The sequence below is a fragment of the Heterocephalus glaber genome, unplaced genomic scaffold (genome assembly GCF_053883595.1).
Source record: "Heterocephalus glaber isolate CG9 unplaced genomic scaffold, H.glaber_assembly_v1.0 deba00000738, whole genome shotgun sequence".
NCBI lineage: Eukaryota > Metazoa > Chordata > Mammalia > Rodentia > Bathyergidae > Heterocephalus > Heterocephalus glaber.
In genome coordinates, this window is record NW_028258161.1 from 15,216,172 (window position 1) to 16,369,604 (window position 1,153,433).

A 1,153,433-nucleotide genomic window follows, 5' to 3' on the forward strand; every position below is an offset into this window, starting at 1 on the left:
TGCACTGGCAACTCAAGAGTGAGCTGGGGAGGCTGGAACGGTGAGACTTAAGAACTGCAGGACATGGAGTCATTTGGAGGTGATTTGAGAAGGAGCAATGAACCTCTCAAAGCCTCGGTTTACTCAGCAGAAAAGTGGGGATAATTAGAAAGCACTGCCCAACGTAAGCTGCCAGTAGGAAACACTAGCGGCACTTGTGTTTCCCCGTGGTGCTGTGGAAGGGACCCAAATGCAGCACATCACCCTGAGAGGTGCCATGTTGCTGAGGAGTACACTGGGCTGGGCCCTGAGCAGATGTAGGAAGAGTCCTCCGCTCCCTCTGCCTGCCTAGAAGCAAGGACACACTTTTGCTGAAGCTGTCCCCACCACACACCAGCAAGGAGAGAGAGAGAGGTGGCACCAAGATGAGTCCGTGCAACAGACTTTACTAAAATAACCCTTATCTTGCATCAGTTCCTCCGTGTATTTCCTAGTCACTCCCCTAGAATGTATTCCTGAAGCCCAAATCTCCTTTCTTTTGTTAAAATGGTATTAACCCTGAGACTACCTGCTTCTTTGATTTTTACTTCTTTTCTATGTATTCCCCTACACATAAAATAGTAATAAAAATCAGTGCCCTTTCCCCTGTGACTGTCTTTTGCTGGTTTAATTTGGAAGACCCCCCCCCCCCCGTTTCCTTAAGAGGGTAAATTAAGTTTTCCTCCCTGACTGCCCACGGCCTATATGGGTGGGTGACACTTTGCCATTAGAGGGCAGGGTTCTCCCCAAAACATGACTCAGTGCTTTGTCATTGTATAGATTTGTGGTGAGTTTCCACCTGAATTGCTTTGAAAATACCTGTTCAGGGGCAGAGGATTTAGTTTGATCCCCAGCACCAAAAAAAGAAAGAAGAAAGAGAGAGAGAGAAAGAAAATACCTGTCGATTGAGAGGCTGACTGATGCGCTTACAGGAAGCAGCAGGAAGCAGCTTTCTTCTAAGGAGTGCTAGCAACAGCCTCAGAAGGGAAGAGGGAGCAGAGAACAGTTGGGTGTCCACATGGCCTGGGAGACAGAGGAGACGGGAAGGTTACTGAGCAGTGCCGGAAGTACAGAGAAGCACTGGTACTTTCATTTTCCTCAGAAAAAAAGGAAACTCATTGAACCACAGGGACTGCCACAAATTGTGGTTGATTTGAAGAGAACCAGTCACCCACCGCCTAGAAAGGATATTTGTCATCTGAAAAATAGTTCAAGGCAGAAATTGTGTGAAGAGAATTCAGGGTTCCAAAAAGATACACCGAAATTTAGGTTCCCGGGAAAAGTGCACTACTAAGCCTCTGGAGAAGTCCTGACGTGCCTCCCAAAATCTCTGGGGCTAGAAATGGGAGCTTCAGGTTTAATTCCGCAATTTCACCCCACCAAGTGGACAAGAAACAAGCAAAGACATTTACGTCTTAAATGAGAACTGAAGTGCTGATGAAAGACGCGTTTCAGTGTAATGACAAGGAAAACACCGAGCGACGGGCACTGGGTGTGGCGGGAAGAACGTGTGGAGCCCTGGAGCCCAGGCCGGGAAGGTGGTGCAGGCCGGGTGGACGTGAGGGTGACAGAGACTCCTAAGCTGGTGGGCAGCAGGCATTCCCGCCGGGCGGAGGTGATGGCTTCTCCAGCACTCACCGGGATCAGCCGGAGGAGGAGGAGGAGGTCGGCGAGAGGCAGAGGACAGAGCAGAGTGAGTGCAAAGGCAGAGGGCAAGTGTGCTCCGCTGGACAGGGGAAGAGACTAGGGGGAGAGAAGCAGGGGCGCGAGAGAAGCGGGGCTCAGTGGAGACGGGTCCCTCCTCGTCAGGCAGGCAGAGGGCAGACAAAGGAAGCTGAGGCAGATCGCCATAGACCAGAGGTGAAAGAAGAAAGAAGAGGCCACGCGTGTAATAACGGAGAGGGGCTTTCGTTCAGCGGCTCTGTGAGGCAGAGAAATCGTCACGGGGCAGGTGAGCCTGGAGCTGGCTGGGGAGCAAGGGGTGTGGACTGGGGGAGTGTGCGTGTGTGCGCGCGTGTGCTTGCGCGCGCCCAGGCCAAGCACTTGTCCCAGAACGTTGGCCCGCAGATGAGGCCGGCTGGGGGTGGAGGCGGCACGTGGTCTCCGGGGAGACTCCCTTCTTACCTGTTTACCTACTCTTCTTGTGGGGCTGGGGATGGAATGGGGTCTCCTGCACACCGGGCGGGCACTGTAGCAGCCAGGCCCCAGCCCCGGCTCCATTGTCACAGCCGGGACAGAGAATGGCTTCTGCCTGCAGCACAGACGATTTTTATCTTGTTTTGTCAGAAATGCTTAAGGGAAAACATATACCTATATTTTTATATATCTTTGCAGCCCTGGATCCAAGCCAGAACCTCACTTGTGCCAGACAGGCATCTGGCCATGAACCACACCCCGGCCCTGTCTGTAGATGGGGTGATCAAAAAGTACACTCTGTTTAAATTTAAACGTTAACACTGCCCTTAATCCCCCTCGTTTCAAACACACTCATCCCATTTTTCCTGCCACTTTCTGAAGCAGTTCTGGAAGGGCTATTTCCTGAGTGTCTTTATGTTACTGGGAAGTAACTGCCAGCCTGTTAGATGTGATGAGTTCATATCTCACAACTCTGAAGGATGGACATGAGGACGAAGGAGGTCAAAAGTAGGAAGCTCATTGAGAGAAAGCTCCTAAGAGGCCAGTGGGGTCCTGAACATGGGTCGCCACTGCGCTTGGTCTAGCAGTGTTGACGAACCTCTTTGGAGACGGTGCCCAAACTGCAAGCCAAACCCATTTATTTATTACAGAAGGCCAGCACTGCAATCAAACCTGAATACTGAGGGTTAGTTTAGGAACCAACTCATACATTAACATCTTTTGTTTTAAAAGCAAAAGAAAAGCAACACATGTGCCACAGGTTCACCAGCACTGGCCTAGGGGTTTAATGCAGTGAAGTCACCTCACAGGCGGCCTTGGGTCAGACTGTGATCAACCCGCAGGATTACAGGTGGAGTCGCTTGCTCATGTTGATCGAACAGAAAAACAAGATAGGAAGCAACAGTGCACAGCACAGAGGAGAACACAGGCATTTCCGGAAGGGGCGGGAGCGAGGGTGAGAGTTCCAGTCCGCTGTGTGTTCACTGAGTTGTGTTTTGTGTGTTTGTTTTATTACTCCGACTCACTGTCCAGACGGCATTGGCTTGATGCAGAGCAGCTTTGAGCTGTCGTCTATCTCTGGGGAGCATTGCCATCTATCACCTCAGCCCTCAGCCGCAGGCCTGGCTGCTTCCTCTCTGTTCTGACTCTATCTTGGGCCCGGTCCCTTTCTAGCTAACTGCTTATTGATCTCTGCCTACCTTAGCTATCTGCAGTATTTACAAGATGTGATACAAAATGCAGTGAATGCTGCTGCCGAGTGCCATCCAATGGAAGGCAGTCCGCTAAAAACATTATGGTGTCCTCAGCTACCTTATTCACCACATAATCTGGTACCGTGTGACTTCAGGTCAAAATGATCACAAAGGGTAAACACTGTGAATCAATTCAGGACATCGAGACAGCCAGGAGAGTGCAGCTCAAGACCCCATGAGAGAGGACTTCAGAACTGCTTCAGAAAGTGGCGAGAATGACAGGCTAAGAGTGTTGGAAGTGAGGAGGAAGCCTTCGAGGAGAATTGATGGCAGTGTGTCTTTTACTGTAATAATTTTTAAAATTTCAACACACACTGTATTTTTCAATCACATCTCATATTGTAAGTGAGACCACCCAGGAACTCCACCTAGATCATGGATATGGGAGAACAAGCAAAGACAAACACATACGAAAAATTAAAATCCAAGGAGGGAGGGCAGGCAGCTTCCAGTTAAACCCTGAAACAGGAGGGGTCCCCAAGGGAAGGGAAGGGAGTCAGCATGTTGATCAGAATTCATGCAAAGTAGGTTCGAGTTATGTAATGTTTAATATACTCAAGTTTTGAGAATTTCTTCCTAAAATGGTGCATGTAGGACAGAATGTTTACAGTTTAAAGGTCAAAAATCATAGCTGGAAAGGTAGAAAGAATGTTTCTTGTTCAGCTATACTTTTAATAAATGATTGGAACCAGGGCTTTGTACATGGTAAGCAATACGATAGGATTTCTATGTTCCCGTATCAGGGAATGAATTCAGGGCCTTCACACCAAACTGCATCCCCAGCCCTCTTTTTATTTTTGAATTTTGAGGCAGGGTCTTGTTAAGTTGCTAAATTGCTCAGACTGGACTCAAACTTTCCACCCTTCTGCCTCAGACTCCCAGAATGCTAGGGTTACAGGTGTGTGCTGCCATCCCAGCTTATCCTAGGGTTTTGATGTACTCTTAAAATTCTCAAATGATAATAAATAAAAAATCAGGGATCATTTTCTCTAAAAATGTCTTTTTATTTGCTTTACTTTCAACCTCTTTGTGCACACACATACACACACACACACACACACACACACACACACACACACACACAGCCCAAAGCCACATACTCTTTTTCCCAAAGATTTGGAAAACTATGATACTTCAGTATGTATTTCCTGTGAATAAAGACGTTCTTCCGTATGTCCTCAAAACTACTAACACACCGGGCCGGGGATTTAGCTCAGTGGTTTCGCTGCCTGCTGCGCAAGCGCAAGAACCCGAGTTCGATCCCCGGTACCAAAAAAACCCCCCAAAAAACTATTAACACACCTAAGGCAACTAATAATCCATGGCATTAAATAGGCAGTCATATTTAAATACCAGCGATGTCAGAAATATTTGTAGCTTTTTAAAATACAAAAGCCCAATACCGTTTCACTTACTACTTAGGCACTGGATGGTTTTTTGGATCCATTCTTGAGAGTCTGTGGTCTTTTTAGCCCCGCCCCGGAACCGGAACCGGAACAGAGGCTTGAGCCTGCCGAGCAGCCCTCCCTGAGTCACCTCCAGCCCCCGCGGTTTGTGACTTGAGGACGCGGTGATCTGCCAAGTGTGTTGCTCAGAGGCAGCTGCTTCCTTTTATTTAACCAGGATTTTAGTGGTCAAGATGCCTTTAATTTTTAGTATACGTGCTGCCGAAGCGAGCACAAGGTGCCTTTCATTTTTAAAATACTTTATACAGAAAGGGCAGATAGATGTCGCGGTGCCCAGGAAGTCCTGCTCCCTGTGGGCCACACGGAGCCTGGCCTCGGGAGGGTCAGCTGGTCTGAGGGCCTGAGCGGAGCCAGAGCCTTCCCACCTCCCAAGCCTGCCTGGACCCGCTGGGGTGCGGCGGCCTCTCAGCCTTTATTCCTCTGCGCGACACCCCAAGCCCAACCCCCGCCTTGAGTACACCCCGAGACGCTGCATTTGTCGGCTGCACGTTAGGGTTTGGATCTAAAGTATCCCCGAGTCTCATGTGCTCTGAGATGGGGCTCTCGAGTGACTGTGCTCCATCTGGGGGCGAGCACCGCTGCCCACCGGGATCCTAACTCAGCCCAGTAATAAATTAGAGGGACAAAGTTTAATGACAGGCAGACGCTTTATTTGTAAAGGAAAGGGGGGGAGAAGGAGAAGGTAGATCGCTCCCCTGATGAGAAAGTCAGAGTAGGGGCTCCGGAAAGATGGCGGACGGGGCCTCCGTGTCCGCAGCTGTTTCTGTCGGCGGCGAGTGACCTTTCCCTTCACCTGGAGCTCGCCATAACTGGACTGGCTTCTGGGCACCTCTGCCTAACATCATTTCTTCAGGGGTCTGTGTGCAGCTTCTGTCTATCTGTCTACTTGTCCTTGACCTGCCTTTTAAGGCCTTATCTTTGGGGTGGGCCGCTGGTTGGCAAGGGGGTACCTTATTCCTGTTAGCTTAGGGTTAGTAAGGGGACGTGTGGATATCTGCTGTACTCCCTAACGACCCTAGAGTGAACAGAACGGTGACTCCAGAGCGAATCCACACGTATGTAAGTGTATATGTTAGTGCACAGGTATGAGTGTACACCGCTTGAAAGTTAGCACCCCGCCTTGCTGCCCCTGTAGTTTTTAATTAATTTTTTGAGTACATTTTAGGTATACAATATAATGACATTCATCTTTGGAGATTTGCACCTTTACATAATATATCTTGGTTCTTATTTTTCCCCCCTTCCCCTGCCCTCCCTTCACCCCCTCCATCCCTCTCTATTTACAAAGACTTGGTTTCCATTTACTTCCCCTGTATTTTGTTGGAGGTGGGGCCGTTTATCGTTTGTGCACCTGGCTTTCTGTGTCCTATCCCGTCAGCTCTTTTTCTGATCTCTTGGTGCAGGTCCCAAGGCCATTTGGTGCCTTTCTTTATCTGTTTTTGTTTTTCTACCCGTCTTTGACTTGCTTCCCAGGGCACTCTCTCTAGTAAAGTCTGCTTTTAACTCCTGCTAGTCAGGATGATCTAGAAGACCTAAGGAGGCCCCTATTTTGTTTGCTTGTCTACAGACCTCTGTCCCTACAGTTGGATCACAGGAGTGCTGGCCTATCGGTGGATTTCTCCATTGCTGAGCTCAGAGCAGAATTTACCCCGAGGAGTGGGCCTGGTTGGAGGCCCACTGGTGGGTCACGGATGTGACCCGAAGGGTGTGTTCTTGTACCTAGCTTCTTCCTTTCCATCTGATTCCTGTAGGTTGAGCAGCTTTCCTGTGCTACAACCTCCCACCATGCCATTCCAGCCTTGGAGCCAGCCAGCCATGGACCCTCTGAAACCACAATCTAAATGAAGCTCTCCTTTTGGGAGTCTGGTATTATGTGCCATGGAAAGCTGCGTGTAAGTTTTTTTTTGGGGGGGGTACCAGGGATCGAACTCGGGACCTTGTGCTTGCGAGGCAGGCACTGGAATCACTGAGCTAAACCCCTGGCCCCTGCGTGTAAGTTTTTGAATGAAGTTTTTTGTTGTTGTTGGTTTTTTTTGAATGAAGTTTTAAAAGCAGAGCATGTGCTTTTCCCTGTTAATTTCTTGCCAGTGTTCTCAGTTGTTGGTGCTGGACAGTCAATCACATACTGCTTTGGAGAAAGAAAAAAATTGCAAGGTGGAGTGAAATCATCAGTCTTGGACCCGTTGGCACACACAGACTAATGGGATAACCTGGGGCCACACTTTGTAATAAATGGAGACCGAAGATGCTCAGCAATAGCAAGAGAAAGAATAGGTCACACAAACAAGGAATACTGATTGCATCATCAAGTGAACCTACGTTAAGAGCAGAATTGACGGAAGTGATTCTTACAGCTCTGTGAAGCTCTGTAAAGATGCCAGAAGGACGAGGCCAGAGACAATGCCTTATTTCCCATTGCATTCCCAGGAGTTAGTGCATGATTTGGAATATATGTAGGTTGTCAGAAAATACATGAATTCAGCAGAATTTTCCTGTGTGGCAGTCACTGTACTGGTCCAGGCCCGGAGGTCACTGCCCAACAGGAAGGTGATTTCTGCTCTGCGTGAAGAGTGTGATGGAAGACTGAGGGCCCAGGGCTGCGTCTGAGAGTCACCTGGGCCAGGTTTTGCAGAGCAGGAAAGGCTCCCAGAAAAGGTGCCCCTCAAGTAGAGATTGAAGGTGAAATAGAATTCACGCTCACCCAACGGAGAGATCAGTTTTCTTTAAGCAGCTCAAAGTCACAGGGAAAAGCCAGCTATTCAGGGACCTCTGTTGTTTGACTTGAGCAAGCACCGCCAGGGATCTACGAGCTATGGGAAACTGGGGACAGTTACAACCTATGTGTGGGCAACCAGGTGCCTGGGGTGCGAGTGTATACTTTTGTGTCTTTTAAATTATCTACTATTTTTTATTAATGAAAAAGCTGAATTTACGTTCAAGACTCAAGGTCTCTGCAGGGAACAGACATAAACACATCATCCTTTGTGTCATTTGGAGATGCTGTGACCTTGATAGTGCTGAAGGTCAAAGCACACCTTTCCAGTCCGTGACCTTGTCATGGGCTTATCCAGGCCCCCAAGAGGGAAAGCCATGCCGCTGAAGCTGTTAGAGAGAGGAAACAAACGGGAATGGACTCACTACAAACTTGGCAGTTTCAAAAGCCAACCTTTATGAACAGAAAAGGGGAGAGAAGAGAAGACTATGGGAATATGGTCAGCACATTCTTGAATTGACACTGCTTTCATCAACGTTTGTTTCTTTTCAGTCTTCTTATTCTTTTTTGTGGTGCTGGGAATTGAACCGAGGACCTCAGGCTTGTTAGGCAAGTTCTGTACCACTGAGCGACACCTCCAGCACCTGTTTTATTAACACTTCTTGATTGTTGGTTTTATGTAGTTGCTGGGATCTACACAGCCACCATGTGAACCAGAGAAATGGTGCTTTTGATAAGGAGTGTTTGTAAAAGCAATGTACCTAATATATTTACAGGACAGTGAGCCTTACTGTATGAGTACATTCAAAGGTGGCTGATTCATTAGTTATTTTTAAAATTAAAGGAAGGTAAAGGAAGCATATGAAGGGAAGTTTTAAGCTGCCTCTTAAATCCAGCTCAGCATCTAAAGACGATGCTCCGTTGTATGGGTGTACCTGTTGAGCAAGAAAGGTTGGAGTCTGAATCCTCGTTGTGCTCTGTGACCTAGGGAAGTTATTCTCTTTCTTGAAGTTGCAATGTCTTTACCATGGATAGAGGCAGAAAACCGTGTGGCAGGGCTGTCGTGAAGGCTGAGCTCAATGCAAGTGCAGTGTCTGTGGAAGATGGTCAGCAGTGAAGAGCCAGCTAAGAGCCCGTCCTCTTGCCATCTCCACCAGGCAAGATGGCCTGTGTTCTAGGACACCTGCCCATGGCTAGCAGATCACAGCTGCTCCCCGCATTGCTTCTGGAAAGAAATGTGAAAAATTCAGGCAGCCCATAATCAACAAGAAATTCCAGTTTGTTTTCTGCATGACATTAGCTTTCTCTGCAGCTTCCATGGGAAAAGAGTAGGACTACAGTGATGTAAAGTGGGGAACCCAAAGCCAAAGTAAATGAGGGTCAATTGAAACAGGACAGTTGGACAATAAAATGAGGAAAAGGGAAGCTCTTGAAGAGAAAAGCACATATATCAAGAGACTTGAAGGAGGTATTTCAGCTGACTGGTGGGGCACATCTTTAATATCAGCACTCTGGGAGGCTGAGACAGGAAAATTGCAAGTTCAAGCTCAGCCTAGGCAATTTAGCAAGATCCTGTCTCAAAATAAAAAATAAAAAGGGCCTGGGGTTGTAGTTCAGTGTGAAGGTGCTGGGTTTAATCCCTAGCACTGACAAAAAAAAAAATTGGCAAAAGGAATTTGTAGGTCCAAAATAGAGGGGGGAAAGCATATTCTTAGCCTAAGTCGGAAATGACAGAAAGCAGAGGAAACACAAAACTATCAAATGCTTGTGATGGTGTGTTAGAAACAACCAAGTAAATATGGGTAAATAAGAAAATTGTCTGAGCACATTAAAAAATACTTCCAATAAAATAAATAACACCAATAATAATGTAGAAACCATACAAGTCAACTAGGGAAACTCAAGTAGGGAATGTTACAAACAGCAAATGAGAGACCGCCAGGACACAGGCTCTGTGTGAGAAAAGGCTGGATGTATTCTGTCTGGATGCAGACAGGGCTGAGATTCTGAATGATTTCAGGAGCTAGCTGGGTGAGAAACTAAGTTCTTGCAGAGTCTCAGAAGGGGCTATAATCCCAAGGAGTCTGGAGTGGGATGTTTATGATTGAGGGTCCAAGAACAGTCAGTGCAGGGGTGCAGACAATTACTGGACTTCTTGGTGCTGGAGAGCTTGCATGTTCCATCCTAAATTTTCCTCATGGCCATCTGTTCTGTGTGTTGAGGACAGCCTGCTCTTGGCATGTTTGGATGGAAGGTCTCATTTAGGCCAGGCATGACAGTGAAATCACTTTCCTGGTCAAGAATCCAAAAGTGTTATCCTCTTCCCAGTGTTTAAGGCCTTCTTTCTCTCATTTCAGTGCAAACAGACTATCTGATCTTGGCTCTCACTATAATAAGTGAATAAAGTCATTTACAAACCCTTCATCATCATGTGTCTTGGGCTAGGGCCTGGACCAATGATCCTTGACTCTGCCCCGTTACCTAGCGGGTAGACCAGCTGTTTTCAGAAAAGTCTCACCTTCATGCTTTGTTTTTTTGGGGGGTTTTTTTGGTACCAGGGATGGAACTCAAGAACTTTCACTTGTGAGGCAGGTGGTGAAACCACTGAGCTAAATCCCTGGCCCTGTCACCTTCATGCTTTTGTGCAAACTTTTTCCTTCCATTCTTTTTTCTGGTGTTGGTGATTGAACCCAGAGCCTCATGCATGCCAGGCAAGTGCGCCACTGAGCTCCATCCCTAGTCCACTCATGCTCTTAGGAAGCAAGAAAAAACACAAGCCAAGTATGATCCCAAGTCGGAGTCCAGCCTGGGCAATTTAGCAACTTAGAATCCATCACCTTAGGTTCAGTCCCCCACACTAAAAAAAAAAAATTCTCAGGGAATTACATGTGATTATGTCATTTTGAAAACTGCTTCTCTGGGAAAGGACTGGGGATTGTTCTATGGCCTTGGGATGTCCTTTTAACTCTCCCCTCCTCATCTCAGATCCGCCTTGCTTCTCTGGCCTTTGAGAGAGACCTGTTCAATAGCCCTCCCTTCAGGGAGTTGCAATCCAGTGTAAGAGATAAAATAAGCACTAAATAATTATGACAGTGACCAGTAGATGGCAAAAGGAGTTGAAGTGCTGCTGAGGTGGTGAAAGAGGAGGAAAAGGACATTCTAGGAGTACTCTGTGAGGAGGAGGCATTGCTGGTGGAGAAACTGGGAGTAGGTTTAGGGCGGGTTAAGGGAGTTGTTGGATGGCTGCATTTGGGACGCCAGGAGGGGTAGCGGTGGCACTGGTGATGCCAGTGTTTAGGTGACGAACATGGAGAGGTTGATTTGAAGAGCCTTTGTTGGCAAGCTGAGAAGTTTGTGTTGATATAGTGCCAGTAGGAAGCCATTGACAGCCTTGAGCTGAAGCATGACACAGAAGTGTAAATCTCAGGGCTCAGAGGGGCCTCAGAGAGCCTGACAGCTTTATGCACCATGTCCCAGGCTGGAACCCTAGTCCTCCATCGCCAGAAGGACTAACGAGATGACACCTACAGTGCTAAGACCAGGGCATAACATAAATCTCAACAGATGTTGACAAATACTGTCATCATTAATTTGGTTATTATTTAGAAAGGTTTCCCTTAAGACTTCTTTCACATTTGTCCTACAAATATCTGAAGACAGCTGTCCCATTCCTACATGAGTTTTTCTTCTCGAGACTGAACACATTTGGTTTTATCCACCACTCATGGGTGTGCGTTACATCCGCTTACCTTCCTATTTATTTATTTAGTACTAGGGATTGAGCCCAGGCCTGCAAACTGAGCTACACCCGTCTTTTTAATTTTTTACTTTGAGACAAAGTCTTGCTAAATTGCTAAGCTGCCCAGGCTGGGCTCAAACTTGCATTCTTCTTACCTCAGCCTCCCAGAGAGCTGGGATCACAGGCATGCACCACCGTGTGTGGCTCCATCCTGATACTCTTTAGCCCTTGTAAAGTGGGGTGCACAGAACCCAGGGGTCTGATCACACCTGACCCAAACAAGACCTTAGCTCCACCCTAGAGAAGATCCCTGTATTCTCTTCCTTGCTAATTTGCACTCTAATTGACACCTTTTGGTAAGAGAGAGCAGTTTTACCTTTCTCCAAACACCTTAATGACCTTGTTATTACTGCTCTGGAGGAGGGGAGTTCCAGGGTTGGTTACTAGGAAGAGAATGTGTTGAGCGCGTGAAGTTAGGTGCATAACTGGGCTGTGAGGCAGAGTGGGAGAACAGATAAGATAACAGGGGAGGCAACAGTACAGTGTTTGCATTTTTGGATGTGCAAAAGTGAGACAGCTCAGAACACAGCTGGTCAAGAAGGGGAGAGTGTGCAGTAGACACCAAATAGCCAGGCCATCGGCCTCCACCAAGCCCTGGCCAATGGGCCCTTCCCCTGGTAAGGACAATACAGTGGTGAAAGTGACCATGACCGTCAGGTCCCAAGCCAGCCTTCTCTGGTGGCTGCACCCTGGAGGAGGAGAAGAGGGTCGGAGGGTGAGGGCCTGTATGGGAAAGGCTTGGGTTACGGAGTAAGAGCAGGCAAAGGTGGCCTAACGCCTGGAGACCTCCTTGGTTTATCCCAGCTGTGCTTCGGGACTGAGATCATGTAAATCAGAAGATGCTCCCAAGGTCAGCATGTCACACTTTAGGCAAACTGAGGAGGAGCAGGACTGGGAGGTGGCCCTCGGCAGGCAGCAGGTGTGTGGGATGTCCCTTGGGCAGGCCACATTGTCCCCACTCTGCTGCAGTGTGGGTTTCTTGGGTTTAGGATACCTGTGATCAGCAAGCATTGAGTGGGAAATCCAGGAGTAAACAGTTTGGAAGTTTTAAATACTTTTTATGACAGCATGTGGTTTTTATCTTTTTAGATGCTAGGGATTGAACCCAGAATGATTTGCATGCTAAGCACGTGCTCTGCCACTGAGCTACATTCTCAGCTCCTGCATATATTTTACGTTTGTCCTATCTTATCATATTTTATTGTTAGCTGTCGCTGTTAATCTCATACTGTGCTCTCTTTGGTAATTAAACTATCATAGGTGTGTAGAGGAAAAACAGTAGACACCGTGTGTGTCCAAGCTGACTGAGAGTTGTTGTCTTAGGGCAATATAAAGAGTTTAATTATAGTTAATGTACGTAAGTAACAAAATTCCTTTATTTTTATATTTTAACATTATTTCATGAAATAACACAACAAACCAAGTTTAATAATTAAATAAGTGAACCTACGTGTCTTCTTGATAACAATAAATGCTTTCTTTGCAGGCACACATGTGTAGGGAGGATGAAATATTATCAATAGTCACTGGTGTGATCCAGTCACACTACCGTGGGTAACACAGCCCACTCTGTGTGTGGTGGGCACTGCGTCCTCACCTACAGAGTCCCCTTGTCACCTCTGCACAGGTGAATCATGAACAATGCTGCCAATAGTCATATGGTTTCTGACCTCGTGGGCCACATTACTAGCTGTCCAGGGCTGCATGTGCCCTGTGGGCTGAGGGTTGGCACGCCCTGAATGTAGACAGGACTCCTTGCTCTCTGTGGTTTCTGGCATCCACATGTCTTGGAGGGTAGAGAACAGGACAGTCACTGGTCAGTTTCCCGGCTGGAAACTAGATGACAGGAGGTAAGGAAAGAGGGTTTGGGAAGGAGATGGCAGGCACGGACTTCTCTTTCAGTCACAGATATGAAAAGGAGGAAGGAGATGGGATGGTAGGATTCATAGGAAGGAAAGTTTAGGATTGTTTTGTTTTTTAGGATCAGGTAGTTTGAGGTCTGTCACAAAAAGAGAGGAAGACACACACAACCCATTTTCCAGTCCCCTTTCTGTCTCTCTTAGACAGAAGCTTTCTTTCTCTCAATAAATTCTTAGTCTTAACCTCTGTTGTTCCTAGAATTCATTCTTTGATTTTAGAGAACATGAATTTGCACTTCAGATAGCTAGCAGTTTTGGGAGTTGCATCTCTTCCCCCTATATCAGTGCTAGGGATTGAATCCAGGGCTTCCCACATTCTAGCTTATAGAAATGGGACACCGATCACTAAACACTGAAAAGAAAGCAGAAACAAGAAAAGAGAAACATCATAGACGGTCATCTTCCAGCAGTTCTTCAGATAGCAGAACATACAGCTGAAAGAAAGGTGGAAGGAAATCAAGATCAAAGTCGAGACCTTGGTCCAGAGATCTTCAGCCTCATTCACATTCTTATGATAGAAGACACAGGCGTTGGCCAAGCAGTAGCTCTTCTTATGGCTCCAGAAGAAAATGAAGTCAGAGTCATTCAAGGAGTCAAGGGAAATCTTATAGAGTTCAGGGATCTTGGTCTAAAAGCAGAACAAGAAGGTCCAGGTCAAGACCTCATCCATGGTCCCATAGTTGAAGCAGTGAAAGCTCCAGTCACAGAAGAACCCATAGTAGATCCTGGGATACAGACCAATGTAAAGGCAGAGACAAAGAGAAAAGAGAAAAGAGAGAAGGATAAAGGTGAGGACAAAGAATTACACATTAAACGTGGGGAAACTGGAAACATCACAGCTGGGTTAGAACATCTGCCACCAGCTGAACAGGCCAAAGCCAGACTACAACTAGTTCTTGAAGCTGCTACAAAAACTGATGAAGCAGGGCCAGGGATTTAGCTCAGTGGTTCTGCCGCCTGCTGCACAAGCACAAGGACCCGAGTTCGATCCCCGGTACCCCCCCAAAAAAGCAGATGAAGCATTGAAGGCCAAAGAAAGAGATGAGGAAGAAGCAAAGAGAAGAAAAGAGGAAGAACAAGCCACCCTGTGGAACAGGTGAAAAGTGTAAAAGAAATTGAAGCTATTGAAAGTGATTCTTAGCGGGTGGATGGTGAGGACCTTGGCTAGCTACGTGGAGTCCCGCTCCATCCTGCCCTCACCCCACCCCCCTTGAACAGCTTAGCCAGGTGGGCACCTGCAGGCCCCCCTTCCCCTGTCTCTGGCCTCCTGGCTGTGCCGCCACCTGGTTGCACACTGCAGAGGCCATTGTCCTGAGCACCAGAAGATAGAGCAGAAGTGAACAGAAAGAGGGCCTCTCTCAGGCTCCTTGATGAAAACTGAAGCCCACTGGAAAAGTGAAGAGAATCTGCAATAAAGGCACACCAGACCACCATGCTTGGTAAGTTGGAGGGATCATCACCTCCCATCGGAACCTGGACTATTTCAGGGGAAGGGCAGCTGGAACCTGCAGTAGAACTTTGTAGAGTTCAACCCCTCAGGAGGACAGGGAGCTCAACTTGGGACTTGCAGCCAGAAATCTGCCTGAATCTCAAGGGTCTACTACTGGCTTGCTGAGACCCATTGACTTATCTGCACACTGCTGCCCAGGTTGTCTATTGTGACAACAGAGACATACCCTGAAGGAGGCCCTTCATTTTTATTTTTTATTTGTTATTTTCCAAATTATTTTTTTTTAATTTTTTCTTTTTCTACTCTTTTCAAATTTTTATTTTTCTCTTATTTTTTCCTTTCTTTTCTCTTTTCTTTCTCTCTCTCATGTGCTCTCTTGCTGTCCCACATTGCAGTTCATCTCCCTTTTTATTCCTGTTCTGGCCCTAATTTGGATTTCTTCTTAATTTTTCTTTTCTTCTCTTTTTCCTTCTCTCAATTGTCATTAGTTTTAAAGAACAGTAAATACAATTTCTAGGCTCCCTATTGCTGTTAGGTTGTTCTGTTCTTGTCTTTGTTCTTTCATTCTGTCTTTTCCTCTTTTCTTCAACAGTTTCTTAGAGTTTGTGTGATCTTCCTGTGTCCTCTGACCTCACTGATAAACTTCCCCTATACTTCTACCTATCTGTCCCTCCCTCCCCAACTCCTTCTAACTCCCCATCCCAAAGGGTAAAGTTGCTATATTGAAGAGTTTATTCACTTTAAACATATGTTGGGTTGGACCTTGATTTTGATTTAATTCACACAGTTAAAGGTGACAGATTAGTAACTACCACAAATTGTCATTTTCTAAGCTGCGCTTGATGCTATGGTGTTGCTGATTGTACCACTTGGGCTGAGGTGTTGTGATTGATCTAATCAGTTGTCCTTCCTGGTGTAATGAAAATGAGATAGCCTCAGAGTCATTAGAGACTCAAAACCTAAAGACGAGCTATATCTGGAAGACACCTCTGAGAAGCAATCATTCCATAAGGGTTCTGAATACATCAACAAAGATACTTACAATAAGCAACTTCAAAGTATCAACCCAGGAATCAAACCAAAGACAGTACCAAAAACAAAAAGGGGAAGACATTGAAGCAAGGCACAAACTCAGACTTCCACCCCACAAAAGGCAAATTCTGGGGGAAATGAGGTAGAAAAGTCTGATAATCAACCACTGGACACCCTGAACTGATAGCACAGGAAGTAACAAAACAGATGAATGAGGCTCTAAAAAACTCAAAACAGAAATAATTTCCCAGATAACTACAGAGATGGTGAGCAGAGTGAAAAACATGATTAGAGGCTCTAGAACAGAAACAGATAAAAAAAAAATCTGAGCTCAGAACCATGCTGGAAGCCATGAATGCCCAGCATAAGAAAGGAATGGAAACCATGATTGCCCAACATAAGAAAGAAATGGGGGCCAGGGATTTAGCTCAGTGGTTCCGCTGCCTGCCTTGCAAGTGCAAGGACCTGAGTTTGATCCCTGGTACCAAGAAATGAAATCAATGAAACAAATTCAAACAGATATCAAGGAGATTAAAAACTCTTTTGAAAGTATTCATAGCAGATTAAGGAAATGTGAAGATAGAATATCAGATATAGAAGACAGGGTTGCCATTAATGACCATGAAAACAGAGATTTCTTAAAACTAGTAAGGGACCACAAGAAATCAATCCAGCAGCTGCTAGATGATGCAAAGAAGAATAACATAAGACTGATAGGAGTCCATGAAAAAGCAGGAGAAACGTACAATTGACATAAAAAACTGTTCATAGAAGTAATAGTAGAAAGCTTCCCAGACAGAGGTAGAGAATTGGACACACAGATAAGTGAGGCATATAGAACTCCAACTAGCCAAGATCAAAAAAAATCTACATCTAGACATATAATAGTCAAGATCCCAGAAACCCAACAGAACAACAAAATCCTACAAGCAATTAGAGAAAAGTAACAAATCACCTACAAAGGAAAGCCCATCAGAATCACAGCAGACTTTTCAACACAGACCCTCAAGTCAAGGAGATCCTGGAGTGAAGTATTTTAAGCCCTAAAAGAAAATAACTTCCAACTTAGACTGTTGTATCCTGCAAAATTATCTTTCAAAATTGATGGGGGAAATTAGATACTTTCACAACAAAGAACACCTGAGACATTTCATGAACACCAAACCAGCACTCCAAACAATTTTAAACAGTATGCTAGAAAAAGACAATGAAGATCACAATGAGGCCCAGCAGAGTGAAGTCACCAGGCAAGGCAAGAAACTAAAGGGCAAGGGGGAAAAATAAAAAAAGAGCCAACAACAGTAAAACATCATGACAAGGATGAGTCAATATCTATCAATTATAACCATCAAGGTTAATGGCCTCAATTCACTAATAAAAAAAAATAGACTGGCAGAATGGATTAAGAACCAAAATCCAACAATATGCTGTATACAAGAAACACATCTAAGTCGAAAAGAAATTCATAGACTGAAAGTAAAGGGATGGAAAATAGTTCTCCACATGACAGGAACCCAGAAAAAAGAAGGGGTAGCAATCTTATTTGTAGACAAAGTAGATTTCAAAACAAAACTAATTAAGAGAGTCAAAGATGGTCACTACATCCTTGTGAAGGGAACAATCCAAGAGGAAGAGATGACAATCATAAATATATAGGCACCAAATATGAATGTCTCCAACTATACAAAATAAATATAAATGGACATGAAAAACCAAATAAGCACTAATAACAATTGCAGTGGGGGACCTCCTCAATACCTGACTATCACAAATATACAGATCATTTAGAGAAAAAAATGAACAACGAAATTCTAGAACCAAGCCATTGAACAAATGGACTTAATAGATGTTTACAGAGTGTTCTATTCCACAAAATCAGAATATACATTCTTTTTGGCTGCACAAGGGTCATTCTCCAAAATAGACCACATGCTAGCTCATAGGACATGTTTAAGTAAATGTAAAAGAATTGAAGTTACCTCCTGTATATTATCAGACCATAGTGCAATAAAATTGGAGATCAATAACATGAGAAACCACAAAACCCCCACAAACACATGGAAATTGAATAACACCCTCCTGAACAACCAATGGGTCATAGAGGAAATTAAAGAAGAAATTAGCCAGTTTCTACAAGTAAATGATAATGCCAGTACAACATATAGGAATCTATGAGACACAATGAAAGCAGTTCTACATGGGAAATTCACAGCAGTGAATGTCCATATTAGGAAAACAGAGAGAACTCAAATAAACAACCTAATGCTGAACCTCAAGCTCCTAGAAAAAGAAGAGCATAACAAACCCAAAACTCATACAAGAGAGGAAATTATAAAGATCAGAGCAGAAATCAATGCAATGGAGACTAAGAAAACAATACAAAAAAAAATCAATGAATCAGAGTTGGTTTTTTGAAAGAATAAATAAAATCGATAAACCTTTAGCCAACCTTATCAAAAAAAAGGAAAGAAAAGGCTCAAATCTATGCAATTAAGAATGAAAAAGGTGAAGTTACAACAGACCCAGCAGAAATCCAGAGGATCATCAATACCTACTTTGAGAACCTGTACTCTAATAAAATGGAAAACACAGAAGAAATGGACAGACAGATCCTAGATACATACGAATTGCCAAAGTTAAATGAAGAAGATATAGAAATTCTAAACACTCCAATCACAATGAGTGAAATTGAAAATGTAATAAAAAATTTACCAACAAAGAAAAGCCTAGGTCCTGATGGCTTCACTGCTGAATTCTACAAGACATTTAAAGAACAATCACCATTACTCTATAAACTCATCAAGGAAATTGAAAGGGAAGAAAGTCTTCCAAATTCATTCCTGGAACCAAGTGTTACTTTGATTCCAAAACCAGGGAAAGACCCAACCCAAAAAGAGAACTACAGGCCAATCTCCCTAATGAACATAGATGCAAAAATCCTCAACAAGATACTGGAAAACAGAATACAGAGGGTCATCAAGAACATCATACACCCTCACCAAGTTGGATTCATCCTAGGGATCCAAGGATGGTTCAACATACGTAAATCAATAAATGTAATACAGTATATTAACAGAGTCAAGGACAAAAACCATATGACCATTCAATAGATGCAGAAAAAGTATTTGACAAAATCCAACACCCATTCATGATAAAAAAAAAAACCCTACAGAAGATTGGAATAGATGGTCTTTATTTCAACCTGATTAAGGCTATCTATGAAACACTAACAGCCAACATCATACTAAATGGTCAAAAACTGAAAACTTTCATGCTAAAATCAGGAACAAGACAAGGATGCCCACTATCACCACTCCTGTTCAATATTGTTCTGGAAACATTAGCCACAGGAATTAGAAAAGAGAAAGAAATAAAAGGAATAAAGATAGGAAAGGAAGAAGTTAAACTGTCATTATTTGCTGATGATATGATATTTTACATAGAAGACCCAAAAAACTCCGCCAGAAGACTTCTAGACTTAATTGACAGATTCAGTAGAGTAGCTGGATATAAGGTCAACACTCAAAAAACAATAGCCTTCTTATACACAAATAGCAGACTCACTGAGAGAGAAATTAGGGAAACAATTCCTTTTACAATAGCATCCAAAAAAAAGAAATATCTAGGAATCAATCTAACAAAGGAAGCAAAAGACCTCTGAAAACTACAGCACTCTGAGAAAGGAGATCGAGGCAGATATAAGAAAATGGAAAGACATCCCTTGCTCCTGGGTAGGAAGAACCAATATCGTGAAAATGGCCATACTTCCAAAACTGCTATATAGATTTAATGCAATGCCCATTGAAATTCCAACAATATATTTCACAGAACTAGAGAAAACCATGCAAAAATTCATTTGGAAGCAGAAGAGACCTAGAATAGCAAAAGCAATTCTAGGCAACAGAGACATGGCTGGGGGTATCACAATCCCCAACTTGAAACTATACTACAAAGCTACTGTGATTAAAAACAGCATGGTACTGGCAAAGAAACAGACCTGAGGATCACTGGAATAGATTAGAAGATGGAAAAACAACTCCAGACAGGGGCTGGGGATTTAGCTCAGTGGTTTCGCCACTGGTTGCACAAGCACAAGGACCCAAGTTTGATCCTCAGTACCAAAAACACAAAAAACCACTCCAGACATACTCAGCCACCTCATCTTTGACAAAGGTGCCTACCACCTCATTGGAGGAAAGATAGACTATTTAATAAATGGTGTTGGAAAAACTGGATTTCAAGCTGCCAAAGATTAAAATTAGACCCATATCTATCACCATGCACTAAACTAAGATCAAAGTGGATTAAAGATCTAAATATTAAAACAGAAACAATAAACTTGCTGGAAGATAGGTTAGGAGAACTCTTGAAGACATTGGCATAGGGAAAGACTTTATGAACAAAACCTCAGTAGCACAGGAACTAGCACAAAGAATCAACGGGGATCTCATCTTATTAAAAAGCTTCTGCACTGCAAGAGAAACCACCAACAGAGCTAAGAGACAACCTACAATGTGGGAAAAAAAAATTAGCAGCTGTACCTCAGACAAAGGGCTACTATCTAGAATATATAAAGAACTGAAAAAAATCAGACCCCCCAAATTCAAAGACCCAATTCAAAAATGGGCATCTGAAATGAACAGACATTTCTCAGACAAAGAAGTAAAAGCAGCAAATAAATATATGAAAAAATGTTCATCATTACTGGTCATTCAAGAGATGCAGATGAAAACAACACTGAGATTCCACCTCACCCCAGAAAGAATGGCTGCTATGAAGTAATCAACCAATAACAAATGCTGGTGGGGGTGTGGGGAGAAAGGAACCCTTCTCCATTGCTGGTGGAAGTGCAGACTGGTGCAACCACGGTGGAAATCAGTATGGAGATACCTCAAAGAACTAGGACTGGAGGTCCCATTTGACCCAGCTATTCCCCTGCTGGGTATCTTCCCCAAAGAATTAAAAGAATCATACCACAGCAATATATGTGCACCCATGTTTATAGCGGCACAGTTTGTAATAGCTAAAGCTTGGAAACAGCCCAAGTGCCCATCAACTGGAAACTGGATATAGACGATGTGGTGTTTTATATAAAATGGAGTACTACTCAGCCATATAGAATGAGAAACTAGAGACATTTATAGCTAAATGGATGCATGTTGAGGCCATCCTCTTAAGTGAAATAAATAGGACATACATGTGTAAATACCGAATAGTTTCTCTAGTGTGAGAAACTGAAAGTCTAAATGAGGATTAAAATGAATAATTGACAATTTGAAATAGGAAAAGGTCCAAACGTATAGGGGTCATGGGAGGGGAAGGGGAAAGGGAAGAAGGGAAAAGAAAAATTAGGAGGAAAGGAAAAAAAATGGAAACGAAGTCTATGTAAATAGGGAAGGGTGGACAGGAAATGGGGAAAACATAAGAACCAAGATACATCGCGTACAGGTACAAGCACCTAGTGATAAATGTAAACATATTGTATACCTAAAATGTACCAATAAAAGAATTTAAGCAAAAAAAAAAAGATTCTTTTGTTCAGCAGACATTCAGATCAAGTAGAGAAGTCAAAAAGTCAGTGAAACCCAGTGAAGAGAAACATCTTCAACATCAGGACCGGCATCTGTAGTTGCTGATCCACCCAGTGTTGAAGAAGAAATAGACCCCAGCAACATCCCTAGTGCTATCAAGTGCTGTGATGACAATTCTCTGGCTCATCCAAATTTATTTATTGAAAAAGCTGAAACTGAGGAAGTGGTTCAAGAGATTAATTGCTCTCTGACAAGAGAGATTAACGGCCAGTCCTGTGGCCTAAGTAATATATTGATGATTAAATCAACAGTAACTTTGAAAATTTAGGTTTTTGAATCCCAATATTAACTTTTACTCTTAAAAAGAACTTAGCTTGTTATATGAAAGTGCAATATCATTTCAGCCTTCTCTTACGTAGGTTTGAATATTTGTTGATTTGAACTGAATCAAACATCGTGAATAGCAAAACTAGAATAAAATTGTAAAATGCAAAAAAAAAAAAAAGAGGAAGACATTAATAAACAGGAAGGACTAAATCCATAAGCAGAGAGAGGACATATCTCACTGAGCAGATCCTCATGGTGGTGGAAAAAGATCCCATTAAGAGCAGAAGGAGACCCCTGGCATGGTGGCACAGGCCTGCAATCCAGCTATTCCAGAGGCTGAGACAGGAGGATTGCATGTTCAAGGCCAGCCTGGGCAAATTAGCTGGATGCTGTCTCAAAAATTAAAAAAAAAAAACTTTTAAAAAGGGATCAGAATGGTAGAGTGCTTGCCTAGCATACCTAGGCAAGGCCCTGGGTTCAATAGTCAGTACAACCAAAAAAATTAAAAGAAGTGTGAGGAAGGGCAGCCCAGGGGAGGAAGAAAGGTAGAAGGGAAGGATTTTTGGCCTTGAGAAGGGAAAAGGCTGACATTATTAGTAAAGTCAGAAAAACATTGGTGTAGAGCGATGACACGTTGAAATGGCTACTTTAGATGATCTCATGCTGATTAAGGCGAGGGCATATCTAAGCGTGATAGAGACTCAGGTGAACTGGAGAGTGACTGCTTCCCACATCAGAGACCTCAGTTTCTCTTGTGCTCCTTTGACTTTCTGTCCTGTCCCACCTGCTCAACTCACTCCTGAATAATCAATAGGTCACAGAAGAAATTCAGGGAGAAATGACAGCTCCTAGAATTAAATGATAATGCCAGTACAACATGCCGGAACTTATGGGACAAAATGAAAGCCATCCTATGAAGGAAGTTTATATCTGTGAATTCCCACATCAGAAAAACAGAAAGAGCTCAAATAAATAACCTGATGATGCATTTCAGGGCCCTAGAAAAACAAGAACAATCCAAGTCGAAAGCTAGTACAAAGAAAAAAATTATAAAGATTGGAGCAAAAATCAATAAAATAGAGATTAAAAAACAAAACCAAGAATCAATGAATTAGGGCTGAGGATTTAGCTCAGTGGTTTCACCACCTGCCTCGTAAGCGCAAGTTCCCGAGTTCAATCCCCGGTACCAAAAAAAAAAAAGTATCAAAGAATCAATGAATTGAAGAGCTAGGTCTTTGAAAGAATAAACAAAATAGACAATCCCCTAGCCAATCTTACCAAAAAAGGAAAGAAAAGACACAGATCAATGCAATTAGAAATGAAAAGGAAGAAATCACTATGGGCACTGTCAAAATCCAGAAAATTATTAGCAGCTGTTTCACAAACCTATATGCCAAAGAATTATGGAACTCAGAAGAAATGGAGAGATTACTAGATATATATGAATTACTAAAACTGAACCAAGAAGACTTAAAAATCTCAAACAATCCAATAACAGGCAATGAAATTAAAGTAGTAATAAAAAACAATAATTTAGAAAAGTCCAGGACCAGATGGATTCCAACCTAATTCTACAAGAATTTCGGGAAAGATCTAACATTAATATTCCTCAAACTTTTTAATGAAATTGAGAGGGAAGGAGTACTCCCCAAATCATTCTTGGAAGCTAGGATTACCCTGATCCCCAAACCAGACAAGGATCCAACCAAAGAAGAGAACTACAGGACAATCTATCTAATAAACATAGATGCAAAAATTCTCAACAAGGTATCATCAAACAGAATGCAACAAATCATCAAAAAGATCATACATCATGACAAGTAGGCTTCACTCCAGGGATACAAGGATGGTTCAACATATACAAATCAATAAATGTAATTAATCACATAAAAAAGCGAGGACAAAAATCACACGATGGGCCAGGGATTTAGCTCAGTGACAGCATGCCTGCCTCACAAGCGCAAGGTCCTGAGTTCGATCTCTGGTACCAAAAAACAAAACAAAACAAACAAACAAAAATCACAAAATGATGCCAATAGATGCAGAAAAACAAACCTTTGACAAAACTTAACATTCACTCATGATAAAAACCCTGAAGAAAATAGGTACAGAAGGACCTTATCCCAACTGGATAAAAGCCATTCATGATGAACCCACTGCCAACATATTAAATTGGAAAAACTGAAAGCTTTTCCTCTAAAATCAGGAACAAAGATGTTCAATATCACCACTCCTGTTCAACATATTCCTTGAAATATTAGCAAGAGCAAGTATGCAAGAGAAATAAATAAATATTTATATGAAGGGACGAAGTCAAAGTAACCTTGTTTCCAGCTGACAAGATTTTATATTTACAAGACCCCGAAAATTCTACCAAAAGACCACTAGAATTAATAGCCAAATTTAGCAATGTAGCAGGGTACAAAATAAAAACACAAAAATAGATAGCATACCAGCTGGGTGTGGTGGTACACCCCTGTAATGCAAGCACTCAGGAGGATGGCAGCAAGTTAGAGGCCAGCCTGGGTTACACAGTGAGTTCAAGGCCAGCCTGAACTACATTACATATTGAGAATTGATCTTAAGACAAAACAAAACAAAACAAAATAAAAGTACCATTCCCATACACTAATAATGAGCTCACTAAGAAAGAAGTTAGGAAAACAATACCATTCACAATAGCATCAAGAAAAATTAAATACTTAGGAATTAGCCTAATCAAAGAAGTGAAAGACCTCTATAATGAAAATTACAATACTCTGAAAAAGAGGACTGAAGAGGACATCAAAAATGGAAAGATATCCCATGTTCCTGGATAGGCAGAACTAATATAGTCAAAATGGCCATGCTTCCAAAACTAGGACATAGATTTAACACAACCCCACTCAAAACACCAATAGTATTCCTCAAAAGTAATTCTGGGAACAATAGCAAAGCAGGAGGCATCACTATCCCTGATTTGAAGTTATATTACAAAACTACAGTGGTAAAAACAGCATGGTACTGGAAGAAAAAGAGAAAAGTAGATCAATTGAACAGAATAGAGGAAGGAGAAACAACCCCAGACACATTTGACTATTTCATCTTCAACAAAAGGTCCAAAAATATACACTGGAGGAAAAATAGCCTCTTTAATAAACGGTGCTGGGAAAATTGGCTATCCACATGCAGAAGACTGAGTCTAGACCCATATACTTCAACAAGTACTAAACTGAAATAAAAATGGATTAAAGATCTAAATGTTAAAACACAAGCCCTTAATCTGCTGGAGATAAAACAACTCCTGAAGACATAGGCATAGGCACAGACTTCCTGAACAGGGCCCCAGGGCCACAAGAAATAATACTGAGAATCAACAAATGGGATCATGTCACATTAAAAAGCTTCTGCACAGCCAAGGAAACACCAACATAGTGAAAGGCAACCTGCACAAAGGGAAAGAATTTTTGCCAGCCATTGCTCAGTATGAGGAACTAACATCTAGAATATGTAAATAACAAAAAATATTAGACCCCCCATGAAAGACCCAATAAAAATGGACAACTGAAATGAACAGACACTTTTCAGAAGTGAAGTGGCAAATAAATACACGAAGAAATGTGCAGCATCACCGGCCATGAGAGAAATGCAGATTAAAACTGCACTGAGATCCCACCTTACCCCAGAAAGAATGGCAGTCATCAAAAAATCTAATAACAACAAACACTGGTGAGGATGTGGGGGAAAAGGAACCCTCTACATTGTTGATGGGAATTTAAAGTAGTACAACTTCTCTGGAAATCAGTGTGAAGATTTCTTAAAAATCTAAAAAGAGAAATTCCATTTTCCCCAGATATCTCCCTTCTAGATGTCTTCCCCCAAAAGTTAAAGTCATCATATTATAGGAATATATGATACTCATATTTATAGCAGCAAATTTGTAATAATTAGATTATGGAAACAATGTAGATGTCAATCAACAGATGAATGGGTAAAGAACATGTGGTATTTACATGCAGTGGAGTACTACTCTGCCATGAAGATGAACTTGCATTCAAAGGCAAATGGTTGCAACTTGAGAATATAATGTTAAGTGAAATAAGTCACACACCAATTTAAATATTACATGATTTCTCTTATATGATAAACTCAAAATATTACACATATAAACAATGAGCAAAATGAAGATAGAGAAGTAAGAAGTAGGGAGAAGTTCTAATAATTCCCCAAATTCTCTATTCTGTTGCTTGAAAAATATTTCAATATATTTGCTAACTTGTTTCATTTATATACTCTTTTCTTTTAGTTCACAGAGAAGAAATTTTGGTGCTATTATTTGTTTGTTTCTGTAAAAGAGAGAGTATTTTTTGTCTATTTCCTGTGGCCTGAGTAACATTTTGGCCATTTTTTTAAGATCTTGGTACACAGTATGTTAACTACTGTTATTCTCTAATTATTTTGTTACGACATTTTGTTTTTTAAATTTTCTTTATTAATATCTACATGTATTTCATTAAAATGTAAGCATATATAACACAAAATTTGTCATTTAACGATTTAAAAAATGTACGATTTAGGGTATGTACTATCACACCACAACACTGTATAGTAATCACTTGTTTCTGTTTCCAAACCTCTTTATCACCCCAAAGAGAAAGTCTGTACCTATCAGGCTCTATCTCCACATTCCCCTCCCAGCTCTCGCTAACTTCTCTTCCACATCTGTGTTTGTGAACTTGGCTCTCTCAGACATTTCAAGTAAGTGGAAATATGGACTACTTGTGTCTAGCTCTTTCATTCAGCATAACGACATGAGCATCTTTCGGGGAGCCATTATTCTATTAATTTCCACACAAAAATGCACAAAAAGTCAGAAAGTTGAGTCTACGCATGCAGGAAGATACAAATAGATGAGTTTGAAAGAAAGCAAACCGCATGTACAAATTTCACCTGGGGCTCTGCCCTGCACACCCTTTTAATTCTGCCCAGGATGCTCTAGGCTGGGTTCCTCAATTTTCCTGTCACCCCATGGCTCTTATGGGTAAGTAATGAGCAGATTTAGCATGGGGCCTTGCTGTTTACATGGCTCAGCAGTCTCGGTGTCAAAGCCATTGTAGGGAAGTTCAAGAAAACAAGAACATGGTCGGTGCATGAAACACAAGCCAGTGCAGGAGGTTTCTATTTGGAGCAAAGGGAAAATAACAAATCAGTAACATTAACGAAACTACATCTCTGGAAACCTTTGAGCTCTTTTGAGAAGTGGTCCGTGGATGCTGCCTTTTTACACCCCTCCCACCTTTTCTTCACTAGTAGAAGTTGTGCTTTCTGTGTATTCCCAGAGGCTATCCTGGCACCCTATAATTATCGGAACCCATAATTGTGTGTTGGGTGGGAAGGTGGACAGAGGGTGAGGACATCCTCGGTGGGAACACAGGATCCAGTGCTGGACTAGCACCAGGGCCGTGACACGTTATTCCCTGCCCAAGGAGTCACAGAACTTGAAAGGACAGGTATTTCCTGTGTTCTAAAAGCCTTCAAAACAAATGTCTATACATTTGACATAGTAATTTCACTCACAGTGATCTAGCCTAAAGAAATCATCAATGAATTCTGTCAGCATTATTTGTAATTGTCAAAAACTAGATACAACCCAAATGTCCAACTAGGAAATAAGTAAATTATGGTATGAAGCACCATGTGTTATTATGCAGCCACTCAACATGCAAATTAACAATTGTTAATAATGTGCGTCATAAAATGTAACAGGAAAAAAAGCAAGATACTGATTGTATAGAAGTGTAAAATGCTGCTGGGGGCAACTGTTGGGTGGACACAGGGCTGATTCTGCTACTCAAGTTCAGCTTCACATTTGCTGGACAAATCAAGACAGGGAAGTATCGGTGGCACTGTTATGGTTTAGATCTGAAATGGCCCCAGATCACTCAAGAGGACTGGATTTGGGGGCATTCTAGCTGTTGTGCATCAGAAAGCTGGGCCAGAAGTCAACGTAGTAGACCTTCAGATCTTCTGGACCTCTCTCTTCGTGCCAGACAAGGGACTAACCTAGAAGTCACAACGAGTGTGATATGTATGGAAAATTTGTCCTTGCAGTGCCAAAAACATGGATTTACCACTCAGATCTTGGTGAGAAGGGAAAGGATGAAGCTAAGGTGGATGAAGGAGAGGTTTAAGTGGATCTCTTCCTCGCCATGAGCGCCACTTTTCTAGGCTCTTATTTTCTAGCTGTGCTGTCCTGTGAGCATTCAAGGGGACTGTCACGCAGACGAACTTGGACTGCTGTTGATCTCATCCTTTATTTAAGCATTTATCATTAATGCAGTAAGAGAATACTGTTTATTTTAATGTGTAATTTATTCTTATCCCGAGAAGATTGGAGGATAGAGCAGTCTAACAGAAGAAGAAAAAGCTGGACCTTTGGAGTAATAATGACAATAGCTTCCATCTACTGAGCTCTGCATTAGTCAGCTTTTTGTTGCTGGGACAAAGTACCTGGTACCTACAATTCAAAGGAGGTTTATTTGGCTCATGATTTCAGAGGTTTCAGTCCATAGTTAGCTGACTCCAAGAAAGAAACATCACAATGGAGAGGTGTGGTGGAGGGAAGCTGCACCTGGAAAGCAGAGAGCAGGAAGAGGCCAGGGACCAGACAGAGTCCCCAAGGTCACACCCGCAGACCCTCCTTTACACACTCAGAAGTGTGCCTTACTAACCCAGGCATCTCTCAAGCCAACCAAGCAGACAGTCGAGACCATCACAAGTTCCTACTATGCAGTAAGGACAGTTCTAGGCACCTGACTTGTGTGCCACCAATCCTGTGGTAATGCTAAGAGATAAGTTCCATCACTGTTTTGCTGTACAGGTGGGGACACAAAGGCCTGTCGAGGTTTAAAAGGATGCAAGGTCACACAGCTGGTGAGTAGGGGTTCCTGCTTGAACTCAGCCTCCTGGGCTCCAGAGCCAAGTTGTCAGTGACGGTGCTGCTCAAACTCCCTGAGCCTTGGGAGCCCACCTGTAAGCAGAGATAAATACATATTCTGCCGAGTTGTCAAGAGGCAGACACTGTACAGTGCCTGGCACACCGCAGGTCCTCAGTCTTGGCTGTCATTATTATCGGTCAGCTCACTGTAACCACATTTGAAGCCTGCCCAGTGGTTCCCCTGAATTAAAACCGGGTGTGGGAGAACAGACTCACTCGGGATCCTCTGGATGGCCCCTCGATGAGTGAGACTTGGAGCCCACGGGGCCTGGCTCCATGATGCTGGGAGGTCATGGGACACTGCCCCGAGCGTGCTTCCTCCTCCGTGATGCTGGGATAGTGATAACACTGCTTCTCTCCCAGGGCTTGTGAGGGTTAAACGAGACCATGGGACCATGACAGACACACATGGAACATGCTCAGTGGATGTGAGCCCTTAGTAAAAGTATGTCTTGCAAAGAAGCCTCTTGGCAATGGTGGGTTGGGGGGTATGAAAGCAGAGCGTGGTGGTGAAGAGTTCCGCCACAGGGGGCGCTATTTCAGCACAGTTTGCACAGGTGATGCCTTGCTTGAAAAGACACTAGAAGAGCGAGTCCGTTCAATACATAATAGAAAGGAGAGTGGCCTGACTCTGAAGCCCTAATTGGAACGATTCTAGTTCCAGGCTCCCTCACAAGGCTTGTCCCTCTGACTGAGTCATAGGACAGGAGAAGAGGCCATGGACTTGAACTGCAGTGATACTTCCCTGCTGCCACCCCTCTCAGCCCTAGGCTGCTATAGGTTGGGGACTGCTGACCAAATCGGAATGTCCTGGATGTAATCCTCATCTGCGTCTGCCTGGAGGGCACTAGGCAGATCCCAGGCCTGGCCCCGAAGAGCATGTTTCAGCATAGCAAGAGCACAGAGCACACGCAGGGAGCTGGGAGGATGCTAGAGAACCTACAGGGTGGCCCAGTGTTGGATGGGCTTGGTGGCTCAGACCACTGTCTTCTACAGGGACCACACAGAGCAGGGGCTGTACCCAGGCACGCGTCGGGAGGAGGGTGGGTGAGCCCCCTTCACAGGGCTTTCTTGTGGCACCCGTCCTAGTAGAGAACCAGAGTCAGAGTTGGCCAAAGCAGTGCATTGTTAGGAGGGCACAGATACACAAGAGATGTCTCAGGAACAGACACTCTGGGGAGTGGCTAGAGCATTCCACACAGGTAGACAGGGTCAGAGCCAGAGCACTGCATGCTGTCCCTTTAGTGAAATACCTGTTGTCTGCCTGAAAACAGAGTCCTGTACTCCTGGGGGCAGCCGGTCAGAGGTGCAGGAGCTGAAGGCCACTGGTAAGCAGATGCATTTCACCTTGGCTTTAAAAGCTCAGCTCAAGGGCACTGGTCTTTGATTTGGCCTACAAGAAGGGCACTGCTTCTGTTGTAAAGCCCTATCCAGGGCTGATGATCTGAGACACCACACGGAGGGGACAGCAGTCTCATGTCCACTAGCCGCCTCGCTCACCTCTCTGTGTGCCTCCTACTGCTCATCAGTACCTAACACCGATCAATGTTATTTGCAGGCTCTGAATTGAATGACAAAGCCAGAAACTCCCCGCCACCTGCTGGGTCTCCAAAGTTCTCAGTGGCATCCTGTCTTTCCGTGTGTTTATCCCTGCAGAGTCTACTCCGCCCCATCTGAGCTGAGCCACCCTGTATGCGAGAGAGTGATGGACAGCCACACCCAGAGAAGCAAGGGAGATGGAGCCTGCAGTGAGGGACTAAGAAGAGAAGCAGGAGGCAGTGTGCAGTGACACCTCGCTTCGTGGATGCTTCCGTCTGTAAACACTTTGCTTTGCAAACAGAACTGACTGGCAAAATTTTGCTTATGTTCTCGAACTCCTCATAGGTGCCAAACATGACCATGGCCATTTTCTGCTCTGACACATGGTCGTGGCTTCCTCTAGTCGAGATCGCAGTCACAGATAGACCTGTGCACACTTGCTGTGAGGCTTTTGTGTGTTTTAGCACATACAGTACTCTACAGTGTTATTCAGTCCAGCATGGCTCCAAAGAAACTGCAGAGGTAAAAAGAGAGTGCAGAGCAATAATGAAGGTAACAAGAAAGTGCAGAGCAAGAATGGCAAGAAGGTTTTGAAGAAATAACCATTGAGTTGAAGGACGCTGTGGACAAGCATGAGCATGGTATCCTTATGACTGATCTGGCCTCAGAGCACACGATGGCGAAGTCCACAGCCTCGACTGTCTTGAAGAATAAAAACACCATCAAAGGAGCTGACGTGGCCAAAGGAGTAATGATGTTAACCAAGTAGAGGACACAAGTGCTGGAAGAGGTGGAAAAGCTTTTGTCAGTGTGGCTGAGTGAGAATCAGCTGGCAGGTGATAGTGTTAGGAAGCTATGGTCTGTGAAAAGCCAGGAAATTGCACAGCGGTCTACTGTAAGAAATCCCTCTACACCTCTACAAGTGCAACAGGTGAGGGATCTAGAGCCTGTAGAGGGTGGTTTGATAAATTCTGCAAGGGAAGTGTCTGTGATAAGACATGGTGAGGCTTCTGGTTCTGACAAGGCCTCCACAGAAGCCTACAGGAAAGAATTCGCAGAACTCATGAAGACAGAAGGATATGTCAAGCAACAAGTGTTTAACTCTGATGAAACAGGGCTTTTGTGGAAGAAGATGCTGAGCAGAACCTATGACATACAGGAGGAAAAGGCACCGCTGGGGCACAAGCCCATGAAGGACAGACTGACCCTTGTGCCTGTGCGAATGCAAGCCCCAATCTGAAGATTAGGCCACTACTGGTGCACCATCCCCAGACCCCTCGGCATTCAAGGGACAGTGTGGACAAGGCCAGGCTGCCTGTCGTGTGGAGGCTAGTGGCGAAGCCTGGGCCACAGGGCAACTGTTTATGGAAGGGCTGCACAAGGTGTTCTCACCCACCATTAAGCAATATCTTTCTGGCAACCAGCTGCCTGAAGGTGCCTCCTTCAGATGGACAGAGCCCGGCAACCTCCAGCCTTGGCAGATGACATGGACGCTGAGTATGACTTTATGACGGTCAAGTTCCTCCCCTACACGACACCTCTTCTGCAGCCTTAGGCCAGCAAATGACCCATAACTTCAAGAAGCTGTGCACAGGGTGCTCTTCACCAGGTGTTTTAATGTCACTGAAGAGACATCCCTGACTGGAAGAATTCCAGAAGAAACATTTCTCCCCACCGCATCAGGCTCCCTGACACAGCCTGAGAAGATGTCACGTACCGGACCTTCAACTCAGCCTGGAGGACACCGGCCAGAACGCGTCACTGGGTGTGACTGTGAAGGGTCTGAGGCACAGGTGTGGAGGGATTGTGCCCACGGGCAAGAGTGTGGGTCTGGACGCCGATGGTGCAGACGTGGAGGGGACCAAAGGAGGAGCTGACGCGGGAAGCACTTGCTGAACCGCTGAGTGAGCAGCAGAAGGCGCCTGCCGAGGAGCCCTGCGCCGAGAGGGGGCTGGGAGGAGGCCGGCAGTGACGTGACAAACTTCACCCTGGAAAATGGAACGAGGGCTGGTTCTTGAGAAGCCCCGCCCCGACATGGCCTCTCAACACAGGCCCTCTCGTTCCCGGGGGTTGCGCAGCACAGGAAAAACACTGACATTAGAGAGATTTCTCCCGTCAACACCGACCCTGCAGCTAAGAGAGAAAGAAGAGGACTCCCCCGACGGAGGTCTCCCCAGTGCCTCATGGAGGGGCCCACCCTCCAAATAATACCCTCCTTCCTGTCCTGCGCGCCAGGAGTCTCCAAGCAAGGTTAGTACTGTACTTTGTTTCATATTTTTGTGGTGAAAAAACCACATATGGGTCAGAATGGATTAACCTTACTGACATTGAACCGTTTGGACTCGGTTTGCGACCAGTCCATGACCAGAATCGTGGAATGAATTAAGTCCGTGAACCGAAGCCCTCTGTTCTCAGTGGGGACAGTGGCAGCTCACGGAATTAGCAAGCCGGGAACAAGTGGAGATCACTGCTCCCTTCGGTGCCCAGCACCAGGAGCGCAGGTAGCACAGTGCTGCCTGTAGGGTAAAAGGATGAAGGCTCCCGGTCTCCTGCATCCCAGTCTCGGGAGCTGGCTGCAGAAGGCTGAAGAGGGAACAGAGAGCCGCAGGCCGGTGAGGGGGGTCCGCTTCTCTCCGTCTTTGTCCGGTGCCGTGTGGATCCGGGGCCCCGGGCAGTTGGTCTTCACAGAGCTGGCCGCAGCAGTTTCCTCAGTACCTTTCGTCTCCCAGGGTGGCTGCCCCTGGGCGTGAGCGCTCCATCCCCCGCCAGGCTGGCTTCTCACAGAGCCTCCTGCACAGAAGGGCCTGGCCCTGGCTGGCGCTCTGTTGCTGACATTCGCGAATTCTTAAGTTTTTATTTAGTAACTTTTTAAATTTTGGTGTTTTTGCTAGTCTTTTACTATAAATAAAAATAGAACCCACATACACATACACAAATTTCCACCGACCAATTTAAGTGTACAATTCAGTGACTGATCACATTCCCAACTTCGGGCACCCGTCCCTGCCATTTCCAAAAGTTTCTGTCGTTGCAGACGGACACTCTGCAGCTGCTGAGTAGTCACTCCTAGTCCCCTTCCGCAGTCCCCAGGAATGTCTGCTGGACCTTCTGCCAGTACGGGTTGCATATTCTGGGTTTTTCATGTAAGCGGACTCATGCCATACCTGTCACTTTGTGTCAGGCTTATCTTTCCTAATCTTTTCAGGGTTCATCCATGCTGTGACACGTCTCAGCATGTCATCCATTTTCATGGTGGAATAATATCCTTTTGTTTTTCCATTTCTGTCCTGATGGACACGGGGGTTGTTTCCACCTTCTTGGCGACTGTGAATAGAGCTGCTAGGAACGTTCATGTGCAAGGACCTGTTCGAGTCCCTGTTTTCAATCCTCTGGGTAGAACCCTAGAAGCAGAGTTGACACCCATGAGGCGTACGGTAACCTTACGCCGAATGTTGGAAGTTCGCAGTTTTTCAACAAGAGGGCCCACGTGCCATTTTCCCCTGGGATCTGCAAGTTCTGTGCTGGTCCTGCCCGTGAGGCTGTTATTGTCAGAGGACATTACAGCCTGGTGAGGTTGTCTCCCTCTGTATGCTTCAACATGTGTCAGCCCTAAGTAGCCAGAAATGAGCCACCCACTCTGCTGGCGTGCACTGAAGTCTGTCTGTCTCCTTGTGGCTTATGTACCTGTACCCGCCACACTGCAGAAGAAGTGTAGTTTACTCAAGAATGTCCTAAATAGCTTCCTTCCATTGGCGTCAGCATTGCTACTATTGCAGAGCCTTCATTAACTGGCTTTACACTTTCACTGCCTTTGCCAATATGATTTTACCACAGCTGGAAACATTTCCCCAGGAAGATAAAGGCTATAAGTAACTTTGTTTTAGGAACTTCCCCAAAACCCTCTTAACTTTTTGATGGATGGCATCACATGGCTGTTAATTCACCTTGCCCTCTCCGCGATCCTGGACTCTTCTATCCATGAGCCTTACCCAATCCTAATCTGCCCCACACTGAATGACCCACCTAAACTAGACTCCTAACCTTCAGGATCTTGAATTTACCTGTCCAATTCTGAGACATGGTCAAGACTGCCATGGTAGTGATCTGTCATTGTCACAAGCTTTGCTTTATCAGCAGGTGACTTGGTAATTTAGAGGAGCCAGCATTAGTAAGCTACAAGCTTCCCTTTCACACTATGCAGCTGCTCCAGTCTTATGTCATTCAATATCCATCTCTCGATCAATCCATCCATCCATCCATCCATCCATCCACTGATTTATCTATTCACTCAACAGATATTCTGACTATATGTTAGGCAGCCTTAGATCCTGGTTTCCATCGTCTTTACAGACTTTGCCCTCTCCTTGCCCCTTATTTACATTCCTACTGCTAGGTGAAGGGGTCAAGAACATGCAACCTAAAATACAACACTTTGTATAAGAATTATTTTGAGCTGAAGGCAACTGAGAAAAAGCACACAAAGGAAAAGCTCTTTGTCATCCCTTTTCTGCCTAAAAACAAGGCATGAATTTCCCTTCAAGAAGGTGAAAAAGCATTTCCCATACCGGGAAGAGGAAGACTCTGAACCCTGGAGACGACTCATCACAGCACAAAGGGGCTCGAGAGCAACCTTACTAAGCAGTCTTTGTCGAGCACACAAGTCCTCATCTTCTTCCCACCCCACCATCCCTAGAAGACCACCCACTCCCTGTCCTGGGTCTAGTCACTCCTAATTTATCGCCCTTTGTTAAAGTGGTATATAGGCCCCTGGATCTGACTATTTCTTTGAGCGCTTCTTTTTTGTGAGTGTCCTTCTCTCCCCTCATGCAAATAGAAATATTAACATCAAATCAAAATTTTCATGCGTGTGCCCCTGTCAATCCTGAATCTGTCAGTTTAATCCACAGGCCTCATAACTGATAGAAGAGGGTAAAGGAAAGGGTTTTTTTCTCTACAGAGGGAACCTGGAGACTAAGAACCACTTTTCCTTGAATTGCTTTGAAAATTGAGCTTCTCATAAATAGGACACACGTGTGTAAATAGTGAATAGTTTCTCTGGTGCGAGAAAATGAAAGTGTAAATAAGGATCAAAATGTATAATAGATAATGTGCAATAGGAAGAAAAGGTCCAAAGGGGAAGGGGAAGTGGGAGGGGAAGGGGAAAGGAAAGAAGGGAATGGAATTAACATGAGAAAAGGAAACAATGGAAACAAAGTCTTTGTAAATAGGGAAGGATGGAGGGGTTGAAGGGAGGGTAGGGGAAGGGGGAAAAATAAGAACCAAGATACGTCATGTAAAGGTGCAAGTTTCCAGTGATGAATGTAACTGTATTGTACACCTAAAATGTACCAATAAACTTAATAAAAAAGAAAGAAAGAAAATTGAGCTTTTCACCAGCAAACATACTGACTGCTCTACTTTTTAAAATCTGGATCTCTAGACTGGATCTTCAGAAGACCAGGCAGCAAGTTGTTATTGGAATGCGATTCTTGTGTCTAATAATGACTGCTCCGCTTGTCAGTGCTGTGCCTGCTTCTTCTAACTGTCCTGCTGCCGCCCTTGTGCAGCTGCTACAGGAACAGAGCCGGACTTGGAAGCCACGAGGTGGCCTGAGCCGCCCAGCTGAGTTGCACCTGCCCAGTGCCCACTTGCTGCAGTGACCCACCCGGGAGGTGCAGGGGAGCTCGAAGAGGGGCATTTCCAGGCTACCTGATCCCAGTGGGAGCGAAGGGGCCCTGCAGGCTTTGCCAGCAAACACGAGCTGCCAAACCGGTTCTTGAGCTGCTCCAGCCACTTCAGGGTGACTGTTCTATGCCTAGGAGTGCACAAATCTGGATGCTCAAACAATTCTCTTATGTTTGGTTTTCTTTTAACTAGAGAAGGTCTTTCACTTTTCTTCCCTTTTTATCTTTTTTTGCAGCTGCTTCTTAGATATGCTCCAGGCCGGCCTGTTTATCTCGCAGGCCTTAGAAGCCATCCCCCGCCCTTTCCATTTGATTACATCTTTCCTCGGTAATGGGGTTTTGACTGGCCTTTTGTATAATGCCAAGCTGCAACGAGACAACACCATTCTCCCCTTATTTTATCGGGTGCTTCTATTTCCCCAGCTGTTGTGTAAGTGTGCATGTTTCTGATTTTGCTCCTGGTCAGGAAAGGAGCCTGGTATACAGGGGGAAGATTGGACGCTGCGGTGAGTCGATTGGTCCTTAAAAGAAATAAGCAGAAGTTGATCACATGCCACAGCTCGAGGCCAATGCAGGGCTGCCTCCCAAGAGGCCAATCAATTTCAATTAAGGAGATTAAAAGTCCTGAGCACAGAGAGGCCTGATCACGTGCTTCTGAATGCCTTGATCCTCCAGCAGCCTGAGAGAAGCCAGTGGCCCCAGAAGCACTGGACTGTGTCATCTGGGTCAGTGTCAAGGTGACAAACAACAAGGAAAGATTACAAAAGGAAAAGGGAATTGAAAGGGTGCAGTGTTTTCCCAGGTGGCTGTGCTGGCGGCTTGGGCGGGGTTTTCTGTCGTATGCAGGACTGACTCAACCCACTAAATATCCAGAGTGACTCTGAGCCCCAGTCACTGTGCTAGCCAACCCCAACCCATGCTGGGAGGCTTTAGGGCCCATGTGCCTGCACCCCCAGGGGACAGACCTGCCCGTAGGACCTCTCGACCTTCCCGCTTCTATTTGCTCCCACGTGCTGAGGAGCCCTGCGGCTCCTGCAGAGCTGATGCTCCTGGCCTGGACCCTGCTCCACTGGGTTCCAGGTCTCAGTGCCAAGGGCAGGCGAGGGCAGAGTTACAGCAGGGGAGAGCAGCCTGCAGAGTGCACGGGCCGACTGAGATCGGGGAAGAAAGGGCTCTTGGTGCTCCCCAGGCCTGGGCGAAACCTGCCTCTGTCTCCTAGGGGCTCTGCCCTGATCTGAGCTTCAGCAAGTGGCCAACTACTGCTTATTTCTTCTTAAAGCAGATTAATACCCGGTGTTGCATCTGAGCCCAGGCAGCCAAGTCGGCTCCGCTTTCTGTGTTTATGAAAGGGGAGCTATCAGCTGGGTCCTTGGGGTCTTGCCAGGCTCACAGGAGGGGATGTGTGTGCACCCTCTGATGCAGGTGGTGGTTATGACTCCGGTGACGCTGGCAGGTAGGAGATGCTCAGCTCCTCAGACTCTGTGATCTGAACGTTTAGGGCCCTCCAGATTGGTATAAGGTGGTGTATTAGGAAGTGGAAGTGGTGAGGAGGAGGTGGTTAGGCCCCGAAGGTGCTAAGTTCCTCATGGCAGGATTAGTGCTTAGGACACAGCCCCCGCCAAGAACATACACTGGACGAAAGAGAGACCCTTCAACAAGGGCTCTGGGAAAACCAGATAACCATGCGCAGAAGTTTAAAATTAGGTCCCTATCTAACACCTGGTACTAAAACCAAATCAAAATGGATCAAGGACTTAGATGTAAAACCAGGAATTGTGAAACTGCTGGAAGATAACCAGGGGAAGTCTCGAAGCCATAGGCATAGGCAGGGACAGTACCCCAGGACATAAAACTGAGAATCAACAACTGGGAAGACATCAAATTAAACGGCTCTGCATGGCAAAAGAAACGAGAGGGGAGAGAGCCTGCAGCACGGGGGAAGAGCTTCCCAGTCACTCTTCTGCTAGAGTTTTTTTTTGGTACCGGAGATCAAACTCGGGACCTTGCGCTTGTGAGGCAGGCACCAGAACCACTGAGCTGAATCCCCGGCCCGCTGCTAGAGTATTAATAACATAATACATGATAATCAACGCCCCATGATGAAAGTGATCATTACATATGCAAACATGGACTACTAAAATTAAAATTAAAAATAAATAGAATGTATAAAGAAATCACAAAGCTTTATCCCCCAAACCAGAAACCCAATCAAAAAATAGGCAAATGAATTGAATGGACACTTCTTAAAAGAAGTCCAAATGGCCAAAATGCTCAACATCTAGGGATGCAAATCCAAACCCCACTGAGCTCCCACCTCACCCCAGGCGAATGGCTGTCAGCAGGAATACAGAGACAGTCAACTGGTGGCAATGTGGGCCAGGAGCCCCCCTGCACTGCCGGAATGGAACCGAGCGTGGCAGTGCCTCAGAAACTGAAACTAGAACTGCCATATGACCAAGCTATGCCACTTCCGGATAGATCCCTGAAAAAAATTAAAGTGATGTGAATACCCATGTTTACAGCAGTACAGTTCACATGAGCTAAGCTCTGCAAATAGCGTAGATATCCACCAAAAGATGAGTGGGTAAAGAAAAGGAATTTTTTTAGAGTCTTGCCATGTAGTCTAGGCTGGCCTTGAACTCTTGGCAATCCTTCTGCCTCAGCCTCCCGGAATGAGGGGATTACTGTATAGGCATGTCCCTATACATGCCTGGCTACAAAGGAATATTATTCAGCCACAATGAAGAACAAAATCATGTCATTTTCAAGCCAGTGGGTGGAACTGGAGATCACTGTGGTACGTGAAATAAGCCAGTCTCAGAAAGTTAACTGTCGCTTGTGTTCTCTAAGCCGTGACAGTCAACTGTGGCCTCACCTTGAATAAGAAACACCCAGTGGATTGGGTTAGCACAGTTCTGGTGTCTGGATGAGGGGCCGGCTGAGGAGGGAAGACCCACCTGGATCAGGGGCCACTGAGCAGCGAGCTTGCAGCCTGGGCCGAACAAGACAGAGATGGAAGTCTTCCCTTTAGCTTCTTCCCAGGAGCTCCTGTTTCTCCCATCGCCTGTCTGTCTGTCATGGCTTCCGGCCGAGGCCCTGAAGGACTTCTGACTGGATGGCTCCGCCGTCCAGCGCACCGCCCCTGTGCGCTCTTCGACCACCGCCTCTCAGGTGGCCACTGGGACACGACCTTGTGAATAATATACACATTGCACATGTTAAATCTGTCGCTCTAGGGAAGCCTAGCTGATACATAAGCCAATCCATAAAGTGTAATAAGGAGAGATAACGGGAAACTGGAAGGCAGACTTTTAGAGTTGCAGGGGACACAGGGACAGGGAGTGACGGGATGGAAATAATAAAAATGCTCCACGCGTGCACCAGACAAGTCTCATTACTCTCTTCAAAACAAAGCAGAACAAAGCCGGCCAGGCGCTCCCTCCCCGCAGGGTCTGGGGCGCTGCTGCTATTGCCGTCTCTGGACAGAAAGTGGGCTCTGGCTGAAGTCGGAACCTGCCTTGATGTGAGCCCCCGCCCCCGGAGCTGTGAGGAGTAACTGTCCGAGCTTACCAGCCAGTTGGTTTTTGTTTTAGCAGCCCAAACAGATGAGACGCAGGCGGTGCCTTGTGTCCCGAGGCTCTGCAGCACTGCACAGGACTCAGCCAACACACTGTCTGTCACTTGTGAGCACCATGAAGACGCCGAGAGAGTGTGGGGAGGTGGGAGGGACAGCAGAGGGTGGGAGAGGAGGGGAGGGGTGCAGGGCAGGGCTGAGCTGGCCAGAGGCCTGGTCTGAGGCCAGGCAGAAGGAAGCACCTTGCAGCAGGCGGGCGAGCAGGCTGGGGCTGCCTCCACGCACAGTGCTTGCTGGGCAGGGAAGCGTGTGAGCATAGAGGAAGGCAGAGGAGGCCTTGCCCGGGGAGACCCTCCTTGGGGATGACTGTCCTGGCCTCCTCCCTCTCTGTTGCTGATCTTTTGTCAACTTTCTTGACAGCAGGATGGTCTTGGGGTGAAGGGGAAGAGCCCCAGGGCAGCATCGGTCTGCTTGGCTGCGTGTTTGGAGCCACTGTGCAAGTGACGACCTGAAGAAGAGCAGTCACAGAGCCCCAGCCCCTTGTGGAATGGGGCAGAGGGGCCCAGGAGGCAGCGAGTCACTGCTCGCTCACGGCACTGCTGTCCAGGCAGGAGGTCCTGCTGCTGTCCTCCAGCCTCGTCCGTCACACAAACAATTGACAAATGAGTGGCCAAAGCTACCAGCTTAGGATTGCTGATTTCAAATATTTAACACATCTGGACCCTTTTCTAAAACAACAGCAAAAATAAGTCTTGTGCAACTGTTACAGGCCTTTTTATAGTTATATAAAATAGTATTTTCCTCAATATAAATTTATTTTACAAATATGGAAAAAATGGAAATTATTTTGAAAAGGAGAGAAACTATTGTGACATGAAACTTGAAAGTTGCTAAGGTTAGAGCAGAAGGGTTTCCAGAAGGAATCTTTGTCTCCAGGTGGGACCACTGCTGTGGGAGGGAGAGACTGGGCCCACCAACCCCTTCTTTCTTCCTGAGAAAGAAACCTGGGGGTGGTGGTCAGCGCCAGAAAGCACGAGAGCACGGCCTGGCTGCCCTGTCAGGATGCTGTGCCCCGAGATGTGTGCAGACTCAGGCCCTTAAGTGGGCAGCATGTGCCCTGGGATTGGCCATGTCATGCCCTGTGCCAGGCCAGCTTTGGTAGGTATGTCAGGGCAGAAACAGCCACTAGCAGGGTTGCATGGGCAGTGGAGGCGGTGCCTAAGCTCCAGCCCTGCCCAACATTGTCTCAGTCAGCTCTGTGCTAAGACCATAGCCTGGATGGCTTCAACAATGTCCATTTACTATGTCCAGTTCTGGAGGCAAGAAGTGCAGGACCAAGGGCTGCATGGTCAGGTCTTGGGAAGGGCCTGCTTCCTGGTTATGTCTTTGCACAGTCTTTCCAGTGTGTGCTTGGAGAGAGGAGTACCCTGTCTCTTTTTCTTCCTACAAGGGTGCTAATCCAGTAAGGGGATGCAACCAAAACCCAATAGCATGTGTGGGGCTCTTTGTGCCCAGACACACCGAGGGGCGGGGTGAAAGTGAGCAGAACAGCCCTGACTTAGGGCAGCTGGGGGAGTGGTGGGGAAGGGGCTGTGCGAAGGTGTCTTGGGTGAGCTGCCCGCAGTGCCATCTGGGGCAGGGATCTGGGTGAAGTGCTTTGCTGAGGTGATGCCTATAGGTGAAAGAAAGTGCGAGTGGGCTAGAGAAGGAGCTAAGCAGGGATGCGATCTCAGCGTGATCCCTGAGGAGCGCTGCAGCATGCACTGCAGCCAAGGCGGGCCCTGCAGGGCAGGGGGTGCCCTTCCTCCTTTGTTTGTTGGCAGAGTGTTGCTGGGGTCTCTGCTGTGGACGCTCCCGGGAGCAAGTCCCGCCTCTTACGGAAAGCTGTCAGTGACAGGCAAGGAGTGAACACAGCAGCTGGGGAAGAGCCTGGCCAGGCGGAGGGGGGCCAGGTGATCCCAGCAGCCTCCACTCTGGGGGCCAGAATGGCATCCTCGTCTAAGCACGGCGGCCCAGGCCAGGCCCTGGTTCTGAGGTGCCTCAGGGAAGTAAGCTTGTCCTCCATTTACCTGTTTATAAAACCAATTAAAGAGAAAGGAAAAGAACCGGGGAGTGGTCCCAGGGTATTAAAATTGGGTATAGAAGATATTTGAGTGGGATACTTGCTTTTGGAATTTTAATGAGAATAGTCCCAATAGCATTTAAAAGCTAACGCTAAGCCCAGTGCTTACAGAAATCCTGAGACATCGCCCCCAAAAGCAACACTCTAGAGAACGCAGCTGGAAAAGTATCTCAACAGAGCAAAGGCTAGAGAAGAAACAAGGTCATGGTCAGCGCCTCTGCAGCGCTTGCTGCGTGTGAGGCGCCATTCTGAACACTCCTACGCTTGTGGTGTTTTGTTTTGCTGATGGGGATGGAACCTGGAACTCACACATGCCAGACAAACGCTCTGCCATGGAGCTATTCCCTTCTGTCCCAACGCTCATGAATGCTGACATATTTATTTATTCCTCACAATAACCTTAGAAACTAGGTGGTGTTATCACCATCGCCATCTTACAGGTAAAGGTTACCAGCTTCCCGCTGGCTTGAACATTGGTGGCATGTGCACGACTGTCCCATCAGGTGGCTTGTTCCACTGGTGGCAGAAGCGGTACAGTTATGCATGGGACAGTCATGCATGTACCACCAGAGGTTCCAGCAGTGAGACACGGGAGTTATGGCCCTACTGTGAACGTGTTAGGTGACTGGCCCAAGGTTGTGCCGGTAAACCAGGGCCAACAGCCAAACTCTACTGCAGGCTGTGTCCCTTTGACTGGTCCCAAGCTCCTTGCTAAGGGGCAGCCAGTGCTGGAAGTCTCACGCCTCGCCTCATGGTCCTGACCCACTGGACAGAATCCCCTGTTCTGGGGCTCTGGCCTCTCTACCTCGCCTTATACTTCCTCAGTTAGTGTCTTCGGCTGCTGGGCAGAGCTTCTCAAACTTTCCAGACTCAAAAATTGGCACTGGGGTCTGGTGCATGAAGAGAAAAATGAAATTTGTGCATAAAAAGACAGGATATCTAAGCTCATTTCTTCTTTTATCATTAGTTCTACTGACCCAACCCTGCCCTGTGAAATATGTGTGGGTGCTCACTTCAGCTTTCTATACCTTCCTTGCTGTGGAGCAGCCAGGCATGGTCCTGATCCTGTCAGCCGTGGAACGCTGAAGCTGCCAGGCACCGGTGTCCTGAATCCTAACCCAGAGAGGTCTCCGCTGGCCCCTTCCACTGTGTTATCCGGGAAGAGTGGACCTAAGGCACAGGAGGATGGTGATCCGCTTGCTTCTTTTTCAACAGGATGCCATGCAGGTTTTAGGGTCTCAAAGGGAAATTCTTCTCCCCAATTCTCAAGCTGGTGAACTTTCAGCAAGTTCTTAATAAATGTTCTGCAGTTTCTACACCTAGCAAACAGACACTGCCACTTCTGCTCAGGGAGGCTGAGGACTAGAGGAACAGGCCCTGGAAAATGATTGCACAGGGTCCTGTGCCTCAGAGACTCCAGTCAGGGTCTCGGGGACGTGGGGAGGTGCATGCACCCTAACGCTGTACAGAAACAGCATGGTCCTGGTGGAGCAGGGCCTGGGTGAGAATTCCTGTAAGTCCACTCACGAGCGAGTGAAGATTTCCCTGCAGAAAGCTCTTCTAGCAAGAGAATCGTGGAGAGGCTGGTCCGGTGTCAACCACCACCAGACCCGCTGGCCAAGGAGGCTCAGATGTCAAGCCTGGGGCCTGGGGGTCTCCTCGCTCCCCAGTGGCATCTGACCTGGGCATGGGCATGTGAGGGTCAGGCAACGGGGAGTCTGGCACTGTTAGCTTTGGAGGCATGGGCTTGGGGCACAGAGCCGATGCCAGGAGGCCTGGGGCCTCTGAATCGTCAGGGAGGGGACAGAACAGGCCCCTGTACTTGCCAACATGGGCTGCAGCCACACAGCAGCAGACCGGTCAGCTTAGACGGGCAGGAGCCTGGGGATGTGGCCCAGTGGTAGAGCACTTGCCTAGTGTGCGACATGCTGGATTCGAGCCTCAGCACCACACATAAAGCCCCTAACAAGAAAGTCAAAATTCAAGATGCAAGTACGGAGTCTACTGAATGTATATTGCTTTCGCATCATCATAAAGTCAAGAAAATCATAAATCAAACCATTGTGCATCAGGGACTATCTGCATCGTGCAGAGAGGCAGTAAATGTTGAATGGAAAAAACAGCAGAAATGTATTTTCTTGTAGTTCCGGAGACTGCAAGTTCAGCTCCTTCTGCAGGCTGTGAAGGGGTCTCCTTGTGTAACCCTCTCTCCTTGGCCTCTGGGCGGGTGTCTTCATCATCCTCTTCCCTCGGGATGTGTCTCTGTCAGGAATCTTCCTCTTCTAAGAAGGATACCTGTCTTTAGGACTAGGATTCATGTCCACCCCAAGGGCCTCACTTTGGCTCAGTTAGCTCTGCAGACACCTTGTCTTTAAACGGGATCACACTGGTAGGTACTGGAGGGTTAGGGTGTAAGTGGGTGAAGTCTGGGGGTCTCGGGAGGGCACAGCATAACAGTCCCTAACTCATCTGCCTATTTCCTTGCAATAAAGTAAGGGGAGCGCCTGTGGCCCCTCGGGTCCCCCCAGCTTTTAAGCGTGTTAAAGGTCAGCCTGGAACTGTGCTCACCCTTCCAGACACTGCAGAGTGTGGGACTTCGGGTGCACCCTGCAACCTTCCCAGGTTAAAATTTATAAAGCACAAGTAATAAAAATCTCTAAGTGTTTCAGCTGTGAGTTATAGTTGCAGTGATGACACATCACAAAACCAAATAAATGAGTCCTCAGGACAGCCAACCCAGAGGTGACTCAGCAACAACAAAAAACAAGCTCTCAAGCCAGCGGGAGACAGGAGACAGCAGAGGCTTTGCAGCAACATCACTTCATTGGTGCAATGCAGGAAACAGCATTAGGATCTATTGATTCTCTTCGAGATCTAATAACATGCTCGATTCCGGTCTGATCCACATACGACTTCCCCATGGCCTTTCACAGGGCCTGAAATTGGCCAGTGATGACCAGAATTGGTTCCACTGTCCTTTGAAATCACAGAAGCCCGTGTGTTTTAGAACACAAAAGCCACAACCACATCTTCTTTGGGAAACAAAGCCTATCTGGAAAAATTACTCCATGTCTAACTAAAAACGAAAGCACGTCTAACTTCAGATTTATTTGATCACACTGTCTTTCTCCGGCGAATCAGTATCAGAGCTGGTTGCTATTGGCACCAATGAGCCAATAAAAAATCCAGGAGAGAAGAATCATGGCAGCTCAGGGAAACAGGTTGTTCATTTTGTTTTAGAAAAAACATCGAATCAACATTTACAATGCTGTGTCAAATTGTTTATATGTAAACTATAGGTTTTGCATCTTCAAAATTTGTTAGCTCAGAGTATGGTAAATTTCATCCTGACTTATTGGTGAAAAATCATCCTAAGATTTTTTTCTTCCAGTAGGAAAATATGTAGAGGACTCCTGGGGTGGATGCTCCGCAGGTATGTGGCAAAGGGAGAGCACGGTTGTTCTGTGTCAGAAGGGACCACTGAAGAATTTGGGCCTTGGGGCAGTCCTATAATGTGCATCAAGGTATCCTCTCGGATCCTCATTTTCTGCATGTCCGATGTGGGTTCCAAACGGAGGGTTTTCTGTAAATGTTAAATGAGGTAATGCATGCAGAGTCCTGCGGGAGCCCTCCCAAGGGTTAAGAATCCAATAAATGTCAGCTTTTATATCATTATTATTACAGAGGATCTTTGTGTGTTTATATTTTATCTGTGAAAAAGAGTTAGATTTCTTGGAGGGAGCAGTAGGTCTCAGGCCTCCCTGGCATGTGCCGTCTCTCAGTTCTAAGAAGGGATGTTGTCTCCCCACAACTCGGAGTTGGTCCAGGGAAGAGCTGGTTAGTGGGGCAGAATGGAGGAGAAACCAGATAGTTTTAGCTTGTTCTCCCTTCCTATGTAGTTTCAGAATGGCTCGTATCTTATGAATTCCGCAACCAGCAGACCCACCCCAAGTGAATTACTCATGTCCAGTTTTTTCTAAGTTCAATAATAGTAACTGTGATCATGATAATTATTATTCTTTTATCTACATGACTGTGCCATACGGTAGCGCAGAAAACTGAGGCTGGCTCAATGACCACTGAAAAGAAGAAATCTATCAGGAGTATGATTGCTGTGAACTTCATGTTCACGTCTCTAAATTCCTATGAGGAAATCCTAGACCCAGTGGTATCAGAGGAGGGGGTAGATCATGAGGCTGGGGCCCTTGTGATGGGATTAGTGCCCTTATCAAACAGACAGGAGAGAGCTTGTTTCCTTTTTCTCTACTCACCACTGTGTGAAGACATAAGAAAATGGCTATCTGAAAACCAGAAGAGCAGCCTCTTACCAGGACCCAGCCCTGTTGGTACCTTGCTCTGAGACTTCCAGGTTCCAGGACTGAGGGAAATAGATATTTGTTGTTTAAGCCACCCATTGTATGGAAAAAAGACAAAGGAAGTGATCATTCAAACAATGAGAGCTTTGTTGTCCCTCTTGACTCAGCTCCCCTTCTCCCCATAGCAAGCTGCTGTTTACACCCCATAAATAAGCAGCTGGTCTGGAATAAGGAGAGGCACAGACTTCCCACTCATCTGCTCTCTGCGTGGATGAAGACTCTAGACTGACCTAAGGTCCATGGAGAGACATCTCACAGAAGGAGAGGTTAGTCCACTAACATGCAGAAGCAGAAGTGCCCAAGAAAGCCTGAATCGCGTCGTGCCATCCTCACCAGGTTGTGCTGGAAGCCCACAGTCCTGCGCTCTTTATTGAGTGACAGTCATCAGGGTCAGCTGGTGTAGACATATTCTGTTTCTGAGTCTCAGAGCAAACTTTCATGGTCGCTGTGTTGTCCCCCTTTTGTAGATGAGGTGACTGAGGCCTGAGGCTCACAGCTGATAAGCAGGAAAGCCAAAATTTGGGTTCTAGATCCTGCATTTTCACCACGGAGCTATTTTTACGGCATGATTGTTGGGAAAGCACTTAACCTTTTGTGAGGCTCAGTCCCTCCCAGCAAAACAGGTAAGAATTTGATCTCACAAGAAACAGAGGGAAAGATGTTCAGATCAGGGAGATGCAAACTAAAACTACAATGAGTTAATACCTCACTCCTGTTAGGGTGGCTGTGAACAAAACAGTGAGAGACAAAAAGATTTAGCAAAGGGGACCCCTGTCCACTACTGGTGGGAATGTAAATTGTGCAACCACTACAGACACCAGCATGGAAGATTCTCAGAGAACCAAAAAATAGAGCTACCATCTGCTGGGTATACAAAGAAAGGAAATGGGATTAGTCTGTCAGACGCCTGTACTGCCATGTTCTTTACAGCATTATTCAAAACAATGAATAACCAAAGTGTGGAATCAACTCTAGTGTCCGCCATCAGAACAATGGGCAAAGAGTGTGGTACATACACACAATGGAATGCAACTCAGCCTAAAAAAGAAAGAATGCTGTCATCTGTAACAGCATAGATGAACACGGAGGACAGTACGCTAAAGGAAATAAGCCAGCCACAAAAAGATAAATACCTCACGATCTCACTTACCTGTGGAATCCATAAAAATAGAGAGTAGAACGGTGGTTGTCAGGGGCTGTGGCCCGGAGGGGGGTGTCCAGGGAATAGGAAGGTGCTGGCCAAAGGCCAAGTTACAGCTAGAGGAAGGATATGTGTTTGCGAGGGATTGCACAGGGTGGTGATTATAGTAAATAATGTGTACTTAGGGAGAACAGGTGTAAGGGAGGCAATGGGGGGTGGGTATGATCGAAATATACACATTGAAGCCTGATAGTTTTTAAAATTAACAGGCACTAATGAAATAGTATATTAAAAATAACATTACATACTTCAGGAATTGCTAAGAGTAAATTTCAGATGTTCTCAACACAAAAAATTAGTAGATGATGCCATAAGTCTGCTAATTAACCAGTCATTTCACCGCGCATCAAAACATCACGTTGTCTCCGCATAATTATATACAATCATTATTTGTCAATTAAAACCTTTAAAAATAAAAATATTATTTAAAAATATACTCAGTGTCATTAGTCATCAGGGAAAAGCAAATCCAAACCACAATGAGATGCCACTTCACGCTCCCTAAGCTGGAAACACAGTCACAGGTATTGGTGGCTACGTGGGGACTAAGAGCCTCATGGATTGCTAGTGGGAATGTAAAATGGGTCAGTTTCTCTGGAAAATAGTCTGTTATTTCTTGAAATATTCAACACAGAGTTACTATAGGACCCAGCAATTCCAGCCCTAGACATATATGCGAGAGTGCTGAAAGCATATGTCCACACAATTTGTTCACAGTGTCCAGAGCAGCATTACTTATAATAGCAAAAGGTGGACACAACACAAAAGCCTATCGACTGATGAATGGGTAAACAAAATGCAGTGTGTCCCCGCACTGAAATATTATTTGGCAGTAAGAAGCAATGAAGTCCTGGCACCTGATGGAACACAGATGAGCTGTGAAAACATCACACCGAGAGAAGGAAGCCACTCACAAAAGTACGCTGCACGATTTCCCTGTGTGCGTGTACAGCTTGGACAAATCCATAGAGACAGGAAGTGATTAGTGGTTGTCTGGGGCTGGGAGGGAGCCAAACGGGGGAATAACTGCTAATGGGGACAGGGTTTCTTTTAGGGGTGATGAAATGTCCTGAAATTATTGATCACAGTTGTACAACATTGTGAATATACTAAAACCCAGTGAACCGCATGCTTTGAAATGGCGAACTTTATGGTATGTGAATGGTATCTGAAAAAAATCAATGAATGTTCAGTGAGGAAAATAAGAAAAGAAAGAAACAAAAATAGCATCTACAGCACTGGGAGACAATCACTGTTCTGATGTAGGTCCTTTCGGGTTCTTGTGCAAATATATACATTCTGAAAAAATAAAATGGGATCATCCAGATCATACAGGCTAGTGACATTTCGTTTTTGTACTGCTGTCGCTCTCTTCTCTACAGTAAGAATCATCGGCAGTTTGTCTCCCTCGGGCTCCCAGACGTCTTGCCTTTCCACATTTCTCTGCCAAGCCATGTGCCTTCTCTTCCCACCTCTCTTCTTTTCTAGGACTTGCCAAACTGATTTGCTCCCAGTGGACTTCCAGTGCTTAGTTTCATGATTTGCCCTAAGTTAATGATATTTTGTAATCCTATGATTCTCAAGGAATTGAGTCCTGAGTCCCTGTTTTTACCTTGGCCTCTGTTCCATACACTAGTCCTGCATCTGTGAATCCCTGTGGGAAAATTCCCCTTGGATATTCGCCATCACTACTGCAGCGGTTTAGTTGAGTGACCTTTAAAGGCCCAAGCATCAAAGCTCGGTCCTCAGCATGGTGCTACCGTAGCGGGAGGTGTGGAACCATGAACAGGTGGGCCCACTGGGAGGTCCTCTGGTCATTGGGGTGCCCCCTGAAAGGGGACAGTGGGACCCCAACCCTTTCCTCTTTCCCTTTGCACCCCAGTCATGAGGTAAACAAGCTGCACCCTGCCAAGTGCTTTTGCCATCATGTCCTTCACCACAGGCCCCATAATCAAGATTATGGACTGAGCCTTCAAAAGTGTGAGCCAAAGCAGATCTTTGCAAGATGATCTACCGAAACAGGAAGCTGGCAAACACAGCAACATTACTGAATGGCTAACATCAAACTCATTGTTTTGGGTGCCACAGCCCGGCACAGGGCACCATGTGCTGGATTTTGAATCTTGACACGGAGTTTATGCCTACATTGAAACTTTCTGATTCGAGCCAGGGTTTGTGGGAGCCATAAACCCACTCTGGCTAACTTGGAAAGAACTGTACACGGGACATGGGGTGGCTCACACAGGTGGGAAGCCAAGCTGGCAGCAGCTTTGGAAAGGGGCAGGAAACGGGGCTGCCTAGGAGGGACCAGAGCAAGGCTGGGCCCTGAGCACAGCGCTCAAGACTGCGGGGGTCCTGGCTTCCTGGAGGGCTGCGGTGCCCACGCATCCCTGGTGGGACGGGTCATGCTCCACACGTCAGCCCTAAGTATAACAAGAGGAGCTGGGTGCAGGCAGCATGAAGAGAAATAAGCATGGTGCATCTTGTTTGGCCTTGGTTTTCTTTTCTTTTCTTTTTGTGTAGGAGTATCTTATCATATTAGGCCTTGGCTTTTGTAACTAAGATGTGGTTCGTAAGAATTTTCCCGCCCACCTCCTGGAGTTGGGAGGACGACAGGATCGGGGAGATAACTGTACGGCAGGAGGCGGCCCACGGGTGCACGGTGCATTTACAATCAGATGAGGTCTTCCTTCCAGCCTTTGTTCTATGCCTAACCATTTATTCCTGCTTTTTTCTCAGTGCCTTCAGGGCCCCAGTGACGCCGTGGTGACCACGTGCCTGTAACAGGTAACCCCTGGCTCCACGTCACCCACGCCCACTTGCACAGCTGCTCAGCGCCCTCCTGTGCCCGCGTGCCTCCACACTCCCCCGTGTCCCCATGGCCTCTTATGCCTCCGTGTCACCCGTCAGCTGCCTGCACAGCCCTTGCACGCCTCTGACTCCCTCCGGTGCTTTTATTTACCTCCAGAGCCTTGCTACACCCCTCGGTGCCTCACCACCCACTCCTTCACTTTCCTTCTCCCCATTTCCATTCCCATCACCCTTGGGCTCTTAGAAGTCAGCCCTAGAAGGAAAATCAGTAGGTCCCACACTTGGGCTCACCGGCTCGGTGGTGAAACCTCACGGCGTATTCATAACACCACCTGGAGCACAAGTCCTGGAGAAAGCACAAGTTCTGTAGCCAGGTAAGCCGGAGAACCCTGCCTCCAATCCCTCTAGATGGGGAGTCCTGCCGGTGAATAGCTGTGACACTGTCCACCTCGGGATTCCGAAGAACTAAGAGACTGCAGGTGTCTTTTCTTTCTCACCAACAGCTATGAAAACCCTACAGGACTCTTCTGAGAAGCAGACACCGGGAGAGTTAGCATTTCAGATTTCTTTATGTCAGTTGCCATGGTCTTCTACCACACGGCTCCAAGCTTCGTTCCCTACTATGCCTCCATGTGTCCTCCAGCTTTCCAAAAGCCTCCCGCCCTTCACGACTGCAGACCTCAGAGGTGCTGCCCCTTCTCACTGGCCACTTGGCTGGGCCGACCGCCATCCTTGCCCCTGCCTGTGCACGCTCTCTTCAGTCACCAAGACTCAGCTCAGCTCCTCCCTCCTGCACAGGGCCTCCTGGTGAATCTCCATCCTGGGAACTACCAATTTTGTTGGCTGTCTGGTACTCCCCTTTGGAAAACACCACATCATTCCTTGCGGTCTTGTTCCACAGAGTTCCTGAAGCTTCTGTGTCCTCAATAATTCTCGAGGGCTTATGTTGTGACTCCTCATTTAGCCCTAGGACACAGGGAGCATATCCCAGGTTCCCTCAGTCCCCTGTCCTGGTGCAGGGCCCTGTACACGGTAGGCGCACAATAGGTAACTGTCAGTTTGAATAATGTTTTTTGTGTTTTAATCTTTCTCCAGCTGGTGTTACCTGGCTGGGCTGGTGGCCATGGGACTCAGTCATCTGGAGGGCAGAGTGGTGCTCAAGGCCGCGGAGTGGTTAGAGCCCTCCAGAGTGAGCTCCAAGGGGAGGGAAGCGAGGGCTCCAGAGGGAACTGGAGCTGAGAATGGGAACTGAGAGTCCCAGCTTGTGGCCTGAAGGACGAGGCCCTGGCTCTAACTCCCCCGTCCCTGTGGGCCTCAATCCCTGACAGAGAGTTGAGGGGCTGAGTGTCAGACTCTCCACAGCAACTGCTGACTGACCGTGTTCCCATCGAGTGACCTGAGTCTACAGGTTGCCTGGGTCCAGAGGCTTCTACAGTGTCACTCAGACCTCGACAAGCAAGTGGAAGGGAGTGAAGCCATCACAGGAACAACTGCAAATCTGCTCCCGTTCATCAAGGGGGGAATTCCTCCCTCGTTATTCGTAGTCACAAAGCACGCATGATCCGTTCATGGCTCCACAGCTATGCCTTCACCATGTCTGCCAGCTCTTCCAGGGTGCTGGCATCACCAGGATCGTCCGGAGGGCCCAGCCACAGAGCGTGGTCAGTAGGACTGGCACAGGGATCGAGACCCTGCTTCTCTGACGAGTTTCCAAGTGATGCTGATTTTGCTGGCCTGGCGGCCACCCTTGAAGAACACTGTTCAGGGTCTCCCTTACTCCAGCCCCCAGCCCTGGTTCCTGAATCAAATCTGTCCCTCCCGAGGTGGGCCTGCTTGGGGACTCCAGTGGCTTCACCAGTGGGGTTGCTTGATGTCCATCTCAGTCTCCCCCATTCTTTCATTGGAAAAATGGACAACGGAGACTGAGGAAATGCAGGAAAAAGGTACCAGAGCCACGGGCGATCGATGTGGTCGTTGTGACCCCTCACTCCCTCCTGCAGTGATTCTGCTACATTCTCTCTGCGGCATCTGATGAAGAATCTGCTGTCGGTTTGAGGACACTACCTGCTACTTCCCAGCCTCTTTTTGGGATCAACTGGGGATACTTCAGATAAGACGCTTCAACTAACATCGTTACAACAAGGCCTGGCACGTAACAAATACCCAACACATTTACTGAGATGCCGCCCTGGGCTTAGAGATTGGAAGCCGAGTGCTTACCCCAAATGTTTGGGCTCGGATCCTGGCCGTGTTCACTGTCAGCTGCGTGACTTGGGCAAGTTATCCGAGTTCTCGGTAACTCGGTCTCCTTGCCTGTACACTGGGGTTGATAATAACAGTGTGTCCAGGAAAACAGAGATGAACTGAATTCCTGTCTGCAAAATCCTTATGTCCATGTCTGCCTCCTAAGAAGCACTGGGTAAATATGACTCAGTGACTGTGCAAACAGGAGCAGAGGGTGCTGAGAAGGCTGACCACACAGGCCGGGCCCTCTCCGGGGTTCTGGGCGCTTCTCTCCACCACCGAGGCTGCACTGAGAGGCAGAACACTCGGTGTGGGTGTGCATGTGCGTGTGGGAGCTGGGTGAAGCCCATCGTGTCCACCTCCCTAGCTCTGGCCAGAAGAAGCCCTCTTAGCTTTGCCCCCGTGAAGTGGGCCTGCTGATAGCAGCTGCTCCCGCAGGGTGGGTCCCGGGACGGCCTGTGTGAACCGCAGGAGGAGACCACAGGGCGGGGGCGGGTGGCCACTGTGTGTCCCACGCAGGTAGCCATGAAGCATGGAGCTGGCGCCTGGATCAGGCTGGGCTCGTAAACTTGTTTTTCCAAAGCACCACACCTGTCAGGCCCAGGCCGAACGGCGCAGGTGGACAGAAAGCCTCTGAGAGTGGTCAGTGCCTGGACTCGGGGTCCAACACCCTCATGTGCCAGTTTTCTTGCATTTTTCTCTAAATCCCAAAGGCCCTGATGGCACTGGTTTTTGAACCAGTGTGTCAAATGCACTTACACCGCCAATGGGTTTCTTCTTGTTTAGCGACTCATGCATTTTGTATGAAGCACCATCTCCAGTTTCCTTTCGGGCTCTGGAGAGGATGTCCTGCTCCTGTTAGGATGCAGGATGATTCCTTTTTGTTTTTTTGGTACCAGGATCGAACTCAGGTCCTTGCACTTGCGAGGCAGGCAGCGGAACCACTGAGCTAAATCCCAGGCCCTGGATGATTGTTTTTTAAAGCAGGAACCTCCAGAGTCCGGCAGATGGGTTCACTGTGCATATTATGGACATAGCAAGGGCCTGGAGCTGACGTTTTCACTGGGGCTCATCTGATACTTGAGAAACCTGCCTTGCAAGAATTTCAAGATATTTCAGGGTTTCATAGCAGCACCCAAATCATACACATTACATATATATGCATATATACACCACTGAGCCTGTTCTTTTACAATTATTTTTCTTTTTAAAAATGACACTGGGCCGGGGATTTAGCTCAGTGGTTTCGCCACCTGCTGCACAAGCACAAGGACCCGAGTTCGATCCCCAGTGCCAAAAAAAAAAAAAAAAAGATACATATTTCCTTTTAGAAAATGTAAAGCATACAAAGAATTTTTTCAAATCACATGGAATTCTACCACTCAAGAGATAACCACCGTTAGCAGCAGTGTCCTGTTCTTCTCCTGTGGGTGCCCATTTCTTTTGCAAAGTGTGATCAGGCTCATGTTCCATTTACACAGCATCTGTAACTTTTTAAAGCTGTAGGTGGCTAGGCTGTGCATATGTATTTTTTGGACATGCTATAATTAGCCTGCATTTGTCCTTACAACTGAAAGTATAACTAGCCTGATGAAAATACAGGTGCTTCTAAGCTGGGCGTGGTGGTGCACAACTGTAATTGCAACACTTTGGAGGCTGAGGCAGCACCATTGCCCTGAGTTTAAGGCCAGCCTGGACTGCATACAGAGACCCTGTCTTGGGGGTGGGGGAAGGAGCGATGGAAGGAGGGAGGGAGAGAAGGAGGGAGCTGGGCACCGTGGTGCATGCCTGTGATCACCAGCTGAGGCGAAAGGATTAAAGTTCCAGCAGCCGACAACTCAGGGAGACGCTGTCTCAAAGTGAGAGAGGAGGGAAGGGGTGGCAGAGTGGGGTCGCAGCTCTGTGCAAAGGCCCTGAGTTTGTTCCTCGGTACTGCAAAAAAGACCAGAAAAAAAAGGAAGAATGGATCTGTAGCACGTATTGCTTTGTGACCTGCTTTTTTTCAATTAACTGACTGCAGATCTCTATGAATACCATTTAAAGTGGCTACACAGGATTTCATTTTACTGCTGCTTTACAATTCAAATTATTATACACTGCTTTCCTTTTGTTGCTATTCAAGCCTCATCGTGATGAATGCCCTGCGCTTGATCTTGGGCCAATCTCTGATTGCTTCTTTAAGACAAGTCCCTTCAGGCAGAACTGCTGACTCAAACTCTATGCAAAGTTCTGAGTAATCATGATCCACCTTGCCAGAGTGCCCTAGAAATACCGTGCCAAATTAGCACGCCAACAGGGGAGGGTCCAACAGTTCCCTTCATGACAAGACACCATTGCTGCTACCTTGGTTTTAACTTTCTGTCAGTTAGATACCTAAAATATTTCATATTACCATTTTAATTTGTACTTCTTGGCCTAATTTTAGCACTTTAATGTTCAATTGGACATTTATAATAAATAATATTTTAAAACATTTATTTTACAAATATTTTTATTTGCTGTTTAATTTTGTAAATTTTTGACGTATTTAAAAATTTTACTGAATAAAGTGAATTAACTTTTACCTGATAATTTCTCTCTGTGGTGTTGTATTTGCAAAACGCTCTCTCCTCCTGCTCATAGGAAGATTAATTTAAATTTTCTAGTATTTTTATGATTTTATTTTACTAAAATCCTTGAAACATTTGGGACTATATGCCATAGGAAGTGGGAGGTTCTAAATTCTATTATTATTCTTACAACAGCTTTATTGAGATAGAACTAACAGACCCTAAACCCACCCTTTTAGAGTGTGCAGTGTAGGGTTTTAGGATGTATTTAGGGAGTTACACCACCATCAGCATTACCTAATGTCAGGCATTCTCTCAGTCCAGAAAGAAACGCACACCCATTCCCAGTTGCTCCCCAGGATCTGCCACCCACCCTCCCAGCCCTGGGCAGCCATAAATCAGTACTTTCCCTCTCTGTGGAGTTGTTTATTCTGACATTGTACATAAGTGGAATCACACAATGAGTGGTCTTTTCTGACTTGTTCTTTTCACTTAGCATAGTGATTTCAAAGTTCATTCATTTTTATCATTTTTTTTTTTTTGGTACCAGGGATCGAACTCAGGACCCTGTACTTGTGAGGCAGGTGTGGCACCACTGAACTAAATCCCCAGCCCGGTATTTCACTGATTTTTATTGCCAAAAATAATGTTCCATTGCAGAGATATACCACATTTGGTTTATCTCTTCATCAATGGAGAGGCAGTGGAGTTATTTCCAATTTTTGGCTACTATGAATAATGTTGCTATGAACACCTGTATACAAGTCTTATGTGGCTGTATGTTGATGGTTCCTCGGGATACATCTAGTATTGCTGGAGTATATGGTAACTGTGTTTAGTATTTTCAGAAACTGCCAAACTGATTAACCAAAAGCCTGACTACTTTATATTCCCACCAGCAGTGTGAGGAGGGTCCCAACTTTTCAACAGTCCTGTGGGCATTTGTCATTGCTTTTTGTTTTGCTTTTGTAGTACTGAGAATTGAGCCCAGGGCCTTGCACAGGCTAGGCAAGCATTCTACCACTGAGCTACATCCCAGCTCTTCTATTTTATTTTATTTTATTTTATTTCAATAGAGTCTCATTAAGTTCCCCAAGCTGACCTCGAACTTCTCATCCTCCTATCTTGGCCTCCTGCATAGCTTCGTCTGTTTTTGATTGCAATATCCTGATTGTGAGGTGATATCTCACTTTGCTTTGCACTTCTCCGATGACTCAAGATGTTGAGCTCTGCTTGTGAGTGTATTGGCCTACGGATCATTTGCATATCTTTTCTGGAGAAAAGTCTGTTCAAATCTTTGGCACGTTTTTAAGTTGGGTTGTCTATTTTTGAGTTGTAAAAGTTCTCTGTCTTCTGGATGCAAAACTGTATCAAATATGTGATTTACAAATATGTTATGCCATTCTGTGAGTTGTCATTTACTCTTAGGATCCTCTGAAGTACAAAAGTTTTTCACTTCCAGGTTGTCCAATTTGCTCTTTTGATTTGTCAAGTTGTGCTTTTGTGTATGTCATACTCAAGAGACTGTTACGTGACCCAAGAACATGAAGATTTACTGCTATATTTTCTTCTAAGAGTTTGATAGTTTTAGCTCTTCCATGTAGGTCTACGCTCCATTTGGAGTTCATTTTTGTGTAAGTCTGGCTTTATTGTTTTATAAATGACCAGCAAATACCCTCAGGGCCACTTACTGAATAGTCACCCTCCCCAATTAAAATGGCACCTGTGGTATCAGCAGCTAGTTGTTTCAGTGACCACTCTCCTCTCCCTTATAGAAATAGAATCAAAGTTTTAACTAGGCACAAGGCCACCCAGCTTCTTTGCTGTGAGGTGCAGCCATCTGTCCAAGCTTTGGCTAGTGGAAAGGAAGTACGCAAGCCCTAGATAAAGAATGCCTTCCCCTCCATTAACCTTTTCTTTTTCCCAGCAGCTTTGATACAGACTTAGGCTTGTGGGAGCCAGCTTTGACCATGCGCACATGGGCATCTCCTGGGGGCGACCGAACAGCAAGACAGATCACACCGGTTTTCTGGATGACCACCACCCACACATGCAGCTCTGAGCTACTATGAGTCAGAGGGGAAAAACTGTGTTTCACTGGAGCCACTTTATTTTGTGTAACTATATACATGTTATATAGATCAGGGTTTTCTGTATGTCTATTCTTGTACTGTAGCCACAGCTTCCATTTCTGTAGTTTTATAATATGTTTTAGTTTTTGGGACAAGGTCGAACCATGTAGTTCAGACTGGCCTTGAATTCACAGTGATCCTCCTGCCTCAGCCTCCCAAGAGCTGAGATTACAGACCTGTGCCACCACACCCAGCTTAGCTTTAGAGTGTGTTTAACTGGGGGGGAGGAGAGAGCAATAAGTCTCTCTCACATTTTTTTCTTTTTTTTTGGTACCGGGATCGAACTCGGGTCCTTGCACTTTTGAGGCAGGCGGCGGAGCCACTGAGCTAAATCCCCGGCCTGTCTCTCACATGTTTTAAACCATCTTTTGGATTTTCTCCTGTGTTCAGTATTTCAGATGAATTAAAACTAACGTTGTCAGCTTCTGCCTGAGTGGGTTCATTTTCTGAAGCTGTAGGTTACCCTAGGCGACAGCCATAACCACACGGCCATGGTGCCTGCAGTGTCCGGATCTGCCAAGGTTACGATGTGCTCAGATCCCGGGACTTGGGGCTCTGCCCCACTGCAGCTAGGCAGACTGACAGCGGCGGGTAGTTCCCAGGAACACCAACGGTGATCGGGTTGATGGGGACAGACACACTTGAACAGTGTACTGCACAAATCATGGGTATGAGCAGAAATCTTAATGAGAGCCAGAGCTGCCCAAGCTATTTGTGCAGGAGTGGAGGAAGGTGCATTGCTTGACATGGGGAAATGTTTCTCCTAAGGAGGACACGCTCTTAGTGTGCCCATCACCAGAGGGGGATGGTAGCAGGGGGCTGTGAATTGAGTCATTTCTGGTTTTCCCTGTCTAGTGGTTAGAAACACATCACTTTTGGAGGGTACTTAATTTGGTAACATGGAATAAGTGCCCTGTAAAATGTATTCTCTCTTCCTCCATTGTTGAAATATAGCAGAAAGTAGTTTTCCTAGCAAATACGCAATTGGTCCGTCACTTCATTGAAACAATTTAGGGTGCTCCATTTCCCTCGTAAAATTGATTTTCTCTCTGTGTTCACATCGAGGGCCTCCACCTTTGGATCCACTCCAGCTCGAGCAGGAGGGTGCACAAACCAGAAGCAAAGAGCACACTGCCATCAGCTGCAGCTTTGGAAAGCACTGAAAAGGAATGACCTAAAATAGATTAGTTTCCAAGCTTAGCTTTAAAGCATTCTTTGCTTTCCTAATGAAGAGATCAAAATGTTCAAAAATAAAACAAAGAGGCCTTTAAATATCAACTCTGTGTTATCAGGATGTGTAAAGTATACTGGTTAACAGCTCACCTGAGCTGTTTCTAGCTTACTTTTTACTTTACTGTGTGTCAAGTGTATCTCTAGATGTCCCCCTCAAAGCCTTGTGCAGCCACAGGTGCAGTTTATTCAGAGGTTTCAGAATCTAGAGCGTGTGACCGCAGGACAAGGGTGTGGTACTAAATCAGTCCACTGACTGGGTCTGGCACAGTTCTGGGTGTGAATGCTCCTTCCCCTAAAGGCAGGCAGCCTGGAAAAGATGTAAGGGACAGAAAGAGGGCTGGTGTCATCACTTGTCCCTGCTTCTTGCTGCCTTCTGCCTGCCCTGCTTTGCCATGGACTGTTGCTCCTCTGTGATGCCCCTCTGCCATGTCACCCTGCCTTGGAACCCGCCGACTATGAACTGAAACCCCTGCAAACTGTGAGCCAAATACTTTAACTTTGGGTATTTTGTCTCAGCAACAAGAAAAGTAACTAAAACACTATGATTCCTTGAATGTTCTTTTAATTTCACTGATAATAAAATGGCAATAAACAATATACAGGGCGGGGGGTGTAGCTCAGGGGCAGAGTCCTTGTCTAGCATATGTGAGGCCCTGGGATCAGTTCCCAGTACTGCAAAACAACAAATATATACACACGTATTTGCTGATGTGTATATATTATAAACATACACACACATATTTGTATATATGTGTATTATTTTTGAGAACAATGGTCAGTTTCATGCATTCTGAGTTACAAAATACAAGAGGAGTTGATCTGTGTAGACTCACAGCACTGGCCCAACTCCTTTGCTAGGAAACACTCAGGGAGCACAGCTGGTCTTCGGGCCATCAAGTGTTCCAGCTTCCCCACTATTCATGAAGGGAGAGGGCGGGTGGTTGGGGAAAAGGGAAGCGCATGTGGTGCCCTACTCTAGACGAGATGGGGATGGCTGTGGGATACGGGACTGCTGGAGTATCAGCTCTGTGTCTCAGTCCCTCCCCGGGTCTGACTGTCCCAGGGCTTCCGGCACTTCTGGTGTCAAGGGAGCTTAGTGTGGCACTGGCTGGGCTCTTAGATCTCTGCAGGGCGCGGCACTGGGGCTGACGGGAGAAGGGCAGTTACCTCCTCGGACAAGCAGGCTGCATGTTAATGCAAACCTCATTTAACCCTGCAGCCGGCCCTCTGCCATGAGGAAGAGCTCCTGAGAGCATTTCCACCAGGCCCAGAGTCTTTTCGGCCTCACAGATACAGTCCCTGACAACACGGAGCTCAGATTCCAGAAGAAAAGTGGACGATGATGGAACACATACATAAGCACGGCAACTCCCGAGGGCAGTAAGTGACCGGAAGGAAGGAAAAGTCTGAGTTTACTGGAGCCTGGGGGGCCACTGGTGAGCGGATGGTCACGAATGCCCCCGTGACGATGCAGATTAGTTGAAGCTGTTATGGAAGATGAATGGCGCTCCCAACCTTGGTTGTTTCTAGTTAAAGACAAAGCTTCCAAGCTGTGATTCCCTCCTCTCTGGTAAAGTTGCTCAAGGACACAAACAGGCCCTGCATGCTGATGTCCCCAGGCTCTGCACCTGTCCTGTCTGGTGACACACGTCCTGACAGGGCACGCTCAGGCATGTTCTCCTCGCTGCTGTGGCCCCAACCCCGGGCACAGTGTGGGCACTGAACACTCAGTGAACACTCGCGGGCTGAATGGATACAGCAACACCTGAACCTGAGCTCTCCTCCTCCTCCTCCTCCCCCGTGCTCTAACTTAGCAAGTGCGGACCACAGCCCTCTCCGACCGGAAGCAGGTGTTGGCACGGACTCGTCCTCCTCCACCCAAGCCAGTCACTGCACCTTGCTGATTCCCATCCTGCACTTGGGCACGCGTGTTTCTGTGCTCCTGTGTCCTTTCTGTCTCTAGTCATCCCCGTGGCGGAGTGTCCCACACTTCAGCCAGATGGAGCCACGCATGAGGAACTGCAAAGCCCTCCTCCGTGAGACACCCGCAGCTGCCCACACCACCCTCACCTCTCCCTGCTCGTTCCTCGCCCCTTTCCCTTGCAACCCAAACCAGGTCGTCCTCAGCCACCACATGGTGTGACTCATTGGTGCTCAGTAGGCGTAAAGCTGATCACCGGGCAGCCGGGAAACGAGCCCACTGTGTGCCCATCCCTGAGTGAGGCCGGGCCGGTAAAAGAAGTCACGAGGCAAGTGCGGTGCTTCCCCTTCCAGTGGAGCCTCTTGCGGCGAACCTGGGTCCACTCGCCAACACTGGGCCAGAACGGTGGGCTGTAAAGCACCCGCCCTTGCCAGCACAGGGCAGTAGGGGCACCAGGGGCTTGGACACGACAGGACGTGGACCCCCTACAAGCAGCTCCATGGACAAACGGGGTTCCGCAAAGCTGGAAAGCACAGGCAGGAGGGGAAGGCTGGCGCCAGCTGCCTGTCTAGAGAGGTAAGAATGTGGCTGTACTATGGATTTTCTTTTTTGCAAGCAACTTGCCTGGCTACCCCTCAACCCCCAGCTGCTTTCTCGTGCAGCAGCAGCTACTGCCCACCACACCACGCAATCACCCCTCACCGCGGCCAGGCAGCTCAGCGGTCTCCGCCATGAAGCCCGGAGGGAGCCCAGGCGCACCCCGCTCAGGACCGGGAGCCAGGAGGTGCTGGTGGCCGGGGAGGAGGAGCGCCCTCCTGTGTTGGAGAACAACGCAATTACCCATCAGCAGGCGCTTTGCATCAGGGAAGACTGATTTATCCCTCTGCTGTGTTGTTGCCACAGAAGCAGGGCTTAGCCTTTCAAGTGATGATTATAAAGCTACCCAATTCATTTAAAATTAGGCTACGAGCATCTCGGTACTTAATGCCCAATGTCTCCGTCGGAGCTCCTGCAGCCATCGATCTGCCTGTGGCGGCGGAAGACTTGTCTGGCAGCAATCTAGTTTGCTTTATTTTAAAACATTAACTTCATAAGGAGGTATAACTGTGAAAGATCACGAGCATATTAATAAATACCTTTTAATTAATGAACAGCACTGACTTTGTCAACACAGGAACGCTGGGGCAGGCAAGACACACACACATTCCATTAAACTAATTTATTGTGTTCTTCCAGGACGGATGTAAAGAGCATCTTGGGAGTTGATATCACAACACAACGTTGTACACCATTTCACCACTAACCTTGCGCTGAATTCTTTTTAAAAGAACATAGTAATTTTTAAAAATCTAAATATTTACATATTAATAAAACATATATACAGAAGATTGAGATGTTATCCATAGATATGGAATTTTATTTTTGCTAAGAAAGCCTATAAAAAGGATTTCTGAACAAAGTCTGAACAGTAGTCACAGTAAGTTAACACAAATATAATTTGAATTTACAAAGTATGATTTTATGGTTGCAGTTTTGCTATGCATTTCCAATTAGGGAATCCATTGCACACATCGAGAGTTGAACAGCCCCTACCCCTGCTCAAGCGCTGAAAACTCCAAGCCACACCCAGCCTCGACAGGAAGTGCTTCTGAAGCCTCCTGGTGCATATCTAAGAGACCTGCAGTTGTGCGTAGATGTTTCTACCTTCCCTAGCAACATATTCATCAAAGCTTAGCAGAGTGAAAGGTCACTAATTAATCTTTTCTATTCCCTTGAGGAATATTTCAATCTGGAAGGCAGAAGACAAATTTTTGAGCATATGCTGCAGAAAAACAAAAACCCTGGTTTGTACATAGCAGTTGATCACACCACTTGCTAAAGCAAGGGACTGGTTTCAGGAAAAGGATTACTTACTGGCTGGAAATGGAAAAGGCTACTCAAAAGGTACGATGGAAATAATTTCTCTGAACCTTGCTTACAGCTTTAAAAAGAAGAAAAAGGAAAGACACACAGACATGAGCTGTAACTGTCTGGAGTGAGACTGATTCCATAAGCCACAGGCAGACCAGTCTCCTGTCACATTGTGGGGATGTGGTGCATCTTCAGTTATTAGCTGGTCTTCATGCCACAGCGATGGCACCACAGTACCTTGACAGGGTGGGCAGGACAGCCTGGCCCTGTGCCCAGTGTGCACGGAAGGGCCACCTGACGCTGGGCAGCTCTCACCTTCACCCCTCAGTCTCTCACAGAGCCCTGAAGGGCGTGCCTGCTCCAACAGGCTGAGGAGATGAGTGCGGGGCGAAGGGTTACACTGTCGGCATGGCAATGCTGAACCCTGCTTTGGGGCTCTACGGTCAAATTTCTTTCCTGCCAGTTTTTGGTCTTTAGGTAAAGTGCCAACATTCAGGGCAATTTGCTTTATATAATAAATGAGGTAACGATGCAGTATTTCTAAGCGGTACTATTTTATGAAACCTAGAGGTAAATACATGTGCAAAACAAACAGCCACATGGCAAGATATGTCTGAAATCAATCCAGCCTTTCTCGTGTTGGTTATAGAAAGTGGAGGGCAGGTGTGCCAGGAGCCAAGAAACGAGAACATGAAGCAGGTACTCTGCGGCAGCTCACCTTACAACATCAAAACCTGGACCCCGCGGATAGGTAAAACCTTCTGTTGACTGGTCGTTAGCTATCCAGCTGGTAACTATTACTCCGAGCCTTTCACCTCTGAGCAAGTTGTTTTGTCATTGGGCCAATGCAACTTACGAGAAAGGTTCTTCCTTCCTATGAATTCGTACATCGTTTGCACTACCTGCTCCGTTACAATGGCTATTTCTGGGGGCACTGACATTATAAATGATTTTGTCTAAAAGGTCAGAGCTGCCCTGTCTCCTCAAACAACTTTTTCCTCTGTGCTGAAGAACGTCTAGCTCACGTGGGCTTTCTCAAACACCCTCCGTCCTGGAAAGAGCCGTGCTTCTCTATATGAGCTAACACATTTACTTTAAAATAAATATGCTCCCAAACTCTGCACTGAGGTTACAAATGAATAGAAAAGGGGGAAATGGCTTCTTTGCGCTGGACAATCAGCTAACTAGATCACACACTGGACTTTTCAAGGGCAACAAATCAACTTTTAAAAAAATGATTTTTAAAAGTCTTATACTAAATCGGAGGCTCGATTATCACACAATACAAAGAAGGCGTATGGAACTATTCAGACTTCACACAACACCCGTGCTTTGCTTGGATCCAAAATGCCCCTTGGATCTCTGAAGCAGTTCAAAGGCAAGAGTTACATATGCTAATGACAAAGGTCACTAAAACCCAAGTCTGGGCAATAGAACCTGGGTTCTGCATCCCCTGTGCTTCTCTGCTGGTGTCAAATGTACAACCTACAACAGAGACAGGACAATGAGGGGGCGGCACATCCGAGGAAGAGCTGGGTGTCTGGGATAAGTGGGGGCTCTCGGGAAGGGCCAGCACTGCAGTTAGGCTGGCACGTCTCAGCTGAGGGTAAGTGGTGCTAAGTGGCCGGTCTTAGGGACTGGGAACAAAGCCGGTGGACGTGTGCCCCTGCTGAGGATGCCCTACATTGCCCATGATAGAAGAGGGCTAAGGAGGGCTAACCTGTTCAACAGAGCACCGAGCCACAGATGACGCGTACAGAGGCTGGTAATAAAAAGGGGAAATGCTTCTCGTGAAAAAGTCCCCGAAATTCAGGAAACTAATTGTACATATAGGCTCTCCATTACCTCAGTAAACAAATACATATACAGAAAAGTCTGGGGAAAACACCCAACAATGGTCATCTCTGAGTGGTAACTTTAAATTTTCTTCCCAAAACTTTTTTTTTTAAAGTGTGTAAAAGAATGCCAATCTGTGATGCAAACTGCTGAACCCCAATGAACATCAGCCCACTATTTTGAATTCAGAAGCCCCATTTTACACGTCAGAAAGCACTGTTCAGATGTTAACTGCCCTGGGCTCCTTTCAACCGCCCACTGTTCCCACACTCTCGGAGGGTTTTCCTCCCTGGCCCTTGCTCTCCACATCTGTGCCAGAGCCGCGAAGGAGGTGTCCCCACCTCCCCCAGTCCAGGGGGGCAGGCATGTGTGTGCTGAGCCCAGCCCGGGGCCGACTCCTGGTGGGCATTCGAAAGACTCCACCAGCAGCGCCGAACGGGAATAAATTAAGAAAACACATTTTCCCACCACGGAATCTGAGTCTGTTTTTGTTAAAACTAGACAAACAGGCGCTTAAATGCAGCTGGCCCAGACAAATATCATTCGACCACTGACTGTGATCGTCTGAATCTCAGAAATAGTCAAGGGCTTCCAGCTCTTCCCTGCCTCTCCCCAACACACGCAAAACTGGAAGAGAAAAGGGCCTGAAAATGGTAATAGAGGTACTGATGAACCTCGCAGAGGACCACAGTGGCGGGCTCAGACGGGGACAGTGAGGGTCGCGTCAGGGCCCACGGGGAAGCAGGAAGCCCAGGTTCAAGCCAAGCAGTCCGGGGTTTCACTGTAGGGGCGTGACCACAAGGCGCGTGAGGCGGTGAAGGCTGGCGCACTTTATCACTGCCAAACTTCGGCGTGAGCTTGTGACTTCTTTCTCCCTTTTCTGAAGTGATGAACATTTTACGATCATGCTGTACAGTGATTTCATTAAACACCTATCAGTAGTCTAGTGAGAAGACCTGTGGATGTGTTCTACCACTTCCTTAACTACAACCTCACAGTTCGGGGCAAAATCTGAGACAGGACTTGAGCCAGAGCTTAACCTGCAGTGGCCTTTGGGTACGCCGATGCCCACATCCAGTGCCTGTGGAGACGGAGACACCGGGATGGGCGGGATGGGGCCCTGGGGAGAGCACAGCCATCCTCTCCGAGCAGAGCAGCGGTAAGGAGCATGCAGAGGGAGGCCGGCTTGGGCTTGGGCGTGAGAGCGCCACAGCTCCACAGCTCTGCGCACAGCGGCTGGGGTCCAGGGGCCGGGCCGGGCCGTCAAACAGCTGAGACCTTGGCACAGTCACTTAATGGTTCTGGGCCTCAGGCTTTTTTCCTGTAAAATAAAAGGACGGATAAAATGAAGGGGTCGGGTTAGACGATCTCTCAAGTTCCTTCTCATTCTCAGATCCCTGGACAGTGTGTTCAGTTCCACGAGGCTGTGCTAGCCCCCCCTGCGCTCAGCTTTCTCGTCTGAAACATCTCTGGAGGCAGAGTCAAACGCAGTCGGTTAGAGGCAAAGGGATTACTCCAAGGGGTGTGGTTTTCGAACAATGACCCCAAAGCCCTCTGCGTCACAGGGCAGAGGAGACAGGTGCTGTCGATCCCAGGGGGCTGAGGTGGGCACCCTGGGAGGCACGGCCAGAAAGCGCCTGCTCCTCCCAGGCCCTCGGAGACAGTTTCATTTTTACCACTAGTGTTTCCTGCACCTACAGGGATCGGGTGGAGTGATGATACTCACACGAGGGTGGACGGGGAAGGGACAACAGAGGTCACACACTTCAATTCTCCTAATTCAGCGTGAAAACAGCCCAACAAGAAGAGAAGTCCCCCTTATACCATGACTCATACACACAGGTCCTTTCTGCACTACGTGGCCTATTTCATTTATTTGTCCGTCGATCTGTTGCTTAGCTACACTCTACAGAGAAAGCGATGGATCACTGACACAACCGGGCTTCTTCTGCTGTGAGGTTCCCTCGTGCGTGCCCATGGACCCCTGTGGACTCTGCCTGGAGCCCACTTGGGGTATGCGCTGCCAGCGAGCTCGTGACCACCAGGAACTTCGCTAAGAGTTCTGCCCCACACCAGATGCTCCTACACTGCTGAATTTAATTAAAATCTTATCACCCTAAATCTACAGGGAAAACCACTCAGTTGAGCTTTCTCAGTCAGAGGTTTTTTGGGGTGCCTCAATTCCGCGGACAGAATCTTCAGGTGCTCTTCAGGGCGGTCCCTAAAGAGTGCAGAGACCGAGAGGGGGAGAGGGGAGCAGACTGACACGTGGCTCCGTGATCAGCCCCGCCCCTGGCTCTCGGGTGTGAACTGGAAAGCGGGCAGGAGGCAGGAGCGGGGGTTTGAGCCACAGTGTGCAGCCAGCTCTGCAACACCGTGCTGCGTGTAGCTGACCGGGTTAGGACCAGGAGCGGCACTACGCTGGACGGACCGGTTTATTCCACCACCCGAGGAACCTCGGCAGGCACGGGGTGCAGTGCTGTGAAGGGCAGGGGCGGAGCGTTCTCACAGGCCTTCTGAGGAGGTGGGAGAAGGCAGAAGAGACATGAATTTGGTCACATACAATTGGTGATCTCTGTTCTAAAGTGAAATAAGTCTCACTTCATTTCACGTTAAAAAATGTGTTTTTAATGCCTAAAGGCTGGAGAGGCAAACTGTTGTGATACTACGTTCTCAGGACTGACATTTCTGGGATTTATGAATATGACACTGTGAGGAAAATGTAGCTTTCACGCTCTCATACTCGATGTGAGAACATCTCTGAAGCCTGGGTCTTGGGAGGCTCTCACCCACTAGCCTGGGCCTGCTCTGGAAGCAAGCTGCTCAGGCTCCTGCCTCTCTAACGTTAAAAGCATTTCCAATGCAAATATTTTCACGTGCTGTATTTCTTAGCAGGTGACGAGAATGTAAATGTGTTTTACCTGTCGGTGGCAGAGAAACGCTGTCCAGTCTGTCATCACCGTCCACTACCTCTGCTGGTCACAAACAGAGCACAAACTTCATTAGTCTCGGAGCGCATTCACTCCACTGAGTACAGCAGTACACGTAAAACATCCTCAGTGCACGTGGTGCTTTTCACTTCTCTTCCCTTTCAGAGACAGCTGACTCACAGGATAGATTTTAGCATCATTATTTACACAAATTATTTGATGGTGACAATAACATGGATTAGCTTTCTTGTATTAAGAATTTTAAAAAGTCCTCCAAACCGTATTTCAGTTCACTTATTTACATGGGCATAAGCATCCAACAAGCATCTGAGACAGACTGCCTAAGCATGTCATTAAACGTGCTCAAGACAGCAAATTCCTGTTGTAGCACTGTAATCATCACCTGCGGAGCCACTCCTGGTGGGAAGGCTCCGGAAAATCAGAGCAGGAACCTTTCTTGGGAGATGCCTGGAAATCCAGCTCCTTGAGCTGCCCATCTAACTCAGATATGCATTCGGTCATGAAGAAAAATCATAAAGAAGAGTTATGTATTTCTTCTAGAACGCATTTCCTTCTGTGATTTAAAATGCAAACCTTGCTGATAGGTGTGCCAGTCTCCTTAGGAGTTTTGCGAAAGCAGATCCTTCAGTCATAAAACCTCCACTAAATGCAAAGAGAAGGGTCCCATTCATCTCCTGAACTGAAGGCCTTGCTGGTCTCCCCTAATGTGCTAGGAAAACATTTCCCTGGGGCTGGAGCGCTTTCGGTGGTTCCCTCTAGGTCCCAGGCTTAGGCACCCCCTGCAAGTTGCCTGCTGTCTGTGCACATGAATGCCACCGGAGGTGGGCCTTCATTAACGTCATGCTGTAGTACAGGGTTGGTGGAAAGCAAACCCCACATTACGTTCTCTTCTCCTATTGTTCTATTGTTTTTGCTTTAAACATGGTGTTTAGACACAGCAGAAGTGGTCCAAGATTTCCACAAGGGAAGTGAGACAGGAGGAGCAGGAAACTTGCTCCAGGTTTGAGTGACAGGGCCAGCAACTGCAATCAGGTGAGTCTGGCCTCTTCAATCTCTTCGCTATCAGTAGCCCAAACATATCACAGCCATATCAGGAGCAAAGTGTTTTAAATCTTCAAGTTTCAGTTCATTTTATAGTCCAGTAACTTTACGTGCATAATTGAGTTTCAGTTAGTTGCAGCAAGAATCTGTTTAGAGTATACATTGGTCTTCCCACCGTAATTCAGCTATCCTAGAGGCCTGTGCAGTTATATGCTTTCATCAGAACAGAACATGTGCCACTAAAATTACATGTGTGTTAGTACACGTGAGCCTGCTGATGATAGCTGCATGGGTGAAGGCTAACACTCTTACTTACACTTGATTATAACATCTGTCTGCTGCAAGTTCACCATCTTTCTTCCCGCCTGACAATCAAGTTGGAAAATTTGGTAAAGACTGAGCAAGTCCAATAAAAATTTAATAGCAGTGACAGGTTTACTCTTGGATCTAACACAAATAATAAATTATAATTTTAGCTCCGAGGAAGTAATCTAATGAAAATGATAAAAATCCACACCAAGAAAGGAATCATTCCAGTTACAGAAAAACTTATTACACGTGATGAGAGCCCCAAATGAATTTCTATTTGGATTTGCATAACAGCCTTTCAGATAGGTGGGGGGGTGCTTCTTTTTTTAAGAGGCAGTGCTGCCTTCCCCACGTGGTTAGTTGATTAGCTTGCCCAGGCAGAGTCTGTACCTAATTCCAGGAATTGAACCAAATATTGTAAATAAGGCTGAAGTTGAGGAATAGATATGAGACACTGTTTGTATTATCATTTAGATAGAAAACAATCAGGGCAAAAAGCATGAAAATGAGTAACATTATTGATCGGCTCTTGGTCCCTTGCAGTAAATGCAAGTAGCCCTAGCTTGATGTGTGCATGAGCTGAAGCGGAACAGGGTTTCACATGCTAGGAGACAAGCTCTGTTTGGCAGGCATGTCCAATGCGCGATCGTTACGGGCTGTGAATCAGCGCTGCTTTGTCCGATAACCACCTTCCACTTCTCTGTGGCTAACACAGCCTGCTCAGAACACACCACATACGTGAAGGTGGATCATCTAAATCCGGGGACCACAAGTTGAAAGTTCAAACATCCTAACGATCACAGAGCAAGCGTGAACAATCTCTTGAGCTTCTAAGGGGCAGGCTCCTGAGGAAGGGCAGGCTATGGACTGGTCTCATTCTGGAGAAAGAGGTGAAGGCAGGGAGACACATGCGTCCGAGATGTGTTGTGACAGACATGCCGTGGTTGCTGAGAACTGCGTTCACTGGCCAGTGTGTGGGAAGGAGGGACTGTGGAGCTGCGTCCCCTGCTGTGGGCAGGTGTGCTTGCTGGTGGGAGGTGGGGAGGGAAGAGAGCCCAGGATCGATCACTGGCCTGGGCGTCCGACAACACAAGGGAAAAAGCTCTGCTTACGGTATGGCCTGCGTAGCGTGGTGAAGGTACCAGAAGAGTGAAATGTAAACCAAATTTTCTACTTCACCCTGGGGTGAGCAAGACTATTTCTGTCCCTGGGAATACCCCTCTCCGACTACTTTCAAGGCCCCTCCACCCCCAGTACTGGAGATTGAATGCAGAAAGTGCTGAGCTGTATCTCCAACCCTTTTCATTTTAAGACAGGGTCTTGCTAAATTGCCCAGGCTGGCCTCAGACTTGCAATTTCCTGCCTCAGCTTCCTGAGTAGGTGGGATTTCAGCTCTACACTAGCATAGCCAGCTTGAAGGTTTCTCTTAATACTTGAAGTGTTCAGGTCCATTGGGGACTTTTAATCACTCTTCTCAGCAGGAGGCACAGGCTCCAGAGGGAGCAAAAAGCCCTCTTACTCCTTTTCCAGGTGGTCTCTGTAGCACTTCAGTTAGTAACATCAACTGTCCAGGCTTCTACAGTTCCTTTCCCTCAGGCTCCCTGCAAGCTTTGAGTATTTCTCACATTTCCCCATTTGCCAGTTAGCTTTTTGTCACTTTGACAAATATCTGAGACAAACAACCCGAAGGAGGAACGCTTTCTTTTGGCTCGTAGTTTCAGAGGTTTCAGTCCATGGTCAGTTGGGCCTGTTGCTTCTAGGATTGTGGTAAGGCAGAAACATCATGGTGGGAGGGCATGGTGGAGGAGAGCTGCTCACCTCATGACAGCCAGGAAGCAGAGAGAGAGAGGTAGAAAGCCAGAGAGGAAGGGGCTGGTTACAGGGTATAGTATTCAAGGTCACACTCCCATGATTCACTCCCTGCAACTTGGCCCCAACTCCTAAATTTCCAGTAATGCCATCAAATTATAGTCTTACCAATGGATTGATCCACCCATTAGGTTGGAGCCGCCATGATCCAATCACTTTCTGGAAGTCCCACCTCTGAACACCTGCGACTTTTGGGGGTACTTTTGATCTAAACCAGAACAAGCCATCAGCTCTAACGGAGCAGCCATGTGTAGCAGGACTGCCTCAGCCTAGCTCAAAGTCAGTGGCACAACTTCACTGCTGGTGTTTGTTAGTGTTTCCAACAAAGTCAGAACCAAAATGCTGGCTCTTGGGTATGTTAGCCCTTTCTGTTTCTTTTGGGAAATATTAAATTTAGGTTTCTTCACTGTGACACACTTTAGATTTCTCTCAAACCTGAATATTATACTTAGTGTCTTTGAATGTAGGGGGTCAATAATTTCCCCCTGCAAATCACATGGGGAAATGTGAGAAATACTTGAAACTTGCAGGGAGCCTGAGAGAAGGAACTGGAGAAGCCCAGGCAATTGATGTTACTACCTGAAGTGCTACAGAGACCACCAAGAAAGGAAGAGGGCTTTGGGCTTTGCAGCACGCACCTCCTGATGAGGAGCCTGATTAAAATCCCCAATGGACCTGAACAATTCAAGTTTTAAGAGAAACCTTCAGGCTCACGGTGGTGCATGCCTATATTCCGAGCTACTCAAGAGTCTGAGGCAAGAGGACTGACGTTTGAGGCCAGCCTGGGCCATGTAGCAGGACCCTGTCTCAAAATGAAAATCACACAGGCTTGGAGAAGTAGCTCCACACTCTGATTCAATCCATGTAAACGGAGGTTCTTGTATACTCAAATGGTCGAGATGCCCAACACGGCATCCAGGAAATCCAGGCCAACTTAGCACTTGCACAGATATCACTCAGGCTTAAGTCTGAAATCTGACTTGGTGTAACACCAAGGAGATGCAAGCAGCGCATGACATCAGTCCTTACAGGGAATGCCAGTCCAGCTTCCTGTCCTGCACGTGCAAAGATTTTCTCTTTCTTCCAAGAGGCTGGAGGCTGGCAGAGAGGGCTAAGCAATACAAGGGTTCTTTTGCACTGTGTACGGCAGAAGCAGGGGCCTTTAGGCACTGAGGAATACTGGTAAGAGTCCTGCTAGGGGAGGGCACTCTTCCCAGGTGTTTTCTAATTAATTTACTCTGAGTGAGGTCAGACCACTATGACAAGAGACTCCAAACAAGAAAGAAACTAGGAAGGAAGTGTAACAGCACTAAGGTGAGAGGGCAGAGAAGGCAATGAGAGAAAGGCATGAGGAGCAGGAAGGAAGGCGGCTCTGGGGTGGCCATGAGCTGCCACCATGGGTCCTGAGGACAGACCTCAGGAGACTCGGACTAGGCAAACGAGGTCTTCTTGTTGTGGACTGCTACCTCTTCCTTTCTGAAATTATCGACGGTTTTATTGATTCATTCAACAAACATTTCTTGAGAGTCAGCCCTGTCTCGTACACTGTGTGTCACTTGGAACTCAAACATGGCTCAGGCACAGTCCCTGCCCTCAAGACCTCATGGTCCACTACAGCAGGCAGCAATACACCCCTTCGGGTGGCAGAAGATCCGAGTGCTGCAGCCTCCCATGAAGGCTCCAGAAGGGAAGCTTTACGGAAGATGGAGCATTTCCCAGGCTGAGGGAATGCATGGGCTTGTGAGACCAGCCTGTCCTGGGGGCGAGGAGAGGCCTGAGGCCCGTGATAGGAGACCAGGCTGGGGATAAGGCAAGGATGGCTGGGACAGCCCCGTGTGGAAAGGGCCCGCTGCAGATTGGCCTCCAGACTCCAGCTTTACTTGCATACATCGGCGATGGACAGTGTGATGCTCTGCGCCCTGCATCGTCGTGGAAGGCTAAACTGAGCTAAGTAACACACCACCATGACCTCACATACTCTGTGGTGAGAACAAGACCTACTCTTAATTTTCAAGTGTGAGAGTATTATTAACAATTAATACTGCCAGCTACCACGTCACACAGGAGCTCAGCCCTCCTAACTGTAAGTTCTGGATTCCTTGACCAGCACCTTCCCAGGGTGACTCAGCCTGGGGCCAGCTCTCTGCGGCTGTGAGTTCTACACAGTGACAGCGAGTGGCATTCGTCTTCCGGGGCCTGCCTACACTACTCAGCATGCCATTCTCCAAGTTTACCCATGTTTTCGTCATACACTCCTCTGCTGGGGCACCGATGGCAATTCCTTTTCTCAGCTATTGGGAAAATGCCTCACTGAACACAGAAGTGCAAACATCTCTTCAATACCCCAAATTTGCTGTTTTTAGATATAGTCCTATTAGTGAGTTTGCCAGTTCTATTTTTAATGTTTTGAGGAGCCTCCATACTGTTTTGCATAACAGATATACTGATTTACATGAAATTTAGAAATAATACCTACAGTAGATTTGTGACCTCCCAGAGACAATAATTCTTGTAGCACAGGAGAAAATTGTACTCGGAGGGTAAACTGGACCCTGCGACTTCAAACGACCAAATCTAAAGAGCAACAACCCAACTGGTGCTCACTTTTCCTGGAAGAATAGTTCCCAGATCATCAAGCTCAGATTTTACACACACACACACACACACACACACACACACACAGGCGCGACTTAAAATTCTTCCTGCTTGATGTGGTATTTCTGGTAGGATGATTTTTGCTATGTTTTTTTACCTTAAGAAATTAGGACTTTTATAAATTAATTCAGATACTAACAAACAAAAATCAATAAGCAAACAGAAGCAAACCACAAAGGAGAGCCCAGTTTTGTACATGAGACACATTCGACCACAGGTGCAATCAGTAATCTTTTCCACTTGTGCTACTGAAAGCAAATGGCCTGACATAATTTTTACTATTTAATCTTAAGGTGAGTTTCAAAGATCACTTGAATAAGTCCTTAAAATAGCCAACCAGAGAACACTACAGTATGTATAGCATCTCCTTCAAAAGACAAAGGACACTGTAGTACCCCAGAGCAAAGCACTGTGCACATAAAGGCTGAGAATTCAATAAAGTACTTCTGCAATTACCTTCTTACAACTTACTCATACCTGAGCCTCTTTTCAACCTTCTTCTGGCCAGTTTAATTTGATCCTGTAGAATCTGTACCCAGTCTCTTGGGCCAGGAAGCTTATCCACATGGTTAGCAGTACAGTACTTTTCTGTGAAGACTGAAAGGAAATGTGGAATACCGTTAAACACTTCAGCAAGTAAAGTGTGCAGATCTTACATAGGAATATAGCCCAAGAAAACAACAAAAGTTTCTTTGTTGCTTGCTTTCTTTTTTGGTGGTGATGGGAACTGAACCCAGGGACTTACATGTGCTCTACCACCGAGCTCCATCCCCCGGCCCCAAAGTCTGTCTCTGTAGTGTCTTCCATGTCTGCACTCGGTTCCTCCAGTGATGGCGGGGATCAGCAGGGCAATGGCTACAGACAACGAACTGTGTTTCAAAATGGAACTGGCTAGAAACACTAAGCACTCAGCACAGAAGCTGCCCTACTTGTTCTGTACCTGTGTGTCAGGTAGGAAAGGAAATGCCTCCTATGAATCTACTGGCTCACGACAGAGTTCAGCAAATGTATTAAAAGACTTCACTTTTTTGTTGCCAATTCAAAATCAAATGCAAAATTACACAAAAGATGCTGCTCTCATGGCGATTCCTGCTAATTCAATCAGTTCTCAAAATAAATAATGTAGTATGTCTTAATGAAATCGCAAGACACAGTCTAGATAGAAATTCCACTTTTACTTCAAGTCAACTCCTTGCATATGGTATTAGCTCCAAGAAAGAGCTACCCTACTAAACACAAAGAAATCAAGGAGAATCACATGGCAGGGCAAAGGGTAGGCAGGACAAAGATCTCAGGAAAGCACGCACAGTGTGTGACTACCCGTGAGGTGCTGGTGGTGACGTTTCTGCCTCGAACTCCACTCCCGAGCACTTTTAAACTCGTCTTTCCAACCTGTTCTCCATAAGGTCACATGTGGTCTGCAGTCACATCATACTGCCTTCTTGATATTTAAAATATCAGTAATTTTAATGTTTTAAAAGGTTTCTTTTAAAAAGAAATGACAAAGGAAAATATCGACAGATTTAACTATATAAAAATTGAAATTTCCACTGAATGAAAAATAAACATTTCAATAGGACAAAAGCTAGCTGCACTAAAATGGACTGAAAATGCTCAATATATATCACCAAAAAGAGTACACTGAAATAAAAAAGCAACCTCAAAAGTCTGCACAGCTAAATGAACAGAATATATATTCAGCATAAAATATCAGGAAGAATGCTCAACTAATACGTAAGTCAATGAACTTCAAAAGACTTTATACCTACTCAATTAGAAAAACAATTTTAAAAAACCTTCTATGTGATATTGATAAAATTGTGGAAATCTGCCAGAGTCAAACATTACTGATGACATAAACTGGAAAGTCCTTTGGGGAAATATTAGTAAGATACTATATAAAACTGTTAATACTTGTGGACTGGTGATATTACTCCTAGAAATTTATCTTAAGGAAATAATTTGAAAGAAGAAAAAAGCCATACATGTGATCTCACTGTGGGCAACCCAATGGTGTGGGAAGAGCTAATGATGGCAGAGCCATGGAAAGGATGAACCTGCGGGGAGGGGCCGGGGCAGCGGGGCAGAGGTCCCTTCAAAAAGCCACTCCAGTTGTCCCAGCTGAATCCGCAGAGAGAGCTAAAAACAATGGTGAAACCCATTCACCAGAGAAACACACTAAGCAGGAAGAGCAGGGGCAGGCACAGAGCCACAGGGAACAAAGGGCAAGGAGGTGAGGCAGAGCAGCCGAGAGAGGTCCAGGGCACCCGGAGGAGGGCTCTTAAGAGCTGCCCCAGCCCTTCCACAGAGAGGGACCGGCAGGCAGCTTTACGTGAAGAGTGGGGCAGGCAGGGAGGTGTGGCAAGTGTTTGCTGAAGACCACTGAGGGGCAGAGCGAGCAAGCACAGAATAAGCTCGCAACACCTGCCCAGAGGGGAGGGTGGGGAGGAGCCTTGAGCACAGTTTGCCGGATGGAGCAGCCAATGACGGGCGGATACGGGACCGGAGAAGATGGAAGGGGCCCTTCAAGGAGCAGTCCTGAAGGAGCCGGCTGTGGGGATCCAGGACAGAAAGGGGCCCGCTGCCCTGGATGGGGAAACACCCGCTGCTGAAGCCCGGGCCAATCTGCAAGTGGCTCTCGAGGCTCAGTGAACTCCATGGCGAGATGTCATGAGGAAGGAGAACACGGGAACTTCTGGAATTGTCTGAGGGGAAGAAGAAAGGCAGCAGGCTCAGGACAGGCAGCAAGATTACCAGGCAGCAGATGGCCAACACAGTCTACACAGGCAGGGAGTGGTCTCCCTGCGGGCCTTGGACACCCAGGACACTGGATGGAGGGCAGACCAAGGTCAGCAGAACGGGGGTACAAACCGCTGGAGATTCGGGGGAAGGGGTTGTCCGGAGTGAATTCCTCACCTTTCCACTTTCCCCTCAATTGGGGAAGAAAATGAGGCCAGAAACGGGTCCCAGCTTTGGGGGTTCACAGAGACCAGGAAACCACGCTATCAAGGGGTGGGCAGGCAGAGGTTAGGGAAGGGCAGAGCATCCAGAACATCCCCACAGGTGCAGTGGAGGGGCCGTATGGCAGCAGGCGAAGGTGCGGCCCGTGGTGTGCGCAGAAACACAGAAGCGGCGAGTGGCACCACAGATGAGGTCCAGCACATGCGGCCAGGGCTTAGATAGACCTTTGGGTGGACAGCGAAGCTATGCAGGATGACAGCAGGTCCTGGGAACGGGAGGTGAGAGCCTCAAGACAAAGGCTCACTGATGCCCCTGCCCCAGTAGAGGAGTCGCGAACACCACACCGTGCAGGCTGCCCTCCGAAGGTTCCGACGGATGGACAGACAGGAGAACCAGCGCCTCCGCCTGAGACGGAGCTCCCCACGATGGGAGAGGTTCACTTTCAGATCACCCACACCAGGTTACACATGACACTGGGGCCTTCATTTCTTCGTCTCCCTCCCTCCCTCCCTAGCATCGTGCCTTGTATGAATAGAAACTCAAGAAATATGTGATGCATAACCCTATTTCCCAGTTCTGTTTCTAATGGAAGCAAAGCAGGAGCTCACACACTGAGACAGACGATCAGGGGAGAACGGCCCTTCTGAATTCGTAGGAGTCTTGCTTGGTAGAATATATTTAAACAGAATATATTTCATTACACTCAAATGCCCACAGTAACACTAACTGGAGAACTGTCAAAAAGCCTTGATGTTCTGTTTTAATAAAAAATATATTCATACTAGAACCCTTTTCAATTATATGAAAATGTGTACTACAAAAACGACTCAATGTACTGTCTCGGCAGGTAAATATCTTCCCACTTGTAAGATTATTTACACAATTAATTCCCATAGCAACCTCTCTTTTCTTAAGATTGTGAAATGCATGTGTACAAATTATCTCGCGTTAGAAAGTAGGTGTTGCAAAATAGCAAAGTCGATATGGGCTGTGGCAACCTCACAATGACTCTCATGTGTCCACAGCGAAGCTTGGGGGAACTGAGGAGAGGCTGCGGAAGGTTTTCTCCAACTCCAAGAGGGGATGAAGGTCAGACTTTATCAGTCTAACCTTGAGCTCAAGTATTCTGTCACTCACTCGAAAGGCAACTGCTTCCGCTCATTTTTTTCTCCTTTCGTTAAATCTTCTCTGGTTTCAACAGAAGGAAGCCAGGAAAACTGTCTCCTGGGTCTGTGACTGAGACCTTTGAAGGCACATCCCCAGGCTTTTTGAAAAATACCTACACAAATCAATGTTTCTACCGGGTACATTATTGACATTCTGGTTCATGGATTACATCCAGCTTAAAAGAGACTTTTAACTAGAATTTATCTACTGAAGATGAAATTTTATTTTCTCCATTACAATCGCAGATGAGGCCCTAGAACAAGGCCAAGAGTTTGTCATGGCATTGATGTGAAAACAGTCAATACGCTGTGTGAATAGAGGCATGGAGTAAGCAGAATATATTTTTCCTTTCTGAATCTATAGCTAAAGGTCAAGCTATTATCCTGGTAACAGTTCCATTAGGAGTAATGATGTGAAAAGAGGTATTGCACTAATGCACTGGGTTTCCTACTCTGTTAGTAGTGGGTCATTAAGAATCATAGTAGGATAATTTGCATTCATCCTTAGAATGCAATAGGTTCTAAAAAGAAATTTCCCTCCTTTCCTATTTTAATATATTAAGGAGAAGTGAGGGCTAATTTTAAATGAGTCCAAATAATCTGAACAAGTGGAATGAGGCCAACAACTAAACTAAATAGAAGAGTTTAAGCATCTACTCTGCTTAGTATTATGTGAGGTCCCAAGGCACAGGGAGACGTTAAGTCACCAGGGAAATGACCAATGCTCGAGTCGATCCACACACGAATAATGACGTTCCCAGATGCTTGCATTTGTCTGAACGATGTCCTTTAATTATTTATAAATAATGAATAAGCTTGTGGTGGCTGGGCAGATCCTTCCCTAGGAATGAAGCTTTTAATAATCATCAATGAACGTGGGGGGAGTGTCTGACATGCTGACTATGCCACCTGAGAACCTCGCAGACTGGCCATGGTCCTCAAGCGCTGTCTGTTGGAAGGACTTCTCATTAGGGTTTTTCTGGCTATCTGTGCTGGAAAAGCAGAGTAAAGACTTTTCAAGGATATCCTGTAATGCACACACGTTAAGGAGTAGGAGTAGGTTTGCAGAGCTTTAACTTCACTATGGAATCCTCTAGCAACTCTGACCTTAAAGGACAGCCCACCTTTGGATACCCTGGCTGAGGTGTAAAGTGTCACACAGGCAAGTGGGAAACAAGGTTTCTGTCAAGTGGAATGGAAATCTGCATTCCTCAGAAGACCTGCCAAATTCTGAGCACCTGAAGGGGTGAGGGGAAAGACTCTGCTGCAGGTTCTGGGTGCCAAGCAGGGTGACACAACTGGGGACCCCTTACGGATGGGGAGATGCACCAAAGCAAGGGGCACCTTGGGCCTCTGAGTGAAAAAGCTCACACCGTCCTCTCATCCTCCTCCCTCCTAATCTTAAAGCTAGTGTTTAAGCCACGTGTGGTGGGGCACACTTATAATCCCAATACTCTGGGAGACAGAGGCAGGAGGATCAAAAGGTTGCAGCTAGCCTGAGTAACTCAGATCTTGTCTCAAAAAAATAAAAAGGGATGGGGATACAGCTCAGTGCTCTCTGGATTCAATCCCCAGTGTAGGGGATGGGACTGAAGTACTTGAGGCTTCCTATGTGCTAAGCACTTCACATTGGGACCTTCACAGTTACCCATGGGGCAACTACCATGACCCTGAATTACAGATGACAGAATCAAAGTATGGCCAGGTAAAATACTGGCCTGGGACTGCCCAGCCAACAGGAATTATTTTCCACATAAATTATTTAATTTAAAGCTGTAAATAAGTACACAGGTATTGTAAAAGAAAAACAGCTGAATTCTAAATACAACCCAAGCAATAGGTAAACAAATCCTTCCACGTTAAAGGTGGGAATTAACCACGCAATGGAAGTGTAGAGGACAACCAGGGAGAGAGGACTCGTGGGCCCAGCAGACCCCTGGTCCCACCCCCAGATCGATGAGCACATGAAGGTAAGCTATGGCCAGGGAGGATGGAGGTACAGGAATCGAGAACCCCAAGACTTGATGCATGGAGATGTGGAGCCGAGCACTGCACAGAAGGATGAGCTGGGTCCTTGTCTTTTCTCAGAATAGCAGACAACTAAAGAAGGAGCAGAAGCAGTGCTGTGTGAGTATGTGTACAAGGTCCAAGCCTGAATGGCAAGGGATGGAAAGCATGTGAAAGAGCCAGCTGTAAGGACAAGGAGGAAACAGATGTGCAAAGAGAAGCATGGATGGAGCGAGAGAGAACACAGCTCATGAGGCATTTTCTATAGGTCAGAGGAGAACCCGACTCTCATGGCACTGCTGATTCCACACAGCCTCTCCTCCACTGCCTCCCAACCTGCCCCACCGGCCTTCCTGTCACCAGCCTCTGCACACCCACAGATTCAGAAGCCTGTCACAGGACCCAAGGGTCATTTGAGACTTGACTATTTCAGCAGATGGTTTCTCTCCTCTGTTTTGGTGATTCTTATTAAGACCAATTAGAGTGAGGACGCCTTCTGATCCTGTGAGTGGCTTCACATCTGGAACCTGAACACCACTGTGCTCTTCTTATAAAAATGCCATGCATTCACTCAGGGAACACTCATCTAGTGCCTGTGATGCACAGGGCTGGGCCAGGTGCTGGTGCACAGAAGCGGCCTCCTGCTCAAACAGCTTGCAGTGAGGCGGAAGGGGAAGAAGGAAGAGGTAAAACAGAAGGAAACACAGTCCCTCAGGGCAGGCGTGCCTCAGGCCTGCTGGGCTGGAAGTGGGGGAAGCTTCTGGATAAAGTGATGATTGAGCAAAAACTTAAGAAAAGCGTACAGGTGGAAGTCTCCACAGACTCCAACCAGAAGCCCACCTGGACAACGTGGCGGGGGCACGTGGGCCCCAGCCAGAGGCCCACCCAGATACCACTGGAATTGGCACAGTGGTGAGCAGCAGAGAGAAGGCCTCTCCAAGGACTGTTGAGCCTACTGGGAGAGCAAAGAGTTACCTCAATAAAAACAGAGCAGACTGCATCAGTTGAAGTAAGAAGACACAAATAAACAAGACTCAAAACCAGACTTCCAGATCACCAAAGAAAACCCCAAGGGGCAATGAGGTGGAAAAATCTGAAACTTAACCACCTGGACTCCCTGAACTGGCAACAAAAGAGGATCTGGAAAAAATAAAATCAGAAATAATTTCTCAGATAACAACAGAGATTGTGTCCATAGTGAAAGACACGATTAATAACTCTAGAACAGACACAGATAAAAAACTGAGCTGAGGAACATGATGGAATCCCAGCATAGGAAACAAATGCAATCCATAAAAAAGATGCAAAAAGATATCCAGGAGATTACAAACTCCACTGAAAGTTTAGGCAGCACAATGAGCCACTGTGAGAACAGAATATCAGATACAGAAGGGAGTATTGCAATTAGTGACCAGGAAAAGAAAGATTTCTTAAAAATAGCAAGGGACCATGAGAAATCATTCCAGCAGCTGCTAGACAATGCAAAAAAGAATACCATAAGAAGGATCAGAGTCAATGAAGAAACAGGAGAGAGTGCAGATGACATAAAAAAAAACTGTTCGCCCAAGTGATGGCAGAAAACTTCCCAAGCAGGGGAAAAGAATTTGACATACAGATAAGTTAGGCATATAGAACTCCAACTAGCCATGATCAAAAAAAATCTACACCTAGACATGTAATAGTTAAGATTCCAGAAACCCAACAGAAGAATAAAATACTACAAACAGAGAAAAGAAACAAATCACATACAAAGGAAAGCCCATCAGAATCACAGCAGACTTCTCAACACAAACCTCAAGGCAAGAAGAGCTTGGAGTGACGTATTTCAAGTCCTAGAAGAAAACAACCTAGATTGATGTACCCTGCAAAACTATCTTTCAAAATTGATGGAGAAATAAGATACTTTCACAACAAAGAACACCTGAAGAACTTCATGAATACTAAAACAGCACTCCAAAAATTTTTAAACAAAATCCTAGGAAAAGACAATGAGGATCACAACCCGACAAAGCCCAGCAGAATGAATCCATCAGGCAAGACAAGAAATTAAATGCAAACGGGGAGAATCCAACAAGAGGAAAAGGTCATGACAAGGATAAATCAATATGTATCAGTTATAACCATCAATGTTAACAGTCTCAATTCATCAATCAAAGACTGGAAGAATAGGTCAAGAAGCAAGATCCAACAATATGCTGCATATAAGAAACATACTTAATTCAAAAAGAAACTCATAGACTGAAAGTTAAAGGGTGGAAAATAATACTGCATGTGACAGGAATTCCCAAAAAGGCAAGAGTAGCTATCCTATTTGCAGATCAAATGGATTTCAAACCAACACTGATTAAGAGAGACGAAGAAGGACACTACATCCTTGTAAAGGGAACAATTCAAGAGGAAGAGATGACAATCATAAATATCTATGCACCAAACACCAGGGCACCCAACTAAATAAAACAAATATTAACGGACATGAAAAATCAAATAAGCACTAATAATGCTGTAGGACCTCAATACCCCCACTGTCACAAATAGATAGATCAACTAGACAAAAAATAAACAACGAAATACTAGAATTCAAACAAACTTGAACAAAAGGACTTAACAGATAGATATTTACAGAGTGTTTCACCCCACAAAACCAGAATACACATTTTTTTCAGCTGCACATGGGATGTTCTCCAAAATAGACCACATACTTGCTTATAGAACATGTATAAGTAAATGCAAAGAAGCTGAAGTTATCCCCTGTATATTATCAAATCATAGTGTGATGAAATTGGAGACAAACAGCAAAATAAACCACAAGAACTTCATAAACATGTGGAAATTGAATAACACACTCCCGAACAACCAGTGGGTCACAGAGGAAATTAAAGAAGAAATTAGACAGTTTCTACAATTAAATGACAGTGCCAATACAACATATCGGAATTTATGGGACACAATGAAGCAGTCTTGAGAGGAAAATTCACAGCAGTGAATGCTCCTATTAGAAAAACAGAGCAAGCTCAAATAACCTAATGCTGAACCTCAAGCTTCTAAAAAAAGAAGAAGAAGAAGACAAACCCAAAGCACATACAAGGAAGGAAATTATAAAGATCAGAGCAGAAATCAATGCAATGGAGACTAAGAGAACGACACAAAAAAATCAATGAAAGAAGGAGGTGGTTCTTCGAAAGAATAAACAAAATTGGCAAACCCTTAGCCAACCTTATCAAAAAAAGGAAAGAAAAAGCCCAAATCCATGTAATTAGGAATGAAAAGGGTGAAATTACAACAGACCCAGCAGAAATCCAGGGGACCATCAATACTTACTTTGAGAATCTATACACCAATAAGATGGAAAACACAGAAGAAATGGACAGATTTCTATATATATATATATGAATTACCAAAGCTGAACGAAGAAGACCTAAAAGTTCTAAACAACCCACTATCAATCAACGAAGTTGAAAACATAATTAAAAACTTACAAACGAAGAAAACTCTGGGTCCTGATGGCTTCACTGGTGAATTCTACAAGACATTTAGAGAAGAACTATTGCCACTACTCTTTAAACTCTTCGGTGAAATTGAAAAGGAAGCAATACTCCCAAATTCATTCCTGGAACCAACCATCACTTTGATTCCAAAAGCAGAGAAAGACCCAACTGAAAAAGAGAACTATAGGCCAATCTCACTAAGGAACATAGATGCAAAAATCCTCAATAAGACCCTGGCAAACAGAATGCAGATCATCATCAAGAAGATCATACAACCTGACCAAGCGGGATTCATCCCAGGGATGCAGAAATGGTTCAGCATACGCAAATCAATAAATATAATACACTATATTAACACAGCCAAGTACAAAAACCATATGATCATCTCAATAGATACAGAAAAAGCATTCGACAAAATCCAACGCCCATTCATGATAAAAAGAAACCCTACAGAAAATGGAGTAGATGGTCTTTATCTCAACTTGATAAAAGCTATCTATGAAAAACCAATAGCCAACATCATACTAAATGGTCAAAAACTGAAATTCTTCATGATAAAATCATGAACAAGACAAGGATGTCCACCATTACCACTCCTGTTCAATATAGTTCTGGAAACATTAGCCACACCAATTACACAAGAGAAAGAAATAAAAGGAAGGAAGATTGGAAACAAAGAAGTTAAACTGTCATTATTTGCAGATGGCATGATACTCTATATAGAATACCCCAAGAACTCCACCAAAAGTCTTCTAGACTTAATAACCAAATTCAGTAGAGTAGCTAGATACAAGGTCAACACACGAAAATCAATAGCCTTCCTGTACATGAACAACAGACTCACTGAGAGAGGAACTAGAGAAACAACTCCTTTCACAATAGCATCCAAAAAAATGAAATACCTAGGAATCAACCTACAAAAGTAATCAAAGACCTCTATTCTGAAAACTACAGCACTCTGAAAAGAGAGATTGAAGATGATATCAGAAAATGGAAAGACATCCTTTGCTCCTGGGTAGGAAGAATCAATACAGTGAAAATGACCATACTTTCAAAACTGCTATACAGATTCAATGCATTCCCAATCGAAGGCCCAAAAGTGTATTTTACAGAACTTTAGAAAACAATCCAAAAACTCATTTGGAACAAGAAGAGACCTAGAACTGCCTAAAAGACAAGACAAGGGAGGGGGTATCACAATCCCCAACTTGAAACTATACTACAAAGCTACTGTGATAAAAACAGCATGGTAAACCAAACAAAAAACCCCAGCATAGTCCTGGCAAAGAATCAGACCTGAGGATCAGTGGAATAGATCAGAAGATGCAAAAACAACTCCAGACATATCAGCCACCTCATCTTCAACAAAGGAGCCAAACACCCTCACTGGAGGAAAGAAAGCCTCTTTAATAAATGGTGCTGGAAAAATTGGGTTTCATCTTGCCAAAGACTAGATCTATATCTCTCACCATGCAGTAAACTAAAATCAAAATGGATCAAAGATCTGAATATTAAAACAGAAACACTAAACTGGCTGGAACAGAGGTTAGGTAAAACTCTTGAAGACACTGGTGTAGGAAAAGATTTCATGAACAAAACCTCAGTCGCATGTGAACTAGCACAATCAACAAGTGGGATCTCTTCTTATTAGAAAGCTTCTGCCAGCAAGAGAAACCACCAACAGTGTGAAGAGACAACCCACAAAGTGGGAAAAAATTTTTACCAGCTGTTCCTCAGACAAAGGTCTACTATCTAGAATAAAGAATTTAAAAATAATCAGACTTCCCAAATTGAAAGATCCAATTCAAAAATGCGAATCTGAAATGAACAGACATTTCTCAGACAAAGAAATAGAAACAGTAAATAAACATATGAAAAAATGTTCAACATCACTGGTCATTCAAGAGATGCAAATGAAAACAACACTGAGATTCCACCTCACTCCAGAAAGAGTGGCTGCTATCATGAAATCAACCAACAACAAATGCTGGCGGGGCTGTGGGGAGAAAGGAACCCTTCTCCACTGTTGGTGGGAGTGTAGACTGGTGCAACCACTGTGGAAATCAGTATGGAGATACCTCAAAGAACTAGGACTGGACGTCCCATTTGACCCAGCTATTCCCATACTGAGTATCTTCCCAAAAGAATTAAAAGAATCATACCACAGTGATGTATGTGCTCCCGTAGAGTGGTACAGTTTGTAATTGCTAAAACTTGGAAACAGCCCAAATGCCCATCAACTGGAGACTGGATAAAGATGTATTTTTTTTTTTAATAAAATGGAACTACTACTCAGCCATAAAGAATGAGAAACTAGAGACATTTATAGTTAAATGGATGCATATTGAGGGCACACTCAAGTGAAATAAAAATAGGACACACATGTGTAAAAACCAAATATTTTCTGTGGTATGAGGAAATGAAAGTGTAAATAAGGATCAAAATGTATAACAGATAATATGAAATAGGAAGAAAATGGGCAAAGGGGAAATGGGAGGGGTGGGGGAAAGGAAGGAAAGAAGGGAAAGGAATAAATATGAGAAAAGGAAAAAATGGAAACAAAGTCTTTGTAAGTAGGGAGGGGTGGAGGGATTGAAGGGAGGGGAGCAGAATGGGGAAAAAAATAAGAACCAAGATATATCATGTAAAGGTACAAATTCCCAATGATGAAATGTCATCATATTGTATTCTTAAAATGTACCAATAAACTTAATTTTTAAAAAAAGAAAGAAAAGAGTAGAGGTTAGGTAAGCAAAAGGAGGAGAATGTTCCAGACACAGGGCAGGGCTGTGCAGACCAAAGCTGCAGACTCAGTGTCCTGAGGCGGGGGCTGCAGCCTCACCGACCACACAGCTCGGGTTTACACCCTGACAAGGAGCAGTACCCAGCCTGGGTGAGCGGATTCCACCAGTGCAAGGGCAACAAGCGAGCTGTGTCTGCAGGGCGGAAACAGCTGCTTCAGTCTCAGCGGCTCTCCAGCACCCGCACAGGCTTGGGATGGGAAGTGAGGTCACCTGAAGAAACTGATGTCCACACTCCTGGGTCCACACAAAGGGACAAGTGCACTGAGGGCACTCTGCAGGCTGAGCCGGGAGTCTCAAGGCCAGCTCTACCGATGAGCTCCTACTGAAACACAAGGGGACAGCAACAAGAAAAGCAGGGTCAGACCCCACCAACGCAGCAGCGGACGGCACTAAGCACGAGTGCAGTGACTGAGGACGGATTTCACCATGAAAACTACACATATAACAGTTCAAATTTTAAAAGGCAAAGGGTAGCTAATCAATAAATTAATATCACTGAGTAGCACGGGGGGTGGAATTACTCAGATGGTAACACAGAGACCATGGGATGGAAAATACAGAACCAATTAGGAGAGATGAAGGACAGAACAAAAAATTTCAAAAAACACAGATAGCAGAGGGAGCAAATGGAAAGACTAACAGGAACGCAAAATAAGTGTGAAAAGTAGATGACAAATTTCCAGAATCGATGAGTCATGAGTTCTTGGTTCCAAGAAGCACAACAACCAAACAGATTAATAATAAAAAAACATATACACCTCGACCTGGAATAGACACTGAGAATGCCAAAGGCAAAGAGATCTTGAAAGCAACCACAGCAAAGAGCTCATCCACAAAAGAACAGGCCAATAGCAGCTTCACAGCTGCAGGATCCCAAGACCCTACAATCTCTTCCAATTGCTCTGAAGACAATAAAGGAAAAACAACTTCCATCCAGAACAAAGTACCCAGCTAAATGCCATGACATGATCTGACAGCAGTCGTGAAATAAGGGCACTTTCAAAACAAAGAGGGAAAGAAAAGACCACACAGATCCTCGTTCAGAGAATTACTAAATGCTGTACTCAGGGAAGCTGAAAACTGAACACAGAGGAGAGGCTGGGGAGGAGAGGGAGGACCAGTCAGAATCACACAGGCTGGGCCACGAAACCCGGGCAGCGTGGACGGCAGGCCGAGTCAGCATGTGACAGGGGCAGAGCCAGTCAGTGCTGCTCAGAGAGGCAAAGTCAAGCTATGTTTCTCCGCTCTCCGTCACATTTCAGAGAAGGTAAACTTTAGCTGGATTATGGACCTGCATATTAAAAATAACAGCCTTAAAACTTTGTCGGGAAAAATAAGACCATTTTTCCATTGTACCTTCATATCATCAGAGGAGGGAGGATTTTTCCAGAATGGGCATAAAAAGCAGAAAGCAAAAAGGAAAAGAAATCTGATCGTCAAAGCTGGACTTTGGTCTGATGAACACCGACATGTGCGATGCGCCCCGAGACGGGAGAGGAGGGCAGGGTTTACACCTGTGACTGACAACTCAGCTGAGACAGCGAGAAAGGGTGGCCACGGCTAAAAGATGGGAACCCGCAGAGGAGGGGCAGCCGAGGAGGGCACCGTGAAGGGATCCCACCGAGTCAGCAGTCAGGGACTCTGCCGCTGAGGTGCGACCTGAGACTGGTGGACACCAGGTAGGGCAAGAGCCAGGGAAGGCAAGGCAGGCGCCAAACACGGCGCCACTTCAAAGCTCAGGGGTGAGGCAGGGCGGAAGCTCGCCCTCGGTCTCCTCGCCACACTGGAGGTGAGGAGGACACTTATTTCCGCCTGGTGGCCTGAAGACCTCGCGGATGGGGACGTGCCGTTCTTGAGGCAGTCTGCGAACGAACAGGAAAGCTTCTCCCCAGACTGTGCTGTAGAAGTGTCAACACTGACCAGACTCCTTCTAAACGTCTCCTGGGATCAGCAGCAAAAGCTATCCAGGAAAGCTTAGGGAGGCAAGGGTGGTGGTTTACACCTGTGATCCCAGCACTCTGGGAGGCTGAGGCAGGAAGACTGCACACTTGAGGCCAGTCTTGGGGATTGCAAGCTTGGGGACGTAGCTCAGTGTGAAGGACCTGGGTTCAGTTCCTAGTGCCATAAGGAGGGAGAGGGGAGAGGGGAGAGGGGGGAGAGGGGAGGGGGGAGGGAGAGGGAGAGGGAGAGGGAGAGGGACAGGGACAGGGACAGGGAGCGGGACAGGGACAGACAGCGAGTGTGGGCGTTCAGTAAAGGGCCTGCAGGGGTTAACCAAGAGCAGACATCAGTCTGTCTCACCCTCAGGTCCCTGACCTTCCCAGCCAAGGCTTGCCTGAGAGCTCATTATCCAGTGATTTTTTTCAGTGACAATATCTAACATTCATCTAGATTATAAGCCCAACAAGGGCAGGCAGATCATTTCTCTTGTTCACTGCCAGCACGTAATAGGAAAACATGAATGTACTGTTCACCAAAGAATAAACTAAGAAATTTTACTTAACTTGAAGGAACTGACGGAAGAATTTCTTTAGTAAATAGCCACAGGTCCCAAAATACATGAGGACTTGAAGTTCATTTCTGATTTGGTTTAACAGCAAGGCTTTAGCACAGTTCATCAACTAGTGCACCTCTAAGCGAAGGTTTTAGATTAAGGAAATACATACAGTATTGCAAATAATAATGTATTTATGAATGAAAAGAGAAGATGCTACTGAGTTACAGATCTGGAGCAGCTGGTGCCTCCTGGCTGCTGCAGTTTGCTGGTACCAACTCAGCATGCAAGCATGGTAAAAGCTGACCATTTCGGCCACCTAATACTCAGTGCTGAGCGCTACTGCTCAGGGTGGTTATTTGCAGCTGGTGGTTGTAATAAAAAGGCCCCTAGATATCCATAACATTGATTACCAGCTATATTCACTGAATTCTGTTGGTCTACTTTGGAGAATTTGGATTAAAATTTCTGAACCATTGAATCCCTGAACTGGAAACTTTAAAAATTGGTCAAGTTCCAATCTTTCCTAGAGAAGGTGATGTTTTAAGTGCTTCAGTTCGTGACAGAAGCAACTCTGCACCCCACAATGCTCCCTGCATCATCCCCAACCTGGAAGAACTACAAGATTAAAGCACCTTGTTTCATTACAGCGACTGCCCATGACGGAGGCCCAAGGAGGCTGGAGGAAAACAAGCACATCCCTTGTCTTCCTGCAGCTCGTTTTGCTCAGAGGGCATCTCTGTTCAGAAAGGAGTGCCGCAAAGCGCCTGCGGTGGTTTCTCAAATTAAACAAAGTTAATCTTAATTTATATCCATTTAAGAAAGCCCTCAGCAGAGCTCATTTATAATACAACAACTGGGAAATACAATTAACACTTTCCTTTGGCAAGCTGTGCAACAACGCACCTCTGTTTAATATGTCTGGTACCGTTCAAAGGAATAAATTATACCTGGGTAACAACAGGCTTTGATGTAACAGGCTTTCACTGTTTAGTCCATTTTTTAAGCAAAAAAATGTGCTTCAAATCATAGATTTATAAGGACTCCACTTGGAAGGCAGCTTGGAAATATTAGTATAATTCATCTGTTTTATAGATCAGGAAGCTAAGGCTCAGATAAAGGAAAATTTAAAAGATTGGGAATCACCAGAGCCGCACAAGTGTAATGGCCTGCACACCCCAGCCCTGTCCGGAGCCCCTGCCTCACAGAACACACCTCTGCTCACCTGCTCTTTAGATAAGGGTCTGATAAGGAGGAAGACTGAGTTTCCCTCAGTTTTTAGAGCTAGGGCTTTGGGTATATGAATTTTCAGTTACTCCACGAGGTACGGAGTTCACCCCATTGCCAGCTAAGTCTGACCCTTACAGCGAAATACAGCAGGATGACCGCAGATCTTGATCTTTAGAGGCAACCGGGCTGAGAGGAGAGCCAGGAGCTGTGGCCACAGGGGTCTCCCACAGGCTCACAGTGGGGGCTGGGAAGGCTGATGCCCCAGAGGGAGGGTTTTGCTTCCTGTCTTTTCACACCACAGCTGCTCCCCTCCAACCGAGATCAGCTTCAGGAAAGCTCTGCACTCACGTTCTGAGACACGACTATCAAGTTCTCCGACCTTTATCTGACATGCTGTCTTTGAGGCACCAATTTGCTATGATGAAGAAGCTGAGAAACAGAGAAACACACAGACTGCTGTACTGAGAAGTCTTGAGATAGCAAGGACAGGAAATGGCACAGGAAGCCTGAGGATGGATTCCATTGTTGGGATTTATTTAAACGCGAATCCCACAATAAATCTACTGTATTTTGCCTTTCAAAGATAATTACTCTCTGATATGAACAAAAGCATGACAAAGTACACCTTCCACACTGATATTGTGGAGGTTTTTTCTTTGATATTTGACAATAATTAATGCTTTCACAGCCAATGAATACAAATTTGGTTTTATTTTGGGATCTCCTTGATGTTTTTGATTGACAAGATTTACACTGTCCTTGATCACTTGTTCACTATACATCATTTGATCTGCCTGTTGCTGTTTCATCTCATCTTCAATATTCCACCTTTCCAAATTTTAGGTACCCTTTTCAACCTGTCATGGGAAAGCTGTACAGCTATCTTGTGTCCTACACACCTCCAATGTAGTGCATCTGGGCTTGGACTTTAAGCAAGTGCCCTTTCAGTGAAGATAAGTTGCCTGGCGGATTCCATCTCTTCCTCCTTCTGTCCTTCCCTTCCGTACTTACTGATCATTAGTTATGCCGGTGGCATGATTTCCTGTGCCAAGGGATTTCCAAAGCGAATATACAACATGCTCTCCACCCACAGGAATTTAAGAGTCTTACTGGGAAGACAAGACGCTCGCACACGAACAGGATGACCATATATCCTGATTGGCCGGGATCGGTTCACATTTCAAACACCTGTTTCCCCAGTGAAATTATTAGCAGCACCATTTTGCTCTTAAAAGCATCTGAGTTTGGGCAATGAACCAGCAGTAGCAAAGCAAAGGGTTAAGATTTATTGCTGATCCATATAAAGGCAGTAAGTACTAGAGGAATTTAGAGGAACAGGCAACTGGTACAGGTAGCTGGAGTCTCATGGTTAAGGTGGGAGGACTTGGGCTGGGCCAGGAAGAGTAAGTTGGATTTGTCTGGAAAGAGGGAAGAGAGAAGAGGAGCACTATGCCTCTGGGGAGAAGAGCAGAACCCGCAGTCCAGAGTCCAGAGTGTGTGATGTTTGAGGAACAGTGTCAAGAATCCCTGGCAAACACTGCAAGGGAAGAGGACTCAAGCTGTAAGGAGGCTGGGAAGGGCCAGAGACTGGACTTGATTTAATGGGCAGCGGGGGGTGAGTGGGAAAAATGACGTCATGATATCTGGTTCTGTAAGTGTTCCTTGGTTACCAGTGGAAGTATGAACTGGAGCGGAGGGGTATTTTACAGTTGGTTTTTGTTTTTGCAGAGCTTCAAAGCAAAGTGACGCCCAGCTGGACAGGGTCAGAAAGTGAGGAGGAATGACTGAGGGAGGAAAGACAAAAAGCATAGGCAGGCTAGGTGATGAAGCAGGATCAGTGGCGAAGGAGAAAGGCATCAAAGGCAATTCTGAATTTTCAAACCTAGACTGTTAATGCCTCTGCTAAAAATGCTTCGGTGGATGCTAGTATTCGAAGACCCATGTCACCCTCCAAGGGGTCACTGTGTGGGTAAAAAGGGCCACACCTAACTCTGGAAACAGACGTGGGCAGGCCCTGAACTCTGTCATGTGTTGTGTGTCATGGGCCTCACGTCATCCCTGGCTCCTAGCCTCTGCCCACATTTCCAACTGGGACTCACCTACAGAGTTGTACCTGGCTAAGCGTCAATATGGCACCCCGGGTGAGGAAAGGCAGAAAGAAGGTACCCATCATAGCAAACACCGGCTTTATTCTGATCAGAGGGCAAGGTTGATGAGACAGTGCTGAGCTTGACTACGAAAAGGTTTCTAAGAACAATTATGGGCTGAGCATGGAGAAGTGTCAAAAGCTAACCCAGACCAGGACTCAAGAAACACAATCTGGTAAGAGGCATCGCGACTGCAGGGAGCAGTCCATGGCAAGACCCGCCTGGTTCCAAAGGCAGTAGCTTTTCTCTTCCAGGGATGCTTTTAGCCTGACAGATGCAGCCACGCCTGCTCTTACATAAACAAGGTTCAGGGGTAGCCAAACTCCAGAACAGTTTTAACTTCAAGTTGAAATGAAGATCTATGCATGCTTAACAGGGTTTCTTATTGGAAGCTCACATACACCTTCAGTTTTTTTTGTGAGTTTACCATCGGTCCATAGTATCCTAGTGACTCCAAATATTCTGTGATCATTTGCATGTGAAGTTTTAGGGCAGAAATACTTGCAAATACCGACTTCTGAGTCTCTCATATCTTTGATGCAGACCTAGGATGAGACAGCCAATATGAGTTTATGGAACTGGACTAAAACAATGGTCACTGGCAACAGTGGTAGGTCCCAGAAAAATGCTACAAGGAAAGTAATTTGATCAATTCTGAACTTTCTATACAATTCTGCTCCCTTAGAAGAGGGAAGAAAACAGGAGAAGGTGGCCTTCTTAGGGTGCTGGTGAGCATCTAAGATCAGCCAAACAATTCAGGGAGTTAAGTAAAAAGGGGCTGGACTATGCAGACAGCATTGCTTTCTATTTCCAGGGCCACCACCAGCCCGTATAGCACTAGGGTGCAGATAAGAAAGGTGCCCTTCCTCAAGAAAGCTGGCTTTAATCTGCCAGAAAGCATCCTAACACACACCAATCGACAGTGTCGGCAGCGCAGCACGGCATGCAGTGCAGTCAGGCAGTAGTGGTCTTGCGTATGTGACAGAAACTTATCTCTTTTGACAGAGGCTGTTCTTGTCAACCCTGATAGCAGTGTTAAATGCAGGTTTTGCGAAAATTCAGCAACTCCGAATTACAGCTGAGTCCTTGGCAGTTAATTCAGAACTGGTTCCCACCCATTACGTAAAAGAGCCCAAGAAAGGTCAATAAAAGCCAACATCTGCTTGAATTTCTGCACGTTTCTACTTGCCCCTTATGTAGGAGACAGATGGGCCTATAGTTTTGAGAAAGAGCAATGATGAAGCAGGCACATTAGACTCACTGTGGTCCCAACTCAAGGATCCTGACCGGTTCGGCCTGGGACGGGGTCTAGGTAGCATTAAGAAGCAGAGCTCTGAGGGTGAACACTTGGTAAGCTTGAGTCCATGTCACTGGCATTATGTTCTTGAAGTTAAGCACTTTAAAGTAAACAGGATGCTGAGAACTCGATGTCTACCAATCAGAAGGGCTTTAAGTAGTTCCAGAAGCAAGTGACTTCCACCTCATCTTTCACTGAATTTAAGCTCCATTAAACATATTATGGACCTTCTGCTAGCCCGCACTGCTATCCCCAGTGCTGGGGATAGAACACAGGGCTTTGCATATGCTAGGCAAATACTCTACCACTGACTGAGCCATACCCCCAGCCCCTGGTTCTATGGGTCATAAATGACAGACACATTTACAGCTCTACTAGGCTGCATGTTCCTGAAAGTTAAGGGCTGTACTTTAATACCTCTATATCACTAGTTTCTAGTTCAAAATGGTAGACAATACATGTCTGTGCCACTAACCCAAATTTCGTACTGCTGGTGATTTTTAGGCTTACAAGTTTGAATGGAACACTACGGAGAATTTGGTGTTCTCGTGCTTTAACCAGTATGGGAAAGTAGCACAGACTGGGTCTTCTGCACTGTACCATCTGGTGAAGAAGGCAGCCGGACAATGCAAGAGATCTCAACCAAGGAGACTTCGACTGAGAGATTGCCGAGAATACAGACCATGATTTTTTGAGACGCACGACAAGGCCTGGTGGGACACTAAATGGGATTTGCCTAGCAATCCAAAAGTTAACCTCAAGTCTGGAAACACTCTTCTTCCACTTGGTGAAGTAGGCAGCCATTCAGTCATGTTCTGAGAGGCTCTGCCCATGGTGTCTGAAACCAGGACCCTTATGTGACATGACAGAAAAAATCCTTTTAAACCCTACAGTTCAAAGAGTGAGGGCTGCTGAGACAATGCTGTTTTTGTTTGTTCCAGAAGAGAAGCAGAACAGTCTTCAGAAAAGGCAGTGCTCTTAAGGATCAGATGAAGGATAGAAAGCCTCATGAGCAGGCTGCTGTGCTCTGCTACAACCAGGAGCTGGAGGGTGCTGCCTCTGCACGGGGCTGGGAGATGCTCAGTCTGAAAACAACCTGCACTGGAATCACCGGTGGTTGCTTGTTCAAACTTCCGATTCCTGCAAGCATCCTATACCTATGAATCAATCTCCGAGGATGGGACGCCAAAATCTAAAGCTTGAACCAAATACTCCATGTGATGCTGATGTACTCTAAAATATGAGAATAACTACAAGAGGGGTTGAAAATATAGGGTTATATGTACAGGACAGCTGAGATCCAACATGACTTGTTTGTCACTGAGCCTTCGTAAAAAGTGGGAAAATATAAACAGCAACAACTAGTTACAAACACAGCTGAGAGATAAGCTATGTTTTTATGTCATTTTATACCTGTTATATAGTTCTATCCTGTGTTAAGGAGATCTGATATGTAAAAATCTGATATCTGATATGTTAAAAAAAGATGAGCACTGATCTTCCAAAAGGACTCTTAAAGCAAAGTATTCGAAAATTGTTTCCAACTGCAAAACATCTAAGCAAGAATTTAATTTATATTCAATTTTGCAATTCAACAATTCAATTTGTTCTATGCAGTATTTGCTTCCTAGTTCTTTCCTTGCAGTTCTAAGGACCAGAAGAGTCTTAGAAGTTTTCTCTCCCTAGAGAAGGGATCACATTTCTATTTCCCCTCTAACATCACAGGACTGATTCTTGGTACTTTCAAGAAAAGACCTATCCTTAAAACCACTAAAGAGATTAAGGTACAGTTATACTCTAACCAGAAACTCACTTTGAATTTGCTTTACACAAATAACACATGACTGGTTGTCACAAACCATTAGTATGGGCACTTCCTAATGGAATTTGCAAAGAATCTCAAAATGCTAAATTTTAAGAGAAATTGAAAGGTGGTATGCCTCTACTTTCAAATGCTCCTTTTAGGGTGAAGTGTGAGAAGAGTGGCTTTGGGTTCAATCTTGATCCACCACTTCGAAGCTGTTTAAGTGAAGCAGGTTTACTTAGTTTCTCACAGCCTCAGTGTCCCCTTCTGCGAGTGGAAACACATCAGACATGTGGAGGAGTTCCCCTCAAAGCTGGCCCTTGCTCTCATGGGGGTTCCAGAACACAGAGAAATCACTAAGAAATACATAATGAATTGGATACAAACCGTGCCCCATTTATTTTCAATCAAATCAAATAGAAAACAGCTATTTACATTTCTAGATTAAATCCCAAGAAGTGAATGATGACAGGCAAATAATGGAAAACAGAGGTACTATGAAATAACAAATATGGACCCCACACAAAGTGCACATGCCTGTAAATCCAGCACCCTTGGAGGCTGAGTCAGGAGGATTGCAAATTCAAGCCCAACTTGGATAACCTACATAGATCCTGCCTCAAAATAAAAAATTAAAAATGGGCTGGGGATGCGCAGGCCCTGGGTTCACTTTCCAGTGCTGCCAAAAACATCAACCATAACCGGAGTTTTAAAAAGTTGCTTTGTTGCAACTACATTTTTGAAGGGATTCTAGAAAGCCAAAGGTAACTAGTCAAACCACATGGTCCACTGAGTAGACCACAGGGAAACCCGGATGGGGGCCAGTTCCAGAGCAGCAGGCGCAGCACCACGTGAGGGTGCGTCCTGGGTGATAACCCGCAGCCTGGGTTCCAGCTACAGACCCTAAATCAAATCCCATACACTCAGCTTCACTCAGCACCAGGAATACACCCCGTAAGGTGCTTCCTGCTAGACCCAGTCTTCAGGCGCAGACTCTAAGGCTCACACTTACCAGTGAATTTTTCATGAAACACCATTAATTGTTAGTCGCTACAAAACATGAGATTATGTGAAAAATATGATCTCTGCAGGGAGGCTCATTTTTACTTTCAAGATACTGTCACGGGGAATACTGTGTTATCACACAAAAAGCTCTGTCAGGGCCGGGGATTTAGCTCAGTGGTTTCGCCACCTGCTGCGCAAGCTCAAAGACCAGAGTTCAATCACCAGTACCAAAAAAAAAAAACTCTGTTAATAATCCCCTCAATAAAGTTTGTTTTTCCAATGCATTTCTGTCCTTATTTATAAGCATTTTACAAATTTTAATTCATCTTTCTCCCACTGTTGTTTTAATCAATCTATCACCTTTGTCTGAAAAAGTCAAACCACAACTGTTATTTTCACATGTGAGATTTTGCAAAATTAACCAGTTTTCTGTTCGTTCTGTATTAATTTTTCAAATTAATACATGATTGGTACACTATTTCATGAGGGGCAGAGTAAGAGAGGATGTCTACTTAAGGTGAGAAAATCTTTTCGAAATGTGTGGTAGGTAGCCACCAATAACAACATGAATCCCTTTGGCACTATTTTGTAGAGAGGAACTATTTTCTTTCTTTTCCAGCTTACCCAGATTCAAAAGAAACTTTTTATGTCTACTGGTAGCAAAAAACCAGATACAGTTATTCTGTAAGACCTCAATTAATAGCTACTTCCAAAAATCACTGTATATTGTAAAATGGTATATGGGTAAAAAAACCTTTAGCTAGAGAAAATAGGGCAAAGGAAAAATGTTTTAGGGAGTTAAAAGAGTTATACTCAATTTTAGTTTCTATTTTTTACTTTTTATTGGCAATTTATTAAGTGGTAGAAATTATAACAATGTTTTGATGCTGATCACTCCAAATCAGTTATGAGAAAACACAAGGCTAGATGTTTAGCACTGGACCTGTTATGTCACTGAAGTAGGGTCAGAGTCGAATGAAAGTGAAACCTGACGTCTCCTAACTCACCTATCACGTGTTTACAGAACCCGACTCAGTCCACCTCTTGGTGAAGAGCCAGGGAAGGGACAAACTTTCTCTCTACCCGTGAGGGTTCCGTCATTGCGTCTGTGGAATAAACTGGCGATGGCAGAGTAACAGGACGAAAATACACACATCAGCTATGTGGACAGAGGAACGGGAGAGAACGCTGAATTCAGTGAAACGTAGAAACTTACACACCTTCTTCACAGGGAGAGGAAATGATTCTGGGAAGGAGAAAGGGCCAAAGAGCAGCGCCAGCCCAGGACAGCGTCTCCGGGGGCGGAGTCACCGCCAGCCCTCTTCTCTAAGCCAAGAGGAGGCCCAGGCTCCTGCAAGTCCCAGAGCACAGCAAAGGAGATAAAAGGAGCCCAGGAATGCCCCCACCCCGCATCTGCTGCTCCCCAACTCAGTATATTTTGGGGTGGTATTTCCTGAATTCCTTCAAGGGCAACAGGTAACATAAAATACTTAAGACAAAGCTTGTTTCCAAGGAACTTACCTTAAGAAATCAAAAGAGTAAGTTGGTAAAAATGCTGGTGGTCAGTATGGACAGAATGTCTTACAGAAGAGGAGAGAGAAAGCCAGTTCCACATTTGCACTCCCGTGAAAGGCCACAGGAACCCTCACGGGACCTCTGAAGTGTGAGACTATGGAGGCCTTTTAGTTTTTGTACACTGTTTATGATTTTAGGTTTTTACAAGCACTATTATTTTTATAATCAGGGAAAGAAAGAAAAAAACAAAATAGTATGTCTATGAATAAACCCTGCAGGGGAACAAATGAATAGAAAATATTTGACTCAGGGTAACAGTGGTTCACAGGTGCATTTCGGTCTGTTTGCAAGTTATTGTGTTGTTCTAACAGAATTTTAACAACAGATTTAACTCAACAGTAAAAGAAGTATGTGGAAAATGAGATCTTTGATTTGAATAATCTGCTTTAATTATGTATGTAATTATGTATTTAATTATGTATTTGCAGTGGAGGCCTCATTGCCATTTTTATTTCTAGCTAGAGTAGGGTTGTAAAAATAATTAAGGTGCATCCTCTATTTCTGTTTGTAATTTGCTTTTTTCTTTTTGTGGTACTAGGGATTGAACTACAGTCTTAGCAGTGAACTACATGCCCAGTCTTTAAAAAAAAGTTTATTATTAGTAGTACTATGTTTTAATTTTGAGAAAGGATCTCACTAAGTCACTAAGTTGCCCAGGCTGGGCTTGAGCTTGCAATCCTCCTGCATCAGCCTTCCAGGGTGCTGGGATTACAGATGCACACCACCGTGCCAGGCTATGTAATATGCTTTTTCAAATTCTTGTATGATACTCAATCTAGATGGAAAATGGTAGAATAAATCTATCAATCTGCATGTGATGACCTATTTCATTACCATCTGTTATCAAGGTACTGTTCTTTATCAGGAAAATGGAATTGGTCATTTACCGAATCACCAAATGCTTTCATCATGTTAATATACTGTCCTGAAAAAAGCAGAAAGAAAACTAAAGCAACCTCTGTCTGTGTTCCACACGCGCAGCAGCCGCCTTGACCCTCCCGTGGCGAGACGGCCCAGCCTGGAAACGGACCTGACTGCAGCGGGCCTGGTTGTCCCGCGGGCCAGACTGTTTCTCCAATTCTGCAGTCTTGTTTTCAGCGTCACTCTAGGCTGAATTTTTCTTTTCATGGACGGCAAAGGCTGTGATATCTCTGCAGCTTTTCTTATTTAATGCAACTCAGTTGTCTCTAAGTGAAAAAACTGACGTGCCAAGAAATTCCCTGTTAAGGAAGGCTTGCGTCCTCCGGCCATGAACAGGGGCTGCCTGTGCTTGCTAACTCCACTTAAAGCTCAGATTCTTTGTACAGTTAACTGTGAGTTCCCAAGTACCCTTTCAGAACAATTACATTCACTGACTCGGTTTGCAAGACGATGGGAGCAGAGGAGCGGGAAGGCTCTGGAGGCGGCGCCATTCCCAAGCTCACAACGAGCAACCAAAACCAAGAAGACCCTCAAACTAAGGGCAGATTCAAAATTTCATTTTCATGGCAGTGGTGGTTGAGGGCTGAAACTTTCTTACATTCGCTGGTATAGTAACATTTACACACGTCTATCTTCTGAAGTCATGTGCCTCAGAGTCTGAATAACGATACTGTAAGGTGAAGATCCAGGAGAAAGGAGGGCCCCGAACCTGCACAGTCACCCTAGTACCACGCACCGCAGACACAGGCGCAAAGCGTGGAGCGGGCATCTCTCCACCTGGCTGCAGGGCTGCACGGTCCAGAACCAGAGGGTGCAGTGTGGCCGGGAAGAGCAGGCAGCTTCCCCATGGGTCCACACAGATTCAAAGGGCCTTCAGGGGCCACGGCCCAGCAAGCTTCTGAACTCTCGACAGAACTGTTCTACTTTATTTGAAAAAAATCATAACTTTATTCTTGTTTCTATCCAAAAATTTCAGGTTTTTGTTTTGTTTTTGGTGGCACTGGGGATTACACTGAACTACATTCCTGCCATTTTTATTTTTTGTTAATTTTGAGACAGAGTCTGGCTAAGTCCCTGAGTTGCCCAAGCGGGGCTCAAACCTGTGAGCCTTCTGCCTCAGCCTCTCAGAGTGCTGGGATTATAGGCCTGCACCGCCACAGCTGGCCCTAAAAATTTAAGTTAAATCCCATTTTGATGAAGTTCTTAGAAATTATTACAAAGAAAACTACTTTCATAAATAAGAAAAAAATCTTCGTTTTGGTTCTCTAGCAGTTCAAATTGGCCCTTAAATTATTATTTCGATAAATAAACAGCACACTACCTTCAAACACCAAACTCTAACGGTGGGGCTTGGAGTGGGGAATCAGTTACAGAGAACATCCCAAGGGTGAAGCCGAGGGGTAAGGTGCCAGTGGCAAATACAATCGGCCTCCAGTGAATTACAACTTCACCTGTATCTTCATGGACTTGAAGGCAAAACTCAACAAAGAACCCATAGAATGAAATGATGCGGACCAACCTTTTATTGCACCCACAATATTCTGGTCTAGTCCTTTCCGGTTGTCATTCAGTCCTCTTTTCCTCTTCCCATTGGGTAAGGAATTAGCCAAAGTCTTGTCGTCAAAAAATGCACACACCAGTTTTCTAAACAGAAGGCTTCCTGAGCGCGTGTAGTTTGACAGTATAGAGTCCAGCTGCGATTTAGGCATGAACACGTCAAAGCCTTCAGCAAGTTGCACTTCTGGCTACCAAAAGAACAGAAATATTTTATTGAAAGCAAGATCTGAAGCATCTGACTTGGGCATCAGTACAACGAAAATAATTGCTGCCGAAACATCCATATTATACATACACAGCACAAACTCAGTTATGAGTGCAGGATTTGCAATTTGTAAAGCCAATGACTGCTTTAATTCATAAAATGAAATGTTTTAATCCCAACATTAAGTCTTATCAAGAGCAATGGAAAAGAGCTCTCTGTAAACGGTTCCTGTTCTTACAGTTAAGGAAGGTCAGGTAGTCACAGAATCGTGTCATTCTAGAGCGCAGGGGATTCAGCCTTCCATAAGAAACACCCTCTTTTTGTTTTGTACCAGGGATCGAACTCGGGTCCTTCTGCTTGCGAGGCAGGCGGTGGAACCACTGAGCTAAATCCCCAACCCCAAATGCCCCCTTTTAAAGGAAGGAGCTAAGACCCAAAGCTATCACAACAAAAATGACCAGCAGAGAACCCAGACGTTCTCCGTGCATTACTACTTTCAGATTACTTTCTCACACATGAAAAAATTTAACTTCGTTCACATTAAGTCCCAAATATGGGGCTAGCCCACAGGTCTTCTGCTGTTTCCACTACGCCAGTGGTCATTCCATGGAACCATTTTTTCCCCAATGAAAACTCAAGTAAATCCTTGTAGAAAAGACATAAAAATGATGACAGTTCCCCAGGGAGTTTCAATCCACTCCTCGCCCCTACTTTTGGGAAGAAACACTGAAGCTATGTCCCTGAGCACCCTGGAAAACCAGTGCACTAAGCCACGCAGCATCAAGAAATCTCCCCGACAGGGATACGGGGTCAGAAGACCTACAGGTGGCTTCCAACTTGGACACCGCCGTGCAGGGATGTAAGCCCAGGCAGACAATGCATTTTCTACCAGCATGCCATGGGTGTTCACAACTTGTCTCTTCTCCTTGTGGCCAGCTCACACCATTTCCTGCCCAAAGCCTTTCCTAACTCCTTCCTGCCACGGAGGCAGCCATGTACTCTGCTACTGTTGTTCATTGGACATAAGCGCTCAACTGAATTTATTACACTGTGCAGGGCACATCCTGTATCTGTAGGGTCTGGCATACAGTAGGCACTGAGTAAATTTTTATTAAGTGAATAAAATTTTCTTAGCCCTAAACTACTAAGTCATTTACTACTGGTTATACCATGATAACTTTACTATGAAGAAATGCAATTGGTAACTTATATTAGAAAAAAAGTCAGAAGAATATTTCACTTTCATAAGCTGTTTATACCATCAAAGCTCATTTTTAGATGGCACACTCGTCATTTTACAAACATGGCATTACTTTAGATTTTTTAAATCACATTAGAATGTGAGGAATGAGATTAATTTCTCTTCCGGAAAATAAGGATGATGGTTTTTGTTTGTCCTACTGCTTTTAAAATGCCCACCACACTATAATCCAAGTGAAGAGAGCCCAGAGCATAACCTAGACCAGTGATGGTGACTCTTTTAGAGCTTTCAATGACACAAACAGCCCCCTGCAGCACACGTGCTATAGGTTCCTGCAGCTACCCCAAACTTTTTGGATGACTTAGGAAGATGTTTGGGCCCTGTCCCTTCAAAATGCAGTTTTGACTGGATTATCCAGAAGTCATCTCATTCCTCGGCTTCACTCTACCATCCGTATTTGGTTTCTAAATGCTTGGTAAATATCACTGAAAAGCTACTGTCAGATCTCCCCCTAGCTTCTGCATCTCGCTTGCTGGTCAGAGGTCTGGAGAAGAGCTGACGGGAGCCAGGAGCTGAATATCTAATGCCCAGAACAAGGCTGGCACATACCAAGCATTCAAGAAATATCTGTTGAACGATTCAATGTGGAAATATTAGAACTGAATCTTATCGTAATCTAAAGATGAAGTTTCATTTATAAACATTTTAATTGTGTACGTCCTATTAACTTTGATTCTAAATGAAATGATCTCAGATGTTTGCTAAGTGTTCTTCTATAACTTGAAAGGCATTTAAAAAATCCAAGTGTACCTCACAGTTATCGGAAGGACTAAGATGGTAAGGCAGCTCTTGAAATGCAGAAAAGGCTCTAACTTGTCTCACTCCCATAGCCCTGCTTGATTGGGACACCACTAACCAGGTGCCTGGAGCTCAGCCACCTGATTTCTGCGGCTCCAGAACCTTCCCTTTCATCCATCCTGGGGACTTGGACCCCGACCTGAGAAACACTGACCTGAATGAGCCACCAGGCAGAACGAACCACTCCCTTCCTCATGAACTCAGTGTTTTGTAAGAAGTAGATTCATGTGGCTTTTCACACTGCATTTATTTAGTAAGGGGTTTGTGTCTCTCATCAGGATGAGCACTCTTCTGTATTCAGCATGCCAAGCACCTGGTGTCCAACAGATTTGTCTGAATTCATTCAGGATGAACAGTGTGGATTCACAGCTCTCTGTTCCTACTATAAAGCAGGGGGCGTGCGAGTCTGTGTGCCCTGGCTGAGTGCTGCAGTGTCTTCTTAGAACATTTCACGTGCTGCTCCAGGAGGAGACTACCTGCACTCATACCTGCATGCCGAGCACCTCCTATCGGGGACTCCAGGCTGGCTCTGCAGCTGAGCCACCTACCACAGGATGCAGAGTGGCGAGCACCACCAGACAGGTGCAGAGCAGGTGCTGCTGCTGCTGGCCTAGGCAGGATGGGGCTGCTGGAGCGCCAGGGCCTCAGCGGGCCAAGGGACAGCATCTGACAGGGCCTTGCAGGTGAGACTAAGGAGACATCGGCCCCATGGCTGTCTGTGGCATCTCTGTGATTCCTAACACTCTCTGGAGGTCTCTGTGGAGCTAAGGCTTCCTACTACATCACAACAGTTATGTGGCTTCTGAAGTGCTGCCCAGGGCAGACCCTGTCGCCGCTTTCCGTTCCGCTTTCTACCACCAGACAAACATTGTTATTTTGAACTGTTCTTTCCAGGCCAAGGGACATGAGCGCCACATCTTCCAGACACCTCACAAAGGACTGAGTGGTTTGGTGAGCTGTGGCCGCCAGCAGCAGCCAGGGCAAAGGTAGCCAAGCCCTGCCCCTCCTGCCCTGCCTGGCTGCCTCCTGCTCTGATTTCTCAGCAGATAGGGCCTGAGTGCCAACGCTGTCTACCATGTCCCACAAAGCAGCAATTCCTTTAAAAATGGGGGGGGGGCTTCATTTTCTGAATCAGGAAGAGAGATATGTTAATCTCCAATTTCCACTATAAAATTTCATTTCCTCCATGTTATATAAATAATCATAGCCCATCGCTCCCATATAATCATTCACAACTTTGTACATACATTTAAAAACAAGTTAAAACTCTTTAAATGTGTATTTCTTTGTTTTCTGGCTGTAAATGAGATCTCTCTGCATACTAGTAATAGTCATGGCGGAACAAACACCATTCAAACCAACACCATTTACAAAACTAGACTTTCCCTGATGGACTCACTAGTTGATACTCAAGCCAAGACTAATAGCTAGTTCACTCATTTGCAGAGTTTATTGATTACTGAAGCAATACAGTCTTTTAATGATGACATCCAAATTACAGGGCACAATTTACAACGGTTACAGTCATCGTTTTAAGGGTTCAGAGTCTGAATTCCCACCATGCACATAGTTTTTCATGTATGTCTTGGCTATTCTGAGTACCTCGCCACTTTACCACAGCAGTGTAACAAGTTCTGACTCCCTTACCCAGCCCTACCACACCTTACATGTTTGAGTTCAGCAGGCTAAGGCTGTGTGCAGTACAGCCCTTATGGCTCAAGAAAATGTCCCTCGATCCAGGCCTGCTAACATTCATTATTTCTTAGCATTTCAGTTGTGGTCTCCCTTTATCAGAAGCAGTTAGGTTAAAACCTGCTTTGGGCAAGGGATCCTCCAACCAGGTAAATAAAAGGACTCCCCACCTAAGTCCTATGAGCATATCATGTGACTCCCCTATGTAATCTAAACAAACAAAAAAGGTGAGACAATTTTACAATCATACAAATTAGTCACACTGGGAACATTTTCAGCATAGGCTATTTTATATATAACAAATTATAGTAAAATATGTAAAAGGCTACAGGGTGAAAGAGTAAAAAGAAGTGGAGAAATACTCAGAGTAAACATTGGCCCCAGATTTTTCAATTGTGACTCAATGAATCATTCACATCGTTTTCAAATTCTGTGTTGTATAACACACACTCTTAGAGGCACAGCCACAGAGTTATCTGTACGAGGTTACATGGTGGCGAGAGTGAAGAAGCCAGGCTGACTAGCTAAGGCTCAGACAGGCTCAAGGCTCAAACCTGAAAAAACCTATGGAAGAACAGCTGGACTGTGAGTAAGGTGAACTGATTTTCTATGTGAAAACGTAATCTGGAGAGGTAAGAATATTTAAAGGATATGAATTCATACCATACACAGTAATTCTTGATGCTCACCATTTCTTTTAAAGTATATTAAATGTTAAAAAAACAACTGATTTCATTTTGTGCATGTTATCTGGTTCTGTTTGATAAAAACTAAAATTATTTCTTATAAATCAGGTCTGCTCCAGGTAGACTTACTGTTACCATTTATTAAATGCTCAGTCAAAACCATGGCCAAGGAACACCTGAGACTGGAGGGCGGGCCGGCTCGGCTGGCCCAGCCAGTGTGGTTGCTATGGTTGCACACTTCCGAACAGGTGTGCCTGGGGAATCCCGGTGCCAATGGGGCGGGAGCAGCTGCATGGTCTCCATTGAGACCAAGTTGGCTATCAAGGAGGACATGCTTAGCCAAAAGTTCTATGAAGAAGGGCAATCGATATGTGAGCATATATCCAATGTTGGACAGGATAAAACTTAAAAGAAATCACTGTAAAACCTACTCTTTACAGTCTTAACTGATAAAACTAAGACTTTAATTTTAGAAAAGACAATATAATTTGGTCCCTTGAAAGTTTCTTCATGCCCCTGCATAATGAGAAATTCCAAAGACTTTCAGAGATGTGCTCAGCCTTTTCCTTCTGAGGTAATAAATTAATGATTCTGAGGACTAGGGCTTGATTTATGTTGAAGATATTTGAGCCAAATGGATAATACATAATATTTCAACACTGTGATCCAGCTTCTTCCCTCCTAACACCACTAAAATTGCTCCTCCCAAAAGACATCCACCCCAAGAGTCTGTCCTTGACCTTGCAGGCAGTGAGATCCTGCTCCTCTGTCCCAGGGGACTTTTGGCTGCCCCTACTAGAGCTTCCTCCTATAATACTGTGATTCCTGTTTGTGATTTCCCTCCATGTGCTCCGTGAAAGGCAAAGACTATTTCATTCATGTCAGTGCACTCTGGAAAAGTGATATAATTTTGCTACTTCCTATATTCTAGGGCCTCAATGAACACATAATACATTTTCTAATTTAATTCTGACCCTATGAAGCAGCTACTATTATTATCCTCAATTTGCACATGCAAACAACAAGGCTCAGAGAAGTAACTTGTTTAAGATCCTCAAAGTAGCAACTGACGAAGCAGACTGGACCAGCAGCCTGCACTGGCAACTTACTCTGAACACATGTGCTGCCTCGGCTTAAACGTACCCATGAGTAAATGAAAACTGCTTGCTTAATTGACCTTACTAGATCCTAGGGCAGCATTTACCTATTGAGCTAAGAAGGTATTAAGAAAACAGATTCTGAATTCAGATGCTATTTTTGTTGAAAGCATCAATGTATTTTAAATTATTTTATGAAGAATGATAAAAAAATTAAAGTTATCTTAAACTGATGAATAATCATAAATGAAACTGATGGATATCCACAGATTTATCTTCTGATAACTTACAGTTGTATAATCCAGGATTACTGGAGAATATTCATAGCAACTACAACAAACAGAAAAACACTTTCTACTATTCTACGTGGGAAGCTGAGGCAGGAGATCGAAAATTTGACCCCAGCCTGGACAACTCAGTGACTTAGTGAGACCCTATCTCAAAATAAAAAATAAAGGGCTTGGAGATATAGCTCAGAACTTCCTTGGCTCAATCCCAGTATCACAAAAAAAATTATGAAAATATTTTGTAAACTGTTCTTTTACCAAAGCCAAAGCACCCCCAAAGCCAAACAAAAGCAACAATTAAACTAATTTAGGTCATATATATTTAACCTGAAAATCATAAATCAATATATCCAGTATTGAAAAAACAATGACTGTAAGAAATCAATAACCGACTTGTTTCAGTACTAGTAGAGAACTGGGTTGTGAATTCATGAAAAAGAATTACACTATTTCAGTGTGAAATTTGGTTTTGGGTTTCTACTTTTGCTTCTGTACAAATTAGGTCTAAATTTTACTGAATGTGCTAACTTAAAAAGGGTCAAAGGCTCCAAAAGAGAAACATTTCTGGCTGCTTCCTTTTTAAAGAACACTTGTTCACATGCATCTGTTCATTCATGCATACAGACACATGTACTTAGAAATACTAACATTTGTCCCTATACAGGTGCTCTGGGAGGACTGCAAGGTTAAAAAAAGACCCAGGATTTATTGAGTGCTTAAGATGGGCTGGGCACTGTTCAAAGCACTTTTCAGAGGCTTTGCAGAGATGGCTTCGGCTTCACTGAACTCTCCCAACAAGCCAACTGCAGAGGCCAGCACTACTGTGCCCAACCTTGCAGGGTCAGAGCAGCGCATGGAGCACGCAGGTCTGCCTCCCCAGGCTCACACAGCTGAGACCCTAGCCCAGCAGCCTGACCTCGAGGCCTGTGCCTTTACCGTTCACTTTTCCCCAAGAAACCTGCTTGTAAACGAGTGACATCCATGTCTAACCCTGCCTCTCTTCCCTGGAGCATCTTCCCATAAAGCAGTCACTGAGTGTCGTGACAAGAGCTGCACCCGAGCAGGGCCCGAGTCCTCCACCCATGGATAAGGCGGGGCCTCAAGTGGGGAGGCCTCGGGCTGCACCTTTTCTGGCTGTCTGAACTTGCTTGTGCAGCCTCCTGTACACGGGGGTAACAGGAGCACCTCGAAGAGTAGGGATTGAATGAGATCGCTTACTTAGCACGGGTATTACGACTATTGGTGTACAGGCCCTGCTGGTGGTGGCAGAGCATGAAGTCATGTAAAAAAGAACAGAACAGCATAAGAGGTCCCATAAAGGAGAACTGTTCCTATCAGACGAAGCCCTGCAGGGGTGGGTGGGCACAGAGAGGAGTAACAAGGGAAGAATAATAAGTGGCAGTTAAATTGATGAGGGGCTTCCGGTTAAGCTAAGTCTAGACCCAATGTTTTATTAGCTTATTCTGTACCTTATGCTTAATGCAGATATAACTCATTTGTCATCTGCAGATTAAATAACACCTGCTGAGCACCTCTGATGTGCTAGGTACTGCAGTGGAGACTCCCGTGTGCTACAGGTCACCCAATGCTCGCCACACTAAGGTGCAGACACTTGACTGCCTGTGCTTGCAGCTTCCTGTTTCTCTGGCTTTGAGCAGGGAAGACTGTTGTCAGTCCCGAGGCCCGGGTGACTTGTGATGACCACGGCCTCCCACAGGCCCTCATGTCTGCATCTGTGCCGTGGATATACTGCACTGGACACAGCTGTGTTTTGTGAACAAGTCACAAGGTAAAAATGGTAATGCAATACACTGAATTTAAGAAGAATTTACAGTAAATTTTTATGTGTAACAAAAGCAATAAAGCATAGGTTTGATTTCCGTGCTTCACTGCTGCTACACTAATCCTGCTCATGCGCCTTAGGTGTCCAGGGAACATGCAGAGACTACTATGCTCTCTTCCCTCCTGCCCAGAACAGAGCAGTGCTCTCCTGCTCAGTGGTACTAGCGGCAACCAGTACCAACCTCGTTTTCCAGCACAGAAACCTGAGTTGACTCTCTACTCGGTCTCCACATCCCTCCCACACGGCGCTCATTCTCACTGCTCTCTGCTTCGGCCTGGCTGACCAGTGCAGGGATTGTCCCTGTCTCCTCTCCATCCATCTGCCATCTGCAGCACGGTCCACTCTAAAAAGCAGTCAAGATTCTTCCTCTTCACACCTGCAGCAGCTCCCTAGTGCTTCAATGGGGCACGAAGCGGAAGGCCAGGCCTGGTCTACTGGGATCTTCATTTCCTGGCCCTGTTCTCCTTTTCAAGGCCGGTCAGACAGCGGTGCTGGGACACCAACCCTTCGCCCAGCCCTGTGACTGTGGGCTGGATCCGTCCAACACTGTGGGCTTCTCAGAGCCCACACACAATTCCCGCCGTACTCTCTCCAACCCGTTTTACAGGATAACTCTCACGTGATTAGAGGTATTACTTCCTCTGGGCTCTGGCGTAGAAATAATTAAAGAACAGAAAGGCACCTGAGTTGGGGTCCCCTCGCCCTCGGGAGTCACCCCCACTCTAGCCCAGGCCCCGGCAGGCCAGCCTCATCCCTGCCAGTGGGCAGCGGCCACTGCAGCCCTGCTGCCCGGAAGCCAGGACTTGCTGGTGCGTCCTCTGGGCTCAGCTCCACTCAGGCTGAAGAGAGAAATCGGGTGGAGAATCGGCAGGACAATGAAAACAGGGTATCTAGACAGACCCCTGCTTCTCCTTAGAAGCGTGTTATTCTTCAAAGGTGATCAGGACCTCCGTTTTCACAGACAATTCTGAATGCACACTAAATTGCTCTTATTGGCAAAAATAATCATGGACAAGAGGTAAGTTGTTTTATCTAATATATACATAAAATTATAAATTGATATTTTAAGGATAATTAAAATACTATTCTATTTCATGAATGTACATAAGGCCATTATTCATCCTCTTCAATTTATCTTTAAAGTACAACTGGGACTTAAAAAAACTGAGAAAGTTCAGTTAATAGCATTAAAGCAACCCATGTAGGAGAAGAGTTATACAACTTAATTTATTGCTCCTAATATCAATGCCTAATAGAAAAAACTGTGTAGAAAATTTAAGGAAAATATGAAAGTATGATGAAAAGTGCTTAGAAGGATGTGTACTTCACACAATCATTTATCTGTTTCCAAACACATGACCCACCTGGGGTTTGAAGCAGGGCCTTAGCTCCAATAACCATATGATATAATCAAATGGGCAGACGAATTCAGGTAAAACATCATTATCATTAATGATATTTTAAATTAAAATTTTAGTGTAGGAGAATTACTTAATGATTGTAGCATGTACTTACAGATTTAAAAAATACTCCCTTAAGACAAAGGGGTGGATAAAAGTTTAAATTATTTTCTAGTCTAAAAACACCACAGATGATTATTTTTATTTCCTGCCTTCATTACAGACCCAATGTGGACATATGCTATCAAACTGTCTTCCTATAATATGGAAAAGATACTTTTTTTTAAAATAGCAACTTGATTTTTACTTAAAGTTTAAAAGGTGGGGCCAGATTCCAATCCTATATAAGCCTGTGGGAGTTCGCAGCAGGATCCTCATCCTATGAGATCTGATAATAATAGATCACTTAGTCTTCTTTATTTTAAGAACTCTGCCAACAACTTGAGGTTCAAGACATAAACATATTTAGGTAAAGATATTGTAATAGAGTACACGACTGCAAGTAGAGCACATTATGAAAGAAATTCGTTTACGGTCCTATGAATATAAAACAGCAAGTCAGACAGATATCTCAGATGTGATCCAGCATCAAGCCTGTGACAACACTCTAGCTATGATATTAAAATAGCAAACCTCTGCCGAGCGTTAACCTATCATTACACCGAGTAAATGGCATGGCACTGCCACCTAATTAGCAGTGTAGCTTGCATCTATAAAATAGAATTAGCACCACTGCTCCTTTTTTATTATTAGTTTGTGTTTCCAGAAAGGTATGACCTTATCTGTATGCTTCTGTTCATTTATGCCTATCGCCAAAGGATTTAATTATGTTCTTTAGTTTTCTACGACAAGGAAATTGAAAACTGCCAGTTTGAAATTAAAAATGTTAAAGAAATTAGTGAGCAGATTATTTATGCCACTGCCCTCTTCTTTCAGAGATAAAGAATGGAAACATGTTTAAACAAATAGAGCACACAGGTTTTGGGAAAGAAAATTGAAGGCAAAGAAGTTATTACTGGTCTTCTTTTCCTCTTTTCTGCAGGTATTTTCCAAGTTCTCCCAGCTGTTCTGGGCAGAACTAGTGAAGGGAAAATTGTACTAAAACTAGAAACTGAAAGTTGTAGTCAGCAGAGTCAGCAGCCTGAAGATGTGGACTTACATCTGAGGAAGGTGACTGGAGAACAATGCCAAGGCCCAGGATGCGGCTCTGCTCGCTGGCGGTGTGCTCGGTGGTGGCTTGCACTGAAGACTGCGCCAAGGCCACTGCCGCTGGCTTCTTCTCCGCTACTACCACACTGGCCTTCTGCTTCCCAGTAACAGGTTCTGCAGGCTTTGGGGGCACTTTTTTCTTTCTATTTCTCTTGCGCGAGACAGCAGTTCGCTGGGAGCATATAAGGGAAATTGGGGGTTGTTGTCTGTTTTGAGTTCCAACTGTGAACAATAAACACAAATACAGTACAGGCACTTGTGTCTAACTGAGAATAACTTACCCCGGGTTCAGCTTTGTCATCTGCAAAATGACACTGAAGTGAAACTCCCTCAAGGATAAAGCTCATCAAAACATATCTTACTCCGCACCAGATGCAGACTGGGGCACTTAAAGCCCTAAGGGCAGGGAAACACCCAGGGGAAACCTGCTCCTACGCCAGTGGATCGCTCGCTGAAATGCAAGGAAAAGACCAAGAGCCACGAGAAAACACTGGACCATGACGGCATGAATCACGTGGCATTTGTAAATAAATGAGAACTCCAGAACTTAAATTTAGGTACAGCGCCATGCTTTCTGGGAAGCCCATTTCAGGAATGTTCCAACTGTCATTTGGAGCTAGCCGATCAGTTGCTAATGATCTACAGATACCAAAATGGACAAAGATGACAATCATATGGGCAAGACTGATCAAAAGCACAGTTTGGGAGGATTCTGTTATGGGGCCAGTAAGCATGTAGAGAATACCCACTACTCCCTTCATCAAGCCCAGCAGCTCCTTCCTCATCAAATACTCTGTGCACATCCACCCTCTCTAGGGCAGTGTTACAGGGCATTAGACCTGCTGCTTCTCTACACTTGTTTTACGCAGCAGAAAAGTAAGAATATAGTTCTGTATACAAGTCAAGCAAATTAGTAAAATCTAGAAGCAGTCTGAGTTCCAAAGATGAAAAGCACAGCCAAGGACCAAGTATGCATAGTAAACACATACTTAAAGACTCCAAGACGGTAAGCACAGTTTTCACAGGTGCACTCTGAGAAGCAGTGTTTGCTAACCGTGTGAAAAACTTCCAATGGAACATGAGCAGGAAAGTATGGCTTGAATTTGCATTGAATTTCCATGTATTAATATGGTTTCCTGAATACGTATGATCACAGGATATGCCTGATATGACAGAAAGAAACCTATAAATAGGAGCCAAGAAAAACAAATGGTTTTCGAATTCACATGCTCATGGATCACTTCTTTTACTTATTTCAGTCTGAAAATAAAGAATATTTACACTTTGATCCTGACAGTTTCATCTCCAGTAGGGAAGGAAATTTAGAAGTATTGGACATAAGCTACCTAAAAAAGCAAAGTTGTTTAAACAATCATTCAGCAGTAGTCTCACTGGTGTTCGACTTTAGCGGCACATGAAAACCAACAGTTTCTTAAACCAACTCCAGTGCCTTATCCCCAGCCCAGATTAAGACAGGGGAATGTCCAGGGCAGGGCCTGGGCACCGCATTCTGCTAAGGGCTCCTCCAGCAACTCTAGTGTGCAGCCTGGGCTGAGAACTTCTCTCTTTCTATCCACTTTGACTCCAGGCAGGATGCTCCTGTCTCCCCGGTCAAAGCGACCAGGGATGCGATGATCAAGCCCAGTGGGCTGCAGCCCTCTCTGACTTCATCATATCCAGGTCAAAGTAAGAATGTCTCTGACTTACAGAACACACGGCTCTCTGACTTTTGCTTCTCCTTTTTTTTTTTTTGTAATTGCACATTTTGGTATAATTTAATAAACTCTTTAGGTGTTACTGCTTATGTCTAAATTTTTTGTGTGTGTGTTTTTGTCCTTCTGAGTCTTTGGTCTTCTTTTTGTTCCGGTTCCTATTTTTCACACTGTGTGTTTCACAGTAGCGTACACCAACTTGTTTGGACTGCTGCTGCCGTGCTGCTCGCCTTCGTTCCTTAGATGTAAGCATCCTTTGAGTTTTACTTGACTGTTCCTCTTCTCTTTGTGCCTTCCGCTTCCTTCCCTTTTTAGTATGTGCTGTTTCATTTACTTCTTCTTCTTTAGGTGTTTCTTTTCGTTCTTCAGACTTTGCAAACCCTTTTCACTTAACCCCTTGGATATCCTGACTGCTGAAAACTTTTTACCCTTGGCTTTGTTTAAAAACTTCTGGTATTTTGCAATCTTCTCATCCAGGGCTTTTATCACTGCTTGGTGTCGTTTCCCACTTGCTCTTCTTGGGACTCCTGATGAGCCTCTTCCTTGACATCTGGCTGGTCCTGCTCCTGCTCCTCCTCCTCCTCAGAAGCAGAAAAGCTCTCTAGCTCTTCCTCGCCTTCTGACACCTCCACAGGAACCAGGTCATCCCTAGAAAACTGGGGCACGACATTGATTTTGCTGAAGTTCTGTCGAACCCGTGCAAGGATCTGCTGCATTTCAGAGTTAGCATCACAGGGACGGTCCTCTTCTTTTTCTTTCTCAATGACAGATTCTGAAACTTCACCTTTGGTCTCTGCAGTCTCTTCCAAGTTGTTCTGGGTTGTTTCAGTAGCATCTTCCAAAGATGAGGAAGGAGGAAGCCAGGGGGTAGCAGGCGCCTCTGCATTGGGTAGTTTGACAAAGAAAGGGATCCGGCCCCGCTGCCAGTCATTAAGGACCATCTTGCCCACAGTCTTTAAGTCAGGCTCTCCACCCTTTAATAATTTCCCAGTGCGGAAAGCAAGCTTCTCAAGAAAGTCCCCAGCATTTGCCCATGAATCAGTCTTGTATGTCTTACTGATATATTCTGGTTTTGCTCGTTCTAGGACAGCACCAATGCGGTCTTCAGGAGACTTAATTTTTTCAACTTGAACAACTCCTTTCAGCACAATGTCCGACTCTGAGTCCTCAGAGGGGTAAACCACACCTGGACAGTCAATGAGGAATATCTGACGCATCACGGTAATATACTGCTAGACGTTTGTTTCACCTGCAATGCGGGCCACATTGCAAACTTTCTTGGAACACAATGTGTTGATCACGGAGCTCTTGCCAACATTTGGATAGCCGATGAAGCCAATGCTGATCTGTTTCTTGTCAGTGTGCAACTTTCCAAACTGCCGCAGAAGCTGAATGAATGCTCCTTTGCCAAAGGGGTTAGTAAGACTCACACGGAAAGCAAGCGTCGGATACTCCTAGGAGAGGACAGCAACCCTTCTTTTTGTTGCCCAGTTTGGAACAAGGTCGCATTTGTTAAGTACAAAAATAAGACGCTTCCAGGGTTTTTCCTTTTTCAAGTAAGCCTCAGTGTGGGGGGAACGGGTACCCAATGGATCTCTAGCATCAAGAACTTGGACTACAACATCTGATGAATCTATCACCTTGTAGAGCTCACCCCACATTCTTTTGGACCATCCTTTCTTATATATCTCTTCTTGGGCTTCATTTCTCACACCAGTGTCTTTGGTTACCAAATCGAGATCCTTGCCCTGTTCATAGCTCTCAGTGGATATCTCAGCTTTTTCCATCAGTGACTGCACATCACTCGCAAATAAATTTGGCCACTTTCTCTGTCACTTAGGACCAAACGTAGTTTCAAAACTTTCCGTGTCAAGAATGTGAACCTTGGAGTTATGAGGCTGGATTCCGCCATGGAGAAGAGACACTGGTAACTCTTGCTTTGCTTCATGACAATTTTGCATGGATCCTTCAGAACTGTATCCATTTCCTCTTGAAATTTCTGTAATGAAGACTGCTTAATCACACGTGTGTTTCCAAACCATTTAATATTTGGCTCTACTCGTGCCACTGTGCCAGAAGCCACCGTTGATTGATACTGCAGAGGCTTAATCACTTTCCCACAACTATTCCTGCGCTCCTTTTGCCTATACATGTTCAGGCGCCGGATTGCAGCCCAGTCCCTCACGTTTTGTCCTTCTGCTCCCTGTCCTCGATCCGGGTTGATGCTGGACTCAGAGGGCTTGATGGTGCTCTGACCTTTGTACTTGGGCTTCACCATCTTGCCGATGGGACAATGACCGGTCTGGCTTACTGGGTAAATGAGCTCGGAACTTCCTGGCCCAGCCAAAGAGAGCCGCGTAAACCAGGCCAGACCACAAGCGCGAGAATACCTCACTTCTGCTGGCGCCCCCCCCTTCCTCCTCCCGACTTCCTGCGAACTGGCTTCTCCTTTTGAATACCTAGACACAGCTCAAACTTCTGGCATCCAGACCTCACTGCTTGACCTCACTCCTTGTCTTGCCCCTAAAATAAAGGTCAAACTTTCAAAATATAATTTAAATCCAAGTCTTACTAGTAATGAAACAAATAAATCTACCCCATACAAGTTTTTCTCAGTTTAAGAAAATTAAGGGAGTAATTTATTCAGTTTATCCTTTATGCTATCCATAGCTTTGGAATCATTTACATCCCTAATCTGCAAAGGTTCAGAAAGGAATACAGGGTGACAAAGTGGCATTTACTTAATAGATTCTAAAAAGGCTTCAGTCAAGGATTTAAATGGTTGCAATTTGTACTTTGCCATTTCAGTAGTAAGGAGCTTAAGTAACAAAATAAATCATTACAATTTCACATGCATATTTTCTTAAGTACAACAAATTCTCCCTCTGAGAAAAGAATCTGTACATAATAAAGTAACCTTTCTTTCTGAGGCCCTTCTTTAAGAGATGCTAACCTTTGCCAGGCTAATAAGAGCACGGGCTATTGTGGTGGAACAAGGTGAATGAAATGCTTACTGACCTGAGCAAAATGTTGGTTTTTGCCTTGGCATAAGACCAAACTTAATACTTTAAAACATGCTGCTTTTCAGCCAGCCTTTAGCTCACCTTACTTTAATATGATCTTGAATGACTGATATAGCCAAGTGTTAGGCTTTCTGTATCAAAATCACATCACCAAGTATTAGGGTTCTACTAGAATTCACTCAGTGGCACCAAGAGCAGTTTCTGAGCCATCACCTTCCTGAACACCAGATGATGAAAGGGTAGGCAGACAGGCACGATTGGCCTATGCTATCTATTTTCCTGCTTTTCCCTAACTAACAGCAAGCGGTCTCCCCTGACAAGGGGGAAGGCTTAATAAGATGATTTATTATTTCTTGTACCTGCGGCAAAAAAACAATCTGTTTTTCCTCCTAATGGTGGAGATGAGAAAATGAGCTGCTCAATGAAGCCCTTGACCTCCAGACTTCTAGAAAATGCTGCACGGTCTTTAAAGCAATGATGAGATAGCTTCTGCTGGCATCACACCTTAGAAAGTTATTTGTGTTTGCTTTCTCAGTTTGATTTGAAAACAATCCTGGTAGGTCTTTATAGGTGAAACCCAGAAGCTCAGGAGAAATGGGGTGTCCGCCCCCAACTTCAAATCCTTTCTCTTCTGTTCTTCACCTTGCCCAGCTACAGCGGGAACTGCAGGTAAATGCAAGGGACAGACGCCAGAAGTGGAACCTGAGGCTTAAGACTTCTCGGTGGTTGGGCTGGGGATGTAGCTCAGTGGTTCCGCTACCTGCCTAACAAGCGCAAGGTCCCAAGTTCGATACCCAGTACCAAAAAAAAAAAGTAACCAAGACTGCTCGGCGGCTCACATCCATGAACATCTTCCACAGGGAGATGCACAATTCCTATGGGCTCTTCCATACAGCGTGTGCCGGGATTTAATTAACTAGCATTTGTGAAGTACCAGGAGGTCATGGTATGAAGGATACTGACTACATGCACATGAGTATGCAAGTGGTATCAGAAGCAATCAAATTTTCTTGATTTGCTAAGGAAAAAACCACACAGGGTCACTGAAAAAGCAGAGCCAATAGGTTCTCAAAAAAGGCACAGCAAGATAGCAAGGTGAGAAGGATTCTGTAACAAAAGCACAATGAAGATCCCAATGGAAGACACCAGATATGCAGTAAGAACAAAGGCCCCTTGGAGAGGCTGCTCTGTGTACCTGCTTGGATCTGCATTAATTTCCGCATGGTCTTGAGCTCCTGGAGAATGGCCTGCAACGTTGACTGGCAGTTACAAGTACAGCAGTTTGATCCAGTTGACAAATTCGCCACTGGAAATTCTCCTGAGCACGAGAGAAAAGAATGACATGTGCCTAAGAAACAAAAAAAATTATAAAGAGGGGAGGGAAGAAGGTTCGTTGGCAGGATTTTCAGTTGTGTGCAATTAGTATGAAACTGTGCCTGAGGAAAACAAACTCAATAATTTTCACAGCCTGGATTTGGGGGCCTGGCTTTACCTGATTATCCAGACTTCTATAAGGTAAGGTTTAGGCTGTGTCAAAAGAACACATGCAGGCCTCCCTGCTGTCAGACCAGTTATCTCAGATAACAACACCCTAAAAAGTCACTACAAACACACTCACACTAGTTTGTACAAAGCAAAACACTCCACCACCTCCATCTCTGCTACCAGACTGCAGCTGTGTATTGTTATCAGAGTTCATATTAAGAATTAAGAGAGTCCATTAAAAAAGTTTTAACAGGAAGCATGTTATTTCAAAAGCGAAGACCTGTGGCCAGAGGGAACACAGGGAATTCCCTCTGGCTGGGCTGTGCCGGGCAGGAGGATAGAAGCTCTTTTATGGGGACAGGTGAGAGGGGCTACTGGGTGGCCTTTCCCTGGCTTCACAGAGGAACCTCCTGCACCTTTATTCACTCCTGCCCTACATTCCCACTCCCCTCACCATAGCCTTTATCACTGTGTAAATTCGGCACACTTTTCTTGAATAAAATTATCCTGTTCTGTGTGCCTTGCATGTGAACAGACATCCCCATACCGTCTGTGGGGCACAGGCAGCCTGGGATGGGGCTCCGACAGCTCGGTCCCCTCCAGTGCCAAAGTTCACATCGTAAGATGGAGCAGTGTGGGGCACAACTGCCACCTAAGTCTTCCATTAGGTGGGTGAGGTAAGTTCCACGGTTTTGTTCCAATTATACACTAGATATAATTTATTTGGGTTTTTGGGGGGATTTTTTGGTACCAGGGATCAAACTCGGGTCCTTGCGCTTGCACAGCAGGCGGCGAAACCACTGAGCTAAATCCCTGGCCCAACACTAGATATAATTTAAATCTTGTAATACGCATTATGTGTAGATACTAAAGAAAAGTTCACCACCACAAAACTACAAAATACTTTTAGCACAATTATTTACATCAAGACTTTTCAGTCGGGGATTTAGTTCAGTGGCACTGCACCTGCCTCGCAAGCCTCGAAAACACAAGGTCCTGAGTTCGATCCCCGGTACCAAAAAGAAAAAGATTGTACCAAACTGAGCTGTTACAACTTTAAAACTACAAAGAATTCCAGGGAAATATCATAGGAGTCCCAGTTACATAAAGGTGGTCCTTGAACTCTGTGCAGGTTAGGGGTACCAACCCTCTGTGCCATCAAAAACCCAGAGAACCAAGCTTAACGGTTTTTCAGTACTGAGGACTGAACCCAGGGATTTTGCACTGAGGCCCTGCCCCCATTTCTTGTGTGAAGCAGTTTCACTAAATCACCGGCTGGGCCATGAACTTGAGATCCTCCTGCTTAGAGTCTCAGACTGCTGGGATCACAAGCTGGCACACCACACTGGTTGAGGACTTCTGAGCAGAACTGCTGACCCTACAGTGGCCACATGAGATGATGTCGGATTAACGCCACTGGTACAGTCTGCACGGCCAGTGAGTGAGCACTGAGCAGTGAGTGTGTCAGTGCAATAGTGCACCCTACATTCGTTCACATTGCTCAGCCGAGAATGGGGCCATGCATAGTCTACATGTGGGTGTGCGTGACTTTTGATAAATTTAAAAATTATGACAGATTTTCACATGTTTATGTCCATACATAATAAAACAGACTATTATCTATAGATACTTTGTGCGTTCATGAATATAACTTCTTAATTTTCTCCCTATTTCTAGGCTGTGAGGTTCATGTGAGAGTTTTCCTAAACTGTGATAAATCTCCAAAAAAAAATCCTTCACATGGACCTGCCCAGTTCAAACCCATGTTATTCAAGGGTCCACTGTATAATGCATTTTTATTGACTGCATAAGCAGTAAGCACAAAAAAGTCTATTTTGAACAGGAGGCTGCAATTTATGTTTGTAATCTGCATTAACATCAGTAACATTCTCCAAGTCAAATCCACTATCCTCGCTGTGTACTGGAAAGAGAACACTGGTCACCCAAAAATTATCCACACATACCTAAAGCATCTTATGTTCCTTATTGTCTCTTCAACAGCAGGAGAGTGAGGTGGGCGTGCATGGTGTTCCTAGGCACTAGTCTAAGTGCCTTTGTCATTTTTAGAGGACAAACCAATCCTTCTCAGCTCGTCATCAATCACTTTCTAATTTTTAAGAGAAAGGACTTCTTACGGAGAAAGCTTTACAGAGCCACCTCCCTCTGGCTGTGAACTTGACACTGGCCCAGCTGATGCCGAGAGTAAGGGACTGCTCGTCTCTGGGCTCCCTGGTCTCACCCTGTCTCACTGTGGCTTTTCCACTCCCTGAACTGGATATAGCAAATTGTGTTTAATGAGAAAAACAAATCAAAGCTTCTTTTTCTCAAAGAATATAATGAAATGAAAATAAATGGAAGAAAAACTTTTCAAGGAAACTAAAAATGTCCTATTTTTTCCCTTGTACTTTGCAAAAACTTTAGGTCTGTATATCTATACGTAATTTATAAGACAAATATGTTCAATGTCACTGAATAGAAAATTAATATGACCAAGAAAAGCACCAATTTTTTTCCCTAAGCTTTGGAAATAATTGTCATTCTCCCCCTTAACAGTTAGAGACTAAGAAAATTTTATTTTAATGAAATACTTTTCAGTGCTAATGAGGCAAGTTAGAAAATATGGGTCCTTTGGTCCAGCACTAGAATGGGGGTCTAAAGAAGGGGGTCCTGAAAGATGTGAGGTTATCAGCCCTCTCCCTAAGTAGCACACTTCTGATGATGAGGCTACATGGTATACTCAAAAACCACCGTGAATATTTAAACAAAAAATGTATTACAGTGAAAGACACACTACCATTAACCCTCTTCAAAATATTCCTCCGTGTTTTCATGTTTTGAACACGCTCATCCCATCATTCTTGCCACCTTCTGCAGCAGTTCTGGAAGTGCCCTTTTGTGAGAGCCGTTAGTTGTACTGTCATAGCTACTTCAATGTTCTAAAATGATTCAAAGCATTTACCTTTCATCTTTTTGACTTTGGGGAAGAACCAGAAGTTGCACAATGTCAGATCTGGTGAATGAGGACCCACTATAATGTTTTAGGAGCCTGCCCTTCCACTGGATGGCTCTTGGCTACAGGAGTCACCATATTTGTCGTCACAAATCGCTTCTTGGCTTTTTGGCTAAGATCAAGTATAGTACCATATTTCTAATCACACCTGATAAAGACACTCATGAAAGAGGGCTCCAGAGCTGCTTCCGAAAGTGGCAAGGACAATGGGATAAGTGTGTTTGAAGCAAGGGGGGTATCTGAGGGGGTTAGTGGCATTGCATCTCCTGCTGTTATCCATTTCCTAAAAGTTGAAACACTCGCCGGATGTTCTGATCACCCCTTGTAAGTGAAGGAGTGAGCAAGAGGATATACTGTACATACTAGCAATACAGCATACAGCCCAGCAGATTCTTTCAGTGATGAAGGGAGCTATTTATGCCCTAGTGTCCGATAGCAGAGGACACTTTTAAGTTCTTCAAGGGCTGAAACCTCTACTGGGAAATCTTCACATGGGACATAGAACCTCCATTTTTTTGCTGATTCTCCGTTCTAGGTGCTTTTATATACTTCTACATTTTCCTTCATTGTTTTCCTTATCTTCTGAAATAACTCAGTGAAAGTGAGTAAGGGAGAGTTTAATAAGCATCTCAAACAACAAACTGAATATTCAGAAACAAGATAAGCCAGGACGACCCCCCACAAGTACATTCTGTAAGTCTGATGAGAACCATACCATTGGAGCTGGCAGCAGTGAGTGGCTGACTCTGGAAGGTTCTAGAACGGGTACCATACTGCCCTGAGAACTGCTCACTTTGGGGTGGTAGCTCATTCCATGCTCGTGAAGAAGGGGGGAGGCTCTGTGCCTCCACAGAGGAGTTCAAACGCGGAGGCCACACTAGATCCAAATCTTGGGGCTCTTCTTTTAATTTTTCTCCTTCTTTGCCAACACGCTGGTATATCCTCCCAGTGCTGTCATTCAGTAATCTTCTCATCCCTGTGATTTGTTTTTTAATTTCCATGCTTTCATCTCCTAAAGGAACCAAGGCCAAAGTTAGCACTGGAAATTAGCACAAGGAAAAAAATAGGCTGCTACCAAAAAACCAAAACAAAACAACTGTTCCTGGGAAACGGGCAAGACTGATTCCACAAACTTAAGTAATTCATCAAAGTTAAAGGCAGGAAAACTGGCTACGGTCCGAAGACACTGCTCACAGTCCTGAGGCGTCTCACGTTAGTCTCCTCTGGCCAAGCTTTCCTCAGTGCGCATCACCAGGAGCACATCCATGCCCGCCTCGGAAACATTCTCTGAGTAAGGGGATCACAAGAAAATGGGCTGAGACCAAAGGCAAGGATGAGTTGGGAAGGGCAGAGCCCTCTGCTCAGCCAGAGCCACACGGAGGTGTGAGGGACCCTGACGGCCCGGTCACTCCCGGTTTAGCCTCGGCAGGCAGGTGCCCCAGCAGGAAGAACGCAGGCTACCTGCTGGGACGCGAGGCTCTCTAAGAATGGCTGCAGGGCACATGAGGAGTGATACTGACAGCAGGTGTCCTCCAGGCTGACACCCATCGTGGAGACATCACACTCATGGGGACACCAGGAGACAACGAGGGATACTACGTATTGGAGGCATATGAGGAGGACCTTGCACTTCTGGTGGCCTGACTCTATCGCACCATCCTGAGGGTGTCCCTGGGGGTCCCGCCCACTCTTAGGCAGTCAGCTGGACAAGCACCCGACCTTCAGCAATGCAGCCGTCCCCCTCCGCACCCAGAGAGAACCAAGCCCACCACTCACCCATGCCCACCCCAAATCGCCTGCCGCCTCCCTGCAGCAGCACCAACTCTGTAACTTCATGCAAAGGCAACAGATTGTTCCTAAACCCACTTCACCTACCACCGGCTTCGTAAGATCATGGTGAAATGCACGTGACATGAGATTTACCATCACAACCCTAAGTGTACAGTCCGGTAAAGCACAGTCACACTGTTACACAACCATCTCCACGCACTGACTTACACTGACTTCTTTGTTAAGACCCCTTCTCAGCCAAGGGTAGTGAGTGGCACACGCCTGCAATTCCGGCACTCTAGGAGGCTGAGGCAGAAGGATCCCAAACCCAGCCCAGACAACTCAGTATCTTAGTGAGGCCCTGTCTCAAAATAAAAAATTTAAAAAGGGCTGGGATTATAGCTCACTATAAAGCCCTGGGTTCAATTCCCAACACAATAAGAACGAAAACTGCCAAACAAATCAGTACTGCCAAAACAAACAAACAAACAAACAACCCCACCACCCCCCAAAATGAGATTATTTTTCCCTTGTGGGATTTTTAAAAAAACTAACGTACCTGTATACTGGACTGCATATACTTCGTAAACTTAAAGATGACTATAAAACTGCACAGAAAATATTTCCATCATCTACTGGGAGATACTTTAGACATACTCTCTTCTCCTTCTGCACTGCTGGGGATGGAAGCCAGGGCCTTGCACATGCTAAGCAAGTGCTTTGCACTGAGCTACCCAGCCTATAGTATCTTCTCAAACTGTACAACTGCCAGCGTTCTCGAAGAGATTAAAAGACACATTTTATTTTTCCCCTCTAACCTGGGCATAAAGTCCAGGTATCTATGCCCATTCATGAAGTCACTCTACTAAATGCTTGAAATTTAAACTATGAGGAAAAGAAAAGGACAAAAGGAAAGGTCTATTAAGAAAAACAGCTCTTGCAAATAAAAATGTAACAATGTTTTAATGGCATCATGTAAACTAGATTTCTCAGTAGAACTAACAACTGTACAAACCTTAGATATTTAGCTTATTGATATATGTATTGCATTAGCACATACTATGTAAGGAAATTTCACATACTATTTTGAACTAAGTCTCTTCAAGTCTGGGGAGCAGACACTGCAGATGGACCCTAGGACTTTGCTCATGCTAAGCAACACTCTGCCACTGAGCCACACCCCAACCTCGACAGCTTTCAAACATGGCAACAGAAGGGGCTGTGGACTTAGCTCAGGGGTGCTGCCACCTGCCTTGCAAGTGGTAGGTCCAGAGTTTGATCCCTGGTGTGGAAAAAAAAGAGGAAAAGTGGTAATAGAAATACTAATTCTGCCTTTAATACTGAATGTTGGTGAATACAGAAAAAACCCACATTTTTCCAAGGTTACAACGTTGATACATGTTAACATATGCTTCAGAAAAAACATTTGAATTTGTAATAAAACTATTTCCACTTCAAATACCAGTGAAGATTACAATGGAGAAACAATCATGACCCAGATCCGTGAGAATAAAGGGGACAGCACCATTTAAACAGTATGAAGTCAGCACCATCTCAACGTCCTGACCATATCTGGGAGCAGGGTGTGTCCGGAGCCACCAGAAGATGCCGACCACCCCTTCACACAGCGTCCTGGCCAGTGCACAGCACCGTCGGCACAAGCAGCGGCTTTCTTGCCCTTCGCCCTCCACGTCCCAACCAGGCCCACCACGGTGCATGAAGGCTCACACAGACTGCTCTTCACTGACAGGGCTGCTGGCCACTTCCTCATACCCGGGGTGACTGGCTGAGGGAGCTGCCGTCAGCCAGGCCACGCAGGCCCGAGTCAGTGCCTACTCGCTCCTCCACTGGACCCTGCCATCACAGGACAGGGGGGCATCTGGTGTCCAGTCCCCACTCTGCTCTGAGGACACAATTAACCCTGGTAAAGTGCTACCACTGGGAGACAAAAAGGTCCCAAGGATTCTGGGACCTTCTAAGGGCAAGTCTGCTTGGTCATGACTTTAGTTTCAGAGTTCTAGAACTTATGCCTATGAAAATTAAAAGACTGAAAATACACCTTGAGTTTTGCATGATTTTTATATCCAACCAGGACCCTAAGCTGCAGGTGGAGATGAGGAAGGACAGAGGCAGGCGTCAGCAGACCGTGGTGGCTGGCTGCCCACACAAAGGTGATGTCTTCTAAAGGCAACCCCCACACCACCAGGGCTTGGGAAGGAGGGTGGGGCTGTGAAGGGCAATGGCCGAAGGTCAGAAGCAAGTGTAGCCAGAGAGAGCTCAAGGTGTGTCCGCCTCAGGGCATCTTACAGCACAGACGGGAAGACCGCCAAACTGCACAAGTCTCTCCGGAGAGGACCTTCGGAGAGCCTAGGCAGGGTGAGCAGGGCTGGCGGGAAAGCCCTAGGGGACAACGTGCACTCAGGGATGGTCTCTGGTCTCCCGAGCCAGCCAAACCCCACCTTCTTTATCTAGAGAGCTAGGAAGGGCAGAGGCCATCGCCTTTGAGTGTGTCCCTGGGTGGAGGAGGTCTTGGAGCCTGGTTATCTATGCAGGGAGTGACAAGCTGCAGCAGAGAAGATTTCCTGGCATACTCGGGACAGATGTGGAGAAGGTCAGAAATGAGACCCAAAAACCAACGAAGAAGCTCACAATAACAGAGTCAACCTATATAACCCAGGGGCAGGCAGGCTGGGTGGCAGTGCTCAGACAACAGCTGTTAGCAGGCCCCGGGAGGACGCTGGGCCAGAGCCCTCAGGCCAGGACTCCTCAATGGCACTGAACTTGCTCTGGCTCTCAGACAAGTCACTGTATTCTCAGACTTCAGTCTCCTGAATCTCAGTGGGGACCAGGTTACTCAGAAACCAAGAAGTACACAGAAGCAGTCTAAGAGGGATACAGGTTTTTCAGTTTCTAAGATGTTAACCAAGTACTTGATGCCTCTGGAACTCACGCGTATCCTCAGGAAAAGTGGCTATTCCATCAGAGTGGACCGCAAGCTCTCATTTTAAAAGATGGCGGAAAGTATGAGATTGAAGCATTAGTTGAACTTTGTCTTTCCAGTTCTAATTAGAGTCCTCTATTTTACAGATATTTGGAAAAGGAAATGCTTAGAAGCAAGAAGCTATCCAGAGAAATGAGATTCTACCAGGAAACCCATGCATTTTTCCCGATTTCTTTCCAAGCTTGTCGATGTCTTCACTTACCCTCAACTCCAAGCAGAAAAATATAAAAAGAATTGTTACTCTAACAAAGCTGTGCAACGTGGCTACCTTATTGGTAAAACAATCTTAACTGAATTCCTTTCTTTCTTTCTTTCTTTATTTATTTTGGTACCAGGGATTGAACTCAAGACCTTGCGCTTGCTAGGCAGGTGCCAGCACCACTGAGCTAAATCCCCGGCCCTTAACTGAATTCCTTTTAAGAGTATAGTAACCATACTCCATGGACAAGGTCTAGAGAAGAATGTAGGCTGAATTCTACTCCTTAGTAAATGTCAGTACTGTCTTAGGTCACTTCCCTCTACATAAAGAATTTATATGATAGAGTCTTGCCTATGTGCTAAGTAGGAGGGCAACAGACAAGTCACCACAGAGAACCTGCCTTAACTTGGCTAGGATACACTGTGCAGAGTATGTTACTCACAGCCTGGGGCAATAAAAGAGGACAGCATACAAACACAGAGTGGCTGTATATACACAGCACATGTCCATCTATATTGCCTTGTCATTATGAAGACACACGAAGAACAGTTACTGATCTTGATGGATATAGAGGCATTCCATAAGCCTTTCTCAAGTAAGTATGAAAGAACTGGCTTATCAAAAACATAATGAAATCCAATAGAAGTAAATGCAACACAAAGTAGTAAACAGTATATTAATACAAAAGAGTAAGAAGGTACCAGAAATAAACTATTCAACAAACATTTTATGGAGGAGCTCCAAGGTTCCAAAAATACACATCACTGGACACCAAATGAAAAGCACTGCTCTCTAAATCTCTCAATATCCTTTACCCATGCCCCTTTACATGGATGTATTGCTCTGAAAAATGTCCTGACCGTGCCCAGTCTATGGATCCCTATTTCTATCAGTCCTCCAGAACTAGTCAGGTGCTTAGACAGGAAGTCCTCTGCCATTTGCAGATGACACTTTCTGCTTCCTTCCTGGGGCTAAAACCCTACTCTCCCCAGAGGACACCACTTCACCTGTGGACAATGGACAACGCGAACATGGGAGACAGTGAACTTGGCTTTCTCCTGGTTCCTAGATTCTCCCTCTTCCTGCCTCTGGAAGGAGCTCAGAGAGCCCTGCTGCCTTCCGCCCCTCCTCCTGAGTAGCAGCTCAGGATTCAGAGGAGCTGTGGCAGGCGATGTAGCTGAGAGGTCAGGGAGATCAGCATCCCATTAAGGACCTTGTGTGCCAGGTTAAGGTCAAAGTCTACAATGGGTCACTATGCTGGGTAACAACTTCATTATCTCTTTTAATAGAAGGATAGGAAATAATCAGACATATTCTTTAGAAAAACAATTATGGCAAAATTACGGTGAAACTGGTAGAGAGAGAGAGAGTGGTAAAGCCTACACAGTGATGACAGATACCCTTTACCAGGACTTGGCGGATGGGAATGGAGAGAGAAGATGGAAATAAGATGCTGGGAAACTTTAACCCAATGGGCTTGGAAATTATCCAGTGGCGGATGGGGTGAGGGTGACGACAGACGAATCGATGCAAGATAACTGCAAGGTTTCTAGCTCAGGTGCCTACACAGATGCTACGGTGGCCAGAGAATTAGAAAAATACAGTTGCAGAGAACTGGGACATAAGAAGCTTCGTGTGTGTGTGTGTGTGTATGCACACAGTGCTGGCGCTTGAACCCAGAGCCTTGGCATATGCTAAGTATACTTTCTACCACTGAGCTACACCTTAGTCCTGTCAGAGTCACTCTGATGAGAAAGTTTGGATTCTAAGCATGCACTTGGAAGTGCAGCTGTTGAGTAAAGCTGACCATGAAACAGGACGCCAGTACCATTCCCTTCAATGAGGACCCCGGTCTCTGCAAACGTCCTCAGGTCACGACCAACTACAGAGACTGGAGGACACTCAACAGGGAGCTCCTGAATTCTCTATTAGCCTACCAGGTGGAGAGTCCAAAACAGACATTTAAATATTAAAAGAGATATGACTTCATTTGTATCTTAGTTACTTTTCTCTCACTGCTGAGACAAAATACCTGACACCCAAAGTTAAAGGGGGAAAGGTTTATTTAGCTCACATTTTAGAGGTTTCAGTCCATAGCTGACTGGCTCCAAGGCAGGGTGGCACAGGGCAGAGGGCATCAAAGGGAAGAAACAGTTCATAGGCAGAAGACAGCAAGAGCAACAAAGGACCTGAACAGTGTCTTTCTGCTCCTTTTATTTTATCCAGACTACTTAGGGCAGGCAGCACTCATGGCCTTAATCCTAGTGCCCTTGAGCCTAGCACTATACCATGAATCAATCCCAGTGTCACACCCTAGATCCAGCCACCTCTGAAAAAGCCCCACCTGTGACCGCATGAGGCTGTGGGGACATCTAGACACAAGACACAACAATTTGTTCCCAAGGTGCTAAGTCAAACTTGTCTCTCCTGAGGCAAGTAACAAGCACAAGTACCTCATTCTCCCTGACCCAAGAGCAAAACCCCACCCGGGTATCCAAGATGAGAGACTCACCTTAGCAGAATGGACAGATGAAACTGTGCAGAAATGGGGTATAACCTTTCCACAACAGTGTGGGCCAGACGTACTACTCTGGTTCTGTCCTATTTTAAAGAGGCCATTGAGAAACTTGAGGAGGTAATGAAAAACCCAACAAAAATGATTAAAAGAACAAGGAAAAGGTTAAATGAGCAAGAGTTGAGTTGCTTAATGGCCACTGAGGGACTTAATTCCATCCAAATGTACTTTGGGGTATTATGAGTGGGGCACTGTTCTTCTATCAACAAGGCAAAACAGATTGAAAGAGGAGCCTCCAGGCTGGAGGGCAGGCAACAGATGGCCCTAAAGAGCTGACCCTTCTAGCTCATAGAGGCCCGAGACAGGAGCACCTGTACAAGAGGCAATGGTGAGAACAGTTTCCATCGGGGGTGAGGAAATGCTCTGGGACTGGACGGTCATGACGGCTGCACAACACTGTGAATGTACTTTTTAAAAGAATGCTTTGAAACTCCATGTATTTTTCAGATAACGGCATGCAAACAGGAAAAAGGTGAGTTCATCAGTGGGAAAGAAGATGACAAAGCTTATACTATATGGTCCAAAATATTTCCTTTCAAAAACCTGCAGAGGTTGGCACAGTGCCTCGTGGCAGGAAGGCTGAGCTCCAGTCTCCCAGTGTCAGAATTCAAGAGGACAGGAGAAGGAAGACTGGCGCTTTACGTCCAGAGTGCACCTTTCCTACCGAAAATCTCAACCAGTGAGCCAGAAGGAAGGAATTCGAAGTGGAATCTGCTACAAGAGGACCCGCGGCTGGCACCTCACCCCGGACCCACACCAACATGCAGATGTTATCACCATCCCCGCGGGCAGCCCTGAGGGACAACCACCATGTTTGACAGAGACACACAAGACTGGGATTTGAACTCAGCAAAAATGGTCTGCAAAGCAATGGGCAGCATAGTAGGGCAGAGCCATGTGTTTCCAAGTGAACCATTTTTCAAGTGCAGTCTTAGGTGAAACCTCAATAAACAGAGAAGAGCAAAGGTCTGCTGAAGTGGGTGTGTCAGTGTCCAGATTCCTGAACCAGTCCTTGGAATACATTCAAGAACTCCAAGGGTTCCACACAACATAGTCTGAATGTCACTGAGAAGAAACAGGGAAAGAGTGGCTGTAGAACATTCAACTGCTTGGATCCAATACTGTGATAAGGAGTAGCTAGACTGTGAATGTGTTGCCAGATATCTGCAGACTCAAACTAAAAATCCCATGGGACAATAATTAAGCAGCCCAATGTCTACAAGCCATCTGCATTTAGAGGACAATCCAGTTCCTTTCAAATCTATTTAGATACTGAGTCATTCATTTATTTAACAAACCTTCATTATACTACTAGTAAATATGAGTTCCTGTGTGAGCAAAAGAGAAAGACAGAAATATAAGATACAGTCTCCTCAGGAGAAAGACAGTAACGGGTGGGAGAGGGGTGTAAGGCAGGGTGAATGGGTTGGATATGATTAAAACATATTATCTGGGGCTGGGGGTTCAGCTCAGTGGTTCCGCTGCCTGCCTTGCAAGCACATGGACCCGAGTTCAATCCCGGGTACCAATAAAAACCACAACATATTATCTGCATAATATGAAAATACTACATTGAAATCTCACATTTTTTAAAAATTCATAATCACTGTCAAAAAAAAATTTTTTTAAAGATACAGCCTCTTCCTTTCAGGAGTTTAAAGTCCAGGATGAGAGAGGAAATGAATGCGCAAAAGCTCTTAGCATGCAAAGCTTCTCTTCAGTGAAAGGGCAGGCTAACAGGATGGTCAGCCACAGAGACCAAGCAGGCGGCACGGGTGCTTTCTCCTCACGACTGAGGGTGGGAAGCCAGCACAGGTCCTGAGAGAATGCCATGGACCCCTGGGATGAGGGGCCAGGAGGAGCAAAGGCATACCTGGAAGTGAAACAAGAAATAGGCTCAAAACAGGCTACCATGCTGCTGCTTCAACTTCCCTCAAAGAACCCCAGAAGACAAAGGAGAATAAACAGCTCTGAGAAGCTTTGGGGCAAGGTCCCGGGAGGGAATGGGGCAAAGAATTTTCTCTGATGTTCTACGCTTTACCTAAAAGTAAATGCAAATATTGTACTATAGTGCTTCTCTGTTTAACTTCAAAATGATTATTCACCAGCAGGATGTGCAGTTTCCCATGGACCCTGGAATAAGCCTGCAACCAGTTACACATCTGCATCAGCACACAGCCAGGGAGGGGGAGCACACAGAGGCAAGGACTGGTAGCTATGAGCCAGGCTTCTCACCGTCACCAGCTGCAACCCCAGGAATAACTAAACAGACAAACCACATCAGCACACAATAAACACCTGAGAAACCGTAAAAGGAACAAGGGTTTCACGAACTAAGAAGAGGAAGAGGTTATTTTAAACTGGGAAGATTATGGTCAGCTTCATGAAGCTATAAGCTCTGCGATGACCAATAAATGGTGCTAGTGTTTCCATGGGCACTCTGGGAGCAGAGAGCACGAAATGAGACTTGGGGCAGAGGAAAATCAAGCGGGCAACTGTGAATATGCTAACTTAGTTGCAGTCAAGGCAATGACTGGGTCAAAGTCAAAAACAAAATGATCCTGAAAGTGACAGAAAATTGAGAAACGTTTGCGTAAGAGTGACATGACATGATTAAAGTAAGTCAAAAGAGCTTTTCTACGTCTATCTCCCCCAAATGTTCTTATATCATGGAAAATAAAGTCTTAAGTCAATACAGCACGGCCACTCAAACTTCCTCTGATGAGCAGTTCTAACTACCACTAAGTACCTATGCGTGAAACTAGCACTTCAAGTAATGCTCAAGAATAATCATGTCAAGGAGTTAAAAATCCCCAGTACATGGAAGGTGTCTTGCTGATGAATAAAGCGGAATATAAACAATGGAGAATGGAGCAAAGGACCCAAACATGTAACCTACAAGAGAAATAAATGATCAATAAATGTTATCTGTTATCAATAAATGTTATCTGCTATCAATAGATATGTTAAATTTCTTATATTCCTAATTATGAATGTAATGAAAATTAACATGAAATTCTTTATCCTTTATTTGGGAAATACTATAGATTTATCCTACAGAACTATTCTCATAAGCACTCACTGCACGCACAGGAATAGTCAGTGCAGCGTCATTTTTACCAGAACACTTGTCAGCAGAACATTCGATAACTAATTACGGCCTATCAGCAGAATGCAGTGATGATATTTACTGCGCATCTGTAAAGAGTGAAGCAGACCCTTGTGTAGTAATTTCAAAGTATGGACAAGGCAAACTGAACTCCTGGAAGAGTGAGATCATGATCTCATGCATCTGAGGATAATCTGGGCAAATACGTGAAATAAATGGAGATTCAGTTAAGTGAAGAAATGCACAACACATCATATAGTATAATTCTATTTTCTCTTGTTGTAATACACATAAACATACAAATCACACAAACACTACCACGTCCACCGAGAACGTGGCTGGGATGGTATCTTTTCCTTTGTTACTTTATACCTTGTTCTCAACTTTACCATTTTAACTTTTAAAATAGTTTCAAAATGAATTTCTTCTTTCTTTTTTTCAGTACTGGGAATTAACCCTAAGGCCTCTGTCCCTGAGCTGCATCTCCAGCCCTTTATTTTTCATTCTGAGCCAGGGTCTCCCTAAGCCACTAAATTGTCCAGGCTGGCCTTGAACTTGCCACCCCCTGCCTTAGCCTCCCAGAGTGCTGGGAACAGGTGTGCACCACCGTGCCTGGCTTACTTTTTAAAGAAAAAAGATCCAGAAAAAAATGTTAATTTTCCCAAAGTGCTAAAGCTAGGTATCAAGCAATTGGAAATGACAGTTTGGGATGCAGAAACATCTTGATGAAGCTGGGCAGGAATGACTAACAGGTGGCTGGGAAGAGCAGCAGCGCAAGCCAAGCAAGCAGGGTACTGGGAAGTGACGTATCTCACAGCCCCTCGAATACGCACCTAACTAAGATCATTTTCTCTGGCTAGTCATTATATGCTGTGTGGTTTAAAAAAGAATTTGGATGTGTTTGGGGGGAAAGAATGGTAAAGCTACCATTGCTGAAGCACTTACTGTGTCCCAAGCTGGCCAGCACTCTAGCTACGTGTACTCCTGGGAACAAACCAGCAGGTTCCAATGTTGATGTCTACATTTTACCCAGGAAAAAACCGAGGCTGAGGGGTAGAGAACGCATGGGCACACATGCTCCAGGCCACACACATGTCATTATGTTCCAACCTACTCCAGTAAGTGGCTGAAAGGCAGGACACAAGCAGGACACCATGTGGTGTCCAGGGAGCAGCAGGCCATGAAACAGGTGCTTTCTGAACTACTTAGCACCTGAAGCACCTAGGTATGTGAGCACACGCGGTAGCAACAGTGGAATCACTGGACCAACCCACCCGAGGGGTTCCTTTGTCTTTCCTTCTTGTGGGGCTAGGGGTGGTGCGCAGGGCCTTATGCATTACCTCTATGAATTCACCTTATGGATTCTCAGTCAAATTGCTCCACACTAAAAAGGATAAGGCTCAGAAATTTTCTTTTAATTGGAAATTTGGTTCATGAATCTTGTTAGTTCTACAAAAGCCAAAGATTAAAACTTGGGAAAAGTAGGATATGAATTTGTGTATGTGGTTCTACAGAATACATAGCAAACATCTTCAAAGACTGGCAGAACACACAGGAAAAATATAATGAGATTGCAGATTAAGGACTGCTTCTGAGCTCCCATAGTAATGTAACCAAAATCTTGCCTTCATTCAATAAGAGATAAAATATTCATAATGTACTATTTGGAAAGAGACACCTTTTCAATATAATTTGAAATGCTGATCCTCTGATGTGCTGTACAGAAAACTTTTAACAGAGCTCTAATACACAAGTGCAAATCTCTCCTCCTTCCTGAGATGCTAGTTTACATACCTATCTACATCTTGGACTAGTTAAGTATGAACGTGTTATTAGTATTACCTTTTCTTGTCATTTAAATTTTTAAAATATTGCAAGTTAAAGAAACATATGCTACTTCACAGTTTCATCTTCACTGTAACACTAACAGTGATGAAATATGGGTCACTTTGCAACATTTCTTTCTTCCAAGGATCTCAGGGAACTCAGATAACTCTGGGCCTAAAATTATCTGGAGGATAGCAGCCTATCCTAGTGGAATAATCCCTAGGCTGGGGCAATGGTAGCTTAAATCAGTAGCTTCTAAACTTTTCTAACCATAGTTCACAGCAAGAAAAACATTTCTCATGAGGACCTAGAACACACACATATATAGGTACCATGCACATAACTAATGAGAGCTCATGAATGTATCTTTGTATGTGATGAACTCTGATGTTTTCTGTTATATTTCTTTATTACTGTAGTAGCGTTGGTGACAATCCACTAAACTGACATCACGACCTTCCTTGTCCTAGCATTTTAGGATGATGCCTGGGCATCTTCTCGCCCTCCCCATCTTTCTGGACCCGCTGATCCTCTCACCTGGTTCACACGACCATCTACAGGCCCAGACTCCGGCCAGACCCTGCTTTGGGACTCCAGATCCATACATCCAATTGCTTACTGGACAGCCTCTCGCTTGGACATCTGAAAATCATATCTAAAAAAGTATTTATTCTGACGATCCTCATCCCCAAGTTTTAGTAAATGGAATCAACTCTGTCCAAGCCATGAAATCTGGGAGTTAGTTCTATTCTCCTCCTTCCTACAGCGAATTATTCACAAAGTCCTTTCTTGTAACTTCGGAATTATTTTAGAACCCTTCCACTTCTCTCTACCACACCTTCCCATTATTACTTGATGGGGCTACTTCCAAAGGCCTTCAGTATCATTCCCCTCCAATCCATTCCATCCTGAAGCTAGAGTGATTTTTCAAAAACACAAACTTAATTATATCATGTACCTTGGAAAGCCAATAATCTTAGGCTAGAGCCCCAGCTCCCCAGCATGGCTCCATGGGCCTCCCTGGCCCACTTCTCCAGTCTTGATTCGTGCCACATCTCCTTTTATTATACCCTAGTAGCTCTCAGGTTTGACTACACATTAGAATAACTGGGGCAAATTTTTTAAAAACACAGTCGCAGAAAGCTGAAAAAAATACTGATGTAAACCCTAATATGTGGCATCTTTGAACACATTCTTTCCATGGAGTGTGTAGGGGGATGGGAAGCAGATGCCATTTGATGCCTCTCAATTATTGGCACGACTCAATTATGTCTTAAGAAAGCTTTTCCCATGGAATGTATCTCGTCTGTATCTCCTCCCTAGATGGGGAATAGTTTCCCCTACTCGACAAAGGAAGAGACTGAGTTACTTGCCCAGAACAACCAGAGTAAACCAGAGAAGCCCAGCCAGACAGGGCCATGCATCTCCACCCTGCTGCAACACCAGATCGTTCTTCCCGAGAACTCGAAGGAGGAACACTGAACTTGGGGAGAAATGCTAACGCTAACATTCCTGCTGCAGCAAATCCTCAGCCATAGTTCATGTAATGCATATTAAGGTAACCATTAAAGTACTGCTAGTAATCGAAAAATTATGTACATGCAAGGAGAATGAGTCAACGTTAACTGAAAAACCTTAACTTCTGCATCTCATGACTTTTTGCTCTTAAGTTGTACCTTAACCTTGTATTTCTGTGGGTTCTTTACATTTTACATGTAGGTGTAAAGTCACATTTGAGATATAATTCCATTAACCATACATGCAACTTCACAGTCTATTATGTTGCATCAACTTTTTCTGTGAAAATAAATTGTTAAGGATATTATTCCTGGAACAGAATAAATTCTTGGAATTACTGAGTAACTTATGTACTGTACCCTGTTCCAAGAACACATTACTTATTTTATCATGACAAAGTAAAGTTATTAATCTTCTGGCTTCCATTTCAACAATGAGAAATGCTGTAAGATGCACAGACACCTGCATTACATTTCAGTTCAACTTTATATCATCCATAAACATCTCTGTTTTGGACACCTCATCCAAACAAATGCTCATAGAATACTCTATGTTGCATTCAGTTTTATGAAACTATAAAAGTTCCTTGCTGTTAATTACAGAGACAAATGTCTCATCACACATTTGGTTAGCAGATAGCATAATTAGTTTTCCCCATTAACCTTTCAGATATAAAATTTGATTTCCAAGTAAAAAACATTGTAAAACCCTTGGAACTCAAATAACACAGTAATTTGTACGTATTTTTAAAAAAGGTAATGCTGAGAACAATTTTATGAATTTTTATCTGTAAGAATACTGATTGTCTGAAACACTGAAAGAAAATCTGTCTAAACTTTGTAATTATTCTAAAATATATGGTCAAGTATGCGTGTGATAAGCTGTCCTTTGTGTAGAAAGGAGGCACAGTAGCCTGGCCATCAATGGAAGGTGCCCTTCATCTCTCTCTTCTAGTCGCAGCCTTGCAGCTGGACTGGTTCATCGGGGCCTTTGATTTGTGAGACAGACAGACAGACAGACAGGGGAAGGAGTTCAGCAATGGCAATGGACCACAGTCAAGTGTCGCATGGTATTCTTGTCAAGTAGGGAGTAGATATGCAACGGTGGTCCCACAGATGATACAGAACTGGAACACCATACCGGCCTTGATCTCTCCGTACACACACCCTAGGAGGGTCACACAACGACAACCTTGCCTAATGACACATCTCTCAGAACATAGCCCCCCGGTAAGCGCCATGCATTCAAGGTTAAACTGCCCGCTGGCTGACTGGGCCTACAACCACAGCCTGGAAAGGGCTGAGCAGGAGCGCTCATAAGTAGGGGGCATTTTTGGTTGTCATCATGTTCAAATGAAGTGTTACCAACATTTATGCTGCCACCAACGTTTCAAGGGTCAGATGAAGACCTCATGCACTGCCATTATGGGGCAGTCTGGCACGAGAAAACTGTCTCAATCCAACACATGGTCCCGCTCAGATCAGCTGATAACTAGTGGTAAACGGTATTTTAACGTGATATTCACTCAATTACTAAAAAATGGTTATAAGGGCTGGGGATTTAGCTCAGTGGTTCCGGCGCCTGCCTCGCAAGCGCAAGGTCCCGAGTTCAACCGCCGGTACCAAAAAAAAAAAAAAAAAAAAAAATGGTTATGAAGAGTCTCCTTTGTGCCAAGAATTGCACCCTAGGAATACAGTGAGCTTTAAACTCAGAAGTCTTGCCCTGAGGCACTCAGGTTGAGCCTGGAGCATAAACGAAGGAGAACCATGAAGACAGGGTAGTAAGCTGCTCCAGGCTAAGGGACCAGCACCACTCATGCCTAGCTCACAGTACTCCGGGCGGCTTCACATCGTGCAGTGCGAGCGTGCAAGGCCCTGGGCTGGAGGCAGCTTTACATGCAGGGGCACAGGAGTACTTCCTAACTGACAGGCACAGGTTAAAAGGGAAGGGGGATTATTAACCTAACGAAAGAGAAAACATGCACAGTGAAAAAGAAAGACTCCACTCCTAGTGTTGACATATTTTACTCCTGGTATGCCCGTGAGGTCCGGTTGGCTACTAAGAAGGAAGTATAAATTTCTACCAGCTGAGCCAGGGTGGGGGCAGAGAGCTAAATAATAAAGTTGTGAACTGCCTGATTTCACTTTATATTGAAATTGAAATCAGAATCTTCTCTCATGCATTCATCTGTAACTAGCACACTGCTGGGCAGCAGGGAAGCAGAGCTGTCCTTACAGAGCTCACACTCCTGTGGAGATGGTACAAAGCCAACCAAAAAGCTTTACTTCAACTTCCTGGAGGAAGCTCATCAAATTGGAGTCTGCAGGGATGAGAGTGCACCAGGCAAAGGGAGGATGGGGCTGAGAGAGCCAGGCATAGAGTGCAATCAGAAGCAGAAGAGTGGAACACGCAGTTGGTGAGGTGAGAAAGCACATCCCCACAGTGTGAGAAGCAGGGCCACTCAGGAATGAGAAGTGATCGGGTACACCAGAAGGGAAGTGCCAGGAATGAAGTGGAAGGAGGAGACCGGGCCATTCACAGAGGGCCTCACCTGTTACGCTCGGGGCATGGGCCCTAACCGGAAAGCAAGAGATGATGCAGAGTTCCAGGGAGAGGAGGCACGCAAGCTGCAAGCAATGCTGGGGGCAACCCGAGGGCAACCCTGGGCCAGTGCCGTACACCTGGGCTTCTGTGGTCCCCAGGCCAGTTCCCCGCTACTGCTGATGCATTCCTCCCCAGGTCGTTTTCCAGAATAACAGACTTCCTGTCTCGGTGTCCTGGGTCTATTTTTAACTTAGAGATACAAAACACACTGTTCCCAAATCTTTATTTTCCTCCTATAGATGGCCATATTATTTTCTTCCAAAGTAAAATTGTATTCCCCCTGGGAACCTGCAAGTCTGAACTGTCAATATGTCTCCTTAGACTCTGCCCTCTTGGACATCTTTTCAAACGACTCAGTCATAATCACTACAAGAAAAGTAAAATATCACAAGATATTTTGCTATTTCTCACTTAGAAACAGTTACTGAACCACACCAAGCCTTTCTGAGAAAGAAAAAAAGGTGATTTTTCCTCAAGACAGATGCTCCCCCGCACGGATCTTAGGAAGCATGTCAGACTGGATGTCAGCCCACCCACCCCTCAAGAGGGACCCTTGGGTAGGTACAACTGGGGCAGCCCTCTGCAGGGGTCCTCCTCCCTCAGACCTACGACAGTTGCTAAAGTTCTGTTGTTGGGATGGATTAATGTATGGCTTTATCTTCTTAAGGTTGAAAAACTTGCTTCATGTGGACTCAAGAACTAGACAGCGCCGGCCTGCATCTTCTGATGAGTCTGTACTGTCTTAGGCACCTCTGCAAATCATACCAGTGTGTGGGGAGCATACACAGACTGCAACACTCAAGATCTTTTGATTTGGTTTAACATGTTGTGGGCTTTCATATGTAAGTTTCTCTCCTTTTGATCCTTTATAGATTTGAAAAAGAAAGATTTCCAGTTGTAGTTCAGCATCAGAAATAAACAAATTCCACTCTAGCATATTACAAAAGCTTTGAGTTCAGTGAGATGTATTTCAGCTTGGATCACAAAATGTCTCTAAAGTCTCAATAGACTATGTTTTCAGACAAATCTTCAGATAGTTGCATACTTAAATAACCACTGCTTGTATATGTCTCGGTTTAGCATCATTATAAACACAACCCCATGCTAAGTGGATCCAAAAGAATCCAGGCCACACTTGCCCTCTAGGATCTGACAATCCACATTAGGAGAGATGGGGAGAGATGGTGCACATAAACATGCGCCACTCAAGGTGGCAACTGCAAGAAGGATGGGGGTGTTTGCAGGGTGACTTGGAGCACAGTGGAGCCAGACACGAAAATAAGCAAATATCTGGTAGTCCATAGCAGACATCAGAAGAGTGATGTTATCCTTCAGCACTAAAGTATTCAGAAGAAAGGCTAACTTCTAACTGGAAGGAGAAGGTAGAAGGTTTTCCATTTTGAAAAAGTGTATTACCATGCAAGATTTCCTATATGCTACAGCAGAACTGGGTAAGGTGGTCTGGCTAACATTACTGTTTTATGGTAAAAGATTTTTTTTAAATCCCTGAAGAGCTTTGTGTTATAAACTGTTACCTGAGATCAAATCAAGGTTTTCTGACTCTAAATGTAACTTGTTTTTGTGACGAACTGAAAAGGCTCACAAGCTTAGGTAACCTCGGAATTGAACTTTCAACAATGTCTGGAGAGAGAGCCTTTTACTAGAGGGAGTCTGAGACGGAGCAGGGCCGGGCTGGAGAGTGCAGACCACGTGGAGGAGCGGCCTCGGTGAGCGCAGAGATGAGAACGGAATGACAAGGGCCCAGTTTGACACAAGCACATTTTTCTGTTGAGGGGAAAGGAGAGCTAAGAACGAACAGCAAAGAGAAAGGCGAGGACAGCAGGGCCGTACTTCCTCCCGGGCAGCAGGCCAGGTGGAAAGCATGTGGCCAGCCTGTCCAGACCCAGGCTCTCGTCCACTAGCTCTCTGTATGACCCCAGCCAAACTATCCTTTCTACACCCCCATCTTCTTCATCTTCAAATGGGACTGACTATTTTCTCAGCAGTGGTGTGGGGTTAAATGGGATAAAGTGTGGGAAGTGCCCGGTGCATGACATGGGAACCAAACCTCACTCTCTTTCTTCCCCAGTGGGTCCGGGCTTCCTCCGCTGGAAGCTTCTGTCCATTGCCTTCCTCCTGCCTGCAGTGACCCTGTCACCAGGGCAAGTCCTGCTTGCTGGGAGCGGGCTGGATGCGGGAGGGTGTTACACGGAAGTCAGAGGTAGGGAGACACAGGGATGGTCAGACTATGGATCCTGAACGACCAGGGAAGGGATGCAAAATTAGTCTGAGTTCAGGCAGAGGAAGAGCAGTCCGGGGAGGGGAAGAGGAGTTGCGGAGTAGGATCTGCCCGTGTGGGCAGAACAGGAGAGAAGAGCCAAGGGCTGGAGGGGGCTCTGACAGACAGAAGAAATCCCAGAACCGGATGTCAAGAGCCCTGGTCTGAAAGTGTGGTCAACTAAGTACTTCATGGCCTGCAGCAAGTCTTTCACCTCTGAGCCCAATAACCCAGACTAGATACAGCACCCGCCTCCTGGTGTAGCTGCAGCAGTCACACAGGACGAACCAGTGCACCCACATGGGCCTCACTGCCAGTGCCTCCCATGCCCCGGGCAGCAGTGACATCTGAGACGACCCCGTCTGCAGCCACAGGACTGAAACACATTTGCACGCACACAGAGACTTACAGGAGCCGTAAGAGCTTATGTTTCCTCAAGAGGCTCTCTAAACCTTGTGCTTGTGAAGGTTTTTAAAGCCATTTTTGGACCTATATTAGAGTCAGACATGTTTTTGATTCTATATGCAACATTAACAATCATGGAGATCTGGGGTTCTGAAGTCTTGAGTGGGGCACCCTCCCAAGCTGCAGGGGCCCACAGAGGACAGCGGCATGCGTAAGGTGCTGTTATCGCAGTGGCTCCACTTGCCTTTCCTCCGCTGTACGGGCTGGGGGCTCCACATGGGAGTGGAGAGGAACAAACCTTGCCACGGCATGAGGAGCATGCTTTTGGGGGGCAGGGCTGAGGACTGTGTGAACTGTTCACATACTTCATCTGTACGGTAGGAATGACATTCCCTTCTTAGGATAACACTTACAAATTCTCAGCAGTGAGTGCTCAGCAGTGAGTGCTCAGCAAATGACACCTACACTGGCCACATTCCTGCCCCAAGAGACACTCCTAGTTTTCTGTCACCTTAACTCTGCCACCAAAAAAGGGGAGACCTGGGGCCAGGGATTTAGCTCAGTGGCACTGCACCTGCCTTGTAAGCGCAAGGTCCTGAGTTTGATCCCTGGTACAAAAAAGGGGGGGAGGGAACCTGAAAAGAACAAGGACAAGGACTGTCTATAAGACACAGTGGGGCTCAGGGCCAAGGGTGGCGCCTCCGGAAAGAGGAACAGGGGTGAAAGGTTCCTATTCCCAAATGATGGAATCCTGCAGTTTCTCCTTCTGCCCTCTCTGGGCCTCCCTGGCCCCTCCTCTTTTCCAGGGTTGTGTCCTGGACACAACCAGTGTCTCCTTCCTCTCGGGAGAAGCTGGGATCCAGGCCATCAGCTCCAGCTGAAGAGCACCCTGTTCCACACGTGGCACACCCAGCTGTGCAGGGAGCAGCAGCACAGTGGCGAGGGGCTGACTCCCTGACTTGTGAAGGCATCTGGAATTGTTCTGTGTGGGTTCTCTTTAGAGAGATTCGGGGCCCTTCAGGGGACAGGTGTCATCAAAAAAGCCCCTGAAAAGAGACTCAAGATCAAGAGATCTGGACCACGCTCAACTGGCGTGGCCACCACACCATGGGCTCCATCTACTGAAAGTTGTATAACCGAACTGAATATTCAAAAGAACAACCAGAACGGGGCTGGGCATGTGCGTAATTGGAGCTCAAAAAACATTCGCTAAATGAATAAATAAATGAGACCTGAATAACTGAAAAATAAATGTTTCAAATGCGTATGCTATAATTGTAAATCTAAACCTAAACCCAATGTATAAAAGAGACTTTAATGCTTGTACTATTACTATGAGTCACAAATTAGTTGTCTCATAAAATACTTTTTCAAAAAGTACCCTCCTACCAGCCCCAGTGTCCTCAATGACCCGGGTTTGTCTGCCTCAAGCCGGGAGAGGGGAAGTTTGGACAGGAGGCCCGGGCTTACTCCACGTCCCGCTAGTCACGCTCAAGCCACTTCACTCTGAGCTTCGGTCCCCATTCTGTAGGAGTGAGTGACCACCCCGAGTGCTCGCAGGTGAAAGTGTGTTGCAGCTGGAAGGTACAGCGCTCACTCAAAGCCCAGTCACACCACGCTTCTCACTCCGCCGCCCTGGCCAGCCCACTCCACACTCCCCAGCTGCAGCTTCTGCCCAAAGTCCAAGGTCTGCTCCTGCGATCTCCCTCCACCAGCAGGGGAGGCTGCGGGAGTCCTGTGCTACCTCTGCTCTGACCTGCTCACCTGTGAACGCCATTTAGCTAGTTCACACAGACGGCTACGCTGGGGAGTTTACAGCTCAGGCGGCCTCCCTGCGCAGTGACCTCTGGCAGGTTATCTTCTGTCCCTAAGCCTTATCCACACGGTGGGGAGCCCGTGGCAGGTTTGCTGCAGGAGTAAATGAGACCATTCTCATCAAGGACCCAGCTCAGGGCCTTGCACGCAGAGCTCAAACTGAAGCTGCTGCGACTTCTGCATATTTCTCCCTGCTTCTTAAATCTGTCCCACTCTCCCCACTGGACTTCAGCCACTGACAGCAGGGTCCCTGTCTGATCCCTTTCAGATCCCACTCCCAAGCCAGAAAAGTGCTGAGTTCACGCATTTTCTTACAAAAATACTTGCTGAGTTGATCAAATGGATTGTTCTCCTCCAAACAGTGCTCAAATCTTTACTGTAGGCCATCAAGCCAGCTTGAGAAAGTCAGTGGCCACGGGGTAAAGTTCCCTCTTCTGACTAAGGAATTAAAATGTGTGACTGGTTGCCCAAGCCACTTACCCCACCGAGCTACCTTTCCGTCTTAAATACACCACCTTGGTTAACACTCTGAAAGTCTGCCAGAGAAAATGTGATGTGGGAACCCCACAGCACTCTCTTCTCCAGAGAGACGTGAACTGTAATCTTAAAGACGCAGAGTGTCAAAGATAATGCGTATGTTTGAATGCAGGCAGCCTTCCATGACACCATGGGGACCAGGTGCTACCACTGCTTCAGTACAAGTGAACTATCCCTGATATCGTGGTATCAAACTCTCCTAGATGCCGTACGTTTCACACCCTAAAGAATACTATGAACATACTGGCAACTTACAAAACAAATCTGATTTAAATCTAGGTTGAGAAGAGTACAAACCAAGACACTGTCAGCAACAAAATTCTTCACGTCACATGTTATCAGCAGCTATTTCCAATTGTTCTAGAAATCATGTTTACATAATCACTTCCACTATTTTTTAAATGACCTGAAGATTACACACACAAAAAAAATGTTCTCGGGGAATCACATCTGACTTACTCTGGAAAAGCAAAAGATTGAGAAATAACCTACAGCACACTCCCAGGCTGCTCAACCTTCTGACCAACTGCTTTGAAAGTGGACCCCCAGCCTCGTCTTGTCTGGGTGTTCTAATCTTCCCCCGCTCATATGAGGAAACAGGAAAGCAGCAGCCACCTTTGAATTAACTGAATTCTGAGCCCGAGAACCCTCCTTGGCCTCTCCTTTTTCATCTTCAAAATTCAATTCCTCTTATGTCTTTACTACTTTTCTTTCTTTTCTTTTTGGTACTGGAGATCGAACTCGGGACCTTGCGCTTGTGGGTCAGGCGCCAGAACCACTGAGCTAAGTCCCCGGCCCTTACTACTTTTCTGCACACAGAAGAAAGGAGGCTGGGGGCAGGTCTGCCCTGAAGAACTAAATCAAGGACTAGGTGTTTCATTTGTATAATCAATGTAAATTTGCTACTAGAAGGCAAATTCTTTACTTCAAATGGCTAAGTAAGTGGTTCTTAAATAGAGAACTCACCAAGGCTAGGGAACTGAGAAGTATATAGTTCCAGACCTCTTTCCGGGGCATAGCAATTCACCTCCGTATCAGCCTTTGGGCTGTTTTAGTTCTCTGAACTGTCAACAGTGCTGAAAGCAGTGCTGGCCTCAGTCATGTTCTCTCCCTCAGCAGAAACCCCTGGGCCCTCAATGATGTTCATGTAAGAAACGTTGGTGATTCCCTACTATTTCATATCTGTAAGCACTGTATCTGCTCAGCTTCTTTCAGACCTGTGCAATCCACCCTTTTTGTCCTTCAAAGCAAACAGAGATCCGAGTGATGAACACTGTTCTCCCAGCTTTGTAATCTGAAAACTGTCGCACTGGCTCTGAGTAGCAGCAACCTTTGGCCTGGAGGGCGGGCAAAGGGCCACACCAGCCCTTGTGCTCATTCACCCCCACCCCGACTCCTCTCAGGTCCTGCATCCCTGCCACCTGGGCCAAGGTGAAGGCCTGATGCCACCAAGTACTCTCTCCACTGTGACTCTGTGGGCACGTCACTCTTACAGGCAAAATCCTAAACAGTTTGATTTTTGGTTCCTAGTCTGCAGATGACAGATCACACATCCAGAGTCCTTCAAGTACAAACTACACAGCACACAGCAGCAACACCTGGCTACTTGCCCACCCCAGGTGTGACCACACTGGCAGAAGGTCTGGGAGATGCTGCCTTTCCTCCGCTTGTCCCTGAGCTGAGCCAGGAAGGAGGCGGAGAGGCAGAAGAAAGCCAGGGCTCTTCCCCAAGCTCAGAAAGGTTGGTGGGAAGGAGTAGAAAGCCAGAAAAGAAGAGCAGGAGCCCAGGCGCCACTGAATGGTAACGAGCACTACCAGAGGTGGCTGGGCAGACAACCACACTTTTATTTTCCTTCCGCTTTTTGACTGTAGATTTAATTTAATTTTGTCATGGCAGGATTAGCAACCAGGCCACAGAGGTGAAGGGACATTATAATAAGACAGCACATTAATCCTCTATCCCACCCAAGGCAGAAGCAAAACCAAACAAATAGCAGCTTCCTGGAAATTGAATTTCTGTTATCCAGATGTCAAAGATGTAATACCCCAATTACACAAACTATTGCCAGTGAAGCATGCCAGCAAATATGCAATGTAAATGGGGTGAGCACAGAGCCACAAAACTGCACGGTCAGCATCTGGCTCTGGGAGTGAGTGATAATTAGCACTGTGTGTAGACACTAATAAACATTTATGTCTGAAATTACAACTTTTAGCAATGTTAATCAGGGATATATTGGCAATCTGTAAAATAAAAGGTCTTGAAAAGAGTGTCACACATTAAGCAGTGGCTGACATTTCCAGTTCTCACACAATTCCCCCCAACTGCAAATGGCCACTGTTTTGCTGAGAAATTAATTGATGTAGGAACCTACCTAAAAAAAAAAAATGGATTGTGTTTCTTTGGCCTCCCCATTAATAATGCTGCTGAATTCTGAGATCTTATATACCTCATGGTGATGATCTGGCATGAGAAAACAACCAAAAATTAGAATTCTACTGACCTCAAGATAGTAACGAGCAAGAAAATCAAGACTCCCATTCTCTCCAGTATTTATAAACCCTAATTTATAAATCTGTTTCAAGAACTCAGTTACCCACAGAATTTGTTGCCCATGATAATCCCTGAAACTGCTGGCTCTGAAGTACACAATTTGACGTATTAATTGGACTTTAGAAAACAGCAATGGTTGGTCAGTTTTCATGGTAGATTTTGCCCACTGCTGCCAATAATTAGGCTTCTTTTCTTTGAGACAACAAGTATAAGAGAAACCTCTTGCCAAATCACAGGCATGGGGATGTTTCCAAATTTATCTCCACAACCCATTTTTATGAGTATATCAACAGCATGCTTCACAGTCATCCAGAACACTCAGTTTTCTGTTTACCAGAAAAATCTCAGCTTTGAAGCAGCTTAAAGCAAAGCATGTATAGAAAATACTAATTTGTTATTTCAAATATAGTATATTTAAAAGGAGGCAAGATTTTCATCTTTCACAAGTATTTCTCATTCAACTGCTTCATTTTATATGCAATAGTTTATTTTCTGAAAAAAAGCACCTGCAGAGCAGAAAGAAGAATCAGACCCTAATTTTTTTTAAAAAGGAAAAAAAAACAACTTGCTATGTCAGTCAAGGTTTAAAATACAGTATTTTACAAGCTTCCCTATGGAGGTTGCCATGCTTCTATAATCTTGTTCCTTAAAAGGCAGGCTCCCCTGTGTATGAAAAGAGATTCCTTCCTTCTTAATAGCTATTCTATTCTTCTGGCCTCAGACATCCCAGGACCTAAGGATAGACAGAATTACTCTCACTTTTAAGGTAAATTAATAACTTCCTTGAAGTCATAAATCTGAAAGCAGCCTACATTCCTGAATAAATCAGATAGCACCAACAGGGTAGTCAGAGAGAGAGAGAGAGAGAGAGAGAGAGAGAGAGAGAGAGAGAGAGAGAGGAGGGAGGGAGAGAGAGGGAGAGAGAGAGAGAGAGAGGGAGAGAGGGAGAGAGAGGGAGAGAGGGGCTCCTGAAGTACAAATAACTGAGTAATCAACACTGTTGCGGAAAAAGAATTTTTTTCTTACAAAGAGAGAAGAACCAAACATTTTGAAAAAATAAACTATTTCAGGCCTCTTTCATTAAACAGTACCCAAACTAAATTTGGGAAAAGAGATGAGCAGATCTTCAAAACGTCTATAATTAAACCATTTTCAGGCTACCTCAAAAGTGGGCTTTGTTGAACCCACATCTCAGTTAGCTCAGCTTAGCTGGAAAAACTCAATTACTTGGGATTGCCCTCCAATTTCCACTCCTTTACATGTGACTTCTACTCTGATGCCAAAGCCAGATAAAACAACCCAGGAAAAGCAGTCAGGTTCTGTGGCTTGGCTTGGACCTCAACTTGATACAAAGATATCTAAATGGGGTGGGTCTGGACTCGCTCTTAGGACCTGTTACATTAAAATGAAAACAAAACAAAACAATCACCTGCCTGTCGCTGAAGGCGACACAGGCGTTTGGACAGCCGTGTTCCCCACTGCTCTTAGCCTCAGTTCTCAGCATATTTGAGTCCCACGGAGAAGACGCCTCTGACAGCAACCGCACTCAGCCCAGACTGGAGGCAACTTTCCTCCCTCCCTCCCTCCCGAGCCCAGGCCGGCGCACCGGCACGGTTCGGTCCTCGGGACCCGGCCCGCGCCCCTCTAACGCCCCTCGGCCGCTGCAGACCTCCGTCCGCCCGTCCGAAACACCCTGCCTCCCAAGCCGCAGCCCGCGGGAGAAGACGAACGCTGAACGGCAGCCTCCTGCCCGGGCTCAGCCGCCTACGGAGCCCCCTGCTCAGGAGGGGCCGCGCTCTTCCCCTTCCCTTCCCTCTGGGGAAACGAAACAGAACCGCGGCGAGCGGACCCGCCCGGCCCGGCCGTGGGCGCCGGCCTGACGCGCGGGGCCGCCGGGCGGCACTCAGGCCGCCCGGTCATTGTGCGTCCCGCCGCCCGCTTGTTTACGCCGCCTCGCCGGCCTCGGCGCGCAACTTTCCCCGCGCGGGCGGGCGGCTCCGCTTACCTCGGCTCACCAGTTTGAAGCTCTGGGATTTCCTGCTCCGCTTCCTCTCGGAGAACTCCATGGCGCGGCGGCCGGCCGAGGCGGCGCGGGCTCCGTCAGCGCGGGGCCGCGGGACCGCGGGACCGCTCCACGTCTCCGGGCGGCGGCGGGCTGAGGCGGCGGGGGAGGCCGAGGACGGCGGCGCCGCCGCGCGGGCTCCGGGGAAGTTGCCCCCGCGCGGCGCCGCCCCCAGCCCCGCGCCCGCCGCCCGCCGCGGCGCAACTTTGGCGGGGAGCGGCCGGCGCAGCTGCGGACACGGCGGTCGGGGACGCGCGGCGAGGGCGAGGGCGAGGGCGGCGGGCGCGAGCGGCGGGCGCGGGGAGGAGGCCGCGGAGGAGGGGCGCCAGGGCGGCGCGGGCCCGGGGCCACCTGCTGGCCGAGCCGCTGCTCCCCGGGGCGCCGCTTCCGCCTGGCCGAGCGCGGCGCCCCGAGGAGGCGGGAGGCCGCGGCGCAGCGCCCTGGGCCGGGCCCGCCGCGGGGCCTGGGCTCGCGGACCCTTGGTCGCCGCCCGCCCCGGAGCTGGAGCCGCCGCGGCCGCGGCTGCGGGCCGGGAACTTACCCTTTGCCGTCTGCGAGGCCGGCGGAGGTGGAGCGCGGGCTCGGTTCCGGCGGACTCGGTCCGAGGGGAGTTGGGGTGCGGGGGCTGTGCCCCAGGTCGAACGCCGGTGCTCGACGGACGCGGGGCGGGGGCGGGTTTGTGTCCCGCGCCTCCTGGGGGCAGCGCCGACCGCGGGCGCCCCGGAGCGGAACGGAAAGGAATTCGGCCCGGGGAGAGCGTGCTGAACGCGGCGACACGCCGGACCGAAAGCCCCGGCGGGCGTGCGGAGGGCACGGACGGCCCGGCCCTACGGCCCCCGGCTCGGGGAGACCGGCCACTCCGCGTGGCCCTCACCCCGGAAGCAAAACTGGACCAGGGTGAGAGGCAGTCGTGGCGGCGGTGTGGGCAGTGGGCGCGCCTGGCCTGCGGGCGAGAGCGGGGAGGTCACTCGGTGGAGCAGCCTTGAATTTGGGGCCACTGTCTTTGAGGTTGTTAGCCGGCAGGGTCCCTTCCCCAGAAAGCGTGCGTGGGACAAATGAAATTGTGTAAAGAAGTCTTTAGATCAGACCTGTAAGAGGTGACAGAGGCATTAAAGTGGTAACAGTGAGTAAAGCAACTACCCAGTTTGCCCCCCTTCTCTAAATCCCTCCATTAAAAAACTGAAAGATGGATGGATTCTTAACTTTTTCCAGTACTGGGGACTGAACTCAGGGCGCACCAAGCTGAACTCTCAGCCCCTTTAATTTTTGGGTTGTATTTCCCAGGCAGGGTCTGGCCAAGCTGCCCAGGCCGCCCTCCAACTTGTCATCCTGCCACCTCCGCTGCCCAAGTCCCTGAGATCACAGGTGTGTGCTGGGTGCCCCATTGGAGTGACCCCCTCTTTCCTTTTCGTAACGCCGATAACATGCTACTCTAACAGCCATAAGGCTTAGTACTATACTGATTCGGGCACACTGAGGATTATTCCTGCCTTGGAGCAGAAAATGAGATTTTATTGTACTTAAAGTATGATGAAATCATTGAAGGTGTCATCACCGAAAGGTGCAGATCCCAAAGGAAGAGATTAACAACTTAGCATTTTCAGTTCAAGTTGGAATATGAATTCCATTAACTGAATTATTTTTGATAGAGTTGAGAAGAAAATATTTCAAAGTTACCTTTAAAAATAATACTCATAATATTTTTCTTGACCCTTTGGACCTGGCTCCCCAAACATGCTCTATCTGTGAGTTTGTCTGCAGAGGACACTGGCCAGCCTCTTGTGTTAACTTTCAGAGAAAAGTAAGAAATATTTATTCACTCTCCACTTTATGGAAATCACCATGCTTTTAGCTTACCAGAAAGTGTATACATCCGTAATTAGTGTACATTATAATATTAAAATTTGACTGTCTTAAGTAGTGAGTGTCTGCACTAGCCTACTTGGACTGCCTTAATAAAATGCCATAGACTGGTAGCTTAGACAGCAGAAATTTTCCCATCATTCTGGAAGGCAGAAGACCCAGGTGTAGGTCTGGCAGGTCCATTTCTGTTGAGAACTCAGTTCCTAACTTGCGGACGGCTGCCTTCTCGCTGTGCGTCCACACTGGCAGACAGGCAGAGAGATCCCCCACCATGAGGCCAGCACTCCTACCTGACGGGTCCCACTGGGTGACCTCATTTAACCTTGTCTCTGATTCAGGCCCCATCTGCAGATGTCACATCAGGGGTTAGAGCTTCAGCACAGGAACTCTGAAGAGATACAATCAGTCGGTAGAATGTAGTTTGTGTTGGGTGTCCTGGGAAGTCCCAGAGGAGGTTACTGGGTCACTTCTCCGCTCCAGCGCTTCAAAGTGCCCGAACCACAGGTTTACGTGTTACTAGGGCTCCGGGAAAACTGGTAAAATATTCCATGACATCATGCAGGTCAAACATCTTATTATATGACCATGTTGAAACCCAGTTGATTATAAAGATTAAACAGAAGTTTTAATCTTTGAGAAAGACAGGTAATTTGGCCAGGAGACATTAAATAACCATAACACTAATTTGAAACTTCATCCTAAAAGAGATCAGTAGCATTATGAAAATTTTAATCTTTATGTAGAACCCTGGTGTCTTGCATAAATATAATGCAAAATCGTATATGTAATTTAAAAATCTCTATTAACCATACTAAAAGAGTAAAACTAAACTGATTAAATTTAGTTTAATAATGGATCTTATTAAACTGAATATGTTAAAATATTTCAGCATATAATCAATATAAGAATGTTACTGAGATTTTTATATTTGCTTTGTACAGTTTTTAAAACTGGTATGTGGTATGTTTTAAATTCAGAGAACAAATCAAAGTTTCAAGTGCTAGGTAGCCACGCATACTTGGTGGCTACCCTACTGGATAGCTCAGAGTTAGAGGAACTGCGTAACTGGAACCACGCTACATGAGCTATGACTACAACTTGATCATTGTTTAACTTTTACTAATAACCCTCAAAAAGGAGGAAATGAACAGAATAGTATTATTGGGCTTGAGTTTTTTACAAATCTCTGATTAGATTCTCTAGAGTTTGAAAATCTAGTCACTAAATAGATTCTGTATACCTTTCAGGCAGATTTAATAAGTAGAAACAGTAACTTTTCAGTTTTATGACAGTTACCCTCAGAAGGGTCATAGAAAGAATGGGTAGCCCTATTAAGCCCCTATTTCTCCATTTGTTCCTGACCTAGTACAAGTTTCCATACTCACTTACTTTCTTAGTTTTAGTGATTATACATAAAGGAGAAAGTATTTATAAGAGATTATATAAGTGAAAATGAAATTTGAGAATGCTCACAAATAATATTGCCTTATATTTTTTCTTTTTAGTGCTGGAGGTTGAACCCATGGCCTACACACTGACACACTAAGTTGCCCAGGCTAGATTCCAACTTGCAATCCTCCTGCCTCAGCCTCCCAAAATGCTAGGGTTACGGACACACACCACCGTACCTTATGTTGTTTTATATTTTGTGGTACACTTTTTGTTTATTGCATTTATTTATTTTTTATTTTTTTTTGCAGGGCTAAGGATCAAACCCAGGGCCTCATACACATTATGTCTTATATTTTAAGGAGCTTCTCTTTTTTAGGAACTCAAAGATATTTATACAAGATCTAATTCACTTAATCACTGTATGAGCTTGGTATAAATGCAACTGAGAAAAATCAGTTTTCACAAGAGCACTTTTTAGTGAAACCAGGATGGCAGGCCAGTTTTCTGATGCCTTTAAGTGGTGGATTAACCTTACTATCTTTCTCCTGTAAGTCTTTTTACTGTTCTTTTTTCTTTATTCAGATATTACATATACAGTTAATAATCCAGACCCTAAGTGGACAGCTCAATTGATTCCTGTTATTTGCATCCATTCACTGCCCACCCACGTGGACCCACGTGTAAAACTTTTCCCAGCTCACCAGCAGGCTCCCACAGTAGATGAGAACCCTTGAGCTCTCCCCCACTGGCTCCAGGAAACCACAGTTCTGACTTCTGTCACCATAGCTTTGCTGTTTACCTGGTGTTGAACTTCGTATAAATGGAATCATTTCTAGGTACTGTTTTGTGCCTGCCTTCTTTGGGTTAACGTTATGTCTGTGAAATTCATGTTGTTGGCTATGTTAGTAGTTCATTCCTTTTCATTGCTATACATTATTTCATTACATGAATATACCACTGTTTTATTCATTCTACTATTATATGTATTCTTGTATACCTTTGTTCATGTCTTTTGGTGCAAATAATTATGCTTTATCTTGGGGATATATACATGAGCAGAGTTACTGAATTTTACACATATGTTTAGATTCAGTAAATTAACTGTTAAGTTTTCTAAGCAGTTCTTCCAATTTCCACTTCCACTAACAGTGTATGAGAGTTGTAGTTATTCCGTCTGGTCACGAGTGCTTGGTGTTCATCAACCTTTTCATTTTAGCCATGGCATTGGTGGTGGTGGGCTAATGGTATCTCATTGTCTCATTCAATTTTAACTTGCATTCTCCAGCAGACAATGATGTTGAGTACTCCGGGTTTTGGGGGGCGGGGGCCTCTCGATATATAGTCCAGTTTATCCTCAAACTCAGAACCCTCCTGCCTCCCCCTTCAGTGCTTTGGTTACAGGTGTGTACCACTATTCTTGGCTGAGCATATTTTCACATGCTTATTGGTCATTTGGACATGTTCAAGTCTTGCCTGGTTTTAAAGTTTTGAAATTTTACCTTTTTTACCAGTTTGAAGGACTTCTTTCTATACTGTGGATATACGTTTTGTAGGATATTTATAATTGCAAATGTCTTACACTCTTTAGCTTGTGTTTTCATTCTTAATGGTCTTAATTTTAATGAAGCTGAGCTTATAAATCTTATGTGACCTTAAGATACTATCTTCTAGCCATATAATCCTGTCTTTTAAACTTGATTTTGTCAGGGGATTGGTTTCTGGAGGCTGCTGTAGTAAATTGCCACAAACAAGGTATCTAAGAACAAAAACGAATTTGTTCTTTCACAGTTCTAGAGTCTGAAGTCTGTGCATGTCACTGGGCTGTAATCAAGGTTTCCACAAGGTTGACCTCCCCCCAGAGACCATCCAGAGACTCTGTCCCTGCCCTTCTAGCTTCCAGAAGTTTCTGACATCTCTTAGGTTGTGGCCACGTCTCTCCAGGATCCGGCTCTGTCTTCACACCGGCTTCTCTCGTATGAGTCTGCCTCTCTCGCAAGAACTCTCGTTATGGCGTGTGGTACCCTCCCTACCACTTGATCCCTAGTTTAGTCACTCCTGCTAAAGCTTTTCTCCCCAAGAAAGGCAGCTTCACTGGTTCTAAGGATTAGAATCCAAAGTGTCTTGGGGATCCATTTTTCCATCCTCCAGTCAAGTTGATTCTGGAGTCCCTAAACCTCAAGACAAGACAGCAGTGTGACAGACAAAATTCTGGCTTGGATTTAGGAAACCTGTACCACCAATCATGCAAATGTTTAAAAATGCAGGCCTCAGTTTCTTTATAGAACAAATATATGCTTTATCAACTCTACAGGAGTGCTGTAGGTAAAATCCTACATGTGGAAGTGAGTTGAAAAATTAAAATTTAAGGTAGGGTAGTAGTAGGCCATGTCACACTTGAGAAGATAAAACTGAGTACTTTACCGTTGGATTACAATTCTCATTTTTGTCTTGATGAAAGTCTTGGGTAAGAAATTATTCTCTGTAGCATTGCAGGGGTTTAGACTGTCAGGAATTTGAACTTGAATGTTATCCCAAACCCCAGGGGCAGTGTAGCATAGTAATTTGGGAGTACAGTCTGTCATCAGATTTCCTGGACTTGAAACCCAGCCTTTGCTTCCTAGTGGTATAATCTTGGGCAATTCGAGGTCTGATGTAAGATGCCCTACCAGTACCATAAAATTTAAAGGAAATTTTAATGTGAAGAATTGTTAAGTCATAGATGGTAACTAACTGCTAAAGGGGTAAAAGAGGCATTTAAGGGGTACAGAACTAGCAGACACAAAAGGCTGCCACTACCTTTTGACTGAGAGAAACGGACAAGAAAATAATGTGTTAAGAATGGGGCTGCAACCCCACCGAAAGGTTGGTATTGAAATGTAGTCCTCTCTGAAGGACAGGGGCTGCCACAGGAGCAAGCTTCCTGCTAGTAGCCAAACACTTTCAGGAGGGTGAGTTCGGAGCTGATCTTCAGAAGTAGCCACTTGTAAGGACAAGGTGGTCTGAGTGGGCCGCTGGGCTCCCATTCTGAACAGTGTTAATGGAGGGGCAGCACTGGCGGGGAGTGGCTTCCCGAGGCAGTGGCCCTGGACCAGCCTTCTAGTGCTCACTCTCTGTTGACAAGGCCAAACGTCCCTCAGCTCCAGGATTGCAAGCCAAAGAAGGGTGGATTTGGAGCTAAGACTGTGCACTGATAACTGCAGTTATCCCTTATTCTGGCATCTGGAAAGTAGGCATAATAATTGGATCCTTTACAAAGAATTCCTGTGAAGAGTACCTGAATTAATAATATATATAAGTGCTTAACCTAGTGGCTAGCTTGTCCATGTCAGCTTTTTCAACTGGTTCTTATTTATTACCTCATCCCAAATGAGGAGCTAATGTAACAGAAAGATGAGACACTGCCTCCACCCTTTCAGAGCCTTTTAGCATTGCCAAATTTGAGATGCTTCCTAGATCACACTCCTAAGGATCAATACTGTCCCAAACCCTCCCTTTAAGGAATTTAAAGAATTTCTTCCCATAGTACTATGTTACTGTTGTTTTTCTGTCTAGCATTTTTCTTGCAGAGAACTACGCTTTCTGATTCCCTAAGCAGATAAATCAGTGCCAAAATAATGAATTAATTCCTTCGATCAGTATTTGTTGACTACCTATTAATGGGTCAGGCCATTTTCTAGGCCCTAGGGGCACAGAAATATAACAAGACAAAATTTCTGGCCTTTGGTGCTTAAATTCTAGGTGGATGGCTGAAGGAGAGAGTCAAAATGAATAAATATGTAGGATCAGTGATAAATACTGTGGAGAAAATGGAATAGAGATAGACTTGATCTTTAAGGCTCACAACTTAAAAAGAGAGACAGAGAGGGGTGGGGGAGGGAATGAATAGGAATCACGACCAGTCCATGTTTATTTTGCAATTCTGTGTAAGTTGTGGAAATTAATAAGACATTCCAGGATCCCAAGAGAGCCTGTAGCAGGGAAGTTTCCCCTCCACACATACAAATTTTAGTTAAATTTGAATTGAGAGTCTTCTTTAAAAAAAAATTCTGCCTTCATATTACAAGTACTGTGTTGGGTTCTTCAGTCAGTTCAGATTGAGTATATCTATTTGCACATCTAGTGTACCTGTTTGCAGTGGGTGATAAAGTCTTCTCCCAATTGGCATCTTCATTTTTTTCTAACTGTCAGACTAGTGGTGATTATACCTAATGAGTCGCTAAATTCAATCTTTTTTACCTGTCTGAATATCAACTTCTCTGTAAATCTGTGCAGGAGTTCCATGTTAAATTCGCTTTTTAAAATTCTTCCACTTCTAAATATTCACGAGAATGGCTGATCTCCAACCTATGAAATAAAGGTAGAGGTTTGAAGCTAATCTCTTCCATTTAATTCCCCCATTCCAAAGACTTTAGAAACAGGTCTGAAAATTACAGGAGCCACAAATTTCAAAAAGTGTTAGTTTGATGTGTGTGAAATTAATGCTTTAATTTATTCACCACAGAATGTCTTCGCACATCGCTGTTTCCTGTAATTTATACCATATACTGTCTACTCCAGTTAATGTGTGAAGCATGGTTAAATTATGCCTAAAAAGGAATATGAAAACCATCTACAAGATGGTGACAGGGAAAGGGTCTAGGAGTAATGGGGCAAAATTTAAGCGAGAAAAATTCGAATCAAAATTTCAGAAAAACTGTCAGGTATTTAAGATGTGCCTAACTGGAATAAGTTCCTCAGAAACAGACATTTAGGGTAGCCTACTAGGAATAGATTACATAAAGTTCTAGAAAGTGTTTCTTCAGGGAATGCATAATTGTACCCATGGTTTAAAAATTGGACCAGATAATCAAATAGGATTTCTTGTGTCTCATATCTTCAGTTTTCTATCTTTGGTTAATCATGGCAAAGAAGATTTGGGAGGATGATCAAACGAAGAAGTCTATAGAAAAGAGATGTATTTTGTCATTATGATTTCATTCCATTCCCTCCCCTGATGCATGTGACAGGCTGACAGTACTCGTTCATTTCTTATGGCTGATTTAAAGCTGATGAAGGGTCCCAAGCTGACAGCACAGGGGCTGATGTCTGTTATCTCTTCCTAGACTTCGCATCTCAGACTCATTCGAGGGGAATCTAGGAAAGCTGGCAAGGCAAGATGATTTCTGTATGAGTCAGTTTGGCTTTTTGAGGTCAGATGTATAATATCAATTAATGATTTTAAACATTAGCGATTTTGAAGTTGTCATTAATTCACTTAAGCCCCTATTTATGTGCAAAGCAGTTTGTTTTGGGTTTCGTGAAAGAAGTCTCCTGCTTTCAATGAGTGTACAGTTTAGCAAGCTATTAAAATGGAAAAGATGATAGGGCATAGAGCATCAATGGTAGAGCGTTTCCCTAGCATGCACAAGGACCTGGGTTGGATTCCCGGCACCACAAAAAATAGAATGAGAAAGAGCTGCTGTCTTTAATATGGGTCATCACTTATGAAACACCTGAAGCAAAATGGGAATGGATTGCAACAGGTCAGTGGTTGGGGTGTACAGAGGAAATGGGTAGAAGGAGGTAGCTGGGAGGATCAGGTAAGTATAGGTTTATTTCCCTCCAGCATGCTTGATGGGGTAGCACTCCTCAAAAAACCACTGAAGAGTGAGGTAGTTTTTGGAGTTCTTCAAGGAGAGCTGAACAATGTGTTTCCGGCTCCTGCCTGGACCACCTTTGCTCTGAGGCTCTCTCCTGCTCCATGCAGTGCCTCTCCTTGCTTCCTGCTCTGTTCTCAAGGAAGCTCTGCTTCCACTTAGATGCTATCTCAGCACTGACCCAGGTGCTCCACAGACTACTCAGGCAGTGGGGAAGGCTTGTCGGAGAGATCTAACAAAATTTAAACAAGATGAAGTGAAACTGGAGTTTCAGAAGTACTGTTCAGTATTACAATGTGCCTAGCTGGAATAAGCTCCTCAGGAAAGACTTAAAATGTTTAGAGTAAGTCTACTGGAAATGGGTCAGACAACAAGTTTGAGACAGTGTTCTTGCAGCACAGGCAGATGGAAGCCTTCTGTACCCACCACGGTGATTGCTGTCAGTATGAAGCTGCTGTACTCCTGGCTGGCCCAGGCCGCCTGCCGTCCTCCACGTGGGGCCAGTGTCTTGGGCTTCATCTGCAAATCCTTCACAGTTGAATCTGTACCCAGGAGCACTTTGGTGAGATCTGTATCTTACGGAGAAATTTAATTTAAAAAAAACAGGAAAGTGAGACAAATTGGATGTCATGAAACACAAGTGATTTTTCTGCCTTCATAATTTATTTATAATTATGTATGTATGTAGATAGATTTATACCCATCCAATAATTTTTACTTTTTAAATTTCTACAGTTCATAACTACATAACAAATAAAATGTAAATATATTGTATATATAGTGTAGATATATATGCTATATAAAATAATCATTTAGTCACATGAGGTTGTAGCTTCAACGTCTGCTAACAATTTGGATGAGATTCCTTTTTTCTTTTTTAATGAGAATGAGCAAGATCAAAGATAAAGTGAGAATTAGCCAGATTAAACTATATTTATCACTTCAGATGTTCACTTTTCTATTCAATCTGTATTAGTGTTATTCCAGAAAAATCGTGATCTTGTCAGCAGTTCTGTGTCTTCTATCCCCACCCCTCTTTAAGTTTTCTTGGTTAGTACTCTTACATTTTATCGTAGTATTTTTGACCTACATACTTCACAGTTTGGCAACGCAGATTTTCCTTCAGAGTTTTAAACATTTTTACAAGTACTTTGCTTGGAAATTGAGCTCATCTGTACAAGTAATGCTGACAAGTAAATTTTCACATGCCTACAACCTCATATCCTCTTAAGGACAAGCTGACTTGGTTTCTGACTAAGGTATACCAATAAAACATTTTTAGCTGCTTAAGCAACTTCATGATCCAAACTGCCTCTCTCTGACCATGCTGCTTTCACAGACTGTTGTGTTGATTTTTTTTTAATGTCCTAATGCTTTGGGTACTTTTTGATGGGTAATTCAAGGAGCAGAATATACCTAAGAATTCCCACTTTTAGGATAAAGTATTCATTCTTGACTGATTGTCACAAAATAAAGTTATCTCAACAGGAAAGCCTAGTTAAAAATGAATTTCACACACAGAATAAACTTTATGCGTAAGTATGTAGCATGCACTATTTGGAACATACTTAAACTAAGAAATTAATTGGTTTTTTTTAAATGTGAAATTCAGATTTAGATAAATGTCCCGTATTTTATTTGGTGACCCTATTACCAGCAGGAATTTCTTCCCCTGCAGTTTCCCGCCCTTCATTTCCCAGAACTTCACCAGGGACTCAGAGTCCAGAGGTGGGGCAGGAGTGGAGGAATATAAGAGGGTGCTTGATTCTCACTGCCAGACCCTTGGCAGTTCCTGAGGCTATAAAATCCACTCTAGCTTTAAAAAGGTGGTACTGAGATAGGAAATAAAAGGAGAGTGTCCCAGGAATGAGGCGGCCTGAGGGATAAGTCAGCTCTGCATTGGGCTATTCATATATTTAAATCAATACCAACGTCTCTAGACCCCAGCAGGGCTGCAGCAGTGCATATGTATGTGGTCCTTGAACTGTTCCTCTGAGATCTACAGCCAGGCCATGGTGTACTTTGTGATACTCCAACTGTGTAGATAATACAAGAAGTTACCCATCATTCTACTATTAAGCAAGATGTAGTTCTACCTGTAAGATGTTGGTATGACAATATGTATGGATTCACAGGTTCGCCCCCTCCTTGCCTTGAAAAGGCGAATTATATTATCCCCTATGCTGTGATCCTGGGCCCTGGATTAGGACAGGTTAATGGGAGAGTGAAGGGATTAAATGAATCCCAGGCTGGTCTGGTTAAAAGCACCAAGACAGTCTCCCTTGAGAAAAGAGCAAATTCAGAAGATGAGAACGCTAAGGTAGAAAGCAGAACACAGTAGGGAAGGCAGTACTGGGGGTGGAGAGTACTGTGCAGGAGGGAGTACTTGGGGTGGAGAGTACTGTGCAGAAGGCAGTACTGGGGGTGGAGAGTACTGTGCAGAAGGCAGTACTGGGGTGGAGAGTACTGTGAAGAAGGGAGTACTGGGGGTGGAGAGTACTGTGCAGGAGGGAGTACTGGGGTGGAGAGTACTGTGAAGAAGGGAGTACTGGGGGTGGAGAGTACTGTGCAGAAGGGAGTACTGGGGGTGGAGAGTACTGTGCAGAAGGGAGTACTGGGGGTGGAGAGTACTGTGCAGAAGGCAGTACTGGGGTGGAGAGTACTGTGAAGAAGGGAGTACTGGGGGTGGAGAGTACTGTGCAGGAGGGAGTACTGGGGTGGAGAGTACTGTGAAGAAGGGAGTACTGGGGGTGGAGAGTACTGTGAAGAAGGGAGTACTGGGGGTGGAGAGTACTGTGCAGAAGGCAGTACTGGGGTGGAGAGTACTGTGCAGAGGCAGTACTGGGGGGGAGTACAAGGATTATGGAGGACTAGGAAGAGAGAAAAAGGAGTAGGCTCTGACATAGTTGAGAAAAGGAAAAAAAGCTTTTCAAGAAATTTTGCTGTGTGTTGTAAGATTTGCCCTCCTTTTTGCATTTGTTGAGAAACTGGTTAATATTTATTTCAGTGGCTTTTGTGCTATGGCCTGATGCTTCCTCTGAATGTGAATCATGCTCAGATACTCCTATATCCAACCTAGCTTTATGCAGTTGACATAACTGAGGCAGGAGGAATAGCAAGGCAGTAAGAACCCATTAAATTCTGATCAAACAAATATTAGGCAGCCAAACTGTTAAACTAGTGCCTCATTTATCCCGTCGGTAATAACATTCCCTGAGAATAACTAAATAGTTACTCCCAACAGGATCATTAAAAACAAGTTGACATTATCTATTCATATCTTTATTACATTATGGATTTTCACTTTGCCTCCTTTCTTCCGCTCCCCTTTATATAAGTAACATATGTGTGATGTGATATGTAACTCTGAGATAAACTTAAGTTTTTATCACGCAAAGTTGAGCTAACACTCCAAATTAGTGAAGTTTTTTTCTTCCAAAAATGTTATCAAGGATGCTGATATCTTTATATGTATGCATAACTCCACTGCTTTGCATTCGAACATTGCATAGTTCAAAAAACATTGGAGACCCCTGTTTTGGAACGACCCTCCGAGTTTATGTTCAGTTATTTTGGCTATCCTCAGTAATGAAAAATCTTCATCCCTTAAGATGAATTTAACTTTTGTGATCCATCACTCTGTGATGGAGCCCATTAATGTTTCTGCAACAAAATGAATGAATATGTATAACACTGTGGAATGAACTGAAACTACGTGTATACATATAAACAACTCAATTCAGGTCTTGCTAGCAAATGAGTTATCAAAAACTACCTTAGGGGGCCGAGGATTTAGCCCAGTGGTTCTGTCACCTGCCTCGCAAGCGCAAGGACCCGAGTTCGATCCCCGGTACCAAAAAAAAAAAAAAAAAAAAAAAAACAAACTACCTTAGGTTTCAGAGATTTCACGGATTTTGGAATTTTCAGTAAGTGATTTTTTGGCCTTTTATATAATTTGTGCTCATGGATGATACTGATTTCCACAGCATGTTTGGGAGAACATAAATTGTGGGACTGGGGATAAGAAAGCATCGTAGAAGAAGTAGCTGAAAAAGATTACTATGCTCAAAGGATATTCAAAAGCAGATTAACAGCATGTACAAAGGATTGGAAGTCTGAGAGCATGGAAGTTCTAGAGAAAAGCAAGATTTTTTAAAATAGCTGGAATAAAGATGAGACAGTATCAGGGGCCAGATCAGGAAGGGTCTTAGATGCCATAATGTGTAATTCGGATTTTATCCTGTAGAGACTCTGACTCTGATTAGGGATTTTAAGCAATATAGGATGTGATCACATTTCCCCTTCAAAATGATTATTTTGGTGGCAGGTAGATGGTAGGTCGAGGAGGATGGAAATGAAATTCACTTTGGAAGCTCTTTAACAGTTGACTGGAATTGATGAGTACAGTCAATCAGAGCAAGGAAGAACTGTCACATTTAGCTATTTCCTTTTTTCACTATAGCTCAGAGTGAATCAAAAACATGAGGTAAAAATAAGTTTTCAGCTTGTCTCTTTTGTAATTTAATTCTTTACCAAGTAGTACATATATCTTCTCTACAATGTAAAATTATGCAAGGCATGGAATTAAAAAGCCAATGTACCCTGTACCATATCTCATCATCCCCAGTTCTACTCCCTAATGGCTACCACTTTGGCTCATTTAAACTATTTCTTCTGGGATTTAGCTTCCTGATGGAAACGGTGTGTTATACAAGTTACAAATAATAGAATTGAAAATTACAAAAAATATATATTTTCACATAATAAGAAGTACAGCTTGGGCAAACTTCGGCCACTGTTTGCTGGTTCTGCTCATGATGACAACACCAGGACTCCAGTTCCAAAAGTCATGGTTTCTTACTTTCTCATCGCTAGGACACAGCACCTGACATCCACAACTGAAAGGAGGAGAGGCTTATTTGGGGTTATAGTTTTAGTGCATAGTTGGCTGACTTGAAGGCAGAAACAGCATGGTGGAAGGGCTTGGGTAGAGGAAAGGTGCTTGCATCGTGGCAGCCAGGAAGCAGAGAGTTCGGTGAGGAGCCGCAGACAGGAATGCACCCTCCAGGTCCTGCGCCCCCAGGGTCCCACCTTGACCAGGCCCCACCTCCCAACAGCACACTTAGGTACTGCACTCATCAATGGATGGATCCACTGGTGTCTCACAAATATCCGTTTAGGGACATTTTATATCTAAGCCATAATACATGTAAACAAACAAACAATGGAAGAGAAGGATTTTTCTTCTTCTGGATCTTTTTGTTTGGCTCTGGACAAATCTTCTACAGAAGGTCTCCAGCTCCCTCCCGGTTTGTCCCTTTGGCTAACTGTGGCCTGTGCCTCATGCTTTGAGGAAGACTAGTGACAGCCTGCATTGCTGAGGACTTCTAGGTTTCATGTTCAGTGTGTGGCTGAGAGGCACCCATGAGCCAGAGTGATGGAAAATCATTTTCCACAGTCAGTCAGGGTTAGAATGGTGAGTAGATGTGAAAACTTCAGGAGCTCTGGAAATTTCAAGGCAAAATGCTAATTCCAGGAAATGTGGCTTATGGTAAAAGAGCTGTAACCTGGCTGGGCCAGCCATCCCACAGATAATAATGATGGCACCTACATTAAAATATTAAGAACTAGGAATGGTGGTGCGTGACTGTAATCCCAGCACTTGGAAGGATGAGGCAGAAGAATTAAAGATTTGAGACCAGCCTAAGCTACATACCAAGATTGAGGCTACATAGTGAGACCCTTTCTCAAAAAATAAATTAAAAACTAAAGATGCTGGACAGAAACTAAAAGCAGGCAAAACCTGCACAGGAGTATGTTCGTGCCAAGAACTATACCAACGTGATTTCTAACAGTTCTTGCCCAGAGGTGTTCACTAATCTTCTAGGTGGCAGCTGTACTGGACCGTGGTGTCACAATCCAGGAAGGTGGCAGAATACTGACTTGAGGACTGAAGTTAAGGACTGGAAATCTAGGGAGGCATCCTAAAAGGTAGGGCATCATAGAGGTGCTGAGCCCTTTATAAAATATGCACACAAGTTGCTCAAATTCTTGTCAGATCTCTGAAATATGCATCAATGGGGGAGACCACAAACAGCCCAGTGAAAAAGTGGCAGCTAGAAACTGAAAGAATTGAGCAAAGGGTTCACTCTATTCCAGAATAGAAGAAAGGCTTAGAAGTTTGAGTCCAACCAAATAAATTCCTTGCTAGAACAGAAAACAGCACACTTCTGGGCAGTATAACGGATTCCAGAGTCTCTATGATGTCTAGTATACAGTAAAAATGACCACATATGGAAATAGTAAAATGGGGCCCATATGTATGAGAGAAAAAACAATCAGTGGTAAGCCTTAGATGAAGATTTTGTTGAAAACCAACTAAACTTTAGATCGTACTTAGTAGACGAGGACTTTAAAATAGCCATTCTAAGTATGTTCAGTGACTTACAGGAAAGTATACTCATAATGAATGAATAGGTGGAGATTCTTAGCAGTAAAATAGAAACAATGAAAAGATCCCAATAAAAATTTTAAATGAATAATTTACAGATATCTTTAATGGCAGGTTGGTGAGCACAATGATCAATTTGAAAATAGATGAGTGGAAAGTAAATTCAAATGAAGAGAAAAATAGAAGAAATATTAATGGACTGTCAGAGAGCTGCAGGATAATACCAAGCAATCCAACACGTATAACTTGACTACGAGAAAGACAGAAGGAAAAAGAATAGGGATGAAAAATGTTTGAATTAATGGCCCCAAACTCCCAAATTTAATAAAAACATAAACTTATGGATCAAAGAATGTTAATGAACCACACCAGAATAAATGCAAAGAAAACAACACTAAGGACATGACAGACTAATGTCCAAAGATAAAAAGGAAGGATCCAGATAATTTTTAAAAGTCAGCCAATACACTGTACAAAGAAACAAGAATACAAATAATGGCAAGCTTCTCATCAGAAATTAGACCAGAGTATGACGATGCATACCCAAATACCCTTGAGTGAAAAACCTTCAGCCAAAACCTGACATGCTTGTGAGAAATCCTGTTACCCTGACAGCCTTCCACTGTCACACCCTTCAGGGATAGCCTCGGATGTAGAGAGCTGCTTCATTCAAGGTCATGACCTTCCTGAGTGTCTTGGTTACTTTTCTCATTGCTCAGACAAAATACCCAACACCCCACATTAAAGGAGAAAAGGTTTATTGGGCTCACAGTTTGTAGAGGTTTCAGGCCATAGTTGGATGGCTCCATGGCAGGATGGCCTGGCAGAGCAGAGAGCATCGCAGAGGAGAAACAGTCCTTGCCAAGCAGAAGGAAGCAAAGCAGCAACCACAGCCCTTCTTCTGTCTCTTTGAGTCTCTCCAGGCTACCCACCCTTAGGGCAGGTAGCACTCACACCCAAGGTGGGGGACCCTTAATCCTAGCATTGCACTGTGAATCAATCCCAGCATCACATCCTTGATCCCAGCATCACACACCCTAGATCCAGCCACTTTCAGAAAGCTCCACCTATGACCTCATGAGGCTTTGAGGGGGCATCTAGCTACAAGCCATAACATTGAGGAACCCACAATCAGTGATCACCAGGTCAAGAAAGTCCTAATTATCTTGGTTCACTGTATGACAAAACCAGGGGGCCATTCTTGCTTCACGTCTCCTAAGGGGGTCAGCAGAGGCTGTAGTAGGCAAGAGTTACAGTGTAACTCTTTGAATTAGTTTTATTCCTTATTTTTTCCATAAATTTAATGTTAAGGAAACTCCTAGTAAACACCTTACTGGAAAAACTCTTATCTCAGAGTCTGTCGCTCAGGGAGCCCAAACCATAACCACAATTGTACATCTTTAGATGCTAAAACATAACTGTCAACCAGAATTTTATGTGAAGCAAATTCTCTTTCAAAAAAGATAGCAAAATATTTCCAGATGAACAAAAGCTGAGGACATGTGTCACCAGCAGATGTGTACAGAGAATTCTTCAAGTTGAAGGAGAATTACACCAGATGGTAAGTGAATCCAATGAAAGGAATACAGAGCTCAGGAAGTGGTAAATATTTGGACAAATGTAAGGGTACATTTTCTCTTTTGTTTTCTCAGTTTACTGAAAAATCATAGAATTGTATGATGAAAATTATAATACTACATTGTGGGGGTTATAAGTATGTATATCCATTAAGTATGACAAAAATCTCAAAGTTTGGGGGATTATAAATCTAATATTATAAAGTTCCAATGTTTTATGTGAAGTAATACAGAGTAAGCTCAATAGATAGTGACAAGGGTGCATATTGAAACCCTTAAAGCAAATACTAAAAAATGCAAAAGTATATGGCTAAAAAGTTATCAGAGAAATAAAAATGTAATACTATCAAATATTCAGGTGACCCAAAAGAAGGCATAAAAGGAGGGACAAAGAATGAATTGGATAAATTGAAAACAGCAAAATGTAGATCTAAATCCAACACTATAAATAACTGTTTTTAAAAGTAGATAGACAAAACATTTAGATACACCAAAAATTCCAACTAAAAGATAAATTGTCAGATTAGATGAAAAATATGATTTTAATTGTATGCTCTGTATACAAGAGTCACACTTTCACTGTTAAGATACAAACATGCCAATAAGTTGAAAGTCAAAAAATGAAAAAAGACACACCATAAAAACACTAAGTATAAAATATCTAGAGTGAAGCTGGATGAGGAGATACACACCTGTAATCTCTGCACTCCAGGAGGCTGAGCCAGGAGGATAAAAAGTCTGAGCCCAGATTGTGCAACTTAGTGACTTAGCAAGATTCTATCTCAGAAAGTAGTAGGGGGCTGAAGATACAGCTCAGTGTGAAGGCCCTGGGTTCATTCCTCAGTACTGCAAAAAAAAAATCTGAAAAAATATATATATCAAACAAAACAAAGACAAGAAGCACTAGAAGAGACGAAGAGAGACATTTCATAGTGATAAAAGTACAAATATACTAAAAAAGACCAAACAATTAGAGATGATTATGTGCTAGACAACAGTGCTTCAAAATGCATGCAGGAATTCTGTCAAAAATAAAGCAATATGAGAACCACCCCCAGCACCCAGGAGTTGAGCCACATGGGCTCCAGCAGCACACTCCCCCCCATTGAAATGAGAAGACACGTAAGCAAGTCTCAAAACCAGACTTCCAGATCACCTAAAGCAACCCCAAAGGGAAATGAGATGGAATAATCTGATTCTCAACCACCTGGACTCCCTGAACTGGCAATGAAAGAGGATCTGGAAAAAATGAAATCAGAAATAATTTTTCACGTAACAGCAGAGATTGTGCCCATAGTGCAAGATATGATTAATAAATCTAGAGAGGACACAGATTTAAAAAAATAGAAGAGCTGAGGAACATGTTGGAATCCCAACATAGGAAACAAATGGAATCCATAAAACAGATGCAAACAGATTTCCAGGAGATTAAAAACTCCATTGAAAGTTTACACAGCGTAATGAGCCAATGTGAAGACAGAATTTCAGACACAGAAGATAAGATTGCAATTAGTGACTGGGAAAAGAAAAATTTCTTTAAAATAGTAAGTGACCATGAGAAATCAATCTAGCAGCTGCTAGATGATACAAAGAAGAATAACATAAGACTGATCAGAGTCAATGAAGAAACGGGAGAGAGTGCAGATTACATTAAAAAAAACTATTCACAGAAGGGATGGCAGAAAACTTCCCAAGCAGGGGAAAAGAATTTGACATACAGATAAGTGAGGCATATAGGAATCCAACCAGCCTTGATCAAAAAAAACTACACATAGACATATAATAGTTAAGATTCCAGAAACCCAACAGAAGAACAAAATTCTACAAGCAGTTAGAGAAAAGAAACAAATCACATACAAAGGAAAGCCCATCAGAATCACAGCAGACTTCTCAATGCAAACCCTCAAGGCAAGAAGAGCTTGGAGTGATGTATGTCAAGCCCTAAAGGAAAACAGCCTCTAACCCAGACTGATGTACCCTGCAAAACTATCTTTCAAAATTGATGGAGAAATAAGATACTTTCATGACAAAGAGCACTTTAGGAACTTCATGAATACCAAACCAGCATCCCCCAAAATTTTAGACAATATCCTAGGAAAAGACAACAAGGATCACAACCCCAGGAAGCCCAGCAGAATGAATCCATTGGGCACAATAAGAAATTAAACACAAAGGGGAGACTCCAACAAAAAGAAAAAGTCATGACAATGATAAGTCAATACATATCAGTTATAACCATCAATGTTATTGGTCTCACTTCACCAATCAAAAGAAATAGACTGGCAGAACGGGTCAAGAAGCAAGAGCCAACGATATACTGCATACAAGAAACACACTTAACTCACAGACTGAGAGTTAAAGGGTGGAAAACAATATTCCATGTGACAGGAACCCGGAAGAAAGCAGGAGTAGCTATCCTCTTTGCAGATCAAGTGGATTTCAAACCAACACTGATTAAGAGAGACAAAGAAGGACACTACATCCTTGTAAAGGGAACAATCCAAGAGGAAGAGATGACAATCATAAATATATATGCACCAAACACTAGTGCACCCAACTATATAAAACAAATTCTAATGGACATAAAAAATCAAATAAGCAAAAAAAAAAAAGTTAAAAAAAAATCAAATAAGCACTAATATAGTAGTGCTGGGGGACCTCAATACCCCACTATTACAAATAGATAGATCAACTAGACAAAAAATGAGCAACGAAATACTAGAACTCAACCAAACTCTTGAACAAATGAACTTAACAGTTGTTTACAGAGTGTTCCACCCCACAAAACCAGAATACACTTTTTTTTCAGCTGCACATGGGTCGTTCTCCAAAATAGACCACATAATCGCTCATAGAACATGTTTAAACAAGTGCAAAGAATTGAAGTTGTCCCCTGAATATTATCAGATCATAGTGTGATGAAATTGGAGATCAATAGCAGAAGAAACTGCAAAAATTTCATAAACACATGGAAATTGAACAACACAGTGCTGAATAACAAATGAGTCACAGAGGAAATTAAAGAAGAAATCAGACAGTTCCTTCAATTAAATGACAAGGACAATACAACATATTTGAATCTATGGAACACAATGAAAGCAGTCTTATGAGGGAAATTCATAGCAGTGAATACTTATATTAGGAAAACAGAGCCTAATTAAACAACCTGTTGCTGAACCTCAAGGTTCTAGAAAAAGAAGAGCAGGACAAACCCAAAGCTCATACAAGGGAGGAAATTATAAAGATCAGAGCAGAAATCAATTCAATGGAGACGAAGAGAACGATACAAAAAAAATCAATGAAGCCAAGTGTTGGTTCTTCAAAAGAATGAACAAAATTGACAGTCCCTTAGCCAACCTTATCAGAAAAAGGAAAGAAAAGGCCCAAATCCATGCAATTAGGAATGAAAAGGATGAAATTACAATGGACCCAGCAGAAATCCAGATGATCATCAATACCTACTTCGAGAACTTATATGCCAATAAGATGGAAAACACAGAAGAAATGGACAGATTCCTAGATACATATGAACAAAGTTGAATGAAGAAGACCTAAAAATTCTAAACAACCCAATATCAATGAAATTGAAAACATAATTAATCAACAAGTGGGATCTCTTCTTACTAAAAAGCTTCTGCACAGCAAGAGAAACCACCAGCAGTGGGAAGAGACAACCCACAATGTGGGAAAAAATTTTCAACAGCTCTCCCTTAGACAAAGGTCTACTATCTCAAATCTATAAAGAACTTCACAAAATCAGACCTCCAAATTTAAAGACCCAACCCAAAAATGGGCATCTGAAATGAATAGACATTTCTCAGACTTGATTGTTTGTGCTAGTTCATGTGTGACTGAGGTTTTCTTCATGGAATCTTTTCCTACACCAATGTCTTCAAGAATTCTACCTAACCTCTGTTCCAGCTGGTTCAGCATCTCTGCTTTAATATTTAGATCTTTAATCCATTTCAATTTTAGTTGAGTGCATGGTGAGAGATATAGATCTAGTTTTAATCTTTGGCAAGTTGAAACCCAATTTTTCCAGCACCATTTATTAAAGAGGCTATCTTTTCTCCAGTGAAGGTGTTTGGATCCTTTGTCAAAGATGAGGTGGCTGATATGTCTGGAGTTGTTTTTGCATCTTCTGATCTATTCCACTGATCCTCGGGTCTCTTTCTTTGCCAATACCATGCTGTTTTTATCACAGTAGTTTTGTAGTATAGTTTCAAGTTGGGGATTGTGATACCCCCTGCCTTGTCTTTATTGCCTAGAATTTCTTTTGCTATTCTAGGACTCTTCTTGTTCCAAATGAATTTTGGGATTGTCTTCTCAAGGTCCATGAAGTATGCTGCTGGAATTTCAAGCTTGAATGTGTCTGGAGTTTTTTCTGCATCTTCTAATTTGTTCTACTTTCCTCAGGTCTGTTTCTTTGCCAGTACCATGCTGTTTTTATCATAGTATCTTTGTAGTATAGTTTCAAGTTGGATTTGTGATACCCCTTGCCATGTCTCTGTTGCCTAGAGTTGCTAGAAACAGCCCATCTGCCCATCAACTGGAGACTGGATAAAGATGTGTTTTTTTAAATAAAATGAAGTACTATCAGCCATATAGAATGAGAAACTAGAGACATTTATAGCTAAATGGATGCATATTGAGGCCATACTCAAGTGAAATAAAAATAGGACACACATGTAAATATCAAATAATTTCTCTGGTATGAGGAACTGAAAGTGTAAATAAGGATCAAAATGTATAACAGATAATTTGAAATAGGAAGAAAAGGACCAAAGGGGAAGGAGAAGTGGGAGGGGTAGGGGAAAGGAAAGAAGGGAAAGGACTAAATATGAGAAAATGAAAAAATGGAAACAAAGTCTTTTTAAATAGGGAGAGATAGAAGGGTTGAAGGGAGGGCAGGGGAGTGGGGAAAAAATAAGAACCAAGAGAGATTATGTAAAGGTGCAAATTTCCAATGATGAATGTCATTATATTGTATACCTAAAATGTACCAATAAAATTAATTTTTTAAAAAAGCAGTATGAAACAAATGAATCCATAATCATTGTTGATTTTAATATATGTCAGTAATTGATAGTACTAGGAGATGAAAAACCTATAAGTATTTAGAAGTCTAAATGATATAGTTAACCATCTGGCCCTAAATGACACTTTTGGAACACTATTCCCAACAATGGGGAAATACAGTTTTCCCAAGTGCAAATAGAATGTTCACTTCAATGGGGTAAATACTGGGCCATCAGTAAGTCTCAGTAAATTTTGAATAAAGATTCAGATTAAGGAGTATGTTTTCCTGACTACAATGAACTTAAGTTAGAAATCAACAACAGGTATTTAAGAAAAGTCTTAAATATTTGGAAATTGAGGCAAAAAAAGTATAAGGAAAATTTTAAAATATTACAACCTTAATGGAAACACAAAATTTGTGGGACATTTCTAAATCTTGGAGGATTTACATCTTAAAAGTGCTTACATTAGACAATGAGAAAAGCTTAAACTATCCAAGATTCCAGTTTTAAGAAACTGCAGATCTTCAATGAAACTGAAAGGGAAGAAATGCTTTCAAATTTTTTTGGAGGCCAGCGTCACTCTAATCCTAAAACCAGATAAAGATCCAACTAAAAAAGAAAACTACAGGCCAATCTCTTTACTGAACATAGACGCAAAAATCCTCAATAAGATATTGCAAATAGAAGGTAACATATCATCAAAAGAATCACACACGGCCAAATAGGTTTAATCTTAGGGTTAAAAGGATGATTCAACATATGTAAATCAATACATGTGATACATGATATAAACGCAAGGAAAGACAAAAAAAAATCATATCAATAGATACCCAAACAAGCTTTTGACAAAATCCAACACCCTTTCATAATAAAAACTCTGATGAAAATAAGTATAGAAAAGGACCCTGCTTGAACCTGATAAAAGACATTTATGACAGACCAACAGCCAACATCACATTAAATGGGGAAAAACTGAAAGCTTTCCCTCTAAAATCAGGAATAAGACAAGGATGCTCACTATCGCCTTTTGTATTCAACATAGTACTCAGAACATTAGCCAGAGCAATCAGGCAAGAGAAAGAAATAAAAGGGATACATATAGGAAAGGAAGAATTTAGAGTTCATGTTTTGCAGATTACATGATGCTCTACATAGAAGACCCAAAGAATTCTATCAAAAAGCTCTCAGAATTAATAACCAATTTCAGCAATGTAGCAGGATACAAAATCAACAAAAATCAATAGCAGTCATGTATGCCAATAATGAACTCAATGAGAAAGAAATTAGGAAAACGATACCATTCACAATAGCGTGAAGAAAAATAAATACTTACAGATTAACCTAACCAAGGAAGTGAAAGACCTCTACAATGAAAACTATAGTACTCTGAAAAAGGAGACTGGAGAAGACAGCAGAAAATGGAAAGATATCCCTTGCTTCTGGGTAGAAAGAATGAATATAGTCAAAATAACCATACTCCAAAAACTGATACATATATTCAACACAATCCCAATCAAAATACCAATAGCATTCCTCATAGAACTTGAGAAAACAAACCTAAAATTCATATGGAACCAGAAGAGACTCAGAATAGCAAAAGCAGTCCTGGGCAACAAGAGTAAACCAGGAGGCATCACAATACCTGGTTTCAAGTTGTGTACAAAGCAACAGTGATAAAAACAGCATGTCAAAAACAGACGTGGGTCAATGGGACAGAATAGAGGATGCAGAAACATCTCCAGACACATTCAGCTATTTAACTTTCAAGAAAGGGGGTAAAAACCTATGTTGGGAGAAAGATACCCTCTTTAACAAATGGTACTGGGAAAACTGGCTGTCTGTCTATATGCAGAATATTGAAGCTGGACCCATATCTCTCACCATGTACTAAACTAAAATAAAAATGGATCAAAGATCTAAACCTTAAAACAGAGCCAATGAACCTACTAGAAGATAAAATAGGTAAAAAACTATTGAAGTCATAGTTGTAGGCAAGGAGTTTCTGAACAGATCTCCAATTGCACAAGAAATAACAGCAAGAATCAACAAATGGGATTATATCAAATTAAAAAGCTTCTGCACAGCAAAGGAAACAACCCACATATTAAAGAGACAACCTAGAGAATGGGGAAAAAATTATTCCACCTATTCTTCTGACAGAGGACTAATATCTAGAATATACAGTGGTACCTCGGTTCATGAACTTAATTCATTCCATGACCTTGGAAAAGAGAGCCATGTATGTGTTTGTGCAGGAAAGATGGCCACAGTTCACATTAGTCACCCAATTCAGAGTTCACAAACAAAAAGAAAATTTTGCGAAATGTTTCTGTTTGCAAACCAAATTGTTTGCAATAAAAAGCATTTGTGAATTGAAATTCCACTATATAAAGAACTCAAAATTTAGACCCTCTAAAATAAGAGACCCAGTCAAAAAATGGGCAAGGGAAATGAACAGACATTTTTCAGAAGAAGTACAAATGACCAACAAACATGTGAAAAAATATGCGGCTTCTCTGGCCGTTAGAAAAATGCAGATTAAAACAACACTGAGATTTCATTTTACACCAGAAAGAATGGCTGTCATCAAGAAATCAAACAATAACAAATGTTGTATGGCTGTAGCGAAAAGAAAATTACCCTTCTACATTGTTGGTGGGAATGTAAATTAGCACAACCATTAATCAGTGTGGAGATTTCCAAAAGAACTAAAAATGGAAATTACAGCTATTTTACCCAGGTATTTCCCTTCTTGGTGTCTTTCCAAAAGAGCTAAAGACATCATATTATAGTGACATATGCATACCAATGTTTATAGCAGCACAATTCATAATACCTAAATCCTGCAAGTAGCCTGCATGTCCATCAACAGATGAGTGGATAAAAAAATGCATATACACATAATTGAATACTACTTGGCTATGAAGAATGATAAATTCAAGCCATTTGTAGGAAAATGGATACACCTGGAAAATACAACGTTAAGTGAAATAAATCAGACACACAAGTTTAAATGCTATATGGTACCTCGCATTTGAATATGACAAAGTACAAATAAAGAGCAAAATAAAAGACTGATACAAACAGGGAAACAGATCTTTTGCAAATGGGAAAGAGAGTGAGCAGGGGACAGGAAGAGGAAGTAAAAAGATTGAAGATGTGTACCTGTACCAAATACCCACAATGAATGTAAACATTATGTGTCATAAACATAAACTAATAATAATAAAATAGAGAAAGGGGATGTAGAGATGCAAGGAGAGGTGGTTGGGGAGGGGAAGGGAATAGAAAGGAATCAGTATGTGTTATGTACAGGCACCCACTCCCTAAGATGAATGTAAACTTCATGTACTGCAAACATGTACTAACAAAAAAAAGTTTTTAAGCTACCAAAAATAAAAATAATAAAAGGAAGAGATTGTAAAAAGTGGATATTGGATGGGGCAGAAAAACAAGCAATTAATAGAGAAAATTACAAGAAAGCCACAGGTAGTTGTTCAAAATGACTAATAAAATAAATTAAACTGGCAACATTTTTAAGATGAAAAAAGAAGAAAATATAAATGATGCAGTATCAGGAGTGAAAGAGGAGACATCACTGTGGATTCTACAGGCATTAAAAGGGTGAGAGAATATTGGGAATACGTCCCCAGACTCAGTTTGTTGATGCAGATAATAAAGCACTCAGACACCAAGAAATCTCAAAAAGGCAAAGTTTTACTTCTGCAGAAGGGTGCGAGCACACTTCAGCATAAGGTAGCAGGTGTGCAGAGAGGGTGCAGCAGGCTCCTTTCATCCCTAATGCATGAGAAGCCGCTGATCTTTTTCCCCGTTGGCTGGGTTGAGGGTTCACAATCTGTTCTGATTGGCTAGTTTAAGCACCCTGAAGGGAGGAGGACCTGAAGGGTTGCTGGGCAGGGTTGATAAGGGGAAAGGAAGAGGGGCAGAATAAGGGGGTGGAAAGTCCCTGGCTATTGATGAGTTATCTTTGGGTGTCAGCTGTATTCCCAGAATCTGAACTGAACAAACATTTTCTGTAACTCAGTGTGCTCAAAAAAAAAAAAGCAGGAGCAGCCTAGCGTGAACTAGAGTTTAAGACAGAGACACTCCCTTGTTTATATTTTTGATAGAAAAGACAGGGCTGGGGTTTCTCACAAGAATATTACTGAACTACTTTTAGCTAATATATTGCTATCTTGGATGAAATGGCCAAGTTCCTCAAAAAGCAAAATAAAGTCGAAATGATATAAAATAAAAATTTGAAAAGCTCTGTATTAAATTTGCTATTAAAAATATTCCCACTCACAAAATTCCAGGTTCAGAAAATTTCATTAGTGAATTCTCTCAAATATTTAAGGAGGAAGTAAGTAATGTAATCATACATAAATTCTTTCCAAAATTAGAATAGAAAGGAACCTTTGTTTTATGGGATCAATATTATCTTGATACCAACAGCAAAGTCATTATAAGGAAAAAAAGAAAGCTATCCTTCATGAAATAGATGCAAAAATTATTAATAAATATCGAATACAATGGTGATCATGACAAATGAAGTCTATCTTGGAAAGCCAATTATAAAATCAATCAGTGTAAGTATATTAATTGAAAACCCATATGATCAAACGTACAGAAACTGTGAGAAAACTTAATACCTATTCAGAATAAAAACTATCTGCAAACTAGGAGTACAAAGAAATTTCCTCAATTTGATAAAGAACATACATGAAAAACTTAGTCATTCTTCATAATGGTAAAACATTATGAAGATCAAGGACAAAACAAGAATTTCTAATTTCTGATTTTCTCAATTTGAAGCCCACCATGATAATGTAAGACAAAAGAAGTGAAAGATATAGAGAGGAAAAGTAGTATAACTGTCCTTATTCATAGTTGACATGATTGTTTAGGTTAAAGCAACAGTTTAGTAAAATAATTTTAATTACAAATGGCAAAACAGTAACTTAACAGTGGGAAAGTCTTGTAGACACCTGCTTAGTAAAACGATGAAAGATAAGACCACCAGAAATAGGACAAATTTAAATCAGAACCAGCTGACAGAATGCACAAGACAAACACAGCATCACCTCTGTGACATTCCTGTCAGAGGTTCATAATCTGAATCTAATCATGAGGAAACAGCTTTTAAAATCCAAATTGAGGGCTGGGGATTTAGCTCAGTGGTTCCAGCACCTGCCTCGCAAACACAAGTTCCCGAGTTCGATCCCTGGTACCCCCTCCCCCAAAAAAGCCAAATTGAGGGACACTCTACAAAATAACTTCTGTAACTGTCGGAATCGTCAAAGTTGTGAAAATCAAGGCTGACTAGCACACATTAAGGAACTGAAGACTATTCCAGACTGAAGGAGACCAAACAGATATGACAATTGCAGTGTGTGGTTATGGACTGACTCCTTTGTTATGAAAGACATGTCAAGGACAATTTGTGAAATTTAAATGGGTAGAAGAATTAAATAGTAGTAATGTATTAATGCCCATTTCCTGATTCTGATGATGGTGTTGTGGCTACACAGAGGACTAGCCCCGTCTGAGGAAATATACACTCAAGTATTTTCCAATAAAGCTGGTAAGTTTTTCGCTTTCTCTTGTCTGCTAAATCACAACCCATCTGTTTTCCATTTTCCAATTTTTTATTTTAATGGTTTATGTTATTGATACTCCTTATCTATTGTTTACTTCCTTTGTATTCTCTTTTATGGCTATGTATTTTTTAATCTTTTAATTTTTCTTTCGTTTGGTTTTAGGGGTGAGCAGAATAAATGCCTCTGTTTAATCTGCCATGAAAACTGGAAACTTCTCTCCGCCTTCCTAAACAGTAGTGTGATATGGGGAGGAAGAGAGTGAAAGAGAGGTATCGCACCTGCAGAGGAAATTATCAGTTGGAGAGAGGGGACAAGATGCTTCCCCCTAAGATCAGGAACAGGACAAGGCCATCTGCTCTCACCACTCCTATGCAACGTTATCTTGAAAGTCTGAGGTACTGCAAAGACAACACAATGAAATAAAAGGTATGCAGGTTGGGAAGTAAGAAATAAAACTGTCTTTACTGGCATCTGACGTGATTGTCTATGTAGAAATTCCAAAAAAATCAATAGAATGAATACTTGATCGTAGTAAGGACACAATATGAGGTTAATATAAAAAAGTCAATCGCAATTTTATATACCAACAATGAAGAAGGAATTTGGAACACACAAAAACATTTACATTGGCACTTCAAAGGAAAGAGGTTAGGTATAAATCTAACAAAATGTGAATAAGCTCTATAATAGGAAAACTACAAAGCTCTGATGAAAGAAGATATAAATGAAGAGATATACTTCATGCATAAAAATAGGATGACAATGCTGCCAACTGTCATTTCTGACTCCATCTATAGACTCAATGTGTTCCCAAAGAATAGCACAGAAATATGACCACCAAGCTATTACCAAACTGGTCTTTAGCAAAAGAGTAAAGGCAATGCAATGGAGAATGGACAGCCTTTTCAACAGATGGTTCTGGAACAAGTGGACATCTACACACAAAAAGTCACTGCAGACATCTTTCACAAGTTAATGAAATTAAATCAGACCTAAATGTAAAACAAAACTAGTAAACTTCCGAAAGATAAGAGAAGTGATCTTGGGTTTGGTGATAACTTCTCAAAACAACAAAAAAATTCTCGAAAGAAAAATAATGACAATTGACTTCATTAAAATTTTAAAAAATTGTTCTGGGAAAGACATACAGATAATTAAATGACAAAATATATGAAGAACTCTTCAAACTCCACGGTCCGAATTTTTTAAAAGGCAGAGGGGAGACCCAAACAGACTTCTCACCAAAGAAAAACAACTAAATAAATATGTAAAGAGATGTTCAGCACCATATGTCATTAAGGAATTACAAATTAAGTCAGCAATGAGATACTTCTACACACTTACATTACATAGCTAAAATCCAAAACAGTGATAACACCAAATGCCAGTGGAGATGTGGAGATCACAGCACCTTTACAACAGTTTGGCCATTTCTTACAAAAGTGCATGTACTCATGTCATTCCGCATGAGTTGAAATTTCCTGTCCACACAAAAAGACTGCACACAAATGTTTATAACAGCTTGATTAATAATTGCCAACACTTGAAAGCAACAGAGGGGTTCTTTGGTAGGTGGATGGATAAACTGACTGTGGTGTAGCCATGCAGTGTAATATTATTAAGTGATGAAGTGATCTATAAGGACACAAAAAAGACTTAGTATAACTTTTTTTTTAATTTTTTTTTTTTTTTTTGGTACCAGGGATTGAACTCGGTATCTTGCACTTGCAAGGCAGGCAGCAGAACCACTGAGCTAAATCCCTGGCCCGACTTAGTATAACTTTAAATGCATATTGGGGAGAGAAAGAAGCCAATCCTCAAAGGCCACACGTAGTATAGTCCCATCTCTCTGACATTCTGGAAAAGGCAAAAGTACAAAGTAGTAAAAAGATCTGTGGTTGCTGAGAGTCACAGGGAGGGAAAGATGGCTGAGTAGGTGGAGCGCTGGGGAATTTTAGGACAGTGAGACTGCTGTGTGATGCCCTCACGATGAGTGCACAACACTGTACCATTGTAAGGCCCTTAAAATGTACAGCACTCTGATGTAAACTACAGTCTAGTTAATAATAATGTGTCTGTATCGGCTCACCCATGATAACAAGTGCACTATAATAATGCAAGGTGTTACTAGAGGAAATGTAGAGAGTGAGTTCTCTAAAATGATAGTTTATTGAACACAATTTTTAATTAAAAGGAGAAATTTAAAAATCAATTCTTTGAGGAATTTGTTGCAGTGATAGAAATGTCTGTATCTGGACTAGATTGGTGGTCATACGTGCGTATACATTCATCAAAACTTATTTATACTAAAAAAACTGGTTTATATTCTTAGACATTCCACTGTAAGTTTGGGTTTCCTTCTGTGTAAATTTTACTTCAACAATAAAATCAATGCTTTATTGTCTTTTGTTCCTTAATTTGTCAGTGGTCAACTATACACATCACCTAACCCTGGAAACCTGAAGGAAGGAGAGCCCACCTATAAATAAGTGTCCTTGACCTTGAGAAGATACAAAGAGGCCCTGCCATATTCTTAAGTGTCATGAATGGTGAAGAGTAGCTCTCTCAAAGGCCTGCTCTAGTGGGGTTGGTCTTCTTTCAAGTTAGTTAATATGCAGAGGGAAAATTCTAGATCCAGGTTTCTTTCTCTAACTGTAGCTTTTGTTGCCATCTCATTATAGCCTTTCTTTCAGCTTTGGTCACAAGTACAATGCCACTTCGGGTCTGGGCCCACACATAAAGAAATCTTGGTCCAGAAGTACTGTCGGGAGCTTGTCTGGAACGACGTGGGAGGCCTGGGCAGGTAGAGAGGGAGGGCACAGCCAAGGCCCACAGGTAAGAGCTGGTGCACAGGCAGAGGAAGGGGCTGGCCTGACTTCCTGAGGGAAGGTTTGTGTTCGGGAGCTACAAGAAACCAATTCCTTAAGTAGAAGAAGGTGAAATTTGGGTCTGAGAACATAATCTGAAGAACTGGGGAAAAGCACTCTCCCGTGCTCAGAGAGGGGTTCAGGGACTTTGATTTGCTTCAAGACTACAATGGGTAATTTTATATGTCACTTTTAGGCTGTAATGCCCAGTTTGCCCAAACACCAGTTTAATTTGCTGTGCAAGTGAGCTTTAGATGTGAGTGACGTTCCAATCAGAAGACTGAGTAAAGCCAATTATCTTCTTACCACTACCTTATGTAGGTAGACTTCATGCAATTACATGAAGAACTTAAGAGAAAAAGAAAAAGTCCCTAAAGAGGAGAAAAGTCTGCCTCCAGATGGTTTTGGCCTTTGCTGCAATATCAGCTCTTCCCTGGGCCTCCAGCCTGTGCTGCGGATTTCGGACTTGCCAGCCCGCATCACTCCTTGAAATCAGTCACTCCACTCCTTTCCCCCTCTCCTCCTCCTCCTCTTCTCTCTGTCTCTCTCCTATTCTGTTTCTCTGAGGAAGCCCCAACTAACAAACTGACTAACCACTACCAGCTCTGAAGCCCTAGCGAATCCTCGCTTTATGGAGAAGTAGGTAATTCACATGAAGGTGTTGTTTATGTAAAGTTGGTAGACTTATATACCTTTTTTTCCCTTAAATTCTTTTATTGGTACATTTTAGGGATACAATTCGTTTACATTTATCATTGGGTGCTTGTACCTGTACACGATGTATCTTGGTTCTTATTTTTTCCCCGTTACCTGTGCGCCCTTCACCCCCTCCACTCTTCCCTATTTACAAAGACTTTGTTTTCATATTTTCCTTTTCTCATAATTTTTCCTTTCCCTTCTTTCCTTTCCCCTTCCCCTCCCACTTCCCCTACCCCTCTGGACCTTTTCTTCCTATTTCAAATTATCAATTATTCATTTTAATCATTTTAACCCTTATTTACACTTTCAGTTTCTCATACCAGAGAAACTATTCAGTATTTACACGTGTGTCCTCTTTACTTCACTAAAGAGTATGGTCTCAACATGCAACCATTTAGCTATAAATGTCTCTAGTTTGTCATTCTTTATGGCTGAGTAGTACTCCATTTTATAAAAAAACCCCACATCTTCTTTATCCAGTTTCCAGTTGATGGGCACTTGGGCTGTTTTCAAGCTTTAGCTATTATAAACTGTGCTGCTGTGAACATGGGTGCACATATATCACTGTGGTATGATTCTTTTAATTCTTTTGGGAAGATTCCCAGCAGGGGAATAGCTGGGTCAAATGGGACCTCTAGTTTATATACCTTTTATCAATGAAAATGCCTTCAAATCCAAAGTAAAGCATGCCAAAAATGGACTTTTATTCCACCAGGTTGGTAGACTGTACCATGTATGTACATTTGTTTCTACGTACTTAAATGTATGTTTTACTTATTTTGTTTCTGGTTCGAGTGCCATTTTGGAAGTCAGTTTCTGCCAGCTACACATAGTAGGCACCTCCACCAGGAGGCTATTTTTCTCAGTCCTTAGGCCCATTAGTGGCCGACCTACCCTACCTCTCTAAACCAGACACTAATGTGGGGATTCACTCAAATCCTGGCTTCTAATAAGCCTCCCTGGTATTTGCAAGCTGCAGCCTTCTCCACTGATCCCCACAAAGACTCAGCTTATACAGCTGGGATTCTGCCTGGGGCCCTTGTCCCAGAAGCATGTCACGCCCCCAACCCTGTGACTGCCTATCTGGTTTTGCTGGCTCTGGAGCCTGGGTGTTGAACACTATTCACTGTACTTCTTAGTCGATTTCAGTCACAAACCCTCTTTGACTCTGGTCCTCCCTGACTGTGTGTGTTACACTGCTTGGTGAATATGGGTGCTGTGCCATCCCTTACCAGATAAGACCCCTGGGTAGATCCAACTTGAAAGTTTTTTCTGGTCTGATGGACACTGTGACATGGATATTTAGTCCCAAATCTGTGTCTGGGTTGGTATATCCTAAAAGTAGTCCCCCTGGCTCTGTATATTCTGTTTGTTAGCTCTGATGATCAGTTCTTAGGGCCCAGTGTTCTTCATTTATTGGCCTGTAAGGGTTATGACAGGCATCAAATCATACTGTACAGAAGATAAGCAGATAAGCATGAAGGATATGTAAGCAAGACAGCAGCGTGATGAAAGTAACATTACAGGATGAGTAGTCTAGTGCTATGCAAGATGGGTCACAAGCAGAGGAGACGTTGCCATGTTGATACATTGGTTGAAATATGTGCTGCTTAAGGTGGTAGTGACCATGAGAAGTAATGAACCTAAAACACTTGGTGTAAAGTGCTATTGTCATAAAGATGTTCACTGCAGAGTAATTTATCACAGCAAAACTTTTGATGACCTAAACAGTCAACAGCAGGGAGAATAATTTAAATAAATTTGGGTTATAGACCTTTTAGTGCAATATTATATAACTAAATAAACCACTACGAAGACTGAATGAAAATAGAAAGTACATATGCTACAATATTAAGCTTGAAAAGTGGTATACAAAATATGTGCCCTACTTTTACAAAGTCTATAAAGTGCATGTAAAATATGCATGTAAACTGCACCAAATGGTAATAGTGATCTTTTGATGTGGTTGGAATTCTGTATGATTTTATTTTCTCTGTTTCCTATAATATGATAATAATATGGTGGTATTAGTTTTAAATATTCTATAATTCCAACTTCCTATTCATCTATCTCTGATGTAAATGATAATTTTGGTAAATTTATTGGTGCCCTTATGTCTCTCAGGTCCTGGAATGACAGTGTAAATGTAGCCATTTGGAGAAAGTCATTATTTAACTACCAAAAATAGGTTTGGCCCTTAACCTTAAAAAATTTCTTAAAAACAACAACAAAGAGATCTTTTTCCAGGCACTCCAAAGGAGATCTGCTTAGGGAAAATGTGTGCCTTGGCTTTACATTGATTTCTGGCACATTTAGCCCCATCTCCCTTCCAGAACCCCAAATGTCCATAATTTCTACTCCTCTCTTACCTATTGGCTGCAATGTTAAAATCAACAAGCCCTAGCCAGATGTGGTGGCAGCCTCCTGTAATCCCAGCTAATTGGGAAGCAGAGGCAGGGGATCATGCCTTGGCAACTTAGAAAGACCCTGTCTCAAAATAAAAAGAAAAGGTGTGAGGGTGTAGGTTAGTGTTCCTTGGGATGGACCCAGGGGAAAATAAAGGAAGCAGCTCTGCTGTCTGAAGCTCGCTCTAATGTCTGAAGGTCTGAAGGGCATGGCTTTCTTGTCCTCTAAAAACATTCTTTATCTCTACTTCGAGGCAGCGTTAACTCAGGTAATGGGATGGAGGACTAGGGAAATGAGGCAGACCAGTCTCTGAGTCCTCTGTGCCTAGCTGTGTAACTGGGCCAGTTACTTAACCAGGCCATGTTACCCCTGCATCAGGGGTAGTGTTAACCAGGCAGAAATGGCGGGGCAGTTGTAACAAGGGCAAGAAAGAGCGGGTGCCAAAGCTACTTTGCTGTCCCTCAGCCTCACCAAGTTGCTTCTGAGAGAGAAAGGAGGAGGCCTAGAGTGGATTCTGAGTTAAACGTTCTGGGGAAGGGCAGGACTAGGCCATGCTCAAAGGCCATGCTCAAAGTCAACCTGCTCTGAAATTCTGTGTGCTCATCAGGCCAGTTTGGAAATCACAGCATCCAGAGATTCTTACACAGCAGCAGAGGCAAAGACACAACTAACTGTCTTGGCCAAGGCTAGAAAAGTACCATACTGTGTATACCTTGATGGCAAAAATGAACAGGTAATTAGATAAGTCAGAAATAAACACTGAGTTTATATATAACAGGTCTCCGAACCCATCTCTCCGAATACTCTCCTGGTGCAGCGTTTTGGCCTTTTCTACCACCTTTTCCGGTAGCACCCAGAACCTCTGTGAGCCTGGTTACTGGTCAGATCTGTGCAGGAGCTCAGGCTGTTATCAGGAATTCTGCACCACACCCCTGGGTGCCACAAGGAACACGAGACACAGGCTGTAGTCTGTTAGTACTAGGTAGCAAGGGAATGATTCTATAGGAGGTCTCGACTCTCCTGTTTTGCACCTTCCTCGACAGAGAGTTTAAGACCCTTCGTAACTACAGAGTTCATAGCTATGGCTTCCCGTGTTTGGCTTTTCATACACTTGCTGTTCCAGCCCACATTTCAGCACCTGTCCTCTATCGCACATTCTAAAGACTCACCCCAGCAATCTCCCACCTGGCCTCAAGTAAATGGTCAGCAAGGGGCTGTTGCTCACGGGTGTCATGACCAATGCCAGCCCTTGTCCAATGGGAGAGGGTCAGACTGGAGGACTGATGCTCATGGGGTATCCCCACACTTTTCAGAGAGCAACCCCATTTCCATCAAGAAAAGGCAGACGGGGAAGTGGAACTATCCTGCCTGATGGGCGGGACCACTGAAGGAGATCACCTGGTGGTCCTGGCCAGGTATCCTAGCACACGAGCCCTAGACTCAGTGTAAATCAGTTCCTTTTCTGTTGCTTTGTGCACAGCCCAGAACCCCAAATGTTCATCTCCTGACTTCACTCTGCTTCAGAAAGTAGTTCTGGTCCCCCTGGCTTTTGATCCCTTGCCCCTACCACTTGTTTATAGTTGTGACTCATCCTGCCAGCCTCATGCCTGATGCTGCCCTTTGGGCACAGACTTCGGATTTCTCATTACAAGAATTTGCACTTGCCCCTAGGGTTACCCCTAATTCCACGTCTATGAGTCAACACTTCTGCCTAGTCCAGCCCAGCCCCTGCAATTCCTGCATTATAACCTGATGGCAAGAATTTTCACCATGGCCATGTGAACAACAACCACATATAAGAAACTACTGTAGCAGTCCAATATCTGCTATATGGACTACGGCATCAGAGCAATTATCATCGTCTTCTCCATGAAGTCCCATGTATGACATTCACGAGAAATGTCTTTGGAGACCAGAGTCAGAAAGCACTTAAGTATGAACACTTTAAGATAGCAAAGAGTATAGCAAAAAGAGGTGGGTAATGCTGCTAAAACTGGGAAGCAGTAAATAATACATCACCTGTCTTGTTCATGAACTTTGATCTTTGCATCTTAGGACCTGTGTTTCTTGTCAGTCCTTCCCTGACTCTGCCTCCTCTTGGCTGGATCCATCAACCTTCTGGCTACGTGTGGCTTAGCTCACTCACTTGGCATCTTTGACCATGGCCCCTATATCTCTCCCCCAGCCTGCCCCCACCTTGTTCATCCCTTATAGGACAATTAAGTCTCCCTCTCCCAGTTGGCCCAGCTGGTCCACTTTGCCAACACGTATAACGTGGACAACTAAAGCAATTAGTGAAAGACTGACATTAAACAGTGCTGAAATATTTCATGTATCCAAGATGAGTATATTCTAAAAGATACCTTAAATAAGTACAAAATAACTAAAGCAAGGTAGATTATTTACCACAGCAAGAAAAGCGCAAAGGAACCCTATGGCGATGCTCAGAAAGTACACCGTGTCATCCCGCACTTGGTGCTGTACCTTAGGTGGAGGTGGTGCCCCACACTTCCGGAGATGCTGGCATACATTCACAGTCACGCCATGTGATTTTCAACAGCACTAACCTTTAATTCTCTCCCAGTGATTCTCAACACTGGATGTACCCTAGAATCACTTGGAATGCTTTAAAAACTACGCATGTTCCAGCCGCCTCATTTAGGGAATCTAATGTAATTGCCCTGGGCTGAGGCCTGAGCATTAGTACTTTTCCATCATACCCAGCAGGGCTGGTAAACAGTCACGGGTGAGAACCTGTGGTCTTTACATGTGCTTCCTCCTTCAGAAGACATGGGGGTTAATCAGGAAGAAAAATGTAAATCCTGGAACTGGAGGTGCAGATTCTAGATCTAACACTGGTGCCCGTGAAGAGCTGGATAATTCCTCCCATCGATGCCTTTTTTAAAATGGCATTTAAACTCGATGAATACTTCATTTCTATCCTTTATCTCTTCCAAGATTTCTGAGACTGAAATTCGGGAGTTCTTTAGTGAGAAGTTACTATATAAATATATTTAATTACTAAAAATCTTCATTAAAAGAAGATAATGTTATTTCTGATAACATACTATGATTTAGTGTCTGCTTATAATAATAAATGCATGCATTGGACACACTTATCTTATGTGTTTCTTTCAAACTCTTTACCAGTTCTGTCTGATCTTTATGTTGCGAATGACCAGCCTCCATCACGTCTCCTCAAATGACAAAGCCACTCTCTACTCTTTTCAGCCTGGTATATTTTTCGAGATTGTTGTTGGCGTGGCAACACCTGATGAGCCAACATTACGCCGAATCAATATTATTGGCTAACGTGAACCCTAAATCTTCAACACCACTTTCAGCCCGTTGCTTAACTGGCATGAGCAGAAATAAAATATACGGAAGAGGGTGAATAAGAGTTATGAAAAAGTGGCCATTTCTAAGCAGATTAAAAAGATGTGAAAGAACAATAATAAAAGGCAGTAAACCGTGCAGCTCTTAGAAGCATAACTGCTAAATAAATGTTAAAATAATGAAGCAATTGGCAGGTGAATTATAAAACAGTGAAGGAAGCGACTATGTAAAATTGTTGAGTACTCACCATATGCCAGGGACTGCTGTACCCTTTGTATGTGTTATCTCTTTGATCAACACCCTAATTCTATTGCATAGGTACTGTTACTGTTCCCTACTTTACACTGGAAAAATTGAAACAGAGAAAGATTAAGTCAACATAGTGCTAAGGCCCTGCCCTGCTTCGAGTCCTAGAGAGCAAGTTCCTAATTCCATAATCACACTGTGGCAAGTCATCTAATTTCACACCATAATTAGCCAGCCACACACTTCCTGAGCCAGCAGAAGCCAAGGCCATCTGTCACCCCATCTTTGGTGCCACCCACTGGGAATGGGACCTGCTTTACCCTTCCACCGTCTCCACCAGCTCCTTCTACTGGGACTTCTTATCGCAGCACTTGTTAGCGCTCCTACTCAGCCGTAACCAGGGATAAAAATTGGAGAGAAAGGACTGCTAATTTCTTTTTCATTTGTTTGGCTTTGGGGTTTTTGTTTTGTTTTCTGAGACTGAGTCTCCTTATGTAGTTCAGGCCAGCCTTGAACTCACTATGTAGCCCAGGCTGGCCGCGAACTCATGGCGATCCTCCTGGCTCAGGGTCCCACCATCAAGACTGGACTGGTGTTTGAGTTTCAGGCTGCTAGATTTTGCCTTTTGACTCTTGTCGGTTACCTTACTCTTGTAAGCCAAAGCAAAGGCCTGTGTTTCCTCTCTCTAGCCATTCTGTAGTTTACTGGCTTTATGGAAACCACTAATTTCAGAGATTATGATTATGTGCTCTAATGTAAAATATATATATACACCATTTTTTAAAAGTCATCACTAAGAAAAGGGAATGCACCCAATTATAATTGTATGTCATCAATTGAAATATGTATTCCGGTTTCAGAGAAGTTAAAATGTAAACACACACACAAGCCATCAGAACCCACAAAAAATGAATGAAATAGGGCATAAAAATGTCTTGATATGTATTTCCAACATGTAAGGGCTGGGTTTGGCCAACTTTTCCCTTGGCCATTCCGACTGCAATGCCTTGGCCCTCCCTCTGGGTGCTATGATCTATAGCAGTTGCTGTTACATACAGTACTCTGCTGGTTAGTGCAGGAGGATAGAATGGCAGAGGATGCTAAATAGGTACAAAAGGGGGAATATGGAATATATATATCAGAATATCTGAAGTCCGGGGTGTCTGGAAGTGTCTTTTTAAACCATGTCACGATGCAGTAATATTTTCATCTTTCTAGTTTCTCTTCCAAAACTCAGCACCTTTGTAGTCAAACCCCAGCACAAGCCTGAGATACTGGTAACCACTAATCCACTTTCTAGAACTAGTTTTAATGCTTCCAGAACAGTGGTGGGGAAAGTATAGCACGCAGAGCCCCCTTGTCAGTACCTGAGCTAAGTCGTGCCAGCAGCCGAGCATCGGATATTCAGGAGTAATTGCAATGTTGGCACTTTTTGATAAATAAGTGGGTTTTGGATTGCAGTTTGGGCACTCAGTCTCTAAAAGCTTGTTATCACTGTTCTAGAATGTTATATAAATGCACTTACAAAGTACGTACTGTTCTGTGTCTGCAATATTTCACTTAGCGTAATGTTTCACCATGTCCATGTTGCATGTCTCATCTACTCGTCCTTTTTTATCACAGAACAGTAGTCTTTTGGGTGAATGACAGCACGATTTTTGTTTATCCATTCATTAGTTGACACATATTTGGTTTATTTTTCCAATCCAGTGGGGAACCAGTCTTTCACCACTAAATATGATGTTAACTTTTGAGGAAATGCTCCTTCCTAGTTTTCTGTGAGTTTTTATTGTAAACGGGTGGTAGATTTTTGTCAAATGCTTTTCTGTATCAATTAATATGGTCTCATGGTTTTTCTTCTTTACCCTGTTGATACAGTGTGTTATACTGAATGATTTTCAAATGTTGAGGAACCTTTACATACCTGGAATAAATCCCACATTTTCATAACGAATAACCTATAATTCACTTTGGACATTGTTTAACTAAGTTAGCTAACATTTTGTTGGGGAATTCTGTGTCTAAGTTCATGAGAAATATTTTTATAATTTTCTTTTTCTGTATCATCTTTAATTTTGAGGCCAGAGGAATACACATCTCATAAAATGGAAAGTGTTCCCTCTTCTATTTTCTGGAAGAAACTGCAAAATTGGTGTTAATATTTCTGTAAATACTTGTTTACTTCTCCAGTGAAACTATCAGGGCCTGGAGATTGCTGTTTCCATCACACAGGTTTTCATATGTTGTATTTTTCATTTTCACTCAGTTCAAAATACTTTCTAATTTTCCTTGTGATTTTGTTTTTGATTTTATGTATTACTTAGACCTCTATTGCTTAATTTCCAAATCTGTACAGATTTTCTAGATATTTTTTGAGTACTAATTTCTAGTTTAATTACACTGTTGTCAGAGAACATATATTGCATGATTTAAATTCCTTTAAATTGACTTAGACTTATTTATTGTCCCAGAATATGATTTTAGTACATGCTCTAAATGGACTTTAAAAAGTATATTTCCTGCTCTTTGGAGTGATCTATAAATTCCAGTTACAATACAATTAGTTCAATGTTGAAGCCTCTGTAACTTGACTGATTTTTTACCCGTTTTATCAATTACTAATAATAATGAGTGGAAATTTTCACCCATAACTGTAGACTTGTGTACTTCTCTTTTCAATTCTAACGGGGTTCACTGTATACATTTTGATCTTATGTTATTAGGTACATATGCATTTAGGGTTGTTATGTCCTCTTAATGCTCTGACATCTTTATCATTATGAACGATCCCTCTTCCTCCCTAGTAATCTTCCTTATTCAAAAGTTTACTTTGTCTGATATTAATATAGGAATATTCAATTTCTGTTACTAGCTACATGGGTATATTTTTTCCTCATCCTTTTATCTTTGACTTGTTTCTTTAAATTTTAAGTGAGATTATTATAGACAACATATAGTTGGCTTTCCTTTTGTTAAATTCAGTCTCATGAACTCTGCCTTTCATTTGGACTACTTAGGAAATTTATATTGAACGCAATTATTTAAATACTCACTCATCTTTCTTTTACAGTCAAAAAAAAGTCTTGAAGTTCACCTTTCTTTTGACAAGTACTTTGTGGAGAGTAGAATTCTAGGTTCACAGATTTTTTTTCCTTTTTGGTACTTTTAAAGAATGTATCCTCTACATTCCTGAGTATCTAGAACATTTTTATCATAGCTGTTTTAGAGGCTTTCCTATTTCATCATCTGTGTCATTTCTAAGTTTATGTCACTGGCTGATTTTCTCCTCATCATGGATTATATTTTCCTACATGCCTGCTGGTTTTGTTTGGATCTCAGGACATTGTGGATTTCTACATTCTTGAGTTTTTTATATTCCTTTAAAAATATTGACCTTTGATCTTTGATTCCATTTAAATCATTTGGAATCAGTTTTGCTTTTTGAAGCTTGCTTTTCAGCTTTGGTAGGGGCAAGTGAGAGCTGCATTTAGTCTGGGGTAGCTCAGCACCACTGCTTGGCAGTTTCCCCTGTGCCTTCTTCCTATGCCCAGTCTTTGCTCCGGTCATTGTTTGGCTCAGTGCTCTTCGTGGCTCTGTGCCCAGTCTGAGGAGTGTTGTGGCTCAGGTTTAGACGTGACCCTAAAGTCTGATGTGGTCATCGGCTTTTGCAGAGGTGGCTGGATCGAGGGTGTGAGATTGGTTCACGTGCAATGCTAGGATTAGGGTGCTGGGATTAAGGGCGTGAGCGCTATCATGCTAAGGGGGGCACAGAAAGACGCTCCATGCTAGACACTTACAGTTTGTTGCTTGCTTTGCTACCTCTGCCCACCATGGACTGTTTCTCCTCTGTGACGCCCTCTGCCAGGCCACCCTGCCTTGGAGCCGGCTGACTATGAACCTCTACAAACGGTGAGCCAAATAAACCTCTCCTCCTTTGACTTTGGGTGTCGGGTATTTTGTCTCAGCAATGAGAAGAGTACCTAAGACAAGGAGTTTCACCCAAAGAGAGAGGTGGAGGGAGGGAGGAGAGTGAGACAGAAAAAGAAGTAAGATATGTGATGTTCATGTACCAACTTCCCACGACGACTAATCATTTTGTACTCCACATTGGTATCAATAAAAATAAAAATTAAAAAATATACACAGATCAGGATTCGGCCACGATTTGGAGTCTCCTCTCCAGGTATCTGGAGGTCTCACCTGCACACTGTTTCTGGTATTCAGCTCTGCAGATCTTGCCTCTAGCCCCCAAGCTCCAGACTCTTTTCCTCAGCTCAGAGACAATGGGACTCTGGGTCCCTCCGTGCCACATCCTGGAATCGCCTCTGGCCTGCAGTCTAGGGTGAAGGTGCCCTTGATGTGTTTCTCCAAGGGGTCACAGCCCTTCGCTGCTGCTTGTTACAGAGTCCAAAATACCATTCTTTCACATACTCTGCTCTTCTCTTCTCTCCTTCTTTGTAGTTCATGGTGAGAGCAGTTCTCGTAGCAGCTAGTCCCTCAGATCATTAGGGATCACTGCACTCTCCCAATGTTCAGGACTGTTAATATCATTGGGAATTTATATCTCCATGTGATTTTTAAGATCATTTTCTCCTATCACAAAATTCTGTCCCATACAATTATAAATGATACATGGACTTATATTTTTGGGAAAATTGATTTTATGTTACTTTGGTTCCTTAGCCAAGAACATACTTTGCTATTTGTCTTTCTTAGTTGCTTTATATCCTTCAGTAACATGTTATAAATCTTTCCCCATATAACATGGATTTCTGTTTAATTTCTTTCTAAGATTTTCTACTTCCATCTCAGTCATTACTGCATATGTAGAAAAAGCATTAATTTAAAACTTATCTTGAATACAGATGTTACCATATTTCTTTGTTAATTCTGGTGTTTAGAAAGCCAGTGGCTATAGTGTTTCTAGGAAAATGATATAATTATCAGCAGAATGCAAGTTTTATCTTTTCCATTATAGTACTTATACTTACCATTTTTTACTTCTTTCATAGAACACCCAAAGCAAGGATGAGTTATTATGACAATGATTGTCCACATCTTATTGTTTTAATATTTCACCATTTACAGTGCTGTCTACTGTTTAAAATACTGTTAAATCATCTTTATCATATTTAAATAGTTTTCCTTCTATTTATTTTACTCAATTTTAATTTATAATGACCACTAAATTATGTTAGGTGACTTCTCAAGGTTTTAAAAATATGTAATAATTTATTCTCTTAATTTGTTGACATAATTAATTACTTAGGTAAATTTTCTAGGAATAAGTCCTGTTTAGTCGTAGTGTATTTTCTGATGCACTGCTAATTTTTATTTGCTGATATCTTGGGCTCAACTCTTTATATTCATAAATGCAATCAGAATGTATATTTTTTTCTTGGTCCTGTATCGGGTTTTAATGTTGTTTATAATGGTTTAATAAAATACACTGGAGAGCTTCCCAAAATTGTTTTTTATAATCTGGAAGGGTTTTCAGGCCAGCAATTCTCAAAGTGTGGTCCATTCAAGGGATTGGTGAGGTCGAAGCTGGGTTTTTTTTTGGTAGCAGGGGATTGAACTCAGGACCTTGTGCTTACGAGGCAGGCAGCAGAACCACTGAGCTAAATCCCTGGCCCCAATGGCTCAAGCTGTTTTTGCAGTGACACCCAGACATGATTTGCTCTCCTCACCATGCTGACAAAGGTGCAGAAGCAGGTGTAACTTCACTGATCAAAGCCACTGGCACCCAAGTCCACCAGTCCTCACACACCTTACTGCCGTGTGCTCACTGGCGTGGGGCCCAGCCTCACTTAAAAAATGTTCTCAATAAAGCAGTAAAGTGTATTAATTTTACTAAACCTTGGCACTTGAGTAAGCATCTTTTTAATATTCTGTATGCGGAAACAGGAAGTACATGCAAAGCACTCTGCTGCATACTGAAGTATGAGAGTTAGCTTAGGAAAAGCCTGTGCTTGCTCGGATTGCAAGCCGAGTGAGCTTTTCCCCCATGGAGCACTTCCTTTGCTGGAAACAATACAGACCACGTATTGCTGTCCAGACTTGGGTATTTGGCAGGTGTTTTCTTGCAATGAACCCAGTTAGCCTGTCACTTAAGGAAAACATCTGACAATTTTGGTTATTAGCGATAAAATTCAAGCTTTCAGTAAAAATGAACATTTGGGAATATTGTGTCTGCTACCATGAGCTTGATGTCTTCCCAGTCACTGAAAGGCTTCTCTGGTGAGATGCGGGGGTGCTATTAATGAGCAGGGTTTTAATATTGTGTAATAAAATGTGTCAACATTTGGGAGATCTGCATAAACAGTGAATCAGTGTTTTCCTAATGGCTGATGTGGGTGTCCCCCAGTAGGGGCTGTGACCTCGGCTAGGGAGGTCCCCGCAGACTGCACCTGTGCTTAGTGAGGGACGCAGCTGTGGGCATTCAGCAGTCCTCTGATAGTTAAATGTGACTGTCAACTGGATGGGAGGGAGATGTGCCTGGGAAATTAGTAAAGCACATTTCTGGGAGTGTCTCTGAGGGTCTTCTGGGGATGCTTAGCCCATGGTCAGCAAACCGATGGGAGAGACCTGCCTTGAATGTGGGTGGCAACATCCCATAGGGTGGGGTTCAGGTAGATCAAAAGCAGAAGAAAGTAGAAGGTGTTGGGCCATGCTGATTGTCTTCCTCTCTGTTTCCTGGATGCCCTAACGTGAGCATCTTTCCTCTGCCATGACCTCCTGCCATATTTCTGCCTCACCACAGACCTAGAAGCAGTGGATCCAAGTGAACATGAACTGAAACTGTGAACCAAGATAACTCTTTCTTCCCTAAAATTGACTTCTCAGGTATTTTGTTACAGTGACAAAGCTACAAAGCCCCTCTTCCCAGTAGGTGGAGAACAGTTACACTGGCCTGAGAGAGAGTATCTGGAGAAGACCATGGTATTCAAACAAACACATTGGTGATAAGATACATCCTGAATTCAGAAACATTAAGATGTTACAAAGAAAAGGCACACCTTTAAAAAGAGAAATCTGGGGTAAGGATTCAGGTGACTTTTTTTTGGTAGTGGGGATCGAACTCAGGTCCTTGTGCTTGTGCAGCAGGCAGCGAAACCACTGAGCTAAATCTCCGGCAAGATGACTTTTTTGAACAGCAATGCAAGCTATACTTCAGAAAGAATCAGAGTAGAGAGCCTGAAGTGCAGGGCCTCCCAGAGGTGCTTTTCCATAGTCTACCATTCATGTTTCTTCTTTTTCTTTCCTGGTATGGAGGATTGAACTCAGGACCTTGTGGTTGCGAGACAGGCATGGTGCCACTGAGCTACATCCCCGGCCCTCATTCGTGTTTCTTCTTACAGACCCATTTTTCTTTCCTTTCTTGAATGTTCCAACTTTCTTTGCCAAACAGTTTTCTAGTAACCAACCAATACAGGAGGTGGATTGTGATCGTTGCTGTGCTGATAAATGTTTATAAACTTGCTCTGAGAAAAAAGATGTCATATATGCATATGACATCTACTGATATAAAGGACATGGAGGCTACAATTTATAGATAATAACAGTCTATACAATGCTCTTCATTATAAACCCCATGAATCTAATTGATTCTCACAGAATGCTTTCATTGATTTCTGTAGAATTCTTGGGTCCTGAGCCAACCTATGATTATAATTGATGAAAAAGCCCTGCTCTGACATGAATGTTAGCTGATAGTTTTGCTAAATTAATGAATAAGACAAAAGTGAAGCAATGAAGATGCATGTCAGAACTTCATTTATTTGTCAATTATATGAGAGTCTGAATTGAATCAGATAATACTTGTAAAATTCTGGAAGAATGTTTCTTCACTTTTCTACCCTATTGATGGAGTAATAGCTACAGACACCACACTTTCCAATTTAATTCATTTTAAAATGAATGTATTAATTTATATTTGTATTCAATTTAATTTGTATTTAATTTGTTGATGGTTCTCAACTGGAGAGAGTTGCTGCTTGGGAACATTAAGCAATGGCAAGAGACATCTGCCCTTGCACCTAGGACATCATTGTTGGTGATCCAGTCAATGGAGACCGGAGACCTCCCTCCTTCAGTAGAGACATATCCAGTCTGAGATTTAGAAAATTTGGTCTGTATTATTAATTTTTTCTCCATAAATATATTTTAGACCATCAACGATGTGTTAGGTCAAGCCTTGTAGTGTCTGCCAATTTTGGTGGTGTAAATATCCTCGCTGTGATGGTTAGTTTTGTGTGTCAACTAGACTTGTTCAAGGGATGCACAGACAGCTGGTAAAATGTTACCTCCAGGCACGTCTGCAAGCTCCTCTTGGGGCTTTTATGCCCTTGGATATTACAGCTCCTGGTCCCTAGACCTCCAGGCTCCAGGACTTAAGCCAGTGCCCCCTCCCTCACTCCACTCAGCCAGCCAGCCTTCCGAGGAGTCACACTGCTGTCTCGCTGCTCTCCAGCTTCCAGGTGGCTGACTGTGGGATGTCCAGGCTTCCGTAGTGGGGGAGCCAACTTCGTCGGAGTTTCCTTCCACATACCAATGGATCCCAGCTTATGAGAATTAGACTTACCATCTTTCTATGACAATTCAAAAATGATTCACTTTCAACAGAGGCCAAAAGTGGAATTTTGAATTTTGACCTCCTTCCCAGGCCAGGCATTTGTGGAAAGACACTCTTCTGAGTTCTAGGCGGGAGCAGCACCCAGCCAGCCCACACAACACAAGGGGACAACTGACTCCTTGCTGCCGTGTCGCGGAAGTAGGACATTTGCTGTGTTTTAGGAGTAGTAAATGCGTTTTCAACTTTCAATGCTCTCAATTTATGATGGGCTTATCACTGTACATTGAGGAGCACCTGTACGTTGATACATATCCTGGTGTTCCTGTTTCTTTGCTGAGGAACTCTGACTAGTCCCCGTTGCTCTCAAACCACCAGTGCGACATCTTTAGGGATGGACTCGGTAAGAGGCGTGCAGTAACACACTACTGTATACCATTGGCACCATTAGGACACAGCAGTCATAAACCCAGGAGCATGAATAATAGTAAAATAAAGACTGATGGGTTCTGCGCACTTACTACTTTTGCTTGTATGTTTAATAACGACTTTGTTTAACAACTCCTTCCCAAAATTCTTGACAACTGAATGCTTGTGGGTCACTACGCACCAGGCTGGCTGCAGTGGCCCTGTGCTGCGAATCTGCTGCTCTCAAATTCACATCTGTCTCCTGCCTCTCGGAAAGATCGACTCGATTCCAGTTTCAGTTTCCTAGAGAAGGGCGCCTGCCATGGGTCGGATCGGGTGTCTGCCCGTGCGCAAGCGGTACACAGCAGCCATGTAAATGTGGCTGGACCCTAAGGGAGCTGGCCGCTCCCCACCGGAGACCCCAGCAGCAGTGTGGCTGTGCATGGAGGGGCACCCAGGACGCACTCGGACGCACAACACTGGCTTCTCCTCGCGTCTCCGGGCTCCGCAGACTGCACTTCTGACTCTGACTCTTCCCCTCTCTTGCCAGAGAGATTACCAAACAATACACCAGTGGTTCTCAGTGTGGTCCCTGGATCAGCAGCGTCTGCCTCGCTTAGAGATTTGTTCCAAAAGGCAGTGCTTGGACCATCTCAAATCTGTGCAGTGAGGAATTCTGAGGATGGAGACCGGAAGTCTATCTGAGAAGGTCCTCCAGATTGTTCTGAGATCAAGAACCACCGTATTAAACACGTGGCATGTCTTTTCTCTTTTAGAAAGGAGCATTTTATCCTTTAGGGTGGCAGTAAAACAAATCCAGGTCATCCTGATGAAATTGGGCATTTCTCTCCCGTCTCCAGAAATGACAAATAATTTCTTAGGTGTATTGCTCCCACAGAGGGACAACCTCATCAATTGCATATTGATTTCTTACTATTTCTTCTTTTAGAAGATGGCAGCCTCCATATACATTATAAATCATGTACATCTAACAGAATTTAACTTTTTGGGGTATAATTTTTGGTTTCCAAGCTTGCTGATAACCTCCTTACAGTTAGGCACTAAATTTTTGTATTTGGTTTAGGCTACAGAATGTAACCTAGGCCAGAGCTCATATATGATATTGAAATACTGGACCGAATAATTATGAAGATTTAAAATTTTTTTCTACCCCTTTGTTTTATTTTATAGGCATTATTTTAAAATTATCATATAAAATTTCTAAATGAGCTTAAAACCTATAAAAATTTCAATAACAATTAAACAGAAAATGACCAATATCTGAATTTATTCCAAATTATGGAATTTTGTACTCAATTCTGGCAAAGACAGTAAGGGTCACCAATGCGTCTCCTGCCTAGATAACAATCTGTCCTCCTAATAATTATGTTCTATGGTTTTGTTATAAGGCAGAGACTACATAGTACATTTATAGCTCCATTATTCTACTTTTAAACCAAATATTAAGTCATGAGCATTCTAATATCACTGAACATTACTGAAGTATATAGTGTTTAAAAGTTCCATATTATTCAGTTGTATGAATGAACTAAAATTTACTTAACCATTCTCCTATTTAGGACCTTTAGGTTACATCCAATATTTCACTTTTTATGGAAATAAGGACTGAGATGTATAATGGATGTTGGGAAATGGGAAGAAAGTGTTTAAATGGGAAGGGGAACAGGGGAAGAGGGGGAGAAAGGAAGGGAGGGACAAGAAAAAAAGTGAAAATAGAAGGAAAAAATGGAAACAAAGCTTCTGTACATAGGGAGGGGAGGGGGCTTGAGGGGGAATAGGATAAAATAAAATAAAATTTATTGAAAATATTTCACTTTTAAAATAACAATGTGGTGAGCGAGGATGCATATTTTAAAAATAAATATATTCTTTTTGGTACTGGGGATTGAACTCTGGTCCTTGCACTTCTGAGGCAGGCTGCAGAACCACTGAGCTAAATCCCCAGCCCGAAATAAATATATTCTTTTGCAGGTAGGATGATCAGTTCTTTAGGGTTTCTAAATTCTCCTGGTCCTCTTTCTTCTCCCTTCTGTGTTGTCAGCTAGCTCACCAGTTTGCGCCTTCAAGTATTCATCTCTGTCACTCCCTGACCTCAGGTCTTAATCAGGGTTTAATGCACATGTTTGCATAAACACCAAAATCAATGAAACTGAAATTTAAAAGGAGCTAGTACTGACAGTTTCCCATCTGGCCAGGTAACCCTTTATCCTCTCTCTAAACTTTATTACTGTCTTTCATCTGTGCCAACACTTCAGGATTTTTTTCTATGATCTCTAATTCCTAAATCAGGGGAATGATAATAAATGACTACTTCCTTATTGAATTATAAGTGATCCAGGGAACAAGAGATCAATGCAAGAATGTTACCATGTAAATTCAAGGACCTTTTCCTTGTAAAATATGTGAAGCTTTCGGAAGCTCTAAAGATCACCAAAGTATAATAGGTCAGAGAGTGAATTAACTTCCTCTATTGTTTATTTCAATAAAAAAATAATTGTTTATAGTAGATATCTTTTAGATGAAATATAACACACATAGCAAAACTTTCTAAGTTGAAATGAACAACCATTTTTATTTTAATAATCATCTTACCTGGTATCAGTTGGCTGAAGCAAATGCTATTTCTCTCCCTTCTCAATGGGAAAGAGTAACATGACAGACTCTCAGTTACGACAACTAAAATTTTAAAGAAATGACTCCATGGCATAGAAGCAAGAATAAATGCATTATAAATGGTTTTTAGGGTTTGAAAATATCTCTGCTAAGCATGGTGGCACACACCTCTAGTACTAGCACACAGGAGGCTGAGGCAGGAGGATTACTTGAGACCATGTGTTTGAGATCAGCTTGAGAAAAATAAGGCGACTCCATCTCAAAACCAAACCAAATCTCTAGCATGTTTTTCCTCTCAACTTGATTTTTATTCTTGGGTTGGGTTTCTTTTTTTTTAAAAAAAAAAATTCTGATTACATTTCCAATCATGTCATCGAATATCTTGATTGCTAAATGCAGGACCAGAAAAATAATCTCAATCAGTTTGAAGTAACTTGATATGTACACAATCCAGAACTGAGAGAGAGGCGCCGTTGCTTAGAAATGCCTTAAGCGGATGCAGTTGCTGGCGTTTGCAGGACACTTGACAGGCTGGCAGTGGATACTGCCTTTTACGCTGTACCCACAAGCTCGTATTATTACTCAAGTCTTTTTCAGTCTGGTGCGTTAATCTTGACAAGCAAGTAACCAGAAACTCTGATGCGAACTTCTAGTGCAGTAAAGATGTTGTCTTAATTCACATAACTAGAGCGTTCTACCGGGAGGCTTTCGGATCCGCCAAGCAGATACAAAATCGTGCAACAGCGATGGAAGAGGCAGCACACGGCTTCGCCGCGGCTCGGGAGACCTGGGTCTGGTCCCCGTGGCCCCTCCACGGGGGATGCCACAGCTGCGCTTCCGGAAGGCGCCGCCAGGGGGCCACATCGGCAGCCGCACCGCCCACGGAGCGTTCCGGGCGCTCTCTCTCCTCCTCTCGCTGCCCCCGGCTTCCACCGGAAGCGGCGCCCTGTTGGTTGCTGGCTGCCGCTGTGGGGCTTGTGGGGTTTGTACGGGGCTGCGGCGCCGCCGGTCCCGGACAGCGAGATGGACGTGCTGAAGTCGGAGATTCTCCGGAAGCGGCAGCTGGTGGAGGACAGGAACCTGCTGGTGGTGAGCAGCGAGCGAGCGAGCGAGCGAGCGGGCGGGCGGGCGGGCGGGCAGGGCCGCTCCTTCCGCACCGCCGCCGCCGCGGGCCCCGGACCCCTGAGTGTTCGTAGACGTTCCTGGTGATCCCACGGGGATCTTCGTGTTCTGTCTGTCGGCCTTTACCGGGCAGAGGTTAAGCCGAGAGCCTGGAAATGCGTCTGTGCTCGCCGATGCGGAGTAGTTTCTTCTCTGAGTCGTGAAGAGCTCTCGCAGACGTTTTAAAGCTCTCGTCACACGCTTTACTCTTAAAGTCACAGTGTTTGACGCCCGCTGACTTCGTGCGGCTCTGTGAACATCCTCGAAACTTCCGGGGGCCGAGTTCCTCGGGCCAGGACCTCTTTCATGGGCATCGGGCCCTGGCGGTTGCTGTCCTGACGCGGTGATAGTAGGCTCGCTGTGTTTGCGCAGGGTTGGAGGATTCGTCCGACAGGTGTTCAGGTCTGAGGAACTAGTTTGTCAGAATCGTCTGTGACAAGACCACACTCCGCTTAAAAGCAGCGTCGGCTGAGCTGCGCACTTGCTTGCTTTCGGGAAAAGGCTTTATATACATACACTGATGTCCGGTCACACGGGATGCTGGATTTGGTCAAGGATCGGGACTTAGTAAAATTAGTCATTTCACTATGGGTGGAGGATCCCTGGTCCGAAACTCTAAAATCTGAAATGCTCCAAACTCCCAAACTTTCTGAGTGCCAGCATGATGCCACGAGTGGAAAAATCTCACACCTGATCTCAGTGGATTTTTCAAAACGTAAGAACACTAAAAATTTTGGATGAAGTTCTCTTCAAGCTCTGTGTAAAGTGTGTATGAGATATATATGAATTTTGTGTTTAAATCTGAGGAGCAGCCCCTAGATAACCTTTTGTATAGACAAATATTCCAGAATAAAAAAAAAATTGAAATCCAAAACACATCTGGTCCCAAGCATTTTGAGTAAGGGATGCTCAACCTGTACTTCATCAAGGAAATTACTGAGTGACGTACAGTGACAGTGTAGTGCCACTGCTTTGATTCTTACTAAGGCTTTGGCATATCGAACCCGTCCCTTTTTGCAAATGTCGACAAAATGAATAGGCAAATAATGCAGTACTTTAGTATTAAAAATAGTTGTGACTTCATGAGTCCTCAGAAAAGGTCTTAAAGGACCCATAGAAGTCTGGACCAGGCCGGGTTTAGTTCAGTGGGGCCTTGCCTGCCTGGCAAGCACAAGGTCCTGAGTTGAATTCCAGGTACCAGAAAAAAAAAGTATCTGGGGACCACACTTTGATAATATCTGACTTAGATCTTTGCATGTAGTGTATGATTGATGTATATTTTGTAAGTTAGGGTGGTTATGTTGGTAGTTGGAATATTTCATAGTTGTTGAGACCTGAAAAACAATTACAAAAGTAGAGCTAATAGAATGTTATTTAGTTGGCAAGGTGGAGGGCGGGGGTTTGTCCATATTTTTACCTTGATGTTTTTATTTCTACCTCAGGAACTTTTTCTTTGGATGAATGGTTTGGTAATGTGTTTAGAAACTAATATATGTGTTGAAATGCGTAACTGATGTTAGAAAGGGCCAGAGTGCTGAAGTCTTAAGTGCTTTAAAGGGAAAATTGCCTCACAAAATACTGAGCTCACTCTCAGGTTGTACAAAGTGCACATTTGCATAATCAGGTTCTTTGTTATTGAAGTAGGCCAATCTGTAAAAGTGATCAAGTTTTTCAAAATTTTGCTTCTTAATGACTTACCATCATATATAGACTTCCTGAAATGTCTTTCATTTTTTAATTTGCTAGTTGGTTTACTCAGATAATTCAGCCAGAAGATAAGATTAATTTCCTCAATTATAGGGCAGTTTAGACCAACAAAGGACATACATGAAATGGGAATTAAAGTGCTGAAATCCATAGTTTCTGTTCAAAGTAGTCCTCCAGATGTTATGCAATGCCCTTGATACATGCTAATTTAACTCCTAAGGCACCTCAATAAAGGTATTATTACTGCTCTGCAGTGAGGAAACTGAAGCTAAGAGAAGTTACATGCTTTATAGCTTACAAAACTATGGAGCCTGGATTTTTACCCTGGCCTGCCTCACTTCAAAGCCGGCTAGGAGAACTACTACTGATAAGATGTTTGTATTCACGGATGAGCATAGAATTAGTTTTATAGGACTCATGGAAGGATGTATATGATTTGTATTTTCCAAAGTGCTGTCTCATCTGAATTTTACAACTCTAGTGGATAAGACAAGTGTTATTCTCCTATTTTCATGAGTAGGTTTCTTTTCCCAGTCCTGAATAGATCTTCTCTCAGGTCCATCTTGTGGGTGAGTGCTCTTGCGGAATAGAAGAACACATTTATAACTAGATATCATTTCATATTGTATGCATGGAAAGGGAATCTTTTGATTTGCAGCTGTATAGGGTTTTTGTTTTTTATAAAGACAAGAAAATATTTATATTTCATGTAACATTTGATAAAGAAGAGGCCACATTTAAATAAACACATTAAATCTTCAGAGCACTTTCTTTGCAGTTTTGGACCTTAGACCAAATACACTGATGAATCCATAATTTCTTCCATAATTTACTTTTACTTTTACAGATTGTACCATAATAACACTTGACAGAAGTTACTCATGTGAAACAGTTTCCTTTAACACTGTATAAGTTAACTAGGTGCATACCACAAGAGATTTTGTTGCTGTTGCTTATTACACAGGGAATTCTCATGATTTTAGCTTTATACAACTTGAAGCTGAGACTACATTCAGAAATAAGTTTAGAAAATGGCATTACAAAAGACTGGGAATTCGTGGTAAAAACCCCCACACAGGGCTGCCAGGCTGTAGGAAATTTGCTATTTTCACTGCCACAAGTCTTTGGAGTGGCCAAACTTCGGAGTGGCCAGTCCTCCAAAAAATATGAAGGCATTCTGGAAAAATCCAGCAATTCCAGGATATACTATGGGTTTTTCCTTAGCAACATATCCCCAAACAGAGTCCACATGGATGCGATCAGAGATCCAAAGGCCAGCAGGAAACCAAGGAACAGCCAAATATGAGCACCTGTTTGACCCAGACAACCTTCACTGTACCTATCATCCTGGACTTTTCCATTCACTGCTGCATTAATCATTAGGAAGGCTGTGGTTGGCCTAACACCACAGGCGTGGTATGAGTGGTTGAACTCTTCCATACTGGGATAAATAACAGCTGCATTCATGATAACCCACCAGCCTGTGAAAAACAACACCATTGCCATGGAAGCAGTGGTATTGCACTTTCCCCCCAAATCATTGCATTCTGAGCATCTCATACCTGCTAGAAATCCAGACATTTTTTTCAGGTCGTCCAGCCCTGGCTGAGTAATAGGTCCGGCGCCTGGTGTCGTGCCGTGGGGCACCCTGCAGCTGTATAATTTTATACAGGATCAGTTACCTTCTAGTTTTTATCTTTCTACATCATAGTGTCCATCAGTAACTTTCAAACTTTTTTCACTGCCCCATCCATAGTAAGAAATATATTTTTTACATCTTGATCTGAGATGTAAAAAATATTTTCATGAAATAATTCTTTCCATACTGTGAATGATTCTATCATGATTTTTTTTTTTTTTTGCTTGAGTCCATCTTTTATTTTTTTAAAAATGCTGGTTAGGAATCAATAAATTTTCATTATCCCATCTTGTAGCTCGAAAAGAGTTGTCTATATATTAATTGCTCTCTTGGAAGAACCACCTTTGGTCATTTCAAGTGGTGTCCCAGCTTTTTGTTGCTAATCTATGATAATTGAAATAATATTTAGCTTGTGAATACCTCTCTGTCAAACTGTGGAGGGACTTTCAAAATATCTTCCTATCACCTGTCCCCAAATACCCTTCCTGCCTGGTAGGACTGCTCTGAAATAAGATGTCGTGTCTGCATTGCTAGAATGCCAGTGCTTTGTAGCCCCTTGTTGGTGAATCTTTGTTTAAAGCCAACCCTCCCTTAGGTGGAAACCCTGGCTGTTCTAGGAACCCAGTGGGGAGCAAGTACTCAGTTTTACTAGTTGTAGGTACAAGGATCAGTTCTGTGGAGAATTTTGACTCCCCCATCCAGTTTATTGAGTGTTTTTTTCTGTGCAAGATAATACACTATGCCCAGAACATTACAAAGAAACGTTCGGAGCTGGGGATTTAGCTCAGTGGTGCCACTGCCTGCCTTGCAAGTGCAAGGTCCTGAGTTTGATCCCCAGTACCCAAAAAAAAAAGAAAGAAAAAAATGTTTGATCCTTTTCTTAAGGAACAAGCCTTTAGTTTTACAGAGAAAATAGACTCCAACAGGCATGGAATTCCTTAACTCTTTCCCTGTTAAAATGGATGAGATAATAATTATATCTTGGGTGAAACCTTTCATCTACAATTTGGATTGTAATTCATCCTTTTTAGCATCATCAGGAACCTGAGTATCAGTTATCCCTTTTCCCCTTGTTTCTTTAGTCTACTGGCTTAGCCCCATCACCAAGGAAGCATACGGGTGCCTCTCCCACCTTTATTTTTTAATTATTATTATTTTTTTTGGTACTGGGGATCGAACTCGGGTCCTTGCACTTGCACAGCAGACAGTGAAACCACTGAGCTAAATCCCTGGCCCTCCTCTCCCACCTTTAAAAAGGTGTGTGTGTCTGTGTGCATGCATGCGTGTGTGCATGTGTGCATGTATCCTGTCCCTTTTATTTGTAGCCAGCTTCTAGAGTGAGTTCTAGTATCCACTGTCTGGTTCCTTAGCCTGCTGCAGTCTGGCTCCTGGCTACATTATTCCACTGATTCTGCTGTAATCGGGGACACCAGTGACCCGCACGTCACACTCATCTGAAGATGTTTGACGCTGTTGACCTGTCCTCTTCGGTTCATGCTTCCTCTTTTCTCTGTCTGAAAGTTGTATATTTTTATGATAATCAGTTACCATTTTGGTTGGGAGCTTAAATAGAGCCTTTGGGTAGATGTCAGAGTATCTATTGGTGCCTTGAAGTTTTAATATGAAGTTTAGCATGTCTGTTTATGGCCCCTTCCCTGTTCGTGATGTTATTGAAGGGTCTTTAGACTCAGAGGCCCAGGAGTGATCATGTGTGTTCTGGGGATTGCCAAGTCTCTGTACCATTTTTCTCTCAGTGTTCCAGCCCTAGAGAACCTTTTTCATCTTTCTGGTTCTTTGAACTTGCCTTTCTTCACATCTGTTCATCCCTTGGCACAGTGTGCTATATGTAATCCTCTCCATTTCCTGTTTCTCAATAGTAGTCAATGAGTTGTTTTTTGGGGTTTTTTGGTACTGGGGATTGAACTCGGGTCCTTGCGCTTGCACAGCAAGCGGCGAAACCACTAAGCTAAATCCCCGGCCCTCAATGAGTTTTTTAGTAGTCAAAAGTTTTTTACTGTAATGGGGAAAATAAACAGTTGTAGGGAGATTTTTGCTGTGTTGATACCATATTTTGACATCTTCTGCGAAATAGATTTTTTTCCTTAATATTTTTCTATGAAAATTTTCAAACATACAGAGTGCTTAAAAGAATTACACAGTGAACATTCACATGTAATTGACGTTTTACTGTATTTATCACCTAACTCTCCACCTGTCCCTTCTCCTGGCCAGTCGCCAGTCTGTCCGGCAATGCAGAAGCTGCGTTTACTGCAGGATGGTCACACCAGGCAGGACACCAGGACGGGTGACAGTGCATTTCTAGCTTTCATACCGTTTTGCTGGAGAGGTGAGCACAAGGTGAATATGGACTGCTTTAGCTGCCACAGAAGAACATTAAAAGCTGGAGCAGCATTTGAAGTGACTGAAGATGAAGCTGCTTGTCTGAAACAGCAGACCACATAAACAAGGGTTTTGTTTGCAGGTAGGGTAATGAGAACTATTCCCTGACTGTTTTGCGTCTCAGATCAGGTTGCCAGCATCAGTGTGCTTTACCCCTAACAGCTGGCATGCGCATCCTTCTCTAGAATCAGTGTTGGTTTGTATCTCTTGTGTGTATGCAAAGGTTTGCATATGACACGTACCTTGTGTTTACTGTTGAGTGAGTTTTGACAAATGTATACAACTGTGTAACTCTGTCTACATCAAGTTGTATGGTAGTATGCTGGGTGATCATACACACTTGTAACCCCAGCTACTCAAGAGGCTGAGGCAGGAGGATTGCAAGTTCAAGGCCGGCCCGGGCTATATACCAAAGTGTTCAAGGCTAGCCTCAGCTATAGAGTGAGACCCTCTCTCAAACAAACACACAAGAAAGCTTGGGGATGTAGTTCAGCGTGACGCCTTGGGTATAATCTGCAGTACCACCACCAAAATATAAGTGATCATAGTACAGTATCCTTGCTCTACTTTCCAGTCATTTCCTGTTCTGTCACCCCCAGAAGCAGCCACTATTTTTTTTTTACTTTTTTCAGTCTCAATTTTACCTGCTCCAGAACTTCACATAAATAGGATTATACCATGTAGTCTCATTGGAGCTTTGTTTGATCAGAAGAATATTTTGAGTTTTACCCATTTTGCTGTGTGTAGCAGGTGTGTGTCCTTTTATTGTTGTTTGTCCTTTGTTACCTGAACAGAGCCAGTTTGCTCTTGTGATGAGCACCTGGGCTTTTTCTAGGATTTGGCTGTTATGATGAGCAAAGATTCTGGGAACCTTTGGGGATAGTCTTCCGCTTTCATTTTCCTCTGGGGTTTCTGGGTCCTGGTGTACCTGTGTGGAGTGTCCTAAAGTGCCCTCCCCGTTTTCTAAAGCAGCTGTACCCTGTCTTACACCTGTCAGCAACGTGAGAGTCCCTTGCTCTGCATCCTTGCCAGGGACTGTGGCCTCCTCTGTAGTGTGCAGGCATCTCATTGGGGGTGGAATTTGCACCTTGCTGATAATTAGTGAGGTTAAGCCATTTCTTGTGCTTCGTGGCTATTTGTACATCTTTGTGAACCATTAACATTGGTTGTTTCTTGCTTATTAAGTTGAAGGAAATCTTTGTATATCCTGTGTACCAGTCCTTTTGTCAGATGCGTGTTTTGTGACTGTGATCTTCCAGATGATGGGTTATCTATTCGTTCTTTTTTTGGTACCGGGGATCGAACTTGGGTCCTTGTGCTTGCGTAGCAGGCGGCGAAACCACTGAGCTAAATCCCCGGCCCCTATTCATTCTCTTTCTTGATAGTGTCTTTTGAGGAGCAGAAGCATTTAATTTTGACCAAGCTCTCTGTCAGTTTTTTATGGTTATCATTTTCTGTGTCCTGTCTGGGAATATCAAATACAGAGTATAATCAGTTGAAAACAGTTTGGTGGATGCTTAAAACGTAAGCTAACACCTCCCATATGATCGGCCTTTAGGCTTCTAAATACTTACTTGAGTAAATTACAAAGATACTCTCTTATATTATCTTCAGAAAATTTATTTTTTTATAAAAAATTGGGAGTTTAAAAAAATTTGGGGTCAGTTTTTTTGTGATATGGGGTGTGGGTTATAAAGTCAGATAAAACAATACCGCCACCACTACTACTTTTTATTTTTCTTTTTTCCCTCTCCCTCTCTTACTATCTTTTTCTGAAAGTCTTGAACATACACAGAGATAGAAATGTGTAATAAACCCCTGTGTACCCTTCCCCTAACATATGTAATGGTAAAATAAAGACGTTATTATATTACTAAAACATGCTCACACCCAACAAAGCTAAAATTACTTTGGTAATTTCATCAAGTTACCATTCCTATATCCTTGAATTAAAGTATGTGCATATATGTGTTATGTGTTTTTACACTTGTTTTGTTCAGATGAAATCCAAACAGAATTGACTGATTTCATTTGCTTGTTATGACTATTGGTTTCTTTCTTTCTTCTTTTTTTTTTTTTGGTACTGGGGACCTTGCACTTGTGAGGCAGGCATCAGAACTACTGAGCTAAATCTCCGGCCTAATGATTTCTTTTTAATGGAGAACATTTTCATCCTCCATCTTCTCCTCTTTCTCCATGCATTTCCTTGCTGGAGAAAGTGGGAACCAGTTTTGTACAAAGTCCTGTTTTGGTTTGGTTGCTTCCTGTTGTTGCCATTTAGCTTGTTCTCCTGGTCCAGTGGTGTCGAACTCAGGGCCTGTGTGCCGCAGCAGCTGTCTGTGTCACTGAGAGCCCTAGAAGGTTGGTCAGAAGAGTACTTCCTGCGGCATCGCATAGGAGCTGTTTTACCTTTCACTAATGCTAGCCTTGATCAGCGGGTGTAGTGTTGGCAGCCTGAGCTTCCCACTGTCACCATCAGACCTTCTCATCGTGCCAGCATCCATTGCTGGTCATTGCCGGGGTAAATGAGCCGTGGACTGGGAGGTGCTTTTACATACTGTACACATGTTCAGGTGTTACTGGGGCTCTGCCGTGGTTACACACAGTGGGGTAGAGTTCTCAGTGGAGTAGTGTGGCAGGGGCAGAACTGAAGGCCTCACTTCACAGTAAGGGTCTGTGCGCGACCAGCAGCTTTTTACTGCGGTAGATTTAGAGCTCTTAGCATCAAATCACATGCCTTTGATCCTTCAAGGCCATTTCACGTCTAAATTATTATTTAAGAATTGATTGATATACTAAGATTCCAAGTGATAAAGAATTTAGACATACTCTTGGACTCTAGTTAATGAGATATCAGAGGTTGGCTACATATACTATAATTTGTGTTTGTTTTACATTAAGAGAGAATAATTAAAGCATCACAGTTTATGTGGTTCATGATGAATCCATTTGTAGAAATTATTGTTAAGCTTGAACATTTAAAAATGAGCATTTGAAAAATACTGTGTTGGTTTCTTCTCATTGCTGTTGGACACAACTACTCGAGTCGTGGTTTAAGAAAAGTACCTCATGGGCCAGGGATTTAGCTCAGTGGTTCTGCCACCTGCCTCGCAAGTACAAGGTCCTGAGTTCGATCCCTGGTACCAAAAAAAAAAAAAGAAAAGAAAAGTACCTCACATCTCTGCCTGTGGCAGGTGCGAGCCCCAGGCAGCCTGGAGTCCGGCTGTGGTCTGGTGCTCCGCTCTGCTCACTCTGGTTCTCACTCATGGTGGGAAGCAGCTGCTGTGTCGTTCCCCCCCCCCCCCCCCCCACTGCCCTGGAAGGGAAAGCACAATGGGAGGCTGGGGCCGCTACCTGTCTTTGCCCAGCACTGGGGGCAGAGAAGAGAAGGGGCCAGATGTGGGGCATGGGGCCATCTGTACCCAAGTGGTGGGGGTCTGCGGCCTGGGCGGCCCTGCAGTGGGGCAGGTCTGTGACAGGCAGAGAGACCTGCGTGTCACCCCTCAGCTCTCTCAGTCCCAGCTCAACCCTCTCTGGAGGAGGGGTGGCTCCTACAGAGAAACATGAGTTCTTGAAAAACTGAAGTGTTTCTAAAAGCACTTGATTACAATGGAACATGAAAATTTTCTCAAGGATATGTTATTAACTTATTTTTTCTTTAATAGGAAAATAAAAAATATTTCAAACGTAGTGAACTTGCAAAAAAAGAAGAGGAAGCATATTTTGAAAGATGTGGCTATAAGGTATGAATGTTACAGCTTTTACGTGGATTTGTTCATTTCTGAGTTTAAATTTATACAGTTGTTGTAAATGACAAAACTATTGATCTCTGTTCAATTTATCAATGTTATGTATTAGCCTGTAAGTGAGAAGCCACCTGGAGAGGTATGAGTTTTTGTTTTTGCTTTTTTAAAAAATAATTTTTGAATTCAGGAAAATACATGCATGACTTTTGGCTTGGAATGGTTTGGCTTTTGTGGACAGCATGAAGTGGCTTGAGATGAAAGCTTGAATTTTTTTATGCAAGTCCTGGATCTGATGCTGTCTTCTTTCCTCTCCTCCACCTCTCCCAATAAAACATTCTGTCTTCAAAGAGTACAAACATCCAGCAGTGGTCACTCGTCCCCTGCTTTCTCCCGCATATTTAAAGCCAGAATTTTACGTTTGCATTGTTAGTAATTCCTTCTGGGCCCTATTAGAGCAATTCTCCTACACATACCCCCACCTATGCTCGTCTGCTTTTGTCATAATAAGGTGCGGCTTTCCAGATACTGCCTAGTCTACTGGACAGAAAAACAAACACATTAGAAACAGATGACACATCTAAAAGCTCTGCTTGTCTATTTTAGAAGGATAACTGAAATTATCTTTGAGATTACCTAGTTGATGATGTCCTGGGTTTTTATTGGGAGGGGTTAAAGGTTACGAGGTGGAGAAGTTATGTTTAAGTTAAAAGAAGATGAATCATTTTAACTCACAGTTAAGAGGTTCTTTTGAAATACTTTTGCTAACTCGAATTTGAAATCAACGTTTTGCTTGTGAAAGGTCAATATTAAGTAATACTCTTGTGCATGTACTAGGGAAAATTGCAGAAATTAATCTGTGACAGTGTTTCTGAGGAAGCATGAGGAATGCAAATGGTCCGTACATGCATTTGGCTTTACTTTGTAGCATTGGGGAAGGCAAGAATTAAAGAAAAATGTCGTTATATTTCTGGTAGGCTTTTTAAATACGAAAGTTTATATTTGTACTTTGATATTTTTTCCATAAAGATATTGATTTTATTGGCTTCTAGTTCAGGAAATTAAAATAAGTTTATGTAAATAACCATTGTGTAGATACTTAGAAGACTTCTTATTTTTTTCCCAGTTCCCTTTCTTCTCTGTTTTATTCCCCAGTTTAGCTCTTCATAGTGTTTTTCTTAGTTTGTCTAGTGGCAGGAGTAATTCTGGGTGCATGTGTGTGTGTGACAGACAGTGACACTGAGAATTGAACCCAGGGAGTGCTGAGCTACATCCTGTCCTTTTTATTTCATCTTGAGACATAATCTTCCTAAGTTGCCTAGCAGGCCTTGAACTTAACAACCCTTCTGCCTCAGCCTCCTGAGTAGCTGAGTTTATAAGTGTGTGCCACTGCTCCCCACTAGAATTGTTGTTTTTTGCTCCCCAACATTGCCTTGCTCAAGTTTGACCTAGAGTAAGAATCAGTACCATAAATGAATCTCTTGACTTGTATTCTCAGTTCTCTAGATTTGAACCTTTTCAACTTTTTAATAAGGTAGGAAAGTGCAACATGGGAGCAGTTTTGCTGTGTGTCCACTGTCTGGTGATGTGGGGCCCTTGTTGCTTTATGAAGGAAAGCATTGGCACAGATTAAGGACTGTGATAATACTGCTTGGAACTTTGTGTCCAGCTGACAGTCTCTTAGATCTTTTCCCAGAGCTGTTAACTACCTTTATAAAATTAAAAACGCTTCTCTTGACGTTCTGGGGAAATAACCTGTGTGTGTGTGTGTGTGTGTGTGTGTGTGTGCTTACACAAAGCACAGGTGTTTCTTTCTAAAACTGTTTTTAATACTTCCTTCTTGGTGGCAGTGACGATGTCCTGTGCATTGCTTTTGTTCCTTCCTGGGTACTAGTTACTATTTTTTGTTGGTTTGTTTGTTTGGTACCGGAGATCGAACTCGGGTCCTTGCGCTTGCGCAGCAGGCGGCGAAACCACTGAGCTAAATCCCCAGCCCACTAGTTACTATTTTTAAGGCTCAGTGCTGATTTGACTTGCGGAAATATGAAAATTTTCCCTTAATTTTACCTCAGTGTCAGTTGGATATGGTAAATATAGCCTTTAAACATAAAGTACAGAATCATGAGTTACATAATTTTTATCCCGTAGTTTCTTTAACTGAATGTGAGCTTTTTCTTGATGTCGACCTTCTTTTAATGTTCCTTTGACTGTTAGCCACTTGCAGCATTTCAGGTGTGCCTTGGGCAGATGAGAAAGCAGCGTCTTTTCACAGACCACGCGAGTTTATAAATTGCAACTTTGTCAGAAGATTTGAGAAACTAGAGAAGCAGTTTCTCCCCCACAGGTTCACGTGGGCAGGAATGCCTGCTCTTTCCTTGGGTGCAAAGAGGGGGAATTTTTCATGATTTTTCTGCAAGATTTGTAGTTCAGTTTGTGGGCTGCACAGCATTGGGAGTTTTTCTGCTGGCACGGTAGTGACTTCTCCAACATTGCAGTACCTTTCAGTAAGAAAAAGGAAACAACTAGAGCTTAAAGCTTCACAGATTTTTGTGGGAAAGCAGTTCTTTTCTCTAGTTTTCATTTTAAAGCTGAGCAGCAGTCAGTCCAGTCAAATAATTTCCAGAGGAGAAGCAAGCAGTTTTGAAGAAAAGACCAAACACCTTCAGAATCTGGGAGAAAGGGAGTGAGATTTTGGTGCTTTTGAGTTTGGATTTTGGAAACCATACAGTCAGTTATGTCACTCTTTGCAGCAAGAACTCTGTCTCCTGTGTGCATGCTTTCTACTTGCGATGCTCCTGAAGTGATGTTTGAGACACTCCTAAGAGCATGCACATTTATTAGGAGCTTTTCCCTCAGAGGAATGTTTAGAAAACCTTCTGTGTTTAAACATGTTTAATTTCCACGAATAACTAAGGTGATAGGACAAATATTAACTACATTTTATAAGCTGAATATTATTTATTTTGGCTATTAATATAGATACAGCCAAAAGAGGAGGACCAGAAACCACTAACTTCATCAAATCCAGTATTAGAACTTGAACTGGCAGAGGAAAAATTACCCATGACTCTTTCTAGGCAAGAGGTGAGTTCATATATGAGTGTTTTGTGGGAGGAAAGAAAAATGTCCCCAGTGTATAATTTTTGTGTCATTATTTCCTGTATAAGATGGCCTGTGCACCTAAGACAGTTTTCTTCATGAGATTCTAAATTAATCTCTGCTTCTTTTCTTTCCTTTTTTTGGGGGGTGGGGTTGGGGTTTTTTTTTGGTACTGGGGATTGAACTCGGGTCCTTGCGCTTGCGCAGCAGACAGCGAAACCACTGAGCTACATCCCCGGCCCTTCCGCATCTTTTCTTGATAGTATCATTTTACTTTTTAAAAACAATATATCATAAACCTTGATATGCATATAAGTTCTAAATATAATTAAATTCATGTATCCTAAATATAAATTATTATATCTAGATTATTTTAAATAATATTTTGCTACTTACCTTTCTCTTCCTTATTTACTTACATGTCTTTCCAGAGTAAAACAGAGAGCTGCACACTGTTTAGTGGCAGTGTAACTTCCTGTTGTGTACTTGCACCTTAATAATTTTTTGGGGGGTTACCAGGGATCGAACTCAGGACCTTTCACCTGTGAGGCAGGCAATGGCACCACTGAGCTAAATCCCTGGCCCGACCCTTTTATTGATTTGTCATTCGCATGTCTGTGTGTTAAAGATGCCAACCAGTACTTCAGATGTGCATATTTTTACCAGTGTGCCCTTTGTTTCTGACATGCATGTTTTACATTTTTCCATGATCGTATTGAACATCGTGTGTTTGATCTTGGATGCTATGCTTTAAACATTTTACCAAACCCAAGGAGTTAAAAATATGTTAGTATTTTCCCCTGCCTTTATGAACTCTTTCTTTATATGGTTTTTCTTTATGTTTTGATTAATTTCATATCTAAAATGAACATGTATTAATTGCAAAATTAGAGAAATTTAAAATCTTGTGTCACATATTTTAAAATTTTACTAAAATATTTGTATTAGAAAAAAAGTTCATCTATTAGAATTTGCTTTATATACCTGCCTTTAAACATTGTAAAGTTTGGATTAAAAGGCAAAATACGTTTAAGAAGTTGATCTTATGAGTTCAATATTGTGAATCGTTGTTACTGGTAACAGTTGAATATCCTGTAACGTTGGTAGGGGGTAGTTTCTCCCCTCACTTACGGAAGGTGTGTTGACAGTAAGAGAGGACTCGGAGGCGTAAGTTTTCACTCATGACCCTTTTGCTTTCTTTGTCACCTTCTTTGGTATCTGTTTCTGTATTTAAAAATTAGAATAATAGAATTCTCATATTATTTTGAGTTCAGATTGTTATTATCTTGCCTTAAAGCTGAACCATTGTCATATAATCCCACATAGATGAGAGCTAGCCATTAAACTGATACATGGGAAAGCATTACATCATTCTTGTAACTCAGTTTAAGGTACTGTATTAATAGCCTCGATTTTTTTTTTTTTTTTTGGTCCTGGGGATCAAACTTAGGATCTTGTGCTTGTGAGGCAGGCACAGTGTCACTGGGCTAAATGCCAAGCCTTGAATTTTGAGCAGTATTTTGACGTACTAACTGCACAAATTCTCCCTCTCTCCTTCCCTCCCTGTTCTTTCAATTTTTGATTGGCTCTCAGTCATTTAATCATCCTCAGTCTGTGAGTCAGTCCTGAGCGTGATCTGTGCGTGTTGTGTACATGCCTGGTTGTGGGTAGGGATGAATGTTGGCACTAGAAGTACAGCATGTAGACCAGAAGACTGGGCCGTTTGTACTTCTCACAGATGAACACACTTGCGGTATTACTCTTTGGCTCTATGTTCCACATTTTTAGGTTGGATGTTGCACAAGAAACCTCTCAGAGGAATGATGACTCTAGAAGCTTCCACATGAAAATTAGGTGAAGGCATTTGGAAACTTAGCCTGAGAAGAATTATAGAGATGCTTTTTAAAAAGCCCATTGAAGACAGTCCTAATTGGGGGAAAGCATTGAATGTTCTCTGTGGTGACACAGAGTGAAAGGAGAAAAGAGCAGAAATCCCAGGGAGGTGGATTTCAGCACTGAGAAGCAAGACGTACCTGTGCAAAAGTGGGATAGGTGTTTCATAAAGAGATGTGGTGCCTGTTACTTACCAGACAGGGACGTAGCTCAGTGGCCCTGCGCCTGCCTGGCAAGCTCAAGGTCCTGAGTTTGACTCCTGGTACCAGAACAACAGCTTAGCAGACAGGAGCCTGTCAGGGACATTTTCAGGTCATTTCTACATGGATTGGAGGTAGTACTAGAGGACCTTTTGCATTTCCTTCTTAATCCCAAGCCACTATTAATCCAAGGGGGATGGACCTTCCAGATAGTTCTTATTTTTAAAAAATTTGGTCCAACCTTAATTTTCATAATTATGTTTTTTGTTTCAAAGAGAATATAAAATGACTATACCATGTACATAAAAAAACGTATAAAATATTGCAACATAGTGGATAATTAACAAAACAGACACCCATATAACCACCACCCAGGTCATGAAATCCAGTCCGCACCTCCAGAGCCTTGCAGATGCCCACTTCATCTAACTCCCTTTCCCTTCCAGGGAATGAGGTTTGGGTTTCACTGCGCTCTTGCAGTGCCTGCTCCTCATTGTGGTCACGGAGTCATCAGCTGACTCCAAAGTTTATCTTCCTTCTTTAAATACATACTATCCTTGGCTCCACTTAGTGTTGTCATTCTGCCTAGTGTGTATCCTGCTGCATGGATTGACCTACCTGAAACAGGCAGCTGAAGGACCTGAATTAGATGTGGTCATAATACAGCGTTATCTATTTATGGGAAATTAAGGAAAACCAAGCAGAACTTATTTTAGCATCAACATTTCAAGACAAGTATTTGGTCACCTAAAATGATGTGTTACCATGAGGGATAGCAGTTGTCTTTCTCTGCTTTTTTAAATGAGACCGAGCAGTTATAATTATGTAAAATGAGGGCCCTATTGTGTCTTTAGGAGGTTTTATGTGCTCGTGTATGTGTCTTACAAAAACATAGATGCTTTGTATTAGGGGCTCGCTTTAGCTTTGAATTGTAGATTTGTGCCACTTTCAGTAATAACAGCCATTCAATCAAAATTTTAACAGTGACATCTGAGTCAGACTTTTAACTAAAGTATTTTCTTTCATTAATAGACATCTTTGTGTAGTCTAATTGAAGTGATTGAAATATTTGAAGGATTTTAGATTTCTCTTAGAAGCATGGATTTGAATAATCAGCTTTTTAAAATCCATGTTTCAGTTTAAGGTAAAATATGCAAACTGTTTTAAGATGTTCAGTTTTTTTCCTCTTCAAAAGTTAAATAATGTATTGGGCATTTGTTTCTCTTTATAGGTAATCAGAAGATTGAGAGAAAGAGGAGAGCCAATTAGACTGTTTGGAGAAACTGATTATGATGCTTTTCAACGATTAAGAAAAATAGAAATCCTCACACCAGAAGTTAACAAGGTAAAGAGTCAAACCAGAACTGGAAAAATACATGGTATCACATAAACTAGGATAGCTTGGAGTTTGATGGATGGCATTATTACAGGCAAAAGTGGAAAAATAGTTACTGCTGCTGAAGGTAAGATTTCTTTAAGAAAAAAATATATATCTTAATCATACAATTCAGTACATTTTGACAGATACAAGTATTCATAGAACCACTACCTTTACCAGGATACAGAAGGCTCTCATTACCTCAGAAAGCCCCCTAGTGGTCCTTCTGAGCCAGTTCTCATATTCCTCCTCTGTCACCATTGATTAACTTGGCTGGTCCTGGTATTTCAAACGATGCGCTCAGTGTATGTGGTGTCTTTTGCTCAACATAACGTTTTTTAGTTTCATCCATGCTATTGCAGACGTCACTAGTTTCCTTTTCATTGCCCCCTGATAGTCAGTTACATGAATGTACCACAGATTGTTTTATTTATTAATTGGACTGTTACCGTTTTGTTAATGGATTAAGAAGTTCTTTATTCTAGATTACGCCGTTTGTCAGGTATACAGGTCTATTTTGTGAGTGTTTTCTCTTGGTGTGTGGCTTATTCTCTTAATGGAATCTTTTGCTGAGCAGTTTTAAATTTTGATAAAATTCAGTTTACTAGCTTTTCCTCTTATGGTAATTTTTTTTTGTTTTTTGCCTATCCCAAGGCCTCTAAAAAATACTCTTTTATTTTTTCAGGAGCTTCATAGTTTTAGCTTTTACATTGGAGGCTTTGACCTTGTTTTATGGTTCGGTATGTTTTTGCCTTGTTTATGCAGTTCTAGAAATGTCAGTTACGATAGTTTTTTCAAGTCTTCTGTGGCCTCTAACTTGCTCTGTCAGTTACTGTGAGGGACAGGTATGGTTATTTGTGGCTGTGTAACAGTCCACCCCGAATCTCAGTCCCTGAAATGTGGCAGTTGGAGGTAGTGTGTCATTCTCACAGCTGTGTGGTTTGATTGGCTAAGCTGGGCAGTCTTCTGCGTGGGCTCTGCCCTGTGATTGCAGTTAATGAGGGTGTAGCTGACGTCACCTGAAAACTCCCTACGGATCCTCTCAGATGGTGCCTCACTGCTCGGATGGTGCCTCACTGCTCGGCTGGAACAGCAGGAATAGCTGAGGGGCTGGTCAGGCATCTCCTCTCCATGCGTTTTGTTTGCTGGCTTGCTTTCCTGACTGCTTGCCTTATTCTCGGGCAAACTGCTTTCCTGCTTCACTTCTCGGCATTGCTGTTCCAGTCCCATGGCACTGTCAGTTGCCTGAGCGCTTTCAGTCCTCTGAGTGTACAGTGATCACTTCCCGTGCTCATGATTCCCTCCCCTGTGCCTGGTTCAGTCTGTTCTTATCCTTTCACACACCTCTGCATCTAGCCATGGTCCCAGTCAGAATTACTTGCTTCCTTTTCTGTACTCCTTTAATAAAGTTTTGTCTGTGCACATTTCTCTCATCCTGTTGGGCTGGGGCTGTTCAGCTTTTGTGTGTCAGGTCTAGGGCTTTGCATAAGAGTGCAGGACTGAAAGGTCTGGGTTCCGTTCCAGGAGCATAATTATTAATTGTGTGACCACTGACAAGTTTTGATCTGCTCTGAGAGACCTCGTTTGTAGGGGAGAGGCAGTGGCATTTTTCTCACTGTGATGTTGAGAGGATTAAATGGAATAATCTTGGGGAACCCCTAGCCTTACACATTATACCTAACAAGTACCCCAGTCAGTGTTTGGTCAGTTGAAAGTGTTTTGAGTTGAATGTTTACGGAAGGACAGCCCAAATTGACCTGGTGCCTTTAATATAATAATGTGAAGAGTTAACGTTTGTTGGATGCTGACTGCCTCGGTGACTTGAATGTTCACTGTACACTTATTAACACATTTAAATGACTTGATATTTGCAAGCCTTTTGAAACAGTCCTATTATATAGTAAATGTTGAAAGAAATTTTAAACATACAGAATGGTCCTAACAGCTGTACATCATAGGTGGTATTATTCATGTGAGGCATGCAGAGGGAAGGGGTGTTGTCTGAGTGCTGGAGTCCCACGGAATTGAACTCGGTGACCTTCACTCCTGGCCACAATGCTGAAGCCATTCCGCAGCCCATGCGTGACTTTCATCTCTCACAGCTGATTTTCATTCATGTTGTGGAAACTGAGGCTTCCTCTTTTTTTTAAATTAAATAATCACACCGTGGAAATGCATGGAATGTGGAATTTGCCAGGTTGTTAGAGATGAAGTCGAGAGCACACAGAGGAGACACCAGCTTTATTCCACAGATACTTGTGACTGATTATGGGGCTCAGAGTAGTTGAAATGAGGCTGGATGTTTAGGTGACCTGGGAAAATGGTGAGGGGAGTCCAATGGGGGCTGCTTTCATTCCCACATAGCCTCATTGGACAGTTCCGACTGGGTGAAGATACCTGATTTGTTGCTCGGGTCTGTTTTATTTCCTGTCCATCTGCTGGCGTTGTGCATACATTCTCCTAGGTTAGATATATTGTAGGAACTGACTTGGACTGGCAGTGATGACGGTGCTATAGACAGTATAATAAATGGACTCATTACTTGAGTCCACAGTTTTGCCATGTTCTTAACTTCTTGGAGAGAAAAATGCAATACAATTGTCATTAAGGAATACAGTGTCCTAGTAGGTGTTCTTTCTCTCCAACCTTTCATAGGGCTTGAGGAATGATCTGAAAGCGGCTTTGGATAAGATCGATCAGCAGTACCTCAATGAAATTGTGGGTGGTCAGGAACCTGGAGAGGAGGACACACAGAATGACTTGAAAGTCCATGAGGAGAACACCACGATTGAAGAATTAGAGGTAATCCCTGTGTGCACGCGTGCATGCCCTGCATCCCATCACCCATCCCCAGAGTGCTCACTGCAGCGCATGTTGCCCTCTTGGGCCAGCGCCATGGCTCTTCTTTGTTCTGTGCTTTCGTTCATTTATCCTTCTTCTCACTCTGTTCATAGCCCCCTACTCTTCCGTTCAGAAGTAGCCATTGTAATGTGTTTGATGAGCGTCCTTTTGTTGCTGGTATTCTTGTAAAGACTACAGTGTAGCATGTGCATAGATTTCTGATTTATGTAAATAATATTGTGTTGTGGTACTCTATTTCTTTTTCAGATCATTTTCTTTATTAGCACATGTATGTGGCACTTCATGTTCCCATTCCTTGTGTGGAATTGGTGCATGTACATAGCATGTTACTCCTGCTTTCATCCCCTCGCCACCCCCTCCCTCCTTCTCTGGATCCCCTTCCCCTTTGAGAAAGATCTGTGTCCCTGCTTCCTATCATCTATCTTTTATTTTGTTCTTTATTTGTATTTTGGGTCTCTACTCTTTATTTTTTTACTTTTTACTTTCTGTTTTGTTTTTTTCCACTTTATTCTGCTTTTGAGATCCATCCTTGATGCTTTAGGTACATTTAATCCTTTGCTTGCAGTTGCTAAATATCATGACTTTCACTGCATTTTACTTTTTGTCCCTCCATAATGATGGACAATTGTATTGTTCCCAGCTCAATATTGACCACAGTCAGCTTTGTGGTGAACAGTTTTTGCAAAACTGTTGTGGACTGAAACAGCAGGATTTGGGATTTATGCATGTATATTTAACTTGTTGAGTACTGCCACGTTGCTCTCGGCAGGGATGTTCCTACCCACACCCCCGCCAACAGCTTGTGAGCACTTACATCCTTACATCCCTGCCAGCACCTGGCAGTGTCTTGCTTTAATTTTACCACTGTGTTGAATGTGGAATGATATATATAATCTTACTTAAAAAGCAGTGTTGTATCATGTAATTATCTAGCACGTTAAAAAAAATTTGGTTTAAAGTTTTTTAATGCTTAATAAAACATAAGCTGTTATTTTTCTCTTTCCTGTAGTTTCTGGTTCTTGCGCATGTGGCAGTCTGAAGAGTGAGATCATAGTTGAGCAGGATGTCATCTTAATCTTCTCCTTTCCCCATCACCTGTCTCAGGTGGTCCCTGCATTTCACTGAAATAACTGGTTTGGTCAACCAGTTATTAGACCGGTCCTCCCTCCCTCCCTTCCTTCTCTTTCTTACTTTTTTAAAAACAGCTTTATTGAGATACTTGCATACTATGCAATTTATCCATTTAAAGTATACAATTCAGTGGGTTTTTGATACATTTACAGGGTGGCACAACAATCATTCTAGTCTAATTTTAGAGCATTTTTGTTTCTCCCAAAAGAAATTTCATATCCATTAGTGGTTACTGTCTTTACCCTCCCATGCCTTTAGACACATAAAAGACAACACGCTTTCTAAATAGAAGTGGCACATCAGTGTTTGGTTTTTAGCATGTCTAGAAGTTGCCGCAGGTTTTTATATCAGAGTTGAATGCTGCCTGTGACAAGGAGCTCCGTCTGGTCTGGGGCTGCTCGTGTCCATGTGTTCAGTGTCTGCACGTGCTCAGTGTACTCTGGGTAATGAGTGCACGTGATGTTCCTCTTCTTCAGGCCCTGGGAGAGTCTTTAGGGAAGGGCAATGATCACAAGGACATGGACATCATTACCAAATTCCTGAAGGTCAGTATCTTTCGCGAGGGGAGGGGAGAGGAAGGCATTTTGAATACTTAAAAGCATGTCTTGTATTTTTGTACTGTCAGATGTTTAAGGTCAGAGAGGGACTTCTCAGTAAACATTTGTGTGTATATATACTTTGTGATATTGCTGTGTATTTTTATGTAGTGGTTAATGAAAGAAAATGTATGTTTATGTTTTCATGGCTCTTTTCTTGAAAGCTGATTAATTGAACATGTAGGAAAGAATTCCCACAGCAGAATATACAAGTTTGGAAGCATTTCCTCACTTTGGGAAACACCCCAGGAAGGTGTGCAGCACAGGGTCCCAGAAGCCTGAATGAGAGGGCAGGGAAAAGAGGGAAGGGCATTGGCAGTGCACAGGGAGGTGCATCTGTCGCCTTGGGGGGCTGTCCCTGTGTTCAGTTCTGCACCAGCATTTCTGTCGTTAGTGGGCTAGAGTGCGGGCAGTTCCCAGGTGCTCTTTAATGTTTACCCACAAACTGAGCTCAGAATAAGATTTCAGTGCAGGGAATGCTTTTACTTGCATTTCCATTTTAAAATAAGATAAAATAAATAAATAAATAAATAAAATAAATAAATAAATAAATGAGGACACAGCACGGACCGAGACACAGACAGTCGTCTTCGTCTGAGTGACAGCTCTCCTGTGTAGGTGAGATGGGATGTGTGTCCGCCTTAGCCTCCACAGAAATTCAGATGGGTGTCGCTTAGACACTTGGATGCCACGGGCTCTAGGATGGTTTTCTGGGGTGGGATTAAGGAGGAAGGGAATGGATCACAGTCTGTTTTATTTTTGTGCCTGTTTTTCCTTTGTTCTTCATTAGGTGATTTAGTGAAAATTTTTAATTGAATTATTGTCTATAGTACATGAGTAGAAAGTCTAAATGCTATAATATATGTGGAAGACTGATGAACTATACAAGTGAATATGATATACTATGGATGATAGATCTACATTGGTTGCATTTTATTTAATAAACTTCAGATAGTTATTTGATAGTATTTTTTTGAGTAAGTGGATTAACTTGAGCCAGGAACATGATACACAGACCAGGGGAGTTTGTGACTTGGTAAAATACTTACTTTGAACTTACTGAGCCACTGGGTGGCGTTGTAGTCTCAATGTACCCGTTCTCTCAACAGTTTCTGCTTGGTGTTTGGGCTAAAGAATTGAATGCCAGGGAAGATTATGTGAAGCGCAGTGTGCAGGGTAAACTGAACAGTGCTACTCAGAAGCAGACTGAGTCCTACCTCAGACCACTTTTCAGAAAGCTCCGCAAAAGGGTGAGGTTTCCAGAACATGGTTTTATTAACTAGTTTTGCAAATTAGAATATGTAGATGGAGAATAAATGACATTTATTTTTCACCTCACATAGTAGCTACTAAAATGAGTTATGCTTTTTTTTTCTTTTCCAGAATCTTCCTGCTGATATTAAAGAATCAATAACAGATATTATTAAGTTCATGTTGCAGAGAGAATATGTGAAGGTACATTTTAATTATGCTGTGCATTGGCATTGCTATGAGCATATCTAGGTTACTGTGTAATGCAGTGCTATTTGGGATGGGAGAATGTTCCTTAATACATTAAAGAATAAGTACTAAGTCAACTAGTAGAAAAAATGCTGTTCTCCATTGTTTTCTCAGTGCTGCTGTTAAGCATTGACTGACAGCACTTCTGTCTGCAGCTGTATTTCCTTGGTCATTTTGAAGTAGGGTGAAAGGTCCTTCAGAGCACAAGCAGTGTGAAGCAGTGTTCTTGTGAATGGGGTTGAATTTTGAGGTTTATAAAGGTTAGTTAGGGTTTAAAGCAAGCTCTCTCATAGAAACACTGTTGTATAGATTCATTTCCCAGACCGGCTCTAAAAGCCCCTTTAATAGTAATATACCTGAACGTGCAGGCGATAGAGTGGAGCCCGATGCTCCTTGTCATCGTATCGGAGAGTGGCCAGGGCGCCTCTCCATCTCTGCAGCACTAGCGGACCTCTGCGGGGTGCCCTTCTCCTGCCTTGCAGTGTCTCTGCTGTGGAAGGTGCTGGGAGCGCGGGCAGCAGTGGGAGAGCAGCTGGGCACACAGGGCCTGCGGGGAGGGTTTGGAAGGTAGTGGGGGCCGCTGCTGTGGTAGAAGGGAGAGCTGTGTGCTGGTACCGGGGCGCGGAGTTGAGGAGGGGCTTCTGGCTATGCCTCCAAACAGCTGGAGGATTCAGCACAGCAGTCCTGGTGAGGGGAAGAAGGGACTGCTGGTGACTGGACAGCTTCTTTGATTAGAGCATTAGGCCAATGAGACTAACAGCCAAAGGGGCGTCAGGGCCCCCACGGAGTTTCTGTTAGTGTATCAGGTCAGCTACCTGCCAGTTCCAGATCGGAAATGTATTTGTTTCCACTGCACAAGGCTTTGAAGGAATACTTGTCCTTTTTACTCACAACTTTAGCTTTGGTTTCTGTTTCCCCATGGGCATTTGTGGGTCCCAAGCAGGGCAGTCACTTCATATTTTAATGTCTTTTATTTGAATGACAGGAACATAGTATTTTCAAAATGCCCAAGAGGGGAACGAAAACTGTCATAAAACTTTAGACTAACACAATATTTGTTTGCTTTTCTGATCTGTTAAACTTTCCTTCAGGCGAATGACGCTTACCTTCAGATGGCCATTGGAAATGCTCCCTGGCCTATCGGAGTCACCATGGTTGGCATCCATGCCAGAACTGGCAGGGAAAAGATTTTTTCCAAGCACGTTGCACATGTATTAAATGATGAAACTCAGCGGAAATATATTCAAGTAAGTAGTCTGGGGGGACGAGATTTGCCATAAATGTTCCTAATTCCCAAACTTAAAAGTCTTAAGAGCAGCAACAGAATCGCAGTCGCTCCTCTCCTCTGTGGAGGTCAATCTCAAGACGCCCGGCGGATGCCTGAAAGAAATTAAACCTGCAGATAGAGGAGGACTCCTGTGTAGTGAGTAGGACACAGCACAGCAGGGTGAAAGTGCACTTTTGGTAAACACATTCACTAGAAGTCCTTTGGCTTTTCTGTGTGGTGGAAGACAGGGTCAGGTGTTACACTTTGATTGTCCTAGCCCAGAAATAAAATTATTGCAGTTTGCTTTGAAAAAAACACACAATTTGGGAGTTCAGTGAAGAGCAACAAGTTGAGAGGATTTCCTAAGTCCCACTTTACTTTCAGTGGGGATCCAGTACCTACTAGGCTAGAAGGTATGGGGAGCAAAGACAGGGCTTCAGTGCAAATAACCACTTCGAGGAGCAGTAACAAAACTCTTGTAATTGCATGGCTAGGTCTAAAATGTTTGCAGTTATTTTCTTAAAATTGTACATATCTCATACAAGCTTGTTAGCACTGCTGTTGGGCAAAACTTTTCTGAAAATGTGAAGGAAAAAAAAAACCAACTATAATCTAACTTTGCAAAATTGTCATAAATCCCAAATTGTTTCTGCATAATGACTTTTGTTGGATGGTAATTCTAAAATTTGAAGATGATACTCTGGAAGTTTACTTCAAATTTAAAGTTTGCTTAAAATGCATAAAGTGCTTTCAAATTTTATGCCAGAGAACAGTCATTACCGTATTCATGAATTATCTTGTTTGTATTTTAGTTCCAAGTGCCAAATGTTAATTTTCGTGTCATGCTTTATGCTTCATTCACATGCATTAGCATTTAAAATATTTCATCCTGCCTTCCCAGAGCCACTTGTGGGCTTTATAAATTTCAAATACACTTGTGCAGATTCAGGCACATTTCCATTTCTTCATAGCCACCAGTGTCTGTATTAAAGGCAAAAGCTTTTAGTCGAAGATAAAAAGTTACTTGGTTTTAACAGTAGAATACATTTCATGGACCACATCTACCCCACGGTCAGAGCTGTAGCATATATGAATTCCTATATTAGATGCATTCTCTGGAGGACAACAGTCGGTCCTGTGACCCTTGTAGGTAGGGCGTAGTCAGGGTCTCATGGCTTGCTGGCTGAGGCGTCAGTGAGCAGTAACAATGGGTCCACGTCACCTCAGGTGAATGCTAGTGACACGTGGCAGAGTTTTTAGTGACCTCGGTACCTTCGTGGCACCATGCAGGTGCAGCGTTAGGTGCCAGTCAGTGCTTCACCTCTCTGTTGTTAGAGTCACTGTTGTCACAGGGCGGGAATTTAGTTGTGTTTTTAGACATTGATTTTCTTTTTATGAGAAGGTTTGATCTTGGCTTTTTAAAAAAATATGCTTCCTTATTTTTAAAACATTGGCACCAAATTTTAAAAAATAAACATTGCGTGAGGATGAGCAGTAGGCCAATTTGTGATCCTGTGGGCCACAGCTTTCTGAGTTGTGGTGACTGTGTAAACTCAGATCTTCTGTGCTAAGATATTTGCTAAGGAAGTCATTGTAAAACTCATTTAACTGAGTAATTATTTCTTTTAAAATTGAGGTATAGGACCAGGGATTTAGCTCAGTCCCAATGAGCCTGCCTTGAAAGTGCAAGGTCCTAAGTTTGATCCCCAGTACTGGAAAAAAAAAAAAATTAAAAATAAAATTAAAATTGAGATATATTTCAGTAAATGCTGTAATGCTTGATGTGCACTACTAACCTTAGCCGGGTAGCCCCATGACTCTTGATATGTGTGACGTACACGAAGCCATGAAGCGAGATCTAGATCTAGAACGTTCCTGGAGCACCCAGCAGCTTCCTTCACATCTGTTTGCAGCCAGGGCGCTTCCTCCCAGCAGCAGTGACCTCTGTTCTGATGTTGTTACTGTTCAGTTTTGCTTCTTCTTGGACATCATGTAAATGTAAACTTGGAACATGTGGAGTAGTCATTTTTTATTTGAAATGCTGGTGTAATATCTGTTTCATGAAATGTGAGAAAATGATTCAGAAGACTATTTCACCGGAGTATGATTTCATCTTTTGGTTTTTATGCAAACCTCTGTAGATTTAAACTATGGAAGTTGTTTGAAGTGTTCTTTCTCATAAAAATTAAGACACCACAGGGGTTTCTCACCATGTGGATCAAAGGCAAGTTGCAGAGCTTATTAGCTCAATTCAGGTCTGGGGTTGGATTTAAATTGGTGGTAGTAGCTTCTAGGACTTTGCTCACTGTACCAAAATACAGATAGGACTGTTAGGCCCAGGTATGAAAGCTTCTTTTACACAGAGTTTAGGAAGCTCTGGATTATGTAGAAAGTGTTACTCAGTCATTTCTAGACATCTGTCATGAGGAAGAGAGGGTGGTAAACAAGGAAGATAGAGCAAAATGCACGTCAGAGGCTGGTTGACCCCTGCCAGCCCTCCTTCACCCTTCTTCACCTACTGATTTTGTGAATGGCATTGACATGCTCCCTCCTCCTCTGGCTTTTGCATAGGCTGGCAGTGAGAGGGACCTGGAAGGGTGTTTTCTCACAGTGAACAGGTGTGGGCTGCGTGTTTTCCTGGTTCTTCCCTCCAGAGCTCCTGGAGGTGCCACACCCTTCTGCCCAAGGCCTAGGTGACAGACAGGTACCCTCTCCCTTGCCCTTCAGCACTCTGCTGGCTACAGCTTCTGAGGGTACCGTAGTCTGCCCCTTGTTCCCCACTCCTTTGTAAAGTCCTTGGAACTGCTGCTGTCACAATATCCGGTCTGAGTGTCCTTTTTGTCCTGCCACTGTCCTCTGCAGTATACACAGAGTAATTGATGTGGGTTGTGTTACACAGATTTCTTTGGGGGTTAGAAGATTAAGGAATAATACTCATTCCAAGTAATTTTTCTTAAGCTTTTGCTATTACAAAAGGAAAAATATTCTGTAGTATTCTCCAGCTAATTGTTTTCAGTAACCCTAAATTTTGTAAATTCTCTAGTAAGACAGTATTTCAACATTTCATGTCGGGTGTGTATGCGCACACACATTCGTAGCTCAGGTTTGGCGTTTCACCTACATTCGCATTTGCACATCTTCTTTGTCCGTAGGACGTTTGCAGATTTCTGCTGTAGCCGTGTGTTTCCAGAGTTACTCTGTTGGAAGCAGTGGTCACAGCTTGGTGCGCTGTGGTTACTGGACATGCTCCCCGGGCACCGTGCTCATGCTGTGCGGTACATGTCTGTAGGTCACGTGGCTTCAGGCTATAGCCTGGCATTCTTGGCTTTGACGAACCATTTCCCAACGGTAAATTGTTGCATGGTAAGAACCACAACCCATTTGATACTTTGTGGGGTATTAACACAATATATTTTAGAGAAAAATGCTGCTAGCATTTATCTTTTATAGATACCACCTTTTATTTAGCAACACAGAACGTCAGTGTGTTATGGAATCCCGTCTTGAGCAGTGCTGATCTAAACTGTGCTGTGCTTTTGTTTAAGATGGCAGCTGGCCGTGGTGGTGCACGCCTGTGATCCTGGCACTTGGGGGAGGCTGAGGCAGGAGGATTGCTGTGAGTTCAAGGCCAGCCTGGGCTACGTAGTGAGTTCAAGGCCAGCTTGAACTGTAAAGTGAGATCCTGTCTCAAAAAAAAAAAAAAGATTGATTTGGATTAGTAAGTGTTTAAGATGGCAGCTTACTTGATAGGAAATAGGCATTTTAATATATTAAATCTTACATTTCTCAACCACATGCATAAAAAAAGGCCACAGTACCCTCCACAAGGAAAGACTGGTGGTCATGTAAATGTCATCTTTCCCCAAATTAGAGAAAAGAAGTAGGTCAGTTACAAAGGATCAAGGACTGAACTGCTGTTGTGGCTCCTCATTAGTGCCACTGGAAAGTGGAGCAGTGCCTTTGTGATAACGAGGGCAGGAATTAGTTCCCTGTCCTTCTGCGCCCTCAGTGGAAGGTGAGCACAGGCTGATGGTGCTTCTGACAGGTAACGTCTCAAAGATGTGGCCTCTAAACATGTGTTCTCTGGGGTCATCACAGCTGACGCCTATGTAGCATTTACTCTGTGCACTTGACAGGAGCAGTGTGTGGTGGGTGTTGTCTCCCTGCCCCATAATCGGGAAACTGAGTGACAGAGACGCAAAGCTTCAAGGCCCTGCAGCCAATAAGTGGCGGATTTGGGGTTTGGACATAGGAGCCTCGGCTCTAGTCTGGTCCGCTGCCTCTGTCCTGGGACTGAGGTCCAGCTCAAGGCAGGGTGAGAAGAATCTTGGAGGTGAAGGAGAAGGGGCTCCCCAGGATGGTAGCAGAACAAGGGGGTCCAGACTGCAGCACAAGGAAAGATGGGTGAGATTATACAGACGGTCAGTTTGGTCCTGTGTCTCACTGTTGGAGAATAGTCAGAAAAGGAGAAATGTGAGGGTGGGAGTGGAAACAGAGGTCCTCATAAGCAGAGGGCTCTTTGGTACCCTTTACCAGGTCAGTTCTGAGTATTGGCTTCGCACAGAGCTGTGGTTCAAAAAGGACATGTATGTTCACGTGTGGGACCAAGTGGGCGTGGTATGAGTGAGTGAAATCCTCTGGCTTCGTGGTGGAAAGTTAGTGGGTGACACATGAAACAACAGTCAAGCAGAACCAGCCTGGACTGCATAGCAAGGCCCTGTCTCAAGAAACAAAACAAAACAAAATAAATAAAATTTTAAAATGAAGTAAAAAGTCAAAACACCACCAGCTTTTAAGCTATTTCTCACTGAGCTAAACTACATAGTTTTATCTGCTTAAAAATCCACAAATAGTTGAAACTGAAATCCTGAGGGACAAATTGAAAAGATTTGTTTCCAATTGGAAAGTAGCTACATGTTTTCCTGAGATCATTCACCTTTAAAGATCTGCTGTGTGCTTTCAGTCTCTGTTGCACACATCTCTTGTCGTTTTCTAGGTAACTGTCTATGACTGTGACACTGAGTTTCGTCCCTTTTGGCAGCTAAGTTTCCAGGCAGAATATTAGCACTGTACAGTGGGACCTCAGTTCGTGAACTTAATTCTTGCTATGATCCTGGCATATTTGCTTGCAGTTCCATTGCCACTAGAAACGTGGACAGAATTAAGTTTGTGAACCGAGGCACCACTGTGTGTTTTTGTATCAGAATCTACTTAGTGAGTGTAAAGAAGCAAAATAGAGCTCTATAAGGAGCCAGCACCAAGATTTCAGCTTTTATAATGGAAAATTGCTTCTAACGGTCTTCCCATCAGCCAGCCTCCTCTGTGCTCCTAGCAGTTCTTGCCACGTTCTGCTGCTGACAGAGCCTCTTTGTATTTCATCGAGATGTTTTCTTTCCTAGCTTTGCCTCTTCACCTATTTCATCAGGAAACGTAAAGATGCCAAGTTAGAGACATTACATGTATTTGTGAGCCTACAGATCACAAGTCTGTGTACACATGATTAGGGATCGTGGCAGGAGAAGCTGGACTGTGAGAAGAAGGAAGAGTCTTACACTAAAACCTGGTTATCACTGGGAGCAACAAAGCAAAACAGAGAGCAGAGTGAGTTGCACGCTCACCCATTGCATTGCCTGGAAAATCCTTCTTAGACAACACCCGAAAGATAACATCTCTGTATGCCCACCCCTAATTCTTAAGTAGCATAGTATGGACAGCCTGAGTACACAGAGGGCTCTGCAGTAAAATACTAAATCGTGTTTTACTGATGGTGACTCTGTTAGATCATACCTCAGTTCACAGAAGTAACTTTATTATTTGGGTCGTCTATTTATTAGGGAACCAAACAGATTTTTCAGGGATTTTGTTGCTTTGTTTCTGGTGATTTCACAGAGCTTAAGAGTCACTTAGGTACACAGGTAAATTACACAGTGAGAGGTGTAAGTGCTTTGTGATGTTCTGGGTATCTGTTATATCAGCATACATTTTTAGGGCATTTTTAATGCTCTCTTTCCAGATTCCCAATGTTTTCTTCTGTTACTGGCTTGTACAAGCACAGCCACCTATTCTGTTCTTCCCACTAGATCATGGTGCTGTTTCTTACTGAAAGAACTGATGATCCGCAGTTGTATTGTACAAGGAAGAAAATGAATTTTGAGGAGCATACTAGTTAAGAACCAGGCAACGTGCTGTCTACTGTACTTTTATACTCAATATCTAATGTTATTCTAGGCCTGTACATAGTCAACTTTTGGCCTACGAGGGTGGGATTTCATTTTCTTATTGTAATGAGAATTGTATGGTTTTAATTTCTGTGAACTCAACGTGAGAAACATTAAAATAGTTTGTGTTAAAAATTATTTTGGAAAAAAAAATTATTTTGGGACTCATTAAGTGCTGTCGTTACTTTTAATAACTAATCAGTATTGCTGAGGGTTATCAGTTTCTGTACAGTTTTGACCAAGTCCCTCATTGTAAACAAGGGTAGGTCGATAGATTGAACAGTTAGTAGGATTCTTTGCTGACTGCAAGTTCTTCCCAGGATTGTTCCGGAGAGTGGTCTGCAGTGGCATGTTGTGAGTGTCCGCCCTTGTCCAGCCTGCTGTACGCTATTACTAAGAATTTGGATAATCACTTGGAAGGCATTGAGAAAGCTAAGGAGAATAAATACCAACTAAAGATTTTTAAAGATCAACTTGAAGAATGAGTTGAGAGAGACTGGATTTATTGATTGATTGCAATGCTGATTTGAACCCAGGGCTTTGCACATGTTAGGGAAACCTACCACTGGGCTGCATCCCAGTGTGACAGTTAACAGTGATTATTATCATCAGTTAAAAAATTAGTTCATTACACACTGGAGAAGAACTGGCCAAATTGCAGCAGAAATGGAAAGAAAGCACTTGAATTTGGTGGAATCAGGGGGAATTCGCTGAGGGGTTTATGGTTGTCCGAAAGGAGCCCAAGATCATGGTAACTGGAGTCGCAGGTACAGAAGAAAGGCCACACAGCAGCTCCTGTGAGCACTGCAGGAGTGGCCAGGCCTCCCTGTGGTACTCTGCTTTCCGTTTGTACTGAGATGTTTTTCTCATGCAATATTTGGTAGGTACAAGAGAATATGTGTAAAATATAAGATACAAAGTCAGTAATAAAACGAACATACAGGAAAGTCTTCTTCCCATTTAAGAACTAGAACATTTTGAAAAGCATTGAATCTGTATTTTCCTCCTCTACCCAGCACTAACCACTGTCCTGAATTTGTTTGTAATTTCCTTGCTTTTTTCAAACTCTATCATGTGTGTATTTCTGGCAGTGTATTTTCCACTTGGTTCTGAACTCATGTGGCCTAGTCTTTCTCAAGCAGATGTCCTCATTGGGACCACAGGATGGGGACACGATTCGCATGGTTCTTTTCTGAGTGTCCCCAGGGACCCTATATCAATGCCACCCGAAATATTAGATGCTTGGGAAAGTTCTCTGTTACCTTCGGTGGTCGCTTAGACTGGAGCGTTAGATCTTAGTTCCCTCTGGGAACCTGGTTGAGGAAGGCTGAATGTTTACTTGTCTCTCAAGTTAATCTTTACTGCTGCAGAGTAAGTATCCTGCCTGTGAGCATATTAAAGTGCCTTCCTGTGTCCCCTACAGATGGGAGTTGGGGTTGTTCCAGTGTCTTTACTGTGTGTTTGTGACGGTGAGCACTGTGCAGCCGGCATTCTGGTCTGTTGTCCGGTGCTCGTGAGCAGACAGGACCACACTGTACTTCCCAGTGGTGCGGCTGGGGTTGCTGCACATCCCGGAGCACTGGCCGCTGGAGTGAGTCCAGAGGCGGGCAGTGAGGAGCGGCACAGCCGACCCTGACCCGCCTTATTTTCTTTATGTTCTTAGGGACTAAAGAGGCTAATGACCATTTGCCAGAAGCACTTCCCCACAGATCCGTCAAAGTGTGTGGAGTACAATGCCCTGTGAGGCTCACACGTGGTGTGCAGCTAACAGTGAGCGGCGTCAGGAAGCTGCACAGACTCCTGGCATCACCCGCAGGAGTGAAGGGGAAGACCGGAGCCCCTGCCTCGGGATTCTCCCTGCAGGCCTGTGGTGGCTCTCACATCTGACTGCAAACTGATTTCTGTGTCCTGCTTTCATTTTACATTGTGAAAAATTAAGTTCTAAAGCCTTTCCCTACAACTTCAATATGCAGACCGCAGTAACAGTTGGGGATCTGAAATGACTGACCTGAAAGTTGGTGGTTAAATAATTAAAAAGAAACATTTGAGGATGGACTTGATTTTTCCATGATTTGCACACCGTCTTTATGTACTATTTATAGAAATATTTTTGTATATTTCAACAAAAATGGAGCCATTGAATGAGAATTTAACCTTTGCCATCTTGCGATGTAATGTAAATGTTGGTGCTGTTTGCTGAAGTATTTTTCTTGTGTTTCAAAGCTTGCCTTTATCTTCAAAAGAGCATACATCATAGTATCTGTCATCTCAGGAAAGAAGAGGATTAAGAGGAAACACAAGTGTGAAAAGCGAAGGCAGCGTATTCTCCCAGCTTACGTTCCAAACAGCGTTAACCCCAGCACGTGGAGTTCTGATGAGGGCGTGGGTCGGGAGTGTGCAGGTGTGAGGGGCGGAACTGCAATGGACCGTGCCCCAGAGGAGGGAGGCCAGGACGGCGGGCACTGGGGCAGACTGTGTGTCCGCTCTCGGCTTGCAGTGTCACCCTGATCGCTGTAACGGTCACTGTTCGAGGAGCCGAGGGGACCTGAGCTCTGCAGCGAGGGAATAGGGTGCCACCAGACCAGCAGGCTGGCAGTGTGAGGTGGGTTAGAGGGAGCTCCCGGAGTCAGCGCCTGCAGCTGCCCATCGCAGCCAGCCAGGTGCTAACAGCATAACAGCAGCACGACGTGGGCAAGTGATCTCATCTCCCTACGCCTCAGCTTACCTTACGGCGGTGGTTATAAGGACGCACCTCCACCGCGTCATTCCTGTGTTCAAGTAAAATAAAATGCTTAGAGCACTGCCTGGCGGGCGATGAGAGGAGAGCTCAGTAAAGAGGAGCTGTGGTGTCATCGTTGCTGCAGTTACTGACCTTTCATGGCCTTGTGCTGAGAGGCAGTGTGTACTCATGTAACAATAATGGTAATACCCATGGCTTTAGCAGCGGCAGCAGTGATGTGAAGTCACGTTAAGCTGTAGGCTCCATGGCTGCTTTATTTCAGCCAGTTCTGCGTTTAGAAGGTAAGGAATGGGAGCTAGAGGCCCCCATTGAGAAAGTCACTTTGGCCACTGGTCCGAACCTGTGTGGAGACACGATTGATTCTGATGGTTACTTGCGTGGAGGTGGCTGAGCCTGGTGTCCTGAATTGAATCTGGGCCCTCCACTTTGGAAGCCTTTTCTTATGATTAAGTTACATAGAATTTGGGGGGAACTTAATAACACAAATGAGAAACAGACTTGGTTAAGATGTGACAACAATTCAGACTTTCGATGTGTGGTTTTGTGTAGGATTTGCTAATAAATACTGTTGAATGAATACTGCTCTAATTATGTTTTCTTCATTCACAGGCCGCAGTATGGGATTTGGTTAATGTCATGTGGCTTCCTATTTGCCCTTAGTTAGTATCCTACATAAGGAAGAGAGTGTATCATGTGACACCAGTACTTCCTGAAACTGACTAGTGTGAATAGCTTGACACAAACTGAGGAGGGGCCATGGTGCACAACACAGTGGTTGTTTGCATTTTGAATCTGGGTGGGGGTAGGCACGTTAAAGAGGTAGATGCCTTCAGAGAAAAGTTTTCTATTGCCCTGAAGTTAAAGATTTTCAGATAACTTCAGATATCAGGAGGAGTTACTGAAAAAATGATCTCCTTCATTCTCCAAATTATGAACATTTTAGGTCAGTAGCTTATATTTATGTTTTGAACTGTTTTGTGAAACAAGGACATATCTTTTGAATTCAGTCACAATTCTGAATAGCTGCATTCTTCCCTTCCTTCTTCCTGGCTCGCCATACATCTGTCTGCTAAAGCTGTCAGGATTCAGATTAGTTGCACAGTTTTCCCTCAGGTAAATCCAGATGCTGCTTGACTTACGCGGGGCTATGTCCCGATACGCCCATTGTGTTGAACATACTGCAATCTGAAAATGCATTTGCCACCACCAGCCTCGTCATAGCTTAGCCTAGACTTCCTTCAGTGTGCCCATGGGTGGACAGGACCACCTAACAATAAACCTGTTGCTCAGTAAGTGTTGGATAACTCAGCATTGTATTGAAGGCAGTGCACCACTGAGCAGTGTCGCGTGTGCACCCTGCACATCACTGGGCTGACGGGGAGATGGGGCCAGTGCTCTCCAGTGACTGGCCTGGCAGAGATCGGACGCCAGGCCCCAAGCACAGTTCCTCCTGAGGGGCTTGCTTTCCCACCACTGGAAGTTGGAAGCTGTGAGTCAGACTGTGGTGGGGGCCGTCTGTGTCCCTTGGGAGTGGCGCTGTCAACTGCAGAGACACCATTGGGATAGTCTGCAGAAATCCGGAAGTCATAGCTCTGATTTCAGTCTTTGGGGACATTTCTGGAGCATAAAGCTGAGGCCAGAGAATGAACACACAGGGAGAGACAGAGGAGTCTGGATCTTGTGGAAGAGGGAGGCAGAGGCCCAGAGAGCAGGGTGCGGCAGGGGGCTGTCACTGACATCTTAGTAACTTGCTTCGGTCTCTGAACGCTCAGAACTTGGAGACCTGGGAAGTAGGTTTGATAACCCTGTGACTTTTTAATGTTAAGCTCATCCTTCTGGTGGTTTCCTGATCTACTTCAGCACTGGGGTTTTATCTCAGTAAATAATTTAGAAATGCAACTGGTTTTGTTGTTGTTGCTGGAAAGTAGTAATTTATTGTGAAAGTGAGCAGCTTGGGAAAGATGAAGAAAAGCATGTTAGAGTCTGGTAGATTTGAGTTTGGGGTTCATGTCCCTGGCTCCTTTGCAGCCACTTAGCCACTCTTTGCATAGCGGGACTGGTGAGCAGAGTGGGGCAGTTTGGATGTAAAGGTGCTGGAGCTGAGCCTGAAGTAGTTTCCTTTGTCTGAACATCTTGATGAGCGTAACTTAATGGGTCGTGGGTCCTCCCTCCCGCAGACAGCCCGTGAAGCCCAAAAGAATAACTTCCCCCCACAGAAGTTCATGGCGTGGTGTCACGTGGGAGCCTGCAGCTCGAAAGCTTTCTCACGGCACATGGATGTAAGAGTTCCGGCTGTCCGGAGAGCCGGAGGGGCCAGCACTGGTCCCAGAGGGTCGCCATGGGAACACTGTCCGGTTTTCAGCTGGTTGTCATCCCAGACTGCATGTCCTTGGCCGAATTACAGCCACATGCTAGTGCTTTAATGCTTAACGGTAACCTTGGGTCTTTCAGAATTTAAAAATAAGTTCTGGCAGTGTGGAGTCATTAGGGGAATGCAGTGTGGTTAGCAGCAACAGCTGTGGTGACCCCATTCAGGATTTTGGAACGATGCTCATTAGAGAAAATGTTTTACATTGACCAAACAGTTTATTATGAAAGGCTTGACTGTTTATTTCTTTTTCTCCATTGTAAACTGAGGTTCTTCATACAAATGCTTAAACTAATCCTCGCATTGCTGATAGGGGTTGCTGCTCAGCAGGGCCACTTCTTTTTGTTTACTTTCTTCTCCTAAGCACCACAGCGCAGCTGAAACCGCTGTCAGCCCTCGGGGCTCTCCTCAGCTGTCCCCAAGGTCTGCCTTCTTGCCTCTCCCAGCGCCAGTTTACAGCCTGCCCTGCTGAAACCTCGAAGTGCTCTTCCCCTAAGACCTGACAAACACTTGGACCCATGAGTCTGCACCTGGCTTAGGTGTTCTGTCCTATGAAACCAGGAGTTAAAGGTGTCGCTTTGGAAATTTTTTTTACCACAACTCAGCAAACGATAGTGTGTTGAGACCAGTATTACACACAATTACATATACAGTATGACTGTTGAAAACACCCTGCTATCAGCAAAGCATCCTGACATTTTCCTATTTAAAAAATGCTGATTGTGACCTCAGTGTACAACCATTGTGAACTCCCCCCCCCCCCCCCCGTGGTACCGGGAATTGAACTCAGGACCTTGTGCTTGCCAGGCAGGCACGGTGCCACTGAGCTACATCTTGGTCCGTGAATAGTAGTTTGAAAACCACTGGTTTAAAGGAATTATCATCAGAGTTAGGAAGGACATGACTTGTCAGAGGAATTTATGGCAAAAAGGACTCTACCTCTTCTTATTTTTCTAATATAGAAGTAACACTCAGCTCTCAAGTTTACTGTGAAACTTAGCAGGTTATAAAACCTAAAATGCTAAGTTCTTCTGAAGCAACAGTTCTTAAATTTAAAATGAGACTTGTCAGAGAGAGAGAAATGAGGTAACAGGCAGCATATGCCCTGTCTAAGGAAACTGGCAGTGCGGGAAGGCTGTAACTTGTTGAGTAAAGCAACATTAAACAAGGCGTCATAAACTGAATTGGAGGTCAGTTAAAGCGGGAGAGGACACGGGGAGTCCAGTATGGTGCCTGGTGCAGGAAAGTGGTTTCAGCCCTTTGAAAATCATTTCTGAAGACCCAAGTAGCACTAGATTACAGAGAATCAGAGTATGATGACATAAATTTTTCACAAACTGAACAACTCTCAAAGTAACCAGCACCCAAATCAGAAAAGTAATATTACTAAGTTGCCAGGAATCTATCCGTGCCTCTTTCTAGTCACAACCGTGGTCCAGATTTCTAACATCAAAATTCTGTCTTGATACATAATTTGCATGCTATGATTTTTATCCATTTAAAGCAAACGATTTTAGTGTTGTACATCTATGGTCACAGTCTTAAGTTTAGAACATTTTCATCACAAAGAAACCCCATTCCTAGTAGTAGACTCTCCCCAGACAGGGGAGAGTTAGTTTTGTCATTTTCCCCCTCCATTTGTCTGTTTGCAGACAGAATCAAACAACACGCTTGACTTCTTTGGTTGTGTTTGGGGTTTCTGACACTTCCTCCTGTTGCGTACCGCTGGGGTTAATTCTCTCTGGTAGCCCCAGTTGTGTGTTCTGCTGTTAGTGACATGTATTGCTGTGTGTTTTCTTCTTGCACAAACATTTCGTGTGCATTTCTTGGTGAATACGACTTTCTGTAGGGTGTATACCAAGATGTGTCTTCTGGGACATAGGGTATGTGTACATTCACGCATAGAGATCCTGGCACACTTTCCAAGGGGCGTGCACCAGTTTATGCTCCCACGAGAAGCGTTTGAGAATCCTGGTTATTCCTCATCTGGCCACACTTGGTATATACTCTGTTCTTTTCATTTTATCCTTCTGGTGGGTTTACTGTTATCATATTGCAGATTTGATTTGCATTTCCTTGACCAATAAAGTTGAGTACCTTTTTCATGTTTAATGGCCATTTGACTATTTTATGAAGTTCCTATTCACGACTAATCCCCACCCACCCCCACTTTTTCCCTATGGAGTTGTCTGCTTCTTCTTACTGATTTATAGTTCTTTGTATATTCTGCTAGATGTAGGATTGCAGTGGTCCCTACACTCTGTGGCATATACTGGATTACTTTTGTGTGCAACAGGGCAATAATGACTAGCTTGGGGCTAACGTAATCAGCTACCTTTGACAGATTTCATAAAATATCGTGTCAGTTTTAAAGAATGGAATTATTTCTCCTATTTAGTGCTGTCATCAGATGGCATGCCTAAGAATATAGGGTTTGAGAGAAGAGGAAAAGTGAATTTTTGTAGTTTATGTTAAATTTTAGTCCTGTAAGGTTATTGCTTTACTGAAGATTTGACTATCTTTGTCTTGTGTGCTGGCTCCTGTGCCCTGTGTCTGTCTTTGCTAACCCTATTTTTCTCTTCTTTAGCAGTACAATTCTAACCCAGAGCTGCATCATGCACAGTTAAAACTACTCGCTCATAGGACCCTTTGTGGATGTGGTTGCGCCTGTGATGTGCTTCTCCCAACGAGAGAGGGTTAGGGTTTCTTTGATGGGACTTCCATAAAACCTGCGTTTCTAAGAGAAAGACCGACCCTGGCCGACACGTGCTTTGCCCTTTCCCTGCAGTCGTGACGCATAGGCCTCGGCAGCTGTCCTGGGAGAACATGCTGAAGATGGCAGAGCCAGAGAAAGCCTGGTTTTTTGGTGGCATTATGGAGTCAGTTTAGGGTTTCTGATGTTTACTTGATTTATTGGCGAATCAGAACCAACAGGAAATATGGATACATAGGTTTGTGTGCATATATGTGTAATTACGTGGTTACACAATCAGCGCAGTTACGGAGGCCGAGAAGTCCCTTCCTGTGACCTGCTGTCTGCAAATCTGAGAGCAGTGTGTGAATTCCCGTCTAAGCCCAAAGGATTTCAGACTAGGAGAGGTGATGGTGTAAGTTCCACCAGAAAGCAGGAGGAGGCGAATGTCCTAGCTCCGGCAGTGACCCCCTTTTGTTCTGTTCAGGCCTCCAGCCAATGGACGGTGCCCACCTGCTTTACTCAGTTTGCCGATCCCAGTGTTGATCTCACCCTCACGGACACACCCAGAATAATGTCCACCCAAGTACCTGAGCACCCCATGTCCCTGTCAAATTGGCTCATAAAAACCATCACAGCCGCCTTCTTCCAGGATCCATGTGATAGGAGCATGCCCTGGGTAAGCTGCAGTTGAATTTTCATTCTGTTTGCTTTACCTCCATCCCTTAGTGACACACGCCACACTTCGTGGCCTTCAGACTCAGTGTGGATTGGCAGGCATGTGTCAGAATCTGACTCTGCTGCATTCTCCTGAGATACACATAAATCCGACAGCATTCGTTTGAATGGTGCTGTGCATTCTGGTACAGCATGATTTTAGTTAGAGAAAAGCCACAAATCAAACTGATGTCGAGGGAAGCTCAAGGACAGCTGAGTATGAAGCAGACGCCGAAGGAGTTGTGGCCGGGTGTCAGGATCCTCAGGCATCCAGGCTTTGGATAGAAGCATCTAGCTCTTGTTCCTCATGGACTTTCCAAATGTCCATTGAAGTGAGAAGTGACTTCCAGAGGAATGAGCTCTTCTGAGTGCCCGGTAAGGATGTGAACAATGTTTGAGGAAATACATGGTTGTAATTTGACCATCTTGGGAAAGGTAACTTGATGTGCTCTGCCTTTTGCTATTACCACAGTTCCTTCTGAGGCTGGTTCATGTTGCCCTGGCAGGGCCTCCAAGATACATAGGTTTTAGGGTCCATTATATAGTTTTTAAGAATTGAAAATATGTTTGTCCTCTCTGTGGTAGCAGGAGATTCGGGAGGTCTCAGACTTAGTCTTTCAGTTCACCCTGAGGAACTGGAGGGACGCTGAGGAGCCGAGACTCAGGAGGGAAGTCTCGACTTCCTTCTCATCAGCAGGTGTGCAGGTGGTGAAGCTGCTGTCTCTCAGCTCCAAGCACACCTCTGGACTGCAAACCACAATTCTGCTCTTCTGGCTGCCATCTGGGAGGTCGAACCAAGAGCGACACCTGAAAGGCCGGAAGCTGGAGGGGGAGAGGGGCCCAGCTGTTCCGCTTCTCCCTGTCCCGACCGCAGTGGCCCGGCAGCGTTCAGCTGCACAGGGACAGTGCGCTCCTGTTCACTCCTGAAGGAGGAGCTGCTTCCAGCTCGCAGGCTTCATCCTGCCGGCCAGCTCACCCTCCCGAGAGATCTGTGTCCCAGCTCTGTGGGTCTCAGGCTCCCGCGGCACAAGCTGGGTGGCGTCCACTGCGGACAGGTTTGACCCCATCTCCACAGGGCCCTCCTCCAAGCCCCTGAGCTCTTGGCTCTGTTTCCTAGCCCTGAGCATAGACACTGCTTCCATTTGTTGCCTCTTTCCTGAGGGCCCCATGTTGCCTGCTCACCTCTGCTACCTGGTTAACACTTTACATGAAATCACGTCTGTGAAAGTACTTGGTTTGATCCTGGTTTCCTGGTGTCACAGGCCTGAAGGACCCGTAGGACCCAGGGACACCAAGCCCAGGCTTGCACGGGCCAGCCCCTCTTGCACGCACACGAAGCGTGGATGGACTGTCCCTAGGCTGACTCACCCCGCCACCCCTTGGCACAGCTGGGCCTGGGGAAGCTTGTTGTGAAGCCCTGCCCTCAGCCCTCCTTGAGTCCCAGCCTGCCTTTTCCTGTCTCGAGTCCTTCCGCTCGCCTCCGGATCCGTCCTCGCCGCGCCAGTCCCTCTCACCTGCACCTCCTGCTCTGCTACACGCGGTCCTCCTGCTGCCCTCCATGGCAAAACCCACATGGGTCTTGCAAACACGGTCTCTGCTGTGCCTGGCTAGTGTCGCCTGGGCAGTCACCTCTGCGTGTCCCGTCAGAGGGACCCTCGCTGCTGTGGCCCTAATGCCTGTGACCGCTCTGTGCCGGCTCAACCAGCCTCTCCCTCCCCTCTCGCTTGGAGGTAGCCTGGCTGACGCGCATCCGGCTGGACGTGGAGGGTGATCGAGCACCACGCCTACCCCACGTTTGTCAGCATCCTGCCGACCTGCCGGGACGGTAGCAGAAGCGGAGTTCCTCCTGCCACAGGCTAAATCTCCCACTGACCCTGCTTTTTTTTAGTCCCTTCCTAATGTGTTATGCAACTTTGTTTTCTCTCTCCTTTTACCCCTGTGTAATGTAAGGCAGGGAATTCATACCCGTTTTGTCTGCTGCAGATGTGAGTCCAAGATCTTTGGCCTGAGCGCTGGGAGGCCAGAGCTGCCTGGAACTAAGCTGAGGAAAGCTCTGAATGGAGCAGGCCAGGAGCTCACTTCTGGATGTCAGACACATTAGACGTCCGCTCGGGATGTTCCAGGCTGAGAGGAGGTGTCGGCAGCATATGGATGGCTAGGAAATGGGCGGTCCCAGGATGGAGGCTTAGGACACTCCGAGTTCAGGGAGAAGAGGAAAACTATCGAGACTGAAAGCAGAGCCCTGAACCGTGGTAGGAAGAGAGCCAGGAGGAGAGGTTTCAGTGAAGCTGGGGGCGCCAGCCGAATCCCACATTGCTGGTAAAACACGAAATGGCCGGGAATTCGCCACTGGATTTGACACTGCAAGAACCAACCTTGACAGGAGTGGGTGTGGTCCGGTGGGGAAGGTGTGGTTGGAATAGGTTTGAGAGGCAGTGGGTGAGTGAGGGAGAAATAAACGAGACAGATGGGCTTCTGCTAGAGAGAGACTCGGCGCAGGGATCGCCTGGGAGCTGTCGGCTACTCTCCAGTCTCTCCCTCCGGCGTTCTGCAGCCAGGCCCTTCGCCCGCCTCAGCCTCTGCCTCTGCCCGAGGCTCCGCACGTTCATCTCATCCGAGACGAGGCGACTCTCCTCCTCCCCGTGACCGTCAGTGACCTTTCATGGGTCACCTCAGTGCAGGCCCAGCTGTCCCGCCCCGAGCACATCAACTTCCGAGGCTGGGACGTGAGGTGGCACTGATGGGGCAGCGGCCCCTGCCTCCTGCCTGGTCCGCCTCGGGGGCTCCCACACACTGCTGGCTTTGGGGTTTACATGGAGCTTCCTGAGCCGGGCGAAAGGCAAGGGCTGGCTGTCTCTAATACTCTCTTCCGGAACTGGCTGTCTACTCTTCTCAGATCAAAGCGGGGACGGGGGGCATCTTGCACTGTGCGGAGAGGGAGGCGGGTCAGAGGGAGGGGTGTGTGCAGGCCAGCAGGTGGGGAGGAGGAGGAGGACAGCCATGCTGCCTCCTGGTACCCCGCTCTCCTGCGACAGGTAACCAGAGAGGAGAGCACAGACTCACCTGAGCGGTGCCACATTACACGTGAAAGACATGCACACACTTCACCTCTTGGCGTAGATTATTTTGAGATGTAGGGGGAAAGCGGGCTCCAGGCTCTCCCCAGGCCACCGTCAGGGCTGAGGTGCTCAGCAGACTGGGTCCAGTGGATCCAGATTCTCAGCAGATCCTTTTCCTTTCTAGGTGCCGTCAGCCAGCCTGTGCTCACAGGCTGGTGTGCAGCAAGGGCTCGCCTTGCAGGGAGTTCTGGAGCCAGACCCAGTTTCCTGCAGCTTCCCCGATGAGGGCCAGGGGCTGTGCCTGCAGCCCGGAGCCTGTCGCTCTGGAGCTACAACCTGGATGGGCCAGGGGACTTGAGCAGCGGGGCACACAGGGTGAACAGGAGTGGTCATAAAGGGCCTGGGCATCTAGGGAGATTCCTGATCCCACAGCAGACGGGAGACCACGGAGACAGACTAGGACCAGTCGCAGCCCTCACCTCGTGGAGTCCTCCTACCATGGGCCATCCTGTGGGTCAGTATGCACGACAGCACAAATAACGAAATAATGTCCTGCAGGACTGACCTCTAATCTCAGAGCCTTTACATATTAAAAATAATACATGATTTACACTACTATCCTGTATCATTTACAAAAGGAAACCAGAGTAAGAGGTTTCCTAAACCTGTCTTCATTGTCTAGTAAGGCAACATGAATGCTAAGCGTAGGTTGATGATAAAAAATAAATGAGCCAGCGGGGCATGGCGGTGGCTTCCTGAAATCCCAGGCTATGCCAGCAGGGTCCCTCGGGGGGTGGGGGGGGTGGCTAGGATGCGGCAGTGGTACAGTGGCCTTGGGTTCAACTCCTGGCACAAAAAAGCCCAATGAGGACACAGGCACCGAAATTATAGATTCCTGGAGCATGATTATGCATTTATCACTTAGAAACAAAATCTCCAAGGGGCAACTGGAATCTTTTCATTTTGAAAATGCTTTAATAAGTGTTGACAACACTGTTTTTGCAAAATGTAAAGGTACTATACAAATTCTTAATACAAAAAGAATAAATTAAAAGCAGATTTCTTTTTAATTCTGCAACTTTGTCTACAACATACATTTTTTTCATTGACGACAGCGGAACAGAACCCAGTAAATCATTTTACATGCTCTACAGTCAGTCTCAGGAGCAACCTAATCTTTTCCCGTGATCAGAGTCCATTTTACACAACTTGTAATAAACTATTGACATTAATGGGTATGTAAAACTTCACACCTAGTTACCTAAGCAGTAATTGGTCGTCAGATAGCACCTGGGGGGGGGGTTGCTATGTGTAGAACTAAACTAACTGAATGAAAACAGATGGGGATTTTAACAGTTCCAACACTCACCTGCGTGTAACAATGAAAACAAAAGGACCTCGCTCACAACACAGTCTGCGGTTAGCATCTTCACCAGACGGGCTAACAGGCGGCTTCTCACCAACAGGGCTTGCTGTCTGTCAGACCAGGGCCTCATACTCCGTCTTACTTTGTTTTAAAGAAATAGGGATATAAAGAGTTTGCAAGTGCTTGTATACATAACTACAGCATGTCCCACCGCACTGACCACTGATCCTGTTAGTCTTGGGGGGCTAACGTGCTATGTACATCTCACTAACAACACAGCCAAACAGTAAAACCTGTTTTACTTAAATCTCCGTCTTTACTAACAGACTCATGATGTTTGCTGGAACTGTGACTCCTGCTCCCACTCCATTCCTTCTGCCCCCAGATCTAAAATGTAATCTGAATGTTTGCAGGAATTCCTCCTCATCCTGCACGTGAACTGGGCTAAAAGCGTGGCCCGCTTTACTGCAATTCGGTTCCCAGTCACTGCACACGTCGGACAGCCCATAGCCGTGTGAGCTTGTCACCTCTCCACTCCCTCTTGACTTTTCCTGTCGCACAGTTCAGTCTCATTATTCATGTGTCTCCTTTTGGGAAAAGGAGAATGACCCAATGTATGTTTCCAAATGGAGAAGGGGGAACCCACCCCCTCTAAGACTCACAAATCTGCTCTTTAAAGCTCTGTCAAAATAAAAGCACCCCCCCCCCCGCCCCAGTCAGGCCCCAGATTCACTTGGTAACACCGCAGCCAACTTCTGTTAATCCCGTAGTTTGCCCCTGGAGTGTCCGTCCCGGGACACTCCAGGTCCCTCCCACAGCTGGAATCCTCAGCCCAGCTGTGCCCAGCCAGGCACTGGCCCGGGGTCTTGCAGAGAAATGCAGGAGGTGCGCCCGCCTGGGGCCCACTCTCGCCGTGGAGGCTCCGCTCCTTCCGGGGCGCACTGAGCCCAGCCGCACAGGTGGGGCGCAGCAGGGCAGTGAGTTCGTGGGCGACCATCCTAACCCGCTTGGCCTGGGAGCCTCTTGTTACTCTGGGATGCCGCACACATGAAAAACAAGGATTTCCCTTTTGATGCTACAGCTAACTTTAGTTTTGCTTCCCCACAAAACTAGCCCCACGCTGGCTCCCGTCCCGTCCCGGGCCTGGCCGGCAGATGCCTTCCCAACAGGAAGTCGGAACCGAGGAGAACCCGCACCCTCAACTGCGCCAAGGAGCGAGCGCCACGCGCCACCTGCACGAGACCCTCACGTGCCTTCACGAGCGACCCGACTGAGATCGGGCACTTGTTAGTTAGCAGAGAAGTCCTCTGAGGCCTTTGCAGACTGATGGCTTCACGGCTGTGTATTAAGCACAGCTCAAAACACAGGTAAAGGAGCAGCTCCTGCACGTTTGCTTCCTTCTTGTGCCCCCTTGGTGTCTGCAGACTCGGGTGTTGCACCGCGGTGACAGATGCTGCTGTAGGTGCGCGGGCCTTTCGGGAGCTGAGTTTTTGTCCACCCTGCTCTGCCCACTGGCTAGCAGACGTGTAAGACCTTCCTGCCTAAGGGCAGAGTTGGCCAGAAGTCGCATCTGAGCTCTTGGCCACACAAGTGCTGACAAACATAAAATGAGCCACGACAGGTAAACACGCGAATGGGTTGCAATGTGCTTTTCCCTTGGTTTCCCATAAAATAGAAGGAAACGAAATGCCTTGTGCAAAAAATAGGTTACGCTTTTACTGGCTGTCCAGCGATGCGCCTACAGACCTCCAGGGCTCTCGGGTGGGCGGCTGAGCCCTGCACAGCGGGCTCCTCCCCATGGTCGGTTCTGCTTGGTGTCCGGACAGCTAAGTGGGGTCGGTGTGCAGGGCCTCGTGGGGAAGGAGTGGGCTGCCAGGGAGGGGGTCATGAGGACGAGATTTGCAGATGGCTGACTTCCGCTTGTGGTGTGCAGGCGTGCTTTGGAATGGCAAAGAAGTTTCCTTGCGGAGAGAAAGTCTCCGTCTTGGCCGCTTCCTCAGTTCGCTTTTGTTTAATCTTTGGCAGCGCAGAACTGGCTGGTCCTAATGCAGCTCGGAAGTGCTGGGCTCCCTCCCTCGCTCGCCCACCCGCCCGCACGCACGCCCAGGCCGGCTCACTAGGACGTTCCGGGGAATCCCGCCTCTCCGAAGTGTCTGGCCGGCTGATGAGGACAGGCTGGTCTCCCTCCATGTTCTCCGCCAGTGCTGCGTGTCCGCGGGAGTGTCACGCCAGCCAGAGACCCCGACAGCTCCTGGCTTGGGGGAGCCACCAAGGTGCCACTGAGGACTGCTGTCTGGCCCTCTGTGGATGACAGCGCCCAGGGACACAGTGGGACCGGAAGCTTCCCGAATGTCTCCTCAGTCAGGCTTCCGAGGGTGAAGGGGGCACGGAGACGAAGAGGAACAGTGCTCAGGGCTGAGGCTGGTGCAGGTGACGGTACGTCTGGGTAAGGCAGACAGAGGCAGTGAGGTCAGAGCGGGCCGGGCTGGCTCACACGAGGGTCCCGGGCTTGGCTTTCTCCTGCCCGTACCACTGGACGTCTGCTAGTTCTGGATAGAGGGAGGAATCCGGGAAGCAGCTGTCACTGTAGCTCCTACGGGGATCGAGAAGGGAGACCAGCAGTGAGGGGCCTGGTGCAGGGCCAGGGAGGGCGGCAGGCACCCTCCACCCCCCAGGAGAGCGCTCACGGGACAGCGGAGCCCAGGCAGAGGGGACCCGCACCCGGAACCTGGGGCGGAGGGGAACGCAAGCCAAGGCTCACGTCCCAGTCACCAGGGAACCCTCGAGGGACTTGGCCTGGGGTGCTCAGCTTCCCCCGAGCGGCTCCATGCAGCCGGGCTGGCTGCCCCTGGGCTGTGCTCCTCAGGACGGCTTCTCCCCAGGACCGTGACGGAGCTGCCTCCATGAGACCCGAGGGGGACCAGATTTCACCGGAGGATTTTCACTCCGTCCCAGAAAGATGTTCTGAGTGTGAAGCTTCCCTACAGTGCAAGTGAGGTGATATTCTGAATCGAGTTCCAACGCTCTTTATTCTAAATCACATGTACTTTTCACTATAAAAAAGAATTTCTTTAAAATATACAGGGAGGGCTGGGTGTGTAGCTCAGTCGTATTCAGTACGCACAGAGTCCTGGGTTCTATCCCTAGGGCCAAAAAATAAAATACATAGGAAAGTGGCTGGGCGTGGTGGCACACGCCTGTAACCCCAACACTTGGGAGGCTGAGGCAGGAGGGTTGCTGTGAGTTCGAGGCCAGCCTGGGCTCCACAGTGAGTTCAAGGCCAGCCTGAACTAATAGCGAGACCTTGTCTCGAAAAAATCAAAACTAAAAAACCCCAAAAAACTAAACAAAACAAAAATAAAATATACAGGAAAGTTTACACAAGGAAATAAAAGGCTTCCAAAACCAAAAAAGTATTTCAAGTAGGCATCACACCTGAGATTGGGTAGAAGTAATTCTTTTGTGTGTGTGGTAGTGGGGATTGAACTCAGGACCCTGCACTTGCGAGGCAGGCACAATGTCGCTGAGCTAAGTCCCCACCCCCAGGTAGAGGTAATTCTTAAAGATTAAGAAATGAACCCAGACATGCTGAAGCCAAGGGTTATTCCCAGGGATCATGATTAGGGGCAGCGGCTCATCTCCATCGACCCCAAACCAGCTCCTCCACTCCCCTCCCTGAAGCTGATGTCCCCGTGCCCATCGCTGGGGACACCATCGAGGCTGGGTGTCAGGAACAGACCCCCATCCAACACGGTCAAAGAAAAAGAGAGTACCAACTCCGCACGAGGCGTGTAGATGTTACGGACCGTGAGCATGTACTAATACAAAATTTAAAAATAACAGATTAGATTTGAGGAGTTTAAGAACATCTTAAACATTTCTCGAACCAGTTTACACTGACAAGAATCAGTCATTCTCCTCTTTTCTGTCTCATCTGCTGACTTTTCTAGGGGTGAATGGACGAAGGTGCTTTGTAAATGTTTCTCACCTGGCCTAAAAAAAAGTCCCTGAACACTAGACAGTTCCTAGGTAGATTTTAATGAGTCTTGAGCTTGGCTCATTGGAAATACACTGGGTTAATTCTGCGTAAATGTGGTTTCTGAGGCGAAAGAACCAGACGCCCTCATAGGATAGCAGCCATGGTGTCTGTTTAGGTGGTAAATGGAGGATTCTGTTACATCCTCCCTTGAATGAATGTTCTCCGCATCCTGACGGAACTGACCTGTGCAGTGCGACCGAGGGGCTGAGAAACTTCCTACAGGAAAGACAGCTGGCCCTGCAGGGGCCATGTGTTATTCCGCTGGGGTCAGTGCCCTCCAGCCACGGCACACGTTCGCGGCATGGGTCCCAGGTCTGCAGTGAGCGCCCTCAGCCACAGCCACTGCTCAGAGGTAGCCAAGCCAGGCCGAGCGGCTCTGAAGCTACAAGGACATGGTTTCCTCCAACACACAAGGCTACTGGGAGCAGAGCTATGGATGGAAGGAGGCCTGCCGAGCCCTGGCCTAGTTTCCGCTTCCCAGGTACACCTGCCAACATGCACACTTACGTGCTTAAGCTTGCTGAACTGGTCTTATTTTGATCAACAACTAATACCAGCACATTTAAATAGTTTCTTAGAAATAGAAATCCATTGCTGATAAAAATGTGATCTGGCCCTCTCTGGGACAAACCTGCCCTCGGTGCTGGCCCAGCCAAGGCCTCTGATCTGGAGCCAGACAGGGAATGCACACCTCCCTCACCATTAGCGGAGCTGTGGCTCACACCTGCTCGGCACGGGAGGTGGGCAGAGTGTGAGTGTGAGATCTTGTGGGGAGGGATTTCAACAAAACGACTTAAAAATTGTATAAATTGCCAGGGATGTAGCTCAGTGGCAACACATCTGCCTCGCAAGCATGAGGTCCTGAGCTTGATCCCCCGCACGGGAAAATAAATAAATAAATAAATTTAATAAATTGATTTTGTAAGTGTGTGTTTCATCAATGGCTTAGCCTCCTCGCTTACTGAATGTTGAGCAACCCTTTCTCACCATATCTTACTAACAAGAAATAAAATTTAACTTACAAAACCAGTGGGTGGGACGCAGAACATGCTGCAGGGGTCACAGAGCCAGGCAGACCAGACGGGGCCTCTAGGTCCGGCCTCCCTGCCGTGGGCATGGGCAGCACGCATTTGAGAAGAATCACTTCACGCGCACTGGGCTCAACCACCGCCTCAAAGCAGTGTCATTCTCCAGCGCCCTCGGCAGGGGCTCTGTCCACCACAGGGCGGGTGGGCAGCTGCTGCTCTCAGGCTACTGCCCCTCTCTGTCTCTTGCCTCCAGCAGGGAGTGAGGTGCCCATCTCCCGCTCAAAGGCTGGGCCCTGCGTTCCTTGTCCCTGACTGCTGACTGCACACTGTTCGTTCGCATCTTTCCTGATTGCTCCGTGATCGTGTCCTTCCCCACTTTTCAGGCTGAAGTTCTGCTCTTTCTACAGCAAAACAAGACTGCTGTCCTCGAGCAGCCACGTGTTCCTGCACGGGTGTGTGCGGCCTGGGCAGCCTCCCTGGGCACCCTTGTGTAGCCCGACCCCCGCCAGAGTCATGCAGCGTGGCCTCCACCTGAGCCCTGCCTCAGTCTCTGCAGCACTCTGACCTGAGGTCTCACGGCCCTTAATGGACTCACAGCTGCTGCCACTTCCCCTCACCCATCTCCTGATAATTTCCAGACTGCTGACTTGAACTTCAACTGCAGCTTCTGTCTCTCGCATGGTCCCTGGAATAACTATGTGGAATATGGGTTCTTTCTTTTAATCCAATGAACCGGGGATCGAACTCAGGACCTTGCGCTTGCCAGGTAGGTGCAGTGTCACTGAGTTCCATCCCCGGCTCTAAACTTACAACTTTTTATCTGCCTGTGCATGGTGTCTTGTCTTTTTAGGTAGCCTTTAAAATGCGGTTTAATTTCAGAACCATGCAGTCAGTGACTTAGCTTGGGTGCCCAGGCCAGGGATCAGGCCAGGTTACTGCTGAGCATCTGCGGTGGCAGCGGTAGGCAGCGCAGCGGGCACTGCGAGGGGCTCTGTGGGGAAGGCACTGGCACAGACTTTCTGCAGAGCAGGCCCACCGTGTCTGGCACAGCACACGCTGTCATGTGATGTGAGATGGGATGACAGGTGACATCTGGGTGCTTCTGGATCAACTCATTCTGACCTTGGCCTTCTGAAACTTCGTGGACCCAGATTACTAAGCCAGCAAAAAACCTCTACAGATATCTGTCTGCACACAGCGGCGCAGAAGGCCCGACACTGCTTCGGGGGTCTCTTGTGGGAAGTGCCACTGGGAACACCCAACCTCTGACGTTAGAACACATGAAAACGCACAGTTCCACATGGGTCCAGAAACGAGACACAGAAATAACGGCTTCCACACCCCGAGATGTTTCCCTGTGGGAGTTAGGGCCCGGCGAAGGCCACACCTCCGAGCACACAGCTGGGACTGGGACACACGCGGGCAGACGGCCCGCCCTGACGGTACCTCTATGCGTCGGGGCTGTGGTGAGCTGCAGACACAGACCCATGCAGGATGGGTGGGCTTTCTGAGGCTTCTCTGAGCAGAGGAAGGCGGAAGAGGAAGAGAAGAGAGGTCGTGTTAGAGCGGAAGCCACACGGACACCATTAGTAGCGTATTCACACGGGAGGACCCACAGCAGGGGCCGGGCAGGAGGCCACGCCGAGCTTCCCACCGCGCTGGGCGGACAGGCGGCTCGCTTTCCTGTGCCTGCCCTGCTTTTCATCAGATGTTATTGTCTGTTAATGATAGCCCAGCACAAACTGGCGAAAGCGACTTCAAGGACCCAAATACCTTTTGGTTTCAAATTTGTCTTGAGTCCTCATTCGCAAATCTGGTGGTAAAACTGGCAAACCCCAAGGCCGACCTGAGTGAGGGGTTCTGTTTCGGGGCCTACTGCCAGTCACATAACGCGTGAGTTTGGCTCGCTGGGCATGGGCAGAGGTACCCAGAGACCGGGAGTGTCCTACTGGCTGAGACAGCTCCGCCGCTGCAGTTCTCCTGTGAATCCTGGGGACACCGCTGGACCCTCAGCCTTGCCAGGCCGCCTGGCCCCAGGACTGAGCTGGGGCAGTGGGGGTGTGCGTGTGTGAATGGTGTGCTGTAGACAGAGAGGCAGCTGCTGGGAAAGACAGGACGAGAAGCAGGCGCGGACAGAGGAACGCTAACGCTGGGACCACAGATGCCCTTCATTGAAAGGGACTGAGAGGCAGCATGGCACAGTTCCACGGCTGCCACGTTAAGGGGGTGTCAGAGGGAGCCCCAGTTTCTGATTCAGTAAGGGCACTGAGAATGTTATTCTGAGAAGATTCCAAGTGGGCCTGGTGCTGCTGGTGCGAGGTCCTCATTTTCGGAACCACTAGCATAGTAGAAATGGACAAAGTCTCGGGCCACAGACTCCATGGGCATGACTTGGGGCGAGGCTGTCATGGCCTCTGATCCCCAGCTACAGAATCAAAAGACCCAGACAGTCTTCTTGCCAAGGGAGAGCGAGGATTACGTGAACTCATGGATGTCAGAAGCAGCTTCCAGCCTGTCAGCACACAGCAAGCACTCAATGAATGTCAGCCCCTTATCCCGTGACTGAGACTAGAAAGGCTGGGGCAAAACAAGTGCCATAAACTCTCAGGAACGGAAATCAGCGCGGGCCTGAAACGCAGCGGTGGAGCCGACTGGGATTGTGGTTTTCTCGAGATGCAGCTCACAGGCAGCTGCCAGCCCTTTCCAGGTGCCCCCTCAGATGTGCCAGCAGATCAGAAACCGTGGGGACCCCTTGCCCCTCTGACAGTTTGCATCCACTCAGAGGGGTGACTCAGAGACAGGCGAGGCACGTGCTGTAGCACAAAGCAGTTACCCGGTCCCCTGGGCCCTCTGGCAGACGGACGGAGCGTCCCAGCTGGATGCAGACTGTACCTAGGCTACGTCTGTAGCCACGGAAGGAGCTGACTTCCGGGTTTTAAGGTTCTGCTTAAAGATCCCAGGGTCCCTGGTCCCCTTCGTTAGTTTGATAAAGAACAACCACAGAGACTGGACAGAAGCCTTTTGTCTTAAGCTGCCTTCTGACCATCAAGACATCGAGGGGCCGGGTGGGCACAGGGGGGCTCGTCTCCCTCTCCCCGCTGACAGTCTTGCCTGGCAGTTTAATCAGCCTGGGTATCCTCTCAACCCCAGCAACCGCTGCCTGGAATGCTGGTCAAAGAAACACAATCCCACTTCCGCTTCCACCTGCCCGCGTCTCAGGCGCCACTGCCTACTTTGAAACAGCGCACACCAAGTTCACCCCTAAAGGAGAGAGAGGCAGAAGGAGCGGGCCAGAAGGGTTTCTCTGGAAAGGAAGCAGGTTCCCCACAGCGCGCCCCAGGCTGGGGTGCTGGCGACCTCCTGCTGACCCCATCTGGAAGCTGGGAGGGCGGACTCACCCCGTCTGCCAGGCTAGGGCGTGGTGGGGACTGCTTGCGGGGGTGGCTCCAACTTCACTCGACGGCGTTGAGCTTCTCTGGCTTTGCGGTAAGGCAGCTGCGGGCGGGGGTTGCAGGAAAGCAGGGAGAAGACACGTCAGACAGGTGAACCAGCCTGTGCCAACCTGGGGCAGGGGTCCCCCATCCAGGGCTGCAGGCTAGGACCCTGTGCTGGGGTGTCGGCGGTCCCCAGTGCAGTCATAGTAGGGAGACAACTCTGCACCTCTGCAGACTTCCGGTGGCCTGCGATCCTCCGCCCCTGCTTTGCCCCCGTAAGTGGCTTTGGAGAAGGAGACAGGTACAGAGACCCTGAAGACCCCAGGGCAGGTGGGACTGCAGCAGGGGGCTATGTGTCTGGCCTGCAGGAGGCACAGCACAGGGCATTTGGGGGCTGAAGATTATGCCCCCTTTATGGAGAAGCCCCTAAGAAGCCCGAGAGCCCACATTCTGCTTGTCAAGCTCACTGGTGACTGCTTCTGCATCCTCAGGGGCCAGGGCTCCTAACACCCCCACGGGGGGGGGGCACACGGAAGTCTGGCCGGGAAAGTTCAGTAGGAAGTAACTGCTTCCTGCTGTACCCAGACACATCCTTTGCTGTCTCGGCAGTGGAATCCTTCCCACAGCTCAGAGACAGCTTTTTGTAAAAACAAAAGATGGTTCTTGGTGCTGGGGATGGAATCCAGGGCCTCACACATGCTGAGCACGTGCTCCGCCACCGCACAGCTTCTTAGAATGGCGGGCCTGAAAGGTCCCAGGTCTCCCTGCTCTCGTCGAGTAAAGCAAGTCTCCCCGACGACACAGTCTGGCTGCAATGTAAGTACTCTGACCTTTCGCCACTGACACAAACTGTCGCAACCAACAGGATCAGGGACAAGCTCCCACCCGCACCCCTTCCGCAGTCCTGGGGATTGAGCCAGGGCCCTGCACCTGCTGGACAGGTGCTCTCCTGCGGAACTCCATTTACAGCCCTTTTCTATTATTTTATTTTGAGACAGGGCCTAAGTTGCCCAGGCTGGACCTGAGCTTGTGACCGTCCTGCCTCAGCCTCCGGAGTAGTGGGGATTTCAGCTGTGGGCCGCTTTCCTCGGCCCATTATGCCCTCTGCATGGGGCCCGTAGTGCACTCACATCTTCCCGGGAAGTGCATGGCCTGGTTTTCCGGATAGGAAAGGCCCGTGAGGAGGGCTACGGGTCGGTGCTCATGGGACTGCCACTGCCCAGCGGCTTTCACTTCCTCCCGGAGCCCCCTCTGCCCAGCGTGGCTGAGCAGCTCAGGGTCTGGGAGGCGAAGTGCGGAGCCTGCGGACTGGACAGCCAGGTCCTCCTTCAGTCCCCAAAGATCCGCCCCATGACCTTCAACCACCTCTTCCCCATCTGTGCTCTCACTGGAGCGAGCGGGTTTCCTGGCGTGGAGTTCCGCTCCTTCGTTTCCCTTGTATCCTCGAAGTGCTCATCACATCTGCCTGAAAGCACGCATGGTGCAGAACAGCCCTTCGCTGCTCCCCAGGGGTGCTGAGTGCGGAGGAGTGCGACACAGCAGCGCCCGCGAACTGCACAGGCCATGCTGGTCACTGTCACCGCTGTTTACAGAGACACCGCTGAAACTTCCAAACGGAAAGAATGGTTTCTCCCACTTTCAAACTCATTCAGTTGCTGCTCTGAGTACAAAAATGCAGGACAGCCAGGGGAGGTGGCACACGCCTGTAATCTGAGCACTTGAGGAGGCTGAGGCAGGAGGATTGCTGCGAGTTGGAGGATAGCCTGGGCTACAGAGTGAGTTCAAGGCCAGCCTGGGCTGCGGAGCGAGGCCTTGTCTCAAAAAACACAGATATACATACATGGGTCAAGCTTGGGCTATGAAGAGTCTCAGACAGAATGTCAAGGGCCCTAGAAACACTGTAAGAATTGCTTGGTCGCTGCGTGGTAACATCGCTGAAATGGAGACACAGGAAGGAGCGGGGGAGCAATTCGGGTATACCCTCTCCTTCCCACCTGCGGACTGGCCGGCCTGGGGCTCTGACGCCCATGCCACCGCCACCGCCAGCCTTGTACGCGGGGCGGGTACCGAACCACGGAGGTTCTCTTCCCGGGAAAGGCCCTCCTTTGGCTGGATACAGCCCCAGACCTAACTCGGACGCCCGTCCTGACCTGACGGGGAGAGGGCCGGGATGGTTTGCATCCGCCCAGGAAGCTCAGCCCTGTCACTCCGCCAGGCCCGGGTCAGAACAGGAGGGGCAGCAGCCTGGGGTCTTCCCCACCACAGCCAGGCCCGAGTCCGGCTCCCTTCGGCACGCAAGCTCCAAGCACTGGGGCGCAGGCTGCAGCGCCGGGAGGAACCGGCTCGGCTGGGGCTGGACCGAGTCGCTGCTCGGGACCGGGTGGCCCCTGGTGGGGGCAGCTGGCACGGGGTGGCCGATGGCGGAGCCCGCTCACCTGACGTGGCCTTGCACATCTGGGGCATCCGGGTGACCCTGCTGTGCGCCACGAAGGTGCTCTGGGGGGAGGCGCTGTGCTGCGAGCCGCTGTCCGAGGACGCGGAGCTGGCGTGTGACAGGCGGCCGGGCTCGCGCTGCGCGGCACTGGAGCGCTGGAACCACTGGCGCAGCTCGTCCGACACCGCGGCGCGGCCCCTGTCCTGCGCGCCCTCGCGGCCCAGCGATGGAGTCCGCAGGATCTGGGAGCGCGACGGCGTGAGGCGGCCCGCGTCGCCCTCGCGGAACAGCCCGCCGGCCGTGTAGGAGCTGGACGTCTTGAACTGCGCCTTCACGCTGTAGTGGCCCTCCTGGTCGCTCTCCAGGCTGCGCACCACCACGGGCGCACCGCCCTCCACGTACAGCGGGTACTCCTTGATGCGGTACTGCGAGCCCGGCTGGCTCTGGCTGTGCAGGTACACGCCGCCCGCCGCCCCGCGCGCCAGGTCAGGCATGCTGCCCGAGGGCGCCGCGCCCAGCAAGCCCGCCGCGCGCTGCCGCTGCCGCCGCCGCTGCCGCGCCTTGGACGGCGAGTCCTCGGCCAGCGTCGAGTAGTTGGCATTCGCCTGCGCCGGGTAGTAGTGCTCGGAGCTCGAGTGGCTGGTGCACGACGAGCAGTCGTCCATGGGGTCTGAGCCGTTGCTGCTGCGGGTGCGCGGGGTGTAGAAGTCAGGGCTCCCGGTGTCGTTCTCCGAGCCCAGGAGCTTGCCCTGGGACTCCAGGCTGGAGCTGCGGTGCCTAAAGTGCAATGCGAGGCTGTGCAGGCGCGTGGGGCTGATGTCCACCGACCTGCGGGAGAGGGGCGCGGTCGGGGGCGGCACCGCCCGGAGCCAGGCGGTGCCGGCCTCCTCAGACCCGGAGTGGGCTCCAGCGCGGGCTGGGCTTCCCCGAGTGAACCCCGCCCCGCGCAGGTGCCCGGGACAGCACGGAATGAAAACGACGGCGGAGAAAAGGGTTCTGTGGACAGAAGGGACCCGCCACCCGGGACGGTAAGCCCCGTCAGCCGGCCGTGCAGGCGCAAGTCCGACACGGGCCTGCCCCACGCCCCGACCCGCTCGGTGGCCGCCCTGTCCCTGCCCGTGGCCGCCGAGACGGGCTTCTGGCTCTAGAGGATGAACGAGGCACGCTCCGACGCCCTAGCTGCTGCCCTTTTCTCCGGCTGGTATGCATTCACCGAGCTAGCCCGGAGCACAGGGTGCCCGGGCGGGCGGAGGCCTCGCAGCCAGTGCTCGGCCCAGGCAGGCCTCAGGCGCACTCACCTGGTGGAGTGGACGTAGTGAGGGCTCCGCACGCGCAGGTCCGGGGTGGACGGCATGCTGGACTGCGAGTTCCAGTGCAGCAGGCCGCGGACCGGGCTGCTCTGCAGCGGGCTGGCGCCTCCTGCCTCCGCACAGCTCCCGGTGCTGGGGAAGCGCTTGTGGCTGCTGCGGACCGGACCGAGAGGGAAGCGCTGTCACCAACGGCAGGCGCCCGCTCGGCCCCACCGGTCCCGCAGGCCCTGGGCCTCTGCCCCCCGCCCGCCCTCCATGGGCACCGTGGGCAGCGCCGCTTTCCAAGAGGTGCACGCTTCCCGCTGGGCCCTTGGCGCTTTCAGAGTGCCACGAAAGGGGCTGGGAAACCGGAGGAGCCTGAAGCGCGGCCCTGGCCCAGGACCCGGCTGACACCGTGCAGCGGACCGTGGCTCGGGCGCCGGGCTGGGGGGCGTTTCGAGTCCCAGCCCCTTTGGGACCTCCGGAGCAGCCTCACTGCCATTGTGGAGTGGCGCTGCCTACGATTCCCGGATTAATCCCCGTGGAATCCGACACCACGGGCGCCGCCTGCCCGCGCCGGCTGCGAGCCCTGCACCGCCCCGCCTGGGCGGCAGAGGGCGCGCGCACGGCGGCCGGGCCGACTCACCCGGCCTGGGCGTGGCCGTGCGGGGAGCGCCTCTTGGCCTTCTCGTAGGGCTCGTCCAGGGAGGACTCGCTCCACATCTTGGGCTTGACGGGCGACTTGTCGTAGTCGCCGCGGTGGAAGTGCATCTGCCGCAGGCCCTCCAGGGACTGGGGCGGCGCGGGCCTGTGGAGCGCGGGCGGCCGCGGGGGGAGTCCCTTGTGCGGAGACTGTAAGGGGGACATTGCGCTGGTGACCGCAGGGTCTTCTGCGCAGAGACGGAAAGAGCGGCTGAGAGGGCGTCCTGTCCGCGGACGCGGCCCGCGCTGCCCCGGCTGCAGGCGGCTCGCTCCCACTCCCGGGCGTCAGGCAGGCCCAGACTGAGCCAGACCGGGCCCCAGGCACAATCAGACGGGGGGGGGGGGCGTCCCGTGCGTGCAAGAGTGGTGCTGGGGGCTGAACGCGGGGCCTGCGCACCGAGCTACGACCCCAGCCCTACTTATTTACTGTAAAATTTGTGGACAGTGTCTCCCTAAGTCACTACTCAGGCTGGGCTCAAACTTGGTATCCTCCTGCCTCAGCCTCCCAGAGTGCTGGGGTTCCGGGTGTGTGCCACCCCTTCCGCTGAGGTGCAGCTTCTGATTACACATCAGTGAGGTCTGAATCTTAATTACACCATCAGCAAACGCTTGCTTCACGCCAAACAGGGAAATGAAATTATTTATGGCAACTCTACATTTCCTTCTTGGTGCTGGGGGCAGAGCCAGGGTCTGAGCAAGCTGAGCAGGCACTGAGTCCTGGGTTCCCCAGCCCCGGCCTGGCTTTCAGGAGACACCGAGCATCTGATTACTCTGGGAGAGCAAGCTCCAGAGGTTCGCCTGCTCCGGTCAGCGCTGCAGCCTTGGGCGCCATCGCAGCGACAGTGGGTGCTCAGCAGACATCAGCTGGAGGAGACATAAGGAGGTCGGCACCCTACCGCGGGTGCATCAGGTGTGGTGTCTGTGGGCGGGTCTGGACCCGTGTTTTCTTTTAGCCGGTTCTAATAAGTTTTAACTATGGAACTGCCTTAAAGGCTCTGGAAGGAGAAGGGCTGCTCTGCCTGGCCTTCGGGCGTGTGGCTCTAACTTGAGTGCAGAGCAGTTCCGGAGCAGGCCCAGCCCATCGGTGGGAGGCCCGTCCGGAAGTGGCCTTCGAGGGCGAGGGCAGAGCATCCAGCTGGTGCAGGCCAGGAGGGCACGTGCGCACCAGGGACATCCAGGTGGCAGCGGCTGGTGAGGAGGGGGCGGAGTGGCCAGCAGGCCAGGGCCTGGGATCCCAGCCAGGGGAGCTGGATTTGTCCTTGAGCCACACGAAGACCTTGTACTTTGCTCGGCATGGAGGTGCGGGTGAGAGTCCACTGAGGACCACTCATCTGGCAGGTTGGCCATGGGAGAGGCAGGAGGACCCCAATGACCTCTGATGGGCTCCTCAATCTGTTCAATGACTCCAGTTTGCACAGGATAATCCAGTCCCGACCTTGGAGCCGGGACATCTGCTAAGCTTGTACCGCTCCTCTCCCCCCAGATCCATAAAGGAAGAGACCCGAGAAAGAGGGCCCACAGCAGGAGCGCTCGGCACCGAGCGGGTGATAACACCCCAGGGAGGCCTGGGATTGGGGCTGGGGGGACACAGTCACCGTTGTGATGTCTTACAGTTAACTGATGACATCATCTGCTGCTCGGCCAACTCTGCTCTCACCAGGGAAATCTCTCTCACTGGGTCTTGTCCCTTCCTGGAGAACACTGGGCACCTAGGCCAACCCCAAGGGTTGCTGGGGTCTTGGTACTCAGAGCAAGCCACCCCCGCCCTGGGAGACCATGTCCCCCCTCCGTGTAATGAAGCAGACAGTAAAAACATAATCTAATTTCTAATAACAGGGCCACCGCAGCTAGGTAAATAACTCACCAGACTTCCCCACATCACAAGCAATCATTACTATTACTGCAATTACCCTTATTACTCTGACTTGGTAGGCCTTTTATGTTTCCATCTGAAGAGCCACTGATCACTGCCCGCCTGAGGTTTCTCTAAAGGGCAGAAAATTAACTGCCACTTAATATATTTCCTTATAATTAAGGCCTCCCAACATTTTGGTCCAGCGTCTGCAGGAACGTTCTCAGATGTGGCTGTGTTGGAATCTTGCTTCTGCAGCGGGTGGTGGGAGGGTGGGCTGGGGCTCAGCTCTGGCTTTCTAAGCACTGCCCAAGAAAATACTCCGGGAACAGCCAGGTGTGAGAAGCGAACAGCAATAAGAAGACAGTGGGCGAGGCCTGGGCCTGTGTCTACCGGGACATCTCGCCCTCCTTCATTACTTCTGTCTAAGAGAGAGACAGACTCGACTCGGTCTGCCTGCTTCTGCTGCCCTCGGATCCCCGCATCGGATGCCAGTCCTTGATCTGTGATCCAAGTCCATTTCTGCCTCTCCCTCTAATATTAGGAACACGCAAAAGGAACCTACGCGCAGAGTACGGGCTCCCTGCTCAGTTGAAAATGTGGCTTTGGCCACTACAAGGTGAAGCACCGTTCACTGAGTGTCACCCTGAACCTCACCTCTGGGCCCAAGAGACCCTGAAGCCCCATAAACACGGTTTTGGTGCAGAGAGCCATCCACTCACAGGACCCGCGGGGACGCTGAGGGGTGACGGCGCTGGCGGCCGGCCTCAGCCTGGGGCTCTCCTTCACAGGAGGCTGTCCCCAGACTCTGTACGACCAACCTGCTGAATCTGTGTCCCACCCTTTAAGACAGGAAACAGGGGACCTACCATCGTCGAGAACAAGGGCGTCCGAGAGGGAGCTGTCTTCGCTGGCGATGTTTCCATCTGGAGGCCAAAATGCAGAAGACCATGAGGTTAGCGCACGGCAGCCTGGCACAGAGTGTTCACTGCCGCGGGCTTCTGCTGCTCCTCGGAAAGCAGCCCGTCTATAAACGACCCTGGGCCTTTCTTCCGCCATCCCTGTGGCGGGCCAGCAGCCTCTCCACCAACACAGACTTCACCTGGGGGCTGATGCAAAGGCTGCCCGGCCTGCCTGCATAAGGCGCATCACTGCCGGGCAGAAGCTCGGGGCGGGGCCGACTGCACACAGGGAGGCCCTGCTGACTTTTCCACACGTGTGACACTGGGGGAGGGGACTTTGCTTGCATGGTGGTAAATGGCTTCTCCATAAACCCTTAGGTCATTGGTAGAGAAAGCAAGTGTGCTAAATACTGACTGTCTCCAAAGCCTATTTCATGGGCACCATGCGGTTAGTATGGCCCATGAGGGAGGCAGTGGAAGGACTCTGCTCCTCTCACCACTGGGGAAACAGGCACAACTGAGGTGGGCTCTGCTGTCACAGCAAAGTTGGCAAAGGTCCTGAGACTTTAGAGTCCAAGTTTATATTTTTTGAAATGAGCCATGCTAAGGAACTACAGAGAACCTTCCCTACTTCTGATTCAGGTGGGCTTAGTGACGTAAACCTTACTTCACGGAAACCTCAAGGCGGATTCTTGGGCAGATTAAAAAGCAGGCTGTAGGCGTGGGTGGAAGGGTTCAGGAGTCCGCACAGACAGAGGCTTAAAAGCTCCTCCCATCGGCAACCAGCACGGCCGTCACCAGGCAGAGGGCTGGTGCCCTGCAGCCCTGGGGCGGACGGGGAATTACGGGTCTTGGCCAAAGGCGGGGCCAAGATGCAGAGAGATGGGTCCTCCCATTCCCCTCCCTACATGGCCAGCTCTGCGCGCTCTCAGCTAGGCCTTCACTGTTTTCCTGCTTGGTGCGAGCATCTGGGAGCGGGCCTTGACTCAGGCTGCCTGCAGTTTCCTGTCTCCCACAGCCACTGTTCCCGTACCGAGTGTGCACACCGGAGCCGTCCCTGGACGCACCTGGCTCGGCCGCCCTGAGTAATGCACAGTACAGTGCCACCCTCAGCGCGTCCGTCTTCCGGCTGGACGGCATCTTCATTTTCCCAAACCAAAACTCTGGACTCACTGAACAATTATTCCTCACCCCTCCCACCCCTCATTCCTGGAAATCTCTGCTTTACTTTCTGTTTCCCTAGAGCAACAGTATTTTTAAACATGCATACATGGTTCAAGAATACTTGACACAGTTTCAGTAATTTGCTAATCTAGAGAAAAAGACCATCAGAGCGCAGGGAGACTCAATTTTCGGTAGGTAGACTGGGGTATGAGCTCCTAGAGCTTCCCAGATATCATCAGCTGCGCTCCTAGAGCTCCTGGACTGCAGCCCGGGCGGACGCTGGTGGGGACAGTCTGGCCCTAGCACGCCACGGCTCCTGGGACAGCAGCCCTGCAGGCAAGCAGAACCAGCCTGGGGCAGGTGTGGCACGTGGGGTGCAGCTCTCCACCCCGCCCTGCAGATCTGGGGAAGGGAGGCTGGGCCCCGGAGTGGAGCGGAGCGCAGAGCCCGGCTGGGGACGCCACGGAGGGTCGACGGTGAGGCCCCGTATGCTCCCTGAGCTCCTGGACCCGAGGGCACGGCGTCCAGGGCCCTGCAGTGCTGTCCGCTGAAGACCTGGCACAGGCTGGGCCCGGGCTGCTCAGGCTGTGCAGTGCTGGGCTTAGGAGCACAGCAGGACCTGTCGCGGGGCTCGATGTGGCCCTACCTGGGGGACAGGACAGAGGATGGCACTGACCGTCTATGACCAGTGAGGCCCTCTGGGTGGGCTTCTTCCCAGACTTGATGCGGTGCTCATTGATTGCATTTTCAGTCTCCTGAAGCTTCTTCAGTGCGTTCAGGTAAGAGGTTTTCCTCTGCTTCTTCAGCTTCTTGCTGACATTGGGGTCGCTGGCCAGGCGGCGGGCAGCCTCCGTGATCTGCGACTGGATGGCAAACTCCCGCTCCAGGCGTTCCAGCTCGGCTTCCTGTGGGGGACACCGCGGCTCAGCTGCAGAGGCTGAGCGGGGAGACAACCACCCGCCCTCCCCTGGCCCAGGCCTGCTCCAGTGAATTCTTGCGAATTCAGAGCCCGTTGCCTTTCCACCCGGGGCCCCATTTCCAGAGCGGGCTGCTGACTTCCCCACGGTTTGCTCACACCTGTGCATCTCCCTCCCCTAACATTCTGGTCCCCAGCTGGGACACGCCCCCTCCCCTCACCTGGGCACCTTCTGGAAGCTCTCTGTGAGCTCCGGCTGCCCTCACACTTGCGGGTTCAGGGAAGCCCTGCTCAGCGGTCAGTGGCCCCCTGGTAGGCAGGAGTGAAACCAGCTTCTCCCTTAGCTCCTTGGCTGGGACCAGGGGCTCCTCCTCCGCTCCTTCCCGGGTAGCTCACTCCTACCCTGTCCCTCCCTTGGGCTGAGGAGTTTCCCTGTGTGCTCTGGGACAGTGTGTGTGCCTGGCATGCCTGCAGTACCAGAGCACAGCGCCAGGCATCGTGTCGCCGCTGGCCCCGTCTCCTGAGCAGATGTGTGCACACGGGCTGCTGAGCACCGGGAGGAGGAGGCTCACACACTTGCGTGTGAGGATTTGGGGCCGATGCAGAATACCCCAAAGTCTCAGGTTGTCCATTTCCCGATTTCATCTCTTCCCCAGTGAAGCGCCTCTAATCAAAGCCAGCTCTAGGGCCACCTGCTAGGTTCAGATTTTGAAAGCTGCTGCTCACTCTCTCATACAGCAGGGGCCGGAAGCCCCAGCATCAGCTGGGAACGGGTAGGAGATGGGACTCTGCCAAGGCCCAGACCTAATAAACCCACGACAAACACATCAGCGGCTTCTCCCAGGATTGACAGTCGCCAGAGCAGGGGAACCGAGCATCCCGCTCCAGGTCATTCACAGCGTCATACAGTTTCACGGAACGGATGTAGGCAGAAGACCACTCTTCCGCGTGGTGGCCCAGTGAAACAGTCCCGCCCCTGCGCAACCCCGCCAGGCGGTGCCTCTGCCAGGGCCAACATTCCCTGCCCGGTTTCACTTACATTTGACCACTGTAGGCCCCAAGCAGGGGGTGCCCAGGAGGCAGAGAAGAGGTGAAGGCTAACCGGGACTGTTTCTGAGGTAATGAACTCCTTCCTCACCCTTCAAACGCTGTCCACATGTGTCCTTCCGGGGGAGAAGGACACAGAGATGGACCCCTGCCTGGAGCCTTGGGGGGCCAAAACCTTCTGTGATTGAGGCTGCACCGAGCACCTGTTTCTGGGCAGTTGGTGCGGCCTCGGCCCAAGAAGACCCTGAGCTTTGTGGGAGCGCCGAACCAACCCTGACACTTCGGCTTGTAGTGGCCATGTGACCAGGAAAGGGGTCTCATTGCCAGGAGACCCTGGAGTGGTGGCACGCCTCTGGGGTCTCCTGCTGCCCAAGGGGCCTCTGCGGCGTGGAGCAACGAGGAGCCTGATGGAGCACAGGGCACCCACTGAAAGGAGGGTGCATTTGACTGCCCAGCGACAAGGTGGGTGCAGTCCCTCGGGAGTTCAGTGACTGCCTGGATTTGAAAAGCACCTGACAGATGGCCTCCTGAATGACTCTCCCTCTCTACTTAGAGCAACTGATGTTTACTGAGCCCAAGTAGGTGCTGCTTATGGAGTTAAGCGTGTTTCATACTCCGGCTCGCTGTTCCTGGGGGTGACCCAGCCAGTCTGCAGTCAGAACTCCACAGGGAGGAAGCAGCCTGGAAGAGCTTTCCTTGGCGTGCAGCGCTCGGGATCTGCAACTGCGGGTTCTCCAGAGATCCCCAAAACTGCATGGGCCCCAGGCACTTGGCTCCCTGTCTAAATCCACCCTCACGCTGACCTACATTATGTTACATGAAAAATGTTTCTCCCAACCACTTTCTGAAAAGACTAAAAATGCAGTGTCCCTTTTCCATTGCCTCTCAGTGCCTCGGCCTGCACGGCTGAAAGGTCCATGGAGGGAGAACACTGGGGGATGAAGGAAAAGGGCAGAACAAAGAGATGCAAAGGCTGGGGCCAGGTGGAGCCTCAGTCCTGACGGGAGAAACGGGCTGCCAGGCAACAGTGGCAGAGATAAGGGGAGTGCAGGGGGAGGAGAAGGGGCTGGTCTGGAACCAGAACCAGAAGAGTAGCTAAAGTCTGCAGGACACCATGCTCTGATGGTTTTATGGGGAATGGACAGGAAGGAGGGCACGTCTACAGCACGGCGCCCCCAGCATGTCAGTCCTGACCTCTTAAGCCTTCTATTACCAAGTTCATGAGCAACGCTATTCACAATAAACCGGGGGCGGCGCTTCCTGAAGATGACCTAACCCTAAGGTACACCTGTCCTTCATGTCTCTTGGACTGAGGCTGGATACTCACCCCTACCAGAGCTGCAAGGCCTTTTTCCTCCCCAAATCTGAATTCTCCAGCCCCTGACTCCATCAGTGTTCAGTCCAAAGCGGATAAAAACAGAAAAATATGGCTCTGTCGATCACAGACAGGTGAGGCCAAGACACACCGAACGTCTGGTTCGTGTTGTAGCAGTTTTGGCCCCCAGGGCAGGCCCTAGTGATCTCGCCCAGCCAGCGAACCCCTTGCACCCAAGGACACACTGACCCCTTCCCTGCGGTGTTTCCTCCCACTGAGCAGACATCAGGCACAGCTCTGAGCACCACTCAGAAGACAAGGGCACATGACTGTCACTGGAATGCTCTCCCCAGGCTTGACTTGGCCACTTGCAAAAGCCCTGGCGCACTGCACAAGTAACCCCAGCAGAATTCCAAGTGCAAACCAGGACAGGAGGACTCATCCCAAGCAGGAGGCCACAGCCTCATCAACCAGCTCACCGAAGAAGAGGCAGCAAGAAAGACAGGGGCCGAGTAGCTGGGAGCCCCAACCCCTGGGGAAGACAAGGATAACCGGAGAGAACCCAACCCCAGAGAAGAACACACCTCTCCTTTGGGCAGGACCTTCTGCTCGTCCAGCTTGAAGGCTGTGCCTATTCTCCTCCGGACAGTGGGCGGCTCCTCCCCGGGGTCCAGGGGGTATTCCACAGGGAGTCTGCCAGTGAGCTCCTGCAATGAGGGAAGCAGTCACAGTGGTTAGGGCGCAGAGCGGCACATGCTGGTCATCTGTACACACACACACACACACACACACACACACACACACGCACGCACACGCCCTTCAATGCCCAGATCCCAAAGAGCTGAGCAACATCAGCCCGAAGCTGTCCCCCAGTAAGCGCTCATGAATGAAATGTCATCTCTCTAAAATGTGTGCCAGCGTTCCTTTCTTACAGGCCAGAGGCAGTCTGCGAAGTTTTTCCAAATCAGTTCCTGCCATGTAAATAAGTCTACTGGACTCAGCAATGCTCCACCCTCGTTCTCCGCTGATCCAGGGAGAGCCCCCGTGCCTGCTGCCCCAAGCAAGGATGCAGTCAGGGAGCAGCAGGCAGCGCAGCCCCGGGCCTCAGAACCCAGATCTCCTACGTGAGTCTTCTCAGGAGGCACAGGTCTGTATGGCACATCCCAGCAAGGGCAGTATTACGCAGGTGAAGACGGAGTGTGGGTAGCACTCATTCCCTCTGCCAGACACTCCCGGGACTCTAACCTGTATATAACCCAAGAGTTTTAAGAAACTGAAAATGTAATCTATTTGATTAACAAGGCTACTAAAAAACCTGTCATGTGCATTTTGGCTTCTGGGAATCTAGCCGTTATGTGTGCGATGATGTGAACGGAGGTGACAGACCCACAATGACAGAGGGCTCGGGCCCGGGCAGAGGATCAGGGCAGTGACTCAGGATGAGGCTCTCCGTCTGGGGTCACAGCCGCGCTGCATGCAGATGAGTGTGAGTCAGGGCAAATCCCACTGTGGAGCCAGCCATTGAATCCAAGAAGCCACTTCCGGGACCAGAAAAGGCTGGGGAGCCACAGTGTCCCTCAGGGCAAAGCAGGCTTGTCCGGACAAACCGTGGCTGGGGCTTCCCACCCCCAGAGCAATGCAGAAGCTGCACAGGACTCGAAGGCTGCTGGGATGAGGAGAGCTCAGCAGGGTCCCGCTGGGAGCACCTGTCACCCACACGGGGCAGACCTGGAAGCACACGAACACCCCCGCCTCTCTGTGCCTCTGCTCCAGCTCCACGGCCCTGGGAGCGACCCCGGGACTTCAGTCCCCGAGGTCCGCAGCCCACTGAGCCTGAGCTGGCTCGGCTCTCTGCAGCTTTCTTCCCTGTTCTTTTCTTTTTGAAAACACGTGGTTCAGATGACGCCTAAGCAGTTATGTATTTATCCCACAACTTTTTCATTGGCTCCCCTCAAAGTCTGTCTATAAATAACACAACCTATTGAAGGCTCTATGTTGTCAGGACTTTTTTTTTGGTACCTTGAAATGTATAAAAAGGAGGGAGAAGCTGCTAAAATCGCCATGGATTTATAACGCCAAAGCATGTGTGGTTTTAAAATACATTTTAAAGTGAGGCACCGATTTTTCACCAGCTGCTTGAAGGTCCCCGAGTCAAGATCTTGGTTCTCCAGACATCTACTCTGATTTTACGTGTAAGCAGAGCTGGGCGCACAGGATAATCCAGTGCCCTGTGCGGGCCTCCCTCTCTTTTCTGCCGAAAGCCCCACTGACCCCATTCCGGCCGCCTCCCGGCGGCGGCCAAACAGAGCTTCCTGCGCTGCGAGCTGAGGGAGCTGTCTGACAGCCGCTAACAGCAGGCCTCTCGGTCCTGCTTGTCAACTGTGCCAGGAGTCGCTGGTAGAAACAAGCGGCTGACTTCCTGCTGGGCTCCTTCTCCTGCTCGTGTTATGTTTTCTGTTGCCAACACTCCAGGGCCCGAGAGCCCTGTTTCCCCTGTTTTCGGAGAGACAGTGAGACAGTAGAGGGCAGGCTGACTGCCCGGACACGTTCCTACATCTCCTCATGTGGGCTCTCTGTGGGTTCAGGGACTTTTCCTTTCTTAAACCCTAAACAAGGCTTTATAAATTATTAAAGGCCGATGCAAACACCTGTATTTTTTCAATACTTCAAGCATATTCTTTGTGCAAAGGTTGCTAATATAAGGATATCACATAGCTCGCTCCCTCAGCCAAGCCGATTGCTTTCCCGAGATCTGCAATGGATTTGTGCTAATGTGCCGCTGTTCTGAGTGGGCTCCGGTTTAAATCACTCCAGACCATGACTGAGCCAAGTTGAAATGTAACATGACCTCACTCCGTGGCCCCGTGGCCCATTATTTCTCTGCAAAGCATCGCTGTTTGGGGGGAGAGGACCCACCTCCCGGGCTGCCTGGGAGCCTCTGCAACCTCCCTGCTTGGAACTGCTTCCTGGCAGAGCAACCCCACCAGTCCCGGGAGAGTCCCTCACACTGTCCACATGTGTGCCCGGACACGCGGACACACACACACAAACGCACACACACACCAGTATGTGCCACACTGAAAACAGTCTCCAGAGACCACTAATAAAGGGTCACAGAACAAATAAGAAAGAAGTGGAGACTTCATTAATCCAGCAGTGGGCTTCAGGGGCCTCCATATGCTCATGAGGACTGAGCTTGCCAGGCAGTCTTGGGAAGATGGTGCAGGTTGTTCTCGGCAAGAGGCAGTGTCACATGAGGGAGGCTTTGTGCACTGTGGGGAGCCATGCGTGCGTGTATGACCGGTTATCACAGGTGGCAGGGTCTGTCAAGGCCGCAAGTCAGCTCCTGACCACACTCATCACAGAGCTGGATGTTTCCAGCACTTTCGAGGCCCCCACCGCCCCGGGACGCCTCCTGCCCTACTTAGGAGGGGACACCATGATGCGATTGCTTACGGCTTCCCGGAGACACAGCCTCTTGAGCTCCTCCAGCCTCTGGCGCAGTGTCTCCTCCAGAGCCTCCTGCCGGGACTTCAAGGCGGCCAGCATGTCCTTCTTGGCCGATTGAGAGCTGTCTGATTCCTGAGAACCTGTCAACAAACAGCAGGGTCAGGAAGGCCAGCTGACAGGGGACACACATGTGGACCACTAGCGAATTCAGCTTGAGCCCTCCGTGGACATGGATTTGCGCCAGGAACTGAGGCAATGGGAGAGAAGACGGGCCCAGTCTTCTAAGCGGAGCCTGGAGTTTATGGCTGATCGGGACCGGCAGGCAGACTGGCACCCCTGAGAGAGACGTGTGCCTTCCTTGGCGATCTCAAGCTATGTCACAGGCCTCTCTTAATCTCACTAGCAAATTTTAATACGCTTTACACAATGAAAAGGAAAGGAAAGTTCAAGCTCATGATTCTGTTTTTCATTTTCTTTTGTCCATTTTAAAGTGCTGATTTAGATTTGTTTTTACTTTGTTGATTTTTGCTTAGTGCAAACACGATGCCAGTTTATCATAAAATTCTTGAAAATGTAGGCAGTTAAAAAAAGTCCATAAACTAGTCACCAGGGATAACGACCAACAGGCATTTTCTTTTCCCCCCTTCTCTATAAATATGTGTATTAAAAGTACAATGAGAATTTTATCATATTTTGTTAACTTAATGCTGTATCATGAACAAACTCCCTCCTAACAGAAGTTATGCATATTTTTCTGTGCTTTCTTGGAGAGAATATCTGCGTCATGACTCAAACAGCAGGCTGATAGATAAGAAGCTTTGTAGAAGGGAAACTGTGAACCAAATAAAAGGAAAACAAACTAAAATGCCAACAGGAGGACTGTAGGTTAGACCAAAAGAATAATTTCTGGGCTGAAATGTTCAGACCCTGAAATCAGTGTCCGGCAGTGGAGCTCTGAGACCTCTTCGACCTTGCTGGGGTAGGGAAGGGACCCTGCCTTCCGAGAAAAGGACAAGCTGATTGTTGCTTTTCTTCTCAGTCCAGGATGAGCAGAATAAATAAGTAGGTGTTATTGGCTGTGCGTTCAAGGGCTTCAGACCATGCTATCAGCAACAGTGGCAAAACACCTCGAAACCCTAGAATAATTAATCTAATTAAAGATATGCAAGATCCCTTCTATGAAAATTATACTCTGCAGGGAAAAATTAAAGACCTAAATAAATGTGCTGTGGTCCTGGATTGGACACTTGGTATTTTAAAAATATCAATTTGCCATAAATTAAACAAAATAATCAAATCAATCCCAAGAAAAGACCCAGCAGAGTATTGGCGGGGGGGGAGGAATTATATTTCCATATGAAAAACTAAATTTTTTGGATAGATTGGTGCCGGTGGGGCAGAGGTGAGAAGACTCCAACTGGGATCCCCAGAGCCAGTGATTTGGTTCGGTTTCTTCCATGGTCACGAAAACATCTGAATAAGAACCACAGAAGGCTCAAAAGAACTCCTGTCCCTTTGAATCAAAGAGATCTGCTATATTCAAACTCTCCCCACAAAAGCACCATCCTCCTTTTATTTAAAATCTCCGGGCAGGAAACCCACATCTGTCCACCACACATCCATTCTTCTAACCCTAATCAAGAAGATCTCTTGGTGTCTAAGTACATTTCGACTCTGACTTTGTTCTTTCTTTTCCGCAGCCCATTTGAGCTTGAAATTGGGAACATCTATCACTTAAGAACGTACCATCCTCACACCTCTCTGGTCACAAATAAACATGAGCTTGAATGCACAGGCAAGTAAATGTCATCTGTCATCTATGTGGATGCTGTAATTAAATTGTATCTCATACTGGAAAAAAAATCTAGTGCCTCTAAATTGTGTGTTCTTCTGAGCTCTGAATCCTGTGTATGGCTCTCTTTGCTGCAGTTTGGGATGAATTCAATAGCAAAAGCCTGACCCTCACTGAGACGCCATTACCTCATTCGTGCCTCTCATGTGGTGATGCGTTTGTGTAATGCTTCCTGGGTATTACTGCGGGCTCTCCTTTTTGAAAGGGTTCAGGTTGTCTAGCTCTGTAAGCCAATTACCCAGTGCTTATCAGCACTAAACATCTCCAGTCTATATCCACCCAGTGCGACAAGGCTAAATGATTATGAATCTTAATCTGGCTCTCAGTAACAGTCACCAACCCCACCTGCAGACAGGGGAAAATTTAATGAGGTACTCTCTCTCCCGTCAGCTAAAAATTTAATAAGAATGTAAAATAATACCGCAAGGAAGTCAGACTTGAAATGTAAAAAACAGGCCAGGGAAACTTGGGTCCAAGGAGATTAAAGGATTTCTAGCTCAAGTGAACCCTTTCCCCTCTGCCTCACCTCTCAATAGGAAATGGTGATTTATGAGTCAAATCTAAGAATTAACTATGTTCAAGAACACCAAAAGCCACAGTATTAAACTCTGGGGAGAAAAGCACACAATTTTGGGATGACTGGGTTTCCAGTTATGGGTTAGTTAAGACCTGGCCTTTAGTTGCAGGGCTCATTAATGCTACCTAAATTATTATTTATAGTGTTTAGCTAAATTCCAAAGCCACATAAGATGGACAGGCGTCTGGGCAGGCCTGGTGGCTCCCAAGCGCTTCTCTAAGGCAGCTGCACCCCTAACACGGCCTGGCTCAGCTGTGTACGCCATTAGCCAGAAACCCCTGCAAGAGGGACCTAGTGCCTGGGGACCACATTAAGTCACTGCAGAGTAACCGAGGGAGCCTGCAGGGACACGCAGGTTTGTGTCAGTGGTACCTGGTCGGCCAAGTCGAGTGCAAAATAGATTTGGGTCTGATGAAGCCTAAGCCATCAGCCCTGGGTATGTGACCTTGGAGAGTTTCGGCCCTCCTGTCCCCCACTCCGTCTATGCGAGATCACTGTGCCTGGCCAGGTGGAGGGTAGGTTTGGCTCATGCGCACACAGGCACACACACCCTCGTAGAATTAGAAGAAACCAATGAGGTGGCTTCTCTGAGTCGCCCAAGGATGAGTGGGTCAAAGAGAACTGCACTCCGGGACACAGAGCAGACTCAGGTGCCGAGGCTCACCTGCAGACAGGAGCAACACAGGTGTAGACAGTGTTTTCAAATTATGTTTCCTGAGCCCCTGGTTTGCAGCTGTGCCTCCAGGGCTGCCACGACAGAGGAGGGAGCAAGGGCCAGGAGACTCGGAAGGGACTGATGTCTCCACTCTGCACTCCCCAGGCCAGAGAGGCTCCACACGGATGGATGGATTTGCAGGGCCCATTGCTTTACCTCTTGAAAAAATCCCCACTATTCCGGGGCGAGGGGCCCAGCTGCTCCGTGTCAGAGCTCGTGTGAGCCGAGCCTGGAGGCTGTCACAATGAGGTGTGCATGGCCACCACGAGGAGAGGCTGCGCAGCGGGCAGCTCAGGGGCATCTGGAGGAGCCCAAACTGCTGGGCGATGCTGAGCAGGCTCCTGGCCCTCCCCCAACACCCTCTGCTTTACCAAAAGAGAAGGCTGGCCAGAGAAGGGAAGGAAGAGCTGGGGATTTAGCTCAGTGGTTCCACTGCCTGCCTTGCAAGCACGAGGTCCTGAGTTCGATCCCTGGTACCAGTCGAGCAAGGCCACCAGAAACGGGAGGGCGGAGGTCCACGCTTTCCCTTCTGGAAGAAACTGAGCCCAAGAAAAGCCCTGGGGCTCAGGTTGGTGACCGTCTCCCAAGTACAGCTGAGGAACAGACACAAAAGGAGTGTAAATCAGCACCTGGACCCGAGGAACGGAATTGCAGTCTGCACTCCCGACGCAGTCATGGCCAGTCATCTGAACATGTGAGATCTGTCCCACATTCTACGGTCAGCCCATCAGAAGCTGAAACAGGCATAAACCTGCCCTCCCTGGGAGGGGGTGGATCAACCACCTGGGCTTTATGGGGCTGAGCAGTGGAAGGGGGGCCCCTCACCTCTACGAGCCATTGTATTCCTACCGATTCCGTGCCCGAGTGGCTAACGGCCCAGATTCCTCCTCTCCTGAAGAATCTGTGTCGTAATAAAACGTGCTCAGGTCATTCCTCTCACTCTTGGCAGTCCTTTCTCAGTTTTCTCAAAAAGGAGCCATATGCATGGCAGCCATCTGCCTCCCTCTTTCCTTCCCCATCCAAACCTCTGGGAAAGAGGGGCGTCCTGCCGACTCCGTCCTTTCCTTTACTGCTGCAGCCCGCTTCGGGTGGGAGGGCAGATCTAATTAGCATCCAGTGCCCAAGGATTTCTCGCTTTCTCTTATCAACAGGACGGTAAATGGAGTTCCACTGGAGCTGTCTTTAAGATTAATGATGTGCAGAGCTGGATGGGACACCTTTACTGCACCTAGAAGGTTGAGGTTTCCAGCTGTGGACAGGAAAACAGCGGCCCAGTGCTACCTGGGAAGGGATGGCCAAGTATGATGAGCTGGTAGAAGAGTCCAAGGAGAAAGGGAGGTGTTCTGAATATTTTTGAAAGAACGCATGATTTTGGGGGGCAAGGTACCAAGCAATATTCAGCAGTACTTCAATGTATAGGAAAGTGTCTGAATATCTGCAGAATATTCCAAGCTGGTGCAGTAGCCTCTCGGAGCAGCCTGCAGTGCAGTGTGGCTCAGGGTTCACAGGTCTGACATGTGTCCCAGCCGTGCTAGCGCTGAGCTCCAGGACTCGGGCAGGTCACACGACCTCTATGGCTCTACTTCTTCCCCTACAAAGTGGGGGTGAAAACCAGACTTCTTTTTAAAAGCTGGGAGAACTAAAGCTTGAAAGATGCTTAGACAGACGCTCAGAACATTTTAGGTGCTACACGAACAGTAGCAGTTACTTTTATTAAAAAGTGTCCCCTGCTTTTGTGAGGAGTTGTCCTCCCAATCCCAGAGGACGCCATAGTGCAAAGAAGAGCAGAGAGCGGACAGCAGGGACACATGGATGCTGTGGCCGGGGTTCAAGGCTCAGGAGAAGGAGAAGGACAGAGTTTTAAGCACAGCCGCCCTGGTCCACTCGGCCCGCAGCCCCATGTGCACGGAGGAGGTCCTGGCACACAGGGAGGCGCCACTGGATCTCCAGCTTGGCTCCGAATGGCCTATCCTGTCCCCACACGGAGACTCCTGTGCCCGGAAGGCTGTCTGGGCCACTGTGACACTGTCCCTCGCCCTCCTCAGCTCCCTGTTCGGCTCTTCCCATGGTACTGCAAGGGCCAAGAGGTGGAAGGAAGGGGAGATGCTGCCAGTGAGGCAGGAGCTCTCCTGGCAGCCCCGTCATGGGCAGGGTGGTGTGGAGGCCCCAGCCCTCAGGGCTGCCCGCCAGGAGGGGCAGAACCAGCAAGGCTGCGAGGATGGGAGAGGCTGCCAGTGCCAGGGCTGGCTGGGTGGCTGAGCCGGGAGTGCCAGCAACCACCCCGCTTTGAGGCAGACGGCTCCTGCGGACTTACAGCCAGGAAGACGCAGTGTCAGAGCCTCTCTCCAGCACAACGTTCCTGCCCAGGAGACACCTGTCCGAATGTCTGAAGAGACTCAAAACATCACCTTTGGCTCCGGCTATTTTGTGATCACATTTCAATCTAAACCCAAAGGACCTCATTGAACTAGGTCATCAATGATCTAACCAATGGGGAGGTGAAAAAGCTGGCCCTAAAAAACAGTCCTATCAAGCGTGATGGTACCGGGTGCCTATAATCCTAGCACCCGGGAGGCTGAGGCAGGACTGCTGCAAGTCCCAGGCCAGCCTGGTGACGTATAGTGAGTTCAAGGCCAGCCTTGAATACATGCTAAGACTCTTGTCTCAAAGAACCAAAATTAATCAACCACCAAACAAATGACAGTCCTGCAGGGTGTGGTGGTGCAGGCCTGTAATCCCAGCACTCTGGGAGGCTGAGGCAGGAGGACTACAAGTTCAAGGCCAATCTGGGCTCTTAGCAAGACCCTGTCTCAAAATAAAAAAAACAACTAAAGAGCTGGGGATGTAGCTCAGTGTGAAGGTCCTGAGTTCAATCCCCAGTACCACCACAAAAAACAGCCACATGGCCAGAGAGAGAGTGAGACTGAATGGCTCAAAGCCAGAAAGCCACTTTCAGGGAGCACTTGGAAGTCTGAGGGAACAGCTGACCCTCCGGATGTCCCTGGAGACGGGGCCCGTTACAGTGCAGTGTCCAGATGCCAGGCCAGTGGGAAGCTGCACAATGGGGTGTACACATGGCAGGGGCTGCTCATGGGCTGCGCCACGGAGTGTGTCCAGGCCATGTGGACCCCAGACCCCACGTGGACTCCACCGTTCCAGACAGCGGAGGGGTGCTTTCCTCTCTGGGAGGAGGGGGGAGCTCAAAACAAGCACTGCCCCCAAAGAAAAAAGTTGATGTCATCAAAGCAAGGGAAGGAAATGACAATCTGTGGTCCTCTAGGGGGAAAATAATAATAATAATAATAACAATAATAATAATAATAGAAAAAGAAGATGGCATATTCCCTCGGACCTGTGAAAGCTGTAAGGAACGTTCTGGTAGACGCCCAGGAACGAATGCAGGAGAAGGTCCACACTCTCCTTTGCGATACAGAGACATTTGTTCCCCTGGCAAATCCTCCAGGACGAATTCCTTACATCAGAGATGTCCTAGGAGCTCAGGTGGAACAAGCCGCACTGCAGATACAGGGCCAGTGAGGGTCTCGGGGCACCTCTGTGGTCTCAGCGCGATTCTCAACGTGAAAAATGCACGCATGGAGAACTGTTCATCGGGCTTGGAAATCTTAGAAGCAGTCACTTCAGAGGGGCCTGGAACCGAAGTGCTCTGGAGCACAGCGAGGAAACTCAGGCCGCTTCGCTCCGGGAGAGGCCTTGTCTCAGCCGCTCTTCCACCGAGGGCGAAGGGTGTAAGTGTCATTCAAAGGGGGCGGGAGAGTTAACAGTCAGTTTTAGAAAATGAATCACACCTGATAAAATATCTAACTGAAACAACAGTCTACAGCTAACTCATACGGTTTCCATTTCTTTCTTGTTTTTGTTGCAGTGGAGATGGAACACCAGCCTATGCTAGTCAAGCATTCTACCACTGAGCTACATCCCAGCCTTTAAAAATGTTTTATTTTGAGAAAGTCTTGCTAAGTTGCCTAGTCTGGCCTTGAACTTGTGATCCTCCTCCCTCGGCCTCCTGAGTGGCAGGATACAGGCATGCACCACTCTGCTGGGGTCCATTCCTAATCTGAGAAGTGAGGGAGCTGATCTTTCTGGTTCCAGAACTGCCACTCGCAATATGGAGGTTTAGACAGTAACCGAAAACCGCAGCGAACCCAGTGAAGGGAACCCGAACACAGAGCTTGCTAAGGGGGAGCAGAGCACTGCCTCTGAGGGGTGAGGAAGAGCTCTCCTCTGGTGTTTATCAGTCACATCTTTGGAAAGCCACCCACTTAACGTACACATTGTCCTGTCCCGGTTCTCTGCAGAACTCCTTTACTAGAACACCCGAGGACGTAAATGTAGCTGCATAAGTGACTTTTCCTAAAGTAGGAGCAGGAGCAACCTTTCTGTCTCCCTCAATTTCCACCCAGGCGAGTCTTGCTGAAAGGAGTCCAGGAACATCCAGCACAGGGGGAGAGGGCCTGGCGTAAACAAGCCCGGGCAGCGACCCCTCTGGCAGCGCCTGGTGGGCAGGGCCCAGCAGCAGTTGAGATTCTGACCAAAATTACGGCCCGGCCTCCTCTGACCGTCAGACCTAAAAGGAGAGGCAACAGCCAGACAATTACAGAGAACTTTAAAAGGCCAGAGTGTCAGAAAGGAGACAGAGTGGGGGCAACAAAAGGAGAAAGGATGTAGGCAGTAACCGAATAAGACAAGAGCAGCGCGTGATTTATGCCGGGGTGAGGCAGTGCCTCTCGAGCTGACCACAGCAGGCCCAGAACTGGCAGGCGCCAGTCAGGTCACCTCTCGGTAGGCAGAGGGACGGCTGGCACCCTCAGTCCTCCAGCTATTAGTCGACCCTCCCCCATGGGTGGAAGTGCCTGCGGGCAGGCGGGACCATGTGCCGCCCGCTGATGCCAAGCCCAGGCAAGGCTGGGCGGCGGAGCATAGCATGCTTTCCCAGCACGGAGAGTGGCTGTAGTTTTGTTGTACTTTTATCTTTTTTAACCAAAGGTGCATTACCGTATTCTTCACCATCCTGCTGATCACACTGAAGACGACCCAACTGCCACCTCACAGACCACACAGCCAAACCCTGTGCTTTGCATGCAGACAACACAGCTCTGTTCTGCAGGCCACGGGCAGCCGGCGCCCCTGTTCCCATCCAAGCAGCCACTGCCGTCTCCTCCTCCCGTGTGGGACGGGGGCAGGTGTTCTGTTTGCCTGGTTAATGCCCAGAGTCACACGGCCCTGCAGAGGCTGGGCTTCTGAGGGCATCTGCACCTTTTCCCTCAGCAGCGGCCGGCCTGCACTGACAGCACGGCTGGGGTAGATCTCCCACGCCCGGGCTCACACAGCGATGTAACATGTAAGACACGTGCTGCGCTGCTGGTAGTTTTTCTTTTGTCACCCCCCCGCCCCATCTTTTCTGGGATTTCAAGCAATAAGGGAAGGGAAGGGAGGAATAAACACGCTGAAGGACCTACAAGAAGGATTTTGAGCTCCTTTAAAGAAAACAGCCCTGGAAACGTGTTAACCAAATGGTACAGGCAGAGCTGTGCCTGAGCCTTTTAGAAGTGGCTAGCGGAAGCACCTATGTGCAGCAGCAGTGGGCAGAGGTCTCAAGGCAGGCGGCGATGCCTGGGCTCTTCCTCAACACTGCAGGGAAGAGCGCTTTCCCCAGGTCGGCCAAGGCTCCAGCAGCAACCCCAGCTGCCCCAGCTCCGCCTGCCAGGGCCACTAGGGGTCTCCACCGCTACTGTGCCGGCCGGGGCTGTTTTACTACTTTTTCTTTCTGAAATGCCTTGCTAACTCCCCAGACTGGAACCTGTGATCCTCCTGGTTCAGAATCTCAATCCCAAGTAGCTGGGATTATAGGCATGTACCACCATGCCTGGCTAAAAGAACAAAGCACTGCTTACACCACAGAGCTGAGGGGGCTGCTACATGGGTCAGGTGCATGTGTCAGGTGTGTGCGTACAGAGGGGCCAGAAGGACAGATGGAGACACCTGCAGCAGGAGTCTGACTGACACGCGTGACCTTGGAAAGTCTAATACCGGGTGACCAGGACAGGGTGAGGGAGACCACTGGTGGCAAGTCGCAGGCAGGCTCTCAGGAAGGCCGAAGACGCCACACGCTCTGGGAATGTGCAGGATTCTGCTGATCGACTGACTGAACCCAGGCTCTTCACACTGACTACCTCCTCAGCCCCTTTTTTCCATATTTTGAGAAAGGGTCTCACTCGGTTGCTAAGTTCCCCAGGCTGGGCTTGAATTTAGGATCTTCCTGCTGCAACCTCCCAGAGTACTGCGGTCCGGCACACGTAGGCCTTGTTACCAGTGTTTTCCAAAACGTCAGTTCCATAACTGTACCGAGCATCTGGCAGGTCCTAGTCCCCTGGGCTAGGGTTAAGAAAGAGGACTTCCAAATGGTGACTAGGTTCTCAACATGCTTTTAGGAACTTTCATTAGACACCACTGAGTAAGAGTGGGAAGGACAGAAAACAGTTATCGGATCAGATACTGGGTTGTCTGTGTCACATTTTCTGAGTTCCAGTTTGAATGCAGGGTCAGGCACGGGTAACAAAGGGTGCTTAAAATCAAGGCTGTCCCGTAACCCCATGGGGGTGTCCTATCTGTGGGAGCACGGGGCAAGGGGACAGAAAGGACCGAAAGCAAGGGGAGGAAGCCCAGCCAGCTGCCTCAGTTCTCAGGCCAGCACTAGGGGAATGGAATAGGTTTCCCGGTGTGCAGGATGTGGAGTGGCTCCTTTCCAGGCGGGGCCCCCAGGGCCATCCCCAGGACCCTCAGTCCTGGCACTCAGAGATGTTCTCCAGGCTTGAACTGGCAGTGCTCCAAAGAGGCTGCCCTGCGCCCTGGTCTAGTCCTGGGGCCTCCTCTTCAGTCTGCGTTTCTTCCCGCCTAGCTGAGCAGCAGCAGAAAGGGCTGAGGGGGCGAAACCCACAATTGGAGCCATTCTGCAGAGGCCTGAGCTGCCTCTATCAACTCCTGACCACCTGTGTGTGGGGCCCAGCACTGCATTACTGAACACTGGAAAACGGCTCTGACATCGTGGGAGAGAGATGCTTAGGAGGAGCGATGAGAGTATACAAGGAATGTTGGGATATTTATCACAGTGAAGCCCCACTGCCATTAACCTCCTCAAAATACTCCCTCACTTCAAACGCACTTTCCCCTCGATCTTGGCACTTTGGATGCAGCTCTGGACTCCTCTTTCATGAGCGTCTTTTCAAGGTGTGATCAAAAGCATGATGGATGCTGCTGCTGAGCACCATCCAAAGGCAGGCTGGTGAGAACGTGAGGTGTGTCAACTGCGTTATTCACCTCTGCACAATTTCTGGCTTTCCCTAAAGTCAAAATGACCATGAGAGGTAACGGTTTGGAATCGATTCAGGACAATGAAGTAGTAGTCTTTAGTCTTTAGTGACAATGTGTCTTTCACTGTAATCTACTTTTTAAAAGTTTAAACTTCTACCACATCTTTCAGTCACATCGTGTACATCTTAGGTGTAGGTGTGGATTTGACAGGACGGTTTTACTGTGACTTATTCCTAGTAGTGTCCACCTGATGGCAGTGATAGACTGGCTGCCTGCTAGTCTTAAAGATGCTTGTTTCATCTGAGGAGGGAGGGGCTCCTGTTAAAAACATCATCAACAGCTGCTGGTAGGGGACGCTTTGGGCCCCTGGAGGTGGCCTCTTAGGTAGATGGACCGGGACACAGGCTTGACTGGGGACAGCTGGGTTCCATGACTTTAAGCTGTCATCTCTCCTTCAGCGAGAAGAGTGGCTCCCAAGTACAGTGCCTGGATCAGCAGCACTGCCTGCCCCAGAACTTGCTGGAGATGCAAACTCATTTCCGGCCTACTCTGACCTCCTGGAATCTCAGGGAGGGGGACCGGAGCACTCGGTTGGTTTCCATACTCCCCAAGCAGTTCAGATGCATATCTAGGAACCCGAGCTGGAAGAACCCAAGCTGCGGGGCTGGATTCCCTGGGACTGGAACAGGAGACAGGGAGCTGACCCGTCCAAACTGGGATTCGAGGCTCTGGGTTTCACAGGGTCTAGGAAAGGCTATTGTGTTGTCTAAAAGACAAACAAGTAACTGGCTTTGGCTTTGCCCTTGCCATTCAGCGGGCGTCTGGGAGTGGCTGTAATTCCAGGCAGGGCTTTAAACTTTGAATGGCATTCTAACAGAAGCGACAACATTCTCTGCAGTCTTCCTTGAAAATCTCCAAGGCTCAAAAAGAATGATCATTTCGCCCCATTTTTTTAAATTGGGGCCCGAAGCTCCAATAATGTTGGTGTTCCATTTAGGACAAACAATGCGCGACACATGAGCGTGTGAAGGAACACACCACTAGGTCCACGGTGTGGCCAAGAGCGCCTCCCTCAGCCCACAGCAAACGCCTCAGGAAAGGCGTCTCTCCAGTCCCTGCTTCCTGGCAGTGACTGACAACGCCAGCCCAGAAACCAAGACAATGTTTACCTTCCCCCCGCTTCCTCTTCTCTCCTTTCCTTTTACAAATGTGCTGTTGGTGCCTGCAGACGCCATGTATAATTTTAGAAATGACCTTGAAGACGGCAGGGCACAGACTTCATGCGTGGCTTTCTGGCTCAGAGGCAAACTGATCCCCATCAATCAGGCTTCGAGCGTGTGGCCCTCGAGTGACCTCCTCTCACATCTCACACTGCAGATTCCCTCCCTGCCTCTCCAACCCGCGCCTCTGCTGTTGTCAGCAGGTGGCATCCCTCCTCTTGAAGCCAGCCGATGGGGACTAACGGCCTGCCTGAGGCATACAGAAATAACACCGATGGCATCTCCTGCTCTCAGAGACAACATGCACTTGTCCTTCTGTCACCTGTGAGATGCCCGTCTGCTGTCCCCTCCCCTGGCGCCCGCCCTCAGGGCATCTGTGAGCCCCCACCACGCTCGCTCGAAGCCAGCCCTACCTGAGGACAGCAGGCTGCCACTGCTGCCGCTGATGATCTTGCCCTTGCTCCCCATGTTGGCCAGCTTGGAGGTCTTCAGTGTGCCTGTCTCGGTCAGGTCGATGGCGATCTCGCTCAGACTTCGGGCTGCATGAATCTTGGACTGGAAGGAAGAGGCCGGCAGGTTATGGAGCACACGCTCACCTTGAAGGGGGAACAGAAACCCCTGCCCAACCAAAGTCCCCAAATCAGCAAACTAGCTCAGCCCAGGCATGCAGCTGTGTCCCTCATCCCAACTGCTGTCACCAGGACTCCCAGAAGGAGCAGAGTCGCCGATGAGCTACTCAAACCCCGAAGGATCCTCAGCCTGGGGTTCGGTAGGCTGCACTGGGCGCCGCGTGGACAGCAGGGACTTGGGTCTGGCTCTGGAGAAGCTCCCCAGTCTCACAAGCCTCCTCCTCCCAGCATGAACCACGGAAGATGCCGCCTGCTGGCCCGGAGAGGGCCAGGTCAGGGGCTTGAGGAGTGTCCAGGGCGCTCACTCCTTCCTCCTCTTCTCCCTTCTTGTCCGCCTGACACAGCAATCGATTATGAGGTGTGACTATAACTGTTTCATGCTTAAATAGTTTCCAACTTTCTGAATGACGTATGTTAAAAACCATGAAATTCCAATAAATTTGGTAATGATTAGAGCCTCGCCAGTTTAGTCATGCGAGCAGAGACACTTAGAGGAGAGCATGTCACTGCCCTGGACCTGCATGCGTGACAGAAGCTTCTGAATTAATCTCCCTTGGCTAGGATTTATATCAATGCCCCCTTCAGCCTCCCGTGCTGGGCCTTTGGTGGTGGCTGGATTACAGGGATTACAGCTGAACTGCTGTCAGGAGTTGGGCCTGGCAGGAAGCGGCAGGTCACTGTGGGTGTGGCCTGGAAGGCTGCGTCTTCCTTCTGGTTGCTCCCTTGACTCTGCTTCCTGGGCCAGGACACAAGCGCCCACCCCCTGCCCAGGCCCTTGTGCCACTCCTTTCTGCCTTGGAACCAGCCAGCTGTGGGCTAAAAACGTGAGCCAAAGTAAAGCTCTCCTCCTTCCATTTGCAGGGGCCAGGTATTGAGTCCTAGCAAAAGTGACTGAGACTCCTGCCTCCCCCTCAAAAGCACGTCACCTGGGCTCTGCCTCTATCTTGATGTCTAAATGCATGTTCCAAAGTTGCCATGCTACTGTTCGAACTCCACTTCACTTTGTCCATGTGTTAACTGGCCTCATGGGGCCGACAGCCACGGTCTGAGAATAATTGGAAAGGGCTCTGAACTCACAATTACATTCCCCAAGGTGACTGCCTGTGATACCGCTACCTGCTTTAGTCACCCACTTTCAGAGTGGAAATGTGCATGCATATCCCACATGTGCTGTTGTTTGGTGTTTTGCTTTTTATCTTCTTCTTCATGAAACCGGGTTCTGCTACACAGTGAATGTCACAGGCACAACTGTAAACAATGGTTTGGCCGCACACTTGCTTCTCTGCCATGGTCTGTGGCCAGGGGCTGGAGCAGAGCAGCAAGGAGCCAGGCGAGCTTCACAGCCCAGGCTTCCAGTTGCTCAGTGCCTGGCTCACACCAGGCCTGCTGTGGCCGAAGAACAGGTACCAGGGCAGGTCCCAAGGCTGCCCGGGAGGGGTAAGTGTGCCACGGCCTCCTCGCCCTGACCCGCTGTCTTCCCCTGCAGCTGGGTGCCAGCCAGGCCTCATTTGTGTTTGTCGAGTGGCTGTCAGGGCCCCCAGGGCCTTGCCCTTCCTCTGGCCTTGATGTTGTTGACCACACTGGTGAATGATAACAATTTCCGCCTCTGTGTGCTTTCTTCCTGTTAACAAACAAGATGAACGTCTACGGGCCAGAGGAAGCACTGAGGCTCCACTTGCTCGGCTCACAGGTGTGAACCACCTTCCCTCTCTCTCCCACTGTTCTCTTGGATTTGTTTGTCCTTCCTAACCTCAACTTTCTTCTGTGCCTCGAGAGCTCGCTGACTTCCTCTGGTCAGGGCACCACTGTCTGTGAAGCAGTCCCTGCTTCCGGCCCTGGCAGGGTTCTGGCTTTGCCTCAGGTGCAGGAAAAGCCTTCTGACCCATTCTGCCCAGCATATCGACAGCACTCGCCTGGCTGTGCTTCATTCTCCAAGCGAACACAGTGAGCACAGTCCAGAGCTTCCTCTCCCCCTGCCCCGCTCTTTTACCAAAACTCATGCTTCATAAAAGGAGGCCGCACTTAAACAACCACCTGGCCCAACTCCTGAGGCCCAGATCGCAGTCCTGCCTTTTCTGACGAACCTGACCTCTCCGTCCTCAGGCTCCAGTTGTAGCATGGAGACCTCAGAGCCCACAGCACAGGGGCAGGGTGAGGACTAAGACAAAGTACGTCGCAGCGATGGCAACAGCAATAGGGTGTAAAAGAGAACCTGGAAGTAACTTGCCAGATGATGGCTTGACCTGGTGTTTTAAGGCCCTCACTGATCACATGGAGAGCCGCCTCTCCTGTCCCACATCAGTCTCGTAGGCAGAAAAGAAAGACATGGGGCAGGGAAGAGCAGGTGCCCTTTCTCAGGGAGCTGCGATTCCCAGGAGCCTTGGGACTTGCTGGACTTGCTTCGACCATCAGAGTGACCGACAGCCTGTGTGGAGAGAGAGCTGCAGGGAGACGAGCCTCCGGAGGACCCTCCCCCAGCCCGGCCTCTCGGCCAGCCCCCGAGTTCTCAAGCTTCCCAATGCTTGCTTGCCCTGGGGTTTTGCCTTATAAACATCACCCAGTTCTGTCACTGCTCTTCTGTGGGCAAGGGTTTCTTTTCCCTACTACGCTGAATCCTTTTGACTCTAAATGGGATAAAGAATAGCAGACTAGATCAGGCAAAAGGGAGGAAAACAGACTAGCAAGGAGGAAAGATGTCGGGTCGGAGGCCAATTGCAGAAGACCTTAATCTGAGAGCTGATGTTTCCTAAGTAATGTCAGTGTTTGAATATTTCCCTCCGGAGTCCACAAGACACTGCTTGGCTCTGGATGACAATGCTTCTCCTCTTCAGGGTCTGCACGTATGAGCTGCTAGTATAACAAGTGCCCACCTAGCTGCTTGCACTGAAGGAGCCCCGAGACCCCAACCAGCAGAGCCTTCCCCCTCGTTTGTTGGTGCGAGGGCCCCTTTGCACGCGTGCGTGTGAGGGCCTGATGGGGAACGGGTGGTGGCGGACAGAGGCGTGCTGGCTGTCAGGGAGCAGCAGGAGACCGCTTGGCCCCTCCTGGCTGACTCAGACCACTAGACCGCACTTGTCTCCCTGGGGCTGGTGAACATCGCCTGGGAGGCCAGGGCCTTGCCGAAGACTTCACACGAAGGAACAGTGGGCCCGGCCCCACAGTGGTGTGAAACCGTGCCAGGGTGCCAGCCCCCATGGGCTCTCCAGAAATATGTGCGGCATTTCACCCGGGCCTGCGGGCCACCCTCACCCAGAGGCCATGCTCCAGAAAGGAACGGTGGGGTGTTCTTTCCCACCAGGGATTTCAGCTCCTCTGATTCAATTCAGGACTTTCTTGAGAATTTCAACTTGATGCAAGCGCTGGCCAGGGCACGGTATGCTAGATTCGAGGTGATGATAATAAAGGGCAGCACACGTTTCCTAAAGCAATTGCACAAACACTGCGTTGTCTGACCAATTACTAATTTAGGTCAGGAATTTCTTTTCTGTCTTCTAAGTAGGAAAGCAAAGCATGTGTGAGAGCAGGCCTGCCCAAGGTCACAGGGCTGGAAAGCACAGTCCCCAAACTTCCTAGCGGGGCAGGGAACTCGCTCCTCCCCCGTCTGGGAGACACAGAACCGGTTCCCAGGAGAAGGGCAAAGCCTGCACTTCGTGAGCATCTGTGAGCCCGCCAAGCTCTTGTGGAAAATGCTCCGCCCAGGAGCACGGGCGTTTCCCTTTGTCCTCCAGGGTTGCTGAGAGGGACAGCAGAGATCTTCGGAGAGCTGTGGCGTCTGGATTTGGCTCTTGAAAGACACCTCTTGTTCATAAGTGACTGGGAGCATCTCTCTCGGAGGCTCACTTGTAGGGCCACCTGTGAGGGGCTGACAAGGCCGCTGGAGATGACTGAGGCCCTCCAGGTGGGAAACCAGCACGGGGCGGGGCTTCACACAGCCAATGGGACCCCGTCCTTCGGGAAACGTGCTATTCCGGCTCCCTCCCCAGACTGTGCCATCAGTGGGGGGTCTGCCCCGCAGAGGGACTGGCAGTGGGGTTCAGAACTGCCCGGCCCTCCACCCGTCACCCCCAACGAGGACCGATCGCGTTCCAGCTGCTGACCTCCGACTCTGGCCACAAGGGAGCAGAGTGCTGGCACTGCCCGCTGTCTCCCCTGCAGCGTGAGTCAGACCCCTCGGGCCGAGTTTCTCTAGATCCAGTCAAGCTTCCGATTCCAGGGCCAGGGCCCACCGTCAACAGGACAGTGAGGAACTCTCAAGGTTCCCACCACAGAAATGCTGCCCCTCACTGGGCCACAGCAGAGAGTGAGCAGAGAGGGGTCAGGAAGGGGGCTGGGGAAATGAGGCCAATGCTTGCCAAAGGGGAGAGCAGCACCCAGGGACAGCCCCGCTTAAAGCTGGAATTGGGCCGGAGGGGTGGCTTGTGTCTTCCTGTCTTTCTCCCAGCTCCCATGTGACCAGTGAGGCGCCACACAGAAGGGGAATACGCCAAGCGGGAAAGCGCTCGCTCCGGGCCGGTGAGAGGAGTCCTGCCTCTCCTGCCTGGAGGGGCCTCTCCTTCAGGGCGCTGGGAGCCGCGGGCCTAGGGCGGGCCAGGTCCTGCTCTAGACCTGAGCTCCCGGGCCGGGTCCTGCTCTACACTTGGGCCCACTCTGGCAGAGCCCCGCCCCTGAGCATGGGAGTGGGCGTTGCCCGTGGCGGAGGAACCGGGCAGGGTGTGGCCAGAAGCCGCGTGGGAACCAGCGCGACTCAGGGGCTCACGGCTCATCCTTCCACCCACCAGAGCGCAGCGCCTGGGCTGGGGGCAGCGAAATCTCCCTGGACTGAGGGCTGTTTACAGCGCCCCAGGCTTAGGCCTACCTTAGCGAAACAGGGCTGCTGCTCCGTGTATTTTTCACTTTTCCAGTTTTGCATTTTTAGAAATGAAGTTGGCAGTTAGAAAAGCCTGCAGGGTTTTCAAACCAATTACCCTAAACTGTTAGGTGGTGTCTATTAATGTAGAACAGTTACTATTTTTTTCAAAAAAGAAAACAATGCGCCACTATTTAAACCCCCAGAGGGTCGGGCTGCTGGCTCCTGGCAGTCTCCTAGGTCCCCAGCAGTTCGGCCCCTCTGCAGTGCGGAGGCCCCTGCGAGGGCAGGAATCGCTCCATAAGGACGGTCTGTTCCTCCCATGTGGCCTGGCGAGGCAAGTCTGCACCTGCGTGTGGCTCGGGCCAAGGACACGGCCTCCCCACCAGCCGTTCCAGCCCTGAGCTCCAGCGTGGGAGGCTGCTCGCTTACCTTGCTCTGCTTTCGGTCCAGGTAGAACTGGTGCTGGCTGATAGCCATGGCCCAGATGGACTTGATCAGGGCTGCGCACGCGTACCACGTGTGCACCGCGATGCCACTGTGCCCGAATGTCCTCCGCGTCACCGAAGCCCTGGGGAGGCACGGATTGCAAGTCTCAACCTCGCTTGTGAAGGAGAGACTCGTCAGTCAGCAGCTTTCAGTGAGTACCCACTGGGTGGGCCCACTACCTGGCACGAAGGTGACAGATGCGCTCACACAGACATAGGTGCACATGCAGGGATGCGCGTGTGCATGTGGAGGAGCTGACTCCCCAGGGCTCAGAACTCGGCTAAGCCTCTGCCTTGGAAGTGGGTCATTCCAGGTTACTGGGTGGTCCTTTCTGATCTTCAGCTCCTGGGACTGAGCCCAGACAAACCTCAGAGACCGGAAAGGCCTCCAACAATGCTCTTTATGAACGGGGCAGCACCATCTATGGTGAAGATGAGCACACTCTTGGCCACATCAGTCTGCTTATCAATTTCAAATACGTTCAGGCAGCAGGGAGGCTGTGACAATTGGGAGGCAGAGAGAAAGGGGCCGGGCAGCCTGCCCAGGCTTGGAGTAAACACAGGAAAGCCTGAAAGGAGAATGCACCCATGGAGTAGAATGAAGCAGAGCTGAACAATGAAAGGAAGCCCTAATCTCAACGTCATTCACGCATTCACGGAGTTCGGTGGGGGGAAGGAGTTACATGGGTATGTCCTTAGTGAAGTGTATTTCACAGGAGAGGCCGATTACATGTGAGAACAAATGAAACCTGAGAACACGTGTTTGCATGTGTGTGTGTGGGGGGGGCGGGCGGGGTGGGACTGGGGAATCTGACCTGCATGTCAGAAGGACAATGTCTGTTCTCAAGATTAAGACAGCTAAGTTGGAAGAAATGTAGGGTTATCAGGACTTGTGAATAGTGGCATTTTTCTCACAGCCTATTTTTCCCTCAGGAAAACTTAAAGCCACTCCTATCATCTTACTCTAATAAAAGATTTCATAGTAGGTCTTCTTCATACCCTCTTTTAAGGAGAATTCAAATCTAGTGGTTAGAAACCTGACCCTAGGCAGGTTTTTCCTCTCTTTGGTTCAAACTCAAGGAAAAGATGCCAGAGCATGAAAGAGCACAGTTGAAAATAACTGAAGAGCAAGCAGACAAGGAGTGAGGAGGGATCCCACTGAAAGAAGCCAAGATGGCCTCCCGGTCTGGCTTCCGTGACAATTGCTCCTCCTGGGAGTAAATGCCACTGCCCCCAGCCCCCGAAAAGCTGGAGCAGAGAAGAAAGGTGAGTTGAATGTCTCTTTGCACTGGCCGAGGCCACGGCTTCTGTTTTTCAGGTAGGGCGAGTAAGCAAGAGTCAGGTGACTCGTCGTGCCTGAGAAGAGAGTTGTTTCCGTGGAGGCATCTGCATCAGATGCTCTCCAGCCTTTCTCCAGGCCCATTAGTGATTTATCTCCTCCACTCATCTCCCCCTTCAGGCCCTCCCCGCCCCCCTCCATTTTTCTGTTTTTTCTGAGCCTCGCAAGTGCAACAGTGTTTGTCAAACCTACGGAATAGCAAAATCAAGGGTAGCCATGGAGTTCAGTTGTACAGCAGGACAAAGTGCACTGCCTGTCCTGTGTCCCCCCGGGGAAGGACTGTGGGGAAAGGCTGGATCTGGCCTGTCTTGATCTCCTCAGAAAGCACCCTTGTCCCTGGGTGATGTGCCTGCACCACAGCTTCCCACCAAGGTCGCTGTTGTCTGAGAGCAGCTGGCTGTTCCACCCTGATAACAAGGCTGTGACTCCCTTCCCCGCCCACAGGAACAGCCGACCCTGCACACCACGCACAGCCAGTGGATGAGACAAACATTCCCTGTTCCAAATAAGCAGGCCACGAGCAGTAGGATGGCACATCCAACCAGGCGGGGAGGAGGTAACTCCCTGAGTCAGAAGGCCTGGCAGCTGACCGAAGCAATGCCTTCCCATGGGCAACGGGGAAGGTGTCTTCCAGTGGCAGTCAATGTGGGCTTCCACCCCGACCTCCCTGGGGCCCTCTCCTTGCCTCTGCCCACCTCAGGACAGCATGGTGTCCTCAGTGCCCCTTTCCGGAGGAGAGACAGTCATACCACGCGTGGGCTCCCCCTCACCTGGCTGCCTCAGGAGAGCAGCACCCCCCTGATGTCCTGAGCTCCTTGAGTGCCCAAGGCTTCCTTTGTGCCTTGTTCAGATGGCCCTGCCCAGGAGGCCTCTCCTGCCCAGCTGGGCTTGGGTGTCTGTGTCAGCCTGTGCCCTTGGGCACCTGGTACACCCTACAGTTGCTGGGAAGACACTAGTAGGCCCTCCCTGTGCACAGGAAGCGGGAAAGTGTCTGAGCACTGGCTCAGGCTTCCTGGGTTGCAATCCTGCCCGTACCGCATACTAGCTTTGTAACCCAGAGTGGTCAAGTCACTTCTGTGCCCCAGTTGCCCACATGCAGAACAGGAACGGGCCTGTGCGCTGGGTCAAAGTGAGGACCTGGTGAGAGGGCCAGTTTAGAGCAGTGACTACACATGCAAGACACCCTCAGGGCCAGGTCCTCCTGCGGCTGGGCTCCCCAAGTCTGCGAGAAGTGCTCTCAATCTCCCTTCTAGACCCTGTCACATCCACCACGTCCGGGACACACAAGGCTCTCAACACGTGTGGGAACGAGCCCTTTGGTGTAAACTCAAGGCCCACTTCAGGTAACTCGAGGATTGGACTCTTTCCTGTATGTCTAGATGTTGGGGAAAGGAAGGGAATTCAGTTCTACATCACCGACAGGATGACAGGCGGAGAGAGAACACACGGCCCACACACGTGCACACAGGCATACACATGTGACACACACGTGAGGGGTTTGTCTAAGGTGCCCAGCTAGGAGAGCTCCCAACACACCACAGGCAGGGGGTCTGTCTGTCCCTGTGCCGGGCCCCTGACGATCCAAGTTTTGTTTAGTTTTTACTGTCAGCGTCCCCTTCTGCACCTACCCACTGTGGCAGAATTCATGTCACCCTTTTTACGTGGAAGTTTCTCCTCCTCTCATCTGCCTAAGACTCTGGTCCCACAGAGTTCACCTGGAAAAGTAACAGCGGCTTCTAGGCTGGGCTGTTATCTTTGGCAGCCACGTCTCCTCTGTGGCCCTGTGGATGGATCCCGAGGGCTCTGCAGAGGGTCTGGGGTGGGAAACCCAGCCGGGACCTGCAGCACCAGGACCAGCGACCCTTCTGCTGACCGCTACCCTCTGCGCCTGACTCAGACGCAGCTTCGAGTGCCAGGGATGGGTCCTCGCCCCCGAGAGGCTGTGTCCTGCATTTTACAGGGCACAGGACTGTGAGTGCCTCTGCCCCAGCATTACCTCGGGCTGCAGGGAGGGAGGCTACTGCACAAGCCTCAGCTTCTTTCCAAGCTCAGAGCCGCTGGAGGCGCCGGCCGCCTTTCCCTCCCAAGCCCAGAGCCCGGGACGGTGTCAGTAGCACCTTTCCCTCCTCACAGCCCAGTCTTCCACCGTCTTCCCAGGGCTACCTTGGTGTTGTCAGTCTGCTCTCAGGCCGGGTTTAGGGAAAGGTGCTGAGCTTCCAGGCTGCTACGACTTTAGGACCAGGATGGCCAGCAGACGGAGAGGAGGCAGAGGGCAGGGGCTGCGGACCCCTCCTTGCTGGCCAGCCGGTAGCCCTACTACTGCCTGGCATCTCACTTAGAATGTGGATTTCCACCCCGTGCTCTCGGGTTCAGTGCGGGTGGAGGGAACCTGACTGTATTTCTTCGCATCCACTCACAGTGCTGACATCCTAGGATCCCAGCTCTCGGGGTAGAACAATCAGACACACTGGTTTGGTGACGGATTCTTTCCCGTGTGACTGTCCTGCCTGGGTCTTTCAGGAGCTCTGACAAGGAAGTCTTCCACCTCTGCTCTGGAAAAACTTCCTAAAGGGACTCAGGCCACTGCCCAGTTTAACTTAAAGGGCCATAAACAAAGTTTTCCTCCAGTGCCGCAGTGCACCACACACACACACACACACACACGCACGCACGCACGCACGCACACACACACACGGCTGGACTCATGGCATGCACCCACACATGTATACCAAACAAAGCTTTACTGTCTGATTTGAACTCTTTCCCTTTGCCCAAACCCAACGTGAACAGGGGCAGCACAAACACCGGATTCTAATTAATACACCAGAAAAAGACCCCTCACTCACCTTCGGGGGTCATGAACTTCCACGGAGAACTTCTTTTCTCTGAAATACAGGTTTTCCAGCTGCCTCCATTGGAATATCTGGACAGAAAACAGTGCGGTTTAAGCTCAGGAGAGCTGGCTCTGCTGGCCACTGCCCTTGTTCCCGGTTAACTTTCGACAGCTGGCAGTTTCCTTATCAGAGCAGACTGTGCGGTCCTTTGCGCCTCCTTGCCTCATGTGGAAACATACACACTCACCACAGCAGCCCTCGGTTCAACACCAGGCTCCGTGGGTGTGGATTCTCCTGCAGGAGGCTTCTTAACGGAGCAGACCAAGTTCTTCCCGGACAGTTCCCAGCACCGCAGACTTTTCCCTCCGGGCGGGGAGGGGCAGCGCCAAGCGGGGTGCGCAGAGGGAGCGGCGGCCGCTTCCTCCCGGCCAGGCTGCACTGGGAAGGCGGTCGGATTCCCAGCCTCCCAGCGGGACTCCACTTCCTGTCGCTAATGTGCCAGCCCTCTGCAGCTGAGGGCGGGCGGAGGCTGCCGGACGAGCGAGCGAGCGAGCGGGCAGGCAGCTCTGGATCCCAGTGCGAGCCCGGCGCAAAGAGAAGCCAGCGTCCCCGGCGGCACCAGGAGGACCAGCGAACCCCTCAGCTGGGAAGCAATCAGGGCGCCCCCCCTGCTGTACGGATGGGGCTCCTCTTGCTGCATGAAAGCGAAAGTTACTTAGCCCCCTGGAAGAGCCGCAGGACAGTTTTGCGCCCATGTGATTGCGTTTACACCGATAGATAGTGTGCCCGGCCCCGAGTCTATGGACGGGGCTCATTCTGCTGAAGAAGGCAGAGGAGGAATCTTATTCTTGCCCTGGGAATGGCGGATTTTTCCCAGGATCCCCTTTCTCTGCCCGCTGGGTTGCAGAATGCTTTTTGGAGGCTCGTTCTTCGCCTGCCCCGACCTGCCTGTGTGCCCTCCGCCCTAGACCTGAGGGTCAGTCCTGTGCCGTCCACCCGTCCCCAGGCCCAGGGTGCCCCTTGTGAACGCTTGGCCGATAGGTTTGTTGCCCAAGTGAAACGGGGCTGGAATAGAGACCGGTTTCTAGAAGGGCTGCATTCTTTTATCTTCCCAGCCTCCTCACTGGAATTTCAAAGCCATTTTGTCTGCATAAGTAACAGGAAGGAGGGCGCCTACTGTCTCTTGTTACAGCTACTTCTTTCTTGTCCTGGGCTCCGAGTGCGAGTGCATTTCACTCTGAAGCTCGGGGAAACAGGCTTCTTTTTCAAGCTCAAGGACAGCGAGTGAGCTAAAGCCGAGCACCGGTACATACGCCTTGTGTCCTGGCCACTGCTGCCTCCTCCCCGAAGGACCTTTATTACTTAGATGCACAACTCTGCATCTCAGGCGGCCATGGAGGGGAAGCTCTGCTACTTCCAATCTCCCTGTGAAAACACCCGAAGGTCTTCTACTCCCTGAGGGCCAGGTATTTATGGATTTCACCTGAACTTCACAGCCACAAAACACCAGATCTGACCGCTTCCATGACTCGTCTAACCTGCGGGCAGGACACACAGCAACCCGGCCAGGCACCAAGGCCTGTCTGAAGCCAGGCTCCCAGACATTCAAGTTGCTGGACCTTAGGCAAGGCACATGCAGCATTCCCTTTGGCCTCAGTTTCCCCATCTGTAAAAGGGCAATTGGGGCCCTCAAGGTAGAGCGTGGCAGTAACAGATCCCTCACATAGCACTGGCCCAAAGCAAGCACTCAACAAACTCAGCTCTTCCTGGGATTCTTCATTGTTCTGGTCCCAAATCCCGGCCAATAAAAGAGTAACTGTAGGCAACCAGAATAATTTTCAAATTTCCTAACTTGGGGTTTAGAAGAAGAAAATTATTTGTGTGCTGGAAACATGAGTCATTAAAAAGATCTCCCTTCCCTGCTCTTTCTTCCCCGCCTTGACCAGCCCAGGTGGGGCGTGGTCAGGCCTGGCTTCTTGGGCCTGTGGTCCAATGCTCTGCTGCTGCGCTGTCTTCAAATTCCCGAGCCGGTTTCATCAAGGGCCCCACATTGCCATGCCCAGGGCAGAGTCCTGGCTTGGTGCTGGCTGGGCTCGGCGGCCTGGGGAAAGGGCCCACTGTGTCTGCCGGGCAGCCCCCCCAAAGGAGGAAAGGGCACCACAGCTGGGGTGAGCGTGTTGTGAGGAAAAGCCTCTAGTGTCTGTGACTTGAAGCCCTTGCTCCACCTGACAAAGACCCACTTAGCACAAGGCAGAGGGCTGGTTCCCTGGCAACTCCTGCTCCTTCCCTCCTTGTGAAATGAAACACACACCGCTCTGAGTGGTCCCTGCTGCTGCAGAGAGCCACGTCTGCCAAGGGTCCAAACAAAGCCATCTGGGCTGCCCTGGGCGGGGGGCGGCGGGGGCTCCTGCCTCTGGCTGCTGCTGTCTGCGGTCAACGCTGGAGCCCTGACTCCCAGGCAAGGCCCCAGGATGGTGTCCTGTCCCTGCAGACATTTGTACTGGGGTGCAGAACAGTGGATTCCCCTCCAAGTCTGCTCTGAGCACAGATTTTGATGTTTTTTATTTTCATCTGAAACACTGAGAAGGGAAAGTGGGAGCCAGGTGAACGAGTGGGTGGTTTTCCGGACTGGGTTGCTGCACAGACAGAAGGACAGGCACACACGGGGACACTGGCAGGTGATCCTGTCCTCACACTGACCGGGAGGGCAGGGCTGGGCACCCAGGGGCAGGACTGCGAAGGCAATGAGGGCAGAGCGGCAGGAGCAGCTGTGCGGGTGGGCAGGGCCACGGTGCCCGCTGTAAGGGCCCTGCTCTGCCTTCAGGGGGCTGGCAATTTCCACCCCTGCACCTCACAGCTTAGGCCCCTGAACGCTGCTCGAAGCTGGCAGAACAGAAACAATAAGCATACAACAAACAAGGGTCTCTGTCTTGCCTTCTTCCCCTCACTAGGGAGAGCTGGGCTTCTCCTGCGTGCACCTGCACGGCGGGTTCCCCGGACCTGGCTATCAGGGCAGCCACCAAATCCCTGCCACTGTGGAAAGACATCTCGGTGCTCTGCGACTCCATATGCAGTGGCATCACACACTCCTAATGATCATCGCCGGACCTGGCCAGTTGCCTTAGGACTGTGTAATTCCTGTGGGCATATTAGGCCCAAGGAGCTAATTAAAAGCTCAACTATATAGCTCTATCAATAATCAAAGGATTTATCAATTAATATCTATTAAACCACCATCCAGGCATCTTTAAGAAGCTCTGCAAACACTGCTTCTTTGATCATCCCGGATCTTCCACAAAGAATAAGTGGAAAAATTTCCTGGGGAAAGCGAGGCCCAGAGAACTGAGGTGAAACCGCCCAGGGCCACACAGCAAGTTAGTGAAAGAACCAGAAATAGAAGTCAAGGGCACCTGGTCCATTACTCCAACCTCTAACTATGCTGCTCTCCCCTCCAGTCCGCCAATTAGCGGGAGCAGCTCTTCCTCACTAACGGGTGGCTCACTTTACAAGTGAACGATTTCACAAATGAGCACCCATGTGACTGTAGGTAGAAGTGGAAAACCAAATCTTTTTAGCCCTCCACAATGGCTCTGCTTTCTTTTGAGACTAAGTGACAGGAAGAGCTGCTTTCTTTTCTTGGAGATCTAGCTCGAGTTTTCTACAGAGCCATCACCTCAGTACTCAGTAGCTTTTGGGCAAGGACTGAGAAACAAAAATAATCATGGTTAAGAACAGCCCGATCGGGGAGAGTGGTGCACGCCTGTAATCCCAGCTACTCTGGAGGCTGAGGAAGGAGATTATAAGTTTGAGCTCAGTTTGGGCAACCTGGCGAGAACTTGACTCAAAATCAGAAGGGCAGGAGACGCATCCCGGTGGTAGGCACTTGCCCAGCATGTGCGGGACCCGAGGTTCCACCCCAAGTATTTCAAGGAAAGAGACAAAAACTAAGCAATGCAGCCACATCAACAAAGCAGTGTGATGTGAGCTTGCACAGGAGAAAAAACTTAGAGGGGACTATCAGGGCGTGGTTTCCCTCAGACGGAGTCTGTCACCATGGCTGGGACCCTAGCTGGTCCCAGATACGGGTTCAGGGTCTTCATTTCTAAACAGCAATGTGATGATTCCCACTGTGGTCCCTTGTCCTCCATTCTCCCATTCCGGCCCTCAGCACCCCATATATAAAATAGAAGATGAGGAGCATTTATCCACAGAGAGCAAAGGTGAGCGGCTAAGGAACGCTGCCTCTGAATGCCCACTATAATCCTTTATGAGCAGGCCCGCCGCTGGCTCCCACTCCCCTGTCCACTGGACTCCGCGTCCTGTGCGTGGCTGGAGCTGGGGCACAGGGGGGCCCTGGCTCCGCTGCACTTCCTCTCCAGCCAGGGCTTAGTGAGTGCAGAGGCGAGTGGAGTGGTGGGCGAGCTCATAAGATGATTCGGAAATAAAGGCTGAGAGGAAGCTTGGTCTGGCAGCTCTGATTCCTGACCAGGACCTCAGGGAGTTTGTCTTCCCCTAGTCCCCAAGGCTGAGTCACCAAGCCTCTTAATGACCTCCCTATTAGCAACTTCCTGCTTCATCCAGAGGGGCCATTACTGGGATTCCCAGCAGCCATCTGGTCCACCTCCTCCTTTCACAGACAAAGCAGCCCAGAGGCTGGGTAACTACTGTCAGGACCCACAGCTTGTGACTTCTTGCCCTAGCCTCTTAACACACCACAGAGCTCCGCAATGAATGAAAACAAAGGAGTGGCAAGCTCCAGCTTCTTCAAGGGCTCAGGCTCTGGCAGTCTTAAGTGATGCTGAGTGCTTTCCAAACACCAGCAAGCAGTCCTCGGTAAGAATCAGACTCACGGACGAGAAAAACCTCCAAGCTCAGAATGAACATGCACAGTGAAAATCCACTTCCTTATTTCACTTCTGCTCTTTGCATTTTCTAGGAGCAGACTGAATCTCTAGGTTATTTACACACTCAACAAATAAAAAGGAGTTGCTACCCATCTGCAGGCAAAAGGAGGAAGTGGCTGAACCCAGAATGGCCGGAGTCTCAAATGTGAAGTGCCCCAGAGGACTCCAGCCTGTGCTCACAGGGGTCTTGTCACGTGCACCCCATTAAGGTTCTGCTGTGGTAGCACAGCCGGTTCTAGGGGACACAGATGCAGACTGCAGAAGCAGGCGAGACCACTCATCAGTTTTCTATCAGTTCCAAGGCATTCGACATATTTTAGGTCACTCATAAAGAAAAGGGAAGCCAAATCCCAGGGTGTTAGGCAACATCTAATCCCCGCTCTCTTTCCAGCTATTGGTGTAGCAGGCGCCGGCTTTGTCCTGGCCCATGCTCCCAGGCGAGAGGAAGGACAGGGTGCTTACTGCACGCTCCTGAGTCGGCCTTCTGCATCTGGAGTCTGATCAGCTGGCTCAGCCAAGCAGCGATGGAGAGTACCCCAGAGAGCCACACCTGCCTGAGCACATTCAGCCTTTTCCTGTCATGTTTCCCAAAGAACACAGTGTAACAGCTACTTACTCGGTAGCGAGTAGGTCTTGACACATAGCTCACAGGCGCACACTGCACCACTTCCTGTCAGGACTTGAGCATCCTCAGAGTGTGCTATGTGCACAAGGTTCTAGAGCCAGGCCCTTGTGTCTACAGGACACCTGTGCCTGTAAGGCGCTCACAGCCCAGCAGAGAAGCAGCCTGTGCGCAGGCTGTACTGATGAGCTCCAGGACGGGGCTGCGGGTGGCCCGCTGTGTGCGCTTAGCATTTTAAAACACGTCTTCTGTTCAGGCCTCAGACTCTGCAGGGGCGCTGTGCCGTCTCTTCAGGTGGGCCTCTGCCTTCACCTCAGATGATCAATACTCAAGATCAATCGTCACTCATTCTTGATTGCTTTGGTTCATTTTCAGAACCCTGGCCTGAGGGTCAAGGCCTGGCCTTTCTGCACCCTGGCCTCTCATTCCAAGACACGGGTGCGAGGGTGTCTCTACCTTCTCCCAAAGTCAGATCCCGGCATGAACAGAGTCACACTGCGCCTCGCTGGAGGTCAAAATAAAGCAGCTCATTTTCAACTCTTCTTACGTACAGAAAAAAACAGAATACTACCAATTAACAGTGTGGTTTTCAGAGTCGTGCAGTCTGCCACTTACTGGCTGTGTGTCTGTGACAATTTAATTGCTTTTTAAATTTTTTCCTTTTTTTGCTATGGATAATTTATTAACAATTTTTTATTAGTGCACATTTGCAGTGTGTAATGTTTGCATTCCTTGTGTGGAGTTGCTACATGCACGTAGCATATCTTAATCCTTTTTCATTCTTGTTCCATCCTCTCCTTCCCTCTGCAGCTCCTGGTCCCCTCTCCTTCTGAGAAAGATCTGTTTCTCCACTTCCTGTTACCTACCTTTTATTTTGCTCTTTATTTACACTTAGGGCTTCTCACATAAGAGAAACCATGAGACATTTAAGCTTGTGTGTCTGATCTATTTCACTTAACATTATGGCCTCAAGGTGCATCCGTTTCCTACAAATGACTCCTCCGTTATGGCAGAGTAGTACTCCATTGTGTGTGAACAGCACATTCTTTATCCATTCATCTGTTGATGGCATGCCACATTTTTTTCATCTTTGAAATACTACTACTAACAACACTGCTTTTCTCGTAGTGTTGCTGCATTAATGAATCTGTATATACAAAAGGCTGAAAATGGTTGCTGGCACACAGTTAATGCCCAGTTAATACTAGTTATTACTGTCTGTGTTCCCGCACTGCTTACGCGGCCAGGATTCTTCTTAATGTGAAAAAGTCCTGAGTACCTTGAGCGGCTATCATCTCAATGTACAGGGTGTGCGACATTCTTTCAAAGACGATTACCATGGTGCCATGGGCATTTAAAAAATGCTTTCTGTTTGGTTGGATTTTCTGTTAAGCACAAGCCTGACCAAGTGTGCGGAGCCGCCGTAGTCTGTTTGGGCTTATTCCTTCCCAGTCCTCACCAGCCAGCTCCTCTTTTTGTTTTTACCAGAATCCACCTTGGGCTGGGGATTTAGCTCAGTGGTTCTGCCCCAAGCGCAAGGTCCCGAGTTTGATCCCTGGCACCAAAAAAAAAAAAAAAAAAGGAGGAAACCCAGCATCCACCTTGACCAGGGGTTCTGCTCCCCTGCGACTCAGTATGAACCACAGCAGATGGGCTGTCCCGGGACCGAGCTGGCCTCCAAAATGTGCTGCATTCCCCGAATGGCAGGAGAGGCTGGGCACCGGCTCTCGGAGATGCTCAGACCCGTGGTGGGTGCTCATCTCCGAAGCCTGACCGAGGGACCGAGAAGCTCCTCTTGCCAGCTGTCGCCTCCTGCACCGAAGGATGAAGGACGGATGACACGGGCTCCAAACTGACTGGGTTCGTTCCGTGACAGCAGGCCCCGACCCCTAATGGACTTCCACTCCCTCTGGCTTCAGAGTCGTTATAATGGGAGAGAGAAAGAGGCTGGCAAGAGTCCTTCACAGCGTGAAGACAGGCTGCTTCACCCTCGCCACTGGACTCGATTCCTCTTATTTCCGCAGGAGAGCCTCTCTCTATTATTCTCGGGTTTGGACATCTGCTGTTGGGAGGAAAAGCCTCACCCTGAAGCTTTGGCCAGTGCACACTCTTGGGAGGAAGCCAGGGACGTTGTGCTCTCCCCTCCGCCTGCTGGGGTAATCTCCCCCCTCGTGGACCATGCCCCCGGGAGGGATGGGGCAGCGCCTGGACGGCAGAAGGACGCAGGGGGCTGGCCTGGCCTTCCAGCAAGGAGCCTTGTGCCCCAGTCCATCCTTTGCAGCTCAGCTCAACGGCTTTTTCAAAAGGGAATCAATGCATGGGAGCAGTGTTTGGTACATGTGAGGGGAAAACTGAAAACTATGATGGGCCTTTTCATATATTTTCAGGTAGCTGTAAAGTGTTTTTGTTTGGTAGTTTGGGGAGTGTGTGTGTGTGTGTGTGTGTGTGTGTGTGTGTGTGTCACTGGGGATTGAATCCAAGGCCTTCACCCTGAGTTTCACCCCAGGCCTTTTTTATTTTTTATTTTGAGACAGGATCTCACTAAGTTGCCCAGGCTGGCCTTGAACTTTTGATCCTCCTGCCTCAGCCTTCCAGAGTGCTGGGACTATTTTAAGAATGTTTTTTAAAGCAGGATTTCACTACTCTGGAGAACAGGCTGTAAGGGGCAAAACTGCCTTTTCTATTCTGGGGAGAGGCATCATGCCTGCTAGCTGTGCCCAGAAACGTGGCCTCACAGAAACATCCCGTGGCCTTGGGAAGGGCCCTTGACTCTGGCGGATGGCCGGGGCAGGCAGCCAGCTGTGCAGGAACACAGGCATCTGTGTGGACCAAAGGAAGGGAGGGAGGAGGGAAGAGTGGGCCACTCAGGAATAGCTTAGTAACAGCAGTCTGCAGGTTCAAACCTGGCGCTGTGAGAATGCACCCTCCCTGGGAGGCCTGGCAGGCGCACACTGAGCCAAGGTGGGGCTGGGCTGGCTCCTGCAGGCTGCTCCACCAAGGCCCGCCCAAGTCTCTGCCCTCACTCACCACTAAGAGGTGAATGGAGGATGTTGTGATGCAGGTACCATGGCAACCCAAATCCGAGGCCAAGTCACTTCCTCAAGGTCTTGTCCAGAAAGGGACTGGGCTCCTGACCCTCACCCTTTGCTCAGATCCGGGCTCCTATCGTGATATGAGGACCCTCCTGTGGCTGAACCACCACGTTTTGGTAAACATGCGTTTCTAAGCTGTAAGGGACGCAGCAGCGGAGTGGTGGCATCAGGGCCACCCCAAGGAGGGAGGACTGGCCCCACAGCCCGATCCCCTTGGCGCTGCCTGCCCTCAGCTCTGTCCACGGCAAACCAGGCCCTTATGACCCAGGTGGTCAGGGTCTCCCGCTGGCTCCTGGGTCCCCACCAGGAGCGAATGCTCAGAGCTCTTTCGCTCTGGGCTTTGTCCAAGAAGCACTGGGAGGCTGTACGCCTCGGGGTGGTAGGCAGTTGGGTACAGCCCGTTCCGGCCCTGCTGGCATTCATGTTGAGCAACTTTAATGGTTTTCAGGATGGTCAAGTCAGCGTGGCTTTCCCCTTTGAATCATGCTCCTCAAACACTGCCCTCAGCTCCTGGGTACTGTGTGGCTCAGTGGCAGCTAAGAGCTAAGACAAAGCCATTACTGGATTCAATAAGCCAGGTCTCTCAACCTAACACTTCCCCATTACAGGAAAGAAAAGAAAGGAGTCCAGATTAGCCACTGTGTTCAGCGGGCCCCAGACTCCAAGCAACATGCTCTTGACATCTAATTACTCTTTGCTCTTAGCTTCCTTTGGGTCCAGTGGGTAAAAAATAAAATCAAAGTGGAACCCAGATGAGAGCAATTTTTATGCTTTTCATTAACAAATCTAAGCTGTGAAAAGCTACAGGCCCTCGCTCCTTGCTTCTTTTCCTTTACAAACAGAGGGAGGTCTCGAAAACTCTTCATTCTCTGCGTCAGGCTCTTTACACGTCAATCCCCGAGGACACCACACATGTGCGCACGCACACAAGCAAGTGACAGTCTGCTCCGTCACTTTTATCCGCTCAACATCTACTGAGAATCTACCACGAGTCAGGCCCCATGCTGGGCGCTGGGGTGCAGGAGCGAAGGACCACCCTGTCCATTCTGTTCTCCCAAGGGCGAGGTGAACAGGGCTGAAGAAGAGGACCACACGGTGCAGTAATACAGGCCAGGAGGATCGGGCTAAGCCTGGGAGGCATCAGGGAGGGGCCCCTGACAGTGACATCCGAGCCAATGCTGGAAAGACACCGACAGTGTGAGTGTGTGAGCAAGCACACGTACACTATGCCGGTGCAGAAAATGCTGAAGCAACTACCAAGGGACAGTGCAATATTATTCTGGGATGAAAAGGAACAGACTTCCAGATTTGTGGGCCTGTGATCCCTGCTACTCAAGAGGGGGTGGCAAGAGGACCTCAAGCTCAAGGGCAGCCTGGACTACCTAGTGTGACCCTGTCTCAAAATGGAGAGGAAAAAATGGCTGGGAGCAGAGTTTAATGGTAGAGGCCTCTGGGTCCAATCCCCAGAACCCTAAAAAACAACAAACAAACACTCAAAATCCCCAAAAAGGAACAGACTCCTGACCCATGCTGCAAAATAGATGGTCCTGGGCCCTGAAAACACCATTCTAACTGAAGGAAATTGGACACAAAAGGCCACGTATTGTATGACTCCACTGACAAACAGTGTCCACAATAGGCAGATCTGGAGAGGGGGAAAGCAATGGGCATTCCTGGGCTTTAAGGGTTGGGGACAGAGGGGGCACGGGGTGCTCGGTGGCCTCTGTGCTCTTAGTCCTGGTCTGCGTTAACTGTGGGCTGGGGCTGGTCTTTGGCTGCAACTCCTCTCAGCTACTTAGCTAAAGGAAGCCAGTGCTCCTGAGAGAACTACTTCCCATGGAACCCCTTTCCACAGGAAGCTCAGCCACCCTTGTCACGTGGCTCCCCGGGCCCTCTCCCACCTGCTGGGGGTCCTCTGCCCACGGCCACTCACTTCCCCCGCCAGCCCCTCAGCACCAGGACAGCCAGGGGCGTGGCCTCTGCCCTGCTGCCGTGTGATTGAGAAACCTGGCCAGTGACCAGTTTTTAAGGGGTTTTTAACTCCAAATGTAAACTCAATTATGTACTTAAAATACATGCAGGCACACACAGGAAATTCACTCTGCCATGACTTCGGATACTTCCTAGAGGCAGGGCTAGGGCTCGGGGCAGTCAAGTGTGAGGACCTGGAGGCGGGCCTCCAGAGCCTTTCTGTGCTCTGTCTACCCTGGAAAGGCCAAGACAGAAACACCCGTCACCGGGGGGCGAAGCACACGCCTGGCCCGGACCCCTGGGATGGGTAGATGCTAGCGGGCACCTTCCAGAATGGGTGCAGGGCTGGCCGAGAAGCCTGCAAAACCCCACACAGCCACCAGGAACACTGGCTGAAAATGCCAGAGAAAAGGAACTAGGAGGGTGGGTGGTCGACTGTTTTACCAGCCAGGGCGCTCTGGAATCTCCCGTCACTGGTCCCAAACAGATCTGTCATGGATTATGCTGTCTGTGGGTTACTTTGCTCTGTGCCAACAGAGCCACGGAGAGAAGATGAAAGTCACAGCTGAGACCCAAGGGTGAACAAGGCGGCTGCAGAGTTGGGAGCAAGCCCTCCAGTGCCGAGGCGAAAAGCAGCAGCCAGCCTGGTGGGCAAGGTCGCTGGCTGGCGTAAGATCAATGTGCAGCTTTGTCTGTCTGCAACAGCCCTGGCTGTCTGACCTCCCAGCATGATAATCACTCCCTTTTCATTCTCAAGGGTCCTGCTGTGGATACTAAAACCTGACTTGTCACCAAAAAGTGACTACTTTGATTCCACTTGCAGCACTTTTCTAGAGTGGTCAAACTAGCAGGAAGTGGGATGGCGGCGGCCAGGGGCGGGAGTGCTGTTCCCGGGACAGTGCCAGCCTGGTGCCATGCAAAGAGCTCTGCAGATTGCTGCACGACACCGCGAACACATGGAACACTACTGAGCTGCACACGGAAAAAGGCGGTGTATTTTCTGCAATGTGAGTTTTATTACAATGAAAAACTCATGGTTAATGACCCGAAACCTCTCACCCACAGTTGGTGCGCAGGTATTTAGAAAGTGAAAAGCCAGACAGCATTTCTGGAAAAGTCCTTCAGAGAGACGTGCGGAGAGCCCTCCACCGCCCACAGGGCAGGCAGAAGCTGCCCACTGACCTCCTCACACCTAGGGAGGCGGGTCCAGTGAGGTCACCGAGACAGGCCGCAGATGCCCGGAGACCAGGAGGACTGGACAGATGGAGCCGGTCGGGAGAGTGGTTTGGGTCTTTTTATTTCTTTGCAGCACTGGAGAAGGAATCGAGGGCTTTCGTGATGAGCTGCATTCCCAGGCTCACTCTTATTTTTCATTTTGAGAAAGGCCTGATTAATTAACGTCATTAAATTGCCCAGGCTGGACTTGAACTTGCGACCCTCTAGCCTCTGCCTCCCAGTGTGCTGAGATTACTGGTGTGTGCCACCATGCCCAGCTAGTTTGCATCTTAAGTGTCCCCAGAGGCCCACACTTGGTCCCTAGGCTGGCTGTATTGGGAGGTCACGGAACTTCTAACCGGAGGGCACAGTGGGAAGGTCTTAGGTCACTGGAGACGTGTCCTTCAAGGGAACTTTGTCACCCAGCCCCTTCCTTTCCATCTCTTTGGGTTCTTGATAACGAGGCGAGCAGTTTTGTTCCTGGCATGAGGCGCTGCCTCACCACACCAAAGCAACAGGGCCAACCAGCCATGGACTGGAACTCCACAACTGTGAGCCCAAATGAACCTTCCTCTTGTAAGCTGATTATCTCAAGTATTTTGTTATAGTGCTAGAAGGCTGCCTAACACTGCTACAAAACACTGGACATTCTAATTTCTTAATAAAAGCTTATTTTGCTATTTAAAGTGATTGTGTGCCTTTGTATTATACAAGAGTCATCAGAAAAGCTATGATTGCCTGTGGTTGTGCTGAGGGACAAGGGAAGAACACATGTCGAGGAAGACTGAGATAAAGGGGTTTGCCTTTGAGTCCCACGTGGTCAAGGTTCTCGTTCTACATTGCAAAGGCTTTGGTGTTCAAGCCAGAAAAACCGAATCTGTTCATGGGTCACTGCTAGTTTGTGGTTCCTCTGGAGAGCGTGAGGCTACTGGATGCTCTTCAGTGGTCTGGATCCAGTGGTAGCCCTTGCTTCTGATTTCCTTGCACCCAAGGTCCACGGGGCTCCTCAAGCAGTGGGAATCTGCCACTGCAGAGATGTTAGAAGCCAGCTGGTCTCGAGGGAGCTGTGGGTGTCTGCCTGCACATTCTGGATGCCCAGCTCATGTGTGATCCCTACTGGCCACACTACCAACAGGCTCTTCTGTGGCCTTTCTCAGCACTGCTGGTGCGTGTGCTGCTCAGGTCAGGGAGGACAGACGAGCTGGGACACCAAGCAGCTGTGTGGGAGTCCGATAAGTTCTGGGGGACCATGGGCCAGAACAGATGCACACTGAGGGAGAAAAACAACTCTGGGTCTACTTAAATCTAGCTTGGGCTTTGGCTCAATGAGAGAACAGTCTGAGCAGTCAAGACAGACACAGCTGACCTACTCAGAAACTGACATTTTCCTTTTTGACTGCTTTTTTTCTGGAAAAATGCTGCATTTCTTGTTTTTATTTATTATTCCCCTCTGGCACAAAAATGAGCTTGTCCTGTGTCGCTCCTCTTGCCCCTTCTAGTTTCAAGGTTCGATCCACCTCAGGACCCCTGATCCATTTAGACCAACCGCCTTGTCAGGGAGGTGACTCGTCTTGTAGGAGTGGAGCTAAAACCATCTCGACTACCACCCCAGACACCTGGCCGGTGCACACAGTGATGGGGAGCTGAGTGGGGCAGGGGCAAAGCTCCCCGGGAGCATCCAGGCCGGAACACGATCCCGGAGGATCTTCAGAGCCCACATGTCCTCCTCCACTAGGTGCCTTCCAACACGCTGCTCTGGGCAGGGCCTGGGCCCCCTCTCTCTAGGGACAGCTGCATTCCTGTCCCTTGCATAGAAACCACCTCACAATACCGTCTACGAATCACCCCTGTGGACGGGGCAATGCTGCTTTCTCCTGCTCAGGCGGATCACCTTCCTCAGAGGGGACAGTGCGACGCCAGCATGAGCTTTAGCACGAACATGACCGGGACGCAAGCGGGTGCTTAGCCTGGGCTCAGAAACCTGTTGGAACTGAGGGACCCTGGTTCCTGGATCCAGGGGCCAAGACAAAGCTAATCTTTTTGACAAAGAGCTTGTTTGCCCTTCGAGGTGAGCCCGCCTCTCTTGTTCAGTATGAAAGGGAACAGCAACATTTTCTATGTCAAGAGCAACAGTGCTTTTATCTTGGGGAACCAGAAACTCTGTGAGAAATAAACTTATTCAAGACGAGGAATGAGGCTGTACCCACCCTGTCTTACAGTTTTCATCTAACAGATGCACAAGAGAGGCAGAGAGGTTAAACAGCAGTTGGGTGTGGTCAGGACTGTCCTGAATGCACCGGGAGAGAGCCAACAGCCCTCCAGTTCCTAGGTGGAGATTTACAGAACACCTTTTTGAAGGTGTAACTGCTGTAGGAGGAATCTGATTCTAACAGACTAAATGTCTTTCGAACAAACCAAATTGGAACCACACAGGAAGCCCCTGTCCAGGGCCTGGGCATAGAGCAGAGTCCTCAAGCGTCACACCAGGTCCGGTCTCCTGGAGGGCCTGGGAAGGTGCCTGTCCAGTCTCTCAGTCTCAGTGTCAGGCGAGGACCCCAAGATTGCATTTCCAACACCTCCTGAGCCAGGGACTCGTGCTGCCCTAGGACCACACTTGGAGGACCACTGCTGTCAGAGACACCGTTGGATCGAGTCTCTCCCTCCAGAGCCAAGCATGTATTTCCTCTCCCAGGGTTCCTCCGGCTTTACAGAGCCACCTTCCCGTGGTCAAGGCCCCCTCTGTGGGGCACCTGGATCTAATGACTGCTTGGTGCTGGGATGGGCTTGGCCCCAGCCGGAGACCGATGGCTCTGAGGGGTGCACCTCATGTGGCAGGCAGGACAAGAGGCCGCTTTCGAACACTGGGAGAAGAGAATGGCTCAGAAGGCTGGTGCTGGCCCAGCTGGAGTTGCCCAGGGAGCAGGGCCCACAGACATGCCAGCTTCTGGCTCCCCACCCAGATCTGGCCTCTGCGTGCCACCACGGGAGGCAAACCCAAGCCCCGCCAAACCCGAGACCTCGGGAAGCCTGTTTTCCCTGCAGCCCTCACACGGGTGCACTACACTGCCGAGGACTTCACCTGCCACCCCGTACTGAAGTTCTAACATTAGCTCGGTGCCTTGAGCTGACTACACTTCTTCTGTGGAAGGAGAGCCGAGGGCTTTCCTGCCAGCAGAGACAGCGCTGCCACGTCTGATACTGGTGGCTGGAGGAGGGCCGTGTCTAGGGCCGCGGCTCCCTAAGCAGAGCTCCTCAGCACTCCGTGCATGTACAGATCAAAGCACCACATCACACCTCATAAGAACGCACCAACACTGTGTGTCCGTCACAGAATGCTTCTTCACCTCAGAACGAGGTCTGTCTCCTCAGACCCCGACTGGCCCCTTCCTTTCTTTATGGGAGAGCTATCTTAATACAGCAGATGCTGGTGACTGGCCCCACTCCTCCCCACGTCACTTGGCAGGCCTACTCCTCAGCCTCAGGCCGCCCCTTGGAGTCCTCTGGCCAGGGCCTCTCACCCAGGACACTGGACCCTCTCCGGGCCACGCAGGCCGAACTGGGATCTGAGGGGCAAAGCAGCAACGGAGGCGGCCTCTGATCCTCCACTGTGAGCGAGCCATGCTGCAACTTGGAAGAATGCTAACACACCGAGTGGAGTTCTTCTCCCCAAGTGCACAGGGTGTGGTTTCCAAGGGGAACGCAGACAATGGAATGAGGAGACGGCCAGCTGACTAGTCCCAGCCGAGCCCGAGGGCTCAGCAACCGGCCTGTGAGTCAAGCTTATCCAAAAAGCTGAACACTCAGGCAGCAGTGAGCAGAGTTCTTATCACGCTGAATAATTTAGCAGGGCCATGCCACTGGGAGTCAGCTCATAGCTAATGGAATGTTTCCTATAAATATTATTTTTCCTTCCTGTCTCATCATCTTATACAGTTTAAAAATCTTTACTCATCTGGGAGGTGACAGCAATGCATCAATTCCCAGAGCCAAAGCCCCTGCTTCTGAAATACTGCTAGGAATCACAGGAAGCCACACTGGCTGCCCAGAAACAGAGGCAGCTGATTACTCTGGTTCCTTCCCCCAGTGCCTCAGCAGGGACCCCATAAGGCTGCTGATTGTGCATCTAAGGGTACATAAAAGCCCCTAATTGCACATCAAATAAATAAGTAAACGCTGTCTGCTGAACACAGACAAGGACCAATGCTGCTATTTCTTCCCGGTGGAGTGTGTTCATTCATTGGGCTGGGGAGTGGGGTGAACTGTAGGCGCTCATTCACACGCTCCTTCTAGCTTCACACTGCACTGATGCTTCCGGCCTCAGAAACAGCCTGCAAGAGGGTAGGAGGGCTGGTCTGTCCACAGGTTTGAAGAGTGCAGAAGGCAGAGGTCAGGCAGAGAAGAGGGCGCTGGTTCTGTCAGGGAGCTGAGTGCTCAGTGCAGGGGAGACCCCTCTGCGAGTGGCACTAACAGGAAGCGCTTGCTGAGCTGTCCCCCTTCCTCAGGCTCTGACCTAAGGACTTGAGGGGACCTCCTCTCTAAAGGGAGCCCCACTGAAACAGACTTACTTATCTCTGCCCCATGAGGCCTAACTCTGCGAGAGTTCATAAAGATGCCCTCTTCAACACATATCATTTACTCTTTATTCAGATGTTTTCAGGAAAGAAAGAGGAAATAGGCTGCTTGTATCAGCACATCTTTGTGAAAGTCACGGTAGTGTAGATATAGGTGAGTTAATTAGATATCTTGTAGGCAGACAGGGCCACTCTCAAGGTGCCAGCCCTCCAGGAGCCAACACAGCCGAGGAGCCAACACGGAGAACAATTGAGGCACATTCACTGGTTAGCACTATAAAAAAGAAGAGGCACTGCTTCCCCTCGAGATAGAGATAGCAGTGATTGATATTCTAAATGGGAAATTCCTTATATGTGACTTGTTTTCCCATTTGATCTCCATTTAATCAGTGTTACCTGGGTGACTGTACTTGTAATCTTATCGGTTGGTCATGATTTTGTCCCACCTCATGCCCACCTTGTAAATTTCCACTGGGTCTTATAGTTCTGTCCCACTTTGTACCCGCCTCACCAATGGCTGTGCTGTATAAAACATCTTTGAAAAGTGGGGTGGGCGGGCAACCCACTTTCCCTTCCCCCTTCTGTCTCTCTTAGGCAGAAGCTTTCTTTCTCTCAATACATCTTCCTGCTCTTAACCTCTGTTGTTCCTAGACTTCATTCTTAGAATTTAGAGAACGTGAATTCGCGTTTCGGATACCTAGCAGGTTTGAGAATTATATCTCTTCCCCCCTATATCAATACCCAAGGGTGCAGGTACTGGTCATTTTTCTGTTTGTGATGGCAAACAGGACTCTATACTTCGCTGTAGTTGTAAACTGAGAGGTAGCTCAAGATTTACCTCAAGTGCCCAAGTGCCAGTTGGACACTATAGTGGTACCTCAGTTCACAAACTTAATTCTTTCCATGAGTCTACAAATCAAATTGGATCAGAACCAAATTGATTCAATGGTTAGGTTCAACATTGACCTTATGGGGAAATTTGATTCAGTTCTCATCCAATTCGGTTTGCAAACAGAATCATGGAAAGAATTAAGTTCATGAACTGAGGCACCACTGTATTTCATTAGTCCCTGAAGGAAGCAGGACTCAGACCTGCAAAATACCGACAGCTTCTCATCTACGCAGCACTTACTTCTACACACATACAATCACTCACACAAAGTATAATTCAGTAACTAAAACAAAAATAGAGTAAAATAAGCCGAGTGTGACAGCACACGTCTATAACCCAGCACTCTAAGGAAGTGAGGTAGAAGGGTCACAAGTTTGAGCTCAGCCAGGGCATTTAGGGACTTGGTGAGACCCTGTCTCAAAATATAAAATAAAATGGGTTGTGGATGTAGCTCAGTGCAAAACCCCTCGTGAGCTGCAAGACTGATTTATTTTGCCACTGTTCCTCCTCAGGCGTCTCTTCCTGTTGCTAAACCAAAACAGACATGTAGACATGGCCACCACCTGTCCTCTGATACCATCATGTGCTGTGCAGAAAGACTATCAGCAATGTTCATGGGAAAGAAGAGAGCTACAGTCATCAAAAGGGATGTTTCCAAGTGTCACATGGCATGTGAGTGTGGCAAGCATTCAGTGGCAGGCAGGCAGGCAGAATGCGACAGGGAAAACATCACTGGGTGAATGGTGGCGATGGAAGGATTTCCTGACAGTTAGTGAGTTTTACTTGACAGCTTATAAACATGTCTATAGCCCAACATGAACAACCAGGTCCATGCCAGATGTAGATGCCCATCCCCTTTGCCACCAGAGCAAGCAGGCCTGTGTCAGACATGTGATGTGTTCCCCGATGCAAGGGCATGAACGTCTACCAACTCCAAGTGAGCTCTGTGTTTTGCTTCCCCTTGGCATAGGGCAGCAGAGGTGAGAACTAACTAACCAACCTGATCCAGGACAAGGACAATGCCTGGGGAGAGAAGGGAGCAACCAGACCCCATGACTGCTGACATTAAGTCAAAGAGTCCATTTGAACCCCACCCCACAGCCTATATCTAACAGAGACCAGAGGGCTGATCGCATTCCCCATCTAGTAACAGGAGCAAGAACACACCTTGGCTTGGATGGTTGTCACAGTCTGGGGTGAATGGACAGAGGGGCCTCTGGTGTAGGGAGGGCACCCTAAAGCTAGGTGAATAAAATCATGACTGGCTGGACCCCAAAATGATAGATTATACTATACATCATGGGCAAGTAGGCTTCATCCCAGGGATGGTTCAACATATGCAAATCAATAAATGTAATATATTGTAGGGAACAGGGGAAGGGGACGTTACCAGAACCTCTACAGTAAGTCCTAGTCTCCTGTGAGCCATGGCAGCCCACGGCGAATTACAGGAAAGGTAGACAAATGAGACTGAGAAGAAGCTGAGCTTTGGGTCTGATCAGTGCTGCTCTGGGCAGCAAAGACAAAAGCCCCCTAGCTTGCAGCACTTTTCATTCAGTGCATGGAGAAACAGACGTAACAAGTGAAAATGCAGAGTTCAGTACTTCACATTGGGATAAACAAGGTGTAACAAAAGACTGGGGAGCAGTGGAAATCTAAGAACAATGAGGAACTATGCAGATGAAGATTTGGTTCCTCCCTGGCATCTCCCACAGGTGTGGTCTTGTCCTGGAGCATTACAGCATCTGGGGATCACTGAGGTCTCAGTTGTGACCCAAATGCAATTATGTCTGGAATGTCATAGCTGGCCTGCAGGCAGGAGAACTAGGCCTACTCAAAATGATTTTTCCCTAGAATTATGTTGCATTGCTCCCAATAATATATCATATAAAGAAAAGTAAGGACAAAATTACATGATCATCTCAATAGATGCAGAGAAAGGGTTTGACAAAATCACCATTCTTTCATAATAAAAACATTGAAGAAAATAGGTATATAAGAAGCTGATATTAATTGATAAAAGCCTTTTATGACAAACCTACTGCCAACATCATACTAAATGAGAAAAAAACTAAAAGCTTTCTTCCAAAATCAGGATCAAGACAAGGATGTCCACTATCACCACTCCTGTTCAACACAGTACTTGAAATACAAGCAAGAGCAATTAGGCAAGAATAAGAAATAAAAGGGATGTGCGTACAAAAAGATGAAGTCAACTTATTAATGTTTGCAGATGACATGATACTATACATAGAAGACCCTACTAAAAGATTCTTAGAATTAATAACAAAATTCAATAATGTAGCAGGATAAAAAATCAACTCACAAAAATCAGTAGCATTCCTGTACACTAATAATGAACCTCCTGAGAAAGAAATCAATGGCACCAAGGAAAATTAAGCATTTAGGAACTAACCTAACTAAGGAAGTGAAAGACCTATACAATGAAAACTACGGCACTCTGAAAAAGGAAATCAAAAAGGACATTAGAAAATGGAAAGATATACCCTGTTCCTGGGTAGGCAGAATCAATATAGTCAAAGTGGCCATACTTCCAAAATTGATACATAGATCAAAATCAAAATACCAAAAGCATTCTGCACAGAATTGGAAAAAAAAATTGTAAAATTATATGGAAACAGACACTCAGATAGTAAAAGCAATTCTCAGTAACAAGAGCAAACTGGGAGGCATCACAATCTTGGACTTGAAGTTATATGGCAAAGTGACAGTGACAAAAACAGCATGGTACTGGCACAAAAAAAGACAGGAGGATCAGTGGAACAGAATGGAGGAAGCAGAAACAACTCCAAGCACATTCAACTATTTGATTTTGACAAAGGGGCCAAAATGTCTTTTGAAGGAAAGATAGCCTCTTTAATCAATGGTTTTGGGAAAACTGGCTATACACATGCAGAAGATTGAATCTACACTTGAAACTCTCACCATGTACTAAACTAAATTCAAAATGGGTCAAAGATCTAAATGTTAAAACAGAAACATTTAACCAGCTGAAAGATGAAATAGGTGAAACTCTTACATTAAATCTAAGGTATAGGCAGGGATGTTCTGAACAGAACCCTAATTGTACAAGGAATAACATCAAGAATCAACAAATGGGATCATATCAAATTAAAATGCTTCTGAACACCAAAAGAAATAACCAACAAAGTGAAAAGACAAAATAATAATGGAAAAAATTTTGCCAGCTCTTCCTCAGTCAGAAGACAGATATCTAGAATATATAAAGAACTCAAAAGATTAGATCCACCAAAATAAAACACCCAATCAAAAAAAATGGGCAAGTGACATGAATAGACACTTTGTAAAAGTACAAAAGGCCAATAAATACAAGAATTGCTCAATATCGCTGTCCATTAGAGAAATGCAAATTAAAACAACACTGAGACTCCATCTTACTCCAGATAGATTGGCCACCATCCTGAAATTAAACTATAACAAGTGCTGGTGAGGCGGTTTTGAAAAAAGAAACCACCTCAGAGCACTTGTTATAGTTTGGTGGGAGTGTAAACTACTCTAACCACTTTGCAAATCAGTATGGAGATTCCTCAAAGGACTAAGACTAGAAATTCCATTTGACTTAGTTATTCCTCTTCTAGGTAACTTCCTGAAAGAGTTAGAGACATCTTTTTAAAGTTATCAATACACACCCAGGTTTATAGCACCACAACTCCTAACAGCTAAATCTCAGAATGTGCCCATCACCAGTGAATGGATAGAGAAAAATGTGGTATTTACACACAATGGAGTACTACTCTGCCACAAAGAAGGACAAACTTGAGTCATCTGTAAGAAAATGGATGCACCTTGAAACAACAATGTAAAGTGAAATAAATCAAACACACAAGTTTAAATATCACACGGTTTATCTTACAAGAGAAACATACACTATACATGAAGAGCAATGTAAAAGGTAGATAACAGGAAGTAGGGAGAGATCTTTCTCAAATAGGAAGGGGTTCAAGAGGCTGGGGGAGGTAAGGAGGGAAAAGATGAAAAAAGGAATGAAGATGTGCTCTGTGCACGCACCAACTCCACACGTGGAATACAAACATCATGCACTGCAAACATGCACTAATAAAACAGTCTTCAAAAATACAATGAGGAGAAGGCTGGGGATATAGCTCAGCGGTAGGATGCTTGCCTAGCAGCAGAAAGTTCCTGGGCTCAATCCACAGCACTACAAACATAAAAATGAAATGGGAAAACAATTGCTACAGCAAGCCAGGGGCGGTGAAACAAGCCTGTATTCCCGACCCTCAGGATTCTGAGGCAGAGGAGTCACACACTCAGGCCAGGCCAGCCTACGCCGTGAATTCAAGAAGACCTGGTTTAAAACGCTTTTTTGCATCGCATCCTCAGAGACTATTTGAGTTCCACCTGGCCTACATAAAATAAATTATATCCATAAGCAAGGAACATAGTTCTGGAGAAAGTACACGTATTCAATGTTGTCGTTAGCACTGTGTGCTGTATTCTAAGCACTCTTCCGGGTGATTCTTCTGCATGTGTCATTCCAAAATACAACAGAAGTTGGTCTTCAGAAGTTCAATAGTTCTGAACTCTTCTGAACACACTCAAAAGTCAAAAGCCAGCCTGCAAAATGTCTTCCACGTCTAGTTATTCCTGACATAACTTCGGCTCTGAGGGCAGAGGGGTTGGCGTTTTTTGATTTGTTTGTTAGCTCCTTAAGCACAGCTGGCAGCAGCTTGCCTGAGGGATGCGCTTTGGGTAGACCAGGAGCCTTAGGGGTCCAGGCAGCAGAGAGAGGGAGTGCGAGGCTTGCTTCCTGCTACTCCACCTGTGAGGTGCTGCAGGTTGTACTTCACGCTCCCAAAGCCGCCAGGCTGCAGAGTGCGGACTGAGCCACCCTGGGAGGGCTCTGGAACTAGAATGGCAAACTGCATCCCAACCAGAGAAGGGACCGAGCTACAGCCCTGGCCGTTTCTGGGCAGCACCAGCCTCCCTCCCCAGGGGTCTTTTTTTGGGGGGGGTTGCTTTCCTTGGCCACGTGGGAACAGCTGAGTGGATTCTCACAGTGGCTGCGGCTCCTCGGGCTGTGCTAACAGATTGCTGTGCATGCCAGAGGACGCCTTGAGGCCCTTCAAAGGGAGGGAGGAGGCTCAGCCCTGACACTGCCTCTGCCCGCACGTTGGCTCTCACTGTGGAGGCGCCATAACTGGGTCAGAGTGTCAGTCAGGGAGGGCTGTGGGCTGCCGTTGGGTGGCAACAGCTGCCCCGGCTGGAGATGCAGCTGTTGCTACAGATGCCTCCAGGTGCTCAGAACTGGACACCACTCCTCCCCTGAGCAGCCTTAGAAGCTCCTGGTGCAGAGCTGTGCCTGGCCCCAGTGCAGGAAGGAGCAGCGCCACCTGGAGGGCATTTGGTGCTGGTGGCCTGCCCAGCTGGTGGGCAGGGACACTGCGGTCAGGCCTGCTGACTAGAGTGTGGGAAGGAGGCGCAGATGGCCGTGAGTGGTGATCCTGGCCAGCAGCTGCACAGCAGCATCCCCACAAGGCTTTCCACGAGCTCAGCTGCAGGGTCAGGGTGGGGGTAGACAGGCATCCAGCCACTCCAGAGTAGCTGCGGATTTCTGACAGATCACAGCAGTTAAGCCCCGCGGGCCTTGGGGCTGAAGACGGGCTCCTGGCACCTCGGGAGCGTGCGTCAGCCTTCATCTCCATGTGCGGGCCCCTCCTGGGGTCAGAGCCCCACAGCTAGGCCATGGAGCCCGATGCTCTGAGGAGGCCCTGTGTGTCCTACACAGGGCAGATCCTGGTCTTTCTCGATGTGATGTTGGGTGTGAGAAGAAACACACACCCTGCTCTCCAGTGCAGGGGCTGCATGGCCTCTGACGTCTTAGCAGAGCGGGGCTTAACTTTCCATGCAGATTGTACATTTGTTTCCCAAGAGGACCCCGACATCATACAACCTTCAGGACCTGCCTCTCTGCAGTGATTCTCGTGACAAGGAGCTGAAGTCCTTGGCTCACAGCTACTGGTGACTTTTCAGGGCAGGGCCCACTGGCCCTCCTTTACCTCTCTCTGCTCAGTTTCTACTTCAGTTATGCTTTGCAAATTCTTGATACTCTTGAGCTCTGAATGAGGAGCTGCTGCCCACTCGCCAGTTTCCTGGATGCCCCATTAAGCCCCAGACTGTGTGTCCCACAGCACATTCACCGCCACCCCCAGGTTTCCTGTCTTCAGATTCCACACCTGGCCCATCGCTTAGGCGGCAGTGCCAGTGGCCGCTCTCTTCTCTTACTGCCACGCGCTTCCTGCACAGAGCTGACCAATAACATCTGCCTTCTCCACATCTTCCCACTTTCTCTTCTCTGTCCCTACTGCTGAGAGCCAACGCACAGCTCCAGGTGTCCTGGTCTATACTATTTGTGACACTGTGCAGCTTTCCAGGTCCTGTCCTGTATTCCTGCTATCCAGCCTCCATGCAGCTGCTGGAAGGAGGTTTTCCTGTACCAGTGAAAGTCTGGTCTGATGCTTCCCTGGTTTAAATACTGCATTCCATGGCTCGACTGCCTGGAGGATGAGGTTACCTCAGCAGAGCGGTTGAGGCCTCCGGAGCTGGCCCTGGCCCCTCAGCCTCCTGTCACGTTCTCCCCTCAGCCCGTGTTCCAGCCCTGCGTGCTGCCCTCCGTCCTGCATACTGTGCTGTCCTGCCGGTGCTTTGTGGCACCACGGTGGGCTTTCTCCTGCCCCGTCCATCCGAAAGCTCTTCTCTCCTTGCGCTTAGTGTGACTCTTGTCTTCAATTCACCTCACAGGCTTCTCCTGGCACTCTGCCTTTGCTGGGGTTTGGATGTGGTTTGCATGTGTCCCTAACAATTCCAGGGCTGAGATTTGATCACCACTGTGAGGTATTCAGAGCACAGACCTAATCTGACTGTAGTGTCTAGAGATGGGCTTAGGGAGGTGACTGGGATTAGATAAGGGTCTCAGGGTGGAGCCTCCGTCACACACAGAGACACAGACACACACACACACACAAACACGGTGTGCGTGGGGCTCTTTCTTGCAATGTGATGCTCTACATCTCCTAGGGACGCAGCCAGATGTGGCCCCTTGTCCTTAGACCTGCAGAACTCTGAGCTAAAATGAACCACTTTTCTTTATAAAGTTCCCACTCCATAGTATTGCGTTTCCAGCAACAGAAAATGAACTTATATAGGCACTATCTAAACCATCGCACGGCTTCTGTCCTGGACACACAGGCAGGCCTAGAGGACCTGACTGGCATCTTGTTTATCTCAGGACTTGCACATAATAGATATGCAACAACCATTTTCCAGTGAACAAATGAATAAAGGATGACTGATAGCTCAGTTATCCTTCAACTACTCAGTTTCTTCCTCAAAGGCCACAGAAACTTGTTATTTCAAGTAACAACTCAGTTTCAGGAAGAGCCAATGCCCTGAAATATATACTGACCTTTTAACATTTTAAAATTTATTGACCCGGAAAAGTTCCACAAGTTGTCGTTAATTCTATTATTCGATGGCTGATTCTTCACACTTCGGCTCTTCCCTTTTTCTTAACGCAAAGGCTGTTTCACAGTCTTACAGTTACAGTTATAATTCATGGAGCCTGGCTTCTGTCCTGCCTTCGGTTTGACATGTATCAAGTGCTACCTCGTTACACATTCAGTTCTCATTACTACCGCATGAGACAAATAAAGAATGCTTAAACATGGCAACATATTGGATGGAACAAATCTAAATACTTGTTAGTGTGTCCTTCAGAAAGTTTAGAGAGGGAGAAGATTGCAGCTGCGGGATTTTAATGAACTTTGTTGTGGATCTCAGTTACCCACTTTGCTCTTGTCTCCTACCACTGTGGGTAAGACACGGCTGAAGGTATCGCAGCCAGGACTTTATTAAAAGCTCTGGGAGTGTTCCTGGATTTTGCAAGCAGAAAAATCAGTCAGGCCAGTTGGAAAGAGAGGAGCTAATATAAAAAGAAAGAGGAAGTGAGGAGAGAATTGAGAAGAAAAAGCACAGAAAACTAGAAAGGCCGCCTGGGAGAAAGCACAGGGAAATAGACAAAATAAGGAAGAGGGAGAAAAATGAGGAGGAAAAATGGGAAGCTAAAGCCCAACTCACTTCTTGTACACATACATGGAAATAGGGATGCTCTGCAGATAGCCACAGAGCAACATGACACTCTGCTACCCCAAAGAGTCGGGCTCCTGCCAGATGGTTTCAGGCAATAATTCCTCCTCCTCTGCTCAGGATCTTACTTAGAACTTAGGTTACTTACACATCAATTGAGTGAAAATCCTCCCCACCACAGGGCCACTTTTCCCTATCAGTTTAATAAAGAAGTTGGCCAAGGACAGATGTTTACTGGGTGGGGTGCAGTAAGTGCAGATCCACTGGGAGTTTCAATCCTATTTGTGGATGAGGAAGCTTGGAAAGCAAGCTGGAAGGGCACCACGGACCCACACTGCTCTCCCTCTCCTGCAGAAAGAATGGTTTTGACAGATTTCTAATACGTGTTTCAGATTTAAACTGCATACTACCGCTCCGTCGTTCTCGGCCACAGATTCTGAATGACAGCACTTGCCTCAGAGATACTTTTCCATCACAAGTTTTCAATTTACTGTGGTCTAGGAAATGTATATAAATGCAAACAGAAAAGTGGAGCATGGTGCCCCTTCCAGCATCGTGTTTGCGTCTCCAGTGACTCTGCAGCCCCGTCTCTGGCAAACGGCCTTCCTGTCCGACCGCTTCCACCGACCCAGGAGGCAGCTGCCAGCGTTCCAGGCCCTCCTCTCACTCGCCTTCATTTTCACCTCTTTTTGGTCTAAACCCCAAAGCCTTTTGGAGAATCCAGATGGGCCTCAGAATTCAAGACAGGCATTCCCTCCTCCCCCTGGAACACAGCCCGTGAGGAACGAACACAAAAGTCCCCCGAAGCCCTCTGTCCATTGCCTGGGGGGAGCTGAACCAGGCACCTTACCTTCAATCCCTACAACAGCTTAGGCTTCCTTAGAGACAGGGAGAAAGATGCTTACCCAGGGAGCTCAGCCAGGATGACGTGGAGTAATTTGTATACACTTAAATTAGCAGGGCGCTGGAGAGCCTGGGGCTGCCGGGGTTAGCGCCCTAACTCCCTGTCTGCTCCTTTCTCAGAAGGAGAGCCGCTAAGCCCACAGAGGAGGCCGCCCTTACCTTCCGGGGCTTCACTTTATCGTGGTAGTCGTACTGGAAGATTCCTTTGTAGCTCAGTCCCAGCCACCACGGTATTCCCTGCTTGTCCTAGGACAGACACCAAAAGGAGTGCAGGTAAATAAAGGGCTGGAGAAGATGAGCATGGGCTGAGGGAAGATTTCCTGACTCGCCTGAAAATGAGGAAAATGCAACTTTCTGGGGGTGGAAGGAGCCCAGCTGGCTGCTCTCTACCTTAGCAGACGTGTCTGTCACAGAAAGGCGCAGCCACCTGAGCAGGGCAGCAGGGACAGAGCCCCAGGCTGGGGACAGCTCTGTCCTAACCCGCACCACAGCCATGGCCCCCCTTATAGATAAGGAGCAAATGCTCTGTTCCTCCTTTTATGCCTCCAGGCTGAGCCCCTCGCTCACCACACAGAGAAACCTGACAGACGCCGAGCCTTCCTGACAAAATGAATGATGTTTTGAGCAGAGAAACTGCCACTGCGATTGTCAGAGCCAGACAGGATCCTGGAGATGATGAGACAGCGGCTCCCCTCTTTTTAAGAAATCAAAGTGGAGTCGGCCCAGCTTTACTCAGCTTTATTTACGTCTGGACACAGCAAGCCAATGCATCATGGGCTTGAACACATCACTGGTGTCCTTGCACCCCAGGGACAGCTGGGACTCACGCTGATGAACGCAGGGCTAGACACCCTCAGGACTGAGTCAGAAACACCAGGCGCTTCTGTTTACTCATTCATAATGGCACCTGAGTGCACGCTGCAATTCTCTATTCAGATAGGATGATGCTGAGTTCTTCATCAAAGTTCTCAAATGCTAGGATTTTATGTAGGAATACTAAGCAGCCTTTCCCAAGATGTGTGCAAACTGCTACATCTCCAAATAACCTTATACACCTCCATTATGGGTGTCTCAAAAACTCAAAATCAGCATGATGATTTCCAATTACCTGGGGTCTGAGTTACTTCAGGGTAAGCACAAAGATGAAAGGCAAAAGAAATACATTTTGGAGGTGTATTTAAAGTTTCAAGGGTATTTGATCTTTTTCTTTCTTTTTGTTCTGAAGATTTCACCCAGACCCTTACACAGGCTAAGTGCAGGCCTTACCGCTGAGCCGCCCACAGCCACAAAATGTAAACGCTGTGTAAGATCTTAGGTTCCTTTCTTGGGAAACCCCAGCACCACTGTGCCATCAGACTGACCTGGTACGTGAGGTCGGCGCACTGCACCTGGGCACCAGGGAGGGCACAGGGCCACTGGGCAGTGAGGGACACACAGGCTGCGCCAGCTTGAACCAGGGGCTCTGCTGCCAGTGGCAGCAGAGTAGTAACTGCTTAGGCTTTGAGACTTCAAGAGTCAAACACACATTCTCAATGTGGCCTTTGAAAATCACAAGCCTGCTCCTGGTCTCCAACAAACTGAGGAGAAAGCACTTCGGGAAGGTTTTATTGGAAGGAAGAAAACATGACCATCAGAGGCAACCTTAATGTTAAATTCTGGGGCTGCCAAAGAATGGGCCACAGGTCCAGTCTTGTGTAAAGAGTGGATGAAGCTTCCTGTATCTCACATTGGCTTCCAACATTCAGAAGGTTCCATGAGGGTAGTGGGGAGGCAAATATCTTAATCTCTTGCAATGATAAGAGACAGAATTGAACCCAAATTCAGAACAAAGATTGAGCTAGAGAGTGTCAGCCGGCCCTGACACTCTGTCTCAGGCTTGAGCAGAACAGGGCTGGCTGTGGTGGTCACAGGAGTTCCACGGTGAAGAGGAATTAAGAGCTCCCACTGGCAGGAAGAACTTCTGTAGGACATCAGGGACAGCTTCTTAAAGGGATCCTGAGCTAAGCTGCTGGATGGGCCTGGGGTCCCCCGCAAGTGCCGAGCAGCTCTGGGCTCCACGACTGAGATGTTAACCCTCATTCCTCGTTACAGAAGCACACACGCCCAACAACTCAGCTCAAGTCTTATTACGCATCTTACTCAGTCCACGATTACTGAGCAAGTCTGGGCCGGGTGCTACGCCTGGCTCTGGAAATAGACCGCAGAAGGCAACACTGCTCTTCGCCATCTAAAGCCTGCAGTTTAGCAGAGGGTACATGCAATTCGATGCGTATCAATGGCATACAAAGTGTTACGCAGGTTTCCAAGGATGACACAGAATAAAGGAAACCTAAAGAAAATTTTAAAATATAGTGGGGAGGAAATGTCGGGAAAGACACTGTAAAAGAGCAAGAGAATCTCATGTTGGACTTTCTAGTGCAACCGTCTTGGTTGAAAGCATCTTCTATTCTTTTAGGCTCAACTTCACATACTCACTTAGGGGTTAAGGAAGAAAAGAGGTGAGACAGAGAATTTTTCCTCTTTGTAGGGAACATCTTTATCTACTGCTTCAAAGAAGAGATCCTGGTCTGGAATACTATGGATAAAATTAAAAGAGGATTTAGAATAGAAGTCAATGTCTCACTGGACTTGGCACTGGAATGTTCAAGAAGATGGCACCTGCCGTTCGTACGGCCGCCCACTCAGTTTGTCAGCCCGTAACCCCAGTTCTCCTAAGGGGCTGACTGCAAGGCATTTGACCACCAAGGAAAACGCTCGATTCTGCTGCAAGTTTTTATTTTCTACAGAGCTTTGTGTTTGATGGAGTCTTTCTACTGTGATGTCCTGAAGTCCTGATCTCCCCCAGATACCTCTCAAACTACAAGAAAGCAGGGAATTTTTCACAAAAAAAGGTATTTCACAAAAAAGGAAAACAAGTCTTGGAAAATAATTATATCAAGTCTTGATGGCACAGGGGGAAATACAGTTGCCCAGTTTCCCCAGGCATGCAGTCTTCTTGACCAATCCATTCCCCACCAGCTCCTATTCCCCCCAAAATCTTCAGGAAGATTTAAAAATCAGAAGTTTTTGTTTGCTTGTTTTTTTAAGGGCAGGTGGGCAACCTCCATCAAATGAGTTCACTCACCTTCACGGCGTAATAGTGAACCCCGTAGGTCGGGAGAGACTCCACGATGCTCATGTAGCTGCAAAGACAATGTACACAAACACACACAGTGCACACGAGGGTGGTTATTTTGCACAACTGGTTGAATATACAGGGTTTTTTGGGGGCGCGCATGTGTGTGTGATAAAGTTCGGGGAGTGATTATTTCCTCAAAAATTCAATTAAAACATTGCCTCCCAGAGACACATCTCTCCTAGCAGAACTGAACACCCTAACGTATGATGCATTAACACTTACACACACAATCTTCATGAGAGTTGGGAAGAGCCACTTACTTCACGATTGCTTGACCTCTTGTCTGGCCATTCAGCTTCTTATAGTGCTCAATCACTCTGTCTTCACTAGAGTAAGAAGAAAAGAATTCTGTTATTAGAGGCTAGGATCCTGCTGGCAGGAGACACTTCTGAGCTTGACCAACCTCCTAAGGAGCTCCAAGGACCCATCAACTCTGGGAAAGTGACTTGTCCTGAACTGACATTCCTAAACTCAGCCGAATGAAATCCCTTAGGCTGTATCAAGTTACTTAGAAATGGCTGTTCCCCCTCAGAGGATGAGCGTGGTCTTTATGTGGGACTTCTAATCAGTGACATAAGATCAGCCCAGGCTTGGAGGTCCAGCTTCTTGCAGGAAAAGGTAACCCCAAGAGGAGGAAGGAGCAGTCAGAAGTGGTCAGGAGCAGACACCACGGTAAACACTCGGGTGGCTCTTCTCACCTCCTCCGATGAGTAGTCGTGGAGTCAGTACTTCCAAAGGGAAGGAAAGTTCTGGAATTTGGGTTTGGTTAATCGTGAAGCAGGAGGCCAGGAAAGGTCCAGAGGAACCGTGGAGAGGCAACACAGCAGCTACTGGAGTGAGAGGGCAGCTGCCTCCCCTTTGGAAATGTTCATTCTACAGCACAGGAGGCGCTCTGGCTCCCTGGGGGCAGCGGCTGCCACTGTTTCTCAGAGAGAGAAGGGGGGCCTGGTGGCGGGCCACACAGTCTGCAGTGAGAGGTGAGCCTGGGACCCCTCTGCCTGGGGAATCGCGGGGAAGGGGCCGCACCTCACAGCCTGCTGAGGCCTTGACGCGACCTGCCTGGGCCCCTCGCTGTCCGGCTCTGCAGCCGGGGGTGGGGCGTGCCCTCAGGGCCTTGTTGGTGATTTACTGTCCATGATTACCTGAACCCCCCCCCCCCCCTCCCGCTTTGCTTTCCGCATTTCCTTCTTTTAGCTAGGTCGGTCGTCTCTGGGGGAACTCGCTCTGCATGGTCTCGACTTAGTCCCTGGGGGGAGTTTATTGATCTCTCAGTTACCATCTTACCATCGTAATCGTTAATTAATACATCTAAATACATCTAATCCCGGGGTCTGAAATGTGCAGTGGGAGAGGCAGAACCCTCCCCAAGGAAGTGTCCTTCCAGCTGGGTGTGGTTTCCGTGGGCGGGGCCTCCTGCCCTCCACGGAGCAGTCACGCTCTGGGCTCCGCGCTCTGGCTCTGTGGCCCCGCCAAGGGTCCGTGGCCAAGTCCTTCCCACCTGGCCCCTAGCTCCGAGGGGCACCCTCTGCAGAACCAGCCCTGACTGCCGACTCCTTCGGAGCGCTGTCAGCGGGTTCTTGGGATCATTTCTTGGCTTCCTCCACACCCACCCAGGAAATCAATAGCTGTGCTGTCCCATTTCCTGCCCGTGACTTGGGATTCGGAGAGGCGAGGCGGACTCCTAGATCAGGGTCCAGCAGCCCAGTGCAGGTAGGAGTTCATGAGTCTTTCTTCTGCAACTCTGGAAAGGAAGTCCCGGAGAGGTGGGACCCTGGGAGTCAGCATGGTGTGCGGTCCTGAGCACAAGGCGGCTTCAGGAACACACCAAGGGAGCGGAGCCTGGGACACCGTCAGGCAGCTGTGAGGCCGTTCCCCAGGGACCGCGCCTGCCGGCTGCCGCCTGCTGCCACGCCACGTCCGCCTCCTCGGCCTGTCTCCTCTCTCAGTCTCTCAGGCTGTCGGAACCACAGTGCTACCTTCACCTGCCTCAGGCTTCTTGCTGCTCTCACCATTTAGACGCCAGGCCAGCTGTCACGCTGTAGCACTCACCGCTGCGGGGGAGCCCGTCCTGGCCAGACCACGCCCACCTCCTCTGGAGGCTGCACAGGGCTGCCCCCTGCCCCAGGTCTGCTGTGGTAGGAACATGAGCCCGGGGAAACAACCCCAGGAAGCATGGTTACTCGGAGGAAAAGGCACAGGACCAGGGCGGACTGCGTCCTGCCAGTCGGCTCTCCTCAACCAGGCGGCACAGGGAGCATTTGGGTGGAGGGGAAACGGCAGCAGTGATGTCTTTCCTGGCTTGGGGGAGTCACCAGCTGGCATGGCCAGGATTTGGGTTCAGGATGGGCTCTTCGTGTTCCCACAGAGGTGCCAGGGTGACAGGGTGGCCTGGCGCTCACCAGCTGGGCCCTGAGCCCCTTGCTCTGATTTTCTGCATCAGACGCTGCCTCCACAGCGGAAGCAGGTGGGGAGAAGCATCATAATGCACCCTGCACCGCTTCCCAGGCACATTCTCTGACTTCTTCCTCTCTTGGTTACAGTCCAAAGGAGGTTGATGTGGTCAAGCCCGCTTTTCAGATGGAGAAATCGAGGCAGCAGAGAACTAAGGAAAGCCACAGGCCGAGTTTGGTTTGTGCAAAGGCAGTGGAAGCAGACAAGCCAGAAGAGTGGCGACAAAGCCTCAGCTCGGGAGGAGCTGGGAGCCTGAGACCTGGGCACAGAGGAGAGGAAAAGGTTTCCCCGGGAAGGGGCCACGGCCCACCGTGCTGACGGCGCTGGTGCTGAGTGGAGGGGAGACACGGAGTCCAGTCCACAGCTTAGCTCCGCTCCCCCTCTACACCCACAGGAACACAAATGGCATTTCCCTCTACTTCAGGTCTCTGCCTTTAAAAAACGTGAATAAGCAGGTTGGAATATCAGAACCAGCGACCGGTAGCCAACCATGATAGAGTAAGGCGAAAAGGCCTACTTGTGTTTTTGTGCTGCTAAAGATTGAACCCAGGGTCTTCACACTGAGCTACATTCCTAGTCCTTTTTTAATTTTTATTTTGAAACAAGGTCTCACTAAGTTTCCGGGTTGCCCAGACTGGGCTTGAATTTGCAGTCGCCCTGCCTTAGCCTTCCAGAGCCCTGGGACTGCAGGCAGGCACCACCACGCCTGGCTTCCTTTAGTTTCTTCAAAGCATCATCAGGGTGGCTCACACCCTTGCACAGCTGGGGTGTGGAGCCACAGGCACCTGCCCCCTCCTGCCACCCTCTCGGTGCCAATGGTCTGAGCACTGCTGGATCTGAGCGAAGCCCAGGAACATGCCAGTCTGCTCACAAAAATGAGATGTGTTGGCCACACAGCTGTGGATGTGGATGCCAAGATGCTAGCAACAATGTGCGAGCAGAGACACAGATGATGAAGGAAAAACCCAGAGACAGACAGAGAGAAAAGGGGAGTTCGTAGTTCAGAAAGGTGCATGGGTGTGGAAGAATGCTTGCAAACAAATGAAGAGATGACTAAGGGCTGGGTTAGGCCAAGGCCGATTCTGACACCAGACTCCCTGCTGTCGCAGCTCTGATGGCAAACACGTCCTCCCATGTATTTAATGTGAGTGTGTGGTGCTGGGGATTGAACCTAGGCCTTCTGCATGCCAGCAGGCGCTGCGCCACTAAGCTCAGCCCCGGTTTCCCGAGTTCCTGTCTCACACCCCTGTCTCCTGCACCATCCGATTCCCGAACAGGAGCAGCTGGGAGATACAGAAGATAAGGCCCAAGGAACACAAGGGGTGGGAGAGGGCACTGGGGTTTCCTGGATGAGGACACAGCAATGTCACTTCTTGGTGTTCACACATGCAGACTGCAAGGCAGGAAGTGTGGAAGCAGATGCATGGGAAATCTCTGCAGGTGGAACAGGTTTTCCTCTTTGGGTGCAGATTACAATGCTGCTGTTGAACCACCTCCCTCTGTGTGCCCCAGGGCAGAGTGACGGCAATCAGCTCACAGGGATGAGGTCGGGAGGGACTGAAGGGAGCCACCCCTCTCGTGACTGTGACTTCTCAGAGAGACGGCATCTACGAGCCAGACTTTAATTCTGCAAGCAAACTTCGCATCAGGACTCGGCCTCTCTTAACTGAAGGAACTGCTCAAAGCCATCTGAGTGACTGCACAGCTACTGCCTCGAGGTGTCCAGACAAGACCCAACGCTAGTGGTCTGAATAGTTCAGAAAGTACATGCAGCGGTGCTCAGCAGGGCCCAGGCAGCTGACTGGGATCAGCGTGTCTCTCTCTGCTTCATGCTATAAGCAGTCACACTGGTTCTGTTACGAGGTCAGAAGGAACATCAGAGAGGCAGGGCTGTCGTCGTCACGGGCCAGCAGTCTGGGCTCACGCGTCCAGTAGGATTCCAGCCACTCCCCAGCAATGCACATGCCACTCAGCGGGACCCAAACCACAATCTGGGCCCTGTCACAGGCTGGGGTTACTCAGAATCAGTAATTTAGGGCCCAACAGACAACTGAGATACAGTGCTTCAGGGCAGCTAAACCAGGAGACACGAAACACTGTGGGAAAAGCAAAGGCCCAGGCTCTCACCAGCAAAGGAAACCCTGTCGGCCTCATGTTCCCTGCCCTAACCTCACACGTGCTGTCACTACATGACAGGCTTCTACCATGAACCCCACACGGAGGCCTTGGGCAGTGAAGGTCCAAAGTGAAATTTTAGAAGGATTTTTTTAAATAAAAAGAAAAAGAGAAGCCTCACACACAACACATCATTTAAACAAATGTGGAAAATGGAACCTGAAGACACAAGTTACTTGTCCCAAAGCCGGGGAGCGCAGGCTGGGCCATCTGGGCCCCACACCCCGGAGCCCCGTTCCTAAGGGAGCCTGGGGTCTTACCAGTAGGCCAGGGAGGGGTGCTCCTTCAGGGCTTGGGTGGGCAGGGCTGGCAGCTTCTTCAGGTCACTCCTCACGACCTCATTGCTGAAAGAGAGAAGGCCAGGAAAGCTCACTCTGAGAAAACTGCTGGGCTGCTGATGAGACCCGACCGCTGCCAGGTCAGAGAGCCCACATCTGGTCCCGTTTACCGGAGAGTGGTGGGAGGAAGGGCCACTTTCCTTCATTCATTTACTTCATACAGATGGGAAGGACCTGAGGGAACCAGGGCAGAATGCTCAGAGGGCTCCAGTCCCTCACGGGGAGGGTCCCCCAGGTCCCCTCTGCTCAGTCCCCACGGGGAGGGTCCCAGGAGAAACTCCCCAGGGCTCTGAAGCTGGGCTCACAGGACTCTAAGAATGGACAATGGCACCGCTTCCTCCCGGAGTGTTTGCCTCGCCAATACACACACGGTGGTAGTCTTCTTGGCATAGGTTGACCACATGCTGAAAAGTGTCTGCTGAAATATGATAAATAAATAGCCTTTGCTTTTGACAAGGTCTGGAAACTACTCCGAAAGCGTGGAGTCGGGCGATCTTACGCATCTGGTCCTGGACTCAGTGTCTTTTTCCCCAGACCTGTGTGCTCAGCTCGGAAGACACACTGGACTCCCCTGGTCTAGCCAAACTTCTTCACACGCTGAACACCACCCCACACTCCGCAGGCGACCCTCACTCCCTTCCTTGGTGCGGCACTGTCTGTGCTTGGCACCCACTCACTGCCTCGAGGGGACGCTTCTGTACTGAAAGGATCCCCCACACTGGCGTCCCGAACGCCTCGACACCTCAGCGGGGCTCCCAGGCTCATTTCATGGAGCCCGGCGTTTGACCCGCGGCTCTCACCTGAGCTCTTGGCAGCTTTTGTGTTGTTCATACAAAGCAAGGCAAATATTGGCTACCAGGACGCAGAGCAGTGCTGTCCAGAAAAGCAGGGAGGTAGAACATCAACAGATGAATGTGAAGGAAGGAACACTCCAAGCACAGACAGGTGCTCCCGGGAATTTTGGACAGCAAATTCCCCAACGCCACACTGCTGACCAGAGGATCCCCACTTCCTGTGTCCTCAGTGGAGATGATCGCTGACAATGATGGGGCCAGCAGCTCCACCTCTGGATGTCACCGGCCCCTGGGAAGCACCAAGCCAACTCGGAGCTCGCTGAGGCGGTGACAGAATCACGTGGATGCTCGGTAACACTGTAGCTGTTCCCAGACAGGGGATTGTTCAAATGCAACTAAGAACAAGGACAAGGATGTTTGTCCCAGCTTTGAACAACCGACTGGAGGAACAAGCTCAACTTGGGATTGTTTAACTCAGAGTATGCAATTACTTGGACCGTTACCATCTAAGTGGCCAGGCGAGGAAATGGCACCCAGTAATCAGCAAGGTATTTGTGGTGTACACTGGTGTGCGGCGAGCACCATGGAGGATCTGAAAAGTGACGAGGGTTGGTGCAGAGGCTCACGCTGTGATCCCAGCTACTCACCAGGCTGGGGCAGAACACAAGTTCAAGACCAGCCTGAGCAACTTGGTGAGATGCTCTATCAAAGTAAAGTTTTAAAAAGTGCTGGGAGTGGAGCTCAGTGGTAGAGCACTTGCCTAGCATGTGCAAGGCTCTGAGTTCAATCCCCAGCACTACTAATAAAAAAGTGATGTGAAATAGTTCTTATCCAAAAGGTGCTCAGAGTTTAGCTGGGGAGTAAGCGATAGCTGCACACACAAAGATAACTGTCGGGGTAGTGTTTGACTGTGTCGATCCAAACAAATGTGAAAGTTCAGAGGAGACAAAGGGTCGTGGAGGCTCCGAAGCAGCAGCAGGCTTTGGGGGAGACTTCGCAGGAAGAAAAGGATAGGATCCTTATGTTTCTCCTCAGGCGAACTCAGGACGAATCACGGAGGTCTTAGAACTGACGAGATGCATCTGAAGCGGGGGACAGTCAGGCTGAAAAGGCAGGTTGGGCCCAGAATTTCGAGGCCCTTCAGTGCCAGGCTGAGAGGGTTCAGGCTGCTCCAGTGGGCAGTGAACAGTCCCTGGAGTTTTCACACAGCGAGCTCCTGATGCTTAGGAAAGCTCAGTTTTCAAGTATGACTAGGAATTCCCCGTATCCTAGTGAGGCACAGTGGAAGCAAATACCCAGTTTGCCGAACACTCTCGAGCCCGCTGTGCTCCCCACTGACACAGGGATTTGGTTCACAGATCATCAGTACGAAAGACACTTTTACTGGACACACGTTCGTGGGTTGAAACCAAGAAAAGCAGTTAGGAGCTCTCTCTGTCACCAAGCTGAAACTTCCGTTTGGGTGTACCCCCACATCACGTCTAAAGTGCATTTAGTAAGTGCACTTAGAGAAGGAAGGAACTAAAGGAGGAAGAGATCCTTTTACCCACCAAAGCCCATTTGTTGGCAAACAAGTTCCCTGATGACAGCCACATGCTTGACTTCCTTGCTGAAGCTTGCAGTTATTCTGGGGCTCTCCAACAGCACAAGGTTACACAAAAAATACAAAGAGAAATCACTAGGCTGTGAAGCCCATCCAAATCCATTACATCCTGGAAGGGATCCAGGCTCCCGTCTCTTCCCCACAAGTCTGCAGCAGTGTTCTCGTCGTCTCCCTGCTGTTTGCAAACACTGCAGGGACCTGGAGGCGTCTATTCCTGTCCACCAGCCAAACCCCGTCGCTGGAGCCAGAAGGCTGCCCAGTGGGAGAGGTGAACACTCCACCTCCAGGACTCACAAGGCTGCAGCCTCCAGCTTCCCACTCTGACTTCTGCTCTGATGGTTTCCCAGAGCCCAGCACCCATTTACAACACACCCGAGTGAAGTTCATCACCGTCATGTCCTATTTTTAGAAACAAAGCAAAAAGGTCTTGCTTTCTGAGAACCACTTGCTAAACCAAGAAGAAAAGTCAGTTTCTTATTTTGTTTATATTGACCAGATGTTATTTAAAATATTTAGGTATAAGCCAGGTGTGGTGGTGCAGAAGGATCTTGAGTTTGATAACTTGGTGAGACCCTGTCTCAAAGTAAAACACTTTAAAAAGCTCAGTGCTAGGGTTCCTGGACCACAAAAAATAACTTTTCTGTTTGAGACAGGGTATCACTATGCACTTCAGGCTGGCCTTGAACTCACTATGTAGCCCAGGCTGGCCTCAAACTCACAGTGATCCTCCTGCCTCAGCCTCCTGAAGCCTGGGATCACAGGCATGAGCCACTACACCCGGCATAATAATTTTTTGGTAGCTATTAATGTTGGTAGCACGGGAAGTGGTGCATCAGCGTTCCGGCAGTTTTCACGGGGCGGGAGGGCGTGTGGCTGAGAGGGTAGATCTGCCTCCTCCTGCCGACCACACGAGGTGATGGGATGGAGCTACGGGGAAAACAGACTTCAGCAATCCATCAACGGCCAGTTTGCCACGATGAACAAAACCAAATTCAACCAAGCCACACACCTGAAGGAGGCCAAAATTAAACTTGAGAACATGACTAGCAAAGGCCACAATGTGCTGGCCTTTCAAATATTAGGAAGTAACCTATTCAGGAACTCCCCTTCCAGTCAAGTGCGATGTCTGGAATTTGTAGGAGAAATCTGGGGCCAAGAGAACATGCTTAGGGTTGAAAAATTCTTCCTGAAGCCAGCTGGTTTCACCCACATGGCATAAAAACAAGCGAGTACTAAATCCAGAAAATTGTACGAAGGTAACATAAGGGAATAGGATGAAACTCAGAGTCGCTGATGCACTTACTACTCCAGACTAACTCTTCCGTATTCTCAAAGGTTTCTCAGAGGAAAATTTCTCCAGGGAAAGGCAGCTCCTACGTATATGAGAGTAGGTCCCCATCCCTCGCCCACAGTTCCAAAATTCAGAAAGCTTCAGCAAACTTTTCTTAGCCTCCTTTGGTGGAAGAGCTAACCTTCCTATCTGAGGCAATGTTTGACCTACACTTCGCCCACTTGCACCCGCATCCAGAGCACTGCCTCCCCTTCCACGCTTCCCAGGGGCAGGTGAGGGCTCGGGAGCCCCAGGGCTCACCTGTTGCGGGGTTGTCCAGCCCCGGGACCGTATCCGTGTGTCTGTGGAACTTCTGCTGTTGCATTTAACAGCTGAAGACACACGGAAGCACCTGGGGTCACTCAGAGTTGTTTTGTTTTGCTCCAGTACAGGATTCTGGACTCTGGGCTATGTCAAGGACAAATAAGTCTTGTTGGTTTGCCAACTTACAGAGGGGCAAAGTTACAAACCCATTTAAGGGTTCTGAGTATTTCGGTTGCTGATTGTTCAAGTGTACGTGTAAAGATTTCTTTCTAGATTAGTGAGTCTGGTTTTCTTAGAGTGAAAGGAAATTTTGTGAATTTCTAATTTAACTGGAAATGTGCAAAATTCAACACAAGTTTTAAGAATTGTTTCTTAAGTCCATGATTTCAGGAAAATAATTTTTATTCAAATAGCTTGAGAAAAAACTGGTTAATTTTCTACAATGTTGCCCTTGAGCTTGGGACTCTCAGCTCTGAAAAACTGACATAACCATGAATGAACCTTTCTGCTATTCACAGAATTCACTCAAATATAATGCTGAGATTAAATAAGTGCTTAAAAAAAGAGATAAGCTGTCATAATACAACATTTCCTCCTTACTTTATACTTTTACAGTTCTCGTAGGATTTGAAGAATATCACCCTGGAAAAAACCTTATCTGAATGCTTTTTAATTCTTCAAAAATGTGAATTACACACTTGAGAGCTCAGTCAAACGAACTTTTGTTCACAAAATGAAGCTTTCTTAACAATTTGTAACTTTTCCATGAGAACACTGTGCTTCAAACGTCCACAGACTTTGTTCCTTTTAGCTGTCGCTGGCATGAAAGATCCCAGCTGCTTCTGGGTCACCCATGGCCCCCAAGGTCCTTCCTAAATCACAGGAAAACCTCACACACCCCACTTTCTGCTTCTCTTTGAAAAAATAAATCAACACATGAAAAGTATATTAATTTCATTTCTTCCCACAAAAATGTCTTCTTTGGGTTGATAGGTGTATTTCAAATTTAACACATAACACTTTTCCTAGGAAGGTTTTGATAGGGAAACCTGCAAGTTGAAGTGTGACACACACTGGCAGATTATGGATGTTCTGCTCCAAATGTTAACTGCTCCCCACAAACTATTTTTCACCAATTATCACATAGTCTCAGCAAATGTATCTTTCTCAGTGTGTGATCTGTGACAGCTGTATTCTCTCCAGTGGCACCTAAACAATGGTAGGAAAACATACCCAGTGATCACAATGACTAATACTGACTTAAAACTGAGCTTGCTTAGACTTGTTCTAGCAGAACTACCCCTGTGGGTACAAAGTATTGCTATTGATAGACCAGTGACTGGGATTGGGATTTTACGGACTGCTGCTTTCAATTAATCACTTCACTGCGAACTGTCATTGGGCGAGAAAATAACTTTGTTATCTTTTTAACCACAGCAATTGAGACAAGTGTTTACAGTACCAAAAACAAAGTGTCTTAGAAGAAAACTAGCTCTTTGTCTTCTTTTGCTGTCTATCTTTTAAATTTCTTGCTTTCTGGGTTATATACCTCATTAGCCAAGTGGGATTTCACTTTTCCTTACTGTGGTTGCTATTCCCCCTCCAACTGGGTAGGAGAAATTTTGGAACAATGCTAAATACTTGTCATTTCCAAGAGGGAGAAAATCAATTTTTAAAAAGATGACAAGGAAAATCCAAAATGAAAGAAAATTCTTGCTCTAACCTGTGACTGCATCCTCTGGCCTGACCAAAAAGACTTATAAACCTGGAATTTTCATACACCAGAAAGCCAGCTTTAGTTTACTTTAATTTACAAATGTGCTTTTAAAAAAGCCAGACCAGATTTTTTTAAAAAGGAAAAAAATCAAGAGGAAACTTTTTTTTAAGAAAAAAGTTTCTTTCTTTCCAGATTGCTGACTACACAGTGCCACAGTTTACAGAAGATAAAATATTGAAACCTCTTTAAGCTTTTTACTTCTAATTGCTCTCCCAGGGACCTAGGAATGTGTGGCCTTAGGAAGTTAACGGGAATTTTTCAGCACAAATAGATACTCCAATTTGTCTTCTAACATGGAGATGAAAATCAATTTCTCTTGCTGATGAAGACTGCTGTTTGTTTCTATTGACTGAGTAATGCATTGCTCTGCTTGTAAAAGCAGGATTAAGAAAAAAACCCTGCAGGATTCTAAGGGACATCTTGGGGACAAAGTAAGAGTTCTAACTGATCGCTGAATTCTGATAAGCTAATACCCCCCAGACAGGCTAGCATTTAATTCTGCGCAGATGTCATATAAACTGACCCTGAGTATCACTGAAAAGTTCCCTTCTCTTTGGGTCGCTATGCTCATTTGGAACGGCAGGCCTGCAGATGCACGGAACCCAGGCTGGTCACATGGGGTTCCTTAACATCAGTCCTTTCCAGGCGGCTGGCTCCCTGGTCCTAATAATCCCACGCTGGGAGAATCCTGCTTTAGTGGTTACACCTTGTCCTCTGCGACGGAGCTATTTCCAGGTCCCGGGAGACAGCCCAGAGCAACAGCGCTTCACTGATCTGGTTTCAATGAATCTTGTTGAAAAATTCAGGTGGCCTTTACTGGTCCTACTAATGCATGGATGATTCTTTATATCAAGGGCAGTGTGATTTGGACATTAATGATTTGCAATGTTTAGCATAAAACTAATATTTCAATTTTGCAAAATTATTATGATTATTTTAAATTCGTGTCTCACTGATTGGAGCTGATCAGGCTATGTGTGAGGAGATTCTGAAGACCAGGGTAAGGAAGTTGGTTAATAGGGTTTCAGGGAAGTTCCCTTTAGGAGAAAAAACTAAAACTCAAGTTCTTGGACCTAACACACCCCACTTAGCACAGTGCAGTAATAAGCCCATTAAGTTTAATTAGAATACAATTTAATTGTTAGAATGTAAGTAATTTCTAATATAATTAGAAAATGTGGATGTCGGTTGATTAAATGGAGTTCACTGTACTGATTTCTGTAAGGAAGAGAACGAGTATTTTTCTATAATGACTCAAGTTTTTTTTTTAAAGTTTATAATTAAAAAGTCAGTGATTAGCCCCAAGCACACTGCAGCATTTGTGATGAACACAGCTCGTAGGATTCGCAGGCAATGTCACTGGTTGACTAATGGTTAGCAGTGGTGACCAAACGCGAACTTTCTGCTTTTAGACTTTGTTCTCCCGTCTTCGCGTACTATTTGCTCCTACAGCCGCCTTGATTCACAGCTCTGAGGCTGTTCAATTGTTTTTAAACATAAGTGCCAACTCTGCTGATTTCCTGAATGTTGACAGACATGAGAGTTTTTAAATAAAATGTTTAACACACACACACACACACAAGGAAATGAAACAAGATTACCCATGCTGTGCTGCGGAAAATAATACAAGAGAGAAAACATTATTTTTAGATAAGACTCTTTCCTAACCCTTCAATCTCTACACACTTGTCCACTCTGTGTCAGGGTCTGAACGTGCACGGCCCGTATTTCTTCCTGTCACACACACCGCCACTTATCTGTCCATGCCTCCATCATTTTCCTCCAGCAAGGCTAAACCCAGTGTTTCACTGTGAAGTTTAATAAGACAAGAGGCGAGCATTTCCACTAACGGAGAGAAGAGTTACGTGAGAATAAGCCTTCAGGATCTGCTGAGCAAATGAAAGGGCAGAAGAAGAAAGACCAAAAAAGCCCGTGACTACATTCTAGGTTGTCTTTATACAGTTCTTTTTCTGGTGCAGCCCACTAGCACTTTCAACTTCTCTTATTTGTAAAAACAGCCTTTTCCTTTGTGCTTCAAGGAAATTGCACCAGAAATTTGCAGGTTCTTAATACCACTCCACACAAGTCTAGCCTGTACACAGTCACTGAAACTTGAATATATAAATAACAGCAGCTTGTGAAAATTATACTTTTGGAAGTTAGAGATTTAAGACCCTCCTAGGCTCTGGAAGAATTACTTTGCCACCATTCATTTAAAATGTTATTTGACCTTCTAGATTTCTACATTTCTTAGAATTAGGTCCTGGATCCTGTGTTTTATATATAAAAGCCTTCCTCAAGACTGTATTTCCAAGCTGACACTGTACTTTATGGATGCTGTTTGGGAAACACTGTATTTACAGGGTCCAGTCCAAGCCAAAACCAATTAGTTACGTGTAATTAAGGCTGTAGAGTCACACATTAATGACTAACAGCAAAACTCACGTTCTGTAAAACTAAATTACGAAAATGAGCCATGTAAAATACATAATGTTCCGCCACCATGCCAGATGTGGTCAGCTTTCATGTTTTGGGGGTCTTCCCAGATGCAGATGGGAAGAGATACACACAGGGAATTTAAAATTACTTATCACAGTCCTAAACTCCAGGCCACTCAAGCACTATTTGTCCTGGACTTCTGAAGGGAGTTTTATGAACCATGGCTGCTCCAGAAAGCGGGTGTGGACCAGGGACCCCATGGAACAGAGCAGCCCACCTTCGTGGTGCAGCTTTTATGTGATAAGATAAACTAACCTTTGGCTGCAGTGCCGACCTTCCCCACCCCGACAGCTGCAGCTGCACACAAACTACCGGAAGGCCCCTCTGACTAATGAGCCACTGCCACCAGGACAAGCTGGCATTTCACAAGCGCACTGGGGGCCAGGCACGACCACCCGGGCCAGCCCTGCACTTCTGCCTCACTGGCAACCCGTGTGGCCACATTCCCATGACCTGGAGGCCAGGTGAGGCCATTCCCACTTTGCATTCCACCCTGCCAGTTGCTCTCAAAAAGAAATAATGTTGGGCCGGGGATTTAGTTCAGTGATTCTGCCACCTGCCTCAAAAGCACAAGGTCCTGAGTTGGATCCCCGGTACCAAAAAAAAAAGAAATAATGTTCATGGCGGAGTTCAGAGCTGGAAAACGCAAGAGTATCTTCAGAGTAAGTAGTCGAGACACCAAGAGCCACTGGATTTGTGGTTTTTAAGCAGTTTTTCACAGGACTTCAGACATTTCTGTAAGTAGACATGGACTTAATCCACATTCCACTACCAAGTTAAGGTCATAAGAAAATAGCAAAATAAACAAACTTCAGATTCTACAACCCAAAAGCGATTGACTCAGAGAATTCAGTAAACGGGAACTCTCACCTACCACCTTCAAGGTCTCCAGCGAAGGCTCATTATAGCCCATGTTTATCAATGACCCCTGCTTCCTACTGAGGGTTTAGGAAACCTCAGCAAAGGAGGCCTGGAGGTCTCCTCAGGCAAACGTTGCAAAGGAGCTGAGTGACGGGACTGTACTTGGACCAGGCTCAGCAAGCAGCAACCCCTGCTTGTTGTACGGCCTGTGCATTCTTTAGTGGAGGAGGACAAAGAGGAGGAGGAGGAGGTTATTTCACGACACATGAGAATGTATGCACCATTCAGGGTTCCGTGGCATGGCCCTGACTAAAGTTTCCTTACAACACAGCACACTATCTGCTCACCGCCATCCGAGGCAGCTCTGCACTTCCGACAAGCTGCCTGCCTGCCACGGAGACCCTGCCGTCTGCAAAACCCACAGCATCGGCTGGCCCTTTACAGAAAGAGCTCGCCGACCCGTTTTGGGGTTTAAAATAATGTTTACTTTCTGGCCGAGGACACGGCCTTAGGCTTGGTGATGCGCATTTAAAGACCAAATCCTTCAAAACATGTAAGTATGCTGAGGGAGCAGAAGTACGATATGTGTTTATTTTTGATACCAATCTTCGACCTTCCCCGTGATGGGCCAGAGCCCTAAACTGGGAGGCCTGTTTCACTTTCCTGAGCATGTGTGCTCTCCTTCTGCCTGTAGAGCTTAATCCTAAAGAATGAGCTGTCCTGGGCTTTTCCTGAGGAGTCGAATACGGCAGAATCCCTGAGTGATGTCTGTCTTTGAGCCCACAACCCCATGGGGGGGCCCCACAGTGTGCTTTGAAGGCTCTGAGAGGGTCCTGCAGGCGACTCCAGCTTGTGGTCGGTGGCAGGCTTCATGGAAGCAAGGACAGAGTCAGCAATCACTTCACAGGGCTACGGGAGCTGCGCCCAGCTTCTGGTGGTTAGGTCTGTTTATGTTTTCTCTGGCCTTATAGTCTTGAAAAGGAAGGTGAAATGGGATATCTACACTGTAACACTTCCATGAAATGTAACTCCCCATAGGACAGAATTTTGTCCTTTGAGGGGCAGGGAATAAATTGAGAGAATAAAAAAAAAGATGTCCACATATTTGTTAGGGCTGCCACATTGTCAGTAACCACATTTATACCACAGGGGTGACTCCAGGCTCCACGGAGACCTCTGGGCAAGCCACCAACCTCAGCGCAACAGCCACATGCGACACCGGACTCTCAGTCCAGCCTAGTGTAACCTGTAGGGTCCTTCTCTGGTACTGAATGGTCTTGTTATTACTGTCTGTCAAAGTTACTTTTCTTGTTGCTGAGACAAAATATCTGACACTCAAAGTTAAAGGAGGAAAGGCTTTTTTAGCTCCCAGTTTATAGAGGTTTCAGTCCATAATCGGGGGTGCAGTGGCAGAGGGGTGTCGCAGAGGAGAAAACAGTACATGGCAAACAGAAGACAGCAAGCAAGCAAGAGACCAGACAAGACTCTCTCTGTCCCTTGTATTGTATCCAGGCCACCAGGATTAGGGCAGTGCCACACCAATCAGTGGACTGATTTAGTAATCACACACACTTAATCCCAGCATCACACACTCTAGATTTGGCCACCTCTGAAAAAGCCCCACCTAGGACTGCATGAGGCTTTGGGGGACCTCTAGACACTGCCATCACACTGTATTTTCTTCCTCTTCTATTGCTTCTGTGGGTAAGTTGAGAGTAGAACTCACCACTAACACATAGTATTAGTAGTAGGGTAGTTTCTTTTAATACAAAGCAACAGAGTACATTCTTAACCGCGCCCCCCCCACAACAAAGCACCCCTTTTGAAAACTTACCTAGAAAAATCTCCTTTTGCCTCCTGTAGAAGGAAAAAATTCAACATCAGTGAAACACATTCATCCAGTGTTAGACTCATATACACCGTATAATCACAATAACTGCTCAGAACGAATCCTGTTTACAGCAGGAATGTACTTTGCCACCCCAATACAAGACACAAAGTTAAACTTTACAGAGTAATATCCAAAGAAAGTGATTCAAAATGGCAAAATGCAAGCTGTCACCTCTAGTCCCTGGTCTAATCATTCAAGTCTAAAGCTTCTGAATCTGAACACATATCTCGATAAAACTACTTCCTATGTCAATTTTTGTTCTGTTCTGTATTGTGGGCTGTTTTCCATTACACAAAAGACTCTAGAGGAAGGAGCCATAGAAATTTCAGTGAATCTAGTATAATACCTGGCACATAGAAGTATTCAAGAAATATCTGCTGAAGGAACAAATTAAGGATACTGCATCAACTTACCTTACTACTGTTATAGCTAATATAAGACCCCCCCCCCCAGCTTAAGGGTGTTTTACCTTGTCTTTGTCGGGGACATGGGGTGATTCTCTGGTGATTAATTCTATTCACTTGGTTTTGCCCAGGGAAGGAGAGAGCACCACATTCAAAGAAAATGGGGTCACTGAATGATCTCTTGATTTCCCTAGGCTTAGGCTAAGCACAACTTTCCCTTGCAGTGATTTGCTGTCTTAAAGTTTTGAAATAGTAGAATATCCTATTTACTGCCATGTATCAGTATTAATAGCTCTGTCCAGCTTGTGTCTAGAAAAAGTTAAGCAGACAGATAATGAGTGGCTATGGCCGCTGGCTGTACATGCTGTCTTATTTCCTCTCTTCTAGGTAGAACCACTTACCTGCAAAATATAGGAAGCCAACTCAAACACCACTTCACTATCAACATCAATAAGCTCCTGGAAGGGGAAAACCAGTAAGGATGGTAAGTTTCACATTTAACAACAAATTCCTCACAACAGTTTTCTAAAGAGTCTGGTCTTCTTTTCTAAAGAGTTTCTCAGACAGAATCAAAATACTCATAGAACGTCATTGCTCTGAGACCATAGCTCTGAATGACTTGGTCCCTAACACTGCCTGATGTCCTCTTCACATCTGAGCCAAAAGGGACCCGGGCTCCTGGGCCCACAGGGTCATGTCAGTCTTTAAATCCTGAGGGACATTCAGCAGTGGGCAACCCTAGCTTTTCCCATACATGTTCATCTTATCAAGCACTGGAATAGGGTTGCTTGGTCATTAACTGCACTTTCTCTGTAAACTCAACTTCAGAAGCAGCGCCAAGGCTGTGCTGAAAGCAATGTTGGAATGAGATTATGACCCTTTAAGTCAAAATTAAATCAGATGGAATTAAGAATACAGTTCTGCAGTTGCACTGGGCATGTTCCTTTCAAGTGCTTGTAGTTCCGTGTAGCTAGAGGCTATCATGTTGCCAGCACAGACATACAACATTTCTGCCACTGCAAATGGCTCTACTAGTCAGTGCTATTGTGAGGTCTAGGTCAAAAATGTTTCTACCCTATTCTTTCTTCCCTCCAAATACTTAATGATGATCTACAAACATACTCTTAAAAGAATATAAATTCATCTTTGGTTTTTCAAAAAAATGGGTATTTTTCAAAATAAATACACAGTTATATGCTGCCTGAAGATGTTTCAGGAAGGTATGACCCATGCACACCCATGCCTACGGCAACACAGCTCCCAACCGCTCAGTGTTGGACGTGGCCTATATGGCCATGAGCAGAGGAATGGATAAAGAAAATGTGGTGTTTATACACAACAGAGTGCTGCTCAGCCAGAAAGAAGGGTAAACTTGAGTCATTTGTGGCCGAATGGATGAACCTTGAGACCATAATGCTGAGTGAAACAAATCAGACACAGACGGTTCAATATCACCGGGTTCCTCCTACGTGAGAAATGCAATGCAGAAGTGATTCAAAGAGCAAAACAGGAGATATGTGACAGGAAACCAGGAGGGAGACTTCTAGGAGATGGGGACAGACCTAGGGATGGGGGAAGTAAAAAGAATTCAGATGCAGTATGAATGGGTACCAGCTCCCCAGGGTGAGCGTGTTCAGCCTCTGTCACAAGCATGTACCGTACTAATAAAGCACCCAGGTGTTTCGGCCCACAGTGGGCGTGTACACTGCAGTCCCACACCGTTACGCCCACCCGGGGATGTCACAGACATCAGGTACACTTGACAGTGCTTGCAACGACAAGGTCACTTAAGGAACACTTAGAAGAATATACGCCAGTGTTAAGTGACACACGGCTGTAGTTCCTATCTTTTAAAAGAAGTTTTATGGAGGTATAATTGAAAAACAAAAACTGTATGTTTTATGTTCACTTTGTTGAGTTGGGAATCAGATTTATGATTCCATCACCACAGTCAAGGCGATTAAACACGTCCATCATCTCTAAAAATGTCCTTGTATGCATAGGGGTTTGTGTTAAACACACTTAACATAATCTACTTGCTCATGAACTTCCACATGTACAATTCTGTGTTGCTACACACATCTCATGCTAGAGACAAAGGGGAACTTGGCATCCATCCACACAGAGCAGTAGTAAATTAGCTGATGTGGTATGTCTACTGTCAGGATTAAGTAGGGATGCCCATCTTGATTTTCCTTTCTTGATACGGTTAGACTGTCCTACAGGAAGACTGGACAACAGAGTCAGAGCTGGGAGGGGTTTAAAGCCCAGCCAGCCCAGCCCAGTGCTTACAGTAAGAACAGAAACCCAAACACACAAAGGGACCTGAGCAGTCACAGGGCTTTCATGCCAGTTATGGGCTGAAAACAAACCCCTAACTTTCTTTACAGTGTACAGCTTCCCTTAGGACCCGCCTTCCTCCAAATAGTAAGGACTCCGTCCCAGCCCACGTATCCTCAAAACAGTATCTATAACTGAAACTAGCTCAAGAGTTACTTTTCACCTGAATTTTAAATCAAACTTTGATTCATAAATTTTTCCCATTATTTGAGGGGGAAATCAGAATTAGCCCCTGCAGTACAAAGCAGTGCAGTGAGGCAATCCAATGTTTTTTGAAGAAAGGATATCTCCAGGCTCTTTGAGGCCTAAGAATTTCAAAAATGGGTGACAATCTTTGCTACTGAACCCCCTCAGAAGTATGGCTAAGGGAACATCAGTCTAGAGAAAAATGGGGGACAGTAATTCGTTATGTTTAATCAGCTGAAAGACCTTTATGGCCATGGTAATTGATGCACTGTCAGTGCTGGTACGTGGAAGAATGTCTGGAATCACAGTTCCGGGATTACAAGGTCCCATCAGAATGTAAATCATTTAACAGAGAACAAATGATTTAACAGACACTCTGCCCAAGGTTTCCACAATAGATCATTTCTACTCTCACTATGTCCACTTCCTTTCCCACCAATCGACTTTCTAATGTGCTCACGGTACTGGTTACTATGTTGGAATGTGTGCTTTTCTGTCAAACATTTACACCTACATCGAGCTAATGATCAAAGGTGGGCTAATGCTTAACATCTGCTGGGAGGTTAATCTGATGTGCAACTCAAAAGCAACCATCAGAAAACAACCCTTGTAAGTGTGACCACAGCTTTTAAATTTGCCACTGAATTCACCTGCAAAATGAAAGTGTTTATGGGGAGGAACGGTGGGGAAAAGGAGGTCTTTTCTTCTACACAGCCATAATGCAGGTCAGGAGGTTCTGCTGGAGAATATCAACTGCAGGGTACCATTATCTAGAGCAAAGCTCCTAACAACACACCACTAAATGCCTAACCCAGTTCAGGCTCGCTCTCTCTCGCCACAGTTGTCCTCGGGGTAAGTGGGAATAGAACCTTTAACTGGGCAAGTCTTCACCTTCTCTGACTGTGACCATCTCCCAGGGAAGATATTACAAAGAGTGAGAGTCAAGATGTGCCCAGTAAGAGAGAAAAGGAGTAAGAATAAAGTGCCACAGACACTGTACACACTTAACCAAACCCTGAGGGGTGCTTCTTACCTTTCCTATTTAGTACTCATTGGGCTCAAGGGTCTTCTCAGTGGCGTCTGGGGAGGAGCTGACACAGGGATCTAAACAGTGTATAAGAACCAGTCTAGCAATGGTGGGAACATGTTCCAAATTGTTAAGAGAAGACTTTCACATTCTGGCAGTTTTTCCCAATTCCATGATGCTCTTTGTTCATAGTACTTCCCCCCCTTTACACTTCACTCTCTCATGTGATTTTTTTTTAAAGATTGCACTGCGATGGAACAGAGCCTTAGAGTTTCTCCCCACTCCAAAATTTCCCATTGTACTTGATAACAAAGAGTGTGTGCAAAATCTCTAAGTCTTCTGGGGCTCCGGGTTTCCCTGGACAGGGAACACAATGAGGAAGAGGGCGGGGAGGCAGGAGCCTTCGAGGGAGACCTCTGGCCGCTTCCACCTGGCCATGTGCAGAGGCTGGGGCAGGCTCCTCTGGCTTGCTCAGTCCGAAGCTTGGTGCAGGAGCCCAGGGGTCTCTGCAGTCATTTCCCGAGTGAGACCCCTGCCTGGGAGCCACGGGGCGTGGTGGGTAGTGGGCCTGGGATAACCTCATCGTGAGGCTCACTGAAGGACAGACAAGATGGTGGAGAGGAGGCAAAGTCCTTTGGCTGGTGGGGGTCTGTTGCCTCCCTATTGACTGTCTGTGCCAGTCGCTTTATCACTGAAATTGTAAGGAATGATAAACCGTGGCCATCGGGGGTGTCTGAATGGGGAGGAGAAGGTCCACTTCCTCTTGCTCAGCCTACTTCACCCCAGGTGAAAAGCAGAGAAAGAGAGAGGCCCAAGGTCATTCATCAGCAGCACCATGGTTCACATTGATCTCAGCAAGATTCCCCAGTGTGCCGAACAAGCAGCCCGGAGAAGCCCCCGTGGCAGGTGTCACGGATGCTCTCCAGCCATCCCAAGTCCTTCCTGACCCCGCAGGGGAGGGTCTGGAGTGTTCTTCGGGCTGAGAATCCCAGTAGAACGCATCCCTCCATGCTCAGGAATTTCAGAACGCACCCTCACGTCGGATGAACGAGATGATGAGAACAGAAAACAGCATTCACCACCACGGGATAGGTGGAGATGTCAGCAGGACGACTCTTGTGGGCTGGCCCAGGGCTCTCCCACTGAATCCTCACACTGTCAGCACCTCTACCCTCACCCACAGGGGACCCAGAAGAGCAGTGTCCCATGGCTTCCTGAGACCATTTCCACTCCTGAAAGCTCTGGGCGCCAGTCCCAAGCCCCTAGCTGCTCAGAGACACCAGCAAGTCCCTGGGTCACCTCAGCCGGGGACTGGTGTGCACGCCTGTGATCCCAGCACTCTGGGATCACAGAGAGGAGCCTGAGGCAGATGGATGAAAAGTCTGAGCCCACCCTGGGCAATTTAGAGACTTAAGTGAGACCTTGTCTCAAAATATAAAATTAAAAGTGGTGGGAGTATGATTTAGGGCAAAATCCTTGGATCAATCTCCAGTGGGAGAGAAAAAAGAATCACTGGACCTCCTTGAGTTTCACTTGCCTCAGCAGTGAAATGGAAAAACAACTTCTTTCTCAACTACTGCACTGGGTTTGGTGAGACATAAATGGAGAGGAGATTTTGAAACTCTAAAACACGCTAGAAATGTCTTGTCCATGATACTGAGTTTTGCTCCTGGGTGTACACAGCTAATCTGAACACCATAGTTTTGCCTGTTCTTCAGCATATCTCATTATTTATAGAAATCTTTGGTAAGACTTTTTTCCAAAGAAATTGGCAGCCAGCACTGTGTGTGTGTGTATCTACATGAGTGTGTACTGGTTGCCATATATGTAATGATTAGTTTTCCATGCTGTCTTGGCTGGCTATAGGGTCCCCAGATTAAATGTTATTTCTGGATGGTCTGTAAGGGTGTTTTGGGTGTGAGGAGCATTTGAATCCTTGGACTCAGGAGATGATCTGCCTCAGTATTCAGTCCCTTAAGGACCAGAAGAGGAAAAAGTCTTCCTCACTTTTTTGAGCTGGGACATTTCATCTCATCCTCTCCTGCTCTTGGGCTGGGATTAACAGCACTGGCTGCCCGGTTCTCATGCCTTTGGGCGTGGACTGAGTTTCAGCCCAGCTTCCTTGAGCCTCTGGCGTGCAGGTGACAGATGGTGGACTTCTAAGCTTCCATAGTCACGTGATCCAACCCACATGACAGATGTCCTTCTAGGAGATGTTGTCTCAAAACACAGTGAATGTTTATTTTTTATTTATTATTATTATTATTATTATTTTTTTTTTTGGTACCGGGGATTGAACTTAGGTCCTTGAGAGGCAGGGGGTGGCACCACTGAGCTAAATCCCCAGCCCATAAATATTTAAAGATGTATCACAGTAAAAGACTCATTGCCATTAACCCCCACCTCAAAATCCTTGCTCTTGCTTTGAACACTTATCCCATCTTTCTTGCTACTTTCCAAAGCAGTTCTGGAAGAACTCTTTCCTGGGTGGTTTTAGTTGTGCTGTCATGTCTGCCCTGATGTCCCTGAGCAATTCAAAATGTTTCTCTTTTATGTTCATTTTGACTTTGGGGAAGATCCAGCAGTCAAGTGGTGACAGATCCCATGAATAAGGTGGACGAGGAGACACTGATGTTTTCACAAGCCTGCCTTTCCATGGGTGCCACTCAGCAGCAGCATGCATGGTATTCTGATCATACCTCATAAAGACACCATGAAAGAGGAGTTCTAGAACTGCTTCAGAAAGTGGCAAGAATGATGGCAAGAATGATGTGCTCAGAGTGAGAGGAGTACCTTGAGGGGAATTAATGGCAGTGTGCCTTTCACTATAATAAATATTTTTATTTAGACACACAGTATCTTTTGATCAGCCTGTGTATATGTATTTCGTTGGCTCTGTGTTCCTGGAGAACCCTGACTTACACGGTATACCATCAGAGTGGGTCACAAGGCCCATACTTAGTCCAATTTGCTAGCTTCCTTCTTGTGGCGGCAGCTGCCATGCCTCATTGCACAACCCATAATGACTGCATGAAGTTGCTCCCAGGCAAACAGACCAGAGGACGGGATAAGACTGCTGCAATCTTGCCAGTTCTCGGCAGTCAAGTCATTTCATGTTTGTCTCGGGATCTACGGTGCGCAGGCCAGTAAAGCTGAGCCAGGACTTCGGTGTGGCACTGCGACTTTCTCTGCTGAGCACTGCTGAGAGCTGATAGCTGATTCCACAGCAACTGTCTTTCAAAAGTTGGCACACCCAAGATGACAGATCCATGTGAACTCTTCTAGAGAGTGAACAAGAAAATCCCTCCCTTTCTCTCTTTCTTTTTCTGCTCTGCAAGCACAGGCACTACATTTACATCAATCCAACTAAGAGATAAGGGCCAGGACTCTGTAAGTCTGAGGGCAATATTTATGTTGGTTCCTCTGCCCCGTGGGACTGGATTCTGGGCTTCGTTTCTCCCACCTACAGATGAGATGACATCATCTGTGTACTTAGCAAAGCTCTTTGGAGATCTTCAATAAAGACCATTTATTTCAATATCCATAAGAATGATAGCATTTGGACCTAAGTAGCAAATGTAGCCATAGGAAAATTACTTAAATTCTGATAATGGGTGAAGTTCGAAGACCAGCATGGACATCTCAGAAGGAAGGTGGGGTAAGACACCCCTAGTTCACACAAAGCATGGATTTTAAGCTTTTTTTCCATCAGTACGTAGGCACTAAACTTAGTGATGATTTCCCAGGAAACAGGCAAATCTTTGCCCCCCAGGATCAGAGAATAATCAGTGAAAAACGATTTTCTGAGAGCTAGCCACGTCCCTAGTACAGGACAAGTCAAGGAAGGTGATCATACGCAAAAACGCTCGCGCCAACTTTCCCTCCAGCCCACGGTCCTTCCTTGGACCATGTGTCTCGTTTCTTTGCTTATCATTGTCAGACAAGGTAAGTAAGCCCTGAGCTCAAGCACAACTCAAGTGAAATGAATATACTCAATGTGTGGAAAGTTATACAGTTAAAAATGTGAGGTTCAGGAGAGCAGGGAAGGCCCTTCGGGCACTTTTTCTTGTTGCTTCACTCTAAAATGCTACAGAGGTTTCCTTCTTCTTCCCCTGTCTCTCCCCATGTGGGATGGGGAGGGGATTGCCTGACCTCTGTGCTTTCTTGTGTTCTCCCAGCCAGCAAAAGGCCTACAGGCCCACCTCAAGTTTGCCCCTCTTTCTTTCCTTCTCCCACTTGCAGGCACTCTGTGGGTATGCCCTACATAGCCAGAGAGCCTGTTACTACCATGCTCCCGAAATTTGCAGGGGTTAAGTTCCTAGAGCACCCATGAATTAAGAAAAACCATGAATTTCAGATATTGTCAGAGAAATGCTGCTAAATGCCTATTTTTATAGTTTAAACCCTAAATATGCTGTCTCCTCCAGTTATGTAATTTAATTTGATAAAATACTGTATATAGTACTGTAATAATTGAATTTATTTTGTTCTTGGTACCGGGGATTTAACTTGGGTCCTTGAGCTTTTGCAGCAGGCGGTGAAACCACTGAGCTAAATCCCCGGCCCATGTAATAATTGAATTTAATAAAAATGCTATACAGTAGTTCAACCTTCTGGAGTGTCTTAAACTTCTTCTGGTGCTTAGGTTCACTGCCAGAAGCCTTAGAAGGTGCAGGGCATTTGGTGGCACCTTAGGGATCTTAAGGGCTTTAAGAAGAACAAAACCGAGAACACTGGAGAGCTAAATGCAGTAGAGCAGCCTGTTATGATGTGGAAAGGCTGGTGCATCTGCCATGGTTACAGGGCAGCAGCCAATCAGCAGCAAAGGGAACTGAATAATGCTCTCGGATTGGCTACTTGCAAACCTCCCACGAAAAAAACAATTTCGGAGGATGATGAATTGCAGGGGTTTCCACAAACAACTATTAGTTGGTTTCTAAAGAAAAATCTGTGAACCCCGAGGCCACAGACTGAACTGGGGCTTTATGGGGGTTCACTGTATGCTCCTTTGTCCTTGCAGTGCTGTTCTCTGTAATACTTTGTTCGGCTTTCCCACTCTTTGCGGGGGAAAACTACGCTGGTACGCTGGTAGTTTGCCTTGCTCCTTTTTGTGGTCAAAGTCTTGTCTGTGATCTTTCCCTAGACAGATGTTTTCTCGGGGTGCTCTCGTGGGGCCACTGTCTTGTCTTCTCACACGTCTGGTCCTGATCTTGTCATGTGACAGGGCCTGTTTTGGAGCCATGTGGGTTCCACCATGTTTGTTTGTTTCCCTTCCTTGTTTCTTCTAAGAAAATACAGGTAATTCAGAAACATACCTTATAGACTGAGCAGAACTGAAGAACAGCCAGTAGAGCTTAACTCAAGTGACTGTGAGACAAAGGCAGAGCCATCCTTGATCTTTGGATTTTTAAAGGTTTTTTCTTTAAAAAGAGATTTCTGTTTCTACTGCCTTATACAACGTACCAAGTTTTTACTATAAGGCTAAATGCAAAAGATACTGTCTCCCAAGTGGCTCCATCCTGCTTAAGTAGAGCTATCACATGGCTCAACAGTGGCTAAGGGAGTCCCAGTGTGTGTGTGTGTGTGGGGGGGCTGCATACTGATCTCATGGGGGTTTCCAAGGGCTAAGGAGAGCCATCAGGTGGTTCAACCCCCTCTCTCTAAGGAGTTAGCGAGCCCTGATATGGAGACAAAAAGCCCTCAGTAGGGCCCAGTAGGTTTTTCTTCTATGCTTCTAAGAAAGATGCTGGCACCGCCCTAGCTTTGGACAAAGATGTACACCTAGTGCATACTTGAATCTCACAAGGGGATGCTTTGTGGGCTCATCAGGTCTCTTCCTTCTGCATGGGAAGGACCCAAGTCCCTAGGTCTTAAGGACGCAAGACCTAGCTGTCTCGCTCTATAGGCCCCAAGACGAGCCGTGGGGAACCCCATGATCCATGCCCTGCAGATCCTCCTAGGCTGTACCTTTGATTGGTGAGGAAGGTTTGATGCTCCCAGTTTTAAAAAGGAGCAGCTTATCTACTATTGCAGTATGGTTTGGGTTCAATATGAAGTAGGAAGTACTGAGAGCTGAGTAGAGGATGGCAGCTTAAATTAGGAGTCTATTTTTTTAATACACTGTTTCTGCTTAAAACATAGAAGATGCAGTGAAATCCCTTATGTTCGGGCTTTTGTGACTCTTTATCTCAGGAAAAGCCCAGAAACTGCGGTAGTGAGAGTGGCCCCGAGGAAGAGAGAGATATCTCTGATGATCCTGTCCTCAGATCCCCATCTGTCTCTCCGGGGTATGTGGGTCTCTCCCATCTGTTTAATGAAGAAACTTCAGATGGGACCACAGACACCTATGACCCAATTGCTGGGCATGGCTTTTTCTGTTTTCAGCAATCCATCTGGAGGAGGGTCAAAAGAGTAAAACTAGAATTATAGCTGTCACAATTGGCAATGCTTTAAATTCACCCAGCTCTTCTAAGGGAAAATCCAAGGATGATAAGTGGGCACGTAACTGCACCAAGCCACTGCCTTGGCTCTGCTCTGAATGTGAGGCAGCCAATGTGCCTGACTAATGGCACAAGAGAGTTGACTGATCCTGCTTCCAGAGAGAGCCTAGGCCAGCCTGAATCCTCATTTTGTGCTCTGAAGAGGCCCAAGGGAACCTACAGTGCCCCTGTCCATGAACATTGCCATTTCCTATGAGGAGTTCTGGGTAACCCTGGATGCCATGGGTGAGCCTATTCAATGACCTCACTCTATTTTGACTTACTTCTCTGGAAAACCTTTCTTTAGATCTACAGCCATAGTTGGAGTTGAGGGGACCCCTAGTTGGAGATTCTTTTCTCCTGCTTTGACATGTCACTTTGAAGGCCAAATGTTTAACCATGAGTTTCTAATTGTCCCACAGTGTTCTAGTCCCTTGTTAGGAAGAGATTTAACAGCAAAACTGGGGTAATTCTCAAATTCTAACAAAGGCCAAAACAGGTTTTACCAGTTGGGAATACACAGGTCTTCCCAAACTAATCAGTCAAAAGGTGGATCCTGCTGCATGGTAGAAAACCCTTTTTCCTCCACATTCCAGAAAAAAGAGGAACTTCTTTGAGTGTCTTGACTCAAAGCCTAGGACATGAACTCTGCCCAGTGGCATACTTTACAAAAAGTTAGATGGAAGGGCTGCTGGGTGGTCACCCTGCCTGAGATCAGTAGCAGCTACAACTATGCTAACAGAGGAAGCTGCAAAACTAACTTTAGGACAGAAACTTGAGGTCTTGACTCCCCATCAGGTCAGAGTGATTCATGAGACCAAAAGTTACTTGTGATTAACAGAACAGCTTTCCAAGTATCAAGACACCCCTGAGATTATTATAAAAACTCGCACAACTCCTAATCCCGCCTCTCTGATGCCTACACCCAGAAGTTAGCCACTCTTTTGAACAAGTGATCTTCCAGACCTATGCAATCCAGCAGGACATCAGTAACCTGCCCCTCCAAGACCCTGAAGAGGTGTGGTTCACTGATGAAAGTAGCCCTGTCTAGGGTCCGGGATTTAGCTCAGTGGTTTCGCTGCCTGCTGCGCAGGCACAAGGACCCAAGTTCCATCCCCGGTACCAAAAAAAAAAAAAAAAAGGAAAGTAGCCCTATCTAAGAAGGACAATGAAAGGCAGGTTATGCAGTTGTCATTTCATGACAGGTCACTGAGGCCAACTTCCCCCAGGGACCTCTGCTCAAAGAGCAGAGCTAACAGCTCTTACTTTGGCATTGATAATAGGGAAAGGCAAGAAGCTATTTAATCTATACAACTCCAATTATGCCTTTCTGGTGGTACATGCTCACGCAACAGGAAAGAAGAAGCTTGCTGACTAATAAGCAATCATCTATAAAGCACAAGCAGGAAATTATACAACTCTTCTTAGAGGCAGTCTATCTCCCCAAGTAGGTTGCAGTCATGCATTTTAAGGGATCCAAATGACATGTCTAAAGTGTCCTTGGGAAATAAAAAGGCTGATAGGAAGGCAAGAAGGGCAGCCCCACCCTAGCCTTATTCCCAGTTCCTGAGGAACCATTCTGGTCTTTCCTTAAGGGATGCAGTGACAAGCTATAAAAATCCTACATGGGAAATGGGAAATGGTCACTAGAATTTTCACAGGACTAGAAAGAAAGCTATTCCTGAGAATCTCTGGAAGACCTGAGGCTCTTCATCAGAAAGGAAGACTCCTGCATTACTCCAGGTACAGATAAGTGAGTCACTAATGACCCTAATTCATCACAGCTTAAATGGGCATCTGTATTGAGGTTCCCGTTTTTAATCAGACCCATTATTTAGATAATTTTGCTAAAGCTATGGCTCTCAAGTTCTCAATAACTTATCTAACCTCCCTCTTTGCCACACTTCGTCCTCCACAAGAAGCATGGAAATCTGACCTGGAATTCATATTTGGGTTCCACATCCCAAGATAATGGTACACCTTCTCCTATCAAACAGACAGCTCACAGCCACTAACGCTTTTCTTGTTGCCTTGTTACAGATTTTTTTCTTCAACCCAGCCAGTTGGTAGTTGGAGAGCCAGGGTGGTTGGAGAGCACATAATCCCTAGTGGGCAGGGTCTACAGCCCCTTCCAGCTGAAAGAAGCTATAGAAGACAGAGGCCTTCGTTCCCTCAGCACCCTGTACAGAATTATGGGGATTTGTGTCTCTCAGGGGGAAGTGAGACAGGAGATGAGGGAGTGGAAAAGTTGTCTGGGGAAGCAGATATGACTTGCTAATTACAAAATCCCAAGACACATGCGCAGAACCATTCCCAAAGCCCTGCACATGGAACTCTTGGGAGAACTCCAGCAGGTTTTCCATAGGATGGCCCAGGCCTGATGTCAGCCAGAGGAGTGGGTGATATAAAGGACAGACCACACTGAGTTTTTGCCACTGTGTTCTCTCTTGCATGGATGGCTTACCCTCACGCGGTAGTGTGTACTTCCTTTTTCTATTTTTAATTGACCCAAACTTGCTCTGCAGTTTGCTACTGTTAAAAAAAAACACATGAGGTTTCATAGCAGTACACGTAGTCATTCTGACCAACAACTGAGGTCACCCAACCTAAATCAAATAATCATAAAACTATTCATCTGAGGAACAGAATGGAAATAGAAAGGAATTTTGGAAATTGAAAAAAAGACAGAAAAGGTTAAAACATCCCATAGAAAAGATTAAAGATAATGCTGACAATATCTCCCAGAAAGTAGAATAAAAATAGATAGAAAATTGAAGACATAAGGTCAAGGCATGAGGCTGAGGACAGGGAGGAGAGGCCAAAACAATACAAAGGACTCCTAGAACTGAAAAAGAAGATGAGTCTTCAGGCTAGAAGTGCCCATTCTTTATCCAGCATAATGTATTTACAAAGACCCGTGACAAGCACACTCCTGAAACTTCATAAGAATAAAGAAGAGACCCCAAAGACTCAGTTGTTGGAGGGAAGAGGAAGTATCACATACAAGGGACAGTGCATTTCTCCAGAGCCACATGAAATTCTGAGATAATTATACTATCACCACATCCAGTCAAACTATTCGTGAGACACAAAGGCAGGATAAAGACATTTCAGATGTACAGTGACCCCAAATTTTAGATCTCATGTGTGCATTTTCTGGGTTTATTGAAAGATGTTCTCCAGGGAAACAATGATATAAAAGAAAAAACAGGAAAACGGGATGCAGGAGACAGGGGCCCAATACAAGCAGAGGTGGGTGAAGACCAGAGAGGGAAGCATTATCCAGGGGGTGAGAACTAAGAGGCCAAGTCCAGGCTGGAGCAGGAGGGCAGAGGGCTCCAGGAGGGAGGTTCCAGGGACATCCCTGGTGGGAGCAGAAACCAACATCAAACCAAAGAGGGAACTGATGACCCTTGCATTGGAAATTAATGATGGAATGCATTTGGAAATCTGTAGATTTTGGATAAAGACAAAGGGCACATAGAAACTAAACAAGTAAAAGCAGGGCAATTAGTCTCTTTAGGCAGTAAAATAACCACTTGTCTCAAAAAGGAATTGCAACCACAGGATATGATTTGGATTAGTCATAGCAACATCACGCTGCTGACTCTTTAACCCAGAGTGATGCTATTACCCTGCTGAGAAAGTGGGAAAGTAGGGGTGGTTGTAAGGGACACCCCAATCCTTGCCTGTGTTAAAGAGAATTCAATAAATCTAAAATGGACAAATCAAAGAATAACTGCGCCATTTACTTAGACACACAGAGGTGAATACTAGAAGAAACAGTTAAGATTGTTGATGGGGGATGAGGAGGGACATTTTCACAATCAGCCTTAGAACCATTTGACTTTTAAATTATTTCACATGTTACTTTGCAAAAATAAAACTTTGTGCTGCTGGAAATTTAACCCATGGCCTCTCACAGGCTGGCTTTTACTGAGCTACACCCCAGGCCCTGAAAAAAATGAATCTTAATGCTTTCAAATGTGAACAAACCTGGTGTTTGATGAAGCAGGATTAGCAGTTTATTTTACCCAAACAACTTAGACTTTAACCCACTGTAGGAATCAGTTCCCAGGAGGCAGGCAGGGAGCTGATGCTGAACTTCAGCTCAACCAAAGCTTAGGGCAGTGGCACACACAGGTCCTGGGCTGCCCCACCCTCTGGGCTCGTTGGGACACACGCATCCGGACGGCCCAAAGATCGGGCCAAGAGAAACAGCTGTGGTCTGAGTCCAGGTGGCCAACGCCATGCATGGGATGGAGCTGAGCATGCATCTTCCTAAGCAGGCACAGGCAGGGGCTTCGATATCCTTCTTCAATCAAAGAAGAATACAAAGTTTGGTGCCACCGGGAGAGGTGTTCACAATTAGTGCATTTTAGTACAAGGCAGAACTGGGAAGGGAACCCTAGTCTGTCCCAGCAAAAACCGAACCCCTTGTCACTCCGCTCATGGCCTCCTCTTATCCTTACAGTTAAGGCGTTGGACACTCGGGAAAGCACATATTCAGCGGCTTCCTTGTTCTTCATCTCTGAGTCAGTCACTTAACTTCTCCAATACCAGCTTTCTTCAGTGGAAAGTGAAAGATTCCTCCTCTATTCATTCACCCAGAGGTCAGGAGGCTCCGAACAGATACATGCAACAAACTTTCTGTAAATTCTGTCAGTTCATGCAATGATAACATTACTTTGCCCTCTGAGGGAGACAGGGGCCTCGTGATGCTGCCTGGCTCCAGTACACACTTTAGAGAAGCATCTGCTGGTCATCTTGTGGTTACTGGTGTGACCAGGCTCGAGGACAGACTTTGAGTGTTAGGGTTCCGGAATGATGTCCCCCACTCTCCGTCCAGCAGGCAGGCTGATGTGGTGGCACTTTGACTTTAAATGTGGCTGGCTCTGAGGCATCCTGACCTTCATTTGGGAAAGCTGTAATACTGACTTCTGAGGACTTATTCTCCTGTTTTTATTTTCCATGAATCCTAGGGTCCTCGGTGTGCATGGTTGTCAGCTCTGGCTCAGCATTTGTGACCAGATGTGAATGACTTCAAGCAAGAAGCTGTTTCCTCTCCCTATACCTAGGAATCTGTACTCACTACGCTTTGAGGCAATTTTGGCCTGGCTTGCATGTTGATTTCCTGGGTTTAATGACTGTAGCCATTTACTGCAGCCCAAGTCTGCCCCCTGGCGGGCAGTACTCAGTTCTTAGCCTTTTCAACGTTGCTTTCACTAAAAACATGCTTTCACTGATTTAAAAAAAAATCAGCTGTTCTTACCATCTGTGAGGCATCTGGAAAGAATTACTATTTCCACTTTATAATGAGAAGATGAGGGCTTAGGGAGGAAGGAACCTGCAAGTACCTGGAAGTGCAATTAGTGTCTTTTTCCTCCATTCAGCAAAAACCAAAAACACTGTCTTCTAGGTACCGGGCTGGGACGGAGCCCAGTGGAGATCCTGGCTCAGCAACCACCTCCAGGCAAGGTCTTCCCACAGCGTGGACCACGCTCACTGCCAGGCACTCCATCATCTCGAACATCTGCACTTGGTGGAATTATTCCATGCAATGCATGTGTTGGGGTGTGTTCCAACTCTTAAGTTTGGTGGCTTGTTGCAATCCCCCAAACCAGAGCTCAGTTAATACAAAAATACTATCCTCGAGATCGCCTTGAATTCCTTTGCAGACATCCAGCGACTGCTTCACCCACAGATGTGCTTGCTCTGCAGTTCTTGGGGCTGCGTGGCATTTACTGCACAGGGACCCAGCTGCACTGTCCAGTGCCCAGAGTCCTGCACCCTCCACTACACAGGGCCCTGCCCGCAGGGTGCAGCAGGGCTGGTGAGCTCTGTGACTGGGGTCTGGCTGCCCCCACAACTGCTAACTCTGCTGTCATTAGATATGTGAGTCGCCCCATGCCTCACCTTCTTCACTTTACGTCAAAAGACGTAAAGCTTCAGTTAGACAGCTCGCAGGAAGCACTCAGCTCTGGGCCTGCGTGCTGTTGGAGTGTTGCAGGACTCACTGTCACTCTGCGACTGCTAAGGAGCAGAGCCATGGAAGCATGACGAAGGCTGCACTTGGGCCACTGTGTGCGCTGAGCTGTGTCCCGATGGTTCCCGGGCTGGAGACCCGGTCCCCAGGGCGGTGATGCCAAGGTGAGGACCCCTGGAGGAGGTGAGGCCTCCTGGAAAGGAAGTGGGTCGTGGAGATTCCACCCCAAGAAGGGGATGAAGAGGATGCTGCGGACTGGGTCTCACAGGAGCGAGTGAGTCTCAGAGGCGGCTGTCACAGAGGGAGGCCCTCCGCTGTGCGCACAGGCTCACCACTCCGCCACCCCCTCCCCCACGGTGCCTGTGCCACAGCGTTCCCACCAGCACAGAGCAGACGCCAGTCCTGTGCTCCTGGTGTCCGCAGCCATGAGCTAAATCAACCCTTTTACTGCATGAGTTTCCCTGCCTCAGGTATTCTGCCTCAGCAGTGGAAAACAGACTAAGACAGTGTACAGTGGACCCTTGACTTACAAACACAACTCATTCTCGAGGGCTGGCTGTAACTCAACTTGGTCACTGAAGGCTCAGGCTCCTCTACACAGCCTTCAAAGTCTCTCTCCTGTACCCAGGCAGAGGTCAGTGTCCGTAGAGACACTGGCCCGGGATTCTTCAGTTAACTCACATAGGAGAGGATGCTGTCATGTTCCTTCCAGAACTGTTTAAGGGTTAAATCTGTGTCTGAGACCATCTGGAAGCACATGCGGCCAGATTCAGGTTGTAGCTCAAGACTTTGGTTGTAAGTTAAAATTAAAATTCCGGTCGTAACCCGAATTGTTCATATGTCAGGCTGGTCGTAACTCGAGGGCCCACTGTACATGTTGGGGCAGCCGGTGGCATGGGTGTTTAATATGTGTCAGTAGCTCTCAGCCCAAGTGGTGTTCTGCAAGGCCTCTCCTCAAAAGGGGTTGTGTTCCAGAGACATGTGAAGGTGCTTGGGTTATCCAATGAGAGGAAGTACTACAGACATGCAGGGCAAAGGCTGTGATTGTCTACCTCCGTTAAGGATTGTATCTGGAGCAGACACTTCTCTAAAGAAGATACACAAATAGTCATAAGCACATGAAGAGATGCTCAATGTCACTAATCATTAGGAGAAGGCAACTCAAAACCACAGCGAGATACTTCTCACAGCCTTTACAATGTTTACTTTTGAAAAAATACAAACAGAGTAACAAGTGTTGGTGGGATGCGGAGAAACTGGACCTTTTGCACACTGTGGGTGGGAATGTGAAATGGTACAGCCGTTATGAAAAAGAGAATGACCGTTCCTCAAAAATGGAAAACACAGCCAAGCAATTCCACTTCTGGGTATTACTTGAAAGAAATGAAAAGAGTGTTTAGGGGAGATCATTGTGCCTATGTGCACAGCACACACAATAGCCAATGGTAGAATCAAGACAAATGTCCAACATCGGATGAATGGACAAAGTGTGTTATACACCCACTGGAATATTATTCACTCATAAAAAGGAAACTCTGCCATATGCTACCAATATAGATAAACCTTAAAGACACTATGCAAAGCAAAATAAGCCGGATGCAAAAGGACAAATACTGGATGGTTCCACTTATATGAACTCTCTAAGGGTAGTCAAATTCACAGGAACAGAAAGAAGAGTGGGGGCCACCAGTGAGAGGAGGGAAGGGAGTCGTCGTTTAATGGGTGCAGAGTTTCAGCTCTGCAAGATGAAAGGGATCTGGAGACCATGGCTGCACAACAGTGTGAATGTACTTCATGCCCCTGGACTGTACGCTTAAAGATGGTTACGGTGGGCTGGGGGGTGTAGTGGAACACTTGTCTAGCATGTGTGAGGCTCAGGGTTCAAGCCCCAGCACCTCAAAAAAGAAAGAAAAGCCATGGGGACAGATGTATGTGCATTTTACTACATTAAAAAGAGAGGGAGCAGAACTGTCTCCCTGAAGTTCCGACGGCAACCCTTTGAGAGACACCGTGGACCACGTCGAAACAGTCAGGGGCATGCGTACTCGGCCTAGGCCCATCGGTGCTCCTGAGACCTAAGCTGGTGAGGGTACCTGTTGCCCTCACTCAGGGCAGCCTCGGGTGAGGGACACCTCCACAGAGCCAGGGTCAGCAATAGCAGAGGAGCCGCCACAAGTGGCTGATGACTTTCACTCCCGAAGTGCTCCTTTACCCATAGGACTGGATTCACACACAGCTTCTCCCAGTCCACACTCAACCAGGGGACAGCCTGGCATTTCCAGCCCCCAGCTCCGGGCAGGGACAGAGCAGGGAGAGGGCGAGCCTACCTTGTAGATGCAGGACTTGGCGTTGAGGAAGAACAGCTCGATGGTGGCGTTGTCCTTCAGGTAGGAAATGCTTTCGATGTAGAACCTGAAAGGGAAGAGGCGCAGGTGAGCCAGCAAGGGAGCAGAAATCACGTGGAGATGAGGACTGAATTCCCAATGCTCTGTGAGGGAAAGAAAGAGGTGCGGGAGTTTATCCGGTTTCTTCTGGGGGCGTCAGTACTGTTCACGTACACTCAGCGGGTCAGGCTCATGCCTGAGGGCCACAGCCAAGGACAGGCTGCAGCCTCAGTGGGGCAGATTTGAAGCCCCGCAGCCACTTCTTCCTTACCTGTCCACCACCTTTTTATAAGCTTGCTTTCACTGCGTGACTTTTTTGTCCTAAATCATTGTTAGGCAGAATTTTTAGAGGATGATTTCTTCCATTTAATTGAACGGGGGAGGAACCCACATTTCTCTCAGAAATGGCTACCACATGGTGACGTGTGACTCCATTTGTATACACAGAGCTGTGACCAGGCCTCTGAACACTGCTATTAATGCATATTAAGCCAAGTAAGAAGTGAATCCCTACCCAGATGAAGCGTATGGATTTTTCTCAAGATGAAACATGCTGACATTATTCAAGTTCACATTGAATGTGCCTTTGCACATTCACTTTGGAGTTTACTAAATTCTTTAATCAGGTAATGTGCTTGAACTGCCTAAGGATTAGCCTGCTAGGGTGATGCAGCGCTGGGATAGGGAAATGACGGAAATGCGCACCTGGAAGGAGGTGGGCTCCCAGTGGACAGGACAGCACAGACAAGACAAGGGGACACTGGCTCCTGGGCTCCTAGAGCCTGGGTGGGCCAAGGGGCAGAGGGTAAGGACAGTGAAGCAAGATGAAGAGGTGCTAAGTCTTTGTTGCGATGTCATGACCGGAGTCCTGTGAGGGAACCCAAGTCCAGGGACCCAGCCCCGGCTCTGTGTACCTGAGGGCAAGTCGCACAACCTCACGGGCTGCAGAAGATGGCAGGCCAGTGATTTTCCACCTAAAAGTCTCCCAGTTTTCAAACATGGGATATTCATTCAAATTAAAACGACAATAATTGGAGCAGCAGCAGCAAAACAAGACAACAGTTAGAGGGCAAAAGAAAAATCTGCCGGCTAGGCCAAGTCCAGCACGGCTTTCGTCTACAGACTCAGTGAAGTCTTCTGTCCCTGCTCAACGTGAGCAGAGGCCCAGAGATGGTTATAATACAGACTCATTTAAAAATGTGTGGGGAGCCAGGTGTGGCCTCAGATATTACAGACAGGAGTGGTACAAAGGCCATCATGTCAGAGCCTACAAGTTTTTGAAGAGTTGCAAAGTGGTTCTCTCTCACACCCTGGAATGCGCCGCCTGGGCTGGTTGATTTCAGCCACTTGTCCCTTTCTGTCCCCAAAGCACCTACCTTCTGTTTTGGACAAGTGTTTAGATCATGGGGTCTCCATACAGCAGCGTCCATTCAGCTCTCAAATAATGGAGAACTAAATACAGTAGCACACTTTACACCTCAAAGCCAGATACGTTAAATCTGATTTAATTTTTAAACCTAAATCCTTTACCAAGGGCATTTGGCAAGGGGCAGTCAGGGTAGCAAAATACATAGAAGGAAGGAAGAGAAGAAGGAGAACATAGGAGAGGGGAAGGGAGGAGACCACCCATACAAACTCACATGGCATCACTTCTTTGAAAGTGAAGCTATTTCAGACCCTATAGGTTTAGACCCCAGTTATGGTTCAGTCCCAAAGGCAGAGCCAAGCTCAGAGGCCACTGTGATTATCTGGCACTGAGAGAAAAGGCAGGTGGCAGCTCTTGTTCAGCTGCTTTCCGTGTCAAGTGGAAAGCTATGAGAGCTGAGGTCCCGGGTCCGGGTCCCGGGTCCCGGGCGGGCGTGCGGGATATCAGGGCCACACCTGGAAGTTAGTGACTTCTGAGAAATCACGTGCAATGTGCAGACTCACACACAGACGAATGTTTCTGTGTCTCTGTTCGGCCGGTGCTCCTCCCCACCCCACGGGACTCGGAGGCCACTGCTGCCTCCTGCTCACTCCCAGACAGGCCCCCACTCCTCTCTGACAACGGCCAGGGTGCCGTCCGGCGGCTGCGGCCACGCCTCGCTCATTTTTGTATCTGAGTCCCAAGACAGTGCCTGGCCCAGACGTCTACACAGCGAATATGCTGAGTGAAAACTGCAACTTTCAGCTGTTCTCCTCTCCAGTCTTCCTTGCTCAGAATTCCTACTGGACAGTGAAAAGGTCAAGCAAGGCCACAGAGGAAGGAAACATACTAAGAACCCAGCTGGCCAGGTCAGCGTCTTCCACATCGCCACTCACTTCCTCCCAGCGGCCTGCTCTGGCCACGAAGAGGGGGAAGGCAGAGGGGTAACGGGCAGCTGCGGGGCAGAGGCGCTTCCTGGTTTGACAGAAGCCGGAAGGCGGTCTCCTGCTAGCCTGTCTCAGGAGACAGCGGCAGCGGGCGGGCCCCTGGGGCGCAGGCCTGAGGAGAGCTGAGGCGCCTCCTTTCTGGGCAGAAGTGGAGCCGGTCCTTTGGTCCTTCGCGCTTCTGAAACGCCGCTTTCCGAGCTCTGTGCAGCCCGGCTGGGCCCCTCCGGCTCCAGGCAGCGCTGTGGCCCTCCTAGGCCGCGGCCCTTGCACGCAGGTCCCATGAACCGGGGGCTATGCAAGCCCCGGAGGGGAGGGGGCTGTCCCACGCCCCTCTCCCCCCTGCCCACGCTGAGATCACTGCCGGACAGGGCCATGGACATTTCAGACTGGCCCGGCCCCCAGAGCCCCACAAAGTGGCTCCTGCCACACTGCCTCTGGCTCCTGGCCGACTGGAGTGCCCGGCGTGGGCCACAGGCCCTGTGCCCCAGAGCCATCAGCCCAAACTCATTCCCCCGCCTTGGCCTCTGGATCTGCTGGTCCTGCACCTGAGTGAGGCACAGCCCGCAGCCCGAGGCAGTTCCTCAGCACGGTGGGCAGCACTGGTTCGTCGCTGCCTGTAGATGCTCCAGTCCCGGGCTGGGACAACCCCAGATTGCAGCAGCTCTGCAGCCGGGGCGTCCTGGCCTTCAGCCCAAAGAAGCCTGAGCTCTGTCCAGCCCTGAGCCTGGCTTCCCCCTGCAGCCACCCCCGGCATTTGGGAATCATTGGACATTTACAGTGAGTGTTTATTAAATGGACCAGTGATTTCATCCTGTAACGAACACGAGTGTCACATTTGGAATGCCACTTTTGGTCATAAGAAGAGCAGTAATAATGAGAATGATAAGCTGAGAGCAGCCACGGCTGCACACCTCCGTGTTAGAATGTCAGCAGTGCCTCAGCCTTCGCTGGGGCGCTCAGCTGAACTGTGGCAAGTTCCGGCGTGGGCCTCTCCTTTCACAGCGGTGCTGCCACTGCCGTTGTTCTTAGGAGAGGTAGGAAGCAGCAATTGCTGTCTCAATCAGCCAGGGAGACACTGACAGTTGTAGAGGAGGCTGCAAAACGCTGTCTCAGATAAAAGCTTCCTGGCATCTCTTTCTGCCTTCTCCCTATTGTTCGATTCAGTTTACTGTCTGTGCAACTCACTCCGAGGAGGCACGTCTGGCCTGTTTATATTCCTGCCCACAGTCCACACGCCAGGGCCCAGGACACACAAGGTGGCAGCCCAGGTGGTGCACAGCACAGGAGGGTGAGGCGTGGTCATGCAAGGGAGGCTCCGTGGAGACACAGCCTAGGACAGGGGAAGGCGTGGAGGGAGAGCGCTCAGAAGGCGCAGAAGGGCGGGAGGTGGAAGGCCCGGGCTCCGAGTGCTGAGAGGCAGGGTGAGGGTCACGCTCCCCGGACTGTGTGAATGCGTGTGTGTGTGTGTGTGTGTGTGTGTGTGTGTGTGTGTGTGTGTAGCACATGCTGAGGAGGCCGTGCAGAGCAGCACCTCCTCGAAGCCACAGTTTGGGTGTCTGACATGGACTCTGCAGGGGTGCAGCCCTCGTGGGGGACGCAGGCCCTGAGTGGCAGGGCTGGCAGGACTGGCTAGAAGCACTGACAGCAGAGGTGAGCTGTCACAGTGGTCACCATCACCTGTACTTGCATGAGGTCTGGGAGGGGGGCGAGCTTCGTGTACGCGTGTGCATGTGCATGTGCACGTGTGTGTGTGCGAAATGGCCGGGAGGTGAAGCCCAGGCCAGGGATGGCTGGAAGGGCACCCGTGGGTTTGGGCCACGTGGGTGAAGGGGGTGGCAGGCAGGGCTAACGAGCTGGGAGCTGGGAGCGGCTTGCCTATTTCTCCTGCTCTGTCTGTGGCCCCGAGAACAGCACCTGGGACCTCAGCAGTCTGTGGGCAGCGGAGGGTACTACACCGCTGCGGCACCCTGCAGTTGGGACGGCCGTGGACTTTGGTTCTGATGGGCCAGCAGGTCAGGGTGCTGACAAGGAGCGAGACAAGCAGGGCGTTTTCTTATGGGTGAGGAAGGAGTGCCGGGCAGAAGACCTTCCTGCAGGTGTCCGCAGTGCCAGGAAAGGTGCGCGGCACCAACAGCCTTGAGAACTGCTTTGCCATGGGGGTCCTTCCTCCCCAAAAGGGGACTTTTCAACTCTGTGCCTCTTCAGGGAGCCAGCCCCCCGCCGAGCTCTGGGACGTGGCTGCCCTGCAGGGGCACTCTGCCAGCGCAGCTCTGATTTGGGCCATGCTGGTCGGTGCTCGTCACCTGTGCAGAGCCTTGGGGGATGGACGCTGGCAGTGAAGGTGGTCAGGGGTGGGCAGGTGTGCCAGGGTGTGGCTTTCTACCTGTGGAGATGCTCGGCAGATGGTGAGGGTCGAGGGGTAGAGTTAGATCTAGTTGAACGGATGAGATTTCTCCTCGGCTCCAGCAATGCCAGGGAGAAGGTATTGGCCTCCACTGGGGCCCCATTCCTTCATCTCTAATTAGAGATAACAAGACCTGCTTCAGGCATTGCTGTGAAGATAGTGATCATTCTGCGTGTGTCATGTGTGCGCGTGCGTGTACAGTGCTGGAGACTGAATCGGAGACTTCCCACATTCCAGCTAGTGCATGGACACCTGGCTACCTTGCCAGCCCAAGGAGTCATCCTTAGTACACCTCCCACCCTCCGCTCCAGTGTCAGTAACACGCCATCAACAGGGGCTGGCAACACCAGTTCTTCCAGGAGTGATCACATTCACTAACTTTTAGTGTGAGGCCAGAGCCGTTCTATCTCACCGTTAGTTATGTCGCCACTCTCTTTCTGTGCCTAGTGTGCACGTTCAATTGTTTCACAGGCATGCAGACTTCCTACATGCAGTGGGGCGCACATGCATACAGGGTGTGGCACTATGAACTCGCCACCCTGGGTCGGGACCACTGTCGGGGAGCAATGCTTAGTGATGGACAGTGCTGCCCTCTCTGACTTTTCCCAGGACCCCAAAGCCCCCTGACCACTGAGTTAGAGGGATCAGGTCAGCGAGTCTCCCACCGTGTGCTTCTGAAGCATCCTGCAGCAGGACACCAGCCTCTGACCCTCTCCGGAGCATGGAGTGGAGTGGACCCTGAGTCCAGGCCCCTGTGCTCCCACTCTTGGGTCTGTGTCTCCTGTCTGTTGAATACAGGTGGTTACTTGGCCTGCGCTCTTACAGGTTTTTGAAAACTGGAACCCAGGGCCCTTGCCCTGAGCGACACCCTCTGCCCACCCCACCTGAGACAGGATTCGGCCTCTTCTTGGCTAATTACGGCAAAAGGCACCAGGAAAAAGCAACATTTTTCACAGAGGAGACAATCCCACCTCATCCCATTTTTAAGTGTAAATTATTTTCTTACAGAGAGGAAATCAATTGCTGGTTGTTTGTTTGTTTGTTTTTATTACAAACAGAAAACAGTGCAGGAGGCTTCCTGGTCTTGAGGTCACCTGCCCATTCTGGAAGCAGGAGGCATGTTTTTAGAGCCTGTATCACAGAGCACATCCTGCATTTAACAGGCCTTGAACCTTTTACATTCTATTTCCATGTTGTTTTCAGGAGAACTGCTTCTCGACCACCGCCCTGTCAGAATTGTGTACCTTCTCTCCCTCTAATCCCAGCAATTTAGGAGGCTGAGCCAGGAGGATTGAGAATTTGAGGCCAGCCTAGGTAATTTAGCGAGACCCTGTCTCAAAAAAATAATCTGTAGCACCTCTGTAACTAGTTGTGTTAGTAGTTTTCCTAATAACTTGTTAATGTCCTGTGAAAGGCTGAAAACTTGAACACGTGGTACAATGATGAGCTGGTAGGATTCAACATTTGAATTCAACATTTGAAGGTACTGGTACTTGATAGCCGCCCAAGGAAAACTTGCCTCCAGATATGAAGCTGGAGTAACTGCTTAAGAACAACAATAGATGGGGAGCAGGTGAGCCACTCCCAGAGCACAGGAGGAGGCTTCCGGGCTGCTGTACCACCCTGGCCAGCACAGAGGATGTGAGCCACACAGGTGCCAGCAGCACCACCTGCCCCTTGAAATGAGAAGACACGTAAACAAGCCTCAAAACCAGACTTCTAGATCACCTACAGCAACCCCAAAGGGAAACGAGATGGAACACTCTGATACTCAACAACCTGGACTCTCTGAAACAGCAACAAAAGAGGATCTGGAAAAAATGAAATCAGAAATAATTTCTCAGATAACAGCAGAGATTGTGCCTATAGTGCAAGACATGATTAATAAATCTAGAGAGGACACAGATTAAAAAAAAATAGAGGAGCTGAGGAACATGATGGAATCCCAACATAGGAAACAAATGGAATCCATAAAGCAGATACAAATAGATTTCCAGGAGATTAAAAACTCCATTGAAAGTCTATGCAGCAGAATGAACCAATGTGAGGACAGAATTTCAGATAAAGAAGATAAGATTGCAATTAGTGACCAGTGAAAGAAAAATTGCTTCAAAATTGTAAGGGACCACGAGAAATCAATCCAGCAGCTGCTAGACGATGCAAAGAAGAATAACATAAGACTGACTGGAGTCAATGAAGAAACAAGAGAGAATTCAGACAACATAAAAAAATTGTTCACAGAAGTGATGGCAGAAAACTTCCCAAGCAGGGGAAGAGAACTTGACATACAGATAAGGGAGGCATACAGGACTCCAAGTAGCTGTGATAAAAAAAAAAAATCTACACATAATAGTTAAGAATCCAGAAACCCAACAGAAGAACAAAATTCTACAAGCAGTTAGAGAAAAGAAATAAATCACATACAAAGGAAAGCCCATCAGAATCACAGCAGACTTCTCAACACAAACCATCAAGGCAAGAAGAGCTTGGAGTAATGTATTGCAAGCCCTGAAGGAAAACAGCCTCCAACCCAGATTGATGTACTCTGCAAAACTATCTTTCAAAATTGATGGAGAAATAAGATACTTTCATGACAAAGAGCACTTTAGGAACTTCATGAGTACCAAACCAGTGCTCCAAAAAATTTTAGACAATGTCCTAGGAAAAGACAACAAGGATCACAACCCCAGGAAGCCCAGCAGAATGAATCTGTTGGGTGCGACAAGAAATTAAACACAAAGAGGGAGAATCCAACAAAAAGAAAAAGTCATGACGATAAGTCAATACATATCAGTTATAACCATCAATGTTAATGGTCTCAATTCACCAATCAAAAGAAACAGACTGGCACAATGGGTCAAGAAGCAAGATCCAACAATATGCTCCATACAAGAAACATACTTAGTTCAAAAAGAAACTCATAGTCTGAAAGTTAAACAGTGGAAAACAATACTCCATGTGACAGGAACCGGAAAAAAAAAAGCAGGAGTAGCTATCCTCTTTGCAGAGCAAGGGGATTTCCAATGAAAATCTGAAACGCTCTGGTCCCAAGAATTTCAGACAAGGAATAGTCAACTTCTATGTACAAATCTATTGTGAACATGTGTTTTCGTTCCTCTTAAGTAAAAACTTAAGAACAGAACTGTTGGTTCTTAACAGTAACACAAGAAATTTCTATATTGTTTTCCTGAATGGTTTTATCATTTTACATTCACATTAGCAGTATTAGAAAGTTCTAACGGATTCACACCTAAGCTGACATTTGTTCTTTTAAAACTTCTGACTTCATCTCCCTAATGAGTGTATAATACGATCTTGTTATTGTACTGATTAGTATTTTTTTGATTCTAGTGTTGCACACCTTTCCTTTTGCTATACTGGCTATTTATCATCTTGTGTCTACTTTTTAATTGGGTTGTCTATTAATAAGCTGTAAGAGTTCTTTATATATTCTGGTTATAGGTTATATGCATTATAAATATGGTCTGTTTAAGGACTACTTTTCATTTTCTGAATGATGTCATTTAAAGTTCTAAATTTTGATGGAATCTCATTAATCAATTTTTTTCTTTTATACATCATGTTTTTTATATTCTAGGAAATTCTTGCCTACCATAAATTCATAAACATTTTCCCTTATAATTTCTTCTTAAAGTTTTATAGTTTTAGTCTTTCATATTTAGGTTCATAGATTCTTTCAAGTTATTTTTATGTATGGAAATAAAGGGTTGAGGTTAATTTTTTACATACGGATACCAGGTGTTCTGGTGCCATTTGCTGAAAACACTATCTTTTCCTCTGCTCTTGAAATGAGTTTATGTTCTATAAAATGTTAATGTTAAATAATTTTTCAAAACTCAGTGGACCATGTGTGGATCTATTTCTAGATTCTCTGTTTTATTCCAATGATCTATATGTCTTTCCTTACACCAAAACTGCCTTGATTACTGTAACTTTAGAGGAAGTCTTAAAATTAGGTACTAAATGTCTTCCAACACTGTTTTCTTTTTCTTTTTACTTTTCCAGGTCCTTTCTACTACTACATAACTTTTAAATTTCCATATCCAATTCTTCATTTATAGCAAGTATACATAGACCAGAATTTTTATATATACCTTGTGTTTTCTAATCTTGGTAAATTCAAATACAAGTTCTAGGGGCTCCTACAGATTTCTTAGTATTTTCTCTGTAGATGATCATTTCATCTACATATAAAGATTTTACTTCTACCTTGCCAATTCTATGCTATTTGTTTCTTTTTATTGCCAGACTATTTTGGTTTGGGCCTATGTTTCAAAGTTTAGTGGACAGATGAAGAGTAGGCATATGTGCCCTTGTTCCCCACCTTAGGGAGAAAGCATTGTATCTTCTCCATTCATATAAGGGGTTCTCGCTGGAAGTATGGAGTACATAGCTTATCTGTTGAGAAGGTTCTGTTCTACTTCTAGTCTTCCGATAGCTTTGACCATGAACAGCTGTGGAATTTAGTCCAGTACTTTTTCTCCAACTAGTGACAGGATCACATGGCTTTCTCCTTTCCTCTGTTAAAATGATGACTTTTGGGGGTGGATCTTCCAATGCTGAACCAACACTGCCATCCCTATAACAAAACCACTTTCTACATACTGCCAGATCTGACTTCTAATAGTTTGTTTTGTTAATCAAATTTCTATCTATGTTCATACTTTTTTCTCCTATTATCTTTATCCAGTTTTAGGATTAGGACAATGTTGATTTCCTAAAATGAGGGGAGAAGTGTTCCTTCTTTATTCTGCTTTGAATGTTTGATATAATTTATCAGTTAAAATGTATATGAGCCTGTTGTTATCATATAGGTAGGTTTTTAAGCTAGGAATATACTTTCTTTAATAGGTGCTATTCAAATTTTATATTTCCTCCAGAGTCAGTTTCATTAATTTGTCTTCCAAGGTACTTCTTAGAAGTTGTCAAATTGAAGATTTTTGAAATATGCTTTCTATATCCTTTTAAATTCTATAAAATCTGTGGTAATGTCTCCTAGATCTTGATGCTGTAATTTAAAAAAATGTATAATTGATATTGTGTAACAGGAAGAAAAGGTCTAAAGGAGCAGGGGAAGTGGGAGGGGTAGGGGAAGGGAAAGAAGGGAAAAGAAAAAATGCGAGAAAAGGAAAAAAATGGAAGCAAAGTCTTTGCAAATAGGGAAGGGTGGAGGGGGTGAAGCGAGGGCAGAGGAAGGGGAAAAAATAAGAATTAAGATACTCATGTAATGGTACAAGATCCCAATGATGAATGTAATTGTATTTTATACCTAAAATGTACCAATAAACTGAATGGAAAAGAAAAAAAAGAATCACAATACACGGTCTTTTAGATTTTTAGAACTTATGTTGAATATGGTGTGAAGCTTGAAATGCCCGTGAACGAATCCTCAACACAGCCAACACATCTCAGTCATTAGAATAAAAAGCGCAGGAAGGAGGCAGCGCCACGCGGCCAAGGGCACACACCCGCCTCCACTTCGGGCCAGAGAACCGCTTAGGGGCCACTCCAGGGGTCCTGCCCAGCACCGCCTGTGCCTCCCCGCAGGACCGAGTCTCCTTTACATGGTTACTTTTCCACTAAACTGAGACACGGTAGACACTGTTGAAGAGAATATGGCATTAAAATCATTCCCCTCCGTCATGGAAATGGCTGCAATTAGCTCCGATGTGTCTGCAGCTGTTAAATCAAAAAGGCATTAAGTGCAAGAGTAAATGACTCCGCAGCTGAGGTGGAGACGCACACTCCAGCCTGAGGAAGGGGCCTACTCTGATGTTAAGACCCCTCTGATGCCGTCTGCGGGCTTGGGACAGCTGGGTCTAAAACCGCAGCCTGACCCTGCTTGGTAGGGAGCAGTGGGTGGCAGGCTGAGGGGTTTTGTGAGCACTTTCGAAGGAGCAGGAGCCGGGAATGGGGTGACAGGGCCTTCTGAAGGCTCGAGTGTGGCTCAGCAGTAGACCACCTGCCTTGCATATTCAAGGCCTGGGCTCCATCCCTGACCCTGCAAAAACGAAGCAAAATGAAGAGCACACATCCCTAATGCTTCTGTAGTTTTGCCCTGATCTGGGCTCTGGACAGGGAGACCGAAGGGGCCACAGACCAAGTGCAGTGGGCGCTGGAGCTGCTGGGCCTGGGGGCCAACTCTGACTGGGCCACTTTGCCCCTCAGGCTTCCCACACCCTTTTGCCAACAGACATGATCAGTTCTGGGGCCCCCAAGGCCTCTTGGAAGCACCGTGTCACAACCGTAGCTTCCTTTGCAATCATTAAATGAAATCTCCCAGGATAGATGCGTGAGCAGAGAATGACCACCTTCTGACTGTTTTTACGCTTTCTCCTCCCTTGCTAGGAAATGCACTGACCCATGTGGGATAAAATGCACAAATTTCAAGAGACTCAAGCAGCACTGGTGATAGCAAGAAAGGAAATAGAGACTTCTGTCTCCACGGAGCCAGAAAAGCGCCCTCTTTTGTCTCTTTCTGAGCTCTAACCAGCCCCCAGGAGTCCCAGGGCATGCCTAGTTCGAGACCCTCGGCTCTCTCCGAGTCCCCCACACAAACCCCGAACGAGGTGCCATTTTCCTTCCACACACGCATCCTAGTGCAAGAGGGCAAACACACACGCCTTGCACACTCACACCTGTGTTTGCTACAACCTCTATCCCTAGTACGGAGCCCAGACAGACACGACGGTCCCCTTCCCTGGAAGTGCCTCCCCCAGAGGCTTTGCTGACAAAGGAAAGTGCCAGAAGCCAGGGTGGATCCTAGGTGTACGTACCTGACGCAGAAGTACAAAACCACGGGCCCCGACTTTTTAGGGAAGTCGTGCTCCAGCACTCTTCGATCTAGTTGCAGCCAGTTTAAGTGTCCCCTGGGGAAGACAGAGACAAACGGTTAGGGGTGCGGAGTCTGCAGCAGTGTTTCATGAAGTCCATGCTGGGCCCGGGCAGCCTGGGCCTTCTTCACTGCCATCTTCCGGTTACTGAAGAACCCAAAGGGTTACCCGGGAGCAGAGCATCTGCGGGAAATCCAAAGTCAAGGGCTGAGACCCGCCCCCACTTTCCTGGACTGCACCGAAGTGAGAAGGTACTAGGAACTTTCTCCCTGTCCTAAAGCGACCTCTGCACCATCCTGACTACCTTGTTATCCAGGGGGACTCAAAATTCACGTTAGAAGCACATGAACCGAGCTTACAACGTCCTGCTGCAAGCACATGGGGCGAAAAGTCAACCATGGAGTTTCTTACAAAATCAGACTCACCCACCATGTGACCCAGCCATTCTCCCCGCAACATGTTCGCCCCGAAATGAAAGCCTACGTGCAAACAAAGACTCTTATGCAAATGTCCACACTCCCCAGTCACTGCATACGTACTATTGTGTGTGAGCAGACACTTCAGAGACATGAGAAGAGCCCCGACTCCGAAATAACCCCATGCTTACCAGGGGACCGGGGTCACCACGGGTTTTAAAAGGTGTATAGACTATGTGATTCCATCCATGCAAAACTCAAGGGAGCACAAAGTAATACACAGCGGCCAAAGGCAGAACAGAGCAACCTGGGCGGGAGGGGCAGAAGGGGCAGTGCTGGTGATGGGGTGTCCAGGCCTTCCCTGGGGCACAGGCGGACCCGGGTCTGGAATGAGGCAGCTGTCAGCACACCAGTTAGCACGTGTGCCTCACTGACGGTCTACAGTTACAGCTGCTCTAGAGCACAAACCGCAGCAATCCGGGGTGGTGGGCAGTTAGCTACTTCCGCTTCTTCTCCCACTCTTTCTCATGAACACTGGCCCAGCCTCTGCAGGAGCATCTTCAAACCGTGCGCCCCTTCCTGCACCCCCAGAGCGTGTTCTCCACAGCGACAAGCACTCAACTGCTCTTCCCACAGTGAGCTTCGTAAGTGCTCCCAGCACTGGGACCCCGAGCTGTAAGAGCTTGGGCAGAGCTGATCCAGTGTGGGGTCCAGAGCACTTCCTGGCATCTGAGCTGAGCTTGGAAGAGAAAGGGGAACCATCTTCCTGGCAGAGGGGGCAGCACGTGCAAAGGCCTGAGGTGGGAAGAAACCCCACCTCTGAGAGTGTGGGAGTGGCAGGGAGAGGTGGAGAATCCCGGGGGCCACACTGTCCGGCTGGAGCGAGGCAGAACTGTGGCAGAACTGTGAGCTGCCCTTGCCCGCCGCTCATTAGCCTGCTCATCGCCCTGTCCTGCACGGAAGGCTGGCTCCCGCTCTGTGGGCAGCGGAGACAACATCGGTCTGCACCACTGCACAGAACTGCTTGCTTCCATCACACGCTAGAGGCTTCGCCCCTGTGTGAGCATTGTGCAAATTACACCTTTTGCACAAGAAAACAAACAAAAGACAACAACCGCTGGGTAAACTCTGTCTCAGTTAAGCCCACGTCATGGGGTGGTGATGGATCTGCCTCAGAATAGCAGCCACTGCGGACCCTGGGCCTCCTTCCCCTTCCCGAGAGTCTCCAGTTGGAACAACACTCCCTGTTCACGGTTTTATTTTAAAATTACCTTGCTCCGAATACAGGAAGGGTAAAAAAATACACAGATGTTGCCCTAAGCAAAATGACTAGTCCATCAAGCTGAGTGAAGCTACCGTTCCACTGGGGCCCAGAATCGGGAACCAGAGGCCCGGCGCCAGCGTCACGACGAGGCAGAGCTGGACCGCAGGCGATGCCCCGCAGGGACCCTGCTCCCCTGCCTCGGCGCCCTCCCTCCTCCTTCACCCCGCAGAGGCCGGCCCTCTCGTGTCTGCTGCCTGGGGTCTCCAGGCCGCCTCCTCCGTGCCACATGCCAGGCTGGGCTGAGGCTCCACCCTGGGCACCCCTCGGGGGCTGCACCCCAGCCTTGGGACTGTCTGTGTAGACTCATTGTCCCCGGTAGTCTCCTCACGTCTGAAAATGTCTCCAAACCTATCTCACTAGGGCAAGAAGTGCAGCAGATCGACTGGAAGCTGTGTACACACCATCGCCCCGCCCGCCCCCCAAGAACGCCGCTCTCAGGGGCTTCTCTCCCTGCTGAGTCTCCTGCAAGCGCGCCTGCTCCACACCACCTGACTCATGGTGCTTCGCCTGCTCGGAGTTCCAGGACTGTCTCCCCACTCTCTTCATGCTGATACTCAGCCACAGTTCAAGGCTGAGTTCAAGTCTTCCTTTCAGACTGACTGCTGGGGACCTCTGGGAATTAAAAGTCCTCCAAAGACTCAGGGTTTCTCCTCAGCCGGTGGTGTGACTGGGAGGTGGTGGAACCTTTAAGAGGCGGGGCCTAGTGGGAGGAAGTGAGGTCACTAGGGGCGTGTCCTTGAAGGGGATGCTGGAATGCCACTCCTTCCTGTCTTGGCTTCCTGGTTGCCATGGGATGAGCATCGTGCCTATACTGTGTGTTCCTGCCACTCTGTGCAACCTCAACACTGGTTCAAACCAACAGGGCCCAGTGGCCATGGGCTGAAAGCTCTGAAATCATGAGCAGAAATAAAACTTTCCTCCTTTAAAGCTGTTGACCCCAGACAGTTTGTCACAAAGGCAGAAAGCTAAATAATACGTTGGTTAAATCAAAGGTTCTTTTCAAACTGCTCTGGAGTTTTTGGATTGTGTCATTGACAGAGCGTTTAGCTCAATCTTATATAATGATGTGAAAAATACGACCTGTGGCTCCAAATAAGTTTGAATTTTTTAGCATTTTTAAAAAACTTCCTCAGAATATAGCACAATGCCTGGCAAATATGAGGGGCTTTAAAAGAGAAATATTTTCTCACTGAATGAATTACTACCTACCAGAGCAATCCACCCATGATCATGCACATTTAAATCTCTACCTTTGGTCTCATAAGATTGCTTAAATAAGGGTCCGGTGGGAACAGCCTTTTCATGATCCTCACGTGAGAAATCTTTGAGTCACCCATGGACCACAATGGTACAAAAGCAGTGACCTTTCCCTGGCCTACAAGGTCAAAGAAGGAGGAAGACCTGAAAAACAATGTTCTACACGTGCTCTCAAGAGCAGTCAAAGGCCCGGATTGAGAAATCCTCACCCCAGCCTAAGGGACAACATCAACCACACAGGCTGCTCGGACAGGCCCAGGGCCCCTGGGGTGTCATTCACAAGCTGAGGAACCTCAGCTTCAGGACCCGTCGCCTGAAGGCACAGAGACACAGCTGCTGTCCCCCTACACTAGTGGGTGGCTCACTGCCCACCCTTCTTTTACCGTGCTGACAGAGAATGTGTGGGTTTCAGGTCCCGATGACTTCACTCCCTGCATTAGTAGAGGCTTCATTTAACGCAAATCCCTTCATTCCTGACTGTATATTGGTCTTGTCTTTATCAAGCAATTAAATGATGGGAAAGTAATGTAAAGAAAGCGGCCAGGAAGTAAGAGAATAAGGGGTGGGAAGCACCCTCATTAAATAGTCTGTAAGGAACAGTGAGTCTCCTTTCTCCACTTTTTTCTGATTCAACTCTCCACCTTAATTCTGTGAGGAATGGCCTGACACATTTGCCTGGCTCCGTATCCACGGAGAAGTGACTTCCTCACATGCAGTCTGTGGGCCCTCCAGAGGAGGGACACCCCCCATTCCAAGATGCTGTAGAAGCCTCTCCATTGCAGACCGCTGACAAAGGGACAGGCTGAAGAGACAAGTGGTTCACCCAAGGCCCCTCAGGGTGAGCACCCATTGTTTGGGCAAAAGCTAAAAGATGGGTTAGACAGTAGCGTGGAAACTATAACTGTGTGGCCTGGTTTCGGCTGCTATGAGACTTGTTAAAATACAGTTTTCTGCTCCTTTTCTTTGGTCTGAAGTCCTGGAGATCGAACCCATGGCCTTCACCCTGAGCTACATCTCCAGTCCTCCTTCCTTCCTTTCTTCCCCATCTTCTTTCTGAGAGTCTTGCTGAGGTGCTAAATGACCCAGGCTAGAATCAAACTTGAGACCTTTCTCCCTCAGCCTCCCAGACCGCTGGCGTTACAGGCATGCCCCACCACACCCAGCTCTCAAACCCATTTTTGGAAGGAGATAGACAAGCATTTCCTGGGTACAGTTTAAGCGATGCCTGATAGCTTGGCTTTCATGATTTCTATTGATTTTCCATTTGAGAATTCACATTTGCCAATAACAAAGCCAAAAACTAAAAATGTAGAGAAATAAATAAAAGATACCCCTGTGGACAGAGGGTTCTTGTTGGTGGTGTTATTACCTCACCGATACCTCCTATCTCTAAAGCTGAGGGCGATAACCCTCATTTGGTTTATGGTTGCACTATGTCAAACTATTGGGTCAGTAATAAATATGCAATTGCTTCCAGGCAATAGAAATTGGGAGCATTAATTTTAAAAATTGCTTTTAACTGCTACACATAGTACAAATTGAGCACTGATTTCCTCAGAGACCGCCTGGGGGGAGCTTTGTTTAGGTTGCTCAGGGTGGAGGTGATGTGTGTTTCCCTCAGGCCCTGGGGCGGGCAGCCCCGCGCCAGTCTGTCAGGTGCTTTCCGATGGGACGGGTGTGAGGGGTGGGGCGGGAGACCCTCAGGTGGGGATGGTAGCTCTTCCGTGTCCTTTGGGAAGTACACTTGCTTTTCCAGGAGAGCCTAGGAGCACGGGTTTAGCTAGGAACCCTCAAAGCACAGAAAGACCAAGGCAGGGCATGGACTAGGGAGGCCAGGTCACTAAACCCCGAACTACTTGCTCCGATTGGAACTTCTGACTGCAATGGTTTCTTTATGGAGCGAGTTCGGCCCACAATGTTCCAAACGCTCCAGAACACCCCCGACGCGGCCTTATTAATTACCTCCTGAACCACAAGCGCGAGCCCAGAAGAGGTCGAAGACCAAGCCTTTCCGGAGGTCTGGGGGTTAACAGGGGATGCTAAATATTAAACTATCTGTTCAGCAAATGCACACCTCAGCTTGACGGTATTCAGCACAGATCCAGTCTTGCGGTTTTAGCAACTGCCACGGGGTAGCGACACTGCGCCCGCCCTTAACGCAGTGGTCCCGAATGGCGATTTCACCCTGCTTACTCAGCCCGGGCCGGGCCCCTCACCACCACGTCCCCAGAGCAGGAAACCTGGACTACACAGCAAGACTGTCTCCCAAAGCCAGTGAAGGAACAGACATCTCACGTTAGCGGCACCCAGCACACAGAGGGAAGGCTGGGACACTCTAAGGCCAGCACTCTCTGACACAGGGATCTCCAACCCAGACCAGCACGCCCAGAGTTTCGGGGGCAGCTTTTGTTCCTCCATTTCCCGCTGGGGAAAGCAGAGGAGTTCTGATCTCAGGGGCCCAGCACTGTCAGGCCATGAGGCACCGGTCCGAATGGCAGGGGTCTCCCGTGCCGCCCCTCTGGGGCGCTGGCCCAGCTCCTGTCCACCGCCACTCCCACTGTGCTGAGAAGCCCGGCCAGGCACAAGGGGAAGCTGTGGCGGAGGCTGCAGGTCTGGGGCCCAGGCCAGAGTCGCCCCTGGAGCTCTGTGAGCGCCACTACCAGCCGGAGAGCGACGCTCTTCTCAGCTCACCTGCCCGCCGCGCACACCCTCGGGCCGTCCAGGGTGCTCAGCCTGCACAGCCGCTCCGCTGCACGCTTGCTTGGCCACCACCCGCCCCCGTCCCTCAGGGAGGGCACCGACCTTCTGCTTCCCCCAGATCCCTGCTGGCCAGGGCTGTGAGTGGACAGACTCCTTCCTCTCGGCCAGGAGGCGGGGCTTTCCTCCGACTCTCGCTCACCCAAAGGGGAAGCTCCATGGGGCTGATCGAGAGTTCAGTCATTCTGTCGCGTAAACTTACTTGGGAAGCGGGAGCAACGGGACGGGAGTAACGGAAACGTACGGTTTCCTTCTAGTCAGCGGCAACAGCATCAAGAGTAATGAATTTGGGGGACGGACACCGACTCTGAAGCGAAGGGTGGCACACTCTGCACTGGTGAAAGTGACTGTTCAGAGGCCCGGCTGCTGTGCTGGTGGTCACCGTGCCGGCCCCTTCCCAGCACAGTTCCACCTTCTCCTCCGACCTTGCGGGGCTCCCTGGAGGCGGCTGCGTCCTCCGAACAGGGCCCCGGGGCCGGCCGACCTTGGTCTTCTCTAGAGGAAGATGTGGCTTTGCTGCTGACGTCTGCTCTCCGGTGCTCTTCCATGGGAGCTGGCCCTGCTTCGGTGACAGCACCAGACTCCTGGGTCCGGGCGGCTAGGCCCACCCGCCGATTAGACTGACTGAGACCAGTTCCTGAAAACCATCTCCACAACCCTGAGGGCGGGAAGGAGGGTCTGTGTGTACACGAATAGACAGACACAGGGCAAAGGCAGTATGGGCAACTGCTTAGGACTGCTTATTCTTACGTGGGAATTTGGGTGCATTCACTGCTCTCTTTTGATAACAGTACATTAAGAACAAAGCTGAAATTTTAACAGAGATCCCTTCCTTGTATCGCACAGCACTTTATAGAGCCTAACTGAAAAGCCATTGACAGTAAATACACTTCTCATCAGATGAGTGATCTGAAGTTTTGATTTCTGTATCCTATTTCAGCTTAGACAGTGCAACTCCCCAGATATGTTTCATCTTGAATTTATCATCAAGTTCACTTCCTGTTATTGTTATTCCAATACTGGGGAGAACTGTTTAATTTTCCAGAAGTTTTTGTTTAACTTTAATGAAAACCAAACTCAGACAGATATACTTCTGAAAAAAACCAAACACTTCAGTCTGCTTGATTGTAATGAGTCTGCCCAATAATTCCATAATATTAGCATCACCCTAATCACACCCTGAGGATCACAGGGCTTCTGGAACTGGGGTGATGAACCACATGGCCCACGGCTGAGTCCTTGCTCACTGCCGGGACAGAGCAGCTGCAGGCTCTGCCTTGTCCTCTGTGTCCCCAGGCTCTGGCAGCACTTACGTCTCATCGGTGAACGCGATTCCGAAGTATTCCTTTTCCTTCAGGTTGAAGTGAGACGCCACAAGGTCAAGCAGCTCCTTGGCCAGAAGCTTGGGCTGGGGGAGAACACAGGGAACAGGGTTAGTGACCGGTGACCGCTTTCCTAAAGCACAATCTCAGGTTGCTACCTTTCGTTCAGTGGAATGCCCTGCACCTCAAACACTGTCCATAAATGCAAATGATTTTTATAAAATCTAAAGCAACAGACAAAGAGGATACCACCGAACAAACAGGTAACAGAAGGGTCACAAAAAATGGAGACTGTCTTATTTCCTAGTAGTTTCTGTTCTGTCAACCGGTGGTACTGGCTCTTTGGTAGGCCTGTCAAACTATATGACTTTCCTTCCTTATGTCTGATACTGAATTAAAGGAAGGTGTCTTACTTTTTAAAAACATCAATATATTTAACACATACAGATGTGCTGTACTTACTTTCCAATAAACCCACTGTAAGCTGAGAATATCATTAAGTGAAAAATGAATGTACACAGTACACGGCAGATTATCGGTGGTTCCCCCTAGTAATCTGGGGTGATTGGGGGCTTCAGATTGCTGCCACTGCTCAGTATCATATCATTAGCCCAGGGCGAAGATCCAAACCCTAAATCCCAGGTGTGGCTTCCTCGGAATCCATAGGGCTTCTGCATCCTGCGCAGTCTGCTGATCCCAGGTTCCGAGGTCCGGTGCAGGACTGCTGTGTTCACTGTGTGGCAGGTGCTGTTCTCAGCACTTCACAGACACCAGGTCTTTGTGAGCTGGGGATGCAGCTCAGTGGCAGAGCACTCGCCTAATGTGCACAAGGCCCTGGCTCCACTCCCCGGGACTGAAGAAGAGCTTACCCTTAATTCTCACCACAACCCACAGGAAACCAGAGATGGAGCCAGGTTTCAAGATGCTTCCCCTCCACTGCCTCGCTTCTCCTCCTCCCCCTCTGCTAACGACCTTCAGTTCGCCAGCAGAAACCAATTAAACTGTGAGCATGGGTGGACACTGTGGCGCTGCCTCCTCCCAGGGCACAGATGTCAACAGAGAACCGGTCCTGATAGCACCATGCAGTGCCCTGTACTTCCACTCCTGTTACATCTTGAAAGGTGAAAAAGCAAGCTCTGAACCAACAAGGAACCCAAGATTTGACCTCATCCTATCCCAGTGAGTAGACCACAGTGAGTCGGAAGCCTGAGAAAGTCACCGAAGGGTTGGTTACAAAGCAGAATGCAAGGTACGGGCACAGGAAGCTTCAGCCAATGCTGCTTGTTCCGGACTGCAGGCTCTGCTGCCAAAGCCACCTCTGCCCCCATTAGGTGTCCAGCTGCCCGCTCACGGCATTCCCAGTATCAGCTGTGACTACGAGGAACGTGGCTCCTCATAAAATCACAGCGTACTGTGATTTATCTGTCCAAATGACTCTCAAGGTAGTCACAGCGTTTCTATGATGTCTGCTGTTTCTTAAAATACTGTGCGTAATCGCTGGAGCTTGTGTCACACTTAGGGCCTTCACCAGGGGGAATCCTCTTGCACTCGAGATGTATTTGCTTTTTCACCAGCGTCAGAAGTCACACTTGAAGGCATGCCTGGTGAGTGGGGACAAAGGAGTAGGTGATCCTGCTGGGGTGACACGGAGTCACACCACGGGGTCTGACTCTACGTAGAGGTTTCGGGTTCTCCGGGCGTACAACAGAGGTCTAACCCTAGCCTGGAAATGAGCAGTGAGACTTCTCTCACTCTGGGAGCTAAATTCCAAAGCCAGTATCTCGGTAGACTTGAGCAGTGATACAGACATTTACGCAGGAGGAAGGACTCTGTCCAAGGCTGGTGTGGTCCGTCTGCCACAGGTCCCAGGGTGTTCGTCCTTCTAGAAAGCATGAGGTGGTGGATGGAGGTGAGCGGATGGGCGAAGTGGCAGGGTGGGTGGGCAGAAGAGCTGGGAGGGGTGACCTTGGCCGGCAGGCGGTGGTGTCTGGGCCCCTTGCCCAGCAGGTCTTTAGGTGGAGCCCTGGGGCTACAGTGGCTGCACCTCACTGACCTCCAACTCCTGCCTGCCACGGAGTTCACTGAGCCGTCACGCGCCCCGGAACAGGCGCTGAGCGCTCCTGTGTGACCCCCTGGGCGTCCTGCACAGAGCTGCACACTCCTGTGCCGTCCAGAGGCTGAGACTCGGACACAGACGGTCAGGCCGTCTTCAGTCTCCAGTGCAGCCCCAGCTCAAAGCAAGGCCCGCAGACACCGCCACAGGGGACAAACCCTAGAGATGTCACAGCGAGTGAAGTTCACAACAACCAGACAAGCAGCCGGGACAGTGAGTTCACAGAGGCAGAAGAGAGGCGGCCAGGGCTGGGGCAGGAGATGAGGAAGTTACCACTCCGCAGTGCAGGCGTCTGGTGGGATGGTGAAGAGCGGGTGGAAGCAGCAGCGGTTACTGTGCAACACTGGATACATGCAGCTCCCTGGAGCTGCACACCTGGACTAGGGTAACTTTAGGGTTACCTATATTTCACCCCAGTTTAAAAAAAGAAAGAAAATAAACAAGCCAGCTCTGGTTGGCCTCAATGGCCATGTGGTCAACCTGGCTCTACCACCCTGACTCAGCTCCCTTCAGCACTTCCGGGGTGAGAGGCCGACACAGTCGCACCCCGAGGGTCACTCAGAGCTCAACAGTGACTCCGGGTCTGGATGTGGCCCCAAAGCCTCGTCCCATCAGAGCTGGGTGAATCTGGACTGTGTGGTGCTGGATTAAGGGCATGGGATTACTAAACCACCCAGGGAGTGATCAGTTTGGTACCTGGTAGTCTGGATGGACTATGAGGGGCAGAAAGCCTCGGAGAAGGCCTCTTGCTTCTGCTACCTTGTGGGCCAGCAGGAACTGCTTCTCCTCTGCGACGCCCCTCCTGCCTCCCGATTGCTTTTTGCTGCTTCTGTCACCAGGAACTGTTGCTCCTCTGCCACTCTGCCTTGGAGCCAGCCAATTATGGACTGAAACCACTACAAACTGTGAGCTAAGTAAATCCCCTTCCCCTCTAACTTTGGGTGTCAGGTATTTTGTCTCAGCAACGAGAGAAAAGTAACTAACAGACATATATCAACACTTTGAACTTGGTTAACATGAGTCTTTCTCCAAGGGTAAAAAGTCAGGTTTAGGGGCCAACAAAGTGAATGAGATGACTCAATATGCTGAAGAGTTTACCAGAATAATGGATGGCACCATGGGAGCCATGTGGAGACTGCCTTTTGGCTTCTCCATGGTGACACGTCCCTCTGCTCACACTTGTCACCACAACTCCTAGAACGTCTATAGCAAGAAAACAAGTTTTCCTGGTGACTTACAAACAGAAGGTGTTGGGTAGTAGTGGCATCACAGGAATAGACTTCGTCCTCTTAAATGAATACCTTTTCAAGGACTGTATCAATGTGCATGGATAGCTTTACTTAAAAACAAAAACGTAAAAGGTCAGTCCCGGTACTGTGTATAAGAGTTGCTATGGATCACATACAAGGGATCATCAGAATGTACTGTGAATGTTTAAATTCTTAAAACATTTATGAGAGCAAAAGAACACATTGCCATGGATGCCCCTCCAAATCCTCCCCGCACTTCAAACACACTTATCTCACCACTCTTACTGCTTTCTGGAGCAGTTCTGGATGTGCTCTTTCCTGAGTGTCTTTATGAGGTGCGACAAACACAGTGAACACTGGTGCCGAGGGGCACCCAACTGACAGACGGGCTTCTGGCAAAGCTGCAGTGTGCCTTCGGCCTCCTTGTTCACCAGGCAGGCATGGTGGGACTTTGGGCTCCTCCCCAAAGTCAAAGTAGCCACAAGACGTAAAGGTTTTGAACTGATTCAAGACATCAAGGCAGCCATCTAAAGACGTTCCTGACAGAGGCCTCCAGAGCTGCTTCAGAAAGTGGCAAAGAACAGTGTGGTAAGTGAGTTTGAAGCAAGGGGAGTGTCTGAGGGGTTAGTGGCTCTGCGTCTTTTACTGTAATACATCTTTAAAATGGGAACATTCACTGTGTTTTCTGATCACTGTTCATATACCCGTCTCCAGGGAGAAAAGCCTAGATTTATCTCCCACAATTTACAAACGGTGAAATAAAGACTGGAAAGAGAGAGAGACAGCAGAGTTCAGAATGTGTGGCAGTTACAATTCTGGGATCTTAACTCCTATGAAAGCCACACACCTTTCTATTGTCAAGGTGACCGGCAACAGCCCAGACGGCGCCTTCTCCCACCGGGGAGGGTGAGCCCACCGCCTCGAGGTGCTGCTCAGCATGCCTGGCCCACTGAATGACCCGAGCACGTCTCTCACCTTCCTCTAGGCTGCCTGAACCGAGTCTTGGTTTCCTGATCTCGCAAACGAGGGCACCCTCCCACCCAGTCCCATGACAGGACTAATGAGCAAACTACACTGCTCTGAAAGTTCCTTAAGCTCATTTGGAGCAAGTTGCTGGCTAAGCAGAAAGCAGCCTGCCACTGTGGGCTTGGAAGGGATGTTTACAGGGTCCTGCTGATTATAATTCGCCAATTACTTGTGCTGTAAACATTTGTGGAGCTTTGCAGGGATTGGGCTGGGAGCAAGGCCAGAAAGGCAGCCTGTGGCCCAGTTGCATCCTGCAGGACCAAGCGGTAGGAGCCTGGTGCCAGCTCGGCCCGGGCCAGCCCAGCTCCTCCTGGGATGGTTACAAACAGCCCCTTCTGGCCACTAGCTGTGCTGGCCCCGAGACAGCCCATTTCAGAGTGACCTTCTCTCGGTCTGTCATTAGCTTGGTTCACTTGATCACTTTTCTGTTTCCTTCTTTCTATCCCAAATCCACTGTCCTCAGCTAGTGTCAGTGAAATCTCCTTCCAAACAACCCGACTACGTGGTCTGCTTGCTGACGTTGCTCCATTGCCTTGGGACAGGCTTCGGATGCTAGCAGAGGCTGGGGACCTGGGGCACCATTTGGGCGGAGAAGGGAGACAGAGTGGCTCCCTGTCTGGGGCTGCCACCACCCAGAGCCACTCAGTCCAGATGGCCCAGAGGGAGGGCCACAGCATGGGGAGGGTGTGACCCGCTGTCATGCTGGCCTGCGTGGGGTTGCGTGGTCCCCCAGGCCTTGCCACATGGTGCGTGGGGATCGGAAGGGGCTTCCTGGGCCAGGGCGCATCACACACACCACCCTTCCACTCTGAACACAGCAGGAGTGCGCCTTGGTGAGTGATTTTGGACAAATAATCTCACGTCTCTGGGGCTGTTTTCTCATCTGCAAATGATGGAACAGATATCCTAAAATATCATTCTTTATGTGATTGCTGAATGTACATTCCTCCTTTCCTGAAAACTCCCCAGCTTGCCTTCCCAAAGGTCTTATTCATTCTTCTTTTTTCTGAGATGGGGTCACACTATGGAGCTCAGACTACCCTTGAACCCTGGATCTCCAGGTTGGCCTTGAACTTGTGAGCCTCCTGCTTCAGCCTCCAGAGGGCTGAGATTGCAGATGTGCACCATCACGCCCAGGTCTTATTCACTTACTCTAAAAAACCTTTCCAACCACCCTACGTAATCTGGGGTGGGCCACGAACCTCTCCCTGCCTCAGTTTCCTCAGCTGGGGAAGGGACATACCCATGTGGCAGGCGGTTGTGAAGATTACATGCATCACTGCTGACCTCTATGAAGTACTGAGAGCAATGCCCAGCACATAGCCAGGACTGTATGTGTTCATTACTTCTGTTCTTCATTACCTCACTTACGAACTATAAAAACTTTAAAACTTCTAAGTGATGTCAAGCTGTAAATACCAGCCTGATATTTAAGGTCACTCTTTGATAAGGTTCTAGAATCCTAGAACCATTGGGCCCTGTCCAACTTTTTTGTTCCGTAAAAATATCCTTTTCTGTTCAATCTGTTTGTATTGAACTAAAGAAAACACTGATCCCATTTTAATTTCCAAATTGTTGTCTGCACTGTCCTCTCTGCTTCCAATTCCCACTCAATCTTCATCCCGCGGAAAGCCCACTTCCTCCATGAAGCCCTCCCTGGCCACCCGCACACAGTGGCCTCTGTCTTCTCCAAGTTCCTGTAGCATTTGTTGGGGATGAGATTTCGTTACTCAGATCTCAGTCTCCAGGTTGGTGCTATCTCGCCTCCAAACGGGAATATGCAGAAGGCCCAATGGCCCCTGGCTATGGGCAGAATGCTGGTAACTCGCACTCCTGGGGCAAGACAGCATCTACAGGGCACAGCTGCCAATATAAAGGCATTTGGGTGTAGAGAAAATCCAGTTCCTCATTAATTGAATCCCTATCCACCCATTCTCTGTAGTTGCTGATCTACTCCCTGAGCTTCTCACTGGCTAACAGAAGTGTGCCTACTGGAGTTTTATTGAAGTCTGTCCACTGGAGGCAGATCTCCTTCCGGTCCTCCTGGAAAACTGTCTCTGTCTCTTTCTTTTTATTCCTCAACATTCCCCTGAAAGGTAGCTGAGGGTCTCATCTGCTGTCAGTGACATTTGCTGTGTATACCTCCCTCCTCCTTTTCATGTGTGATCTTGTGTTGTGCTCAATCTTGTGTGATGTGATTTATCATACCGGCAGCAGCCGAGAGGTGGCCTCCAGAAGGTGCATCCACGTCCTAATCCCCGGAAGTGCCTGGGAATGTTGCTATTACAAAAGATGCAGCCAAGTACCTGAAAGGAGGAACTTACTCTCAACCATCCAGATGGGCCCAAATTTACACTTCTCCTGTGACAGGGAGGGGTTTCTGATAGGAGATGGCACAAGGCAGGGCTGGAATGGTGGGGACACAGGTCGGGAAGGGCAGCGGATGCCATGCCCAGCCAGCCTCAGTACTGGGGATACATTTCTGCTACTCTCAGGCTCCCTTGGGCATCGCACGGGTCCTCACCAAAGGGCGTGTCAAACATCACACAACAGCCATTAAACAGCTCCCGGGGTGCTTTGGGAGGAGTCAGAGCTGTGCTGGGAGACTCTGGACTCTCCCTCCGTCCCAGGGTGCCCTTGACGATGCACCACAGGGCGCTGGGTGACCACTGCGTGACGGAGTGCGGCATCGCTGAGGCACCGCCGCCCACCCCTTTAGGAGAGGCAGCTGTGGGTGGAGACAGGGCTGGTCCCCGGAGTGGGGCAGCTACGGCCAGTCTGCCCCCCAGGAGGAGCTGGGTTCCTGAAAGCTGAGCCCGCTGTGTGTCACTGTCCCCCCATCCCCGCCCTCTTCCCCAGGGCTCTGCAGGAAACGTGGGGGACATGGGCTGCTCATTATCGTGGGGAGGGGAGTGGCAGTGGGGAGGCAGCCCTGCCGTCCCTCCTCCCTGCACCCTCCAGGCCTCTACGGATTATTAGCTGGGGGGCCAGTTTCCTTCCTGGCCTCTCCGAGAAGAGCCCTGGCTTCTGGGGCAGGGGACAGACACAGCCCACTTTCCTTATGCCGGCGCCTGAGCGCCCAGAACAGATGTGGGGGGCCCCAGGCTCGGATCTGAAGACCTCCCCCAGGCAGCAAGGCGGTGCTGCGGAAGGGGCACCCTGTCGCGACATCGCAGCACAGCGGCTGAGAATGAGCCCAAGCACGCGAGCGCTCCTCCCTGGACCGCACAGCCCGGCCCGACGCCTCGGGGACGTGTTCGCCTCAGCGGCAAGCCAGGCCCCGCGTGGAAGACCCCAGTCTGGGCTCCGGGGCGGAGGAACCTCGCACTGCAGACGGCCGGGCCGCAATTTTCAGAGCGCATGCGCCGGTCTCTGGCGGTGCCGTCGGGTGGGCGTGGGTCACACGGAGAGCCAGAGGCCGCCGACCCAAGCACTCAGACGACCGAGGAGAAGCCAGGGCTTGCAGATGTCAGCGGAGACAAGGGAGGCCGCCTCGGCTGCCGGCGCAGGCAGGGCCAGGCCCAAGTGCCCGATGCAGCCCTGTGCCTCCGGTAGGCCAGAGCTCGAGGAAGAAAGCGGAAGGTCGAGAGGGGCAGCGCCACCTCCTGGGCCCAAGCCGCCCGCCTCCGGGCCCTGGGTCTGAGGGACATCAGCCCTCTGGGTCTGCGGAACAGCAGCGATACGAGGTCCTGCCCAGATCCCAGCCAGCCCGAGGGCTCGAGCTCAAAGCCTGGTCTTTGCTTTGATTTTTATTGATCTGGCTATCGAAATGATAAACACTGCATGCACTGCGCTCATGGGGCACTACATGTTGTTTCGATCTAGGAATATGAGTAATACTGAAATTAAAGTGTATTGCATTAAAGACACACTGCCCCGATCCCCTCAGAACCGCTCCCTTCAAACACGCCTAGCCCATCGTTCTCCGACAGGTGTCTCATACAGTCATACGTTTCCAAAAATGTAAACATTCACCATACTTTGCAATCCGCCCCTGTACAGTACAGACTCGACTTAGTTAATTATACACTCACCACTCACATACTGTTTTAGTGGTGAGAACGTTTAAATCTGCCCTCTGAGCAATTTTCAGTGTCCACAATGTACAATAGAGCTCCTGAACAAATCTGTCTTCAATGCTGGCAAACGGATCCATGCAGCAAGGAATAGGCCCATGCGGGGTCACAGCAGCCGGGGGGATGTGCAGCTGCTTCGTGGACCGCAGCAGGGTCTTGTCAGAGTGGTGCGGAGGGCGGAGTGGCAGAGTCAGGTGCTGCTAACACTGACAGCCTACACAGTGGGGCACCGGCCTGACACTCGTAGGCCTCTAGTGAAGGTTTCTCACTGGTAGTGTGGGAGGGCCAAAGGGTGGAGTACTTGGAGTTAGAGCAGCCCAGGGGGAAGGAGAACCCTGGAGGGGAGTGACAGTGCCTGGACCCTCTCATGGGGCTGGTCTGAGGCAGAGAACTATGAGGCAGATGGGGGGAGCTCAGAAAGTTGTGGGTTTCAATCAGATCCTATCCCTCCAGGCAGCACAAGGGGCCTGTGTGTGACACACACCTTGGAAAATGCCCATGAAAGGAGACCCTGCACCTGACTCCTAACTGTGCCTCTTCCTCCCACCCAGCTTCTTGCCCAGCTAACTACAGTCCTGGGGTCACAGGAGGCCCCTCTGACGCCCACTCTTCGGTACATCTCTCCTCCCAAAGGACTCTGCCATTTAACCCAGGGTGCGAGCTCCTGAGAACAGCCTTTTCAAGTTTCTCAGCTATTCCTCTTGCCCCTTCCCTTTTGTATTTTATTCCCTTGATCTCTTCCTTTTATTTCCACATACTTTTCCCCATGTGTTTTCTTAGATACAGCCTGGTTTCAAGTTCTTCAAAAAGTTAGGGCTGCTATGGGTCTGGGAGGCCTTCTTTGAATGATGCCCAGTGGAAAGGCTTTGACAGGCGTATGTAATGATTGCACCTCTAGGAATGCAAAGCGCTCCTGCCAGCCTGCTGGGGAGCCTGTCTTATTCAGGGTCCCCCTGGGGACTCTGGGAGGTGGCAGGTGTTCATTAGGGGGCACCTCCTGATTAGCGCCTGGACCAGACTCCAGCCTGCTCAAGGCAAAGTCACTAGGGCTGCTAGAGCAGCCGTCTGCATTAATGCACTGCCACTCTGCTCGGCTGCAGGACACACAGCAGGTCCCCAGTACTCAGCTTGCCTCTGCCAGAGAGGGCTGTCAAGTCTGCAGCCCAAATACAGAGCTATTTCTAGCAAATGTGGGGGTGCTACACTGAGCTTGACCTTCTTGGGATTCCAGGCTGTGTCTTCCACAGCCATCTGGTCTACTGACACAGTCAGAGACCACCACAGCACAGAGGGCAAATAACTCCCAGGTCTTTAACCAGGGACTCATTAAAAGCATGACTGTGTTTTCTTCTGGAGGCAGTCAGGGACTGAAATAGTTTTTGCTAAGGACAACGACAAGGATAACCATCCAGTGACTCCTCATTTAGGCCAACAACTGTGCTATAATAACTAGAACCAAAACAACTAACCATGACCTTCATTTTATTACTTTGCAACTTTGGGTCAAATCCTTTGCTCAACTCTTTATATTTGCATGTTAAAAATTGAGGGCTGTCTATTTAACAGTTGGCAAAACAAGGTTGATTAAACATACACAAGTTATCGAGGCGAGAGATCAGGGCATGGCAAAGTGGCTGGGTAAATGGGCATAGCCTGTCAATTTTGGAGATGTGCTCACCGCGGCCAGGACTCAGGCAGAGCAGCCTCAGAGCCCTGTGTGGGACTGCCCAACTGATGTCAGGAGGAGGGTGCAAAAGCCATGTCTTCTTGCTCTTGCAGTGCTCTACTGTGTACAGTGTACACAACTTTCTTTTCTCTCTTTTCTTCAGAGCACTTCCTTTCCACTTCTTTTTCTTTTTCCAAGTAAATATTAAACTTTTATGTTTTGGTTGTCTCATCCAATTCTTCTCAGGATCGGACTAGGATCCTGCCTTAGTGCATCTTAAATGATTATGGGTAGCTCAATGTCTATCCCCAAAATGTCACCTTTACGTTATATTTTATGAACTGGTCCCCAGTTGAAGATGGAGGATTTTAAAAGGTTAGTTTTTCTCCAAATGTAAGCAAAACAGTAAAAAGACAAGGCTTCAAACTTGACTTTATGATAAGGACAATAAACAAAGATCCTATCTAGAAATTTACAGCTCTGCTCTCTTTCCCCTTCTGACTTTTGTTGGTTGTAAGTCTACAATACTAACAGGGAAAAGGTACCCAGTGTAGCTTAAAAGTATTAAAGGAAAGACTATTATAACTTACATAAGAAAGGAGAGCTAATTGATAACCCCTGTGAAAAAATCTGATTAGTCTACTTACAGCTACAAACCAAAAAACTAAACAACAACAACGACAACAAAAAGATTCTTGTAATTCAGCATGGACATACAACTAAGAGTGTACTCTGATCATGTAATTGTAGGTTTTATATGTTTTCGAGTCTGTTCATCTGCCTGTTAATCTGCTTTAACAGTTGGTGAAAGTACTTGCAGCTGGTTCATTTTCATTTTCATTTTCTTTGTTTTGGTGCTGAGGATTGAACGCAGGGCCTCACCTTGCCAGGCAGGTGCTGTGTTGCTGAGCTACATCCCCAGCCCTGCTTCATTCTAAAAATTACATTTTTGAGCTCATATCAATTGATTTTTTTTTTTTTTGCCCTTATAGACATCAGGCTCTGCTAGGGCTTTCTATAAAAACTGGTTATGCAACTATTCAGAGGTAATCAAACTAACTGAAAACATTAGAGGGTAAAAACCCCTGCTTAGACTCAAGGCTTACATAACAACTTGCAAGTAAGAACTTAAGGTTTGGTAACAAAAATGATGTGCGATGTTAGTATGTACGTTTCTGTGTGCTATCTTTCAGGTATATGTTGTCCCCCAGAAGTTCTGCATAAGTTGGCTTACAGATAAGCAGACACTCATGATACAGCCCCAGTGCTTCCTTCACGAGGCTTAACAGTGAGTTAATTTACATTGGTTGCTAAGACAAAAGATGTCTTCAAAATTTGCAATAAGCTTTCCTCCAGGTCATTAGCCAATCAAGATAATATTTATCTTAAAAAATTGTTTTTATACCTCCAATGTCCATTGTTTTCTGTGCACAATAATTTAAGAGCTTTTCTTTTGTTAAAGATAAGCTATAGATAGCTTACAAATGTTAACTCTGCTATGCTTTGGCTCTCATGTGTCCTCTACTATCAGAATGAGTAAATATAAATAGGATTAATGCTTATAAATGTTGGTAACAACATCTAAGCCATCAGTCGATAAATATAAATTCAGATATTCATGGTTTCTTTAAGGCTTATAAAAGAATACATTTGGTTTATTAAATGTGTTTTCATAAGTTATTTATATAAAGGTTAAGATCGCTTCCTTAAGTTGTCTGAGTTAAATTTTTAATATATGTTTTTATGCTAAAATAATACAAAATTTCCCCCGTGTGGCAGGTCCTTGGGCCTGGGGACCGAGCGGACAAAACTCCCCTCTGGCCGAAAGCAGCCACCTGCACCAACTTCCCTCAGTCTCCCCACTGAGGGGCAGCTTCCCTGTGTCCCCAGGTGTAGCTACAGGGTTAGGTTTTCTATGGCTAAAGCAACAGGGTTTTCTTACATGAAATCGCTCTTGGTTAAATGTACAAAAACTAGATGAAAAACAAGGGTTTTATATTTTACTAAGATAATTTCTTATATTTCTCATCGTTGGGCTTTTGGTTACTTAAAAAATCTGATTTTTAAAAGTTAAAGATTATTTAAATGTTGACTTGAAAAATGTTTTCAATCATCAGTTTATGATGGGTTAATGAATAACTACTATCTTAGTTTATAACATGCCCTATATATCTGGGACCAGAGATAGACATCCAGCTAAAGACTAAATATGCTGTAAAACTAAGCTTTAAAATTAAATTTAACACCTGCAAAGCAACTAACAGGTGCCCTCTTTTATACACTATACATTACATCTAGGTCTTGGATATAAAATGGTCAAATTTTTTGGCATCTCTTTAAATTTGATCCTACCACTTAAAACTTAATCTACAGCTTTGCTGAAACACTCATTTTGTTATTGTGTACATGAGATACACTTGGATATTTGGTAATAAGTCTGTTTGTGGTCATTAACACTGTTTCTAAGTTACAAGAGCTCTAATAATGTCTTTTAATTTTTTTTTTTTTTTGGTAGTGGGGATTGAACTTGGGTCCTTGCGCTTGCGCAGCAGGCGGCAAAACCACGGAGCTAAATCCCCGGCCTATCTTTTAATTTTTGTCAGTGAAGTTGCACTGTATAAACCTGTCAGAGGAATCTAAATTTTGCCTTAGAAGTAAAAATTAATAAACACTTGAAAAGGTTTCTGCACAGCTGTAATGCTGATTGCTGCTAACCTGCCAGGCTGCTGAATGCGTCTAGGTTCCCCAAGTCCCTGAGCCCTGGGGGACGGACGCCCTAGGAGATGGCACCGTTCCAGGGGCTCAAATAGCTCCAGAGCCAAATGACACCAGAAGTCATCATGCCACCGCGTACCGAATTCTCCCATTTGATAGTCTGGGGCTCAGGAAGAGCAGAGAGGGTGGTATCCAAGCACACAGGGAGCAGCTATGGAAACTGGATTCAGAAACAGGTTCTCTGGGCTCTGCACAGAGGTCAGGAAGCCCCAGCAAGAGGCAGGCACTGGACTTGTCGGGTTTATAGTCAGCAGTAGCTAGGGTTTTAGGGGATCCCTGTACAGAGTTAGGGCAGAGAAGATAAAGGTGTGAGCAGGACAGGTGGGCGGCTTGCTTATCTTTCCAGAGCATGGACAGAAAGGCTGGTGCCCGTGACCCCCACTGTCCTTGTCTAGCAGTGATGGCGACCCTTTTAGAGCGTTCAATGCTACAAACATCCCGCTGCAGCATGTGTGCCATAGGTTCGCCACCACTGGGCTAGGGCTTACCTGGTATTCAAAGAATGAGGTTTTGTAGCAGGGACTCAGCGGCTGGGCGTCTAAAACCCCAATGGGCAAGTGGACCCGGCAAAGCTCGGCATCCCTGCCTTTCACTTTACATTGTCTCCTTTAAACCCTATGACTCTGAGACAGATCACTGTCCAGCCCCACATGTGGGTGTGTTGATCACCTCAGGAGTGTCTGCATTACACGGTTTACTAGCCCTAAACTCGTCCAGCCTGTCTCATCCCCTTCAGGACGGAGGTCACCAAGAGGAACTGAAGCAATTCTCAGGGTTTTCGGGGGACATTGCTCGCCAGAGTCACAGCACACTGTTCTGAGCCCCTGGAGGAGGGCTTTAATTCCTAGTGCTGGGCGAAAAATTCAACTCTGTCTTGGGGAAAATGCACCAGGTCCCGCGGGCAGACAACAGAAGGGGCCAAGTTCATCCCCACAGGCGAGCTTTTCCACAAGCACACAGGGGACACACACAGCAGGTCTTCAGCAGTGCTGGGGAGGAACAGACAGGCAGTGTCGCGCAGCTGCCAGGCTAAGCCCGGTCCAGCATGCAGGCGCTCTGCACCATCCCCACAGCCCGGAGCACGGTTAAAAACAATCTCCAGAAACCCGATGGGCGACTCTGGGCAAGACCTAATGCTAGACATTCACACAGTGAGTTTGGCCAGAAATTTTGGAGGCACTATTTTATTAGGTTTTAAACACATGCTCATGTCAGCCTTTATGAGGCAGCTTGGCCCTGACGATTCGTCTTGATCCCGAAGCCAAACCACAAGCGAAAATGAGGTCAGTCCCAATTCAGGCAGAGCGCGGCAGCCTCCTGCAGGCTGCTAAGGCAAGGAGAAGGAATGTTCCCCAAGTCACGCTCAAGAAAGCGGAAGCAGATGCACGGTGCCCAGCGCCTGGGATCTGAGATGGGTGGGAGGTGCCGGTGCTGGGCTGGGATGGAGAGTGCAGCGAGCCAGTCCTCGGGGCAGGCCCATGGCCCGGCCCGGGGACTCAGGTGAGGCGACTGTGTCCCCACCATTTCTCCTGCTGCACCCTGCGCTGCACAGCTGCTCCTCGGCACGAGGCCCCTCCCTCCGTCTGCGCTGCCCAAACCCCTCTCGGTTCAGGACCTCTGCGAGCTCCCCGTGCCCCACCCCACGTGGTGCTCACCCCGGTCCTCGGACCCTTGACACTTCCAGCTGTGTTCAACGTCTTGGCTGGAGGAGCAGCACGGCCAGTGTCTCTGTGTCCACATGGTGAACGCTGAATAACGCACAGACGCTGCACGGTGAGGCGAAGTAGGATTTCCTACATCCTCGGGCAACTCACCTGCTCTGCTGATTCTACCCCTCAAGCTCCAGCACCTCCCGGAGCCCGTGAGGACTCCCCTCAGCAGGCAATCCAGAGGTATCTTCAACCTCTGGAACTTCTTTGTTAATTAGGACTCTTCAAGTGATGGGCCCAGGTCAGGCCACCTCTCCCACCCCGTGTACTAGGAGCCACGGAGGAAGCGTGGAGTGAGGGAGAGCCAGGACAGAGGTGTGCATCCTGGTCTTTGATTTTGTTACCCGCCTGCTTCTTCCTGTCCACAGTTTCAGCAAAATACCTTAGGGGCCTGAGAGGGCCCCAGAAACACTGAAGATTCCTAATGAGCAACTCACACACAGTGCACCAGGCCCCCTGACCACTGTCCCTGGCCCTGGAAGTCAGCAATAACCTCATCTGGGGTTTGATCCTGTGCTTCTTGGCTAGCCCTGCTCCCTCTCCTGTGGGGCCTTACATTTTCCTTTCTGGAACAGAATTAATAGGCTTTGTATTCGTAATAGCGTGTCAGCCTGTAAGACAGAAATCATCACAGGCCACGACCCCTGTGGCAGCAAGGGGCTGCCAGGCAGAGTGCCTGCTGGGCTGGGAGCTGTCACTTCTGGCCGCTTCATGTGCAGGAGGAGGACTCAGCCATGGCTCAGGCCGCAGGCACACAAGAGGTTTTGCTGTCTTTGAGGCTGCACTTCAGTCTGCCTCCCTGACTTTCCATGAGGATCAGCACGAAATACAGTTGGAAGGAGAGGGTGAAGAAATAGCGAAGGTACATCTTCTGGAGACCGTGAAAGAGCCCTGGGCTAAGAGCAGAGACAGAGGTTCTGGCCCTGACCCTGAAGACCACAGAATGCTACGTTCTCAGTGTACTGCAGCTGGACCCACAGCCCAGTGGCACCTGTGTCCTTTAACCCAGTCCTGCCCTGCAGAGCCAGCCTTCGTCTTCAAATCATGTGATCCCCACTCTGCCCTCCAGCACTGTATGAGCTGTCATCCCACTCTCCTTGGCAGGGAAAGCACGGCAAGCTGCTGATGGAAAAGTGAAGTTCAAGTTCAAGGTCACAGGCGGTGTGTGTGTGTGTGTGTGTGTGTGTGTGTGTGTCTGGGATGTAGCTCAGGAGCAGAGTGCTTGCCTAGCATGTGCAAGGCCCTGGGTTCCATTCCCACCACCACAAAAGAGAAGAGAAGAAATCACTCCTGGGCTACGGCTTCCCACCTGATGCTCCTCAGCTGGACAGACTGGCACAGAGGCAGAAAGCGGAGACAGAAGAGGGGCTCAGGTCTACAGTTCGAGCTGCGTTTTAGACCCAACACAACTTCTCCAAGCTCCTCCAATGCCATCGACCTTCCTGGTTGCCGTCTGGGGATCTGGACATCAGAGCATAACCTGGAGAACCCAGGACCACTGCTAGGAAACAAGAATCAGAGACCTGGACTGAATCCCTGGCTTCAGGAACTGTCCTGGATCATGGCTAAGATGCTGGATTCTCAGACTGCCAGCTCCCTTCCTGTGCAATAGGTACAATACCACAGCAGCCGCCCTCTGCATCCCCTCCACAGCCGGCCTCTTACCACATCCTTGTCCCATGTTTCCTTCTTGGGAATCACTGGCTGCGGGGCCGAGGCTCAGCCCCCTGGATGCCCGCATGCTGGGCGGCTGCCTCCTACTTCTGTTACAGTTCATCGAGTCCAAGAGTTCAGGGCTTCCTTTTTACTTTAGCTAAACCAAAGGAAAAAGTCCCTGGGTACATAATCTCCAAGACTCACTTCTTCAGTCTGAGAAGGGGGGAAAAGTCACACCACAAAAGCAACGCGGAAACCCTGTCCTGCCCCCACATTCCAGTGCCCACAGGTGGGCAGAAATGCCAGCGAGGCCGGAAGCAGTCATCAGCCCGCCTCACACTCGTGTGCAATCGTGTGAACGAGGGACCCGTTTCTCTCTTCGCTTTTGGGGGGCTCCTTTCATCTTTCTTCCAGGACACATGGCACACTGTCCTCTCCAGGAACGCGTGCCTGAGGAACCAACGCCAATGAGGCTCACAGGTTGTCCACCGCACTCACATGTGCTCCTCATGAGAGGTTCTGGGGCTGGAAGCAGCGGCTCTGGACATCAGAGACCCTGGGGACCCTGGATGCTGCTCTAACATAGCGCTTTCTCCTCTTTCAGCACATTAGGCTCAGCTGGGAAGTTTGAAGATCCAGAGCTGTTGAGGGCCCTCGGGATGCTGACCCAGTTGGCCTTGTGGGGGTCCTGAATCTATGCACTCTGATGTACAGCTGGGGCCAAGTCCACATTGAGGAAGAGTCACCACACTGTGCGCAATGTCCACCTGCGATGTTGTTAAGAGTTTTGATGCCGTTCAGGGTGCAGATGGCTGCTGCACCTGTGGTGTCTATGGAGCACCTACTATGTGCCGGGCAGTGCTCCCTGCTGGGGAGGCATCACAGGAAACCACAATCCCTGACCACAGGGTGCTCACAGTGATGCAGCCACACAGCAACCCATGCTCCAGAGGCAGTGGCACACCCCCATTAGGGATCTGCTTTCCGGCTGTGTGGCCTCAGGCAAGGTAAGTCACCCTGCCAATAAAACAGCAGCACCTGTCTTGCCCGAGTGGTGCAGGCTAAAGGAGAAGAGACAAAGCCGAGCAGCACCAGCACCCAGTGAAGGCTGTACCTATGCCTAGTGATGCGGGCATCTTCGCGGTCGGTGGCCTCAACATCCCGAGGAGACAGGTGCTATCTCCATTACGATCCCCACTCTAAAGGTCTCCCCACTAGTACGCAGAGGAGCCGGGCTTTACACCCAGTTTGACCCTACATTTTGTGGATTTCACAGCAAGGGCATAACTTCCCATTTCTGGTGCTGATCATAGGGAAGAAAGAATAGCAAAACAGAACAACAAAGGCCACTCAATTTCACGCAGTGTCGAGGGCTTTAGCAGGACCAGGGCATGGCGTGACTCCACGAACCTTGGCCGGTCGAATGGTCGCACACCTGAAGATGCGGGGCCCCAGGGGCGGCCCTGTGAAGGAGGATAACAGACCTTTGAGCCCTGTCACAAAGCTGGGACAGGACCACATGTGGCCATCACAGTGATGAGAAAATCAGAAAACACATTATTATCCCCGTTTTTTTATTTCTGGAGCGACTGAGGCACTGACAAATCGATTACTTGAGGTCACAGAATTAGCCTGGAGCACAGCTCAAATCCGACCCCAGCAGACTGCCTGCTGAGCCCATCCTAGTCACGGACCACCACTTCCTATCAGTGGGAAATGTTCAAAACAGCCCCAGTTAGCCCGGTGAGGTGACACACACCTGAAACCCCAGCACGGGGAGGCACAAGTTCAAGCTTCGCCTGGGCAGCTCAGTGACTCAGCGAGACCCTGTCTCAAAATTAAAATATAAAAAGAAAAAATTTAAAAGGCCTGGAAATGTAGCCTAGTGCAAAGCCCTTGGATTCAATCCTAGGACCAGAAACAAAACAAACTCAACTTCAGGCAAAGTGAGCTTTCAACGAGTAGTGGAACATTCTAGCAAGCCAGAGGCCAGCAACCCTACCTAGCAGGACCTGCCGGGAGCCTTCTGTGCTTTCTGGAGGGAGGGTGAGTGTGGGCAGAAGGAAGTGCAGAAGGGAGCAGCCTCTGACCCTCAGACCTGCTGACCTTTCCCCCGGAAGTCCTTCCTGGTCACTCTTCCGTCTTGACACCTGGCCCAGCTACAAGGGTAGTGGTGTTAACATCAGGTTTCACATCTGCATCTCTGAGGAGAACCCTCAGGGTAGGGGTGGTTCTAGAAGAAGGGCGGCCTGAGCACTAGCAGAGGCGTCTCAGGACCTGTGAGGAATCTCTGGCCTCTTCTCTGCTTAAGAAGGAACTGGCTCAGAGAACAGTAAGCTGGGTTACTCGTTAAGCCTGTGTGTGCCTGGGAGTGCACATTTTACAGGCCGTGTTGAGCACTTCTGTCCTTTTCTTTGCTAACGAAGCTGCGGTGTGAAGTGCAACGAGAACATGAGCGCAGACGTGGGGACGGGCAGTGTAGAGAAGCGGCCCAGCGTGTGTCAGGCCTGGGGTCCACCCCCAACAGGAAACACACCCCTGCAATAAGGAGGTTTCAGCTACCAAAGTGTATTCCAAGAAGACTGCAAGGTACCAGTGCATTTTGCTATCGTAACCATTCTTAGCCATAGTTCCATAGTGCTGAGTATTTTCACATTGTTGAGCAACTGGTGTCCATACCTCCTTCTGTTTCATCAAACCGAAACTCTACCCATTCATCAAGGTATCACGTACATTCTGAGAAACATTAGATCAAGGATATTTTGGCTTGAAAAAGGAGGACGGGGTTAAATATGCAAATGTTTGGGACTTTTTCAGTACCATGAATTCAGAATCTCATTCTTTGCCCCATTTCTAGTGCCCGATCCTTCAATGTTTCCTGAACACAACATATTAAAAATGTAAGAAATAAAACTATAATCAACCAATAGCATACAAGGAATGGACAAGGATTTTGGGCCGGGGATTTAGCTCAGTGGCTCCGCACCTGCCTTGTAAGTACCAAGGTCCTGAGTTCAATCCCTGGTACCAAAACAAAACAAAACAAAAAAGTAAGAAATAATGACTCTAAAACACTATGACTGTCAGTGAGCAAAATCCTACCAATTCCCCCAGAACCTGACCTTTCACACTTGCTCCACCACCACCTTGGGAGAAGGGAGCCACACATTTTACAAGACGTAAAACTGCAGGCTTTTTAAAAGTCAGTCTTTAAGGAGCGGCAATCTTACTGACTGGAGATGCAGCTCTTCTCCTCCTGGCCTGAGCGTGGTAAATGTCACACGGGTGTCACTCAGAGGCACGTGAGCTGCTCCACACTGGACACTTCTTTTCTTCATTTTAATTGACACAGGACTGTGTGAAAGGCCTGACTGAGTCTGCCCTTGGCTGTCTCCTGCAGAGCACACGAGGCCGTGACAGCAGCCAACAGGCCCAGAGGGGAGGCTCGTGGAGGAGCACGCCCCTCAGGAGCGGTCACACTGCGGCTCTGCCTGTTTACAGAGCTGGGCAGACTTCATCGCTGCCTGAGCACCAGGACAGGTGTCCGGCCTCTGCTGGGTGCAGCTCTGCCTTTTGTACTTGGATTTCAAATAACCGCCTTTGTATGGGAGCCAGAGGCATCAATAAAGCGAGAATGTCTGAAATGAAACTTCTGTCATTCAGCCTTTGAAGAACAGAACGGTGGTAACTTTTGCTTGCTTTGGTTTTCCTGTCTACACACCTGGCATGACAACAACTCACTGTCCCAGGAGTTCAAAGCTCAATTATGAGAAATCAGTGTTTGCCAAACACTAAGAGGAAAAGAGGCAAAGGGAGGGGTCCCCAGGCAGCGCGGCAGGTCGAGCTTCTACACGGATATTTGCTCCAGCGCCCACCTCACTCAGCTCAGGCTGTTCCTTGCTGCCAATGCCTCCTTCAGCGTCCTTCTTGGGTTCATTCCCACAGAAAGGCCTCATTTCTGGGCTCTTCCTGCCCGGCCTTCCTGTCTTGGCGCCCAGAAGTGAAACCTTACACGCATGCTTAGTGGCTCAAGGTCTGGCTCCCAGAGGCCGACACCTGCCCCACACCCTGAGCACTTTCAGCCCGGGACAGTGCTCCAGTCGCATCCATGACCCAGAACACCCCAGCCTGGAGTCCGAGAGCCAGCCGAGGTGTGCAGAAGTAAACCACAGAAGCCCAAAGCACTGACTTTCCTGCCAAGGCCCATCCTGTGGTCTAGAACCCCGTGAGGAACTGCTGGCTGGGCCAACTCCAGCCCACACTGCGGCATCTCGGGACCAACACTCCCACAAACGGGACCCTGAGGGGCTGGGGTCTTGCTGGGCTCAGGAGATGCCCCTGTGTGGGCTATGGATGTAGAACCAGCTGGACAGGTTTCAATGGCTCCATGGGTATACAGCCTATCAGGACCATCAGAATATATGCACTTGGATGAAGGTCAGTTACACCTCAATATGGCGGTTGGAAAATACTCAGAAGTGTTTGTTTGTTTGTTTTTGGTACGGGGGATCGAACTCAGGACCTTGCGCTTGTGAGGTAGGTGGTGGCACCACTGAGCTAAGTCCCCGGCCCACTCAAGAGTGTTTTTAAGACAGAAAGTTGGAACGTGGTTGAGGTAAAACTCCAGAATAAAAGGTATCCACAGTGGTAAGGCCCTCTTCCAGCCCCGGCCCCAGATCAGGGGCTCCGGACAGATGCTGTCACCCCGGGGACATGCTCCCGGCCAGGAGGGAGGCTCTCCTCATGAGGAGGCACACACTGCTGAGAAAGACGAGGTGTCCAGGCAGCACAGCCCGTTCTGAGAAGGACACAAATTAGCTCATCTTCCCTGACACGGCCCTGCCTGCAGACAGGAGCTGGTTCCCTGGCTTTATTCTCCAGGAGGAAGAAAACCTGCGAGGAAGCAAAGCCTGTACCCTGAGGCTTCTTTTAGCTCCTCTCAGTATTAATTTCCGAATAATCAAAGCTACCAGAATTGGAAAGCCTGGCATTAGAAAGAAAACTTGGAAGCAACTAGCTGGATCCCTCAGGGCATCGGGAAGGCTGCATGGATGTGGCTGAGACTGCAGGCCCGGACAGTTGGTGGGTCACAGGCACATCCAGAGGAAAAGAAACGGGCCGGGAGCCCTTGGGGAGTGTCGACAGGCCTGAGTGTGCACGGGGCACATTCAGGAGGGCTACCATGGGTGACTGAGCCAAGGAGGCAGAGTGAGGCTCTGTAAGCTGACGGGGTTAACCTTTCCCCTCCTGTCTATAAGACAGGCCTCAGTCTTCCCTCTGAAATTCTTCCCTGTCAATGTTTTCCTCAATCCTACTTTGGCAAACAGTCGATCCTATGATTCCCAGACAAACCCGTGATTCCCCACCATGGCAACAGGCACAGAACGTGGCACTGCAGTGCCATTTATTTGACAGTCCGGCTGCCAAAGGAGCTGGAGACGAGGTCCTCAGGATGCAGTAGATGCACTGGAAAGAAATGTACCTTCTCTTCACAGTGCATTCGCTCAGTGGCAGCAAGCACACTGCGGAAGGGCAGGGCTCTGCCGTCAGACTCGGGTCTGCGCCAGGGCCCCATCGTGGGGCCACGTGAACCCCAGCAACTTATTTCATTCTGTGCCTCAGTTTCCCCCCTGACAGAATGGAGATGACAGGTTGTCACAGAACCCTGTGAAAATGTGCAAGAGTAGTCAGCAGTGTGCTTGTAAGTATTTTAGGTATTCATAATTTTAGGTACTGTTGGGTACTTTTCACATAGTCACATGTATTTTACTTTTATTCACTGATTCATTAATTATCTACAGAGCACCTATTAGGGGCCTGGCACGATGCAGCTCAGCACGAAATTTAAGATTTTTTAAGACTGCATCTTGGGGGGCACTCATGACACCCATCTGACATTCACTAGCAAGCACCACAGCTCCCAAGGCACCAGCCCAAAGCAATCGCACCCCAGTTTTCCTCTTGATGGGAAGAACCACAGGTGGTTCAGAAATCACCATTTCGGGATGGGGAAACTGAGTCTTGGAAAACTGAAATGGCGGCTTGGAGCCATCCAGGAGCCTCTGGGGGCTGAAGCAGGACGCGGCGGTCCCCGAGCGTCACTAAGCAGAGGAGAGGTCCCCCCAGGAGTCCGTGCTCCAGGAGGGAGGGTCTGTCCAGGCAGGGCCTGGGGTCCTCACTGCTGGCTCTTAAATGGGTTTTTACAGGCAAATGTGCCCATAAAGCATTTCCCAGACTGAGCTGGCACACCCCCTCCGGCACACCCTTGGAAAGACCAGTCTGCAAAGCAGCTCCTGCAGAGCTGCCCCATGAGAAGGCCATCCCAAATCACAAGACAAGCTAAACACAGCCAGCCGTCACCTCTGCACCTCCCTTCTGGAGTCACCGAGCTGGAAAGAGCATTCTCACAGAGCTTATCTGGCTGAGCCCAGAAGGCAAAAGGCCCCTGACACTCGGGTCTGCAGCCGTGACAGACCTCCGAGTCACCGTTTCTCCTGTGACAAGAAACAAGAAGCCAAGAGCTCCAGCCAAGATTCCTGATCCAGTTGAAGAAATGGCTCAGAGCCTTGCACAGCTTCCCAAGTCAGAGGTGAGGAATGGACGGCAGTTAGGAAGCATGCCAGGGCCACAGCCTCAGCCACCACACTTTCTATACCAGGAAGGCAGAACAGGCAGCTTGTAGGTTTTCATCCACTGGAGCAGAATGATCGCCCGAGCTCCACCTCCCCCCCACGCAGGCACCAAGACACCCGGTGCTCTGACGCTGATAGCACAGCCTTGCGTTCAAGCCCGAGAGCGAGTGTGATGCTGCTGGGCTCCTGGCGTCCTTACGCCCAAATCCCAAGGCCACTCGTCTTCCGCAAGGTGCTCCCTCCCGCACGTCTTCACATGCCCAGGACCACCGAGGAGCCCCTGCGACTCCGTTAAATGGGAAGCACCGAAGCCTCGAGCACCAGGGGCTGATCTCCAAAGCAGCTGTGGCAGAGGTGAAGCCTATCGAGGGGCCGGGATCTGGGGGCGCCCATACCGCTGGCGGCTCATCAGCAGGTGGCCCCGGAGGATGTGGGTCTCCGGGGCCTGCCCGTGCAGGGGACCCTGTTCCCAGCCCTCACCTCTTTCTGGCTCTTCCTTGCTCTCCTGGGTGCCACCCTCTTCCCCGTTCCCTTCTACCAGCTTTCTGCCTTGGAGCCAGTCAGCTTTGGACCAAAGCCCTGAAACGTGAGCCAAAATAGCCTTTCCCCTTGCAGCTGTGCACATCAGGTACTTTGTCCAGCAACAAAGACTGAGCAACAGCCTTCTGCCTGCTTCCTCACTTTCTGCTTCACGTTCCTACAACATCTGTGCGGCTGAGGGTCTGGTGGCCCCACAGTAACCTGCCCGGTGGGTGCTTTTGAGCAGATGGAGGAATGAAGCAGGCTTAGCTCCTGTGGAAACCATCATTCCCGTGAAAGCGCATAGGTTTGCTTCTCCAACTATGCACCTGTTCAAGACCTGGTGCGAAAGAGGTCAGAAGCACATGCTACCATCCACCGTTGCTCTCCTGAGCGCGTCTCTTGCTGCTCCACCGGTTTGCCGTGTGGCTTCCTCTCTGGGTTTATCCCTCACACCTGACTCGGCTGAGATTGCGCTCTTCAGGCCCTAAGTTCCGGGGAGACAGGGACACCTTTCCTACGGCGTCTAGCCAATCGCAAGCGTGACCCAGAACAAGGGTGATGAGGATAACGACGGTGGCCAGGCTTCCAGAGCTGAGCCGCAAGGATCACTGCTTCGGGAGGCGTCTGGGGGAGGCCAACACTCTGAGCCACTGCTCTGCACAGGGGCCAGAGACGCTGTCTGTGAGGAGGTGAACGCCCCGCCAGTGACCATCTGAGCCAGCAAGAGTCCTGCCGCACAGTGGCCACTGGAACAGTTCTGAGGAATGGTGCCTGCAGCTGCAAAGTCCTAGGTTTTCCGGCGAGCCTCCAGGTAACCTGGTATAGGGTGCAATTAGCATCCTTCTCTTTTCTTTCTCCCAAGAGCTTGCAGACCTGGAGAGTTTAAGGCACACGGGCTTTTCCAGATTTCCGAGTGGCTGTGTCAGACACCCAGCTGGGCTCCAGGTTCTGCCAAACACAGGTCCGCGGCATCCAGCATGGCTCAGTGCATTCCGCCTGTTGGTCCAAGACGCCAGGGGAGCCTTCCTGAGCCCTCAGACGTCTCTGCCAGTGGCTGTGACTAGACAGCAGTGGAGCCTTAGCTCCAGGGACGGCTCAGCCCTGAGCAGGGATGGGCCGGCCCCACTGGGCCCTGACTTACTCTGCTGAAATGCTGAGTTTGAAGAATACTGCTGCCCTCAAGCCAGAGGAGAGCAGACAGCCCTGGAGCCCCTGGGCAGAGTCTGGAGGCTCTGCCTGGAGGACACTGGCAGGCAGCTTCACACAGCGCTGCTCTTGTGACTCACAAAGGCCTGGACCAACATTCTTTTCTTTCCCTTACTTTCTTTAACAAAAGATTCCGAGGCTCAAAGAGGTCGTGTGCTAAAGGTCACTGCTAAGGGCTGAAGAGTGTCCCCTCAAAACTAACCACCGAAGCCCTAAGCCCCGTCCCTCAGAAGCTGTGGATGTTGGTCTTCCAGCCCCCAGAACCGCAAACACACATCTCGGTGTTTAATCCACCTGGTCCGTGGTATGTTGTTATGGCCACGGAGTTGACTGATACAGTGACAGTTAAAAAGTCATCCAGTGTCGAAGAGCATGCTGAGGAACAGTAGAGACTTCGTAGGTTAACTGTGGCCTTGTTCCAACACCCCCAGCCAAGGGCTAAGATTTGGGTGCCAGTATCATAAGCTATTGTTTGATAATAAAGAATGTGAGTGGCTTTTGTCCCTGGTTCTGGGAGGCCGACACTGAATCCTTGGAATATTCCAGGCAATAGGAGGGCTTTTGCTACGTACGAGCCTGTGTTCACGCTGAGAAAATGACGGAGGCTGGAAGCTGGTCCCCAGGGAGGCCCGCAGGAAGGCTGGGCTTGGAGCCTCGTGTTGCCCGCCTGACTTCCCAACCCTCAAGCCAGGAAGGGTCCAGAGATCGGGTCTGTCACATGGCCAGTGATCCACTCTGTCACAGGTACACAGCCCACCCCACATGGTGCTTCCTGGCGGTGCCCACATCAGCGTCCCAGGACAGTGAGCGCCAGGATTCCTCCATGGGAAGAGGGTGAGGAGCTCTGCAGTGAGGACCCTCCTGGCCCTGTGGTGCCTCTTCATTCGCGGATCTTGATCCACAAAACAAACCGTGAGCATGGTGGGTAGAGCCCTCTCCTGAGTTCTGTGAGTTATTCCAGTGAATGACTATTGAACCAGAGGGGACAGGGAGCCTGCGAGTCTGCAGCCGGGGGTGAGAGGTATGGGTGGCCTGGGGAGCCCTGAACATGCAGCTGGGGGCGGGTGGAAGTGGCGGCCTTGTCGGGACTGTGCTTCTGCCCCTGTGGCATCTGTGCCTGCCTCCCACCACCACGCGGCAGGTGACGCTAGACTGCCTTGTGCCTTCCACAGCCAGAGGCTCTGCAGTCAGAGGCCCTTATGCAGCTGAGTGCTCAAAGGCAGAGGTGTCTGGGGGCCAGTGAACCCCAAGGCTGACTCAATTTTAGGAATGCAAATAATTACCCCAAGAATAATTTCCTGGGTATCATCTAGCCCGCACACTTAGATGCAGAGAAAAATAGTTCAGCTATCTCTTTTGTCACAAAGTGCAGAAACATAAATTTTTTACTTTGCTATCTATTCACTGATTTGTTCATCCACTTGATAACATGGAGTCAACCTTGGACGATAGCAGCCACCAGTGACTGGGCACCATGTTGCAGGGACTTCATACTGGGCTTCCTAACCTCTTATTTGTATCCAAATTCCATACTGCAGCTACCACAATTCCCACTTTTAGCAGGGAAACGGCTGGGGTTCATAAAGGTAAGCACTTCCCAAGGCCACACACCGTCCACGTGGAACAGGAAGCCAGGATTCCAACTCAGGTCTGACTTTATCAAAGTATGAGCCTTTCCCATGTGGGTGGCTCTTTGGTTCTGGTACATTTTCCATAGGTCAGTGGTGACATGAGAAAAATAAGATTAGTGTATATAAATTTGAAATAAATCTAAGTGTATCATGTTCCACAGTCTTTCATTCTGATTTCATATCATTTTGGTGCACATTTCTTACATAAATGAAGGCTAAAGTAGATGATCATATTTTCTCATTCCCTTCCTTGGCAACAAAACAAAACAAAACTATTCCAGGGGAAGCTCAGTGGTAGAGCACTTGCTTAGCTATTCCATCACCAGCAAACAACAAACAAATGACCTACTCCAGTCCCACCTGCCTTTTATCTCTGTATTTCTGGATCTTTTTAATCCAGCAGTGGGGCCACCCTGCACCACACTGGCCACTAATGGGGCGGCAGTCGCAGCTGGCCTGCACCCGCACGGAGGAGAAGGTGCCAGCTCACCAGGGCTGCCACACGGCAGTCTGGGGTCCCGGCCCTGGTTCAGGATGCCTGTGTCCAGATGGTGACAGAGCCTGCCTGTCTGACTTGTTCCCAAGCAGGCTGACATGGTTTGGTCAGGCTCACGCCGGGCCTGCTGGCGCCAGCCATCGTACTAACTGTTCCCTGTCTTTGGCTGGCGAGGATGTGGGACTGTGCCCCATTGCCTTGGCCGGGGTGGAGGAGTGAACCAGCATGGGGAGCACTCCCTCCTCCCCACAAAAGCTACGTGTGGAGAAGCCCTCTCCGCTTTCGGTGCTGCTGGAGTCACTAGCCCCGTGTGTCCAGGGCTGGTGTGAAGGACACAAGCTGCAGGCCTGCAGAACAGACCGGGATCCACCGGGAGCCCTGTGCTCTGTGTGAAGCTTGGGAAGTCCCTGCTGTGCGGCTCGTGAGCATGCCGGTGAGAGCACTGTTTCTGAACTGAGGGTCACAGGCAGCTGTGGTCCCCGAGATGCTTGAGTCATGTGAAGGTGTGTATGACCCTGTGAGCACACGTGTGCACACGCATGTGAGTCAGGTACGTCCATGGGAGAATATGTATGAATGTCTATGTGAGTGTGTTTACATGCATGTGTCAAGTAGGTCCATGGGAGAATATGTATGTGTATGTGCGCATGTGTGCACATGTGTGTGTGTGTCAGGTGTGTCCATGTGAAAATATGTATGTCTATGTGAGTGTGTGCTCACATGCGTGTGTGTCAGGTAGGTCCACAGGAGAATATGTGTGAATGTCTATGTGAGTGTGTATTCACATGTGTATTCACATGGACATGTATGTCCATGTGAGAATATGTATGAGTATGAGTGTGTGTAAGTGTGCACATATGTGTGAGTCTGGTATGTCCGTGGGAGAATATGTATGAATGTCTATGTCTGTGTGAGTATGTGCACATGTGTGTGTATCAGGTGTGTCCATGGGATAATACTTATGAGTGTCTGGGTGTGTGCATGAGTGTATCACGAATGTGTTATGTACGTATAAGTGTGTGTATGGGTGTGCACTGTATGACGATATGTACCAGTGTGTTCACGTGAGTTTGTGAACATGTGCATGAGTATAGCACGATGTGGGTGTATGTCTGAGTACATTGTGTGTATGTATGTCCACAGGTGTGTTCTGCACATGTGCATGCATGTGTATGATAGTGTTCCTATGAGTGAACACGCGTGTGGCTGTCTTTATGTGTACTGTGTGTATGTGTATGACAGCATGTGTGGCTGTGAGCATATGAGCACATGTGTTAAAACTTGTGAGTGACACGTGCGTGTGGATATGCACCTGAGTGTGAGCGTGCATTTGTGTGCTGCCAGACCCAACTTCACTGCAGGCATTTCCAGTCTCTCCATGGGTTCACGTGTCGTTCACTCATCCCCACACAGGAGAAGGCAGCCACTGGCCCACACCTCCGATTCTGTCACGTACACACGCTAATATGAAAACGAGTACAGAGCACTTGGAAGGTTATTACAATTCCCAAAGACCTCTGAATCCAATATACAGGTATTAGTCTACTGACACTTCTTGCTATTTTATGAATCAGGCCACATGGAGTGGTGCCCGTGAAGGGCTTCATAATACCAACATGCGTCTGGTCCATGTTACTGCAGCAGTATGCCTGGAGATCTAACTAAGAGTCGCTGTGCTGATCTGTCACCGTCCACACAGGGTCCCACGTGAAATTTCAAAACCTCCTCTCCCAAAAGAGAAACCTTTAATCATCAGGTTCCTGGCATCCCAGCAGGCCTGGCTTCATCACATGCTCTTCTGAGGGACAGACTCTGTCCCGTGTCCCTAAGTGTGTGCCCACTGCACTACAGAGCTCGGCCAGCACTGCCGCCTCGGTGAGAGCTGCACCCCTACTGGGACCCACGTCCATGCTGCTCCTTAGCCTGCTGGAGAAGGACCTTACATGTCTTCCCTTCCGACTGCCCCATGAATCACAGTCGCTGCATCCACTGGTACGTAGTTGTGCTTCAGTATCTTTTAATGTAAAGCGTTAAGGAGTCAGCGTCTATGAAATACTGTGATGCAGCCGTCAGAGGCATCTTATCCCATTTTGATCCAAGAATGACAAGGGGCCAGCACGGTCTGACACAACTGGAGCACAGACCTTAACCCTAAAAGGTCATCTGGGCTTTGCATAAATACAAACCCACGAGCATCACACCTGTCGCCCAAGACCTCGCTGTGAGGATGAGCAGCGATAGCCAGGATTCGCGAGGAGACTGGGGAGGAAGCCTGGGCAGCCGGGAGCCCTGTGAAGGGCTGTCGGCCCCTCACCTGTTGAGTGAACGTGTACTGAACCCTAAATGCTCCACACAGCCGTGCATGCGCGCGTACAGGAGACCGAATTATCAGAAACAGCAGCCCTGAGGCAACGCGGCACCTCAGAGCCCAGGTGCTCAGTGGCCCAAGGCAGCGAAGGCAAAGGACTGCCCAGCGCCCAGTGCCCAGCCCTCCTGGGGCCCCAGCCCCGGCCCCGGCTGCCTGCCACATGCCAGGGGTCCTCTCAGCACACTGCCTTCTACTCATCATCCTAGGCACGCGTCTAAGAGCCAGGTGCGGCAGGACTGAGAGACGAGGTCAGCGCAGCAGGACTTCCCGCAGTGGCTCTGCCCTGTGCAGGAAGACGCCAAGCTCAGAGGTGAAGGGATCGGTCCAAGCCCCACAGCTGCAGGGCTCAGGAGCCTGGCTCTGAAGCCAGGCCACCAGAGCCCACACTCAGTACACCGGAGCCCCTTCTTGCTCCCGAGCAGGCTACCTGGTTTCCAATCTGCTCTCTAGCCCTTCATGAGCTGTGCAGCCCCTCTGTGCCCCACTGGTCCCATCTGAAAAACGGGGACACTAACAGGTACCCACTTGCTAGTCCTGGGGTGATTAGATGACTCAGCACACACGAAGCCCTTGGAGCAGAGTGTGGCACGAATCATAGCTCAATTAGGTAATGTACTGAATATCAGTTCTGAAAGTGTGAAATACGGCTTATATCATAAAAGCTCACCTTCCACTGAACTCTTCAGCAGTGTTTGCTCACACGAGACAGAGGACACTTACAGGCCCTCTCATCTGCTATCTAAAGAGAGGTTTCTAAATTCTGCTGAGGCTGCTCCAGGGCAGCAGCGAGGGCCCAGGTGTGGAGCTGGACCTCTTCCATTTACACGATCAGCTGAAGGGTTCTGCAGCTAAAAGAAACCCAAGAGCCACCAGTGCAGGATGGCAGCAGGGTCCGGAGCTGCTTTCACCCATTACTCTTGTCCAGTTCCCCACGACTGTGAGGTTCAGTGTGGCCACAAGAACCACAGAGCGGAGAGCAGGCAGTCCCAGGCAAAACTCACACTGCACACCGGATATGCTGCCTTCTGTAAGCAGGACGCTCAAATTCCTGAGTCCAGCAGAGGGAGTCAAACAGAAGCTGTTGGCAGCTTCTGCGCTCGGGAGGGGCGGGGGGATATTATGGGACAGTGAGGGTGTCAGTGTGGGAGTGTTGAGTCGGAGTGTAAACGTCTACCCAGGATCCCGGGGAGTGGAGAGGGGTCCCTCACTCCCTATCGGGGAAATGGGTGGGAGAGAAGGACAGGGGCAGGGAAAGAGCGCGTGGACTGCGCTGGAGACCGGTGGGATACAGACAGGCAGGCTCCTTTTCAGCGCAGGTGCGAGAAGATGCAGAGGGGCTGATAGGGATGAGGGAGCCTCGGAACCCCGACTGCCTTGCTGAGGGGCTGGGACAGAGACTGGCAGGCGGCTGGAGGTCGGGACTGGGGCTCTGGCAGGATCTGGAAATCTTCCGCACTGCTCTGGCAGCCACGCTGTCAGCTCTGAGCGGAGCAGTGGGGCATCTGTGAGGAACACCAGGGACCTGGGGCAGCTGGGCCTGCCTGGCCTTCCCAGCTCTTCCTCAGTGTTCTAGACCTGACGGTGCCCTAGATCTCTGCAGCAGGCTTCCTCCCTTCCTTCCCAGGGTGCTGGGAGGAAAGCATCCATCTGCCTGGCCCCTGGGCTTCCCTGCAAGAGGGCACTGGGTCCCGGGAGGGAGCTGCTCTGGTCCCAAAGTGAGCGACCACAGCCCCAGCCGGCTTTAGGACGGAAGGGCCAGCACAGACTCAAAACTACTTGGCCCGTGGACACAGAGCAGCCCAAAGGGAGCGAGGCTAGGCCTGCACGTGCCGTGGGGGACACAGAACAGACTCTCAAACAGGCCAGTCTTAGCCATGTGCCTCCATCCGTCTGAAGCTTACGGCAACTCTCGATGCGTCCCAGTCCTTTCCTGGGGTCCAGAGTTCTCCCCATTTCCACATCCTCTCCAAGAGTTTGTGCACGTGGCGAGGCATGTCCCAGCAAGCTGGGAGGCTGGGGCAGGAAGGTCCCAAGTTCAAGTCCAGCCCGGGAAACTTAGCAAAACTGTCTCAAACTAAAAAATAAAAAAGGGCTTGGGATGCAGCTCAGCATGAAAGCACCGGGTTTAATTCCCAGCATTACAAAGAAAAAAAGGAAAGGAAGAAAACACAGCGTGCACACAGGTGCGTGTGCTTGTGTCTTCTCACTCTCTCTTTGCTGAGGTGCCACGTGTTTCATTTTCATCTCCGCCCACCTGCTTGTCCCTCTGGGGTGGAGACAGAGCAGGAGCAAGCGGTGGACAGGTCCTCTTGAGGTCCCCAATGCAGTGACTTCTCACAGTGCTGCTTTCCAGGGGCGTGGGGGGCTTGCAAAGGGTCCACAGAGAGAGGACTCAGCAATAAAACAGGACACAAAGGCAAAACCATGAAAAGCAACTTTGCAGAGCGTCCCCCATCGGACCGAGATGGGGCTGTGTTAGGCGCGCCTCTCCCTCCCCGCTCCCTTCACATTCGCCTTGAGCCACAGGAGATCATCATTCCTTGTGGGACAAAGTTGGCCAAATATTGGCATTTTCCAATGGTGCCAACAAATGCATTTCAAAAGGCGTTAAAATTTGCATCAAGGGGGAAATGGGGCGAGGAAATGGGAATGTGTGTGGAAGGAGAGCACTGGGGGAGGGGAGTGTTGCTAGGCAACCAGCAGGCTGGCCCTGCTGCCAGGAGCTGCAGACAGGGTTCAGGGAGGCCCCTTCCTCGGTGCCCTGGCCTGGCTGACCTGCCTGGCTCATCGCTCTGCTGTGTCCACACACAGCCCTCTCCAGCCCCCCAGGGAGGCAGGGATTCGCCTTTGTTTCAGCAGCCCAGAGGCTCCCGCGCTGCAGAGAGGGGGCGGCCTCCTGCCTGGGCCTCAGGGAAACGCTTCACTTGTGTCCCTGCCCGCGGGTATGCTTTATGAGTTGCTTCTCACTGCTCCACACTACTAAGTAGACTTCTGATTCCCCCAAGTTGGCATCACCTAATCTTTCTGTTCTACATCTGGACATTTATGTGCTTCATGTGCCTTTAAAATGTTATATCAGCAGCCACCCCTGGGGCCTGCAAAGATGTCTGTTTTGCTCATTTGGTGGTGTGCCCAGGCCTGTGGGAGGCGTCAATAAATGACCGTGGCGGCTGTGCTGACCTTTAGGGTCAGCCCAGTGAGGAGCTGCCCGACTCCACTCTGGCTCTCGTCTGAGGAGTGGCCTGCTGGCCCGGGAGGGAGGACAGGAGGTTCCTAGCACCGAGCCCCGTCTGCTCCCAGCCTCTGCACACAGCTTCTTGGCCCTTGGCTGAGATGGGAACTCCTGTGAGCCCCGCAGACAGCAGCAGATGGTAGACACGGCTCACGCTTCGCTGACAGCCTGGCCAGCAAATCAGGATGTGCCCAGCTGCCCACCCTGCTCTGCTGAGAGGATGGGAATTAACTCTTTCTTTTCTTGGATACATGTGCTTTAGGGGAATTCCTGGTTTCCTTGGCAGCAAATAATCCTTTTCATTTTTACAGAAGAATATTAGGGACCACAGAAGTGGCTGGGCTGGGGGTAGGTGTAAGAGGGGGTGTGCAGGCGCCCCAAGTCTGCTCATTTATTTGATGTTGCACTGTTACAGCTCTAGTTACTGGAAAATTCACATAGGGTGTTTGTGTATCCCACAGTAGGCCTGAGTATTTACCGTGCTCTCACTGTTTCTGGACCCACAGCCCTATTAACTGACTTCACATTTCAAATGAACAGACACCAGCATCACTCCAGCCAGATGGAAGAGCTGGGCAGGCGACAGTTGCTCTATCCACCGCCCTCTGCAGTCCTTCCATACCTGATTGCTTGGGGCTGGCCAGATGTGAAAGTCCTTCGTCCTCAAGAGTCACCTGTTTAAATCTCTGCTAGACAGGTGAGGGACTGAGTTAAAAGCAATCCAAAGACAGGGAAACCGTTGTGCAGCTATAGATCAGAGATAAGGTTAAGCACTGCTTCCATTAGGCTGAAGGGTGAGGTCAGCGTGGCAGCCACTTTACAGGAGAAACACGTGGTGGCTCAGGTCTCCTCACCTGTTGGGGCAATGACACAGGGACAGCCCTATGTCTAAGCTGCACACTCCACTCAACTACCCCCTGACTTGCAGCAAGTGATTTAGCCTTCTGAATTTCTTTTTGCTAACCCAAGACAGAGTTAACTTTACACAGGTACTATGAGGGGTAAGCCAGACCTGCTCCACATAAACTTTAAAAAGAATTGCAAAATGTACCTATGATTATACCAGACGTCCAGTATGAAATCTAGGGAATCCTATTATGTTCCTAATTTTTTTCTCCTGTTTAATTTTCTCTATCCTTTAGAGACAGCCATCCAATAGAAATAGAATGTGAGCCACAAAGTAAACCCAATACAAAATTTTAATTTTTAATAGCCACATTGAAAAAGGAAAAGAGGTGAGGTTCATTTAATTATATATTTTCTTGACCTTCGTATATCCAAAATATTACCATTTCAACATGGGATCAATAGAAGACCCATTAATAAGCCATTCCACTTTTTAAAAATGAAGTCATGAACATCCAGTGTCTATTTTCACTTATAACACGTCTCAGTCTGCACGCTCAACGAAACCTGAGGCCAGTGGCCACCGCTCCATAAGACTTCCTGTGCTTCCTTCTGAGCCCAAGACTCTCTCAAGATGAGGAACGCTCTACAGTGCCAGCAATGATGTAGCTATCATCGAATTCTCCTGTGAGCGCTGGCTAGCAAGTTTGCCCCATTTTTCAGAATCACGGAGGCCTTTTGTTCCTTTATTTTACAAGAACTGGGCACTTTCACCAGTGGCCCCGGGAGATGGGGTCAGAGGGGAGACACAGCCACCCTGGGCAGGGTGAGGACTCAGCACACCTCACACCACGGGACAGTCACCTACACAAACAACAGGGGTGCCTGGCCGGGGACAGGGAGGACCTTGATGAGGAAAGCTTTTCCATCACGGGGAAGAAGTTCTGCCAGGGGATCATAACATGTCCTCATCTGAAGTGAGGGGAAAGCAGTAAGCGAGAGTACGCGTCGCTGTCAGACAGGGCGTCCTCCGGCACTGCGAGCTCCCAGTGAGACCAGCTCAGGAAGGCCGCACTTCCGTCCTCCATTCTGCTCTCAAGAAGCCCCAGAAAGGAGCCCGGAGTCCTCCCTATGGACGGCTTCCACAATCCCACCTACTGCTTCTCACCGAGCAGAGCCTTCCCTCAGCCTTCCTGAATGAGTGCTCGTTGTAGCCAAAGGACACTTCCCTTTCTTTGCTTTCAAAATTGCTCCTCCAAAGATGCATTCAGATTGGGAGAATGAAGAAAACAATCTCAAAGGGGTGACAATAAAAGGTTGAGGCTTGAGAAGTTGAGTTTAACACAAAACATGCACATACCCCTCAGGAGTCTCTCTCATCCTGATGAAGGCTTCTTTAGCGCATTTCTAACCAGGGAAGAGTCTGGGAGGGCAGAAGGAGGGAACGCTGCAGGCTGGATCAGAGGAGACCAGCTTTCTGACCATCACAGACCCTACTCCACTGCTGAGTGCTCCCTCCCATCATCTTCCCTGCAGACCTTAAGGGCACTCGAGGGGCTTAGGAGCTGCATGGGAAAGACGGGCATCAGGAAGGCACCTGTGGACATCAGAATAACTCCTGGTGCATATACTGCTGATCTTCTGCCCTACTCCAAGTGGGGAATGTGCAATTAATTGGGGACAGTTGGGGATTTGGAAGCACAGGCGTCACTCAGTCATCTCGAAGCGTTTGATGTCATCGGCACTTGATGTTAGCATCATGGCCATTTTTCTCTCTAACTCGGGGAAGGGGAATGTACACTTGTGCCTCAGCCCACACAGCACAGGGTCCCAAGCCAGGGAGAGCGGTGGGAGATGACAAAAAGTGATGAAGACCAAGATTACTCTTAGCTGGGACCAGGTGGAACCATAGCTTGTGGGGAGCTGATGGCCGCCTGGAGCACCACATGCTCTTTATTTATAGTGGAAGGCAAATAGGAAGCAAAGGCAGGGAAATAGTGCTACGTGGCCCAAGTGGCCTAGGTGGAATGTAGCATGGTTGTTTCGAGATGGGGTATGTGCAAGAAGGGAACAGGGAAGAATATAAGGTAACTGCCTCCTGGGGCTGTGGCATCCAGGGGCTGCAGTGTGAGTCTCTAATCTATGGAGGCGAAAGGAGCACGGAGAGACGAGGGGCCATCTTCAGCTCCGGCCATGGCACACTTGGGGCGGCCAGGTTTACACCATGGCCTGACATGACCTGTGCGGTTGTCCAGGTCCCAGTAAGCTCCGATGGGAAGCGAGTGTCTGTTAGGAAGACCACGGACAACTCGGACACAGCCTCCAGGCGGTGGCTGATTCGAACCTGCTTCTGCAGCAAACACTACTGCTGCAGGAGATGTGAGGTGCGGCTCACGAGGCTCCCACCCACACAGCCAGCGGCTACGAAATGCAGCTGCACCTCTACCACATCTTAGGGCCTGCACTGCTCACCTCATCCAGGCCATTTGCTGCCCACAGGAGACATCCACTCCTGGAGACCCACACCTGTACCTCTCACACTTCACCAGGTGAGTGCAGCTGCCTTCTCCCTCCCTGCCCAGCTGGCAAAGGGTCTGAGCCAAGGTCTCACAGGTGTCGATCAGACAGATACTCTGAAATCGCTCTTATTCTGCCAAAAGAATATTACCCTGAACGAGAGAACTTTGTAAAGAGAAGACAACTCATATATTTAGGCTGGCTTTTAATTTCTATTTTAATCTTGTTTTTTATTTTTTACTTTTGCTGAAGCCCACTCTGCAGTGGAGTTTGGGATCTTTCCATGCATGGGGCATGTATATATGAAAAAATTACATAAACGTTTTTGTAAAAATAAATTAAATCTCCTGCTAAGCAATTTGTACTGTGACAAGAAATCCTTTTAAAGATACAGTGTCAAGGCATTTTAAGGCCCTCACATTCTCTGGTTCGGTATTTATCTGGTGACATCGCATGTCCGAGACACAGGCCTCCTCCCTCTCAGATTGTTAGGGGCTCCAGGAAATGGTGATGAGGAAACAGGATGGCAGGGAGGTGTGGCAGAGGGCACCGGCAGGCCCTGTAAACCCCAGACCAGGAGGGCTCCTGAGAGCGGCAGGCAGCGCCCTAGAGGGGGTGTGGGTGTGTCGGCCCACTGAGCGCTGCAGACTGCGTGGACACTAGCCAGGCCCGGGGGGCAGGGGCGTGGGAGAGATGGTTCTAGGAAGAGGGGACAGCTCATAAAGCATGGTCCGTAACAGGGTGCGAAGAGCACGAGTTTCCCTTGCTTGGGCTAACTCAACACGCTCCTGACTTTATGGGGTTGAGGACAGCTGCTCTCGAACTGTGCACGTCGGTAAGTGAACAAAGCTCCTGTGACGCAGGTCCATTTCAGCTGCCCCGTCGTATTCCCCCAAGGCCTTTAGCCGCTATGTGGTAACAAACTCGATTTACGGTCTTACTTCCTGTTGCAGGAGGTGGCCTCTTTCTGGGCTCCCACGCTTTGATTTTAGAGGAGCGCATGAAACACGGCAGACAGACGACGCCTCACACTGATTCTTAAGCATTTAAAGCTTCAGACGCTGGGTGGTGAGAGAGACTCCAATTGAAAAGATCTTGCTGGGCTTTATGATTTCCTCTGCTGCCTCACTTGCCCAAATCCCAACCACAGGTCTGACTTCTCACAAGAGTGCAGGCCACAGGATCCAGACTAGAGGATGCTACAGTAAGGCTAATCACAGCACTCACTTGTAATAGCAGAATGGTTATTTTTTAAAGTATTATACTTAAATACTTAAATGTATTGAAGTATGAGCGAATAATTAGGTAACAGTAGTATATCTGTTTCTGGGATTTATGCATCTCTTCACAAAGAGGATGGTTTATGGTGATGTAGAAAATGCTAATGGAAGACAATATTAAGTGGAAAAATAAAATGTGAAGAATCATATGTACATTATGATTACAACCATGCAAGAAATTTAAATACAAAAAATGTTGGAAAGAAATTCACTGAGATGAGAACAGAGGTTGAATTAGTGTGGTGTGATTATAAATCTTTCCATTTTTTTTGCATTTGTAATATCTTTAAATTTGAATCCTAGTAAAAGTATCAACTCTTAAAGTTAGCAGATCGATCATTTTAAAATTTAAGTAGCACATACAAGTAAAAGAGAACAGGGTTGGTGGAGGCTCTCCCCGAGGCAACGTGCCACCTCCCTGAGCATGCACACCCGGCACCCCATCCCCCTGGTAAACTACGGGTAGTATTTTCACAGCAAAAGGTGCAGAGGATGAGTCACAGCACCCTGAGAACCTGAGAAAGGCATGTGAGGACATCAGGCAATGGCATTACAGAGGTCAGGTTTAGAAACATCACCACTCCTTAGGGCTCTGGGCACAACACGGTCTCCACCAGGACGAGGTGGGCACACCAGGGCCTACAATTCTAAGGACTTCCCTGACTTTTCTGGCTCCAATGCGTTCTTAGTTTGGGAAGAAGTTGGTTGATTTCCTATGTTTCTGTTTCTCCAGATGTTCACGGTGATGGCAATGTGCAGCAGTGGGATGGGGAAGAAGGGGCCAGCAGCCCTTAGAGGGAAGGCAGAGCACAGAGTCTTGCTCTTGCCTGACAACTATGAAAGCTCAACTTGGAAAGAATGAACTGAGCAAGAGACTAAATCAGCTTTAGTTATAGCAAGTTATTATTCAGGTTACATTACGACAAACTCCTTCCAAGCAGAAAGAATAGCTAATGGCAGTTGTGGAATTTCCTTTTCTAGAGAATTGTAACAATAGGTTAGATATACATCTGGCCTTGAACGCCTCAGGCATGGTTTACCCAGAAACAGACTGAACAAAAATAGCACACCCACAAAGCAGTCTAGTGAGTCACAGCCACTCTCCCACGGATTTTAACAGACTGAGATTTAAAAAGAGTTGACATCCTCTCCCGCCCTCCCCCAATAAACCAACCTCTGAATCCCATCAGTCTCAGAGCAAACTCAGAAAGTTGATCAGAAGGGATTTACCTGTACTAGGAGTTCCAGCTTCCTGTCATCAAGAAGATGTACTTGACATCGACGGCCCTCCGTCATCTAAGAGAAGAGAAATGGTGGTCACTGAGAGTCCAGAGGTCAGGCAAAAGTTAGAGCATCCCTAGCCCAGCTCCACGAGCATATTCCCCTGGGCGGAGCTTTCCCTGAGGAGCTGGCACCACATCATGCCAAGGAGTGGCAGGACTGCTTCATTCATGCATTCAAAAATATTTACTGAGCACTCTCTATTGTATCAGGCACTATTCTGGAGGCTGGGTGTGAAGTATTTATATAATTTAATTTTAATGAAGATGGCTTTAAAACTGGCATCCAAAATTCCTGCAAATGTAGTAATGGCTCTCCTGAGCTGGCTCACGAGGCTCCTTCTAGCCTAGTATCTCCCAGGAAAGACACCTTTCCCTGCAGCCAGCCTCCTTAAGCAGATCAAATGAAAGGTGCACATGAGCAGATCCTGGCCTCGGCTCACTGCAGGCCCATCGGGGCGTTTCTCATGAGCACTTTCTCCAGGAAAGATGTTCTCTTATCCAACAGGAAATATTCTCTGACCACCCGCACATCCAAAACTGTCATAGACCCTATGAGAAAATTCCCTCATTCCTGCATCAAAGCAAGTATCCCATCATGCTCCCATGGAGCCAGATCCCCCTAGTTTTAAGACCTAAATCAAGGAGCATGGGTGGCTTGGACAGGCCAAATCTCAAACATCTCTGAATTCTGAGTTATCATACTGACTCACCACTCTCCAGCTCTCAAAAATTCCAAGAAAAGTTTCACCAACTTGTAAGTATTCTATCAAAGGATTAAAATAGACCGTAACTGAGCAGAACGTCAGCCCAAAGGCTTGCCGTTATGCACATACAAGTCAGAGCAGGAGGCTATGGCTAAGGGAAGTGTCTGTGCGAAGTCCTTCCTTAGGTGTTAACCGCCTTAACAGGGAGACCAGCTGCCGTCCTAGAAGAATCTGTCACATAGGAGGCCTTCTGACTGACTTAATTTTAAAAATCCATCAGCTTCATTTCAGTTCCACTGTCAAGTTCAATGAAAACCAGCACGCTTTAAAATTAGACCAAAATCTGTGCTGCCACACCACATACATGAATGACTTCTTCATCAAAACAAAAAAGTACACCAAAAATGTTTGCTGTATTTCATCAGGGCAGTTAATAGGCATTGCACAGGCACTTAGGATACAGCTCTCGAGCTATAGCAGTTCCGTTCTCCCGAGGAAGGCTGATGGAGTAAAGTTCTAGGGAGGGAAGTCGTGCAAACACCCGGCAGCTTATCTTGAAATTCTTTGAAAAACATTTGTTGCAAGTTTGAGAAAATTCCCAGCAGAATAGAGATGGGAAGAGTTTTATGAAAGAAATGCTACTTGTGCTTTGCATCTTTCCAACAAAGTTTTGAGCTACCTTACACTGCAGAATATCAAGGGTATGCACACGCTTTCAAGTCACTTATTCAGATTCTAACACATTTTACGAAAACAACTTTGTGTGTGCAAGGCATTTCTATAGCAAATAAAGTTTTAATCACAGTAATAAAAAAAGAGCTAGTTCATCACTTTCTCAAAATATTCCAAAGCACATAAAGTTCAGAATTCAACATTTATCCTGAATGTCTTAAGTTTCATTTGGAAAACAAAATCTTCTTTACCTTAAATAATCTCACTTCATCTGCTCTGCAATTCAAGGAAGTAGCTATGTATGGAGATGTTAGTGTCTACTCCTGGGGAATCTGCAAGCAGGCCTCGCATTTTAAATATCCCTGCAAAAGCTGCCACGGAGAAGAGTCTGGACCGAAACTCACGACTGAATCCTGCTCGTGGAGGCGCCACTCCAAGACTCCAGGGCCATGTCTGGTTCTCAGAGGGACGCCTGTCTGTTGTTCCATGCGCCAGCAGGACCGGAGCACCCTGCTCTCCTCATTGGTTCACAAAAGGGGCACCCTCGTGGGTGTATGCCAAGAAGGCAGGCATATGTGGCTTTCTTCGGTTTGCCAGGCACACTGAAACTTCCTTCTGAATGCTAACAATTGTGAAATAATACTGCTGTCCTTTGGTTTCATCTTCAGCCGCTTGGGCACAAGTGGAGGCTCGGCATCGCCCACAAAGGAAATCCTTGGAGAACAAGGCTTCACATAGATGCAGCTGGCATTTATTCGAACCACAAACTCTCTTGCTACAATGCAATTCCGTCCCAAGCCCAGGCCTGCCAAGTGCTCTGTGACTGGAGGGATGTGTGGAAAAGCGTTACTCTGACAGCAAGGTGTCCACCCCAATTCGCCCAACCTCCTGTTAGGACGCACTGCATCATGAGGGCTGTGTGCACACAGTGACACAGTTACGATTCCAGCGGAAGCAAGCACAGCAGAATACTGCACGAAACAGAACATGCAGCTGGTACAACCGCCTCCCCTGGAACAGGGCTGAGAAGGCCAAACTGAAAGTGGATGTGCTAGGGCACAGGCTTACGGGGGCTCTTTCCCACGCTCCCCCAGCCAAATAATATTTAACAATTCTAGAAAGATGAGAGACACTGTTTGAGGTCAGCCACAGGAAATGGAGCCTGACAGGGTCCTTACTCAGCAAATTTGATTAGCTGGACTTCTATTTTTAACACATGAAAGCAAGTTTATTAATTTACAAATGAGAATTAGAGCTGTCGCCCGGGCCAGACGACTGCAGATCGAATGCTTGCTGCATGCGCTCCCTGCAGGCAGAAGGAGCGGGAAGCCAAGCGTGACCAGGACCGTGACCGGAAGTGGTCTGGGGAGACAGGACTGGGCAGGAGGGTGGACACGTCTACATTTGGGGCACCAGCTGCCACAGCTCGGGTTGGAGATGTCTCAGGACAGCAACCTCAGAATCAGGCTCCTTTTCACAGGAGTGCAAGGCAGCCACAGATCCTGGGCCCAGAGAAAAACTTGTGTGGTTTAAAATAAAGACTAATGGAGTACTAGTCAGCCATAAAGAAAGACAAACTAGAGACATTTATGGCTAAATGGATGCATATCAAGGCCATACTCTTAAGTGAAATAAATAGGACACACATGTGTAAATACCGAATAGTTTCTCTAGTGTGAGAAACTGAGAGTGTAAATAAGGGTTAAAAAGATTAAAATGAATAACTGATAATTTGAAATAGGAAAAAAGGTCCAAAAATGAAGGGGTGAAGGGAGGGGAAGGGGAAAGCAAAAGAGGGAAAGGAAAAACTATGAGAAAAGAAAAAAAATGGGAATGAAATCTATGTAAACAGGGAAGGGTGGAGGGGGTGAAGGGCGCACAGGTAATGAGGAAAAAATAAGAACCAAGATACATCATGTACAGATACAAACACCCAATGATAAATGTAAACGAACTGTATACCTCAAATGTACCAATAAAAGAACTTAGAAAAAATAAAAATACAAAAATAAAACATAGACTAAAAAGTAGCCAATGAACACATGTTGTTATGTCTTCTCAGTGTCCTGTGGCTAATTCACACTGGAACGTGCCGGTAACACCACTGGGGGTGGGGCTGCGGAAGGGGAAGGCAGGTGCAGGGCACTGCTCAGGGTCCTGGTCGCAAGCCCACAGTCTTCTGACCAAGCTACCGCATGCCTGCTCCTCAGCGCCCTGTGCAAAGCAAGTTACCAAGCTGCGACGCACATTCATTTCTGATACAACTCAGCCACTGTACCTACTCATGAAATTTATCGATCCATAAGTATGCATGCATTTGCAGTACTGGATTGTTCTTGAAATGGAGCTACATCCCCACCCCTCCTTTATTTTTGCATTTTGTGACGGGGTCTTTGCTAAATCACCAAGTTGCCCAGGCTGGGCTCAAACCTTTGAGCTCCTGCCTCGGCCTCCCAGAGTGCTCGGAACGTAGGCGTGTGCCACCACACCTGTTTTGACACAATGAATAAGAAATACCAATGATTCGTGTGCACTGAGAAAGAAGGAACATCTCCAAGCCATGTTCTGTGTAGGAAAATCACCAGCACTCTCCAGAGGACCTGAAATGCTGTGCCTGAAAACCTGATCATCAAACAGAACCCAGAGTTCAAAACCATCAGCCGCAGCCCAAACACAGCCAGCTCGAAGCAAGTCCCATTCCTAGGTCCCCAGGGCCATCCCAGGATGCTGGATGCATTACAACAGCACCTCGCAATCCGCAATCAACCCTTCGACCCCAGCCCTTGTGTGGCTCAGGAAATTCCAAGGCCGTGACTACAGCTTCCCAGCACAAGTCTCTGTCAGACCTCCTGATTTCTGAGTCACCTACAAGCGTCACATCCATCCCTGGTTCAGATTCCTCCTCAGAAAATCGAAGGCCAAGGACCAATCTAGGTATGCAAAAATCATATGATCACAACTCTGAATAATCAGAAAGCCACTTACAGCCAGGAGGTAACGAGTGAACACGCCACAGCCCCAGCGTCTGCAGGGGACACAGGCTGAGAGCAGAGGCACGGACAGGGACGACTCCAGGCAGCCCGAGGCTGGTGGAGCCCCCATTCGCTGGCTGCCCACTCCTGACTGGCATCATGGAGCAAAAGCTGCAACAGCAGGCACACCAGGCGCCTCTCTGCTCAGAACCTTCAAAATGTTGAAGGGACAGTGCTCATTTTCACTGATCTATCCCGAGCTCACTCTTCCCAGTGCCGTCATAATCAAACCGTTGATGACCGCAGAAGGGGAAGACACAGCATTGCACAGAAGTCTCCTCGTTCTGGAGACCGACCTCATCCCCATCCGCTCTGTGACCCCGGGCGGTCTGTCGCCCTCTGCCTTTCTCAGGACTCTGCACTTAGAGGGAGAGCACACACAGGCCTCCCCGAGGCTCTGGGTTACAAAACCCAGATGAAATCCTTAAGCGAGCACCTCTATTAGAAGCAAATTAACAGGACAAAGCAGTGCCACACAAGCAGGACCTGCAGTCCACTCTCCAGTGCAACCTCGTACGTGTCCCGCATGAGACGGGGCTGTCATGGGTCACTGCCACCTCGGGATCTTTGGGAAGCAGGTTCAGTGATGCTGCTGCTGCGTGGGTCTCTGCCTACAGAAAAGGAAAGGGGCTTCCTCTGATGAAGCAGAGACACTGTGGTGTCACTTGGGGGATGGGGACAAACAGGGCTGCCCTGACTGATGCAGGGAGACCGTTTCAGTCCCCTTGTGTCACTGCCGAGGAGACCCAGCCTGGGTTCGGGCCAGAGTCCTGTAGGAACGCCAATTTAATCGCCTCCAGCTGACACTGCTGCTTGGCGGTCAGAAAACCGTCTCTGGGCAAGAAGTTCACAAGACAAGATGGGGACACAGGCAGGTAAGGAGCAAAGCTGGCCAAGGCCTTGGATTCACCACAGACAGTGAGCAGCCCTTGCCTGAGTTCAGCTGTGGGATTTGGGGAAGGGAGGGAAGGAAGGGCACACCCTCCACCTTCCAGTCAGGAGGCATGGGGATCAGGGCCAGAGTGGACTATCGCACTCCCTGTATCTGAGCAGTCAGGACAACAAGGGCACCAGGACATCCAGGCGCACGGTCCTCCAGGCTGCTGGCGGCCACCGCACTTCATGCCCGCTGTTCGGACGATTCAGACACCTCCAGGGCGGTCACTGGCTTGTCCATGGGTCTGCCGCTGCTGGAGTATCTCCTGCCAACAGGATTTCCTCTACCCCTGTTTAGAGCTCACAGTCAGGATCTCAACCCAACCCCCGCAACGTACCACCACCCACCACCGGGCGAGGGGCTAGGGAGGGAAAAGAGCCAATCCTGGGCTGCATGAATCAGGATGGAAAGCGTAGCCTCGGCTCGGACCTGGGAGGAGGCCGGGGACAGTGGTCCTGGGAGGAGTCGCTGAGGGGCTGCAAGCTGCCTCCCTCCTCACTGTGCCTGTGGCTCCCACGTGGGAAAGAGAGGTCCAAACACAGAGGAGAATCCTCAGAGCTGGCCTTGCCTCACCTCACCAGATCGGCTCTTCTCAGCTGCTCTTCTTCCCCAGGACACTCAGCCCCAGCCTCGACCGCCCTGGACTTTGCAGTTCCGTTCCTCCAGGCCACCAGGCCTCTTCTCCCGCTCAGTGGTCAAAGGACATCCTCCATGCCACCCAAGAGCCCCGGCCCCGGCCTACAGAGCCCAGCCTGGTGGACCCACCACAGGGGGTTCCTGGCCCGACTGGCAGCTGCCCTGCCCTGATGACAGGGCATCTAACAGTTCTTGCTTTGTTCTGTTCCGAGTAAGACACAGGAGAAGCTGCTGGCTCCTCTGGGGCTCCCCGTGGCTTTCTGGGCCAGCTGTGGGGACATGGCCCACACCCAGTACCCAGGCACCAGGAACCTGGAGGCACAAAGCTGAGCCCTGTGCTTTCTCGCCGTCTTCCCAGGCCTGGCCCTGGTCCACAGGGGCAAGAGGCGGCTCTTGCTCTGGCTTCCCTGCCCGCTCGCTGAGTGAGTCTCGCAGGTCACTTTGCCGACGCAGGCCTCATTCGCTAACCCATGAGGCAGACGGAGCTGGGGGTGCCCACGCCGGGGACACCTATGAGGACAAAGGGGCGGACGCAGCCAGGGAGTGCCGGGGTGACGCTTGCTCTGCAGCCACTGCAGCAGGGCGGGGCCGTCTGGGTCGGGGCACCCCGCCTGGCCTTGGGATGGCCAGCGAGCGGCTGCTTCTCCGTCCCTCCAAGGGGCTGGTGAGGAGGTAGGTGACGTTGGGTGCCTCTCCTCAGCGACGAGCAAGTGCAGACCATGACGGGCCCAGCTACGTGTGAGGGGCATCTGACCCATGCAGAGAACCCAGAGGGCTGGCTCTGCTCCCAGGGGCCACCTGTGCTGAGCAGACCGCACGGGAGTGCAACACGACACAGGGAGCATGGAGTGGCCTAGGGAAGGTGGCTGAGGACCAGCAGGTGGCGGGGTCGGGCCCGCGCTGTCCTTACACACACGTCAGGCACCCTGTTCTTGCTCCCCTGCCTCCCACTCACTCTTGGGTAGAGAAAAGGTAAAACATAAAATCACACCAGGGGACGGGGATTTAGCTCAGTGGTTCCGCCGCCTGCCTGGCAGCCGCAAGGTCCCGAGTTCGATCCCCAGTACCAAAAAATAAAAAGTAAAATAAAATCACACCTGTCCTTTGCCACAGGAGGTCTGGCCTCAGGAGCTTATGACAGAGGGTTTCTGTTGTTGCTACTAAGTTTCAGTTTTGTTCTTTTTTGTTTGTTTTTTCTTTTTTTCTTTATTTGTTTTTTAGTGGAATGAAGAGGCTCACAAAGGAAAAGGCAAATACCTACCCTTTCTTCTGTTTTGATGACTGTACTTGGAATTTTTAGAGTAGAAAATGTGAGTGGAGACAGGGAACTGGAACTTGAGGAAGAGTTTTTAAAGTCAGGAAAAAGACAAGGTTGAAAAGGGAGGTGAGTTCAAATCTACGGATCTGGCAGGACGGAGACCTCCAAAGGGAAAGGGGCCTGCGGAGCTGCTCAGGCCAGGGGGCTTGCCTGTGACCCGGGCAGCACTGCGGAACACACAGACAGAGCAAAAGTCTTACAAGGAGGATGAGATGAAATGAGAAACCAAAGACTGAGACATCCAAAGGCTCTGCCTGGAGAACTCCCGAGGGCGGTGGGTGACATTATTCACAGGGCAGCGGAGGCCGGAGGCCGGGCTGGGCCGCAGCAGAAGGGCACTCGCCTAGCAAACAACAGCAAGCAAAGGCTGGCAGCCTGCGAGGAACGTTTCGGCACACCACACGCTGCACGGAGAGTGGGAAAACAGAGCCGATACCTCACACGAGCAAAGTCAGAGGACAACGAAGATCCTTTAAGACTACGTTCGAGACACGAAAACCAGGGAATGCAATGGGTCCACTGTGCGCAGCTAGTGGATTTGTGTTTAAGGATCAATTACTGAACAATTCAGGTCCTGTTTGTCTAGTCTCCTCAATCATGAGGGGACGTGCAAAGACAAACAAACCATCTACACCACTGAGCCTAAGATAAATCCCAGGTGGCTCTTAAAGTTAAATATTAAAAACAGGTAGATGATTGTTTGTTAGGTTTTTCTAAGAGTGAAAGCAACAGGAAAGCAATTATAATTTGACTGCATTAAAAATAATTCCACAAAATAATAATTCTACTTCACAGAAAAAAAAACCAAATGCAAACTTTGGGGGAAGATAACAACTATAATGAAGGTCCTAGGATGTAAGGACAAAAGTATTTACTTAGCAGACAATTATGACTTAACTAGAAGAGCACAGACACCCTACAGAAAATAAGACTAGAGTGTAAATGCTTAAAAGGTTCATGTCCTTTGGCTCAGCTATTCCTCTTCTAGGAATTTATTCTAATGAAATAGGAGAACTGGAGTCCAGGGATACTCGTATCAGTATGGTGGGTTCTTATGGCCTATTTAGGACATGTCAGGTATCTTATTAGAAACATCCTGATGAGCACCACCTGTTCCCACACTGAAGAAGATTCTCTGCCTTCTATGGGTAGAGGAAATGTTCAAGTTCACAGGCGATTATGGAGTCACCCACGGGACAGTGGTGGTGGCCATCAGGCGCTCTGGGGTCTGGCCCCTCAGCCACCCCAGAGATCGGGTCAGCCCAGGGAGGAAGTGGTGTCTGCAGAACTGGACTCAAGCGCACAGTATGGAAAGAGGCCCGAGATGGAAGTGAATGCGGTGTGTTCTGGAAACACCTCACCCAGTGACTGGGAGGGTGGAGGGTGGGTGGGCAGGGAGCACTGAGAACCCGTTTATGATCATGAAGAAGGGGGACCCAGAGACTGGGGACAGCCACATCACTTGTGGAATCGAGAGGAGCCCTCTTCAAATCATTGTAAGCAATGCAGGAATGGGGGCGTCTGGGAAGAGGGTTCCAACTGCAGATGCTGAGGCTCAGTGCCTAACAAGACACGGGCACTTGGAAGGCTGTAAAGTGAGACTAAAATATAAGCTGTCTTTCTCAACCTAGGTCTTCCCCCACTGATCTGTAAGCAGACACAGGGGCATGCTCATCAACTTACAGATGAGGAGGAGGATTGCACGGCAGCTCGGAATTTAAGACCTGGGATCCTACTCACAGTTCCCATGCCAGAAGCATCATGTCCAGGGTAGGAGAGGTAAGAGGCATCCTGAGCTCTGTGGGAATCTGTGTTCAATTCTGGTGCCACATTTTATGTAGAAAATGAAAGAAAATGGAGAAACCTGAGGGAAGGTCACCAGACTGGACAAAGGGCCAGGCACCCTGACTTTCCATGACAGCAAAGGCAGTAGGTCAGGGCGACCCTGTCTGTTATCCGAGGCAGAACAACTGTGAGTGCAAGGAAGACTCTAGTCCACTGCACAGAGAGAACAGGTATAGGGGAGCAGGGGGCGAAGTGTGGAGCAGCTGGGTGTCGGAACTTACTAATAGGATGCAGATAATGAGAAAGGAAGAGAACTTTTCCTTTGGTGGAAAAAAATAGAATCAAAGAGTGGATGTTCCAGCAGGCACATTCCCATTCAACAGGAGGGGGAACCTTTACACAGCCATCGTGCTTCAAAATGGAGCGGGCTGCCTGTCCCCACTGCGAGTGATCAGGAGGGGGCAGGTGATGTCAGCTGGAAGTTCCAGAGAGGACGACTGAGCTCAGGGCAAGGTGGGTCAGTCACACCCCAAGAACCCCATCCTCACTCCGATAAACTGTGACATATAAGACATGAATAAAGTGTACCTATCACACACATCTCAAGAAAAGATATTCACTGTACCAGCCGATACTTGTAATGTTTTCTGTTACAACATTACCGTCTGATGAGACAGGCACTGGTTCAGAAGGCTTTCTTTTCTTTTTTTGGTACTGGGGATCGAACTCAGGACCTTGTGCTTGCCAGGCAGGTGGCAGAACCACTGAGCTAAATCCCCGGCCCTAGAAGGCTTTCTAAAAACTGCACTGCAGACTGACAGGCACAAACACATTTTTCCTAGTTATTCACGCTACCAATTTCCCTTGTATAAGTGTATAATCAAATATTCTCTATTTAAAATGTAATTTGGGGTCTGTGAGTATAGCTCAGAGATACAGCACCTGCTTAGCTGCAAGAGGCCCCAGGTTCAGTCCCCAGGGCCAAAAATTTAAAAATAAAACAAAACAAAACGTAACACTGTATGAAACAGTTAGGCATACCCGCAGCTGTCTGGGTGGAGAATTTCCGCATTCAATACCCAAAAACCTCCCTGACATTTTCCTGGTAACATGAACTTGCTCCAGAGTCTAATTCAGCCTGTCATCTGAAACCCGAACTTATCTGTGCACATGTCATGATCAATGGGAGGGAATACAGGACTACTTACAACTCCGGTCTTACTATACCGTAAGTTATCTCAGTTGTACTGTAAATGGTTTGGTGACACTGGAATGATCAAATGTGTGTGATCGAAACAGAACAGTGTGCCTGCTGTAATGCGCACCCAAAATATTTTTACATCAACCAGTAAATATATACTTAGTAGCATACATCCTGACCTATAATTTAAGGATAAGTACATAATATAGCTACTATATAAACTTCATTTGCACTCTGTAAGCTTGGTTGTAATTTGCCCGTTATGTAGAAACACACTTCCAAACCCAGGCTTGGGAGCTCCTGGCTTCCTTGTGCAGCACCCGCATGAACATGCCATGCACAGCCTCGGTGGCAGCCGAAGGTGTCTCGCCGACAGGTAAGTGAGTTGGGAACAGGTTGTCCTCCCCCAAAGGACCCTCTCTGTGTATTACTCGGGTCCTGCTCTCCATGGCGTCTGGGGAAGTGTAAGGTGGAAAACACTACCCCAGGCCATATGCAAGCTTTCCAAACTCCACACTTGGGCCCTTGCTGGCTCCTGACGCAGAGCAGGAGAAGAGCCACCAAGGAACTGGCACAGTCCATCAGGCCACCTACTTTGGCAAAACCTGCATTAGGCATGCGGCTGCCACCCCATCCTAGGACCTGATACCGGGGCCAACTGCTCACATGCAAGTCCTGGCGTGCGTGACAGGATGCACTTGGCCAGACACCTGATGCTAGTGACACTCACAGCAGACCAAACTTCCAGTGCTCCTGCAGGGTGGGTGGTCTCGGGGCCCATCTCAAGGAGCTGGAAAGTTCACCCACCCCTCACAGTGAAAAGCACAGGAGCGGTGGGGAAGATGTGGTGCCCACGCTCAGGGCAGTTCTCACAGCCCCACTGACATCTTACAGGCAGTGCTTCTGGGCTGGAGGCCACCTCCTTGACGTCACATAACCGAATTCTTTGGAAAGGGTTCTGCAAGAATGCTTTTTGGCAGAGACCTGCCACTTTTGCACGAGCTATCCCAGCAGATCCCTCCATTCATTTTGTGGGAGCTTTCCACAAGGCCCAGCTGCCCCTGAACCACCGGGTCCTACTTCTAGGCTGTCTGACCCTGCCACAGCGGCTCCAGGGAGCCAAGTTCCGGGGCAGCTCCCTCTGGCCCCCAACGCCATTTAACAGTGCAGATGGAGAGCCAGGCGGGGAAAAGAAGGGAAACAGACAGAGGTGAAGAGGAGGAAGGAGAGGATTCTAAACCCAAATAGGTCCCCCACCCCACTCCCCGTCTACAAGCCTCTAGGTAGAAATGCTGTCGCAGGAAATAACACGGTGCCTTAAAACACAACGGCCACAGTAACCGGGAGTTCTAAAAACACCTGGGGGCACAGCACTTGGGGAGCAGTTATAGAATAAAGATGTTATGCTGTACCTGTTAGTCAAATCAAAACTTCTAATTGGATACAGAACAATTTCTCAAAGCTTTCGGCAGGAGGTAATCACTGTGTTGACTACATGGAGCATGGAGGAAAAAGGCTGCCAGGGAGCCTACTGTTTGGGCTGCTTCCATGCTGGAACGAACAAGGGGTGTGTGTTCTGCCCCGACCAGAGCCCTCTAGAAGATGGCAGGGTTTCTGATCTCTGCTCCCTCCTGTTGCAAAGCAATAAGCCTGACAGCACACAGTTCACCCAGTCACGCCAAATCCTTTGGAAACCAAACCTCAGTTTCAGTATCGCCTCGAGAAAAGACCTGGACATGGGGCTGTACAGAAATGGGGCTAGACAGCGGTACAAAGAAAGCCAGAAATTTAAATCAGGACAGATCCGTAAGCCAGGGACGCTGACTACATTTCCTATCCTTCCTAGCACCAAGCTTAAAACACCAACGAGCTCTGTAAACGGGACGATGGAAAGCACGGAGCCGCAGTTCTTAGCTGTGACAATTTGTCAGAGTACGGACACGGGTCGACAGCAGTACCCACCAGTACATTTTAGGTATGTGCAGCGTACTGTAGGTCAGGGAGACATCCATACACCCACTAAGCTGGGCATCGTGGGACACGGTTGTAATCTCAGCTACTGGGAAGGCTGCGGCAGGAGGATCACAAGCTGCGATCGGGAGGTGACAGTGAGATGTGAGCTGCGTCTCGTATCCCTGTATCTCTTACCCTCGGACACAGGGAGATGTTGAGGAGGATGAGCTGCACGGCAGGAGAAGAGCTAAATGTCACATAGGGGCACTAGCTACAGGCAGGAAAAACACTTGCAGACTGGCAAACAAGTAACAAGAGACCACACTGCGAACAATTAGTGACTTGTTTATACCTCTGAGCACCTACAAAAGCCAGGCACAGTGGTGGCGGATGCAGAAGAAAGGGTGAGACACAGACTGTGGTGGCTTATCTTGACTGCCTGGTAGCCTACGGTGTTGGTCTTGGGATCATATCTGGCCTCAGGCCCCGCCTCTTTGGCTCTTCTCCTCTCTCTGCTTCCTGGCTGCCATGAGGTGAGGAGGTTTCTTCCACTAAGCCCTCCTGCCGTGACGTTTGTGCCTCAGAGCCAGCTGACCATGGACTGAGACCTCTGAAACTGTGAGCCAAAATAAACCTTGCCTCCTTTAAGTTGTGCGCGTCAGGTATTTTTCCCCAGCAATGGAAAGATGAGGGATACATGGTGCTTTCCTTAAAAAGCTACCTTGGGTGGCATGTGTGAAGTGGTCACTACAGCTAGATGGGATCACACTGGAACAGCATTCTGGGGCATACTTTGGGAGGATGAGGAAGGAAACCCACTCTGGAGGAACAGGGAGAGAACACCACAGCTTCTACTTGAAGAGTGAGGAGGTGTGTCCAGGCATAGAAGGGGGGGTCCTGAACGTAAAGGAGAAGCAACAGCTGAGGCTGAAGTCCAAGGTCTGAGGCGGAGGCGAGGCCCTGTGCCTGTGAAGGACAGTGGAAGAACAAAAGCTTAACAACTAAGAGGCTGCTAGATGGTGATGGCGCTGTTATCTCCTGCTGAGGAGCGAAGTTTACAGGGAATGCAGGCAGGAGGGGAGGGTGGGGAGGGTGGGAGCTCCTGTGGGCGTGCACGGGAAGAATGGTGCCGATTCAATAACGACTCGGAAGTGCAGAAGCCCTGAACCGAGATGACAGAACTGGGCACCTCACCGTAGAGGGATCTGGAAGGCAAATGTATAATCAGGACACTGGAGAAAATCCCAAAGGGTAACTCCAGAGGAGCCAACAGGAAGTGGCAGACACGGGTGATGAGTCAGGCTCACAGGACAATGTTTCTCAAGCCTTAGGGGAAGAGGGAGGGAGTACTCAGAAAACCACAGGTGGAACTCCTAACAGCAAAGGGAAGCGCTGCAGAGCTTCTGTGAACCCTGGAACTCTATTCCACAAGGGTGGAGAGAGAATCTGAAGAGTTGGTGAGTAACCAAACCAAGACCAAGCCACTCCAAGGCAGTGTGACGGAGGTAACTGCGCGCGGAGCATCGGGTGAGAAGGGGCAGATGCTGCCTGCCCCGCAGGCTGCAGACCTGGGCTCCCAGCTGACCCTTCCTACAAACGAGGAGTGCAGTGTTCACATCGTGACTTTTTTCTGTGCCCAGTATGAAGCCAAAAGCCTGGTTATGAAACTTGCAGCTCATGGGATTTTTCAGTTGAGTACCGTCAGCGCTCTAGAAGTGTGGTCAGTTCCGCTGGCAAGAAGAAAAAGGAAATCTAAGCACAGAAGAAACAAAGGACTATGTGTTTGGATCAGATTCTCTGGGTATCTGGTATCTTTCCAAGTTGGAGGTTGTAGATCTTGGTATTAAAATAGCGCAAAATGTCTACTAAGTTATAGCCATAGGAACAGGAAGGAAGAAAAACTGAATTGTTGAAGACTAGAAAAACCATCCTTTCCACATAAGGAGCAGAAGGAACCACAAACAAATTCCAGCTTATATCTTCTCCATAAAAAGACAGACATGCTCTACCCAGCCCGGCAAAAGATGACCATAGCTGTGTCTCAGAGTTCGCCTAAAATATACCCCAGCCTTAGATGTGGACATCATACTCTACAAATATGTTCCCTGTTTGTGCATCTGTGTAGTGTCTTTATTTTGCTGCCCGTGTGTCTGTATGTAATCAGCCACCAGAAGACAGATGATTTCTCATTCTGATTTATGTTACTTAATACCCTAGAGGTTTAAATGCATAAATAATTTTGCAGAATATTATGCAAATTGCATGTTGATTTCCCCTATTACAAGGAAACTATTCCAGTCTTTTCAGTGTGGTTGAGTGGACAGTGCAATGGAAAAACCCCAGGATCTTGGGTGCTCTTGCCATTAACTTGCTGCATTAATTACTCAGGAATAATATACTACACAGGAACTGAACATCTTCCCAACTAATGGCAATGAATGGGAAGTAACCAAAGAATGTTACGCAGTGATTTGATTTTTGCCTTTGATGTTAAGAAAAGGATGACACTGTCACGGATTGATATAATCTTAGCAATTCTTATTTCTACTCTAGAATTTTTTTCAAGATATTAGCCAGAAAGAGCTTTTTGGTCATTTTCAAAAACAAAAACTTTAGAAAGGTAAGATAAAATACTCCATTAGTACGAAGGCAAAATCCTCTATCTTCCTTTCCCCTGCCTTCCTGTTCCAGGAATCGGGGACCCGGACGTGGCTACAGAGCCCCAGGGCTCTCTCATCAGCTCCTGGTTATTCGGCCTCTTCTCCTCTCAATCTGGGAGGCTCTACTGCATCCTGCCACCCCACCGTTCATCATAAACTTTCCCTGCGCCCTGTGATGGGAGCGAAGGTCGAGCCTTTACCCATGGAGCCTTTTTTGGAAGGCTCCGTGACACGGATGAAACATTAGAACTAACTTTTGCCCCCTTTATGCTCTACAAAATTTCAGTACATATTGGAAGTAAAGATGTACCATTTATTGTACTAATATCTCCTCTTCCGAAGTCAGCTGTCTTCTTATATCCAATGTCTTCGAAATCCCTCCAAAGTTGGCATCGTAGAGCCTTCTGGGTAGGGAAGGGTGGTACACACGGACACAATTTCTGATTCTAAAAGAATCCTCTTTTCGAGTGTTACATGATTCGCAGACATTTTCTCATTTGACCCCCTGCATGTAACTTTTCTTTGTTTATAATAAGACAACTGAGGCTCAGAAAGATTCAGTAACTCAGAAGGTCCTCATAGCTAGCAGACGGCAGAGCTGCCTAGATGACCGAACCTGGGGCAGATGATGCCACTCTGTGCTCCGTTTGTCACTCCTCATTGCAGTGTGTAACCCAAGTTCGAGGTGGGGCTCCAGCCCTGGTGCAGCAGCTGAGACCCTGGAGACACCCCTCAGTGCCTGTGAACTCCTCATTTGCGAAAAGGATCCATCCACACCTTCCATTCCAAGCTATCCTCTGTCTAGAATGTTTGGTTGGTGCTCTCAGGGCCCCAGGTGCACACGCTTCACTGGACGCCCTCGAGCCAGAGCTGCACCCCTGCCACCCTGGCCCTCCCCACCCATCCCTCCCTCCCTGCTGCCAAGACCCGCAGGCAACAGCTGTGCCACTGGTCACTCCACAGTTCTGTCACCAAACACTCAACCAGCCCCATAAAGGGGGACTGAGCGGCAGAACACAACACTCCATTGTGCTGGGCTCCATGTCGGCTTCATGTCCTCACTGCTCTCCCTTCTTCTGTGGACCCCCACCCCCACCAAGAAAAAGAAGTACTGGCTGCTTACTGGGGTAGCCAGAAGGAGGGGAAACGGGCAAGCCAGCACCGACTCCCAGCTGCGGGGAGACGTGTGGCCCACTCCAGATGGCTCCACACTATCTGGATTCCTAGTTTGGGTTGGTCATGTCTGTTTACTTCTTCACAGGCGTGGGGTGAGAGCACAATTGCACATTTTATGGTTATGAAGGGCACAGCCTGGCAACTCTCCGATTACTATTTCCACTCGCTGTTGCTGTCATTAGTATCAATCTAATTCCCCATGACACTCCATCTTTTATGCATTCCTCACACAGCAAGGACAAAGAAAGGCAAGAGAGCCCTGCAAAGAACAGTACAACATGAGAGCATGCTAATTCTGGTGAAAATTGTGGTATTATCGCCTCAAGTTTGGAGGGATGGGTTGTGGCTAAGGTGAAGTGAAAAAAAATGCTCCAAGGTTGAGTCTCTCTCTGCAGCACTGCCAAGTCTCCTGGCCCGATGGCTGGCAATGTACTGCTCAACAAGGAGCGGGGACTACACAGCAGTGCGGACAAGGGCAGGGTGGACAGGGGCGGACCTGACAAGCCACACTTTGGACCACTGGGCTTTTCATGAAGCCTCAGTAGATCAATGTGGGAATGTGTTTTGATGAATCCCCACAGCAATTCGCTTAATCGAGATGGATCTACAGAGTGCATACCATGAGCAGGTAACTAAATGCAGTGGGAAGTAAGTGGCCAGAACGTGTGCAGTAGCCATGGAGCGGTAAATGGCTGCTAGTAAGAGAAGCGCCGTGTGACTGGCCAGAGTGCGGCGAGGGCTCACTGTGCCAGTGCTCTTGAGCGTGGACCATGAGTTTCTTCTTGTATCGCTCCATGGAATGGCTGGTGCTCCACTTGAGGACAAAGCCAGAAAACACGACACCTAGCAGAGATCGGGCTCCCTACAAAACCCAGAAGCTACAAGCGACATCTCTGCGCAAGCCAGTTGTGCTGAGTGTCTGAGGGAGGTGAGCGCGCCTCTAGTTCAAACCTGGACACCCAGCTCACCTCCTGGTTGCTTGGTAGTGACAATGCCACAGAGCGGATCCCTTCTCCACTCACCTCTAGTACTTCCCAATGACAGCGGCCGCTATTCTCAGCAGTGATTCCCACCTTCCAAGGGAACAGCACCTCTCCTCGGGAGCAAATGCCCAATTCCTACAGATATGACTGAACTTAAAACCGTCACTGGCACCCAGGGCAAAGACCAGTGCGACTCACTGAGCAGGGCCAACAGCCTGGATCCTCTGTGGAAGAGGAGGGGCAGGAGAGCTCAGCGCCAGGGTGTGTCTGCAGCACTCCTCACAAGCCCAAGCCACCCGGGAGAGAGGAGGGTGCGGCTGCTGGGTCTGGGGAACCCAAAGGGGACTGCTGTGGACCAGCTCCCATGCCCGCAAGCTGGGTGACACCATGCAGGGAACTTCTCACCAGAGGTCGCAGAGACACCAAGCACGGTGATGCTGAAGCCCAGCGTTCCAGAGCTGCGGTGCCAGCTCCTGAGATGGGTGTTCCGGGGATCAAAACCAGCGGAACACACTGTCAGCCAAGCGAGCACCACAGATCAAAACGACCCAGTCTCTCCCTCCCCAGCAGGTCAGGTGTGCAGCGGCCACGTGTCCTCAGATTCCCTGCGACCACTGAGATGAGGGTAGGAAGAGCTTGTGTACTGCACGTCCCGCTCGCTCATCCTGCTTCTCTCGCTTTCCCACCGCAGCGCCTCCCTTCCAGAGACGCCCAGCAGCTCCTTCAGTGCCTTTCCTTCCATTTTCAGACAGCAGTGGCCAGCCGGCCTCAGAGAGGGCGCGGTGGAGAGAGAGAGGGACGGGCCCAGGAGGGGAGCGGGTGGGGCACAGGCAGTGTGGCTCTGAGTCACCGCGGAACCTGGCGAGGAGCGCGAGGTCAACACGGGGATGTTTTTAGGGCTTCAATAGAAGAGCCATTGCAAGACAACCATCCTACTGCTTTGCTACGAGGGCCCAGAAGTCGCTTCTCTTTGAGATGCGCAACGAGTAAACCCAGAGAGAGAATTTCACCACAATTATACCGACACCTCAGGTGACAGCCAAGAAAGAAAACTAAGTCAGCGGTGAACCCAGTCGTAGGCATTCTGAAACTGCACCATGTGGATGAGAATGACTTCACAAGCTGCCTGGTAGCGTACCTACCTCTCAATTAGACTCGCCTGACGCTTTCCCTTGCATTCATGGAGGCCGCAGGAGCCCTTTCCGTGGAAGAGCACAGTGCTCTTCCAGTCTCTCCCAAGACCCCAGAGTGGAGGAGGACTCACTGCTTATCTTTCCCTTTGACCTCAGGCTGTAACTGCTGGGACAATGAAATCCACGAGATACATCTGGGATGCAGTTCTCGGGATCAGGAAATCAGCCACTCAGGAACCTCAAGGGTCCCGGCTTCCCCAGTGATGAGATCGCACCAGCCACCTGCCAGGCTCTCGGGGGACTTGGCAACAGTGTCCACAAATTACAAAGAGGCTCTGGGCCACAGATAACAAGTCTTATTAATAAAACTAGTTCAGGGCCAATGCCAAAGAGACTGCAGCAGGAACAGCGGCAGATCACACTCGGTCAGAACAAAGGAGGGTGGAGAGATTTTCTGACCCTCATTCCTACTAAAACTGCAGCTAAGGCAAGGAGAGTTTATTTACTTTGTAAAGGTTACTTCTAGCCACAGAACTTTACACATCAGGCGTCACTTCTTTCCCAGTCACGTCCAGGCAACTTTCTATTCCTTGGCTAGACAACCGGGTCGACCTAAAGGCGAGTCCACACGCTGCCTCCCATTAACTGAACTGAGCTGTGTCGCTGCCGAGGATGAACGGATCTAGTCTAGTTACCACGGCCCCCCATTCCTGTCGTGCCTGGACAAACCCAACCTTCGCTGGCCTCAGAAAGAGTCCCTCAGCCAACAGAAGACAACGTGCAGGTCGGCGCATTCGCTGCTACCTGAGGTCGCAAGAGCCAGGGGCGCTGCGGGAATCAAAGCCGCACTTCTGCTGCCCCGAGGCTGCCAAACACTGAGTGGGCCTGATGCGATTCCAAGACCAGAAACCGAAAGGACAGGAGCCCGGTCCACGCCCCCACGGCCGCACCCTTCGGGTGGCTCCCCCCCCCCCCCAGCCCACTCCGAGCCGCTGTCCCGAGCCGGCGGGGGCTCAGGCTGGAAGAAAGACCCGACTTACGGATGCTGCGGGCGGGCGGCGCTGGACACCCGAGCGGGGAAGCGCGGCTGTGGGTCCCACACTGGACGCGGCCGCTCGCTGGACCCCGGCTGTGCAGCCCCGCGGCCTCTGGCGGAGCCGAGAATTCACACTGCAGTGAGAGGCAGCGGCAGCGGCGTCGGCGTCGGTGGGGCGGGGTCCGGAGCCTCCTCCCTGGCCGTCGCCACCCGGCCTGGCCCGGCCGCACCACGCCGCGCGGGCCTGCGGGAGCCGCCCCGGAAATTCTGCGAGATTGGCCCGAGCGAGGCGCTGCGCTGCGGCTGCTCTCAGGCTGCGCGGCCCGGGCTCTCCGCGCCCGCCTGCGCCCGCATCTGGGCAGCTGCGCACCGGGAGGCCAGGCCCGCGCTGGGGCCTGAGGAGCGGCTGCCTGGGCGCCCGGGCTCCGCTCCCGCCCGCGCCCTCCTCCTCCTCCGCCCCCGGCGCCCGAACAAAGGCCTCACCTTTATCCGCGGCGCTGGGCCGGGCCGGGCGTCCCATCCCCCGCGCAGGCCCTCGGGGCCGCCAGGAGCCGCCGGGCCGGCCCAGCCGAGCCCAGCCGAGCCGAGCCGCAACAATGAGCGCGCCCGCCGCCGCCGCCTCCGCCCCGCCACGCGGGCAAAGTTAGCGCCGAGCGAGCGAGGCCGCGCGCCAGGACCCTGCGGAGCCCCCGCGCGGCGAGCCGACCCACGAGCGAGCCCGCGGCTCCCGCCACCCAGCGATCGCGAGCTCAGCCGCCGAGGCTCCGACCCGGCGTCCTACGGCCTGGAGGGGGCAGCTGCGGAGACCCCCGCAGGACAATGACACTTCGCACTCTGGGTCCGCGTGCTTATTGCTCCAGCTCTGTCTGCTTTAGACGCCTTTGAAATGAATTGCCGAAGGGAAACGGGCGTGAGCACCGGCTAGCAAAGCCAGCTCGCTTGGGGGCTGAGAGCTTTCTCTGGAGCCCACCCATCTCTTGAGTTCCCAGCCCCCACTCAGCCCCCTGGCCTGGGGAGCTCGGTTTTCCAGCCCCCTGGCAGAAGGAAACCCCCTAAGCCCAGCATCCTTATTTCCGAGGCACCGCGGGCAGAACACTTGTAACCTGCAGAAGAAATCGCTCACATCGTACCTTCCCACTGACCAGATGGATGGTGGCCTCTTTTCTAAAATGCACTGACAAAAATTTCTGATAGTTCACCAGGCCTCGTAATTCTGTGCACGGTATGTGGTTGGAGAGAAGAGCTGGACAGCAGCACCGAGGATTTCTGATCTTACTGCAGGCTCTCCTGGCCTCACTCAGGACCAAGGGACTCAAGTCAATGATGTCAATCTGAGAAATGGGCTGGGTTTGGACCTGATTTTTCTGCACTTGTGGAGTCTTGGAGGCGACTCTGATGTGCAGCCCGATCCTTACACACTGCAGCCAAGGTCGTGTCCGTGCCCTGGGACCCTCAGAGGGAATTTTTCTCCCCTCCCTTCCTTTGTTTCTTTCCTTCTTTTGGTGCTGGGGATTGACCTAAAGCCTCCCACAGGCTGAGCAGGAATATTATTTAATCGGAAGCGGACTACTTCCAGTTCTGATTTGTTTTGACCGCAGCACTGAGAAACAGTTGAGACACGTACCGTTTTCCTCAGTATTTAGTTGGAGGAGTTGCTGGATCCTGTTGACCTCTACCTGCTGTGTTTCCACTCGGCCCCTGGAATGATCAGTATGCCCTAAACTGTCCCACCAGATCAAGTCCTCCTTCCGGGATCCCTCTTGGCCTGGAAGAGCACTGGCCCCCCTAGCCCCAGAGAGGGCTCTGTCCCTGCTTTCCTTCTCTCGTGCCAAACATTCATTAATCGCCAAGCCTGACTTCCCAAATACCTCCCCCGAGTCCTGGACAACCGCCCCTTGTCCGACCTACTCCTGGTACCTGGTGTGGACAGAGTCCCCTGTGTCCCCAGCCTTGTTCGATGCACGAGAACACAGTGTCACCTGCACTGTCAGGGAGAGCTCCCAACCCTTGTCCCTCAGGGGTGTATTCTCCACTCCAGTTGGAAGAGCCCTCAGAGACTCCGAGCAGGCCCTGTAAGTTCTGTGCTTGAAACCTGCTCGGGGCTTCCCTTCTTTGGGCAGCTCTGAGGACCAGGCCATCCTTCCCCAGTAGCCCTGTATTTGGCTGCCTCATCCCACCAGGGCCTCTCCACCACCTCCCCTCTTCCAGGTCCCCCTGTTCCCCTGGTGACCACTCAGCCCCTGTCACTGGGTGCTGGGACCTCAAACACTGGTAACCAAGGAGCTGTGCCGCTGGCAAGCTGTGTCACTCTGGGCGTCTGCCTCTCTGGGATGGGGACACTGGTGCTGCCTGCCCACAGGCCTGCAACAGGGAGTCAGTGGAGCACGCGGGAGTGCAGGACAGGGCCTGGCTGTGTGGGCAGAAGCCCGGAGGGTCTGTATTTCCCCATGTCTGGCCTCGGGCCTCCCACAGACCTCTTTACCCCCTAAGCTTTTCTGCCTGGGGTCTGGACTGAGAATGGGCAAGTATTGTGGGATGAAGACCTGTTTTTTGAGAAGTTTGAAGTATTAAGAGAAATAGGTTATGGTTAAACTTGATCAGTGAAATAAAATTCAAACTTAAATTACCCAGAAGTTCATGAAAACATGAAAAAAATAGATTGTTCACCTATGGCTGTACTTGGAGTTGACAGATGAAAAATGTTGTCAGTAAAAACTCTGTAATGATTTGTTTCCCAGAGAGCAGCCAGTCCATTTCAAGGATTTAGAATGGGCCCACTAAAAACATGTCTCCACCCTCAGGAGCACTGTGGGTTCAGTGCACCTTGACATTTTCAAACCATGCTGTGGGTCATAATGAATAGAGAGGACTGGGCAGGGCTGAGCTACCTTCTCAGTTCCCACCCCTGGCTTTTCAAAGATTTGAGACAGGATCTCAGTCCTTAGCCAGGTTGCTCTCAGGCTTGTAATTTTCCTGCCTCAGCCTCTAGAGTAACTGTGACTGCAGACATGTGCTACCGCACTCAACCTGTTCATCCTTTCTCTGATAAGGATTTAAGGCTTAAAAAGATTAAGCTACATGCAGGAATCAGACCTGAATCCAGAGTCCGTTCCAGACCCTGAGCTGTCACTGTGGACTGCCGTCTTCAGGGGGTGACTGAAAACTACAGTGAAAGTCTAAATTTAGAAAAAAACTTACTACTGTAAAAGACATTGCCAAGAATGAAGGGCTAAGCGTCCTCGAAGCAAGGGGGAGTATTCTGAGTATTCGGAGGGGATTAATGGCAATGTGTCTTCTGCTATAACACAATTTTGTTTATACACTCACTGTATTTAGGGTCACTCCCCACTGAGCAAATGTTTACAGCAACTTCTCTCAAATAAAAACATGATGCTGCGTCCTCATTCACCTCATTCACCGAATCTGGCACTGTGAGGCCCTGGCTCGTCCCTAAAGCTGAAGTGACCACAAGGGATAAACGTGTGGAATTTGCTCAGGATATGGAGGCAGCCACAACAGCACAGGCAAAGACACAGCAGAGGGCTCAGGCGCTGCAGAAAATGTCAGGGATGACAGGATGCATGTGTCAACGCGAGGAGTATTTTGAGGGGAATTAATGGCAATGTGTCTTTTCCTGCAATACATTTTTAAAAAAATTTAAATGTTCACTATTTTTTTCATACTCAGAGTGTGCACATGAGCTATATTGGCAACCATGGTGTGCGTGGCCACGACCGCACTTTATGTGCACCGTTAATTATGGATTAAGTCTCAGTTGGAGCTGGCTAGAGCCTGGGGTGGGTCCTGACCTGCACTGCATGGCTGGAGTGTTGCGTGCCGTCTTCTCCATCTCTGAAGAATGATACTGGTACCTTTGCCTTTCACATTTCAGCTAGGCACTTGGTGGGTTTCAAGTGAACTCCATTATATTTTTATACCCAGTCCTTTTCACTTCTCACTTCCAGGTCAGTCAAAGGCCAATTCTGAACCACTCCAATCAAAAAGAAAGGACTCCAGCGCCTCTCCTGGCTTGGGACCAAGTGCTTGAAACCGAGGTCCCTGGGTTATGTGAAGGACTCATCCAATAGCTGTGCTTTGTGTCATTATTTTTTAAACAGTGATATCGTCTTTAATAGCTGTACTTTATCATCTTGTGTTCTCGTGACTCTAGATAGCTTCTTATTATTTTTTCCGACACAGGCATCTGTATAGGGTCTCAGCATACAGCTGTACAAATCTGAGCAAGTCTTCAGGAAACACAGACAAGAATCAATCAGACCCTCAAAAGCTAATTAATGTAACACTGAGCCCCTGGGAGCGGCTGTGTTACAGTGCAGACCGCAGTGTAAGGCTGCTCAGCACCAGGAGCACACTCCAGTGCGGTATGCTAGGTTACCTTTCCAACCAACCTTTCTGCTTATCCAGAAGTATAAATATATGAATATGAATACGAGTGCATACCCTGCGCTTTATAAAGAATAAACCTCTCACCAGCCCTGGGTGCTGGTGCCACTATTTGTCCCATTTAGGGTGAGAACACAGAGGGCTGAGAAGCTGCCTCCATCCTGCAGAGGGCAAGTGGACACCAGTAGCAATCAGACTCGATCACATCGGCTCCGGTGCTGTGTGTCATTGCGTCTCTGTGTGACACTGTCTCGTACGTCCCCTGTTAGTATCGCACAGATAATGCCAATCAGTCAGTATCTCACACAGGCAGCTAGGACTGAGAGAATGGACCAGAGCGAGGGCAGGAGCCAGAGCCTCAGAGGACCCGAACCCACTCCCCCGCCTGGGATGATGAGGGAGGCGCGGCAGGCCTGCCATGAGGTGGCGCTTGTGAAGGTTTCTCCTGACACTCAGCAGAAATCAGACCTGCTGTATCTTAGGATAACAAGTCACTGGCTAATAAAATAACATGAGTTCCGGTTAGCAAATTCTAGGACCCTGACCTCACCAAATAGGAAGGTGGTTAGGCAAGTTTTTGCGAAGCGGGCTGGACACACAAGGTTAGCACGGGGAGAGAGATATCTGAGTGGAAGGTAGGAGGGCTGGAGGGCATGACACAGGGAGGGTGTTGTGGCTTAGATGTGTTCAGAGACTGGCCTTTGGAAAGGTGACCTCGGCGGGCCCCTCCGCTGCTGAGTTTCTGGCTGAATGTGCTGTTGGGATGGAGCCTGGGTGGAGGACTGGGTCGCTGGTGTTGCGACCTGGAAGGCTCGTTCCTCACCCCGGCTCTTCCCTTTGCCCCTCTGCTTCCTGGCTGCCATGGGCTGAGCAGCTTCGCTCCTCGTGCCCTTCCGCCATGGTGTTTCTGCCTCGGAGCCGCTGACTGTGCTGTGGCTGGACTCGACGGTGAACAGACTCCGAGGTGGCCATGCAGCCTGCGAATGGCTCCAGTCCACCTGCAGGGGACAGAGCCCCTTAGAGGCTTGGATGGCCACGAGCAACTTCTGTCTACAGCCTGACTGCAAACATGGCCCGCCCACTTGTGCAGCCCCCAGACACTGTTCTTTGCTGGTATTGCACCTGCTCACAGAGGAAGCCCAAGAAAGTCCCTGCTGCGTTTTGTCTCCTGCTGTCCGCAGGTGAGGGCCCCCTCTCCCCCCGGGCCTGGGCTGACCTGGGGCAGTGAGTGCAGGAAGCCATCCGCCTGCAGAACAGCCCTGCCCCTCTCTACCTCGGCACATGCTCCCAGCATCTCTGCCGTTGTCTGTGTTTTACACCCTTCTCCTGGTTCCTTCAGGGTAAGACTCTGGCAATGCTTTGTCTGTTTTTATTTTAAGAATTTCATTGCATTCCCAGCCCTCTCCATTTGTTACTCTGCACACGGTGTGTTTAATTTTGCTTTATCGCTTTCTTTAGGCCAAGCGTTGTAATCGTCTTTATAATTAGACCCAATAGATTTTTGTAATTAAATCCACCCAGCTAATAAAAAATGACAGAAGAGTCTGGGATGGTAGGAAACACCCTTTGACCAGCGTTTATGTGCAATCCCATGGAACAGTTTTAATAAAGGCAGGCCAAGCTACCGCTCATGGAAACTGTAGGGCATGGGCTCTCTTCAGTGGTGGGGGCCAGATGCATTCCCTCAAAGATGACACCAGCACCCACTTTTTCAGGGACACCTGCATAGTGTCCGGGAGATTCCTGAGGGTACTGAGTAAAACCTTTTTGGCACTGGGGATGGAACCCAGGGCCTCACATGTGCTAGCAAATGCTCTACCATTGAGTGACCCTTAATAATCAAGTACGTGGGACTTCAGTCTTGAAACGGACATGCTTACATCTCCCTTAATAAACTCTACATTGTTTTGATGTTTGCTCCGAGAAATGTAAGGTCTTTCTTTCATTTCTATTTTTTAATTACTTAGTGTGGCTTTGGGAAGGTCTTCACAGGGCTTTTTGCAAAAAAAGAAGTTCTCAGTGGAAGAGGGGAGAAAGAAAAGCACCTTTTGAATTTTCAGAGAAAACCTCCTGTGTTCTTCACAAAGCAAATCCTCCTGGAAATGGTTATAACCCAAACTGCTATGGTAATAATGATGATCATGTCTACTACCTATTTATCAGGGCCAGGCACATTATGAGGTTCTTCTATAATCTTTTCAGCAACACTGCATGGTAGGGATTATTAATTTCCATTGTGCAGAGCTGGAAATTGAGATTCAGGAACATTAAGTAGCTTGCCAAAGGTCTATAGCTAGGAAGAGGTGGATTTGAATCTGAGTCCCTCCGCAGGACATCCAAAGTGGTGACTTAGTGTTGACAGAAGGGGGCACTGTGAGGGGAGGAGTCAGGATGGGGGTCGCCTGGAGGGAAGGGATGGGAAGCCAGCAGTGCCGACCGCCATGTGACATTTGTGCTGATGGCCGCCCCAGCTGACCCGGGACTCAGTTCTCCCACAGGCATGCGGAGCTGGGCAGATTCCCGAGGGCACTGTGGAGCGTCAGTGCACTGCCGACCCCCGCTGGCCACCCTGACATACAACTTCTACACAGTTACTGGCGGATTGTCTTGATTTTCCCCGTAATCCTAGTGGCTATTGCAGTCCTATCTCCATTTCTGCCCCTCCTCCCTTGGGGCTTTGGACAGGCTCTTCTGAATCTCCCTTACCCGTCTACGCAGTGGGCTGGCACTGGTATTATGATCTACTTTCTGGCTCGAGTATGAAGAAAACAATAACCCACTGTTAGGAGTGCAGGTATAGTTCTAGACCGCTGGGTTTGAACCACAGCCCGACCACTTCCTTGCTGTGTAACCTTAGACTAATGAGCTCTTGGTTTTAGCTTCCTGAGTGGCACTGCTATGAGGACTGCCTTGTGGAGTGCATATAGATAGAAACTTGCTGCATATAGTAAGTATTTATTAAAATATTTGCTATTAGTATTCTTACGTTCCTATTTGTATCAGCAAAGGGCTTGGCATCTGGCAGGTTTTGTCTTCATATAATACCAAGTTATCCACCACAGCCTGTGTTGATTTTTACGCCTTATATAATACTTGTTGGGAGCTCTTACGAGAACCCAGGTGAGTTAGGGCCTGCAAATAAATCACAGAAGTACCCGTGCCCTAAATAACCGAGTTTTGAATTGTGACGTGTGCTCTCTTCGTCGAGCATGTTCGTCCATGACTAACTTAGGCGAGAATTCCAGTCCGTGTAAGCGGTGTGCGGCTTCCTTCCACAGTCCGGGTACACTGTTTGCTCTCAGTCGGTGCCCTCGGAACTGCGGTCACATTAAGTGCCCGCTCTGAACGTCAGCATCCACCCCAACTGTCGCCATAGGGCCCTGCAGCCCTGTTGCCTGGCAGAGCCACGCCCGTATGTAGGCTTCTGGATTCTTCTACCAGCTCAGACCCTTGCTGCCCTAGGTGTCTCGACGGGTCAGCGAGAGTACCAGCAAAAGGGACGCAGAAAGGCATGGGTGTAGCTCGTGGGCAGAGCATGTGTCTAGCTGGAGAGAGGCCCCGAGTTTGGTCCCCAATACCCCCCCCCCACACAGCAATGTCAGTCGATGTTATTGGAGTCAGAACTGACTTCTATTTCACGTGAGAAAGCTTATAAAGAGAAACGGGAAAGGAGCCTGATTTGTATGAGTTCGTTCAGTCTTCAGATGGGGGCTCCAGGTCAGGTGGGATGAAACCAGCACCTTTCATTCTGTGGACACCCACAGGGTCTGCGCTGCTTCTGTCCTATTCACTGTTCCCAGTAGCACTTTGGGGGTTGGAGGCCAGTGTCCTCCCCACCACCTGACAGACAGGGTCAGGCTCTCCTGGGTGATCTGTGGCCATTCAGTGAGAACACGCGGCTCCTCTCTGAGCCATGGGCACTGCTCAGTGACAGCTGCCACCACCAGTATGGGCTCAGGACCCTTGCTGGATCAAATGTCTGTATCACTTCCTGCAGTAGCAAAGTCCTCATAATACAAAAGTACCGCAAATTCTGTTGTTTATTTTGGTGTCATCCTTTTAAAAGTATTTTAACTACCAGGTGTGCTGGTGCACGCCTGTAATCCTAGTACTCAGGAGGCTGAGGCAGGAGGATCCCTGTGAGTTCGAGGCCAGCCTGGGCTATATAGTGAGTTCAGGGCCAGCCTGAACTACAAAGGGAAACCCTGCCTCAAAAAAAGTATTTAAACGAGACATTGCCAGCATTCAGAAAAGCACAGAGACTATATTAGGCTCCCGTGTAACTACCATTAAGTTTAAGCCCTTTGCTCATTTGTTTTAGACTGGAGGAAGGGGGAGAGAGAGAGAGAGACAGGGAGAGAGACAGATAGAGAGAAGAGAGCACGCTAGAGACCTCTCCTCCTTTATACTCTGTTGCCCAGAAGTTGACAGCCTCATAAAGTTGTTGTGCATTGTGTTTATTTTTTCTTTTGACTACATACAACTATAACTATAAACAGTGTGCACTGTTGGGCTTTAAGCTTTACCGAATTGCAACCAGAGCAGTGGCTGGGGTGTCGCTCAGTGGTACAGGGCTCGCCTAACACGAACAAGTTCCTGGGTCCAGCCCTCAGTGATTGGCTGCAGAAATGCAACAGATTCGCTCTTTTCCCAATTCATTTTTCATTCAACATACTATTTCTGAAATGTATCAATATGGGCATATTTGGATTGAGTCCATTTGTTAGATTCCATTATGCAACTAGACCACAGACTCTCTTCCTTCCTCCCACAGACACAAGTTCTGTCTTCACTCTTAGAAACACCCAGACCTCTGTGCTTGCTGCTTCCTCTGTCTGCTCTGCTTGCTTCTGGGGTCCATCTGACAACCTTCTGACCATGCACCTTCATGTCTCCCTTGTCCCTTCAGGCTTTTACTCAGTGGCCACTAGAACTGCCAGATATAATACAGGACACCCAGTTAAATTTGAGTTTCAGATAAACAAGTTAATGTGTAGTGTAAGTATGTCGCAAATATTGCAAATGACACACTAACAAAAAATTTCAGTATCTGAGATTGAAGTGGAGGTCTTGTGTTTTTATTGGCTAAACCTATATCTCTAATAATCACAGTCAGTGAGTCTGTCCTTGTATATCTTATTTAAATTTTAACCTCCTCTGCAATACTTCCATTCAGCTTTATCTCTTTTAGTTTTCTTCCTGACATTTATCACCAATTGATCTACAGTATCTTTTCTGTATTTATTTTGTTTATTTAGTGTCTTCCTCCTCTAAACTGCAAGCTCCCTGAAACAGGACTTGGGGTTGATGTGTCCCCTGCTTACACATAATCTCTGAGTAGGGTGAGTGTAAGTGCAGAGTAAGTGCTCAATGAGTATTTGCTGAGTGAATAAATGAGGTGAAGAGTACCATGACCATCTTCGTACATGTCTTCTTTGTACTCTGTGAAGTTTCCCCACTATAAATACTTGGAAATGGAATTGCTTTTTGTAGCGTGTCTTGCCAATTTGCTTTTCAAAGTGATTGAACTCATTTCTTTTCCTGTCGGGAATGTATAAAAGTTCTTATTTACCCACACCCTCAGTATCTTTCTTTCTTTACCTCTGAAAATACAAAAATTAAAATTTTTGAAGCAACAGTTAAAGCCAGCACGAAAACATAATAAAGTCACTAGTAAACTACAACTAATGAATTCTTAATAAATAGTACTTGTTCACCGAGAAGCTGCCTGGTGTTTTTAAGTATTTGTTTAAAGGATAGGTTCATTATTACAGATGTCCGAACAAACATAAGCCATGGTTTCTCATGTAAGAAAACAAACAAAAAACTGCACAAAATCATCACTATTGCAGTATTACCTAAGAGCCCACTGTAAAAATCTGGAATAAAAATCACCTTGCTTATTCATTTATTTCTATAACTAAAAATTAGGATGAAGTCTTGGCTAATAATAATAAAATGAGAACACACACAAATTCCACGACATGTTCTTTAGGATAAGCCCTGGACTGAGAGTCTGAGGGTATAGTTCAGTGGTAGAACACTTGGTCAACACATGGGGCTCTGGGTTTGATCTCCAGCAGCCCCCCGCCACACGCCATCATCTTCAGGATTTCCAGACATATGAAACTCACATCAAAAGAGAACTTTGATAAGGCTCTTTGATATAAATACAGTCAATCTCTTTTAGGTTCAAAAGATGAACTTAAGCTACCTGATACAGGCAAAAATATCTCTGGATTCAAAGGATGTACTAGAATGACACATATGGAATGTGTTCTTAATACATCTGTGAACAGACATGAACTAGGCTGTGGTGTATTGCAGTGGCCACAGTCCCCCATTCCACCCTGTATCCATGCCATTTGTACTATGGCTCTGGGTAATATGGCTGTGAAGTGATATCAAGACATAAAAGTCTTTTTTTCTTCCTTCTTGAATGTGGACTGGTCTTCCAACTTGCTTTGGCCAATAAAATGCAAAAGTAACAACATTCCAATTCGTAACTTAGGGCTCACAAGATCTTTCATGCTTTTCTATATGGTCTCTTGCATCTCTGTCTAGCTGTGATGTAAAGGACCCTGAGCTGGCCTGCTGGAAGATAAGAGACCAGAGGACCCAAGCTGAGTCAGCCCATTGTCCCAGCCAAGGCTCAGGGTGGTGACAAGGGTCCAGCCAAGGTCAGCAACACTGCCTGTGTGACGTGCAGCTGAGCCCAGATGCCTGAGAGAGACCAGAACAACTGTCTTGCTGAGCCCAGCCTATATTACTGCCTTGTGCAATCCTAAAATAAATAAATGCTGATTGTTTTAAGCCATTACTTTGTGTTACAATTTGATACATAGTAATGCTTAACTGAGATTCAGGCTAACTTGGTTTTTCACCCCACAGAAAACAGAGTTGTTAATTTCTTCATTTTTCTTTCTTCCTTCTTTCCTTTCTTCCTCCTGCTGCATTTATGCTGATGAAATTGGTGACTACATCTTGATTTGCAAAGGGCTTAATGGAAAGCTAATTTTTTATATAAAATATGCGAATGTTTCATTGAGCATAATGTCACCCAAACCAGTAGATGATCTTGTACCCAGCCGGGCACTCGCCCACGCCTGCAGACCCGCTGCGCCCGCCCTTCCCCTGTGTGCGTGCACCAGCTGTCACGGCCACCTCTTCTCCAAGCCTCTGGGAACCTCATGATAAAAATCCAGCGACTCCCAAACTTGTCTTTTTAAGGGAAATATGTTTTGTTTGTTTTGTTTTGTTTTGTACCAGAGATCGAACTTGGGACCTTGCACTTGCCAGGCAGGCGCTGGAAGGGACCACTGAGCTAAATCCCCGGCCCTTTAAAGGAAATAGGTAAGAAAATGAACACTGCCTCTGAAATATGACTAGAAATGACACACTGAGCGTATCTTTTCCTCACCCAGGGGCAAGTGCCAGTTGAAGTTTTCAGACTAGAGAACTGTTCGCTTTTTCACAGGAAACAAACAGACTAAAAACCTGATGACAGCCTTGCAAAAACCCAAACAAATAACATTAAGTCTAAACAGGGATTTACAAAGATTCTTTTTGATCTGAACTTTCACAGTTAAGCAGTCTAAGGCAAAGCCATGGCTGTTTCTTCCTGCGTGTGCTAAGACCACTTTCCCCAAATAAAGCTTTGCTGATCCACACGAAGGGTGCGCAGAACAGTGAGTCTTTGCAGCTCTCAGTGTGGTTCACATTATGCATACCATAGTGCTGGGGGTAAAAATGAAAACAAACACCCTCTGTCATACAACTTCACTTAAATAGTCTTAGACTTCTGAGTTTAGAAGAGATTGTCTAATGGACCAGAGTTTAGTTTATTCTATGCATGAAGGTACATTTTTGACATTTTTCCCCTGCTGAAGCTCAAAGATACACCACTGTTTGGGGCGTCCCAGGGAGTCTCCTTAGTGACCCTCTGGCCCAGCATGTAAAGGACAAGGAAGAGAGTGGGCTCTGCATCCCCATATTTATAGGACTCCAAGTCCTCAAGAGGATGAGGCAGCAAAAGGGAAAAGAGAAGCTTTCTGGACAGTGAATCTGACAGCTTTAGCTTTCTTTTGTTTTTCTAATGCAGCTCAAGTTTCTAAAATGAATAGACACAATTCAAATATACTTCATAGTTTTGTTTTTCCTTCATTTTTCTTGATGATAAATTATTTCAATTTGGTGAATGAACCTTTTAGATTATGGAAAATAATGCAAAATTTATGATGAATATGAGACAAACAGTGAGACTAAAAGGAAGCAAACCTATAGCCAGGCACAGGAACATAGTAGCACATATCTATAATCTCTGCTACTTGGGAGGCTGAGGCAGGAGGATCGTAGGTTTGAGGTCAGCCTGGGCAATTCAGTGAGACCTTAAGTCAAAATGAAAAATGAAAAGGGTATAGCTCAGTGGTAGAGTATCCCTGGGTCCAATCTCTAGTACTGAGGAGAGAGAGAGAGAGAGAGAGAGAGGGAATCCTATGACAGCAATATTGGTGTGCAGGAGGAGACATCAGAACCTTCAGAACAATGCTGGGTAGGGGACTGGGGATGCATGGTTGTTCCTTAAAACGTGAAAGACAGCATGACCATAAAACTCATGCCTAGATAAACAACCAAGAGAATGAAGACGTCCACTCACAGACTTGTGCCTAAATGTGCATGGCGACATTCTGCACTGCAGGCAGAAGTGGAAACAACCTAAAAGTCTACGCTCAGTGAACGGATAAACAGGACATGATCTGTCTGTACAACAGAGTATCATTCAGCCAAAACAAGGAACTGATACTTGCTGCAATGTGGATGAATGTTGAATGAGTTATGCTAAATGACAGAAGTCAGTTAAAAAGTCCACACGTGCTGGGGTTAGGGTAGCAGCTTAGTGAGTCCCCATCTCCCAGTATGCCTGCGACTCTGGGCTCAATAGCCAGCCCTGCAAAAACAGTGCAAAGCAGAAAGATCACATATTATAGATCCACTGATAAGAAAAGTGCAGAACAGACAAATCCATGTAGAGAAAGGAAGTTCGTGTTGGCCTAGGGTGGGTGTGTGGGATGGTCCTCGACAGCACGGGGTTTGGGAGGGCGATGGAAGTGCTCCAAGACTGAGTGTGGTGATGGTCACATTACTTTGTGCATGTGCTAAAATCACTGGCTGCTACTTCAATGGGCCATATGCGCAAGCATCCCGCTTTCTGTAGGCCCCTGTCCCCGGGCTCTGGGACGTGTCTTTGCGCTTCTCTGCCATTAAGATCTTTGGTGCTGGAGGAATTCTGTCATTGTGACAAAGGTCCAGAGGCATCCACATCTGGCCCTTGTCAAAACCCTCAAGTGTATAATCCCTCTTCATTCATTTAGTAAGAATTTACTGAGATCCTACAACAGGGCAGGTATGGTCTTAGCACTGAGGATGAAATTGGTGAACAAACACAGCCCACAAATCCCGGGGCAGGGCCGGTGTCTGTAGACCTCATTCCTCTCCACCTGCTTGGGGGCCTCTGTGTCCTGGGCAGCGGAGGTCCGTGTGGACGGCCTGGCAGGTAGCTCAGCGGTGGCCCTGCTCTGCCCAGGTCGGGGAGGTGTGGACTAAAACCCTGTGCTGCCTGAGGCTGGGGACACCTGCCTGCTTCTCCTCTTTGCCAGGGCTATGAGGCACAGTGTACTTCCCCAAGTCCTTGTGGACAAGACGAAAACCAAGCCCTTACTGTAGACAGATTTGTGATGGGCAAAACAACCCAAAGAATGTCAACTGATGAAATGATATGGCAGGTAACCGTAATGCATCCCACAGGCACTATGAGTACCGACAGTAACAGTAGCATCTGTAATGTAACAAATTAGCATTACTAATGATGCCAACAGTTGGTGGCATCTGATAATGCTAACTATCGTAGTCATCATCTACTGAGAATTTCCTGGCCTCTGGTTGGTGCCACAGTGCATGTACCTGTTTATGTGCTGATGCGTGTTTTCCTTAATCTCTCAGCCAAAGCATGAAAGCGTAACTACCAGAGCAGAAGGCAGTGCCTGCCACCTGCAGAGTTGTGCTCTGGAGCCTGGAAGCGTCACGGGCTGGTGCACAGCAGGAGGGCACTGTGCCAGTGAGCAGGGAGCGGGCAGTGGCCACAGGGACAAATCTGAGGCTCACTGCCCAGAGGCCGCTGTGCAGCTCAGGGTGGCGTCCAAGGCCTGGCTTCCTGCAGTAGCAGGTGGCCTCCTGCTGCAGGCGTCACCTGCAGTCCCGGGGTGGCAGGAACCCTGCTTCCTGTGGGCACTGGCCTCTTGCTCTCAGAGGTCCCTTCTGGCTCTCACAGTCAGGGGTCAGGCACTGCAAACAAAGAGCCCCAGTTGGGAGGCTGGCTCAGGCGCTGCGGTTTCCCTACACTAGTAATTTGTATTCGGAGAACAAACCCAGCATTGTCTTAACCAGAGCACTGCTGCAGGCAGGGGCGGGGAGAAAGGGCCATCACGGAGAACGGTGGGCCGGCTGGCAAGCAGCAACGCCAGGTCTCCCTGACAGAAGCGGGTTTCTGGGGTCCCTGGGGTCTGAGGCCCCGTGTACTCTGGCTGCGCTTGGTCTTGGCCCTGGGCCCTTCGGGTTTCATCCCATCTCCCCTCCCTGGGGCCGTGTCTCGGGAGCCCCTCTCCACTCTGTCATCCAAACCACCCTCCGGTCAGCTCGGTCCCTTTGCAGACTCGGCCCCTGGCTGGCTGTCTGCCTCAGAGGGTCTGCACTCCCTGGCTCCTGGGTCTCACTGCTCCTTTTCCTCCACGTCTGCTCTCCTACCTAGTGCTGCCCACTCCTCTTCTGGATCTTGGGGATCCTAGCTCATGTCAAGGCCTCTGCTGCCCTGGAGGGGAGGTCTACCAGGGGTGTGGTCCCCCGGCTGGTAGCAGTGCCATCCAACATGTGCCACCACTTGGTTTAAATGTCTGACATTTCAGAGCAAGTGCGGTGCCCACTTTAAAGAAGAGGAACTGGAAGCTCACGAACCTGTCCAAGGTTACTCAGTGAGTTGCTGAGCTAGAATTCTAGCCTCTTCGTGTCTACTTCCAAAAATCTGCATTTTTCTCTAGCATACAATGTGGATTCCATTTGTTTTGGGTCAGCACCTTGCTGAAACTATTTCAGGTTTTCAGTAAATACTTAATTCTCTCTCTCTTTTTGTTTGTTTGCCTCCTTGTTTTGCAGGGATGAACACAAATATTCCATTAAGTTTCAAAACCCAGGCCATAATCTCCCATGTACTTGACACACAGTGGGATTCAGTCCATTTCAAATGAACATTCTGCCTTTGACAAATCTGCTTTGAGCTTTTATACCTGGATCATTCTAAGTGGGAAAAAGTTATTATTTCTATGGGCCGGGGACGTTTTGGCTCTCAAAACAGTTATGTTTTTAATGTCAGGATAGTGGAGATGACTTGTACTCCTTGATCATGACTTGAGTCACCAAAAAGTGGCTTTAGCCAACGGACACCAGGTCGGGTGACCGCGGAGACGGCGCGTGGACACAGTACCGCGTGCGGCCGGCGAGGGCGGGCTTGGAGGGCAGTGAGCGTGGGGGCGGAGCGCGATGCAGGCTGGAGGCAGGGAGCTCCGCCCTCCCAGTTCTCCTCTGTGTTGTGATGCTCGCCACGACTTTATTTAATAAACACACACACACACACACACACACACACACACACACACACACACACACGGTGCTTTCATTCCCCCTAGGGAACCAAGAGCTGCGAATACAAAACCGGACGAAGGGGAACTGAGCAGGTCACACACCCAGCGCAGGCTTCTGCACCTCCAGGCCTGCAGAATCCAGACACACAAGGCGCTCTTCAGCTGCCTGGCAGAGGGCACAGGACACGCAGGCCACTGCCCAGCACCGGCTGGCGGGTGCATGGCCTGACCGAGCTGCTTGGTCGGTTTTTGTCCTCGGTTCATCCCTAGTGGTCCGGCTCTCCCGGGGGACCCACCCCCCGACCCACACCTCTGGTCTGCACCTCTGTCCCCGGCTGTGCCTTTGATTTTACCCCCGCAGATGTTTCCCTGGCTTGTCCTCTGCACATTTCTCTGTACTGGGCTGTGCTTTCTGCAAAGGCCTAGCCTTGGTCTGCTTTGCTCTCCCCTGATGCCCAGAGCCCCAGCACATACCAGCTGGACCAACCCTTGCTGCAGATTCCAAGCTGTGCCCCAAGAAGCCCAATTCTGGCCTGGGGTCGCCACACGAGTATGAGGTAGAGGGTCAGAGAGCCTCAGAAACCCGAGCTGTAGAAACAGGAGAGAGCGTGCTTGATTGCCTACTCATTCTTTTCCTTAGTTAGTGCCTAGCGAGTGTCTGCTTGCACAAAGCTCTGGGCTTCGCTAAGTGTCTGTCATGAATGTCAGACGAGAGTACTGTAAAACGAAGCAAAATGGGCTTTATTGTTTAGCAATAACAATAAAAGATCTAAATAAGTATTTGAATGTGTTTCCCAAACCACTGGTTTTTTTCGTGGTACTGGGATTGAATCCAGGGGCATCACCACCACCGAGCTACAACCCCATCCCTTCTCGGGGTTTTTTGTGTTTTTTTAAAAATTTTGAGACATGACCTCACTGTTTCCCAGGTTGGTCTCAAACTTGTGATCCTCCTGCCCCAGCCACCCGAGTGGCTGTGATCACAGGCGTGTGGGACAACACCGGGACTGTTCCCAAATCATTCAGTGGCAGCCTCTTTTTTTTCTTTTTCCAGTGCTGGGGAAGGAATCTGGGGCGTCCGGATGCTAAGCAAGTGCTCTCACTGAGCAGCACCCAGCCCAGGGGGCCCTCTCCGCGGTCCACTCCTAGCCACGTTGGCTTCCAGAAGCATCTCTTAGAACACAGACGTTTGTCTTGAGCTCACAGAGAGACATGCTCCTTTACGGAGAGCACAAAGGTAGCATGTTATCCATTTCCTCCCCCTCACCTCTAAGCTCTTTGCAATTCTTTTAGATACACAAGTTTCAGAGGTGGTGCTGAGCAGGTGATGGTATGAGGCTGTCCCTTAGCAGAAGAGGTTAAAATCCCCCTGTTCTAGTGACGAGCTTTCAACAGGCTGTGTCTGTGCCTTTGTTTATCCTGCAGCCGGGAGTTGTTGTACTTTGGAAGTCTTCATTCATCATCCTGCTAATGAGCCAATAAGTAACCGGGCACCTGTGTTTTCCAGTTATGTGTCCCACTTTATTTCTGGGTAGTAAGGTTGTGAGCTATTTCAAAGGAAGGGGGAGAGAGAGAGAGAGAGAGAGAGAGAGAGAGAGAGAGAGAGATGCCAGAACCTTTAGAAATACGTTTATAGTCCACTGCCTCGAAGGATCACACATCACCACCCGATACAGTGTGGAAAACGCTTCACATGACGAATCCAAATAAACACTTGTTATTTATTTTGTGCATGTAACAAAAATGTAGCAATTACATGGAGAATAACCATTTGGAAACCCTAAGGAAGTTTTCAGGAATCTGGCCTGAAACCACGCCCTGCTGTGCTCCTGATCTGGTTTAAGTCACAGCAGAGACAGTAAAGGAGCCAGAGAACTCGGAGGCTGCCGAGCCGAAGGCCCCGACCTCTGCCCTCCTCAGCTGGGACAGGACTTTCCAAGCCCTCAAGGCTTTACAGCAGTCGAGGGCAGCCATCCATGTAAAGCAGGCAAAGAGCCACGGAACATCTTCATGAAACCAGTTAGATGGAAAAAGAGTCAGGCACTTTAACTTTCTTATAAGGTAGGCCCTTCCTCCCTCCCTTCCTTCTGAGATGGGGTCATGCTATGTTGCCCAGCCTGGCCCTGAACTGCTGGGCTCAAGCTGTCTGCCTGCCTCAGCCTCCCGGGTAACCAGGGCTGCAGGTGCTTGCTAAAGTGCAGGTAGCTATTGCTGGAGCAGATCTTTGGAGCAAGAGGGCCGATATGCCCTTCCCACGCAGCCGCCTTGACCCTGTTGGCTCTGTCCTGCCCTCACAAGCCGAGGAGAATTCAGCCGCCCAGCTCTGATGCTGCCCTGCTGCTGGTGGTTGCGTGTGATCATTTAGTAAGTGCATTCAGCTCCTTCACCCAGAACAGCCTTTGAACGTGGCTATCGGAGTTCTTTCCAGGAGACAAGAACCTACAATATGTCCTTTAGTTGCATACAAATTCACAGGATTTGAATGGCAGCACTGCGAGGGTGTCGCAGAAAGCTACATGCGTCTCAAGAGTATGTCAGGAGAAATTAGGCGCTGGGCACATTCTTGTGTAGACAAGCGCCCTGCGCGTGGCTGTGCGATTATTCCAGTTATTTTCTTTGTCCGGATCCAGACCCATTTGTTGAGGCTGGGAGTCAGTTTCACATCCGATGCTGTGTGTCTACTTCCGGCGTTGCGACTTCCCTGCAGGCCTCAAACTGTGGCCGGTTGTGCACAGGGCCTTCAACAGCAGGGGAAGGACTCACACTCAATAAATGATAAGAACGAAATGCTTGCAAGCCCTTGATCCTTGCAACTTTCCCATTCTACAGATGTCTTCCTCTTCGCGGCCTTGATTCTCCCAGCTCTGGAGGCTGGAGCCGGGGATCAGGGTGTCACAGGGCTGGGGCCGGGCCTCTCCCTGCCCAAGGACAGTCATCTTCTCACTGCATCCTCAGGAGAGGGCCAAGGACCTTCCCATTCCTCTGAGGGCACTAATCCCACTCGGGAGGGGTCACTGCATCCACACACAGTGAGGTGGCATGGCAGTCTTGCAGTCACCTTGTAAAAGCTCTGGATTTGCAACCTGTATGAAGACCAGGGCTGCTGCAGGAACCTGTGCAGACTTACGGAGGGCACAGAGCCACCGCATCGGTTTGGATTTCAGATCTCAACGCACAGCGCAGGGATTGGGTTCCCCTCTGCTGCTATGGCCGGTGTGTCCCCGCCACTAAGTCCACCTGCTGAAACCTGACCCCGTGATGGAGCTGGAGGGAATCAGGCTAGAGGAGGTCATGGGGCGCAGCCCACGATGGAGCTCGTGTCCTGATAGGACACAGAGTCCAGAGCTTGCGCTCTACCAGGTGAGGGCACAGCTGCCTTCAAGCCGAGGGCAGAGCCCTCACCAGGAACAACTGCGCTGTCCCTTGGTCTCGGCTTTCAGCCTCAAGGACAGAGAGAACTAAACGTCTCTGCTGAAGCCACCTGGTCAGTGGCGTTTGCAAGAGCAGTCCCAACTGACCGTGGCAGGGACACCGCGTCTGTCCCAGATGCTGTTGATATTCAGTGAAGAATAAGAAACTGAGGCCCTCTGGGAATAAACAGACTGGTGGTGGCCTTTCAAATCAATGCCAGTATGTGTGCTGTTACCAGGATTAAAGAATTCGGACATTCAGGAGAATATGTTCAGTTCCAGCTTTTTATTTTTGTAGAAGCAAGCGAAGCCTGGAGAGGTTGATGCCTCGCTCCAGGTCACGGGGAAGTAAGTGTGCTGTAGACAGATGATTACTTGCTTTGTGGGACAGAAGATGGTTTCCTATCCATGCGCCAAGAGAACTCTGCTCAAAAACTAAAAAGCTCTTGGACTGGGGATTTACCTCAGTGGTGCCACCGCCTGCCTCTCAAGCGCAAGGTCCTAAGTTTGATCCCCAGTACCAAAAAAATTTAAAAAATAAAAAATAAATAAAAAGCTCTTATCCCCTCAAGTCTTGACTAGAAGCAGACATATAATTCTTATTTTATTATCCTAATGACAAGATTGCTAGATAAAGTGAAACTATGAGATAAAATTAGCCTCTAATGATATCAGTTAAAAATTATTTAGAAGCCAACACATTCAGTGTATCATAAAAATTTCTTTTCCTCTCTCTAGGATGCAGTCAGCGGAACTGAATCATTCCAGTGCAGCATGGGACAGAAATGTTGACTCTTCCTGCCATGTCTGTCTATTTATGACTTCTTCAGACGACAGTAATTGTCAGCAATAAATAGACTGCATTCAAACAGCAGGATTGATTCTCCATTCAGCATCACAGCCAGCTGCGAGCACCTCATTCTGTGGTTAGATTATGCTTGTAAGAAGTGAGAAAAGGGGAGGGGAAAATGCACTTGATCCATAAAGATAACCTAAGGTAACCATGTATTTTCCCTGAGGAAATAGCAAGGGGTGCACACCTTGGGGACATGGTCAACAGCGTGGTGGGAGGCCGGAGCACGCGGCCCGCTAAGTCAGGTGAGGCTTCCCAGGGGCGAATTTATCCACAGCTCCATCTGTTGGAATGTGACAAGCATCCCTCTGTGATTCCTTGAAGATGACATTAACTAAGGCCTTCCTTCCCCCGGGGGAACCCACAGTGACTACGTAAATAAGAGGCTTTCTCCTCCAGATAGATGCTGCCAAAGGGCAAGGCCAGGCCGAAATATCAAGAGACACGGAGGGTCTGGCCTTGCCCAGGCGTCCCCAAGCCATTTCCAGAGCGCTGGTGCCAGGTTGGGGCTGGGCTGGCTAGACCTTTGTTCTGATGAAGCGGAAGATGATGTTTCTGCTCACATAACGCTCTTGCACGTGCACACACACACACACACACGCGCGCGGCAGGCGTGGTAACACAGTATCAGCATGTGAGGGCTCGGTTCTGTTCAGCGAGTTGCTCACACTTGTGTAACCCTTAGACTTCATTCATAACTTCCTCCTCCTGGCCTTCGCCTTCTCCTTCCTCCTATTCTGCTTCTTTTTCCCTGTTCCCTTCCTCTCCTCCTCCTCTTCTTCCTCCTTACTGGGGCACTAGGGATTGCGCCCTGGGCCTTGCACATGCCAGGCAAACACTCTACCACTGAGCTACACCCTAGCCTTTATTTTTTAATTTTTATTTTGAGACAAGGCGAGCCAAGTTGCCCAGGCTGGGCTCAAACTTGTGACCCCCTGCCTCAGCCTCCCGTGTAGCTAGGATTATAGGCAGGCACCGCCACAATCTGCTTTCAATGAAAAAACTCTATCTCTATCACACTTCGCCTCACACTGAGTTCAAGGTCGGATAAAAAGCAGACTAAAACAACCTAGTTTGTTGGAAGGTAGGCCTTATTTATCTTATGCATTAATAGTCAGTTTTTACTGTATTTCATCTTATTGGTGCCAATCAGTCCAACAGATTGCTAAAGATTCACCGATTCCCAGGAGTCCACGCAGTCCCCAGTGTGCCAGCCCTGGCGGGTGGAGAGACAGTTTACTGCTCTGTTTTCCAGAATGGCGCGGTGTTGAAGGGGAGGAGACAGAGGAATGAGAAGCAACAGGAGAGGGAGGCGCCCCAGGCGGGCAAGTGTGGCTGGGAGGCAGTGGAGCTGCCTTTAGCTCCCTAAGATGCTGGAGGTTATTTCCTGCGCGTGGCTTTCCTTGCAGGTCTCATGAACTTTCTACCCACCTTGGTTGTCCCGTTAGAGGATGTCCTCCCACAAGACGCGGGCCATGCCGCAGTCAGAGTCGGCCTCTAAAATCAGAGCCAGGCCACAGCAGGCCTGGATTCCACTCCTCCAGCCACTCCTCTGCCACTTAGGAGTAAATTCTGAAGTGCAGACGGCAGCCTGAAAGCACCAGTACTCTTTGGCCACTTCCTCCCTATCCCAACTCCTCTCCACACCCCTCCCCTCTCCCCTTTCCCTGGGGCCCAGCGTGCCCTCAGGCCTTGCCCTGACCGAGCCCTCTGCCCACTCTCTCTCCCCACAGAGCAGCCCCGGGGTGTCCAGGAAGTCTCTGAAGGAGCCGGCTTCCCAGGCTGCCCAGGCTCAGGCTGCTCTCTCCTGCCACTCTGCCCCATCTCCCTGACTGCTTTCCTTTTCTTTCTGGCATTCACATCAACAGATAGGCATTTATTTTCCTGCTCTGTGCCAGGTCCTTTCAACATAGACCTTCCAGGAGAGCAGACACGAGCATGTTCTGTTCTCTGTCCCACCCCAGGGTTTAGAAGCATCCAGCACAGAGTAGGAGCTGCGAAGACACTTGAAGAAAGAACACCTTAGCAGAGTAGACCACCTTCTCCTCAGTGCACATGCGAGCCGCCTCGCCACAGCTGTGATGCTGAGCAGCTGCCCCTTCCAGCAGGAGACAGTGAGGTGGGCAGGGCTGAGCCCTCCTGGCCAGGACAACGTGGCTTCCGTGGCTGCCCCAGCGGTGGGACTTGAGCTCAGCCACTGACCCGAAAAGCATCTTTTGAAGAATCCCTTCTAATCATGACTTTTACTGACAACCAAAAGCGCTGTACCTTTATTTTTTGTGTACAAAAATTCCACCTCACTAATCTGATCACTTCCCACTCTCTGGCCTTGGACTGCCTAGGACCTTCTCCCTGAGCAGCTAATCCGTACAGTAGTGGGCTGCTGGTGCCCCAGCCTCTGCTGCTCCCCTTCCTCACATCCGTGTTCCATCAGTGCAACACTACAGGGCCCAAGGAAACATTCCACTGTAATGAAAGTTATCTTTTGTCTTAGTACAAAGCTTCCCACGACCTCATGCAATTTCCTGCTATCGATCAGTCCATTGCTTTGGCTGACTGAATATGATAATGTGGTGAAAATGAGCTGCTCCAGGAAATCAACTTTTTATTTTTCCTTTTGGGTGTCTGTACTGTGTGGTTCCAAGAAGAAATTCTTGGCTACAGAGATTTGAAAACCACAGTGAAAAGGAATATATATTCAACCCAGTGTGGACCGGGTTCTGTTTCTGTGCATTGAGCACTAGCATGAAGCAATGCTCAGAACAGAGCAGAGCAGGCATGAGGCTGTGCATGGGGAACCCCAGGAAGGCAGTGCAAAGGCTACCATCGGGCACCTGCAGCCGCACCCCAGGAGACTGGTTCCAGGCCCAGAATCAACAGCTGCTCAAGTCCCTTAAACTAAATGGCATAATATTCCCAAAAGCCCACATGCACCCTCCCGTATAGTTTCAAATCATCTCTGGCCTACTGATAATAATAATATCTAATACAGTGTAACTGCCGTGTAAGTCATTGTCACACTGTGTTGCTTAGGGAATGAGACACGAGACAGGCCACAGATGCAATTAGAAAATACTCTCTGTCCACCGTTAGTTCAATCTGCAATGCAGAAGCAGAGGACTGAGATTTTCCCGCCTGGACCCCGAAGGCATGGACAAGGAAGGAGGCGGGATGATCTCACAGGCCATTCGTCTTGTCTTGGGTGTTGATCGTCGCCAAGGCAAGCCCCACAGCAATTCCACTTCTTAGTACAAAGCGACACAACGGCAGGGCCAGCAATCAGCCAGCAACGTAGAAGGCAAAGGCGCAGCCCTGACGCCTGCATGTCTGTCTGCAGGCTCTCCAAGGGCGTCTCCCCCAAACCCCAGCGTTTCCCTTGCGCCCACCCACCGCTGTCAAGGTCGAGGCCTGTCTCGCTCTTCCGGTGTCCCCTCCGCACCAACACTTTCCTTACGTGGCTAATAAGGAAAACAAACACACGATGAAGGGTGAAGACCCGCGGCAGGGTCACTTCTGGAGTGCCCACCTTTATTCCTGCACAGCATCCCTAGCTTCCTCCAGGGAGTGGCACGGCCAAGCTCTTCCACCGACTCCTTTGAAGGTTTCTGGTGGGAACGAAGCTGGTGCTATTGCCTTCTCCTCCGACCTACAAAACCTTCATCAGAAAGTCCGACTGCTGAGATAGGACACTTTCTAGAACCTAGGCTGACCTAAATTCATGTCTGCCTGGGGATTTCTGCACAGAGACTGATTTTTAAAGAGCACTAAATCATATATTGGTGTCTGATCTTTCTCATAACACGAAATAAGAATGTGGAATTTCAACTGAGTTCAGGCGGTTTCTTCCTGAGCAGGGAGTTAATTTTAAAATAATCAAGAAATCTGCTCCGCCCAGGAGCAAGGATTGGGTGGAGGATCTGGTTACTTCCGTCGGGCTGTCCGCTTCCGGAAGTGACACTACCAGGATGATGAACGCCGAGCCCCATGAATCCAGTCACGGGGCAGAGGCTGTTCATGTGGAGGAGGAGGATGCAGCAGCGTGCCAAAGCCATCACAGCGTGATCTTTAGGTTCTACAGTAGTTGGCAATGGTGAAAGTTCAAGAGATTTAAATTCTCTGGGAACATGAAAATTAAGATATGAAGAAACGTAGCTGGGATTTTCCTAGTGTCATTTTTAGGGTTCATTTCTAGAATGCTACTGAATTTTATGCAAGATTTAAAATTATAGCTCAGTGATACATTTTAAAAAATAAAAGTTCAGCCAGAAGAATAAGGGTTATACTTAACATAGCTTTATCTGATTTCACATCTGAGTTTGTTTTTTTCTTTAAAAATAATCCCAGTCAGGTGTGGTGGTGCACACCTGAAATTCCAGATGCTCAGGAGGCCGAGGGAGGAGGATCATAAGTTTGAGCCCAGCCTGGGCAGCTTAGTGACTTAGTGAGACCCTGTGTCAAAATTTTAAAAGGGACCAGGGATGCGGCTCTGGGCAAAAAGGCCTTGGGTTCCGTCCCCAGTACTGGGGAAAAAACCCCCTCAAACTGAATTCTAGTCAATTAAAATGCAATTATTTGCACAAGTATTTGGAGTGTCGTTTATATCCTGGAAAATTATCTAAACTTGCACTTTTTCTAAACCCTTGGGATTAGGAAAGAAAGCCCTTTCCAGGAGATGAGCGGCTGGGTTTTCCTTGGTGGCCCCATGTCATGTCTTTGATTCCCTAATGGCCCTTTCTGTGACCCCACTCCGAGCTGAGGAGGACAGGGATGGCTCTGGAGCCACATGGGCAGCAGACGGCATGGCTGGGAGTCAGCTCCAGAGCTGTGGCGACAGGAAACAGGGACTTTTGCCACCAGAAGGAAACTCCTTTGGCCTGCCCGGAGATGGACGGCCTAGCCTGAGAAGCAGCGGCCTGGGTGGAAGACTGCACAGGGCACTGGTGATGAAGGAGGGCACCAGGCCGTATGTGCACCAGACATGACTGAGCCACTGGGCACATCAGAAACGGGTCCGGAAAAGCCGAGACGTGCTCGAGGCCTTTCTTCCCGTGCCAAGCTATCCTGTTAAGCTCACACTTTATTTCGTATTATGTGTAGCGGTGTTTGGCTGCACAGCAGGTTACAAATTATTTGTGGGATGGCAGTCTGCAGCGATTTTTTATTTTTGAATTAAGTTACCACTTGACATACAAGATGTAAATTTGCCATAATCACATAGTCAGAGTGACAGCCCCATGTTTGATCATTTGCCCAGTTTGCTCTCTGTCCTTATGGAAAAATGGGCACAGTCTGGGAAGCAACTGCTGTGACTGCCGGGCTCAGTGCTTGGTGGCCCACAGCTGGAAGCGGGTACCACGGGCCCTGGAGGCCCTTCCTGCAGGGGCACTGCACAGAGGGGCAGCAGGGGCAGTAGTCTGGGTCACCTGTCCAGAGTGATGCCCCTTTTAGGCCCTCTCTCTCTCTTTCTCTTTCTTTTTCTTCCTTCCTTCCTTTTCTTTTGTTTTTATTATTATTCTGTGTGTGTGTGTGTGTGTGTGTGTGTGTGTGTGTGTGTGTGTGTACTGGGGATGGAACCCAGGCCTTGGTACTGAGCTACATTCCCAGCTCCCTTTTACATTTGTTTTAAAGTTTGAGACAGGGTTTCACTAGGGTCACTAAGTTGCCCAAACTGGGCTTGCCCTCGTAACCCTCCTGCCTGAGCCTCCCAGACTGCCTTCTAGGTTTTCAGTGGGGAAATCTGGGTGTGGGGAGCACTGGTGTCACTTCCAGAGTAAGCCCCAATTCGAGAGGATCAGAACTGACATCACTGTAAAGAGCAGCCAGAACACACAGTGCTGCCCTTGGGGTGCGACCTGATTGTACCACCTGAGAAGGAAGGCGAGCGGATCCCGGGTCCTGATGCCGGCCTAGGTCTGCCATCATTTTCAGAACTTGGTTCTCAGCAGGCCGATGGCAGTGAGGGTCCAACCCTATAGGCCTGGAACTCGGCCATGCTGCTGACTACCTCACAAGGGGAGGAGTGTGCGCATGTGTCTGTGCGTGTGTGTGTGTGTGTGTGTGCACACGTTCACTCGTGAGTATGTTGCTGGGGATGGAACCCAGGGCCTTGCGGGGCAAGCAAGTGCTTTATCGCTGAGCCACTTCCCCAGTCCTTCTCATTTTTAAATTTTAAGTTCTGAGACAAGGTCTCACTAAGTTGTCCAGCCTGGCCTCTCACTTGCAGTCCTCCTGCCTTGGTCTGCGAGCAGCTATCACCTTCCTGGGCTAATCACAGGGGAATTAAGTTCAATGTTCCCTGTGTCAGTTTGAGCATCTATGAAATGGGCATGATGAGTTCTGTGACGATTCAACTCGATATTCTATGAAAATCACAGGAACAGAGACGCGATAACCTGCAACAAGTGCTGGCTGTGATGATTACACTCACTGCTATCCAGTGCGGCACACATGGTGAGAATCAATCCTCTTCTCCAACTAAATACTTTGGATTTCTGGAACGACGAGTGACTCAGGACGGCCCAGCGCGTCAGATTTAGCGGGAAGGCGGCTGTAACCGTCAGCTTCCGGTTCCAGGTGGAGGGGCTGAGCTTCGCTTCAGCTCTGCCGGACACAGCCGGAAGCTGGGCAGTTTGGGGAGGGAGGTGACGACAGCGTGGTGGGCTCCAGGTCGAGGACCTCGCAGGAGGGGGCCTCCAGGACGGGGCTGTTGCCCTGCCGGCCCAGCGGCGCCCTCTGGTGTCTCTGCTGTGTGGGGGTGATTCTCTCTAATCTGCTGCAGACCCACCCCGCCGGGCATTTCCGAAGGGACCAGGAAAGAGGCTATAAAAGGACTCCAGCTTTAGGGGCGACGCTGTTGGAGGAAAAGTAGCCTTAAATGGAAACACGACAGTGGGGAATTAAAAGGAGGTAAAGGGGCCTTTCACTGACAGAATCCCAAAGCCTAAATTATACCTTTCCCTGGAAAACTTTCTAAAACTTCAACTTTAGACCCCAGGTGAGGGCCATGTAAAAGTGGGGATGCAGAGATGACATTAGAGACAATTCAGCCCCCAGCCCAAGCTACACTGCACCACAGGAAAACCTCTGTCCACATGCACCACCAGCTCTAGTGGTGGGCGGGGGGCGGCCTGGTCTACTCCTGTGCCTCAGTTTCCCTGGCACCTAGCACCGCAAGTGTCCACTGCTTCACAAGGGCTTTAATTTCAACTGGGAATTGAGGGTGGCCTCTGTTTCTCATAAGCCGCACTTCCCAGAGCTCCACAGCCTTCGGACGCTCCTGGGGAAGCTCCAGGCCGGAGCATTTGCAGCACTGGGGTCGAACAGCGAGGCTGGGCCGCTGGACTCAGCCTTCCAGGGCTGGGTCCAGGTTTCTGCAGCCTGCCAAGATCGAGTCGCCTTCTTCCGCCACCGGGCAGCTCCCTGGAACTTGTCCTCATCCAAGGTCTATTTATTTACGTATTTTTCTATTTTATTTACGTATTTTTGTGGTATGGAGGATGGAACCCAGGGCCTCTTGCATGCATGGGCATAGCAAGCTCTCTACCACATGTTTTTAGAAGACTGTTTTCAAGAACTGAAGTCTCGATTATTAAGACCGGCATGCATAAAATAATGGCAGACAATGAATTGCAATATACAGGTGTGTGAGTCCTTGAAAAGGTAATTGACTTTTTCATTGTAACTGAAAAATATTTCTGACTATATTTAGAAGGGAAAGGTTTCAAAGTGAGGCACATGACAGGAGTCACCCTGTGTCACTGGCCCGCCATTATTTAAAGCATATTTTAAAAGTCAGATAGTCTGCATTTAAAAATTTCTCTTTCGTGTTTTCCGTGTAGGAAGTTGTGGTGTTCTGTGGCTGCCCTGGTTAATCGTGCCCATTGTAGGTTCCCTCCCTCTGATAGCTCTTCCTCAAGGTACAGATGGAAAGACCCCGCCTCCCAAGGACTCACGAGCCGCCAGAGAAGGGGAAGGGGTGGGAGGACAGAGCGGGCACAGCCTGTCTCTGCGGACTCTCAGGGAGGCTGCATCCAGGACAAAGTCTGGAAACAGGACAGGGATAACTGTGAGGATGTACAGCACCCTCGACAGCTCTATCATTATTATGGAAAATGTAGCAACAGCCAGAATCAACCAAGAGGTACAAAGAAACATTAAAACTACTATGAATGAAGACCAAAGACATGAAAGAAATAGTGCTACAGGATTTGGCAGGCATCTCTAACTGAGTTAACTAAAATTTTACACTTTGGAAAACAAAGGAGTTCTCTGCCAAGCAAACATTGACCAGGACAGTATTCATGGTGAGAAATGTGGAAGAAGGTGTCGTCAAGGACTAGAAACGACTTGGTTTAGAGACACATTCATCTTCTTTCTTATCATATAAGTCTCATGACAGCTAGGACAAGGAGCAAGTTCTAGAAGCTGTAGGTGGTCCAGCTTCTAATTGTGCTAGCCAGCAGAACACGGAACATGTTCTTTTCAGCACATAGAGACCAGAATTTGGAAAAAAATTCTCTTTCCCTCAGAAAGAAAGACTGTTGAACTCTTTCCCTCAGCAAATATGTAGGGATGCACTTCATTTACTGAGTTTCTAGGTAGATGAGCTTAATTTTACAGCTGGAAAAAGAGTCCGAAAGTGTTTTTGTAATCTATTTTTAATTTAAAAATATTTGAAATGTTGGCTGTCCTTTCACACTGATTGACCAAAGGATAGAGGGAAGCAAACACTGCCGGTAAACCCCACTGAAATTGCTGGGACAAAGGTGGAAGTCTCCTAAGATAGAAACACTTCTGCCTCTCACTTGCTGCAATAAAATGGTCCATCTCATTTTGTTCCAGATAAACTAGAAACAGAACACACAATAATTTGATACTGGTTATGAAGAGAACAATTTGGTGGCTTAGTCCTCTTAGGCTGCTATAACAGAACACCTTAGGTGGGGTGGGTTAAAAACAACAGGAATTTTCTGCTTACAGTTCCAGATGTCGGAAGCCCAAGACCAAGATGCTGGCAGCTTCAGTCTGGTGAGGGCTCCGGTGGCCCTCTCACTGTGTCCTCACAGGAGAGGCCAGGCAGCTTTCCTGAGCCTCTTTCTTTTTTTGGTACTGGGGATCAAACTCGGGTCCTTGCGCTTGTGCAGCAGGCAGCAAAACCACTGAGCTAAATCCCCGGCCCCACCCCCGCCCCGAGCCTCTTTTGTGCGAGCACCATGGCCTCCTGGCCTGCATCAAACGTCCCCACTTTCTGATGCCCCCACTTTGCTGACTGGGCTCCAGGGAGGTGGGGGACACAAACATTCACACGGCGGCACTGGAGCAGTAGCTCTCGTCTTAGAAGCCATAGCACATGGTCCTCCAGAAAACCCCAACACTGTGCGTGGACAGTTTTAGAGAAGAACAGCGTTGCATTAGGCTCACAAATTCTCCAGAGAAGAAGCTAGAGAAGGCTTTGTCATCTCTGATACTTATTTGCGGGGGTGAAGCAAAGCAAGGCCCTTTGAGCAGGGGAGCCCTGGGGGCCCTCTGCTGAGCCCTCTGCAGTCCCACCTGTGCCCTGCTCCTGTCAATCACACATTCTCCCAGAGCAGCCCTGGAAGCTGAGGTGCTGCTGGCTCCTTCCACCGACCGAGAACTGAGGCTCAGGACATTCCGAGATTCCTGGCAGGCACACACCTGTGGGTGGGAGGCCGGTGACTCAGGTCTGCCCGGCCCTTGGGCCTTGTGTTTTTTGCTGCCCAGGGCACCCTGGAGCGGGGTCTCCTTCCTCCTCTGCTGCCTTGTAGCTACCCTGGAAAGTCTGCTACCCCAGGGGAATGTATTCAGCTTCTCTGCTGGCCAAACACTGACTCACTATATCGAACAACATATAAGATCTTGCGGGGAAGGAGGCATAGGAAAGTGGATATAATCCTGCCCAGGAGGTGCTGGCAAGCGAGTAAGTGTAGGACAGATGTGTGTAGTTCAGGAAAGCTCCAGGAGTGGGTGGGCGATGAGCATGGGAGGAGGAGGGAGCTTCTCTGGGCACCTTGTTGGTGCAGACAGCAGCTGTCCTTTGAGGTCACTGAGGGCGGAGGAGCGGGAATCGGCCCAGAGCAACTGTCGGAGAGTGCGCTGCTGCCCCGGACTGGGGCCCTTGGTCCGCCCCGTACTCACCTGGGGCACACTGAGAGAAAGCTCTTCAGCTAGACTGAGCATCCAATCCCTCGAGCGCACATGTTGGAGTCCTAACTCCCACGGTGATGATATTAGGAGGCGGGGCCTTGGAGGTACTGGCTCACAAGGGGAGCCTTTGTGAATAGAATTAGTGTCACCATAGAGACCACAGAGAGCAACATGAGGACACAGTGAGAGGATGGCCATCCACGCGTGGGCCGCCGGGCAGGTCCTGAGTGTGTGGCCTGGCCTTCCCAGCCCCAGAACTGTGAGCAACAGACTTCTGTTTCTATCTCTGGCCACCAGGGAAAGGCAAGCCGAACTGTCTTGAGAGTCTATCTCACCGAGTCAGAAAACCTACCATGAAGAACACAAGAAAACAATAACCGCTGGCGACAGTATGGGGAAAGAAACCCTTCTACCTTGCTGTGCACATTTGTGTGGCCTCTGTGGAAATCAGTGCCGAGGGTCCTCAGATACTAAACACAGGGCCACTGGGGGCAACGGTCCTGGGAGAGAGGACAGAACCCCACCAAGAGTGAGCCCTGGTGGGGTCCAGGTGCTCAGGCTCTGATCGCAGTGGCACTTCCGGGGATCTGGAATGATCTGGAAGGATCGCTGAGGAAGCCTTTGTCCAGCGGGGCAGGAAGAGACGAGAGAAAAGGACTTCAGGTTCGAGAGCAGACAGCTAAGACTCCTCAGCGCCTGGGATGTCAGAGTGCCTTGGACAGGCTGCTTACACTAGGGTGCTGTTCCTCACCTGTGGAGGGGTGTCTGCTGGGGTTAGGGTCACCCCAGCCGAAGGCACACCCCCAGGCTCTGCACAGGCGGCTGCCTCCTGCCTTTCTGCAGAGTGATACTCATTTTCCTTTGTGAGCCAGAACCCTGAGGCCCTGTTAGGCATCTGTGCTCATAAATTATAATTTATGATGAAGATTAATAAAACCGGAATTTATAAAAGGACTTAAAATTAAAAATTAAACAGCTCTTCAATCCGTAAATCCATTCCCAGTGAAAGGGATGGAAGAGCAGTTAGAGCCACGTGTATTCGGAAACATTTATCAGTCGGCAAATCTCTTAATTGTACTCGATCATATCACATTATGAATGACCCACTAACCTCTCAATTTCATTCTGTGCTGTTTCTCGTTTAAGCACATTCTTCTATCCTCCTGTGCCTAATTCTTCATTTAAGGAAGGGGGAAACTGCCTGTAAAATAATGAATTAATTTAGGTTTCCTTTGTATTCTCGCACATCCACATGCCTTTCTATTTATCCTTTTTGTTTACTTTGAAAGAAATCAAGCACCTAGTCTGAAAAAGGACTAAGAGAATTCTTTTCTATCTACTAGCCACTATAAGCCACCCACTATAGATAATATAATTTTAAAAGAACTTTGAAGAATGGCACAGGATATAGTTCATAATTAACCATCCTCAATACTTGAAAAGCTTTTCTTATGTTCATAGGTCTTGCTTGTTATGCCTTAAATTCACTACTTTTTGCTCTGTTCTGAGTCTCAATGTATTATAATATCGTATATGCATCCAGCACAAATTTTAGGTTAAACTTTGCCAAAGCTGTGAAGTGGGCATGAAGGGGCTAACAGAGGTTCTCAGCTGGGGAGATTCTGCCTCTCCCCAAGCCCAGGGGCATAGCTGGCAACGTGTGGAGATGTGTTCAGTTGCCACAGGCGGGGGGTATTGCTGGCATCTGATGGGTGGAAGCCAGGGACACTGCTAAAGGCTAAACACAGGCCCCATCCCTCCCCGGATGAGGGAGTATCTGCCCCAAGTCATGAAAGTGAGGCTGAGAAACCCTGGTTAGGAGGAAGTGGCCGGGCGTGGGAAGCACCACCAATGAAATAGTTGTAGGGATTCAATTCCGGTACCAATCCTGTGCTTCACATTGTTGGGAGCATCCTGGGATTAATCAGGATAGGATGAGATTAAGGAGAGAAACCAACCTGGAGATCATTTGAGGTTTTGAAAATTGTTAACCACATGATTTTAGTTATATTTTGGATTTACTTCTTATTTTATCATGAGATTACCAAACCAAACTTGCCTCTATTTTTCATAAAGTAGCAGCTGTAATACATTATTTGGGAATTCTAATTTCTTCAGGAAACATTTCAGCTTGGCCAGCTTAACTGTCAACCCTTGACTTGTCTCCCTGGCATGACAAGCGGGATTTATGTGTAATATAAACTTCAGACTGGCTCTGACTTTAGAAACGGCCACATTTTTGAGGGTTGTACTTTCCCAGCATTAACGTGAAAGTTTGAATATTTTTTCTTCTCCAGAAAAATGTCCCTATGTCAAAGGCCAATGATATGGAAATATTCCCAATTTAGCAACAGGCCTGACTAAGAGAGAGGGATAGAACTCTGGAATTAGCCCACAGAGCTAACACAGCCAGTGCTGCTGCACAGAGGCGCGTCCTTCCTGGCAGTTTCTACCTGCGTCGCTCCCTAGTGTCACCATGGCAAGGGAAGTCGGCGCACAGCCCGGGTTGACTCCCCTCTGGCAGTGAGAAGTCTTTCTCATCTCAGCACCTTACTTGGAAAATGAAGCTCCATATCCTGATCAGTGAAATATTTTGTAAGTCACACAGGATCTACACCGATAAGGCTCAGTAAGGCATTATTTTCCAGCTGCGCATGGGGGTGCATGCCTGGAATCCCAGCTCTGAGGGAGGCTGAGGCAGGAGGACAGCAAGTTCAAGTCTTGCCTGGGCGACTTGGTGAGGCTTTGTCTCAAAATAAAAAATCCCTGGCCCTAGGACAGCTCTTTTAAATAAACATGAGCAAATAACTCAACGCTTGTCCACTCGTGCCCACCGAGAGCGGCTGGCCCCGGGTGCGGCAGGGACATCACAACAGCCCGTGTGCGCGGTGGATCCAAGTCTGCGGCCTGCTCCTGCTTCCTGGGGGTCAGCGTCCGCTGAAGCTAAGGCCATGGCCACCATCCAGCGTCTGCTGGGCTCCCCTCGCTGGCCCCTCAGATCACGCCAAGTGCTGTGGGGGCTGCAAGCCGCTGGGGTCTCCCTCCCCTCCCTGAGGGGCTCCACTGCACAGTTGCCCTCGGGAAACGCACACCCGTGTGCTGAACCTGGAATCTCCCCTGAGATGCTTCTCTCTCAGCCTGTGAGCTGAAACTCTGGAGCCGAGCGACTCCATCCCGCCCTTCACACCCGCTGACTCTCCTGCCTGGGGTCCTGAGAGCACTGCGGAATGGAGGGCAACTCAGCCTTGACCAGGACGGGAGGCTGAGACAGGGAGGTGCAGAATGCTACCTTGGGGGACAGCAGGGTCACAGTGGGGCGCATCGACCTGGCCCTTCAAGCACCCTGACTCTGGGCCTTGTCCACAGGCCCAGCTCGGAACGCGTGTCGTGTCTCCGTGCCCACCTGCACCAGTGTGGCCAGACAGCTTCCGCATGCCAGCGGTGACACGGCTGGTGCGCAACCCGGCGGCGCTGGCTCTCAGCTCCGCGGTGCCGCTGCAGCCCGAGTCAGGACTCTGGGTGGGAGGAGCCTACGGGCTCACGAGGACCTGACCGCCAGTCTGACTTAGTACCACACAAAGTAAGTGTAGCCAATGAAGGATAAGTAAAGACAGCATGCTAAGGACAGAGAGCAGCCGCGCCAAACGAAACAGGCAGGAGGAGAGCAGAAGCGGGAATGCCGCACAGGCTCATGGGCGCCTGGAGGTGCTGCTGGCAGAGCTGCAGTGGGGTCTGGCAGCTGCTTAGCAGGAAGTGCCCGGGCTGGGGTGAGGCTCTGTCCTGCACAGCAGGCTCAACGTTTCCTGGCCCGGAACCCCCGTCTCGTCAGGTACCAACTCGATGGCCCAAGGACCGTGGCAGGAGCCCCTGGGGTCTCCCGCGATGACGAGTCCTGCTCTCTCCCTTGGGGCGCAGCCGGCAGGCACCAGGCGAGCTCGAGACCGTGCTCCGGGTGGTACCCGGGCCTCAGGACAGCCTGTGAGGAAGGAGCCCTGTCCTTCCTGGTTCCTCACCCTGAGGACCGCTCAGCACTGCGGTAAATGGCCCAGAAAGGTTCTGACTCCCTGCAAATGAAAGCGCCAAGGCTCCCTGAGGCGCTGACAGCCCCTCTGCTATGGCCATCTCCACACAGGCAGGGCACCCCGCGGGGAGCAAGGAGCCGCCTGAGCAACCTCCCCAGACACCCGAGACTGCGGGCCCCCCTTGGCCCTGCAGGGGGAGGCCAAGGCTGACAGTTTCCCAGACTAAGCAGACTCGAGCCTTGGCACTCGTGCCCAGGATGCCCAGAAAGGGCAGATTTTATACCCATCAAGACAGAGCCTGAATTCTGTGCCCAGCCAGAAAGACTTCTTCCAGATGGTAAAGAAAAGGTTTAAAAAGAAATAGCTTCTGTTTTTGTCTTCCTTGGAAGAAACAAAATGTGGAAAACCCAAGGTGGGCAGCGGCAGTGTCACATCTCCACTCACATGCAGGCCGGGAATTTCGCTCATTATAAACTGTATGAAGTTGCTGGGAGCTGCAGGGTGAATTTTCACACTGCATACTTCCATGTGTTGTGATTCCTCAGCATGGCAAAGCGTCCAGGAAGGGCACCAACTCCAGAGGAAACTTCTCATCAAAACAGTTGATTCGATGAAAAACCCAAATCAGAGGTGTTCTCGAGTGTGTATAAGGTGAGTGATTTTCATTCTTTTTAGATAATACAGGAGCCAAATATCAATGTTGCCTTTAAAAACACCTGCTATGGAGTTGGGGACAGTGCATGCCTGTAACTCTGGCACTCTGGTAGGCTGAAACAGGAGGACTGCAAGTTGGAGCCCAGACAGGGGAACTGAGTGACTTGGGGAGACCCTGTCTCAAAATTTAAAAAATGACTGGGATGTAGCTTGGTGTGAAGGCTCCAGGTTCAAACCCTAGTACTGCAAACACACATGGCTGTGGTGGGCATGCAGGCTGGACCGCTGGGATTAAGAGCTGCTAAAGTCCCGCTCAGGGAGGCCTGGGACAGAGTGGCCCTGCTCCAGGGAGAGGGCACAGTGTGAAGGAAAAGCCTTGGGTCATGGGCTCACCAGTAAGAGCGCTCAAGCATCCTTTCCCCTCCAGAAAAGAGAGCCAACAGCTGGACAGGGTGAGACCATCCACCAGGACCCCACCAGGCAGGTGACATCAGAACCAACACAGCTGTCTGCCTGTGTTTATGAGACAGAGGCCACGCCCTTCACCACAGAGTCAGAGAGAAGTGAAGACGGCCAATGAATACACGAAGAGATGCCCAACACAACTGGCCATTAGAGAAATGCCAATTAAAACAACACTGAGATTCCATCTCAGACCAGAAAGAACGGCCACCATCCCAAAATCCAACAATAACAAGTGCTTGTGAGGTTGTGGGAAAAGGGAACCCTTCTCCATTACTGGTGGGAATTAAACTAGTACAAACCTGGAACTATGGAAATCAGTGTGCAGATTCCTCAGAAAACGAAAACTAGAAATTCCACATGACCTTGCTATTACCCTTCTAGGTATCTTCCCCAAAGAGTTAAAGACATCGTATTACAGCGATCTATGCATGCTCATATTTATAGCAGCACCATTTACAATAGCTGAATCTTGGGAGCAGTCCTCTATGTCCATCAACTGATGAATGGATAAAATGTGCTATTTACACACAATGGAGCACTACTCTGCCATAAAGAGAGATAAACTTGAGCCATTTGTAGGAAAATGGATGCCCCTTGAGACCATAATGGTAAGTGAAATAAACCAGACACACAAGATTAAACATCACATATTTTCTCTCATATGAGAATCCCACAGTAAAAATAAAGAGCAAAATAAAAGACAGTAGAAGTGGAAAGATAGATCCATCTCAAAGGGGAAGGAGGTCCAGAGATGGAGGGTGGGAAAGGGCTGAAGGGCTAAGGAAGGAGCAAAGGACTTGGGATGTGCTAAGATCGTGTGCCATCTCCACACAAGGAGTGCGACCGTGATGCACCATAAACACACACCAAGAAAAGGAAGGGGATCAAGGCATGGCGGGAGGGGAGGCAGGGAGGGAGGGAGGGAAATGGGATGGGGGAAGGAATGATGATGGTGTGCACATTACCAAGTCCTCCCAGGGATTGTGAACATTGTGTACTGTGCACATGTGTTAATAAACTAAACAAACTAAAATGGAAAAATAGGCTCAGGTGTTTCCCTGGGATTAGATGGAAATGTGCTCTGAGCTGGGGTGGTGTTCACTCGTGATTCCAGCACTCTGGGGGCTGAGACAGGAGGATTGCAAGGTCAAGTCCAGCCTTGGAAGCTTGGTCATTTAGAGACTCTGTCTTGATAAATAGATGATAGATAGATTGGAGATTAGCTCAGGCCAAAGGTCGAGGTTCACTCAGTGCCCCAACAGCCACGCCTCCTCTGCTCCTTCAGTCCTAGCTGTTTCTGCAGACGCCTGCGGCCTCAGTTGCTGACTGGTTGCTCGGGCCGCCCCTCCTGTAGAGTGAGGAAGCTCAGGAGATGCTTTCTGAGGAAGATGGGTGTGCTGGAGCACGCAGCGGCACACAAGACCGGGCCAGGGAGCCCAGATGTGTGGCCTCACGGTGGGGAGGGGGCAGTCAGCTGAGCCTTAGCTATGCGTAGGACCCGGCAGGGGCTGCCCTGGCTGGATGTGGCGTTGCTGCTACTGCTCGGCCACTCTCCTGGCTCTCCCCAGCAGAGGGAACGATGGACAGGGCAGACCCAGGCCAGGCAGCAGGATGGCCCACGCCACGCAGGCGGATCCAGGCCTAGGGCCAGTGGGGATGGAGGAAAAGGGGAATTTCTTCCACAGGTGTGAAGAAAGCAGCCAAGCCCACATGGCAGGCATTTTCTCTGCAGAACACTTTAGTCTCTCACCTTGGATGAGGCCTCAGTTACCCTCCCCCTAAACACTGGTCCAGATGCTTGTTTGGCTATGTGATTTTTTAATAATGAATTTTTAATAGACTCCTTTCTTCTCTTTATCTCTAACAGGCCTGGGAAAGGAGCTTAAAACCAGAATGCTATCAGACGCTTTATGAAACATTTGGGGCTAATTACCCTTACTAGAAGGCCCGGGATTTTGATTTTTTTCCTTGCCTTTTTTAAAAACCATTTTAATAGAACACAGTTCAAGTCTCATAAATGTTTAAATATGTAGTCGTAAAGCTTGAGGTGTCCCTGGGCACCACCGTCTGCTTGTCAGCAGGCTGGGCTCTGTACAGGTTCACATTCAAACCAGCTTCTGCCTGGTGAGCCGTGTGTGCTGTACGTGGCTGGGAGACTTTCCACATTCTGCAGGACACATCATTTAATGAAGCCCACATGAGTACACTTACTGCCAGGGCCACCCCTGGAAATATCGCCACCTCCCCTTTCCAGCACATAGGGACTGTGAGGCTGGCTGCAGAGGCCGTCTCCTTGCCCACCTAACCCAGCAAGGGGTCCAGCACTTCCTTGCTCATTACTGCAGACTTCCAGGAGGAAGCCAGACCAGGCCAGGGTCAGAGGCCCTGGCCTTACCCTCATCTGGCCGAAAACAAGGCCCTAATCGGAGTCCATGCATTACCTACACCTCCCCAAGAACTCGCCTTTTCCTCTCTCTGAGCAACTGAGGCACCATCAGGTGCTTCAGGAGGTAGGAAAGAGGATTGCCCTGGCATGGGGCAACTGTGGGCCCTAAAACTAACAGTCAGGTTCACACGGGAGAAAGAAAGGGGCCCTGTTTGCTATAACCGTGCCCTGACCCAGCATTCCTGGAAGGCCAGTGACAAACCTGAAACCCAGGAGCAAGAAGAAGGAGCTCAGCCGGGCTTCTGTAGGCAGGCCTCGCCTGAACACGAGACTTTCTGATGGGCGAAGCCTGAGCAAGAACCAGGAAATTGGATGTGGTGCTTACCCAGAATCCCATGGCCACTGGTGCCATCTTGTCGGCAGGTCAGTGAATGTCGGAGGCCCTGGGAGGACCAGAGAGTCTTTTCTTACCCTAAAAAAGACTGTAAGTGTTCCTGTGTAGCTGTCACATGTTTACAGAATTCATCTGGTTCACTTTCCCCAAGTTACATAGTGTCATTTATTCCCTGAATATATTTCACTTCCCTTAGGTCAATCTGAAAGCTCTGGTGGTACTTGACTAACATTTTAGTGATATTTTACCATGGGAATATATTCCAGTCTTTCACACCCTCCAACTTCTTTTTTCTTCTTCTTTTTGGTAGTACTAGGGATTGAACCTAGGGCCTCATGCATGCTAGGCAAGTGCTCTATCGCTGAGCTACATCCCTAGCCTTTAAAAAAATTAAAAAAAATTTTTTTGAGACAGAATCTTGCTAAATTGTTCAAGTTGGCTTGTGATCTTCCTGTTTCAGCTTCCCAAGTAGCTGGAATTTCAAATGTGTGCCACTGTACCTTGTTCTGAATTCTATTCTTTTCCTGGCCTTCTCCTTATTAATCAATGGAGTGATTGATCAGTTAAACATCAGAATGGAGCACTTAAAATGGCCATATAAAAAAACCTGACAAAGTAGGGTATGTGTCCAGTGAGTGAGAAGTCCAGGCAGTCAGCATCTATCCGTCTGTCTGTCTGTCTACCTACGTACCTGTCCATCCATCCGTCCACCTGTCTATGGCTGTCTGTCCTCTGCCTGGCTCTATCCTGAAGGTGTAGCAGTCAACAGCAGCAGCTCTGACCTGCCTTGTGGAAACCGAGGCACAGAGAGGAGGAAGCCAGACAAACAACTACAAACACGAGGAGAACTGATGCGGGGAAGCATAAAAGTCTCCAGGAATGCACACGGACCTCAGAGGAGAACAGACAAGTGGGCTGTGGGAGGGCACCACTGAAGCCTTCAGTCAAAGTGTGTCTTGGGGCCAGGGATTCAGCTCAGTGGTTCCGCGCCTGCCTTGCAAGCGAAAGGTCCTGAGTTCGATCCCGGGTACCAAAAAGAAAAGGAAAGGAAAGAAAGTGTGTCTTAAAGCCTAGGTGGGAAGGAGGGGTTGCTTTTGCCCTAGTATGGAAACTTGAGGAAGAAAAGCGGAGACCAGAGAGTGCCAGGGGTTCAGGGAACGATGAAGAGAGGATTTGATGCAAGTGGAGACTAATTGTGTGTTAGTAGAAAGGCAGCTGTGTGCATTGCCCTGAGCACTTAATCTTCAGTGAACTGTCCATGGCTCCAATTAAACAGAAGAGGGAACTGAGGCAGAGTCCTCCCAGAGGCCTGAGGTCTAATGTTACCTCCCTCTTGGTAAGGTGGAGTTGGGAAGGCCTTGAATGATCAGACCACTAATACTGTGGTTACGTGGGGTGCCTGGGGTTCTGGAAAGACTGGTTTCAGTTCTCGTTAAGGAAACACACACAGTATTTTTAAATTATAGCAGATATCATGTTTACTATTTTCACTCCATATGTTATGGTTAAGGCCTATATGTTAGGGTTTAGGTCTAAAATATCTCCCAAAGGCTGCCGAAGCTTGCAGAAGGCTAGTCCACTGAAGGGATCGTAGCTTGTGGCATCACTGGGAGATGAAGCAAACTTGGCAGGCGTGGTCATGGGGACACGGTCTTGGAGAGGCCCCTCCTTTCTGGCTCTTTTCCTCTTTCTCTGCTCCCTGGCCACCATGAGGTAAGCGCATTTTCTCTACCATGCCCTTCTGCCATGATGCTTCCGCCTGGCCACAGGCCTAAGGCCATGGAACTAGCTCACCATGGACTGAACCTCTGGAACCATGAATCCAAACCTTTCCTCCTTTTTCCCAGGTATTTGGTTGCAGTGGTGGTAAGCTAACTATCGCCATATCACAGTGGAGGCTACCAGTGTTTGACCTGTGCAGCGGGTCTACCTGTCTTGATGCTGAACTTGATCCGAAGTCCTTTTCTTCTATCACTGGGATCCATTTGAATTTGCACAAGTTCCTTTTTGGTTAATTATTCTCTGTGTCATCAGTGGTCAGGGGAAATACTGTACTAGCCTTAGTACATCCACTCACATAAGGCAATAATGGATGAGAACAGGCCAGAATTTTCTCGTGATTGTGCAACCAAATATGGTTTCCATTGAATGGCCTTTAATAAACACATGTTGTACATTGATGCTGTTAAAATATCATTTTCAAATCTCTTTTATATTTTGGGAGTCTGGTATATGATTCCACATAAAAAGGATTTTGATGATAAAACATTTGGTCCTGAAATAAGCAACCAGAAGCCACTACAGGTGTCTATATTTTGGCAGGCAGATGACTTATTCAATGGAGTAAAAAGGATTGAAGATGAAGACTGAGGATGAAACTGGGGAGAGGACGGAGCAGTTAAAAGGGAATTTCCGAGCGGGAGAAGAAGGCAGCAGAGGAAGCAAAGGTACCAACCACATGGACAAACACTGAATGAGAGGATTTCCTTTTCAGTACAGGCACCGAAGCCAGGCCTTTCGCACCGGGCTATATGTGTCCCCGCCTTTTATTGTTTGTTTTTCAGCCAGGGTCTCATTAAGTCACTAAGTTGCCCAGGCTGGGCTTGATTGAACTGGTCATCCCCCTGCCTTAGCCTCCCAGAGTCCTGGGGTTAGAAGCATTCAGCACGGCCGGTTGAATAAAAGGATTTTTAAAGTGGGAATGGGAATGATTTTCTTGATTATTGAAATGTCATTTCACCATTTGCGGTCGATGTCAAACTTCCTCCAAGTGTGGCTCTTTGGTAGAGCTCAGAAACTGATGTGCTCATTTTTAGTACTAATTCAAAACATACCATCAAGTGGTCTTTGATTACTGTGCGGCAACTTTTAAAGACCTCTGCTTTCAAAAAGCCATGTACTCAGTAGAGCCAGATCTGTTGTTGGTGCCCAAGAAAGGACTTGTAGATCCCTGGCGTGGCGGAATCTGTGAGAGGAGCCCCTGCCACGCTGTGGTGGTACACATGACAGGGTCGCTGGGATTTTCCTGCCTGCTTTCTAAAACTTAACTTTCGAAGCACTGCTTCCCTTACTCCCTTAGCCACTTAGTTCACACTGTCATGAGGACGTGCCTCCAGGGTGAGCCTCCAATGCGTACCTGCCCCACCTCAGTGGGGAAAACAGTGCGGGTCCTAGGAGCGCCTGTCTAGCCAGCCTGAATCAAAAGGAACCCTGGACCCTTTGTAATTAAAATAAGACCACTGCCGAGATTTTTCAAAAGCTTCAAACTTGTTTTGCCACATCCTTTATGACTTACAAGCAATTTCACGTCTACCCTAGTAGACAGTAGTTATGCATTCCTGTTACTGATGATGAGCCTGCTATAGGGTGATCTGCAGCGTTCCTGAAAGGCTCGTGCTAAAGGCCTCCTCCACAGCTGGGTACCGCTGGAAGGTGGTAGAACCTTTAAGAGGCGGAGCCTAGTGGGAGGCTTGAGGTCACTGGGGGCAGCTCTGGAAGGGGACTGTGGGAGTCCAGCCCCTTCCTCTCTCTCTTTTGCTCCTGGGCCATGACATGACTGAAGCTGCTCCACCACCCCCGCCTGCCACAGTGGGCTGCCTTGTCACAGGCCCAAAGCCAAGGCCAGCCTGTGAGCCAAAGTAAACCTCTGCTCTTTCAAACCGACCATCTCAGGTATTTGCTATGGCAATGCGTGGCTGATTAACAGACCCCAAGGCCCAGAGTGGCTGAGTGACATTGTGTCACACAGTCAACGCACCCAAGCTGATACATGATCCTGAGCTTTCTGACTCCAAGCTGCTCCCTAAACTGCTGAGATTTCTCAGCATCTTTTTCAGAAGCAGTGGGCATGAGATTTCACATCTGTGTATTTTCCTGTTTGGAATACATGAAATAAGATGCTAGTCATTTTCCATGTCATCAGGAGTCAGCAGTGTTTCTTTAATTAGCAGCATCCCTGAGTTCGCACCGCCCGGGCTCTTTCCCTGGAAAGTCCTCTGGTCCACTGGATCTGGCCTTAGTCTGGGTCAGGAATCCTCCTCCACCCACAGCTGGCCGAGGAGACCAGAGACGTGCACACCCGGAAGTCCTGAGCCAGATGAGCGGCTGTAGGGGATGCTGAACTCCCTCAGGTGGAGGCTTACAGGGAGGGGACACTGGCCTTAGCTGTTTCGAGCAGCATTTACTGATGTTTCCAGTGATGCTATTTTTGGCATCATTTGATCAATGACTCAAAGATTGGTTTTAATTTGAGAAGGTCTGAATCCTCACAGATTTCATTTCTGCCTTCCGTTGTTCCCTTCACTGAAATGGAACAGTGTTGTGCTTTCGGAGATAGAAAAGCAAGGCGGGCCTGATCTTTTCATTCAAGGAGTCTGCAGCAGCTTAGATAATGCCCTCGCCAGGCTGAGCAGCGTGCAACACTGTGTGGAGGACCTGCCCTGCTGACCTCACTCCTGCTGCTCTGTCCTCCCCAGCCACGAGTCTCCCCTCTTCCTGTAGCAGGCCACACTTGTTTCTGCCTGGGGACCTTTGCACTTGGCCTTCCTGCTGCCTTCTAGCTTTTTCTTTTTTTCCCCAGACGTTTGCTTGGCTTGTTCTCTTCCACCATTTGGGTTTCAGCTCAGACATGCTCATGTCAGGAAGTCCTTTTCCATATCTTATTTCTTTACTAATCGTCTCTCTTGCCCAACAGAACATAAGCTTCCCTTATATTTGGGAGTCACGGACAAGAACATCATGGTACTCAAAAAATTCTTCGATTCAAAGGGAGTACGCCCAGAGAGGAGAGTAAGAGTGAAAACTAGCTTTGGGCTTAGCCATTCTGGCGCTACAAGGAGCCAAGGAGACTGCAAGGGAAGTGAGAAGGCGCAGAGGAGGAGACGCAGGGAGCAGTGGAGCGCAGGGTCAAGGCGCTGAGCACCGGGACGTCGACAGGTGAGCAGTTGCAGAAACACTGGAGCAGAGTGGACAGGCTGCTGGTGCGACAGCTGACAGCTCACGTGGCTCTCTGAGGACACAGAGGTGGCAGGGCAGGGGGGGAGTTCGAAAGAGTTTAAGGAGTGGTGGCCACTGATGTCGCCCTAGCCAGGACGTGGAAGCTTGGAGGGTTGGTGTCCAGCTCGGGGGGCAGACAGGGAGGGAGGTGCCAATCCATGTCTGGCTGGGCTGAGAGGGTCCAGCAGACTGTGGTGGTCTACAGCCCGCGGGGCCTGTGTCTCCCGGGCTCCTCCGCACAGGCACACGCGCCCTTGAGAAACTGGATGTGTGTGAGGGAGGGATGCGGCCCGTGCAGGGCGGCAGGGCAGAAGCCACCCCAATGAGCAGTTTTCAGCTCTCCACTCAGCGAGTGCTGCTTCCCCCGCTTCCTGAACAGCATTTCCTGCCGTGCTCAGCAGCCCTGCCTGCACTGGCCCAGCACCAGCAGCCCCACTCTGCCTTCCCAGCCCGCTGTGGGCTCCCCGCTCCCTGCTGCTGGCTGCCGGGCTTTGGGACTTGGGTCCCCGCAGAGCTCCACCAAGGCAGCACCCAGAATCCATCGAAGACCCACAGGCTGAGTCCGAAGCCCTGCAGCTCACCTCTCGGAGTGCTGTGCTCGAGCTCGGGTCTGGGTCTTTGCACCAACCTGGCTCTTGTTACGCTTTAATCGGTGATGCACTGGAGTGCAGGTTGGCTGGAAATCATGAGCACATTGTCTTCAAAAGCAGTTTGAATCTTCCTCTACTAAAGGACATTGGCTCCAGTTTTTTTAGCCATGGACACAATTTTCTTTCTTCAGACAGGCCTCATTTTTCAAATGTCACAAGATCTTTGCAAAGCATACATCATATTGAGGTAGTCCTCCACCCCGATTTTAATAATTCTTCTCGTAAGTGCCCTTTGATGGGTGATCCGTCCTTCTCCCAGCCCAAGTTACTGAAGTAGGAATGCAGGTGGGACTGGGGGCCGCAGAGGCCGACCGCACAGTGGGTACATGAGGTTCCCGCTGGTCCAGGCCAGCTCCACTCTGCATGAGCTGCGATATTGACCCGTAGGCCTTCTGCACAGGCCTAGGGGCTAACTCAACTCTGGGCCTGCAGCTCCCCCTGTAATCAAAAGCACATTGCAATAGCAGAGGTGGTGCCTGATGGAAGGTGTATTTGCCAACATGGAGCCAGTGCCCCACGGGGTCTACTTTGTTCTGGAATTTCTAGCGCGTCACAGGCCATGCAGAGAAACTGTCCCACATGCGGCGACACCAGCCTTCCCACACAGCGGGAGGGGTGGAGCTGGGCACAGGCACCCCTGGCAGGGAGGGCATCAGTGTTATGCATGAAGCAGTGTGCACAAAGAACAGTTCTCTGGTCTCCCATTCTTGATTTGAAATTTGTAATGCATGTGAAAAATATCCACGGGTTTTTATTTTAAGCTTTTCAAATTCATCCCTAAAGCTGCAGTGAAGGCCCTTCCTAGGGGCGCTAAATTCCCTCCCGTTTCAGTGACGAATCAAGGATGAATAATGAAACAAGTGGGGCCGGGGATTTAGCTCAGTGGTGCCACAGCCGGCCGAGCTAGCGGAGGGTCCTGTGTTCGATCCCTGGCACCAAAAAAAGAAAAGGGACAAGTGCCATTTACTAGGCACCTTGGTGTGCGATACAAAGTGCTGAGCCCTGTATGTGGGCTTGCTCCTCCTCCAAACCAGCCTCTATGAGATCGATGTTGACCCATTTTACAGAAGACACAACTGAAGCTAAAGACAGCTAAGTAGTGGCAGGGACAGGTGGAGGAGCTGGCATTAGGCCTGTACCAGTCTGACAGCAGCGTCACCGAAGCTCATCTCCAGCGTGCCATGACAGAGAACAACGGTGCCTGTCTGGAGTGCATTTCCTGGGTCACGTGTCTACTAACTAGAAGATTAGCAGTGAATTTTAAGATGCAAAGGAATTGAGTTTTCCAGCAGAGTTAGGATTTTGTGGAATGGTGGGAGGTCAGGTAGGGAAACAAGAGCACACTCGTAAGATCCCTTGTTGCCTTGCTACCCCCTGTGCCCCATGAACTGCTCTCCTCTGCGATGCCTGCTCTGCCACCCCGCCTTGGAGCCAGCTGATTATGGACTGAACCTCTACGAACTGTGAGCCAAGTAAACCTTCCCCTTTAACTTTGGGTGCTGGATATTTTGTCTCAATGACAGAAAAGTAAGTAAGACACGCTAGCAACTCTCAACTGTTGGCCCTTCACAAAGGCCCGGGAGGGGCAGAAAGCACAAGCGATTTCCAAAAACCGAGATTCACGGTGAGCTCCCCATTCAGGTCTGACTCTCCTGCCAGCCCGACACCCCCACCTGGTACCTCTGGACCTTCTGGTCCTGTCACCAGCTCAGGAAGTCCTGAAAGGAGGTAGGACGCTGACCACAGGGCCACCACGGTGAGAGTGAGCCAGGGCCAGGCCTCTTCCCCACAGAGGGGCGCGGGAAGGTAGTGTGACGCCTGTCTCAAAACTGATGGTTCAACGCTCAGACACACCCCTTCGGGAGTCTCAGCCTCCTTTCTGGCCTGCAGTGTTCATTCTCGGCCGGGCACACTGCGCCCCAGCACCTTCGAGCCGCGGCCATCCCTTCCTTTGGGTGCCCCTGTGCTTTCGGCTCCCCACCACTTCTCCTACTCCTGCTCTTCCCCAGTCTGCCTCAGAAGCTGATGCTGTACTGTGACTGGGAACACAGCCCCGGTTTTCCACACTTTCCCTTGGCCTGCACCGTTTTGCTGTTCGGAAACCCACCCTGCCCTCCATCTTGTCTATTCTCCAACTTCCTCTCGGAAACTCGCTCTCAGTGCTGGCTGCTTCTTCCTCTGAAACCCACCCGTCCTTACTGTCCACACTTTTCCCTTGGCCTGTGAGCTACTGCTATGTGTTACGAGTTATTTTTTCCTACTTAGCTGATTAATTTACCCAGCTATATTGAAAGCTGTAGCAAACAACCTAGCGATCTTTTGCATTGCTCTCTCAGGATTAGGACACAGGCTGGGCTGTAATTCAATCAACATTGGTGGACTGAGTACAAATTGACAATGTTAGTCACAGCCGCGCTGCCTCTTATGGACTGTATTGTCTATCAGCACAGTGCGAAGAGCAGTGTGCACAATGTCTCACTCATTACTATAAAAATTCGAAGTTATTATCCTTGTTTTGCAGCGGAGGGAACCGAAGCAAAGTGAACAGACAGCACCCACATAGCTAACACAGATTCAGCCACAGAGCTCTGGTATCCTATCCGCAGCCAGCACACCACCGCTGGCCCAATCAAGAAACTCCTGTGGTTGACTGAAACAAGAAAGCAGCAAGGCGGGGATGCTTGAAGCTATAATGAGTGTGGCCGTGGAAATACAGGTCAGCCAGGAGAGTTGGAGGCTGGAGGAGATGGCGTGAGGGCCCATGGAAGGGCGATTTCTCACACCCACCCTTCCAAATGACCTCAGGCCTCGGACGTGACCTCGGGAGTCAAATGGACTGGCTTTCAATCCTGTTTTGCTGCTTCGCTGTGTGGTCCAGGCCCTGTGATTCAAAGTTCTCAGGGGCTCCGTCTCCTCGAGTACAAAACTGGACGGTAAGGTCTCTCCCCCCTCCATGCCCTTGAGGATTGCATGGACGCGTGCAGGCCACGTGTATCAAGTACACAGTGAGTGTCACCTTCTGATACCAAGAATCTCTAACCTTGGCCAAAGCGGCGCCTGCGAGACTCACGGACTGACGGCTGGAAAAGCTCTGTTTCCTTCCTTCAGACCACACTGCAGGAAGAACCTGCAGCGGTAGACAAAGGCAGAGGGCAAAACCCAGTGTCCATCCACCCTTAAGGACTCCTCAGCACACCAGTGCAGGAGCCAGACGCTCCCAGGACTGAGGCAGTCTTTCCTCCAGTGGCTGTGGGAGAAAGGAAGCCCTCCCGATGACAGATGATCAGCATGGCCTGTGCTGGCTACAGTGACCAGAGCCAGCCAGCAAGACCAGGCTCCAGTATGCTGGACGCCCTTGGCCATGTGACCAACCTCTGCTTCCTTCCCGGGGAAATGGAGTCCTCAATCAGAGTAGCGTGGGCACTGGATCACTGGGAGAATTCGCATGCAGGTAAAATGCGTGGTCAGAACTACACACCGTTGGTCTGTACCAGCAGCCTTGATGGAAGGGAGCGATTACACTGGTCTGAGATCACACAGCACCCAGCACTCTAGGCAGCTCATTCTCAGAAGTGGCTTGAGTGCGCATGTTTTGTTGGACAGCACTGGTGGGGCTCTGAGCAGTGCGCACTTCCGGATGTGGAAGCCCCTTCCCAGTCAAAGTCTCCTCCCCATCAGCGGGAATCAGACAGTGCCGATCCGTGTTCAACAGCTGTGTTTCATTTTATTTTTGAAGATTTGAAATCACTGCTTGAGAGGCTGAATATCCCTGAGAACTTCAAGAAGTTCATTTCAGGCAATGACCAGGTTATGTCACAACAGCTGAGCTAACTATTCAAGGGCTTATCCCAGCCTTTGTGAGCATGGCGGGTGAACTAAACACAACGAAGAAGCTGGAAGGAGGGCCATGCTGACTTCCACACGCCCTCGATTCCTGCCCGGCACACAGCGAGCGCTGGCACCTCCACGCTGCTCCTGGAGCAGCGCTCTGGACACGGTGTCGCCACAGTGTGCCCCAGGGCTGAGTGTTAGCAAGCGCTCCCTGCCTGGGACGTGCCCGGCTGGCCTGCGCTCCCGTCTGTGCCAAGGAGGAGGAGGAAGCACAGAAGGTTTGGCCCAGTCCGGGGGGGGGGGGCAGAGTGCAGAGCGCTCTGGGCTTCTAGGAACGGTCAACTTGTGACCGTCATCCTCTGGGGAATGACCTGCTCCCGAGACGACGAAATCCCTGCTAGAAGCTTTGGCTGGGCCTATTTCCTGGTGTAATTGTTGATCAAAATCTCCCCTAAATTTCCTCTGGAAAGTTAAAGGCAGATCACCATAGCTACGATGATAATCCGTACTGATTTTGGGGACTGAGGTTTGTTTGGTTTTGGAATTAAAGAATGTTGTTTTATATCCTCGCTTACTTCTTAGATGAGATAATGTGAAGGAACCATCTTTCAATTTGCTTTTACTTTTTTTTCCGTACTGGGATCAAACTCAGGACCTTGCACTTGCCAGGCAGGCGCGGAGCCACTGAGCTACATCCCCGGCCCTAATTTGCTTTTGCTTTGTAGCAAATGAATAAATTGATAATAATGGCTTACCATGGATAAGCACATATCATTTATCAGTCTTGGTCTAAGTACTTTATGTAAACACCTCATTCAGTCCTAAGGATAACACAATCAGCGGTGTTAGCATTTCCATTTTACAGATGAGAAGATTTGGACTCCACAGGTAATCTGTCTTCGAATTATCACCTAGGAGTTGGGACTTACATTAGGCTACCTTTATTTGTAGTTTTGCTTCTCTTGGGTTTAAGTTACCTGCAGTCAACCATGGTCCAAAAATATTAAATGGAAGATACTGGAAATAAGCAATTAATCAGTTTTAAGTTGTACGCTGTTCTAGGCAGCATGACAAAACCTCCCACCATTCCATATGAACAATCTTTCTGCCCAGCGTGTCCATGCTGCACACCCTGCCTGCCCACAAGTCACTGTTGGTGTGTGCCTGTACTTGTGTTCAAGCAGCCCTAGCTTCCTTAATAATGTCCTGAAGTGCAAGGGAGATGCTGGCAATTTAGATACGCCAGAGAAGAGGTCTCACGTACTATCTGTTGAGAGAGAGACTACATTCACATAACATTTATTAGGATTGTTGTATTTTATTGTTACTTGTTAATCTCTTGCTGTGTCTAATTTACAAATTAAAATTTATCATAGGTTTGCATGGATAAGAAAAACCCTAGCATATATAGGGTTCAGTATTCTCTGAGGTTTCAGATGTCCCTGGGTATCCTGGGCTGTCTCCCCTGCAGAGAAAAGGGGGTCACTCTGACTACTTCACTGCCTCTGTAGGACACTGCCTTGGCCCAGGTACATGGCTCTGGGTAAGTGGATGGCCGCTTACCCATCTGGACTTGGCAGTCAGGTGCAGCCCTGAGTCAGAGTTCTGGCCTATGAGATGGGCATAGGAGGGATGAAGCCTTCGAGGCCTGACCCGTAAGAGTCTTTCACTGAGGCTCCTGTGTTCTCTGTCCTCCTTTGGAGCTGAGTGAAGAGGACATGGGCATCTGCAGGAGTCACAGCACGGCACTGAGTGCCACCATAAGCTGTCTGCCAACCAGAGCGTGTTCAACTTCGAATCAGTACAAAATGTCCATTGTGTTAAGTCGCTGAGTTCCAAGTCTGTTATAGAGTCTGAAGTCACTTTAGTTGATGTACCCTATGATACAACTGATTAATGTGCACAATAATAGGCTACTATTAGTGGACCATGGTGCCAGAATTGCCACGGTTTTAAGTGGTGTGCGTTCTCTCAGTCTGCAGGGTACGTGGCCTAACTGGGGACGGTCCCCTAGCTTTTAGAGATGATAAGGAGATAGATCCTATATCCTGTGTCCATCTTTCAGAGGGAATTAGCATGACATGAAAATAATCAGATTGCACAATAATCAGTCACTGGAAACCCATCTGGCATGGCGATGAGCTCATCCCCCAGAGAAAGGAAATTTCCCTGGGAGGCTGGGTGGGGTGTCTGCCAAAATAGGCCACTGGCTTTCCCAGGTCCAGTGGTCAGGTAGCAGGTCCACATCCTGGTGAGCGATTTAAACGTCTGACACTTATTGAGTGAGGACACATGATGTTAGGGCCTAACAAGCTCAGCGCCTTTTGCCATCTGCTGCACAGCTCTGGGTGGATCCATAATGTTATCCCTGACCTCTCGCCTCCTATCTCCTCTGCCAAGCTCCCTGCTCAGTGCTGCTTCCTCAGGAAGCCTTCCTTGGCCTCTCAGAAAAAGTAACACCCCTGTGTTGCCTCTTAGGCCAGGAGTCTCCTTATCTTTAAAGTATCGACCTGTAGTTTCACCTTCAGTTTGCACAATTATGATATTTACAATGTCGAGTGACTAGTGATGATCAAATCTCCACTGAATGAAGCCTCCCTGAGAAAATGCAATTGTACTTGTTTCTTTTTTGGTACTGGGGATCGAACTCGGGTCCTTGCGCTTGTGCAGCAGGTGGCGAAACCACTGAGCTAAATCCCCGGCCCTGTTGTACTTGTTTTTGTTCACCATCCTATCTCTAGAACCAAGTACGCTGCCTGGCACACAGAAGTATCCATTGATTATGTATCAGATGAATGAATGAAGGTGCATTTAATTAATGGGAAAGCTGGGGCAGAGAAAGCCGAAAATGCCATACCTGGGTTAAATGTGAAAGTTGGAAATAGAACTTAGGATGCTTCACTTTGCATGCTGCTGGCCCTTTCCTTCCAAGTGAGTCACTGAAATGACTGTTCTGAACAAATGGTCGCTTCCATAGCTGACACATCTCCAGGGCAGCTGCTGGGATCCCCAGAGGACAGGGCTGCCAGCTCCCTGAGCCACTGCATGAAATCCTTATTTACCAATGAAGACTGCAGTGCTCGCCTCCTGAAGTATTGAGAATCAAAAAATAGAACACATTTGAGAAGATTCTATAAATTCTTCAAAAATGTGCATAGCCGGTTTCTGGCATGGGTGAGCCCTGTCTCTGAAACGGTGGGTTTTGAAAAGATCCGTGAGCAGGACATTTTGAGGGCACCACATCCCTAGTCGGTCAAATCATTTCCAAGGCCACAGCAGAGCAGTGGCCTCAGCCCCACGCAGAGATCCCATCCACACGAAACATGGCCACCCCTTTTCTGAGCAGAGCATCACAGCAGTGAGCCGCCGCCCTAGACCTTCAGACACCTTCCCGATGCCCAGGGAGCCAGGTGTTGATGGCAAGCCAAAGCTGCTTTGGGAATAGATTATCTAACTGGGGAGGGGCGGGCCAGGCTGATTTCAGACAGGCAAGCTCGGTGCCAAAGAAAATCCCTTTGAAGGAGGATGAAAACATTCCCTAGTCAGGTTCAAAAATATTGTATGTAAAAGTAAGAAGTAAAAACTATTACATTGTTTCCTTCCCACATCAAGGAGGAACAATTTGAAAACCCAAGAACGAAAGATTTGCTTTCTGCAATATCGTGACTCTGTGTCAACCTAAGAAGATACTGTTGCGAAAGATAGGATGCATGAAATTCAAACGCACTGGCGCAAATGCAAACAGGCTGTCCTTTACAATAGGCACCAAGAGCCTTAAAAGGTGGCTGAAAATATTAAAAATGTGCAGACTTGCCAAAGAAATCTAATAAACTTGCTGTTTCTCCTTACAGATCACCCGAGAACAGGCAAGGTCCAAGCCACATGTAGGCATTAAATAATACAGAGGACCCTGCCTTTTGAAAACATACATTGCTGTGACGGAATGATGAAAGGGAGCAGCAGAAATAGCAAATTGAGAATCAAAGGCCAGCTCTCCACACGTGGAAACGTTGGCTTCAATCGTGACCTCCTGTACTGGACCAGATCAGTTGTACCAGCTCTTCCAGAAGAGGCGGGTGAGGCCAGAGACCCCCGTCTCATCCTAGAGAGATGGCGCCATCACCCTAACCACTCCTGCGGAGGGTCTGCAAGGTTGTATTTGCCAACCACCTGAGACTTCGAGACCCTCTCAGTCTCAGAAGCAAACTTCTGCTCAGAAGTAAACACGCAGATGGCTCTGGGACTCCAAACCGACCCGGCTGGTGAGACCTTGCTTATTGGTGGGAAATGTGTCCATCGGTCCTCGGTGGCAGGCCTGGCTCTGAGGTCTGCACGGGGCCGTGTTAGCGCGCTGGGGAAGACTGCTGTGTGGTTAAGGTAGCGGTGGGCTCTCCAAATTCCCAACGCTGCGGTGGTCCCATGGCCACTGGTCCTTGTAGCAGCCGCGTGCGGGATGAGCCAGAGTGAGGATAAAACCCCGCAGCTCAGAAGAAGAGCGTGTGCCCGTGGTCCCCAAGGGGGCCTGTGTCCTGAAACCAGGCAGAGGGGAGAACCCCTGGCCTGCTGCCTCTTGGGGGCCTTGTCAGCAGGCACTGGGAAATAAAACAGAAACAAAGTTTACAGCTCTTATGAGGGGGCCAGTTTCCATAAATGGAGAAAAAACTTCCAAAAAGAACTTTAAAAAAAGGGAACGGCATCCAACTTAAAAATAATCTAAAACAGACTTACATATGCCGTACATATACATGTGTTCCACGTCTTTGAGGCCAGAAGCAATTTATGGCGGGTCAATAATTCAGATCATTCATCCTACGTATTTATTTTTTCTTACAGTTTGAACTGCACAGCGAGGAGTAAGGTGGGGCCAGGCTCGTGGTAGGGGGCCCAGGAGTAGCTTCGTCAGGAGCTTAAACTCCAGGGATCCTCATGTCATGGTGTCTCTTTCAAGTCTCTGGGTGGTTCCTAGCCATGTGTTCATGTGGTCATTTCTGCAAAAGTGAGATATTTCCACGGTCATCAGATAGGACTAGTTTCCCTTTCCACTGTGACTCCCCTTGGTGCTATGTGGCCTCTTGATGAGGGCAGTGGAACGTCCGTGGCATTCTGGGAAGTCGAGTGGGGACACGTTTGGCGGGGACAGGGACAGGCCAGTCCTGGGAGCCTCACCTGGCTCGTCCCGTCCCCTGTGTGGCGAGCCATCTTACTGTGAGGGGGTCGCATCTCACAGTGCCGGGCATGCAGCCTTGTGGTGAGCAGAAGAGAGGTAAGCTTAGAAAGACCACGAGCCGGAATCCAGCATGTGGGGAAATCTTCCAATCATCACACTGGTGGAACTGCACGTAGAGCTTAAGGGTCGTAGCCCCGCACGGAAGGTGGGCGCTATTTCCCACCAGAGTGGAGGAGACCCAGCGCCAGAACTGTAAAGCACCACGTGACTTCTTCCTCCTCGGGGAACAGCACCGCTGGATCCTCCCCCATTCCTGCGTCTCGAGGGCACCCCCCTCTATTCTAACTAAGCGGCGGGCTGTTCCACAACAGGTGACACCCAAGAGAAACGACTTCGGAAGTCTTCCCAGATCCCACCGTAACCCTAGAATCTGCACAGCAGTAACAGGCTGTGACTCTGAAAGACGTCCTTCTCAACTGTCAGCGCCTCACGGGCTCCTGCCAGTCACTGTTCATGACCCGCCTTTCTAGGTGCCCTGTAAGGCCCTGTCCGCTACGGATGCTCCGTGGCTGAGCGGGCCACGTTCCATCACCAGCTGCAAAGGCGCTGGCAGCACCTGCCCCCAGGCCAGCTCCGCTCACGCAGTGCTGAGCATTAGTGGTTTCCGCTGCTGGGGGCTGGGTGTGCTGCCGCCCCCCCCTTTAGGAGAGAAAAGTGATACGTAGTGCTAGTGCTAGTCCAGCACGGATCAGAATCCAATGTTCAAAGCGAGTATGTGTCGCTTCTGAACTACTGTGAAGTCAGAAAGTCGAGAGTCAAACACTGTTAATCAGAGATCTCAGTCAGTGATCCCTGCGGATATCTGAGCCACATTTTCAATGTAGATCGCCCGACGTTCTCCCTCGCGAAACTGAAGGCGGGAGCTCATGCCGTCATATGTGTGTGTTTATTTTTATTAATTATGATTTTAATTATACCTATTTATGGGGCTTGGTGTGATAGTTGGATGGATAATTCAGTACTTCATACAGTGCGACCTATCAAACCAGGTGCATTAAAAGTGCCCGCCTGCTGGCTCCCTGTTCTGCCGCCGCAGGTCTGGGCTTGAAGCTTCTCCCGCTCCCCCAGTGCAGGAAGGCTCCTCGCTGCATGCTCCTGTGCACCCCAGAGAGCGGTCAGCACCCCAGCGACCAGGCCAGGGGCAGTTAGACGGCTCGGGAGTCAGGTCTGGGCAGTGTGCATAGCTCTCAGGGTGAATGGGAAACTGCCTGGAGACCGAAGCCTTCACTTTAGCCAGTGGAGAGCCTGAACCACGGAATGTGCCAGAACGAAACATAGACGTGGCCGTGCGTCACAGTGTCCCTAGTGAAAACACACATTCAAGCTGCTAGCAGTAAGAATGCAGGGTTCCCCACAGCACCATGCTGTACTAGTGCACTCTTCAGTGTTTTAACACACTTGCATTATGCCCCCGGCTGGGAGGCCATCATCCCCTTTCTGTAACTAAAAGCAAAAGCCCGGAGAGAGTTAAATTCTTTTTGGACAGTTTTCCTTGAGCTGAGTTCGTTATTCTCAGCACTTCTGTCAAAGCCTCAGTTTGTTGAAATGCAACTATTTGTGGGTTGTTTGTTTTTGTGGTGCTGGGGACTGAACCTGGGCCTTCGCCCTGAGGTGTATTCCCCAGCACTGAGTTATTTATTTATTTCTTTGCTACATTTGGAGATGCAGTCTTTCTGAGTCACTACGTTTCCCAGGCTGAGCTTGAATTTGAGATCCTCCTGCTTCAGCCTCCTAGAGTGCTGGGATTATAAGCTTGCACCACAGCTGGACACATTATTTTTCTTGCCCCTTCCCCTTGGCGTTATGAGCAAGTGAAGATTATTGTAAGTGTCCTTTCTAAACAGCCTCGATGACCAGCAAACCTCCAGGGCAGGGAGAAGGTAGGAGCTGCCGGGACTCGGTAAGTGGTCATGAACACATTCAGCTCACCCCCTGCCGCCTGCTCTTGGACCTGCTGATAACCCGGCCTCCCGACTTGGCTCACTAGCATAGACCTGCCACCTTGGCTGTTCTGGCTGCTGCCTTCTGGCCACCTGTGGGAATACTTCCTGGCAGCCATCAGAGCCATGAGGGTTTCTATTTGACCCCTTGGGCCACCCAGCCGGCGTGGCTGGAGACTGACCAAGGTCAAGTACCAGGAGTGCTTGGCCCAAGAGTCCCCCTCATGGCCAAGGCCAGGCTGTTCACGCTACTGGGCGGCACCTCCAGGTGTAATGAAGTCCAGAGGAAGCCGGCCACTCTGGGCCATGGTTTGCCGCTTACTTTGCAAATTGATGAGACTGACAGAAAACGAACAAGGAGGTAAAGTGAAAGTGGGAGCCCTCAAATCACTGGGAGCACAACTGCACCGAAAGACGGCCACGTAATCACCCCAAACTCCACACGGGGCACATGGGGCTCTAAGCCAAGGTTTCAGGAAAGCTTCAGATGGACACACCAACCAACCCTGTTGCTGCTTGAATCTCCCGGCAGAGATTTTCTTCTTTTCTAGAATTCTTTCAGATTCACAGCTTGTCACTGGAAATACTATGTAAAATTTCCATGTGGCTGTCAACTGGGAAGATTTATATATCATCCCTAGAGACACAGTTGCTATTTAGAGTACAGCTACAGGTACCCGCCCGTCAAGCACAAGACTTCTGGAAAATCTCATCTCTAGAAACCTTGTCCCCTGATGAAGAAGAGGGTCAGGGTCCCAGGGCCCCACCAGGCTACATAGGCAGCAGGGCCCTTGGGTGTGGCTTCGGGGACTTCCCTTCAGCGAAAGTCTAGACCCTGCTCCAGGTGGGGCTGGGAGCCCACACGGTCCTAGTCATTTAGACGTACAGTCCCCTAGGGAATCACACACGGCCACTTTGTGCCCCAAACACAGAGGCCAACTGCGCTGCATGCTTCCAAGCAAACAAGGACAGAAGCCGAATGGCTGGGCTTGAGCTGATGAGACAAACCAGGTCGCAATGCACTGTCACAGTGCTGCCCCGGGACAGGTTCGAACCCCAGCCCTGCACCGAGCAGACAAACAGAGCAGCCAGAAATGCTGCTCTCCCATTTCCTTAGACTGCACAGAGCTTCTGTGGGGCCTGATCCCGGGCCCTGCGCAAGTCACCAAACAGGCAGTGAGGGCGAGGCTGGCCTTGTTGCTTATGCTCCTGCCCCCCACCGCCCGACACTTGTCACCCCACAGCTGACGACACACTGACCACTCACACACACCGACAAAGCATCGTCTCTTGCCAGGGAAACTCAAGAGGGGAAGAACGACCTTCATCACTGCGGCCGGGAATTCTGTAGTTTCAGCCTCAGGCTCTGCCACGTACTCACCGGGGACTTGGAACACTCACTGCCCTCTCTGAGTCTCAGCCGCCTCACCTCTGCCATGTGACACCCCGGCCTCCTTCCGATCCCGGGCAGCTCAAGCTCCCAAGCCCCTGGCTCCTTGGGAGGATGTGCATCAGTGTGGCCTGGCTCCGGGAGCACATGACACCACTTACACGGCCCTTCCCACCGCCAGTCTCTGCAAGGAAAAGTCCGGAGCGTCAGGCCCACCTGGTAGAGCATCCGGGACCCGCAGCACGCTTCCAGCATCAGCTGCAGCGCCCGCAGGCCGCCCCGCTGCAGGTCCTCAGCGCCCTGCCGGCGCGGTCCCAGCTGCATGGTGCGTCCTCCTGCCCCGAGCCCCGCAGCCCCGCAGCCATGCCAGCTGTGCCCCGCCTTTGCCCTGCTGCAGCCCCAAGCACAGCGCTGTGTTCTCTCAGTAACAGGAAGCTCCAGTGCCACTGAGATTTAATCGGGCCAGGAAAAATGCAGTCAAAACAACTGCGCTCCCTCTGGCCCTCCTCTCCACAGGCCCCGGAATCTGCAGAGACTTTCCCTCAAGGAGAGCAGAAGCCTCCTAAATCAAGGCCTCTCTGTGCCCCTGTGTCTGGGGACGCAGCTGGCATGGGACCAGACGGCAACCACACACATCCCGGCCCTGGGAGGGAGGCCTGCTCCCGGGAGCGTCCTACTTGGCAGGTCGCAGCAACTTCAGGGAAGAGCACACATCCAAAAGCATTCTAGGCTGACGGAGCTGAGCCAGGGCGCTGCAGGCCCCCACCAGCACTCCCAAGACATTCCCAGTCTTCTCTTAGCTCTGAAACTTGGCGAACCAGCGAGTTTCTGCGAGTTGAAGCAAAAAAGTTCAATTTTGTATCAACCTTGGAGAAATGGCTAGTTCTGTGGGCAACTTGTAAAAACCCAGGCGTTTTCTTTGGACATGTCCCAAATTTAGGTTAGGATTTTAAGGGCCGTAAGGAAACACATCTGAGCAACTTGATATCCACAGCTAAGATTTTGGAGGAGAATGAACGGAGGCGGTCACTTTTGCTTTTTCCAAGATCTTCTACAAGAGCCCTGGCCACGTGCAGAATTTAACCCAGGGAAAGACACTCGGTTAAACCTGTTACAGCTCTTCGTCATTCACCAGAGCCCTCTGGTTGTTGATTATTTTTGGCCCTGTTTCAGAAGGACATCTGCACCCTAATTCACCGCAGTTTGTATTAGTGGGTGAGATTCCAAGCTGCCTAGGGAGACAGTGACAAAGAAGGCGTAGCCATAGCACGGCTGCTGGGAGGGAGAAGGGGCAGTTTAACCTGGGTGCCACCTGGCAGCAGCCCTGAAAGATCCTGGCCACTGCTGAGGCGAACTGTGTCCGTGCACTTGTTTATTATCCCTTCAAGTCCAACTTCCCATCACCAGGAAAGCCGTGCCGCAGAACCTGCTCGCTCGCCGTCCTGTCTTGAAGTCCCTCCCGCATGCCTCAGCTCGCTCAAACCTGGTGTCAGCACTGCCTGCTGACCTCGGGCCAAATTAAGTAACCTCTCTGATTTGTTTATCTGTAAAGGAAAGGTGACACCTACCTCATTAGGTTGTTGCGAGGATTAAATGAAGTAATATACTTGAAATAAAAAACGGGGCAGTGTTGGAAGCACCTGTGGTGCTGGTGATTCAAGGATGGTCCCTGTGACTGAGGAAATGAAACTCCAAAGGGCACTTGAAGATGTGTGTTTCTCTGCGCCCTCTCTTAACTCTGTTTCTCCTTTTGCTTTGGACCCGTGCGTTCGTTTCATTAGCACATGAGCACGTCTGTTTGCTTTTCTTTTCTCGGTGGTGCCGGGGTTAAACTCCGCTGGTGCTGCACCACTGAGCACCCCTCCCCGGCTCAGTGCCCTCCTTTCTAGATTTAAACTCTTTTCTGGTGAGTAACAGCTCTCAGATAAACACTCTCCCGGTTTTACCCCTGAGTATGATTCCTTCATTTCCACACTCCTGTAATAAAAGGCAGGGATGGGGTACTAAAACATCTTGCCTTTCTACAAAGCCTCATAAGAGAATCAGTTTTATTAGGGGGAAGGGAGAAAAGGGAGAGAACGAAGTTAAAAATTGGTGTGCAGAAAATAATGTGTGCACTAACATTAGCTGGTGGGCCTGGCATTTTAAGGAGCAACAAGAGCAAGACTATGGAGGTTGCTGCTGCCGTGGCTCGAACCCCCGCCCGGGGATCTGGCTGAATCGGGCTCCGCCCCAAAGCCTGTAATTATGGAGCACATAGGGACAGTTGCAAAGGCCCTGTTTTATTCCATGGTTAAATAACATGACTTTAAAAATAAAAAAGTTAAATATCTATTTAGCTTATTGTCTGGGAATTTCTTAAGTATAAAGGTGCTGTAATGTTCCCCTTTTGTTAATGCCCGAATATAAACATGAAATTCCAAGACTACGAAGATCGGCTCGGACTGTCCTGAACTTGCTGCCACGTGCAGGGCCCACGGGTGGCCGCCGTGGGGCCTTGGTCCGGTGCTAGACTGTGAGGCCAATGCCGAGCGAGGCCTGTCTCTGAGCCCATGGAAGCGTGGTGCCCTGCACTGCTGGAGAGAAGCCTGCCGGATCGAGGCCCAGGTTCTTCAACTACTCCTGGTTCTGCCTGAAGATTGCCAACTCCAGCCGCCACAAGGAAACTTCCCACCCGACAGACGGGCTGTGCAAGCCACAGGACAGCTACCACTGCCATGGTGCCCTGCGCTGCCAAAGGGGTTTGGCATCCTCAGAGTGGTCAGACAGAGACGCCGGCGCCTGCCTCTGCGGGTGTGTGTGCGTGTGTCTGCACACGTACGTCTGTGTGTGTGACTGTGTCTGTGTGTGTGCATGCACATGTGCGTCTGTCCATCAGGCAGAGGAGGAGGTCAAGGTGTAGAGGCTCAGGGTGACCTGCCGGGCAGAAGGGTCCTGAGGAGCTGGAGACACCAGCCCGAGTCCTGCCCTGACTCCTCTTCCCGACGCCAGCTCCCCTTGTCAGGCTCCTTCTTTCTTTCTTGCAAATAACAGGAAGAAAGGGTTTTGTGGGCAGCGTGCCACTCACTTGGCTGATGAGAAGACCAGAGAGCCATGGAGTGGGCAGGTGACTGCAGGTGCCAGGGCTGAGGACCAGCATTTCAGAGCTCGCAGGAAGACGTGAGGAGAGCCCTTCTGGGGCCACCTTCCCCCCTGCCAGATTTCGCCGCCTAACGTTTAGAGCAAAGAGTCCAAGGAGGGGTGAGTTGGCCTGGCTGGGCTAGGCCCTGCGGTACCTGCTGGGGGAACGCTGTGGACGGAAGCCGAAGTCTTGGTTTTGGGGCTCCCCGCTTGGGAAGGGCTCAGGCCGGGATCACTGTGCGCGCCACTGAGACGAGGGAGCAGGTGCTGGGGAGCCAGGAGCCCCCAGCAGGCCCACACCGCTCCCCACAGTCCCCCCCGTGCTCCAACCTTGCTCCAGTCAGTGTCCCCTCGTCCCTGTCCCACAGCGCTGCACTGCCTGTCCCAGCTCTCAGGGCTAACTTCGCTGCTTTGATCAAGACACAGGATTTTAAAAATTGATGAAGGCCTTTGTCCGAAGCTGGGCTGTACTGCCTTGGGAAACTAAGTTGAAAGTCACGAGTAGCATAATTCGCAAGTACTTAAATACACAGGAAACAACACACACATACACACACACACACACACACATCTGTAGTCTGTTTAGAGGAACCAGACACAGATTCAGAAATGCAGTCTGACATAAGCTGTCTTAATCGTTCACGACTGTGACTGCCATCTATGTGAGAAATGTCATCCATAAGATCGGCTGGAGAACTCCCTCATGTCAGGCCAAGTCAGCTACTGGGAGGCACAGATGGCGTTTAAAAAAGCCGCCCTGGGATGTGTTTTGTTATCATTTACAGGTAGGCTCTGCAGGTAAAGTGCGGTTTCTCCAACACCAAACCTGATCCACTTGTGGCCCAATATCAAGCAACTTCAGTGAAGAACCAAAGCAAGAGCCATTTGTTTTCCTAGGAGGACTGAAGGGATGTGTGAAGGACTTATTCCAAACGGAGGCTGAGAAGGTGGCAGGAAAATCAAAGTCCACAAGAGTCAGGGGAAAGGCTGGGAACAGCTCAGAAGTCCCTGTTTACCATATTTTCAGGTTTGTAGACAACATATTTGAGTTCTGTGTGCCATCAACAGACAGCCCTATTTCTACGTCATGTATGGACATTTTCAGCTCTAAGCTACTAATCCTTATTTGAAGCCTGAATCCCCCTCTGCCTCCTGAATAGGACTCTAACCGAGGTGTAAATGCACTGCCCCTTTCTTTGTTTCCATCCATCAAATGTTTTTCTTACGAATTCTTTTATGTAATCAGAATGCCAGGTGGGGACAGGGTTGAAACCTTTGTTCTTTTGATGGCCCATAACTCTGTTGGCATTCATTACACACACACACACACTTTATTGAGATATAGTATATGTTCCATGCACTTCACATTTCTCCCATTTAAAGTACCATTCGATAACCCATAAGATGATACAACTATCATCACAATTTAATTTTAGAATATTTTCATCATCTTTTCCAAGAAGAAACCCCATGCTCATTTGTTGTAATGGTCGCTCCCCATTTCTCTCTCCCTCCCTCAGCTACTGATAATCACTAATCTATGTTTTATCTCTATAGATTTGCCTATTCTGGACATTTTATGAAATGTGACCAAACTATACAATGAACATTTAAATTTAGAAAATATTTATTACTGTAAAATACACATTGCTATTAATTCCTCTCAAGATACCTCCCTCTGCCTCAAGCACACTTATCCCATCACTCCTACCACTCTCTGTAGCTGTCCCAGAAGTGCTTCTTTGTGAGTGTCTTTGTAAGGTATGATCAAAAATACAGTGAATGCGGGTGCCGAGAGCCATCCAAGCAAAATGCAGGCTTAAAAAACATTGTGCTGTGTCCGCTCCACCTTAGTCACGTGATCTGCCACTGCGTGACTTCCGGCTCTTCCCCAAAGTCAAAATGACATGAAAGGTAAACGTGTTGAATGAATTCAGGACATCGAGGCAGCCAGGACAGTGCAACTAGAGACACTAAGAGGACCCCAGAGCTGCTTCAGGAAGAGCAAAAAGCATGGGATAAGCATGTTCGAAGGGATGGGGGCTATTTTGAGGCAGATTAATGGTACTGTGTCTTTTACCATGATACATATTTAAAATTTAAGCACTTACTGTCGTTTTCAGTCACACCTCATGTATTAATGCCATCTTTGTGTCTGGCTTCGTTCGCTTAGCGGAACGTTTTTGAGGCTCATCCGTGTGGTAGCATGCGTCAGTACTTCATTTCTTTTTCTCGTGGAATATGTTCCTTGTAAGAAGAGACCGTAGTTTTAATTCACTCATCCGCTGATGGGCAGCTGGGGTGTTCTCACTTTTTGGTGGGTAGGAAAAATGAGTCTAGGAAGTACACTTTCCTGGGTAAGTTTTTGTGCAGAAGCAGTTTTTCCATTGTCTTGAGTGTATATGCTGAGGAGTAGAAACGCTAGGTCGCAGGATGTGTCTGACTGCTCCCAGAACAGCCAAAATGTTTTCCAAAGCAGCTGCGCCACTTCACCTTCCCGCCCGCAGCCTGTGGGGCTAATTTCCCCAGTCCTCTCCAGCCTCCTGCTTTCTGTCCCTTCCGTTCCAGCCGTCCTAGTGGGTGTGAAGTGCTCGCGTCCTTGTTTCCTAACTAAATTCTATGACTCGGCCTCTGGGCAGAGTAGGAGGCCAACAGAAAGCGCTGTCTCAGGGCCTGGGCTGCTGTGCCTGAGCATGTGCCGCAGCCCATGGACTCCGGAAGCCCCGCCTTCCCTCTTGCTCCTCCGATCTCTGCTCCCCGCTCTCCCACGCCCACCCTCGGCTGACGTCCAAACTTGAGGGACGCCCCCTCTTCGCTTTATGGCCGGGCCGACTCTGTGGGAAAGGGTAGACAGGAAGAGCGCTTGTCTGGTTAGGTGAGGGTGATGTGCAACCCCAAACCCAAACAGTCCTCGGGGCCGCTCCCGACACACTTCATTCACCCTCAGCTGGGCCTGGAAAACGTCCCGGCCGCCAGAGTCTACATCCGATCCCGTCGCAGGCTGCGAGCCCCGGAGATCCATTTATCCAAATCCTGGGAACTCTCTATTCGCTTGGGGAGGGCAGGAGGATAGTTTTAAAAAAGCACTTAGCTGTTGTATAAAAATATTTTGGGTCCCTGGGAAAGTGCGGGGAGATAGGAGCTGCCCTGGCCGCGGCACCAGAGCAGGGAGCCAGGAGCTATGTTTGGAAACACTTTCCAGCTCTCCAGGCCCGACAAGGGATCCTAGCTCGTAAAGTGAGGTCATCTCTCCATTACCCCGCTAGAAAAATAAGCTCTCAAATGCATCCCAGGCCCCAGTAGAAATAACATCAGGGTCCCCTGAATTAAATCAACCAGGCTCTGAATCAGAAATTAAATGTTCCCAGTCTCCCTTAATCTCTCCTTATTTGGTTTCCATGGAACTCAGTGGCGAAGGCTGATTTCCGAGGATACATTTTGCAAGCATGTTTATTCGGTCCCAGCCTCAGTGAGAAAAGGACAGGCCTTGATTGCTCAGGGCTACAAACATTCACAGGAACAGTGGTCTGGGGCTTGTCAGTGGCAAAGCTGTACAGCGAGGGGCTCTTCACCACAAGCCGGGCCTGCTGCCTAAGACACAGCCGTGTCCTTTCCATGGGAGGGTGGAGCGGGGTTCAAGTTCCTGGACAGTGCCGAGGGGTAATGAGCAGCATGCCCCAAGCAGGAGCCAGAGTGCTCTGGCCTGGTCAGGGGGCTGTCCGGAGGTCGGGGGCCAGCTCAGCAAGGAGAGAGCCACGTGGGGAAGAACTGAGTCTGCACCTACAGCTTTGATTCTTCGGTTCCCTTCCCCAGACGGGGGTTCTTTGCTGTTTATAGCAAGATGGTAGAGGGATTTCGGTTTTCATGAATGTGCCACACATTTTTAGTAAAGCCTTTTTCCTCTCTAAAACTTCCAATTTAGCAATTGTATGTTCCTACTCCTGACTTAATGGAAACGTTAGTGACTGCTGAATGGATGAAAATGTGTATTTTCTTTTCTTCCTTTTTCTGGAGCTGGGTCTAAAACACAGGGCCTTTCCCCTCCTAGGCAGGGCTCTACACACCCCCAGCCCCAAAGGCGAATCCTCTACAGAGGCACAGGTGGTGCCAGGCCTGGTTGCTCATAGGTGGCCGTGCCTACCTCAGATCCACCGGGGGAGTTGCAACTTGGCAGAACCCTCATTCCTCTTCTGGCTTCTCAAAGATCAGGCACACGAGGGGAGCCTGACATCCCCTTTCTTGCTCAAAAATGAAACAGTGGTACACGGGCACAGATGAGGCTAGATGCCTGGTGAGTGGCTGGAAGCAGTTGTGCCGCCGTGTAGGTCAGGTGCAACCTGGTGAACTGGTGACTGGAGAGCCAGTTTCTAGGCTACACTTTCCCCAGTGTCTTAACTGCTTTTCTAAGAAGCAGAGGTCTAAAGGAAGCCTGACGTCCAAAGAACCCAGCTGGGAAATCACTGAATGTCACAAGGTTCCATTCCCGAAAGCTCTTGGCTGTGTCTGGAATCAAGGGACTGGATTCTCACACGGCTGTGGTGGAAATGTCTTCTTTCATCTAGTTCATCACCTTTTCTATACAATCAGCCCTGCATGTCTGTGGGCTCCATGTCCCTAGATTCAACCAACAGCAGATTGAAAACAGTTTTTTAAAAAGTGCATCTTACTAAACATGCATAGACTTTTTATTTCTCGTCACTATTTCCTAAGCAATGCAGCATGACAACTAGTTACATCTCACTTCCTTTGTATTAGGTGTTACAAACACTCTGGAGGTGATTTACAGCTTATGGGAGGTCTGTAGGCTCCAGGCAAATCCTACACTATTTTCCACAGGGATTCCAGCCCACATGCAGGTGGTACCACGGGCCCTGGACTAAGCCTGCGACTGCTGAGAGAAGACTTCTTGCTGGGAAATCTCAGCTCCTCTGTGGAGGAACTTCTAAGCCATAAAGTACACATAGCCACTGTTCATTACATTAGCAAATTCCTCCTATGAAACAACACTCCTAACAGTGACCGAAAGAAACAAAACAGCAAGAAACCATGAATTATCTATGCTGAGTTGGTCAATGGGATGGATTAGTCCATGAATCGGACTCTTGTACTGCACATGCAAAGTAAGCCAAAAGATGAATCCTCTGATACACAACATCAGACCTGTTTCAGGATAAGCTTGTGAATTCAGTGAGTTCCCTCAACATCTGCTAAAGAATTCAAGCTCTACTTTCTCATTAAGATCTCTCCTAGATTAGAAACATTATTTGGAGTGCTGCCTATGGGAATAAATTTGCCTGATCACAGGCAGCATGAAGTGTTTTAAGCCGTGGCTCACTGAGCATGATAGATAGGGGCTAGGGTTTGGCCACAGAAACTAAAAATCAAGGGTTGATGGTCTAGGCCAAGTGTGACAGTCAGGACAGGGGCACAGGCAGCCTGAGTCACCTAGCATTTAAAGGTCATGGAGAATCAACAAACTCAGAGCAGTTAATGGAAATATCTGTGAATAATGAATCCAGAGTTCAAGGAAAGCAGAAGGCCAGAAAATAGGCAGATGTGGAGCAAACAGAGGTCTAAAGAAGTCCTGGAAAGGGTCCCCAGGGGTGGTCACAAGACTGAAGGACAGCGGAGCAGGACAGACCCTGCTCCACCATCCTTCATGTTAGGGCAGGGATTGCCTGACCCCAGTGGCACCTAGCAGGGGCCTGCAGGTGAAAGAGAGGAAGGGAGGCTGGGCTACCCACCCTGCAGCCTGTCCTGGGCTTCTGGAATTCTCTCCACCTGCTCTCCTCCATGACCCCCATTGCTGGCACAGGCCAAGCAGCCCTATCAGGGAAACATTGCTTCACCGAGGCACAGTGTTTCCCCGGATCTGCAAGCAGGCCCTGCTTCACTTGGAGTAAGCAAAGTCCACACTCCCCCGAGCTAAGGCAACTCAGAAGCCAGAGAACCGGGGGGCCGGGTAAACAACCAATGGAAAGAAACGGAACGCCCTGCATGGTCCAAGGGAGAAATGTAATTAAATCCTCCCAAGTCACGAAATCATCTAACAATCTACAAGAAAAACTAGCTTAGGCTTTACTGTTTGGTAAGCCATGAAAATTAGAATGATTTTTCCCTTAAAAAAAAGTCCTTCGTGTTGCGTAATTTGAGGTAAACTCTACTGGAGGGGAAGGAGACTGGGTGGGGGTCTTGACCATTTCCCCCTTGAGGGAGAAACAATTGATGATTTCAGCTGGGAGGTGGGGGTGCTTGCGGGTGAGTGCCTTTAGTCGTCGTCTCTTGATAAACCAGAATCAGTGGCCTCACTGTCCCTCCGTGGAGACCAGGGTTCCCACTGGTCAGGACCCATGACGGGCAGGTCTGGGGTCTCAGGCTGGCCGCTGTGCTCACCCTGACTGTGGGCACTGGTGTGAGGTCAGCTGGTCCCTCCACTCAAGGCCACCCCCAGGGTGGCACCCTGGCCTTGTTGGAATACACACTCACTCTGCACGTGGCGAGAGTTCTTTGAATGTGGAAGTCTGAGGAGCTCTGCTTACTGTGGCGCCTACAGCAATGATTTTCAGTAGTTTCTCTTCATTTATGAAAATCTCTTCCCAGATGAGATCTGGAAACGGAAGTATCTTAGAAACCTAAGTCCTCTGCTTCCTGGGGGCGGGGGGATCCCTGGAACTGAGTGTGGACCCCAACACCTGGCAGACAGAGACCACCACTGGAGTCTTCTGAATGAAAAGCCCAGCATGTCGTGGCCACTCAAATGCTACTGCATCTTGCCAACACAGGTCTCGTTTCTTTTTTTGATGCTGAGGATTAAATCCAGTCCTCATACATGGGATGCCAGTGTCTACCACTGAGCCACACCCCAGCCACAACTGACTTTAGGTACTTACTTATTTAATTTTTATTCATTCCTTCACTTATTTTGGTATTGGGGATTGAATATACTGAGCTACATCCACAGCCTTTTTCTATTTTTACTTTTAATTTTAACACAGCCATTAAAGTGCCCCATGCCAGTCTTGAACTTGTCATCCTCCTGCCTCGGCCTCCTAGGGTGCTGGAACTATAGGTGAATGCCGCCATGAGCCGCTTAAAACTGACGCGCAAGAGTATATACGGTTCAGGCCGAGCATCTATGAGGCACTGGGTTTGATGCCCAGTACTGCAAAACACAACAGCAGCAGCAGCAACAACAACAAAAATCCCAGACAGGCAAAAGAATATGTGGAAAAGTAGAGCTCAGACGTTCTAGGGATGGATGCAAAAGGAGAAATCGAGAAAACCAGATAGCGTCTTACTGTGAGAGGAAGATAAAACAGAGACAGAGGAAGGGAAGCGCCCAGCACTGCAGGTAAAGCACGGACAGCCACCTACATCTGCACATCGGATAGACAGGCGAGGACACCCTGGTGCTGGAGAGTGGCCCGTGCTGTCTGAGAGGCAAGCAGAGTGGCGTCTGTGCTTGCCTTTGAGACTTGGCCACCGGCCTGTACTCCTCTCTGAAGGACACCGTCCAGCATGTGGGCCCAAGGGTCCCACTTGCCTGGCCCTCACTGGCTTCCCTCAGGAGACTCCTCTGAGTCAGACTGTTGGATCCAAGCCCAGGACCTGCTCCTGCTGGCCCCGTAACCCGGCCGGGGACTTCCTCTCTCCATTCTCCATTTTCTCTTTCTTCGAAGTGGGGAGACAGAGTCACGCCAGCCTCCCGGGTGGGTCTGGGGATCGGAGCGGAACAGACCCCCGATGGGCGCAGGATGCACTGCACACAGTGGGACTCATCAGATGCACCTCTCTGTCGCGTCTGCACTGGCAAGGGTTTCTGGGTCTCTGCACCTGACTTTGCACACGAGTCCATTCTAGCCATCTGGAAGGGGTGGAAGGGGACAGGTGTAGAGATGTGGAGACAGGAAGCAGGGTCTGAAAAGCAACTCGGGAAGCTGGCACCCTCTGCTTTCCGTGCAGCCCGCCTGCTGGCTGTCCAGCGCCCAGTGAGTGCCCTTCCCTCTGCCCTTCCCAGGGGCCAGGCCTGGGGTGGGCTACAGAAGGAGGGTGGAAACTGTTCCTGGGTCCTTGGTCCAGGACCCTGGCTGAGCCCCCCGTTCCTCCCAGGGTGGAAGTGATGCTCACTTGGGGACCTTCCTCGGCCAGAGCGTCCTGTGTGCAGGCTGTCTGATCTGCAGGAAGTGGCATCTTTCTTCCTGGACTCTCACTGAGGAGCAGCAGGAGCCCCAGAAGCCAGGCACGGCTGGGACAGGGACACCTCACACCTCCGGTAGGAATTCTCAGAACCCTCGCACGCTGGCTAGCTGGCCCGCGAGGGGACTGGGAACGCGCCTAGTCTTCCTCCAAAAGAGTGAGCCTGAATGGAAGCCTCTTTGCCTCCAGGCTTTTGTCCCCTCTCTCTTTTCCTAAACGAGCAAGATCAGATACCCAGCTCCAGTAATGGGAGGTTCATGAAAATCAAACAAAACCGAAAGCCAAGGTGTCTGGGGGCTGTGGGAGTCAGAGCTCCCCAGAGGGGACACAGAAGCCAGGTTTGGGGGGACCCTGAGCCCGTCACGGTACAGGCCAGTGTTCTCGAAACTGCTATCTGAGCATGGCGCTGTCCTAAAGCTGTGTTCTCGGCTCTGCCCCTCCTCCTGGCCCCGGCCCAGCCTGCAGCAGCAAATCTTTCCCAGGAAGCTGCTGTTATTTGTGCATCTGATAGTGGAGAGTCGCACACATGGCAGCAAAATTTCAAAAGGAAGAGAAGAAAGAAGTGCTGAGTGAGAAGGGCAGAGAGGAGGCTTCCCACGTCCTGGGGAGCTGAGGCCGGCGCCTCCCTGCAGCCCTCCTCTGGGGAGGGCTGCCTGTGTGCAAGGTGAGGACACAGGGAGCCCCAATGCCCGGCTCTCTCCGTGCCCCAGAACCCTCTTCAGCTGAGGGCTCTGCAGGTCCCCAGCACATGGGGCGGAGAAATGGAGCCGCTCTGTACCGCCAGAGCCTAGGGCTCCAAACGTGTTCCTTCCCCTCAGGAATGGCTCCTTAGCGTGCTGTTCCCGGGTCTCAGCTTACCCGGCACCCTGGGTCACTGCTGAGACCATCGCTGCTGCTGAGAGAATGGGAGTTGCACAGTTTGCCCTATTTTTTCACTCTCAACTGACTATGCTCCCATTGTGTTGGTTTTTCCTTACAGAACTAAGGCTCCTGCTGCATGGCAGGAGTACAGAATACATGGGCATGACGATACGGGCAGGAAGCTGAGTGTACGATAAGATAGAAGAAAGAGAAGATGGAGTGAGCTAAAAGGCTTCCAGAATGAGCAAGTTACTGAGGTTGGGCCCCACTTAAACTTTGAGTTTCCTGGCAGCAAAGGTAAAAAGGTATGCGCATGGGATTTCTTATCTTCTAAAAGGAGTTAATAAAGCGGAACACACGTAAGGGATGCGAAGTACCGTAAGGAACAACACATTCAATGAGGTCGCTGAAAACACTTCAGACGCAGCCAGACAACTTTCTGACCTGGGAGTCCCCGTGCCTACCTGGCCCTGCCCCCCTCCAAGGCTACGGCCAGACAAGCCCAGCCTCATGTGAGGGTCCAGCTGGCTCCCCGCTCCTCCGGCCGCTGCTTTTCTACCGACCTCTCTGGTCTCCATCAGCTCCTTTCACTCCCCTCTCCGGGCATTACCACTTCCAGACTTGTGACTTGCCAGCTGTCGGGGGCAGTTATTTCAGGGTCTTTGGCATCAGCAGACCCAATGGCTTGCCCTGGATTTACCTCTGCTGGTTCTGCCCACTGCCTTCCTGACACCCGAGTCCCTCTTCACAGCCGGGCTGGGTTGCTCCCTAGTTTTCTTTAAAGGACACAGAACATCAGCCGTCCGTGGAGATGAATTAAATCTCAGCACCACTACATAATTCATCAGGGAGTTGAGGAAATATGGTCCAGGCATATTGATATGTATTACATGATTTAATAAAGGTAGGACATAAAGGGATTAAAGTAATGGGTGACCACCGACCTGGCCCCTCGGGGTCTGATGTGCCTGGCTAGCTTGGCTGAGGGCCATTGGTGGTCAATTCCCAACCTGCCTTGTCCGGCAAGAGCCAGCAGGGAGGCTGTTCTGGGGTTAAGATTAAAGAGATAAATCTGTGACCAGTGAGAGCTGCCATTCAGAGGGGCCTTGCAGGCAGCCTGATGGACCTCGCCGGGCCTCACACCACGGTGAGACGAGGGTTTCCTCAGGAGAAGAGCATGAAGCCGCAGCCCAGGACTCTGCCTCTGGTGAGAGGTGATTAGACCGCGGAGGACTGAGCTCAGCTGTGCTAGCAGCCGCCTGATCCTGAAGAACAGCGGCTTGGGGCGAGCAGGGGCACACGCTGCTGCTCCATACACCTAGCTGCAGCGACACACGCCTGAGGGGTGACTGTTTTATTGGCTGGACTGGTTTGATTTGGTCCCCTGGATGGTGGGACAGCTGCCAGCCGCCGTGAGGGCCCCGTCCAGTCACCTACGGCTCTCGATGGGCAACACAGGCACATTCTCAGAAGAGCAGGCGAGCCTTCCACGTCCCCATAGCTGGAGGACAGGGGTGCAATTATGCAAATGTATTTTAAAGTTTGCATTTGACCTGTCAAAAGAGTTTTAAAAAATAACTGCATTCAGATTTAGCAGTCAGAATAAGGGGCCAGTGGGAAGCCCTGAAGGCCCATTCCGGGTTAGCGTTTTGGCTGAGAGGTCTCCTTTTAATGAAATTCACAACTTGGGGGAGGATACAGATACCTGGGGTGGGAGAGTGCAAGTGACAAACTGGTAAGGGCCACCTGTAGCCTGCGAGAGCTTCCTGTAGGACGCAATGTTTTTCTTTAAGTCTGGAGTAGTTGCCAGCAGATAAAAATTCGGGAATGTGTGTCGGGGGGGGGGACAGTAGTGGAAATTCAGCAGTGGGCCTTTCACATGCTGGGCAGGCGCCCTCCCACTGAGCTACATCTCCAGCCCTGCATGCCTGGGGCAGGGTCTAAGTTGTCCAGGCTGACCCTGAACTTAGGATCTCCTTGCCTCAGCCTCCTGAGACACTGTAGCTGGGATTACAGGCAGGTGCCCAAATCTGGCAAAAGCAAGGACAGTTTTACAGCTCTCTCTGTCTCTCTCCACACCACACACACACACACACACGCACACACACACACTTCCCCAAACATAGTGAGAAAAGCCTGCAAGATTCTTCTAGACTTTCACCTCTCAGCAGCTCAGGAACACCAGCCTCACCTGTGTCCCGGTGGCAAAGCTGGCGCAGCTGGCCATGTTTACCAGATGTCCGGTTTGCAGTGTGTCGGCTTCCTTGTTGCCCTGGCAGCAACAGGCATTTGAGTTTTGATGCTGGCACCAGGTCCCCTTGGAGTCCAGCCCAAGAGTTAAGATGAAGGGTTAGACCCCGGGTAGCGGTGGGGAACCTAGGTCTGGCAGCCGCAGTGGGCTGCTGGTGTCAAAGGAGCTCCAGGGGTCTGCCAGCGCTGCCTGAAGGATCCTGCACAACACGAGGAGAAAACAGACTCCTGAAAGAGCCCATTTCTGCTAGGTGGTGTCCAAGGACAGGGCCCCGCACAGGTCCTATTCTCAGACACTCGAGCTGCTCTCGTGCCAACGTAAGCCTCAGAGGCGGGCTGCACATGTGGGGCACATGTCCCAGGGTTCCACTGGACGTCCAGCAGCTGGGGGGCCTGTGAAGGGCTTCCGTAGCTGTGGTTGGTGCCACAGGACCCAGGAACTGTCCCCGGGAGGTGCCCAAATGGCCTGGCTCCTCGTGGGGATGGGGAGCCCTCTACCTCACAGGCTGCCTGAGCTTGGTGTTCTATTTGCTGACTTTAAACCAGCAAGTGTCTTTGCTTTTTTGCTTTTGTTTTGGCACTGGGGGTGGAACCCAAGGCCTCCTGCTTCTAGGCAGTATCCTAGTGCTGAGCCGCATGGCCACCTCTTTCTCTTTTCATTTTGAGACAGTTGCTAAGTTACCCAGGCTGCCCCAAACTTGTGACCCTCCTGCCTCAGCCTCTGCCTGTGACACCTTGGCCTGCTTTCCAGGGGATTCTTTAAGTAGCTCCATGTGAACGCAGGAGCTGAAGCCCAATGGGCGGAGACGGTGTCTCTCCCTTCGCTCTCTCCAGGAGTCTTCATGGCTCTAGCGGCCATAAGAAAATGTGGTGCTGGGGTGGCTCTTTCTCACGGTCCCGGGCTGGGAGGTCAGAGGCAGCAGGCGGGCTTGGGCTCTGGCCGGGCTCCCTCTGGCTCACAGCTTCGGGCTCCCAAGGAGGGAGGCAGGGCCCAGCGCTGTCTCTGCAGGCACTGATCCCACTCACAAGAGCAAGGCCTGACCCTGATCCCATCACCCTGGGGCATGAGCTCTGGTGCACATAGAACAGAGCATAGTGGGCTGGCATCTTGATGAGAGCAATTCCAGAACCAGAACCGGAACCCGGATCCCTACGTCTCTGCCCGTGTGGGCAGACCTGGCCGTGCCAGACACCAAAGCCCAAGCGAGTGGCTGTCGTTCGGAGAAGAGCTCTCTGCCCCACCAGCCCTGACGCCAGCCCGGCCGGGCGGAGGTCTCACACCTGCCCGTCTGCTCCAAGTGCTCTTCCCGACTGGAGTTAGGGGCACCAGAGGCAGCTTCCCACCTGGAAGGGAAGCGGGAGAGGTGGGAAGAGTGCAGCTGGCCCAGAGGAGGAGCCTCTGGTGGCTGGGATCCACACGGGGCTGCTGCTCTCCTTTGGCCCAGAGGACTGAAGAATGCAGGATTTTCTGCCACAGGACCTGTAAAGCCTCCGTGAAACAGGACCTCATGTCACAGCCCGAGTTTCTTTCAGTTCGGTTCAGTTGGCTCTGGAGCTGGATGGCTGGCTTGCCCCTAGATCAGACTTTCTAAGGCTATGCCAGGACTCAGGGGGCTGTGAGCACTCACGCGTGGCCACAGAGAAAACATGTTCAGGCAAAACAGAGCAAAGCAGCCTAGGTTTTCCTCTGCACAGATCTCAGGAGAGCTAAGGTCCAGGGGTGCAGCGCCGGCTTTGCCACAAGCGGCCAACGCAAGTGCTGAATCTTTTACCCTCTAGTCTTGACTTTAGTGGACAGTGCTGTAAGGTGTGGAGCTGCTCTCGGGCAGGCGACACTGTGTGGCGTTGGGGAGGCCACGCACCCCTGAGCCCCACTTGGCTCCCACCGTGTCCAGCTGCCCCGCCCAGGGCTGCCCGCAGGCAAGAGGAACCTGTCCTCAGAGCTTCTCTCTGCTGCACCCACTGACCCGCTCCTGGGAGAAAACCCCGGCTACGAAGCCGCTCCATCCCAGTCTTCGGGTCCAGGCCTCTGTGTGCTCAGAAAAGCCAGCAACCTGCCGAGGTGCAGTCCTGGGACAGCCCCGCGGGAAGGTGCTCTCTCGGCCCCCTCTCACTTGACCTCCAGCAGATCTGGAAGTCCACTGTCTCTTTCTGGGCTTTCTCCTCAGTTCTCTCTGTACCTCTGCGGCTGCTCCTGTTAGTCTCATGCGTGTGCTTGCGTGTGAGTGCGTGTGTGTGCGTTACTGGTGTGGGGGATGAACCCAGGGCCTTGCACGTGCTGAGTAAGCGTTCCACCACTGAGCTACACCGCCCCTCGGGAAGTGCTGGGAGGTGTCTGACCTTCAGCTCTCCAGGGCAAAAGCCCCGAGCTGTGGGCTCGCCAGTCTCCATGGTGTCTGGTCTTCCTCCATGGCCCATTCCAACCACTGAGGTCACCGCTCGTGTGGACCCTGGAAGATGAGCCCACCACTGTGTCCACAAAGCTCCGGCACGCCAAGAACGCCCACGCTGTGTCTCCAGTCCAGACCTCTCCCCGAAACACACAACTCAGGGTCCGGACACCTGAGTAAACGGCTCAGTGTGCATTGTGACTTAGGTCACTGGCCGGATGCATCGGAAACAGAACTCTTTCTCTCCTGCGCCCTGCCCTCCACGTGTCCTCGGCCCCGGAGCCCACCTTAGGCTGTGCCAGCTCCTCGCCACCGCTGCTGGGAGTCATCCGGAGCCTCCTCCTCACTCCACCCTATGGGAGGTCACCTATGAGGACTGGTGTGGACGGCACATTCATCTGCATAAAAAAGGCAGGCACAGAGCACGCCATCCCTCACGGACAGCTCTGTTTTCTGGAAAGCTTGCGTTTCTGGCCACAGAGGCCTCCTTCTCACTCATCCGCTGCCTGGCATTTATTTACCGTACCTGTGGGTGCTGCTCTAGAATCTGGGACCAAGTGGAAAAACTGATCAGGTCATTTGAAGCAGCTAGTGATGAACTGGGGAAGATGAAGTAAAATCCACAGCTGGGGTTTGTCCACTCCCAGATTAGAGAAGAAATACCTGTGGCACAGCTTCTTCTATACCGTCTCATACACAAGACAGTACTGTTCTCTGAGACTCACTGATGAAGCAATACAAATAAAAGTAGACTGTCTGCAACTGTGTGGTCCAAGAAACACTTACGCCAGTGGGCAGGACTCATGTAAGGAATCTGCTTTCAAAACACGTACACAGTGTGTTCTGAGGACACATAGTCGATGATCTGAACACACCTGCCAGGTGGAAGACGGAAACGTACCCAGAAGGGCCTCTGTCCTCTCTGCAGCAGAGGAAGGCTGGACTGGGTGTGTCTGATTTAAACCGCCTAGAAGGAAGTCCTACCTGGCACTGGACCATGGCCGCAGAGGACTGTGTCTGACTGTCCAACGGCTTCAATGCCCGGGACGTCACAGGAGGAACTCAGGGAGCTTAACCGTCTTCTCCCATCAAGAATGGACCTTTTACCCAGCCATCCTTTCCTCTTCCATGTGCAGACACCAGGAGACCCGAGAACCAGCCAGTTCTCCGAGCCAGCCTCTGGCAGCGTGGTGTCTGGGCCACTCACGCCTCGGGCGTTCCTCTTGAGACGCTGCTCAGTAGAGCCGCCCGGGACACAAGGCTGGTGCTCGGATCCCACGGGGCGGCCGACATACGCTCACCTGCAGCAGCCTGGCACCGGGCTCCGGTGCAAAGCCAAGGCTGAAAGGCACTGCAGCTGACGCAGGCCGCTGTTCGGTGTCCTGAGGGACACCCCGGACTGGGGCCGAGCGGGCCAGAGGGCAGCATTGCCCAGCTTCACCATCAGCCGCGGAGCAGGATACAGAAGCTCGGGAACCCGAGCGTCCGAGCAGGGATTTCCCCACAGCCCACCACGCCAGCCCGAGCAGCCTGCAGCCGGCTACCCATGACGAGGAGCCACCGGCCTAACCAAAGTAAGCTGCTCTGAGAAACTTGCTTGACCAAGTTTAGCTCTCTTAAAATTGTTTGGAGCTAACAGACTCCGGGAAAATGACCTCACCGCATCCTGGGAACCAGAGACCCGAGGCCCCGAGTTCTGTTCCCTTCTACGAGTGGCGCGTGTTTACAGAACAGAACCACGGTGGGGTGAGGGGCCGGACACTAACATGTGCGTACGCCGATCTGTCTCTGAACAGCTCGACTGTCTCCATGCAGTGGTAGTGAATGCCCACTGAGAGCCGTCTGCTGTATGTGTTCCGGTAACGTCTCACCTTCTCTGCACGAGTACATCAGAATGTAAGCACCGCACACCCGACTACAGAGGCCCTGCTGTATTCCAATTCTCAAGTTATGCCGCTTAGCAGCTGTGATAATGTAATGGTTTGCAAAATAATAAACTGGCAATATGTCGACTTGGAATAACACATCAAATAATGAATGAGGTGAGTGCACAGAGGTTTAATTTATGCTGTGTTGAAAATACTGCTCCAGAAATATTACACCCTTTCCGTCTTTCCAAGACAAGAAAAAGACCCTTTCACCTAAAGTGTCTGAATAATTGTGGCAAAAGAGAATGGATTCTTATCCCCCCCATGAAGCCGTCACGTCTGAGCCTAGAAGGTTGCTCACACTGCCTCACTCCCAGGCAGGTGGTGTGGCCTTAGTGTGCGGAACTCACAGGAGAAGAGCATCTGCTTTCTCAGGCTGTGTTAGCCTGAAAGACGAACGCGTCTTCCTCCAGCAATGAAGGGGCCTGCAGGAGCTGGTCTGGGAATTGAGGCGATTCCTAGTCATGCCTTCATTCTGACCCTCTTCCTGAATTCGCTCTCGGAAGGACCAGACGGGAGAGCTTCTGATTGCCCTCAGTTTCATGCCTGCTGAATTTTATTGCTCTTCTGCTAGGAACCAGGGGCTAAGAGTTGTTCCTTACCCCCAGGGCGCTCATCAGCCCATGGAGGAGGATGGGATCCACCAGTTTGTTGCCATAACGGAAGTGCAGTTCACTGCGGGATTCCTCTGGAAAAGCAATTGCTCTGGCTTGGAGAGGGATGGATGGCCTGGAAAGCTGTCCCATAGGATGCTACCTTTAGGCCAGTGGATGCAAACAGGAAGGTAAGGGTGCAGAGAAGGGCAGCAATATCCGACCAATGAAAGCATGCACAAGCACAGGCCCTGAGGCAGGAGAGGGCACGGTAGTGGGAGGGAACTGCAAACACATTTATACGTGGCTGCAATGTGACACAGGCAGGTTAAAGTGTGGGGAGAGGCAAGGCTGGGGAGGTTAGTAGGTCCTGACGACAGAAACCTTTGGGAACATGTTTTGGCATATGCATTCATCCTGCGGCAGAGAATCGCCTAAAATGCTAAGAACCCAAGGGCCATAACCACCCCTATGTTTGAGGAAGGTCGCAGTGACTGCGCATGCTACAGGGACGGAGGGGACAGGACTGGCAACTTTGAGAAGGCAACGCACACGTGACAGATGCTGCCGATCTGGAACCCGGGTGGGGAGGAGCAGCAGGCTGTGGGGCAGGTCGGGCAGAGGTGGCCGCACAGGCGGGCAGTGGGAGGGCAGGGCAGGGCAGGGCAGGACAGGGGCCCAAGCTCCAGTCGGGCCACACTTGTGTCGATGACAAACACATATGCAATGCTCCCGAATTGTAAGGGAGCCAAGATCCTATGGTGGGGCCGTGCAGCTGCAGCTACACCGCAGCGTGTTCCTCTGGGTTGGACGGCGTCCGAGGCACAGTTATGTACAACACACGGTTCTCGAGAGCCCTCGGCCGACTGTTCCTGGCCCAGGTGCTGCTGCCCCTACCGGCATGTTCGAGCACCCTCGTTCTCCCGGTGGCAAGCACTTCCGGAAACGGGCATGCTGGTTCCCAGGCAGCTCAGGTTTGTGCTCCTCTTGGGTGCATGGCTTTTTCTCATGCTGATTAATCCTCGCAGGACTTTGTTCATCCTGGCCTGTGAGCAGTAGGCTGCAGTGTGCATTCTGCTTCTACCACGTGGCCGGGGTGTGCAGCAGGCTGTCCTATCTAGATTTGTGTGAGTACACACTGTGGTGTTTACACAACAAAATCACCTGGCAGCACATCTCTCACAAAGCGTCCCATTTGTAAGTGATACACAACTGTCCTTAGGTCACTGGTGTTGGAGGAGGAGCAGGATTGTGGGGGTGATGAACTCCGTCTTGGACATGTTGGATTCAAGGCCTGGGGGTCACAGAGAGAGCAGGACGCCCAGTCTTCCCTAGGGTCTGTGGGTCTGGATGTCAGAGAGGCGAAATCAGCGGGGGCCGAGCATCCTTAATAAATGCAGGGTACGGTGTGGCTGCTTTAGGAGGTGACTCTGCAGCTGGAAAATCATCAGTGAGGACTGAAATGTTCGGACTTGGTAACTCCCGGCACGAACAGTTCAGATCCCTTCCAGGGGCTCCTCTCAGGGTGTGAGGAGACACACGTTCCTCAGCTTCTTTGAGCAGGAACCGGAGAGCACAGACAGTGGGCTGCAGTTTCCACGCTGATACAAAAATCACAAAGCAGAGCCACGTGAAGCGGCCACATATCAGGCTGGCTCATATGCTTAGGCCCTGGATCTAGGAAGGTAATCTCTGACATAAAACCATTTCCTCTTATTGTAGGTTTACAGGACCTCATAAAAACTTTCTCCTGCTCCAAGGCAAACTCTCAGAAAAAAATGTCCCCATTTTTCTCTTTCTCTAGCTCATTGATATGTTCTGTTCTTGCACTCATTAGACTCTTGGCTTCTGGAATGAAAGCACCTGCAATAGCAGGACCTACTTTGTTACTCTGCTTTTGAGTGTAGCAAGGGTGAAACTCTGTTTTCCACTCATCTTACTCAGATGTGGGGGTCCAGGGCACTCATGCCTCCCCCCGACTGCGCGTCTCAGCTCTGTCAGGTGAACTGCTGTGAACGCCTCTCCACAGCGGCACGAGACCTAGTGTGCACGGTGCCCTCGGTTCCTGGAAACACAAGCCGATGTTCTGCGAGAAGACGGAACCTTAATAAGGAGCCTGCTAAGGGTGTGTCGCCTGGGCCGGCGGGTCTTCTGTTAGGGGCGAGTGCATCACTGCTGGTCCCAGATGACCGCACCTCACGGGGACACAGCCCAGGCTGGCCTCGAACTCACACTGATCCTCCTGCCTCAGCCTCCCGAGTGCTGGGATTACAGGCGTGCCCCACCTTGCCCATCTAGCCCATGTTATACCTATGTATAATGGTTTCATTTCTGCCTGGCAGGCCTAATCTCTTCCAGCATACCGAACACACAGTATCATACATTTCTTCTATTTTTACCACTCTGCCTAATACAGAGATAAGCTTGTGGTCACCTATGAAAACCCGGTGAAAAAGCACGGTTTCCAGGCCCAGGGGGTTTCCCCAGTCAGCATGTGAGGAGGTCTAAGTAGCATCGCTAAAATCTGGAGTTTGAATCATGCCTGTAATCTCAGCACTCTGGGAGGCTGAGGCAGGAGGGTTACAGTTCAGGCCTAGTCTGGGTAACTTAGTGACTTATTGAGACCCTGTCTCAAAATTTTAAAAAGGGCTGGGGATTTAGGTCAGTGCAAAGGCCTTGGGTTTGAGCTCTAGTGCAATACATGCACACATACACACGCACACACATGCACACAACTACACATGCACACAACTACACATGCACACATATGCATATGCACACACACACACACACACACACACACTGAGATTCTTTCCTTTTAACTCGGCTTCTGGGCAGGTAGAAAACAGAGAAAGCAGCTGCTGAATCCTGGGCCCAGCGGATGTGCGAGTGTCCGGATCACAGCTCCGTCCTGGTAGCTCATGCTCACTCTGGAATGTCTCCATTCGGGAAGTCCCAGTGACAAATGTGACCACCTCTCCTCGAGGCCAGGCTGCGTGTCATACATCCCAGGCTGCAAGCGCCCTGGACCAGGGCCCAGTGCCAAGGACCGGCTACACCAGGCCCTGATTCAGGTCCTGCCCTGTTCTGGCTGCACGCCCTGGGGCAGGAGACAAAGCTCTTCCTGCCTCAGCTTCCTTGTTCACACCGGACCAGGGGCAGCACCTGCTCCTGCACCTCCTCAGCCATGGGAGGGCGAGCACTGCCCTCCCTAGGAAGCTGCTGGAGGGCAGGTGTTCAGAGGGGTCTTCCTCTTGGGAAGCGGTCTACTCCACTGCCGGTCACCCAAGGCTGCCCTGTGACCAGGAAGGCTAGGCTGCTTCTCTTCCAGGGAGTTGGGGGGGTGGGCGCCGGTCCCCGGGGTCTGCCCGAGAGTAGGGGCTGTTCCTGGCCTCTCCCGCCCTCCCTTTACCTAAATGTCTGACTGTCACAGGGCTGCTCACAGTAGGAGATGATCAGCTGGACCTGGCAGGTCAATTAGAGCGGCCTCCCTGCCGTGGAGGGGCAGGGCCGGGTGCACAGGGGACTCCGATGCTCCAGGGGTGAAGGGTGGGCTTGGGGCAGAAAGCAGGGCATTGCAAAGGCAGCACCATCGGGCAGACGCGGGTCTGGAGGAGCCCTGTGACTGCCCCCATGCTCCTGCCTCGCGGCGTGTCTGGTGCTGGTGAACAAGGCAGAACCTGGGTGCCTGCATATGTCTGCGTTTGTGTGACACATGTGCCTTCTACACATCCAGCTGGAGATTCTAATGAACAACTACAGGCTGCCAAGCCCAGCTTAGCGACTTAGGGAGATTCTAACTCAAAAACAGGCGAAGGCCCTGGATTCACTCTTGAGTACCAAGAGGAAAATGCAAAAGAGGTTGCCAGGTGCTTCTGTGCAGATAGAAGTCTTCTCCCTATCGCCATGTTTCACACCCCCTCAGCACACCTAACCATTGTGAACAAATATCTTAATAATGGAAGCTATTAAATAAATTCATTTACCATACAGGCCAAAGAGTTTTCACCAGAACCTAAAGTCACACCCGATATGCACCTGATACATTTGTAAATTTTGCTATCGGTGTTTCCACGCTCCAAAGTTACAGGCAGAGAAGGGGGTGCAGAAGGAGCATTCAGCGTATCTTAGCCAGGCACGGCGGTGCAGTCCTACAACCCAAGCACGCTGGGAGGCCGAGACAGCAGGGTCACAAGTTTAAGACCAGCCTGAACAACCTGGCAACTTAGTGAGATCCTGTCTCAAAATGGAAGAAGTGCTGGAGATGTAGCTCAGTGCAAAGGCCTTGGGTTCAAGCCCCAGTACCACCAAAAAAGAAAAAAAATCCCAATTGGTAATCCTGATATTGACTATAGAACTGTGTCTCAAAATAAAGACCTACAAGCAACCAGAATGGGAGTGGGAAGTGAAGGTTTAAAAAGTTACTCAAATGGCACAGGAAGTACCTCATCAGGATCAGGCCATCAGCTCTGTCTGCGTATTCCAGGCCGCCCTTCACGTGTTTAAACCTTTGAGTAAGTTTCCTTTAAGGTGAAAAATTCCTGAATAGTAAGTACACCAACCAGAGAAAGTCACTAGAACTGAGGTCTCCTCCGTTTATTAGCTGCTGTAGGTCACTTACCGACCTCCTCGGGGTTTGTCCTGCTATTCACTTTACTAGGTTGGGGGCTGCACCCTGACCTCTAGCCCCTGTGTGGACATCGGGAACTCACAGCCAGGGTGCAAACACGGCCTTTGGGGGCTTCTGAGAGCCACGAGTCAGGCCACCCCGCGGCGGTTTGGCGCCGAGCCCACGCCACGAGCCAGCCGCGTGTCCGGGACAAGCCCCACCTGCCCGCGGAGTGCAGACAAGAGCGGACCTTCCTGTCATCTCACGGGATCCTCTTGGCTGTGGGCCACCGCAAAGCAAGTTCGTTTTCGGGACGTGAAGAGCCGTGGAGCCCAATCAACAGTGCCCCAGACAAACCAGGCCAAACAACAGCAGTAGATTTGGAAGACAGTGACACCCATGTCGCCTGGAAGGGCCAGGGCTTTCATCGCGGATGCGGACTCGAGCCACCGAGCTGCGAGCCGCTTTGACCCTCATGGCCTCCCCTCTCCGGGGCCAGGTCGCTCTCAGGAGCGTGTGCTTCGGGGAAGCCCAGGCTCCAGCCCCGTGCCCTCTCCAGCGCTCTTCCCTCTCCTGCCATCCCGGCAGCCAGCCCCCAAGCTTTTCCCTGCATTTCAGCTCTACAAGACCCCCTGTCCTGCCGACCAGCATTTCTACTTCACATTTCTTAGCATTATCTATTCAGGAAAAAGTTACTACGGCATTTCATCGACAGTCCCAGGAGCTCGACTGCCCAGGAAGACATTAGCTGCAGAAGTGAGGTCGCACATGGCGAAAACCAGCCTCCCTTGTCTGCAGAAACAGACTTGCCTACCCTCTCCACGCTGCGTCTCCTCAGTGATCCACAAGGTATTTTCAGCAGACGTCTCTGAGCTCCGTTCGGAGCCACTGCAGCCTGAAGCACCATGGTGTTTGCGCGTGCACATGTGCACGCGTTCCTAGCCCAGGGCGAGGGGAGGCTTCCCCCAGACTAAGTTAGGCTTTCTTGACGGCTTCCCAAACACCAAACAAGGAGAGAGCTTTTCCGGGCCCTGGGAGTGAAGACCTGGCTCGGCGGAGCTGGGCGTGGGGAAGAAAGGCAGCCCCGGCTGGCAGCCTCAGCTAGCGGGAGGCAGCATCTTCAGCCCTGCTGCCCTGGTGTCCCCGGGTCCCTGTGTCCGTCCCCAGCCCCCCTGCGCTGGCCCCAGCAGGCTGCCGCTCCAGGCAGTGGGCGAGGGGCGCTTCCGGGGGAGATGCAGAAATGTCACCTCCGCTAGGGCTGCAACCCTAACCAGGTCAGCTGTCTCGCCAGGCTGGCCGCTTTACTCCCTCCCCCATGTGACGCCGAGCCCCTCCCTGCAAGTGGGTCACATGCTCACCTTAAAAGGACTGTTTGGAATCTCCCCATCTGGAGCAGAGATTAATGTTCAGTCCTACATTCTGATCTCACCCTGTTCTGCACACAGGGAAAATATTTGAGGACTAGCAACATAGCACACTGGGGACCCAGGGGGAGCCTCTTCACTCATGAATTATCTCTTTGAAACCGAGCATCAGAGATGTAGATCTGGTTTTTTTCGAATTCTCCTTTCCAATGCATAGAAAATAGATGTACGCCTACCATTAACTAGGTGAATACAGTCCTCAAAGAGAACGTGTGGGAGAAAGAAGGGAAAATGTTTGCATCACATGGTTTAGAGGAATCACACCAAGTATAGCAGACCCGCGTTTGCCGCTCTCCCCGTAATTGCCTGTGCTGTGGAACGTTTGTGTTCACACGTGTCGGCGAAGGCCACCAAGGCGCAGTGGGAAGGCGGAGGGAGCCCAGACCCACCCATCGCGTCTGCCAAGCCTTCCGCAGTCCCGGCGCAGATCCAGATCACTCTTCTCAGACGCATGGCGCAAATGTCTGAAATCTTAGCTTTCCTGTGATACTTTTTAGCTCATCTTCTTCCCCATTACTGCCTCCCTTCTTTCCACTGCAGCAAACATTACTATTAGGAAAAACAAGGAAAGGGCTTCTGGGATCTGAGCATCTTTGCCTTCTCCTTTTTAACATTTTCCTACCTGCCCTGCTCTTGTCCGTTCTGGGCTTTACACAAGCAACGGTCACTTCCTCTGCACAATCCCGTGCTCTTACTCCTACGCTTCGGGAACCAGCGGCTATTTACTCTCCGCGGGCCAGAGCTTAGTTTACTGAAAACGCTGGAGGAGAAAGTTCTGTTTATTCAAACAAACCTAATAGGAAGTGGGGGTGGAGCGCAAAGGGAAGAAGCAGAGTTTGACTCTCCCAGAAAATGAACGGAAAAGACTCCCAGAGGAGGGGCGCGGGGGGCGTGGGCCCTGTCCTCCCCGCAGACACGCGTTAGAGGCGGCTAAGGGAGCTGATGTGGGAAATTCCAAATGTACAACAATCGGGCTTTGTTCTCGATTGGTTCCATATGCGCAGTGGCAGTCGGAGAGGGGCCACAGGGAAGGAAGCCTCTGGAAGGCTAGCACGGAGTCTCCGGGAGGTGGGTTAGGTTACACCTCCCGGCTTTCTTGCTTCCTGCCCACTCCCTGGTTTCAAAATATTGGGGAGGAGGACGGGAGTAAATCTGAACAGCGCCGTTACCTAGCCAAGTCAGCAGAATCTCTTTCCCCTCTGAAACTGCCCTTCTGGACAGAGGACCGGCCGCACGCGCACGTTCAGGACCCTCGCGGGTGGGCAGCGGGACCCAGCCCGCCAAGCTCCAGAGGGCGAGGGCGGAGGTTCAGCTCGACCAGGAAGTGGCTGCCTCTCCTCCGACCTGGCCAGCCCCAGCCCCAGAGCTGAATTTATTTAGATTTGACTAAATGCCACTTCCCGTTTCCCAGGGGCATTAGTGAGCTCTCTGCTGAAGAGCTCAGGCCCGGTTCAGATGGGGAGGGACACTTTGATGAACTGAGTGCAAGCAAAACAGAAACACATGCAACTGATTACGGTTAAAATACATACAGAAGAGAATGTTAATGGAGACAGGAATAACCCTGGGCCAGGCTCCCACGCATCAGAGCCCCCACATTCCACCCCCCAGGGCCAGGATCGCTCTCCCTCAGACCTGACCGCCCCAGCTCAGGCCTCCGCCGCCGCCGCCGCCGCCGCCGCCGCCGCCGCCGCCGCCGCCGCCGCCGCCGCCGCCTCCTCCTCCTCCTCCTCCTCCTCCTCCTCCTCCTCCTCCTCCTCCTCCTGTTCCTCCTCCTCCTGCTCCTCCTCCTGCTGCTCCTCCTGCTCCTCCTCCTGCTCCTGCTCCTCCCCCTCCTGCTCCTCACAGAGATTTGTGGGCTCTCAGAGCTCAGCTGGCCCCAAAACGCCTCCTGATTGCCTTGCTGTGCAGGTTTGAGATGCATAGGCTAACCGTTGATGATGGGATTTAGGTTCCCTGTTTAGTACTTATTTTCATCCTTAGAACTCAAGTGCGCGTCCAGGAGGGGCAGGCTCTCACACCCTCTGATAGGACCACTTTGGAGGGGTGGAGGAGTGAGTGCCCACTGAAGCAGTGCACAGGGAGGCCACCGAGGGCAGCCCGGATGGGGAGAGCCGCCTTCCTGTGCCTGTGTGGTAGTTGAAGAGAGAGGGCTCCGAGGAGAGGTTTCCTGAGCTGACCCGGGCGGCACAGGTGGCGAGACAGAGCCCAGCAGAGACCCGGCGTCCGTGCGCGGTGGGCGCCCCGCCCCGCCCACACATCACACCGGCCGAGCCCCTCCTCGGCTCACACAAGTGTCTAGAGAGGAGAGCGGGCCCTGGGGACCACCGGGGAAGTGGGGACTCTGCCCAAACAGGCCGAGGCCAGCCCGGAAGGACGTGGTGCCCAAGCAGGCGGACCCAGTCTCTGGGGCCCAGCACGGTGAAACGGAGGGGGGGGGGATCACTGTGGGTAGGGACTCCAGGGGTAACAGGAAGAGGGCAGGCGTCCAGAGGCAGCGCTTGAACAGCTGCCCCCCAGGGAGCAGGTCTGGCCAGGAGGGAGGGCGACAGTGTGGCCCGGGCACCAGGGAGAGGCCCAGGTTCCCTGGACAGAGGCAGCAGACGCCAAGGGGCTGCATGGAGGTGACACGGAGAAGGCGCCTCCTGATCCACGTCCCAGAGCTGCTGCTCTCGTTCCTCCTGGAGAGAGCCAAGTGCTTCTGCTGGTGGAGGCTTTGTGTGTTTGTTTGGAGCATCTCCTCCGGTTTCAATGAAAACGTTTACGTTACAACTCTGGGAGGAGCATGCCTGGGGACCTAGGGCGCTGCACTTCAGGAGAAGCAGATGTGCGTTCCTGCTCCTGGAGGAAGGTGGTGGTGGGAGGATTGCGGCCCATCGGGGAGACAGCCTTTCACACACTGTGAGTGCAGGCAGCAGCAGGGCCTGGGCGGGCCCTGGGGAAGTGCGTGTGCGTGTGCGTGTGCGTGTGTGTGCGTGCGCGCGCTTGTGCACGCCGTTGCAAGGGCTCCCCAGTCCAGTGCGTGCTGCCTGCCATGCCCCAGGTGGCGTCCTGCTCAGTCCTTGGCCTGGGCACAGACGCGGGGACTGTGCATTGCCACCCCACCCGGGTGACCCCATGCTCAGCCCAGGGTCTGCCCACTGCCTGAAGTTCCCACCAGTGCGCCCAGTCCCTGGGGTCCGGGGACTCCTCGCTGCCTGCCTTCAGAACAGGAAGTGGGTCTGGGTCAGCAGCTTCGCACTGCCTACCTCATCCTCGGGCAGAGGACAGAGGCCCCGGGAGGTGGGGCTGCTGGGCAGGCTGCAGGGCGCTGAAGGGGCCTCCAGAGGAGCGGGCAGGCTATGCCCACGCCCAGGGCCAGGGCCCAAAGCACCAGGCCCACAGGAGTGCTGGGAAGGGGGCACGGGGCCCGTTGGAGTAGAGGAGCATGGCCGGGCAGAGGCAGGTGCTCCCAGTGACTCACTCACAGGAAGCTCCCAGTGGACGGGCCTTTCCCGGCCCCCCAGCCACTGTTTCTTGAGGCACCTGGCAGGGTGTGAAAAGGGGCTTTTTCTCAGCTTTCAGAGGTCTCAGACTGCCCCACCTCCTCGTGCACTGCACCCAAGGGCCAGCAGGTGGGCAGAGGACACCTCAGAGCCAGGTGCGACACCCAGAGGTGACCTCACCTGCCAGGTGTCAGGGACCCAGGGGAGGAAAGAGCACAGCCCCCCGCCAGTGAGGCCTCCTGCTCCACCTCTCCTTCAGCCCACTTCAGCCCTGGCAGGGCTAGGGCAGCTCTGGGAGTGGGGTGGAGGGGGACATGCTCTGAGGGACACGGAGAAGGAGCCCAAACCCCATTTTGCCACCACAGCCATCAGCTCAAACCATCCCTGAGCTGGGTACGGGAAAAGCCGTAGCTCTGAATGAAGCCATAGCTCTGGGTTTTAATTATTGTCAAATGAAACAGGGGAGAGGATGAAAGACACTGGAATTGAACCAGACACACACGTGGAGAAAACACTCTACCAATTCGGAAAAGTCCTAGAATTGGAGGGGTTTGTCAGGGAGCGTTGGCCTTGCCCTGCCTAAACCAAGTTCTCATTTCTTTTATTGCTTAGGAATTAGCCACATGGTCTGTTTCCCCACGAGGAGAGAAGGTGGCACCTTGCCGCTGTCAGAGAGATGGGTGCTAGGCTGTGGGAATACAGCAAGTCCTCAGTGTGCCCCAGAGAGAAACCCTGGTCCACAGGCCAAAGTGCCAGAGGGTACCCCAGACGAGCCCGTGGGCAGAACGGGCAGGAAACCTTTAGGATGCACGCAGAGCAAAGAGCCAAGGGACTAGAGGTGAGGACAGCAGGCACAGGTCATTCATTGCGGCTGCCCAGCTGGGAAATGACCAAGTTCAGCACTAGGACATACTCCTCGATGTCTATCCTGAGACACCAGCGAAGGGAGGTCCTGTTGGTCAAGATCAATGCACGGGAGGAGGGCAAGTTCTGAGGAGATGAAAATGAGCCTCTGGAAGAACGGACCTGGTGCCTGAATCTTTTGACCTGGACTTTAAGAGGAGAGTCAAGGCTGAAAATGTAGTTCTGGATTTCAACAGCATGCAAGTAGCCAGTAGACAAGCTGCTTGTGGAGCGTGAGGGCAGACACTCAAGGATGTACAGCTTTACTCCTCAGTCTTCTTAGTAGTGTATTGGAAAGCGTTCCTCATCAAAGAGAACATCAAGCCGGGAAAGGGAGGACACGAATTCGGAGTAAAGGGGGCCACCTGGGAGGGACGCAGAGAGGTTTGCATAGTCCTGGGGAAGAGGGGCCTAGGAAGACCTCGTGTGGGCGAGAAGGAGGAGCTGATGGAGCGTCCAGGAGGGGAGCGTCCAGGAGGGTGGCTAAGTGGGAGGAAGGAAGAGAAGCCAGAGCAAGAACCGATGAACTGGCCTCAGCAAGGAGTTAACACAGCCACTGGATATCTCAGAGGAAAATGACTGCTGAGCAAACACCGAGACAAGCCCAGGAAAACTCCGGAAAATCACAAAGTTGTCATACCTAAGGCCGTGATCATAACGCAGTATTTCTCAGCTGCAAACAGTATTTTGGTGGTCACAATAAAATTAAGTTTTGATCTAAACTGTGATATGAATGCATTGAGAAGACTGTGAGGGGAAAAGGGTGTGCGTGTGCTTGCGTGTGTGCATGCATGTGTGTGTGTGCATGCGTGCACGTGTGTGTGTGTGGAGTAAGGGTTAGAGCCTCATCTTTCAGGGTGGCCGCATAAATGCCCCAAACTAGGTAATTAAATAAAAGTCGCCGTATGAAGGTGTGACAGAGACGCTGGAGCCCAGCGCCAGACATGAAGGCCAAGGCACTCAGGGGTCTCAGGAGCAGGGGGACTGGGAGGAGGCCGCAGCGGAACTTTGCTCCACAGCCTGCCAGTGAATGTTGCCTTGCGCCTGCACGGTTTCCATCAGAATCAAGGCCAACTTGCAAACAGAGCGGCCTTACGGGAAGTGTGAGCCAGACGAGGCTGAGAGCGATGCGCCCTGACTCGAGCTCCGGTGGCAGCCTGAATGCTCGCAAGGAACAGCGGCCAAGTGCCAGGTGTAGGACAGGAGCTGGGCCCAGCGCCTCTTTCTGCGGGGACGATGTGAGTCTAGATGTCGGGGTCTTGGGTCCGACAAGGACTGCTCTGAGGGGCCTGTTTGTTTCCTGTGTTTTCTCCCTGCCCAGTGTGTGCTGCCAGCTCAGGCTGTGGATCTGCTGTGGCAGTAGCTGTGGATGCAGAGTCTCCAGGCTGCTGCTCGGAGAGAAGCCCCTTCCGTCTTCTGAGCCCAAGGGAGGGTGGACACACGGAAGGAAGCAGCACCAATGCCGGGGTCCTGGTAGCAGGTGAGGCAGAGCCGCTCACGCCCTTCGAGTAAGTCCGCTCCGGGGCTGGCCTCAGTGCAGTGCCCAGGGTGTGTGTGCTTGGGCACAGGCACAGGCCTGTCATTTCCTCTCAGGAGCCCAGCAGCCCCGGGAGGTGACATGCTGATGACACACCAGGCCCGATGTGTGCCTTTATCTCCTCTCGAAGGAGCCACACACCCCATGGCATCCCCGTGGCTCCTTGTGGTCCTGGAGAGGAAGTGTCATGTGGAAACAGCTGTTCCAGAGCGGCAGGGCGAAACCCTAATGAGCAGGCTGTGAGCCACAGCAGCCAGCCAAGGCGCGCAGGGCCCGATGAGAATGCACCTTCTGGGCCCTTAGACTCGTGAGAGAGCCTGTGGTCCCCAGCGAGGCTGCAAGCCAGGGTGCCGGCGCCTGATTTCAAGTCCCCTTCGCTGTTATTGGGGTTCACCTTCTCCAGCCCTGTGGGATGGCACACGCCCTCCCACTCTTTCTGGGAGACAGATCTGAGAAGGCAGCCCGAAGTCCCCTGGCCCAGAGGCCCCACCAGAAGGCAGCTGGGTCCCCGGGGGCGCCATCTCCCTGTCGAGCGGCAGAGCTCAGGTGACCCCTGCCCTGCTGAGGAGGTGGGAGCACAGCCACAGGTCACAGCAGCTCAGGGGCAGTGGGGGACAGACCCCGGTCCCAGGCACTGGCAGGGGAGGCCGATGGAGCAGGGAGGAGCGCTTTGGGCTGGAGGGAGGGCCGTGGCATTTTGCAGTAGGATCCCAGGAGACAGGCTGAGTGACGCCTGTGTGACCTGCCCAGAACTTTGCGAGTCACGTGATTCTTTGGATCACGCCAGAGGGGATTTATGGTGCTCTGCCCCCAAGACTTATACACACTGTGGGGAGACTGATCAGGGACCCGGCCAGGCCAAGAGAAACCCTGGATGCAGGAGGAGAATTTTAGGGTGGCTCCAGTCAGAGACAGAGCTGAGGCAGCCGGGCAGTGATGGAGTGACTGGCAGTGTCGCCTCCCTCCCCTGAGTCATGTTTCTCACAGAGGTCAGGGCTGGCCGAAGATCCCGAGGGGAGCCCAGGAGGACCCCCTTCCTGGCATGACCCTCCAGCCGCGCGGCCCAGCACCCTGGGGGGAAGGCAGTGAGCCGCACCCGAGCCCCTCGCTGGCCTGGGGAGGCTGGGCCCTGCTGGCTCAGTTTGAAGACAAACTATAGACGAACACAGAAGAAAGCTCCAGACTCTCATGTCTGCCCAGACACACCCCTCCCCGAGAGGTCCCTGAAGGGACGCGTGATGCACAGCACAGCGAGGCCCGGCCCCAGAGCCCTTTCCAGACCCAGGTGCAGACTGGCTGCTGCTCAGCGCACCTGAAGCCACCTTCCTGAGGGCAGCGCCGGTTGTGCTTGGAAGGGGGCCCCTCTCAGCTGCTTCCCACCTGCAGAGCAAAGGGCTGGCGCAAACCTGGAGAACAGCTGGGGTCGGGCTGGGCCAGGAGCCGTGTTTGGACTGCCAGGGACACCAGCGGTTTCAAAGCACAATGCAGGGACAGGAGCGTCCTTGTCAGCTGCTCTTGTCTTTGCCGGCGGAGCACCCCAACAGCCTCACCCCTCAGATCAATCCCGAGGCTGCACACAGCTGCGGAAGCCGTGGGAACGCAGCTGGGGAGTCTGAGGGCAGGGGCCCCGCCCGATTCTGCGCCCGCCACCCTGGCCTCTGCACGGGAACACCAGGACCGCAGCCCCACTCCCATGCCCCGTCTTTTTTCCTGGAGCAATTCCTTCATTTCACAGACAAAGCCAGGTTTCCCAAGGAGCGCCCGTTGGAGCTGCTTTGATCTCTCCAGCCAAGAGTTGTGAATTTCTTCGCCCCATTCATTCAGACCTCTGTGCAGCACTTGGCTTTAAGCGGCTGCACCTCTGCTATCTAATCTGGGACCGGACCGCGCCACTCAGGTGTTTGGGGACGTGGTGGCCCTCTCGCCTCCGTTCCCCGCAACACATGAGTAAGAGAAACAGCGGCACCACGTGGGATTTGGACACTTATGGACTGGCAGGGGCAGGAGTGAGGACAGTGCCGAGAACTTCCAGGCACGCGGAAGCCTTTACTCACAAACACATCCATGAGCAGGTGCTCCAGTGTCACCTCGAAGTCGTCCAGTCTGGCTGCCAAAGTCATGGTGAGCACTCCAATGCGAGGCCAGGCCTGCAGACTCCTCAGCCCGCAAAGCACTGTCGGTGTCAAATTAAGTCACAAGGCAGGGTCGCCGCTAGTGGGAAGTGGGGACCCTTGAAACAGCAGGACATCGCAGGCAGGACGCCAGGGCTACGGCCAGAGACCATGCAGGATAAAGAAAACAGAAGAAGCCTCTCCTGTTGGCTCCGGGGACCAGACTGGGCACCTGGTGGGCACCAGCAGAAGCATCCAGCCTCTGCCTGCTCTGTATAATGTCACCGTCCAGGCCAGACACAAGGAGCCACCACAGCGGGGGACTGAGAAGACAGCAAGAAGGGGAAAAATGGCCTCGGCCGTCTGACTGATATTTATAGGGCCACATGTTTTTGACTCTAGCCCATTTCTCAGTTCATTGCTGACCTTTCATAAATGGCTAAACACACTGGGGTGCATTGTGGAGCAGGGCAGGGGTCCCTCAGAAGCTGGCTGGGCCAGGGCAGTTCACACAGACATGCCATCAATGGGTCTTTGTACAGTGCACCAGGACAGAAAGGCACAGATCTTGTGAAAAACAAGGAAACGAAAGCTGTGGGCACTAAATTTTCCTGGAATATTATTAGATCCTGTCCTCCGCCTCGCCCTCGGCCCCCAGCACCCTCCTTTCGGGGGAGATAAACACAGGGTGGGTGGAGAATTCAGTCTCTGGTGTCAACTCCTGAAGCTTCCTCCAGGTAGCGTATCCGTGAAATCTGACAAACGCTTTTCTGCTTCTAAACTGCTCTTTTCTTTTTGACCCTTAATTTTTTAAAAGTTGTGGTAAAATACACATAACATAGCATGTTTTTTTTGGTACCGGGGATCGAACTTGGGACCTTGTGCTTGAGGCAGGTGGTGGGACCACTGAGCTAAACCCCCAGGCCATAACATAGCATTTGTTTCCTTAAAAATGTCAAGTGCTTAGTTCTGAGGCGTTAAGTGCATTCCCAGTGTTGTGTAATTGTGTGGTGTCTCTGCCATCCCTCTCCAGAGCTCTTCAGTTTGCTACATAAACCCCAGCGCCCTGTCTCCCTCTCCCAGTGCCTAGCCTCCGAAATGCTGCCCTTTGTCTGTATCTGATCTCTCCAGGGACCTCATGGGAGTGGAACTCTACAATATTTGTGCTTTGGTGACTGCTTATTGCACTTAGGGTTGTGCTGTCGAGACTCACGCATGCTGTAGCATGTGTCACAATTTCTTTTCTTTTTAAGGCTGAAATCACACAGCCTACGAAAGCACTTTGTCTGGGCTGAGGAAAACCTCCTGGGGACACTTGTGTGCCAAGACTCAAGTGGCCCTGCATGCGGTGACAGACCTGTCTTCTTAGTTGTCTAAGCAAGGTCTAAGCTGCAAGCCCTCCTCTCAGTCCTACACAGGGCGCGGTCACTGAACCAGCAACACTGATGACAAAGAAAACCCACATGAAATGGAGGGGATAAATATGAAAAGTTTCCGCTCCACAATACAATTCTCCCCCTTCCCGGCACAGCTCTGTAAAATGTGAATAGGGGAAACTCCAACTTCATATCTGCCACTAATTTTCATTTTCCCAAAGACACAAATGGACATCATTCGGTATCTAACAATTAAAGCTATCATGAAATAAGGCACCAAAAATCTGATAAAAGCTTATTATTATTATTATTGATTTTTTAAAGACATGGTCTTGCAGTGGAGCCAGGCTGGCCTTGAACCCTTGAGTGTCCTGCCTCAGCCTTCCAAGTGTGGGAACTTCGGGCATGGGCAACCATGCCGAGCTCGCTGAATTATTTTAAAGCAGATTTGGAGCCTGTCAGCTCAGTTTAGCTTCCGGCACGTAAGTGCTTGTCATCTCCCTTATGGTTCCTCTTCTGCTTTAGGCCCACTGGAAGACTTGCTGCGGGCTCCACAGCGCATCTCCAGTGGAGCAGGGATGCCGGGAGGAGACACACACCGCCCAGAGGAATGGCTTCCACAGCCGGGCCTGCGCAGCGAAGCTTGCCCTGAAGGGGACAACTCTTTCACAGGCTGTCCTGTCAGTGGAAGGCACAGCCACTGCGTCAGCGGGGGACTCGGCACGACACGCCTTCTCGCCAGTGTGGCCATCTGCGTGAGAGCCAGGCGCCCTCTCCCACCCTGCAGGAGTGACGGGTGCCATCCGTCGGTCACCTCCCAGAGGATGCACAGACAGGAGGCGGTGTGCACACTCCTGCCACAGCGCTCTGCTCTCCCCGGGACCTAGAGGAGTACTCAAGTCAAGTTGCTTCAGCCGTTTCCTTGTGAATTAGATTTGGCCAAAATATTTTTAATATCTGGAATTTCATAAAAACTGTCCTAGTTTATGTCTTTAGCTCTCTTCCAGGAATGGCTGAGCGATCAGGTCATCTATGGAGGCAGCCTCTCGGCCTCAACAAAAACCTTTCCTGGGGCTGGGGATTTAGCTCAGTGGTGCTGCTAGTGGGTGCCTCACAAGCGCAAGGTCCTGAGTTCGATCCCTGGTACCACAAAAGAAAAAAACCTTCCCTGGCCATTTTCTAGGACAATTTGGGGGGCTTTAAGGGCGGTTCACTCTGGATATCAATGGGAAACTGTATACGACTTGGACATGTAAGTGGTCAGCACTCTAGTGGCAGGGCTGTGTAGAGAAGGTATCGGGAACGTGTGAAGTTCGGGAATGAGGTCACTCACAGATTCTAAAGGGGGAGAAAAGGCCAGCAGGGAGTCAGCCGAAGGAGAGAACAGGGAGTTGGTAATGGGATGTCCATGCCATCCAAGAGACATTCATTAGGAACTGTGTTAGGGAGTGTCAGGAGCCGCAGGGAGCAGCTGGGTGCTAAGGAGGCCCGTGGCCTGTACAGCCTGAAGACAGGAAATGGTGAGATGCCCAGATCCACAGCAAGCTCAAGGTGCCCGTGCCTGCCACGCTATGAGATCTCCGGGAAGAATGCTTGAGCAGAGCCACTGGGAAATTTCTCAGTCATTACATTTTGTCTAATTGATATATCTAATTACTGATCTGTGTGTATATAATTATTGGGAGACTTTATTGTTGTTTATATCAAACCTGAACTTGCCCTTGTTTGTTTACTGCTCCATCTTTTAGACATGAATTTAGCATCTGGACCAGATTCTGGGATGGGTGATGGTACCTCCCAAGAGGGTCAAGTCATGGTTCCTGCTTCAAGACGTTAAGGCCTGGAGATGAGGCGTGATGTGTTGAGCGAAGTGAGTGCCTTTTCTTGGAGATGTGAACGCAGGGGCCTCGTGCAGGCACTCACGGTGGGGCATGGGGGATGGCGGCAGCTCACTGATAAAAAGGAAAGGAAAGCTTTCTTTTGCCTATAGGGAAGGCAGTGAGTACAGAGGAGTGAAGGCCAAGAACAGGTCCTGAGGCCCGGAGCTGGAGGTGGCAGGGGCATTGTCTGGGGCAGCGATGGAGTCCAGGGTCTGATCCCAGAGAGCACTGGGTTTATGAAGATGGAGCCACAGTCTGGGTCCTGCAGTGCAGTTCCAGGGCCACCCACAGACATCTCAGAGGAAAGTGCACCCCACCATGGACAGGGCTCATGGCCAGCCGAGAAGGGATCATTAGTCAGCAGCACACATCCGTTAGACAATAAGCAGATGCTAGAATTTGTTCTGCACATTTAAATAATAATAGTCATGGGTATGTTTTCAGATGCAAAGAAACTGTAAATTTCTTTCTGTTTGACTCCCAGATAGCCATGTCCCTCTGTCACTTGTATGGAAGGCCTCCTTCGGGTTTAACATTTTGGCAATAGGATTCAAATGAATGAGAATCACTGGAGAGCAGGATTCGCTCAATTCCTTATACTGACACAAAGCTGTTCTTCCCTGGGGAAAACCACTCCTTCAGGAGGTCCCATCCCATATTCTGCAGCCCCACAGTAACTGCATGAGTACTCCCCAAAGGTGAGGTCTTTCAGGTCAAGGAGATCATAGTTCAATTTTTATCAATAGTCTCCAATAAGGACAGCCATGTGCAGGTATTAGGCCACAGGCCACTGAATATTCAAAAGTGTTTTTCTGGAAATATATTTCCGCAGTGATTTTCTACTCAGCAAGATCATTTCCTTGAAGGTCAAGCATAAAACAATGGATCAGACACCACAGAGTTGATCAGAACTGGTCAGCAAGATGACCCAGTTACCATTTTGTGCCTGAATTGGCAAATCGAAGTAGCAACTTGATCAAGTTATGAAACAATTACTGAGATATTCCTGTAAAGAGGAACATCACTAGCTTTGATGTGCTCACTCAATTATGTTACAACGATCCAGTTTAGAGTGCAAACAATCCTCAACGGCTAACCTTCACTCGCTTCGAGTGGATTTTTGTACACGGCATGAGAGAAGGGTCCAGTTTCACTTTCTGCACATGGACATCCAGGTTCTCCAGCACATTCATGGCTTAGACAGCCCTTTCCAAGCCCGGAGGACAGTATGTTAATGAAATCAGGCAGATAAGAAAGAGTAGTGCTGCGAGATCTCACTTCTATGCGAGTCACAGGAGCAGAGTAGACTGGGGGCCTGTGGAGGCTGGGGTGGGGAATGGGAGGCTGACAGCCAAGGGTCTGCAGGTTCAGTTGTGCAGGCCGATTGCCTTCTAGGACCTAAGCAGCGGGAGCTTAGTTAGCAAGGCTGCGTTGTACACTTGAAATTGGCTAAGAGGGTTGGGGGGTGGGGTGGGCAGGAGGAAAGTAAGAAAGGAAAATGATAACAATGTCAAGCAATGGGCCCGCGCATTAGCTTCACTGCAGTGATGATTTCCTGGTGTTTGGTACATCCAAACAGTCAATTATGTGCCTTAAGTACACACGATTCTTTGTCAGTTATCCCTTGACAAGGATGGAAAAAGAACCCCCTCCATGATATATGTAAAAGCCACGGGTATTAATGGCCTGTTTGTACACTCCCGTGCAAACTTCTGCCCTACCTCAAGCCTGCAGCAGTGGATTTGAGAGCCGCTGAGCTAGTCTCGAGTCAGTGAAACAGGCCCTTCAGATGGCCTCAGACAGCTGCCTCTCCGGTGGAGTCCAAGCTTGGCCTGTCTCTTGGAGAACAAGTGTGCTGATTTAAAGGTCTGCATCAGTAGGGCCCTGGCAGGCTGGCACTGGCTGGGAACTGGGTGTGTTCGCCTCTCAGTGCCGGTCCTCGTTCTGCTCACGCGTTGTCAGCTGGCTCACACAGCCAACCTTGTCTTGCCTCTCACAGAGCATCTGGGTCCTCGCAGCCTCTGTGTCAGTACAAAGGCTCTATTCCCGGACAGCTGGCCGGGCCCACTGCAGTCCAGTCCCTCATCTGGATGTATTTTGTGCTTTCCAGAGCCAGCAGGCAGCAAGTGAGCTTTGTGTCGGGCACGTGTGCGATGCCCTGGCCTTCCGGTGGAGAGGAGCTCAGGGCAGGCCTTTTGCTCTTCTGTCACGGCACCGTCACCCACTCCACCACTGCCGTAACAGAGGTTTGCGAGGACTCAGAGGTCACCAGGAGAAAGGAACACTTAGAAGGGGCCAAGAACAGTCATTCTAGACCTGTCACGTCAACTCTCCAAGGCCCCTGGCTTCCCAGGGTTCGCAGACCTTTGTCACATTGCCAAGGAGGTGAGGACGTCTGCAGACATCTTTCCCGTCTGTAAGGCACACAAAAGTGTAGGGGTTTCCAGGTGTCCTGGGTGGCTTTGAGGACAAACACAGTATCTGTGGTAGAGTGCTGAGTGCTCACCTGAGGGCCGAGCTGCTCTGAGTTCTCCACTTGGGCACCTTCGAGTGAGGGAGGCTGCTCACCAAGGGCCTGGCCAAAACTCGGGAGTGCTCTGGCAGAAGAGAGCACCCTGAGGAACGACATCCACTTCCAGGAACTCTGACTCAGACTGGGGATTTCTCCCTGAGAGCTTTTCCCAGGCTGCTTTACAATGACCAGTGACTCTTAACCTTTCAGAGGCAATGGCCCATTGTCTAACAAATATTACAAAGTGCCCCTTACTTCCTCAAATAAAATTCATGGATAATGTAACCTACTCAGACATATAATTTAAAAATGCCAACACCACTCTCTGCCATGTAAACAAGAAATAGAAGGAAAGTAACCTACCATCAAATAACACACTACAGTATGCAAACGTTTGCATGTAAGGCAACTACACTGGAAATGTGGGCGAGAAATTGACTGTTTGACCCATGAACACCTGAGCCACAGCTGAGCTACAAAGGTGAATCAGCCTCTGGTGTCAGGGACTCAGATGCCCCTGGGGAATTGCCACTGGCACGGTGCTTCTCCAGAAATGGGCACAATCCTCTTGCATCATTGCTGCTTGGTCTGCATGACACTTGGGCTCCCGGGGCCAGTCGGAGTGGTGGCGAGGCACACACACCATGATCCACAGTGGCCGTCCACCCCTCCCCACTGCTGTCTGGGAACCAGGTCAGCAGGACGAGCCCCCGGGGAAGCTGCAGCCGAAGAGACCCCACCTCAGAGTGGTGTCCTCTGCTTGCCCACCATCCCTTCTCCCCTTATCTGCTGCTGGGAGGGCAGCTTCCACGGGCTGAACTAATGACAAGAAGTGAAGAGAGGTCCTGGATGGGAGGAAACGTGTGTGTGTGTGTGTGTGCGCGCACGTGTGCGTGTGCACATGTGTGTGCTCCAGCAAGAGACAGTGGTGGCTGGGACTCATGTCCATTCTTTCTAGTCTTAGTAACTTTGCAAGAACAGTTCATGAGGCCATAGTAGCCATCAGGTAGGCCTGGAATGGAACTGAATAGCTACTAGACTCCACTATATTCCTGAGGTCCCATGGCCCGCATGGTAACAGCTATCTACTATGATTTAGATATTTTTCCATTTAGTGCTTTATAATGTCCATCTAACTTTTCCCACATGTTTATCAAAATGCATTTTTTGATCTAGACGTGGTGGTACACACCTGTAATCCCAGCACTCTGGGAGGCTAAAGTAGGAGATCAGAAGTTCAAGTAAAATCTGGGCAACTTAGCAAGACCCTGCCTAAAGTTAGAAATAAAAATGGACTAGAGGTATAGGTCAGTGGGAAGACTCCAATGTCAGTTCCCAGTTCCAGAACAATGCATTTTTTTGTCTTGTGCACATCCTGGCCTTATTCCCTGGGCTACAGAGAAGTTACCTTGGGATAGCAGGTCAGCTGGGGGAGGCAGGCAGCCCATGAGTGTATCTCCCAGAATTCAGAGCTGATCAGCATCCTGAGAGTTAGACTCTAGATGGCTGCTAGGCTCCTGGGATGGCAGGGCCTAGGTTTTCCTCACCTGATCTTTGGAACTTGGAAACATATACTGGGTACAGGTGAGGAACAGCCATGGGGATGTCTCTAGACCTCTAACCTTCCACAACGTAAATACAATCCCATCTCCGACAAAAATGAAGGTTCCACAAGACAATATAAATGTTTTATTAGAATTACTCTAAAAGGGAAGGAAGACCTCACCAGCACCTCACAGTTTCTCATTCAGTTTGCAAATCCCTGGTCAAGTTTAGCTGGAGTGCTAAGCCTAAAGAGAGAAGGACATATATCTCCACCCAGGTTATCCTTAAAAGAGAAGAGGGGGTGTTCCCTCATAGGCTCTGGCATTTCTTCACCAGCTCCAGTTCTGGGGATGATTTTGTGGTCAGAGGATCACCCGCCAACACAGGTGTATGGAGGAAGTCTGGCATCACTCAGCCAGGGACTTGAGCATCTCAGCCCTCTGGCTGAGTTTCCTCATGTGACCCTCTCCAGGCTTAGACTAGATAAGTTCTGTAGACTTCAAGTATCATGAGAAAATGCAATTGTAAAACTAAATACCGAGAGAACACACCTCAAGGGTGACTGCTATGGTTTGGATCAGTGACCCCCAAAGACCCATGTGTTAAAGGCTTGGCCTCTGACCCACGACACTATTAAAAGGTGTTGGAATCTTCAGGAGGTGGGGCCTAGTGGGAGGAAGTTAGGTGACTGGGGGCTTGGCCTTAAAAATGGATGTTGGTATCCTGGCCCCTTCCTATCTCTCTCTCTGCATCCTGGCCGCCATGAGGTGAGCAGCTTTTTCTATCATGTACCACCTGGATGATGTGCAGTCTCACCATGGGCCCAAGGCAAGGACTGAAACCTCAAAAACTGTGAGCCAAAAAAAATCTTTTCTCCCTATGGGTTGATTACCCTGGATATTTTTGTCATAGTGATAGAAAGTTAACACAGTTGCCAAATCTTATACAGTATGTCCCCGACTCATAAGCATTTGAGTTGAGAACCTTCACAGGTGTACTGCATAAGACTCACTTTGTTGGAATACAAATGAACCCGGCTTACCAACGTTCTCCCATGACAGAACTTGTTGAATGCTAACTTGTTGATGGACTTACTGAATGCTAAGTTAAGGGATTAAAACAAGCAAATTACCAAACAAGTGACTCACTATTTGCCATCACCATTATTAAAAAAATAAAAGACACATTTTAACATGCACTCAAAATAGGAGAGAGACGCTCAGGATTTAAAGTGGAATAAATTGAGCTTGATAGAAAACTCCTGCTGTTGTCCCTTTTCTCATGGGCAGCAGACAGGTGAGGACTTTTACAGTGAAAATCAGGGACAGGTGTCTGGGACGCTCAGCTTCCACCTGCTGTAATCTGTGATTCTATCTTTGGTTTCTGATCCTTCCTCACACCAGTGAAACTCAGAGGGGAAAAGCAGAACCTAACCTCCTTCCTATGCCTTTCCTCTCCTCCTGTCTCAGTGCCAAACCACAGCAGAGACCAGCAGCAGGACAGAGAAGGAGAGGTGGAATGGACGCTGGGTCCTTGGCAGTGGTTGCAGAGAAAGGACAAAGCTGGACTGAGGGGCAGCAGGGAGCAGAGGCCTGGTTTGGCTTCCCCACTGATCCTGATTGCCTCCAGGTCTGTTTGGAGCCATGGACACTTTGTGGATGTCTCCCTGCTTCTTACAAGGATGGATTCACTGATTTTTATGTTCTTCTCTAAGCATGTGCTTGAAAGGGAGCCACCCAATTCCGACCCACAAGACTCAGGCTGTCTTTATTTGAAACTTTTTGTTAATATTTTTTTAAAATAAGTAATATGTACAGATGATATACAGTTCAAAACAAAAGAAAGAGTATAGATGAGATGAATTTTCTCTTTAGGTGCGTGTGGCGCTGGGGATGAAACTCAGGACTTGCACATTTGAGGTAAGTGCTCTACCCCTGAGCTCCATCCCCAGCGCAAGTCGGTTTCTTACACCATCCCCCTGATCTACAGCCCCCAGTTCTCACTAGAAGACCTCACCTCTATGTTTTCTTGAAGTATGATAGAAAGGTTCAGGGGCCGGGGATTTAGCTCAGTGGTTTCTCCGCCTGCTGCGCAAGCGCAAGGACCTGAGTTCGATCCCCAGTAACCGCCCCCCCCCCAAAAGAGGTTCAGGCCATACACACAGCCACACAGATTACAACTGTAAACTGTACTTCATTCATTGTCTGGAATGCTTTATCTAGCTGGCTCCCCACTGATGAATACTTTTGTGGACCACTAAGGCAACACGCACACAGATTTTGCATTAGAGCCCAAATATCTCTATGGTAGACCTCGCAAATTTCGAAAATTAGATGTTGTCAACTTCACTCTTTGTGGAGAGTGCTCCGGTTCGCAGCCCCTGGTACAAGCAGTGCCTGACTCCTCCTCCCTGCCATCAGCTGCACTTGGACACTGTGCTGGGTGAAAAATGGCATTGCGTTTTTAATTTATATTCTCCTTTCATGAGCTAACATGCTTGTTCTTAACATTTTCCACATACAAATTCCTTTTGTTGCAACCAAGCTTTCAGTGATCCAAATGAGTCCAGCTGTGCCCATAAACATCCCACTAATGGGCATAAGTGAATGATTAACAAGAGAAGTCCACATTTAAAAGCAATTTAAGGGAATCTTTATTAATGGTTCCCTTATGCATCTCTGCAGTGTATTCCCAAAGCACACCTGTTAGGCTGAATGAAAAATTAAAACCACCCTAAACAAGAACAAAGGGTAATTCATCCAGGGTGCCCCTGCTTCATGAACTTTCCCTTTGGCTTTGAGAAGAGCCAGGAAAGGGTTGCATCTTGAGACACTTTGGATCGAAGCACCCGATCAGATGTGGACTGTGTAACATTGATAACACTTGTCAGCTACTCAAGCTCAGATCTACCAAGCTCAGATCTACCAAGCTCAGAAACTAATCTCATAAACGATGAGCAGTGTGGGCAATAAAGACCCCCAGCATTTCCACTGAGAGCTGAGATGTACTAGTGTCAGCAACTCCAAGCCTGGAGCTTCCCCTGTGGCTTGGTGAGGACAGACTCATTACCAGGGACTTTCATCCACCAGGCTGATTCCAGCGCCTCACTGAACTGATGACTAGAGTCAATTTTACTCAGTTGCAAATCTCATCCTCAATGACTCTATATTTGAACAAAACAATACAACTTTTAGGACAACATTATTTGAGCAATTTTGAAGGGTGCAGTGTAGACCCCATTTATTTCCTGGACACATAAAAAAAAATCATTACAGAACAGCAGCCGGCAAACTAAATAATTTAATTAATTTAATGTAATTAAGCATCTTAAATCTTTACTCAGCTTGTTGTTATCTGTTAGATTTGCATCAAAGCTGTAATGATTTTTGTCATGCATTGCAAGCACCAAGTCATTAACCCCATGGCTGCAAAGGCTTAGGTTCATGAATTGTTAGGAGAAGGTTTGATAGAATGTGACCTGCACTCAACTATTTCCTTGAATTGTTGTTTAATAATACTCTTTTTGCTCACAATGGTTTATGTATCTACCTATCATTTATCTGTTATCTATTCATCATCTATCATCTAATCTTTAGTCTGTTGTAGGCACAGTTATAAGTACCTGAGAGTGTATGTAATCCTCACAAGAGCCCATGAGATGCTATCGTTTTCACGCCCTCGTTTTGCAGGTGGAGAAGCTCAGGAACAGAGAGGTTAGTCACACAACAGGCCCAGGGCAAGGCCTGCACAGGAACCCATGTGCTCTGGCTCCAGAGTCACTGACAGCACCATGTACTGGGCTCGTGTGTTACAACATTCTGGCTTTCCTGAATAATCCCTTGGTCCCTCTCACTGGGGGAAGATCATTCTGTTGAACGAAACAGAGAGCTCTGGCAGGGAGGCAGAGCTGGTGGGGAAGGGTGTGTGGCAGGGTGTCTGGCAAATGGTTGGGATTCATTTTCAAGACAATCCTAATAGCGTCTCCATTGTGTAGCGAGGGTACAAGAGGAATTTAGCTGAAGTTAACGTTGGAGCAAAGAATACAGAATGATGCAACTTTTACACTGGGGAGGAGGGTGACACTCCTCTGAGCCTGTTTTGGAGAAGAGGGAACAGGCCCGGGCCTGGCCTCATTTGTTTGCTGAAGGCCACGCATGAGGCCAGGGGCCAGATCGGAGTTGGTCTCCAGGTGGACTTTGTCCTTATTCACTCCCTTGTAGCCTGACGGGGGATGCCTCGGACATGGACCAGCACAGATTCCTCTCCTCCACCGTCAGTGCGCTCTCTGGAGGCCCTGAGGCCCGAGGAGACGCCGGAGCCCTGCTTTGGCTAGGGTTTCAGCCCCACGTGCACGTGGTCCCCACCAACGGGGTGCTGCTGGGAAGGGGGCTGGGAGAGACTGGACCGGGGCCAAGGAGCAGGAGGCCACGTAGTGGAGGAGAACACACCTCTTCTGGCTGCAGAGTAGCACTGCCAGGTCGTGAGTGGAGCCGCAGTTCTACTTCTCCTTAGTTCCGGGACTAAAGACTCGCTCCTGGGGAAGCAAAAGGACTTTCTTTTGACCCCAGCAAAGCTTCTAAACCAGCAAGGAGGAGCACTTTGGAGAAGTCACGGAGCATATGGTGTCGCATGCGTTGGCATCACTCTTCCTTTTTGTTTTGTTTTCTCCCTCTCGTGCTGAGGCGAGGCAGTCAGGACAAATGTAGAACCCTTCTGCTTTCTCCACATAAAACAGAGCTGCTTCTGTCCTTGAGTCCTGGGAGCTGCTCTTAAGGCAGCCTAACTTGGCTCCTCTACACTTTTCCCCAAAGCCTCTCTTAGGACACTCTTCAAAAAGCTGGACTTTGCTGGCTTGCTCTACTGTTTCCACATTTCCTTTCACGGATGGACTGTCCATCATGAAAAACCTGGCCAGCTTCTTCTTGACTGCTTATAAGTTAATTTGTTTTCTGCACCAAGAGGGAAACCCATTTCACTCTTTATACCTGATCTATTTCATTAAATAAGAGTTAAAATCAGGAAACATTTATAAGTGAATGTAAATATTTAGGCCTATTCTCCAAAGAAAGGAGCCCCTCTGAGCACCAAAGCTTGAGAGCAGGAGTTTTATAGCAGAACTATTCATATTAGTTCCAATGAAAGTGATTGAGATGTTCATCCGAGGAAGAATAGATAAGCACTGTATATTCATTTTGTATAATCGTGTAATGGTATAAAATACAGCAGTGAAAATGGACGAGCCACTGAGGGCTCTGCGTCAGTTCAGCTCATGAACGTGGCTTTGAGTGATGGGCTAGAGCCAATTTGGTGTATTCATACACCCCGGCTGTATGTATAGAAAGCTCAAAACCACTGAAAACTAAGCTGCACAGGCAGAAGTCGGGACAGAGGCTACACCTGCAGAGGAAGGGAGACAGAGATCAGCACGGGGTGCTCAGGCTTCCCAGCGTGGGAGGCAGCTGGCTGTGCACTTCGCAGAGAGGACCTGTGCGTGCGCTTGCTGAACATAGGCTGGACTTTGACAGAGAATTTATTTGAAAACCAAATGAACCCTTCGATCCCCTGGACAGTCCCTGTGACCCCAGCTCCTGAGGCTCTGTCCCCACAGATCCACCACTCAAGGTCAAAGACGCAGGAGTCCCTATAGCTGTGTCCGTACAGGACTCATATGCACTGTATTTTTCTTGCCATTATTTCCTAAAAGCATGGTAGAACAGTTTCCCACAATATGTACAATGTGTTTGTTGTTATGAGCCGTTGAGAGATAATTTGAAGTGTATGGGAGGATGTGTGTAGGTTCTGTGCCATCTCACAATGTAATTCTCAGGAAACACTTGGGAGATAGGCATGGATATAGAAAACGTTTTTGGAAAGCCTATTTTACTTGTGACGTGTTACCATCGTTATCTGCTAAGTATTGACAAAAATGTTCTCTTCATCAAAAACATGAACATCTAACCTTAAAATTGCTGAGGATTGAACATATCTGTGTGTCTGAAAGATATTATTTTTATGAGAAAAGTTAGCCTTATGCTCCACACTATTTCTGAAGGAATTTCCCCTCTGGGGCAGGGCTTCTCCCTTTGGTGCTGTCTGCAGCAGCAGCATTACGTGCTTTTCCAAGCTGTCCCAATGCCACTGTCTGCCTGAAGCTCCCTTTGGTCCAGCGAGGTAGGGGTAGTCCTCTGTCAATGCCCACTGCCAGCACCCGTTATGTGCACATTTGGTGCATTTTAGGGTGATTCTCATGCTTTAAACAACTTCATTATGAATCACTTGAGACATAAATATAGAAATACTGATCTGGTAGGCTGGATCACTGAAATATACTTTTAAGTTTACTAGCCAAATATAACAGATCTTATTGGATCATCAGCTTTGATTTATTCTCTCATATTGATAGATTCTGATTCACTTTCCTCAAAATATGGTAAATAATTTATTGAAGTAATTGTGGGACCGGGGATTTAGCTCAGTGGTTTCGCTGCCTACCTTGCAAGCACAAGGGCCTGAGTTCGATCTCCGGTACCAAAAAAAATTAATAAACAAATAAAGTAATTGTGTTTTTCCCCCAGTGCTGGAGATGAGATCCAGGGCCTCGAGCATGCTAGGCAAGTCCTCTACCACTGGGCCACATTCCCAACCCACTTCTCTGCTAAAATATTCAAGTACTGGCTTGAGACACATTGAATTTTGCAGTCCCTGCTGCTGTCAAGTGACTTTGGTGATTAGGATTGTGATGCACTCTATCACAACCTCGAAGTAAAGCTTGGTAATGAAATGCGAGGAGCCGGTATTTCCTCCTCTCCCATATGCTGTAGGAATGTTTTACAACACTTTAAGAAGACATGGGGCAGCATGCAAGGCTGTCCTATAGCGCTTAAAAAGTCATTTCCAGATCAGCTGAGCCCAAGGGCTTAATCTGATGCCATGTTAGGACAGTGAAAGGCAGGACGCGCTCTGGATCTGTCTGCGCTGAGGCGGGTCGTTCCCACCTTACTTTCTTCTTTTTTTTTTTTTTCATTTAAAAATTCCTATCTTCTTTTTGTATTAAATTCTTCTATTGGCACATTGTAGGTATACAACACAATTACATCTCTCATTGGGAATTGTACCTGTACATGATGTGTCTTGGTGCTTATTTCTTTCCCATTCCTAGCCCTCCCTTCACCCCCTCCACCCTTCCCTATTTACAAAGACTTTATTTCCATTTTTTCCATTTCTCAGCATTTTTCCTTTCCCTTCTTTTCTTTCCCCTGCCCCTCCCACTACCCCTACCCCTTTGGACCTTTTCTTCCTGTTTTACATTATTGATTATTCATTCTAATGATTGGTACATTTTAGGTATACAATACAATGACATTCATCATTGGAAATTTGCACCTTTGCATAGTCTCTCTTGGTTCTTATTTTCCTCCCTTGCCCAGCCCTCCCTTCAACCCTTCCATTCCTCCCTATTTACAAAGATTTTGTTCCTATTTTTCCATTTTCTCATATTAATCCCACTTTCCTTTCTCTCAGGCAATCTTCTCCCTGGTTCTGGTCGCCCTGGCTCCTGGGAGAGCAGAGGGGAGCGCTTCTGTTCACCAGGGTGATAACCAAACCTCTGGCCTTCACCATGGTGCTTTTGGCCATGCAGTATGCCTGGATGGGCAGGGATTCAATATCCTGTCTGCTTTTGTCCTAGAGCAGCCTGCAGACTGCTGAAGGGAATGATTTTGTGGTTGCTCTAACGGGGGAAGACTCAGAATGCTCTACCGGGGCTATGCTATTCGCCCAAGTGAGTTCCTGCGGCGGGGAAGTGTGTCCCCAGGGCTGGTCCCTGGAGATGACCTGGGGAAAAGAGAGAACGAGGCCTTTATAGGCCACACAGCCACCCTGGGGCAGACATGTCCCCTTCCTTCTGCCCTGTCAGCGTGGGCTGTTGGGCTTCCCTTCCCAGCCCCCCTGCTCTCAGAACACGCGAAGCTGGCACTCTGTGGGGCACAGCGGCTCTTGCTCTGAACTTGAGTTTCAATGGTTCTCGTTGTCCAAATCGCAATTCCATGAAACAGATTCACTGAGTAAGGAGCAGATTATTTGCAGTGGGAACACAGCAATGCAAATTGCTGTTTGGACCCCTCTAGCCCTTGCAATATTGCTTTTACAGAGGTCTCTGTCCAGGAGAAAGGAACTGAAGGGCATCCCTTACTTCATCTGGGGAAAAGTCCTCCACAGGTCCTGCTGTGCTCTGGCTGTAACCGACCAGCAGCCAGACCCCTTCTACCCCCAACAGCGACTGGCCATTGTGGTCTGGGCTCCAGCAGGGCATGAAAGTTCTTCATGTGTCTGTCCACCGGTGTGCAGACTTCATCTTCTCAGCTCTTTTCTTATCCCGATGGTGGGAATGTTACTTTCAGGTTGCTCCGTTGTGCACACCACTGTGGTGATGACTAGCTGTATCCACAGGAGGCAAAGTTCTCAGCCCCAAGCACTGCAAACCACGCTGGAGAGTGTCCCTGGGCTTGACGTGCCATCTCAGGACTGGATGAAGTGGCAGGTTGTCTTTGGATGTTGGCTTGTACCTTCTAGAGCCCGGGCCGCGGGGAGTTGCTGGTGATGCTTTTGGAGGGAGAGCAGGGCCCAACAGCTGAACTCACACTCTTCCACTGTCAGGGCTACGCTTGACCGTCAATGGCTCAGGAGCACCACCTAGAACTGCTGATTCAGGGTGCGTCGTGTTTACAGGAATTTGGGCTTCAGCTTCAAGGAGATTGGGAAACCTCAATGACCATTCACAAAAGTGTGTGTACATAAATGTGTATACGTAGAACCAGGTAGAGGGCCACGGTTTCATCAGTTCGTGATCCCCCAACAAGAGTATCATCAACATCAGCAAGAACGATAGAAAGAAAAAAGCAAGGTAGAAAGGAAGAAATAGAGTGCCCAGTGTTCATGTCAGTCTTTCAAAGGGAGCAGTGGACCATCACGCTCAGTCACGTAAGAGGCCCGAGGGCCACGGGGAACCGACTCAAGCTCTCCCCATCTTTCACCTGTACAGTCTCCAGTGCTCACCAGCTGACTATCAGTTGATGGGGACGAAGGTTTAAATGCTCCTGAAAAACCCCTCTCTGCTGTGTTCTGAAAACCAAAAACCCCTGCTGTCCTGGTCTTGACTCATCCAGAAAGCAAAACTGATTGTAACACAAAAAGTGAAGTTTCAGGACCAAAACGTACTTTCCATCTTAGAAATATTTCTTTTCAAAGTATTTCCAAGTCCAGAAAGTATAGGAAAATGGATTCTTTGGGTTCTGGCACTGAGTGGAAGAGTAGTGACAGAGAAAGACTTTGGAGTCACACGGAGCAGGGCTGGAACCATGGTGTGTGCTGCCCAGCTGTGTGCCCTGGACAGACTTTGCCGCTCGGTGTCGGCTCCTCTCTGCCTCTGGGGACAGCTGTGCCACCTCCCCTAACAAATAGTGCGGAAGACATTTAGTGCAGAGCCAGCACCCACCAAGAAGCAGTAGGCCTACTTCTGGTTTGTTAACAATGAGATCGGAGAGGAGGGAGGAGGAGGAGTCTTTCTCATAGCTTTTCCAAATGAAAGAAGGTGAAAGAGTAAACAGAACAACAAAGTCAATTAAGATGATGAGTGTGCAGAGGGGATTTTGGGGGTGGAGAGGTCAGTGTCAGCGGGGAAGTGATGGACGGCCAGGGGAAGAGTTCTGAGGGCTGCAGACAGGAAGTGGGAGCAATGTGCTGGAAGAGTCAGGAATCCGCGCATCGGAGGTGGACCCGGGCCTGCCCACTCTGGAATCCCCCAGGATGGTTTTGGTGCAAAGTAAAAACATCAGCCAGGCTGCATCCTTTCACATTCCATAACTCAGAGTGGTCTGAAGTAAAGCTTTTCCTCCACGTTTCCTTGGGACAGGTGGTCTCATCTTTGCAAAAAGCAGTTGAGTCTTACTGCGCAAAGATGTGGGTAGATGCAAGGGAAAACGTGAACGAGCTGATGTCTTCTCGCTGTGGCTCCAGGCAGCACACCCACGCACCTGACCTGCTCGCTCGCAGTGCTCACCGAGCACACCTGATGTGGAGGCAAGCAAGTGCTGTTCTGAGCATGGCCTCTGGCCTCGTCACTGGCAGACTGCTCGATGCCAGGCAGTTCTCCAACTTCTTGGTGTCTCAGTTTTCCCACCTATAAAGTGGGACTAATCACTCATGTGGGAGAGTTCTCGTGAGGAGCAAATGAATGAATATAGGTGAAATCCTCAACGCCTGTAAAAGGACCTTTAGCAAAAACTGCTGGCACTCACTGAACTGTCCTGTGAGCCAGGCCTGACAGCTCTGCACGAACTGACTCTCTGTTCTCACAGGGGCCCTCGCTATGCACGGGAACACACGTGTGTGATCCCAGCACTTCCGGAGGCTGAGGTGGGAAGATTGCCAGTTCTAGCCCAGCCGACAGCTTAGTGACTTAGTGAGACTCTGTCTGAAAGCAAAAAAGGGCTTGGGCCATAGCTCGGTGCAGAGGTCCTGGGTTCAGGCCTCAAATCAACTGTAACCAACAAGCTGCAAGTGTTTCTGCTCTCTGCCAATGCCTCCTCTTCGAGGGGTGCACTTCAGCGGGGTCTTCTGTTTGTTTGGAGGCCTTCATCTGCAAACTAGAAGATGCTCATCTTTGGGCAATGAAGTTGTCATCTCACATAACCACGCCTGAGCGGAGTGGGCCGCAGGTGTGTGGCCTCAGGCACTGGCGAGCCATTCCCCAGAGCCTCAGTCCTCGCCACATGGGCACCATGGCCTCTTCACTGTGGCTCCATCCTCAGAAGTACAGGGGCCTGCAGAGCCTCTGCGGGCCTCCTGCAGAGAAGGAAGAAAGGCATCTCGCCCTGTGGCTCCTGCCCCATAGCTTTTCTCTCTGAGTCCTCCCAATTCCACTGCTGAACATGACTGATCACTTGCGGAAGGCAGCTGCCTTCCCCAGCCTGGCCGGACTGACGTGCAAACGGGGGGTGGGTGGCTTTACCTGTGCGGTGAACACCGGGAAACAGCAGGGCAATGTTAAGAAGTAAGTGGGGTACACGGGTGGCAGTGGGCATCGTGTAGTGTCTGCTGATCCACTGTTGCTCTGCAGCCCACTCCTCCAACTCCCAAGCCCCAGTCGCTAGCAGCTTCATCCACAGGGATGTGACGTTTCAACCATGTAGACGCTGCATGTTTCTTGTAGCCTGACAGTACTTCCAAGATAACACTGATTATACAACTTCTGTCTTAGGACTTACAAAGAACTTAATATGGGCCACACATACCCAAAGACCTTTGCACATAAGGGAGATGCACTTTGCAGACATGAGTATTTCCATTACAAAGAATAAATCTGTTCTTTTCCATTTAAAATTAGCAGCATGTTGGTGCCCTGCTCAGTCTCCTGGGTGCGGAGGTGGCTTCTGTCTGGCTCCAGTGTGAATCACTTCCAGACACAGAGGAGAGTTAGTCTGCGACTCTAAAACGGAAGCCAAATCCGGGCAGTTCCCTCCCTTCAGCCCTGATTTGCCTCATTCAAACAAGGCAGCCCTCCACCGTGCCACTTACTTTTATCCTATTTTCATTGCTCTGGCCACCCTCAGAGGAAGCTGATTTCATTATATCTGGGTGTTTTGCAGATATGGAAATTGAGGCTCAGCCATCCAAGGAATGTACCCAAAATCAAAGAGTTCCTACAATGTGACAAAAGTCAAAATTCTTTCAACTAGGCTGCTTTCCCCCCTTTCCAATAAAATTGTGTCATTATACCTTCATGTATAACCTTGATTTAAAGACACACTCCTTGAAATTCCATGGAAAGCCACCAGGGTTTAGAGGGTTGTTGAGACAGAGTTATCTCTTAATAACTATCTCTATTATCCAACCAAACAAGGATGGATGGGGGATCACCATTTAGATGGAGGTAGGCATTCTCCTGTCAGTGCGTTCTGAACGCCTTAGGATTTCCTAAATGCCTCAGTAAAGAAGGTGCTACAGTCAAAACAGGAGAATAAAGTCTCCTTGTTATATGTGTGCCATTAAAAAGCCGCCCCAGGAGTTTCAAGCACACTAAAAATTAAGAATCTGAAAATAGAAATTTTACAGCTTTCCCTGAGACGCCTGAGTCCAGCCAAAGGGTTCAAAAGCCTAAGAGCTGCATTCTACCAACCAAGGATTGGAAAATCCAGCCACGATCTTCCTGCTGCTGAAGTCAGCACCAAGGGTAGAGATTTTGCAGTCTGAAGCTCCTGAACAATTTTGCTGGGAAGTATCCGCCTGGAATTCTGCTTAATCACCCCAGCTAGACCCAGCTGTTGCCCCACAGTGCCCAAGTGTGTCGCCTGTAAAATATGACTCAGAGGCATTCAGAGAGATGAGCTATTGAGCTCCTAGAGCAGGCTATTTTTATATTGGTGTTTTCCCTCATGACAGTCTGGCTGAAAGAATGCCTGTGCTCATGGCCCCCCTTTTCCTTCTACAGTGCTTTTAAATTACACATTGTTATGAGCACTTCAGTAGGCTCTGAAATATTTCTCACTGTAAAACAGCACCATGGGGAAGCTACCACCAAATCCCTCCACCACACTGCCATGCCACCTGAGGGTAGGCCTTAGGACAATACTGAAAGGTTGTTGTCAGGAAATTATGATTTCTTATGCATGAACTTGGCTCCCGGTACTGGGGTCTCCCTGGTGGACTGCAGCAATCAGAGCATTGTGCTTATTTTTAGCAGTGAAGAAACGGATCATTCATTGCAACAGCAGCAGAGGCAGGATTCAGAATGTGAAATAGCAGCGATGAGAAGAGTATTATAATGATGCCACCTGCCACCACATGCGCGTGCACTGCCCCACTGTCCACGGGCACCGCCATGAGCACGGCCTGACTCGAGTGGCAGGGAGTACTGCTCCACACCAGTCATTGCTGTCCAGCCTCCTAGTGACAAGAGCTGCCGGTGGGGAATGGCAGCCTAGCCTGCCCCCATGGAACTCGGAGGCAGCATGTGGGTGGCCCAGGCAGCCTCTTCTGTCTCCCCACTGAGATGCCAGAGATACAGAAAATGCCAAGAACTCACTCGAGCCCTCCAACTAAACTGTCCAGAAACAGAAACTGGAGAAATGCCCACTACCAAAAAGCTTACGGGACTAGAGGTAAGCGAGCAGTGGCTTAATCATGCTTAACTTCATGTGCTTGTCAAAAGAAGACAGCAGCACATCTTCCTCCAGGCTCACAATGCAGGGTCTAAGTACACCTAGGAGGGGGTCACTGTACTCTCTTCTACCTGGAACAGTTCTGAAATGACTGGTCCTCATGCCCAGTTCTCCTGCTGACATCATTATACTGCTGGGAACACTGAGTGGCTGCTAGAAATCAACAGAAGAGGGTCTGTGTGTGTGTGTGTGTGTGTGCGTGTGTGTGTGTGTGTGTGTGAAGTGAGGAGAGAAATGTAACAAAAAAGCACACAAAAAAATAAGGGACCAGGAACACCTAGTGCAAGGTGAATTCCTGGCCAAAAGGCTCACAAAGGACAAAAAAAACCAAAGCATATTACAGAATCCATCATGGCAATAAAAGTCATAAAACTTCATGTACCAAACAATCCAGCATGAAAGCATGCAAGTTCTATTAAAAATATAAAGAGAAATGCAGAGAAACATGATTGCTTTTGTTGCTTTCAGCTTAGGTCTGACGCAGAAGATGACGTGGCCGGGAAAAGCCTGAGCCACCACCAGGGTACAGAGGTAGACAGACGTCTGACCTCCCGCCCTCGAGGACACATCTCCCTCTCAAGAGCCCATCAGAAACAAATGGAACAGTTAGCTAGTCTTTCACGGAAATTAGTACCAGGTGTTTAAAGAATAACTAGTACAGAGGAGAAATAGGAATATATAACAAAACTTGAAGGAAAGACAAGTGAAACTTAGGGTAGTCAGCCTCACTTATGACTGCAGAACTAGGAAATAATGCAAGCGTATCAGCTCCCATACCTGCTGCTTTGTTGAATAATGCTGGCATGAATGTACCCATAAACGTGTATACACGGGGTTATCTCAGAAGGAGTAGCAACAACACTCTAGGAATCAAAAATAATGAGAAGTGCAGAAGACTCAGCCTGCACCAGGAAATTAGAATGCCCTCTTCCATTCCCATTCTGGAAGCTCCTCCATCCAAATGTTATTCAGTCTGAAATCCCGTCATTAAAAGTTCACTTTAATAAATGACACAATGTGCTTTTTAGGACCATCTCTTAAAGTGTAAATATGGCTGCCAAGAGTAATGCCTGTGGTCACCAACATCCTAGCAGGAATTAAGGATTAAGTTATAAAGTCAGCCTTTCCCAGGCCGGGCCCGGTCGAGCCCCGCTGTGTTGAGAGGGGCTGAAGTGCCGTTTGTCTAGCTTCTCTGGCTTGTGACTGTAGCGCGTATCAAAGGGGACTGTTTGGGAGAATGAGCCGGTTAGGATCAAGAAATGAGAACTCATATCAGATCCTCAATGCTCATTTGTTTTCCTGTGATTTGCTCATGTTATCACCCAAGTGGTGTGCCGAAAGATTCTAAGTCAATAATACTTTAATTATTTACCTAGTAAATTCATGTTACTGTATTTTGTTCACTATGTTTGCATTAAAGCCCAGCTCTGGACTATGTTAAGTAGCTGTACGCAGAGCTCTTAGCCTTGGGATCTGAAGTAAGCATGGGGTCTGGGAGGAAACGTTCCCTGTCTCCTTGGAATTAGCTGATTCAGAAGCAATATTACCTTACATTTGCTGTCACATGCATTCAAAGTTCAAAGCTGTTGCACATATATGATCGCAGACTGCTGCTTAGAAGCTAATATGTGAACTTATACTAGGACATCAGTTTTGTTAGGCTTAACTGGAGTAGTTTCTTGCTCCCGAAGAGAGATAAAGGGAGGAAGCTGCCACAGTCTGTTCTCCCTCCGGTCTCTCTCATATGTCCCGAGGGACCTGTGGGTATCTGTGCTTCTTTCCCGGCAGAGTGCGTTGCTTTTGTCCCTCTCCCCGGGTGCCCTCTTTCCAATACTCCCCCAGCTTAACCCGCTTCCCTGCCTCAAGGGAGAAGAACGCGGTCTTGTTCGTTCACTCTGCTGCAGTGGGGGGAAATGTCACTTGACTCTGTTCCATATTCTCATGGCACTAAGTAATCAATACTGGACTTAGGCCATGTGAATTTTATTTCTCGTTCTGTCACCTATTCACGTAGGGATCAACTGCAGGCCATGGATCTGCCATGCCGTAGCCTACGCAGCAATGAAAGAGGACTGAAAGGCCGTGGTGTGATGAACTCAGATGACCAGGCTCTGGCTCCAGGTGCTTGTCTTGGAGACAAATCCCCAAGTTCTCTGTAGAGTGTGTGTGCTTCTGCACATCTGCCTTGGGAACAGTTTGTAACGCTCATCAGTGTTCCGAGGGGACCGCATGGCCCAGAACCCTGGGGCAGCCATTCCCCTCCATTGCTCTGGGGACCATGAGGAGATTCCCAGCTCCCACCGGCCCCATGACAGCTTGTGAAACGTAAGAAAACTGAAAAGGGTTCCACAGAGTTAATCAGTTCACCTGCATGTTCTGTCTTCTGGTTCTGAGATTAAATGGCCTCATGCACAACATGCGAATGCCCTCCCACTGAGCTTGTCCGCAGCCCCTGATCAGTTCAACTTGCAGACTGCATTTAAAAATATTATTTCTGCGCTCTACGTGTACTGTCATAGGAGAGCATTGAAGTAGGTCGCTTCCCTCCTTCCTTCATTTCATCTGGTCTCCCCTCAATGTCTCTAGTCTGTGAACTTTTTCTTCCCGGGACAGGGCCTCAATATGGGGCCCAGGCCAGGCTTGAACTCACCACGGAGACCAGTCTGGCCTCAAACTCAGGATCCTCCTGACTCAGCTTCCCGAGTGTGGGGAATACAAGTGTGTGCCACTAGTCTTCGGTTCCTCTGTGAACCCTGAACTAGCCCAGGGAAGGGCAGTCCACTGGGGAAGAGTTGAATGAACGTGAAATGGCCAAGGGGGAGCACTGAGGACAGTGTAGACAGAGGTGCTGGCCCTGGTGTGAGCAGAGGACCCAGAGTTGTGCACCGGCCATCCCGGGTGGCAGAGGCCCTGGTGTCACCTGTCACTTGGCTCTGTCTTTTGTCACCCCCTGGTCATGTGGATCCAGCGGCTCTCTACTGAGCACCAACTGTGTCCCTGACCCTTCTCGAGGCCCTTGATGTCACAGTGCATATCTCAGACTCACTTTCTGCAAATGTGGGGCAGAGTTCATGCTGACTCTGAATCTTGAGGACAGAGGGAAGGAAGCCTCTCACTGTCACTGAGCTGCCAGAGGCACTGCCAGAGGCACTTTTCTTTGCTTCTCCAAGGGAGAGTCAAAGACACCAGGGTAAGATCGCCACGCCTGATTGAAGGGAATAGGAAGACTTCAAGGCACAGACCACAGTGGGTCTTCAGCAGCTTCCTTGGGGAAAGCCTGGCTCTGGCGACCCAGCCCAGATACCTGGGCTCTGGCATCCTCATTTCCTTGGCTCAGCTTTCTCCTTCCACAAGGCCATTCGTCAGGAGAGATTTTAAAGTTCACTTTCTCAGAAGCCACTCAAGCCCTGTAAGCCCAAGGCTCCTCCGAAACCACACCCCATGTTTAGGAAGGCCGCCAATGCTCCAAGAGATCCAAACTAAAGCAGGTGGCACCTTGGGTCTGCTGGGGAAGGAGTCTATTAATACAGATGTCATCTAAACGGAGTTCACACTGACTCTGGACACTGAGTCCTGCCTTTTCACCCTGCATAACTCATGCCTGTGCTACTAGAACACACTAGAAAACTTTGGGTTAGGATGCACTACATTTAAAATTTGAAAATGGAAACATCTTCTTTGTAAGTTACAATAAAGCACATTAATTTTCCATCATCTGAAAACACTTCATGGAAAGAACCAGTTTTAGAAGAAAGAAAAGAGCTACTCTGGATTAGAAAACATTTCAGGTTAGGAGGGGAAGAGATGGAGATGCGTGGGGAAAAAATTCACATCCAGATTATGATTGCTGTGAACGTGGCCCAAGGAGGTAGCACACGGGTGTGAGCGCTCTGTGACAGGATGGGGACCGGCACTCACTGAGCACTGAGAGCTGGAGGCTAAGATTTGGTGAGAACACCAGGAGGGTGGACGCTTGGCTGAGCGCAACGACCATATGGGAACTGGTGGCCCGGACCAGAGCGACAGCACAGAGAAGAGGTGTAGGAAAGGCTCCTTCTCTTTACAGCAAAGCTGCTGCTCCTAATTGTGTGACTTTTACAAAAGACTGTGACCGACACTTAATAAACCTTCTACAAATGGTGATGGGAGCACCTGAAATTCCAGTAGACACTGATTTGTGTCAGCAACCTCCTCCTAAACATCGAAACTGTCCCAGGAAGTCCCAGTCAATTGGCCATTCATTCTTCCTGTGAATGTCTAACAAGCCCGCTTTCTTCCAGATGCCCAGTGGAGATCTGCTGGACAGTGACAGCTTGATGGCCACATCGATAAGAAGACGGAAGGCAATTTAGGGTCACGGAGCTGAGTGGAGGAACAAGTGGAGTCTTGGGGAGACAGAGGTTTCTCTTCTCTGGGATGATGTCATCGCAGTGTCAAGAAAGTGAGGAATCAGGAAGAATCAGCCAAAAATGGCAACTGTGGCCGTACAATTAAGGGCTCGATTTAGTATTCACGGGGCTTCACCTTCCAGTTTCTCAGGATTATAATGACAGTGTGTTGAAGCGAAAATATCTCCAGATTAAAACTCTGAGTCGGGATCAACTGCTCCCCTGCAGCCCAGTGCACTGTGGCCCGCCGGGACCTAGCCATGCACCCAAGCACCCAGGCATGCTGTCGGCACCCAGTGCGCATCCTCCTCCAGCAAGAGGGAAGCGGGCTCTGACACCACGCAGCAGCAGCCCTGCAGCACGAGGACTTTCTTTTAGAAGAGAGGAAACCAAACGAATGAGCTTTTTGTCTGTATTCATTCCCCACTGAGCTCTGCACTGGCCGGTCTCAGTTTGGCCCTTCTTTAGTTTTAAAGGAAAATGAGGTGAGTAGAGATCTCAGAGTCACAGAGCATAGAATATGCTCTGAAAAGGAGCTTTCCTGGCTCCCCCAACCCTGCACCTCTCAGTTATAAAGTTTATTCCTTCAATGAAACCCTTGGAAAACACAGCTGGGACGCTGATGACTAGAGTAGTGCATGCATGTGTTTATAATTCCTGTAAAGGAAGAGACAGAGCGAGCCAAGGAATAGGATCAAAAGAAAGGATGACACAACATTAAGGAGAGAGAGGCATCAAGAACGAAGCTCGCTGCTTGAGGGGCCCCATCATGATTGAGAGCTAATGTTACCCCAAAGCCTCATGTGCACGGAAGGGGGTCGGTGGTGGGGTGCTACACTGGTGGGTGGCTTCACCCAGGCATGGATGTGCTGCTGACGGCTTAGAGGCCTGGTGAGAAGGGACTGGCACTGGGGTGTGACCCGGAAGGGTGCGGTATCCCTCCCGGCTTCTCCTCCTGTCTCTGCTTCCTGGCTGCCACGAATTGGCACCTGCTCTTCCACCAGGCCCCTCTGCCATCCTGTTGCTGCCTTGGAGCCAGCTGACCATGGACGGAAATCATGAGCCAAAGTAAACCTCTCCCCCACAAGCTGTGGGTGTCGGGCCTTTTGTCCCAGCGCTGGGAAAGTAGCGAAGATCACACTATGCCTGACCAGCCAGCTGCCCGGGCAGCCAGGGTGGCCCATCTCACGGCTCGGATGTTGGTGCCAGCGGTGACTCTGCCTACATGCCCTCCTGGGCCTGTTGCTAACTGGTGTACGTCTGTGGTCCCTTTTGTGGGTTGGTAGTAGGGGCGAGGGTGAGGGTGGGTAGAGGATCAGTGGGTGGGAGCCCAAGTGCTTCTTAGGTATGAAAGGGGGTGTTCTTGGCTAGGAAGAACCAGAGCCCTTGGGTTGTCTGCAAGAAATACAGCATCCCCTAAATTCCCAGGTGACCAGTGTGATGCCTGCCAGTCTCCGTGTGGCTGGTTCTGTGGTTCGGTGGCTGAAAGCAGATACAATGGACCTCAGGTGAACACTCCCATGCTGAAACCCACGTGGGGGATGAGTCACTGCAAGGCTGGTGTGCGTGACAGGAAGGGCCCTGGGGAGGAAGGCTGACCTGGCCGGCAGGACCTTGGCTTGGCTGCTTCTGGGGTGGAGGACGAGCAGGCTGAGGGGGAGAGAACGGTGTCTTCATGGTTCTTCCACCATCGTCAGGATCCTGCTGTGCCCACCCAAAGGTCCAGCTGGAACCCTGGCTAACTTAGGAGCTGGAAGACTGGAAATTGCCCTGCATCAGCAGAGTCACCAGGGGTCCTTTATGCGTTCGTGCAGGTGGTCCTGGGGCACCAGGAAAGCACCTTGGGTGCACAGGACAAGGGTGGTAAAGGTGAGTTGCAAGGTGACTCTGACAGAAGGGTCCTGCACAGGGCAGACGAGCAGGCATGGAGGGAGCGCAGGCCTCAGGGTGCAGCTGCTCACCCTGAGGCAGATGCCGAGCTCTCGGCTCCCCCAGTCCAGAGGCTGAGACCAGATTCAAGGAGTGCCAATGCTTTCAGACCTGCCTCTTCAGAAGGTGAATCCCAGGCCATTTCACAGCTGAATGGTGGATACATGAAGACGATAAAAACAACAGCGGTCGAAATCAATAGTTGTGAAGCCTCCCCGGGTCTTGTGCATCCACAACGCTGGGCAGAGCGGCGGGATTTCTGTGTCCCAGCACATCTCCTGCGGGGATGAACGTTTTCTGAGTCCGTGCCCAGTGGACACACAGAAGAGGACATGTCTCATCCCGCAGGGCACCGACGGCATCTGCAAGCACCTTTGGTTAGAGCACAGGCTGCTCCCCGCAAGCTGTTTTGAGTCCTGACAGATTCTGGAGGGCGTCCAGGCATCAGCTGACTGATTAAACTTACACACAGTGGAAGGGGAGCTGAGTCCTCTGAGGAGACTCAGAGGCAGGAAATGGTTAAGAAGGTAACATGACTGCCCCAGGGCTGTGTGGGAAAGGGTGGTGGGGCTTTGTAAGAGAAGAGCCTGTGGGTCTTGACTTCAGGGACTTCCTCTTTGATGGTTCAGTGCCATCACTTCAGGACTCGCAGTACAGCAAGTCCCGAGGGCGGAAAGAAGAGATTATTCAGAATTAGTTGACAATCTCTATGCAACCGAGTCAGAGAAAGATGTGCTTAATAATTCAAAAATCCCGTCAGAACTTGGGCCAGTTTCTAAGGTTGGCACACCACTGCCAGGACCAGGGTCTGCACAGGGAATCACAGGGACTAGACGGGCTTGTTACAAACTTCAACCACGTTCGCACACAACCAAACGGTTTGCATTTCTAAGCCTTTTCTATCCAGTAGCACTTTACGTCCTGGTGTGTGGTGCATTAATGGTGCACTTGGAACACCCAGCTGAGCTGAGTCAGCATGGTTCTGGGCATGGAAGGCCCACCTGATTGCTGCCAAGTGCATAAAAGGAGGCCTGGAGGGGAAGGTTGCATGCTGCTGATTTCCCTGGAGAAGCTTGCATGGCTGCTTTTCCTGATATGAACTTGGCTGTTCTCCTCAGAGGAGGAGCTTGGGTCCTTGCTGTCACTGGGAATGGCTGCTGTTCTCATCAGAAGAGCTCTGATCTTCACCGTGAGTGTCACTTCCTGGCTCCAGTGCAGATCCCCCAGCCTAGTGGCAGAGACCCTTCACCTCCGAGGTGCAGGCTTTCCAGCTTCCACCGCTGGCCTCGGGCCTTCCCAGTGTAGACCCTTGATCCAGACTTGCATGAGACATTGCTGTGGGCTCTGGGCCTTCAGCTGGACCAGTAGAGGACAGTGCCTTGGGATCCAGGCCCGCGGCTGGATTCTTCGGGTCCCTAGTGTACAGACTGATCTCTTGTACTCCTCTGCATTTGGCTTTTAGGGCGACTATTATAAAATAATCTTGTAAATTAGGTGTCCTGCATTAAATCTACCCCCTTGCAGACCCTGACTACAACATGGTGAGATCCTGCTCTTCCAATTACTCTACTCTTTCGGGCCCAGGAGAGGCAAGATGGGGACAAAGTATTCCCTCAGCTGCCAATCAGTCCTGGAACATGTTAGATGCTTTTCTCCATTATCATATTAATCACTTTGCTTTTCTCATGGTGCTGGAGATGGAAGCCACGCCTGTGCAGATCAGTCAGGGGTCTGCCACTGAGCTGCACCCAAGCCCCGTAGTTTTATTTTTAATTAACACATAAGAATTATACAAATTTATGGGGCAGATTGACGTTTCCATACATGCGTACATCGTGTAATCATACATTAAGGCAATGATCATCTGTGTTACCGCCAGTGTTTATTTCTTTGTGGTGAAACACTGAAGATCTTCTCTTTTAGTTGTTTTGAAACACACAGTATATTACTGTTACCTGCAGTCACCCAAATAGCTGGTAGAGTACCAGAACATTTTCCTCCTGGCAGCTGGGGCTGTGTCCCCTTTGACTGACCTCCCTCTGTCCCTCCCCTTCTCCCTGTGCCCTGGTAACTGTTACCACCTCCGCTTCTCTGAGAGGACGCACAGATAAAGGAGGCCAGGCCCAGACACTGCAGCACCATCTCCCCAGGGCGGGCTACCAGATCAGAAGACAAAGCCCTGCCATTTGCTACACGAATGACTCTGCAGGACACGACACTAGGTGAAATGTCAGGCACAGAAAGACAAATGCTGCATGTCTTGCTGCGGCTTAGAATTTCTATAACTTGCCTCTGTATGGGGGCTTAAATGTCAGTCTCATCAATACAGAGTACTTATTATTATTTCTGTTTTCCAAACTGGAAACCAGGATCTACAGGGACGGAACAGAGACGGACTGGAACCTGGGTCCTTCTGACCCACAGTACCATGTTGCTTCCCCAAACCAGCAGTGGAAAAGGATTCTTGGCCCAGCCTGAGCTGAAACAGGTTCAGTAGGAATGAGTGAGGTTTCCTGTATGTGTGTGATGCAAGATTCTGAACCCAGGCCACCTATATGCACGTGTGCATGTGTGTTTGATTGATATATATATATATATATATATGTATTGCTTGATATATATGTGTAAATATAGTGTTCTTGATTATACATACATGCATATATATATATATATATAAAATATATATTTAGGGATCACAAACCCCCTCTAGTAATGTTCCTGCCTTGTTACAAAGCCAGAGAGTGGACCTTGCTCCAGTTGTAGGAAGAGATCATGTGTTTGTGTCTATGTTGGCTTGCTGAAGAATGTCTTGTTGGGCAGAATCAGCCTAAGATTCGTTTTCGCTATCCTACACCACGTGCCCCTGCCCACAGGAGGACGCTCGGGCTCAGCAGAAGGACCTGACTGGAGCTGCATGACCAGCTTGTCCCAGGCCATCTGCCCACTGCACCCCTCAGCCCTCGAGATCTGCCACGCAGCCATTTGCTCACCCAGTCCGGGGCCTGGGCTTGGCCAGCTGCCCACAGGGCACCATCAGGACCTGTGTGGACTCCCCACCAGTCCTCCCGGGCCCCCTGTGAACTTGCCGAAGACCAGCGTTTTTGTGAACACAGTGAAAGAATAAAACGTACTTGGATTCACCATGTCACTTCCAGGGCTGGGTTAGAGCCACCATTTTAAATGCTAAAATTTTAATGTTGTTAAACATCTCACTATTAGTTTTCTTCGGGAAAAGTGTCAGCATAGATAAAATCCACCTATTCCTTTCCCTACTGTTGTCCCTAATAACTACTGAGTTAATTACTTTCTCCTTCCATTCATGTTCCGCAGCATTGGCACTGACTCTTGCCTTAGAGCACGATGCTGAGTGAGCTGTGGTCCTTACCCACTCTGCACTCACAAGCAGGGGGCGGAAGGGCAAACGCGGCCAGGACTGAGAGGTCCCCTGGGGCCTGAGCGGCAAGGCATCCGGGTGGAGTAGTCCCAGGGGAAGGGGACAAAGGGAGGCCTTGGAGCTTTGTACCTGGAGCCTCCTCGTAGGGGGCCTGGCCTAGGAAGACCCGGCCGTTTCCGGCAGAGCCAGGGTGGTGCCCCTCACACTCAGAGGAGTGCGGAGACCCCAGTGATCCCAGGTGCCACAGAAGCAGAGCAGCACCGCCTGAGGACAGATGTGGCCTGGAACCGAGGGGCACCCTGCAGATGGCACACGTCAGAACAGCCCACCCCGCAGGCTACTCCAGCAGGAGTTGTTCTCATTGGCCCGGAGGGAAGAGTTTGGGCCCCATCCCGAATGCCACCGTCCCAGATGCTGAAATCCCAGAAGATCAAAACCCCTAAAGCCTAAAGTTCTGAAAGATCAAATTAAAAATATAATTCTGGAAAAAAATAGTTCTAAGGAACTCTTTAAGAGATACTTACACCTTTAAGTGGGACTTATCTGAGAAACATAAAAACATGACAGAGCACTCCATAGGCCTTTGTAGACAGCACAATGCACAACAGAACACATAATTTTACAAGCGTAAGTACCCAGACGCACTAATGACAGTCTCATGAGCGTCACATTTATGAGCAGAGGATCCGTATTTGTAACACAATAGTCAAAAGTGAAATATGCACATGCATGTCACTGTGGTTGACCATTGTGTGCAGCCAGCTTGGTCACCGTTGTCGTCTGAAACGCCATGACGGACAACTCCAGGTCTTCTGAGATAGACACCCACGGAGAACCTCTCTGGGCCACCGCTGCACACGCTGTGCAGAGCTGAGATCTCAAATCTTGTCTTTCGCAAATGAGGATATAAAAATGCTCCTCTCCTCGAGTGTTTACAAGCTATTGAGGTTTTCCTGTGCACACACAATGCTGACACGCAAAGTCAGGGTGGTAATGATGCTCTTTGACAGAGTCAGACCTGCCAAACATGCGTAAACAGATTAGGACTCTGGGAAACTGCTTCTGCTTGGCTAGGATTCTGATATTTATTTTACACTACATGATGCAACTATCCTACAGATAACTGAGAACACACAAATCCTTCCCCTAGAATTTGACTTTCTGCCTTCTATGACTGTTTTTCCAATGGGAGTTACATTTTGGGTTTTAGGATTTCAATGTTTTGGGATTGTTATTTGGGGATTTTAGAACTTAGAGATTTTAGTCTTGGGATTTCAACATGCAAGATTATGGGGTTCATGATGGGATCTTCTGGTGATCTTTTGCTGATCTTCTGATCAGCACTAAGATTTGAGCCCAGCTAGCCGGGTTTCAGGTCCTTCATTTGCCCTAGTGCCTGTGAAGCCTTTGACAGGAGCTTGCTTCTTGGAGCTTTGGCTTTCTCATCACTAAGTGGGGTAATAATAATTAAGAATCATAACAACAGTGGCCACCCCCGACCTCTCTGGGTTGTTAGGGAGAAAGGTGCTTTGTAAATTCTGGACGTGTGCTGCAAGCACACACAGTCATTGCTTCAGTGCTGGCACAGCGTCCCCGTCTGTATCCCCTCATTCTGAGTGGGAAGCCTTCTCCTTGCCCTCCATTAGGAGGTCACTGTGTCCGTGCTGCAGCCCTTTGTAACGTGACAGTTTGCTGATGCATTTTGGGAGAAGCAAGCCATGGATGCAGCTTGCTCTTAAGAGCTGATGAATGCCTTCGTTTTTAGAAGCGAACAGGGGAGAAGCAGATCTGCTTGAATTGAGGTTTTCTGCCCAACGCCCAGAGGATCATGTAACTGAATCACAGCTATGGAATTCGAACTTCAGACATAAAGAGCTGCTTTCTCAAAGGCTGAGCATCCTTCTTCAATAGTCTCCTTGCTTCTGACCGTGAGATGCATGTGCTCTGTGGCATGTGACTTCTGTGTGCTCAACCGCACACCAACAGTACATAGGTGGGGGAGGAACTGATCCAGTTAGGAAAAATATTACACGACAGTGAATCATTTCAGCTTCAGTCCACCTTATGACCCCCCTGGCTTCAAGAATTAATGAGCCTGTTACCAGGTTCCTGGGGTAGGCAGCATCTCATAGCAAGGGACCATTTCTGTGAATGAACAACCTCAGCTACACTGGCTGCTGGCTTGGCTTCTGGTCTGCTCACTGGAATCTGAGCACAGCCTGGACTGTGACGTCCTCAGGGCCATTCCTCTGGAATGCCCGGGATAGAAGGGATCTGAAGAGTCATTTTCCTTTGTCCCTCATCTTCAGACAAAATTATCCCCAAACCACACAAATGGGTGGAGGAACCACCTGGCTCCTCCCCTGGGAGCATGATCCCGAGCCACCTGAGGTCGGCTGACTGTCAAATCCGATGTGCATCTCACATCTCCTCAGGATCTGTCCGCACACTGCAGGGCCACAGGGAAGGCCACCCTCCCTCTTCACAGACACATGGAGGGGCTCAGGGGCCCATGGCCTGTGCATGCGTCGTGCCCTGTGGTCCTTCACTTCTGCCACCCCACATGACACTCACATGTTGTCATGTTAGGGCACCGTGGGGCTGTGACCCCAGTGATGGCAAAGAAGCATTCGGAGAGGTTACGTGCATTCCCCAGAGTCCGGAGACGACGCGCTTCCAATTCCAGTCTTCATGTCCTGCTCCACCTGTCACCCTCCTACCTAGGCTGCCCATGGCCCTGTCTTGTCCCGAGGTGGCTGGACCTGCACAAGAACACAGGGTCTTGGAAGGATGTCGCTGGAGCCGGGCAGTCGGAGGAAAGGGCTGGGCCCCAGGGCGTGGTCACCGCTGAGCGCCTAGAACCGGAGCAGGCTGGGCTGCAGACAACTCAGACCAAGTGCATCCCTTCAGACGGGGCAGGGAACTGAAAACAGGAGCTGGCGGGGGTTCAAGTCCCAGCTCTGCCACTTGGCACCTACAGGGGTGAACGTCCTGCTCGTCCCACTTCCCACACACAGTTCGGGGATAACAGCAGCAAGCACCACACAGGACTGACGACGGCAGTGAGAACGCAGCGCCAAAGAGATCACTCAGAACAGAGCCCAGCGCCGAGTACACGCCTAGCAGTGTGAGTACCTCCAAACTGAAATGAAAGTCACTTTGACAAAAATGCTAAGCGTCAGCTAGACATGGTGATGCTCACCTGTAATCCCTGCGTTCTAGGAGGCTGAGGCAGGAAGACTGCACGGTCAAGTGAAGCCTGGGCTACATCGCAACTTAGCAAGACCTTGTCTCAAAAGAAAAAATTTAAAAAGAGTTAGAGATGCAACTCAGTGTGAAGGTCCTGGGTTCAATCCTCAGGGCAGGAACAAACAGACCAAGTGTTTTCTAATATTTTCATGAATGCAAATTACAAGTCCTGATTCCATTTTGTGATGTACAACACTGATTATGAAATAATCAAGCCAACACAGTAATGGAATTGATTGAAAGGGGTGAAATCTATAGTGTTTATTGCCTAACGCAATAAATTTACGTGGTCGAAGAGCATCGGCCTGTGCTGTCCCAGTTCCTCAAACGCCCACGGTGCTTATGGGTCCTCGTGACAGCAGCTCCTGTGGCCCCGTCCTGACCAGGCCGAGGGACTTAGCATCAGGCCTTCTCAGGCTTCTATGTTCGCCTCCTGTAGTGCTGAGAAATCAGACGTGAAGGCAGGCAGGGTGGGGCAGAAGGGCTCACTGAATGTTATGAAGCCGAGCACAGAGAGCCAGGTAAGGGACTTGCAAGCTCTGAGGGCGGCAAGCGCAGGGCCCAGAGAGTCCGACCAAGTCCTTCCTGGGCCTGGCCGGCTTGGCAGCTCCAGGGAGGAGGCAGCAGCCTGCTGCAACCGCCTGCCTGCCAGGCAGGGTCTAGGCAGGAGAGGTAGCCCTGACACCCACCCGCTGGGTTGGCTCTGGGCGCACAGGAAGCACAGGCGACGCCAGGCGGCCCACTGGGCACCACAGGTCCCCATTCCAGCTCTCTGGCGCCTGCCCCTGGGGTGTGGGGAGCAGTGCCTCCAAGTGGCCCACTTCCACTGCTGCCCCTCTTTTGTGTTATTGCTCACCAACTGAAGACCTTCCCGATGGAGCTGCAGCGGACCCAGAAAGGCAGCTGCCACCTAGGAATAACGCCAGGCCTGCGGACCCAACCCCTCTGCTCTCTGGGGGCAGTGCGCACTGGTGGGAGCTCCTAAGCAAGGCTTGCTCTGGGAAGGGAGTCCCCGCCGCAGTGGGGCAGCCTTCCAGCCCCTCGGACTCTTTCCTCTGATGTTGGGGAGCAGCATTTGACAAGCAGGGTGCACTCATTCCCAGGCCTCGTCAGTGCCCGGCCAAGATGATGGGGCCTCTCCTGGGCAGGGCACTGGTGGCCAACAGTGTGCTGAGCCAGCTGGACCTGGGATCTTGGGCAAAGGACATCGAAAAACACTACCCCCACCCGCCCATTTCGCAGAGGAGGAAACTGGAGCCCGAGTGCCACATGCTCAGTGAGAGTCTAGAGTTCCAGGGAGGAAGGGCTGGGAGCAGAGCCCGGTGGTCCGTGCAGGCTGGGCCCTCTCTTCCTCATCGCATCGAATCAGTGACTGCAGGGCGGAGCCTGTCGGGTCGGAGCGCCGGGACTGCAGCGGGTCCCGCCCGGGCGGCTCGCACCGGAAGCAGCGTGGTAGCCGTGAGCACAGACAGCAAGCCTGGGCCTAGCCGAATCTCAACCCTTCGCTGCCTTTACGGATTGCTCATCTGGTGCAACAGCCCATGAATTAATAAGCGCCACTAAACTTGTGGGCTTCTCCTTGTTGGAGGCTTTTTAGCTGTCAATTTAGTTTGCAGTAAACTCTCATAACGGATAAAACTGCAGCGGCGGGTTGGGGTCCGTGCTGAAGTGGTTCCTGGTACCGACCTCCCTCTGACTGGCCTGCAGAGGGGCTGGCAGCTGGCGTGGTGCGAGCACACGCAGCTGGTGGTTTCTCTGCCCCAGGCAGCCGGGCTGAGTCCGACGGCCAGGCTGAGGGCGGGCACTGGGCATCGAACAAGCACCCACGAGGCTAGGCAGAAGGCTCGGAGGCTGGAGTGCGCGTGGGCCCATGACTGAGACCTCTGAAGCAGGAGCCACAGGGCAGTGGCAGAATCGAGTCCAGGCCACAGCTGGCCCAGTGAGGGACTTAATCCTCATCTACAGATAATACCAGACCCGCACCCTCACAGGAGTGATACGGGTAAGGAGTGAGGCTTGGCTGAAGCTCAGTCCCGTGAGAAATGATGACAAGAGCTACGCCACACTGAATGTCTTCCACACAGGGCTGGACATTCATTCTCAGTCTTGCTCTCCACAGGGCTCTTAGGCAGGGAGTCACATGCTCCCCGGGCCTCGAGAGAACGCGCCACCTGCCTGGGGCGGCACAGCAAGCTTTCTGGGCAAAGCCAGCCTTCCAGGGCCAACTGTCACACCCTGATCAGAAACGCCCCTGGAGCTCATGCTGAGCGTGGTCCCCGGCTGATGCTGTTACTGGAGGAAGTGACAATGCTGGGGGCCTGGCCAGCGGGAGGAAGTGGTCCCTGGGGTGCTGCCTGGAAGGGGAGGCTGTCCTCAGCCCCTGCCTTGCTTTCTCTGCCTCTGCCTCCCAGCGGCCAGCAGGTGAGCAACTTAGGTCCACTGCGATGTTCTGCCTGCCCCGGTCCAGAGCGACGAGGCCAACACAGACGGAAACTCTGACACCCAAGCCCACTTCAGCCCTTGCTCCTTCTAAGTCGATTTTCTCAGGTATTTCATTATAGCAACAAAAGCTGCCTGACACATCGGTCATCGGGCTCCAAAGCCCACGGCCGTCCACTACCGGAGACCATTCGGGGTATTATAGCCATTTTTATTAAGTTATGTTCGTCTTAATTCAAACCATACTTTCCACAGATTTTCTACTAATCGTTAAAAACACAGATACAGTCCAGGATGTTTACAGTACCCTAGCTTGCAGTCTGCACAGCAGTGTCTGGAGGGCCTTAACCTTTCTCCCCTGACAGCAGCCTGGGCCGTGGGCCACATGGGGCGCCTGCTCTGTGAATTTCCTCTGGGCTCTGAGCCTCCGTCCCTGAGGCTGTGCTCTGCACCGGTGACCACAGCTCAGCCTGTCACCGCCATGCAAGCTTTAGCAGGGTGGCACTGAGGCCCTGGCAGGGCAGGGGAGGAGCGGGTGCACTGAATTAGCGGCTGGTCTTCGTGGGCCCTGCTCAAGTGCAGCCCACACGCTGAGTCTGCACACCTCACCCACAGCATTTTCAGACCATGGAGGACTAGTGGGGAGGCACTAGCAGGGTGGATTTGTCTGTGAGCGATCTGCAGGCCCTGTGGTAGTGTCACAAGGGTTAAAACTTATTTCCAAGGATATTCCCTATATATCCCCAGCACCCAGGAGAGCATCTGAGATGCAGCATGCACTGATACCACTTGACAGGGTGGATTTAGTATCCATTAATTGAGACAAAGACTCAGTTTAAAGCCAGAAACTTGTTGCCCATCATGTAGATCTGTCTAAAAGGTGACCTGAGAATCTAAATTAGATCTGTCTGCCTGCAAACGGCCCCGGCACCAACCACCAAACCGAGACAGCCCAAAGCCCTAGGTAGACTCACGCATTTGGGCCCAAGTGTGTGTAGGAGCCTGCTGGACCTGCTCTTGAAGTGCCCACCCTGGGGACCCTCATCCCAGCACTTCGTGACTCTAGTGCTGTGCATGCCAGGCATACGTGGGAAATGCTGTTGGCCCCATTTCACTGACGGCTGGCACTTCTGAGCCCTCGCCCTGGGCCTTGGCACGACCCTCCCCAGTCCTATGAGTCCTATGACTTGAATTCTCTTACTGTCTTTGCCTTCTAGAGACTGGAAAAACAAACCTAACCGGAAGCACCAGGAGGCGTGGTAGACAGCTAGTCCCCGGGTTCTAATGTGGAGGCTATAGGAACCCGACTGTCAAGCTGCAGAAGGCCCTCTGGGTGGCGTGGGGCCCTCACTTCTCCCCTTGGTTTTCTCTTTGCATAATGAGATCCGAATGCTCAGGCCCCAGGTGAGGGGCAGGCCTGGCAGGGCTGCCCCTCCGTCCGTCTGTCCGCAGCTTCAGTCTGGGGCCACAGAGCTAAGTTATGTGGCTGACAGGACCCCCATCCCCGAGCTCCTGCTACTTCTCAGCGTTGACCAGAGCACGGGAGACGCACGGGGCACATTGTCCTGTCTGCCACAATTCCCTTTTTTATGGTCCCAAAGAAAGCAGAAAATTGTCAAAGACAAATGAAACCGAAAGACTTGGAATGAGCACCATCCCGAAAAAGCATTCACACCAACATAGCTGTCAGATGCCTCCTCTATGAAATGGAAGCCTGAGCTGTTAAAGAAGCAGACAAGCTAATGCCGATTCAAGCTCCCCAGTGACTGGAGCCCCACTCATGAGCGTCACACCGAAGGAAGGTGCTAAGTTGGGCAGGAGCGTTAGCCCCGTGGACTGGTGAGCAGTGTGTGTCCAGGGCACTGCAGAGAGGGCAGCACTGCCTATAGCGTGTGCATAGTGTGTGCATAGCATGTGCATAGCATGTGTGACGACTGCAGTGTCATCCCGGGAGAGTAAAAGGTGCACAGAGAGGAGTTCCTGTGGATCCTCCCATCCCGTCATGTCCTTGCCTTCTGTAGTTCACAACCCATGACATCTCGGGGTCCTAAGGGCTTTGGGAGACTCCACCCCTCAGCAGCTAATTCCCAGAGAGTAGGCCCCTCGCCTGTGAGCAGCCCGCAGACCGGCCACTCAGCCCATCCTCTACCTGCCTGCTCCAGCAGCTCCTGCCATCTGAAGCAGGTCCTCACTGAAGGGCAGAACAGCTGCTCTTGGTTTCCACTGAAGGAGCTGTTCTTCCGTCTGGCACTCAGGACCTGTCCCCATGTGCACTGAGGGTTTTGGACAAGGAAGGTGCCTCCTGTGCTATGAAACAGTGGTGAAGTGTGTGCACAAATCGGAGTGGGCGACTCCTAACTGCTGGCCAGCTGCCGAGTTTGCCTGTGAGCACATGGAGGGGAATGCCCACTGCACAGGCCTGGGGGCTGACCTGGGACGGCTTGCAGAGGGCCCAGGGTGATGTCTGGCTGCCGGTTGGCATTGCACCAATGGTCGGGCTTCTGCTGCTGCTTGTCTGCTTTGGCAGTGCTGTGACTGGACCTTCACACTGAGCCACTCACCAATCACGCCTGATCTTTTCATTATTCATTTTGAGTCAGGATCTCATTGAGCCCCTAAGGTGAGCTTGCAGTCTTACTGCCTCAGCCTCCCAGAGAGCTGGGATCACAGGTGAGCCAGCTTTTGGCAGTTGGTCTTCTCTCTAATCAACAGGCTCAGTAGCATCACCCAACAAGGCCTGGCTGAGGCACTGATGTGGACACCGTGCTCCCCTGTCAGAAAGCCTCAGAAGAGCAGAGCTTAGACAGGGCTCAGGGGCTGAGTTAGACAGCTTGCCTTGCAACTCAGTGCCCATGGCTGTTCTGGGCTAGAAGGCCACCTCACTCGCTGGGTACGGCGACGCCCAGCCCCATACAGCCTGCAGAACTGAGGGAGGCTGTGGGGAACTGTCTTCCCATCTACTCATGGGCACTCAGTTCCTCTCTGAGAACTTGGTGGAGTCTCGACTTGGGGTGGACCATCTGCCTGGTCCCAAATGTGAGTCATGAACTTGGAGGGCTGTGTGTTAACTGCTGGTGGGAGTGCAGGCTGGTGTAGCCACTGTGGAAGTCAGTATGGAGATTCCTCAAAGAACTAGGACTAGAGGTCCCATATGACCCAGCTATTCCCCTGCTGGGTATCTTCCCCAAAGAATTAAAAGAATCATACCACAGTGATACATGTGCACCCATGTCTATAGCGGTACAGTTTGTAATAGCTAAAGCTTGGAAGCAGCCCAATGCCCATCAACTGGAGACTGGATAAAGAAAATGTGGTTTTTAAATAAAATGGAGTACTACTCAGCCATAAAGAATGAGAAACTAGAAACATTTATAGCTAAATGGATGCACATTGAGGCCATACTCTTAAGTGAAATAAACAGGATACACATTTGTAAATATCAAATATTTTCTCTAGTGTGAGAAACTGAAAGTGTAAATAAGGACTAAAAGGTATAATAGATAATGTGAGATAGGAAGAAAAGGGGCAAAGGGGAAGGGGAAGTGGGAGGGGAAGGGGAAAGGAAAGAAGGGAATGGTGTTAATACGAGAAAATGAAAAAATGGAAACAAAGTCTTTGTAAATAGGGAGGGATGGAGGGGGTGAAGGGAGGGCAGGGAAAGGGGGAAAAAATAAGAACCAAGAGAGATTATGTAAAGGTGCAGATTTCCAATGATGAATGTCAGTATACTGTACACCTAAAATGTACCAATAAAGTTAATTAAAAAAAAAAAAACGTTCACGGCCAGAGATGTAGCTCAGTGGCACAGCACCTGCCCAGCAAGCACGAGACCCTGGATTCGATTCCCAGGACCAAAAAGGAAAAGTGAAAAAACAAGCCCCTAAGAAACCCCCTAAGAAACCCCATTCATTGCGGTTGGAGGGGTCATCAGTTCATTGTGAGGTTCTCAGATCCCACACCCTTTCTGGACTTCAACAGGCTCGCTTGGGTGAAGTTGTTCCTGTTTTCTTTCCCCAAATCCCTCTGCCTTCAATTTTTACATGATTAGCAGCAAGTATTTTGTCCCTAGATTGTCCCAGTAATCTACACCATATTTCAAGGCCCATACTTCCACTCTCAATATATAATTCTCTGGTAAGTTTACACACTTAATATAAGTATAAATAAATAAAAATAGTATAGTTTTCTATTTATCTCCAAAGAAAGAAACTTAATTAGGTAAACCACGGACAGGGATATGATGATTAATTTAATTATCTGTTTAACTAAAGGCTAAACAGAAAGCTCATGATGGCATCTACTCCAGGAACAAAAATATCTTTCAAATTTACCAGCCCGGTTTTCCTCCTTAGTAGACTGAACATTTGATAGGTTTTGATAATTCAGCTTTTGACAGTGCCTGAAATCCACTAATAGGAACATCGAGTTTGCTGATACAATAGATTTGATTGGATTTTCATGTATGGTTAACAAATGTTAGAAAAAAATCTTAATTTCTCCATAGTTTTTAAAAGTAATTTGCATCTTGTTATAAAGTAGAAAATGATACGGTTTGGGATGACCAAGCTGCCTGGAAAGTATTTCATCACAAATCCTCCTCGTCTTCAGCCCACAGGAAAGTGGCTGCTTTGCACGTTGGTTTAATGGATGCACCATGCTTTCCGTGGCATTTTGGGGCCGTTTTTGGCCTCCTTGACAAGGGTGCGGTTCCCACTGCACAGGAAGTCCACCTGAAGTCCCTTAGGCACCCACCCTGTCTGAGTCTGTGCAGCGCGTGTCTCTTTACAATTGTGAGCGACCACAGTGAGGTCAGGCCTCAGCCCCAGGCCCTTGGTTCTGGTCTTCTGAGTCGAGAGAGCCACAGCCTGGCCTCTGGCACCAAACAGCGGGGGTTGGATAAATAAATTCTCCCTTTGCGCTCAGCTTGCTGATTTCCTGGGTGGGGTCTGAATTCTGGGGTTGTATGTTCCTTACTGTCAGGGTTCTGGTACACGCGTGTGTATGTTAATGGGCAACCATTCGTTTGCCTGGAGTTGAGCAAAGCTGTCGGGGCTTGGGAACGTTCGTGCTAACACCCAGGAAAGTCCGAGGCCAGCCCGGGCCAGCTGGCCACCCTGGTGGGGAGCGGGTGTGTGGTCTGCTGTGCAAGAGCACACAGTCCGAGTGGTCGCTGAGTTATTGCGCTCCAGGTGTCAGGGCTGTGAGCTGGAGGAGGAGGTTGTACAGGTAAAGCCCCCCGAATGCCAGCCGCACGCAGGTGCTGAGGACGGTTACAGCGGTCGTGGTTTTTCTCCAGTGTTGCCTCAGCCTTTGTCTTGTGTTCGCAGCCATCCTGTGTGGGGCTGAAGCACTTAGACTCTGAAAGAATGACTTAACCAGTGTCTCAGCTCCTGGGGGGACTCAGTGGAGCTCAAGGCCGCCAAGCTGCCCGCTGGGACGCATCAGCTTTGGCAAGGTCACCGGGGTTCATCTCTGCCGAAGGGGCATCCACGACGTGTGACCACAAAGTACCACGGACGTTTAAATTAAGAATAAAGAACTTGGGCCGGGGATTTAGCTCAGTGGTTTCGCTGCCTGCTGCGCAAGAGCAAGGACCCGAGTTCGATCCCCGGTACCAAAAAAAAAAAAGAATAAAGAACTTGCTGTAGTCAAAGACACACTGCCATTAATCTCCCTCAAAACAGTTGCTCTCGCGTGTGGCCCATCACTTACCACTTTCTGAAGCAGTTCTGGAAGTCCTCTTTCCTCGGTGGCTGGCTGCCTGGATGTCCTAAATCTATTCAAAACTTTTATGGCAATTTCTGTCAAAGGAAACTATTACAGTGTGTCCACATCCACTCTATTCACCAGATGTGGCACTGTGAGACTTTGACTCTTCCCCGAGATCAAGATGACCATGAAAGGTAAACACTGTGAATCAATGGAGGATACTGAAGCAGCCACGACAGCGCAACTAAAGACACTCAGGAAAGAGGACTCCCAGAGCTGCTTCCGAAGATGGCAAGAGCAATGGTACAGTGTACTTGAGGGGAGGGGATTCATGGAAATTGTATCTTTTGTTGTAATAAATTTTAAGCATTCACCGTAGTTTCTGATCACAGCTCCTGTTCCGACTGCACCCCACTCGGAAGGTGGATGTGATTTAAATACCTGTGCACTGTATAGACTTCAAAATATCTTACAATCAGTAACTAATCTAAACAAGACCACCGTATACACCACATTATTACAACAGAAGAGGAAACAGAAAGGAGACCAAGAAAATAAACTTCGATGTCTTGGCTGCAGTGACTCCTGCTGGATCCTAGCAGGCAAGGGTGGCCAGGGATTGTCTGTCATGCACATGAAGGGAAACGGGATTCCTGTCTGTCTGTAAAGTCACCTTGGTATCTGGAGGGACAACAGACGCTCTAGAGGCTCCGCATGCTAATCCACTTGGACTTTTCTTCCCTTAACATCCTTATCTACAAAAGTGGGGAGGAAAATAAGGGCATCATGAGGAAACTTGGCTGGAACAATTGAAAAGGAGAATCAAAGGCCATGCAAACCAAACATGTCCTGGGCTTCAGCACTCCTAGTCCAGGGCTTGAACCTGTCTATTCAGCCTCTAGGAAGTGGGCCATGGTTAACTCTTAGCCCTCTGCAACCTACAGCTGAGACCTGACTCACTTATCTCCCTGTAGTAAGAGGTCAGGGCAGACATTTTCACATTTATTTTTATCGGACCCTAAGTCCTACGTTTGTCCATCTGCCTACCAACCTATGGTGTGTCCCTCTGGAATTCATGTTGAGATCTGATTGCCACTGCAGCACCCCTGGGAGGTGGGGTCTAACGGGAGGAGTTTGGGTTATGGGGCCAGAGCCCTCGTGAATGGGTGAACGCCTTTCTCGTGGAAATGGGGCGATTCTCTGGGAGGAAGTTGGGCGTCCCCTGGGTTCATGGTCGCAAAGGCAAGTTCAGCTTCCCTGGCTCTCTCTTGGTTTCTCTCTCATCATTTGCTCTGTCTTTAGCACATGTCTGCTTCCTCCCAGCTTTCTGCCATGAGCTGAAGCCCTCACTAGAAGCGGAGTCGATGCAAACCCCACGTTTCTGGATTTCCCAGGTTCAAACGTGAGCTGAAACAAACTTCTTTGTAACTTACCTAGCCTTGGGTCTTCTACCACTGCCACAGAAGAGGCGCTGACTGCATCTCCTCCCTATCTTCCTGCCCACTTATGCCTCTTTCTTCTTTGGAGGCCCCTGGCAGTCACTGTGTCTCTTGCAGCTGGGGAAGGAAGGGGTCTGTGATGCATGCATGAATCCCCTTCCCACCGCTTGTATGCAGGGGCCCTAGGTAATGGGGAGGCTCTGTCCTGCTAGTGTCCGAGAATCTCAGGGGTCTTTGGAATATTCTGAGGGTAGGAAAGTTCAAGAAGAACTTCCACACACTTTCCTCCCATCAGGCTTTCCCTTCCCTAGTGTCTTCCTTTCTTCATAGGATAGTTCTTCAAATATCCCAAGGCAGCTGCCCTGACCATCTAGACTTTTGTCTGGCTAACTACCCTGAGTCCCTTCAATCCCTCCTGGTCATGCGATTTTTCTCCCCTGAATTCAGTTTTCACACTGCTCACGTTCCTCCTGAGGACGATGCCAGGGACAGCTCATCAAACTCCAGAACGGGCATGGAAAGGAAGAACTACCTGTAGTATTCAGAATACATGAGTTCCATGGATGAGGCTGGAGCCTGTGCCTCGTTTGTGGTGGGTTCCACTGAGGGTGACCCTGTGGGGCTATGGTCAGCCAAGCCAGGGGTCACAGACCCTGGAATCCCCAGCTGAGCTCTGCCTCCTGTCAAGTCAGCAGCAGCATTCGACTCTCGCAGGACCTGAACTGAACCTGCTGTGAATTGCACAAGCTGGGATCTAGGTTGTATTTTCCTTTCCATGGTCCTGAAACAGCCCTCCCGCCCTCCCAGGATGTCCCACCACCACGCATTCCTCATTCGGTCCTGCATTGTGTCACCTGTCCAACAGCTCGGCCGAGTAAGGAGGGCTCCTATGAGAGGGATGTTCACAGTGGAAAGCTACAAGTGTGAAACTTCCTGAAAACGCAGAACAGGGCTGGCCCTGCTCAGGATGATGGGGCAATGGACCTGGTGTTCAGTACGCAAAACCTCACGGCTACTGAAATGCTCTCTGTGGACTGCTCCCTGCAGGTGCCTTGCAGCTATGCACTAGCTTCAGGGTCACTCAGTGCGGTGCAGCCAGCAGTGCCATTTTTCCACTGTCTGTCACAGGCACCTCTGCAGGTGCCCTGCCTCCCTCCCAGCCCAGCCCAGCCTCCGTGGGCTTTGCTGCTGACAGCACCCTCCTGCTGTCTTCAGAGGCCTGTCCCTAGATGACTGGCTGCTTTGCTGAAAGGGAGCAATCTCTAGGTTTGTGGTAGTTGTTACCTACTCCACCCCCTTCATGGGAGCTTGGGTCCCTTTCTTGAAGGGAGCAGACGATGGGGTGCATGTGCCTTCCGGAGCAGCCATGGAGTCAGGCAGAGGCTGGGCCTGGTCTGAACTCACACCCATAGGTGGCTTCTTCACCATATGACTGGCTTCCTTTCTTCCTTCATGGCTTCCTGGGGGTACTTCCTTCCTGGGAATATTTCCTTCCTGGGAGTACTTCCTTCCTGGGGGTACTTCCTTCCAGGGAATACTTCCTTCCTGGGAGTACTTCCTTCCATGGCATACTTCCTTCCTGGGGGTACTTCCTTCCTGGGGGTACTTCCTTCCAGGGCATACTTCCTTCCTGGAAGTACTTCCTTCCTGGGAGTACCTCCAGTCCTGGTTCACATCTGCTTTGGGAGGTTCCCCTAAGACACGCAGTTTTTTTGTTTTTTTTTGGTTTTTTGGTACAGGGGATCAAACTCAGGTCTGTGCGCTTGTGCAGCAGGAGGCGAAACCACTGAGCTAAATCCCCAGCAACACTCAGTTTTTCACATGAAAGAAGGAAGGCTTCCCATACAGGGGAAGTCACTGTCCTGGCTTCCACAGTTGGTACAGGAGGCACGAGGCGTGGAGCAGAGTTGCCTGTGTCTGGGCTCTCATCCCTGCTCTGCCTGCCTGGAAGGGCACCGCAAGGGTGATGGCTGGCGGGTTAGGACCCAAGTCCTCGTGGGAGGGGTCAGGGGTGGCCCAGCCATGCTTTGCCCTCCACCACCTCACAGCCCCTGACAGCTTGAAGTCCCCTCACTTTCCCAACTGATCTTACTGAGACCCCGGCACTGGCTCTCCAGGGAGGGAAGGGCATGCAGTGTGACCACTGCCTGCTGGCTTTCTGCCCATGATTCCCGTTTCCCCGTCTGGCTGGCCCACCGGCCCCTGCATGCAGCCCCTGCATGCACGGTGTGAAGTCCCTAAGCTGGAGGGCTGGGCCCAGGCTGCACTGTCACCTGCTCTGCAAGAACAAAGCCCCTCTCCCAGGTCCCTCCCCAGACTGCTGGGAACAGGGCCAGCCCAGTTCTTTGTTTTCAAACATGCCAGTTCCAATGGCAGTTTTCATGGTAATTATCTCATTAAGGTCGTGGCCTCAAAACACCTTATTTATTGTGGATGAAAAAAGCTCACCTTTCAGAGCATCTGAAAAAACCAAAACCCAAAAAACACATAGGGCATTGTTTCCCTGGAGTATTTTCACTTTAGGGAAAACAGCTCCTGTCCCGAGTGATCTCATCACCGAGAGCATGGCTTTGTGGGATGGGGTGGGGACGTAGTCCCGATGTCCAGGTTGTTTCCAGACCTGGTTACATTTCCTTCCTTCTATTTATAAGTCTGTGGGTTAAACCTCAGGAGCCTATGAGTTCCTGATTGCTTCAAAGGGGTTGTTTTTCATGAAAATAAAATAGATCTTGCTCTCTCCTGACAGAGCAGGAGCAATAATCTCGGGGAGTGAGGGGAACAGTTGAAAGGGCTCTGGAATGGTGGCGGTGACTCAAGCAGCAGGTATAAAGCAGTGACACGCTGTCGCAGGAGCAGATGGTTGCAGAGAGTATGACAGATGCCCAGAAATCACCGGCAAGGAAAAGCCCTTGGGCAGTGCTGGGAAGACACCCCGGGTAGGGGTAGCACCCTCTCCCAGGACAGTCCTGCTCTTCACTGGCGTCACCTGGGCTCAGGCCGCTGCCGCCCTGGAGAGAGCACTTTGTAGTGTCCACAGGGCCCCAGGATCCCACCTCCTGCAGCCCTGCACCTCCCAGCTCTGCGATCAAGAAACCAAAACCGGAAGAGAATAGAGTCTGCTCCCTGTCCCTCGGGCAGTCAAGGAGAATCCCTGGGTGGACGTGTGCTGCAGTCTCGGCGCAAGACCCGAAGAGTAGTCCTGCCCCAGGCTAGAGTGCTGCACAGGATCATGTCGCCGGGACCCTCAGCAAGGCTTGGTCAGGATACAGAGCAGCATCCAGAACCCTGAGCGGGCGGGCAGCTCGGGAGGCTTCACCTGCCCTAGCTCTATGCTGACGCCTTTATCAGCTGCCCCAGAGGCAGCAGGGTTCACACTGCCCTCCACAGGCATCGTGATTGGTTCCAGGAGGCAGGACCAGCACCAGAGACGACAGGTACCAAACACACTGTCTTGGCTGGAAAGAGTACTGAGCACGAGGCCTTGGACCCCGGCAGGTTCCAGCTTGCATGTCAAGTACCAAAGACAAGTATGGGAATAAAATGCTGCGAGTACCAAATCCCACTAGTTTCAAAGCAGTCCAGTGGCAAGGTATGGCTTTACTTGAAGCGTATTGCTGACATCCTGACCTGATCAGGTATACTTCAAAGCTTGGGACCAGCTCTTTGGGTGTAAATTCTTAACCTTCAGATTTAATCAAAGAGAATTACCCAGATTCAATCCTCAAACTGACTTTGAAGTAACCACCCCGTGGCTCTGACTGCACAGACCAGCAAATGAGCGAACAACACCAAACCCCTTTTGACTCGGCAGAGCAAACAGGATTTCAAGAAAAGAAAGTAAAGGAGGCTTAGGTTCCCAAAGTTTTCTTAAGATGGAACCCCAAATTTACTTAATCCAAGTAAGATTCTTTATCTTTTAAACTTACATTAAGCCTAGGTGCGGTGCTGCATGCCTATAATCTTAGCCACTTGAGAGGCTGAAACAGAAGGATCACAAGTTTGAGGTCAGCCTGGCAACTTGGTGTACTCTGTCTCAAAATAAAAATCAGAAGGGCTGGGGATGGAGCTCAGTGTTAGGCACCACATGGGCAAGGCCCGGGATTCAATGCCCGGGACTGAAAATAAGCAGCACATAAAAAGGTGTGCATGGGTGCATGTCTATGTGAGCAGGTGTACAGAGGACAAAGTGTCTCCACGTAGGAGATGTTCCTTGGGGAAAAATCCTCAAAATACTACCATGACAACTTTGAAGACCATAGTTACATAAAAATAGCACTGTTTTCTAAAGATCATCTTCCCTTGAACTAATTTTCAAATCTTAGTTTCCCTACTATGATATCTTTCCATGTCTGCCTCATTTCTGTAGGTGAACCAAACAGAAGTCTGGCATTTCCTTATTTGTGTTCTGGCTAACACTGTGCAGTAAACTGTGCATTTAAATCCCTTCCTGGGCTTACCAGCATTCTCACCACCTGGGCTCATCTCTCTAGATATCCGGCAGACACTGGCAGAGGGCTCCTTGGGAAGAGCCCGCTGTCCCCTCCCTGCAGAGGCATGGGCTCGGCTCTGCTCGCTGTCTTAGCAAGGCAAGGCCTAGTGCCCCAAACCCCGCCCCAGGGCTCCTCAGCCTCCTGAGGCCAGGGGAGGCCACTGCATGCTCCTGAGCTCTCCTGCAGCAAGCTGACCAGGCAGGGTTTGAGTGGCCCAGTGGCCCAGTTCCCAAGCCAGGCAGGGTCCTTGGGGCTGCAGCTGTTGTACTCCTGTGGGGCCTTGAGCGTGCAGACTCGGGGAGACAGGGACGAGGTAACTACTCAGCCCCACTTCCCTTCCCCTGAGGAATAAAGGTCACGCCATTCTGCTGTTGACAGCTATGGAGAGTTTTACTCGACAGCAACCTGGACATTTTGGTGTCCAAGGCAGTCAGGCGGAGCCCAGTTTGCCTGTGTACTGGACAGATGGAGCGTGTCCAGCCAAGGGGAGGCCAGGCTGGGGACAGACTGTATTGCGGTGGCAGAGCATGCAGCGAGGGTGGCCCTAACCCCGTGATGACCACCACGGCGTCCTTCCACTGCATCCTGGTACCCAGCTCAGAGCTCAGCACACAGTGACCTTCGCTGGTGTTTGCTGATCCACAGCTGAGGCACAGTTGGAGTCCTCACCGTGATTCCCTTGGGGGGTTCAGCGTGGGATCCTGGGGTCTCCACACAGTGGAAGACCCTGTTGCAGACCCAGAAGTTAGCAACACCCAGCATTCAGAGGACCTGGTTGGCAGGGAGGAGAAGTCTGCCACCAGATAGCAAGTCCTGGGCCGGGAGGCACACAGGAAGGGCCTTAGGCCCCTCCCAGTGAGGACCAGAGCCAAGGGAACCGGGTCCATTCGGATGAAGACAGTACTCAGGCGGAGGCAGCTGCAGAGCTCTGGCTGGCTGCAGGGCAGGAGCAGGAGCAGGAGCCAGGCTTGAGAGCTGCGGGCCAGGGCCAGGGCCAGGGTTGGACAGCAGCAGCCCGAGGAAGGACACTGTGCCCCGGGCGCCGGCTGGAAAGAGCTCCCCTGCATCTCCCTGCCGTGCCAAGCCAGGGCCGGCCCATGGAGGACTTGAGCGGGCCAGGAGAGGCTGGCCGTAAGAGGATCGGGTGGCGACCTGGTCCCGTAGGCCTCCTCGAGGCAGTTTACAAATGGTTTCTCCCCTCCAAGCAAAGTGTATGCAGGCTAAACACCAGGAAGCGTATAAATAAACTAATTGAAGGTGTGTGCACTCTGTGGTGGAGCCCTTTAATACATCTGAAGTTTTAGAGCCTTCTCAGTACGAGGCTCGTATGAGAACATCCATGCTCCTCAGGCACGGCGGTGCCTGCCTGTAACCCTAGCACTCTGGGAAGCTGAGGCAGGAGGGTCCCAAGTCCACGCCCAGTCTCTTGAGACCTTTATTTCAAAATAAAAAAGGTAAGAGGGTGGGGGATAGTTCAGTATGAAGGCCCTGGCTTCAATCCCAAGTACCGTAAAAAGAAAAAAAAGATTACAGCCTTTTCTTCACCTGCTGGGAAAACTGAACATGGATTTATAGGAAGAAAGGAAGGCTCTTGGCAGAAAGGGAGAGGACAGTTACATGGGGAAGTCAACCTAAGAACAGTGACATCGAAATCCTGGACATAATCATGAGATGATGCTCTCCTGCCTTCGAGAAGCAACACACACACGCCGTCATATGCACAGGCACACTTCACACACACACGCACACACACACTCTCTTGAGGGCCTGAGGAATGAGGAGAGCCTACTTATATTCAGTAAACAAATTTGTTTACAGGCAATAGATGAGTGTCTTTGACATTTAACTATATTATGAGTACAACGAGAAGAGAAGTCATCAGCGCTGCGCTAGGAGGAGACTGACATCAATCTCGGCGCTCCATTTAGGGACAGCTGAATGCTCCCCTTACAGCTGCGGCGTCTTCCATTAGAAACCTCGGTCAGGGCCCATGGAAGGTTTGTTAAATTCATGATTAGATATCCCAGAATACTTAACTCCACTTGTCTTTGAGTTTCCTTTCCAAAGCAGCCCTCTTTCCCTCGCCATTCACTGCCACCTAGTGAATTTAACTGGGATGAAACTGGCTGGAAGCGAAATGCTGCTTGAAAGGCAACCAGCAGCCTTACCTGGCAGCTTCCAGCCTCACATCTCAACAGAGCAGGAGGGCAGTGGCTCTTGCTGAAGGGGAGCGCTGAGATAATGAAATTCGATCCTTCGGAAAAGATCACATAGACAGAGCCATGATGCAGCGCAGGCTCCTGGAAAGAGCAGCTAGAGGAGCCACAGGTGGGAGGACTGGGCTTGGATCTGACTGCTGCAAGGATCACGTGTCCCGTGATCCCCTCGGAACCCAGCGTGGCAGCATGGCTCCCACACTGCCCAATCTAGGCAGATGGCAGGGTAATAATGAGCAGCCTCCTGCCCCCTAACCTGTCCTGGGCCAGGCTGCAGCTGGGTGTGAACACCAAGGCTGCCCTCTCCTTCCACAGGGAGACCTGGCTGCATCCTGGGCCACCAGGGCTGAAAGGGTGCTTGCTTCTCTGTCGGGCACACTGCGCGGGGAGGTAGCCTGGGCCTGACTCAGGGCGCCCCACGTGTGGCCGGGAAGGTCTCGTCTGTGCCGTGCTGGCATTTGGCTGGCCTCCCTATTGGGTGAGACATCGGCCAGAGGGGCCGTGGTGACTCTGCTGTGCCACGGTCATGCCTACATGCAGGAGTCGGTGGCTCTGGTGGGAAGAGAACCGCCTGTGTGGTTGCACAGAGAGAAACACTGCAGATGTGCAGGGCTCCAGCTCCTGGGGTATGGGTGTGTGTGGGTGCACACGTGTATGTGTGTGTGCATATGCATGTACACATGTGCATGTGTCAGTACACTGGTATGTACTCCTGTCTGTGTACACACGTGGATGTCTGCGAATGTGTGTCTGTGGGTGCACTCATGTACGTGTGTGCATGCATGTGTGCATCTGTCAGTACAACAGTATGTAGTCCTGTGTGTGTGTACACATGTGGATGTTTGCAAATGTGTGTGTGGGTACACATGTGTATGTGTGTGTGAATTCTAAGGGGCTGATGACATCGAGTCTCTTAGGGACCTGCCTGTCTTTGGTGGGTGAGTTTTAATGACTGATAGTTAGGGGACTTATTACGGCTGCTTAATTCAGAAACCAAGACAATGGAGGAAGCTGACAGATTTAATAATTAAATGAGACCAAAATGAATCTGGTCTATTTTGTACCCCAGAGACCACTGACCACTCAGATCATGATATCTCTCCCCACCCAGTGGCTTCGGAATGAACGCTTCCCTCCCCAGGAACTAGTTCAAGTTTAAACGATTCCACATGGAACTGACTGCTTCCTGCTAGCCATCATTTCCACACAGAATATATCTGTCCCATTACAAAAATGGTGGTGTAATTTGGCACTGGGCCATCCACTGACTCGATGCCATTTGTATTGTAATTTACAGTTGTCAATTGAATTGGAATGCTTGGAACTATCTGTGGGGACATCAGCTATTAATAGCAAAATACATAAGGAGCCTGAGCACATCACTGGGGACACTCAGCTTGAATCATTTCATACATGCACTTCCAGATGTACTCTCAACCTGAGCACTCTACAGCCTGTAGGGTTGCTTCCTGGATGCATTGCTCCAGAGTCATTGTTCCTATTCTGCACAGTGGCTCAAAACCCTACTCAACATGAAGTCGGAAAACAAAGACCCCATGTGTAGGTCTGGGCTCATATGTAAGGTGTCATATAACTAAGAACAACCAATGGCTTCTGGCTGGGGCCAAGTCCTCCAGAGCTTGATTACACTGAGGCCTTTTCTGGAGGCTGGTAGTCTTACCCCAGGCCAGGACCAAAGTCCAGAGCCCTCACTCTCTGGGAACCAATGAAGCTGGAAGAACAAGAAGACACAAGGAGTTGAAAACTGGAACACTCTGAATTGGGATTGAGAAAGGCTGTAAAATAATCCTCACCATCTTGCTTTTAGGGAACAAAGGCACCAAGCTTTGCTGTGTCCTTCTGAAGTTCATATGCTGAATGAAATCCAGTCCTGTTTGGATTAGGAGGTGGAGCCTTTGATTACATCATGAAGGCGGAGCCCTCATGAATTGGATTATTGTGCCTCTAAGAGGCCTGGGGGTGATGATTTGCCCCTTTTCTCTTTCTTCCACCATTTGAGGACACACGGAAGTCACCGTCTCTGAGGAAGAGTCCTCACCAGACCCAAACCTGCTGGTGCCTTGAACCCATGCTTCCTGGCCTCCAGAACTGTGTGCAATACATCCCTGTTATTTATAAATTACCCACCTTAGGTATTTTGTTATGCAGCTTCCGTGGACTGAGACACTTAACCAGGTTCTTTTGTGGCAGTTCTTATGTAAAGAGAGACTCGAAGATGTTCAGATTACTGTAGATGTAGGTGTTGACTAGAATCCAAGTGCCTCATAAAAATCTAGGCAACTCTGGGGTAAATAAATAAGCTTCTCAGCATTAGATATTTCTCCCCAAAGTTACAAAAGACAAGTCACTTACAGAGAACAAGTCTGAGGCAGTTGGTTTTGCATGGGGCTCAGCCCCCTGGTATGAAGAGGTTTTAACCAGGAGCCACGGTCCCGGGAGAGACAGCCAAGTGTGTGCTAACCCAGCAGTGAGGCAGGAGCGTGACACTAGCGGCCGATTCCCACAGGGCCCCAGGGTCATTAGCAACACAGCAGCCTCAGCTGCTTTGCATTTTTTCAGTTCCCTAAAGAATAAAGTGTCCTTTGTGGACATCATGCCTCGCACCACAGATCTCCAGTCCATAAGAAAGGTTAGAAATACAATTTCTGAAAATTTTTGTTTAAATAAGTCATACGAAAAATTTAAGAAATTCAACCTTCCTGATTCTCTGCAGACTTGTTCTCTGGTTGACAGGAAAGGTTAGGGCTCTGAGGAATACTAATAATCATTACAACGACAGCACAGTAGTGTGTGTCTATTGAGCACTAGGTTTGTGCTAGGCAACTATGCTAAATGCTAAATGCAGCCATGCTATCATCCATTTAATCTTAATTTCCATAATACTCTGAGATAATACACATGTACCCATGTGTAACCAATACACACTAATAAAAATGATATCATTAATTCTGATTTGCAAAGGAGGAAGTTTCATGCCAAAGGTTAAAGAGCCAATATAAGACACAGCCAGAATTGAGATTCACATTTTGGATTAATTCCAAGTTTAGTGCTCTTACTTGTTAGTATGTCTTCGCTTATAACTATTTGGTTATAAATGTAATTTACTTTCTATTCTTATTTTCCTAGTCCAGGAGGCTGTCACTGGACTTTTCTAGTGGCTTTCAAACTGGTCACGCTAAGCTCCTGACTCTGCTCCAACAAATCCAGCCCTGTAACTGTCAGTGTATCTTAAGTCTAAGTCATGTTGTTCTCTCCAATGTCCAAAGGCTCTCAATGCTTTCCCTCACTTGATGGATGAAGTCCACACTGCTGAATACGGTGTCCAAGACCCCACCATGCATGCTCATGGCCCACTGCATCTCTGGAGTCCACTTGAACATCTTTGGTCAATGTTCAAATGACCTGGGGCTCAGGCTCTGCACTGACTTTCTTGCCTTCCCCAGAAAGTATGGGGTAGTGGTATGAAGACAGCTTTGGAGTGAAGTGGACTTGAACTGGAACCCTGCTCCATCACTTACCAAAGATGAGACTTTGGCTAATGGTGTGATTTTTTAAAAACTTTGTTTCCTTCATCTGGAAACATGCATTACCGGGAGCATCAAATGAAATCACAGACACATTCCACTTAGCATAGCTTCTAGCCACAGTATTCAGGAGTTGGAGACTTTTATTCTCGTAGTATCTCCTCACTCCGTGTCCTGTTCTCATGGGTCTGTCTCTATGGTCACCGTCCCCAAGCTTGTGAGCTTCCACCTTCAAATATGTCTGGCCTCTAACTCAAAAAACAGCACATCTCTAATAAATAATGCCATCAACTCTTCACACAACAAATCACAGGAGTGTGTTCCTGCTCCTGCCTTCCTCCACCTTTTGGTCTTCCTATCAAAGTTGTCTCATCTACTTTTAAGGAGCTCTCTCATCAGGTAGGTGATGAGCATTTGTCTCCCGGGCACTTATAGAAAACATGTCAGAAAATAAAGCTGCTTTGACTGAGTTTAAATCCAGTCCAGAGACTGCTATGCTTTGGAGGAATAGGAGATGTAGATTTCTTCCCTGTGAAGCATCTTTTAAGACACACAAAATGCAAAAGAGCTCAGAAAAAGCTAAGGAAAAGAACACAGGTTGGAAGAGCCTTTGATAAGTGACAGGTCCTCGTTCCAGCCACAAGGCTTCTGGATACGAATTCACAGCGGGTGCCTTCATCTCTGGGGAGAGACAGACTGGAGAGTGCACTGCTCGCTGCTTCTAACCAAGCTTCTGGGTACACAGGTGTGGCAAGGCGTGGGTGCTGAGGCCCCAGTTGAGCCTCTCAGGCCCCAAGACATTGGCCTGTATCAGAATCTGCAATTTAAGAAGCTCTGGGAGTTAGGGACTTTACACGGAGAGGATAACTCACAGGAGCTCTCCCTTGGCCATCGTTTCCCCTGTTTACACACAGAAAATATCTGGATTTCAAAAGCCTGCTCAATGAGATGAATTTGGCTTCTGGTACAACATGATTAAGCCTTGAAGACCGTGAGGAAAAGTCCCACAGAAATGTATTGAAAAGAGCAGGGGTTGGGCACGCTCATTTTGGCATGTATCCCTTAAGTGGATCTGACAGCTCAATTTTCCAATATGATATGCAGGAAATACGAAATTAGCTCCCAGTTGTATCTGGTACAATGATTATAGGCACGGGAGGTTTCAGGCAGGGCAACCTGTCACTGCTACTCCCTGAAACTTTATTTTCCAGAACTCAAAACATAGCCTCTGGAAAAACAAGAGCACTTTTAAAAAGTGCTCTTGAAAACGTTGGAGGGAGGAGCACAGGAGTCGATGTTGGCTCTACTCGGTGTCGTTCGTCCCTGGTCTTGTCCTGAGCCTCTGTTGATGTGGCCCAGTCACAGGGAGGGCGCTGGTCCGCAGCAGAGGCCACGGAAGCCGATGCTGCAGCGACACCAGAGTCAGCCTCAAGGCTCCAGTTGGCTTCTGGTGCCAAAATGTGCACTCTGAGGAGCCCCGCCGCGCCGTTGATGTGAAAGCTCCCACAAACGCTTCCTTGCTCGGACTGATGGGTAACTACTGTGCCCGTGCCGCGTCAGTGCAGTCTCCTGAAGTCAGCGGGGTGCAACCTTTCCCTTTTCCTCCCCACTGCATCCTGGGATACGACGCCCTGCTGGGACCCCAAGTAGGGGACACGGACGAGGTAATGGTGGCAGAGCTGCAGAGCCGGAGGCCTGGGGCTCTGGTGACCACGGGACCCCTGGGAGTCCCAGCGTGCCTAGCCGTGGACTGCCTGTTCAGGAAGGAGAATAAACATCTGCCCTATTCCGTCCACGCAAGTATTGAGTGGCCCTTACCCTGTAGCACATGGGGCTGGATATAAGCCTAATTGCTGTGGTGACGTCCAGTATCCGCTTCTAATTAGGATCCAATTGCCAAGCAAAGGCAGACCCTGAGGGACCCCTGCCCTCATCTGCCCACTCTCCGGGACCAGGTCTTCACTGCAGTGGGTAGGTGGACCATCACGAGGAATTTGCCCTCCCTTCCTCTCTCCCTGGCTTCTTCCTTTCTTCCCTCCCTGCCTCTTTCCCCTTCCTCTTTCCCTCCTTCTTTCCTTTCACTCTCATTTTTCAATAATAATTTTAATAATAATAATAACAATAATAAACGATAGGTGATTTGCCCTCCAAATGCCATGAAGACTACACTGAAGTGATGAATTTAGACTGACAGAACCCACTCAAAGCTATAAGAATTACAAATTCTCAACAATTCCTATTAGGCTAAAGACAACTAGCTGTACACACAAGAGAGTGGGGTTCTGATTCTTTCTCCTTGTGAATGAGAGCAAACACGGGAAAACGACAAGGTTTTTCCCATTTTATTTTCTGTTCTCTAGGTTCGCCAAGGTCTACACTGTGGCACTCACTGTCCTGTCCAGAGGCTCCTGCCGCCAGCCACACCAACCTGTGTCTGCCAGTGTAACCACTTCAAGTCCAGAGCCCTGACCTGCTTTCCAAACAATCTGCCTTTTGTCCCAGATAGTTAACTCCCAGAAAGGGAAGGTAACAGTTATGGTTTGGATCTTAAATGTTCCCTAAAGGTCCTCATGCTGAAGGCTTTGTCCCCAGCCTGGGCATTACTGGGAGGCAGTGGAACCTTTAGGAGGTGGGACCTAGTGGGAGGAAGTTAGGTCACTGGGGGCGTGGCCTTGAAGAAGATATTGGAATCCTGGCCTCTTCATATCTCTCTCTTTCATTTCCTAGTTGCCATGAGATAAACAGGCCCCTTCTGCCACATATTCCTGCCATGCTGTGCTGTGTTGCCAGAGACCCAAAATTTACAGGCCCAAGTGACCATGGACTGGAACCTCTGAAACTGTGAGCTGAAACAAACCTTTCCTCCTTTTAGGATGATTACCTCAGGTTACAGTGAGGTGACGGAATGCTAACACAGCAATGCCATAAAGAGCCCAACTAATCCTTCCCTTCCCCAGGGCTTGACAGTAGACCTACTCAGTCTTGTACCTGAAATGCTGTGATCCAGCCTGAACCGTGCAGAAAGCTGAGGATGAGAGTCAGCTACAAGACTTGCCCTGACCACTGTTGTGCCCGGGGCCAGTCCCAGGACTCAGAATGCAGAGGCTGAAGGATGGAAAAGCACTGGCAGCTGACCCTTGTGGACCTAGGAAGATGGTGATGTCATGTCACTCAACTTCGTACTGGGCTCTTGCTGTCTGCGCTCCTCCTGGGAGGGGAAAACAAATCCTCACAGAGCAGCTGTCTTTAAAGATTGCTCCCTGAGTGTGGCGTGGGTGCTGTGCTGGGAACTATCCTGAGATGACTCAAGGGCTTCGGGTAGGCTTGCGGATCTGAGCCCAGTCTCGCTAAGCTCATCCCTCTGTGGGCAGGACTGCTGGGCACAGCCTCTTCCAGGTCTCCACTCACTGTATGCTGTTCCAAGCCCCAGGCTCAGCTTGGGGGTTCACTTCCCCATCACTGCACTTGGGGCCTGGGCCTGGCCCCAGGGAGGGGGTCCTAGTAAGCATTAAATTGACTTTCATCATCGCTTGTTTCCTTTGGGCTTCAGGAGACCCATAAAATTTACTGTTCTTTTATAAACTTGAGACTAACATGTTTAAGCAATAAAGTGTGTTAGATAGGCATTTCTCTAGTCTCTAATAAAACATATGATGCATAAATAGATAAGGATATATTACATAAATTAATAAGTCATTTATAATGTAGGTTATATCTGTAAAAGGTAGGGATTTAAAGAAATCAAACATAGTGCTTTTCTTGCAGTTAAACAGTAGTTTATTAATGTTATCAAATAGTGCTTCAAATTCTTCGATTCTCTGTGTGCATTTTTCTTCATTAATGTTATCAAATAGTGCTTAGAATTCTTCGATTCTGGTGTGCATTTTTCAAGCTGTTTGTCTGAAGCAGGATCCAAATAAAGTCCATAAATAACAACCAGCGTTTGATTGTTTGTCTCAATGCTCTTTTATCCTGTGGGTCTCTGCTCTGTCTCTTCCTCTTTCTTGCAAACCTCCTTGAACTCTCTGGGCATTTGGCTGTACGGCTTCCTGCAGTTTGAGTGTGGCTGACTGGAGTCATGTGGCGTCTGTACCCTCCTCTATCCTGTGTTCCCTTCCATGACTTCCACACTGGTGGTGTCTCCTCCAACCCAGAGTCACACGACGTCTGCCTTTCTCTTTTTTGTGATGTCATCATCTGCTAGCGATCGCTGTCTGCCCCCATTAATTCCTTAAGAGTTGCAAATGTCATTCTCATCCTGTCATTCCCTTGGAATTTATCACATAGTTGACAGGAAACTCCTCCATTATTCACCACTTTTCAGAAGAGTTCCTTAGCAACATCCAAAGGTGAATAATGAGTTTATTTAAAGTATCATTATTAATTAATAGATTTAAGAAAATGCGATGTGTTTCAGTCCATGGATTGTTACCTTAATGGGTGATCAACTTGCCTGATTGTGGAAATGGGAATCATCGCAATGAATGGTGTCTGAGACTGACACAACCCTAACAGTTGTGTCAGACAACACTGCCAACTCCCTGGGAGGGAAGGAATAGATGGGCTCTTCATGGCACTGCTGTGCTAGCATTCCATCGCAGTAACAAATGCCTGAGGTGATCATCTGAAAAGGAGGCAAGGTTTGTTTCGGCTCCTGGCTTTAGAGTTCCAGTCCATGGTATAGTTTCCCTGGTTCTGAGGGGACCATCTCTTCTCAGTGAGAAATAGTATATGTAGACTTCACAATCTGGGAAGTAAGAATAATATTACTACTGTATTGGTTGTTTCTAGGAGCTTTTGAGGGACCAAACTGGGCATTTTAAGTATAAATTATGTCATAAATTTTTGCTGATGTTTTGGATTTAGACTCAGGATAGAAAGTATCTCTTAGTCTCACGAATCTTCTTTCTCTCCCATGACAAAAACCCAGCTCTCAGTGCCACCAAACATGCTACTTATTTGCTTTACATTCACATTCACGCAATAGCCTCAGAATAACAGAGCAGCGCTTCCTGCCCCAAACTGATGGGCAATATTTTAATCTTTTTCTTGTTCGCTTTGTATAATAAAATTGTATATTAGATTGTATAATAAAATTGCTGACTTAATAGTTGATTTAAATAGTTCCTTTCTGTGAGTTTATTCCAGCAACTGGATACATACCTAAGTTTATGCTATATTGTTTAATATCTATGGGGAATTTATTTGATGTTAATATTTTAGTAATTATGTACCATGTTTACATAATTCTAAATCCATGAAACAAAGTATAGTCAAAGCTCATAGCTTCCATCATGGTCTCATCCACTTAGTCCCTCATTTCCCTAAGGTAACCACTGTGTCCTTGTGTATAATTGGGGACCTCTGCTGTATTTTAAAAACATCACTATTTCTAACTTTCTTCTAGGAAACAGTGGACACTTCCCCACTTCAGTCTCTTGTGTAACAACATATGCTAGAAACCATTCCGCAGTGATACACACAGACGCTGCTCATGCTTTTTCAGAGCTACGAGACTCCTTCCTGTAGTTGGATCACAGTTTATTTACCCAGACACATATCAACAGGCAATGGGGTTGTTTCAAGTTGCACTTTTTTGGCTACCATGATGAATAATCTTATGGATATGTGTTTATGTGTTTTTGCCAATCAAGCTTAGGGATAGATCTCTTGAAGTGGGCCAAAGGGTAAATTGCAGATGTTATTTTGCTATGTATGTTGTCAAATCCCTCTCCAGGGCTGTACCATTTTGCATTCTTACCAGTGATTTTTGGAAAGGCCTAATTCTTTGCAGTCTCACCAATAGTTTATTTCCAGACTTTTGGATGTTTGCCCCTCTGATAGTGAGAAATAGTGTTTCAGAGCAGCTTGAATTTGCGTTTCTCTTATGAGTGAGGCCAGGCTCTCTCCTTGGTTTCAGCTCTATTTTCAGAGAAATACATTTAAAAACATGTCTGAAGTTATATATGATAATTTAGCCTTAGTGCATGGGTTGGATTTTGTGGTATTAATTACATGCACTTGGGCTGACTATTCAGAAAATCTTTGGAAGCATTAGTCACAGAATCTGTCCAAAGTCCGGAGAAGTCCCTTGTATCCTGGAGCATACACTAGTGAGGTGGGTGCAGTCCGAGGCTCAGGCCCTCTGGCAAATGTGGTCATGTAGCTGGAAGTGTGTAAATTGGAACAGTGCCTTAATGAACACCCACGGAGACCTTCGCTGCTGTTCCAAGGAGAATCTGTCCCAACTCACACTTGTACCTCTTCATCAAGAGCGTAATCAAAGAAGACGTAATCAAAGCAGATGGTCCTACTTAGCAAAAAGAAAGAATGAAGAAATGCTTTGTTTAAAGCAGCCTTAGAGAAGGAACATATGCACTCTGCACTCTGTGGGGGTCACTCCATAAAAAACAATAGAAGATAAAAATATGCCTCCCAAGTTTGTGCTAAGGAAATGAAAGAATGGATTCCTAGAGGGCAGGAAGAAAATGAGCTAGGACCAATAGAGGGAATGGCTCTGTGGGAACACAACCAAACACAACGAGGAAAGCAGGAAGGAGGAGGAGCAAAGTCCCCAAAAGCCTCGCGGCCCCATGTCCCTGGTTGCCACGGGACCTTCCCTGATCTTTGTGGGCCACCTCACTTCCCACAGCCTTCCGACTTATTGATAAGGTTGGCCGTGTTGGCATCTCCTTGATTGTATCCAATGTAGCACTTTACTGTTCATATCCAATCTTGTATTGATCTGTTTCACCCGTGCAAGGCTGCTACCTTCATTCTCTCTCTTTTTTTTTTTTTTGGTACCGGGGATTGAACTCAGATCCTTCTGCTTGCAAGGCAGGCGGCGGAACCACTGAGCTAAATCCCCGGCCCCTGCTACCTTCATTCTAACTGCAGGGCTCCCCAGGCTTGGATGAGGTCTGATATTCCAAGCGCGCTGCCTTCGGAACAGTAAATATTCACGCACTTTCTGGATTGAAGGACACACAGGGGCCGGGAGCTGCTGGTAGAGCGAAGGCCTCCAAGAGCAACCCTCAGAAGAGGCTTCTCAGAAGCTCCCGTCCTGAGACACGATTCTCTGCAAAGACTGAGAACGAAGCATTCATTTATTCTTGTATTCAGCTCCCTATTAAATGATCTCCTGTTTGGGTCACTGTGTGATGAAAGTTATAAAGAAAGTGAAAGTTGTGCAAAGGAGAAGAAAGTAACAGAAGGATGGGAAGTTAATGTTTCAAGGGAAGGTAAAAAAAAATGCACTTGTGAAGAGAGCAGAAGTAGAGTGTTCCTGTTACTGACCTCAAGTGCCCTGGCATTGTTTTTTAAGGGCACTTACATCTGAGTTTATTCTACTGCTGGAAAATAAAATTTAATCCAATGTGCTTCTTTTGTGTCTAAACTGCCAGGAAAATTCGTCAATAATTGGTGTGAGCTGCTCAATGTAAGGCCTAAAATGTTCCCTATTTCTGCTTCTCACTAATGTTCTTTCTCTATTGCTGAATTATCTATGAGGCCCTGAAACCCATTACTAACAGTAGATGTGTGAGAAAACCATGTACACACACTCACTGCTTTGAAATGTATGCATAAGAAGGACTTGATGAACCAGGAACTGTTTGTCTAAATTAGAAGGAGGAACTGGTTCATAAAAAAAGAATGAAAGAATTCACAAAAAAGGAAATGAAATAATCCTTGATGCTATGATCAAACATGGAAATGAGGTGTTGAAGATATTCCTGTCTTTGAAACCAGCAAACATGAGAGACTTTATAAACTACAAAGTTATCTGCAAGTTCATTCTCTCCTTGTTAAATGACTCAAGAACAGAGGCAGAAATAAACATTTTGGACAACTGAAGGAAGTGTGCATATATTATTTTAAAAGGACAAGATCAGAAGATATTCCAGGGAAGGCCTATGTGGTCACCTGTGCTATAGTCAAGATTTCTTTGAAAAATAACTGTGCAGCCCTTGGTTACATGAATAAACATTACATACGTTTATTTTTGGGGGGGCCATTGTTGAAATTATTTTAATCTGCCAAACATATTTCTCAGAATTCTCTCATAAGCAGTTACTTTTTTACTTTAGGGGTTATTTTAAAATTTTTTTTTAAATGGTAAAATACACATGGAATAAAATCCAGCACGTTGACGGTTTTTCAGCCTACAGATTAGTAGAGTCAAGCACCTCACCTTGTGCAATTCACCTGGCAAAACTGAAGCTCAGTACCCATTAAACAACATCTCCCTTTGCCCCTTCCCAGCCCTGGGCCATCACTGTTCTCTTCCTGTGTCCACGGACCTGACTATGCCAGGGTCTCACAGGAGTGGAGTCAGGCAGCATTGTCTTTGTGTAACCGGCTGGTTTCACCTGGCACGCTCTCCTCCGGGAGCACAGGGGAATATTTTCACTCATTTACTCTGCCTTCGAAAATCAGAAGCCCCCGGGCCTGGGCTCCCGGAGGCACAGACCCCCAAGCTATGGGATGACAGCCTAGGCGGTGATGTGGCTCCAGGTGTGGTAGTTGCCATGGTTATAAAATGCCTAGATGTTGAGCTCAGGGTGACTGCACCTGCTGCAGCTCCTCCTCTGGAGAGACAGCTGAGCTTGGAACACTACTGTCGGATCTACGGTGGGAAAAATCAGGTACAGTAGCCTCTGACACTGTGTTTTAATAAAATCAACCCATTAATTAATTATAGATTAATTAATTCATCCATGCAAGGAACATTCATCCATACAAGACATGTCTATTGAGCGAATCTACCACAGGCAAAACATGTCAAGTTACTGAGAAAGAGTCAGTCACGGCCCTGGTACAGAGAAACTGAAATGCTTTCTGAGCTAAGCCTTTCATAAAAAAAAATAGATAGCACAAGAGGTTGTGGCTGGATTCTATGACTAAGTGGCGTGTTAATCATAAAAAATTAATTTGCAAGCCAGACTGGGTGGCTCATATCAGCCACTTGGGAGGTCAAGAGGATCGCAAGTTCAAGGTCACCCTGAGCAACTTAGCAAGATGCTGTCTCAAAATTTAAAGATGAAAAGGGCTAGGAATGTAGCTCAGTGATAGAGCACTGGCCTGGCACGGGGGAGACCTTGGACCCAGTCCCTGGTGTGAAAAGAATTAAGTTTCCTGCGCTCTGGGGAGGGCTGGGGAGGAGGGAGCAGGTCCCCCGGCTCCTGTCCCAGCAAGTGCTCTGAGATGACTGCAGAACAGAGGACCTAGAGATGCAGGCCCTGAGGAAGGAGGCTCGGCCTGGGCGGCAGAGGGAGCACATGCTCGGTGTGGAAAGCTCGAGCCTCGGCTGGGACCCGTGGGCAGCGCGGTGTCCAAAGTGGGGACAGGGCCGGAGGGACCGGACAGCAGGGCAGCCCTGCCAGCAATGCAACCCTCCAGGCGAGCAGGAGCATCACGGTCGACGTGGAGTCCTTGGGGAATCAACCTCCGGGTGTGCGTGGCGGATGGGGCAGCGGTGTGCAGGGCTCGGAGCCTGAGCGGCCGGGCCTGCACTGCGCTCCGCTGCTTCCAGGCCAGTGGAACAGCCTTGGCCCTAACAGCAGCTCCGGTGGAACCGCACCGTGTTCGGACGAGGAATGATTAAACTGAATTTCCTTCCAATACAAAAGGACAGCCCGTTCATGCTTCCACCCCCTCTGCACTCCGTGAGTGCCGCGCTGTCACGACGGGCAACAGGCTGTGGAGCCCCGGCTCTGTGCAGAGCGCGCCCTCTGAGCGCCGGCAGGAGGGCAGCTGGAGAGGACCGGGCAGCCGGAGACCCCCGCACGAAGCCCTTTGGACCCCACCTGGTGCGCTGCACACTTCAGGGAGACCAGCTCAGGGAGTCCTGTGCAGCGGACTGACCCTCCTTTTGCCTCCGCAGACTTGCTGAAATTCCTTAACATATACAATTCAACATAAAACACATTTTAAAAATCCTTTGATGCCTGTTAGGTTGCCCTACTCAAAGACTAGTAAGGCTCTACCGGCGACGTTGCTGTCGTTCTCTTCCTTCCTCTCCTCCTGCTCCCCCTCGTCTCCCCAGGACTGAGGAACACACCCTCACCCCTCCCGAGCGCCCTGGGGAAGCCAGCACCCTGCTCCTCCCGCTCCTCCTGTCGCCAAGGCCGCTGAGAGCCGCTGCGGGGCGCGGCCCACTGGGCTTCGAGGACCGGGTGTCCCTCTCAGCACGCGAGGTGCCACCCACACTGCGAGCGCCTTCTCTTGAGCTTTCCCTCTCAAGTCCTTGCTGGGAATGGAGTTCTTCTTCCTCTTCCTCCTTCCTTCCACTTTTTTCTTTCTCTGTAGTACTGAGGATGGAACTCTGGGGCTTGCATGTGCTAGGCAAGTACTCTGCCAGTAAACTACATTCCCAGAGCTTTTATCACTTTGTATTTTGAGAAAGGGTCTTGCTAAGTTGCCCAAGCTGGCCTTCAACTTGTGATCCTCCTGCCTCAGCCTCCTGAATAGATGGGAGGACGTATGTACACTACAGTGCCTGGCGATTTTTACAAAATATATTCTTTCTTTTTTTTTTTTTGGTACCAGGGATCGAACTCGGGACCTTGAGCTTGTGAGGCAGGCAGCGGAACCACTGAGCTAAATCTCTGGCATAAAAATACATTCTAATAGGCCAACTTTCTCTTCAGTTCTCGAGCACGCAGAACCTGCATTCAGGAGCGGGAGACCCACGCAAGGCAGAGAGGCGGAGCCTCTGGACAGCCTCAGCGGGAGAGGGCAGGGGGGCAGGAGGTGCAGAGCAGAAAGAGCAGCCACATAAGCACTCCTGATCTCCAACCATGAGACAGGAGGGAGATATAAACACCTCCTTCAGGTCACTGGAAATTCTTTGGAGAAGTTTAAGAGGCAAAAAAGCAGGGGAGGAATCGGAGTGTCTAGGGCTAAGCCTCACAGAGAGTTCCGGAATCGTGCAGATCTGCAGGTAGGTGTCCCCATCTGCAAGTCCTCCTGTAAGCCACGGGATCAGCACCTCTGCTGCTCCCAGCAACAGCCAGGTGAGTCGCACACTGGGTGCTGGAGAGCAAGCTCTCGGGGACTGGCTGGGTCCCACAGCACTGCAGAAGGAGAGCGAAGGGTAGAGGTGGAATAGAAAGTGAGATACGAAGTCCTCGCCTGCTCACAGCGGACAGCTGTGAGGTGTGTGTATCTCAGCCCTCTCCATGCAAGCCTCTCAGGCCCTGGAGCAACCTAGGATCCATGCTGGCTTCCGGGGATGTGCAGGTCTGCAGGCCACAGCAGCCCAGCCTTTGCAACCAAGTGCACATTTTATACAGCCAGCACACTCCTCAATTCAGTGGCCACACCAGTGAGTAGTAGCCCTGCACCCCGGGCCACAACCACGACCCTGCATGGGCAGCACGGGGAAGCTCACTGCTCCCCAATCGTGACGAAGTGAAGGTCCCAGTCTGCCTGTGGCTGAGTTCTTCACGGCTCATCTCACTGCAGTCATGAAATCTCTAACCATCTGGGAGAATCAGTTGCTCTTTTGCCTAGTTAGCTATACTATGACTAGTCTTCCAGTTTTCTTAACAAAGACTAATGTCTTAGTTACTTTTCTCGTCACTCAGCAAAATACCCAAAATCCAGAGTTAAAGGGGAAGGCGTTTATTTAGCTCACAGTTTGTAGAGGTTTCAGTCCATCAGCAGGCTGCAAGGCAGGGTGGCCTGGCAGAGGGGCAATAGTTCCTGGTGGCAAAAGCAGCAAGGGAAGGGAGAGGGGCCCTGAGCAGTGTCTTTCTGCCTCTTTCATCTTATGCAGATCACTCAGGGCAGGCGGCACTCACACCCTTAATCCTAGTGCCCTTGAGCCTAGCATTGCACCATGAATCCATTCCAGAAAAAGCCCCACCCATGACTGCATGAGGTTTAAGTGGGACACCAAGACACAAGGCAGACAACTAAGGTGTGGCTTATGTACATGAGTGTTCTCTTCCTTCTCACAGACAGCAGTGCAAAGCTCCTTCTACACCTCCTCTGTTCCACCTCTCATCCACCGCACCTCTCACTGGAAGACATTCTCCAGAGTGGCCTTGTGTATAACAGGTACTCGGTCAACAGCTGTGAATAAGTGGCTGAAGAAAGAGTTTGTAAATGTCACCCACACTTATCAATTTCACAGCACCCAGAGGGCAGTGGCACTATTCAGAAACACTGTGGTCTTAGCTGCTTTCCTCTTCGGGGTCTTTAAGATTTTGTGCTGGTAAATGGAGGGGTTGGTTATGAAAATGACAGGCCTTGCCTCACTGCCCTGTCCTATTAGAGGGCGGAGCTGACAAAAACATGGCACACATTTCACTCTGGAAGCGTGTGCACTGTCTGTTAGGAAAATCTGAAAACCATTTCGACAGCTTAGGTTTCACCTTGAGTAAAGTGAAGAATGCACACTGGTGGGTGGATTTCGCATGTTCATTCCCGTTAAGATCAAATCGAATCCACTGGAACAGGTGGCACGAAAGGACTTAATCAAGTGTTATATCCTTATTTTTCCACCTCAGCTGAAAGCTGATCCAGAGAATCCCCCAGTGCTTGCCAGGATTAGCACCCACCAAGCTCTGGTGCTACAGAAGGAAGCCCTGGCATCTGAGGTGGTGAGGGGGTGAAGGAGGCCTTGCCTGCAGGGTCAGCTGGAGCAGCGTCTCAGTGGTCGTGGAACTCAGCCTTCTCACCACAGAGACCCCATCACAGCAGCTCTGAAAACAAGCAGTCAGCAAGGGCTGCCCCATAGAAATTCTTGCCCAGGTTCCTGGCCCTCTGAATCCACACCAGCACCTGGATAATTTATCATCACCTGCCATAAAGCATTCCCTGGCTTTGGGAGAGAGGAAACGGCCATTGCCCAAGCAATACTGCACAATCCCCAAGAGATGCATGCAGCACCCTTTCACGTTAGGGTGGGCTTCATGCTGAAATCACCAGGACTCTCTTTCTCACTCTGATTTGCATTAAAAGCACTGCTCTGTGGCCACCAGGAGAATGCTCCCAAGAGACCTGCTGCACCAGTGACAGCTGCCTGAGGGTGCTACGCTGTGTGCTGCAACCCATCGCCGTCCTTGCTCTGAGCCTCCTGCTGTGGGCTGCTCCCCAGTGACAGAGGATGGTGGAGAAACCTGACAGGGCTTCCTGGAAGATGCAGAGCTCACGCCGTTGGCTGATGCAGGATCTAGTGTTCCTGATGGCCCATGGACCAGTGTGACTGCCCAGCACGCTAAGATGCACCTGGCCAAGCCTCCTTCCCCATCCTTTCAGCTGTGTGCATCCACAGCTCTGCCAGGGCTCTCCCAGTTCCTCCTGCTCCTTTCATGCAGGTATTTCCCCAAGAAAATCTTTGCACAGGGAATGTCCGTGGGAGACCCACGCTCACATGGACTCCTTTCCGTTGGCAGCAGAAGGCAGGAGCCATGGTAAAGCAGAGCCCAGGCTGACTCCAGCATATAGGGATAAGGAATGAGAGACCTTTAAACAGCTGGTGAGGTGGCACTGGCTCTGAAGATGAACCTTCCATGGAACTGAGGAAGTGACAGTCTGCTGGTTTCTTATCATCAGGGTCACCACCTCCCCTCCCTGGGTGAGTGGGAACCCCACTTCTTAGAAGGTGACGGGAGGCCTTCTCCTGCCTTGGGAACTGCTGCAGCTCTGGGACTCTGTGGATCCAACTTGGAGTCTAGCAGCCTGCTTCCTTTCCTGAGCACAGGGTTTCTAAGACTTCAGACAAAGAGTACTTGCTTTTATCTGGTCGGGCCGGACCAGGGAGACCACACCCCAATGGCAACAGCTCCAGCTAAAAGCAGGCAGCCTGGTTACCCGTGGGGATGAGAAGGCGGATGGAGAGAGTAGAGGCAGAGACTGCAGTGCTGGCTCTTAACACAAATAATGTGGGCAGCTGTACCGCAGAAACCATCCCGGGACTCTGGGGAGCAATTCAGGGTGCGCTGGAAGTCGGGACAGCTGGGGTCTTCGTTGGCTTTGGAAGCGTGATCCTGCACAGAGCTTGGGGCCAGGTGCAGATGCCCCAAATACCTAAGCAGTTAGCAGTATGGCCCCTGCCAAATGGTGATACCTGGAGAGGCTGAAATTGCCAAAGACGTTAAACTTCAAACTAGTCGATCACTTTTACCAAACACCTACTCACCCATAATTACTGGTTCTGAGGCCCAGGAATCAGAATTTTAAAAGCATCCCAGAATGTTGCCTGCAGGGCCAGAATGAGAGGCTCTCAATTAGTGAGCTTAGGAAAGATGGGGCCATTCTCGGCAGCAGAACGAAAAGGTAAGGAGGTTGCAGAGATCAAAGAACTTCCACCGCTGACCGAATAGAGAGCAAGAAGCCCCAGGCCCCAGTTCCCTTGCATTTGTAGCCCCTGATGGCTGAGAGGTGGGTAAGCAGACAACAGATGATTTACAAGCTGAGGCCTAGGCAAAGTGGCCACTGTCAGGGTCTGAAAGTGTTGCCTACCTGCCCCAAATAAAATTCCACCCCTCCTAGGGCTGCTGGATGCAAACCCTGCTTCATCTCTCAGGCTAGAAATGGAAGCAGCCCAGCACCTAACCCTTCCAGCTGAGGGCTCTCTGCTGGTGGGGGCCTGGAGGGCTGGAGGTCCTGCCCCACCATGGAGGCTGATGTTACCGGGTCCGCACTTGCTTCCTGTGCCTCTTTCTCCCGGGTGTGGGTGCCAGACCCAGGCCTTCTGACTGGATGTCTGTACCCCGGACACAGGGACAGGCTGGTGTCAGGGAGCCATGGGGACCAGGCATCACCCTCAGGGGCAGCGGCAGGTGGAGAGGCTGTGGCCCCAGGAGGGCAGTGGGTAGACAGGGTCGGGAGCGGTAGCTGTGGGGCCCGGGGTCGGGGTCAGGGCTGGCTGTGGGGCCCGGGGCCCTCCAGGGATCCATTCAGTGGGACCTGGACCTTGTGTTTCCTGGCCACAGAACCGGGCATCCTGACAGTCCTTTGCCTCTTGGACATTCTGTGACCTCCTGAGTGACCTTCTTTGGAACACATTTCCTCCCTTCAGGGCCACCCAGGTGGGTTTGCACAGCAAGGAACTAAGCACTCCAATGCAGGGGGTGGGTGCTGAAGAAGGTCTTGGTTTGCAATGGGCGTGCTGCTCCGGAAGGTGGCCACGGCAGTGTGCGGTGATACAGGAGCCTCCCAGTTCAGAGGGTGCCAGACACAGCTGAAAATTACTCACTTCCCACCCCAGCCTGGGCCACAGATGCTGTGCACAAAGCCTCTGGGGAAGCATTTATCAGGAGCACCCTTAAGAGAGGAAGATGGGCCGGGAGGGGGATGATTCTCTCAGCACAGCTGGAAACCCACCTTAGCAGAAGAAGCCGTGGTCACCGCAGGGACAGTGCCAAAGCTCGGTGGGAGCCGTTCAGGTGGAGTGAGTCCGGGGGAGCCGCTGGTCTGCACAGCTGTTGTGGCTCAGCTGTCAGGACCCAGAAAGGGAGGAGCGGCTGGCGCGTGCGTCCTTGATGTACCGACATCACAGTCCTTCCGAGATGTTCATGGGGAAGAAGCCTGGGCTGGGGACAGACAGAGACGTCTGCTGCGATGTACTGGCACTGTGTGTGAGCAGACTGGGGAGCCACGGTGAGAGGCTTCTGCGGCACTAAGCTTCCAGTCAGCCCGGCACTGCTGCATTCAGAAGGTCCTGGATTAATGGGGCTCATGGCCCAACAAATGAGAGGAGGTGACATTGTCTGGGCTGCTATCTGTTCTGATTAAACAATTAATCACTCTCTAATTACAAAGTACCTGTCCCACAGACCTTCCAAAGGCCACGCGGGGGTGACAGTTTGCTAGAGACACGGTCTCCACTTTGCAGGAAGCCGGGACTGAGGGAGTGTGTGGAGTCTGCACATCGCTCTGCTAAGTAGTGAGTGCCCAGGGCACAGCAGGGGACAGTTGCTCCAGCAGTGTAAAACAGCAGTGAATTTCAAGCGGCTGGTACGTTCTCTACCAGATTAGCAAGGGCATTTCTGTAAGGAAGCTCAATGCTGCTTTGTCCTGGCCAACAGAATGATGCACAACTGTGTGGGCAAAACTATTTGCAACTTTTCCTGCCAGGATGGTCCAGACCCTGGGTCCACTTTCCTCATCTCCTAGGAGATAAGCAAATGGCCATTTTTAAATTCAGTTCCCCTTACCCCATCATTTCCTGACACAGCCATTCAGCCTACCAATATCTCAGTCTCCAAGCTATGCACATCAGTCACCTTTCCGTTGCTGGGATGAAACACCTGACATGCACATCTTAAAGGAGGACAGGCTTATTTTGGCTCATGGTGTTGGTAGATTTAGTTCATGGTTGGCCGGCTCCAAGGCAGAAGCATCATGGTGGAAGAGCTGGGTAGAAGAAAGCTGCTCGACTCACTGCAGCCAGAAAGCAGGGTGCAGAAGAAGAGCCAGAGAGAGGGCTAGGGGCTAGAGACCACAAACTGTATCACTCCCTGCTTCCCTAGATGCTGAGCTCCTTGTTAGTTTAAGACTCCGTATATTAGCCAAAAATAAATGTTTGTTGAATGAATAAATGAATGTATGGTGACTACATTAATTTTATTCTTTATTCAGTAAATTATTGATTCACTGAATGAATAAGTGGAACCATCGGGAGCTAAATGTTACTAGGGAAATCCACAGAGGCTGCCTTATTCGCAAGCACACAGTGGCTGCCTTTTCCTCTGCAGTTAGGGTGGCAGGGGGTGTGAGAGAATCACTGGGTTTGGAGGGGAGCACAGGCTTTCCAGCTGACCTGACTTTACATGAGTGAGAACTAAGCATCTGCCTTGAGCTCGCTGATCTTCGGGCTTTATCCCTTCCTGCAGCTGCTGTTGGCTGAACTGGCACACGCCTGCAGGCTGAGGGCTGTGTGCCACGCGGTGGACACGCAGACCGTGGGGGCTGCTCGCCTGGCTCGGCCTCTGCTAGGTCAGGGCCTCTGCCTCTTCTGGGCACCTAAGCCCTCAGATCTTGTCAAAGCCCAGCTCTGACTGGGAGCGCCTGGGTGGACTCAGTCTCCACTGCTAACGTCTCACAGCTGACGGGACTGTTGCTTGCCCCAGGCCACACCTGGAGAGGCCAGAGCTCAGGGACAGGGCCTCCAGCTGGGAACCAGGGCCCACGCCTGTGATCCCAGCACTCGGGGAGGTCGAGCCAGGAGGATCACAAGTTCAAGCCCAGCCTGGGCAACTGAGCAACTTAGTGAGGATCTGTCTCAAAATAAGAAATAAGAAAAGGACTGGGGCTGTAACTCAGTGTGCTCAGTCTCCAGTACCACAAAAATAAAACAAGACAGCAACAGTAGGTCAGCCTGCTGAGGAGATGAAGCCCCGGGGGGGGGGGGGGCACGAGGCCAGACCCCGCGGCAAGGTGCAGGTGGGAGAGCTCTAGGGCCCCTCCCCAATCTCCTGGGGCCTGGGCTCTGCGTCTCCAGCCAGTCCGGGCAATGCTGGGTCGTGGGCTCCAGGGGCCTCACAGCGACAAGCGCTGGTGTCCAGGCTGGCTGCGCGTGGGCGCCACCCCTTGGCTTTGACTTGGCCCTGCTGCTGCAGCAGTCGTTGGCCTCCGTGCCTCCTCAGGGGCCGAGATGCAGGGAAGACCTGTGAGCTCCTGAATATGACTGTCAGCTGTGTTTGGAGATGGCGGAGGGGAGAGAGCGTCTTCCAAGCACATCAGTGTCTCAGAGCAGGAAGAATGAAGCCCCACGCAGGGCTATTTCCCAGCTTCCCTTTCACAAATGAGCTCGGAGAAAGTACAGTTAATGAAGCAACTCAGCTCTGATCAGGAATGCAGTAGAAGCAATCAAGTCAGTGCCGGGTGGTTGCCATGACGGTGGGAAGCGTGCACCCTGACTGCTGTCTACACCATTCCCTCCCTTGACGGAGGGCGGGTCGCCTCTCTTTCCTTGTAAGCAAATGCAGTAACAATATGAAACAATTACAAGCAATATCCCCGAACTGCTCCCCACCACCTTTGCAATATTATTTCCGATCTGCCCAAATAGCTAACCTATTAACAAGGAAGAGGGGAGTGCAGACCCCACCCACCCAGGAGTATATTCACTCAGGAACAGAAAGGGCGTGAGCTTCCTTCCAGGACTTCCAAAGAGCCGGGGCTTCAAGGGTGTGTGTTCATTGTTAAGAAGCGTGCTGGAGACTCTTCCAGGAAAGGGCACTGCTGGCCCAGGAGGACTGGCCAGGAGGGCATTCTCCCTGCTCTCAGGTTAGGGAGCAAGAGTTCCACCGAAGTGTGGCCACCCGACATTCGCAGCCCAGCAGCTCCAGCAAATCAAGCAAACATTTACCACCACTTACTGTGGGCAAAACGACAATCTGCCACGGAGACGCAATGGCGTGCGTGCACACACACACACACACCACACACACACATGGGCACGGACACACACACACACCACACACAGGTACACACTGTGCCTGTCACCTCTGAGCTTCCAGAACCGTCAGGAGGAAGTGCAAACATTGGTCAGTAGGTCTGCTGCCAGGAGGACTGTGATGCAGGACAAGGCAGAGCCCAACACATGTGAGGGGTGTAAACAAGGAGCAGAGGTGGGGCTTTATGGAACGGTGTGGAACATTGCAAGAAAAACCTTCCCAGAGGGATGCCAGTTTCTCAGTGTTCTCTAGTGTAGTGACTGGGGTCTCCGTCTGCCCATCCCAGCCAGACAGTGAGGAGATTCCCTTAGGACATCTTCCTCGTCCTTTACGCCACGTCCAGTGTCCTTGGGAAGGACGAACCTTCCCTTGTAGCCTCCTGTCTGTCTGTTACTTCGTCCACCTGCTCTCCCCTCGTCTTCTCCTGCAGCCCTGGCTGCATGGACTGTGTCGCCCCAGCCGGTGGGCAGCTCAGATCCTGGGCCCTTCTTGGGCCAAGGCAGGGTTAGACAAACGCCCCAAGGTGGCAGAATAATCAGAATATCCTGAAGGGATCCCATGGCTATCAGAACAGACTGGGTGCTTTGTAGGAAAGGGAATGTTCCCTGGGGTGAGAAACAAAAAAAACTGCCTCAGGGGAATGGCCCCAGAGGAAAAGACGTCTTCAGTAGTAGCTTGCCATGCTGTACGTTTCCGGTGACACTTGTGTTCCTGGGCCCCACATAACTGTCCTTCACCCATCTGATACATATTTGCATGGCAGGCTCTGGGGACAAAGAAGGGAGCAAAGCCTATGCGATTTCTCCCCTTGTACAGTGTGAGCGGGGCCGGGAGGAGTGGCCTTGGTCACAGAATCGCGTCCCAGGGGGTTTAGCTGTGCTACAAGGAGCAGAGGCACAGGAGCTGCAGAGCCGTGGGGTTCCGGGAAGACTGAGCTGCAGGAGGGGAGCTGCCTGGGGAGGTGGAGTGCAGAGGGGGCCGAGCTCTCGCTCCTTCGGGGCCAATGGGCCGCTGGGCCGATCCGCTGGCTCACGCCCAACCTGTGTGCTCTCGTCTGTAGAGGGCACCAGCTCTCTTTCTTGTCAAAGCTAGCTTGAGGTGGGGTCTGTTACTCAAATCCACAAGCAAACTAACTGCTCTGGGCTGCGTCCTGAGGTGGACAGAAGCCTGCTGAGCTCTGGGGAGGCTAAAGATGCGAGTGGATTCTGAGAGCCCCCGCTCAGTGCCTCTGCTTTCCACCTGGAAGTGGGAAGGAAGAGAGCATCGCCTCTGCCTCCACAGCCCTTCAGCCTTGGACCTGTTGCCCTCCCAGCCTGCTCACCTGCAACTCTCTCCTTGAGCTCTCTGCCAGGTTCCAGTCTGGCTGCTCACTACGCCTTCCAGCTGGTCCTGTTTTCCTCCCCAGGCCTCTGCTCAGGACACTGCCCTCCCCAGGACAACCTTGGTCCATTTCTTCCTACTGAAATCCAACCATCACCCCCAAACCAAGTGAAAAGGGAGGAGAAGGAAGGGGAGAGGAAGGAGGAGCAGGAGGAAGAGGGAGAGAGGAAGAGGGAACAGGAGGTAGGAGAGGAAGGAAGAGGAGGAGGAAGAGAGGAAGAGGAAGAGGGAACAGGAGGAAGAAAGAGGAAGGGAGAGAGGAGGAGGAGGGGAAGGAAGGTCGGTCTCAACCTCACCTCTGTAAACGCCTCTTCAGCCACCCCCCAGGCCCCGACCATCCTTACACTTGGACCAGGCTTTTCTGCTACTTCCTGTCTCCCACTTTCTTATTCTATATGGGTACAGATACGCATGATTTTCCCTTCCCTCCAAGGTGGAGTTGTTGAAGCCAAGCCCCGTTTGCAGAGTCGTCATATCCCAGGAGTTCTGGGCCCTCAAATCTGATGCAAATTTTGGCATGTTTTCCTGTGACGATAAAATAACACTTGCCTGTTTGTGCACGGCTTTGCATACTGTGGCTGGGCGAATCTACAATCTAAGGCTCTCCGCCTTCCGGCTGAGCGGCCCACACATCGGTGCGGTAAGTCTCCTAGCTGTGCGCTGAGAGAGTGCACGTGGCACTACGTGGACTGCCAAGCACTGTGTGCACGGCGAGTGCCCTCATCACGCGTGTCCGATATCGTCACTGCTCTGCCCCAGCTCACACGGTCTCCAGCCCTCTCTGAGCTGATTTCGTCTCCAGACTCCTCATCACTGGGTGAGAGGCTCAGCGGGACAAAGGATGAACAGGATCGCTGTGTGGGGATGGAAGGCTCACTGGGCCAGGGACAGACCCCAGGATGGCCCGCGCTGTGTCTTCCAGCTGAGCAGCGCCCTGGCCAGTGCAGAGCCCCAGTGGAGGGCCCCCAAGCCCCTGGGACACATCGCTCCTCCCCTCAAGGCCTCTAAGCCCAGGTCTTGCCCGAAGCAGCCCAACCTCCCGCTCTGGCTGCCTGCACCTGGGTGGGTGTCATCTGGCTTTCTCCTCCTCCACCTTGGTGAGGGGTATTGCAGGGCACCTAGTTCATAATTCAAAGAAGCCAAGCATAGAGGCGCTTTTCCTTATTCATTTGATTTAAATCAAGCAAGCTGACGCGGTCCCTCTGAGAGCCTCGGGAGTGTCTTACTGATTAAAAACGGCTAATAATTTATAACAATAACATCATTATTCCTAGATATGCATGAACTGTAGAGCAGATTTCAGAGTTGTTCACTTAAAAACTAGCTCCAGGCCACAGAGAGGGTCAATACCGGAGTAAAATTAGCACCCAAGGCAGAGCCTGACTTGCTAGGAATGGAGGCTGCAGGCAGCCGCTCGGGGCAGGAGGCAGCTTGTGCAGCAGTCTGAGGGCCACAGCTGGGAGGAAATTGGTCTATGCTCCCACCAGTGGAGCCCTGCTGGCTCATACGAGGTCACTAGCTGTGTCCTACTGCTGGGTGACAAATCCCTGTTCTTTCATCTTTTCGGCACTCCTGGGGAAAATCTGGAAGGTGAGAGAGGAACCCACCTTTGAGTAGTATTAGTGGCTTTTGTTAACACCCAGCAGCAAACCAGCAACTGTTTGAAGTTGGCAGAGCTCCTTGCCCACAAGTTGCTGAATTTTCCCTCTGTGGGCACCTGGCAGCACCTCTGCAGGGTCAGCACGTGGGAGAGGCTGCCTTTGAGCTCCCTCCCCGTGCAGCCTGCCTGCTTTCTCGCTGAGGTCCGGGCTGACCTCCCCAGCGTCCTCTCAGGCTCAGTCCTGCTGCTGCAGCTCCGTGCCTGCCTTCCTTGTCCTCCGGGCCGGAATGTCCTCTTCGGACTGCCGTCCGCTCACACTGGAGACAGCCTCCTCTGTGACAGCTTTATTCCCAGAGGGTTTCCTGGTGCGGAGACAGTAGTTCCGAGTGATGCTGTTCAGTGTAACCTAACACAGGGCTGCTCAGAGGGTTCCCATTTCAATCTGCAAAACAGTGTGTTGCTTGTAGCAACTCAACAGTGCATGTGGCTGAACAGCTGAGGCCTAGGCATGGCTACTGCAGTATGCATGTATATTTTTGTAAATACGTGTCTATTTATTTGGCATAGAAAATAAGGCTCTAGAGCTGGGGATTTAGCTCAGTGGTTCCGGTGCCTGCTTCTTAAGTACAAAGTCCCGAGTTTGATCCCGAGTACCAAAAAAAAGAAAGAAAAGAAGGCTTTATGGATTTGTCTCAGAACTCCTTAACTCCCAGTCCCTCTTGGGCTCTGGCAGCAGCTCAGCCAGGGATAGAGCCTCCACAGGTTCTAAACTTGGCCTACAGACAACTACCCTGCAGTGCGAGTCAGAGCCCAGGCTTGTCTTCATCCAGAAAACCTACGTGGCCTCAGCAGCCTCGGCTGGCAGCCTGGCCCTGCGCACAGGGCAGGTGGAGTTGAGTTGATGCCCCCAGAAACCCGGCGGTGAAGCTCTCGTCCCCCATGGCCGTGTCCCCTGCAGCCGGGCCTCTTGCACCATGAGCCGCTAACCACAGCACGTGTGACACGGAATCCGACCACACAAATCCCAAATTATACCTCGGCTAGAACAACGGAATCAACGGATTACGGAGCTCACAAGTCTCCGACTGTCCCGACACACGCGGAACGCCAGGATGAGCAAGACCGCGGAGAGGAGAGGAGAGGCGGAGGGGTGGAGCAGCACCGCGTGGGGCGGCTCCTCGTGGACGAGGACGAGGACGAGGACGACGAGCTGCGGGCTGCAGGAGGGCAGGGCGAGCCCCGCAGAGCTCTTGCTGGGGAGGTCGCCTCTGGTCCGGGCCTCCCTGGCTCAGGCTTGGCCTTGGCCATGAGATCCGATCCGGCCAAGTGTGACTGCTCGGAGACTCCTCGAAGAGACACACGAGCCGCCTCAGGCAGCCAGGTGTGCCCGGTCCCGGGCGGCTCCTCCTCCTACGGGACACGAGGCCTCCGCTGAAGCCTCGGGCACTTGCCAGCCCCTCGCGGGAAATGCGGGCCGAGACCAGGCAACGCCTGTGCTCAGGAGACAAGCAAACAGGAGCGGGCGCCCCCTCCGGACGCCGGACGGGGCTTCACCGGCCTCACTGGCCTGAGGCTGCCAGAGGCCCCGGCTGGGAGCTGGGAGCTGGGAGCTGGACATCTGGCCTCTGCGCCCTTTGCTCGCAAGCCCAGCGCCCACCTTCTCAGTCCTGCTCCAGGCCCCCGCTCCTCGGCCCGGCGAAGGGCCTGCTTGGCTCTCGGTTGCCCTTCGGCGCAGTCACCCAGGAGATTTTCCGAGACCGGCCGGCGGGGCGTGACCCTCACGCAGCATCAGCAGGAGCCCGGGGAGGGCCACGCTCCCCTGTCCGAGCTGCTCGGCGGCCAGGCCGGGCGACGCTGAGGGAAAGGGGGCAGAGGGCAGGAGAAGAGGGCGCGGGCTGCGCACCCCTCCCGGGTCACGGACCGGCCTCCCTGCGCAGCGCAGCTGCGGATCCACCCGGCAGGCAGGCGGGAGGCGTCGCGCAGGAGGCAGGCAGGAGGGACGCTGCGAAAACAGCCCGTCTTCCTGCGCCGGGTCGGTCCGTGCGCGGCAGGGGGCCGGCTGGGCTCTGGGGTGCAACGCGCCCGGCTGTCGAGGCGCCCAGACGCAGGCCCTGCTGTGAAGCCGGCCGTGGCTTTTCGGGGGGAAGTACTTCAAAAATCAGAAATAAACCCAATAACCATCACCCTTCAACTGAGACTTCAGCTTGCTGATTCATGCCTGAAGTTCTCAGAGACGAGCAATCAAGAGGCGACTTCCGAATGGCCACCGTATCTGAATGAACCCCGCTTCCTCCTTCCCCTGTCTGTCTCTCTTCCAGGTCGAGCCTGAGCCTGGCACGGCCCTGTCGAACCGGACTGTTCATGGGTTTCCTATCATCTTGTTTTAATTAGACCCTGGGAAGAGTAATTTCACGGTGCTCAGGACGAGCATTGTGCATTCAGCGGGCATGAGGCGGGGAGGACCTCGGGCTGTGCCCGCCCGGCAGGCCACGTCCGGGGAGCCTCTGTGGAGCACAGCGCCACACGCCTGCCCGCCGGGTGACCTCTCATGACTGCGGCCACTCGCCCATCCCCTCCGGCACTGCTGCTTGCGGATTATTCCAGCTCAGCAGCAGTTATGCCTTAGGTGGAGCCACCAAAGGCCTTGCCTTGCCCTCCGCGGAGCGGGCGCACGGGGCACACTTCATAAGGTCGCTCCTCCAAGAACAGTCTCACTACTTCGGCTTTGTTTTCTTTCACGGGAAATGAACTGAACATAATTTGGGCCTTTATTTATTAGCCACCATCTTCCCCTGAGGAGACGTTCTGACTCGGGAACAAGCTGCACTGTCTACAGCGCACACAGAGCCCTTTGAGCTGGGCTTCCCATTCTGCCTGGGAAAGCGTGTGGTTTGGAGTCAGAAAGAGTGACAAAAACGTGCTGCATTTGACTGAATGGAGCTCTGAGGTGGTTTCACATCGCCCTGTCTTTCTCCCTTTCCCACTGAGACTCGCATCTTTTGAATTTTGCCTTGTGACTCGAAAGCGATCAGCACATACTCATTTCAACATGAAGAAACTGTTTGAGGGCCAGGGATTTAGCTCAGTGGTTTTGCCGCCTGCCTCGCAAGCCCAAGGTCCCGAGTTTGATCCCCGATATGGACAAACAAACAAACAAACAGAAACTGTTTGCCTAATATGAGTGAAGTGATTGAAGCTGAATAGAGACAAGTGGAGAAGGATGATGAAAATTCACGCCACAGAGCCCCAGGAAGCCTGTTCTCCTTGAATATGAACACCGGGGTGGGGGCTCCCTTCCCCAGCTTCCTCGTGTGTGGATCTCTCTCTTCTGAGCCCTACCCTTGGTCCTGTCTCCTTTCACTAGGCATCAGTTGCATACAGAATTTTCCACCTCTGAATATGCAGGGATGTCTGCTTCCTTCCATCTCAATGCTCTGATTTTAATTCTGTCTGAACACGTTTTCACTCCTCCTGCTTTCCTTTTCCTCTTTCTTTTGCTTTCATGAGATGGGGTGATTTAAGCCCCAGGTGTTTTTCCGTAGGGAGCACTTTGGGGCCAGACATGCCAGAATACTTTGAACAGAGCTGCTCTGCACACGCCCTGCCAGAATGCAAGCCTGTGCATGCCGTCCACAACAGAAAGACATGTTAGGGACAAAGGCCACCGAGCATCTGAGCAGGACAGCTGTGGAGCCAAAAGATTAGTAACGTTCACCTGAAGGGAATGGAAAGTGGGTAATTGTGTTTTTGACGAGTTCTGGACCCTGAAAGAATCCATAATAGGCTTCCCCAATCATTCACAAATATGTATCAGTCACTGTCAGTGTGCTCAGCCCAGAGCCAGATGTTGCAAACACAAGGTGACCAAGACTGGCCTTTCCTCTGAGGGGCTCCGCAATATGTCGGCAGAAGGAAGTGACTGAATCCAACTATGTCCAGTGGGAAAGCGTATGCAGCCTTGACTCTTCTTCCTCCCAAGATAATGATCTATTTCTAGTTATATAGTAATGGTTTGGTGGCAATGGCAACAAAATAAATAAGTTAAACATTATTATCTTTTGATTGCAGCTGGAACAAAGAACTAATAGAATAAATTTAATTATATACTGGCAACAAAGGCACTCAGCTAGTCAGAGGTTAAAGTACTGGAACACTTTCCCACTGGTCTGGAGATAATCACTGTTTCTGAGCCCCATTAAGGCTTTGTTCCCATAACCTGGACAACCCTCCCCTGCCCTTTCCCTGAGACCTCTGAAATACCACGTGGTCTAAAATGACTAGAAATCTCCAAGATCCATCTCCAATTACATGAATATTTTCCATTCTAACAACCAGCATCTGTGCCCTAATTTTTGTTAACATTTTTATGATCACTTTTGTTGGTATTGTTAGTACACAGAAACAGCTGAAACAGGAAGACATAAGCAAACAAAGCCAATGGTTGTTGGGAATTTGGTAGTCAAAAGTGGCTGTAATTATGCCAGGAAGTCAGGGTATAATGGCTATCAAATAAATAGTATTTTAAGAAAATCAGTTTGTTTCTTAAATGATCCAGAGCAAAGATTGTTGAAGTCAGAGATAAATAATATTTTTATCCCTCTTGACCATGGAAACTAATACATTTTATCAAATCCATGTGTTTTACAAGAGGTACTGTGACTCTAAGCTTCCTGTCCGGTAGAGTTGGTTCAATTCTCCTTCTGGAAACCTTTGATATATTATATCATGTTTTCCTACATATATTGTAATTCTTTTTGTTTACTCTGTGAATATGTTTACATTCTATGAAACAACCAAAATCAATATCACTGAATGATAGCTTTTAACAAATACATTGTTTTTCCTCCATACTATTCATGCTAAATTGTATGTCTGTTTATTTTGAAGGATACCTAAATCCAGGGCTGCAGGATAGAACAAGATAAATACATTTTAAACAAAATTCAGGTATCTGCCATATGTCAGGAACTAACCTGAGTGCTCTGTGCATATAATTTAGTACTCACTATAACCTATTGCAGCAGGGATTATTGTAATCCTTATCACTTGGGCGTTGAAGATCTGAGATGTTGAATTTTATACATCTCTTATCCTCTGAAGCCTGACACCAACCCTTGTCCCTGATACTATGGCTCCACTCAACATCCTCTGTCCCCCGTTTGCTATAGATCAAGGTCTGAGCTTCTCAGGGAAATCAGGAATTAGCCATCACCCCTCCCAGAGAAAGGCAGAGCCCAGGGCACTGAGGTCTGGCTTGGGATGTGATTCTCAGGAAGCCTGGACCAGAAAGAAACAGCAGGTGAAGGCCCAGACCTGCCCAAGGACAGCAGGGACTCAGCCACCAATGGGCAAGATTTGCTGTCACAGACTTTCTTGTCATAATGGGTGACTGCTTTTTAATGGGATCTGTAATACATGGCAAAGTTCTATTACAGATGGAGACATTATAAGGAATGGAAAAACATTTTTTTTTAACAAGGATGCTACAAATAGGAGAGTATTTTTTTAAAACTGGAAAGTCCTGGCTTTCTCTTCCTTAACCCCTTGCTATGCTTCCTCTCAGTCACGCACTAAAGTTACTTAAGACGTATGCATCATTTATACGCATGGCCTGGCGATGTTCTTCAAATTGTTGAGCACAGCGTTTCTAAGCAAAGCATACAGTTCTGCTATTAAGGGAAACTGTCAAGCAATTTAAACAGAAAATCTAACTGAGTAAAACGCTGACCCTTCAGAAGGTGTAATCTCCTGGTGGCTGCTTCTGAGAGTATAAATACTGTCGAAATCCATCAAACACCTACGAGAATTAAGAGAAACAGAAGCCCAGAGCTCTGTATTCTTAACTGGAAATCCAACCCTGGGACACGGATTTGAAGAGTTGGCATACAATACACATTCCAAAGTTGAGGTTTGAGTCTTTCCTAGCGTCTAGGACTTCATCACTTAGAAGAGACCTTGAGAATGTTAATCTAATGTTGCCATTCACCAGTGAGAGAAACTGAGCCCAGATAGGTAAAGATAGATGTGAACAGACAGAATTAAAACCCAAGTGTCCTAAACTGGATCTGAGCTTGAATCTTCTCACTACATCTGGCAGTGTATATGTAATAAAAATGGAGCCCAATTAAAAATGGGCAAATGACTTGAACAAACATTTTTCCAAGGGAGATGTCCAAGTGGCCAAGGAACATCAAAAAAGATGTTTAACAACTAATCAGTAGGGAATACAAATGAAAGCCAAGGAGATGCTCCCTCACACCCATCAGGAAGGCTATGATTAAAAACAAAACAGAAAATAACAGATTGGCAGGAATGGGGAGAATCGAAATACCTCGGTACCTGTGGTGGGAATGTAAAACGGCACAGCTGCGATAGAAAATAAATTCTGGCTCCTTGAAGTATTAAGCATAAGATTTCAATACGGCCTGGTAATTTTACTCTGCATCTCTGCTCCCTGGGCTTCTTTGCATTTCCTAGGCTTATTTGTAAGCCTTATTTGTAAGCTTGATTGTTTTCTTCCAGGCCCATCTTACTTGAATCCCTTAAAGATCCGTATATTAATGTATTTGATAAAGTAAAGGGCAGCAACTGGCTTCAAGATGGAGAAATAGAGTCAAGTGGTTCAGAGTCTGTTTTAGGCAAAACCTCAGCTACTTTATCTGAAGGACACCTTCAGGACTTTGATAGCCCAGCCCCAGTGTGGTGCCTCTCTGGCCACACTCCTCTCAAACGTGTGCTTCTTCCGCTTCGTAACACCTCTGCCAGTTCCCGTCCCTGACGAATTCCGACGTGCTTTTCTGTGGTGAGAGTCGCTGAACCTACGCTGTGAGCAGGGCGAGGGGCCCCCAAGAGGAATGGGGACCCCGTCCCACGGCTATGGCGAAAGGGACTGTAGAGGGCCCTCAATTTCCGTTCAGTTGCTGGCTGATATTCAAAATCCTTTCTTAGCATTTCTTTTTTTCCTTTTGCCTTGAGGTCGTGTTCAAATGCATCAGTGTTGCTGGGGAGGCACAGCTGATCCCATCCCCTCAGTCACCTGGGCCTCCGTCCGGTGTCCTGGAGGATCTGATGGGAGGAGGGGAGGTAAAGCCAAGAGTCTCCTGGCACCCAGTTCTTTCATATTTCTTTTTCCTGGTTGTTGTCGTCCTCGTGGTCCTTCTTCTCTACAGTGTGGTCAGACAAATCTTTAGAACAATGCAGATAATTACCTTTGTTCTGCATCATATACAGTTTTCATTCCACACATAAAAAATGACAAAACCCTAATGGGTTATGGTCTAAACCACCCACTGGCAATAAATGTATCTCAGCTGGCTTTTTCTGTCCACTGTCGGTGGCCTTACCAGATGTCTGGTCACTATCTCAGTGCAGCCTGGATCCCTCACAAGGGGACTTTCAGGACAGCATGCTCATGGGCGGCCCCGACCCGGGTGCCATCTGTGAGTCAGCGGCAGGCGGGCACAGAGGGAAGCTTCGGACGGACAGACAGGAAGGATCCTCATTGCTTCACAGGAGGCTGGGTCTGGGGAGGGTAATGCTGACTGGGAGGAGATGCTGGGCCTGCAGAAGGCCCTGAGGCCAAGGAAAGCTGGGGGTGGAAGGGACTGGGTCTGGCTGAAGGTGGGAAAGAAACACTTAGACCTGAGGGCCTTAGCAGCCAAGTGACTGAGGCCTGGGGGAGCGGCTGGTGGCTGATGAGACTCTGGGCCCAGTGAAAAAGGCCTCAAGGTCATTGCAAGTTCATTTCTGAGTGACTTGGAGACTAGCTATGAATAGATATAAACTCACAGAGAAACAGAGAGTGAGTCAGATCAAAGACAGACAGGCACAAGAAGGAAGGCAGAGAAGGCATCCAGGAAAACCAGCAAGGAAGGTAACAACCGGGAGAACTGCTACGGAAGCAAGAAAGCCACCGGAAATGAGAAGTGGAATCATAGCTCTATCTCTGGTTTACTGAGTGACTCAGTTAACCTCCTTCTGATCAAACATATCACTCTCCTCTGCATCGAGATAATCTACACTGAAAATATTCATGGATTTAAAGCATGAGTTCTATGTATCAGTCACTGGGACAGTCCGTGTTTCAGCCCAGCTCGGAGTACTGCTCTTGAAGATGGTCATCCACAGCTGGGCATGGCAGGACATAATGCCAGCACTCTGAGGCTGAGGCAGAAGGATCTGGTGTTCAAGCCCAACCATGACAACTTAGTGATTTAGTGAGAAGACCTTGTCTAAAAATACACATTTCTAAAAAGGGTTGGGGATGTAGCTCAGTATGAAGCCCTGGGTTCAATCCCTAGTACTGCAAAGAAACAAACAAATAAACAAAACAAACAAACAAACAAATGACCAAAAAATTGCGGAGCTACTTTACAGCATTATTATAGGGATTCAGACTTGATACTTATGACTGCTTTAAAGCAGCTCATAGTAAGTTGTCAGTAAAGAGTAGCGCCAATATTTGTCTGCATTCCTCCACTGTGCTGAGCGCAGCAGCCAGATTATGGGACAGAAATGTGGAGAGAGGAAACAATTCCTTCTTGCTGTGGAAGATATTCCACGTGGCCGTTCCTTCCTCACGTCTGAGTTCGGAAACTGGTGGCCGGGTAGGAGGGGCGACAGCACAGTGTGGTACAACACAGGATCCAGCATTCTGAGCAGCTTCCGGTTCCTCCTGCAGCGATGGCCCGGTCCTGGCAGTGTGACCAGACAACGAGGCGCTGGCATGGTGGAGAGCCCGGAAGTCGGCCCGGCGCTCCCAGACGCCCGCTTGCCCTCAGAAGCGCAGTTGGAGCAGTAGTGACCTGATCATGCAGCAGAGCTCCGCGCAGCCTCCTTTGCTGGTATTGGCCCACACGTCAAACTTTTCTCCAGGATAGATGTTAGCTCTTCGGTGACAGGGACGACGATACCTTTACCACCTTGGACCCTCGGAGGTTTCGTGGCGCTTGGCAGGCACTCGAGTCAATTGATGGGTGAAGAAGGAAATGCAGTTGTGCATAATCAGGTGAGGCAGATGACAGAATAATAAGGAAATGTAACGCTTAATTACAGTAAATACATAATCATCTATTTGCTTCATTTCCTTTCACATTTGCAATTTTCTATTTTTGTTTTAATAAGCATAGGTATGCATGTCTTTTTTTTTTTTTTTGAGACAGGCTGTCACTATGTAGCCCAGGCTGGCCTCAAACTCACAGCAATCCTCCTGTTTCAGCCTCTCAAGTGCTGAGAGCATGCCTTTATTATAAGTTACTGTAACTCCTTTTTGGATGGAAAGAATAAACAAGAAATAAATAAATGCTACAGAGGAAGGTCTGATTTTAAAGATTTTGGAGGCCTAGGACATACAACCTTTTGGAACACACACACACACACACACACACACACACATACACACAATTCCATTTCCTCATACCAACCTGCAGTGGAAGAAGAGCTTACCAAATCAGATGAAGGGCTGACGGTCAGGTAGGGAGGCAGAGTCCAGAGCCACCCCTGATGCTGTGCATTCCTAAGGGGGGATCAGTGGGCTCAGCCACTGACCCCTAACAGGAGCTGCAGTCTGGAGACCCTGCAGGCACTCACTAAACCTGTGGGCCCGGCCCTGTCTGTCTGGGTTCAAATCATGACCTTTCTGTCCACTGCGTAATTGTAGAGCAGCTGCTTACTGTTTCTGTGCCTCAGTTTCCTTGTCTGTCAGGGAAAGGCTGATCAAAATAATTCACACCTCCAGGAGCGTGAGTGAGGGTGATTTAATTCTAGCAACACTCAGGTCTCCGCCTGGGGCACAGGCTAATCACTGGCTGTCACCTTCCCCTGCAGAGGGCTGCCCTGTGCGTGGCGGGCTGTGCTGTTGGTGCACTGTCTGCCAGGAGGCCCAGAGACACTGCCACTAGCGGTGCTGTGCATTGTCACTGCTGCTGCCCTGGAGCCTGCAAGACAGCTCGGAGCTGGAGGGAAGGAAGGTGGCTGCACGGCCCTGCTTCAGCCTCCAGCCTGTGAGCTCCAGAGAGCTGCCATGCAGGGTGGGTCTGTTGTTTTCCTCTCTTACAGAAACCACCATTCCATCTTGCAGCAGGGTAGAATAGCACAGGAATTCAGGTCTCAACCAGAATTTGCTTTGCTGACAATGAACAAACAGAAAAGATTTCTCCCAGGGATTGAAGAACTGTTCAAAAAGAAACAGTGTTCCTCATTTCTATGAGAACCTATAGATACAGGAACACAACGTTAAAATTTAGGGTAAAACTTTAGAGCACTAATGTGATTCGCAAGGCGTTAGGGATACACTAAGCTTTTGTTCCCACATATGTACCAGACACACGCAAATGCTCACATGCTTTTAATTACAAATGAGCTCTAATACATGATTATATAGCTGCTAAAAATAATCTAATTCACACACCAGAGCCCAGAGACAACAAATATTGTCAGGGATGTTTCTAGGACCGGTGTGGTGGGACATGTCTGTAATTCAAGCTACTCAGGAGACTGAGTCAGAAGGATTGCAAGTTCAAGGCCAGGTTCAGCAACTTACTGAGCCTTGTCCTGAAATAAAATTTTGAAATGGGCTGGGAATGTAACACAGCACTCTCTGCATTCAGTCCCTAGCACACCCTCAGCCCCCAGAAAAGATGCTTCCCGGACCACATAAATATCATGAGCACACCAAAGCCCAAACCCTTAAAACTCCCTGGGCTATACTGTTCAGGGTTCAAAGCCACACTTTCAGGACCCTTGGCCTGCACCAAATACTCATGTCTTGGAAGTACACATGCTTCAAATGAACACTAAAGCACAAGTCCATCCAGCAACAAGGTATGTCCAGTAACAGTGCACTTAAATATTAGTTATATTACAAGCATGGAGAAATGTCGCTTGATAATTCTCCCCATCACGTTAAATATGTAGTTGGTTCCACTTAGCCCATCGACACCCCTTTCCGCACCCCAGGAGGGGGAAACAGGGCTGTGATGGGCGGAGTCACACCAGGCAGCTGAAGGATGTGCTCTGGGCTCCTGGGTGACATCCCCGTCCCAGCCGCTGTCTGTCCCAGGCTTCCACGTGCAGCTGTGGGTCAGAACCAGATGATGGAGCCTGGACAGAGCGTGCACTGTCGGCAGAACAAATCAAAGCTGCGACTTAAGATGGGGAGGATGAGCTTCCCCTCCATTCTCAGAGCAGTTAAACTGTCATCCTCACTTCCGCTGCAAAGCTGAGATGGAGATGATGCTATTATCACTTAATTTCTGCATATCAATGGGGCTGAAAGTCCTCAGTTGTGCTCCAGTCCAGCCCCTGTGCCTCTTTGTATTTTCCCACCTCCCCCTGCCTCTGCCTCATCAGCAGTTCCAAAAGATTTCACTCAGAATAGGGTATTTTCTTTATTAATTAAAGACCCAGGGCTCAGCTAGTGACTCGTCTTTCCCTTTCCCCACACAGACACTTTCCTACGCCTCTCTCCTCCTCCCCTTGTCAGAGAGTCTGCCTCCTGCATCACAGTGGTTTCCTAGGAAACGGGCTCACCACCAGGAGCCCCAAACCACACATTTCCAGTAAGTGTTAGCTAATGAAACACGGTGAAAATACATCAGCACTTTTAGAAATTACTCCACTACGGCAGGTTACCTCTCTCACACTCATTCATGGAAAGACCCAGAGGTCTGCAGATGTGGGCTTCTCCTGGCAGATCTCAGTTTGGAATCTCATTTACCATCCTAAGGACTGGATTTCTCGCGCGCTGAGGAACTGTGGCGATTCCCACCTAGCGGCACCTTCTGAGCCCAGAGCTCGCCAGCCAGCCTGTCTGCGGCAGAGAGTGGAAGGCTGGGTGGGCAGAGCAAAGCCCGGGCGAGGAGAGCAGCCGTTCTGCCCCCTCCCTCCCATCTCCAGGGTCCAGTTCTCGGAAATGTTGTAAGCTTAATTTTTGGAGATGTTTAATTCATTTTCCCCTAATTTGCTCTTTGCTCTATTCTAGAAAAACAGCAAGCTCCCAGGCCCCTTGTTTGAGGGACGATTCCACCTTGGTGCAAAGGCAGAAATAACTTATGGGAGACTCTGCCTCAGCTTGTCCTTTCCAAACTCCAGCTCCTGCCGTGATGCTGCAGGGCTCCCCCAGGGCCCAGAGCAGAGCTGGGCCTTGGAGCAGCACGAAGAGAGACTGCTGTGAAGTCCTGGCCCTGGCTCTATTGATATGCTAGAATCTGCTGAAGACTAAGTAATGCTGGATCTCAGCTGTCCCTAGAGGTCAGGCCTCACTTCAGGAAGGGGTGACTCCCTTCAAAGACAACCAGTTACAAGGCCTCCAAGGCCCCTTAACTTATTTTTGTCTTAAATCTGGTTCCTAAAATATGTGTAATCACCAGATATATAATCTCCTTGTGTTTAGCGTTCTTAGGTGAGTGTAAAGTCAAATAAAATTTTAAATACTGAAATACATAAAAGCAACAAAATTCAAATCCCAGCACTGACTGCACCTGGGGAGGGTATGAAAGTGCTGCTCTCAGCATGAGGAGCCTCTGGCGCCTGGGTGGGCTCCTGTGAGCACGCTGTGTCTGTCTCCATGTGATGTGGAGCAGCCAAGGCATCACAACTGCTTTTCCTGCGAAGCATCTGCAAGACCTGAATGGAGGGTGACACCCTTGGCCTGCATCTGGTGGAGGCACAACCTGGTTATTAAGTAAAGCTCTTGCCTTTCCTCATCAGTCTGAAAGAAATATGTTCCACAGAGCAGTTGCAAGCTGGTACTCAACTATGAAGGAAGTGGCCATCCGCCCAGCCCCATGCCCCTCATGCTCTTGTGTTTGTAAGATTACCGTGTTGAAAATGTGCCATATGAGTTCCTGAACACGCCTCTGAGAGACAGGACTAGTATGAGTACTCTGCACCGAGCACAGCAGGGTGACGATAAATTGCGAGCCATCCCTGAGGAAGCTGGGTCTCCAGACAGAAGACTTAGAACGCTAAGAAGCAGCTGTAGTCCTCACCAAGTGGAGATTCTCCCTCCTGGACACCCTCAGGGATCTGGGCTCGGGTCTAGTCAGAGTCCAGCAGGCTCCCTTACATTTCATGAGTTTTATGTACAGAAATAAAATCAAGTACCTGCTGGTCGGCACCCTGTACAAAGTCGGGCACATGGGGAGGACTCTGAGGTGCAGGAGGAGGCGGCGGAAGTTACTGTTAGAGAAGAGTGAGAGTGGACAATGGACGGGGGTTTTCGAGGGAAGTCATCACATTTCTGTCTTTGTGTTCGATTTCAGAACACAATAACACAAGTGCAATAAATGTGCTGTGTGCAGACAGAGATATTTACACCCTTCTGTTTGACATCATCTTTCACTGATGAAAAGCATACTACGCACGCTCAGAACCTAGCGAAACAGAAGTGGACTCTGGGGAAATGCAGCATGAGTTAGCGGTCGCCGTCTTTGGAAAGCAACTTGCTAAGGGTCCGGATGCTCAGACAGCGCAGCCCAGCGGTTCCCGGCCCCAGGTGCAGGCGCTGGAGATGTCTGTCCCCGAGCTCCCTCAGCATTGTTTGTAACGCCTTTGTGAAGTACAAATGTCCCCGCAAGAGAACGGGCACGTGATCTGTGGTACAGTCAACCAACGCCATCCTCAGGAGTCATGTTCAGCAGGGAAATGAGTGAAACACAACTCTGCGTTACGCATCCGTGTTGATGACTCATACAGAAACCACCAGGTGAGATGAACAAGTTGCAGAAGAGGCATACAATTGAATACCATTCTTAAATGCACTAAAAATGCATATATGTATTTGTAATATTGTTTATTTTCATTATAACCACTGGTAATAAAAAATAAGTAAAGGTAAGAGACGATAACTACCTGATTCAGGATAGTGTCACCTCCGGAGGCGACAGGAAGTGTAGTGGAGAGGCCCTACGGCCTCCTGCTCCCTCAGCCATGTCTTATTTACGCTGAGGGACGCCTATGCGGTCTATATGCTTTCATGTACCTGAAGTAAGTCACGTGAAGCATTTTAGCAAATCGGTAACTTTACACACAACTCCGCTTGGAAAACACTTTGGGGACTGCGATGCTCCCTGGACTCCGGGAGTTCCTAGAGCACAGCCTGCAGCCTGCCCACCTCCCCGGCTGCTCCACGGAGAGGGAGAGGCAGCTTCCTCCTCTTTACCCGGCCAGACTCCGTCAGGAACTCCGGCCAGTGAGGCGGAGCAGAGGAGTAGGCCTTCCGCTGGCGCCTCCCTACCTGCAGAGCCTGGGGTCAGGTCTGGGAGCCACAGCCAACTTGCAGACGGCCACCGAGGCCAGGTTGCAGACGCCCGCTGCCCTGAGGGAAGCCCATCGCCAGACCAGCTGCGGTTCCTCCGCGCCCCCCAGACCAGGGCGGGGCCCGACCAAGCCTCTGCACGGCCCACGTGGAGCCCAGGGCTCGCTGCCTCTTGCCACCGTCTTCCTTAGGAATTGGACCCTGGCCCCTCATCATGGATTCCGAGCACCGCTGGGGCATTTGGATGGTGGGTGTGGGGGCCGGCAGCCAGCGAAGGCTTCCCATCTTTTCCTGCCTCCGAGGCACCAGGCAAGCGACCTCCTTTTCCCTTCAGGTTTAAAATGGGAAAGATGCCACCTAACTCACAAACTGAGAGCAGTGACCATAACCTGGCAAAGGGGTCATCGGCCCATTGCCCCAGGCCCAGGCAGCATTGGCGGCAGCAAATCCTGCCTCTCTGGCTGCAGCCAGGGAGGGCCGGCTGGTCCTTTGCACCATACCTGGACACCCCACCGGCTTTCTACACATCGTGAATGCAGGGCTCCTCCGACAGTGAACGGAGTTCAGCCTCCACATCTGCCAAATTTGCTTCCCATGTGGGATGAGCCTGAGATCGCAAGTCTGTCCTTGAGTCGAGCCCAGGACTTAGGTGGCTGAAGGCACAGGACAGGACACCAGGGTGTTATGGTGACACACACATGCAAGAGCACAACATTCCTGAGCATAAAGGGCCTTGAATGCCACACCAGGGAGGAATTTCGCTTCTGTGTGCGGTGGAAGCAGCTAGAGAAGCACTATCAAGTCTGTGCCTAAGAAACTGCTCGGCTGACGAGGACTTGAGCTGCTGCAGGGAGGGAGCTGCAGAGGCCAGAGGCTCATCGAGCAGACAGGGTGAGAAATCGGCCAGAGGTTGGCTCTGTGTGGATGACAGGGGAGGGAGGGACAAGAGCCACACAGAGGGCGTGGACGGTAGGGAAGGGGCGTGTGAGTGTGGCCAGGGCTCTGGCTCCATGCCCGGCCCTAGGGGCCGCCTGGTGGGTATCGCAGCCAGGGAGGAGCCTGGGGGTTGTGGTGGGGCCACACTGACAGTGCACTGAGGCAAGGCTTCCTGGAGCAACCAGGGGACAGTGGAAACACAGGAAAGGAAGCCCAGGTGATGTGGGAAGTGAGAAAGTGAACGCTCTCTAGCTCAAGGCTGTGCAACAGATAGGATTCTAGGAGATTTCCTAGGTCAGGAAATAGGGCACGGTCTCCTCACAGCGTACTCGGAATGCCAGCATGAGAACAAAGTGTGGGGAAAAGTAACCCCAGTACGTTATGATTTCATACTGTGACGAGGATAATAATTACTAAGGATTTTTTATACTAAGACTTCAAAATTTAGCACGTTTTTCATGCTTACCAAACATGTCAATCCATGCAGACAGGCCACATTTCCACTGCTCTACATGGGGTTAGTGGCGATCACAGCAGATAGAGCAGCCGTGACTTTACTGGCCCAGTTCTAGCCATGAAGTTGATATTTGTCTAATACCAGTAAATCGCAGTGGCCACCCTAAGAGCTTATTTTGGCAATCCAAGTGCTCCCCAATGCCGTTTTGTAATTGGGATTTTGGTGTGCCCAGGAGCTCTGGTGCAACCTTATGGGGGGGGGGGGGCGAAAGCCCAGAGCTTTGACGTGTGCAGTGAGAGCCGATGATTGCACCCAGAGAGAGAATGGGTTAGCTCAGGATGGACATGTGGTCAGGCTGCAGGGATGTGTGTGGCACAGGACCACGTTGCTGAACACACTTCACTCCCAGCCAGGTTAAGGTGCACCTAGAGTTCCTCTTTCTCTGCTTCTTGGAGTGTGGATTCAGAACTTCTGTTACTTAACTACATCCCTGCTGGGGTTTCTTTAGCTAGATGTCAAATGCGTAGAAACATGAGGTAGAGTGTGCTCAGCTTAGAGTAAACGCTAGTATCCAGGACATCTGCCCACGAGAGATGCCCGAGGGCCTGACCTAAGAACGATAACTTAAGTACACGAAGCCCTTTTACTGTGGCGCATGTGTTCCAAGGCCCCTGGTGGATGCCTGAAACCTCAGATAGCACCGAACCCTGAACACACACACCGTGACTGCACAGCAGCTGGTCTGGTAGCTGGGATGGCATCAAAGGACTAACAGATGGGTAGAGCACACAATGTGGACCCCTTGGACAAAGGTCCAATTCATGTCCCAGTGAGATTCGGCCAGATGGAGCAAAACTTCACCTACTCAGAATGGTGTGCAATTCAAAACTTTTAAAGCTTTATTTCTGGAAGTTTCCATTTAGTGTTTTCAGACCATGATTGACTGTGAGTAACTGAAGTGTTGGACAGTGAAACTGTTGGTAAAAGGGTACTACTGTAAGGAAAAAGTTGTTTCAGGTCCTGTGGAATAGTATACATCTGAATCCTGCCCCACTTCTACTACGAATACTGGCTATCCACTGGACTCATCTTCACGAAACAAAAGACAGTGATACACAGACAGGGACACACACACATGGGGCCTAACTATGAATCTCCAACCAAAATCCACAGAGATCAAAGAACAACAGAAAATCCAAGTGTCTGATAGAGGGTTATTCTAATTTGCAAAGAATGTTTTTAAGAAAAGGCTTTAGTTTTTGTCAAGTTCATGGTCTCCTGCACTATGTTTTCTACATTGGGTTCCCTAGTATTAAACACAGTATTTTCCTTTGAAATCATTAGTGAAACGGCCAAGTTTTAGTTTCCCCATTTACAAAACGCACCCAAGTTCATGGTCTCTGTGTGAGATCAAGGAAGCCTCCTGTGACTTAACAGCATCCCCCAGAGGCATTTTTACCCCTCTGAAGACACTCAATCATTACTGTTAACATAATTCCCTCTGCATATCAATGTGGAGGTAATTTACCAGTTGCTATCATCCACTCAGATTAAAAGGAAGGACTACACTTAGAAAGAAGTAACGCAGCCTTTGAAAAAGCACCTGCTTCTGATTCTGCCTTGTAGAACTGTGTTCCAACTTATTTTCAAGAAAAAGTAACGAGGTGGCTTTGTCTTGTTTGCAGTCTCTTTGTTAACACTTTGGCTTTGTTTGTACAGTCGTGACAGGGGGAACGTGTTTATTGCCTGACACTCACTATGAGCCTTACTAAGTCCTCATTGGATGGATAAAATAAATGAGCTAGAAGAGCTGCCAGAGTCCTTTTTCATTCTCAGCAGTTTTGCTGCTTCTCCCCCTGGCTTGGGATGTAGCAAACACAACTGACTGAAAAATGAATGGAATTATTACAAATAAAACAACCCTTTAAGCTTCCATAGATCAGAAGTCCTCACTGTGTCCTCCCGCCCTCCATCTGCTCCACCTTGCCAGCCACCCTGTTGCCCGGCTACATTGTGCTGAGTGCTCCTCCTTGGCCCTCTTTCCCAGAGGAAAAGCCACCAGCCCCGGACTGGCCCCAGGCCCTGCCAAGCCCCTGTGGAAGCCCAATGCCTGGTGTTTCCCTGGTCTCAGGGCCACCTGAAGGCCTCCAAAGAGGCCCCATTGACACCCGAGCCACAGGGCTTTGCTGGCATCTGGGGAAAGGGACTTTCCACTGGGCGTGCATTGGAGAGCCCTACAGTGACCACACGGGCATCTTCCATTTGCTCCTGACTCTTCCACCCACGCCTTTCATTCTGTGTTTGCTCTAGCCTGGTCTTCGAGCAGCTCCGGATGTGACGTCTCTGTTGGCCCCAACCCTGGGCCTGTGCCCCTCCCCTGTGGGGACAACGTGCCCAGGGCCCTGTGCCCCAGACATGCTGATGCTGGTCTCTGTCATGCCAACTTGCTGATCCGGCACCTGAGGATCCGCACGGTTAGAAAATGTAAGAACTAGTGAGCCAAGGACACCCCAAGGCTGTCACCTCACCCCCCCTCACCGAAGAGACGGAGAGCTCTCCTCGTGTCTAAGTTGGGCTTGAGGAGCAAGTGGAATTAGAAAGAAGATGGAGCCAGACAGCTCTGGGCCAAATGCTTGTTCTCCCCATGTATCACTTGCACGGATGTGAAGAGCTCAGCCTCTCGGAGCTTTGGTTTCCCACTTTAGAATGAGGTTAAAAACATCTGCTTTCCAAGATTCTTACAAAGATGAGGGATTTTAAGAAATTTGTCCTTGTAGTAAATGTTCAATAAATGGAAATTAGCATTATAATTACGATTAGAATAGCATGTTAAAATTTGAAATATTTTAATTTTAATAACTAACATATATTTTATTAACATACCATATTACATATTAGAAATTATACAATTAATATATTTTATTAAGATAAGCAGTCTATGCTAAAACATATATATCCCTATCTTATGTGAAGACATTAGTATATTAGTGCTATTATAATAATCATTTATATGTTGTTGCATTATAGTGTTACTACATGTTAATACTGTTTTATAATGATGCCAGAAATTGACTTGTTTTGTCATTTTTAGTCTACGTCCCTTACTGTGTCATGCTGGGGGAGAGAGAGAGAGAGAGAGAGAGAGAAGCAAAGCAAGCAAGCATTTTTTCCTCATTTGCCTAGAGTAAGAGCAACCTTGTTTTATCTGGAAAATAATCATTTGCTTGCAGGTAAAGTCCTTGAATCATCTTGAAGTGTAAAGTTCTGAATGTCAGTCAGGGGGAAACAAAGACCCTCAAGCAGAGGCCGGCCTTGCCTTTAGTTACGGTTTCTCTACCATAGAGCGGCTTAACCCTGGTAGCTCTTACAACCTTCAGTAAAAGTTAGTTATTACTAACTTGAGAGGACAGGATTGGTAAAAGAGAGCAAAAACGATCCGCCACTCCTGAGCTCATGCCCCACATTGTGGAACCTGCACCTCCGTGAGGGGAGAGTGTTCATTTGTGTAGTGACCACTGCAGCAGTCCAACACCTGTTCGGTGCCCAGTGTTTACCCCTTCGAGGGCCTGTGTGTTCCTGTGTTGGTCATAAGGATTCACCAAAGGCTTACAATTCTAATGCAGCACACTGTGTACCAAGCACACAAGGATGAATGAATTACAGTGAAACATGCTGTCCACTGACTCACAGCCCATTGCAGAGAGCAGCAAATAAATATGAGCTCACTCAGATCATGCGAAAGACTTGCACAAGGTAAGTGGTCACACTCTGAGCATCCCCTGGGGCAGGGGCATCCAACTTCCCACCCAAAGGTGGACAGCAGGGCAGCGTGGGGTGCAGGGCTTCAGCCAGAGCCCAGAGAGGAGAACACAGCACGCTCAAGGAGCAACCTGGTGGTCTAGTGGCTAGAGAGTTTCTTCAACACATGGTCACAGAACCACTTACATCCAAATCCTTCAGCCTTTTGTGAAAAGTGCAGGTTCCCGGCCCGACATGAGACTTACTGAATGAGGATCTGTGGAAGAGGCCTGGGAATCTGCATGTTAAATGCTCTCAGGTAATTTGAAGGGTTGCGGGAGAATCACGAGAGCGGAGGCAGAAGAGGTGGGTGGGGCTCAGGTCTCAGAGTCTGGACACCTGGACCAGGCTTTCCTGTGAGGGGCTCAGGCACTGCTGTACTGGTAATGGTTACTGACAGGCTTGGAGTGGGGTGGGGCATTCAGAGCTTTCTGATCTCTGGGTTCTATCTACTACAGTGAAGACTGCATGAGAGAATGTACGTGTGATTGAAAAACACTACTCCCGGCTTCCAACACTGTTCTCCCATTGCTTTTGCCACTTTCTGAAGCAGTTCTGGAGTCCTCTTTCATGTCTTTAATTGTGCTGTTGCAGCTGCCTTAATGTCCCGAATTGATTGGAAATGTTTACCTTTCGTGGTCATTTTCACTTTGGAGAAGAGCCTGAAGTTGCACAGTGCCAGATCTGGTAAATAAGGTGGGTAGAACACACTGGAATGTTTTGATTTGACTGAAATTGCTGTAAACATTATGAACTGATCCAGCAAGACAGCCACAAAAGCTAAAGACACTCATGTAAGAGGGCTCCAGAGCTGCTTCAGAAAGTGTCAAGAAGCATGGGATAAGTGTGTTTGAAGTAAGGGAGAGGATTTTGAGAGGGGTTAATGGCAGTGTGTCTTTCACTGTAATACTTTTTATTTAAATGTGCACTGTATTTTTAGATCAAACCTGTATGTCTAACTTAAATCACGAGAGAAAGAAGTGTTGTTTGTTCCCTTGAGAGGATCCCTCTGGCTTGTACTGCAGCTAGTATTTTCTTCTAAACAACCCACCTCTCATAATTACTTGTTGTGAAAGGCCTTATTGTAATGAGGGCTGATTTATGCTTTAGAGGCATCTGTTTTACTCCAAGCTCTTTGAGCTGCACCTTGACAGGTGACAGGTGAAGACCCTACCTGGCAGGGCCCTTGCAGGCACGGGGAGTTTTTCCTCCGTGTTCCAGCTATAGCATCGTCCAGAAGACAGATCGTCTGCTTTTTTCAGTTGCACTCACGATGGCAATCCTTTGCTAACATTTGTCATGAGATTTGCCTTCTGCACATATTTATTCATATATTTCTTCATACATTCATCCTAGCAATAGCTCACATTTATCATGGCGGGCCAACTTCTCACAGTAACCTGTGATCTAGGCACTATGATTATATGCATTTTATACACGAGGAAACAGAGGCTCGGAAATGCTGTGCCCTGGCAAGCGACCGGGTGGGAATTTGAATCCAGCGGGTCCCAGTCTGGCTGGGATAGGCTGTAATGGCCTGCCCGCCTCCTTCTGCCAATTGGCATAGTCTGCATCCGGGCTACCCTTGGAAGGGTCATGTGCTCTTTGTCTCAGCCCGGTGTGCTGGGAGACGGCAGAAGCTTTACGAGGTCACTGGGGCCGTGCTGTGCCCTTGAGGGGGCTCTGGGAGCCCAGTTATCCTCCTCTGCCTTTTCACGTCTAGCCCACCAGGGGCGCAGCTCTACCCCACCATGCTCTCCACACCACATGGTGCTAACTCCCCCCAGGCCCGAAAGCCTGGCCCAACAGAACATGCACGGAACCCCCAAGACCGCGAGCCACAGCAAAGCTCTTCCCTCCTGCTGGCCATCTCGGGCTGGGCTGTAGCACCGCGAAGTTGACTAACAGAAAATCTAAGCGAAGAAGTAGCCTGACCGCCTCCAACATCCTCTCCACACTTCCCAGATGCCTGAAAAGGGGTCACTCTGCGAAAGAACTGAGTCTTTTCCTGCTACACCCAACCGAGTTCAGCGTTCACCAAATGCTTTACTGCAGCCTGTCGTGAGAAAGTCTGACGAATGCCTCATACACAAAGCTACTTCTGGTTTTATCGGCTTTATGGTAAAAATTACACAGCAGCATGAAATGTGGAATGTCTGCATTGGGTCCTCCTGGCTCCTCAGGTAGGATTATGCCTTCCTCGGCAGGATGGCTCCTTACCTGTCTCAAAGGCCTCTTGACTAGGAAGTGTCTCAACCTTTCTTAGGAAAACATTTTGTAATAAAGAAATATTTCTTTGAATTTCATGTAAACTTGTCATTCTTGAGCTCCAGGAAGTCCCCTTTTATTCAAATCTCCATTAAGATGAAGCACAAGCTGTCGTTAGCTGTGTATAATCCTGTGCACGGTGTTATTTCGTGTATTTGAAATAGTTGTCAGGTCCTCCTTAGTCCTACCCTATGTGGGCTAAACCATTCTTTAGCATGATTTCTGGCTTACAGAATTCTTTGAACAAGAGACTGCAGTATTTTATGTGAATCCATGTATCGAGAATGTGAGACACACTGGATTGTTTCAGGTACTATTTTCCATGGAGTCCTGGCAAAGTTTCAAGAAGTTTTAGCATAATTCTAAGTGTCCTTAATGGTTCCATACACTGTACAATACATGGTATAAAAAGCCACAGAGCCTTTGACTGTACTTTTTGATTTTTTTTTTTTTGCTATCTGTATTGTGATTTTAGTATTTTGACATCTTAAACCTATGTCTAATGTATTTCCAAGTTTCCAGTGTGGGGTGAGAAGGACAGGTTTGGAGCTAAGTCCAGCTCCATGTAGCAACTCTCTCTGGGGACAGAAGATCTGGGCTGGCAGGACTGAACCTTGTGCTAATTCCAAATGCTGCTTCTTTGTCAGCTCGGCTTCCATTTCCCTTCCCCTTCAAGGATCTCTCTCATCAAATGGACTGATCTCAGAAGACATCCTTCAAAAAGTTATTTATGCCACAAATGCAAACCCATTCCTTTAAAAAAGTAACTAAATGGGCTGGGGATTTAGCTCAGTGGCACCGCACCTGCCTTGCAAGTGCAAGGACCCGAGTTTCAATTCCCGGTACCCAAAACAATATAAAAAAAAAAAGGACCTAAAGTGCAATCAATGATGCAGTGTCTGTGAGGCAGGAATGAGACAGGTTCAGGCAGATAAAAACACACCACCCCTGGGGAGTTGGACTATTGTAAGCTGACAGCAGATATTAAAGGCAAAATACTGGAGCATTCTTAAAAGTCCTAATTAGCGTACAAAATAGTTATTCGACTTTTTAAAAGTTAGAGCTCTATCCCTTTCAGAAAGGTTGATTTTGATCCCTTTCTATGTACAGCACAGAGGTTTGGTAAAACAAAGCTGGAATTTGTCTGGGTGTAAGAGATGGACCCCCAACCTTCCTCTCTGCTTTGCCCACCCCCTCCTCTCTCTCCTCCCCTTCTTCTTCTTCTTTTTTTTTTTTTGATGCTGCAGTTTCTTCAGATTCCACCCCTCACATCTCTACACAGGAAAGACTTGGCCTGATTTCCCGTGCCCAGACCAGGGGCTGGCTAGGAATTTTCAGCAGGCACTGGGAGCAGGGCTCACAAGAGGCTGAAGAAGGGGGTATGTTCTGCCAACCTCATTCACTGGCAGCAGCACTGTGAGGGCTAAAGAGAACTGTGGAGGTTGGAGGATTGAAAATGGAATTTTAAAAGGACATGTATAAAAACTACACAAAGATCATTAATTATAAAATTATTTCCTTGCCCTCGTAGAAGAAACGACTTAATCAGCTCCTCTCTGTTTTTCCTCTTTCCTCCCCCAACCCCTCACCTCTGCAAACCTGGTTTGTTAGGGTTTGGATCCCAAGGCCGGTAGGAAGTGTGCCCCTCAGCCTGGAGACACTCGTAGACCGCACTGGATATGACAGGAAGAAGAGGTGTGTGCCCGGACACAGCCCAGAGCCAATGCGGTGCAAAGGCGACTGACCAGAGGTGACAGGTGCCACCCTGGCACCCAGCTTGGGGACAGGGGGTGCTCAGATGCCCTCCTCAGGACGGCCTTAATTTCAATGCTCGTGCATATTTTGCCCACCCTATTTTGCCATTTCCAGTTAATCTTGTGCATATTTATGTGGCAATTATGCGCACCCTGAAAGAAAAATGCATTAGGCACCCACGATTTAGACTGGTTAAGTCTATTGCATGGCATAATGAAATTACTGCATGATGTCCAATTTACCTCGACACTCACTTTCAACTGTCAGTAAGTTATTAAGTCACCAAACACACTGGGATCAAGCTCTCGGATGCTCCCTTTGTTTGCCCCCATCATGATTCCAGGAAGTCAGAAACTTCAAGCCAAACCCTCATCAACAGGGAGAATGTTCCAGAATAGTCTTAATAAGGCATAATGTGAGCAAAGTTTGGGGAAGGAAACATGTGGTCACTGATGTAAGTCTCCCATACATTTTTTACAAATCCACTGAGTAATTTCAACGAGACAGCACACAGCGATGTAGGAACTAAAGGTGTCTCCTCAGTGAGTCTCCTCTTGCAGTCTTACACAGCCAGGTCTTGTCCCCTGAGTCATGATAATACTGTAGGTTTCTGAATTCAAAGGTAATTTGAATTTTCAACATGGATATATCAATTTCCAGTGTCAGAACTAGAGGTTAAAAAAGAATTCACAGAAGCCACTTAAAACACACAAGCAAATCCCTTGAAACCTAAAAAATGGAAAGGCTTGCACGAGAGTCATTCGCTACCTAGAGATTTTACATCTGAACATCGGCAAGACAGAAATCTCCAGGGCTCCCCTGTCCACTGGACAGTGAGGTGGTTGAGGAGCTCATCACGGTGTGCCCTCATCTGATGCGAGTCACCCCCGAGCAGGCTGACGCCCGACATCCAGCCCCCAATGTGCCATTTCAACGGGCACAGGCTGATTCCCGCACAGCCTGGTGCTGCCTCATTTGCACAGAGAACTCCCCTCCTGTCCAAAGTTGTAGTTTCAGAGGTTGTGCGCTCAGATCCATAGGTCTGTTTGGCACCAGTGAGTGCACCATGCCAGGACAGTTTGTCTCAGGCAGTCATTCCCAAAGCTGGCAGAATGAACAGAGTATCAGGCTCTTCCCTAAAGCATTCAAACCTCAGCCTGTCTGTACAGGGAACCAAGAAGCCAGCTGCCTTTGCTAGTTTCCCTGCTGCAGTAGAGGCTGTACGAGCAGTGGGTGCTGTGTCCACAGCCTTGGGTCCCAGTGAGCTGTCTGCAAGCAAGCTGCCTCCACCTACACACTCAGGGGGAAGATGGGCCACCTGGGGATCTCAAGGGAGAGCCAGCAGAAGGGCTAGAGCAAGAGCCTTTGTGACCAACTGTCACTCGAGGCTGTCCTTTTAATGAATGACTATCAAAGGATCAGTGCATGTGACAGAGACAGGGAATCCTCCCAAAGGACTGGGGGCTTTCATGCCCGAGATCCCACTTCTAACATTCTCTCAAAATGTCAGGGCCATGCTCATTAACTAGCAGGGGAAAATGCTCACTGACAAAAGGGTCTATTTGTGTCCCCATCACTAAACAGAACCCCAAAGGGATGGGGTACATGGAAGCCTATCCCACTGGTTTTACCTCTGCTGTGTGTTTAGAGAGCACCCCCCCTCGATTTTTGATTAGACAAAGTAATATTTCTAGCACTATGTAAAACTTTTGACCCATTATTTAGAGTCATATGTGGATTTAGAAGATGTCAAACAGCCCCCTCACAGCCCAGCAGTGCACGGAAATCCCATTTCAAGGCATCCCTTTCTCAAGGCAGAAGAAAACTCCAGCCAAGGAGGACAAGTGCTCAGTCTTCAGGAGGCGAACCCAGGGCCCATGAGCATTTCCAGACACCACGGAACCAAGTTCAAGACATGAGATCAGTGTGGCGTTCCACAGTCTTTCCTGCAGGCTGCCTAGTTTTCTGAGAATACTCTGGCTTCCAGAATGCATTAACCTACTTTCCACAGAGAGGATTTCCCTGATCCTCCTGCTCTTAACAAGAGGAGGAGGAGAGAGGCTATTTCAAGAGCGAGCTGGGCATGCTCTTTGCCTTAAACGTGTTACCCTTCCTGCTAAACGGCCAGGCAGCCTGAGAGATCGGTACTTCCTGCAAACAAACAGCTCGGAGGAGAGCACGGCCCCAAAGCAAGAGTGAGTGGAAATCCGCTAAAATATGGCTGTCTAATCAACCGAAAGGAGAACTCATTTACTAAGATTCCCATTGTCCACGCTGGCAGATGGCTCGCTCCCCCTGCTCACCCCTTCGCCCCAGCCGCGCTGCCTGGGAGGCAAAACCTTTTCTTTCACCGATCAGCTGCTTTCACCAGCCTAGTTCTGAAATAAGACAAAAGCTCCCCAAGCCTCCTCTTCCCTGAGCCCTTCTCCGCACCTCCGATCAGCATCAAAAGAAGCCGAGATTCACTCTCCTTACCTTCGTCCTCATCGGAGACAGGAGCCCTTCCATGTTGCTGGAATCCTCATGCCAGTTTCTCCTTTTTGCAAGTTACTGTCTGCCAGCCTTCCCTGTCCAAGCATCCCACACAGAAAGAGCCATGTCGGAGCTGCTGGTGGCTGCTGGCTCCCGGGTGGTGCCGCTGCGCCGCACCGGTCTAACTTGAATCCCCAGTGCCCAAAAGCTCCGATCTTGGGGGAGTCTGCTCCTCTCCTCGCCCTCTTCCCCCTGGCTTTCTTCTCTCTGGGCTCTCTCCTCCCTCTCTCTCCTCCCTCTCTCTTTCCATAATCTGCCTACAGCTCTCTGTGCACCATGCTCACTTGACAAATGATCCCCGTCTTAGGTATCGTATTGGCGCCAAGAAACGTGGTCTGGATCCAGCCGCAGGGCAGCTCACCCTGGACAGGAGGTGAGGCTGAGCTCCCCCAATGTTTCAGAGCCTCCCAGCCAGGCTGGGACCTGCAGCGTGTCTCTCCAGAGCTCAGGGCACTGCTGTGGCTTCATTCATTCATTCACACGTTCATTCACCCGAGCGTTCATTCCTCTCCAAGAATCCAGACCCTCACAGGAATGGACGCAGTGGACACCATTACTCAGCTGGTTTTCTGTTCTGTGGGCTGAAAGTAGAAAAAGAAATCTCACCACATGGATATTCCCAAATACCCACTTGTTTAGCCCAGTGTAGACCTAACATCTGGATAGTTAAAGGGAATTTCTGTGGTTTGACCAGATGGCTTCTTCTCAGGGAAGTTTCAAATACAGATTTATGGACTCCATTCCTGAATAGCTGAGCACTAAATAATAAGTGTGCTTGTGTGCGTGCGTGCATGTGTGTGTCTGTGTGTGTTTGTACACTCGCACGGTCCAGAACTCCAAATAAATCAGGATTGGCTGCTTTATTCAGCATTACTGGTCACCTGGTAAAAGTACACAATGGAAAAAAACAGCAAATGCTTGGATAGGGGAGTAATGAGGTTGAAAAGAGAAGTCCCCGGACTTCCTCACACTTGAGGGACTCTTTATGGAAGTGACTCGACACTGGTTTTAACTGGTGACTCCTTAGTTGGAGCTAAGGACACTTACACTAGTCTAAGGGCTCAGGACATGTTCATATAGTTAGTATATGTGAATTCACCAAGTTTTTGCATTTTAATTTTTTCAGTACATAGTGGGTACGTTCTTCATGGGGAGTTGGTACACGGACACAATGCATCTTAATTCTTTTTTACATTCTCTTCCTCTCCACTCCTCCCATCTCCCTCTACCTCTTGGACCCCTTCCCTTTTGCGAAAAGTCTATTTCCCCATTGTGATAGCTGTGTCTAGATGCCCCCATGCACAGACTCATGCAGTCATAGACGGAGCTTTTTCAGAAGTGGCTGAATCTAAAGTGTGATTGATTCGTGGTGTGATGCTGGGTTAAGGGTGCTAGAATTAAGGGTGGGTGATTAGTAAGTAAATCAGTACACTGGTTGGTTTGGCACTGCCCTAGTCCCAGTATCCTGGTACAAGGGACAGAAAGAGGCTTGTATTCACCCCTGCTTGCTTTGCCACCTTCTGCTCATCATAAACTGTTTCTCCTCTGTGATGCCCCTCTGCAATGCCACCCCGCCTCGGAGCCAGCAAATTATGGACTGAAACCTCTACAAACTGTGAGCCAAATAAACCTTTCCTCCTTTAACTTTGGGTTTTGGGTATTTTGTCTCAGCATCATGAAAAGTAAGACATGCTTTTTATTTATATTTTCAGTTTCTTATATAAGAGAAACCATGCAATATTTAAGTTTGTATGTATACCTGATTTATTTCACTTAACATTATAGTCTCAAGGTGCATCCATTTTTCTACAAATGACTCAAGCTTATCCTTCTTTATGGCAGAGTAGTACTCCATGAGGTGTAAACACCTCACTTTCTTTATCAGTTCATCTGTTGATGAACATATAGGTAACTTCCAGGATTTAACTATTATGAATTATGCTACTATAAACATGAGTAGGCATGAATCACTATAATATGATGTCTTTAACTCTTGAATTTCTACTTTTAATACTTTGGAGAAATCTCTATATGATTTCCATAATGGTTGTATTAGTTTTAACTAGTACAGTTACATGGTTGTATAACTAGTAACCCGGTAGAAGGCTCCTTTCCCAACCCCCAGCCTCACCAGCATTTGTTATTATTTGATTTCTTGTTGCGTAGTCTTTCTGGAACAAGATGGAATCTCAATAATGTTTTAATTTGTATTTCTCTGGTGGCCAGAAATGTTGAACATTTTTCCATGTTGTATTTATTGCCCATTTGTACTTCTTCATCTGAGAAATGTCTCTTCATTTCAGTTGTCCATTTTTTGATTGGGTCTTTTATTTGGGGGGAGGTCTATTTTTTTGAGTTCTTCATATAGTTTTAGATATTAGTCCTCTCTTTGAGGAATAGAGAGTAAAAATGTTTTCCAATTCTGTAGGTTGTCTTTTCACTCTGTTGGTTGTTTCTTTCGCCACGTAGAAGCTTTTTATTTGATATGATCCCAGTTGTGGGTTCCTGATGTTATCTCTTGGGTAACATATTCTGTTCAGAAAATCCTTGTTATGCCTGTGACTTTAAAAGCTTTGCCTGTTTTATCTTCCCGAAGATTAACTGTTTCTGTTTTAACATTTATATCTTTGGTCCATTTTTTAGTTTAGTTCAGAGTGAGAGAAATGGATCTAGATTCAATCTTCTGCACATGGATAGCCTGTTTCCCCAACACCATTTTAAAAAGAGGCAATCTTTCCTAGAGTGTATGTTTTTGGTCTCATTGTCAAAGATTAGATAGTTGAATGTGCCTGGGGTTGTTCCTGCATCCTCTATTCCATTCCATTGAGCCACATGCCTGTTTTTGTGCCAGTGCCATGTTGTTTTTATCACTGAAACTTTGTAATATAAGTTGAAGTCTGGGATTGTGATGCCTCCTGCTTTGCTCTCATTGCCCAGGATTTCTTTTGCAATTATGGGTCTCTCTTAGTTTCATATGAATTTTAGGATTGTTTTAGTTCTATGACAAATGCTGCTGGAATTTGGATTGGAATTACATTAAATCTGTATATCAGTTTTGGAAGTATGACCATTTTGACTATATTGGTTCTGCCTATCCAGGAACAGGGGATTTCTTTTCATTTTCTGATGTCCTTTTTGATCTCCTCTTTCAGAGTACTGTAGCTTTCATTGTAGAGATCTTTCATTTTCTTGTTGGATTAGTTCTTAAGTATTTAATTTTCTTGATGTTATTTTTATGGTACTGGGGATCAAACTCGGGTCCTTGCGTTTTCGCTTGATGTTATTTTGAATGGTATTGTTTTCCTAATTTCTTTCTCAGTGAGTTCATTATTAGTGTACAGGAATGTTATTGATTTTTTTTTGTGTTGATTTTGTTTTCTGCTATGATGCTGAACTTGGTTATTAATTCAAGGAGTCCTTTGGTGGGATTTTTGGGTTTTCTATGTGGAAAATCATGTCATCTGCCAGTAATAATAATTTGACTTCTTCCTTTCTTATACATATCCTTTTTATTTTTTTCTCTTGCCTGATTGCTCTGGCTAATGTTTCAAGTACTATATTGAATGGGAGTGGTGGTGATAGTGGACATCCTTCTTTAGTTCCTGCTTTTAAAGGGAAAGCTTTTCATTTTCCCCCACTTAATATGATGTTGGCAGTAGGTTTGACATAAATGGCTTTCCATGGATTGAGATAAGGTCCTTCTAACTTATTTTCTTCAGTTTTTAAAAATCATGAATGGATGTTGGACTTTGTCAAAGGCTTCTCTGCATCTATGGAATAGTCATGTGGTTTTTGTCCTTGTTTCTCTTTATGTGATGAATTACATGTACTGATTTGCATATGTTGAGCCATTACATCCCCAGGATGAATCCTACTTGGTCATGATGTATCTTTTTGATGATTTGCTGCATTCTGTTTGTCAGTATCTTGTTGGGAATTTTTGTGTCTGTGTTCATTAAAGAGATGCCCTGTAGCTCTCTTTTGTGGTTGGATCTTTGTCTGGCTTTTGAATCAGGGCGATTATAGCTTTTAAGAATGACTTTGGAAGTACTACTTTCCTTTCCGTTTGATAAAAGAGTTTGAGAAGTATTGGCTCAGTTAGAGCATCCTTGAATTTCTTGTAGAATTCAACAGTGAATACATCAGATCTTGGGCTTTTCTTAGTGGGCAGGGTTTTTTTTCTTAATCACTGCTTCAATTTCATTGTTTATTGTTGAATTACTTAGCATTTTTGTATGTTCTTGGTTTAGTTTTGGTAATTCGTATGTATCTGGGAATCTATCCATTTCTTCTGAATTCTCCAGTTTATTGGAGTAAAGGTTTTCAAAGTAGTTATTAACAATCTTCTGAATTTCTGCAGTATTCCTTATAATTTCATTTTTAGAATTTCTCATTGCACTGTTTTGGGTCTTTTCTTTCCTTTTTTGGTAAGATTGCCCGAGAGTTCATTGATTTGCTTTATTCTTTTGAAGAACCAGCTCTTGGAGTCTTTTTAATGCTTTTTAGTTTCAATTTCGTTACTTTCTGCTCTGATCTTGATATCACCAATGATAACTGAGGCTGACGTCCCCTTCTCCTGCCCCTGGGATAGAACTCATCTCTCTACCTGTGGGTTTTGTGCTTGACTCCCACCAGGACTCCAAGATGGTGCACTCCACGCACTGTTCCCAGAGGAAACAATGGGCAGGTGCTCTTCCTGGGGCTCTTCCTTCACTGGTGTTTGTAACCTGTGATTAATCCACTTCTCCAGTTCATAGCGCACACTGAAGACATTTCAGAATCTACGGAAACTATTCTGGCCCCTAATTCACCCCTTTGGCTACTCTACGGTTCTTTGCTCTTAATCTTTTTCTACTTTATCTTAGGTGCAAGACTGAAATCTCATTCCATCTTATCCAAATCTTACACCCTTTGACCAGATTCTTAACTTCCTCGAAAATCTTGATTAGCCTCACCCTACTGAGTATAACATCCTGTCCTGGTATAAAAGATTGTTGCCATTTTGGGGTGCCTCTGGTTCTTACTTCCTTTGTGACTGTTTTAAACATTACTTTGTCCTGAGTACCCTAGTGTTTGGGGTCCCCTTCATCTCTCCCATTTGTTCAGCCATTCAACTCGTAATTCCAATGTGTCTGCTCTGTACTTGGACCTGATCTAGCTGCTGCTGATGCTGTGGAGAGCAGGACAGACCAAGGCCTTGTGCCCATTACCTATAGCAGGTTTTATATAAAATTCCACCAACTCATCAAGCCTTTCCATCTGTCTTCTTGTTATTCACATCAACCTCAACCCAGGTAAGTGGGCTTCCCCCCGGGATTGTAAATGTGCTGGTACAATTTCTCCTTCCATTCCAGTGCTACTGCTACAAAGATTGTGACTCTCTTCTGGAAACTCATTATTTACTTTCTCCAAAGAAGTTAAAAATAAATTTGTCTCCACAAGAATTCCACTCCTTCACCTCCATCTTGAATTCAATTCCTGCGCCTCTTCTCCAAGCCCTTCCTTTATCCTCCTAAGGGCTTTGCTGTAGGCAGGAAGGGGAAGAACGCACTGCTCTTCACCCAAGACAGATATTAGATTCCTTTCTCCCCCGATCCTGGCCCTGAAACACGGAAACAGGGCTCTCATTGCCACTCATGGTTCAGACACCACTCACATTGAGCATTTGTTGCAGAACAAGCTGCATCGTTTGCTTTCTGACTCTCAGCAACTCTATTCCCAAGCGTTCTCTTCTGTCCATTGTACCTTCCCAACCTCAGCAACCATCTCACCAGAATTTCCAGCCATGCCCACGACTCAAGAGTTCTCTCCTTCACTTTTGTTGTCTTTGTCAGAACTGGTTACACACCCTGCCCCTTGGTGCTCTCTCCAATGGTAAACTTCTCAAAGGTTCCTTCAACGGTGTAGAACGGAGAAAACCCATGGGAAAGGTTTATTCAAAGATGTTTCAGCATGTAATTTCTCTGGTTGTTTACACTCTAGGCCCCCAGTCCCAGGAGTCTGGGGTCATTCTCCATGTTTTCATAATAGTCTGAGAGATTCCCTGGCTACACTGAACTTTGGGATTCGACAGGATGCAGAACCTAATGCATAGTGCCTGAAATGACGCTGATACTGAAGATGAAGTTAATAGCTGTTAAACACTTACCTCGTGCCAGGCACAATACTGAGTGCTTTTTATGTATCCTTTTCCCTCGCTCTCCACCCCTGCACGCCGGAGGTACTATTTTTATTGCTATTTTTCAATAATTTCAGTTACATAATTTGTCCACACAGTGGACCTACATTTAGCTCAGTGGAGCCATTTCTAATGCACTGTTTCCACTTCATCTTCTTTCATTTTTTAAAAAATCTCTTCTACCAACCTCAAGGTTATAAAGAGTTAAAAGCATAGTAAGTTTCACTTCTTTATTAGCTGGGACCTGCAAAGTAAGCATGTGAAACTGTATTATTTTAGGCCATTACATTAACATTCAGTGCCTCATTCTCTTATTTATTCATGAAACCAATATTCATTAAAGATCTACCTCAACCAGGGCACTTATCAAGCAAAAAGTCTTGTCTTTATGAAAGATAGTTATTCATAAAATGGAACACGTTAGTCAATTTATTACCTGTCATTTCCAAGCCCATTAAATATCAGTGATCATCTTTTGTGTATGTGTGAGGTAATTAGATTTTCTGGGGAGAGGGGGTAGCAGAAGAGGTAGTAGTGGTGTGAGATTTAGTAAATAATCTCACCGAGGTAATAGCTGTACAATGTCAATGAATAGTAATTGTCAGATCTGTCAGCATTCTGAGGATCTAGACAGTGATCCATGTTACCAAAACATCCAGAAATGGGAATGAAGATATTCATTTTCCATCCTAGATTTGTTTGAATTGTGGAACCCTCAGCTTGGAATCTCTAATCCCAGAAGTTACAATCTGGGATTAATCTGTCGTTAGTAGAAAAAGACAATGAATATATAGTAAATAGAAACTGGTGAAAATATCGACTAAGTTGGTGCTTCAGAGAAGGGGATCTTGGCTGAAATCTGGCTAAAGGTGGAGAGAGAAATTTCATAAGAAACTTCTGTAGACCAGGAGGCTTGTACATGTCACAAAGACGGCTAGAAATAACAGTCAGAGGGGCAGGCCTCCCATCTCTCTTGCACTAAAATGCTGACACTTTCTCCCTCGCATCTTTGCCATCTTGAGGTTAATTTCTTTATGTCCCTTGGAGTCTCTGGGGACCACAGCTAGCTGCACAATTAAGGTTCATTATCCAAGGGTTGTATCGCTCTGCTTCATAAACAGTTTTCAATTTATTAAGGCATGAGGATGACCTGACAACCACACAGGTTTCATCCTCTGTGCCCACCCATCAGTCTTTACTTCTTCTTTTATTTTTGGTACCCAGGATCGAACTTGGGACCTTGCGCTTGCAAGGCAGGCGGTGGAACCATGAGCTAAATCCCTGGCCCAGTCTTTACTTCTTATTTGGAAAGATCCTCATTAAGATGTGGGATTTTGGACCACAAGTGTTTGGAAAAGATTTCTTCCCAGACCAGTTCCATATATTTTGGGTAATACTTCAGGAGTTACTTAACTAATGTGACAAATCCCCCTCTTTTTCCCTCTCTGCCCAACCCTCATTCTAAGCCACACATATTTGCTTTGATTATAATGTAAGTAAAAGAACCTATTATAGAGAAAATTTTCACTTACTACATTCTAAAGTGCTCAGTGAAAATTATGACTTAATATCCAAGTGCTTTAATTTATCTGTGTGTGTATAAGGCTAAAATCCCATAAATTATTGGAACACAAAAATTATATGGCAACTGAGATATTTTCAAAGTATTTTCATATGTGTTACCTTTCTAAAAACCTCACAATAATCACACTTTGTGTGGCAGGTATTAATTTACTTTACAAGGTTGGAGAGGGGAATAGAAAGAAAGCAACAATCATTGAACACTAACTTCATTCCAGGGCTTGAGGTACTTTTAAGCATACCTCATTTAGTGTTCAAAGTGCACCATTATTCCCGAATGACAGACAACGACCTGACGTTGACAGAATTAGCATTAAATGGCATGAGTTGGCCCCAGTTACTCACATATTGTGTTATCCGTGCCATTTGCAATGTGACATGGTCTCACTCACTGTCTCTGAGTATGATTGACCAGTTTGGGGCAGTGGAATTGTAACCAGTGCTTTATAGAAAAAAGCTTAAGGATGTCAGAGAGGAAGAAACAGTCAGGCTAGTCTGCTGACCCCAGGAGGAGGACAGAGAAAATTCAGCTTCACGGACTCATGGACTCATGATCAAGCCAGGGAATCACAAATGGTAGACTTCTGAAAAACCGACATCTATTGTTGTGTGGCGCCAGTACTATGTTTGCTATGTAGCTCGTTGATACAGTGGTTCAAGATCACAGAGTTCCTACACAGTAGGCCAAGAAAGCAGGGCTTGTAAGTTGGATTTCAAGTTCTCTGTACTGTACCTCAGCCTGCAAGCTCTCCATTGAGAATGATGGGTAGGCTGCATGATTATCAAAATGGTTCGCAATCTCCAGATCAGTCTCAGCTCCCAACACACACACCGGCACTTCCGCGTTACTGAATATCAAATATTAAACCGACCGTATTTTATGTACAATTCTGTACAGTCTGGACAAACTGGGAAAAAGAATGGAGTTAGAAACAGTTCTATGTTTTGGTTGGTCAGTCATCTCATCTTTATGATCATTTAGATTCTCTGCCCCATTTTCTAAAGAACATGATTGTCTAAAGTTACAAGTAATTGGTACAGAAGTTAATTGGAATCCAGCCCTGGGAGACTTCCTCCTTCAGCAGTTCCTGTCTTTCCGGAAAAAAAAAGCCACAGAGGGAAAAATAAAACTGCCATTTCTCAGTATTATGGAAACTTTAGCTGGAAATGGACCTTTATCTACCTCCGTGTTTTATGAAAATATATAAAGGACAGTGTGGCACTATTTTGCAGTGTTTGAAAGAGGTATTTACATTGTTTTCTTTCTCCTCTTTAGGATTTTTCTGCTTATGGGGTTCTTTCAAGAGGGGAAAAACTGACAGCTGCGCTGTTCCCAGATCACTGCTCCTGTGTTTGCTTGGAAAACCTCTGGGAGCAAGGCAGGGATGCAGGGGAGAGCCAGCCCAGCAGCAGGGGCGCCCACTCCCCACTGCTCCCAGAGGGGAAGCAGTGGATGCTCCTTGGCTTTCCCGCCCACCTCTTGGCAAACAGGGAAACCGGCCCTAGGGGCATTGCTGTAGCTTCCTGCCTCTGTTGAGGGAGATGGATTAAAGTTCCAAAATAAAGAATTGCTCTGAAGGACATTTGATAGGAAAACATTTTATTCTCTTTTTGGACTAAGATAACTTTTTGTGGACCGGGGATTTAGCTCAGTGGTTTCACCGCTTGCTGCTCAAGCGGAAGGACCCAAGTTCAATCCCAGGTACCAAAAACAAAAAGATAACTTTTTGTATATTTTTGGAGTGTAAAATGTGATAGATGTACACAATATGCAATGACTGTAACTGTTTGTCCCAGTATAGTCAACTCCAGCCCCGAAGTACTTAGGGACCGTGACCAGGACTCTCCACCCAGGAGCTTCAGGCAGAGCCTCTGGATGGGTCGGCCGTGCACTGGCTCTGACAGAGCTATGCAATGTGCAGTGAGTATTTCACGATGATTCTCTCAAAATTTTCAGGATTTGTCAGGCCTTCCATAAATCAATCGCTCTCAAACATTTCATCTGTTTATTTGTTATTTTTCCTGCTAAAAGGCAACCCCAACATTGCTACTAAATTGCCCCATTATTGTTTATCAAAACCTGGGCTGAGAGAAGACAAAATGATAGTGAGAAATGCAGATGAGAATCTTTAGGCTTTCTGCTTCTGAGGCTTCTCTGAATGTTCAAGCTACTTAAACAGAACAACAGCATTGTCTCCAGCAGCCTATCCTGGACTCTGGGGATATGAGAAAGACTCCATCTCCCACCCCCAGCCATGTCCCTAGCCACCGAGCTCACCTCAGTCTGTACTGGGATGCTACGGGCTCCTCCGAGCCACACACCTGTGTTAAGAACCAGTGCGTGGAAACCCAGCCAGAGGCTCTGCCTGAAGCTCACAGGTCATGGTCATGGTTCCTAGGAACTCCAAGGACTGTAGCTGACTATAGTGAAAAACAGCTCCAATCACGCTGGGTCAGAATCAGCAGAGAATTGGCCAATCATGGTAGCCGAGGCCTTGTGTGTGCTAAGCACACGCCCTAGCACTGAGCTGCCCTTCCAGGCCAGGGGCTCCTCCTGGAAGCTGGCTTTGGGGCCACACGGAAGAGGGCTTGTTGGGGCTGGGGCTGTGGAGATGGTGGGGTGGAGAGACTAACCAGGCAGGAGGAGGGCAGAGGCAGAAAGTATGACCTTTGAGGGTAAAAGAAAGCATGAAGACTGACGCATGCTGACAAATGATCTCCAGGTCACATGGTTTCAGATTCTGTTTTTCTTAATTTAAAACTTAATTTATACTTTGACCCATTTAAAAACATTTATATGGCATGTATGAATGAAATAGTCGAGAGGCACAGTTCTCTTTACAACATTAGTGGTCTCTAAAAATATTGTGTATTAATTCTAAACATCCACGGGAAAGCTTTTTTAGTGTATTATGAAAGTTCATTGTTTTAAGTTATATAATGTTTGTTCATTGAAATCGATCAAACCTGCACAGTACTTGATGGTTCCTTTAATTCACAGTGGTTGGATCACCTAATGGAATTTGGCGTAGATTATGACTTTTCCGACAATAACCACACCTTAGTCTGCATTATTTTCAGAGCTGAGGACCTTTCAGATCAATCCTGTATTGTAAGTTTCCTTGGTCACTTTCAACCTGAGGCATAAAGGAAAATAATTGCTCCTTTCAGTTTCTTACTGTGTCAAAATAATGGAATTAATGATAGCTATAGATGGGCATCTTTTGAACCAAACCCTAGAATGTACTGTTTTGCAGGCCATATCTTAGCGCTGGTGTCTAAATATGTTCCCTAAAAGCAAAACTGCCATCTTTTTCTTTTTGTAAATAGAAAAAGAGACCTCAGTGCCTGAGGACACAAAGTCAGCTGCATTGGATCAGGCATGAGAAATAGTTCTGCCTCAATTCTAATAAGATACGATTTTTCTAACTCAGAGCCTCAGCCTGTACCTGAGAAACCAAACTTTGAATGTGAGTGGTATTGACCTTAAGCAAATGGTAATGAATCATAAGAACCAGGAGAAATCAGCAGTGTGAAGCATTGCTGTGGAGAAAGGGCTCTATTTAAATTCTGCTACTGTTCCCAGCATGATTACCTGGGCATGGGCTGGGGAAGGCCGCTGGGCCTTTGAAAGCCAGGCCGAAGACTTCTACCGAAGCCTGTTTCCTGCTTCTAGTTTCTTGAGTGATCTTGGTTATTTCCTTGCTTTTCTTAGCCAACTTTCTATCCTACTATGTTTAAAAATAGGAAAATTATTGTTTCTCAAATGTTTTTTAAAAGGTAATTGTTTTCTAATTGAAGGGAATTCGAAGCGCTCTGTAGGGCACTGGGCTCATGTCCCGGGAGGGCTCTGAGCACTGAGGGGGCGTATGTGCCCACGGGCACCAGCACAACCTCCCTTTCACCGCCCAGTGAAAGAAATGCCCTGACTTTCACAGCAGCCCTGTGTGTGGCACAGGGGCCATCGGACAGAAATGAAAGAAATTTAGGGAATAAAAGAATCTTTTCCTCTCTTCCCCTCCCCTCCCCTTTCTGTCTGTCTCTTTCTTTCTCCCTTTTTTTCTCAGGCAATGCTGGATTTCCTTACAGGACCTTCATATAAGGACTGCCAGGATGAAGCCATGTAAGTACAATGGAGTGCAAACGAACACTACCGTGGTTCAGGATGTTTCCTTTCTTGTCTGAATATGTTTAGACAGTTATGCAACCAGAGGGCTTGGAATGAAAGAAAACAATGCCCAGGAGAAAGGAATGCTTTGAATCTGCATTCTCTGGGCCTTGATTTAGCTTGCTTTTTCTTTATTAAACCAAACCAAGGCCATTCCATGCATTGATCACCCTTTGCCAGAGTCTGTCTGGACAGGTTTTTCTCAGTCATATGGCTCAAAAATAACCTTTCATCCTACTTTTCCTCTTATGTGCGAAATACGATATCCTCCAAAGCCACTGGAGGATCTGATTTGCATGTCTATTTCCGATAAGCTGAAGACCCATTTGCATAAGGGTCTTCCTTCCTGAGAGACCCCAGAAGGATTTAGAGATAGATTCCTTTCATTCTTCCATTTACTCCTAGACACTCTCAGGGTGTATGTGACTAAGCATCATCTATAAAGCATTCTTAGGCACAAAGAACCCTCCTAAGTGGAAGAAGCACTAGGAAAATCAGAATACTGTGTTGTGGCAAAGGCAGGTTTCCAAAGCCCTGGCACACGGTGCAGATTTCCTGATTTAAGTGGGCCTCGGGAGGCTGGTCTAAAGCCATAGAGGATAGATCACCAAAAATTCAAAGATGTCTTCTGGTAGAAAAAAATTTAAAAATACACGCAGTGCTTAGAAGAGGGGACTGGGCTCCTGGAGAGGAACTCGGGGTAGCTGTTAGCTGTGCGGGTGGAGTTGACTGTCACAGCCATGACACTGAGCGGCTGTGTCCACCAGCGAGGCTCTGAAGATCACGTGAGAGGCTGGCAGAACAGGAGCCAGAGATGAAGTCTGTGTACCAACGGTTGGCAGCGTCGGTTGGCTGTCGTGGTGGCACAGCCCAGAGGCATTGTCAGGAAGTACATCTTCAGCAGCTCTAGAAGAAAGTGGCGGGAAGGTTGGTCTGTACTCGTCCAGCATCACAGCGGAGTCCAGACCAGTTTGGAAAGAGTCAGGGTGAGTAGAGCAGCACCCAGCAGAAGCTTCAGTTTCCATGTAGTGCTGCACAGGGTAGTGCGGACAGCAAGGGAGAGGGAATCAGCCACAGCCCGGGAGAGGGCAGTGGGCAAGAATGCAGCAAGCACAGAGCCGTTTGCGAAGAGCCAGGCCGGGGGTCCATATCCAGGCCCACATCAGTGGAACACTGGAGAGGTGGGGGCAGGCTGGGGCAGGGATGCTGCTGCGCCCCATCTCACGCACACGTGCATCTTCTTCCCTCCTAACTACACTCATCCTCAGGGGAGGAGGGAGGTAGCTGCGGGGCTGAGCTCCAGGAGTCTCCACCAAGGTGTCTGGCAGAGGGACTGTGGCCTTGGACTGCTTACAATGACCCTAACGGATCCCTGTTCACACAAGGAATGTCCGACATTCTATAAATGCAATGACACTACTTCCTGAAGGCATTATAAGCCTAAGTGTATGATATCAAACCATAGGACACTAGCATTGAATCATACATCAACTAATTACTGTCAACAGATACGCAAATTGAGTCCCAGATAGGTCAAAAACTTGCCAAGATTACAGAAGTCCTCAGAAAAATCTGACATTTTTCTCCTTCCATATACATCCTGCTATTTATGTCCTCTGGAAATAAAAGAACCAAGCTATGATGACGGAATGACTGAGAGAGCTCTCTAGGGCCATCTGCTTTGACTTGTATCCAGTGTGTTTTTCCACTTGCCCTCAAGTACACTTAGGAAGAGGCCAGCCAGATGGACGTGGTGACGGGGCAGAGACAGAGGGCACTGGCCTGCCATAGAGAAGGGACTCAATAAACACTTGCTGAACAATGTTCTTGGGGCGCTGGCAGTAGATCTCGAGACTTCTGTGATTTGATAGGGGAAATGAAAGTATAAACTGGCAGGCCAAATGTGCCCTTAGCTTTATAGGCCTCGATTCCTCTGTTCAGAAGGTGCTGGGGCACATTCAACACCCCACAGTACGGTTTTCCCATCGCTAGTGTTCTACAGGAAAGACCTCTCCACTTGCTCATAGTCCCTTCAGATTTAATACAACCAAAGTCTGCTTTAACTTTCTTTATCCCAAATGAGATCCTTCCCTAGACTTCCAAATGCTTTCCTGAAATCATTCTTCTAAGTCAACTTCAAACTCATCCTTGATCGGCTTCTCCTCTATGCCACGGCCCCAGGACCTAATATCTGGGCCATTTCAGTGGCCTGGTTGTTTTCTCCAGTCTTGAATAGTTCTCTCTTAAATAACACAGTTGGGCATATAGTATTCCCTCCTAAATTACGGGCTCTCCTTAATGGACCTCCATTCTCTGGCTTTTGGACTCACCCACCATCTTCCTTCCCATTTACCTCCCTCCTGTCAAATGGATTATTCGGTCACTCCTACTTCCAAGCAGCCCATCCCACCTTTCTATTTGTATTCCCTTATCAGGAATCTACCATTCAGTCAGTAAGGTAAAGCAGGCAAAGGGCCCGATGTCCATTACTTAATAAGGACTCAATAAATATTAGCTCTCTCGGAAGTCCCCATCAATACCTCTTTCCTTCCTACCTCCCATCTATTTGCCTATGCTACCTATTTGATGTTTAGCTTGGGTTATCTGATGTTGTTACTGTCTTTTCACCTTCAAATGCATGTCAGCCCTCAAGCACAAGGTCTCATAATTCTTAGTATTTCCATCACTATGCATCGTGTGCTGTAGATAGCAAGAGCTTAATATCTTGCAGTGCTGCTGCAGCAATAGCATTGCTAGAAGGTCCTCAGCTCCAAATGGGCATACCTCAGTGGCTCACCTTTAAACCCCATAGCAAATCACTGGAAAGGCAAGAATTTTTAGGTGAAGAAAGGATAAGAGGAGGAAAAGAACAAATATTTATCAGCCACCTTCTAGGTTCAAGGTTATGTATTTTTTCTTCTGTAAGTGTTCTCTCATATAAAGAAAAGAATGAAACAAGAGGAGGAAATTGATTCAGACAGGGTAACAAATGTTAGTGTCATCACTTAACACTAGAGCCCAAGAACTTCTGGTCCCACTGAAAAACAGCCAATGCCAAGGTGAGCTAGAAGGCTATTGACTCAGCCTGACACTCATTAGGACCACGGTGAAGGATTGGGAAATTCACCAGGCACCTGAGAACTCCCTGTGGCTTTAATGAGTGCTCAGAGACTCCTCTCTGTCATACTCATGCACAGGGGCTCAGGAGCTCGCTCGACTCCAGGTCGACACACCACACCTCGGTACCTCTCATACATACACCCAAGGCCGGTGAGTTCTCTCTCTCCCTCCCTCTCTCTCTCTCCCTCCCTCTCTCTCTCTCTCTCTCTCTCCACACACACACACACATTCTAAACTACACTGAGTAAGAAAGCCTTCAGCTGTTGCTCCCTTTCACAGACAGGAACCTGAGGAACAGACTATGTCAGTGACTTGTGCAGTGACAGAGCCGCATGCCGTGCCCTACACTGCTGCTCAGCCTGAGCTGAAAGATGGACAGTTCCTCGTGGCTAATGACTGCTGCTCTTACCTTGTGGTAACTTCTGAGACAATCAAGCATCCCAATAGAAGCTTGAGGGGATTTCGCCCAAATGTTCACATAACTCATAGAACTGCAATTCTGTTTTCACAGAGAAGTGGCTGACCGAGGCCGGGGTTGACAGATGCCTGCTCCCAGTAGGAAGAGCAGTGGGAGGCAGCTGTGGCTTATGAGGCCCAGGTCCAATCCTAATAAAAGTCCTCCACAGAGGTTCCTGGTCTCTGTGTCACTAATTAGGAAATACAACCAATGTTCTGCTGTCCTTCCTGTGTGGTACATCAGGTATCACATGGCTACACAAAGAACAAAAAGTAGTATCAGGCTGTTGCTATGGAGACATAAGAACCATCTGAATTGCTATGGCATCATAAAAGCAAAATTCCAATCACCAGTCTTTAACTATAGGGGTGTTGAAATCTTGCTCATATTTTTAGAATGTGTGACATTTAACACATTGAAGAACATTTCCAGGTTCAGAACCCATTCCGTGCTTTCATATTTAGGTGAAGTTTTCCAGCTCAATTTGCTGGAATTTTTCCCTTTTTTCCTTTCGTTTTGTTTTGTTTTGTCCTAGTAAATGCTCCATCTACCTATAGTGTGTGCGATGATTCTTTTTATACTTTTCTTATCTCCAAATGTTGCTGTGTTCTTATTTTGGGTTTTCTCTTTATTCTATAATTAAAATCATTCTCTCACTAGCTGTCTATCTCCATTTTCACCACACTGTCCCTTTACAGCCCTATCTAGAATTTCACCCAGGTCTTAATCTTTCCTATGCTTATTTGACTGCACTTTAAGCTAATAACCAACAGTTCTGGGTGTCAGCCAAAGGCATATGGGCCTGCCCCTCATAGATTTCTGGCTCTGAATCACAGCCCCTTATTGTCGATGTTGACTCCGACTTACTGAATCTCCAGGTTTCACATAAAATCCCTCCTTTGGATCCAGAGTAATAGCTATGCCATTTCATACTTTTCGTTTATAAGAATTGCTAACAAAAATCAGGTGTGGTGATGTACACCTGTAATCCCAGCACTCAGGAGGCTGAGGCAGGAGGATCACCGTGAGTTTGAAGCTAGCCTGGGCTACATAGTGAGTTCAAGACAAGCCTGAACTATATAGTGAGACCCTGTCTCAAAAACAAACAAGCAGGGCTGGGGATTTAGCTCAGTGGCTCCACTGCCTGCCTTGCAAGCACAAGGTCCTGAGTTCAATCCCCAGTACCAAAAAAAAAAAACCCCAAACATAAACAAACAAGCAAAACAGAATTTCTAATAGGATTTTGTTTAGTTCTGAACATGCAGTGTACACACACACACACACACACACACACACACACACGTCATTTACCCTATTTGAAAGATGCTAAAAGAGATTCTTCAACAACTACTAAGCCTTACAACCTAGTTAGTTCAGAACAAAACTGTGGGAACTACAGACAGAGCCAGGAGACAGCCCACTGGGCTGAGCGAGATGAGAGCCGGTTAGGCTGTCCACAGGCCCCTCCACATCCTTCTCAGTCCGCCGCTGCGGCCTCTCAGACCTGCTGCCGTGTGTAAGACTTCTCTGCGCCTCGTTCCTTGAGAGTTGCAGGGCCTTTGGACTTGTTGACTTCCTTCTCCTCTCCAAGCCTCTCCACAGAAGAGCCTTCAGGTGCTCTCCACAATGTCAGACACTAAACTCGAGGGCAGCGGCAAGCCTGGCATGAGCAAGGTGTGACTTGTTCTGTGTTTTCCGGAGCTGATGCCTCTTCTCCAGATTACTGGACTTGAAAACACAATGAATTCCTTGAAAGAGATTTTAAGCATTTTTGCATCCATTTTCCCCCCAGAGGTCACTGCAGGATGATTTCTGTATTTACCATTGCATTTACAATCACCTCAATCAGCTTCAGTTGTCAGGGCCGTGTACACAGCAATGTGAACTAAATATATTTGCATGGACGGTGATGCCACAGAAAGAAAAGCAAAAGAATAATGGCCAACATTTGCTTCCTCAACACCAAGGACCACACTGTTACCCTGTTGATATCTAGGTCAAGTTTAACACAGTTTTTGGAAATTCCACTTCGGCCAACCATGGCTAATTGTGCTTCTTGTTTGAATAAGATTTCTGGCAATCATGATCTGGGGATGAACATGTCCGCACTGCAGATGTTTCAAACGCGTTTTGACTCTCTGTATGCCAACGAATAGTACATTACCTTGCTTTTCTCCTGATAAGCCACCTCTTAGTCAGTCACCTGGCCAAGAATAACGCACACAGTGATGTGCCTCACACTGTAAACTATGCCCTGGAGGCCTGAGAGAGCCTTTCCCGGAGTTTTGCTTCCCGGTTTTAGGTCTGGAGACTGTTTCAGCAACCGGAAACCCAAGTCCCAGAGCACAGAGTGTTATATTCCGTTGCTTTGTGTCTGTGCATCCCTGTGTGTGTGTGTGTGTGTGTGTGTGTGTGTGTGTGTGTGTGTGTGCGCGCGCGCGCACGGGGCGGTACTGAGGAGGAAAGCCAGAGCTTACTCGTGCTAGGCAAGTGCTCTGCCGTGGAACAACATCCCCAGCCCTTTTACTTTTTATTTGGAGACTGGCCGCACACTTATCATCCCCTCCCTCAGCCTCCCATGGAGCTGGAATTACAGGCGTGAGGGACAGCGGCTGGCTTCATTGTCTTTTACGCCTCACAGTGCCTCATCAATCACCAAGTGTGGGCAGGAACTCACTCGAGCAGTGAATGCATAACCCTAGGACTGAATTCAGAACATGACCCAGACCAGTTTTCAAGGAGCTGCGACATGGTTAGAGAGGACACCAAAACCATTCACAAATAATACAGTGCGGCTTTGGAGCCACACAGACGCTGTAGTGGGGCCCGGAGTGCTGCGGGGTGGGGCCGGCTTGTCAGCGCTTCGTAACTGAGCAGTGCAGAGGTTGGGCAGGGCGTAAATCGCAAAGGAGGACTTCATGGATTCCAAGGGACGTGGTCTCACTTCTCCAAATGGCGCAACCTGGAGAGGTGGAACCGAGACTTCACAGTGAAAGAGAGTGGCTGATGCCAAAGGGCAGCTCCATTGCAGTAAAAAACAAAACCAAACAAAACCAAAACAGCAGAGGCAGCCAGAACCACGAATCCCGAGCACCAGGGTGCACAAGGGTGTTGCTTGTCCCAGAATATTAGTTAGATTTCTATGCTTCCACTTTGCCTCTTCATCAGTTATCAAAGGGGTTCCTCACTCCAGAGGCTTGTGTGGAGTGAACGGCGCAAACCTTCTTAATCTGTTGTATTAAACACAGGACGTTAGCAGTAAACTAAGGGTGGCGTGCGTGTGTGTCCGTGTGCGTGCGTGTGCAGTCACAGTTAGAGAGGCGACACTGAACCACCCAGCAGTTCTAGGGTCAGCCCGAGGCCCTTTCTAGGACACTGAGGCACTTCTCAGTCTGATGAAACCTGGGAAACGTGCGGCCCCTTTCTTAGACTCCTGGGCTCTTTCCTCGCATTGTCTTCCATGACCCACTGCAGCCCCTTTCCTGCGCTTATCCGAAATCGTCTCTGCCTCAAGGCTGAAACAAGCCAAGGAAATCCCCATTTTTTCTCTAATTCCTTGAAGATGAGGCTTTAAGAAATAGAAGTCCTCGGGTCAGATGGACGTGACCCGCTCCACGCGCTGGCAAAGGCACCAGCCTGCGAACCCAGACCCCAGCGAAGCCCCTGCCTGCCCACCGTGAGCTGACGTCACCGGCCAAGGGGCCTGGAGGCAGACGCGCATGCGTGTGAGGGTGCGTCGGGCGGGAGCCCTTGACGTCCCGGGTCGTCCTCCGGCGGAGTGAGCCCGGGGTGGCCATCCCTGCGTCGGGCTCCCTGCGTCGGGCTCCCTGCGCCCGAGGCGCATCCCTTCCCAGGCGGCAGGGGCCTGTGCTCTGCCCGCTCCCGCCCTAGGGCAGCCCCAAGCTCAGGGCGCCCCGGGCCTCCGCACGGCGCTGCGGGCGGAGCCTTAGCTCTCCCCTGGGGAGTTTCAGTTTCGCACGAACGGTGGGTTTTCTTCCTTTTTAACTGAAGTGAAATGCGCCTGACCGACACTGTATTAGACAGTGTACGGTGAGCGATCGGTGGCATCAACACACGGACAGTGTTGCGCCACCAGCTCCTCCCATCTGTTCCAGAACATTCGCGGCTCCCCGGAAGAGGGCCTTGCGCCCATTAGGCCCCGTTACCGTTTCTGCCTCCTCTTCGTCCCGGCACCTGTCAGACCGTGTTCTGTTTCTCGAGTCGCCTGTTCCAGCATGTCACTGAAGTGGAACCCTAGGACACGTGACATTTCTCTTATTTGGGTCGGCATGATTCCAGAATGCGCCAGCATCGGAGTTTAAGCTGGAAAACGAGTCTACACAGTGATTGGGCACGTTCGTGGGGTGCAGCGTGACAACTCAACACATGCAGACAGGGTGCTTGGCATATCCGACATCTCAGACCTTTGGAACATTTGAAACTGACTGGCTCCTGGAAACACACATTTAAGTATTTTCAAACATGATCGCGCTGCTGTGCACATGTGAGGGTACTCCTCCTGTCCAGCTGCTTTCCGTCCCCACTGGCCATCCTCTCTCCGCCTCCTGCCCCACACCCTTCTCAGGCCCCGTAGTCACATCCTACTCTCCACTCCCCGTGAGGTCAGCTGTTTAGACTCTACTGTAAGCGAGAACCCGTGGTATTTGTATTTCTGTGCCTACATTTCACTGCACACAATGCCCTCCAGTTCCATCTGTATTTCTGTAAACGGCAGAATCCCACCTGCTCGAGGCAAATAGTATTCCATTGTTTATATCTACCATGTTTTCCTAATTCCTTCATCCGCTGATGGACACCTGGGTGGTTCCATGCTCTGGCTGTTGTGAATAGCGTTGTGATAAACATGGGTGTGCAGACGTCTCTGACATACTGATTTTATTTCTTTTAGATGTGTACCTGGTTGTGGGATTGCTGGGTCGGACGGCTGCTTTATTTCTAGATTTTTGAAGAACCTCTGTACTGGTTTTGTAGTGACCGTAACACCTTCCGTCCCCAACAATGGTGGATGAGAGCCTCCTTTCTCTGAGCCGTCCACAGCATTTGTTATCTTCTTTCTTTTTGATAGCAGCCCCTCTTACTAGGGTAAGATAAAGTCTCATGGTGCTTTTGATTTACATTTCCCTGATAGCAATATCACCCACTTTTTATTTTACTTCTATTGGCCATTTGTATTTTTTTGAGAAATACCTATTCAGATCATTTGCCCATTTTAATTGAATTACTGTTCTTTTTCTATCTAGATATATCTCTTGTTGGTTGAGTACCTTGCAAAGATTCTTCTCCCATCTCTAGTTTCCTTGCTCTGTTGCTTCTTTCCTTTGTAGCATACATGCTTTTTAGCATGATGTGATCCAATTATGGTCAATTTTTGCTTTTATTGCTTGTGCTTGTAGGGTCATATAAAAAAAAAGTCTTTGCCCAGACCTATGTTTTGGAACATTTTCCCCTATATTTTCTTCTAGAAAATATAACAAGAGACAGAGGTCTACTTTCATTCTTCTGCATATGGATAACCTATTTCCCTTCACTATTTATTAAAGATATTTTTGTTTTTCCAATGTATGTTCTTGCTGATTTTTTGTTTTTATAGTTTTAAAATATGTACTGAATTGAAGTATTCTAATGTCTCTAGTTTTGTTCTTCTTTGCTCAGGATTCATTCAGGGTCTCTGTATAAATTTTAGGAGTGTTTTAAAAATTTTGGTGAAGGGCCAGGGATTTAGTTCAGTGGTTCTGCTGCCTGCCGAAGCTCAAGGACCTGAGTTTGATTCCCTGGTATCAAAAAAAAAAAATTTGGTGAAGAATGCCATTTGCAGTAAATTTATAGATCGCTTTGAGTAGTACAAACATTTTAATACTATTAGTTGTTTCAATCTGTAAACTTAGGGTGTATTTCTACTTACTTGGTATCATCTTTAATTTCTTTTGTCTGTGTTTTATAATTTCCCTTGTATACATCATTCACCTCCTTGTTTAACTTATTATTGGAGTTATTTTTGGTAGTTACGGTGAATAAAATTGCTCTTTTGGTTTCTTTCTCACCTATCTCATTATTGGTATATAAAAATCCCATTGATCTTTTTATGTTAATTTTTTTTACCCTGTAACTTTCCTGAACTGACTTATCAGTGTGTGTGGTGTATAAAAAATCATGACGTGTGCACAGAGGGATTATTTGACCTTCTGCTGTCTTATCTGGATGACTTCATTTCTTTCTCTTGCCTTATTACTCTTTCTAGGACTTGCAATATTAGGTTGAACAACAGTGCTGAAAGTGGGCAGCCTTGATCTTGTTTCTAATTTTGAAGGAAATGAGTTCAGCTTTCCTCATTCAGGATGACGTTGGTTGTGGGTTTATCATACACAGCCTTTGTTGTGTTGAGGTATGTTTCTTCACTACCTAAATTTTTGAGATTTTTTTTTATCATGAAAGGCTGTTCATTTTATTGAATACTGCTATGGCTGGGATCCAATATGTTTTGAAAGTTTGGTTATTGATGGGGATTTGGAAAGTGATCCCATCATATAAGCTACTACTTACCAGACTGATATACTGATGAGACCATAATTGAATCTCTCTGGCACTTTCTCTTTCTCTCTGCTTCCTGGCTGACATGAGGTGAGCAGTCTTCCTCTGCCATTCCCTTATGCCATAATGTTTATGTCTTGCCACAAGCCATACAAGGAATGGAGACAGCTGACCATGGACTAAACCTCTGAAACTATGAGCCCAAAATAAATTTTTATTCTTTTAATTTGTTTTTCTCTGGTTTTTGGTCACAGTGATGAAAAGTTAACACAAATGCTTTTTGGGGGGCATCTATTGAGATGGTCATATTGTTTTTCTCCTTCATTCTGTTGATGTAATGCATTAGGTTTATTGATTTGCATATATTGAACCATCCTTCCATCCCTGGAATAACTCCAATTTGGTCATAGTGTATAATCTTTTGATGTGCTTGTGGCATTGGTTTGCTAGTCTTTTGCTGAGGATGTATGACTCTATGTTCATCAGAGATATTGGTCCATAGTGCTCTTTTCTGTTGCTGTTATGTTCTTGTCTGACTTTGGTATCAAGCTAATACTGGCCTCATAGAATGAGTGTGGGAGAATTCCTTCCTTTTCAATTTTTTGGAATAATTTGTGTTTTTTGGAATTGGTGTGTATTCTTTAAAAGTTTGATGAAATTCAGCAGTGAAGCCATTTGGTCCTGGACTTTACATTGCTGGGAGACTTTTCATTGCTGATTCTCTGAAGTAAATTTCTCACAGCTTGCCCTTGTGTTTCTGTCTATTCCCCTGAAGACTGTGGGAGAGAGCTGGCTATGTGTGCTTCCTGGCAAGAGAGGCAAGTTTCGCCTTCTCCAACCAAACACCAGGTAGTGGGCACAAAAGAAAACATAGAAGAGATCAATGAGCACATGGCAAAGAGAACCAAGATTTTGAAGAATGGCCTTCTCCTCTGTGTCTGGGAGATTATTCTATGGAGTAATTTAAAGAATATTTTAATGATTCCTCATATTCTAAGGAAATAAACTAAGATAGCCTTAAGCTTTATGTGCAAGAAAATCATTACATACTTATACAAGGTTATTTTTAAAAATGAAAACTTTAATGTCCATACTCTACAAGAAATTTAATTATATCAAGGTATATCAAATCATCTTTTTAACAACATTTTAATTGGAGAAAATATTTACGATAGAATATTAATTGAAGAAGTAGTTAATCATAACTTTAATACTAGATTGTCAAGTTATAAACATTTTGATATAGATTTATGTACAAACACCCATATACATGTGTGTATGCATATGTATCTCTGCACACAAAAATAGAAGTAAATATATCAAAATATTGACAATGGGAATAATTTTCATACTTATCTTCATTTTATAAATTTTCTACAATCAACTTCTATGACAACAAGTGAAAAAACAAACAATCAGGTATAGTGGTGCACGCCTGTAATCCCAGCATTCTAGGAGGCTGAGGCAGGAGGATTGCAAGTGTGAGCCCAGCCTATGCCTTTAGTCAGATCCTATCCTATCCCTTTCCCACCAAAATGGAGAAGGGCTGGGGCTGTAACTCAGTGCCCAGGTCCTGGGCTCAATCCCCAGTACTGTGATGGGGGAGACAACAGCACTCTCAGAAGACGCCATTATATTCACTTACTCCCTTATCACTTCATCCATACCGACATCCCTTGATTCACTCAGCAACCATATACGGGCCTTTTTGCTTCTCATAGAACTGTGCTGGGCACTGTGGGAATAAGGTGGTAAAAAGCAAGGAGAGTTTCTGCTTTCAGAAAAGTTTAGTTTCTTGAAGGTCAGGAGGATGAAGTTTATAAAATTTCAAATTTGATGTTTCTTTTTTTTTCTCCTTAAGTGAAATTGACAAGCCGCTTTTTGTTCTACAAAAATATTGCTGTATTTAAACTTCAAATTCCCTTTGAAAAAACCTCATCTGATTTTTCGATGCTGTGGGTGAAAGCTACGATCAAGGTCCGGGTCTTGGAAAAGTGTCCGTGTTTCGCTTCAGGTTTGCCCATGCATTAAAAATCACTTTTGTTTTCTTTTGTTCCTTAAAAATTCAATAGTGGTCCTTATTCTCAGGGCAGGTTAAAATTAAAAAATGGGAACTATTATTAGTAGCATATGCTATTTCTTCCATAACATAAAAAATAATCACCCATATTCCCCTACTATTCCTTTTGATGTAGGCTAGATGTCCTAATTCTTAATTTTGCTTGTGCGGAAACAAGTCCAGAGGGGGTTAAAAATGTTACCTATGATAATCCAGCAAATTAGAAGTGGAGCAAGAACAAGCAACCATATTTCCAAAATTGGGCTCAGGATTTCAGTGAAATTTAACAAGTAAAACATAGTTTGGAGTGAATCAGATCTACCCAAGATAGTAAATCTTTCTGACAAAAATAAAACGTCTCCCCTGTATTTCCTTGCATAAAAAATCATCAGGAAATACCAGAGACGTGGGCTGCTGTTTGAGTCTGAATACTACCTGTAAAAATTATTTCCCTACAGCTCCCCATTTATCCCGCTCTCTCTGCAGATAAAATAAACCTGCTTAGTTCTGAGCATCTTCCTGCAGTGAGCTCACCAGGCATTCTCTGTAGAGAGTCAGGCTGGGTCCAGGTCACTGTGGACCTGATTGCCAGTGTGGAGGTGACAGTGTTCACAGCTGGAGAGCCCTAGTGCAGGAGGATGTTCCATTATGAGGTGAACAGGAGCAACTCCTGGGTCAGGTGAGTGGTACAGGGAAAGCCATTCAGAAGGTGGCCAGATCGTTTCTCGTGTCCACATGGAAAACACAGAAAGAATCTGAACCACCATGCTGCTCTTTACCACTTTGCAACTCTCTGAAGTGGTTCATTCAGCATATCAGGTGGTCCATTGACTCCATGAGCTATTACACCATGATTAAACGAGATTGGGTTTGGTGATTTTGCCCAACTGTAGGCTAATTAAGGGTTCTGAGCAGGGTTAAGGTAGACCAGCACAAAGCAGAATGTTCGGAGGCAAGGTGTAGTCAGCGCACTTGGGGGATGGATATAGGTCTTTTAAAATGTTTTGTTAGTGCACCTTTGCAGCACATAATGTTTACATTCATCTTGGGGATAGGTCCGTGTGTTCAACATGTCTTAATTCTTTTCATTCCCCTTTCCCTCCCCTGCTCCTTCCTCCATCTCTAGAGCCTTTTCCCATTTACAGCTCATCTCCCTGTTTCCTATTATTTGTCTTTTATTTTGTTTTAAAAATTATTTCTACTTTAGGTTCCTCATATAAGAGAAATCATGCAACACTGAAGCTTGTGTGTCTGATTTATTTCACTTAACATTATAGTCTCAAGTGTATCCATTTTCCTACAAATGACTCCAGTTTATCTTTATGGCAGAAGAGTACTTCACTGAATATAAACACCACAGTTTCTTTATCCATTCATCTATTGATGAACATATAGGTTGCTTCCAAGATTTAGCTGTTGTGAGCTGAGGTGCTGTAAACATGGGTAGGCATGTATCACTGTAATATGATGTCTTTAACTCTTTTGAGAAGAGACCTAAAAGGGGAATAGTTGGGTCAAATGGAATTTCTAGTTTTAGTTTTTTTGAGGAATCTCCATTATGGTCGTACTAGTTTACATTTTACCATCTGTCCCCTGTCCTGTATCCTCTCCAGCATTTGTTATTATTTGATTTCTTGATGATTAGCCATTCTTTCTGAAGTAAGATGATATCTCAGTCCAGTTTTAATTTGCATCTTTCTGATAGCCAGAAATGTTGAGCATTTTTCCATGTATTTACTAGCACTTCTTCTGAGAAATGTCTGTTTGTTTCAGTTGCCCATTTTTTAATTGAGTCTCTTATTCTGGGGTGGTCTGATTTTCTCGAGTTCTTTGTAAATTCTAGATATTAGTCCTCTGTTAGAGGAGTAGCATGCAAAATTTTTTCCCATTTCAACTTATTATGGGTTTATAGAACACATAACCCTATCATAAGCTGAGAAGCAACTGTATTTACAGAGCAGTTATTAGTTCTTTATTAGCCTTTTGTCAAAGGTCAGGAGAGGGATTACCTCAATGAAGATTTTCCAGGGAAAGCTCGTCGGGTAAAGTGCCGGCAAAGGCAAAACCAAACCGATTCTCACGTCGACTCTTCCAGTACATCCATAAGCATGCAGGTGTGCACACACGTGTGTAGTCACACATTCACCCCTGCATAGACCTAGTTATGCAATTATGGCAGGAATCCCATGAATAGAGTCCAGGGATAGCTGGGGCTAAGATCAGTTATTAAGAGCAACTCAGTCTTGGGCGGCTCAAACTTGCTTACCCTCCAACGACTGATCCCAGAGTTTCTGGCTATTTTACCCTTCATACAAGGGCCTAAATCAATAGGCTGTAAAACATTAAAATGTACCTGTTATCAAATAGATTTGGGGCATGTGATAAATGAATGATTTGAGTCAAAGACAAAATTCAGTTCAAATAAAAAATCTGAAGATTTTATTTTTATAAGAGAAAAAGTCAAGCCCAAACCAAAATATGTCCCATATAACCTACATGTGGACAGCTCTCCACCTCTACAGAGTGGTAGGATGTGCATCAGAACAGTCTACAGTGTTCCATTGGTGTTTATGTGAAGTTTGTTTGGAAAGGCTGTTCTTAATGTACATTGCTGGCCCATGGAAATCTCTTAATAAACACTTTTATGGGACTGTCAGTGATAACTGTGAGGATAACTTGAATTCTAATGCAAAGTACTAGCTAACTCACTCTTTCACGCCCTGGTGCTTTACATGGAGTGGCTAAGGTTCTGTTCTGGGGAAGAATAAGGTGAGGAAGGCCAAGGCCACGCAAGAGATGGCAGACGGTCTTGTCGTGCACTCTGAACAGTCTCCAAGCCCAGTCTCCATGCACTGGAAGCCAACCCTTTGGGAGGCTCCTAGAATTGCTTCTTCGGCAGTCCAAGTTCCTGCTGGTGTGGGGACCCAGTATGGTCCCTATGGATATGTAAGCCAGCCCAGAAAGCTGCCCCCGGTGGCTTCACAGCAAGGCTGTGATGGGCTGTCCAACCCAGAAGCCCCTTGCTGTCTGGGTGCTCACCTCTTTAATTCATTCACCTCACAATGAGAGAGTCCCACATCTTGTACAATTACAAGTGGGGTCTCCAACTGTAGCACTGCTAGAATGATGCCATGGTAACTTCTAATGGCAAAAGGAGACACTATGCATAATGCTGGAGTACAAGGCCAACCAAAATTAGAGCAAACAAGATATATGGTCACCCCAGTTATGACAAGGTTTATTGTATTACTGGTACTATTTTATAACTTTATACTGCCTAGAAGTTGTCTTACATGCACATATACGTGTAAACTTTGGTGCTCCGAATACCAAATTTTTGTTACTGCTTATAAGTTTGTCCCTAGCTTATTACACCGTAGAAAACGAGCATGTCATATATGCCACCCTTCAGCAACAAACATCTATAAACCGTTCCTAAGAGACAGAGCGGTCACTCTTAGGCTCAATCCACCCTGCTGGGGAAACTCGTGTCACGCTCTTCTCCAGCTCTTTGGCGAGTTGGGAATCTGTTGGGTAGATCATGGCAATTCAGGTGCTTTGCTGTGCTTACCCCCCATACTCCACCCTCCAATTACATCCTATAGGAAACCTGCCTGTGTTTTCTGGTTGCCTAGGCTTTCAAATGACTCTCCCAAAGCATAAGGACTGAGACGCTGGTACTAGTCAAGGAAACAGATATGAGCGGGGGGAAGCTGCCTGAAAACACAGAAGATCCTCTCGGGGGGATTCCCAGGATAAGAGGGGAACGTGTCTCGGCAAGGACTGAATTTCTATGTGAGCATCAAGAACGGGGTGGTGGAGGAGAAGAGATGCGGGCATTAATGTGGAGATGACCTCCTTTGGACCAGCAGGCTTGGCTGAGCCGGACAATGCTGTCAGGAAGCTCTTGGTCAGTGAGACAGAAGACAGAGGCCCCAGGCCAGGGATGGCAAAGCTTTAGGGGCAGGGTGAACAAACCGGACCCAAAGCCCGCTTACTTGTCACTAAGTGTCAACACTGCAATTAAACCCGAATACTGAGGATTTAGTTTAGAAAAAACTATTCTCTGTTAATATCTTTTGTCTTAAAAGAGAAACACGGTAATTCGTGTGCCTTAGGTTCTGCCTCCATCTTCCTGGGCCATTTCATTAGGGTTGAGGTAAAGACTCAGGAAGTGGCTGAAGCTCTTCAGGACCAGGGAGGCAGAACAGGGAAGGGAGGGCTCTGGGGAGCAAGCTAGTTTCACAGGGGATTTAAAACTGCTATTAATTCCTCAGATCCTTGAGTCTTTCAGTTTCCTCTTACCTTCTTTTCTGATTTTGCTCTTTTTTTTCCTGATTACAGATGTAGTTTTGTTGAATAAATGACTATTTTAGAATTACTTGGGGAGCTCATGGAACATGATGTACCAGTTAACTTTAATTTATCTTTTCCTGTTTCTACTGTGCACTGTCTCCTAGCTTTCCTATAAAATTTGGACTTTGCATCTAGTCAGATTTGGCTGTCTTTAAATTCTAGCTCCCTAATTTCACAAGCTGTGAGAATGCTCCAAGTCTCTCTCCCCTGTGAATTGTGGGGAGAGCTATAGCACCTGTCTAGGGAGGGCAGTGTGAATTTAAATGAGATACTACCCTGACAGCACTTAGTGAGGGTTCTTGCTTATCCTTTAAATGCCTAATAAATGGTAGTTATTGTATTTGCTATTACATTTAAGCTCTTTGTTTCTATCTTTCCATGTTTTCTCTTATCATAAAATTACTTCCCTTTCTTTTCCAAAAGCAATTTAATTCCATTTTACTAGTTGGTTGTAAAGTGTTTTCTATCGATTTTAATTTTCTCTTATGTTTCTGTTTCATTTTTAAAACTTGGAACTTCATTTATTTTCTAGCAATTATTTAAATGCTCATTTATTTATTATTTATTGTTTTTCACTAATTCCAATGTGTATTAGATTTTTTCTTGTTTTAAATATTTCCCTATTCTTTAAGTTCATCTAATCTCATTGTAATGTTTAATTTTAATCTTCACCATTCACTCCGTTTTATACTGATAGAAAGTAAGACATCAGCTTTGATGTAAAATATATCTTCTAGTTTACTCCCTTCAAAGGCAGATACCAGTCACTGCTGTGGACAGGGCCACAGGTGCAGCTTGCAAGAATCAAATGCGTAAATTGGCATCACTTCTGAAAGACACGGGGAAGAGACTCTGAAGAAGGGACAATTACAGGGCCTGCTACGGGGAAGGGACTCATGCCATGCTGAGCCCTGAGCACTATGAGTCACCTCCTAGTATCCTCTACAGCACCTTCAGTGAAGTCTCTGATTTACTGTGCCAGGAAGTAAGAGTTTGTTTCTTGGCCTCCCATCTACCCTCCTACACCTTTCCCCTGATACTGGGCTGGTTTTCACAGAAGCATGGCCCACCTCTCCTTCAGGGTCTGCCAACAAGCAGTGCTGGAGGAAGCCACAAGTCCTGTTTTCCTCTATGTGGCCTGCAGCACCAGGAGGAGCAGCAAAATCTAGTTTAGTTTTTCCAGTGCTGACAAAGCTAGCTTCATGTCCCTCAGGCACCAGCTCTAGTTGTGGGAATCCCCTCTTCCCTGCTCAGGGTCCAGTGCTGCAGACCCTCTTTGGAGCTTAGAGACACCAGCAGTACCTTCTCAGCAGCCCAAGTGCCAGCTGGGTGAGCTTTCAGTTGCAATAATTCAGCTTCTTCTCTGGCCTCCCAGCCTAGGACAATAGCAGCTTCCAGCCACTGCTGTCCCTGTGATCCCCTTGGACCTGCTCTTTGCTGCTGAGTTAACTAGTTAAGAGTTCTTCACATCAGATTCTTCCAGGTAAGACAACTGGGTGGGTTCCATCTCCTGAGTGGACCATGACTGAGACTAATGCCTGAAAAGTGGATTTCCTTCTGAAAGGATTGCAAAGACCTTCTTAGTATTACTTCCAGGTTAGCTTGGGAGAAAGTAATAGAGGCTTTCCCTAAGAAGAGAGCTATGTCTGAGTTGTACTAATACTTCTGTATGCTTCCATTCCCTTTGGTTCTGCTGCCTTATCGTTCTTTTTTCAAAACGTCTGGCAAAAATCGTGGTCTGAGAAGAGAGAGCCCCTTAGGAAACTGAGGGAGTTACTGCTCTTGCCTTCAGCTTTTACTGAATCCAACCTGCAAAACTTCTTGCTCTGAGAAATAAGGGACCCATGGGTCTCTGCTTCCCTTGAGCTGTGATTCTCTACACCACTCTGCAGTGTTGCAATTGTCTGCCTTCTAACAGCTCACACTAACCATTCCATATATGAGGACTTCATGTTTTTGAAATCCAGGGCACCTTTGGATTTTGGCAAACCAACCCAGTGGTGTGCCATGGCAGCAGCAGGCAGGAGCCGATGCCAAGGAGCACCTTGCCATCCAGGCCTGGTCAGATGATGGTGAGGAGATAGAAGGCAGCTGTGGCCCCAGACAGGCAGAGACAGAGTAGAGGCTCTCTGAAGAGTCAGATCAGCAAGCTGTCTGGGGTAGTCCTGACTTCAGGTCCACTGTGCATCTCACAGTGCACGTTCTCTCTGTGGTGCTAGATGTTTTGAATAAAGTTCATGCCCAGCACTTCCATGACACGTTTTCTCCTTTTCCATTGTAAAAGTTGGTGGGTAAAGTGACTCTAATTATCACACAAGCAATCTCTGCAGTCAGTGTGCAATGTTCCTACAGTATCACACGCAGGATGGGGGCATCCAAGAGCCAAGATAATACGAGATTTTAGGGAGTATCCAACTCCCAGGAAGCAGGCAGTGACCACATTACTCAGCCGGCAATGACAATGTCAGATGGCCTTTGCCCCTTTCTAATAAACATAAAGAGCAGACATAACTCAGCTCAGTTTTCTCAGACTTTCCAGTGCTCTCCCTCATTCAGCCTTTGCATCAGTGCTTCCTACAAAGGATGCCTTGTCTTGTCATTTGACTGTCCCATTGTCATTGGAAACCCTTGTGGTTGTCCTTTTCTCCCTCTTTTGCATTTATAGGGAGTAGACTCATGCTGGTGGGAATGCCCTGTCCTCACTCGCCATCTGATGGAATTTCCCTCGATTTTTAAAATGCCTTTCCTTGGAAAGCTTTCAGTCTTGTTGTGTCTATATGAGTGCAGAGGTGTGATCCTCTCTTCAGAATCTTTCTTGTCATTGAGCATGAGCTGCTGGGCCATCACAGATTGACTACAGCTCACTCACCCTCATTAGAGACAAGGGCAATGGAAAGGCCTGCCTCGCAATCACAGAAGTAGATGGAACCCTTCCTTAGTCTACTGGGCCTGAGGGAAGCTATGCAAATTTATTGTTTAACCAAATGCCTATTGCTTTAAAAAATTTGAAAATAAGAGAAGAGAACATCAAAGACGCCATTCTATCATTCAGAGATAATTATTAGGATAAGGATGAATAGTTTACACATGAGTGGAAACTTATAACAGATCCAATCATCGTGCATCAAGGTGAATTGCCATAGTCAGGGTTAATTCCTTTTTACAACTGTAGAACAAACAGGCAATAACCCACTTTATCAAGAAACAAGCAGGATAAACTACACTTGCGACCATTAGGAGCCCTTTTCTCAATGATGTTGCAATCTGTTTACCTCTCTCTGCACGCACGTCACCGAAGCTGTCATACGTGATCAGCACAGGGAGAGAGACAATGGCGTCACGCTCACATCTGTGCAGCTGGAGGGAGCAGGGCAATCGGGAAGATGATGCAGAGAGCTTCACACCAAGATAACCCAGCTGTGGGAAAATCAAGCCTATTGAGCACAAGAGCTCCGAGCTACCAAAATAACTGCTTGCGCCAGGAAGGCGCGGAATGAACACCCCACAGAGCACACTGAGTGGGCTGCATTTCAAGAAAACTCATTGCTTGTCCTCACCCTGAGGTAACTGTCCTTGCTCAGCCTCTCCTTGTGCAAGCTCTGCTTGATCATTCTTTTTAATTATTTTTAGGGCTGGGAATTGAACCTAGGGCCTCCCCCATGCTGGGCAAGTGTTCCACCACCGAGCCACACCCCACTGTCCTTCTTTTGAATAAAGGACTGCACTTGACTTCTTTGAGACCACACAGGTAAAAATTTTACCTAAAACAAAGAGATTGGAACTTCTGACAATGTCAGTTATCCAAACAGTAATGGTTTATATTTTTGTCATCTCTGTGCTCTCCAACACAATAGCCAGGTGATTCTGCAAACTAAAATTAATTAGAATGAAATAAAATTTTAAATTCACTTGCTTAGTTTCACTTGTCACATGTCAATTCTCAGCAGCCGCTTGTGGCTAATGGTCGCTACATCAGCTGGCACAGTGTACAATGTTTCTACCTTCTCAGAAAGTTGCTCAGGGCATGAAATGGTTACAGAACTCAGCTGGAAGTACACACATTTATTTGTATTCTTGGGAGTTTTCTGACACTTTGATGATATGCCAAATTTGCTTCCTGAGTGACCTGGTTTTTTATAAGACAGGGTCTCCTATGTTGCAGAGTGGTCTTGAACTCTTGGGCTCACGGGATCCTCCTGCCTCAGCCAGTTAAGTGCTAGGACTACAAGCGCATGCCAAGGGCTGATGTCGCTGTGAATGTGGAAGACACTGGTGTCCCCCAGGGCCTCAGCCGATGGCTCTTTGGGAGCTGAGTTCAGGCTTGCAGGCTAGTAGCCCTGCGCTTGCTTTAGGGTGCAAAAGGAGCTCTTTCCTCCTGCCCCTTAGAGTGGCTTCCTCCACCAGCCCCTCACTTCTCATATTTCACGAGGGCAGAGGGAGGCTGATCCATGACCTTACTCAGCCCTGCCAGAGCTTTCTGGGTCCAGTGCATATGCACAAGGCCTACCCTCCTGGCGCAAGCCCCAGCTGATGCAGTCGGAGGGCTCAGGTGTCCAGTCTTTTAACTGCAACAGAGATGATGCCAAGCGTAAGTGGGATGAGCACATGAGGATAAATGGAGACGCAGGGGCAGCCAAGGTCCTGCTGGGTTACCCAGGAGTTGGGGGGTGCCCATCTGGACTCCATGGATCTGCCGTGTGCTTATGAAACAAGAGCAGTGAGCAACCCTGCATGCTACCACTTCTCCCTGAGATTACTGCATGTTCTGGGGTGAGCGGCTCAGAGGCACAGGCTCTCTGCCTGTTTCCCCAGGGTCTGGCCCTCTTGGGCAGCTGATGTATGGCACATCCAGCTACCACTGATGTGAACCCCGACATGGACTGGTTGCAAGGCTACTTCCAAAGCTCAACACCCAGAATACTATAACAGACATCCACATAACCCCAAGAACACACAGGCTCTCGTGACCTTCTCAACACGAAAGTTCATGTTTCTTCTCACCACTCAGCAACAGACGACCAGCCAACATGTACACTGGGGAAAATTTTAATTAAAAAAGAATCTACTGCCTGGAGGTTTACAGAGAAAGAGAGAGAGAGAGAGAGAGAGCCAGGGATTTAGCTCAGTGGTTCTGCAATCCCGGTACCGAGAGAGAGAGAGAGAGAGAGAGAGAGAGAGAGAGAAAACAATTGCAGCTCTCTGTTCCACACTAGAAGTCTATGTTTTGAATTTTATTACATATTTATCTACTTTCTGTTCTCTTGGTCTTTTAAGTCTGTATTTCTTTCTGCTGTTTCTTACTGGTGGACCCAAATGTCCCATACTGATCAGCTACTTCAAAACTCAATCTTTAAAAGGGGAGATAAAGTACTTTTTTATTGCATAAAATACTGGAAGTGAGATCAACAGACGCATGTTCAATGGACAAAAATGCAGAACGGAACACCGTGTACAGGGTCAGCCTGTGAAGCTCTGCACAGGGCTGGTCTTCACAGTGTAACGTGCAATGGAAAGAAGCTCATGTGGACTGTCGATGCCCCAGAGAGGGGCGTGGTTAGGGAACAGTGCACTCTGGCATGCGATAAAACCGCCAAAGGTCCTGCTTCCTAAGCACAACTAACAGTGAGGAAGATGCTCACGTCAGGTTACGTGTCAAGAGCAGTGTAAGCCTGCGTATAAAATGCAATCTCATCTCAGGTGTGGCCCTTTCATCTGTACAATGCTCTTAACCATACTTCTGCCCCCACTTAGGTTTTCTGTAGGACTTAAGTGAAATGAGCCTTGTGAGTTGCTTAGCAATGCTGAACAGTGGCAGGCGAGCCACAAATCCCAGGCACTGTCAGATGAGAGAACACAGACACACACAGACACACAGACACACACACACACACACACACACACACACACACGGGAACGGGGAGGAGCAGTAAGGACAAGAGGAAGCAACACATAATGTATCAGGGCACTGTGAGATTAGTGGTGATTTTTATTTCTTTCCTTTATGCATTTCCTCTAAAGACTCTGACTTTTTAATGTCATCCCTAATCAAAAAATCTGAAATCCCAAATGCTCCAAAATCCAAAAGCTTTTGAGTGTAGCATGATATTACAAATGGAAAACCCCAGATCCGACCTCATGGGACTGGTGACTGGCCACAGGCTATGAGGCTATGAGATATACACACATATGGACAAACAGGTTTTGTGCTTAGGCACCTGGCTCCCCTCACAAGACATCTCATGATGTACAAGGGGTGACCAAAATAGGCAATGAATATCTACATTTTAAAAAGTTTACTGCCGTGAAAGGCACGGCCATTAATCCTTCTTAAAACACTTCCCTTGCTTCACACACTCTCATCCCTTCATCCCTGCCACTTTCTGAAGCAGCTCTGAAGTCCTCTTTCGTGAATCCTTCTAAGGTGTGACAAACGTGGAGTGAGTGCTGATGAGGAGACCATGCAGAGAAAGGCAGCCCATAAAACATCACAATGTGCCTTGTCCACATTATTCACGGGATCTGGCACCTGGCTCTTCCCCAAAGTCAACATGACCACGAAAGCAAAAGATTTTGAATTGATTCAGGACATCGAGGCAGCCATGACAACACAACAAGATGCAGAAGAGGACTTCCAGAACTGCTTCAGCGAGTGGCAAGAATGTGGGATAGTGTTTGAAGTCAGGGGGTGTGTCCTGAGGGGAATTAATGGCAATGTCTTTCATGATAATACTTTTTAAACAACTGCACACACTTACTGTATTTGTGATCATATCTTGTATGTGCAAGTATTCCAAAATCCAAAACAAACAAGCAATCCCTGAAATCCCAAACACTTGGCATTTGGATAAGGAGCCCTCAAGGCGGTATAAACCTCACCTTGATGTAACAGGATGAAGTGTCACTTCACTATCAGCTGCTGTGTTGGAAGCAGAGGCCAGGGCTCAGTTCCAGCTGTAACAGGAGCAAGCAGTGGTCGGGCTGCCCACTGCTCCCCTTGCCCAGGTCCCAGGTCCCAGGTACAGGATGTGAGGTCCACAGTGGAGGACTTCATTCACGCACTCACCCACTCACTGCCACGCACAAGACTCACCGTGGGCACCAGGCAGAAGGCCGGTACGAAGCCCTTTACCACTCAGTCCAAGAGCCCAAAGGCCGAAGCTCACTGCTGGGGAGAGGAAGGGCCCTTCCCAGGCACTGCAGGAGGAACTAGCTGTGCAGACACCTTCACTTCATGTTCCTGTCATTTTAAGCCACCACACTTGTGGGAATCTGTTACAGCCTGCTATCATCTCAGTGTTTGTGTTGAAATCCCGATGGGCAAAGTGGCAATATTCATTAGGAGGGAGGGCCGTCGGAGGCGGTTAGGTGATCAGAGATCTTTTGTTTCTTCCACTATGTGAAGATGCAGCCAGACGCCACCAATGAGCCAGGGAATGAGCGAGCCTTCACCAGATGCAGACCTGTTGGTCCTTGATCTTGGGCTTCCCGGCTTACAGAACTGTGAGACATAAATTCCACTTCCAGATGGACGGACAAACCACTCTTTCAAATGAATTAGGTAGCCCTGAATTCTAGGTATCCTGGAATTAGGCCCTGGACATGCCTTGGGATATCCTGCTGTATCTGTATTTACTCATATTCAAATGTACCGTTCTTACCCGTCATTTAGGAACGCCCATTCTGAGCCAGCCTCAGTGGGAAGCGCTAAGCATGCACAAGTGGCTAGATCAGCTCTGTACTCATGTTCGGTCTTGTTTATTTGCAGTTTCGGAAGTCTATAGAGAAAAGTACATTGGATTTTAGTTTAGAAGAACTGGGTTCCTGTCCTGCTCCCAATATGGTTACTACTTCCCTTAGACTCCTTGACCCCTCTTGCCATGATAAGATCTTACGAGGCAGAGCTTGTATTTTACTTATCTTGTGTCCTTGTGCAGCTTTGACCCCTGAGTGTCTCCTACAGTCCAGGCTGACTCCTGAGGAATTACAGAGTTCCAAAGACCACAAGTGGTTTGGGGCTGGCGATTTAACAACTAAGTAAAACTCTTACGAATGATTCCAATGAAGTGACTTGAAAAACTGTCACATATTATAGCCCATTATAAACACTTTCCTGATGGAAGTGATAGAGGGCCCGTTCTGAGAGAGACTTCGAGTTGAAGGTCAAGCCCAGCCTGAGCTCACTGAAGTCTGCCCAGCCATCTCTCTGTGGGGAATAATGGTGGCCTAATGAAGCCGCCCAGCTTCACAATAATGTCTGCAGTGTGGATAGACATCCTTTCTGAAGTTTCCAATCAGTCTTTGGGCTGAAAAAGGAGGGCCAGGACAGCTCCAAACCGGCGCTCAGCTCCCATGCCCCTCCCCTGCCCTACGGATTTCCCACGCAGGGGCTGCTCTCGGTGGCCACAACCCGAAGAGCACGGGGAGGAAGGGGCCGGAGGTTAGGACTGTGGAGAAGGCAGGCTGCTGTCTTTGTTGCCTCTCTGCACTTTTGCTTCTGCCACGGGAGGGAGAAGATCCCCAGCTGTCCCCCGCCCACCCGCACGACTGCCACCTCCCTGCCGTGTCAGAGAAGAGAGCTGTATCACATTTGCTCTGAGTGCCTCGAATCACTGGTCTTATTTCATCTGTAATGGAAAAACGGATCTGCACTCCTGATACTGCAAATCACGCAGTGCCTGGGGTGCCAGTCACAAGTTCGGCTCCGCTGCTCTCCACACTGGACATCCTGGACTGTTTCTGCGAACGGAACTGTGCTCGGGGAGGGGCCGAGGGAGCACAGCCGCATTTCACGTCTGCTGTGCACATCCCGCCTGGTGCGAGCGCCTTCCTCAGACGGCGGCCGTCAGAGCCTGGGGTCGGGCACCCACCGGAGATGCGCAGGGTGTCGCCTGCAGGGCTCTACCTGCAGGCCCTGAATGTGGCTCTTCAAGGGTAACTCAAGCTCCACGTCTGGGCAGCATGGTGCATGGAGTGCTCAGCTTGAGTTAGTTAGCACTGCGTCTAGCTTTGACTCTTCTGCGTGCAAGCTGAGTGACTGTAGACAGTGCACTTAACCTTTCCAAACCTCCGTTTCCTCAAGGGAGACTAGGAGAATGGAGTTAAGTGTGTCTGAAGGGACCTGGGAGCTTTAAGATCTTATCATCTATTGCATTGGAACCCAGAATATGTATAAATTAGTACTTAATATACATGATCTTTACATCATTAATTATTTTCATATATATCTATACCTATCTTATTTTTCTAAAAATTACTGTTTTTTTCAGGGAAAAACTTTAGATCCTCAACCAATACTTCTTTGTTTTAGAATTTTCAGGGTTCCTCTGTCCACTGATAACCTTGTATATTCATCCATTTCCTATTGCTATAACGAAATACCTGAGGCTGGGGACTTGGAAAGAAGTGAGATTTACTTAGCTCACAGTTTCAAAGGCTGGAAGCCCAAACAGCATGGCCTGGCTCTGGCAAGGACCTTCCTGGCTGATCACATTAGGGGGGCTGGCATCATGGTAAGGGTAGGCACATGGAAAGACAGGGAGTCCGAGAGAAGGAGGGCCAGGGTCGTCCTTCCGTAGCAGTCAGTCTTGGGAGCTGTGATCACCAATCATGCAGTGTGAACTTTACTTGATCACTGCCTAGCTTGGCAGTAAGTACTGGGTGTGTCTGTGGATGACGGACATGTAGGCCTCGAACTGGGGGGAGAAGACCCACCCCAGATATGGGTGGCACCAACCAATGTGGATGGAATAAAAAAGGAAAGATGAAAGGGTCCCCCCTTTTTTATGGACGAGCTCTGTCCTCACCGTTGCCTTTGGTATCAGTCTCCGTTTCTTTAGCCTTCCAATGCAGCCTTGCACTGCTGACTCCACAGTGAGCTCTCAGGCCTTCAGCCTTTAACTGGTACTGGAACCCCTGGCTCCCTAGTGGGCAGGCCACCACTGGGATTCCTCTGTCTCTGATCCTGCAGATGGGCACTGGGATTCTTCTGCCTCCTAAGACTATTCCATATATCCCTCTGGGTAATTATACACATATTTTATATTGATTCTGTTCCTCCAGAGAGCCCCAACTAATACAGCTAACAAGGGTCTCCTGAGAAGCAAGATGACCTTTTCTGAGGGCACTTCCCCCAGTGACCTAAAGAGGTCCCGCCAGCCCTGTCTCTTAAAAGCCCTACCACTTCTTAACATCACCACATTGGTGACCAAACATAGCACATGAGTTCCGAGGCCACACTTCCACTATTTCCAAACCTTGAATGTGGCATACTTCCCATGTGCCTAGAAGCCTCCCATCAGTGGTACCAGAGGGGCAGAACAAAAACTAGAAAGGAAACCAACTGGGATTTTAAAAACCTACTTTGTATTGTGCCTACATATAAACAAAAAGCTAAATTTGTCTCCCTTGCTAATTCACACTTTAACATCATAATCTGTAAGCATGAATTACACTGATAAAACTAACAGGTATATACAAATAAAAGCACATTGTCCCATTTTATTCTTGGAATTAGAGCAAGCATGATGAACTAGGTTAATCAAATTAAAGATAAAACATGAAATTTTAAAATGCCAACAGCTGGACTGTTGAAATGGCATGGCAGCAGCCAGTTCAGGAGGAAAAATGTAGAGGCCCCCAGCTACAGAAGCCATTGTCCTGACATTAATGGAAAAGTCACGGAAAACAAATACATTCCAGGGGAGCAAAAGTTATTTTAAATTCCATGTGTACACTTAAGCAAAAAACAAGCCAGGCCCTAAAATAATTAAAGCCGTCAATACGTACCACTCTGCTTTGAAAGGGCTCAATATTTCTTACTCATAAAAAATGAAATAACATGTGCAATTTGGTTTTGGTGCTGTCTGCTCTGTGAATTGCAGGGGATTCTTAAAAAGTTAATTTAACACCAGAATATAATTAGTAGGAGTACAGAATGCCTAATCTCTGCCAGAGCACTAAAGAATAGCTTTCCTTTTTTACTGTAATTTTTAAACTTATAAACTAAAAGTAACAAAGTGTTTTTATAGCTTTTGAGCTTTCCCACTTTGAGAAGAGGAAAGAATATTAAGCTAGTGGGAGGCAAAAAGCAAACGTGATAAAATTGAATGTAATGACAAACTTCCCTGCAGAATACTATGTCAAGGTGTTCAGCTGTTTCTTCCACTCATGGGGAAAGCTTTTCTTAGGGTTCTATTTGCAGATCTTGAAGAAAGCTTGAAAGAACAGTACAAACATGAGTGAAGACTGATGTTAACTGATCAGTCAGTAAATTCACCCAGTTCTCCCAAAGAACAAGGAAAGTGTACTGTGAAATGAACCACTTCACGCTTCTCCAGAACCTGGTCACAGGGGTCCCTGCTGGGGCCATCCTTGCTTTCTGGCTGCAGGCGTCAGGGTCGGGGAGCCTCCCTGTCCTGAGCAAGCCACTCCCTTTTCCTCTTGGAGGGAAGAAGGCTTGGATTGCCTCTGCTTTTGCAAGTCTTGTGAGCTGACTGCCACCCCCCCTGTGGAAGTCGGGTCAGCTGGCCCTGGGGAGTAATGTCCTTATGAGCCAGGCAAGGAACAGGGAGACATCCAGGGGTCAGGCAGCAGACACTGCAAGACTGGGGTGCAGGGGGCAGGGAGGACCCCAGGTTCCCTGGCAGGGTAGTCACAGCAGGGCCGGCACTGCCGGCCACAGGAGGATGGATCAGCCCAGTGGTGAGGACAGGTGGGCGCAGGGCTCGGGGACTGCCTTTCCCAGGGGTCAGAGGCTCAAGGAGCAGAGCCCACAGCGGCCCCTGGGGGAAGGAGGCCGGTTCTGCCTCCTGCAGAACTGTGGGGATGCAGCCCCGGAGTGGGGTGGTGCACTGAGTTCAAGCTCACTCGCCCCAGTGAGTTAGGGCCGACCTTGGAGAGGAATTGCAACACTTCCCTCTCTTCAAAACTGAATCCAGCCGGGTTGCTGGTGCACACTGTAATCCTGGGAGGCTGAGGCGGGAGGATCATAAGTTTGAGTCCCTTGGGCCACTCGCTGACTTAGTGGGATTCTTCTCCAAATAAAGAATAAAAAGGGCCGGGGATTTACCTCAGTGGTTCCTCTGCCTGCCTGGCAAGCGCATGGTCCCGAGTTCAATCCCAGGTACCAAAAAAAAAGAGATGGGGATGCAGTTCAATGCAGAGGCCCTGGGTTCAATTCCCAGTACTGCAAAAACAAAACAAAACCCAACAACACTAAAAATGTTCACTGGACTTCTAGTATCAGAACTCTGCCTATTCTGTATATGGTAATTCATGGAATTGTCATTTCAGCGGTTTTGTTTCTGATCCCAGTCTGTGTCCGCGGAGGGGCCACAGTTGTTACCGACTGAGTCGTGAGACCCAGGCTTATTTTCCCAGATCACAGGCCTAAGGGGCTCCTCTTGGAGGCAGGTGATCTTCACTCCATGAGTTTTGCTGTCCCTGCCCCCCGGGAGAGGGCTGCTCACTCGCCTGCCCGCCACACAACACACCGTGTGCGTCCGATGTCTCAGTTTTAGTTCATCAACCAAGTATGAAATTATTTTAAAATGACACCTTTCGATATTCAAATGAGACAGTCTGGCAAGGAAAATTACATGATGCTAATTATTCTTTGTGCATATAAATCAGCGGTGAAGTCATTTGAAACTCATGTGTGTTTGGGTTCTTTATTGCAGTGCCGAATAATTACCAACAAAGCTCGCAAGGTCTCATTACTCAGTGTGAGCGCAGATTTGAACTTGGCAGCAGAGGTGCTTCCTGGCATGCAGAATGCGTAGCTCAGCCTTGCTCGCTGGTGAGCTCCTAGAAAAGGCAATGGTGGCTGTCCAGTAGCCGAGCTGTCAGAATCATCTTTGGGGGGCAGGAGAACCGGGGGAAGGCTAGGTCACCCGGGACCGGGGACATCCTAAATTTAGGGTAAGAGCAGGTACTTAGAAGTTAGGAGCTTCTTTTTATAAGACATTCAGAGTGGAAATCTTATTACATACAACTTTTCCCACTCAACTTGTGCTACCCTGGCCCCTGCAGAATTAGGCCAGGACACAGCGCAGGAAAGCGCAGGCACCTTGCGAAAATAAGCACTACCCCTGCTTTCTTGGTGCCTGCCTGTGCCCTTCCGGCTATTTGCGACTGCAGGCGCTCTGAATGGATGACCTGCTGAGCTCTTCTGCCTAGTGACTCCCACTTCCCCCAAGAGGGAGCCCTCTCTGGCCCCACCTCCTCGGCCCGCTCAGCAGAATGTTTTCTCCCAGGGCCAGCCTTGCTTCAAGGCCTCCTAGGAAGGAAATGGAAGGCGTAAGTGAGTGTGCACGGCCTCCTCCATCAGGACGCCTGTCATCTGTCCTGGACGCAAACTCATCCCCATCAGGGGATAGGAAAGGGTAAAAATAAAGCAGTGGAAGGTGATAATATTTCACCAATCACCATCTAAACAAAGCACTGCAAAACATTTAGCCTAAAAAAACCCACTACCAAAATCATTATTGAAAATATTAAATTTGTGTTTAAGAACTTTGAAAAGAACTACAATGAGGGCCCATCTGCATCATCATTTTCTTCCCCATGGCCAAGAATACAGAAATGAGGGATGGATCTTAGGATTGCAAGGTGGGTCTTTCATCTGGTCAAAGTTAGGAATATTCCAACAGCAACCCAAGCCTTCATTTAAGAGGACAGGCTTTCCACGGCAGCTCAGTGGAAGTCCCAGAGCTGAAGTTGGCAATGCCTTGCATGCACTGTGCAGGGCAGGGACATCAGCTGTTGCTGATGGGGACAGATGGGTGTACAGCCCCTTGGTAACCAACTGCCTCCCAGCTGTGGGGAGCAGCACACCAGGCCATTGGAGTCTGATCTCATTACCAACTGAAATCATTAAACTACTCCCTCGCTCCAATTCCAGGTGCACGCCACACCTTCTGAGGGTTCTGCTGGGTCCCTGTGGAGCTCTTCCGTCAGGGACGAAGGAGCTGGTCAGACAGGCTCATGCATCTGCCCTGCCAGGTCCATCTCTCGCCATCAATTAGCAGTTGGGTGTTTAGGTTCCAGATACTGTCTCCGAGGCTGCAAGTGAGCTGGAGTCTTTGAGTGTGCTCTGCCCCATCGCAACTGGGCAGCTCCTGAGCCCTTGGGAGTTGGTCACTTCATTGGTCATGCTGCACATGCCTGTCTTGCTAAGTCCTACCGCCAGCGTCCTGAAACAACATACATAAAGCCGCATTTGCTGGTTTAGTGAGGAAGGCAGCCAGCTTACCGGGCTCTCGGCTTCACCTCTCAGCACACTGGCCTGAGGTCCCTCCCTGGTGTCAGTTACTGCCCACATGGCACAGCCTGCTGTCTCCCCCAGCGTGGATGGCACTCTCTGCTTATGGCACGAGCACCCCAGCCCTGCATGCTACAGCTGGGCTGTGGTGATCCATCTCACAGACTGGGACTAAGCCACAGATACCCAGAGCCTCACAGTCCTGCAGGCTGGGTGCCCAAACTCAGGGTCAGAGGTTGGCTCTTTGAGAACCGTGCGGAAGAATCTGCTCGAGGCCTTTGTACTCGAGAGGCAGATGAGCATCTCAGACTGCCTGTGTCTTCACATCTTTTTTCTTTCCATGGCTATGTCCAAATTTCTGCTATTGTAAGGACATTTGAGGTTTGAGTCTCAACACAGAAGTGCGAGGGGACACAGTTTATGCAGGGGATTACCGTTGATTCACTGCCCTTTCTTGCTACCACACCAAGCCACACGGGCCTGCTGACCCCCTGCGGAGTGTCTCTTCATCCGCGCCGCTGCCTTCCTCCAGACCGCCACCGTTCCCCTCTTCCTGCTCTGCTGCTTTGCCTTCCTGCCCTCTGGCTCGCCTACGCCCGGATCTGCTCCTTACACCCAGACCGACAGATCTCCCTCACAAGCACTCGCTTCCTTGTTACCCTCAGTGCAAAGTTAGAACTCCTCATCACAGGTTTAAGACCTGTCAAGACCCAGCCCGGTGGCTTGAGCGCGCCCACCCAGAGCTGCACAGGAGGCAGATGGATCTACTTCCAACCCCAAAGGTGCCCGCTTCCCGCTGCATCCAGGCCTTTGAACATGCTCCTCTGGCAGCCTGTGGCACTCCGCCGTGTTGTTCACTGCTTACTCCGATCTCTCTGTAAGCTCTCCCTGGACGCCCCTTACACCACGGCTGCAAGACATGGTGGCCTCCTTTCGTGTTCTCATGATGTCCTTTCTTTAGGCATCAAAAGTAACTGAAGTGTCTGTTTATTCATCTGCATTCTTCCCTACATTGCAAGGAAGCCTTGCAATGGACTAGACTCTTGTCTGTTTACCACATTTAGCATCCTTACCCTCTAGCATAGATCTCTGGTTCACAGGAGGTGTGAGACAGCACTGCTAGGTATCTGTTGAAAATAATAACCTCTGAACCATTTTTCCTAATGAAGCTTTCTAGCCAGAAATTTTCATCAAACTACATTTTAATCAAACCAATTTATACTCAACATTGTTGATCATGTTGGAAATCTTCTACCATTATTTTTATTGCAGAGCCGATGGTGTGGAAATTCAAATCCTTTTTTATATGCTCACAGAAAGTATAAAATGACGATGTTTTCAGAGAAGCATGGTGACCGTATGTTTTTGTTTGATTGGGACCATTGGTTTAATCCTATTGCTGAGCAGAATTAATAATGCTCCCATTGACTCTCACAAGTGCTCTGGTTTGGATGTTTAATTATGCCGTCACCTACTCATAAGCCAGTTTACAAATGCCTAATTTTGTCGATGAGAAGAGTTTGGTAGCCCTGCTTTCTCAAGCAAAAGTATAGAGCTGTGTCCAAAATAGGGCGCAAAATGTGGAATAAAATTTATTGGAGAAAATGGAGTTTAAAAATAAGAATGTAGCTTAGGTTTATAAAATGCAGGCTTCTGATATAAGCCAAACAATAAAAAATAAATTTGAGTCAACTTATAATCAACCCAACGGGGAATTCACATATCTGGAGTAATTGAGTTAAAGCAGATTAAATTCTGGATTAATACAAATCACCAATTTCCATTTGTTTATTTTTTAGTAATTGAAAAATATATGCAATTAATTTCTTTTATCAAGAAAAACTATATCCAAGCCTTCACAATCCAAAGTGGAGATGGAGAGGGACAGACGCAAGTTGGTTCAGATCCCAAATCTTCTGCATCAGGCTGCTCCAGCTTGCTTTGTCTTTAGTTTCAGATGCTAAGTATTCCCACAATATCAGCTAAACCATCGTACAAGTGTGAAGTGACACCTTACAGTCTAATAGAAGCACCTGTCTATGGGAATTTTCCTTGCCTTTAAGAGGCCCCATTTTAAAAACTATAATCAGGTATGACAACCAGAAAAACTTATGTACTCTAATAAAATGAATTCGAATATCCTGTTGGGATTTCTAGGGCCCATTACATCACAGCTGTCCTAACAGGTCGCACACACACACACACACACACACACACACACACACACACAGTTTTTAATTTCGAAAACCAAGCAATTTAATTCAAATACGTTTTATATCAAAAATAAAACTAAGACTCTGACTCCCCAGAGCTACCGTGTTGAGACAAAACTGAAGGCTCATACAATCTGGCTAGCCTGTCCTCTCCTAGGGGTCATTCTGCCCCAACTCAAAACTCGAATTGTCCTATGAACTATAAAAGTTGAGTTCATGCCCTCTGAGAACTGGTGGAAAATCCAGTTTGCTCCGTTTCATCCTTGCTTACCGAGGCCACTGCTCTAATTGTGAGGGAGGTTTCCCATCTCAGTGGCTCATAGTCCCGGCCCATCTTTCTACTCACAGCATCTTGCACGTCTATCAAAGGTGTGTGTCTGTTCCTTGTATTCTATTATGATTCACTGCAGTGGTTCATTCCCCAAGTCAGAAATGTCTACCCTCTCCCCAGAGCACTGCAGACAAATGTAGAGTGAACTTGGGTACACATTTGCCAAGTGTCACCACTGAGGAATGGTCAAGGTTTGGAATCTAGAGACCACAGATCTGGATCTAAGGCTCAGCTCCATCAACTACTGCTTGTATTTCCTGAGAAAATTTCTTTCTTTTTTTTAATGTACAACTTTATTAAATCGTTCACTAAACATACACATATACAAAAATTAAAATTATTTAAAGAAAAACAATGCAAGGGAAAAAAACCTATCATAATATTCAAATATAATGGAACTCAACCAAAGCAAAACTGAAAAGTACTTGAACATTTTTCCATATAATTAAAAAAAAATCTCAAGCATTAACAAGACATCAGAAGATGTGATTTGTTTTAGAAAGATTTTCAAAACTAATATTGGACAAATTTTAGTGGTCTGGAGAAAAAATTCTAATTAGCTAGTAGACTCCACATAGGCCAAAATTTTTTTAAATTTAAATTTCAATACAGTCATGTGACATGTGATGGAAATATAATCTAAGAAATGTTATTAGGCAATTTCATCCATGTGTATCACAAAGTACCACACAGAGTGCCAGCTTCTAAGTGCAAACTGAAAAAGTATACGTCAATCATCTGTGATGGCCCCTTGATATTATCCAAATATGCAGTTATTCTTTATTTCTTTAGCTATTCCAGATCTCAGTCTCCTTGTTTGTAGAACAGGGATAAAAAGTACTCTCTAAATTACAAAATTATTATGAGGATTTTGAAGGTGATATGCACACAAGTTCTGGCACCTGGTAGGTGCTCAATAAATATTAGTCGTCTTTCCTTTCAATGGGTGTTATTATCGAGATTCCCCCGAGCTGTCATTGGTATTTCTAAGCCTAGACAATAATTTCAGTTGTTCAGTTTGAATATTAGAAAAAATACAGACTTTCCAATCAGCTCTGACACATAATAGTTGGATGACTCTGGCATTTTCTAACCTCCTCAGAGACTCAGTTTCTTCATTTGTAAAATAGGAATGGCATCTGCCCTGCAGGATCACTGCAAACTAAAGGCAATGCATATAGAGATAACTGGGACAAGGTAAGGTGTCATTGCAAGGTGTTATTGGTACTATTCATTCTTCTCCTGCCACTGAGGAGCAAAAATATATAACTTCAGAGCAATTTGATTCCATGGAATTCCCCTTGCACAGAACTCAGTTATCTGTAGTTGTAGTTAGAACAGGATATAAGAGCTTTGCAAATTCACAAGGATAAGAACAGACTAGAAAAGAATAAAACCAGGCAAGCCAAGGGCTGTCTGGCTTTGCTTCCCTACAAAAGAATGTACTTTGCATGGCTGGCAGATAAGGAGAAGTAGATAGAGCTGCAGTTCAGCTGTACAGCTACGCATGCGATTGGCTTCTGCATTGTGTAGAGCTGAAGTCAGAGTCAGAATCTACTTCAGGTTTTTAAAAGGCTGAAGAGATGTTTTTGAAAGTGAGTCAGCAATAGTAAATCAATGCCATTCAGAGAAAAGATTCTAAGTCTGCAATGTTTTGCCATTGCTGAATATGCAAACATCTGTCCTCTGCTGTTGCACTAAGATAAAGGGCCAAGGAAGAACTCCCCAGCTGATGGCATGGAAAACAAACTACAGGCCCTGAGACCAACAGAGAATGCAACATCCACTCACTGTGCTCAGCCCCAGACAAGTAGATAAATGAAGTGAATCTTTCTTGTCTGAACTCTTGACATTACCTTTCTGAAGATAAGCATCTGGTATATTGATTCCCCATTCGCTAGGACTTCTGGGAAGAGGAGGAAAGTCCAGCACTGAGTGAAGCAACCACTGCAGCCTATTGTTTCCGGATTGACTGCTGCCAGTGCCAGCTGAAATGTCTGTGAGTTCTGAGCATCAGAGACTAGCTGTCCTCTCTTTGTGTTTACAGAAAGTTCATATCAGTGGCTCCTCTCCTCTGCTGGTCTGCTGGACCCCTCAGAAGGAGTCTGAGGTTGATATGAAATTGGGCGTGAGGAAATTCATCCCAGGCAGCCACAGGGAGTGCTCAGACTTTATGCACCAAAATGGGGGCCCAGAGGGCTAGGGTTGGGCAGCCTCCTAAAGGCATTTCTGATGCCAAAGCAGGTCTTGTGTTTTAGTGACCTGGGCCCTGGTCTTATTCTGGAAATAGAACTTGATGACAGTGTGAGCTTGATGCTAACACCTACATGTTCCCTATTAAGATGGCTAGAACTTTGAACCAAGCAGCTGGGGAGCTCCCTCTGTGCCAGGCATTCAGATCTTCTAACCTTTCATGATTAGATGCCCCATCCTACACGGTCCAACATCTGCAAACAGACCCTGTGGCTCTATGTTAGACTAGTCGTTTCTGAATCTCTTTGAGGATCCATGGATTACAGAGAATTGCTAACTTGTACTGAAATTGCTCCAAGGTCTGACTTTAAAGCATTTATCTTTATCAACTGTCTTTTGTAACTCTCTTGTTTCTGATCTGTTGCTAAAAACGAATGGTTCTGTTTTAGTTCTGCCCTCACTCTACTGCAGTTTCTTGTTCTTGAGCAACATGGCTTTTTCTAGGTCAGTGATGCAGCAGTGAGGGGCTTTGTGGGTAACCTAAGTGGTCCTCTGGCAGCATCCCAACCCTGTGACCTCTCCACACACACTGTTGTGGCTGTGTCCAGATGTCCCCCTAAAGCCTCACACAGTCACAGATAGGGCTTTTCAGAGGTGGCTGGACCTAAAGTGTGTGGTACTGGGGTCAAGGATGTGATGTTGGGATTGATCTACAGGTGCTAGGATTAAGGGTGTGAGTGCTATATGATAGCCTGAATAAGATATAAGGGACAGAAAGAGCTGCTGCATTTGCTCCTTGTTGCTGGCCATTTACTGCTTGGTGCTTTGCTTCTTCACTTCTTTGCTGCCTTCTGCCCACCATGAACTGTTTCTCCTCTGTGATGCCTGTCTACCATGCCACCCTGCCTTGGAGCAACTGATTATGGACTGAAACCTCTACAAATCATGAACCAAAGTAAACTTTCCTCCTTTAACTGTGAATGTGAAGTATTTTGTCTCAGCAACCAGAAAAGTAACTAAGACACACACCTATCTCTGCATTGCTAGGAGGTGCTTTAGAGCTACTCCTGTGTCACATAATAACATGTTTTTCTGGACAGTGTTAACAATTGTCCATTTGGTGCTGCAATATATTATTGTTCCTGAGAATTCCTTATACCTATTAACATGTGTTTTACAGAAGCAGCCCTGGCCACATGTTTCTGCATGGTAGGTGAGCTCTCTTCCAAGGACTTTTCAGTTAGCCCAAGACAGCTGTTCTGCTGCAACATTTAAAGAAATGATTTAGAGAACCCCAGAGTACAGCAGAGTATCTTCTGTCCTTGGCAATATTTTCTGGGTTTGCCATCTGGTAGGCAAAAGAAGTAATTAGGATTGAGTTGCCATGACTTTCTAAGCCCTGCAAAAATAAACAGAAGCCTTAACCCCCTTTCCAAGATATGTCCAGTCATGATCCTTCTAGGAATCAGGCAGCCAATCCAACCTTTGACATTTAAAAATGGAATAATCCATGCAAAAGGGAAGCACTAAATTGCACAGCAAGAAATGGGTAGGGCCAGGAAGAAAGTGAAACAAAGAACTCCACCTACCCCCCGATCCTCCGAGTCTCTGTGAACCTTTCATTCACATTCTCAAGGACTTTCTAATGGTCTTGTTGCTGTCATGGCCTTCCATTTAACACCAAAGAAGAGCAAAGAAAACTCCTTTTCCTTGGTCCCATTTTGTCCTCAGTCTCACGAAGGATCTGTATAGGAACATCTGTTTTTGAATGGAAAACCCATCAGTGGACCACTGGCTGGATTTCTCAGCAGCATGGATAATAAGCTCTTGATTGTAGTCCAAGAAAGCAGTTCTGGGTGAGTCGAGCCAGAGGCCTTACTGGAAAGATGTGAGGACTCACTGAACTGAGAAGACTAGAGGATCAGACCTGGGGCTGGGTGAGACCTGGGGTCTAGGTGGTCTTCATGATCACAGTCAGGGCACTGCCCCTGGCCCCAAGTACTGGACACTTGGTGCTGCCACTGAAACCTGGACTGTCTCCTTATATCTGATCCTCCTGCCCTCCAAAGTGGCATGCTGTCCCTGAAGACACTGAGGACAAAGCAGGCATCCAATCTGCTGGGTCTCAAGTCTGTGTCCAGCTGGGAGAGAGTAAGACAAGGAATGCCTGGTGCATCTTATTTCCACTGTGGGAAGAGGGACTCTTGCCTTCCCTGGTGACAGATTCCCCTAGGTCAGCAGGGGGCACTGATGATGGTTAGCCAACAGCCAAGTGGGCAAACTGCCAAACAGGCACACACCCAGACCAGGCTGTCAACGCAAGGACAAGCAATGCTGAAGGAAATCCTCCTTCACACTGAATGGGCTTGGCCAAATGACTTTGGGTTTCTGGGTTTTAGTCTACCCATCGGCAAAGCACCAATCATAAGACCTGTGTTTCACGAGCTGCGGTGACAGTAAGAGACACTGTGATACGGGGTCCCATGAAGGGGCTCAGAGGGGTCAAGAGGGGTTTAGTGTTCTTATTACTTAAAGATGAAAGTGACCTCATCAAAGAAGGTGGTGATGAGGCTTATTTTATTTCTCTGCAGGACTTACAGGCAAAATCACACACAATCTGAAGATTAAAAAGGTGACAAAGGCTGCAAAAGGGAGGAAATGGGAAGGGAACAGAAAGGCAGGGATTGAGGCTGCAGTGTTTCCCGACACAGGGGCAGGGAAGTGGGAAGGGCCTGAAAAGGGGAGCAGCCTTTCCCAGCAGTGCACCCACTGTGGGCCAGCCAGGTGCCGAGGGGCCAGGCCAGTCTCCAGACTCCCGGCGTGGAAAGGAGACCGTGGGACCACGGCCAGGGACCTGCAGAGCCAAGAGTGTTTACAGGGTGGTAGCATTTCTTTCTGTTAACGTGAGCAACAGTCCCAGTTTGAGAGCAAGTGGGTTCTCCAGGCGTTCTCTGGAGTACATCAGAGGCTTCCACTTCCAGGAGCAAATGCAGGAGAGACCAAGGGAACATTGCTCCTGTGGCCCTGGAGGGGCTTTGTACCGCAGGTCCCCACAGCGGTGGTGCCGACTAGGGCATCTGGCCCGGGGTGGCAACCCTCACACTAGACAAGCCTGAGGAGGCCCGCAGGTGGCCCCTCGCACGCTGACGAGCACGCCTGTGTTTCCCCAGGTGCTCTTCTGCGGAGCAGGCCTGACAGGGTGTGAGGCGCTGGGAGCACCTCATCTGCTCAGTGTCTCAGGGCCATGCTGAGACTCCCACTTCCTGCAGCCACACTCCCGGGACCACTGCCTCCTGCCCATGGCTCTGCGCGGCATGGCACCCTGACGTGTCCACATTCACCCTACACCACAGACCTCACTCCTGAGCAAGGGATGCCCACACCACCGGCATGCATTGCCCCACCTGGGCATCTTAAACTGATGCAGAGCTCTGGACCGAACCCCTGCGTTCTTCTTCTAAACCTGCTCCTCTGCCTTAAGGGAAACTAAGGAAGTGACAAATCCCAAGTGTTTCAAACTATCTCGTATTTGGAGCCCACCGTAAGGTGTTTATTTTCCCTTGCCTTCCCTCCTCCCTTCTTCCCTCTTTCATTTTCATTTCTTTGTCGGAACCCAGGCCCTCATGCATGCTAGTCCAGTGTATTATTACAGCTCTGTCTGTTGTTTTACAAAGTCATCATGCCTCCTGGGTTATGCTCCTTTAGGACTTGCAGCCTTCACAAGATGTACTGATCATATTGGTCATAATTTGACATCAACTGTATCAAAGACTCACCTCATATCCTTCATAGTCTTTTTTAATTTGGCAGAAAAATCAGTACCTGTTATTGAGCTATTTGTGGTAGTGCTCATACTTATTACAGCTGCCATGAGCTACATACAGGTGAAATTTCTAGAGCACATACAGGTGTGTTAAATCAGCAGTTCCCAACCTTTTGGGCACCAGAGACAGGTTTCATGGAAGACAATTTTTCTACAGACAAGGGTGGGGTTTTTTCAGGGTGATTCAAAGCTCATTACATTTACTGTGCACTTTGTTTCTATTATTATCATATTGTGCTATATAATAAAATAATTATACATCTCACCATAATGCAGAATCAGTGGGAGCCCTGAGCTTGTTTTTCTGTGGCTAGATGGTCCCATCTGGGGGCGAGGGGAGACAGTGACTCCTGAAGTGTTCAGTCTACTCCATAATCTCATTTTAGTTGCTGTCACTGTAGAATATCCTGCTTCGCAAAGATAGGATGTTAGAAATGAGAGCAGGCTTCTCAGTACTTTTGTGCCAACTTCAGGATATTCTGCCTTGACTTTAATTCAGAACACGTGGAGACTTGAAGTTGTCCCGAACATACTTTTAAGGCCACCATTATTTGCAAGCTCAAGTAGCTGATCTTCTAAGCACAAAGTCAATTCACCTGGCTTATTCTTAAATGAGTCATGGATTCATTCCTTCCCATCTGGGCAGTCTTTTGTAATGGAGAAGCAATGCTCAAACTCTTGAAAGTTGAGATATGCTATTATATACTAGCAGGGAGAAAAAGGCCCACTTCAGTCTCTTAAAATCTTTGCTAATGTTTGAAATATGTCAAAAATCTCAGTGTTTGCTCACTACCCCATAATTCTAGTTTGGCTTTGAATGCATCCATTTTATCTGCCACATTCAACACAGTTGCCATTCTCCCTGCAGTGACAAATTGAGTAACACAAGTTAGGACCTCTGTGTTAAATTACCACTAAGACAAGCTGCTGGACTGTTCTTCATGGAGTGAGATTTACCCTAAAAACCTGACTTGAAGATTTAGACACTAAGTACAGAGTAGTAAAACTTCTGATATTTACATGTTATGGTTTTGTTTTTTAAAAGCATGCTATATAAATGCCAAAGTTGTCTAAAATTCTGTCATTCACAGTTATAATGTTTGTTATGACTTTAACCCTAAATGAAGATGGAGTCTCCTTGAGCCCCGTGGAATAGGGATTCAGGGTTTCAAGCCCACTCCGCAGTTCAGTGATGCGAGAAACCACTGATGGCTTTTGTTTAGGCCTCAATATGTTCTAAATAAGCAGAATTTATTCAACAGATCAGGCTTTCAGGAGCATAGGATTTAGGGCTCCCTTAGCCACCAAAAAAGCTGGGCCCCTTCACTCTGAACTTGAATAAAGAAGCCGTAATAGCCATACACACATAAGTGATATGCTCTACCCGGTGGTCTGTGGTACTTTGGTACTGAGAGTATTTATTTACTGATGAGGTTGATGACTCACTCAGCACAAGCATTTTAACTCTCCTTCTCAACCCTGAAGTGGTCTGAGGACATAGCCATTCACGTGTTTCTCATTTCTCAGTGCGCTCGAGCATCCTGAGCTTTGTGCTAAGCACTGTGTCAGGACTGAAGTGCTGCTGGGACTGGGGCCCTGGCTTCATGGTGCTGTGGACGATGAAGGCAATCCTCAGGCAGCAGGATTAAGGTAGGAAGAAGGGCCCTGACAGGTCCAGTTCAAGGTAGCACAGGGGCACAGAGGCACCTGCCAGAGACCTCCTCAAGTGCGAGACAGAGAAGGCTTCCTGGCGGCTTTAAGCTGAGACCTGAGGAAGAGCGGAGGGAGCCAGGTGAAGAGACAGGCGGAGGCGGAGGGGGTCGTGAATGGCCAAGAGGGGCAGAGCGTGTGTAGAGGACGGAACAGCCGCCATAGGTAGGGGTCTTATTACCGCTCCTCTTCCCTCTTTCTCCTACCTCCCTTCTCTGTCTGCTACAAATTAACAACAAACGCTTTTTTGGGTTCCCTTTGGTTTTCTGAGCACTCTCCTATCCATCTTTGCCTGTGTGCCAACAGCCACTCTGTTAAGTATACATCTTAGGGTCAAAACTCCTCTTTCCAAAGGAGGACCTGAGGCCAGAGAGCTGGTGTGACTTGCTCACGTCCACCAAGCAACCAAGGAAAAAAGTCTGGACTCAAATCTAGGAATTCATACCCTCCAAACCCATGCACATGCCACTAAGCAGTGGCAAGATGCTGAGATGCATCTAGGGAGATGTGACAGAATCTATGAGCTCAGTTCCCCCTGACTCAGCCTGAGGTCCTTGCTGACCTCCCACAATGCTTTGTGGCATGAAGGACCACACTGTACATTGCTGTGCAAATCCAGGAAAGGGAAGAGAGAGAGAGAGAGAGGGAAGAGGGAGAGAGAGGAGAGAGGAGAGAGAGAGAGGACTCTGTGCTGTGCTCAGCATGGCCTGCACTGGGGCAGGACCTCTGGGAGGGAGCAGCATGTCCTCAAGGACATGGGCCACTTGGCTCCACCACAGTCAGGCCCATTTAGAACCCATTGCAAAATCCAGCCTTTTCTGCCCCTTGAATTCTAGTTTACCTTTTTTTCTTTTTTTTTTTTTTTCGGTACTGGGGATTGAACTCGGGACTTGTGCTTTTGAGGCAGGTGATGGAACCACTGAGCTAAATCCCCGGCCCCTGCCCCATTGAACTTTGAATCCCAGTGGAACCCTCTCATTTACAAAATATGCAAAATGAACAGCTCTGAATATGAAACTGACCCTTAGAAGTTTTACGTTGTGATTTTGGAGCTTCTTTGTTGAAGCCTGACAAAACTGCATCAGTCTGGTTCCCGGAGCTCAGGGTGTGAGTAGTTTATCAGTGAGAAACCCCAATCCCTGGCATCAGCGGGCAGGAGTGGGACAGGGAAAGGCAAAGGGTAGCCACCGTGTGGTGGGGGCTCAGGCTTGCTGGGTCCGCAAGGTGCAGTCCCTGAAGTGAGCTCCTGGCCACCTGGGAAGGGCCTTCCCCACAGCTGCACTGAAGCCAGAAGGAACAAGGGTGAATGGCCGGGCAAATCCAGCCTGAGCACAGTGGGCCGGGGTCCTAGAACGTGGGGTTTAGGGCAGAAGACAGGCACTGCCGCATCGTGTTTCTCGTACTTCTTGGGCTGGCCCAGTCATCAGGGGCGAGATATATGTATATGTATATACATATATATATATGTATACATAACCAGAATCAAACTCGAGACCAGGCAGGTGGCGGAACCACTGAGCTAAATCCCCTGCCCAAATTACATATTTTGAGCATGAATTTTTTTCTTTTTTAGAAAGAGAAAAAGTGAGGGTCCCAGCCTGGGGTGTGCTCTGTGGCTCTCGAAGCAATGTAACGGGATAGTATGAGGAACTAGTGAGTGCCAGGCTAGCGCTGCCTGCCTCACGTCCCTCCCGGGAAGCCGCTATGGACTCCTGCTCAGCAGGCCGCCCAGGCTGCCAGCCGAGGGCCTGCCCATGCCTCTCCTGGAAGCACAGCGCACGGCCTTGGCTGCTCAGCTGCTTTGGGAGCCCTTGCGGCCGGCACCACCCGTGTTGCCCCTCGGTCCCACAGCAGGTCCCACGCCGCAGCGCATCCCACCTGCCTCTGCTCAGTGTCTCCTCAGTGACGGGACAGGCAGTCAGTGCAGCCCCCAGGAGCCCTGGCCAAGTCCACAGGCTGCTCCCTCCCGGAGTCCTGCCAGGAGCTCCTGCCCAGCCACTGACCCTAACAAGAGGGCACCAACTGCAGCCTGATGGTGTCTGCTGTCACCTCACCGCCTGCCAGGCTGTGTGCTGAGCACCATGCGTCCTGGACGCCATCTCATCCTCAGCGTCACTTTGCCACGCAGATGTAATTCTGTGCCTGCGCTTACAGGCGAAGTAGAGGCGTGTGCAGTCTAGATGCCTGGTCCAATGTGGCTCGGCAATAAATGGTGGAAACAATCCAGGAGTCCAGTCCTGCTCCCAGAGCCAGGGTCTCCACCACCATGCCCCATTCGGTCTTCGCTCACTATTTCTTCCTGAGAAAATAATTCATCTCTGCCCCATCATCTGTCCAGAGGGCCTGTTACGTAGCTGCTTCTCTTTTCCCTTTTCTTTTCTTTTCTTTTCCCACTCTTCCCTCCGTGTGCCCTGTAAGTGTCTTAGAATGGGACTGTAATATTTTGAACACAGAAAGGTAACCTGACGTTTTAGCCTGAAGCTGCTGTCATTGTCGTTATCTGGCGCCTGCACAGGAAAACATCTGCAGATGCCTCCCCTCTGTGTTCCTTGTGCTGACACGGCGCCATTGTTTAGGGGTTGAAATCTCTGCTCATGTTGCATAACACTACAGGGATTAATAAATTTGTGACCTCTTTAATTTGCTCTAATTAAAAATGTTTTTTAAATTGGTTAAAAAAAGAAATCTTCTTGAGAGTTGTTCTTTCAAACCTGGCAAAGGCAGGGTGGGGCAGGCAGGTTTCTACTGATCTATAGGAAATTTCCAAACTACGAATTCAGCTCAGCTGCTCAGACTGCACAGCCTGGCCAAGAGGCAGAGAGGACAGGAGGAAAAAGGGGAGAGGGAAGAAGAGAAAATGTTCTGAGCGCCTGCTCGCAGAGCAGTGTGATTTTTGGAAATCCCTTCTTGGGCTCTGGTTACGTTTTGCTCATCTGTTCAGCAAACGTTTTGCTGAACTGGTGTAATGTCTTTACAGAGTATGTAGTACTAGGGCCAGGATTTAGCTCAGCGGTTCCTCTGCCTGCCTTGCAAGCACAAGGTCCCGAGTTTGATCCCCGGTACCAAAAAAGAAAACATAGGCAGTCCTATGGTAGAATACCTGTAAATCAGATCGTAGACTTGGCCAGAGAACGCTCCAGGTCTGCATGCTCACTTGGGCTGTCTGCTGACGAGGCATGGGACTAGTTGACTGCTGCTGGAGCCCCAATCCCAGTAGTGACACAGCAATAAGACCTTCATTATTTCACCCATGCTGTCTTTGCTTCCCCTCCAGCCACCCCTGAGAGAGGCGCATGGTCACAGGGTAAATCTCGCACTGTCACACAACTGCAATGCCACAATGGAAGCTCCAGTGAGAAATCACACAGACATAAGCGTGGCGACTATGTATGATTTCCCCGAACGCCTTCCTTGTCCTGTGTGTGCATGACATTTCTATCATGTGGCTCCTCACTGCATGTGTCAGGCCTTTCCCTAAACAAGACTGTGGTGTATGATGATAAATAGTGCCATGATCTGCAGTACTTCCCACCCCTCACACACTGGCAAAGGTCGCCTAGCAACTGTTGTTATGGGCAACACTGGCATGTTTGGTTTCATTCAGCAGCAACAGGACATCTTTGGTCTCTTGAAGGAGGTTCAAGTTGATGCCCTGGAGATTAAAGCCCCTCACAAAGCCACACTGGCTATACTCTCCCTTGTGCCTGCCGAACGTTTAACCATTATTGCCCAATTTGCTCATTTAACAAGATCAGAGTAGCCATTCTTGAAGCCATCACACTTGCCATGCAGTCAATGGGAAAGGGGTAGTATCTGATTTTTATTATAAGGTTACAGCATGTCTTCATTCCCTTCCCTACTTAATATTCACAACATTGACTTCAAAATGATTTCTAAAACTATGAAGCCTGGTGCAAAAATAAAAAGTCAAAAAAAGGAGAAGGAAATCCTTTATTAAGCTCCTGCTGGGATACTTTTCTCTTTAATGCACTTGAAAAAAAAATCCTGGAGAATTTTGCATTCAGATGCATCAACAGAACCCTGCAGAAATGTCAGTGTTGGTGGATTACACCACCCCCTACTGATTGATCCTCTCAATGGTTCAGCATTTTGCAAATGAAGCAGTTGCCTCTGTTTTGTTAGCTATTAATTCAGCCCACATAGGTTTCTGCTGGCTTAATGAGAGCAGAGTCTCTTCCACCAAAATGAGTGCTTTCACACTGAACGATACAATAGTGCTATTAAGTAGCCCATATTAAAAGTAGCTAATGTAAAATTTAATTCCATGCCCTTATATTTATAAAATAGCCACTCAGTCCTCCTTCACAGAGAGGATGTATGAATGTGTACTCAGCAATGTCAGCCTTGACCAGAGCTCTTTATATAAAATGTCAATAGTAACTCAGTTGGAACTATCTGAACCTGTTATTTGAAGTAGCTACTAGACACTGCTGAGGTCAGCTTTTTTAAGGACAGGAGAGGGTGATTATTCAACAATAACTAAGATGTCTACTTAGCATAAGACAAATTTCTTTCTTTTCCTTTCTTTTCTTTTCTTTTTGTGGTGGTGGTGGTGATAGCGCATTGAATTCAGGATCTTCCCGCTGAGCTCCATTCCCAGCTCTGTTTGAGACAGTTCTGAGACAAGGTCTCACTATGTGGCTAAGTCACCTACCCTGGGCTTGAACATGTGATCCTCTGCCTCAGCCTCCCGGTGTTTGCATGATGTGATCACAGGCATGCGGCACCACACCCCGCTGGGTTTTATTTTGATTCTTGGTTTAAAAACCTAGTCTTTTAGCTGGACATGGTTGCTGGAGGTGGTGAGGTCTCAGCTAGCTGGGAGGCTGAGGTGGGAGAACCACTTAAGCTCACGAGTCAGAGCAGCCTGGGCAACATAGCAAGACCTTGCCTCAAAAATAAAACACAAAACAAAGCTCATAGAGCAGAAATACAACAGCGTGAAGTACAGGAGTGAGCTCAGACCCATGTCTTCAGAGGTTTTACGGTTTACATTCACATTACTTTAATAGACAACACAGAATTTCAGTGATTCCAGCTCCAATCCCAACACTTCTACAGAGGATTAGAGGGGATTTATTTTTCCTTTCAAATAAAAAAAAGCCAAGTGAGAATTAAACAGAGATGCTGTCAGGAGCAGATTATAGATGTGTTTGCCTGCCCACCCTGGTATGGGGGGACAGGTGCGTGGCTTTGGAGGCCCCAGACCACACCTCTAAGAGATCACAGGATTCTGCAAGCAGTGGCATCAGGTGTCCCCTGCAGAAGCAGCGCTGTCTTGCTGATGCAAGACCCTCAGTGACACTGGAAGACAAGGCCACCCCAGCATAGGCCTGTACTCCCGGCTGGCTACTGCACTGGAAAACAAATCCCTGGGAAGATTACAGCCTGCTCTCTGGAAGCTCCCCTCCCTGCATTCCCGGAGACTCTTGATCCCAATGGGTCTCCTACCTGTGCGATGTCTGTGTCAGCCTTTGTTCTCACAGGCTTGGGCCATCACAGGCTGCTTTGCCTGGATGCTGAGCACATGGGTAGGCATTGGCTGTTTGCTCCGACAGTGCTGATGGCGACAGCCTGACTGCAGCCATGGACATCAGACTACAGAAAGGCTTGTTGCTGTCATCTTCACACCCAGCCCTGTAAGCATTTGAACCTGCTGCCACAGGCTAAGCACACAATCTGCCGACATCAGAACATTCTCAGGCTTAGGACTCACAAGATGTGGAGAAAGTCACTGCTTCCAAAGTGAAAGAGGATTAAAAACTAGTGAGCAAATAGAGGCCTTCCACTGATGGGATAGTTACCGGCATCAAGAGTCCTGTGGAAAATGGGCCAGGGGAGGTGAGTGTCCAAGATTAGCGATTTTCCCCAAGTGGCTTTTTCCCAGTACAATCATGTGTCCTCAGATGCATCTACCACACCTACAGGTCAGACGCTAACTCAAATCAAAAGCATGCCTCGAATTAATTCTATTCTCACAAATCCCTACGGGACTTTGTTTCTATATTAGACTTTGCAGACATCTCTTACTCACTGTTGCTGAGGATCTTGAAGAAATTCAGTGATAGATAGCCCATGGCACAGGTAGTATATTAATGGTAATAAAAAAATGACAAAAGTCCAATAAAGGCATACAAAGGATAAGTTCTGCATTCACACGTTCTCTATCAGGATTTCAAGGGTTACCTCTGCCTGCAGCCATGACCTCTGAACAAAATTATGAAGTGAACTAGGATAAGGAAGCAATAAATGCCAAATTACGTTGTGACAGCTAGGATGTAAGAAAGACCTTGTTCTTTGTACAAATAACGGGAAACAAAGCAACTAATACTCCCGAGTTCTTTGTGGAGAGGACGGACAGGGGGTTAAAAGTCAGAGAGATGCTGCTACTGAGAATGTAAAACAGCCGAGCTACTATGCAAAACAGAATGGCAGGCCATCAGAAAGTTACAAATAGGATTGCCACATGACCCAGCAATGCCACTTGGGTATGTGTCCACAAGAACTGGAAAGCAAACACTGGAATAGCCTTGCAAGACACTTGTGCTTAAAGCAGTATTGTTCCTAACAGCTAAAAGGGAGCTGTGGCTCACATACCATTGAAAAGACAAGACAAGCAAGTGTGGAGTGCACACACAGCACAATGCTAGGAAGGATACTCAGACACATGCTAGGGCCATGGATGGACTCCGAAGACATCGTGCTAAGTGCAATAAGCCAGTCACAAAAGAGGAATACTGTTCGCTCGGCTCGATGTCTGTGAGCTCCCCGGAGTCGGTGGATTCATAGAGGCAGGCAGTGGAACTGTGGCTGCTGGGGGCTGAGGCAAGGGAGGATGGGGGGTGTTTCACAGGTGCTGGGTTTCAGTTCAGAAAGATGAGAAGCTTTGGAAATGGCAGGAGGAGCTGACTGTCCAACCATGCGAACGTGCTCACTGTGACTAAACCGAACATTTCAAATGCCAAAAACGGTAAACGTGATATATGAAAAGGGGAAGAGAGAGACCAGCACTGAAGCTGAGGTCTCCCTACCCTCAGGCCAGTGATGCAAAGCACTGTGATCCTTTCGTAAGGCTCCAAAATAAACACAGCCATCTCCGGCTTCGTTCCCTGCCTGAAACACAGCGTCATACATGCATGAAACCTCCCGAGCCTGTGGTCAAATGCCTCCTCTCCATCCACGATCCGCACAGCTCCCCTCTGCACAGACTTAACAAGGTCTTTGGGATCTTCAGAGGTAACTTTCCCCAAGGGTGAGGGGCAAGAGGACATGTGAGTAAGTCAATGAGTCCATTAATTAGTATTAACCAAGTTTTTCTTGGAAAAGAGCAAACAGAACAGAGAACAGTTGCTTTCGGAATTGGCAGAAGGAGCCGTAATATGTTGGGGCCGTTTGCTGGGCACCTCATCAGGACTGGGGTCATTGTTGCTGCTGTAACTAAGGCTTCTGGATGCCTCTCTCCAGGCAGCGGAGTGTCTGTGCTTCACGGCCCTTTGTGGGCAAGTGGAGCCGGGTGACCTGGCTTGGGTACTGACCCATTGGCAGGGGCAGATGTCCCCTCCAAATCGAAGCATTTCATTGCTGGTGCAGTAGCCTCCACCAGCCTCCATGACTGGCAAAGCTTAGGACGATGGCTTTTCCACTGCAGTGAGGAGTCCTGGGCAGACACATGCTAAGAGACGTATGTGTAGTTACAAACCACTACGGTTGTGCGTAATTGGTTACCACAATTCAGCCTAGGATTTTTATTACAAAACAAATAAAATCAACTAAACACTGGGTGCCCATTGCTTATACACTCTCTCATCTGTTTTGAAAGATTTGTATATTTATTGGTACATTTTAGGAATACAGTTCGTTTACATTTATCATTGGGCGCTTGCACCTGCACACGATGCATCTCGGTTCTTATGTTTTCCCCATTCCCTGTGTGCCCTTCTCCCCCTCCGCCCTTCCCTGTTTACACAGACTTTGTTTCCATTTTTTTCTTTCTCGTAATTTTTCCTTTCCCTTCTTCCCTTTCCCCTCCCTCTACTGCCACCCCTACCCCTTTACACTCTCTCATCTTCTGAGGACCCTGCAGGAGATACCATATACCCACTTTTCAGAAAAAGCAACTGAGACCAAAGCCTGTTACCCAAGGAGGCAGCACTTACAGTCAAACACAAACACATCTGACCCCAGAGCAGCGCTCTTTCCACTGTAATATTAGGTTCCCGTAAATATTCTTCCTGAGCTTGACCATTAAGACCCCTCAGGAGTCATTTTCTATCACCTTTAAATGGCTGTCTTGTTTGCTCCCCAAGGGAAGAGGTGGTTTCTCTGCCACAGCTTATTTGCCTCCAAAGAGGTAGTCTTTCGGGGAGCAATATCCCTTGGTCCCTTCCTCCAGAGCTCTCATATCTCTTGGGTTCTGGAGCTCACACAGAAGGCTCTGCCTTTAACCCCAGGCTGTGAAATGGGGATGCCCTGTGCTCCTCCCCGTCCCAAGCCACATGCAGAGCTGACCCTCGGGTCCCGAGGAGCAGCGGCGCAGGAGGCCGGCCTGCTGAGGCTGCAGGCTCAGGGTAGGGGCACTGGCATGGGCACCCCAGGCAGGGCCCTGGGCGCATGAGCCACACCCAGCTGCGGCCTGGACAGGTTATGCTTCACCGCCTCAGCTTCCTCTTGGGTGAAGTGAGGATGACAGTTCCCACCCCAAGGAGGTGCGTGTGGAGAAAATTGGTTCGTCCATATGGAACACCTGGACGAAGTCAGAGAGGAGATGTGCAGCCAGTGTTCAGGCAGCAGGACAGAGGAGAGGGCTCCTCAAAGCTGCTGAGCCCCGACATAGGCTGACCTGTGTGCTCCCAGTCCATATGCTGAAGTCCTGTCGCCCTGCACCTCAGAGTGTGACTGGAGGAGTACAAGGTCTCTAAGCAGAAGGCTGCGCCAGTGAGGTCATCAGGGGGCCCAATTGCACAGGACCAGTGCCTTTCAGGAGAGGAAACTTGGAAACAGCCACATGGAGACAGGAGGAAGGCACCATCCGCAAGCGGAAGGGATGCTTATCAACACCGGAACCTTGGGGTTCTGGGCTCCAGCACACGAGGCGGTCTAAGTCACCTAGTCTGCGATACTTTGTGATGGCAGCCACAGACTAATGCAAGGTCCTACCAGCTGCCAAAGGTACAGCAACTCTGAAAACCTTCACTGGACCCAGAGACTGCACAACTCATCTGGCCTAGTTAATCAGGACTCCACTAATTAATCAGCCCAGGGCAACCTCCCTCGGTCACTCACCTTGGCTGTAACTATCCTGTAAAGAGGCCAAGGAGGTCTCAACGGCTGTGACCTGCTATCAGGGGCTCCCTAAATCAGACCCACCCCCCAATCAGGGTCCAGCAAAACCTGCTGGAAAAACTTGTCCCTAATGTTTGATTTCTTGTTGAGTTGCAAAAGATTTCTCACATCTAATTAAAGAGTTGTCTTCACTTCAGAAGTGTTCCAGAGGGGTGGAGGCAGGTCAGTCTGTTTAGGATGAAACTCTGTGTCACAGCTAAACACAAAACCTGATGGTCCTAACATCAGAAAGTACTTTTCCAGTGGCTACACAGGCCCAAGAATGATGGTTCAGAAACAACTGAGAAAACATGTACTCACATACACATCCATGCATGTACACGCATCCCCGTGTGTGCACATTTGCACGTTCCCATGTATGCACACACATTCCCACATACACACACATGCACATTCCTATGTATGCATACATTCCCACATATGCACACACAATTCCATGTATGTACACAAGGCACATTTCCATGTATGTACACACATTCCCATGTATGCACACAAGGCACATTTCCATGTACTCACACACATTCCCACATATGCACACACACATTCCATGTATGTACACACATTCCCACATATGCACACACATTTCCATGTATGTACACACATTCCCACATATGCACACACACATTCCATGTATGCACACACATTCCCACATATGCATACACACATTTCCATGCATGTACACACACGCAGTTTCACACCACTGATAACTGGGCTGTAAGTACCTGACAGTGACAAAACAGCAAAATCTCACTGGGCAAACATGCTTGGGCCCATCCCCAGGGAAGTTACAGTGCCAGAAAGCCCGAGAAGGTGAGAGACAGTGAGGGACAAAGCTAACTGTAGAGAAGACTGCGCCCGGAGGAGAGAGGGCGGCGGGAAGAGGTGTCCAGGAATAGGACGGGGGAGCAGGAGGCTGAGCTCAGCAGTTAGGCTCTGCTGGAGAGCCTGAGCAGCCCGTGCAACGAACACGGGCGTGGCCAGAGCTTCAGGAGTGAGGCTGGGTGCGTCAGGCCCAAGGAAGCTCCCTTCAAAGGGACCTCCTGGAAGATCCAGGTCGCTGTGCGTGCACTCTGAGCGGGGTGCGGGAGATCTGCTGGTAGAAACGGAGGCAGCCTGCTCCGGCCAGTGCCCCTGGCATCCCAGGTATAAACTGCTGAGTGCAGAGTGCCAGGCAGAGACGGGAGGGCGCTGTCCACAGTCACCCTGCTTCCCTCTGGGGCGTCAGTCTGCTCCCTGCACAGCTAGAGAGGCTTCCGAGACAGGCTTGGTTCAGTTCTGTCCCCAGTGGTGGCGTCTGGCTTGCTCTGAGCCTGCAGAAGTGAATCCAGGCCTCAGGCCCTGGGATAGAGACATTTACACAGTGCCCAAGAATGGCAAGTGGAAATACAGCCCCTAGCACCTGTCAGAAGACATAAGACCACAGTAATCCTTGCCATCTCCTTTGTTTGCTCAATGTGGTAGGTTAATATGCAGATCAGATAGGTGATCTCTCTCTCTCTCTCTCTCTCTCTCTCTCTCTCTCTCTCTCTCTCTCTTCTGTCTCTTTTCAGTTTTTTGGACTGTAGCTCAAAGACCTAACATGTCACAACATGGCAGAGGAAGCTGGCATGAAAGACACATTTACTCTCTTCCTTTCAAGGTAGCTTGGGGAGTGAGCCCTGTTTAGCAAAGCTAAGATTAAGAAGACAGAAGAGTGGAGGTCTCTCGGGTTGGGGATCTGCCCTGATTGCTGGAAGTCTCGGCCCTGGAGGAAGCCCAGTGTCTATGCCCTGCTTGTATTCATTCTGACAGAATAAGATTTCTTAGCTGGTTTTTTTTTTTTTTTTATACTTCTAATCATTGTATAAAAGTCAGAGAGCTCTGTTGGACCTTCACAGAAAACACCATTTTCAAGACAAATTGAAAGAAAGTGACTGTACATGGCCAAACCCTGTCCCAAATCAAATGATAAAACAAGTTTGCCTTTAACTTCTTCTTTAAAATCTTCCTCAGTCTCCACCCCCAGCACCCCAGCCGGCGGCCTCCATTGCTTCCAGCCTCTGTCCAGCTCTGCAGCTAACAGGGTCTTGTATTAATTGGGTGCTTGCTGTGCGCCTGGCAGTGGGCCAAGTACCTCATAAACCTCCTGTTTTATTCTCACACCATGTTATGTGTAGGTGACTCATGGATCTGCCTAGAATGAGAAGCTTCTCTTACCCAATGAAAAGATTCCCCAGTAACACTCTTTATAATCCAGTTGACTATAGAAACTGTTAGAGATTTAGACAAAATAAATATGACATAAAATTTAATGTACCAATTCAATTGCACATGCATATTTTAAACCACACTCTTTAAATAATACATGAATGTAGAAATGCTGCCTTTCCCCAATCTTACATATCATTATGCAGTTTTATTCATCAATGTGTTTGTTATCTCGGGAGCCAGTTTCTGAGTTCTTCAATTCCTTTTTTCCTGGATGTGTCACCTGCATTTCCATCTCAGTTGTCTGAGAATAGCACACTGTCACAGGAAATTTTACTCCAAGCTATTGCTCGATATGCATTAATATAATGCTGGGGCAGTTGTTCAATTTATTCAGGCTATAGGTGTGTCCGCACGAGTTCCACAGTGTAAGCATCTACCTTACTACCTTTAAAGACGCTGTCAGGCTTGCTGCATGGCCTCCAATGCATGCCTTTGTGAGCATATCTTTCTAGAAACGACGGTCAAATCCACTCCCCCTTCCTGGTGAGCACCCTAAGTAAACGTTGACTGAAGGATGCTCAGGCCAGTGAGCTTTGCTTAAACAGTGCTATATTTTTCATGTTAAGGTAAATGAGATAGCACCAAAATTTAAGACATCGGGTAAGGATTCCAGTATTTGCTAATGACCTCTATGGGATGATTTTGGTGAAGTCCTCTGGATATATGTTCTGACTTACACAAATCCTTAATCCCATTTTACGGATGATGAAATTGAGGTTCAGAAGATGAGGTAGGGATGGGAGCAAAGCACCTGCCTAGCATGCATGAGGCCCTGAAGTTGACCCCTAGCACTGCACAGAGCAAACAAACACAAAGCAAGTCCAGATGACTGCTGAGATCAAAGAGGCAGTGTTTGAGAGGAATGAGGGAGGCCAGCTGCTCCTGCCCAGGGCTCTAGTGCTGCCCCAAGGACGGCCCTGCCACGCCTCCGTGTGTGGCCCTCACATCAGGCCGCTGTGCAGCCCTTTCCAGGCCTCCCTGCTGTTCCCAGCCTGCACTGTGATGCCCATCACAGCTCAGCCTACTGTCAATTTGGTGGTTGGGCGCAGCCTGGATTAGGAAAGCACCCGCTGATTGTGACCTTGGGCCCTGCCTCTGGTGCCCCTTCCTCTCCAGCCTCTGCTCTGCTTCCCAGTTTGCAGGAAGGGAGTGGCTTTGCTCCACCACACCCTCTGCCAGGCTGCTCCGCCCGTGGAGCAGCCAGCTATGCACTGAAGCCTCTGAAGCCAGAGAAACCTTTCCTCTGTAATTTGGGGGCATCAGCCATTTTGTCCCAGCAACAGGAAAGCTAGCAGTAAAACACCCATTTTCCCCTCTGACCCAGAAATGTCACTTACAGGAGCTTCTTGGAAAGCAATGATCAGGGATGTGCAAAATGACCGAGTACGTAGATGCTCATGATGGTATTGTTGTTAGGGGCAAAGCTTGGAAACGCATGAAAGAAGCCGAGCTATGGGCACACAGTGGAATATCGAGCAGCCAAATCTAACATTCATGAACTAAAAAGTGGAAAAGATAGAGGTGGCATAATTCTAATTCTATTTAATTTTTAATAAAAATATGTGTCCAAAAGACCAGCAGGAAGTACATTAACACATTAATTTAGTTAATTGCTAGAAGGGGGATTGATTTCCTATTTTCCTTTTCTGTCACCCCTGCTCAGATTGTACCCATTCCACAGGAATAACTCCAGCGGTTAATTAATAATTCCAGAGAATTCAGGGGTAAGGAAAAGGGAACAATAGGAAAACTCCAGGTGGAATCAGTGCCTTACTTTATAAGCTGTTGCCTACTCTGTATTTTTATAAACATGTTGCCCTGGGAGAGGATTTTCCAATTAAGGAGAAAAGATTAAGGCTGTAATCCTGGGAAGTTATCAAGTCCATAATCTGATGGTCTATTACTACTGCCCAGTATAACAGTGTGTCTTATAGAACAACTGAGTGTATGAACACTCGACCATACATCACGCCTTTGCTAGGGCCAAAAATCAAGCATGGTCTCCTAGAGAATTAGTTGGTTCTCTCTAGCCCGGTCGCTGGCCTCAGGGTGTGCTAGGTGGGAAGGAACAGATTTAGCAAAATTGCCACATTTTCTGTCCTTGGGGAGTCCTGGGACCCAGCAGAGGCGCGCTGATGAAGACGTGGGCCCGATGAGCAGGAAGGGAATGGGCACTGGCTTGGGCAGGCCCAAGGGTCGCAGCCGGACAAGTGCTGGTCTCTGAGATTAACGCCCAGTACCTGGAGTGCACAGGGGACTGGATCAGGATTGTGATCAGGAAGAAGCAACGTTGCATGCCCCAGCCCTTGGTTTGCAGCTGCATCCAAACTGGCCTCTCTCAAGAGAGCAATGCCCAAAGAGAAGAGGTGGAGATATGTAGGTAGGTTAAAGGCACCTTGCTATGGTTTGAATACGATATGTTGTCCAAGCCTCACGTGTCAGGACTTGGTCCCGGGGGTAGCAGTGTTCAGAGGTGGGGCCTCCTGGGTGACTGCGTTACAGAGGCTCTCGCTTCATCGGTGGATGGATCCATTGGTGAGGTCATAATGTGATGGGCTGTTGGAAGCTGAGGGGTCCTTAGGAGGCGGAACCTAGTTGAAGGAAGTAGGTTGCCGGGCTGTGACCTTGGGGACCATATCCTGCCCCAGCTCCTGCCTCGCTGGTCCCGCCTCCCTCCTCGGCCACCATGAGATACAGAGCTTTGGTTTACTGTGCCTTCTGCCAGGATGCTCTGCCTCAGCACAGGTCCAGAAACAACAGAGCTGCTCATCCATGGACTGAAAGCTCCGAAACCATGAGCCACAATAAATCTCCTTTCCTTGAAATTTATTTTCTTGAGTTTTTTGTCATAGGGATAGAGAGCTAACACATACTTAGAGTCTGTAGTAGGCAGCCTCTACGGTGGTTCCCACCCTTGGCACTTACTCCTAAGTGCACTCCCTGCTCTTCCAAGTCAAAGATATATTGATTTGTTTCTAATGAATAAAAAACAGCAGAAGTGATAGGTTATGACTTGAGATTTGATTATGAAAAACTGCAGCTTTTCTCTTGGTCATGCTCGAACTCCTTCTTCTGCTAACCTGTGGAGTCAGCGCTATGTCATGAGGCAGCTCTGCGGGAGGCCTATGTGGTGAGGGATCCGGGCCTGTAAACAGCCAGGTGAGTGAACTTGGAAGGAACTGAACCTCCATCCATCCTTGAGGTGGGACCACAGCCCCCGCCAACAGCTGCCGTGCAAGCTCATGGGAGACAAGACCAGGGGCTTCACCCTGGCTGCACCGAAGTCTGATGCACAGAAACTGAGATATTACTATCTGCTGTGTCAAGCCACTGAGTCACGGAGTGACATATTACACCAAAATAGATAGCTAATACAGACTCTGAGTAAAAACTTCCAAAAGGGAGTTTCAGGTGGTATTAAGGAGTTTTGAAGTAAGAAAACTCTTCAATTTACTCAGTTCTTAACCTAAACTTTGATTTCAGAATCCTGGGAGTTCATCTACAGTTCCAACACTGACTAGTATGGAACTAGAAGCAAATTAGTCCATTTCCTGCTGTGAAAGTGGGAATAATGTAACACCTTATCTATAAGATAAGATCAAGATGTACACACACACACACACACACACACACAATGCGCGTGTGGGAATTGCCAAAGCCCTTATGTTAGATTCTTCAAATAGCGACCTTTTGTTTTGCTTCAGCCTTTCTGTTTATTGCTCCTATTTTATTTTTAGATTGATTCAAATAAAAATACATCTATAAATACTTCAGTGTGTCTTTCTGCAAAACACAAATTTGGGGACAGGGCTTTGTGGGCCGGCTGGTGAATGGTGCTTCCTTTTTGTCTAACATCTTAGCAAGGCTGCAGTGGTCAACAGTGCCCTCCAAGCTTTGTGTTGTGTCCCAAGGATGACAAGAAAAAGAAAGATGCTGGAAAGCTGGCCAAGAAAGACAAAGACTTGGTGAACAAACCTGAGGGCAAGGTGAAAAGAAGTGGTCCACAGGCAAAGTTCAGGATAAGCTCAAGAACCTGGTCTTGTTTGATACAGCTGCTTGCGACACACTCTGTAAGGAAGTTGCCAACTAGAAGCTTACAACCAGCTGTGGTCTCTGAGAGACTGAAGATTCAGGTGCATGGGGCAGGGCAGTCCTTCGGGGGCCCTCAGCAGAGGACTCATCAATAAGGTTTCAAAGCACAGAGCTCAGTTATTTATACCAGAGACACCAGAGACGCCGCATCTGTGGGTGAAGATGAACGAACAGGCCCACTCAGCCATACACTTGGAAAAATAAAACTTTATTAAATAAAAAGCCCGCAATTTTCTTACAAAACCACAAAAAGATTATTGAAATAACATCGAAGAATATTATCTTCTAATCTGATAGGGTCCTTCTAGCAGAAGACAGTCCAAGATCACGTACAGTAGTGCATTCAGCTGTCATCTTTCTTCAGTCTATTTCTTTTTTATTACTGTGTATAACTGAGCAAATTAATGGGCTTCCTGTGACACTTCCATAGATGCATATATTGTGTATCAATCATGCCCACCCTCTCTTTAGTCTCTTTAGTCTGTAGCAGTCCTTGCTTCTATAGTTTCTGATTTTATTATATTAATATTTGAAGGGTCAGTGTCAGCTCTTCTGGAGAATAGTCTTCAACTTGGGTTTGCCCCTTGTGTCTTCATAATGAGATCCGTGTTACGCCTTCTGGGTAGGAAGAGCCCAGGAGTGATGAGTTCTCAGTGCACCAGCTCCAGGGCACCTGGGATCAGTCAGTGCCATTTCTGGAGCTATGAAGGCCGATCGCTAAGTAAGTGGACATGTACCATGTTACCTACCTTACAATAAAACGTAGCTCTGGGAGATACACTGGGAGATTCTTTTTTTTTTTTTTTTTTGGTACTGGGGATCAAACTCAGGTCCTTGCGCTTGCGAGGCAGGCAGCGGAACCACTGAGCTAAATCCCCAGCCCCCACTTGGAGATTCTTGCATTCCTCAAACTTTGATCCACTAAGCTGGCTGGCCTTATTCCATCAATCATTCTACATTTCTAACCAACTTTCTACTGTAAGGAAGAGATTTCCCTGCCCTGTATTCATTTATTCATTTACCTACATCAGTGTAGACTTGGGATGTTTATTTTATTTGCTAGATAATCTTTTACTAGTCCTAATTTGCATTAAAAAATATAAATCTGAATAGTTCTGAGTTAAATAGATTCTTTTGACATCTATTAGCCAAGAAAAGATATATTGATCTCGTAAAGATGCAAGTATATTTTCTTTTATTAGAGCAGAGATTTTACTCGTGTTAAAGATTATTCTTTGTTTTGTTCTATGCTCTGGTCAAGGTTAGTACCACTGAAACAGAGAACTTGGTGTGGCATCATTATTAATCATTCTTACAGAACATGACAGCAAGAAACACTCAAGATAAATTGTGAGCAACTCTCCCAAGAACTTTAAGGACTTGGTTTACTCCCAATATTTTACCAGCAGTTTGGCAAAAAATTTCAACATAAGCATTTTTATATAGATTTTTGTGCAAGTATAACTGGTCTCACACATAGTAGATGGAATTTATAGGATGCAAAATGGGAAATCAACTTTTTAGTGGAAAAACCGCTTTCTTTAAATAAATTTTGTCTAATCTCTCTCCCCCAGCCTTGGACACATTTTCTAGCTTTAGTGCTTCTTTCCTAGTATCCGAAGCACCAAAAGCCCAGCTCTCCTAGAAATAAACACTTGAATCTCTCTTGCGGTTTGAAGTTGCTCTTTCCCCACCCCAGGACAAAGGTGCGACCTTCCCGGACTTGCAGTGGTGCGTTCGAGGAAGGGAAAAGGGGTGGAAGGGACAGCATGGCCTCTGGGCCTTCTTCATCGTGCTCTTCTTTCCTGTCCTGGTCTGCTCATTGTTTGCCTTTGGCTTCTGAGGGGCCGAGGACGGGGTAGGGAAACCTGGGGATGGCAAGAACCTTCCATGGGTGGTGGCATCACAGGCTGGCTTCTGTGTCTTCCGTGCGGCAGCTGCCCAGATGCCAACTCCTCCCTTGTCTCCTGGGGTGCTTGTGGCTTCAGCAGTCCCTCACTTCAGACAGCGCCAGCTGTGTGCTCTTCCCTGGGTCACCTACTTTCTTAGGGATCTCTCTTGCCTTTCTTAGGGACCGCTCACTGGGTGCCTCTCTTGGCTTGTGCCACACTCGTCAGTGAGAGAGGCTTTCAGTTTGTTGTGTTGTTGTTGTCACTGTGTTTGAACATTTGGCTCCTACGGTAAACACAGAACCACTCCCATCTTCCTGTTCCCTTGAAATCCAGGCTCCTAGGCTCATCGTAAGCTAATCGGCAAGGTGAGGTAATACAACCTACAAGTACTTCTCTAAAACTCAGACAACACTCTTCCTGTCTTGAAGTGACCCCCACCCCAGCTTCTCATCTGCTTCATGCTCTACCTACCTATCATTCCAGGAACACCCAACAGGTCCCACCACTGACAACACCTGCCTCTGCAGAGAAGCCGTCATGCCACCTGGGTCAGGTATACACTGAGCTGGAGAAAGCCATGGCCCACGTGGAGTGCGGAGTGATGCCCTTGGGTCCCTGCAGTTGAGGAAGGAGGAAGGTGCCATGATGTTCTCCAGAGTTTGGCCTGGAGAAGGTCTAGGGGTGAACTGCTAATCAGAGCTCATGAAGAGTCGACAGTGGGTTACCTTAGGTCCCAAGTTGAAGAAAACAAAGAGGCTTCTCCACCAGAACCCCTAGACCTCGTTGGAGGTACCCAATCTATAAGTGCCTTACTTCTCAAGTCTTACTTCATTTGCCTTCAAACTGCTAAACTTTCTGTTAAGAATGGTACCTGGTGTACAGCCCACAAAGTTCACGTCACCAGCTTTCTACCAAAGTACCCATTTAAGTAGGAGAAAAAGTCAAGAACTTACAATGGTCTCAAAATTAGAAGTGACTATCAGTCTGTTCCTAAAATCCAGCTGAATTTGGAGGGGAAAACTGTCCAAGGATGGTGAAAAATGGTAGCAAATGAACTAACCCATCCTTAAAAGTGGCCGGAAAACTCATGCCTGATTGTCCTTTGCTCGCCTTCTCTGTTTGTAAATCTGAACTGAGCGAAAACCGGAAGTCCTCCTCTGTGGCCTAATTGCTGGCTCCTAAGGAGGCTGCAGTCCCACCGCCATTTCCTCTGCTCCGGGTGGCTGGTCAAATTCTCGGGACAACTAACAAGAGCGAACTAGGGTGGAAACTGGTAGGGGTGCATGGTCTCAAAATGTGGCTCCAAAAGGGGAAATTGTCACAGGGATGCAGATGAGCCTTGTTGGCTCTGCATGCTTGGAAGGTGTACATGTTAGTGTGCCACTGTGAGATGCACTTGAAGATGAAGGAGCGAAGCAGGAGATGCTCAGACCAGGGCAATGTCACTGCCAGACCCTGAGGTCTGAACCATGCGCTTTCAAACTGCAGATCTGAACGACAGAGACTAGTTCAGCAGTCAGAAAACTAATCAGTGATGAGAACAAAGAAAATACAGTTTTAAGTTTTAGGTGCCAAAAGGAAGTAAAAGTGATTTTTTAAATTATAGAATTAACAGGTGAACTCAGCAAATGAGCAGTAGAAGATAAATATATCAAAGGCATTCATGTTTCTGTCAGCAAGAACTGGTTTTGCGACCATAATGGGAAAAGAAAGATTTCATTTACAACAGGAGATAATAAGTAGAAAATATCTGGGAGTGCATTGCTGATAAGAGATGTGCAATAGAAACTCGTATGATGAAAATTATAAAGCTGCAATGAAAACATGAATGACTTGCATCTACAGATTTTCCTACAGAGTGACTGAAACTGAGGAAGTGCCCGTTCTTCCCCAAATCACGCATTGGTACGATGCTGTTCCACCAGAAACTACAACGGTCTTAACAAGGTCGAGCTAATTATTTTGAAGGTCATTTGAAGAATAATCAGGGAAGATGAAAGTGGTATCTTGTAAACTGCTATTAAAGCCTATTATGCACTTACAATGATATGAGTACAGTACTGGAAGAGTCTCAGCCACAGTCAGAAAAGAATAAAGTGGTCATGAAATTGACCTTCATATATAGACTAACAAGAACTTACTCTAATACAAAGTAGGCAACATGCAGGGCGAGACATGAATTATTCCACAAAGAAAATGACCATTTTTAATAGTGTGTGTAAACATGTAACAATCCTGTAAAATTACAAACATACATCTATCTTAGAGAAATTTAAAATAAAAAACAAATTTTAGGCACTAGAGGAAATAAAAGGAAATTTCTTATTTGGGAAAAAACTTATAATGCAGCCTTATACCACAATCTAAAATTTACTCTAGATTTTCAGAAATTAAATTAACAACCTAGAATAAAACACAGTTAACATTTAAACCGACCTCACTGTGAACAAGCACTTTTGAAGCATAAAAACAATAAACCAAACCACAAGAGTATAAGTTACATATGTGCTCTATTGGTTTTCACAAAGATACCCAATTAATTTTTACTGGGTTACGTACACCCCTTTGGAACATGTGTCTCCCTGGCACCCTGGACTGTGGTCTTATTTCGTCCCTGCAGGTATAATTGCTTAAAGGAAGTCAGACTGGCTTAGTCTGACTAGATTCAATGATGGGCACCCTTGTAAGAAAACAGGGACACAGGGACAGACACAGAGGGGACCCTGCCATGTGCAGAGGGGAGCAGTGTCGGGATGATGCCGCTGCAGGGAAGGGCTCAGCCAGGATGGCTGAGGAGCCTCGGGGTGCAGGGAGAGAAGCAGGTCCAGCTCCGAGCATCTAGAGGCAGCACAGTGCAGCTCCAGGCCTCTGGCTTCCATAACCCAAGAACAGGAGGTTTTGCTGTTCTAAGCCACTTACTTTGTGGTGATTTGGTGTAGCAGCTTTAGGAAACAGAAGCCTAACTCAATAGCAAAGGAAGTCTTTTTGACAAATGGTGCTAGAATTACTGGAAACCATATGCAAGCAAAGATCAGGAAAACTTGGCCCTAACCTCACCCTATAGAAAAAGTAGCTCAAAATGAATCACGTCCATGTTTCATTCTAAAAGTGTTGCAGGATGTGACTCACTTTCAACGTAGATGAAAAATTTTAATACAACGTAGATGAAAAATTTTTTGTTTTGGGTTTGGAAATATTTCTGAAATGGAACACAGGGCTAGCGAGTGTAGATCAGTGGTAGAGCACATGCTTAGCATGCACGAGGCCTGAGGTTCGAGCCCCAGCACCACACAAATAAATAAATCCATAAAATAAAACAGGAAAAACAAAGAGCACAGACTATTTAAAAATCAATAGATGTCACCAAAATTTAAAATTTAAGGTTTAAAAACCTTATTACATAAAAAAGGGTAATCCACAGACCAGAAAGAAATATTTGTACATCATATATATGATAAAAGGATTTTATCTAAAATAAAGACCGAACTCTCAAAATTCAAAATAAATCACATAACTCCAACAAAAAATGGACAAATGCTTTTAATGGACACTTTGCCAAAGAAGATATAAGAATAGCAAATGGCACATGATAGTCAGGAAAATTAATTACTAGGGAAAAAAGGTAGTTAAAAGCACAGTAAAATCCCACCACAAACCCAGATTTAACAATCAGAATGGCTAAAATTAAAAAAATATATATCAAGTGTTGCTGCTGATGAAGTAGAGAAACTGCAGCACCTGTCTGCTGCTGTTGGGAATGTAAATGGCACAACTGCTGTGGAAAATAGTTTGGAAGTTTCTTGAAAAATTAAACCTCTACCCACCATATGGGCCAGTTATTCTATACGTAGGTGTTAGCAGAAATGAAAGCATATGTTCACACAAAGGTTGAAAATTAATAGTAGATTTATTTGTAGTATCCCCAAACTGAAAACAACATACATTTCTATTAGTGGGTGAATAGATAAAATTGTGGTATAATCATCAAAAGAAATACTACTCAGCAATAAAAAATGAAATATTGACATATGTAACAACATGAAAGAATTTAAAAATAACTATGCTGGGTAAAATAAATCAGAAAAAAAGAGTATACATTGTATGAACCATTTATAAAAAATTCAAGGTAGCAAAATTAAGGATGGAAAGGGTGGTATAAGGGAGGGTCTGTAAAAGGATAAAAGGGAATTTTTATGAACAATGGATATATTCATTATTTTGAAGTGGTAAGCTTTAATGACTGTCTACCTATGTCAAGCTCATCAAAACATATATTTTAAATGTGTTCAGCCCTTTGTACATTACTTATACCTCAATAAACCTACACAAATAGAATTGAATCATAAAAATGTAATATCAAACAATAAAGCAATTATTGGCGATAACAGTGATTACGATGTGATGACAATGTAATAGAAATGGTTAACATGTCACATAGATAAGACAGTCTTATAAACCAACAAGAAAAATAAACTTAAAAAAGCCAAAAGTTTAAACAACTGTTCACAACTGAAAAACTTGCAAATTTTTGATAATCACATTAATCAAAGAAATTTTAAAACAATGGTTTGCCATTCGTTCCCATTTACAAAATGACACCTCTTTTCAGTTTTCATAGTCAAGGCCATACCCTTGCAGCACAATTGGCATTTGCAATCTGGCATGGTAATATAGTTGGAAAGCCTTTTCAGAGAAGTCATGCAGTTATCATTAAAGTCTTCATATCCCTACATACTGAGATCTGGAGTCGACTTAATTTTCTCCTCTGTAATTTTCTCTATTTACATTTGGAACACAAGCATGAATTTTTTTAAATAGAGAAAATACTCTTCCAGAGGACAATACTTAATTAGCTTCATTTTGTGAATTTACACACACAAAGAGTAGGCGACACCTTCCTTACTGACAGCTGCTTCAGGGTGGGCTTCAGTGTCATTGTAGGCTCTTCCTGTACTGACCAGAGGCTGCAGGACGGAGACCAGGCCTAACCACCCGGCCCCTCAGCCCCTCCCAGCCTCGTGGCTCCAGCTTATTCTTCCATGAGTGCATCTGCCTCTTCCTAACTAACATCACGAGCAAAGGAGCACTAGCTTCTCAAGAAAAACAGTCTCTAAAGATCTCTGATAAGGTCCAGAGATGGAAGAAAAACATCAAAAGGCCCCTCTCCTCTCCTCTGCCTGTGCCTCCGCTGGCAGTTAACTCAGGGTTGAAGGGAAGGCATCATTGGTCATCATGAAGAAGCCGGACACATGTGACGAAGGAGAGATGGCCTGCAGGTGAGCCCTCAGCATGTGATCCAGAGTCCACCCACCGCCCTCTTTTCTGTGACCTGCGAACTCTCATCTGCTTCACAGCAATCAGAATTCTGCTTGGGCATCTGTTTATCTTTAGTAGAATAATGAAGAGGTTTTGAACCCTGCAAGCCACGGCGTAGCCTGTCTGGAGATACTGATACTACGTGGTGACGGCAAACGGCTGCAGTAAAACAGAGGAGGCATGAAATGCTCTCCCAGGCTCAGAGTTCCACCCTGATGCAACCAGAGAATCAGCCGATGTGCTAAAGACTCCCTAACTCCCAGAGTGAGGGACTCAAGGGCAGTCCTGAATCCTTTGAAGATTAGTGCTAAAGCTAGGAGGGTCATCACTCAAGGCACACTTTGGTCCCAATTACTTCACGCTGGACACCCTGGCCACCTTCTACAGAAGGAGGGGACAGATGGAAATGTCCACAATCTTCACCTTTGTCCTTATGAGAAACACCTAGCAATGACAAAACATGATTTTTGTTAAAGCAAATGATTTCTTCAAATCAGAATCACGAGACGTTGTCACCCTGTCCAGTCAGAGTGGCTGTCATCAAAAAGCAGAAGGAAAGACGTGCTGTTGAGAATGTGGAGGGATAGGATCCCTCATGCACTGAGCTGGGAAGGAAATCAGTACAGTCGCTATGCAAAACAGTACAGGAGGTTCCCAAAAAACTAAAAATGGAAATACCATATGATGCAACAATCCCATTCCTAGGTACATTGCCACAGGAAATGAATCTATGTTGAAGAGACAGCTGCACTCTCATGCTTATTACAGCATTATTCACAATGCAAGGTATGGAATCAACCTGAATGTCTACCAACTGGTGAATGGGTAAGGAAAATATGGTTTATATACACAATGGAGTACTAGTCAGCCATAAAAAGGATGAAATCATGTCCCTTGCAACAACGTGGATGGAATTGGATCATTATGTTAAGTGAAATAAGCCAGGCACAGAAAGACAAGCACTGCATAATATCGCTCAGATATGGAAGCTAAAAATATTTATTGCATAGAAGTTGAGGTTGCAATGGTAGCTACCAGAGGCTTAAGACAGTGGAGCAGGGAAAAATGGGAAAGGTCGATCAATGGGTGCTGAGTTACAGCTATGAGTCAGCGGTTCTGGGTGGCGGTGCACAGCTGGTGACTACAGATAGCAATTATTTACTACACTGCAAAAATGTAGAAGAAAGCATTTGAGATGTTTTCAAAGAAATGATAGCTATTTGGAGAGATAGATATGCTGACCTGCTCAAAACAATCGACAATGTATACGTGTATCAAAACGTCATGTGGCATCTTGATAACATAATTTTTGTTTCTATGTAACAGTCAAAAGATTCAAAACTTTAAGAAGCAAACTATTTCCTTGACCCTAAAAGTATGCAGTATTAAGACTAAAACAAAAAATAGGTGAGAACCTGGACACTTCCTGAGCCCTAAGAAGACAGAGTGGCCTAAAGTTGGGAATGCTGGCTTCTGTGAAGAGACTGGGACCCCGCCGAGGCTGGACCACCGGCGCCCCTGGGTGCAGTGCCCCTCTCTGGGGGTGCAGATGTCTCACTGGTGACGTTCGCATGTGGAAGCAATCTCAGAAAGCCTCCTTTCTAACCCTGGAGGGATCCGAATAGCAGTGCCAAAGCGTGATTGATGGGCACGTGGCACGCAGAGGCTGGAAGAGGGGCTGGGTCATACGCAGTTCCTGTCTCTGTTCCAGGGTACCCAGTCTTTCCTTCCCCGGGCCGCACCCCTGCAAGACTCAGCCTTGGAGGTAGGTCGTGCATGGAATCAGGACGTACGGGGCATCAAAACTCGGACATCTGCCAATATTATTCTCCTTGTATTTGCTTATATACTTATATGTGGTAAATGAATGAATGTCTGACTAATCTGAGAATCAGCACAAGGGAATAAACGAAAGAACAGATACAAAAAGTGAAGGGATGCTTTCAGCAAGCATTACTGATGGACAGTGCCTTGGATTAAGAAATGAGCCCCCCGAAACCTACAGGACAGCAAGTCTCTAAACACAACATGTTAGAAGCGTCCACACCATCCTGGCTCCTGGGTAAAGACCTCTGCCATCTGAGCCAACTGTGCACGGGTCTTCCCTGATACCAGCCTCTTTAACGGATAGTTCTGCTGGTTAGCTGAACAACCACCTTCTCTACCCCAACCCGTCCCGGTAAATATTTACATCAATTTGAGATACAAGGAAAATTTCCTGTTGGAACTGGTGAGTGAAGAAGAAATTCTGGTATTGTTGGGAGAGGTGGGAAAAGTATGAATCTAGGTAACTGGATCACTCATTCCGAGTTAGTGAAGTCTGAATTTGCTTGCATGGCTGTGGTATTATTACCAACACTGGGTCCCTCTCCATTTCTGCAAGAGAATTTAGGACCGAGTCAGAAACCACGAAGTCTTCTCAGCCACATTTGAACCCTGGTACCACGCCGATATTTCGGTTGGCTTGAAATTCTTGTTTATTTATTTGCAGGGATAGGGATTGAATCCAGGGCCTCACGCATGCTGGACAAGCACTCTTCCACTGAGTTACACCCACAGTCCTATAGTTCTTAGTTCTTTTTTTAAAAAAATATTATAACAGACATATATATAAATCTAGTGCTATGTGCCAGTTTTGAGTGTTACCCTATTTAATCTGTATTGACAATCACATGAGGTAGGTCCTATTATAATTGTGCATACAGATGAGGAAAGTGAGAGAAAAAAGTGAAGCCAAGGTGAGTTTTAGTTTACATATAGTCAGGCAGGAGTTCAAACAAGCCCTCTGGTTCCCATGTCCATGTCTTCCACCAGACTCGTATGTCCTGGGGTGGATACTATTTCCTTCCGTGTATTTCTCTCCATCCCATAAGCCTGCTTCTAGAGGAAAAAGGAAAATTAAAACAAAAGTGGCTGGAAGTGCGAAGGGACCAGCTCTACCAAGGCACCGTGCAGCTCCTGTTTGATATCTGGAATCTCCACAGTCATACAGCAAACCCTGTCCAGTTGGTGGCCACTCTCTTCCTGCCATCAGCCTGGAGCCTAATCAGCCAGCACTATGGTGTGACCAGGAGAAGACTGCTGAAAAACTGACTGGCAGAGTGTGCCCGTCCTCGCTCCCTGGCCAGCTAGTGCTGAACTGAAAACTGACCCACTGCCCTGTGACCCTAATGCCTCCTCTTCCCTTCTGGGGACTCAGAGCGAAGCTGCCACTTGTGTGCTTGAGAGCTGCCATAGAAGCCGTGTCGCACCCACTTTCTTCCCCAGACACCGTGCCTTCCGGGAGGGCAGCAGGCCACCACGCAGTGGTCTGGGCCTGCGGTGGGAGGCTGGGCGAGCCCACAAGCAGAGTAAAATAGCTACTACTAAAAAAATCACTGTTTTATCAATTAGGTGTTGCTGGACTCTAGCTGGATTCTCATTTATGGTCAAAATAATGAACTAATTCAATCCACAGATTTTTATCAAACACCTTCCTATTTCGAACACTATACCATATACTAATCTACCGTACAGGACAACATGGGCTCCTTCAATTTTGCTGTAATATTATTACATTACACCTGATCTAAGAAGTTCCCAGGGATGATTTAATTAAAAAAATCTACTGCTCCCTATAGCACTGACACAAGAAGGAACTAATTATTTCACCCTGTAATCCACCAACATTATTGTGAGGGTGTAAGTTAAGTATGCTACCTGGCAAGTAAGGTGAAATACTAATTTTCTAAAATCAGTGCTGAGTCAGGTCAAGGACGGGATCTTAACTCCTGGCCCTTCCTGGGCATCTGAGAGGCCACGAGGACAGAACAGCTCGGACCTGGAGGCTGCGGGGCCGACTCTGCTCCTCGGGGCACGGCATGGTGGTGAGGAGTGCGTCTGACTTAGGCGCACTTTCCTTACCAAGGAGACTAAACCAGCGTGCGCGCTCAGCAGTTCTCCGCTGCGCAGGACACCGAGGGCTGAGCCCGGAGAAGCCCAGCACGGGCCCAGTCGGCGGCGCTCTCATTCTGTCTGTCAGGCGGCCGGGCGGCAGGGAAAGCTCCAGGGTCTCCCTGGCCTGCAGCCTCCACCCTGGCCCAGAAATGCTTTCAGGACAAGTAGCCCACGGACCGGGCCTCGGGGCCGCTTCTCACTGGCAGCGTTAACGGAAACAGCCCGAGATCCGGTCTGGCTGGATGCGAGAGAGCAGGAAGCGATGCCCACTTGCAGGAGTCAGCAGGACGGCCGGGTCTGCCGAGGCTCCTGCTTGTGCCGGAGCCCGTGCAGAGGCGGAGCGCTCGGCCCGGCCCTGACTTCCGCTGGCAGGAGGAGCGGGCCAGCAGGTCACTGCAAGGCTCTCCAGCCAGGCGTGCTGCGAAGGACCGCCCGAGCGCCCATGGTGGCCTTTGCTGCATAGCCAAAACCCCATTTAAAGAATCTTCAATACGCATATCCATTCCGTGTGCTTTGGAAACTTGCAATATCGGGGTTTTGTTGGAAACCAGGCAGCCACGCTCACCCACGGTCAGCGCTGGGTTCCTGCACCCGCGATCCCCTCAGGCACTCTGCCCACTGACCCAGGACGCTGCCATCCGTACGGGTGGCACCGTGGGACCCGGGCAGGGCCACAGAGGGCTGTTCAGGGCGGCGCCCGCAGAGGCAGGGTGGAGTAAATTTCCACCGGACCTGCGCACACCACTGATGAACCAACGGCCAGCCTAACTGAGACATTGCAGCCCAGCCGCGGGCAGGGGAGGCTGGAGACGGGCAGGCTGCAGTGAGCGCATCAGAGCAGCACCAGGTTCTTCCCCAAGTGCCAGTGTCATCCCAGCCCAAGAGCTGCGGTATTAATTACACGTCTCCTCGCCAGGATTCGCTCCCAGAGTGTCAGCGAAAACTAATGAGTGCAATCATAGCATCACTGCAGAACTTTTCACCTGCCAAGCACTTCACAAGATTAGCTCATTAATCCACTCTGCCCTCCTGGGAAGCTGGTAATTATTATTATGCCCAGTTCAGAGATGGAGCGACTGAGCAGAGAGGAAGCAGCGGCCCGGAATCCCCGGGCACATGGCAGCCCCGCTGGCTGGTCAGAGCAGAGTTCGGCTCTGCACTGCGTCACCGCTTCCAACGACACTGCAGAAATCCGCAGGCTGGATCTGCACCCCGGGTAATCACTGATTCACTTCCCTTTACAGGGCGAGGTGGAGGAAAGCTGCTCGGTTCCCGGTGGCTGGGAGCAGAGCTGGGGAACAAGAAGAAGGAGGGGCCAGGGACCAGATGCAGTACCCAAGGCGAAGCCTTTGTGACGGACCCAGACACGCCCAGGGCCCTGCTTTTCCAATCAAGGACGGAGACATATCAAAACTACGGCCGCAAGCGGTGTCGTGGGTCTGATACCAAATCACATCTCTGAAGTGTGGGAGGTCCACAGGCACTCTCTGAAAGACTTGGGGTTACATGTGCAGGCTCCTAGACCGAAGATGCTGACTAGTACAGGAATCTCTGTCCCCACGTTAAGCCTGGATATCGAGTTCTTGGTAGCACAGGGAGGATGTGCATTTGCCAGGAACAAAATTAGAGAGCTCCAGTGAAGGAAGTCGACTTAGGTATGTCTCGTGGAACAGAGTGGCTACTCCTGATGCTGTGGCCATCCTGATCCAGTGTCACTGTGCCTGAACATGGTCAGGAACCAGAATCAGGTCAGCTGAGCCTGGCTCTCAGCTGCTCTATCACTCACTCCTTTGAAATACTTAAGACCTCCAGGCCCTCAATTTCTTCATCTCTGAAACAGATTAGAGGTGTTGCGTGGGGTGGGATAAGGATTAAATGAAATGATCCACATAAAATGCTTTGTATGCCAAGTCTACAATAGTCACACATTAATAAGTGTAAGCTACTATTATTTCTAATTTTAAAGTGCTATGTAATAAAACAAGATGTTAATATTTCTTATCACAATGGTCCTTTTTAAAACTGTCATTCAATGCTCTAGTTTAAGATCATACCCGATTCAAAGGAGTAAATGGTGTTTTATCCTTGATTATATCTGTAGGATAGGAATATGATTTTTCTTTTTTAATCTTAAAAATTTTTATAGGGATTTGACAGATGCCCTTGGATTTGTCACATTCAGAAAAACCCATTACTTCTTGAACTAAAAATTTAAAATGCAAACCACACACATTTTGGAATAAGGACTCAGATATACAAGTTTGTAGCTGCAAAGAAAATAAAAACATAAATTCTAACACACCGCAATGCATTTTGAAGGTAGAAAATCAAAACATTACCCGTGCAGTGATTTCTGACAGTCCCACCCCAGTGGGATGAGAGGATGGACGAATGGTTCAAAGTAAGGGGTGCAGCTGCGGCACTCGAGAGAGTGGAGGTAATTCAGATCTGCACGTGAAACCCCAGGTTAACGCCCCGGTCAGGGTGCGGCCTCCCGTGCGGGCACCGCTGGCTTCCCGAGCAGCCAGGAAAACAGACGGCGCCCCGTGTCTCGCGCCCTCTCTGGTCCGCCCACTCTGCGCTCCCCACATGGGGCCTCACCTCCCCTGCCGGGAGCCCAGGGTCGCAGGGGCTGCAGGTGTGCCGTGTCTCTCTCTCCCAGCTGTTCCCACGGCAGTGTTCATCCAGCCTTCTGCTGAGCAACACACCTGACTCCACAGAGACACTGAGAATCAAGAGGAAGGGTGTCAACTAGCGCACTCACAGCAGCTGGGACAGAGAGGTAGAGAGAAGGGTTGTGTCCACTCTCTGTCACAGTGACAAAACGCCCGGGAACCTGAAGGAGAAAGAGTTTAGCTCATGGTTTCAGAAGCTGCAGCTCATGGTCAGCTGTCCATGGCTTTTAGGTTCTAGAGAGGCGGAAACATGGTGGAGACGTTATGGAGGGCAACACTGCTCGCCTTGTGGCAGCCAGAAAGGAGGAGGGTGAGAGGGAAGGGCGGGGACAAGACAGAGCCCCGAGGTCTGACCCCGAGCCCGCAGCCCCAGGACCCTGCCCCTGCAGTGAGGTCCCCTCTCTTCAGTGCTCAGCATCTCCCCATCCGCCTTCCAGACATGAACTCACGAGTTCATTTGTTGATGAGGGCAGAGTGCTTGGATTCCGACGACTCCTCCAAAGCACCACCTGGGATCACGGCAGCACGAGGGACCAAACACCTCCTCAGACATCAACCCCCGGGCGGGGAGCAGGGCTGTGTAAAACAGCCCCACCGGGAGCCACCATTTATCTCTCAGAACCTTTCGTCGAAGTCAGAAAACGTTGGGGAGGTACCTTAAGACTGTGAATAATGTTTTCTGGAAAAATGTGATTAAGCTGTTGAATCGAAGGATCTCACTTCTGTGTCATCGGGTGCTCAGAACTCCTGGTATGCTGGGTGTGTGTGTTTGTGCACATATGTGTGTATGCACGTGACTGCATAGGGCTGCTGCACACTAGCACTCAGGAAAGCAGTAAGCAGAAAAATCTGTTTGAAAAATGTTCCCCCAAAGATTAATGATCTAAATAGAATACATTCATAAAAGAAAAAATGAAGGAAAATCATATTTTCAAACTTCAGAGTACACATTCATTTAACTGTCTTTATTTTTTCTTATCATGAAGAGACTCCAAGAAATGTAATTGCAAATATAGTCAAAAGTTAATTATACTATTATAAATTATATCCTTTTACTACTCTCTGGAGAACACTAGGAGTTTCAGGGTGAATAGATGGGTATAAAATACATTTTTTTGTAGTTAATACACGATTTATATCTTTGAGCTAGCATAAATATAATGAATTCCCACACTGTGTTGTGGAAATAATCAAGAATAGAACTATTGAGGTGGGGATTTAGCTCAGTGGTTCTGGTGCCTGCCTCATAAGAATAGAACTATTTCTTCTTTGGAATTCCTAGGGAGCATTTGCATTCCGCTGTTGCTAGTGTTGTGTATTGACAATACACTTTCTATTCCAGAGACTTGCTGCCCGGATGACAGATTTACACAGTTAAGTGAGGCATGGGCTGACCGAAAAAAGGGTCATGACCTTCAGATTAAACATTTTTTGTATTTACTGCCATCATTTTAATTCACACATAATACCTGTATACATTCCTTAAGGTATAGTATAATAACTGAATGTATGTACAGTGGTCATCAGAGTTATTAGCATTTCAGCCTCCTCAAATCCTCACCATTTCTATGTGTTTGAAGCCTCTGGACTCCTTTCAAGTTATCTTGAAATGGATGAGAAATTTTCTAAAGCCACAGTCACCACACTCTGCTGTAACAGGAGAACTTACTCCTGCAAGCTAACTGTGTCTTGGTGCTGCTCCTGTCTTCTGCTCTTCCTCTTCCTCCCTGCCAAGCCCTAGTGACCATGATTCCGTGCTGCACTTGTAGGAGCACACAGAAGGGGCAACAGGCGTGTTTTCCAGAGTGTGCCTGGCTTATTTTGTAAATCATGTGTTCATTTCAGGCAGATGGGAGTGTCTGTGCACTGTGGTTCTTGTGAACACACAGACCCAGAGGTTTAAAGGAAAGAAGAGAAAAATCAAGCATAAACGAAGGAGCTCAAAGATAATCTTCATGTGTCCTTTCATTTAATCCTTATAATATCCCTGGGAAGTAGGTGTGATTATACCACTTTAAAGATGAGGATAACTCTAGCACTCAGGAGGCTGAGGCAGGATAGCCAATAGCGTGGGTGACACAGTGAGTTGCAGGCCAGCATGGACTCTGTGCTGAGACCCTGTCTCAGTGAGAGGGAGGGAGAGAGAGAGATTGAGAACACCAAAGGCCCAAAAATTAATTTGTTCAATGTCTAGTGAAAAGTAAAAATGCCACAGTTTTAGCTCAGGCCAAATTTTAAGGCCCATGGCTTCTCTGGCCAGAGGTCTATTTTTATTTATTTTATTTTATTTTTTTCAGGGGCCTATTTTTTAAATCCAGAATGGATTACACTCTTCATTTTCTTGCAATATCTGCAATTAAGCAAATTTAGGAATTCATTTAGGTTAATAACCACTTTTTTTTTGGTACGGAAATCGAACTTGGGTCCTCGCATTTGTGAGGCAGGGGGCGGCACCACTGAGCTAAATCCCCGGCCCCAAATAACTACTTTTAAAACTACAAATTAGATTCAGTTTAACCCTTATAAATCACTCTCCTATTAGTGGAAGTAGAAATACAGGTAGCAGGTTTTCAGACTGGGCTCCTGGCTCCTTTGTTGTTTGTTAGTTGGTCCTGGAGAGGTCACTTGGCTTTGACCTTGCCTAGATACCTAGTTCCCTCTTAGAACGATTTTTTTAGGAAAAAGGTGTGTTCTGGATTATAAATAACTGATGGGCAAATGTCAGAATACAAGCTGCCATTAAATGGAGGTAACCAGTAACTGAAATTGAGCTCAGAGTTAGCCATCTACTGGTGGGTAACCAACGTAGATTTTATAATTTGTAAAGTAATACTTTTTCTATGTGTGTCATGATTCTGTTGTATCAAGTGCCATAATATATGTCAGAATGCTTTGTAAAACAGACAAGTGTTACCATTATTATCATTAGTTATTAACTGTGTGTATTTGCTTTTCAGCTAATAGTGAAAAGTAAGTAGGTTGTTCACCATATATTTATATATGTCTACCTATCGTTTATTCATCTACCTACCTACCTAGATATTTATCTATCCATTTGTTTCGGTTTTTGCTTCAAGTCTAAAATAAAACTCAACTCGCGGCCCAGCTGTACACTAAAAACCAGAATATTTCCTGATGAGTGTCATGCGGCCAAGGGCAGTCTCTAACATTACAGCCACTCCGCCGCCCGCAACAATGTGCAGGACAGACCCCTGATTCTTTCTGTGGATGCCTTCAGTCTAATCAATGAACACTGGACTTTCTTCATCCATTTTGCTCAGCCCTGGATCTTTTTGCTTCGGCAAAGAAGCCTAACACCGAAAACTTACTGTAAGACTCCTTCAATTCATTTTTTTAGTCAATTATCTTCATAAGAAAATACTGGTAATGAAGGAGTTGTGGTTCATGTGAATCTGTCTGCCAGGGCCTCCAACAAACTAGTAAAGGCTAACTAGTACTGAGAGAAAGCCACTTTAAGTGGGAATTTGATCCATTATGAAATCTGCACATCACCCTGTGGAGACACCACACCTGTGGTGTTTTATTTCCAGTTTAAGTGTGAACATGAGACAGTCAAAGCCAATGTTCTGCCTGAGCTAAGTCAATAACCAATAGAGGAAGTCAGCATTACCTAACTATCCAGGGAGCTGAGTCTAATTTTTCAGTTTTGACATAATCTTGTGTTAGCTTCAGTTTATAAATGCTATAAATCAAATGGTAATTGCATTAGAAAATAGCACCATATTTGAATGAAGTATCAGATAATAGATGTCCACTTAGCATATCTCTTTGAGATAAAGGCCAACAAGTTAAGAGTGACAAAACTTTCCGAGATTGGAGAAAAATGATTGAGGAGAAACAATGGGGAAACTCAGATCTATTTGTTTCTTTGTATTTGGATAATTGGTCAGGCCGTGGGACGAGGCAGTGACTTATTCCTGAGGGGTGAAGGTAAAGGTGTGGGAAGTGTCACTAAGGCCACTCTATTCGTGGGCTCAGCACATGTGTGCTTGAAATGGTGACGGTGTCAGAAGTCAGTCATACCCTAACCTGGCTGTCTTTGGGCACCCTTAGTGTCTCTCCCAGTTGTGTTCTATTGCTGCTGTAACAGAATGCCACACTCTTAGGAGCCTAACCAGCCCAAGTCCACTGCCTTCCATTCTACAGGTCTCCTGGGAGACGCTACCTTGCCCTCTCTAGTTTCCAGAGTGGGCCCTGGCTTGGCCTGCCATCCCAGCCCCCATTTGGGGAGCCAGCAGCACAGCATCTCCCGACCCGCCACTACCGTCGCCCTGTTCCCTGAGCCCAACTGGGAGGCCCTCTCAGCTTCTTGGAGCTCTTGTGGGTAGGCTGCATCCACCTGCATAATGCCAAATACTCTTCCCAGCTCAAGGTCCCAACCTTAATCACGTTGTAAAGCTCCAGCAGTGGTGGCTGCTTTTAGATGTCAACTTGGCTAAATTCAGGAATAATACTTAGGGGACAATGATGAATCATTAATAATAATTGAGGAATAATAACTGGGGGAGTTAATTATTTATTCTCAATCACTGCATCAATTAGTCTCAGTGCTTCAGCAGGCACCAAGCCTTGGTCTCTCCTGCTGAAAGGGAAACCAGGTGGCTGGGCCCTTGTTTGGGTGCTCGGGATGCCCCAGTTGTCTCTGAATGAGAGGTGCTTTCAGAAGAAACTGTCCTAGGCACCTGGCCTGAGCAGGGAAGGTCTACGCTTGGTGCGGGCGGACACCATCCAATCGTCTGGGGGCCCAATGTTTTATTCCTGGGCTAGGCTCCCTCTTCCCCCTGCCCTCTGAACTGTTGGGTGTCCTATTTTTAGACTCGGGAGCTCACACTAGCGCCCTCCCTCTTTCTGGCTCTCTTCAGCCTCTGCTACGAGTTACATCTTAGCTTCCCTGGCTCTGAAGTCTTCGAACTGAGTCAGTTCTGGAACTTCTCAGCCTCCATAATGCCCGAGCCAATTCTTCCAATAAACTTCTTCCTATATCTCCCTGTATATCCTATTGTTTCTGTCTCTAGAGATCCCTGACTAAACAGTCCCTTCTCACAGGCCCAAGGATTAGGACAAGAACATTTTGGGGAGGCCATTATCCTGTCTCCCTTCCTCATTCGAAGATTCCTAAATCCTTCGTCCAACCATCCATTGTGATGGGGAAATTTCTCCACTCACCGTAAGGAGCTATCTGGAGGTCGATCACAACTACAGAAACACTTCTGTCTGCTGCATATTAACCTTGAAAGCCCACTACTGCTTTTAATCATCTATGTGGGGAACACTCAAAGGCTCTCTGACACATGCCATTATGACAACTGCTATGCTCTCTGAGTAGCTTCTTTTCCTTCATGAGAACAGCGTCTTCCTACAATCCTGGGTTTGGAATAACTTTGCATTAAACAATTTTCTTATTTAATGACTGCAAAAATGTAAAGCTAACCTGGAAGGCAGTGAGGCATTTTGACCATGTTCTGTGGAATGATCTGCACTTTAAAAAATGCACTTTGGGAGTAGCTGGGATAAAATCAACTTGTAGTGCTCTTGGCAACTGCAGAGTGGCCAATGCAATGGTGTTTGTCTTATCAATAGAACTCTGATGATAATTATCTTAATACACTTAGAATTAATTTTAAGCAATTAAATTAAATTAAATTTTCTTTGGTTATTCACTCAACCACTGGGCAGGAAAATCATCAAGAAACCTATTGTATGGATCAGGTTAGGAGGATGGGCTATGTTGCAGCAGCAAACAAAGCCTACTATTTCAAAATAACCTGATATCATCTTTTCTTCTCAAGCAAAGCCCGGTGCAGCCGGAAACTGGCTGACACGGGGAGGGTGCACAGCTCCTAGTGCTCCAGCTGGAAAGCAGTACAGCACTGGCCAGAAATAGTCACGCAACCCCGGCTGGGTTCTTAGGCGGCTGAGCAACGAGGCGAGACGCTGCCGCCTGGCGAGGGCTGCCTGTCTGCGCCATGGCCTTCATCCCTGCAGTCCTCCCGGGCCTCCTTGTCAGGAAGGGTGAAAGGGAAGTGATCGGAGCTAAGTGGAGCCGGACGCTCCAGCCCGACACCGTCAGCAGCGCGCTGCTGTTCGGGAGCCCCGGCAGTTTCTGAGAGTCAGGTTGTTGCCTTCTCTAAGACCAAGTCTCTCAGGGTACCTTGTGTGTCCAGTTTTCGGGCGAGTCACTGAAGCCACATCATTAGTCTCTCCTGGGCTGCTTTTGCTTTCGGGGAGTAACACTGACATGCTCCAAGCTCGTAATTGACCAAGGGGCTTGAATTCCATCTTCTCACATATGTTACCAGTTAATGTATGAATCAGTTTGATTTGTAAACACTTTACTCAAATAGGCATCACGGTTTTGAATCACTTTCCTGGAAGCAAAGAGATCACAAACTCTTGGAGATTTGTGGCGATTTAAAGTCTCATCCCTAGTTGGGAAGCACAGTTCTCCAGGCTAAAGATACCCCATCATTCTGCTCACCTGTGTGCAAAGACTCAGCTTTCATCCTTTAGTCCTAACACCTGCTCTCTACCAAATTCTACCAAACTATTCTTTTCTAATGAAATACCAAAGCAAACCCATGTAAGCTGGTAACATTTTCTTTTGAGTGAATGAAATTAGCAGTCTTCCATGGTCACCTTTTCAAATTACTCTGAGCCTGGATGAAGGCAGAGGTGAATTCTAACTTTTCTATGGACTCTTCCTGGACCAGACTCTGAAAACGATGTGACAACAGCCATCATAGAAAAGCAGCTTAGACCTGCAGCTCGGGATGTCCTTGTCCGCGTCAGGGTTCCACACCCTCTGGGAAAGATGGACAGAGGGACTTCGGCCCTTTAATAAGCTGGATGGGTATCAAGATTCAGACTGTCTCATGGAGAAGCTGCGATTCATTCAGTCATTCAGTAAATACTTTTGAACACTTACTAGCCTCAGACACTGTGCTGGAATCTGTAATCGACAATGAACAAGACATCATCTTTGGCCTTAAAGAAGAAAGTCTACTGAGAAAGAGGTTGCTGAGCAAGACAGTTGGGGGAAGAAATGAACTCCAATAAAATACTTAGGAATCATGTTGAATGCCATGGAAAAATAAACAGGGTGCTAATGCAAAGAACACCAGAGGGAGGTGCTGTGTGTACAGAGGATGCCCCCAGAGGACTGGCGTGGACCAGAGCCTGCTTCCCCTCTGATCTCAAAGTCAGAGCAGGAGCCAGACGGGCCCACAGGCAGGCTGATCCATCAGCTCTGGCTGGGCACTCAGGCACGTGGGTGGTTCTGGGCTGCAGGGGAGAAGTTGAGGAGCGTCTGGGTATTAGGGCTATCGCCAACGTTTCTTGGTCTCACTTCAGCTGTAAGCACTTCACATAGATGAATCCATTTTACAGACAGAAAACAGAAGCACAAGGAAGTGGGTCACACAGCGGTTTACCTGGGCCTCCCGTGCCCAGATTTCTGCCTGCATAGCCCAGCCTCCACTACCTTCACCTTAAGAAAGCTATGGTTCACTCGGGGGATCCCAAAGTGTGCAGAAGGAGGGGAGGGGCACAAGTCAGGGCCTTGGGAAGCGGCAGCAGCTGCCGCCATAAAAGGTTCCGACCAGAACCAAGACTCATATTTTCTCGATAGCCAGAAAAGCCAGGGCTGAACCTCAACCAAGCATGCCAAAGGAAGGGCCTAGAGACAGGAAGGAACAGAGGAGGGTCATCGCCTACATTTTATAAACATCGGAACTAATGTACACCTCCGCCAGCCGCACTTCTCGATGTGCTCCTGTCCAGTGCAGCTCCACATCTGGAAATCCCACAGACCCGCCCCCGCCGAGCACAGGGCCCTTCCTCTCTAAGCCCGCTCCCTCCTTCTGTTCTGCTTTGGCGCCTGAATCCCGAGTCAGTTCTTATTCTGGCCCTCACGTGCGGTTTCTCAGCCGACTTCTATCCTTCCATCGAGGTTTGGTCTCAGAACATCCTGGCAGATCAGTCCTAACTCCAAGTCTCTGGAAGGCTGCTCCCCCCCGCCCGGTCAACCCTGTAAAACCCACGCTCTGCCTCCCGCCCCTGGCCAGTGCTGGTCCACCCTGTCTCCCATGGGATGCACTCTGCCCAGATGCCCGGCCGCCAGCCCCATCTCGGGCACGTGGGACTCTTTCATGGACGCACACTCTCAAGACCGCCAGGCAGATCACAACGAGCAGACTGACTGAGAAACAGCAATTGCCACAGTCTCAGCCCTTCCCAAACAGGACTACGTAGCACTATGACATCCACTTAAAATTCAAAGAAGAGAACCAACATGGCACAGCGGTACGTGATACAGATGAACAGAACACATCCGGGAGAGTATATAGCAACCTTTTTGGTCTTATTGGTACCGGGGATCGAACTTGGGCACTTGCACTTGCGCAGCAGGCGGCGAAACCACTGAGCTAAATCCCCAGCCCAACGTACAGCAGTCTCGACCATCTTGTAAACCAATGTGTATTTCCATAAGCAACCACATGGTTGCAGGACATTCGAATATTTTGAGTCTATGCAAATATGTCAGACAATGCATAGAAAGAAAGTACAGAAAAACAAAGCAAAAAAAAAAAAATGTCTCCAAGAGTAAAGACCAAAGCCAACTTACAGCTTCAGGTGATATTTTTCAATTAGTTGGTTTAGTTTGTTTTGGGGTTCTGGCCTATTCACACACGATGAAGGCGGCTAAGTGCAAATGTCTCTGAAGTTAAGTAAAATGTGAAGCTTTATCTGCAGGAGCTCACTCTTGGTCTTTAAAACTGCAAAAGGGCCAATCATGTGACTGGAAATATTTTACCTTCCTAAGGATACTTCAGGCCCCCAAACTCCTGCTAAGATTCATGACTCAGCCGTAGCACAGTGGCTGTCCCAGGGCTCTGGGCCCTTGCGCCCGATGAAGTGAACAGCTGAGAGGAAGCTGTGACCAGCTTGACAACTGGGCACAGCCCTGGCTCAGTGTGACTTCCACTAAGGAGCCTCCCCGGGCCCCCACAAAAGCCACTTGGCGCAAGGCCGGCCACAGTCTTCTGCTTTCCTCCCTCCTCTTGGGAAAGCTACTCAGAGGGAGGAATCCCTTCAGAATCTCTTAATGAGAAGGCCCCAGTCATGTGGCCTTTCAGCCCAGGAACTCTGTGTCCCCACTTCAGGGTACAAATTTGCCTCTTTGGCCCTCTGCCTCTGGCTTTGATTTCAGTGCTGGGAAATCCGAAATTGGATGAAACTGTGTGAGAAAAGGCAGCCCTGGTGTCACGAGCTCCCACGGGCAGATGGAAAAGAGAGAGAACCTCACACCTGCAGAACATGCGCATCTTCTTTCTGTTCACTTTTTGCTTCTCCATGGCGTAACTCCCGCCGTCCCTTCTGATGTGATCCATGCAATGCTGCTCCTTTGCATTCTTCCGGCCTCAGCTCTCGTCCCTGTGGGGGAGCTGCAGGTGTGGTGCCCTGTGCTCCCAACTGCATGACAGTCTCAGAAGAAGCTCTCATAATCCTCAGGGCAGAGGTCTGGGTTTGAACCCCGTCCCTGGGAAGGGTGAAGGATGATCTGGTCTGAATGTCCGAGTCCCCCCATCCAGAATCCATGGGTCAAAATCCTAACCTCCAGTGTGATGGTACTGGGAAACGGGGCCTTGGGATCTGATTAAATCTTGGGGGTGGAACCCTCACGGGTTGGGTTAGTGTCCTCACAAGAGCGGCCCCAGCAAGTTCCCCCATCGCTCGTACCACGTGAGATACCAGGAGGGCCATCTGCTGAGGACCAGGAAGTTGGCCCTAAGCAGACATCAGATCTCCCAGGGCCTTGCTCTTGGACTTCCCAGTGTATGGAACTGTGAGAAAGATGCTTGCCATTCCAGCCACACCGTGTACGGTATTTTATTTTAACATCCCAAGCAGTTTAACCCAAATGAGGTCCTCAATGAGTAGGAGACAAGCCCTCCCATTCACCTCCCTTCTACCCTCCCTCCTCTCCTGCCAAGTTGTCTCTATGGACACTGTATTGATTCTGGAGCTTTCTGTCTGCCAAGAAATTGAGCCTCAGTCTGAGAGGCCCAGGGTTGGAGGAGCTCAGGAATTCCCCGGCTTCCCAAGGTCATGTCCTCCCGATGGCCTGAGCTCTCTTTCATGACCACTATGCTTTGGTTGTAGATCTGGCAGCTTAGGTTCAGTGTCCAGCAAGCACCCCTAACTTGCATGGTGCTCAGTCACCCCAGTCCATGTTCTTCCACTCACACCTCAGCTGACTTGCTAACCCTCCCTGAAGCATGGCACCCTGCACAGTGTTCTGACCCATTGCACCCCTTGACAAGATGGTGCTTGTTAGGTCTGGGACCTAAAATGTCTGCCCAATGGTAACTTGTGCTGAAAGGCTGGTTGCCATATGATGGGCCTTGGGGAACTTATTGGATCATGAGGGCTGTAGCTTCAACAGTGGATTAATCCACTGATGAAGCTCATTATTAGGAGGTAGGGCCTAACTGGATGAAACAGGCCACAGGATGTGGACTTGAAGGGTATATTTTGTCCCTGGCTCCTTTCTCTCTGGCTTTCTTTCTCCTTCTGAGCTGCCATGAGATGAGCATCTTTCTCCTACCACATCCTCCTGCCATACGTCTTCCCTCACTTCAGTTCTGGAAACAGTGGAAGCAGCTGACCACGGATGGAAGCCTCTGAAACCATGAGCCCAAAGAAACTTTTCTCCCTTTAGGTTGTTTCTCTTGGGTACTCCGCCACAACATTGAAAAGCCAGCTTACACAGGGCTCTATGTTCATGGACTTCTTTGCCAAACTAAGGCCCTACAGCTCAAATCAGTTGCCAGGCACTATGAGTTTGAAACTTGGGACCCCTGGGAGAATCTATTCTATTGGTTCCCTGCTGAGGATCACTCAGTGACTGAGTCCAAATTCCTTTGCAGGAATTTACCAGCTGAGGGCTAAATAATTATTTCCAGATTACCGTGTCCACTGTACTCCTGTTCTAACTTACAAACACTTTTCAGAATCAAGGTTGACTTGTATCACCACACTTTTCTCTCCAACATCCAGGTGGGTCTTCAAGTTCCCCAGGGGGCTAATGAGGCTAAGACTGCCTACAGCTTTAAAAGCACTTGGCAAATATTATTTTCTTTTTGGTAATATTTTATTCTTACAGCCCTTTGTGGAAATAAATAAATAGAGCCAGACCCTGTTTTCATAGGAATGGAAACAAAAGCCCCAAGCAGCAGCAGTGTAGAGCGGTTCTATGGAAAAGAACCCTCCTGCCTGGGCCTGGAGTTTGAGTGGGGAAGTGGGCTTTGCAGCCGCCCTCCACAAACCAACCGTGGATTTTCCGTCTCCCAGAGCTTTGTGCCTGGTCTAATGAAGCCGTCGATTTCTTCCTGTCTCACAAATGTTACAAGGAGACCAGCAGCTGGGGGAGCAGGAGGGCAATCTTTTTATTTTCTGCTTTTTTGCTTTTAATTTTGTGCTCTAGGGAAGGGTTATATGATTTCTTTCTTCTGGTTTCCCCCGCTGCACTGCTGCTGCCTCTCCTTCCTCTTTAGTTTTGGTTTGCTGCCTTCATCAATGGGGCAAGCACGGTCACCCCCTTTCCCTAATGCTCCCTGCAGGGTCTGAGGAGCTCAGACTGATCTGTGGGCATTTAGGAACCGGAAGTAGATGGAACCCAAACGCTCACTGGCAGTCTGTTTTTCTGTTTTCCGTTGCGATAACAGAATATCTCATACTAGCTATTTTCAGAGGAGGAGGTTCTTTGAGCTCACAGTTCTGGAGGCCGGATGCCCAAGGAATCTCACCCGCAGCAGACATGCTGCCTCCCAGCACGGTGGAAGATGAAGGGGTGAGAGCAGCTGGCGGCAGAGGCTTGGAGGAGAGCAGGGTGCTGTTACAAACCGCTCACTCTCTCGGATGAACCATTGCCACAGCAGCCTTAATCCACTCCGGCCTCTGCTGCCGGCTCCCAGCCACCTGCCCACACTGTTGCACTGGGTCTACATTTCCAACACAGGGATTTTGGAGACACCCTAACCTCAGCACCCGCTAGGAAAGCCAGCTGTCTCCCTGGGATCATGGGACTCTCGTACCTCTGTGAAACTGCTGAGAATGTCCTTTCTTCTCTCTTCTGAGAAAGGCTGTTAGTCATCTCATCGGATTGAATTGATTGTGATTTAGAGTTACAGAATCAAGTTGTTCTGAACTTGGAGTAGAATTTGAAATTTGGATGGAACGGTGATTATGGGTCCTCTCTATTGTTAGAGTTGTTGTATACAATCTCATTTAATTCTCGCTCCAACTCTACAAGAGAGGGTCTATTACTGTCCCCATCCTGAGGAAGCTGAAGGTCAAAACCACAGTAATTTGAAATTCAAGATGGCACCATCTTCCAGGTCTGTCTGACTCAAGCCCACATCCGTAACCACTATATATTATTGGCATCTTGTGCATGCTCTACATCCTTCAAAAGAAGAAACAGAGGCCCAGAGAGGCAGGATTGGCCAAGATCACCATGATAATTAGTGGTAGAGCAAGTGGAGCAGCCCAGGGCTCCCAACTCCTGTTTTCATCCTTGTCCCACTCCGCCATATTGCAAAGCTGGAGGAAAGAGAGGGTCCTTTCTTACTTTCGGTGGAATGTGACGAACCCAGATACAATTGATCATTTATTTTTAAAGCGAACTCTGGCTGGGTTAAGTGCAGTGTTGCTGTGAGACAGAGGCAGTCCCTGGAATCTCAAGTTGGCAGGAAAGCAGCCTGGCAATCCCCTTCCACAGGATGGCTTTGTTTTAATATTTTTTGTGGTACTGGGGCTTGAACCCAGGGCCTTGTGCATGCTAGGCAAGCACTCTGCCACTGAGCTATATCCCCAGCCATTGGGTGTTTTTATTTCACCTTGACTTGTTCTTATCTCTCAGACCTATCAAGAGGAAAAATATCATTTGAATGATCTGTGTATAAAAACCATTGTCTACATTTATACAAATAGATTTGTAAAAATTACATCTGACCATTTCCAAACAGACTCCCTTGACTAACAGCTCTAGTAGCTATAAAAATGACTGGGCCCACTCTATTCCCTGTCCTGCTGAACTCTGCCCTCGGGAGGTATTCCACAACACCTAGGTCCATGGTGTAAGGTTCTAAACATCCCTAATACAGAACTTTGAAACAGCTTGCAGGCAACTCTCATGCTTCCTTTCAGATCAACTGAGTTACAAGTTTGAAGTTTTGGCTCCTTCAGATAAATCAATGCCATCCACAATTTGTTGCTGCTGCTGCTGCTGCTGCTGTAGGATGAATCACATTACCTAAGAATTCACATGGTGAAGCCCTAGCCCTCATAGCTCACAATGAGGCTGGATTTAGAGACTGGGCCTTTGAAGAGAGGATGCAGGTAAAATGAAGCCCAGAAGTGGACCCTAATCCATTCTTATGGTGTCATCTAAACAAAGGAAAACTAGGTGGAAGACTGGTCCATGGAGATCCACATGAAGGCACCCTGGGATGGTGGTAATGCACACGCCACAGAGAAAGGCTTTAGAGGAAACTGCCACTTAGCTTGCGGTACAGAATCATGACAGCCCTGACAAGCTAATACACACTGGGAAAATACATAGAATATAAACTTTGCCATTTTAACCATTTCTGAGATTACAGCTCAGTGGCATCAAGTACATCCGCACTATTGTGCAGCTATCACCACCACCCAACTCCAGACCTTTCCGTCTTCCCCAACTGAAGTCCCACACCCATTTAGCTTCCTGTTCCAGTCCACTCTGCTGCCACATGCAATGTTCCCAGCTGCCTGCTCTGGGCCAGTACAATCTCTTTCATCCAGACAGGGTTAATGCATGTGGGGACAGGGAAGAAAATCAATAAAGATAGGAGCTGTGTGTGAAGGTATTCAGGAAGGCATGGCGAGGGGGAGGCACCAGGGCTTGGCCAAGACTCTTCAGAACAGGGCTCATCACCTACTCAGCAACTGTCCTGTTTGCCGACAAGATAAGGTAGCCACTGGGAGTCAACTGTCCCTCCGGAAGGCTTGGTGGTGTCCAGGCAGGTCCTCTAATACAATCACCTCTGGTTTAGCTGTGAGGAGTCTTCAACAGCTCAGTAGGGCAAGCAGAGGTGGGAGTGATGGGGAAAACTACTCAGCTCCAATACGTCCTGTCACCAGGTTCCAGAGAGATTCTCTTACCCCAAGGCCAACTGGAGACAAGCACAATCTGAAAAGCTGTGGGAACCTTCCAGGACAAGGAGCAAAATAAACACAGCACGGAGACTGAGAAACCAGTGAGCTCAGATGGCAGGTCACAGATGAGCTTTGTGAAGACACAGATGTGATGAGAACATATCGGAAAAGGGATCTGTGCAAGGTTGTTCACCATTTGGTGGACCATTTCATTATGGCAAGAATTTAAAATAAGATGGTTCGAGCAAAGGTTGGTATAACAGCCTCCTTCCTGTGCCAGCTGCTCTCAGAGAGGCCTTTTCACACAGACTGGTGGATGCTTCTCTCTTCCCTTCCTTAGACTGCGGAGCCTGGAGACAGCTGTACTATTTAAGCCTGAACTACAACCAGAAGTGTTTTCTTGGCGTTTGACATAACACTAAAGTACAGCCTTCCAGAAAGGACTGTGAGTGGTAAAGTCCAAATAGCATCACCACTGGACACATATGAACTGCCTTAAAGAACATCAGTGTGTCTCATGACTTCCAGGGCTCAGCCTGAAACTCAGACGCACAAATTTGAAGGGATTGTTGAACTGCTGTGTCAACAGAGTGCAAACCTGCTAAATATCACTCAGAGTCTTCTTTCTCCTTCAGGCATGACTTGCACTTAAATCTCCCAACCTCAGACTTGGGTTTATGTTAGAGCTGACTTGAATTTTGCAAGATTTCAGGGTTAGATGATTTCAAATCTGAATGGCTTCTGCCAAATTTTGCAACTGTTAAAACAGCACAGTTCAAATTGTCAAGGGTGGGGAAGTTAATCACTGAAAACATGTAAGGCTTTATGTAAAAGAAATTATATACAGACCTAATTACAGACTAATTTTCTTCCTTTCCCCCATGTATCCCTATATTCATAGTAAAGATGAAAAATCTTGAGGAAAAAAAGACGAGACCATGAAAAAATTACCCCCAAGAAGGGAAACTTGTGGATTGGCTATGTGCACTGGTAACCAAAACTCTTGAGTATTTATTTTCTCTTGTGTTCAGGCTCATTTTCTCCCTACCTCATAATTACAAGAAATGTTTTGATTGTGTGTAATGTTGACCTTCTCTTATTTATAACACATATTGTTCCAACAACTTTGTTTATTTTGTATATTTGCCTTTAAGTCATTGAATCTGAGCTCAGGTTTTAAAACACTCAAGTATGCTTTGGATTCAGCTAGTGTGTTACCCTCTGAGATGATAATAACAACTAAAAATACCTATCCTCCATTTAGACTTTGATGGAGCCAGGCACTGGCCAACCTCAACCAACCTCGAAAACTCTGGTAAGTATACTGTGACTACTACTCCTAATTCACTGGTAAGGAGCTAAGTGACTTGTCTTTAATCCAAGAAAGACTACTAAGTAAAGGGTTAGTAATTAAACCCAAAAGTTTAACTATGCCATTCTGTTTCTCACTTATGTAACAGCAAAATATAAGCAAAAATATTTAACTCAACAGTTTTGCAAAGATTAGGTGAGATTGCATAGGTAATCAGTGCTGCAGAAGTTAAGGCATGGTGGGTACTCAAGTAGGTACGCTGCTGACATTGACACCTTCCTGAGGTGGCTGCTAGTGTCACAGTGTGTTTTACCGTTGCACAAACTCTTCTTACAGTGACTTAATGTAGGCCTGCAAAATAACACTTTTAGCTAATGATGTTGGTAACTAGGATTTACATCAACCTAAAACAGTGATAAAACACTATTTTAGGGTAAAGACAGTAGGATCTTCAGCAATACAATGTAATTGTAGTGACAATAAAATTTCTATGGTGCTGAAAGCACTTGTGCAGAGCTTGCACTGGATGACTGGGTAGTAGTGATGTATCTCAAGTTCTCTTTTCTGCCTTCACATCCTGAGAATCTCCTATTCATCCTACTAGGCCTCCCTCAGATGCTCTTTCCTCTGGGAATTGCTGCTCTTAAACCCGGAAGAGGAGGAAGCCCTCTTCTCGGTATTACTATGGAAGTGCACTAGATGGCAGTCGAGAGCAGAACCCTCATTTTAGGAAACCTTAGTACCCATGCCAGGCACAGAGCCTGTTATGAGAAGTCCTTGTTTATTTAATGAAGGAACACTTTCATTGTATTGCTTTTACATCTTTTAAAAAACCTTTATTTTATTGGTACATTTTAGGTGTACAATATAATGACATTCATCACTGGAAATTTGCACCTTTACATAATCTCTCTTCATTCTTATTTTTCCCCCTTCCCCTGCCCTCCCTTCAGCCCCTCCATCCCTCCCTATTTACAAAGACTTTGCTTCCATTTTTCCTTTTCTCATATTAATCCCATTCCCTTCTGTCCTTTCCCCTAGTCCTCCCACTTCCCCTTCCTTTGCCACTTTTCTTCCTATCTCACATTATCTATTATACCTTTTAGTCCTTATTTACACTTTCAGTTTCTCACACCAGAGAAACTATTCAGTATTTACACATGTGTGTTCTATTGATTTCACTTAAGAGTATCGCCCCAATGTGCATCCATTTAGCTAAAAATGTGTCTAATTATTCATTTTTTATGGCAGAGTAGTACTCCATTTCATAAAAAACCCACATTTTCTTTATCCAGTCTAGAGTTGATGGGCATTTGGTCTGTTTCCAAGTTTTAGCTATTACAAATTGTGCTGCTATGAACATGAGTGCACATATATCACTGTGGTATGATTCTTCTAATTCATTGGGGAAGATACCCAGCAGGGGAATAGCTGGGTCAAATGAGACTTCCAGTCCTAGTTCTTTGAGGTATCTCCATGCTGATTTCCACAGTGGTTGCACCAGTCTGCACTCCCGCCAGCAGTGGAGCAGGGTTCCTCTTTCCCCACAGCCCCGCCAGCATTTGTTATTGGTTGATTTCTTGATAGCAGCCATTCTTTCTGGAGTGAGGTGGAATCTCAATGTTGTTTTCATTTGAATCTCTCAAATGACCAGTGATGTTGAACACTTTTTTTCATGTTTATTTGCTATTTCTACTTTTTTGTCTGAGAAATGTCTGTTCATTTCAGATGCCCATTTTCAGACTGGGTCTTTAAATTTGGGAGGTATGTTTTTTTAAAGTTCTTTATAAATTCTAGATAGTAGATCTTTGTCTGAGGAACAGCAGGTGAAGATTTTTTCCCACATTGTGGGTTGTCTCTTCACACTGTTGGTAGTTTCTCTTGCTGTGCAGAAGCTTTTTAATAAAAAGAGATCCCGCTTGTTGATTGTTTGTGCTAGTTCATGGGCAACTGAGGTTTTGTTCATAAAATCTTTTCCTACGCCAATGTCTGGCAAGAGTTCTACCTAACCTCTGTTCCAGCCAATTCAGTGTTTCTATTTTAATATTCAGATATTTAATCCATTTCGATTTTAGTTTAGTGGATGGTGAGAGATATAGGTCTAGTTTTAATTTTTGACAAGTTGAAACCAAATTTTTCCAGCACCATTTATTAAAAAGGCTCTTTCCTTCAGTGGGGGTTTTTGGCTCCTTTATCAAAGATAAGATTTTTCACTGCCTACAACCCAAGCGCAAGGACCCGAGTTCGATCCCCAGTACCAAAAAAAAAAGATAAGATGGCTGATTGTGTCTGGAGTTGTTTCTGCATCTTCTAATCTGTTCCACTGGTCCTCAGGTCTGTTTCTTTTCCAGTACCATGCTGTTTTTATCACAGTAGCTTTGTAGTATAATTTCAAGTTGGGGGTTGTGATACCCCCTGCCATGTCTCTGTTACCTAGAATTGCTTTTGCTATTCTGGATCTCTTCTTGTTCCAAATGAATTTTTGGATTGGTTTCTCAAGATCCGTGAAGTATGCTGCTGGGATTTCAATTGGGATTGCATTGAATCTATATAGCAGTTTTGGAAGTATGGCCATTTTCACTATGTTGATCCTTCCTACCCAGGAGCAAGGGATGTCTTTCCATTTTCTGATATCATCTTCAATCTCTCTTTTCAGAGTGCCATAGTTTTCAGAGAAGAGGTCTTTGATTTCTTTTGTTAGGTTGATTCCTAGGTATTTCAGTTTTTTGGATGCTAATGCGAAAGGAATTGTTTGCCCTATTTCTGTCTCAGTGAGTCTGTTGTTCGTGTAGAGGAAAGCTATTGATTTTCGTGTGTTGACCTTGTATCTAGCTACTCTGCTGAATTTGGTTATTAAATCTGGAAGACTTTTGGTGGAGTTCTTGGGGTCTTCTGTATACAGTATCATGTCATCCACAAATAATGACAATTTGACTTCTTCATTTCCTATCTTTATTCCTTTTATTTCTTTCTCTTGTCTAATTGCCATGGCTAATGTTTCCAAAACTATATTAAACAAGAGTGGTGATAGTGGACATCCTTATCTTGTTCCTGATTTTAGTGTGAAGGATTTCAGTTTTTGACCATTTAGTGTGATATTGGCTGTTGGTTTTTCATAGATGGCTTTGATCAGATTGAGGTAGAAACCATCTATTCAAAGTTTTTGTAGAGTTTTTATCATAAATGTGTGTTGGATTTTGCAAATGCTTTTTCTGCATCTATTGAGATAATGATATGGTTTTTGTCCTTGGCTCTATTGATATAGTGTATTACACTGATTGATTTGTGTATGATGAACCATCTCTGCATCCCTGGGATAAATCCCACTTGGTCAGGGTGTATGATTTTCTTGATGATCTTCTGCATTCTATTTGCCAATGTCTTATAAGGATTTTTGCATCTATGTTCATTAGTGAGACTGGCCTATAGCTCTCTTTTCCGGTTGGGCCTTTTGCTGCTTTGGGGATTAAGGTGATGCTTGCTTCCAGGAATGAATTCAGGAGTATTGCTTCCCTTTCAATTTCATTGAAGAGTTTAAAGCGTAGTGGCAGCAGTTCCTCTCTAAATGTCTTGTAGAATTCAGCAGTGAAGCCATCAGGACCTGGGCTTTTCTTAGTTGGTAAGTTTTTAATTACATTTCCAATTTGATTGATTGATATTGAGTTGTTTAGAATTTTTAGGTCTTCTTTGTTCAACTTTGGTAATTCATATGTATCTAGGAATCTGTCCATTTCTTCTGTGTTTTCCATCTTATTGGCGTAAAGGTTCTGGAAGTAGGCATTGATGATCCTCTGGATTTCTGTTGGGTCCATTGTAATTTCACCCTTTGCATTCCTAATTGCATGGATTTGGGCCTTTTCTTTCCTTTTTCTGATAAGGTTGGCTAAGGGTTTGTCAATTTTGTTGATTCTTTCGAAGAACCAACTCTTGGCTTCTTTAATTTTTTGTATCATTCTCTTAGTCTCCATTGCATTGATTTCTGCTCTGATCTTTATAATTTCCTCTCTTGCATGAGCTTGGGGTTTGTCCTGCTCTTCTTTTTCTAGAAGCTTGAGGCTCAACATCAGGTTGTTTAATTGGGCTTGTTCTGTTTTCCTAATATGAGTATTCACTGCTATGAATTTCCCTCTTAAGACTTCTTTCATTGTGTCCCATAGATTCAGATATGTTGTATTAGCATTGGAATTTAATTGAAGGAACAGTCTGATTTCTTCTTTAATTTCCTCTGTGACCCATTGGTTATTCAGAAGTGTGTTGTTCAATTTCCATGTGTTTATGAAATTCTTGTGGTTTCTTTTGGTACCGATCTCCAGTTTCATCGCACTATGGTCTGATAGTATACAAGGGATAACTTCAATTCTTTTGCACTTACTTAAACATGTTCTATTAGTGAGTATGTGGTCTGTTTTGGAGAATGACCCATATGCAGCTGAAAAGAATGTATTCTGATTTGGTGGGATGGAGCACTCTGTAAACATCTGTTAAGTTTATTTGTTCAAGAGTTCGATTGAGTTCTAGTATTTCATTACTTATTTTTAGTCTAGTTGATCTATCTCTTTGTGACAGTGGGGTATTGAGGTCCTCCACTACTATTGTAGTAGTGCATATATGACTTTTCATGTCCGTTAGTATTTGTCTTATATATCTGGGTGCACTAGCATTTGGTGGATATATATGTATTTTTTTTTGGTACCAGGGATCAAACTCAGGTCCTTGCACTTGCGTAGCAGGTGACGAAACCACTGAGCTAAATCCCCAGCCCTGGTGCATATATATTTATGATCATCTCCTCTTCCTGTTGGATTGTTCCCTTTACAAGGATGTAGTGTCCTTCTTTGTCTCTTTTAATCAGTGTTGGTTTGAAATCCACTTGATGTGCAAAGAGGATACCTACTCCTGCTTTTTTTTGTGTTCCCATTGCATGGAGTATTGTTTTCTACCCTTTAACTTTCAGTTTATGAGTTTCTTTTTGAATTAAATGTATTTCTTGTATGCAACGTATTGTTGGATTTTGCTTCTTGACCCATTCTGCCAGTCTATTTCTTTTGATTGGTGAGTTGGGACCATTAACATTGATGGTTATAACTAATACGTATTGAGTTGACATTGTCATGACTTTTTCTTTTTGTTCGATCCTCCCCCTTTGCATTTAATTTCTTGTCATGCCTGACAGATCCATTCTGCTGTGCTTCCTAAAATTCTAAAATTTTTGGAGTTCTAGTTTGTTCATTCATGAAGTTCCTAATGTGCTCCTTGTCATGAAAGTATCTTTCTTCTCCATCAATTTTGAAAGATAGTTTTGCAGGGTACATCAATCTGGGTTAGAGGCTGTTTTCCTTTAGGGCTTGGAATACATCACTCCAAGCTCTTCTTGACTTGAGGGTTTGCATTGAGAAGTCTGCTGTGATTCTGATGGGCTTTCCTTTGTTTGTGATTTGTTTCTTTTCTCTAACTGCTTGTAGAAATTTGATCTTCTGTTGAGTTTCTGGAATCTTAACAATTATATGCCTATGTGTAGATTTTTTTTGATCAAGGCTCTTTGGAGCTCTGTATGCCTCACTCATTTGTATGTCAAGTTCTTTTCCCCTGCTTGGGAAGTTTTCTGCCATTACTTCTGTGAACAGTTTTTTTATGTCATCTGCACTCTCTCCTGTTTCTTTATTGACTCCAATCAGTCTTGCTATTCTTCTTCACATCGTCTAGCAGTTGCTGGATTGCTTTCTCATGGTCCCTTACAATTTTGAAGCAATTTTTCTTTTCCTGGTCACTAATTGCAATCTTATCTTCTATATCTGAAATTCTGTCCTCACACTGGCTCATTCTGCTGTGTAGACTTTCAATGGAGTTTTTCATCTCCTGGAAATCTGTTTACATCTGTTTTATGGATTCCATTTTTTTCCTATGTTGGGATTCCATCATGTTCCTCAGCTCCTGTCTAGATTTATTAATCATGTCTTGCACTATGAGCACATTCTCTGCTGTTATCTGAGAAATTATTTCTGATTTCATTTTTTCCAGATCCTGTTTTGTTGCCAGTTCAGGGAGTCCAGGTGGTTGAGGATCAGAGTGTTCCATCTCATTTCCCTTTGGGGTTGCTGTAGGTGATCTGGAAGTCTGGTTTTGAGACTTGTTTATGTGTGTTCTCATTTCAAGGGGGGTGCTGTTGGCACCTGGATGGCTCACCTCCTCCGTGCTGGGAATGGTGGTACTGGTTTTGGATCTTAATAATGTGAATATCTGAAGTAGTGTACAACAGGGTTGATTATGGACATATGTATTGCAGACACTCAGTAGACTTCATTTTAATATCAGTGACGTCACTTCACAGTGTGCCTAAAATAGGGGTGAAAACTAGCACAACCAGAGGAGCCCTTACAGACCCCCAAAGTGAACCCAGTCAGCAGAGATCCCCAAATCCATTTGGTTTCCATATTTCCATTCATGGGTTTGGGCCCAGGTCTGCATAAAGTCCTCTTGAGGGCTCAGAGCCTCACTGGGACTCCAGGTAGTCCCTTCCAGCAGTGGCCAATCAGACACCCAGAAGATGGAAATGGAGCAGGTGGGAAATCCCAGCACACACAGCCAAGCTCAGCCCACTTGTAGGCTTCCAGATGAGTGCCCCTTTTAGCTCAAATGGACTTTTTCAAGATTTCACTTTTGAGACAACTGACTGTCCCCATCTCTGTCTGTGCCCTGGTCTGCCCCTTGTTTCTACCACATGCTGTTGGTGTGACTGTAAGAAAGTGAGTCAACTTACCTGTCCATCTGTAAGATGAGCATGAAAGCACACCTCAGAGCTGTAGGGAAGGCTTTATAAAGTAAGCACTGTCTTAGTTACTTTTTTTGTTGTTGTTGATGAGACAAGATACCTGACACAAGTTGAAGTAGGAAAGGTTTATTTCAGCTCATAATTTGTAGAGGCTGGGTCCAAGGCAGGGTTTCACAACAGAGGAGCATGGCAGAGGAGAAACACTTCATAGTGTGGCAGGCAGAAGGCAGCAAACACCAAGCCACAGCACCAAGCTTGCTTTCCACTTTTATCCCATCCAGGCCACAAGCCTTTTGGGTGGTGGCACTCACACCCAGGGTGGGGCTCCTATTTTCAGTAAATCTATTCAGCCATACCCAGCACCATGCTAATTCTAATCAGTGGACTAATTTAGTACAACACACCCTTAACCCCAGCATCACACACACCCTAGGTCCAGCCACCTTTGTAAAGCCCTATGTATGAGCTCATGAGGCTTGGGGGGAACATCTAGATAAAAGCCATAACAAAGGCCTGTGGTAAGACCTAGCACTGAAGATGCTTAATGAATATTAATTGCTTTGTTCTTTCCCTCCCTCCAATACCAGCTGTCCTCAGGCAACTCATCTCTTGGCTCAAGATTTTGGCAACTGGTTGGCAATCAATTGAACAGATTTTTAAATTGGCCTCAAGGCAGAGTAAATTCATCAAATGGTGGTGCTGCAGTTTTTGTTCTGAACAAGCAGGGCTGGGAAGTACTCATTTTGCACACATCGTAAAAAGCATAAAATAGCACATCTCTGCAAGAATCTGCATTCCTAAAATATCAGAGCCAAGCAGCACAGCATGTGGACAGTTAGAATTTGCCTCAGACATGGGGCTAATTTAAGATCAGAAATTGCCCTTACATATTTTGATTTTCAAAGCACTGATATTGTCACTTAAGCTCCATCTCTTCTTGGACTCAGGAAGTGGATTTGTATTTGGCTGGCTAAGAAAAGGAATTGGAAATGCTCTATAGATATTTCTTCTCTCGGACTCTCAAAGTGGACTGACTCAGTCAAAAAGAGAAAGGATACTGTAGCTTTGATTCTATTTTCACCCAACTATCTCTTAGGTTTAAATCAAAGCAAGGGAAGGATTAGAGCCTCCTGTGTTCCTCAACAATACTGCCACACCTCTAAGCTGAGCAAGCCTGGGAAGTTTGGCTTTTTGCCTTTACAAATTTTTGCTTAAATTGTCTAATTCATATGCATGCTGCTCTCTTTTAAGTACTGGTCTGAGAAATGAAGTACCAGGAAAAACAAAATGTTCACAATGGGAACGAGCTACAGATGAAGAAAAGCAAAACAGCTCCCCATTCCTCAGTTAATCCACTTTGCTAAAAACATCCCAGAAGTCAACCAGCTGTGTTTTCCAGGAAGGGGCCAGGGGCACACCTGCCTCAGATCCTGGAAGTAACCTTCCTTATTGTAACTGGGTCTTTTGGGGGCCACAATCTTTCCCCAGTATGGGAGTATGGAAAACTCTCTTTAAAAAGTAGGCCTAAAAATTCACCTTACCAAAGAGCCATTTTGTTTGGATGTGGGGATAAGATCAAAGGAAGTGATGGAGGGAAGCCAAGTCCACTCTGGGAAGCTTCCTGTCAGCAAATACTATTAAAGTCAGGAATCTCATTGCCTCCACTGGCAAGGTCACCAACAGACTTGAAATGCTGATAATCACACGGCCTCCTGTTCAACGACAGGAACATCCATCTCCAGTCTCACAAAGAGTATATTTCAAGTTGTTCTTGGGGTTCGGGACCTTTAGGATAAATCTTTTAAAAAAATTGCAAGACAGGCAAGTTCATCTTCTAAATTCACCTGCCAGTGTGCCAATCTTTCCTCTGGCTGCCATCTTGTTCTTTAACAAGGCCTCCTTGTGGACCACTCATGCTCTCAGATGGTCATTGGGCACAGAACTGCTGCAGTATAGATTGACCATAGCAATGCCCTTCTTCTGCATTTCAACAGAAGTGTGTGTGTGTGTGTGTGTGTGTGTGTGTGTGGTGATCCCATCATTGACATTACAGCTTCCTTTATCTTTCCTTTTTAAATCCCCTGGCCTTAGCATTGATTTGACACTTAATAGCTACTGAACATATTTTTTAAAACAAACTGAATAAATTGATTAGGATATTAGCTGATAGCACCTCAAGCATATTTCCTGAGATATATGACTATTTTAATAGAGGATGACAAAGAACACAAAACCTCCAGGATGCAAGGAGCAGGATGTTAGTCAGTGGATGCAGAAGGCCCCACCCAGACCCTCCCAGACCCAGTCATCCTGGCAACCACCTAAGCTCTTATAGCCAGTGGTCCCTCTTGTAAAGATACTGGTCCTTTCTCTAGCAAGGAAATAAGATGCCTCCCACCTCGGCCTCACTTCCCTCTTTCGCTCCTCACCCCTTACCCTACAGATGCAGTCTGCTGACCTTCTGAAGACTTGCCTCCCTCATGGTTCTTGAGTTCATATTTTGCAAAAACTTGGCAAGTAGGAAGAACGATAAACTCCAGGTTCGAGACAAATAGGATGGTAAGACAAAAATTCTTCCATGTCAGAAATGACAAAATAACTCTCATCCAAGAAGTTCAACAGTATCTTAGCAGCTAACCACATGAATTCTCCCTGGACTCCCATGGAGAAGCAGGGTGTTATCCTCCACTTCCAATTCAACTTTCAGAGGAAATTGAATCTCTAACTGAGAGGACTTTTATAGTGAAAAGATGAGGATGAAAAGGCCTTGGCCTGAGAAGAAAGACTTCTGCCAACCCAGTTCCCTCGTCAGCCATTCCATCTTCACCATGACTTTTCCCAAGAAATGTGAGTCTGACCAAACAGGTATCTAGGAATGGGGACTCATAACAAAGCTCACAGTCCACCTTCCCCACTGGGAAGCTATAATGTGCTCAAGTGTTTCCAAGGATAGTTACAAAATCTTACTTTAAATTGAGCTGCAGCCCACCTGGGACATACTGATGCGGTTTGCCTGGAGTTGGTACAGAAGAGCAGAGAAATCTGCAAAAGGAAATATATTGCATTTTACACTGGGAGTTTAGATTGTCCAGTCTAACAACCTGCAGTAATAGACCTACCCCAATAGGCTGGGAAATGGCACTGTGGTGCGGAAGGAGGTGGATGGTCTAACCTCAAGGCAGCGTCTTACAGGATTCTAATCAAGTTACTCAAACTATTTTTTAATTATAGATTTATTTTTAATTGTTATCATGGTAAAAACACTTAACATAAGATCTATTCTCTCAACAAATTTTAAGTGCACAGTACTTTAAGTGTTAGCAATATAGCTATTGTAAGTATAGGTGCAGTACCTGTGCATGCAGCTCTAGGACTTACACCTGCATAACTGAAACCACTTAGCAGCTCCCTGGTTCCCCTCTACCCAGGTCCTGGAAACCACCATTCTGCTGTGCCTCTGAGTTTGGCTTTTTAGATTCCTCATGCCAGTGTAAATCAGTCTGTGTCCTTCAGCTTACTTTACGCCACAGTGCCCTCCAGACTCATCCATGCTGCATGTGACAGGATTTCCTTCCCTTTCAAAGGCTGAGCAACATTTCACTGTATGCACTGACCACATTTCCACTATTCCGGCTTTTTAAACAAACGTTTAGGTTGTTTTTGAATCTTGACTCATGAATACCTCTCAGGGAGCATGGGGGTTCATATATCTCTTCAAGATCTGAATTCTTTTGATCTTATATCTAGAAGTGACATCGCTGGGCTACGTGGTAGTTCTCTTTCCAACTTTTGAGGACCTGCATTATTGCTTTGCATAACTGATACACCATTTTCTATTCCCACCAACAGTGCACAAAGGTTCCAACTTCTCCACATCCTTGGCAATACTTAATATCTTTTTAGTAACATCTATCCTACAGACATGAAGATATCTCACTGTGGTTTTGACTTGCATTTCCCTGATTAGTTATGTGGAGCATTTTCTCACTTCTGTTGGCTGCTTCTACATCTTCTTTGGAGAAATATCTATTCTGCTCTTTGTCCATTTTAATTGAGTTATTATTATTTTTGTTTATAAGACCTTCTTGACTATTTTGAATATTAAGTCCTTATCAAATATACGGTTTGAAAATATTTTAAATTCAATTCTGTAGGCAAAGATGTCCTTTTTTCATCACTTTTAATAAGGAATTTAAGTCCACACCACAGCAACTGGGCAAGAAAGGGAAATAAAAGGCATCTACATTAGGAAGAAGTTAAATGATCTGTTTACAGATGATATGATCATATACACTAATATACAAAATCCTACTGATTCCACAATGAACTTCTGAAACTAAGAAATGAATACAGTATAGATACAAAATCAAATAAAAAATCAGTTGTTTGCATACATTAACAATGAACTATCTCAAAAAGGGAATTAAGAAAATAATCCCATTTCTAATCACAACATAAAGAGTAAGGAATAAACTTAACTGAGGAGGTGAAGGACGTTTACACTGAAAACTGTATTTTATTGATGAAAAGGACTGAAGAAGACTAAAGTAAGTGGAAAGACATACTGTGCTCATGGATTAGGAGGCTTAATATTTTTTAAATGTCCACGCTACTCAAAGGGACCTACAGATTCAATGCAATGCCTATCAAAATCCCCAAATCATTTTTATATAAACAAGCAAATCCTAAAAATAATGAACTATAAAAGATTTGAATAGTCAAAGCAATACTGAGAAAAAAGGACAATGCTAGGAACATCAAACTTCCATATTTCAAAATCATACTAATCAAACTTATAATACTCAAAACACCATGGAACTGGCATAAAAAGAGGCTCAGAGACCAATGTCATGAAACAGAGAGCCCAGAAATGACGCAATACATACACAGGCAACTGGTATGTATGAAGGTGCCAAGAACTCATAATAAAAAAGATGGTGGTTTAAATAAATGTTGTGTGGAAAACTGAATACACACATGCAAAGGAATAAAATTGGACTTTTATGTTATACCATACACACACCAAAAAAAAAAAAAGCCAGCCAAATGAGATTAAAGATTTATATGTAAATCCTGGAACTATGAAACTCCTAGAAAAAAACATAGGGGACAGCTTCTTGACAGGGCTTTGGAATGATTTCTTGGCTATGACATCAAAAGCACAAGCAACGAAAGCAAAATTAGGCAGGTGGAGCTACACAGACAAAGCCAAAGGCTCTTGTAAGCCCAGGTTCTTCACCTCCAAAAATGGAAGTGACAGTAGCTATCTCACAAGGACTTCAACTCCAAAATGTGTAAAGCAAGTGAAAATGCCCCCGGAACAGTCCCTGGCACATAGGAATTTTATAAAAGGTGTCTATTACTATTAGGGAAATTGTTTTTCTTTCACGCAATTGTAATTAATTGACACCTTAGGAATGGGGTTTGTCCACAGCAAGTTGGACACAGAAATAAAATGAAAACACTCAGCCTGTAATCTTTTTCATTCAGCTGTTTATTATCTAAGAAAAACACTATGGAGAAAGAAAGATTCGACTTAAACTAATGATTTTCTTACTATTTTCAATTTATATCAAGATAGCAAAAAAATGAAAAAGAATGTGGACTTTTTCCTGGGCATAGACCCAAAATAATGGATATAATAAAATACTACCAATTCATACTAAATGTTTTAATTCCTTCTAACATTTTTACAAATGAAGAAACTGAAATTAAGAAAGTAATCAATAAGAAAGGAATCAGTGTTCAGTCAGTTAAAATCTGGTACATTGTTTTTAACATAAAGAATAAGCAAGCAAGGGCTGGGGATTTAGCTCAGTCGTTTTGCTGCATGCTGCGCAAGCGCAAGGACCCGAGTTCGATACCCGATAACAACAACAAAAAAAGAATAAGCAAGCGGGAGACTCAACTGCAGATATGCTGGATCTTCCTACCTACTGCAATGCATAAAAGTGATTATCCATCATGTTTTCTTTGTATCATGGTGAGAATTCAAGGTTGGCTTAATACAGTGATGGCAAACCTTTCAGAGATCAAGGACTCAAACAGCAACCCAAAACCCACTTATTTATCACAAAGTGCCAACACTGCGATTAAATCTGAATATCCGACGCTCGGCAGCTGGGGCTATGGTGGGGCATTGCTCGGGCAACAGAGGCTCTGCCTGCCCACTGCAGGGCACATGCCACAGGTTCGCCAGCACTGCCTCAACAGAGTAAGGTAACTCACTTAATTAACAGCTTAACAAGGATAATACCATCTGATTATCTCTGTGGATGTAAAACAATAATAATTCAACAAAATACATCATCTATTCCCAATAAAAATTCTGAACAAATTAAGAATAGAGAACTTCATTTCCCTAATAAATAAATAAAATGCTGCTACATAAAACAAGCATATTTGATGGTAGAAGGTGAAAAGCTTTCCAATGAAGGACAGGAACAAGCTAGGAATTCCCACCATTACTTCTTACTGAGGTTTACTAAGATAAAACATACCAATATGAATTAGAATTTTTAAAAGTCATCATTTACGTTGGTATAAAATCCAAAAGAATCAACAGATGACTGTAAATTAAGTAAGCTTAAAAAGATCAATTTATATCACTTATTGAATTTAATAGTTTTAAGGTGCTAATTTTTAAGGCAACAATTACAATAGCTATAGATGTAAACATATTTCTTTGGAATAAATCTAAGTACATAGGGGTGTTTTATGAAGAAAATGAGAACATTTTAATGAAAAACTTCAGAGGCCTAACTGAATGGATACCTAAATAATTCACAGATAAGAATTAAATAGTGAAAATGTTAATTTTCCCCAAAGTTATCCAGGTATTGAATCCAACACCATTAAAAATCCCCAAAGGGGGACAAGGGTAATAGCTCGGTGGGAAGGCTCTTGCCTAGTACATGGGGGCCCCTGGGATTGATCCCCATCATCACCAAACACACACAAAGGAAATCTCAAAAGGGATACTTCAGGAAACTGGATGAGCTGATTCCACGGCTGGTGTGGAAACACAGAGGCTGGAGAGCAGCTTAGAAGGAGCTCCTGCCTTGCAGACATCACACTCAAAGCTGCAACAGTGAAGGCAGTTAGATATTGGCACGTGCACCAGACAGCCAAATGAGGGAAACGCGGAGTGCTCAGAAATGTGCCCATGTTTGCGTGGAGACCTGATTTTCACAGATGATCCCTGAAGATCAGTGGAGAAGGGACAGCCAATCCCCTGAATGCTGCAGGGATCTCATTACCGTGGAAAAAAATGAAACTGCCTCTCTTCCCCACCTGCTACACAAGTGGACTTTAGTAAGCTCAACAGGGAAAAGGAGAAACCTTTTAGGAGAATGACAAGTTCATCTTTATGATCTCCTGCTAGACTGTATGAAATAACATGCAGAAGTATAATCCATGAAGAAGAGATTTGTAGACCTGGCTACATTATTAGAACCAAAAAGCTCTGTTCAGCAAAAGGTATTATTTTAAGAAGAGTGAAAATATAAGCCACCAAATGGAAATATTACATCCTCTTATAACTGAGAAATTCTAAGGATACGTTGCAAACTGATAAAAAATTAATATGAAAAATACGATGAAAAATGTACAAAGGACAAGAACTGGGATTTTACAGAAGAGGAAATGCAATTGTTCTTTGAGCAAAAAATCCCCTACTCAGCGATAATCAGACCAATGACAAAACTATCTCACACTTAGATTATCATTTTACAATGTCAACCTGGCAATTGTAAGTTTTGATAAAGCCATAGAAAAAAATAAGTAATGCTTGTCCACTTCTGGTTAGAGATTAAATTCATTAACCTCTTTGGAAATATTGTGGCATGCCTCAAATTGGATGCATCCTAAAATCTCAGGATTGTATTTCTTGATGTAAAGTATAAACCCTGCAGAAATTCTTGCACCTACCTACCAGGAAGCATAATACAGGAATGTTGGTATAGCTTCAACCTAACTACAAAAGTCTGGGAGCATTCTGGACATCATCAACGGTAGAATGAATGAATAAATTAATTGTGGTATATTCACAATTCAACATTATATCAATATGTAGAAACCTCAAAGTTAATGTCAAGTTAGAAGAGAAAAAGCATAATGTACACAGGATGATTCCAGTTGTACAAAATGCTAAAATAGGCAACACTAAGCATATTATACACAGTACAGCGATCAAGAAAATCCATAGAAGAATTACCACAGGCAACAAAGCAAGGGTGGTTGATCCCTCCCGGTGGGGCAAGAGGAGGTGGTGAGACAGGGCACAGGTTAGGTGCTGCTCATATTGTTTCCCAGCACATTCACAGGGGTTGATGTTTATTTTACTCTTCTCTAAATTGGACATTCATTTGATATAGGATTTTGTGGGTGGGATGTATTTCCCACTTTTTTCATAAAAAGAAATGGGCATGTTTTGCTTTAAGCCAGCAGTGATGCTTAAAGTCAGGCCCTTACTGGTCAGAAGCCCACATGGCCTTGAGCGGACTGGTCAAACAGAGAAAGCTTGAGGAACGCGTTAGGTGTCCTCCACATCCACATGGCTGGAGGCAGATAAAATACCAAGGTGTGCCTGAGGCTGTGCAGGAAATGCACAATCTCTGCAAAATATTGCAACCCAGAGTTCACCAACCTCGGCCACAGGAATGATCACTGCACGCCCTTCGTGGTGGCAGGACAGGCCCCAGTTCAGACAGACGCAAAGGGACCAAAACACTGAAATGGACGCCTTTTGCATGCTTCACAGCAACGAAGCCTGGGAAAGACACAGAGGTTTTTCTCTACAGCAGAGAGTATATTCTGCATCGCGCTAACCTGCTGACACTGTCTGTAATGGCACAGAAAGGTCACCAAAGTCTAAATTCGCTTTGCAAGATTCGCTACCACCATCTTCTTGAAACGACAAGCCTTATTAAATATCAGCTCTCATCTCATTTCCAGAAGGCCAGCCAAAGGTTACGGTGGGCTCAGGTGTGAAGCTTGGCTGTGATTGTGTCTTTCATTTGCATAGCATCTGCCCCTGTGTCGCTAGGCATGCTGCATCAATCTGTAAGCCTGCCTGCAACAGAGGGTGGGGGAACCAGGATCCCCTACCTTTTGATAAAAGGGGAAAGTAAAGTCAAATACAAAGCACTTTTAGTAGTGAGATTAACTCTCTCCCTCCTTAAAGTAGCGATTCCAAGGAGGGTCAGCCTCTTCGAACTCAGGCCTTGCCACAAGGTTATGTGGAGGGGAAGGAAGGAAGGTAGGGGTCCAGCTTCAATATTGGGGTCCGACATCACAGCCTCGCAAGTTACCCCAGGGGACTCCTCTGCTGATGGCATTAGGCATGGAGAAGGCTGCTCCAGGATTCAGCTCACATCCAGGGCGGATTTATGGAGCTGCTGAAATAGTCAACTTCCACGTAAGATCTAATTCATTCTTACTTGATGAAAAGTAAAGTGACAGGCAAACTAAACCAAGAGAGAAACACAGGCTGATCTTTCTCTTCTGCTGCACAGACGAGGCCCGCTGTGAGGGCCTTCCACGTGCAGCGTCTGCTGCCTCAGTCTTCAGTGTTCTCCAGTTTCTAACTCTAGACCAAGGGCTCCACTTCGCTCGGCTCCGATGCTGTGGCAGGACCTTCAGGGTCCTGCTCCAAAGGTGCTGAGCTGTGCTTATCCAGCAGGGCCAGGGGGACGGTAGGACAGGAGGGGACACAGCAAGAGAAACCAGGCTGGGGCAGGTGCCCTGGTGCAGGAGCCTGGGAGAGAGAGGTGAACAGGGAGGCAGAAATTTCATTTCATTTATGTTTTAAAGAATGACATTTACTACACACTGAGAGAACCCTCTCTATACTGAAATCCACATTATACAATACAGTAAGTTTTCAAAATGGCTATGTTATTTCAAAAAGTCATTTCAGAATAGGATGCAGCACTTTAAACTGTGTTGAACTAAGTAAAATAATCTTTCTGGGGGCATAGGGGCATGTCATGACTCTCTTTGCTTCAGTGCTTTTTGTAAGAAAAAATCTTTTTCTCTTACTGTTTCTACCTTTGAAATTGCTTAACAAGAGGCATCTCCATGGCTTTCAGAAAAAATGGGAAGAGAATCACTATGGCAGCCATAACTCACCTCCTCCTCCCACCAGAAGAATAACAGAGCCGGAGGGACAGTGTGATGTACACAGAGCCATAAATGCTTTGTTGGATGAGGATATTTGCTGTGGAGGCCTTCACCCAGGGCGATAAAATTCTGGCCTGACCCGACAACCTATGCGAAGGTAGGAGTGTGCAGACAGAAACACAGGGCCAGGGCTCAAATGACAAGTGAGTTCTGGGCCTCCTGCTCCTTCATGTGGCATGCAGGGTCCTTGACCTGCAGGAAGAAATGTCTGCAGCCCTCACCCCCTTGCTGTCTTCTGAAGAGAGCCTTTCTGCTCCTGTCTCCTCAGGCCCCAAGCTGTGTGCATGGAGAGGTCACCATGCTGAGGTACATGCCTTCTGCTCTGGTGTGAATGGTCACCTCTCCTTACCCATGCCCTGGAAACATAACCCCAGACTCCTGCATTGATGGTTTCTGGAGGTAGGGTCTTCCCCAGGGAGCTAGGGTTAGGTGAGGTTTTGAGGGCAAGTCCACTGGTGGCTTATAAGAGGAGGAGGAGGAGAGACTCCAGCTGGCACGCTCACTGTGTCTCGCCACCTGACGTCCTCTGCATGTTATGTCACAACACAAAGACCCCCTCCACATGTGGACCCTCACTCTTAGACTTCCCAAGCTGCAGAACAGAAAGAAAGGGTTTTTCTTTACAAATTACTTCTTCTACGATATCACACTGTAGGAACACAAGATGGGCTAGGACAGCTGTTCCCTGCCTCCCCGCCGCCCTCAGGGATCAGCTGGCTGCAGCCCCCTCAATGCCGAGGCACTCAAAGGATCCCAACACACCAGAAAGTGGGCTGGACCTCTAGTGTTCCCGCCCTCCCTCCCTCCCTCCCTCCCTTTTCTTTTGACAGGGTCTGGCCAAGTTGCTGAATTACCCAGCAACTTTCAGATTTTCTACCCTCTACCTCAGGCTCCCAGAGTGCTGGGATCACAGGCATGAACCACCAGGTCTGCCTCTGATGCCTTTTGTTGTAAATAAAGTTTTATTGGAATACAGCTCTGCTCACTCATGTATCTAAGACTGCTTTCATGCAACCAAGAGCACGTGGAAGAGTCGCAACAGTAATTCTGTGTTCCACAAAACCTAAAATATTGGCCGTCTGGCCTTTTATCAACCTCTGCCTTACATCGTGACTCCCATCTTCAAATGCCTACATGAATCGGACATGTTACATGCATCAGTATGACAGGTCCAAGAAAATTGTTTGCTAGTCTTGCTCTGGTTTCCATCTTCTCAATTTTGATAGAAACCACGGAAAAGGACGCTCTTTCTCCCAGGAAGAAACACACAGAAAATGCAGCTGGATCTGTGGCGAAGCAAGTATCCATGCCCTGCCTAAGGGCAGAGTCTTCCCATGCAACCACAAGGGAATATGTCCCCACTGCTGTCTGCTCGTCAATGATTTCAAAAGAAGCTAAAAAGGTAGAATTTTATGGGACATCTCTTCATTTTAAAAAATTACATTTCATCCTGGGAACCAACAAAGCTATCTATAACATGTCTATGCCCTGTGACCACCACTTTGTGACCTTTAGTTCAACTATTTGCTGATTGTCTGGGCTTGTGTTAGGAGATTTCATTTAGAAAAGCACTTTGGAAGATGGGCACTGGGGGCTAGGTAGCAGCAGAATAAAGACCTATGGATGGTAGAACACCTCAGAGGACAGGGAAGTGCTGTTAGGACCAAAGGGTATGGCACAAAAACATTCCAGTGAGGCTTCAGAGGCAGAGTGGAGCCATCTTGGAAGGACCTCAACTGCCAATGCGAAACAAGATGCAGCCTCTGGGTCATTCTGAGAATGCAGTGGTGCACTGAGATCAATCTTATGATGGAGTTACCTTAAGCACTGGAGAAAAGGAGGGTCCACCACAGGATGATCAAAGATCAGGGTGACCAGTTGCCTAGGACTGAGCCACTTCCTTGACCATCAAACATTCAGTGCTCACACTGGGACAGTCCTGAGAAAATGGGCGTTTGACCACCCTTGCGGAGATACCTGTCAGGAGGCTATTCTGTAGTCCAGATCCTAAACTCAAGAGTCTTTATCCTACTCCGTTCCCATGGACAACTCCTTGCCAGAATTTTCATGGAAATGAATAGAATGCTTTGCTTTCTGCTGAGTGCATTTTGACCATGACCATCTCCCTGTAAAACATGTAAAGGACTGTACCAACTCACTGACAGGAATGCAGGTGTACGGCCAGTGATGCAGGAGTTCTTGGGTAGGAAGCCTATGGTGGAGGACAGAAACTTGCTGCTTCTAATAATAATAAAGGTTCCCATCCAGGGAATACTTGTTATAGCCTGGTATTTCGCTAAGTATTTGTGGTGAGCTATATTATTAATAGAAGCAATATACTATTACTTTTTCAGCTTATTTCACAAGTGAGAAGGTCAAAAAGGTTGAAAAACTTATCCAGTGTTATGAGAATATTAAATGTGGGAGCCAGATTTACATGGAGTCAATCTACCCTCTCCTCCTGCAGGACACCTCCCCTCCCCTGACCCACAGTTGTCACTTCCTCTGTCCTCTTCAGAACTCTGGCCCCAGGTGCTCGTGCCCGCCTCCTGGGAGCTACCTCAGACCAGACACATCAAGAGCCTGAAGGAAATTCAGGGGAGAGCCACACCAGTCACCCAGGGCTGAGAAGGACTGACTGTCAGGAAAGATTAGAAGACCTCAATACATGTGGTTTGGCCAAGGAGAGGCTAAGGGAAGAGAAGGCTGGGGTGGAAAGGAGCAGGTCAGCCATGGCACTGCAGCACAGGTGGGCTTCCTGCTAGCTGAGAGAAGGCACTGGAAAGGGGCACAAGGGACAGCTGAAGGGTGACCTCCAAGGAAGAGCTCCAGAGGGACTCATCCAACACACCCAAAGTGAATGCATCAATGTCCAACACTGCTTTCCTTCGTTCCAAGTAGAAGTCACTTCCTTTGCAACACAGGAAGTTCAAGATCTCGCCTTGTCTCTTCAGCCTCCAGGCCTTCCCGGGTACCTCACATGCGGAAGTAAACCGCTTTGTTCTGGGTACAGTTACCCAAGAAGGGCCAGCTTGGAAGCATGAGGGCCTACAGGAGTGCCACCTTTCCCAGCCCTGCACCAGTCATCACAGAAATACCCCATCCTGCACTCACATGCCCAATGTCACACAAGTGCTTAGCTAGTCTGCAAGTAGTTTTTATTCCAGGCCCCATTTTATACTTACATGTTCCCCAGGCCGTTTTACAGGCCCAGCACTTAGCTTAAGCAATGACAGGGACTGGCATTCAACTGGGGCATGCACAGGTCACTGCTATAAACTGATGTGAAGGAAAAGAATGGAGAAGAACGTGCTGTTTATGATGCTACAAAACAAGAGGACAGCTCCATCCCATGAGACAAAGCCTTCTTTGAGGCCTAGATGTTAAAGGCGAGGTGCTACATAGGGAAGAATTAGTACTACCAAAAGAGAGGTCTCACTTTCCGAGCTACAGGACATTGGTCTCTAGACCCCTGGAATGTCCAGTCTCATGAGTGTCTTTGTGTACCTGCTGGCTACGGCCACCAGTCTGGGGACTTGGTTTACGATGGGAGCTTTGGGCCATGTTGTTCAAGTTCTCTGACCTCAGAAGGGGCTGGAGACTAAAGGTCATTCCATGTGTGAAGTGTGTGATTGAACACACAATAAAACATCCACACCAAAGGTCCAAGTGAACTTCTCCGGGTGTCAATACTCTGCATGTTGTCACACATCAGTACCTGGAAAACGGCAGGGTCCTGAATCCGTGGAGATGATACCCAGAAGCTCCACTCCTCAGTGGGGACATTCCCAGGCTCTGTCCTTGGTGGATGTAACCCCATCCTTTCTTGTAACAAACTGTCACTGTCGATGTAACAGCTTCGTGATTCTGAATCCTCCCAGGAAATTATGGAATGGGAGGGTGGTTTGGGGAACCTCACAAACCTTCAGCTGGTGTAGGAGTGAGGCTGTCTCCCAAGGGAATTGTCCCTCTAGACTCCTGAAGGTGCCAGGCGGGAAAAGTCTCCTAGGCAGAGGGCAGGCTGCATCTTACTTTCAGCCTTACACCAGTTTGCTCAAGAGCAATAATTGTTTTCTGTATTTACCCTAAGCCTCTCTCTCTCACCCAATTGGCTGAATATTGACTCTTTAAAAAGTTATTCAGCATCTGATAATTCCTGTTGTCGTTGTGTATTTTTCACTGTCACCTTTCTATATTCTCAGGTTCTGTTAGTAAAGCTATACTCCATGTATAGTTCTTATTTTCCTAGAAGAAAACATTTTTTCCAAAGCAATGGCAGATTTCAGGAATGCTAAATTCACAAGTTTATTGGAAAATGTTTATAGGCAATAAAATCTGATAATGCCATTCAAAAAGCAGAATTGAGCTCATAACTGAAAAATAAATAAATAAAAGTTGTCTTGGAAAGTGGGAAGGTGCTGCTCGGAAGAGGTCAGTGAATCATCCCAACCAGGGCATCAAGTGGCCCGGAGAAGTCAGTCAGGAAAGACTGAGAGGGGAGTTTCTCCCCAGGGGAGTTTTCCAGACAAATCTGGGGAAAGAGAACTTTGAAGCCCCTGCTCAAGGTCTAAGCAGCAACTGAGCAGACGTCATCAAAAAAGCAAGGGTTTTAGACAAGGAATTCGAAGGTTTTTCTCCTCAGGTGCCTTCACAGCTTCTCACCATCTGCAGCTCTTTCCTGAAGTGCTCACTTCCCTCCAGGATTCTGTTTTCCATTGCATGAATCCCATTCTAGGACACTGACAGTGCCTGAGCACCAGAGGCTGAACTAGCTGGCTTGGAGGAAAAAACACAAGTTGTGACAGTTAAAAACTGAACTCATATGGAAGGCTCTAGTCCAGCTAGAGCCAAGAAAAGAGCTATGCAGTAAACCTGCTGCCCCCATAAAGTGTACCAGCCAAGGTCCTCTCCCTGTTCCTGAAAGGAACTTTGTCCAAAAACAGCAACATGGGCAGGAGCGTGGGCTCTGGAGTCAGACTGCAGACTGCAGTTCTGCCACAGACCTGCTGCGTGACATGACGTGAGTGAGTGAGTGAGTGCTGAGCTTCTCCATGTGTCAGCTTCCTCCAGTGCATAAGAGAGAGCATGACAGGACTAGCTGATAGGGTGTTTGTGAGATACGAATCAGTGGACACTTCTTAGAATAGTGCCTAGCACATAATAACTGTTCAAACGATGTTGTTATTGTCATCACTAGAAGGACAGAAGGCTGGGCTAATGGTAGTATTAGCCATCTAGTAACCAAAGCCAAAAGCTACAGTTATTCTAGTGTCTAATATGGAACCCACATTATCACCTTAGTTTCCAAATTAACACTAAGATATCTCGCTTAACAGGCAAGGACAAAAGCCTTGTGAATTCTGACTGCTACTGGTCATTAGCAGAGGCCACAGTCCATCCTCTGCAGGACAAAAGAGGCACCAGAAGGACTCTCGTCACAAGTGCTTTCGTGGGACAGAACGTGGTCGGAAGTAGTTGCCGTGCCAAGGCTCCAATACAGAGGGAGGTCTGCCAACAGAAACAGCTGGCAGCAGGACCCTTCAGAAAAGTGACTTTGACCTTGGAGGAGCAGGGGCCATGGAAACTAGACGTTGTAAAGATGTCCCAGGGAGGAATCTTATTTTTCAAACAATCTCAACCCAAGTTGCCAAAACTTGCCCTTGGAGCAGTGGGAGCTGGCTCTGTGAAATACCCAGGGCTTACTGCGTGGTGACCCAATGATAATTTGAATATTGCCCCCTCCCCTGCAGTCCTGGGGACTGCACCTAGGGACTTGGAACTGAGCTGGCTACATCCCAGCTGTTTTTTATTTTTTATTTTGAGTCAGGGTCTCATTAAGTCGCTAAATTGCCCAGGGTGGGCTCAAACTTGCAATCCTCCTGCTTCAGCCTCCCAGAATTCTGGGATTACAGGCACTCACCAGCATGGCCATCTGTATTGGCCATTTTAGCAAAGCTTCCTCCAGTCCTTCAACCTGATTCTAGTGTATACCTGGGGTTGAAATCACTACTCCAGAGTCTACCCAAATACTGCTCAAATTTTACTGGGCACAGGAACACACCGCTCTTTCTGCAAGTAGATTCCGATTCCACTGGGTGGGTGTAACCCCAGATTCTGCAGTTCTAACAGCTCCCCAGTGCTGGCAGCTGGCTACAGACTCAGATCTGAAAACACAGGCAGGTTTTGGAGAGAAGCTCCGAGTGGGTGCTCAACAGTTGCAATTGGCTACTAGGTCCTTGTGTTGGGAAGTTTGTCTCGGCTTCTGCGCCTGCTGGACAAGAAGGAAGAAGCACTGAAGTCCACGTGTCCTGATTAGAACGGTCAGGGCTTGAGCGAGGTCTGAGGATGCGGTTGGCAAGCCCAGCTGAGCCGGCAGGGGCTAACTCGGCAGCTTCTGCGGCTGGGACGACGGGATCCACAGGCCAGGAGGAGGCAGCAGAGTCGAGCGCAGCAGCACTTGTGAGTTTTGAGACCTCACTTTCAGCCCTTTTAGTTGTGTACCTGGAAACGGAGTTGCTGGATCACATCATGATTCTACCCTGAATTTCCGGAGGAACTAGTTTCTAGCGCTGTGCCATGTCGCGTTCCCACTGTCTCTTCCACATCCTTGTTTTCTTTTTTCTTCATATTATACTTTGATTTATCACAGGTCTGTGGTATATAAGGGTTACATTACCAAGGGCATGGGTGCACATGTACATATCTTTTTGTTTGTTTTGTTGGAGACAGGGTCTTGCTCTTAACCCAGGCTGGCCTCAAACTCACTGTGGAGTCCAGGCTGGCCTTGAACTCGTATCAATCCTCCTGTCTCAGCCTCCCCAGTGCTGGGATTACAGTTCTGCACCACCAAGCCCAGCTACATGACACATCTTAATTCTTTTTTGTTCCCTTCCCCTCCCTGCAACACTTCTTCCCCTCCACATTTACAAAAGCTCTTTTTCCATTTTTTTCTTCCTTTACCTACTTTTTTCTTTAAATCCATTTTGCCTTCCTTCTTTCCCCCTTCCCTATGTTGTTTCTCTTCCTAGTTGAACAAGTTCTTCCTACTTCCTAATATCTCTCCCCCATGTTGCTCCTTATTTATATTCTGCGTTTCTCACATAAGAGAAGCAATGTGATATTTAAACTTGTGTGCCTCCTTTATTTCATTTAAGATTATGATCTTAAGGTGCATCCATTTTCCTACAAATGACTCAAGTTTTTCTTCATGGCAGAATAATATTCCATTTATATATAAATACCACATACCACGTTTTCTTTACCTGGTGGTGGACATACAGGCTGCTCCCAAGACTTGGCTATCATGAGCTGTGCTGCTGTAAACATGGGTGTGCAGGGATCACTGTAATAGGATGCCTTTAACTCTTTTGGGAAGACACCTCATAGGGGACTAGCTGGGTCAAATGGAACTTCTAGTTTTAGTTTTTTGGGCAATTTCCATGCTGATTTCCATAGTAGTTGTTATCAATTTACACTCCCACCAGCAGTGGAGCAGGGTTCCTCTTTCCCCAGAGCCCCACCACCATTGGTTATTGGTTGATTTCTTGATGACAGCCTTTCTTTCTGGAGTGAGGTGGAATCTCAGTGTTGTTCTAATTTGCATTTCTCAAATGGCCAACTATGTTGAGTGTTTTTTCATGTACTTATTTGCTATTTGTACTTCTTCATCTGAGAAGTGTCTGTTCATTTTAGGTGTCCATTTTTTTATTGGGTCTTTATTTATTTATTTTTTGATTGAGTCTTTAAATTCAGGGGCATCTGATTTTTTTGAGTTCTTTATGTATTCTAGCTAGTAGTCCTCTGTCTGAGGAGTAGCTGGGAAATTTTTTCCCATCCTGTAGGTTGTCTCTTCACTCTGTTGGTGGTTCTCTTTGTTGTGCAGAAGCCTTTTAATTTGATGTGATCCCATTTCTTGATCCTCTGTACTACTTCCTGGGCAACAAGGGCTTTCCTCATAAAGTCTTTGTCTCCACTTAGGTTTTCAAGAGTTTGATCTATTTTCTCTTCCAGCTGTTAAGTGTTTTTGTCTTACTGTTTATATGTTTGATCCATTTCAGTTTTAATTTAGTGAGAGAAAGGGGTCCATGTTCAATCTTGGCACGTGGAGAGCCAGTTTTGCCAGCACCATTTGTTAAAGAAGCTCAGCCTTGTTGTTTCAGTGTGGCTTTTTTTCTTGAGTTTCCTGCACAGTGGGTGTCAGGTGGTGTCTCATTTTGCCTTTGATTAACATCTCCCCAGGGACTAGGGAGGCTGAGAGCAGGGCGAGAGAGAAATGGGAACTCTCACCCTTGGCACCGATGCACAGCACCTTGGAACTCACAACTACATCACACACCCTCTGGTGTTCCTTGCTGAGGTCCATCACGGATGCCATCTTAATTTCCAGCTAGGGGAAGCTTTCTGGAATCAAGGAGACATGCTGCTCTCTCCCTCCCATGGCTCAGAACAATGAAGCTTGGCCAAGTTCACAGGGGACTGTTTGTTCACTGGCACTGGTAGGGACTGTCTGTGCCCCAGGCCCCCTGCTCAGTTGTGCCCACTGCAAACACTCAGCTGAAGGCTCTGCTGCTCAGCAGCAGGAAAATCCTCTTTCCGAACCAGCAGATCAGAGGGGGAAATCAGAAGTGCCTGTAAGAAAGTGGTCCAGAGTCGCCCTCAGCCAGCAGCAAAGGGTGCTGGCGGATCGGTGCCGCAGCCATTTCCGTCCGAGGCTCTGAGTGTGCCACGTCTCCCATGGTGCCCGGGGCAGTGGGGCTTCAGGGTGGGAGCTGGTTTGGTGACAACTCCCACGTCGGCTTTCATTCCTTCCCCACCCCTCTCCCTCCCCTCCCTACAAAGGTTTCTTAGGGTCATCCATAAATAAGCAAGTGCCCTTGGGCTCTTGTCTCAGGGCCTACTTCTGCGGAACCCTCCATCCATGCTGGTAATATTGTGCTTCTTCCAGCCGACAGCACTTGTCACCACACAAGCTTGGACTTCATTTGTGTGGAAAGAAAGGTGGTGAAGAAGTTTTAGATCTGTAAAAACATTCAGTAGAGTCTGTTTTCCCTGACCTCTCCACTAGCTTCCATTTTCACATGTTCCTAAACTACATGTCTGCCTGAGGGAGATTCTGCGTCCCATACACTCACCTCTAGTTATAAAGCACTGTACTCTGAGGTAGCATTCTGCACACAGGAAACTGCTGAAAAACAGCAAAGCAATTTACATAGCTGAGTGTGTGGTTTTTGTTCTTTTCTGTTAAACATTCTTGATTCCCCAGAGCAATAACACAGCACACATTACAGCCTGGATATCGCTCATGCCAAGGATACATACATCTTCATAGAGTTTAGTGCTAGTAATAAGGTAATGTGTTTGCTGATCACGCAGCCTGCCCTGGATGCCAGATGTTCCATCTGCTGGGTTTCCCTCGGTGGATAGCTTTACCTTCAGAAATGTCTAGCTCTTGACTAATGCACGGAGATTGAACCATGCAAAGCAACTGTTGCAGGAGAAGCATAGAAGTTCTTCCTAAAGGGAGCTGTATGCAATTTTTAAAGTAGGAGAGTGCAAGTTAAAATTGGTCAGGTTCAAATGGGACAGAGAGGAAGTAGTGGGGAAATGTCTTTTCCCGACAGAGAGCAGGCATCGGCACTATCCTCTGGGAGAGTGAAAGTTTCCCCAGAGGAAGCCCATTGAGGCATCAGACAGAAGCCGGAAACGGTAGCCAGGCCAGGCTGACACTGTCACAAACAACCGAGCCAGCTGAGAGGACACCGGGTCTGCACAGTGTTTCGAGGCTACAGACGCCCTCACAGGGCAGCAGTGATGCCTAAGCCACCGAGAGCTTGCAGGACAGGCCGGGACCTGCCTCTTCCAGGCCTGGTCTCCAGGGAAAGAATCAAGGGAATCTGATCTGCTATGTGAAGTCTGTAATCTGAGCCTATGTTGCTATAGAGAGAAGATACTTGTGAAAAAGAAGAGATATAGAGGTGATGATTCAGCAAATATTCCATGGAGTCAGCTCTGTTTAAGGAGCAGTGATTAGAATCTTTATTTGGAATTTCTCCAGCTCTTGAAAAGATAAAATGACTTGCCCCATTACCCAAAAGCCACAATTTTATTTTATAAATCTGAAACCCTGAACCTAGAGAAATTTTAATGTGTCAGAGGAACAGAGGAGGGAAGATGAGGAACTGTCCTAAATCCAGAGAAGAGTACTTAGCACATTCCCAAAGCTATAAAGGAACATTTTTACTTCCAATGAGACTCTACTTGTGTGTCTGACATGGGAGTCAAGACAATGCCAAACATTTGAAATGCAACCATGTTGGTATAATGTAAACACATCTTCGCTGTTTTCAAATTCGTTTGTGCTTATTAGCCATTAATAATGTTATTGATTTTTTTATTCTTAGTTTCTGATGTCTGATCTTTTCCTTTGCTATAACGTTTATATTCATTTGTTACTAGAAACAAGCTGGTAAAGCTACTATTTTAGAGCCCAAGATGATCCAGGGAAAATTACAGAGAAAAGAAAAGCAACATGTTTGAAAGGGTCAGGGCCTTGCAGGAAGTCCTGTCAGCCAGTTGAAAAGATTGTCCCCAAGTGGAAAATCATTCTCCCCCCAAAAGCGAGCCATGAAAAGGAAAACATGAGCTCATATCATGTCCTCCACTTCCTGGCTTGAGATGACCCCTGGTGACATTTACCCAAATGTTCTGTGTAAATGAGGAAACCATGCTATCTAAACATCTGTGCCTTCTTTTAATTCCACATCTCACAACTTCCAGAGCCAGAACTGTGGCCCTATCCTCTGTCCCTCCCCCGGGACACCTCTCTTACCTGCAACGTACATTCCACTAGCTGCAGAAGGACACCCAGAGGCAAGACACAAAAGTGGCCCCTTCCCAAGGCGCCCCCTTGTGTGACAGGGTCAGCTGGACTCCACTGAGGGGCTTCCGAGAACAAGGAGAGGAGACTGGTTAACCCCTGCAGACAGTTTCTTCCCAGCAACATTCATTTTCCTTCCCAAGCATCCGTTCTCATGAAACTCCAGAGAAGACTGGGGAATTCATCTCAGTGGAGCCTTATGCTACAGACACCCAGAGAGGAAAGAGGTCTGCCTCCATCGTGGAACCACTCTGGCCCAGGCTCTCACTCCCTGCCCTGCTACACAGGGTCTATTACGACACGTGTGACCGAAAGTCAGTGGCCAAACACGGGTGGCAACAGATCCAAGGAGATGCAACACACTGTCCTTGCCAAACTGATAAACTTTCATTCAAACAACAAAGGAAAAGGCTGATTTCCAGTGCTCTGAAGCTGTCTTCCAAACAAAGGAAGGGTCGTTCATTGAAGTGTCATTTCCAACCCTTAGCAACAGCTAAATGCAGCCATGTTGGAAGAGCATTTCAAAGCCTACTGACGGCCAAATCGCACTAGTGATTGACACCAACTGCAGACACAAAGCTCCTGTCCAGGTCCCTTTAATTGGTCTTGAGTGACACTCTTGAAAATGATTTTGGGAAGAGAAGGGAAAGAAATGTGCCAAACAGAACTTGAACAAAGAAATTTCCATCCTCTCTTTGTTTCATTTTCTCTGGCATCGATACAGACTACCAATTTATTATTTTTTTTCTTGAGGAAAGTAGTGAGAATGTGAACAGCAGTTGGAACTTTTCTTCTTCTGTTCCCATAATTAGAAAAACAGGCTAAAATTATGCAGGAGCAGATTGAGGGGAAAAAACAGCCCTGCTTTCATAGAAAATAGCCAACTCTTTGAAATTCAAAGATTTTCCTCCCCCAGCATGTCTTTCATGTGTGGGTAGTTACTGTAAGTCTTTTAAGAATTAAGTTTAGGCCGGGGATTTAGCTCAGTTTAGCTCAGTGGTTTCGCCGCCTGCTGCGCAAGCGCAGGGACCCGAGTTCAATCCCCAGTACCAAAAAAAAGAATTGAGTTTAACAGGTGCTTTTGCAAAAAGGTTCAAGCTTAGCTGATCGCTGCCAGTGCTCACAGGAAACAGTGTTCTGATACCCTGGAGTCCCCCACTGGAACGAGCCAAAGGAGCACCGCCCAGACCGCAAGGGCCGACAGGCAGGGCGGGTGAAGGAACTTGTTGGATTGTCTTCATACAGACGGGAAAGAAGGCCTGTTAACTGGCTGATCAGCCATGGGGGATCCATCAGTAGATGCAGTTTTTGAGACACAGAGAATATCAGGGAAGGAGGGACCGTGTGATGTACGTAGATTCAAACAACAATCAATTCATAGGTTAAATATGTTAGGGGCAGGGAATTCTCGATCTTTGCACCACATAATCATCTGGAAAAATTTTTTGTTTTATTTTGCTTAATTATGCATTTACGGCCAGACCCAGAAAAGTCAAATCCTGAAGGGTAAGTTCTTGAAGCTTGAATTTAAACAAACTCTCAAGTCAGGCCTTAGGTTGTCCAGGTTCTGAGAATCTTCAGTAGCCCGGAGTCTGTTACCAATGAGGCTCCACTGAGCAAGTGTTTGACTCTCCAGCCCCAGCCCTGCTCCTGGCTCCATCCCGGCAGAGGGCACACATTTTCACCAATCCCTGCAAGCATCCCCCTGCCCAATGCCCTCTCTTTTTCCCCATTAAATTTACTGGCACATTTTAGGTACACATTATGATCACATTCATCATTGGGAATTTGTACCTGTGCATGGTAGATCTTGGTTCTAGACAACTTCCAGCTCAAGAATTTGCAGCATCTTGTCCCAGTAACAGGAATCCAAAACAAGGGGCTTACACGGACAGCTTTTCTTCCCTGTAGCAGCTCGGATGGAGCTGAACCACACAGACCCTCAGTCAGCTACCGGGCTGCTTCCTAGGCTGCGCCTCCCCTTCTTTACATGTCACCAACCCCGTGGTTTCTGGCTGGAAAACTATGCTGCCTTTCCCCACCAGCACACTGAACACAGCCCCTGTGGTCTAGGCCAGAAGCCCTGCATGGGCTTCCCCCCAGCTTCACTCCCCATCCCACCCTGGTCAAGACTGAAGGAATGCTGGCTGTGTTCTATTCAGGTTGTAGAGAAATAGCTCTCAGCCTATATAGACTCAAAAAATTCTCAAAGCTTTGGGACATAAGAAGGATCTCTCTCTCTCTCTCTCTCTCTCTCTCTCTCTCTCTGTGTGTGTGTGTGTGTGTGTGTGTGTGTGTGTGTGTGTGTGTGTGTGAAAGCTCTGATTTCTATTGCTGGTTGCAGAAATCCAGAACCCAAGCCACCTTGGTTCTGTAGGACCCTCTGTGTGCACTGCACATCACCTCTCCCCAGAACACCCTTTCCAGGGTTTGACACTCACTTCTATTATTTCTATACTATTCCTGCCAAGCATGGCTTTTGGCTATGCCACCCATGCCACCCGCTCCACCTGAGCCCCTCCCCTCCCTGCCCGCCACCCAGCCATGCCCTGCTCAGCTGTGTGTGCTCCCCCGGCCTCCCAGGGCTTTCCATCTTCTGCCTGCCCCACAAAACCAAGCCAACACCCTTCTGCCTCCTGAAAGTCCCTGGATCCCCCATGAAAAGTCAACTCTTTCTTCTTTGCCCTTCGGAGCCCAGTTAAATTATACAACAGGACCCTCCTTTTGATTTGGGCATTTGACCATTTCAGTTTTATGTGTGGATTTCTCAGTGTAGATTGTAAGGTCACTGAAGGTAGGGATGATGTCTTATCATTTTTCTCTGGTGCTAAATCATCATCAGGGCTCAATATGCATCCATAGATCGAATCCTTATCCTCCACATCTGCAAAGGGAATTGTGCAAAATAGCTTCTCGGGACTTTAGGGTAAAATTAATTGGATATTCGAAAAGCACAATAATCCATTTTCTCAGTGATAGTAAAAAGGGGGGCACAATCTGAAGAAGGGAATGAAATTTGGGTATAATTCTTGGGATATAAAATTAAAAGGCCATCTGCCTTTGAGATGCAGCAGATGTGTAATTGATATTCACTGCTCATTTGCCTCTTGAATTCTGTAGACATTTAACATTGTAATTGTTTATACAGTAAGATTCTAAATACCCTTTGGAGAATAGCTCACTTTTCTTATAACTCCTATATTCCCCCACAGATAAGAACTGCCTCTTCCTTACCTAGAGCTTCAAAAGTAGAATTTTTTAAAAAACAAATTGGCAGCTTGTAATTAAGCAACATTAATAGAACTTTAAGACGATGTGCTCTTGACCCAGCCCTCTCCGCTGGAATCCCGTTCTGCAGTACACTCCAGCCTCCCGAGAAAGACGCACACACATGCTCACGAACTCAGCACAGCCTACACGTCCATCGGAAGGGACTGATCACAAACATCACGAGTCACTCGGACATGATAACTCCACTGCTTGGGAAGGAGGAGCCGGTGCTCTCAGAGCTGACAGAGAGGAGCAGCCGCTTATGCCTGGAGGATGTCTTCAGGACAGACACTGGAAGTTGAGATGGGCAGCAGACACAGTTTCATTATGTAATCCTCTGCTTGTAAGATGTCCTAACTATGAAAGTATTTTTGTTTCTTAAAAACAAACTGGAAATTAAGTTTTCAGAAAATGGTATCATAGATGAAAGGACTTGAGTCCAAGATTGAAATGGCTGAGCATCCAGCAAGAGTTTCAAAACACCTTTGCCATAGTGTCTACCTCTCTATAGAACGCTAATTGGAATGTGAATGACACACAAAGCCCATTTTCCAATGCTTGTTGGTCCGAAGGGCTTTAAAGGTGCCTGTCCTCTCGGAGCCGGACGGGGGCCTGGCTGCTGCTTCAGAACCAGGTGTCGGTGACGACAGCAGAGACAAAACCCACTCACATCCCAAGTGAGCAGCTCTTTGTGCAGAGTGCTTCACAGAATGACGGTTATTCTTGATATTTTGTCAGGTCCCCCTAAAAACGCATAAAATGGAGCACTCACCTCACTGCTCTACTGACAGCCCCCCTGTCCACAGTGACCTGCGGAAGAGCCTGAGGTTCCCCTGTACAGCAGCCATCTCCATGTCCCTCCTTTACCAGAACAGTGAAACTGCTGGCTGCACTCTCTCCAGCCTCCAACTCAGCTGCGGGGCCTTTGTGTACTGCTCAGGGTTCTGGCAGCAGAAAATCATATCCACTCTAATTAGCTTAAGCAGAAGAGGCTTTGTTGTCAGGTCTTGGAAAGTTTGGGAACATGTGGAAAACCAGATACCCCAGATAAATGCTTGAGCTCACCCCAGGACCCAGAGCAGAGCTGCCATCCCTGCACCGCGTGGCATCTCTCACCCAGGAGACCAGACACTGGCACCACCACAGGGGCTGGTCACCTCCCTTGCAGGGAAATCCAATCTGCAGCTGCTGCTTCGAGTTACCAACTTGTCTCCTCTGAGTCTGGCACTGGTGAGTTTGCAGGGAGGAAGCCAGGTCTCATACAGAACCATAGTTGCAAGAGAAGTGGGGAGAGGCATTTTTTAGATCCCGGGTCTCTGTACCTTAGGGAGGAATACTGCAGACGGGTTGTAAGCAGTTTGCAATGTGCCACACCATGGCCTTGTTCTGGCCAATGGAATGCGAGGAGAAATATTCCTGGGAACCCATGGCACAGATTTCTCTCTTTGATAAAGAGACACGGAAAGCTCTCCATACTGTTGCTCTCCTTTCTGCTTTGGACACAGGTGTAGGAGACACGATGCTTGGAGCTGGAGCAGCTGTCTTGGAACCATAAGGGGATGTGTTACCAACATCCCTCCACTCCTCCTTTTGGTCTTTTGCCTTCTCTGAGCCTTGCGCCTTGAGTCTATATTAAGGTTCGCAGTTTTTCCACCTCTAAAATCCTTCCTTCCTTTTGGCTTCCCTGTACCAAAGTTACCACACAGTTGCTAGAACACATGATCCCTTCACTTGCATCTGCGCGTGCTGCTCCCTCCACCTGGAGCATCCACTGCCCACCTCAGTACCTCCACACCCACCAACTCCTCCAGAACTCGCCAGATGCCCAGCACCACATTTGAAGTCCTGCACTGTGCTCCTCCAGTGTGTTCTGCAACACATGGACTATTTCTCTGCCCTCATATTTCTGTCACTGTGTTGGAATTGTTTATTGGCCTTTCCAATTCAGTGGAAAACTTCTGGAGAACAGAGTGGCATTCACACCTATACCCTAGTATCCTCAGTACTGACTACAATGCCTCTGCTTTAGTTACTTCCCCATTGCTGGTACAAAATACCCAATATGCACAAGTTAAAAGAGAAAAGGCTTACTTTAGCTCATAGTTTATAGAGGTTTCAGTCCAGTTACCTGGTTCCAAGGCAGGGTGGCATGGCAGAGGGGCACTGCAGAGGAGAAACCGTGCATGGGAGGGCAGGCAGGAAGCGGCAGCAGCAGGCCTTCCTTTCCCTTTTACCCCATCCAGGGTACAAACTTATTGTTTGGTGCCATCCACATCCAGGGTGGGGCCTCCCATTATCCATACCCAAAATTAGGCTAAACCAATCATTAATCCGTATTCACATACCCTAAATCCAGCCACCTCCGAAAAGCTCACCTATGAGCACATGAGGCTTTTGGGGAGAGAAGAGGGGAAGAGGGAGAAGAGGTAAGAAAGACAAGAGGCAGAAATAGAAAGGAAAGAAGCCAAGTATTTATTCCTTAGAGAGAAAGAAGAAGGTCTAAACAGTCCACAGAATAATCATAGACTTTACTATGAAAAGCCCAGATTACTGATTATCCTGTCCAGATATGAGTCTGAATTTTAAAGTATTCTTTGCTAGAAAAAAAAATGTGGAAGAGAATATATACTTCATGGGCTCTTAGTTTTCAATTTCTCCTGCCCTTGGTGCTTCATGCCTATGGGTGATTATTAAGAAGACTGTCTCCCTCCCTCCCTCCCTCTCTTCCTCCATAATCATGGTGAATGGAGAGAAAACAAACAGTCGTTGTTACACATAATGTTAGTGTTTCCAATTGCAGCCACATATGGCACTAGATGTAATGGCTTAGCATAAAGCATTCTGGACAATATTAATGACCAGCTAGGTTAATGACCTAAGACTCAGCCTCAGGCCATGCACACATTCTCCTGTTCATTAATCCCTGGGAAATGACCTCGGCCACGTTCATTAAGACTCAATTATACTACCACTTCTTAACAAGGAACAAAAACATTTTAGAGCCAATACCAAGCGATGTCCCTTCTTTTACCTTGACATATGGCCAATAAAGACACAAAACAAGTTATTAGTCCAGATACCAAGAGTGTAAAGGCAGCAATGCTCCTGCTTTATCAGCTTCATCCATCAAGGAGAACTAAACCTAGGGACCTTCAAGGTCGTGGAACAAGCAAACCAGGCCTTTCCTCAGGATTTATACATATGTACTCCGAGTGTCCTGGAAGGCATAAAAGAGCACTGAACACAAGTAGCTCCCAGATGTTTGGAGTTTGGATGAAAAATCTGAAAACTCAAATGGCAAGCCTTTGAAAAAACTGGCTTCTTCAGATATCAGCCTATCATTCAGTCCATCCATCCATCAATCAATATATATGGAAGCCTCCCTGTGGAGGCAGCGCCCTAGACAGGTGGTGAGAAATTCAAACAGCATAGGACCCTCGAGAACCTGAAATCATGTGACATAGACTGAATGCATGCGGTGATGGTTTTAAACGTGAACTGAACACTGTTGACACCCTTTCATCTCACAGTGGCGAGTGTCCCCTCCTCTCACTCCACATAGCCTTAGTGACTTATTTGTACCCAGGAGACTCCATGCAGCTCTGCCCTGCAAGCTCAGACACTTGGTTCTGGACCCTTGGCCACTGTTTCCAGCCAACCACCTGGGGCAGCCATGCTATGAGGATGCCCAGTCCACATGGAGAGGCCCTCATGGTGCTGTGGGCCAGCTGACAGCAGCACCCACTGCCAGGTGTCATGTGAAGATGGCTTGCATGCAGAAAAGTCCAGCCCGCAGCTATTAAGTCATCCAACCCTTGGCTCTGCGGGCTGTATCTCCAGTGTGGCCAGAGACCAGCTGTGCCCCGTACGCCATGGGAGCTCCTGCCCACGGGCCTGAGGAGACTAAGAAGATGGCTGTGGGAGTCCAGTGTGTGGCGTGTGCTCTGTGCCTCGGCCCCAGAAGCTGGCACACATGTGCACACTTTCTGTCTCACACACCCGGGAGAGCCACACACAGCTGCTGTGTGAGGCACAACTTTCCACACGTGTCTGCCTGGCTCGGCTGTGCCCTCCACAGAGCTGTGAGAAAGCGTGGTCATCTAACAGAACTGCGTTTAACCTGCCCCTGGCAAAAAGGGGAGGAAGAAAGGGCTCTGTGACTGCCTCAGTGAGGCCATGGGGTGCATTCAGAGTGAGGAAATGAATCCCAAGGGCAAGGTAAGATGGATCTGTGCAGCTGCTGCCTTCAGCACCCGGGGTGGGAGCTGCTCCTGCGCCTGGCCATTGGAGGCCTCTCAGGGTGGCCTTCTGTTCTCTCCTCCCAGGTCTGTCTCTCTTCAGCTCCAGTCTAATCTGCCCTGCCAGCCCGCGTGGCCCTTAGCTGCACCTCCGGGCAAGCCCTGCTGTGACCTCGGGACCCTTCCTCCAGTCGCGGTCGCGGCTGCGGTTCCACGTCATCGCTGTGGTGGTCACCGCACTCCTGCAGCCTGGGCGTCGGCCAGTGCTCTGCAGTCCGCGCTGGCTCCTCCCTCGGCTGGGCCCCTGCCGCCATCCACCGTGCGCCCCGGGTTCTCTCTTCACAGTGCTCCTTGGGTCCATCCCCTCCTCCCTACACCCGGCGTAGACTCACCTTCATCCCGCCAGACCCTCTGCCTCCCCTTCACACCCAGCCCACGGCGGTGTCTCCTCCGAAGGTAGCCTGGGCCTTCCCTCCCCAAGCCCCCTTCAGAATGGGCATGAGATCCTTTCTGGAGCTTTGTACTAGTATATGTTTGTGATGCAGAATGATTTCAAACTCGTCTTGGGAAATTAGTACATATACAGATGGCGTCTTAATCATTTTCTCTCCCCTTCCCAACTCCACAGAGTCGAATCTGTTTCCTTGAGCTTGCAAGGCAGGCGCTGGAACCACTTAGCTAAATCCCCGGCCCTGCTACCAACTCTCTTTTATTTTGGTCTTTAAATTATTTATAATTTGGGTTTCTTGTATTAGAGCAACCATCCAATATCTACCCTTCTGTGTCTGACTTACTTCACTTAGCACTGTGGTCGCACGGTCCATCCGTTTTCCTGCCAACGACTCAAACATACCCTGCTTTAACAGTGAGTAGTGTCCTCCACACGTACACACTCTGTGCTGATTAGACTTAGGACTCCTCTGGGTGTCTGCCTACATATTTTAGCACCACACCCTCTGGTGTGGGCCATTTCCTGTGACATGGTGTTGCCTAAATGCTTCTGTAATTCTTACTTCCCTGCCGTGATATAAGCTCCAAGGTCATGGTTTACACTTACTTGAAGTTCCTCCCAGGGCCTAGTCTAATTCTAAACTGCTAAGAAGTGAGCAATTAATTCACCAAATACTCCTTCCTGCCCAGGGCCTTTGCCCTGGCTGGAAACCTCACTCACTCTTGTCTTTGGCTTCTTTTTGCTATTCGGACTTCGGCTTGAATTCACCTCTGAAAAGAAGGCTTATAGCATCACCCACTCTGATGCTGCTCCCCGGGCATCACCTGTGAGTCAAGGGGTTTAATTCACTAGAGGGCACCGATCACCCCTGGACAGCACTTCTGTTTGTGTTCACTGTGTTTGTCTCTTTTTACTAAAGAGAACATAAGGCTGACTACAATAGAAGCCCCACCTGCCCATTCAGTTTAGAACAGTGTCTGGAAGATGGCAGGCGCTGGAGAAATGTGCTGAATGAGTACGTGCACGAGACACTCAGGATCTATTAAGGACAACAGATGCACACAGCAGGCATCACACAGCAGGAAATGAAATGGTAGAAATATATGTGTACAGGAAGGAAATGAGGAAACAGTGAGGAGGAGAAATCCAGAGAGTGGAAAGAACGCATTTCAAAGTGCACAGGCTTGAGCCAGCGAGTTCTTGTTGGGGTCAGACACACAGCTATGCACCGGCTCATGCACAATTCCACACTGCCTAAGTTCCAGGGGTCCCTTAAGATTGTAACAAGTGAAAACTCTGCTGCCCAGTGGCATTGGAGTGGCTCTAATGCAGTGGTGCCACACCCCACTCACGTGTTGTGGTCATGCTGGGGTAAACAACCCGACTGCACCAAAGCTTACAATTCTGTATGATGCACAGCACATGACAGTGGTAGTCATGTGATGAGTCACGTGACGGGCCTATACACTTATGCCCTGTACTTTTTCATCTTTGTTTTAGAAGGCGTGTACTCTTACCTAAAATCACTGTAAAGCAGCAGTCTCTGTTCCACAGCAGCAGCTGATGAACCTTGTGTTGACAGCCTTTCCTGATTGCTCCATGAGGCCACAGGGTGCCCTGGAGACAGAACTTGCCTGCTCACAAGCGCAAGGCCCTGGGTTCCAGTCCCAAGACTGAGGCAAAGGGGCTGCGCCAAGTGACTGACTGATGCTGAGCAAGTGCACTCTGTGACATCTGCACAACGACTAAGTCCTGCAGCAGCTCCCTGTCACAGCACTAGAGTAGGAATTCTGAGGAGTAGAGGATGGAGTGGTGGGCTGGAGGCCAGACAGCAGGCAGAGGCCAGATCTTAGCAACTGATGCACAGTGTGAAAAGCCTTCTCCTGTATCATCAGGCTTCACTGGAGGGTTTCAAGTAGAGAACTCAGACCTTCATTTACAAATATCCTTCTGGAAAATGTGCAGAAGTGGAAAGACAAGAAGCAGGAAGATGGGGAGAGGCTATGCAAGAGCCTGGTAGGAGAAAGTCTAGGCCAGAACTAAGGGGAAAGGGGAGCGGGCGGGAGGGGCCAGATTTGAAATTGAGAGAGCAGAAGCAGCACAGCCTGTGGCTACCTGGACCAGGTGCAGGACAGCCAGCAAGGGGTGAAAGGTGAGTCCCGAGTGACAGGTGAGATCGTGCTGCGGCTAATCAGTCAAGCCAAGGCTCAAAGACCAAGGTGAGGACGAGAGATCTTCCTTGGGAGAGGTGCATCTGATGTGCCCCAGGGTAAGCAGGAGGATAAATCTGGCAAGCACTTGGATTTGTAGTCATCAGGAAAGACCTGGGCCCAAGACATGGTCTGGAAGTTGTCACAGTGCAGATGAGAGTTAAAATTGCGGTTGTACATGACATTGCATGAGCCACTGAGTTGGTCTACCACTCAGGAAACTGTTTCTGTGAGGCTGAGGTTTCCATATGCAGGGTTGTAAAGAGCACTCATTAGGGCCCAAGCTGAGTTCCAAGCCAGTGTTAGCCTGACACTGGAATTCAGTCTCCTCGCTTGTCACGAACCACATGGTCTTAGTCACTCATGCTTCCAGGACCTTTGATTACGACCAGGCTAAACACCATATGTTCCATTAGCCTTCACATCCTGGCCCAGAATTCGATGAGAAACTGCTACCTGCAGCCACAGCACATGGTCTCCAAGCCGCTATTAAGTGCCACCCAACAGCCGTGCAATTCATTTTGAGTAGAGATACATTTACAGTCACCCCATCATGTGCAGCAGGCCTGACATGCATGTATTTTACATTTGCCAGAGAGAACATATTGCTGCCCATATTTTAGGCATCTCCCTTTGGAGGATATGAAAATTTTGTTAGTTACAGAAGACAGGAATGTCAATGTACATTTGCGCATGACTGGAGTGGTTTGCATGACCCGGGAACATCTGTGTTTTAAAAATCATCGGCTGGTTGTCCAGGGATGGTCACTCACCGCCCAGAGATTGGGATGCCCAAAGAGAGAGCGGGGTGACTTCTTTTGTGGTTCACATTGAGTTTGGTTCATCTGGAGTCCAGTGAGATGGGTTCTGATAGGCGGAGTTTCCTCATCATTTTAGCGTGAAGGGGCAACTACTAATAGCCACTGTGTATTTGCCTTGGGCCAAGTGCTAAATATTTCACTTGCACAGCTTACTGAATTATCCCAAGTCCTATGTGGTAGCTATTACTGTTTCATCTTACAGATGGTGAGATCCGTTCAACCTAGCATACAATATTCAGACAATCGGGCTTCTCCAACCATATTTATTTTTAGAGAAACTGAACCCATGATTCAGGACTCACTGAAGTTTTCATCTCCCTAGCTAGCTTTGGAGGAGCTCGGCAATGGTACATGAGGTGCAAACACCACTGAATGGACACGTCATGTCTTTGCCTTGCTCGTCTCCCCTCTTCTTTTTCATAAAGCAGCTCTTTTAGCTCCACGTGATTCGGGTGGAGTTGCCAGCTGACTGACATGCCTCCTTCCTCCCCACACATCTAGACACAGAAGCCAACCCACTCAGGCAGAAACTGCCAGCCTGGACCCACGAAATCATCCAGAATAAGCGTATCATCTAAGAGGGCCAAACAGAGCTGGTAAGCCATGGCTGCATAAGTAGAGTCCTGTCATATATCTGTATTCATGAGTTCTAGGGACAAGGGACCCCAGAGCATCTTCTGGGGAAGACTCGGTCACACGCTAAAGTCAACATGATAAAAGCGGCATCAAGATGTGGCAGAGCCAGAGCAACAGAGCGAAGACCACCATCCAAAGTCTTCAGGCCAGCTGCTCCCGGCACCCTTCCTTCATCCCTGGGCCTCCCCAGGTACCTGTCGGTCAACTTCCATTCTGCTAACCCTGGTAATCTGAGTTCGTCTCTGTTGCTCAGGTGCACAGAAACAGATGTCAGAAAATGGAATTTAATAATTAGCAAAAAATGATCTGAGATCACTATCATTGACTTCAAGTCTCACCCTTTGAAAGAAATAAATTTGTACATTAAACACTAACTAAAAACAATTAATATCAAGATTTCAGATACAACCACTGAGAAAAGGCACCTTAGAAAGTGGATAACTGAGTTTAAGAAGGAGTTTAGCTGTGGATTTAGATATAGCAACAATACAACCATTTACCGGGGATGTTTTGGCAATTATCTTACTTCAAACAAACCAGAAAGATAAATGACACTACAGAGTCAGTTCCACCTGCCTGCGAACCCCCAGCACCCCTGCTCAGATGGACCCCTCTGAATACAATCACACATGGTATTACCACAGCATTACTTTGCTCTAAATTTCCTAAAGATTGTCAATATCACTTTTGCAAATTTATGACTGAACCAGGGTAATATTTCAATTTAATCACAAATTATCTGAGGCATCTTGGGCAAGCCATTTAACCTCTCTGGAACCCAGCTTTATCCTTTAATGGGCAGCTATAGTACCTGACTTGCAAGATTGTTGAGAACATCTGGTGAGACAACAGACTCAAAAGCACTTTGAAGGACATATGACTTGAAAAATCAAGATTTCTCAAGAACTCAACTATATTCTGTCTTTCTGAAATTTGAGATCCGAAAAAGAAATCCACGAAGAACTCTGAACAGAGACTTACCACAGGTCTAATGTGGAGGAAAAGTAGGTTATAGTGGCAGAGCTAGAACCTCAGTCACATCCTCCTCGGTCTTTCTAACCTTGTGACCCTTTTCTCAGATCTGCCCAAACCAGTCAGCTCTCCACTCTCCCAAACATAATCTAGACTCAGAATTCAGCCACTCCTGCACCTCAAATCTGTGTTCTTGATGCACCTTTAGCAACACCTTACCTTAGTAAGTCAAGATCAAGATCCAGTTCCTCCAATCCAACTGTGCCCCAGGGCCTCTGAACTCAAGGAACCAAGGGCTGGAATAAAGATGAGTTGCACGCTGCCCTGCTAGAGGTTGCCTGTGAGTCTCTGGAGCCATCGTCTCTCACAGAGGAGCTGCACTGTGGCTCCTGTGCTCCTGCACCCCACCTGTCCAACTAGATCCTGAGTGGGCTGAAGCCAGTGACTGGTTCATATGCTTCTTGTATGGAATAAATACTCAACCAGTACCATTGGTTAGTTAAAAAAGAAAATGTCCAAAAGAAGAAAATGGCTGAGGAACAAAGAATTCATAATGAAGTGAAATGAGGGAGGTAAAGTTATAGAACAGCAGGTTATCAACTGGAATCTGTTCAAACAGACCAGGGAGCACGTCTGTTCAAAAGAAGCCCAGAAATCTGAAATCAAATGTTTTTAAATGCAAAGAACTTTCTAGATCACTTAATTTACAACCTTCCTTCATTAGGTATCATCACTCACTAATTTCTCTGACTTGTGAATTTGAGCTTTTACACATGAAATTTACCAATTATAAAACATGGCTCTTGTCCACTTCCTAGAAACACAGTCCAAGAGAATGGAACCTTGAAAACATGACACACCTTTATTAATATAAACATAGAAGCAAACAAGACATCTCAAACCAGTTTTATGGTGTTGTGGCTTGTATCTAGATGTCCACCCAAAACTTCATATGGCCTTAGGTGGCATTTTGGAGCTTGCAGGATTTAGGATGTGTGAGTGTGTATTCCGGGTGTGGATAATGGAAGCTTCAACCTGGGAGTGGGTGGCACCAAGCAATAGGCTTAAAGCTTGGATGGAATATAAAGGGATAGAAAGAAGGCAGACCTGCTGCTGCTGCTTGCTACCTCCTGCCTGCTCTGCCATGAACTGTTTCTCCTCCGTGATGCCCCTCCACCATGCCACCCTGTGGACTAAAACTTCTATAAACTGTGAGCTAAATAAACCTGTTCTTCTTTAACCTGTGGGTGTCTGGTATTTTGTCTCAGCATGAGGAAAGTAACTGAGATATATGCTATCTTTTAAATTTTACACTTCAACATAGAAAACAGTAGATGATAAATAGGCAGACAGGATTATCCACCTTGCAATGTGGAAAGCACAGAATGTTCACAGGTGAGGCTCCCTGGAAGGGCTCATCCAAAGCACTGGACAGTCCTGGGAGTCCAGTTTTTGAGCTTTGATGTGGCAAAAGAGAAAACACTGGCTTGGCACTCAGCAGGTCTAGATTTTCCCAGCAATTCAGTTATGTGACCAATCACAGGTTCCCAAATTCTGATTATCAGATTTTTTGTCTTAAAACAGAGATTAAATGAAATAAAGTATGTAAAGATGCTTTATTTACAGAAGAGCATAATTTGCATTATTTATTATTTAGCCAACTAATTTGTATCAAAAAATATTTTAACAATTTTTAATAGGTCTGAGCTTTCAGAATCCAATGACTAAAGTTGAACCATACTATCTTTGAGTAATAAATGGTGCTGGAAAAACTGGGTTTCATCTTGCCAAAGATTAGAACTAGACCTATATCTCTCACCATGCACTAAACTAAAATCGAAATGGACCGAAGATCTAAATATTAAAACAGAAATGCTGAACCGGCTAGAAGCGAGGTTAAGAAGAACTCTTGAAGACACTGGTGTAGGAAAAGATTTTATGAGTTTTTATTCCAGACTCAAAGAATAATCAACCAATCCCTGAGCCCAGTGTGTTTCTCACAGCTTTCCTGAACTCAGGTGACTTCAACAAATGGTGCAGAGTGAAGAGCGTCCTGCCCTCCAGCTAGCCACAGCCGCTGGAAGCTCCCAAAGATACTCCTTCTGCTTCCTGAGGCTCCTGCCAAGATGGCGGTGGGCTTTTCAAGGGCACACAGCCACCTCCCCATCAGGGCAGTCCTTCCACCCAGAGACGGTCAGGGCATCTCACAACCCAGGCCCGATTCCAGCCCGGAAAGTTAACTCGGGACCACAGAAAGGTCCCTGGCTCTTGTCCGGCAGAACAAATTAGGCTCCTATGGGTAGGACTCTCAGCAGCAGAGTGAACAGACCTTACTGACCATCAATTACAGCTAATTATTTGAAATACACTCGTCCTGGCAGAAAAGCCCAATGGGTAGGAACAAACCCCGCCATTTGAAAAGCAATGTTGCTCATGCAACAGACTGGAAATAAGGACATAATGATGAATAAAACGCTTGAGTTGGCTGTCTAGGAGCTCTGTCCTAGACAGCAGCCCCACAGACCCTAAACTGTGCTAGCAGAGCTGAAAGGGACCCTGTAAGTCAGGCCCACCCTCTCAGTTAGCAAATGGTACACATGAGGCACAGGGAGAGTGAGCGACATACTCAGGATTAGGCACTGAGCAGCAAAGCTGGAGTCAGAGCACAGCACTCTCCAACCCTTGACTCTGCGGCCGTTTCCAGAGCCACATAAACATATTCCAGCTGCATCGCTTGGCATCTACACTCAACACGACCCCGGCTACCTCCTGATCCAAGTGAGGGGCACAGCCAGGTGATTGCCCCACTGGCCGTGCAGCCCAATGACTGCATAGCACAGAAGCAGAACTGCGGTCTAACGTGGTTCTCACGGCCCCCAAGCTGTGCACTGATGAGCTCTGGCTCTGGCAATTACAGCACGCTACTCTCGCTGGTGAGTAGATGCCTGACAAATACCGAGAACGGACTGGCTGACTAATGCACTAATAAGCAATAATGTTCACAGCTTCCTTCCTGAACTCTCGGCCAGAGCCTCTCCACTAGATGGGCTCTCTTCCTCCCTTCTTTTTCCCCTTGACTTGCTTATACATTCTGACATGCATCACGCAACATGTCAGGGAAGTGATTGCTTTGGGGTTTACCCTTAAAAGAGAAAAAAATCACTGAAGTCCATAGGGGAAAATTTTCCTGAACCAAACGTGAACCAGAAAATGTGCACTGATTCCAATTACACATGGCGCTCCACGGGGCTCTAGTCTAATGGCCCATCGTGGTGTCAAGAGCTACTTTTCCAGCTTCGGAGAGAGAAGAGGACACAATCCTTTAATCCAGGCAGGAGCTGAGGGCCAGGGAGAGATCTAGGGCAGAGGCCATTGACAAATGGAGGATAAAGTCGGAGCTCAGACGCTGCAGGACAGCAGTCAGGACACTCAGGAGCTGAGTGTGTGTGCACACAGGAGCAGCCAAGCAGGGGTGCTGAGCTGCAGGCTGTGTGGGTACCAAAGATAGACCCTCAGGGCCTCGAAGTAAAAACAGCCAGACAGCTGAGCATAAGGAGAATTCAGTGCAGTCAGAGGCAAGCAAGCTTGACTCTGCCTGAAGATATTTTTATGGAAACTTCCTTCCTCCATATGAACATACCACAGGATTACATCACATCAGGTAATGTGTGCACACATGCACATGAGCATGTGCCTCTGTGCTTTTACGCACAGAACCCAGACCCCTCAGTCTCCGCTCCTGACAGAACTGCATTTTAGGGCCGGCCACCCTTGCAAACACTCAGACCCTTGACCAGCCATTCAACTAATCCAAGGTATACCAGGGAAGAGGAAGTGTCCTCAGACAACAGCATTAATGTGGGAAGGAAGGTGAGCAGAACTTAGTTCCTCCAGAAAATGACTTTCCTTCTTTCTAATCCTCTCCCTCAGTGAAACCAGAGGTCCGAGACCCATGGAGTTTCAGGCAATTCACATGATTCTGTGGGCCAAATGACATTTTAAGTAACAAGGCACGGAGACCTCTGTCCCTCCTAACATGGCCGCTGTCCACCCAGGAGGCCGGCCTCACAGTCCCTCGCCCAAGTGGCCTAATAAACTCCTCCCGCTTCGCGGAGCTGCACTTCCCTTTGCAGTCGGAAAACACAGATCAATACGCGGAGTAGAAGCACTCAGACTCTGTTCATAAAACCTCCTGTGTAAACGGGAAGAACATTCCTGCGCCAAGCTGATGCAGGCTTCTTCCCACGAGAGTATCACCCTGGCCCCGAGTCCCTGGGTGGAGGACGGAGGCGGGGCAACATGACAGCCACAGCGAACTGACCCTAGGGCCAAGCAAAAGCCAAAAAGTAACAACAAGACAGCATCACTGCCCTTGTTTGCTTAAAATGCTATAAGTGACAGGTTTCTGAACATGAGAAAAATCAGAGGGGCATAATGTGGCTCAGTGGTCCACACACACACTAATGTCTGGGCAGGCTGGCCAATGCCTCCCTGCCAACTGCAGATAGGAGAGGAGCTTCCTCTGCCTCCTAGCCCAAGGGTCAGAAAGGCCACTGTAAGCCTTATAGGCTCTCTAGGAGAATCTGAGCAGACATGGGGCACCTGCAAGGAAGATACTAGCCACCGTGCTGTGGGCAGAATTTCCAGTTACCATGAGAATCAATCAATCAAACAAACCAACCAGCAAACACGATGCTCTGGCTTCAGCTTCAAAAGGCCAAGGGGGAAGAATCCTGAGCGCTAGGGGAGGCTCCCAGCGATCTATTTTTGAGGGGCTCTGAGCACCTGTCTGCAAGCACCTCTCTCCAAATAGCATTCAGCAACAAGTTTCTAAAATGGCAACTCTACCACTTCTTTTCCCTGAGAGTGCTTAGTCATGCTGCTACTCTGACCCAAGAAATCGTTTCCAGAGCCTGCGGAGTGAAGCAAAGCGGGGTCTAACATGTCTGCAGCTACTGCAGTGGCGGCTGAGCAACAGTAGCAGCAGCAGCAGCAGCGCAGCAGTAGCCCCTGCAGCACGGGCTCACTGGGTGCCTCCCGGCCCCACCTCCTCCCACACACTCACCATCAGCAGGCTGAGAGCAGAGTCCGGCACCAGCTGCACTGCCATGGTCTCCGATCCCATGCACAAACACTCCTGCCGGGTCAGTCTGCCTGGGCATCCACAGCCACCCCCAGCGAACCAGCCGGAAATCCAGGCTTAGGAGGCAAAAGCCTCACGGTGAAGACGGGCCACGCTTCCCCGGGGTGCGGAGGAGGGCGGGAATGCTGGACAGATGGGGTGGAAACTGCTTAGGGAGGGAGAAAAGAAGAAGAAGGAAAATAGGAGCTGCAGGTTATGTAAAGGTGAGCCCTGCCTGGCTTCTCTAAGCGACACAAACACGGAAACCACATCAAACAAATGCAGACGCCTAGAACATGGCATTTTAAACTGCTACCTTAGCCTGGGCAACAGTGCCTCTTTTAACTGACAGTTAAAATCAAGCATTCCCTAGTGCAGATGAATCAGCCAGCCCAAGCAACCCGTCTCCCTCCTCTCTAAGCAGTTCTGCTGCATAAACATGCTGAGTGGCACAACCTACCGCTCGCAGTCTGGCCAGTCTTCCTTCCTGCAGAAAGGTGTGTCCCTTTCGAAAAATCAAGTGTCTGGGAGGAGACAGCCGAGTGTGACCCAGAGGCACCAGGCAGGCACTGGAGAGCAGCAGACGTCCTCACCATCCCCGAGGAGGGAGCCACTTAGCAACTGACCTTGCCTGCCTCCCCCAAGTCTACCTCGCTCCAGGTGGACTGGCAAGCTCAGTCCCCTCGGGGCTGACACCTTTGCAGGGCACACGGGATCCCACCGCCTGCTCCGCTGGCTTCCTCCTCTCCCCGCCCGAGCCACACGCACGCAGCACAGACACCCTCTACCTCTCTCTCCCTGCCCGCCTCCTCCCTCCCTCTGTTCCCTTCCCTCCCACCCCTGCACAGGGCTGCCTGGTAGGAATTTTGAAGGATCCTCCCCAGCTCTGGGCGGAGAGTGCAGCAGGTTTCTGTGTGGGAAGGGAGGGATGCTGCTTAGGACAAAAAGGCAAATTAGCCTTGAAAACCAAATCATGCAGCATTTTCTCTGGAAGATGTCAATAAGAGAAGAAAAGAACACGAGGAAGGAAACCTGCCCAGTCCCGTTATATAACGAGTGGCTCAAACAGCTTTCCAGAGTCAAACATTTAAGAAAATCAAGACCTCTTTTTATGAGCACCGCCAAGTTTGTATTGTCGCAGGGAGTCCACATAGCCAACTAAAAATGATGATTACTGATAGCCACACAATATGTTTTTATGCCCTTTGCAGATTTTTTTCCTCCAATCATCTTCTACAATGACTCCAAAAATTCTTTGAAATGAACTGGACAGTGTGAAACGAAGGAAGAAAGAAGCCAAATTTGCAAATGAGAAACTGAGGGAAGAAACTAATAGCCTTGAAATGTCCCGGGTACAGGCAGAGCTGTGGTCCAGCACAGAGGCGTGCTAGACATGCTCCCTGAGTGAAGGAGGGCTCCTTCCTCACTGCTCCTGCCACGGTGACCCAGTCCTGCTGAGGGACTGGATTCTGACGCTGTTGCCCACTGGAGCCTCTGAGACAGTCCTGGCTACCAGGCACCTGGGGAATCAAAGCAAAGTCACACAGCTGTGGCCTTGCCCAGGGCCACAAGAACGTTCCAGACACACTGAGGTTTCCTAACACTGTTCAAAAGCAATTATTAATATTAGGATTATAAACATAGGTACAGTGATTTAAGAAACACACTCACACTACTGATTAATAAACCTAACCCTAATCCTAACTACACTTGCAGGTAGACTTCTGGATGAATTCAGCTGGTATTTGTGAAGGCCTGCTTTGTACCTCTGCCTCTGAGCACCTTGTAATCTATTAAATGTGTGAGACGTATGCAAGCATCCTTTATGACAAGATGTGACAAACTCAAAAGTGGCTTAAAAACAAATCCTTCGGGTAGCAAGGTAATAGGAGAGCTTGCTCTGGCTTCAAGAAGGTGGTAGATTTCGAGCCAGAATCTGAGGAATACCAGGACACTGTTTTATATGACTTTTTTTTTTTGGTACCGGGGATCGAACTTTGGGACCTTGCACTTGCGAGGCAGGCAGGGGAACCACTGAGCTAAATCTCCGGCCCTATATGACTTATTTTTAATAGTCTACATGAACTGTGTATTTTGGGAACACAGAAAATGTGAGGAAAAGGGCCATCCTGGAGCTATCTCAGGACCTACCCTGCAGAAATGGCGGGAGTGGGGTGGGGAAGTCAGGCCACTCTCAGATGGGGAAGGCAGGCTCCGTGGAATGAATGTCACCACATACCCTGCCTCTCTCAGTGCTTTGCTTAGGGTTTCCTTCTGCTTACAAACCCTCATCCCATGTCTGCTTGAGTTGCATCCCAGATCCCCTCACAAAGAAGGCCTGCAGCAAGTCCTGTGTGAAGACTTCCTCAGAAGGTGCAGTCACTCGGCCACACACACGAGGATGCTGGGAAGGTGGGGCGAGGGCAGAATGAGAGTGTTCGGGGAGTTCAGTCATGATGCAGGGCTCAGGCATTCTTGGAAGGAGGACTAGGGAGCTCCCAGCCTAGCGTCACCCGTGGCTCTCGGTGGTCAGATGGACTCCACCAGAGGTTAACTCCCGACACTGCAGGACTGTGTCACCTATACCTCAAGCAGCATGAGCGGTGCTGTATCTGAGCCCAGAAGTAGGGGATGCACAAGCTTTGAGAGTCAATCAGAGAGGACCAGGGACTGGCCTGAGTCCCCTCCCTTGTACATGCCCTGGAAACCACCCCAAAGTCCGCTGCACCCTGGTGGAGGTGGGGACAGCCAACAGTGCTTGGGGCTGAGTGACAAGACAACAGCTGGTCTCTCCAAAAAGCACGGACCCCAGGGGCACAGGGCAGGGAAATCTGGGCAGTAAATAAACTAAGCGAGTCTGCTAAAAGCAGTATGTTTATATGAAACTTTCAGCATCAAAGCTATATGCTACAATAAAATGTTTCCTGGTGTTTCTTACTTTGGCGTTCACATGTGCTTTGCTGATGCAACTTTTAAGTTATTTCTTAAAATGGTAGTGCTCTCTGGTCTCTACTGGAGAGGGCCCCTGAGGCCAGAATCAAGCACCGCTCATCTGGGCTCCCCTCCAGTTCTGAGGGCCAAGTACGGCCAGGAGTCAGTACCTGCTGACGTCAGGGTGGGAAGCCATGGATACGCCAAACATTAGACACAAAGCGAAGGGGTACAGACACTCCCCAGGAGCGAAGGAAAGGTGGGAGCTTGAGAGAAAAAGTAATGGGCTGATGAGGCACAGTCAGGAGGGCAGAGAGAGCCCCAGAGTTCTCTGGGAGCAATGCACACAGAAAGCAGACAGCAAGGAATGACAGGCCGGTTTGTGAGGAGTGAATTTGCACAAAGAGATGCTCAGCAGACAGCAGGAAACGGGGTCTCTAGGTCCTCTGAAGAGCTGAGAGCAAGAAGGTCACAGAAGGTGTGGGGCACAGCGATCCTCTCCTCTGAGGACCTGGTGCCATCCTGGGCTAAAGCTGTGAGCCGAGAGAGACACATGCCATCCAGTTCAGCGCAGCCCTCCTGAGAGCCGCTCCAGTGAAGGCAGTTCAGTGTCACACCCACCGAAAGCTATTGCAGAAACAAACAGCCCTTCAAAACCTTGTCTGCATTTAGTATGAATTGTTGTTAAGACACTGGTCATGGGCTCACTCCCTGCTGCCTCGATAACCTGCCCCACCTGAGAGTTTCCGCAGAATTCGGTACTGGAAACGTCTCTCCTCCTGTGGTGACTTGCATAATGATGACCGTGGCCGCGGAGTGCCTGCTGTACCATTTTAGTCTTGGGAATGTGGATCCCTAGGCTGCTGCTTGCTCCATGGTCAGGGCAGGTGTCACAGGGTGATGTGAAGCTCACAGAACATATCACTGACTATGCCTTCTGTTAAGTCACATCCAGTAGGCATTCAATAACTGCTAACACACGCTGGTCCTTTCACTGTGTGGTAATAACACTGTAATTAACAGCAGTTGGCATATTTGATGGCCGGAATGTCCAAAGCCTAATTGACTTTCAATGATAGCAGATATTATCATAGTTGGCATTATTATTTTCTTTGCTTTTCTTGACCTTACTTTTCCTTTTAATTCATACAGCATTACTCTTATTTAGTAGGCCTTTTTGTCAATAAGCCATCTGAAATTCTCTTTTGGAAAGAGATAAGACATAAATCATCCTTGAATATATAAACTGCTCTCCAAAATCCTGGCATGCTATGAAATATTTTTCAGCTATTAAAATAGCAATCATGAAACTATTTAGAAATATGGCCAAATGTCTGAAATATGTTTATTTGATCCTAAAATGATGTATATAGCCTAACCACAACCGTGTAAATATTTGTATTTTAAGAAGATATAAAGAACTCTGCTTGAAGTTCAGGCAGAGTAACAAGGAGATTTATCCTCCCAAACGAAGTAAACAAAGAAAAATACAAAATGCGCAAAACAACATTTTCAAGACAAAGTATACACGATAACAAATGACAATGATCCCTAAGGATAAGACACAGATGGGACTTGCCTTACCACTGACCCAGATGATTGAATCAAGGGTTCCCGGCCTAGGAACAGAGAGCGGAACCAGGCAGTCGGTGGGGTCTGAGTCGAGGACACAGAGCTGGAGTCAGGGAGACCAAGACAGACAGGCTTACAAAGCAGAGGAGCGGAGAGGGGAAAGGCACAGAATGAGCTTGACACAGCTGTGAAGGGTCCCCTGGAGCATCCAGCTGAGGACCTGATCGAGTGAGACAGCACCCAAGGCCAGCGCTGTTTGCAGCTTGCAGGTCTGCAGCGGTCTGCAAGGCAAGTGTGGTCCTCCAGTGGCGGAGCTGCAGGTGCCGTGGAGCTTTTGCAAGTGGGGTCTGCTGGTCCTAGGTTATTGGCAGCTCACCTTCAGAGGGAACCGTGGGACCCTGGGCTGGGCGGCTATCTGTCCACCTGCTATCTCTGTCTCTCTGTCTCTCTGTCTGTCTCTCTGTCTCTCTGCCCCACTCTTCCTCTCTCTCCCTTCTCCTCCCCCTCCAGTTCACGATGCTCCCAGATGACCTTCTCCATGATGCCAAATTCCAAAACTGTGAGCTGAATACGCCTCCCTTACCTCCCAAGCAGCCTGCGTCAGGTACATCATTACAGTGATGGAACAGTAATGGTAGAGCTAGGGAAAGACTACAGAAAAAGATCAGAAAGAAAGACAACCAGTGCTCACACAAGGCCAGAATGTGCCCATTCTTGCCTGCTGGACTGCAAAACCTCATAAATCAAAATGCATTAGTAGAATACTCAGAAGACTCTTGCCTCTACTGTGAGGAATAAATAGCCATGGATTGATCATCATTTGAACTTGCCCAACCAACCTGAAACATAAGTCCTAAAAGGATTAAAGTCTCCACACAACTTAACTGTATCCCAAGACAAACTTAAAAAATATTTATAAAAATACACAATACCCTGCACCCAGAAAGGCCAAGTTTACAATGTGTAGCATCAAATAAAAATGACTGGTTATAGAGAGAAGAGGGAATAATCCACAAATTGAAAATAATCCAAAACACAGATGTTAGAGTTAGCAGAAAATAGCATTAAAATAGTTACTGTGATTGTATTTAATATGTTCAAAAAATTAAGCAGAGACAGAAAAGATATAAAAATTTAAAAACAAAATCACAAGTACCTGTGGAGCCCTTTCAAATTTTCCTGTTCCCTCTAGGATGCATGGCTTTTGGTGGTGGAGTTTGACCTGCACCACTGACACCCAAGAGCCTGAACCCTGATCCAAGGACAAGATGGTAGATTCACCAATATTTTCCTCCTTTACCGATTTTGGGCTGCTATTGCATTTGGAGGAGCTAAATAATGAGGAATTAAATAAATTCAAGTGACTTCTAAGGGAGACCACAGAAGCTGAGCACCGCCTAATCCCCTGGCCTGCAGTGAAGAGGGCCGATCGAAAGCAACTTGCTAACTTGATAAACAAATACTACCCAGAAAAACTGGCCCAGAAAATGACCCTTGAACTTTTTGGCAAGTTGAACCTGAGGGATCTGTGTGAGAGAGCAAAAGCAGAGACCAGCTGGACAGCAGAGACCATGGAACAAGAGGTGGCTGAGGCTGGGGAGGCACTAAAGGAGGAGGCGGAGCTGAGTGCAGGAACAGAACGCAAAATTCGAATAAAGGAAAAATTTCACATTTGGGCTAAGAACTGTTTGCTCAGAGAACCTTCACATTTCCGCCATGGACTTTCTGAAAAACACCAAAAACTGTTGGCACATTTGTTTGATGTGGAAGTCAAACCTGGTCAGCAGGTACAGACAGTGGTGCTTCAGGGAGCTGCTGGAGTTGGGAAAATGGCATTGGTGAGACAAGCAGTGTTAACCTGGGCTGAGGGAAATCTCCACCAGCACAAGTTTACCTGCGTTTTTTATCTCAGTGGGAAAGAAATTAGCCAGGTGAAGGAGAAAACCTTTGCTTTGATATCAAAGGACTGGCCTAGCACCCAAACCCCCACTGCAAAGATCCTCACCCAGCCAAGGAATCCCCTTTTCATTACTGATAGTTTTGATGAACTAAACTTTGCCTTTGAGGAACCCGAATTTGCACTCTGTGGTGACTGGACCCAAGCACACCCCGTGTCCTTCCTCATAAGCAGTTTGCTGAGGGAAGGGATGTTCCCTGAATCATCCTTACTGGTGACAGTAAGACACACACCTTCTAACAGACTAAAGCCTTTGTTGAAGAGTCAGCTTTATGTAGACCTACAAGGAAGGTCCATGGATGCAAGGAAGGACTATATTTATCAGCTTTTTAAAGATAGGATCTGGGCCATGAACACATTCAATTCAGTAAGAAGCAATGAGATGCTTTTGAATATGTGCCACGTCCCCCTGGTGTGCCGGCTCATCTGTGCTTGTCTGAAGGAGCAAATGGAGAACAATGACGTCACAAAGACGTGCCAAGCAGCCACGGCTGTGTTCACATGCTATATCTCTAGCTTATTCTCACCACTAGATGAATACTTTCCTAATCTACCCAGTGAAGCTCAACTGAGAAGCCTATGCTACTTAGTTGCCAAAGGAGTATGGTCTATGACACATGTGCTTTACAGGAACCATCTCAGAAAGCATGGGTCCACCACTTGTGATACCTCAGTTTTTCTAGACATTAATATCCTTCAAAAGGACTCAGAGTATGAAAACTGTTATGTATTCACCCACCTACATATTCAGGGATTTTGGAGAGCTGTGTTCTATCTGCTGAAAAGTGATTTGGAACACAAAGAGCATTCCTCCCAGTCTTTGGAAGATTTGAACCTGTTACTTGAAAGCAGAAGTGATCAAGACCCCCATTTGACACAGCTAAAATACTTTTTGTTTGGCCTTTTAAATGAAGATATAGTAAAACAACTGGAGGAAACTTTGAAATGTAGACTGTCCCTGAAGATAAAATGGGAGGTATTTCAGCGGGTGGAAGTACTAGCAAACCATGACACTTTTCCACCTTGGCTAGTATGTATGGACTTGTTTCACTATCTGTATGAGACTCAAGATGAAGCATTTGTAGCCCAGGCAGTGGGAAATGTCTCAAAGGCTGTCATTAATACATTGAAGGAAATCGATTTGCCTGTATCTTCATTCTGCCTTAAGCACTGACGATGTTTGCAGACCCTTAAACTGGCTGTAACTATGGTAAACTCGAGCCCTGCAGCTGAAAATGGGCAAATAGATGGTTATCACATTACTCATTGCTGGCAAAATCTCTCTGTGCTTGATACAAATGAACACTTGATGCAACTCGACTTGAGCCATAGCAACCTTGATGAGTTAATAATGAAGATTTTTTTTTTTGTCAAGAACTAAGGCATCCAAACTGCAAACTACAAAAACTCCTGTTGAGGTGTGTTTCTTTCCCTCATGGCCATCAAGATACCTTTAGTTTCTTGACTTCCCAGCAGAATCTGATGTGTCTTGACCTGAAAGGGAGTAAGATAGAGGATAATGGAATAAAATCATTATGTGAAGCCTTGAAATACCCAGAATGTAAACTACAAAACCTGAGGTTGGAGTCTTGCAACCTAACTGCAATTTGCTGTGCAGACATATCTAAGGCTCTCATCAAAAGCCAGAACCTGGTATTTTTGAGCTTATTGACCAATAATCTACTGGATGAAGGAGTGAAGTTGCTGTATGAGGCCTTAGGGCACCCAGAGTGCTACCTAGAGAGATTGTCGTTAGAAAGCTGTGGCCGCACAGAAGCTAGTTTTGAGGATCTTCCCTTGGCTCTTAGCAGCAATAAGAGACTGACTCATTTGTGCTTGTCAAACAACAAAGTGGGAGATCATGGAATAAAGCTTTTTGGTGCTGCCTTGAAATATCCAGAGTGTACTCTACAGAGCCCTGTGCTGAGGTGTTGCCATTTCACTCCAATTAGCAGTGAATACCTCTGAACTTCTCCACAACAAGAGTCTGATACATCTGGATCTGGGATCAAAGTGTTTTCAAGATGACGGAGCAAATCTTCTGTGTAATGTCTTTCAGCAGCCGAGCTGTAGCCTTCAGGACTTGGAGTTGACAGGTTGTGTTCTCACTGCTGCATGTTGTCCGGATCTGGCTTCTGCTATTTTGGACAGCCCAAACCTGTTAAGTCTAGACCTTGGGTACAATGACGTGCGGGATGAAAGAGTGGAAATTCGTTGTGAAGCTTTGAGAAATCCAAACTGTGACACTCAGAGGCTTGGGCTGGAACGCTGCGGTTTGTCTTCCCTGTGTTGTTGAGATCTCTCTGCTGCTCCTCTCAGCAACCAGAGGCTTGTAAAAACGAATCTAACACAGAATACTTTGGGCCATGAAGGAACTAGAACTTTATGTGAAGTCTTGAGGTGTCCAGAATGTAAGCTACAAGTTCTAGGGTTGTGGAAAGATACATTTTGTAAGGAAGCCCAGAGGCTGCTGGAAGCTGAGAGAGTTAGCAATCCGAACTTGGCCATTGATGATTCTTATAATAATAAAGAATGGTGGTCCTGGTGGTGGCATTTATGATTTGAAGAACCTATATCCCTTTGATAAATAAAAATTTAGAGTTGCAAGGAAGAAAAATTAAAAACAAAAGGAGCATTGGGGCCGGGGATTTAGCTCAGTGGTTCCGCCGCCTGACTCGCAAGCGCAAGGATCCAAGTTCAATCCCTGTTACCAAAAAAAAAAAAAAAAAAAAACAAAACAAAAGGAGCATCAGCTAGCTGTGGGGCGACTTGAAGCACCCTAACGAGTATGTAATTTGTGTTCCTGAAAAGGGGGTGACACAGAAAATACAGTTGAATAATGACCCAAAATTCCCCAAATTACACATATGCTAAACAAACTCAAGCTTACTACACACGAAGAAAACTATACCAAAGCACAATATAATTAAATTTCTCAATATCAGTGAAAAAGAGAAAACTGTGAAAGCAACCAGAAGACAAACATACAAACCATACAGAGGAACAAAAATAGGATGATAATTGATCTCTTGCTGAAAAGTATGTACGCAGGGATATATTGTCACAACATCCTTTTTTAAAAAATTAAAAACTATCAATACAGGATTCTATACCCCACAAATGTAGAATACAGGCTTCAGAAATAAGAATATAGACTCTCTCTAGACATACAAAAGTTAGTAAAAGGCAAAACACATTAGAAAGAAAGCAAAACTTCCCACAAAGAAAGATTCAGGCCCAGATGGCTTCATGGTGAAGTCTACCAAATATTTAAGGAAGAAATAATGTCAAGTGTTTTGTAAATTCTTGAGAACACCGAAGAAAAAAATATTTCTGAATTCATTTGAAAAAAAACCTTACCAAAGAATATAAAAATTAAAACAAACACCTCACCATAGAATAAAACTCGGTATGATTAAGATGTCAATACCACACGGACCTGTAGGTTTAACAGAATCCCACTCAGTGCCCTGTCTGACTTGGTTGTAGCAACTGGCAAGCTGATTATACTTCCGCGCGGAAATGAAAAGGACCTAGAAGAGCCTAAATATCTGAAAATGCTGAAGAACTAGCACTAGCTGCATTAGTCAACGCTTGCTAGAGTCGGATGCAGAACTGTGAAAGGTCTGTCCGCGCTGGAGACCTGGAGGATGCAGCCAGGCTTGGAGCCCAACACAAGGGCCGCAGCAAGTAGGCGTCGGGAGGCCGAAGGGTCTGCGCAGGAAAGGCCCCAGCGGAAGCGCCTTGCCGCGGGCTGAGGACTGAAGCTCCGCAAGAAAGAAAATACCCAAAGCTCTTCTGAAGAAAAACCGCCAAAACGCTCCCAAAGAAAACCAGCCACAACGAAGCTCTTCCAAGGAAGTTCGGCTGAAGCCCCTCTTCTCCTTTTACACCTAGGACAGCAAGCTCCTCCCTAAGTGGCCTTCCGGTCCAGAACCGTGCGACTCAGTTCAGCTGGCCGTTCCCTCTCGAGTCGACGTGTAGTCAGTTAACCACACACTGCCTAATTTCAAGATGTATTTTAAACTTATGGTAACCAACACGGTGGTATTGTTATAAAAATAGGCAACTAACAAAGCGGAATTGAGAGTTCAGAGAGAGGCCCATACATACAGGGACAATGATTTTTGACAAAGTTACAAAGGCAACACTTGGACAAAGGGTACTCTTTTAACAAATGAGGTTGAAGCGGTAGAATATCCGTGTGCAGAGGCAAGAGCTTTAATCCGTACCTCGCAACATATACAAAATTTAACAAAATATGTCATAGATCTAATTATTAAACTAGAAAGTAAGAATCACAGACGAAACTCGAGGGACGTGGTGCTGCTCCTTGCGACTCTGGGTAAGGTCAGTTTCTTAGTATTATGAAATCACAAACCACGAAAGAATAACCCATAGGCTTGACTTCATCGAAATTAAAACTTCTGCTCTTTGAAAGACACTGTTAAGAGATTAAAAATATAACCTATAAAATAATAGCAAATAGTTTCATAGTTTCAAATATGTATGCAAAATACTTGAATAAAAACCTCACCAAAGACAATGTATGTGGTCATAAATACATGGAAAGGCACCAACATTAGACGTTAGCCAAAGTGTAAAGTTAAAATCATAGGAGATTCCACGACACACTAATGGGTGAGACTACAATGAAAAATATCCCCCATACCAAGTGTTAGGCAGCATGTGGAGATCAGATGGAATAGAAACCTGTATACCATACTTGCTTCACCCACCTTGGAAAAGATTTTGGCGGTTTCTTATACCAGCTAATCCAAGATGTATGGAAACATATCCACACAGAGACTTGTACATGAGTCTTTATGGCAGTTTTATGTGCCACAGTCGAAATGTGAACATGTCTATCAGTGGGTGAAATGTATAAACAACTGTGTGTCCATATAATGAAATCCTATTCAGCACTAAGAAGGAGTAGAGCACTAACACATATCACAACATGGACAAACACAAGAACATTTATGCTAGATGGAAGAAACCAGACGTGAGAGGCTGTGTGTTGCTTATTCCCTTGATATGAAATGTCAGAGAAAGGCAAATGTGTCGACAGTTGAGGCTCTTCTGCATCTCAAGCATGAATGGCGGGGAAGGCAGAGGGGCTCAGACGGCCCTATGGGTGGTGGTAGGGGTGCTCTGCACTGTGGTGATGGCTGCACAGTTCTGAACAATTATTATAAATAAGTGCATTGTCCACTTACAACTGGTAAAATGAATGTTATCAACAGTGAACAATATGGGTGAACCTCAAAACAGTTATATGAGTGAAAGACAGGGGAAAAGCACATACTCCATACAATTCCACTTGGATACAATTCCAGATCAAACCTGTGTGCAGCAACAGAGGGCAGGTCAGTGGGTATCGGGGGAAGGGGCAGGGTGGGCAGGGGAGAGCACACAGCAAGGGGTGGAAATTCAGGGGGGAAATGAGGGGTGATGGAGAGGTTCCCTATCCTGACCACACTGATGAACTTGTGCGCACACACGTGTCCAAAGTTACCAAACTGGGAGCTTTAAATGCGTGCAGGCAATTACTTTGTATCTGTTCCACCCCTGTGAAGCTGTTTTTAAAAGTGATATCAATATGATAATTACAAAAAATAAAATTAGTTCTGTTAGAATAGTGGGATCAAGAGTGATATTTTTCATTTCAAAATTTTTAACTAGTCTTGATGGGGGAAGGAGGGACTTGAGTGGACCTTCACTCAGGCATCGACCTCCGAGCTCCAAGGAGGCTCTACCTGTTCCACCCCCTTGCTCCTGCCCTCAGTATGGCAATGGCATGCCCGGGTCGCTGTTGGTCCCAGATGGTGACTTATGCCCTCCACTGCCCTCCCTCGTGCCCAACCTTTCTCAGTTCCTGCTCGACAGGAATGTAGAGGGCTCCAGGATGCCCATGAGCTGTGGGTCAGAAACTGCCCTTCCCACCAAGAGCCCTGGGTGAAGACTCCTGTGCTGTCTCTATTGCTGTTCCAAGGCTGGACCCTGTCCTGCTGCAGCCACCTCACCTGCAGCCCTCTGCCTGCACCTCAGAACTGAAACGGTGCAGGAAGCCTCTCCAAGCTTCCCAAGGCAGTCTGCACCAGCACACGGAGCACACTGGCATCCGGTGCCTGAGGCACCCTGGCACCTGCAGCTTTGCCTGCCGTGTCCTTGTCGGGCAGCTGGATGGCACTTTGCTCTCTGCCAGGTCCTGAAGTATCACTCAATTCCAGTCCTGCCCTGAAACCTGGGTCATGTGGCCATGATCCAAAAGCTGTAGGTAGCTTTTCTCTTCCAGCAAGCCACATCCTTCTCTGTCTGTTTATTCCACCCAGTCTTCCTGCTGGCCAGTGACCTGCTCTCCAGCATCATCGTGCTGGGCCCAGGTCAGCGTAGCAGCTGCCCCAGGCCCAGAGTCTGGCAGCCAGGAGCCCAGGCCACCCTCCCCAGACCCACTCAGGCCTGGGGACCACAGGCCAGAGGTCCAGCCCAACTCTCCAGTAAGATGGCCCATACTCCTCGAGGACAGTACAGCACAGGAAGCGGCAGTTCCACACAATTTTCTGCAGCACTGAAACATCTCCAGCTAACCCACCAAGAAGTGTAGGTATTTACATTACCTCCTTAATGTTGACTTTTGGAATGTCACTACCATTACATGCTAATTCCTCCCCCTAGACGCAACTACTTTCTCAATGACATTTTCCACCTTTCATCATAGTTAAATGGACAATGATAAAAATTTTATCTTTTGCTATTTTTTCCTTATACTCCTTATATGGTAAATATTTTTCTAGTTTCCTATTTCAGATGTGTAAATCATAAAGTTGATTCATGCATTGGATTACTAAGCTACAGGTACTCAGTCATTCCTAATTGTTGGTTTCTAGCTGCTGTTGCTTACCTTTATAGGTAATATTCAATAATGCAGCATTGCACACATAACATTTACCTTCTTTTAAATTATTTTCATACAAAAATATCCCCAGAAAGGGTTTTCCAAAATAAAGCTAAAGTATTTTAATGCTGCCTAGAATATTGTCCTATTGAAGGACTAAACCTATTAATAGTGTCATTTCTACTACACAAAGCATCTTTCTTTTAAGATTTATCAACTTCTTTGGAATTGGGCTTATTTTCAGGTATGCAGTTTACTGAAGAACTAATTTCTATGTTTTTATTTGTAATAAATGTTAAGTATTTTTCTTTTGTGTGTCTTCTTTTTGTGGGTATGCATGTGTGTATTTGTCTATTGTAGTCTCGGTGGTAATTTTAGAGATTTTATGAGCTCTTTAACTATTTTATATGTTATATCCCCATCTGCTATATTAGGAGATTTGAAAAATGTCAGAAACTCTGAAGAATATTAAATAAAATTGTCCATATGATGCTTGAAATTTTTACGGTTACTTATAAAAAATATTTAAACTTGCTACTCTTTTTCTTTATTTTATTGTAGCTGTACAGATGTTTGGGTTTTATTTAAACATCTAAGCCCATGTCTTCTTCACAACTTCAATAATATAAGTGAGTTTCTCTATTTGACTAAATAATTAAACTATCTCTTGGTATATGATTTATATTATTACAAGTTTTTTGCCATATTGAAATAAAGTTATTCCCAACAGCATGAGTACACTAATTATGTTCTTTATAATTTTATTATACTCATTTTCCATATATTATATTTTCATATGTACTTAAAATTATTAATGTACACTCTGTCATATGTTCATAGTCTATATTTTCTTTGTAATGCAGTATTACACTGATTCAGTTATTGTTTTTTAAAACAACCTATTTTGAGAGATAATTATTATTCTTTCATTAGCTCTCTAGTATTCCTGCCTATCTTTTCAAGTATAGCATAGACTCGATTATTTTGAATTCTATGTCAAAAACACTGGCATTTTAATTGAAGTTATATTAAAAATACAAATTAAACTACAAATAATCCCCTCTTCCTTTGTTCTTCTATCTAGGAGTACTGCATATTTCTACATGTATTCAAGTTTAACCATTAACATTTTTTAGATTTTTTTATATTATACAGCCTCACACAAGTTTAATTAGCTCATACTTCAATTTTGTGGCTGTCGTAAATTGGAAGTTCTTTACTATTTTATTTTTAGCTGCCTAATAAAGGCACTTGAGAAGTAGACAGATTTGTATTATTGTATCTCTTGCCCAACAGATTTTCTTCTTGTTCTACCATCTCTAGTAGCTTTGGGGTTGATTTCTTTAGTTCTTCTAGGTGTATAATTATATAGTCTTCTAGTAGTGATCCTTTTAAATCTCATTTCTTTTCTACACTTTATTATGCAGATAATAAAATAGAAATCTCTCTAACATAGTTACTCCTTCCTCCTTATTGCTCATGCCAAAAAGAAACTTACGCACTGCACTTGATCAACACCAAAACCCACTGGCTCTCTCCCTTCCCACCGCTTCATCTTTCACTGGTTCTCAGCCCACATGGATGTGGCAATGGCTTCCGGATCACAATCCAAAAGAGCAACCACAGGGACCTTTGGGAACATATGTCAGATGCCCCACTTCTGCTCAAAGTCCTCCAGACTCCTTCAGTCCCTTCCCAAGTGCTGCATGACCCACCACCTCCACCTGTCTGGTCTAATCTCCAGCCCAGCCCACTTCTTCCCAGACATAGGAGCTCTCTGCTGCGCTCCGAACACGCAGGATGTGGCTGTGCTTGGGGCCCTTGTTCTTGCTGGTTTCTTTGCCAGGACAGCCTTTCCCAGGCATCCGCTTGGCTCACCTATTCTGAGCTGCTCCAGTGTCAGATCCTCCCAACTCCCCTTTCTAATCCTGAGTGCTGCTCCTTAGTGCTCCCTAAGCTTTTCCTGTTTGGTTTATTTTTCTCTGTTACATTTTCACCATCTGATAGTCTATATATGTACTTATGTCTCATCTTCTGTATGCATGCACACGCACACACACACACACACAATCAAACTCAAAGCTTCAGAGAGCAAGGATTTCTGCCCACTTTTCTCATTACTGTATTCTGAGCAGTGGAAAATAAATGCTCAACAAATAATTGTCTTGGATGAAAGCTCACCTATGTTTTGTATCAGGTTGAGGATGAATCATGATGAAATATCCAAATTCAGTATGATTCATATCTATAGCATTATTAAGTGGACTTTATATTATATTGGGGAAGAATATTTTATACCTGATTTTTACAGATTCAGTTAAGTGCTAAATTTTATTAAACATTTAATCAGACAGATGTAATTTTATGTCAGATCATTCAAGGGAGGGATAATACATTCCACTAAAGAATTTCTCCCTTAAATTATTAAATAAAGTTAATCTCCAGGGATAGTCCAAAAAAACATTAAATATGTTGTTCAACTGGGATTATTGCCTTCTCCTGGATATAAGCCAATGCTTGATTCACCAGAGATCAAAGAAGAGGAAATGCTAATGATTTACTCAGCATGAAAAATAAGCAAGATAAGGAAAAATGCTTTGCTGACAAATTTCACACTGACCCTTGTTGACGCCTTACTTGTGTGTATGCCATTGATTAATGATTGCATCTGAATGAGTTTATTGGATTTCCAGCTAAGAACAACTATTCTTATGCAGATAATGGCTCATAGTCACATTAAATTGTCTACGAGTTATAATATTTTTAGCCCCCTTAATTGTTTGTTTTACCAACATTTGGCCCCTTTCCTGTTCCTTATTATTTCCCACAAATAACAGGCACTCTGGTAAGAAAAAACTATAGGTAAATTTATCCATTTAGATTTTAATTCTAACATATGTATTTATAATTCCACAAGAAAAAGCATCAAATATTTTAATGAATAAATTATATTAGCCTTTATCTTTCAGAAAATGATAAAAGCCTGGTATTTACCAGGGTATAAGGTTCCTAATGCTTACAAACAACTTTTGTGTTGTTTTTACACACGAGAATTTGAAAGTCCTTTTAGATCTAACCTGTGACCCCTGTCAAGTTGTTAGGACAACTGTCCGTCACATTAAACACAAGAAAAGTCCGAGAAAATGTCGTAGGCAAGAGGATTCTAAGTACACATGATGATGAAATGTAATGAGGTATCCTGGATAGGACCTGAGTATCGAAAAAGCACATTAGGGAAAAACTAAGAGAAATTTAGTAAAGTATGGCCTTTACTTAATAATTAAGAATTAACATTGGTTCATAAATCGGGACAACTGCAACATAAGAAATAAGATACTAACAATAGGGGAGAATCTGGGCAGAGTATACAGGAGCTCACTGTATAATCTTCCCAATTTTTTTCTCAAACTAAAATGTTCAGAAATAAAAAATTATTAAAAATAAAATTTTTAATATGACTGAAATTTTTAATTATCATGAAGATTGTTTTCATAGTTGATGAAGAAAGAGTTCTAAACCTCTACATAAACAATAGAATAAGGTATTTTAGAAGTGAGTGATGCTATATATTTAGGCATGCTTTTCCTTCAGTTTTGTGATGATTTCAAAGTAATGTTTAACTTGAATTATCTAGATGCTTATCTTAATAGTCTATGTTGCTTATATTTGTGAAAGCAACCTACCTTTATAAAAATCCAAACAAAAAAAATGGCAAATCTAAACAAGTAGAGACCAACATTTTGCTAACTGATCAATGGAATAGCAAATAAAGAACAGAATGAACTCAACTATAAATTAAATGAATATTAAGATAAACAGTTTTGAAAATTGATGATCTCTTTTAAAGTATATGGTGGTTGGATTTTTCTCTTTGTAAATCTTTATTCTTTGAACACCATATTTACATAAGGTAATGCATATCTCTACAAACAGAAAACTACATACAGCACATCCATTGGTTTCAAACCAAAGATATCCTAGAAGATAAGTATTAGCTGGCCATGTGATAACCACAAATCAGAGAGCTCTGGGCCTGCTTGCACAACTGAAAACAAAGCATTGGAAGGAAAACTACCTGCATTGGCCACTGACAATAACTCTAGCATGAGCCCATGGGAGCTAAAGGGATTGGGCCCTCTTAGAGCAATAGGCTGAACACATGTACACCAAAAGTGAAGTCAGCATTTCATTCATCATCCCAGGCCAACATCAAGATAGTCCAGCAAGTAACTGGGAGCAACAAGTTGGGGTTATAGCTTGCATTGCTATACAAAGGTAGGGAGACCCATTCCCTAAACTGTGGCTCTACACATCTGTATCTTTCAGGATACACCTCCAAACTTTTCTTCCAGCAGCATCAGAATCAGGCATTTCCTAGCAGCATGTTTGAATATATGAGGGTGAAAGAGAGGTTGGAAATCTCAGGGGAATTTCTGAGGTCTAACTCCTATGACTGCTTGCAAATTCACCACTAACTTGCCACATCATAAAATGATTTGGGGGGTTGTGGGTGTAGCTCAATGGTAAAGCATGTGCTTAGCATACATGAGGCCCTGGGTACAATCCTAGCACCAAAATAATTATATCTTAAATATTTGCAACATTTACCAACCTAAAAAGATGATAATATTATTGTCTCAGGAATGTACTAAATACCACCGATATTAGCATTTCATGAGAATGTACTAAATATGATATTTCTATTAAAGATCTCAGGAATAAGGTCTTTAACAGAAATATTTCCCCTTTAATACTAAAATATTAAAGAGGAAACTAGGTAATAAATTAACCGTGTGCAATATAGGAAACATTTCTATCCCAGGATATTTTTAAAAACATTATTCAATTGATGTAATATAGAAACAAGGGAGAATTAATCTAAAAATAAAAATAATCTAAGGGAAAAAGTGTCATGCATTCTCGCCGTTCTTTCCTAAACATTTTTATGCCGTCTCATGAAATAATGACCATAATTTATTTGCATGGTTATAACTTCCTTTTATCTGTCAATTCCAATCTCAGCAACGATTTCTTCCAGAGCACCCTATGGACAGACACAGTGTTCACACAGAATTTAAGTACTGTGTTTCTACTCAAGAAATACACAAGCCATCAACTAGGGCCCAGATCCTCCTTCCTTCTCTTGGTTGGTAATAAAGGCTTTGCCTGCAAGCCCCTGACCCTGCACAAGGTGAGAAGAGACAGTTGCGAAGAGAATAGGAAAATAATGGGTATATCTTGACTCTCATTTTTGGTAGAATAAAAGCTAAGAAACAATTACAGAATATCTGGGGGTAAATCCCCTGCCCACGCCACCACAATGGCTAAGTTTAAGTGTCAACCTAACTGGATTAAGGAACACCTAGAAACGCGGGAAAAGTGCTCTGGGTGTGTCTGTGAGGGTGATCCCCGAGGAGGTCAGCCTGTGAGTGGGCGTGGACTAGGTGGGGAAGCCCCAGCTTAATGTGGACGAGAGAATGAATACAGACCGCAGATTGGTTCTAGCGTCCCACCCACCCCAGACCTGCGCGCTGAGGCCCCTCAAGGTTCTCAGGGTTACTGCCTCAAACTGAGTTATCCTCAGCTTCTCTGTTCTGAAACCTTCAGAGCTGGGCTGAGCCATGCTATTGGGATCCTAGGGTCTCCAATCTGCCGATGGCCTGTTGTGGGACTTGCCCATGATAATTATGTGAGCCAATTCCCCAGTAAATCTCTTCCCATGTTTACAGATCTATCTGTTAACTATCATCTGTCTCTTATTGCTTTTGTCTCTCTGGAGAACTCCAACATGCCCCCATCAGCTTTCCGAAATGGAATCATGAATACAATCTAATGAGACTCTAGAAAAAAAGCAACATAAAATAATTAATTCCAAACGCTCATAAGGTCAATAACTAGATGGTAAATTTCACGCAGCTATAATCATTTATTGTGCAATAGTCTTAACCATGGTGTCATGTCAAATATTAATGTTCCTGTATACCATTTGTTTACACAGAATGAGAGTAAATAAGCAAATATGAATTTAAAATAAATAAAGCAAATAGGAATTGAATTACTCGAGTTTTGTCCTTTTCGTTGTTTATAGCTTTCTTGAGGGTAGCTGCTGAGTATGAGCGGAATGTGATCAGGACTAATTTTACATAACATCTATCCGTCTCATCTTTTCCACCAAACAGCTCACTTCATCCAATTATCTGCTCACAAAGGCCCCGAAGAGCTATTTCCAGGCTCACGTGCTTACTGGAGTTTTATATACACAACTCACTACCCTTTGTAACCTGCAAGAGCACAGCATCGCCACGCCTCAAGAGCTCCTTTTACATCCTGGCCTGGGCGTGCCTCTTCCCAAGAGCACAATGGCCAGTCTGTGGTCGGGGGCACCCGCCAGTCAGGGGGGCTGGCACACTGCCAGGTACGAGTCCCTTACCGCAGCCTCAAACAGGAACCAGCGCTGCCAGCAGGGAGTGGAGTCTGCAGGCTTTCCTGCATTTTAACCCTGAAGGAACAGAGGAGCAATTACATCTCTGAGGGAAAAGCAAAGGGGGCTGGGTCATCAGGCCTGGCTGGCTTCATGGAAATTTAGGCAACATCCTTCCCCTGCTGCAGCAATGAGTGTTGAGCTCCTGACCCCTTCCTATTCTCGGTGTCCGATTCCAACTCCTTATGCCAAATAGAAGAAGAAATGCTGTCCCAAAGGCTGAGAATTTAAAAACCACCGATGTCCCAGCAGACCTCTGGCAACTGGCTCATTAGAAATGTAAGTCATTGATTTTTCTCTTTGGTTTCCTCTCCCACCTCCCTTTTGGAATGGATTCCTAAAGTGTCAGGGAAATTTAAAGAGCATACACAGGGGACAGAAAGTGAAATTAGTTGGCGTCTCTATCAATGAGCTTGGAGCAGTGAAGTGAGCTGCAAGGGACATGTGGGGCTGCTTGGCATTTCTGAATGAAGCGATTAAAAGGCAGGGTGGCGAGGAAGTGCCTTCGAGCTAAGTTTCAAAGGTTCTTACAGGAAGAAGGGCCCTTAGAATGAGAGGGGCCACGGAGTGAACTGTCAGCAATGTCCAGTCTCTGAAGCATAGGGAGGTAGCACAAGGTCCATCTGACAAGCACAGCCTCAACCTGTCAGGCATGGTTCACAGTGGGCTCACGTTCCATGTGGGACTTTGTGAACAGAAGCATGGCTAATTTTATGTGTGGACCTGACTAGGCTAAGGGGTGCCCAGATAGCTAGCAAAACACTGTGAGTGTACCTGGGAGGGCGAATCCAGAAGAGTTTAGGAATTTCAATAGTGGACTGAGTGAAAATCTTCTCACCAACATGGGCAGGCATCACCCAATAGGTGGAGGACCTGGTAGAGCAGAAAAGTGAGGGTGGCTGCCTTCTCTCTCTGTGCTGGAGCAGGGACATCCATCTTCTCCATCCCTTGGAAATCTGAGCTTCTAGTCCTCAGGTCTTAGGGCTTGGACTGAATCACACCGCTGGCTTTCCTGGTCCTCCAGCTGGCAGCAGACTTGGGACTTCTTGATCTCCAGTTCCTATAAAATATTCATTCTCTCTCCCTCCCTCCCTCTCTCCCTCTCTCTCCTTCTCCACACACAGGCTATATAGCTTAGGTGTGGAGTAGGCTACGTTTGTGTAAAGACACCCTGTGATGTTCCCACAACCACAAATTGCCCAACAACACATTTTTGGCGTCTTTCCTCAACCTTACGCAACTCACGACTGTGTATTCATGCAACTGGTCCGAGAATAACACAGAGGGATGACGGTCAGGGTGCCCACACCTGTGCAGGCAAAAATCCACAAATAACTTGTGACTCCTTCAAAACTAAGTTACTAATAGCCTGCCATTGACTGGAAGCCTTATTGATGACAGTAACAGCCAATTAAAACATACTTGGCATCTCATATGTATTATATACAGTGAAAATACGAGAGAAACAAGATCCACAAGAGATCACTTCCTACTAAGATAGTAATGTACTGGAGACACACACTGCTCATGTTGAGCTCAGTGTGTCCTGCGTGCGTGGGCACCACTGTGGTGGGACAGGAGGTGGTGGCACAGTTACAGCAGCACCGCACACACCGCACTGGTGCCTTCAGACTGAGTCTTCACATTGCTTTACATTTCTCTTGGCTGCAGTTGGTTCTGTATATGTTCAGTATTTGTGTGCATAAGGTTTGATAAATTTTAATTTTGTGCATTAGATTTCTGTATATTTCATGGTAAATGATAGACCATCATCTACATGTATTTTATGCATTTGTGTTATAGCTTGTGACTGCTCATGCAATCACAGGGGGTGCTTTTCAGAGGTGGCTGGATGTAGAGTGTGAGGTTACTAAATCAGTCCATTGATTGGTTTGGCACAGGTCTGGCTATGGTTAAGGGTGTGAGTGCTACACCTGCCCTAGTGCGGGTAGCCTGCCTAAAATATAAAGTAAGAGAAAGAAGGCTACGGTGCTCTTGCCTGCCTGCCTGCCCGCCATGGACTGTTTCTCCTCTGCCCTGCCCCTCTGCCAGGCCACCCTGCCCTGGAGCCAGCCAGCTGTAGACCGAAACCTCTGCAAACGGTGAGCCTAATAACCTTTCTCATTTAACTTTGGGTGTCAGATATTTTGTCTCAACAAGGAAAAATGTAACGAAGATCATTTGTGACATATCTTTTTCTCTTTTTTTCCCATATTTTTAGGCTACGTGGCTTATTTGGAAGTTTTTTCAACTGTTTCTAGTCTCAAAAAATAAAAACAAAGCCATGTGTAAGTGAATCTGTGCAGTACAAACTCATGTTGTTCCAGGCCCACTGTATATCATCCGTCCACCTTCCATCCACCATCCGTCCACCTTCCATCCTATGTGCTGTTTCTCTGGAGAACCCTGACCAACACCCAGGCTAACCCTACGCAAAGTTACACAAGGGCAATGTGCACCTAATATCCCTGCGACCTCCTTCCCCGGCACTCCAGCGCTCTCTAGGGCCGTAAAGGGTGACCGGCATCCGGGCCCTGCAGGTGACCTTCCGGTGGAAACGCAGCCTCTTCCTGAGCGCCACCCTTCACAGCTGTGTCCCTCAGGACACACCCCCTAGTTTGCAGGCATAGCCACCCGTCCAGCCACCCCCACATTTAATGGAATCAAAACTTCTGCACCTTCACCCTCTGTCCTGCAGATGCTGAGCTCAGTAAAGTTTGACTGAATTAATAAACGTGTGAAAAATGCAAAAGCCAAAAGAATCATCACCAGTGAAATTTCAGTCTCTATAGTACTTGAACAGAGTAAAGAGAGACTTTTTGTTTGTACCTAGAAATCTTTTCCCATGGGTCTTGTCAGCTTCTGCATACAAGTAAATTTATTAGCATTCTTTGAAGGCGACTTGAGAGACATAGACCATAAAGACACTGAAATCACTCTTTGTTTACAAGGACATAAAACATAAGCATAACTGATTTTCTCTCTCCTTCTTTTACTTTGAAATTGACATTTATGATTAACAATCATAAATCACAACCAGTACTCTTTGTTTTCTCTTGGCACTAACTTGAATTGTTAGCTATTCAAGGAATTCCCCAATCTTTCAGTCTGCCAGAATGATTATTAACATTTTCTGACACTAAGCTCTTCTTAGATCAACTTCACTTCCCTTTGGCATGGTGTACTTTGGTACTCTCGTGTTCCTGTGTCACTATGGAGTCCTCCTCTGTTACCTCTCCAATACTATATATGGTGCCAAATCACTGTTCCCAACAAATTAGAGAAGATTATGTTTGCCCAAATTTTATAAATATCAATTGATATGTTAAGTCCAAAGAACAACATCTTTTTTGAGGAGGCTCTTTTACTTCTGTGCCCATGATATAATTAGGTGTTAGCACAGGAACAAATTCTCTGCATGAATAAGCATGGAACTGCTAGTAATATAGATAAATGGATGGTACACAGGGAAATGTGATATAGGTGAGTGCGGGAGTGAACATATTTTTGAATTTACGATGTAGATTCATTGTGTATAAAGACACAATTCCAATCAGTCTTTGCAAACCTCTTCTAAGTGATGAGAAAAAACTTAGACGTGAAGGAGGTGAAAGAGCGAAAGGCCTATCATTTGGCAGTTACCTAGGGAGTGTGAGGCTTACACGCGGGAGCAAAGGACTATGACGAGCAGCCAGGCGCTTGTGGGACAGCAGGCAGATAGGCACAGGGAGGGAAGGCGGAACACAACGGGGAGCTGTAGTCTCAAGCATTTTGACTCAGTTATGCTGATTAAGATTATTAAAGATCAGTCCCAGTTAGTCGAGATTCATTTAGTGTAGATATGCCTTTATTCATTTTGCCAGCACTTCCAAGAGAAATACTACTATTATATAAAATGACATGTTCAATTGTGAACAAATAAAATTTATTTGCACACACAACTATACCTTAGGAGTAAATTGCATCATGATATAGACACAGGTATCATCAGTGTAATGAGACAGGGTCCCATTTAGATCATTTTTGTCAAAAGATATAGAAAGTTATATTATAGGAAAATCTGATTAAGAAACTCACTATATTTTTGTTTGGTTTGGTTTCCCTTTTATCCTAACAAAACATACAATGCCAAAGGTAAGTGGAGTAAGTCTTGTACTCACAACAAAATGATATATTTGCCCAGTATTGTACCATTGAGAAGACAGACCAAGGCCTTTGAGTTTCAGGAATCAGGACTCATTTTGCCTGGGAATAATTAATAGATTCTGCTTTCAAAAGTGTGTTAGTCACTTTCTTGCTGCTGGGACAAAATGCCCCACACGCACAACTTAAAGGAAGAGAGGTTTATTTAGGCTCGCAGTTTCAGAGGGTTCAGTCTGTGGTCAGCTGGCTCTAAGGCAGAAACAGCATGGTAGAAGGGCGTGGCAGAGAAAAGCTAGTCTACCCATGGCTTCCTGGAGGGTCAGGGGAGAAGCTGAGGACAAGAATACATCCTTCGGTCACCCACAGAGACCCACATCCTCTCACCAGGCCCCACCTCCTAACAGTACATTCAGCTGTAAACTCATCAATGGATGAGTCCACCCCCTCAACCCAGTCCCCTTCTAAAGCCTCACCTTTGAGCACATGAGACTCTGGGGGCTATTTTAGAGCTAAACCATAAGAAAAGTATAGGTTCCCAAGGGCAGAGGCGTAACTTGTCCAAAAGAACACTCTAAGGTTTGCAGAAGGAACAGGTCCAATCCAGAAAACAGAACTGGTTTCTCAAGACAGGAATCAAGGCAGAGCTGGTGTGTTTCCTAAGTGGGGACCTGCCCTCTGTCCCCGTGCTCTCCGTGGCAACAGGGTGGGAACAGTAAGCACACAGTGCTGCACGCTATACAAAGGGTCCTCTATGGCCAATTTGTGGCCAGGGCAAAATCTCTATGAGGAGCTCACTGCAGCCATCACAGCTGTCTAGAAATCAGGGCAATAACACAAGGAGTAGCAGACAGAGTCCTGGCAACAATGATGGCCCTGCAGAATGCTTTGGCCAGGTTGGTTGTCCACCTTCTGGACAAAGAAGGGCAGAAGATTTAACTGACAATCCCGCCAAGCTATATACAACTAGGGAGGAGTTTTTCCTAAACAAATCCAAAGAGGCTATTTTAAAAGGGACATGTTGGCAAAAACACAGATATCCAATACAGGTAGTGTACAAAGGGAAGTGTACAAAGGGAAGAGCCCTTTCTGATTTTTCCTCTGGCCACATAAAATCCAGAATTTTTATATGACCCAGTGTCAAATAGATAGGTTTTTTTGTTATGTGATATATTATGAAAGTGGCACCTGACCTAGTTTTATGTTAATTTAGAAAAATAAACAATAAAGCATTTCATATGCCAGGCATCTGGAGGTAAATTCATTCATTCCTGGTGATTTTCTATTTGTTTCTCCACGTCCACTTCCTGCCCCTCACTGGCACCAGGGGGCTGACTCTGCCAGATGCACATGGGCCGCCTTGCCCTCTGGCTTCGCACTGGGCCCTGCAGGAGAGGCGGGGGCTTCAGCTCACTGAGAGGCACTTTACTCCTCCTTGTTAGTAACCACCTTCCACCCAGTTTGTGAAAAGTCCTTTTAGGAGTTTAGCCTGACCTTGCTCCCCTGCTACAAAGCTGCACTGTAGAAGCCTCCTTCGAAGAAAGGTCTCCCTTACTGTCTTCAACAAATGTCACAATTTTTTTTCTTTAATAGTTACAGTGCCCACAACTTGGACCTGCAGAACTCTGTCTCAGAACCCCAAGTAGGCGCCTTTGAAGGCTCCTAGCTGACAGGTCAAGACTCCACTTGTGGGTCTGACTCCTTGAGCCAGTGCTCCGTATGATAGTCCACTGAAGTACATTTGTTTTATTAAGTGCCCAACTCCCACCTTGTAGAGCACGATCCTATACAACCAAGCTCCACAGAGGGGCCAGCAGGTCCTTCACGAACACGAGGTGACCCAAGGAGAAAACAGATTCACACAGCTCAAAGGGAAGAAAATCTCTTCTTTCCCACCAAAAAGAGGATGTGACAAAACTCTCTACTCGGCCTTACTCCACTCAAGATCCTCCAAGCTCCTAAGGTCCCCAAGCATAGGTTCTCTCCTCTGCCTGTGAGGGGCAGTTTTGGGTTTGGATCTGAAATGTCCCCTCAAATGGCCCCGGAGGGTGGGCGGATCACGGGGCACTGAGCTCAGCGGCAGAGGCTGCCGATGAGAAGCGGGTCCCTGGGGTGTGCCTGGCAGGTCTCTCTCCCTGACCACAACACAGGCAGCTTTCCTCCACTGGACTCTTGCACCGCACTTTCCTGCTTTGAAGCCCACTGAACGTAGACTGAAACTTCTAAAGCCCTGGGCCAAAATATACCTCTCCTCCTCCAACTTGCAGGTATCCAGTATTGTGTCTCCGCAACAAGAAAGGGACTGACACAGTCAGTTTAGCAAAGCTCCCCGCTCTTGATTTCCGATCAGTTCCTCAGTCTGCCCCTGCAGTATCTTATGGCTCTGGCCCACTTCCAGCTAGAATGCTGTTGAGTTGGTCTGGCGAGAGCCACTGTACCTCAGTCATTTCCATCTCTGTTGCCCCTGACCATGCTTCTTGACTGTAAATCTCCACTTATCCCTCCTTACTTGGAGCTGAGTTCGATTTTTCTCTCCTTCGACTAAATCCCACTGTTGCACACCCCTCATGACACGAATAAAGACTTCCTTACCATTTTAAAAATAAATAAATTCCCTTTAATTAACTCTGCAATCACTCTGATTCAGCATTCCATCTGCTTCCTGCCAGGACCCTGACTGATTCACACAGTAAAAACAAATCCAGGTTGAGGAATCAGGAAATGAGTAGTCTGTGACTCAGCCCATCAGTCTGTTTTCTAATTCTGGTTCCGGGGTCCCTCTTTCTCCCAAGATGAAGTGTGGTCTGAGCTGCCACAGCCGCAAATCTGTGTCCAGCAAAGAGCTCTGGAAGGCCAGAGAGCACCTCAAAGCACTGTGAAGCTGGAGCCAGCAGCCCCAGCCCCAGCGTGGTACCTCAGACCCACACCATACACACTCGGGTATGCTCAGCTTACCTGCCACTCTTACACTTGAAGAGAAAGGGCAGGATGGCTTCCAGGGTGGGCACCACCCCAACTCCACATTCCTTCCTGCCAGGCTGGGGGAGCTGTCACCAGAGCCCACCCTCAGCCCATTGGCTATTGAATGCTGCGCTGGAGCCATGTTGTGAGGCAGAACCCAGTTGCTATGTTGGAAGAGGGCGGCGAGGCCACACCTATTACGTATGTGTGAGACCGTGTTCTGGTGCCAACTGCAGCATGCTTTGCTGATCCTGATTCAGAAGCACTGACAGTCAGCCGCACCAGGGAGAAGAGATCCCCTCACTGGTCAGAGGTAGATCTGGAGGCCCTGGTGCTGCCCTCTGTCCCAAGGCAAAGGTAGTAGCAGAGGGACGTGGTGCCTAGGGTTCGAGACTGCCTTTTACCTCTAGCATCTGGGAAGACAGGCCAACCAGCTCCCTGAGAATCCCTCCTACAGCTTGGGAAACAGCTACTGTGAGTCGCCAGAGCTTTCAAAATTGGAGTGGTGTCACAACTATCACAAAGAAAGGGGCATGAAAGAGTTAAATCTCAAAATCTAAGACTGCTAGACAGCAGAGTGGGAGGTAGGCAGGACTTAGTAGCATGCCAAAAGGAAGTGCGGAGAAGTTTGGGAAAGGGTATCTCTGAATCTGCCCCGGGACAAAGGCTGGACAGTGAAGAAACATCCTCCCGTCTCTGGCAGCCGCTGCGGGCCAGCTCACTTGACTTCCACCCCAGCATCTTCGTGTGGCTGCCTGCATTATGGAGGTTCGAGTGTCACAAAGAACACCACTCCTGCGTCTGAGTCTTGAGTGTGATGGAACTTGGGCCAGTCTGGTGCATCCACGCCAGACCCACACGCAGAGCCGGCTCCAAGAAGAGTCGGGGGTGTGGGCACCCAGTTTGTACCCAGAGCCTGACAAGGGCAGGTGGCTGTGAGGTCAGCAGCTCCGGCTCCAGACTGGCCCTGAGGCAGAGGCCGCACCTCCCCTCTCCTCAGTCTCCGCCTAGGGTCTGCTGCTGCTTCCTCTGAAGTTTCTGCAAGCCCCCTGCAGTCTTCTATCAAGTTGCTTTCCGCTTCATCTGCTTGGAATTATTTCCATTTTCTGCAAAGCCCTACCTCGCACGCTCTTCACCATGCCCCCTCATACGCTCACCCTGTGCCGGGAGAGGAAATTGAGTCTTAGGATGGATGAAGGGCCCACACTAATGGAACTGTGCTGGCAGGAAAAGCTGAAGAAATGGCAAAAAAAAAAAAAAAAAAAAAAGAGTGGGTCTGAAAAGATTTTTGTGCCTTCTTATATTTATCAAACTTTCTCAGTTAAAAATGTGTTCACATAGTGAGGAAATGTAAACATTTGGAAATGAAAATTTATGTATGTTAAGCTTCCTGAAGAAATAAAAATGAAGAAATGGAGACCGCTGCACTGGGGATGTGTTTCTGAGTTGTGAGGCGAAGGATGGCACCGGAATCAGCACGGGACCAGAAGGGAAACGGCGGGTGAGGAAGGGCCCGATTCCCGAGCCGCTTCCGAGGCTGCCGTTCCTCAGCTCTGCTCGCTGGGAAGCTGACCGCGGCAGGGAGGCCTTCCTGCTCTCCCTGCTCAGCAGACAGGCGTCTGGAATCGCAGGCTTGGTGGAGTTGTCTTTGAAAAAGAGTCTGCTCGCGCACCGTCCTCTGGCTCCTGCTGTGGTCCGCAGCCCTTAGCGTCCTTGCCCTGCGGCAAGGTGGCTCCCACCTCGGGCTCACCGTCCCAGGGCCTTCTACCCTGGTGCGAGCCTTTTGGGCGCACGCTGCGGCATGAGGGCCTCATACACATTTCATCTGCGGAGTTCACATTCAGAAGTAAACCAGACTTAGACTTCAGCATATCTCCTTGGAGACCTCAATCCGACCCACGGCAGTCAGTCCCTTTTCCTTTGGGAGAAAGGGTTGAAGTTCACCCCAGAGGAGTGTTACGGTGATTACCGCTGTGAAGTTTGCTGGTTACCAAGTTAATTTAAAGACAGTTCAATTTTCACTCAATAGAAAATCTCCACCCCTTGACTGATCCTTTTGTTGCTTTCAAAACAACTCAGAGCTCCAATAGCCCATGGCATGCAAGTAATCTGTGCTGAAAACAAACTACATCGCTGAGAAAAAATAAGGAAAGCAAAATGAGTGAGGCTCATTTGCGTACCACACTCGTGGACTGCAGGACGTGCACTACAAGCACATCGTTTTCCCCTAATAGAGCACAGATTGAAGGTAATATTTTTCAAAATTGCAGAATTTCTTTGCAGAAGCAATTTCTTTAGGAATTGGCAAGCTGATTCTAAAATTCTTACTAAATTCTGAAAGCCAAGAAAAGCAAAGGTGACCTTGAAGAAAATGGACACAGCTGGAGAACTTGCATTTTTTGATGTCAAGACCTCTGATAATGCTATGGTAATATATACTCTATATTACCAATACAAGAACAAATACAGTAATGGACAAGCTGGCCATGGGAATAGAGCCTAGACAGACTCTCATGCATCAGTCACATGAAGAAATCCTCATGACAGTGGAGTAGGCAAAGATTTCTTAAACAGCACACAAAAAATATTGAACTTAGTGAAAAAACTGATAAATTGAACTACATTAAAATTATGAAATTCTGTCCATCAAAAGTCACCATTGAGAGAATGGAAAGACTATTTCAGATCTATCTGCCAAAGGACTCATAGCCAAAACATATAAAAAATTCTTACTAATCAGGAAGAAAAAGGCAAATAATCCAATAAAAATACTGTCCAAATGCTGAAGCCAGCACTTTATGGAAGAGGGTTTCTACATGGCAGTAAACATATTGAAAGTGTTCTTTATCAGCGATCATTAGGAAACTTCTTATTAAAGCTACACTGCGATGTTACTACCCACCTACTAAATGCTTAAAACAAAAAGGACAGACAGTTACCAAGTATTGCCAAGGGTTAACATTTAGAGCAAGATGTGCCTTTATCTGCTGCTGAAGAGGGGTCAATCGGTACTTGCTCTTTGGAAAACACTTTTGCAGTGCCTGCTTCAGCGGGGCAGACACGAGCCCTTCTGTGATGCTTGTATCACTCTGTGCCTTGATCTAGGTTTTTACTTCATGATAGTTCTTGAGCTATACACTTTTGTATACACATTCTTCCATATGAGTTTACTCCAAAAGTTTGATTGATTTTTTTCTACAATTGTCCTTTTGGATATTGTGGACCTGAGCTTGGAGGAGGACCTACCTGGCTGGTCACGAGGACTGGAGCTCAGGGTTAACCTGAGTTGTCTCAGCCTGGATTTTCCCAGCAGTGTAACCTGGGATGAGCAGATAGAGAGAGTGAACCCAGGAGATGGTGATATGAAACCACAGCACCAAAACAGGGAAGGGAAAGAAGCCAATGAGGGGCTCATAACCAGGGCAGGTGCCACCGAGAGAACCTGAGGCTGCCCTGGGATACAGTAAGGGGTAAGAAAGACAACTCTGCACATGTGCTGGGCCCAGGGGTGTTCCCACGGCCATCAAACCTCCAGCACGTGTAGGCTGGCCACGTGGGCTCTCCATGCCTGAAACAAGTCTTCAGGTTAGTGCTCAGGAGCCTGTGCTTGAGGAAGAATTCCAAAGGGTGCAGTGTGGTGACAGCTCACTCCCCTCTGCTGCCTATTCAGTTCACTGTGTCCTTCGAAGTGGTGGGCACTCACAATTAAAAACTTAAAAATGTTTTCAGTGGGAGGAACACTAAGTAGGAGACCCTTCCAGTAACTTCAAGACCCCCAGCCCCAAGTACTAGTGTGGATCGTCGTAGCATCACAGCTTCACTGGTGCAGCTGCCCTCAAAGCCAATTTGCTACTCACCTTCTCTGGTCCTCTGAAGCCCACCCTGGGTGCCTCTCCACAAGGGGTGGCATTTCTACTGCGCTAGGTTTCCATGGTGAGTAACCCAGACCTTGCTCCCCAAAGGAATCCGAGCCCCGGGCACCTTGTACCTTTGTCAGGTTGTGGTTGTCACTGTTGTTTATTCCTGTAATCAGTGGCATGAAGAACTGAGAGGTTCGTGATGAATCGCCTGGGCTCCAGACATAGCCCTCAGGTTTGAACGATGGTGTCCCCTCCAAAACTCATAGTGAGACTTGTGACAGTTAATCTCAGCTCTCCACGTGGCTAAGAGGTGCCTACAGGTTAGTGAAGCACACTTCTGGATGTCTCTGGGCGTCTCCAGAGAAGATTGGCACTTGGGACAGCACCATGACAGGGGAAGACCCACCCTGACTGAGCGGTGCCACCCAATAGGCTTACAGTACAGATGGCCGAAGGAGAAAGAAGAAGAAGCTGGCTTGCCTTTGCATACCTGCACCCTGCTGGAACATCCCCCTGCTACTGCTGTGTCCTGCAAACCTCAGACCCCAGCTTCTTCAGCCTTCTAGAGCGGTCTCAAACCAGCGACTCTCCGGGGAGCATCCAAGTCTTTGGTCCCAGATTGGCACTGCAGCCCTGGTGCCCTTGTTCTGCAGTGTCCAGCTTGTGGGACTGGGCAGCGGCTGCTCACTCTGGCTCTGCAGCGTGAAGAGGGCCCCGGTGGGCTCTCCTCCCTCTGGCGCTGGGAGCCCATCTCTCAGCGCTCTTTCATCCATAGCTGTGCTGCTCTATGGGTTCTGGTCCTCTAGAAGACCCTGGCCAGTGCGAGACTTCATCCTCATCGCAGTGCAGTGAGCGGTTGGGCCTTCTCAGAGGTGATGCGATCAGAAGCCCTACTGACAGGAGGAGCGGTTTGCAAAAGGCTGTGACAGAGGGTCTGCACGCTCAGCGCCTCTGCCGTGTGAGAGCGTGGTCAGAAGGCTCTCAGCGACGCCAAGCGCCAACACACATGGGTCTCAGACTTCTGAGCCTCCAGGACCATGGGGAAGAAATGCATGTTTTTATGAATTACCCAGTCTCAGGTACTTTTATAGTAGCAAAATGGACTAAGACACCTTCCCTACCCCATGACGTGGCAGCAACCCTAAATGTCCATGCTGACCAAGGACAGTTACCACCACCAGAACAGTACAGAACCATTTGTCTGACTCAAAACGGGTAGGAGGTCCCAAGACGAGCAGGAGACAGCCATAGCTTCTAAGTGAGTGGTGTCCTCTTCGGGTGTCTTCTGCTAGAAGCCCTTCACCCCCAAGAAAACCTGAGGTTTTGAAGACAGGAAGGAAAATTTCCCAGAACACTGGCGTTGATGATGAGAGGGCCATTTTTGCCTCCCTGCCTCATTTCCAGGCCCAGATGTACGCACTGTGTTTTTTAGGGACACACACAGCATCACGTTACAGCCACTGGGTCAAAGTTCGCACTGCATCTTGAAACAGAGCACCCCAACCCCGGGTGCCCCCTGTAAGCTGGCACCTTGCTCTCTCTTTACAGAACCGTGCCGACATTTGAGTTGGCAGGCTCTGGCAGATTCAGCATGGTAGGACCCATGGATCCTGAGTTCATCTCCTTTGTGGAAAAGCTGGCCTATTGTTCTGAGGTGAAGTGATCCAAGAGCCATGACAACAAATGAGATCTCGCGGAAGCCCATGGAGGGGTCCACTTTCTGAGGCCTGCAGACACAAAAACATCAAATCCATACCCAGAAGCTACACTCACTGCAGTGCACAAGAGTTGGAGACTATTCATCAAAGATGACAATGTCATCAAAGACAAAGGGAGGAGATGGAAGTGCTCTAGACTGAAAAGACTACAGAGATGTGATAAATAGCTATGCGCTTGGGAAGCAGAGGCAGGAGGGTTACCAAGTTTGAGTCCTGCATGAGCAAGGTAGTGAGATGTTGTGTCAAAAGCTAAAAAGAGTGGGGCATGTAGCTCAGTGCAAAGGCCTTGAGTTAGAGAGATAGAGAGAGAGAGGGAGAGGAGGCAGAGAAGGAGGAGGAAGAAGAGGAGAAGTGGGAAAGAAGGAGGAGGAAAAGGAGCAGGAGAGAAGAAAAGGGAGGGGACGGAATGGGAGGGAGGGTTGTGAGAGTAAATGCAATGTCTCATCCTAGACTGGATCCTAGATTGGAGGGAAAAATAAGCTGTACAGGATGTTCGGAGATAATTAAGATAATGCAATAGAGAGCAGAGCAGATGAAGTATTGTGTCAATGTTAAAATTACTGTTGAGAATATTTTTATTCTTTGCAAATGCGCACAGAAATATTGAAGAGTAAGCAATGATATGCAGTTGACTCTCAAATGTTTCAGAAAAAATATTATGACTGCAGAACAAGGAGGCAGAAAGACACAGAGATGAAGAGACACCCAGGGAGACAGAGAAAGATAGGGAGGAAGAGCAAATGAAGGAGCTGGTGTTGAACAACTGTGAATGTGGATAAAGTATGCGTGAGCGTTCTCTGCACAGTCTGTGAATTTAGAGCGGACCCTTGAGTTACGACCTGCCTGACATATGAACAACTTGGGTTATGATTGGAATTTTAGTTTTAACGTATGAACAAAGTCTTGAGTTACGACCTGAATCCCAGCCACTTGTGCTTCCAGGTGGTCTGAAATACAGATTTAACCCTAAAGGGTTCTGGAAGGAACATGACAGCATCCTCTCCTGTGTGGGGCTAACTGGAAAATCCTGGGCCAGTGTCTAAGGACTCTGAGATCTGCCTGTGCACAGGAGAGAGACTTTGAAGGCTGTGTAGAGGAGCCTGAGCCTTCAACTGACCAACTTGAGTTACACCCAGCCCTCGAGATTGAATTGAGTTTGTCAGCAAAGGGTCCACCATATTAGGTAAATTTGAAGTTATTTCTAAAGTTTTTAAAAAAAGTCTTACCCAAATACTCATGCAGACTTCACTGTGCACCAACCCTGGGGATGTAAGCATAACAGACTCAGCCTCTGTTCCCAGGAGCCCTGGTCTAGCATAAAGGGCACACCAGCCCCTGAGCTAGGACGGTTTCCCTCGATTCATCTTGCACTCCTTTTCTTAGGGACCAGGATCTCCTTTTAACCCATTGGCATGGAATTTCCCCCTGTGATCAATGGCAGAACCCCCCTAAGTGACCCTGAAGCCGTCTGTGTGCAACAGCATCTCACACACGCCAGGATCCCATGTACACCAACCAGACAGGACTCCGCACAGGGGGCCACACTGGGAGGCCTGGTTTGAGATCCAGCGTAGAGCAGAGCCTCTGCAACCCATTTTCTTCCAGGATACCTGGAAAGCGGAGCTGCGAGTGAGGTGGGGAGTGATTTGTCACAGGACATCAGAGGCCTCCAGAGGCTGAACAGGCCCAATAAGGCTGGTCACTCCTCTGGGTCCCTGATTGCTTTGTTGGAACAGCTTTCCTTGCTTAGCCAACCCCAAGTCCAAGAGAAAGAAATGCTATGAGCTCCCACCCTGCTCTTCTGCATCCAGAGGGGAGCCGCCCTTTCAGCCAGAATCATTGGATTTGCCTTTATTGCAGTTACAACCAAGAGATTATGAGAAACTGAGTAAATCATCATGCTCCAACTTGCTACTTCCATCTCCAGCCTGCAGCAGGTGTTTTAAAAACCAGTTCAGAAATTGCATGCAAGCAACAAACCAAACCTTTCTCTCTGCACTCCAGTTGCTGAGGACTCTGGCAGCAAACAGTAGGACTGCACCTGGGACCTCATAGTTGAATTTTCCCCGAAGGGCAGCCGGAGTTCAAGTGGCTTCACCTCAGTCACACTGTGGGGACTGAGCTTCCTCCTGGGTCTATTCTGCAGGGAACTGGCCCTGTCCAGCAGAGGATGGACCTCTGCACTGGCGAACTTGCCTGCATCCAGACTTCATAGGGCTGCATCGGTGCTGTGGAGCTTGAACATCATCCACTGCATTTTCCCGACAGAGCTCTCTTTTGTCCCACCTCTGTGTGTTACAACACATCGTGTCTCTTCAGTTGTGCTGAGCTGTCTCAGCATCCCACTTCCCGCCTCACACACACTCACACCTCACTCTTCAATGACAAGGTACGTGGGTGGTGAAGGGAGCCGAAATGCACTCATTGTGTGAATACGAGGCCATGGAAACGTGCCCAAGATCGAGCAGCTTTCCCAAGTTTCCCGAGGCCAGGGAGGATGCCTTCTCCTTCTTCCATCTGTCCTTCTTCCCCCGTGACCTCAAAAAGTGTCTGAAATATGAGGACCCGGGCAGCGTCCAGGAAAGCCCACTGCCTGGCCGCCCGCTTCCAGCTATGGCCGGGCCCGGCTGGCCTTCCCTGGGGCCCACCGGGCTGGGGTGTGCTGTCCACACGGCCACTCCATGGTGACCATCTCACTGCTACCACCACCACTGTCCCGCCCCACAGCGGAAGAGCCACCATCCGCATGTCCACCGTTTCCCAGACAAGCGAGAGCGCTCTGCACACTCACGCCATTTACCCCTCCTGGTATGGAGCCACGTCTTCAAACTTCTCCATCTCAACAGGAAAATCTCAGAATTTTCAATATGAGAATTAAAGCTGAGAAGTTTTAAGATGGTTATTTACTGTATTTCCCTCAAAATAAGACCTCACCAGAAAATACACCCTAGCATGATTTTTCAAGATGCTCATAACATAAGCCCTGGCTGGGGCTGGGGATTGAGCTCAGTAGTTTCGCTGCCTGCTGCACAAGCTCAAGGACCCGAGATCTATCCTCAGTATCAAAAAAAAAAAAAAAAAAAAAGCCCTGTCCCCAAAATAAGCCCCAGTTAATATCGTCAGCCAGAATGATGCAGTTAGTACATCTGGTGCAATACATGATGGACATATTGAGTTATAAAATAATAAATGATGTTATTGACATTAACACTTAAAATACATGATAATATAAATCATAATTATTTGTGAATACCCAAGCAGGGATTAGAGGAGAGGTAAACACTTGTGTAAACAGATGAACTTGAAACTTACTGTTGAATGACCAATCAGAGCAGAGACACACACAGGAATAAAGTGTGCACTTGGTAATGAACGGACGGGGTTGTGTCTAATATAAATCTTCATAACTCAGTACATAGGGCCGGGAATTTAGCTCAGTGGTTTTGCTGCCTGCTGCGCAAGCGCAAGGACCCGAGTTCGATCTCTGGTACCAAAAAAACCCAAAACATAATTCAGTACATTGTGTGTGGTACTGAATGTACTTAATGCAATCCTGTGAAACAAAAAAAACATTTTCTGAATTTTGGTGCCTGCAATTTTTGTTGCTCTTGAGTGGACCATCATTCCTGACTGTCATCATTTTTGTTGTCACTCCTGTCTCATAAGACTTGCTTTCACACTTGATTTAATGGAAACCCTGTGAAGCCCGCCTTCAAGAGGCTGACTTGTGTGAGGAATTCATGGGATCCAATCGCCGACAGCTGCTTTGCCAGTGAGCTACGTAGGAGCAGCCTTCGTGGATGAGAAGGGCTTGTTTAAGGCAAGCTCTGTCACTGGACGTGAGAGGATGAGGCCAGTGGTTCTATGGGAAATGTTCTGCAAAAGCTTCAGGCTGGAATTCAGGGTTTGGAGAGTCGCGATGACGTTCCCGAAGATGGCGTGACCATAACTGAATGAATATAGGTTTCTCTACACGAATAAATGTGGGTTTTTATACATGAGTAAATGTACATTTTTGTACATGAATGAATATAAATTGTTGTACATGAAAAAATAAGACATCCCCTGAAAATAAGCCCTCTTGCATTTTTTGGAGCAACAATTAATATAATACCTGGTCTTATTTTTAGGGAAATACAGTATTAATTGACCTAGCCTATAATAAACTCTTTAGATTGCCAAAATGACTGTATTTTTCAATCCAAAAATATTTCCGTGGGAAGAGTGGCATAGTTTCACGTTTTCAAAAAACTCGTGGAACTCTGGCTGAAAAGCAAACAGCTGGATTTTCCTGTGTGCTTGCGACTCAGCTGACTGAGACATCACACATCACGCAGCCTCTGGAAGACTTCCCCAGATGCCCTCGGGAGCACGAGAATGAAACGGGCGAAGACGCCCTTGGCCTGACCGCAGTGCGGCTCTGACCTTCGGCTCCCCGGGGATGAGGTGGTGTGGGTGCAGCAGGCGTCACTGTCGTGTGCGCTGCTCAGAGTCTGGCTTCCGTGTCACAGCCTTGCCCCGAAATCCAGCTCACACTCACTAGCTGTACGCCTCTCTCTGCCTTGACTTCTCCACTCCGTATTCCGATCAGCAAGCATGTGCTGAGGGCCCCCTGTGCACCAGGTGCAGTTCTTGATGCCGAGCATCCCATCGGACCAAAATTCTTATGCTGAAATCCCAGCCCCAGTGTGACAGCACTGAGCCTCTGGGGTGACTAGGTCACGAGTGGAATTCGTGCCTTTGTAGATGGACTCTACAGAGCTCCTGATGTCTCTCCATCACGTGAGGGTACAAGAAGACAGCTGTGCACACCCAGAGGAGCACCCTCACAGAGCCAGCTACGCAGGCACGCTGACCTCAGACCCTGAGAGCAGACCTGTTGTGTATAAGCTGCTCAGCCCTTGTCACAGCATCCTGACAGACTGAGACACAGCAAAGCAGGCAGTCTTGGGTCTGGAGAGCTGAAATTCTGGAGAAAGGATGATCAGAGCACCTGGGCTGCTCACCAGAATTCATGCAACGTCCTCTCTAAACAGTAATGCTAGCTACCATAATTACACCTGGATCCTGGGTGAAAAAATTCAAACAGAAGTTCAACAGTTTCCCAGGGGCACCATGCTAGGAATTGACAGCCAGGAACTGAACCCAAGTCTTGACCACCAGGCAAACTGCAGATTTTCAGGCCCTGCTCTTTCTGTGTCGCAGGTGCCAAGGTGGAGACAGGAGAAGGTAGCTAAGGCAGGATGCTCTAGAAATGCGCCCTCATAGAACAGAAAATTGCTAGCCCCTTCTCAAATGGAACTGAGGACATGACAGATGCATTCATGCCGCATTTTAGATCCTCACCCCTCGTCCCTAAGCTTCCGCTTGCTTAAATCTTAGGGTGCTCAAGCTGCACAGGGCCTTAGATATGATCACACCACACCCAAATGCAGCCTGAGTCGGGAGGGTTCCCAGGGTGCCTAGAAATGTCACGTTTGCTTCCAAATAAGAAGCTTAGAAAGAATTAGCTGCTCACAATCTGCACCTATTTGCATTTCTTAAGGGCGCTGCCTGTGGAGACTGAGGCACCGCCCAGGAGTCAGGGTTTCTCTCAGCACACTGGCATCATAGCAGCAGTCAGGGTTGGCCCTGGGACCCCAGCAGGCAGTCTGGGCCTGGACTCCCCTCACCAGCCCTCCCCGTGCCTTCTGGGCCTTCTGCCTAGGTCTTCTTTGTGCCCATACGTTTGATGACCTCACGTCTTTAGCCAGAGCCTAACTTCCCCTCATGCCCCGGGCAGGAGTATCCAGTACCCACACGTTCCCCTCAGGCATCCCCAACAGGCAGGCATCTCTCAGTCATGGCCAAGGCCCCTCAGGAGCCGCTCAGGACCAAGGCCTGAGACGCGTTACCTCTTCAGTGGCTTTTCCAGGTACTGAAACCCTCCTCTACCTGTGGGGCCTCAGCTTCCACTGCACACCTCCAGGTAGACACGTTCGGGGCCTAATCCTTGCCTTTAGCACCCGCATGTGGCTCTCTCCGACCCTGAGCTTGCCGCTGTGGAGTGGTCTGTTCGCTTTTCTTTGATCCATCGAACTGAAGGCAGAGCCATGGAGCAGAGGTTTCTTAGTCCTTAAACCTCAGCACCAAGCTCAGTCTGCCCCATCAGTAGTGCTGGCTAAAACATTAAATTTTCTGCAGACTGGCCAATCCAGGTACAGTGGACCCTTGATTCACAAACTCAATTCGTTCTCGAGGGCTGGCTGTAACTCAAGTTGGTCGATGAAGGTTCAGGCTCCTCTACACAGCCTTCAAAGTCTCCCTCCTGTACACAGGCAGAGGTCAGTGTCCTTAGAGAGACACTGGCCCAGGATTCCTCAATTAACCCCACATGGGAGAAGATGCTAGAATGTTCTTTCCAGAACTCTTTAAGGATTCAGTCTGTATTTGAGACCATCTGGAAGCACAAGTAGCTGGCATTTGGGTCATAACTCAAGAGTTTGCTCATAAGTTAAAACTAAAATTCTGGTTAAAACCTAAGTTGTTCGTATGTCAGGCAGGTCGTGTAGTAACTCAAGTCCACTGTAACTGAGAGTTGGCAGATTCCAGAGGTAGACTAGGAAGTGGAGCACTCAGATGTAAGGGGGTCAGATGGAGCTCTGATCCCTCCACCTCATCCCGATCCCTTTCCAAAGCCAGCAGACCCTTCCAGCACGGCTGGCAGTGCCTCCAGTCACTGGAGGCTTCAGGAGGGCCATCCTCAGCCAGACCACAGACTATCACCCTGAATCATCAGTCCCGGATAGAAATAAGGCAACCACAGACCCTGAGCACCCCCGGCCGGTCCAGTTGATAACGCTGTCTCTAGGCTTGGTGCCTTTGGCTTTGAGAGCTCAGCCTACTAAGTTAGGTACAGAAGGAGATACCGGCTGTTTTCAAATTATCTCCAGTGCTGATCATTAAGTCATCAAATCTTTCTCTGCCCAAACTCATAAACCTCAATGCTGTGTTCCTCGTTATTATCTCAGTGAACAGCTGATTCCCCCAACAGCATCACTTTCGGCTGGTGTTGTGCCCCATGGCCTCTGAATGGATTGTTCCTTTGCTTTGCTTTGCTTTTCTGTTTTCCAGTACTAGGGATTGAACTCAGGACCTTGGGCTTTTGAGGCAGGCACTTGTGGATTGGTTGTGCTAGGTGCATCGTCACTCCCGGAGCCCTGCATCCCATCCACCCTGTGAGCAACCTTTGACTATCAGTAGGCTACTCAGTGGCAGTGTGAGCTATGATGTTTGCCTGACCCAGGCTCTGCTTAGTGCAGGCGAGAGGAGATGTCATGGCACCGGGAAGATCAGAGTTCAAATCCCATCCCTTCTGTGATGCTGGGCAGGTGTCTTAACCTCTCTGAACTCACCTCCTCTTCTGTGAAGCTTGGGCAGACTATAACTGTCACAGGGTATAGGCACAACTTTCCTGGTACCCGAAAGGCCCCAGATAATGCCAGGTTCCGTGGCATCCGTGGTCCTGGGTAGAGCTGACTGAGATGGGCCTCTCAGGATGAGGTGGAGACTTGCTGGCTCCTGACAGCGACGGGGCATGGAAGGGCCCAGATGGAACCGCTCTGTGGGGAGAGAATCATGAAAGGGCACTGGGGTGCCAGGGTTTGGGTGCCACATGATGCATCCCCAGGGGTTCGTGCGTTGGCAGCCTGGAACCCAGAGTGACAGTGCCGAGATCGTGGGGCACCAGAGGTTGGGCACTAGTGGCGGGTGGGGTCCTGGGGCACCCCTTGGCGAGGGTCACTGTGGACTCACAGAATGAGTTAATTCTCACAAGCAGGTAAGACAAGGCCCCCATGTGCTGGGCCCCTTCTCTGTATAACCATTTCCTTCTCTGTTTCTGTAGCCAGGGGAGACCTCAGCACCACAAACACAGACCTGCGGACCTGTGAGCTGAAGAACCTCTCTTTGTAAAACAGCCTGCTTCTGGCATCTTGCTGCAACAACAGAAGACCCGACTAAGACAAGGTGCTGTGGCAGCGAGGGGCAGTGGCCTCTCACTTTCTCACTGCCCCGGACCATGACTTCAGGAACTCCCACCTCCCAAACGCACTTGCTCTGGGCTTGGCCATTCAACTTTCCAGGGACAAGAGACAACTGTGACAGAATCTGGTACAGGGTGCTGGCACCTCAGAACTGGCCCTGTCTTGGATTTCTTGGCATCTGCAGCCAGCCCGTCAGCAAGCCCAGGCCAGCCCGCCAGCAGGCGAGAAACTGTGTGTCCCAGGAGTCCTGCTTTCCAGGATGAGGGTGTGGTAAGCCACTCCTCCCTGCTGGCCACCCAGCTGGGCTCAGCAGAAGCCAGCCTAGACTGGAGCTTCCCAGCCAGCCCATCCCGCATTGTCACCCTGCAAAACGGTGAGCTGCATAGTCACTTCAACTCACTAGGCTTGGAGCTTGGCTGCGACATCGAAAAAGCGAACGGATATAGATGCTGTCCTAGGTGTGGAGGGGAGTCCTGAGATTAGGAGAGAAGCTGCAGGAACCATAATCTGGTTGGGCAGAAGGACCCGTAGTTAAAGACTTGAAGTTAGGAGGCAGAGGAGCATCCAGTACTTGAGAGTCCGCAGGGAGGGAAACGCGAATTGTCCTTGAAGGACCCCACTTACCCCACCAGCAAGAGTCTCTCACATGTTTAGCAGGAACCAGGCTCTGTGCTGGGTACACACCTTAGATGCAGCTGCTGCACCCTAGATAGTCTCCCCTGGCCACATCTCCTGCGGGGAGGCGGGGTTAGCTTCCCCACTTGCAGACAGGAAGTGGCAGAGCAGGAATTTGGAGCTAGGTGGTCTCACTCTGCAGCTCAAGGTCTTATTACAGGGTGTCCTACACTTGTGGTAACACACACAAAGTCCAGCATGTGTCTTGTAGTAGAAGACCCTAAGCCACACCAGTCAGCTCTGAGACAACCCAGGCAGGAGCAGAAGGTCCTCCGTGGTGAGGACTTTACTCAGCTCCTTTCTGCACAAAAGAACAAATGCTCCTTTCGCCCACTTACTCTTGTGGAGTGGAGGAACCCAGAGTCTGAAGCAGATGGTAGCCGGCAGGGACAGGGCTTCCCTCACTCCAGGGACCCTCTGTCAGCCAGGGGCATCTGATGGGAAAAGGCAGAGGGCAGCACATACCCAAGAAACCTGGACGAGCGCGCCAAGCTGCCTGTTTGCATTTAGATGAAACAAGGTGGAAGAAGTGACACCGAGTTCTTTGCTTCGTGAATCTCTGAGCAACCCGCAGAGCCCCTCCATGTGAACCATTCTGCCTCTACATGGGAAATGCAACTTCGCTTCTTGGTGCCTGTAAATAGAGGACAAATACCCTTTACGGATGTGGCACTTGGCAGGGAGCTTTATGTACGTTGCCGGGATTATGTTTGAAATGTGCTCGGAGATTCTCAACGTGGGAAGCCCGCAGACCATAAATTGACTAGCAGCCAGTACCTATGGGCACCCTGCACTCCGTTAATTGCTCCTTGTGCATCACATCTGTCGGTGCTCTTGACCAGGACCAGAGGAAAACAGGGGAAGCTTAAAGGTGGAGAGGGCGGCACCTACTGAGAATATGTAACTTATTTGGAGTCACGTGGGTGGTGAGTGACAGGAGCAGGATCCAAAGCCTGGCTCCCCAGCCCACATTGTCAGCAACTGTCCCAATTTAGACGCACGATGTCAAGCTGGAAGGGGATGGCTGTGCAGAGACCCAAACAACGTATACCAACGGGAGGAGTACTGAGAGGCTCCTTCTCAGGCACTGGGCAGATCAAGAGCCCGTAAGGGTGAACTCGAAGTTTCTAGCTAATAGCTGTTAAAGGGAAGCTATAGGTTGAGCAAAATGAGGAAACCGGGGAAAGGGAGACCATATTGGCATAGCGAGCACATCCGTCCTGGAAGAGATGCCCAAGGCTCTCCCGGGCTGCTCCTCTCTGCCTGACTGCCAGTCCCCCACCAGCACCCCGCTCCAGGCCCACCGCACTCGGCCCTTACACTCGAAGCCCCCCGCACTGCCGGCCAGGCCGCCTCCCTCTGCCCACTGAGCTGCTGTGTGACCTCTCTCCTCCCCAACTTCGTCTCTTCCACTCCCTTTCAAACCTCATTCCCCAGAGTTGCTCCAGGGACCTGATGCACCCCCTCCTCACCTGGCCCAGGCCGGCTTCCTCGACTCTGGACTCCAGGCGCCTGTCCTTCCTGCTCGCGTGGCTTTTAGATAGTGTGTCGTCACCAGCTCTTCACACCTGTCCCTAGTAGGCTGCGAGTGCCTTCAGGACAGGTCCTGGGGCTTCCTGGTCTCTTCCTCTGGTGCCCTCCCTAATACAGGTAGGCATTAAGGGTTTCCCTGATCACCAAAACTCTACACAGCCACCCGCACCACCGTCAGAAAGGAAAGCCATAAACTGCTAGGGTCTAGGCACAGTCGAATGTGTTTTTCCTTTAAAAAAAAAAGTGAGGAAAATTATTTATATGTCCCTAACATTAAAACTGCAATAAAGAAATGCACTGAGGTACCTTACAGCCATGTCTTCATCCACTCCATTTATCTGTCCCCTCCAAGGAACCGTTCTTATTAGTTTCTCTTCCACTTCCCGATGTTCGTGCATATCCAAGCAGATATGGATGGATGTCTATTCTTCTCCATTTCTAGTGCAAAAGTCAGCACCCTTCTGCTTCCTAGTTTCCCCTGAACAATACTTCCTCACAATCTCTTTGTGTAAGGAAAAAGAGAGCATCCTGCATTTGCTCTACGTTGGCACAGAGCCCAGCCGTGGGGATGTGGCATTGCCCTTTTAGCCAATTCTCTCTTTGTCATGACCAACAATGCTGCAGATGTTCTTTCATACACAGGGAAATGCATCGAAAGTAAATTCCAAAACGGGCTTTCTGCATAAAAGGGCAAACACGTTTGTCACTTCAGGAGCTACTGTGGCATGGCATTGCTAAGCTTAAGAAAAAAAATTAAAAAGCCAAATCTAAAAAAGGTTATCTTCCAAGCATTTTAAAAATAAACTTTTCTAAGGAAATAGACCGTGCGGTTAGGGGAATTATCTCCTTGTCACTGGGGTGGCCTGTCACATTTGCAGTGGATCAGGGTGGGTGCCAGGCATGAGAAATCGTTCTGGCTTTGCTCTTTCTACAAACACAGAGCATCTCAACCCAGCGATTTTCTTGGCATTTACAAAAAGGCCATTTCTGCCTGGGGTTTGTACCACTGCAAAGCTTTTAATGGAGTTAGAGACAAAATGACAGATTCCTCCCACTGGAGACACTTCCTGGAAGCAGGCATCTCAGTTTCCTGTCCACTCCGGGAGTTTTAGAGACCCTGCCACAGAGCGTATTGCTGGGCCATCTGTGGTTCCTGCAGATGGCAGGGAGGGGACAGACGGCCGCTGGCTCTGGACCTCGGCAAATGTGCTGCAGCCGGGCCAGGGACCAGGGCCCCAGGGTCCTTCTGTGCCCAACAGATGTCCTCCTGTGAGCTCAGAGCTCGGCCACTCTTGGAACAGACACCTGAACTAGCATCTGATGAAGGTTGCAGGGTCCTGTCAAGGTCACAGGGATCCAGAGCACCAAGGACAGCTAATGTCCCCAAGGAGCTTCTGCAGAGAGGGGAGGGGCCTGAGAGTCACACCCGCCAAGCCAGGACACAGAGGCCCACACGGCCCGACCTGGAGCAGCAGGACGAGACGGCCTCTCCATGTGGCTCGGGTGGATCTAGAGCCACAGCACCAACACCACGCAGAGATTCGGGCAGCGTGAAGAACGGAGGATGGTGCAGAAGGCAGTGTTTGGCTCCAGGGTCTCGGCCTCCTTCGAGGCTTCTCTGCCATCCTCTTCCCTGGGTCGAGGCCACAGCTCCCACCTGAGCTCTCGGCTGGCTCTCTTTTCCATCCTATCACAGCAGCTGCAGTGCGGTTTCCGGTGGAAGTCTGACCTCCCGTTGAGGCCACTCCCTCCAAAGCCTGCAGGGTCCCCATCCCAGGCAGAGGGTCAGAGGAAGGCCCTCCATCCCCAGCTGCAGGGGCTGCTGGCTGCTCCTCCACTGCCAGCAGCTCGCCTGCCTCCAGGCTCTTGAGCTGCCCATGTTCCCTAGCTGGGGCACCACTCACCCCAGACCCGGGCCCTCCTCAGAGTCCTCAGAGTCCCTCATCGGCTTCCCAGATGGCTGCTGGAATTCCTCGCCTCCCTGGGTTTCTTTCTCCACCCCATGCATCACACGTACACACTCTGTCCGACTTACTTACATGGTCCCTCCTCGTATCCCTCCAAAGCACACTGAGATGTGAGCCCCAAGGGGGCCAGGACTTTGATCTGCTCCGTTCACCTCTACAACTTCACATCCAAGCCAGGGCTGGGCAAGCTGTGGGCCCACATCTGTGGAGAAGCGAATCCCGGAGCGAGCTCCCTAACGTGGTGCCGGCCACGCTCGCTGAGGACAGCTTTTGGGCAGAGCTGAGCTTGGTGTCGCCCACCACACCGTCCACCTGTGCTGGTCTCAGGGTGCTCAGGGTGACCCACAGGCTCCGCCGCAGGCACCTGAGACACTGGGTCAGTGGACTGCACCAGTGCCTGCGGTGGACACAGATGCCGCAGACAGCGTCAGCCAAGTGAGCAGAGCGCCAGGCCAGCACCACGGCCCGGGCAGGACAATGGCTCGGCGCGGTTTCCCTCCCACCGTGGCCGCGCTTCCGCTCGTTAGGCTGCATGTGCTGTCCAGGCCCCGGGCGGTCATGTTCTCGTCACACACACGTGCGCGTACACGTTGTCCACACACAGGAGCACACACCTGCATACACCTGGTGGGGGCAGCAGCCAGGCTGCAGGGGCTTCAAGGGCGCCTTCGAGGAGAGGCAGAGGAGGAGACAGAGCCAGCCGGGGCTCTCCGTGACGCCATCAGAGCAGGGTCATCTCCTCTTTGTCCCAGCCGTGCCAGGACTCTGGGAGGAGATCCACGGCAGCAGCCTGTAGCAGAATCGCACACTAGGTGCCTCCTGCTGTCCTCCTGCTCCTGCAGGGCTGCCCCACAGAGAGGGCGCCCAGGGGGCCCTTCGGTTCAGACCCCAGCGTGCTCTCTGCCGCTGATCCTTCTGACAGCTGGAGGTCTGATGCAAGCTCGGCTTCTGGCCTGAACTCACCTTGCGCCTCTCCTCATCTCCATGGCCCGCCCCGCCACACCACCCTGAACAGCACTTCCACCACGGGGCCCTTGTCCTGGCTCTCCCTTCCGTCTGGAGCTCTCTTCCGCTGGACCTCCACTCGGCGCTGCTGCCCTGGCTTCTGTTCTCAAGGCCCCGTTCAAGTGCCAACACACACCCACACACCCACACCCCCCACACACACACACACACGGTACTGAGAAATATTTCCAAAGGAAAGGACCTGAGTGGCCTGCCTCAAGGACATGGTAAACAGCGGTCACAATCACTGCGGCATTGAGGACCCTAAATTCGCTTGCTGCCTGACCCCTAAGAGGCAGGTTTGTTATCTTCAAGTAGTGGTTCTCAGAGCACAGGCAGAGAAGCAGCAGCAACACCACCCGAACTTGTTGGGAATTTGAATTCTTGAGACCCACCCCGATCAGAAGCTTTGAGGGGTCAGCTCCGCACTCATACTGACAGATCCCCAGGGAGTCTGAAGTCCTTGAAGATGGGGAACCACAGCCTCTTGGATAAACAAGAATGTGTGGGAGGAAAACAAAGAGTAGAAACCTGGCAGAACTAAAAGGCCATGTTAAGCTGCACACTGAGTTCTGCTTTAGTGTATCAGGTATGACATAAAACCATGAGGGGTGAGGGAGCTGGATCCCCAGAGAGGAAATCCTATTGCTTCCCCGTCACTGACCACTTGCTCCACTGCTCCGGTCAGGCAGCTGTGGAGCGAACTGGTGACATCACTGGCTTCCCAAGGGACAGGTGCCAGGCTCACAGCAGCAGATGTCACCACCTACACTAGGCGGCCCGCCCCATCACAGAGCCGAGCACCCTGGAGACTGATTCACCTTCGCCTGCTCAGAGCTGTCTGCAGTCCTGCTTCCCCGCCAGGGCTGCTCCACTGTGCGGAACTGTGATGCTGCAGGAGCAACCCAGAAACCCAGGAAGGGCTGAGCTTAGGTCTTCTGCCCTCACTGCTCTGCAGGTTCGTGTACCGTGAACAAGGACTCTTGGGGCCAATGACATCATCAGCACCTGCCCATTCTGATGCTGGACCCAGGATCAGGTATTTCTGGAGAAAGTTACAGTTATGCAAAAGGAGGGATCACTTCCCTAAAATGCAGACTAGCCTGTGTCACTTCCCTGCCTGAGCCTGAGGCCTGGCCTGGCACTTGAAGACAGGCATACAGGGGGGAAGGCAGCCAGGAGGCAGTGAGAGGAAGGAGGAGGCAGAGGGATGCTCTGCCGAGTCTCACCTTTGACCCGCCTCTCCAAGCAGGCCACACCCCCGAACAGCGGTCAGTGTGAAATCACCCTGGAGGATCCTCTGGGAGGTCCAGCACCCCACGGCCCATCACCCTCTTTGCTCGGGGCTTTGGAACAGTTAGATCCTGTCCATAGCTGTCAAGATGGAAAGTGCTATGGTGGTTTCTCAAAAAAGAGTTAGCCGGTGATCCAGCGATTCCTTTTCTGGCATATACCCCAAAGCACTGGACACAGGAACTCAAACAGGTATTGGGACATCAATGGTTGTAGCAGCATTATTCACAACAGTCAAACAGCAAAAGCATTGAGGGATGAGTGGATAACAAACTGCTACTCAGCCTAAAAGGAAGGGAACTCTGACATATGCTACAGCGTGGATGAATTTTGAGAAGTTTATGCTAAGTGAAATGAGGCAATCACCAGAGGACAAATATCTTACAATTCCTCTTATAAGATTCCTGGAGTAGACACAGTCAGACAGACAGGAAAATAGAGGTTAGTTGGGGCTGGGAGCAGTGAAAAATAGGGAGTTAGTGTGTAACTGATGCAGTTTGAGTTTCAGATGAGGAAGAAAGGCCTAGAGAAGAAGAGTGGCCATCTCCACCCCGTAATGTGAGCGCACTTAATATAACCAAGCTGTGCACTTGAAAAGGAGCTGCCCGGGAGGCTGAGGGAGAGGACTTCAAGTTAGAGGTGACGGAGCCAGACCCTGTCTAACTAAAGGAAGGATGGGGGATGTAGCTCAGTGGAAGGGCCTGGGTTCAATCCTCAGCACCAAACCAAAAAAAAGTAATTTGACGCTGGGTACGCTTTACACTTCAATAAACATTTAAAACTGTAAACCCTTCCCCTGCCCTCTCCTGGTTTCTTCTCCACTCTTATATCTCTTTCCTCCCATGCCTCAGCCTCCTTGTCCACACTTCAACTCTTCAACATGTCATGTTCTCTGCCAAGAACATTCTTCCTTTCGTCCTTCACAGGTCCTGTGAAACAAAGCTCATTGTTTTGATCCTTTGACTGCGTGGAAGAGCCTGGGTAGTGTTCATCAAGACTCTTCCTCCTCTTCCTGCACACGTGAGCCCAGACTTCCGAAGCTGTCCCGTATTTCCGGTCTCCAGTGCAGTTAGTTGTGTCAAATGAAGGCGACCAAAGACCACAAGCATCACTAACAGGCTTGCTAATCTCTCTGAAAAGAAAGCCTTGATGCAGAAGAACATGGTGACCATGGAAACAACATGGTAAGAACTGGGCTGTAAGATGAAAGTGGGTGTGGCCTCGGGGAATCCCTACATGGAGAAGAGCTACCTGCACGCTTCATGTTGGATTTTTACATGAGTGAGCGAAAACAGCTTGTCTTTGAGCCGTACGTTTGTAGTGTTCCTGCTGCTGTTATAACAGCTAGTCTTATGCTAGTTAATGTAAACCTGAGGCAGAGTTCTGTGCTCACAGATGTAAGTCTTTCCCCTCTCCATCATTTGCAGCCTCGCAATGTTGTGTACTGTCCTCTTCGTGGTTTGTGGTTTATTTCTTCATTTTAACACTTTGATTTTGGATTATCTTTCTTCTATATGGCAGTGTTCTTTGATACTGAACTGTGGGTCTTGCTGGTCACTGTACCTCCCTAAAACAAGCTCCGTAACCATCTCCTGTTTGAATGAGTACAGGGCTGGCTGTCAGCCTGGTTGTCAGTGTATCTGCCATTCTGTAAGATGCTCCTCTCACTGCGGAGAACGTGGCTTTACTCAGACCCCTCCTCAGTGGTTTCAGATGGTTGGAAATCTATGTGCAGTTTTGTTTGCACCTTTGAACACACAGCCTGTAATGCTGTCATGAGTGCCATGATGCTTCTCTGTCCCTACGGACTGAGTTTCTAGGGGTGTATTTGTATTCCTAGCATCTAGTAGATGGTAGTTGTCAAATGAATGAATGGTTGGCTGGATGAATCAGCGGATGAGTGAGCTCGTTTGTCAGGGGAGAATTTAAGAGTGAGCCTCGGTCAGGTCGGAGGCAGTGTCTGGGAAGCTGCCCTGGTAGGGGCCGGCTTGTTCCTTGTCTGGGCAGTGTCCTAGGTCGTGGCACCTGGGAGGTAGCGCGGTCTAGAAACAGCTCTACAGAGAGGAGCTGTGGGCTCAGTTTCCACTGCATCCATCACTCTCTGTGTACTCTGGCACGTCCCTGACTCAGGCCTCTCACGTGTAAAATATGGCATTTGGGGTAAGTAAAACTAAAGGACCAGTTCACGTTAGAATAACTTTAAACCCAGTAGCAAAGTAGGAAACAGAGAACAATGCTCCATACCTGGGTTGTCTACTTTTTTTTTTTTTTTGGTACCGGGGATTGAACTCAGGTCCTTGCACTTGCACAGCAGGCGGCCAAACCACTGAGCTACATCCCCGGCCCCTGGGTTGTCCACTTTAGAAGCTCCCAGCCCTATGTGGCTGTCAAGCACTTGATTTGTGGCCCAACCAAGTGGATATGAATTAAGTACAGAATGCACATTGGATTTCAAAGACTTAGCATAAAAGCTGTACCTTTCTCATTGGTAATTCTTACATTGATTACTAGTTGAAATAATATTTGGATTATAGTGTGTTAAGGAAAACATACTATTAAAGTCTTTTTACCCATTACTTTTTACTTTTCAAAAGAATATAGCTACTAGTAATTGTAAGATTACACATGTGACTTGCACTGTGGACAGCACAATTCTGAGGTATTATTAGTAATGTGATTCAGCTACACAAACTAAACTGTAATGTAAAAATCCTCACTTTGAAATCCTTTTCTGAGTTTCCCAAGCTCACTGTCAAGTTATTAAAAGACATTTTCACTAAAGCTATCAGGAAACATCACTATGATGGAAACTCACGTAGATGTTGTGCAGTTTTGTCTCCTAAGCAGTGTTTGATGTTGGAACTATTTGTGAAAATGAAAACAATTATGGCAGCAGAAAACCTATAAGGCTGAAATGATGTTAATGGAGACGAAAAGACACCAAAGGAAGACACGTTAGCTACCCTGAGCCTCTAGGTGCACTGTACGTGCTTTGAGGGGAGCAGAGAGAATGTGTTTCCCTTGTATCTTTCATTTCAGAAATGACCAGACTGTGAGCTGAGATGGCAGCTGGCACCAGGCAGAATTATAGAGCGGAGAAATGGCCCTGCGTGTGGATAAAGAGATAAGGGACCATATGAGAAATGAGTGATGTAAGGGAAACAGAGAAACCAGAAGCAGATGTCGGAGGTTGCTTGCAGGACTAGCAGCATGCACATCGCCTGGGGACTTGACAGACACACAGTCCTTTGGCCCAGTGCAAGGTGAAGACGCAGTGTACTCAGCCTTCATCCAGGACTTTTCCCTCCCTCTGCGCAGTCTTGGGGAGACATTCATCTCTGCCTGACATGTGCAAGGAGAACATCTCACACTTCTCGGTAGATCCCAAGCCAGGAATTGACACAAGTTCTCTTGCTCCACACCAGCTTCCCACCTCCACAGGTTGGCAGGAATTATCTGAGGGCCAAGGGCACTAGGCTCTTCCCTGTCAGCTCGGGTATCTACAGCAGCACCGTCCCTCTCCTACATCTTGACCTCCCCTACACCTCACCACCTCTCCGGGAACCTCCTCAGCTTGGTAGAAAACCCTGACCTCTAGAACTCTGCATCTAGCATTTGGACACAAGTTACTCCAGCACCTAAAACATGACGTTCAGAGGCAACTGATCTCTGAATGCTTTATACTTTCTTGGTTTCAATAATCAAGTAACAAAGGAGAAAGAAAGCCACACATGGCCAAGCTAGTTTTTAAAAGCAGAATTGTTATTTATTCTTCTTATTCCCTTAATGGAAATGAAACCTAAACAAAGGGAGAAATAACTCGTTTCAACCTGAAAGTCACCTCTTCGGGCAAGGGCCCCATCTCAGTCAGATTCCCCAGCCTTAAGCGTTCCCTGCACTTTTCTTCACAACACTTACCACAACTGGAAGTGTGAGGATTGAGTCTTTAGGGTGGGTTCTCCTGCTTGACCATAAGCACTGTCTGTCTTTTCAGCTCTGTATCTGTGGGGCCTACCCGTATTCCTGCTTCCTACTGAGCATTCAGGAGATATCTGCTGAAGGAATAAGTATCCAAAAAGCGCTCATGATGAGAAAATTACCACGAGATGTAGTGGTCCAATTTTTTCTGAAGAGAAAACTGCTCAAATTGTTGTGACGAAGAGTGGCAGACAGCAAGAGAAAGAAAGGGTCAGGACTCTGGAAGCTCCAGCCTCGGTTTGCCCACAACGGCTCTCAACATGGGTCAAAAAGCCTCAGGGCTGGAACTCGGAGCAAAACTCTCCCTATTACGAAAAAGAAGGAAAGGAATTCTGAGCGGAAATGACTCCTAGGTGTAGTTGACCTGTAGCCAAAAGGAAATGAGAGAAAAACTACAGAAACTGAGTATTTTGAAAAGAAATCAGTGTTTATGGAGAGATTTTTCCAAAGGCAAAGGAACTAAGTCCTTCTTAAACTGGGTCCAAGTCAGGTCGATGTGCAAAGGAGTCCTTACGTACACACTGCATCTTGTCGCCACAGCTGAGGGACAATCTCGCCGCCATGTTGCAGTCTCTGTGGTGCTGCTCATGTTTCCTTCCAGTCCAGCTCTTTCAGAAATCTTCTCACCTGCAGGAATGGGCTGAAGAAGACACGGAAGAGAAGATCCCAGCAGACAGATTCTTTTATCCACAGATCTACATTCCTGACACTTCTGCTGGAGACATTAGTAGGCCACTTCTCTTGTCCTAAATAAATAAATAAGCTTTGTAGAAATGAACAGATGGAGGAATATTTCAAAGCAGCATGTGGGAGTTTCAGGCCCAAATCCCACTAACAGATAACAGGATTTATCACAGCAGCTCCCTCTCAAAGCTTTGGAAGCTTTAAACGTGTGTAGTAGATGGGGCTTCCCTCCTTCTGACTGTCTTCACTGCTTTCAGAGGTGTGATATTCCTGCACTGGGCTGAAATGCTCCCTTCAAGTCGAGGGCCCACATGGATGAACAGGAACTGTGTACTGGGGGCCACAGGTGAGCAGTGCTGGTGGTATCACTTCCACAGCTTCTCGGTCCTCTCCTTTTCCTGAGGAGGTGTGGTAAATTCTGAAGGAGTGGTGGGTTGGTTGTTCATGGTAAGCTGGAAACTTAACTCGGTGGACAGAGACTACAAAGATGGGCGTTCTCAGTAACCCAAAGCACAAGGCTGACTTGTTTCAAGGAGAGGAGAGAACCTAGGCCCAAGTTAACATGGGGATATTAGGGCACTGTCTAGAGCTGTAGCAAAGGTACCGACACAGTTAAAAGACCACACCTTGAGTAAAATGGAAGGATCTTCCAGGGGCAGCCAGGAAAGGACTCACACAGACACCCAGAAACAGATGGAAGAGACCCCCAGTCTCCCTAAATGGGACGGGCAGGATTTGGGGCCTGTACCCCAGAGGGAGCCATTGATGAGAAGCCATTGTTAGTGGGACCCACAATGACTTGATGTTTTTCCCTTCGGTCTGATAGAGGAGTAGAACCCTGAATTGCCCTAATTACCAGTACTGGGGTAGAAAGGAAGGCGTTTAGTGAATTCACTGACTGTCTTGGAACTGTTTTAATACCCAGCCATAAAAACTCATAAACAGTCAGAGTTTGAAGTTGAAGTCTGTGGTGTTCCCTCTGGGCCCTGACCTGGGCGGGGTTGTCATGGGCTCATGAATGTCCCACTGCAGTTCTCAGAGGCCTCCAGAAATGTCGAGCAAAACAGCTATGTGAGATCAACTCAGATCCTCACAGGAGCACAGTAGCCAGGAGTCAGGATCTGGGCTCATCTTAAAACTCAGCGAAACGGCTCCAGCGCTCCACACTGATACACAAATGCTCCCATCATAGTCCGGCTTCAGCTCCCCAAGGAAGCCCCCTGTTCCGTGTTCTTCACCTGCCTGTAATCAGGCATTCAATTAGTTGCCATTATATACACTTACTGTCTATCTTCCCCACTAACCTGTGGGCTCCATGGGAAACATGTCTAGTTTATCCCCAGAGCTTAACAGTGTATGTTGATTTACCCCAGACTGGTGGGCTAGGATAGTGCAGGCATTGTTTATTAATAACTGAATGGATAAATGAATCAGCTAATCAATAGCATTCAGTAAGAGGGGAGATTTTATAACCTTCCTTCAGTGAAGGGAGCATTCAGCATGAAGAGAATGGCACAAACTCCTGGTCATACACTGCAAGATCCCCTCCCCCAGAACTCAAAGCAGTTGGTTGGGTGGATGGGGTTGCTGACCCTGAGAAGGTCGGTGATGAACCCCAGCTGAAGGTGATGAGCCCAAACATCAGCGTTTGTCAAATGCACATTGCGCCAGCTGAGTATACCTTCAGCAGCCCAAGACAAGGAAGGTTCATCTTGGTACACTTGGTTTGCTGAACTGGGTCTGCTACAACAACGAAGACATTACAGCAATGATCACTGCGGGCTGAATAAGCTGGGCAGGTATGATTGAAAACTCAGAATGTGTGCTGCATAAATGGCCCAGTGGCCACACAAGTCCTGGAGGGAAGCTTCAGTGTCTCCACCCGCATCTCTGCAGCAGAACGTGCACACTGCTCACTAGGCTATTGCTACACTCAGGACACAGCAGCCCTGAGCGTGGTAGGCGATATAGGGAGTGCCCTCATAGTCCTTACTCAGCCTTGGCTTCCCATTTCTGTTTAGGTAACATGAACCGGATGCCTCTGTGGATGCAGACGGGCAAGGGACCATCCCCACATCTGAATCCCACTGAGTTCAGCTGGAGGGCGAAGATGCATTTTCCCACTCCCACGGCTGTTCAGTGCAGTCAAGGCCAGGTATCAAGGCCTCGGGCTCTGGAGATGTAATACTTCCATACAGGCTTAGGTGTACGGTTTGGCAGACTTCGTTTTAGAGTGTGTGAACTCTCTGCTGTGAAGCTAATTTTACGTGTCAACCTGACTGAGATGAGGGGCCCAATAACCAATAACACATTGCTTCCATGTGTGTCTTGAGGCTGTGTCTGGAGGGAATTTGTGCTTGAACTTGGAAATTGAGGAGAAAAGATCACCCAGCCTAGCTTGGAATATAGCAGAACATTGATTAGGTTCCAGGGACTCTTTCTTTATATATTTTTTTCTGGGTATAAAACACATAGCCTAATATTTTCTCCTATGTTCTTCTCCTCATCAACAAAGCATTTCTTAGGACGTTGCTGGAAGCGCAGCCTCCCATCTCAGCTCTCCTGATGCCATACAGAAGAACAACAAGGACTTTCCACAATGTCACGCTAAGGGACTAATTAATGGAAATACAACATTATACGTCTATTAAAGATAACCACATGAACTTTTCTATAGCCCTTGAGATATAAACATTATTGTGTCTCCTTTATATTCCCAAATTAAATCAAAACTAACTTGACCCCTGTGAAAAGAAAAAATGATAAACTTCAAATCGCATTATTGTAGTATTTATTAAAACTAGAAAAAACAAGATTGTGATGGCTTTGATAGGTCAGGTCTTGAAATAGAATAACTTTATTGGTAAGACTGGTTCAAGAATTCAAAGTGTGGGGTTAAGGGATTATATATCTCAATAAAATATGAAAGATTAAGTTAAGCAGTGCTTATATTTGGTTGCAAATAAAACACAGTGTACAAACAATCCTTAGCCAAAGGAAAAATTTTAGAAGGAAGGTAGTGAGGGAGGGGGAGAGCGGAGAGAGAGGTATTGTGGGAATTGGCTCACATGACTATGGAAGCCCAGAAGTGCCATGATTGACCATCTGCAAGCTGGAGACCCGAGAAAGCTAAGGCTGTACTTCAGTGTGGTTCGGGCAAGCTGATGGTGTCACTGTCGGTCCAAGCCCTGAGGCCTGAGAGCCAGGAGCCGAGGTCCAAGGGCTGGCTTAGGTGGATGTCCCTGCTCAGTGACTTCTGTTCTACTCAGCCCCTTCACAGACTGGACGACACCTGGCCACCCTGGTGGGGGTGATCTTCTCTTCTCAGTCTACAAATTCAAATACGAATCTCCAGGCATTGCCTCACAGACACAGCCCCACAGACACACATGGGAGTTTCACCTGTTACTCGGGCAGCCCTCATCCCAGTGCAGTTGACACATAAAATCAGCCATCACAGCAGAGCTTACACAGCCTGAATGAGATCTGTCAACCTCGCACCAAAGCCTTTATAACAGGATTAAACTCTGGGTTGTGTTATTTTCCATTGCTCTTTCTATGGAACTCCAGCCATGCCCTTCATTTTCTCGACTGCTGTCATCTAAGAGATCCTGAATTTCCATCACTCTGTTTCTTATGAGTCCCAGATCTAGGAAAAAATGTGTGAAGTTATCCTTTCTCTTTCCCCTCTCCTGTCCCTCACGTGTCAGTGTCCAGTGCCCTCCTTCTCCACCTCCCGGCCTTCCAACAAATCTAGGCCAGGAAGTACCTTGATGAATTCATACACATTGAGGCATGTGTGTCTGAAAGCAAATGACCTGGCCATCCCTCCCGGGAGCACTCGTTCATCGATAGAAGAGTAGACTTAGGCAAAAGAGCGTTTCTCATTGACCTGATGGCCTAGACATCAGTCACACTATGGGAGACGCCATACCCTGCCACCTTCTTGTTGAATGCCTGGTATTTGTTTCCCAAACCAACCCAGCTCATAGTTTTATTACCTGTCTCTGCTTCAAATTTCATTTTTGGTCCAGAATAAGGACAGGATGTAAAAGTCAGCTTCAAAAGTTTCTTGGACTCCAATTAGAGCACAGTCAGACTCAGAAAAGTGATTCCACGTCATTCCAGAGAGGAGTAGAGGTCACAGGTCTGGGAAAATTGTGACTATAAAAAGAAAACTCAAGGGTTCACAAAATGGTTGCCATCTTAGAGGACAAAAGCCAAAAGAGCTTAAGAAAGCAGAAGGAGTGTTGTGACAACACTCCATCAATATGACAGTGACGAAAATGGCCACTACTGACCACTTGTGGCTCAGCTTCCCTCTGACCCATCTGCTGAGCCTCTCGTCCTAATCAAAGCCTTTCGGAGGCAGAAGGCTATCTCCAAGCTCACCCCGCTGCACGGCTGACGGTGTCATGCTGGGGCTGGCTGCCTGCCGTGCCCTGAGCTCTGCACCAGGGAGCCTGTGGACTTGGCAGGGCCGGCCAGCCAGCTGTGCCTGTGAGCGTCAGCGGGGTCCACAGACCTCGTCTTGCTTTCCCCTTGACCCAGTAAGCTTGGGTGTCAAAAGATGTGGACGCTGTGAATCCAAAGCGTGCAGAAAGCAGAGAATCCAGCAGTTTTCTGTCTAAACCAAATAATATCCTGTCTGGCAAGACATTTCTCAAGGAGCCTGGATGTTTTTAAATGCCACAGGGACTGCCAAACTTTGGATTGGTTTTTATGAAAACATGTAACTGAAACTTCTTTTCTCTAGCTAAGGTACGTAGGCAAAGCTTGCTCTGTTTGTAGGACCTGGCAAAAAAGTAAAAGAAAATCAGTAATGAAACAAATTAAGGATATTTGACTTTCAACACTTGAAAATAACGTGTCTTTGCGGATGTATTCTGAGCACACACCTGACCAGCAGTTACAGGCCTGAGGCAATGAGAAATTGCAGTGGCCCTCCACTTCCAGACAGCTAGTATTTTGCATGTATCAAGAGTGACTTTCTGAATAAAGCTTCGGTTATTTCTTGAGGACAGAACAGTACAGCATGCTCCCATGTGTGACCTCATTTCAGATCCTACATCTATAAACTGAGGCAAACAACAAATGTCTGTAATTGACTCAGAATAATTTATATAACTGATGCACTAGGCTCTTGACTCAAATCGTCTTATTCTCTGTTTTCCAATATACCAAACTGGCTTCCCCAAGAAATTTGGAATATAGTAATGAGAACAGCAGTAAGTGCAAAGCATTATACAAAACATGCCTCATGAACAGAACAGTTGGCAAAGGCCAAAGGAAGTCGGAGAAGAAAGACATTGGTGGAAGGCTGAAGTGGTGAGGGAAGAAGCCACACAGCACACAGGACAGAGTAAGATTTGGAAGCTAATAGAACAAGCAGAGTTAGAGAGGAGCTGGTAATTCTAACATGCAATAGTAGAATTACAGTCACCTTGAGGTGGAAAGCAATGGCTTGGGCCAGTCTGACTGAAAAGGATGACTTGTAGGGGAATAATGAGAAAGGCAACATGAAGTCAGATATTAGAGGCAGGAAAGGTGGATTTCTTTTGCCTTGTAGACAGTGGAAAATCACAAAGGGCTTTGAGTGGGGGGAATGTATGCACTGTACTAAAACACCCTGCCTTTGAAAGTGTCTCATTCTTCTCTGGAAACTCCATTCAGGGTAGAGCTGGGAGCAGAACTGTGGACAGCACTTAGCTGTCCTCTGGTTAAATCTGGTGCAAGGTGCTGATATTGAGAATGAAGGTGGAAGGAGGGAAGGCATGGAAGGGGTGGGTGGCAAGGTGCGTGCAGAAAGGACAGCCACAGCGCTTGGGACTGACTGCCTTAGATACGTGAGTGAGTCGGGCTGACCGATGCCAGTGCTCCCCTTACTTAGCCTTTGCACTACTACCAAATACCTGTGTGACTTTGGATGTGTTGTTCAACTCCGAGAAAAGGGTTTTTAAGGAGCCAACAGTCATCTTCGGGGTCCGTTTATTTTCCTCATTTCACTTAATTTTCTTTTAACATCTCTTGACCCTTCACTCAGCGAAACACGAGTTATCTTGGCTGAGATAGAAAATTAAAGTTGCTGCTGTGACCAGCTGCTCACACTGCATGTGCACTCTCTGCTCATTTCACAGTTTCCTCGGCTGCTCCCTTTCTCTCCTGGTCCACCAGCGCCTCCCGGGCCTCTCCTTCTCTAATGAGGCTCAGCTCCACAGCTGATCCCCAGTGCTTCTCTCTGTCACCAGATTCTCTTCCGCCCATTCCCTCTCCCCCACTTAAGCCCCAAGACCGCGTCTTGGCATCAGTTCTGGGTGCTTACTCTGCTTCAGGACAGAAGGAACCAAGCTCACAGTGATGAAGATGCAGAGCGCGACTGCAGACTCACGGGCAGTCCCTGAAAAGCTCTGCCCACCAGTCTGTCACTTGGTACTGCTCGGCTCTCTCCCTGCAAGGAAAACTCCAGATTATAGTTCTTCCTCTCACAAACAGGCCGACGTCGACTCCATCCTCCTCAGAAGCGCCCTGTTTTCATTTCCCTCATGCACCTCCTCCAGATCTACCACCTGCCTCTCTCTGCTGTCATCCAGACTCGGCACCTCCTCCGGACGCTGGTGCTTTGTACCCAACTTTGTCCCCTGTCCTGAAAGGAGCTCATCACCTCTCCCCTATCCCACAGTCCAGGTCTTTATTCTCTCTGCACAGAGTTTCTACAAAATCCTCTTTACCTGGTCTCCAACCCTCTCTTCTTACACAGCCAAGAGCAGGTCCCCTACAAGGCAAATCTGAGCTCCGAGGAGGCTAAGAATGCTTGCGAGGCACGAGAGTTTCCTGAAGGGTATGAACCATGCCATGCTGCTGCGTGCTTGACCTATGTGCATGGCTCCCCATCATGAGCCCCCCCTTCTCCATCTCCGTGACCCCGGAGCCCCGTGATCCTCTAGGTCCATTTGCTGGCCCAAGCCTGGTCAGCCCTTTCCTGTCCTCTCTTCTGCGGCTCCTGTTTTCATGGCTGCAATTCTTCTCCCAGCTTTTTCTCAGTGTTTCCTCCCTCCCCGAGGAAGCCTGACCTGAGGCAGACTTACGCCCCCTCTTTCCCTGCACCTCTCCCTGGGGGCAGGCCCCACACTGCACTCGTGCCTGGTGTTCATCAGACCGTAATTTGTTACTTACACATCTATTTCTTGCCACACTATTGGATCCAAAAAGATAGGCACAGTGTCTTTGTGATCTTTGTATTTCCGGGATGTAGCACACAATAGTATCAGGGATGTGTTTGGCTCTTGAATAGTGTTTATTGAGTGAATGAATGCGTGGATGCATGGGTGGGTGGACGGATGCATGGGTGTCCACCTCGTCTACAGGTCACAACCTGTTTCTTTTTGATGAGTTGCACGATAAACCTCTCCAGGCACATTCATCTTTTCACGGTTTCTACCCCTCTACATACCAAAAATGATGGCAGATTAGCATGAAGCTTAACCAACGCCAAGTTTATGGGTTTAATCTTTCTAGTATCGCCCCATTTCCAACACAGAGCTCTTAGTCCAACAATGGCTACCGGAGTTAAATGGTCGGTCTGTGTTCCAGAACTGCGAATGTGAATGTGATGTTATTTGGAAAGAGTCTTGCACACATAATCAGGTTAGGGATCTCACAATGAGATTGAAGAGAAGATGAGATGGGATCTTGGATTATCGACGTGGGACCTAAATCTAGTAACGAATATCCTTGAAGGAGACACAGAGACATGTGGAGAAGAGAGGGCCATGTGCAGTGGGGCCAGAGACTGCATGATGTGGGAGAAGCCAAGGGCCACTAGGAGCCACAAGAAGCTGGAAGAGATGAGGAAGGAATGTGGTCCAAGCCACAGCTTGACTTTAGACTTGTGGCCTCCAGAACTGTGAAGGAGCAAATTTCTATTATTTAAATCCACCAGCTTAGGGTAATTCGTTACCGTAACCCTAAAAGACCGATATGCCCACCACTGTAGGGCAGCACAATATTGGTACTGCACAATACCAGGGGACTCCAGTGACCCTGTGTCCCCATTCCTGGAAAAGCAGTTCTGAGAAAATGCTCACTCAGTAATTTTTAGAAAGCTGGGCATGGTTGCACATGTCTGTGATCCAGCACTCTGGGAGGCTGAGGCAGGAGGATTGCAAATTAATCCCAGCCTGGGCAACATATCGAGATCCTATCTCAAAAGGGCTGGAGCTGTAGTTCAGTGTGATCCCTGGCATAGTTAATCAATCAATGGCAATTTTTATTATTACAACAACACAAGTAGTTTAGATTTATTGAGCTCTCAACAAGTACCGCACATAGTTCTCCTTATTTCACATCTAGACATGCATTCACTACTCCGGAGACCCTGGCTACTGTTATTGTCTCCATGTCACCAGCACACTGAGCGCAGAGTGACTCCCCCGTGCACCCAAGTTCTCGTGGAAGTGTGGCAGAGCACCACTTAGCCCCATCTTGGCAGAAAGCCTCATGGGCTCGTCCCAGGTGCCCCTGGGGAGGGTGCCCAAGCTCTGAGCTGCACCAAGGCTCTGGTCCATCTCCCTGACTCGCCCATTCTGGGGTCTCCCAACACTGTCTAGTTCTGAAATGTTGTAATTTGCAAACCAGGTTTTCCCTATTAACAGTGATTTTCTTTTGCATCTGCACAGGGCCCTCCTGCCAGAATCCAGGCACCTGTCTGCTTGGCCACTCAGAGAAAATAACCAGAAATGTGGTGGCATCAGCATGTTCCTGAGCCACACTGAGGGCCATGAGAAAAGCACCTCATATTTTAAAATGTCCTCTTTCTCCCACAGCTGGGCCTCACTGACAAAGCAGGCCCTAGGGCTGCCAGGAAACCAAGCTGCCTCCCCTCCTTATATTTAAATTTAATTTAACCGTAGCATTACCCTACATGTCAACAGTTCGGGACAAATTGATGGATTCTAGTTTAACTATTTAGCTGTGCCAGTGGTAATATGGTCAATCATGCATTAAATTAAAAATGACACTTGGAAAATATGTATATCCTGGATCTCAGCTCCTTGCACCAAATAGGAAAAGATTTAAAATGCTGTCTCACAGAGGATTGCCACCGAGGAAGCATGAATCTCATTACCACAGGCTGCACGCGCACATTTGCAAAGCTCCATTTAAAGGTGCTCTGGCAGTCGCAGCCTGGCCATCTGGCTGGGTAAACATGCCGTTTCCTTCCCGCACGGCAAACTCAGCTGTTGCCAGAGCAAAGACATCAGAGTGACCCCAGCTTCCTCAGTCACCCACAGCTCAAGCTACATGCTCAGCTCTCCTCCCTCCCCGGACCTCGGCTCCCTGCACACACACGTGAGCTAACTCATCCACAGCAGCCAGAAGCTAGAAAGCACAATGGCCACCCCGCATGGAGCACCTGCTACTCGATGACTACTTTGCAGGCACTTCTACAGTATCTCATTTAACCGTGAAGTTACTGTCTTACTTTGCATATACACAAATCAATGCTCCAAAAGGGGAAGTACATTTTTCAAGGTCACTCAGTGATGAGTGGCAGATCCGGGATTCCACGTTAGGCTTCTAATTCTAAAGCTCAGACTCTTAGCCACAAGCAGCACTGCTAATCAAACCATCACTTTAAAAACTGCCCGTTTAGCGGAGCTTCTGTTCTTCTCTTGCGCCCATCCATGCCCCAAACAAGCCTAGGGTAAAGCCTGGGTAAGAATCGCAAGCAGAGAGGTTTGGCTGGGATTTTCTGCTCCCTTTGCCTCTTTTCCGCCCCTTCCCTGTCGGGGCAGCCACGGCCTGGCAGTAGACTCTGCTCCTTTGTGGGCACAGGTCAGACATGGTTCTCTCACAGCTGACACTTAGCTCGCAGCCAGTCCTCTGGGTGCACACAGTCATTGACTGAGCCACAGGGAAACAGGGCTGGGGAGGAGAAAGAGTGAAGCAGGCACCACCGAGAGCCTGGGAGGGTGGGAAGAGGACCTGACCACCAGAGAGGCATGGTCCTCAGAATGGTAACGGCAGGAGAGGAAGGCACGGCATTCCCCTCTCCACTAGGTGAAGCGTTCCCCGAGGCTCCAAGCCACCGCAGGGAGTGACCTTCAGATCCTTCTGTCTTCCAAATGTGAATTCAGATCCTTCTGGCTCTGAATTTTTAAAAAAGGATGAATAGCAATTTTCTGACTCTCAGTGGAGTTGGGCAAGTATGCAGACACAGCAGAGTGCAGAGGAAGGAGGTAAGATGAACGGTCCAAAACCCAGCTGTCGCCGGCTGATGGATGCTCGCACTCCAAGCCTCTGCTTCCTCAAACACACAGGCCCTGCCGCCCTAATGTGGGGTGTAGATAACCCTGTGTTTGCCCAGAGGTCCACTCACAGAGCCCCAAAGCCCACTGCTCCAGAAACGGGTATCTTCTTGCATTTGCACGCATGTCAAGTCTAAGACATTTTCCTCTTTGCCTGACTCCTCTTCTATGCAATTGTCTCTTGTTTTCTGTGCTCCCTCCATCTCTCTGCCACATCCTCATCACAGCCTGGCAATTTCTCTTTTAAACAGAGCTCTCCAGCCACGCAGTTCTGCATTTACCTAGCACATGCCCTCCTGAGAAATGTCCATTAGCAGGCCTTGTGCCGTGACCCAAACTTGCAGACTTCAGGGCTGAGCTGGTGTGGGCTGTCAGAGCCCGGCAGCAAGGGAAGGCAGAAATTGACCTGATTCCAGTGATTGGCTTCTGAGTGTGTCTGCGCCTGCTGTCTTAATGGACTGAAAGAGTTGCCGGGTCATCTGCCAGAACCTGCCGTCAAGGTCGAGAGACATTGACTGCCTGAGGGAGCCGCCCAGGACTGCAGGTGGCCATGCAGGTCAGTCGTTCCCACTGGCAGGCAGGACCAGCTGAAAGCTTTTGGTTCTCCAGTTTCCCTTTTTATTTTAAAAATAAAAGAACTATTAGGTGTAAGCTGTTCAACTAGAACAAAACTAAGGATTTTCCTCAGCCTCATTTCCCTGGGCATTGTTTTCAGGCCTCCTCCTTTGTGGTAAGACCAACCCTTCCTTCCGTACCAAGTCCCTGCTACAGAGCTACAGTGACAGAGACCCAGAGAGAGTACTTGGCATCGGCAGGGGTTTCATCCAGTCAGCTTGAACTTGCAGCCTTGGTGTCTTTATGGTTGGAATCTAGAATGTCCCCTGAAAACTCATTGCATAGAAGGCTTGGTTGCCAGCCAATGAGCTTCCAGAAAGCAGTTGGAGCTAAGGGCCCTGACTTCATCAACGTTGAGCTTTGAGGAAGTGCGACCTAATTGGATGAACCAGGCCACTGACCCTCTTCATGGGCTCAGGCTATGGGAGGAATAAAAAATCTTTGGTCAGGAGAGAAGGTAGCCCTCCAAGGAGGACTTCCAGAGCCCTAAACAGAGACCCTATGACTGAAATGAACTTCTTCCACAAGAGGAAAAAATATCTAGGACATCTTGGGGTCTCACCTTGATTCCGTGTTGTACTTTTTTGTTTTCTTTTGCTGGAATGCCAGAACATCATCTAGCATGGTTGACGGGTCACCTGCTCTACACCACACACTCACCAAGTGCACACAGAGTCACTGTGTCCTTCCTTTGGATACTATTAGCCATAGATCAGCTCTAACAAAAAGCAAAGGGGCTCCTTTCACATCGGTATTATCCACTTGATGGAGTGACTTTACCTTCTGAGTTAGGCAATCTATCTTCATGACATTGCCTGACCCCCCAAAAAAACACGATTTTCCTGCTGCCAGATACTTTGATTTCTCTTATTATTAAGTTGAGTTTAAATAATGCCAGACATTAAAGGAAGTACAACCCTCCAAGCAGTCCTGGAATTATAAGGAGGGTCACAAAGAAAGACATGGCCCGCTGCTGATGTGTGGTCATTCTGGAATCAGTATGGTGAAAGCTGATCCTGAATTTATTGGATTAGAGGCCTAGAATATAAATCCACATGACTGGTCCCGCCACTCCAGGTGCAGAGGAAGGGGCTTCTGGGCCTCTGTCCCACTGCTCCCAGCTCAGAGGAGATGAGCAGTGCAGGTGCCAAGAGCACCCCCCACACACCTGGGTCAAAATGAGAAGACACTTAAATAAGTCTCAAAACCAGACTTCCAGATCACCTACAACAACACCAAAGGGAAATGAGATGGAACACTCTGATACTCAACAACTTGGACTCCCTGAACTGGCAACAAAACAGGATCTGGAAAAAATGAAATCAGAAATAATTTCTCAGATAACAGCAGAGATTGTGCTCATAGTGCAAGACATGATTAATAAATCTAGAGAGGAGCTGAAGAACATGACAGAATCCCAACATAGGAAAAAAAATGGAATCCATAAAACAGATGCAAATAGATTTCCAGGAGATGAAAAACTCTATTGAAAGTCTACACAGCAGAATGAGCCAATGTGAGGACAGAATTTCAGATATAGAAGATAAGATTGCAATTAGTGACCAGGAAAAGAAAAATTGCTTCAAAATTGTAAGGGGCCACAAGAAATCAATCCAGCAGCTGCTAGATGATGCAAAGAAGAATAACATAAGACTGATTGGAGTCAGTGAAGAAGCAGGAGAGAGTGCAGATTACATAAAAAAAACTGTTCACAGAAGTAATGACAGAAAACTTCCCAAGCAGGGGAAAAGAACTTGACATACAAATGAGTGAGGCATATAGAACTCCAAATAGCCTTGATCAAAAAAAATCTACACATAGGCATATAATTGTTAAGATTCCAGAAACTCAACAGAAGATCAAATTTCTACAAGCACTTAGAGAAAAGAAACAAATCACATAAAAAGAAAAGCCCATCAGAAACACAGCAGACTTCTCAATGCAAGCCCTCAAGGCAAGAAGAGCTTGGAGTCACGTATTCCAAGCCCTAAAGGAAAACAGCCTCCAACCCAGATTTATGTACCCTGAAAAACTATCTTTTAAAAATTGATGGAGAAATAAGATACTTGCATGACAAAGAGCACCTGAGGAAATTCATGAATACCAAACCAGTACTCCAAAAAATTTAGGACAATATCCTAGGAACACACAATGAGGAATACAACCACAGGAAGCACAGCAGAATAAACCCATTGGGTGTGACAAGAAATTAAATGTAAAGGGGGAGATTCCAACAAAAAGAAAAAATCGTAACAATGATAAGTCAATACATATCAGTTATAACCATCAATGTTAATGGTCTCAATTCACCAATCAAAAGAAATAGATGGGCAGAATGGGTCAAGAAGCAAGATCCAACAATATGCTGCATACAAGAAACATACTTAATTCAAAATGAAACTCATAGACTGAAAGTTGAAGGGTGGAAAACAATACTTTATGTGACAGGAACCTGAAAAAAAGGCACAAGTAGCTATCCTCTCTGCAGATCAACTGGATTTCAAACCAACAATGATTAAGAGAGGCAAAGAAGGACACTACATCCTAGTAAAGGGAACAATCCAAGAGGAAGAGATGACAATCATAAATATATATGCACCACACACTAGTGGGCCTAACTATATAAAACAAATACTAATGGACATGAAAAGTCATATATACACTAATATGATAGTAGTGGGGAACCTCAATACCTCACTGTCACAAAGAGATAGATCAACTAGACAAAAAATAAGTAATGAAATACTAGAACTCAATCTTGAACAAATGAACTTAACAGATGTTTGCAGAGTGTTCCACCCCACAAAATCAGAATACACATTCTTTTCAGCTGCACATGGGTCATTCTCCAAAATAGACCACATACTCGCTCATAGAACATGTTTAAGTAAGTGCAAAGGAATTGAAGTGATCTCCTGTATATTATCAGATCATAGTGTGATGAAATTGGAGATCAATAGCAAAAGAAACCACAAGAATTTCATAAACACATGGAAATTGAACAACACGCTTCTGAATAACCAATGGGTCACAGAGGAAATTAAAGGAGAAATCGACAGTTCCTTCAATTAAATGACAATGACAATATAACATATCAGAATCTATGGGACACAATGAAAGCAGTCTTATGAGGTAAATTCATGGCAGTGAATACTCATATTAGGAAAACAGAATGAGCCCAATTAAACAACCCGAAGCTGAACCTCAAGCTTCTAGAGAAAGAAGAGCAGGACAAACCCAAAGCTCATACAAGGGAGGAAATTATAAAGATCAGAGCAGAAATTAATTCAATGGAGACTAAGAGAATGATACAAAAAAGCAATGAAGCCAAGAGTTGGTTCTTTGAAAGAATCAACAAAATTGACAAACCCTTAGCCAACCTTATCAGAAAAAGGAAAGAAAAGGCCCAAATCCACGCAATTAGGAATGAAAAGGGTGAAATTACAACAGACCCAGCAGAAATCCGGAGGATCATCGATACCTGCTTCGAGAACCTATACTCAAATAAGATGGAAAACACAGAAGAAATGGGCAGATTCCTAGATGCATATGAATTACCAAAGTTGAACAAAGAAGACCTAAAAATTCTAAACAACCCAATATCAACCAATGAAATTGAAAACATAATTAAAAACTTACCAACTAAGAAAAGCCCAGGTCCTGATGGCTTCACTGCTGAATTCTACAAGACATTTAGAGAGGAACTACTGCCACTTTAAACCCTTCAATGAAATTGAAAGGGAAGCAATACTCCTGAATTCATTGCTGGAAGCAAGCATCACCTTGATCTTCAAAGCAAAGAAAGACCCAACTGAAAAAGAGAACTACAGGGCAATATCACTAATGAACATAGATGCAAAAATCCTTAATAACATACTGGCAAATAGAATGCAGAAGATCATCAAGAAGATCATACACCCTGATCAAGTGGGATTCATCCCAGGGATGCAGGGATGGTTCAACACACGCAAATCAATCAATGTAATACACCATATCAATAGACCCAAGGACAAAAACCATATGATAATCTCCATAGATGCAGTAAAAGCACTTGACAAAATCCAACACGCATTTATGATAAAAACCCTATAACAAATTGGAATAGATGATCTCTACCTCAAACTGATAAAAGACATCTATGAAAAACCAACAGCCAGTATCATACTAAATGGGCAAAAACTGAAATCCTTCACACTAAATTCAGGAACAAGACAAGGATGTCCACTATCACCACTCCTGTTCAATATAGTTTCGGAAACATTAGCCACGGCAATTAGACAAGAGGAACAAATAAAAGGAATAAAGATAAGAAATGAAGAATTCAGATTGTCGTTATTTGCAGATGACATGATACTGTATATAGAAGACCCCAAGAACTCCACCAAAAGTCTTCTAGACTTAATCACCAAATTCAGTAAAGTAGCTGGATACAAGGTCAACACACAAAAATCAATAGCTTTCCTCTACACGAATGACAGACACACTGAGAGAGAAATAGGGCAAATAATTCCTTTCACAATAGCACCCAAGAAACTGAAATACCTAGTGATCAACCTAACAAAAGAAATCAAAGACCTCTTCTCTGAAAACTATAGCACTCTGAAAAGAGACAATGAAGATGATACCACAAAATGGACAGACGTGCTCTGTTCCTGGGTAGGAAGGATCAATATAGTGAAAATGGCCATACTTCCAAAACCACTAGATAGATTCAATTAAATTCCAATTGAGATCCCAGCAGCGTACTTCTCGGACCTTGAGAAAACAATCCAAAAATTCATTTAGAATAAGAGACCTAGAATAGCAAAACCAATTCTAGGTAACAGAGACATGGCAGAGGGTAACACAATCCCCAACTTGAAACTATACTACAAAGTGACTGTGATTAAAAACAGCATGGTACTGGCAAAGAAACAGACCTGAGGATCAGTGGAATAGAGTAGAAGATACAGAAACAACTCCAGACACACTCAGCCACCTCATCTTTGATAAAGGAGCCAAATACCCTCACTGGAGGAAAGGTAGCCTCTTTAATAAATGGTGCTGAAAAAATTGGGTTTCAACTTGCCAAAGATTAAAACTAGACCTATATCTCTCACCATGCACTAAACTGAAATCAAAATGAATTAAAGATCTGAATATTAATATAGAAACACTGAACCAGCTGGAACAGAGGTTAGGTAGAACTCTTGAAGACATTGGTGTAGGAAAAGATTTTATGAACAAAACCTCAGTTGCCTGTGACCTAGCACAAACAATCAACAAGTGGGATCTCTTCCTATTAAAAAGCTTCTACACAGCAAGAGAAACCACCAGCAGTGTGAAGAGACAACCCACAATGTGGGAAAAAATTTTCACCTGCTGTTCCTCAGACAAAGGCCTACTATCTCAAATCTATAAAGAACTTAAGGGCTGCGGATTTAGCTCAGTGGTTTCTCTGCCTGCTGCACAAGTGCAAGGACCCGAGTTCAATCCCCAGTACCAAAAGAACAAAACAAAACAAAAAAAAAAGAACTTAAAAAGATCAGACCTCCCAAATTTAAAGACCCAACCGAAAATGGGTATCTGAAATGAACAGACATTTCTCAGACAAAGAAGTAGAAATAGCAAATAAATATATGAAAAAATGTTCAACATCACTGGTAATTCAAGAGATGCAAATGAAAACAACATTGAGATTCCACCTCACTCCAGAAAGAATGGCTGCTATCATGAATCAACCAATAACAAATGCTGGTGGGGCTGTGGGGAAAGAGGAACCCTGCTCCACTGCTGGTGGGAGTGTAGACGGGTGCAAGCACTGTGGAAATCAGTATGGAGATAACTGAAAGAACTAGGACTGGAAGTCCCATTTGACCCAGCTATTCCCCTGCTGGGTATCTTCCCCAAAGAATTAAAAGAATCATACCACAGTAATATATGTGCACCCATGTTCATAGCAGCACAGTTTGTAATAGCTAAAACTTGGAAACAGACCAAGTGCCCATCAGCTGGAGACTGGATCAAGAAAATGTGGGTTTTTTATAAAATGGAGTACTACTCAGCCATAAAAAATGAGAAATTAGAGACATTTATAGCTAAGTGGATGCACATTGAGGCCATACTCTTAAGTGAAATCAATAGGACACACATGTGTAAATACCGAATAGTTTCTCTAGTGTGATAAACTAAAAGTGTAAATAAGGACTAAAAGGCATACTAGATAATATGAAATAGGAAGAAAAGGTGCAAAGGGGAAAGGGAAGTGGGCAGGGTAGGGGAAAGGAAAGAAGGGAATGGAATTAATATGAGAAAATGAAAAAATGGAAACAAAGTCTTTGTAAATAGGGAGGGATGGAGGGGTTGAAGGGAGGGCAGGGGAAGAGGGAAAAAATAAGAACCAAGATGCATCGTGTATAGGTACACGTTCCCAATGAGAAATGTAAATGTATTGTATCCCTAAAATGTACCAATAAAAGAATTAAATAAATAAATAAATAAATCCACGTCACCACCACCACTTAGCCCAGGTAGAGGACGCTGACATAGCTACTTGTGTGTGTGGTAAGCCAGGTGTCCTGTGGCCGGCGCTCTATCAGGGCACTGCCTAGGTTCAGATAGGGTTTGGTCTGCAGGATCTGTTACTCCAGGGCACAGGTGCTGCTGACTCTGAGACCTGCACCTGCTAAACACACAACTGGAGACCACTTGTGTCCCCAGGGCCGCACATCCACAATCCTCACACAGCAGAGGCCCAGCTCAGCTTCTGAACTCTGCCTCCTCACCAGAGCCCAAGGCCCAGTCTAGTCTCGATTTGGTAAGACGACATCTGCAAGAGGGTCAGGAGGACCTCAAACGGCTGCAGGAAGGACACTGATTCTGGTAAGGTGCTTCTCTCTGAAAGGGTATTGGAGCAGCCTCGGCCTGCTGGACTTCATAATGCAACCCTCTGCAGGACTGGTGACATTTGGATTTCTGGTTTTCACTGAGAAAATCTGAGATTTTCAGTGACTTGAGATCAAACAACTCAGTCAGCAAAGCTGCACATTCACCTGGCATTCATTCCACCACCCAGCTTTTCTGATTAGCACTGTGGGGGACAAAGGAGACTTGTCACTGGCCATCAACGGAAAAGAACAAAGAAATTAAAATTAAAACGGAAGTTTCTTCACAAAGTGCGGGAAGAGTTGGAGCATGGGGTTGGCCTGGCTTTGCGTAAGGAACATTGGATCCTAGCTGTTGGTATTGGCTCAGCTTATGCAAGCTGTCCTAGTTTCTCACCTGTGAGTGACAGTAACCACATGAAATTAACATCGGCATCGGATGCACTTGTTAGGAGGGATGAAGACAATAATGCACGCAGAGCTCAGAACGGCTGGCTGTTGTCCTCCACCCCAGACCCAGCTGGAGTGGAGCTAGCATCCTGTCACTCTGCTCCCAGTCTTGCCTAGCCCTCAGCTCCCTGCAGCTGTGAAGCAGGCTCACAGGGAAAGAGGACTGGCCTCGTGGGAATTTCAGTTCTCACTCACCGCTTAAGCACATAAGGGAGGTCAGAAATGAGACTGTGCAGCTTCCATCAAGATCTCCTCTCCTGTCCCCTTCTCTGACCCCAAATCCCCAGGCCCTGCCGGTGCCCCCAGAGCCCCACCTCTTCAACCATATGCTACGTGCATCTAACACGCTACTTCTCCACGTCCACCTCCAACCCATGTATCACACATCGAACAAGAGTCTGTTCATGTAGCATATTTTTTCCTCCAAAAAAAGCAATGTTGCTGAAGATGCTGAGGCGAAGGGGAATGGGGAGCTGTGAACTCCCACACATAATAATTTTATACCATCTCATAGAATTAAAGCGCAAGATTCTTTATTTTCCCAAGTATTATCTTGGTATATATAGTTCTGAAATTTCCCATGAGTTTAAATAAAACATTTTATATGGTCCATAAATCATGATATTAGTCCTCGGATGCCATGGGAAACACTATCATTTTTTCCTGGCCAACAAAATCATAACTAGCATCACTGCTGACCTGGTCTTTTATAACCCTCTCTGGATTGTTTTCATTCCAATTCTTATTTATATTTCAACAGCTATTTGACCAAGAACTCTTTCTTAACTTAGCTGAAAATATATTTTTCACTCTTGCCAAAGCCAGGCTTAATTCTGAAGTGTTACCCTGTTTCTATGGATTATTATAAAGTATGTATTATTGAATATATTTACACCACAAGGAATAAGCTTGAAGATCACAAAAATCATATCAAATTTAGATTTGTTAATCACAATTAAAAGTTGATGATGGAGATTATGACAATACAGAGTCTTCAGCGGATCTACATGGAACCAAAGAAACTAAAGAAATAGAATAGAAAAAAATACACTTCCGGGAAAGTTAAGGCCTGATCACTCCAGCCTGTGGAGATTTCCCAGCTGCCCCAACGCACTCCATAGATACCTGAACGTCCTTGCCACGCCTGTGTCTCCCCTGACACCACCCTGCCTCTTGGCAGTGACTCCTTTTTGTTTGCCTTTTTAGTTCTTGTCCCCTCAATGACATCTTCCTCTCTCACTTGTCACTGTGAAAATTAAGCTATCAGCACTTCTCCTATCAGACCCAAAGTCCCTCCCTTATAACACACAGGTTTAGCTAAGTGGAGCTGTTCCTAAGCAGAAAACTTTTGCCCTAGGACCCATGACAGGAGGCAAGGAGGCTTCTGCTTTGGGTTGAGATGTTACAGTTTGTGTCTAGATGTCCCCCCAAAGCCTCATTGGTCAGAGGCTATTTTGGAGGTGGCTGAATCTAGAACGCGTGACTAATTCATGGTGTCATGCTTGGCCAAGGGCACTAGGCTTAAGGGCCTGAGTGCTGCCTGCCCTAAGTGGTCTGAATAAGATAAAAGGGGCAAGGAGAAGCTCTTAGGTTCCCTTGCTGCTTTTGCCGTCTTCCGCTGCCATGAACTGTTGACTCTCTGCCACTCTGCCTTGGAGCCAGGTGATTATGGACTGAAACCACTACAAACTGTGAGCTAAATAATCCCTTCCCCTCTAACTTTGGGTGTCAGCAAGGAGAGAACAGTAAGTAACACAGATGACAACAAAGAAAGCCACTAAGTGAGAGAATTCAGCACTGCTGAAACTCCTGGTGTCCATCAAGAGGGTGAGGAAAAAGCAATCAAAACTCAAATGCTTTGGACTTTAGATCTGCCCTAGCTTTGTTCTTGAATTTGCTGTGTATCTTTATAGGCAACAGTGCACCTCTCACTGCAGTAGATCATCTTTAAGTCCTAATCCTTTTTCTTATTCTCATTTCCTTTTCTACTATCTGGTCAGAAATGGTAGAACCTCCCCACCTTCCGCTGAGCTATTTTCAGCAGAACACTAGTGGAAGTGACTACAAATCAGGACTTCCCTGACCAGCAATAGCAATTAGCCAAAGCCAACACACACTTGCTAGTCTGTGTCAGAAAAGTACAACTGTCCTGGAGATAAAACCATGCAAAACAGCAGCAACCACTGATTCTTTCTAGGACAGGGGTTATGGCCAAGTGTTCTTGTTTATTTGAATTTTCTTATTTTTCTTCGGGGACATGCATTGCTTGGGTGGTAAGATAATGACAAATAATTCTACGGCCGTTTTAATAATACCTTTTTAATGATGGACCATTGTGATTTTGAAATCACTAGTCCATTGCAAACTATGTATTTTTACGAAAAGTAGTAACTCTGCTGTTTAATGTCCCTCGATTCAAAGTGAACTCCTAGGGCCTTCTTAATTGTCCCCAGGAACGATATGGAAGTGTGACCCTGTGACAATGAGGTGCATGTGTGGCTTTCATCAAGAGCTTTTCAAGCATCTGCCTCCTTTCCACAGCACACAGGCCTGTGCTCTGCATGTTTTATTTATAGCAATGGTTCCGATGAGTAATAAGGGTGGTGTTGAGCAGGTGGCAGGGATGGGACAGTTTCTTTTACATTTCTCCTCCACAAGCTTACCTACTCAGAGGGAGGATTTCCAGAGGTTCTATGCCCTTCCAGTGAAAAGATTTTGGTTAGAAATTTTTAAAAATAACTTTAGTTGAAAAAAATCATCATTGTAATTAAAATGGACAAATGTGACGTTCAAAGTGAGTGCACTAGATAGTTGCCCTAGATTTTATTAGTCAGTGCGCACACTGACCCAAAGTATTACAATCATTGGAATTTCACAGGTGATTAACATGAAATCTATTGCTTTTCCTCCTGTCAGATGTCATTGTGCCTCAGCTGTAACATTAGGGTCTCTCTGGAGCACAGTGCATAGCATTAATCATGATAGCCCAAATATGGAAATAACCTAATCTTTGTGGATTGATGGATGAATAAAAAAAGGTACGTATGCCTGCCATAGAATATTATTCAGCCACAAAAAAGAATGAACTCCTGCTATTTGTGGCAACATGGATGAACACGGAAGGCATTATGCCAAGTGCAATAAGCCAGACACGGCGATAAAACTCTGTATGGCCTTGCTTCTATGTAGAATCTAAAAGAGTTGTACTTTTAGAAACAATAGAATGGTATTATCTTTGATGAGAATGAGAGAGTGGGAAGGAGGAAAGAAATGGGAAGACACTGGGTAAAGGGTAACAACTTCCACTGCAGGATGAATGAGTTCTGGACGCCTCGTAACTACAGTCTATTATAGGCTTGAAACTTGTTTAGGGAGTTAATCTTACATTTTTTCACACACACAAAAAAGGTGTGAGGTGATCAATAAATACCCAGTTTACAGCAATCATGTCACAGTGTCCAGTAAGACCTTGGTTTGTGAGCACAATTTGTCCTGTAAACATGTTTGTAATCCAAAGCATTTATATATCAAAGCCCATTTCCCCATAAGAAAGAATGGAAATTCAGATGATTTGTTCCACAGCCTGAAATATTCTTACAGAAATGATTGCAATATTGTAGTGTAATACAGAATAATAAAGACAATACAGAGTATGAAGGAAAATAGACAGATCAACCTGCACTTCCTTTGAAAGCCTTTGTGGCTGTTGTGAGGGAGACAAGAGGGAGGCGGGTGGTTGGGCGAGAGACTCCCGGCCGCGGACGGAAAGACTGCTGTCTACTGGCTCAGTGGGACCCTTCTCTTTTTGTGTACCTTTAACAAAGATCCTATCCAATGACGCTTGCTTTTGCTTCCTTTTGGAGACTTCACGGAAATGTGGCGTTGCATTGTTAAACAGATTCATTGCCTCATTCAAGTGGTGCTTTCCTATAAAATTTTGCACTGTTTTTCACATTTTACACATCACCCTAACATCATTTGCAGCGAAGGATTCTTCTGGCTTTTTCTCCCCCTCCTCTGCAGAAAAGATCTATTCCCTAACCTCTTGATATTGGGAGATGAAGACCTACAACCCATCAGAGAGAGAGAGAGAGAGAGGGAGAGAGAGGGAGGGAGAGAGAGAACCATTGGCTCTTATCATATGACATTCGGGGTCACATACTGTTAGTATTGCAAGACATCGCTCATTTATCATGTTAAAATATATTAGAGGGGCCAAGGATTTAGCTCAGTGGTGCTGCATCTGCCTCATGAGTGCAAGGTCCTGAGTTCGATCCCTGGTGCTGGAAAAAAAAGAATAAAATGTATTAGAAATGTTTGCTCATCTTGCAGAACACTCACAGAATAAGTTACTTGCAATCCAAGGTTTTACAGTATATGTATATCAAATCATTGGGTTGTAGTCCTTGAATATTATAACTATTTGTCAATTATATCTCAATGAAGATAAAAAAAATTTGTGATGCTAAGAAGGTATATGGAGAGGTCACCTGGCACCTGTCTCAGGGGGTCACAGGAAAGATTGACTGCACAATTATGTACAGAAAGGTTTAGAATAATGCCAGCATGTACTAAACACTACATAAATAACAGATGACAACCATCATCCTCCTAGGACCACAGAGGCCTGTGAAATTGCATCCCATATCCTCAGCATGGTCATTTCATACTCATTTCAGGCTTAACCCTTAGAAATGTGCATTGCCATGAAGCTGGTTTACCAACCTCAGCATCATCTACCCGTGGCTTTTGTCCTTCCTAAGGCCATTGATGACAATCTGACTCAGGTTTCAATCCCACCCTTACCACTTCATCTCCCAAGTCCAGTTCATCTATAAAACAAGGACAACAGCTGCTTGTAAGGCTGTTCTGAGCATCTGGGTCCAACAGGTATAAAGATCGTAGAGCAATACCTGGCCCTCACAGGAGCTTTGTAAAACAGTAAGCAACAGTATTGTTTTCGCTGTGATTCCTAAGGTTAAAGACGGTGCTGGGTTTAGTGGAAGGGCCTTTGTTTTCCTGATTTCTTGCCTTGACCTTGCCATGGGAAGAAAGAAAGGAAAATCTGCACTGTGGTTTGGTCAGTGTCACTCCATGGCCTGTATGGCTTGCTTGCCAACCTGCAGTGCCTGGGAGGCGGTGGAAACCCTAAGAGATGCCCAGTGGGACCACAGCCCCTTTGTATCTCCTTGCTTCTTGGCCAGTGTGGGATGAACAGGCTTCTCTGCTCCAGGTTCCTGCCATGGTGTTGAGTGCCACCCAGCCCAAAGCAACAAAGCCAAGCCACCGTGGACGGAACCTTCTGAAATCGGAGCCCAAACTACCCTTCCCTCCTTTTAAGTGGATTACCTCAGGTAATTTCTTGCAGTAATGGAAAGCTGAACCAACATCTCTAAGAACCTTCCAGTTCTCCCCAGAAGAAACGACAGTGAAGGCTTCTGTGTGAAGTAGCTAAAGCCCTATGGGAATGTGGTGATTTCAGTTTTTTGTCTGAATCCTGGCAGATCCAGAAGCACCTTGTGGTGAGCCTGTGGGGAATGAGCAGCTCACTGAGCACGACAGCTGTTTCACCGCAGGGGGAGAAGCAAGCAAGGACCCAGTTACAGGTCATAGTGTGTGCATTGCTCTACACAGCCAGCACCCACAGCGACCACTGTCTGGACCCGGAATAACCTGGAGTCTAGCAAAAGAAATTGAGCCATCAAAGTAGCCTTGAGAAGTTACTTTTTATGCTATGGCCAGCATACCCTGGGTAGGCTTCATTTGACTTAATTGTTTGATTTATGAATGGTCAATGTTATTGACTGTCCAGCCATCCATAAACCTCTCCACTTAATAAAACAGAGTCCTATTCACCCAAAAGTTCAATAAACAAGCACAGGAGGGGTGCAGCATCAGTGGGGACAGCCAATGTGAGCAGCCAGATTCCCCTAGCTCCTGAGCAATCCCCCAGTGAAGATAAAGATTTTGTTTCGGATCTATAGATGCCTTGCTTGGTTTACATAAATTACTATGTGATTAAACTACAACTTAGTTCTTTTGAATAGCAATGAATATTTGAAATATCAAGGATACTGCTGAAAATTTTACCAGGTACACACACACACACACACACACACACACACACATTTGAGAAAAGAGCATACTCATTTTATAGACTGCTCAACATCCCAGCCACATGCCAAGCATTACAAAGGAATTAATTCCCTCATGTGGTGCTAGATTTCTGCTCCTGTAAATAAAGTGCGATTGGAAGGGAGCACGGCACGGCAAAGCCTTTTGTGATTCAATAATGTTCAGGTAGAGCTAGAGAAACTAAGGGGCCTTCAGGATGGCAGCAGCAGCACGAGCACAGGTCTGTGTGCATCTGTTCCCTCTGAGGATTCTCTGGGTCTCCTGTAGATGTGAGCCTGGCCCATCCTCACAGGGAAACGTCCCCTGCTCTGGTGGGTTTCTGCTTGCTCCCCCGACACACTGCCACCCAGGCGTTCTCATTTTGAGCACATGCAGCCCAGATCAGACTTTCTTACTCGTCTCTTGCTGTCTTTGAACAGATTGTGGTTCGATCTTGCCATACAAGAGCATAGTAAAATTCCACAGTGCTGCTGTTCCTGGCTGGAAAGGATGCTTGAGGCTTGCTGACAAGCCCCACAACATGCAGCGGGAGGCCCATTCCTGCCTGCCTTGGCCCACCTGTGCTGCTGCAGAAATCCCTCAGCAAACGCAGGGCAGGCATTCTGTGGCTCTGTGCCCGTGACTCGTGTCAGGGAGGACATGTTCTTTCTGGGACTCAGGCAGATCTCCCAAGGAAACCCGCGCATCTGCACGGGACCTGGAAGGGCAGAGAGGGGCTGGAAAGGAGCCAGTCACTGGTCACCAGACCCTGGCACGAGCCAGGTTTACTCCAGAGTTAGCCCAGCCCCATGCCAAGGCACAACCGATCTCTAACTGTTCCTTGGTGGCCTGCTTCTGAGAACATCCATCTAGCTGAATATTTTAAAATATTTTTACTGTTTAGAGGACAGCATACTAATTCAAACACATACATAATTCAGACCTGTTCTGAAACTTTTCTAGAAGTTTAAAATGGTGTCAAAGGAATCTCAAGAAAAGAATCTCAGCTGAGCAGAATTGCTTTGCGTCAGGAGAGAGTAGGAATCCTTCAGATGCAGGAGCTGATGTGTGGCTCAAAGTCGATTTGGGATTGTGCCAGGCAGAACTCGAAACCTCTGACCCCTGCCGTCTTCCCCAGCGGGCACCGCGCAGGCCTTGGAGCAGGGTCCCACTGCCAGGGGTCAGCACTCCCGAGGCCAGGGCGCTGTGGGATGGCTGGGAAGTGTCCCCGGAGGGTCCCATGGAGACATAGCCCAAGGACTCCAAGGACCAGGAAGTTTATCGAGAGGGAAAGACCAAGAGCCACTCCAGAGAGGTCGCAGGACATCAGAAATCTCATTTTTTGGATGATATGTTCTATTGCAATATGTCCTATTTGGGGAAAATTCCCTCGAAACAATAACACAGCACATATTTTTACAATGTGACCCCACTAGCTCCCATCCTATAACTTAAAAAAATCAGACGAGCTTAAAGCAAAAAACAAATCTATGCAGTAGCATTTATTATTATTATTACTATTATTATTATTATTATTATTTTCTCAGATATTTATATTTTTTCAGTGTACACAGAAATAATAAACTCTCCACAAAGCCAGGAAGGGCAGGGCTACCAGTCTCCTCTTCAAACTCGTTGTCTCGCGTAAGCTGAGTCACCTGCGGCGTGCTGCGTCCTGGGCCGAGACCCCGGAGCGCTCTGACTCCCGACCCGGACCTGGACGCTCCCTTCCGCCCTCTGACGGCCAGCCAGAGCCACACCCAGGCTCCTGCGTTTGAAGTCTTCCTGCCCTCCGCCCCCCCAGGCTGCTGCCGCCTTTCTCATCTCGGCGAGGACTGCACGATTCCCGGCGCTCAGGCCCAAAGCTTTGGAGACAGTCTTGACACCGCTCTGTGTCTTACATCAGCCTTGCTGCCTGCCCTGCCATCAGAAGGCAGCCCAAACCTGACCATTTGGCACCATTGCCTCTTCCGCCTCTCAGAACTGAGGGCCAGCACAGTTCACCTGGATCATTCACTCAGCCTCTACCTGTCTTGCAGCTTTGCCCTGGACCCTAGACCCACACCTACGCGGAGCTGGAACGATCTGTCCCTAAAGGAAGATTGGTGCACGAGGAGAGCGTGGCCGTGGCTGTCTGAACCAAGCAGGAGGCTGACGTCCAGGCTCCACCAGGTGGACACCCGCTTCACCCTGAGGCCCTGTCTTGATGTGCACGAGGCTGCCACCTTCCCCCTTTGGCCCCCACGGCGTGCACGCGTCTGCTCCCTAATGTCCTCTCCCAGGGCCCCGATCTTAGTGAATGAGAGTTACCCGTATGACTTCATTGTGCCTAAATTTCCTTTTTAAATTCTGTTCTTTTAGTAGCACACGTTTGCAGTTCTGCAGTGTACAGCATCTTGGGGGGGGGGGGGCTGCAGGGACGCACATAGCCTGCTGCTTTTTAATCTCCTCCCCTCCCTCCCCCGCCCTCCGCCTCCAGTTCCTCTATCCCTTTTCATTCCTGTAGAGATTATTAATCATAGCTCACGTCGCGGCATAAAATCTTTACACGCGTTGACGTTATTCGGTTCCGGCACCTGGTGCATCTTTATTCGTATTTTCCCTTCCCCTCCTCCTTGAGCTTTTTCCCTCAGACCACTTCCCGATTGCAAGAGATCTGTGACCTGGTCTCTTTCTACCCACCTTTGTTACTCTCTTTGTTTGTACTTTGCCTCCCCCAAATGAGAGCTACCATGTGGAATTTAAGCTTGGGTCTCTGGTTTATTTCACTTGCATTGTATTTTCCAGATGCATCTGTTTTCCTACAAATGTCTCAAATCTGTCATTTTTTTTAGCTGAGTAGTATTCACCTGTATATAGACACCACATTTCCTTTATCCAATCATCTGTTGATGGGTATACGGGCTGTTTCCAGAATTTAGCTTTTGTGAGTTGTGCTGCTAGAAACATTGGTGTTCATGTATTGCTGTAGTGTGATGTCTTAAGCTCTTCAGAGAAGGTAGGTAGCAGGGGAGTGGCTGGGTCAGATGGAATTTTAATTTCAGTCCTTTGAGAAATCTCCACACTGATTTCCATAATGGTTGCACTAGTTTACTTTCCCACCAACAGTAAAGAAGAGTTCCTTTTTCCTCACAGCCTTGCCAGCATTTGTTGTTGTTTGATTTTTTTTAATAAATTGCCTTTTTAAAGGTTCAAGGCCCAAATACAGTCACAGTCTAAGGTAGCAGGGGTTGGGCCTTTAACATGTAACACAGTTTACCCATAGCAGTCAGACCACGCACTTCTCTTGAGACCCTCCAATAGCTGCACTCCGCAGAACAGAACCCAGAGTCCCCACAGTGTCCTAGCAGCCCTACAGGACCTGACCGATGACCGCACTGGCTGCATATCCATCCCTCTCTCCCTCGCTCACCTTCTCCGTCCACACCGGCCTCCCTGCTGTGCCTGAACCATGCCAAGCACACTCTACCTCGACATTACATACTTGTACTCGTTTATTTGCTTGCGATCCCTCACCACCACCACACACACACACACAAAACACAAGTTTCCTGTGGCGGAAAATCTCGTTGGTACTGCCATGGTTCAGATCTAAAATACCCCTCAGCTTCCTATGTGTGGAGAAGGTGATTGCACCAAGGGACGCCGTACCCTCAGTGGATTCATCCAGGCAGAGCTGAGTAGCTGCTTGTGCTGTGAGAAGGTGGTACCCAGCTGGAGGTGGTCCCTGAGGTGTCCCCAGATCCTCCCTTCCTTAGCTGCTGTGGACTGAAACCATGAGCCCAAATAACCTCTCCTCTTTTAAGTGGAGTGCTTTTTTCCCAGAGACCCAAGAAGTAAGACAAGAACTTGAAGCCCTGCTTGGCTCAGAGTACGTCCATAGGTAATGTCTGTCTTGCCCTAAGCTTTGGAAGAAATATAAAAAGTAGCGTCTTTCTGCCTACAAGTAAAAAAAGCTTATAAACTTGAGTGGTAGAAAGTGACTTACTAATTAGCATGTTTTAAAAATAAAGGGAAATAAAGGGAGAAAGCAAAAATTTTAATTATGCAGGATGAACAAAGAGTAATTTCTAACCTATTAGTTTCCTCAAGATAGCTAACAAATTGTATGACCACAGGTACTTCTTTATGGTAAAATTTGTGAGCCTTAGAGGAGACATTTTTAAAATAATTACGCCTGGCAAATGGCGTAATTGTCCCTCTCTACAGAACTAAAGCTGCCACAAAACATGTCACTGCTCTAAGGGTATTTTTAGGATTCCTTTCTTGAAACTATAAATATATGCAACTGAAATGGCATCCACCCACTGTTGTTAATTCTGCTGGGATAATTCCTATTTACACCATCGGTTCCCAAGTTTAATCTCTCTAAGGGACCTCTGTGAGCCCAAGCGGAACAGCCTGAAAGACTAATGGATCATCTCACTTCATTCAATGGTATTTAGTGACAGCAAAGGCTGGAAGCCTAAAGTAGAAAGGAGCCCCTTTATTCCGCCCTAATTGTGATGATGAAGTAAAGGCCCTGGCATTTGATTTGCTCCTTTTACTTGGGCCTCTTGCCGTCCCCCACCATCCAGAATCAGCATATGGAGAAGGCACCCTGCAGTAATGAGCTGACTCGAAGACTGACAGAAGCCTTCTCCCAGCCGGCATCTGCGTGCAGCCAGCCGGATTGATGCATGGCTCCTCCACTACGTCAGGCCATTGCAAGGCCCAAGCTGTTGCCCAGTATGCTTTCCCCACACCAAAGCTTCACACTTGCTGTTTGCTAGGTAACTCTGTTGCTTTTGTTGTTGTTGTTTTAATACAAGGTCTTGCTATGTATTCCAGGCTGGCCTTGAATTCACTATGTAGCCCAGGCTGGCCTCAAACTCACAGCGGTCCTCCTGCCCCAGCCTTCTGAGCGCTAGGATTACAGATGTGCACCACCATGCCCAGCTTAGCTCCCAATCACTGTCCTGATTCAGCTCATGCATCCTGTCCAAGTCCTCTTTTCACTGCCTCCAACTGTTTCCCCTTCCCCTGGGCCCCCAGCATTTCATTACACGACCCAGGTTAAACTGGGCTGTGCTACCCTAACAATAAATACTCAAAATCTTCATGATTCTATCAACAAGGGCTCATTTCTGTTTCAAGCAAAGCCTTCCCCAGTAGCGGTGATTCCCCAGGGCATCCATTCTCCAGGCAGACCAGCCTCCAGGCTAAGGACATGCTCACACTCATGTCTGGTGCATGGTGCACTATACTCAGAACCACAGTGGAGGGAAAGAGTGGCCCTTTGGGGACAAGGGTGTCATAGCCCTCCTGCCAGCCAGGTACCATCCCATCGGTCCTGCCCGACTGCAAGGTGGAGCTGTGTCTGGGGGAAGAGCTCAGGAAGTGGACGTGCATCGCGTCTACCTGCCCCTTGTCTCGAGGAGCCCTGCTGCGGTGAGGTGGTTGTGCCCTGGAGAGTCATTGTTGGAACTTGAGCCCCCCGGTGTGGCAGTGCTGGGAAGAGACTGAGTCTTCAAGAGATTAGACCTATTGAGCAGTGCCCAGACGCTGAAGGCCCCACTTTGGGAAGGATTAAGGTAGATCTCTCAAGGTGTTCTGGGTCTCCCAGGACTGAGCTCCTGAAGGAATGGGTTATCTTTGTTTCTTTTTGAGACGGGTCTTGCTGTGTTTCCCAGACTGGTCTCTAATTCCTAGACTCCAGTGCTCCTCCTCCCTCAGCCTCCCAGCTACGTGCCACTGCACCCTGTAGGATTGGGCTGATATCAAAGAGTGAGCCTGGCCTCCTCATCTCAGTTTTCCATCTCACTATGTATGTCTCTCTCTCACATGTCCCAGAGCTGGGCAGATGCTGCTGCCATAAACTTCCAGAAGTGTGTAGTAAATAAACTTCTTTTCTTTATGAAGTACCCAGCATCGGGTATTCCACTACAATACAAAACAGAACAAAACAAACTCCAGTCAAAATAGTGTCTCCAACATCGGAGTGTGATCATTTTAATCAAAATAACCATGACCATTCATCTCAGTTGTACCCTCAACTCGGAAAAGGTTGCCTCTCACCTAGAACATGCTCATGTTTAGTTCCTGCTAACTGACCTCAAATGGCTGGGACTGAAAAGGGTACAGCTTCTGCAGAACTATATGACTAGTCAGTCTCAGAAGAACCTCAGGCCTGTTGGCGAAACAAAGGAAACAAAATGCCTGCTGAGGAAGCACTGGTAGTGGCTACACTTCATAAATAATTGTTGATTGGATGGATGGATGGATGGATGGATGGATGGATGGATAGGAGGATGGATGGGAAGATGGATGGATGGATGGGTGGATGGATGGATGGATGGATGGGAGGATGGATGGATGGGAGGATGGATGGATGGATGGATGGATGGGAGGATGGGAGGATGGATGAATGGGAGGATGGATGGATGGGAGGATGGATGGATGGATGGATGGATGGATTGGTGGGAGAATGGATGCATGGATGGATGGATGGATGGATGGATGAATGGATAGGAGGATGGATGGGAAGATGGATGGATGGATAGGTGGATGGATGGATGGATGGATAGGTGGATGGATGGATGGATGGATAGGAGGATGGATGGATGGGAGGATGGATGGATGGATGGATGGGAGGATGGATGGGAGGATGGATGGATGGATGGATGGATGGGAGGATGGATGGATGGATGGATGGATGGATGGATGGATGGGAGGATGGATGGATGGATGGATGGATGGATGGATGGATGGGAGGATGGGAGGATGGATGGATGGGAGGATGGATGGATGGGAGGATGGATGGATGAATGAGAGGATGGGAGGATGAGAGGATGGATGGATGGCTGAGTGGGAGGGCAGATGGATGGGTGAGTGGTTGCCTATATGGGAGTGGGAATGAGTGGAGGAATGGCTGAGTAGACTACTTCTCTACTGGTGTTTCCACTGATCTTATTCTTGGTCAGGTCACCCTCATTGTTATTTGTTATTAAAATAGTCTGCATAAATATCATTATCTACAATCTTTCTTCTTCTCAATTCCTTCTCTGCAATGATGTCAGATTCCCTTCTTAAGCCATATTAACTCATGGAATTGCTTTATTTTTTATTAAAAAATCAGGTATTCCATTATTTGAAAAAATTTTATAAATCCCAATTCCTTCATATGATATTCCTACCCTTCACAATTTGATTAGAACTTAGAACTGAGAAAAGCACTCCCAAGCTTTTTACATTTATTACAATGTAGTTTCGTGAGACCAAGGGCAGTATTAGACTCTCTTGGTCAGAATAGTGTACTGCTTACAACACCAGACAGCAAACAAGACAATTCACATCTGTAGAAATGAATTAAAATCTTCAGCAGAGTTCCCCCGACCAGCACCCTTCTGTCATTTTCAGAGTGCACAATGCCTTTTCCACCATGCAGTGTGCATTTCATTATCCTGGACAAATGTCTGCACATGTTCTTAGCAAGAGTGAAATAGAGACCCTCGAGATGCCCCTGATGGTATCTCATATTCATTTTTCAGGAGATTAAGTTGCCACTCTGAGTAATATGCAAGCTTTCCTCGGCCAACCCAGTCTTCTGGAGTCAGACGTTTATCAGGTGCAGAAGTTGGGCTCCGTGTCACTGATGTGGCTATACTGCTGTTCACGTCCCTGTTACTCAACATGAAATGTTCAGGGGATTCTTGAGATGATTCTTAATCTTTTCAAAGGCCACATAAAACTGTTCCTTTGTGTACTGTGTTTCCATTTTATTTCCCTGTGAGACATCAGTAGAGAGAAATGTGAGCACTTTGAAACAGCTTCTATTTTATTCACAGTGCAGACGTTGGCTGTTGAAACGCACACTGCATTTCTCCTCTGTGGAATAACAGCACACAGCTAGCATGTTTCTGTGAGCCCTCCCTCCCTCAGACCAGGGCCTGAAATTCCCATTAAAGTTAACAGAGACAATTATGTCCTGAAACCAAGGGGAAAATAAACCCCTTCCTTTGTAAATTAGCCTGATTCCAGTAGATTTTCTATGTCAAACCAAGAAAGAATCACATAAAAACATGTCAATCATGATTCTCTTTATTTGGTTGTCAGAAATACTTGTTCATCTGGGAAACTGTAGTCTGAGAAGCAAAGAGACAGCAAACTCTGAACAGCTGCTTGAGACTTCTGTCTGTGAAGCCCCTCTCCACTATGTCCTTCCCATACCTTTGTGGTAAGGGTAAATGGTGCATCTGGGGACGGCCTATGGTGCCCCATACATAAGTCCATACAGACCAAGTCCCATTTTCCAGAAACCATTTTCTATGATGATAGATTGGCTCGCTCTCAACAGTGTTCATTGTTTACTGGGAAGAATGGGAGTTGATATCTCTTTTGTTTTAAAGACTTGAACAGTGCTTTCCCACTTCCTAAGAACAGCTGCATCTACCTCCAGTCCCGAAACAAGCTAGTTTTAGGTCAGCTGCTGGGCATTCGAGAGCCCTTGCCCAGGATGGTGGCCTTGATTCACTTCTGCCTGTGGACTCACTCCCTTTCTGGGGAGAATCAAGTCATCGTTTAAATATGGGGACTGCAGAGAGATTTCTGAGGCAACTGCCAAGATTCACCTGCCCACTTTGCCCTTAGAGTAAAATGGATATATTTCAAACCTGAGATGAGGTACAGAGGTTTATTTCCACCTACAGCAGGAGGTGTTGCCCATGTGGGGTCCCCTGTGACATCCACCTACATCTTCCTACAAATTGCTGTGGCCACTGCCCTCCTGCGTCATGGGGGACTAAGGCACTTTGGCATCATCTGGGGTGTGTTGCTCCGTCAAGAGTGGCAAACAGCCATGAGCACCAGGTCTCGACAGCCTGAGTGTTTCACAAATTAACAGAGAAACTGGCACTCTGTTCTCATGAATTCTTTTTACATTCAAAGTCAAGCCTGTTAGGCAACAAGAAAAAGGTTTTCAAAGGTTCAGACCCATTATTAGAGCTATAAAGTAACATAAATTGATATTTATAATATATTTCTTAAAGTTACACAATTAAAACAAAACTTAAGGCAACAAAGACTTTCAAACTGCTAGAAGAATGATCACAGTATTTATAATAATGAGTAATGATCTGTTCACTACTAAATCTCCAGTGCCTGTGCGAAGCTTATGGTAAAGTACTCAGCAAATATTTGTTAAATTAATAAATGACAAATAAATATGGACTTTCCCACTTTAAAACTTTAATTACTTCTTAATAAAAAACATTGTCTGATGATTCTAGCACTCAGACCAGTAGCTATCTTTGTAGACATGGGGACTAGACTGGCAGGTATATTTTCATGGGGTGCTGAAGGTTTGCCCTGGGTGGTGGTTACACAAAGACATACACACTTAAAACTTCATCCAGGTGAATGAAGTAGGTGCACTTTACTGTTTCCATTGTGTCACCAATTTAAAAGAAAAAAATACAGAGCTATACCATGATGTTTGTGATCTATATGAAAATCTGTTTTTTTCTCCATTTAGAAGGCCCTTTTTTTCTACTTTTGTTCCTTGAGGACCTTTTATTTCTGGTATTCTCTCTATTTCTACTCATTTGCTATTTCAGTATAATTTACATATTAGTCCTTTTTCCCACTAGCTCTTGCTTAAATGGTCCATAATTCTGAGAAACTCTTGCTTTTCTGAAAAACAAATAATTTGAAGCTACAAAAACAAACAAAACCCTGAACTAACACAGCATAAAATTTCAAATACATTTAGACATACTGTAATAAGGCTTTTAAAAAACATATGAAGCCCCCAGCTCCAGGGCCAAGGATTTAGCTCAGTGGTGCCGCTACCTGCCTCGCAAGCACAAGGTCCTGAGTTCAATCTCCAGTACCAATAAAAAAAAGAAGGTGCTCGTTCTCCAGTGTTCTTGGAATTCTGAGATACCTATTGAAGGAAGCACCAACACTACCAGAGTCTGAATCTTCAGCTTGTGATACTGATGAGCCTTCCAACTAAATCACCTTCTTCTCTACCCTAGGGAGCATCTCACAGTTCCAGACCAGTCACCAGTGAGTGTGCTACTATCTTAGCCTCTTTCTTGCTGGGAAACAATACCCAACATTCACAACTCTAAGGAGAAAAGGTTTATTTCAGCTCACAGTTTGTAGAGGTTTCAGTCTGTAGTCAGCTGGCTCCAAATCAGGGTAGCAGGGCAGAGAAGAAACAGTCCATGGCATGGTAGCAGGAAGTAGAGAGAGATCAAGGGAGAAGGGAGGGAGACATACCCTTCCAGGCCACACCCCCAATGACCCACCTCCTGCAGCCAGGCTTCATCTCCTAACATCATATTTTGCTATGAACTCATCAGTGGACTAATCCACTGCTGAGTACCATGCCCTCATGACCCAGTCACCTCTCAAATGCCCCATGTATCAGAACATGATATCTAGACATAAACCCTAACAGCTATTAAGAGAAGGGACCTTTAATAGTGTGATGCTGAGCTGATTGAATAGTCCCTTTAGCTACATTCCCCTTTGTCTCCTCTTTAAAAACAAGGGGCTAAACTAACTCCTAGGTCACAGTCAAGTTTTCTTTTTTGCTTTTAACTTTTTAAAGAATTTGGCCAGGTGTGGTGACACTTGCCTATAATTCCAGCACTCAGGGGGCTGGGGCAGGAGGATTGCCATGAGTTCAAGGGCAGCTTGAACTACACACCAAGACCCTGCCTCAAAAACAATAATATATTGGTAATGTATGCATCACATGCAGTATACATCATCCTGAAGAGTGGGTACATATACATACCAGAGCTTGGTTCTTTTTTTAAATCCCCTTCCTTTTACCTTCCCTTCCCTCACTCCTCCTCCAACTGCCTTATCCTGAGTTTCATTCTTGTTGAGATAATTAATCTTAGCTCATGTTATGGCATTCATTTTACATTTGTTGAGGTTATTAGGTTCCTGTACATACCATATCTTTCTTCTACTTATTTCCCCTTCCCCTCCTCCTTGCACTTTTACCCTTAGACCACTTCCTTATTGCAAGAGATCCCTCTCCTCATCCCCTTCTATCCATCTTTTATTATTCTCTTTGTTTGCCCTTTGCCTCACTCAAATGAGAACTGCAATACAATATTTAAGCTTGTGTGTTGGGTTTATTTCATTCAACATTATGTTTTCCAGGTACATCCATTTTCCTAAAAAAGTCTCAAATTTGTCATTCTTTATAGCAGTGTGGTATTCCATTATATATAGATGCCACATTTTCTTTATCCAATCATCTGCTGATGGGTACATAGGCCACTTTCAGGATTTAGCTTTTGTGAGTTGTGCTGCTATAAATATTGGTGTGCGTGTATCACTGTAGCTCTTTGGGGAAGATACCTAGAAGGGGGGATAGCTGGGTCATATAGAATTTCTAACTTCAGTCCTTTGAGAAATCTTCATACTGATTTCCATAATGGTTGTATTGGCCAGAGATTTAGCTCAGTGGTTCCACTGCCTGCCTCACAAGCGCAAGGACCTAGGTTTGATCCCCAGTACCACAAACAAAAAAAAATTTAATCATTGTATTAGTTTATGTTTCCACCAACCATGTAGGAGAGTTGTTTTTTCAACAAACAAATGTTAGCATTAGTTATTGTTTTATTTCTTAATGACTGTTATTCTTTCTAAAGTAAGATGGAATCTTAGTGTTGTTTTAATTTGCATTTCTCTAATGGCTAGAGATAGTGAACTTTTTAAATATATTTGTTGACCATTTGTATTTCTTGCTCAGTGAAGTGTCTATTAATTTCACTTGCCTATTTCTTGACTAGGTCTTTAATTTTAGGTGGTTTAATTTTTTATTTTAGTTCTTTGTATACTATAGGTATTAGTCCTCTGTTTGAAGACAAAAAAATGTTTCCCAGTCTGTAGGTTGTCTTTTTACTCTGATAATTGATTCTTTTGCTGTACAGAAGCTTTTTAGTCTGATTTAATCCCATTTGTTGATTCTTCCTGTCATTTCTTGTGTGACTGTGGTTCTGTTTAGAAAATCCTTTCCTACACCTATGTCTTCAGGTGTTTTATCTGTTTTATCTTCCAGTAGATTTAATGTTTCTGTTTTAATGTTTAGATCTTTGACCCATTTTAATTTTAATTTAGTATACAGTGAGCGATAAGGGTCCATTTTAATCTCCTGCAAATAGATAACCAGTTTTCCCAGAACGGCTTGTTGAACAGGCTCACTTTCCTACAGCATGTGCTTTTGGCCCCTTTGTCAAAGATGTAAAAATTCTCAGCAAAATACTAGCAAATAGAATGCAGCACATCATCAAAAAGATCATCTACCATGATCAAGTAGGTTTCATCCCAGAGATGCAAGGATGGTTTGACATATGTAAGTCAATAAATGTAACACAACACATAAACAGAAGCAAGGTCAAGAACTATATGATCATATCAATAGATGCACAAAAGGTTTTCAACAACATCAAACAGACATTCATGTTAAAAACTCTGAAGAAAACAGGTATAGAAGGACCATACCTGAATATAACAAAAGCTATTTATGACAACCAATGGTCAGCATTATACTAAATGGGGAAAAACTAAAAGCATTCCCCCTCAAACCAGAAACCCAGAGGATGTGCAGTCAGCTCTGCTGCCACTCATTGCAAGGCTTTTTCCAAATGCATTTCATGGAGATAACACAGATTCTTTAAAAAAGGATATAAAGAACTCCTCCTTTATCCATGAATCCAACAAAAATAAATTGGAAGAGCTGAATTTGCTCAGAAATCGGTCAAATGTAGAAATTCAGAAAAAAATGGAGGAGGTTAAGAAGGAAGAAAACACTGTCAGGTGTGTACAGCCCAGCATTTTGGGTCCCACCTTGGAGCCCCAAATATCTAGAACACTGGGAAGGGCTCCGACGCAGGAAAACAGCATGGCGGAGAACCTGAGAGGAAGAAGGCTGCACACAGTGGGTAGGGTCCTCAGGGGCCCAAAGGGCACAAGTAAAAGGCTGCTGCAGGACAGGAGGAAGCAGCAGGTCAGGGACAGGCAGGTCACCTGGCCCCTTGCACAAGCAGCCTCGGGGACCCCAGTGCCACAGAGCTGGAGCAGCTTCATGGGGGCCCCCAGCCCCAGGAACCTGGAGAGATTCTCCATCCTCACAGGAGGACAGAGGGTGGCCACCCCTTCCTCCCTGCCAGCTCCCTGGCTGGGCAGGTCCCCCACCTCCACCCCTGCCAGAGCCCAGCCTGTGGTGAGAAGCAGAGTGAAAGACTTCACCCACAGCATATGGTTTCTAAACCATGGGCAGGACAGAGTGCTAAGAATGAAGGCAACTCCACCTGTCTGGCAGTCACAAAAGAGTCATTGCTTGGCTGAAACTCTCTTCCCTTTGTCCCTCAGAACAGCCCAGGCCAACCCAAGGGCACAGCTCACCAAGGGAAATGCACACAGCAACCTGAGCCCAGCAAAGAGGCCTGGGTTCCGGGCATGGAGGAGCCTCATGGACTCCCTTCCAGGAGGCTTCCCGTCAGCACCAGGGGACCTGAGTGTGTCTGCTGCAGACTCTGGCTCGGGCTCGACCTCGGCCCCCACACACATCACCTCCCCAGGGCTGCCGTCCCTGGGGGTCGGGTTAGAAACACAGCTGAATCACTTGCTGCAGCCGCTCATCCCTGATGACAGCGTGAGATGGCTCATCGCCCAGGTCGTCAGCATTTTGAAAATGGACTATGCTGAGCCCCCCGTGTCCCCCGCCTGTGCCAAGCTCATCTCCAAGTCTCACCACCTGCTGATGCGTCTGACTGAGCAGCTGGAGTCCACGGTGTCCCAGGCCCAGTGGGAGCAGCAGCAGCTGTATTCTGACCCCATGGTCATGGAGGGGACAGAAGCCCATGGCAAGCAGAAGGGATAGCAGACACCTCGGATGTGCAGAGAACATGTTCTTGAAGACATGTATATATACAACTGGATCTTCAGGGCATTAGCAGCCCTGGTTGTGATGCTGATACCTGTCATCATTGCCCTCTGCGTCAAGTACAGAAGAGCCAGAGTGGAAGATCCAGAGGCTGGGTGGAACCCCAGTGAAGAGGCTGAGCCTGCAGAATCAGCCAGTTACAGGGAGAGTGATGAGCTAGCGGAGGTGGTCATCTAGTGACCTCGTCCTGCGAGTGACCAGCAAAGCTTATTTTTCCCTCGTCAATAAAGACGTTCTTATCTCCTATTAAAAAAAAAAAAGAAACTGGAAAGAAAAAAAAAAAAGGGCGATATATTCCCAAAGCCTCAATCTCCTCTGTACGGCCCATGCCTATAAATGATTATTAATTGAGTACATTATGGTTCATTATTAATTGGAGTGCTTTCCAAAGCTATTGCACTCTAGGTCAGGAAAGCACACGACCTCATTTGCTGATCTGCAGCAGAGGGAGGGTTCAGTTTAGGTTTTTGTCATTGTTGTTTGTTTGTTTGTTTCAAGATTTCTTTTTGTAAATTGGGATGAAGGCAAAAGCGGATTAAAATATTGGTGAATCATATACTTAACTACTAGAAACATCCAGCATCTATTCTTTTCTTTTGTTTTGCTTTGCTTTGCTTTGTTTTTAAAATAGGATCTCGCTAAATTGCCCAGCCAGCCTTTAAATCAGGATCCCCCTGCCTCAGCATCTGGAGCAGCTGGGATTACAGGTGTCACCATGCCCAATCTGTCTGTTCCTAATGCTGGTCATTAAACAAGTTTACCAGGCATGTTCTAGACTCTTGGAATACAGCAACAATGAAAATGTAAGTATAGCTATCCTCCCAGGGCTTCCTTTCTGGAGGAAATTTTAAGGTAGGATTTTAGATGCTCTTTGTTCATTTGACTTATTTCTGTTCAGCAGAAAATCTAGTGACAGTGTACAGAGTTAGAAAAAGTTTTAACGCTTTTTTTCTGATATCTGCTTAGAAATTGTCACTAAGGTAAGCGCTGACAGAGCGAGCGAGCAGGCGTGCAGAGCAGTGACAGCAGTGTGGGATCTGCCTCTCTGCAAGCAGCCTGGAGCGGCGGCAGTACCATGAGTGGGGGCACTCCTTACATCAGCAGCAAGATCTGCCTCATTTCCAAGGCAGAGATCCACTACGAGGGCATCCTCTACACCATCGACACCGAGAACTCCACCGTAGGCCTTGCCAAAGATACCATGCAAGAGGTGGCACCACTCCCAGTGCAGAGGAGGTGAACTGTGAGGGCTCCAGCAGCACACAGCCATCCTGCCCACCCCCCACATTGAAATGAGAAGACACATAAATAAGTCTCAAAACCAGACTTCCAGATAACCTACAGCAACCCCAAAGGGAAATGAGATGGAACACTCTGATACTCAACCTCCTGGACTCCCGGAACTGGCAACAAAAGAGGATCTGGAAAAACGGAAGTCAGAAATAATTTCTCAGATAACAGCAAAGATTGTGCTCATAGTGCAAGACATGATTAATAAATCTAGACAGGAGCTGAGGATCAATGTGGAATCTCAACATAGGAAACACATAGAATCCATAAAACAGATGCAAACAGATGTACAGGAGATTAAACACTCCAGTGAAAGTCTACACAGCAGAATGAGCCAATGTGAGGACAGGATTTCAGATATAGAAGATAAGACTGCAATTAGTGACCAGGAAAAGAAAAATTTCTTTAAAATTGTAAGGGCCCTTGAGAAATCAATCCAGCAGCTGCTAGATGATGCAAAGAAGAATAACATAAGACTGATCAGATTCAACGAAGAAACGGGAGAGGGTGCAGATGACATAAAAAAAACTGTTTGCAGAAGTGATGGCAGAAAACTTCCCAAGCAGGGGAAAAGAACTTGACATACAAATGAGTGAGGCATATAGAACTCCAAATAGCCTTGATCAAAAACAATCTACACATAGGCATATAATTGTTAAGACTCCAGAAACCCAACAGAAGAACAAAGTTCTACAAGCAGAGAAAAGAAACAAATCACATACAAAGGAAAGCCCATCCGAATCACAGCAAACTTCTCAGTGCAAACCTTCAATGCAAAAAGAGCTTAGGGTGATGTATTTCAAGCCCTAAAGAAAACAGCCTCCAACCCAGATTGACATATCCTTCAAAACTATCTTTCAAAATTGATGGAGAAATAAGATACTTTCATGACAAAGAGCACCTTAGGAACTTCATGAATACCAAACCAGCACTCCAAAAACTTTTAGACAATATCCTAGGAAAAGACAATGAAGATCACAACCCCAGGAAGCCCAGTAGAATTAATCCGTGGGGCCCAAAAAGAAATTAAATGCAAAGGGGGAGATTCCAACAAAAAGAAAAAGTCATGACAATGATAAGTCAATACATATCAGTTACAACCATCAATGTTATGGTCTCAATTCACCAATCAAAAGAAATTGACAGGCAGAATGGGTCAAGAAGCAAGATCCAACAATATGCTGCATACAAGAAACACACTTAATTCAAAAGGAAACTCACAGACTGAAAGTTAAAGGATGGAAAACAATACTTCATGCGACAGGAACCAAAAAAAGCAGGAGTAGCTATCCTCTCTGCAGATCAAGTAGATTTCAAACCAACACTGATTAAGAGAGACAAAGAAGGACACTACATCCTAGTAAAGGGAACAATCCAAGAGGAAGAGATGACAATCATAAATATATATGCACCAAACACTAGTGGGCCCAACTATATAAAACAAATACTAATGGACATGAAAAGTCATATATACACTAATATGATAGTAGTGGGGGACCTCAATACCCCACTGTCACAAAGAGATAGATCAACTAGACAAAAAGTAAGTAATGAAATACTAGAACTCAATCTTGAACAAATGAATTTAACAGATGTTTACAGTGTGTTCCACCCCACAAAATCAGAATACACATTCTTTTCAGCTGCACATGGGTCATTCTCCAAAATAGACCACATACTTGCTCATAAAACATGTTTAAGTGCAAAGGAATTGAAGTAATCTCCTGTATATTATCAGATCATAGTGTGATGAAATTGGAGATCAATAGCAAAAGAAACCACAAGAATTTCATAAACACATGGAAATTGAACAACACACTTCTGAATAACCAATGGGTCACAGAGGAAATTAAAGGAGAAATCGACAGTTCCTTCAATTAAATGACAATGCCAATACAACATATCAGAATCTATGGGACACAATGAAAGGAGTCTTACAAGGGAAATTCGTAGCAGTGAATACTCATATTAGGAAAACAGAGCGAACCATTTAAACAACCTGATGCTGAACCTCAAGCTTCTAGAAAAAGAAGAGCAAGACAAACCCAAAGCTCATACAAGGGAGGAAATTATAAAAATCAGAGCAGAAATCAATTCAGTGGAGACTAAGAGAATGATACAAAAAATCAGTGAAGCCAAGAGTTGGCGCTTTAGCCAACCTTATCAGAACAAGGAAAGAAAAGGCCCAAATCCATGCAATCACGAATGAAAAGGGTGAAATTACAATGGACCCAGCAGAAATCGAAAGGATAATCAATACCTACATCCAGAACCTATACGCCAATAAGATGGACAACACCAGATGAAATGGACGGATTCCTAGATACATATGAATTACCAAAGTTGAACGAAAAAGACCTAAAAATTCTAAATCAATCAATATTCTAAATCAATCCCAATATCAATCAATGAAATTGAAAACATAATTAAAAACTTACCAACTAAGAAAAGCCCAGGTCTTGTAGAAATCACTGCTGATTTCTACAAGACATTTAGAGAGGAACTACTGCCACAACTGTTTAAACTCTTCAATGAAATTGAAAGGGAAGCAATACTCCTGAAATCATTGCTGGAAGCAAGCATCACCTTGATCCCCAAAGCAGAGAAAGACCCAACCGAAAAAGAGAACTATAGGCCAATCTCACTAATGAACACAGATGCAAAAATACTTAATAAAATACTGACAAATAGAATGCAGAAGATCATCAAAAAGATCATACACCCTGATCAAGTGGAATTCATCCCAGGGATGCAGGGATGGTTCAACATATGCAAATCAATCAATGTAATACACTTTATCAATAGACCCAAGGAAAAAACCACATGACCATCTCAATAAATCCAGAAAAATCATTTGACAAAATCCAACAGGCATTTATGACAAAATCTCTGCAAAAACTTGGAAGAGACAGTTTCTACCTCAATCTGATAAAAGTCATCTATGAAAAACCAATAGCCAATATCATAATAAATGGTCAAAAACTGAAATTCTTTACACTAAAATCAAGAACAAAACAAGGATGTCCACTATCACCACTCCTGTTCAATATAGTCTTGGAAACATTAGCCACAGCAATTAGACAAGAGAAAGAAATAAAAGGAATAAAGATAGGAAATGAAGAAGTCAAATTGTCATTATTTGTGGATGACATAATGTTCTATATAGAAGATCCCAGGAACTCTACCAAAAGTCTTCTAGACTTAATAACCTAATTCAGTAAAGTAGCTGGATACAAGGTCAACACACAAAAATCAATAGCTTTCCTCTCACTGAGGCAGAAATAGGGCAAACAATTCCTTTCGCAATAGCATCCAAAAAACTGAAATATCTAGGAATCAACCTAACAAAAGAAATCAAAGACCTCTTCTCTGAAAACTATAGCACTCTGAAAAGAGAGATTGAAGATGATATCTGAAAATGGAAAGACATCCCTTGCTCCTGGGTAGGAAGGATCAATATAGTGAAAATGGCCATACTTCCAAAACTGCTATATAGATTCAATGCAATTCCAATTGAGATCCCAGCAGCATACTTCTAGGACCTTGAGAAACCAATCCAAAAATTCATTTAGCACAAGAAGAGATCCAGAATAGCAAAAGCAATTCTAGGTAACAGAGACATGGCAGGGCGTATCACAACCCCCAACTTAAAACTATAGTACAAAGCTACTGTGATAAAAACCACATGGTACTGGCAAAGAAACAGACCTGAAGACCAGTGGAACAGATTAGAAGATGCAGAAACAACGCCAGACACACTCATCCATCTCATCTTTGATAAAGGAGCCAAAGATCCTCACTGACAGAAAGATAGCCTCTTTAATAAATGGTGCTGAGAAAATTGGGTTTCAACTTGCCAAAGATTAAAACTAGACCTGTTTCTCTCACCATGCACTAAACTAAAATCAAAATGGATTAAAGATCTAAATATTAAAAAAGAAACACTGTACTGGCTGGAACAGAGGTTAGGTAGAACTCTTGCAGACATTGGTGTAGGAAAAGATTTTATGAACAAAACCTCAGTTGCCCATGAACTAGCACAAACAATCAACAAGTGGGATCTCTTTTCATTAAAAAGCTTCTACACAGCAAGAGAAACCACCAACAGTGTGAAGAGACAACCCACAGTGTGGGAAAAAATTTTCACCTGCTGTTCCTCAGACAAAGATCTACTATCTAGAATCTATAAAGAACTTTAAAAAATCAGACCTCCCAAATTTAAAGACCCAATCCAAAAATGGGCATCTGAAATGAACAGACTTTTCTCAGACAAAGAAGTAGAAATAGCAGATAAACATGAAAAAAAAATGTTCAACATCACTGGTCATTTGAGAGATGCAAATGAAAACAACACTGAGATTCCACCTCACTCCAGAAAGAATGGCTGCTATCAAGAAATCAACCAATAACAAATGCTGGTGGGGCTGTTTGGAAAGAGGAACCCTGCTCCACTGCTGGTAGGAGTGCAGACTGGTGCAATCACTGTGGAAATCAGTATGGAGATACCTCAAAGAACTAGGACTGGAAGTCCCATTTGACCCAGCTATTCCCCTGCTGGGTATCTTCCCCAAAGAATTACAAGAATCATACCACAGGGATATATGTGCACCTGTGTTCATAGCAGCACAATTTGTAATAGCTAAAACTTGGAAGCAGCCCAATTGCCCATCAACTGGAGACTGGATAAAAAAAAAAAAAGTGAGTTTTTTTATAAAATGGAGTACTACTCAGCCATAAAAAATGAGAAATTAGAGACATTTATAGCTAAATGGATGCACATTGCAGCGATACTCTTAGGTGAAATCAATAGGACACACATGTGTAAATACCAAATAGTTTCTCTAGTGTGAGAAACTGAAAGTGTAAATAAGGACTAAAAGGTATAATAGATAATGTGAAATAGGAAGAAAAGGGGCAAAGGACGGGGAAGTGGGAGGGGAAGGGGAAAGGAAAGAAGGGAATGGAATTAATATGAGAAAATGAAAAAATGGAAACAAAGTCTTTGTAAATAGGGAGGGGTGGAGGGGTTGCAGGGAGGGCAGGGGGAGGGGGAAAAATAAGAACCAAGAGAGACTATGTAAAGGTGAAAATTTCCAATGATGAATGTCAGTATATTGTACACCTAAAATGTACCAATGAAATAAAATTGTTAAAAAAAGAAATTGTCACTAAAAAGTCCATCTTCACTTCCACTCATGGCATCGGAAGCCTCTTTCTCACATCACAAATCTTTATGATTTATGACGGATTCCTTACAACCTTTTCATGACAGGGAATTGTGCTGAAAAATAGGGAGGGGATGCCAATAAATGTATGAAGCATATCTGTAAACGTGGCCTTGGGGGTCCGCGCATGTGAGGGTTTCAGAGGGAAATGTCATCGACTCTGGCCCAAGGTCAGCAGTGTCTCTGTCCAGTCATCTCCTCTACCCAGCGTGCACAACGCCATTCTACCTCTCATTAATAAAAGCCCCTCGTGGTTCAGATGTGTCAACCCATTTTTAAACAAAATGGGAAGCAAATAGCAAATGGCAGTCACCGTGGGGTGAAGACTCATTTAATGTTGGTCCTGAGAATCAATTCCTAAAAAGATAAATGGCTCCGGAACCTCAGAACGAAGTTTATGTTGATATATCAGAATTTCATACAGAGCAGGCTAAACAGCGTGCACTCCGTGGCCGAGGGTAGCTAAACGTGCGAGAGGAGTGTGTCTCAGTGGGAGCTGGGGCTGCACCGCCCTGCTTCTCGTCTGTCTCTCAGGCTCTGTCTCTCTTTCCTTCCTTTCAAGCCACCTGAAATATGTCCCGGCATCAGGTGCTTGGTCGGCAGTCCTTGCCAGCAGCCGGAGGGACCCCTATCCATCTTCCACAAGAATGCTGTGCTCAGCAAAGACGAACGAACGAACGGCCCAAGTCTGCTCTCAATCCTGTTGAAGTAGTCTTTGCCAGTATTTCGCCCAGCGCCAGGTTTCTGCCTGTCTGCGACACGGGTGGGGTGACTCCATGGTTTGAGAAACTCTGTACAAAATGAGACTGTGGGTCCCTTTCCGGGCAGTGGGAAGCGTTCCGAGAGGGCATGGAGGAGCGCGCGAAAGCCGGGGGAGCGGGCCTGCAGACCAGCCCGGCACGGGCGCACTCAGGCGTTTCCTCCTCCAGGGTTCTCAAGGTGAGCCAAGCTGGATGACGGCTGAATAGCAAACGTTAAGTCAGAGTTAAAAGGTAGGAGGACGACAGGGTTCAAAGGTATCGCACCCAGCCTGGAAATGTCCGTGGTCGTGCACGGAGCTGGCTGAGTGCTCACTGAGAGAGGGGCAGTGCGGAGACAGCCGAGGGAGCTCTCGCTCTCGGGACGCTTCGCTCTCTCCTGGGCGCTCTGGCGCAAGCCCCTCTGCAGAGAGGAATCCGCTGCCCACCCGAGGGTGCCACGTTACGCCGCGCCAAGGAAGGCTCGGGAGGAGTGCAGGGCGGCTCTGGGGCTTCGGCGAGAGGACAAGTCCTGCTTCTGTGACGAATTCTTGCGCACACCTCGTCCCGCCGGCCGGCGCTGCCGATGGAGACGGAGGTCTGTTTCCTGCTCAGGTGCAGGAGAGGGACGGACTTGCGCAGCGCCGAGGGCTGCACGGAAGCCACCTCACAGCAAAGCCTTTGGAGACCCAGCTTCGAGAATCCCGAGGCTAAACTCGGCCGCTGTCCCTAAGCATGCGGTTCTCAATATTTTGCTCTTGGCCTACTTTTCTGAATTTATTTTTAAAAGAAAACGTTTTATTTTGCTGACAGAAACTTGAACAGTAATAAAGAATTATGTAAAATTAAAAGTTAAAATCTCTTCATATTTCAGTCTTTTTATGAGGAGCTTTTATATCTTTTCTAATTTTTCTATAAAATTTCCCATGTTATAAAGAGTGCTTTAAAAATTCTGTATTTTCAGTTTTTCATTAATCTTTTTTGTCAGCGGAGACGAGACTGAGAGAGGGAGGCCTGTTTTACATTCTGTACACATAGTGCCCTCTGATTTGTTTTTCTTTTTTTTTTTTTTTTTTGGTACCGGGGATCGAACTCAGGACTTGCGCTTGTGAGGCAGGCAGGGTGATTCTGATCTGAATCCCAGGCCCTCCTCTCATTTTTAAGAGTTGATTTTTTTTAGCTAACCAGCATGAGGTCCACTATTACCATTCAATTATAATGTGTATTTTATCTTATTTATTTGTTACAATGGATGAATCTATTTTTATGTCTATATCAAAAAAGTATAAAAAAATAGCAACCAATGCTTCAAATATTTGCAGATAATAAATATCAATTCAGTAAACAAACTAGAAAATATTCAATAGGGTAAAGACAGCTTCAGAAAAAATAATCATTTAACTCCATTCAACAAACACTTTTTAAACCTCTACTGGGTCTCTTCAGTCCTGCAGGCCTCAAGATGACTTCGCTGGCCTGAGGAGCCCGGTTACCTGCAGATCCAATAGGCAGCACAGCGCTCGCCGGACACTGCCAGCTAAACGAGCTCCAGGATGAGTCCATGCTGCAGCTTGGACCGGATGCCTCCATACATTCCTCCCTCCAAATCTGTCACTTCACAAGCAGCAGAGCAGTGTGTGACAGTACAAAGACTTTATTCTTTCTGAATTCCACCCGGGGATGCCTGCTAGCAGACTGGAAAGTGTTTCAAACAGCACAGTCACGCTTGTCAGATGGAGTGTGCAGAGGCATCTGAGGACACATTCACTTTCCTAGACTTTCTTCTCTGGAGATTTTTCAATTCCTTGCAAATCTTCAAGGCTTGGTAGCTGATGACTGATCCCAGAGCGACAGCACTGAGTGAGGCAAGTTGACTTCTGCAGCCACAGGAACGTTCGTGTGGACAGAAACCATCTGGAATCCACCCAGCTGGGAAAGTTGAGGATGCATAAGAATCTCTACAGAGAGAAAAGTCAAACTGGAAGAAAAGTTCTGTCTGAGCCAATTCTCATTTCTTTATATTTAATAAACTCAAGTGATCTAAATAGAGGAGACTTCCTTTCTCAGCATTGAGTCTATTGCATTTTAAGGTATGCTGCCTGCTTTGGAGGTGTGTGGGGATATCTCTACGTGTGTGTGTGTGTGTGTGTGTGTGTGTGTGTGTGTGTGTGTGTGTATGTCTGTCCTCAGGAAAGGAAGAGGGGTATGATTTAGGACAGAAGAGGGCAGCAGAGCATGGACAGGTGCAGGATGGGAGACATCTGAATGCTCACAGGTAGCTGGGCTGCAGACTGCTTATTTCTAGCCTCTTGTCTTCATGCTCCTGCCTTGAGGGCTCCTTCCTTTGGTCTTGCTTGGCCACATGCCCAGCTGGGCAGCTGGAGGGCACCCCCTGAGGCCTGGGCTGGAGGGAGTGACCTGGCTTTCCCTTCCACAGCATTCTGCCATCGCTGTCAGGCTTGGAACTTCCTGACTATCTAGATTTCCCTGGAAACATATCGGCCTCAACCGTCTACAGACTACCAACCTTCCCCTATTTCCAAGACACTTTCAGACACTTTTATAAATTCTGTGTTTTTCATGAATCTTTGAGTTAACCTAACCAAAGCGGGTGAGGCCTTATTGTATGTCTGCAACAGTTTCACATGGAACAGGAGTGCAAGCATTCCTTCAGTTGTTCATTCACCCACTCAACACCTATGCACTGAGTAGCAAGTTTGTGCCAGGTACAGTGACGGGACCGGGGACGTTGCAGTGGAGGGGTCAGGTGGCCTCCCTACTCACACCTGGTGGGGAGCACATCATTCACACATGAATATTCTAATTGTATGGAATGTTTTGAAGAAAATGCTTAGGCGTTTTAGAAAGGGTAAGGGGGAAGGGCTGCACCTAGGTGTAGACTGAAGGTTGGAGGGGTCATGGGAGACTTTGCTGAGGGTCGATGGCTTTACTGGTGAATTCTGCCAACCTCACCACACTACACCAGCTCAGCATACAAGAGAAGAGGAGAGAATATATCTCAACTGGCTCAATGAGGTCAACATTATCCCGATACCACACCTAGATAAAACTTTACATGGAAATAATTAGAGAACTGCATGCACAGACTTGGTGGGTAGGACAATGGCCCCAGTGTGCCCATACCCAAACCCCTGGCACCTCTGGACATGGCCTTCCACGGCAAGAGGGACCTTGCAGATGTGACAGAGGGTGTTGAGATGGGAGGCTGTCCGAGATTCTCCAGGCGGGACCGATGTCTTTATAAGGGGGAGTGGAGGTCAGAACCAGAGGAGAAGGCACAGGATGCTGGGGTGGGAGGTGGAGGTGGAGAAAGGACCCACAGATGCAGGAAAACTCAAGAACACTGACTCCAGAGTCAGAAGGAACTGGGCCGGCTGCTGCCTTCAGCTCACGGCACTAAAACCTCCCCAGATATCTGACTTCCAGAACCATAAGAAAACGAATGTGGTTGTTTCAAGCCACTGAATTCACAGTGATTTGCTACAGAGGCAACAGAAAACTAATGCAAAATAATTGTGTGGATCTTCAGTAAAATTTCATCAAACCAAATCCAGCAATTTGTAAAAGGATAATATATCATGCATTAGCAAGTTTACTCTGGGAATCCAAGATTGATTTGACATTTTAAAAAACAATCAATATAATTAGCCATATTAACAAGTTTAAAAATAAAATCAATATGACCTCAAATAGATGCAGAATAAACATTTGACAAAATTCACCACCTGTAAATGATAAAACATTCTCTGCCAAATAGGACTAGATGGAAATTTCTTAAATTTAACAAAATGCATTTATTAAAAATCTACCCCTAATACCATACATGGCTATGAAAGAAGAAATATCATTTTAGGAATAGTGCAGTAATGTCCATCCTCAGTACTTTTATTTAATAGTGTGTGCAGCCAGTGTAACTGAGCAAGGAGAAGGGGAATAAAATTGGGGGAAAGCAATGCATTTTTTCACAAACACCATGATCTAATTCTAAGCAATACATTAACAAAACCTACCAGAACTCATAAGGGAGTTTTTAGCAAAGCTACAAGAGAGAGGATCAATGTACAAAAGTCAGTTGCACTTGATATATTAGCAATAAACAATTTAGAATTAGGAAATTAATTAGACTGAAAACTGAAAAACATTACTGAGAAAAAAATAAAGAAAGCCAAAATAAGCATAGAGATATACCATTCAGGGAAAGAAAGACTCAGACATGTTAAAATCCTAGCAGGTTTCTTTTCCAAAAATTTTCAAGCTGATTCTAAAAGTTACATGGAAATGCAGAGGACCTAGGATGGTTACAACAATTTTGAAAAGAAGGAAACAGTACGGATATCCAGACTATATGTCTATTCAAGCAGAATGAACGTATAGATCAGTAAAGCAGAACAGATTGTCGAAAGCTCGACTCATGTGCATACAGTCAATTAATTTCCAGCAAAGAAACTAAAGCAATTCAATAGGAAAAGCAATGGTCTCTTCAGCAAATGGAGCTGAAACAGCTGGATATTTATAGGAGAACAAAATGAATCTCAAACTCTATCTTGAAGCATACAAAAGAAAGTTAAGTTGAATCAAAGACCTAAATTAAGTGCTCATAATATAAAATTTTCTGACAAAACATAAGAAAACATCTTTGTGAACTTGTATGTAAAGAAAAGATTTTTCAGGACACAAAAACAACTTATCAAAGATAAGTTTGATGGTTTAATTCACCCTTTCTTTTTCTTTTGGTTTTTGAGGTATAAACAGTGTTAGTTGTATTGCTGATATTTTGGGGGTTAAGAATTTAAGAATTATCTTTTTTAAAATTTTTAATTTTATTGGTACATTTTACATATAATAATGATCACCTTCATTGTAAGGAATTTGTACCTATAGATGATGTATCTTGATTTCGGTTTTTTCCCATTCCCCTCCCCTCCCTCCAACTCCTCTTCCCCTCCTTATTTAAAAAGATTTGTTTCCATTTTATCCTTCTTTTCTCATTTTTAAATTTTTCCTTCCTTCCTTTTCCCTTCCCCTTTCCTAGTTCCGCCTTCCTTTTGAACAATTTTTTCCTATTTCACATCATCTATTACACATTTTGGTCTCTATTTACACTTTCAGTTTCTTATACCAGAGAAACAATGCAATATTTACACGTGTGTGTCTTATTTACTTCACTTAAGAATATAGCTTTAAGGTGCATTCATTTAGCTATAAATGTCTCAAGTTTATTCTTTATGGCCAAGTAATACTCTATTACATAGAAAAGCCACATCTTTCTTATCCATTCATCAGTTGATGGGCATTTGGGTTATTTGTAAGCTTTAGCTATTACAAATTGTGTAGTTATCAGCATGCGTGTGCATATATCATTGTGGCATGATGCTTTTAATTCTTTCAGGAAGATAACCAGTAGGGAAGTAGCTGGGTCAAATGGGACCTCCAGTCCTAGTTCTTTGAGGTATCTCCACACTGATTTCCACAGTGGTTGCACCAGTCTGCACAACCACCAACTATGGAGAAGGGTTCCTTTCTCTCCACAGCCCCTCTAGCATTTGTTATTGGTTGATTTCTTGATAGCAGCCATTCTTTCTGGAGTGAGGTGGAATCTCTGCATTGTTTTAATTTGCATCTCTCCAATCCCCAGTGATGTTGAACATTTTTTCATATATTTATTTCCCATTTCTACTTCTTCATCTGAGAAGTGTCTGTTCATTTCAGATGCCCATTTTTTGATTGGGTCTTTAAATTTGGGGGATCTGACTTTTTTTAATTCTTTGTATGTTCTAGATATTAGTCCTTTGTCTGAGAAACAACTGGCTACAATTTTTTCCCACTCTGCAGGTTGTCCCTTCACTCTGCTGGTGGTTTCTCTTGCTGTGCAAAAGATTTTTAATAGGATGAGATCCCAGTTGTTGATTCTTTGTATTACTTCCCATGTGATCAGAGTTTTGTTCATGAAGTCTTTGCCTACACCTACATCAAGAGCATTCTCTCTTCCAGCAGATTTAGTGTTTTTGTTTTAATATTTAGATCTTTGATCTATTTTTATTTTATTTTAGTGCATGGTGAGAGACATGGGTCTAATTTTAGTCTTCAGCATGTAGAAAGCCAGTTTTTCCAGCACCACTTACTGAAGAGGCTTTTTTCCAGTGAGGGTGGTTGGCTCCTTTGTCAAAGATAAGGTGGCTGAATGTGTTTGGAGTTGTTTCTGCATCTTCTAGTCTATTCCACTGATCTTCAGGTCTGTTTTTTGCTAGTACCATGCTGTTTTTATCCCAGTGGCTCTGTAGTGTAATTTCAAGTCAGGGATTGTGATGTGATGTGAGTCTATTTCCTTACCTCCTATTCTCCTACTTGTATATGTATTTATTTGTTTATATATCTATCTATACCTGTAAATAGATATGTATCTTTTAAAAAATTATGTGTGTCTCCCTCTTTTTTCTCCTCCCTTTTTTGGGGGAGTTACTGCAGGTTGGGGATTAGAGAAGTGAGGAGACTATGTGAGTACATGGAGCTTTTTAGTAGAATGTTGCTTCCCCATGAATAATTTTCAGCTTTATATGTCCAGTTCTAGTATTTACTCTTTCTGTTCTTTACTTTAAGGAGTTTGACTCTGTCCCAGTGTTTTGCCACAAGAATTTCTTCAATTTACAACAGCAACCATAGATTCAGTCTTACAACATTTCTATATGATAGTTCTTGTAGTTACTCTTCCCCCTTTGTGTATTCTCTAGATGAGGAAGAGAACCTGGATACCTATTAAATCAGGGCCAATGAAAGCACAAATATGCAAGAGTAACCACCTAACACATATGAAAACATAAAAAAAATAACCCTGTTACTAAATAACTCAAGAAACAGAAAAACTTAAGCCAGTATGATGTTTGATGAGAATACAGATTAGATATTCCAATGAGTCATTACATATGTGTTTGCCAAGTAGTTTCTTTGCCAGGTAGTCTGGGTGTTCACACCCCAAGTACTCCTATAATCACCCTACAGCAAAAGTGGAGCTAACTCAGAGTCAGGACCACTTTCTGTCAGGTTGCAGACGTTTCTAGAGTTTGATCCAGTCTGAGTTCTTGGGTGAGGAGATCCTGCTGCCCCTCTCCCTGGGTGTGATGGTGGGTTCAGCAGACAAGTTCACTGGCATTAAATTGTCCCCGGAGTCAGGATTATTCCTATGCAATCCATTCATCCACAGCAGTAACAGGCTAATCCATTTCAGTGGTGTCTATCAGGGCTAGCCGAGAAAGGACACCCACAGCCCTGTTTTGGTCTCCCTTTATCAGGGGGAGCACAGCCTGCAATCCTGGGTAACTCAGGCTGAATCTGGTGCCTGATCGCAGGTCCTGGGTCTGTGATCACCGTCCCTGCCTTTCAGTGGGTCTCACCCCAGTCTGCTCTCCAGCTGCCGACAGTCTCCAGTGACTCTTCCCCTCATTGACTCTGGGACCCTGGCACTGTGAAGCCACCGGGGGCTGCTCTGGGACTGCCGTTCAAACTCCCCGCCCTTCCCGCAGCATCATCCTGGCCTGCTATGCACTGGGGCACTTGGGATGCAGAGACTCACCACCACCTGTTACCAGTGGAAGGTTGGTCAGGAATCAGAGCCCTACTCTTCCCACTGTCTCCCAGTCCAGACTTCAGACACTTTGCTCTGGAAAAGCCAAGCCCCTGGAATTCGCTGCTCCTCCATCTTGTCCGCTCTCCCCTGTGTTTCTTGTTGATGTTCTCAGAATCTTTCCAACATGGCTCTTCCTCTTCTTGGCCATGTTGGATCTTCCAACTCATCCCTCCTCAGTAGGTCTTTCCTCAGCTTCTAGGATGTGACTCTTCCTCTACTCAGCTGTGTGGAGTCTCCTATTCCAGACTTTGCCTTGTCCAGGAGCAGGTCCATTGTTGGGCTGGCACTTCCACTGTCCCAGGCAGAGAGGAAACAATGCAGAGCCAGCTCCAATTTGCTGGTGGCTGAGCTGACGAATGGAATCCACAGTTGTGGCATTGGTCAGGGACCAGCCCACAGGGCCACAGGGCCGAGCTTTGCTCTATAGTAGCTTCCTTAGCTAAAAAAGCTTGTATAATGGAAAGCAGAATAATGCCTGGAGTTATGTTACTTTAGTCTGGACATTCTAATCAGTTTTTGCCAGAAGCTAGGAGAGAGGGGAAGTTATTGAACATGGGGGATTTTTTGAGGTGTTAGAAATGTCCTGTTTTTTGCTAGTGGTGGTAGAGACATGGTTATATACATTTTTCAAGACATATTTAACTGGATGCTTAACCGTAGATGAATTTATTGCATGTAACTATAGCTCAATAAGGCAATATATTTATATATAAGTGTATATACAGCTAACTTTACATATGGGTATATATATATATCTATAGATATACATATGAAGAACACATACAAACAAAAGCAAAAGGATATACTTTATATACTTAAAAAAGATTGTTCATGGGAAACAGGCAAATTGAAGTGGGCAGTGAAAATGAAAAGGAAAGAGGGAAGAAAGAGAGAGAAGACAAAAGTAGAGATTAGAAGGCAGTAGAGGAGCATGCATGAGCCAATAATCATAACTGCCATGACCAGAGCTATATGATGATTAACTTTACCCTCTGAGCCTGGGTATGAAAAAGAAGGAAGTTTTTAGAGCAGTGGGATAGAAAAGGAAAGAAAAGCAAAGAAGAGAATAAAAAGCAAAGAAAGCCGGACATGATATTGCACGTCATGGAGAGAGAATGAGCTAATCAAACATGGCAGTGGAATACCTATTATTCATTTGAGGATGCATTTAGCCTATACTTCACAATATACACAAAAATTAATTCCAGGTGGAATCTAGAATTAATGAAAAAAGCAAAAATTTTTAAATTTTGTATGGAAATATCTTCACATGCTCAAGGCAGAGAAGGCATTCTGGCAGAGTGGGGATAAAGAATAAATAAACACTGACTATTTAAATATTAAACCTAAGTCCTCCTCTTCATAAAAAAATGACATCAAAACCCAAGCCAAAATAGAAGATATGCAACATATATAGTTGACAAAAGATTAGTATCCAGCACATTGACAAAGAGATAACTGATAGAATGGACAAAATATATGAAGAGACATTTTTCCAGAAGAGAAAACATAAATAGCCAATAGTATGAAAACTATGAAAAGATACTTAACCTTACTAGTAATATGATAAATGCAAATGCAAACCACAACTTGAGAGAGGGGAACATTTTAAATGTTAAGTATACCAAGTATCGGTAAAATTATGGAACAATAGAACTTTCTATGCATTGGTAGAATGCAAATTATTGCAATCACTTTGGAAAACAATTGGGTATTTTCAAGTAAAGCTGAAGAGGCACAGGCCATGTGGCTTCACAATCACATACCTAGGAAATATAGCCTAGGAAAAATCTATCACCAAAGCATCAGCAAGCATGCCCAAGAATGTTCCTAAGAGCATAGCATTATTTGTAATGCACAGAAACAATAAAACCACAACTGGAATCAATGCCCTTCAATAGAAAAGTATACAAATAATCATGGTCCATTAACTTTATAGAATAGTTAAAATTATTACAGTTATATAACATGAATAGATTTTTCTATGAATACATTTATGAAACATGAAATGAAGTCTGCAACAGTGTGATGGGAGGAGCAGTCCCCAGGAACTCCGCACTGTGAATTCTGAATCTGGGCCCCATCAAACTGCTAACTTTTAGTTGGCTTTGCATTTTGATTCCCCTCAACACAGGGCCACAGATGCGAAAATCAACCAACCACCCATCCTGATCGTGGACAAGGCCAGGGCCCTTGGAGGGAAGGTCAGCCCCTAAGAGTTGGCAGCTTCAGGGAGAAATAATGAACAGACCAGTGGCACTAGCCCTAAGAAAAGCCCATAGCCATTATAAACTATAAAAATGCATGGGATTTTAGCCCAAGAGTGATTTCTTCATGGCAGGATAGGGTTGTAGAAGACGCCAGTGTGATGACCACAATGCTGCAGAGAGAATTTAATCAAGCTCCATTTGGGGAAGGGGGAGGTTGTGTGTAACTGAGCCACAGAACAACTACATTATGCTTCACTCTAGACTTTTATTGTTATCCTACCCACCACAGTGACTGGGTAAGAGACAGCAATGGGAAGCACATGCAGAGAGGGTGTGGGCTTGACATAGACTCCTTGAGAAGTTCAAGCTCATGCCAGGAAGGACAAGGGCCCCACAATCCATGGTGGAAAGCCAGGCCTGGTGGATGCGACTTTCAGAGGTGGCTGGATCTGAAGGTGAAGGCATTGAATCCAGCACTCTGCTGGAGTCCCTGCCCCACTGCCTACACCCACTAGAGGTCATTGGCCTGATTGCTTCCCCATTTACCAACATGAGTAGGGACACAACTCAGCTTGGACAGTTGTCGCAGTCTGGGATGGAGTGGAGGGGCCTCTGGAAGGGGCAGAAAGTATTGTAACTTGCTAGATTCTGAGACTTTGGATCCTGGAAGGAAACCACTCATTTGGAAATACAGAGGATTTTTTTGGCCCATTGTTTCCTCCATTATTGATTTTATTTTGGTGTTTGAAGTTTTTTTCTATTTCTATTTCTTTCCCTTTTTGTTTTAGCTTTTTCTTTCTCTCTCTTTTAATTTTCCCTTATTTTTTTCTTTTTCCCTTAGCTTACTATTTTTATTCTTTTTCTTGTTTGTTCATTTCTATTCCTTTTATCTAACATTATTAATTTCCCTTTAGCCTTAATAGGATTCTTTGTTTCACTTTTATCACTTCTTTCTCATCTTCCATTATTTAATCTTTAAAATTTTACTTTTGTCATGCTCCTATTCCCTGTACCTCTATCCTTATTAGTATAACCATTAAGTTTTATGAATCCATAGATAGTTAACTCTATGCTGTTACAGTTGAATATTGTTCTATTATTAGTGGAGGTAAAGATGTTCCATTTAATAGAGATTTATTGGAGGTCAATATTTGGCTTATCTTTGTGTTTATACTATAATCATAGATCTCCTTTTCATAGTTAAGGATGATACATTATTGGTTCTTAGGGTATGTCAACATCCAGTTTGTCTTTGACACTATTGTTATTGCTGATTGTATTACTATAGCCAAGGTGACACAGTTGTTGCTGTCAATTGGTTCTCTCTTTATGCCAATATCTGGGTAGCCTTGGTGTCATTAACAATACTGTGGCCCACTCTCAGAGAAATGGGTACTGAGCCAAATACACTGCAGCTCCCCCTCCCAAATAAATGGAGGTTGGAAGATTCTGGGACAGAGGCAAAGTTGATGCTCAGGGTGAATCACTGAAAAGTAGACACTAACTAAAGACACCTCCACACTAGTAACAAAGACTTCTGCTATAATCAATGAGCAAGACCAAGAAAATAAACAAACAAAATAGAAACATGAGTAGAAAATCTAGAAAAGCAAAAAAAGCCTCCAAGAACTCCCAATTCCTCCAAAGCCAATCCAGGGAGCATGGAGAGGGAGGAAATCAAAAGACACACAACTGAATTGTTAGAAAAGATGACAAAAGAGATCAATAAGCCACTTGGTGAATTCAAAGAAGATAACAGTAAACAGATAATCAACCTAATAAACGAAAAGATCATCAGGTCTACAGAAGACACTAATAAAAAACTATCTGTGCTAAACAAAGTGATACCAAACATGAATGCACAGTATGTCAAGAATTAGAGTCCATGAAAAGATATGAAACAGAAATTTGGGAAATTAAAAATTATATTGAAAAGATGAGCAGCAGAAATGACCAATCTGAGGACAGACTGTCAGAATTTGAAGAAAGAGCTGCCACTGGTGATCAGTTATTGAGAGATACCTGAAAGACAAGAAAACATTAAAAATGGATCCAACAGCTGCAGATGATGCAAAGAAGATTAATCTAAAATTAATTGGCATAAATACTTATTTACAGAAGTAACAGCACAGAAAAATTCAAATATGAAGAAAGGATTTAACAGAGAGACAAGTGAGACATATAGAAGTGCAAATAGCCACAATTAAGAAAGAACCACTTCACAACACAACATAGTCAAAATCGAACAAGTCCAACACAAGGAGAGAACTCTAAAAGCTGTTAGAGAAAAGCAACAAATCATTTTATGAAAGAAACTATCAGAGACTCCTGCAGCAGATCCTGATCTCCTGCTCAGTGCTGTGATGCAAGGAAAAGGAAAGACTTGTTGGCCAAGTTAGAGAGAAAGAGATGGGGAACCGGGATGATTGGTGCTGAGCAGAGACCCTGGGCAGCCAGAATGGCTGATATTTATTGGTGACACAATCATTGTTGAGTTGGAGCAAGGAGGCTGCATGTGGATGCTAGGGATGCGTTGGTGATACAAGCAAGGCTTGTAAAGGCGCAGACAAAGCATTCTTGTATTAAAAACAGAGCAGACCAGATATAGGTTGTGATTAACAATTAACCTTGTCTTTTCAGTTAAAAAGCTTTTAATTCAGGGAACAGAATTTGGGTAAGAGGCACCCTGACCTAGTTTGCCATGCTATCGCATATGAGGCCTCACAGCTTCACAGGCTGTTTCTCTGGCCTCTGCTGTGGCCATTGGCAGAATGATTGGTACTAACCTGAGTGCTATCTGCAGTGCTCTCATGAGTCATGCAAGCTTTGGTCAGATTCACTTCTTTAAGCAAGCCAATTGTGAACCCTTTATAGCCTGCACTGCTCACAGCCTGCTTTGGGCATAATTGACAAGAAGGTCTCCCACAGAAAACCCATTAGAAGTACAGTAGACTTGTCAACACAAACCTTAAAGGCCAGAAAAGCTTGGAATGACATGTTTCAAGCTGAAAGAAAACAACTGCCAACCCAGACTAATATGTCCTGCAAAACTAGCTTGCAAAATCAATGGAGAGATATAATATTTCCATGATAATGAAGACCTAAAGAAATTTATGAAACCAAATCAACACTCCAAAAAATTCTCAAAGATATACTAGAAAGAGCAAATTGAACCAATAATGGCAAAAATGTCCAACAGAATGAATGCACTATGTAGGCCTAGCAATTAAGTAGAGATGAAAGAAAAGAAATCAGCAATAGGAAAATAATACGATGACAGGGAGTAAGTAGGTACCTATCAGTAATTACTCAGTGTGAATGGTCTCAATTCCCTAATCAAAAGACAAAGAATGGCAGAATGGATCAAGAAACAAAAGGCAATAGTATACTGTGTACAAAACCATATTTAATCCAAAATGAAACACATAGACTAAAAATCAAAGAATAGAAAATAATATTCCATGCAAAAGTGACCTGAAAATACAAGGTGTAGCTATCTTGTATTCAAACAAAGTGGACTATAAGCATAAGGGCCAAAGAAGGTCACTATACATTGGTTAAGAGAAAATGTAACAGGAAGAGATAACAATTATAAACATAGATACATGAAACAATGGCATGCCCAACTTCATAAAACAAGCACTATTGGACATACAAAGCCAGATAAACACAAACACAATTATACTTCACTGTCACAAGTAAACCAACTAGATCAAAAGTTAACAAAAAAAATCAGAATTGAACTGAAACTTTAAATGGGCTTAATAGATACTTACAACATGCAATAAACAACAGAATATACATTCTTCTCAGCAGCACGTGGAATTTTTTTCTAAAACAGAACATGCACTACCAAATAAAGCATGCTTAAAGAATCAAAATTATACTATTAATATTATCAGATCATAGCACAATAAAAGTAGAGCTCAATCTCAAAAGAAACCACAGAAATTATACAAACATATGAAAATTAAACAATACAATAAGTCCCTGACTTACAAATGAGTTTCATTCCGAGAGAATTGTTCATAAGTTGCATTCATTTGTAAGCCCACAAAATGAGTCTCATACAATATGCCTGTGAATACACAACTTGAATGATTGTACATTCTCAGTCAATGGGTCACAGAATAAACAAGGAAGAAATAAGACAGTTCCTAGAATGACATGATATCAACAGTACAATATACCAGAACTTATGACACAGGATGAAAGCAGTCCTAAGAGGGAAATTTGTAGGTGAATGCTCACATCAGTAAGGCATAATGAGCCCCAAAAACTAACCTAATGATACACCTCAAGGTCCTAGAAAAAAAGAACAATCCAAATTCAAAGCTAGCACAAGGAAGGAAAGTATAAAGAGCAGAGCAGAATCAATGAAATGGAGAATAAAAAAAGAATCAATGAATCAAAAAACTGTACATTAAAGAACAAACAAAATAAATAAGCTCTTAGCCAATCTTACCAAAAAAGGAAAGAAAAGACCCAAATCAATGCAATTAGAAATGAAAAAGGAAAAATCGTAACAGACAACACCAAAATCCAGAAGACTATTAGCAATTTCTTCACAATACTCTACATTAATAAATTAGAGAACTTAGTAGAAATGGATAGATTCCTACATAAATATGAATTACCAAAGTTGAACCAAGATAATTTTAAAACCTGGAGTAATCTAATAGCAGACAATGAAATTAAAGTGGTGCTAAAAACCTACCAAAAGCTCAGATCCTGACGGATTCACTGCCAAATTCTATGAGAACTTTAGGGAAGATACAATGTCAACACTCCTCAAGCTGTTTAATGAAACTGAAAGGGAAGAAGCACCCCAAAGTCATTCCTGGAGGCAGCATCACCTTGATTCCAAAACCAGACAAGGATCCAGCCACAAAAGAGAACTACAGGCCAATCTCTTTAATGAACATAAGTGTAAAATCCTCAAGAAGATACTGGAAAAGAGAATGCACCAAATCATCAAAAAGATAATACATTACGACCTAGAAGGTTCATCCCACAGATGCAAGGATGGTACCATGCATGCAAATCAATAAATGTGATATATCACATAAATAGAAGCAAGGACAAATATTATATGATCATCTTAATTGATGCATAAAAAGCCTTTCACAAAATCCCTTCATGATAAAAAAAACCCTGAAGAAAATAGGTATAAAAAGACCTTATCTCAATCTGATAAAAGGCATTTATGACAAACCCACTGTCAACATCATATTACATGGGGAAAAACTGAAGGCTTTTCCTCTAAAATCAGGAACAAGATGAGGATGTTCACTATTACCACTCCTGTTCAATGCAACAGTTGGAATATTAGTGAAAACAGTCAGGCAATAAAAAGAAATAAAGAGATAATTATAGGAAAGGAAGAAGTAGTTGTTATTATTTCCAGATGATGTGATCCTTTACATAGGAGACTCAAACAATTCCACCAAAACATTCCTAGAATTAATAATCTAATTCAGCAGTGTAGCAGGATACAAAATCAACACACAAATCAATAGTATTCCTGTCCACAAATAATGAATTCACTGAGAAAGAAATTAGAAAACAGTACCATTCACAATAACATCAAAAATATTAAGCACTTGGAAATTAACCTAACCATAGAAGTGAAAGACCTCTATAATGAAAACTACAGTACTCTGAAAAAGGAGATCAAAGAGGACACCAGAAGGTGGAAAGATGTCCCCTGTTCTTGGATAAGCACAGCCAATATCATCAAAATGGCCATGCTTCCAAAACTGATACACAGATTTAATACAATCCCAATCAAAATACCAACAATATTCCTCACAGATCTTGCAAAAACATTCCTAAAATTCATATGGAATCAGAGGAACCCAGAATAGCAAAAGCAATCCTAAGTAACAAATGAAATGCAGGAGTCATCACAATCCCATATTTGAAGTTATATTACAAAGCTACAGTGATAAAAACAGTATGGTATTGGCACCAAAATAGACATGTGAATCAATGGAATAGAATAGAGGATTCAGAAACAACTCATGTACATAAAACTCTTTGATCTTTGACAGACCAAAAACATATTTCAAGGAAAGACAGCCTCTTTAATAAAGATGCTGGGAAAACTGGATATCCACATGCAGAAGATTGTATCTAGATATATGTCTCTCATCATGTACTCTAAAATCAAAATGGACCAAAGATCTAAATGTTTAATAGAAAGATTAATTTGCTGGAAGATAAAATAGGTAGAACTCTTGAAGACATAGGTGTAGGCAAGGACTTTCTGAACAGAACCCCAGTGGCACAAGAAATAGTACCAAGAATGAAAAAATGGGATCACATTAAATTTAAAAGCTTCTGCACAATAAAGGAAGCAACCAACAGAATGAAGAGACAACCTGCAGAATGGGAAAAAAATTTTCCAGCTATTCCTCAGACAGAGCAATAATGTAAAGAATTTTTAAAAATTGGACTAACCAAAATAAAAGATCCAATCAAATAATGGGCAACTGAAATTAATAGATACTTCTCAGAAGAAGTATCTTCTGAGACAAATACATTAAAAAATATACCACATCTCTGGCCATTAGAGAAATACAAATTAAAACAATACTGAGATTCTATCTGACTCCAGAAAGAATGCCCATCATCAAGAAATCAAATAATGAATACTGGCAAGGCCACAGGGTAAAAGGAACCTTTTGCACTGCTGGTGGGAGTGTAGACTAGTACAGCTACTGTGGAATTCAGTATGGAGAGGCCTCAAAAAACTAAAAATAGAAATTTCATTTGACCCAGCTATTCTCCTTCTAATATCGTCTCAAAAGAGGTGAAGACATTGTGTTTACAGTGATACATGCACACCCATGTTTATAGCAGCAGAATTCCTAATAGCTAAATCTTGGAAGCAGGCTATATTCCCATTAACAGATGCATGATAAACAAGATGTGGTATTGACACACAGTGGAGTACTACTCTGCCATAGAGAAGGATAAATTTAGGTCATTTGTAGGTGAATGGGTGTGCTTTGAGACCATAACCTTAAGTGAAATAAATTAGACACACAATCTTAAATATTTCATAGTTTATCTTATGTGAAAACCCAAAATAGAAAGAGCAAAATTTTTAAAAGATAATAATAAGTAGGTAGATCTCTTCAAATGGGAAGGCGAACAAGAGGTGGAGAGAGGGAGAGGGAAGGAAAAGGAGAACTGGAAAAAAGGGAGATAAAGATTTTGCAAACGGGAGGAGGACCAAGAGAAAGCAGGTGGTAGGGGAGAGGTAGGGGATGAAAAAGAATTAAGATGTGATATGTTCATGTTCCAACTCCCCAGGACAAGTGCAATCATTTTGTACTGCATATGTGTAATAATAAAAAGAGAAAGAAAGAATATTTTCTTAACTCCAAACATGAATAAATCTTCAAATGAAACCAAGGTAACTAGAAGGTTGCGCATACCCCACAGTGATACCAGCCCTCTCCGCTATGCTCCGTTGTGTGTGCCCAGAAGCTGTCGTGATGATAAAGTCATCTGGGTAAGGAAAGGAGCCACAGGACGGAGGGAGGCAAAAGGAAGAAGAAATGAAAAAGTTCACAGTCGAATAGCAGCAGAACCGTGCCTCTAAACCAAAAGGAGTCAAAACACACAAAAAGTGAACTCTCCAAAGATTCACGCTAATGTAGCAAAACTGTAATGAAAAGGAAGAAAGGAGAACAGAAATTCGCCTATTATTTACTCTTGAGGATGAGGGAGCGGGCTGCGATTGCAGGGTGCTCGCCATAGTCTTGAGCTAGATGATGAGACAGCGTGCTTATCATACCTCAGATGTACTCCTGTAGTACAGCTCTTTTAAATGTAAGGACCGCCACAATGATTTTCATATTAAGAAACAAAAAGGGCCGGGGATTTAGCTCAGTGGTGCTGAGCCTGCCCGGCAAGTACAAGGTCCTGAGTTCGATCCCCGATACCAAAAAAAAGAAAAAAGAAAGAAAAGAAAAAGAAACAAAACATATGAAAAAAAGAGAAAATGAGCAGCCATGGAATTTCAGTGCCTGCAGCGGAAGCCTTGCTTGTGAATGAGACACCAACGGAGCGGAGCGTTGTGTTTCAGAGCTGTGTGAGGTTTCGGGGCTTTTTCTGCCCACTGTTTTTAATTTCTCATGGCCCCACCTATGCTTTAGGGCTACTGGCTGTAGTCAAGAGGAAAGCCCAACATTTCCGCTTGTTGACATTTTCTTTTAACCGAAGCACATATTCTACATCTTCCTACAAGAGCAGCCCTGTTGGGCTCCCTCTGGGTTAGAAAGCCAGTTTATTTCTCGGCAGTAGACGTATCTGTCAGGCACCCTGGCAGCACAAAATGTCAAAGTGCCCATGCGGAAAGGACTAGGGGAAAACTACAATATTTATTCGATGATCCCATTTAATTATTGACATGCTAGAGCCCCAGTCTATCTGGGCTTTAATAATGCGGCTGTGTGCTGCAGGGAAATACGTCCTTGTAGCCTATTCTGTCATTTCATTGAGCCTTCACACTGTTGCTCCTTCCAAAGGCTGAACTGCTCTATCCATCGCTACTGTAATCATAAGAGGAAATGTCTATTTAATAACAGTGTATATAGTTATTTTGAAGAGAGTGACAGCTATGTAAGATATTACCGAATATTATTCCTATCCCCAAATAAAATGCTGAGGCTGCTGCCACAGTGAGGCGACGGCCAAAGGCTAGACTGACTCAGGTTAGAAAAATCAGCCGAGTCTACTTCCAACTCTGAGGCTGATTCAGTTGGATGGTGGGTTTTCAATCTTTTTCTTTTTTTTTTCTTTTTTTTTTTATTAAATTCTTTTATTGGTACATTGTAGGTATACAACACAATTACATTTCTCATTGGGAATTGTACCTTTACATAATGCACCTTGGTGCTTATTTTTTCCCATTCCTAGCCCTCCCTTCACGCCCTCCACCCTTCCCTATTTACAAAGACTTTATTTCCATTTTTTTCATTTCTCATCATTTTTCCCTTTCCCTTCTTTCTTTTCCCCTGCCCCTCCCACTACCCCTACCCCTTTGGACCTTTTCTTCCTATTTTACATTATCAATTATTCATTCTAATGATTGGTACATTTTAGGTATACAATATAATGACATTCATCGTTGGAAATTTGCACCTTTACATAGTCTCTCTTGGTTCTTATTTTTCACCCTTGCCCAGCCCTCCCTTCAACTCCTCCAGTCCTCCCTATTTACAAAGATTTTGTTCCTATTTTTCCATTTTCTCATATTAATCCCATTCCCTTCTATCCTTTCCCCTAGCCCTCCCACTTCCTTCCCCTTTGCCCCTTTTCTTCCTATTTCACATTACCTATTATACATTTAGTCCTTATTTACACTTTCAGTTTCTCACACCAGAGAAACTATTTGGTATTTATACATGTGTGTCCTATTTGTTTCACTTAAGAGTATCACCTCAATGTGCATCCACTTAGCTAGAAATGTCTCTAATTTCTCATTTTTTATGGCTGAGTAGTACTCCATTTTATTAAAAAACCACATTTTCTTTATCCAGTCTCCAGTTGATGGGCATTTGGGCTGTTTCCAAATTTTAGCTATTACAAACTGTGCTGCTATGAACATGGGCACACATATATCACTGTGGTATGATTCTTTTAATTCTTTGGGTAAGATCCCCAGCAGTGGAATAGCTGGGTCAAATGGAACTTCCAGTCCTAGTTCTTTGAGGTATCTCCATACTGATTTCCACAGTGCTTGCACCCGTCTACACTCCCACCAGCAGTGGAGCAGGGTTCCTCTTTCCCCACAGCCCCGCCAGCATTTGTTATTGGTTGATTTATTGTTAGCAGCCATTCTTTCTGGAGTGAGGTGGAATCTCAGTGTTGTTTTCATTTGCATCTCTCGAATGACCAGTGATGTTGAACATTTTTTCATGTATTTATTTGCTATTTCTACTTCTTTGTCTGAGAAATGTCTGTTCATTTCAGATGCCCATTTTTGGATTGGGTCCTTAAATTTGGGAGGTCTGATCTTTTTAAGTTCTTTGTAGATTCAAGATAGTAGACCTTTGTCTGAGGAAGAGCAGGTGAAGATTTTTTCCCACGTTGTGGGTTGTCTCTTCACAGTGCTGGTGGTTTCTCTTGCTGTGCAGAAGCCTTTTAATAAGAGATCCCACTTGTTGACTGTTTGTGCTAGTTCACGGGCAAATGAGGTTTTGTTCATAAAATCTTTTCCTACACTGATGTCTTCAAGGGTTCTACCTAACCTCTGTTCCAACTGGGTCAGAGTTTCTATTTTAATATTTAGATCTTTAATCCATTTTGATTTTAGTTTAGTGCATGGTGAGAGATATAGGTCTAGTTTTAATCTTTGGCAAGTGGAAGCCCAATTTTTCCAGCACCGTTTATTAAAGAGGCTATCTTTCCTCCAGTGAGGGTGTTTGGCGCCTTTATCAAAGACGAGATGGCTGAGTGTGTCTGGCGTTGTTTCTGCATCTTCTAATCTGTTCCACTGGTCCTCAAGCCTGTTTCTTTGCCAGTACCATGTTGTTTTTATCACAGTAGCTTTGTAGTATAATTGCAGGTTGGGGATTGTGATACCCCCCTGCCATGTCTCTGTTACCTAGAATTGCTTTTGCTATTCTGGATCTCTTCTTGTTCCAAATGAATTTTTGGATTGTTTTCTCAAGGTCTATGAAGTATGCTGCTGGGATTTCAATTGGAATTGCATTAAATCTATATAGCAGTTTTGGAAGTATGGCCATTTTCACCATATTAATCCTTCCTACCCAGGAGCAAGGGATGTCTTTCCATTTTCTGATATCATCTTCAATCTCTCTTTTCAGAGTGCCATATAGTTTTCAGAGAAGAAGTCTTTGATTTCTTTCGTTAGGATGATTCCTGGTATTTCAGTTTTTTGGATGCTATTGTGAAAGGAATTATTTTCCCTATTTCTCTCTCAGTGAGTCTAATCTTTTTCTTTTTAATAAACTATAAAACTCTTTCCCTGGTAAAGTCTTATAAATTGTTAACCAGTAGAATATTTAGAAGCTGGGTCTCTCAAGCCAAGCAAGAAGACCTGGAGCAGGCGGTGCAGGGAGACAGATGGCCCTCATGGCTGCATCCCAACACCAGCCTTACACTTGCTGCCCAAGAGAAGCAGACGCAGGCCTGGACCTCTGGGCAGTACCTGCACATCACAGCACAGGGCCTGGCAATGCTTGGGGGCCGAGTCAGGAAGAGTCTGGGTCCCCAGCACGCAGCATAGCACCTGAGGCCTGCAGGCACCATGATTATCTATTGAGAACAAGGAGCCAAGGGTCAGCGTTGCTGACTCCACTGCCCAGCTCAGCCACCGAGCCCCAGCCCCTATGGCACCTGCATCCTGTTACAAACGTGGGACCAAGCGGCCCAGCGGGTCCCTCTAGCTGCGGGGTTTGAGTGGTGCCCTCCCACTGGCTCCTTTCCCTGTGTGCTGGAGGAGCCAGCGTCAGGCAGCCCACGGCCACGAAGGCCACAGGGCCTGTCACAAGCTCCCCACAGCCCACAGGCATCCCTACAGGTCCCGCAGGGCCCCGCTGTGCTGCCCTTTCCCTCACTGCCCTCTTTCAGGATGGCCACGCGCTCATCCCCCTGTCGCCCTTTGCCACCTGCTTTACCCTCTTCGGTGACCAGTCCAAGACTGAGGGAGGGAAGGAAATCCAGTGCATGATGCTGCCAGGTTCCTCCTCTGGGAGGGAACCAGGACCCGGGCCAGAGCGGGCCGTGGGGCTTCAAAGCCTGGCCCAGCTACCACATTAGCCACAAAGAAATCTGTCGCAGCCAGTCAGGAGAGGGGTAGGAGAGGACAGCAGTGCCTTCGAGGAAGGAGGGGAGGGAGGGAGGAAGAGGAGCGACAGCAGGGCAGCTCTCTCCTTCTGATCAGGGCAGACACCATCTGGGCCATGGTGCAAATGCTGGGAAGTGAACGGATTTTGACATCAGCTTTTAAGTCGGCCCCAGCTGTGGAAGTGCCACACCGTAGGACCCCAAGTCTCTCTTCTCCTTTAAGCTCAGTTCCTCTGCTGCTCATCTTCTCCTCCCCCTCAACACCCACCTCCAGCATGTGCAACATGCACACATGCATATGCATGCAAAACCACCCAGCACATGCATCCACATGCACACAGCGTACACATGCAAAGCCACCCAGCACATGCATCCACATGCACACAGCGCACACATGCAAAGCCACCCAGCACATGCATCCACATGCACACAGCGCACACATGCAAAGCCACCCAGCACATGCATCCACATGCACACAGCGCACACATGCAAAGCCACCCAGCACATGCATCCACATGCACACAGCGCACACATGCAAAGCCACCCAGCGCGTGCATCCGCATGCACACATGCACCCTGAAGCATTCCAGACTCACGGGGTTACACCTGATCCCAGAAAAGGAACAGAAAAGAAAAGCCAGATGCACAGGCATCTCTCCATGTGAAATTCCAACCACTGGAACAGAAATGGGTCCCTGTGATTCTCCTGAGACTGCCCTGGAGGAGCTACTGAGAAAGGTCTTCAGGCAGAAACAAAATTGGTCAACCCTGTAATAAGCTGAGCTGTCTTCCTGCTGGGCTGGACCAGCAGCTTCTTGCATCCGACGAGGAGGCCCAGGCCGCCCTGTAAAATCGCAGAGATCCAGGTGCTCTGTGGGGGGCTCTCTGGCCAGGTCCAGGCCTCTGGAGCACTGGTCCTCACCCTTCAGGTTGAGATGAGCTAACCGGCAGGCCTCGAGGCCATCTCCTTACTTGGTATACAGTCCAGCCTGGTTATTCTCAGTATTTACTTTGTGTCAAGTCATTGCGGACTCTGAATTGATGAATTAATTTGCTTAAAGGGGAAGTCTCAGAGATTATGATCATAAACTCCCGCAGAGACTGTAATCTGAAATCCTAAAAAACGACTCCTCCTGGTTGTGATACTGTGAAGTATATCTTTGGGCTTTTTCCTCTGAGTGCTGGCATACGCCCTTAAGTCCGCTGGAGCCCTAAGTGACAAGCTTCTCTGTATGGGGCTGGCTGAGGACCGGCATGGCACCCTGTGTAGCCCCAGGACAGGGCTGTTCACCAGAAAGACCAAGCCACAGGGGCTGGGGTCTTCAGGCCCAGCCCCCACCCTCTGGAAAGGAGAGGGGCTGGAGGCTAAGATCATCACCGATGACCACGTCTACGCCCTGAAGCCTCCATAAAAACCTACATGGGAGAGGTTCGGAGGCCTGTGGGGAGGGAAACACATGGAAGCTACTGGCAGGTGCCATACCCAGAGAGGACGCAGCAGCTCCGTGTCCCTTCCTGCAGCCATGCCCCTGCACCTCAGAGCTCTTCAGAGCGGGCTCATTGTGTGCTTATAGTCTCCTTCCTACTGAACCAGTAAACATAGCAAGTGTGTCCCTGGCTTCTGTCAGCCGCTCTACCAAGCTAACTGAACCAAAGAGGGTTGTGGGGACCCTGATCGACGGCCTGGCACCAGCGGTTGGCACTCGACGGGCTGACAGTCTTGGGAATTGTGCCCTCTTAGCCCGTGGGCTCTGGGCTCTCTCCGGGCATGCGGTGTCCGAGCAGAACTGAATGGAGGCCACGCAGCTGGTGTCCACTGCTGCAGCATTGCCGGCCCCATGAGACGGGAAAAACCAAATGCACCTGCTGTCTGGAGCATAGTGTGTCAGCGCTGTGGGAGGTGAGTTGGAGTATGTTTTTCCCACAGTGGACTCACCGGTGGATTCTACGGTTTGTATTTTACCAAGGACAAATGAGGTCCAGAAGTGCTGAGGGACTTTCCCGGGGCTGTGAGCAGGTGCCTGGGCTAGGGTTCATGCTCAGCTAGCTGGCCCCAGAGCATAGCCCCCTGCACCATCTGCTGCCCGCCAGTTGCTTCCCCCTCTGCCCATCTCCAGAAAGAGCCCAACAGATGGCAGTGCCCTGCTTGACCTGAGCAGGGAAGGTGCACACCCCCAACTCAGTGGCACCCCAGGAAGTGTACTGCTTCAGGAGATACAAATTAATTTGAGCAAGTAGGCAAATGCAGAACCCATGAATCTGGAAGATCGCCCATCTGTATGCACAGTTCTCATGTGTGACAGCATCTGAAGAAAGATTCCCACCGTAAAGATGGTTGGAACCCAGTGATGCACTGCACCACGCATTCCACCTGCTGAGAGGCAGCCCCGCCCAATTCCACTGGGGTTGCAGGGCCGGGGAACTGGAATCAGCACTCTGGAGGAGTCTCGGCCAGGCAGGGCTCAATGGAAAGGGTCTCGGAAGGCAGGGATGTGGAACACACACACGTGTGCCCCATGTGTTCGCTGCATTGAGGCCAGGAGGAGCTGCTCGAGGCCTCATCACAGCCTCGTGACCATGCTCAGGCCAGCACCGGGCTGGGGCCTCCTGGAGGGCACATGCCCTGCAGTGAGGAGAGCATGGACTTCAAGTCAAGGCACTGGGTCCCTGACTCGGCTAACCCACAACCTCCACTGGGTGAGCATGGACAAGGCACTTGCTCGACAAACCCCTCACAGGGTGAAGGTCCCAGCTGCAGCCCGGGGCTTCCTGGGAGAGGCCAGAGCCTCAGAGATGGGTGTGGGGTCTCTGCATCTAGCCAAGTCCTCCCGCTGCTGTCATGCCACCCAGAGCTCCTGGATGCACCCTGGGGAGGGGGTTCCAGATCGCCAGCTGTTAAGGAAGGAAGCTCGCATCTGCAGTGCTGCCTGCTCTGCCAGGTTCACAGTAGAGAGGCTTTGGGGGAGTCTCCTAGGACAGGAAGGCAGCTGCAGAGAAAATGCAAGAGTCTCATTGTTCTTCTACGGCTAGGTCAGGGTCCAGCCTTGCCCTGACTTGGTGTTCAGCAAGAACAATGACAGAAGCAGGCAGAAGCCAGGCAAGGGGCGCTCCAGGAGGATGCAAAGCACCAGCAGAGGCGGGGAGGGTGAAGTGCCAGCTGGTGAGGAGCCATGCAGCTTGGCATGGCTGGGTGGTTTCCTTTCTCCTTTTCCCCCCAAATTTACTGAGGCAAAAGTAAGAAATAAAAATTGCATACACTTGAGGTATATAATTTTAATGTCTTGACGTATGTATACGTTGTGACATGATCACCTCAGTCAAGCTAATTATCATATCCAGCACCTCACAGTTGCTGTTTTTCACTGTGTGTGTGTGTGTGTGTGTGTGTGTGTGTGTGTGTGTGTGTGTTTTGAGACCATCTAAGGGCTACCTTTTGAGAAGAGACAGTGGACATGATCAAAGCATGATAAGCTATGCATGGAAATGCCACGGTGATACCCATTAATCTGCCAATTAATATGCTTAATACTTAGAATAATAGAGGGAAAATCTGCCCTCCTTGCAAATCTCAGGTATGTGGTGCAGCACTGCCAACTAGAGCCGCCAGGCTGTGTGACTCATCTGGAGAACTTACTCATTCTATGCACCTGGAACTTTGGTCCCCTTGACCAGAGTCTCATTTCCTTCCCCGACCCAGGCCCTGCTCACAGGTTCTACTCCAGCCTGCCAGCAGTTTGACTTTCTCAACTCCACACTGGCACGAAGTGAGATCATGCGGCACTTGTCACCCTGTGTCTGGCTTATTTCACAGGGTGTAATGTCCTATAGGATCATCTGCATCAAAAACAGAGCATTTCCTTCTTTTTGAAGGCCAAATAATATTCAGTTATACATATATTTAATTTCTCCATCAGTTCCTTTGTCAGTAGACATTTAGGCTGCTTCCTAACTGGTTAATTTTGGCTGTTTCTGCAGCTGAATTATTGCGAATAATGCTGCCATGGACATGGAAAGCACTTATCCTTATGAAGGGGACAACACTGCCTTTGGACATATGCCCAGAAGAGGGATGCTGGATCATGTAGTAGCTCTACTGTACCTTAAATTAAAAACTTACAGAACCACAAAGACCCCAAATAACCAAGCAATCTTGAGCAAGAACAATATGTATCACCTTGATTTAAAAACCTACTACCAATGGTAATCAAACAGCATGTTACTGACATTAAAACAGAATATGGGACAGTATAAAAAGATCTGAAAATAAACCCATACATTTAAAGATAACTGAATTTTTTAAGGTACCAAGAACACACAATCAAGGAAGAGTATTCATGCACAGAAAAGTGAAATTGGACCCTTATTTCACACCACTGGCAAAAATGGACCAAGAATACATTAATAACTTAAATGTCAGACCTAAAACCATAAAACTACTAAAAGAAAACAAGAAAAAGCTATTAATTTTGATCATGCAATGATTTTTTGACATTGATTTGATAAAGCACAGTCAAAAAATGCATGAATGTTCAAAAATTACATCAAATTCAAAACCTAGTACAGCAAAGGAAACAGACAACAGACAAATTACAGAATCAAACAAAATATGTGCAAACTTCTTATCTAATAAAGGATTAACATCCAAAACCTGTCAGGAATTTAACCCAATTGCAAAAAAGCCCCACCACAGTGAAAAATGAGTAAAGGACCTGTTATGGCTTGTATGGAGAGGTCCCCCCAAAGCCTCATGGGGTCACAGGTGGAGCTTTGCAGAGGTGGCTGGAGCTGGAGACTGTGACTCTGGGACTGAGGGTGCCCCACCCTGGGTGTGAGTGACGCTACCCAAAAGCCTGAATGGGTTAAAGAGGGCAGGGCGGCGGCTGCTGCTGCTGCTGCTGCTGCTTGTGCTTCTCCTCTGCCAGGCCTTGGACTCTCTCTCCTCTGTAATGCCCCTCTGTGCATGGAGCCAGCTGATTATGGACCAACACCTCTACAAACTGTGAGGTAAATAAACCTTTCCTCCCTGGACCTAAGCAGACAGTTCTCAAAGAAGACAAGGACCGAGAGAAGCAGGGTCCTTTCAGCAAGAGCTTCCTCCTTTTAACAGGTAGTAGATTTCCTTTTCAGAAACACCAGTAAAGGAAAGGTGGAGAGGCTTATGCACAAGAAGTTGTAAACCAGGACTGAGTGGAAATGCAGGGGAGTTAGTGAGTGGCTGACACAACACCCCAAGCCAAGGGGCCGATGCACACCAAGGACATGAGTGGAGAGAAAGCTACAGTCATTCACAGGCTTGGGCACCAAGGAAGGCAGGCGCTCCCAGAGCCGGGTGCAGGTGCCTCTGCTCTTCAGGCTCACAGGTGCAAGTGAAGCATGTGAACAGCAGGCTCCCTCCCAGGGGCACCTTGCTGCCCTGGTCAGGTATTTTTCACAGCAGCAAACAGTTGACTAACACATCAGTAGACTTGTGCCCAGCATGGATTACAATTACTGAGGGACTTAGCAGAACGAGACAGAAACGGCACATGGAGTAGACAAACGCCTAAGGTCCCAGGCCTAGACTCAGAGGGACCAGCCCTGAGGACAGCATTGCAAAGCTCCATCCTGCACGGTGCCCCATGCTGAAAACTGCCCTCCAGTAATCAAGCACTCAGCACAGGCCAGGAGCACATGTTGGTCCCACACAGAGCAAAGCGTGGCTCTGCACAAACAGCAGGGCACAGGCCCTCCCCGGGGGCACGTCTCAGCTCTCTGCACACCCCGGCAGTCCTCTGCTTCCTTCTACTTGGCCACTGGAAGCAGGATGCCTACTGTGCCAGAAAAGCAAGCAGGAGAAAATAATACGATTGCTTTCTTTTATTTTCTTCCTTTCATTTCCATTGACATTTTTGTCAGCTACCATTTCACCAAGCAGAAGTAGGAGAAGATGTCAGGCTGTGCCTGTCTTAAATTCACAGGCAGTTCTGTTCTCCCGGGCCCTAACATTTGTGGAATTTGTGAGTCCATGGCTGAGGTCTCCCCAGTGCGGTTTTCTGAGAAATGTCCTGTGCTGACCCCAAGGATGAAAAGCGACACGCAGACCCGGGCTCAGGGCACTCCCTTCCTGAGAGCCCGCTGCTCTTCTGTCAGTCTGAAGGTCAGGCGGGGCTGCAGGCACGGAGGAAGGCAAAGCAGGGGGATGTGGAGGATCTGAGACACAACAGCCCTGCAACCAGCCAACGGTGCAGGGGCTTTGCTAATGGAAGCCACACTTCTGCTGCTGGTTACCCTGCGTTCGTTACTGTGATGAAATACCCAGGGCAGCTCATTACAAACGAAAATGTTTACTTGGCTCCCAGTTTGGGAGGTCGGAAGTGAAGAAGCACGGTGCAGGATCACATGTTTACCTCTGTGTCTGAACTCCGCGCCTCTCCTCAATCACGGAGGCTCCACCTGCACGACCCAACCCGATCTAAGCCTGATCGTTTCCAAAGGCCCCACCTGTAAACATTACAGCTGGATGAAGCATCCGCCCTCAGTACCACTAACATGCTGCTCTGAGAGGAAACTCCTACACGAGCTCAAGGGAACGGGAAACCTGGGCAACGGCTGTATTCAAGCTACAGCGCTGGGGAGCCTTCCAGACTACTCAGAGTCCCGTGAAATAATGTGTACAATTCCGTGTGTGTGTGTGTGTGTGTGTGTGTGTGTGTGGAAGCAGGTCCGTAACTTGCATCAAACTGTATGACTGTTCCCTCACTCCTCACTCTCCCCAGTAAGGCAAGGTTTTAAGGCATGGATACATAAGCAAGAAATCAACAAATCCAGAACTCGTGGTGGCAAAACACGAACACTGTTAACTGTTAGGAGGGTTAGAGAAATAGGAAGACTAACCAGCAGAGTTTTGTTCTTCTTTAAGTACCTGTTTGCACCACACATTGACTGCACTCATTGTCCGGAGCTGGTACACGCGCACAGCACATTCTAATTCTTTCTATGCCCCATTCCCCCTCCCCATAGTTTTGAACTTTTTAATCTTAATCTCTAATCTTTTTATTTGTATCCGTCCCTGTTTGTAGTACATGATGATTGCATTCATTGTGCCTCCTTCAGAGTTTTGTTCTTGTTAAAGCAAAATAAGGAAAGATATTAGAGGAAGGAAGAAAATGATGTCAAATATGAAGTCAGGTCAGGAGAATTGTCTGGCCAGTTGGAATGGGTGGCCATTTGGAAAGCATTTCAAGGGAACTACATACTGGACACGGACAGCAGGGTGCAGGGTGAGGCAGGCAGGCGTTCAGGAAGGGGGCAGCGGCACAGACCACAGACTCCTCACTCCAGGAGGACGCAAGGTTCCCTCAGGCTAACACACTGCTGACGTGACTAGGAGGACAAGTGGAGAAGTTCAGCTGTGGTTTATTTTTAAAACTCATTGGATTTCTATGGATGCAAAGTCTAAAGGAACTAAAGTTTGAAGAAGGTTGAAACCTTGCTAGTGACAGAGCCCAGGGGCCACTCTCTTCACTGGGACACCTGCGAAGTCTAGAAATGAGCAGGTAGCGACTCTTGCTGACATGCAGAGAAAGCACTGGAGCTGGTGTGGGGCTAAAGCCCTCTCTCCTCACCATTGTCTCTTGTGTGTGTGCGGGGGGGGGGTGCGTGTGTGTGCACGTGCGTGTGTGTAGTGTGTGTGCACGCATGTGTGCATGTGTGGTGTGTGTGTGTGCACTGCACAGCAACAGCTGCTGTGTATCAGGCTGGGGACTCAAAAGAAACAAATGGACGTTGGCACAGCTTCCGAGTGCTGGGACTCAGCATTCCAGCGAGGGGAAGCCTCTAATACACCCAGATGCACTGTCCTCAAGATGCTTGGAAAAGGAGATGAACTTCCCCAACTACGGCTGCAACCCACCCTGACCCTGCTCAGCAACTGCCTGGGTTTCACAGAAGGCTGGGAGTAACAGGAGAGGTCAGTAAACTTGAAGACAAGTCAACAGAAACCACCCAAACTGAAGCACAGAGAGCAAATTTTTAAAAAGACAGCAGCATTAAGAGACCCGTGGGACAACACAGACAGGCCTAAGATGTGTGCAACTCACGTTCCAGAGGAGGGGCAGACAGTAGGGCACAGTAAACGTTTAAAGCAAAGATGGCTTAGAAACTTCCACAGCTGATAAAAGGCCTAAGTGAATAAACTCAAGCAGCTCAAATAATCAAACCAAGATACATACAAAGAAAACCACACCCAGGCACATGGTAAACTAGCAAAAACCAATGGCAAAGTGACAAGAAACATGGATTGTTTAAAAAGTTTATCATCAGAAAAGATTAAAATAGAAAGGTAGAGCCTAAAGAGAATAATTTTCTCAGGAGAAATACAATTCTGTGTTTACAAGCAGATGGGGAGCAGACAGGAGAGGAAGAAATATGGAACAGCGCAGAACAGTGCCACAGCTGGGGGCATGGGGTCTGAGCCTCCGCTCCGACGACACCAGCTACAGTTCCAAGCCCTGGCAGAGAGCTCCACGTCCATCTGTCTGCGTTACTGGCCCAAAGTGGGGATGGGCGGAGCGGGATGCAGCTCAGGGCTGCTGCAGCACTTAATTCATGTGATTGTACCGTGTGTAGTGCATAGAAAATAGAGTTCACAGCACTGCTTTTAAGTAGCGATTATAAAGCTGTACGAGGGGAGGAGCAAATGATTAACAGAGAAAGGCCTTTGAGGGGGCAGCAAAGGATAGCCAGAGACCCCAGTCTTCAAAGGTACTAAGGCAGACCACTGGCAGGGGAAGTAATTCAGAGCAGCTTTCTCATGAGCACACCTGGAAATTTTAAACAGAATACAAAGCACGTGCTTGAAGGCATCAGAGAACTAACAAGAGAGTGATGGGCTAGAGCCCAGAGGGGACGGCAGTCCAGGAAAATCAGCTGGTGTTGAAGACTCTGGCTTCCCCTCACTACTGGCTGACTTCTAAGACCATAGCTGAGAGACTGAATGCTATTCTGGGCGGAGATAAGGCCTTAGAGTCCAGAGTTCGGCAAGGGAGGAGTCTGGTGGGTGTCTTTTTCTTTGGATCGGGGCTTTAAAGCACTGCATCCCAGGAGCAGGTGGTAGAGGACCCTTCCGAGTACTCCAGGTCGGCTGAGCTGGCTCAGTCTCTCTGTGTCAGGAAATTTTCCTCTGAGTAGCCCCGTGCGGGCTACTGGCAAAGAAAGATAGGATAATCCTAGGCCTCACAGTTTTTCTACAAATGATTTTATGAATTCATAGTCAAAAATAGCCCAGCACATAAGGCAACATGAATGGAAATAAGGACAAATAACAGTGAAGAGAAACAGACCTACAAGATTCCAGCTATTGTGTTTTTCTGCTTAAATTCTTTTATTGGTACATTTTAGGTGTACAATACAGTTACATTTCTCATTGGGTGCTTGTACCTGTACATAATGCATCTCAGTTCTTATTTTTTCCCCTTTCCCTGCCTCCCTTCACCCCCTCCACCCTCCCCTATTTACATAGATTTCCTTTCCATTTTTTTTCTTTTCTCATAATTTTAACTTTCCCTTCTTTCCTTTCCCCTTCCCCTCCCACTTCCCCTACCCCTTTGGACCTTTTCTTTCTACTTCAAATTATCAATTATTTGTTTTAATCATTTTAATCCTTATTTACACTTTCAATTTCTCATACTAGAGAAACTATTCAGCATTTACACATGTGTGTCCTATTTATTTCACTTAAGAGGATGGCCTCAGTATGCATCCATTTAGCTATAAATGTCTCTAGTTTCTGGTTCTTTATGGCTGAGTAGTATTCCATTTTATAAAAAAAAATAAAACCCACATCTTCTTTATCCAGTTTCCAGTCGATGGGTATTTGGGCTGTTTCCAATCCTTAGCTATTACAAATTGTGCCGCTATAAACATGGGTGCACATATATCACTGTGGTATGATTCTTTTATTTCTTTGGGGAAGATACCCAGCAGGGGAATAGCTGGGTCAAATGGGACCTCTATCCCTAGTTCTTTGAGGTATCTCCACACTGACTTCCACAGTGGTTGCACCAGTCTGCACTCCCACCAACAATGGAGAAGGGCTCTTTCTCCCCACACCCCCACCAGCATTTGTTATTGGTTGATTTCTTGATAGCAGCCATTCTTTCTGGTGTGAGATGGAATCTCAGTGTTGTTTTCATCTGCATCTCTCAAATGACCGGTGATGTTGAACATTTTTTCATATGTTTATTTACTGCTTTTACTTCTTTTTCTGAGAAATGTGTGTTCATTTCAGATGCCCATTTTTGAATTGGGTCTTTAAATTTGGGGAGTCTGATTTTTTAAAGTTCTTTATATATTCCAGATAGTAGTACTTTGTCTGACTTTCTATTGTTTTTACCAGGCAGACTTTGTAGTAAAGATATAAACAAGATTGAGAATCTCAGCAGAGAAATTGACCACAAAATAATGAAATAACTGCCAACTCTAACTAATGAAAGCATTCAATAAGAGCCAAGGTAAGGGTATGTTCAGATAGTTTAATCACTATCTGACTGTCACTGCACGAAATATCAAGGCAAAATTCTTCCTCGGGTAAAAGAAAAATTATCCCAGATAGAGTTCACAGCTGTAGGAAGAAAAGAGGACCACTGAAAGAAGTAGACATGTAGGCAAAGGCAAATAACTTTTGACTACTTAAACCCAAATGAATCTTTTGTGGGATATGAAATATAGAAAGAATTGAAATATTCAACAATGGTGGCTCTGAGTTGGAAACAGGTGACACTGAGAAAGTATTACAAGAACACTGCATTATGTAAAAAATCAAACAAACCAACAAAAGCTGAAAATCCCTGCCTTGGTCCATTTTCTGCTGCTATTGCGAAACCCAACTCACTGGGCCCTGAATCTGGAGGCAGAAAGTGGGAAAGCACGGCGCCAGTACCTGCGGGCGTCCAGCGAGGGCTGCTCGCGCGCCGGGGGCCGAGGGGTGAGAAGGCTCTTCGGGGCTGTGCCTCTTCTGACGGCCCCTGGGCCCCACGCGCCCACTGTCACCAGAGCCGCACCTCCAGCGGCACCGGCGTGGGAAGTGGGGGTTATTTTCCAGCACGTTCATCTTGGAGGACGCACACAGACCTCCGCGATGTCAGCTACAGAGCGGCCTTTGAGAAGTCGAGGGTTGTGTCAAAAACTGAAGATAACCACTGGAAAGACGCTAGAAAGAATATAATATAAAGTCAGCTTTCAAGCTAGCAGCAGGCTATCTTCCTTTTTTCTAGGACTCTTCCCTAGGAAGTTTATTTGAAACTCAAAGAGAAACATACAAGTTCGCTCACTGTAATAATATTTATGATTTTTTAAAATGGGGATCAACTATTCAGCAAAGGAGAATGTCTACTGGTGTGACACTGTATTACACAGTCATTTTAAATGATGCCTTCAAATAATATTCAATGACAATGAGGAAATAACAATAAGTGAAAATAACAGAAATAAACATGGTCAGAGAATACAATGACGTGATTCTTAAAGTATATGCACAGAAAAGACACTAGAAAAATAAAATATAGCTATAGGTAGTGATAAAATTCCAAGTGATCTTATTTTCTTCTGTTTAACTGATTTTCTATCTTAAGTATATAGTACTTTATAATCAGAAAAAAGTCTTTTAAAGAAGGCAATAAACTAATATTTTTCCTTTAAAAATAAAAAGAGTTAATCTCTGCATATTATATAAAAGAAAACTCAGTTGGAAGGCAAGAAATTATAGATTTTTCTCTTATTGTCTTTATCTCTTTGAATAAATTATTTAATATTACCTGTATCTTTTTACCTAAGCACCTCCCCTTACAGGTAAGTACTTCTCTCTGTTTAGATAGTCGGTTGATTGTCTAGTAGCCAGTGCATTCATTGACTTTTATTTCTACTTACTTCTTATACTTTAAGGGAACATCAAAAATAAAATATTGGGGCGGGGATTTAACTCAATGGCAATGTGCCTGCCTTGCAAGCTCAAGGTCCTGAGTTCGATCCCTGGTAGCAAAAAAATAAAAAAATAAAATATTCATTGGGATATTGAGATTCTGTGAGCTTTTCTTTCGAACCCTTGTTACAGCTGCTTTAACATGGTTGGTGTGGTACTTTTTCCTTTTCGGTCCTGGCTTGGCCTGGCTGGCTCCACAATAACCTCCAGGAGGTTAAATGCAGCCTTCCGTCCCATCTGTCAATCACCATGGCAGAGTTCGGTCTTGGAACCTGGCAGTGTCATTCACTGTACACAGCCATCCGTGGCTTGGACATGAAGTCATCCTGGAAGAAGAGACAGTGCATGCGGAACCCTGGACTGGTGCCTGGGCTGTAGGAGGGAGAAACAGCATTGGTTTCTTCTGGTGCTAAAGTCTTCCCCATCTCCAATCTGTTTCAAGTTTATGTCCAGGGAGGGCTACTGAAGATTATGAGCAAGATAGTGTGGCTGGCGTGGCTCTGGGAACTTCAGTCTCCTAGATCACTGTCCCCTCCCTCAGTTCCCCTAATCGATAATGTTTTTCAAAGTCTATCCTCTGAAGTTAGATGTGTATAGATATAATGCTAATTAAGAGCAATGTACATCACAATGGGCATTCTGTCCTCATGGTTCCTGAAGCAACTTTTTGTAGCGACGTGATGTCTACAGCAGTTCACATGGCTTTTCCCAGGGAGGAGACACCACTCCGAGCAGGGAGGTGGAGGTCGGCTGTGTGCTGCCCAGATCTAGCAATACTGCAGGGACCCGGCCTCATGGGCACCGTTGGGCTTGCCCGAAGGCCTGCCCAGGAGGAGTGCCAAAATGCCTCGGATGCCACAGGCCCATTTCTCCACCTTCCAACAAAGGATTCATGGGTAACCACGAAAACCTCTGCAAAAAGACTGCAAATATTTCATTAAAAGGAAAGGGGAGTGAAGGTCTCACTTGAGCTCCTCTGAGATTTATGTTTGTTGAACTTATATGGCAAATCCGTGAGACAGGCACTATTTGACCTGGGAATGGAATGGTTTCCTGGGAGACATGGGTATATGGGGAGAAGGAGTAGGCCCCGCAGGCAGGGATGATAGGAAAGGGCATGGACTCCTCCTTGGGTCGAGGAGAGAGAGAAGGTTGTAGAAGCAGAACTGTGCTCCATTAAAATACCTACAGAACATGGTGCAAGCATCACGGATGGCACACACACACACACACACACACACACACAGCAGAGGAACACAAGGAGCTGGCTCTCCCCCATTTTGCCATAGGCCACCTCACAATTTTGTCACCAAGATCAGTGTAGCAAGTTGGGGCGCTGCCCATAGAGAGATGTGATGGCTTCAGTGGGAGGTGATCAGAGCCAGCCCAAGCATGCAGGGCATGTGCCCAGGGAGCCACCACAACCCACAGGGGGACACTTCCCCCACAGAGCCAGCTTACTGGAGGGCATGAGAGGCATCCCCCAGGGAGAAGCTGAGATGCATGATGAGGACTCTGCACAGAATGGAGGCCACTGAGGGGAAGACAGGCCAAGGAGCATCAGTGAGAGACAATAAAACTCGAGTCATGACTCATACTGTGACCCCATTAGACACAGGGGCTGGCAAAGCTAAAGGAAATGCAGGCTACAGGAGTACATCTCAGGCTGTAATTATCAGCCTATTTATTTCCACTGCTGACAGGGACAGGAGCACAGTAATTGGGGCAGACTTGTGCAAAGACAGACTATGTTGCACTGTATTCCGCATTTTATAGGGCATGCTTACAACCAGATGAACTCTGGAACAGACTACGGCTCGTTACTTTTGACAGGTTGGCCAGAAAGCCTGGATCGCCAAGTGATTCATCACCGTTTATACCCAGATCATAAATCTTTATTTTCCAAAGCCATACTTTGGATTTGGGGCAGATTGCAGTGTTTATTCTTTTTGGATGGCACTCAGAAGAATGGCCTCTTGATGTCTTTCCTTACGGATTTTATCATTTCTTCAAGAATGATCTTACTCGTTTGTGACTTGTTTCCCACCCACCTGAAGAATCCAGTTGCTGTAGCTGTGGAAAGGATTTTCACAAATCAGTTTTCAGATACCTCTGGGACGGTTCTATTTTCTTAAACTCCTGCTAAACTGCCTGTAGTTCATGGGTTCATCTATTCTATGAACTGTGCCTAAAACTAAAATAAACTTTCTGAAATTGCTACGGCAGTGAAAGACTATTTCTTAAATTCTTACTTTTTTAAGAAATTATTTTAAGACCATAAACAAAAAAGCACAAATGAAAAGAACTTTATCACTTAACAGGTACCACACTTTTCCCAGAAATATAATGAGGCTCATTTAATCCTCCAGAAAACCCTGCCAGGTGATCATGGCTGCAGCAGCAAGACTGTTTCCTCCACAGCTGTACACCTCAGAGTCCTGAGCATTGGCAGACAGAAACCCATTGGCTGCAGGCTGTTCCAGGGAGAGCTTGCTGACAGGGTGTCAGTCAGACAGCCCAGCAACCACAACAAGGGCATTCTGAGTGGAACACCATGGGAATTCTCAGCAGGATGCCATGGGAAGTCTTTGCAGGACCACATGGGCATTCTGACCAGGACCCCATGGGCATCCTCACCAGGACCCCATGGGCATTCTGACTAGGACCACATGGGCATTCCAACCAGGACCACATGAACATTCTTTCCTCCCCTCCTTTAAGTTCATTGGCCCATTTTAGGTATAAAACACAGTTACATTCATCATTTGGATCTTGTACCATTACATGAGTATCTTGGTCCTTATTTTTTCCCCATTCCCCTGCCCTCCCTTCACCCCCTCTACCCTTCCCTATTTGCAAAGATTTTGTTTCCATTTTTTTCCTTTTCTCATATTTTTTCTTTTCCCTTCTTTCCTTTCTCCTACCCCTCCCACTTCCCCTACTCCTTTAGACCTTTACATCCTATTACACAATATCAATTATACATTTTTGAAAATTACAGTATCAAGATCTAGGAGACATTACCACAGATTTTACAGAATTTAAAAGGATATAGAAAGCATATTGCAAAAATCTATTTTGAAATAAATTTGACAACTTCTAAGAAGTAACTTAGAAGACAAATTAATGAGACTAACTCTGGAGGAAATATAAAATTTGAATAGCACCTATTAAAGAAAGTACATTCCTAGCTTGAAAACCTACCTATATGACAACTGCAGGCTCATATCCACTTTAACTGATAAATTATATCAAACAATTAAAGCAGAAAAAAGAAGGAACACTTCTCCCCTCATTTTAGGAACTCAACATTGTGCTGATCCTAAAACTGGATAAAGATAATAGAAGATAAAAGTATGAACATAGATAGAAATTTGTTTAACGAAACAAACTATGAGAAGTCAGATCTGGCAGTATGTAGAAAGCAGTTTTGTTATAGGGATGGCAGTGTTGGTTCAGCATTGGAAGATCCACCCCCAAAAGTCATCATTTTAACAGAGGAAAGGAAAAAGCCATATGATCCTGTCACTAGTTGGAGAAAGAGTATTGGACTAAATTCCACAGCTGTTCATGGTAAAAGCTATCAGGAGACTGGAAGTAGAATAGAACCTTCTCAACAGATTAAAGCCATGTACTCCATACTTCCAGTGAGAATGCATTATATGAATGGAGAAGATACAATGCTTTCTCCTTAAGGTGGGGAACAAGGGCAGATATGCTTATTCTTCATCTGTCCATTAAATTTTGAAACATAGGCCCAAACCAAAATAAAATGACACAATTAGGATAGGATTGGCAAGGTAGGAGCAAAATCTTTATATATAGATGAAATGATCACCTACAGAGAAAATACTAAGAAATCTCTAGGAGCCCTGAGAACTTGTATTTGAATTTAGCAGGATTAGAAAACACAAGGTATATATAAAAATTCAGGTCTATGTATACTTGCTATAAATGAAGAATTGGATATTGAAATTTAGAAGTTATGTAGGAGTACAAAGGACCTAGAAAAGTTAAAAAAAAAACAAAACCAGTGTTGGAAGACATTTAGTACCTAATTTTAAGACTTCTTCTAAAGCTACAGTAATCAAGGCAGTGTTAGTATAAGGAAGGACATATAGATCATTGGAATAAAACAGAGAATCTAGAAATAGAACCACTCATATATGGTCCACTGAGTTTTGAAAGATTACTTAACATTAACATTTTATAGTATATAAACTCAATTCAAGAGCCAAGGAAAAGATAGTGTTTTCAGCCAATGGCACTAGAACACCTGGTATCTGTATATAAAACATTAACCTCAACCCTTTATTTCCATACATAAAAATAACTTGAAAGGATCTATGAACCTAAATATGAAAGCCTAAAAGTATAAAACTTTAAGAAGAAATTATAAGGGAAAATGTTTATGAATTTAGGGTAAGAACTTCCTAAGATACAAAAAACATGATGTATAAAAGAAAAAAATTGATAAATGAGATTCCACCAAAATTTAGAACTTTAAATGACATCATTAAAATGAAAAGTAGTTCTTAAAAAGACCATATTTACAATACATATAACCTATGACCAGAATATATAAAGAACTCTTACAGCTCATTAATAGACAACCCAATTAAAAAGTAGACACAAGAGGATGATAAATAGCCAGTATAGCACAAGGAAAGGTGTGCAACACTAGAATCAGAAAAATACTAATCATGAACAATAACAAGATTGAATTATATACTCATTAGGGAGATGAAGTTAAAAGTTTTAAAAGCCTCGTCATGACTTTTTCGTTTTGTTGAATTCTCCCCTTTTGCATTTAATTTGTCATGCCCAATGGATTCATTCTGCTGGGCTTCCTGGGTTTGTGATCTTCATTGTCTTTTCCTAGGATATTGTCTAAAATTTTTTGGAGTGCTGGTTTGGTATTCATGAAGTTCCTGAGGTGCTCTTTATCATGAAAGTATCTTATTTCTCCATCAATTTTGAAAGATAGTTTTGCAGGGTACATCAATCCGGGTTGGAGGCTGTTTTCCTTTAGGGCTTGAAATACATCACTCCAAGCTCTTCTTGCCTTAAGGGCTTGCATTGAGAAGTCTGTTGTGATTCTGATGGGCTTTCCTTTGTATGTGATTTGTTTTTTTTCTCTCACTGCTTGTAGAACTTTGTTCTTCTGTTGGGTTTCTGGAATCCTAACTATTATATGTCTATTTGTAGAGTTTTTTTGATCAAGGCTAGTTGGAGTCCTATACGCCTCACTTATTTGTATGTCAAGTTCTTTTCCCCTGCTTGGGAAGTTTTCTGCCATCACTTCTGTGAACAGCTTTTTTATGTCATCCGCACTCTCTCCTCTTTCTTCATTGATTCCAATCAGTCTTATGTTATTCTTCTTCGCATCATCTAGTAACTGCTGGATTGATTTTTCATGGTCCCTTACAATTTTGAAGCAATTTTTCTTTTCCTGGTCACTAATTGCAATCTTATCTTCTATATCTGAAATTCTGTCCTCACATTGGTTCATTCTGCTGTGCAGACTTTCGATAGAGTTTTTAATCTCCTGGAAATCTGTTTGCATCTGTTTTATGGATTCCATTTGTTTCCTATGTTGGGATTCCATCATGCTCCTCAGATCCTCTATTTTTTATGTGTCCTCTCTAGATTTATTAATCATGTCTTGAACTATGGGCACAATCTTTGCTGTTATCTGAGAAATTATTTCTGATTTCATTTTGTCCAGATCCTCTTTTGTTGCCAGTTCAGGGAGTCCAGATAGTTGAGTATCAGATTGTTCCATCTCGTTTCCCTTTGGGGTTGCTGTAAGTGATCTGGAAGTTTGCTTTTGAGGCTTGTTTATGTGTCTTCTCATTTCCACGGGTGGGGGGGTGCTTCTGGCACCCACGCGGTTCACCTTCTGTGCCCTAGGAGCATGGAATGGCGGTGGGGGAGCCTCTTCCTGGATGCTGGGATTGCCTCACCTTCTCTGCCCTAGGAGCATGGAATGGACCCCATGGACATTCTGACCAGGACCACACTGGCATTCTGACCAGGACCCCATGGGCATTCTGACCAGGACCCCATGTGCATTCTGACCAGGACCCCATGTGCACAAGGGGGGGGGTGCTTCTGGTGCCCACGTGGCTCACCTTCTGTGCCCTAGGAGCGTGGAATGGCCCCCATGGACATTCTGACCAGGACTCCATGTGCATTCTGACCAGGACCACATGAGCATTCTGACAAGGACCCCATGCGCATTCTGACCAGAACCACACTGGCATTCTGACCAGGACCTCGTGGGCATTCTGAGTAGGACCCCATGGGCATTCTGACCAGGACACCATGGGCGTTCTGACCAGGACCCCATGGGCATTCTGACCAGGATCGCATGGACAACAAACCTTCCTCTCCCATTCTATTCCCTCCCAAGCCCATTCCTGCCCCAATGCTGCAGGCCACAGCTGTGAAAATGTGATCAAGGGACACGTAGGCTTTCTCCAAAAACCTTCACTCCATGAGAAACATTGGTCCTGGAAGATTCTTGCCTCTTCTTCTTGAGGGACTCTGTGACTTTGTCACCCTTGGATAGACATTTGGCTCTTACAACTCTCCTTTCCATTCCAAATCATATGATGATAACAAAACCCATACAGATCCATTGCGTCATTTAGGGGATTATGAAGGCCAGTACTCCAAGATGCAATATGGTGTAGATTGCTGTGAAGGGTATCTGGTTTAAAGATAAGAAAAGGCAGGAGTCCAGGCAGCAACAGGGAAAAAGTATTAAGTAAATCCTCCCTAGCCTAGATTTGCTTCCCCTACTGAAGTGCTAGACAGTGAGTGCTAGTCCCAAAACTCAGACAGGGAGCTCCTCAGTTCAGCTGCGATACCCCAGTTCACTCACCCTCAGTGGCTATGTCAATCCTATTGTAAGGAACAGCAAGTGTGAGCAGTGTGTTCCACAGCGCACAGTGCCTAATGGAGAAGGGCTTGAAGCCAGGTCTGACTGCAAGGCCCAGGCTCTGCTGTGCCACATTGATTCCAGGCAAGACACAGCTGCACACAACTCTGTGTGCTTGGTTGTGAACAACTTAAGCTCAAGAGATGCTGCCTTTGCTTAGTACCTAAGACTTTATCAGTAGGATTACTTAAGTGACAACTGCCATCGAACTCAGCACTAAGTCCGGTGGACAGAAGGGAACCTACATATCCTGTATTTTAAAATTCATACGTTAAAAGTCATTGCAGGGGCCGGAGATTTAGCTTAGTGGTTCCAGCGCCTGCCTCGCAAGCACAAGGTCCCGAATTCAATCCCTGGTACCCCCCTAAAAAAAGTCATTCCAGTGCTGGACATGGTGGCACACATACGTAATCCCAGCTACTTCAGAGGCAGGAGGATCTCAAATCTGAGGATTGCCTGGGCCACTGCAAGGAGGCCTTGTCTCAGAATAAAAATTTTTTAAATGACTGAGGATGCAGTTCAGTGGTAGAGTGCAGTGTAGCGTTTACAAAGCTGTGTTCAATTCCCAGGAAGGAAGGGGAGGCAGTGGTCATTGCATCATTTCACAAAAACATGGCAGGGTGGGGGAAAACAGTAACTCGAGTGGGCACGTCCAGGACGGAGTCCCGCCTCATCACTAGAGCCGCACGATGTCGTGCCCTGCTCTGGGATGATGAGAAGGCCCTCGCCCCCACGCTTCTGCTCATGTTCCACAGCCCAAATCGCGGGACCCCCACTGAACACCTGCCAGGACTCCTGCACACCATCAAGGTCACGGGAAACTGGGGAACACTGGGAACCAGCGGCCACTGACAGGACCTGGGAAACTAGGTGTGGTCGGGAAAAGGCTGAGGAAGCAGAATTCGGCTCCCGGGAAAGGCCCAGGCCAGCTGCCTGGCCTAGGAAAACACCCCAGGATGCCAGCACGGCACTGACGGACAGGGAGGTGGTGAAGGGCCCACAGGACCCCCCTACTCCAGCCGTGCAACTTCACTATAATCTAAAACTGTCCCAAAGCACAATGAGTACTTTCATTTCTCTTTCTCATAAGTGACAACAGTAAGCTCTGTACAAACTTGTTTTGCTATAGCTGTCACCTGGTAAACACCTGTGACCACAGGCTGACCCGTACGGGCCTGTGTCTTGTCCGTCAAATGGTTAACGACTCCATAACTGTTTGTACCTCTTTTCTTCTGCGAGGCCCTCATGCTATTTTCAGCCTCTAAGCACAGACCTCGAGCAGGAACACCTCCCTCATTCCCAAAGCCCCTCTCCATTGCTTCAGGGAAAACTCCACCAGCGCAGATGCGGTCTCCAGCTGCAGAGCGGCCGGAGGGCCGAGGTCAGTCAGCAAGTCAAAGGCGCCAGGCTGCGCTGAGCCTCCCCTGGAGGTCTGGTTTCTCTGCCGAGTTACCCTTTCTGACCCCCGTTTCCAGCGGGCGGTTAATATCTGCTGAATTCAAGGGGTCGGGGGCTCTGCTCAGACGGATGGTGCGGTGATGGCCTCACCGAGCCTGTGGACACTGTGTGCATGGAAACACCTGCTCTGGAGCAAGCTCCAGATCTCCTGGCCTTCGCTTTTCTGAGACAGGGTCTCCCCGTGTGCCTCCATCATCCTGCTGGCCCAAGACCAGGCTGCTCGATCTCTTCTCCCCAGACTCGCTCTGCGCCCCTCATCCTGCCTGCCAGACCTGGAACGCGTCTGTTGGGGGAACCCTAAAATGCCCCACACACTGACTACAGCAGCCACCATGACCTCTGGCCCCTAATCCTGGGCTTTGGGAAACAGGCCCATGAGCCCCTGTCAGTCCCAGTTATTCTTTTTTCCAGGAGTGTGGACAACCAAGAAATACCTGTCTGAACTTTGTCCAAAGTTGGTTTTCACTCAAATGACTGCCAAGCAGCAGAGTCCTGGAAATATCCACAATCTCAGGAGAGTTATCAAAATCTTATAAATCACTCGGAAAGGTAAAGGCTTTCCCGTTTTCAGAAGCTCATCTTCCCTCACACAGTCCTCCCTGGCTAGTCCTACGTGCTGGCTACGTCGTGGCAGGGCTCTGTGAGGTCACAGAGTCCGGGGCTGCCGGGGGTAGTCCTTCGGTGCGCTGTACCTCTCCTCACTCTGCTCCCCGGCCTCCCACCCAGACGGTCCCACCTACGCTGCATGGGGTCTCCAGTCTACCCAGTCCGACTTCGCCAGCCTGCGCGGTGCTCTGGGTGTGGCCTTGGGTGTAGCTGTGGCTGCCACTGCCTGGGCCCCGTGCTCGGGCACTGTTGACAATCCCGGCGCAGCTGTGACTGGACCTCTGACCGCTCCTCGGGCTTCACACGATCGCTTCGGGGATTGCCACACCGGTCTAGACCCCAGTCCTGCCTCTCCTTGGCGCTGGGTGGGGTCTCGCTTCCGTTCCAGTTCATCTGTGAATTTCACAGCCCCCCCAGCCCTCAGACACACTCGTCTGGTCCAGGACCGCCGAGCCTCCCGAAGGAGGGTAGACTTCGATGCCGAGCTCATGCAGCATGCCGCCCCGTGGCTAGGTCAGCCTCCCGGCCTGGCCTCTCCGCATCTCAGATGATTTCCCTGCTCCCGGGGCCCTCGCCACCCTTCACCCCAGAGCGATGTGCAGGACAGCAAAGCTTCTCTGTCCCTTCTGGAAGCCTTCGGTGGCTCCTGTCCTGACGGCCTGAGCGGAGCCGCTCCGGGGTGGTGTCAGCCCCTGCAGGACTCCCGAGTCCCTGCTCCTCCTCCTGAGAGGCGGCCCCGCCTGCTCAACCTTCTCCCAGCCAGCCCCTCCCCCCCCAAGGGCTCCTTTAAAACGTCCCACCACCCGCCGCTGCCCTCCACAGCCCTGGAACCTGCAGAGCTCAGAAGCTCTGGTCTGCACTTCTGCCCCAGGCCTGCGCCGAGACCATCCCTGCATACGGTCAGCACCCAGCGCCAGCCCTGGGGGACAACGGGTGTTCTAGGGGTTTGGGCTCAGCTGACTGAAATAGGCCCAGAGCCCCGGCAGGTGGAAGACCTGGGCGTGAGCTGTCCAGGGAGCAGGCAGAGGCCAGTGTCTGCGGGCGGAGGGAGAGGTGGCGCCAGCGGGAACCGCGCAGAGGCTGCGCCCCACCCCGCCCAGCCCGTGCCTCCGCGGTCCTCCTGCGGACGCTGCCGAGCACCCCGACGGCCAGCTCCTGAAGTCGGAGTCGGTCACCACCTTGCAATACATAACCGGGACGTCTGCATCTGCCGGAAATGCATATACTCAAATGACTGGCCCTGCGGAGGCTCCACGACGTCCACAGAAACCATTGCAAGGTTGTGAGCCCGTGTTCTTTCTTCTTCCTGACGCGTGACCGCTGCGCGGCCCGGAGTCCCCCGAGGAGACAACGCGAGAGGCGGGGCCTTGGCCGGATCCTGCAGGACAAGCGCACTGCGGCTCAGAGGGAAGCGGCACCGTGATGGAAACCCCTGTCTTCAGCAGCGCCGCACTCCAGGCTGCGGCAGAAATGAAAAAGCTCATCGCCCAGCTATAAAAATGCGATGAAGATTGGGCCCCTCCACGCACCATCATCTGTTAGCATCGTGACAACTGCAGGATTCGGTGAAACAAACGTGTTTCGCAGCCTCCCAGCTGAAACCCTCCCGAAGGTGAACTGGACTCCACTTCGTGTGTATCTCATAGGAGGCTGTACGTGTTCATCAGAAAACAAGGGGCACGATGCACAGAAAATTCAGTCCCGGGTCCCAAGTTGCACGCTGCCTGTCCCTAAATTAGCAAGGATGCTATTGTCAGGTTTTGAGCTTTTTTCCCCCAAAGTTTCCAGCCAATAGGAATTAAGAGGTGTTCCTGCTCGCTGATTTGAAAATCACAGAGGCCTCTGAGATGTGTCTCTTTGTAGGGAAAATAAAAGTGGTAAGGAGCCAGCTCAGAAATCCCTCAGTTATGCCACCCTGCGGGTGCCAGTGTTGCCCATACCCTGTGAAGCACACTGACTGCCTTCCAGTTGGGGGCCACACCACAACCAGCACAGTCTGCCGGAACCACGGGCGCAGTTCCGGGCTGGCAGACTAACGTCTCCAACTGAGACGCGGTTGTCGACGCCGCAGTGTCAGAGATGTCCACAGGTCCTTGACAGGGACGTGTCCAGGAAGGGCTCCCTGTCGCCTCTGCTCCTTGGGCTCGCCAGCCTCCCAACAAAGGGAGGTCACAGCGTAGCCCTTTGTCCTCGTGGTTGTTGCGTGGGTCCCAGTATGCTACAGGGCCCCCTGTGTGTGACCTCGCCTGCCACCCACTGTGGACCGAGTCAGAGCACCTGTGACGAGACCAGATGACTGACAACGTGCATAACTTTCTGCTGTTTCCAACTAGGTCCCACCTCTCCATCAGAAGACAGCTCTCACGGACCAGGCATTTCGAGGTTCAGATTTTCTTTCCTAAACACAGTTTGGACCGAGTCCAAAGCCACTGGATTTAGCAAAGATCCTCAAGGACATGACACGGATGTGAAAAAAGCAGCTTAGGACAGGTTCATCACCAGGGGTTCCTTGGTCCTGAAGACGAGGGACCCGGGGCCAGAGGCCTTGGGGCACCGGTCGTCATGCTGACAGCTGCACGGCCCTGTGGCCCTTGCGCCACCTGCCTGCATCTCTCGGGCCCCACTGTGGGGGCGGGCGGTTCCATCACTGCTCTCCTTCCTGGAGATTTTTCAGGACCAACCCAGACTGCCTCCCAGATGGGGAGATGAAAGGGATCGGAATACAGTCACGTGGTTAACTCAGGAACCAGACAGAAATAGAACAAACACCGCGGGCTGGGGACTGGGAGAGGAAATAGAACTCTTTCTGTGGCCCAGCCAGCGCCTCAGCCACGAGGCCTGATGTCTAAGACCCAACTTGCAGCGCCGAGAGGAACTCAGCGGCTCGCATTTCCCCAGCCCTCACTTCTGGTTTGAATCTGGCAGGGATCCCGGGCAGGGCCGCCGGCTCCCGTGGCGAGAGGGCCCTCTGCCGGTCAGCTGCTGTCCGGCCACTCAGCCCGGCTGCTTACTCATAATTTTCCTTGGTCTACGATTATTACAGAACTGTTTCTCTAAGAAAAGCTCCGTTTAAATGTTTAAAGTGAGCAGTTTTCTTTCACCTTTGGGATAACTCTAAGAAATTTGAGAACGGCAAAATATAGACTCTAAGGGTCAAGATTAAAGAGGATCTAAGGAAAGTCTCATGTAACCAAAAGGTATTTACTAAGCAGCTACTCTTTGGCCCTAGCTTAGGTACCAAGAGTAATTTCAAGAAGTCTAAGAAATGACAAAACAGATAAAATACCAGTAGTAAATAGATCCCCATGCATAATGAGGCTGATTCATGTCTGTCTTTCTTTAATATATCCAATGAATTGTGAGGGACTAAACCCATGTTACGGGCACTTGAGTAGGCCCCACCTTGCAGCGATGGGAAATATGGACGCGGTATATCCACGGAGCTCGGAGAGGGTCAGGGGAAGCACGCGCCTTACAACGGGACTCGATGGTATTTAAAACTTGGCCATTTCCAGGTGAGGCTTCAGAACCGGCAGGAGTTGCTCAGGCAGAGAAAACTGGGAAGAAGCCCCCGACCCAGGAGGTAGAGCCGGGAGAGCACCAGTCTTGCTCAGTGTCTGAATGTGGGTTTCCTGAGAGACAGCAATCAGGAAGAAGACTGGCCCAGCGAGTGGCAGGCGTTTCTCCGGCGGCCCTGCTTGTCACTTGTTGATTCGTTCCTCCGAGTTCCTGAGCACCTTCTCATGAGGTCTCTTGTCCAGGCACAGAGCCAGTGTCCAGTCTGACAGACCCCGAGACGTTCGGCTTGGAAAAGGTCTGTGTTGCCGAGTGGCTTTGGAAGTTTCTGTCCGTGACTGGCTGGGCCTGTTGCTCTGGGCCTGTGGCAGATCAGCACGTCACCACGGGTGAAAAAAGCTGCTCACCTCGTGGCCGGGAACCGAAAGAGAGAGCAAGGGGCGGAGGTCCCACTGTCCCCTGCAAGGCCCCGAAGACTCCCACGGGGCCCCACGTTCGACAGGCCCCCCGCCTCTCGACACTGCCGCCATAAACATGGGTGTGCGTGGGTACAACAGCTTCCACCACGGCCACCAGGATTAGCAGGGGGTGGCAAGGCCCTCAAGCCTCAGCACTGCCTGGGAAGGAAGATGAGGAAGCAGCCGCAACACCACAAGATGCACGCACCCAGAGGCCCTGCCCAGGGCCTGACCACCCTGGAAGAGGTGACCAGTGGGGTCAGGCCAAGGACTCCCAGGGCAGACGGCACTCAGCTTAGGTCTTAGAAGATGAACACAGTGCCTGGAAGTGGGGAGAGGGGACAGGAGGCTCCAGAGTGAGCAGGTCAGGAGTGCAGGCCTCGACAAGCTCCATCCAAGTGATTCCGGGGATCACAGTCCAGCTAAGGGGGCTAGGACTTCCTGAGGCCAAAGGGGAGCTGCAGTTAGGGGGGAATCAAAATGGTGTCCTCTGGGGTCCCCATGGACAGATCCAGAGGCCTTTCGTTAGAACTCTAGAGGAGGGGCAGGAAGTATCACAGTGAGATGTTCATTTTCTAAATGCTAACATTCAATTTTAAATGCCAACTATGTGAACAATGCATTCAAGGGTCCTTGAGCTACATTTCGGGAGAGTCTACAGACTGGAGAAGATCTAGAGCACGTTTTGGGGCTGGCAATTCTTCCCATTATTCAGTAGAACTAGTGAAATCAGAAAGAACTCTAAATTGTAACCAATTGCTATGCATTTAGAGTGTGTAAGCCCTGGTTCGAAGAGATTTCGCATGCACATCTATGAGAGGGGCTCTTGACTTAGAAGATTAAAATAATCAAGGTTCCTAGGAGCTAGGTAGGCAGCCAGAGTTCACATAGCTACTGAGTGGAGGGTCTTGGATATTTTAGACTCCTAAGCCCATGTCTTCCACACTATTCAATTTCCTATTTCCTTACCACTAATCAGGACCCCTTGATGATGTACCCTCTTGCTAAAATTAATGTCACTATTATTTGTCTGAAATATTATTACTGGAGAGAGAGTGAGGGGAAGATTCAAATGATATCTTTGTTTCCAACATGTTGAGTGAAGCTCGGAAAGCTTTTGGTACTGATGGTAGAGTATGTTTATCCACTACGCTGAACATAAACTGGAAGGGCATGAGAGGGTGAATTTAAAGCCAAGCTAGAGGCAAAACTTGCAATGTAGGATTCCTGCCTTCTTCCTTGTTATGTCCCGACAGCTGGTGTCACATCTGTTTCTGGTGCAGTGTCGCTTCTATGTAGATCTCCCCTCAGAGCCTCATGTACTCATAGGTGGAGCTTTTTGGAGCTGGCTGGACCTAGAGTGCATGATGCTAGGATTAAGGGTGTGTAGTACTAAATTAGTCCACTGATTAGAATTAGCATAGTTCTTGATGTGGCTGAATGGATTTGCTGAAGACAGAAACCCCACCCTGGGTGTGGGTAGCACCTCCCAGATAGGCTTATAGCCTGGATGGGATAAAAGGGAAAGGCAGGCTTGCTGCTTGCTGCCTCCTGCCTGCCCTGCCGTGGACTGTTTCTCCTCTGTGATTCCCCTCTGCCAGGCCACCCTGCCTAGGAGCCTGCCACTATGGACTGAAACCTCGACAGCCATGAGCCTAAATAACCCTTTCCTCCTTTACCTTACGGGTGTCGGGCACTTTAACTCTGCGGTGAGAAAAATAGCTAAGGTGTCAACAGGCACTGAGTCAAGAGGGAATCACGAAATGCTCTGGCAAGAAGGGCTTTTTCTCTAGCATAGCTTTCATCAAAACAAATCCTCCTGAGCTAGTCTTGGTCTACACCCATACAGCACCAACATGGCAGCTGCCATCATGAATGTGTAAAATCCCCAGGGGCAGGGAAGACTCTGGCTTCTCAACAGTGCCAGCGCTCTGATTACACAGGGCAAAGAAAGAAGTCCGGAAGTGGCACCCAGGGTCTTTATTGTATCTGTGCCTTCGCTTCTCAGTTGGAAGTCTCTCTAAGGCCGATATCTATTCCCTGATTTGCTGCTTCTCTGGACAATTTTACTGGCATCAAAGACTGCAGCTATTCTCTGTTGACCACTATGTCATCTTCTCCTGAAGTCAGTGGCAAAGTGAGAGCAAATTCTCAACCTCCTCACTAAGTGTTCCAGAGAGAAGGCCTTGGACTAAGGTCAGTGAGCAAAGCTCTACTGTAATACTCTACCCACGAGGTCTGGTTATTTATCTTATAAGTAGGCAGCCCATGGGAGACAGCACCTGAGGTGGTTTGGGGAGATCAGCTGTGCTTATAGGAGTTACAGTAAAAACAGGCAGTGGGACTAGACTTGGACCAAAGGAGCTCCTCAGGCAAAATGGAATGCAGCCCCTCCCGATGTCCAGGGCTGAGTTTTGAGAAACAGAAATACAGAATAACCAGTTTTCTTTTAGAGTCAGGCTCCTTTAAACTCTACGTGCTGAGTGAGCAGTGTACAGACCTTCGTCCCACTTGGTTATTTTAAACCCAAGAAGTCACCTGGGTTAGGTGGCCCCTGGACTCTGGGCAGCTTCCTGTGCTCTGCTCGTCCATTGGGGTTGGCTTAGTTACTTTTCTCTCTTGCTGAGGCAAAATACCCGACCCCCAAAGTTAAAGGGGCTTTGTAGAGGTTTCAGTCCACAATCAGCTGCCTCTAAGACAGGAGCGGCAAATAGGCCTCATGCAGGAGAAACAACATGGTGAGCACAAGGTAGCAAAGGCGACAAGGGAGCTTCACCGCGTCTTTCTACCTCTCTTACCCTATCCAGACTGCACACCATTAACCCCAGCATCACACATTCCAGACTCAGCCACCTCTGAAAAAGAAAGGCCCACTTCATCCACAGGAGACTTGGGGGGCGTCTACGCAGCCATCACAGGGGTTCTGGACAGAGAGCCTCCACTTCCTCAAACTCCATTCCTGGGGCCCCTCCTGGCTACCAGGAGCTTTTTCTTCTTATATTCCCAATGAACACTTCCCCTTCAACCTCCTTTCCTTCCACAGTTTCGTTCTTTGATTTAGTAAGACAGCAGACTCTGTGACAGCCACTTCACCTTCCTAACCAAAACAACTTTTGTTTCTCTCCTCTCCCTCTATTGTTCCCTGTTCCTTCTTCCAAGCTTTTCCTTTCTGTGGCTGATGCCCCTTCCCCAGAGGACTTCCAATACCTGTAGCACCTGCAGACTGCCCACTGGGAAGACTGATGAGGTAGCTCCCCCGCTGTTGCCCAAACCCTGTCCCAGAGGCTCAGCTGCCACTTTAACACTTGCTAGTACTTAAATTCTGTATGCAACAATTACTACTTGAATACTACTTGAATAGGCAGCTGGAGGTAGTCAAAGCATAACCTAACTGATCATTTACTGCTGTAAAGCTCCCTTCATCCATACTCTTACCACTAATCACACTGGAAAATAATGGAGTGGCAAAGAAGGATTGCTGTTATTAATAAAACATGTCAGCCGAGGACAGAACCAACCAAACACAGCCACTGGGAGCTGCTGCATTGCCTTATTATCTCTGAATGATTGTCCAGCTGGTAGAATGGAGCTCTGGGCTCCCAGACATAAAGCTACATGCAGAGGGACACCCAAGAGAGCGAGAAGACTGAGGGCGGTCTGGATTTCGGGATGGTGACATCTCCAGGGTTTGTAATTCAGTCACAGAGCTGATGTGTTAACCACAATGTCAATTTATTACTATGCAAAGACATGCGAGATATCTTTACCCAGCAATAAAAGCTGCTAAAATTCATAAAGAAGTTACCTTGTGAACCAGGCGCTGTAGGAAGCACTGTAGAAAGTGGATACACTGGCCTGGCTTGACAGCCCCCTTCACTACCCCAGAGGAGAAGTGCCGAGAACCAGACGTGCACCTTCAGCGGACGTCTTGGCAGTGAAGAGACCCATGTGAGCGACGGCAGTCACTGTCCTCTCGGAGTTTATTCCCATCGAGGGGAGAAGGCAAAAAGTATCCTACAAGATGCAACGAAAGCAGAGATAAACGCTGAGAAATACAACCAAGCGAGGAGGACAGGGAGGTGCTAGGGTTTGTGTCTGGATGTCCCCCGAAAGCCTCCTGTGCTCAGAGGTGGGGCTTTCGAAAGGTGGGCGGACTGTGGGGAATCGATGACTTCCTGTTAGGAGGTGGGGTCTGGCTGGAAGAGCAGGTGCTTTTCCTCCTTCTGCAAAGCTTTTCTGAGAAAAAGCAGGCAGCTCAGAAGGCTGAAGGCATGAGTCTCTACTCTCAGGGTTTCAACACTCTTGTTACAAAAGAAGGCATCTCAGGCACAGCATCCTGTCCAGAACTGGGGTGTCCCTCGGTGCTGGTGTGCACCTGACAGGGACATCCTAATACTGGCACAGCACCGTGCTGGGGGCGTGCAGATCAATAGTAACCAGACAAGGTGTTCAAGATTCGCAAAGAGTTTTGTTCTTTGTCTTTATTAGGCTAGAGTTGCAGCCTTCACAGGCTCTCGGTTCAGGTAGATGACTGTAGCTTGGTTCAGGCAAGTGCACATCTGTCTTGGAGTATTTATTCCCTTCATTTGTCATCTGCCTGAAGGAGTTCTTTTCACTAGAGACCGATGTGGTCACATTAATACTATAAATTCCTGCTGGACAGTGTTTATTTGGTTTAACAAATGGAATGCTATACTTCTTCATTTTCTCATCCATTCTGTAACTCTGGACTCCCGGGACAGCACGTGTTCCAGCCTAACCATCAGGAGCCACCACAGATGATAGGCGTGATTGCCACACCAGGGCCCCTGGCACCCTGGGGGCTGCCACCACTGTTGCAGTCCCTGGGGCTGCTCAAAGTCCCTGAGACACAATACCCGATACCCGTAAGTTAAAGGAGAGGTTTATGTCAGCTCACAGTCTGTAGAGGTTTCAGTCCATAGTCGGCTGGCTCCAAGGCAGGGTGGCCTGGCAGAGGGGCATCGCAGAGGAGAAACAGAGGAGAAACAGTCCATGGCAGAGCAGGCAGGAAGCAGGCCCATCAAGGGAAGAAGGGGCCACACCCACAGTGACCCAGCAGCTTCACTTCCCACATCACAGCCACCTGTCAACCCACCAGTGGACTAATCCAGTAGCACACACCCACAGCCCAGTTACCTCTCAAAAGCACCCCTATGAGTGCATGCAGTGTGGGGAGATGGGAGCCATAACACACTGCCTGACGTGGCTCGTCGTAGTGTGATGAAGACAGCTGGCCTCTGAGACACTAGTACCTTTTTCAGTGTTCTCACCATCAATTTTTGACCCTTTGTTTGAAGTATTTTGGAATCTTTCATTTTGGTGTCAGCAATCTTTCATTTTGGTGTCTTGTACCATAAGTGCTTTTCTTTCTTCACCTAAGGATTCATCTTTTTCCATTTCCTTTTCTGTTTGGGGATTTTTTTAGGTGAAGAAATATTCCTGGCATCTTCCTGTAACAATAGGTCCTGGGAGAGTCTCTCAGCAAATCCATCCATCCGGAAGAAACCATGGTGCAGGAGCTCAGTATAGGAGGCCCCTGACTGGGTCAACATGTGAGCTTTTCTTTGCGAAATCTGCCACAGCCTGAGAGAGAATAGGACAGTCTTTCAAGGTTCCGTTTCTTTGATTTCAGGCTATTGTACTCCAGCAAATATGGGACTTTTTTCCTAAACTGAGATGAGATAGAGAGACGATAGGCAGTTTAGGGCAAGGGGCTGGGAATACTGAGGTGAGCCTTAGGAAACTGGAACATGCAGGACAAAGAACTGATAAAGTCTCCTGAGGACAAGAAGCCTAGCAACAGCGGCAATTGCATACCTTCATCTTCCGATGCTCCTGGAGTTCGAAAGGCACCAGATGGCACCTGCCAAACTGCCCCTTTTGCACAACCACCAAACTGTCCTGCCAGCAGCTGCATGTGAGCCCCCGGATACAGGTGCCGCAGCGATGTCCTCCGGTGGAACGCCCCTCAGCTGCCCGGGGCTTTTCCCTGTCCTAATAAAACCCCACCTGTTGCATCCCCCACTGCTGTGCTGTCCACTTCAGTTTTCATCGTCCTCAGGACAAGAGCCCAGAGAAGAGAGAATTGTTTACGAAACAGTTCCTGGTGTCTTTGAAGTAAATTACCCAAATGCATCATAATATGATAGAGCTGATCGGAATCAGAGTCCCCAGGAAACAGGACTTCCCCTTGAGCATTTCAGTTTCTGGAAACCAATGGCCCAGACACCAGCAGCCTCTCCATACTTGACATCTCCACTGTGGCTCTGCTGCCCTGTGTCACCAGCGGCCACGTAATCAGTATACACCTCCCCAGAGCTGTCAGTGTCCATGTAAAGCAGTAAATTTTGTATAACCCCGAGCTCTCTGTCTCCCAAAATTGAAGAATAAACTTGAGGACACATGGAGGCATTTAGGAGAGTGTTTATTAGAAATAAAAATAAGAAAAGGTTCTTGATGGATAACAACCTGCTTTGTCTTGGCCTTATATAAACAGGCAGAGCACGGGTTGGGGCATATTTCAAAGAAAGTGAGTTCAAAAGAGTTCAAAAAGAAACAAGTTATCCTGCATTTCTAGTGTTTTCTTGAAATCCAGCTGAAGTCCGGGTCCAGATGTAGGGAGAAGGTGCCCACAAACTCAGCATGTCTCCTCCTGGGAGGAGAGGTGCTGACCTCTCTTTTTATTGTAGCTTTTACCATTCTTGTGGTCACCTTTGCATCTCTAAGCTTACCCAGATGCTTGTTAGTTTCTAACATGGGCTACTTTCCTTCAAGGGACCCTACAGGCTCCTCTGCATTCTCATAATAACTAAACTACTCCATGTGCAGATCCGAATCACACAGTTTCTCAGTCAGCACCAGCCCAGGATACTAAAGTGCTGTCTGGCTTTATATCTCTGTGTGTGATATTGTGATTGTGATAAAATCCAGTTGTATTAATAATCTAAAATAAGTATCTTTGGGCTACTTGGTAGTCTAGTCCATTTGAAAAGAGTTCCAAGTCACCAAGTATTGCATGATCAACAAATCCAACGACCAGGTACCATCATCTTTATTTTTGGTTTTTTACACACTTCTAACTGATGCACCACATTCTCATGCCTCAGTTGCTTTAGTAACTTGAGTTTGCACATAGCAATTTTAAAACCATTTTGTTATCATTACTTTCCAAGAACACCTTGACAGCCACAATTCTCCCTCTGTTACTGGCCGTCTAGGCTCATATGCTCAGCTTGGCCTGCTCACTGCTGGTCTAACCAAAGGAGGCCATCTATTTGGGTAAAAAGGAAAAAGGATCTATGCAAAGCTAGCTTCAAGGAGATGGAGGGCCCATTTGCCTCAAACCAGCATCTTACCAATTATAGGTGGGCAAAGGTCTTTTATAGAAACAGAGCTCTGTGAACAGAAGAGAGTCGAAGGAGGTCTCCACTTGTGCATTATCACTTCCAGCCACCTTCTGTTCACTGTCTGCTTTCTTGTGGCAAGGAAACTGGGCTCCAGCCCTCCTGGTATCCCCATCTGCACATTCTGTGCATTTATCTGAGCTTAGGAGAAGTGGGGAAAACTGTGCCTCAGGAAACCACTTTTCTCTAAAAGACAAAAGAAAACCTAACTGAAGCAGGACTTTAAAAAGGAGAAACAAGTTTCCCCAACCTAAGCAATTCCCCCTTGGACTTTCCCCTCCCTAGGGTTGTTGTTCTTTGTTCTATTACTAATAAAGTTAGTAACTTTGTCCCTGTAAGGTTTCACAACCTTCTGTTCTCATAAGATCCTGTTTTTACCCAACCAAGGCCACCAAGATAAGCTAAATTACAAAACTGTCCCAGCTTGACTGACTGCTTCTGTTCTGCTTTGGTCCACAAGTTTCACACCATTAGGTCGACCAACTCTCCCTCTGCAAAGTGTATAAAACTAGAGCTCTTCCTTTGTTCTGGGCTCAGCCTTTGGACATGAGTTCCTGAGCCAGTCCACACATAAATAAATCCTCCTGTTTCACCCATTGGTCTCTCCAAACTCTTACATTCTGCACCACAACCGTTAAAATTACACCACTACCTTTATTCCTGTACTTCATTACCATCTTCCACTCCCTTCTTCGACCCGCCCTAGGTTCTCATATTTTTCCATTTTAATTTAACAACAGTAGGAGTTTTCCTTGAATATCCTCCATCTTTTAGCATGGAGAGATCCGAAAGTCCCCAACTGGGCAGCAGACTTGGGGCAGAGGCAGAGGGTTCTGCAGAGGTGATACACCCTCTGGGGCTATCGCCATGGTAACCACCCACCCATCCCTACCCCTGCTGGGTCCCCAAGTGGTGGGCACCAGAGCAGAGTGCGTGGTGCCACTCTCTGGGATGCCTGCAGGCAAGGGGCCCTGGTGTGCTGGCACCTGTCTATTCTGCTGCTGTGACATCTTTTAATTTCTGCCTAATAAAACCCTTCCCATGCCTCTTCCTTGACAGAGCAATACTCTACAATAAGACAGGTTCTTGTCTTGCCTCTATGGGTTTTTTTCCACAGAATGTTTTGTTCTAGAAATGGAACGGTTTGTGCTGCTAGGCACCATTCCTGCCCGATGGATCAAAATGTTTTGTGACTGAACTGTGCAAGCTTTCAGGAATGTTCTGTTCAGCTCTGCCCCTCACAAGAATGTTCAGTTAAGCTCCAACCCCTTATAATAATGTTCTGTTAATATCTGCCCCCTTTTGAGAATGTTCTGTAACTCTGCCCCCTGCTTCAGTGAGCATGCTCGCCTACCCTGTAGGTTCCTATATAAGGAGGCTCTCATTTCAGGTAGAGTGCTCAGACTTTGAGTAGAAACTCCTCTGAGCCCACTGGCATAATAAAGATTTCTCTCCACCTGTTCGAGCGACCATCAGATTCTCGAGCCTTCAAATTGAGATAGCCTTGACTCAGAGCTGTACCACTTGCCTGTGACACTGAGCTGTAACACTTGGCCACATCTTGACTAGTTCTGAAAACTTTTCTGTGAAGGGAATCAGCAAACCTGCAAGAAGAGTGAATTAGGTTCCTTATCTCAGCTTTGAGGACCTCCTCAGACCCTGTCAGGTGAGTGTCTCTACCCACATCACATCAGACAACCACACAAACAGAAGAGCATGTGGGCCCAGTGTTCACAGTGAAGTGAACTTGTCAATCTTGAGCAGCCAGAAGCTGTTCTGGGTGGAGAGGGCTCAAGCCACCAGAGGACTTTGTGCTGGCCCTTCAGGGATCCCCTCCTGCCAATCTGTGCCCTCACCCCTCAGGGAACCCCCAAAGCCAAGCTGTTCCAGTGGTCCCCAGGCCCAGACACCTTAACGGTGATGTGCACTTTGCCCTGGAGCCTTTGAATGTCCAACTCCCTTGTGTTTTCTGCTCATATTGTCTGTGTTTTGCTTTCCTAATATACACTGCATCTATTACATTGTCTCTGTTCCTTCCTATACTCTTTTTGAAGTTCTATATCCTATTCTATCCTACTAGAATTTCACTTACAATTTTAACAACCTTTAGCTAAACGATATATTTTTACCATATGCATAGTTGAGTAGTCCTTAAAACCTCTCTTCTCCAAGTCAGACATGAGGAAGTTCACAGCCTTTGACTCTCTCTTGGTATCATCTGTAGTTCTCTCTGTATTGCAGCTTCTGCCTGGGTCCCAACAAACGTACAAGGACATGGAGCCACCACTGTAGCATCTTACAAGACAATCTCACTGCCCTAAATTCTCTGTGCTCCACTTATTCATCCTTTCCTCTCCTCTAACTCTGGCGACCTTTCATTTTTACTGTCTCCTCATTTGCCTTTTCTGGAACATCACACAGTTGGAGCCCTAGCACGTGTAGGCTTTTCTTATCAGCCTCTTCTGCTTGAGTAATGTGCATTTTAGTTTTCTCTCTGTCTTTCCATGGCTTGCTAGCTCATTTTGTCACTGGACAGGGACACAGGGATCCCCAAATCATAGACTCATGAGGCAGGTTCGCTGACTTCCATCACAGAAAAAGAAATTCCAGAACACATCAATAAGAGGCATAAAGAGATTTTCTGGGGAGAATCATTTAAAGCATACATCTCAGAAATAAAATAAAGACCCTCAAGAGGGAAACAGCCATCTCACGCGTGGAGCTGGGGGTACCTACGGGGACCTGAGGTGTTCCTAAGATGGGCTAGCTAAGAGGTGTACGTCAGGATCTGCAGGCTTTCACTCACTTGGTGTGATATATAAAAATGCGAACCATATCCCTGTGTTTGAAGCTGAGATCTGCTGTTCTCTTAACTGCACTCCTGAGGATGGGGTTGGTAAAAGCAGAGCTCCAGAGCCTAGTTCACAGGCTTACTGTCTTTAAGGCCCTTGGAAATTTTTCCTGGAAGGATGGGGAAAATTTTTGCATCTTGAAGCTGCAATTTTTCTTAAAAAGTAAACTTTTAGTATTATAATATTCTTATCTCAGAATGTTGTATTTCTTCTATCCTACCTCAATTTCTTTTTAAAGCCCAATAATACTCTATCGTCTGATGTATCATCATTTATCTATTCATCTACTGAAACATATCTTGCTTCCAAGCTTTAATCAGTTAGGACTAAAACTGCTATAAACATCTATGTGCAGGTTTTGTGCATAGTTCTGAAGTTGTCTGAATAAATACCAACGAGTACAAATGCTGAGTCATCCGGAAAGAGCCCTGTGGCTCTGTGAGAAGCTGTCAAGCTCTCTTCCCGGGTGCTTGCAACTTTGTGCCCTTCCTTCAGCAGCACATGAGTTCCCGTGGGTTCACATCCCTGCCAACATTTGGTGTAGCTGGTGTTCTGGATCTTGGCCTTTCTGATAAGTGTGCAGTGATATCTCATTGTTTTAATTTGTCATGCCCTAATGAAACATAATGTGTATTTTTTAAAAGCATCTCTTCCAAAATGTATTAAACCCAGAGAAACTATATTAACAGCCATCATTTCAATATAACTTTAAGTGTTAGTGGTGTCATTGCTCAGTACCGAATACAGCATTTCTTTGTCTTTTTAAAGTTCATTCACTTATTGCCCAAGTACTAAAAGGTTTCCCTGGGATGGGCCCCACACAGGGATCTCCAGCAGCAAGATGACCAAGAGGCTGTTTTCAAGGAACTTACATCCACACGAAGGTGCCCCATCATTTGTGTTCGGCTGAAGCGTTCCCTTAAGTAACCCTTTCTGATTGCTTTGTTTTTGTTCAGCTGCTCTTTCTGGAACACTTCTCCCTGGAAGAAAGCCTGACCGGTTCCTCCAGGCCTTTGCTCAGTCATCACCTTCTTGGCCAGCATCTCTTAGGCTACATCCACGGAAACTGCACCTGCCCGCCCAGCACTCCGTCATCTCTTCCCCGTCTTCCACTCCTCTTCACCCTCTTTCTCTGCCTCCTCCTCCTCCTTTTCTTCCTTCTTTTTCTGTGTGAGGAGGGGATACTGGGAACTGAACCCAAAACCTTTGCCTTTGGACTGATCTACATCCCCAGCCCTTTTAAAATTTTTTAATTTTGAGACAGGGTCTTTCTAAGTTGACCAGGTTGACCTTGAATTTGTGCCTCAGTTTCCCAGAGTGTTGGGATTACAGGTGTTCCCCATCACGCCTGGTTCCTCCACAATCTGTGCTAATATTTTGTATGTTATTGTTCATATTGGATGTCGGTTTCGGGCACACCATTCTGTTGGGTGTTACTAAAAGAGACTCTTGGCCTTAATGTTAGGACATACCTCACAAGTTTCTTGGAGATTTTGAGGGACTTTTCTTGCCTTTTGTGGAAATCCTTGGCATGCAGTAGGCAATGCTTTTGCAAGCTCAGTAACAAGACATGAGAGAGTTCATCCACTTGAGGGTCTCTCCTTTTTTATGGTGCCTAAATATTTTTTGTTTGTTTGTTTTTGGTACCAGGGATTGAACTCTGGACCTTGCGCTTTCGAGCCAGGCGGTGGTGGAACCACTGAGCTAAATCCCCAGCCCAGTGCCTACATATTGATGGTTACTTACAAGAAAACATGAAATTGAGGTCATCCTCCCCCAAATGGATATTTTTGCTTGTTTTCATGCTTTTCTGTGCCCACAATAACTTTTTCCAGTACCAGATTACTATGGAATCTTTTTGGAGACATCTTAAACCACAACTTAAGCCCTACAATACAGAACCAACAACAACACAGGTGAATGAAGCGGCCACCCCTGCCCCACTTGGCACCTCCAGAGGCAACGACTTCTCCTGGAGGACGGCTGCAGGCCAGCAGCAGCTGTGAGATGCCAGTGACTGGCAGACATGTCACAATTCCAGAGTGACTGATGTGAAACACCCTGTTTCCCAGGATCAGCAGGAGAGTCACCCTGAGTGGGCAAGGCCATGGAGATGTGGACTTTTGTCTGTCTACTGTATTTCACCCAGGCTGATAACAGCACCTGGTCCACAACACACACTCAGATACTCGTTAAATGAGGCAGGATTTGACTGTAGATCTTCCAGTGCTTCCGCACTCTGACACACTTCCCTCAAGCTTGGACTGCAACTGCATGCTTACATTCACTGTGCCATGTCGCCTGACCCTTTAGCTGGCTGGAGGCCCATTGACCAGAAAAAGGAGAACAGCTGATTGGCACCTGTCATCCAAAAGATGACTGATGATTTTCTGAGCTGCTTGCAGCTTTTCCCAAATTCTTATAGAACCAAGTGTGAATGTCCCAAAAGATTCAGCCACAACACTCTGTAAATCAAAACAAGAGGAAAGGGAAAGAAGGAATCCCATTTCTTACAGCTGACCGGAAGTTCCCTCACTGATGCACTTTGCTTTTACTCTAATGGAAAGTTGGATGTTCAGAAACTGAGGAGCTCCTCAGCAATCCAGAAAAGGCAACAACCCTCGGGCGGGGATCAAGGCCTTATCCTGCTACACCCATCCACACTCACCGGTTACCCCGAAGTTTTCTTTACATAAAGCCCTACAGGAAACGTGTGTGTGATGTTCTCTTTTACTCTCATGCACTTTCCGTATCAGTTGTCAACAGGGTCTCAAGTCTTTAGGATCTGAATATCACATCCTCAAGCATAATCTTAGTCATGACTATAGCATTTGTGCAGTGGTGGCTTTCTTCCACCCAAAGCTCCTAGAATAGAAACTAAAGAAAAGTGTCTTAATCCATAGATCCTGAAAATGTGGTTGAGCATATCAGAAACCAAACCTGGCTACTCAGCTGGGCACTCACCTCATCTAACACCATTCAGAAGACCCCTGCAGGGGCTGTTGCTGGGCACTGGGCCAGGAACTGGGGCTGTGGACTGCGCTAGTCATGACCAGTGCCTGTGGGGAACTGAAATGAAAAAATCTGTTATTGGAATGAATTTAATTTCACACAATATTTATTATCTCCCTCATGTGGTGCTGGATCAAAGAAACACATTGGATCTATTAACAGAATGATAAAATCACTTACGGAAGGCTGGGTAAATTAGGGCATTGCTGCACGGATTTTCCCTCACCCAGTATCTCAACAAAGGCTTTTCTTCTGCTTCTCTAGTAAGAGCATCTCAAAGTCTTGAACGAACAAAGGAGATTTCAATTGTCGATTGAGGCCGCGTGGCTCCCAAAGGCAGAAGAATCACTTAGACATAGAAATGAGACACGAAGGGAGATCTCAGGGCCAAAAGAAACTGCATGGATGAAGTGACCGTGACTAGTGACCTGTTAGGGCTGGGATCTCCTCCCTTACCCCACACACGTGGCTTTCGTGAGAATCTGGAACTTGCCAGAGTGAAGCTCAATTCTCCTAGCCTCATATAGGGACCAGCGACAGGAGATGAAGATGACCCCTGGGCGGAGGGCGCTAAACTTGCTAAATGGCAGAGTGCACGCTGCAGATTCACTACAAAGGCTGCCGGCGACACTGACGGGGAAAGAGAGTAAGTAAGCTAAACCTCATCTACACCCATTTTTTGCAATAATAACGCATTTTTGTCCCCTGACGGTGAACTTGTACCCACCGCGCTGAGAGCTGTGCGGGCAGTTAGGCCCCAGGGGAGCTCTGGCTGAGGAGCAGCCTCCTGCAGCCATAGGGGTTGGTGTTACCTCCGGGATGACCAAGGATTTTCTTCCTGCTCATAACACAAATCAAAAGGCTTCACTGAAACTTCATTATTAAAAAAACCTGTAATACAAAATTCTTCACACCACAGAGGAGCGCGTAGAACAGCCGTCGACACTGTAAGTCATAATAAAGCAAACCCCAAGGCAACCCTGACCTAAATTGAAGACAGAGCTTTGGCGTCACCAGTTCTTTATCCTTCTCTCTAATGTATCCTGGGTCTTAACCCAGTGGCATCGAACCATGGCACACCTGTTATTTGCTTCTCTTTTCAGACAAAACATGTTAATGTATGAGTTGCTTTTGCTAAGCTAAAACCTCAGAATTCAGGTTTAATTGCAGTGTTGGCGCTTTGCAATAAACAAGCGGGTTTTGCCTTGCAGTTTGGGCACTCCTCTTTTAAAGGGTTCGCCATCCCTGCCCTAACCCTGGGGAGGTAACCCAGAGGACTGCATTCTGATTTGCATAAGCATCACCCTCTACACTTTCTCGGGGCTTTAATAAATGTCTTCAGACATCTTCCCTGCTCTAAAGGCGTGAGCATGCTCTTTAATAGATGACTTACGCTTTTGCTTCCGTATTTGCTTTAATCCACCTGAAATCAATTTTTACTTATGGTCCAAAGTAGAATCCTATTTTATTTTTTCCATCCAGATAAATGATTATTTTAGCAGCAATTATTAAAATGCCAGGTCTTTCCCAACTAATTTGCAATATCTCCTGTCTACCTTCAGTGGCAGTATTGGTGTATTTGGACACCATTCTGCTCCACTGTGCTACTTTTTAAATTTCTGTGTCCATATACACAGTCTTAATTATAACTTCGCCCCATACCTTGATGTCTGGTAGGGCTAGCCCTCCTAGACCTCTTTTCTCCTAGGCTGTACTTTGCCCTTTATACTTCCACATACATTTAGAATCTGCTTCTCAAGCCACACACACATTCACACACTAATACCTCATTGGGATTTCTTTGAATATATAAATCAATTTGGAAAGAATATTTTCTAATCCATGAGCCTAATACAGTTCTCCATTTACTTGGGGATTCTTTCATCTTTTTCAACAAAAACAGAAAAGATTTAAAATTTTTAGAATGTTTATACTACGCTTTTTAAAAAATTTACATTATTCTTTGTTGTATGGAAACTTACATATAAAATAAATTAAAATATTTTAAAATTCTGGGAAAGACAACAACAAAATTCAGAAATCTTAAAGAAATTATGAAATCTTTTTTACCTCTTTAGAAGGTGACTGAATGTATCTATCAATTTACTTGTGTATATTTGAGGTATATAGAATAATGTTTTGATGTACATATGCATATTGAAATGGTTACTAAAGTGAAACAAATAGCAGTAATGATCCATAGTTAAACTTTGTGCACGTGTGTGCTAAGAATAACTGAAATCTGTTCCCTGGGCAAATGTTCAGCATATAACACAGTACAATTTGGAGAGCACCCCTTGCTCTGTACATCAGTCCCTGTTACTGATTCACGCCAGGTGCAAATTTGTACTCTTTGACTTACTTCTTCACATTCTCTCCTCTTCAGGTCCTCTGAAAACTACTATTCAATTCTCCATTTATTTAACATTTTAAGTGCTTCACAATACTTTCTTATGCTATTTAAAATAATATCTTTTAAAAATGTATGAACTTTATATTTAGGTTGAAAACAAAAAAAAACATCTCTTTAATTTCATTTCCTGGATATTTGTTGCTAGTGTATAAAAAGACAATAAGTTTTGTATACTGATATTATACATATAATCCTGGTAAACTTTTTGTGTGTGTGTGTGGTACCAGAGATTGAACTCATGACCTTGAGCTTTCGAAGCAGGTGGCAGAACCACTGAGCTAAATCCCTGGCCCCCTGGTAAACTTTTTATTAAGTCTAATAACTTTTCTGAAGTCTTTTGGATTTTTCATATATATGATCATGGCATCTGTAAATAATAGTTGTTTTGTTTCTCCTTTTATAATTTCCAATATATAAGAATGATTAATGTCCAAAGAGGTGGAAGTGTTTTTATTACCCTGATTTGATTATTACATATCACTTACATGTTTCAAATTATCATAATGTACCCTATAAATATGTATAAATACTATATCATATCAATAATCAGTGAATTATTTAACCAATAAAAAGATTTTTTCAGTACTTGAATTTTTATGTATTTTTCTTGTCTGACAGTACTAAGAGCTCGAGTTCAATGATGACTTAAGATTGTGATATCCTTTATATCATTATTTAATGCAAAAGAAATGGTTTCACTTTTTCACTAATAAGCAGGATTGTTGTTTTGTTTTCTAAGCATATAATTTATGGTAAAGAAATTCTCTTAGCTTTAGGAGGATTTTTAAAAATCGTAAGTGACATTTAATTTTGTTAAATTTTTTCTATATCTATTAAAATAATTATATGGTTTTTCTGCTTAATCTGGTAATTTAGAAAATCACATTAATTAGTGTTCAAAATTAAGGTTGATTACTACTTGAGCCAGCCTTGCATTCCTGGAACAAATTTGGTTTTGATGCATTACCCTTTTAACAGGATGCTAGAATTGGTTTGCCGAGATGCTCTATAGAATATCTGCACCCATGACCGAGTTAATGCCAGTAGTTTTTCCTGTCTTCTACTCTCCTGGATAGATTTGGGCATCGGGATTTGGAAGTCTCATAAGTTGAGTTCATAGATTTTGTCATCTCAGTTTATCACCCTAAGAGGAAGACTTCAGGCTTCACCTACTAACTCACGTTCCAAATAAAAGAATTGGCCACCTTTCGAACTTACCTCTGGGTCACCCTGGCTCCTTTGTTCTTCTCTGCATTTATGAGATTTTAAATTGCCTGAGCAATTTACATCAATATTTCTCTACAGTGCCCACCATTTTCCAATATAACAGGCCAGCTCCAACGCATGGGCGCAGAAATTGATTTCCAAAATCAATTAAGTGATTCCAAGTAATGAAGCTGCAGAGCCCAGGTCCAAATTTGAGAACTCTAGGACTGAAAGAGGCCTCATAAACCACTCTGTGGCTCCTGCACTGTGCTGAGAAGTTCCAAGAGGTGCAGCTGGTCAGGCAGGAGCCCAGCAAAAGCCAACTGCAAGGCCCCAGGCCAGGTCCACCGCCCAGCTGGTGCCGCTTTATGAATGCTTTTTGAAGCTTTTCAGAGTGGGGCCAATTTGCGTTTGCTCTCGGGGTAACTGCAACTCTCTCAGTAGTCATGCTCACATTTCCCCCACAAAGTGACCCCCGGGGAACAAGCAGAGGCGTTCTTAGGTAATATGAAAAGGGACCTAAAACCAACAAGAAAATGCTTCGGCACAAATAAATACTTCATATCCGTGTCTGTTTACACTTAAAAATGACCTTTAAAGGCATCTGCTGGCTTGTGTTTCTCTGATCTTTTACAGCCACGTCTCGGCTTCCTGTGCTGTTTCCTTTGCTACCATTCCACCAACTTTTATTTCGTTCACCCTGCTGCAGACCTTCACAAGACCCTCGCTGTGTGTTGAGGGAAACAACCGTGTGTGTGTGTAACTGCTATCGTGCAGGGCAGGGCAGGCACACACGAGCTCACCTTCCAGGCTTAGGAGGGCAGAGGTGTTGCGTGCAGGTTCGCAGCAATGCGTGGGCGAGACATTCGAGCTGGGTCCCAGGCACCTGGTGAGATTTCATCAAGAGGCCCTGGAGAACCAGCTGGACACACGTGTGGAGGCATGAGACAGCGGTGGGAGCAACGCAGCAGTGTGGGCTCTCGGGGGAGGGCGGGGACTCCACCCCAGCGGGGCCTGGCTCCCGTTTACCAGCTCCGTGACCTGTGAGGGCAGGAGCGTTCCTTTACTTCCCCCTGCCTTGTTTTCCCCATAGATAGAACAATAACAGGACATAGCTCATAAGGTGGTTGCGGAGATTAACAGACGAAGCCCTTGGCATACCCGGCACGTGGTAAAGGGCAGCGAGATTCATGCAGAAGGCGGGAACTAGCTTACCGCGGATCAGCAGGAGCTATGTCAGTGACGGGGAGGGTTTCTGAGCGAGGCAGTCACGTGTCTAGATCTGCGTTTCAGGAAAGACCTGGGAGGAAGACACGGAAAGGAGGAAGTGCGTGTGCGCACGAGTGTGTGTGGTCTCTTCCTCTGCAGAGCGCCAGCTGCCTGGTGGCGGGCGCTCTGACTTCCTCACCCGCTGGGGCTCAGCACCCGGGACCGTGGATGACACTGTGTCCACAGAAGGATGGTAAAAATATTCAGTAGATCTTTGTTGTTGGGACCAAATACTTGAAACTCACAATTTCAGGGAGAAAAGGTGTATTTTAGCTCACGGTTCCTGAGGGTGCACTTCCTGCACCTGGGCCCTGACAGCACAGCACGTTCACCCCGAGCTCACCCGTGGGGACCCCTGAGGGGTGCAGCGCTGGCGATCCAGTCACCTTCCGAAGCCCCTGAGCACTGGAGCCTCACGCCACAGCGGGAGCCCACTTCACAGGTGCGGAAAGCTGAGCATCAGGGAGCTCCGCGATTCACCCAGTACCTCCCTAGGAGCGGCCCTGGGACAAGAAAAAAGGACTTCCATTTGTGGAGGAAACTATCGTTTCGAGCTGGCAGGTTGAAACATACTTACTACTCCTGACCTGAATCAGTCCAGCCAGACCAAAAGCAAGATCGGGGCCCTGGGGGCGGATCTAAAATCAGACAGAAATAATAACACTTCAGGATGGAAGACCGCGAGCTGCCAGTTCTGGAAGTTCCCCGCGCGCCCACCAGATGGCAGCATCCGCCGTCGTCGAAGGCCGGGAAGCGGCGGCCTCCACGCGCGCCTCCGAAAGCGCGGCTCCGGCCTCGACCGCGCAACGCCCCGGGTGCCGGCCCCGCCCCAAGGTGCAGGCCCCGCCCCCGGCGCGGCCAGCGGGCCTCTGGCCTGGCCGCTGCCGAAGCCCTCCCTGCGGACCGGGCTTCGGGGCTCAGCGCGCTGGGGCCTGGACGGGGCTGGGGCCGAGACTGCAGATCAGGGCCGCAGGCTTTTGGGGGAGCTCGGGCAGCGGCGTTCCGGCCTGGGTCCCGGGGCTGGCGGGACTGGACCCAGCTCTTCGCGGGTGCGGGGTGCTGCCGGCGTCTCTGCGATGACACAAACCAGAGCACAAACGCCTCTGCTCCCGAGGCAGCAAGGACCGTTTCTCGCACACGGGGAGCGGCCGGGCATCCACTGCTGCCTTCACCGGAGCAGCAGCGCAGGCGCCAGATCCAGACCCCACACCCGCTCAGTCTCCGGCCGAGGGCGCTGTCCGCGTGGACTCCGCGGGGCCTCCCGGGGCACGCAGCCCCCCCCCCACGCTTATAGACTGACGGATGGGCGATGCATGGGTGATGGATGGACGGATGGGTGATAGACACTGATTTTCTACGAAAAGATCACAGCCCCAAATGCAGCTCCAGCAGTGGATCGACCAGATAGCCTGGAGTTGGCTGCTCCTTTACTGCTTTTTGCTCCGATAGAAAATAGTGTAAGCCCAAGTGTGCAGTGTGACACATCTACATGGCGACAGACCACAGTGCTTTCTTGTCACAATAGAATTTGAATTCCCCTCACTTCAATTACATTTTCACGGCCCTGCACTGTCTTGTGCTCATCTATCAAGGTCAGCGTAAGAGAAGGCTGCTTGCTGCCGGGACACTTCTCGCCGTGGGGTGGGGCTCAACGTGGGTCCTGCACCCGAGCCTGTGTCGCGCTGGGCTCCGGGGCGTCCGGTTCTGACCCTCTGCTCTGTCACAGAGCGCGATGGCACAAGGCGCAGCCAAAGCCGCAGTCGCCGTGTGCAGAGCAAGGCCTGCGGAGGGGGGCCCGCAGCTCTCAGGAGCAGGGCTCGACGGGCCGCGTGAACGCAGCGCAGGCGAAGAATAACCGCAAGGAAGCAGCCCAGGACAGAAGCGGGCTCCAGAGCACCTGCGGGACTCAGGCGCGAGAAAGCACTTGCCTGGGGCCTGACAGTTTAGGATCCCCAGTGAGGCAGGTTTTCGTCTCACTATGGAGGAAGAGAGGAAAGGCCGAAGAGCGAGTTGAGAATGGGGAGCGGCTTCCCGGGGCTTCCCGTGCCTGGTGACTCATCATGGAGGGGAAGTAACCGACCTCCATTCGAGAGGAGCCAAGCCTTTCTAGTAGATTAAACCTCCTTGGCTAAAAACAGAAGGTGGAAGAGAAAGGGCATTTGGTTCTGCGTGGTCACGGTCTGTCTGGATTCCGGCCTTAGTGCGAGGCTTCACCCTCCCCCGGGCCTCGCCCTAACGGAGCTGAGGGGCCAGCAGCACGGAGCGCTCTGCTCTGCGCAGCACGCAGTGGTGGCTAGCTGAGTGATGAGCGCATCTGTGTATTTGACTTTAGTGGCTATGCGTGCGTTGACTGTTTGCTATGCCTACTTTGAACTGCTCTGGGTTTGCTGAAATAATTCAAACCGAGGTATTTTTTCACTGTGGACAGTGCCACTCCCCACCCCCACTTCCTCTTCAGCAGGAAGTCAGTTCCCCAGAGTGGATGTCCACCCTCTGTCAGGGAAGTGTCGCTCCACAAGAATAAAACTGCAGGCAAAGCTCAGGAATACAAACTCAGCTGCCAAGTGCACGGGGTCGGCCCGTTGATCAGGGCCGTTCGTGAACCAGGGAGCTCAGCAGCGGAGGTGCAGGTCACACCCGCACAACTGCTTTGCTCTCCTATTTGTCCAAGTAAAAACAGCTTTTGACAAGAGAATGCAGGTCAAACGCCACACGGTGTAGAGCTGTCTTTCCTCTCGGTTCTCACTTCCCACCATTAAACCCCCTGCAGCCTGCTTTGAAAAAATACTTTCATGAAAATTGATTTCTGCAAGCCACACAGTCTGAAGAAAAGCAAGATGAAATGCTGCAGAATGTCGACGATAAACTTCCTTCAAAAGCTCGAGTTCCTCTCCTTCCACTGTTATGGGAAATAAACTTATTGATCATGGTCTGCATTTTTGTTGAAGCCACTTGGCAAATAAGGTGCCCTGTAGATCATCCTCTGGGAAAAGACGATGCTGCTGCCTCCCGAGAAGCTGCAGACCCCAGAACCCAAGGCCCTGAGACCTCCCCAACCAGACCACCCGACCATTTCCCAGGCTGTGGTTAAACAAAATCAGAGAAGGAAGGAGCTGGGAGGGGCAGAGATTGCCAAGCCTTGACTCTGGGTAGAAAGAGAAAGCACACTGCCCTGATACTCACGGAGGACTGGCCTTATGGTCCCCAGATACGCGAATCTGTGCGTGTTCTGTATTTGCACATAACCTACATACAGCCTCCCGTATATGTTGTCATGTTTAAATTTCCTGTAATACCTAATACAGTATACATGCTATGTAAACAGTTGCTCTGGTGTCTTTTTAGGGACTAATGACAAGAAAAATGTCCTCATGTGTTCAGTACAGATACAATTTCCCCAGGCATTTTCTTTGATTGTCACGTGGAAAGCCATTCTTTTAAAAGAACATGTAATCAAGACATTTTAAAAACAATCTAACTATGCAACAATAAAAGATGTGAATTATGGATCTTGTATGAACAGCATTATTAAAAGTGATCTTAAGAAGGATCTTTAAGGCTTAATAAGTGTTTATGATACAACCCTCAGCAGAAAAAAAACTATAAAAGCTATGATCTCAGTAAAGCTAAAATGCATAAAATGTTACTGGTGGGTATTTTTGAGTCGTGGAATTTGAGGTGCTCTTCATTTTCTTGTTTATACTTTTAAAATTTCCATTAGTACGTTTGCAGCACCTCATGACTACAGCAGGTCCAGGCATTTTCAGCCTGGGACTGGTGGGCCCAAGGGAGCAGAGCTGCAGGCATCAGGCCAGCAGAGGGGCTCGAAAGCTTCCTGGCTCACAGAGAAATTCCCATGAACGCCCTCACATCATTTACACTATCCAAACTGCCTTAAAGAATTTTTGAAAAAGTCGCTGAACTTTGACTTATGAACAATCTTTGCACAGAAATACACAGAAATCTACGTGTTTAAGAAAATCCTGTTACAAGTGATATCATAAAAATGTTGGAGAAAGGATGATTTTGAGAATCATGCGTTCCAGATGCTTCTGCATCTGAACATCTGCCCCTGCCGTGATTGGCATGATGGGCACTGACCAAGGCTGGGTTTATTTCAGGGGCAGGGGGTTGAGACCCTGAGACTTCCCTGCCTCTTTCAGGCAGGCTGCCTGTGACATCGCTGAGGATGGCTCGAGTCAGGCCAGTGCTCAGCCCTGCCCTCTTCTCAGCTGCCCACGCTGGCAGTGCCCAGAGCGACACTGCCGGCTAGAGCGTCAGGCCAAGCAGAGGGCAGAGCTCCCCGGCCCATGGCGGACTCTGCAGGCGAAGACACAGTATCTGTGTGTACGGAAATACACACACGGGATCCCAAGTCCCCTCACGGATCACGGATTCTGCACATCCAACAGGTGCTGGGCCGTGCTCCTGGACGGAACATGGGCAGAGCCAACGCTCCCTCACCAGGGGCTCACGTGTGCATCTTCCTCACCCAGCCTAGGGCTCGCGTCCACCACCAGTCCCTTCTCACTCCCGAGGTCTCCCTTGATGATGAGGTCCCGTTCTGGCTGAATGTTTCTGGAGCTGCTTCACAATTGGGTTCTGTTCTTTTCACTTCAAATAAGTGAAAAGTCAGCCAGCTGCTATCAGGTACGACATTCCACTCTTTTTAATCTTTTTTTTGGCTAAGAATAACTTTCCTGGGCCTCTTGATTTTTATCACTAGTGCTTTTCCTGCCTCAGCCAAGTAGCAGCACGTGACAGCGGGTTTGGGGCAGCAGTTATGGAGACACAGGCTCCGTGTGCATGCGTCAAGGCCCCAGTGTGCTGAAGACAGTCGCAGCAGTGGGCCGGGGACACAGTGGAATACAGACTCAGCACGAGCTCTGATAGCAGGCGAACTGAGTTTGAGGCCTGGTTCTGCTGGATGCTTACTATCAGGGCTCCAGAAAATCCACTGATTGGCTCCACAAATGCTTGCTGAGTTTCTCCTCTGTGCTGGGCCCTGAATTGAGAATACTGCAAGGAGCAAGACAGACAGCAGACCCGACATTATACGGCCTATATGTGATGTTAATTATATGATGATCCATCTACCTGGTGCTGTAAAAAAAGAAAAAAAGCTGTCGTAAGAGTGATTTGACCTGGCACAGACAGGGAGGCTTCCTAAGGCTGGACTAAGCACCGAGGGAAAGAGCTTCTGAGGCGAGGCAGTTGCCCTGTCAAGGGGCCCAGGCCTGAAGCAGGCAGGGGAGTCTGGAGCCAGGAGCACCAGAGGGGCTGGAGCCAGAGGCAGGGCTCCAAGTGCTCAAGGCTGGGGCCACGCTAAGGCTCTCTATCCTCACCCCGGTCTGTGGAGACTTCAAGCAAAGGGAAGTCACGGTCAGACCCCCCTTTGCCAAAGATCCCTGACTTCTTTGGGGAGTGTGAATCTGAATTCTTTGGGGGTACAAAAGTGAGAGGGAGGCTGCAGCTCTGCAGCAGGAGTTGGGGGAGCAGGGGCCAGAAGTTCAGCAGCTACTCAGGCGGCGAAGTGGGCAGAAGGGGGTGCCTGGCTGAACCGGGGGTGGCGGGGTGGACCACGACTCCCAGATTCCCGGCCCAGACTGGACTCCTCGGGCGAAGAGGGGCAGTGCACGCGTGGCTGGGCTCAGTTACCACCTTTCAGGAGCTGCAGACCACAGGGAGGGGCTCAGATCCCGAACGGTACAGGGAGGCTGCGCAGGGGCTGGTGACAGAGGGGGTGGCACAGGTGTCCATTTTGATCCCACTGTGCCCTCCCTCTGTTCCTCTCCCACAGCTGTCATTTTACGTACATTTGTGTAATCTTCAAATGCCGTTTGCTTCCTCACGTGATTTTAAGCTCCAGAGAAAGACCGAGTATGACTTTGCTCAGCACTGTACCCCAGCACTGAGCACTGCAACCAAATGGAGCAGCCTGGACATGAGAACACCAGCCTCGGGACCCTCCAGGACCGAGCACCTGCCCCCTCCAGTGTGCCCAAGACAGGTGCTCAACACAGCCTGCCCTCGGCCGCTGTTGACACAGACTTCAGTTCCCTGCCAGGAAGCAAATCCAAACTCACGGAGGCCTAACCTCCACCAGGCAGGAAGCTCCTGAAAGCAGACAGGTGCTGCCTAGCACCATGCGCACCACAGGGGCTCCAGACTTATTTGCTGTCTCCCTCCTCCCTGCTGTCTGATCCTCCAATACTGCTCCACACAAGAACCTGTGTTTTCAAACCATCCAGCCTCCACTTCTGAAAAGTAGCTGGGGAAACAGGCAGGAAGATCAGGGAGAAACAAAATGCACATTTAATTAAGATATCTGAGCTGTTCCTTGCCACTGCTTCCCTTGGGAACTTAGTGTACGCACCTCTCTTGCAATAAAGCCATTTGATTGGGATGTTTTCTTTTCCCAGTTCACTCCTATGGTTACTACCCTCTAGGTGTTCATGTGGCATTTAATTTAGTGCCCATTATTTCTTAGGTCTTTTGCAATGTTTTATCTCTGAACAAGATTATAAACACCTCAAGGCTGGGACCAGCTCCTAGTGAGACATTCGTGGTTATACTTGTAGTTCATCGCTCAGGTTGCCTATCTTTGAGCAACAATAAAATCACCAAGGAGGGAAAGGGGAAGGAGCAGCAAGCACAGAGCCAGCCCCTCCAGGCAACAGAGCACCAGTCCATGAAGCTGAGCCTTTGCACGGCAGCCGGAAACTCCCCTCGGCTCGTGAGTGTGCACAGTGAATTTCCCTCACCAAACCAAGCTTGGCCATCAGCTGTCCGGGGTTTGCCTATGAACGCCGAGTCTGGCCTGCAGTGCATACTTGGGTACATACTTAGGAAAGCCACTGAGCCATGTGATAAGCCTATGTTTAACTTTTTAAGAAACTGCCAATCTTTTCCAGAGTAGCTGCACCGTCTTCTGTTTTCATAAGCAATGTAACAACGAGGGATTCGATTTCTCCAAATTCTCATCAACACTCAGTACTGTCTGTCCTCTGCATTATATCCATTTGAGTGGGCATGAAGGGATGTGCACTGTCCCTGAGCAAATGCACACGCACACGCACCTGTCTGCACATCCTTACCAACAAGAGAGTATCAAAAGTGTGGTTTTGCTCTGGGAATACCAGTGCAAAAATGTCTGACCCTCTTTGAAGGACCCTAGTTAACAAGACAGACTCCATATTGCTGCTGGACCCACCTGCCTGCCCTTTAGATGAACTCAGAAGGAGGAAGCTTAGAAACCTCCTGCCCTTAGAGAGTCTCTTTAGAAACAACAATTAATCAACTATTATTTTATAAATGTTCTAAGGGCAGGACGTTCCGCTTCTGTACCTTTCGCTTGCTTTACTACTTCTATCCCATAGGGGGGGCCTAGAAGCTGTTGGCCTCAAAGGTGTATAAAACATGTTTGTCTCCCCCCAGTCGGGGCTCCAGTCTGATGCTCGGCTCAGGTCCCGGCTGGTAATAAACTCCTGTGTGGATTTAATATCAGCCTCCGGTTGGTTCTCTCTCGCTGGGTCTAACACTCTTCACATGCGATGGGCCACTGTTTTCCATCTTCTACACACTTCCTCTGCATATATTCTGTGCATTGTTACTGCATTGACACTTGCAGACATTCTGTAGGTGATTTAGGTATTATTCATTTACTGCTACATACGGAATATATCAGTCTGTTACTTGTCTTTTAACCTTTTTTATATCTTTTTTTGTACATTTAATTTTCACTAAATTCATCAGGTTTTTGTCTTGTGCTTTAGTACTGGGGATTGCACCCAGGGCTTTCGCACTGAGCTATATCCCCAGCCCTTTTTGAAATTCTGAGACAGGGTCTTGCTAGGCTGCTAAGCCGCCCAGGCCGGGCTCCCCTGTGACCTCCCTGCCCAGCACCTGGGGAGCTGGGGTCACAGGCATGCAAGCCATGCCAGGCTCCGTTTTCATTACAAAACTGGGTTCAATGTCTTGTTTATGAAAGGCCTCCCAGCCCGACTCCTAGGATTATAAAAAAATATTCCTTTATATTTTCTTTGAATATATCTACAGTGTTTTTATGTTGGGCATTACTCTTCAATATGGCATTGAGTACAGAAGTGCATCTGTGTTTGGCTCCACTTGCCCCTAAATTTCTTCACTGAATTCTTTATCCTTCCCTAACGTCTCTGAAAAGGAAAACCTACCTCAGTCATGGTATATTTTCACGTGTGATCAGACTGCTCCTGGCCCTTGCATTCTGTTCCACCAGCCTGTCTCTCTGAGCTGGAATAGGGCCAGTTAAATTACCGCCATGTGTGTGCAGTGTTCAGCATCTGGGTAGACAGGTCCCCTTGCATAATTTTTACTTTCAAAGTAAGTATCTCACCTGATCTTTCTAAGTTAACATTTTCTGGTTCATTAAGACTTGATATTGTAAGAAAAATAGGGTAAAAAACACGTGATGGCTTAAAACAGGAAAAGCAGGTTGATTTCATGTCCTCGAATTTGTCCTACTAATGACCTTGTGCCAGATTTTGGTTTCTATTTTTATTTTCCTCAAAAAGCAGCAGGACTCCTTCAATGGGTGCAGTGTTCTGTCATGTGTCAGAGAAAAAATCAGGATGGTTCAAAACCCTACTGCTGTAACAAAGCAGGATGCCATCATAACTTTCAGGAGAAGTATTTTACAAAGAACAACAAGCTGGGCACCATGGCCCACATCTGTGACCCCAGCACTCTGGGAAGCAGAGGCAACAGGACCACAAGTTCGAACCCAGTCAGGGCAACTCAGTGAGACCCTGTCTCAAAAGCATTTAACAGTGGCTCAGGGTGAAGGTCCTGTGTTCCATCCCCAGCACTGCATAAAATGGATGAAACAGTGGAGAGAGCTTAAATTAGGGCTTCCATTGGGCAAGCTGTGTTTTTCTGAATACCTAATAAGGAAAAGAAAATTATGGTAAGAATTATATTATAAAGAAATGGCTATGCATACAGGGAAGAAAAAATATAGACAAGCATAAAACTAGAAAAATATAGTACTAGAAGAATACTGATGACCATCAGTGGTCACATAGAGCAACCAAGTAGAAAAAGAGTCCAGTGTACTCCATACAAGAAAAATTAGAGGAAATCTAACAGTATGTCCAAGATAACAGCGAAATATCCCAAAGGAAATTCGCCACATGGAATCAATGACTCTTAGGATGAAATCCCAAAATGACTCTGCCTGCATCCCTGCAATGCCAATGGGTATCTGTATTTTATCTTCTCTGCATTTCCATACTTTGTTCACTTTCTGTTGCACTGACATTTATAGACATTCTTTATGTAACGTAAGTATTATTCATTTATTGCTATATATGTAATATATTGTAGTCTGAGATACTGATAAAGCATAGTTTTCAATAATGGTAATGAGTAAGATCAATACATCACAAAAGGCAGAAGAGTATGTAGGTAATGCTGGCCATGCAAAATGAAAGTTTATACCATTTCTGGGTAGGACACCAAGTTTCAAGAAAATAAAATATACTGTGAGGTGTTTAAAAAAATCCCACAATAGGGGAGGCCGGGGATTTAGCTCAGTGGCACCACACCTGCCTTGCAAGCACAAGGTCCTGAGTTCGATCCCCAGTACCAAAAAAAAAAAGCCTATTGGGCCAGGGATTTAGCTCAGCGGTTTCACTGCCTGCTGTGCAAGCACAAGGACCCGAGTTCGATCCCCGGTACCAAAAACAAAAAACAAACAAACAAAAAAAATCCCACAATAGGGCTGGGATTTAGTTCAGTGGTGCCACTGCCTGCCTTGCAAGCACAAGGTCCTGAGTTCAATCCCCGGTACCAAAAAAAAAAAAAAAATCCCATGATAAAGCAAGTAAGGATTAATTTTTTTTTTTTAATTTTTGGTACCGGTGATTGAACTTGGGACCTTGTGCTTGCAAGCCAGGTGGCAGCACCACTGAGCTAAATCCCCAGCCCCATGGATTAATTATTAAAAAGGACTTGGTCCAAGGCCTGTGACTCATGACTGAAAAAACCTGGACCACTCAGCCTGACCAAATCTATTAAGAATCAGAACCCAGATCTGCCTCCTTCAGTTACTCTAAGGGAGTATTTCCTTTCCATTAGGCTTCATTAGAGTTGTACAAGCCCAGGGAATAAAGTATAAATAAATCCTTAGGAGGATATTTTATTTTTGGCTTTTTGTTGCTGACACAAAATACCTGACATACATAACTGAAGGAGGAAAGATGTATTCTGGCTTACGGTTTCTGAAGGTTCAGTCTATGGTCAGTTTCTTTCTTTGCTTTTAGGACTCTGCAGGGCAGAAACATCTTGATGGCAGGGCATGATAGAGAGAGTTGCTCACCTCATGGCAGCCAGGCAGGGAAGGAGCCAGAGAGAGAGAGAGAGAGACACACACACAGACAGACTCCCTCCAAAGGTACACCCATGGTGACCCACCTCCTCCAACTGGGCCCCACCTCAGAACAGCCCATTCTGCTGATGAAGTCATCCATTGATGAGGTCAGTGCCCTTGTGATACAATCACCTCTCTAGGCCCCACTCCTAAACACTGCTCCACTGGGGGAGCTGAATCTTCCATACAAGTCTTTGGGGATGCTTCATATCTAAACCATAACAGGTATGAAAATAAAAAGGGCCACAGTTATAGGAAAGTAACTTTTTAAATATAAAAATAATGGATATTAAGACTTGGTTTTAAAAATAGATTCATAGAAGTTACTTTTAAAATGTGCTAATCATTATATTCAAGTACAGCTTGTATACTGCTTAAGGACTTTGAAAGGTTCCAAACAATCAATCACACCTAGTCTGTAGGTTAGGTTGTTTGAGGCAATTCACTTAAATTTATAATACATGTTTAAATGCTCAAAGAAAAATCACTGGGTAGGGCCTGAATGAGGAAAGTGCCTGAGAAAGGTCAGAGGACTGGCCCTACTCAGGAGGATGCAGGAAGAAACAGGCTCAAAGGAGGGTGACAGGCAGGTTTTTACTGCTGCAAAGAGAGCCACAGATATGGAATGAGGGAGAACAGGAAAGATACACTACTAGGGGTAGGGATATGAACTCATGATATTCAGTAAGCATAGATATAAAAGTATCAACACAAGTGTGTGCATGAACATGTACACACACACACACACACACACAAACACATGCGGTTGTATCTTGAAGGGGCGGAGTGCAGCAACACCAGTAGCAGTGAGCACATATTCAATACATGTCTGACTCTGGTTTGGAATAACCATCTTGCTAGAAAATCTAGGAGTAATGCGGAGATATTCAAAACATTCCCAGGTGTCAGCCAGACTACCTGTTCTTGTGAGGAAAACACAAGGTAGAAACGGTGATTGTGAGGCGAGTTCATAAAGACTTCATTTAACCAACTTCCTTGGAAATGAAATACTTCAAAATCTCTTATTATAACAGTAGCCTGATAGTATTAATATTTCTTCCAGCTGGAGCATTTTAAAGCTTACCACTTTAATTTCTCTGTCTTCCTTCAAATACATTTCTGCTGTAAAACACATAGACACACGTCCAGTTAAATGGCCTGATCTCCCCAAACCGTCACCTTGGGAAAGGCTATTCCAAGGGTGTAGCTACTGCTCAAATCATTTCTGGAACCCATCTTCTGTATGGATTGTAGGGCTCATGGAATAATCTACGAGACAGCAAATTTTCACACTCCAGAGTAGACTTTTTAAAAAGACGTAATTATCAAGTCAAGAGACTTGAATCTCCAATTACTGAATCCAATTATTTTAACCTATAGTAGAATGCAACTGTGCATAGCTTCCCAGAGTAACTCCTCTGAAGGTAACATTAATTTAAAAGATCTCTCTCATGTCCTACAAGCTACTACCTAGGATTCCCGAGGCTGTGGCCCTCGGGATGACAGTGCCTGACTTAGGCACCAACGTGCCCTAAGCTCAGCGTAGTGCACAGCACCAGCGACATCTTGGCATGGGTCGTCTGACGTGTGCGATGTCGGCCCCACAGATGCCAGGGGACAGCAGGACATAACCGATCGGGGGAGGGCCGTCAAAGGGCACCCATCCAAGAGCATCCCAGAGCCCCCCTGGTCTCAGGGCTACACCCCCATCACGCACCCTAAACAGATCAGACAAACATCGCTGCATGGTCCAAGCATGTGGTGATTTTTATTAAGAATAACTTTGGTTCTAAGAATTCCACTCTCAATTCTGTAATACTTTCCATTAAAAACAATTATACAAGAGCAAATACAAAAAATATTAAATTATGAAAACAAATCCATTAAGGCTCCCTTTATATATATTATATACACTCAGACAAGGCAAGATTTTCCAGAGTAGAAGAATAAAGTCAACTGTTATAGCTTATAAAGCAACACTACTTTACTATCAGACTATAAAACACTCAACTATTTTAAGAAAACCACAGAGTGGAAAAATGGAGCCACTTTTGTCCCCCAAAGTGGCTCAAAGCACAGGACTGCGCAGATGTTCCCGAGTCCACAGGTCTGGACAGAACAGCGTTGAGGAGGCTGCTCCCTTCTGAGCTCCAGCCGGTGACCCAGCCAATCAGACCTCAAGAGCCTCAATGCCCGCACCTCTGCTGGTTAGGACAGCCCCATCTCACGCTGTTCACAAGTCATCTTCTGGCTGGCTTGTAGCAGTAACCGCAGATAACTCTGCAGATTTGTCTGTGATCAGGAGAGAATGCTTTTTTGAATTAACTTTTTCTTGGCGATGAATGAAGTCTACAGAAGATCTAGGAGCAGAATTCATCCTTGTCAGGGAGCCTGGTTGGGCCCTTGAGAATTTGGTCAAGTGGCAGAATTACTCCAAGGACACAGATCCACATCTAGTTAGATAAAATGATTTGAGCCCAGCCAAATTTCTACTTTACTAACCACACCATCAGTCCACATACACAAAGGAGCTCTGAATGAACACGCAATCAGACATGTTCTTTCAAGATCATCAGTTACTGCATTTTCTTCTCTCAAAGGAATGGTGAAAGAGAGAGCTACCACTCCAATCTTTGAAAGCAAACTACTATAGAGCACTGTTTTATCTTAAGCATCTTGTATTTTGTTCAAATAATACTTGCTCATGAGACAAATAATCCATTTCAGATGTAATCAACTAACACATTTCTCTAGCTGTGTACCAGCCTCCACTTACTCTTAGGGTGTTCATATTAGGGCTGAATACGGGCCTGCCAACTGCTAAAACTAAACACTCGCACAGAAAGCTAATGTCTACTGTGCTAACGAAGGGCTCCAAAGCCCTGGTCCAGCTCTCTAGCGTCACGAGAGGGAGCATAAGCAGAGTCTTCAATGTGAAAGTTACTGGCCGAGATGCCTCTGTGAAGAACACACTAAATCACCAACATTACACCGGCAGTATAAAATGACATTCGCCTGAGAACTGGGCGCCCTCGTAGCTTGGATGCCTCTCTGAGGAGCACGTTAGCGCGTGTGAAGAAGGCGGGCCGGCCCGCACTGCTCCTTGGCTTTCCTGAGGGATGCAATAATACAGGAGGCACCAGCCTCGCCTCTCTCAACAGCACGGGGCCGAGGGAGGGGCATTAGTCTTTCTGCACAGGGAAAAATAGTAAAGAAATATGTGAGCACTGACCAGAAACTAGCAAAGCTTGGATTCTAATGATATCAAAATGCTCAAACACTGCAAGATCTTGCCCTAAAGCTCCCATGAAAGTGCCCCTGCACTGCTCCCCGGAGAGGGGAAAAGCCTCTGGGCCCTCTACTTCCGAAACTGCAGACTGTCTACTGCCCAAAGGACCGCGGGATCCTTTCATCGGGAAGGACAGCTCAGCAGTCTTGGAGGGAGCTGCAGAGATGCCCACCGGCTGTCAAAGCGCACAGCGCCTTCCTGGGTGTGGGGCAAAGCCCACCAAACTCACGCCTCACACCACCCCACAGAGAAGCCAGACGGACGGACGGGCGGGCGGGCGGACTGACAGACCAACGCCGGGTTCACACCCCCTAAACCTGCCTTCCGATTTCTGGAGCTCAGTGCCAGCAAGGTAACAGCTGTGCTCAACCTCAGCGTTAACGTTCCCTGCTGCCAATTCTAACGTGGGAGGAAGTATGAACTCAGCAAGAAAAATCTGGACTCTCAAAATAAAATTTCCCAATATTGTACGTAACAGATTAAATGCATTTCTATGCAATCTAAATCATCTAACAGATAACCACGAGAATCAAACATCTTTTCTAAGAAAAAGACTCCGCGCGCTAAGAAATTCGGACTGGAAGAAAAACTGCGTAGTGCAACTCTCAAGAATGTACTCCAGTGTCCCCTTCCCTTCTCCTGCTTGTTCCGCTGTTTTCTCCTGCTTAAATCTCCGAATCCAGGTCCATGACTCCAACCGAAGTGCTAGTCAATGTCCTTCATTTGGCGAATGGGAACTGCAACAGTCACAGACAATTTATTCACCCAGACTGCAGGAAAACCAAACCAAGTCCCTTCTCTAGGCAAGCGTCTGTGCTGGCTGGAATTCTCTTCCGGGCTCCGTCCCTGGGACCAGCGCCGCGGAACGCCCAGACAGCTCCCACAGGACAGCGCCGGCCTCGGGCAGCCCTGGCCTAGGGCTCCTGGGCTTGGGCTGCCTCCTGACCTGTTCTCCTGAGGTTGCCTTTCACTTTCACGAACTCCGGTGCACTTTCTTGCTCTTCTGCAATCTCTGCTTCTCAAGTTCAAGCTGCAAGGAATTTAAAAACAGGAAAATTACTTATGATGTGAGAAGTTTATCAAAGTACTTCCCTCTTTCCAATGGAAAATTCTTTCTTCATCCCCTACTTCAAAAGAAAAGAAATGAAACTCATTTATCATGTATGTGTATGAAAGCGCACGTGCGTGCGTGCGTGTGTGTGTGTGTGTGTGCGCGCACGCCATGTCTAGAGGTAATTCTGCATAGAACCAGGAACCAACTGGTTGTTACTACAAGCACTACCAAGAGAAGACAAGAATGGCAAAGTCAAGGCTAGGAAAATAAAATCCTAAGACTAACACACAGTTGCTCTGGAGTCTTAGTGAAGCTGAGCTCTATTAAATTACTCCAACACTCCATGAATTCAGTGATCTCCTTCTGATTTTGCTTTTGCCTCCAGCATTTCTTTCAGGTGATCAAAAGCATTCTTGCCTGGTTGAATGTAATCATGCCATGTGCTTCCATCTGGCTTCTTATTCTTCTTTCTGAGTACAACCCTTACATCTGCCATGCTGAGGAAGTCCTGTTCACTACAGCATCTCGCTCTCAGGACTAGAGACTGCTTTGCCCATCACACCTACCTGCTCCAACTTCTGCTGCCGCTTCAGTAGTTCAATTTCCAAGTCAGATTTCTTCTTTTGTGCTTCCTCTTCCTTTTGCTTTATTACTTGGTCCCATTTTCTCTTTTCCATCACTTTTTGCAATTCTGGTTTATTCTGAGGAGCAAGACCCCTACAAAAAGAGAATTAAGAAAAATAAAAAATGACTAAATTGATGCATCTTTCATGAATATAAATATAACGGAAGGGATCAGCCACAGAAAAGAGATCTACGGAATTAGCACAGTTGTGACACCAAGTACTAAGCTAACCAGTTGACAGGCAACGCTTGAAAATTCAGCAACACAGAAGAAACGGAAGCGCATCTTCCAAAGAGTTGGTAAAATCCATTCATTCAATAAAAAGGTACGGAGCATTACTGTGTGAGAGGCAGCAGGCTGCACAAAGTGGGTGGGGCAGCAGGGACTGCGTGGGGTGGGCAGGTGGGGAGCAGGGTGCCCACCACAGAGATGAGATGGTCAGGGCACGGGCAGGTCCCCCCGTGGAGTCCACGGGGAGGGAGCCCGAGATGGAGCCTCCAATCTCAGGCGGTAAGCGCAGCAGACAGGCTGGCACGGAGATTCGGTCAGCAAAACGGCCCTGGAACCTCACCCCACCCTTCGTCCTTCTGCTCTGAAAGAGCGTTCTTATAACCAAGGACATGGCCTCACCGGCGCGCATCTCCTGACTGCCCGTCCAGGGTGCTTTCCACCTAAATCGCCTCGGATGCAGTTTATCATTTACAGCACATGGAAGTCAGGCTTCAGGAAAAGTCTACAGTTCTGAGAGAAGTCAGGCGCCACTTCGTCAGTGGGGAGAACAAAACAGAAACAGAAACAGGCCTTCACTAGCAGCCTGCCCTCTGCAGAGTGGGTAGCAAGTCAAGGCAGTCACAAGCATTTTTCTCTTTCTTCTCAGCATTTCCGTCTGTGCCTAATGTCAGCTTGGACTCTCCTTTTCCTCCACTCTCCTTGCCATTCCTTCAGGATTTCTCCAGTCCAGGCTCTTTGGGTGCTGGACAAACCTGCCCACCTGTCCCTTACTGTCTTCCCCAACTATTAACTCTGCCCAGACTCCACCAGTCGTAAGAACTTCAACTTGATGATAAAGTTTATTAGAAGCATTTAAAATAAAAACCAAACAAGCCCAGAATGAAAAGCACACTGTGGACCCCGGGCAGTACGGGGTGTGAGCAGGGGCTGCGTCCACACCGAGGCCAAGGGCACCCTGGACCGGACGTGACCTGCGTGCCTCGGTGCAGCTACCTCCCCTTGCCTGGGCGCCTGCAGACCTGCACCAGCTCCTGTCCTCCGCACGATGCCAATCGATGCACACGACTCACTGCTCGGGAGGCAGCTCAACAACTATTAAGCCAAACAGCAATTTGCACAATGTGTGCTCTGCTTACGAGAGAGCCAGCAACACCTTTCTGGGCCCCTTGCAGGCTCACGTGATCCCATGTGGAAACTAATCCTCCCTCTCACACTTCCTCAGCAATGCAGAAATGCGTAAGATCCTGGAGCCTCCTCTTCCTACATGTTTTTACAACCCATGATTAAGGGCCGGGGACTCAGCTGAGGGGTTCCGCTGCCTGCCTGGCAAGTGCAAGGTCCCGAGTTCGATCACCAGTACCAAAAAAATCCAAAAAACCAACCAAACAAACAAAAACCCCCTCATGATTAAAATTGTTTTCAAAGTTGTTTACAAAGTAGAGATTAGGACATTCAACCTCTGATGACAAAAAGTACACTGTTAGAATGGTATGTCTTTACTTTCCTGATATTCAACAGCAGAATTTTTTGTTAAAATAAAATTTGGCCAAGTTTCCAGTGACACAAGGAGGTGGGTGACTTTTACGATTTAACGATGGTTTGCTTTGCAGTTATCAAGACTGCACAGAGGTACAAAAATACGGACAGGGTGTTCTAGAAATTAACTCTTTAATCAGCACAATAAAAGCTACACATAAGAACTCAAGCTGTCCAGTTAAAAGTGCCATCAATCACAGGAAAATTTGTTTTTAAATAATCTGAATAAAGCCCTCAATCACTTCTCGGCCTTTTGGCTAAGATCAAGTGTGAATAAAAACCTCAGTTTCACGAGTATTAAAAACCCTCAATATGGCACTACAGGCAGAATTCAGGGAATTGAATTTTAAAATAAGAATTTAGTTATTTGAATAATTTAAATTTCAAACATTTTTCCTTCTCTAGTTCACTGGCAAAATTAACTTCGACTACTATTCAATTCTCCTGGATTACGCAAAAGCCATGTACTTTTGATTTATGACACATTAAGCTGATATTCCACTGCAGTGAATAAACGGCCTTAACTATTACACAGTATTCATTTTCTGCTCAAAACTTTCACATAATAGCGACAGTAAGATAAAATATTTAAGAACATAAAACTCGGGAAAATGGTGCTTCTATGAAAAATATTCTGTACTTGTAACAGTCAAGAAATCATATACATTAATATTTTATCAGTAGATCAATTAATTTTCTATGCTGAACTGCAGAAGTTAAGCGTGGGCAGGACGCTCCTCTGGCGTCTGCAGCGGGTCGGACTGAAGAGAGAGTCCTCAGACAGGAATCAGCTTCTCTAGACTTCTCAAGTAACTACAAGCTCATCCCCTGTGTGAGAGCGACTGAATCTCTCTAATTGATTCTAATATATCGATTAACAAGTACCTGACAGGCGATCATGTCTCAGTGGCTTCCTACTACCCAAGACCAAGTAGTTCCCAGGTCTGCCGCACGATCACAGAGCTACCTGTGACTACTGCAGTGGGACAAGCCAATGTTAAGTGTTACAGAATTAATAAATGCTCTCTGTGATATAAGTAAAATCAGGCCATCATCCATATTCGTGCAATAGGAAATGAACAGCCTCCCCATTAAATGCACTGTGGGAGCATCGCTCACAGAGAATGCAATGCTGGCCCCGGTAGAGGCTGCATGCCTGCACCCCGAGATAATGAATAGTCTGGCCCAAGCTCCTCTTCTCCACATCTGCAAAACACCTCACAGGGCAGAAATCCTGTCACTTTGCCTCTCCCCACTGAGAGGCCGTTGCTTCCAACTGCTCACTGTTAAAAACAAGGAGGCAGCGGACCTCTGCACGCCTTTGCACTTGCTCTTGCACCAGCGTTTCTGTCACCAGATCCACAGCAGCCAGACTGCTAGCTAAGCAACTGTGCTCTTTGTACTTGGATGAGTCCTGCCGAAAAAGCCCTCCAGAAAGACTGCAGCAATTTCAGTCCCCGCCGCCACTGCACGAAATGTGCAAGCTTGGAGGGAATGTTCCACATGATACAGAAACCACCAAGCACATGCAGGGCCCTGCAAAGGCCGGCCCACATTCCTCCTGCCTTGCCCAGACGCCGTGCACACTTAAGCCCTACACAGGAAGCTGCCTCCTCACCTGGGAGAGCAGCACCAGAGGAGGCTCTGGTGCTCAAACCATCACACCCACCTGCCAACCCAGCCACACCTCCCCTTGCCTAACATTACGGGGTGCGCTGAGAGGATGCACGCAGCTGGGCTTCAGGCTTGGTGTTCCATCTTGGAGTCTTCTGCTTTGGCCTTCACAGCCTACATTTCTGGCTGAGCCATTTTTACCTGCCCAGATTCAAACACAAATACTTCCTTCTAGCCAGTATCACTACAAATCCCCCACCTTTCTCCATGTTGTCTGGTGGCAAGTATTTATTGAGAAACCACAGTGGACCTTTGACTTACAAACTCAATTCATTCGTGAGGGCTGCTTGTAACTCAAGTTGGTTGTAAGACTATTTTTCTCCTAAGAAAGAACAGAAATACTCATAATGCATTCTGAACCTCCCAACGCACCCCTTAACTAACATTTTTATAATAAAAAGGGTGGTATGAGTAATTTACCCTAAACACCAAGAATTTTCCTAGTGTATTCACCAAAACGTTGTAAAATGTACCTAGCTTACCTCCAACAATTTCGTACTGTACTCACCGTTCAAGCTGACACCTTTGGCTTGCAGGAAGGGAGGAGGAGATGGAAGGTGTTTATGTTTGGAAGGAGTGTCCCCTTCCGTAGGAACATCAGGAATCTGGCTGTGTCCTTTCTCTCCTTGGGACAGTCTATAGCCCACTCGGACCTGCTTCTGGTTCACTAGGTCCCAACCTTTTCAGAACTCAAAACTGGTCTAACGTCTGTTTCTGTCTTTCTTAACACTGTTCTCTAGTACGATATGACACTGCCATCAAGCCAGTGAATGCAACAATTGGCTTTTCCTCTGTCTGGTTGGGTCGTCTCTACAAATGTCTGCGGCTCTGTCCATTTTTTCAGGATTTCCTTTATTTCAGAACTTTGCTGTACTGGCTGCTGATACTCCCCCTCCTCTTCAGAAAGCTCCTCATCTGCCATCTCTGTTGCTCAGACAGAAGTTGCTGAAGTTCCTCTGTAGACAATTCCTCTGAGTGTTCCTCCACCAGCTCCTCAACATCACCATCTACCTGCAAGCCATGGACTTTGCTATAGTGACAGTGTCATCCACCACAGGGTCAATTGAAGGCTCTGGCTCCTCTACACAGCCTTCAAAATCTTTCTCCTATAAAATTTTAGGCCACACTGTCTTCCAGGCAGATCTCAGTGTCCTTAGAAAGACATTGGCCCAGGATTTCTCAATTAACCCCACACAGGAAAGGATGTTGTAATGTTCCTTCCAGAACTCTTGAAGGGTTAAATCCGTATCTGAGACCATCTGGAAGCACTTCAGGATAGTGCCTTGGTGTATAGCTTCTTCTTAAAGTTAGCTATAACCTGCTGATCCATAGGCTGCAGTAGAGGAGCTGTATTAGGTGGGAGCAACTTGACTGAGGGCCATGGGAGTTCTTCAGTCTATTCTTCTTCCAAATCTCGTGGATGAGCAGAAGTATTGTCCATGATGAGGAGAGCCTTGAGTGGTAAACCTTTGTTCTCCTGACATTTCTTAACAGTAGGACAGAAAGCCTCCTTGCTCCACTCAAGAAAAAGTACCCTTGCTACAGCTTTTGTGTTAGATCTCCACATGAGCCCTAGCCTATTCTTTATGAGTATGTTTTCTGAGCACTCTGGGTGTCTCAGAGTGATAAACCAAGAGAGGCTTTATCACTCACATTGGCACACAGCAGTAAGGTTAGCCTATCCTTCATAGGCTTGTGGCCTGGCATCTTCTTCTCTTCCTGGGCAATGTATGTTCTCCGGGGCATTTTCTTCCAGAAAAAGCCAGTTTCATCACAGTTGAAAGCTTGATGAGACAAAAGCCACTTCTCTGTGTCATTGTTTCGCAGTGGTGTGTGCAACTTTCAGCAGCCCTTTTATCAGCACTGGCTGCTTCACTGTGCCTAGTTACACTACGAACCCCAGGTCTCATTTTAAAATTGTGAAACCACCCCTTACTGGCACGGAATGTTTCACCATTACCACTCGCTGATGGATTATCCTTTATGAGATCTGCACTTACAGCCCTGCCTTTTTCACAAATTACAGGCTCAGACAGACTATAACTGCCGTCTGCCTTTCACTTATCCATACTAATACAGCTGTCCTACCTCATTGAACACTGTTGATCATGACTTACTAATTTGAGTAACATCTTTAGCAATGCTAGCTTCCTTATGCAAATCTTTTCTCTGTAAGACTGTCGAGATGGTGGATTTGGACATGCTGTACATATTAGTGAGAATAGTCACATGAATACCACTCTCATATTTCCCATAATTTCCTTATTCTTTTTTATTGTGATAGTTTTCTTTACCTTCTCTTCCTTCCTTAGCTTTTTTTCTAGGTCTTTGGGGGGGCCTTTTATTTTTTGGTATCGGGGATCGAACTCTGGACCTTGCACTTGCGAGGCAGGCGGCGGCACCACTGGGCTAAATCCCTGGCCCTTTGGGGGCCATTTTGATAGTAGTAATTGTAGCAATTATATAAAGCACTGACGGAAATCACGTCCACATACACACGATCTGGGCTCAGATTGATGCTATGCACACCTCCATATGCTTTTCTGGCATCATAAGTCTTTGTTTATAACCACATAAGTGGATGGCATTTAGGTGGTAACTCAAGACATTGGTCATAAGTTAAAACTAAAATTCCAGTCGTAAGCCAAGTTGTTCATATATGAAGCTGGTCATAACTCGAGGATCCACTGTATTTGTCCACTAAGGCATTTCAAAAGGTCAACTGAAAACACAGGGAACTAGAGAACACTGACTGAGAAATGTATAAGCCAAAGAACAAATTTTAGGGACGGGTTTAAGCAACCAGCTTACTTATAAAAAAAAATTTAACTCCTTTTTGAGGACTCTCCCTAAGTTATATTCGAAAATACTATTTTCTTAAACACTTTTTCAGTACTGATTTCAACTACCAAAAAATAATGCTTCTAAATGCCTTTTGAGATCAGTCTTTTTATGCCACTGAAAAGGCATATGAAGTTTGAGAATCAAAAAACCTTAACACTCAGACCTAGCGGTTAACTGTAATCAAGCGGACATCCAAAGACTTTTAACCTGAAATGCAGCCAGGTCCAAAAAATGGCTAACAGAGGAGCAAGTATTACATGCCTGAAAGAGTGTGGGATCAGAGTTAGATCTGTGCATATCTGCCCTTCTAAGCAGGGCTTGCTTTTATCTTAAGGTCTCTAAAGAGTAACTTTAAAAACACTGAACTAATTGCTGCAGAGCTTGAGCCAAATGTGCAGCTCTGCAGAGCAAAGTTCAAGTCTCCAAGGAAGCATGTGGTGTGGGGCTCTCCCTCTCCCTCTCCCATTTCCACTCTCTGGTTTCTAATTTGTATAGCTACTATATTTACCTTCATAAACTGCTTTCATCCTATGTTTATTTCTATTTCTTTTCATTCCAAAAAATTGCTGCATGATCTCAAGAAAATTCCCCAACCTGTTCCTGAGTTTTCCCTCACAGTTCAACGGTGTTTAATCTCAAGACAAATGCACGGGGTTACTGGAAAGATCACTGGGTAAGCTAAAATATGCAAGGGCCCCTTATAAACAGTAGGGAAAAGAAGACTTTTGTTGCCTTACACCTCAGTACTCAAGACTAGTTATGTCTGAACCAAATACGCATATTATTGTGTGGTGCTTCCTTAATTTATTGTGCACTGAAGTTTAGAAATAAAAAACTGACAGTGTCTATACAGTGTAGTGTATGAGATATAAAGACAAAGAAAAGAGAAGAAATTGCTTGAGAAGTTTCACCCTGAAACCGGTTAAGATTTCTAACACTGATTCTGTCAAACTAAGATTTTGCCTTCAATGTAAAATGTCTTCAATGTAAAATGAGATACATTCATCTTTTTGACTTTGAAATCTGTCTTTTCTTTCCTTTGTAAAATGTTCTTCCAGACAGACCAGAATCTTTCAAGGAAAAGGAGGAAAAGCAACAGAAATTTCCCCAAGATGCACATGGGAAGCAGAAGACCGTGGGCCTGACAGATCACTCACATGCTGGCCATTTCGGAGGTGTTTTGATTCATGCTAGCAATTTTATAAGAATGACTTGCTTTCCCCACACTTTATAAATGAAGAAGGGTGCCTTAGTCAAGAGCGGAAGGCAGGTCAAGTTAAATGAACCAGGAGTCATGCCCTTTCTCTAATCTCAAGGCCCTATCACAGTGATGGCAAACCTTTTAGAGACTGAGTGCTAAACTACAACCCTAAGCCACTTATTTATCACAAGTGCCAATACTGCAGGCACACCTGACCCCCCGATGCTCAGGTGCTGACAGAGGACTCTGTGTGCCTGCTACAGCACGTGTGCCATAGGCTCGCTGCCATGTCCATGTCCTTTCCACACCATGGTCCTTTAGGGGAGTTGCTGTTCTCCCAGACTGGTAAGAGTTGGGCCTGCCTGAAGTGCTCACCATGGAAATAAGGGACAGAAAGAACGGGACGTAGAAAGGCAGACAGGGAAAAGGACAGCCCGTTTGCTAGAAAATTTGGGAGCAGACTCAGTCACACAAATTCGTGTGTTCTCCAGTGATATAATCCACACTATCAATCATCTTTTTGCAGAGTATTCTGCAACCTATAATTCAAAGAACATATATTCTGAACAATTTGGTTTGGTTTTAGCCTTGACTTGGAGCCTTTTTATAGATGTCACAGGAGTGGGGCAGTTTGAGCTAAAATGTTGCTTAGGGTTCAAATAAGTGCCACCTTCCTTTTATAGGTGAGAGAACAGAGGGCCACGGGGGAGACAGTCAGAAAACCCGTCAGTCACCGCCGCTCCTCTGTTTCGCAGTCTTCTAAACTGATGCGGACGTAATTTCCTGAATCTGGACTGCTTCCCACTGCTGCAGTCTATGCAAAAAAGTACACCACGCTGCTTTGCTTTGGCTATGAGAATACCAAATCCAAATATTCCTTGTGCTGTTATGCAACAAAGACAGGTAGAAGCTAAATCATTAAAATGATTAAACTTTTGTTCAATTTAATAAATGTTAACCTAACATCACCCTAGTGCTGGGAACAAGTACAGTCCCACAATAGAGGGAGAGATACATTTCCAGAGAATCCCTGGGCCATGAGTCATTAGATGCATCAGTCCCAGCAGGCAGGAGTGTGATCTGGAGGGAGAATTGCCATGAAATGGCCCCAACCGTTCTTCTTTAATTTAAAAATTTTAATCTTCTCAAGATCACACAATAGGGTATAAATAAACTGAGGTTTAAGGTAGTCCACAGAGATAAACATGGCAAAAACACAAATTAGAAAAGGGGCACGGAAAGGAAAGGGAGGGAGAATAAGGCCAGCACAAACAAGCTCTCTCTGGGTACCCGATCTCTGCTCTGCACAGTCACAACTTTGGTTCCCAAGAACTGCCCCGACACTGACCTGGGTCTGCAAGTCCTGACTTTTCCCCCAGGGCTTAGCACCGTCTAAATAAAAGCTACTAGTTCTTCAACAAAGAGTAACCGAGCACCCGAAGCTGTCTGGCCCACGGCCATCAAACACCACTCACCTGCAGAGGTCACCTGCCCAGCACCCCAAGGATCCCCAGCACAGGGGATAACAAATGGCTCACAAAGAAGACAGGCGAGATGTTTTACTCCCCTCTAGAAATTTAATAAACGTGATGACGATAATATTAATTTAAATTGCTACTTAATAACAAATGAACAAAAATGTAAGGAAAGGCATTATCCATTCCATCTAAAAGGTTCTAGTGACTTTGCTCTGCCACTTACACGTGAGCACAAACAGGACTTACCTGTGAGTCCTACACTTCCCCACACATAATGAGGAAATTCAAAGGTGCTGAATTTAGGAAATAACGTACTCCTCTTCTGCCTAGGACACTCTTCTACCCTTTCGCAGGGGTCGCTGAGAAACAGCTGATGACAGCTGCAGCTGCTGGAGGGAGGCCCCGGCTGAAGGAAGCCTTAACTACACCCAAGCATTATAAACACATCTGCAATTAATCCTGGCTAGCCTGAAAATCCCGAAAGGAACACTACGCTCAAGAAAGCACCGTACCTTTTCTGATTCATAAGGAGCTCCCTGTGAAGATCCTGGTGGTTCCGGGATGTCTTGACAGGGTTGACCAGTTTCTGGGGCCGAATCAGCTCAGGGTTGTCATCGTCTACGTACTCTGGCTCAGCCATGATGTGTCTTGGTCCGAGGGATGAGTCCTTGGGGTCACTGTCCTCAAGTGGGCTGTCTGCAGTGGAGGAAGGAGATGCTCAGAATGAGGTCTGTTCTGCTAAGGCCTCACACAGGTTTGGAGGTTGTTCTCGCACCCTAGGACACGCCATCCTCCAGTCCACTTATGGGACCTCCCTGAGGGATTTTCCCCAATGCCCAGGGAGAGGGGTAGGCTGCGCTCTTCCGTGCTGCCTGTATCCAGAGCAGAGGATCCCTCTGACTGGACTCAGTCACTGCCACTCACACCGAGAGTTCTGGTCACAAAAGACACTTCCTGTCACCAAGTCTCAAGGGCAAGCCCTCAGTGAGCTCGTGGGTACCAGCCCCAGGGCCTTCCTGCCCGCTCGGCTTCAGCAAACAAATCGGCCCTGAAACACAGGAGCCCAGAGCTTGCAAGGAGGGCGCGCTCCGGCCTGGGAAGCTCTGCCCTCCTCCTCCTCCTCCCCCTCCCCCTCCCCCCTCCCCCTCCCCTCCTCCCCCTCCTCCCCTCCTCTGCGCAGCCCCTCTGCTCCATCCACAGATCGCCCCTCTCAGGCAGGCCTGACTCCCACACCCTGCTGGAAGCCAGGATCCGCCAGCACCTCCCCAGTCAGGCACACTGTGGCTTCTCCTGGTCTGTGACTGCTTGTGCAGAGTGCCAGCCTCTGGGGGCAGGGTGAGCCCTGCTTTTCTTTTGCTGCTCTCTTCCCAGGGCGAGAAGAGAGGAAGGCAAGAGAGAGGAAGAGAGGAGGGATGGGGGAGGCGGGCAATGTGGGGTGCAGAGAGGCACAGCCTGCTGGAACAGTCACTTAGCCGCCAGGACTGTCCGGGTTCCTCCCCGTCAGTCTGGAGTTCTCCATCCTGTGACTTCAGTGTCCTCTCAGAGGGGCGCCTGTGTCCTTCCTCCCGAGACCCTGCAGCTATCTAGGGTGGAACGCCACACACAGTGCGTGCCCCATGAATACGAGCCCGCCTCACGAGAGTAGAAAAGCCCCAGCTGGGCCAGGCAGAGGAACAGGACTGGCTGAGTGGCCAACTGCAGACAGGGGCTGGCACCCACATCTGATCACCATGGACCCTGAGGCTCATCTCTTGGTGCCAACTCCAGCCCCATTTCCCTGCCTGCAAAACAAACCTGGCATTCACATGCCACTTGATGTTTCCCTGCCTGCTATGGTAACTTCTATTTCCAAACGGAAAACCAGACACAGACCTGGCTTCGGCAGAGGATGTGATGCTGGACCTTCTATAAAGTCCTGAGCAGCTCTCTGGCTAGTCTCACACCCAAGGATGGAGGAGCAAGCAGAGAACAGAAGAGAGCGGGGTGGGAGCCACACGGGAGCGGATCGCACCTGCACAGCACTGCAGCTGGACTCCATCGCAGTCTGTATCCCAACGCAGGCTGCTACTCTGTCCAGTGTCTGCTCAGGTGTGGCAGAGTCCAGGGGTGCCCACGGCCCCTTCAGGATGTGTGGAAACACCCCTGCCACTTGGAACCCCAAACTCCTGCTTTCATTTTAGGTGATCGGAAACTGTACAGAGTAGCAGCCATCCATAGTTACCCAGTGCCTTAGATATGGTGTATGTGGGTACAGAAGCACGTGGGACCCCAGCAGCAATCCTACGAATAAAGGAACTAGAATTGTCACAACCAAACTGGTACACAGCATTTAAATAATGGACCCCCATTTACACTGGCAGCAGTGTAAAGCTGAAACTGAAACGTCTATCCACCACACTGCAGCGCGTACCCTTTCTATAGCAACATCTTTTGAAAATTAATGTGAAGATAAAGAATAAAAAGTGAAAGAAGTCAACTAAGAACTGTTGCATCACTTGTTTAAGTACCTGGAACATCACTGCATACCTCAGGTGCAAAGTCACCAAATGGCCAGGAACAGATGCCAGATCTCCCCAAACCTTCCTCAGACGCTTTCTGCACTGCTCCCTGAGAAGGCTGCAGCCTTAGCCCAGAGAGCGCCAGGCCTTGCACGTGGGCGGGTCAGCGGCCCCACCGCAGCCGGCCTGCTCCGCAGGCTGTCCGGCGCACGCTGCCCAGCCTGGGGTCTCAAAGGCCCCTTCCACACCCGTGGGCAGTCGGGGCTGTCCGGAGTCCACAGCCGCTTCATTCTAGTCAATCAGTAGACAAAGGAGGCTCCAGGCTTCCATAACAGGAACCAACAGCTCCAAGACAACACTCCAATGGCAGAGTGCCCCCAAGGTCAGCATCCCACGGGACAGATGTGCCTGGTGGAGGGCAGGCAAGGGGTGGCCACTGCAGCACTCCAGTCAGTGGAGCCCTACGTCAGGACGATGCACCAGCATTCTCTGGACTTCTCCACAGATTTGCTTTCTTGGAAGTCTCTCCACAGGACTGTGGGTTAAGATGGGCCCGTCCCATCTCCTGCTAGGACGACAGACACTGAGGCAGGGAGGGCGCTGCTGGGAATGCAGGAGCAACACTTTCCCTGCTCTTTTTGCTGGCTTTATCCTCAACACTGGGACTGGGGAGGGGCCTGGAAGCCCACAACCTGAGCCCGCTGTGCAGACCTCAGTGCTGCCTGGGGCCTGGGCAGCGGGATCCGAGCAGCTCCTGCTGCAGCAGAGCAGTGCACTGGAGTCTGGGCAAAGGGCGCTCGGGAACAAGGGAGGGAACCAGCTGGAGCAGCTCTGTGTGCTCACAGCAGTGGCACAGGATCTGGGCATGGGCTGCGGCCACTTCTCAGTGACTTTCCACCTTGAAACCTGGTAGCACAGCAACCACCATCTCAACGGCCCTGCCCGGCTCCTTCCCTCTGCCAACCTTCATGCCTGTGCCAAGCCAGGGGACAACACAACGCTAAGGGTTACGTCCCCTTACCTCCCACTGGGCGCCTGAGCTCTGAGGAATGGAAGTACCCGGCAGAGCTCCCGCCCACACTCTGCCCCACCTTCCTCCAGCAGTGTACCTGTGCCAGCACTGCCCTGAAGCAGGACGCTGAGCCCCTGCTCCACCCAGGTCCCACACTGCCAGACCTCACTCACCCGGGGACCCAGGCAAATGGCTGGTCTCCACGAAGCTGTCCGTTCCTCAGGTGCCACTGAAATTCCACTACTTTGGCCTCTGGCAATGACAGAATTTTCTTTGCCTTTTTCCATATATTCACTGATTACCACCTTGTATTTCAGAAACATGTATATAAATCTTAAATTTAAGACTTAAATCTTAAATCTTAATATGTAAAAGAAAGGCTATATCTGGCTTATCTCCACATTGTTCAGATCCCTTGGACTCGTTAGATAAACGTTACTTAAATGGAGCAGCAGAGCAGGGGAGCCCCTGAGCTACATGCATCCCACTGCAACCTGGTGCAATGCCCCAGGGGTACTGTAGGGGGGGATGCTTGCTGAGCATTAGGTAATGCAGAACCCCAAGAGTAAAGGTGGGTAGGCATGTTCAGAAGTGACAGTACATGGAACGGCTATCATTACTACATGAAACAGCTCCTCTAGAAACGAACACATTCACCCTACTGGCCAAGACACTGACCCATAAAGAACAAACTTTTAAAGTTATCAAGTCAATGAAAGAAAACCAGTGAAGGCTCAGTGAAGCAGGAATAAGACTGGCTTGAGACCTTAGACAAAGATTAACTTCCCTCAACCTCAGTCCTCTGCCTTTTACAATGAACGGCGTAAGAACTGATTGAAATGTATGCATGTGTAAGTACTCCGTATAATCCCTGGAGAATACAGGCGTACTCAACACAGAGAAGCTATTATTGGCTAAACCATGTTTCCAACGCTACTACACACCTTACGTAGAGGCCTGAGTAACCCTGTACACAAAACTGTTTCTCTAGGCCTCGGTTTCCTCCAAAACACAAGTTCGGCCGAATGGCCCCACCTTCTCACCAATGACGCCGTTCGTGCTACCAGCAAGAACCTTCCTGAGCCGCATGGGGTGGCACACCTGAGGTCCAGGCGGGAGGGCTGCAGCGTCAGGACCAGCCCAGACACTTTAGTGACTTGGCGCCACTGTCTCGAAATGAGAAATAAGGGCTGGGGACGGGGCTCAGTGCAAAGGCCCGGGGTTCAACCCCCAGTCCCGGGGAGAGAGGGGACTTCTGGAAAGTATAAAATGGCTCATCACACTATCAAAGTGCAACATGGAGCTCTACTGTTAGGGTCAGGGGCACAGCAAGAAAGCAGACAGGGTCTTTTATGCTGTGCTTTGGTGAAGAAGTCCCTGAACGATTTTAAGCAGTTGAACAGAAACAGAGAACTGCATTTTAGACAAACATTAACAGCATGCCTGCAAACGCCATCTGAGAATTCCACATTTAATTTCTGTTCTGCACACTGTTCCTTACTAATCAACAAATGGAAGCCATTATTAAACTAATCCAAAGGGTAAGGAAACCCCATCCTTACAGGCAGATTCTGAGTCTGTGCTTCCACCTCCTTCAGAGGTTCATTCTGGGCCCAGCTCTATGACTTAACCCAGGGGTTTGTGTTGCTTGCTTTCCAGAAGGAAATAACCATTCCAACTGAACATTTTCACAACTGGGCCAATAAAACAAATATTCACGGCAGCTGAGTTTCCACAACATGTATTGTTGGCAGGACACAGGCACATTTCTACATCAAACACAAAACTGAAAACCTAACCCTGTAAGACTGAAAAATCATTTTAGAGATTATGCTAATTTTCACGTTTACCTAAATATTAAAAATCAAATCGTACCTAGAAGCACTAATACTTGAATATTTTTAAAAACAGTCATTCATTACATGGCAATATATTCGGTTTACAGGTGTACTATAATCAGTAAATGCTAAAGAATTAAACTTCCGAACTGCTGCAAGAACTCAGGGAAAGTTCAAAGTATTCCAAGGTGTTCCTTCAGGGAATCTATTTCTAGGGCTGCCTCAAAGAGGTCCTAGGAGCCTCTGGCAAGTCCTTGAGAAACCATAGCTTAAGGCTGGCAAACCGCAGCCCTAAGCCAGCCTGAAAGGGGGCAGGCTCTTCTTCGATCCAAAGCAGTTTCTCTCTGCACCCTGAGTTCCCAGATAGGCAAGAGAATGATTTGAGACAAGAATTTCTCCCAAAGGCATTGGTTTCACCTGACAAATTCCTATTTTCCTGGCCTTGAGGCAAATGTAAAAATGAGGTCTCGAATCAAGAGACAGTGACATCATGTGGCATCCAAAGGCATTTACGAAGTGCCTAGGAAGCCTCTGTGGCCACAAAGCTCATACACCAACACTTAGAAAAGACATCCTGGCAGAGTACGCTACACAAGGGCAGAAATGTCATTTTTTCATACTTTGAGTCTCACAGCTGCACAGAAGTGACCTATAGATTCCAAGCCGTCCATTTAAAACAACACTAATCTCAACAAACTGGATCCCAATATGCTATTGTACAATCCCATTTTCTTGGGAAAATATCCGACTCATTTTCTCATCAGTTTCTTCATCTCTCAAAAATGTATTTTTAAATAAGGCGAATATTCCATATTTAGAGAATGGAAAGGAGGAAGGGAAGGCCAAGACGAGAGACATCCAGAAGACAGGATAAGCAGGCCCAGGTGAGGTGGGCTAGCCAGTAGGTGGCGATGGTGCCACAAAGACCTGGAAGTCCACAGGGGCAGTGCCAAGGCCCATTCCGTAAGGATGGTCCGGGGAGGGCAGCGATGCCCCCTCTGGCCCTCAGCACTGTTCGGAAAAGCACACGCCAAAGGTGCCTGCCATGGAGAGAAACAGGGTGAACGGCACTCACTGTGCAGCCACAGGGTGTCTTCCTAATGGTGAGCATCACTCCTCCCACCACCCCTCTCTCCTGGGCCCTAGGAGAGGATCATTCCTCCCAAATGAGGTGGTCAGTTTCCAAAGCAGCAGCTGCAGGTCAGGCTGACCATGTCTTCACCCCAGCTTCCGCGCTTACTGCATGTGTGATCTTGGGCAAGTGTCCATCAGTTAAAAAAAAAAACCCTCACAAGTCACTATGAAGAATAAACGAGAAATGCACACAAAATGCACTTTCTAGAAGATAATCAACCTTAAACACATCCTACCTCTTATCAATGTTTTCATCGGCAATAAGTAACAATAAATCAATTAATAATACTGTTACAGCTGCCCCAGGTTACAGTTACTAAAGGGTGAGACCAGGATTTGAACTTGAATCTGGCTGACTTCAGTGGGAAGCCCTTACACATTCTATTATCTCTGGACTGAGATAACAGATAACAACTGGGTTTGATTTTTAACAGGATGATTTTCTGACTCTCAAATAACCCTAAGCTAAAAACATCTGCAGAAGATGACGTGAAAATGGAGACAGGGAGCATGAAAGACATCTGCTTTAGAACATGTTTTATAAGAATGTTCATAGCAGTGTGTAGGGAACAGGGAAAGGGGACGTTACCAGAACCTCTGCAGTGAGTCCTAGTCTCCTGCGAGCCACGGCAGCACACAGTGAGTTACAGGAAAGGTAGGAAAATGAGACTGAGAAGAAGCTGAGCTTTGGGTCTGATCAGTGCTGCGCTGGGCAGCAAAGAGGAAAGCTCCAGTACATGGGGAGAAACAAATGTAACAAATGACTTGCAGAGATCTTCAAAGCCAGCAGCAAGAGCAGCACTGGAGAGTTAGGGAAATACAAAGGTGCTGAAAGGGAACGAATCAGAATCTCTGGGGATGTGCCCAGCAGTGAGTGTTTCTGTTCTGCATATTATGTGCCACATACCCTGAGGGAGGCACTAAATTCATCCTGCTATATAGACAGGGAAATTGAGGCCAGGAAAGGTTACAGTGACTTGTCTAAGCCTACTGAGCCAGAAAGTCAGTGCCATGCAGCTCGCTGAGTCCATGCTCAGCATCACTTTGCTGTGAAGCCTGTGTTAACTCTGTTTTGTGTTTCTTCTCCTCAGTGAGGAGCCCGAAGCAACCCAGGCATTGTTCAGTTCCTTCCTCCTGGGTGAGCACACCCATTACAAAGCTACTGGTGGGGCACCATCACTAGCATCAGCATTAACGTGCCTCTTAAGGAACACTTGGCCGAGGTCTTTGAAGGCTGTACAAAGAAGGTTAGAACTACCTCATACGAGCAGAAACAGTAATGTCCATCAGAACCGCCTGCCTACAACATAAGGGGTCCTACTGCCTGCTGGAGTGGATAGACCATGGTTTCAAGCCACTTGGTCTGAAATCATGCAGCTTCTGATCAATTCCTTTAACTCTTTGATTTCTGCATTATTTCAAAGTGCTTACGTAACACAATGCTTAAAGATTTATATTATGCTATTTTGCATTCACAGAATTCAAAGTTGCAGAAAGAAAAAAAGATTGTCACACTTTACTTCGAAGCTGTAAATCCCTGAGTAAAGAGGCCCGGCCTGGTGCTTTCACCGTGTGTTACTTTCTGGGGAGGAAACACCTCAGTCACTCCCTTTCAGGAAGCCGCGAAGGGGATGAACTGGGAAGACAGTTCACTGAGGCCTCCCCCTCCCTCAGAGGAAGGAGCTACACAGACCAGGAAGAGCTTCCTGCTGGAGCGGCTTCCAAAGCTTCCAATATTCCTGTCTTCAAGAGCTGAATAATTACCCCATAAAACTCATGACTGAGTCCAAATGGCCAATTCATATGTTCAAAGGAAGAGACTCTATCTTCAGACGGATTTAATGACAGAGACTATTCACTCAACTCCCTCCTTGTTACAGAAGAAGAACCTGAGCCCCAGCTAGGTGAAATGACTAAGTTCACAGAGAAGGCAGTAAGGCCTGGACGGGACCAAGACCTGACTCTGGTCCTTGCTTTCCCACACACGTGGCCTCTTCATTTCTGACAGCCCTCAAGTTCCCGACCTTGATTCTCTACGTTTTCCATGCTTTGGAGTGTATTTTTGGCATCATGACTGGCACCACCACGTTGGATCAGTAACGGGATAACGGGATAACATTTTTGAGGAGTATAAAAGCACACTTGAATTACAAGACTATTTTAATGACATCACAGTTTTATCTACTTCTATAGCCTGCCAAATTGTAGCATACTACAAAGTCATTACGATTTGTCTTTTTCTCTTTTCTTGGCTTTGCTTGAGATGTTACCAATGAACTACTACTATTACAATGTAAAGACAACAGTGACTTCATTCCCAGATACTTCAGAAACCCTCAGTCTCTACTTACCATCCCGTCCTTCTGTTGAAACCTACCCTCTGCTAAGCACCAACATTCAGTATAAAATTAAATATTAAGTTGTTGAAAAACTGAAAATCAGTCCCACTGACAAGCGGAGAAGGAAAGACCGATCTTACTGACAACCAGCCCCAATACGCCCATCAAGCCCTGAAGAAGGCTTAGAACAAAGCACAGGCGAACCACGTTTCTACAGTAAAACGCCTGGACATCCTCTTTTCTCACGAATGAGTGACAGCTAAATGATCGCTCTAACCCCACTTCAACTTCCTGCTAACTAGAAAGAGATGCTAAGATACCCAATGGCTGCCCACTTCCTGACCAGACCCAACCAGACCCTGCCCGTCTCCCTGATCCACTCCAGATCACTCAGCACCAGCACCAGGGCAAGGCCTGTGCGGGACAATGCCGTGGCCCTTCTGGGAACACTGGCCAGCTGACCCACACGACGTGGAGCCAACGCCTGTGACTGACTAGGAGTGCGTCCCTGGCAGTTTGGGGCTGATGAGACACAGCACAGTTCGATCTCACTGAGTTCGTAGTAACACGGCAGAGTAGGAAGAACCTTAAATAAAATGGTCCAATTCACCACTTCTCCGCGTCTGTCTCCGTACTGGCCGGTAATCCTGTCATCTCACAACTTCCCACCTCAAATGTCTACATTTCAGCCACACTGCTGTTCTACGGAAGAACATCTGACTTCCAACCACTCAACTTACTCTATCACTTCTGAAATACAATGCGGAGAAGTGGCTGTCTAGAAAACTTCATTTTTAGCTCTTAAAAAGAAAACTTCACGCCAGAAATAATGGCAACATCTGTGTTTTCCTGCATGATTAAAATGTTTCAAAATTTAACGACAATATGCTGACTCTTCTTTGATTTCTGTCTCCGCAGTGCCATCTTGGTCTCTGGGGCATTGTCTGTCTCTAACTAAGCTCTCAAGAGCAGCTATTTACCCAGCCCAGGTACCTTTAATTAAAGCCTGTTTTCCCACTTACCTCTCCTTCAGGCCACCTCATGGGCTTGCTGTGAACAATAACCACTTCATTATGGAGGACACCGAATGCAAGACATGAAAAGGAGACTACAGCTGTCAGCAAGACCAGGGCCTGCTCGCTTACTTCAGCATTCACCGTGTCCTCCAAAGCATGGACCACGAGGTAGACCCTGAAAATCTAGAGAGAAGCAAGGAAAGTCCCCAACATTCAGGACCACCTATCCAGAGCACAAGGCATGCACACTAATACAGTGCGGGCCACACTGTGACATGGAAACTACCTCAGAGCTGAGATCTCACAACCCTGAGTCACCTGCAGCTCCAGAAGGCAGGGTCCTTGCAGATCACATCAGTGGGGCGCTTTGGGCAACACTGATGACAAATAGCTGTAGTCACTGGGGCTCCTCTTCGGCTCACCAAGAACGCTGGCATTAGAGGGCTGCTGCAGAGCTTGGTGCTTCTGTGAGACCTGGGCGCTCCCCAGTGTCCCACCCTGTGTACACAGGAGAAAGGGAAAGCAAGGAAGGCCCCACTGGCTCTCCCACCTGGAGGCAAGGCACTCCCAGAAGCCCCTGGGTGACTCTATTTGCTTTACTGGATACAACAGTGCCACGTGACCATCCTAGCTATGAGGGAAGCTGGGAAAATACAAACCTGGCATGTCAGCAGTGATGAGGGCACAGCCATGGGTACACAATCAATTCTCCCTCGCCCGCCTCCCATTACAGACTGAGTATATTGCCCCACTAAGTGATAGTATCTGAAAAGTGGAACCTCTGTAAGGTAATTAGGTTCAGCCGCCAGATCAAGTTTAGATAAGCAGACAGGAAGGTAGATCAGGTTTCACTTCGGTTAAGTCACGAAATTAGACCCCATTTGATGGGACTGGTCTCTCTTGCTCCCAACTCTCCTCCTCCACCCTCCCCTTTGGCCATGTGGAGGCACAGCAAGAGGACTAAGCCAGAGAGCACTCACCAGGAACTGAAGCAACTCGCACCTTGATCTTAGCCAAGCCACCCAGCCTACGGTGTTCTGTTAAGGCAGCCTTAATAGCCTTATGTGAGACGAGCACACATAACAAATTCAATCAGCTGCAAAGGCATGCTGGCCTCCTGACATGGGCACATCAGGTCCCTATTTGGCTGGCAAAAATAACTTCTTAGAAGCATGTTGTGCTCCCAGCACCCATGATGAAAGGTGCCATAACAATAAAGATGGGAAACTTTCCACCGGAGCCTTTCCACCTTAGCTTTTCCCTACATGCAATCTCCCTTTTGAAAAGCCGAGGGGTTTTGGCAAAGGCTCAAATGAAAACACATTAGCAGTGGATGAGGCACTGGAGCAAGGGGTAAACTGCACTGACGTTTACTTTCTCAGCTTGGCTGTGCACATTAATTCAACTCCCTCTGGGGCCTGTGCTACAGTGACGCCAGGCCTTCCCGTTTTCCCACAGGCTGTCTTGTAGAGGCACAGAAAACAAAACAAGCCAGCCCCAGCTCTGGGAGTAACATGCCACAAACAGGGTGCCAGTCGCCCCAGGTCACAGCACAGACAAGCCCAGAGCTCAGCTTATCTCCCTGGATTCTGTCTTCACAGGCACCAGCACACGGAGACTTTCCAAGCCCAGTGGGGAAACAGGACAGTAACACTAGCAAAAAGGACATGGGACAGTGACGCCTAAAGACAAGCAGCCCAGTTAGAGGCCAGACATCGGGGCCACCAGGTCTGCGAAGCACAGCACCATTTACTCTTAGGAAAAGGGGAAGGGGCCTCACTGATTTAGGAAACATCCAAGATTTTGAAATGTTACTTAGTTCTGGAGCTAAGACAGGTCCTACAGAAATATAATGATTTCATTTTAGACATGAGGAACAGAAGCACTAGTCATAACCCAGACTCTACAGAAGTTGAGTGATTTGATTCAGCTTCATTCAAAACAGAATACTTTTAAGGATAATTTAAAACTACTGCAACAGTCTCCTGTTTACTCTGTAGGCTCCCTCCTCCAGGGAGTGAATTCTCTTTTCCTTCAAATTTTATTTTTTATTAGTATGTTTGCAGTACATAATGATCACATTCCTCATGTGGAGTTAGTACATGCACACAACACATCTTATTTTTTCATCCTCTTCCTCTTTCCTCTCTCCCTCCATCTTTAGTCTATTTCCTATTTGCAAAAGATCTACCTTCCTATTTCCTATTATCTAGCTTTTATTTTGCTCTTTATTTAATATTTTGGGTTTCTTACATAAGAGCAACCCTGTGACATTTACGTTTGTGTCTGCTTTATTTCACTTAACATTATGGTCTCAAGGTGCATCCATTTTCTATAAATGACTCAAGCCTATTCTTCTTCATGGCAGAATAGTACTCTATTGTATGTAAACACCACACTTCATCCATTCATCTGTTGATGGTCATATAGGCTGCTCCCAAGATTTAGCTATTATGAATTCTGTTGCTGTAAACATGAGTATGCATACAAACAGTGTAATATGGTATCTTTAACTCTTTCAGGAAGATACCTACAAGGGAAATAGATAGGTTGAATGGATTTCTAGTTTTAGTTTTTGGAGAAATTTCCATACTTATTCTCACGGCGGCTGTACTAGTTTACTTCCCTATCGACCACACAGAAGGGCTCCTTCCTCCCCGCAGCCTCACCAGCAATTATTATTATTTGATTTCTTGATGACAGTCACTCTTTCTGGAGTAAGATGGAATTTGCATTTCTCTAATGGCTAGAGATGCTGAAAATGTTTTCATGTATTTATTGACCATCTGCACTTCTTCTAAGTGTCCATTAATTTCAGTTGCCCATTTTTTAACTGCATCATTTATTTTGAGGATCTAATTTTTTGGAATTCTTTATGTATTCTAGATATCAGTCCTCTGTCTGAGGAGTAGCTGGTAAACTTTTTTCCCATTCTGTAGGTTGTCTCTTCACTCTGTTGGTTGTTTCCTTTGCAGTACAGAAGCTTTTTAATTTGATGTGATCCCATTTATTGATTTGTGCCATTATTTCTTGTGCAACTTACTGGTTTCTGTCGAAAGTCTTTGTCTATAACTATTTCTTCAGAAGTTTTACCTGCTTTATCTTCCATCAAACAAAGTGTTTCTGTTTTAATATTTAGATTGTTACTCCGTTTTGAGTTTAGTTGAGTACACTGTGACAGATTATGGGTCTAGATGCCGTCTTCTGCATGTGAATGTCCAGTATGTGTGGTCATATCCGCTCTATGTAACTGTGCGTGTGGCAATGTGGCTGGTTGTGGGGCTCTCCCATCCAGACAACATGCTTGGGAAGATCTCAGTGGGACCCAGGGAAGGGGTACACTTAAAACAATGCCCTTGTGGTCATCAAAGCCCTAAATCCTAAAAAAGGTTGCAATGAATCCACAAAGGCTGCAAAGAAAACACAGCTAACAATGATTCAGTTATAAGGACTTTTTAAAGAACTTTGATAAATGTTCTAAAATACCCCGCATCAGTGGCTTTCAACTTCTCTGTCTGTAAACCAGTTTACATACACAGTGTTGACCCAACACACATGAACCACAGTGAAAACACAGGAAGTGGAAGTTTCCTGAAGCCATCACTCAGCCTTTACTACTGTTCACCCTCACATGCTTGCTGGGAACCCACTACACTTGATTTCATGATGCACTAACAGGCAAACCTGCAGTTAGAAAAATCCTGCCCTAGTCATTTGCTGAAACATGCTATGACTAAAGAGGGCACTGAAACTCCCGAAAGAAATGTGGGTTAGACAATCCTCTGTACGCCAGCGTCACCCTTTCCAACAGCAGCACTGGAAAGCTTCACCTGGGCTGGTGTTACTGATACTGTGGCCATCCCCGTCTCTGCCATCTACTCTGAACTGTCCTTATTCCAGCTGTTGATGCATAACCTCGGATCCTTTCACCCGGGCGTGACCTTACAGATGTCTTGGTCCAGGAGCCTGGTGCTGTGTCTGTGTTCAGCCTGTGAACATCTAGTAAGCCACACATTACGGTCTATGAACCCTTTCTGCATGCATATTACACACAAAGAGTTTCAAAACACAGAAACACATTTGTTCCTAGTTAGATAAGCTTTTCTCCTTCCTGCCAATGATGGGCGCTGGGGAAGAGACAACTGAGAAAGTACTTTCCCCATTTATTCATATATTTATTCAGCAGTGCTGGGGATGGAACACAGGGCCTTGTAACTTAGCCAACTAACCTGCTACTGAGCTGGAATGCCAGCCCTTAGCGTATTTCCTAAAGTCATTTCCATAGTTTCTTCATCCACAAATAAAATGACAGCATTTGCCTTAAAAAAAAAAAATTTCAGAAGGTAAATCAGTACATATAACTTTCTTAAAACCAAAACAATAATTCTATCTGTATAATCATTTCAAAAGCTGAACAATATTCAACTGAACTACAATTAAACAGGGGTGAAGATCTTCAGTCCTAGATACCTGAAACCAAATAGTCAAAGGCTGTAAGGGGAACTGGGCAAAAGCAGTAAAAATAGCCTAATAAGCTTGCAGGTCAGAAAGAGTCAGCACAGCTCTGCCCCGCATTAGCCAGCCTCATGGCCCAAACCACCAGAACAACTGCTCAGTGTATCGGGGGTATGCGCTGGGCAAACAGGCTGAGCTTTCCCGACACTCGCTCAGAGGCAAGTCGGGGAGGTGGGGGTTGATGCAGTTAGTAACAGGAGGGCCAGCCTCTGAGCATGGGCCCTGTGGGTTCGTCCTGCCTTCTACTCACTCTTTCCACTGGCCCTAGGAAACACGACCTGTCCTCAGTACAATCGTTAGCATATTTACTAAGGGCCAGGCAGGGAGCTGACCGATGTCAGAGCAGGACATTTGTCAGGCTTCACTCAAAGCCGGGACAAAGAGGGCCAAAAGCCACAGTGTGGGCAGTCAGGCAGCAGGCGTGTGCTGCGGCAGTCATCAGGGCAGACTGAGTACCCAGCAAGGTCTTCCACCAGCAGACGGCAGGGATGCAGGCCAGGACCACTGCTGGAGAGGACTGGGGCAGCCTGGGGATCTCCCAGCAGTCCAAGGGGCCAGGCCTCAAACACGCCAGGAATTCTGCTTATGGCAACAAACACGCCCACAGTGCAGGGTAGGGCTGCAAGAACTTTGGGCTGGAAAGAGGAAGTGCCAGCACCAGGCAGCTAGTAAGTCCTGACAAGCCTTTCCAAAATAGGAACACGTGGATCACATTCTCTTTCCAATCTTTTACAAAAACCAAATGCGGGTAGAGAGAGGCACTGTCAGGCTAAGTGAAAATAGCCTAACTACATCACCAAAATTCACTGAGTGGATGAAAGACAAGCCAGTAACGCAGTCTCACCTAATCACTCAACCAGGGCAGATATTAAAGCAAATAGAGTGACTCTGACTTGTTTTCCTAGGGTGGAACAAGTCACCTCTGCATGTTAAACGGTTAGCTGGCACAGCCACTGTGGACAGCACCTGCTCAGAGAGCATCCAGTGGTTGACCTTGTTTCACCTTCTATGTACACCATTAATTAGGGTTCAAAAACTATCTTCCAAGTATCAAGAAATAAAAGGGGATTACAATCAGTCAACTCTTCACCTGGAAAAGCACAGCCATAACTCCAGATGATATAAACAGAATTTATTTATGTTCAGAAACCAGGATGTTATTGTCAAGCTATTTAATGATTTAAAGAGATTAAGTGTTAATTTCTCACCTTGAGGAAACAATGGATGTTGAGGCTGAGCGCCAGTTCAAACCTTTTGTTGCTGTTGCTACTGGGACTGAACCAAGGGTCTTCGCGGTGAGCTGCAGCTGCAGCCGCAGCCTCCTCTTGCTCATTTTGAGACAGGATCTTGCTAAACTGCAGAGCTGCCCAGCCTGGGCCCTAATCTGTGATCCTCCGGCCTCAGTCTCCCAGAGCGCTGGGATCACAGGACGAGAGCAGATTTACCAGCACGCCTAGCATTTGAACTAAGTCCTGACGACACGGTGATCTTGGAATCATATTCCCACTGACACGGTTCATTGCCTAGTTGATTAAAAAACATACAAGGTATCCTATGCTAACATTTTCTTTCTTTAGTTTTATTTGGCCTTTCTTATCTTTAAAATAAGTTGTTTCTACTCCATTAGCAAAAAACAAATTTTGTTTTCTCATAAAATGTGCAAGGCAAAGACAAGAAGATTGGATTTGGTGGCTTGGAATAATTAATGTGTTTCCTCATAATATCTGCTACCGAGCCTTTTTTACAAATAACTGAGCATCACAGCCTCAAATGCCAGGCCCTGCTCCAGCTCTGCCACCCTCAGACCTCATTTCCTTAGAAGGTAGCTCACCCCTGTGTGTCAGAGGTCCACCCTGGCCTAGGACCAAGCAATCAGGGGTTCTCACTAGTGAGGGTGCTCTGAATCTAAACTCGAAGACTTCTTACAAGCACACCCATCCCACCACATGGGGCAATGAGCATCCTGTCACCACCACACACCTCCCTCCCCCAAGAGGGCAACTCGGGGAATCTGTTCTCATTATTCTGTTACACAAAATAACAGGGGACCCCTGAGATTTAAGACGTTAGGACCCCAGATTAAGGCTGTGCCTGCAATGGAGTCCCACACCGCCGAGCACGGAGCTCTTGGGACTTAGTGAGACCAGCACAGGGAGAAGGCAACTGCGCCCCAGCACATCCTTTTCTCAACACCAGCTATGAGGAGCAGCACTGTTTGACTACCAGTGGCTAAAATGACCTTCCAGAGCCCCTCCTGTTGTCAGGACTAGCTGCTTGGAAGGCCAACGATTTGACATCAAAAGTGTATACCTGACCATCATCTATGGTGACTCTGTCCAAAGGCAGAGATCGAAAAGTGGTGACGGCTGAGTTTCTGGATGGTTACTGGCCTGGCCAGAATCCCGTGAGAAAGGACACACACCGTACGGTCAGCACTCAGCACACAGATCTCAGTCCGGGTACAGCGGCCATGGCTGTCAGCAAGCCCGACCTAATGAGCCCACTCTGGACCACACAAGTCGGCAGGCACCACCTTCCCTCCACTGCCAGCCTCCCCAGGACTCCGAGATCCTGCGCCTCACAAGGGACCTGTGTAACACATCAGGGCCACAGGCTGGCCCGCCACAGGGCTGCAAGTTAAGGATTTGAAGGCCATCGTGGCTCTGCCACTTCTCAAGGACATCCAGAGTCCCACGGTTCTGTGGCTGACCACGCTTATCTGGACCAGCAATTCCCATGGGGTTGTCTGGGGACCTCGAGACGGTCTCTCCACGGCCCCAGCGAGGCCCGCCCTGCCCAATCTGACCCAGACCTGCTTCCCACATCCTGGCAGTGGCCCCACCTTGCCCCTCACCCTTCAGCCACACAGGAGAAGCCGCACTCACACGCAGTCCTCTTCACCTGCAGCAAGCCCCTGCGAGGCATCCTGGACTGCTCCCTACCACAAGCTCATCCTTACCTTTCCATCTCCTCAGGCATCGCCTTCCCAGATCCCCAGTCTGACGCAGGTTCTTCCTCTGTCCATCTCTGTCCTGAGGCTGTCTCCCTTCGCTCCCCACCTGCCACTGTTTAACTTCCTGCTGGACACTTCTCTCTGGACATCTAGCTACCTGCGGAGCAGAGCCATTTCTCCTTCACCCATTGCACTCCATGGCACAGAATATACTCAGTGTTCAACTGTCAGGAATTATCTCAATAAATTTCATATGGAGCAAAGATGTGGTCTACAAACGTTTTATATTACTGGTAGTGACAAAAGTGTTTTCACTGACCTTGGGAAATACCAATTCTCAATATTAATTAATTCCAAATATTAATTCCCATTTTATTTCTCCCGACTAAATGTCCACTCTAGTTGGATTTGTGCTCTGCTGCAAACTCTTGATTAAAATGGCTTATTTAATCTTTCAGAACTTGTAATAGGAATTACATTAGCATTGATGGTCTGGTCGCCAGGTAAACCCACAGAAATCCTGCTCCTGCTACTTGTTAACTTTTGAGTGCTCGCTGCAGTCCAGGCATTGCTTTAAACATTTTATTTTACTTCCTCCAAAGTCCTAGACAGTTCTAGGAGGGAGGCATTAGTTCCCTTCTTGACAGAGTAGCCAGGAAAATCAGCAATGTGCCCAAGGTCATGTGGCCAGAAAAGCCCAGTCTCTAAAATTTTACATTTTATTCATTGCAGACAGACAACAAGATACAAGAAAAATGAGGTAGAACTATCTCTTTCTGTTTTTGAGTCAAGTAAGCCATTTGAAAAATGTCTTTAGAAAAGAACTAATTTCACCTTTTGACCACCTGCACCTGAACCGGGCGACTGACTTCCCCGTGGCCTCTCCAGGCTGCCCTGGTCCCCCACTTGTCCCCCAACACCCCAGCCCCGGTGAAGTACAGCTTGTGGTGGCTCCATCGGGAGCCAGGGACAGTGGGGACCACACTGGCAGGTCAGCCCTCAAGGGACCTCCACTGTACCATGGGGCAAACCACACAGGCACATGCAAGTCCCCCACCCTGAGTGATACTTAGGAAAGCAAAACTTTTGTGGCAAAAAAACAATTATTGGAAGTTTAATAATTCTTCTAGTTTTACTTTATTTTAAATTTCAAATCACCTTTATTATTTAAAAAAAGCAACTATATGGGTCTCCTAAGCAATTTCAATAGTCCTGGAATTTAAGTCCTTTGAGCTCACAGCTTCTGTGTGAGTCAGTGTTCCGTTATTACAACAAACACCTGAGATAAAGTCAATTCACAGAGAGAGGAGGTCCATTCTGGCTCAGTTTTATTGATTTCACTCCATGGTCAGCAGGTCCTATTGTCCTCGGGCCTATGGCAAGGTAGCACATCCCAGCAAGAGCAAAAAGCTGCTCACTGAAGGGAGGGAGAGAGGAGAGGCCCACAATCCCTTCAAGGGCCACCCCGCCCCGCACCCTAGAGCCTCTCACCAGGCCCCATCAGCTCCCAATGGCACCACCCTGGACACTTAGACTTGAGCCCTGGGGGCCTTGGGGACACCAGAATCCAAAATTCAGGGACTTCTCATCCCATTACTGAAGGGCCTGAGTTCTACTGCTCAGTGCTGGGCTGAAAGAAGAAAACTCGAAAGAGCTTCCCTAAATCTGACAGGAACAAGAGCAGTTACGAAGGTCAGCATCCTCCTTCCAGTTCCACACCATCTCTAGATGAGCAAATCCACAGCGAGTCCATTTCAGCAGGCAGGGCGGGCACCAGGCCACATGGGGCTCTCTCTGCCCCTGCCCGTCAGATAATCACCAGTGCTCACTCTGTTCCTGAGTGCCTGGCACCCCGGCCGGGTCCCCAGAGGGTTCTAAAGCCAAACATTTGTCTCGTCGGCATTCAGGGTCTCATTTATTTTTCTGTACTTTTTTTCATTATGAACATGCATTATGGGCTTAAGGGATATAAAAGATGTAAGAGAGACTCAAACTAAGACATAACTAGCATATGAGCATCACACTCTATCACATACTATGAAGAACCAAACTGAATGAAGCGGTGCACAAACAAATGAGTCAGAGTGAAAGCTCCATCTGAAGCAAGGCCTGAAACAAGGGGTGGCCAGGCAGTGAGCAGTGGCCCAGCAGGACGGTTTAGGGAGGACCGACAGTCACAGAAGGGAAAACCCAGCAACCAAATCACAGAGGTGACAGGAAATAAGACTGAAGAGGCAGACCCACTATCAGGCGTGATCCACCCGGGACACGGTCAGCAAACGGCCCACACGGAGGCTCCCTGGGAAGGAGGAAGCTGTGATGGAAGCAGTTTTAGGCACACAGATGCAACAGCTACTACCAACTCTCTTTTTTGGCCTATGGAAACATCTGGTGCATATTTTCAACAGGAAGCTAACTGAGGTTGTTCATACCACTCTCATTTCTAGCATCAGAATCATGTCAAATATGCCAAAGTCCGAACATTTACGAATTAGAAATTAAAAACTGTTTCCCGCTAACCTCTCTGGGCTTTTTAAGCCCCAATTTTCTCCTCCTCCAGAGCATATTACCATTCTGGGCGCCACTGACAGAAACCAGCACGAAGGCCCTACCCTTTGTACATCCCACTGTACTGTGTTCTGTCCGCATCTAGCTGGATCTGCATGTCAGAGCAGTGCGTGGTGGTGCTCTTCAAGTCTAACCACAGCGGAGCCAGCCACACTGTCTGTGCAACACCTGGAGAGCAAATGTCGTCTTTCTCAGAGTCACCCACAAGGCAGCCCCAAGTGATCTATTCTGTCGTGAACTCATCCATACTTCTTCCACGTCCGCTGAGGGTCAGCACCGCTCCTGACACCATAGGTTTAGCAGTGAATGAAACTCAGCTGCTGTCCTTGGGAAGCCTGCCCTCAGTATCAGGGCAGCAGACCCTAAACAAGCAAACAGAAACAGTGTCAGGCAATGGTAAGGGCCATGGCCAGAAACCTCGGCGAAGAAAGAGGTCGTGCTACTTCAAATGGTCACACAGTCCTCCCTGCTGAGGCAGTGCCCCAGATTGGGGCTGAGCAAAGACACAGGCAGAGGCCAGCCACAGGCTAGGCAGGGGAGACTTCTGCAGACAGAGCAGCAGACACGAGCCTGGGGCCAGGAACAGCAAGAGGGGCCGGGGCAAGCGAGAGGTGAGGAGGGCGGGCGGACAGGGGGCAGGAGCCAGACCAAGGGAAGGGTTTATCTCAACAGGCAAGGGGGAGGGGACTCTGCAGTCGAACACAGTGACGCCCCCCTCCTTATTGAGATCTGTGACTCTTTCCAAGCCCAGTCTAACACAAAAAAGACACTGGAAGATCCAAGAAACAGCTGAATGTAAATAGCAGTTTCAACAATAAGAAGAAACCACTAGGTACATTTGGAATGCACTGTGTACCCTCCAAAATGTTCAGCTTATTATGTTTCCAAATACAATGATAATGATAACTCTAGCCATTGGGGTGCCCTCGGGGACAACACCCACAATGGTTTTAGGCAGAGGACAGAACGCCATTTAATGTAAAACATTATTGGAACACACACCTACACAGTCCTCCCTCACGCAGGCGCTTCAAGGGGAGCTGTGTCTGCAGACATCTGGGGGGAGACTGCAATCCCTGGGAGTCACTCAGGGACACAAGGAGGTCACAGCCCCCTGCGGCCCCCGTCCCGCCGGAGTGACGATGTCCTTAGCTTTACCATGACAGGTAGTGGATGGACACAAAGCTGCTTGTTTCACGTGTTGTGGATGCTTCACTGCATCTGCAGTCATCTTGGTAATTACTTCTATCATAAGAAATGTAAAACTGAGAAACACAAACAACAAGACACCACACCATCCTCAGGCTTGGATTCCTGTCTCTCCAGAGACAAAAGACTGGCAGCGCCAACCCTTTAGAATAAAGCGGCAGCCACATAAGCACTGGCAAACATCCTTTCTAAATCCAAGGGTCAGCAGCGACTGACTAATGCCCAGATGTCAGCGGCTTTTTGCATTTCTGAAACCACTTCAAATCTCAGCCACAAAAACGAAAAACAGGCAATACCCACACCCCTGGCAGCAGGACTCAGGTGTAGGAGCTCAGACGAGGACCACGTGCCCGTGTCCAGGTTACTTCTGACGCAGGCTGGGAGTGCCATCAGCACTGGAGGACAAGATGTCCTTCGCCATCTTCCTCAGGACCAGAAGTAGAGCTATCCAGAGCCACAACAGAAACGAGAAAAGGCCAATTGTGTCTCCGCTGCGTGTGCAAGGTCAGTGTACACAACTTTTCTTGAATAAGCCTTTAGTACCATCTCTCTGCCAGGGCTAGGGATTTAGCTCAGTGGTTCTAGCACCTACCTGCCTTGCAAGCACAAGGTCCCGAGTTCGATCCCCAGCACCAAAAAAAAAAAAAAAAAGGAATTGAATCAATGAATTGCACTGAAACAGAGGAAAAATTTTGAAGCTCAGGACAACCACAGAAAGGTTATATTGGTCCATTTAATAAATAAAAACTTGAGGGAAAACAACATTTCTACTACAATTGGCAATCCTGGGGTTTTTCCCATAGAAGGAAATCTATGGATAAGGGTATCAGTTTAATCGACATACTGATTTCTCATTTTAAAAGACACATTTTCCCCTAACCTGATTTAGAAGCAATGAACTGTTCATACAAAACTGGAAAACAGAGAAGTATAAAGAAACTAAAATATTGCTAGGATGGCAGCACACGCCTATAATCCCAGTACTCAGGAGGCTGAGGCCAGCCAGGGTTACACAGTGAGTTCAAGGCCATTCCCAACTACACAGAGCAAGACCCTGCCTCAAAAAAAGAAAGTAAGCAAGCAAACATTCCCTATGAATGCATCACTAAATACATCCCCATTTCAATAAATTTCCTTCCAAACACTTCATTTTTATCAAAATATATTCATACTGAAGAGACAACTATTACATTTGTGAGCATTCACCCGTGGTAAAATACTTCTTTCGATATGGCTGCACAATGTGCCATTATGGGATGTATTATAACTGACTTAACTATTCCTTTAGTGTCCTACTCTAAATGCAAGATAGATCAACGAAGTCTGATGTAACAGAAGAGATCACTTTTAAGAGTTTTAGAATGCGTGATGTAACTAACCCTAAGACATCATCACTTGTCAACTTTGGGTGAGATATGAAAGAACACCCACAACTATCCAAAAGGTCATTTCAGTTCTCTAACCTGCCCATCACATGTCTGTGTGAGGCTGGGTCTTCTGCACATATTGCAACCAAAACAACCTATCACAACAGAGGGAATTCAGGAGCAGGTGAGAACCCACCTATTTTTTATTAAGTCACTGAGGTCAGCACAGTGAAACAAGGTTGAATACGCACTGCTTCCTTCCGAGTCCTGACCCACAGAACTTGGGAGATAACCGATGAGTGTTGCTTAAGTTACTAAACTGTGACTGTCTCTGATGCAGCAACAGACAACCTGCACAAGACAAAAAGCAGAGCATCGCTCAGAGTTTAATCAAGAGGAGAATGAAGTGGTGGCTAAAGAAGGGCTGAAACAGTTTATTCTTTTCTGCGTGGGGCTTAGGATGGTAGAGATCGGGACGCACATAAACGGTTAAAGAAGGAAACACTAGCACAGGGCAATTCAAATCGGGGGAGGAGGATGCTGGTGGAAAAGCTGATTTTAGAGAGCAACAGGGACCCCTCTTCGACTATAAGAAGAAAGACGTAAACCAAGCTAGGTCCAGAATGAGGCCAGCGTGCAAAGCCAGTGGGAAGAACAGGCAGCAGCCTTCACCCGACTTACCCATGATGGGCAGATCATCTGGAGGAAGGAAGGGGATGAGTGCGAAGCCAGAGACTTAAGGAGCACTGAAAGGGTTGGGAAAGTCATCATGGGAAGTGAGAGGGCTGACGGGAATTCCAGGCAGGGTGGAGGCCCAGGGGAGGCATCTGGGTCACTCTCTCTGGCAGGACAGCCATGAGTGGTGGCCCAGTTGTTCTACAGGGCTGGGATAAGCAGAGACAGCAGACAGAGGGATGTGGCAGAGCTGCAGTGTTGGCTTAGACTGGGCAAGTGCAGCAGAACAGGACTGGCCAACAGCAGGGAGCAGGAGAAAGGGGCCAGAAACAGACCTGTGAGCAAAGAATCTGCCGCTCCTGGTTAGATGAGCTTCGGGCAGGGTGCTCTGGCCAGTGGGCCGGACCTCTGAATTCCACATCATGGCGCGGCTGCAGGGTGGTGCTCTCACCTCACCCCACATTCTAGCCATCTTTTCAGTCCCCAGACTGTCCACCCCACCCCCAAATCCCATGCAAACTGGGACTGTTGGTTCCTAGCTCTGGCTGCTGCTGGGATCACCTTGGGCATGTTAGCAAACGTGGACAGCTAAGAGGAGAAGGCTGCAGTCCAGTGCCCCAGTGGTCAGTGAGGGGCTGTGACCAGGAAACAACAGCACTGAGGGGCTGAGGACAGAAGAGTACTGAGGTGAGCCTTGGTGCAGCAGGGAGGCCATGGAAGAGTTACAGTCTGAAAGTGGCCAGGAGCGCAGGGTCCCCATCTCCTGCATCCAGAACCCCAAGCACAACGTGCGAGACAGGGAACTCTCCTCTCACAAAAGTTGCTGGGTCCACAGCAAACACAGCTGGCTTTCTAACAGGACCAGGAGAGAAGACACTGGGCAAGAGGCCTGAGGGCTGGCTGATCACAAGGCAGGAGACAGGCAAAGGTGGAAGAGCCTGGAAGGGAAGGGAAAGGGTAGAGACAAAGGGAAAAGCACAGCGCTATCACAGAAGCAAAGTCCCTTGAGCCTGGAGGGACAGGGCAACCCACAGCCTCAGGTGCTGATGGGAAGGGCATGGGGCAAGTAGAGAAGGGGCTAATCCCACATGATCCGGGGACCACTGGTCGGCACCTTGGTAAATGGTGTCTGCAGCAGAGATGGTGTCCCTCAACTGTACATCAACACACTGGAAACTATTTGGTACAAAGGCATATACTTATTCCAGGCATATACTTATTCCACCCCGCCCCACCATGAAGTTAGAAATTTTCTAAGCTCTGACCTGCATTACTTCTGGCCCTTGTCTAAGCAACCTCTCCCCTTGGAACTCAGTTTTCAGATGTATGCTTCACAAATCATTAGCCTTGTTCTCATATTTATTCAAACCTCTGCCCAACCTGAGTCTCCTTAAATTCTGCATATTTCACTAATGATATGAGTTTGGTAACTGAATCCAGAAAATCCTGATGGAGTTGGAGCTGTAACAACTTCCAATAACTAACAGAGAAATATAGATGTAGAAAACAGTTCTTGACAATACAAACCCAAGGAAAGAGATTCAAGTCACTACATCGCCATGGAAGGAAGGGGAGGGCAACCTTGTGGTTAGTGTATTCTGCCTGGTGCATATGTGCATGTAAATGCACACACATGAACACATGCTAAGACTGCACCAATTGAGAACTCAACAAAAAGAAAAAGTCATGGCAATGACAAGTCAATACGTTTCAGTTATAACCATCAACGTTAATGGTCTCAATTCACCAATCAAAAGAAATAGACTGGCAGAATGGGTCAAGAAGCAAAATCCAACAGTATGCTGCATACAAGAAACACACTTAATTCAAAAGGAAACTCACAGACTGAAAGTTAAAGGGTGGAAAACAATACTCCATGTGACAGGAACCTGAAAAAAAGCAGGAGTAGCTATCCTCTTTGCAGAGCAAGTGGATTTCAAACCCACACTGATTAAGAGAGATGAAGAAGGACACTACATCCTTGTAAAGGGAAGACTGCACCAAATGATTTCAGTCCTATGAAAGGAAACTAGAAAGACTCAACAATAAAATACATTGTTCTGGCAAAAACTTCTTAGAATTATTTAGAAAGAATATATGCAGAAAAATTCCACCAACTCAAATACTGTTCCTCTCATCAGTCCAACCTTCCAGTTAAGTTCTGGGGACAAAGGAAATGGTCCAGCCAGGTCTGGGAGTGTTTGGGCCCTCACCCAACATGAAGGCACAGGAAGCTCACAGGTCACCAGGAGCAGGGCAGTCCTGGGACTGGGGATCTTGGAAGGACATCAAGGCCCTCTGCCTTTCTCTTGCCTGGCCAAGTTCTCTCTGCCCCCACCCAAAGTAGGGCAGTGCTGCTTGAGGAGCACTGGTCCAGGATGTGTTCTGGGGCGTGCAGAGAAACTTGCAATTTCCCTAGGGCCCAGGGCAGGCCACTGAGTTAGGTACTTTTCAGGCTCAGCCTAAAAGCAAGCAGGCAGGTGGGACAAGCCGGGGGGCCCTTCCAAAGCCAGAACACAGAAGCTGGAGCAGAAACCCCCCACTGGCTAAGTCAGTCAATATTCTCAAATAGAGTCGCCAATAACATAAAGATTTATATCGTTTTCATTCGCTGCAGTAAGAAAATACAAAATGTTCGCATCTAGGCCAGGGTTACTAAGGTGGCATTTATCACTGCTACTAAAAATCCTATTTTCATATAAATAAATATGAATATGTACAAGGTAGATGATCACCATATTTTAACATAAGAGTGACCCATATTTTTTCTCAAATGAAAAGACACAGTAAATGCAAGCACCAAAAATAAAAGCGTGTATAATCTGTCTGGGTCAGCCAACTATTTCACCAGGTCAGGTGGTGAAACAGTGTGGATGGAGCAAGAAAAGCCAAAGTCATGGTGAAAATTATTACACAAGATGAGGGAGGTCCCCAAAATCCCTTCTCTCATGAGGACTAAAACAGCACCGCTAACTTAGTGGGCAAAACTTAGTTCCCCAACAAGAAACTCCTCTCCACAGTCCCGAGCGGGCAAGAGGGGCAGACCAACGCACCTCCATCCCAGGGCACGTCGGGATACCGGGCTGTGGCTGCCTGGGTTTCGTTTCTGTAATAGTATGCAACTACTGGGTAAAAGGGGAAGACCAGTTCAAACCGAGCGCTATTTATAAAATAAATGGGGCGTGTCTGAATCAGCTCAGGCTACTGGCCCAAGTTTATCAGAGCTTGAGTGACTTAAACAGAACCATTAATTTCTCACAGTCCTGAACGCTGGCTTGTCCGAGGGCAGGGAGCTGGCAGAGCTGGAGCCTGTGAGGGCTGCTTCCTGTCTGCGGAGCCCATGAACCCATGGTCCTCAGAGTGCGGAGCGACAGAGGCAGCAAGCTCTCCTGTCTCCTCCTGAGGGCTGTGCCTCAGGACCTAAGGCTCCCTGGAGTCCCCACTCCAAGCACCAGCGCGCTGTGCTTAGGGTTTCCGCCTGGGACCGTGCAGAGGCGGGGAAGCACGGTGGCTGCGACGAGCACTCCAAATTATGCATCAGTCCCATGATCTTCACTGGATAGCCACATTTTACTGGAAAGAGAAAACTCCAAAGAAATGCAAACTTAATCATCTGGATTCTAGACACAGTACGGATTAGAACAAGACCGATAAAATCACCGAACATAAAAAGGTTTTAAAGGTAAGAAAAGGGCAACTCCTCCAAAGTTTGGCAGATATGTTTAGGCATTTGAAGAAATCCCAGGGAAAAATATAAAATGAGTACATGACTACAAAAGCGACAGCCTATGATACAACTCTCTTCCTGGCAAAGACAGCATCCAATAGCCCTCCCTACCTTATCGTCGTCATGACTTTTACTCAGTCTCACGGTGAAGCCCACAAGTTTAAATTCATACATTTTCCAACGAAGAACTAGATTGTTCAACAGCCTGTAGGAAGACCCCAGTCTTTATTCTTAGCTCAAGTTCATTTTCTTGTTTCTGCTTTAATCATGATTTTTTCAACCTTTTAACAAAAGTCTGTCCAGGAAACCTTCTCACACCTGTCACTACTAACATACAAGCGACAAAGAGTTAGAGACTGAACTCCCCCAAGGTAACAAACATAATGATGAGCAGCAGAAACACACCTCCCAACGTGGCAGTCCCCTAGGGCAGTGGAGAAGCCCCGACACGAGGAATGGCCACCCCGGAAGCTCTTCAAGCTCAGAGAAGATGGAGCAACTTCAGAAAGAGGGAGCTCTGTACACCTGGATGGCTGACTGGACGGCACTGGAACTCTGAATGCCAAACAAGCTGCACCACAGTGGCACCAGCTACTACCCTCCAGATCTGCGGCACACGCTGTCTCCAATAGCACTTCTCAGTCAAATCTGCTTCACACAAAAAACCCAGCTCTTCTACTTGAAATCAAACGTCCTCCTCACAAGCTAATTGCAATCTACTACTGAAGGGACAGTAAACGTTCACCCCTTGCCGAGCAGCTCCCTGCTGCAGTGCATGCACAGTCCAGGCCCCGCTCCAGGGGTGGGTACGCACCACCCGCATGGGACACGCGCTGAGTCACCTTCCCCAGTGTGTGTAAGTGCACGGCCCCATTCCAGGAGGCTGAGTTCTAGCCCTCCCTACACGTCACCAGAATACCTCAACACACAGGCTTTAAAACAAACGGAAACTGTACTCCTTTGGAGTCTACCTCAAGGATTATAGTCCACTTATGAAATATGCTGAGGTTTACTACAGGTGGCAGAGGATGCATTTAATACAGTCAAAAATAAAGGACGGCATTTCTCTTCCTGCTGTTCTCGGACCGGGTACAGCACAGCGGGGAGTGCCAGGGTCTCTGGAATAAACAGCCCGGGTGGGAGGAGGGACTTGAATTCTACTCTCTGTTTGACCTCAGGGCTAAGAGCCCTCTTCTCCAAAGCAGAGTTTCCTTCAAAGCTCTGGGTCACTGCCATTGAACTGTCAGGAAAGAGCAAATCAACATCAGAGCAAAGACTGTGACGTTACAGCTGCAGAAGCACATGGGGCAGCTACTTAGTGAGCCGACGTCAGCCCGTAGGCACCTCCGACGGACGGCACAGCCTCCTCACTCCCTACCACAGGGCAGAGGGAGGCTGCCTGGGCAAAGCTGCTAACGATGCTGTTCTCTCAGACCTTCCCAAGTGTATCAGTGGGAACATGTAGTATTTAAAGTCAACTGTACCCCACAAGTTTATCTGTCCTTCCTATGACTTCCATACCTGCCCTCAACACAAGAAACACTGCGTAGTTCCCAGTATGAAAAGCGCCAAAGACCTGGCAGGAACTGCTAGTAGAGTTCAGCTCTACTCTGACTGCAAAAAAAAAGAAAAAGTAAAACTAAAACGTAAAAGCCAGAAACTGAGAACAGTGTTTAGTCTCTCTCTGTCTCTCTCTGTCTCTCTCTCTGTCTCTCTCTGTCTCTCTCTCTCTCTCTCTCTCTCTCTCTCTCTCTCTCTCTCTCTCTCTCTCTCGTACACACAAACACACACACAAATGCAGCCCTCCACCAAAATCTTTAACTAGATTTAACAAATGGCTATCAGGGTAATACTTTTTTCAGGCATCCTACAGTTACCCCAAACCAGATCTGTAAAAATGAACTGTTACTCTGAATTCTGTACCAGAAGCCATTAAAACTATGTATGTCTGGTAGATATAACTCATCCAAAAACTCAAAAATTAGCCATGTATTTTGCTGTTGTTTTAATCTATTCATTTCTAAAAGTGATCTTCATTCAGTAAGACATTCTGCAGACTAGTGAAAATGTGGCTTGGACTACTGGCATTTGGGAAATACCATTCATACCTACATTTGTCTCGTTCCTGTTCTGAGCTTCCGCAGACCAGAAGTTACCTGTCATCCAAGCCTCAGGACAATGTAGTTAGGGATGATCACAATGGCCCCTCTTGGCATCAAATTAGATTAGCAGGTCACACACTTTCAGTCCATTATCCAAAGGATTAAAGTTGACTTAAGAGACTGAGAAAAAAATTAGCATAAGAACCTGCAACAGATATTGGTAAATTCAGTAAATTCACAGAAAGGAACTGGGAAATTGTACTCTTAGCTCACATGAAATGTAGGAAATAAAATGATATGATTTTTAAATGACATTACATCACACTTCTCCAAAGTATCTCCATTTCCAAAACAAGTCACACATGGACCGATAAATTCTGCGTAAAAACAGTGGTATCTCTTCCTAAATAGTATAAACTTGGTCAGAGCCAGCCAGTAACAGAATGTTTGAATCTAGGGCTGTTTTATTCCAGATGATGTTACTGTCCACTCTACTACAACCAATCTGAGAAGAGCAGGAAGAGAAATGTGACATTCCTTATTAACACTGTCATTTATGAAGACCTCTGGGATAAGCAGCTCATGAAACTCTTACCATGGGAATCAACAGTAAGCACCAAGGAGGGTAAGCTTTGTGCACTGAATAAAGCAGAAGGAACATTTTCCAAACTTTCTGGTTTAATGTTCACCCTTATCAACAGCAGGTCTCACTGCTAGGGGACTTCTCACGGGAGAGGCCTAGAACTTGGCATGGAGAATGCTCTGTGGAACAGCACGAATCCAAGGAAACAGCCACAGCACCACAGAGAAGTCTCACAGCTCACCTCCAGTGCACAGGGCAGCAGCTAAGAGCGGGCACCTGCCATTGTGACACAGAGACATACACATGCTCATGAGACAGTGCTGGTCCCCAGAAAGGCACACACTGAATGGGATGAGACCCCAGCGTCTCCATGCCACAGCCTCGGCAGCCCCTCAGGGTGCTCCCGGGCACCTAACCTGGCATCTCCTGCAGAAACCATGCCAAGATGTTTTCAAATCAACATCCCTTTAGCAGAAGGAGACACGCTGCATGAAGTCTGGCATCACTCTTCAAAACTGTGTATGCTGGGAACCCACGGCAGGAACACTGCAAGTTGAAGCCCAGCCTGGACAACTTAGTGACTTAGCAAGACTATCTCAAAAATAAATAAATAAAAATTAAAAAGGCCAAGAATGTAACTCGGTGTGAAAGCCCTAGGTTTGAGTGCCAATGCCAAACAAAAACACTGCTGGAATTTGCCCAGGCTGACAGTTACAATCCCGAGCACAGTGCAGACATTCTTGGTGGCCACAGTTCACACTCCTGACTAGCGTGCAGTGTGTTAGAACAGAACTGCCCTGGCCACAGAGAATCAATCTCCTCATCACCTGACTTGCATGGCTTACTGATGGCATCCAGGTTATCATCAGGGACAGTTTCAATTTCAAACACTGTGTCTGCTGTCCCCATAAGTGCGTGCAAAGTTCCCCAACAATTTCACTATGTCCACAACTAGAGAGAGACAGTGATCAGACCTCTGGAAGACAGATAACAGTTCTAAAAGCTACCAGAACTTTGAGGTAAATGCTACCATTTCTCTTAAGTGCTCAATCGCTATGGGCACTGCTAAGCAGTAACTTACTACTGTTCAACTCAACGGAGGAGGCACTATTATTATCCCCACCTCCCAGCTCAGGAAGTACACTCAAGCAGATAATTCACTCGCCCAAGATCACAAAGCTGGGAAACTGCAGTCCCACAGGAGCAGCCCCAGCACTCCAATTCCAGAGCTAGTCAAGTCATGCTGCTTCTGAATTTAAAGAAACTGGAAAGAGAAAAAGTATTCATCTGGCCTAAGTAACCCAGGGAGACCAGGGAGGACAGAGTCTTTTCTGTTTGAGGAGTCCTGGTTTTATTTACGATCCAGAAGTAGGACCCTTGACGGATATGCATCACGGAGAGCTAAATGCACTGCAGGGGAACCACTGCTCATTAACAACAAGGGACAAACGAGGCGAAATGTAGAACCGCAACAGAGACCACAGAGCTCTGAAAACAGGACAGGAGCAAGTGCACCTTCCCAGGCACCCAACCACCCCTTACCAACTGCCCTCTTCTGCCCATAGTATGTTCCATGGATGGGAGATGCCAACCACAAGGCACAGCTCTCCCCCTTTGTGTTTTTAGGGCAGCCTCATGGAAGTTGCGGCCGGATGCTGCACCCCACCCAAATCATAAAGATAGGGTGGTTGGGAAGGAGGAAGAAGAAAAAGCCCCACCCAACCAACCTGTGCAATTACTGCCAGCACAGCTGCCATGCAGGAGGAGGAAAAGTTCACAGAGAAGGAAGCTACAGAGGTGGAAGCAGAGACAGCCAAGTTCGCCACTCCCTGGGAGGATCCTCTGTATTTCAACCCCGCTCCCACTATCCCACCAAGCCCAAGGCCAACTCCTGCACAAAGCCTGCCCAAAAGGGACTTCTTGTCATGGTCATCACTTGTGCGAGTTCCAAGGCAACCCTTAGGAAAAGGACTTTTGAGCTTAGGAACTGTGGGACTAAAATGACACAAACACCGGTATAAACACTGCCTCATAAAAGGAAGCCCTAGCTGCTCTTACAGATCCCAGATGCCGAGGGACTGAGTTCAAAGACTGGCTGAGGAGGTCACACAGACAAGACCTGAGGAAGCCTGCACCGGCCCACTGAAATAAACAGCACACCCAGGGGCCAGTGCCTGACCGAGAACTGCAGCAGGCACTTCACTGAGGAGAAGCGCTTCCTCTCTGCAGGACCTACAAGGACAGATTCAGATGACAGGGCCCGCTGTCCCCAGAGCCCTAACCAGACCAGAAACCACGCAGGAACCAGCAGCTACAGGAACCCTAAGGTAGAGAAGTGCCTCCCACGTCACGTGACAGTGGTACTCTCCTACCCCACAGCCCTCAGGTCCTCAGAGCCTTCCGCTCCACTTCACCACCAACAAAAGGTCTCAGGACTTGACAACGGCCTGAACATGCTGGTATCCAGATAAAACAGCCAGTGGACATTCAAGAAAGCTCATCAATACTTCCTTCCCAACAAGGCAAAAAGAAAATATGTGGTGCTCTCTCTATGGCGACAACCGGCACCAGGATGGCCCCCTGGACTCTGGACCCCACCTCACTGATCTTACTCCCTCACACCATTTTCCGGGCAGTCAAATTAAAGCAAGACTCTCGCAGCCACTTCTGATCAGGCTGAGAAGTGAAAGGAGGCAAGGCTTCCCCTCCGCTCTTCCCCATTCCCATGAGTCACCCCTGGGAAAGGAGAATACGGCAAAGGAGCAAAGGAGCATGCTCACAGGCGCTGCGGTGTGCACATGCCCTGAAGCTTACAGGGCACGCTGAGCACAACTGGCAGCCATCTACAACATCAGAGCCAAGAACTCTGTAGAGTGTGCTGCAAAATATTCTTGAGAGTTCAGAGAGTAAGTAACCTGAACAGACATGAGAATATGGACAGCAGACAGTGGGTGGCAAAGACATCCTCATTCACTCACGTAAATGCCTAGGCTTTTGTTCCTGGCCTGGGTGTTTTTAACATTTCATGTCTTCAAACTTTCCATTAGTGAACAAGAATTTCTTATACACATATGAAAAGATGGCAAACTATTAAACATTATTCTTTCTCTGTAATAAAATCGCCGTCAGCCTGCTGGTAACTAAGAAGTTCAGTTTCCTGACCTTATTTTTATTCTTCTGTGGTGAGGAGTGGCAGCACGAGGCAGACAGGGTGAGTTCAGGGCTAGGTGTGAGCAAAGGAAACTGCTGTCAGAAGTGAAGCAAGGGAGCCCCAGCCCCAGGAGCACACCACAGAGCTCTGCGTCCTGCCCAACTCGGGGCCCCAGCCCTCGGTGCTGTCTGTAAAGGAAGAGGGCTGCGTGTTTCCTAGGCCTGATCCTGCACACAGTCCTAGTAGGACTGCCGCAAACTGCAGCCGGGCTCATGCTGGGTTGCTAACAAGTGACCCACCCACGGGTGGGAACAATTTATCTCCACTTAAAAAGCCCTGAGAGTCCACATGACGGCCACACAGTGCCAGCCGCAGGACCATGGTTCTGAAGGGGCTATAAACAAACAGAGCCTGAAGTTAGCTGGCCGTGCGCTGTGCTTCACCAGGAAGTGTGCACCTGCAACATGCTCCAGACTGAATGCCAGCTGCTTAGTTTCCAGCATAAGTGCAGCAGGGGGAAAAGTCTTGGTAGAGTCACGTATTTCTGTTGCAGTATAAAACCAGAAGTGCATGAAGAACTACAATTTAAAAGCATTTAAAACCACCAAAACTAGCAAACCCCTCCAGGCATGTCTATGGCTAGCTATAAAACACTGTGTCTTCATTCTATCACAAGCTGTCTAAAGGCTCCCACCAATGGGTCAGAGTGCAGGTCACTCTGAGTGGACACTGCCCAGGACACGACTGGGGTCTCCCATCCCCATGTCTGCGTCATTCACTGAACACAAGTTACCAGGCTAACAGATGCCCTTCAGGCACCCACACTGGGCTCTCTCTGGCAGCACAGAGAAAGGAGGGGCCTCATAAGCAGCCTTGAGGAGCACGAGGGTAACGTGGGCATTGTGACGTAGGCCCTGAGTCCCAACAGCTCAGGAACCTGAGGCAAGAGGAGCACACGAGCCTTGGAGTTCAAGGCCAATCTTGACAGTATAGCAAGACTGTCTCAAAAAATAACAAAAAGAAGAGAGAGGCTAACTCACAGAAAACCAACACCAGACACCTGCTCCCACTGTGATTTTTTTTTAAAGAATGATCAGAAGAATTATTTTTGAAACTCTGAGTTGGCCCAGAGCATTTATCAAAAGAAACTATCATTTCAAACTTTCCTAGACATCTTTTAAGAGTCCTGAGAAATCTATCACTCAAAAGTTCTTCCGGGCCGGGGATTTAGCTCAGTGGTTCCGGCACCTGCCTCACAAGCACAAGGTACCGAGTTCGATCCCTGGTACCAAAAAAAAAAAACCCCCCCCCCAAAAAAAGTTCTTTTAATGTTAAAAAGTCAAGTGAAATTGTTAATTATTGAAATAATGTTTATTCTAGCTGGCGTATCACTTTCCACTCGCCATACTCCTAACAAATTAAGAGCTGATGAGTTTGATCCCCAGTACTACAAAAAAAAAAAAAAGAAAAATTAAGAGCTGATTTTTTAAAGTACAGATCTTAAGAGTATGTGGAAGGCCCTAGAAAGACCATTTTTATAGGTCATTAAGAATAAAGCGTTCCTTTAACAAGGACTTAATGAGCTTAAAAATAGTAAGAGGGTGTATGGGGACATGGAAGGAAGGGGGCAGGGAGGGAGGAGAAGGGACTGGTAAGGGAGCACAGCACTCTCCGTACAGAGCAGATCTGAGTCCTCTGTGATCCTGGTAAGTTACTGAACATCACCATGCCTCAGTGTGCTCCTCAGCACGAGAGCCAACTGTATCCTGTGTTGGAGGGTTGGTGAAGCATCGAAGGTGCACGAGCAGCACGCAGGACTAATGAGCACGACTCCGGGTGGGTTCTGGTTCCAGCTCTGCCCATCGCTGGCTGCGCAGTGTGGGCAAGCTGTTTAGTACATCTCACACTGGCTTGTGCACCAAAAGGAGAAGTCCAGATCACATGACCTCTCTGACAGCACAGTGTCATTTTCAGTTTCAAATTCTCCTAGGGTTTCAGATTTTAGGTTGTATGGTTTGTTGGTCACATGATTTATTGTACATCCAGTGTGTGGTCAAATTGTGAGGCCTGCCCAGAGGAATACACCCAGCCCTAAGACCTCCATTATGAAGTCCTTGTCACGAAGAGGTTTCTAGGCACACGCAGTTCCACAAGGATGGTCGCCAATGATAGGAATCAATCTATTTCTAGACCAGCGGTCTTCAGACATCAGACTGCTGGTGTCCTATGTCATGGTGCACCCCAGTGATACATGGAGGATATGTAAATGAATCTCATCTGCTATAACAATTCCCACATAAGGTGCTCTCAATTATTCACTACTGGAAACGTGCAATAATCCATCCTTTCGAAACAGTGAAGTCCAAAGGTGACTTTAGGGGACCATTTTTCTTACATTTTGGCAGAAGAGAGACGAAACTATGTTGATTTTGTCATACTTCTCTTGTTTTTTTAAACTCATCAACAGTTACCTTTTCTAAAAAAATTTTTTTTAAAAAGACGGCATAAACTGCTGTAGGGCTGGGCCAGTTGGACTACAGAGATGCGCCACACTCTGAATTAAATAGAATCCTTTATTATTGCGGCGAGTGTTCCAGAGTGGCCAGTGCCAAAGAGACGGCTCAAGGAAAGGCAGTTGCAGGGCCCTTCCAAAGGCTCTTCTATTCTATTTGGGGAGGGCTGGGAGAGGGGAGCACAAGAGGAACTTCACAGGAGCAGAATTTGCTAAGTTAGTGCAGGCCAGGGGCAGTTTCACAGTTTAACTGGAACAGTATCACACAGGTGCCGCAGCCCTCTGCTTACAGGTCACAAAGGTAACATACAGTTGCAGACTCACACAGCATGGTGGGCTGTTATGCATTAACTGAGGGGACTCCCGAGTTAGGGGAGGAAGGGGGCTGCGACCGCCAGAAGCATGCACCTTCACACAAATGGAGCCAGGCTGGCTATCATAAAACGTCTTTACATGTCAGGGAATTTTAAATAATCACTTAAAAAGATAATCTACTGTGGACTACAGCACCACGTGAAATTATACTTCATAATCCTATGTTATAATAGTGAGCAGGTATTCATGTTATGTAAACAATACACTTAGCATATGTGTACAGAATTTTATATTGCTGTTAAATAAGATGTGTAATAAAATTAACCTGACACAGTAACATTCATAAAGATCCATAAAGATTCAACTGCAAACAGCAATTGACTTTAATGACAGGAAGTACCTACAATCACTGGAAAAGGCAAGTCACACTGCCTTTCTCCACTAAGTCTCTAACACCTCTGAGCTGCATCAATGTTGACAGTTTTCCTAGACACCCTAACCAATTTTAAGTCTCTTCTCACACTAACAGGCTCTTAAACAATTTCTCATAAGGTAATTAATTCAAGCAACTGTCACCAAGGCATGCTAACGACATTGGGAGGCAAGTCAATGGAGAAATCCACCAGAAGAAGTATGAGGTCACCAAGACGGAACCCAGTGATCAGTATTCCGATCGCTGCAAGTAGACAATGGGGCCTTGTGTTGGGATGAAGCAACATGGCATAGACGACACCAGCAACAAATGAACCCTGCCCACCAAGCTGCCCATGAATCCAATCAAGCTTCAGTGCTAAGTTCCAGTTGACGGAGACACAGGACTTGTGGAACAAGTTTTAAAAGCAAACTAGCAGCCAAATCCAGAATGTGGGGCATTCAACTGATTTGTCCAACAAACCAATAACACAGGGAGTTGAGCGAAAAAGGACCTGTTCTCCTGTACACAGCCCTCCAGACCATAACGGTCAAACGCACTGTGTGACTTCTTTTCAGATCCTGGTTCAAACACACCAATGTTAGGCTGGTGAGGAGCTCAACAGGTTACTGGATCCCCCATCTTTCGCCATCTGATTTCTCAAACTGCACATTCAGCCAGGGTACTCACTGAAGGACAGAGCCCAGAAGCTGGAGCAGGCTAGGATGGTGACCCCACCCAGCTCAGAAAAGGGAAACCCTCAGGTCAGAGGCCTGAGACTTGGCAGCAGTGCCTGGGGATTCCACGAGGGGGAACGTGCAACTTCCCTCTGCTTGGCAATTTTTGCCAATACATTTCTGGCACCCTGGAGCCTCTTCTGAAAATTACTCTTGTAAAAAGGAGAAAATCAGTGTTCTGCACCAAGATATAGCATTTGAAGCAAGCAAAGTACCTATGAGATAGAAGAGAAAAAGAGAAACAACACCCAAGAAGCAACTTAGATTTTGCACTTGTGAGTAGCACTCCACCCTAGACATTTTTGGGGTTTGTTTTGATTTTTAACCATCCTCTTTTTAAATAATTGAGGTGTAACTTGCATAAAGTGCGTATCTATATCACATGTAATGTTCACTTCTTACTCACTGTAACTTCAGTTTGGGCTTGGCTTCCCAATATAACAGCTCATCTCCTGAAAGCATGTGTCAGTCAAACGTGAACCCGAGGTGAAAAAAGACACAGGCTGCAACCCACTCCCACCTTCTGTGGAGAGCCTGAGCAGCGGACAGAGGCATCCAACCATAGCAACTAAAGGTTCAGCTTCTTTACTGCATCCTTTAAGTCTACCTCTGGCTCCAAACCTTGGGTTTCTTTCCTCAAGCTCCTTGCTCAAGCCATAGGATCTCTAACCTGCCCCTGTTACTGCCCAACAAGTTACTGCCCACATTTGTCCTTGGCTGTCCAATTTCAACAGTGAATCTTAAAAAAAAAAAAAAGCAGACCCCCCCTCCCCCACCGTGGTTGCAATCATACAAAGAAACTATATAGAGTTGAAAGAAACTCTTTTCAAATTAAAATTGAATACTATTAGCCAGGTGGGGTTGCACATGCCCGTAATCCCAGCACTTGGGGAAACAGGGGAGAGGAACTGCAAATCTGAGCCCAGCCTGGGTAACTTACTGACTTACCGGGGACTCTGTCTCCAAATAAAAGATTAAAAAAAGGGCTAAGTATGTAGCTCAGTACAAAGGCCCTGCACTCAATCCCCAGTACTACCAAGATTGAGATTATTAATGTTTTAGTCTTAAAATCAGGTATTCAAAAAGCCTTTTCATTTTTGCTACCGTGAACTGGTCATCTAGATTATAAATGAAACTCCCTAAAAAGGGAAGATGTGCTACACCAGGAGAGTTAGTTTGAGATGCTGTATTTCCACTTTAGAAAGCTGGGAAGATGTGATGGTAGCGAAGTATCTTACCAGAAACCAAGGGTAGAGTCCAGGTGTGAAGTTGGTCTTTATTCCCAGTTTATTGCTTGCCACGGCCAAATTTATACAACTTGGTGTGAGCAAGATACTTGTGTGTGTGAAGTGTTTAAATTTTTTTTAAATTTCAGAATTCTTGTCATACACAAAGAATTCCCTTAAAATACACAGTATATCTTCCAACATAGACATTATGTAGATAGGGAAAAACACTGCTTAAATGTACAACTGGTAGAATGAGGGGAAATGCATTAATATATAACTACATCAACATCTTGAAAAGTGCATGATACCTAATTAATTTCATCCATTCACAGTAACATAATGAATAGCCTCAGGCTACTTCATACCAAAATGCATTTCTGGTGAGCATAATACATAAAACACAACTCAAACATGCAACCTCTGCCTAATGGCATAATTATGTGTTTTAATTTGGTGCCATTCTGACACCATGGCTAAGAAAACTACCTCACAAATGTATCACTGCACAGCACTATAATTTCTGTACAGTAATATCAAAATACAAATTCAGGACAACTACTCTCCTGAAAACCATGACTTTAGATTTATCTGGTAAGTGCATTATTCCAAGTGGGACTCCCAGCCCTCTCTGCAGATAGGATGTACCAGCTCTAAATCTGTATCACTACAGGAACGGAGGAGTGACTCAGGCCAGCTCTGCAGGGAGCAGGCCCCAGACTGATCTCAGCTCCTTCCAGCCTCAGCTTCTTCTGTGCGACAGCTTCTTCATTTGTAAAGCACTAATCACAGTACCTCCCTCATGGAATCACTTGAAAGGCCACAAAAGATAATGAATGGAACCAAATTTGGCATTAATAAGTGTTCAGTAAATGCTGTTATTTTTATCATCACCTTAAGAATCCTAGCAGATGCTTTTCTCAAGGTAAAACAGAGTACATCCTTCTGAGAAAGGCCACGTGTCTTAAAAACAGATGTGTTGTGTATGCAGCAGTGGATGAACCTCAAAAACGTCATATAAATGAACAACGCTGGGAACATAGGGTCAGATTGTATGATTCCATTCGTACAAAATGTCTAGAAAAGGCACTAGAGAGAGCAAATGAATTGCCTACGTGGTTGCTGAAAGCTGGGAATGGGCACAAAGACTCCCTGGGAATCTAAAGCTGGACTGGGGTGAGACTGCCCAGCCTTGCAAGTGTTCTGCATGGAATGCAGACTGTATCTTAACCAAGGGTTACTTTTAAACAGATGCATTTCCAATTTGCACAGGCAGCTCATATGAGTCTGGCATCACTGTAAATTCAGATATTTACAGAGCAGTGCAAAGCTGGGATGAAAATCACAGCTTGGGCGCAAGTCACTCTAATCCTAACTGAGCTTCTTTCTAGGCAAACATTTTACTTTTCTGATCTTTGGTTTCCACATCTGTAAAATGGGAATAAGATGCTAATTAATTTCAGAGCTGCTGAGCACATCGTAAAAGTAATCCTCTGCGAGTCTACCTGTATTAATAAATGGCGCCATCCTTCGTCCATGGCTGTGGCTAAAAGTACAGGTGTCAATCACAACTCCTTTCTCTCTCAAATATCAGCTCCAAATTCATTAGCAAGTCCTGATGGCTCTATCCTCAAAACATACCAAGCATCCAAACGCTTCTCTACCTCCATCCAGTCATAAATTAGAGCGTCCCCAAGATGCAGCAGCCGTCCCCCTACTGGTCTCACCGCTTCCACGCTGGCCCCCTACACCCCGAGGGACACGAGGCTAGTTTAAAACACAAGGCTAGTTTCTTTCACTCCCTGCTGTGCTCGTAATCCTCCGTGGCTTCCCCAGCGGTGCCCCAGCTCAGAGCCTACCTCCGGTACGCTGCTGCCCTGCCCACCTGGCTCCGCCTACGCTAGCCTCTGGCCCCTCCTTTAACAGCAAGCACCTGCTAGAGCAGATAGGCTGGAGCGGGGCTCACGGGTTTCCTTCCTTCAGATCTCAAAGTCTCCTCCTCAGAGGGACCTCATCCCGTTACAAAGACCACTTCCTCTCCCATCAGCCTCCAGCTCCTTGACCCAATTTAGTTCTCTTGATACACTGACCATGGGAACCCCCTTACCTATGTGTAGTTTACTGACACCCCACTAGCATGTAAACTCCGTGCAGCAGGCTTCTCTTCTGTCCTACCCACCGTTCTACCTCCAACTCCAAGTCTGGAGCAGTGCCTGGCACACAGCAGCACTCACTACATACCCACTGAAGGAAGGGGCAAGTGTCACCCGGCACTCAGCACAACGCCTGCACACAGGACATGCTGTTAGTTGGTAAGGGTTACCCTGCCATTATTACATGTGTTGTTTTGTTATCACTGCATTTCGCAGGCAAGAGACAGAAGCCTGAATAACCCAGGACAAAAATCTATGTCTGACTCCAGTTCCAGGAGCACAGGGAACTACAAGGATCCAGAGCCGCAAGACCCTCCAGGAAGAAGCAGCTGAGGTTCCGCCTCGTTCTGGGCCCTGCCTCCTCTCTTCTCCTCCTCCTGGAGGTGCCCCACACATTACAACAACCCTAGGGAACTCTCGAAATTAGTGACTTACAGTCACAGGGCACGGCGCCCCATCAAGGAAACACGCCTTTATCTTAGCCTGTATCTACCCTCGGGAAGAGGAAGACACTGAGAGGTAGGAAGGTGTGATTGTCTCCAATTTACAAAGGAGTAAGTTGGAAGACAAATAAATGACTTGCTCAAAAATCATATGCCATACATCAGGGTGAGTTTAGGCTCAGGATTCTAGACATTTAAAAGTCTTGGCCTCTTTCCAACACATTAAACTACTCTGCACATCCCCTTAAAAAAAGAAAGAAAAAAGAACTTTGACCACAGTTTTACCTACTTCAAATAACATCAAGTCATATGGAAAAGAATACTATAAATAAAATCCCTCACAGAGACATATCCACAACATTTTTAATTTGTCCAGGACATGGGAATTTTAATGTATCTACAATAGATGTTCATAAGCAACTTCTGATTATACTGTGGGATTTTATAATATGAGTTTTATAAGCTCATTAGCAATCCATCAAGCCCAGGACCTTTAGAAACCTGGATGAAACACTAACTCTCAGGGAATTGGGCTGTACTTCCCATATTACTGTCAACACCACAGTACCACTCCCTCTGTCCTGCACATTTATTACGACGCCTTAGGAAGAATGCAAACCTCGTGCCCCAAACAGAATACAACAGGGAACATCTAATGTACAACCACGCTAGCTTTCAAACCCTCCTGAAGGCAGGAAGAGAGATGCGGAGCTGGAGGAAGAGAGTGTCCTCACGCCAACATCTTGAGAACACTACAGCTGCCTTACTAGAAACCTGAATTAAAAGGCTGTGGGTGAAACATCTATTCAAGTCCTTCACTCATTTTTAATCAGGCTAGTAAGATTTTCACTATGCACTTGTGGCAGCTCCCTACATATTCTGGAGATAAACCCTCTCTAGATACACCGGTTGCAAGTACTCCCTCACTCTGTCACTGCCTGTTCATGCTGCTGACCACTTCCTTGGCTAGGCAGAGGCTTTGAAACTCCATGCAGTTCCATTGTTTATTTTTGCATTTGCTGTCCATGTTCTCGGCATCTTATCCATGAAATCATGCTGAGACCAATGCCATATAGGCCCGCTATGTTTTCTTCTGGTGTTGTGGAAACACCTATCAACAAAAGAATAGGCAGAGAAAACACGGCACATATGCCTGCAGTGGAACACATTTAGCCTTTGAAAGAAGCCAGCCCGAAGTATACAGCAATAGAGATGACCCTTTAGGACAGTCTGCAAAGGGAAGTGAGCCATCACAGAGGGTCAACACTGTGTGGCTCTGTTTTTATGAAGTATCTATCTTCACAGTTAAAGCATAGACACAAAAGAGCAGAATGGAGGTTGTCAGGAACTGAGGGGACAGGGAAATGGGGAGTTAGCTTTTAAGGGGGATAAGCTTCAGTCAAGCAGCATGAGTCATTTCTACGAGTCTACTGTCCAGCAGTGAACCTGAAGTCAAACAACAATACACATAAACATTATACTGAACAATACTGCATACAGTCGGCCATGGTGGCACCTACACAGCTGTAATCTCAGCAGATTACAGGAAGGCAAAGGCAGAACGGCAAGTTCACACCAGGCTGGGAAACCTATAAACCTGGTGAGAAGCAAAAAATAAAAATAAAACGTTAAAAGGGGCTGGAGATGGAGCTCAGTGTGAAAGCCCCTCATACCACCAAGGTGACAGTGTGAACTCCCATCTCCTGGCAAATCTCAGGGAGCTTAAACGGGGCACATAGGGTGCCACAGTTGTTCTCATGGGCCGTTCATCTCACAAACGAGGAAACTAAGGCTCACAGCGGTTGTGCGATTTGCTGCAGGTTACAGGCTGGGAGCTGGACTCTAACTCTGACATGCCCTGCCTGAAGCTCCAGATCTTTCCCCCACACCACACATGGAGCCCTGTCCCAGTCCACAACTCCACTCCTGAGGCCAAGGCTACCGCCTCAGACGTCCCTATGTGACTCACCTTGGCACTGACTGCAAAAGGGAGCAGAGAGTGTGGAGACGAAACCCTCGGAGGCCCAAGTGCCTGCGCAGACCCACTGACAGGACAGCTGGTCACAACCTGCATTCTTCCAACCCTGCCTCTGGAGGCGGCTTGACAACACAGACTGGAGAAGCATCTTCCACCTACAGACTGGCGTGTCATGACCGCCAGGGACTTGTCATCCCATAATGACAGTGAAGAAACACTGCAAATCACTAGAAATGTCCCAATTCACTAGAAAATGTCCCAATCAACCAGACACGGTGGTGCCTAACTGTCATCCTAGCACTCTGAGAGGCTAAGGAAGGAGGACAGCAAATTCAACCCCAGCCCGGGCAACTTAGCCATTCACTGAGACCCTGTCTCAGAAAAAGGGCTGGGGCTGTCCCTCGGGAAGGGAGGGGAGGCCCAACCTCTCATCCACACCAACTACTGGGTCTCATCAGCCCAGCCAGGCCCCACCTCATGCTCGGAATGGCTCAGCCCTGGAGAATCACGTTCATTTACCTCTGTGTCTCTGCCCCATGCCACCCTTCACCCCACAGGGTCAGAAAGCTAGTATCCCATTCCTAGCTGTGGTTTCTGTCATTCTTTCTGAGATACTACCTTAGTTCATAAAGTGCGACTTTCTATTCACAGCTCTTAAGTAGAATTAAACAATTTTGTGTCATTTTACGTGATTCTTAAAATATCTTCTTCACCTGCCCTGCTATGAAGATGAGGACTCCATCACAGCAGGCCCAGTGTCTAGCACATAGGAGGTACTGAATAAACATCTGTTCAATGTGGAGTGAATGAAAAGCAAAGCTCCGGCATCAGCCTTGGAATCAGGGCCTGATAGATTTACCAGCACCACATGGGAACAGGAGCCAGCTTGCCAAATAGTCTTATTTCTTTTACTGATGGCACACCGGAATCGATAACATGAGATGGGTGAAAGTGTTGATTCCTTTTCTGCACATTCCCTAAGCACTTGGAGTGAGGAAAAGTCCAGATGGACAAGCCTAGCACTTCATGAACTAGAAAGGAAAAAGGGAGAAAGGTGGTTTTCTTCAAGAAGGAAAAGAAAAAGCCAGGCCAAGGTTAGACAAGGGGGCTGCATGAGGAAATGCAGTGCAGTTCTCACGGTGCTAGGCCCAAGCTACCCAGGGCCCTGTCACACACACATACGCACATACGCGCACACGCACACACGCAGATTCTCGCTCCCCAACAGCTTTCCCAGCCCGTTGTGTGCCCTTAGTGAGCCCCAAACAAGCCAGCTCCACAGCCACTTCTCTACTCAAAGCAGGCCCCTGGCTCCCCTAGACCTCTGGAGTGTCTACAGACACTGAAATCTACATCTCACTGACTCATTTTCTCAGAACGTTCACACAGAATTCTGGAGGGAAGAGGCAGATGGGATAATGACATTAACCCACACTGCCAGTCATCTGTGTGACAAAACAGTCCTCTACCTCTCTGCCCCTCAAAGAAAGTCAGTGAGAATCTTTCCTACCTCTATTCTGATAATTTAAACTATCAAAAGCAAAGGAAGGAATGCATGGCACCACCCATCCTCCTACAATTCAGGAACAAGATTAAGGTCTCTCCTCCTACTGCTCTCAAGCACCAACCAAGCCTACGTTTAATAACTGCAGCAGTCCCCCGGGGTGGGGGTGGGGGGGGTCAGAGGCTGGCTGTCACAATAACCCCCAAAAGTCCCTTCCACCAGGCCACCCCACACTCCTCTCTGCTCCTACAAGGCAACAGAATTGAAGAGCAAAGCTCCTAAACTCTGAGCTCAGGTCCAGCTTGGCTATGCTGCTGCTTATATCATCCAAGGTGCCAAAGGAGGGTGGAAAACTAAAACCTGGAGATTCTGGTATTTCCTGCAGAGTTTCTATCGACTTTGTTGTGCAGAGAAGTCCAAGGACCTCTCAAGGAACACTCAACACTACCAACACTCCACCCTTCACATACAGGTCACAAGGACACGGCAACTCTGCTAAGAGTTCAGGCAGTTAAGGAACCCAAATTGCAGGGGAAGGAACCCCAAACGGTGGAAACAGCAACAGCAAATGCACCTGATGCCACATAACCACAACTTCCTTCTTGTAAATTCTTCCAACTTCAGAAAGTATTGCATCATCCTCACGATCAGCCTACTTCTAAATGGTCGTCTTAAAGGCCTGTTTCCACTGTACATATTAAAGAATCCAAATTCCAAAAACGCCATAAAAGGAAGGAAAATAAAAGTAGGTAACAACAAAAGCTCCAGTGGCCAAAAACGTGGCTGAGTGATCCCCACACACAGAAGACACACACTCGAAACTGCTCGCCCTCAATGGAAACCCTTCTTGTTCTACTTTCTCAATGCAGTCTTTCAGCAGCAAACATGTTTCCAGCAGTGAAAACCACTGCTATTCCTTGCTCTACAATGAGTTCCTCTCCATCACACATTTCTCATGAATTGCTGAACAGTTTGACTCTATAAGTATTTTGAAAATTGAAAGATTTCTTTAAAAATGAAGTGAATCCCAAACCACCCTTGAAACCTAAAGAATACAGTCCGTAAAAGTTTTTGGTCAGCTCATTCTTCCAAGTAAGTGTTACATTGTTTTTCCTTTATCTTCCCTCTCCCTTCTGTCAGGTGATTATCTACAAGGCTATAAGAAAATGTACTCCAAAACAACTAGTTGGTCTAAACATGTGAGAGTGGCAATGCATAACTGTAGAACTATCTTTATTAATTGTCATATTTTAGAATGATGTACTTGATAAAAGGCTAAGAGTCAGAATCTCTATCTCACACACACACACACACACACACACACACACACACACAGGACTGTCCAACCACACACATCAAGCAAGGATGGCTTTATCCTCGGGGTAGGTTTTGGTACTGGGCACATGAATGATCTCTTTCTGTATTTCTTACAATTTTTGATAAATATGTGCAATCTTATAGTCAAAGTTTTAAATACAAAACTCCTGGCATTAAGGAATCTCCAGTCGGCATCCCAGACGCTCTTTGGCCAAGGCTCGGCGCCTAGGGAAGCCTGCCCGGAGCCCTGCCTACCTGTGCCTGTCGGCGAGGCTCGCAAGTCCACGCGCGTGTCTGCCGCGCCTCGGCCCACTTTCCCGCGTGTCCCTCCGAGATCACCCTCACTCTAACTCGGCGACTTCGCTCTGCAGCCAGTACTGGAATCCAGGCCAGCAGGACGGGTCCGGGGACCTCGGCCCTTCGCTCCCCGAGAGCAGCATTCCCGTCCCGATTGGCGGGGCTGATACCGCGCCCCACCGCAGGCCAGGCGCGCGGCCGCTGGGGCAGAGCACCCGGCACCCGGCTCCCAGCACCTTCGGGAGAGCGGCACCTGCGCCGGCGCCCGGGAGGCCGTGGCGGGCGGGACGGGCCGCTCCGCCTTTGTCCGCGGGCAGGGCCGGGCGGCCCGGCCGCGAGGGCTCTGCGGGGTCGGCGGGGTCGGCGGGGCTCGGCGGGGATCCGGCCCGGGAGAGAGCGCCGCCCCGCCCAGGCCCCCACCCCAGCGGCGCTGACCCGGGCGCCTCGCCTTTGTGTGCGAACAGCGAGCCGGCCGACCTACCTCGGCGCACACAAAGCCGCGCGGCCCTCCCGGGGCGGGGGCCTGAGGCGGCGGCGGCGGCGGCTCGGACGGCGGCTCCGACGGCGCGGACGGCGGGCAGGGCGGCTCTCAGCGCCGGCCGCGCGCGTCCGAATTAAGCAGCGGGGCGGGGCGGGGCGGGGGCGGGGGGGTGCGGCGGGCCACGCCGTGTCGGCCACGCCCCCTGTCCGCCACGCCCCCGCGAGCTGCGCGCGGGCCCGGGGCGGCGCTGGAGGTCGGCGTGGGGCGGCCGGGCCAGGCTGGGTTGGCCCCGGGGCTTGCGGGGGAAGAGAGGGCGGGGGAAGAGAGGGCGGGGGGGGGGCGGGTCGGTGACACCGTGCAGACGCGCTGTCCAGCCAGGGCTGGACTCCCAGGGACCCAGGGTTCCCTCATGCTCCTCCCTCTCGTCAAAGGCGAACTGGACGTGGACGTTTGTGCACAGGGAAGACAGCGTTCAGCCTTTCTGAGAACATCCTCTCCGATTTTCGTTTTCCTCAGCTGGCTTACAGCAGCTCTATGATTACCATCGACCCGAACCGTGGGCTGCAAAGGCAGGCGCTGAGACAGCGTGAGAACGGGCGGGGCTTCTAGACCAAAAGCTTGATTGTCTTGGCAACACGAGTGGAAGGGTCGATGTGTTGGGAAGCTTTTTTGACTAAAAGCTTGGGTCGTGTTCAGTGGAGTCTTGTAAGCAGATTATTTCTTCCGCGGGGATCCAGCATGCACGCAGTGCCCCGGGCCTCGGCCCCAAGCCTGGCCTTCCCCAGGCCGACAGCTGCTGCGGAGAGGAGCTGCAGCCTGGAGCAGGTGCCAGGCTTCCTTTTCTCTTGGTTGTAGGGGTCCAGCATCTATGAACCAAATCCTAAGGAACAACTTCCCAAGGCCACTGCCATTCTGGAATGGAGTGCTCTAGGGCCCTGTCTTCTCAAAGCAAAGTCTTTCACTTTTGCAATCTTGAGGCTGCAAAGGGTGGAGTCCTGCTGCTTCCTGTGAAACCCTCAGGCCACACACACACACACACACGCACAACACACACACACACAACACATACACACACACCAGGAGCCATGTGAAGACATAGCAAGAAAACAGCCATCTATAAGCCAGAATGACAGGCCTTGCCAGAAACCAAACTTGCTGGCATCTTGACCTTGAACTTCCAACCTCCGAAACTGTTAGAGAACAAAATGTCTTGCTCAAGCTGCCCAGTGTACAGTATTCTGCTATGAGATCTTGACCAGATGAGAAGTATGCTTTGGAACCTAAACTCAGTAAAGCACTAAACCACCACTAACCCGATTTTTCCCCCAGAAGAGCCTGGATACACGTCTGTGCTGCCAGTCACTGGGCACAATGTCCGGATGTGACCAGTGGCCACACAGAGAGAAAGCTGAAAACCATATGGCTTGTTCCATTGACTGAGACAGTGTTTACAGACTCGAAGTCACTATCCTACCTCCATACCAAGCACCATAATGTCTTTTAAACCCAAAGCAAATAAATGGTGAGCAAATATTTACTTTGAATTTCTCAATTCAAATCTTTATTAAAATACAACAGGCCAACACCTCTGTTTTGAGCTGAGTATTTCACATTCCTAGGGAATCTTAGGGGGACTTGGATCAAATATCCAATTTAATTGGGCCCCTCCAAAGCCGGTATGGTTGGAAATAACAACTGTATGGTTATAAACTATGGTGGTATTTTTGTGTTCCTAACCCTGGCTGCAGTGCCTAGAAGATAGCAGGTGTATGTACGACTGATGTTTGTTGAATGAATAAACCTGGCATTTCAGGGACTTCCCAGGGTGACCATGGGTGACACCAGACTCAGAGCCTGAGCCTGAGCCAGATCCTTCAGAGATCACATTCTGAATGTGGACAGGACTCTAGGAAAGGTCAGGGAAACCAGTGGCCTTGGAACATAGTCGTTTGTACTTAGATTCTTGCTCCTGGGTTGACTCAGCTTACCAGGAGCCATGGATGGCCTCGATTGACTTGTTTTCTCCAAAGAAAATACAAAGAAATACTCTTGTGAATGGTTTCTGAGTGTAAGGCTTGTATCAAGGTGTCCTCACAAAGCCTCATGCACTCATAGGTTGGGCTTTTGTGAGGCAGCTGGATCATGGGTATGTTTAGCATAGATCTGGTTTTGGCTAATGAAAGCCCCATCCTAGGTATGGTTGGCACCACCCAAAAACCCTGTATCCTAGATGGGATAAAAGGGAAAGGCAGGCTTGCTGCTGGCTTGCTGCCTCCTGCCTGCCATGCCATGAACGGTTTCTCCTCTGTGATGCTCCTCTGCTATGACACACTGCCTTGGAGCCAGCTGACTATGGACTGAAACCTCTACAAACTGTGAGCTTAAATAAATCCTTTAACTTGTGGGTCCTCAGGTACTTTGTCCCAGTGGGGAAAAATGTAACTAAGACACTGAGTCACTTAGCCCATCATTGCTGATATATTCTCTAATCTCACATTATCAGAAAACATATGCAATAATTTTCTATCTTAAGGAAGTGCTCATTTACAAAGTTACCCATATACTTAGCTTTAATTTCATTTTTTTGCTAGGACATCTGGGAACATTTTAAATTCATTCCTAAGGAAAACTGAAGAAAAAGGAAATGAACACTTGGGAATGTAGAATAGAGAAAAGCAAATCATTTTGGAATAAGGAATGGTTTTTATTTTTATTTTATTTTATTTTATTTATTTTGCATGCATGTGCTGGGGATGAAACTGAGGGCCTCACATATTCCAAGTACCGCTAAGCTACAATTCCAGCCTAATGGGGTAGCTTTAAACACAACCACATCAATTATCACATGTAATATTATTGAACAGTTCTTTTAAACCACTTAAATTAATTGCAAAGATGATCAAACTGTACAAAAGAAGTAAGACTCCACTGCATGCTAGCTACAAGAAATACAGGGCACATATTTGGAAGACAGAAATGAATCTTATCTTAATAGCATGCTCCTTAAAATGAAGTCTTTAGAGGGCTCATGATTTCCACATCTTTATCAAAATTAATTTTCTGAAGAATCAAAAAAGTCTTGGCAATTTTGTTGTGATTTCTGAAATCCTATATTCTCCATAGGGACTCTCAAATCTCAAAAGGATGGATTATAGGTTTTACAAATAATAAAAATTAGAGAAATAGAAAAACATAGGAAATTAAACACATGAGAATCTTCTTATATACATAATTCAGTATTAATAAAACACTTTTAAAAGTTAAGTTTATGAATCACATTAAAATACTTATGAATTTTAAGCGCAAGGACCCGAGTTCGATCCCCGGCACCAAAAAAAAAAAAAAACTAATGAATTTATAATTATTGTTTATAATTGCTGTTACTGGTGACTTTCTTTACACAATCAGCAATACTAGACAATTTTATACACTATAATGAACTGACAATTTTTTGAAAGATATGAGATTTTTGTCTTCTACTTTGGTCATTTTCCCTCTGCATGACCTTGAGATTGTTACTTTATGCCCTAACCATCATTCAAAGGAACTGCAAAGAGATGAGGCAAACTCCGCAGTGTCCTTTGGGAGTGAAATTCATTTTCACATGTGTACTATTTTGCATCTTAAATTTGCACTATATGTTGAGCATTTAAATAGATAATAACTCACTCTAAAGGAAAATTTTAGTTTTAAAGCCACGCTCCCTAGTATCTACATCGGTTCTGTAGAGGGTATAACAGAGCACCTCACCCTGAAGTGACCTGAAATAACAATGGATTAATTTGCTCATCAGGTAACAGCAAGACCTAGGCCCCGCTGACCATCACAGTCCAGCTCTGGGTAGCTCTGTCTGCATTTCAGTCCTTTGGGAGCTCAACCAGGGACTGGCTTATCCCTGGGAGCCCTTGAAGTGACCCAAGCTGACAGCTGGAGCACCTCAGATCCCTTCCCTCAGGGCCTCTGCGCAGGCCAGCTGGGACTCCCCTGCATAGCAGCCAGGTCCCAGTAGACACAGAGGGAAGCAGTAAAGCCTCTCCAGTCGAACATCGAGGTCATTCTGCTGCATTTATTGTTTAAAACTGGCATCAAGACAGCCTGAATACAAGGTCTGGGGAACTAGACCTAGATTCATGTGTGATAGAATAACTGGGACAAGGTCCATGCACACCACAGGCCAGAAATCTTGAAAACTGTCTTATAATTCTGCCCACTGTCACAAATATAGATGAATGGATAGGTGAATGTGCAAACAGACACTCTTTAGGGTAGAATTTATAGACTGAGGGCATGCGGAAGGGAGCATCGGGGAGCTCATCAATTACGTAAACCAGAAGGACCAAGACTGAGAAGGGAGTCTTACTAGGTAACACCATTGTGCAATAAATCTTTACTGAAACTTGACGACCTGAATACTTAAAAAACAGTGAAAGAAAAAGTTAAGAATATGGTGCCCTAATTTTACCACTGAAATGGCATGGTAATTTGAATATACTGGGACAATATTTCCCTTAGTTTGCTGAAGTAACTGGCACAGTTACTGTGTAAGATTAACCCAATGTGCCATAACCCTGGGAGATAATGCTTTCGACGAAGAGATCTATACATCTTATTTGTGGAGAATTTTTAGAAGAAGATGTATTACTATAGATAGATGGGCTAGGAGGAACTATTAGAGGCAGTGAGGTAGGGCCAAGTGCTCAAGAGGGCCAGGACAAAGGTGAACTCAAAACCAGGCCTCCAGATGGAGACAAGAAGACCAGACCCACACACTTCTTCAAAGAACTGGGCTTAGTGAAGTACAGATAGACATCGACCACCCTGAGGGTGCCCGGAGACCTCTGGACCCACTGCCTCCTAGGAGAATCCTTGTTCTTTCCATCCACGCTTGCTATGTGACTTGCTTCCCAACTGGATCACCGTTACCTAAGTGACTGTGCTTGTAACCTTATGGGGAGCTCATGGCTGTGGCCCACGTTGTACCCACCTGGGCTTCACCCTATAAAACTCTGTAAGTGGGGTTTCCCAGGCTACCCACTCGGGACCCCTCCTGCCCTTCAGGAGCTTTCCTATCAATAAATATCTTCCTACTTTTAATCGCCGTCGTTCCTAGGACTCATTCTTCGAGTTCTAGAGAATAAGAACTCAGCGTACCATACAGTTAACAGGTTGGGAGATACAATATTTCATATTTCATATTTCCCATGACAGTATGATTTGTCATGCAAATATGGTATGTGTGTACCTCAATAGTACTTGGAAGGCATGAAATTGATATACTCAAATCTGAAATGATGTGCCATAAGCCAGATGATAAGATGTTACATTAAAATCACCTCTTTATGTGAGCATTTGTGAGAAAAGGAATAGAAACATTTTATTAAATATTCTATAGCACCAATAATAAAAATGAATATTATCTTCTACAGTAGTTACCCATTAAAAAGCATTTTGCAAGCTCCATAGCAGAGCTGTATCTCATAAGGAAACTGAACACTTTGTTACTTCTACAGAGTCAAAGAATTAATTTCAAGACATTTAATACATGTGTTTTCTAAAACACCTGATTTAATTTTTAAATATAACACTTACATGCTTTATTGTTTAGAAGTATAAAATCAAAGGGAGTCTATAAAATGGTGGCTCTAATTTGTAATTAAATATCACAAAAGAGGAAAGAGACAGCTGTTAGTACATAAACAAGCATTCAGTGAGGCCAAGACCTGAGCTTTACATCTTTTCTTTACATGAGCCCAAAACCAGAAAAAAGGATTTCCTGAGAGTCTTCCTGTGTGTTAAAGGCTAAAATCTCTAAAAGGCAAGAAGAGGAACTGCTCAACCACTCATCCTGTCAAAACTATTGAGCTATGTTAAGAACAAACACTAAGAAGTAAACAGACCATCTCTGCATTTAAATGCAGTAAAGCTCATTCCTGTGTATTTTTCACATCAGATGGCTCTTAAGAAATACAAAAGGCCAGGCCAGGGATTTAGCTCAGTGGTTTCCCCACCTGCTGCACAAGCGCAAGGACCCGAGTTCAATCCCTGGTATCAAAAAAAAAGAGAGAGAGAGATACAAAAGGCCAATTTACTGAGAATATTCTACAATTTGCCTCAATTTCCTTTTTCTTCTTTCTGATATTCATTCTAGGTAAACACATTCCCACTAGCAGGAAGCATCTGTTGGAAAGCATAGGTTGGAAATAACCAGTTGAATGACATTTTTATACTGTATGTTCACCTACCTTTCATTCAGTGTAATAAAAGAAGTTCATTGGAGTCATAGAATGAAGGCAAGGCTAGGACTAAAACGATCTACTTTCTGGTCAAGGCTGTGCTCCCAAATAGTTTTGGTGACTTTAAACAAGTGTTTAATTCATTGTAGCCTTTAGTTTCCTCTGGACTTGATGGGGAATGACTCCATAGCAGTGTGCACGTATGCAGAGCAGTGTGTGTGTGTGTGTGTGTGTGTGTGTGTGTGTTGCTCATATGTGTTAAAAGTTGGCCATTAGTAGTTGTGCCACCGGACTTGGCTGGAAAGGGAGGGCTGTCTGGTCTACCCTAAGTTTTCAATTCCAAATTGCAGCTGTGTACCATCTTGCCAGAGGTTTGCTTATTAAACCAGCTTAGAGAAGTGTGCCACCTACAGATTTGAACTGCTAATGATTACTGACTTTTAAACTCCCTTGCAGTGATAACATTCTTCTGTTTGTTCCAACAAAGTTAAAAATGAACTAAATGTTCTAACGTTAACGTTAGCTAGGCAGTGTTCAGAGTAATAAAAGTTTGGACTTTATAAAGCAAAAGACAGGCTGAATGGTAAAGGACAGAGTCCTTCTTGGGTAGTTGAAAGCATGTGCTAGAGATGTTATGCAATTCTCCCCAGTCACCTCTCAGAATTTAGCCACAAGTGCTGAGGACAACCTGCCCTGTCCTCAGATTCCACCCTCCCTTGCAACCTTCTTTTTCTAAGTCAACAGCTGAAACACAGTGCAGAGCACTGCACCTGTTTCTCTGCAACAACTGCTGAAACCACCTGCTATCATCTGCAACATTTCATGCACAACGACTTATACGGACATCAGAAAAAAACACAAAGATGTAACAGATACTCTCTCAGTCTTTGAAAGACAGAGAAAATTAGCAAATCTCTGTCCAAATTGATGAGAAACAGAGAGACAGAGAGACAAAGAGAGGGGAGAAGTAAAAAGTAGTAGGAATAAAAATAGGATATAGCTATAGGTACTCAAAATCGAAAAAGAGAATATGGAAACACTACGAACAACTTAGTTTGGAAGTTAAGATGAAATAGAAAAGTATAACTTCCTATATGTGACTCAGGATGAAACAAGAAATCCAGAGAATCCCATAAACTTTCAGTCTATTGGACTGGCAATTAAAATCTTCTCACAGAATAGGGGAAACCTAGTGCTGCTGAAATTGACTTTAGGAAAAATTTGCTTATGATAATTCTTAGTTTTGTGGGAGATCTTCATCTTTTAAGAGATGGTTTATCAGTGTGACTAATTAAGAGCAAAACTGCTCTTTTCACTCTCAACTTCTCTTCTTGTCCCTGGGCCGCCTTATCAAGAAAAGCCCAACAGCTTCTTCTCCACACAAACATCAGACAGTCTGCACCTCCCACCTCAGGGCCCCATCGGCCCAGGTGACCAGGCCAAGCCAAGCTTTTGCTTTCTCTAGGATGTTTCTCAAGCCCACACTTTCCCCTCTGATGTGGCTGTGCCTCCACGTTCCCTCGAAGCCTTGTGTGGTCGTAGGGGGAGCTTTTTGGAGGTGGCTGGATGTAGCGTGTGTGACGCTGGGGTCAATAAGGCTCCCCCACCCTGGGAGTGCGACCTGCCCTAAGGACAGGTAGCCTGCACGGGACAGAAGAGACAGAAAGAGGGGCTGTGGCTGCTGCCTCCTGCCTGCTCTGAGACGCCCCTCTGCCAGCGCTCCGCCTTGGAGCTAGCCAATCACGGGCTGAAACTCTGCGAACCGTGAGCCAAATAAACCCGCCCTCCTCTAATTTAGGTGTTGGGTATTTTGTCTCAGCAAGGAAAACCGCTCTGTTGGATGCCGGGCCTCACAAATGCTCCCCACCCCGGGCACAGCCCAGACTCCTGCTTCCTTCCGCCGGGGGCTGGAGCCCTCTCTACGGTAGGCTGCATCAGCCAGGCTAATCCAGCAAAACGAGCTACGCTGTGCTGGGCTTTTTGCCTCAAAGCTTTCCTGTTAGGTAAACTCGAAGTTCCTTCTTCCTTTAAGAAACGGCTTTCCTTTCCTGGAAAACAGTTGTCCTAGAGAACAAACGCTAATACTTCTTCAGTTAGGTGTTTTTGTGTGGAAAGGAGTGAACTAGACTTGAGAGGGGAGCAAATGAGTTAAAAAGCACGGGGCGCACACCTGTAACCCCAGCCCTCTGGAGGACTGGGCAGGAGCAGCACAAGTGTCAGCCTGGCCTGAGCGTTCGGCGAGGCTGCCTATAAATGCCTTCAGTAAAGAGACGTCTGGGGACCAATCCCCAGTACTGTGAACAAATAAAAATAAAACTAACACGTCATCTATGTTCAAGAAAGCTAACAAATTTATTATTTGACCTGTATTTTAATTTTTTGTGTTTTGAGACAGGATCTCGTTACATAGTGCAGACTGGCCCTGAACTCACTGTGCAGTGCAGGCTGGCCTCGAACCTGAAGCGATCCTCCTGCCTCATCCTCCCAAGTGCTGGGATTACAGGCGTGGGCCGCCACACCAGGCCCTATATTTTAATTCTCATACACCCATTTTTTTTTTCCCCTATCTTGCAAGTCTTGAAGGCAGGCAAGAGTCAATGTCTAAATCGCCTCAGCATTATGAGAAGTACCTGATAGGAATGAGACTGATATTAACTGAACTATACTGAGGGCACGGTGGGGTGGGGTGGCTCAGCAGTAGCTCACACACTTAGCACGGGGGGCCCTGGATTCGATCCCCAGTATGAGACTCACAGCACTAAATCAGTGTGATGGAATTACTCAAAACAACGTTATTGCATCACTAACCAGTTATATGAACTAATAAAAAGCAATAGTTTATTCTTTCAAACATTCTATAACAATTAGTTTAGTACTTTCTAAAAGATGTTACATATTTCCTTGGCAGTAAGTAAAAGTCCTTAAAGGTGGTGTTTTAAAATCATTTTAATCTGTTTGTGGATGACAGGACTGTACTATTGGACATTTTGATGAAGCCGAACTTTGTGCACATCGCACACCAGCTGGCATGACTATTCCCAGGACTCTGCTCTGTACGTGCAGAGCAGCTGGTCAGCCATTGCTCGAGCTGTTGGACACTCAAGCCTCAGAAACAGGGCAGCAAATGAAAAGATCAGGGTATGTTGTGACTGAGATTTCCACTCTTCTCAGTGCTCTCCCGATGGCACAAAGTGAGCCCAGGGGACTATGAATGAGGCAGAAAATGAGTATGCATGAGCTGGGCTCCCTCCAAGAAGCTGACAAAGGTGCTGCTCCATTCCCTAGCTTGGCTGGTATTAAAAAGTGGGTAGACCCAGTGGGTATACTGTTGGCAAGTTTGTGGCTGACTTTCTTCCAGGCTTACTGGAGAACACAAAACCTTATTGAATAAGAATGGTAAAAATGAATGATACACTTGAGTCTCTTATAATAGTTAAAGAGAGTGGGGCAAGTGAAAAATGAAATAAAAATAAGGTGGACAGGGATGGATAAGAGCAGAAGGAGGAAGAGAAGAAAGAGGAGGGGGAGAAGAAGGAAGGAAGAGAGAGGAAGGAAGGAAGGAAGGAAGGAAGGAAGAAAGATAGAAAGAAAGAAAGAAAGAGAGAGAGAGAGAGAGAGAAAGAGAAAGAAAGAGAAGGTGTGAGAAAGAAAGAAATGAGGAGGGAAAGAAAAGGAGAGAGGGAAAGAAGAGAGACAGGAGAAGTAGCTCCAGGTAAGTACAGAGTAGGAGTGAGGAAGAGGAAATAAAGAGTCTGGGGAGGAAAAGGAAATGGGCAGGGAGATGGACTTGGGATATTCTAAGATCTTCCGTGGGAAGGCCAGGTCCTGACTTCACTGTGAAGTAAAGACTACGGAAACAACCCTTCCGGTTGAGGTGATTCTTGTCACGCACCTTGCTAGCCACTGTGGCATGTTAAGAGTGTACGCAGAGGACCAGAGATTTAGCTCCGTGTTTCCGCCACCTGCCTCGCAAGTGCAAGGACCCGAGTTCGGTCCCGGTACCAAAAGAAAAAGTGTATGCAGGGTGGCAGCCTGCACCTGAAGCTGGGCCCCTAACTGATCCAGATCCTGGAGAAAACGTGTCTCTCGAACTTGAAACAGGAAGTGACGGAGGGCTCTGGTCTTGCTCAGGAAGAGTCAAGCTACTCAGGAGACACTGCCTAAAACACAAACAAAACACCCAGTGGTATAAACTGAACATGGCTTAACTAAAACTGTAAATCTTATCACCTGAAGTTTACCATACCAGAGTTTCACAAAATGATGACTTCTTAGAATTGAAGAAACAAGGAAGTGGTGATCTATATTTGATTTCGGACAAAAAGTACAGCTGTGAGTTCAGAGCCCAGACTGACATGAACAAGAGCACGTTGTCCTGTGGGAGAGACAGAGCACATCCCTGTTGGAAAGGGCTGTGAAAACAAAACAGAGAAATCAGGAAAGACTCGGGTAGAAAGCCAGGACATAGCCCAAGCAGGCACAGGACAGAGCTGGGGGCCAACTGCTGCTCAGATTTAGGTTTGGAAAACCTCTGATTCCTAAGGGATCTCCTTGGAATGGTCAAAGACTCTTTCCCAGAAGCACAGACCTTGGCTCTTCTAGAGATTTCTTTCATTTTTCCTGGACCTTTATTAATTTCACTTCACCTGAATACATCCATACAATCTTTGCAGATGCTTTAATTCCTCAAGTTAGAATAGTTTACACACAGATCACTTACAGTGAACCTTGGGATGCATTCATTCTTTGAATGGCAAAGAATATTGGGTCTTATTTTTTAGAAGTATGTTAGTTGTCAAATTGCAGACTATAAGAGTTCTTGGGAAAGTCAGTTTTATTGAGGGATAATTAATATACAATAAAATAATATTTTTAATGTAGTTCTATGAACGCTGAGAAGCATTTTAGATGTACAACCTCCACCACAATTATGTAATGAGTATTTCATCCGCAAAGAAGCTGGCTCATGCTCCTTTGTGCACATGGCCCTCTTGAAACTACCTTCTCCTCCCCCACACCTCCTGAAATACTCTCCTGATTTCTGCTCCACTTGTCCAGAATGTTGAATGAGTGGTTCTGTACAGTCATCTGGCTTTTTTGAGTGACTGCTTTCATGTGACATGATGCTTCTGAGATCCATCCACCATCTTTGTTTCACACTTTGCTCCTTTGATTGCCAAGTGTGTTCCATTGAATGGATGTACCACAGTGCGTCCACTTGCAATTTGGGCTATTTCCAGGTCGTGGTGACTATGAAGAAAACTGCTGTACACATGTCATACAGAGCTTTTCTCAGAGCTGTGTTTTCATTTCTCTCGGGTTGTATGGTGTTATGAATTGAATCTGTCCCCTGCCTCCCTCAAAAATACATGTCCTCATCTCCAGTACCTCAGCAGGTGACCTTGTTTGGAAATAAAGTCCTTGCGGATGTAATTAATTAAGACGAGGTCATGTGGAATCAGGTGGGCCCTTAATGTGCTATGACTGGGGTCCTTATAAGAAGAGGAGAAAGAACACCAAGACTGAAACTGGGGGACACCAAGGATTGCCAGGAAACAGCAGAAGCTTGAGGGTGCAAGGAAGAACCCTTCCCTGTATGACCCAGAGGCAGTGTGGCCCTGCTAACACCTTGATTTGACTGCACTGCTAGCCACTGGACATGTGAGACAAATCTCTGCTGTTTTAGGACAACCACTTTTGTGATAATTTGTTACACCATCCTGATAAAAATAATACATATGGTAAGTGTATATTTTGATTGACAGGAGCTATCAAACTATGTCCCAAATGTCTGTATGTACATTCCCACCAGCAGTGCGTGAGAAGTTGTTGAAATGACTATGTTTTATACGTTGATTATCTTGGTACCTTCAAAAATGAATTGAGTATGCAAGTGTGTGTCTATTTTTGGACTCTGTTCTGTTCCATATGTTTATATATATCCTTTAATCAATACCACATTATTTTCTTGTCCTTCTATATTATAAATCTTTAAATCAGATCATGTGAGTCATCCCAATTTGTTATTTTTCAAAAATATTTTGGTTGTGCTGAGTTCTTTGCTTTTCACATACATTTTAGAAAAACATGTTGACTTTTTCCCAAAATATTTGCTGGATTTTAATTGAGACTACATTAAATACAGATCAACATGGAGAGAACTTATATTTCAACAATACTTAGTCTTCTGATGCATAAACATAGTGTATCTTTCCACTCCTCGTCCTCTCCTTAAATCCACTCTTTTAGTCTTTTGGCATATAAACTTCACACATTTTGTTAAATTTATTCTTAAGTAGTTTTTAGGTCTGGTGCTACTCTAAATGAGACATAAAAATTTCAGATGCTAGTTATTTATTTCTATTGTATAAAAACGCAATTGATTCCTATAGACTGGCCTTTTATTGTATGAGCTTGGACGCACGCATTAGGTCTAGTACCTTTCTTTCATAATCCTTTGGGATTTTCATGTAGACAATCGTGTCATTTTCAATAAAGACAGCTTTTCCAAGGAGAAGAATGACATTCAGCTCCATATTTAGATGCTTTGAAAGCACACATTCAACTGCCACTGTGACATGGGTTCATTTTACTGTTCTGTTAAACTGTGTTCTTATTGTTTGTATTCTGTGACTGATGCCTACTGCAGACTATTTAGTCTGAGATGGTGAATGTTCAATTTTGTGGCTAGACGTAAGGCAAATAAGCAAGGGTCAAAGGACAATTAGAGCAAGACAAATGATTAAAGAGTTAAGACTAAGGAATTAAAGAATATAAAGGACCAAAAGGAAGCTAATGCTTGCCTTAGATAGACTGCAACTCTATTAAAAGAAACAGGATTCTTGGCTTTGGGATCTCCTGAAGGCTCTCAGATTAGAAGCATCTATTGATTTGAGGTTGAGGAAGAGAAGGAGAAAAAAACAGGTTTGAAATGGAAGGGTTCAAGCTGGGTGTGGGGTCACAGAGCTTAATCTCAGTACTCAGGAGGCTGAGGCAGGAGGATTGCCATGATCAGGCCAGCCTGGGCTACATAGTGATTCAAGGCTAGCCTCAACTACATAGCAAGACCCTATCTCAAAAAAAAAAGGGTTCTTTGAGGCTTTCTCTGCCTATGACGGGTGGTACCAGCCCAGTTTCCCAGTTTGCATAGTAGCTGCTAGAAACCTAATATAACACATAGACAGCAAAAAGAAAGGGGAGGACCAATTCTTTAGAGTGGAAAAGATCTACAAAACACCTTGCAATAGGGCCAAGGATTTAGCTCAGTGGTTCCAGCGCCTGCCGCACAAGTGCAAGGTCCCGAGTTCGATCCCCGGTACCAAAAACAAACAAACAAGAACATCTTGCAATGAAGAGATGTGCCCAAACAATGAACACTAACAAGTCAAGCTGTGCTGTGATTCCTTAGTCTTTTCTCTTGAAACAAATCATAAAAGATTTTTAAATAGCAAATAAATGACCCCTTTATGCCAATAAATATTTTCCAGTTTCTTTCTGCAAAATAAGACACCTTTATTTTTATCTTGGTTTTCCCATCCACACATTTAATAAAAATCTGCCTTTCTCCGTTTTATAAAAACCTACATTTTCTTTATCCAGCCTCCAGTTGATGGGCATTCACTTAATAAACATTTTTGCATCCACACTGGGCCCAGGCGGAGTTTCAGGATCCAAGGTTATAGAGATTAAAAATGAGATCACTGTCCTCAACACACTCAGGACCCAGTGGAGAAGACAGATGAGGGAACCATCAGTTAGGATATAATGAAATACTGTGAGGGACAAAGGCCCAGGGGCAGCCAGGAGGGATTCTTCATCCACATCGGAGGGGAGTCGTAAAAAGCCTCCAGAAGGGATTCTGTATATAAGTAGAACACAGAACACAGTAGGATGTTCAAGAATGCCAGAAACCACTGTGTTGTCAATTTTAGTTCAGGTACATGGTGTGTGGCTTGTATCTAGATGTGCTCCCAAAGCCTCAGGTGCTCACAGGTGGGGTTTTTCCAAGCCGGCTGGAGGTAGGGTGTGATGCTGGGATTGAGAGTGTGTGCTACTAAATTAGTCCACTGATTGGAATTAGAATAGTTCTGGGTATGGATAATGGAAGCCCCACCCCATTGATTTGTGGGAGGCACAAATCAATAGGCTTGTAGCCTGGATGGAATATAAAGGTGAGAGGGAAGGCAGGCTGCTGCTGCCTGCTGCCTCCTGCCTGCTTGCCATGGACTGTTTCTCCTCTGCAGTACCCCTCTGCCATGCTGCCCTTGGAGCCAGCCACCTATGGACTAAAACCTCTACAAACTGTGAGCTGAAATAAACCTTTCCTCCTTTAACTCGTGTACTCAATATTTTGTCTCAGCAACAAGAAAAGTAACTAAGACAATGGTTTGTTAGAGTAGGAAACTGTATAAACATGATGTCTGCCTTAAACACATAGTATAGTTTAAACTTCTCTTGGGTATTGACTTCCCAGCCACTTTGATCATAGGCTCAAGGTTTTCTTTTAAACATAAGCCTTCTAATTGGAGTTCCCTGTCTTCTTTCCTGCAGAAAGTACATCCAACAGCACGATTTCCAGTGTACCTCCTTAAAAGAGAACAAGAATGGAGAGAATTGCAGAGAATCTTTCTTGCTTTACACTAATTTATCAGTCAAATATAATTCTCTTGCACACACCTAATTTGACAGCAATTTGTCTTAAGCAGCTCATCTTCATTCTTCTCCAAGGATTTGGCTTATTTTCATAATCACAATGATTTTTCTTCTGGCACTCATATTTTGTTGACTTAATGTGTAATTATATGATGTATTTAAATAACAAGTACAACAGATGTCAAGTTGGGAGCAGACACACCTTGCTCTTAGCAAACAAGGCAAGAGGTAGGAGCAGAAGTGTAAGGAGCGCATCAATAGTGACACAGCAGGTTGTGGGGCTCACCCTATGAGCTCCACAGGGGACTTGAGAGTGACAGTTCATCCTGGCGAAGACTCAGGGGAGATCTATTCAAAGGGCATCTGCTCCAGAAAGGGGACAGACATTCAGAGGAGAGTGGCAGTGAAGACATGGAAATGGGCACAAAAGAAGCACAAATATAGGGAGGAGGGAGGGGAAAAGCTCACAATAGACATCCCACAGTCAGTGTTTGCTTTTTTAAAAATTAATTTTATTGGTACATTTTAGGTGTACAATATAATGACATTCATCATTGGAAATTTGCACCTTTACATAATCTCTCTTGGTTCTTATTTTTTTCCCATTACCTGCCCTCCATTCAACCCCTCCATCCCTCCCCATCTACAAAGACTTTGTTTCCATTTTTTCCTTTTCTCTTATTAATTCAATTCCCTTCTTTCCTTACAACAATCCCTCCCATTTCCCCATCCCATTTGGAGTTTTTCTTACTATTTCATATTAACTGTTATACCTTTTAGTCCTTATTTACACTTTCAGTTTCTCACACTAGAGAAACTATTCAGGATTTACACATGTGTGTCCTATTTATTTCACTTAAGAGTATTCCCTCAAAGTTCATCCATTTAGCTATAAATGTCTCTAATTTCTCATTTTTATGGGTGAGTAGTACTCCATTTTATAAAAAACTACATTTTCTTTATCCAGTCTCCAGTTGATGGGCAATTGGGCTGCTTCAAAGTTTTAGCTATTAAAAATCGTGCTGATGGCCAGGGATTTAGCTCAGTGGTTCCACCACTTGCCTTGCAAGCACAAGGATCTGAGTTCAATTCCCATTACCCCCCCCCAACAATTGTGCTGCTATGAACATGGGTGCACATATATCACTGTGGTATGATTCTGTCAATTCTTTGGGGAAGATACCTAGCAGGGGAATAGCTGGATCAAATGGGACTTCTAGTCCTAGTTCTTTGAGGTATCTCCATACTGATTTCCACAGTGGTTGCACCAGTCTGCACTCCCACCAGCAGTGGAGCAGGGTTCCTCTTTCCCCACATCCCTGCCAGCATTTGTTATTGGTTGATTTCATGATAGCAGTCATTCTTTCTGGAGTGAGGTGGAATCTCAGTGTTGTTTTCATTTGCATCTCTCGAATGACCAGTGACGTTGAACATTTTGTCATGTTTAAAATGTCTGTTCATTTCAGATGCCCATTTTTGAATTGGGTCCTTAAATTTGGGAGGTCTGATTCTTTTAAGTTCTTTATAGATTCTAGATAGTAGACCTTTGTCTGAGGAACAGCAGGTGAAAATTTTTTCCCACATTTTGGGTTGACTCTTCACACTGTTGGTGGTTTCTCTTACTGTGCAAAAGCTTTTTAATAAGAAGAGACCCCACTTGTTAATTGTTTGTGCTAGTTCATGGGCAACTGAGGTTTTTGTTCATAAAATCTGTTCCTACACCAGTGTCTTCAAGAGTTCTACCTAACCTCTGTTCCAGCCAGTTCAGTGTTTCTGTTTTAATATTTAGATCTTTAATCCATTTCTATTTTAGTTTAGTGCATGGTGAGAGATACAGGTCTAGTTTTAATCTTTGGCAAGTTAAAACCCAATTCCTCCAGCACCATTTATTAAAGAGGCTATCTTTCCTCCAGCGAGGGTCTTTGGCTCCTTTGTTGAACATGAGATGGTTGAGTGTGTCTGGAGTTGTTTTGGCATCTTCTAATCTATTCCACTGATCCTCAGGTCTGTTTCTTTGCCAGTACCATGCTGTTTTTATCACAGTAGCTTTGTAGTATAGTTTCAAGTTGGGAATTGTGATACACCCTGCCATGTCTTTGTTGCCTAGAATTGCTTTTGCTATTCTGGATCTCTTCTTGTTCCAAATGAATTTTTGGATTGTTTTCTCAAAGTCTGGGAAGAATGGTTCTGGAATTTCAATTGGGATTGCATTGAATCTATATAGCAGTTTTGGAAGTATGGCCATTTTCACTATGTTAATTCTTCCTACCCAGGAACAGGGGATGTCTTTCCATTTTCTGATAGCCTCTAAATCTCTCTTTTCAGAGTGCTATAGCTTCCAAAGAAGAGGTCTTTGATTTCTTTTGTCAGATTGATTCCTAGGTATTTCAGTTTTTTGGATGCTGTTGTGAAAGGAATTGTTTGCCCTATTTCTGTCTCAATGAATCTGTTGTTAGTGTAGAGGAAAGCTATTGATTTTTGTGTATTGACTTTGTATCCAGCTGCTTTACTGAATTTGGTTATTAAGTCTAGAAGACTTTTAGTGGAATTCTTGGTGTCATCTATATAGAGGATCATGTCATCTGTGAATAATGACAATTTAACTTCTTCATTTCCTATCTTTATTCTTTTATTTCTTTCTCTTGTCTAATTGCCGTGGCTAATGTTTTCAAAACTATATTGATCAGGAGTGGTGATAGTGGACATCCTTGTCTTGTTCCTGATTTTAGTGTGAAGGATTTCAGTTTTTGACCATTAAGTATGATATTGGCTGTTGGTTTTTCATAGATGGCTTTTATGAGATTGAGGTAGAGACCATCTATTCCAATTTTTTGTAGGGTTTTTATCATAAATGCATGTCGTATTTTGTCAAATGCTTTTTCTGCATCTATGGAGACAATCATATGGTTTTTGTCCTTGGCTCTATTGATATAGTGTATTACATTGATGGATTTGCATATGTTGAACCATCCCTGCATCCCTGGGATGAATGCCACTTGGTCAGAGTGTATGATCTTCTTGATGATCTTCTGCATTCTATTTGCCAGTATCTTACTAAGGATTTTTGCATCTATGTTCATTAGTGAGATTGGCCTATAGTTCTCTTTTTTGGTTGAGTCTCTCTGTGCTTTGGGGATCAAGGTGATGCTTGCTTCCAGGAATGAATTCGGGAGTAGTGCTTCCCTTTCAATTTCATTGAAGAGTTTAAAGAGTAGTGGCAGTAGTTCCTCTCTAAATGTCTTGTAGAATTCAGCAGTGAAGCCATCAGGACCCGGGCTTTTCTTGGTTGGTAAGTTTTTAATTACGTTTTCAATTTCATTGATTGATATTGGGTTGTTTAGAATTTTTAGGTCTTCTTCATTCAACTTTGGTAATTCATACTTGTCTAGGACTCTGTCGTTTTCTTCTGTGTTTTCCATCTTATTGGCATATAGGTTCTGGAAGTAGGTATTGATGATCATCTGGATTTCTGCTGGGTCTGTTGTAATTTCATTCTTTTCATTTCTAATTGCATGGATTTGGGCCTTTTCTTTCCTTTTTCTGATAAGGTTGGCTAAGGGTTTGCCAATTTTGTTTATTCTTTCGAAGAACCAAATCCTGGCTTCATTGATTTTTTGTATCATTCTTAGTCTCCATTGCATTGATTTCTCCTCTGACCTTTATAATTTCCTCCCTTGCATGAGCTTTGGGTTTGTCCTGCTCTTCTTTTTCTAGAAGCTTGAGGTTCAGCATCAGGTTGTTTAATGGGGCTCACTCTGTTTTCCTAATATGAGTATTCACTGCTATGAATTTCCCTCATAAGACTGCTTTCATGGTGTCCCATAGATTCCGATATGTTGTATTGTCATTGTCATTTAATTGTAGAAACTGTCTGATTTCTTCTTTAATTTCTTCTGTGACTCATTGGTTATTTAGAAGTGTGTTGTTCAATTTCCATTTGTTTATGAAATTCTTTTTCTTTTTTTTTTTTGGACCAGGGATTGAACTCGGGCCCTTGTGCTTGCGGGGCATGCGGCAGAATCACTGAGCTAAATCCCCAGCCCCTGTTTATGAAATTCTTGTGGTTTCTTTTGCTATTGATCTCCAATTTCATTGCATTATGGTCTGATAATATACAGGGGATAACTTCAATTCCTTTGCACTTACTTAGACATGTTCTATGAGCGAGTATGTGGTCTATCTTGGAGAACAACCCATGTGCAGCTGAAAAGAACATGTATTCTGATTTTGAGTGGTGGGCCACTCTGTAAATATCTGTTAAGTTCATTTGTTCAAGTATTTGATTGAGTTCTAGTATTACATTGCTTATTTTTTGTCTAGTTGATCTATTTCTGACAGTGGGGTATTGAGGTCCTCCACTGCTATTGTATTAGTGCTTAATCGATTTTTCATGTCCATTAGTATTTGTTTTATATAGCTGGGTGTGCTAGTGATTGGTGCATATATGTTTATGATTGTCATCTCTTCCTCTTGAATTGTTCCCTTTACAAGGATGTAATGGCCTTCTTTGTCTCTCTTAGTCAGTGTTGCTTTGAAATCCACTTGATCTGCAAAGAGGAGAGCTACTCCTGTATTTTTCAGGTTCCTGTCACATGGGGTATTGTTTTCCACTCTTTAACTCTCAGTCTATGAGTTTCTTTTTTAATTAAGTGTGTTTCTTGTATGCAGCATATTGTTGGGTCTTGCTTCTTGACACATTCTGCCAGTCTATTTCTTTTGAGTGGTGAATTGAGACCATTAACATTGATAGTTATAACTGATATATATTGACTTCTCATTGTCATTACTTTTTCTTTTTGTTGGATTCTCCCCCTTTGCATTTAATTTCTTGTCATGTCCAATGGATTCATTCTTCTGGGCTTCCTGTGGTTGTGATCCTCATTGTCTTTTCCTAGGATATCTTCTAAAACTTTTTGGAGTCCTGGTTTGGTATTCGTGAAGTTCCGGTATTCGTGAAGTTCCAGTATTCGTGAAGTTCCTAAGGTGCTCTTTGTCACGAAAGTATCTTATTTCTCCATCAATTTTGAAAGATAGTTTTGCAGGGTACATCAATCCAGGTTGAAAGTTGTTTTCTTTTCGGGCTTGAAATACTTCACTCCAGGCTCTTCTTGACTTGAGGATTTGTGTTGAGCAATCTGGTATGATTCTCATGGGCTTTCCTTTGTATGTGATTTATTTCTTTTCTCTAACTTCTTGTAGAACTTTGTTCTTGTGTTGGGTTTCTGGAATCTTAATTATATGCCTATGCATAGATTTTTTTTGATCAAGGCTAGCTGGAGTCCTATATTCCTCACTTATCTGTATGTCAAGTTATTTCCCCCTGCTTGGGGAGTTTTCTGCCATCACTTCTGTGAACAGTTTTTTTATGTCATCTGCACTCTCTTCTGTTTCTTCATTCACTCCAATCAGTCTTATGTTATTCTTCTTTGCATCATCTAGCAGATGCTGGATTGATTTCTAGTGGTCCCTTACTATTTTAAAGCAATTTTTCTTTTCCTGGTCACTAATTACAATCGTATCTTCTATATCTGTTTGCTTTTTTTTTTTGGTATCAGGTATTGAACTCAGGATCTTGTGCTTGCGAGGCAGGCACGGTGCCACTCAGCTAAATCCCAGGCCCTTATCTTCTATATCTGAAATTCTGTCCTCACATTGGCTCATTCTGCCGTGCAGACTTTCAATGGAGTTTTTAATCTCCTGGAAATCTGTTTGCATCTGTTTTATGGATTCCATTTGTTTCCTATGTTGGGATTCCATCATGTTCCTCAGATCCTCTATTTTTTTTATCTGTGTCCTCTCTAGATTTATTAATCATATCTTGCACTATTGCCACAGTCTCTACTGTTATCTGAGAAATTATTTCTGATTTCATTTTTTCCAGATCCCCTTTTGTTGCCAGTTCAGGGAGTCTAGGTGTTGAGTATCAGATTGTTCCATCTTGTTTCCCTTTGGGGTTGCTGTATGTGATCTGGAAGTCTGGTTTTGAGACTTGCTTACGTGTCTTCTTATTTCAATGGGGCGGGGGGAGGGGAATGTTTGCTGCTGGCACCTGTGTGGCTCACCTTCTTGATCCTGGGGGTGGGGGTGGTACGGTGGCCCAGAATGGTCACCTTCTCTGCACTGGGGGCAGCTCACCTCCCCTGGCTCTGTGGCGGTGGTATGGTGGCCCAGGAGGTTCTAGTCTTTGCTTTTTAAAGGCACACAGAATAGTCAATTTTCCTAATGCACAACAAAAGTGTCAAGCTCAAATTCATATTTCTCAACACTAACATTAAGTATTGCTATATTGCCACTGGGATTTTCAGTACTGGGGTTGAACTCAGGACCTTCACACTGAGCTACATTACCAGCCACCTTTTATATTTTTAGTTTGACACAGGGTCTTACAAAGTTGCTAAAATGCCCAGGCTGGGCTGGAATTTGATCCTCTTGGAGTGCTGGGATTATAGGCATGTGCCATGATGCCTGGAAGCACCACTCTTTTAATGAACCTACCAGCAACTCTGACAAAGCATTCTTCTGAATAAAGAAGCATTATAAAATATCAACTTCTCACATCAACAACCATAGTACTGACTCCCAAAGAGTTCCTAGCAAACATAAAACAAAATAAAGACGGATGAGGAAACCTGGAGCCTAGTCCAAAAAACACATGGAGGACCATCCAAAAGTCACTAGAAACTTTGAAAGAGAACTATTAATAATAAAAACAATGTCATGGCCATAAGAAATCATGGAACCCATCAGAAGATAAGGAAGTGTAGACTGTTCCTGGGTTGATTGCAAAGCCCGGAGACAATATGATGAGGCCAATTCCCACTTGGCCATGGTTCTATCTGTCCTATTTTCTCTCAAAGTCAAAGAAGTGGGGGTCACCTCTAGGGAGTTTTGATGTTCCTAAGTAGCGCTTCCCATTTGGGTGTGACAATTTGCATCAACTTTAGGACAAATGTGGTAAAATGAACTGCTGGCAAATGTGGGTGTAAAAGAACAGAAGTGAGCAGAAGTATTAAATCAGTAAAATAGAGATCTGAGAAAAGCACATACATAATAAAGTTTATATGTCTTGATTATTAAAAATTCAAGAGCAAAACACACTGGTACTTTTGCTAGTCTGTTGACCTAGATGAAGGATGATCATTTTGTTGATCAGAAGTAAGTGCGTGTGTGTGTGTGTGTGTGTGTGTGTGTGTGTGTGTGTGTGTGTGTACCCCTCTCAGACTTGCCAGTTTTCCAACCTGCCACTAAATCCACCCTGTCTCAGGGTCAACCTTGATTTCTTCTTCTTTGACCCTACGATAAAGCCTCATCTAGTCTCACATGCCTCCCCAGGACAGGGAGCTGAGCTTGGCTCCTGCTTTGCAGTGACTTCATTTCAGAACCACTTCAGCCAGGGCCTGACAGTCATGGATATGACTGTTCTGGCAGCTCTGCAGGAGCTCATAAGAACAGGGAATGGGGGACCAATCCTGTTGTGCAGCTGTGGCATGATGTGCCAAAATAGGCATTAGCGTCGCGTGCAAGAGAAACAGGCAGAAGGGACAGAAAGGATTTGCCTCGCATTAGAAATGAGCTACATTTTACAATCCAGATCAGATTTCTTGATGAAATTCTATGATGAAATTCTAGTGGGATCAGAATCTACTGCTATTGCTTAGAAGGAGAAAAGAGTGGTACAGAGAAAGTAACTGAATTAAATAAATATTCAGGAGTGCTTTAGCTGGGACCCACTCGATTTGACAAAACAGGCACAACCATCTAACCCTGCGTGCAGCTGCTCATGGACGAATGAACAGCTAATTTCAACAGAGCAGCTGAATAATCAAGGCTTAAAAGGAGAATTCCTAACGGAATATGATCTCTTGCCTATATCACTACAGAACATACAGCCGCACATCAAAGCAAAGCATATCTTCCTCCTTCACTAAGGACAAAGGGATGCTCAGAATGCTGGGTTCCCCCCAAGGTCCATGTGGGGCTCTTAAGACAATGATTGTTTTGAAGCTGGCAAAGCAGAAGAGAAGAGAAAGCCACCTCCTGTCACGCTGATGATTTTATTTATTTTGTCAGAGTCTGGTCACCACTGGTCACTGCTAGCCACTGCCAGCCCTTGGGTGGCCATAGATTTACACAAGTCTCTCTTCATGTCACATGAATGAACTGAGATCCCTCTCCCTCCTCTGTGTTCTATATACAATTCATTAGAGAAACAATGAAAACAATGCTGTTTTATGTTTGAATGGCAATGCGAAGTTTTTCTATTGTACTGTACAATTGTCTAGGAGCTGGAAATCTTGGAATTCTCCCACAGCACCTCTGTGATTTGGTCTTTCATCTTGGGATCTCAGTTAGGGAAACTTCATGTTTCATAGAAACAGATTGTGGCTTTTGAGGTGGATTGCTTTACAGCTTTAGGTGTCTTGTCCAGCTTGGTTCCTATAAGTCTTTGTGTATCTCACCAAAGCTCTTCAGGTTATGCATAAAAAGTACCAGTGAGAACACTATAGTGGCCTCTGAATTAGTTTCTGATCCGTGCTTACGTGGTCTGATTTGTACCTTATTCCACCTCTTGGCCATAGGTTATAAATCTTCACATACTATCCAGATTTTCTTCAATGCCAATTGGCTACACTCTTTGTTCTCATCAACATCTCTGTCCCCCACCCCCCAGGATGCTCCTAATTGGATACAACTGTGGCCTGAACGTGCACTTCAGACAAGATATTCATAAGGCAGACACACCTGGTCTTCTAGGCACAATTACCATGCGGGGAATTTAGATGAATTGCCATTGCTTAAATTGTGTAAATTGTAGTTAAATGATTGAAAGTCAAACTTTCCTAAATGAATGTTATTAATTCTTAAAGTATTGCCATTCAATTCTACTTTTCCATTCAAAACATACCTTTATCACAGTCCTAGTTCTTAGGTCCCCATCCATTTAATAACATATTTAGACTATTGTCATTAGAGTAACTGCAGAAACTGATCATGTAGATACACAGGAAGGAGGGGACATTCCAAGAATCTAAAAGATGCCGTGCAAGTATCAGTCAAAATAGCATCTCTGCCAGACAGAAAGAATGTGAACAGAATTCAAAATAGAAACAAGCATTACATAGATTAAATCCAATTAGGGAATAGAGCAAAGAAAGAGATGGGAATTAGAGTTTGGAGAGAAGCTCACAGGAATTCATCTGCTCTAATCAGAGGTAATTACAAAGAGTGAGCATGAATCCAGGGGACCTAGAGTTTAGGACATCAACTTGGATGTCCACAATGGGCATAAGCCACTGTTACAGGAAGGACTGATACAGCAGTCTGTTGATGAAGATAATGATGCTGGTGGCTAGCAGCTCTCCATTTCACTCCCAAGCCAAAGTCTGCACTTTACGTGCAACTGGTCTCTGAGAAGGAACCCAGTGTTCTCTGAAAGGAGCCTGAGCTTCCTTGGAAGGGGATCCCCCAATTTCTTGCAAGATAAATACAATGAAAGTGGGACATTGTAGTTGATTCCTTAGTGCATTCCAAGTAAACTTAGAACCAAGTCTAAATATGGTTAACTAAGGAAAGTCATTATATTAATTTTTTTAGATTAACATTGTAAATAATTTATATGTCTTATATTGTAAATATATGTATTATCTAAAATAATTTGGCATGGTTAATAGATTTAGATTCATCCTTTTAATTTGAGATGATAAAACTAAATTTATAAACAGTATTGAAAAACTTTGGAGGATTTAAGATTATATAAATGCATTTATTATATTATATGTGTTAGCTTTCTGTTTCAAGTTTTGGTCAGAATTTGGTGTGACTTAGGACATAGACAATCAAATATGTAAAAATTATAAATATAAATGCAATTGAAAGTGCTAAAAGGAGTTTAAGTATGCAAGTGGAACCAAAAATTAGAGACATAAAAGTAATTTTTAAATGTTACCATTATGTAAGCATAGCATGGTTTATAAACTTAAGGAAAAATCATGATTTTTAAATGTACTCCTAAAAAAGTTTTTAATATTAAAATACAGGTAAGTCACCAAAGTGTAATCTTTCCACCTAAGAGTCAGGAAATGTGTCTCTCTTCCTTGAGGTTACACGGTGAATCAACAGTGTGCACCGCGGTAAAACTCTGATGGAACTTGATCTCCTTCTGCAGGGAGCAGTGCATGGAAAGGGATTTCCCTCCCTGAAGAATTTCCTGTGTTCCATACTGAAGCTCAGGTCAGTGACCAAGACTTTCAAGAAAACACGCAAAATGTATTTCTCTGACACACTTCAGCCGCTTGTCCTGCAGCAGTGGTGTGAACTAACGGCACACGTTATTGTGTTTTTCTTTTAAGACAAAAAAATGTTGATGTGGAGTTGTTTTTTCTAAACTGGGACCTCAGCATTCAGGTTTAATTGCAGTGTCAACACTTTGTGAGAAGTAAGTGGGTTTTGGATTGCAGTTTGGCACTCGGTCTCTAAAAGGTTTGCCATCACTGTCATAGAGAAAGCCCTTTCTCCTCTACAGAATCTAGGATCTGGCTGTTGAATTCACTACGTCCTGACTTCTCCTTCCTCTTGAAAGAAAAAATGAAGATAGAATTTCAGAAAGAATAGATGAATTGCAAAATTTTACACATTAGCAGAATATGGGATTGCCTTCAAATGCCCATTGCACCCAAGGAATCTCAACAAATACGGTAATAACTGAAAGAATACTGTTAGGCAGAGCTGGTTCTTACATATATAGTATGCATATTACTTAGGTCTCATTTTCAAAACCATGTTTTGAAATTAATTCTCTTCAAGAGCAGGCAAGTCTATTATTTAAAAAAAAGAAATTCAGTAAAGAGCCTTCAGATACTGCTGTTTGAATTCTATGAATTATAATGGGATCTAGTCTGTTTAAAATGGTTTACCTATTAAACTTTTATTGTTATATTACATTTATTAAGAATCAACAAAACAATGAATGCAAAGCAAACTAAAAGGCATGACAAATTGCAATCTAAAATTTGCCTCTTTCTATTATACCGATCATTACAAAGACCTTGCTATTTGGGCCAACACAGACACTTTTTTCAACTGTAACTGAAACTGTTTTGCATGTCTTCTTTTGTTTCCTTCTCAGTTATGAAACTCAGAGTTTCCCCCATGTTCTGCCCGGACACAAGCCACAAATCTCTTCAGCAGGTCTACGTCACAATCCTCTGCCAATTTACCAGAACTTCTTCCCCGAACCAATACCACACATCTCTGTAGTCTGTGTCCTCAAAAGGTAATTTCTCGCCATCTTAGGACTAGTTTTTCCTATGACTTTCCTATCTTTTATACTAGGTGTTCTGTTTAGACAAGAGAAGTGGGCCAGTATAATTTCCATGGCATAATTATTAGAATCCACCTATTTTTAGAGATAGATTCCCTTTCTGGAATTTGGCAGAGATTCCTCGAGAAGAGATCAGAATTTTGGATCTTTTGAACATCTCTCTGACTGCTTATGAGAACACCACTACCATGTCCCCAAACCCTGGCCCTCTGACATAAGGCGGTTTAAGGGAGAAAGAGCACGACTGAAAGGTGAGTCTCTCGTCCCTGCAACTTCATCACCATCCTGACCTTTCCTTTTCCTCCACAGTGAATGGCACCCCTCCTAGCTCAACGAGCTCTTCTTCCGGCGCAGGGTTGTCTGCAATGCTGCAGGGCCCAACTCAAAGTGAACATGTGTGGCCCTGTGTCAAGAAGTGGCTAAGCATTTCAGGATGGTGGCTGCAAAGCATTAACCCAAGAGTGGAGCCTCCGAGCACAGGTCCCTGTACTGCTGCTCAGATCACAGCCCATGAAGAAGAGCAGCACTGGGATCAGTGGAATCTTTTTAGAGTTTGATTCAGTTTAGAGTTTAGAGTCAGAAGTCTGCATATAAAAATTGTTAAGTAAAGGAAATCCAAAAGCAATTTTCTCAGGAAAAGGTGGGTATGAGGAAAGGCTGCAGAAGAAAAGATATGGCATGAGGTAGGGATAAGGAAGGAAAGCAGCAGGCCATGGTAGAGGTTTGTAAGGTTGACCAGAAGATAGAGCCAGTGGGATGCAGGGCAAGAAGAGCCCAAGAGAGAAGAGCTTCAGGAAATGAGGCCAGGTCCACTTGTAGGAAGGAATAACCAATCGACTCAAAATCATACAGCTGGACAGAAGCACCTCACTGAGTGAAGGCTCCCTTCAAGAGAGCATGAAAATTGCCACAGGTCTTTAATTATAAAACTGGCTGATAAAAACATATGTACATAATTCTCCAAGAGAAGCAATCCATATACTACATACAGGTTTGATGATAGCACAAAATGATACCATCAAAGCAGATTACCTGAAGCAAAACTCAACCTGACACCGCTGATGATACTTCAGTCTCTTGCAGTGCTTTAGAATAACCATGGTGTACTTAATGATCAATAAAATTATTTTATTGAGTCATCCATAAATTAACTAAATTTGTAAAACTAATTTATTGATGAGTGTGAACATAAGCATACTAGCTAATCCTACTCCACAAAATACTAAATTAGCTTTCCATTGAACACACTAAATTAATAATCTATAATGGGGACCTAACAAATATTTGTTGAGGTGAGTAAAGGGATAAATGCAAACACATTTTTTATTAGCTCTCAAATCTCAGAGACGTAATTTTCTAATCTGAAATCTAACAACTTTTTTTCACAAGGCATCCCAAGAAAACATTGGTTTGATTGACACCTGATCTGCGAGATTAAGTCAGACTTCACACAGCAAGAGATTCAAAACATTCCTAGCAAACGACCATATCACTTTGGGAACATAAATACAATTCAGGGATGAGACAAGCAAGCTGTCATGCCTGAGTCTCAACTCACCTGCCCGGAAGCAAAGCATACCGAGATGCTGTGTCGCTTCCCACACCACTATAACCTGGACTGTGCTGCTTTTTCTCTATTGAGATGCTGTCATGGATTTTTAAATAATATAAATTACATTTAAGATTTTGAAACATATGTTCAGTGCCCAAATTTGGGAAAACAAGAAGACAGGTCTAGGATGGTTCGTATGGAAGTGCCAGGTTCCAAGACGATGAGAGAGGATAAAGTGTGATGAATTTCTGCTTCTAGATATGTCAGAGCCCGTTCTCCCACAGAAAACAGCTGGAAACTGTAGATACAAGCCCCAAAGGCAACTACTCAGATGGCCAACAGCAGGCGAAAACTAGAGCAGAGCAACCAGTGGACTCCTGATTGGGACTGGCTCGTGGAAAAACTTTGGAAAAGTTCTGAAATGCCAGCTGGGAAACCTGAGGTGGAACTCAATGGGAGATTCTGGTCAGAGCTCAGAAGACCAGAAGGCTGATAGAAATCCTGCTGGTAAAGATCAGGCTCGGGAGGTTTCTGCTGGGAAGAAGGACCGTACTGGCTGCTGGACTCCAGACCATGTGTGTTACACCTTGGCAGAAAGTTTGTCTGCATTTTGCTCGTGTCCAGAGACTTTGTCTGAGACTGAGATTAAGGGTGGTGGATTAATTAACCTCACAGAAGAAATTTTAAGGCAGTCTAATGTTCAGGCAGTGGCATGGCTACTGTTGGGGGCTTTTAGCCAGATTTATGTTGAGAATCAAGAGCAAAGAGCCCAGCAAAATGATTTAAAATGTTTAAAATTTGGCCAAAAAGGAAGCCCCAGGAAAGTTTTGGACTGCAAAGATAGAGCAGAGGAAATCTTTATTGCTGAGAAGGAACAGGAGAATAGAAAAGACGACCTGAGGGCATCACAAGAAACTGCAGGACTCCACCCTTTGCAGCCTCAAGATTGCAAAAGTGAAAGACTTTGCTTTGAGAGGAGAGAGGGCCCTAGAGCACTGCATTCCAGAATGGCAGTGGCCTTGGGAAGTTGTTCCTTAGGATTTGGATCATAGATGCTGGACCCCTGCAACCAAGAGAAAAGGAAGCCTGGCACCTGCTCCAGCTGGCAGCAGACCTCGGCATCATCCACATGGTGCTGGCTTTAGGAACACTGGGAGTGGGAGGGTTGTGGGGTCGGGAAGGCTTCCACCCAGATTTCCCAAAAAGCCCTGGGAGGCCGGCAGTGTGGCCCTGAGAGGGCAGTGTGTGAAGCTGTGAGTGCAAACCCGAAGGTGCAGTGCAGACCTCAGAAGGCTGGAAAGGCTAGAAACATGGATTAGCCAAGGAAAGCCGCCAAAGAAAGAAGCTGTGGGAGCTACAACCACCAGAAGTGTCTAGGGCTGGAGCCACCCAAGCCCTTTGAGCTCACAGCTTGCCAGATTGCCAAGGATGCTGCAGGGGAACTGTGGGATTTAATGTTTGCCCTGCTGGATGTTGGTCTTGCTTTGTTCCCGTTCCTTGCTATTCGCCTGTCTGTACCTTTTGGAATGGAAACGTCCGTCGTGTGCCATTGAGTGTTGGAAGCGTTTCACTTTCTTTTCATGGGTACAAGGCCTACAGCTAAGAGTTTGCCTTCCATCTCAGAGGAGGCTTTCGACTTGGACTTCTCAGCAGTGCAGAAGCTGTTAGGGCTCTGGCAGCCCCTAGGGATGCACTAAATGCCTTTTGCATAAAGGGTTGTGCATGCGTCTTTGGTCCGGGGGGGAATATTCTGGCTTGCCTCTAGATGTCCCCTCAAAGCCTCACGTGGTCACAGGCAGGGCTTTTCAGAGATGGCTGGATCTAGTGTGTGATGCTAGGTCCAAGGGTGCTAGGTTTAAGGGTGTGAGTGCTCCCCACCCTAAGTAGCCTGGATAAGATAGAAGGGCTAGAAAGAGCTGTGGTTGTCCCCTGTTGCCTTGCTACCTTCTGCCTACCATGGACTGTTTCTCCTCTGCAGTGCCTCTCTGCCGTGCCACCCTGCCTTGGAGTCAGCTGGTTATGGACAGAAACCTCTACAAACTGTGAACTAAATAAACTTTTCCCCTTTTAACTTTGAGTGTTGGGAATTTTTGTCTCAGCAATGACAGAAAAGTAACTAAGACAACCTCGAACCAGAGGGTTTTCATGGTATAAAGTCCTCCATCTTACTAGAAACTGAAGAATTCCCAAAAGATTTCCCATCAACCTGGAAGCATCATGCTGGTTTTTCTTTGTATTTGGTCCCTCCGGAATGTCACCTATTCCCAAAGCTCATACACACCTCTATGTGACTGACCCTCAAACTTATCTCAGATCCTTATGTTTTCCTCTATCCATCAATCTACATTTTCAACTGCCTTTTAAAAATAATTTTTTTTCTTAAAGATCTTATCTTGACATTAAGTACTTCACCCCCCCAAATTCCAGCTACCCATTTTTTGCTACTGAAGACATCCAACCGCCCCAATCCTAGGCTGACGAGAAATCACTCAGCCTCTGCTGCTCCGCCACACTTTTACTCCTCTAGCGGTGTATGCTCATGGCTGCATAAGGCCCAGGGAGCGTGGCTCCAGCCCATATCTCCCAGCATCCCTCAGCTCGGCTCATGACAGGCAAGCTCCACCCCTGTGCTTTCTCAAGCCTTGGCCCTGGCCCCAAGCCACAGCTCTGCCTCACTGTAGCCTCCCCCTGGAAGGTCCCATTTTGACCTTTTTCTCTCACAGCTCCCCCGTATGCTCAGGACCCTATAAAAGATCTTATAGTCTGTGCAAGAGTCACTGGTCTGGTCTCAGTGTCAGAGAGGTCCCTCATAGGTTTGTTCTGAAATAAACCTGTCCCGTTGAGCCCGGACCTGTATTTTTCCACCTTTTTTCCTGATAGCCAGTCTTCCCAGTGACTTGTTTTCTAATCATCTCCCAACACTTCTTTTCACTTCTCCCTTAACCTTTGGTGACCAAGACCTTTCTGTCCTTCCTCTCCATACTTCTATATCAGCTCCTTCTTTGTCATTGCTACTGCCAATTGCCAGGTATAGTTCCTCACGACTTCATGTCTAGACACTACATTTTTGTCTCTTTAGTGCACCTTCTTACATGTCCTCATTTCCTCAACTCTGCCTATGATGCTTCTTCCATCCTATAAATATTTCCCCTACCTTTAAACGTACAGTTTGAAAATAGCTTCCTCTGAGCATATTCTCTGATTAACCAGATCAAAGATATCTCTTCCACTTCTGTGCTTGAGCAGCACCAGCAACCTGGAATAAAGTCCTGCCATGCTTGATTTCTTTGCGTCTTTGCCTGGTAGAAGGCTTTCAAAGGCCACCTGATCCCTGGTTCAGGAAATGTAGAAATGGAATCTTGCACAAGGAAGTAATGCAGAGCTGGGAATCAAGAAATATATAAAATTGAACATTTCTTGTTCCCCTAAGCCTAACTTCAGGATCTACCAGACCCTAGGGTCAAGTCCAGGCTCATTTCTCAACTTCCTTCTCATTCCAACAATTCCAGCCTTGCTCCAAACCTGAGGACTTCCAAGTTACCTTGAGGGCTTCCTGGTTATGGCATTGTTTTTCCTCATTTAAGCCAGCTTCACTGGCTTCCATGAAACATAGTGTGTGCCCATGAGCTCGCCTTCATCCACATACTCACCTGGCCTCATCCCACAGACTTCCTCCTTGACTGAACACCAGGCAACCCCAAAGCAGTAATCTGAGCACAAGGTTTGCTTGCGGTTTCCTTTGTGAACCCACGAACCAACCAACGAGGCCCTGCTTTTGGGAATGGCCTTTCTTCATGTCCAACACAGGTTTGTGTCAGCTTTGAGACAGCTGCAATTACTTCCTCTCTGATGTTTGCCCTGACTTCCACCCCATTCCTCATTTCTATACCAGTTATGATTGGCCATAGTGACACCCTCTGAATTCCCATTTGTATCTTTCAGAGAGTGTGGTCAGGAGATCACATAACATTAATTTTAAATGATTTTTACATGCCAAATACTGTTACAAATATTTTATCTGTATTAATTCATTTAACCCTCACAACAAGGCTTTGAGATGAAGACTATCATTGAGGGAACTAAGGAATTAGATAGTTTCCTCAAAGCCACAAAAGACCTAAGTGGTGCAACTGGGATTTGAACCCAGAAAATCTGACTTCAGAACCTGAACCATACTAAATCATACTGTCTCCTGTAAGAATTGGTTAAATAATGCATACAGCAATGACAAATCTCTAGAATAGTAGAAGGTAATCAGCTATCCTTTTCCATGTGCTTTCCTTGCTCACTTAGCACACATCCAAAGTGAACTCTTTCAATCCACATCTCTCAAAAAAGGTTCTCATCTGCTTTAGTTCTCTTGGGGAAAAAAGCAAAGGGATAACCAAGCTTGGACCAACAGAGCTCTGACATAAGCTGAATAGTGCATAGCATAGTTGGTGATTTCCAGACTAGAGTCAGAGGTGACAAAATACACCAAAATCTATCAGCAAATTTTCTCCAAGGGAACACCCAAACTTGACATTTCTCCCACTTTCTTAAGATTAAAAAGCTTGCTTTAAAGGAGTTTTAGCTAGCTTTAATTGCTCTGTCTTTGACCTAGAATGATTATCTCTGGATTTCACTTTCAAGTTGGCATGGATTCAAAGGATTTATGGTAGCTCTGTGACATCCTACTAGATAAATGTTCTTTTGTCTCACAAATGAAGAGATTACTTTGCTTTTCTTACCAGCAGCTTTAGCAGACAGGGAAAATATGCTTTAACCAAATGTATTTGCTTAAATAATATAACTGATCATCAACAAAACCCTACCATCCTCTGTAGTTTCTTCTTAGGTAAGTGAAATAACCAAGTTCGTACTTTCCTTTCCTAATGCCTCCAATCACCAAATGGTATAATAACTATCAATTTTGATAGATAAACAGATAAAGCACATTTTAAAAGTTCGGGGTCCTCTAGCATGTGACACTTCCAAATAAGTCAAGCCAATACTGGTCTGGGAGAATACAAGTTATTCCATTGAGACCTGTACTTGGATTAGACAAATAGATACAAAGCAATGTCAGGCTACTTCCAAATGACTGGCTACCTTGGCTCAGACTGCCATAACAAGATACCATACTGGGGTAGCTTAAAGAACAGAAATTTTGAGTCGCGCGGAACATGCCACATCAGCCCGCTGCAGACAGGCAGGCCTGCGGACACCCTACCAAAGAACAGAAATTTATCTTCTCACAATTCTAGGTGCCGAAAGTTTAAGGTCTGGGTCCCACCATGGTCAGCATGGTCCTTACCCGTCTTTCTGGCTTATGGATGGTCACCCGCTTATTGTATCAAGTGGCGAGGGGAGAGGCCCCTCTGGTATCTTCTTCCAAGGGCACTCACCCCATCATGAGGTTTCCACCTTAGTGGCTCATCAATTCTCTTCCAAAGGCTTTATCTCCAAATGTCATCACATATGAACTTGAGGAGGACACAATCCAAGCCATAGCATTCCACCTAGCATGGGGAATTTATAACCTCTTGCATGCAAAAAATATATTCATTCTATCTCAATAACTCCAGGGTTTTGTTTCAATATCACTTTAAGTCTAAAGCCTCATCTAAATATCTAAATCAGATACAGGTAGAACTTGCAGCAGGATTAATTCTGAGACAAAACCAGACAAGCTACGTACCACCAAAATACAGTGGTAGGGTAGGCATCGATTAGACATTCACATCCCTGAAAAGAGGACGCGGGAAGAAAAAAGGAGTGACAGATCCTAAGCAAGCCCAATTTATGTCAAGGAAAATTCCAGTAGAGCTTCAGGCTTGACAATAACCCTGAAGCTGAGTCCCGTCTTTCAGGAAGCAGCATCAGTTCCACAGCTCGAGGCAGGAGTCCTGCCCTGCGGTTTCTCCAGTTTTTTATCTTCTTGAAGAATAGCACATGCTTGCAGCCAAATAGCTGTGTTGTTCCATTCTATTAAACCCAGGAATTCCAAAGCCTTCTTTCATTTCTGCATTCTTTAGTTTCAACTGGCTATGTCTCTGCACATACAGTTCTCCTGACTCATCTTTGAGTGACAGCCCAGTTGTGACCCTGATTTCTCTTCAGAACACACTTTCCATTTTTTGCAATATGAGTAGACTGAGAATATTCCAAATTTAAGCTCTGATTCCTCTTTGCCTAAACAAATTCTTCTTCAATTACTCTCTCTCCTTTTACATTTTACTCTAAGCAGTCAGAAGGAACCAAGCCACTCCTTCAATACTTTGCTAAGAAATATCATCAGCTACATATTGTATTTCATGACTCACAAGTTCTGCTTTCCACAAAACACTAGAACATATTTCGGCCAAATTCTTTATCACCTTTTAATGAGGATCATCTTTTCTCTAGTTTCTAATAGCACAATCCTCATTTCTGTCTCAGGCTTCACCAGAATTGCCATTTATGTCTATATTTCTAGAATGCACCTCAAAATTCTTCCAGTCTTTACCCATTAACCAATTACAAAGCCATCTCCACATTTTAAAGTATCTGTTACAGCAGTGCCCCACTACCCCACTACCATGGGACCAAAATTTGTTTTGGTCAATGTATCGGTTACATTTCACCAGAGGAACAGAGGTGATGTGATATAACATAAGATGTGATATGATGCGTAAGGGTTTACAAAGTCGCCCTCCAATGGCCACCTGTGGAGTCAGGAGGCGAAGAATGCAGAGCGGCCATCTGTGCAAGGGAGGGCTGGAGCATCTGGTTGAAAGTTGAAGGCCTGGAGTTCACTGCAGAGTCTGGTGCAAGTCCATGCTGGAAAGCCAAAGGGTCTTTGCTGGACCTGAAGGAACTGGAGATGCGCAACCAAAGGCGACGGTGAAGACGGGAGCTCCTCTGCAAAGGAAAAGAGATTCCTTCCTCTTTCCCTTTTCAGTCCATCCAGGCCACAAGCCTACGGGTTGGTGCCACCCACATCCAGCATGAGTCTTCCCTCCTCAGTCTCCTACATGCCAGTCATACACGGACACACCCTAAACTATTCTAATCCATGCGAGTTGGCATCACAATTAACTATCACAGTCATGGTCTACAGAGATACAGAACCAGCTGGAGATGTACATGGGTGGATGGGCAGATAGATTTATTATTGGAATCATCTCACGTTATTATTATTATTTGTTTTTGAGACAGGGCCTGGCTATGTAGTTCAGGTTGGTTTTGAACTCACTGTGTAGCCCTGGCTGGCCTTGAACTCACAACGATCCTCCTGCTTCAGCCTCCCAGGTTCTGTAATTACAGGTGTGCACCACTACACCCAGTTTATCTCATGTGATTACGAAGGATGGGAATTCCTAGGATCTACACACACAGTGTACACGCACAGTGGTGACTCAGGAGAGCTGATAGTATAGCTCAAGTCTGCAAGCCAGCAGTCTTGAAATCTAAGAAGAGTCAATGGTTGGGTCTAAGTCTGAAGGCTAAAGTGAGTAAGGAGGAATTCTCTCCTAGCCTTTTTGCTCTATTCAGATCATAAATTGATTGGTTGAGGCCCACCCACATTAGGGAGGACCGCATTAGGCAGGTCAATTTATTTCATTCAGCTTTCTGAAAACACAGAGTGACTTTCTTTCAGTGCTAGGAATGGAACCCAGAGCCTTGTGCATGCTAGGCGACTGCCCTACCAATGAGCTATACCCCCAGTTCTAGCATAATTTTTGACCAAATTTCTGGGCAGATGGCTCAGTCAATTTGAAAATAAAACCATCGTGCTGACTCTTATGTGCATAACTCCAACATTCAGCAGCCACTGCAGCTTCCACAAAATAACTGCAGAGGGTAACTGAAACAACCTCACTTTGGGGAGAGACATAAAACAACAGCTGCTTCATTTAAGATGTTTTGTAAGCTGTTGCATATTATTTATCTAGAAATTGCCTAATCATACCAGCAATAAGAGAGATCAGATATAAGAATGAAGGCTACTTCCTCTCTGTCTTTGTGTTCTTCTTCTTTGTCTCTCTGTATACTTAATCCTGATTTTGAAGTAAGACAGAGTTGTGGGGAGGAGAAGCCAATGACACGAGAATCTACCATGACATGACAACGGTAATAATGATGACTAATGTGACGCTTACTAATCCCAGGTCCTCTTCCTGCTTAAATCTCTACCTTGTCTTTTCCTACACCTGGCATTACACATTCCATAGGTCATACTGCATTATCTTTACACCTAACTGATGAAATAGGTCTGTTACCGTGTTTTACAGGTAAGGACATTCCCAGCATCAAACAAGAAATAAGAAATAGAACTGCAATTTCCATTTGCCACGACTGGATTGGAAACCCCAGTCTTTTCCACTTATGTTGCCTGCTGCTGAGAAGACCCATAAACACCGGGAGCAGTGGCAGAAATAGATCACCCAGAACTGGGGGATGCTTCCCTCGGCGCCAAAAGTCGGAAAATGTGAGGTTTCGCTTCTACTTGCCTCATGACCTGGAGCATCCACTTATTTTCTCTGTGACTCAGTTACTTTCCCTGTGAAGCGAGAATTATATCTGTCACACCCCATGTCAAGGTATTTCATGGTAGATTCAAATGAATGTTTGTGAATGTGTTGTAAAGAAGCTACACAAGCACAGGTACCAGGATGATTGCGCTTCTACAAAACGCAGAAACCGTTCGCCTTTCTGTGTCACAGAGCAATGTTTATGTGCTTCCCCGTCTCATCTTCTTCGTGCCCAGATGTTCAGACCAGAGAATAATGATCTCGTAATCATCAGAGGGCTTATACCTAGGAGGCCTGGCTTAGCAGATGCTCAGTAAGTATACATCTCCCCAATCCGGAGAGCGGGCGCAGGAGGTGGAGTCTGGGACCTGCTCATCCAGCGCGGCGGAACCCACTGCAGCACCCTAAAAATAATAATCACCCACGGCGGTCTGGGCTGCAATTAGATTCAAATCAGAACTACAGAGTGTGGGGCACAGAAAGGACGCCTTTGTCCCGGTCACTTTCTCCTGGCGAAGACAGGATCCCCCACACCCGCGACTTAAAGGAGACGTTTGTTTTCCCCGTGGCTACAGTCATCTGGTTCCAAACCAGAAAGCAGCAAGGCAGAGGGGCGCAGAGGAAGAAAAGCTCGTCTCATGGGTCACAGCCGGAAGCAGAGGGAAGGAAGGCGCTGGGAGGGAGGCGCCCCTTCCGGGCCACGGCCTGGAGACCCGCGGTCCTGACCGGCTGCTCCTCCCGACAGCATCCAGTCACCTTCAACACAGGAGGCCTGGGGCGGGACCGCTCAGGTCCAAGCGCAAGGCTTCAGCAGGCTCAGTCGCAGCCGTGCCCAGTCCCGCGGCTCGGGACCTGTCCCTTGGGGAGATGTTATTCTTTCGTGGGTGGGACTTCACCGTTCTTTCCGGCCTGGGGTGCAAATCATTTGTTTGGCTACAAAAGCTCCTAATGAAGGATGTATCGCATTCCTCGCTTCATAAATCTTTGAGGCATCAAAGCCACAGAAGCCCGGAGCCACGTAAGTAAGTCTGAAATGATCCCCCAAAGGCCTGTCGCCTAGACGCAGTAAGAGCGGCCTTTAGGTTTCTGGCCCATTGCTGAGCAGGCCTAGCAAAGAACACGCGTGGCCGCCCGCTTTGCTCGGTCCTTTCTTTCCCCTGGTCGCCCTTCAGGAACAGCTCGTTTTCCTGGTCCTGTGCCTTCGAGGAGCCCGCTGTGGAGACCCCACAGCCCAGGCGCAGGCCCACGAAGGGGAAAGCCCTGCTCCCGGCAGCTCGAACCTGGCAGAGTTTTCTTTCTTCCTCATTTACTAGTGGGAAGGTATGTCTGGGAGGAGAACAAGATAAATAATGGTGACTCCGACTTCCCTTAAGCTAGATTTTATTTGTTTTACTTTTCCCAGGTCCCAGAAAAAGTCTTATCTTGATTTCTGTTTTGTCACTTTGGCTGAAATATGTTGAACTCTTAATATTGATTAAAAATAGCTCATTTGGGTGGAAACAAAATACCTTGATGCAGGGGATTTTTACTGTTTTATTTTGTTATCTTAATAAATGGGAGGTTAAGAACAAGAATTGGACTCAGTCTTGGAGACCATGCTCCCGTGTATCTGTAGTACAGACACAGCCTGACCAGTTCTACTTCTCTCTCACACTCCGTCTGCTCAGTCACTCCAAAAGGTGGGTTCTCCCCGAACCGTAACCACTAGCACTGCCCTCCCATGAGAAGACGTGATGAAAGAGAACATCCGCCATGCTCAGCTGACTGTCTTTATGAAGCAGTCTTGCTTGATAGTCACAAAGTTGACCTTCTCTTTGAAGTGCAGATCTTCCAAGGGTTGTGTACTATGGTATCCATGTTTCCCCATAAGACCGGGCATGGCACCTTCCCCTTAGGGTACCCTGAATTACCAATATGTGTTGGTTGAATGAATGAATGAAAATACTTTGCAAGGTATAGATGGCAAGTTTTCGAAGGGTTGTTAGGCTCAGGAATAAGCAGCTGCGTGGTGTCATTCGCCAGCAGTCTTGGCCAGATGTTCCACACTTTGAATCCATGCTAGGCAACAGATAGGCAGATAGGGCCATCTCCTATGAGACGGATGCCCTCATACAGATTGCTGTATGGAAACCAAGCTGGGCATCTCCAGTCAGTAGCCCTGGACCCAGGCTAGAGCCATGTCTTATGGCCTGTTCCAATTTGCACTCCCTAAACACTACACTGGGGCACAAGAAGCAACACAACCACTGTCTCTAATCAGGTCTGGCTCCAGGGCCCGAAGAAGCATTGCAAACATACTCTAAGAGGATACTTTATCATTACCTCATTATGGTTTGAACAGTAAATATCCCCCAAAGGCTCATGTGTTCAGAGGTGGGGCTTTGAACAGTGGTGAGATCACGGGGCACTAAGTGGATTAATCTATTGGTGAGTTCAGAACAGGACTACTGTTAGGAGGTGGGGCCTGGCTGGAGGAAGGGGTCACTTCAGGGTCCCGTGTGACCTGGAAGGTTGTACCCTGTCACTGCCCCTGCCTCTCCCTCTGACTCTGCTGCGCTGCGCTTCCCAGCTGCCGTGAGGCAAGCAGCTTCTTCTGCCAGATCCTTCCGCCATGATGTTACTGTCTTGGAGCCAGCTGACCATGGACCAGATCCTCTGAGACTGTGAGCTAAAATAAACCTCTCCTCCCTTAAATTGTGAGTGTCAAGCATTTTGTCCCCGAAAAGCTGACTGACCATCATGCCTATTCAAGGATATATTAAGATACTGATATATTTAAGAAATGAAGAATTTGACATCTGTGGAAACACTGAAAGTAAAAATGGGGAGGGAGGAATACTAAACATTTTCTTACTAGATTTAGCACTTTTGAAAAGATGTGCAAAAACATACATAAGAAAACTCAGTTCACATTTTCTTGTCACTTCAGTATTTTCCATTGTGGGTCCAAATCTAAAGAACAAAGGTGGAAGTAAGATCTAAGGTGATTATGGTCTAACCAGGAGCAGAACAGGCCCCAGACTTCACAAGGAACTTGACCCAAAGAGGAACAGAGCCTTTTGACTTAGTAACACTGAAGGGTTGGGGCTTAACGGATTGGCCCTGGTTCAGAGCAGGTGCAGTCTCTCTGGCCATTTGCTGATAGGCAACACGCAGGAGAGGGAACAAAAAGCTTCGAGAAGTACTGGGCACGAAGAGGCTTTCAGAGGCTCCTGTTGCTAGGAAACCACTTCCTCTGTGTGCATACGCAGCTAACTCAAGCTATTCAGATAACATTAGAATAATCTTTCCTGTGCTTCACTGGCCATGGTGGGGACAGGGGGAGCTCTCAACGCCTGGATGTCATGGTAACACCAAGCCAAGTCCAGCTTTTCCAACTGAAGCAAAGAGCCAAGGGTGTGGGAGAGAAGAACACTGAATGTGCATCTTGTTTGAATTCAGAGAGGCAGACAGCTTACCCCTCTGCCTTTACCCAGGTGCAGGAGGAGGCAGCCACACACACACACACACACACACGATTCTATCAACTCCTTGAGAGCCAAGACATTGTTTTCGTCGTCTTTAGATCCCACAACATCCAACACAATGCCCTACCAATAGTTCTCCTAGCTCATCAAATGCAGTCTCTGTTTCATGAAGATTTTGTAGGATCTGGTTCTGTGTGCACTGTGTGGAATGCCATGGTGGAGACAAACGCACAGATACAACCTTCCCCTCAAGAAGCTCCAGGATCCTCCAGGAGAAACACAGCGAGGCTCAGTTTGGACCACAATACCAGTAACACAGAGAGCAGAGATGCAGACGCGAGAGCAGCTGTCTTTTCCTGCTCTTACACACAAAGAAAGCCTGTGGTTGACCGCCCAGAGATTGCAGCTTTGCTCCATGGTCACCAGAGGCCCAGCCTTGGCCTACATTTTTCTTCCACTGTCCTCGGCACATGGTTCCATCTTTGAGGTCCTCACATGGGCCGTCACTGTCCCAGACAAGGAAGGAGGAGGGAGCTGGGCTTCCTGGCCAGAAGCTCCACTGCTATAGAGGCCAGATTTGCAGTCTTTCCAGTGCGAGGTTGACACCTGCTTGGGGCTGTGATATCAGTTCTGCCTGAATGGAGTTACTTTTCTTTGTTCATTATGAAGATTGTAGAACCTCATCATCATAAGTTTGAAAAACAGATGAACTTAGCTGTAACCCTAATACCCCCTTAAGGTCCCCAGATACTGACTACAGATAAGGCACAGGAGCCAAGGCTGGCATGGGGAGCACCCTGCAACGTCCCGCCCTGCAGGGTGTAAAGCCCCAGGTTTATACTCTAGAGTCAGAATTCTGGCCAACAATTTTATGTCCTAGTTTTTACACTCGATATTATGTTATTAGGCTTTGTGTGTATGTTTTGCCATTTTGTTACATTGCTAAGTGTTTAATTAGTAATATAATAATGCTCTTAGGAACAGTGAAAATATTATTATTTTGAAAAAGCGCAGCCAGTTGCTTTGTTTTTGCCCCTCCAGTGCACACTTCTCCAAATGAAAGAAAAGTGGGGTGTCCAGCATTAGGGAAAGAGCAGGAACTTCCAGCACCTGAAATGCAGCCCCAGAGTTCCCCAGTGGGATGGAAATTCCATCTCCAAATTCATTCTTTCTTAATAACTCATGCTTTCTTGGTGCTTTCTGCATGTTCTTTCACATCTTTCCGCTACTCGTGCTTGCTGAGGATGCCCCTAAAATAAACATGCTGTGCTAGAACCCCAGCCTCAGGGTCAGCTTCTGGGGGAAGCCCCTGTGTCAGCGGGCCATCCTCCCCACAGGGTGTTTGGAAATAGAGCTTGAGAGCGGGCCTACAACTGTAGCCATAAATACCAGGATTCTGTGGACAAAGAAGAAAATACAAACGTAAACAGCTACCCTATCTCTGCCAGAGGGAATAAGACATCCTCTGGTCCCTGGAAAGTATGGGCCACAAGAAAGGGACTAGGGGGCTGGGGATTTGGCTCAGTGGTCCCGAGTTTGATCCAAAAACAGGGGGGACTAGAGAGATTATGTGCTCCACTGAGTCTGTACAATTTGACTTGGACCCTCCAGTCCAGGTATGATTTTTTTTTGAGGTACTGAGCATTGACCGTTTACACAGAGCTACATCTCGGCCTTTTAAATTTTTTATTTTGAGACAGGGTCTTGCTAAGACACTATGTAGGTGGTAGCACCACAAACAGAAGTTGTACAGAGAGAAAAGTCAAGTTCAGGGGACGCTGGCTGCTGTCTCTGATTCTACCAGGTGTAATAGAAGGTCCTAACAGTGAAGTCAGAGTTAAAACACAGACATTCAACTTCGCCAAATCTTTTTAAAAGAAGTGATGGCTTATTTCTGTACCTTAGCCCCATCCAAGCGTGATTTTATATGCTCAGGGAAAATTCAAGGCCTCACCAAACCTCAGAACTTTGTTTTTCAGCACTGAAGATCACACCCAGAGCTTTCACCTTTAGCTACCTCCCCAGCCTTTATATTTTTATTTTGAGACAAATTCTCAGTAAGTCACTAAATTGTCCAGGCAGTTGAACCCACCATACTCCTGCTTGACTTTCCCAAGTGCTGGGATTACAACTACTACACCTGGCTCAGAGCTGCCTCTGCAGGGAGGCAGGAGGCTTAGTCTGTCCAGACAGCTTCAGATCTAAGATCCCTGGAAATACATAAGTCTGTGCCGCTCAGAAATACATAACTCTGTCCAAGGGACATTCCAGGCTTTGCAGAGCTGTTAAAATGGCTTTGGATCCAAGCAGGTCTGAGTTTCATTCTGGCTCTAGTCCTTTCTTGTGTCTAACCTTGCATAAGTCAACTTTTTTTTTTGGTACAGAGATCGAACTCAGGACCTTGCGATTGCGAGGCAGGTGGCAGAACCGCTGAACTAAATCCCCAGCCCTCATAGGTCAACTTTTAAAGCTTGAGTTTCCTTACCTGCAAAGAGGATTGAAATAGTCCTCTTGCATAAGGCTACTAAGAGGATTAAATAGGAAATACATATAAATCACAGCATGACTCCTCAAGAATTGCAAGAATTTAATAAATGTTACCCATTGGTATTGTTATAGTATCAAGACTAGGGTGGGTACCAGACACTTTCTGTTCAGTTGTTAGGAAAGACCAATTAGGATATTGTGTGCTAAAGTCCAATTTGGCATCTGGACCATACTGCCTCAGGGTGAAATCAGTGCTAAGAAGAACCACTGATTGTTCCTGAGGGGGTAAGAAAGGAGTGAGAAGCAGAGAAAATTGTAGCTACCTGAATAAATTCATACAGTGATCCATTTTCTTTATGCCTTTTCCGCTTATTGGAATAAACACATCTGCGGACCTGCTTAGAGCAGGGCAGCCATGAAAAGGTTCAGGCACCGAGAAAGTTGTGAGGCGTAGGTTTCTGGAACCCTGGCCAGCAGGGTTGTAAGTGGTAACAGCTCTGACCTGACATGAAACCAGGCAAAATGAACAGCCTGTCTAAGCACCCAGCACAAAGGGAAGGCTCCACAAATGCTTGCTGCACACCCAGAGAAATTAAACATGTGACCGAATGGTCAGATGCCACAGTACGCACAATGAAGGCCAAATACAGTAAGTCTCCTATTTACGAAAGTTTGAGTTTCAAATATTCATGGATACAAATAGACCTCGCTTCACACAGATGCAAACAAATCGCAGAAGTAGCTCGGGTGTCTGGCGGACATTGTCACAGCTGTGCTGCTGTGTCTTAGTCCACAGTGCAATGGTGCACAGTAGTGCAGTGCTCAGTCAGAGCCCAGGACGTCCAGACAGGAGAGGAAAAGCTGTGGCAATGTGCAGGGGATGCTAGGAAATGCAAAGCAATGTACACTGTATATTTGTCTCTTTGTCAGACTTACAAACTAATCAGACTTAACACGTGGTCAGTCTCCCAGAATGGAACACTTTCGTAAGTCGGGCTTTTACTGTACTGGAACCTGGCCTTCACAAAACATGCACTGAATTTTTCAATTTTGAGTCTTTGATCTGTTCTGCTTTCATGGCTTTGGAAAAAGCCAATGACAGCTGGTTCTTTTGTCTATTTGTCTGTGGACAGCAATGCTAAAATTACTCATGATTATTAAACACACTGGAGTCATGCTTGATCAAAGTCCACCTAGAACACGCCAGACAAACAGCTAGCAGCAAAGCTCCCGAGTTGGTTTTGCATCATCTGCCTTGCTAAGTAAGGGCGAAGGCGAGAAGGGGAGGAGAGAGGGCCAGGCTCCCGTGCTTTCCCTGTGACCTCCAGCTTCCTGTGTCATTGTGGTGGAGCTCAAACTACACTTCTAGCAGTCCAGCCACACCCACCCATTGAATGACTGCATTCCTCATGGAATTCGTCACTGATGCAAAAGCAGTTGTAATCCCCCATTACTGAAATCACAAAAAGCTGCTGAGTAGTATAGGATTAGCCCCTTACACCAAGTGAAATGTAACTGCCCAAAGCTTTGGGGATTGTCTAAAAATCACTGGCCAGAACAAGAGCTCACAAGCTCAATGCTAGCATTTTCTCCACTGTTTCCATAGCAGTGGTCCCCACAATGTATCACCTGCTTCTCAGATCACAGCCAAAGAGATTTCTGATAAAAGAGCAAAACACAGAAGACTTGGCCCATCACACTAGGCGCGTATGGGAAGAGTTTCTTCTTGCCTGAAAAGGCTAAGGTTATTACTTGTTTGTGTTTCTTCCTTTTCCCCAGTGTTACTCCTGACTGCATAAACTGGGGTTCAAGCCTGAAATGTCCCCCAGGGACGGGACTGGATGGGCAGGGAGCAGCTAGAGACTCCCCTCCACTGTCTTTTTCATTATTACTTAGCCATGCAGGCCTAATTGTTACAATTTCTCAAGAGGGATTGGAACCTGGATTTTCTTCCTGAAATTTTTTAGCTTTAAAAAAAATGTTAAAGTCTGCCCACCAATCAAAAACCATTTATAAGATGAGTTTGCCCTGTTTAGAACACCAGTCATAAACACTATGATCAACTACCAGGTTTTCTGAATAATTTGCTGTATTTTGAATATTTCTGAGGAATATATCCTGCATATTAGGCCCAGTTATTAATTATTGCTAGTTATTAATTTTGGCCATAACTTGTTAATTTGTTAACAAGAAAGCCATAATTCATCTGAAAAGGCCTTGTTACTTTGTCATGTCTCTCTCTCATTGTCTGTCTATGATGAGGGATGAGAAATAAGAGGTGTTCTTTTCTAGTCTGGTTAAAAAGGAAAAATAAAAAAGGCTCAAAACAGAATGCACAATTATCCAAGGTCACACAGGATCAATCAGCAATTAAGGTGAGCAGCAGGGGCCATGTTTGGTAGTTCAAAAATAAATGATACTATAATACAAATCTAATCAAGCTCAAATCAAACACATTCAAATTGTGTCAAAATATGGCAATAAATAAACAGGCATGCTTTGTGATAGTCAGCTTCATGATGGAAAAATCCCACTTTAAAAATCAATTATTAAACATCTCCCAGTAGACACATAAGCTACAACATCTCATTCAAAAATATCATCAAGATGGAAGAAAAGAGAAGTACATAAAGGGCTACACTCCAAACTTTCACCATTAATAAATGTGTGACTTAAATTTGTTCCTAAAGAAGTGAAGCAATTGTGTAGTACATAAGAAGGACACTTACGGGGCAGAGAAGCTCAGCTGGTCCCAGGACCCAGAAGGAAGCTCCCCGCCTCCATCCCAGGCTCCTAGGGCAGTGAAGCTCAGCCGGTCCCAGCATCCAGAAGGAAGCAACCTGCTGCCATCCCAGGCTCCTAGGGCAGAGAAGGTGAGCCGTGTGGGTGCCAGAAGCAACCCCCCCCCCCGTGAGAATGAGAAGACACCTAAACAAGCCTCAAAAACAGACTTCCAGATCACCTACAGCAACCCCAAAGGGAAACGAGATGGAACAATCTGATACTCAACCACCTGGACTCTCTGAACTGGCAACAAAAGAGGATCTGGGAAAAATGAAATCAGAAATACTTACTCAGATAACAGCAAAGATTGTGCTCATGGTGCAAGACATGATTAATAAATCTAGAGAGGACACAGATAAAAAAATGGAGGATCTGAGGAACATGATGGAATCCCAACATAGGAAACAAATGGAATCCATAAAACAGATACAAACAGATTTCCAAGAGATTAAAAACTCCATCAAAAGTCTGTGCAGCAGAATGAACCAATGTGAGGATAGAATTTCACATTTAGAAGATAAGATTGCAATTAGTGAGGAAGAAAAAGAAAAATTGCTTTAAAATTGTAAGGGAACATGAGAAATCAATCCAGCAGCTGCTAGATGATGCAAAGAAGAATAACATAAGACTGATTGGAGTCAATGAAGAAACAGGAGAGAGTGCAGATGACATAAAAAAACTCTTCACAGAAGTGATGGCAGAAAACTTCCCAAGCAGGGGAAAAGAACTTGACATACACATAAGGGAGGCATATAGGATTCCAGCTAGTCTTAATAAAAAAAAATTTACACATAGGCATATAATAGTTAGAATTCCAGAAATCCAACAGAAGAACAAAATTCTACAAGCAGTCAGAGAAAAGAAACAAATCACATACAAAGGAAAGCCCATTAGAATCACAGCAGACTTCTCAATGCAAACCCTCAAGGCAAGAAGAGCTTGGAATGATGTATTTCAAGCCCTAAAGGAAAAACCCCTCCAACCCAGAATGATGTACCCTGCAAAACTATCTTTCAAAATTGATGGAGAAATAAGATACTTTCATGATAAAGAGCACCTCAGGAACTTCATAAATATCAAACTGGCACGCCAAAAAATTTTAGACAATGCCCTAGGAAAAGACAGTGAGGATCACAACCGCAGGAAACCCAGCAGAATGAATCCATTGGGCGTGACAAATTAAACGCAAAGGGGGAGAATCCAACAAAAAGAAAAAGTCATGACAAGGCTTTTAAAACTTTGAACTTCATCTCCCTAAGGAGTGTATAATTCGATCTTGTTATTGTACTGATTAGTATTTTTCTGATTCTAGAATTGCACACCATTCTTTGTGCTATACTGCCTATTTATCATCTTCTTATGTCTACATTTTAATTGGGTTGTCTATTAATGAGCTCTAAGAATTCTTTACATATTCTGCTCATAGGTTATATGCATTGTAAATATGGTCTGTTTAAGGACTACTTTTCATTTTAATGATGTCATTTAAAGTTCTAAATTTTGATGGAATCTCATTTATCAATTTTTTTTCTTTTATACATCATGGTTTTTGTATCCTAGGTAGTTCTTGCCTACCCTAAATTCATAAATATTTTCCCTTATAATTTCTTCTTAAAGTTTTATACTTTTAGGCTTTCTTATTTAGGTTCATAGATCCCTTCAAGTTATTTTCATGTATGGAAAAAAAGGGTGGAGGTTAATTTTTTATATACAGATACCAGGTGTTCTAGTGCCGTTTGCTGAAAACACTATCTCTTCCTTGGCTCTTGAATTGAGTTTATATTCTATAAAATGCTAATGTTAAATAATCTTTCAAAACTCAGTGGACCATATATGTGTGGTTCTATTTCTAGATTCTCTGTTTTATTCAAATGATCTATATGTCTTTCCTTACACCAACACTGCCTTGATTACTGTAGCTTTAGAAGAAGTCTTAAAATTGGGTGCTAAATGTCTTCCAACACTGTTTTTGTTTTTGTTTTTGTTTTTGTTTTTGGCTTTTCTGGGTCCTTTGTACGCCTATATAACTTTTAAATTTCAATATCCAGTTCTTCATTTATAGCAAGAATACACAGACCTGTATTTTTATATATACCTTGTGTTTTCTAATCCTACTAAATTCAAGTACAAGTTCTAGGGGCTCCTAGAGATTTCTTAGTATTTTCTCTGTAGATGATCATTTTATCTACATATAAAGATTTTGCTTCTGCCGTGCCAATACTATCCTAGTTGTGTCATTTTATTGCCAGAGTATTTTGGTTTAGACCTATGTTTCAAAGTCTAATGGACAGATGAAGAGTAGGCATATATGCCCTTGTTCCCCACTTTAGGGAGAAAGCATTGTATCATCTCCATTCATAGAAGGAGTTTTTGTTAGAAGTATGGAGTACATGTCTTTGATCTGTTGAGAAGGTTCTGTTCTACTTCTAGTCTCCTGATAGCTTTTACCATGAACAGCTGTGGAATTTAGTCCAATACTCTTTCTCCAACTAGTGACAGGATCATATGGCTTTTTCCTTTCCTCTGTTAAAATTATGACTTTTGGGGGTGGATCTTCCAATGCTGAACCAACACCACCATCCCTATAATAAAACCACTTTCTACATACTGCCAGATCTGACTTCTCATAGTTTGTTTTGTTAAACAAATTTCTATCTATGTTCATACTTTTTTCTTCTATTATCTTTATCCAGTTTTAGGATTAGCACAATGTTGATGTCCTAAAATGAGGGGAGAAGTGTTCCTTTTTTTCTGCTTTAAATGTTTGATATAATTTATCGGTTAAAATGTTTATGAGCCTGCTGTTGTCATATAGGTAGGTTTTCAAGCTAGGAATATACTTTCTTTAATAGGTGCTATTCAAATTTTATATTTCCTCCAGAGTTAGTTTCATTAATTTGTCTTCTAAGTTACTTCTTAGAAGTTGTCAAATTAATTTCAAAAAAGATTTTTGCAATATGCTTTCTATATCCTTTTAAATTCTGTAAAATCTGTGGTAATGTCTCCTAGATCTTAATATTGTAATTTAAAAAATGTATAACTGATATTGTGTAACAGGAAGAAAAGGTCTAAAAGAGCAGGGGAATTGGGAGGGGTAGGGGAAGGGACAAAAGGGAAAGGAAAAAATATGAGAAGAGGAAAAAAATGGAAACAAGGTCTTTGCAAATAGGGAATGGTGGAGGGGGTGAAGGGAGGGCAAGGGAAGGGGAAAATAAATAAGAACCAAGGTACTCATGTAATGGTACAAGATCCCAATGATGAATGTAACTGTATTTTATACCCAAAATGTACCAATAAAGTTAATAGGGAAAAAAAATATATCATCAAATTTTAAGATATTGGGAATGCTACCATTGTGTCCAATTAATGGGGAAAAATAAGTATAGCCTAACTCTTCGAAGTCACGGTTCAGAGTTCATGGCCTCAGTAGTTCCTGGATTTTTTCTTAGAAACTAACTAATAATTGTTCTCTGAAATCCTCGCAATTTCATGGAAACCGCAAATATCCTCCACAATTGTTTTTTTGTCAGGTTTGCAAGTAGCCAATCCGAGAGCATTGTTCGGTTCTCCTTGCTGCTGATTGGCTGCTGCCCTGTAACACATCTCCGGTAGGTGCACCAGCCTTTCCACATCATAACAGGCTGCTGTACCACGTGTAGCTGTCTCGAGTGTTCTCGGTTTTGTTCTTCTTAAAGCCCTAAGATTCCCTAAGATGCTGCCAGACGCCCTGCACCTTCTAAGCCTTCTGGCAATGAATGTAAACACCAAAAACCTTTAAGACACTCCGGAAGGTCGAACTACTGTACAGTATTTTTCTTAAATTACAGTACCGTATTTTATTTATACTACATTTTACTTATACTATACAGTATTTTATTAGATTAAATTACATAACCATAGGAGACGTATAAATAACTATAGGAGATGTACAGGAGATGTAGCATATTTAGGGTTTAAACTATAAAAATTGGCATTTATAGACAATTTTTTACCATATCACGAGTGCTCTGGGAATGTAACCCCCATAAATTTGGGGGGTAGTCAAGGAAACTTTTTACATTAGTTTCAAAAATTATTTTTTAAAGTTAAAAATGTTTTGAATTGTTTTTGTGACCTCAGGCTCATTGGTAACTTCAAATCTGTCAGTGTCCCATCAACGCGTGCCCCAGGAGGCTCTTCGGATCCCTCGGAAGCAGACCCGAGACAGGGCTCTAGATGGACGCCCCCAGGAGGGTGCTGGGGGAGGGATGTGGGTGGCTGCGTCCAGCCAGCCTCGCCTGGGTGAATCGGAAGCCAGCCAGCAAGCGCTCCCCGCCCTGCACCCACCCAGGCGAGCTGCGCACGCATCAGGCCCCAGGAGAGCGCTGCGGGCTGCTCTGCGGGATGCTCCCGGGATGAGGGTGAGTTCCGGGGTAGGAAAGAGGAGGCGTGCAGGGGCCCGGAGAGGGAACAGCGCACCGTGAGGTGAGGAACAAGGAGGCACGTGGCCTGGGTGTGCGCACCAGCCGTGCACTCCCCCTTCATCCGCCCTCCGCCCTGCCTTAGATATGAGCAGTGGGAGTTTTCTCCATATTACGTCAAATAGTGCTGTGCAAAGCGCCTTCAGGATAAGTCCTTCAATGTTTTCTCCACCATGCTGCTGACTCTGGGCCCCACCTGTCTGAATACAAGTTCCGGAGCAGTGGCTGATCTACCAGGAGGCCCCGAAGCAAGGCAAGCTCTGGTGCCCATGAAGCCAAGCAGAGGCGGAGCCTAGCAGCTGGGCAACAAACGAGCTGACTTCCATGGAAATCTAGGGCAGAATTTCACTTCTTTGAGATGTTTGCAGGGAGACATGAATAAGAAGCAAAACCAACAATGACTTCGAAAACAATCTTTGAGATTTGTAAACTTTGGATTCTGTTTGCTCTTATGAACATTTGTGACCAGGGGCAGGACTATCTAGGCGTTGATTTCCAACTTCCACATCCTGAGAGTGGGAGGGAATGTGCACCCTGCAGAGAAAGCTGGATGGACATCCAAATCCCTAGTGAGCAGTACAAGATCTGTCTTTATTCACACGTAGTGGGAGGAAGGGTAAAATGGGATGTGGGTAGGGGTTCCTCCAGGAGGGAAACACTTGAAGACCACCACTTCTGATTTTGAATGGTAATGGCATCTTTGTAATTCTTTCCCCTCTAAGAGATTTCTACAAAGGGCCAGCATTAAATTTTAAGCAAACGAATAAGAAAACTTTAAAAGAGAGTAAAATAGTGTAGAAAGAGATCTTGTGGCACACAAAAATCAAGCAGTTCTCCAAATTCTACCACACTGAAAGTTTCATCCCTGGTACTAACGCACTTGGTGGGTAAACTGGGAAGCTCCATGCTTCTGCTTCTGCTGTGGCTAGAGAACTAGGTGTGGAATGCCATGGAATGAGGCTCAGGGCACATGAGCACAACGTCCAATTCCACAGTTTGCTGCACACATTCATCTCACCTCTTCTGAGGGCACAGGTACCCAATCAATCAACAGCATATCAAGTCTACCTCAAACACAGAGGACTAAACCACACTCTCATTTTTATTTATCTCTGGCATTTCTCAGCTTATGAGCAGTAAGTAGTCTGTTGAATTTCCTGAATTTAAAAAAAACCCTGGAAACAATTAGCACTCTGCCCGGAGAGAGAGGGCAAAAACATAGACGGCTCTCTGGGTGACCCTGAGGAGAAAGGGTACTGTTTGTGCAGGTGTGGATGGTACTGTCACTTCATAGTTTGGCCCACGAGACTCTGTCATTAGCCGACACCTTCTGAATGCAAAATGGGAGTGGGCTTGAAGCAGATCGGCACATCTTTAACAGGCAGGCCAAGAACTTTCTTACTCCAGACCTTTAGCACACCGCTGCTGCCTCTCCTGCCGAAAGCAAACATTACCCCACCCCTAGTGTTATGGTTTAGGTCAAGAATGTTCCCCTACAGTGGGCTGAGAGCTGGGAGTCTGGAAGGTGACTGGATCCTGGGGCTCCGTAGCTGATGTGCTGTTTGGACGTGGGCCTGCTCCCGCCAGGTGGTCACTGTGGGTGTGGCCTGCAAGCGTACAGCGCCTCCCCTCTCCCTCCGCTGCCTGGTTGCCATAATGTGAGCAGTCTTCTTCTGCAGACCTTTCCACTGTGCTGTTTTTCTCTTAAGTTCGCCAACCATGGACTGACACTTTTGAAACTGTGAGCCCAAATTAACCTCTCCTCTTTTTAGTTATGAGTGTCAGGTATTGTGTCTCAGGGAGGAAAAAAGTGACTATAATACCTAGCCACCAAAGAAATAGCTCCTCAGAATCTAGGGCAATTCCAGCTGATTTAACCAATGGAGAAAATCTAGGCAATAATATAATTATAATAACAATAGTGATGTTCTCCTATTTACACTTGATAATGCAAGATCTATGGGTAAATTCTAGAAGCATCTCTTTGTATGTGAGAGCCATAGCTCCCTGTCCTGTACAGTTCTGAGTTCTTAGACCAGGGGTCATAGCTCTTCTTTACGTCTGTGGCTCCTGCTAAATCTCCAGCAGCAGCACTTTGCCACTTCACTTCTTAGGAGGAATTGAAATTCTGGTGAAATTGAAATCTCTACAATCTGAAACAAGCAAAATAGTGGGCTTCCTTAGACTAGAGCAGAGATTAGTTCCACCTCAAAAGGGAGCTGAGGGGTCAGAGCTTTGCTGAAAGTCACCTACAACCCTTGGTAGCTTTTCCTCCAGTAAAAGCCACCATGAGCTCTCAGGCTGTCTGTGCTGGGGTTAAGAGAATGGGAAGAAAGTAATCGTGGGGTGACGGAAGCGCGTTTGGCTTGTGGCAGGCCAGCTCATGTCTGACTGGTCTCTGACTTCCCCCTGGATCAGTACGATCCACTTCATGTTGATTAGGAACCCGACGAACGGCACTCTGCATCACAGACTGCTGGAAACCACTCAACTGCTCATTCATGCATGCATGCTTGAGTCAAACGACTGTTTATTTATAGTTCTTCGTGTGTTCCAGACACTGTGCTGAGAGCCGAAGTAAAAAAACAAATAGAAAACAGCATTCAGCTCTGATTCATTGAATTGCTTTAGGAAGAGTTTAAGAAAACAAGCATCCATTCTCATTCAGCAATGATGCACTGAGCCCCAGCTCCTGGCCAGCTCCATTCTGGGGACTGCTTGTGTGTGCAGGAGCTTGTGAAGGGCCCAGCATCCCTGCTTCCGCACAGCTTACCTTGTGCAGGGGAGGACAGACGAAAGCAAGCCAGCCTGATGGCGCAGTGGGTGACGCCAAATGTAGAACTGTAGAAAAACAAGTTGGGTGGGATGTAAGAACTGAAAGGGAGATCAGTGTCACTGCAGGTAGCCGAGGAAAATCTTCCTAGGACCAAAGGTCTGGTATGAGGTGAAACGTGAGTCACGCAGACCAGAAAGTCCCAGAAAGGAGTTTCGGAACCAGGCCTTCCCTGAAAGTTATCTCCAAACTCCAGGGGCGTTCTCTCTGATAAAGCCCTGCCACAGGTCCTTGGACTGTCTGTTTTATGACAAAGGGAATGGAAAGAAACTGAATCCCGGGCAGGGGAAGTACAGATACTGCCCTTCTTTTTCTTTTCTAATTTGCCTATCTAAACAGTTGCTTGTTCATTCTTTGGCCAGGGTCTTGGGAAAGTCTGTGTGGATGAGAAGTACTTTTTTTGCACAATTAAAGAGACAAAAATATGGGTGTGATAGAAATATACATCTCGCTCACTTCAAACATGTTTACCCTATCCTTCTTGCCACTTTCTGAAGCAGTTCTGGAAGTGCTCTTTCTTGAGTGCCTTTACAAGGAGTGATCAAAAATACAGTGAATGTGGCTGTCCAGTGCCATCTAACAGAAAGGCAGGCTTGTAAAAACATTAAGCTGTGCTTTCACCCACCTTACTCACTGGTCTGGCGCCAAGTGACTTCCGGCTCTTCACTAAAGTCAAAATCACCATGAAGCATTTTGAATCGATTCAGGAACTCGAGGCAGCCATGACAGTGCAGTCGTACACACTCGTGAAAAAGGACTTCCAGAACTGCTCCAGAAAGTGACAAGAACAAGGGGGTGAGAGGGTTCCAAGTGAGGGGATTAATAGCAATGTGTCTGTTACTGTGGTACATTTTTCTTACTTTAAATAGCCACCATAGTTTCAATCACGCCTCATACACTTGGCTTTGGTGTACACTTTTGACTGTTTTGCTGTGACGAGAGTGTAGCAGCAGATAGTTTGTCTGAATAACCAGGAAGTGGGTCTTGCTCAGCAAGGCCTGGCAGCTGCCTGTGACTGGGGGCCGTCCTGCAGGGGCTGGCCTTGCACTGGGGCGACTAAGAGCTGCTCAGTGTAACCCGAGTCTCACTCCCCACAGAAGTCACAAAAATACACATATTGTTTTCCTCATTGCACGAACTTGGATTGTTTGGAGTTTGTTACTTCATACTTAACCTACAAACCACAGGACATGAAAAGGACACAGAGCCAGCTCCGAGATGTGCTGAGCTGCACTGGGCTGCGGGTGATCTTCAGCCTCCACAGAGTGCTCTGAGAAACCCTCTGAGCACCATGAGTGGCCCAGCTCCCAGGACCACCCCCGCCAGTGACCAAGTGTCATCTCTACAGTCTGCGGGCACAGGTTGAGTAATGCCAGAGAAATAATAAAGGTTTCATAATGAGTCTCCTCGAATTGTACACTCATTTGAAAGTCGTTTCAGCATGTCAAAATACTTGGCCTCCTTCTAAAGCGATACACAAGCAATAGGAATGGTGAGAGAGTTAACACTTTTCAAACATATTTCACTTTTTAAAAAATATAGCCGTTAGCAAGATGCAACTCATTTTCAAAAAGAGTTCTCTCAAGAAAACACAGCTGGCCCATTTACATGTCGACCTATCCACAGGAAATGAATGAACAAGGGAAGACATGAGATGCTACCCTCAAAAGGTTTCTCTCTCTCTACTAGTATGTATTAACCAAATTCTATTTATTGGGCTACAAATGAGATCAGTAAGGGCAGGACTTGCAGTTTCTCTAGATCAGCTATAGGCCCAAGCCTCTGGACAAGAAATGTTCAATTTTGATCTTATTCACTATCAATGCCTTTTGTAAGTATCTGGCTTGTTGTTCTAGAAGCATTTAAGTTGAATAAAAAGAGATTAACAGGGATTCGTCATAAAACTTCCACTCCAAAATAGAAGGCAAATTTGGGGAAAGGGACGCGCTCCGTGGGAAGGCAAACAGGAGAGGGATGGCACACTGTGTCCACCTGACTGGACCCAGGGTGCCCAGACTCAGCAGCACTCCTTCAGGCGTGTCTGGCGTGTCTCCGGGAGACATTAGCACTCCCTTTGCTGGCGTAGACTGGCCGCCCCGGTGAGGGGAGAGGGGATGACCCAGGAGTGGACCAAGGTGCTTCTTGTCCAACTGCTTGAGTAGGGGATCAGCCTGCCGCTGCCCTTGGACCAGGACTGACAGTACTGGCTCCTGGCTCTCAGGCCTGTAAGCTGGGGCTGAATTAAACCACCTTCCCTGGGGTCCGGTGCACAAGGACGGGTCATGGGACTTAGCCCTGGTAAGCGCATGCGTCAGTTCCTCAGACTGCACCTTCTCCAAATCTATAGCCTAGCAGCTCTGCTCCCCTACGGAGCCCTGACTGATACAGGAAGAAGGAGCCCTCTGGTCTGGCAACTGCCAAGGAGACACGGCTGGGTGAGAACACACACACACACACACACACACACACACACACACTGCTCTCCGGCCCGTCCTCAGCTACCAGGAACCGGCTCGCCACAGTCATCCTCCCCAAGCTCTGCTTGATGCTACGACCCCTTCCTTGCTACTATCAGCAAAGAATCTTTGTTTATTATCCAAACAGCCTCTGGCCACAGCAAAGAGATGTGTAAGTATGGAGAATGTTCCTCCACAAAGATCATCATTGTTCACACGCCACGAGCTCATTCTTCCCTCTCCCTGTGAGCCTTAAAAGCAAATCCCAGATTTAGTTTTGTAACCTTTTCATTATTTTTGAATTGAATATTATATCCAAAGGATGCATTGCATCTTTAAAATGGCACCTTTCAATAAAAGGCCAAACTTTACTTTTAAATACACATAATTTACCAGGTGTGGTGGCACAGGCCTGTAATCCCAGCACACTGGCAGACTAGGATAGGAGGGTCACAAGTTCAAGTCTAGCCTGGGCAGCCTAGTGACTTAGTGAGACCCTGTCTCAAAGTGAATGAATGAATGAATGAATGAAGAATGAACGAACAAGGCTGGGGATACAGCTCAGTGTGAAGGCCTGGGCTCAATTCCCAGGAAAACACAAAACAAAGCAAAAAGGATGTCATCCCTGCTCCGGGAAGCGCACAGTCTAATGGAGCTTTCGCCCAGCGCTCCTGTGACTCTGGGCTTCCTTTGCTCGGGGTGAGAAACCGATGGCCCATGCTGTGACTGCCACTGCAAGTGCCACCGACAAACACCTCCTGCTCCTCCCACCCGTATTTCGTTGCTTGTTTGCTGATGTTTAAAATCCCCTTAACAGCTGCTGTACTTTTCATTCCACAGGCAGATTTGAGGCTCACAATACCAGCAGTGTAAAGAGAGGCAGCACCATGTGCCGTGGTCTGTGTGCCTACCTGCCTGACCTTCTGATGGCGGGGAATCTGGGAACAGAAGGGAGTGGGCAGGCAGCACCCTGAGGAGAGCACAGCACAGGAAGGGCAGCTAAGGGCAGAGACAAACTCCACCCCTGCCCAGCCTGCCTTGCATGTCTCTGTGAGATGGGGCACTGGCAGGCAACAGCTGAAGCTGTATCTCATTGAAAGGGACTTGTTACAAAGGGGCTACCCTTTCCACTCAGCTAGACTTCCCGGAGTCTAGAGGAAATACTACCTGGAATGAATACTATTCATTCCAGACAAGCCAATTTCTAAGAAACCCTGAAAGGCACATAGAAGTTAAGATACTAGGAGCAGAAGACAGTCAACAATGGTGGTAAAGATTAAACTCACACTTAAGGAATCCACCGTGACCCCTGGGTGGGACTCACAAGTATGACCCACAGCTCTCAGGAGGGTTAGGCCATCAGCCAAGAACTGGGCTGGACTCCAAATAGGCATCATGTTGGAGTCAACTTACAATATTTGGTTTTTCCTTTATCAATACCCTGACTAATGCATACACTATTGTGGAGAGCGGTGTTAGCCACAGAGGCTCCATGTTAAATCTTACCCTCCACTGTATAGAGCAAGGAGACTCTGTTACGAGGAACCGCGTCCTTGCCAAATTAGATGTTTACCTTCAGAAATTGTCCTGGAGCATGATGAACACTTTGTAAACCCGAGAAACAAGAAAGCCCATGAGGGTGGGGAAATTCCAAAGAACTACAGAACAAGGAAGCAGGTGTCTTTGGATAAGGGTCATGATTAATAACCAAACTCACCTGTGATAAAAAGGGGAGGAGAATAAAAAAGCGCAGCGGCAGGCTCTCTGGGAGGCTCCCGACTCTACCGCTGCGTCTTTCTTTTTCTTCCTCCTCACTCCCCCATTCAGGTGCTGTTCGACAAGTGACGGCGGGCTCCGTCACACTATATAGTCATAGTTTTCAAATGATTTAACAGATTCAATGTGCCTACCCTGTACCTAACAGGAACTCAACGAATGGGTCCTAAATGAGGGTGATCTGAGTCAACTGGGCTGAGACTAGAGACGCTGTGCACCAAAGACTCAACGCGAAGACCCAGACTTGGGAGTCAGCCTTGAGTAAGGAAGACGCTACAGCAAGCTCAAAGTGTGTGGACCCAAGCACTTTTAAGAAATGAAACCCCCTATTTTCTGCTTGAAATTTCAACTTAGGGGTAGGATCATGGAGTATTTTTTGAAAGAAATAGGAAAATAAGCCACTTATTTCCATGTCAGAAACCTAAAGGGACACCAACTGATCACCAAGAAATTGGGATTCTGGATTTCTATCTAAGCGTTGACTCTCCTTTTCTCCAAAATTATTTTTCATGGTGATGTTTGACTTTAAATGTTTTTCTCTCACTTTGCGTAATCTTTCTATTACATTACCATCTCCAATTTCTTAATCTTTCTCCCTGGTTTCCATTAAATTATAAGAACATGACCCTCTCCCAGTAGCAAACATCTGGAGCCATCTTCTAATACTGAACCATATAAAACTAAACGCTTTTGGAAAATAGATAAGAGCATTAAGATTTAGCTTTCATTATTACTAAGTCCATTCAACTAATGTTTATTTTTATGACCATTTGTTCCTTATCATCGTCACTGGTCTTAGTCATAAACTAAGTTATAAACTTGCTCATCACTCATTCCCTCCCACATTGTCTCTCAGGAAGCCCTATTACAGTATATATAACTTTATCAAAGCCACATACTTTACTACACACTAACATTTTAAAACCCAGAAAACTCACCTAAATAACATTTTCCAAGACAATCGTAAGCATTTCAGTAAATAACCATACCCCTTATTTTACCATTACTGAATCTGAAATTTCTTCATCATCTGCTGCTGCTTTGCAAGCATTTGTTCATCAAGACATCCAATCAATAAAAGAAAGAAGGCAAACAGAATAAGCTATTTTCCGTATTACGACTAGACTGTCCAGACATCGTCCCTGGAATGCATCACAGTGACATTTCTCATCATGTTTCCAGTCATTTGGAAGCACAGGTTTCCCTCTGGGATCTGCAAAGCTCTGGGAGCCACTGATTCCTGCCGTCAGCACCAGCAGCCCAGGAAAGAGCCAAACGCACTCTACCTGATGCTGTCTTCTGTTCCAATTCAGGGCACTTAGGTTCTTCTTGGAACTCTTCTTCCTGATTTCCAGCCCCACAAGCCAAAAAATCAAAGAGAAAGTAAAATATAGCATTAATTTACAGCCACATCTTTTTTTTTTTAACATGAACGCAAGTTTTATTCAAGAGATATTTAAAAAGAGGTGAATCTAACAAAGTTTACGAGTTATCCACCCTACAGTAAAGAGTAGAAGTGGGTACCATTTATGACACACAAATTCCAACTTAACATCTCTGAATAAAGCTATAATGATTTGAGTCATTTATCTTTTGCTAATAAGGCTATCAAATTGTGTTCAGAAACTGACAGCACACACATGATCCTCTTAGAAAAAGGAGGTGCCAAGGATTTTCACTTCAGGCTGAGTACCTCTAAGTACTTAGGGTTTGTAACTTGAGACTGAATATTAGTACTACACGAATTCAATTTGAATCACCTTCTTTATGATGTTTATCTACCAGTTATATTTTAGAATTAGGTCAATGTTTATTGACTTTATGATGTTCTCAAATTATACAATTATATATGGTAGTCTCGAAAATATTCAAGGTCTTAGTTTGTAATTTCTCTTCAATGTAATCTATAATGTTAATGAATATTATAGCAACTGTAGCTTTCTTCTAAAAATTATTTGTTACAGTAAAGATCACATTCTATTTCATAATTCTGAGAGAGAATCTGTTTTCTGGTAATAAGCAAGAATTTAGGATGATTCAGTCCTTGGAAAATCTTAATGGCAGTCACTCACTAAAGTCAGTCACTCCTTGAGTCAAAAACACTCAGAAATTCCTATCATTGACTGAGTTTCTGGTTTTTAGTTGTTGTTTCTATTTTTGCTGGTTATTGCTTTAGTTGGTAACATCTAGATTTAAAACATAAGAACATCTCCACTAAGTCTAATGTCAAATATTACAAAATTTATACAGAACACAGACTCATAGAGGCTATAAAGCTGATGTTTTAGGTAACTCACCCTTAAAATGGATGCAGGATTTTTAGAGGATATTCAATAACATTTTGCTCAAAAAATAAATGTCCCTACTTTTCAGAGTGTTCCCATTCTTCACTAGGAGACTGAACACCTTAACATTTTTTGCTATAAAAACCAACCACTTGAACAAAAATGTAAAAGGAAACCAATAAAGAACATTTTGTTTCACAGTGAACAATAAATAAAACTGCAGTAAGTGTTCAAGTAGGGCACGTAGTTTAAAAACTACATGTGACTATTTGGCATAGGTCATCTCTTAAAGGCTCTTCGAGGGTCCCTGCCACTACTTACTGTGGTCATGACTGTTTGATTATTAGCTGCTGCTGGGAGTTGTGGACTGACAGGTCCTCGGCCATTGCTTCTACCAGCATAGGAAACCTGGTATCTCCTTGATTCAGGGCCAGTTTGAACACCATTGCCCACTGGTCCAAAGTTACCTGTACCAGTATTACTATTCATGGGATTCGTCTTCTGTTCACTGTGGGCCCCTTTGTTTGGCTGTCCTCGATAATCTGGGTTGGGCTCACTGAAATTTATAGCCACATCTTTTTTTGCAAACCTGAGACCAAAAATCTGAGAAAATTACACCAAGCCCTACAGAACTGAAGTTTTGGACAACTTACAAATATACTTACAGATGTCTGACCTTGGGAGTGTTGGTCACACATTCCAGGAGCTATTTGTGTGGGGATGTCTGTGAATATCATCCCAGCGTAGTAGAACCCGGGGCCCTCTGGGCCTAGACATTTGGGGACACTAGTTACCTAGACAAGCTTCTCTATAAGAGAAGAATTCTGCCAGTGTGGCAGAATATTGTTTTATTTTTCATAATTCAAGAAGCAGTTTTCATGTACTTTTGGAAGTTCTACCACTGTTCATAATTATTTTTAATCTCTGGGAAGATAGGGTACATACTCTTCTTTTAGCCCTGGTGCAATGGTCTTTATGTATCATATTTTATTTTTAATTAATATGTATAAATTATACATTTTAGTGGGGTTTGATGTAATATTTAAACATTTGCATAATTCTCAAATCAAATCCAATCTCCCTTTATCCACCCTTTTTCCCCAATCCTTTCAAACCTAATGATCACTAGAGTACATTCAGGCCAAACCTTTTTAGCTTCCACATACAGAAGAGAACATGCAGTATTGTCTCTCTGTGTCTGGGTTATTTCACTTTAATATAACGTCCTCTGGCTCCTCCATTTTGCGGCGAGTGACAGGGTGTCCTCTTCTTCATGGCTGAGCACTACTCAGTGTATATTCCACATTTCCTTTATCCACTCATCTACTGATGGGCATCTAGGCTGATTCCACACCATACGGTTGTGAATGTGCTGGGATAAACAAGGATATGCAGGAATCTCTTTGGTATGTGGATTTTACATCATTTGGATATTTCCCAGAAGCAGTATAGTCAATCTATTTTTAATTTTTTGAGGAACTGCTGTACTGTTATGTGGTTGCACTAATTTACATTCCCACAGTGTACAGGAGGTGTCATAATACCTGGTATTCTATAATGACAACTGATGTAACACTGATAAAAGTAGACACGGCTAGAAGTGAGGAATGTGAATTAAGAGAAATGCCGAAAGGATGCCTCTAATTCGGTCTGCAAGATCGCTTTATGATGACTCATTCATTTTTTTTTCTGTTGTGGGCCATTTCTGTGGGGTCTCAGTCTTTAGGTAGGATCCATCCTAACACTGCTTGAATTGCACTGTGGGCAGCTTATTTCCTACCCTGAAACAATTTCTGTGTACTTTGCTCTTCCTAAGAATTTAGCCCAACACAGGATATTCAAGACTATGAGGAGGCATGTGGGTATGGAGTTTCACATATGATGACTAGGACTGTTCTGCCACCGGAGTGGAATACTGGAACTCAAGACCTGATGCTGTCCATCACAGACACGCTCTCACATTGCTCATACCTTTGCCAGTCAGTAGGGAGTAGGGATCAGAAACCACCAGACTCTCAAGCTCAGTTACTAGGATACAGAAATGTGTGCTTTAATTCATAAAACTTGGTTTCACTTCATTTATCAGTATTAGCCCGTAAGGGAGTTGGCATTACCTAGGTCATGAGCAAGTGTTTTTCCAGAAATCAAAACCCATCTCTGCATGTTCATCATCAGAGATTAGTTCCCAAAATGTATCCTACTGTTAAGATCCATGAAATAGTATTGGCATGGGCACTCCATGTAAATAAGGCCTCAGTCCATATCTCAAATTTATGTGTGACAAGAAATCTTAATGAAAGTTGCCTCCAAACTTGGTTTCTTTCTTAAAAGGATGTGAATTAGTAGTATACCAAAGGACATGCAGATTGTAGAAAAGCCCTATCCTGCAGCAACTAAATGTATAGCAAGTAAATTCTTATTTCAGAGGACCCAACAGAATAGCACATAATAAAAACAGGAGTTATTATATAAGACAACCACAGGGAAAGGCTCTTGAGAGGCCAAAATTATCCAAATAAAGTTGTTTCATAAATAAAAGATTCTCCCCCTTGAGCCAATAACAGTACCAACATTTTTATTGCTCTGAATTCCAGAATTGTGAAATAACAGCCCTTTAGCTTTCTCCACTCATATTTAATACTCCATTTCAGATAGTCCCCCACCGAGTTTCTACTTAGTAAGAGTTGCAAAGCCCCTAACAGTCTGTAGGGGAAAGGGTATTTGCAGTCCTCTTGGCTGGAGAGCTTTCAGTGCAGGATAAACAAACATCTGTCTTTGATCATATAAACTATGTTCTACTTAGAGAAAAGAGGCTGAGCCCTTAAATTCATAGCCTTTTCCTTTCAGTGTCAGCTGTGATTTGCTGAATTTGCTCTTAGTAGCTTTTCCCAGCAGCACTAGAATAAAATGACAACAGCCCGGCCGTAGTAGACATCTGTTGATTTTGCTGTCCAGCCTCCCCTCTAGGTAGTACATGTGTCCTGAACTCCTCCTTAAAGCCATCTTTTCCCATCCTGAAGGAGATGTGGTTCCTGTAGCTTCATGTGGTCCGTGAAACTGATTCTACTCTGGAAAAGCCGCGTGTGACATCAGCCTGTTCCCATCAGCCTGCTGCATTTCTCTCTCGTTGGTTGGTGTGTGTGACCCAGTCGCAGTGAATGAGAGGGAATCAGATTTTTCTCCGTATTTCTGGGAATATGAGAATATGACTCCTATTCTTACCCACTGCCCCTGAGACCTGAGGCAAAGGCTCAGCGCTGCTCCTGTGGGTGCCATGTTGCTCTCACATGCTGCCAAGACTGAAGCCCACACCAAGGAAGGCAAAGCTAAGAGAGAGGGCTGACGCAGAGTTCTGGTGACATCAACGGAGCACCCAGCTCAGCCAGGCCTGAAGCATAACCTTGGGCTTTTTGCTTAAGTCAGCTAATATGTTTCTTTTTAAATCAAATTAGTTTCTGTCCTTCTAACAGGATGAGTCCTGGCCAATACACCAATGTAAGCACCTCAGATCTTGAAGACAGAGTCATGGCTCATCATGGGCTTCCCTACCTTCTGTGACATCACGTAATTTACAAAGCCAACTTACCATCATGATGAGCTATGAAGGTACCACAGGTTGGACATTCTTATCAGAAATGCTTGAGTCCAGAAGTGTTTCAGATTTCAAATATTTTCAGATTTGGGAGTATTTGCATATACATAATGAGACATCTTGGAGATAGAAACCAAGACTAAAAACAAAATTTATTTGTGTTTCATACATATTTTATATACACAGCCAATGATAATTTTATATAAACTTTTATTGTACTGTTTTGACTAAGACCAATCACATGTGACCAGGTATGGAATTTTCCACTTGTGGTACCATTTTGGTGCTGAAAAGCTTTGGATTTTAGAGCATTTCAGATTTTGGATTTCCAAATTAGGGATGCTTAATCTGTATCATTCTTTCATCTGAGGCCTAATTCTAAGGTATTTTATCAAGAGGCTGTGCTAACCATAATCTGCTATGATATGAGGGTAAGTTTCTTTTCCTAAGATTCACCTGGTTGAGCAGTAGGGGCAAAAAAGAGAGAAAAAAACATAAAAACACGAACTTCACTCACCTAACTCAAGTTATTTTACTTTGGATTTGTGGTTTTGTGACACTGGCAGTTGACACTGTACTCTAAAACACCATGTTTAGAAACAAGAAAGCAGTTTGTTTGGGAGAGAAACAGAATTCCTGAGCAAAGATTAAAGAGGGCTGATTCCATGTGTCTTTACCCTTGTGAAAAACTATGACTGATTCCTGGCCTCAACTCCCTCCATTTAGAAAATGGGTCTGCACTATAGCTCATTCCCTTCCAAGAAGGTTGAATTTTAATTTGAAATCATTTTTCCCTTTCACCAAGAATGTAAAGACTTTTCAAATTCTGTCTATTATAGACTATGGTACAAAAAATATCTCTCAGTGTATAACTTTTTATTTTTTCTTATACATATAATTGTGGATTAGAGTTTCAAAGATATGATTCTTAAATAAAGGCTGTGTCTTTGAGACTCTTGATACAAACTCAAAATTACTCTCCAAAATGTTTCAGTAAGTTAGTGTGTTAAAGTGTAACAGTTTCATTACAAGCTCTGGGCCAGCAAATAATTCCACATTTTGATGGCTGCAAAGTTGTTCATAGGAGGAAATTTTAGAAGTCTGTCCCTGATACCATGTTCCAGTGCTGAGTCTTATGTTACATCATATTGCTGTGGATAAAGGTGTGTTTCATTTTCCATGGACGAGCACAGCTAGACCCTGTCCATCCCACCAAATCAGTGGTTCTTCCAGGGCACAGACAGTACTTTCCTTTCTCAACTTCCATTTCTGGCCCACTCTCTCTCTTAACAGGTACTTAGTAAACAATTGTTGAATGAATTCAAATGTTTGCCTACTTTATATCTTTGTTTAATGCACAAGATATAACACATCTCAGAACAAAGCCTCAAATATTGTCCCCCCTGATAACACAAACAGGGTAGCAATTCCTCCAAAAAGGATTCTGGAAGCAGCCTTACCTCTATTCTAAACTCTAATCTAGTTTTAAAATAATATGAGCTAAGTTCTTGAGTGCTTGCAGTGCCAGACAAGTTCACTTAATCCTCCACAAAACTCCTGAGGTGGTAATTTTGGGTGGTAGGGCATCTCACTATGTTTCCCAGGCTGGTCTCAAACTCATGATCCTCCTGCCTCAGCCTTCACATAGTTGAGAGTACAGAACTGCCCCCTCTCCCAGCTGGGTCAGCATTCTTAATATCATCAATCCTATTTCATAGGTGAAGAAACAGGCTTGGAGGGGTTAAGGAATTCTCCCAGAAGTGGGCGTTGTGATGTGCCACCAGGAGGTCACCTCAGGACTGAAAGATTTATCCTCAAGCTGCAGGGAAAGCTCTTGACAGAGAGCCGTGCGTCAGTGTCGGGGGAAGCCCACGTTCTCTGCTTTGTTGACATGAGGTTGGGAGACCAGCCCTCCTCACCTCAACTTGAAAGCTCTGAAGGTCTCTGTGACCCCGGAACACGTCTGAGGTTGTCAAGGCCTCACTGAGATCCACTGCCCCACTAGGCCCAATCTTACTTCTTTCTCTACTCTTCCATGAGGGCAGAGTCCAAAAGGGCTCTACAATCAACTTTGCATACGTCATTCTTCCAATCAGCCACTTCTCAGAAACCCATCAACATAGCCGAACTCATACTTCCCAGGAGTGACAAAAATACAGATTCAAACCGGTCTACCCATGACATAAACCATCCCCTAATATCCCCAGATACCAGTGTGTCTCCCTTGTTAAAACTATAGCTACCTGGGCTCCACACCCAGAGATTCTGCCTTGGGAAGTAGGGGGCCCAGGGCAACCAGCTATCCCAACCAGCTCAGAACTAAAGTGCAGGACTTTCAATGCTGAAACCAGGAAAGTCCTTGGTAAACCAAGCCAAGTTGGTCACCCAAACAGGAGTGTGGCCGGGTGACTGCAATTTTAGTGGCATCTTTGGATGTCTCAGGTGTACCTCAAAGCTTCCAAAACATGCTTTATTGGCAAAAAGAAGTCCTGCTTTTGGGTGTTTGCAAACCACTATTATTGAACTCTACTCATGTTGTGTTGTCTCTACAGAGCTTTACCATCTGTTTAGTAAATATCATTGTTCCCATTTTACAGACGAGAAAAATGAAGACAGAAAACTTGAAGAACTTGTGCTAGATCACACAAATTTATAAATTATGGGGCCAGAAGCAAACCCAGGTGGTCTAGAGTCTATGCTGATAATCACCATCCCATCCTGCATTCCAAATGACTGATTCCCTCAAAATCTTCTCATCTGGAGCTTCAGAAGTAATATCTGTGTCCATGGGTTGCTGTGAGCGTAAAATAAGGAAGTGCCGGCCACAGCACACATACATATTATGCACCTTTTCTTTTTCCCCAAGTGGCACGATATATACCATGTGTTTTGTCCATCGACACTAAGGAATTTAAAGGTCACTCATTAGTAGCGCTCTCCTGATCACATAGAAAACTGTCAGTAAAACTAGTGTAACAAATACAACACATGACTGAGGAACTCTATATCCATGGCATTATGCTTAAAAATGTTGGGGATACTTCTGTGACTAGGACATAATCCTGGGCCTCCAAGAACACACAAATGAATAGGAGCGACAGATACATTTGTCTTGATCTCCCTGGGGAAAGATAAATTCTAACACTGAGAAATATCTTCTCACCTCACCTCTTCTCTTTTCTTCTCCTCCCTTTTCTTTTCTCCTCATGATGGAGTGTGAAAACCATGAAGCTAAATACTAGAAAGGACTTGGGTTCGTGTGCTCATAAACCTCATAAAGCTCATAGGTCTGGAACCTTTGTGCTATGGTTTACATCTAAAATGTCCTCCCAAAATCTCATGTATTCAGAGTGGAGCTTTTGGAAAGTGATTGGATTAAGGAAGTGCTGGATCAATCAGTGGATCAATCCATGGGTGTGTGCACAGGCATGTAGGAAGTGAGAGGTGGTCACTGAAGGTGTGACCTGGAAGGCTGCATTCTTGGCCCTGCTCCTCCTTCTCTCTCTGTCTCCCAGCTGCCATGATGTGAGCAGCTTTCCTCAGCCAGCCCATCCAGCTGGCTGTTTCTGCCTTGGAGCCAGCCAACCATGGACTGAAACCTCTGAAACCGGAAGCCAAAATAAACCTCTTCTCCTCTAAATTGTGGGTGTCAGGTATTGTGTTCCAGCAAAGGGAAGGTAACTAATACGCTTGGTATACATCCAAATCGCCTTCTGTGGTTGAAGGGTATGGCAGAACTGCAAAGGACCTGGCCCTCCTTGACCTCAGCAAGACTGGGCTCCTGCATTTCCTCCTAGCTCTCTGGGTGATGCTGTTCTACAGCAAAGGTTACATCACTGTTTCAAATGAGGGAATGTGGTCTGCTCCTCAGACCACTTCCTCAGGGCCCCTCTTTTCCTCATTCTCTCCATTTGTCTATTTCTGCGTGCAACTTCTCAGGCCCCTCCTTCACTGCATGGTCAAGGCCTCCAGAAACTGGAGTCACATCCTTTCCAGCACTCCTGGGCCTCTGCACTCATCTGTAGGGTTCCAGGGAAAGACTGTCATTGTTCCCTCCTGGGCCACACACCTACTTATCATTACAACTAGGGAAGGGATGGAGGCTGAGATTTTTCCAGACCTGAATCACTGCCCATTTCAACAGCCACTGTAGAAGGGGAGAGGATGTGACTGGGAAGCCTTCTAGAGCTTCATGGAATGGGGAAGGCAGAGTTCTCAGTGGAAGGAAGACTGTCCTGCTGCAAGAAAGAAAGGAATCTGGGCATGATGCTGCTCAAAAATAAATACTGCTTATTAGTACTTAGTTTATGCCAGGAGCTTCACATAGTTACATGCACTATAGAATTGCATTAAAAACACATAGGAGCATGAACAGCACACCCCATCAAAAGAGAATGGAGCACGTCCTGGTATCCATAAAGTAGAGACCTTAGTCCAATCCTGGACCATGCAGAATTCAGAGGTTCAAGAAGGAGGATGATGCCAGAAACAGACACCACCCAAGGCTGGAGAAGCATCTAAATACCAATCAAAACAAACATGCTTTAGTATCCTAACAGCTAGTATGTTCTTTTGGATGCATGCCTGTTAAATACTTCAGCCCTAAGTATCACTTTAATAACCACACTTCTAGAACAATATACCCTGAAGGTTTGTTGCTATGTGCTGGAGTTACATAACGGCTCTTTCTGGGACATCGGTTGTGCTCCAGGATTTGGAAGGGGAAGTGTTATTTATATACTAAAACAAATCTGACCACATTGCAAAAAAGAATGTATGTAGAACAGGCATAAATTTTCAGGACATGCATGAAATGTCAAGAAAGTGTGCACGTGGAATTCCTAATATCAGGGATCCTGTAGCAAAGACTGAAAATCATCATCAGAGAAATGGCAGTGTAGACATTCGTGTCTCCATCATACAGAAGGGATTCTAAGCACTGAAGACTCTGTCTCAGGAAACATGCTTTTAAGTGGAACAAAAACTCATGCCATCTTCCTCGCCACACATGTTTCTTTAATGGCAAAGTTTAAGCCCAGCCTGAGCAACTTAGGAATTCAGTAAGACCTTGTCTCAAAAAATTAAAAAAATGATGGGGAGGTAGCTAGGTGTGAAGGTTCTGGGTATAATCTCCAGTACTGCAAAATGAATGAATAAATACATTTTATCTTAACCAGAAATAAAAGCTAGTTAAGGAATAGCTATCCTTAGTGAAGGGATTGGCTCAAGAGGACTTTAAGTAAAGAAGAAAGTAGAGAATAAGAACCAAGATGCATCATGTAAAGGTATAAGTTCCCAATGAGAAATGTAATGCTGTTGTATACCTAAAATGTACCAATAAAAGAATTTAAGAAAAAAAAAGAAGAAGAATGTAGATGGTGCAGTTCTGCAACAGAAGGAGTGATTGTTCCTCAAAGTTAGAGGAGGCTTCTTCAAGGACAGACCATTGTGTGCCTTTAGATTTACAGAGCCTCCACTGCTCCCAGGGCAAAGGAGGTTAGCTAATCCCAGCGCCCAGGAGGAGGCTCCTCAGCCACCATTCCACGGCTCCCAGGGCAGAGGAGGTGAGCCACAAAGGCACCAGCAGCAGCCCCTGCCCCGTAGAAATGAGAAGACACAAAAACAAGCCTCAAAAACAACTTCCAGATCACCTACAGCAACCCCAAAGGGAAATAAGATGGAACACTTTGATACTCAACCACCTGGACTCTCTGAAATGGCAACAAAAGAGGATCTGGAAAAAATGAAATCAGAAATAATTTCTCAGATAACAGCAAAGATTGTGCCCATAATGCAAGACATCATTAATAAATCTAGAAAGGACACAGATAAAAAAATGGAGGAGCTGAGGAACATGATGGAATCCCAACATAGGAAACAAATGGAATCCATAAAACAGAAGCAAACAGATTTCCAGGAGATTAAAAACTCCATTGAAAGTCTATGCAGAATGAACCAATGTGAGGACAGAATTTCAGATATAGAAGATAAGATCGCAATTAGTGAGGAGGAAAAGAAAAATTGCTTTAAAATTGTAAGGGACCATGAGAAATCAATCCAGCACCTGCTAGATGATCCAAAGAAGAGTAACATAAGACTGATCATAGTCAATGAAGAAACAGGAGAGAGTGCAGATGACAAAGAAACTGTTCACAGAAGTGATGGCAGAAAATTTCCCAAGCAGGGGAAAAGAACTTGACATACACATAAGGGAGGCATATAAGGACTCCAACTAGCCTTGATCAAAAAAAATCTACACATAGGCATATAATAGTTAGGATTCCAGAAATCCAACAAGAGAACAAAATTCTACAAGCAGTGAGAGAAAAGAAACAAATCACATACAAAGGAAAGCCCATCAGAATCACAGCAGACTTCTCAATGCAAACCCTCAAGGCAAGAAGGGCTTGGAGTGATGTATTTCAAGCCCTAAAGGAAAACAGCCTCCAACCCAGATTGATGTACCCTGCAAAACTATCTTTCAAAATCGATGGCGAAATAAGATACTTTCATGATAAAGAGCACCTCAGGAACTTCATGAATACCAAACCAGCACTCCAAAAAATTTTAAACAATACCCTAGGAAAAGACAATGAGGATCACAACCCCAGGAAGCCCAGCAGAATGAATCCACTGGGCGTGACAAATTAAATGCAAAGGGGGAGAATCCAGCAAAAAGAAAAAGTCATGACAAGGCTTTTAAAACTTTTAACTTCATCTCCCTAAGGAGTGTATAATACGATGTTGTTATTGTACTGATGAGTATTTTCTGATTCTAGTGTTGCACACCTTTCCTTGTGCTGTACTGGCTATTTATCATCTTCTTGTGTTTACTTTTTAATTGGGTGGTCTATTAATGAGCTCTAAGAGTTCTTTATATATTCTGGTCATAGGTTATATGCATTGTAAATATGGTCTGTTTAAGGACTACTTTTCATTTTAATGATGTCATTTAAAGTTTTAAATTTTTTTTGTATTAAATTCTTTCATTGGTACACTGTAGGTATACAACACAATTACATTTCTCATTGGGAATTGTACCTTTACATAATGCGTCTTGGTGCTCATTTCTTCCCCATTCCCAGCCCTCCCTTCATGCCCTCCACCCTTCCCTATTTACAAAGACTTTATTTCCATTTTTTCCATTTCTCAGCATTTGTCCTTTCCCTTCTTTCCTTTCCCCTGCCCCTCCCACTACCACTACCCCTTTGGACCTTTTCTTCCTATTTTATATTATCGATTATTCATTCTAATCATTGGTACATTTTAGGTATACAATATAATGACATTCATCATCGGAAATTTGCACCTTTCCATAGTCTCTCTTGGTTCTTATTTTTCACCCTTGCCCGGCCCTCCCTTCAACCCCTCCAGTCCTCCCTATTTACAAAGATTTTGTTCCTATTTTTCCATTTTCTCATATTAATCCCATTCCCTTCTATCCTTTCCCCTAGCCCTCCCACTTCCTTCCCCTTTGCCCCTTTTCTTCCTATTTTACATTACCTATTATATATTTAGTCCTTATTTACACTTTCAGTTTCTCACACCAGAGAAACTATTTGGTATTTATACATGTGTGTCCTATTTATTTCACTTAAGAGTATTGCCTCAATGTGCATCCACTTAGCTATAAATGTCTCTAATTTCTCATTTTTTATGGCTGAGTAGTACTCCATTTTATTAAAAAAATCACATTTTCTTTATCCAGTCTCCAGTTGATGGGCATTTGGGCTGTTTCCACGTTTTAGCTATCACAAACTGCGCTGCTATGAACATGGGCACACATATATCACTGTGGTATGATTCTTTTAATTCTTTGGGGAAGATCCCCAGCAGTGGAATAGTGGGGTCAAATGGAAGTTCCAGTCCTAGTTCTTTGAGGTATCTCCATACTGATTTCCACAGTGGTTGCACCAGTCTGCACTCCCACCAGCAGAGGAGCAGGGTTCCTCTTCCCCCACAGCCCCGCCAGCATTTATTATTGATGGATTTCATGATAGCAGCCATTCTTTCTGGAGTGAAGTGGAATCTCAGTGTTGTTTTCATTTGCATCTCTCGAATGACCAGTGACGTTGAACATTTTTTCATGTATTTATTTGCTATTTCTACTTCTTTATCTGAGAAATGTCTGTTCATTTCATAAAGTTTTAAATTTTTATGGAATCTGATTTATCAATTTTTTTCTTTTATACATCATGTTTTTTGTATCCCAGGAAGTTCTTGCCTACCCTAAATTCATAAACATTTTCTCTTATAATTTCTTCTTAAAATTTTATAGTTTTAACCTTTCATATTTACTTCATAGATCCTTTCAAGTTATTTTTATGTATGGAAATAAAAGGTTGAGGTTAATTTTTTATATACAGATACCAGGTGTTCTGGTGTCATTGGCTGAAAACACTATCTTTTCCTTAGCTCTTGAATTGAGTTTATATTCTATAAAATGTTAATGTTAAATAATCTTTCAAAACTCAGTGGACCAATATATGTGTGGTTCTATTTCTATTTCTAGATTCTCTCTAATTTTCAGATCAGCACAATGTTGATTTCCTAAAATGAGGGGAGAAGTGTTCCTTTTTTCTGCTTTAAATGTTTCATATAATTTATCAGTTAAAATGTTTATGAGCCTGCTGTTGTCATATAGGTAGGTTTTCAAGCTAGGAATATACTTTCTTTGATAGGTGCTATTCCAATTTTATATTTCCCCCAGAGTTAGTTTCATTAATTTGTCTTCCAAGGTACTTTTTAGAAGTTGTCAAATTTATTTCAAAACAGATTTTTGAAATATGCTTTCTATATCCTTTTAAATTCTGTAAAATCTGTGGTAATGTCTTCTAGTTCTTGATATTGTAATTTTAAAAATGTATAATTTTTATTGTGCAACAGGAAGAAAAGGTCTAAAGGAGCAGGGGAAGTGGGAGGGGTAGGGGAAAGGAAAGAAGGGAAAAGAAAAAATATGAGAAAAGAAAAAAAATGGAAACAAAGTCTTTGCAAATAGGGAAGGGTGGAGGGGGTGAAGGGAGGGCAGGGGAAGGGGAAAAAATAAGAACCAAGATGCATCATGTAATGGTACAAGACCCCAATGATGAATATAATTGTATTTTATACCTAAAATGTACCAATAAACTTAAAAGGGAGAAAAAAAATAGATTTACAGATCCCCAGCCCAAGGAAACCACAAGACAAAACAATTTGTCACAAGGTGAAATTTTGAGAACCAGTTGCATAAGAAACTTTAACACAATCTTTTCAGTTGTAATTCAGCTCGCTGGTCCAAAGTTCGAAGTTACATAACGATTACAAAAGTATTTGTAAGCTCTTGTCAAACTACTTGGGAACAGAAGGGCTAAGACTAACTGCCTATATTGATAACTGATTGTCTGTATTGATCCTATATGCAGATCCCATGTGCAGATCCCATATGAAGATTGTGTTTAGATCGTGAGTGAGTAGTAAGAGGGAATCATGATGCCTCTGTGATTTCTAGCATCTAATTCTATCCACAGGCATTCTGTAAACACTTGTTGAATGGATGGATAGATAAGGGAATGAGCATCATTTCTCTTTTTAAAAACTGTGTTCCAGAAATCATTTTGCCTAAAACTGAGGCTCCAGAAAGCTATGGATGCACACCACGTGGCTTTGGGCATTGCAGGGTGTGGTGACACGTGTCCCTAGAAGAGAATGGACAGTTTGAGAGACATATGTTCAGGCTGCTATAACAAAATACTGTAGACTGGTTCTTAAACAACACAAATGTATATGTCACAATTCTGGACCCTGGTAAGTCCAGGATCAAAGCAACAGCAGCTTGGGTGTGTGGAGAGAGCCTGCTTCCTGGCTCATAGATGAAACTTTCTTAGCCTTGTCTTCATGTGGCAGAAGGGGTGAAGGATCCCCATGGGCTTCTTTTATGCATGCAGTAGTGTTACTCATGAGCTCTCCACCCTCAAGACTTAGTCACCTTCCAAACTCCGCACCCTCCTAACACTACACCTTGGGGTTAGCATTTCAACACATGAATTTTGGAAGACATAAGCACTGTGCCAAAGGGTTTCATGAATATAGTGTGAATGAGAGAATAAAGGCCTTTGTTGGAAACTGGGGCACCATTTTTTGCATATTTGTTGAAAATATTGTAATATCTTGTATCTCTCTGATACCTCTCCAGGTACAAAGTGATGTCCAATGCATGATCTTACTTCACTCCTTCAGTAACTTTGTGTGGTGGACAGAGTAGGTGCCTCTGGTTCCCACCTGAGACTGAGCCCCACGAGCTCCAGAGAAAGGTGGCACCAGGGTTTGCACTCACTGGCCAGCTCAGGGACACAGTGATCTCATCCCCACTTCCTCCTGGTGCTCCCTCCAAGGCTAGGCAGGGAGATTAGAAAGTAGGAAAGCAGAAAAGGCTGAGCCAGAAGGCTCCACCCTCTCCGGGATAAGCATGTCCTTGGAGCTTCCACGAGGGTCCTGGAGATTACCTCTGAACTCTGGGTTCCACACCCCGATCACCCATCCTTTCCAAACTTATTCTAAGCCCTGGCATTTGTGGAAGCTAAAATTATGATGTGAGCAGAAGTCACAGCCCTAGGCAGTGACACCCAACAAATCTTTTGATTTCCTGTAGGACCTTTCAGAGTAAACAGAAATTCGGTGGTAATTTTTTTTTTTGTAACCCTAAACTGTTCTAGCCCTCACTGAAGCTGAAGCTGCAGTGAAGAAGTTTAGATTCCAGGTCCAGCACCCAAGTGCTTTTCCTAAAGCTTAAGTCGACATAAAGTAAATTTTATAAATTGCTCAAATGAACTTAATTATGATCTGAATTTTTCCGGAGAAGAAATGCTAACCTGAGGTTGTTCGTTGTCTGCTGAAGAATTGGAGGGGCTGGGCAGCAAGACAGTGACCTGCTGTCCACCTCCCTTCCAGGCAGCTGGACACACAGGCCCTTGCTAAGCAGGTCTCCTAAAGGAACTTCTAAGGCAATGTTACTTTTAATACAGTTGTGCCAGCTGTTTAATTGCAGTGATATCATGTAACTCAGTGATTTCCAGGCATTTGAGGAAGCTCTGTGCTCAAAATATCTGGCAAAGCTTCACAGAGAACTAAGAGCTTCCTGGGGTCAGTATGTAGCTCTCCTCTATCAGGCTACCACCAATACAGAAAACATAACGTTCTTCCTCCTAATCCTTGTTAACCTCATTTTAGAAAGGCCATGTCATCTAATGGAAAGTGGAAAATGAGAGTCTAAGACCCAGCGCCCCCCCCAGCATAATCATGAAAAGCCTGATCAACTCCATACTTCCCTGGGCTTCATTTCCTCCATAACTCAAGGGAGGCCACAGCAGCTCTGCAACTCACAGGACCCTTCCAGGTCAAATAAGGGAGGAAGCATGAGCACAACAGAAGGTTCAGCCCTGGTTATTTGAAAGAGATCATTATAAAAGTCAGTGTTTGCCTCTGGCTTCATGGGAACTCAGGGACATGTGCACAAATATAAAAATCAACACGACAAGTAGAATTCTGCCTCCCTGCACACAGTGATCACTCAGCAAAAACTTACTGTTTGTGGGCTCAGCTCACCGTACAGACAACTTCAAGTCTGCTTGGGGCCCTAGAAGACTCAGCAAGGGAGAAGGAAAGCTTTGTGTGGAAGAGAGGTGGTGGGCGAGGAGGAAAAGTGTGCTCCAGATTGTTGTGTTTTATCTTCATTCCTTTTCTGCCTATAAACATTCGCCCAATTCTAATTTGGGGGCAGAGCCTAATAGAACTACTTGTAGACCATTAAGATTGGACCAGCTCACACATATGCAAACATGTGCAAGCATACACACTTATGTACGTACACAAAACACACGTACACACAAGTGACCAAAGATGAACAAAACAACAACAAATCACAAGTGTGGGAAAAGTTTTGTCAAGCCTTTCCAATCGTCCTGTTAATGCCTCTGGTCTTCCTAACAGGAAACACACCTTTTATTTTACTGTCTCTTTGGCCAGATCTCCAGAAAAGAAAGGGGTGCTACTGGAAATCTGAATGCAGATGGAATTAGTGCTCCAGGCTTGTTTGCACGGAATTTTGAAAGGGAGTTCCTTGTCTAGACATCGCTCCATGGTCTCCCCACCTCCCTCACCCACACTTTCCTGTTGGCTTGATGCTTCCCACAGCCACTCACGTGGTCCCGATGCTCAGACCCATCAGTGCCCTTGGACCTCGCTCTGTCAGTCTTGACATGACTACTGTTCTGAGGGAGAAGAGAAGGCTGGCTTGGGGCTTTAATCTAGAAAATCGAAGGAGGATTTTATTGTGATCGTATGTCAAGCATTCTTTCATTTCATGCCACTCATTCAGCAAACACTGAGTAAACACCAGCTTGGCGTCTAAGTGCTCATGTGCACCTCCCTGGGCTAGAGTGATAGAGACAAACACCATGGACCAACACATCGAGCTTGTCCTCCAAGAGCGCCTAGAGAAAGGGAACGGTCACAACGGCATCGCCAGTGCTGGGGTGAAGAGCAGGCACTGAGCGGTACCGAGGAGCGACACCTCCTAGTCTGAAGAGAGGACTAAGTGCAAGGAAGACTTCCCAGGGGACCTGGCACGTGGCTGGAAGGCGGAGGTGGTGGCATTCCTGGGAGGGAACTGCATTTAGACAAAAACTCTGACCACACTTTTCATTTTTAATTCCTGCTGTAAGAAGGGACCTTGTACCTCCGAGAATCACAGGTACCTAGCTCTCCCCACCCCCTTGGCTGCTGTCTTCCTGCTGGCTCGGTCAGTGGGAGCCCTCAGGGAGGGAGAGTGAGTTCGAGGTGCTGCGTGACTGGGCTCACCGGCCGGGCAGCCTTCTCCAGGAGAAGCTCTTTGCTCCCACCCTCATTTTTGTGGCCTAGGAGTGGTAACAGCTCTTCTACTATTATTAGCATCCCTTGCAGTCCCCCTATATCCCACCCACACTTCCACAAACAGCCACCTCATTAAGCTGTCTTTGAATTATTCTGATATGAGCGTCATCTGTTTCCTGTTGAGACCTTAACTGATACAGGAAATAGCACACACACCAGCAGGTCAGGATGCAAGGGCTTCCTACAGATGCCAGCGGGGCTGAGGGTGTCTGATCTCTCCATGGCCTGGGCATTCGTTATTTCTGGCCAACTGTATGCAAAACACTGTGGGGAAGGAAAAAATACTTTCTTTTTAGAACATAACATTACTTTTAAGGTCAGATGCTAAATTTTAATTTGGGGTTCAGAAAATACGGTCTCCATCGTTAAGAGAAATGGGAAAAATGAGTAAGATGGAATCTGTGCTGTCAGAGTTTAAACTCGTCTAGCTCAGTCTGCCAGACTTCGCGTTTCCACAAGAGCAGACAAGGAAAGAGGAGGCGCAGGTATGCGTGGGAGAAGCTCCCACCCCTGCGCAGTGGCGAGTCTGCAGCTTGGAGGTCAAAGTGGTAACAGTGAAGACCAAACCAGGCCCCGGGCTGAGCGCTTTATGCAAAATATCAGACTCATTTTTCATGATAACTTTTATGAAATAGGCATTATCTTCTCCATTGTGCAGAAGAGAAAACTGAGGCTGGAAGGGGTCCATGGCGAGCAGTTGCAGCGCTGGGTGTACGCCTGAGTCTGTACCTAGTGCTCATGCGCACGGCCACTCCACTCTGAGGCCTCTGTCAAGAACCGGCAGTTCGCGGCCACGGCCAGAGGGTGTTGCTGAATAGAGCTGATTGCAGGCTTAGAGGCGAAGGGCTACCCTGCAATTTGATTTGATCTCTATTATTATGTCCATGCAGCCAGAAACTGGATGGGAGGCGTTTTGGGAGTCCCTTTCCATGGGTGACTAAGACATCAGCTAACGATTTGCCCTAGAATTAGAAAGGAGGAAGAGAGGCGAGCATGACACGGTGCAGGCTGGGTACACCAAAGCTCACCCACCACGGGCTCTCCACTCCCTCGGGCCTGTCTGATTTCTGATGCTTTGAGGGGGAGTAGAGGTTGGGCCCTCAGTGGGAGGCAGCAGAAGAGTCACATTCAAAACTGAAGGCTGCTCACTTCTCACTACACACACTGGGGCAGGGGGAGGTGACTTCACCAGGTGCTTCACCGTGAGCAGGCAGGGAGCCCACTCAGCTACACAGAAGCGTCTTTATGAGCGGCAAGCAATACAAACCATTGTAAATTTCAAGTGCCCCCAAAATTCCGAAGAATTCAAATTTAAAGCCCGTTGGTACTCTCATAAAAAAGAAAACGACCTTACTTTCCTTCTATGTCAAAAGTACCCATGAATAATGCTTTATGCCTGTTACTTTCAAAAGTATCGATTTGGGTGATGAATTATCAGCCTATCTATGTTGCATGCAACTAACCAACAAAGGGAGATAAGGCAGCAAGCCTCTGAGTCCAGGCAGCCGTGTCTGGTCTCCGAGTGAACGCTGCCTTGCTGCATGAGCCTGTGTTATTGAATTAACCTCTCTGGTTCTTTTTTTTTTTTTTTTTTTGGTACCAGGGATCGAACTCCGGTCCTTGTGCTTTCGGGGCAAGCGGCAGAACCACTGAGCTAAATCCCCGGCCCAACCTCTCTGATTCTTTGTGTGCCAAGTGAGAGTAAAATATGTGGCCAATGACTTTTATGAGCAATAAAATACAAGTAGTCCATAGAGCTATAGAGCATAGAGCTAGAAACAACCCGAGGCAATTCAGTACGTGGAGGCTCTAAAGGGCCACACAGATATCCCAAGGGCGCTGCCCGTCTTCGCTGTTGGCATCTATTCTGAAGAAATTTAGCAAAGTGACCTAGTCATGGTAAAACACACACATTCACAGAGAGCTGATGGCTTGGGGATTTAAGCCTTTTATCAAGTGGACTTCTCACTACAATCAGTCTGGCTCTGTGTCTTAAATAAAACTTATTGCATACATTTAAATAAATTTTCAAATATTTTACTTAACTAATAAATGAACTTTATATAATTAAGGTCTATAAATGATACTATGGCATCCGTATAGATAGTAAAATAGGTATCATAGTAAGGCAAATTAACATATTCATCATTTCACTTCGGAACTCGTTTTTTTGTTTCCGTGATAAGAACACCCACAATCTGCCTGTTTCACAGGGCTCCCGATACTGGAGAGTTCTAGTTGCCTCGGTCCCCAGGTTACACTGTAGCTCTGCAGCCCCACTGTCCGCTGCTCGGCAGCCACTGCACTGCACCTCCCCACCGCCAGGAGCCACTGTCTTATTCTCTGGGTTCTTGACTTTCCTATCGACATTGTTTGCCGTCCACGTGGGAGTGAGATCATGCAAATTTCTCATTCCACGTCTGGCTTGTTTTAGTTTCCATAATGTGCTCCAGTTTTATCTATGTCGTAGTAAATGGCAGGGCATTGTTTTAAGGCCGAGTAATTTTTTCTGTTGCTATTCTCCACAGTTTCATTCCCTGCTCCCCCACCAGAGTACACATAGACCGTTTCCCTGTCTTGGCTATTGTGAGTTGGATTCCAGGGAACAGAAGTGCACAGATACCCACAAGGTGGCGATTTCATTTCCCTTGGGTACGTGCACCAAAGAGGGAGGGCTGGATCATAGCAATTTGTTAGGGACCTCCACGCTCTCCCTCCTGGAGACTGCACCAATCTAGCTGCCCACTGGCAGCTACTACACAGCAACTTTCTCCACACCTCGCCAGCGTTTGCCACCTCCTGACTGTTTGATAGCAGCCATCATAGAGCACATGATGGCATCTCAGAGTAGTTTTGATTTGCATTTCTCTAGTGGCTAATGATGTTGAGTGCCTTTTCATATATATCCTGGCCATTTTTATGTCTTCCCTGGAGAAAAGCTTATTATTTATTTATCAGACATTATTATTTATAATGTATATAAATAATGTATATTTTACACATCATACATTATAAATATACATTATATTTATAATATATTATTTTCCTATTGAATTATATGAGTTCTGCATAACTTTTGGGGGGTATATGGTTTGCAAGTCCCCCCCACCACTTTTAGGTTGCTTTTTCATGTATTTCCTGCTGTACAGAAGCCTTTTGGTTGCATATAGTTCAATTTACTTATTTTTTCTTTTATAGCCTTAGCTTTGAAAGTGATATCCAAACAAAATCATTGCCAGGGACAATGTCATTGAGATTTTCCCAAGGTTCTCTTCTAGGAATTTGATGATGTCGGTTTGCACAGTTTGGTCTTTTACCCATTCTGAGTTGGCTTTTGTGTATGATGTAAGGTAACGGTCAATTTCACTCTTTTGCAAGTAGAAATCCAGTTTTCCCATACTGTTATTGAAGGGACCAGCCCTCCTTGAAAATCACAGGACCGGATCTGCTTGGATTTATCTCTGGGGTCTCTATTTTGTTCCACTGGTCTTTGTGTCTTTTTTTGACACCAGGACCACGAAGTTTTAATTACAGTAGCTCTATAATATAATTTTGAATCAGGAAGGTCTAGCTTTGTTCTTTCTCAAGATTGTTTTACCCGTGTGGGATTGTGGTTCCATACGAATAATACAGTTGAAGAGTTTTTGCTAGTTCTGTGAAGAATGTCATTGAGATTTTGACAAGGACTGTATTGAACTCATATATTACTTTGGGAACTACAAACATTTTAACAATATTAACCTTCTTAATCCATGAGCATGGGAAACCACTTATTTGGGTTTTCTATAATTTCTCGCACCAATATTTTATAATTATCAGCATCCACAACATCCATCTCCTTGGTTAAATTTGTTCCTAAGTACAGTATTTTTATGCTACTGTAAATGGAATATTTTCCTTGATTTTTTTCCCAATTAGGTTGTTATTTATGTACAGAAATGCTACTGATTTTTCTATGTTGACTTTTTGTGTCCTGAAACTTACTGAACTTTTTATTAGTTCTAAAAGGTTTTCTTTTTTTGTGGAGTCTTTGAGGGTTTCTATATACAAAGTTATGTTATCTGTAAGTAGAGGTATCATAGTGATTGGTTTGCATATTGTTAAAGTAGGCTTATATGCTAGGGACAAGTTTCATTTGATCAAGATGTATAATCCTTTTGATATGTTGTTGAATTCGGTTTGCTAGTATTTTATTGATGATTTTTCCGTCAATGTTCATTAGAGATATTGGCTTGTACTTTTCTTTTCTTGTGATGTTTTTGACTTAGATGTCAAGGTGTTACTGGCCTCATAAAATGCATCTGAAAGTTTTCTCTCTCCCTCTCTCTCTCTTTCTCTCTCTCTCTCTTCCTGGTATTAATTCTTCTTTGAACTTTCAGAGAGAATTCAGCCATTAAGCCATCTACTTCTGGCTTCTTTGTTGGGAAGTTTTTGATTACTTCTTTGGTGTTTGCATGTGTTTAAAATGACAAAATAACAAAATATTCAGTGGTCTCAAGTTCCCATTAACAAGCCTCAGAAAAGACATCTATCATAGATCAGTGGACACCTCTGAATGTGCATTTCACTGTCCAAGACATCCATCTGCTTCTGCAGAGACAGGACAGATGAGGGGAGAGCACCCAAGGACCTCCTGGCAGTGACCAGCGACATAGGCCCAAAGTTCAGTGATTTGCTTCTTTAGTGGCCCTGAAGAAGGTCAGAGACTCTGTCCTGTTGCTCTTGCCCTGAGTTGTCTCTGTCCCCAATCCCAACCACTCAGCCAGGCCTAACATTCAGATGACATCTGACAAACCGGCAGTCGAGAGAGAGCTGGGAGGTGCAGCTAGAAACAGCCACCCCATTCCCTCCGGCCTTTCCTCCCCTCGATGCAGCTCTTCTTTCCCCCTTTTCTCCCCTCCCAAGACCCCCAACCCAGCCTTCTTCAAACCTGAGTCCTGAATATGGCAGTTTCTTCAGACTTGCCATGGCCCAGACTCCCAAGTTGTTTCCAGAGCAAGACCATGTTTGTTTGTTTTGGTTTTTTTTTTGGTACCGGGGCTCAAACTCAGGCCTTTGTGCTTGCAAGACAGGCACGGAACCACTGAGCTAAATTCCCAGCACCACGTGTTTTTGAAACAATGAAGGGCTCTGTGTTTACGGAACTGGAAAATTTGCCACACCACCCAGGAATTAATCATAAGCCAAATTCAAATCTGGCTACAAACAATTTGTAAACTATTGTGTCTCAGAATCCATTTCTCTTCCTTAAACAACAGTCTTAAGGGAATGCCGATGGGGCAAATAAAAATAGCCCCTTTCCAAAGATTTCACTTCTAGGACCAATGTAAAGGTGCCCTTGGAAGCAATTTATCTCTGCAAAAGGCGTTGCCTGGTGGGTTTGGGCCTCAGCAGCCACCATCTCCCTGGGTACATGGGGGTTTCGACACCATCCCCATGTTGCTCCAACTAGATTATTTCTGTAATTATGACCTTTGTTTCTATGAGTTCCCTTGCCACACATTGGTGCAGCCCCAATTCAACTTTGGCTGACAAAACACAAACCCTAAGATTACAAATACTGCATATCCACACCTTTCACACCCACCGAAACAAATCACTTGTTCTTGTCATACTTCTAAGCCAAATTAAACCACAGTGGATTTGCCCAGAGGGAAGTAGAAACTCTACCCTTCCAAGATGGAGCTTTGCGTCTTTAATTCAGTGATCAAAAGCCTAACTGAGAAAGTTATTTGAATAAGAGGAGAAAGAAGCGGTATTTGTAAATGTGGCAGAGCTAATGCAAAACCCAGGAAGGTTATCAGAATACCTTTGCCCAGGAGATTTTTAGAAACCATTTGCAAACTGCTAAGTTTTCATTCTCCAAATATTTACTGTTTACACTTATATGTACTATACTATAAATTTGTAAAGATATCTCATACATATTATTTTACATACTATCATACATAGTATTATTATGAGCTTGGTCATACTCATTGTGTGCTTAGACATGTTGGGCTCTAAAATGCCAGACTGTCATCACTAAAACACACTCTAGAAATAATCGATGTATAAAGAGAAATAGTTCATTTGGGTAATAGTTTTCAAGGGCTCAGTACATGGCTGGCCTTGTTGCTTTGGGGTCTGTGGTGAGGCAGCACATCATGTGGGAAGCAGATAACAGAGCTATCACTTGTCTCAGGGCTTTTGAGACCCACATTAAGAGCCACTGCCAATGTCTAGACCTCCCAGAGGGCCCCACTTCTTAACAGTTCTACCACCTTCCAAGAGCACCAACCTGGAGACCAACCCTGTAACACATGAGCCTGTGGGGACAGTCCAGCTCCAAACTCTAGCACCTCAAAAAAAACATGTGGGGAGAGGAGGCTTCCAGGCTGCGGTAGCACATCTCCCAGAGCAGAGGAGGTTTCCGGGCTGCCGAAGCACTGCTCCCAGCAGAGAGGAGGTGAGCTGCACAGGTGCCAGCAGCACACACACACCCAACCACACACACCTTGACACACACGCATACCCCCCCCAACGTCAAAATGAGAAGACACATAAACAAATCTCAAAACCAGACTTCCAGATCACCTACAGCAACCCCAAAAGGAAATGAGATGGAACACTCTGATACTCAACCACCTGGACTCCCTGAACTGGCAGCAAAAGAGGATCCGGAAAAAATGAAGTCAGAAATAATTTCTCAGATAACAGCAGAGGTTGTGCTCATAGTGCAAGATATGATTAATAAATCTAGAGAGGAGCTGAAGAACATGACAGAATCTCAACATAGGAAACAAACTGAATCCATAAAACAGATGCAAACAGATTTCCAGGAGATTAAAAACTCTGTTGAAAGTCTATGCAGCAGAATGAGCCAATGTGAGGACAGAATTTCAGATACATAAGATAAGATTACAATTAGTGACCAGGAAAAGCAAACTTGCTTCAAAATTATAAGGGAACATGAGAAATCAATCCAGCAGCTGCTAGATGATCCAAAGAAGAATAACATAAGACTGATTAGAGTCAATGAAGAAACAGGAGAGAGTGCAGATGACATAAAAAAACTCTTCACAGAAGTGATGACAGAAAACTTCCCAAGCAGTGGAAAAGAACTTGACATACAGATAAGTGAGACATATAGGACCCCACTAGCCTTGATCAAAAAAAAATCTACACATAGGCATATAATTGTTAAGATTCCAGAAACCCAACAGAAGAACAAAGTTCTACAAGCAGTGAGAGAAAAGAAACAAATCACATACAAAGGAAAGCCCATGAGAATCACAGAAGACTTCTCAATGCAAACCTTCAAGGCAAGAAGAGCTTGCAGTGATGTATTTCAAGCCCTAAAGGAAAACAGCCTCCAACCCAGACTGACATACCCTGCAAAACTATCTTTCAAAATGGATGGAGAAATAAGATACTTTCATGACAAAGAGAACCTTAGGAACTTTGTGAATACCAAACCAGGACTCCAAAAAATTTTAGACAATACCCTAGGAAAAGACAATGAAGATCACAACCCCAGGAAGCCCGGCAGAATGAATACATCTGGCGCAACAAGAAATTAAATGTAAAGGGGGAGATTCCAACAAAAAGAAAAAGTCATGACAATGATAAGTCAATACATATCAGTTATAACCCTCAATGTTAATGGTCTCAATTCACCAATCAAAAGAAAGACTGGCAGAATGGGTCAAGAAGCAAGATCCAACAATATGCTGCATACAAGAAACACACTTAATTCAAAAAGAAACTCATAGACTGAAAGTTAAAGGGTGGAATACAATACTCTCCACTCAATAGGAACCCAAAAAAAAGCAGTAGTTATCCTCTTTGCAGATCAAGTGGATTTCAAACCAACATGGATTAAGAGAGACAAAGAAGGACACTACATCCTTGTAAAGGGAACAATCCAACAGGAAGAGATGACAATCATAAATATCTATGCACCAAACACTAGTGCACCCAACTATATAAAACAAATCCTAATAGACATGAAAAGTCATATATGCACTGATACAATTGTAATGGGGGACCTCAACACCCCACTGTCACAAATAGATCAACTAGACAAAAAAACAAGCAATGAAATACTAGAACTCAATCAAACTCTTGAACAAATGAACTTAACAGATGTTTACAGAGTGTTTCACCCAAAAAAATCAGAACACACATTCTTTTTAGCTGCACATGAGTCATTCTCCAAAACATACCACATACTTGCTCATAGAACATGTTCAAGTGAGTGCAAAGGAATTGAAGTTATCCCCATAATGCAATGAAATTGGAGATCAATAGCAAAAGAAACTGCAAAAATTTCATAAACACATGGAAATTGAAGAACACACTTCTAAATAACCAGTGGGTCACAGAGGAAATTAAAAAAGAAATCAGGCAGTTCCTTCAATTAAATGATGATGACAATATAACATATCAGAATCTATGTGACACAATGAAAGCAGTCTTATGAGGGCAATTCAGAACAGTGAATACTCATATTAGGAAAACAGAGCTAACCCAATTAAACAACCTGATGCTGAACCTCAAGCTTCTAGAAAAAGAAGAGCAGAACAAGCCCAAAGCTCACACAAGGGAGGAAATTATAAAGATCAGAGCAGAAATCAATGCAATGGAGACTAAGAGACTGACACAAAAAATCAATGAAGCCAAGAGTTGGTTCTTCGAAAGAACCAACAAAATTGACAAACCCTTAGCCAACCTTATCAGGAAAAGGAAAGAAAAGGCCCAAATCCATGCAATTAGGAATGCAAAGGGTGAAATGACAACAGACCCAGCAGAAATCCAGAGGATCATCAATACCTACTTCCAGAACCTATACGCCAATAAGATGGACAACATAGAAGAAATGGACAGATTCCTAGATACATATGAATTACCAAAGTTGAATGAAGAAGACCTAAAAATTCTAAACAACCCAATATCAATCAATGAAATTGAAAACGTAATTAAAAACTTACCAACTAAGAAAAGCCTGGGTCTTGATGGCTTCACTGCTGAATTCTACAAAACATTTAGAGAGGAACTACTGCCACTACTATTTAAACTCTTCAATGAAATTGAAAGGGAAGCAATACTCCCAAATTCATTCCTGGAAGCAAGCATCACCTTGATCCCCAAAGCACAGAGAGACCCAACCAAAAAAGAGAACTATAGGCCAATCTCACTAATGAACATAGATGCAAAAATCCTTAATAAGACACTGGCAAATAGAATGCAGAAGATCATCAAGAAGATCATACACTCTGACCAAGTGGGATTCATCCCAGGGATGCAGGGATGGTTTAACATACGCAAATCAATAAATGTAATACACTATATCAATAGAGCCAAGGACAAAAACCATATCATCATCTCAATAGATGCAGACAAAGCATTTGACAAAATCCAACATGCATTTATGATAAAAAACCCTACAAAAAAATTGGAATAGACGGTCTCTACCTCAATCTGATAAAAGCCATCTATGAAAAACCAACAGCCAGCATCATGCTAAATGGTCAAAAACTGAAATCCTTCACACTAAAATCGGGAACAAGGCAAGGATGTCCACTAACACCACTCCTGTTCAATATAGTTCTGGAAACATTAGCCATAGCATTTAGACAAGTGAAAGAAGTAAAAGGAATAAAGATAGGAAATGTAGAAGTCAAATTGTCATTATTTGCAGATGACATGATACTCTACATAGAAGACCCCAAGAACTCCACCAAAAGTCTTCTAGACTTAATAACCAAATTCAGTAGAGTAGCTGGATACAGGTTCAACACATAAAAATCAAGAGCTTTCCTGTACACAAACAACAGACTCACTGAGACAGAAATAGGGCAAACAATTCCTTTCACAACAACATCCAAAAAATTGAAATACCTAGGAATCAACCTAACAAAAGAAATCAAAGACCTCTTCTCTGAAAAATATAGCACTCTGAAAAGAGAGATTGAAGACAATATCAGAAAATGGAAAGACATCCCCTGCTCCTGGGTAGGAAGGCTCAACATAGTGAAAATGGCCATACTTCCAAAACTGCTATATAGATTCAAAGCAATCTCAATTGAAATCCCAGCAGCATACTTCATGGACCTTGAGAAAATAATACAAAAATTCATTTGGAGCAAGTAGAGACCCAGAATAGGAAAAGCAATTCTAGGAAACAGAGACATGACAGGGGGTATCACAACCCCCAACTTGAAACTATACTACAAAGCTCCTGTGATAAAAATAGCATGGTACTGGCAAAGAAACAGACATGAGGACCAGTGGAGCAGATTAGAAGATGCAGAAACAACGCCAGACATACCTCAGCCATCTCATCTTTGATAAAGGAACTAAACACCCTCACTGGAGGAAAGACAGCCTCTTTAATAAATGGTGCTGGAAAAATTGGGTTTCAACTTGCCAAAGATTAAAATTAGACCTATATTGACAGAGGAGGCCTCCAGGTCAGTGTGACATGGCTCCCAGCCCAGAGGAGGTGAGCTATGAACACCAGCCCCTACCCGTCAAAATAAGAAGACAAGTAAACAAGGCTCAGAACTAGACTTCCAGATCAACTACAGCAACCCCAAAGGGAAAGGAGATGGAACACTCTGATACTCAACCACCTGGGCTCCCTGAACTAGCAACGAAAGAGGATCTGGAAAAAATGAAATCAGAATTAATTTCTCACATTACAGCAAAGATTGTGCCCATAGTGCAAGACATGATTAATAAATCTAGAGAGGACACAGATGAAAAAATAGAGGAGCTGAGGAACATGACGGAATGCCAACATAGGAAACAAATTTAATCCATAAAACAGATGCAAACAGATTTCCAGGAGATTAAAAACTCCACTGAAAGTCTATGCAGCAGAATGAGCCAATATGAAGACAGAATTTCATATATAGAAGATAAGATTGCAATTAGTGACCAGGAAAAGAAAAAATTCTTTAAAATTTTAAGGAAAACTAGATCTATATCTCTCACCATGCACCAAACTAAAATCGAAATGGATTAAAGATCTAAATATTAAAACAGAAACACTGAACCAGCTGGAACAGTGGTTAGGTAGAACTCTTGAAGACATTGGTGTAGGAAAAGATTTTATGAACAAAAACCTCAGTTACCCATGAACTAGCACAAAGAATCAACAAGTGGGATCTCTTCTTATTAAAAAGCTTTTGCATAGCAAGAGAAACAACCAACAGTGTGAAAGACAACTCACAATGTGGGAAAAAATTTTCACCTGCTATTCTTCAAAGGTCTACTATCTAGAATCTATAAAGAACTTAAAAGAATCAGACCTCCCAAATTTAAGGACCCAATCCAAAAATGGGCATCTGAAATGAACAGACATTTCTCAGACAAAGAAGTAGAAATAGCATATAAACATGACAAAATGTTCACCATCACTGGTCATTTGAGAGATGCAAATGAAAACAACACTGAGATTCCACCTCACACCAGAAAGAATGGCTGCTATCATGAAATCAACCAATAACAAATGCCGGCAGGGGTGTGGGGAAAGAGGAACCCTGCTCCACTGCTGGTGGGAATGCAGACTGCTGCAACCACTGTGGAAATCAGCATGGAGATACCTCAAAGAACTAGGACTAGAAGTCCCATTTGACCCAGGTATTCCCCTGCTGGGTATCTTCCCCAATGAATTAAAACAATCATACCACAGTGATATATGTGCACCCATGTTCATAGCAGCATAATTTTTAATAGCTAAAACTTGGAAGCAGCCCAGTTGCATATCAAGTGGAGACTGGATAAAGAAAAGGTGGGTTTTTTTGTAAAATGGAGTACTACTCAGCCATAAAAAATGAGAAATTAGAGACATTTATAGCTAAATGGATGCACATTGAGGCGATATTCTTAAGTGAAATAAACAGGACACACATGTGTAAATACCAAATAGTTTCTCTAGTGTGAGAAGCTGAAAGTGTAAATAAGGACTAAAAGATATAATAGGTAATGTGAAATAGGAAGAAAAGGGGCAAAGGGGAAGAGGAAGTGGGAGGGGTAGGGGAAAGGAAAGAAGGGAATGGAATTAATATGAGAAAATGAAAAAATGGAAACAAAGTCTCTGTAAATAGGGAGGGATGGAGGGAGTGAAGGGAGGGCAGGGGAAGGGAGAAAAATAAGAACCAAAGGAGATTTTGTAAAGGTGCAAATGTCCAATGATGAATGTCATTATACTGTATACCTAAAATGTACCAATGAAATAAAGTTTTAAAAAATCCGGAAAATTGAAAAAGAAAAGTCATGTGACTTGACCAAGATCTAAGCCAAGCCTCACCTCCAGCCTGTCTGACCTTCTGTTCCATCCTCACCGACCCACTTATGCTGATCTTGTGCAGACTGGATGCCAGCCTCCAGGGCTTAGAAAGCATTGCTCTGCTCTCTCTGGGGCTGGGACCGAAACACAAAGAACTTGTAATACAAAACAGGTGGCCATCCTAGAGAGGCACAAGCACACTCCACGTGCTGTGGGATTCTGAGAAATATCCCATAAAGTTTTGGTGGCAGAAACAGGCTTGACCAAGTACAACATGTGCAGGCAGAGACAGGAGGCAAGCAGAACATCAGAAGCTAAAAGGAGAGTGTGAGCAGAGGCAAGGAAATCAGGCTCAGAATGAGAACACCGAGTGACCGGTTCTGGTTGTCAAGGGGCCACTTGTAAGATAAGGAGAAGTTGGCCTAACACAGACTATGAGGGTTTTCCAGAAAACAGACCGACAGGCTCCATGGACGTGGGCACAGACACAGAGCTAGACGTCGACACAGAAAAGGAGAGCCATTATGAAGGGTCAGCTGGAGGCCCATGAAAGCTGGTGCTGCAATTCCAGTGCAAACCCAGAAACCGAGAGCCAGGGGCAGAGGCGTAAGTGCTGGTCCAAGTTCAAGTCTGGGAACCGGGAGGCCCAAGGGCAAGTGAAGGTGAACATCACAGTTCAAGCAGAGAAGAAAGTCTTCTTTCCTTTGCCTTTTTGTTCTTTCCAGGCCCTTGGTGGGTTGGATGATGCCGTCCCACATGGATGAGGGTGCTCTACTCAGTCTGCTGACTCAGAAGCTAATCTCCTCTGGAAGAATCCTCACAGACACACACCAGCTGTCTGGGCATCCCTCAGCCCAATCAAGTAGACACAGAAAGTTAGCCCTCATTATGCCATATAGCCTTTGAGTGTCACAGTGAGAATTTCTGCTTAATTTACAAAGCAACAGGAAGCGCACAGAAAAGCCAAAGATGGCCTAGCCCAGAGGCTAGACCGGGCACAGGGCGGGGCCTGGGCTAGTTCGGGTGAGCTGTGAGCCGTGGACAGTGGGGACAGCAAAGAGTCCTTTAAAAAGAAGTAGTAATGACAACTGTGATTCATGGAAAGGCCAAGCACATCTAGGAAACACTCAGGAGAGAGTAGACAAAACAGCCCCAAGTAAAAAGACTATTCTTTTAAAGTGAACCGTTTCTTTGGACAATTTAAGCATGGCATCATCACACAAGCAGCCCCAGAGCAATTCTGGGGTTAGGAGAGCACCTGGCTTTCTAACTTACGACTTTCAGAACTCCAGGAAAATGGAGTGGAGCCGCCCTTCCCTACCGGAGCTCTGAGGGCATCCCAGTGTTCACACAGAGTTCAACGCAGGGAACGTAACTGGACGTGCTCCGATACAAAGACGCATGTGCTGATTCGGAAACGACGAGGAGAATGCTGCAGGAGGGAAGCTCAAAGCCCAGTCTGCATCCCCAGCCAGGTCCACGCGTGTAGACTGCTTCCCAAGGCATCATCTCCTGCCGTAAACAGCCCTTATGAGGCCCCTCCCAGCTGCTGAACAGACGGAACAACCATTTTCTGCTGGCAGCCCCGACAGCCAAAGTCACTCGAAAACACATCGGCCCTGGATGAACCTTAGGCCCAGCTGGTGGCTTGGATGCAAGCTGCAGGAGGGAGGGTATGCAGGCCGAGTATGGGGATCACTGGATCCCTGGAAGGCGCAGGCAGTGACAGCACCATGTGGGGCACACACAAATAGCACCTCGACCTGAGCTGGCTCCCTGGGGCTTTAAATCAGCAAGAGCTTTGTCTTGAGGTCAGGCCGAGAACCAGAAGTGAGACTCAGTCATGTTTTCCTTGAGAAATACTCTCTCCATGGCTGCGTTCGTGTGGAAGCACTGAGCTCATCTCATCTTGGCCTACCTCTGTTAAGACATTGTGCCGTGTCCTAATTCCACCCCATGCTCTCTGGCACTGTGCTAACATCATTTAATTCCCTCTAATACATCTATTTTTTAGAGCTTAGTCCTGCACAGACTTTTCCATTTTGAGTAGTGATAACAAGTTCAATAATACTTCCCTATCTATCATGGTATCACGGAATATGAGAACTAAAAAGAAAGCAAAAGCTACCTAAGCCAGCTATGTCGTGTTATACCTCAGGACAGGGACCAGAAAGATGGCATGACTGACCCTGTGCACAAATTTTCCTCCCAGCACTTTGCAGGCTGAGACAGAAGGATCCCAAGTTCAATTCCAGCCTGGACAACTTAGTGACTTAGTGAGACCCTGTCTCAAAATAAAAACTAAAAAAGGGCTGGGGGTGTAGCTCAGTGTTCAACCCTGGCCCCAGGTTCTATCCCCAGGACCCCCACCAAAAAAACAGTGAGGGGTAGAAAGGGGAGTTGTGTGGTGTCAGGCTAGTGCCCTGTGGAAGCACTAGCCCACTGCAGGACTTGTCCCTCTGTGGGCCTGAGATGAGCACAGGCGGTCCTGCAGCCTGCAGAGGGCTGCAGGCTGAGGGGGCAGGCCCACTCAGATTACTTCTTACCAACCAGAATAGAGTGAAAATATTTGTCCCACATTAGCAGTGTTTGGAAACAACCTTTCAGGAGTGCAGGATTCCTGCTGCTGGCAACAGCTGCCCACTCAAAAAAAAAAAGAGTAGTATGACAAATACAAATTCGTATATTGCTTCTTTTCAGATGTAGACTAGGATATATACTAATAAGTAAGTACAAGATTTATGATAATTAAATTGTCCCACAAGTAAATTCTTTTCGTGAAATATTTTAAAGATCAGAGAGAACTAGATGACTTATCTATGCACATACACAACAACGTATGTATAAGTGACGTGTGTGTGCATACATCTAAAGACTCTTATGACCAGCACTCAATTAAACTTACCTTCTGTTGGAAGGTTATTGCTCCTTTTTAAAGCTTTTGATTTAATAACTTTTATGGTTTATTTCTAGATGTTCCCCCCTAAGCTGCATGCACTCATAGGCAATGCAGTTGAATTATGGGGGTGCCATAGCTAAATGTAATGGAGGGCGCTGGTAGGAAGAGGTGGTCACTGGGGCGTGGCCTGGGAGGTGCACCTCCCTCCTGGCTCCACCCTTTGCTCTGCTTCCTAGCTGCCATGACATGAGCAGATTTTCTCCACTATGCCCCTCTATCCTGCCATCCTGCCTTGAAGCCAGCCAAGCATGCCAGGACTGAGATTACTGAAACACGAGCACAGTAAACCTCTCTCACTTAAGGTGTGGGTGTCCCATATTGTGTCCCAGTGACAGAAAGTGATTAAGACAATAATAAAGTTCATTATTTGTTTGAAAATGCAGGTCAAAGCCATGTATTTGGGGCTTTCCATCAGCAACACTTGCTGTCCCAAGAAAGAGCAAGGTTTGAGTCTTTCTAAGTTTAAACAAACTACAAACTGAATGCTAGACTTTTGAAAGGGTCGCTTTGACTCATTTATAACTTCCTTGTTTGGGGTTTTTTCCAGTGCAGGGGATCGAACTCAGGACTTTGCATTTGCAGCCAGGTGCTGTGCTGCTGAGCTACATCCAGGCCCATCTTCCTTGACTTGTAATGAAATATAGGACCCATTGTACTTTAGCAATCAGTAAGAAAAACCTTTCACTTTTCACACCTGTATCACCTCTTGATATCGAGTTTGGTGTAAAACCTTTCTTTCTTCAGAAATGCTGTCTTGACTTCTTTTGAAGGTTACTACTCACACTTCCAGGAAGATGGCAGAGTAGTAAACAGCAACAAATCAACTTCTCCAAGATTTGGAATCCAGACACTGGAAAAGAACAACTTGAGGAAGAAAAGGAGGAGGGAAGTGGATCCCAGGGCCCCGGGAATGATCTACAGGGAAAATTGCAGCCCCCAGAAAAGTAGAGAGACAGACCACAGTGCAGAAAAAGGAGGGCTAATCTGCACTTTCTCTCCAGCTCCCGGCTCCTGGCATGAGAAAGGAGGATCGATTCTACAGAAACACAGAGAGAGCCAGAGGCCTCCAGGGAGAAATCCACCAGTGGAACAGCAGTGGATGCTGCCGCTCAACAACTGCCATGTCCCCTCAAAAGGGCGCTTGGCCAGATGCCATTTTAGGGAGGGGCCAACTGAACCTGGGACTGGAGCAGCAGTAAGTTGGCTTCATCTCAAGGCTCCCAGTGTTGAAATCCCACAGTGACTGGACAAGGGACAACCAAGAGAGATGTCCAGGGTCAAGGAGCCATGGTGAGGCCAGCAAGAGACACCCAGAGTGTTGTAGGCTGAACAGCTCAGGCCCCAACCCCACAGCCAGAGGCCAGAATCTGCCTGAATTTCTGTGGATTTAAAAGCACCAGAATCGGCACCCTGCCCTAATCCTACTGCAGGCTTGCTGAGATCATCCAGCATGGATCTGAGCTCCATCTGCCTCATTTGTCTACCAGTGACAGAAGAGTCATGCCCTGAACTCGGCACTCCCACAAAACTACCAGAAGATAACCACAGGATTGAAACCACAGAGGAATCTTTTTCTGTGCTGATGTTGTTGTTGTTGATTTGTTTTTTAATTCTTGGGGTTTTTTTTCATGAGTATGAACATTGATTTTAGGTTTTTTGTTTTGTTTTGTTCTTGTTTTTGTTTTTTCCTCCTGTCTTCTTCACCAGTTTCCCAAAGCTTGGGTAACTTCCTTTTTCCTTAAACATTGATTCTAATCTCTTTTTCTTCTTTTATTTCTCTACTTTTTCCTCTTATCCCTTTAAAAATTTCTCCCCTGAGGGTAACATTGCTCTAGGGAGTAGATATTTACTATATATATTTTTGTGACTTAATTTAGATTTTAGATAACTATGAATCTTGCACCTATGGTTAAAGGTGGCAAGTTAATTGTTGTCACAGCTTGTCATTTTCTAGACTGTGCTTGATGCTATTGTTATTACTGACTGTACTACTTTAGCAGAGATGACATAGCTGTGATCAGTTGCTCTTACTTGTATACCAATACCAAGATTATCTGGGGGTCACAAACAATGCTATAATCTAGTAGCAAAAAACTGGGCGCTAGGACAATCAGGCAGCAAACTCTTATCCCTAATAAATTGAAGAGGCAGGATCTTGGGACAAACTCAAAAGCCAAAAACCAGCTACATCTAGAAGACATCTCTGAAAAGTATTCATTTCATAAAGAGGTCTCAATACTAGTAAAAAAAACTACCTATCATAAGTAATTTATAAGCATCAGCACAGAAAACAAATTCTTAAAAAGTAGAAAAAACAGAAGCAAGAGGCAACCCCAGACCTCCTGCTCACCCAGGGAAATCTAGGGAGCATTGAGGTGGAAGTAATCAAAAGCCACCCAGCTGAACTTCCTGAAATGCTAGCAGTAGAAGTAACAAAGTAGATGAATGAGTCTCTAGAAAAAAAAATCAGAAACATAGGTAAGTATTTTACACAGATAATTAAAGAGATAATGACCATAATTAAGGACATGGTTAGTGAATCTAGAGCAGGTCTAGACAAAAAAAATATACATAGGAGCTTGGAAAGTGATAGAAACCATGAATACCCAACATAGGAAAGAACTGGATTCCATAAAACAGCTTCAAACAGATATCCAGGAGATTAAAAATTCTATTGAAAGTATACATAGCAGAATCAACCAATGTGAAGATAGAATATCATATTTAGAAGCCAGGTTTGTGGTTGTCAATTATCAAATGAAAGACTTCTTAAAATAGCAAGAGCCACCAAAAGAATCAGTTTAACAGCTGCTAGATGATGCTAAGAAGAATAACATAAGATCAATTGAAATCAATGAAAAAGCAGTCCTTTGTCCATAAAAAACCTCTTCACAGAAGTAATATCAGAAAACTTCCCAAGCATGGATAAGGTTGTTATTCATAAATAGCCGAGCACCACATACTATAGTTGCTATTCTTCTTAGTGACTAAAATGGATGAATATGATGATTTTAAGACAAAGGGATGGTGATTTTAAAATACAGATTTTGTAAAGAGGGGAGAGGACAAGGAAGAAAAATGCTTTAAAAAAGACCAAAAAAACTTGGACAAAGAACTAGGTTTTCTTCCTAGCTGGGGCTTAGTGAATCTCATGGATTTTGTGTAAACCATTTTGAGAGACACAGTGATCATAATTTCCATTCTGTGGATGGTAAGAACCACCTTTCTGAGCTCAGTAGTTACAGCCCCATGTGGTCTACTCCTTAAAGAATGTTAAATTATTTTAGAGATTTTAAGGCCTAGACACAAAACTCCAATCATTTTATTTTCTCCTAAATTTGTGAATAGTCTAAGAGGCTATTAGGGTTATTATTAGGACCATTATTAAATTTGCAAATATGCTAAATAGACTAATAGTAAAGGTTTAGGTAAATTGCTATATTCAGGAATGCATGCATTGTCTAAACAAAAAGAAACCAGTTTTAACTATAACCAAGAAGTACTAAAAGTCATAGGAGAATCCAATAATAGATGATTTCCAACTGTTCAACCCCAGATGTTAAGAGCTTAAAGCCTAGCTGCAGAGAGATGGATCTACCCCAATACAGGTCCCTGACAAAACCAACAAAACAGAGAGAAGACATCTGCCCAGTCTGGGCAGCCCCCAAAGGTTAGGATGATTAAAAATCTAAACAGACATATCTGATGTGAGATCAAAATGTACAGCCCATGCATAAGAGATAATATTTGCAACTCATATATCTGGTGTGGAATTAATATACAGAATATGTAAAGAACTCCTACAACTCAACAACAAAAAATAACCCAATTCAAAACATACAAAGGACTAACATAGAGTTTTCTCTAAAGAAGATATACAAATAACCAATGAGCACATGAAAAGATGTTCAATATCACTAATAATTACAGAAAAGCAAATTAAAACCACAATGAGATGCTACTTCCTACCCATTAGAATGATCACTATTCTACAAAAGAAGAATAGAAAATAACAAGTATTGGTGAGGATATGGAAAAATTGGTATCCTTGTGAACTAGTATTGAAAGTGTGAAATTGTACAGTTTTATGGAAAACAGTATGGCAATTCCTCAAAAAATTAAACATAGAACTGCCATATAACCCAGAAATTCCACTTGTAGAGATACAATGAAAGTGGAGTGTCAAACAAACACATGAACACCTATGTTCATGGCAACATTATTCATAACAGCCTAAACATATCTGCTGATGGGAATGGATAAACAAAATTTCACATACACACACAACGGAGTGTGATTCTGCCTTAAAGTAGAAAAGAAATTCTGAGGCATGCTATAACATGAATGAAACTTGAAGACATTATACTAAGTAAAATGAGCCAGTCACAGAAAAGGTAAACATCATATGACTCCAGGCATGTGAAATACCTAGTGTAGCCACCTTAATAGGACCAGAGTAGAAGGGTGGTCAGCCAGGTTGGAGGGTGGAATGGAGAGTCAGGGTTCAGTGGTTTCAATCTGAGAGAATGAGAAGTTCTGGAGCTAGATGGTGGTGATGCTTCACCACGCTGTGCAAGTACTTGACGCTACTCAACTGCTCACTTAAAATCGCTAAAATGATAAGTTTTACGCTACGTGTTTTTACCACCTCCCCATGCATATACGTGCACACCACACCCACCCATACCAAGTGGACATAACTTTAAACGGTCCACTTCTTATCAGTCACAGCCACCTCCTAAGTAGCCACCTTTCCTGTATCATGAGCATCTCACATCTGCCTCCCACCAATTGTTCCCACCAGGAGACCCTCATCAAGGTCACAGGGGAAGACTGGGACCTTATCCCCAGCAGTCAGAGAATTTGTGCTGGCAGGTTCCTCCCTAACAGTACTATTCGGAACTGTGTCACCAGGACAGAGCAAATAATGATCCCCAGCAGGATGTGCAGAGATCAGAGCGAGGTGAATCCCCTCCTACAGAGGAGAAGCCTCTGCTGCCACTCCTGGGATCTCCTCGGCATTTATTCACCTGGGAGTGCTGCGCTCCTGAACAACTGCCCCCCATTTCCCTGGACTGACAGATGGGATCGATTAAGGAGCCACCTTACCACCTTCAGTGGGAGAGCTGGAGCATTTGTTCTCCACCTCTGAGGAAAACAGCCTTTGAGACCAGCGGGAAAGCCAAACACAGCCAGGTCCCATTAGGCTTGCTTCTCAACCCTGGCAGTATATTTAAAGAAAAACATGGGTAAGTTTAACTTTGTTAACATTAAAAAACTGCTGGGTGCCACATGCTTGTAATTCCAGCTACTCAGGAGGCTGAAATAGAAGGATCACAAGTTTGAGGTCAGTCAGGACAACACAGAGAGAGTCTGCTCAAAATCCAAAAATAAAAAGAGCTAGGGATGTAGTTCAGTGATAGTGTACCCTTGGGTTTTATTCCCAGTCCCAGAAAAAAAAAAGAAAAGAAATTTAAAATTTCTGACCTGCAAGAAAAAACACTGGTAAGAAGATGAAAATACAAGCCACAGACTGGGTGAAAATATTTGCCAAACACATAGCTGATGAAGATCTGGTATTCAAGTTATACAAAGAACTCTTAAAACAACAGTGAGAAAACAGTTCAATTCAAAAATGGGCAAAAGATCTGGACAGCTACTTCATCTAGTGCAGTATGCAGATGGTGAATGCGCATATGAAAAGATACTCAGCATCATAGCATCAGGCATCAAAGTTAGCACAAGGCGGCACAGCTGTTCAGGGTGTCTTGGGGAGGGGCTGAGCCCCACGGGGCTCCTCTCTGCTCACTGGTGGGGAGTGTCTGCTGATGTGCTTGAGGGACCTGGAGCTCTCCCAGTGCCAGGTCGAAAACTGTTTCAGTTTATTCCATGTAACGTCGCTCCCAAGCAAGACTCTTGTCTTGATTTTAAAAGCCTCGACACCTGGCATTTTCTTGGGCTCCTTAGAGATGAAAGCCCTTTAGTTATCTTTTTTTTACAAAAAGGAGAGTTCATCCCCACTGAAGATTTGCTGGGGCTAGTAAATTTCCTCCGCAATCAGCTTATCTAGAGTTCTGAAACTTATTTAGCTGCTTTCACATCAGCATTTGCTGACTTAGCTCACTCTCCGATCCTGTGATGAAGCCCGTCTTGGTATACCGCCCAGTGCCAGCAGAAACTCCCAGCAGTCAGGTCTAGCTTTTCTTTCAGCATCACAGTTTTGGCTTTGGCAGGGATGGCCTTGGTGCTAAGAGGAATTCGTTTCTGTGTCTCATCTTCAGTCCAGGTCAGCAGAAGTTCCTCCCTGTAGGGGTCTTCTCAAATTTGTGTTAGTCTCATAGCCTTCAATGAAGTGGATGCTTTAACAGCTTCCACTACTTTCTTCCTCTTCTTCAAGACTGCAGCTACCAGGCTTGATCAAATTATATGGTGATCTCTAAATAAAGAAATTTATTACAGTAAGAGAAACGTAGCCATCAGCCACCCTCAAAGTACTCCTCTCTCATTTAGCACACTTCACCGATCACACTTGCCACCTTCTGAAGCAGTTCTGAAAGTCAGCTTTTGTGAGTGTCCTTCAAGATGTGATCAAATATATGGTGCAGGCTGCTGCCAAATGCCATGCGCTGGAAAGGCGGCTCATAAAACCATGAGTGTGTCCAGCCGATCTGGTGCCATCAGACTTCTGGCTCTCCCCCAAAGTCAAGATAACTACAAAAGGTAAAGCTTTTGAATTGATTCAGGACATAACTGAAGGTGACTGTGACAGAGGACAACCCAGAATTGTTCAGGGCCGGCAAGAACATGGGATGAGTCTGACTCGAGGGAGCATTTTGAGGAGGGTTAATGGCAGTGTTTCTTTAACTGTGATAATTCTTTAATTTATACATTTGCCATTTGTTTCAATCACACCTGGCTTGGTAGAATGGGACATACTGATTTTCCACCTTTGTAGTTCTTAATAACTTTTTGTGGTGCTGGGGATGCAACCGAGGGCCTCACTCATGCTAGCAAGCTCTTTACCCATGGGCTCTCCCATGGCCCTCCTTAATCCCTTTTAATTTCATTGCCAGGTCAAATGCTCAAAGCAGCCTTTAACTAGGAACATTAGCAGCGTATACCAGAGATGGCGAAACTTTCAGTGATACAGCCTGCTGCAGCACGTGCACCATAGGTTCACCCCACTGGCATATGCTGTATGTTTAGGGGTCACCATGAGCAAAATAACATAAAATTAAATCAACTACAAGAAAAAATGAAGCCATCAAGAAATGAAAGCAATCTGGAAGTGAGAGCAAGTAAAGCAACCGTAGCTACTCATGGTGAACACCAGGTGTGTGAAGCTGCCAGCAGGGTAACAGGCAGTGTCGTCCAGTAAAATGCTTTACTAGAAAAATCCCACAATAATGATCCAAAAGTGTAGTAGAGGAAATAAAATAAACCAGGAACAGTCACTCACTTCCAGTACCAGGCAGTATTTACTGCACAGCACTGTGTGTGCCTCACTTTTCTGCAGCTGCTAGCACCACAGGCTTCTGCACGATTGTATGAGTGACACATTGCCTTGTGACACCGGAGTGGCCATGACATCCCTGGGCAGCGGGGAGTGTTCAGCTCCATCACAACCCTGTGGGGCTGCTGCTGTCTCTTCTGCTTAGCACGCGGTCAGCACCTTCCTTTAAACCTACATGGATCAAGTGTCTGCCACATGCCATGCATATCTGGACACAGCAGAACACAGGTAAATGACAGGTGGCCCTCAGCCTCGCCAGCCTCATGGAGAGCTCCCAGCCTGGTCTGATGATCTCCACACGTCCGCATGGCTTAGCCATTGCTTGGACTGGGTTTTGTGGATCAGCACCAGCAGCTGTCGAGAGCATGCGCTCGTGGTTTCATCCTAAGAGGACAGCATTCTCTCACGAGAAGTTTAGACCACAATCCTCCCAGACGGATACAGATCAGCCCCAAACAAGCTTTGCAGAAATTCCCAGGAGCCCAGTAACAGTGAGGACAGGAAGACCGCTGGCGGGGCGACTCAAGGCTCACCCTCCTGAAGAGGGAGGGTGGCCCAGGCCCCAGACACACTCATCCCCGAGCTCCAGACTCTAGGCTCCTCACTGGCTATGAGAAAGCGAAGCAGGGGCATTTCTAAAGCTCATGTGAGAAGGAAGGCTTGAGAATAAACATTTGTAGGATCAGTCCATACAGCTCCCAGAACTTCAAAGGGCTGCAAGGAAACAACGTGCCTTTCAGTTTGGTGCAAATGAAACAGAAACATATGATTTAGATTTCCACAAAAATAAACCCAATTCCGTGGGGAGAGGAAAACAGCACCTGAAAGCCAGATGCCTTTGGGCAGGACTCGTGTTTATAACCCACAAGACTGGAGGGAGAGCGAGACCCCAGACCCTTGCATGATCCTTCCTCCCTGCAAAGCCAGGCTCCGTGGCCTGGTTTGCAAAGCTTGGCTAAGTTTTCTAGCGTCTAGCGTCTGGAATCTCTACATGACATTAGAGACACTTGGGAATCTCTTAAGGAAAACTGATGGCGGCGGGGTGAGGGAGGAGTAGGAGGAAGAAGGGATGAGAAGGGGAAGGAAAGGGAGGGAAAGAGGATAGAAAACAAAATGTAAATGTCTCCGCAAAAAGCAAGGTTTGTCTGTCCATCAGCAGATGCATGGACAAAGAAAATGTGATATTTATCCCCAATGACTAAATGTGGTGTTTGTACACAATGTACTCTCTGCCATAAAGAAGGATAAATGTGAGTTATTTGTAGGAAAATGGATGCACCGTGAGACCACAATATGAAGGTAAATAAATGAGACACCCCAGTTTCAATATTACATGACTTCTCTTATATGAGAAACCCGAATTATAAATAAAGAGCCAAATAAAAGAGAAAATAGGGGACAGGGAGAGAGACCTTTGGCAAACTGTAAGGGGACCGAGAGATAGGGAGGGAGGGAGGGAGGGAGGGAGGGAAAGTAAAACGGTAAAGATGTGTGATGCACAGGTGCCGACTCCCTGCAAGGAAGGTGATCGTTAGATATTGTAAACATCAAGTAATACAGACATTTAAAAACATTTCTTCAGCAAAAAAAGGCAAGGTTTATGAACTAGAATTTATGTTCAACCAAAGCTCTTGTCTTCGTCATCTTGGGCTGTTTACTGATACATCACAGGCTGGATGAGTGGAGCGACAAACATCTACTTCTCAGAGTGGTAGCGGCTGGGGGTCCAAGCTCAGGCCAGGTCCTGCGCGCGGGGAAGACCTTCCTGGTTTGCAGATGGCTGCCTTCTCACTGGACAGGAGATGCAGAGGCTTTTTCGTGTCTCTTTTTATAAGCACACTAATCCCATTGCTGGATTTCTCCCACATGACGCCATCAAAACCTAACCACCTCCAAAGTCCCTAGCTCCTAATACCACCCGCCACACTGCAGGAGAGTCTGAGGGGAATACAGTCAAATGTGGAGGAAACTGAACACACGGCAGGACCTTCCGTTACATCCAGGTACAATGGTCAGGTTTGTGAGCAGAACAAATGCAAGCAGAGAGGATGGCAGCACCATGCTTGCAAGGAGGAAGGACTAAGCTGTAGACAGGGCAACATGGAGCCAGACCTGAAAGACAGTCACGTGTGTCAGATGTCTGGGGCTGTTTGGGGTGATATTCCAAGATTAGGAGCCATGGTGTCCTGCTTTCTCCTAGAAACCATGCCTAGCCGCATAGCAGCTAGAAATCTGCACGTCCAGCTTCCTGCAACTAGGTTGGCCCTGCACAAGAAGTGCTGCTCAAAAGGACCGGGGCAAACTAAATGGCTCTCTCGTCGTTTCTAGATTATCAGCTGTTCTCTGTGCCCTCCTCCACAAACCAGTCCTGTAAACTCTGGCCTTGCCCTAATCTTCCAAACCTGGGTATGTGGTGCTCTAGAAATAGTGCCATCAAGCTGTACGTGCCTTGGTAACTCTGTCCAATCCATGTCCAGTACCTCAGTTACAGCGTATTCCGGCTTGGACTTCCCACGGTCGCAGCCACGTATCTGTACCTTTGGATTCTTCTAGATCAACGAAGACGGCAGCCTGGGACTCAGCAGACTAGAAGCGCCAGACAATTAACACCCGCCAGGAGCAGCATTCAACTAATGAGTCTTGGGGTTGGGACACACTTATGCCAACTTTCTCAGCCTTCCACAGGATTCTTCTCCAGCACGTGTTTAATGTTCGCCATGGCGGGAAGCTTCAGGTGTGCACTGTGACTGATTTTAGTGACAGCCTCCCTCCACAAGACACTTTCCCACTTTCTTACCAAGGAACCCACATGAAAACAGACACCAAAAGCCAAGCTAAATTTTGGTGCCATGTTAGCCCACCTTGCTTATTTTTTTTTTTTTTTTTTTTTTTTTTGGTACCAGGGATCAAACTCGGGACCTTGCACTTTCGAGGCAGGTGCTGGAACCACTGAGCTGAATCCCCGGCCCCTTGCTTCTTAATTTTAAGTAAGAAGCTGTTTAAAATTAAAAGCAATTTCAGAAATTTCAAGTAAATAAAAATGCTCTAAGCAGATAAACAAAAGATGAGCTGTACCCTAGCTGCAAACCCTTCAATCCCAAACAGAAGAGAAAGGACTGAGCTGAATGTGCCAGCCATCAACTGCCATCCCCATAGTCTCTTCTTTCTTTCTTTCTCTCCCTGTCACCACCAACACATCTATTTATAAACCAAGGAGCCCACTGAAAACCTAAAGAGCAAATGGAATGTCTGGCCAACAGGTTGTCTGTGAGCAAGTGGGTGGAAGGAGTTCAGGCTCAAAGCCATGGCTTAGGTCATCATTTGAATTTTTAAGATCAATTGCACTTACTTCATTTTTTTAAGCTGGAGTTTTCACATTGATCAGAACTTACTTTTGATCTGTTGACTTTCTCGAAAAATAGCCGGCAATCATCTTTCTCTCGTCTTGATTATTTCTTTGGTGGTAGTGGTGGTGCTGGTGTCTTTTCAATTGCCAGCCATTGAAATCATTTTTTAAAGTAAAACTACTGAGAAAAACACACTAAATAGAAAGGAAGAGGAAAGCACAAGAACTGCCCCAGGGCATGGATTCCAAGCAGCTCATACACCCAAGGGCCAGCAGGGTAATTTATGAAGATTATCCATCACCAACAGCCTCCAGAAACACATTCCTTCCTCTCTTTGTCAACTGTTTCCCACCCCCTCTGCGGCTCCTTTTGGACCAGAATGCTGGATGGTACTTCCCTCTCACTGGACGCTCAAGGATTTGTAAAACTCTGGTCACAGGCAGACTTGCAAAGCAATCAGCTGGGGTGGTGGCATAGAGGCTGCAGAGGTCGGGTGGTCACTGTCATGCTCCTCAGTCCTGCAGCCCAGCTCTAAGCTGTGATCCTATTCAGCCTTCCTGCTGTGGTGCACAGCAAGTGGACACAATTCTAGGACAATCTTTCCTCTTATTTTTTGGCAAGAGTAAACTTGGACTCAGGCATCATTCGTGTGCTGTGGTTTGGATTTGCTGTCTCCCTGAACTTGCTCAGGAGTTTAAACTCCAAAGCCTTGTATTAAAGACACTTGTGGGACTGCATAACCTTTGTTCCTTTTCTCCAGCCCCATTGTGATTAAATGTGAGTTAATGGATAAAGATGCTTGTTAGTTTTGGGACACTAGATAAAATCTGTAACAGACCTAAAGCCCCAAAGTAAACTCCTCAACTCCTTGTTTGCCCAGAACTGATGTTCTGGACACCACAATCTATAGAACAAGCTGCAAATGTCTGCTGACCATCAATACGTGACAGTCGACCACTAACCTTTGTCCCTTTTCTTCAATTCTATATGTTAACTTCCCCCTCAACCCCCTATAAGAACAGCCTCAGATTCTGAGCCAGTTGCCTCTCTAAGCTATTTTGCTTTGGGAGTGCCGTCTGGCCAGACTAATAAAGGTCTGTTCTATTTTCCAACTTGTCCGGTGTGTTCCTTCCCGGGTGTTCTTCGCTGCAGTCAGCTCCTCAGAGCATTTGGTAAGGCCCTCGGTCTTACACACTAAGAAGGTGGAGTGGAGTGGGGGCTTTGGGAAGTGATTAGATTAGGTCTTCAGCATGGAGCTCAATGACTGAGTCCTGGTAGCTTCATAAGGAGAGGGTCACAGCCATGGTCACAGAGATACACTTACGCATCTGCCACGATGAGGTGCAGCACGAGCCTGAACCACTCTGCTTCAGTCTTGTACCTCTAGAGCTCGGACCCAAGTAAACCTCTTTTTTATAAGGGAACATGCTTTGGGCAGTGCGTCGGAGTAGTGAAAAGCTGGCTACTACAATGAGGAAATGGAAGGAATATTCTCTATCCACGTGCCACCAAACTACCAACAAGCAAACCACAAGCCAGAAACTTGACCTAAACTGTTTACTCCTTAGCACTGAATTACATATTTTATCTTCATTGTGTGGAAAACAAAAATCAGTTTCAAAAGGGATATGTAAGTGGGTTTTTTTGTTTTTTGTTTTTGCTGTACCGGGGATTGAACTCAGGTCCTTTCACTTGTGAGGCAGGCAAGGTGCCACTGAGCTAAATCCTCAGCCCTCAAGATCATTGTTTTATGCAACTAACATCTAATAAACCTTTGCTATAAGCCACACATCGTATCAGTCTGTGTCCCTACCCTCAAGACATCATGACAGGTATCAGAGGGATAGATACCTACAGCATAGGTAAGAGCCATCAAATCAGGAGGAATCTCAGGGTCAGAGAAGCTTCACAGTAGTCCTGCTTCTCAAGTGAGGCTGTGCAGGAATCATCAGAACGCTTTTGAAACTATGATGCCGTACCTAATTAAGGGAATTGAGTTGATCTGACATGTGACATGGACATCAGCATATTTTAAAGTTTTCATATGATTCTAATATAAAATCAAAGCTGAGAACCATATCAATGGTGAAGCCACCCTGACCCAGTGAATCTCACCCACATGACATCCTTGGGCTGGGTTTTAAGGGCTACGGTAATGGGCTAGAGGTGTGGCTTAGAGGAAGAACACTTGCCTAGCATGCACAAGGTTCCAGTTCCGTCCCTAACACTAATAATACTACTACTAATATTATAATAATAATAATAATAATAATAATAATAACGAGAATAGGAATTCAGTGCAATTCACACAGGAGCAATCTCATGTATGAAGGCCTGGAGGGCGGAGAATACGGTGTGTTTGTGGATGCAGGAGGTCTGAGGGAGACAGAGGAATACGGTTGAGGGGTGAGTGGGAGCCAGATCAACACAGTGGCATGTTGAAGATTTGTAGGCATTGCAGGATTTTCCCCAATGACACGACTTGGTTCATGTTCACAAAGGCTTTCTGGCAACAGTGTGGGAATGGATTGTAGGGAACAAACTAGCTATGAAGATGTTACTGCACTAGATCAGGCTAGGAATTATGTGACCTAGATCTAAAGTGACTGAACTCTCCAGCTGGCCTAAAAATGTTCAGATTTTAGCACTGAACTCAATTAGTCCTGGGAAAACAAAGGTGATTAGTGAGCCTATTTAGATCACAGCAGCACAGCAGCGTGAACGAAGGAAAGTAGGCAGATTTGGGGGAGGCAGGAGACAGCCTTGACTTCCACAATGAGAGGGAGCAGGGGAGGAAGGGTCCAGGCTGACTCCTTAGCTTCTGGCCTGAGTAACCGAGGGACAGCGCCTGTCACTACCATGGGGGCACCGGGTGTGTGTGTCGGGGGTGATGCCACTTTGAGACATCCAAGCAAAAGTCCAGAGTGTGAGTGTGGTGTCCCAACCTCAGCAAGGCATCAATTTTGTAAATAAGGAGAGGGGAGGGCTTAAAGGGAGAAGGGAATGAGGAAAAAAAGAAGAATCAAAATGCATCATGTGCAGGTACAAATTCCCTAGGATGGATATTATATTGTAGAGATCTAAAAGGTACCAATACAATTCATTTTTTTTGTACCAGGGATCGAACTCGGAACCTTGTGCTTGCGAGGGAGGCGGCTGAACCACGGCGCTAAATCCCAGGCCCTATAAAATTAATTTTTAAAGAAAGAATTAGCAGAGCCAGACATAGTGGTACACACCTGTAATCCCAGCTGCTTAGGGAGTAGAGGCAGAATAATCCCAAGTTCAAGGCCAGACTAGGCAACTCAGTGAGACCATGTCTCAAAATAAAAACTGTACAAAGGCTGGGAGAGTCACACGGTGGTAGAGTGTTTGCCTGGTATGCACAAGGCTCTGTGTTCAATCCCAGCACTGGAAAAAAAGAATCGGCAAGACCTGTGCTCCAAAGCTTAGGACATGTCCACATTGCTCAAGCCAAGGGCCAGCTCCACTCTGTAAACCCAACATTGCTGGCATCACTTTCTGCCCTAGTGCTTGTGAATGGCTCATTTGTCAGGTACCTTGCAGTGGGTACGGTTTTCTAAATCCTTCAAAGAAAACAAAACAGCATGTGGAATCTCCTCTGGCAGCACACAGAGGGCACCTGTCCCAGACTAACCTGCCAAGTCAGCAGAGGCTCATGCCAGCCAGTGTCGGCTGCCACGCATGCTGGTGTCCAGCAAGGTGTCACCACCTGCTGTCCTGTGGTTAGCTCCTGTTACAAACTCGGATTATACTTCAGGTTCAGTCACTCAGAGGTCCTGTGCATCCAGACAGGAAAACAAGCAGAATCGGTCTCCTAAAAACGATGGCTTTTTGTGATAGGCCAGATACGCATCTGTTGGAGCTCTGTCAGGGCAGCCTTGGCTGAAAGCAGGGTGATTCCTGCAAGACAACCCTTGGGGATGTCGGTCTTCTCAGGAAGCAGAGGAGCTTCAATTCCAGATCCATTTTTGCTGAAATGCATCTTTAAAAGATTAGCAAGAAAATTTGGAGCAAAAGGCAGCATGGTTTAGTATGATTCTGAAAAGAATTCCCCAACTACAAGGGGATAAGCCACTGCAGTGCATTCATCAGGGATGTTAAGAAGAACCCTTCCTAAAGAAATCAGAGCAAAAGGGTGGCAGGTGTTCTGCGAAACTTCTCCTAGCCAGGGCAAGGACTGCAGTGCCCCTCAAAGTCCACTTCCATGGATCTGTGATTGTTCTGACTGTCCTGCCTTACTGTGTGAAATTAAAGTTCCTCCCTAGGATGAGTGACAGAGTCAGCATCTAATGTTTGAGTGTTACTCCCAAATGCCCCTGAGTGTTAATTTGTACACGGAGGTACCTCAGTTCACGGACTTAATTCCATGGTTCTGGAGAAAATGGCCACAGTCGTGTTCATCACCTGATGCAGAGTTCGCAAACAAAAACAAACTTTTGCCAAACACTTCCAAATTATTCGCAAACAAAAGCATTCATGAGCCACTGTATATGATGTATGATCAAAATACACGGTGAATATTTAAGTAAAAAGACACTTGTCGTCAGGCCCCTCAAAATTCTCCTCCTGGCACCTAACACACTCGTCCCGTCAACCTTGCCACTTTCTGAAGCAGTTCTGGAGTCCTCTTTCATGAGGATCTTTACAAGGTGTAAGAAAAAGTACAGCAAATGCTTCAGCTGAGTACCATCCCATAGAAAAGCAGGCTCATGAAAAGTTTACAATGCGTCTTCATCTACCTTATTTACCAGATCTGACACCATGTGATTCCTGGCTGCTTCTCAAATGAAACACAAACATGAAAGGTAAACATTTTGATTGATTCAGGACTTCAAGTTAGCCATGACAGCACAACTAAAGATACTCACAAAAGAGGACTTGCAGAACTGCCTCAGGAAATAGCAAGAAGGATGGGCCAAGTGTATTTGAAGGAAGCAGGAATATTTTGAGGGTGATTTATGACAGTTTGTCTTTTACTGTAGTAAATTTTGAAAATTTAAACGTTCACCATATTTTTATCATACCTCAGATATAAAAATCATACTACATATTATATTTATATTATGATATATAGCACTTATTATAATGAGAAACCAGTTTATGAGGAAGGCAGGCATGATTATAGGTTAGATATAATGAAGCTACAAGAGGTTTCACTGTGGTGCCTGGGAAGGGGAGAAGAAGGGAATGAATAGCACAGACAGGCAACCCCGAAGAAGAAGTTTCCGTTTGCCACAGCCCCAGGCCAGTGTGTACCTCCAGAGCACACTGTGACAGCCAGCCTCAAAGCAAACATACTCAAGGGAACTGGGAGGTCACCAAGTTCATCTCAATTTTCGGGTGAAGACACAAACCCATGGAAGGGAAGTGATTAGACCGAGTTCCTAAGTCAAGAGCTGAAGGAGCACAGCCAGAATCTGAAGCTCATGTTCTATTGTGTTGGTTAGGGAAGTTAATTTTTTTAGACAAGGTCTCTCTATGAAGCCCAGACCAGCCTCAAACTCATGGTCCTGCTGCCTCCATCTCCCAAGTGCTTGCATTACGGGCATGTGCCACCCTGCTGGCAAGAAATACTGTTGATCTCAATTTGTCCACCTATTTTCAGCAAGCCTCTGATGATGTAAACACTCCACTCCAACTTAAGGGACAAGCCAAGCTGTTTGGGATAACTTTCTTAGAGACTCACAATTATAGATTTAGATATAAAGAAATTTATATATTCTTCAGCTTCTTGCGTGAAAATGAATAACAGCACTTTATAAAAGCACAGTGAGTCTACTATGAAAAAACACATTATCACTCCATTCTCCTTCCTGGCTCCATAAATCAGTGTTCTTTTCTTTATCCAAAATATACTAAAAACCTTTACTAAGTACAAATATAAATCGCTATCTAATCATTTCCAAAAATTTATTTTAACTCTGTCTAAGGATAACTATTACTAGGATTTGTTTCCATTCATGAGCATGCAGTATTATTTCAAGAGAGTCAACACTGGAATTTGGAAAGGCTCTTCCAAAGCTGAGATCCAAGCCCGCGGCGTGCGGCAATGCCTGCAGAAGCCTGGTAACACAGTCCCCGGCATGCACACGGGGAGCCAGCGCAGGCCAGCTGCCCCGGGACACAGGCGGCCATGCGGCAGCTTGGGGAAGCCACATTCCACATCCCAGTCCACCCTCGCTGCCCGAGAAGGAGGACGTCTGTGAAGGAGACACGCAGGAGGCGAAGGAAGCAAGCGAGCCAAGAGGAGCACCCAGAGCAAGACAGAGCCTGAGCCCTTGCCCAGGCTCCAAGAAGAAGCAGACAGACCACGTCCGCTCACACTGGGCCCCTTTGCTTCACTCCTCTGGGTCTCCTTTGATCCGGGTATCACAGAGTTGGAGTCGATGGTGGAGAGAGAAAAGAGAGGGTGAAAGGCGAGGGAAAGCACTTTCTTTCCCTGCAGAGGTACCCTAAGCTGAATGTATCTTCCCAAACCAAGAGGCTTCTCCAAAAATGTCTCCCACACCAAAAGGCCAGCCTGTCTCATGGGCACTGCTTGCTTTCCAAACAGCTCACTGGGGAAACTTGGGCCAGGCCCCAACTTTGTGACTCAGTTTATTTTTGCCTCCATCTGAAAATGCAATTTATCTTTTGAATGGTGGTGATGTTATAAAATGTGCTGAACATCTTCGAATAAAATCTACTCCTGGACGTGGGTCCTGTCGCTATGCATGTCCTTCCCCTGATACTCTGCAGCAGCAAACACCACCCTGTGAAGAGTCATCACCTGCCAGCAGAGTAGGGCATAAGTTACACCCATGATTTCCCTGGCATTTAACAATATTTATATATGCAAGCATGCAGCAACTAGGGAGGAAGCTGTCTCCGTTCTACAGCCGAGAAAACAAGTTCCACAAACTGGAGGGACTTGCCCCAAGTTACAAAAAGGTGAGGATGGGCTGAATCCAGACTTCCGTCCACATCTGACTGCAGCGCCCAAATATTCTTAGATTAGACAGGATGGAGCAACTGCGATGGCAAATTTACTATCGGTGGGAGTCGAATGAAAGATAGGGTCGTTTTCAGGAAAAAAGAAAGCTTTTTGGAACTCATCCACACCATGCTGTGGCCCATCCATTTGTACAGAGATGCGTGACTGCTGGAAGGTGGCACAGGAAATGATCATCTTGTTTCCAGGCCAAGCTGCTCCTCCTGAGCACGGCCAAGTCCCCTGACCTCCTTAGGTCTCTTTAAATCTTATCTGTAAAACGAGATGGTCTGTCGGGGCCCTTTCAGTTCCAAAAGATTCCCTGAAGATTCCCCGCAGTAGCCTACTTCTGGTAGCCCGAAGCATGTCACATGCCATCTGAAAAGCTGGTTGACGCGTGCACACACAATTGTGTCACCACCCCCTGCCGCACCACCTGTGGGCCAGTGAGCGCAAGGTGTCTGGGCAGTGAAACTGACCTGCATTGGCCCACTGCTCAGGTTGCTCCGTTCCAGTTGATCACAGACTGCCGCCCCTGCTCTCTCTTCTGGATATTACTGCAGCAGAACAAGCAACGCTGAAACTAGTGTCTTTAAAGCAAGTCTTTTGCTCACAAGTTTGTGGGTCAGGACTTTGGAAAGGACTCAGCTGGGCTCTTTGACCCTGATCCACCGCGTGCATGTGTGGCTGGGCCTGAGGGATCACCTTCCAAGACGGTGCCCTCGACCACATTCCTGCACGCTTCCTGTGGTCTCGACTTTTCTCAGAATGGTGGCCTCAGGTGGTCACATTTCTACACGGTGAGTGGCTTCTAAAAGGCCAAAGTAAAAGCTTCCAGGCATCTTAGTAACTAGGCCCAGAAAGAGAGCAGTGCTACTTCCGTCATTGCTTATTATGCAGCGCAATCGCAGCTTAGCCTGTGTCTCCCCAGAGTCTTGTATCTTGGAGGGGGGCCTGACTGGAAGAGGTGGGTCCCTCCTGGGCATATTCTTGTCCCTGGCTCTTGCCTTCTTTCTGTGCTTCCCAGCTGCCATGGAGTAAGACGCTTCCCTCTGCTAGGCCCTTCCACCACGCCTTCTCTGGCTCAGAGCAAGCCGACCTCAGACTAGACTAACAGGAAACTGTGAGCCAAAGTAAACCTCCCCTGTTTAATGTGCAAATGTTAAGTATTTTGTCCTGGAAATGGGAAAGTAACTGATAAAGCCTACTTTCCCAAAATTCCAATCTGTATCTCCCACTGCCTTAGCAACTGTCTCTACTCCAGCGTCTGACAGTCACCTCAACTCAGCATTTCCAAAATCAAACAGATCCTCTCTCTCTCTCCCACATTTGACATCTCTTTCCACATAATTGCCCCAACACTGAGCTAGAAGCTCTCTGTGATCCCCCCCCCCAAAGGTCCCATATGAGTACCGTCAGCTCTACTGCAAATCATCCCTAAGCCACATTCTCAAATCTGTGTTCTTCCCTAGACTCCTGTAGTAACTTCTGACCTCATCTCCTTACCTTCTGTCTTGTTCCACGCAATTAATTTTCCCATCATAAAGTGATATATTTCCAAAATGACTTGCCATGTCTTTCACCAATGATTCTCTGTCATTTTTAGCACTAACCCCAAACTCCTCAGTCGGGATGCAAAACTTTCATGCCCAGGTCCTTTCTTGCGACCACGGGGAGCCAGTGAAGCTCTTCCTCCGGAACACCCTCCTCTTTTTTGGCCCTGGCAATTTCCACTTATCCCTCCCCTCCTCTGGTCAGGCACACCTCAGTACATCCTGCCAAAGCATTCACAAAAGTTTTTATTCTGGTGAGTTATCCTTCTTCCCAACTAGACGCTGGGCTTCTTAGAAGGAAGTCATTCTCAGAAGTAATCTCAGTGCCTGGCTATTAAGGAGGGATCAGTTAATGCACATGGAATGAATAAATATCCTCAACCTGGGAATCGGTGCATGGGAATCAAGGTTAGATCTAAAAAGGAGCAGTGGAAATCTGTCATTCTTTTTGGCCACGCAGTAGCTGCATCTTGGAGTGTCGAGAAGAGGCACAGCTTAGTGGAAACCACAGATGCTGAAGATATCCAGAGCTCCTGCCCATCTCTCCTGCATCCACAGCACCTGACTTCCTGCAGTGAGATACATGCCCTCCCCAATGACTGAGTGGGAAGTAGTAATTTAAGGCAGATGGAGCCGGGAACAGCAGCCATGAAGCGAGTTTGCGTTCTGGACCAGCGCCAGCAGTGGTACCAGTGTCTCCACACGGCAGAATCAGAGGATTGGGCTGCAGCATCTGTGTTCACAGTGGCCCTGGGGCCGACTCCCTGGGGCTGGTTCTGCAGCACAGTATGGGTGCTGCTCTAGGCATTAGCCCAGAGCCTAATTCTCTAGCATCTTGGTGACTCCATTTCTGTTGCTTGCAACTACAAAACCTGAGTGATATCCAGAGGTTTCAAATATATAGCATTTTGACAAGATATGGCACAAAGAAAACCCAGTAAAATTCCAGCCTGAGCTGTCCCAGTGGGGCCATGTGGCCTACTTACTTAGGCGCCAACTGGCCTGGCTTTGGATGCCTTTGCTCTGTCCTTCCTCAAAGCAGGGTGTAAGAGTAGATCTGACTGTGCCTTGGGGATCTAGGCTAACTTTCCTTTAGAAAGAGAGAAATCTCCTAAATGCCTGTCAGAGAGACAAAGCCCACATGTTCCCAGTGTGCTCCAAGTGTAGCACCAGCTGAGATGCATCCTAGGGCAGCAGAAGAGCAGCCTTTCTGGGAGAGAGCAACAGCCGAGGTGGAATAGCCATGTTTGTAAGCCAGGAAACAATTCCATTAGGAGGAAACAAAAGCCAGACTGTGATCAGCCAACCACCTAACAGCCAGCTTGTGTGAGGCCCTGGAGGCTGAATGACACTTGAGGGTGGCAGGTGGGGCACCCCAAAAGAAAACCTCACATTCTGGCCCTTCCCCAGCCCCTCCTCCCTCTCTCCATCAATTTGGCTCCTGAGCTACCTTCTTCCGGGCTAAGATCCACTCTGCAAAGCTGTGAGTTCATCTGTTTGGTCAAACACGTCCGCCATCGCTCTTCTCCTTGGTCAGATAAATGACAGCGTGGCCTTGTGAGGACTCAAGCCTCGGCAAACCCTCTCCCACTGCCCCCGGGGTCAGGACGGGAGCTGCTTCAGGCCACGTCCCTCTGCGTGGACAATCTCCATCCCAGGAGCAGAGGCACCCGGGGCGCAACCCTGCCAGACCTCAGTTCTCCCTCCTGTCCTGCTGCAGTCCCCAGAGCCACCAGCTCCGCGCCTGTTTCAAAGCTGCTCGATGTCAATGCCATGTGTTGGGCGGCGGATGGGGAGACTAATGCACCTCCACGACCGCCACCTCCACAGACGCAGGGTTGACCTTGAGAAAATGAAGCTTTAGGGACAAGGGAAGAAAAGAAGCCCGCCCTGGAAGAGGCACCTGTGTGGTCCCCCTGAGGAGCCAGGGCAAAGAGGGCTTCAGGGTCTTAGCTGGGAACTCAGAAGAACAGGAATGGCTCTCTCGGAGAAGGAGAATAAGTAAGAGAAAGCCACCTGAGGCCAGGAGAACAACGTGGAGGCAGAGCTAAGGTGAAAAGCCACAGGCAGCCTCCGAGGCCTTCCTAAGGAAGCGGCCTGCTTGTACAGGTCGAATGTCATATGAGTGTGGCCTGAGCCACATCTTGGGACACAGGCACCTGCGGAAATCAAGGGAGCTGCATCATCAAAAAAAGACATCAAAACAGAATTCTCAGCCACGTGAGGTGTCACACGCCTGTAACCCCAGCACTAGGAAGGCTGAGGCGGGAAGACACAAGTTCAAGGTCAGCCTGACCTATAAAGCAAGACCTTGGCAAAAAAAAAAAAAAATCCCTGGAGCCCATTTTTAACGCATGGTAATCAATCAAAGTGAGGAACGTTCGTGTCTATGAAAAGTACAAGTCTACAAAGCAGCAGCGTGCTGTGTTGATGGATAGCACACTGGGCATCATGGAACTGTGGAGCCTGAGCCAGGCCCAGTCTCAGGCCTCCAGGGCTCTGCCCACAGCACTCTGCTGGGGAGATGCCTCCTCCAGGAGTCCGGCCCGGGGTGTGCCCACCCTGCCCCCTGCCCCTCCCAGACAATGCTCCCGGCACCTGGAACTCAGGAATTTCCTGACCAGACCACCCCAGGTCAGGCCTCCGTCCGCTGGCCTGCATTCCTGAGAGGCACAAGGCAAGAGTGCACCTCTCCCAGCAGGAAGGGGGTTCACAGCGCAGCTCTGCGGAGAACAGGGGTGCTTGAGCACGTGCTAGAGGCCCCTTGAGGTGCAATGCAGAAGCAAGAATGGCTTGAGAAGGAAGCTTGCGCTCAGCCCTGTCCCCAGGTCCAGTCCTGCAAATATTAGGAGCAAGTCTCTCTAAGTGGTTGTTTGGTGTCAGAGCATCTGTGAACGTGCTGGCGCCATAGGCTGCAGGGAAGAGACCTGGTCCCAGCCGTGCAGACGGGCCCTGCACTCTGCTCCCTCCCTTCCATGAGATCGGGGAGAGGTTTAATTCAGTCGCAAAGACCCCACCTCAGCCTTCCCCAAGAAGAGAATGTTCCAGAACAAGCCCACAAGTGTGACTTTCAAAAGGAACCCTTTCTGCTGTGAAAGCTAGAGGATATTTTGGAAATCCACCCGATTTTGTGTAATTTCCGATGCATGGCTCCACTTCTACAAGGAGCTGAGCGTGCTTGCTCAGCATAGCACATCTGTCCCCCACATCGGCGTGGGAGCTGAGCCAGCTGGGAAATGTCCTGCATGAGAGGAGTCTGCAGTGCCAAGCGCTGGGCAGAGTCCAGGGAGTGGGTAAGTGGATGCCCTGACAGGCTAGCCCTTCGACAAACAGAGCTATCTGTGGATGCTCATTGTTCTCTACACCGTCCCAGCTCCCTTCCTTTTAAAGTTACTCAGTCAAAGACAAAGTACAAGCCTGAGGAAAATGAAACTTCATAATACAAACGCATGGATTTGACTTAGATTTGAGGTAATGTCTACTTTCCAGGGCCCAAAATAAGTTTAAAACTATTTTGTGAGTTTAATTTATCTGACAACATCTTCTTTGCTAAGGGAAACTGTATTTTAGAGGAACGGGAACTTGGAAACCAACCATCTGAACCAAGCCAGCAAATGGATAGGCTTTGTGACTTGACACTTCCAAGTTGGATTTAACACAAATCATGGTCTAACATAAGCTTTGAAAGACTTAGCGGTCCTTGAGAAATCTCTTTTGAGCAAGAACACACTACTCACACGAGCAGCGGGCCGAGGTTAGGGCTAGGACAGGGATGGCAAACCTTTCAGAGCTTTCAATGATACAAATAACCCTTTGCGGCACTCGTGCCATAGCTTCGCCACCCCTGGTCTAGGAGAACAGAGCTACCAGCAGCCGAAACCAAAGTAATTCAGAGACGCCACCCAGGCTGGGACTGCCATCAGAAAGCTAAATCTTTATCCTAAATTTGAATGCTTCCCATCGATTCCCTTAAATTTGCTCTCCCACAAGTCATCCACAAATTCCCTTTCATCTCTCCTCCCCCAGAGAATACCATAGAAACACCCCAGCACAAGATTCGTAACCACAAGGGACGCACATGTTTCTGACTGGGAAAAAGTGACCTAGGCTTATAAATGTAACTTCCACCCTGCTAGATGTCAGATACGCCGAGTTCATGTTCCCCAAAACTGAAGAATGAATTCTAAGGAACAACAGAGGCTAACAGTAGGAAAACTCTTAAGAGAGAGATCCTGAGGTAGGAGGGGACCCAAAAGTGAGTTGCCAATGAGCCCACTTCTCCAAGGAAGTTTTATGGAGCAAAATCACAAGGTGGGTACAATGTGGGTCAAGACTATGATCAACTATTAAAAGCATACAGATTACAAGTAAATAGATTAGAAGTATAGCCGCTCAGGTAATATCGATCCAACGGGGAACCAGGCCAGGTAGCAAGTGTACGTGCAAGGAACAAAGACTTTTTTTAGGAGAGGATGGATCCAGAGGTCTTGGTCAGCCACTGAGGTGACTGATGTCTATCTAGACTTTATTGGACCTGATGATACCAGTTATCCCCTGGGGAGGCATGTAGGCCTGGTCATTCCATCTTTATCTTCAGGCCTGGCCTCCAACAGATGTGCCTCCAGCCACAGTTGTAATGTGTTCTCACCCTCTGCACTGACTCCTCCAAGGTCCTAGCCTTATCTCACTGCCTATAATATTTCTACCTAACTTAGCTGTCTATAGTAAAAGCATTTAGAATACTGAATTATCTTAAAATACTCAGAATTTTAGCTCCATACGGGACATTGTTGCCTTAGGAGATTCTTGTCTATTGACCAAATTTTCATAAAAGTAAAATTAGACTCTGAATGTTTAAGAAATGGGCTCAAAATCTAAGTTGCAAATTGGTGGGAGATTAGAGCCCAGGTCTTCTGCCTTTAAAATCCAGGAATCCTTTCTCTTCACCCAATCCTGTGTAGTAGTGAATCTTAGGTGTTGACTTGGCCAGCTCTAGTAACCAGGTATCTAGTCAGATACTAATGTAGGTGTTTCTGTGAAGGCGTTCTGTAATGGTGATTCATGTCCACAATCATGAATTTAAATAAAGGAGAGTTGACTTTAAATAAAGGAGAGTCCCCTCAATGATGTGGGTGGGCCTCCAATAATCATTAAAATCCTTAACAGCTACGGCAGAGGTTTCCCAAAGAAGAAAGCATTTTCCCTCAAGACTGCAACATCCAATCTTACCTGCGTGTCCAGGCTGCTGGTTTATTCTGAGGATTTTGGACTCATCAGCCCCACAACTATATCAATCAAGTCTTCAGATTCCCTCTCTCTCTCTCTCTCTCTCTCTCTCTCTCTCTGCCTCTGTTTCTCTCTCTCTCTCTCTACACACACACACACACACACACACACACGCACACACACACACACCCCTATATGCATCCTATTGGCTCTACATCTTAGGAGAACTCTGGTCGATAAGTTATCCAAGGAGCAGTTAGAACCAACCATTCTCCGGAAGAAAGTTGAGTGATTGAGAGAACACCATGCAGGGTGTAGGAAGCCACAACCTCATGACTTCTGCAGGGAGCTAGACAGATTCAGGCCCTCAAGACAGCACTGTCAAGTACTGAAGACAGAGGAGAAAAACTTTCCAGCAAACAAAGCTAAGATGACACAAATGCACATTTCCCAAGGCTTGACTGCATCCGCGGTAAGGAAAAAACAACAAACTCCTCAGCTGAAATCACTCGTTCAGACCTGGTTCCAGAGAAGGAAGGGCACAGCCCTCCTGCCATCCTCCTCCTTATTCCTTCCATGAAACCCTCTGGGACCATTCTCCCGAGAGAAGCAAGTCATGGAACTTGCAAATGTGCTTTGAAAGATCTCCGGCTAGCTGCCAAACACATTATTACGCCTTTGGGACTATCTGCAGGATGCCACCGATTCTATTTGCAAAGTAGGAGGGAAAATGGGTCTAACCAAAGTGCTGATAGGCACAGTGACTTTTGGTAAATTTCAAAGGAGATTTGACGATTTGTGACTAACAAATTGTGATGGGGTATTTTAAACAACAATACATATATCATAGAAACTTTATTTTTCCTTCCTATTTTGTTCTGCATTCATTTGGCCAAGGAATGACCAGGAATCCTTTACACCTGGTAATGGCAATAGTTTTCCCTGAGGATCTAAGAAAATGTTGAGGGTCAGCAAACAGTAAGGAAACTATCACGTGATGCTGACCAGGATTTGTCATTGCCGGTTATATATAAGTTCTGGCAGCTAGTTATTAGAGGCTTTAGTAAATTCCCCCACCTCCAAGAGCCAGAACAGTTTCTCAGCCTTGATTGTACACCAGAGTTGCCGGAGGAAGCTATTTGAAAATACTGATGTGACAGTGTCAGGTCTACTCAAATTTCTGGGGCGGCCGGAATCTGCTTTAGACCTAAAATGTCCCCCAAAGTCTTCTGTTCAGAGCTGGGGCTTTTAGAAGATGACTAGAGTCATAGGGTGCTGTACAGTGGATCAAGCCACTGAGGCTCGCAGCAGAAGGTGCCGTTCAGAGGCGAGCACTGCTGGAGAGAGGAGGTCACTGGGCTGTGACCTGGAAGGATGCTGTCTCGTCCCTGGCTCCCCTCTCTCCTGCTTCCTGGCTGCTATGCGCTGAGCGGCTTTCTCCTGCCAGACCCTTCACCATGCTGTTTCTGCCGTGAAGCCACCAGGCAACCATGGACTGAACACTCTGGACCGTGAGCCAAAATAAACCTCTTTCAGTTGCAAGAGTCAGATATTTTGTCCCAGCAATAGGGAAATGACTAATATGGTATAGTAGTAGTAGTTTTTAAAAACTTCCGCTAGATGCAGCCAGATTTGAGAACAACAGAGAGAAGAAGGTAAATCTTGTTACCACTCAAACTGTTATTTATCAGTTAAACAGCATGAGGGATACGGGTAGCAACAACCACAAGGTGTACATCAGTCCAAGGTGAGAGACTGGCAGCCTCTAGCCGCTCTCCCCCAAGCTCCCTTCCTTCCTTTCTCCTGCAGTCGTCACTGTCCAGAACATGCTACTAACGCATGTATTGTCCGCCTTCCTTGTCAGGCTAGAAGCTCTCTATGCACTATTTTTGCCACAGCTGAATGGATACCCAGCTCCTACAGGAGTACCTGGTCATGCTGTATATTCTCTATAAATATTTGTTAGACGGTAATCATGTCAGTTTGGGTACTGTCCAAGTAATGCAATCCTGCTACGGTGAAACTTAGCAATTAGTTTCCTAAAGATGAGTCCTTCGTGTGGACCTTCATTCCTATGTCATTCATATGGACCTTCACGGGGACCGCGGGTGCTGTAATGTGCGTGGGGGAGCTGTCCAGCCCGGTGTGGGGCTTGTCCACCATGCTTTTCTGCAAATGAGCCAAGACTTGGACGCTCCCTCTGGCAGAGATACACGCCACCTAGTGGGCTGCACAACAGGAAGCCTTTGAAACTCACAACAGGAGGGTTTGCGGGGGTCTCTGGAGGGAGCGAGTGTAATTTACACGGCCAGCAGGACAGGCGGTGCAACCTCAGGGTCATGCAGAGACACGGCACTGGCACCGAGGGAGCGCTGTGGTCTCAAAGTCCCTCCAAAGCTCCTGTTGGAATCGGATCCCCATTGTGCGGCACTAAGATGGGACCAGGCAGTTGGGTGATTCATGGGCCATAGGTTGCCTCAAGAGTGGATCTGTTATGGAAGCCCACTCGGCTCTTCCTCTTGCATGTGCCCAGCCCACCATGCAATACACTGTTCCATCTTGGGACTCCCCACTGGCAACAAGACCCTCGCCAGACGAGGCCTTCAAACTTGGACTTGCCTCCTGCAGACCTTTAAGAAATAAATATGTTTGCTCTATAAATTACTCAATCTTACACATGCAGTTATAGCAACAGAAAATGCATTAAGACGGGCACAGAAACTCGGTCTAGATTAAAGAACCGAGCACAGCCACTGACTGGTGAACAACTTGGGCAAACACGGATTTGAATGCAGGCTCCAAGACAGAGGATGATTTTTCAAAAACCTACAACCAAAGAGGCATAGGCTAGGCCTAGGGCCTCAAAGCTGGCACAAGCATTCTCAGGGCCACCTAGGAGATGGCTTTTCAAGGCCCACAGGACAGGCCTGCAGGGTAGGACAAAGGGTAGCACAGGCTGCCCAGACACCCACCTGGGGTCCGCATCTGGAGCAGGTGCCAGCAACCCATCCCTGGGAAAATGGAGAGTTCAAAGCTTGTATCTAAAGTCAAAAGTCTGGCCTGGGTGTGGAGCTGCTGGTTCGCATTCTCGGTCAGGTGCGAGAGGAATGCAGCAAACAAGGCAGCGGATGGAGTTTTCAACCTGTGTTCTTTAAACACTGTCAATGCTCCCTGTTTGCTTTTACTTCCTCTTAGTGAAGACTTCATCCAGAAAACCTATTCGCTTGAGGGGCTAGAGGGGCCGTGGCAGTGTCAGCTCTGCCTGGGCCAGCAAGGGCCACCAGAGTGCACCTTACCACGATTCTCTCTCCCTTGCTGCACTCAGCAGCAGTGAAGGCGGTCAGCCTCTGGACTTGTGGTTGCAGGAGATAAAAGTGTCTCTCCTGTCACGGCCGGTGGGAGGCGGGTTCTCCCTCTGCTAGCTCCCCATGTGAGAGACCCAGCCCTTGCCTGGCACTGGTCCACTGTCACCTTCTCCCTGTCCCCACTGCTCTGTGGCAGCCATCCTCTGAGCGATGCTCCTGTCTCTGTGGGCCAGAGTGTAAGCTGGGAAGAGATGATGGATAGCAGAGCTCCTGTCACAGCGGAAAGAGTGAAGAATGAATGGATGGATGGGAGATAGCAAGCGACAAAGAGTGGCCTTGAGAGACAGAGACTCTGTGGCAGCAGAAATTTGAAGCTTAACTATGAGTCAGGAGGAAAAAGAGATAAGAACACTAATAGTCAGCGTGGGAATGGGGGTTATGAAACAGGAAAATGGGGCACATTTCACTCTGCGGCTGCAAGACACGGATACGCGATTAAGGTAGCATGCATGGGAATCTTGCTAGGCAAGGAAGAAAAAAATGTCTATAATTATATAAATGCTTTCAACCACAGCCTAGAGATGAGTTCAATGCACAATGCCACTTTAGCATTTTTTACCTTATACTGCAGCTGCTTCTTTGCTCCTGTCCTAACAGCAAGCAACTCAAAGGCAAAACCAGTGCTGGTTCTTCACAGTCTCCCAGCACCTGACAGAGCAGGCATTAGGTCACCACCAAAGTATGCTGACCTAAGGAACGAAAGCAGACTTCCACGCTGCAAACTTAGACTTCACATGAATTACTGAAAGCACAAAAGAAATCGTGTGTTGAATGCTTTATTTGAATTATTTCCTTCTCATTAAGTCAAATTCTTTTCTCATTACAGTCATCCTTCAGTGTCTATGAAAGGTTGGCTCCAAGATATCAAAACCCGGGGATGCTCAAGTCCCTCATGTAACATGAGGTAGTATTTGCATATAAGCTATGCAATCCGCCTGTGGCCCTTAAGTCACCTCTACATCACTTATAGTACAGTGTAAGTACCACAGTTGCTGTGCTGTATCACTTAGGGAATGACAAGAACAGAAGTCTGTACACCTTCAGTGCAGACGCAGCCATCACAGGCCTAACTTCATGGCCAAGGATCCTTGGCTGGAGAACCGTGGACACAGGGCTTGTGGACTCAGAGGGCTAGGCGTGAACACTCTCAGCTTAATGTTCACCACAAACCTCTTCTCTGATTTTGATTTTATTGACTTATCCATTAACCTGGATTTTATTGACTTATCCAACTATTCAAGAATATAGAATGCCTTCTATGAGCCAGTTACTGTTCTGCGCATTAAATATAATGGATAAAGAGCAGACAAGAGGCAGTCCCTGCTCTCACGTTCATCGTAGACTAGTGGGAGAGTCAGATACGGGAACAAACACTGTGTTTTAGTTAAGTGCTTAAATCTAAATTAAGACTCAGTACCAAAGTTGCCCAGCAGGGGACACCAAACTGGAACTGGGTGTTGGGGAAGGTTTGTCGAAGCCATTTAGGCAGCAGCGGGGACAAGGGGAAGCCTGCCAGCCTGGCTGCTCCTGGTAGTTTTCTAACAGCCACAGAGGGAGCGACATGTGGGCTGAAACCAAGGCTGCAGACGGCAGAACAGAGATGAAAAACCCCAGAGGCTCCGTGGGCCCACTGGACCGCCCTAAGGCCACACTGCCCAATTTTTATTTTTAGTTGACACATAGTAATTGTTCATATTTATACGGTGCAGTGTGATAATGTCAATATATGTGTGCGATATGTAATGATGAAATCAAGGTGACGACCACATCCATGCCCTAAACATTCTTTGTGCTGGAAGTCTTTCTAAAGATGTGTGAGATAACACACCTGCCCACTGAGCCGGAGGAAGCTTCTTTGGATGTTGCAGCTAAAAGCAAGGTGAGGGATATAGGAGGAGGTGTGGTTGAATTTGAGATGGCTGTAGGACCACCTAACAATTTCCTGGAGATTACTGGGTCTGTATCACATCTGTTGGAATAGTCTTTAGTTACTTTAAAATATTTTTATGTGTACTCATGAGTATGTACATCTGCGGGACAGTCAGTCCCACCAGAAGTGGCTCACAGCATTGTCAAAAACCCTAGTTCCTCCTGCCCTTCTGCTGTCATCCTAGACACTTGTGCTCCCAGGTGCTCAGGGTGGCTCCAGCAGCATCAAGTGCTCTGGTTTCATCCAACAATGTCCGAGGCCCACATTCAAGCACCATTTTCCTTGTATCCCTCTGGAGAGCAGAGGACATTGTGGAGTCTCCACTCACAGGTGATCAGGTAGTGGCTGAAGGACCCTCGTCATGGTGGTCATAGCAAGTGATTCAAATGCAGCCAGCTAGACCTGGGCCTGAGGGCTTGTGACTGCTGTCTGTGGGATTTGAAGTGTCTCCCAAAGGCTCGTATGTCAACAGCGTGGTCCCCACTCAGTGGTGCCACTAAGCAGAGGGCTTAGTGGGTGCTTATGTCATTGGAGGCATGCCCTCGAAGGAGTGTGTGGGATTCTGGTCTCTTCTTCCTCGCTTCTTTAGCTCCTTGGTGGTGGTGAGGTGAACAGCCTCCTCTGCCATGTGCTCCCACCATGATGTGTTATCTCTCCTCAGGCCCAAAAGCAATGGGGCTGACCAACCACAGATGAAAGTCTCTAAAACTAAGCTAAACAAACCATTCTTCGTTTTAAGTTGACCGTTTCAGGTATCTTGTCACAGTAATAGAGAGCTAACACAGTGAATTAGTACAAGGGATTTAAAAAATGAATTTTCTTCCAGGGATGAAAGGATGGTTCCACATACATAAATCAATAAATGTAATACACTGTATTAACAGAGTCAAGGACAAAAAACATATGATCATCTCAATAGATGCAGAAAAGGCATTCGACAAAATCCAACACCCATTCATGATTTTAAAAAAACCCTACAGAAAACTGGCATAGAAGGTCTTTCTCTCAACCTGATTAAGGCTATCTATGAAAAACCAACAGCCAACATCATACTAAATGGTCAAAAACTGAAAACTTTCATGCTAAAATCAGGAACAACACAAGGATGCCCACTATCACCACTCCTGTTCAATATAGGTCTGGAAACATTAGCCACAGGAATTAGAAAAGAGAAAGAAATAAAAGGAATAAAGATAGGAAAGGAAGAAGTTAAACTGTCATTATTTGCTAACGATATAATACTCTACATAGAAGACCCAAAAGACTTCTACACTTAACTGACAGATTCAGTAGAGTAGCTGGATATAAGGTCAACACTCAAAAAACAATAGCCTTCTTATACACAAATAACACACTCACTGAGAGAGAAATTAGAGAAACAATTCCTTTTACAATAACATCCAAAAAACTGAAATATCTAGGAATCAACCTAACAAAAGAAGCAAAAGACCTCTACACTGAAAACTACAGCACTCTAAAATAAAGACATCAAAGAGGATATAAGAAAATGAAGGAGGTCCCCAGTCGCTCAGAACACACGCCGAATCAGCCCACTGCAGACAGGCAGGTCTGTGCACGCCCTACTGAGGTCCTGAGTGGCGCGGAAAACACCGAATCACCCCGCTGCAGACAGGCAGCCACCTGATTCCACACTACAAAGACGCAGAGGACATCAGACCACCAGACCAAGGTACTGAGTCCCACTGTTCCCGGCCTAGAGGTAGGGGCTTCTGAGCCGTCGTCCCACTGCTCCTGGTCCAGAGGAAGGGGCTTCCTGGCCACCATCTCTCCTGCTGCTCCCAACCCAGAGGAAAGGGCTTTTGGGCCACCTTCTGTCCCACTGCTCCTGGCCGAGAGGAAGGGGTTTCCCAGCCACCATCCCTCCAGATTCTCCCAGCCCACAGGAAAGGGCTTTTGGGTCACCATCCCTACCGCTGCTCCCGGCCCCTGTCCCACCTCACCCAGCTCAGAGGAGGTAATCCATGCAGGTGCTAAAAGCCCCCCGCCCCAGTCAAAATGAGAAAACATGTAAATAAGTCTCAAAACCAGACTTCCAGGTCACCTACAGCAACCCCAAAGGGAAATGAGATGGAACACTCTGATACTCAACCACCTGGACCCAATGTACTGGCAACAAAAGGGGATCTGGAAAAAATGAAATCCGAAATAATTTCTCAGATAACAGGAGAAATTGTGCCCCTAGTGCAAGACATGATTAATAAATCTAGAGAGGAGCTGAGGAACATGATGGAATCCCAACATAAGAAACAAATGGAATCTATAAAACAGATGCAAATAGATTTCCAGGACATGAAAAACTCCACTGAAAGTCTACACAACACAATGAGCCAATGTGAGGACAGAATTTTAGATATAGAAGATAAGATTGCAATTAGTGACCAGGAAAAGAAAAACTGCTTCAAAATTATAAGTGAACATGAGAAATCAATCCAGCAACTGCTAGATGATGCAAAAAAGAATAACATAAGACTGATTGGGCTCAATGAAGAAACAGGAGAGAGTGCAGATGATATAAAAAATCTCTTCACAGAAATAATGGCAGAAAACTTCCCAAGCAGGTGGAAAGAGCTTGACATACAGATAAGTGAGGCATATAGGACTCCAGATAGCCTTGATCAAAAAAAATCTACACATAGGCATATAATTGTTAAGATTCCAGAAACACAACAGAAGAACAAAGTTCTCCAAGCAGTCAGAGAAAAGAAACAAATCACATACAAAGGAAAGCCCATCAGAATCACAGCAGACTTCTCAACACAAACCATCAAGGCAAGAAGAGCTTGGAGTGACATATTCCAAGCCCTAAAAGAAAACAGCCTCCAACCCAGACTGATGTACCCTGCAAAACTATCTTTCAAAATGGATGGAGAAATAAGATACTTTCATGACAAAGAGCACCTTAGGAACTTCCTGAATACCAAACCAGCACTCCAAAGAATTTTACACAACATCCTAGGAACAGACATTGAGGATCACAACCCCAGGAAGCAAAGCAGAATGAACCCATCTGGCATGACAAGAAATTAAATGTAAAGGGGGAGAACCCAACAAAAAGAAAAAGTCATGGCAATGACAAGTCAATACGTTTCAGTTATAACCATCAACATTAATGGTCTCAATTCACCAATCAAAAGAAATAGACTGGCAGAATGGGTCAAGAAACAAAATCCAACAATATGCTGCATACAAGAAACACACTTAATTCAAAAGGAAACTCATAGACTGAAAGTTAAAGGGTGGAAAACAATATTCCATGCAATGGGAACCCAAAAAAAAGCAGGAGTAGCTATCCTGTTGGCAGATCAAGTAGATTTCAAACCAACACTAATTAAGAGAGACGAAGAAGGACACTACATCCTTGTAAAAGGAAGAATCCAAGAGGAAGAGATGACAATCATAAATATCTATGCACCAAACACTAGTGCACCCAACTACATAAAACAAATACTAACGGACATGAAAAGTCATATATGCACTAATACAATTGTAGTGGGGGACCTGAACACCCCACTGTCACAAATAGATAGATCAACCAGACTAAAAATAAGTAATGAAATACTAGAACTCAATTGAACTCTTGAACAAATGAATTTAACAGATGTTTACAGAGTCTTCCACCCCACAAAATCAGAATACACATTCTTCTCAGCTGCACATGGGTCATTCTCCAAAATAGACCACATACTCACACATAGAACATGTTTAAGTAAGTGCAAAGGAATCGAAGTTATCCCCTGTATATCATCAGACCATAGTGCAATGAAATTGGAGATCCATAGCAAAAGAAACTCAAAAAATTTCATAAACACGTGGAAATTGAACAACACACTTCTGACTAACCAATGGGTCACAGAGGAAATTAAAGAAGAAATCAGACAGTTCCTTCAATTAAATGACAATGACAATACAACATATCAGAATCTATGGGACACAATGAAAGCTGTCTTACGAGGGAAATTCGTGGCAGTGAATACTCATATTAGGAAAACAGAGTGAGCCCAATTAAACAACCTGATGCTGAACCTCAAGCTTCTAGAAAAAGAAGAGCAGGACAACCCCAAAGCTCATACAAGGGAGGAAATTATAAAGATCAGAGGAGAAATCAATGCAATGGAGACTAAGAGAACGATACAAAAAAATCAATGAAGCCAAGAGTTGGTTCTTCGAAAGAATCAACAAAATTGACAAACCTTTAGCCAACCTTGTCAGAAAAAGGAAAGAAAAGGCTCAAATCCATGCAATTAGGAATGAAAAGGGTGAAATTACAACAGACCCAGCAGAAATCCAGAGGATCATCAATACCTACTTCCAGAACCTATACACCAATAAGATGGAAAACACAGAAGAAATGGACAGATTCCTAGATACATATGAATTACCAAAGTTGAACGAAGAAGACCTAAAAATTCTGAACAACCCAATATCAACCAATGAAATTGAAAATGTAATTAAAAACTTATCAACTAAGAAAAGCCCAGGCCCTGATGGCTTCACTGCTGAATTCTACAAGACATTTAGAGAGGAACTGCTGCCACTACTGTTTAAAATCTTCAATGAAATTGAAAGGGAAGCAATACTCCCAAATTCATTCCTGGAAGCAAGCATCACCTTGATCCCCAAAGCAGAGAAAGACCCAACTGAAAAAGAGAACTATAGGCCAATCTCACTAATGAATATAGATGCAAAAATCCTTAATAAGATACTGGCAAACAGAATGCAGAAGATCATCAAGAAGATCATACACCCTCATCAAGTGGGATTCATCCCAGGGATACACGGATGGTTCAATATACGAAAATCAATTAATGTAATACACTACATCAATAGAGCCAAAGACAAAAACCATATGATTATCTCCATAGATGCAGAAAAAGCATTTGACAAAATCCAACATGCATTTATGATAAAAACCCTACAAAAAATTGGAATAGATGGTCTCTACCTCAAACTGATAGAAGCCATCTATGAAAAACCAACAGCCAATATCATACTAAATGGTCAAAAACTGAAATCCTTCACACTCAAATCAGAAACAAGACAAGGATGTCCACTATCACCACTCTTGTTCAATATAGTTCTGGAAACATTAGCCACGGCAATTAGACAAGAGAAAGAAATAAAAGGAATAAAGATAGGTAATGAAGAAGTCAAATTGTCATTATTTGCAGATGACATGATACTCTATATAGAAGACCCCAAGAACTCCACCAAAAGTCTTCTAGACTTAATAACCAAATTCAGTCAAGTAGCTGGTTACAAGGTCAACACACAAAAATCAATAGCTTTCCTCTACACCAATGACAGACTCACTGAGAGAGAAATAGGGCAAATAATTCCTTTCACAATAGCATCCAAAAAACTGAAATACCTAGGAATCATCCTAACGAAAGAAATCAAAGACCTCTTCTCTGAAAACTATGGCACTCTGAAAAGAGAGATTGAAGATGATATCAGAAAATGGACAGACATCCCCTGCTCCTGGGTAGGAAGGATGTAGTTCCTGGTAGTGAAAATGGCTGTACTTCCAAAACTGCTATATAGATTTAATGCAATTCCAATTGAGATCCCACCAGCATACTTCATAGACCTCAAGAAAACAATCCAAAAATTCATTTAGAACAAGAAGAGACCCAGAATAGCAAAAGCAATTCTAGGTAACAGAGACATGGCAGGGGGTATCACAATCCCCAACCTGCAACTATACTACAAAGCTACTGTGATAAAAACAGCATGGTACTGGCAAAGAAACAGACTTGAGGACCAGTGGAACAGATTAGAAGATGCAGAAACAACGCCAGACACATTCAGCCATCTAATCTTCGACAAAGGAGCCAAAGACCCTCACTGGAGGAAAGATAGCCTCTTTAATAAATGGTGCTGGAAAAATTGGGTTTCAACTTGCCAAAGATTAAAACTAGACCTATATCTCTCACCATGCACTAAACTAAAATCAAAATGGATTAAAGATCTAAATATTAAAATTGAAACTCTGACCCAGTTGGAACAGAGGTTAGGTAGAACCCTTGAAGACATCGGTGTACAAAAGGATTTTATGAACAAAACCTCCGTTGCCTGTGAACTAGCACAAATAATCAACAAATGGGATCTCTTCTTAATAAAAAGCTTCTGCATAGCAAGAGAAACCACCAGCAGTGTGAAGAGACAACCCACAATGTGGGAAAAAATCTTCACCTGCTCTTCCTCAGACAAAGGTTTACTATCTTGAATCTATAAAGAACTTAAAAAGATCAGACCTCCCAAATTTGAAGACCCAATCCAAAAATGGGCATCTGAAATGAACAGACATTTCTCACACAAAGAAGTAGAAATAGCAAATAAATACATGAAAAAATGTTCAACATCACTGGTCATTCAAGAGATGCAAATGAAAACAATGCTGAGATTCCACTTCTCTCCAGAAAGAATGGCTGCTATCATGAAATCCACCAATAACAAATGCTGGCGGGGCTGTGGGGAAAGAGGAACCCTGCTCCACTGCTGGTGGGAGTGTAGACTGGTGCAAGCACTGTGGAAATCAGTATGGAGATACCTCAAAGAACTAGGACTGGAAGTCCCATTTGACCCCACTATTCCATTGCTGGGGATCTTCCCCAAAGCATTAAAAGAATCATACCACAGTGATATATGTGCACCCATGTTCATAGCAGCACAGTTTGTAATAGCTAAAACTTGGAAACAGCCCAAATGCCCATCAACTGGAGACTGGATAAAGAAAATGTGGTTTTTTAATAAAATGGAGTACTACTCAGCCATAAAAAATGAGAAATTAGAGACATTTATAGCTAAGTGGATGCACATTGAGGCAATACTCTTAAGTGAAATAAATAGGACACACATGTGTAAATACCAAATAGTTTCTCTGGTGTGAGAAACTGAAAGTGTAAATAAGGACTAAATGTATAATAGGTAATGTGAAATAGGAAGAAAAGGGGCAAAGGGGAAGGAAGTGGGAGAGCTAGGGGAAAGGATAGAAGGGAATGGGATTAATATGAGAAAATGGAAAAATAGGAACAAAATCTTTGTAAATAGGGAGGGATGGAGGGGTTGAAGGGAGGGCTGGGCAAGGGTGAAAAATAAGAACCATGAGAGACTATGTAAAGGTGCAAATTTCTAATGATGAATGTCATTATATTGTATACCTAAAATGTACCAATCATTAGAATGAATAATCGATAATGCAAAATAGGAAGAAAAGGTCCAAAGGGGTAGGGGTAGTGGGAGGGGCAGGGGAAAGGAAAGAAGGGAAAGGAAAAAATGATGAGAAATGGAAAAAATGGAAATAAAGTCTTTGTAAATAGGGAAGGGTGGAGGGCGTGAAGGGAGGGCTAGGAATGGGGAAAAAATAAGAACCAAGATGCATTATATAAAGGTACAATTCCCAATGAGAATTGTAATTGTGTTGTATACCTACAATGTACCAATAAAAGAATTTAATACAAAAAAAAAGTACTCAAGAGACTTCCAAAGACAAACTGAAAATCCAAAAATATAGGCAATAACCTCTCATTATGTGATTCATTATTTTCTAAATTGAGTCACTGTATTAACCTACTGATCACAGAGTAAAGCAACTTATAATTCAATGATTTCCACTTTTATAAAGGACAAGCTCTAAAATTGTTTATTTGAAAATATATCTGCACCTTTTTAAATTTTATTTTTTTCTTACAAATTCTACTGTTATTTGAAATAATGAATTACTGATCAGTAGTTTGCCAGCTTTCTATCTGTTAATAAAAATTATAATCTAAAAGTTAAAAAAAAAAAAAAAGAAAATGAAAAGACATCCCTTGTTCCTGGGTGGCAAGAACCAACATAGTGAAAATGGCCTTACTTCCAAAACTGCTATATAGACTCAATGCAATGGCAATTGAAATTCCAACAATATATTTCACAGAACTAGAGAAAAGAATCCAAAAATTCATTTGGAATCAGAAGAGACCTAGAATAGCAAAAGCAATTCTAGGCAACAGAGACATGGCTGGGGCTATCACAATCCCCAACTTGAAACTATACTACAAAGCTACTATGATAAAAACAGCATGGTACTGGCAAAGAAACAGACCCGAGGATCAGTGGAATAGATTAGAAGATGCAGAAACAATTCCAGACATACTCAGCTACCTCATCTTTGACAAAGGAGCCAACCACCCTCACTGGAGGAAAGATAGCCTACTTAATAAATGGTGTTGGAAAAACCTGCCAAAGATTAAAACTAGATCCATATCTATCACCATGCACTAAACTAAGATTGAAGTGAATTAAAGATCTAAATATTAAAACAGAAACACTAAACTTGCTGGAAGATAAGTTAGGTAGAACTCTTGAAGACGTGGCATAGGAAAAGACTTTGTGAACAAAACCTCAGTAGCATGGGAACTACCACAAAGAATGAACAACTGGGATCTCATCTCATTAAAAACCTGCACTGCAAGAGAAACCACAAACAGAGCTAAGAGACAATGTACAATGTGGAAAAAAAAATTTAGCAGCTGTACCTCAGACAAAGGACTACTACCTAGAATATATATAAAGAACTCAAAACAATCAGCCCCCCCAAATGTAAAGACCCAATTCAAAAATGGGCATCTGAAATGAACAGACATTTCTCAGACAGAGAAGTAAAAGCAGCAAATAAGCATATGAAAAAATGTTCAACATCACAGGTCATTCGAGAGATGCAGATGAAAACACTGAGATTCCACATTACCCCAGAAAGAATGGCTGCTACCAAGAAATCAACCAACAACAAATGCTGGCGGGGGTGTGGAGAGAAAGGAACCCTTCTCCCTTGTTGGTGGGAGTGCAGACTGGTGCAACCACTGTGGAAGTCAGTATGGAGAAACCTCAAAGAACTAGGCCTAGAGGTCCCATTTGACCCAGCTATTCCCCTGCTGGGGATCTTCCCAAAAGAATGAAAAAAATCATACCACAGCAGTATATGTGCACCCATGTTTATAGTGGCATAGTTTGTAATAGCTAAAGCTTGGAAACAGCCCAAGTGCCCATCAACTGGAAACTGGATAAAGAAGATGTCGTTTTTTAATAAAATGGAGTACTACTCAGCCATAAAATATGAGAAACTAGAGACATTTATAGCTAAATGGATGCACATTGAGGCGATACTCTTAAGTGAAATAAATAGGACACACATGTGTAAATACTGAATAGTTTCTCTAGTGTGAGAAACTGAAAGTGTAAATAAGGACTAAAAGGTATAAGAGATAATGTGAGATAGGAAGAAAAGGGGCAAAGGGGAAGGGGAAGTGGGAGGGGTAGAGGAAAGGAAAGAAGGGAATGGAATTAACATGAGAAAATGGAAAAATGGAAACAAAGTCTTTGTAAATAGGGAGGGATGGAGGGGGTGAAGGGAGGACAGGGAATGGGGAAGAAATAAGAACCACGGTACATCATGTACAGGTACAAGATCACAATGATAAATGTAACTGTATTGTACACCTAAAATGTACCAATAAACGTAATGGAAACAAACAAACAAAAAACAAAACAACCAAACAACTTCCTCTTCCTGTCTTTAACTCTCAGAGAAGTATCGTAGAGGGATCCACAGTAGGACGTGTGTTATGTGTCGGGCTGAGTTCACAGTGATTATCATTTCCCAATTTCTCCACATTACCTTCCTGTTCTGCGATTCATTTTAAGGACTGAAGACAATTGCTTTATTTCTACATTCAAGCCTTTTCTATTGTGCATTTCCATATAAAGGAATTTACCAACCAGTTAAAAGGGGGATGCCTTCCCACACTGTACTCTCCGTTCTTCAGACCCCGTTGGCTCAGAGGCACCACAGCCAGTTAATTAAAGGCCTCGGGCCACTGCGAAAGCTCTAGTGCTCATTGCCTTTGCCTCTCTGCATCTTCTGAGAACTCTGAGAACGGAAAGGCTTTGCAGCTTCCTGTGCCCATGCGAGTGCCCTCAGCGTCCTGTCTGTGCGTCAGCCCGCCCCCCGCCCCGCCCCGCTCCCCCGGAACAGGCCTGGAGGCCTCGCTCACCTTGGGCGCTGCAGTAGCTGACGCTCTGGGGATGGAAGTCTGCGGAGCAGCTGCTTGGCAGTGCAGCTTCTCCGGCAGCGGCCCGGGCAGGTCCTCGGGGGTCTCCGCTGGCTGCACAGCAGCGAGGCTCCTTGAGCTCCGCTTCGCGCGGCCATTCCGCTCCGCAGAGGGCCCGGGCTCCCGCCCCTTCCCCGGAGCTCCTTCCGCTGGCCGGGCGCTCGCGTGTCCGCCTGCTGTGGCCGTGGGCTGGCCTCGGACGGCGGCGTGGACACCCGCAGCGCTGGGCTGGTCGAGGGGTACAGCCTCCCGCGTGTTGCCAAAGCAAGCAAGCAGCGCCGAGCAGGGGAAGGGGTGCATCCTTCCAGGCGGGACTTCAGGCTCTGGGTGCGCCTGGCTCTCCACGTGGACACGACCCGCAGCGACACATGGCAAAATCCCGGGGACAGGGGACTTGGCAGAGAATTCCGGGCCGTGATTATCGCTGCGCCCGAAGAGGACTCGCGAGCAGCTCCCCGACTCGGACGCGGGGAGAGGCAGGGCCGCCCGCCCTGGGCCCCGCGGCACCCAGGCCCCCTTTCGGAAGCGTCCGAGCGGGTGACCTGGCGCTCTTGCTTCCTGGATGCTGTCAGTGGCCGGGAAGGCTGCTTGTGAGCCTGCGTCTGGCTCCGGTTACAGCCCCCAGGTAGGGCAGAGCTCAGCGTAAGGGAGTGCGAGTCAACAGGCAGCTGCCTCGGGTTACCTTGAAGGCAGAAAGATAGTGCAGCCCGACAGCGTCCCCACAGAGCGTCAGCCTGTGTATCAGTAACATCACAACAGCAGCAAGACCTTCTTCAGTTACCCCTTCAAATATTTATTCCCCCAAACAAAACAAAAACCACCCAGTTATCTATCCCAAATGAAGACCCCCCCGAAAGGGGCCACGACCCTAGCAGCTGCTTCGTTATTAAACTAGGAGGTGGATGTGGACCCACCCAGAGAAATCCGCGAGCGAGTCTGATGTCACCAGGACGAGTCAGTCCGGGTTTTTCCTGAACCTTGGTCACACACGCTTCCTGGTTTCTGGGTCTATACTAGGTCTGGTAATTATAAAGAAGTCTTTATTCATTTTTTTTTTTACTACTTCGGCTAAATTCTTGATTGATTTTTAGTAATACCCCCGCAAAAGAAGAATCTGCATTAACAATGAACATTACATATGACATTATTATGTGTGACAGTATAATAAATGTGTGAAAGAGTATTTTGTTTATCTACTATACGTATTTCCTAATTTTAGAAAGGGAACCCTGTTAAACATAGACCTTTTATTTCTCAACACATTAATACATGAATGGTGTAAGAAATAATAGATTATAATAATATTCTAAGACAACTTAAAATTGAGACTTTTCCTTAGCCAAGCATTGCTGGGAATGTTAGAGAAGCATAGTACTCTAATGGTTTTACCATTAACAGTGACTTCTGGGTTAATGTTTCAGGGTATATTACCACTCTAATTTATTTGTTTGCTCTCTCTTTTAATTTAATGTCAAGATGTGTTCTTGAATCCAGGCAGGAGTGGGTATTATGGCAGAAACCCCCACTTACAGGGGCAGAAACCCATTCTTTGACATTTCACCTGAGCAGATAAGGTTGGTTATGGCACAGAGAGGGTCTGGTCGGAAGCTGGAGGTCCCTGCTACCCTATCTGGTCGCTCTCATTCAGTCTGGCAATTGCCTTATCCATGCAACAGCCATGCTGGCACTATTGTTGTAAAAGGGCACTCACTCCAGCAGGCTGTGGTAGCACACGGCTGTAATCCCAGCACTCAGGAGCCTGAGGCAGGAGGATCACAGCAAGTTCGACGCCAGGCTGGGCTACACAGTGAGCCCAAGACCAACCTGAACTACACAGCAGGACCCTGTCTCTAAATAAATAAATAGGCAGTCACATCTATAATCCAAAAAGGCACATATGGCTTAAGAAAGAGTAGATCCAAAATCAAATGCAGACTCATTTTAGTATTTATCAAAAGTTAGAAATAGAATATAAAAAGCTGTCATTTGTTCAGAGGTCGCCGTGCTGCAGCTTTGTTCCAGGCTTCGCTTGGTTGAGAGTACATCCTTTCGTGGATATCCAGGTGAGGCACCCCAAACCCCTTCGCCCTCAGAAAATCCGGGCTCTTGCCAGGCTCCCTACCCGCCTTCCCGGGGAGCCCCTGGAATTGGAGTCTGCCTCTTGTCTGCCCAGGCTGCTGCAGTCAGCTCAGGCAGGATGACTTCAGGCTGCATCCTCCTCGGTCCTCTCTCTTGCAAGCATGCTTGCAGGGAAACTAGTCTCTGGTGGTTAGGGAGATTTGGGTTGGTTTGGTTTCATTTGGTTTTTTGCAGTGCTAGGATATGAACCTAAGGTTGCAAGCGTGCTAGTCAAGCACTCTATCCCTGAGTTACATCCCAATCCCTTTTTATTTTATTTTGAGACAGGGTCTCACTAATTTCCTAGGCTGACCTTGAATTTGTGATCCTCCTACCTCAGTTTCCTGAGTAGCTGAGATTGCTGATGTTTTATGCATGTATCACTGTGCCTAGCTTTCAACAAGGCTTTAAGAAGGCTTGGAGATAAGAGAACGAAGTTAAAAACAAGAAAAAACAGTGCCTATACCTGACTTCATTCATTCATTCGTTCATTCATTCATCCAAGTATGTGTTTGTTCCCATCTAGACCTGCAAGGACAGCAGGGAGCAGTGCAGCTTTGAAGGGGCTGCGAGCTCAGCCTCGGCTTTACGCCAGCCGTGCTTTTCCCCTTGGCCCTAAGCTTGCAGCCCTGCTGTGGGGACTCCCTGGCCCCTCTCAAGGGGTGTGCTTAGGAGCCTGGCCCCAAGCCAACAGAATCCTACCCCAGGCCATGAGAACAGTGACTTCTTTTTAATGCATGTGGTCGCTAAGTCCAACCTAGAATAACAGCACTCACAGGTAATGGTTATTGAGTATTCAGTATCAGAAATGAATCTTGCCAAATTAACTCATTTAATCTTCATCACCCTAGAGGAAAGGTGATATTATTATTTCCCTTTTTATCCACTGGAAAAACAAGACACAGAAACTTAAGTAACTTGCCCAAGGTCATGACACCATTAAGGAAGAGAGCCAAGATTTCGGGCTACCAGGCCTTAGAGTTCATGTTTTTAATCACTGTGCAAAGCCACTTTACACAATCTACTAAGAATTAGTTCTACAGGTACTTAGAGGAATGTTCACAGCATTAGTGCTTCTAATCACCAAGTAGTTAGTAATGAGCAGAAGGTGGCTTAATATGTAAGAAAATATCTGTACATTTAAACATTGTGCAGCTATTGAACAGTAGAACATAGCAACTCCAGGTATAACATTACATGTCACACATGCTAATTAAGGATGTGTGTGTAGACTCCCCTTTGGAAGAAATCATTAAATTAATGGTGACAGAACTCTATTAAAAGTATTCTAACATATAAGAATACTCAACAAATTCCTATGAAACAAAAAGCAGATAAAATATTACCAATTAATGAAAAAGATCAGAAAGATGGCAGGCTAAGCAGAACTCACAGAAGCTCTTGACTTGGACGGCAGCAATGAAACCTAAGAGTAGGTCTGGAAATAGGATTAACAGAGGTTCTGGTTATGGAAGTTAAAATTTCCTAGACTCTTGTCTACATATGACAGTTACAAACTCCCCCAAAAAACAATATTAAGATGTGGGGGTCAATCATCTAAAACTACCTCATGAGCTGTCTAATGAACTAGTGAGGGCAGCTAGTGTGTGGACATGGGTCTAAGAGTAAAGATCCTGGCAGACAGGGAGGATACCACTTGGTTACAGCCTGAAGTAACAGGTAGTTCTCCACCTGCCACCTTACAGTGAATTCATCAGTTGTCAAATCTGAGTACCACCTGCCCTAAGGGATAGGATATAAGGGACAGAAAGAGTCACTGCTTGTTGCTTGCTGCTTGCTGCCTTGCTCCCTATGGTAACTGTTTCTCCTCTGTGATGCCCTCTGCCAGGCCACCCTGCCTTGGAGCGAGCCAATTATAGCAGAAACCTTTTCAAACTGTGTGCCAAATAAACTTTCCCTCCTTTAACTTTTAGTGTCAGGTATTTTGTCTCAGCAACAAGAAAAGTAACTAAGACATATAGGGTGGCTATTTATTATTCTTGGTACCTAGTATCCTTTCTTCTTTCTGCTGATTTCCTTTTGGGGAATTCCTTCTATGATTAGGCTGAGGATCCTGCTTTCCGACGGAAATGGAGCCGAGCCACAGGGTTAGGTACCCAGCATGCCCAGAATCCCCACTCACAGTCTCTGCTTCAGGATGAACATGGGAACAAGTTGTTCCAAGCAGAATAAATTCCACAATTTGATCACTGGGAAAATCTTTCTCTTCCTTCCACTGAATTTATTGGATTTAAACCTGAGAAAGTAAGAGGATGAAGCAGGTACTAACGTCTTGCCTCTTCTGGAGGAGAGCTCAGCCAATTGAGCCATCAGAAACCAGACTCCAAGAGCTGGAGAAAGAGAATATGTCCTGTTAATACTGTTAGATGAAGCTTTACCTGAGGCTAGATCCATGGTTTCCCTTTGTTGCTTGTGATGTGAGGGGTAAATTTCTTTTTCTGCTTTTTGGTTTTGAGTCTTCTATCACTTGCTACCATGAATGCTGTCTTAGTTACTTTTCTCATTGCTGAGACAAAATACACAACAACTAAAGTTGAAAGAGGAAGAGTTTCTTTGGCTTACAGTTCACAGAGGTTTCAGTCCATAATCGGCTGGCTCCAAGACAGAGGAGAGACAGTTTATGGTGGTCGAAGGGAGCAAAGCAACAAGCGAACTTTATAGCATCTTTCTGCCCCTTTTATACTACTCAGACTACTTCAGACAGGTAGCACTCACACCCTTAATCCTACTGCCCTTGAGCCTGGCATTGCATCATGAATCAATTCCAGCATCACACACTCTAGATCCAGCCACCTCTGAAAAAGCCTATGACCACATGTGGCTTTGCAGGGACATTCAGACACAAACCATAAGATGTGCTAACCAACACAGGAAGCACTTGTATCAGCAGATCATGGAAGACATCATTATGATCACAGAACAGAGTGAAAATATTGCTACCTTAACAATGGCAGAAGAAAGGGAGAGTTGGGAGATCCTGAAAGATGCAAAGGTTCTTGTAGAAGGAGTGACTGAAGAAGAAGGGAGGCCGTGGTTTGCAAAATCAAAAGATGTTCCCTCTGCTTGATATTAAGAGAAAGAGTCTTAAGAATGGTACTTGAGGTTGCAGAGGTGACCAGGGAGAAACTGCAGCCATGTTGGGAGGAGACGGAGTGGAATAAGGAGTTTTGTGCTCAGCTACCTGATTCTAAACCCAACAGACAGTATCTAAAGTTGATAGATAGTAAACATGTTAGTGAAATGCATCTTCATCTGTCATACAGTAATACCAGCAGATAATATTTTAAGTTGATAATTTAAGAAACAGGAATATAAATGTATTATTGATAGGGGAGGCCCACGTGGACCAGAGTGTTGCGGGTGTGCAGGTCCCAGCCAGGGCCCCACCAAGACACCTGCAGCTTGGGCCCCTGCGCAGCCAAAGGCCCGCCTGGAAAAGACCTGCACAGGCAACAGCCAGAAGCCACCCCGATTCCATCCCAAGTGTGCCCAGGCCCCAGCCAGACCACACCAGGACAACAGGGCAGTGCAGGGATCCAGAAGGCCACCACTCTGAACCCAGGAATTGGCGCAGTGGGGAGCAGTAGAGAGAAGGCCTTTCTGAGGCTTGCTGGGAATTGAAGCCCACTGGGCGAGCAAAATGTTGCCTCAATAAAGATGCATCAGGGTTCATCTGTTGAAATGAGAAGACAGGTAAATAAGTCTCAAAACCAGACTTCCAGGGCCAGGGATTTAACTCAGTGGTGCTACTGCCTGCCTTGCAAGCACAAGTTCCTGAGTTCGATCCCTGGTACCAAAAACACAACAACAACAACAACAACAACAACAACAACAACAAAAACCAGACTTCCAGATCACCTAAGGCAAGCCCAAGGGTCAACGAGATGGAACACTCTGATACTCAATCACCCAGACTCCCTGAACTGGCAATGAAAGAGCATCTGGAAGAAATCAAAAATAATTTCTCAGGTAACAACAGAGATTGCGTCCACAGTGCAAAACATGATTAATAAATATAGAGAGGACACAGATTAAAAAAATAGAGGAGCTGAGGAACATGATGGAATCCCAACATAGGAAACAAGTGGAATCCATAAAACAGATGCAAACAGATTTCCAGGAGATTAAAAACTCCATTGAAAGTTTATGCAGCAGAATGAGCCAGTGTGAGGACAGAATATCAGATATAGAAGACAGGATTGCAATCAGTGACCAGGAAAAGATTTCTTAAAAATAGCAAGGGACCATGAGAAATCAATCCAGCAGCTGCTAGACAATGCAGAGAAGAATAACATTAGACTGATTGGAGTTAATGAAGAAACCAGAGAGAGTGCAAATGACATAAAAGAAAAAAAACCTGTTCACAGACGCAATGGCAGAAAACTTCTCAAGCAGGGAAAAAGAATTTGATATACAGATAAGTGAGACATACAGGACTCCAACTAGCCTTGATTAAAAAAAAAATCTACACCTAGGCATATAACAGTTAAGATTCCAGAAACCCAACAGAACAACAAAATCCTACCAAGTGGTTAGAGAAAAGAAACAAATCACATACAAAGGAAAGCCTATCAGAATCATAGCAGACTTCTCAACACAAATCCTCAACTCCAGAAGAGCCTGGAGTGAAGCATTTCAAGCCCTAAAGGAAAACAGCCTCCAACCCAGATTGATGTATCCTGCAAAACTATCTTTCAAAATTGATGGAGAAATAAGATACTTTCATGACAAAGAGCACCTGAGGAACTTCATGAATACCAAACCAGCACTCCAAAAAATTTTAGACAATATCCTAGGAAAAGACAACAAGGATCACAACCCCAGGAAGCCCAGCAGAATGAATCCATCAGGCACGACAAGAAATTAAGTGCAAAGGGGGAGAATATAACAAGAGGAAAAGGTCATGACAATGATAAGTCAATACATATTAGTTATAACCATCAGTGTTAATGGTCTCAATTCACCAATCAAAAGAAATAGACTGGCAGAATGGGTCAAGAAGCAAGATCCAACAATATGTTGCATACAAGAAACACACTTAATTCAAAAAGAAACTCATAGACTGAAAGTTAAAGGGTGGAAAACAATACTCCATGCAACAGGAACCAAAAAAATAAATAAATAAAAAGCAGAAGTAGCTATCCTCTTTGCAGATCAAATGGATTTCAAACCAACACTAATTAAGAGAGACAAAGAAGGCCATTACATCCTTGTAAAGGGAACAATCCAAGAGGGAGAGATGACAATCATAAACATATATGCACCAAACACTAGTGGGCCCAACTATATAAAACAAATACTAACTGACATGAAAAATGAAATAAGCACTAAGACAGTAGTAGTGGGGGACCTCAATACTCCATTGTCACAAATAGATAAATCAACTAGACAAAAAATAAACAACAAAATGCTAGAACTCAAACTCTTGAATAAATGGACTTAACAGATGTTTACAGTGTGTTCCACCCCAGAAAACCAGAACACACATTCTTTTCAGCGGCACACAGGTCTCCAAAATAGACCACATACTCGCTCACAGAACATGTTTAAGTAAGTGCAAAGGAATTGAAGTTATCCCCTGTATATTATTAGACCATAGTGCGATGAAATTGGAGATCCATAGCAAAAGAAATCACAAGAACTTCATAAACACATGGAAATTGAACAACACATTTCTGAATAACCAATGGGTCACTGAGGAAATTAAAGAAGAAATCAGACAGTTCCTTCAATTAAATGACAATGCCAGTACAACATATTGGAATGTATTGGACACAATGAAAGCAGTCTTACAAGGGAAATTCATAGCAGTGAATACTCATATTAGGAAAACAGAACAAGCCCAATTAAACAACCTGAAGCTGAACCTCAAGCTTCTAGCAAAAGAAGAGCACAGCAAACCCCAAAGCTCATACAAGGGAGGATATTATAAAAATCAGAGCAGAAATCAATGCAATGGAGACTAAGAGAATGATACAAATAATCAACAAAGCAAAGAGTTGTTTCTTTGAAAGAATGAACAAAATTGACAAACCCTTAGCCAGCCTTATCAGAAAAAAGGAAAGAAAAGGCCCAAATCCATGCAAGTAGGAATGCAAAGGGTGAAATTACAATGGACCCAGCAGAAATCCAGAGGATCATCAATACCTACTTACAGAACCTTTACGCCAATAAGATGGAAAACACAGAGGAAATGGACAGGTTCCTAGATACGTATGAATTATCAAAGTTGAGCCAAGAAAATACAAAAATTCTAAACAATGCAGTATAAATCAATGAAATTGAAAATGTGATTAAAAACTTACCAACAAAGAAAAGCCCAGGTCCTGATGGATTCACTCCTGAACTCTACAAGAAATTTAGAGAGGAGCTAATGCCACTACTTCTCATACTCTTTTTTTTTTTGGTACTGGGGATTGAACTCTGGTCTTTGTGCTTGCGTAGCAGGCGGTGAAACCACTGAGCTAAATCCCCGGCTCAACTTCTCATACTCTTTATAGAAGTTGAAAGGGAAGCAATACTCCCAGATTCATTCCTAAAAGCAAGCATTACTTTGATTCCAAAAGCAGAGAAAGACCCAACGAATAAAAGAGACCTATAGGTCAATCTCACTAATGAACATAGATACAAAAATCCTCAATAAGATACTCACAAACAGAATGCAGAAGATCATCAAGAAGATCATACACCCTGATCATGTGGTATTCATCCCAGGGATGCAAGGATGGCTCGACATATGTAAATCAATAAATGTAATACACTATATTAGCAGAGTCAAGGACAAAACCATATGATTATCTGAATAGATGCAGAAAAAGTATTTGACAAAATCCAACACCCATTCATGATAAAAATCCAGAAATATTGGAATAAATGGTCTTTATCCCAGCCTGATAAAAGACATCTATGAAAAATCAACAGCCAACATCATACTAGACTGAAATCTTTCATGCTAAAATCAAGAACAAGACAAGGATGTCCACTATCACCACTTTTGATCAATATAGTTCTGGAAACATCAGCCACAACAATTAGACAACAGAAAGAAATAAAAAGAATAAAGATAGGAAATGAAAAACTTAAATTGTCATTATTTGCAGATGACATGACACTCTATATAGAAGACACCAAAAACTCCACCAAAAGTCTTCTAGACTTAATAACCAAATTCAGTAGAGTAGCTGGATACAAGGCAAATACACAAAAATCAATAGCCTTCCTGTACAGGAATAACAGACTCATTGAAAGAGGAATTGGGGAAACAACTCCATTCACAATATCATCCCCAAAATGAAATACCTAGAAATCAATCTAATGAAGGAAGTAAAAGGCTTCTGCTTTGAAAACTACAGCACTCTGAAAAAAGAGATTGAAGATGATATCAGAAAATGGAAAGACATCCCTTGCTCCTGGGTAGGAAGAACCAATATAGTGAAAATGGCCATACTTCCCAAACTTCTATATAGATTCAATGCAATCCCAATTGAATTGTCAACAACATATTTCACAGAACTAGAGAAAACAATCCCAAAATTCATTTGGAATCAGAAGAGACCTAGAATATCAAAAGCAATTCTAGGCAGCAAAGCCAAAGCAGGGGGAGTATCACAACCCACAACTTGAAACTACACTACAAAGCTACTGTGATAAAAACAGCATGGTACTGGCAAAGAAACAGACCCAAGGATCAGTGGAACAGATTAGAAGATGCAGAAACAACTCCAGACACACGCAGCCACCTCATCTTTGACAAAGGAGCCAAACACCCTCACTGGAGGGAAAGATAGCCTCTTCAATAAATGGTGCTGGAAAAACTGGGTTTCAACTTGCCAAATATTAAGACTAGACCCATATCTTTCACCATGCGCTAAACTAAAATTGAAATGGATCAAAGATCTAAATATTAAAACAGAAACACTAAACCTGTAGGAAGATAGGTTAGGTAGAACTCTTGAAGACATTGGCATGGGAAAAGACTTTATGAACAAAACCTCAATCGCATGGGAACTAGCAGAAAGAGTCAACAACTGGTTTCTCATCTTATTAAAAAGCTTTTATAGAGCAAGAGAATCCACCAACAGAGCTAAGAGACAACCTACAGTGTGGGAAAAAATTTTTACCAGCTTTTCCTCAGAAAAAAGGACTACTATCTAGAATCTACAAAGAACTTAAAAAAAATCAGACCTCCCAAATTTAAGGACCCAATCCAAAAATGGGCATCTGAAATGAACAGGCATTTCTCAGAGGAAGAAGTAGAATAGCAAATAAACATATGAAAAAATGTTCAACATCACTGGTCATTCAAGAAATGCAAATGAAAACAACACTGAGATTCCGCCTCACCCCAGAAAGAATGGCTGCTATCAAGAAATCAACCAATAACAAATGCTGGCAGGGCTGTGGGGAAAGAGGAACACTGCTCCACTGCTGGTGGGAGTACAGACTGGTGCAACCACTGTGGAAATCCGTATGGAGATACCTCAGAGAACTAGGATTAGGGCCAGGGATTTAGCTCAGTGGTTCTGGTGCTTGCCTCAGAAGTGTAAGGCCCCAAGTTCGATCCCTGGTACAAAAAATAATAAATAAATCAAAATAAATAAGTAAATAAATAAGGTCAATTTATATCAGACAATATGGAAAATCATCAAGAAATATTTGGAATGACAAAAGTAAATTAAAAACAGAGCATGCTCCCAATTAAACTAACCATGTAAGCATACCTATAAATATGCTCATATAAATATATACATGTATGTGTTTACATTTCTGTAGAAAATTTATGAAAGAATGCCCAAGAAGTTATTATCTACTTCTGGACAGGGGACATTACAAGTGTAGTCTTGAAAAAAGACACTCTTTATCATATTCCTGATGTACAATTTGACTTTTAAAAAGCATATGCAAATACTAACTTTTCCACTTGAAAAAGCTAGCCTGAATGTGTTCCAAAGTGACTCAGCACCAAAATGACCAGTTCTAAGCAGGGTCTCAGAAATTGCAAGGCTTGGGCTCACGTGATCCCTCCAAAGAGGAGACTGACGGCACACCTGAGCCACCCAAGTGAGTCCTTCTGTACTATCCTCAGGCTGCTCAAGCCTGGTCGTCTTCCACAGGGAATGCAGATGTGAAAGCTGACACTCAGACCCCTGCCTTCAAACAATATGAGGAAGCAAGTTCTGTGTTAGGGTTGCTAGAAGGAGATGGATCAAACCAGACAGGATTCTGTTTCCCTGGCGCCTGGAGGCCAGTGGAACACATGACACAGTGTGGAAAGTGCCTTTCAGGAAGCCCAGTGGAAAGAAAGCACAGACTCGAGCTGGGAAGGCTCACTGACCTCGCAGACCATGACCTCGTCCCGAGTCCGTGTTCTCCGGGGCTGCCTCTGGGTCTCTCTTTCACAAACCCAGCCCAAGGAAAGATAAATCCCTGTTCCCCTTTCTTCTCCACAATTCAACTAGCATTAGTCTGTGGTGTTTGAGCAGACTTCACTGATCACAAAAGGAAGTTACACTTCTCCAAAAAAAGTTTCTTTTTCTTCTTCTTTTTGTAAATTTTTACTTACTTGTTTGTTTGTTTTGGTGCCAGACATGTCACTGTCAGTGCCCAGAGTCCCCATTATCCTGGAGGGTTCTCTCCCTGCCTGGTTCCTGTCCAGCCTCTTGGAGGAATCGACCATCTCACTCCTCAAGCCCAGCCTGACTCCTGAGTGCTGCAGATGCTCAAGAGATCCGGCCCTGAGTTCCCCCTCCCTCCTCTCTGGCATTTTCCTGCCCCTGGACAATGCATGCTGGGAATACCCTTTGCCCTGGGGAAGACCTCCCTTCAGCCCAGGCCCTAGGCCTTGTCCCAGGGGACAAAATACACAGCAGTATTCAGCAGTGCGGCACCAGTCCCTGAGAGACAGGAAGAGTCACTTCCTGTGGGGAAAGGTGGATGGAAGGTCTCCCAACCAGGACAGGAGGGGCAGGGGCAGGAAGCCAGGGACTGGAGAATCAGACCCAGAAACACAGTTGTGGCCTCAGTGAGGCCAGTAACTACGGCGTTGTTTGATTTCACATCCTCCCCCTCCTCGTGTCTATTTTAAAGTTAAAGTAAATTTAAAATGAAGTGATGCTTCTTTGTATTTTTAATTAAGAATTTCTGAAACATTTCTGAGATTGTTGAAAATGCCCTTATGTGCTGCAAACCTAGATCTGATGAGCACACAGGATTTGCCTGCCTTACATCCACTTGCTGGAATTCTCCTCACCTTTCCTTTCGACAGAATCCCAGCTGATCACAAGGTCTTCCTCCTCTGGGGAAAAAGCAAAACCTGTGCCACATTCTACTCAAAGCTGGTGAATCAGATAGACTGAAAAAACCAGACATTTTCTATTTGATGTTCAGCAAAGCCCCAAGCTTTGGGATTATATTTACACCATTACAGTCTCTGCCAGTATTTCTGGGTGAACAATAACCTGTCAGGGTCCTAATTAGCTTCCTTCAGTGGACTCTGGGCCTCTGGATTCAGAGGGCCCCAGATATATCTGTCTCCAGCTTCTTTCATCGTGCCTTTTGTTCCATGGCTTGCCATTGGGAGTTACTCAGCCCCTTGGGGCGGCAATGGGAATAGGTAGTAAAAGTCAGGGGAGTGCTACTGAGTCAACAAACGAGGACCAGATGAATCATAGCTTCAGAACAGTAGCTCTCACATGACAGTGTGATTTTGTACCTGTAAAGAGCATCCAGCTCTCTAAGACATGGATTTTTGCTCTAGTGGTTTCAGACTGAAAAAACATCTTCCTGAAAGCCCACATGCCCTGAATTGTTTCCCAGCCACTCTTTTTTTTTTTAACCTGGGATTGAACTTGGGACCTTGTTGCAAGGCAGGCAGTGGCCCCACTGAGCTAAATCCCAGCTCTGCCCTGAATTGTTTCCTAGTGGGCCAATGGTTGTCCACACAATGCGCCCCCTGCAGTCTCCACCCTCCCCAAGGCAGGTGTTCCAACCATGCTCTTGTGGCTTATATCTAGATGCTCTCCCCCAAAAGCCTCATGTGCTCATAGGTGGAGCTTTCTGGAGCTGGCTCAATCTAAGGTATATGATACTGGGATTAAGGGTTTGTGCTACTAAATCAGTCTGAGTGGAATTAGCATAGATCTGCATGTGGATAATGGAAGCCCCACCCTGGGTGGGAGTGGCAGCAGTCAATAGGCATATAGCCTGGATGGGATATAAAAGAAGAGAGAGAAGGCAGGCTGCTGTTGCTTGCTGCTTGCTGCCTTTTGCTTGCTACACCATGGACTGTTTCTCCTCTGTGATCCCCTCTGGCATGCCACCTGCCTTAGAGCCAGACCACTATGGACTGAAACCACTACTGTGGGCTGAAATAAACTTTTCCTCCTTTAACTTGGGGTGTTGGGTATTTTGTCTCAGCGATGAGAAAAGTAACTAAGATAAATTTTGGTACCAGAGAAGTGGGGTCATTGCTGTGACACTACTGGGCCATATGGTTCAGGAGCCTTTGGAACTGTCTTGTGGTAAGAGTTTGGAAAGGTTTGAAGATGCTGACTAAAGCTGCCCTGGAGTGCTATAAGCCAAAGTTGGTGGGAAATTCTGGCCAGAGTTCAGAAGACCAGAATGCTGATAGAAATGCAGTTGGTAAGTCAGGCGTGGTGGTGCACATCTGTAATCTCAGCACTCAAGAGGCTGAGGCAGGAGGATTGCCGTAAGTTTGAGGCCAGCCTGGGCTACATAGTGAGTTCAAGATCAGCCTGAGGGCCAGGGATTTAGCTCAGTGGTTTCATCGCCTGCTGCACAAGTGGAAGGACCTGAGTTCAATTCCCGGTACCAAAAAAAAAAGATCAGCCTGAAATGCATAGCAAGACCTTGTCAAAAAATGAAAGAAAGAAAGAAAGAAAGAAAGAAAGAAAGAAAGAAAGAAAGAAAGAAAGAAAGAAAGAAAAAAATCCAGCTGGTAAAGACTAGACTCAGGAGGTTCCAATTAGGAACAAGGACTCCATTGGCTGTTGAACTCCAGACCATGTGTGTTATGCTTTGGCAGAAAACTTGTCTGCATTTTTCTCATGTCCAGAGTCTTTGCCTCAGACTAAGATTAAGGGTGGCAGACTAATCATACAGAAGAAATGTCAAGCCAGTCAAAATGAGGTGGTGGCATGGTTACCGTGGGGTGGGGGGCCTTTTAGCCAGCTGTACCCTGAGGATGAAGAGCAAAGGGCCCAGAACAATGATTTTAAAATTTTTGAGTTTAGCCAGAAAGAAAGCTCCAGTAAAGTTATGGCCTGCAAGATGAAGCAGGGGAAAACTTGGTTGCTGAAAAGGAACAGGCAAATAGAAAAGATGGCCTGAGGACATCATAAGAATGATGGACTCCATTCTTTGCATCCTCAAAATGACAAAAGTGAAAGACTTTGCTTTGAGAAGGGAACCCCAGAGCACCATGTTCCAGAATGGCAGTGTCCTAGAGAATTTGTTCCTCCAGATTTGGTTCATAGTGGTCAGCAATCCAGGCACTCAACTCCTACAGTCTTGAGAGAAGGAAGCCTGGCTACTGCTCCAGCTGGCAGCAGACTTGGCATCATCTGTGTGGTGCTGGGTTTAGGTGAATGCAGAATGCAAGAATTGTGGGATCAGGAGGGCTCCCACCCAGATTTTGGAAGAAGGCCTGGGAGGCCGGGCAGCGTGCTCCTGAGAGAGCAGTGTGTGAAGATAATAGTGTGAAGCTGAAGGTGCAGCGGAGATCCTAGAAGGCTGGAGAATCCAGGAACATGGGTGGTCTGAGGAAAACTCTGAGGTGTGAGCAGAACTAGCCCAAGAGAGAAGCCATGGGAGCTACAACCACTTGCAGTGCCATAGGTTAGAGCTCTCCAAGCCCTTCAGAGTTGACATCTTGCTATAGATTGCCCCAGACATTGGACATTGTACTACGGGATTTATCCTTTGCCTTGCTGGATTCTGGCCTTGCTTTGATTCCCATTCCTTTCTATTCCCCTGTTTGTACCTTTTGGAATGGAAGTGTTTATCTTGTGCCATTGAAGGTTGGACGTGTTTGACTTTTTCATGTGCACAGGGCTCACAGCTCAGAGTTTTCCTTAAATCTCAGTGGAGACTTGGGACTTGGACTTTTCAGCAGTGCAGAAACTGTTAGGACTTTGGCAGCTCTTGGAGACGGACTAACTAACTGCCTTTTGCATAAAGGCATGTGCATGAGTCTTTTGGGGACCAAGGGTGGAATGTTGTGTCCCTAGATGTCCTCCCAAAGCCACCTGTGGTCATAGGTGGGGCTTTTTCAGAGCGGTCTGGATCTATGGTATGTGATAGTGTGTGATACTGGGATTAAGGGTGTGTGGTATTCAATTAGTCCACTGATTGGAATTAGCATAGTTCTGGGTGTGGACAATGGAAGCCCCACCCTGAGTATGGGTGGCACCAATCAATAGTCTTGTAGCCTGAACAAGATATAAAGGGAGAGAGGGACACACATGGTCAGTGGTCCATGTGGCCAGTTAGAAGGCAGAGCAACATGCTTGAGGTTCCCGGGTGCTTGGAAGAGAATGGTTCTCTGGTGGCTGCTGGCTACCTACAGCTGGCAGAGACGCTGTTGGAGTTGCGGTCCCTCAGGTGCTGTGGAGCTCGTGGCCTTCACCCTGCTTCAGACATAGCTGCCTGGACAAGATGTAGCCTCTTGCCTGTAGGCCTTCAAAGCAGGAGCCACAGGCAACATGGGCTACTGCAGGGTGTGATTCTGTACATTTGATTGTGAGACATCTTCACCCAGGAACTTCACCATGGCCTCCATGACCACCTGGGGCTACCAGGGAGACAGAGAGGCCAGGGAACAAAGCACAAAGTCTTAGGACAGCCCGGGCCACCAGAGGTCACGTGCTTTCCCCTCCAAGGCTGACATTGACCCTGGCAATGAGGTGTCCTGACTGGATTGTCACTGGGTGATGTCCTAGCATCAGGTCAAGGGCACAGTGTATCAGATGACCCCAATGATGCCCCTGACACAGCACAGACTGTGGACACAGCTGCAAAGAGCCTGCCCTCTGCAGATAGGACTCAAACTCTTGATAGAGGCTGCTATGTCCACACTGGGACACTGCACTGACTCCAGGGAAGAAGGATGGAAAGACACCCTGATATTATCTCATTAAATGTGTGAGCTGAGAAAGAGAGAGAGAGAGAGAGAGAGAGAGAGAGAGAGAGAGGCAGACAGGCTGCTGCTGCTTGCTGCTGCTTCTCCCTGCCCTGCCATGGACTGTTTCTCCTCTGTGAGGGCCCTCTGCCATGCTTCCCTGCCTTGGAGCCACCTATGGACTGAAACCTCTACAAACTGTGAGACAAAATAAATCTTCCCTCCTTTAATGTGTGAGTGTCAGGTATTTTGTCTCAGCAACAAGAAAAGTAACTAAGACACATACTGTTGTCCTGCGTGACACACTATGGGCAGATGGTGATAAAGGAAATGCCAAATGGACCCACATAAAAAAGTTTTCATACCAAGTTAGTTTTTAAATGCAGATTATAAAGTGTCATCTATCATCTCATTTGTTAAATAAAGGAAAACCAAATTTTAAATAAAAATAGGGTGTGATTCCTGGTACAGTTCAAAGAATAATGCAAGATCTAAATGAGTAAAAAATAGTAAGAACAGTAAAAAGAATTTCACTAAAATGACAGTAAAATAATTTATAGCATTTAAATCAATAAAGAGAAAGACAATAGAAGAGACAATAGAAGATGAGCAATAGAAAAGACAAGGGGAAAAGGAAACAGATCTAGCTGATTGAAACATCATTATCTGCAAAGAACACACTATGAGAAGCCCATCACTGAATCTGACAGATTCTACACTCCTAATGTCTCCAGAAAGCTTAGAAATTGGAGGCACAGGGTGATCTGGAAGTCAGAAAGATTGGAGGATCCTTTGAAGTTTTGCTAAAATAGCAGTTAGAACCTACTATGGTCAGAATATTTGTATGCCCCAAAATTCATATGTTGAAATTCTACCCTTCAAAGTGACGGTATGAAGAAGTGGGACTTTGGGAAGTGATTAGGCCAGGAGGGTGGAGCCCTCCTGGATAGGATTGATGCCTTTATAAAGGAGGCCCACGGGAAGCATGGATGTGAAGGTGTCCTCTATGAACAAGGAGATGGGTTCTTGTCAGACATGGTATCTGCCAGTGCCTTGAGCTTGGACTTCCAGCCTACAGACTGTGTGAAATGTTTCTCACCCTAATATAAACTCAACAATGCACTTCCCTAGAACTGCATGGCTTTGTCATGATTCAGAACCAATTTGGGAAGTAGTATGGCTGATGCTGGAACTGTTTGGCAGGAATCAAAGTTTGGAAGTTCCCTACCCCTGCATATCATGTGATGTTGAGGGTTTTCTTTGTGGTTTTTTAACTATAAAAATGGAATAAACATTTTACTTTCTTATTGTTGCTGACATATTTCTTAAAAGAGGAAAATTTGAAATTGTAACTTTCAGAAGATTCTTTGTAAAGAATGGTAAAGCAGTTATAGTCTTAGCTTGACAAGTATTTCTAGAAAACCTACACACATCACCCCACCTCTAGAATAATTTTTTAAGCAATTAGCAAGTTATATTTTCATGAGAGGTATAGGAAAGATACTCCACATGAAAATAGAAGCCTAAAAGCAAAACAATCAGTGACAGACTAGGGCTGAGGGAAATAAAAGTCCAGGTAAAGATAGTAAGATGAAAAGAAGCAGTTAATCAGGTTAGGTTAGGTCAGGCTAAGCTATGCTGCAGAAATATATAAGCTCTAGTATCTCAAATGCTTAGCCCAGTAGTGGTTCATTTCTCTTTCTTGTTACAGTACAGTGTAGCTATTCTGCGCAGATCTGCTCTAAGTGGGGACTCAGCAGTACAGGCGTGCTTCCATCTTGGAACTGCACCCTCTGAAATGTGTGATCTCCAAGGCAGAGGATGAAGTGAAAGAGCGGCTGGAGGCATACCCCGGAGCCTTTTAGGGCCATTTTTGCAAGCATCTTATATCCCTTCTACTTGCTTTTGGTTGTCCAGGACATAGGATACAGAATAACCCTAAAGAGAAACAGCTGCAAAGGAGTCTGCCAAGGAAAATGTGCTTAGGAAAATAAAATAGGGTGAAAAACACAAACGTGATGCGAGTTTATTAACAATGCTGTAATTTATTAGTCCCTAGGTCCTAAAGTACAGCAGAATTTACTGTCACTGGTTCCCAAGAACTTGGGAAAGGAAGAGGAGGATTGTAGAAGTTTGTAGAAAAGCATAAGGGGACTATAGTGGTGATGGATATGGTATATGTCAATTTGCCAAAACTCACAGAATCGTGTATATATATATATTTTTTTTTTGGTACTGGGGATCAAACTCGGGTCCTTGCGCTTGCACAGCAGGTGGCGAAACCACTGAGCTGAATCCCCGGCCCAGAATCATATATTTTAAAGGGTGAATTTATTGTATGTAAATTATACTTCATAAACCTGACTTAAGAAGTTCATATATCTCCAAGAAAGCCAGAAATACCAGACTTTAAGCCTGTCCAGCTAGAAAGAACATTAAGAGGTCATCAGCCTCCCCTGCAGACCCTACTGCAGCTGTCCCGAGCAAAGTGCATCAGCTCACACCGTTTACAGAGGTCCAATCAACACCAACCTCTGCCACCACTTCTGCTCCATGATATTTATCCCTGCGTTTCTGACTTTTATTTATTTACATCCTCTTTTATTCTCCATCAATTTTATGAGAGTTCTTTCAATCTCATTATTCTACTAAAATAACTCACTTTTGATTTCATTCAACTCCTTTATCATCCTTGTTCTCTGGTCCATTAATTCCTGTTTTTATCTCTATATGATAAGGGGTTTGTACTGTTGATTTTTCCAACTCTACAAAAGTTCACTTTTCCCAGTTAAAAAAAGTCTAATATTTAAAAGTACAAGTTTCTCTTTGACTTCTACTGTACAATATGGAAGCCACAAGCCACACATGCCTATTTAACTTTAAGTTAGTTAAAACTACAGTATAAAATGTAATTTCTTTGTCATGCTAACCACATTTCAGGTGCTTAAAAGTGAACTGAGGCTAGCGTCTACTGCACTGAACAGAGCAAATAAGAACTTTTCATAATGAAAATGTGAGACTATCACACAGCACACTGTTCTAACTACTGCTTTAAATATGTCCCTGAAATTTTCAGTTCTAAGTATTTTATTATTTCCCTTATGTTTCCTCTTTGCATTGTTATAGGCAATATATTATTTAATTTCTTTACATAGGAGGCTTATTTGTTTCATACAGCAATACCTTGGTTCATGAACACTTCTTTTCATGAATAATTCAGTTCATTCACAGAAGCATTTGGGAAATTTTTCCTTCCAGTTGCGAATCCCACATCAGGTAATGAACACAGCTGTGGCCATCTTCCCTGCACAAACACAAATGTGGCCATCTTCCCCAGAATTATGGAATGAATTAAGTTTATGAACTGAGGTACCACCCACTGTATATCCTTGTATCAAGAAGTCTAAGCATTTTTCATAACGGTCTTGTCTCCAACTCCTCCTTTCTCTTGCTGCTTCCTGTTTGCCCCAGAGTGAGTTGCTTTCCTCTGCCAGTCTTTCTGTGTTGGAGCCAGCCAGCCATGGACTAAACCTTCTGAAACTGTGAGCCAAAATTCAACCTTCCTCCTTTAAGGTGTGGATGTCAGATATTTTGTCCCAGAAATGGAAAAGTGACTAATGCAGTAGCCTGCTATAATTTCCAGAACCTGTGAATGTTTTATATGTGATGGAAAGATCTTCATAGATGTGATTGTTATGATTCTTAAGGGCTAGACATGTAAAATATTAAGCTTCTTAACTGTGGAATTCTGATCTATATCTTTGCTTACTTATACTCAACTTCTTTCATTAAATTCTGAAGTAATTATATTAAAACCTCTACTCTTGGGACATATGTTTATCACCCCACTGTACTACATCAATTGTCTTTTTTTTTCTTGTGGTACCCGGGATCGAACTCGGGTCCTTGAACTTGCAAGGCAGTGGCAGAATCACTGAGCTAAATCCCCAGCCAAAGTATTTTTTGTTTTTTGTTTGTTTGTTTGTTTTTGGTACTGGGGATTGAACTCGGGACCTTGCGCTTGTGCACGGCAGGTGCTGGAACCACTAAGCTAAATCCCCGGCCCTCAATTGTCTTTTATACCTTGATGATATGTTGTTTGGTATCTACATGTTCTTGTTACATCTTCTTCCTCTATTTATTCTTTTATCAGTATATAAACTCTTCTTTATTCCTTAAGATGTTTTCTTGGCTTTAATAGTATCTTATTGAATATTAAAATTGCTTCCCAAGTTAAAAGAATGATGTCTTTTACTAACTTTACTAGAATATATCTGAAATAGTATGTACTTCTTTACCTCATTTCCTACTGATCCAACTCATGGCTTTTAAAATGTATGTATGTATGTATGTAATATAGTCAAATAGATGGATAGATAGATTCATATATATACACACACAAACATATAATTTATATCTATATATACCCACATACCTATACACAAACAGATAGGAAATAAATGTGTAAGAGGTGCGATCAAAGAATACAGTGAATGTTTAAATTTTAAAATTAGTACAGTGAAAGATGTGTTGCCATTAGTCCCCTTTAAAATACTCCTCTTTATTTCAAACGTACTTATCCCATTGTCTTTGCCCACTTTCTAAGGCAGATCTGGAGTCCTCTCTCAAGAGTGTCTTTAGTTGTGCTGTTGTGGCTGCCTCAGTGTCCTGCATTGATTCAAACCGTTTACCTTTTGCGAACACTTTGTCTTTGGATAAAAGCTAGAAGTCATGCAGTACAGGATCTGATGAATAAGGTTTATTCAGACACACCATACATTTTAATAAGCCTGCTTTTCCACTGGATGAAACTTCACAGCAGCATTCACCATGTATTTGATGACACCTCATAAGGATATTTATGAAAGAAGACTTCCAAGCCTACAGAGAAATTGAAAAGACAGACCACAGCACAGAAAAAGGAAGGGGAAACCTGCACTTCCTCCCCAGCTCCTGGGTTATGGCTTGAGAAAGGAAGATTGAATCTACAGAGACACAGTGAAAGTAGGTGACTGCAGCGTACTCCAGGGAGAAAGGAACCAGTGGAAGAGAGCAATGGATGCTGCTCAATACAACAGCTGACTGGGGGACATAAACAATACCACAGTCCCATACCAAAGAACTGGGTGGCAGGCCAGACAGGCTGCAACCTCTCATCCCTAATAAACAGAAGTGGCAGGATCCCAGGACAGACTCAAAGGCAAAGAGCCAGCTATGTCTAGAAGACACCTCTGAAAAGTAGTCATTTCCTAAGGAGGTCTCAATATTAGTAATAAAGCTACCTACCATAAGTAATTTGCAACATCAACACAGAAAACAAATAAACAAAAATATAAAAAATGACAAAACACAGAAGCAAGATGCAACCCCAAACCTCCAGATCACCCAAGGCAAATCCAGAGGACACTGAGGTGGAAGAAATCAAATCCACCCTAAACTTTCTGAAATGGTGGCCGTGGAAGTAACAAAGCAGATGTATGAGTCTCTAGAAAACAAACCAGAAGTAATTATGCAGATATCTAAAGCGATGATGACCATAATGAAGGACAGGGTTAGTGAATCTAGAGTAAACACAGATAAATAGAGGAGCTTAGGAAAGTTATGAAAACCATGAATGCCCAACATAAGAAACTACTGGATTCCATTTAAAAAGATTCCTGGAGATTAAAAATTCCAAGAGATTAGAAATATCAGGAGATTCCAGATATCCAGAAGATTAAAATTTCTATTGAAAGTATACATAGCAGAATCAACCAATGTGAAGATAGAATATCAGATCTAGGAAACAGATTTGTGGTTAGGAATCATCAAATTGAAGACTTCTTAAAAGTAGCAAGGCATCATGAAAAATCAATACAACAGTTGCCAGATAATGCAAAGAAGAATAACATAAGACTGGTCACAGTCAATGAAAAAGCAGCAGATAGTGCAAATAACATTAAAAAAAAAAACAAACTTGTTCACAGGAGTAATAGAAAAAAACTTCCCAAGCATAGAAAAAGAATTTGACATATAGATAAGTGAGGCATATAGAACTCCAGTTAGCCACTATCAGAACAAAAACTACACCAAGGCATATATACTCAAGATTCCAGAAATTAAACGCAAGAACAGAATATTAAAAGCTATTAAAAATAAACACATCACCTATAAAGGAAACTCATCAGAATCACAGCAGACTTCTCAATGCAAAACCTTAAGTCAAGCAGAGCTTGGAGTGAAGTATTTCAAGCCCTAAAAGAAAACAATCTCTGATCCAGATCAATGTACCCACAAAATTATCTTTCAAAATTGATGGAGAAATAAGATACTTATAAAGAACACTTGAAGAAATTCGTGACCCCCAAGCCAGCACTCTAAAAAGTTCTGAAGGATATTCTAGAAAATTCCAATAATCCCAATAGAATGTATACATCTTATTAAAAAGCTTTTGCACAGCAAAAAAACCCCACCAATACAATGAAGAGACAACCTATAGAATGGTGGGGGAAAAATTAGCAGCTATTCCCCAGAAAAAGGACTAATATCTAGAATATATAAATAACTCAAAGAAATCAGACCCCACAAATTTAAAGACCCAATCTGAAATGAATAGACACTTCTCAGATGATGAAGTACAAACAGAAAATAAGTACATGAAAAAATGCTCAACATCACTGGTCATTTGAGAAATGAAAATTAAAACACCACTGAAATTTCATCTCACTCCAGAAAGAATGGCTGTCATCAAGAAATCAACCAGTAACAAATGCTGGCAAAGCTGTAGGGGAAAAGAACCCTTCTCCATTGTTGGTGGGAGTGTAAACTGGTACAACCACTGTGGGAAATCAGTATGGAGATTTCTCAAAAAGTTAAAACTGGAGGTTCCATTTGACCCATCTACTCCCCTTCTAGGCATCTTCCCAAAAGAGTTAAAAGCATCATGCCACAGCGATCTATCCATCGCCATGTTTATAGAAGCACAACTTGTAATAGCTAAACCTTGGAAACAGCCCAGATGCCCATCAATGGATGACTGGATAAAGCAATGTGATATTTATATAGAATGGAGTACTACTCTGCCACAAAGAAGGATAAACTCTTAGGTAAGTGGATGACCTCCAGAACATAATCTTAAGTGAAATTAATCAGACACACAATAAATATTGCATTGCTTCTCTTGTGTGAGAAACCCTAGATATAAACAAGAAGCAAAATGGAGGATAGATACTGGGAAGTAGGAAGAATCTGTTCAAATGGGAAGCAGAACGAGGGCAGGAGAGGAGGAAGGGAAGGAAGAGAAAAGGGAAAACAAAGAGTGGAAGGAAAAAGTGGAAACAAAGCTTCTGTAAATGGAGAGAGGAAGGGAATGGGGAAAAAAGAAGAACTAAGATTGAAATTCCTCATGATGAATGCGAGCACTATGTATAGCAAATGCGTACTGACAAAAATTTTAAAAAGACTTCCAGAAGTGTGTGTGTGTGTGTGTGTGTGTGCACGCGTATGTATTTATACTAACCCATGCATACATACATTTCTTAGTTCTACCTTGAGGGGACCCAGCAGCAATGAGCATACCTAATTCCTGCACCTTAGTTTCTAAACACCATTCCCTGAAAGGAAACAGGGCTCTTTGGAGAAGTGGTTGGGACAAACAAAACACAGATGAGCCAGGAGGCATCTTGTGGAAATACTGGAAGAGAAGCAAAAAAAAAAACAAAAAAAAAGGGAGAAAGTTGGTAGAAGGTTCAAAGCAACCTGAAAGAGCACACAGTGGCCAGAGCTGGAACAAATTAGGGAATAAAACAAATAACAATAATATAATAAATTAGATTATACTCCCAAGAATAAAATCAATATCCACAAGAGTATACTGATATAAACAAAGGATTAAATAAGTACATGGGAGAAAAGAAAAAATCCTTCCTTATAGAAGAGTCCAAACTAATAAATATGTACATGTACGTAAGAGAAATAGAATTCACTATTAAAATACCACATGGACTCAGGAGAGTTAAGATTGAATAAAGAATCATAATTCCCCAAAGAAAGTCACTAGCCACTGCAACATTCATATTTTCCCAGGGTCCAAGCAGGCAACAAATGGTTCAGAGTGTCATATCAGAGACAGCCTAATGAGGGCTCTGCACAGAGGTGTGGGCCTGAGTAAGAGGACCAGCAGGAGAGGCAAAGGATCCTCACTCACAGGTCTGAGAGGTCAAGGGAGGCCTGGAAGGGAGAGAGCTGCGGCCGTCGAGACAAGGCTGCTGGGTAGACCCTCACAGGGAGCACCGTAGAGAAAAGCATCCTGCACCAGAACTGCAGGCACGCAAGCAAGGAGTGGGCAGAAAAACACCCAGCTTCTCCCTCTGCCCTCTGAACTGTTGATGCTTCTCACTGTCAAACCCAACAAGAAGCAAGGGGCAGGGATTTGCGTTGGTGCAGTGACAGAGGTCAGCCTCCGGGGCTGCACAGCAGGCCAAGAAGCACGGAGGGTGGTTCGAGAGGAGCAAATGGGAGACGTGCTCACAGGAACCAGGGGGAAACCACCAGTTTTAATTTCTGATATATAGCAGGAAAATTTAGATCACGAAGCGCACAATTTTCCACTTTTAGGACAGCAGCATTTTTTTTTAATTGCAAGGATTTAAAACCATATCATCTCCTAGGTTTTTGTGTGTGATCGTCAATACTATATAATGAGAATTGATGTTGACACAGAACATTCATCACAGAACCCTTTGCTTCTAAGAGCAAATTAGGCTTCATTACTTCATTCACTGTACAAGAAATGGACTGATAACTGTGTTAAAAATCTCAGCGAGTAAGAAATAGAAGTAGAATAGCTTTTCATGTTTATTTACAGTAAACCAGAATATTAAAATGTTTAAACATTTCTCAAGCAGGAGTTTATTCTCATTATATCACAGTTCTCCTTACCCTTTCTCTAATGATGTATTACTTTTATTATCCACTGCATTCCTATGATTCCTGATAGGGTGGCTCAAAGGAAACAACTTGTAGAGAACTAAACCATCTCAGACTTCATCCCCTACCTATGGAGAGTAAAAATCCTACCAATCTGGAGAGGACCAAGTAGATTTCTTAACACATTATCATCTGCTGATTGGAAGGTCACACCTATGCAGGAGTGTTTTGCTTTGTTTTGTTTTGCAGCCATCCTGACACATTCAAAAATACAATGAATTACAAGCCAGAAGTCCTACCTCCTAATTCCAACTTCAGTCACTCTAGAGCTGTGTGACCTTGGGCAAATTATAGTGCTCCCTCGGCTTCCATTTGTTTAGATGGAAAACAAAAGCCTAAAGCCTGCTCCTTTCAGACTATTCTTGGAGTTTCTCTGTCAGATAGCGATGAGTTATAGTATATTATTAAATAACTTTTAGTTAATAAAATGATATCAAAATTTTTGATCTGTAAACCCATACCCCTCAGTTGTAGTGGTATATGAGAAATTTGAGAAATTCCTGTGTATTCTTATCAGATGTTTAACAAATGACTCAGACAGGGATTTAGCTCAGTGGTTCCACCACCTGCCTCGATCCCAAGTTCGATCCCTGGTACCGAAAAAATAAATGTAAGCTCACAAATGACTCAGAGTGAGCAGGAGACTCCACTCCACGTGTAGGATCACTGAAGGGTGCCTTGTCTGGGAAAGTTCTTAATTTTTCCAGGAGCCTCTCTGCTGGGAAAAGCTGGGGCTCCTGTCACAGCTGTATCCAGATGTCTCCCAAAGCCTCATGCAGTCATCGGTGGGGCTTTTTGGAGGTGGCTGGATCTAGAGCGTGTGATGCTGGGATCAAGGGTGTGTGTGCTACTACACACCCTAAGGGTGGTTAGCCTGGATAAGACAGAAGGGAGAGCGAGAGAGCTGTGGCTGTCCACTTGTTGCTTACTGCTGCTGCTACTGGTTGTCTTCTGCTGCCTCCTGCCTGCTCTGCAATGTCCTTCTGCCGTGCTGCCCTGCCTTGGAGTCTACTGACTATAGACTGAAACTTTACAAACTGTGAGCTAAATAAACCCTTCCTCCCTTAACTTGTGGGTGTTGGGGATTTTGTCTCGGCAACACAAAAAGTAACTGAAAAAGTTCCAATTTCTCTTGCCTAGGAATAGGCTGCCAATGGCTCAATCGGCTTCTCTAAGACTCTGTTCAGATCGCCTTCAAGATTCGAGCTCAGAATGCAATAACAGACACTGTCTTGCTTTTTTATTTTTATCTCAATAGCCTTGGTTTTATCTACTTCCATCTGCATTAATTATAGTAATCAAAAGCATATTCAGGGACCTTGAAGATTCTTGTGGTCTGAGGCTACCAGACACAGATTGTAAGTAGACTCAGCTAGCAGCTATTAGATTTTTCTCCTGGTTTCCATTACTGGTTTCCAAAATCCCATTCTTTACCGCCTTCTTTACAGGCCCCCCCCCCGCCCCCATCAACTGGAAGGTTGTTGTGCCTGTTTCATAACCATCTTCTGTACTGATCATAGCAGTAAGAGAAAGACAGCTCAAGACAAAATGGTTTTAGAAAAACAAGCAGGTCGTTGGCTCACCTAAAGTAGCACGGAAAAGGCTTGGGCAAGGTTACACCTGGGACCTGCAGACTAGGAGCATAAACAGCGCCACTAACACACTCAAGAGAAACATCCAGTACGACCCTGAAGGGCCCATTGTTCCTGGAGCAGGTGATACCTAAACTGAGCTCTGTAAGACAAGTGATGTGTCATGCAGGGAAAGGAGGACATCGCAGGCAGGAAAAGCAAAGGGCTTTGCAGGTAGAAGGGCTTTGCCAGCACACGGTTAGGTCTGAGAGCAAGAGAAAGCAAAGCTCCTTAAGACCCAGGCAGCCCTTTCTTTGGCTGAAAGGTAGAAGAGGACAGAAATAACGTTCATGGAGGTAAGCGGAGGGAAGATAAAGGTGGGCCTACTTTGCATGTTGAAAATACTAGCTTTATCCTGAGGGCTCCAGGGAAGCACTGGATGCGTAAGGCAGCCTCAAAAGTAGAAGGTCTTGTGAACCCTGAGCCCAACATTGTGCGAACTAGGGGTGGCCGGCCCCCTCCTCTGGTCCTGATGGCAGCAGGATTAGGTCGATCCCTGGGCACCCAGGCCTCAGGGACTGCTGTCCCCAGACACTTTTCAAACAACTGCGTATATAGAGTTTACCAAGACTTATACTGCAGCAAGTGGAACATTTTAAAATTGCTATAATTAGAGTGATAGTATTTTTAAAAGACTTTGATCTATGCCAAACATAAACCCCTAGGCAACAAGTAGGAATGAATCATGTGAGTTTAATATCACAAGAAGAGAAAGGAACTGATGGGTAAACATACAGAATATTATCCAAGCCCTGGCAGTTTTTGTAGAAAATTAGACCTACTGAGTTACAATTTACATTCAATAACACTTGCTAGTTTGGAATGTTCATTTTGTTGAGTTGTGACAAATGGCTATAGTTAGACACTCACCAATTTTCATCCAATCATCTTAGTGTCTTTTAGAAGCTCAATTGACCATACATATGTGAACCTATCTGTGCTCTCAGTTTGGTTCCCTTAATCTGTATGTCTAAATTCGTGCCAATACCATTGACCTGAGGACTGTAGATTTATAGTATCTTGAAATCAGGTAGCATGAGGCTTCCATCTTTCTTCTTTATTTGCAAAATTGTTCTGTCCATTCTAGATCTTTTGTAATTGTATGTAAATCTACAATCAGCTTGTCCATTTCTTCCCCCCAAAATTCCAGGATTTTGATTGGAATTTGTTTTGTGATTCTGGTATGATGTGACCACAGAAGGGACAGAAGAGAGCTCAGGAAAGCAAAGTCTATATCCACAGGTCCCAGAGGCAGGGGCCTGGCACGCTGTGCAGGCAGGAGGTGAGGAGACAGAGAAGGACTGGATTACAGGTGTCCGCAGGAAAATCAAAGCAGGACAGAGGAACACTTTGGGACTGGGCAGCTCTGCTGTATTTATGAGGGTGCACCCGGCAGCAGCATGCAACTACAGTTTTGATCATGCCTGGTGAAGACAGGAAAGAGGACTTCAGTGGCAAGAATGATGGGAGGAGGGTTTGAAGTGAGGGGAGCGGTATTTTGAGGGAGGTGTGTAGGAGCCAGCCAATGAGCTTGAACCTGACCAAGGAGTGACAAATGAAAAAGAGACACAGAATCGGGTTCAAATCTGGAGGGCCAGGCGGTTCTCGTCTCCCTTTGACATACAGCCCCAAGTGACTGGCGCACCTCGGCTTTATGCACTCAGACGCGAGCACAAGCAATTAGAGTTCCACAGGACTCACCTGTCTCCCCGCCCCGCGGTGCTTGTCCAGGTGAACACCAGGCTCTCAGCTGCTCTACTTTTGCGTGAAGCGTGTCGGCAGCTTGCCTGCCCTCTTTCTTCTCAGCGCTGACCGAGGAGGCCGATTAGGCCTTGTTCTCCCCATCTGGTCTCCACAGGGCTTCATGGCAATGTGCCTATTACTAGAATAAAGTTTAAAATGTAAACATTAGCTATGTACAGTGTTTTGATCACACCTTGTATGTGTGGGATTACTGAGAATGTGGAGAAAAAAGAATCCTCCTACACTATCGATTGGGATGTAAACAGTGCAGCTACCCTGAAAAACAGCATAGAAGCCTTCCAAAAACATAGGATTGTGCACCCCGTTCCTGGTCATGTATCCAGAGGAGCTGGAATCGGGATTCTGCAAAGATATCTGCACTCCATGTTCACTGCGCTATTCACGGTAGCCAATACATGGACAAAAAGTCCTCTGATGGATGAATGGACAAGAACTGTGCTGTGTGCGTGCAATGGATTTTCTTAGTCACCTTCTCTTGTTTCAGCCATGGCCCGCTGAATCTAGTGGCACAGTGGAAGGGCCTGGGCAGAAGAGCCGCCGCTCAGCTCAGGGCAGCCAGCACGCAGAGAAAGGAGGACCCGCGGCAGAGATGCACCCTCCAGGTCACTCGCCAAGTGGCCACCTCTGACCAGGCCCCAGCCCCGCGCAGCAGCGTCAGCGCCCCCGTGATCCAATCGTCTGACAGAAGCCTCACCTCTGAACACAGGAAATGTGGGGGACAGTCTAGATCTAAACCGTAACAAGGATATTATGGTATCAAGTCTTCACTACAGACTCACTGAGAGAGAAATAGGGCAAACAATTCCTTTCACAATAGCATCCAAAACACTGAAATTCCTAGGAATCAACCTAACAAAAGAAATTAAAGACCTCTTCTCTAAAAAGAAGAAAATCTTGCCAAACAAGACAGACGTGAATGAGCCTGGAGGCCATTCTGCTAAGTGAAATAGGCCAATCACAGAAGGCAAATGCCGCATGATGTCCCTGCACAGAGTATTTAAAATATTCGAATAGGAGGGCCGGGGATTTAGCTCAGTGGTTTCGCCGCCTGCTGTGCAGGCGCATGGACCTGAGTTCGATTCCCGATACCAAAAAAAAAAAAAAAATTCTAGTAGGAGATGGTGGAAAGCTAGTTGTCTGGGAGTCAGGTGAGGTAGCTGTTTTTAAACAGGCATGATGTTTCAATTAATGCATTTTTATTAAAATATTAATATGTGTATTAGGATTTTTTAACTCACAGTGATATAAAGGGAAAATAAACAAGCAATATTAACCCATAATTTACCTGTTTAGATTATTGTTGTCCACATATTCTAGTGAAAACTATATATAATGTATATCTATTTAGAATATACATATTTAGAAAATCAACGTGCACAGAAGCCATGCAATATAAAAAAGTAAAATCTTTCCATACCCTACAGTCCTCCTTCAAACTCTTTATACCTCAATCTTTACTTCAAAGGTTTTTGAAGCTCACAGGAAAAAAAATATGTTTAGATGTATGTATTTAGTTAAGATAGCACTATCACTGTCTCACAGCACAGGAAATTGGAGCTAAAGAGATAGAGAACTCTTTCAAGATATTTCACTGTAAGGAGAGGAGAAAGATGATGCAGTAGCTGGGATTTGGGTTGGGCGCTGTTTGTTTCATTTTGTTTTGCTGGTGAGTGAGAAGAAATCCAGCATATTAGGATGCTAATGTGAAGACTCCAAAAGAGAGAGGAAGCCAGGATGCATGAGAGAGAAAGATGCAGGAGCAAGGACCTGGGGGAGGAGGGAAGGGACCAGAGTGAACTGGTCGCTATTTGTAACACCACGGAAAGCGAGGTAGATGGATCCAAAACCAAGAAGCTTCGCGGATTCACTGGGGAACGTTGAGGACGTAGTCTTCTGTTCTCTCAGTTAAGTCAAGGCCCTCAGCTAATGGGGAGGGCAGTGAGGAGGTGCTGGGGTTTCAGGAAAGGACAGAGGAGTGAGACAGTCTTTCCTGTGCTTAGAAGAAGAGCTAAATAACTAGGGAAATGAGGTAGGATTGCCAGGGGCTCTGAGGACTTCCTGGGGTTGACAGTCAGAGCTGATGTGGGAAATCCTTGTGGTTGTTGGCTTTCTCCAGCCACATTCAGTTGCTCAGGTGCAGAGTCGAGCTGGCCAGAGATGAATCCTGCCAGAGTTTGCCATGAGAGTACTGGGCTGGGGTCAAAGGAGTTGGGATATATACAAAGCAATGACTTTGGCATTGCTCAGCAGAGTGAGAAGGGACATAAAGACATGCTGGGGGCGGGCAAAGGATTGGAACAAAATGAAGTATCCAGAGGCTTGCTGAATGGTGGAAGCAGCAAGCTTTGCCCACGGCTGAGATGGCGGTGGGCATTCGTTCCTCTCTCTTGTCGGCTGCACTTGCGCTCCCTGCACCCAAGCGTTAACTCTGGACTGACACCAACCAATACAGAGCAACACAACCTCTGACAAAGCTCTAGGGCTGCGTTTTAAACAGACCCTTTCTATTTGATGAATAAACCTTCCAAACTCAGAAGTCGCAAATCTCTAAGGATGAAATTTCAAACCATTAGCAGACAGTAAATAACCAGTTTGGGGCGGAATGCCTGGGCACACTGATATGCTTTTTGAATGAATAAAAACCTAAAGATGGTGGTGCAAAGAGAAAGCCCTCACCTTGATGACCCTTCATAGACGTATGTGACGAGAACGTCCATGAGCCCTTAGAGGAGATATTCAGAGAGAACAAAGCAAACTTGGACTGCCATCCCGCCGTCTGAGAGGCAGGGGCAGTCCTGAGACGAGGGAGCTAACTTGTGCATTCTTCTCCCTCTGCTTCAGCAGACAAGCTGGCCAACTGCAAGGGCAAGGCAGAAGGGATAGGAAGAGAGCTGTGACCTCCTGTCTGGAGTTCGCAGATACACCACAGGTGCACACGCACGCGCACACCCACACACCCTCTGCATCTATTCTAGGGCCACATCTGCCAGAGAAGCTTCACTGCCTGGCACAGCTGGATAGAAAAGGTTTGTGCTGCTGTTTCCTCTGGGACCTGGACGCCAACCAGCTTTGACAGGAGGGACTTGTTATGATGAAAGAGTGAGGAGACCTGTTCGCTGGCCTTCTGCGCCTGGAAAGGAAGAGGGGCACCGTGAGAGAGCAGCCAGACAGCAGTGCCCACCAGGAGAGAGCACGTGCATTGTCCACACCAAGCTCACACAGACCTGGCCTGTTTCCCGGCTGCTGCGTGGGGATGTTGTACTGCTGGGTCCAGCCAAAGGGGTGTAGGAGACTTGGGAAATGAGAGAGTCATGGGGAATCTGGTGTTCTTTGCTCAGAAAGCAGAGAGCAGAGTGAAGAATCCATCCGATTAATGCCTCATCCCTGATGTGCACAGCAATAGGCAAAAAGGACCTGGACCAAAATGTAATCAATTGTTATCCTTCCTGATGGTATTTCCAGTATGCCGTCACCTTATTTCTGCTTGTCTAGGGTTCCTGTATTTCCAACCATAAGTATGCATTTCTTTTGGAAAGGAGTAGGTGTGAAAGTTGAAAGTGTTCCTTATGTCTCTTATTTCATCCACCAGGAAATTTTAGTGCATTTGATCTTCACATAATTCTCCAAGGTAGAATTCCCTGCCTTAGTTCACATCACCATCCACAGTTTACAAGAAACTGAGGCCTCGGATTTGTTACTATGCATATTTACGTTATAGTGATCTGCAGTTATCCCAGGTGCGTTGATGAGATACGTGAGTCTTCTGCTGATGCTTCCCTCCCACCCAGCTGGTACCTCTGCCCTAAAGTCCCCTCAGTCTGTCACTGAATGTTGCTGCACATTGTTCAATCAATCGCTGTTTGGTGAAGGCAGGTCCTTCATCCTAAGTCCCAGGATCTAAACGCAAATAGCAAGAGTCAACAAGATGTCCCACTTTCTCCCTACTATGGCCTCTTCTAGATCCAGGAAGACGTTAACTAATTTGCCCAACATTTCACAGCCAGTGAGAGGCATGGCTGTTATATGAACCTGACATTCTGACTATAGACACCTTGCACTTTATAAGTGAAGCACCCCTCAGTAAAATAGCCAAGATTCATTTAAAACATTGTGGGTGTGTTTTAAGAACTGAGGAGCCTTGTGACTCCTAACCTATCCCAGCTGCTGTGAAGTGGAAGCACTAGGCTGAGAAGACGGCCCGGTGGATGGGAGAGGGGCTGCGTCCAAAAGAAGTCATCAAATATTGAAGATCCTGGGACTCAGCTTTCTCA

At 46.9% G+C, this 1,153,433-nt stretch overlaps 5 protein-coding genes, 3 long non-coding RNA genes and 5 pseudogenes across 47 annotated transcripts; 5 read left to right on the forward strand and 8 right to left on the reverse strand.

The window, feature by feature from the left end:
* Nucleotides 1-8,809: 8,809 nt before the first annotated feature.
* Nucleotides 8,810-30,171, forward strand: LOC101706701 (serine/Arginine-related protein 53-like; annotated as a pseudogene).
* Nucleotides 30,172-61,210: 31,039 nt separating this feature from the next.
* Nucleotides 61,211-145,875, reverse strand: Bend7 (BEN domain containing 7). 15 transcript variants are annotated; one of them, XM_087207051.1, is made up of 8 exons: nt 145,534-145,875; nt 119,455-119,751; nt 115,440-115,562; nt 109,460-109,731; nt 98,994-99,219; nt 73,056-73,175; nt 66,675-66,725; nt 61,211-65,074 (listed from the first exon to the last, which is right to left on the reverse strand). In XM_087207051.1, exons 2-8 carry the CDS (start codon nt 119,738-119,740, stop codon nt 65,046-65,048), a joined length of 1,107 nt encoding a protein of 368 aa, XP_087063177.1. In that variant the 5' UTR covers nt 119,741-119,751; nt 145,534-145,875; the 3' UTR covers nt 61,211-65,045. The 15 variants fall into 15 exon arrangements, 13 of the variants coding, with proteins under 13 accessions (XP_087063177.1, XP_087063176.1, XP_012933970.1 ...); XM_087207050.1 differs by having other exon boundaries at nt 66,675-66,728; nt 145,534-145,664; XM_013078516.3 differs by having other exon boundaries at nt 66,675-66,728; nt 115,440-115,592; nt 145,534-145,664.
* LOC101705982 (nucleolar GTP-binding protein 2 pseudogene) lies at nt 109,557-115,432 on the reverse strand (annotated as a pseudogene). The gene is made up of 2 exons (XR_015449580.1): nt 109,791-115,432; nt 109,557-109,681 (listed from the first exon to the last, which is right to left on the reverse strand). The product of XR_015449580.1 is annotated as a nucleolar GTP-binding protein 2 pseudogene (transcript).
* LOC147829159 (uncharacterized) lies at nt 144,995-174,936 on the forward strand. Its single transcript, XM_087206820.1, has 2 exons — nt 144,995-145,889; nt 172,695-174,936. The coding sequence occupies exons 1-2, from the start codon at nt 144,995-144,997 to the stop codon at nt 172,721-172,723; spliced, it is 924 nt and encodes a 307-aa protein (XP_087062946.1). The 3' UTR covers nt 172,724-174,936.
* Nucleotides 174,937-194,603: 19,667 nt separating this feature from the next.
* On the forward strand, nt 194,604-242,388 carry Prpf18 (pre-mRNA processing factor 18). 9 transcript variants are annotated; one of them, XM_021242059.2, is made up of 11 exons: nt 194,604-194,789; nt 204,273-204,350; nt 204,466-204,492; nt 207,330-207,434; nt 210,774-210,887; nt 213,576-213,722; nt 215,390-215,458; nt 216,619-216,759; nt 216,893-216,964; nt 218,101-218,256; nt 236,255-242,388. In XM_021242059.2, exons 1-11 carry the CDS (start codon nt 194,724-194,726, stop codon nt 236,426-236,428), a joined length of 1,149 nt encoding a protein of 382 aa, XP_021097718.1. In that variant the 5' UTR covers nt 194,604-194,723; the 3' UTR covers nt 236,429-242,388. The 9 variants fall into 9 exon arrangements, with proteins under 9 accessions (XP_021097718.1, XP_021097716.1, XP_004861830.1 ...); XM_021242057.2 differs by lacking the exon at nt 236,255-242,388 and adding an exon at nt 232,782-236,225; XM_004861773.3 differs by lacking the exon at nt 236,255-242,388 and adding an exon at nt 226,158-227,811.
* On the reverse strand, nt 197,677-198,149 carry LOC147829160 (transmembrane protein 50A pseudogene; annotated as a pseudogene).
* Frmd4a (FERM domain containing 4A) lies at nt 237,115-758,338 on the reverse strand. Of its 16 annotated transcripts, XM_087206807.1 has the most exons (25): nt 757,983-758,319; nt 757,466-757,688; nt 613,865-614,502; nt 404,037-404,102; nt 365,797-365,891; nt 358,673-358,765; nt 347,063-347,147; nt 329,119-329,175; nt 328,257-328,279; nt 317,217-317,300; nt 312,591-312,656; nt 312,277-312,334; nt 309,312-309,398; nt 282,850-282,926; nt 278,609-278,747; nt 273,115-273,256; nt 261,015-261,148; nt 258,143-258,265; nt 254,957-255,185; nt 253,084-253,140; nt 250,307-250,550; nt 249,670-249,834; nt 248,373-249,199; nt 245,902-245,998; nt 237,115-240,029 (listed from the first exon to the last, which is right to left on the reverse strand). In XM_087206807.1, the coding sequence occupies exons 3-25, from the start codon at nt 613,895-613,897 to the stop codon at nt 239,927-239,929; spliced, it is 3,084 nt and encodes a 1,027-aa protein (XP_087062933.1). In that variant the 5' UTR covers nt 613,898-614,502; nt 757,466-757,688; nt 757,983-758,319; the 3' UTR covers nt 237,115-239,926. The 16 variants fall into 16 exon arrangements, with proteins under 16 accessions (XP_087062933.1, XP_012933925.2, XP_087062932.1 ...); XM_013078471.3 differs by lacking the exon at nt 613,865-614,502 and having other exon boundaries at nt 757,983-758,338; XM_087206806.1 differs by lacking the exon at nt 613,865-614,502 and having other exon boundaries at nt 757,466-757,691.
* A 4,955-nt stretch (nt 758,339-763,293) lies between these two features.
* Nucleotides 763,294-766,542, forward strand: LOC101714342 (NACHT, LRR and PYD domains-containing protein 14 pseudogene; annotated as a pseudogene).
* Nucleotides 766,543-885,282: 118,740 nt separating this feature from the next.
* LOC101702839 (uncharacterized) lies at nt 885,283-919,494 on the reverse strand. Of its 2 annotated transcripts, XR_015449587.1 has the most exons (6): nt 919,083-919,494; nt 914,841-915,008; nt 914,613-914,717; nt 914,317-914,525; nt 905,178-905,386; nt 885,283-887,620 (listed from the first exon to the last, which is right to left on the reverse strand). It is a non-coding gene; the product is annotated as an uncharacterized LOC101702839 (long non-coding RNA). The 2 variants fall into 2 exon arrangements; XR_015449586.1 differs by lacking the exon at nt 914,841-915,008.
* On the reverse strand, nt 919,495-920,324 carry LOC147829161 (uncharacterized). Its single transcript, XR_015449588.1, has 3 exons — nt 920,136-920,324; nt 919,892-920,051; nt 919,495-919,579 (listed from the first exon to the last, which is right to left on the reverse strand). It is a non-coding gene; the product is annotated as an uncharacterized LOC147829161 (long non-coding RNA).
* An 11,376-nt stretch (nt 920,325-931,700) lies between these two features.
* Nucleotides 931,701-1,122,738, reverse strand: Fam107b (family with sequence similarity 107 member B). Its single transcript, XM_013078532.3, is given in 8 exon segments — nt 931,701-934,251; nt 934,254-934,275; nt 934,866-935,016; nt 944,401-944,584; nt 1,047,752-1,047,809; nt 1,120,468-1,120,838; nt 1,120,841-1,121,292; nt 1,122,647-1,122,738. Coding segments are annotated over 8 exon segments (1,422 nt in total). The 3' UTR covers nt 931,701-934,159.
* On the forward strand, nt 941,694-943,958 carry LOC106010814 (uncharacterized). The gene is made up of 3 exons (XR_001184537.3): nt 941,694-941,882; nt 942,268-942,384; nt 943,094-943,958. It is a non-coding gene; the product is annotated as an uncharacterized LOC106010814 (long non-coding RNA).
* On the reverse strand, nt 1,047,817-1,049,362 carry LOC147829162 (SOSS complex subunit B2 pseudogene; annotated as a pseudogene).
* Nucleotides 1,122,739-1,153,433: the final 30,695 nt, after the last annotated feature.

Coding starts and splice junctions, on each gene's coding strand:
- Prpf18 (XM_021242057.2), top strand. CDS start 194,724: ATGGACGTGCTGAAGTCGGAGATTCTCCGGAAGCGGCAGCTGGTGGAG. Junction 215,459..216,618: donor TCATTACCAAATTCCTGAAG/GTCAGTATCTTT, acceptor TTCTCTCAACAG/TTTCTGCTTGGTGTTTGGGC. Junction 218,257..232,781: donor CTCAGCGGAAATATATTCAA/GTAAGTAGTCTG, acceptor TGTTCTGTTCAG/GCCTCCAGCCAATGGACGGT.
- LOC147829159 (XM_087206820.1), top strand. CDS start 144,995: ATGGCGCGGCGGCCGGCCGAGGCGGCGCGGGCTCCGTCAGCGCGGGGC. Junction 145,890..172,694: donor GGAAGCAAAACTGGACCAGG/GTGAGAGGCAGT, acceptor GTTTGGTTTTAG/GGGTGAGCAGAATAAATGCC.
- Bend7 (XM_013078509.3), bottom strand. CDS start 144,996: ATGGAGTTCTCCGAGAGGAAGCGGAGCAGGAAATCCCAGAGCTTCAAA. Junction 119,752..144,935: donor CTTCAAACTGGTGAGCCGAG/GTAAGCGGAGCC, acceptor TGGTTCCTTTAG/GAGATGAAAGCATGGAAATT. Junction 65,075..66,674: donor CGTTTCTCTGCCACCGACAG/GTAAAACACATT, acceptor TTTATTTTACAG/GAAAAAAGCCTGAGGCCCAG.
- Frmd4a (XM_087206801.1), bottom strand. CDS start 480,114: ATGCAGCTGGGACCGCGCCGGCAGGGCGCTGAGGACCTGCAGCGGGGC. Junction 258,266..261,014: donor GGCTGTGTCTCCGGGAAGCC/GTAAGCAATCGC, acceptor CCCTCATTGCAG/GAGCTCACTGGCAGACTCCC. Junction 249,835..250,306: donor CACGGCCACGCCCAGGCCGG/GTGAGTCGGCCC, acceptor TCCGGTCCGCAG/CAGCCACAAGCGCTTCCCCA.